Source organism: Tursiops truncatus, chromosome 4 (genome assembly GCF_011762595.2).
Source record: "Tursiops truncatus isolate mTurTru1 chromosome 4, mTurTru1.mat.Y, whole genome shotgun sequence".
Classification (NCBI taxonomy): Eukaryota; Metazoa; Chordata; class Mammalia; order Artiodactyla; family Delphinidae; genus Tursiops; species Tursiops truncatus.
The window spans coordinates 29701972-30669127 of NC_047037.1; the positions used below are offsets into that span (position 1 = coordinate 29701972).

The window sequence follows — 967156 nt, forward strand, 5'->3', positions numbered from 1 at the left end:
GCAAACATTTCATGCTGCTATGAGAACTAGGAATGCGTCAGATGGAGTCACATGCTGCCTCTGGGAGAAACCTTCCTATCGCCTTGCTTCAAGTATTACAGCTGTCATCTTGGAATTTTTCATTTACCAATAGAACCCTTAATTCACCTATAAAATATGATTCACACAATGAATCCAGGTATTTCACCCAGTGCTAAAATCCAAAAGCAATTAGCCTTTTTGTTTATTTCATGTGGGAGTTAGACTAAAAGCTAAATGAACACACAGAAAAAGAGCCAGGCATTGGTCCAAATGTCTGAATGATGTACTAATTAAATTGTATAACAACACTGCTATCTTTATACATACACTTTATTACAGATTGGGGATTCAGCCTGGGGCCGTCCAAATCAGCCTCTGGGAAAGCACTTCTTTAAAACTAGAGGAACAGTACAGGGTAAGGCTTTGTTAGGAAGATTTAGCTACACATTCAGGAAGAACAGATAAGACTTTGGATGAGATTTTAAAAAGCTTGGTTAATTTTTCTCTTCTCTCTGCTATAATATGATCCTAATCAGGGATAAGAGTTTAAAAGTCTGCTTATTTATGTATTCACTAAATAAATATGATAAAACCTGGGGTAGGTCTTCCCTGGTGGCACAGTGGTTCAGAATCCGCCTGCCAATGCAGGGGACACGGGTTCGATCCCTAATCCCGGGAAGATCCCACATGCCGCGGAGCAGCTAAGCCCGTGCACCACAACTACTAAGCCTGTGCTCTAGAGCCTGCGAGCCACAACTACTGAGCCCTCATGCCACAACTATGGAAGCCTGCGACCTAGAGCCCGTGCTCTGCAACAAGAGAAGCCACTGCGATGAGAAGCACATGCACTGCAGCGAACAGTAGCCCCTGCTTGCCACAACTAGAGAAAGCCTGCACGCAGCAAAGAAGGCCCAACGCAGCCAAAAATAAACAAATAAAATAAATAAATGTATAAAAAAAAAAACCTGGGATAGATGCTGGGGGGGATAATATAAAATTAATCAGACCTGTTCCAGCCCCTCTAAAATTCCTCAGATAACCCCAGTCTGACAAAGAAGTGAATGTTTATGACATGTCCCTACATGCGACATAGGACTCACAGGTTCCTTGTGGGTCTGGATCAAGGGTGGGAGAGTGCATACTGAAGGCTCCTCAGAGGAAAGTGGATTTGAGTGTGTTTTTGTCTCATTTCTTTCATCCTAATCCATAAGCTTCCATAAGGAGTTAAGAAATATGTATTATTGGGCTTCCCTGGTGGCGCAGTGGTTGAGAGTCCGCCTGCCGATGCAGGGGACACGGGTTCGTGCCCTGGTCCAGGAAGATCCCACGTGCCATGGAGTGGCTGGGCCCGTGAGCCATGGCCGCTGAGCCTGGGCGTCCGGAGCCTGTGCTCCTCAACGGGAGAGGCCACAGCAGTGAGAGGCCTGCATACTGAAAAAAAAAAAATGTATTATTGAAGTAGCTTGTTTCCAGACTCATGCTGGTTGTTACAAGGAACACCTAGAAAGACTAGTAATAGCAGTAATGGCTAATAGGCATTGAGGCTTTTCCAGGGCCAGGCACTGCTCCAGGAGGTTTATGTGGCCTGATTCACTTACCATTCACAGCAACACTAGGTCTTCCTAGTGTTGAGCAAAGCGAAGCTTAGCGAGTGACAGAGTGGGCATTTGAATCCAGGGTTGGGTGCTCCCCACCATACACTGTCTGTCCAGGATTCCAATGGCCAAGTGCAACTATGCTGTCACAAATCACCTAACTTATCCTAATATCATCTCTGTATGTTTACTTTCTTTAAAGAGACTGTCTGGTACAGCAAGAGATACGTCATGACATGAGACTTAGCGTCCATCTTAAATGTTCCCCCTGCCCACATCACTAACCAGGCTGTGACATGGACGCAAGTTGTCTCTTCAGTCTCAGCTGCCACTACTGCCCACCTGAGGCCACTAAACCCAAGTCCCCTAAGCCACTCACTGTCTCCCTAATCATCAGGTCCCGGTGGATCTCCAAATCTCCGCAGGTTGTTTCCACTCCCCAGAATGAACTGATGACTCTAGAACAAAGTTGCTAGCAACTTCTAATGGTGTTTCTCTGCTAGGCACCAAAAAAAAAAAGGTAAATCTTCTTCACCATCACCAACTGCACCAGTCAAACAGCAGTGAACATTCCAAGTCACTGTGGGAAAGAAAATGGCCGCTGTGGTTCTGAGGGGAGCCTCAGGAAGAGTGGGGGTGACCCTTAGTGTGGACCCTGAAGAACAAGCAGGTTGACCTGGAAAGAGGAGAGAGAGCTGGACTACAGGCTATGCTTCCTTATATAGGGCCCAGAACACAGTAGTTGCTCAATAAAATTTGGTCAAATAAATGATGACAGCATTCTGTCTTGTGTCATGTAGGTGCTAGGGGATACTTGCTAGTGATAACAAGATGCCCCCTGCAAGGAAGGAGGGAATGGATCTGGTTAACGGCACAGAGAGAACACACCCGGCTGTGGTGGAAGCAGGTGTGTTGAATGGTGGGGAACAGATTGGGCAGGTGAGCCTGATTCTACCAGCTAGAAACCAGGGATGGGACGAGAGAGAGAGAAAGAGAGAGAAGGGGTTCTTCATCTGCGGGATGCATGCGGATCCCCAGGGCAGGGTGTATCAGACTCCCAGGTACACACACATCACTTGAGGAACCTCATCCTAATGTGGATTCTGACGCAGCAGGTCTGGGCTGGGGCCTGCAAGTTTGCATTTCTAAAAAGCTCCTGGGTGCGGACACTGCTGGATCACACTTTGGGTAGCGAGTCCTAGAGTCCACAACAGGCTTCAGAGGTCTGTGAACTCCTTAAAATCATTTGCAAAATGTTATGTTCTGTACACATGTGTGTTTTCTGTAGCAAGACCATAGTTTTCATTAGACTCTAAAGGGTGTGTTTTGGGTTGAATTGTGTCCCCCCAAAAAGATATGTTATAGTCCTAACCCCAGTATCTGTGAATGTGACCTTCTTTGGAAATCGGGACTTTGCTGATGTAATCAATTTAAGATGAGGTCGTTAGGGTGGGCTCCCATCCAATGTGACTGATGTCCTTAAGAGAGAAACATGGACACAAACACACAGGGAGAATGCCATGCGACAACAGAGATAGAGACTGATTCAGCTATAAGCCAAGGAATGCCAGGATTGCTGGCAAGCACTAGATGCTAGGGAGAGACAAGGAAGAGTTCTCCCTCACAAGTTTTCAGAGAGTGCATGGCCCTCCCAACACCTTGATCTTGGACTTCTAGCCTCCAGAACCATAAGACAGTACATTTCCATGTTTTAAACCTCCAATTATTTGTGGTACTTTGTTATGACAGCCCTGGAAAACTAACAAAGGGTCTGAGATACACACACACACACACACACACGGTGAAGAATTATCACAAAGATACAAGAAATCGTTGATGATTTTGAGACTAAGATTTGCAGCCATAACTGGCAACTTGCGACTACTACACTTGCCACTTGCATTTGCTTCCTTTCTTAAACCCTAAAGAAGGCTTCTTTCCTGATCAGATCTTTCTCTGTGACCTCCAGCTTTTCTTTTTCCTTCAGCCTGTAGGAAGACACACATTCTTTCTGGACTTCCAGACCTGAAGATCCTGCTATTTCCTTCTTGGCATAGAATGTGGAGAAGCTGAAGCTTATGGCGTTTCTTCCTCCTCCAGGTCCCACCTCTGCCGTGGTTTGTCTCACTGTCTCACTTTGGTCCACACAATCTGGTTCTCCTTCTTTTTTTTTTTTTTTTTTGGCCACACCACACAGCATGCAGGATCTTAGTTCCCCGACCAGGGATCAAACCCATGCCCCCAGAGTCTTAACCACTGGACCACCAGGGAAGTCTCTGGTTCTCCTTCTTTATTCTTGTCCTTCCTTGGCTGTGAGGAGAGAGGTAGCCTTCCCTCTTTGGATGAGTAGATTTAAACCTTGAGGTATTCTACCCCATGCCTTACCTGGACACCCAGGCTCTCTGAATTAGGGGCCAAGATTCAAATAACTTGTTGTATTTCCACAGGAATTGCCTCTGTCTCCAATTCACTTTCTGTCCTCCACCATGTCTGGGCTCTTAGGAACTCTGTTCCCCACATATGTAATTATGGTGGCCACTGCTACCAGTACACTTCTCTTCTGCTGCAGGAGAAGAGAAAGCAGATGGAGAACTAGCATTTACTGAGTATTCAGCACGTGGTTTTATATACATTGTCCTCTACCCTTCACATTCACATTTACATACTCAAAAGCGCAAATGAGTATCAGCACACCACTGATCTCATCTTCTAAATTAAGACACCAAGTCACAGAGCTGGCAAGGAACAGAAGCAAGATTCCAGTGCAGCTCCATCTGTTCCAAAGCCCATGCTCTCCTCACCACTCTAAACTGCCTGTCTGAGGCTGAGCTAAACAGCTAAATCAGGGAAATATATAAAACCAGTCAGGCTCAATTCTGTAGTTCCAGAACATTGTCTTTAAGACAAATATTTTGGTGTCATGTAAACACAAGCACCATCTGTCTGCCTGCTTGCTATCTGTCTGATCTACTTACTCCATCTGATGCAAAAATAACCACCATCAGCTATTCAACAGACAAGACAAGCAAAGCGATACTTTTCCCCTGGTTGTTATAGACACAGTCAGAGCTTTAGCTTTTCAACAATAATCCCCAACTCTGAATTTGCAACACCCCAGGGCATTTGCCATCACTGTAAGGGATTTTGAAAGATTCTTAAAAATTCCCAGAACCAATTAGTGTCAATGTACTATAAGAAATAGACAGGCTCTGAAGAGCAGACCCTTCAGAAGGCAGGAAGAAGGCTATATGGTGGAGCCCAGCCATGGTGAGAGCTGCTATGATGAGCACAAGGTGGGTGGGTCTGTTTCCTGATTCTTCACTCATGTGGCCCTTTCCCCCAAGAAACAGATGAACATGTCATTCTTGCTTGTAACTAGGCATGAAGACCTTGACATTGTTATGGTACGAGGACGGATGAGAAATAAAAATAACCCCAAAAGGCTACAAAGATTTCTGGGTAAAAGGTAAAACGACATGGAGCTAATTTTGCTTGGAGAAAGGAAAGCTGAAAAGCAAGGCTGCTGTTTATATTTGGGAGGGACATATAAGCAGCACTTCTGACCCCCAGTTCTGTCTACCTTACCTGTGGCAGACACCACTCACTAATAACAGAACTCTAGCATGGAGCCAGAACTGAGCCTCAGAATCCTTCTCGACACAACTCTCTAGGGAAGCACAAGAAATCTACTGGCCATATTCCTGATATGGAGCAGGCTACCAATCAGCATATTGATACACACTATGACACCATGAAGGGCAAACAGGATGGCAGAGCAAGTACCCAGACCCTATCTCTCTTCTCCTCTTTTTACCTTGCCTTTGCTCCTCTAATTTCTCTCGTCATCATTTCTAGACAAACCTATCCCTCTCAAATGGTTCTGAATTTGTGTTCATTTGTACCGCTGGGCATCCACTCACCTACCCTTCCTCTCATAGGTATATGATAGCTAAAGTGGCATTTATAAGAAATGAGAGCCTGAGAGTCTGAGGACCTCAGTTTGAATTCATCCTATTCCAGCCCTTTGACTCTGGGCAAGTCTATTTCCTCATCTGTAAAAAAAGAAGATACTTGCAGGAACCTCTTCATATGGTTTTTATGAATATCAAATGAAATAATATAAAGGACTTCACACAGTACCCAGAATGAATAGACATTCAATAAATGTTTAGCTTAATCTGAGGAAACAGGAGACATAGCTATTTCGAGACAAATTCCCCACCATCGTTGAAAAAGCACCCTGATTCACCATGTTACTTATATTGAACACTCTCTTGAAATCTAGAGTCAGCTGGGACGTCCCTCTCCCTTGAGATTTAAGTAAAATTAACCTGAGCTCCACCCTGCAAAGCCATAGCCTTTGGAAGTCTAAAGCCCTTCCCATGGATTCCAGCATCTCACGTTCTCAGGACCACCCCTCCCTTCTGGGCTCCTGTGACCTCACATGTAGACTCTGCTCAGAACTTCACCAGCCCAGACACACAACTGAGCTCGTTCCTCATCTGCCCAAAAAAAAAAAACAAGTGCACGTGTGCGTGTGTGTCTGTTTTCCACAAAGATTTTGGGAACAGAGGAGCCCTTGTCTCTTCCAGTTTATCACTGACACTGGCTGCAGCCCCCAGGAATGTGGTTATTCATCTCCAGCCCCTGTCTGCAGAGGGTCAACATCCCACCCATCCTAGAGCATAGGACAAAAAGCAACCTCCTGCCAACTGTTTTTCATCAGCCACCCATATCTGGTCCACAGTGCACACTCACACATTTGTAGCCCTGAAAACCAATGGGAGTACAGGGTACCCCAGTGTGGCAGTTCAGCCAGACTGAACTTCTTAGATTTCTTTTTGATTTCTCAGGTGCAGACTGAAAAAGTTGGATTTCGGGCCACTATTTCGCCTCACACCCACCTACCTGCAACCTGCACAGAGCCTGAGCCTCCTCGAAAGTCATTTTCTCTTGAGATGAAAGGGTTATATTCCCCTGCCATCCCCCCAGAAAATGACCTTATCAATATTATTGGTCCCACATGCTCTTCTTGAACCTTGCCACACCCCCATCAAGAAATGAAGACTTTCCCTCTCCTTGAAATTAGACAAGCCACTATTGCCTCAACCAATAGAATATCTGGCAGAAGTGACACTGCATGACCTCTAAGACAAGGTCATAGGTGAAAATATGGCTTCTTATCGGATCCCTCTATCCAGGATTCTCAATCTTGGAATCCAGCTACCATGTTGTAAGGAATCCCAGGCTACATGGAGAGGTTATGTATAGGTGTTGTGGCTGACAGACCCAGCTAAGATCACAGTCAACAGCCAGCATCAACCACCAGATATGAGTGTGCCTTCAGATGATGCCAACTCATTTCTTCAAGCTTCCCCGATGCCAGGTGGAGAAGAAAACAGTTATCCCTGCCAACTCCTGCTTTAATTGCAGATTCATGAGTAAAATAAATGTTGTCCTTGTTTTAAGCCACTTGGTTTTAGAGTGGCTTACTTTGCAACATTAGATAACCAGACCAAGTATGCCTACCAATTACTGAAGATTATACAAATGCTGACACTCCATAATTCCATACAAACTGGTTAGTTACTGAGCAATCCTGAGAGTTAGGAGTTAGCACTTGGGCACCAGCACATGTCCCAGCCCCAGAAATACAAGGACCAGAACCTCAGAGCTGACGATCCTTCAGCTCTACCATCTCCCACCTCCTCTCCCTCCTCCAGTCAGTATGCCAGTTTATTAGCTCATTCTCTGACTCATGCTAGGGGGAATCAACACAACCCTTAACAGCCAAATAAGAGTGGTTCCAACGTCCTCCTTAAGATTTCCTGAAATTCCGCACAGTCTATCTTCTTATAGTCTTTCCTGGCTCTGTGCTTCTGTTTTTGCTGAATTAGTTTTGTCAGTGGGTCATGTCTCCAACTAGCACGTGCTAGTAGAGAATAGAAGTCAACCTCTTTCTCTGATGTTTCAAAAAAAAAACCATTCACATAAGTCTTTGTCTGTGAATCAGACATTACTAAGTGTTTGAGCAAACTACGGTGATATACTGCAGAACTAGAAATGAAATTTCAGACATCCCTATTCCTTTCAGGCTCCCATCCTGGCCACCTCACCGCATCCAGAGATCTGGATGTCTTCAGATTCAGATTTCCGTCTCTCCACTTTCACCCTCAACATTTTCCCCTCATCACTGCCTTCCTCTCCAAATGTCCCCAGGAATTTCATGTCCAAACATGGTACTTTTCTTTCTATTGTGTAGGTCAGTAGCTCTCAAACTTGATCATGTGTCAGAATCAACTGGAGGTCTTATAAAACACAGATTTCTTGTCTTCATCCCAGAATTCCTGGTTGAGTAGGTCTGGGATAGGGCCGGAGAAGTTGTATTTATAAACAAGTTCCTGAGTGATGTTGATGCTGCTGGACTGGGGACCACACTTCTCTCCAGCCTTTATTTTCAAACTTGTCTCCAGGTCTACCTTTGCTCATCAGCTAATCAGAAAGAGTCACCACGCAGTTAGCTGCCCAAAGGTTGCTTGATAGCCTCTAGAAATCACTTGTGCTGTAGAAGTCAGTTATGGTTTTAATTACAACCTTTTCCCCCTCCAGTTCGTTTGCAAGGTAGTATAAGCTAGTGTGACTTTCAGAGTTAGCTCTACCTATCACTAGTGATGTGACTTTGGCCATGTTATTTAATCTCTTCGAGTCTGCTTTCCTCACCTGTAAAACCATGGATGATAATGCTCACTTCTTAGGGTTGCTTGAGCATTAATGGAGATAGTGCATGTGTAGTACTAACCAGTTTCTGGGTATGTGAAAAATATCCATGTTAGTTATTTCTCATTTATTCCACAGACCTTGACCAAGCCCCTGCTGTATTTCAGGCACCTTGCTGGTCACTGGGATGAGAGGTGAAACCGCATGATAGGAGAAGGGAAAAACAGTAAACAAACACAAGATCACAGGTTTATGCCAGAGATAAGCTCTTGAAGATGTCTGATAATTCCAGACTAATTCCTCTTAGAAATAAATGTAAAATGAGAGATGTATCCTGGGAGCACATAAATCCACGAACATTGTAGAATGATGTGCTCTAATGCTGCTTTTTATTTTCTCAGCATTAGCTCTAATATTTCACAGAGGGCTTGTTCTTACATTAATAGCATATCATGGCAGTTGTTGGCGCTTCCTGGTCGTATTTTATCACCTCTAACTTCTATTCCAAAGTTATTGGTCTTTTTGGCACGTTTTTCATCACTTGTACAAACATCACCTGATGAATGCTTGGATGACTTTGCTAGATGATAATAACTGAATGTTAAAATAACAGAACAATAGCCACCAAAAATCACTCAGGGAAGTTCAGGTGCCTGTAAACAACGGAATGGTCGCGAAGTGCTGACGCCGGACATCAGCTAAGATGGCGCCGCCCTGTGGCAGCAAACACACAGTTCATTTCACAATCACCTGGGTCCTCCAGTCCATGATGGGCTTGGACTGTTGCTGCTTTTCATTTGGGGGAGTTGCATTGCTTTACAGTTTGTGCATAAAGTGAAATTGGAGTCTCTATGTTGCACTGTTTCAAATCTGTCACTCAGATGCCCATGAAATGTGTGTGCCCGGAATCACATTGGTCTGATGTAGATGGTGGGAGGCACTGAGGTCACACTCCAGTGATCCGCTCCCCGCGTGGGCAACTCCATCCTCCATTCCTGCAGCTCCTCTTTACCTTCTAGGTGTGCCCTCATCAGACAAGCACCCTTCCTGCCAAAATACAGTAAGTTCCCTACATACGAACCTTCAAGTTGCAAACTTTCAAAGATGCGAACGTGTGTTCTCACGTGCAATCGTGTAAGTTAGTTCATGTGTCTGGCGTACACTGTCATGTGCATGCATCTTCTACAGGTGACTGTGCTTTTGTGTACTTTACTGTACAGTACTGTATAGGGTACAGCAGTACAGTATCTTTATTTCAAGCCCAGGATGTCTGGAAGCAAGTGTAAAAATAGCAGTGATGTAGCTGGTACTGGTATGATAAGAAAAAAAGAGCTACTACCCAGACATCACTGGATCGTTTTTTTCAAGAGGGTAGATGGAATTGAATCCGGCAAGGAACCAGAACCTGTGCCATCCACATCAGGCATGAGTGAAACTGCATCTCGCCCTCCGTCTCCTATTGCTGAGGATCCTTCAGCTCTACCATCTCCCACCTCCTCTCCCTCCTCCAGTCAGTAACTCTTCTTGCCTGTTCACTCGATGCCAGTCCCTGTATGCCAGCTGTTGTATTGTACAATTGTACTTTTCAAGGTACTGTACCGTAAGATTAAAAATGTTTTCTTTATTTTTGTGTTTGTTTGCTTTTTATGTATTACTTGTGTGAAAAGTATTATAAACCTATTACAGTACAGTACTATATAGCCGATTGTGTTAGTTGGGTACCTAGGCTAACTTTGTTGGACTTATGAACAAATTGGGCTTATGAACATGTTCTTGGAATGGAACTCATTCGTATGTAGAGAACTTACTGTAAAAGCAATGATGCCAGGGGATACATTTTGTCATGGGCTTATAGTCTGGGGCCAACATCTAGCTTCTGTGGTTGAGACAGTCCATCCCACAGGAATTCATGGAAATTAAAGAAAAATATGTATCCTTCCAAACACTTCACTGTAATAAAAGTATTGCAAGTAGTTAATCCTTTTCTGGTTTAAATATAGCCAGCTTGACACTTTTAAAAGGAATAGAATCTCTGTGTATGTTTTGAATGTAAATTTAGGATTATGATCCAGAATACTGTCAATTATTTAGTAACTAAAATTAGAATAAATCAGGTAAGACTCTAAAAGTTACATTTTAGGGAAGTTAGCATCTGCCTTCCCACTGATGTTTCATATTTTTCTTTAGTAATGGTATTTCAAATAGAAGGGAAATGCTTTCTAACATTATTTAGTCCCTGCATATTTAAGATGTGGTAAAAAAAAAAAATAGAAAGAAAGAAAATTACTTACTAAGAGTCCTGATTGTGAAAATGTACAGTATGGAGCTAACACTGAGTGATTCCTGATGTCCTAGACTTTGGGGGAATATCTGATGTTCAATTAGGGATATTCAACAAGAGTGTGTGGCAGGAAAATTATTGAGCTTTTCATCTGTGATTTGTTCTCATTGCATCTTTCCTCCTCATTCCACAAGAAAAGGCTGTTTCTGTGTTCTCTCGTCTCATGAGTGTTTGTGTTACAGGGCAGAAAGCTGAAGCCAGCTGAAAAGGCCCTGCTCCTGGCTTTTGTTCTGAAAGCTGAAACTCTGAAGAGATTAGGCTTATCTCTCCAGGGGACAAGGGTAAAGAAGCTGCTGCCCCTGGGGGTGGCAAGAAGGAACAGTCAGAGCACCCACTAGTGGCAGGGGCAGGGACTGCATGGTGCCAGAACACATTCCCCCAAAGTCACATCTTTCTGAGTATTCTGAGTAATATGTTAACATGATTGTTGTAAGAAAATGATGAAAAGATACTTCACTAAGCGTGTGAAATATGCGATGAAAGTGTTAATGGTCTGATATCACAGCCAGAGAGAAAGCAGTCTCAGGGAAGAGCCTTTCCGGTTTGTAGGATCACCCTCCCCCGCTCACCCGGCTGCAGAGGCCTCCACTGGGCGCTCAGTGCTGCTGAGAGCCTCAGCCCAACGCCTGCCCTCGTGTTAGAACCTGGCCTGGCCGCCAGGCAGAGCTAAAAGAGGTTGGCCAGGGCTGAGGTGTTTCTGTGGAGAGCACCGGCCTGGGAAGCAGCTGAGACTCCTGCCTGTAAGGAGGCACGAGGGCCTGGGCACTAAGCATCTCGTAACAATCAGAGCACAGATGATAAAGTCCCTCCTTGTACATTCTGGACCAGGCAAGATCCCTCGCACTTTTGAACCCTGAGGGCCTGGCAAAAATGCCTACACATTTAATAACTATCTCCTTATGAGGCATCACGTATGACTAACCCTGGCTGTCTTTCTTAGGAGGGATTGCAGTTCTGATTACACAGTCTTAATGCAAATAGAGATTATCATACTAAGTGAAGTAAGTCAGAAAGAGAAAGACATATACCATATGATATCACTTATATGTGGAAGAGAAAACATGACACAAATGAACCTATCTATGAAACAGAAACAGAATCATGGACATAGAGAACAGACTGGTGGTTGCCAAGGGGGAGGAGAAGGGGGGAGGAATAGAGTGAGAGGTTGGGGTTAGCAGATGTAAGCTGTTATATATAGAATGGATAAACAACAGAGTCCTACTTTAAAGCACAGAGAACTATATTCAATATCTCAATATCCTATGATAAACTATAATGGAAAAGAATATAAAAAAGAATGTATATATATGTATAACTGAATCACTTGGCTGTACAGCAGTAACTAACACAACATTGTAAATCAACTATATTTCAATAAAGAAATACTTTGGTTAAAAAAACCTAAGGTTAAATAAAGACATTCTCAGAAAAAAATGGAATCTTAATACATCCAAAGTGGTGAGACTAATTAACCCTAGACAAAAGGCCAAAAGCAAGCACAGTTTATAACTGTGATACATCAGGTACTGGTGATAAACTGTATCCTTAGGAGGATCTAAATTATATTGTTAACTGATTAATCTGAGAACATTTGATGGTTACTCACTCCTCAACAATTTACAGGAACTCACTATGTGCCAAGTACCATGCAAAATGTTACTCTTAAAAGTATGGAAAAAATTTTTGTTCCTGCCCTCAAAAAATTCCCAATCTAGTCCAGGAGTCAGATGAAAATTCAACAGAACCTAGAAAATGCTTTAGAGAGGTATGCATATATTTCCATGGGGAACTTATTAGGAGCCGAAGGGCCAAAGATGGACCAATTCATTGAGTTTGAGGAACTAAAAGTGAATTCCTCGGTTTTATTCTAACCATAATGGAAGCAGTATACTTTTACTTCTTGCTTTAGTTTCACCCTATTTGGAATTTTCTCAGCAAAACTGGACTTTCTCTAGATTAAGAGTTCATGGGTCTTTGAATGGATTTTAAAGAATTAGTGAAATGGAGAAGAGATTTGTCATATTTGAGCTCCTTCTGAATAGTTTGAAAATTGTCTCTATGGAAAAAACTAATTGTTGTCAAATTTTGTTCTGAAGAAATTGTTTCATACCGCACAAGTATAGAGTGGCATGGATATTACTATACTTCATCAGGTTACAAATAGTCATCTTCATTGAAGTTCTTTCCTGTTGATATATATTTTAGATGTAAGCTTCTATTATGATTATGAGCATCAATCCTTAGTACATGGCCTGGCTTAGGTAGGAAGACATCAAAGAAAATAAAGTGGAAGAAAATGTGTTTCCTTGGGTTTCATCCTAAATGTAATGGACACCAAAACATGGTCCCTCTTGTACAGCGAGTTTCTCGCTCAGTGGAAGCATAAAAACTAGCAAAATCAAAGGAACAATTGGCATCTGTCTATTGTGGGAATGCCTGGTTCAGAATGGATCGCTTTCATGAGAAGGTAGGTCAACTCAAAAAAACTAGAGAAATTTACACCAACTCAATAGCCCAGACTTAGAGCATCCTACAACAATGCTTATCTCATGATAAGCTTTGCAACTGGGCAGACCTTGGGGTGATTTACCCTAAAGCAGTCAAATGGATCTGCAGTCTGAGAAGAGAAAAAACACTGAAGCAGTGCCTTTGTCAAGAAGTGTTGCCCTTACCTAGAGTCACCAGATTTTCTTCTGTTTGAGAAGGTCTCAGGGGACACTGAGCCAGCCAAGTTCCCTTCATCATGCAATTGAATGAATGCATGAACTGTTATCAGTGGAGCCAGTTCCTTGTTTTCCTATTACATACATGCAGATGTTCATTCGGAGAGTCCCTCTTGGAAGCATCAGATGCTTAGGGCAACTTTGAAATAATGAAAAATTTCTTTGCCGAGAAAAATGTTGGGAGAAAAATTTTGGTGCCATGGGTAAAGATGGACACATTGCTGTTTCACAAAGCCTCCAGGTTTCCCATGTTGCTGAAAAAGAAACTCCGCACATCAGACTAACCTCTTGTTTTCTACATCCACGTCATGTAGACAATAATTCTAAAATAAGTCATGTCCGCTTCAACTTAAGAGTCAGAACCTTGAATCATGCCTTAACAATAGGATTTGTCAAGAAATTAAATGCTGAAGTTCACTTGCTTTCTAAAGTACAAGTTTTGAAGCAATTGATTAACTTCAGGCAGAAACCTTTACCTTTCTTAAGTGACTAGCAAAGCCCATTGTCAGACTGATTTGACACCGAAGAGCTCATTCATGACTTGAGTGACTTGACTGACATCTGTGGCCATCTGAATGAGCCATAACTCTTGACTCAACATCCAGCAGACACCACTATAAATGCTACTGAAAAAAATTTCAAGTCTCCTGACCAGGCTACCATTGTGGAAGAGGTGTTTGGAGAAAGACAGCTATGTGTTCCTTGCATTGTTGGGGAAAGGACAGCAGGAGGTCAGAGCCAAGAGTGAAAAGGCTTTGCTGACTCTTGTGCAGGTGCAAATGGGCAGACAAAGAAACCCTTGAAGAATATTTCTGTTGGATGACCTTAAAATTGAAATATATCATCCTGATTCTTTTCCTTAATGACAAAGACAAAATTTATGATTCAGACGTTGACAAAGTTGACCTCATTGAATTGAAGGCAAAAAAAATAATCTTGCAAGAATTCAACTCAAAATGTTTCAGAGAATTCTGTGTTCCTTGACACAAGCCTACCATAATAACCTGTGAAAACTCTCTTTTGCTAGCAAATACCGTTGCAAGTTAGAATTTGCTATCCTTGTTACCACAAAAATGAAAAGTCTAAACTGATGGTTTGTGAAAGATATTTGCATTATCACATAAAGAAAACCCACACTCTAATTTCAATCTCATTCTAACCAAACTTCAGCAATCTTCTTATGAAACTCACTTCGGAACTAAATTACATTTTACTTATATTTGCACATTTTAGCTTACTAAGATTTTTTAGGAAGTGGCTATTAATTTTTGCATGCAAAATGAGATTAAGAGGATCATGTCTTTTTAAAGTATTGTTTTAACATTATAACTATGTGAAAGATATGTTTGCAATGCAGCAAACTAGATTGTAGGAAGAAAATGGATGTAATGTGTTTACATGCATTTTTCTGAAGAAGGCATCTCTAGCTTTCATCAGATTCTTAAAGACTACCCACCCATTCACACATACCCCTTAAAAGGATTAAGAATTACTGACCTAATTAAATGTGTATTTTCTGACGGGCTCTGACTCAGTAGAAGGAGCAGACCCAAATTCATATTTGGTATCTTGTTTTAATAAAGTTGACATTTTTAAAACCAATAGTCCATGGACCTGGGTTAAAATGAAGTTCTTTTTTTTTTTTTAAGTTTAAATAGATTGAATTTTTAAAATGTGGTTCTTATTTGTTTATTTTCCCTCATGGTCCTCAAAGTCCATGTCTGTATCTTTGAGGTACAAGGCAAAACCAGCAGTCCTAATGCTAAAATATTTGGAATATTTATTAGGGATCTTATCACAGCAAAACATACTTAAAATAATTAGCCCTGGAAACAAACATTAAAGCATCATAATATATTGCCCTTCAGTTCTTCAGAATGCTCATAGCTGAATAAGGAAAAAAAAAAGACTTGAAGGAAATAGAGACGATAAAGTCAAACACAGAAAAGATGTCACTCAGGACTTTCCCAAGGGACGAAGTACATGTACACACAGATGAGGGGCATGCCGTGTAGCAGTGTGCGTGTGTGTGTGTGTGTGTGTGCGTGTGTGTGTGTGCACGCACACGCGTGTGCGTGTACTTGTATGAGCACGTGAAATGAGCAAACAGCAGTGATTTCTTCCAGCTAAATGCATATCTTTGAAAGTGGAGAGTCAGCCCTGGTGATGCTAATGAAGTGGAACATAAATATTGGCAAGCTGGTTGTCAAATAGAAGCTTTTAAAGGTTGGGATTTTTCAAGGAAAATGTTAACTGCAGTTAAAGGACCAAAGTGGTCTTAACCTGATCTCAGAATCTAGAATTTCGCTTGAAGTTCTAATACGCAGGACACTTATGCTAACGTTAGCTTTCCCAGCTCTGCGACTGGCATTTTGGAACGTTTGGTCCGCAACGATAAATTATCACACTTGCTGAATACAGGGTTAGAAGGGGACTAGCAGACACAACCAATTAATATATCAGCCTCCCAAGCAGCCCAGGAGCAGAGGGGAGTGTGCGGGCTGATAATGAACTCTTTTGCCACGTTTCAAATAACAAGTGTACTCACCCCTGGACAGACCTCCCACCCTCCCCCCGAAACCCACACACACAGCAAGTTTTTACTTCTCACTACTTTTCCAGGTTACACCCATCCCAAGAACCAGCTTAATTTCTACCTTCTTAAGGCTTTCTTTCTCAACTCCCCATAACTACATCAACCTCGACCTTCTCTAAATTCTTCTATATCCTTCACTCTCAATCTCACTCATTTGCTAACCCAGGTTGCTATCTTTTTTATAATAACAGCTAACATGCACCTGAATTTTTACTATGTACCAGGCACTATGCTAAATGCTTTACAGGAATGACCTCATTTAATCCTCCCAGCAGCCCTATGAGGTAGTTTTTATTATTCAAGAAATGTTTATATGAGGAAACTAAGTCTTTAGGGAGGTAAAGCAACTTTCCCAGGGTCCACAACTAATAAATAGTGGGCCAGGCAATCAACCAGCTTGTCCTGCTCAAATGCCCACCCTCTTAGTGGCAAAATGTACAGCACTGGGGCTTCCCTGTTGGCGCAGTGGTTCAGAATCCGCCTGCCGATGCAGAAGACACGGGTTCGATCCCTAGTCCTGGGAAGATCCCACATACCATGGAGCAACTAAGCCTGTGTGCCACAACTACTGAGCCTGTGCTCTAGAGCCCACAAGCCACAACTACTGAGCCCACATGCCACAACTACTGAAGCCCGCGCGCCTAGAGCCTGTGCTCCCCAACAAGCCACCGCAATGAGAAGCCTGCACACTGCAACGAAGAGTAGCCCCACTCGCCACAACTAGAGAAAGCCCACGCACAACAGCAGACCCAACGCAGCCAAAAATAAAATAAATTCCAAAGAGTAGATTTTAAAAAAAGAATAAAAAGAAATGTACAGCACTGATGTCTGATGTACATATACCATCTACCCAGCTAGATTTTAAGCTCTTCAGAGCACCTGTATAACCTTTCCTTCATGTGACCCTCAGACACCCATAATCAATCAATACTTATTGAGGGAGTAAATGAATTAATAAGTGAATAAAAATCAATGCACCAGCTGAAAAACCCAAGAAAAATTAATTGATTTGGACCTCCAAATAGCGTGCAGAATCAGGAAAAATGTTCCTGTTACTACATTTGTCAGTAGAAAGCAGATAAATTGCTGACTCGCTGCCCTTGTGCTCAGCACAGAGTTAGAGCTGGGGAATAGGTCTCTGTTAACAACCATGATGGCCCTCAGCTTTGTCCCTGGAAGCCCTCCAACCCCCCAAGTCTATCCTAATCCTCAGAATCCACAAGATTCACTGGGAGAGAGGGGAGCAGCACAGGAGTTTACCAGGGCCAAGGCCAATTCTCCCCTAGACCCAATGCCACACACACACACACACACACACGAAGATGATTCCAGTTAGTTCACTGCAATAAATTGTTTTGAGTATCTAGCCCAGAGATTCACAAACTTGGCTGCACATCACAATCATCTGTGGGATTTAAAAAATTTCCAACATCTGGGCCCAACCCCAAACCAGCTGACTCAGAGCCCAGGCTCTGGGACACATTAACCATTACTCATGGGAATCAAATGTGCACTGGGGGTAAAGAACCACTAAGATCCATGCCAAGCACTGTGTACCAGGAGCTGAGTCACAGAAATGTGGGTATGAAAAGGGAAGTTTGCAGAATAGTAGGAGGGTCACAAAAGTAAATGTAATAAAAGCATCATGAAAAAGTAACTGTAGTTAAAGTGCTCAGACAACAATAACCACAGGGTACCATTGGAGCTTGGAGGAGGGGTACCTACTCTCACTGAAAAATGTTGGGAGGCAGGAGTGAAGGATGTAAATGAATGAGGGAGGTGTGTTTTATATAATGAGGTACAGGATCAGGCAGAGGGGTTGAAACTTTCTGCTTTCCTGGAGGAGAAGGTTAGATCTCCTTAACCTCTGATGACCTCCCTGTGAACATTTGCAAATGCTCCCAATCCGTGGTGGCAGCTGTGACTGCCTCTTAGAGGTCCCTGAATCCCTCCAGACCCCTTTGAGTCTTAAAAACACAATGGAAATAGCAATTATTAAATATTGGTCCGTGGGATTTAACATCAGATTTTAAACTTTTTAGAACTTTTAAACAACAGTCAATGGAGATTGAGAGATTTTGCCCTAAATTTGTTCATCTGTAAAGTAAATACAATAATCTGTACTCTGCCAGTGATTGTGAGGATTAGTGTATTCATTCAAGAAACATTTACTGAGCCCCTACTGTATTCCAGGCATGGTGCTGGGTAGAGAGATACAATGATGAACAATCACAGACCCAGACCCTGTTCTTGTGGACCTCATAGTCTAGTAAGGGAGATGGACATAGAGGAAATAATCACACAGTTAGTGTAATTACTTTCAGAGATGAGCCCTCTGAGGGAACCATGTAAACCTAAATGCCATGAGAGCATCTAATAGGGGAACATGGCCTAGTCTACGGGGTCAGGGAAGGTATCCCTGATAAGAAACTCTTAGGCTGAGATCTGAAAGATGTCTAACAGTAAACGAAATAAAGAAAGAAGCAAGAGAATCCAGCAGGGAGAATCCTGGGCAAAAGCCCTGTGACAGAAGCAAACCCCTGGAAGAGATTAACCAAAAGCAGGCCAGTGTGGATAGAGCACAGAGAACAAGGGGGAGAGTGAGCAACACAAACTGCAAAGGGAGTCGGGGTCCTGCCAGCCACATCCTCATCCCAGAAGCAGGGCGAGGCTCCTGGAAGGCTCTCAGCCTGTGACATGATCAGGATGAATTTTAAGAAGCCCCTCTGGCTGCTGTGTAGAGAATGCATTGGAGGAATATGAGTGGATATGTATGGACCAGCTAGTTTGTTATTGTAGTCCAGACCAGAGGTGACCAAGTTTGGTTTTGAACATACAGAATTCAAGATGCCAAGTGTAAAAGAGAATTGAATTTGAGATAGCCTATGGCACATAAATGGTTACTATTTAATCAATGTTACATAGATATTCAGGTATATAGAAACATGGCTACTGTTTGGAAAGGGAAGACTAAATAGATCTCTTTTGACACATAACCTACATCAGCGAGCCAATTCCACTTTCTTCAGACCATCATTTTGAGTGAGGCCATCCATTAGGACAAGAAGGTTGAGCCAAGAGCTCCAGAGGCCCCTTCAAAGTATCCTTCGTAAACAGCAGGTTGACCCTTGAGAAGAAGACAAGGAACTAAGCCACATTTCTCACCCTGGGACAGACGCAGAGATGCTGCCCTCGGGCCCAAGAGGAAGGAATTTGCCTCCATGTAACTGGACTTATAGTTCCAAACCTACTAAGGTATAACAAATTCCAAACCAAAAAGCATTGGTCCTGGCTGAAGGAGATGAGGAAGTTAGAGGCCACCATTTCTGGTCCAGGGGGATTTGGGTTGGAAAGCTAACCAATAATGGTTCCTGAAATCATAATCTAGGTAAACTGCATGTGACCAGAGAGCCATGTCTCAGAAGGGGTAACCAGGAATGCATTTCCTTTACAAACTGGCCCATTTTTCATAACAAACTTTACCTTCTTGAGAAGGTGATTGCATAAGTTTGTGGATGGAGACACCCACATACCACAGGGGGTTCATTGCACAAGAGCTGTCAGCAGAGAAAGATAGAGAGCCCAGAGGCTCCTGATACAGTCACCATGGCAACCAACCCAAATCTGGTCCATTTTATTCAGACAAAAAACCCAGTTCAGTGAACACTGTAGGGAGGTAGGAGCAGCTTAGATTAACCAGGCTATCTTCTGGCCCCAAGCAATCCACAGGATAAGACCTTGCATTAGGCAAAGGTCTTCACTGTGACAAAGCAGAGGATTTGTTAAGTTCTTTGGATCTCACTGGGCCCATTTAACTTCTAGTGTGGGATTAAAAATTACTCTTCTCCAGGCAGGAGGCCTGAAGTTTCACATGAACTCAGTTTGAAGTGGTAATGGTCACACCACAATAAACAATCATCCAGAGCCATTCTCCTCATCATCATCTGAGAGGTCAGGAGACTGTACAATCAGGACATCTCTGGCTTACCAGGTAAGCAAATAGACCATGTTTTATAAATGGAAATATGTCCTGAAATTGCCTTGAGTGTCAACATGTAATTTACATGTATGGTTTTCCCTTTTTTCCCTGGAAATGAGAGCAAACAGTTCCCTGAGAACTGAACTAGGAGAAGCAGCAAAAGTCTTTTCAAGGAAACATCATTCACTCATTCATTCATTTAAGTTATGTTTCTTGAAAGCCTACTCTATGTCGTAGGTGACAGAGATGACTAAGCAAGGACTCTGCTTACAGTTCAATGAGGGAGAAGAACTTGATTTAAAATAAAGATTTAAATGTGCTAGAACTGTGTAAAGTAAACTGCAATGGCTCAAACAAAATAGAAGGTAAATCTTGCTCATGAAATAGTCCATGACAGATGGTCCTCCACTATATTGACAAGAGAGTTCACCATCTCCAATTCATGGCCGCCATGACACTCTGGTTGCCATCATGAGAGGGTTTGTGGGCCAGAACCGGAAGTGGCACACATCACTTCCACTCACATCCACTGGAGAGAATTTAATCACATGTCCATACCTACCCACAAAGAATCCGGGAAATGCAGGGCACTGTGCTGTGCTACAGTCCTATTGCCAGGGAAGAGGGAGAAAGCAGAATCTGGAAAAAAGTAGCCATCTCTGACAATAACAAAGACATCTACCAAGCTTTCTAGAAACAGAAAAGAGAAACTAGGAAATACCTACTATACTCAAAACCCTCAAATATCTATGAAAGAAATATTGAACTTTACTCGTAATTCAATAAATGCTAATTATAAAACAATGACGTGTCATTTTCCCCTGTTAAATTGCCAAAAATAAAGAAAAAATAATAATAGTGATTATCGTTGGCAAGGGTCCAAAAGAAACAGGTACTTATAACTCCAGAAAGCACCAATTAGTACAATCTTTCTGGAGGGCAGTTTGGAAGTGTTCATGTAGCAGATATTGTAAAAGTCAAAACAATGAGGGAAGTCAGGTGTGTAATACTGTAACATTCTTCACTTATCTATATTTTAACCTAGCTTCTGAGCCCTCACTCCCCCTTGGTAGGGGGACATTACACCTGTCAACTCAAGGTACCAGTGACCTCCAATTTAAAACTCAACTTTTGGGGGAAAAGTTAATCAAATTCAGGGTTACCTCTACAGGTGACCTCCATAAAGTGGAAATCGATTCTCCTCTAAAGCTTCTAGAAAGAGCACAGCACTACCAATTCCTTGATTTTAGACTTCTGACTTCCAAAATTCTAAGAGAATCAATTTGTGTTATTTTAAACCACCAAGGTATTTGTTACAAAAGCATTAAGAAACTAATGACGCTTTCCTTTGCTCCACACCCAGCACAGCCCTCTCACCCAGTACAATGATCTTATGGGACAGACTGATCTGCTATGGGAATTTGGAGCCAGGAATAGGCAGTGTGGCCCAAGCTGGTTCAGGAGACACTCCCAGGCAGAGCCTGAACCAGACATGTCAGATCTAAATTTGCTGAGCTGGGGACAGACATTCAGACCACAAAGGTAATTGCATAACCAAGGCAAGAAGGCAGGAGTGAAGAGATTTATGGGTTATGGTAGACCAGAGCAGTGGCTCAGAGGGGTTCAATAAATCTGATGAAAAAACGCTGATGAAGAAAGCTGGCACCTTCAGGGTATTAACCATGCTTTGAGATTAATGTCTGGACAAACAGGACCCTTGCTGCCTTCTGATGGCCAGTGCCAAAGGCAGAATCCTGGGTGGGAAATCCACAGCCTCCTGAGTAACTATGAACACGTGATGTGTGAGCATATCTTCCTTTGGAGAGGACCTTTGGTCCTCCCACGCTTTGCTCTCTCAACCACTCAAGCCACTCAACCTCCTGGATTTCAATCACCTCTGTTTAAAAAAAAAAATTTGGAACCCATAGTTGCCTAAGGACAAACAGCAGGGCCCGGGGAAATCCTGAGGTTCCTTGAAGCTCTTGGAGGCTGGGTTTCTACATCAGAAATAGATGTAATTGGTTTGTACACATACAAGGCCTGACCACAGACTGGAAAGCCCAGCTCCATCTCTTAGGCTGCAACGTCTGCATAAGCTGAGGTTGATAAGGAGTAATGGTGGTGAGGGTTGATATTTTAGGAAATCTGATCTGTGAGTAAACAAAAGAGGAGAGATTGAAGACATGTAAAACAGGGAGAAAAGCATAGGCTGTGGGGAATGTGGAGTAAGTGGATTGGACAAGAGGTGGAAGCGATGTCAACCATATCCCCAAACATTGGTTGTGTAAGGAATTATTCAAAAGCCTGGATTTGGGGCTCTTAACACCTGCCAGTAGGGTGCCTTGATCACAAGGCTTACTGAGATGGAGACCTGGACTACAAATTTTCCATCCTTCTCTTTAATTACACATATTAAACAGCTAAATGTAGCACAAATTAATGGCATAATCATTGATTAAGGTATTTAATAAATCAATTCCAATGTCTTCCAATGCATTTCTGGGCCATCTTTGCTACTGACTACAGCAGAGCCTGACCTTTGGCACTGTGATGAGAAGGACTGAAGGTCAGAGCAGGCAGAGATCCAGATGTGCCTGGAAGAGACTGAGGAACAAGCAGGACCCAGAGATCAGAATAGGCAACAAGTCAGAACCGTGGGTGGTCAGACAGATGCAATATAAAGCACAGGCCAACAAGGTCATAAGGAGAATTTCTAACCTAACCTGAGGATTCTTACATACTTCCTATTGAGGGTGGACCAAGTCTAGGGTTTGAGCAGCTCAGGGTCCTCAGGTTAAACCAGGTAAGTGGCCACAGCTGAGGAAGAGGTAGTGAGGCCACAACTGCAAAGGAGATATTGTCACAGTCCCTTTCTAATCACCTTATATTTTATCATGAAATTAAGTCCCATCAAGACCTGGGAAACATGCCTGAGGATTCAGAACAGCATGACATCAAAAGCCTCTCTGAGCCAGGTCCTACAGCTGCTGTGGCTTCTCTGCGTTCCAGGCTTCTTTCTCAGCCATGAGATTGAAACTTCAGAAAGATGGAGAAGTGTTCCCTCTCTAGTTCCCTTCTTCTCTATCTTTCATTTGGCAGAAGCAGAGAAAGAAGAAAAATCATGCCACTTAAGTGTGAAAATTCCATGACCCATACTATTCTTCAATGAAAGTTGCTTTCTTCTTAACTCCTAGAGACATCTGCCCTCCAGTCAGGTGTTTCCAGCACTAGCTGCTGGCTAGGTATTATTTGAAATTTACATCCTTTGTCACCCATGAACCCTGCACATTTTAAGCTGTTTCTGACATAAACTGTTCCAGAAGTCTTTTATAAAGCATTTGTATCTCTTGCCATGGAGTATTTTATCCCAACATTTAAACATGGATTTTGCAGCATAAATGAAAAGTGACTTCCTCATGGGGACACATCCTTGGAGTTTGCAAGAAAGAGCGAAGGGCTGCCCCAGGGACTAGAAGGCACAGATCTGGGAGTGTGCATGACAGGGCTCCATCTCTCCCTGAAGGCAGATAGAGAGGTTTTGAAGAAGTTTGGACATGGCTTGAGAAGGGAGCCCTGGAGGAAGCAAATGATGTGGGCGAGACAGCAGCTGCTCTTAGACTCAACCTGGTGAAGCCACCACTTACAGGGCATTGAGGATCTGGAAAAAGGCAAAGCACGGGACCCTGGGCGGGGGGGACTGCAGCACATGAATGTTGACCAGGCCAGACGTTCTCTGCATCTGGACTCACTAAGGGAGCAAAGGAAGATGTGGGCTTGGACAGGTAGGCTTAAGAGGTGGGAAGGGGCTCTCACAGGCTATAAAAGAGGGCCAGCAGCCTTGAAGGAAAATGTCCAGAATCCTCCAAGGAAACCTAGATTAGCCAGAGTGAGGGTCATAGTTTGGGTGAAGACAGGAGGTGAGAAAAAAGGACAAAACTTAGAAGAGAGACAAACCTGGGTCTAAGACCCAAAGCCACCACCAAGTTGCTAACATTGAACGGGTAGCAGCCACAATTACACAGGTTCAAGGCGCTAACCCAGCTAGGGGTAAGAGAAGGCATCCTGGATGATGGGACAGCTGAGAGGCATTTTGAAGAATAAGCAGAGGGAAGAGGAATTTGGGGAAAACACCAGCAGCACGTTAAGAACTTGGCTTGTTCCTGGAGATTAAGGGCTTCACTCAGTACTTCCGGTGTGTAGGACGCAAGAGTCAGGGCAGAGCAGGGTAAACCGGAACTCCTGGGCCAGGCTAAATTTGGTCTTAAGGGAGGAGAAGAAGAAAACCACCAAAGCATTTTGTTCCATTTTCTTAAACCTGATCTGATTTGCAATGCACAGAAACGCACCCCCCCTCCCCCTACCACGGGTTGGGGGATGGGGGAAGCTGAGGAGGCGGGAAAGGAATGGCTCTGGAGCTCTGGTTTCTAAGTTCGCTATTGTTTGCTACCAGCATGGAGGGGATTTGAGGCAGCCTGCAAGGGGTAGGAAGAGGAACGGAGGAACAGAGCTATGTGTTTACATGCGATTATTAGGACAATTTGCTCAGCTAGGTTGATGTGACCATCACCTCCACTCCCCGTGAAACCTTCTGTGAAAGTTCTGTTATTCCTCAAAGGCTTTCAGAGTAAGATTGTGTTTGGGGAGTGGATGTGATAATGAGCAAAGTTTCACCGCACAGGCAGGGCTTGATCAAGAGTGATTCAGAGGAGTTCAGTTACTTTCAGGTTATAGAAAGCTCTCTCAGGTGAGAGCCTGGACGATGGAGTGGAGTTGAAGGGGATCTGCCTTTGGAATTGAGAAAACCAGAAAGGAGACTCCTGCAATTGTGCTGTGAAAAGACCCAAGGCAGTGGGCACGGGAGTAGGAAGAAGGCACAGAATGGAATGATATCCAGGAAGTGGTATCAATAGAGGATCATGTCGCTAACTGGATGTGAGGAAGAGGGAGGAACCAAGGAGGCATCCAAGCTGAGGGAGCCCAGAAGACAGAGCTTCACCCACTAAGACAGGGGACATAAAATGGGGCAGTTGGGGGACTGTCTCGCTTGAGATTGGGTGATTTTGAGTTATCTGTGGGACATTCAAGTAAGTATGTACAGGAGGCAGTTGGATGTATGGATGGGACTAGAGATATCCATCTCTCACCTGGATTATTGCTCTAGCCTCCTGATGGATCCGCTGTTTTTGCCTCTGATCTCTTCCTGCCACCTTCATTCTTAGTAGAGCAGCCAGTGTGACCTGGTAAACCACAAGCCAGAAAATGGTACTTCTCTGCTCGAAACCTCCCAACGGCTCCCATCACCCTGAGCTGTGGCCACAGTCCTGCCTGTGACCTATGAGGCCCCGGCCTCCTGACCTCTCCCTTCTCTGCACCATTCCAGCCACTCTGCCACTCTCACTGCTCCTCTCGGGGCCTTTGCAGACCCATGGGAATGAGGGACTTCCCTCTTGGAGGCCCCTGTTTCCCTGAGAGGCAGGAGGCGGGGTCATCTTCTGAGAGTATTTTGGAAGACAGGGGGATTATGGTCACGAGAAAAATGGTGAGGGTCGGGGTGTGGGAGATCTGGGAAGGGTGGGGCTGCTATGGGATCAATCTCAGCTTCTACTGAAAGGTAAACACCGAGAACACAGCAAATAGTCTCCCTTTAGAGAAAATCATGAAGGCGCATAGCATGGACTGCCTTTAGAGTCTATAAATCAAATTACCCCACAGTGTGAGAAATGACCCATTGCCCACAAGTACTGAGGCCAAAGCCAAGAAAAAGGGCATAAATTTTAGCATCAGAAATTCAAGTTGACTTCAAAATCTTTTGATACACATATTACACATATTCTAGGTAGCGTAAGACTCAAGAAATCAAATTTTGATCCAGGATTAGGCCCACTCCTGCCTTGAAATAATAATAATAATTTACATTTATATCAGTAAATATTACAAATGTTTTATAACATAAAGATTAGAAGTGAGAAAACCAGAATGGAGACTCCTGTGATTGTCCTGTGGAAAAGACAATTAACATTGCCCTTTTATATTAAAATGTATTAATATTACATTTTTCTATTTATATAGTAATTTTACAATTTTAAAGTTTAATTTTTATAACAGCCCTGAAAGAACACTGGAACAGGTATTAATACCCCTCTCTTGGGAGATGGGGAAACTCAGGCCTAAAGCAGTTGAGTTGCCCAAGGTCACCGAGAGGAGGCCAGAACCCAGGCTCCAGCCTGTTCCGCCACCACTTTCCACCGCACCATTGACTGTTCTTTCAGCCTGATCTTGAAGTTGTTCTTTTGTAAATGAGGGGGTGTTCTTTTGCCCAAGAGGATGAGGCCAACTGGCATAAGGAAGGAATTGACTTGGGGCAATACCCTGACACGTGAGACAGGGATGTCCTTGAGATGATGGTAACTCGGGAGACCATGGCATCTCTGCCCAGCAGGCAGCACAGGGGTGGGGGTGGGGGAGGAGACATAAGAGGTGCCCAGTGACTGCAGTCCAGAGCCCCCTGAAGGTGTCTGATCCCCAACTCAGGCCTGAGGCTTTGCCACACAGGGACTTTCCTAATGTATCTCCGACTTCTCACAAGCCCTTCCAGATGTAGCACTGATGAAATCTCACACATTTGTTCCCCAGCACTGAAATGTGTTTATGCTCTCAAAGTGAAGGTTTGTAATGGGTTTTGCTCACGGGAATGATTATTTTAGTGCTGACTTTTAAAAAGGCAATTGATAACAAGTTTACCCAGCCAAAAGAGCTCTGGCAACTATCTGCAAATTCAGACTCCGCGAAGAGCCAAACCAGATCATTTAAGACCCCCTGAATCCATTCTGGGACCAAGATTATCCGAATTGACAAGCTAAAAATGGGATAATTTATGCTAAAATGGTGCTTATGAAATCAAGATGCTACTCTGGACGGCTGCTTCTGGGAGCTGCCACAAGCCCTTCTCTTATTTTTCTCCTTCCTGGGCTTCTTCCCTCCCCTCTTCACTTTCCCAGTTGGGGTGGTAAAGAAGCAGGCGGTGGGGGGCTGTGGTGTTCGGAAGGTTTTAGCCTGAGAACTTCCTGGGATGGTTTTTAAGCTTTTCATGCGAAGCCTTGAACAATTTGTAGAGAATACAAAGGTCTCCAATGTCAGGGTTTGTTGACGTTATTTGTTTGTTTTTAATCACAGCTCTGGGCAGGGCCTGGGTTGTGGAGAAATCCCACCAGTGGAATGGAAGACAAGTCCTGAGATTGCTCATCTCTGCCGAGCTCTTCAGCTCACCTACAAATATTCCGCCAGGTGGTCTTGGCCTTAGACCTAAGCACTGAGGCTCCACAAGTGGGAGAAGATGCTGGTTCACCAGGGGAGCCTGACCTGCTCCAAGGATCCCCTCCTGATGCTCTCAGAGCTCAGAGCATTGGAAGAGTCGCTGAAACGAGACCCACCTAATTCTAACTACCAGGGTCCTCACCCACCAGCCTAGTCAAAAACAAACAGCAGAGATCTAGGAGAGAATGAGCTGACTCTGCTCTGGTCAAACGTGGTAGTAACCACACATCAATCTCCTCCCCTCCCCACACTCTCTAAATGAAAGAAAAGGAATCAAAAAGTACCAACCAACAAAGGCCAGAAGAATGGCAAAGTAGGAGAGAGTGGAAGATCAGTTTCAATAGGTTTGGAAGCCAGAAAGCAGATGGATGGGTGGTGACAGCCCTAAAGGAATAGAGGAAGTAAAATCTTTGTGCCTGCAGAGGAGCTACACAGATAGAAAGCAAGCCGCTTTGTCCTGCCCTCGGGTGAAGAGACTTAGGCCTCACTCAGAAGCACCAAGTACTCTGGAAGCCAGGGTGAGATGTGCAGCTGGAAACGATGAAGTTTTTGACAATCTATATAAAGAGCAGTTGGATCTTCCAAACTCCCGCTCCCAACCCACACCCAGGCATCCCAGGCAACTGGCACCATCCGGATCTCTCACCTCTGCAGGAGATGGGAGGTTTATTCCCTGAAGAAGATAAAACAGAGGTTTCAGCTCAGAGGTCAGGCATTAGGTATGAAGCTGAAGACAAGGGATTAGTTGGAGTCCTATATACTGAGCTGTGAGGCCCCTGAACCCTACCTCCCTCTCAAGAGCAGGCAACCAGGAATACATGTGTCCTGGCATGAAATAGAAAGATTATTCTTTAGAGGAGATTAACAAAACTCCCTAAGAGGAGATCCAGTTATTGCTGTTTGGGGGCTCCCCTAAAATGTGGCTGGCTCACCCTCTGATCGCATCACAGTAAAGACAACAAGTGAAGAAGCCCTGCTCCCACCCATACAAGGGTTTCTAATTAGTCTTAATTCTTTGCTCCATTCCTAAACAGAGACACCAAAACGAGGACAGGAAAAAAGAAGAAAAGGAAAAACACTCCTCAAGAACAAAAGCAATGAGATCTGGCCCAAAAGAAAACTTGAAAAGAGTAATTTCAGAGTTAAAAAGTTATAAAGGGACAAAGAACTAGCAAGGTGTTTGGGGGTTTGGGTTTTTTTTTAGAAAAACAAAAGAAAAAAATGACAACCAAAGTTTAAAAATCAGCAAAAGGAATAAATACAAAATTGATAAATTCTCCAAGAAAGTGAATAGAAAACTTAAAATATGAGAGAATTACTGAGAAAACTAGAGAATTAACCCAGGATATGCAGACAGAACAAAATAAAAAGACTAGAAGATATTCCCAGAGAAAGTATATAAGAACTGAAGGGGCTTCCCTGGTGGCGCAGTGGTTGGGGGTCCGCCTGCCGATGCAGGGGACACGGGTTCATGCCCCGGTCCGGGAAGATCCCACGTGCCGCGGAGCGGCTGGGCCCGTGAGCCATGGCCGCTGAGCCTGCGCGTCCGGAGCCCGCAACGGGAGAGGCCACAACAGTGAGAGGCCCGCGTACCAAAAAAAAAAAAAAACTGAAGGACTTGAGTTTCCAGATTTAAAAGTCTACTGAGTACTCAGCACAAAGAGAGAATAAAAAGTACACCTGATCATAACATTTTAGAATATTGTGTTAAACAGAACATCCTAAAAACAAACCAAAACAAAACATAGCACATTCAAAGGAATAAAGCTCCGAAGGTCATCCTACTTCCCAAAAACAAAACTGGATGCTAGAGAAGAGAGGGCAGTGCTTTAAAAATTCTAAGAGGAAGAGGTTTTCAATCTAGAGTCTATAAATAACTACCAATGAATCATAAGGTAAAATAAAAACATCAGACACAGAGCTCAAATGTTTTTCATTTAAGTACTCTCTCTTAGGAAGCTACTAAAGGACATGTTTTGGCTAGTTGCAGGTGTAAACCAAAAATGAAGACATGGCGATCCAGAGAAGAGAAGAGCCAGCCCAGAAGTAAGAGGAAAGAAAATCCCAGAACCATCTCCCTCGGCAGCCTTGTGAGCGGTGAGCCCTGATAGAGCTCGAAAGAGGACTGAGAAGTGGAAAGCAACAGTGTCCTACTCTGCTCAGCTGTGAGCTATATCTACATATTTGTCATAATATAAACACTGACTGTTAGAACTATTCTGGAAGAGTGAGGGGTGGTGATATAGCGAGCAAGGGGGCTGAGTCTTCAACTATCAAAACAGGAGTGAGTAGATCTGTGCAAAATGGATCAATGAAGAAAGAGGACAGTGATCACAGATATAGGTTTATGGAGGAAAACATCAGAAGAAGCATCTTCAAGAGTGGGAGAGGGGACTGGGGGATGTGTAGGAGACTTCTGTTTTTCTTAGTTTAGTAATGTGTAAGTACGTGACATAGATCAAAATAAAATTTAAATTAATTTTTTAAAAGTAAATTCAAACGTTAGTCCATTTCCCATATGCATAAGCATGATTAAAAGTCTCCATATAATTCCATTATGATCCCTGAACATCACAAAGCAGGTGGTATCTCTCCTTCTTTTCCCAAATTTACTGATCAGCTGCTCCATAGGAGTCCTTGTCAGTTCCTAGGAAGAATTTTTCTTTTCTTTTTCCTCAGTGGCAAGAGGAAAAGGAATATTAGTTGAAAATATGTGAGGCCTAAGTAAGGCAAAACTGAGATTCCTGGCCCCCTGCACCATCTTCCTACCTGATTGTATAGGACAAAATCAATAGGAACCCAGTCTCCAACTCCATTTCAAGAGGTGCCTAGGCTGCTGGCTGAACAATGTGTCATTATCTGTGTGTATGAGACTGAACTGGACCCTGGGAGCATCGGAAGAAAGAAGCCACGGAATCAAACTCCTCCCTCTTATCTTTCCCCTCATCAGGAATGGCAACAGGAACATGGCCCTGGAAGACCCATCCTGTCCTGTCTCTGGCGGTGCCCAGGGTTGCTGAGCCCTTGCATTCACAGAGGAAAGTCATTGGACTGAAACTTCTTTGGGTTCCAGAGGACCAGATAGACATGCTGTCACCCAAGAAATCTAGAAAGAAGAACACAAAAGGACCTCTACAATGAATTTTGATGATAAACCCATATAGGGGGCAAAATGACAGCAAATTATGTTGAGGGAAGGATAGGCAGAAGAACATTCTACAGAGCCAGCAAGCAATGCACCTACTAATCTTATCCCCAACAGCCCTGAGTAGACATGAACCACTTAGGGGAACAAAACACCTTCAGAACAAGCAATGAAGTTGGGCTACAAGGGTAGTAAGGAGGCCAGCCAAGGGCTCTGCCCAATCCTGTAGTCACAGAGACAGGGCAGAAGCTCCAGCTCTCTCAGCACTATTCCCTATTAATGAGGCATTAAATTCTGTTTCCTTTTTCTCTTTTCCTCAATCGTGGAACTCCTGACCTCAAGCCTCTGTCCTCTGCTTTCGTGGGAATGGTGGAAATAAATTGGTTCACATAACTAAAGAAACAAACCTAAAGGAAGAAAAACTAAAGGAAATTAAAATAAATTATAAGGAAACTCCAATTAAAGGCCCTTCAAAACGATAAAATGATTTCAATTTTACTCTGTCTCACTCACTTCTCCCCACTTCCTCCCCAGATATACCTGCATATCTACATATTTATACAGATATTTTTTATTATTTAGTTAATATGAATTACAGGCCTCATACTTCCTCCCTTCTAAATCCACAATGAGGAAGCTTTCTCTTTTCTCTCGCTCCCTTTTTTCCTCCTCTCCCCCTCACCAACACGATTTACATTCTCAATGTAATGTATTAAAAAGTTGACAGGGACGAAAGGATTCACACGATGTCTGCTAAGAAACCCAATTTCCATGATGAATTGCCCGAAGCCCCTGAATCACAAACCATTTTTTCCGCTGCTCAGAAGTTGGTTTTTTTTTTTTTTAAATCTTCTTAAAGCCTCCTTCCTAATCTTTGGCTAGAAGAGATGGGTGAAAGGATTTTTTTTTTTTCTAAACTAAGGAAAGTATTAGCATCTTGGTTGTTGTGCATCAAATTTGAAAATGCAAGGTTAGTAATATTTCAAATCGGCCATGGTCCAAACCTCTTGATAAGTGAGTGTGCTCTTTTGCGTTCTCTCTCTCTCTCTCACCTCCTTCCCCACCCCACCCCCTGGTCTTATAGCCAGTAATAAGAAGGAGCTAAAGGAGAAAAGGAAAATTTAGATTGATTCATCAAATATCTACCCCTTTTTTCGAAGGTTATAGAATTCCAAATAAGAGATATCCACTTTCCTAGAAGTGAATGGATCATCCATATTTAGGTGAAGGTTTCAGCAGCAAAACCCTAACCCAACTCATGCAACACACCCGTCAGCTCAGGAGCAGAGACTGTGATCAGAGCTGAGTGTACATCGCGCTGAATATGTTCTCTTAAGACACTGCATTTGCCCGGAAGAGTTCACCCTGGGCTGCCCATTACCAGAGCAGCGAAGAGGGACACAGAGTCCATCTAAGCTCTTGCTAAGGTTTTTGCACTTTGAAAAAAAAACCCACTTTTTCCCAAATATTCTGGAAATTTGGACCTCTCCTGACTATCTGATTTCAACTTCACATTTTTTCTGTGTTTTAACCAATGTATACAGATCAGTGGTTGCTGAAGAAGAGGAGGTAGGGATGAAGAGGCAGAGCACAGAGGATTTTTAGGACAGTGAAGCTATTCTGTATGATACTATAAATGATACATGCCATTATACATTGGTTAAAACCCACAGAGTGTACAACACTAAGACTGTGTCCTAATGTAAACTATGGACCTTGGGTGAAAATGATGTATCAATGTAGATCCATCAAGTGTAACAAGTATACTACTGGTTCAGAATGTTATCAACAATCTGTGGGGGAAACAGTGGGGGCAGAGAGTATATGAGAACTCTCTGTACTTTCTGCTCAATATTGCTGTAAACCTAAAACAGCTCTAAACAATAAAGTCCATTTAAAAGGGAAAAATTAATAAAATAAATGAGTTGTATAAGGCAAGTGGTACTTTCTAATGGCAAAGCCTGTGGAACTGTGAATTGTGTTAAGACCACATAGCAAAGACCTAAAAAAAGGATAAAATTCAGAGGTCACATAATCACCTAGTGACAGGCATAGGAAAAAAGTAAACGGGAGTACAGTTGACATGGATTCATCCTGAGTGAAATAAAATGGAGGAAACAGTCTGACTAGTTTGAAATTATCCTTCCTGCATAGTTTAAAAGTAGCTAAAATTGAAAAAGGAAAAAGGTATGAGATAGAAGTAAATAACCGTATTAGAAAAGAGAAAAGGAAGATCTCACCTTATTGGCTGGTAAGTCTGTTCACTGTTCATGGACTAATAAGAAAGAAGATTCCACCATGGCAAAGAAATGGCCACATAGATGGAAGTTCCATGAGAAGAGGAACTGTTTTTCATTCACTGTTGTATCACTAGTGCCTAGAATAGTAGCTAGCACCCAATAAATATTTGTTAAATAAATGATTTAATAAATCAAAAGGCTAGAATTGAGTAGATTATTGTGAGATAAAAACAAAGTGGTACAAAGATAATCACCAGTGACCCACAAAAAAGCAGATATATGATTCATGGTTCAATAACTGTTGTAAAAAAAATCCCAAATTTTCAGTAATTTAACCAATGAAGTTTTCTTATTCCCATCATAATCTGATAACAAAGATTGTAGAGACAGTTCTGCTCCACATAGCCATTTGAGGAATCAATATTTTTTCATCTATTGACTCATCACTTTGAGAGCCTCAGAGTCCTCCATTAAGTGCTCTGTATCCAGCTGTGACAGCAGAAAAGCAAATACATGGAAGATCACATGTAGGTTTTTTAAGGGGTCAGGTTTGGAAGAGACATCTGTCACTTCTACCCACGTTCCATTGACCAGAACTCAGTCAGAGTTCCCACTTAACTGCAAGAGATTCTGGAAAATGTACTCTAGCTGGGAACAACCAGGTAAGTAGCATGCCAGAGCATCAAAGAGGCAATTGCAGATACCTGAAATACTTGTTTTCTTGGTCAATGTCTGTGCCTGTCAAGAAAGAGAGAGAGAGAAGCCAAAGTCGAGCATTCACCCAGAGTAGAGAATCTTGTTTAAGATCTTCCTTGCATTAATTTAGGATCCCAAAGAGATATACCTTCAGGGAAATAAAATCAGATCTAGCTAGACCTGCCTGCTGGGAATGGTGGAAAGAGCTACCTAGATAATCAGATCAGGAGGGGATCAAAGAAGGGGATCTCTGGTAAGTCTTAGCTGTAGACAGGACTTATCTGCATTCAGTTCTTCAAGAAGCAGACCCTGAGCCAAGGATTCAGTGAAGATGATTTGTTAAGAAAGTACTCTCAGGAAAAACTGGTGACTAAGAGAAGCAGGATAGAGAAAAGAAAAAAGCCAACCTAGGGTGAGAAAATTCAGGTGGGTCCCAGCTTCAGCCTGATCCTCAGGGAGCTCTGAAGTATAAATTACACATCACAGATTTTCTCACCTCCAGGCAAGGGATCTGGGCTTTTGTGCTCCTGCACCAACTTTTCATTGGCTATAAGGCCTTCTTGAGGGGATGTAAACTCCAAGGTATTTCTGTATCAATCAGTTATTGGTCACAGGCAACCCTGAGGACATAAAGTCCCAGAAAATTCTTGCTATCTCAATGGGCAAGGTGATTCCAATAGTCCAAGGGCAGTTTCTGAAGAATGTTTCAGGTACTAGTTATTAGCAGCAAAGCATAACAATTCTGGGGGATTAAACACACAGAACCAGCGATAAGGATTGGGGGGAATTTAAGTGAGGCACCTACAGTGTCCACTATAGGTCCCTATGCACAATTAAACCCCAACTCTTCCATTTTCTGGGTGAGCCAAAAACCCTCAGTCCTTGAACTTATTTTGTGGTGGTCCCAAAGGGCAGAACACATAGGTCCCTGGAAGGAGCTAGCATAAGTTCTCTCTGGAGGAGAGCACATCTATTCTACATACTGGGGAAACCTCACAAATTATGTTTGAAAAGCAATGACCAGCAAGCAATCAGAAATTACCAAGCATATAAGAATACAAGATAATATAAATATATACAAGAACTAAGAAAAAACACAGAGAGCAGAAACACACACAGACTTCAAATATTACAACTAATAGACACAATTTGGTAAGATGCTTACCATAGTTATTTATCATGTTTAAAAATATAAACGGCAAACTTGAAAATATCTGCAGGAAACAGAAGACTATAAAAAGTATCATAGCAGATTTAGAAAAAAATGAAATAGAGCTTCTAGAAATAAAAATATAATAACCAAAATTGTAAACTCAGAAGAGAAGAAGAGAAAGGGACAGAGGTAATTTGTAAAGAGAAAATAGCTAAGAATTTTCAAAACTGATTGAAGAGTTTAATCCATAGATTCAAGAATCTCAAGAAGGTTAAATAAAAAGAAATTCACCACTTAGAAAAATCATAGAAAAATTGAAGAAAACAAAAAAAATCAAAAATCTTAAATGTGGCAGGTGAAAATGAAAAGATTACCTTCAAAGAAGAAGCATTTAGACCAACAACTGACTTCCGAATGCAACAGTGAAAGCTAAAAGATAACTGAATGTCTTTTCAAATTCTTGAAGGAAAAAAAACTGCAACCTGGAATTCCCTATCCAACAAAAATATCTTTTAAGAGAGAAGATAAAATATATTTCAGAAAATACAGAAAAATTTTATCAGCAGTAGACCCTCATAATCTAAAGGACATGCTGTGAGATGTAATCCTAGATTAAAGGTCTGAAACACAAGGAGATATGAAATGAAATTGAGTGGAACTATATGGGAATTGTAAGTAAATATTGATGGCATAAAGCAGTAATAATGCCTATAGGGTTAAAAATTAAAAAGGCATTATTACCAGATAGTAATAATGTATAAGGCAAAGGTATGGTCTAGTGGTTAAGATTTGGTGCTTTCACTGCAGAGGCCCAGGTTCAATCCCTGGTCAGGGAACCGAGATCCCACAAGCTGCACAACACAGGCAATTAAGTAAAAACAAAAGTATGATAAATGGATTATAGTGTTCTAAGGTGTCATTTGGAAGATGGAGAAAAGTTATTAACTCTTTTAAAATTTAAATATGCATTTTATAATTTCCAGAAAACCTTCTAAAAGAATGTAAATGGAATTTAAAATACCCTCCCCGCCAAAAAATTAGGAGGAGTGGAATAAAAAACAGTTAAAATTTAGAAAGGAGAAACAAACATGAAATTGATATAGAAAATATATAGCATAAAAATTCCAAATATATCAGTAATTATGATGAATATAAATCAACAATACTTCAATTAAAGAAAAAATGATTAGAAAAGTACAAGATCCAACTATATACTTTTTACAAAAACATAAAACGATATAGAAAACTTAAAAGTTAGCATGAAAATATTAATAAAGAGAAAGGTGGTATAGCTGTATTAATATCAGACAAAATAGAACTTGAGGCAAAAATCATTCCTAGAGATAAGGACAATCACTTCATAATAATAAAAAGGTTCAATTCATGAAAGAAAAACACAACAATTTTAAGTTTATATGCATTTGTAAAGTGGCCTACAGTCCAGAATGTAAAACTTAGCAGATAGAAAAGTCAATATCCACGAATTGTGAAGATTTCAACACTCCTCTTTCAGTGTTTGATAGAACATGCTGATAAAAATCAGTGAAGATATTTTAAAATCCTGTTTGAAAAACAGAATTAACAACCTTGACCAAATGGACATACAGAGAAAATTATACCCAACAGAATATACTGTTTTTACAAACTTACACATATATTTACAAAAATAGACCATATAATAGACCAGAAAGCAAGTCTCAACAAATTTCTGAAGACTGAGATCAGTATATCTCAGTGTTATATTCTCTAATCACAATGCAATTAAACCAGAAGTAATATTAAAACATTCTTAAATTCTGAAATATTTGGAAATTTAAGTATATTGATAACCACAGATAATGGAAGAAATAATAATGGAAATTTGAAAACAGTGCTTTTAAATGACAATGAAAATACTATCCACTGAGACCTATAGCAAGTATTAGCCTTAAAATGAATTTATTAGTTAAGAAAAAAATGAATCAGTTAAGCACCATCTCAAAAAGTTAACAAAAGAAGGGGCAACCTAGAAAAGAGAGAACAGCAGAAATCAATGAAACCTAAAGAAAACATAGAAAAGAGAAAGGGAAAACAAAGTCAAAATTGATCCCCTAGAATAAGAGATGACAAAGATAACTAACAGCAGGAATGAAAAAGAAATCAGTTCAGTTGCTGAAGATGTCAAACAGATAAGAGAAATTTATGAACAACTTAATGCCTATAAATTTGAAAATGTAAATGAAATGGACATGGTGGCACACCAGGCATGTTTGATACCCAGAGCAAATCCTTTTTAACACCCCCAACTTCTATACAACAAAATTGTTTTTAGGGATAATCATGTAATCAAACAAATAATAATAATGACCAGAAAAAGGAAAAAAAAACACAGTGAAAATTTCTTTTATTGAACTTCATATGCTAGTAAACACACAGAGATACATACCCAAAAAATTGTTTTAATAAAATAAATATTACAAGAAAAAAGATGAAGAAAGCAATGGAATAATACTTTTGAATTGCCTTAATGTATTTTTAAAGGGAAAATACTTACACTTACATATTGATCTGTCACAGTAATAAACACAAACATAATAATTTCTATTTTTGAGCCTAACTTCTGAAAGTTTGTCAATGACTTCATCAAAATTGATCTTGTTCACATATTCATGTCTATAGGCAGTCTAGCCAGATTTGTCAATCTCTCTTTACTCAGAATTGAGCAAAAAATACTTTTTATTAATTTTAATTTTGAAACCTATCTTTCATATGAAGAAATAGATACACATGTAGTTAGGAAAAGTCTTAAACACAAAAAGTGTGACCAAAATTCATTATAATATCACTTCATAATAAAGTCTAGAAATGGCAATACTGTCTATGCCTTTGTCCTTGGGATCCATTCTAGCTGCTTTCAAACATCTCTATGGATGTTTGTAAAATCCAAGTGGTCACATAGAATGACAGAATTTATGTAACTTCAGTTCTGTTTCTTTGACTTTCCAGTTACTGCACTATTGTTGATTTCTAATCTACAATTTAGACAAAGGAACATGTAGTATACCACAGGAGTTGGAGAAAAAACTTGCACTCAAAGCAGGCACACTCTAATAATTCCTAACTGTTACAACCTGATTCTCGAAACAAACATGTGTAGCTGGGTGCAACTGTGTCAAGAGCCAACCCCATAAATAAGAATCCTCCAAATTAACTTTCACATCGAATATAGTGATTTTTAAAGAAAAGGTTTTTTAAAGTGTCAGTTTGAAACTCACATATATATTATTAAAATGCAACAGAAATCTCAGCTTTTTTAAAAAATAACAACCAACAAAAGATTGGAAGGGGGTTTGGAACTGCTGACAGTTTCACTGATTTTATTATGGTTTTAAAATTCTCTACAGAGAATTATAGAGAATGTATGCAATTCTCCCTATTGCATACATCTAGGGTGCCTGCTCCCAACGCCCTGATCTTGGTACTAAATGGACAAATTCCTAGAAAATTGCAACTTATCAAAACTCTCTGTTATCAGAGTACACATATAAGAATATTCATAGCAGCATTGTTCATAATCGCCCAGCATATGGTTATAATTATACGATAGAATACTATACAGCCAATTCCTCCTCTAACAGTGCCCTGTTTCTTTTCTTTATAGCACCTAACACAATTTGTTACAATATCTGTGTTCATTGCTTACTCTTGTTTATTGCCCATTTCCCCCACTGGTTGGTAAGCTCCTCAAAGGCAAGAATCAAGTCCCAATTTTCATGTAATGCCCAGGCTGGTGCCTGAAACTTGGTCGGCACTCAGAAGTTATTTCATGCATGAATGAATAATGAATAGTTACAGTTGAGCTCTGCTTGCCTAGACACCATTCTGTCACTTTGAGTTGACTTTGTTGTAATCTAGTATGTATTTATCTTTTTGTTTCATCCTCAAAAGCAACCATTTTCCTCAATTCCAAAATCCTAGAGGACCCTCAATGTATGCCCAGATACTGATAACATAGGCAATGGTGGATGTGGAATTGATTAACTCTGAGGACATCAGACATCTAACATAGGTCAGAATATAACAAAAATTATTAACATTTATTGAGTGCTTACTATTTTCAGGCACAACCCTGAGAGTCTCAATATTCACAGCCATCAATATAAAGTAGGTGCTAGTATTATTACCATTCCACAGATGGAGAAACTGAGGCACAAAGTAGCTTTTCAAAACTCATACAGCTGGTTAAGGGGTGGGTCTGGATTCAAACCCAACAGACCACACTGGGCTATGCTATATCAAACACTCAGGGTTGAAACTAAGAGTATTTATTGCAACTCACACCACAAATTGGTTGGCAGGTTGAACTGCATGGCCTGGGTTGTGTGGTGAAGAGAAGACTGAGCTGATGGGCTCCGCATGGAGCCTGTGAAGCCGGGCTTCAGAAAGCCAGTGCCCATGTGGGCTTCCAATAAAGAACCTTTCAGATCCCACCTTTTTCCTGTGCTGGGTAATCGCAGGATTTACCTGGAGGAGCCAGGATTGCATCTCTTGTGATCCTGGCTGGGGGTTCAGAGTGCCTGTTGCTACTGGAGTCATCTACAATTAGAGAATTAAACCTGCTCACACTTGGGCTGACTGCAGGCGTCCTTGACAAGCATCAGTCTTGCTGATGGGCACGACTGTCTGTGTGGTCTGTGGCTCCATGGACAGATGGCTAGAACTTCAGAAAAAGAAACTGCAGAAATCTTTCAAGTTTTCATTTCTCCCTGTTCAGATTTTTATTCCCTTTTCTGAACATTTTATGCACCAAAGGTATATGGCCATCCTTCCTTCCTCTGCCGTCCTGCAGACTAGCTGCAGAGCAACATCTGTACAGCTCAACTGCACTGCACTGGGTGACATGCCATCTAGGGACATTGTCATCCACACGCCAAGTTTGTTTGGCACAAGAAAACAATCAGGGATCTCTTCCAAAGCTGCCCTCCCTTTCACTGGCTCCTGAGCTAAGGCTGGCGGTCTGCATTCTGCCCTCAGGCTGTAAGCCACTCTGTTAGGTCCCTGGAAGTACTGCTTCTCAGCTCCCAGTCTCTCTGACCTCCCTGCTGCTAAGCGACTGCAATATTATCAAATTATAACATGTTTATCACCAAAACATCAGACAACATTAAAGTACATTAAGGAGAAAGTAAAAGTCCCCAGTGATTCTACCCACACCCAAGAGATGACCACTGTCATTAGCTTGGTGCCTATATTCACAAAACCCTTCAAAGTGTCTAAAATTGATAGATAGATGATAGATAGATAGATAGATAGATAGATAGATAGATAGATAGATAGATGATAGATGTCAACAAATTATAAGAAATTGTTTCTACTATTTTATAATCTAATTTGCTTAATAACATGTTATGGACATTTGTCTATGTCTGGAAATTTTGAAAGACTGATTTACCTTATCCCTATTAATGGCTGCATAGTAGTTCATAGTCCAAAAGCAAACTCATTTCAGTGAAGAGAATCACCATCCATCTGGATAAAAACTAGCTGTCTTCCCTGACATCTCCCCAGATCCAATCATTTACCAACTCTGGTGAATTTGCTTCTTAAATCCACTCAAATGCAGCCCTCTTCTCATCTCTGTCACCACCACTTGAGTCCAAGTTACCATTTTCTCTCCCCTAAACTTCTGCAGTTGTCTCTCAATAGGTACTTTTGCAAATTATAAATCTGGTCATGTCATCAATCCCAACTTCCAGTCCCGCTTGCTTTAAAAGCATTGTAATAGCTTCCTTTGCTCTTGAGATATGGACAAGATGCCTTAGCATAGCCCACAGGCCCTCATGAGGAGAACCATGCTGAGGCAAAAGTTCATGCACATTTAAAATTTTGATAGTCATCATCAATCTGTACTCCAAAAAGGTAAGGGAGGTTACATCACCACCAATGGTATTTGGAAGTATGAGAAAGGGAAATGCTTTTTTAACACCCCCCCCCCACCCCACCAGCACCATTCTATACAAAAAAAATACCTCCCTGGGCCTAAATGTTGATTTAGCCAGCATTATGTCTTTACATCCATAAAATAATATGACTTGAGGCAATGTCAAATTACTAGAGAAAATGCTGCAGTAGCTTCAGATCTGCCAGCAATGTTACCACACAAAGGCTCAGTTGGGAGGTAATTACAAACCATGGAATCCCGGGCCTCCTGCAGACGTGAAGGAAGGAAGGTCTACTTGGCTACCGAGCACTTCCAATTTCAGTATCTCTCAGGCAGCCAGCTGGAGGCTGCCATCTGGTTTGTGAAGGGAGGTCCCTAGATGGTTCTTCAATCTGGAAAAATGTTTGCTGTTCATTTCCTCCTTTTAACTGTTCTCTGGATCAGTTTGAGGCCACACCTTCCCCACACATTTTCTCCAGGGTTAATTTTTAACTAATGCTCAGCAAATTGTGAGGTCTCTAACCTAAGAGTAGAGTCACACTTTGAATCCATGTTTATACTGGATTGTGGTTTAACCCCAACGTGGTACTGCGTAATTATTCAGATATTTTTTATGCAAGCCACAGAAAAAAGCAATAGCTTAAAATTTCCCTCCCATATTTCATTCATTCATTCACTCACTCACTCACTTGATAAAGAACTGTGGGATGCATATCATGTACCAGACACTGAGTAAAGTGCCAGGAAAATAGCAATGAAAGAAGACAGAAACAAACTCTTTCTGCTGAGCATTGCAGCCTAGAAAAATAGCGTATGGGGTGACTAGGATTCCAAGACAATGTATTGTCAAACCCAAGTTCATGTGCCTGACACACAGGTAAGGCCAAACAAATGGAAACATCGAAGTCTGGAACAGAGAAAGGTTTATTGCACGGCCAAGCAAGGAGAACAGGTACCTTGGGTTCAAAAACCCTGACTCCCTAATGGTTTTCGGGGAAGAGTTTTTAGAAGCAAAATTTGGGGGGAGGGCTGCAGGTTGTGTGACCTTCCCCTGATTGGTCAATGGTGAGGTAACAGGGTGGTGTTTCAAGCATCTCAATCATCAGCCTTCTGGTTCCAACCAGTCTGGGGTCCAAGGGCTTGTCCTCAGCCTGAAGTTACCATCCTCCACCTGGATGGGGACCTTACTTCCTGTAGAAGGACTCAGAGATATGTATCAGATGGTTATGTATATCCCTTGAGGAGGAACCAGGATCCTGCCCTATAACTGCACTATTGTTTCTTGACTGACTTTCCTTTGTTTCTATGTTCCCTCATTCCTCTAGTCAGCAAGTGTTTGAATCTGCCCTTTGGAACTCAAGAAAGGTCTAGGAGGCTGAAACCTTTTTCCTACAAACAAGAAATGGGGGACACGGTAAGTCTTTTTTACCTGTTTTGTACAAACGGGTCATTTCTGACTTTTATTCAAAACCCCATTTCTGTCCTCATCATTTAACTTCAGATCTCACTCTGAGTTACCCCCAGAGCCTGAACTGTGCTTTCCCAGAAATAACCTTCTCAAACAAGGTAGAATCTTCTCAATTTAATACCTTTTGTTTTCAGGGCCTTCAGACTGTTTTTCTTGTCTGCTTTTAAAAAGATATCTTCCTAGTCCCTGTGGTAGATTAAATTATTGACCCAATTCTTCACCCCTCCTTGCATTCATCCCCTTTATCCAGGGGCTTTGTGGTTCCTCCCACTGGAGGACCTTGACCTTGAGCTCAGCCATGTGATTTGCTTTGGCCAATGGATGTTAGTAAACATGACACAAGCAAAAACACATGCACACGTTTGCATGTATGTGCTCTATTGCACTTCTACCATTACCATGAAAAGAACATGATCTAGCCAGCCCACTGATGTGAGGAAAATGAAAGACACCTGGAGGAAACCTGGACCCAACCTGAAACCTGGAGTCAGGCCCAGGAGAGCTCAGCCTAGAATAGCTGAACGTCAGCCTACTCTTAGGTGCATGAGTGAGAATAAATGATTGTTGTTTGAAGACATTGAGCTTGGGGTGGTTTGTTACACAACAACCAGTGATCAATAAAGTCTCCTGCAACTGATGTAAACATCCCTAAGTCCCTCTCCCCTATAACTCTGCTAGGCCTCCTTCTTGAAACCCAAACTAAAAGATGACCATGCTTTAAATTTTTGAGAGAAGTCTGTTTCTTGGGGAACTATCACAAATGGGATATTTTTACCAACAAATTCACCTGTTCCTCTGTCCTCTCTTTGTCTGGTGAAGATGCTGTCTGAGTTCCTTTCTCCACTCCATCCAACCAAATAGCACAGGATTCTTCTAGGGTCATTTTGGAGGAGTACTGGAAGGGAACTTTGGGTTAAGAACATCACAGGCCTGCATTTAAAGCATGGCTCTTCTGTTTATTAGCTGTGTGACCTTGAGCTTTAAGGTGATTTAAAGTCTCCAAATCTCATTGTACTCAACTGAAAAACGAAACTATTTTCTCATCTCAAACTAGATAATATCATCTGTGAAAATCTTGACTTTGCTTTCAATTGTGCAGTTCACTGAAAGGTTGTAGGGTGTTTTTTGCTTTGTTTAGTATTGTTTTATAGCTGTAGTTAATTTGTGTTTTTTGTTTTCTATTCTTAGCTTATCACCATTCTTTACTGTATCTGAGGAATTGTCAGAACTAAAGAAGTAAAAAGAGGACTTCCTATACTTTCTAGAACAGAAAAGTACATTGGAAAAATATGCTTTATATTAACACTTCAAAATCTCAAAGTAAGCAACCAACATATATGACTATATAAAAATAAAGTATGTCATGGCTTCAGGGTAAACATGGCAAAAAGAAGACAAACATTTATCTCATATCTTATGAAATTAGTAAATAATGATAACACAGGCAAAAAAAATCATCAACAATAATCCAAACATCTATAGACTTCAAAAAGGGGTGGCCAAGAAGTGAGTCAAGTTTGCAGTGTGGCTCTGCAAGTTCCTAACATTGGCCTCAGCTCCCAGAAACCAAACTGGGGGTGGGGAGGGGAGATGAATCAACAAAATCTTGAGACTTCCTCCAACAGCCTTGAGTCTGGAGAGAAGACTAGGGTCTGATCCAAGGAAATATCATGGTTAAAACCCTGGAGATAAAAGCCCCCTACTACATACAGTGGAATCTTGGGCTATCAGTAAAATGGCCTTCCAGGGTGCCATGCTGAATTGTGAGGATGATCTGAAACCTGTGGGTATCCTCCCTAGGAAGCAGAGACACCCTAACAAGGAGGTATAAATTCAGAATGGGTCATTTAACAAAATCCCAGAAGATAGCCCAGAGCCCAGGTCATGCAGCAAAGCCAGCTTAAAGCTCCAGAAGACTTCTCCTCCACCACCTCCCCAGCTCCTGCCCTGTGACCTTGAGTAAACTGAAAAGTGAATAAAACTGCAATATCTCAGGCTTTAAGCAGTAGCTGAGGAGAAAAACAGATCTCAGCTACAGAGAGAAGGGAGCCAAGAAGCTTCATCCATGCTCAATCAGAGAAACAGAAAGGCTACCTACATTAACAAGACAAAAAGAAAAGGTATGGCAATTATCAAATTTACCACATCTAAAGGAATATAGCATGCTAATGACAAAATATCCATTTTAGAAGAGCATTTTCTACAACTGGTTTGGAGTATAGGGAAATTTAATAAAAACATGAAATCAATAATCAAGAGTATGAAGGCAAAATTACAAAACTACAGAATGAGACCAAAACAACAGAATGAGACTAACAGAATAGCTAATGAAATAGCTTGAAGACCAAAATCACATCATCAAAGAACTAATAATCAAATTAGAAATGTCAGTGAACAATCTAGTTTCACTGATTGAGGAATAATATGAGATAATCAAAAATAAATTTGGGGGAAAAAAGATAAGGAGTTTTAAAGCACTTAGAAAATAATAGATATGAAAGACAAAGGCCATCTAACATAGGAACTGTTCCTGAAGAAGAGCCAAAAACCAGAATAGAAATGTAGTTAGAGATATAACACAAGAAAATTCCCTGCTATAAAGGAAGAACTAATACCATGTGTCGGAAAATTCCAGTATGGAATCATCAACAAGGCATCACCTTCTTGCATTATTGAAATTCAAAGACTGTGAAGGAATTATTTAGGCATTCGGAACCCTCCAAAAACACATAGAATCACTTATAAGGAGGCAAATATCAGACACATAAAGGTAACAGACAAGTATTCTTGACATGAAAGAACTTGGAGAATAAAACATCTAAGAATCCTCCCTCAGAAAACTAATAATGAATCCTGCCAATCAAGAATGAATTGAAGAGCAGTGATAAAGGGAACAGTGCAAAATTCAGTACCCAAAGGCAGTGGAACAATGCCCACAGGCTTATGGGAAAGAGATTGGGACATCAAACTTTTATACCCAGCCAGGTCAGTGTGGAGGAAACCAACAGAAATTTTCAAGTATGCAAGAATTCAGAGAGCAAGTACTATGAGCTCATGTTGAAAAACGTTTGATAAGGAAATCCAGCAAACTAAAATTGAATCAGAATTTTTAAAAATAAATAATTCAGGAAAGCAGAAACTGCAGTACAAGGACAGGTAGTGAGCAGCAAATTCATTTAATTATAAATGTAAGAACTAAACCATGATAATTATGGAATTATAAATGTAGAATATAAATGCATTATACTCCAACATTTTTAAAAAATAATGTTGCTAAAAAAACTCGTAAGATGAGGGGAGTGGGAAATGAGGTGAGAGGAAGATTAAAAGTTTTAATTTCCTTATCTTTCATAGCAGAGAGTCAATCAATATGTCTAAAATTAAACATGGACCTTATTTTTAAAAAAAATCTAACTTTCTTAATTTTTAAAATAATCTTTCTTTATAACCTTAGGGAGCACTTTTAGGATCTAATATCTCTGTGGTTTAAAAAAAAATTATCTGAAGTTCCATAATTCCTTCGGTTTTTCTTTGGTTTCTTTTTCATCTGTTAAATTCAAGAAAAATTCAATTTAATGCTTTTTTATTTTTCTGAAAATACATAGTAAGACTCAATTTTTACAAAATTATTCTGCATTTTCATTCCATTTACAAACTTAAAGAGCTACCTGGAATGATATTCACCTGAAGTTATTAGGTTACTTCTTGACAGAATTTGAGGCAATATTTTTATTCTCCTCTTTTACTTTTTGCTTATTTTATATTCAACATATATCACCTACATAAGAACAATAAAGTCATCTGGTATTCAGTACATAAATACCAGATTGCAGAAACTGATCACAAAATCCTCCCATCTCTGTATGGGAGTATCCTCCTTTGCAGTATGACTTTGCAGCTGCACCATCAAAGACTGGATTCAGTTTCCCCATCCCTTGAATCTGAACTGGCCTATGACTTGACTTGTTCTTTCAAGTAGAATGTGGCAGAAATAACACATGGCTTCTGAACATAGGCTTTAAAATGTTTTGCAGCAGCTTCTCTCACCTTATTGAAATATTTCCCTGAAACTGCAATGTGATAAAATCCCGGATGACTTTCTGAAGGAGGTGAGGCCACATAGCAGAGTTGAGCAGTCAAAGCCCCACAGAGTCACCATCTGACAACCAGCACCAACTACCACATGTGTGAATGAGGATGCCTTAGACCATGTAGCTTCAGTAGAGCTGCCAAATGACCAAGGCAACTAAGTGACTGCAGATGAGGCTAGCAGAAAAGCTGCCCAGCTGAGTCCAACTCAAATCACTGCCGCACCGAATTGTGAGCAAATAAAACAGCCGTTGTTTCAAGCTGCTAATTTTGACATGGCTTGTTACATGGCGATAGATATCAGATACACATTAACATAGGCTCCGTGTGTTAAAACATAATCAGGCATTTAAGTTAAATGGAAAACTGAGTACATGGATTTGTCTCCCCAAGTCCACTGAGTTGACATTACAGAAATACAAAAAGAATAAAGTCATAAGAACAAATATCAAAGGCCAAAACTGAGTCATATGTTCATGTCTAAACCACTCCCTGACATCTCATCTAGAGAATGAGACTACAGTGACCAGCTTCATCCCCTGGGTCTGGAAAGGGACAACTTCGCTAAGCAAATGCTAGGGGGTCTCCCAGAAGGGAAAAATGAGGGTCACTCACATCTACCAACCAATATTATAAAAAACATATTCCAGCAAACCTTTTTTTTTTTGAATCCCTCTTATTTTTTTTTTACGTCTTTATTGGAGTATAATTGCTTTACAATGTTGTGTTAGTTTCTGCTTTATAACAAAGTGAATCAGTTATACATATACATATGTTCCCATATCTCTTCCCTCTTGCCCCTCCCACCCTCCCACCCTCCTTATCCCACCCCTCTAGGTGGTCACAAAGCACCGAGCTGACCTCCCTGTGCTATGTGGCTGATTCCCACTAGCTATCTATTTTACATTTGGTAGTGTATATATGTCCATGCCACTCTCTCACTTTGTCACAGCTTACCCTTCCCCCTCCCCATATCCTCAAGTCCATTCTCTAGTAGGTCTGTGTCTTTATTCCTGTCTTACCCCTAGGTTCTTCATGACATTTTTTTTTCTTAAATTCCTTACATATGTGTTAGCATACGGTATTTGTCTTTCTCTTTCTGACTTACTTCACTCTGTATAACAAACTCTAGGTCCATCCACCTCATTACAAATAGCTCAATTTCGTTTCTTTTTATGGCTGAGTAATATTCCATTGTATATAAGTGCCACATATTCTTTATCCATTCATCCAATGATGGACACTTAGGTTGTTTCCATCTCTTGGCTATTGTAAACAGAGCTGCAATGAACATTTTGGTACATGACTTTTTTGAATTATGGTTTTCTCAGGGTATATGGCCAGTAGTGGGATTGCGGGGTCATATGGTAGTTCTATTTGTAGTTTTTTAAGGAACTTCCATACTGTTCTCCATAGTGGCTGTACCAATTCACATTTGCACCAGCAGTGCAAGAGTGTTCCCTTTTCTCCACACCCTCTCCAGCATTTATTGTTTCTAGATTTTTTGATGATGGCCGTTCTGACTGGTGTGAGATGATATCTCATTGTAGTTTTGATTTGCATTTCTCTAATGATTAATTATGTTGAGCATTCTTTCATGTGTTTGTTAGCAGTCTGTATATCTTCTTTGGAGAAATGTCTATTTAGACCTTCTGCCCATTTTTGGATTCGGTTGTTTCTTTTTTTGTTATTGAGCTGCATGAGCTGCTTGTATATTTTGGAGATTAATCCTTTCTCAGTTGCTTCATTTGCAAATATCTTCTCCCATTCTGAGGGTTGTCTTTTTATCTTGTTTATGGTTTCATTTCCTGTGCAAAAGCTTTGAAGTTTCATTAGGTCCCATTTGTTTATTTTTGTTTTTATTTCCATTTCTTTAGGAGGTGGGTCAAAAGGGATCTTGCTGTGATTTATGTCATAGTGTTCTGCCTATGTTTTCCTCTAAGAGTTTGATAGTGTCTGGCCTTACATTTAGGTCTTTAATCCATTTTGAGCTTATTTTTGTGTATGGTGTTAGGGAGTGATCTAGTCTCATACTTTTACATGTACCTGTCCAGTTTTCCCAGTACCACTTATTGAAGAGGGTGTCCTTTCTCCACTGTACATTCCTGCCTCCTTTATCAAAGATAAGGTGACTGTATGTGCGTGGGTTTATCTCTGGCCTTTCTATCCTGTTCCATTGATCTATATTTCTGTTTTTGTGCCAGTACCATACTGCCTTGATTACTGTAGCTTTCTAGTATAGTCTGAAGTCAGAGAGCTTGATTCCTCCAGCTCCGTTTTTCGTTCTCAAGATAGCTTTGGCTTTGGCTATTTTGTGTTTCCATACAAATTGTGAATTTTTTGGTTCTAGTTCTGTGAAAAATGCTAGTGGTGGTTTGAAAGGGATTGCATTGAATCTGTAGATTGCTTTAGGTAGTAGAGTCATTTTCACAATGTTGATTCTTCCAATCCAAGAACATGGTATATCCCTCCATCTATTTGTATCTTCTTTAATTTCTTTCATCAGTGTCTTATAATTTTCTGCATACAGGTCTTTTGTCTCCTTAGGTAGGTTTATTCCTAGATATTTTATTCTTTTTGTTGCAATGGTAAATGGGAGTGTTTTCTTGATTTCACTTTCAGATTTTTCATTATTAGTGTGTAGGAATGCCAGAGATTTCTGTGCATTACTTTTGTATCCTGCTACTTTACCAAATTCATTGATTAGCTCTAGTAGTTTTCTGGTAGCATCTTTAGGGTTTTCTGTGTATAGTGTCATGTCATCTGCAAACACTGACAGCTTTACTTTTTCTTTTCTGATTTGGATTCCTTTTATTTCCTTTTCTTCTCTGATTGCTGTGGCTAAAACTTCCAAAACTATGTTGAATAAGAGTGGTGAGAGTGGGCAACGTTGTCTTGTTCCTGATCTTAGTGGAAATGCTTTCAGTTTTTCACCATTGAGGACGATGTTGGCTGTGGGTTTGTCATATATGGCCTTTATTATGTTGAGGAAAGTCCCCTCTATGCCTAATTTCTGGAGGGTTTTTATCATAAGTGAGTGTTGAAATTTGTCAAAAGCTTTCTCTGCATCTATTGAGATGATCATATGTTTTTTCTCCTTCAATTGGTTAATATGGTGTATGACATTGATTGATTTGCATATATTGAAGAATCCTTGCATTCCTGGGATAAACCCCACTTGATTATAGTGTATGATCCTCTTAATGTGCTGTTGGATTCTGTTTGCTAGTAGTTTGTTGACGATTTTTGCATCTCTGTTCATCAGTGATTTTGGTGTGTAGTTTTCTTTCTTTGTGACATCCTTGTCTGGTTTTGGTATCAGGGTGATGGTGGCCTCATAGAATGAGTTTGGGAGTGTTCCTCCCTCTGCTATATTTTGGAAGAGTTTGAGAAGGATAGGTGTTAGCTCTTCCCTAAATGTTTGAAAGAATTCGCCTGTGAAGCCATCTGGTCCTGGGCTTTTGTTTGTTGGAAGATTTTTAATCACAGTTTCAATTTCAGCACTTGTGATTGGTCTGTTCATATTTTCTATTTCTTCCTGCTTCAGTCTTGGCAGGTTGTGCATTTCTAAGAATTTGTCCATTTCTTCCAGGTTGTCCATTTTATTGACATAGAGTTGCTTTTAGTAATCTCTCATGATCTTTTGTATTTCTGCAGTGTCAGTTTTTAGTTTTCTTTTATCATTTCTAATTCTATTGATTTGAGTCCTCTCCCTTTTTTTCTTGATGAGTCTGGCTAATGGTTTATCAATTTTGTTTATCTTCTCAAGGAACCAGCTTTTAGTTTTATTGATCTTTGCTATCGTTTCCTTCATTTCTTTTGCATTTATTTCTAACCTGATCTTTATGATTTCTTTCCTTCTGCTAACTTTGGGGCTTTTTTGTTCTTCTTTCTCTAATTGCTTTAGGTGCAAGTTTAGGTTGTTTATTCGAGATGCTTCCTGTTTCTTAAGGTAGGATTGTATTGCTATAAACTTCCCTCTTAGTACTGCTTTTGCTGCATCCCATAGGTTTTGGGTGGTCGTGTCTCCATTGTCATTTGTTTCTAGGTATTTTTTGATCTCCTCTTTGATTTTTCAGTGATCACTTCAGTATTAAGTACTGTATTGTTTAGCCTCGATGTGTTTGTATTTTTTACAGAAATTTTCCTGTAATTGATATCTAGTCTCATAGCATTGTGGTCAGAAAAGATACTTGATACAATTTCAATTTTCTTAAATTTACCAAGGCTTGATTTGTGACCCAAGATATGATCTATCCTGGAGAATGTTCCATGAGAACTTGAGAAAAATGTGTATTCTGTTGTTTTTGGATGGAATGTCCTATAAATATCAATTAAGTCCATCTTGTTTAATGTATCATTTAAAGCTTGTGTTTCCTTATTTATTTTCATTTTGGATGATCTGTCCATGGGTGAAAGTGGGTGTTAAAGTCCCCTACTATGAATGTTACTGTCGATTTCCCCTTTTATGGCTGTTAATATTTGCCTTATGTATTGAGGTGCTTCTGTGTTGGGTGCATAAGTATTTACAATTGTTATATCTTCTTCTTGGATTGATCCCTTGATCATTATGTAGTGTCCTTCTTTGTCTCTTCTAATAGTCTTTATTTTAAAGTCTACTTTGTCTGATATGAGAGTTGCTACTCCAGCTTTCTTTTGGTTTCCATTTGCATGGAATATCTTTTTCCATCCCCTTACTTTCAGTCTGTATGTGTCCCTAGATCTGAAGTGAGTCTCTTGTAGACAGCCTGTATATGGGTCTTGTTTTTGTATCCATTCAGCCAGTCTGTGTGTTTTGGTGGGAGCATTTAATCCATTTACATTTAAGGTAATTATCGATATGTATGTTCCTGTTCCCATTTTCTTAATTGTTTTTGGTTTGTTATTATAGGTCTTTTCCTTCTCTTGTGTTTCTTGCCTAGAGAAGATCCTTTAGCATTTGTTGTAAAGCTGGTTTGGTGGTGCTGAACTCTCAGCTTTTCTTGTCTGTAAAGGTTTTAATTTCTCCATCAAATCTGAATGAGATCCTTGCTGGGTAGAGTAATCTTGGTTGTAAATTTTTCTCCTTCATCACTTTAAATATGTTCTGCCAGTCTCTTCTGGCTTGCAGAGTTTCTGCTGAAAGATCAGCTGTTAACCTTATGGGGATTTCCTTGTGTGTTATTTGTTGTTTTTCCCTTGCTGCTTTTAATATGTTGTCTTTGTATTTAATTTTTGACAGTTTGATTAATATGTGTCTTGGCAAGTTTCTCCTTGGATTTATCCTGTATGGGATTCTCTGTGCTTCCTGGACTTGATTAACTATTTCCTTTCCCATATTAGGGAAGTTTTCAACTATAATTTCTTCAAATATTTTCTCAGGTCCTTTCTTTTTCTCTTCTCTTCTGGAACCCCTATAATTCGAATGTTGGTGCATTTAATGTCCCAGAGGTCTCTGAGACTGTCCTCAGTTCTTTTCATTCTTTTTTTCTTTATTCTACTCTGCAGTAGTTATTTCCACTGCTTTATTTTCCAGGTCACTTATCCATTCTTCGCCTCAGTTATTCTGCTATTGATCCCTTCTAGAGTATTTTTAATTTCATTTATTGTGTTGTTCATCATTGCTTGTTTCATCTTTAGTTCTCTAGGTCCTTGTTAAATGTTTCTTGCTTTTTCTCTATTCTATTTCCAAGATTTTGGATCATCTTTACTATCATTATTCTGAATTCTTTTTCAGGTAGACTGCCTATTTCCTCTTCATTTGTTAGGTCTGGTGTGTTTTTATATTGCTCCTTCTTCTGCTGTGTGTTTTTCTGTCTTCTCATTTTGCTTATCTTACTGTGTTTGGGGTCTCCTTTTTGCAGGTTGCAGGTTCGTAGTTCCCGTTGTTTTTGGTGTCTGTCCCCAGTGGCTAAAGTTTGTTCAGTGGGTTGTGTAGGCTTCCTGGTGGAGGGGACTAGTGCCTGTGTTCTGGTGGATGAGGCTGGATCTTGTCTTTCTGGTGGGCAGGTCCACGTCTGGTGGTGTGTTTTGGGGTGTCTGTGGACTTATTATGATTTTAGGCAGCCTCTCTGCTAATGGGTGGGGTTGTGTTCCTGTCTTGCTAGTTGTTTGACATAGGGTGTCCAGCACTGTAGCTTGCTGGTCATTGAGTGAAGCTGGGTGTTGGTGTTGAGATGGAGATCCCTGGGAGATTTTCTCCATTTGATATTACATGGAGTTGGGAGGTCTCTTGTGGACCAGTGTCCTGTGTTGGCTCTCCCACCTCAGAGGCACAGCAGTGACTCGTGGCTGCAGCACCAAGAGGCTTTCATCCACTCAGCTCAGAATAAATGGGAGAAAAAATAGAAAGAAAGAGGATAAAAGAAAATAAAATAAAGTAAGGTAAAATAAAATAAAGTTATTAAAATAAAATAATTATTAAGAAAAAGAAATTTTTTAAGTAAAAAAAAAAAAAAGGATGGATAGAACTCTAGGACAAATGGTGAAAGCAAAGCTATAAAGACAAAATCTCACACAGAAGCATATACATACACACTCACAAAAAGAGGAAAAGGGGAAAAAATAATAAATCTTGCTCTCAAAGTCCACCTCCTCTATTTGGGATGATTCATTGTCTATTCAGGTATTCCACAGATGCAGGGTATCTGTGGGGAGGAAGGTGATCTCTGCATCTTACTCTTCCACCATCTTCCCCCTCTCTCTCCAGCAAACCTTTTTGTAAGAAATAGATGAACCCTCTAAGTGAGATAAATACCTCACATAGAATCAAATATCAAATCGGTATTTATAGGAGAAAGATGTAGAAATGGAGCCAAGATAAGAGACAGATATGGAATAATCCTGGAAACAGAAGATACTAGCAGTGTATTCATTCCACCACAAATATTTATTGAGTGCCTACTATGTGCTGTACAGTATACCTACACCAGAAACCAAAGGAAAGCACTACAAGAAAGGGGGTAGGAGGTGTCAAGTGCTGTAAAGAAGTCAAAGGGAATGAGTCTGACAAAGGGCCAGTGGCTGCAATGAAGGAAGGGAGTCCTTGACTGCCCTGGAGAGTGCAGTTTTAGTAGAGAGCTAGAGGTAGATGCAGATAGTGAAATTTATAGATGGAACAATGGGGAGAAAGTGAGTACAGGGGTTAGAAGACCACTTATTTAGAAACTTTGGGGGTCATAAGTAGGAAAGGAATAGGACAGCAATCACAGGGAGCAGTTGAATCAAGTAAAGGCTTTATTAAGGTAGCAGGTTTGTTGAAGAGAGAGAACTTGAGTTTGAATAGCAGGAAGACAAGCAGATGTATATAAAGATTTTGATATCCTGAGGTGAAATGGAGAGAAAACAGAGCCATCCCATCAGATGGTCCAGAGGAGGAATGAGCTTATTTCAGAAAATAGATTCCTCTATGTGACCAATTCAGAGAATTTAAAACCTAGAGGGTGGCTCTAGGGTGGTATTCAACCTTCCTCATCCCAGGAGATGGAAATTCTGGCCCAGGCTAACAAGGTTGTGGCCACCTATGTGTTGTGTAGTCAGAAGTACCACTTACCCCACAATCCCAGAGTAGGAGACAACACCTAAATTGTTCCAGTGATCTCCACCTTCTGGTATGCATGTCCTTGCCTAATGTCCTCCTCTTGAGTGCAGTCTGCTAACCTACAGACTCACTTCTTATGAACGAAATATGACAAAAGTGATGGGTTGTCACTTCCAAGATTAGATCACAAAAAGATTTTGGCTTCCTGTTAAGTTTGTCCTCTTGCTTGCTCTGATGAAGCCAGATGTCATATTGTGACCTGCCCTACAGGGAGGTCCACATGGCAAGAAACTAAGGGAAGTTTCCAGCCAACAGCAAGCAAGGAACTGGGGTCCCTCAGTCCAACAACCCATGAGGAACTTAATCCTCCCAAAAGCCTCATGTGTGAGTTTAGAAAGTGAATCCTTCCCCAGTAGAGTCTTGAGATTACTACAGTCCTAGTCAGTGCTTTAATTGCAGCCTTGTAAGAGACACTGAAACTAGGAAAACCACACCTGGATGACCCACATAAACTGTGAGAAAATAAATGTTTGTTGTTTTAAGTTGCTACATTTTGAGGTCATTTGTAACACAGCTATAGACAGCAATTACACCTGGAATCACAGTTCTGACAGGATCTAGCAAAGCATCTGGACAAAGGGTTTCACTGTAGTCCCTGATGACAGCCTCTACTACTAGAGATAATCTCCAGAATACCATTTGTTCCCTCTTAAGAACACGTAATAGAGATAATTACCAAGAATAGAAATATATTTTGTTTTGGCTCTGTCTCTATCATTCTCTATGCTTCTGAAATCTCAGAACCATCTTTTCTTATCCTCCAAAGATGAGCTCCTTCCACAAGGAAACTGCCTCTCATATGAGGACTCCTTCTTTTCTCATGTCCATCGTCCTGCCCCACTGGAATACTGATCACGCTAGTCCCCAAATCCCCCTTTTATCTTTAGTATTCTTCAGTATTAGTCACCTATTGCTGTGTAACAAACCGTCCCAGAGCTTAATGGCTAAAAACATCATGAGTATATTATTTTTCATAATTTTGGGGGTTGGCTGAGCAGTTCTTTGTTGGTCTCATGTGGACTAATTCAGGGGTCTGCAGGGAAAGTTGATGTAGCTGGGACAGTGAGGACAGCCGGGATTTCTGGACCTCTCTCTTCATATATTCTTTCATTCTCAAGGGGACCATACCAAGCTGGGCTTGCACACAAGATGGAAGCTGCATTCCAAGAGGGCAAACCCTAATGCACGAGCACTTATCAAACTTCTGCTTGCTTTATGGATGTTGATGTCCCATTGGCCAAAGCAAGTCACATGACCAAGCCCAGCATGAATGTGGGTGGGAACTACACAAGAGGGTGGGTAGTGGGAGGCTTATTCACTAGGAGTGAATCAGGAGGAGCAATCTACCACACCTCCTCATTCAGTCCTAACCACTATTCCTAGATTAATCTTCCCCAAACACCTGTTCCATTATCCCAGATCCTTGCTCACTCATCTCTTGGATTCAGTGAGATACAGTGAGGCATTTGACAATTTCTCTCATGTCCACGTTTTGGATGAAATGTGGGATAAATATTACATTTAGGGAGGAAGCAATCCTGCTATGCTACATGCTACTGATTGATCACATCTGGGAATTATAACCAACCAGGCAAACAGAGAACAGTTAAGACAGGGAGGGATCTTGAAACCATCTCTCTTGCCTGAGTGCACAAACTGTCTTTCATGCCTTTACCCCTACAATGTGTCTTTATCCCTTTATCCCAGTCTACAATGTTTTAAGTCTATAAATATTTGATGGACGAATGAATGGATGGATGAATGAGTGAATTAAAATGGGAGAGTTGAATGAACAAAGCATTCTTAGCCTTGAGCAGTGGTTCTCAAATTTGAGCCTTCATCAGAATCACTTGGAGGACTGTTGAACCTCAGATTACTGGGACCCATGCCCTACTGTGGGGGAAGAGGAGCTGAGAATTTGCATTTCTAACAAGTTCCCCAGAGATGCTCATGCTCCAGATTGAGGACCACACTTTAAGAACCCCTGGCCCAAAGAAGAGAAGATCAAGGGAAGAAATGCTATCATTCAAATATCTAAAGAACTGAAGTAGCTAGAGAAAGCTGATTTGTTCTGCAGTAGAGGATTTGGAAAGTTACCTGGTGATAGACTCTGATTCAACATTAAAACACGTTTTCTAATAACTAGAGGTGTGTAAAAATGGAATAGGCTCGTCCTCCCCCACCTTCTCCTGCCTCTTTTCCTGCTTTTCTTTAACTTCCCTCCTACCCCCATGCTCCTGTTCCAATAACAAGTTTACAGCCCTGGCTGAGAGTATAGATGTCACATTCCCACAATCAGAAATGTCCCCCTCCTAGGAACCAAATGTCAGCAATTTTCTGAATACAGACTTGGAAGAGAAAGAATCAGGCTCTCAAATGTCCATTTGTCTCATTTTTGTGCTGTAATATTATGATGACTTTTGGCTCAGGTAAGCAAAGCAATCTACATTTGGCCTTTTCTGTATGTTTATCCCAGACCACTAATTTCTAATAAAAAATCAAATCCCATTTTAACATGACGCCATCTTGTTTCCCTGTGGAATTATACGAACATTTGTAACAATTTTGCTTTTGAACGTGGTGCCACACAGGAAATGCTGATAACACAATTTCTTAACATACACCAAGTACACAGGTTACACAAAAGCAGATTCTATTTTAGCTTTTTAGAGAGGCTATTTAAAAGTTAAGTTCCCCTTAATGAAATAGCAAGAAAAAGGGATTTGCTTTTCTTCTCTCAGCATCCCAGCTTTCCACTCTTTGTGGGCTTATGATGTTTTCCTTCTTCCTTGTGTTATCTGCATTTCTTGCTCATCTCAACTTGATGGCATGTTGCTGAGACAACTAAGACGCTAACCTTCTTAACTTGGCTTTTGTTGTGTGCTCGCGTGTGCTTAGGCGGGATATTTTTATTTCTCTTAGAATGCTCTGTGTCTGCTGTGGGGAGGGCTATTAGACCTGAAGGTGGAGAACAAGGGAGTCTTTTTAAGTGCTTGCCATTCAAATCGCTTTTTTACTTCCTTTAAGCCCATCGTTTGTAATGTGGGAGGGAGCTGATGGAAGCTTCCCCCATCGCCTATGGTCAGGATTAATTTACTTGGTGATGTCGTGGGTGTTCTAGCCCAGACTCCTCTAGCGGAAGGGAAGGTCCAAGCAAAGAAGCACACAAATTCCCCATCACCTCCGTTCCTTTATTTTCTCTTTCATCCCCTTTCCAAAAGTGGGGAGCCAGCTTGACAAAAAAACAATTACTCTGCGCAATCCCTTTATCTGTTTGGTTATCCAATAAAATAAGATTCAAACATAAAACCCACATTGGCCTCGTTCCACACTGAGCTGTCCAGGTACTGAAACAATTCTTTGTCTGTCTGCCTGTGCTCCTCCCTCCCCGCCACCCTGTGTTGAGCTCCCCTTGGACTCTAGCCTCTGTCCTTCTATCTTTGCCCACCTCACAGAGTGACAGCAACAGAGTTCCTCTTGCTGCAGGAGTAATGGATACGAATGCAGATCCTAGAAAGTCACTTCTTAAGGCACAATTAATTAAAAGTAGCTTCCAAAGCTAAATTATACTCTGTCAATAGATACAAACTCACCTAACTAATTGAGATGGAGAAAGAATATTAAATTTAGAAGCAATTTTTAACCCATCTTTGGGTTACACGGCTAAATTTTTAATATCTTTCATGTCTAAATTTTCCACTTTTCAAGGAGATCGTTACTTTGGTTATTCATTTGTTTATTTTACAATTACAACGCAGGTGTCATCTCCATAGGTGTCCCCAGATTTCCAACCTTCTGGGGTTGCCTTTCCCAAATCAGGAGGATGTCCAGCAGTGTCATCTAGATTCCCAGTAATTCCTAAAGACCTTATTCTCATGGCCACCTCTGACTCCAATTTCCTCCCCCGGCCTTCTCTCAATGTCTCCCTCTATCATCTCCTGTGGTGTATCTCTTATCTAAGCTTCCAGTTGATTTAAAGGTGGAACACAGACCCTTTATCTTTACCTCCCCAAGTCAAGCACTAACCAAAACTGACATATACAAGAGACTTATGGGAGTTTGGGCTTGGGGTCTGTTATGTCACAACATGTACAACAAATATTTTTCACTCCTTTGCTTCCCAGGAACAAATACCTGCCCCACAACTGAGCACTGAGGCAGTTCCAGCCCTCCGTGGACACCCAGGGAAAGGCTGAAGAGACAGACAGTTTGTCTTTTGAGCAACTAAAGAAGATCTTGAAGTTCCTAGAAAGAGCTGAACTTTCTGAGAAGGAAAAAGAATTGTGATTTCCGAGATCCAGAGCCTAGAGTGCTTGAACACTATTTGTGAAATAAATTCACATGGGGTAGAATGTAATCATCACATAAGCATTTTCCTGCCTGACAATGAGATTTTTTTTTTTAAATAAAAATAAAAACCTTCCTGGCCCTGGAGAAAAGAGCCTAGAGAAAGAAGGAACCCAGAAAGAAAAAAGAACCAGTACCTCACTTTCCAGAGCAGAGCCTGGGAGAGAATGCCAGACTCAGAGAGAGATCCTGCATCTTAAAGGCCTTTGCACAACCAGGGGAGCCAAGTTAGAAGGTGGAAACATGGCCACAGTGACCCCCTTAAAAGGAGGAGTTCTATATATATATATATATATATATATATATATATATATATATATATATATATTTGATCCTCCTATGGTCCCAGAGAAATTGCGATCTTGGAGACTGGGCATGAAAACACTGAGAGTAATTTTTACTTATCAATACCCACTTGCTCTACTGAAAGCTAATGTACTTTTCAAACACCCCTCTGCAAATATCCAGGATGATAAAGCTTTAGCTTCTCCAATGTCAACATCACACCAGAATACACATCTCTGGCCTGACTAGTCAACCACCCTTCTATTCACTATATTAGTCAGCTTTGCTATATAGTGCTGTGGTAACAAACATCCCCTAAATGCAGCAGTTCCCAACAACAAAGTTTTCTTTTAGCATGTAAGAAATTTCAGTTGATGGTGGTGATAACTGGAACTTAATCAGAAAATATGTGAAAAATGTACTACTATCTACCTGGTCCCTTTATTCTTCCATGTAGGTGAATCTAGATTTCAATACTAGATTTTAAGTTCTTTGAAGGCAGGGAATCAAATGTACCTAATACTCATGTTTCTCTCACTTCACCTGGTGTGTGATTAATTAAATATTTGTTGAATGAACCACTGAATAAATGCATCTATTGAAGAACTGTGAACAGGTATGCGAGTTAATGGCATGAGACTTTACATTAAGCTTTCTTGTTAAATGGCAATTAAATGCACTGACATTCATTATAGGCTGCATATATTGAGAATCTAATTGCTTACACGTTGCTCATGCAATCTCCAGCTATTTCAGTGACAACTTGATGTCTTTCTGACATACTTATTGTACCTGGATCAATGGCTATTTAACTGCTAATTGATCTTTTATTAACATATAATAACTCATTAAATCTAAATTATAGTCTTAATTGAGACACTTTATCTGCAGTGTTTCAACATACAATCCTCATAACATAATGGATAATCGACAGAAAAGCTGGTAACATATTATCTGTCACCTTTCTCATTGACCTGAGAACAGATTTTCAGCAAGATTTTTTTCCCTTCATTAAGAAACCTGAGCATAAACTACACTCAGAAATGCATCCGCACAATTCAGTTTCTCTGTTTTCACACAGAAAACTAGTTCCCCAGCCTCTGCTTTCTTCCTCACACCTCAACTGAGGCCACATGACCACCAACAGCAACCGATGAGCGCTATTACTTTAAACACAAATGTGGCAGCACAGCTACCAAAGAGGCTGTAGTAACTACACCCTCTCCTGCCCCCAGCGATTCTGTCTTGGCTCCCCATCCTCTAGCACTTAACTTTCCTTTCCTTCATCCCAACAACCCCTCCTCATCTGGCCTACTCTTCTTACTGTGTGACTCTGCCCCAGTCAAGGGGATGGTCCTGCCCTGCCTTGCTCTGCCATTTGGGTAACAGCTCCCCTTGCTGGATCAGCCGAATTTCCTCCTCTTATTTCCTTTTTTCTAATCCATGCACTGATGCTCCCAAACTCTACTGGCCCACTCATGCCAGTCCTGTCCTCAGCCAACAATTCACACTTGTGTTGAGCTGGACCCAACCTTGAGTCCCGGTTCTCCTTTCTGGGTTTCTCGCTGATCACCTTGTCCATGGACCATAGTTTAGTATCTTGCCTCATTCCTGTTCCCTCAATAATGCCAGTCGTCATCTGGTGTCATCTGGTGTCTAGGACTTTACTAACTGCTCTCAATCTTCCTCGATGCTCACAATATATCTAAATTTCTGAGGGTCACCTGTTTCTGGATTCCCCATTGTTGTGGATACCAGATAGCCTATGCTGCATCCATTCCCCGCCTCATCCCCTACAAAATACCCTCTCCCACAGAGGCCACCTGCCTCAGGGGAAGCTGACAGCTACCCCAACTCCAATAATAGGCCCAATGAATCCAAAGGAAATCTCTTCTTCCTTGCTGGGTTTGAGAATGAGCCAATGAGGATTATAGGGGCTTCTGGAAGGGACACTCTCACTCTTCTTCTGGACATGATCATACCCAAACACAGTGCGTGGGAATGGCTAGTTGCCCCATCACCCATCTCAGGATGATGCAAGAGTAACAAAATGAAAAAAAAAAATACAGAAATTCAGCCAAACCCATTGGATAAAAATCAACCCTGAAGCCAGTCCTGCCTCTGGAGTTCCAGTTATATGACCAAATGAATTTCCTTTTTGTTTACACCTATTGTGTTGGTGTTTTCTACTATTACAGCTGGAAGCATCCTGGCTGATACACATGCCTCTCAGAACTTGGAATCCTTTAGGTGGTCACTTAACCTTCCACTGCTTGACACTGGCCGTATTCTAATCAAGCTAGCATCCCACCACATCTGATATTCTCTGCTGTTCTCTTAGCCAGTGCAGGTGGGCCTACACTCAGCATATGCTCTCCCTTGGGAGGCAGGTCTCACTCTAAGTTCCAGCCCTTCCCAGTTCTCTGAGCCTGGTACAGAATGTTCACATTTCAAGACAGAAGAAAATGAAGAAAACTCATGTAAAAGTACATATTCCAACTGCTGGAAATTCCAAATCAATATGAGGAACTGGGCAAATACTTTTAGAACATAAGGAGTTACAAAAGGTGGAAATTTCTTAAAAACCAAAGTCTTACAAATATAATACTTAAAGTCAGAATAGTGAGCATAACATCAAAACGTAAATGACCGATCTCTCTAACAAGTATGTCATTAAATACATATCTGATGAGATGGCCTCAGATATTACCAAAGAAAATGTCTTCCTTGAAAACAGCTATCAGAACGTAATATCACTGAGATTGTGTATATTTACTTGGTCCTTTTGTAAGTATTTGATTTAATAATATTCATTGACCATTTTTCTCAGAATGATCAAAATGCACCTTACATTTTTGAAACACTATCTATATTGAAAAAGCTATTTTTACTGACATTTTCCAGTTTTCATAAATGGGGTTAAGGGTCTCAAAGAATACTTAACCAGTAAGCAAATGTTTGTGACTCATTGGCTGAGGGCTCTGGCAGAAGCTCTTCCCACTCCCCCTGCCTTTCTGTCTACAGAGGTGTCCAGCTCTGATGAGTACGCATGGATCATCCTTGCCTGGGTCAGTCATGAACTACTTCCAGAAGTGGAATGGGTTTTCACAGTAAAATGAAGTTTGTTTTACAAATTAAAAATAAGCAGCAGTTTTCTGGGGGAAAATTTTTTTATTGTATCCAAAATTCAGGTAATTATAGAGATAAGCTCTATAATTATCTTACTTTGAACACAACTAGCTCATAAGCTCTTTGATGTGAAATAGTGATTTTAAAAACCCAGTCTTTCAAATCCTGACTCCATATTTACCAGGTGAATGACCCCAGGTCAGTGACTTAAGCTCCTAATCTCAGCATCATTATAACCATGAGTGGTACTTTCTCTATGCCAAGCAATCTCCCATCTACTTTGAACAAGTTCTAGTTCACAAGCTCTTTGACAAATCTTTCCCCAGTTTAACCACTCTAGGCTGGGTTGGGTGGCTAGCTCTGGCTCCCACAGTGCCCTGTGTTTACCTACATCACAACCCCTACCACACTAAGTTGTTATTTTCATTTTCATGTCCATCTCTTCTCACTCAACTATGAGCTCCTCAAGAACAGGGGCCATGGGTTGCTTGTTCTGTATGCCCAGAGCCCACCACAGTATCTAGCATGTAAGAGCTCTTAATAAATCTGTATTGAATGAAAGGATGGGTAGTTGGACTTCTATAGAAAAGTAGAATGGTTGGAGTGAAAGCACATGTTTCCTAATTCACTAATTACTATCTTTGTTTGACAAATATGACCCAGATATAGAAGAAAAAAGATTTTTTTTATCATTACATCATTTGTGGTTGAGGTGTAATTTGCACAAATTATAATGCACAGATTTTAAGTTAACAGCCAATGAATATTGACAAATAAATCAATGGAACAGAATACAACATCCAGAAATAGGTCTCGTATGTATGGTCAATTAATTTTTGATGAAGATGCCAAAGTAATTCAACAGGAAATGAAAATCTTTTCAACAAATGATACTGGAAAAATTGAATGTATAGGGGAAAAAAAGAACAATTTCTACTTCACACCAAACATAAAAATTATAGCAGAGACCTTCAAGATGGCTGAGGAGTAAGACGTGGAGATCACCTTCCTCCCCACAAATACATCAGAAATACATCTACATGTGGAACAACTCCTACAGAACACCTACTGAACACTGGCAGAAGACCTCAGACTTCCTAAAAGGCAAGAAATTCCCCACATACCTGGGTAGGGCAAAAGACAAAAGAAAAAACAGAGACAAAAGAATAGGGATGGACCTGCCTCTCTGGGAGGGAGCTGTGAAGAAAGAAAAGTTTCTACACACTAGGAAGTGCCTTCACTGGCAGAGATGGGGGGTGGGCAGGGGGGAAGCTTCGGAGCCACAGAGGAGAGCACAGCAACAGGGGTGCAGAGGGCAAAGAAGAGAGATTCCCACACAGAGGATCGGTGCCAACCAACACTCACCAGCCCAAGAGGTTTGTCTGCTCACCCGCCAGCTGGGATGGGTAGGGGCTGGGACCTGAGGCTCAGGCTTCTTTGGAGGTCAGATCTCAGGGAAAGGACTGGAGTTGGCTGTGTGAACACAGTCTGAAGGGGGCTAGTGTGCCACACCTAGCCAGGAGGGAGTCCGGGAAAGTCTGAACCTGCCTAAGAGGCAAGATGCCATTGTTTTGGGGTGCATGAGGAGAGGGGATTCCTTCCCCGTGTGCCCACAGAAGGCAGAACACCATCTAAATAGCTCCAGAGATGGGCACAAGCCATGGCTATCAGCGTGGACAGGAGAGACAGGCATGAAATGCTAAGGCTGATGCTGCAGGCACCAAGAAGCCTGTGTGCAAGCACAGGTCACTCTCCACACCTCCCCTCCTGGGACCCTGTGCAGCCCGCCAATTCCAGGGTCGCTTGATCCATGGACAACTTCCCCGAGAGAACACACTGCACGCCTCAGGCTGTTGCAACATCATGCCGGCCTCTGCCACTGCAGGCTTGCCCTGCATTCCAATTATAACTACCGTACCCCTCCCTACCCGCACCCCCACCCCCCTTCCCCCACCCCCTGGCATGAGTGATCCAGAGCTCCCTAACCAGCCACTGCTTTAACCCCTTCCTGTCTGGCTGGGAACAGAAGCCTGAGGGAATCTACCTGCAGAGGTGAGGCCAAAACCAAAGCTGAACCCCAGGAGCTGTTCGAACAAAGGAGAGAAAGGGTAATTTCTCTGTGCAGCCTCAGGAACAGCAGATTAAATCCCTACAATCAACTTGATGTACCCTGCATCTGTGGAATACCTGAATAGACAATGAATCATCCCAAAATTGAGGTGGTGGACTTTGGGAGCAACTGTAGACTTGGAGTTTGCTGCCTGCTACTGACTTGTTTCTGATTTTTATGTTTATCTCAGTATAGTTTTTAGTACTTGTTATCATTGGTGGATTTATTGGTTTGGTTGCTCTTTTCTTTTTTAATTACTTTTTAATTTTTTGTATTTCAATAATTTTTTTTAATATTTTTATTTTAATTATTTTTTTCTTCCTTTTTTTCCTCCCTTTTCTTCTGAGATGTGTGACTGACAGGGTCTTGGTGTTCTGGCCTGGTGTCAGGCCTGAGCCTCTGAGGTGGGAGAGCTGAGTACAGGACATTGGACCACCAGAGAACTCCAAGCCCCATGGTAATATCAATTGGCAAGAGCTCCTCCAGAGATCACTGTCTCAACACTAAGACCCATCTCCACCCAATGGCCAGCAAGCTCCAGTGCTGGACACCCAATGCCAAACAACCAGCAAGACAGGAACGCAACCCCACCCATTAGCAGAGAGACTGCCTAAAATCATACTAAGGTCACAGACAACCCAAAACACACCACCGGACACGGCCCTGCCACCTAAAAGACAAGATCCAGCTCCACCCACCAGAACACAGGCACAAGTCCCCTCCACCAGGAAGACTACACAAGCCATTGAACAAACCTTATCCACTGGGGACAGAAAACAAAAACAATGGGAACTACAAACGTGCAGACTGCAAAAAGGAGACCCCAAACACAGTAAGGTAAGTAAACTGGGAAGACAGAGAGACACACAGCAGATGAAGGAGCAAGGTAAAAACCCACCAGACCAAACAAATGAAGAGGAAATAGGCAGTCTACCTGAAAAAGAATTCAGATTAATGATAGTAGAGATAATCCAAAATCTTGGAAATAGAATGGAGAAAATACAAGAAACATTTAACAAGGACCTAGAAGAACTAATGAGCAAACAAACAATGATGAACAACACAATAAATGAAATTAAAATTTCTCTAGAAGGAATCAATAGCAGAATAACTGAGGCAGAAGAACAGATAAGTGACCTGGAAGATAAAATAGTGGAAATAACTACTGCAGAGCAGAATAAAGAAAAAAGAATGAAAAGAACTGAGGACAGTCTCAGAGACCTCTGGGACAACATTAAATACATCAACATTCAAATTATAGGGGTCCCAGAAGAAGAAGAGCAAAAGGGAAAAGGAAACACACTGAGAAAATGTTTGGAGAGATTATAGTTGAAAACTTCCCTAACATGGGAAAGGAAATAGTCAATCAAGTCCAGGAACTGCAGAGAGTCCAATACAGGATAAATCCAAGGAGAAACACACAAAGACACATATTAATCAAACTATAAAAAATTAAATACAAAGAAAAAAGTTTAAAGACAGCCAGGGAAAAGAAACAAATAACATACAAGGGAATCCCCATAAGGTTAATAGCTGATCTTTCAGCAGAAACTGCAAGCCAAGAGGGACTGGCAGAACATATTTAAAGTGATTAAAGGGAAACACCTACAACCAAGATTACTCTACCCAGTAAGGAACACATTCAGATTTGATGGAAAAATAAAAACATTTACAGACAAGCAAAAGCTAAGAGAATTCAACACCAGCAAACCAGCTTTACAACAAATGCTAAAGGAACCTCTCTAGGCAGGAAACACAAGAGAAGGAAAAGACCTACAATAACAAACCCAAAACATTTAAGAAAATGGTAATAGGAACATACATATTGATAATTACCTTAAATGTAAATGGATTAACTGTTCCAACCATAAGACATAGACTGGCTAAGTGAATACAAAAACAAGACCCGTATATATGCTGTCTACAAGAGACCCACTTGAGACTTAAGGACACCTACAGACTGAAAGGGAGGGGATGGAAAAACATTCCATGCAAATGGAAATCAAAAGAAAGCTGGAGCAGCAGTTCTCATATCTGACAAAATAGACTTTAAAATAAAGACTATTAGAAGAGACAAAGAAGGAAACTACATAATGATAAAGGGATCAATCCAAGAAGAAGATATAACAATTATAAATAGTTTGCACCCAACATAGGAACACCTCAATACATAAGGCAAATGCTAACAGCCATAAAGAGGGAAATCGACAGTAATACAATCATAGTAGGGGTAACACCCCACTTTTACCAATGGACAGATCATTCAAAATGAAAATAAATAAGGAAGCACAAGCTTTAAATGGTACATTAAACAAGATGAACTTAATTGATATTTATAGGACATTCCATCCAAAAACAACAGAATACACATTCTTCTCAAGTGTTCATGGAACATTCTCCTGGATAGATCATATCTTCGGTCACAAATCAAGCCTTGGTAAATTTATGAAAATTGAAATTGTATCAAATATTTTGTCCAAACACAACACTATGAGACTAGATATCAATTACAGGAAAAAAAACTGCAAGAGAAACAAACACATGGAGGCTAAATTATGTGCCACTAAGAAATCAAGAGATCACTGAAAAAATCAAAGAGGAAATCAAAAAAATACCTAGAAACAAATGACAATGAAAACACGATGACCCAAAACCTATGGGATGCAGCAAAAGCAGTTCTAAGAGGGAAGTTTATAGCAATACAATCCTACCTCAAGAAACAAGAAAAATCTCAAATAGACAACCTAACCTTACACCTAAAGCAATTAGAGAAAGAAGAAAAAAAAAACCCCAAAGTTAGGAGAAGGAAAGAAATCATAATGATCAGATCAGAAATAAATGAAAAAGAAATGAAGGAAACAATAGCAAAGATCAAAAAAACTAAAAGCTGTTTCTTTGAGAAGATAAACAAAATTGGTAAATCATTAGCCAGACTCATCAAGAAAAAAAAGGAGGTGCTTCCCTGGTAGCACAGTGGTTGAGAGTCCGCCTGCCAATGCAGGGGACACGGGTTCGTGCCCCGGTCCAGGAAGATCCCACATGCCACGGAGCAGCTAGGCCCGTGAGCCATGGTCCCTGAGCCTGCATGTCCGGAGCCTGTGCTCCACAACAGGAGAGGCCACAAGAGTGAGAGGCACGTGTACCACAAAAAAAAAAAGAAAAAAAGAAAAAAGGGAGAAGACTGAAATCCACAGAATTAAAAATGAAAAAGGAGAAGTAACAACTGATGTTGCAGAAATACAAAGGATCATGAGAGATTACTAAAAGCAACTATATGCCAATAAAATGAACAACCTGGAAGAAATGGACACATTCTTAGAAAAGCACAACCTTCTGAGACTGAACCAGGAAGAAATAGAAAATATAAACAGACCCATCACAAACACTGAAATTGAAACTGTGATTAAAAATCTTCCAACAAACAAAAGCCCAGGACCAGATGGCTTCACACGCAAATTCTATCAAACATTTAGAGAAGAGCTAACACCTATCCTTCTCAAACTCTTCCAAATATAGCAGAGGGAGGAACACTCCCAAACTCATTCTATGAGGCCACCATCACTCTGATACCAAATCCAGAAAAAGATATCACAAAAAAAGAAAACTACACACCAAAATCACTGATGAACAGAGATGCAAAAATCCTCAACAAACTACTAGCAAACAGAATCCAACAGCACATTAAAAGGATCATACACCATGACCTAGTGGGGTTTATCCCAGGAATGCAAGGATTCTTCAATATATGCAAATCAATCGATGTGATACACCATATTAACAAATTGAAAGAGAAAAACCATATGATCATCTCAACAGTTTCAGAAAAAGCGTTGACAAAATTCAACACCAATTTATGATAAAACCTCTCCAGAAAGTAGGCATAGAGGGAACTTACCTCAACATAATAAAAGCCATATATGACAAACCCACAGCAAACATCATTCTCAATGGTGAAAAACTGAAACCATTTCATCTAAAATCAGGAAGAAGACAAGGATGCCCACTTTCACCACTGTTATTCAACATAGTTTTGGAAGTTTTAGCCACAGCAATCAGAGAAGAAAAAGAAATAAAAGGAATCCAAATTGCAAAAGAAGAAGTAAAAATGTCACTGTTTGCAGATGACATGGTACTATATATAGAGAACCCTAAAGATGCTACCAGAAAAGTCCTAGAGCTAATCAATGAATCCGGTACAGTAGCAGGATACAAAATTAATACAGAGAAATCTCTTGCATTCCTATACACTAATGATGAAAAATCTGAAAGAGAAATTAAGGAAACACTCCCATTTACCACTGCAACAAAAAGAATAAAATACTGAGGAATAAACCCACCTAAGGAGACAAAAGACCTGTATGCAGAAAACTATAAGACACTGATGAAAAAAATTAAAGATGATGCAAACAGAGACAGAGAGATATACCATGTTCTTAGGTTGGAAGAATCTACATTGTGAAAATGACTCTACTACCCAAAGCAATCTACAGATTCAATACAATCCCTATTAAACTACCAATTTCATTTTTCGCACAACTAGAACAAAAAAATTCACAACTTGTATGGAAACACAAAAGGTCCCGAATAGCCAAAGCAATCTTGAGAAAGAAAAATGGAGCTGGAGGAGTCAGGCTCCCTGACTTCAGACTATACTACAAAGCTACAGTAATCAAGACAGTATGGTACTGGCACAGAAACAGAAATATAGGTCAGTGGAACAGGATAGAAACCCCAGAGATAAACCCACACACATATGGTCACCTTATCTTTGATAAAGGAGGCAAGAATATACAATGCGGAAAAGACAGCCTCTTCAATAAGTGGTGCTGGGAAAACTGGACAGCTACACGTAAAAGAATGAAATTAGAACACTTCCTAACACCACAGACAAAAATAAACTCAAAATGGATTAAAGACCTGAATATAAGGCCAGACACTATAAAACTCTTAGAGGAATACATAGGCAGAACACTCTATGACATAAATCACAGCAAGATCCTTTTTGACCCACCTCCTAGAGAAATGGAAATAAAAACAAAAATAAACAAGTGGACCTAATGAAACTTAAAAGCTTTTGCACCTCAAAGGAAACTATAAACAAGACAAAAAGATAATCCTCAGAATGGGAGAAAATATTTGCAAATGAAGCAACAGACAAAGGATTAATCTCCAAAATATACAGGCAGCTCAATATCAAAGAAACAAACAACCCAATCCAAAAATGGGCAGAAGACCTAAATAGACATTTCTCCAAAGAAGATATACAGATTGCCAACAAACACAGGAAAGGATGCTCAACATCACTAATCATTAGAGAAATGTCAATCAAAACTACAATGAGGTATCACCTCACACCCATCAGAATGGGCATCATCAAAAAATCTACAAACAATAAATGCTGGAGAGGGTGTGGAGAAGAGGGAACATTCTTGCACTGTTGGTGGGAATGTAAATTGATGCAGCCACTGTGGAGAACAGTATGGAGGTTCCTTAAGAAACTAAAAATAGAACTACCATATGACCCCGCAATCCCACTACTGGGCATATTCCCTGAGAAAACCATAATTCAAAAAGAGTCATGTACCACAATATTCATTGCACCACTACTTACAATATCGAGGACATGGAAGCAACCTAACTGTCCATCAACAGATGAATGGATAAAGAAGATGTGGCACATATATACGATGGAATATTACTCAGCCATAAAAAGAAATGAAATTGAGTTGTTTGTAGTGAGGTGGATGGACCTAGAGACTGTCATACAGAGTGAAGTAAGTCAGAAAGAGAAAAACAAATACCGTATGCTAACACATATATATGGAATCTAAAAAAAAAGAAAAGAAAAAAAAATGGTTCTGAAGAACCCAGGGGCAGGACAGGAATAAAGACACAGACGTAGAGAACGGACTTGAGGACATGGGGAGGGGGAAGGGTAAGCTGGGATGAAGTGAGAGAGTGGCATGGACATATATACACTACCAAATGTAAAATATATAGCTAGTGAGAAGGAGCTGTGTAGCACAGGGAGAGCAGCTCGGTGCTTTGTGAACACCTAGAGGGTAGGAGGGAGATGCAAGAGGGAGGGGATATGGGGATATATGTATACGTATAGCTGATTCACTTTGTTATAGAGCAGAAACTAACACACCATTGTAAAGCAATTATACTCCAATAAAGATGTTAAAAAAAATTTTGAGATGGATAACAGCTCTAAAAGTAAAATTTTAAACTATAGAAATTTTAAAAGAAAATGTAGGAAAAAATCTTCACTACCTTGTACAAGATAGAAAAAGCCTTAATCATAAAATAAGAAAAGTTATAAATTACACCTCATAAAAACTTTTTAATTTACTAATCAAATACACTATTAAGAAAATCAAAAGGAGAGATTATTTTTAAAACTTGACAAATGAAGTTTATTTCACAGGTACTTTTCCTCAGTGAATTTCAACTTTCACTCTCAGACCCAATAACTATCACTCTAATTCCCTCTGCAAGTCAGAAATCCAAGCCCCATGTCTCTGGGCTCAACTAAAGACCCTTTTGGTTAAAGAACAACCATTTTTTCCCCTTATTTTGACTTCGGAGAGTTGAAAATGAGAGCAGAGCAAAAAGATAATCTCTGCCATTCTCTCTGACTTCTTAAAACCTATGTTTGTCTCTGTTCCAACCAAGTAACACTTGGCAACTATATTTTCATACTACTGCTTCCTCTAACTCATTTGACTGTTTCACATCCTTTGAAGATTCTGTATGAAAACAAAACGTATGAAAACATAAACAGCTCAAAATCATTTTTAATTAACTGTGCTCCACAAAATCTCTACATCTTAAGGAATGTGCGTACTTCCTTTTGAACACTTAGGTAAAAACATTTTGAGCAGGCTTCCCTGGTGGCACAGTGGTTAAGAGTCCGCCTGTCAATGCAGGAGACGCGGGTACAAGCCCTGGCCCAGGAGGATCCCACATGCCGTGGAGCAACTAAGCCCATGCGCCACAACTACTGAGCCTGCCCTCTAGAACCCGCAAGCCACAACTAGTGAAGCCCTCGCGCCCAGAGCCTGTGCTCCACAACAAGAGAAGCCACGACAATGAGAAGCCCGCGCACTGCAACAAAGAGTAGCCCCGCTTGCCACAACTAGAGAAAGCCCGCGCACAGCAACAAAGACCCAACACAGCCAAAAATAAATAAATAAATAAACATTTTGAGCATGAAAAAATTGTTTTTACAACCAGAATTTTCCCACACATATCTTTAAATTGAGTTAAAGATATGGACGAAATTGAGTATTTTTATTTTAAAAGTTGTGAGGATCAAAATAGATATTGTATGGGAAAATTCATTGTAAATTGCAAGGCATGAGAGATACATAAGGTTTTTCAGTTTTCAACTTCCAGAAATATGGCAGAATAGATATTCAGATGGGCTCTTATTCTAAAATACAGCTCGATCCTGGATAAACTTTAGCAAATACAGTTTTAGTTAGTTGCTAGACTCTGCAGAAACTTAGGAAAATCTCCAAGAGTGGGGGAAAAAAAGAGAGCAAGTTGAATCTAGTGTTGGGAACTTGGGCAATAAGTAAATACAAAAGGTTTTCCCTGATCAAAAATGAAGACATTACTAACATCAAATCTGCTACTAGAAAACTGATCCTTGGTCCTCATTGAAGTGTTGAACCTGAAATTTCAGAATTATTCCAGGACATTTGAAGGGAGTTAAAGTGTTGCCAGTTCAGTAATTCTCCCTGGCTCCAAGCAGACACAAAGAAAATTTCTCTATGGGAAAACACTTTCCATACATTGGGCCCTCAGAAATCCCACAGACTAAAGACAATATTTGAGCTCAGACACAAAGAATTACAAGACCCACACAAGGAAACAAGTAAGTCTGAATAAGAATCAGCATAAACACAAAAACCTAGTTAACACACAAGCATCTTAAATATTCTCAAAAGCAGAATTTAAAATAGTTAATATGAATTGTTTAAAGAAAAAAAAAGAATTTTAACAGTGAACAAGCAACTAGAAGGTATTAAAAATACCTAATAGGTTTTTAAAGGGCCAAAAGAGCTTTTAGAAATAGAAATATAATAGTTGAAATTAAAATTTAACAGATGGGTTGAACAAGCAGGTTAGTCACAGCTGAAAAAACAACTACGAACTGAAACATGGAGATGAAGAAATTACCTCAGTTACAGCACAGAAACACGAAAAGACCAAAACATAAAAGGTTAAGAGACGTAGGCAAGAGAGCGACATGCATCCAATCAGAATACCAGAGGAAAGACCAGGGAGAATGGAGGACACATTATGGTAAAATGTGGACCACCAAAGACAATAAGAAGATCTTAAAGGCATTCAAAGAGCAGAAAAACAGATCACCCACAAAGGAACAGCAAATAAACAAAGCTGATTTTCCAACAGCAACCATGGAACCCTGAAGTTAGTGAAAGGATATCTTCAAAATACTGAGAGAAAATGACTACCAACCTGGAAATGTACTCAGCAAAATTTCTTTCTCACCTAAACAAAATTTGACAGTGTTCCACCAGGAGAACTACGGTAAAGAACTTTTAAAAAATGAACTTCAGGTCTCAAATGGTCTTTTATTTTTTTTAATTTAATTTTATTTTTTCTGTGTTGGGTCTTCATTGCTTCACGCGGGCATTCTCTAGCTGCAGCTAGCAGGGGCTACTCGTCGTTGCAGTGTGTGGTCTTCTCATTGTGGTGGCTTCTCTTGTTGAGGAGCACAGGCTCTAGGTGCACAGGCTTCAGTAGTTGCGGCATGCGGGGTCAGTAGTTGTGGCTCACAGGCTCTAGAGGGCAGGCTCAGTAGTTGTGGCACACAGACTTAGCTGCTCAGCGGCATGTGGGACCTTCCCAGTCCAGTCCCAGGGCTCGAACCCGTGTCCCCTGCATTGGCAGGCAGATTCTTAACCACTGCGCCACCAGAAGCCCCTCAAATGGTCTTTCATCTGAGACACGCATCCTTAGTGAGATGACATCTCCCCCTAAGGAGAGAAAATTCATTCTTCATAGGCAAAAAGCTAAAAACAAAAACCTTACTATTTTTGTGTATCTTTTTAAGAAAGCTCCAAATCTTAACAGTCAATTATCTCCAAAATGATCTATGAATTCACTGAAAATTCTAATCAGGATTTTCAAAGGAACCTGGCCAGCCAATTCCAAAATTTATATGTAAAAGCAAAGTGACCCAAGATACTCCTAAACACTGAATTTAAGGAACTTGTCCAATCAAATATCGTGACATTTCATAAACTATAGTACTGAAGACAAAGTAGTATTGGCACAGGGATCAACAAACTGATTGATGGAATAGAGTAAAGAGCTCAGAAACAGCCCTTGCATATGTGTGGGTAGAGAATGCTCTGCCCCAGCATTGCCAGCAAGAGTGCCATTGCTTCTCTTCGGTTCTCCTGAACCAATCACTGGCCTGCAGTATTTGGGGATATGATGGCTTAAGTATCATGGCACCACCCCTAGAGCCAGAAAAGGGACAGCCCTTATTAAACCACAAGGACAGACAATGGGGAAGGAGAGATACCCCCAAAGGAAATAGAGGCACCAAAAAACAAAAAAGGGAAACGGATGCCAAAAGGGAAAAAAATATCCACCGCAGGTGCTGTAGGCCATTTCTCATAAAAGTGATGTCTTTAGTGGTGAGAGGAATGTGGATGTTGGTACAAAGTATTCACAAACATGGCCATGCAGGCACACAGACACACATATGAGTAAGGGGGCTGTTCATTTCACTCTTGCCCTTACTTGATCACCATGTCTTCTGTTTTCAGGTGAGTCCTTTAGTCCCATTCTGGGTCCCTAAGTCAGCATTTTTGAAAGCATCTATTTTCTTCAACCCAGGCTTCTGTCTCATTGACTCCGAACATTTTTCTCAAAACATGTTTTCTTCATACTGTTCTACTGAAACATTTCCCAAAGTACATTCTACAGAATCCAAATGCTTGGGATGTTGCTGGATAATTATATATATTTTTAATCCATTATGAAATAAGTCAGAACAGTTCACTTAAGCACCATGTCTTATGCGCCATACTACTCGACCCTGGAGCCTTTAACATGACAATGGGCATTAGGAATCTTCCAGAATGGAATCCAATGCCTGAACTGCTGCCACTCATACTCCTTACACCCGTGACCCAGGGCACCCTCTCTTCTCCAGGTAGTGACAACCATCAAAAACAGACCTTCTTTAAAGACTCTGTGGATGTTTCCCCTCGGACTGCTCCCCCATGCTGGAGGCGCTCCCAAACATGGGCGCATGAGAATGCAGTCAGCAGCAGGTCACAGATTCTGTCCCGTCCCCTTTTCTGCCCATCCTGCTATTGCTCAAGCCTTGTCTCACCCGCCTAGAGCAACAGACCTGCTGAAGTACAACCAAAGAGCTAGCTTTTCTTCTTCTACTTCTCAATTTTCTCTGATGAGGTTATATTAGTTTTATGATAAAATTTTTTAAGCAATTTTTAAACTTGATCTTAACTTAGTACTGAGTTAAGGGCTGTCACCCACGTAGACCCACATGTAAAATTTCACTAGTAGCCCCCTTAAGGAGTGTTAGTTTAGAATAGAAAGAACACAAGATTAAATTGAAAGATCTGGGTTTCGGTCCTGGCTTCTCCACTCCTATCAGTGTGAGCTTGAGAAGGTTCATTAATTGCCAAACCTCAGTTTTCTCAGCTATAAATGGGGAGAGTGTGATGTGCCTCAGACACTGTTGTAATTATGTTATCTCTATAAACACAGTCAATCCTCACACCAACCCTAGGAAGTTGATATCATCTCCAGGTAATTATTATGACCTTTTTATGGAAGAGCAGCCTGAGGCAAAGAGAGGGTACATAACTTGCCCAAGGACACATACCTAAGTAGGTGACGCAGCCTGGATTTGAACATAGCTACCTGGAGCCTAAATAAGACAACGTATGTCAAGGGTTTGGATTTCCCTGCCCAACTCTCAGACTATAGGTGTCAGGTTGAAAGGGAATCTATGTCACCATCCTGTGTCCTCTTTACCGGGCTTGGTCTCTGACAATACCCAGTTAAAATATGACACTTCTGAAATCCTTCCACATGGTTGGTAACAAGCCACTGCCTCAAGCCTCTTCCCCCAAATTTCCCCTAATCTCCTCATATCCAGCAACTGAAGAGTTAACCCCTGGCACAGCAGGGTGCCCTCCAGGGACACGGGGAAGTAAAAGTAAACATTTGGTGAGTGAGTAAGCACTCAGGAAACCAAACCCAAAGGCATGTCCTCGGTAAATAGTAGAAATGGAATTTGGACCCAAGTCTGCCTGACTCCAAAGCCCATGGTCTGGGCTCCAGAGGACAGAGCACACATGAGCATCAGTGTCTGAGGCACTTAAGGCCTGAAATTCAGAACAGAGCTAGCTGTTTACCACAGACTCTAGAACCTAGATGAAAATCTCTACTGCTTACCTGGTTTGCAATGTCCCCCCCATCATCCTGTCTCCCTGACCTCATGGCTACTTCTCTCCCACACTCCAGCTGCAATGGCTTCTATCTGCTCCTTGGCTGCACTTGGTATCTATGGCTTGGAAAGCTCTTCCAGCAGATTTGCACCTTCAGGTTCCTAATCATTCAGGTCACATCTGAAATGTACCCCCCGCCCTCAGAGAAGACTTCGCAGACCACTAGACGTAAGGCCGCTCTTCTCCCAAACACCACACACTTGTCACAATCATCTAAAGTATTGTCTTTTGCTTTATGTTCTTTGTTTATGCTTCACTCTCACTAGCATGTAAATACCATGAAGCCAGTCTCTCTGTTTCACTCCTGTATCCACAGCTCTTAGTGCATTTCTGAATAAAAGAATGAGGAGCAAGTGTACATACTCAGGAAGTGATACCCAAGCAGGCCAAGGCCTGACAGCATGAAATACAGCCGAAAACACCCAAGGAAACCCGATTCTGGCAGAGATTCATCCTCCTGCCAACAATAAGTGAGCATCTGCTCTATGCCAGGCACCATCCTAGGTACTGGGGGTATACAGGAGAATGTACAAAAATCTCTGCCTTCATGAGGCTTTTCTAGTAGGAGAATTCAGGCAATGCATATATACATGAGTAAAACATATCACATGGCAGATGGTGATAGTGCTAAGGACAAAAATGAAATATGAAACAGCGTTAGGAGGTATAGGGGAAGGGGGAGTGTGCAGGTCTAAGGAGTCATTTAAAGACCTGGTGGCTGGGAGGCAGGGAGCCACATAGAAGGACCTGGAAGCACAAAGGCCCTCGTGCAAACATGCCTAGGAAAAGGCATCTTTCTAGGAAAAGCAAGGATGCTCCAGTGGGAGTGTAGTAGAAGATAAGGACACAAGGGACCCCTGAGCGAGATGGGAGCCGCTGGAGGGATTTGAGGAGAGGACAGACATGCTCTGCTATTGGAGCACAGGCTGGAGGGTACAGCCGAGGGGAAGAAGGCAGAGAGTAGCTCAGAGGCTGTCGCATGGCAATCATACAAGCAAGAGATACTGGTGGCATGGACCAAAGTGACAAGGGTGGAGAAGGAGAGAAGCGGTAGAATGCTGTGCTTCTGAAGTCAGAGCAACAGATGTGCAGAGAGAGAAGGAATAAATAATTGGCAGAGACACCTTGGACCGTTGTGCCAATTATGATGCAGCCTGGGAGCAAGGAGAGGTGGGGGAAAGGAGCAGGTAAGCAGGGAGCTGACCTGGAGTTTGGGGCAGGAATGGCAGAGTTCACGGGGGAGACATGGCATCACCAGGCAAGAGAAGAAAAGATAAAGGAGGCGTGGAGAAAGTCTTTCTGGCTGCGGCTGCCTCTGCCTCAGAGAAGCTGTGTCTCTAAAGAAAGCAAACTTTCGAGAAGACAAACCCCCTGACGGTCAAGGCCGGCTTCATGGGCAGGTCAGTGATCTGTGCAGTCGCTCAGAAGGGGTCCTGCACTTGGTTTAATGCTCTGCTGTCACTGTCTTAAAATCCCAGTTTTAACAAGGGTCCTCACGCTTCCATTTTGCACCGGGCCATACATATCATGCAGCCAATGTGGCTGACGGTGCTCTCCACTCACCTGCTACCACATTTATAAAGAAAGTCTCCAGGTGGGACGTTTTGTGGGGAAGGCTGAGACGATGACATTGGAAGAGCCCTTGGACTCTCCTGGGGAAGGAGATGCTGTGTTTATCTGTGCTCTGAACAGCACAGTGGTGACTCTGGGAACATTTAACACACAGCCCTGCAGCAAAGGGACTCGTTGTCCTCTTTTTTTTTTTTTTTTAGTCGTTGGCCTCTTTAAAAGAGAAAAGGACAAGAACAACACAAACAATGTCTCTGGTGGAAAAATACAGCATTCCATCTTTCCATAGTTTATCTCTGCCCTCCAAAAACAAATGCATCAAGGAATGGTCCCAGCAACCAAGGTTGTCATTTTGATTGGTGCCAAAAATTGGGACCCAGCCACAGTCTTATGATTGATTCTAAGGCCCAGAACGGAAAACATTAATATTGATTTATCTGTTCATTCTCTTTATTCACTGTTCATCCATTTACCCAGACTAGGCGTAGCAACTAGACACTAGAAAATTAAATTTAAAACAACTCCTCTATCCTAGGTAGACTCATTCTCCTTCTCCTGCTCCTAGGGCTGTGGTTCCAGCAAGCTAAAGCATCCATTATTTTATTTTTTAAATATCATGCAATTCGCTGAGGGGGGAAGGGGAGAGCTCACAGAAATAATGTTGGAATGATGTAAACCAAAAACTGCCAGATTGACAGAATATGTTCCTTTATGACTGTTTTGGTGCCATTGTGGAGCATCTCTGAAAATCAGAAAAAGGGGCAATAGCAGCTTATTAAGCAGGCATTCACATATAGCATCAGAATAATAAGCACCCTTTCGTCCTCACACAGCACAGACACTGCAGCCCAGACACTCCACAGCACAAAAACGTGAGCAGAACCTCTGCCAGCAACCTATACTAAGATACAGAACACTAGAGTGCTTACATTTCTATTGGGCATATTTAATATGGAGCCAATCAACTAATAACCAAATACATCTTGATCATCTACTTCGTACAAGCACTATAATCGTATTATTGAAAAAGGAAAATTACAGCTTGTTCTCAAAGTGTTGAATTGAATTTTGTAGAATTGTTCTGGTTTTACAGCTTCCATGATGGACAAGCCATAGCATGGTCTTCAGCAAACACTGTCTTGCTTAGCTCAGTGCCCCAGCTACCCAGGTCCAAAGCTCCAAATATGAGATCCTTCATCACATCACATCTCTAAACCCTTCCATAAAATAACGCTATGTCCTCCTCTCTCTCCCTCCCTCTCTCTCTCTCTCTCTCTCTCTGTCTCTGTCTCTCTCTCTCTCTCTCTCTCTCTCACACACACACACACACACACAATTGAGAAGTAGAAAAGTGAAAAAAAAAAAAAGCCAGACACTGAAAAGAGACTTAAGTAACTGGCAGATTATCAAGACAACTGAGTACTAAACAGTCATCTCTAATGGAAAGGATGCAGAATTATGTGCCTACAGCAGAACATGAAAGCACATGGACACAGACTCCACCAACATGAGCTGGAAAAGCTAACCCTGTCCAAAGGCGGACACGGGAAGCTCTTGCAATGAACTGCAAATATCTCCTTGCTCTCCTTCACTCTGCATGAGATTCGTAGTTACCTCTGAATGAGTCCATCAGGATGGAAATAGCCATTTATCTGAACAGAAGGACATGCATATCATTCTGGAAAAAAGTGCTTTGGTTTGAGGCCACTTAGGCCTACCTAGTATACACTAATGTAGTTCCCCCACTAGACTAGCCTCATGTCCTGGGAATCCATTTTGGGGTTTGGACAAAGCCCAACTAATAGCAAAGTTTCCTTTTTCCTGCTTTGCTGCTGTGCTGAGAATCTCACACAAGGTCAGATTCTTCCATTACTCCTGAAATAAGAGCCAAGAAACACAATCGCATCATTTTAAGATTTTTTTAAAAAACTGAGAATTAATTTATTTGCTTGTAAGAATTAGTTCTCTGTGGGTTAAAATGACAAACTAAGCAAAATCCAGCTTTAGTTGGCAATTAACTAATGGGACTTAAAAAGGTGCCCTTCCTCCAGCAGGTGTTTTTGGCATACTGAATTAACAACAGGAGATAAAGTTTGTGTTTTTCTGACCCAATTTTCAGGGCATACCCTTGTTTTGAGATAAGACAATAGATATACTCAAAAAGACTTTCCTTCAGTCAGATCTATACCTATGTTTTTAAAATAAGAGGTTATATTAAAGGAAATTTATTTCCCATTGCCATTCCTTTATAATAAATACATTAAGCACTTTGAAAGTCATTACTTGTTTCTCTTCAAAAGAGAATTGAATTTAAGAAGGAAGCTTATCTAAGTTCCTTAAGATTTGGAAAGTAATTCCCTAGATAGGCCTGTATTCATTTCAAGTGAAAATTTTACTTAAACAGAGGAAGCCACATGATTGAAAATGAAGGTTCTTTAAAATGTTTTCAATTTTACTTTGAAAAAAAAAAAGATGATCTCAGAAAAATGTGGCTTCTCCTGAGATTATTTCCAAAAGCAACCCTCTTCCCAATACTGCCTTACATAATTGCAGCTCTGAGATCAACTCTGTTTGCAGGACAACAGAGTAATCTTCTCCCAAGATTACAAAGGACATTGGAGAGTGTTCCATTTTTCTTACCTTAAAAGCTGTGAAACTATAGTTATCCAGATCATATACAGTGTTACTTTTTAAAATAATGCACATTTAAGTTAGAGAGCAAACCTAGCATCATTTGGGGTCCATTGTAAATCATTGATATTTATTAGTATCTTTTTCCTTCCCTTTTTTTACAGTAATACCTATTTTTTAGCATACTTGAAAAAGAAGGTGTACATGACAACCTCCAGGACTGCCCGGGGAAGAGCATCTTCCCTTTGGTACCTGAAGACAGACCTGTTTCTAGTTAGTTTACGCAACTCAGATGGTAAACCAACTTCGGTAAATCACAAAGCAATCCTTTCAGAGTCTTGCCAGAAACTGGAAACGTGAAATGGAATCAGGGGTCAAATTTTTGGCCTACCAGAGCCATCAGGATCCATTTTGTGTTATAAATTATTTTTAACAAAACATCAAGGAAGGAATACTCTTCATCCTACAGAAAATATTTCAAGGAGGAAAGAAAGGAAAGCCACCAACTAATTTTACTAAGTTAGTAACAAATTTAATAACAAAACTAGAGAAGTACAGAGACAGACAATTATAGACCAATCTTAATTATTAACAGATGGAAGAGTCCTAAAATATTAACAAATCAAGCCCAGTAGTATATTTTTTAAACTACATCATAATCTTTTGCGGTTCAGTCCGAGGTGCAAAGAAAATTCAACATCAGGATCTATTAAAGTATAATTCATGTTAATGAAATAAAGTGGGAAAACCTCAGTAGGTGCTGACAAGTCATTTGTTAAAATTAAACACTCATGTGTAGCTTTTAAAATGCTTTTAGTGAGCTCTGAGTAGGAGGGAATTTTCCTAATATGATAAAAAAAATACTATTCATCAAAAACCTACAGCAAACATAACACATAAGGATGAAAATTTAGAAACATCACCATTAAAGTCAGAAATAAAGACAGCTGCTCTCCCTGCATGAACATTGTTGTAGAAGTGCTAGACAACAGTAAGAAAAGGGGGAGAAAAGCAAGAAGTTTGCAAAGAAATACATTAAATTGCTACTATTTGCAATTATTATTTTCCACTTATAAATGCAAGATAATCTACAGACCAACTATTTGAAGCAACAAAAGAGTTTTTGCTAGTTACAAAATCAACATACTAAAGTCAGTAACATTCCTGTAGCAATAACTATTTTAAAATACATTAGCGTATGTATGCACATGTAATTCACAGTAGCAGCAAAACTGTTTTTAAAAACTAGAAATAAATCTAACAAAAAGTTTTAAGAGAGAATTCTAAAATATTATGAAAGGACATAAAAGAAGTTTTGGGAAAATAAGATATACCTTGTTCATGGATGGGAAACTGGATGAAGATATAATTTTTTTTCCAATAAGATCAATGTGATTCTAATCTCAGTTGACAAAGTGGAATTTAGCAGATTGATGCTGCAGCTCATATGAAAGAGTGCAGTTCCAAGAAGAGTCAACATAATTCTGAAAAAGAACAAGGGATAGTAGCTTTGGTACATATTAAGATGTCATAAACTTTATAGTAATTAAAACAGTATGGTATTAGTGAAAAGATGAAGAGATTAATGAAACAGAATAGAAAGGCTGGAAATATGGCATATGATAGAGATTGGCTTACATGGTAGAAGGGAAAGGATAAAGTATTGAATTAATAAAGTTGGAAAATTCGGCTTTCTACCTAGAAAATAAACAATAAGCTTATACTACATATAAAAATACATTCCAAATTAATTAAAGGTGTAAGTGTGAAAATCAAAACTTTAAATTATGGGAAAAAATAAAGCAAAATTCGCTTTCATTTAAAGACAGAAATTCAAAAGCACGTGTTAGTCTTCACTTTCTCTTTAAGTCCCAATAAAATAACAATCAATGGATTTCTAAGACATTAAAATCACAGAAACAAAAGGAATGGAAAAACAAACAGCAGCAGCAAAATTTGCAATCTGACAGGCAGATGGATGAGCAGTAACTTAATTAGCAGACCCCAGAAAGCCAAATTCTAAATTGGCAGTGAAAAAATCAAGAAGCAACCTGAGGCACTTCCCTGGGCGTCCATTGGTAAAGAATCCGTCTTCCAATGCAGGGGACACAGGTTCGATCCCTGGTCAGGTAACTAAGATTCCACATGCCACGGAGCAACTAAACCCGCGCGCCACAACTACTGAGTCCACATGCCGCAAACTAGAGAGCCCATGCGCTCTGGAGCCCTTGCGCCACAACTAGAGAGAGAAAACCAGCATGCCACAACTAGAGAGAAGTCTGCGCACCGCAAGGAAGAGCCCGCGCCACAACAAAAGATTCCCGTGTGCCGTAACTAAGACCTGACGCAGCCAAAAAAAAAACAAACCTGATATACAGAACAGAATCACCAAAAGATTTATCAATTGGCTTTACCAGTACCACTGGACATGAGGGTAAAGGTGAGCTATAAACAAGAAAATTGGTTAAAATATATTTAATAAGCGTTTAGACCCCCAAATCCCCATCCTCATTTTGTCCACTAGGGAAGCTACCCCTCCCTGACCCCATAGTTTATTCTCTGTAGAGGGTAAAATAGAAGGTCTATGGGTTGGGGGACACCAGCCTAGTTGAGGGCAAGGGTACCTTAGGAAAATAGGAAGATTAGAGTAAAAGTTTTAATTCTGGTTGACACTCCCATCTTTTTCTCTCCATTTGGTTCCCAAAATTCTGACAGGCAGGCTTATGTATATTCCAATCAAGGGCATAAAAAGCCTTTTCTGAGGGAAAATCCCAAGAAAAAGATCTAAAGAAAATTACATGGGGAGTTTCTAAACTAAATGGCACAGTCAGATCTACCTACATGAAGCCTCCAGTTAGCTTCATGTCCCAAATAGGTTTAGTTAGCTTCATGTCCCAATTGGGTTTAGTGCCCCGCTCAAATACAACAGGACAACCAAGGATCCCCAGGCATTTGAAGAAATCCTCTGCTTGAAAGATAGGAGCTGTCAAGGCAACTTGAAGGAACAGACTCCATGTGAGATGAACGAAAACTTTAAAAATATTAGTAGTATCATTACAGACATAAGAGAAGATATTATATTTCCATGAACTAATAACAAGAGACCATTTTAAAAAGAAAGAAAGGAAGATTTTTTTAAGACACTTAGAAGTTAAAAAGATAGCAAAAATGAAAAACTGCATTTTGGGGTTAAAAGATAAAGTTGAAAGACTATCCCTTAAAGAAGGACAAAAAACTAAAGAGATGGAAAACTTTTAAAAGAGGAACAATAAAAGTTTAGGATGAAATTATTAGAGAAATAATTCAAGAAATTTCCCAGAACTGAAGAGCATGTGTTTTCAGACTGAATGGGTCCAGTTACTGCCCAGAACATGGGGGGCAATTAATCCCCATCAGGACGTGCCATCTTGAAATTTCAGAACATCAGAAGACCCTTTAAACTTCCAAAGAGGAAAAACAATAGCCAGAGGTGTCAAACAAAGAACAATTACAAGAGTAACCTTCCAGCCCTAAATAATACTATTCTGATGGTAGAAGACAGTGGAGAAATGCCTCTAAAATTTTTCTGAAGGACAGTTATTTTCAACCTAAAATTACACATCCAACAGAAGTATTATAAGTGTGTGGGCAAAATAAGGCATTTTTAGACATTCAAGTTCTCAAAAAGTGTATCTCCTACACATTAGTTTTCAGGAGACTACTGTAACATGTCTTTGCCAAAACAAAGGAGTAAATCAAGAAAGAGGAAAATAGGGAATAGAGGAGAAAGGAAATCCAATACTGGAAATGCAAAAGGAAAAGTCTCAGGATAACAGATGCACTGCCCGTGTAAGAGGCAACAGTTCTTACTGGGGAAGGATAGAGGGTCCCAGGGGACATTTCTTCAAGAGGATGACTGACAGCATATCTGACGTGTTTGACCATATCAAGAGGAAAGTTTTGTATATTTATTCAATTAAATACTATACAGAAATTTAATGAGTCAACACACACACACACACACACACGCACATCTCTCAACATGGAAAGATTTGGAAGATAAAATATTGAGTGAAAAAGCAATGAGAGTACTAACATTACAATACCATTAGAATTTTTTTAATTAATGGTACTAGCAATACTGCAGACTTTTCATGGGGAGTTGGGGCAACTAAGGTCATAAAGTTCCCTTTTCTGAGGAAAGAGGAACATGAATGGTACTGGGGAGGGGAAATCAAGGGGACTTCAATTTTATCTGTAAAGTTTCTTTTAAATGATTTTAGAAAACCTAAAGTAAAAATGACTAAGTATAAATATTAGTTAATTCTGGGTGAGTATACAAGTATTAATCTTTCATTGATCTTTCTATTTTTCTGTATTTTTCTTTTCCAGGAAGGAAAGAAGGAAGGGAGAAAAAAAGAAAGACAAAGGCAGCAATCACAGGCTTTCCCAGGGCCCGGGCAGCAGAGCCAGGAAAGCAGGGGCCAGGACAAGGGGGGCCCACTCCAGCTATCCCCTCCTGAACTAAGGCTTCTCTCCATCTTGTTCAGTCCATTGCTCACAATAAAACACAACCATTTCGCAAGGTGCATGTTTCATTTTTCAAATAAAATCGCTTTTGAAATCTCAGTTTTTTGCTCTCTCAACACAGTCCACAGAATTTGTGCTTCAAGAGTCCAAAGTCTCAGAAAACTGAGACTCTGAAACGATGGTTTGGGAGAGGGCTTAGTAATTAAAATATTGTTAACCATTTGTATTATTGCTCAGTATAGCTATTACTTTAATAGAAAACATATAAGCAACAATTGACTCTCTCTCACTCACTCTCATTTACATCTGGCAAAGCACCGCCAAGCCTAAAGACCTCACCTGGTAGCAGCTACACCAAAGGCAGGTGAGTGCCTAGAATGAAATCAACAGGACTTGGGGCTGCTCTGTCAATATCACCTAAGAAGTGATAGTAAACCTCATAATGATGGAGGGGCTTGGAAGTGGATGATGCTGAGAAGGCATATGTTCTGTTTAACATAGAGATTTGCCCTTGGCCATCAAAGGGCCTGCTAAATACTCAGCTTCAAGTGCACGGTCACAACTTCTACAGAAAAGCCAAAAAGCTGAGCCTACAGATACCAAGGCCTATGGTCTCAGATAGACTCGAAATAGTTCATCATCAGACGCTTTCATTTGATTTGGAACTGGAAGAATTGCAAAAAAGACAAAATGAAAGGTACTGGACAGTTATCCTTTCTCTATTCAAAAAAAATAACTCTGAAGTTTGGTGAGAATGTTGTGTGCTTGGGTTCAGGTCAGTGCTTATATTCTCTGACGCTTGATGGATTTCTGGCTTCAAATGTTTTATCAAGACAATCCACCTTGTAGCCATCTCCAAAGAAGACTGTGTGGCTCTATTAAGTCCACAATTTGCTTTTTAAAAGTGACTAAATACGCTTTTTCACAACAACGACAAGTCATCTCCCTCCTGGAGCCAACAGAGTTTGTCACCCAGCTTCCCCGGCTTTTCAAAGCCAGCCATCAAAAAGCAAAGGAAATGTCATGACTTTGGAGCGGTCAGAAAGCTCTTAAGTCGCAGTGCAGGCTATTTCTCCTTTTGTGGCACAGAAAAGAGTGGACAGACAATGAATAAATAATCCCATTGTACTTACAAATGCGTAACAATCCTTCAAAATGAGGTGAGGAACAAAGATAGGAGATAGCAAAGCAGCCCCGGTCTTAACAGAAAAGCTTGCAATTCCAGGGCCTAAACTGCTTTTGCAAACAAACACACACGCAGCGACCCTGAGAAAATAAAAATTAAAAATGGCATCCGATTCAGAATGGCAAGAGGCTCAGCCTAAATGGCTTTCTGCGTAATTCACTTTGGACACCTTCAGCCTCTGTGGCTAAAAGGCAGCTGGTCTGGGCCAAGGTTAACACCTTAAACCATTCAAAATAACTGACTTTGAAATAATCATCAGGGTCACCAGTTGTTGCTAAAAGCACCTCTTCATCATTTTTACTTCGCCACGGCCCTTCCTTTCCCTTTAAAAAAGCTCGTGGTTTTATGTTCTAGCGTTTGTCCAAGGCTTCCGTTTTTCATCTCCGGCGCCTGCAGCCGCCCCTTCCCCACCTTGAACTGCAGAATCCAGGGACAAACAGCAAACGTGTGATCCCTGGAAGGCCCAGCAGAGAAGGTCTGATGCTGGACAAAGCAACGGGGGCCCAAGACACGAATTTGTAAAGCTCAAGCTAGAGATTCAAGGGTTCACAGAAACACAGAGAACTCCAGGAACTCAGAACTTCAAATGGCCTTAGAGAATTAACAACTAAAAACTTCTGGTTATATTTTTAAAGAAAGTGGGTGAGGGGATGCTGCTTGGCATATCAAAAAAAAAAAAAAAAAAAGCCTCTTCATCAAGACAGAGAGTAGATTTTGCACATATAAAAAAGAGTTTTACTTTCTCTTTACAAGACCAGTGTTTTCTTACTCTGTAGGCAAAGGAAAAGTAGGATTTGAAAACTAGAATTGTTAGGTGTGGGACCATGATTGCAAGTATTCATCTCCATGACAGATGGGGACATTGGACGGCCTCATTACCTCCCTGCACAGCTTAGCGTTCTTCTTCTTTTTTTATTTATTTTTTAACATTCTTCTTAAACCATACCTGGGTACCAGATTTGATACCCACATTGATGTAAATGAGTATCTGCCCTAAGAAAACATAACACTACGTTTAACACTTTTCTTCAATAAAGGAAGTTCAAAAAATTGTATTTTGGACTGGATATGATATATTTTTCTTTCTTCCATTGATTTTTAGATCAATAAATAAGTCCAGGCGCTGTGTTGGGCATAATATAAAATAATACTTAATTTTCAGTGTCATGTATTATTGTGAAGAAGGCATGGTCTTTGCTTTCTCAGAGTTTACATCTCAGACTGCAGTAGGAGAGAGAGAGAGAATAAGAGGCCTCTCAAAATTAGATACACAAATGGCTATTTGTCCCAGTGAAACTCTCTCACTCAGTCCAGGGTTCCTCCTTGGACTATTTTTGGCCTCTTCTTTGTCCAGTTTCATGAAGTTTTCATCCTGAGCTGATGCCAGAGTCCTAATCACTTCAGGGAAAACAGAGAGCCTGAGCTTCATTAAGTCAGTAGGGAAGATCATAAATACATCCTATAGTTGTGTTTCCCAAACTGTGTGCTGGGGCACTCAGGGTGCTACAGTAAACACACATGGATATTTTAAATTTTAAAGGGAAACACAGGGACATATGTCAGACACTGTGAAAACTACTATTACTACGGTGTGTGTATATACAGAGAGAGAGAGAGAGAATTTTTTTTCTATACCCATACAGTTGTGCGTTAACATTTTTCTTCTGAGCTACATTATCATTACAGTTATTATTACACAGTTATTTGAAGCAACATAAATATATTACACATTTTGATATATAATCATTAAACATACTGTATTTCTCTGAATATAATACGTTATTGATTATAAGACACATTCTTCTACTTACCTAGAGGGGGAAAATGTCCTGCCAATTAAACCATGATGCCAGACTTCCTTATCACATTAGGTTTTTTTAGATTTATTAGAAGATCTTTTTTAGACTTTAGACATAGATTGTAATTATACACCACGCTTGAGCATTCATCAAAAGGCTAATATAAGTGAAATAAATTGGCTATGGTACTCCTACATCTTCACATTTTGAGTCCAGCTCTTCTGAATCACTTTTCAACTGAGACATTAACGACCACAGTTTTCTACCCAGTATCCTCCTCTGTGCCTTCGAGAACACTGGAGAAGCAACATTTCTTATGATGTTCCACTGTTGTCTCTGGGATTTCCTTCCAAGCTGTGGACACCATCCTGTAAGTCTTCATTCTGAAGCTTTCTTACTTGAAATTATCAGGCAATAAAACCACTTCATGACTGAGACCTAACTGAAGGAATTATAAGATGCCATTGACTATGAGACACACCTTGACTTCAGACACCATTAATGCTCTCACAGACACAGTAATTATGTCTTTAACGCTATCCTGGTGAAAAGGGAGGCACAAGTCAGGGACAAGGGACACACATCAATTTTGATGAAAGTGAAGAGTCAGAAACCAACCAAGTGACGAGAGGATTTTCGACCGCATCATCAGAGCCAGTCACTTCCTCAAGGCTGCGCCTTTTGTTTGTTGCACCAGGGCGTTTATCTATCATGAGGCAAAGGACCACGGTCAGGAGGGAGGGATCAGAAGGGAGGTATGCCGATGTTTTCTAAAGTGAGAGCAGGAGTGGAGATGAGATAGGAGAATGTGCAGACCTCAGGCATGTTCCCAGGCAGACAAATAGGAAAGAAGACATGTGGAGTGTGGGCATCTAAACTATCCGCGTGCCCTCGGGCCACGTGGAGAGTCTCTGGACATCCTCAGGGCTACGCATTCACCAGGCTGAAGACTACAACACCAGACTAACTTGATGTTGCACATACAGGGCGGTGAAATACTGTAGAGGTCTGGCCCAGAATGGACAGACTGCCTCGCTGCTCCTACACACCCACAACTCCCTCGTGGATGCCGCCATGTCTTAAGAGAGGCCTCAATCCCCATAGATACCATGATCCGCCAAGCTGGATTGATGCCAGCTTCTTCCTCCATCCCATGGGCCAGGCAACCAAAACTGAGACAAGAGGAGAGCTCCTCCTGGTTCGTTAGCAAGACAAATATTGATGTGTTTCCCCCCATGTAGAGCCCCCTTGCTTCTGTCACAGGTTCTGTTCCAAAGACCCGTCACATAAACATCTAGCCAGAGAGCGTGCCTAGATGCTTATGAAAATGCATGATGTTTTAAAAGTGTTCTTCTGTGCTTTAATCCCCCTTTAAAATTAATGTTCCTAATTCCTGGGGCTGCTGCGATAGGATCTCAGCCATCTGCCCCTGCTAATTCCTCCCACATCTTCTGATTAAACAAAGGGAGGCAGCTGAAGGCACACAGGTTTTCTTTCAGAGGGGTCCATATATTCTTTATAGATCGTAACTAGGAATATGATTTTCTTCTCAAATTGTTTTCTTTTTTAACTAAATGAACAAATTGTCTTCCTCATCTCTTCTTAATTAGAGAACGGGGAAAGAGTTCTATTATTTCCCCTCCTCACAATTTCAGACTCTACTTCTCCCCAGCAACCCCCTGCCGCTATCAGAATGGTACTTCTGTGTTTGCACAATCCTCTGTCTACTTCCTCATCATTTTTCTGATACATTCTATACACACAGTGCTGACCCTGACCTTTCCACTTCTCTGAGAATTGAAACAATGGCACTGAAAACATGAAATAAATGAGAGCATCCTGTTGAATTCAGAAAGTGAATACTCTATTCCACGGGACACCTCCGGTCTAACTACTTGAACAGATTCAATTTTTCACAAGCCACGAGGTTTACCAAAAGAAATGTAACTTCTTTTTCTATATCTCCACTCAATCTGAGGCCTCATTTCCATTTGACACAGCAGCAAATAATTTAGTCACATTACTGATCACTCAGACATTTTAAGTTTAGCTCAGTCAAATGGTGTTTGTCCCTCGTCCTCCACCCCACCCCCCCATTCTATATCCCCTATTCATTCAGGGTAGCAGCTGAGTTCCAGAGATAGCGCCAGAGTCCAGGATGTGGGAGTGGGCATGGAGGGGGCCTCTGGGTCATAGTCATCCTCACCCCATGAGCTCTTCTCCCTTTATCAGCCATTTATGTACTTCTAGGGACATGGGGACTTTCTGACGCTCTTCCAATGGAAAGCTATTCCCATGCCTTTGTGGCCTGGGGAATGTCAGCAAGGGTTCCACTTCCAAAGTCCCAGAGGATAACAGGTTACAATTCATTACTATTCTTGGAAGCCTACAATTCATTTAAAGAGGTTTCTGGGTACCCCCTGGACCCACCCCAAGACAGTTCACGGGGAAGAACCCCACTCCCATTTCTAATCTTCTTGCTTCTTCCCCAGCTCAATCTCCATAACGCTGGATCTTTCACTTAGGACACTAGTTCTCAATAGGAGTGGCACTGCCCCCACGGCAATTCTGAAAATTTGTGAGGGCAGCTCCCCCAAGACATCTTCTTTTCAAAATTTTCAAATCTCTGGAAGAGTTGCAAGGATAGAACAATAATTTTCCAGATGAGCAAGAAATTTAGCATTAATACTATTATCTATTATACAATCTGTTAGTCAAATGTCCCTTAAGTATCCCAATAATGTTCTTTATAGCTGGTTTTTAGTTCCATCCAGGATTCAATTAAGGATCATACATTGAATTTTTTTTTGTATTGAAGTATAGTTGATTTAGAATGTTGTGTTAATTTCTGCTGCACAGCAAATTGACTCAGTTATACATGTATATATTCTTTTTTGTATTCTTTGCCATTATGGTTTGTCACAGGATATTGAATAATATAGTTCCCTGTGCTATAGAGTAGAACCTTGTTGTTTATCCATCCTGTATATAATAGTTTGCCTCTGCTAATCCCAGAATTGAGTTGCCTTTAATCTCCTTTAATCTAAATAGTTGTGGCACTTAGAGGGCAGGAGGCAAGAATAATAGTCATCTCACAATGCATGGGATGGTCCCACCAATAAAGAATTGTTCTATGCCCCATGTGACTCTTGAATATTTCTCTAGACAACCATATCAGTTTAAAAAATTGTTTATATGATGGAAAGAAGCTTTTGGGGGTGGTAGATATGTTTATGGCATAAATTGTGGTGATGGTTTTAGGGGTATCTACTTATCTCCAAACTCATATGTTGTAGACGTTAGATATATTCAGCTTTTCATATGTCAATCATACCTCAATAATGTGTTTTTAAAGCAAATGATAATAATAATATATACATTTAAATTTTTTAATAAATAAAATGAAAAATAGTCTATAATTATCCGCACAGAGAGCCTAACTCCATTTTACAACTAAAGTAATTTTTGCACACTTTGAATATACATTGAATTTTCAGGAACAGCAACAATGCTGTAAATTAAGGGACAGCTGTACCCTGTTTTGTCAGAAGTTTTTTCAAGGGTTTATTTCAAAAAGTATGTCACTAATGACAATGCCATTTACAGTCATTGTCCACACATGACACCCCAATATCAGTCTGTGTTCAAAGCTGTCGCTTTCACAGTGATTCAAGTTCAAGCATAGACCTACTTCATTATATCCTCTAGTGCAGGGGTCCCCAACCCCCAGGCCCGCGGACCACGACCAGTCCACAGCCTGCAGCAGAAGGTGAGCGGTGGGCGAGCAAGAGAAGCATCATCTGCCACTCCCCATTGCTCCCCATGGTTCAAATCACTGCCTGAACCATCCCCGCAAACCTCCCAACCCCCCAACCCAGGTCCGTGGAAAAACTGTCTTCCATGAAACCGGTCCCTGGTGCCAAAAATGTTGGGAACCACTGCTCTAGTGTAGTAGTGTCCCAAGTACTTTAACGTTGAAATATATGTTTTATTTTAAGTTTCTTTCATTTTATTTCTCCTTTATATTCAGAGAAAGAATTATATTGGGGCGGTTGTTGGTTTTTGTTTTTATGTAGGTTGGTTGTATGTATTTTTTTTTTAGTAGATCTTTATTGGAGTATAATTACTTCACAATACTGTGTTAGTTTCTGTTGTACAACAAAGTGAATCAGCCATATGCATACACATGTCCCCATATCCCCTCCCTCTTGAGCCTCCCTCCCACCCTCTCTAGGTCATTGCAAAGCACCGAGCTGATCTCCCTGTGTTATGCTGCTGCTTCCCACTAGCTATCTATTTTACATTCGGTAGTATAATATGTCGATGCTACTCTCACTGGGACCCAGCTTCGCCCTCCCCATGTACTCAAGTCCATTCTCTATGTCTGCATCTTTATTTCTGTCCTGACACTAGGCTCATCAGTACCATTTTTCTTTCAGATTCCATATATATGCATTAGCATACGGTATTTGTTTTTCTCTGACTTACTTCACTCTGTATGACAGACTCTAAGTCCATCTACCTCACTACAAATAACTCAATTTCGTTTCTTTTTGTGGCTGAGTAATATTCCATTGCATATATGTGCCACATCTTCTGTAGCTTCTTTAATTTCAGGATAATAAGGGGGACTTTGCAAGGTAGCAGTTATAAAGAGGGGTTTCAAACAAGTTGTTAGAAATGTATAAGTTAATCAGGGAAATGTGAACACAGTGATGAGGGAATTATCATTAATAATCTTTAGATGTAATATCGTATTGGGGTTATGTTTTCTAACAAGAGTCTTTTATTTTAAAAGATTGCATGCAGATAAAATGCTATGATTTGCTTTGAAATAATCAGGGTAGTGGAGTGAGTCAGGTAGAGATGAAACAAGACGCTCCATGGATCAATAATTGTTGAGGTTGAGTGATGGGTACATCAGGCTTATTTTAGTATTCTCTCAACTGCTGTAAATGTTTGAAATTTTTGGTAATAGAAAGGTTGAGTAAAGGAAAAGGGAACCTACTGGGTCCAATGAGGTTGAACACCACTGGTTTATACTGAATTGTATATTCAGTTTTCTTTAGGGCTTAGCCTTTTGAAGTTTAAAAAAAAAAAGAATTAACTCTTTTGTCTATGTTCTTTTGTATCTTCCTTCAACGAAAGTGGAAAACTGTGCAGGAAGGGGGAGAAAGGTTACTTGGAGAAGGGTGGGGACAGTGGGGATAGGGGAGACTGGGAAGAGTTTTGGGGGTGGGGAAGGAAACCTTGAAATTTATCCATTGTCCCACTATACCACCTCTCAGCATCTTAAACGCCCTCTCCTGTTGACTGCAGCAACCTCAATGAGTATGAAGTATTTCAGACCAGCAGTTCTGTGGACAGGTGCAGAGGATTGGTCTCTGCCCCACTCCCAGCCAGAACTCCTTCTGGCCCCCAGATTTCTCTTCCTCTCCACTTGTTTCCAATTCTGATTCTCAAAGACGGAACCTACTCTGGGTGCGGGATTCATTAAGGAGCATGTCCTAGGTTCTAGGCTGCAAGCTGGAGGGGACAGGGAACAAGCCAGATGACACCTGCGAACCCCAGGCTGGTAGAGGCCATGTGTGCGCTAAGAAGCTGCTCATGATGGTACAAAAAGAAGAAACACTGTCTCCTCAGGTTCTGAGGCTCCGTAAAATTGTGAATATGATGCAAAATTTTTGTACAGAACAACCCTTGCAAGGAGCTCCTCCAGGTGCCCCACTTCCTCCAGAGCCAAAACTGAATTCAATTTAATTCAGTGACTATTTACCGAATACCTACCCTGTAGGTAAGGCACTTTCTGGCACTGCCTTTTGGAAATATTCTTCCCAAGACCCACCTGTTTTAATTTCCTCCTAGCTCTCATTGCTCTGATCCTTCTCATTTGTGTTATTTGTGTTTCAACATCTCCTATCCCAGTCAGATCAACATTTAGAGCTGTCTCCAGCCTAACAGAGCTGCCTGACTTCCAGACAATGTCTGGTTCATTTCAAAGTAACATATTATAAAATAGATAGCTAGTGGGAAGCAGCTGCATAGCACAGGGAGATCAGTTCGGTGCTTTGTGACCACTTAGAAGGGTGGGCGAGGGAGGGTGGGAGGGAGACGCAAGAAGGAGGGGATATGGGGACATATGTATATGTATAGCTGATTCACTTTGTTATAAAGCAGAAACTAACACACCATTGTAAAGCAATTATACTGCCACAAAGATGTTAAAAAAGTAAAATAAAATCAGTCAAAAAAAACAAAAAGTAACATTATGAAAACACTTTCATTAAAACCAGATTTGAGAAACAAACAAACAAAAAAACCAGAGCAATGTACACAGCAGGGAGGAGAGGGTACGTCCCTCACACCCTCTCTGCCCCCTTCTTTGCCCAGAGACTCATCCTCCCGAGGGCTCCGCAATGGCTCCAGAATCTCCATGCCTGGAGGGAAATGTCCTAGCGGACGTCATGATACTGGGGCTTCTTCAGTTGCCCCTCTCAGGATATTTGCATTTCGGAAGAGACCGACAGTACCTTGATCCCTCCGGCTTCTCCAGCTTATAACCCTCTCCTGGCCCCACTTTCTTCCTTCCCCAGGACAGAGTTCAGGGACGGTTATAAGAACCATCTCCTCCTTTGTTTCCTGCCCTTCCATCTCACCTGCCCAGCAAAACCCAGCCCCTAATCAGCCCCACTGTTTGCCTAAAGCCTGACCCGCTCCAAGTCAAGGTCTCCCCATCCTGGTCTGCCCTCCTTCCCCTGCTGCATCAGCAGCTTCCCTCAGCCGCTCCTCTCAGCCAAAAGCCTCACCTTCCTAGTGGAGAAGATGGAGCGAACCAGAAGCCAACGGGCTCAAAGCCTGGCCTCCCCATCGGCACAGCCAGCCAGACGTGAGGTTCCCTTCCTCCTGCACAAGGCCAGCCCCCTCCCAAACCTGGGTCTGAAGCCCTCGCCTCCAGGACCCTTCCCTGGATTCATCCTTCCCATCACCAACTTGCACTGAAGGTTCCAGGCCCTCCGTGCCCTTCCCCGAGCTCCTCTCGTGTCCTCTCTCCTCAGCCTGACCTCCCATTGGCTTTCACTTCTTTGCTTCCATTTACGCTTAAACCTGCCTTCTGCCCCATCACCTCGCAGAACTGCTTGCACAAAGCATGCCGTGGCCTCGACTGCCTCATCCCACAGGCGCCGTCCAGGCCTGATGGATAACAGAGCAGAACTTTTTCCACGTTTCCTGTTGCCCTTCCTGCAGGGCCCCCTCACATCTCCTTACCTGGCCACCTCTGACGCATCCTCCCACACTCGACTAACATTGCCCTCTGGAAGCTTTCCCTGAACTGCAGGTTCGCCTGTGTGCCCCTCCTCTGGCCCTCACAGGACTGGCACTCACCCCCATCTTGACACTTATTATATGTTAAACGTATTTCCTGGAGGGCAAGGACCAGGTCTCCTTCACCTGCCTTCCTCCAGGGCCCAGCCCAGGGTCTGGCACAAGGGGAGCCAGGCATCTGCTGCTCTGAGCTGAATGTCTGAAGGTGACATACCCCCAAATGCCCTGGCTTGTTCTGGACACTTAATGGTGACACAGTCTCAAGTGTCTCAAAGCTGGATATTCATGCTTTGGAACAGGCACATGTGAGGGGTCACCACAGGCTTCAGGAACCACCTCAAATCTGCACTCAGGTGACGTTCCAGACAGTTTGAGTCCCCACCTCCACATACATCTTCACCAAGGGTGTGCATGTGTGTTGAGGCAAGCTCGCTTAGACCTCATTTGAGAGAGCAGCAAAGACCTATCAATTCCCTCTGCTTGTACCTGAACAGTGCGATCGAGAGTTGACAATCGCATGTTCTATTTCCTCTGCCACCGTCAGGGGTCAAGGGGAGTGGGTAGAACCCATTCATGGACGGAAGAGCCTTCTCCTCTTCCTCTCTGAACGCTCTTAGCACCTTGCTTATTAGCCTCTTGCTCAGAAGAGGCATTCAGTAAATAAAATGAAATTTTAAACCAACACTATGAACATTCACACCTCATTTTTTTTCTAGCAGCTGGAATTTTCAGGGAGTAAAATCATACATATCTTCTAATTAGTGATTAATGAGAGACAGTTCATGATTCTTTCCTGCATTAAAATTGTACTTTAAAATGCAAAATTAGTCAACTCTCTCACTTGGGGAGCAGAGGGGCTTTCTGGAATCCGATCAAGTCCGCCTTCCTCAGTACATTTCCCTGCTAGCAATGCTCTTAGGAATCAAATGTGGTTTATTTCATTTTAAGTCGCTTCTTTTTTCAATTCAGGAAAATGAATGTTGGAGCCAGATAAGAAACTATAGTCTGCTTTCAAGAAGGTTACAAGAAAACTGCATCTTGCATTACTAATCCTTTATCTTCATGTTAACAAAAAGATTACTGACACATTTTTGAATGAAAGAAAATAAAATAGCAAATGCATCTCAGGAAATGTGTAACTTTCATGCGACACACAAATCAGTTGTTAAATATTTTTTAAATGAGGGAAAATGCATAATAAAATTTTCTTTTAGAAGTAAAGAAACCAACTTTTGAGGATAGGAGAAAAAAAGGAAAGAAAACTAGTATTGGGAATCGTCCTTTCACAGAATGCAGAATATGAATTGCATGATTGGACCTATAACTTCTTAATAGATAACATGTTTCCTAAAAATGATGTCATTGGCCCAAGTAAGTGTTGTTTTGCGAGGGGAAACATTTCAAAGGCTGTCTCTGTGCTTCTCTCCTGCAAAGCCAGACTCCATTTCCCAGAGTCCCTGAAGAAGATTCTGGAAGACTGAAGCCAGCCAGACATATTTACCCAAGACCCTCAAAAATAATATACGAGGGCTTCCCTGGTGGCGCAGTGGTTGAGAGTCCGCCTGCCGATTCAGGGGACGCGGGTTCGTGCCCCGGTCCAGGAAGATCCCACATGCCGCGGAGCGGCTGGGCCCGTGAGCCATGGCCACTGAGCCTGCGCGTCCGGAGCCTGTGCTCCACAACGGGAGAGGCCGCAGCAGTGGGAGGCCCGCGTACCGCAAAAAAAATTTAAAAAATAAAATAAAAAATAATACACGAGACAGAGAGGCAACTCAAACCAATCAGCAGTGCTGACCGAACTCACCGCACAGCATGGGGTCAGGAGAGGACCACCGTTCTTGGCAGCACGGAGACCTGTCCGCACTCACAGCCACAGACTGGGAGCCTTCAGCAAGTTTCCTAACCTCTCTGTGCTCCTCATTTGGGTGGGGGGGTGGGGTGGGGCAGCAGGGAAGCCATGCTGCACGGCAAGAGGGATCTTAGTTCCCCGACCAGGGATGGAACCCATGCCCCCTGCATCGGAAGCACAGAGTCTTAACCACTGGACCACCAGGGAAGTCCCATCCTCCTCCTTTATAAAATGGAGATAACAATATACCTAACTCAGAGAATTAAATGGTATTTGATAGATTAAATAAATAAATAAATATTGAAGAAACATAACTGCACATGACAAAAGATCGTTGCTATTTTTGAGCAAGGAAAAGAGAGCCTGAGAGGCACAGGTTACAAGATGGAGGGAGGATGGAGGAGATGATGACACAAAACATGACACATGCCACTGAAAGAATTCAGAAGATCTGGAGGGACATCTGGTTGAGTGTTTTTGTTTTTCTTTGAAAGGGATAAAAGATGCTTAGTTCCACTTTAAATGTCAGTTTTTCAGCAATGGCATGATAATAACCTGGTAATAAGAAGAAACACTCATTGATATCAGAGTTGTTCTAAGTACTTTATACATCATCTCACTGGATCCCATAACAGCTCTAGGAGCTAGGTATTAATATTATCCCCAACCAGGATCTTCCCTGGCTGTCCAGTAGCTAAGACTCCATGTTTCCACTGCAGGGGGCGTGGGTTTGATCCCTGATCGGGGAACTAAGATCCCACATGCCGCAGGGCAAAACAAACAAATATTATCCCCAACCAGAGGGTAGTAAGAATTCCTAAGTTTTGATTCTTATTAGAGATGGGAGAACTTACTTAGGTCTCAACCCCATGCAATATACCCATCCTTTTCCAGAAAACTCTGCATGGAAATATCAACTGTTTGTGCTGTTCTGAGGGATAGAAGGGGGAGGGTTGGTGGGGGGGAGGGGGGCAGTGGAAGTAACTACTCAAGGTCCTCCAGAGAAACAGAACCATCAGGATAACTCAAGCAGGTATGAAGAAAGCAAAAAAAGGGGTGGGGGGTGACTAATCCTTCCTTCCTCTGCCCTTTTGTTCTATTTAGGCCCTCCACGGATTAGATGATGCCCACCCACATTGGGGAGGGCCATCTGCTTTACTGAATCTACTGATTCAAACACTAATCCAAAAATACCCTCACATACACACCCAGAAGTAATGTTTAATCTGGGCACCTTTTGCCCCAGTCAAATTGACACACCAAATTAACCATCACAGCAGGTGACTGGCAGAGCAGGATTGGACATATCTAGGTCTCTAGTCATGCTATCAACATATAGCACAAAATCTGAGCCATACCACAAATACGACCAGAGCCTCACTAGGTTTACATTATAGAACGGGATATATATATTATTAGTCCTCTTGCTAGGTTACCAAAGCACAAGCCCATGTTCTTAAAGTCATGGCACTTGTCACAAGCTCCCCAGGAGCAGCAATGCTTATCTCCCTCACTACCTGCATAAACGCTGAAGCTTTACCCAAAATACTTTTTCAACTCCGGAGAAAATGCTTAGGAAATGAGCAACTAATCATCCTAATACTTCAGATGATGTTATCGTCTTCAATTATTTCCTTACAAAGACGTTCCCAAGGAAACCCCTGAGTGTTCATCATTTGAACTTACATATTGGAGAAAGGTTAAGAGGCCCTTTAATTCTAATTAAATAATTAGTAAACTCCAAGTAGAAAACAACAGTGGAAGAAAATGTATTATGTGTGAGGGAGACACTTAATGAAAGGAGTCCTCTGGAGAAAAAAAATAATAAAACAGGGCAAAGACTTGGGAAACTGAGAAGTTCTGCTTAATAAATCACCTTATTTATTGGTCTTGCCAACCTCTTCCTCCGGAGACAATCCTTCCCTCGTTTAAGTGGACCTGGGGGTGGGGGGAGGGTCTGTCAATCACAAGACACTCCTTCCTCGTCCCCAATCACGTAAGCATGGACTTGAAATCCAGTCTGATCACTCAGACTTTCCACCCATCCCCCAACCCACAACAATGATTGGGCATGCAACACAGATCAGACAATTAGATTCTTGACCAGGACTTTTCTGGTAGAGTCAGTAAGAAAGAATGTTTCTTGCCTTGGTGGTCATAGTGATAGGAGGAAGTCAGATTGGGGCCTCCAGCACCCATCTCCCTTGCCTGAAAAGAGTAATGGGAAAAACATGTCTATGAAAGAAAAGAAGAAAGCCCAGAGATAAACTTACGCACCTATGGTCACCTAATCTATGACAAAGGAGATCAGAATATACAAGGAGAAAAGACAGCCTCTTCAATAAGTGGTGCTGGGAAAACTGGACAGCCACATGTAAAAGAATGAAATTAGAACACTCCCTAACACCATACACAAAAATAAACTCAAAATGGGTTAAAGACCTAAATGTAAGGCCAGACACTATAAAACTCTTAGAGGAAGACATAGGCAGAACACTCTTTGACATAAATCACAGCAAGATCTTTTTTGACCCACCTCCTAGAGTAATGAGAATAAAAACAGAAATAAACAAATGGGACCTAATTAAACTTAAAAGCTTTTGCAGAGCAAAGGAAACCATAAACAAGACCAAAAGACAACCCTCAGAATGGGAGAAAATATTTGCAAATGAAGCAACTGACAAAGGATTAATCTCCAAAATATACAAGCAGCTCATGCAGCTCAATAACAAAAAAACAAACAACCCAATCCAAAAATGGGCAGAAGACCTAAATAGACATTTCTTCAAAGAAGATACACAGACTGCCAACAAACACATGAAAGGGTAATCACTAATCATTAGAGAAATGCAAATCAAAACTACAATGAGGTATCACCTCACACTGGTCAGAATGGCCATCATCAAAAAACCTACAAACAATAAATGCTGGAGAGGGTGTGGAGAAAAGGGAACCCTCCTGCACTGTTGGTGGGAAAGTAAATTGATACAGCCACTATGGAGAACAGTATGGAGGTTCCTTAAAAAACTACAAATAGAACTACCATATGACCCAGCAATCCCACTACTGGGCATATACCCTGAGAAAACAATAATTCAGAAAGACACATGCACCCCAATGTTCACTGCAACACTATTTACAATAGCCAGGACATGGAAGCAACCTAAATGTTCATCAACAGAGGAATGGATAAAAAAGATGAGGTACATATGTACAATGGAATATTACTCAGCCATAAAAAGGAACTAAATTGGGTCATTTGTAGAGACATGGATGGACCTAGAGTCTGTCATACCGAGTGAAGTAAGTCAGAAAGAGAAAAACAAATATTGCATATTAATGCATATATGTGGAATCTGAAAAAATTGGTATAGACGATCTTATTTACAAAGCAGAAATAGAGACACAGACGTAGAGAACAAATGAATGGATACCAAGGGGGAAGGTAGGGCTAGGATGAATTAGGAGATTGGGATTGACAAATATACCCTATTGATACTATGTATAAAATAGATAACTAATGAGAACATACTGTACAGCACAGGGAACAATACTTAGTGCTCTGTGGTGACCTAAATGAGAAGGAAATCCAAAAAAGAGAGGACATATGTACACATATAGCTGATTCACTTTGCTATACAGTATATTTGTAAAGCAAATATACTCCAGTAAAAAAATTTTTAATAAAGAAAAGAATGAGGTCAAGAGAAAAAAGAAGCAAAGCTAAGAAATTGCATCAGAGAAAGTTCTGTTGACAGCTATTGGTCACCTGGATCCAACTGAGCCTGGCTAGATCTATCTCTAGACTTCCCAGTTAAATGGACCAATAACTTCCCCAGTCCCTTAAGCCAATTTGATTACAGTTTCCCTTGCTTATAACTGAAAGACTGCTAACTAATCAAGGATCTTTCTGCTACCATGCAAAGATGAACTTATCAGGACAAGAAAGAACCTACACCCAGGAATTTTCTGAATGTAATGTCCTATTGAAATAGCAATAAACCACCTTTTACAGATCTCCAGTGCTATCCATCTAAGTATCTTTTTTTAAGAGATATAACTGATAGGTAACATTGTATTAGTTTTAGGCATACAACATACTGATTTGATATATATATACTTTGTGATCACCACCGTAAGTTAATATTCATCACCACCATAGTTAGAATTTTTTTTCTTGTGATGAGAACTTTTAAGATCTACTCTCTTACCAACTTTCAAATAAACATACAGTATTGTTAACTATAGTTGCCATGCAGTACATTACATCACCAGGACTTATTTATTTTATAACTGGAAATTTGTACCTTTACCCCAGACTTGCTATTTCTTGTCCTTTGATAATAGTCATGCCTCACAATTGTAAGGTGATAACTCACGCGTTATGGTTTTGACTTGCATTTCCCTGATCATGAGTGATGTTGAGTACCTTTTCATGTACCTATTGGCCATCTGTATGTCTTACATGGAAAATGTCTATTCAGTTCCTCTGCCCATATTTTAATCAGATTCCACCAAAATACCTTATAGTCATATATTACTCCTCACTAATGGGCTCAAGTGTGAGGTTTATGGCTGCTTAAATTTAGAGAAAAAATGAAAAAAAAGATTCTATAGGATCCCAAATATCCTTCTAGAGGGAAATTGCAAGAGCCAGGTGTTCTAGAATGTCTCCTTCACAACCTGTCAGAGACTTTCACTCAACGTCCAATCCTGCTTTCCCAAGTGAATGAGTTAAAGAAGAAAAGGAGCTGGCCCTAACTGGCACCTGTACTGTGCCAGACACTGCTGGGTGTTTGACACGTGTCATCTAATCTCATAGCAAGCCTGTAAACATAATAATGACCCCCATTTTACAAATGAAGAAACCAAGACTCAGAAAGGTTTAGTAACCTTGAAAGATTTAGTAAGCTTGAAAGTGACCCCTATCACTCACACCTCTTTGTCCAGTACTAATCCAAAGCCCCATCCCATCACACGTGGTCCAAGAAATGCAGTTCTAACGGGTTCCCAGAAAGCAGAGAGCCAGTGATATTTATGAACAGCAGCAATGACTACCATACTTGGTATAGATACTTGTGCATGACGGGTCCATGTGAGGCAAAGACATGAGGAGAAGATAGATATGGAGAGAAAACAGAGTCTAGAAATCAGACCAGCAAACATGCAAACATTGATTGCATGTTAAGCTTTGTGCTAAGCCCTGGGGCTTCAAAAATGAATAATATAGTGTCTCTGGCTTCAAGAAGTTCATGGTCTGATGGCAGTAAATGATGCAAGTTATAAATTTGTATGTTGAAGCCCTAACCCCCAGTGTGGCTGTTTTGGGAGATAGGACCTTTAAGGAAGTAACTAAAGTTAAGTTTATGTCGTAAGGGTGGGGCACCAATTCAAATACCTGGTGTCTTTATAAGAGGAAGAAGAGCTACCTGAGCTCCCTTGCTCTCTGTGCATGCACACAGAGGAAAGGCCATGTGAGGACGCAGCAAGTTGGCAGCCATCTGCAGACCAAGGAGAGACATCTTACCAGAAACTAACCTTGGAACCTTGAACTTGGGCATCCAGCCTCCAGAACTGTGAGAAAATTCATTTCCTTTGTTTAAGCCACCCAGTCTCTGGTATCCTGTTATGGCAGCCAAGCAGGCAATACAGTGCATAAGCAGATAATTATAATGTGATGTAGTAAGTACAATGATAGGTATCTACACATGGGCACACAGGAGAAGAGGCTCCTTCAGTGATTAGAACATAATAGTGTTTTACCATAGCCACAGGTCACCCCCAACTCTGTGTTCTAGTGCATAACCCAGGGGCAGGGCCCTGCCTCTACTTGGAGGAGAAGATTCAGGAGCATTGGGTAGCTTCAAGAATCAGTCATGGTCTAGTAGCTCCTCTCACATGGCCCAAGGCAGGCCCCATGCAAGAAGGTTCTTAGAACGATGCTCAAAATTCTACCTCCTTAAGGATGATTGTGAAAGAGAATGTGCTAAGGCTGATACTACTATCTACTGCCCCACTATCCTCTTTGGTCATCAGCCTCCTCTCACCAAAGCCCTAGGAAGCAATGATTTTCTGAAATACCCAAGAATTCAACTTTATATTGGATAAAAGCTGTACACTGAATAATCACAATTCATGGAATGTGATCAAAAAGCATTTCTATTTTGTATTTCTATATCCCTTTAACATTTGTGCAGCAGAGTAAGTATTTCTATTCCTGTATAAAACTCACTGTTCCCATGACTTTTCTAATGACTTATAGGAAAAATCCTACAGACACAGTTTCAAAAAGGCAGTTAGAATGTCCAGTCCCACGTAATAGTCAAATCTTCTAACTTCATTCAAAGTTCAGCTGGTCTTTCTCTCCCCAGCAATGACTTGTTACCTGGGAAGAGGAGGTTGCTGACTTCCATCTTTCTTACTCACCTTCTCTCTCATTCCTCAGCTACCGTTTCTGACACTGCAAGATTGGGGGCTCATGGAGGGAAGAGTGAGGGGAGCAGGAAAGCTGTTACTTGACTGGCTCTGTCCTGAGCTCCATAGTTACCACTTGATGGTGCTTGATTCTCTGATCCTACCCTGAATCTCTTGTGAAGCAGTTTCACAAATTATTCAGAGATCCCCACTGATTTCTCACCTAAAGTTTCCTTGACCCAGGCAAACCCATTTTATAGTACAATTGGTCATTTCCTGTGTCCACAGCCCCTGCGAAGTCCACCTCCAGTTTTTGTCAGGTGGATCCCATTGACCCTCCAGAAGTCCCTACTGGATGGGACTCAGCTCTTTCACACACATGCAGTCATCTAGCCCTTAGGAACACTCATGCCCCTTTGCCCTGACACAGCGTGATCCCTTGGAATCATCCACCAGCAGTTAGCCAGCCCATTTTTCATCTATTCAAGATTTACTCGGTGGGAGTCATACACCAAGCCACTATGTCCTCCATTCTGTGGAGGTCATGGAAACCCTCTGGGTAGTCCCATTAAGTGCCCCTCTCTAGGCTTGAGGCAAAGTCAGGTATGACTCAGCCCTCCCATCGTGAGGAGAAGAGCTAGCTACTCACAAAGCTCTCTCCAAAGAACTTCTCTTCACAAATTCTCTCTAATCTCCAAAAACCCAACTGTTTCCACTCCTGGTGTGAATGTATATTTAAGAGAGAGAAAACTAGTTTTTTTAATATTTTTCTCTGCAAATTAGCATCATGAAATTGTTCCCTGCTATGGTATCTGTCACCCGTTGTCTTTGAGTGTCAGCTAAAATTTCCATTTTAATATTCAGTTAGACTGTGATGGGCAGAATTGCCTGTGTTCCTAAAGAGTCCCACCCAGGTAGCTGGGGCTTTTAAACAAGACCCCCCATGGGACCCAAACCCATGCTCACTACTGAATTAACATCACAGAAAGACCCCTCTTCCTCTGTTAGGTTTCATTCAAGGAGTTCATTCTGTCTGTTCTCTTCATTCTCTTTGATCTCATTCTTCCTAATTTCAAAGTGTTTGGATCCAAGAAACAAAGGCTGATGCCTGTGTCATTCAAACCAGCCAACTCAGAGCATGTGTTCTGGCCACAATGTGATAAGATTGGAACTCATAAGAAAAGTATGACCTCACCCAAAAAGACCCATGACTTGGAAATTTATAAAAGACATTTCTAAATAACTCATGAAGCAAAGAAGTCACAACAAAGTATGGAACATTTAACAATAAAATTGAATGATGGAAAAGCTACATATCAAAATTTGTGAGATATACCTAAAGAGGTACTTAAAGGAAAGTTTGTAGTCTTGAATGCATATTTTTAAAAAGAAAAAAATTGAAAGGTGATGACAAAGTGAGCATCCATCACAAGAAGTTGGGAAAAGAAACAAGTAAAATCAAAGAATAGAGGGACAGAAATAATAAATAAAATTAATAGTAATAAATAAAAGAAACATTATAAACAGCAATAAAATAAAGAAATCTCTGGCAAGACTGATCAAGGAAAAAAGAAAAAGAGAAAGCCCCCCACCAAAAAAATAAAAATTAAAAAAAATTTTAAAGGACCCAACTACAGATTCAATAGATATGTAGACAGCAAAAGGAAATGCTACAGAAAATGTTATGCCAGTCAATTTGAAATTTGAGATGAAATGGAAGAGACAAATTGCCAAAATTGTCTAAAGAAGAAACAGAATGCTGGATTAGAACCATAATTAGTAACAGCATCAGACTCTTGACAGTTCTATCATTGTTTTATCAAACTTTCAAGAAGTAGATAACTCCTACCTTATCAAAAATGTCCCAAAAAGTAAAGAAAGAGTAAAGGTGCCCCAACTTATTTTACAAAGTTTGTATAACCTTGATACCAAAACAGGACAAGATTATGAGAAGGAAAAATTGTAGGTCAATCTCATTTACGAGCAAAGATGAAAAATATTAAATAATGTATTAGCAAAATGAATAAAGAAAAGTATGAAAAAAATTGGCCATGACTGAGTGGAGTTTATTCCAGTTCAAAAGGTTGTTCTAACAGTTAAAAATCTATTAACTGCTTCACAAAATAAGTTATCCAAATGGCCAATAAGCATATAAAAGGGTTTAATATCATTAGTCATCAGAGAAACAAAATGCAAATTAAAACCACAATGAGATATCACTTCATACACATCAGGAAGGCTAAAATTAAAGACTAACAATACCAAGTGTTGACACGGATGTGGAGCAACTGGAATTCTCATACATTGCTGATAAAAATTGATAAAACTACTTTGGAAGGCTGTCTGGCAATTTCTTATAAAATTAAATATAAACCTATATTTTATTGACCAGAATTATGTCCCACGTCACAATTACATAATGAATATAATGAACTATTATTATAAAATAATTAATCTTAATATTAATTTTCTACTCATACTGTATATGAATGTTTGAAGTATATATAACCAACAAATGAGTATTATCAGAATATGTAAAGAAAAATACAAGAATAGTCCAATAGAAATAGATAATCAATTCTCTAGGGAGGAAACTCAAATGACCAATAAACATATGAAATGAAGCCCATGGTCATGATTAGGAAAGTGTAAATTAAAACAACAAAACTCACCAAATCATCAAACTGTCCGTCAAACAAGTGGGGATAAGGCCATTCCAGGTAGAAGGAACACCATGTGCAAACACATCTAACTCTATGAGAACATATATACCCCCATTTGTGTTTCTGTCTGAAGAAAGCAGCAAAAATTTTACATGCAAATAAACATCAAATCTGGACACTGAAACACTTTTCTCTGCATCCCCTGGCACAAACCCACATGAAGGTCCAGTGGCTCAGCAAATAAAGGCTCTCCAATCCCAGGTATTCTTAGGATTCTGGTGGCTCTTTCTCCTGGGGTGTGGTTACCTCTTCCTACATTAACAAGTGAGTTCCAAGCCACTCATCCATTTGTCCTGTGGGGTGAAAGCACTCCTTTAGATGTTCCTGAATCAGACAAAACCAGCAGTTGGGATTACTTCTTGCCTTCCTCTTGCAAAGGTCCACCTTCCTACACTAGCTCCAGGAGCATCTGACCTTTGGAGGATCCTTGCGCCATGTCCTGCCTGCTGACCTTTTCTGGCATAATAGCATATTGTAGCTGAGGCTATACTACCTCAGAAATCCAAAGCACTGACAAAAATAACTTGTAAAAAAGTAGAAATCATCAAGGGGGAAGTAAAATCATTACACGGCTCAATGTGTGCCCAAACAGCAAAAAAATTCTTCCATTGTCTACTTTTTATATTATTGTCCCTGTTTATTTGATAAATGCAGGTTTTCTACACTTCAGTGAAATTTTCCTAGTTAAAAAAAAGAAGTGCAGGTAAGCATGGAAATGAAAATGTTTGCCTCAAGAAATGGAGACGGGGGACGATGTGTGATTTGGGGAACCACTTAACGTATAGTGAGATAAGAACAAAAACATTAGAGGCCTAAATAAAATCCTGAGGTGGAAGGAAGGACAGCAGGATTGGTTCTGCCTGGCTGCGGGGAGGGGAAGAACAGACTGCATCACCCCCCAGAGAAGGTGACGGACTCCTTTGCCTGCAGAGCCCAGTCCCATGTGGGTTAGGGGCAGAACTAAGATACATGCATCAGTGAGACGCTCTCTCTCTCTCTCTCTCTCTCTCTCCCTCTCTCTCTCTCTCTCTCTCTCTCTCTCTCTCTCTCTCTCTCTCTCTCTCTCGCTTGCTCGCTCGCTCGCTCTTCTTTTAGAAGTAAATAGCAACAGCAGGAAAAATACAAAAGGGATAGGTTTTGAAGGCCAAGTTGAAGAGCAGAAGGAAAATGAGGTAAGGTAGCTATTGTAAGCAAGCGCATTAAGGTAATGTGTGTCAGGAGTATGAAAGCTGCTGGAGGGTTTTCACTTCATGCCCCTCTAAGTAGAAGGCCTGGCTGGGGGGGCGGGGAGGGAGGTGAGCACATTCTAGGGGAATGTACCCCGGGGAAAGCTGAGAGTGACCGTTCAGGCCTCACCAGTCCATCACTTCTCCCAAAATCAGAATTAGTGCAGATGAAGCAAGGCAGTGTTTCTCAGCCTCTTTCCATTACCATCCCCCTACGGAATCATTTTAGGTATTTTTCCCTAATTGTCCCCCATTAGATTTCAATGCCAAAGATATGCTGCATGTAATGCATGCATCTCTGTGCTGTATACGTAAAAAGAGTCAGCCTTTTTTTGCCTCCCAAGAACATTTTTCAACCCCTTGGGGGTGATGTGTTCTTCAAGGAGGCACAGCCAAGGCCCATTAACCCTCTGCCTCCAGCTTGCCTCGGATGGCTTCTTATAACCACAATCAACAGATTAAATTAAATTCTATTTCTATAGAACAAGTAGAACAGGCAAATTTGCCAGGAATAGATTTATTATCCTGAGCTAATGACTGCAGTCCACAATGGCACTGACATACATCCAGTGGCAAGTAACAGAATTGCAGGAATACAGGTGAAGTGGAGAACCAGCCCTAAAGTGGTTTTGTGTGTGTCACAAAAATCTCACACATGCAGGTCTCTCCCCTCCTTGAAAATCACTCCTAGAATCTATATTCCACATAGCCTTACCAGCCAAGACGATTGTGTCATACTTTCTGAGTCACAATTAGTGGTGTGAAATAAAAATACACTTTACTTTTATAAAATTTTCCAAATTCAAACCATCACATAAAATTTAATGTATTTTTTTTCGGGCCGTATTGTCTCAAAATCCTGATATAGCATCCTAGAGGTGGGGGCAAAGTATCCGTTTGAAGATCACTCTTCTGGAAAAAAAATTGACTTAATGATTGTGAGGCAAACCTCTCAGAGTTAGCTTGAAAACACTGGGTAAAGTCACCACACAGCCCATTGGTTCCCAAAGCATCCATCCACTTGCTTGATTCAATGAAATCTTTCCAAATCGGTTTAGAGTATAATAATAGTTGCCATCATAGTTACCGTCATTCCAGTAACCTAGAGGTAAGCGTTGCTGTTGTTCCCACTTTCCAGCTGTGCAAAATGAGGTCCATACCTGATCCAAGCCCACAAGGCTAACGAAAGAGGTGGAGTTGCAATTCAAATGCAGCTCTGTCTGACCCCAAAGCCCGCATTTAACCGCAGCAGAGTCCCTCCCTTTGTGTAGGCAAAACCTTGGTAGAGAGGATTGTTAAATGTCCAGCAGAAATAATTCTGCTAAAATAGGAGCTGTGTCACTCAACTTGTGGGCTTTTGAAAAATTTAGACCACAACGCCATCCTTCTAAAACCAAGCAGATTGGAAAAGCCACTGTGAAGATTTGTTTTCGAATTTGAGACCCACTCCAAGAGGGTGTGCTCAGAGCTCAGCAGACAATGAAAAATCATCCCTCGCTCTACCCTTTGACAATCGGTGCGCGCAACTCCTGCTCTCTATCAACTTCCCGGCTCCAGCCGGCTCACGGGGCTCTCTACTTTGCATGCGACTGCACAGAGGCAATTTATTTTCTCATTGGAAATGGTGATGCCGAGAGAGCAGAACCGTGTCACACATGGGGGAGCCACCACTGTAGGGAACAGAAGCTCCTTCCAGCTTGGCTTAGCTGCCATCTTTTAGTGCCTTGATAGCAGCGAGAATGGTGCATACCCAATCCCTGTCTCAAGCAGGATTGAGAGTGTCTCAAATCCCTGCCTTCTTAGAGAGAATAATGGCCAGGGTTCGTGGGGGAGAAAGGGAGGGGAACCTCTCTCTTGAAACTCTGACTATTGGGCTCCTTAAAGATGGATTAGCATTTCAGAGATTTATTCAGTTTCTTGGGTAGAGAAGCTGACTCACAGATACTATAAGTTTGGGTGTGATAGCTTAGAGCTAAATCTGTGTCCTTAAGCAGAATCTCAAACCAGTAATTTTGAGAAGGCATAATGGAGTGCTGTGATAACCCAAAACTCCATAAGTAATGAAGTCACACACACCCCTTATCCAACAGTCATGCATCCAACACCCTCAGCCATCCAGAGCATCTGAAAACACACAAGTATCCCCTGCAGTTACCCCACACAGGCAGAAATTAAAAAGCCAGGGAGAGCCTAAGAGGGAAGATTACAGGAAGAATTACATGATTGGTGGGTTTGCAATGAAAGGAGCTCCTTCATAGGTAAACACTGGCTCTAAAACTCAAGTGCCATTAAGCGCAAAAGGAAGGAATGGGGAGAAAATGAGAACACACAAAACCCAAATCCTAGAGAATCATACTAATAGTAGCACTGTCCAGTAGAAATACGTGAGCCTCAAATGCAAGCCACATGTGCAATTTTAAATTTCCTAATACCCACACTACAAATAAAAAGGAACAGGTAAAATTAATTTCAATGATTCATTTTACTTAAGCTAATAGATCCAAGATATCCTTTCAACCTATAACCTAGATTTTTTAATTATTGAGATTTTTACATTCTATTTTTTTATACTAAGTCTTCAAAATCCAATGTGTATTTTACACTTACAACACAGCCCAGTTTGGACTAGCCACACTTCAAGTGCTCAACGGCCAAATGTGGTCCCACCCTGCCGTACAGGCCTCTACACACACACACACACACACACACACACACACACACACTACACTTGATTCTCCCTCTTCTCCTCTTTTCTAAGCATGTTTGACTCTCAGCCCAGGGACCATTTGTGCATTTGGTGTCCTACACAAATCTGAAGACTTTTTGCCCTTCGTCCTTTCTGGTCATTTATTACAGATGCATCAAAACACTGATCCCAAGAGGTCCCCACTTTTAGCACTTCTCTATCCACGCGGCGCCCATTTATCCCTAACCTTGTTGATTGTCTCTGTGCCCGGTTCTTCTCTTGGATAAAAACGGCTTCCTCAGTTCCATGGAAACAGCTTTCAATGTTAAACGCTATCAGAGATCTATTGTTTCGTGGGGGTTTTTTTTAAGCTTAAGCGGTTACCTGCATCACATCCACACAACTTTTTTTGACACCCTCACCAAAAAGGAGCAAAAAAGAGAAAAAAAATATATATATATATATATTTATACGATTAGTGAGACACAAGCTCTCATTCTAGAAACCAGTCTCCCTGTCTGACAAATTATTTTACACTCTCTGGTGAATCTATTTCAAGTTTTCTAGGTGTCCAAGGAACACAGATCAGCCTAAGGTTTTCAGCGTCTTTTGGACTTTCTGATGGACGATTATTTAGAAGCTGAATTCCTCTGCTTTCACTGGGAAATTTTGCACCGCAGACAAAGAGCTCCATTTCCTTAGAGGAACAATTTCCTTAAAGGAACAATTCTTCTGGGTTAAAAAAATTTTCAAGATAAATTCCTGTGTTATTTAATAAAAATTCCAAATAGTCTGTCATGGATCACAGAATTCTTCGAAATTCGTTTATTTTAATGGAGGTTAGCATTTTAGCTGTTCATAAACTATTGGGGAGGGAGAGGCAAAAAGATTGAATTTTTCACCATCCAAACAAGCATTTTTAAATAATTCAAAAGAGTCTTAAAATCACATGACTCTATTAAAGCTCTTTCAACTCATGGATATTATTTATACACGCAGATATGTTAGCATTGCAGAAATAAAAGCAAAGAAGCTCTAGACATGCTTCAGTCGTTTGAAAAACAAAAACCAACTATTATCGTTTAAATGGCTCTTGGACAATTTAAATATATTGAATAGAATTTCATCTTTTCCCTAGAAGCAACCCAGGATGAGACCACAGGAAGAAATGTTCTATTTCAGCCCTTCCTGACATGCGCTCTGAAGAGTAGAAACTGAAGGGATTATCTTCACTTAAAGCCTGGAGAAAGACAGACATTGTCTTCAAAGAGAGGGGCCTCTTCACCCACAAAGCTTTAGGGGTCTGGAGGCAAAACACAACCTGTACTTCAGAGGAAAAATTTTAAGTCCCTTTCTAAAATCTTTTAAAACGGGTCTAGTTCAACAGCGGGTAGATTTTGTTTTGTTCTGTAATTTTCATACTTTGCTACCAAGACTATAAATGAATCTGTAACCCTCTGTCGGTGAGTTCATCCTTTCTTCTTTTCCTCCTTACCCTCTTTAGATCTCCCTCCTTCCCTTTTATGCCCTATTTTCCGGTAGTATTCTGTTGAATTCATGCCTTGGGAAAGTAGCAGCATACTTTTGTCTTTGGCGCCCTCTTATGGTCACTTCATTTTTTTTTTTTTTTTTTTTTTTTTTTTTTTTTTTTTTGCGGTACGCGGGCCTCTCACTGTTGTGGCCTCTCACTTTGCGGAGCACAGGCTCCGGACGCCCAGGCTCAGCGGCCATGGCTCAGCGGCCATGGCTCACGGGCCCAGCCGCTCCACGGCATGTGGGATCTTCCCGGACCGGGGCACGAACCCGCGTCCCCTGCATCGGCAGGCAGACTCTCAACCACTGTGCCACCAGGGAAGCCCGGTCACTTCATTTTTATAACAGCATCTTAGAGCGTTTTGGTGAGGAGTAAAAGAACTTTGCAATTTTAAAACTGAAAAGCCATGAATACATTCCCTTTAATATTTTTCCATGGAATGCCAATAAACCACTCATCCAACCAGTCAAGGACAACACCCCAAACCCAAACAGGCCTAAGGGATACCCCTTCTACCTTAGGTGATGCTCCTGCTGTGCACAGGATGTGAAATTTCCGTGTTGTTAGCTGTTATCCGAGTCCCATAGACTAATCCTAGCTTCTTCACCCTTCCATATTTCTCACTCAGCCCTGTCTCAGAAATTTTCTTCCACAGGGGCCCAAAGCCTTTGCATTCACAGCAGTGATTCTCTTCCTGGTGAAACACACAAATCCTAGGTAATGAGCAAGTGTGCTGGTCCCACTGTGTCCAACACCATCCCTGGAGCACACTTATCCCCGTCTCACACTAATCCACCAGCAGACCGCACACCCCCTTCAAGCTGCAGCTGAAATCCTATCTCCTCTCACCTCCCAAGATGGGCATGGCCGCACCTTATCTCACAGTCCCTCCATCATTCGTACACATCTCCATAATGGTAATTAGCGAGTTACACACTTTCCAAAGTGAGTTCTGGAGAATTCACTTCCCATTCCATGAGCTGCTCCGTGGAAAATAGGGTTCTGTGAAAAAATACATCTGAGCAATGGAGCATACTATATTCCCTTCTTGAATAGTATGCACAGAACTATACTTGGGAAAACATTGCTTTTCTGTCACATTGGCAGAACTGAGTCACCTGTGAGGAGCCATATCTCTGCATCCCAAGGGCAGAACTGGCAGAACTTAGGGGAGTCTTCACTTACCTGCTGTCACCTTTCCTCTCTGGGAGGCCAGCCCTCTGTGGGACATTCCTAGCCTCAACGAGAGCTCAGAGAACCCCGTTGTCAGACTCCTCAAGGCCACCTCATGTCTAGGTGGCCAGGAGCTGACTCTCTTGCCAATTATCTGGCTTCCTGATGCTCTGTCCCCACCCCCTTGCTGTCTATGCAGACATCAGAAACTTGCTGGACCCTGGGTCTTTGCCACAGGATTTCCTGATTCCTCTGTTGGCCGGGGTGGACCCACCCACGGGCCTCAGCTTCCAGGCTTCTGCCTGGTCACTGCCCCACCATCCCTGTCCTACCCTTATCCACGTGCCATAGCCACTCAGCCCCCTGGCAGAAAACACCTCTCTCTTTGGGGAGAACAAAATAGCCTCTTAGTCAGTGTTATCTTCCAGTACCTCCAGAATCTCCCCACTACTTTCTGACCCCACATCACAAGTTTAGGCCACCTCATCTCTCCCCTGGGTGATGAGAGCTTCTCCCTTGCTTCCATCCTTTCCCCCATCCATTCAAAGCATTCTTTTTAAAAGGCAAATCTGATCATGTCACTCCCCTTACAAAAACTTGCAGTGCCTTCTTGCTGTTGTGTGGATAAAGACCAAACCCCTCCACAGCTGATGCTCTGACGAATCCTCCAGCTTTGTCTTCCCAACTCTCGTCCAAACATGGTACAGCCACATGGAAGTTCTTCAGGTTCTTAAAATACCACTTTTCTCCCTGCCCAGAAGACTCTATTCTCCCTGTCTGGAGCTCTCTTCCCTCTGTCCTTCACATAGCTCACCCCATCCATTCTTTCCTCTCATATAAACCTCCCCTCCCCTCGAGGCCTGACTCACATGACCCCTTGGATTAGGGTCTGTACCCCCAGAGGCTCTCATTACCCCTGCACACCGTCTGCTGTAAAACTCATCTCACTTTAAGTAAGTAACTGCTTCATGTATTCTAATTTGTTAACGTCCATCTCCCCCACTCAGGGCAGACATTAGGGCCACAGAGGCCAGGTCTATCTGGCTCACCTCTCCATCCCCAGTACCTAGCACTGGCCCTGGCACATGGCAGTGTTCAATGAACATTTGTTGAATGATGGGAATTCTGTGGCTGTCCAGTGTTTAGACTCCATGCTTCCACTCTAGGGGCCATGGGTTTGATCCCTGGTCAGGGAACTAAGATCCCGCAAGCTGCACAGCGTGACCAAGAAAAGATAATTAAATAAAACTTCAATTAAAACAATTTGTTGAATGAATTTTGGATCATGCAATTTCCATATACTCACAGATTATGCACTTTTCCCCCAACAATAATTTTATGGCCATTTCAGCATGAAGCCTCCTTAGATATCACACCAAATCAGCCATTTCTCTGTGCTTCCTGAAGGTAACTGACTCCTCTGTCCCAAATTTGAATCAAGCCTGAAATGAACTGAATTGTACATCACTGGAAGGGTCTTTCTCTTCCACATTATCAAATACCCCTCCAACAGGGGGTAAAATTGTGGTAAGAATCTTTTTCATGTCTAACACTCCAGGGTTTCCTAAGTGCTCTTACATGTATCATTGCACAATGTAAAATCACATTATTCTTGCATTATTTTATATATATATATATATATATATATATATATATATATATATATATAGTTGCAAAGTACTGTTTTTAAGTGTAGTTTCCTTGGGATCTCAAAATTACTCCTCACTTGTACCAATACAGGTAATCAGACCATTAAAAAGCTCCTGGGGGGCTTCCCTGGTGGCGCAGTGGTTGAGAGCCCGCCTGCCGATGCAGGGGACACGGGTTCGTGCCCCGGTCCGGGAAGATCCCACATGCCGCGGAGCGGCTGGGCCCGTGAGCCATGGACGCTGAGCCTGCACGTCCGGAGCCTGTGCTCCGCAAAGTGAGAGGCCACAACAGTGAGAGGCCCGCATACCGCAAAAAAACAAACAAACAAAAAAGCCCCTGGGGACCTGGCACTTTTCCCCCCTCCCGACTTCTCCCTTGTGCACCAGCTATCACTTTTAATAAGAAGCTTTGCTTGCCTAAGGAAAAAAAAGAGAGATAAAGAAACACCCTGGGACTTTCAATACTGGGTGACAGAATATGGCAGACCAATAACTTCAGAGTTCTGAGGGAAGATTTTTTCTCAATCTCGAATTATTTATACTTGACCAAACTATTGATCAGGTGTGAGGGTAAAATAAAGATATTTTCAGATATTTAAGGATTTAAGATTTGACTTCCCATATATTGTTTTTAGAAAATCACTGGGAAGTTTGCTTTGGCAAAAGGAGGGAGTAAACCAAAAAGAGGATAACACAGGATTCAGGAAACAAGTGAAGCAGACAAAGAGAGTGGTGAAAACAAGTCCAAGGATGTCGCCGACGGCCTGGAGAACAAGTCATGCAGATGACAGCAGGAGAACAGCAGGTGGGGCGTTAAGTGTGGTCGTCCAGGCTGTGTCCTGCCCATGGACACGCCACCCAGAAAGTCCATGGGGCTGAAATCCAGCCCATGCGTGGCTTACCAAGTCGGGTATTCTGATGGAGGGCTGAGTGCCCCAAGGTTCCATATTAGTTTGTAGCATCCCTGAAAGAAGGCTGTGGGACGGGAAGGTGGGAGGAGTGGACAGAATGTTTAGAACTCTTGACAGTTTGGGAAATTATCGATAAGACTGTTGGATCATTTGGGAAAAAAAAATTAGTCGATTGTATTAGTTTGCTAGGGCTGTCATAACAAATACCACCGACTAGGTGGTTTAAACAACAGAAATGTATTTTCTCACAGTTCTGGAGGCTAGAAGTCCAAGACCCAGGTGTCAGCAGGGTTGGTTTCTTCTGAGACTTTTCTCTTTGGTTTGCAGACAGCCACCTTCCCACTGTGCCTTCATGTGGTCTTTCCTCTATGTGTCTGTGTCCTCATTTCCTAATTTCCCTTTATATGGGCACCAGTCATACTGGATTAGGGCCCACCATAATGGCCTCATTTAAACTTAATCACCTCTTTAAAGGCCCTGTCTCCAAATACAGTCACATTCTGAGGTACTGAGGGCTAGGACTTAACATACAAATTTGGAGAGGACATAATTTAGCCCATGATGGTCACATAGTAAAGTATACAAAGAAAGAAAGAAAGAGAGAAAGAGAGAAGGAAGGAAGGAAGGAAGGAAGGAAGGAAGGAAGGAAGGAAGGAAGGAAGGAAGGAAGGAAGGAAGGGGAAAAATGGAGGGAAGAAGGAAAGAAAGAAAGAAAAATTATTAACGAAAGGAAAAGTAAAAGTTGTAGCAGAAATGATCACAGTAAACCATCTGGTCAAGGACTTCCCTGGTGGCTCAGTGGTTAAGAATCAGCCTGCCAATGCAGGGGACACAGGTTCGATCCTTGCTCGGGTAAGATCCCACATGCTGCAAAGCAGCTAAGTCCGTGTGCCACAACTACTGAGCCTGTGCTCCAGAGCCCTTGAGGCACAACTACTGAGCCTGCAGGCCACAGCTTGAAGCCGGCGTGCCTAGAGCCCGTGCTCCTCAACAAGAGTAGCCACTGCAATGAGAAGCCCGAGCACCGCAACGAAGAGTAGCCCGTGCTCGCCACAAGTAGAGAAAGCCCACGCACAACAACGAAGACCCGACACAACCAAAAGTATAAATAAATAAATTTATTTTTTATAAAAAGCTATTATTTTTTTAAAAAAGCTATCTGGTCAGCAGCAAACAATATTTACATTGTTATTATAATGTAACACTAAGTTTTAACCAAGCTTCGTACTATTGAGAGAGTGAGGGTAGCAATAATGTAGATGAGAGAGAGTGAGGACTAACAGGGTAAAATCCTCAGCCACCATAAAGGAAAGATACGTAATAGACATATTTGAAACATGTTACTCAAGAAACAGCAGAACAAGATTATTTAGAGCTACAGAGGTAAACACTCAGAAAAACAGCCTAAAGTGGTTGAAAGTAGGTGTATTTGGTGAGAAGGAATTGGCGTGGGGAGGGCTGGAGAAAGGAACTACTAAACTTTATTATAAGCTTTCTGTAATTTACTGTTTTAACTGTGAAGATATTACTGTGGTTAAAAAATATTTTTTTAACTTTTAAATAACTCAAATTCTAACATCTAGGAGGCCACTGACTCGCAGACTCATGCTACTGTATTATTTTCTTTGTGTGCAAAATTCAGAATAATCTCCTCTCACCTGCATTTAATTGAGACACATTCCAACTTGCAAAAACTGCTATTTAAAGCTTTTTACCGTTTGCAACTTCTTATTCATGTGGATTGGAATTTTCTCAATATTTGCAGCCCCAACAAAATTCAGAAATGAACTGGATTCTGAGACTGTAAAACCACAGTGGGCATTGGAACCCGATCTCAAATGTATGTGTTCATGAAAACCAACTCATTGTTCTCAATAACTTTATATTAAGTAAATGTTTTATGTTTTCCCTAATAAAAATGTATTCTAATAAAATGCTGCTTTTTTGCTTCCATTAATTTTTTTTTTTCAGATAATGGGAAGGAAGATGTTTGTGAAGGTGGGTCTTACCTGGGAGCCCCCTTGCCCTTTGTCCACTTTGGATTCTCATCACGGATTGAAACTTCCAAGACTTTCATCACTACAACAGGAACACCAGTAAATAGGGGTGGAGGGTAAGGACAGCCCCTGGAGTCCACAGCCTAAGCCTAGGGCATCCTGTAATTGTCCATCTCTCTTCCCAGTTTTGGTAAGTCATACAGCTTTGGAATTACAAGGTTTGGTGTTGATTTTTACATAAGTGATACAATGCATGATCTTTCCACCTCCTTTATGATACATCCAAATGTAAAGATTCTGACCCAGGGTCAGCTGGATAAAAATTCTTGTTCTTTATAGAACTATGCTCAAACAGTTCTTAAAGTCACAGGAGCAAAACCAGGTAATAACTTTATGCTGATGTGAAGAAAAGCATCTCTGAAGAGTTCCTAATCAAAACTCCTGTCCAACTGCAAGTTAATTTTTGAGGTTTCTTAGAGTTCAGGATGGTCACCAAGCTATTTGTTAAGTGTTTCTATAGTCACTTGCTTACGGAGAAAATAGGGTAGAGGATTACACGTATCTTTGATCCCTCTCTTCCCTATAAGATGTGCAGGGACCTCAGCATTAAGTACCTGGAGGGGAGAATTTAATGTTAGACCCAATTTTTTAGAAACAAACAGAGGCTCCACTAATGTGACATTTTGTTTACATTAAAGAGCTAAGTTGGGCTTCCCTGGTGGCGCAGTGGTTGAGAGTCCGCCTGCCTATGCAGGGGACACGGGTTCGTGCCCCGGTCCGGGAAGATCCCACATGCCATGGAGCGGCTGGGTCCGTGAGCCATGGCCGCTGAGCCTGCGCGTCCGGAGCCTGTGCTCCGCAACGGGAGAGGCCACAACAGTGAGAGGCCCGCGTACTGCAAAAAAAAAAAAAAAAAGAGCTAAGTTTTCAAGGCTAGAGAGGATTTGTAATATCTTCCAAGAGATCAATATTCACCTCTGGATGTTTCCACCTGATGATTAGGAGTGCCTTCTTCACCATCATCATCATCATCATCATCGTCGTCATCAATATTCCTTCTCGCTATGGCACACAAACAGTAGTAAATTGCTTCGGGCACAGATAAACCTCTTTTCTCACATTTTTTATAAACTAAGAAACCTAAAACTTTATAAACTTGCAAACAAAAAATGTAATGGTATATTAAGACTGGCAATGGCAAACTCAAATGCCCACAGAGACCAGGCACATAATATATACAAAGAACATACTGTCTGTCTAAATGGGGCAGGCACTATCCTCTTCCAGCTGACTGCTGGACTGAGATTCCAATTTTGCTAAATATTCTGACTTTTCAAGAGAAGCTGGAATCCTTGATTTTTATGTGAAATGCCATAATTTGCACTCAGCAACCAATTTAAAATTTTTTTTATGTGTAAGTTTTGCAAAATAAGGCTGTGGTCTTGACTCATCCCAGGGGCTGCTAGTTTCAACCTCTATTATCAGACAATGATAATAGATTCTTTTTTCATTCATTAAGTCATAAACCATATCATGCAGTATTGACCAACACTTGTAAGTGAAATGGACATAATTCTTACCAACCTAAACTCTTATCAATCCCTGCTTTGGACTATGACTTGTTTTTTTCTCCCATCTACAGATGGCCTCAGGTCATGGCCCCGATCTGACTGTAAACTTCGCTGGTTATTTGCCTGTTGGCTCTCAGCTCCATGCCCGCCATCTATGTTCTGCTCTGTAATTATCACAGTGGGCTGGACACCTGCTAACTACAATTCCCACACTCATTTCCCGAGTAGATTCCAGTCATGTTCAGCCAATGAGAATCAGTAGAAGAGATTCAGAGCAGGAAGAGGGCAGAAGCTATTGTCCATTCTCTCTCTCTCTCTCTCTGACTCAGGTCTCTTTCTATCTCTGTCCCTTTCTCTCTCTCCCACCCAACCCCTTTCAGCAGTCCACCCCAACCATGGCTAAGCCTCATTCACCTCCTGGTTCCAGATCACTCTATTTCCCCTTTAGTCCCTCCAGTCCTGGGGGGCTAGTGGTTTCCTGAAGTTACTACTCTTTGGACAACCTTGCCTTCCCCTGTTTTGTTTTTCCAACCCTTCCAATATCCTTATTACCAATTCCTGGATAAATTTTCTCTCTTGAACTGCCTACGTGTCAAACCTGACTATTTGAACTCATACATGTCTGTGTATGTTCAGCTGTATAAATAACATTTGGTCATGAAAGTTGCTTGCATCTGCAAGGTGTACCTTGCACCCTGCCATTCTTACTAAAACTCCAGAGACCTTCCTTTTCAAACTCAAGTGAGCTGCCACTCCATTGAAAGCTCTTGAATTAGAGAGTAAGGCAGTGTTTCCCAATTTTGTCTTATGATACAAACTGCTTGGGACACTTGTTTGAAGACAGTTTCCCAACCCCTCCCTAAACCTGATGACTCAAATCTCCTGGGGAGTGGCTTAGAAATCTGTACTTTTGACAAATACCTCAGGTGATTCTAACTCTCAAGCAAGCTTGAGAAACACTTGTGAGCACCACCCGTTCTACCGGCAACTCCTATGCCCATTAATAGCTGAGGTCCAATGTTAACTAAACTTACTGATGTAATCATTTCACAATATATATAAGTCATTATGCTGTGCATCTTAAACTTATACAGTGCTTTATGACAACTATATCTCAAAACTGGAAAAAAAAAGAGAGGCAATAGTTACATTGACTGTTAGAGTGAATGGTGGATAAATAAAATAATTAGCAGAAAGAAAAAAATTTAATAAATGAATAAATAAAAATTAATAGTTGAGATCCTCTGCCCCAGATAGTCATCTTGGCTTAAGTGGGCAATCCAAGCAATCATCTCCCCACTGACACTTTTGTATAGATAAAAAGCTAACGGTCACTGACGGCTTTACTTTTCTAAGACAAAATTAATCTACCAAAGTGGTATAAATAGCAAAATCTGGGACTATTTCATTGAGCTGAATGGGTTTGGGAATTGGAAAGACTTGGATTTAAATACCAATGATATCACTTAGTAACTATACGACATGCAACAAGCTGTTTAATCTCTTAGAGATTCAGCCTTCTATAAAATGAGAATAATACCATCTACTTCACAGAGGTGTTCTGAGGATTAAGTGAGAATATGTGTAAATCACCTAGCATGGTCCCTGGCCATGGTATCCAATAAATATCTGTTCCTTTCCTAATCCATAAGAAGAATGCTGGATTTGTGGTAGATTTGTATTGCATCAACCTAATCGAGCTAGAACTACATTTCCCAAAACTCCCTTCCCTGCATAATCCTGAGTTAACACAAGACATTTTGCTGGAGATTTGGAAGATGGGAGGGAAGGAGCAGCTATATTGCCTATACACAGTAAACAAGTAAATATAAATAAACAGGCTGTAGTAAGTGAAATGGGGTGATCTGATAGAAAATAAATGGAGAGGAAGGAGTATGAAATTACCATCTTACACAGGATAGTCTAAGAAAGCCCCTCTGAGGAAGTAACATTTGACCCCTCATCCTGATGCCTCAAAGATAAGCTGACAGCCCAGCTAAGAGCTGGGAACAGACAGCCCAGGCAGATACAATAGCAAATGTAAAGGGTGCAAGACAGGTCAGAGCTTGGCTGGCTTGAGAAACAAAAAAGGGCCCAGCATGTCCCTGGTATTTGAAGTAAAACAGAAGATGAATGGCACAAGGGGATAGTGGAAATCTGGGCAGAAGTAAGACCATGTAGGGCTTTACTAGGCCACATTTTTTTATAAATGTGGATTTTATTCTAAATGTAAGGACCCCACTGAAGTGTTGGGCTTAGGGGATGACATGATGTGACAACTCCTTTTCATGTTTTTCTAAAGATCACTTGTTTTATAACTTTTAGATTGCCAAATATTTTTAAAGTCAGCATCAAATGTTGAAGAATAGAGGGAAACAAAAACATTCAGAGTGCTGGTGGCAATGTACTGCCATGTTGAAGAGCAATTTGACAGTTTCAGGTAAAATTGAAAATATATTACCATAGGATCCAGCACTTCCATTTATTCCTGGTATCTGCCAGAGAAATTTTGGAATGCTACATAAGAAGATATGTCCAAGACTGCACAGAGCAACACTCTTGGCAATAATAAGACAGTGAAGTATTGGTGGATGAATAAATAAAATGAGGTCTATCCATCTAATGCAATTCTATTCAGTGAGTAAAATAAATGAGCTTGATCTCTATCAATATATAAATATATATATAAATTTTCAAAAATTGCAAAATAATACTAGACAACAATGCTAGACATCAAATATAAATATGGGGAATAAAAGTATAAAATGTATAACAGATTCACTCTGCTGTATACCTGAGACTAACACAACATTGTTAATCAACAATACTCCAAAAAACATTTTTTTAACTATAAAATGTGGACAAGAAAGATATACACCAAGCTCATCATAGTGGTTTCATCAAGGAAAGACAGAAAGGGAGGATGAGTGACATTAGCAAGATGGCCAAATAAGATAACCCTCACTTGTATCCCCTCTTAACAACAATAACTTAACTTGGAAACCATCCACAGACAAAATGCCTTTGTGGGAGACAAAATCAGAGAAGAACAAACTTGTCTCTGTTTGCAGATGACATGATATTATATATAGAAGACCCTAAAGACTCTACCAAAAGAATGGTTAGAACTAATCAACAAATTGAGTAAAATTGTCAGATACAAAATTAACATACAGAAATCAGTTACATTGCTATACATGAACAACAAAATATTTGAAAGAGAAATAAAGAAAACAATCCTGTTTCCAATAGCATTTCTGTACACAGAAAACTATAAGACTTTGATGAAATACATTGAAGAAGACACAAATAAATGGAAGATATACTGTTTGTGGATTGATAGACTTAATACTGTTAGAATATCCATACTACCCAAAGCCATCCATAGATTCAGTGTAATCCCTATCAAAATTCCAATGGCATTTTCCACAGAAATAGAAAAAAACAATCCTAAAATTTGTATGGAGCCACAAAAGACCCCAAATAGCCAAAAACAATCTTGAGAGAGAATAAAACTGGAGGTATATGTTCTGATTTTAAACTATACTACAAAGCTATGTCAATCAAAACAGTATGTTACTTGCATTAAAAAAGACACATAGACCAATGGAACAATATCAAGAACCCAGAAATGAACCCATGCCTATTTGGTCAATGATATTTGACAAGGGAGCCAAGAATACTCAATGGGGAAAGAATAATCTCTTCCATAAATGAAATTGGGAAAACTGGATAATCACATGCAGAAGAAAGAAGCAGGACCCTTATCTTATATCACTCACAAAAATTTCCTTGAAATGGATTAAATACTTGAAAGAAGACTTGATTGGAAGACTTGAAATCATAAAACCTGTAGAAGAAAACATAGGGGGAAAGCTCCTTGACATTGGTTTTAGCAATGATTTTTTTTATATGACACTAAAAAAGTGAAAGCAACAAAAGCAAAAATAATAAGTGGGACTATATCAAATTAAAAAGGTTTTGTAAAGAAAAAGAAACAATCAACAATATAAAAAGGCAATTTATGGAATGGGAGAAAATATTTGCAAACTATATACCAGATAATGGTATTATTTCCAAAATATATAAGGAAGTCACACAACACTATAACAAAAAACTAAATAAATAATATGATTTCGTAAATGGACAGAGGACCTGAATAAATATTTTTCCAAAGAAGACATGCAAATGGCCCATAGGTGATGCCCAACATCACTTATCACCAGGGAAATGGAAATCAAAACCACTTGAGATATCACTTCACACTTGTTGAAATGGTTATTGTCAAAAAGGCAAGAGATAACAAGTGTTGACAAGGATGTGGACAAAAGGGAACACTTGTGTGCTGTTGGTGAGACTGCAGATTGGTGCAGTCACTATGGAAAACAGCACGCAGGAAGGAAATCCAAAAAAGAGGGGATATGTGTATATGTATAGCTGATTCACTTTGTTGTACAGTAGAAACTAACACAACATTGTAAAACACTATACCCCAATAAAAATTAAATAAATAAATAAAATGAAAAATGAAAAGAAAACAGCATGGAATTTCCTCAAAATATTAGCAATAGAACTAACATTTGATCCAGAAATCCCACGCCTGGGTATATATCCAAGGGAAATAAAATGACTTATCTCAAAGAGATATCTGCACTCCCGTGTTTATTATAGCATTATTCACAGTAGCTAAGATATGGAAATAAACTAAGTGGCCATCAATGGATGAATGGATAAAGAAAATATATAAATATATACAATGGAATATTTTTCAGCCGTAAGAAAGAAAAAATCTCGCCACTTGTGACATGGATGGACCTTGAGGGCATTATGCTAAATGAAGTCAGATAGAGAATGATAGAGAATAATGTTTAAGCATGTGCTTGTCAACCTTCAGGGATAATCCAGTTGTAAAGGAGAGACTGAAGAGACAGCAGGAGGAAAAGAGTGATTGCAGGAACAGAGTCCTTAGGAAGGTTAGAGGAGGAAGAGATTCTAGTACACATTGAAGGATGCTTCTTCCACTGTAACAAAAGACAAAGAATGTCAGTATAGGGGCAGATAGTCTTGAACATTTGACTGTGGAGAAACAAGAGTGTTCCTGAAGGATGCAATAAGGTCACTAACCAAGAGAGGAGGAAGGAAGATGTTACAGGAGATTTGATAAGAAAAGAAAAGTCATCTTTCTTCTCCTCTGGAATTTTCTAAATTATGATTGATGATTGAAGCAAAAATTATAGAATCACATGGTTTAAATATATGTAGAGGAAATATTTAAGACAATATATTATAAATGGGAGAGAGTAAAGGGAAAAAGGTATGTTTTCTATACTCCACTCAAATTGATAAAATAACAACACCAATAGACTGATAAGTTATGTATATATAACGTAATACCTAGAGCAACCACTAAAAAGGAAACTATACAAAAAGGTACTCTCAAACACACTATACTAAAATCAAAATGGATTCTAAAAACTGTTCAAGCAACCCACAGGATAAAGAAAACAGAGGGAACTAAGAGAAGACACAAAATAAAATGGCAGACATAAGCACTAACATATCAATGATTAGATTAGGAGTAAATTATTTAAATACACCAACTAAAGACCAAATTGGCAGAGTGGATTTAAAAACTTGACCCAATTATATGCCATCTAAAAGAAATTGTTTTAAATGTAAAGATATAGACATGTAAAATAATATTAACTTATGTATCATGCAAAGAGTAATCAAGGAAAGCAGGAGTAGACTTCAGAGAAAAGAAAATTACCAGAGATGGGGAAGGACATTATATAATGATAAAAGGGCCAATTCACCAAGAAGACATAGCAATCCTAAATGTGTATGCACCAAAAAACAGAGCTGAATAATATGTGAAACAAAAACTGAAAGGAGAAATATACAAATCCACAGTTATGGTTGGAGACTATAACACCCCTTGCTCAACAAGTTATAGATAACTAGACAGAAAATAAGCTGTACAAAGAACTCAACCACACATTCAACTAACAAGATCTAATCAATATTTATAGAACATTCCACCCAGTAACAGCAGAATACACATGATTTTCAAGTGCTCATGGAACATATACCAAGATAGACTATATCTTGGGCTATAAAATAAATTTCAACAAACTTAAAAGAATTGATATCTTAAGAGGGTGTTCTACAACCACAATGGAATCAAACTAAAGTTCAGTAACAGAAAGATAATGTGGAAATCTTCAAACACTTGGAAACTAAACAACACACTTCCAAATAATCCATGGGTCAAATTAGAAGTCTCAAGGGAAATCAACATATAAATTGACCTGAATGGAAATGAGAGCACAACCTAACAAAATGTGTCGGACACAGCTAGAGCAGTGCTTAGAGGAAATTTTATAGCACTAAATGCATACAATGGAAAAGAACAGCCTAAGATCAATAATCTAAGCTCTCCACCGAAGGACCAAAAAAAGAAAAGAAACCCAAAGCTAGCAGAAGGAAAGACTTAATAGAGAACAGAAAACAATGACATTGAAAACAGAAGAATAGAGAAAAGTCAATGACACCAACAGCTCATCTTTATAAAAGATCAATAACACTGACAAACTTCTAGCAAGGCTGAGAAGGATAAAAAAGGGAATACACAAGTTACCACTATCAGGAGTTAAATAGGGAATATCACTAAAAATCCTAAGATATCAAAAGAAAAATAAAGGAATACCATGAACAACTCTACACACATACATATGACAATAGATAAAATGGCCCGCTTTCTCAAGAGACAAAAACTACTACAATTCATTCAATATGAAACAAGTAATTTGAATAGCCTTATAGCTATTAAGACAATTGAATTCACAATTTTAAAACTACCAAAAAGAAAACTGCAGGCCCAGATAGTATCACTGGAGAATTTTACCAAATGTTTAATGAAGAATTAACACCAATTGTACACAATCTCTTCTAGAAAATAGAAGTGGAGGGAACAGATCCCAATTCATTTTATTGATATGAAGCTAATATTACCCTGATGCTAAATCCAGACAAAAAGATACAAAAAAGAAAATTACCAACCTATATCTCTCATGAGTATGTAAAAGCCCTTAACATAATATTAGCAAACAGAACTCAACAGTATATAAAAAAGAATTATACACCATGATTAAGAGAGATTTTTTTCCTAGTGATGCAAGGCTGATCCAATATTCAAAAATCAATCAGTTAACCACCACATTAGCAAGTTAAAGAGGAAAAAGCATATGATTACTCAATGCAGAAAAAGCATTGGACAAAATCCAATACTCATTCATTATTGTTTTTAACTCTCAGAAAAATAGGAATAGAGGAAACCTTCCTCAACTTGATAAAGATTATATACCAAAAAACCTACAGCTAACATCATCATACTTAATAGTGAGAAGCTGAATGATTTTCCTCTAAGATCGGTAACAAGGCAAGGATGTCTGCTCTCACCACTCTTATTCAACATAATGCTGTACATTCTATCCAGTGCAATAAGGCAAGAAAAGGCATACAGAGCAAAAAGGAAGAAATAAAACTGTCCCTATTTGCGGATGACATGATTACCTACATAGAAAATCCCAAGGAATCTAAAAACAGAAAAAAACAAAAAGAAACCTCCAAGAACTAATAAGAAATACAACAAAGTCACAGGATACAAGATAAACATAAAATTTTCTCTTGTATTTCTATACACTAGCCATGAACACATGGACATTGAATTTAAAAATACAATACCATTTGCAGTCTCTCAAAAAATGAAATACTTAGGTATAAATCTTATAAACATGTACAGGACTTGCTTACTGAAAACTACACAATGCAAAGAAAACCACACAATGAAAGAAATCAAAGAAGATCTAAATAAATGGAGAGACATACCATATTCATGGATTGGAAGACTTGGCATGATAAACATGTCATGATTAAGATTGCCAATCTCCCCAAACTGATATACAATTAAACACAATTCCTACCAAAATCTCAGAAGATTTTTTGCAGATATAGACAAGAATATTCTAAAACTTATATCAAAAGGCAAGGGAATTAAAATAAATAAAACTATTTTGCAAAAAAGAAGAAATTAGGAAAAATCAGTCTACCCAATTTCAAGACATATAACTACAACAATCAAACTGTATGCTTTTATACAGAGAGAGTAAAAGTGACGTTGTCCTAGATAGGGTGGACCAAAAAAGAAAGATCATACATATAATATTCTACTTGACCTAGGCCAAAAGTTTGAAATGCTCTAAATGCAGAATCCCTGGAAATGTTTCAACAGTGTGGTGTACATTGCACGTCTATATAACATAATACACCTGAATAAAAATCAAAACATCAAGTCTCTCATTTGTCTTCAAATCTGAAAGACAACTGTTTGGAGTTTTCGTTTTACTCTTACTAAAATTGTTCATTAAGTTTGTTTTAAGAAAAAAATAGAAAGAATTATATTCCATAGAAAGGGAAAACCTAGTTGTTCTGCAAAAATCCAGATGGATGAGTGTGCTGATAGAGAAGACAAATACAAATATATGTTGTGGGGAATTAGAAATTTTGATTAGATTTAGTGGATGTAAATTAAATTTCTACCTCTAATAGATGATAAGGCACATATTAAGGGAGGAACTGAGAAGAAATTATACTATTTATATTTTACAGGGTTTTATTTCCCTGACAGTACTGACAAAGATTTGCAGCCGAAGAAAATGCAAAGGTGTGTTAATGTGAACATCACTGCAAGTCTGAAGGTGAAAAAAAACTGATAGAATGTGTCTTCAAAAATAGCCATCGTCTTCCTAAAAATCAAGTGAGGGTTGAAAAAAGCTGGTGATAGACAGCTCTGGCCTCCCTATTCCAGTGTTATACAAAGACCATAGGCATGGGGAGGGCCAATAAATAGGTCACCTGCATTTGCAGAGTGCTGAGGGCACGCTAAACAAGGAGGGCAGTTATCAAGGTAGTCAGTAGCACCTGGCCCCTCTTTAAACACCTAAGCATGACATTTGAATCAGTGGTTCTTAAATTTCAGCATCCATCAGAAACACTTATTGGGCAAGTTAAAGCTCAGACTGCTGGGCCCCAACCCCCAGAGTATCTGATCTGTAGGTCTGAGGTGGAGCCTGAGAATCTGGATTTCTAACAAGTTCCATGATGATGGCCCAGGGACTGCACTCGGAGAGCCACTAATTTAGAGGAACTTAACACACTTTTTCACTTTACTTACACACTTTTTTGGCACTTACTTAGGGAAATTATCACAAGAAAAAGGTTTTCTCCAGATGTGCGTGTATACCTCCCTTTATCAGATACAATGTGTTTCCCTTTCTTCTAGGAAGCTCAAAACTCTTATTTTTATCAATTATATTAAAATGTCAACTGAGGTTTGAGGTGCTTCTATATTCCTGTTCCTCAGCAGCTTCTCCTTTTATTGAAAAATGTTTTGTTTCTTTCAAGAGGAAGACAGGGTGAAATGAACAAATGAATAAATGAATAACTAAACTTTCATTGCACTTTATTTCTTGCCTAAAGCTAGCAGCACTCACTAAGTATAAGCCCTAAAATTTGATATCTTTAACTTTGTAAAATACTAGCTTCCAAATGACTGCCCCACGTGTTACACCATTCCCCTCTGATAAACTAGAGAAAGGGTCATTGAAAGATGGTGTCCATGTGGGCTTTGATTTGGAGCCGGTTTACCGTGTTGATCCCACACCTGACTGGCAAGGACGAGGCAGGAAGGTGCACTGCTGCACAGATGGCGCAGTGGTAGAGCTCTGGCCCAGCACTTAACTCATGAGCCACAGAGCCAGCTTCCCACTGTCTCTTATGACACTGGCTGCAGCAAGTTTCTATTCAAAACCAGCTTCTGAATTCTCCATTTAGACATTTTCTCTGGGCCTACTCTGCCCTGCAGACAGCCCTAGCAAGAGCAGCCTCAAGTGGGACCCCAGCCCCTCAGTCATTCTCAGGTTCCAGTCATGGGTTTGGCAAGGATCCTATCATCTGCTAGGGCCCTCATCAGTCTCTGTTCCCAAATTCTTGGCCCCTTCAGCAACACCACTGTTCCTCTTGCTCACACAAAACACATGTGCGCACAAATCCCTACACACAATGTGCATGAACACCCTTTTAGGGACTGCTTTACAAACCCCTGGGTATAAGATTTGAGGATACCATTTATAACAGGAGTCTTTCCCAAACAGACCAGCTTGGGAAATAGAGAGATTGAATTCTACCTGACATATGTTTTCTCTCATCATTATCAGGCTATTTTGGACCTGGCTAGTTATTAACTTGCTATCAGCTGAATTCCACTTATAGTTTTCAAAGTGCTCACTGTCAAATGATTTCAACCAGGGTTTTTCTTTTTTTTTTTTTTTTTAACATCTTTATTGGGGTATAATTACTTTACAATGGTGTGTTAGTTTCTGCTTTATAACAAAGTGAATCAGTTATACATATACATATGTTCCCATATCTCTTCCCTCTTGCGTCTCCCTCCCTCCCACCCTCCCTATCCCACCCCTCCAGGCTGTCACAGAGCACCGAGCCAATATCCCTGTGCCATGCGGCTGCTTCCCCCTAGCTATCTACCTTACTACGTTTGTTAGTGTGTATATGTCCATGACTCTCTCTCGCCCCGTCACAGCTCACCCTTCCCCCTCCCCATAACCTCAAGTCCGTTCTCTAGGAGGTCTGCGTCTTTATTCCTGCCTTACCCCTAGGTTCTTCATGACATTTTTTTTTCTTAAATTCCATATATATGTGTTAGCATAGTAAGTCAGAAAGAAAAAGACAAATACAGGGTTTTTCTTTACTGGAGATCAGCTGAGTATAGGGTCAGGCAGAGCAGCCCGACAGGATGTCTGAAATGATGCTGTGTGTGTTGCCTGAAGGCGGAAGGATCTTGCAGGGCTGATCTATGTAGCCATGAAACAGGCTCCTGATAACAATAGCTGCCATTAGTCAGCACCTCCCATGTGCCAGACGTCTTATCTTACATTTAACCCTCACCAGCAGCACAAGATGTCTATCACCATCTCCAATTACAGATTCTGACTCAAGCCAGTAGGTGACAGGACCAGATTGCACCCTTTCAACTCAGGACACAGCTTTCTGCTACACAGTGTTGGTTTGCTTCTAGGTTCATAGAGAACCTCATTTTCTCATGATCCTATGGCCCTCTAATCATGGTTTGCCACCATCTATATAAAACTCCAATGTTATCTGGGTAGATGAAAAAAAGTAATGAAAACAGATTAAATGTGTATTGGCTTCTGAACTAATTTAGATTTAAATTAAAGGGTGCATTCATATCCGGACAATGGCTATGTATTTTTTTTTTTTCCATCTTGTCTAAGCTCCTCACTTCCTGGTGGCTAGAAATAATGAATGCATTTCAAGGCACATGCACACACAAACATGTGAGCACACACTGGTAGACGGCTAAATGTGTTTGTCTAGCATTTTCCCTTAATTTAATTCATGAAGTTGAGCAGGACTGGTCCCACCAATCCACCAAGTTCTAACAGCATGGGGATTTGTTCGGGGACAGGTCTGTAATTCAAGTTGGTCCATCCTCATTCCCAGGATTTTTGCCAGAGCTGCCAGAAGACACTCCATGTCCATAGGATGTAAACCTAGAGAGAGCCTGCCTGAAGACAACACAGAGAAAAGTGGAGCAGAGACATGGGGGAGAAGTCCTGAGGACAGTGTCTGAGGCCCCCAATCCAGCATGCTTGAAGCTAACTACTGGGCTTTTCAGTTTGTGAGGCAATACAATGCTATTTGGTCTTAAACAAAATTGAGTTGGGTTTTCTGTCATTTTCAATAGAACAAGCTCTGATGGGGATCTATAAACTCCAGGTCTTAGCAAGCACCTGGGTCTAGTCCCTGCTTCCCTCAACTAGAGTTCTTTTAGTTGCGAATAACTCAAATAAATTTGAATGGGGGGAGGGGCATTTTTAAGGATATATGTGGAGCAGTGAGGAAGAAGAAAGGACCTGAATTCCAGAACAGGGGACTTTCTGGTCACATCAGTCCCCACCTGCAGAAAAAGAAGACCCTCAGGATGAGTGGATTTCTACTTTTGCCACCCCACACTTGATAGGATTCAGCTGTCCTCAGGTATCCTCTCCCTGGGGCTTTTCTGTTGCAGCCTCCTCACGGTTTATTCTTTCAACCTGCCATTTCTCCTCCTTGAGTCCCTGCTCCGTCATAACTTGGACTCTCCATCACGCCTCTCAGCTCCCACTCTTCCTCGAAGCTCCTCTTCACACAGCCCTTAAGCTCCAGCTCTAGCCCCTCACAGCCTCCTCCTCTTGGCATCTTCTATTTCACGTACCTGAAAGAGAAAGACCTGATTGGCCCACCTCTTCTTTGTGTGCAGGGCAACTTCCTAGGTTGTTGACCAGCCTGCAAAGTGGCTGCCCCTTGTGTCAGTAAGCACTTGTGATCCCATCAGCTGTGGACAGGGGTGGAATCTTTTGCTTTTACTTAGAAGGGACTGTGGGCAAGGCAAGTGGCATGACTGCACACTCTAAGTGCACGCCCACTCTCCCCCAGCTCCGCCAATGAGGGCTTTTTCTTCTGCCTACAGTACCGTTTCTTCTTTCTCCCTCAAAAGGCATCTCCAAGGTCTCCTTTCCCAGAAAGAGGCTGTGTTAGATTTCCCCCTTCATAGCATCAACCATCTGCCATTGTGCAGATAATAGAATAATGTTTTACTATTTTAACTGATGTCATTTTCTCCAAGATTTTCTGATGTCTGGGAGTTCTCCTCTCTTTGAGGAGCTAGACTTTGGGAACCTAGGAAAACATAAGTGATGTATTCTTGTTTTTTTGTGCTTTGAAAACCATTTAGGGGACATAAATCTGGAGTTTATTCTGAGAAAGAATAGTGTCAGTCTGGCCTCGGTTTTGGAACTGGTCTGGCACACACAGATAGGCCTGGGTGTTTTGTTAACCATAAATAACTTCACAGAACATCAATATCAGACAAGGCTACTATGAAACCATAATGCATCAAGACAAAAACAAGAGCACTCCGCAATCATGTCTGAACAGGGTCAAAACATGGAAATTCTTCAAGCCACAAAAATACCCAAGATCCCCCTCCCCCAGCTAATATGAATGACTGCTACTTCTTTATGTACTAGAGCTTTAGCCTCTGTCTTCTTTAGTCTTTAATCTTCTCTCCTTCTAGATAAAATGTATTAGATCTCCAGTTATAGAATTACCCTACTTCCTGGCAGCATCCAATCTAGAGCAAAATCCCATTTCCCTATAAAGTGTTTCAAATCTCTTAACACAAGCCCAATTCTATAATAAGTTCTTTCTAACACCCTCTTACTGACAACACCTCAGTTCTTTATGGCTTGTGCTTTCCCTCACCACACGGAGTAATAAACCAAATATTTTCTACTAAGGTGTGTTCTTGCTGGTCTTGGCTGGAGGGCATTGACATTTTGAACCTTGAAGAAGCCAAGGGGCATAGCTTATACCATAAATTAAAAGATTTGAAAGAATGTGTGTGGTCATTCAAAGTTTTTTCCAATCCACACCCATAGCAGACTGCGTAATATTCCATAATCTGGGTAGCTAAGGCAAAGGGGAGAGAAGATCAAAGGAAACATACTGACATCTGCTGCTGAAAACTAGGGACACTCTATGGGAATATTGGGACAGCAAAAACCAGTATTGCAGTCACTACACGGAAAGGAAGAAACCTGGACCCAGGTGAGTCCCTGAGAGGGGTACCCATGCCATTTACTCTCCCACCTCTCCCCATCTACCCCCACCAACCCACACTCACCAAGCCAAGTCTTTTGGAGACAGTGTGCATAACAGAATTCCCAGATAGATTTGGGGGTCCAAGAGTAAGGAGGATCTGTGCTCAGTTCCCAGGTGGAGCTCAGTACTTGCTAAAAGTCATGGAACTTCCTAAAGCCCAGCATCAGGACTCTCTGAACCCAGCCATTTCGGAATTTTTATGGAGGTTTAATTACGTAGGTATGACTGGCTAAATCATTAGACTTGATGATTGAAATCAATCTCTAGGCTGGAGGTCGGGGTAATAGGTGGGCCTAAAAATTCCAAGCTTCTAATCAAGACTTGGTCTTTCTGGTGACCAGCCCCATCCTAAAACTATCTATGGGCCCACCAAGAGTCACTTCATTAGCTTAAACTCAGGTATGGTTGAGGGGGCTTCTTATGATTAACAAAAGATGCTCCTATCACCTTTATCACTCAGGAAATCCCATAGGTCTTTGGAGCTCTGTGCCAGGGATCAGGGACAAAGACCAAATATGTATTTCTTATTATATCACAGCTGCACAGTGCATGGAACAGCCATCTGTGTGGGGACAACTGAGAGGGCTGTGGGAGCAGCTAAGACCCAGACCTGAAGAAGCCTTGTGGTTGGGATAAAGAGACACAACTGTAATCTACATGGACCAGCCCTTATGAACCAGATGGAAATGAGATGCTCAGAAGATGCCAGCGTGGAAGATGACACTAGCATCCCCCCATCTCCCAATGTCTTGGCATTCTAATGCCCCCAGAACTCATTTCAACCCCATGGAAGGGGAGGGGGCAGGAAATCCTGAACAGACCAAGATACTTACATCGGTGGAAATTAAGTGTCCATTTGTTGTCAGAATAAAAGCTCAAAATAGAAATTAAGTTCTGTTCCGAAAAAGTTAAAACAGTTTCATATTGGGAGCACCTGACTTTGTTTAATGAGATCAGTCCACTACTTTTGTTGTCACCTGATCTAGGCTGCAGGTGTTTGGAGTCTGTGGAGGTCATGTTCACAAGCCCTGTCTGTCCCCCTCACTAAGTTCTAAGTTTCTGAAACACTGGAACCCTGTGTTATTTGTCATTGACCCCCCAGTGCCTATCACAGTGCAGGTTTTTCATTTGCCCTGGATCAGCTATTAACCAGCTATAAATCCTTAGGAAAGTTACTTAATTCCTTTGAGATTCCATTTGTCACCTTAAAATTATGTAATCTACTGGCAAAAATAAAGTATGTGTTTTCACCGATTGTAGCAAAGACTAGTATTACATTGGTAATGAGTATGATTGCAGAATATATTAAGGAAATGTGTTTTTCTATTTTATAGCTATATACTAATCAGAACTAGGTTAACTAGATTCAACCACTCCTTTAATCCAAGGGATTCAGAGTAGTCCTTAGGGAACCTAATTTAATGACTAGATAAGACAAATTTGTAATTAGCGTATCAACTGCTTATATGGAATTAAGTCTTTCCAAAGTGCTTGAAGGTACTTGAAACAGTTTATCTTAAGTAGACCAACTGTTCCCAAACCTGGCTCATCATCAGAATCATATGTGGAACTTTTTAATCACAGAGATTCCTCGGCCTGCCACGGAGATTCTGATTCCGTGGGTCCTAGTGGGCTGTGAAAGCCACATGTTTAAAAAGCGTCCCAGAAAATTTCAGTGATCAGCCAGGTATGAGAATCACTGCTTTAGAAAAAATTAACTAGACAATGGAAACTCCAACCGTATCTGAATTATCATAGATTCCAAATTAATTTCTCTTTTACACTTTATATTAGGACATGCTTTTTTCTTTTATGAATCAATACATTACTAGTGAATGCTGTGCTGTCTGGGAGTTGCTTCAAAATAAGCTGGGGAGTTGAGGAATGGGCTGGGGGAATGAGATAAAATGAAACAAGATTGGCCATGACTTGATCATTGTTGAACCTGGGGCAGAGTACAAGTATTCTCTTTTGTTTCTATTATTTTATTCTCTCTACTTTCGTATATATTTGAAACTTTTCATGACAAAAAGTGTTTAAAAACAAAACTGAGGTACGTGAATAATGAGTAAAGCCTCCTGCTTCTCCCTTCTCATAATCTCATTCCCCACTATTAACAGTTATTAGAAGTTGGTTGTACATGCTTTCAGATGTTTTTCTGTGTATTCTAAATGAATGTCCACTTTTTTATTCCACTTATGTGCCAACTTTGTGCCAGATCCTGTAATGAAATTGGCTTAGGAGATATGCCTGGAAAATTTTCACAGAGAAATCATTGCAATCCCCTCACCAACCTTCTTCCTGCTTCCTCACTCCCACCATCTCGTGTGTCACTCCCTTAGCAAACAGAAGAGGGCGCCTTAAATGCCAGTCAATCTGCCTGGGAGCCATTACTGCATTTTCCTCACAGCCCAGTTCTCCCCTCCTTGGGACCTTCAAAGGCTTTGAAAGCAGCCTTCAAAGTCAACTCTGAGTTCAAATCCCAGCTCCATCACTTTCTGGTTAATACTTAATCTCCCTGTGCCTCAATATTCCCATCTGTTCAGACACTAACAGTAAAACTAACTCTTGAGGGTTATTAGGATGAGTAACACCTGTAAAGTTTAATTTTTTTTAATTTTTAAAAATTTTTCTCCCCCCACCCTAAATCCTCTAATTAATCTGTGCTCTTGTGTCACTGTGAGTTTTTTCCAAATTCATGTCCAAACCCAACTCTAACCTTATACACACACACACATACACACACACACCACAAATATGTTAATATTTCAGGTTTTGTTGCACTGAAATGTAAGATAGTCAAACAAATCAAAAAGTTAATTATTTTCTTCAGCCTCCTTTCAATAAAAAGATGTCTTTCCACTAGGGGGATAAAAGAGGTTGACACACGTTCATATAGATATGTATGTGTCCCAAACATGATCTCTAAAACCCCAAGTACCTAGCTGGCCACCTCTCAGGTTTTGTCTTGGTTTGTTTTTAAATCTCATTTCAGCCCTTTCTTTTCCAACGCAGTGTACAATGGTACAATGATGCAGTATCTCCAACCATAGGTTTCCAAGATGGTCTTATCCCATCAAAACCCTTGCAACACATTTCCCAAAACCTGTTTAGGTTGGTGTTCCTTGACACTAAATTCCATTTTATCTATAGATGTATCTGTACAGAAGAGAGAGAGAGAGAGAGAAAAGGGGGGGGGTGAGAAAGAGAGAGACAGAAAAGGATAGAGAGAGAGGGAATGCTTCCAAATACCTGGGTCATCTCCTGAATTTCTTATTTATAATCCAAATATATTTGGGTCCATGTATTCACAGGCGGAAGAACATACACTTCTTGTTCACATCCTACATGAGTGCACACACAAACACATGTATAAATCTTTTCTGACCCTATCATGTACATACTTTGAAAAGTTTGTTAGAAGACCAGACTGGTAATAATTCACTGCACCTCATGTATAATAAGCAGAAATGCACTGGCCTTTATGATGAATTGCTGGGGTAACACAGGGACATCTTGTTTGCATTTCAATGCACCAAGTGTCAGATTCTTATTTCATTACTTGCCGGCACATTAGTGGACAGTTTTTAATTTCTTTTTTTTTTTTTCCCTTTAGCAAAGCTCCACAGAGACCTCTTGCTTTTACCACTTGCATCTAGAGCGAGGTTGCATTATTTTTAAATGTTATAGTGTCTGGGTCTCACTCGAAATGTTGCTGAATTCACAAAATAAATGATAGCATACTACCGGCAGTTCTATTTGGCTTTTAAAAAAAAAAAACACACAAAATTTCTCTTGCTTTTATTGAACTCAGTCTCTGAACGGGAGTTTGGAGGATTTGTGTTATCTTCTTCGTATTTTATATTGGAAGGTGCTCTTTGTTTTTAGTTATGTTTTGGAGGTTTTTTAATCCAGATTCATATTGTTCCTTACACACAATGATATGAGAAGCTACAAGAAGCTGTCCTCAAGGAAAATGTAGTTCTGAATTACCTTGTAATCTGCTGGGAGCTGTTGGATGCTCGGACCTACCGTGAAGCTCCCTGGCCTGCCCCACACTTGAGGGATGCAATGTGCATGCCACATGGACTGAGAAGATTTTTTTTTTTTCAAAATTCTCCAAAATAAAATTTGAAGTAGACTTTCTTCCTAACATTTTCCCAGGTGCATAATCAGATATAATGAAACATTCTTTAGAGCAGTGATTCTCAAACTTAACAGGCATCACTATCACCCAGAAAGCTTGTTAAAGCACAGATGGCTGGCTCCCACCTACCCCCAGAGATTCTGATTTAGTAGGTCTGGGAATTTGCATTTCTAACAAGATCGCAGGTGTTGCTGATGCTACAGATCGAAGAATACACTCTGAGAACCACTCCAGGGTGGATTAGAAGCCCGGCTCTGCCATTTACCTTCCAAGTGGCCTTGGGAAAGCTGTCTCACATCTCTGAGGTTTAGAGTCCTCATCAATAAAATGGAGATAGTAATAGCACTTTCCCCCTAAAGTGATTGTTAGGAAGAATGAACCAATAAATATAAAGCATCAACCATAATGCAGGATACATAGTCAGTGTTCAACAAATATTAGTCCTTTTCCCTTTCTCTTCTTCTCATAGAAGGGAGATGGGAGGTCCAATAGTCCAATACTCCACACAGGGCAGGAATCCCTCATGCATCCTCCTGCTATCATCCTTCGGCTCCTGTCCAGTCACCTCCAGATGTGGGAAGCTCACTACTTCAGGGAACCCACTGCTTTGTGGCCAGCAATCACTGGTAGAAAATCATGCTGGGCTGAAACCTATCTCCCTGAAATTACATGCCACTGCCCTCCTGAGTCACGAAGACTAAACCTTGCCTCTGAGCCTGAATGTGAGCAGGCTCAGGAAGTCCAGACTAAAAGGTCTAGGCTTTATTCCTGGTTTGTGGGAAGCTTTTGACTAGTTTGGTTTGGTTTGGTTTGGTTTGGTTTGGTTTGAACATCTTTATGGGGGTATAGTTGCTTTACAATGTTGTTTTAGTTTCTGCTGTGTAACAAAGTGAATCAGCTATATGTATACACATATCCCCTCCCTCCTGCATCTCCCTCCCACTCTCCCTATCCCACCCCTCTAGGTGGTCACAGAGCACTGAGCTGATCTCCCTGTGCTATGCGGCTGCTTCCCACTAACTATCTATTTTATATCGGGTCATGTATATATGTGAATGCTACTCTCTCACTTCATCCCAGCTTACCTTTCACCCTCCCCATGTCCTGAGGTCCATTCTCTACATCTGTGTCTTTATTCCTGTCCTTTTCTTATGTTCATCAGAACTTCATTTTTTTTTTGGATTCCATATATATGTGTTAGCATACAGTATTTGTTTTTCTCTTTCTGACTTACTTCACTCTGTATGACAGACTCTAGGTCCATCCACCTCACTACAAATAACTCAATTTCATTTCTTTTTATGGCTAATATTCCACTGTGTATACGTGCCACATCTTCTTTATCCATTCATCTTTCTATGGACACGTAGGTTGCTTCCATGTCCTAGCAGTTGTAAATAGTGCTGCAATGAACATTGTGATACATGACTCTTTTTGAATTATGGTTTTCTCTGGGTATATGCCCAGTAGTGGGATTGCTGGGTCATATGGTAGTTCTATTTTTAGTTTTTTAAGGACCTCCATACTGTTTTCCATAGTGGCTGTATCAATTTAAATTCCCACCAACAGTGCAAGATGGTTCCCTTTCTTCCACACCCTTTCCAGCATTTATTATTTGTAGATTTTTTGATGATGGTCATTCTGACCAGTGTGAGGTGATACCTCATTGTAGTTTTGATTTGCATCTCTCTAATGGTTAATGATGTTGAGCATCCTTTCATGGGTTTGTTGGCAACCTTTATATCTTCTTTGGAGAAATATCTATTTAGGTCTTCTGCCCATTTTTGGATTGGGTTGTTTGTTTTTTTGATACTGAGCTGCATGAGCTGCTTGTATATTTTGGAGATTAAGCCTTTGTCAGTTGCTTCATTTGCAAATACTTTCTCCCGTTCTGAGGGTTCCGTTTCATCTTGTTTATGGTTTCCTTTGCTGTGCAAAGCTTTTCAGTTTCATTAGGTCCCATTTGTTTATTTTTGTTTTTATTTCCATTTCTCTAGGAGGTGGGTCAAACAGGATCTTGTTGTGATTTTTGTCATAGAGTGTTCTGCATATGTTTTCCTCTAAGAGTTTTATACTGTCTGGCCTTACATTTAGGTCTTTCATCCATTTTGAGTTTATTTTTGTGTATGGTGTTAGGGAGTGTTCTAATTTCATTCTTTTATGTGTAGCTGTACAGTTTTCCTAGCACCACTTATTGAAGAGGCTGTCTTTTCTTCATTGTATATTCTTGCCTCCGTCGTCAAAGATAAGGTGACCATATGTGTGTGGGTTTATCTCTGGGCTTTCTATCCTGTTCCATTGATCTATATTTCTGTTTTTGTGCCAGTACCATACTGTCTGATTACTGTAACTTTGTAGTATAGTCTGAAGCCAGGGAACGTGATTCCTCCAGCTCCGTTTTTCTTTCTCAAGATTGCTTTGGCTATTCAGGGTCTTTTGTGTTTCCATACAAATTGTGAAATTTTTTGTTCTAGTTTTGTGAAAAATGCCAGTGGTAGTTTGAAAGGGATTGCACTGAATCTGTAGATTACTTTGGGTAGCATAGCCATTTTCACAATGTTGATTCTTCCAATCCAAGAACATGGTATATCTCTCCATCTGTTTGTATCATCTTTAGTTTCTTTCATCAGTGTCTTATAGTTTTCTGCATACAGGTCTTTTGTCTCCCTAGGTAGGTTTATTCCTAGGTATTTTTGTTGTTGTTGTTTCATTGGTAAATGTGAGTGTTTCCTTAATTTCTCTTTCAGAATTTTCGTCGTTAGTGTATAGGAATGTAAGAGATTTCTGTGCATTAATTTTGTATCCAGCTACTTTACCAAACTCATTGATTAGCTCTAGTAGATTTCTGGTAGCATCTTTAGGATTCTCTATGTATAGTATCATGTCATCTGCAAACAGTGACAGCTTTACTTCTTCTTTTCCAATTTGGATTCCTTTTATTTCTTTCTCTTCTCTGACTGCTGTGGCTAATACTTCCAAAACTGTGTTGAATAATAGTAGTGAGAGTGGGCAACCTTGTCTTGTTCCTGATCTTAGTGCAAATAGTTTAGTTTCAGTTTTTCACTATTGAGGACGATGTTGACTATGGGTTTGTCATATATGGCCTTTATTATGTTGAGGTAGGTTCCCTCTATGCACACTTTCTGGAACATTTTTATCAAAAATGGGTTTTGAATTTTGTCAAAAGATTTTTCTGCATCTATTGAGATGATCATATGGTTTTTATTCTTCAGTTTGTTAATATGGTGTATCACATTGATTGATTTGCATATATTGAAGAATCCTTGCGTTCCTGGGATAAACCCCACTTGATCATGGTGTATGATCCTTTCAATGTGCTGTTGGATTCTGTTTGCTAGTATTTTGTTGAGGATTTTTGCATTTATGTTCATCAGTGATATTGGCCTATAGTTTTTTATTTTGTGACATCTTTGTCTGGTTTTGGTATCAGGGTGATGGTGGCCTCGTAGAATGAGTTTGGGAGTGTTCCTCCCTCTGCTATATTTTGGAAGAGTATGAGAAGGATAGGTGTTAGCTCTTCTCTAAATGTTTGATAGAATTTGCCTGTGAAGCCATCTGGTCCTGGGCTTTTGTTTATTGGAAGATTTTTAATCACAATCTCAATTTCAGTGCTTGTGATTGGTCTGTTCATATTTTCTATTTCTTCCTGGTTCAGTCTTGAAAGGTTGTACTTTTCTAATAATTTGTCCATTTCTTCCAGGTTGTTCATTTTATTGGCATATAGTTGCTTGTAATAATCTCTCATGATCCTTTGAATTTCCGCAGTGTCAGTTGTTACCTCTCCTTTTTCATTTCTAATTCTACTGATTTGAGTCTTCTCCCTTTTTTTCTTGATGAGTCTGGCTAATGATTTATCAATTTTATTTATCTCCTCAAAGAACCAGATCTTAGTTTTATTGATCTTTGCTATCATTTCCTTCATTTCTTTTTCATTTATTTCTGCTCAGATCTTTATGATTTCTTTCCTTCTGCTAACTTTGGGCTCTTTGTTCTTCTTTCTCTAATTGCTTTAGGTGTAAGGTTAGGTTGTTTATTTGAGCTTTTTCTTATATCTTGAGGTAGGATTGTATTGTTATAAAGTTCCCTGTTAGATCTGCTTTTGCTGCATCCCATAGGTTTTGGGTTGTCGTGTTTTCATTGTCATTTGTTTCTAGGTATTTTTTCATTTCCTCCTTGTTTTCTTGAGTGATATCTTGGTTATTTAGTAGCATATTGTTTAGCCTCCATTTGTTTATATTTTTTACAGTTTTTTTTTCCTGTAATTGATTTCTAGTCTCATAGCATTGTGGTCAGAAAAGATACTTGATATGATTTCAGTTTTCTTAAATTTACCAAGGCTTGATTTCTGACCCAAAATATGGTTTATCCTGGAGAAAGTTCCATGATCATTTGAGAAGAAAGTGTATTCTGTTGTTTTTGGATGGAAAGTCCTATAAATATCAATTAAGTCCATCTTGTTTAATGTGTCATTTAAAGCTTCTGTTTCTTTATTTATTTTCATTCTGGATAATCTGTCCATTGGTGAATGTGGGGTGTTAAAGTCCCCTACTATTATTGTGTTACTGTCAATTTCTCCTATTATGGCTGTTAGCATTTGCCTTATGTATTGAGGTGTTCCTATGTTGGGTGCATAAATATTTACAATTGTTATATCTTCTTCTTGGATTATTCTCTTGACCATTATGTAGTGTCCTTCTTTGCCTCTTCTAATAGGCTTTATTTTAAAGTCTATTTTGTCTGATATGAGAATTGCTACTCCAGCTTTCTTTTGATTTCCATTTGCATGGAATAACTTTTTCCATCCCCTCACTTTCAGTCTGCATGTGTCCCTAGGTCTGAAGTGGGTCTCTTGTAGACAGCATATATACAGGTCTTGTTTTTGTATCCATTCAGCCAGTCTGTGTCTTTTTGTTGGAGCATTTATTCCAATTACATTTAAAGTTGTTTTTGATATTTATGTTCCTATTGCCATTTTCTTAATTGTTTGGGGTTTGTTATTGTAGGTCTTTTCCTTCTCTTGTGTTTCCTGCCTAGAGAATTTCCTTTAGCACTTGTTGTAAAGCTGGTGTGGTGGTGTTGAATTCTCTTACCTTTTGCTTGTGTGGAAAGGTTTTAATTTCTCCATTGAATCTGAATGAGCTCCTTACTGGGTAGAGTAATCTTGGTTGTACGTTTTTCCCTTTCATCACTTTAAATATGTCCTGCCACTCCCTTCTGGCTTGCAGAGTTTCTGCTGAGAGATCAGCTGTTAACCTTATGGGGATTCCCTTCTATGTTATTTGTTGCTTTTCCCTTGCTGCTTTTAATATTTTTTCTTTGTATTTAACTTTTGATAGTTTGATTAATATGTGTCTTGGCATGTTTCTCCTTGGATATATCCTGTATGGGACTCTCTACACTTCCTGGACTTGATTGACTATTTCCTTTCCCATGTTAGGGAAGTTTTCAACTATAATCACTTCAAATATTTTCTCAGACCCTTTCTATTAATCTTCTTCTTCTGGGACCCCTATAATTCGAATGTTGGTAAATTTAATGTTGCCCCAGAGGTCGCTGAGACTGTCTTCAATTCTTTTCATTCCTTTATCTTTATTGTACTCTGCAGTAGTTACTTCCACTCTTTTATCTTTCAGGTCTTATCCATTCTTCTGCCTCAGTTATTCTGCTATTGATTTCTTCTAGAGAATTTTTAATTTCATTTATTGTGTTGTTCATCATTTTTTGTTTGTTCTTTAGTTCTTCTAGGTCTTTGTTATATGTTTCTTGTATTTTCTCCATTCTATTTCCAAAATTTTTGATATCTTTACTATCATTACTCTGAATTCTTTGTCAGGTAGACTGCCTATTTCCTCTTCATTTGTTTGGTCCGGTGGGTTTTTACCTTGCTCCTTTATCTGCTGCATATTTGTCTGTCTTCTCATTTTGTTTAACTTATTGCCTTTGGGGTCTCCTTTTCACAGGCTGCAGGTTCGTAGTTCCTGTTGTTTTTGGTGTCTGCCCCCAGTGGGTAAGGTTTGTTCAGTGGGTTGTGTAGGCTTCCTGGTGGAGGGTCTTGTGCCTGTGTTCTGGTGGGTGGGGCTGGATCTTGTCTTTCTGGTGGGCAGGGCCACATCCAGTGGTGTGTTTTGGGGTGTCTGTGAACTTAGTATGATTTTAGGCAGTCTCTCTGCTAATGGAGTGGGCAGGGGGTTTGTGTTCCTGTCTTGCTAGTTGTTTGGAAAAGGTTGTCCAGCACTGGAGCTTGCTGGCCATTGGGTGGAGATGGGTCTTAGCATTGAGACAGAGATCTCTGTGAGAGCTCTCCCCAGTTTATATTACATGGGGCTGGGAGGTCTCTGGTGATCCAATGTCCTGAACTCAGTTCTCCCACCTCAGAGGCTCAGGCCTGACACCAGGCCAAAGCACCAAGACCCTATCAGCCACATGGCTCAGAAGAAAAGGGGAAAAAAAAAAGAAAGAAAAATAAATAAAAATTAAAAAATAATAAATAAAACAATTTTTTTAAATTATTAACATAAAAAAATAATAATTAAAAAAAAGAGAACAACCAAACCAATAAACAAATCCACCAATGATAAGAAATTCTAAAACTAAAGTAATATAAACATAAATATCAGAAACAAATCAGTTGCAGACAGCAAATTCCAAGTCTACAGTTGCTCCTAAAGTCCACCACCTCAAATTTGGGACGATTCGTTGTCTGTTCAGTTATTCCACACATGCAGGGTATCTCAAGTTGATTGTGGGGATTTAATCTGCTGCTCCTGAGGCTGCTGGGAGAGATTTCCCTTTCTCTTCTTTGTTTGCACAGCTCCTGGGGTTCAGCTTTGGATTTGGCCCCATCTCTGCATGTAGGTTGCCCTCAGGAGTCTCTTCCTGACCAGACAGGACAGGGTTAAAGCAGCAGCTGATTAGGGGGCTCTGGCTCCCTCATGCCAGGGGGAGGGAAGGGTATGGTAGTTATAATTGGAATGTGGGGCGAGCCTGCGGTGGCAGTGGCCAGCATGACATTGCAACAGCCTGAGGCACTCTGTGTTCTCCCAGGGAAGTTGTCCCTGGATCACGGGACCCTGGCAGTGGCCGGCTGCACAGTTTCCCAGGAAGGGAGGTGTGGATAGTCATCTGTACTTGCACACAGGATTCTTGGTGGCAGTGGCAACAGCCTTAGCGTTTCATGCCCATCTCTGGGGTGCGAGCTGATAGTCGTGGCTCGTGCCCATCCTTGGAGCTTGCTTAGGCGGTGCTCTGCCTCCTGTGGGCACATGGGGAAGGAATCCCCTCTCCTCACGCACCCCAAAACAATGGTCTCTTGCCTCTTAGGCAGATCCAGACTTTTTCCCGGATGCCCTCCCAACTGGCTGTGGCACACTAGCCCCCTTCAGGCTGTGTTCATGCAGCCAACCCCAGTCCTCTCCCTGGCGTCTGACCTCCAAAGCCCAAGCCTCAGCTCCCAGCCCCCACCCACCCCAGAGGGTGAGCAGACAAGCCTCTCAGGCTGGTGAGTGCTGGTGAGCACCAATCCCCTGAGCAGGAATCTCTCTGCTTTGCCCTCTGCATCCCTGTTGCTGCACTCTCCTCCATGGCTCCAAAGCTTCCCCCCATCCACCCCCCAACCCCGCCAGTGAAGGGGTTTCCTTGTGTGTGGAAATTTTTCCTCCTTCACAGTTCCCTCCCAGCGAGGCAGGTCCCATCTCTATTCTTTTGTCTCTGTTTTTTCTTTTTTCTTTTGCCCTACCCATGTACGTGGGGGGTTTCTTGCCTTTTGTGAAGTCTGAGGTCTTCTGCCAGTGTTCACTAGGTGTTCTGTAAGAGTTGTTCCACTTGGAGAAGTATTTGATGTATCTGTGGGGAGAAAGTTGATCTCCACATCTTACTCCTCTGCCATCTTGAAGGTCCCCCCTGCCTTTGACTAGTTTTAAGCCAGAGAGTGAAATGGTCAGATTTGTATTTCATAAAGATCACAAGGATAAGAGTTTGAAGAATACATTGTATATGGTGAGACTGGAGCCAAGGAGACTAATTAGAAGATTACAGAGAAGAGGAAGTGAATACGAGTGTATCAAGGGGGTAGAAAGAATAGGACTTGGTCATCAGTTGTGTGTGAGGTGTGAAGGAGAGGGTATGTCTAGGATGATGTCCAAAGCCCTGGCAGCTGAATAAGTCCTAACATTTACTGATAAAGGTACTACTTGAAGAGTATCAGGTTTTCTAGGAAATAATCAGTCCAACTTGGGGCACGTTAAGTTTGAAGTACTTGTGAGATATCCTGTGGGCAGTTGAATACATAGATCTGAGATCTCAGAGTAAGATCTGAACTGCAGATGTAGATATGGGAGTCAATGACTTACATATTGTAGTTGTTATAGGAGTGATTTATAGGAATTATAATTATAGGATAATAATTCCATAACTATAGGAAGGAAAAGTACAGAGAGAGGAAAGAGGGGGACCAGGACACAACTTGGTGGAAGAGCAACATCTGAGGGGCATAGGAACCAAAAAAGGATGGACCCAGGACAGCCAGAGGGATGGGAGAAGACAATGGAGAAAGCAATAACACAGAAGCCCAAGGAGAACACCAATGTTCACTGCAGCACTGTTTACAATTGCCAAGATGTGGAAGCAACCGAAGTGTCCATCAACAGATGAATGGATAAAGAAGATGTGGTATATATATATATATATATATATATATATATATATACATATATATATATATATATATACATACACACACACACAATGGAATACTACTCAGCCACGAAAAAGAATGAAATTTTGCCATGTGCAGCAACAGGGGTGGATTTGGAGGGCATGACTCTGAGAGTGAGGGTCTCCTTAAATTTTATACCATAGGAGTCTCAGTTACCTCACCCCAGTCCTGGACATAGATTCTCTCAAGGATCTTCTTTGATATCCTAAAACAATACTATTTGAAGACATATAAAATTATCTCGTTTCTGGGGTGATGTCACCAACATGACTAAGACATCCCTTGTTCCTCCCCCTATAGACACCTCAACAATGACAATTTGGCATCCATCCACAGATATGGGAGCTGTGGGATCCAACACCATACACCAAGGGACCCAGGAGGGGTCATGCCCACCCATGTGGCAGATAATAGGCATATAGACCTCTGTCCCAGCTCTGGATCCTGCAGTGGTGGCCCATGAATCTGCTCCAGCCCCTCTCAGCCATAGTCTGGGAGCCCCTGGAAAACACTGTCTTAGACAATAACTCATGGACCAGAGAGCCTTTGCAGAAGTTCAGGTTTCCAGTGGAGAACTTCCAGCACACCACTGGAAGAAAAAAATGCAAGTTTGAATGCATTGGAGAGGGTAAGAGGAACAATTTGGTTTTCCCACATTACCCCTTCCCAAACCAGCACAGCTCAGGGCCAAGTGACATCTTCTCTTCTTGGCCTGTGATTACTCACACAGGGGAAAGGGAGTGTTTGAGTGAGCACCTGATTTACCTACTTGTGCCGGATGCTGCCAAGGAGGCCCATTTCTGTCTCACTCCACCCAGAGTACTGAGTCATGAGCTGCATGACTGGGGGGCAGGAAGGAGATGGGAGAGCAGCACATAGGAATCTTGGAGAACATTAAAGGGATGTGAACCCACCAACTGTACCAAGGACCCTATCAAGCCCACCCACACCTGCTAGGGACATGTAGCCCACAGATCCCCCCAACTGGCCCACAGGCAACTGCAGTGTTCCATGTGCTTCAACCACACACACCCCGACCCAGCAGCCCGTTCTCAAGGTGTACTACCAATGGCAGCGAGAGCAAGGTTTGGCAGATGGCTGGTGAGCAAGCACAGAAAGCCAGTCCAAATCTGCAGGCCAGGAAAAGACCACAACCTTGAGCTTCAGTACCTCCTCCAGAAAAACAAAAAGGAGGCTGTCAGCACATGATCTGGTGTGTTGCAGGATCAAGAGAAAGCATACAAGCTTAAGAATTCTGCCACAAGAGGAAGAAGTATGGAACCGGTGTGTCCGTAGCGGGTCTGAGAAAGACTCAGAATCCCTAGCTGGGCTAATGGAAGATATTCCTCTCCTGAAGTCAGTAAAGACAGGAGGACGTGACTACTTCAAATGCAAAGATAGCAACTCAAGGCTTCAAGAATGTGAAAAATCAAGGAAAATGACACCACCAAAGAGATACAATAACCTTTCAGTAATTGACCCCAAAGACATGGAGATCTGCAATTTATCCAATTAAAAATTCAAAATAACTGGTTTAAGGAAGTTCAATAAGCTATAAGAAAACACAGAAAGACAATTCAATGAAATCAGGAAGAAAATACTCAGTGGGGAAAGAATAGTAGCTTCCATAAATGGAGTTGGGAAAACTGGATAATCACATGCAGAAGAATGAAATTGGACCTCTGTCTTACACCACAAAAATTAACTCAAAATGAATTCAGAGTTAAACATAAAACCTGAAACCATAAAACTCCTAGAAGAAAATGTAAGGAAAAGGCTCTTTCACATTGGTCTTGGAAACAATTTTTTTAGATATGACACCAAAAACATAAGAAACAAAAGCAAAAGTAAATAAGTGGGACTACCTCTAACTAAAACAATTCTACACAGCAAAGGAGCAGTCAACAAGATAAAAAGGCAACCCAGATATATTTGTAAATCATATATCTGATAAGGGGTTAAGATCAAAAATACATAAGGAATTAATGTAACTCAACAGCAAAATTGATTAATTAATTAATCCACGTAAAATGGGCAGAGGATTTGAAGAGACGTTTTTCCAAGGAAGATGACAAACGGCCAACAGGTACATTAAAAGGTGCTCTACATCACTAATTATCAGGGAAACAGTAATTAAAACCACAGTGAAACATCAACTCACACCTGTTAGAATGGCTGTCATCAAAAAGACAAGAGATATACAAGAGATAAAAAGTGTAGCGAGGATGTGGAGAAAAGGGAACTTTTGTGCACTGTTGGTGAGAACGTAAATTGGTACAGCCACCACAGAAACAGTATGGAGCTTCCTTACAAAATTAAAAATAGAACTAACATATGATCGAGAAATCCAACTTCTGGGTATATATCCAAAAGAAACGATCAATATCACAAAGAGATATCTGCACCCCCATGTTCATTGCAGCATTGTTTCCAATAAGCAAGATATGGAAACAACCTAACTCTACATCTACAGATGAATGGATAAGGAGTTGGTATGTATATATAAATGTGTATGTATATATTAATATATATGAATATTATTTGGCCATGAGAAAGAAGGATATTCTGCCATTTGTTACAAAATGGATGGACCTTGAGGGCACTATGCTAAGGGAAATAAGTCAGAGAGAGAATGACAAATACCACATGATATCACTTATATGTGCAATCTAAAAATGCCAAACTCACAGAAACAGAATAGAATGGTGGTTGCCAGGGACTGGAGGCTGGGGGAAATGGTGAGATTGGTCAATGGCACAAATTTCCAGTTGTAAGATAAATAAGTTCTGGGGATCTAGTGTACAGCATGGTGGCTATAGTTAACAGTACTGTATTACATACATGAAATTTGCTAAGAGAGTAGATCTGAAATATTCTCACCACAAAAAAGAAATAGTGGGCTTCCCTGGTGGCGCAGTGGTTGAGAGTCCGCCTGCCGATGCAGGGGACACGGGTTCGTGCCCCGGTCCGGGAAGATCCCACATGCCACGGAGTGGCTGGACCCATGAGCCACGGCCACTGAGCCTGCGTGTCCGGAGCCTGTGCTTCGCAACGGGAGAGGCCACAACAGTGAGAGGCCCGTGTACCGGTAAAAAAAAAAAAAATAGTAATTATGGAGGTAGTGGAGGTATTAACTAACACTACTGTGGTAATCATTTCACAGTACACATGCTTATCAAATCATCATGTCATACATCTTAAACTTACACGATGTTATATGTCAACTATACCTCAGTAAAGCTGGAAAAAATTACCTTATTTCTATAAACTTATTTCTTCCTTCTGCTAGTCTTGTGTATGTGCAGAGATATTCTGGAATGGATTTGTATTTAGAATGACTATGTTAGGATTGACTGTTTGAAGGTGTATCTTAGCCTAAGTTCCCAGAGACAAGGGTTGGTACCACCAACCTCTAGTAGCTAAAAGCCAGAGATCTGGGAGTCAGTCCTGAAATGCCTCTTGCTCCCTCCCACATCTAACCTATAACCAAGTCCTCTGCGTCAGTCTACAAAATACATCTCAATCTGTCAGTTTCTCTCTACCTCCATGGCCACCATCTGGCTCAAGCCACCGTAGCTATTGACAGGAACCATATCAACAGCCTGATGACTAGGCTTGGTTCTGATCAGTCACCTCCAGCACTGAAAATGGACTCTGGTGGAAACTTGTAATCACCTAAAACTAGCTCAACAGGGTAGGGGTGGGCAAGAGGTAAGGGTCACGACTCCTGAACCGTCTGGTGCCAACAGTTGAGTGGGCCTCCAGCTTCTGCAGGAGGCCTATTCTCATCTATTTAGGCTTATTCTGACCTCACAGTACAGACTTCAGATCCAGGGCCCTCAAGGCCAGTGAACGCATCAGTTCTTCCTCGCCCATCTACCCACCTGGCTGTCTGCTACTGTCCTACTCCTGCTCAGACCCTCAGCACTTGAAGGTGTCCCACACCCCTGCTGCCAGCCCTTCAGTTCTCCCTCTACCCCCAGATTTTTCCCAGGGCTTCTGGGCCTGAGCTTCATCCCTCGGGCTGCCCCTCAGGCTCAGCCCCTCCATCTGTGAAAGTTATGCCCTTATTTTGACAGTTTCCCAACACCTACAGGACAAGGGCCAGTCCCCTTCTTGGCAACATGGTACACAACTGCCCAAGCCCTGCTTACCTCTCCAGCCCTGTTTTATATATTCCCCCTCCTCTCTTGAACACTCTAGCAATCTACTTGTCTCCCAGATAGGCCTCTCGGTTTCACACTTCCACATTTTGTTCATGCTGTTCCCTCTGCCTCAAAGGCTTTTCCCTCACTTTTACTACTGACTACTCCTGTTCATTCTTTGAAATTCAGATGAGATGACCAGCTCCCCCCATAGTCCATCCCTCGTCCTTCCACACCTACCAGTTCTATGTGCCCCTTCTTCCTGCTCCTGAATTTCCTTCTCACTCTGCACTTTACCTATTACATGTTAATTATTTATTTTTCCATCTCTATCACTGAACTATGAGCTCTTTGAAATCAGAGACCACCTCTTATTGACCTCTGTCCCCTAGGCCTTGCATAATCGCTCACACACAGTAGGTGTCAAATAAGTGCTTGTTGAGCTAGGCTGGCCTGACTCCCAGACCCCCTGCGCCCTGTGTCCCATGTGCCAGCCCCCAGCAGGGTGACACACTTCTCCCTCTCCACAGCAGGGACTCTGACTGCTGCCTTTCCTGAACTGAGTCACATGGCGGCCGCTCTAAATGAAGTGCACAGGTAGTGAGGCCTGGATGGCTTTTTAAAGTTTCTCAAGGAAAAGGAAATTGTGAAATGCCCCACTGGGGCTGCAAAGCAATCTCTCCTAGTCCAGTCTTGCGCCCAAAGCCAGCTGCTTGGGCCCGGAGATAACGGGGCCCCATGCTGAGCTGCCACCAGCAGACTCAGAAAAGTAACAAATTGACAACATTCAGGAAGAAGATTCCTCATTTCCAATAGTATCATCTATACCCTGTGGCATAAAGCACCTCCTGCCTTATTAGCGTCTTTTACATTTTTTAGTGCTGAAGCCAAGGTGAAAGGGAGGAGGGGGAGAGGGTATGTCTGTACCAGAGTCCTTTAGGAACCAGGAAAATGCCGTGGCAGAGATGAATTGTAGACCCAGAAATAGCATTTGGGGGATGAAATGTATAATGTTCACTCTTTTTCAAAAAAAAATGTTTAATACAGCCCAAATGACATCATATCAGGTCAGACAGAGCAGAAGGAAGGAAGAAAAATATTGAGCATTAAAAGAAATTAATCCAGACAGGCGCTTTCTAAAATGGATTCCACACTGCACACACTGAAGACCAGGGAGGAAAATCTTCATCAAAAAAGGTGTCTCCCCTCACTTGCCACGGTTAAATACCAGCTGGACTTACTTAGGTTTTAAACTATCCACTGCACTTCAAAGACCAACACCAAAACTTGAAGGAAAATAATATTTAGCTACTCTAGTCGGGCTCTCTCCAAGGTATGCCTGTGAAGTAGGGGAGTTCCTTATCATATTCACTAAGCCCAGTAAATTTCACTTACACAGAACCCCTGCCAGCCCCCGCCCTGGCTTCCCCACTGCCCAGGACCCACATCCCCATGCTCCCCAACCTTGAAAACATAAGCTGTCCTGTGTATTGCTGAATTATAGAGTTCTAGAAATTAACATGTCGCCACTAGTATTCTCGTGGTGGCAGGTCACTGAAGCCCACTCAATCTAGTTTCAACAAAGAAAGGGGGAGAATTTTGTTTAAGGCCACCAAGCTGTCTTACAGAAAGCAAGAGGAAGAATGCAGCCTTTCTCAGGAAAGAACTAGAACTCGGAATCATTATGATTTCAAGTCCCTCTCTCATTTCTGATTCTCTCTGCACATGTGCTTCACTGCCCTGGCTCTGCAGCCTGGCATTTCCTGATCCTCAGCTCACGGGATGGATTGCATAACCCCACAGCCCCTGAGAAACCCATGGCTCCTGCCATTCCACAAAGAAACAAAATAACTGGCTGTCTGTCCAGTTCAAGTCCAAATTCCTGGAGAAGGGAATCTGATTGGATAAAGTATCGTCTCTGACCCAATCAGCCCTGACAAAGTGGATACATCCTATAGTGCATATGGCTGCCTTGGGCTCACCCAGAGCATCTGGGAGCAGTTCCCAAGGTAGATGTGTTTGTGCTCTCTCCAGGGTCCAGAACCAGCACTGGAGAGTGGGCCACTGTGTCTCCCCTGACCCTAGCACAGTCTGAGTCCTGTCCAATATCTCTCAGGAAATCTGGACCAAGTGAGGAAAGGGAAAGCTTTTGGAGAAAGGGATTAGAGAGAGAGATACTAAGTATAGGCATCAAGAGAAGCCAAGGGATGAACAAGCTGTACAAGTGTTTTGCCATGGTTTTCAAATAATCATTTATCAAGAAAGAAACCAGGGAGATGCAACACTGTCATGAAAGCACAATTCATACACAGAAATGAAGAATACTAGAAGGGCAGAGACGATATAATTGAAGAGTTATCTCATCCACTGTGTTATACCAAAGTGCTCATAATTTGTTTTCCTTTTTCTATCTTGATGAAAAATTCTTTTTATAGTGCTATAGAATTAATAAATCTTGATACGTATAGCACTGTTTTAATGATTCTTTCACACTTATGTTATAATTTAATTTTTACTAAGTATGACCAGGTGAAACTGCCTTTTTCATAGGTCAAAAATGACAAATATCATCAATTTCAAAATAATATATATGCATCCTTTTAAGTAAAACTACAGACTTAAATGAAAACGTCAGTCCTTGGGATAACTCCCACTATGTCCCTGATTCCTGCTGCCCAGAGGCAACCATTTTTAGCTTTTTAGACTATTTTTTCTGATTGCTTATTTCTAAATAATATATTCTTATCTCTTTCTTATCTTTATATTTTATACTTTATATGTCAACTTCCTCCTGTGGAAGATATGCACCATCTCAATGCCATCAAACCTATCGGGTAACTTACAAGCTCCAGGGGATTTCTTGAGAACATTCCTCCTGAGGACTTCCATCCTTGTCCTCAAATCTCAGCTGGTGCTCTCTGGACCTACAGACTAGCTACAATACTGGAACTTCTCCTCCCATCATCCTGGGAATTCCCTTTGCCTTTGCCACTCTCCTGTGTTGCTTTTCCCCACATTAATTTGATGTTCTCCTCTTTCTTGGTTTGCAGTCTCATTCTGTGGAGCACACACCCAGTAGCTTTCTGAACATCTGAACAAAGGAGATACATTTGTAAGAACTTACATGTCTGCAAATATCATTCTGCCTTCAATCTTGATTGATGGTTTGGCAGAATATGGAATTCTAGATTGAAATGTATATCTTTCCTAGAATTTTGAAAGCATGACTCATTATCTTCCATCTTCCAAGTTTCCATGATAAATCCTATGCCATTCTGATTCCTGATATGTATGCATAGCCTGCTTATTCTCCTTAGAAGATTTTAGACCTGTGTCTACGTCCCAGGTATTCTGAAATTACATGAAGATGTATTTTGTAGTCAAACTCTGTTCATTCATTTTGATGGGCCTTTAAATCCAGAAGTTCCTGTCCTGGAAATCATCTTGTATTATTTCTATAAATTTCTCCCGCATCATTTCTTGGATAGTTGCCTCTCCTCCACGTTCTCTCTTCTCTCTTTGGGGCTCCTTTTCATCAAATATTGACAGCTTGGCCTAATTCTCCAGCTTTATCTTTTCTTTCCTATTTTCCAGCTCTTTTATTTTGTTATTCTATTTCTGAGGGATTATCTTTCACACTATCTTACTCAATGTTATCTTCCAACTTATTTATTAAATATATCACTTTTATCACATTTTAAATTCCCATGAGCTCTTCCATATTACATCATCTCATTTCTCTAAGGACACCTCATATAATATTACCTCTTATCTCTCTGAGGATATTCAATTATAGGGAGCTTTTTTAAAGATTTTCTTCCTTTCTTATTTGTGGTTCTTCAGAGTTACTTTTTCCTGTTTGCTTGTTTTGGTCACTATCTTTTCTACACGAGACTTGTCACAAATGTCTGATGATCTTTGGTTGCCCGTCTAAAAGTGAAGTCCTGGGACTTCCCTGGCAGTCCGGTGGTTGGGACATCACCTTCCAGTGCAGGGGTGGTGCCAGCTCGATCCCTGGTCAGGGAGCTGGGATCCCACATGCCTCGCGGCCAAAAAACCAAAACAGAAAACAGAAGCAATATTGTAACAAATTCAATAAAAATTTTTAAAATGGTCCACATCAAAAAAAAAATCTTTAAAAAAAAGAAAAGTGAAAGTGAAGTCCTAAAAAAGCTGACCAGAAGCTCTTTGTGCTTGGGTGCAACAGGAGATCAGGTGGTGACCCAGCCATTTGTGTGGGGATTTCCAAATATTAATGTCTGGAGATTTGTTCTCTCTTGTGTTCTTTGTTCTTGTGGGTTTATTCCTTTTTTATTCCTTCTGTCTTTTCAATGAGATTTGAGCAGGGAAAAGAAGTGATTGTATGGATTCAACCCACCACCTTGAGTTGAGAGTGCTCTATTACATTTCTGACAATTAACGTTTCTTTCTGGGGAACTGGGAGTTCACATGTCTCCTGTGTGTCCCCAACACTGTGTTTCTGTCTGCTGGTGAATCAGCTGTCAGAAGTCAAGAATGTGCCCTTATCTTTTGCTCCTTTGTTTCTGCAGTCCTCTCACAGGATAGAACCCACTCGGAGGTTCTCATTGGTTTCTCTGATCCCTTGAATGCGGAGAACAGTCAGAATACTTGGGGATTTACTTACCCCCTCTTCCTTTTTCCTGCTTTAGCTGAAGCAACAGGGACCTGTTTGTTAGAATCTGCCTATTGCTTGTGCACTTAACGTGGTTCTTACCACCCCACCTAACACAGCCCATCTTCCAGTGATGACTCTTATCTCTGTTGCACCTTAAGACCAACAATTCCTTCTTTCTAAGGCCTTTCTTTGCACCCACTCAGAAACTGGCAAAGAACATGGGCTTCCTCTGGGAAGTAATATGATTGGCACAGTGCGGGGGAGCATCTGCTTTAAGACAGCTCTGGGTTTTGTACCAGCTTGGTCAAATACTGAACCTCTTTGAGACAATTTCCTCATTGTGAAATGGAGATAACATTAGTATAGTGAAATAACGTTTCAAAGAATTAGTTATAATACTGTATAGCCACTGTCCCACTCACACTCTGCAATTAAAGGGAAGGAAGGACATCCACTGAGGTAGCAACAGTTACTTTTGGGAACAAATGTGCTGCATTCTTTATCTTTTATGGTCAAAGGACACTTTTTGGGTATGAAACATGAAGGTTTTTAAATGGAGATGCGAATAGAGAAAGCAGATTTGTGCTGTACTCCACAGCAAATGGAAGAGCTCCAAGATGGAGGAGAAGGAAGAGAGTTCTGAGAGAAAGAAGAAGGAGACACCTTGTAGGAACCCAGCTCCCTGCCTCTCATGCCCGGGGCAGGCTCAGACTGGGCAGAGAGCATCTGAGAGTGGAGAGGGCTGTACCCTGCCCACCAGAGAGCTCTGAGAGTCAGCCAGCAAGCAGCCTTGCAGAGCTGACGTTGGGAGGTGATGGGCCGGCGGCAGAAGCCCCAGGAGTGTCCATGGGCATGAATGGAAAGCAGAAGTTCACTGAGAATGAGCACTGTGAGCCGGCCTGGAAGTAAGCACAGCACAAGGCAAGTGGACCCTGTCGCTGAGTCTGGGGAGGACAGCCCAGACAGATCAGAGGAATCTCTCTGCAACTGAGCTCAGGGTGACAGCAGCAATGCAAGGGCAGAAGTGGGGACAAATCAACAGAGGAAGATACCCCTGCTCCTGGCCTAAGCACAAACTGAGGTGGAAAAAGAGACAAAGAGGGGCACCTGCAGCAGATACCTCATCAGTGAGGCAACCACAGGCCATCAGCCCACCAACCCAATGCCACTGGGTCCTGAAGCCTCCCTTGAACAAGATATATGAGTATGGGGGTGCAGGGGCAGGGGAGAGCCACAGACCTTAAAACGGTTACATTTTAAACAGAAGGGACAAAGAAATTAGTACCTTGTGTCGAAAGGGCTTGAAACATTGCTAGGTTACATATCTTCTAGCAGTAGGAATAGGAATTTGCCTCTGAGTTCAATATTAGCGAAATTTTTAAAGTTTCATTTCTTCTCATCTGAGTCTTTGAGGCTATTGTGACTATAAAAGCCATGGTCATTATACTTACTTCATAGAATTTTTATTATGATTAAATAAAGCTCTATCCATAAAGTCTCTAACACCGGGTAAGAACTCAAAAATGCTAACAACATCCATCTGCCTGTGGGTCTAGAAAAGTAACACAGGGAGCAAACACTCATTGCCTTGGAGCAGTGCTTAACCCTGCTCGCTGTATCCCCCAGGCAGGGAATGTCTCCCCGACACTGGTTCCCCATCCCTGTATCTCTTTTCTGCAGAGCAGGTTAAGCTGGGCTTCTGGCTCTGAGCCCGATGGACTAATGCTTTCCCTTTGCCAATCACACTCTGAGTTCTCACTTTGCCCAAAATACCACCATTTAGGATCACTGAATCATCCTCTCCTTTTCCCCATGTCAACGTGAAGCTGGAGGTACACTCACAGTCACCCTGCTAAGAATGTTAGACAAATAATGCAGTTTGCCCAGACACTGCATGTTCAATTCAGCTGGCTTTAAAGACAGATGATGTGGAAAGCCCCAACCAGGAGATAGAGATCTTTAGATCAACTACAGAAGGACAAATTTAAAACATCCGTGGACTGAATGAGACAGTCCCATGGGGAAGATCCTTCCACCATCAGGAGGGTCCAAATTTCATACTCAGGTAACAGGTTGCTTTTCTCATTTTATAGACCTCCTGCTGGATCTGCAATTTGATGTATCAATTTCTTTCTTCTAGTAAAAGTTGAGCTATGAGGCAGCAGAAGATGAGATGTTCGGGAGAAAGTTAGAGGAATTTTATAGCCTATGTTGTCCATACCATCCAATGGCAGTCGGCCTCTATAGATACTTATTAAAATTAATATTGTTTGAACAAGTCCAGAAAGAAGAAAGCACTTCTGCAAGCCTCTGCATGACATAACTCTCCCTCACAGAGCCTGGGACCACAGCAACTACATGACACGGTAGGTCATAACGCCGTTGTGATGGAAAAAAGAACATTGTGCAGGGAATGAATAAACTCTGCCCAAACGGCATTTTGGAATCACACTCCCAGCTTAGGAATAGCACTGTTGATTCACTCCACCTCTGTCATTTACCAGGAGCATCCACACACCTAATACTACCCTCTGGTTATGGTGACACTGATTAGGTAAAACCTCAAGACAAAGCAGGCCTTGCCCAAGCAAGTCACAGCTACGAGCCTGCGGTCAACATCTGCTCTTACACATCTGCTCTTACACATTAAAGGCTATGGCCCTGTCTCCAGAACGACAAAGAAGTCATGTCAAAATTGAGCATTGCCTACAATCAGAGTGGCCTCTTGTGCAACGATAATGGGAATGTACACGTATATGGTACTTTATAGTTTACAGAGGAGTTTTTACCAACTTTATTCCAATTAACCCTCAGAACATGATAAGAATAGGTATCATTATCCTTATTTTATAGGGGAGGAAACTGAGGTTCATAGAAAATAAGTGACTTGCCCAAGGCCACAAATCGAGTAAGCAGTAGAGCCAGGGTTTGCATCTAGGTCCCTGACGTTGTGTTGCTTTCATTCCTGCAATTCGTGCATGTGGTAGCAGGGCACAGGGATGGGATTCCCCACCATTCACTCTTGCCCATCATTTTTCTGCACTTTTGGGGCAGCAGTTAGGGTACTTTGGGTTTATTACATTGAAAAGGAAAGGCATAAAAAGCAAAGAACAAAGAAGTGAGTTTTCAGCTTTTGAGTTTAAAATAGAATTTTGGAACTTCTGACAGCAAACTGCTTGAGATCTCAAAATCCTGGCTTCTGAGTACACAAAGGCAATATTCTGTAAAAGTAGAATTCCAAAGACACACCTGAGTTGGGTCAGCTCCCCCACCCAAGTCTCCACAGGGCAGAAAGAGACAGAGAGGTAGAAGGGGAGTCAGAGATTAATTCAGGAGTAGGGGCTCCTGCACCCCCCAGGTGGGTGTTTTAGACCCAGGAGCTGGACCCTGCAGGGGGCAGACTCTGAGCTGGGCCCCATGATCCATCTATCTCTACCTCTTGGTACTCGTGCCCTTGCAAATCCCCTCCCCTTGAGTGTGGGCAGAACCTGTGACTTGCTTCCGACCAACAGATATGGCAAAGGTGACAGGATGTCCGCAATCATGGGTACATGATTATACTACATACAGTTTTAGTGCCTGCCTTGCAAGGAGACACCCTCCCTTGCTGACTGTGAGAAGCCAGCTGCCGTACTGGGAGCATCCCCGTGGCAAGGACCACATGCCAAGGAGCTGAGAGCATCCTCCAACCAACAGCAGCGAGAAACTGAGGTCTTCAGCCCATGGCTGAGGAATGAATGCTGCCGACCGCCATGCAAGCCTGGAACACATCTTTCTCCAACTGGGCTTCAGGGAAGAACTCAGCCCTGGCAGCACCTTGACTGTGGCCTTGCAAGGAACCCAGCTAGGCCATGGCCAGACTCCCAACCCACAGAAACCATGAGATAATGCACGTGTCTTATTTTAAGTCTCTACACGTGTGGTAATACTATTTTGCAGCAAGAGAAAACTAGTACAGATAAGTTCAGGGATCTGTGGGAGAAGGGATGCGTGTCACTCCCAGGCAAGGCCCAGCAGGGTAAGTGAGGTCCTTGAGAGTTTCACAGCCCCAGTACGGTAAAGACACAACATGGTAACAGGGAACTCTACCCAATATTCTGTAATAACCTAAATGGGAAAAGAATTTGAAGAAGAATAGATATATGTATATGTATAACTGAATCACTGTACTGACACCTGAAACTAATACAACATTGTAAATCAACTATACTCCAATATAAAATTAAAATTAAAAAAAAAAAGAAGACACAATGGGGTAAAATGCTGGCAAGGCACATCTGAGCAAATAGGACCTGGCAGAGCCTCTCCTGAGTCTTCCTTATACTGTAGAAGCTCAGGAGTTTCATCCAAGGGGCTCAAGGATATGGCTGAGGAGGGACAGCAGACAAGGAGGGGCCTTGTGGGCAAGACCAGGAAGACACAGACCAATGACACAGACACCTCAGGAGGTGTCAGTGGCTCAGGATGCCAAAAACAAAACCAGAGGGGTAAGTGACACATCCCAGATGCCAGCATGGCCTCTTGCCATGACCAGAGACCAGGAGCTGTCCATGATGCTGAGGTGTCTCCAGCTCCCTGGACTGGGTATCACTCCAGGCAGAAGGTGGGAGCTGGGGCAGGAATCCTGGACAATTGTGTTCAAAGTAGAAATGACCGAGTTTACCTGTAAATGATTAAGGATCCATGTTCTGCCATCAGTGTAGGAGGGCAGCAAGTAAACAACCTGATTCTACAGGCTGATGAGTGCTGGGGTAGCAGGAAAGGCAGAGATCTTGGGGCTGTGGGAAAAGTATCACTCAGTAAAGGGTTCCTGGAGGAGGTGAGAGCTGAGCTGAGTTTTAGAGGATGAACGAAAATGAGATTCTATGAATATAAGATTCCAAAATTTCATGGTTCCATGCATTTAAGTTTCCAAGGTTCTAAGATGCTTTTTTTCCCAAGTCTACAGATCAAAGTCTCCCTGCTGGCACTGTTATCTGTTGAGGCCCTGCTTGGGAATGGGGAGGACACAAACTATCTGAAATGTATCTGAATCAGACTCCTATTTCTCATCATTTCCCACATCTCTGTCATCTCTGCCTGTAGGGATTTACTCCTTTTTTAATTTACTCTTTTATTTTTAAGAAAAGTTTCACATGCACACAGTTTCAAGAATCAAATCATTGTGCAAGACTTGTATGAAAAAATAGCAATTGCACACACTGCCCCATTCCACCCCCACTTCTCGTCACACATTCAACTTTTAGAAGATTGTTCTAGTTGTTTTCCTCCCTCTCTCTAAGTAACTTGCTGATCCTGCTACTTCTTGATTTTTCAGTTGCACTATCCACTGGCTTCCCAGTATGGAAGATGAGACTTTTTTGCCACTGTCTCTAACCCTACCACACACACCTTCTTCTTGTCCCCATTCTCCCAATGGAGTTGATTTATAATTCTAGTTAAATTCAATACATTCAGCGTTTATATTATTATGATCATGTAAATGCTATTCACAACTAAGTCATGAGGCTTATGAACTCTTAATCATTTCTAATAGATTTTGTTTTCCCTGGATTTTATGATTGTTTTGGTATTCCATTTGCTAAGTTTTCTATATTCTTATCATTAATCTAGGTGTGAACTCTTCCTCATATATGTAAATGTCTTCTCAATATGTTCAGACTTATTAAGCATTTTATCACTTGTATCTTTGGGGGGTTTTTTGGGTTTTTTTGTTTTTTTGGCGGTACGCAGGCCTCTCACTGTTGTGGCCTCTCCCGTTGCGGAGCACAGGCTCCGGACGCGCAGGCTCAGCGGCCATGGCTCACGGGCCCAGCCACTCCGTGACATGTGGGATCTTCCCGGACTAGGGCACAAACCCGTGTCCCCTGCATCGGCAGGCGGACTCCCAACCACTGCGCTACCAGGGAAGCCCTTCACTTGTATCTTTTGGAATACTCTCTCCCGGGCTTTGGATCCACTCCAGCAATCTGAATGGCTTACATGTCTGCCATCTTGGAATTTCCCTTGACCATTATCCTGGAGATTCCTTTGTTTCTCTGCTAAGTTGGAGTATGTGTTTCTCATGTCCCTGTTTCACCATTTTTCATGTACAAACACACACACACACACACACACACACACACACACACACACACACACACACACACACACACATATGCTTCCTGGCTTCAGTGTGTTTTTGTTTCCAACAGCTAGTGCTTGCAGCTCTTCTTAGGAGGACAGTCCTTGGGCAACTGAAGGCTATTTGCCCGAAGCTGAAGATCCAAGGGCCTTGGAATTTTCATCCCCCACCTGCCACCCCCCAGAGCAACTCTTAACTAATGGACTACTGTGGGAGCATGCAAGCCAGTTCCTTTGTCTCAGGTTGGGACAACTCTAAAGTAACTTACCCTCCAGCATTTTCCTGGAGGATCAGACTGAACTCTGCCTGGAATCACCCCTTGTTTGGCTTTCTCTATTTCCTTGTCCTGCTTCCTCTACTTCCTTAGAGGTCTCCTTAATAAATCACTTGCACAAGAATCCATGTCTCAGAGTCTTCAAGGGAGCCCAACGTAAGACACATGTCTTCCTTTTGCTTGGTTTAATCCCTTGGTTTGTTGGAGCATATCCTTCAGTAGCTTCATGAGAAAGAATGTATGGAATAATTTTTATAACTTTAAAAAGGTGACTGGAAGTCCCAAGTGTGTGGGAGAGTTCATGAACCATCATCTTCACAAATGAGTGATCTGGCTGAGGACCCTGGTGTCAGTGTCTTTAAGTCTTTCCTCTTAGCCTGCCAAGCTTACGTTCTGAGGTTTGTGTGTCCCTAACACACACTGTTTTGTAGATACCTTATTTGAGACAGCCCTAATTGAATGCAGAGATTAATGACCTGTGATGCTCTCTCCCTCATATGTCTCTGTAAGAATGCGTTATCCAATCAATGGCAAATCCCGAAGAGGTGACAATGGACGTAGAGGTTCATCTCATCTTTTAAGTCATACCACATGGCAGCATGAGACTAGAGAAAGGGAAGATAGAACCTCCAAGGCAGCTGTGATGAGGAATCAAGCCTGATTTGAGCTCTCGTTCACGCAAGTTCCCCTCCAGAGGCAGAGTGGTGTAGTGGAGAAAATATGGGCTTTGGCCCCACAGACCAAAGATGATTCCTATTTCTAATGCTTCCCAGGTATATTAGGAAGCTAGGAGAAATTACTTAGCTTCTACAAGCATTAACTTTTCCTTTGGAAATCCAGATCAGGAGTCAATCCAATTGTCCCCCAGAACCCTAGATTTCCTCCACCATTAACCTAACCCACACTATGACTGTCTGCTTGCTTGCCTCTCATCTCCTCCCAACCATCAGCTCCTGGATAAGAGGGGTTGGGTCGTTTATCACTGAGCTACATAGGCAACCTGGGGACCTGGAATTCAGTGAATGTTGGATCAATATTCATTCTCTTTCTCCTCATTTCCCCTATGAACTAGGGACCAGAATCTTTTTGGCAGAATGGCTATTTTCAGTTTGCTTATAGATACAGAAGGTCCACAGAGCACAGGGAGAGAAACAAGAAGAAAGAGGGAGAGTTGGTGGTGGATTGAGAGGAAGAAGCAACCAACTGAAAGAAACTTGAGAAGAGAGGGAAAAAAATTATAGAACATATCCAAAACAGGATTATTTTGTAATGAAGGAGGATTGGGGGAAAGGAAGGCCAGAGGATACAGGTAAATTTGGATTCTGGAGAAGAAAAATAGAACTTAATAGAACCATGTGATTAAAAGGCTATAATATCTTAGCCTGGGTGAGAATGAAGCTCCCTTTTATGCTGACTGTTGTATTCGTTTTGACCAAAACCCTTCCCTTCAAGTAACTGCTGCTACCACCCCACCTTCATCCGTGCATTTTCCTCAGTTGCCATCACTTTCTTCCATGAATCTTCCTTCCAACCCCTGCCACACCTGACTGAGCTAGTGGTGGGCATCCAATACTGTCTGGACCAATCAGAGACATTCTTCAGAACTTTCTTCATTTGTGTAGACTTAAAGGAAAAAACACAGGTGCTCTCAGAAGCTGTTTCTCACCATGTGGAGAAAGTCCATCTGCAGAGAGCAGCAGACAAGGAGCACTGACCATGCTCAAGACCATGGATCAGATTGCTGCTGAAGCCCCGCTGTCACCCCTCCCTTTTCACAGCATGATAGTTCATTCTTCATTGATGTCCATTAACCAGTAATTTCCTTCTTTTGCCCAAGTCTGCTCAAGATAAGTTCCTGTTACTTGCAGCCAAAATGGTCCTAGCTAATATGATATATGTGAAGAAAGTCTGTGATAAAAGAATATACTGTTCACATGCTTAGAAACATTTATATATGTGCACATTATCTTTAATCTTGCCAAATCATTAAAGCAGGCCTAGGAAGAGGATCTTACCTGCATTTGTTACCAGTGGCTCTTGAGACATTTAACATAGCAAAATCCTTTCTCTACAAGTCCATGGCTCCAATTTTAGACCACCCTTCCTTCCCATGAATTCCCTCTTTGGTCTCCTGTACTATTAATGCAAACTTTAGAGAGATATTGTTTCTTGCCTCTTCTTTGACATCATGTCCAAAATATCATCATCACTTCTACACTCTATAAATTTTGAAAGACTCTTCCTTCTCATAAACTGGTAACTTCCAAATATTGGAAATTGAAAAAAGATAAATTTCCAATTGCAGTCAAGATAGAGTAAGCACCCTCCAACTTCTCTCTCCCATTGAACACAATTTAAAATCCTGGACAGAATGCATGGAGCAATCCTCTGAGGACTCTGAAAAGTAAATGTTGACAAGTAGATTGGGAAAGGAAACCAGAATTCAAAGAACCACCGAAAGAAATGGTGAGTTTCCAGATTTTATTCTTCAGTATCTCTGAGCCTAGATTCGAAGGCAGTCTGAAGCCTGGAATTGTGCACCAAATGAGGACAGAAAGAACTCCAAGAAAAACCATCTCTCTCTGCTCTGAGGCATTGGAAAGAAAGTCCCTACAGGTCTGAGAGACTGAAAGAATTCCTCTGGGTGGCTTGGTTGGTTGTTTTTCCCATTCTCTCACTGCCCCCAGGCAAGTTCTTGGCAATTCCTGCAGTACCTGGGTAGACTCCTAAAACTCCAAGAGAGGGGAACCCTTCTCTGACCAGAGAAACTGAGGTTTCCATAACGTGGAGATAATCCACGTTGCTATATTTTCTCTACATTCTCAGTCAACCCATCATGGCTCTGGATACAGACACAGTTGAAGAAAGTGGATGGCAGAGTGGAGAAACTAAAGACCCAGCTTCCTAGCCAGAGGACCAGGAGGGGAGGACCTTGGAAGCCAGGAAGTGTCAGAGGAAATGAAACCCAATCCCCAGTTAAAGGGACAAGTCCTGCTAGGTCTAACCTTAGCAGATCATTGTGGTTTCATTCCTCTTGACAGCAACTGGTTTAAGCATGACATGGAATGCAATTCTGGCCAACAAGTAATGAAAGAAGTGCTGGAGATGAGAAGGGTGGGGGTAGGGGGCAGATTTTGGTAAAGGTTTCAGAAAGAAAAAGACAGTGCTGATATTAGGTGTTATATTTGTGGACTAGGGCCACTGCAACTGTGCTGCAACCACAAGCAGAGGTGGCAGAGGACAAAGCTGACATTCTGCAACTGGCAAAATGGAAAGATCCTGGAGCTGGGCAATTAACCAGTCTGGAGCTGCCCTACCCCTGGGCTTCTTGTTATAAGGGATATTTTTTTTTCATGTTTTTTGAGTGAACTGAGGCAGGATTTTCTAGAATTTGCAGTCAAGTTACCTAAGAGTCATACCTGATAAGGTACATACAATGCAAAAAGATTGCTAGACCATGGGCGAAGGGTCAGATCCTCACCCACCCAATGCTGCTCTCACTCTATGCTTTAGGTCCTTTCTTTGAACCCTGGAGCAGAGCATTACTTAAATCTTCCTCAAGGTTCAGAGAATGTATTAACTTCAGGGAAAAGTAAGAAGACTGTATCTGGAACAGGGAGGGAAGAGGGACTCCCCTTCCTCCAGGCCGTCCACAGAGACTTGCAACATCCTCGTAATGGCTTCCTGGGCAGGCAGCAGGCCCCAGGTGATCACCCAACCACAGCAATAGTCATAGTACAGAAATAGAGGTCAGCTCTCCAAAGGAAGCTAGAAACACCCTACATGTGAGAAAAGAACTGACTGCATGGATTACCCATATAATGAAGTTTTAACTACCATCTCATTGTTTTGTCAAATAGTAGATATTTGACAAATATTTAAATAAATAATTTTATAGGAAAAATACCCCAGGAATTGAAAACTTCCAGCTATTTACATCTACCTACATTTTTTCCCAGACTCACCAGAACATAGACACCATTTATGTGAAGCTATAAGAGTGGTTATTCTATTTTGCATTCTGCTTTGCTTGCACTTAGCTTTGTGATGTGTGCACATTTCCACAGCTCACATACTTTTCAGTTTCAGTGGTCACAGGGAATTCTGATACACCATTAACCACTCACTTAACCATTCCCACTCACTGGGCATTTGGGTCACTTTCTATTTTCCCCTATTATGAACATGCTGCCATAAATATCTTTGTAAAAATGGCTTTTTTCCATTTGGATTATTACCTTAGGGTATTTTCCCAAAAGTGGGATTACCAAGTCAAAGGATATAAATGCTTCATAGTTCTTATTATAAATTGCCAACTTGCACTTGAGAAAAATAGGAACAAATTACAGAGTAGCCAACTGTGTGTGGGTTTTCCATGCAGAACCTAACTTAACAGGTTTTCTCGATCTTATTTATTTTTATTACTTTAATGTTGGCATTCCTTAGCTGTTCAAATCTGTATTTCTTTAGTTATTACTCAGGCTGAACATTTTTTCATGTCAGTTTACTATCTGTAAGAAACAAAAACAAGACATTTTTGTTAGAGAAAATCTATTCCTTATGATGATGTGGCAACATTATAAATTGTAAGGGTGATATTAATTAAAGATGTTACCTGTCATTCTTTATTTGTAAACAATATCTTCATATCTTTTGATAAATCCTCGAGTAGACTGCAGGTCTTAGCCATAAATTTGCATAATTCTGTATCTATTTTGGCCCTTAAGATTTATTCATGATAATTAAAATAATTTTCTAATTTTTTCATTTCATTTAGTATTTTTTCCCTACGAAAAAGTTGAAATTATTTTATAATTGATTCGATTCACCTTGTTTCTGATGATATCTTCTATTGCTTTAAATATCACAAATATTTTTCTCTTCCATTGTAGAAATAAATATTCTATTTCATCCTCTTTTGATTTTTTTATGGTTTGTTTCATGGTTATTTGCAAGGTGCACACCTGAGGTAAATTTCATTACTGCCTGGACTTCTGACATACGTGGCTAAATTCTTCCCTTATAACACTAACAGAGGATAAGAACACACAGTCTTTTAGTTCTGTGTGTGGTGGGTTGGTACAGGCCAACTCAGAGTTCAGGATGCTACTCTACCATACGCCTCACCCTCCTGCAGGATTCCTTACTAACCAGACAGAGCAAGTAGAAGGGTGTTCATAAGCATCACGAGCGGAAGAAAATGCACACACACACAAACAATTTTTTTTTTTTTTGCGGTACGCGGGCCTCTCACTGTTGTGGCCCCTCCCATTGCGGAGCACAGGCTCCGAACCCGCAGGCTCAGCGGCCATGGTTCACGGGCCCAACCACTCCGCGGCATGTGGGATCTTCCTGGACCGGGGCACGAACCCGTGTCCCCTGCATCGGCAGGCGGACTCTCAACCACTGAGCCACCAGGGAAGCCCGCACAAACACAAATTTTAATGCATGTCTCTGTATTATTTCTTACACCTTCATGTGCATCTATAATAAAATAAAATGTCTAATTATAAAAAAACTTTTAAAATGTATGGAAATTTAATAAGATATTTTCTTTGAAGTATTCACACCCTGACTCTCAGCAGAAGTCCAAAAGCTTAGCACATGGTATCCTTCATCGTCAACTCTGGTACTCAGGGCAGGGGCCGCCGAGAGGTGGAGTCTTCATCCTCAATCTCCCATTTTGAGGAATCAGCTTTCAAACACTGCCATATTAAGGCCAAAGGCAGGTTTAGAAGTCCTGGTTTTTAACCAGATTGCCAAATATTTATTAAGGGCCATAAGCAATCTTGCTTGAAAGTGGGGCACCAGCTGTCAAGTAAACAACTTGTAGCGGAGAAAATATTTTAAAGCTGCCAACAGCCTCTTCCCATTGCTACAGGTGAGGTTTAATTTTTGAAGCTGGAAAACTGTCATTTTGGTACCTGATTGAATTTTGCATTCTAGAATCTAAGCGGGAATTGGTCCTCAGGCTGGCCTTCCTTTTCCTTTGGAAGGGCCTCTAAGGGGACCCTTTTAGTCATGCAGACAGAGATAAACCAATTTCTTACCCCTTTTTCTTCAGACAGCCCGCAACCAGTCAGGGCTTTGGATGTTAAGTATTCTATTCACTAATGAAAATTTGGTTTGTATTTTAGCAGGACTGCACCTTTGCAAATAAATTATTTTAAAATGTGAATTTAAACTGTTCAGTCCCTGAAAAATATTTCTTGTTTATGAGAGATATTTCTATTTTCTCTACCTCCAGTGTTTATTCCCAGGAGATTGCCAGACCAGCTCATGCCAGGAGCAACATCAGGCCTGGTGATCTCCTTTTATACAAGGGACTTGAGCATTCAGCAGATTTTGGTACCTGTGAGGGGGTCCTGGACACAGAACAATGTACCACAGTTTGGGTAGTTTAAACAACAGAAACCTATCTTAGAGTTCTGGAGGCTGGAAGTCTGAAATCAAGGTGTTGGTAAGGCTGGTTCCTTCTGCGGCTTCTCTCCTTGCTTGTAGATGGTCATCTTCTCCCTGTGTGCTCCCTGTTTGTGTATCTGTATGTCCAAATTTTCCCTTTTCATCAAGACACCAGTCATACTGGATTAGTGCCCACCCTACTGATCTCAATTAACTTGATTATCTCCATAAAGACCCTATCTCCTAATAAGGGCACATTCTGAGGTATTGGGGTAGAATTGAAGACACATCCGACCCCTAACACCTTATAGGGTTGTCATGAGAATTCAAATGAGTTAGGTTTTGTAAAGTGCTTAGATCAGTGTCTCACAGACAGTAAGCCCTATACACAGTTTGCAATGATGATGATGATGATTATGATAAAGAAGAAGAAAAATTATATCAACTTAAGAACTTTTGTACTGTGTAATAGTAAGATGTAAAAGTGGTTGCAAAATGATTTAACACGAAATATAATATGTTTTATAACACACAAAATGGAAGGAAAAGACAAAACCTGTCCAAAAGTGCTTACTCCCTGGTTGCTGTAAGATCAATTTCTAGCAGCATGTGGAGTGTTTGAGCCTAGCTTGTGTGCCACAAAACTGAGTCCACCAGGTGGGCAAAATGAACCCACTGTTAGACAACTCTTAGTTACACTTTCCCACTGCCGCTCACGATAAACAAGCAAAACTCACCTCAGACTGAAAATCAACAGTAAAGGGACAGAAAAAGAGGCCTTGCCTCAAGGAAACTTCTTTTTCTTTTTTTCATTAACTCACCACCCTGAGATCACAGAACCCAGGAAAAAGGTGAGAAAATCTTTGAGTGCATTGTTGAGTTCCAGGCTCAGGGTAGCTTCCAGGATAAATACTATAAATATACATTTATATTGAGTGGGCCAATCAGGAAGCCCTGCATCTTTGCTTGCCCTAAGAAATGGAAATTACTTCCTCCAGGACCCCTGGCAAGTGCGCAGAGGCTGAGCTCCTTGAATGAACCACACAATAGTGGCGACTGGTGGGAGACCCTGGAACTGAATCCCAGTGTCCTTCACCCACAGCTCTGCTTCCATCACTGACTGGCACCTCCAATTTGCCCCTGTGGGCCTGGAGAGGCAACTGCACCCACAGGCCAGGCCTGGAGGTCACTGTGGCCTCAACCAGGCAGCTATTGCTTCAAAGGGCTCATTGAATATAAATGCAGTTATTGCATTTAATGTAATGCAATTATTAACATAGATTATTTTGAATTGGATGAATATTACATCAGATGTATTCAGCTATGAGTAATAGAAAATCTAACAGATTCAAACAAATACAGGCATTCATTACTTGCTAACAAGAAAATGAGAAGAGGGTGATCCTAGGGTTGGTTTGACAGCATAATGTGGCCATCGAGGAACCAAGAGTGTCTATCTTTCCATGCTCCCATCTTTGGCTTGTTGGCTTTTGCTGCCCTGGTACCACTACCTTCTTGCTTCATCTCTCCCATGCAGGGAGGGAGCAGCCCCCTGCTACTGCTGATTTCTGGGTTGTTTTATCCATCCACTGTTTGTCTTCTCAGCAACTCTACCACCTGCTGAAACAATTTCCTACATTAAAATCCTTCTGTCACAATAACTAAAATGACTTTGTTTTCTCAATTAAAACCTGACTGGCCACACAGCTAACACAGTAACAACTCAAATCCTCAGGGAGCAACACTTCAAGAGTGCATACAGGGCTTCCCTGGTGGTGCGGTGGTTGAGAGTCCGCCTGCCGATGCAGGGGACACGGGTTCGTGCCCCGGTCCGGGAAGATCCCACATGCCACAGAGCAGCTAGGCCCGTGAGCCATGGCCGCTGAGCCTGCGCGTCCGGAGCCTCTGCTCCGCAACGGGAGAGGCCACAACAGTGAGAGGCCCGCATACCGCAAAAAAAAAAAAAAAAAAAAAAAAGAGTGCATACACGCTTAAGGAGAACACGAAGATATTTTTTGGTAGAAATCAACAAAACTCAAAGTAGGCAATAAGAAAACGATACTAAAAATGAAGCATGTGATCACATGATGATGGTAGCACCCTTGACAAGTGAGAAGGTGAAAGAGGCCAGCCCCCTTTCTAGTATGTTCTGTACAGGGCACCTGGACAAGGAGGTGAGTAGGGGCTCAAATTCAGCCTGTGATTCGGTCAGCGCACTATGCACCCTGCGTGGGGCTAGTCTCCCAAGGAAAGGGCACTATTTTATCATTTGCACAAAGGTTTCTCTAATTCTCATTGGCCTTGGCCCTGTCCAGAGTTGCCAAAACTCATGGCAGGCAGAAGAATGAAGAGGAACAGGAAGAAATATCAACAGAGCATAAAATGAAGCCCACCTGAACCCTCAAGAGCTTCGTGTAAGGTTTTTAATGTTCCGAGAACACAAGGGGAAGGGAGTTTTAAGAAGGAGGCTCCCTGTCCAGAGGCAAGGCTGGCGTATAAAATGGAGACAGTCCATCCTCCAGAGGAGCAAAGAGAGGCAGTGCCCACAGCAGCCCTGCTGGAAGATGCCTCGTTAGAAGGAAACCCATACTTGCAGCTATTGGGGCCTGCTCCCAATAGCTGCAGCCTTTTCTTTCCTTTTCTTTTCTTTTCTTTTTTCTTTTCTTTTCTCTTTCATTTGGGAAGGTGGCCCAAATTAGAAATTTAGAACCTAGAAAGTCAACTTTGACCTCGGGTGTGGGCTTAATAGTCCCTCTTACAAAATAGCAGGACTCCCAGACAGACCGTTATTTCTGGAAGTCCTCAAAGGGGAGCCTGCCACGTACTCACAGCTGATCTATGCAGCTGACACCAGACATAGCCCTTCCTTCCTCTGGACCCCACATCTTATTTGTCCGTATCCCCCGCCCTTAAAGCTGCTTGCAGGAGCCTCAGCTCCACCAGCCCATGGGGGGAATGCCTCCATCTGTGCCACATGTGCTGTGACGGATGCTCCCAAAGCCACCGTCCTCAGGTGACCTCACGGTGCTAGACCCTCTGCAGAAGTGGGGAAGTGGTCTCCCCAGCTCTGTGCTTCACCTCATCACCTGGGTCCCAAAGCAGCTCTGCCAGCACCCAGAGTCTCACCAAGTGGCCCTATCAACTCCTAGAACACCCCACTTCCGGGCCTGGGCAACCTGAGAAACCTGGGTGCTAGCAGGGACCTCTGTGTCCTCCAGGGACTCAGCCCACAAAGCTGAACCTCCAGCAGGCACCATATCACCCACCTCACTTCCTCCTCTTCCTTTTTCCCCTCTCTGGCCACCAAAAAATCCTCTGTGAAGCAAACACTCACACATACTGATGTGTCTGAGAGAAACACAGAGTACCGCCTGCATCAGCGGCCAATAAAGGACCCTCTGGTACACTTGGCAGAAGGGATGGAGGTCTCTCCTCGCCGGGGGAAGGCATTAGGTAGGGGCTGTGCAGAGTTCAAAGAAATATGGGCGGAGACATTTCCTGCCTCTGTTTGACCGCCAGGCCTGTAGGTGGCGCAGCAGCAATGCCCTGGAACCGTGGAAGCTCCCTGACAGAATGGGGTTTGGGCGGTGGCCCTCCAGCTCCCTCCCCTCTGCTCCCATCTCTGGACTTCTTCTCCCTCTTCCATTCCTTTCTCTTCATGCTCACCTCCCTCCCTCCCTCCAGTTGCTTAACCTCCCGTCATTGTTCTTCCTCTACCTCCCTCCTCATTCCACTTTCCCTCCGGTACCACTTGTGGACAGAACACTTTTCTATAGGCTGTTGGAGGTAAAAAAAGGATTGGGAGACACTGGCCCACCCTTAGGGGTTAGCAAGATATATATATTTATATATATATATATATATTTTATATATATATATATATTTTTTATATATATATATATGTATATGTATTTGCTTGCAGAGCCAAGCAAAAGGGTAGGGCTGAGTCAAAGATGGTTTGACCCTCTAACCCTTGTGCATTCACCTGTTAAGTCAGCCTTGGGGGAAGACAAGGCCGGAAAAGATAACCCAATGGGACCCTACTGTATCAGTTCAGGAGACAAAGGACGGGTTTGAGAACGCTTGCTGATGTCTGCTCAGTGGCACAACTGAATTTTTCTAATGAAAAATGAGAAAGCAAAAATTTTTCTAAGAGAGACTCAACTATTTCTTTTTTAAAAATATAATGTTTTGCTTGAATATGTTTTTACAGTCTTTTTAAAAGCCTCACACACATTGTCAGAAGTCCTGTTAGATATAAGACCCCCAAACAGTAAGGAGAACCATAAATACTGTAAATAGGAGTTTAAAAATTCACTCAACAAACTTGATAAACTCAAGTTTTGTATTCAGATAGGAGGAGCTAGACAGATGAAAATTCCTCCTTTCAAGTTGGGAAAGGTTCATCCTAAGGATTTCTGGGCTTGACATACAGGAATTCTTCCCTTTTGTGCCAGGAAAGACAGACTCAGGCCTACATACAGAGCATAAAGGCGGGGAACCAGCCTCTTAGGGGAAGCTAACTGCTGGCTGAGAGCGTGAAACTTCCCTAGTTGTCTAAATGCATGTCCCAGACAAGACAAGCAAGAGTCAATATCATCTATTCCAATCTGGGAGGAGGAACCAGGGATGGGTAAACAGCAGCTGATTCTTCCTATGTTTTTACATTTCTTTAAGTCTTACCCCAAACATAGTAGTCTATCTAACAAACATATATTGTATTAATAAGAGTTAACTCTGTAGGTTTTGGTTTTTATAGAGCTTTAGAAAAGGAAGCTATATGGTCTTTCAGTCTCCCAGGGCTATGGGAAGCCCAGATATGGACCCTGATGACCCATAGCAGGTACCCGGACTGAAATCACCCTGATTAGGAGGTTGCCTAGAATCACCCAGCTAACCCAAGAGGTAACAACAAATAGCACAACTCCTACCTAATCGAGGCACGGGGTGAGGGTCCAGAAAACAGCTACCTAATCACACCAGTAACTTAGACAAAGCAAAGGGGAAACAGATAAGAGCACACGTTTTCCTGTTGACGTCCCACAGCTGCTTCCACCCACACCTTTGGATTAAGAATGATGGACAGGAAAACTACCTTCTGCCAATTAATTCCAGAGTGTAATTTGTAGCCTGGGCCCATCCTGGAAGATCCTGGGCTGCTAACAAACCATGACACTGCTTTAATTTCTCCTTTGCCCCCGCACTTTATTAAAACCTGGAGTGGGTTCCATCAAATATCCCTTCAAGGGAAAAACAGAGAGAGGGAGAGAAATGGAGCAACATTTGTCTCAATGCAATATGAAAGATTAGAGTTTGCTGGATAAAGAGGGAGAGGGGAGGGGGTAGAAATTCTTGTGAAACACACGCACGAACAGGGACACACACACAGACACAATTTCTCTTTTGCAATGACCTCCTTATGCCCCATCCATCAGCCTGGGGTTGGCTTATTCTAACTAGCAGATTCCTTTATTCAGTATAACAGGCCCATCAGACACAATCTGCATGCCAATTACTGGCACAGACCCCTTGATACCAAAAAATGTAAATTAGCTGTCAAGGAAAAGCTTCAGCTGGCCAGGTCTCTTTCTTGCTCTCCATTTCCAGCTCATATACACACTCACTCTGCTCAGCACCTAGCTCTCACCAGTGAGTCCCCAGTGGAAAAAGTCATCTAAGAAATACAAACATATTTTATTATTATTAGTATTAGTTGCTGACTTTCTCAGTACAATGTGAAATTCACCAGTGGGCGAAAGCTGCTTAGGGCAGAAATGGGTGAGAGAGGTTGATTTCTGATAATTGCATTTCTCTGGGAGCAGATCAAGGCGTCCCATGAAAGGACATTCAAAGAAATGTGAGGATAAGGGCAAAGAAAACAGACAAGGAATGGGATTCTGTAACCAAGATAACAATGAGAACTTTCACACTTAGGAATGGGCCTAGGCAGAGTTGAGGGGACAGAGGTGAGACAGCCCCAGGAACAAGCCTGCAAGACTGCTTTGCATTCTAATCAGCTATCACAAAGCCAGGCTGCAGCCAACCTAGAGGGCTTCTTATGGACACAGAAACACTCCAGTGTGTTTTCAACCCAACCTAAGCATGCTACCCACAAGGTTTCTGTCCTGCCGCTCCCAGAATCTCCAAAAGAGCGCATTTGATTATACAGTTCCTCTTTTCTTTTTCCCAAAATGAGTCACAGAGGTAGGAGTTTATTTTCTACTGCCAAGGGTCCATGTTGAATTTCATTTGATGGGACAAAGGACACCACGTGGATCACTGTGACTTCAGAGTGATACACTGGGAGATTTAGGGCATCCTCTTCACTCAGGGGCATGTCCAGCCCAATGTCGGGGAGGCCCTTATCCTTAAAATTTTCAGTAAGGAGTATCTCTGTATTAACAATTTTAGTTGCATGGATCAATCCATGCAAACAACAAATTTTTTTTCATTAAATATTTTCAATATCACACAATTCAATACTTACTCAAAATCTGGATTCCTTCCATGGCAAGTGGAAAATATCTTTACTTCTAAACAAACTGTGTTTTCTTCCCATGCATTCTGGCGGCTAAAATTGTCAGCTAGGAAAGTCTGGAGTTTTTTAGATGCACAATTTTCAGAACATGATGTAAAAAGAGCTTAATTTGTCCAACTGAATGCCTACTATGTTCCTGAGACCTAAATGTGTGACAAAGATTGTAGCAAGAATGAACGAATGCCAGGAGCTAAGCCAGGTACTGCAAATAGGTTGGAGGAGCTCCTTGAGGAGCTTGAGGAGCTCAAGGTCAGATCTAGTTGAAATCCTCATCACTCACTTCTTGTCCCTGTATGTATTTTGCAGCTGGCATTAATAAACAACTTGCCCATTTCACGCTTAGGAACTCTTGTATGCATTGCCGGGAAGAAGGCCACTGCATGCAGTACCCTATGAGCAAGTGAAACTAGACTAAGCACAAAGGAAAAAAGTGCCAGGCATGTGTGCTGTCTATTGATTAATTTTAAAAGATAAAAGTGAATACACACATCTTGAGTTGAGTGTCCTGTGAGGAGGTTCAGCGCACATCCCAAGCTGAGGTGTCGGCTCAGCCATTTCACGAGGAACTTTGGTCTGAAGGGCCGGGGGCAAGGCCTCTGCACACGGCCCAGTATGAGCAAGTGAAACAGACTAAGCACAAAAGGAAAAAAGGTGGATGAGCTAGGCCTGAAGTGAGATTGCCAGATTTAGGTCCTTTCCAGATGAAATGTTGATCCTCTAGCAACAGGAGTAATGGAAGATTTCCCTAAATCTGCCCTCAAGCATTTCCTTGATTGATCTGTGAGTATGGAACACTTCAAAACTGAATAGTGTGAAGAGAGAGCACCTTCAAGATGGCAGAGGAATAAGACGTGATCACTTCCTCCCCCAAAATACATCAAAAATACATCTACATGCGGAACAACTCCTACACAACAACTGCTGAACACTGGCAGAAGACCTCAGATTTCCAAAAAGCCATGTGGCTGACAGGGTCTTGATGCTCCAGCCGGCTGTCAGGCCTGAGCCTCTCAGGTGGGAGAGCCGAGTTCAGAACATTGGTCCACCAGACCTCTTGGCCCCATGTACTATCAATCAGCAAGAGCTCTGCCAGAGATCTCCATCTCAACACCAAAACCCAGCTCCACTCAACGACCAGCAAGTTCCAGTGCTGGACACCCCATACCAAAAAACTAGCAAGACAAGAATACAACCCCACCCATTAACAGAGAGGCTGCCTAAAATCATACTAAGTTCACAGACACCCCAAAACACAGTAACAGATGTGGTACTGCCCACCAGAAAGACAAGATCCAGCCTCATCCACCAGAACACAGGCACCAGTCCCTTCCACCAGGAAGCCTACACAACCCACTGAAAAATCCTTACCCACTGGGGGCAGACACCAAGAACAACAGGAACTATGAACCTGCAGCCTGTGAAAAGGAGACCCGAAAAACAGTAAGTTAAGCAAAATGGGAAGACAGAGAAATACGCAGCAGATAAAGGAGCAAGGTAAAAACCCACCAGACCAAACAAATGAAGAGGAAATAGGCAGTCTACCTGAAAAGGAATTCAGAGTAATGATAGTAAAGATAATCCAAAATCTTGGAAATAGAATGGAGAAAATACAAGAAAGGATTAATAAGGACCTAGAATAACTAAAGAGCAAACAAAAAATGAATAACACAGTAAATGAAATTAAAACTTCTCTAGAAGGAATCAATAGAAGAATAACTGAGGCAGAAGAACGGATAAGTTACCTGGAAGATAAAAGAGTGGAAATAACTACTGCATATCAGAATAAAGAAAAAAGAATGAAGAGAATTGAGACAGTCTCCCAGACCTCTGGGGCAACAGTAAATGCACCAACATTCGAACTATGTGGGTCTCAGAAGAAGAAGAGAAAAAGAAAGGGACTAAGAAAATATTTGAAGAGACTATAGTTGAGAACTTCCCTAATATGGGAAAGGAAATAGTCAATCAAGTCTAGGAAGGGCAGAGAGTCCCATACAGGATAAAGCCAAAGAGAAACACACCAAGACACATATTAATCAAACTATCAAAAATTAAATACAAAGAAAAAATATTGAAAGCAACAACGGAAAAGCAAAAAATAACATACAAGGGAATCCCCATAAGGTTAACAGCTGATCTTTCAGCAGAAACTCTGCAAACCAGAAGAGTGTGGCAGGACATATTTAAAGTGATGAAAGGGAAACACCTACAACCAAGATTACTCTACCCAGCAAGTATCTCATTCACATTTGATGGAGAAATTAAAACCTTTCCAGACAAGCAAAAGGTAAGAGAATTCAGCACCACCACACCAGCTTTACAACAAATGTTAAAGGAACTTTTCTAAGCTGGAAACACAAGAGAAGGAAAATACCTACAATTACAAACCCAAAACAATTAAGAAAATGGCAATAGAAACATACATATCAATAATTACCTTAAGTGTAAATGGATTAAATGTTCCAACCAAAAGACACAGAGTGGCTGAATGGATACAAAAACAAGACCCATATATATGCTGTTTATAAGAGACCCACTTCAGACCTAGGGACACATACAGACTGAAAGTGAGAGGATGGAAAAAGATATTCCATGCAAATGGAAATCAAAAGAAAGCCGGAGCAGCAATTCTCATATCAGACAAAATGGACTTTAAAATAAAGACAATTACAAGAGACAAAGAAGGACACTACATAATGATCAAGGGATCAATCCAAGAAGGATATATAACAATTGTAAATATATATGCACCCAGCATAAGAACACCTCAATACATAAGGCAAATGATAACAGTCATAAAAGGGGAAATTGACAGTAACACAATAATAGTAGGGGATTTTAACACCCCACTTTCACCAATGGACAGATCATCCAAAATGAAAATAAATACGTAAACACAAGCTTTAAATGACACATTAAACAAGATGGATTTAATTGATATTTATAGGATATTCCATCCAAAAACAACAGAATACTCTCTCTTCTCAAGTGCTCATGGAACATTCTCCAGGATACATCAAATCTTGGTTCACAAACCAAGCCTTGGTAAATTTAAGAAAATTGAAATCATATCAAGTATCTTTTCCAACAGCAACGCTATGAGACTAGATATCAATTACAGGGAAAAAAACTGTAAAACATACAAAGACATGGAGGCTAAACAATATGTTACTACATAACCAAGAGATCACTGAGGAAATAAAAGAAGAAATCAAAAATGACCTACAAACAAAAGACAATGAAAACACAACAACCCAAAACCTATGGGATGCAGAAAAAACAGATCTAAGAGGGAAGTCTACAGTAATACAATCCTACCTCCAGAAACAAGAAACATCTCAAATAAACAACCTAATCTTATACCTAAAACAATTACAGAAAGAAGAACAAAATAACCCTAAAGTTAGCAGAGGAAAGAAATCATAAAAATCAGATCAGAAATAAATGAAAAAGAAATGAAGGAAATGATAGCAAAGATCAATAAAACTAAGATCTGGTTCTTTGAGAAGATAAACAAAATTGATAAACCATTAGACAGACTCATCAAGAAAAAAAGAGAGAAGACTCAAATCAACAGAATTAGAAATGAAAAAGGAGAAGTAACAACTGACACTGCAGAAATATAAAGGATCATGAGAGATTACTACAAGCAACTCTATGCCAATAAAATGGACAACCTGGAAGAAATGGACAAATTCTTAGAAAAGGACAACCTTCCAAGTCTGAACCAGGAAGAAATAGAAAATATGAACAGACCAATCCAAGCACTGAAATTGAGACAGTGATTAAAAACCTTCCAACAAACAAAAGCCCAGGACCAAATGGCTTCACAGGCAAATTCTATCAAATATTTACAGAAGAGCTAACACTTACCCTTCTCAAATTCTTCCAAAATATAGCAGAGGGAGGAACACTCCCAAACTCATTCTACAAGGCCACCATCACCCTGATACCAAAACCAGACAAAGATGGCACGAGAAAAGAAAACTACACACCAATATCACTGATGAACAGAGATGAAAAATCCTCAACCAAACACTAGTAAACATACTCCAACAGCACATTAAAAGGATCATACACCATGATCAAGTGGGGTTTATCCCAGGGATGCAAGGATTCTTCAATATACGCAAATCAATCAATGTGATACACCATATTAACAAACTGAAGAATAAAAACCATATGATCATCTCAATAGATGCAGAAAAATCTTTTGACAAAATTCAACACCGATTTATGATAAAAACCCTGCAGAAAGTAGGCATAGACTGAAGTGTCCTCAACATAATAAAGGCCATATATGACAAACCCACAGCCAACATCGTCCTCAATAGTGAAAAACTGAAACCATTTCCACTAAGATCTGGAAGAAGACAAGGTTGCCCACTCTCACCATCATTATTCAACATTGTTTTGGAAGTTTTAGCCACAACAATCAGAGACGAAAAAGAAATAAAAGGAATCCAAATCAGAAAAGAAAAAGTAAAACTGTCACTGTTTGCAGATGACATGATACTATACATAGAGAATCCTAAAGATGCTACCAGAAAACTACTAGAGCTAATCAATGAATTCGGTAAAGTAGCAGGATACAATTAATGCACAGAAATTTCTTGCATTCCTATACACTAATGATGAAAAATCTGAAAGTGAAATTAAGGAAACACTTCCATTTACCACTGCAACAAAAAGAATAAAATACCAAGGAATAAACCTACCTCTGGAGACAAAAGACCTGTATGCAGAAAACTATAAGACACTGATGAAAGAAATTAAAGATGATAACAACAGATGGAGAGATATATCATGTTCTTGGATTGGAAGAATCAACACTGTGAAAATGACTTTACTACCCAAAGCAATCTACAGATTCAGTGCAATCCCTATCAAACTACCACTGGCGTTTTTCACAGAACTAGAACAAAAAATTTCACAATTTATATGGAAACACAAAAGACCCCGAATAGCAAAAACAATCTTGAGAAAGAAAAACGGAGCTGGAGGAATCAGGTTCCCTGGCTTCAGACTATACTACAAAGCTATAGTAATCAAGACAGTATGGTACTGGCACAAAAACAGAAATATAGATCAATGGAACAGGATAGAAAGCCCAGAGATAAACCCACGCACATGTGGTCACCTTATCTTTGACGAAGAAGGCAAGAATATACAATGGAGACAAGACAGCCTCTTCAATAACTCATGCTGGGAAAACTGGACAGCTACATGTAAAAGAATGAATTAGAACACTCCCTAACACCATATACAAAAATAAACTCAAAATGGATTAAAGACCTAAATGTAAGGCCAGACACTATAAAACTCTTAGATGGAGCTTCCCTGGTGGCGCAGTGGTTGAGAGTCCACCTGCCGATGCAGGGGACACGGGTTTGTGCCCCGGTCTGGGAAGATCCCACATGCCACGGAGCAGCCAGGCCTGAGCTGCTAAGGCTGCGCATCTGGAGCCGGTCCTCCGCAATGGGAGAGGCCACAACAGTGAGAGGCCAGTATACCAAAAAAAAAAAAAAAAAACACCAAGTCAGAACACTCTATGACATAAATCACAGCAAGATCCTTTTTGACCCACCTCCTAGAGAAATGGAAATAAAAACAAAAATAAACAAATGGGACCAAATGCACAGCAAAGGAAACCATAAACAAGAGGAAAAGACAACCCTCAGAATGGGAGAAAATATTTGCAAATGAAGTAACTGACAAAGGATTAATCTCCACACTTTACAAGCAGGTCATGCAGCTCAATATCAAAAAAACAAACAACCCAATCCAAAAATGGGCAGAAGACCTAAATAGACATTTCTCCAAAGAAGATATACAGATTGCCAACAAACACATGAAAGAATGCTCAACATCATTAATCATTAGAGAAATGCAAATCAAAACTACAATGAGATATCACCTCACACCAGTCAGAATGGACTTCATCAAAAAATCTACAAACAGGAAATACTGGAGAGGGTGTGGAAAAAAGGGAACCCTCTTGCACTGTTGGTGGGAATGTAAATTGATACAGCCACTATGGAAAACAGTATGGAGGTTCCTTAAAAAACTAAAAATAGAGCTATCATATGACCCAGCAATCCCACTACGGGGCATATACCCTGAGAAAACCATAACTCAGAAATAGTCATGTACCACAATGTTCATTGCAGCACTATTTACAATAGCCAGGACATGGAAGCAACCTAAGTGTCCATCAGCAGATGAATGGATAAAGAAGATGTGGTACATATATACAATGGAATATTACTCATCTGTAAAAAGAAATGAAACTGAGTTATTTGTAGTGAGGTGGATGGACCTAGAGTCTGTCATATAGAGTGAAGTAAGTCAGAAAGAGCAAAAACAAACACTGTATGCTAACACATATATATGGAATCTTAAAAAAAAAATGGTTATGAAGAACCTAGGGACCGGACAGGAATAAAGACGCAGACGTAGAGAATGGACTTGAGGACACAGGGAGGGGGAAGGGTAAGCTGGGACGAAGTGAGAGAGTGGCATGGACATATATACACTACCAAACGTAAAATAGATAGCTAGCGGGAAGCAGCCGCATAGCATAGGGAGATCAGCTCGGTGCTTTGTGACCACTTAGGGGGGTGGGATAGGGAGGGTGGGAGGGCGACTCAAGAGGGAGGGGATATGGGGATATATGTATACATATAGTTGATTCACTTTGCTATGCAGCAGCAACGAACACAACAATGTAAAGAAATTATACTCCAATAAAGATGTTAAAAATGATAATAATAAAAAATAAAATTTAAAAATAAATAAACGACTTGCCTTGGCTTCCACTGGAGGATGGCTTATGTGTTCCCTCACCCAAATGCTCTTCCCCCAAATCCCAGTTTTAAGATACTGTATTTCAAAAAAGTTGTTTACTTTTTATCACCCATCAAAACAAAAACAAGTTGATTTAGGATCTGATGACATTTAGTGCTTGTAACCACTCCCTCCATTCACTTCTGGATGTTTCAGGAGGCATTCCTAGTTTTCCTTCCATTTCTCTGACTGTTCCTTCTCCTCCTCCATTGAAGATTCTTCTTTCACTCCTTAAATGTTGGTATTTCTCAGGGTCTGTCCCAGGTTCTCCTCCTTTTCATATATTCAGGCTCCAGGACAACAAAGAAGACAAGGAGAGTCCAAGGTGACCCTCAGGTTTCCTGACTTGAGCAACTGGACAATCATAGATCATTCTAATCAGAGAATCTTTTACTGTAAGGAACAGAGATCCAAACTAGCTCAAGTCAAAAAGGAGTCCTAGCATTTCCCTGGTGGTGCAGTGGCTAAGAATCCACCTGCCAATGCAGGGGACACGGGTTTGAGCCCTCGTCCGGGAAGATCCCACATTCCACGGAGCAGCTAAGACCACACAACACAACTACTGAGCCTGCGTGCCACAACTACTGAAGCCCGCATGCCACGAAGTCTGCTCACCTAGAGACCGAGCTCCACAGAAAAAGAAGCCACCACGACTAGAAGACAGCGCACCGTAACGAAGAGTAAACCCCCACTCGCCACGACTAGAGACAGCCTGCGTGCAGCAACGAAGACCCAACGCAGCCAAAAATAAATAAATAAATAAATTTACTTTAAAAACTGGAAAAAGATGTATTAAAGCTACTTGAATGTACTCTTCAAAAAAAAAAAAAGAATCCTGTGAGGACACAAAGTGTCTCAGAGAAACACGAAAAACTCCCAGGCCATTGGAAAGGCAAAACCAAAGCCACTTCGAGACAGAGACACTCTCTCCTCCCCGTGGAGTGGCTCCTCAGCTTCCCTGACTACCTCCACCCGCTTCCCATCCTCCAATCAGCCACCTCTGAGTTTCCTCCCTTCCTAAACTTCATCTAGCCCTTTATTGCCACCCCAGACACAAATCAGCCAGTCTTTGCGCTCTAGTGCCTACCGTGAACTGAAACTTGGTATCACTTAGATTCCCCAGAGAGGGCATCTGATCAGCCCATCTCTCCTTTTCTGCATCAGGTCAGCTGGCCAGTGAGCTCCCCTTAGATGAGGTGCACACTCTTGTGCCAATCAGCTATAACTGGTGGTTGGTCAGGGGCCTGCTCTCCACCCAGCAGGGGCTGTGGGTGGAGGAAGGTTCTCTAAGAAGGGAGGTATCCCCAGATGTGCCGAATACAGTGGTATTATTAAACAGACTAATTCTACAAATACTCATTGTGAAAATGCTAAATGCACAGCAAGAGAAGAGGACTGAGGCTTAAAACGCTCCCATTTTGGAGAAAACAGGTTGAAAAGCACCAGCAGAAGAAGCAGAAGTTTCCATCACTTTAGATGTGACAATCTAGGGAGAAGAGAATTTTGAGAAGTGTATTCATTTCTTATTGCTGCTGTAACAAATTACCACAAACTTAGTGGCTTAAAGCAATACAAATTTATTCTCTTAAAGTCCTAGAGGGAAGGAAAATGAAATGGACTTTATGAGGCTAAAATTAAGTATTGGCGGAGCTGTGTTACTTTTGAAGGCTCTAAGGGATAATCCATTCCTTGCCTTTTCTAGCTACTAGAGGCTGCCAGCATTACTTGGCTCGTGGCCCGGCATCACCCTGCTTCCATCATTACAGCTCCTCCCAGAATTAGACTCTCCTGTCTCCTCCCTCTTTTCCTTATAAAGACCCTTGTGATGACATTGGGTCCACCCAGATAATCCAGAATAATCTCCCCATCTCAAGATCCTTAACTTGGTCACATCAAAGTCCCTTTTGCCATATAAGGTAACATATTCACAGGTTCCAGGAGTTAGAACATGGATATCCTTGGAGGGTCATTATTCTGTCTCCCACAAGAAGGATATGTTGGTCACACCAGACAAACCCCGCCACTAGCCTGAGGAACAGCCACTGAATCTCACGCAGCCTCATCTGAGTCCTTCAAAAATATCATTTTCACAAAATGGAAGAAATGGAAAGCAAATGTCAAAAGATAAGAGGCATGCGGGTGGTGAAAATGAGGAGGGAGAAATGCTGATCATTCCTAGGAAACGTCCAGCAAAGGAAGACGAGAACTATAATCTGAGAGGAAACTAAGCGACAGAGTCATTGAGATATGAACGTTGGCGGCGGGGGGTGGGGGGGAGATCCCTCGAGACATGGGGAGGCAGAAATAGACCAAGCCTTGAGGGTCCAGGCTTGAAGGCACCTTTGGGGAAATGCCATGGAGGGGCCCCAAGAGGAAGAGAAGTTCAGCACAACTCAGAGTCTCCAGCTGAGGTTGGATGTGGACTCCACCTCCGTGACTTTCCCGAGCAGCCCCAGGGCCTGGATAAAGAACAAAAGACAAACAGAGGAGACAGTTGGATGGGATGGTTTCATGGAGGCTCTGAGAAGTGAGCGATGCTGTGCTGCTGGAGAGAGAGCAACGGTAGAACAGCTGAGAAGGCAGAGAAGCCAGGGAAGGCTGGGGAGTGGAGAACTGAAATGGGAGGGAGAGTCAGACAGCAGCCTAGGTAAGGGCTCTATCAGTACCTGCGGAGTGACAGCACACACGGAAGAATAAACAGCCAATCCCTAGCCACGGTGCTGCTGGTCAGGGGGTGTGATGTAGGATCTGGGGCCGCAGAGGAGGGGCTGCGATTGGATGGGGGGCGGGGCTGCAGATGAACAGCATCACATCCCTAACCAGGCCACACCCAAGGCTAACAGAGCTACACAGATGAGGGTGCCCGGCTTTCTTCCAGTATCCATTTGGTCACCACAGTCAAAGGAGCCCCTGGCCACCCAGAAGGAAGGAATCAAGGTTACCTCACCAGCTTCCACCAAGTGATCTATCATTATTTAGCCCTATATCTTTTTTGCTGGGGTCGGGCTGGGGTCGGGCTGGGGGGACAGTTTTATACACTCTCTCCACCTGCCATGAAAATGTTTATCCAGGTTTGTCAGATGGACACTGGCAGAAAGCACATTTCTCCTCCCTGGGAAAAGAAAGATGTCACTGAAATTATCTTGGGTTCCATAGGTGACATTAGTACAGCCAGACTGCAAAACATCAAGTGACAATTTTCATGTTAGTTTCTGTTGCGCTAAATGGAAATCCTACCCTTGTGTCGATTATATTGGTGAGAAAATTCCCCCAGCCGCTGGCCCGGCGCGGGGCTGCACCTGGGCCCAGGGGCCACTTATCTGCCGTGCAGGTGAATTCTGCGCAGCTTGGCTCTAGAGGAAAATGCATCTTACATAATGTTCTGCTCCACAGATAAGTCTGTTGTTAATATGCCTCAGACTGCCTTGGCTTCGGCTATTATCACAGATACATGCAACGTACATCGTTTTTATCAGTGTGCATTGTACTTGGGGTTGACTAAAAATAAAAAAGGAAGAGAGACCACAGGATGTCATTTGTTATTTTTTAAAAAAGAAAAAAAAATGTTTGCTACAGATTCCACTCATACCACATATTATTCCCAATGAATAAATTGGAACATCGTGCTCGCTTTGGCAGCACATATACCAAAACTGGAGCGACACAGAGAAGATTAGCATGGCCCCTGTGCAAGAATGACATGCAAATTCATGAAGCGTTCCATATCTTTTTAAAAAAAAAACTGGAGCATCAAACACGCATTAGTCAAATGTGTGGGTTTTTCAGAATGGACTTCTCCATAGTTCAGTGTGATTGAGTAGTACGTGTAGGGCATCGTGCCTGAGCAACATGCTGCCTGCCACGACTCTGCCCCATCTTTTAAATGTATGGGGTATTTTTTCCCAAAAATGAAAGAAGAGGATTTGGTAATGAATTCTTTTAGCTGAGGGAATGGAGGAAAAGTGGGAGCCTAGTGTGAATCTGGGCCATTTCTGCTTTCATATCCAGGAATTGATCAATCTGGGGAAACTGAGGTAGCTGAATCAGATGTTTGTTCCAACAGAAGCCAGCTTTGCTGCACAGTGAGTCCCAGCTGCACTGTTGGCAGAACTCCTGTCCCTCCTTGGAAGACCCTCCCCTGCGTGGGGCATTCAAACAGTGTGATGCTGTTTGGGGGGGTTTGGGTAGTGATCGGACAGTAATATATTTCCTCGTTTTCTGGACCCAGGAAGGCAGAAACTTGAATGATGACCAGTGATGAAACCACCAGCACAGCCAGGCCAGGCCCAGGAGCCCATAGGCTGAAGAAGCCCCAGTGAGTTGATTGCATCCATGTCACTAGGTCTCGTGTTCCCATGTGTGAGACGCCCCGGGGGGACTAAATGACCAATGACGTCCTCCGCATCAACCATGTGCACAATGCCTAATGGACAGATTTCACCCTCACTCTAGTCTGGCCTCTCCACATGTTTCTGGGCTTCCTGCTCGTCAGGGGGCAGCTGAGGTGCTGGCTGAGGATCCCACCCGAGCTCTGGCTGAACCCCATCCCCAAGAAAAGCCCAGATCCCAGACTAGAGTTGGTACTGAGAGGAAGGGATCCCAAAAATGTGGATCTGAGCACATGGATGGAGACTGGAGAGTCCAGCTCCCACAAGGAACGAGAATCTTCTGACAAGGCTGACCAAGAGCTTCGCGCATCACCTGCCCCAAGAGGGCACGCTGACAGCTCCAATCACAAACAAGGTGCACAAGGGCTGATGGGGGACGTGTGGAAGGGACCCTCTCAATGCTCCATCCAGATCCTCTTGGGTCCCTTCCACCATTTCTGTGCATCTCCCTCCTGGCTTCACTATGCTTTTCCCTAATGGCCACCATTCCACTTCTGGGATTCAGACCCTTCAAACAGAGATCAGTTTATGAGTCCTGGACAGGACTGAATGCTAGGCCAGAGTCTTAGATGTTTTCCAGAGTTGATCCAGACCACCAGAATTCTCTCCAGCCCGTAACTCATGTATTCCCAGCATGCTCTAATCCCCCTCACCTCTTTGCTCATCCCACGTCCCAACTGCCTGCCTGCCAACCACTGGACCATATTTACGGTTGTCTTCTACGTGACTCGGAGCATAACATGGTTAAATCAGGAACCCCAGTACTCCTCTGTCTTACCCTCAGCTGCAGGAGCCTGGAGGCATGTTTAACAGTCACACAGAAAGTGCCACGGTGCCTGTGCTTTGTCCCAAATCCAAGAGGAAGGCTCTTCTGTCCAATGTGGTTTAAAACGCCCCTCCCACTGTAGATCGTAGCAGCGAAGAATGCTGAGCAGGGCAGAAAACACAACATCCAGGCCCCAGAAACAGGCTGAATGCCCAGGTTTAGGGAGGAGAGAGCAAGAGAGTGTGAGAGCCGCCCAGCACTCACAGCGCCCCCATATCCCCATCCTGGCAGTCTGGCAACCAGTCACTCCTCACAGGCCTGAAGCCAGAGCCCAGAGCTTACTCATTCAATAATAGACAGTAATTGCATATGTGCCTGTCCATAGAAATCAGCGAATAAAGAGTCAGTATTTACTGATTTACTTTTCACATCTGTTGGTACAAAGATGAAGAGCTTTCTGTCAACAGTAAAAGTAACTCAGTCCAAAGTGAGTCCAGAACTTAACAAATTACACCCTCTGCCTCTTAGTCCATTGGGTAAGGATAGCAAGTCACCGTGGGGCCATTGGGGGTGCCTTCTTAGTTATGCACATTAAGGCCTTACCTGTATTTGGGGAGAGGATGCTAAGGCCCCATGGGGATGTAGGTATATAACTCCCTATTGCTGATGCCCTGGAGGAGTGTAACAGGATTATATGGTGCTGTGAAGCCACGCCCCTGCCTGACATCCCACGATCTGCAGGGCTCAGGAGAAAGGTGGACAGTCTGTAGTAGGATCTGGAATCTTCTGGGAATAAAGCGTCTAAGATCCAGACTTGCGGCTAAGAAAGCTGTCGGGGTGGACAGGTCTATGGGAAATCTGGAACGGGGACCCAGGCCCTAACCAGAGGCCTGAGGCCTGGGGTCAGGGCTTGTGAGGCAAAACTAGAGCTGGCAAGGCACCTGGCTGGGGCCTGTGCTGGGCCCTGGGGGTAACAGCCGAGCAGGTGAGCAAAACCTGAGTAAGTAACTTGGAGGCCGAGGTGAGAGTTCACTCTGCAGAAGACAAACATCCATCCATCTAGGACCAGACTTTGGCAGGGATGCCCTGTGGCAGTGACCACAGTTCGGATCCAGGGGTTAAACCATCTGGAGTTCTGGAACAGCATGGAGGTGAGATATGGAGGCCTTGAGAGGTGGTTCTCATCACCCCTAGTTAGAGTCTGTGGGGACTCCCCAGGGTAGGTAGAAACAGTAAAGCAAGAGGATAGAATTTTTGTTTCGAGCTGGTGATGTGGCTCAAACATAAAAATCTTAAAACAGAACAAAACACACACAACACTCCAGTTAAACAGGTAGGCCGTGGAAGAGGCTTGCACAAGCTGGAGGAAGAGAATAGAGACTCTTTTACTGGCAACCCTGTCTAGGGGTCTACCAGCCCTGCTGCCATTCTCACTGGAGGTCAGCTGGGGAAGGACCTCTACTGAGACCTCATTCCAGAGTGCCAGCTCACTCCTCCCTTTACTCCTGTCACCTTCATAAAGGCCTGGATTGAAGAGCTCCCCTGCATGAATTTAATATTGATTGGGTCGACATTCTAGAGTCCAGAGTAGCAACCACTTGGTAGCCTCTCTGGCCATCTCCCCAAGGCAATGCTCTCTGCCTTCCACCACTGGCCCGGGGAGAGATGCTCACCACATCTGGCCTCCCTCGCACCCCAGGGAAGAGGCCCAGTCTGTTGCAGCTGAGAACAAACTGAGAGAGTAGTGCCTGGCCCTCCACGGCAGTCCCCATTGCACCCCTCTCCCCCCACCCTGTGAAGCGACCATCTCGGCTGCGCCAGGCCTCACAATTCACAAAGGGGTCCACATGCACAGCCCACCGAACAGCATCACTTGGCCTGCATTACCTCTCCGTAATAATCTCATACATCAAAGCGGGGAGAGACCTGGCTCTGCCTGTAAGCGACTCCGTCAGACATTGAATATCATTATCAGAAGCCCCTCGCTCCCTCGGCTTCGTATGCAAACTCCTGAGCTCCCTGGAGTCCTTCCTGAAGAAAGTGCCCTGCACGACGGACATTTGTTATTTTTCAGGAGAGGACGCTGAGGCTCCACGGGGACCGAACCAAATTAACTGCAGCCAAGAATTGGTGCCAATCAAGACCTACATTGACACCTAGTGGCATCTCTCGGAACTGCAGCTGGCTCCGGCGGCTTCCTCTGGAAGCCACTCTCAGAAAAGCAAGAAACAAAGCCACTGATCCAAATATTTACAAATATGCGAGAGGAAGACAGAGTGGGAAACAAATTCACTTTTCAGCACCTCTTTGGTGATAGACAAACCCACACTTCATGTTTAAATATCTTAACTTGGCATGAGAGGGAGAAATTGAAACCATTACTCTTTCATCTCATCTCGGGATAAAATTCATTGAGAAAGAGAAAGGGAGGAATAGAGTCAAAAGCCTAAGTGGAATCCAACTTTACATTGCACATCCCTCTGATCTACGAATCCGACCTACATACAGTCACACAAGTGTGCAAAGATAGTCATTGCAGCAGTGTTGGGAATTTTTTTTAAGTGGACATAACCTTAAAAAAGCCAACTATTATATATAATATTATACATTATTGTATATATTATATATAAATATGTTATATTTATATATTATATATATAAATATAGATATCTAATAAAAGTCATATATGGTGATATATAGATAGATCACCTGGTGTATGTGTCATGACTTTTGTTATTGTTACATAATGCGATTTTACCTTTATTTGGAGTCTCCATTCTTCCTGATGCAGAAAAAGTAGCCATGGTCAATCCTGGCTAAAGTCAGGCATTTTATTTTATTTTTTTTAACATCTTTATTGGAGTAGAATTGCTTTACAGTGGTGTATTAGTTTCTGCTTTATAACAAAGTGAATCAGTTGTACATACACATATGTTCCCATATCTCCTCCCTCTTGCGTCTCCCTCCCACCCTCCCTATCCCACCCCCTAGGTGGTCACAAAGCACCGAGCTGACCTCCCTGTGCTATGCGGCTGCTTCCCACTAGCTATCTATTTTACGTTTGGTAGTGTATATATGTCCATGCCACTCTCTCACTTTGTCACAGCTTACCCTTCCCCCTTCCCATATCCTCAAGTCCATGCTCTAGTAGGTCTGTGTCTTTATTCCCGTCTTACCCCTAGGTTCTTCATGATGAAGGCATTTGATATTTAAACTTAGTCAATGCAGAAGTTTTCTTTCCTTACCTTGGCCTATAGATTTAGGGGCTTACTTCATATCACATCTTCAGAGGGGGGGTGTCTGCTCCCCAAAGCTCCAAATGGAGGTTTATCACTGACCCCTCAGCTCCTGAGTCCCCAAACTCTATCCTGAGCGTTCTATAACACCCTCATATGTTATGTCTAACCCCCAGGGGAGGGCACAGGAGATGCCCTTTTGACATCCTGACTGTTTTTTCTTACTTCCTCATCGTCCCTCTCCCTCAGCCACAGCTTGATCTAGCCTGAGTTTGGGAAGAGGGGGAAAAACTGCCAAAACATAACCTTTTCTGCTCAACCTTTTCTACTTCATAGTTGGGTTGAACATTTTAGCCTAAAATCCAAGAACTGGCATATTTCATCTCTGATTCCACTGTGACAGCTTCCTTGAATAGATGAGTATCTCCCACTACCTTCCCAAATCGGGAGTGGAGGAGGGCTCCAGAGAAGAGGGAGTGTGGGATGGGAGAACCAGATCTGCTGACACTTCACATATTATCCCATCTCTGAGAAAGAAGGATCTGGAAGGAGGCACAGCAAACAGTCACAGAGCTCACACCTAGGATGAAGGAGAAAGGAAGGAAAGGAGGGGCTTTTTGATTTACGTCCTTCTATGTTGCTCGAACCTTTTACAGTAAGCAGGTATTCCTTTTGGAGATAAATTTAGTTGGCCTAAAGATTAAAAATCAAGAGGCTAGCCAGATCTTAAGTTTGTTCCTTCCTCTTCTTTCCATCCGTTGAAAGCAGCGCCTGTGACAGCTCTACAATAGGACAGCAATTAGAATATGTCACAGGAGACAGGCGCTGCTGTTTCCTCGCTTGCCTGTCCTGTCCCCATCACTGAACCAGCCAGGCCCCAATCACAGAGCCGAGTGTCAACACTGAGGAAAACCCCTGGAATAAGCTCCTACTGTGTGTGTGGTACTCTGTGTCTGAGCCCTAAACGACGAGTGCCTTGAGCTCCTCATAAACTACATGTGGACCAGAAGTAACAGAAAAGTCTTTTTTTTTTTTTAATGGAAAAAAAGCCTGTTAGTCTATGGAGAGAGAAGGGAGTAGTAGAAAGTTGTGGAGACGACAGTCTCACGCCCCCTGTTCTCCCTCCCTGGGCAAAAGAAGGCAGGACACACTTTTGACCCAGATGTTTCCTGTGATGGAAATGTGATCGCACTGATGCCGGCTCTCCTTGCTCTGTTCCCAGTGAGGCATGCCGGTGGTGGTGCTCGGGAGGGATTGTTTGGGTTTTTTAATTACTTTGCCCTCACAATAATCAGTGCACTATTCTGAACTGGAATTTTTTTCAATTACAGAAATTTTTCAGCCATTCCCTCTCCTGTGATCTCACCAGTTTTCTCACTCAGAACGCCTCTCGGATTAGAATTTCTCAGTCTATCTTCCATGACTCTCAACTTCATAGTTTTCATTGCTCCATCTTTTGGTTCTGTATTATATGTAATTTCTTTCTCTCCTTTGATTGACTCGTCTCTCATCAGTTATTCTAGCCTCTTATTTATCCTACTTGTTGGAGTCTTTTTATTTCCAAGAGCAATATTTTTCATAACTGCCTATTCACATTTAATCATCTCCTGGTCTCCTTGCAAGGATGCTATTCCCTCCTTACCTCTTCAATATGTAACATGATATTAAACTTTAAGGGAATATCCAAATATTGTACCTAACACCCATAGAGAGGACATAAAAAGGATTGAGTTTTTGGACATTTCAAAGGATTTGTGAAGAGGATGTCTTTGGAGAGAGTGTTGGAGTGCTCTGAGTTTCACTGACCCCAGGCTAAGGATGGAATGAGGGGCAGTTTATCTCTTAACCTCAACCTTAGGGTTCCATGCAGAGAGCCTGATGTGTGTTCCCTGCTGTTAGGGAAAAAGGAGCCTGGGTGCCTGGCTCAGTTGGAGGAGGCCAAAAGGCCTATGAATACAGAGCAGGTGGTAGTGTCTGAGGAAACCAGAGGAAAGCTGCAGCTGTGGACTAGTCTGTGTTCTCCAGGGAAACCCTAAAGGCCTGACTTGTGATCCACTGACAAGGGCCACCGAAGGCTGCAAGCAGCATCCCTACCTGCCATGACAGTCTAAGCCCCATCGGATCTGCTGGATCCTGTGGCCCGAATGGCAGAGCAGCTTGCACCGCAGCCTGGACCGATGCAGAGCCTTCTCTTGTTCTGGGCCCCACTCAAAACTAGCGTCTTGGGCTTCCCTGGCGGCGCAGTGGTTGAGAGTCCGCCTGCCGATGCAGGGGACACGGGTTCATGCCCCGGTCCAGGAAGATCCCATGTACTGCAGAGCGGTTAGGCCCGTGAGCCATGGCCGCTGGGCCTGCGCATCTGGGGCCTGTGCTCCACAACGGGAGAGGCCACAACAGTGAGAGGCCCGCGTACTGCAAAAAAAACAAAAAAAACAAAAAAAAACTAGCGTCTTGGGGCTTCCCTGGTGGTGCAGTGGTTGAGAGTCCGCCTGCCGTTGCAGGGGACACGGGTTCGTGCCCTGGTCTGGGAGGATCCCACATGCCGTGGAGCGGCTGGCCCCGTGAGCCATGGCCGCTGAGCCTGCACATCCGGAGCCGGTGCTCTGCAACGGGATAAGCCACAACAGTGAGAGGCCCGCGTACTGAAAAAAAAAAAAAAAAGCTAGCGTCTTTTGGGACTTCCCTGGTGGTCCAGTGGTTAAGACTCCGAGCTCCCAACGCAGGAGACCCAGGTTCGATCCCTGGTCAGGGAACTAGATCTCACATGCCACAACTAAGAGCCCACAAGAACCAACTAAAGATCCCGCACGAGGCAACAAAGATCCTGCATGCCGCAACTAAGACCTGGCGCAGCCAAATAAATAAATATTTAAAAAAAAAAAAATCTAGTGTCCTTTCAGATCACTCAGTAAATGGGCTGGAGGAACACATCACATGAGGAGTTTGTTGTATCCAAAGTCCAAAGAGGTACAGTGGGTGCTGTGCCACATTTTGGCTGTAGGAGGGTCCAAGCAACAACTTATCCTTTACCTTAGAAGGGCTATCTAAACAGAAGTAAAGGGCTGAGTAAGAAAGAATTCTCTCTCCTTCCCTCTCTCTCTGCCTGTCTTCAAGCTGGGACATCAGTCTTCTCCCCCCTTGAGACTGGGACTCAGACTAGAACTTACACCATTGTCTTTCCTGGGTCTCAAGTTTGCCAACTGCAGATCTTGGGACTTCTTAGTCTCTATAGCCATGTAAACCATAAAGCTTAGAAGGGAGATCTTGACATGCCCCACACCACGGTGCCCCTAGAAGTTTCACTGAGGTAGAAGGCCCCTGAATTTTAGTCAGGTTTACTTCCCATCCTCTAACATGAAAGTGTCTTACCGACAAGTCTAGAGTAGTTGCTACTTCTTGCTCAGTAGATCCAATCAGCATAATGTCATTAATGTAATGGACCAGTGTGGTATCTTGTAGGAGAGAAAGGTGATCAAGATACCTGTGAACTAAATGATGACATAGAGCTACACAGCTGATATACCCCTGAGGTAGAGCAGGGGTCGTGTATTGCTGGCCTTGCCAACGAAAAGAAAACTGTTTCTGGTGGCCTTTACTAACAGGTAATGAGAAAAAAAGCAATAGCTAGGTCAATAGGTACATACCAGGTACCAGGGGATGTGTTGATTTGCTCAAGCAATGAAACCATATCTGGTGCAGCAGCTGCAATTAAAAACACCACCTGGGGCTTCCCTGGTGGCGAAGTGGTTGAGAGTCCGCCTGCCGATGCAGGGGACACAGGTTCGTGCCCCGGTCCGGGAAGATCCCACATGCCGCGGAGCGGCTGGGTCCGTGAGCCACGGCCGCTGAGCCTGCGCGTCCGGAGCCTGTGCTCCGCGACGGGAGAGGCCACAACAGTGAGAGGCCCGCGTACCGCAAAATAAATAAATAAATAATAAATTAATTTAAAAAAACCCACCACCTGGTTAAGCTTATAATATTCCATGATGCACTGTCATTCTCCAGGATCCATCCTTCTCCTGCAGAGGTCAAATAGGTGAGGTGAATGGGGGTGGGGTGGGAGTCACCACCCCTGCATCTTTCAAGTCCTTGATGGTGGCACTAATCTCTGCAATCCCCCCAGGAATGTAGTATTGCCTTTGAGTTACTAGTTTCCTAGGTAGAGGCAGCTTTAGTGGCTTCCACCTGGCCTTTCCCACCTCACTCCACAGGTCAGAGAAGCAGTGTAGGAATTCTGCCACCTAATGAGTATATCTATTCCAATTATGCATTCCAGAACCAGGAAAATAGCCACAGAGTGTGTTCAGGGACCCACTGGACCCACTCTGACAGGACCTGAATTAAACCCCGTTGATCACCTGACTTCTGTAAGTCACTGCTCTGACTGGTGGACCACAGTGACATGTTGGGTCTCCCAAAATCACTGTCAGTTCAGAATCAGTGTCCAGTAGTCCCCAAAAGGCCTGATTATTTCCTTTTCCCCAATGCAGTTACCCTGATAAAAGGCTATAAGTCCCTTTGGGGAAACCTGGGAGGAAGAATAAATGTTTGGCAATGTTCCAGTGTCCTTTCTAAAGGGCATTAGCACCCCCTTCATTCAAGGGCCTCTGGGTCTATAAACTGGCTCAGGTCTGGGAATTGATTGTGAGGCCACAGTTCTCTGTTTTTTTAAAAAATTTTATTGGCGTATAGCTGATTTACAATGTTGTGTTAGTTTCAGGTGTATAGCATAGTGATTCAGTTATACATATACATATATTCTTTCTTTTTCAGATTATTTTCCCATATAGGTTACTACAGAATATTGAGTAGAGTTTCCTGTGCTACACAGTAGGTCCTTGTTTGTTATCTATTTTATATGATTCAGGTTAGACTTTTGCTCCCTTGACCTAGAACTTTTCTGTTCCTACAGATCAAGTAGGAATGTAGTAGGCTTCCCATCAATTTCACTTCTAGGAACACCATGATGAAGTAGCCAATGCCCTAAGCCTGTATGAGTCACACTTTCCCAATGGCTGCCTTGACTTTGCTGTCTATTACACTAACCGTGTCCACCTTGCCTTTGGCGGTTGATTGCCACCACTTGGCTCCTGCCACCCCGGATCTAATTACTCCCATTGCATTTAGGCCTTGATGACTGCAGCTGCCACTGTGAGACCTGACCTGCAGAGAAAGGTGATCAGAGCTCTCCAAGGATGTCAGGGCTCCCCTCACAAACTTATTTCTCACAGTGATGGTGAAAGGTCTTCTGCAGAGAAAGACAAATACTGCATGTTTTCACTTGTATGTGAAATCTAAAAACTAAAACAAACAAATGAATATAACAAAACAGAAGCAGACTCACAGATACAGAGAACAAACTAGTGGTTCCCAGTGGGGAGAGGGGTGGGAGGAGGGGCAAGACAGGACAGGGGAAGGAGGTTAAGAGGCACAAACTAGTAGGTATAAAATAAATAACATACAAGGATGCAATGTGCAGCACAGGGAATATAGCTAATATTTTATAACAACTTTAAATGGAGTATAACCTATAAAAAATATTGAATTACCATGTTGTACACCTAAAACTAATATATTATAAATCAACTATAATTCAATTTTTAGAATAAAAGAAGATAAAAGAAAGGTATGTCTTCTGGACCCTCCCAGTGGGGGAGAGAGAAAGAGAGAGATTTATTATAAGGAATTGGCTCACATGATTTGGGGGCTGACAAGTCCCAAGATCTGCAGTTGGCAAACTGGAGACCCAGGGGAGCCAATGGTATAGTTGCTGTCTGAGTCTGAAGGCCTGAGAACAAAGAAAGCCAATGGTGTAAATTCCAGTCCAAGCTTGAGTCTGAAGACAGAAGTCTGATGTCCCAGCTTGAAAACAGTTGGGCAGAGAGAGAGAATTCTCTCTTACTCAACCTTGTTATTCTACTCAGGCCTTCAAGTGACTTGATGAGACCCAGCCACCATGAGCAGGGCACTCTGCTTTACCCAGTCCACCATTTCAAATGTTACTCTCCTCCAGAAACACCCTCACAGACACACCCAGAATCGTGTTCATCCAAATATCTGGGCACCCCATGGCCCAGCCCAGTTGACACATAAAGTTACCCATCACAAGCTGGAAAAACAAAATTCATTACCTACATGGGAGTTACAGTCTGAGAGTTTCAGCAGGAAAGCTTACGAAGAACTCACAAAAGTATTCATAGGAGAAAGAAGCAGCTTTAAACCTCAGTGGGTCCCAGGAAGCCCAAACCCAGCTTTCCACTGTTCCAATCAAGTAAGACCTTTCCTGATCCCCCTTTTCCCTCTTCCCTTCTTGAACTCCAATCTCAGAGGGGTCCACAATGGCTGCAGGTGAAGGAGGAGGATGTAAAAAAAGAGAGATAGAAGCTGACCACACCCTTCCCTGAAGTCAGGAAGCCACCTGCTAAAGACAAAAGAAACTTTATATCTCATGAGAGTTCAAAGTTTTTATTATTATCTGGGAATAGGCAATTTTAATTATGAATGCAAACTCCTAGTGAAAGTGGCTCTAGAGCTTTCTATTACCCAGAAGTAACCAAAATACTCTCAATTGGTAGGGAAAAAAAGCTGCCACCACTACATTTTAAGGAAGGGTGGGAGACATTCCATGAGTTTTCAGATTTTCAAATTATCTATTATTTCCATCTCTTCTGTTATGAATTCTTCTGTCTGTTGAGCCTGTAAAATGAGCCTCAAGATGAATTTCGTAATGTCCTTTGTCATTTTTGTTCCAAAGCTCATTCTGCCTGGGAGTGTTTTCCATGAATAAGTCCTTGCATGGTAAGAACTTTTGCAGCTAACTTAGCCCATTCTTCCTGGTTTGCACACCCAGGGTGGACTCTTAAATTATGGACTTTCAGGTGCTGGCTCTCAGGCAACAAAATTCCTGGTGCTGCACCCCTGGTGCAGGACCAGCCCAGTTCCCATCTTTAGCAAAGATGCCCCTTTTCCTTCCTGCACCATGGGCAAGCAGCACGTTTCTGGAGTGTTTTCAGCCCCCATTTGCTGGATAGGCAAGACAACCAGCCCCAACCCCAGCTTCATGCAGCAAGCACGGGTCCACTCTCCTGCCAAGCACAGGGTACACTCATCTCCATTCCCACATGAGCTTTGAAGCTCAATCTATGTATACCCATTTCCTTCTACCCTTGGGCTACATTTCACCAGCCTACTCTGTAGGTTTATTCTTCATTATTGGTCCACAAAGATTGATTGATTTTTTGATTCATTCATTGGCTCGTGTGTGTGTGTGTGTGTGTGTGTGTGTGTGTGTGTGTGTGTGCATGCACATTTCATCAATCACTCCTCTGTGGCTGGAGGAGGTTACAGAGAGGGCTTGATGTGTGCTCACTCCACCATCTTGATCAATGTCTTCCAGGCATGTCTCAGATACTACTGAGCTGCACAAGCAAGAAGCATGTCCAGACCCGGTCATCTCAGTCTTCACAGAGTGGACAGGCCCATTTCCAAAGTGGCAACACTCTCCCTTGGTGATGGGAGGAGTTTGCTTATTAGTAGCTAAAGCAGAAATCCTTTCCTCTCCTGTCCTATCCTACCCAGAAGAGTGGTCATGAGAGCTGACACAGGGCAGGCTGGTTGAATATCCTGGAGAGGCACAATTCCAGAGGTTCAGTGATACCAAGTTTCAGTTCACAGTAGGCACTGGAGCGCAAAGACTGGCTGATTTGTGTCTGGGGTGGCAATAAAGGGCTAGATGAAGTTTAGGAAGGGAGGAAACTCAGAGGTGGCTGATTGGAGGATGGGAAGGGGGTGGAAGTAGTCCACCCCCTTGGTTCAGACACAAGCTTCTTATCAGTTCTTCAGCCTGAGGCTTGCCTTTGCCAAGGCCAAATTAAATTTCTCCTTCAGAGTTTAAAACTTTGTTAGAAAAGAAAAGAAAGATAAAAGGAAGGAAGGAAGGGGGAGGGAGGGAGGAAGGAAGGGAGGGAGGGAGGGAGGGAGGAAGCCCTTCAGCGAGGTTAATGTAGGCGGGATGGCATCAGAGGGCCCTAGTTCTGGGGTGTGATCTCCTAACCCCAAATAACATCTGTAGGCTGACACCAAGGCAGTTTGATAGAAGACTTCCTGGCATCTCCAGGAAATTTGGAGATGTGTGGCCACCTCGTAGATGAGTCATTTTAAAGCACAGGAGCAAACGTAGAAGTTACTGAGGTTTACACAGGCACTTATTTTTCCAACAGCCAGGTTTTTTAAAGTCGTTTTTTTTTAATTTCCCCAGTGGGGTGCAGTAGAGGGACCAGGGACATGTACCTCCTCCCACAGGAGAGTTTGTGCTTTTGCATTGGGGGCTTTTTTGCAGGTACCTGAGAAGGCTCGTCAAATTTTCCTCCAAGGTCCTTAATGGGGTTTTACAACCTCTCCTGGGCTGGCAGCCCACTCCAGTGAAGGAGGCAGAAGGGGCTGTGTCTTCCCTTTGTGAACCTCCTGCTCCCACCTGTGTGGGTTTTCCAGGCTTTTTTGTTAGATGCTTGAGGACCTGAGAATCCCTTGAGCCAGAAAGAGAAAACTGTAATTTGGGGTCAACTCTTGTGTGCCACTTCCAAACGTCACAGTCTGGGCGCCAAAATGGTTTAACATGACTCTCCCGTCGTGGGAACAAGAAAGTCAGTCAAATCCAGGGATAGGCTAGAAATAGAACACATGGGGAAAAATACCAAAAACTCCTTTTTTAAGACGTAGGGAAGGGCAGCACAGAGGAAAGACCGACAGACAGGGGAAGAGGGAGACCCACGTGGGCACAGAGTGGAGCCCTTAATCATGTGCTGGGGACAGACAGAACACGAGCGAGGAGATGGTGGCCTTTGCTAAACTCTAAATCTACTGACGACAGTGGAGGTTTGCTAGGGACCAAGCCCGTGGAAGTTTGCTGTTGAGTTCTCATTCTAGGAAACTTGCCTGAGTTTTCCTTTTCTCTATCCCGGAAGCCCAGGGCGCTTCGAGGCGAGTGGGAACAAAAGAAGGAATTTCCCGTACTCAACACTAGGTGGCGCCAGACAGCTGTGGACGTAATGAGGTTCCCCCCTCCAGGTGGACTCAAAAGCTGGCGGAAGTTCCCTGAAGGGACCGAGTCAGGCCAGATTACAAGGAAACTGAGAATCCTAAGCACCCACAGGAAGTTAGCCAAAGCATAAAATGGGCACACAGAAAAATAAGTAGAAAAAAAAATCTAAGAGTTGGGGAAATGTAGCACAGAGGCTAGACAGAGTCTACAGTCTGTAAAAGGAACTTAAAAGAACTTTGCCGCGGAAGCCTTGGCAGGAAAGATGTGCAAGTGCAAAAAGATTGGAAGGGGAGGCTTCGCAGGCGTTCATGGTGGGGAGGGTCATGGCCTGGACCAGGTAATGCTGGTGGTGACCACCTTCTGACTGCTGTACCTACATTTACTAGTATGATTCTTTGATACAGCGAGTCAATAAGCCCAACAGGATTCAATAAAAAGAATCAGTAGAAATACATTCTATTTATCTTCTCTGAGCATTTGCTTTTTGTGTGTACAGTTATGGACCCATCACTTTTCAAATTTATTGTGTCCATTGATGTAAGCCAGAACTCTCCCTTTGATGCTCACATTGTCCCAACTTTGGCTTGGGCAAATTTACCCCTTTTAGATTGATTCTTGCATAATTTTGAATGACCCAACTACTGAAAGCTTTGCTTCTGGCCTAACAAAGTGTAGGTGTCCTGGGATTGCCTTGCACCCTTCCACCCCAGACCAGGCATGGAATCAGACATTGTTCCAAGATACCATGGCTCCTTTGGGGAGAAAAATAGCATTAGAAACCAAAATCTGGGGTACATTGCAACTGGGCCATTTCAGTGGCAAAAAGCCATAAAGGAAATATATTTTTCATTTAATGTTTTATAAAGACATGACTTCATATTGCTATATTCAGTTCAGTTCCAGCAGTACACTGCTCCTCCTCAAATGTTTGAGTCTACCATTGGTCTTCCCTTCCACTAATCTTGAAATCTAGGTTCCCGTCAAAATAAACACAATTATTGGGCTTCCCTGGTGGCGCAGTGGTTGAGAGTCCGCCTGCCAATGCAGGGGACGCGGGTTTGTGTCCCGATCCGGGAGGATCCCACGTGCCGCGGAGCGGCTGGGCCGGTACACCATGGCCCCTGAGCCTACGTGTCCGGAGCATGTGCTCCACAACGGGAGAGGCCACAGCAGTGAGAGGCCCGTGTACTGCAAATAAATAAATAAATAAAAATAAACACAATTATTTACTTGCTCTGACAACTTAAGGGAACAGCTTAAAAAAAAATACACTGTCAATACAAACAGTATAAATACTGAATATAGTTTTTGTTTTAGACCGCACACTCCTGAGGCTTTGTTGCCAAACCATTTTGTTCTAGAGTCATGCTTAATCTCCCACACTGTGTGACTTATTTGACAGTTGTGGTTCTGCTGTTTCCATTTATTTTCATTCAGAGGAGGCTGCAACCTGCCCTTACCCCACCCCTCCATTTTCTGCTCCGCCTTGTCATTTTCCCATAGGACTTACAAACTCCCAATATACTAGATAATTCACTTAATAATGATCATTGCTAGTATTATTTTATTATTATTTCTCCTTTCCCCCCACATTCGAATGTAAGCGTCATGGAGCAGGGGTTTTATTCCTTGGACTCTGGCAGCATCTGAAGGCAGGACTAAGAAAGTTGGGCTTGATTCTGGGGTCATGGGTGTCAACTCAGTTGAGCAGCATGAAGGACTGTGAGAGATGGTCAGTCTCCCTGCCATCCTGTTGTAGTTATTAATCACACCCATTTTCATTCATTAAAGTGTCCCAGCTTAGAGGGCCGGGTGATTGGAGGGGAGGAGGGGAGGCTGGGGAGTTAGAACACAAGTACTCCGGGCCAGAGGGAATGGCCAGCTACAGGGGAGGCAGCCCCCCTACTTTCAGGAACTAGCTCAATGTCTGGTGCATGGCTGGGCTTCGATAAGTGATTCTGGGGACATGGGACGACACTAGAATAACTGAGAGAAATTCCTGTATACCTGTAAATGCCTGCAAGGTGGATGGGCAGTGAGACTACCTGTGAGAGGGACGCAAGCAGAGGGAAAGTCAGGGGTCATTTCTGGGTTCTGGGCCTAGACAGGTGACGGGGGAGAGGGAGGAGGGGGTTGGTGACTGGTGAACTAGTATCGTCTTTATTTCTGCAAACTAAAAATATGTTTCCAGGTTAGGCCAAAGGTAAAACGAACACATACTCTTCGTACAAGAGTCAGACAACACAGAGGCATACAAAATGGTACAGATGAAATGATCTTCAGTGATCTCATCTTAAAGAGAGCCCATCCTCTGGCTCCTCGAAACCCCACCAGATGGAGAGAGGGCTGTGGGCCTCTATCCTGTAGGGGAAACACCTGGCTGAAGCAGTTAGACTGTCTCCACCTCTGGGCTGGCTGGAAGGGGCCCAGGAAGTGGGGGTGGAGACAAACCAGTTCAGAGGCTCCAGAACTGGGAGGGCTGGGGTCTAAAAGGGAGGCACAGGCCTTGCCCAGCAATCGTTTCAGCCTTCAAGAAACTTCCCCCTCCATCCCTTCTCTGACCCTGACTCTTCCTCACCTGGTGGGGGAGAGGGTCGGGAAGAGGCTTCAGTCGCGTGCCCCAGATGAACATGCTAGGAGAGTTAAGGACACCCGAGGAGCTGTCTTAAGGAAAAGAGGTCCCCAAGGGATTTCCTGTATCACGAGGCCTCCAGGAAGATGCAGGAGCATCCTGGCCGGATGAGGCTTTGGCCAGCTGCTTCAGTCACGTTTCCCATGCAGCCAGATGCTGCCCCTCGCTGGTTCCCTGCCCCATCCCCTACCTGGGGCTACTCCCACATCTCCTGACCAAAGGTGGTCTTCAGGTGACCTGCACTCAAGGTTGATGATATAACTGGAACCCTAAAGACAACTTTTTTGGAAGAAACCACAATGATTACCCAATGTGACACCTTTTTATTTTTCATTCAGTACTATAACAACAGTACAGGAAAAAGGAACACAGCAAACATCGCACTTATGATCAACATCCTTCTGCGGTCTCATCTCATCATGCACATGCATTTTAGCTGCTGTCCTCAGTGTGCACACACTATCTACCCTGTACAGCATTTCACGTGTCTGCAGCATCTGTGCGCGGCTCATTTTCAGGGGGCTGTGGCCTCCCTCCGGGTCATGGTTTGGAGAGCTGGCTGAGCCATTCAGTCACCTCTGAGCAGGCATTTGGCTTGAAGTGAAATCAACCCCATTGCACCCACCCTTCCTTTCCTCTTCAAGGTTCCTCTAGCAAAGCAGGATCTCCAAGCCAGCAGGTGTATAGAGCTTGGGATTATTCCTGTTACACGTGTATCTACTGCTCTTCAGCAAAGCAGAACCAATCCCAATGCACAGTGTTGTCAATTTCCCTACAGCTCTGCAAGTGGTGGAGAGATGATATGGATATATATACATATGGTTTAATGGTTGGGTACTTAATCCCCTCATTGTATAGTTGAGAAAACTGAGAGACGAAGCACCTTCCACAAGGTCATCCCCCTAGAGGACAGCAGAGAGATCCAGTGCTGGAGGTCGCATCCCCTGACCCCCTCTCAGTGCTCCATAGGCCACACCACTCTACCTCTGACAGTTGCTTCTAACACAGACACAGCAGGCTCTTCTTCTCTTGTCCTTTGTCCTTGGAGGAAAGCCGAAGCACGGCCCTTCCCCTCATCGTCCCATGTCCTGCAGACCAGGTTTCTAGACTTCATCTGCTAGATCCAGGCCCTGAGGAGCTCCTCAGAAGACAGCCCGGCCACCACACAGGCTTCTACCTCTTCCCTTCTGCAGCTGATTAGCTTCTGGGGTGAACTGGTTATTTTCTGAAAAACAATTTTCATTCATATTCATTAGGTGAAGAGTCATAGTAATAGTAATCGTGGAGAATATCACCAAAAACCTCAACTATCTGATTCATTAACTTTCCAGCAGCAGAAAAGCCCAAAGACAATTCTAACCCCTAGAGCAAGGGCTTCCCACCTTCACTGAGATCGTCTCCCAGGTCACCGACCAGCAGATGTCTTGGGGTCCTGCCTCCTCGGCACTCCTCCCTAGGGGACCCTGCCCCACAGAAGCCCAGAATGTAGTTCTGGTCCAAAAAATCTAACCTTCTTCTGCCAGAGAGCTCTGAAAAGAGTGACCTGGTCTGAGGTGCTCCACGTACAGCACTAGCAGGGTGTCTGGTCCAGGGATGGTGCTCCATAAACAGGAGTCCCTTCCTACTCATACTTCACATCCCTGCTATCTTCTCCCAGCAACCCCAATACATCATCATAACTGGTTGTAAAAATGCAGGTATCAACCTTTCAGGGCGACTTTCCCCAGTGTCGCCCCTAGACCATTCGCCTCCAACAAACTCACTTGGGTCTTGCACAGCGTCTCCCACAGCCCTTCCCATCATCACTTTTCTTTTTTCTTTTTCTTTTTTTTTTGGCTACACCATAGGGCATGTGGTATCTTAGTTCCCCGACCAGGGATCAAACCCGTGTCCTCTGCAGTGGAAGCGCAGAGTCTTAACCACTGGACCGCCAGGGAAGTCCCTCCCTGTCATCACTTTAAAGAGTGGCATGTGGGCACAGACAGGTGGGCACAATGGTTTCCTCCACCCCCATCCCCAGAGACATTAGCTTCATCTAGTCGGTTGCCCTTGATCTTGTTTGTAAAGAGGTGGCTACAGGGCTCACTCCTGGTGTCCACAGGCAAATAATGGGAAAGCAAGGCTCACTGAATGGGATGTCAGTGTGGAGCCCACCACCAATTCCCTGATGCTGGTCTGGTCAGATTCCCAGGGCACTGGCTACCTACATCTGCAGTGCTTATACCTGATTGCTTTTTAAACTCTAGCGGAGTGCCTTGCAATGGAAATGTAATGTGAGCTACATAAGCCATTAAAAATTCTCCAGTAGCACATTTTATAAAGTAAAAAGAAATAGGTAAAGTTAATTTTAAAAATATATTTTATTTTAAAAATAAATATTATTTCAACATCTAATCCACATAAAAATATTAATAAACTATTTTATACTCTTCTTGTACCATCTTCAAAATCTGTCATGTATTTCATAGTTACAGCACATCTCAATTTGGACTAGTCACATTTCAAGTGCTTAATCATCACATATGGCTAGCAGCTATCATACTGGATGGTGTCGTTCTAGAACATTAAAGTGAAACAGCGTAAGCTCAGAATTTCAGAAGGTACAAAACTGTTGTCCCATAGTTTAAAACAAACTTCCAAGCAAGGTTCAGCTGATATATTTTTTTTTTAATTTGAATTTGTTCTTAACATTTGAAAATCAGGAGATTTATTATAAAGTCTGGATTTCTGGATTCTCATTTCAAATTTAGGAAGCACTGGCTCACATCCCCTCTTGGCAGCAAACTGCATGAACTGAGAAGAAGCTGGTTTCTTTAGCTGGGCCATGTTTGCCATGGTCCTCCTATCTATCTCTCCCTATTAAATCACATTTATTGCACTGTTCACTCTTTTTTTTTTTTTTTTAATCTGTCTGGGCCCCAGAGGCATCTGGGCTCACAAACTCCACTTTCTATGAAGCACACAAAGTCAGACTTGGGATGGCCCATTGGAGCACATCTCAATTTAGAGATGACTAACTTGAGGCCATCTTGATGTTTGCTACCCACATTACAGTGGAATGTGACAGCAAGAAGAGAAAGAATAAAGTGAGTCACAGAAAGGAAACAAAGAACCTTTAGCACCAAAGCCTCCATCCCCATGAAGCAATTATGGATAAAAGACAAGGAAAATACATTATATTTTAAAATAGGGAACACACACCGAGCAGTCTTAGTATAATTTTCCTTGCATATATATTTTTGCCATAGACTGTTACTTGGTGATAAAAACTTGAATGGAAAGACATTCTTAATGGTATATTTCAGAGTGCAACCATCACCAACTGTAAAATTATGGATGAAGACATGAAATGTTTAATCCAAACAGACAAATTAAACATTTACAAACTCAACAGGACTTTTTGAAGCCTTGTCGAGGATTTCCACTTGGTAATTTTCCATGGTTTAATTGGAAAGATGCATGGTCTTTGCAAGGTTGGCTGGAAGTTGCTTTTTAATAGTTTGGAGGATTATCTATGACCAGTGCAAATGTTGAAGCGCAGCTAGGCTGTGCTAAAGTAAAGGCTGAGAGGGGGGAGATGGTGGTGGTGATGTGCAGCTCCAGAACTTATTTGGGATTTGATGCACACTAGCTATCTATTTCTCACAAAACACCGTGGGAAATGCATACACTCAGAGAAACTGTCCATATTAAAATCTGGAGAGAAACAGAATACAAATTAAAAGCCTTATGGAAAAGAATGCATGTAGGAACAGACACTAGAACAAAGTAGGAAGGATGGTAAGGGAAACAGAGAAGAAAAAGGTGGTCAAGGGTCATGGCATTTACCTTCCACGGACAAAAGTGGTCATTCTCTCATAGAATTTCCTTGTCTCGGGACTTCCCTGGTGGTCCAGTGGGTAAGACTCTGTACTCCCAATGCAGGGGGCCCAGGTTTGATCCCTGATCAGGGAACTAGATCCTGCATGCATGCCGCAGCTAAGAGTCCCATGCCGCAACTAAGAAGCCCACATGTCACAACTAAGACCTAGTGCAGCCTAAATAAATGAATAATAAAAAAAAAAAGAATGTCCTTGTCTCTGGTCTCATCTCAGTTGCTTGGTTTTCTCCAAAAGCTATTTTTAGGGTATGGCTCATAATGCATTAGGATTCCTAGGAGCTCTTGCCATTGGAGGGCTTTCCTTGTGCACCTGAAATTCTCCAGGGAACGGACCCTTTACATTGTTCTTTCCCTGGCCCTTTACTCTGTGGCTCCCTAACAACACACTGGGTCCTGGGAGGGAACTCTGCTAGGTCATTGAATGTAGGACCAGAAGAGGGAAATTGAAGGAGGGTATTAGGAATGCAAGAGCTCGTGAGTAGAGGGTAAGCATGGGAACAGAGTTGAGAGGAAAGTCGTAAAGGGTAACTACTCAGTGGAGTCCAGCCGAGGAGGCTGAGCTTTTTACGTGTGTGGAAAAGAAGAGCTAGTGACCTGCTGAGCCAGGAATGCTCCCCTCCCATCATCATCGTTTGGGGTTCATTCAGGGGTTCTTCCTTTACTCCAGGGCTCCGCTTCTACTAACGGCAGAGGAGCACCAAACAGACCAATCTTCCTGCAGATAGCAACTTCAAAAACGGATCAAAATATGAAACCAACTTCCTTAAGTCACAGGAGAGCAACCAAAAGTTGACACTTGGAAGAAGGGAATGTCTCTGGGTGAGTTTCCCATTTTTTACAGTTCCCTGAGGAGCTGAGGGTCTCTCTTGGTGCCATGAACAGAAGAACCAGAAAACAGATATGGGTGCAAACAGAAAAGTTAGGAAGTGAGAGGACTAGAATTAAGTGTTAATGGATTAAACATTGCAATTAAATGGCAGAGATTGTTGGAACAGATTCACTTAAAAAACAAAACAAAACAAAGCAAAAAACCTCTGTGCCGCTTCAAGAGACACCATTTAAATTTGAGAACACTCGTAAGTTTAAGATAAAAATATGGAAGAAGATACACCCTACAAACAGTAAACAAAAAAGGGCTATATTGATATCAGGATAAGAATACTGCCAGAGACAAAGAGGGACACTTCATGATGATAAAACACTCAATTATTCAGGAAGACCTATCAATCATAAATATGTATGCACCTAAAACAGGTTCAAAACACATGAAGGAAAAATTGACATGAAAGGAGAAACAGACACATCTACACTCATAGTTAGAGATTTTGTTGTCTCTCTCTCAATAATAGAACTATTCCAACAAAATCAGTGAGGACAAAGATGATCTGAACAGTATTAAACATTTTGGTCCAATTGATATTTATAAAACACCACCCAACAACAGCAGAATACACATCCTTTTGTGCTTCAGGGAACTCTGAGCCCCTCAAGTTCTTGCTGAAGGGGATGCAGGCCAGCCCTGTCCCCTATGTTTGATACATCCCACTGCCTTTATGTTTAGCAGTAAACCCTTTAGTCATCCAGAGGGGCTGGAGGGGGAACCGATGTAAAGAACACTGGTTGGTAAACATTGTGAAAAGGGGCAAATGAAATGAGCAAATATCCGTAAAGCCTTAGAATGGTGCCTGGTGCTTAATTCTGGACCAGTGTCCCCTGGAGTCATGACTCCCTAAACTCCTGGAAAGAAAGAGAGCTGACACTAGGATCATATGGTGGGGCGTGCAGGGTGTCCTGAGGACTGGACTGCAGGGAGGGTTAGTCCTCCTGTGAAGGGGGAGCATGGCCTGTGCTCTCAGGGCCCTGTGATGTCACAAGAGGGACCCTTCCAGGGTAACTCCTGGCTGACAAGGAACTACAGGAATGTATAGCTTGCAGGCAGTTCTGGCTCTAGCTGCTTCTGAGAAGCTGACCGCTAACCCCATCCTCCCAGGACAGAAGGGTGAGATATCCCTGAGGCACAGGGATGGGTTTGCTTTTGTTTGTTATTATTTTGTTGTGTTCTGTTGCACTGCTTGGTGGGTTGAGGTCTGGGGCGGAGGTGGGGGGCTAGGGTGCACAGGAAGCAGACAGATGCAACGTGTGAGGATCTCTGGAGACCTGCTTTTGCTTTTCCCCGACCCTGGCACAGCACACAGGGCCTGTCCCCACTGGAGACACTCAGATCTATGGCCCAGTGACCTCAGGAGTAAGATAAGAACCCTGGCTTGTGAGGAGTTGGGATCCCTCACCTTCGGTAGTCACAGGTCCAGCTAGTCCCCCTGCCCCCAGCCAAAGGCAAAGCAGACTCCACGCGCCCTAATTTCACACACGTGCACTTCACCCTGAGGACCCATGAGGCTCTTGGCGTATGAACTGACTATGTTGTGTTGGAACATATTTCTGGATGCAGCTGCTGTTACAATGATGGGAGGGAGGTAAGAAGGCTCGGTAGGCCGGTCCTCAGGGTAAGACTATGCATGACTCCTGGAATGCAGAGCCTCCTGGGCTGGGCTACACACCTGCTGCCTTGGCCGTGCCAGGACCTGGGGGCAAGGAGCAGAGGCCTGATGGGAGCCTGGGGAAGGCCACCACCCCCTGGTGATGGGACGTCTCCCAGCCCTTCTGACTAGGAGGGAATTCCTATAAGTACTCTTCTCCCCTCTTTGTGCAAATGCTTGTAAACCCACGATATGTGTGTCCCTGCCCCACTAAGACCCAGACTACATCGGGTCAGCATCATGCTGAAAGGAAAAAGAACAGTTACCAAGGTGTCGGGGAGCATCACCACGGGGCAACAGGAGTGCTGGAGCAGCCGGCCCATTTTCCAGATGGAGAGCGGCACAACCACGAGGATCAGCATGAAGCCCACAAATGAGAACAGAGCCAGTGCCAGCGGCAGGGTCTCTCCTGGAAACGGAAAGACAGGAACCGGCTTAGGAGACAATCCTGGGCCTCCCTCGCTTTCCTGGATCTGGCTCTGCACACTGGCCAAGAGAGCAGATGCCAACACCCTGACATCTGATGTGTGCCCTAGTGACCGAAATGACCACCATTAAAACCATTTTTCTAGAATCCAGATTGGTTTCCAGAAAGCCAAGGAAGATTACGATCTTTTTCTTGGGAAGGGAAAGGGAGGAGCATCATCTGTTAAGCCACTAGCTGTATTTGCACGTACCTCTGAGCCACTGCCAGGAAGAAGGCAGAGGGCCAGGCCCCGGGCAGGATGAGGGGGAAGCACCAAAAGAGAACAGCCCAGAAGGGAGCTGGGCAGTAACTGAAAACAAAGTGTATTTCACAACTTACTCTTGGCATTGATTCGTGTGATGGAGGAAAATGCTGAATTCAGAACACAGTCACATAATAACTCATATATCAAGCCCCTGCGAGGGTTAAGTGACTTACCCCAGGTCACACAGGTAGGGCTGGCTCCAAATTCTACTAAATGATTTATCAGAAAGTGCCAAGTCTGAACGTCTGGAGATGCGGAAGGGGGGGACAGGTTACCTTCCCATCTCTCTGTCCTATTCGTTTAGCCCCTCTGGGCTGGACTGCTCACCCAGGATGTGAAGGGTGCCACAGCCAATGCAGCTGCAGAGAAGCTGGTGGGCTCTTCCAGAAGGCTGGGGTCCCCACAGTTTGTATCAATGATTTTGGAAAATATGTTGGCAGTACATATCAAGAGATACACAGATGTTCATACTCTTTCATCCACTCCTGTGAGTGGATTCCAAAGAATAATTCCAAGGAAGGAAGCATATGCAGAAAGCAGTTCACAGCAACATCTTTATTAGAGCAACAGCCTCGCATAACCAGCCCCCCTCTCTGCCCAAAGCAGCACCTCTGCACCTTCCGCCACCCCAGCACACTCTGGTGTGCTTTCTCATAGCACGTACCACCAAGGGACACCATCTCATTTGTTTACTGCCTTGTAGCCTGTCTCCCCAACTAGAAGGTAAGCTCGGTGAGGGCAGGGACTTCCCTGCTGTATCCCAGTGACGGGCCCAGCAGGTGGCACATAGTCAGTGCTCAATAATTATTCACTGAATGAATGAATGAATCAGTGAATGAACATCATCTTCAAAAGCAGATGGCAATGATCTAAATACCCCCAATGGAGGATGATTTAATACATCATGGGATATCATCATGGCAGGTCAGGAGTTCAGCTATTAAAATGAGAATTAGGATATATACAGACTTGTTCGCTGCATCACGGGTTGTAGTGGCAAAAGACTGGAAAGCACAGAATATACCTATTTATGGGGGATGGTTACATATACTTTGGCACACCCATATACTGGCTTGTTATGCATGTTCTTAAACAATGAGGTAGATCTATATGTACTGACATTAACAGGTGCTCACAATAGCAATACCCAGTGAAGGTGAGCGAGGTACAAAGCAGTAAGCACAGTACAGTCCCAGTTGTGCCTCTGAGTACTGGCATCACATGATGACTGGAGGATTAAATGCCAGACTTGCCAAAGGAAACCTCCTGAGTGGTGTGCGGAGAATGGAGAACGTGTACCTCTTACTCTATATACTTCTGTGTTGTTCGAATTTTTTAACAAGCTTGACTTACATGGTTTTAAAACGTAGTATAAAATGAGGGTCTGGGGGACGGATAAATTAGGAGTTTGGGATTAACATATACACACTACTATATATAAAACAGAGAGCTTCCCTTGTGGCACAGCGGTTGAGAGTCTGCCTGCCGATGCAGGGGACACGGGTTCGTGCCCCAGTCCAGGAAGATCCCACATGCCACGGAGCGGCTGGGCCGTGAGCCATGGCCGCTGAGCCTGCGCGTCCGGAGCCTGTGCTCCGCAACAGGAGAGGCCACAACAGTGAGACGCCCGCGTACCGCAAAAAAAAGAAAACAGATAACCAACAAGGACCTACTGTATAGCACAGGGAACTATATTCAGTATCTTGTAATAACCTATAATGGAAAAGAATCTGAAAAAGAATAGATTTATATACATATATATATATGTATAACAATCATTTTGCTGAACACCTGAAACTAACACAACATTGAAAAGCAACTATACTTCAATTAAAAGATAAAGACCCAAAAAAAGTAGTATAAAATGGTAATCAGAAAATCTACATGGAAAATGTTATGGATGTGATATTTGTGAAAAAGCAGACTCAAAGTGTATATATAATTCAACGACAACATGTGTCTACACAAAGGCTAACAGCCCTTTGACCCAGCAACTCTACTTCTAGGAATTTATCCTTCAAATATACCAGCAAATGATCTATGCCCAAGGTAATTAATGAAAGCATTGGCTGTAATAGCAAAATATTGGGAGAAAAAAACTAAATACCCATCAATAGGGAGCTAGTTGAATTAGTTATAGATACATACAGTGGAATACTATGTAGCTACAAAGAAGGATGAAAAAGTTCTTTTCAGATATGGAAAAATCTACAAGATATGTAAAATGAAAAAGACAAGATCCAGAACAGTGCATGGAGTGTGCTAACATTTGTGCTAAAAGGAGGGGAAATATATAAAAGTATATTCCCATTTACTTGTAAATGTATTGAGAAGTCTTTAGAAGGATATACAAAAAGCTAATACCTCTGGGGGAGGGATGGGAATTACATGGATGAGGAAGGCAGTTCCACACGTACCTTATCATTTTTTTTTTTTTTTTTTTTTTTGCGGTACTCGGGCCTCTCACTGTTGTGGCCTCTCCCGTTGCGGAGCACAGACTCCGGACGCGCATGCTCAGCGGCCATGGCTCACGGGCCCAGCCGCTCCGCGGCATGTGGGATCTTCCCGGACCGGGACACGAACCCGTGTCCCCTGCATCGGCAGGCGGACTCTCATCCACTGCGCCACCAGGGAAGCCCTCAAAATGATAATTTTTAAAAAACTAAAAAGTTAAACACAAATGTCACTCGTGGTGTTTGTATGGCAAAATCATGGGATATGGGGTTTTGTTTTATTTCTTTTCACTGCAGGCTTTTAAACCATAAAAAATTCAAGGGAAAAAATTAAGTCAAACAAGAGGATTCTACAAACTTTCTATCAGGCCCCTCCCAGCTGGGCGCAGCCATGCTACACAGTGGGCTACGTCCAAACGAGGTCCGACGCTCAGGCCCCGGCTGCCTCACTAGCACCCCCCTCTGATACCCAGGCAGCTGCCACCGGGTCAACCAGCCTTGCAACATCTGGCCTCAGGCCTCGGGAGCTTTCAGGGAAAAGTGTTCTAGACAGCTGCCAAGTGACCCCTGCCCAGCCCCAGGGTGGACTCTCTTCTGGGGGGATTAGAACGCAGAACAATTTCACCACAGGATCTACCCAGCCTGGGGGAGCAGGTCAGGGAAACCGAGGGGATACTCAGAACCAGAGGAAGCAGCAAGCAACAAGCATCGCCCAGGAGGGGCAGACAGGTGGCCTTACCTTGCACCTTGACACATTCTGTCTTGCTGAAGGCACTGTGCCTCCCAATGGCCTTCACGAACGTCCGGACCTTCACGCAGTGTGCAGCCCCTGGCTCCATGGTTTCCAGGTGCACCGGAATGCCCCCGCGCCTCACCATCTTGACGTGTTCCTTTAGGAAAACAGAAAACAGTTACACTCTGGGGGAAGCAGGACACAAAAGAGGGAGAAGGAGGGAAGGGAAGCTGTAAATATTTCCTTTCCAAGATGCATACAGAATGTTCCTCTCATTCATTCATTTATTCATTCATTCATTCTTAAATATTTATTTATTTATTTAGCACCTACGGTGTGCCAGGCACTGGTGTAAGCACTGAACAAAACAGGGACACAGCATTGAACAAAACAAAGTTCCTGCTCTCGTGGCGCTTATGTGGGGTAAGACAGACCATATATAACACACATCAGGTGGTGATGAGGGTTATGAAGAAAAATGAAGCAGGGCAAAGAGGTAGAGAGTGATGAGGAGGCACCAGAATAGGGATTAGGAAAGACCTCTCTGATAGGGTAATATTTGGACAGAGACCTGAAGGTCAGAAATCTGACTGGGGGCTTGGCCGGGCCACTGCTGCCAGGGGGATCAGTGCACAGGAACACTGGAGCCTGTGGGCAGTGCCTCCTCACACTTGCATCCATCCACTGTCTGTCCATCCATCTGCATGCCCCTCCACCCCCACTCACCCCCTGAGGGCTGTGCTCTGCGTCTGAACCTGTGGAGACTCGTCTGGGCCAGGCCCAGGTGGCTCAGGACACGGGCTCCTCTCCCAGCACCGGCTCTGCACCTCCCGAAGAATCCTAGGGATCTGCATGCTCCCAGCCAGCCCAGGCCCTGATCAGTCCCGCACTCGACTCCCTCCGCCTGGCAATGCCACCTCCTACCACTGGGCCCTGACCCAGCAGGAATAAATGCTGGAAACCATGGCTGTTGCCTGTTCCACCTACACATACCACCTTCCAGGGGAAGCTACCCAGCCCACGGTCCCCATTGAGTGGGTGGTAGGGCACATGACCTGTCCCTCAGACACTGGCATTAGGTCAGGGGTACCCTTGGCCTGGAAAGGGTCTATCAGAGGCCAGCCAGCAACCGGCGACCCCTAAGTTTGGCCTGATAAGACAAGCAGTACCAGTCAGATTTCCTCTGCTAGGAACTGATCTTGGGGAACTGATACCTGCAGCTAGAAGCAGGGACCAAGGGGAGAGGACATGGCGAGGAGGAGTCAGGCCTGGTAAGGCACAGCCATAGGCATGTGCAGGAAGGAGTGGTGAGGGATCAGGGCCTGCGAGCAAGCTGGGGAGAGTGCCACGGAAAGAGTGCAATAGAGAGGACCCACTGGAGGGAATCAGAGACTCCACAGACGGGGGCCCCTGGGCAAGTGAGGCTGTGCTGCAGCCTGGCTCTGGGCCTGCTCTGATCATGGAGTCTATGAGAGCCCCTTATAGCACCATATTAATCCCTGTGACAGAGCCTATTTTTCCTTGTGCTGACTCGAGTGGGCCTTGTCACCATTTCAGCTTGGACAGGGCCTCCACAGGTCTGCCCAAGCTCCATCCTTTCTGCTGCTGTGGCTGCAGGATGCTTGGCCACTCCCTCTGGGAGAGCTGACCTCCCACCCAGCCTAGCCCGCAGCATCCATCCCACAGGGTAGGGCAGCGCCCCATCTAGGCATTCCGGGTGCCCATTGGCTCAGAATTAGGGTTGTTTATCAGCCAGCTCCTGACTCTCTGCCCCGACTTCTGCACGCTGCCCAGATACACACCCTCGAGAGCCTTGTGCCAGCCTCATATGCTTTTGAAATCATCCAGTTGATCTGGAACACCCTGGTCTGCCGCCTGTAAACAGCAGGGAGAATGGCTGAGAAGACATGCTGATAAGGGAGAAGAAATGCATTGAAAAGGTATCATGGATCCAACTATGGTAGAGTTTAGGGCAAGGAGGCAGCCCTCATACTTTAGCAAACGTGGCCTGAGACAGCTCCCAGCCACAGTCTGGGTTGGACCAAGGCAGTCCTTTGAGGAAGAGGCTGCCGGGATTGTCAACCTACGCCCATCTCTCCTTTCTCACACTTCACCCAGGCCCGCTCATCCTCAGGCCACCCCAGACAGCAAGCACTGCAGGGGCTGGCTTTCCTCATCCAGCTCTCGGAGGTCTGTGACTGCTTCTCCAAAGTCTAACTCAAAGGCCAAGGGTGGAAGTCTCACCTTGGCACCAGGCTCCCTCTTCCAGTAGGCCACGAAGAACTCAAACTGTGGCCCCAGGTCTTCCAGCTTAATAACCAGGTGGAAGCCATCCTTGGTGATCTCCATCCCAGGTGGGGTGAGGATGGCTGTTGGCAAGACAAGGAAAGAATCAAAGCCAGACCCAGACAAGACTGAGTTCTGTCCAGGGAGACCATGACCAAGCCATCAGTAGAAACATGTCAGGCTCATGGGAGGGGAGGGGTTTGGATATGGCTTCACAGTGTGCAGAGGCGTGTACACTGATCCTCTCCTGTACTCAGCAGGTGCTCAGTAGACACTTTTTGAATGATGAGCAAATGAAAAAAACAAATGACAGGCTTCCCTGGTGGCGCAGTGGTTGAGTGTCCGCCTGCCAATGCAGGGGACACAGGTTCGTGCCCCGGTCCAGGAAGATCCCACATGCCGCGGAGTGGCTGGGCCCGTGAGCCATGGCCACTGAGCCTGTGCGTCTGGAGCCTGTGCTCCGCAACGGGAGAGGCCACAACAGTGAGAGACCAGTGTACCGCAAAACAAACAAACAAACAAAAAAAACAAATGACAACAACTTACTACAATTCGCATAGACCAGTTATATATACCGGCTGCTGCTAACTCTCAAACATCAGCAAATCAGCAGCCTGTGGATGGGTTGGCCTCTCTATTCTCAGTCCAAGGATTCTTCAATCTCATATCCTTAATGGAAGATGTTAGAAAATCAGAGGGTTTTACAAATTCCAATAATCAGCTCTAGAAATTTACAGCATAAGCACAAGCACCATCCTTCATATTACTGGATCCCAAACACAGAGGCCAGCAGCCCCCATGGATACTTTCCTACCAGGAGACCAAGAACAGAAGGGCCCACACAGACAGTCTTTAGTCCCTGGTTACTGATGATGGATCCAGACTTGCCTCTCAGATCCAGATGCTGCAGGACCAGAGGGGCCACCGCAATTGCTGGCCTTGGCTTGGCAAGTTTAGCAGAGTGTGTTCTGGGCTACATCCTCCTGCACTGGGGTCAGTGGACACTCAAAAGAAAGGCAGTTCCTGCAGGGAGTTTTCAGAGAACAAAGTATTTCCTGGCATTTGAAGAGCTGCCTGGAAAAGGAACATGAGGACTTGGAAAGTCAGGGACCAACTGTACAAAACATACCCAGTTCAGAGGCTTCATATGAGCATACAGCACCACTAGAACTGCGTCTGAAACACCTCCAGTAGGGAGAGAGATGTTTTGACTCCTCCAGTTTTAAGTCAAACATGATTAGAATTGGATTCCCTGGTCTCCATCTATGTTGAGATTAGAATTAGACAAAATGACCTAATGTCATTTCAGTTCAGAGAATTTTTTGACAAAGTTGGGACAAGAACTTCTGTCCTATGTACTCTACAAACTTATCTCATTTAATCCATCCAGCAAGCTTAAGAAGGTAAATACTGTTCTTATCGTACAGATAATGTAACAGCCTCAGAGAGGTTGAATGACTTTCCCAGAATCACACAGTTAATGGCCAGAATTTGAGTCCATGTCTTTCCACATTTCTAGACTCTGCTGTGGGGTGTTTTTTAACTCCCAATGAACAGGATGCACATAGATCGCTTAAATCAGACTCTAGGCTTGGGCCCTGGAGATAAGTGGTTCTAAAGCTCCCCTGTGACATGAATTCATATAATTGAGGTTAAGAACCTCTGCTCTCAACAGGCTTCCCTTTAAGAGTAGGAGATCCTTTTCAAGAGAGCCTTAAAATAAGATTTTTCATATGTCTTGGGAGAAGTCAGCGTGGCCTTTTTCAAAGGCCAAAGAACAGACGTAATGCCCTTGAGAGTCTCGATTCCATCCCAGCTCTGCAGCTAACTTCACCTGCATGGGGACCACACAGGAGCAGCTTCTGGGGCAGGTACAGAGACTCCCTTCCTCAGCTCCTTCTGCAGTGGCCCTTTTCCTGTTTATATTGGCCTTCTCAAGCACAAGTTGCTACTGCACACACCCGCCCCCATAGCTTTGTAGGCACTCCCTCAATCTCCAAATGCCCCGTGCCTTCCTTTCCAACAGCTGCCAGCCACCAGCAATGACCTTGGCTGGAGCCCGTGCTTCTAGGAGCCAAAGGGAGGTGGTGCTGGGTGCTGCCCAGGCACAGCAGGCAGAGGCAAAGCTGCACTACCCTCCAGCGCCTCTCAGGCTTCCCCAGGGCCTGCAATGGGATCCCACTGCCTCCACCATATCCTCCCAGTGCCTAGAGAAAGAGACTGGGAAGAGGAGCCCACATTCGGCACCAAAATTTCTATTGGTATCCATTCCAATGGTCCCACTGCTGCCCCCAGCTCTTCCCTCCTTCCTCTGCTCTCTGGCTCTCAACTCTGGGCATCCCTTGGGTAATTAATATTAATATTTACCAATAGCTGAGTGCTATGATAAGACAGCACCGCCCTGAGCCTTTGCACTTTTCATCTTGTCCACAACTACCCAGTGAGGCAAACTGTTGCCCTTCTTACAGATGAGGACTCAAGGGGCTGATCTGGGATTTCAACCCCACCTGCCTGACTCTAGAGGGCCAACTTCCCCTTCAAATTCACCTTCCTCAGCCCCTTCTAGCGTGGACTCCCTCACCTTCTAACCGTCCTAATTTCTACCCAATCTCATATAGTCCTCAGTAACCTTTGACTCATTCCATTACTGCCCCAAACCTTCCTTTGTCCTCACTCCCAGCAGAGGGTCACCTGCCACACCAAGAAAACAGGTCACCACAGGCCTTTCCCTTGCCTTTCCTGCATGTCCCAACTGGTCACGTTATCATCCACACCTGCCCTGCCCCTTCCACCTCCATTCAACCCTCCAGCTGGCAGCCTGTCCACCATCACCACGGCTCCATGAAGCCACTTTCTCAAGGACCCATTTAGGGGCCTCCTTCAGGCCCAGCAGCAGCTCATCCGCTCTCCCCTCCATGACCCTCTCCCCACCCAGCACCTACCAGTGACTTTCCCTCTACCCTCTTTTTAAACCTAAGGTTTCCCAGGAGCCTATCCTGGGTTCTTTGTCCTTATGTCTTGTCCCTGGACATCTCACCTGCTCTCAAGCCACTAGCTATTAATTTTGTGTTGTGTGTCTAACCTTGACCTGTCTGAGCCCGAGGGCCTGATTTCCAACTGCCAATCAGACATCCATGGCATGATATCCTATAGGCATCTCAATCTCAAAGAGCCCAAAGCCAGCAGCAACTCTTATTCCTCAGACCAGTTGCTCCTCCTGGGTTCTCTTCCTTGGGTGACACTCCCACTAACACCATCTGGAAGATGGATGCCATCATTATCTCTCCCCATTCTGTCTCCCAGTAACTAGTCCCCAAGCGCTGTCCTTTCTAACTCAGCAATGTCTCTAGAATTTGTCCTCTTCTTCCCATCCCTTCCCCACTTCTGGGATCAGGACCCACCTTGGCTCAGCTGGAGTGTTACAACCCCGTCCTCACCGTTCACCTGCCCTGAAGGCTTGTCCTACTCCAGTTCACTTTTCACACCACAGCCAGAGTGATTGTTCTGTAAGACAGACCTGGCCTAGACCTTCTCTTCTTCTGTGGCCCTCCTCTTCCGACTTGATCAAGCTTTATGTCAAAGCCCTTCACCATGTGACAAGCTGCTTCCTCGCCCCCGGCATCCAGACCCTGCTACTGCGGTTCCCCACACACACCCTTCTACACACTGGCCATTATTTGCACTCTGCCGTATTTGGTCACCAATCTGGATTCTTCCCTTACTTTTTTTTTTTTTTTTTTCGCGGTACACGGGCCTCTCACTGTTGTCGCATCTCCTGTTGCAGAGCACAGGCTCCAGACGCGCAGGCTCAGCGGCCATGGCTCACGGGCCCAGCTGCTCTGTGGCATGTGGGATCTTCCCGGACCGGGGCACGAACCCACGTCTCCTGCATCAGCAGGCGGACTCTCAACCACTGCGCCACCAGGGAAGCCCTCTTCCCTTACTTCTTTCTCAATTATTTTCCAGGTTCTATTGCTATAGAAAAGTTACTTATTTCCAAAGGACTGTTCCTAATCATGTATAGACCCTATTGCACGAAGAAGATGCTCACAGAGCAACGAAGATGGAGTTAGCGAGGCCCCAGATGGGAGGCAGTGTAAGATTTATGAGGCACTACTAGGGTAGGGAGAGGCCATCCTAGCCCCATCTCCCCACTTCCAGAGCAGTTTTCCTTCCAGAGACAGGACTGACTTCCAAAGTCTCTTTCAAAATGAGAGGGAGGGCCTGTGGGAAGCAGCTGACTTTTTAAAATGGAGCAGTTAGGGCTGTTGATGTTCACAGTACTCTGGCTTTGCAAGACTAATTTGATGCTGAAAAGAATCCCAACAGTCTCAGTGAGCATGGTTCCTGAAGGGGAGGCTGCTGGGGGCGGGGGAGTGAGGAGAGAAGAGCCTTACTTGAGTTTCGATTAAAGGGGTGCTTCAGGGTGCTCCAGGCTGAGGTCAGTGAACCCAGGGTGGCCCTGACCCGGAGGCTGTATGGTACAGTGGCGGTGATGTCATCAGTGATGTCACACTCGGGCTCTTGGGTGGGCGAGCACCAGCTGCTGGGGATCCAGATGTGGCTCATGTACAGGCTCTCATACTCTCTGGCCAAAGAGAGGAGGGGACAGCATCACACCAGCCCCTTCTACCCAGGCTCAATGATGGTTTCAAGTAACTGTTGCATCCACTGACATTTTATGGGTCAGGAAAACAAGCATTTGCTCCATACCCATTTCTCCCCTCTCCTCCCTCACCGACCACCCTTTCTTCCTTACTCCTTCTCACCAGACAAGGGAGACCCAAGCATAAACCCCACTCTGTCCCAGTCTCTCCATCTGCATGCTCACCACCCCAGTCTCAGCCACTGTCATCCCTTGCCTTGCTGTGTGTCTCCTGATTTTCCTGCTTCCTTTCCTGCCAGTCTTCAAACCATGCATCACTCAGCAGAGCATCATATTTGTCTCCTTAGTGGCTTCCAAAGAGTCTAGAATGGAATCCAAACTCTCTCCCATGGCCTACAAGACTCTCTGGCCTTCTCATTACACCCCTAAACGTGATGCTCCCTCCACACAGGCCTCCTTGCCCTCCCTCCGACAGGCTGTCACGTTCGCTGTGTCTCAGATGCTCTGCCCCTGCATTCCCATTGGCTGCCTGCTCCTGTCCTTCAGATATTGGCTTAAATATCACATCCTCAGACAGACCTTCCCCGACCATCTGATAAAAAGCTACCACAGAAGAAACTCTCTGTTGCATCAGCCTTTTAGCTTCCTCCTAGAGCTGATTTCTATCTGAACTTACCTACAGCAATGCTGCCTGATAGAACTTTCTGTGTTGGTGGAAATGTTCTGTATCCCTGTTGTTCTATATGGTAGCTACTAGTCGCATGTGGCTATTAAGAACTTGAAATGTGGCTCATACGACTGGGAAACAGACATTTTAATTTAATTTAATTTAACTTTGATTAATTTTGATTAATTTAAATTTAAATAGCTGTCTGTGTCTAGTGGCTACCACACTGGACAGTGCAGACCTCGTGTACTTATTTCTTTACCTTTTTACTGTCTCCTCTAAATGTAAGCTCCCTCTGTCCAGAAGCTTTGTCAACTGTACCCGTGAGCCTAAGAGAATGTCTGCACGTGTAGTTGTTCAGTTTGTATAAACTGTTAATGAAATATATTGAGCACCTTCTGTGCCCCTGTCACTCCTTGACAGCTCCGAGGGCCTGGACACCTGGAGAAGGGCCAGCTGACCTATACGATCACAATTTGTTTTGGCTTCTAGGGGCAAGCACACAGTCAGGAAAAACTGAGGTCTCCCCCACCCCCAAAGGATCTGAGTCCCCAGTGATTTCTCCACCTCAAGTCAGAGACAAACTTGTTTCTTCTTAAAATTTTCTTCAGCATTAGACAATTGACTCATTGTTGGAAAGAAGCTTCACCAAAAAGTCTTTATACATGTTTGTGCTCCCAGGGAGTTCACTGTCAAATCCATGGGACAATTTCCCTTGTTGCTTCAACTCTCTCAGTGCCCATGCAGACAGAGGATGCAGATCATGGGAAATAACCTCTCCCTGGGCTCACAAAGCCTCCTTGAGCTCTGGAATGAAGGTTGTGATTCCTGGAGAGGAATCAACTAATGTCTAAAAGAGAAAAACGAAAAAAAAAAAACACAAAAAACAAAACTCACCCTTGGTACTCGACAGAATAGTGTACTATTTCTTCAGGCACAATCACTGGGCTCCATGTCAAGACATGCTTCATGTTGGTTGATTGTACAGAGAGGTTCTGAGGGGCAGGCAGAACAGTCGCTCCATCTGAGACCAAGGCAGATAGACAGGCTGACAGGTGAGCTCAGGGGGCTGGCATCAGGGGAAATGCCACAGCTTCAAGTTAGTTTCTAATGAAAAGCCAAACATGCTTAGGAACTAGAAACAACTCTAAAGTCACCATACTTGTGTTCATGCTAAATTTTTGCTATCATCATTGTAATTCTGCCTTTGGTGATTGAATGGCATGTTAATATTAATAATAATAATGGCTAATATTATTGAGCACTTACCATGCTCTATCTAGGCCGTGTGCTTGGTTGTCACATGATTATCTCATTTAATCCTCATGACCATACTGGGAGGTAAGGACCATTAGTTTCTCTGTTGTACAAATGAGGAAACTGAAGCACATTATGTACAACCCTTATGTCACGATCTAGATGCAGGCCTTGACTCTGCCACTTACTATGTGACCTAAAGCAAGCTGCGTAAACCTGAGCCCCCCACCCCTACATGGCAAACCCATACCGGCTCCTGCCAGCTTCTCATCACCACCTTCTCCTGCTACTGCCATCCCCAGGTACCAAAGCAATTCGTTTGTGTCCCCAAGAAGGCCAAACAGGGCGCAGCTGCCATCTGGGAAGTGCAGGCTCAGGTCTGCCGTGGAAGGAGTCCAGTGCAGAAAGGCACCAAGCCAGCTCGGAGACTCCGCCCCAGGCACCCTGCAGCCCTCTGAGCCAGCCGGGATTCAAGCACCTGCTCACACAGCTGTGTGCTCAGAGTGTGCACACAGTGGGTCTACAGTTTGCACACAGAATCAAAGAGGCCTGTGAAGCTGAACCTGCCCTCATAAGGACCTTGCAGCCTCAGGGCTCATCCTTGCGTGTAACCCAGGGTGCAGTCTGGATCTTCCGATATGGTCTTCCCCTCCGACTTTCACACGCTCTTCTTTTAATGCCCAACACCTGCCTCCCTTTGCTGTTACAGTTGCAGTGATAATATCGACAGCATGGTGTGTATGAGGCTGGGACCCTCGCCTGGGACTTTTCATCTGTGTGCCTGTCTCCAGATTGGCACCTGCTGTTCGTTATCCAGCGCTGTAACCACGAGAGGATGGGTGCTGCTGGGGACACCCCACCTGGTGCCCTTGCTTCTTCCCTAATGTAGGACCCTTGTGATGCATCCTGATCTCACTCTCAGCATCCACGGCCTGCCCTGTGAGGAAACACCTAGGGTACCCACAAGGGAGGCATCCTGCCCTCCCCACCTTTAAACCTGTAATCACCCAAGGGATGAAAAGGAAAAGTGCCAGCTGCAGTGAGGTCACCCGGGAGGGTGGAGCCTGGTCCTCTCTGACATCCTTCCTCTGGTAAAGTAGACAAAACATTTCCCTAGTCAGATATGCGAAGATTTTAAAGCTATGTAAATATAAAGCTCTAATTCATAATTCTAAAACTCTCAAAAATGAAATCTCCTGGCCCAGATGGTTACACTGGAGAATACTATGAAATAGTTAAAGAGAAATTAACACCAATTTTATACAATCTCTTCAAAAAAATAGAAGAGGAAAAAGCACTTTCCAACTAATTTATGAGGCCAGTATTACCCTGATACCAAAATCAGGTAAAGGTAGTGTGTATTTAAAAACACAAAAGCCTGCACATCAACATATCTTATGCACTTAAATGCCAAAATCTTCAACAAAATACTAGCAATCCAAATTCAATAATGTATAAAAATGATTATGCACCATGATCAAGTGGAATTTATTCCAGGTATGCAAGGCTGGTTCAATATTTGAAAATCAATTAATGTAATCCACTGCATCAACAAACTAAAGAAGAAAAATCATACAATTAGATCAGTTGACACTGAAAAAGCATTTACAAAATTCAACATCCATTCATGATTTAAAAGCAGAAAACAACAAAAAACCTCTCTTCAAGTCAAGAACATTAGGGAGTTATCTCAATTTGATAATGACCATCTCTAAAAAACCTACAGTTAACATCTTATTCAATGGTGAAAGACTGAATTCTTTCCCCCTAAAATCAAGAAAAAGGCAAGGGTGCTCACCCTCATCACTTTTACTCTACATTGTACTAGAAGTTCTAGCAGCTGTAATAAGGCAAACAAAGGAAGTAAAAGGCATTACAGATTGGAAAAGAAGTAATTAATCTCCCCCTATTTGCACGCTATGTAGGAAATCCCACAGAATCTACAAAAAAAACCTCCTAAAACTAATAGTGAGTTCAGCAAGTTCATAGGATACAAGATAAACATTAAAAATTAGTTGTACTTTTAAATACTAGCAATGAACACTTATACACAGAAATTTAAAATATTATTTACAATCATTCTCTCCCCCTAAAGTTCAGGTGTAAATCTAATGAAACATATCTAGGATTTGTATGGGGAAAACTCCACAATGCTGGTGAAAGATTTCAAAGAAAACATAAATAGATGGAGAGACATACTGTGCTCATGAATCGAACAATCTGACATAGTTAAAATGGTAATTCTCCCCAAATTGATATACAGGTTTAACGTGATTCCTATCAAAATCCCAGCAAGGTTTTTTGTAGATATATACCAGCTTTTTCTAAAATTTATAAGCAAAGGCAAAGGAAGGAGAATAACTGAAACAACTCTGAAAAAGAATAAAGTGAGAGAAATCAATCTACCCAATTATAAGACTTACAGTAATGACGATTGTGTGGTATTGACAAAGAAATAGACATATAGATTGATGAAACTGTATAGACATCCCAGAAATAGACCCACACAAATATGCTCGACTGACTTTTGGCAAAGGTACAAAAGCAATTCAATGAAGGAAGGATAGCCTTTTCAACAAATAATATTAGAGCAATTGGATATTTGCAGGCAAATAAAAAACTTCAACCTAAATCTCATACCTTATGCAAAAAATAACTCAAAGTGGACCATAGACTTAATGCAAAATATGAAACTCTAAACTTTTAGGAAAAAACATAGAAAATCTTCAGACCTAGACAAAGATTTCTTAGACTTGACACCAAAAGCAAGATCCATAAAAGGAAACATTTATAAATGGGCATCATCAAACTTAAAATATCTTGCTCTGCAAAAGACCCTGTTAAGAGGATGAAAATACAAGATACAGACTGGGAGGAAGTATTTGCAAACTATATATCGCACAAAGGATTCATATCTAGAATATATATACAAAGAATACTCAAAACCCTACAGTAGAAAAGCAAACAATTCAATTAGAAAATGGGCAAAAGACATGAAGAGTCATTTCACCAAAAAGTACATACAGATGGCAAATGAGCACATGAAAAGATGTTCAACATCATTAGCTATTAGGGCATTGCAAATTAAAACGTCCCTGAGATAGCACCACACAGCCATCAGAATGACTAAAAATTTTTAAAGTAACAATACCAGACCCTGGTGAGGATGCAGGTAAAGTCACTCATACATCGCTGGTGGGAATATAAAGTGGTACAGCCACTCTGAAAGATAGTTCAGCAGTTTCTTGTGAAACTAAACTGGTAATTACTATACAACCCATCAATTGCACTCTTGGGCATTTATCCCAAAGTAGTAAAAATTTATGTCACACAAGATCTGCACAACAATGTCTATAAACAAACTGGAATCAGCCCAGATGCCCACAGGTGAATGGTCAAACAAATTATGGTACATCCAATAAAAAGGAACAAACTGGGGCTTCCCTGGTGGTGCAGTGGCCAATGCAGGGGACACGGGTTCGTGCCCCGGTCCGGGAAGATCCCACATGCCACGGAGTGGCTGGGCCCGTGAGCCATGGCCGCTGAGCCTGTGCGTCCGGAGCCTGTGCTCCGCAACGGGAGAGGCCACAACAGTGAGAAGCCCGCGTACCCCGCCAAAAAAAAGGAACAAACTATCACTACGTAAAACAATCTGGATGAATCTCTAGGAAATTATGCCAAGTGAAAAAACCCACCCCCCCAAGAGTTACATGCTGTATGATTCTATTTTTATAACATTTTGAAATGGCAAAATTTTAGAAATGGAGAACAGATTAATGGTTGCCAGGGGTTAGGAACAGTGGGGAAAGGCACAGTAGGGGGAGGTTCTAAAAAGGCAACAGGAGTATCATTGTGGTACTGGAACTGTTCAGTATCTTGACTGTGGTGATAAATACACAAACCTATTACACACACACACACAAGCACACGCTCGAACGAATGCAAGTAAAGCTGGGGAAGTCTGAATAAGACGGGTGGATTGTATCAATGATGTCAATATCCTGGTTGTGATATTATACTACTGTTTTGCGAAATACCATTGGGGAAACTGGGCTTTCTGTATTATTTCTTATAATAAATCTAGAATTACCTCAACAAAATTTCAGTTAAAAAATACAAACATAGTGTCATCACACCTAAAAATTTAGCATTAATTCTGATTATCTGCATGACAGGATACATTTTAAAAGACCATGATAGGATAAATTCAAACAGGATGAAATGCACCTAGGAGAAAAGTAAAGTTGTAGAATTAGGTGCAGTCAATTAAATCAGTGAGGGACACCTGTTTAGGGTGGGAGACCTAACAATTAGGTGTCCTAATGACCAGGGCACTCATCAAGGATTTAAGCAACTACTCTGAGGTTGAGTTTCTGGGTATATCTTTCTTCATGAGGGTCACACAGGCAGGACAACAGCAAGAGATGTCCCAAAATTTAGGTGCCTCCATTATGTTATGCAGCAGTTTGCACTTGTGTAACTGTCTTCTCCTACCTGTGAAGTTCCAAATCTAACTCCACTATGGGCAAAATACTCAGTCTCATTCCTGTCTTAAAATGAAAACTACTGCTTCTTTCTGAGCCCTGTAGGCAACATCTTCAATATCTTTATGCCATTTGTACCATATATTCCAAATTCCATCTTTGTTTCGCTGTTGTTTATGTAGCACACATACACATTGGGAATGAGATGGAAAATCAGTAATGCCCATGAACTACTGATGCCAGGGGATGTTTAATTGGGTTACATAGAAAGCATGGTGGCCCTATATGAGGAAAAATCCATTTTATGCTAGGACACTAAATAGGGAAGTCTATTTTCAGCTCAGACTCCAAGCTGAAAGTGACTCCTTTCACCTATGAAGGGTTTCATAGGTGAATCCCCTCCAGTTGTTAGACAAGGCTCACTGTGGTCCTGAGAACACAATTCAGTGGAGAAAAAAAAAACTTTGGGGCTTCCCTGGTGGTGCAGTGGTTGAGAGTCCGCCTGCTGATGCAGGGGACATGGGTTCGTGTCCTGGTCTGGGAAGATCCCACATGCCGCAGAGCAGCTGGGCCCATGAGCCATGGCCGCTGAGCCTGCATGTCCAGAGACTGTGCTCTGCAACGGGAGAGGCCACAACAGTGAGAGGTCCGCATACCGCAAAAATAAATAAATAAATAAATAAAAGAAAAAGAAAACTTTGTTATCCACCCACCATTCTCATTAACAAGAAATGTCATCTACCAGTCAGGAGTAATGTGTATTGAAGTCAAGTAGAAGAAACCAGTTAATAGAGACTCTTCCTGATGTGCATGAGTAAATGCAAAAACAAAGAATGCACTCAAGGCAGGAGGGGAGAGTAAGCTTACAGTGTGAACAAGAAAGACTACTGGCCACAGAGAGAAGGGTGCAAAATTGGGAATAATTATTTTCTCAGCCACACTGGATGAGAACTGTCAACGGAGCTAGACCAAGATATTGGAATATCTTCTGTATAATCGTTTGGTTCCTTGTGAATAGTTATGCTCCTGTCACTGTAGAAAATTGTTCTTGTTCTAGCAGTCTGACTCAGTATCTCAAGAAGGCCCACTGGGTGGAGCCTCTTGGGTGTTTCCGATAGAAACTTGAGCCAGGTGACTGTGACTATTTAAGATTCTGGTGCTCAGTGTGGCAGAAAGTAGCTAAGCAACACTTTTTGCATAGAGCTGCATTCACAAAGCTGATCCCTCTTTCTTGCGGCCTATTAGTATTCTATTGCTGCTGTAACAAATTCCCGCAAATGTAGTATCTGAAAACAACACAGATTTATTATTTTCCAGTTCCATAGATCAGAAATCTTACACAGGTCTAACTGGGCTAAAATCAAGGTGCTGGCAGGACTGCAGGCTCCAGGGGAGACTGTTTTCTTGCCATTCCCAGCTGCTGGTGGCCACCCACCTTCTTGCGCATGGCTCCTCCTTCCTCCATCTTTAAAGCCAACAATGGCTGGTTGAGTCCCTTTCATGCTTCAAATTTCTCCTGCCTCTTTTTCTGTCCTCCCATCTCTCTCTCACTGCATCCAGGAAAGGTTCTCAGCTTTGAAGGACTCATGTGATTAGATTGGGCCCACCCTGATAATCCAGGATAATCTCCTAATCTCAAAATCCCATAACATTAATCACATCTTTAAAATACCTTTTTCCATAAGAGGTAATGTATCCACAGGTTCCAGGAATTAGAACGTGGATGTCTTTGGCGGACCATCATTCTGACTACTCCATGGGGCTTGCACTTCAGGGGATATTGATACCATGAACTGACACGATACCCTAAAATGTCTCCCTCGAATACAGTAAATTATTTCAAGAGAATCCCCTTGTATGTGACCAGAAGAAGAAAAGAGCAAGGCTGAGCTAGGACATGGCTGCTAAGCAGGTTGCTGGCATCACTCGCTGCCTAAGTAACTAGTGCCCCACCCCAGCTTCAGAAGGTATGCAAACCAATTCATGCCTCAGGAAAGTGATCTACTGCTTCAGGATCTTAAAGTATGGTCTTTGGATCAGCAGCATCACAATACCCAGGAGCTTATTAGAAATGCAGACTCTCAGGCTGCAAGCTGTGCCCTACAGAACCAGAAAGTGCATTTTAACAAGATCCCCCAGGTAATTCATAAGCATATTAAAGTTTGAGAAGCACTGGTATATAGAGTTCTAAATGGTTCTCAACCTTGGCTGCCCATGAGAATTACTGGGGAGGTGGCTTTTTGTGGGTGTTTTTTTTAAGTTTTATTTTGAAATAATTTCAGACTTACAGAAGAGCTGCAAAAATAGTACAGAGAGCTCCCATATACCCTTCATTCAGCCTTCCAGATGTACATGACCACAGTACAAATATGAAAAGGAAGATATTAACATTGGCCCAATATCAATAATGAAGCCTCAGTATTTATTCGAATTTCACCAATTTTTTTCCCCTAAAGTCTTCCTTCCTTCCTGCCTGCCTTCCTTCCTTTCTTTCCTTCCTTTTTTTCAGGAACCAATCCAGAATCCCACATTTAGTTGTCATATCTATACTTAGTCTTCTTCGATCTGTCCTCAATCCTTCCTTGACATTTTTGACGGGTACTGGTCAGTTGTTTTCTAGACCATTTCTCAGTTTGGGTTTGTCTGATGTTTTTTCATGATTTGATTAAGGTTGTGCATTTTTGGCACATACTCACAGGGAATACATGATGTTACTATGTCTTATTACCGGTGGTGTTTACCTTGACTACTTGGTTAAGGTGGTGTCTTCACTATAAAATGACCATTTTCCCCTTTATAATTAATAAATAACTTAGGGGAGATACTGTGACACTATGCAAATATTCTTTCTCCCCCAACTTCCATCCATTAAATTTTGTGTTTATTGGTGGATATTACTTGCAACAATCATTGCTGCGATGTGTTGTGATTTTCTATGTGTTAACTGGAATTCTGTAAGAAATAGCTCTTCCTTCTCCACCATTTGTAATAGAAATTTATTTTATTCTATCATTTTTTTTTGTTTTTTGTTTTTTTTTCAGTACACGGGCCTCTCACTGTTGTGGCCTCTCCTGTTGCGGAGCACAGACTCCGGACGCGCAGGCTCAGCGGCCATGGCTCACGGGCCCAGCCGCTCCGCAGCATGTGGGATCTTCCCGGACCGGGGCACGAACCCGTGTCCCCTGCACCGGCAGGCGGACTCTCAACCACTGCGCCACCAGGGAAGCCCTATCGTTATTTGTTACTCAAATCGTTCCAGCTTTGGCCATTGGGAGCTTTTTTGGGTTTTGTGTCCTTTTGACTTACTCCCATCTCTCACTCTCTTTTTTCATGTTATTTTTATTAATAGACTTTTAATTTTTAGAACAATTTTAGATTTATAGGGAAAAAACACAGACAGTAAGTACACAGAGTTCCTGTACACCCTTCACTCAGCTTCCCCTAATGCTAACATCTTATATAGTCACAATATATTTGTCAAAACTAAGAAACTAACATTGTACATTACTATTAACTAAACTCCAAACTTTATTTGGATTTTGCCAAATCTTCCACTAATGTCCTTTTCTCATTCCAGGATCTAATCCAGGATCCTTGTTGCATTTTGGGCCCCATCCTTTTTTGAGCACTTCCTTCCTTACCACAAGATGTTCCAAACTTCTATTTTCTCTTCCCAGTTATGGAATAAACCACTTCTCTAAGGAGCCCCACCCAGGAAGTTTTGAAAAATCCCAAAGACCAGGCAGCACCCTAGATTAGTTAAATCAGACCTCTGGCTGTGAAATCCTGGCATTTGTACTTTTAAAAGCTCTCCAGTTAATTCCAACATGCACTTGAGATTGAGAACCACTGATCTAGACCTTACTTCAGGTACCTGAAAGACAGTTAAAACTATGAACGATATATGATATCACTTATATGTGGAATCTAAAATATGACACAAATGAACCAATCTATGAAACAGAAATGGAATCATGCACATAGAGAACAGACTGATGGTTGCCAAGGGGGAGGGGGTTGGGAGAAGGGATGGAGTGGGAGGCTGGGGTTAGCAGATGTAAGCTTTTATATATAGAATGGATAAACAGGTCCTACTGTGTAGCACAGAGAACTATATCCAATATCCTGGGATAAACCATAATGGAAAAGAATATAAAAAAGAATATGTATATATATATATATATATATATATATATGTATGTATAACTGAATCACTCTGCCATACAGCAGTAATTAACACATTATAAATCAACTATACCTCAATAATAATAATAATAATAAACTATGAATGAGAAACCCCTAAAGAATTAGGTGTATTTCCCAGCAGGTTCTTATGTTCCCTGCAGACAGAAAACACTGTTTTGTTCATATCTAACCACCCAGAACGTGGCACACAGCAGGCGCTCAGAAATACAGAATGAATGAAAACGAAACAGGTGAACCAAGTCTTGGCTCCTTAGTGAAATTAGCCTCAGCCTGATTTTTCCCCCCGAATTCCTATCTCACATTAGACCTTTGTGTCATTCTGAGGTTTATGCCCACCACAAAGCCCCTGGGCACATTTCCCAGGCAGAACCCCTTGCATCTCCTCCCTGGAATCACCATGCTGGCTTCCCCTCACTGTGTCTGCTGTCAGTTCCCCTCGTTTGGGCTCTGTTCTGCCACCTTTACTTCCAACAGCCCTTATGGCAAATGTGTCAGAAAACACAGCAACATCTTCTTTATTCCTTTTGCTTTGTCCTTCCAAACTTTCTCTGGCCTGCTTCAATGTCTCAGCTTCTTCTGCAGAGAAGTACAAAGGGCACAGGCTCTGTAGCCAACAGAACCAGAGTCAAATCCCAGTTCTCCCACTTATTAGATGCATACGCTTGGGCAAATAGCTGAACCTCTCTGAGCCTCTCTTTCCTAGTGTATAAAATGGGGGTTATATCACCTACCTTGCAGGATTGATGTGAGATGTCAAGAGAATATTTTTGCTAATCCAGAGCACAGTGTGCGGTCATAAATGGCAGTTGCGATGGTCACTGTCGCTGTTATTATTGCTGTTATTATTACTATTATTATTATTATTGGTAGTGGGAATCAGTTTCCTGAATTACACACTATTATTTGAAAGGGACAGGGCAAGGCAAATAAATTCTGTAAAAGAGAGCAAGACCTCTACCCATCTGTCCCAAGGATCTAGAGTAAGTAGTAGAAGTTCATTTAGACATTGCAGAAATCATTGCAGGCTCCTACACAGTCCAGAGTAAATGGTCAAAATTGCATAAAGGCAACCTCAGCTAAAGCAAATAACTGCTGACACCACCATCGGTTTGCATAACCAACAGATGAAAAGTAACATCTTCAGAGTGCCTTTGTTTTCATAATCTCGTTTGACACCTCCCAACTGAAAGGTAGCTATTTTGACCAATTTGCAGATAAGGAAACTGAAGTGATAAGAAATATATTCACTGAGCGAGCAAGTGATAAAAGTCAAAACTCACACACAGGTCTTTCTCGCTCTGACATCCTTGTGGCTTCTACCACTGGTGGGTTTTTTTTGGTTGCTTTTTTTTTTTTTTTTTTTGGGTGGGTGGTGGAGGGGGACAGGGATGGTTGTTGTAGTTTTTTGTTTGTTGTTTTTATTTCTGTGTAAGTTTACAGGTGTCAGAAGAGTACTCACCTCCAGGTCTACTTGAAATAGGAGTCTTCAGGAAAAGGCTTAAAAGACTGGACTACCTCATTGAAGAAAATGTCAAATTAAAAAATGGGTGAAGGGGATCAAAAAGTGTAAATTTCCAGTTATAAAATAAATAAATCATGGGGATGTAATGTATAGCATGGTGACTATAGTTACTATACTGCATATTTGAAAATTGCTAAGAAAGTGGATCTTAAGTCTTCATCACAAGAAGAAAAAATTTGTATGGTGACAGCTGTTAACTAGACTTATTACAGTGACCACTTCACAGTACATACAAATATCAAATCATTATGTTGTACACCTGAAACTAATATAATGTCATATGTCAGTTATACCTCAATTAAAAAAAAAATCAGGAAAAATATGCTGGCCTTTCCCCTTCTCATTTGGCCACCCCGTCTTCTCCCTTTAGCTTAGTGGAGGAGCGTTTTCCTAGCAACTTGTTTGTGCCACCAACTAATCAATGAATCAAGTAACTAACCAATCAGCTAACATGCTGAGCCTATGCTAGGGGCTGTGGGGACGCCAGGAAAGATGCCTAGGCCCTGCCTTCAGGCCAGTGCAGGAAACAGAAACAACCCACTGAAACAGAGTACATGGGGTCAAGGATCAAAGGAGAGAGGTCTGGGAAGGGTCTGCAGGAGCAGGGACCCATCTGGAATGATGATGGGAGGACGGGTTTGGGATGGGGTAAGGACTGGCGAGGGAGCTTCTGAGGGAAAGAACTACAATAAAGACCAGGAGGAGGAAATGGGGGGGGTGGGTGATGCGCCAGCTGTGAAGACAGCAGCCACCTGTGGCCCATACTTGTTTTCAAGGAGTAGTGAGAAATAGGATTGGGGTCTAAATATGATGTGTCATGAAACAAACAGCAAATTTGCTCATCATGTGCTGAGACATACAGTTGTGAAGGGTTTTGAGCTACACAGGCATATATTTGATGTTTAAGTCAGCTCTAAACATTTGCTAATCACCTCGGCACCGATTTGTTACCTGATTTAAACTAAGTAGAATAATTAGTTCTCAGTGTTAAAAAAAAGAAAGTACTCAAGACACCCACAGACACTGCAAAGTGCCTAGGACCTTGGTGTATTCAAATTAGAAATTTCTTTTAAATGTTAGTTGACAGGAAGAAACATCAAAAGTGAAAGCTGCGATTTCAGAACAATAACATGTAGGTGCAAGCAGCCAGAATGGAGCAGAGATAATTATGTAATCTTACTGGCAGGCAAAATGCCCCAAACCAAATACTTTTTAAGATGGTATGGAGTACCTGACTGCTACCTTTTCTGAAGTGACCAGGAGAGAATTCCAATTTTCATAAATCTTGTACCCAATATTAAGGTTGCAAATTATGTCTTTCTATTCACATGTATTTTGTTAGAATCTTTACTTAAACCTGTCCTTACAGTGAACATCTCTGAGGCACACACAGAAAGACTGAGATAATAACTATGTTTTGGCTTTTAAAACTAAATAATAAGATAAATAACAAAATACATGGATCTCTGCTAACCTTTAAACGATTTTTCTGATGCTTTATCTTCCTAGATTGTTCTGTGGACACTGAGAGATTTCTAAACAGAATGCAGGTCTTTTCTCTGTGGGGATGGAGGATTAGGAGGTGAGAAACCTTTTCAAAAACAGACATAAGATGTTCTATGCATATATTGCAACCTCAAACCCTGGGAAAGTATTTTTCACCTTCCTAACCTATATTTGAGTCCCAGACTGTAAGCGGTATTCTGATTCATACTTACCCACGAGCAAACAAGGAATCAAGGCGTAGGAAAACCACATGATAAGACTTGTCTCGATTTCTTCTAGAACCATTGTGAGGGTCTCTGTTTGGCAGGCTCAGTTTGACCTGGAACATTGTTTCCTTCCAGAATGAAGCACTCTTTCCGTATCAGCCATCCTTGCTTCGGAACGCAGAAGTTGGAGCTGAGTCTGAGTCGCTGTAAAGCCTGAATTGTTCTGGAAAGAGGAGCCAGCCCAGACACCTCAGAAGAGGCGGGCTGGGCAGCACCCTCCTTTCTGCCCAAACCCAGATGTTGCATCAGGGGGTGTGGCCTAGGAGAGTTCCAGAGAAAAGATAACTGGGAAGCTTAAGAATCTGCATGGGGGAGATACCTGGATCATAGGCTCTGCTCTGGGGGACCCTGGTGGTCTCCAGAGGCACCCCTGGCAGTAGCAGGCAAGATTATCTGAACTTCTTATCAAATAGCTGTTCTCTTCCAACTCTCTCTCCGGTGAGTTCATGCAAGCTAGGTACTGATTAGCTGTTTTTCTACATCTCCACTTCAAAAAAAGTAGAGAAGTTTAAAAATTTTTTTCTAAATATCTTTTATAGAGTCAGGAGGTGAAGAATATATAGCTTCATATGTGCTTGCATCTGCAAAAAGAAAACCCGGAAGGAGATAGAGAAAACTACCAAGATTGTTTACCTTGGGGCAAAGGGAGTGGGAATCAGGAAGACAGAGGACAAAAATGGGAACGAGACTCTTTCCACTACCTTTTGTTTGTTTGGGGATTTTAAAAAATTGTTTTTATTGTGGTAAAATACACATAAATTTACCATCTTAACCATTTTTAAGTATACAGTTCAGTGGTATCAAATACATCCAAATTGTTGTACAACCATTACCACCATCGGTCCATGTAACTCTTTTCATTTTGTAAAACTGAAACTCTATATCCATTAAACAATAACTCCGCCTTCTCCCCTCTCCTGGAAACCACCATTATACTTCTCTTTATGATTTTGACTACTCTAAGTACCTCATATAAGTAGAATCATGCAGTACTTGTCTTTCTGTGACTTACTTATTTCACTTAGCATAATGTCCTCAAGTTTTGCCCATTTTGTAGTATATGGCAGAATTCCCTTCCTTTTTAAGGCTGAAAAATAGTCCATATACATTTTGCTTATCCATTCATCCATTGATGGACACTTGATTTGCTTCCACGTTTTAGCTATTGTGAGTATAATGCTGCACTGAACACAGATGTACTAATATCTCAAGACCCTGCTTTCAATTATTGTGGGTGCTGTTATCTTTTTATATTGTTTGATTACTGAACCATGTGAAATTATTATTGAAAACTTTATTTAAATTTTTTAAATTGGAAGGAAAATCTTATGGTAGGGTTTGGCCCCTTAAAATGTCAGTTTTTTAGACTCTAAACACTCCACGTGTGCAAACGCCTCAGTGGAAAGAACATGAATTTTAGAGTGCAACACATTTGGTTCCAGTGTCAGAATTTATTTGCAATATAACCTTGGGAAAGTTACTTATTTATTCATTCAACAGACATTCACTAAGGGCTTTTATTATGTACTAGATCCTGGGAATTCGATAGTTCCTGCCCTCAACCAAAACCTAGTGGAGAAAATGGACATGAGAATAGTCACAAATCAATACTGAAAATGAAGTGACAGAAATATTCACAAGGGAATAAAGGAGCATTAAAGAGAAACACCTAACCCAGCCTGGGGGTTCAGAGAAGACTTCTTGGAGGTGACTTTGGGCTGAGTATTAAATGCTGAAAAAAATCAGTCAGCCAGCCATAGCGTGTTTGGGAAACCACGATAAGTTTGATGCAACTGGAGAGCAAGGTTGGAGTGGCAAGAAATGGGGCTCGAAGGTAGACAAAAACAGGATTCAAGAGAGAGCTTTGAATGCCTTGTTGAGGAGCTCAGAGTTTATCCTGAGGCAATGATGGTTAAAAGCTCAAATCTAATCTGTCATTCCCTGTATTTGAGCTTTAAAAAATTTATGACTAGGGTAGAGAAAATCGTGGAAGCGGCCAGACTGGAGGCAGGTGGGCCAGAAGGGAGGGATGTGGGTCAGCCAGTTGAGAGATGCTGGCTTCCACTAGGTTTTCCCATGTCTGTAGAGAGAAGTGACTAAATTCAAATGATGGAGGTAGAATTGACAGCTCCTAGATGTTGAGTGGATTGGCGGAGGAGGAGGCAAACATGATTTTCACGTTCGTTTGAATAACTAGGTGGATGACAGCATCCCAACCTAAATAATGTTAAGGAGGTGGGGTGGGAGCAGGGCAGGCAGGGTTGGGAATGGTACAGAAAAAGGCTGCATGTGTTCAGTTTGATACACTCGACTTTGAGGTGCTCATATGGGCAGGGGCAGTCTCCAATATTCAAATGATCTTTGTCTCAGTTTATGAGTGTCAGGGTATGGCACCACTTCCCCTACATTCAGCATTTCATTGGTAGCTGAGACCAGCAAGTGGGTGAGAACATTCAGGGAGAGTATGTAGATTAAAGAGACGTGTGGATACGCTCCAGGAGAAGACCTGCATTTAAAGGACCAGCACAAGCAAAATGACATAGGAAGATATAGGGGGAATAAATAGGTCAGAGAGGTCGTCCTGGAACAAACTATGGTCCTGGAAATGATGAGGGATGGAGTGATCACCAGGGGGGGTGCAGAAAAGAGTCACTGAGTAAATTATCAAAAAATGTCTCCTGGATTTACATCACCTAGAAGGTCATTTGTAATCTCAGTAAGAGGAGTTTCAGCGGAGAACTTGGATCAGAAGCTAGATAGTTGTAGGCTGAGGATTGGATGGGAAAAGTAGTGCTCTTTTGATGTGAAGGGGAAGAAAGCAACTCTATGAGCGTCATTTTTATAAAACAATGTCTTGCATAATATTTGTGGGAATTAAAGAATGTAGACAAAGCACATTAGCACAGTGCCAAGGACACAGTAGGTCTTCACAAATGCTGTATTAACCATTTGTTATATTAATAATATTAACAATAAATACATTAGGGTTTATTTGCTCTGACTGGCTGGCCCTTTGTGGGCTGCCCATCTTTCACTTTGGCCCCTGGATCAGCAAAAAAAGCTTCCAGTTGGTGACACCTATTAGAGGGTGGTCATTAAAAGCATGGACTCTGGAGCCAGACTGTCTGGGTTGGTATTGGTGCTCTGCCACTTACTGTGTTTTTTTCGCCAAGTCTTTTAAACAATGTTTTAATGTCCTCCTCTGTAAATTGGAGACAACTGTAATAGTACCTAATTCGTAGGGTTGTTGTGAGGATTATATGAAATGGTACACTTAGAACAGAATCTGGCAAAGTAAATATACAATAAGTATTCGCTGTATATCTTTTAACTACATCAAGGTCAAGGACACTTGCTGCATCCTCTCCTTGATCCCTGCACTCTATACACATTTCCATATATTATACGACAGACTTGCAAGGTATTGATAAAATTTGATTCCCAACTTTTCAGATGAGGACACATCTGAAGTTTATTTACTGTAGATCCCAGAGCCAGTCAGGGATGGAGACAGGAATTCCAACAGAGATCTGCCTAACTCCAAGTTCTTTTCACTCACCTTACTACCTCCCAATTAGTATCGAAGGAGGGCTCACAATGTGTCTGAGGGACGTAAAAGAGTTAGTGATCTAGGAGATCAGCAAAGGCTTTAGAGAACGGACAATCCTCAATATGGAATTCCAAGGATGTACCCGTTTAGATTTGGATAGGAAAGATGTGCTTGCAGTTAAGCATTCCAACTGGGAGAATGGCATGGGAAGGCCCAAGGATGGAAAAGTTGAGGGGAAAACAGACTGAGGATGAAAAGGAAAAGGAAAGTAAACAGAAAATGGGAGAAAGAACAAGACTCATTTAGTTATGTGATGGGGGAGGAAGGAGAGTTGTTCACCAAACCTTGAGGTGTTAAGATAGCTCAACCTGGGCATGGGTCCCTGTCAAGATGCCCCCGCCCAGCACTTGACAAGTGACAAGCCATGTTGTCACTTGTCATGACATGTTGACATGACATGTTGCCATGTTGACAAGGCAGTACTGCCTGCCAATCCTTCACAAGCCACTGCAGAAAGTCTCTGACCTGGGCTCAGCACACCTCTAGGGGCACTGAGGGGTAATGCTACCTGCCTGCCACAAGCTTTTGAATGGCAGTTCCTCTCAGGACTGGTCCATGAATCAACAAGGAACTCAGACGATCCACCTCTGCATGGGCCATGCCACTGGGTGAGAACCTCTGAAGGGCTGTGCCTCACTTGCTAGCCCCTACCCTTGCCTGGATCCCCGACTCTGATCTTGCCTTTCTCTTCTGGCTTTGAGGAACTTCTCTTTCTACACTTTCTCATCAGCTGGTTGTGATATTTTGTCAATGCAACATGCCAAAACCAAACTGTCCTCTAACCTGTTGCTGCACTTCTCAGATTAATTTCCGCTGCACTTCTCAGATTAATTTCCATGGCCTTCCAGAGTTGAAGATGATCAGTCACCTATGCCTGAAGATGAACCGCTGGAAGAACAAAGCTATTTCCTATCATAAAGAAGTACAGTCTAGAAATAGGAATTTTTTTTCCTATTACACTATTTGCAGCTTGAATATTTAATTACAGAAAGAAAAGCAAGGAGTTAAAGGTTTTTGTGGAAAAGTAAAGAGTGGGGAAGGAAAAGGAGATTGATGGTCAAGGAAGAGAATCCCGAGCCCTCTGAGCCCCATAGGGCTGGGACTAGAATGAAGCAAGGGAGGCACCAAGGGTGCAAAATTTCAGGCACTCACTCTTAGGGTTGTGCAAATGCAGGGTAGGTCCTGGTGCCCTGGCACAGACCACGTGGTCAGTTAATTGCAATAACCCTTCCTTCCTCTACTTAACACAAAATAGTTCTCTTCCCTTTACCAAGATTCCTAAATATCTGTCCTGTGTTTTAGCACATCTGACATTTAATTGTAACCCACTGTCTAAATTATTACTATTATATTTTTTTTCTGGAAGTAACACAGTGTATTTAAACAGTGGAATTCTCCTTGTCATAGATTTTTCTAACTCCCGCTTCCACTGAGTCTGCTCCAGATGTAACTTTCACACACTTTCAAGCTCTGGTTTTCAGGGTTCTTACAGCCCTTTTTCAACCTCCTCTGAACATTATTTTCTTCTTCAATTTCCTGCCTCGTTTATTGTCTGGCACCAGTGCAGAACATCAGGAATTTAACCTCCTTAACCTCAATTCTTTCCTTAGGGGGTGATGAATTAAAACCCTTAAGTCTGTCAAACTGCCCTCCTTCCTGTAGTTATAACTGATTCTTTTCTGTGACATTTCCCAACAACTTCTCTTAAGATGTAGAATCAAGCCTTATTCAGAATAGTCCTTTGTAGTTAAAAGTTCCGTGTTTAAATAAAACAAATACCATTTTATTCAATTCTAAAATTTGAAAACCAGAAACAATGCTCTGTAATAGTGAAGATCTTAATAATTTTCAAATGATTTTGATTGCTGTATTTTCAGTCATTCACTGGTTTAATCCTAGTCATCACTGATTCTATTAAGTGAAGCACACAATATGCTCAGTCTGTTTTATGAGGCCTCCAACCATCCTATATAAATTAACACCCCACTCTCACTCTCCGACCTCCTCATCTTGCTCTGTTTTTTCTTCATAGCACTTCTCCATTAGGCATTACATCACTAGAAATGAAAGTTTTAGGACAGTTTTTGGACAAATTTGTCCATTTTCTTCACTATCATTTTGCTACGTTAGAACAGTCTGGCACCTACGCAATCAAACATTTGACATGAGGTGGTTGGATGGTTGGTTGAAGGACAAGTATCTCCAAAAGCAAAACAAAGACACAAAACCATATACATAGATATAACCATTCAAAAAGTATTTTTCTCATCTTGACGCCAAGTGATTAGCATATGCGCTGATGAAATCAGTACTTGTTTTCTTCTACAACATCGCCCTTATCTACAGTCTAGAAACCATATCAAAACAAGTAAATGTTTGGCATTACTTGTTCCAAGAAAAGACATGCTTATTCAGGGATCACTAATTTCTTCTACAAATGCTCAAAAAAAAAACAAATTTAATAACCATTCCGGTATTTAACCTAAAACAGACAACACTTTAGTCTCATTCTGGACTCCACCTGTCTCCATAATTTCCTGAAAGCTATCTCCAAATGTTCTACATAGCTTCTGAGCCTAGAGATTTAAAGCAACTAAATACCTTAACTACCTTAGATGTCTATTCTTAATTGTCTATTTATGCTTGTCTTCCTGTTCGAGAGTCATTATCATTCCACCGAGGTACAAGAAAACATGGAGAGGAAATTGAGTACTCTTTGTCTTCTTTGTAGTTATAACTACAAATAAAATTTGCAACATTATTTCAAAATACTGAGACCAGCTTTCCCTGAAGCTTTAAAAACAGCTTAAAAAAGTAATTTGAGTGGAAACATTTAGAAAATCAGCCAGTCCGATTGGTAAACTAAAAGTTTGTGTGAATCCTTTGTAGGCATCAGGCCAATTCTGAAGTATTTGAGATAATGAAAGTGCTCCAGCCAACAAACATACCCTCAAAAAGACACTGTGGTTTAAAACATTTACCTTCGTGAACACCGCCAATAATAACAAAAACTCCTCCTCCTGCTCTTCAAAACCTCACCAAGCCCAGTTTATGTTCTACTCATTAAACAAACAAGTCTCAGCAAACTGTATACTTTCAAATCACAAGAACCCCTCATTAGTAAACAAGAAAAATATATTTCTTTGGTCATTTGGTTTTAGGTCAACAGCAAAAAACTAGGGTGTGGAGTATGCACAGCATGCTTGGTCTGTAAGAGTTTAGAAGATGACAGAGTTGAGTCATATAAACTTGCTAAACCAATAGAACCAGTTTATCAGAAGAGAGGAGCTTCCTACCTTGCCTTGCAGTAGAATAAAATACAGGTTTTCCCCAGAAGCAGTAATATGGCATTTTCAAAAAGTTCACTGGATGCTGTTCAAAACATAAAATGAGGATGTCATCTATCCTGTATCAAATGTACTTTAAGTTAGAAGCAACCTCAGTTGTGAAGCCATTCGAAAACAGTTAAAGGATGTATATAAATACAGGATTACAAAGGATTTCCTTTTCTTCTAGCAAAATATTAAAGTGGAAAAGTTAAAGCATGCTGAAATGCTACATTCCTAATTTATTGATTTGGACATTGCACCTGAAGCATTTCTGCAAAATGGTAAGTTTCCAGATAACTCCAAGTTATAGGAAAAACAGGGAGTAACAGTAACTACATTTGGAGACTTGAACTAAGGGGGAATAAAGGCTGGGAAAGAGCCTTTTTTACACTTTTAATTTTGTTTTTAACCATATGCATTGGTAAAAATACGGGAAGCATCCATACCATCTGATGCCTTCTGGGAATTCAAATTTAGTATTATCAGCTTCTCATTTTTCAGGGGAAAGCAGAACTCTGGATTTTATGTGAAATCTCCCAATTTTAAAATGTTAACCATTACTTTTTTAAGCATTGTGGGTTGAACTGTATTGGCTGTATCCTGAACAGGGCACCTTGCAAGATGGGAGAAGGGTAGTGGTGGTAAATTTTGGACTTCTCAACAGCAAAAAAAGTGGCCGGGCTTGCCCAGAGAAGAAGGTGCCTTTTCCTAATTCTCACAATGTACCTACACAGACAGTAGTGGCCCTGCTTCTCGCAATCTCTGGATTAGATGATAGAATTAAAGCATTAACACTGGAGATAACTTATGTGCCACTGATCTATCCACATATCTATGAGGATAACATCATTCTAACAATCCAAGTTGCTCATCTGCTAGGCTTTTTATTCTTCCAGCAATGGCAGTTGATTGCACTTAGGCCTTCTGATTTTAAGTGATATGTCTGTGACACACCATCTTTAATAGTGCCAGGTGCCTGTGTTACTGTGTATAGTCAAAGACGTGTAATATATGTTTGTGAATATGTATTCAGCTGAACTTAAGGACTTATGACCAAATAACAGATACAGCAGCAATAGCTTTTTGTTACTGAGTTTATATAAAGTTCTGAAAAACCTTCTTCCAAGATTTTGGAGAAGTTATTTGTAGAAGTGGGTTGGGCAGGGTTATGTGTGTTATGAATATTTAAATTGATAGTTAAGCATCTCCTCACAGGTGGAAGAAAACTACTGTAATACTGCTCTTCCCAGGACTTTCCTCCTTGTCTAAAAACAAGCACAGAGAAGCCAATGTGTCACAATATAGAGTGTATCAGGCTGGGAATAAGGTTTCTAATACAAGTCCTGCTACTAGCTAGCTATGTAGATGTTTTCTAAGATGGTTCTAGTTCTTAAGAAAATTAATTCATGCTTTTAAAAAACAGTCATTGATGTAAAGATTGGTTTTAAGACTTTTAAAAAATTGATAAAATGTTGAAGTAGAAAATTAAGTAGTTCCCAGTGAGGTTTCATCACATAATAGGAGGAGCACACAATAGCTATTATTGGCACACAAGGACTATCTAGGAATTCCCTAGTTATTATAAATCTAATTATGGCACAGAAATATGCATTCTGCTTCCAGTGATACTCCATTCCTAGCTACTTTCTCAAAATCCTTAACATCAGCTCTGCAGGGTTTGCTATAAATAGCTCATGTCTGTGATACAAAGTAGTAATTGAGTTGCTCCTCTCCTTTTTTTTAAACAAATAATCCATTTTTTAAATAAGGAAGACTGGGGGGTGGGGACCACAAAGAGGTGGAAAATAAAAAGAAAGCATCATCAAATGTTTGTTTAAGATTAAGAAGATGTTTGCTACCTAGTCATTTTACAACTACTTTAAAACTATTTTCCTCAATTTATATTCAAGTGATTTTACAGCAAAAAAGGTAAGAATACATGACTTTTGTTTCCATTAAACTTGCCTACTAATAATCATCTTAATAAACAAAGGGGGCTGAGAAAGATAATGAAATATGAACTAAAAGGATTTAAAAGCAGATGTAATGAAGACAGAAAATTGTACAATGTCTATATTTGCTAACTCCTATTGCTTAGTGAGAGAAGTCAGGGCTGCCACCCAGTGGCAATGTAAGTCTTTAAATGATCTGAAGATTTAGAGAATTAAAAAAACATTTAAAATAAAACAAATTTAAAAAAACCAAAGTCAAAAACCTCATGAATTAGACAACTTCAATTTTAGAATCAGTAATTCTGGTGTCTTAAATGTCTGTTCATAACATATTAAAGAATGGAAACATTCATTTGCGTAGGCAGCATTGGGGAAATTTTTTAAAATCTCATGACTTTCTACTATTTACTAAGTTATGTGGTTTTAGTAAGTATTTTCTATTAAAATATTGAAAGTACTTTGCTTAAATTAAATCTCCAGAATTTATAGTGGGGGGAAAAGCTGTGACCATAAAGTATAACTGGTTTTCTTCTGTGATGTATAGAAATAGATTAAATACGCTACAGTAGCCTCTCATCCATACACCCAAACTTCTGCTTGATAAACAAAAACTTAATAGAAGCATCTGAAAATATAAGATTCTAAAAATAATTTTCCCTTACCATTAGCACATCACATCTTTTCCTCAGGTATACATCAATTTTAGTGTCCCAGTCAATAAAATTCAAAGCTGAAAGAAGAAAATGAGAATAGCAGAAATACTATGCCTGATAATTATTGATTTTTTTTTTTGGTGGGGTTGGGGAGAACCAAGTATCTCATTGCCTCTTACTTCTTCAAACTTTGGCCATAGCTTTTTTCATATTGACACAGATATAACATATTCAAAAATAAGATGCTTTGGTAAAATAACACTAGGGGAAAAAAATAACACTAGAGCATCCATTTACAGTTTGAAAAGCTAAATATCTCAGAGACTGTTTTGTTCTCTTGAATAACCAGATGAGAGAGAAGCACCAAAAAAAAACAAAAAAAAACTTAGGAATTTACAGATTTTTGTTTCCAACAGTTGTAAATTTAAATTGTACAAGATATGTTTTCTAACCTATGTCCCGTATGTTTTGCTTTACACTGAAAACAAACGAATTTTGGAAAATAATGACAGACACAACATACTTGATATTTACAATGGCTTGTGACAAATATAATACCTGAAAATAATTTCTAATTTTCCATTTATTATTGCTATTTAGTCACAGAAAAGATTAACAACTCTCCAAGAAATTTATTTTAGCATATGCCATATATTGATATAATTGATATAATAATTTTATATGAAGAGAACCATTGCAGAAGTAACTAAGGTGGTGCCCTTACAAGGAAATAAAGGAAAGGCAATAAAGAAATTCTTCCATATAAAGACTTTCAATTTGCATCATTTTTTCAAAATATAAAACCTTAATATTAGAAGCGAAGAGAAAAAGAGCAAAAAAAAAAAATAAAACAGAAGACCAAGGATAAGGAATTGCTCTATGCAGATGTTTGGCATATGTAGTATATATGTATGAACTGAGTTATAATAAAAATACTTATGTATTATAGTCAATTTTCATATAGAGTTAGAAACAGCAATTTCCAATCAAGCATGACTGGACTGATATTTTCTCAGTCTTCACATGACGAATTACAACTGTATAGCAGTCACTTCTGGTCAGCAGTATCATGATAAATGCTTGATAAGATACAATTTTTCTCCTTGTTCACTTGTAAAAATTGGTGCCTTTTTGTAATGTTCTACAAGTTCTTCCATGGTGCTGAATTTACGCTGCCCAATGCAGTAGACAGTCTCTTTTAGTTGGACTTTAAAATGCTTGTTTTTCCCTTGTGCTTTTAGTGATACTGAAAAATCATTTGGCTAAAAGAGAAAAAAATTTTGAAAGACATCTATTAGCATTTTTATATTAAACTAGTAACAGCTAAAATGTGAGCACTTTAAGTACTAGGCACAATACTAAATTATTTACATGAATTATCTCCTTTATGCCTCAAAACAAACCCATTTTACAGATGAAAAAAAAATCAAGGCTGAAGAGAAGCTGAGTTGCCTAAGATCATCCATCTAGTTAACAAAAGAGCCAGGATTCAAATCGAAGCAGCCAGACTCTTAAGTCTCTTAACTATTATGCTCTACCTAACACCAGGGCAAATCCTTTAGTTTAACATCTGAAGCATAAAAACTATCTTCTCTCCATTCAAACTACTGGAGAAACATAGGAGAAAATCCAAGACATCCACCCCTTTTCAATTAGTAGCTAACAGTAGCTGTCTTACAGAGTAAATACTCTGAAATCTCAAAGATGAAGGACACAAAAATGAGAACTAATTTAAACTCTAATAAGAGATCATAAACTCAAATGCCTATAAGGGGCAAAAAAGAAATGTAAACAATGGCCAGGGTGGCTATATAGGGGGAAACAACAGTACATGGCCAATCTAAAGGAGGTAGCCACTTAACTGCCAATTGTTGCCTTGTAGGAATACGGCTCAACATTGATAGGCCTTCCAATTTTAAAAGGGAAATCTGATGTCTAAATTCTTATACTAAATCTCCCAATATTTAAAAACTGACAATGAATTCAAATGTTTAAAAACACTGTGCAGGTCAAATGAAATATGCCTATTTGAGACCTCTACTTTAAAAATTCGACTACTAAAAGTAATGGTATATTTTGGATAATATCTATGCTTAATTACCCACAAGAAAATACACAGTATTTTGCAATCAAGTTTTAGGTTTTTTTTTTTTAACCTTACACTCTTCTGAATAGTCTATATCAACCTCTTATACAGTTACTGCCAAAGTTTCAAACAGTGGGTTTCTTGGAAACATCTTATGGTTATTTACCACCCACTCCAGGGTCACTCCCTTCTAATCCTTCTGCCCACTGCTTGTCCTAGAAAGTAGGGCCAGGTCAGGCACCTAACAGAAAACAAATCCCACCACTCTTCCCTATCATAAATCACCTTCTCCTTCTGAGGGGTTATGTACAGGCCCCCATTTCCTGAACTTCACATCAGGCAGTTCAATTAATTTCAATCTCGCCCTCTCATCTTTCCCACCCCTCACCCCTTAAACACACACACACACCACTCAAACAGATAGGTCTTCTTTCTTTCTTTCAACCTTCTATACAATCATACATTAACTTTTGTACAAATACATATACACAAAAAAAGCCAATACTACTCATGGAAAAGTAGTGATATCCTTTATCAAGGAAAAATAAAGGCCATTTTTAAGGGAAATGAGTATTGTCAAATTCTAAAATCCTAGATAGTACCCAAAAGAGCCCACAAAACTATTTTCTTATTCAATTTTTATGGTTTTACAGTTTTATTGTTTTACTAGTATTGGAACAGAATTTATCTTTTATTGCAAATGCACTTCAAATACAGAGTGCATGTTCAAATGGGTTTCTGAGGTATGTAATAGTGTATTCCAACGTCCAAACAAGCAATTTATAAAAAAACCAAATATCAATTTTTTAAATTCAGGGATTTCCTTTATTGTAAGGATGACAGTGTATCCATTATGCAATTTAAGAAATGTTTTCCCAGTTTAGTCTACTGCATTGTTTTACTCTCAGTGAAGAAACCAGTGTTCAATTTTCTCCATTTTTCAGTTTAATGCAAAAGAAAATATTTCAGGAAGGCAAAACCAACAGTACTAGGACAAGGCTTTTAAATAATCCAGGGTAGGGCTATATATTACTAAAATTAAATACACTTGGAAAGAACACTGACTTTCACTAAGAAACTTTACATATTTTAACAAATATACTACCTGGTTAATTTTAGGGAAGCCACTTAACTTCTCTAATCTTCTATTTATTTTTTTAATACTCAGAGTTCTATTTCCATTTACCTTTGAAAACCAACTTACCGAAGATTCACTATCACGAATGAGGAAATCACCTTCATGCCCTCTTTCATTTAATGCCATTTCTGCTTGGTGCCTGGTGACTTTCCCATAATACCATGGATTGCCAGCAAACTTTCCAGTGAGTGAAGGCCTAATGTAATCACACTGTGGAGGCGATGGTTCCAAACCTGAGGTTAATGGATTATTCTGCATAATGGTAACATAGTTTTTCGGCACCAGACCAACCATTCCATTGATCTTCCTGCATTTCCACCACTCAGGGTCATTTTCAGGTTTTTCAATAACATCCATTACATCGCCTTTCTCAAAATTAAGTTCTTCATCATTGGACGAGCTGAATGGGTAAAGAGCCTGTACCACATGTAACACTTGCCCAGTATTTAGGTTACTGACGACTGCTGCTAATTTCTCTGACAAAGAACCCACATGGTCACCCAAAGGACTGTCGCCTTCCTCAGTCACATAGTTTGAAGGGAACCATCCAACATGTCCATTGTAGCTACCCCGCCACCACCCATCACTGCATTTCTCCATGACGATCACCTTTGTCCCTTTTATCAATGACAATTCATCCTCTCTCTCTGCCATGTAGTTAAATTTTACATAAGCAGGCATGTTGAGGTCATACAGACGTTCCCCTGGGTCAACAAAGCTATCATCAGCAGGAGATGCAGAATCTGGCACACTGGGTTTTCTTTTCACTTTTCCAATGCCTGTTTAAATAAAAAAGGGTAATGAGAATATAAAATAATGATAATCAAAAACACCAATTTATTCATTATTAAGAAAGTATCTTCAATTCTGTAATTCCTTCAAGCCTTTTAACTAAGATAACAAATTCCGTCCTTCCTTCCTTTTTCCCTCCCTCTCACTCTTTCTCTTTCTTTCTTTACATCCTCACGACTTATAAAGGCTCCAGCAAACCCATATTCTTCTTGTCTTACTTTATTAACTGAGATTCTATTAACTTGCTGTATAGAAATAAAATAGTAACTTAAATCACAATTTTACATGCAATATAAAATTGTAGTTAAGTCTAGGTAATCCTCCCATTTGCTTTCTTAGTTCCCAAGACCCAGGTTGCTCTATTTATTTTACCTCATGTTTATTTTAAAATAATATATCCACAGCAGCAGAGACTTTTGCTGACTTTGTTCATGGATATAATCCCAAGGATCTCATACAGTGCTTAGTACACAGGAGATGCTTAATATATATTTGTTAAAAGAATGAAAAAAATAACCAAATGGTACTATCATCACAAATGTATGCTACAGCAACTTTAGTCAGGCATTTTCACCGCTGCTCACTTGAAAACTAAGGCATTCCTAGGTAAAATTTCTCAAATACTTTCTCACTATCTCAAAATTCTTTCTCATTACCCTTACTCTTTTTCTTCTCCCAAGTTCCCAACCTCTGATCCTTCTGGGTTCTTAATACCTACCATCTTTCCTGCCTCTTTTTGGGACTCTTGACCATCCTTGTTCCCCTCCCACTCACTCCCTTCTATTGTCTAAAAACACATTTAGATCGCTTTTATTCCAAAATAAAGTTACTTCAACTCTGCTATTGTTCTTTAACTACATCATTCTTTATAAAACTGTCTTCCCTTTTTCCTTCAACTTTTTCACCACTCACTCACTCCTAACGCCTTATAATCTGGTTCTCTATCTCCACCAAAACTACTCAATTTGTCATCTCTTCACTGCCAAATTAGTCCCTTTTAGAGCCCTCGGTCTTTTCAAACTCTCTATACAGCAACCAAGATCACAGATAACTCTGTACAACATTTTCTCCTTCTTTAATTTCCCCGAGAGTCTCCTGTTTTCCCTACTGACCTGTTTAAATATTCTTGTGTTCCTCTGTCTGGGTTCCTCTAAACCTTGTTATAAAATTGGATTGTACTTGCTTACTTGTCCATCTAATAAGAGTGAGTTTCCTGGGGGCAGTAAGCTGGATCTTATTACCTTGTATCTCCAGCACTTAGCAGTAACTATACTAGTAGCAGGAACAAAGTGAATGTTTGCTGAAAGAACAAGTGAATGATTCCTTTGTTGAAAGTGTTTCCCAAGATGCCATGCTTGGACTTAGCCTCTGCTTCAAGGAAATCATACACTTTCACTTTCTATAACTTCTGTATAGAAGGTTCCAAGGTCTCTTTGTAGCTCTAAGCTAGAATTCAAGCATTACAATTCCAAATGTCACTAGACATCTACAGAATGAATGTACCATCAGCACCTCAAATACAACCTCCATGTCCAAATAAAAATAACCTCTCCAAGATCCATAAATCAACTAACTCCCTCCCTCCCAATTTCCTTCCTTCTGGTTAATGATGTATCATCATCATGAAAAATTCATACATCAGGGATTTCTGGCACAGCAGGGAACTCTAGGGTTCCATCCCTCCAAAAGAGTAATCAATGAGCTGGCGAATACCATCAAAATCAACTTTTGCGGAACTCCAGAATCTAGTAAAAAACTTATAAAAACTAGCTAAGCTTAGGGAATAAAGAAGCTGCTGCTTTGTAGTAAGAGAGCACTGTAGCATTTTAAGCTGCCTGCCTAATATCTCTTAAATCCCAAATCAGTGGTGGCTGTGAGGATAGCAAACTGAACTCCTAATGCCAGACAGAACAATACAGATCTTATTCACAAAGAATTGTAATTGTGCGTTTCAACCTATCTGGAAGCTACCTGAAGGACCGGCACAATGACTTGCCTTGGTTTCACCTGACTTGGAGCATTCCCAGGGCTAGGATGTTTTCTGCTGAAATCATTTAATTGATGCAGCAGACTGGTAGAAGAAACAACAACTAGGATAAGAAACAGATAAAAAATCCTAGGAAGGAAAAGTTTGAGTAAGGACACAAATGGGGTAATAAGGGCTTTGAAAAGCCCCTGTGTATACCAGAAAATCAAGAAAGCCATACACATAGCCAGAACCGGCACTTGTTCAGCAAAGGCCTGAGAAGACCCTGAGCTTTCACCTATTGCTGACCTTCAAGCTCTGAAGAAGCAGTAAGTAAAGGCTAAGGAAGAGTTGCAATGGCCTGGCTAAGTGTTGAAAGAGGTTTTTTTTTTCCTTTTCTTTTGGTTTCACGTGTTTAAGAAAACTCTTTCAAAACACTGGCTAACAACTAAGCAAAAGAACACAGATGTGTGTGATCACACAATGACACAGACTTTATAAAAAGAGTTTAGAAAAGTCACTAAACAAGCAAACAAAACAACCACAATAAGGAGCAACAACAAACCCTAAGGACAAGGTAGAATCTGATGCTGAAAGAAAAACGTATCAATCAAGAATTCCATGTCCATATATACACTATCAAACGTAAAATAGACAGCTAGTGGGAAGCAGCCACATAGCAGAGGGAGATCAGTTCGGTGCTTTGTGACCACCTAGAGGGGTGGGATAGGGAGGGTGGGAGGGATGGAGACGCAAGAGGGACGAGATATGGGGACATATGTATATGTATAACTGATTCACTTTGTTATAAAGCAGAAACCAACACACCATTGTAAAGCAATTATACTCTAATAAAGTTAAAAAAAAAAAGAATTCCATGTCCAGCAAAAGTGTCCTTTAAAACTGAAGAAGTTAAGATACTCCCAAGGTAAACAAAAACTGAAGGAGTTTGTCACACTACACCTGTGCTACAAAAAACGCTAAAGAGAGTCCTCCAGGCTGAGATGAAAGGTCACTAAAGTCATATGAAGAACAGTGGTAAAGGTGGCTACACTGTAAATATAAAAACCAGTTACATTTTTAGCTTGTAAGTCCTCTTTTATTCTTATATGATTTAAGATGCAAATATATAAAACGGTAATTTCAAATCTAGGTTAATGGGCACACAATGTATAAAGACAAAACTATAAAAGAGCAGACTTTTGTATACTATTGAAGCTAAATTTGCATTACTTCAACCTTGATTGTTAAAAAGTTAAGATGCTAATTGTAATCCACAGGGTAATCACTAAGAAAAAAACTAAACACACTGAAAAAGAAATGAGAACAAAACAAAATGTGCATCACAAAAAAATCAATTATATGCAAACAAAGCAACTGAGAAAGGATTAATCCCCAAAATATACAAGCAGCTCATGCAGCTCAATATCAAAAAAACAACCCAATCCAAAAATGGGCAGAAGACCTAAATGGACATTTCTCCAAAGACGACATACAGATGGCCAACAAACACACAAAAAGATGCTCAACATCACTAATCACTAGAGAAATGCAAATCAAAACCACAATGAGGTATCACCTCACACCGGTCAGAACGGCCATCATCAAAAAAATCTGCAAACAATAAATGCTGAAGAGGGTGTGGAGAAAAGGGAATCCTCCTGCACTGTTGGTAGGAGTGTAAATTGATACAGCCACTATGGAAAACAGTATGGAGGTTCCTTAAAAAACTAAAAATAGAACTACCATATGACCCAGCCAGACCACTACTGGGCATATACCCTGAGAAAACCATAACTCAAAAAGATACATGCACCACAATGTTCATTGCAGCACTATTTACCATAGCTAGGACATGGAAGCAACCTAAATGTCCATCAACAGATGAATGGATAAAGATGATATCACTCATATATACAAATGGAATATTACTCAGCCATAAAAAGGAACGAAATTGAGTTATTTGTAATGAGGTGGATGGACTCTGTCATACAGAGTGAAGTAAGTCAGAAAGAGAAAAACAAATACCGTATGCTAATGCACTTACATGGAATCTAAAAAAAGTGGTACTGATGAACCTAGTGGCAGGCAGGGCAGGAATAAAGACGCAGATGTAGAGAATGGACTTGAGGACACAGCAGGGGAAGTGGAAGCTGGGATAAAGTTAGAAAGTAGCACTGACATATATACACGACCAAATGTAAAATGGATGGCTAGTGGGAAGCTGCTGCATAGCAGAGGGAGATCAGCTTGATGCTTTGTGATGACCTAAGGGGTGGGATAGGGAGGGTGGGAGGGAGGCTCAAGACAGAGGGGATATGAGGATATATGTATACATACAGCTGATTCACTTTGTTGTACAGCAGAAACTAACACAACATTGTAAAGCAGTTATACTTCAATTAAGATATGAAAAAAAATCAATTATAAAAGGTAGTAATAAAAGAATTGAGGGGAAAAAAGGTATAAGACATATAGAAAAAACAAACAGCAAAGTATCAGAGGGCCTTTCCTACCAGTAATTTCTTGAAATGTTGGACTAAAAGGTAAAGATTGGCAGAATGAATTAAAAAAATATGATCCAACACTATGCTATCTATAAGACACTAACTTCAGATCCAAAGATGCAAACAGGTTTGAAAGTGAAAGGATCCAAAAAGACATTCCATGAAAATGGTAACAAAAGACTTTAAGACAAAAATCGTTACAGGAGACAAAGGACATTATATGTTGATAACAAGTCAATCCATGAAGAAGATTTAACAATTATAGATATATACACACCTAACAACAGAGCGGCAAGACATATAATAAAGCAAAAACTAACAGAATTAAAGGGATAAATTGACAGTTCTACGATATAGTTGGAGATTTCAATACCTCACTTTCAATAATGGATAGAACAAAAGACCACAAAACTGAAATCATATAAAATATCTTCTCTGACCACAGTGGAATGAAATTCAGAATCAATAACAGAAAGGAAAATGGGAAAATTTACAAATATGTGGAAATTAATCAACACACCCAAACCACTAGTAGGTCAAAGAAAAAATTACAGGTGAGATTAGAAAATACATTGAGATAAATGAAAATGAAAACACAACATACTAAAACCTATAGGCTATGGCAAAAGCAGTGCTCACAGGGAAATTTATAGCTGTACCAGCTTACATTAAAAAAGAAAATCAATCTCAAATCAATAACCTAACTTTACTCCTTAAAGAACTAAAAAAAGATCAAGCAGAAGCTAGCAGAAGGAAGGAAATAATAAAGATTAGAGCAGAGGTAAATACAAAGAGTACAGAAAAACAACAAAGAGGCAATGAAACCTTTGAAAATATCAAAACTGACAAATCTTTAGCGAGACTGACCAAGAAAAAAAAGAGAAAAGACTTAAATTACTAAAATCAGAACTGAAGTGGGGACATTACTAGAAACCTTACAGAAATAAAAGAATACTACAAACTATATGCCAATAAATTAGAAAACCTACATGAAAAGAAAAAATTGCTAGAAACACACAAACTACCAAAAATGACTCAAGAAGAAACAGAAAATGTGGATAGACTGAAGTAAAAGACTGAATCAGTAATCAACACTTCTCAACAAATAAAAGCCCAGAACCAGATAACTTGACTTCTGAATTCTACCAAACATTTTTCTCTCAAACTTCTACCAAAAGAGAAGGAAACATTTCATAACTCATTCCATGAGGCCAGCATTACCTAGATACCAAAGACATAAAGATATCACAAGAAAACTACTGACCAATATCCTTTCCTGTATGAATATAGATATAAATATACTCAACAGTTAATTTTTGTTATTCATGGTGGTTCTGTTCTATACGGTGACCTTGAATACTTAATTAGCATACTGAACCACTGCTCTAGGGGATACTCTGTTCACAACATTTTTGTTATGTGTGTTTCTCTTTAAAGACACTTTATTTAATATAAATTGTTGACTCACTGACACTGAACTCATGGCCAACAACGCTATAAACTCATGCCTGAATGAAGCTTACCTAGCACACATATTTTTTCCATAAAGCAAATCAAAGCTTTCTTACACTTAGGAACACTAGACAATACTTTAGCACTATGCTTGGGCACCATTTTAAACAGTAAAATCACACACACACACGGCATTAAACTGCAAAAAGGACACTGATTTTCAGTATGAGAGCTGAAATGAGAGGTCACCTTGTTTGACCTCTGCTAGCAACTCAAATTTTTTGCCCTTGGCAAATGTCCACAAAAGTACTGCAAGTAGCAATTTGGGATTTTCATGATAAAAGTGATAAAACACCCTTTCATGATAAAAATGGTCAGCAAACTAGGAACAGAAGGGAATTTCCTCAACAAAATAAAGGGCATTTATGAAAAAACCATGGTTACCATCACACTCAGTAGTGAAAGACGGAAAGCTTTTCCCCTAAGATCAAGAACAAGCCATAAATGCCCTGTTTCACCACTTCTATTCAACACTGTACGAGAGGTGCTAGCCAGAGCAATTAGGCAAGATAAAGAAATAAGAGATAGCCAAACTGGAAAGGAAGAAGTAAAATAATCTTTATTCACAGATGACATGATCTTATATAGAAAATCCTAAAGAATTCACACACAAAAAAGCTAGAACCAATAACTTAGCAAAGTTGAAAGATACAAAAACACAAAAAAATCAGTGTATTTCTATATACTAGCAATGAATAATCTGAAAAGGAAATTTTTTTTTCCTGTGCTCTTAACCCCCCAAACCTTATTGGGCTCCTTCCTCCCTTCCTTCCTTCCATTCATTCATTCATTCAGGCTGGCTGCGTTGGGTCTTCATTGCTGCGCACAGGCTTTCTCTAGTTGTGGCAAGCAGGGCTACTCTTCATTGTGCATGGGCTTCTCATTGTGGTGGCTTCTCTTTGTTGCAGAACACAGGCTCTAGGCACACAGGCTTCAGTAGTCGTGGCTCGTAGGCTCAGGAGTTGTGGCTCGCAGGCTCTTGAGCGTAGGTTCAGTAGCCATGACACACAGGCTTAGTTGCTCCGCAGCATGTGGGATCTTCCCAGACCAGGGCTCGAATCCGTGTCCCCTGCACTGGCAGGTGGATTCTTAACCACTGTGCCACCAGGGAAGTCACAGGAAATTTTTAAAATTCAATTTTTAATAGCATTAAGAATAAAATACACAGAAATAAATTTAATCAAGGAGGTACAAGACTTATACAATAAACACTACAAAATATTGTTGACCTACAAAATATTGTTGCAAGAAATTAAAGAAGACCTAAATAAATGGAAAGACATTGTTGTTTTTTTTTTTTTTTTTTTTTTTGTGGTACATGGGCCTCTCACTGCTGTGGTCTCTCCCGTTGCGGAGCACAGGCTCTGGAAGCGCAGGCTCAACGGCCATGGCTCACGGGCCCAGCCACTCCACAGCATGTGGCATCCCTCCCAGACCGGGGCACGAACCCGTGTCCCCTGCATCGGCAGGCAGATCTCAACCACTGTGCCACCAGGGAAGCCCCCATTCTGTGTTTATGCATTTGAAAACTTAGTATTTTTAGATGGCAATACAGTTGGCCCTCGGTATCCATGGGTTCCGTATCTGTGGATTCAAGCAACCTCAGATCAAAAATATTTGGGGAAAAAAAACTCCAGAAAATTCCCAAAAGGAAAATGTGAATGTACCATGCACCAGAAACTATTTACATAGAATTTACATTGCATTAGTATTACAAGTAATTGAGAGATGATTTAAAGTATATAGGAGGATGTGTGTAGGTTAATGCAAATACTATGCCATTTTATACAAGAAACTTGAGCAACCTTGAGTTTTGGTTATTTGCAGGGGGTACTGGAACCAAACCCCTGCAGATACCAAGGGATGCCTATACTATCCAAAGTGATCCACAGATTCAATGTAATCCTTATCAAAGTACCAACACCCTATTTTTTGCAGAAATGGAAAAAGCTGATCCTAAAATTCATATGGAATTGCAAGTTATCCCAAATAGCCAAAACAAACTTGAAAATGGAAAACAAAGTTGACGGACTCACACTTCCCAATTTCAAAACTTACTACAAAGCCACAGTACTCAAAACAGTGTAGTACTGGCATAAAAGGAATGAGGAATAGACCAATGGAAAATAATTGAGAGTTCTGAAATAACTCTCAATTCTATTCCAGTTGCTCCATATATTTTGACTTTGACCTTGAGAAGGGTGCCAAAACCATTTAATGGAAGAAAGAATAGTCTCTTCAACAAATGATGCTGGGACAACTGCATATCCACAGGCAAAAGAACGAAGTTGGATTCCTACTTCATACCACATACAAATATTAACTCAAAATGGATAGATGACCCAAATATAAGAGTTAAAACTTTAAAACACTCAGAAGATAACACAGGGAAAAGTCTCATGACCTTGGATATAGCAACAGATTCTTAGATTTGACACCAAAAAAAAAAAAGATAAACTGTACTTCATTAAAATAAAAAACACTTGTGCAAAGGACACTACCAAGAAAGTGAAAAGACAACCTACAGAATTAGAAAAGAATATTTGCAAATCATAATGCTGATAAGGGTCTCTATCCAGAACATATATAAAGAACTCTTAGAACCTAAGAACAAAACGGAAAACAATCTATCTCAAAAATGGACAAAGGACTTGAATAAATAATTCTTCAAGGAAGATGTACAAATAACCAAAAGCACATGAAAAGATGCTCAACATCATGAGTCATTAGGGAAATGCAAGTCAAAACCGTATGAACTTTTTTTTTTTTTTTTAAAGAATCAATTTTATTTATTTTTGGTTGCACTGGGTCTTCGTTGCTGCGTGAGGGCTTTCTCTAGTTGCGGCAAGCAGGGGCTACTCTTCATTGTGGTGCGTAGGCTTCTCATGCTGTGGCTTCTCTTGTTGTGGAGCACGGGCTCTAGGTGCGCGGGCTTCAGTAGTTGTGGCACAAAGGCTTAGTTGCTCCGTGGCATGTGGGATCTTCCCGGACCAGAGCTCGAACCCATGTCCCCTGCATTGGCAGGCAGATTCTTAACCACTGCGGCACCAGGGAACTCCGACAATGAAATACTGATACCATTTCACATCCTACTAGGATGGCTATAATAAAACCAAATTAAACCAAACGAAAAAAAAAGGAAAATAAGTGTTGATGAGGAGAACCCCTCTGGTCAAAATGTAAAATGGTGCTACTGCTGTGGGAAACAGCTGATGGTTCCTCAAAATGTTGAACACAGAACTACCATAATTCCATCCCTAGGTATATACGCAAAAGAACTGAAAACAGGTATTCAAATAAATACTTGTAAACAAGTGTTCATAGCTTCACTATTCACAATAACCAAAAGATGTAAATGACCCAAATGTCCATCCACAGATGAATGGATAAACAAAATGTGGTATACCCATATAATTCAATATTATTCAGCCATAAAAGGGATGAAGTGGTGATACATGCTACAACATGAATGAACCTCAAAAACAGTATGCTGAGTGAAAGAAACTAGACATAAAAGGTTACATATTATATGATTCCATTTATATGACATAGCCAGAATAGGTAAATCCATATGGACAGAAAGCAGATTAGTGGTTGCCAGGAACTAAAGGGAAGGAGTAATGGGAACAACTGTTTAATGGGAATGGGGTTTCCTTTTGGGTGATGAAAATAGTTTGGAATTAGACAGATGTGGTAGTTGCACAACATTGTTAATGTACTAAATACCACTGAACTGTACACTTTAAAACAGTTAACTTCATGAATTTTACATCATAAAAATTATTTTCTTAAAAGATTCAAACATCAAATCCTTAAAGTCACCATATGTCCTTTATGCCAACACTTTTCCATTTCCACTATTCATGTGCTAGTTCAGGCTCATGTTGTTGTGCTTGAGCCTTCACTACCCACTAACTAGTTTTTTTTTTTACTAATCCAATCTATCTCACTTCAACCCATCATCCACATCATCCAGTCTAATCTTATATTACAGCTACAATCACATGACCCTATTGCTCAAAAGCCAACAGTGGCTCTCCTGCCTAACAAATTAAGAGAAATACTCTGCCTGGAATCTACAGCCCTGTCTAGAATGTCCTCAAGCCTTCCTTTCCAGGCTTATGGTATAGACCAGCGGCCCCCAACTTTTTTGGCACCAGGGACCAGTTTCGTGGAAGACAATTTTATTTTTCCAAGGACGGGGCGGTGGTGTGGATGGGATGATGATGGTTCAGGCAACGGGGAGCAGCAGACGAAGCTTCGCTCACTGGCCTGCCACTCATCTCCTGCTGTGCTGCCCAGTTCCTAACAGGCCACGGACAGGTATCAGTCCGCAGCCCAGGGGTTGGGCACCCCTGGTATAGACTATAGAAAACAGTGTAGACCTTTAAACAGCCTTTGAGTTCAAATCCCAGGTATGCTTCTTACTAACTGTGGAAGCTTGAGCAAGCTATTTCACTTTTCTGAGCTCAGAAATGGAGGAAACAGCACTTACCATGAGTGTTGTGAGAACTGAATAAAATAAAGTAATAGTATAGTACACAGAGTAAATGTTAAACAAAAGCATCTTTCTATAACGCCCTGCACTAAAACTACCCTAAATTTTAGTAAGAATGGGCCACTTAAATCCCCTGAATTAGATGTTTCTACCTTCATGACTTAGTTTACCTTGTTAGTTTCTTAGCAAAACCTCATTAAAACTTCTGCCTTTCAAAAATGTACCCATTCAAGAAGTGCCATTTCAAATAACAACTTTATTATTTTATTTATCTTTCTGCTTCATGTTTTTCAACATCCTTCATTCCCCATCGTCACCCTCAATGATATTATAAGCTCTCCTTTTTGAAGTACCCCAGCACCTTGTACTTCTGAGGTACTTGTATGCTAGCATTTCCTGTGTCTTTTAAGCCCATCTACTAGAGCATAAGCTTCCAGAGAGAAGCATTTTTAATATCTCACTGATCTTTTGTACTTCCTATACTACTTAGAACTGTATATATACAGCAGATGATCAATGTGTTTATTAAACTGATTAAACTGAATACTGACATAAGCAAATATAAAATTCTAAACCTGAAAATAAAGGCTAGTTCAAAAATATTTTTCTTTTGATTCTGAAAAAGATAATGTCTAAGACTAATTAACCTTGTCCAAAAAAACTGTGAAGAATTTTTGGACAGACCCAACAATTAAAGCCCTAAGTGGGAAAACACCAGAACAACCTATTTTAATCTTAGAGGCCAGAAATAGTTCAGAGAAAGAATATAAGCTTAGAATATTTGTTTTCTGTACAAAACAAAGTCCTGTTTATCATGTGAATGACTGACAAATGCATGCGTAATCAATAGCTTGCTTTTTCCCCTGCTTACAAATCTTCCAGAAGGGCCTGTTTATTGCCCTTTGTTTCTGCTTAAAAATAGTCCTTCCAATCTCATGCTATCAATGAGAGAGTAGATGCAAAAGTACTTTACACAATTATACAAATGTAAAGTATCAGTATCTCTTAATTTCTCAAGTACGTTATAATCAGCAACAATTAGATCATTCCACAACAAGCAGGCTCCCTCAGATCAATGTATTATCTTTTCTAAATTTTTCCCAGCTTCACAGTTAGTTCACCACAATCCTCCTAATTTTAATCAGTCCCTTTTGCATCAAATCTTTTCAATCCATTACTTATCTGACTCTAATCTTTTCTCTACTCTATAGTTATAATGTGTGCACTAGGGAAACTCTTAACAAAAGAGACCCTAAATTTAAACTTTAGTGCTGTTACTTACTGGTTAATCTGATCTTGGTCAAGTTATTTAATCTTCTTTAACCTCCAGTTTCCTTGTTTGTGAAATGGTGGTGTGTAGTAAGTACCTATCTCAGAAAAGTTTTGTAAAGAATTTTTTAAAGTTTATATGTAAAGCACTCAGCACAGTGCATAGCACCTAGCAGGCACTCAATCAATGGTGGTTATTACTTTCCTACCTCCTAGTGCTTCTGGCATTTACTTTTTCAGAGTTGGGAGGGAAATAATACTCAGGTATATGCACTGAGGATGTGCATAACTCTGAGGCAGTCATTTTTATCATTAGCTTTGTTTAAAAAACCAAAAGCATTAGTATAGTTTTCCCCTCACTCCAATCCACTAGTTTTACTTCTTTCTTCCTATAGCACTGTTTCTTGACCAAAACAATGTACTATTAACTCCTCAAAAGTTTTTAAGAATCTGGTTAAGCACTGTAAATATTCCATCTTCACACGATAGTTGTCCTCTCCCTAAGGCAAATCTTTGTACCCATAACTATTCTTTATGTAACCTGGTTTCCAAATCCTTTGATATACTTGATGCTAGTATTTGGAAGCATCTGAGTTTCTCAATATCACTGTTAAAGTATATTTATCCAAAGTGAATAGATGATGTCATGTTTTATTTGGCCAGCACACACACTAGGGAACTACTGCATCCCTTCACCTGAGTGCCTCGTAGATTTGAATCAATGCCATCATACAGAGTGTTGAGATATTTTTTTTAGCACCTACATTATCACAGCAGCTCCTACTAAGTCTTTCACTCATGTAAATTGCAGCCAAGACAAATTCTCAGCAACTTTTTCAATTCCTTTTAAAAACTTAATGTAGAATTTTACATTTATGTCTGTTTCTATTCATCTTGTTTCTCAGTTTTTAGCTTTCAAATAAATTTCTGAACTCAATGTACTAGTTATACTTCCATCATTAGGTCTTTACCTTAAGCATGTCATTTCCCTTCCATCTAAATCAGAGTAAACAAGTGTTCAATAGAATGAGGCCTAAGAAAGTATTACTGATTCTTGCGAATTCTTTAGGGAACTATAATTCTGTTATGTTCCTCCTTCTTCAAAACCAGTTTCTCCCTTATGGACTTTCCCCTGATTTCTATACCACATGTAAGACTGATCAGTTGTTTACCAGGACTAAAGACTTTCAGAGTCAGAAGGGACTTTTTCCAGGATCATCTGGTCTTGCCCAACTCTCGCCTTTACACATAAGGAACAGAAGATTAGGAAAGTTATATACCCTTGGCCACATGGCCTATAAGTGATATATCTGGGAGCAGAACAAAGGAATTCTAAATACATATAAATGATGTTCTTTCCAGTACAGGTTTTTATTTAATTTTTTTGTATTTTTATCTGTTCACTTGATTTATATGAAGATAAATTACTGCTTTTTATTATTCTCTGCTTTCTCTAAAACAATGTGCCCTTTTTGTTCTCAAGGGTATTCTGGCTACCACACAAGGAGCACATATATTGTTTCCTCTTACTTTTCAAGGCCATTCAGGGAAAAGGTTGGTGAACAGCTACAGAGCTAAATAAATATAAATTCTGCCTTACTGCAGGCAGTGAGGAAAGGAATATTTTGATTATAAATCTCAAATCCTGACTCTCAGTCTACACATGTATTTAAAAATAACTATCAACTTTCTAAGACTCTATAGATTTTATACTGTATTGATGGTATATATTAAATCACTGTATCAATGATATAACATATTCTTTTTATACCACTTCTAGTTGATTTATGGTCAACATCACTTAGATATCAAACTCAGATACGAAATATTAATAATAAATAACAACCACCAGCTACCTCCTCACCAGAATGTAAGTTCTGTGACAGTTAGTGTAACAACCACCACCTACCTCCTCATCAGAATGTAACTTCTGTGACAGTTAGTGTTAGTTTTTCATTCTATAATTTTTGTGTGGCTTGCAGTGGGTAGGCTCTCAATAAAAATGCTGATAAACGAATGAATAAGTAAGCTCTTTAAAAGGAAAACTAACCCCCCAAAATGGGTCTAAAATTTTAACAACTCCCCAAAAAGTAAACAAAAGAGATATATTCTAAAAGGATTTACTTGGCCACCAAAGTTAATTAAAGAAATGAATGAGTCTTAATATTACAACTTTTTTTTCAACAAAGTGCTTTTACTCCCTTTCCATTTTGCTCTTTGCCCCGAAATCTTTTGACAGGTTACTTTTTGTTTCCTTAGACTCCTTACACATAAGAGACTTCTACAACAATCCTTCTGTTCATTTTCCTAGAACCACCGAGCAATTGTTCAAAGAGACCAAATCAAGTTCACTATCGTAAGAGTATAAAAAGGCTATCAGCAGATACACAGATGAGGTTCTTGTTAGTATTAGAATTACTTTATGACCTGAACTCAAAAACAATCTAAGAATTCACTATTTTCTGTCAATGTTTTCATATTCTTTGTATGCAGCTGCTCTCACAATTCATTTCAAAATATCAAGTCTCAAATTAACCAAAATAGCAATTTCTAGCAATCCGACATTAAGTCAAAACATTCTCTTTACTGATGCTTTTATTAAACATTATCTTCTACATCAGTCCTCTGAAATCTAAGCAAAAAGCACCAGAACAATATCATGTTACTTCAAATGTTGAGGATGAAGGAACTTGCTCACTTAAAGCCTTTTTCTCCTCCTGTTTTTAATATGTTTACAATTTATGTAATTCACTTCAAATGTCTATGCTAAGTTCAAAGAACTAACTGCATCAAACTCAAATCATTTATATCCTTTTCCTGTCTGTTATTTAAACATTGATATTAAAAATTTTTTAATTACTTATCAAGTCAAAGCTATTGATATTTGATGTATCACCAATCACTTAGCTTATGTTTCATAAACAATATAAAGCACCAGCCTATATAAACCCACCATGTTCTATCCATAGTTTTCCTTTAAATTCACAAAGTGAAAACTCTATTTCAAAAACTGCAAGAAAACTACAGATTTAATAAACAGATTAACTTACTGAAAAAATCTTTAAAGACCTTTAACCAATCCATTCTGAAAAAAAAATCCTGTGTTCTCTTTCGTCAGTTTGTTAACACAGCTCAGGATAATTCTCGGTGAACTTCCTGGTTCTGCAACATTGAAACTCCCCACACCCAATCCATGTGACTTGGCCCACACCCAGGCAATAGAAAGGTTTGCTGAGGCTTCTCTCTTTCCAAAACACTTTTCCCCTGAACTCCAACAGAACCTATAAAACAAGTATATCATGATGGCCACAAATATGACCTTACTATTCATATTTATTTTGGAAGAAGCTTTAAAGCGTGTATTTTTTTTTCAACAGTTGAAAATATATTCATGTATTCATTCTTTCCTTTGTTCTCTCCTTTTCTTTCTTAACCTTCAAACAGTGTCTCCATCAGCACAATCAATCATTGTGAAAAAAATCCATTAGTTATATGGGACATTTAAGTTACCTACCAAAAAGGGATTCAGAAATTCTGAGAAAAGAAAGAAAGCTGTCCGATGCAAAAGCTGGATTTACATCATTATACAGTCTAACTATAGACCACTAGTCCTCTGGAATAGACAGCAATAACTGTAATATACTAATAAAATTTACAGTGATAGCCTAGAACTTAAATAGATATAGTCTTGCTGAAACTGTCTCAATAATATCAGAAAATAATATGGAAGGTTTCCCAGGAATATTAATAATAAAAACTGTATCTAATAAGGCTTTTAAAATTCATATGCAGTCATATCTAAAACTGGGGTGTTTTTCCTCTTTGCTCTATATTAGTTTTTTCACTATCTTTTGTTAATTACTGTCACATCTGCTATACCTCTCAGGATACCACTATCCTTTTTAAAAGGAACATAAAAGTTTATCTAGGTGTGGCCCTAGTCCTTTCTGTGCCTTCATCACTATGAGGCATACTTTCTTGATAGAAGTTACCTTAACTTTCCCTAATACACCTAATCAACATGCTTTAAATAAATGTCCAGTATTTACAAAATCACAAGTATTCCTGGTTGTAACTTTGGTCTCTTCAGCTATTCAAGGACAATCTCTTTCCAAATGTCTTTCATTCATATGAGAATTGTCTTCTATTTAAAAACTACTATTAAAAACTAATAATAATGGCCTTATTTGCAAAACCTTAAAATCTCAAAAAAAGGCAAACCTAGTTAAAGCAGTTAAGTATCATGGTGAAAATTCAGATTAGTAACTCCATTTATTAAATGACCTTTCTAATAGAATAATAGAATAACAATAATGCTGAATAAGAAATAAAAACTAATATAAAGCAGTTAGTCAATAATATTCCATATTCATCAATCATGCCACATTACTCTCAAACTATCTTTTTTCAAGGAGAAATTTTACTTCTTCTCCTACATATATACCAAAAACTATTAAGTAACAGCATGCTTGCCTGAATACCTGAGGGAAATTCTGTCCCTCCCAATTCCTTCCTGTCAGCCAAGGAGAATTAAGAGAGAGAGAGAGAGAGACAGCCTAGGCCTCATTTGCACGTATTTCCTTCCTATCACAGCTTGGCCAAGCCCAATGTGAAGTAGGTTCCCCTATCCCTGGCCCTAACGGAAGGCCAGTAAAAACAAACAAACTTTACAGTTAGGGGAAGAAAGAAGAGGAAAAAAAAGAAACAAAATAAGAAAGAGATAAGCTTTGTAGATGCTAATATACAGTAATGCACAATTTAAAACTCTTTTATCAAATATAAGAATAAAATGATAGTTTGTTTTTAAAAGCACAGTTCAAAATATAAGCCATTAGATGTAAAATGAAGCAATGAAGCAATCCTGTAAAATATGTTGCCTTGATGACAAGGAGGATATTCTGCATCTCACTCATTTTATCCCTATCTCAATTAGATGTAGAATCTGTCTAAATTCCAACAGGCACTCATGGTTCAAGGAGCCCCTGATAGAAGATCAGAGTTAAGTTCCACTGTCAGCATCACTCTGGCTTGACTCGTGAACTCTGGCCAGATCCACCAGCTAGATTTACAGAAACTGACCTTCACCGGTCTCCTTGAACACACCTGACTTGAATATCCCTGCTATGAGCCAAATTTACCTTGCCTAGCTGAAATCCCAGCCCTGGGATATTCTAGTTGATTCTGCCCACTGCTGCCAAAATTCAGTACAAACAGCCAAGCTCCAGCATTCATTTAAAAGAAAGTACTGTCATTCTTGTTTTAATACAAAAATAACTTACCTAACGTATCCTTTAGGTTTTTTACAATCGATGCTTTCCGAGCACTGTTTTTCCTTTCCACGTAGTTAGAAGGCACAAAACCCGTTTTATTCATGGAATTTCGAACTCGCCACCAGGACTTAGAATCATCCAGAAGCCACAATCTCTCATTCTTCTTGATGTCCAGCTCTTGTTCTTGTTGGGCCACATAATCAAATTTGGCTACTACCACCACTTCTTCTGCCATTTTTCAGCAGCTTCTGCACTGTAACCACACAGAAAATATTTTACATAAGGTTTAACTAGTAGTAGTCTACATGCTTTTCCAAAGAAACACACCTAAGAACCAAAGAGCACTGAATGATTGAAAATAAAAATATGAAAAAAATTAAAATACCAGGCATATGCTAATCAATACAAAACTGATGTAGCTATATTAATAACTTAAGGCAAAACTATTACTAGTGATAAGGAAATTAACTACATCATGATAAAAGGGTTTTTTTTTTTTTTTTGGCTGTACGTGGCCCTCTCACTGTTGTGGGCTCTCCCGTTGCGGAGTGCAGGCTCAGCCGCCATGGCTCACAGGCCTAGCCACTCCGTGGCATGTGGGATCTTCCAGGACCAGGGCACGAACCTGTGTCCCCTGCATCAGCAGGCGGACTCTCAACCACTGCGCCACCAGGGAAGCCCATGATAAAAGGTTTTATTCAATATATATAACAGCTAAACTTATATGTACCTATTAATATAGCTCCAAAATAGAACCACAGAGAAAAATTGACAAAATCATCATCATAGAGAACTTTTAACATGTTTATCTCAGTAATAAATTAAGGAGACAAAATATTAGTAAGGCTAAAGAAGAACTGACATCATAACCGCTAAGTTTGATGTAATAAACATATACAAATATAACTTCCAAACAGAAGAATATAAACAGAACATATACAAAAATCAATCAAATGCTAGGCCATAAAAAAGTCTCTACATTTTTCATGTACTTGGCACCCTACAACCATATTCTGACAATTATAATAAAAAGACAGCTTTTCAAAAACCTTATATATTAATATTTAGAAACTTCTAAAAACTCATGAGTCAATGAAGAAATCATAATAGAATTTGGAAAATACTTAAAAGTAAAATTAAAGACTATATAGCTAACTTTGTGGGATGCACCAAAAGGAGTATATAAAAAGGAGATTTGTAAATAGTTACATCAGAAAAATAAAAGTTAAAAATAAATTAATGAACTGATCATCTGTCTTCAATTAGAAAAGAAGAACATAAAGAAAAGTAGATAAAAGGAAATAATACAAATAAAAGCAGAATTTAATGAAACAGAAAACAAAATATAGAAGAAAGGCTCAGCAAAACAAAAGGTAGTTCTTTGTCATGACTAAAAAATGGACAGAGTCTGGCAAGACTAATCAATGAAAAAAGGAAAAGAGCGCCCAGAAATAAACCCACATACCTATGGTCAATTAATCTTCAACAAAAGAGCAAGAAAATACAATGGAGAAAAGACAGTCTCTTCAGCAAGTGGTGTTGGGAAAGCTGGACAGCCACATGTAAATCAATGAAGTTAGAACATACCCTCACACCATACACAAAAATAAACTTAAAATGGCTTAAAGACTTAAATATAAGACATGACACCATAAAACTCTGAGAAGAGAATATACGCAAGACATTCTCTGACATAAATCGTACCAAGGCAACAGAAATAAAAGCAAATATAAACAAATAGGACCTAAACAAACTTAAAAGCTTTTGTACAGCAAAGGAAACCACAAACAAAATGAAAAGACAAACTATGGACTGGGAGAAAATATTTGCAAATGATGTGACCGACAAGGGCTTAATTTCCAAAATATACAACCAGCTCAAACAACTCAATAACAAAAAACCAAACAACCCAATCAAAAAATGGGCAGAAGACCTAAATAGACATTTCTCCGAAGAAGACATATAGATGGCCAACAGGCACATGAAAAAATGCTCAACACTGCTAACTATTAAAGGTATGCAAATCAAAGCTACAATGAGGTACCACCTCACACTGGTCAGAATGGCAATCATTAAAAAGTCTACAAATAACAAATGCTGGAAAGCATATGGGGAAAAGGAAACCCTCTTATACTGTTGGTGGGGATGTAAACTGGTGCAGCCACTATGAAAACCAGTATGGAGGTCCCTCAAAAAACTAAAAATAGAGTTGCCATATGATCCTGCAATTCCACTCCTGGGCATATATCCAGACAAAACTATAATTTGAAAAGATACATGTACCCCCACTCTTCATTGAAGCACTATTTACAATTGCCAAGACATGGAACAATCTAAATGTCCATCAACAGAGGAATGGATAAAGAAGATGTGGTATATATATACAATGGAGTACTACTCAGCCATAAAAAAATGAAATAATGCCATTTGCAGCAACATGGATGGACCTAGAGATTATCACAGTAAGTGAATTAAGTCAGAAAGAGAAAGACAAATACAATATATATGACACAAATGAACTTATCTACAAAACAAACTCACAGACACAGAGAACAGACTTTTGGTTGCCAAGGGCAGGGGCTGTGGGAGGGATGGACTGGAGTTTGGCATTAGCAGATGCAAACTATTATATATACCATGGATAAACAAGGTCTTACTGTATAGCACAGGGAACTGTATTCAATATCCTGTGATAAACCATAATGGACAAGAATATGAAAAAGAACATATATATATGTGTAACTGAATTACTTTGCTGTACAGCAGAAATTAACACATTGTAAATCAACTATACTTCAATAAATTTTTTTAAAAATGAAAAAAAGCACACCAAATTACCAGGAATAAAAGGGGAGTCATAATTATAGATGCTACAGACATTCAAAAGACATGGCAATATTAAAAGCTTCATCAATAAATCTGAGAAAAAGTAAAATGTACAAATTTACAGAAAAATTAAGATAACAAAAGTAATAAAATTGAATTAGTCATTAAGAAATCTTCCCATAATGAAAACACCAGGTCCAGATGGTTTCACAGGCAAGTTCTATTAAAATTCAAAGAACAAATAAATCCAACTTATGCAAACTCTTTTAGAACAAAGAAAGGAAATGTTACAAACCTAAGTCACTTCTGAACCTAGAATAGCTCTCTGCTTTCTTCAGAGAGACTATTTTACATAAAGAGCCATCCTGGTTTAGCAAGCAAAAAAAATCAGCTTCTGATTTTGGATATTGACTATCCAAAATACTGATTCTGTTTTCTCAATGATGAAGCAAGTTCTTCAATGTACTCAGGGAAATGCATTTTAATCTAGAATTCAACAAGCCCTCGCATTCAAGTGCAGATACTTTTACATCTACAAGGTAGATACTTTTGGGGGGTTATTGCAAGGTCTCAAAACCTACCATACAGACTTCTAAAATAATGACTCAAGTATATACAGCAGCAAAATTAATAATGTCAAAAAAAAAGAGGACGATGTGGTATTCAAGAAATGACGAACAGGGAGAAACCAGAAAAATTAATTTGTATTCTTGCAATTTTTCTGTTTGAAATTACTTGCAAATAAAAACTTACAACCAGAACTTCCCTGGTGGTCCAGTGGCTAAGACTGCACTCCCAATGCAGGGGGCCCAGGTTCCATGCCTGGTCAGGGAACTAGATTCCACATGCCTCAACTAAAAGTTCACATGCCACAACTAAAGATCACGCATGCCGCAACAAAAAACCGGCGTGCTACATTCAACTAAGACCAGGCGCAGCCAAATTGGAAAAAAAAAAAAAAAAAGGGTACAACCAAGTCTAAATAATAACTGGTGCATGATGTAAAAAATCACAAGTGATAGACTTTTTGAGACACTGAAAAGCAGAGAGATTTTGTCAGGGATACTTGGGCACCAACTGTGATTCCTTCCTGTGGGAACCTGTCTCCCCACCCCCTTACTAATCTAAAAAATTAATCTACAAAATTAATCTTAAAAAAAGAGTATAATGATAAGAGTTGGTTAAAAAAAAAACAACAATAAGAGTTGGTATAATAGTTGGTAGGTTGTATATCCAGCATTCATTTTCTCTTTTCCTAACAATATCCCAATTATCCTTATAGTTGCCACCTCATTATTATTATTTTAGCCATGCAACTTGGGGGAATGACTCTAGCTTCAAAGGTGTATTTGGGTTAATGAAAGCTTTCCCTCCATTTAGAATCACCTATGGAGCTTTTTAAAAAATACAGGAGCTTGGGGCCCCTACTTCAGAGATTCTAATCAGTGTGGATTGTCACTCAGGCATTACTATTTTTAAAAGCCATCCAAGTGATTCTAATGTACATGCAGGACTGAGAACTCATCTAAGCCAATCATGACAATCTCTTCCTTGCTAGTTTTGTCCATATTAACCCACTTAAGGCCAATGGGATGCAAGGAAAACTATGCTAGCAACTTCAGGGTAATGATGACTGGCTCTTGAGAAACGTAGTAAAAGACTGTCTTTGTATTTTGTCATGGACAGATGTGAGGCCTGCAGCCATCTTGTCACCAGCTGGAGAATGAAGCTGACAAACAAATGAAAGGAGAGCTTCTGGGAAATAGAGCCAGATCTGCTAAAGTAAGTACTAAAAACTGCCCCCTAAACCTCCAGTTCCTTGAACTAATGTGTTTCTTTATTACGTTAAGACAGTTTTAGTTGGGTTTTGTTCTTTTCAGCTGAAATTCCCACTATAGGCAAACATACCCTATCAGATATCAAAATGCACTAAAATATTAAAGCAATTTAAAAGAATATGATATTGGTATAGAATATCAAATAGACCAGTAGAATATAGATTAAGGTCCAGAAACAGATACACCTACATACAGGTGGCTTTAGAAGCCCTCTTCTCTAATATACTAGCTATGAGTTCTTCTAATTTAGGTCTTTTTGAAATAGATGGAGTACTTCAAACCACTTAACACAAAATGAATTTTTGTATATATTTTCCCCCTAAACATTTACAGTGGTCTCACCCAGGCCTAATTCACAAGTAAGTAATTTTTTTAAGTGACTTCTTTGTAAGTCTTTCCAAAGCAATCAACTTCGTTTTCACAAAAGCAATTTTCTTTCAGCACTATTTTTGTTAATTTATATAATATACAAGATTATAGTAAGAAGCACACCTGAAAGATACAATACCTCTAATTCTTGGTAAGCAGATTCAACTCAATTGGTGAGAGTAGAAATATGTCAAGGGTATCAGGTTATATGTTTCATAATGGAAATAAAGGGGTTTAGTCAGTTAATTAGGCAAGTCAGCGAACTTCTACTATGTGTCTTTAAATATGCAAAAATATGAGAATTTCATATCTAGCAGGGGTGACATTTCAAATCACTGGAGAAGAATGAGTTATTCAATAACTGATACTAGGACTACTAACTATCTATTTGGGAAAAAAGTGTCCTACCTCACACTATATACAAAAGTAAATTAGACAGACAACCTTGACTTCCAGGAAGACAGAGTAGTTGTACTTTTCTCTATTTCTCCAGCTAAGTAGAACTAAAAACCCTGGATATTACATACGAATCAAACAAAAGAAAACTCTGAAAGGTAAAGAGAAGGAAAATCAGCTGGGAAACTCAGGACCCAAGTAACAACATAGTGGTGAATCCCCTAGGTTTTCTTTTTGCCTGGTATATCCTAGACTTGAAGATTGGCAAGCTAAACACACCAACAGGCAGAGAAAAAAACAACAAAAACAACAAAACCCAGTGCTCTCCAGACAATGGATCAAAAAAGGGACAGCTTAGCAATACAGAAAACTTTTTAGACAATAAAAACTCTACTCCAGTCAAACACTGCAGAAAAAACGGGCCCCACCCATGCCAGCAAAGACCAAGAAGGAAACCTAGATTTTCTACCCTTGAGAGGCTATAATGGGGCACCACAACATCTCTGCCTGGTGGTGTAAGTAAAGACCAACTAAGGTGCCAGGACTTTTATTACCCATCAGCCAGACAATCGGCAAAGATGTAAAAGAAATCAAGGGCTTCCCTGGTGGCGTAGTGGTTGAGAGTCCGCCTGCCGATGCAGGGGACACGGGTTCGTGCCCCGGTCTGGGAAGATCCCACATGCCGCGGAGCGGCTGGGCCCGTGAGCCATGGCCGCTGAGCCTGCGCGTCCGGAACCTGTGCTCCGCAACGGGAGAGGCCACAACAGTGAGAGGCCCGCGTACCGCAAAAAAAAAAAAAAAAAAAAATCAATAACACATTCAACCAACAGGATCTAACCAACATTTATATAATATTCCAATGAGCGACAGCAAAATATACATGCTTTTCAAGTGCCCCTGAACAAATAACAAGATAGACCATATCCTGGGCCATAAAATAAACCTTGACAAATTTAAAATAACTGAAATTATAAAGTGTATTCTCTGACTACAACAGGATCAAACTAGAAATCAACAATAGAAAGATAACAGAAAAACCTCCAAATATTTGGAACATACTTCTAAATAATCCATGGGTCAAAGAAGTCTCAAGGAAAGTTCATTTACACTGAAATGAAAATGAAAATAAAATCCATCCAAATTTGTGACATAAGATCAACCTGCAAAAAGCAACTGTATTTCTATATACTAGAAATGAACACATGGACACCAAAATTAAAAGTAATACCATTTATAATAAAAGGAAAAAAATGAAAGAAGTGCTAATCTAACAAAACATCAAGAGGACTATATGTTGAAAACTACAAATGCAGATGAAAGAAATCAAAGAAGATCTAAATAATAGTGTTTATGGAATGGAAGATTCAACACAGTAAAGGTGTCAATTTTTTCCAAACTGATATACAGGTGATGTAATTCTTATTAAAATCCCAGCAAAAACTTTTGTATATATAGAATTATTATTCTATAATTTTTATGGAAAGGCAAAATAACTAGAATAGCAAAAACAATTTTTAAAAGTTAGAATAAAGTGGGGAAATACTTACTATGTAGCTACAGTAAGCCAAGACTTACTGTATTTGCAAAGGGATACACACATATATCAATGGAACAGAACAGAAAACCCAGAAATAGAGCCACACAAATATGCCCAACTGAATTTTGACAAAGGTGCAAAAAATAATTCAATGGAGGAAAACAGCTTTGTCAACAAATGTTGCAAGAGCTAATGGAGACCAAAATTGGCAAACAAAAAAAATATACATTAACCTAAACTCACACCTTATACAAATACTAACTCAAATTGGATGACAATCTTAAATATAAAACTTGAAACTTTTAGAATAATATATGGAATAAAACCTTCAGACCACAGAGCTAGGCAGAGTTCTTAAACTTGACACTGAAAGTAAGATCCATAAAAGGAAAAACTCAACAGTAGAAAAACAACTCCAATTAGAAAACAAGCAAAAGACATAAAGAGACATTAACTGAAGAAGATGTATAGATGGCAAACATGCACATGAAAAGATGCTCATCATCATTAGCTACTGAGAAAATGCAAATTAAAACCACACTGAGACATCACTACACACCTATCAGAATGGCTAAAACAGAAGAGTAACAATACCAAATATTGACAAGGATATGTTGAAACTGAATCACCCGTACTTTGCTGATGAGAATTTTAAATGGTACAGACCCCTGGAAAACAGTTTGGCAGTTTCTTGTAAAACTAAACATGCAACCACCATACAAGTGAGCAGTTGTATTCTTGGGCTTTTATCCCAGAGACATGAAGATTTATATTCATGCAAAAACTTTTACATGAATGTTTACAGCAACTTCATTTGTGAAGTCAAAAAATGTAAACCACCCAGATGTCCTTCAACAGGCAAATGGTTAAACAAACTGTGGTATACCCATACCATGGAACACTACTTAGCAATAAAAAGAAAAAAATTATCGATACATGCAATAACCTGGATGTATCTCCAGGGAATTATGCTGAATTGGGTGGGGGGAGCCAATCCCAAAGGTTACACACTATATAATTCCATTTATCTGACATTCTTGAAATGATAAAATTATAGAAATGGTGAGCAGATTTAATGCCTTCCTGGGGTTATGGACAGGGTGGGAGTGGGAAGGAAATGCGTGGTTATAAAAGGGCAGCAAGAGGGATTCTTGTGGTAATGGAAATGTTCTGTATCTTGACTATCAATATTAATACCCTGTTATACTGTACTAGACTTCTGCCCTATGTTACCATAGTACTTCATCATTATACAAGTATCACACTTTCCTCAACTATACCTTACTGATGGACAGTGGGTTGTTTCCTGTCTTCTGGTATTAAATAGTGCTGCAATAGTGCTCATATACATGTCACTTTGTTTTCCTGTTTTCTGTGCCTCTGGGTTCAAGTCATAGAAGAATGCTGAGATGAAGCTTAAGGTTTATATAATTTTGTGAATACTGCCAAATTTCCTATCTATTGGCTCTTTATCTTTTTGTATTCTCAACAATATATGAGAGTGATTATTTCCTCACAGCCTTGCCAAGAAACTATGTAGTCAATATTTTGGATTTTTGCCAATTAGATAAGAAATACTACTTCAGAGCAGTTTTTATTTGTGTTTCTCTATTACAGTGAGATTGAGCACCTTTCCCAAAATTTAAAGGACATTTGCATTTGTTTTTCTGTGTGGACTACTTGTTTCTATCTTTTGACCATTTTCCTATGGTGTGGCTTCTTTCAGTTTTTAGAAGCTCTCTGTATAGTAGGAATATATGCCCTTTGTCTTTGGTATAAATTTTTCCATTTTGTCATTATCTTTTTAATTTGGTTATCGTACTTTTTGAGAAGAAAATTTTTGAAGAACAGCTCAAAATTGTAAATGCACATTTCTTTGAACCAGCAATCTACATACTATGGGCAAAAATGATTCAAGTACCCAAAGTCATTTATGTAAAAATGTTTGCTGCAGCACTGCTTATGTGAAAAATCAGGAGTGAAATGTACACCAAGAGTGCCTAATTATAAATACTGGTATGGTAAAATGTCCAAGAAATATTAAGCAAAAAATACAAATTCAAAACAATATGCTTATTATGATTGTATTTTGAAAACATCCTACTACATATGCTTATATATGCATTAAAAAGTTCAGGGAGGATACACATCAAATTGCACGGTGGTAGCCTCACTGAGTGGTAAGACTGGTAAGACTTTCATTCCCTACTCCATAGATATGTGTGGTTTGAATATTTTTCAATAGGTACGTATTACTTGATTTTTTTAAATGTACTATAAAAAGAGAAAAACAACTGAAAGCTAGCTAATAGGAACTGGTATCCAGAACACAAAGTATGGGTGAGGAAACATGGGGCATGTAAGAGAAAAAAAGAAATGTAAGAGTAGTAAGTTGTCATAGAACTAAAAAAGCTTTACAGTAGAATTACACAGAATTTAAACAATTGGAATCTAAAACGAAAACAAAAAACAAACAAAAGAAAACCCACTTATAATTCAGCTTTCCTTTGATGACCATTTTCCTCAGTTAAGTACCAGATAAAAGAGCTAACCTTAGAGTTCAGATAGTAGGGAAAACTATGCATCTTTAAAAACAAGTAACAAAGTAAACTAACATGTTAACACTACAAGAGGGACAACAATTGAGGCCAACTGAGAAAACAAAGTAAATGCTTCCCATCTCATGCTTACCCTGAAACAGATGCTCAGAGTAGAATTACAGGTAGTAACATTTGCACTATTGTAATAGCCATTTCTCTCTTGCTCTCTTTTGGTTAGAGACTAAAAGTTTAGTTCAAAAAACAGAAATTAAATATGAAGTGACTCCATTGCACTTTGATTCAGCCCAGAGGCCTGGCTGTAAAGGTTGTCAATTAATATTCCACATTCTCCTACAAAAGCTTCAGCTCCATGTTTGCAACTACACTAACAATATTTGCACTGGGATGACCTTGGCCCCACTCTTCTTCCAGGAACTGGATTCTTTTCCTTTTGTCTCTCTGTCCTTGTACCTAGCACCTGAACCCAGGAGCCTCATCAACCAGTGTCCATTTCCTCCCTGACATCAAGTGTTGGATTTCCTTTATAAAATCTGAACTACCTATTTTGATCCTCACTGACTACCTGCCCTCCTCTGATACTATGAACATCATGGACCTCGGATTTGACATCAGTCCCACTTTATAGTACTCACATCCTGCTTGCCTTTTTCTCCTGGGCTTATTTCATGATCTCAGTTTGTTTTTCAAATTCACTTCCAATCTCATTCCCAAACTGGACCTAGACACTATCGCTGATCATACTTCTGGCCTTTTCTGATCTGGTTACCACAAGAACAGAACCAAGTTGGAATTAAAGAACTCAATCATTTCAACATGTCACTAAAGACAGACAACATGAAATTTACTGTTCTTGGGATCTTCATAAATTACACCATTCTTTCTTATTGGAAAGGGATCAACAGACTAAGTTGGAGAACACCTACTGGCTTAAGATGAGAGGTTTTTACACCGTCACAAAGGCTGAGAGTTGCTAAAAATATGTAACTCTATACCAAGGAACATTTACTAAATGTCTGTAATTCAGGTATATCCTAGCATTTCCCTCACAACAATCATTTAAAGTATTATCCTCACTTTACAAGTATAATACAGATACTAAGAAGTTAAATGGCTCTTCAACCTTGGAAAATAAGTGGTTGAAGCTGGGAGTCAAATGCATGTTCTTTTCACTCCCCCCAGAGTTCATGTATTTTTGATTACTGCTGACTATTAAGGAACAGAAGAGGAATACACAAGTTATAAATACATGGAAACCAATTACCTAGTAAATCAGCAATTCTCAAAACTATTTGGTTTCAAAACCCCTTTACATACTTAAAAACTGAAGAGCTTTTTTGTTTAGGTTGGGTCTATCTATCAATATTTACCATATTAGGAATTAAAAGTGAGAAAATGTTAGGATATTTTCAATTCAATTAAATATAATCACATTTAATCCAATACACTTTAACATATTTTTATGAAAATTATATTTTCTAAAACAAAACATTAATGAAAAGAATAGAATTATTTTACATTTTTGCAAATCTTTCTAATGTCTGACTTAATAGAAGACAGGTGGATTCGCATATCTGTTTCTGCATTTAATGTATTACAACATCATTTTGGCTGAAAAGAAAACCTGGTCTCACACAAATGTATGGTTGGAAAAGGGGAAGAGTATTTTAAGAGTCTTTTCAGATAACTGTGGATTCTTTTTTGGTACTACACCAAAACTTGACAAGCAGTAGAGTTTCTTAAATACTAGTTTCTAATGTGGAATCTAAAACTTTATCAATGAACTTTTCCATACTGTTTTAAATATTAAAACTCACTGGTCTAAGTATTTTTTTTGTTTATCCACTCACCTTTTGTTTTTATTTTTTATAAATTTATTTATTTACTTATTTATTTTTGGCTACGTTGGGTCTTCGTTGTTGCATGCAGGCTTTCTCTAGTTGCAGTGCGCAGGCTCCTCATTGCAGTGGCCTCTCGTTGCAGAGCACAGGCTCTAGGCAAGCAGGCTTCAGTAGTTGTGGCACGCAGGCTCAGCAGTTGTGGCTCGTGGGCTCTAGCGCGCAGGCTCAGTAATTGTGGCGCACAGGCTAAGTTGCTCCATGGCATGTGGGATCTTCCCAGACCAAGGCTCAAACCCGTATCCCCTGCATTGGCAGGTGGATTCTTAACCACTGCACCACCAGGGAAGTCCTGGCCTAAGTATTTTAAATTTCAGGAATGATGAGTGTAAGCCTGCTGCAAACTTTCTCTCCAACTGTTTACAACTAAAATCTCCAGAAAAAAAATGCAAAGCATCAGCTACCTAAGGACCCTGAAAAGTATACAATAGGTAGATTGGAGAGGGAAATCAGCTTGAAAACAGACGAATACATAAATATCCTGTTGAATACACAAATTTCCTTTGAAATTTGACCAAACAATAAATTTCCTTTTGGTCACCCTACCACACACACACTTTATTTCCTAGCTATGACCCAAAGCCAAGAAGAATGGGAAATTGTGCGGAAGGTGCAGTAAGGAAGAACCTCATTTGGAAGAGAAGTTCATTTGGCCAAAAAACAGGGGGAAAAGCCTCTTGAAAGCCAGAGTGGGTGGGTTAAGTTCCTGAGGTTTTTTCCTTCTTTTTCCCCTCTCCCAGTCTGGTCCCAAGGCCAGCCTCAGTGCAGATCTGCACTGCTGACACAATGATGGAGACAGCATATACATTAAGACCCCAAGAGGGGACTTCCCTGATGGTCCAAGGGTTAAGACTCCATGCTTCCAATGCAGGGGACACGGATTTGATCCCTGGATGGGGAACTAGGATCCCACATGACGTGCGGTGCGGCCAAAAAATTTTTTAAAATAATTTTAAAAAAAGACCCCAAGAGGACACCTATGCTTTCTCTATAGCCTCTTCACCCTGAAGTCAGGCACAGTCAGGCCCAGAACTGAGCAACAACATGCGAGACTGAAACTCTAATAAGAAAAGCCAATTTTTCTGGCCAAAGGAAGCAAGGGGTCACTGGGAGCTGGAGAATACTGGAGAACTCCCATGAAAGAAGAGCAGAAGAACGTAATCTATGACAAAGACTCTCTCTTTGACCAAACTCTAGCCAGGCTCCTCTGAACCCTCTTCTTAACTAGGCCTCAATCCTGACCTATAAAAACTGCAGACTTGGGGTTTCCCTGGTGGTGCAGTGGTTGAGAGTCTGCCTGCCGATGAAGGGGACACAGGTTTGTGCCCCGGTCCAGGAAGATCCCACATGCCGCAGAGCAGCTGGGCCCGTGAGCCATGGCCCCTGAGCCTGTGCGTCCGGAGCCTGCGCTCCGCAACAGGAGAGGCCACAACAGTGAGAGGCCCGCGTACTGCAAAAACAAACAAACAACAACAAAAAACTGCAGACTCTCAGCATAAATGACTTGTTATAAATGATTACTCACACTAACAGACTTGAACACACTAGGATAGTTTCTAATAGCTTAAGGCTCTATCCCTAAGATGACCCCTCCAGCCCCCTTAAGTTCCTGCCTGAGAAAGCTCAGTGCTGCCAGAATTTACTGTTTGTTCCAGCTAAATCTTGGTGATAGACAGGCCCCTGAACTCCCTCTTAGAGCAGTTACTTTAGAAAGCTTGCAATTATAAATACTTCCTCTGCTCCCTTGAGATATAAATTGTCTACCACCTAAAACTGTCTTCTCAAGGACCCAAGAGCCATCTGTTTAAAATGCAAACATTCAAGGAGATAACTCTCACTCTTGTTCCCAGACCCTGTAGGAAGATAAGGGCCCAACTTTTGGTGGGTGCCTTGCTCTAACTTGCACCACTGCCTCTGTTATAAAGAGAAGTTTATTTCTCCTCTGGATAAGTACCAATTACAAACCTTGTTGCCCTAGCCATATGGATCAATCCCCTTCAACACCGCTCTGTGCCTTTCCCTTAGCACATTCCAACTTCTTAAAAGTCTGCTGCCTTTTGTTTTGGCAAAGTTGAATTCAGTTCATGCTGGACTCTCTTCCCTGTCGTAGTATTTATTGAATAAAATCTATCCTTACCACTTCAATTAGTATCGAGCTTGTGAATCTTTTATATCTATAATTCTAGTTATGAACCAACTTAAGTACTAAACTCCCCTCCCCCAAGTTGGACATGCATGGAATTTCCAAAGAAGCATGACAAAGGCACTGAGAACGGAAATACAAAATAAACACCGCCCAAGCCCAGACCATCCCTGACTGGTGCACATAGCAAACAGACTCAAATACTACAGCAAAGGTTTAGAAAATGAAACTGATATTGGAACTACTGCCCATAAAACCAAGTAAAAACTGGTTTGAATCTAATCAGATTGATGCCTACTAAAACAACAGTAAATTCTCCAAAGGATTTTAACAGGATCCCAATTCTCACAACTTAATACTAGAAATGTCCAGTATATAACTCAAACTTACCCAACATATCAAGAAGTAGGAAAATTTGGGCAAGAATTGGAAGAAAAAACAACCAACAGATAGATGCGAACCAAAAATAACCCAGATATTGGAATTATCAAAAATCTTAAAGTGGCTAATATAACCATGCTCCATGAGGTAAAGGCGAACACTCAAACAAATGGAAAGATAAATCTCATCTGAGAAGGAGAAGCTATTAAATAGGACCAAATGGAAATTTTAGAGCTGAAAATCATAATATTTGAAATAAAAACTTCACTGGAGAGGCTGAATAGCAGAATCAAGACGGCAGATGTATTAATTTTCTATGGCTGCTATAACGAATTACCACCAACTGGGTGGTTTAAAATAACAGAAATTTATTCTGTCAGAGATCTGAAGGTCTCAATCAAGGATACAATCAAAAAGTCTGAAATCAAGGTGTTGACAGGGCTGTACTACCTCTGAAGGCTCTAGGGAACAACCTGTACTTTGCCCCTTCCAGCTTTTGGTAGCTGTCAGCATTCCTTGTGACTGCATCACTCTAACTCTGCCCCTGTGTTTACACTGCCTCCCCCTCTTCTGTCTAGCAAATCTCCCTCTGCCTCACTCTTATAAGGATACTTGGCATTGGAATTAGAGCTTACCAGATAATCTAGGAATTTATCCTCCTCTCAAAATCCTCAAATTAATTAATCACACCTTTTGTCACATAAGGTAATATTCACAAATTGCAGGGATTAGGAAATGGACATATCTTTTTAAAGTGTGCCATTCAACAAACAACAGAGGAAACACTGTATAAACCTGAAGACAGATCAATAAAAATTATCCAATCTGAAGAACAGAGAGGGGAAAATATTTTTGAAAAAGAAAGAACAGGGCTTCAGGGACCAGTGGGACAATATCAAAAGAGCTACTATTCATGTCTTCGGACTCCCTAAAGAAAAGATACCGGTACAAAAAAATACTTGGAAGAAACAGTGGTTGAAACTTTCCGAAAGTTTGCAAAAGGCATAAATGTACAGATTCAAGAAACTAAGCAAACCCCAAATAGGATAAATTCAAATCATGTCCAAGCACATCATAATCTAACCGCTAAAAACCATAAGTAAAAGAAAAATCTTGAAAGCAGCCAGAGAAAAACAACATATTACATACAGGCCAGTGGTTCTCAACTGGGGGTTATTTCACATCCACGGGTATATGTGACAATGTCTGGAGTCATTTTTTGTCACTGCTGGGGAGGAGGGAGGTGCTAATGGGGATACTGCTAAACATCCTATAATGAATAGGATAGGCCTCCACAACAAAAAATTATCCAGTCCAAAGTGCTAAGGTTGAAAAATCCTGATATAGGGGGCAATCTGAACTACAGGACTTTTCATCAGAAACCATGAACCATATCTTTAAAATGTTGGAAGAAAACAACTGACAACCCAGAATTCTATATTCAGTGAAAATATCCTTCAGGAATGAAATGAAATAAAGATATTCTCAGATGAATCAAAACTAAGTCACTATGCTGCCAACAGGCTGGCTCTAATAGAAATGTAAAGGAAGCTTTAAGGCTAAATGAAAAATGGTATCAGAGGGAAACTTGAAACTTCAGGAATGAAGGAGGAGCAACAAAAATGGGAAATATCTAGGTAAGTATAAGATTAATTTTCATCTCTTAAGCTCTTTAAAACACAGCTCTTGAAACGGAATATTATAATATTTTCATGGGGGGGGCTTTCAACCCATATGTATAATTCATATGACAATTATCATATAAGTGGGGAGGGCAATGGGACCTATATACAGTTGTTAGGCTTTATGTTCTATTTGAGGTGGTAAAATACAAACTCTAGATATACTAGGAAAATTAAGTATATATAGTATATAGTATATTATAATCTTAAGAGCAATTACTAAAAAGAAGGACAAAGAGATAACAGCCATGAAAACCAATATATACATTAAAATGGATAATAAAAACACACTCAATTGAAAAGAAGGAAAAGGGAAAACAGGAACAAAACCCAAAAGAAACAAAGAGTGGGCTTCTCTGGTGGCGCAGTGGTTAAGAGTGCGCCTGCCGATGCAGGGAACACGGATTCGTGCCCCAGTCCAGGAAGATGCCACGGAGCAGCTAGGCCCGTGAGCCATGGCTGCTGAGCCTGTGCTCCGCAACAGGAGAGGCCACAACAGTGAGAGGCCCACGTACCACAAAAAAAAAAAAAAAAGAAACAAAGAGTAACAAATAATAAAACTCAAACATATCAATAATTACACAAAATAAATGACCTAAACATACTAATTAAAAGATATACTATCAAGGGACTTCCCTGGCAGTGCAATGGTTAAGAATTCGCCTGCCAATGCAGGGGACACGGGTTCGGGCCCTGGTCTGAGAAGTTCCCACATGGCGCGGAGCAACTAAGCCTGTGCACCGCAACTACTGAGCCTGCGCTCTAGAGCCCACAAGCCACAACTACTGAGCCCGCATACCGACTACTGAAGCCCGCGCCTAGAGCCCATGCTCCGCAACAAGAGAAGCCACCAAAATGAGAACCCAACGCACAGCAACAAAGAGTAGCCCCTGCTCACCACTAGAGAAAGCGCACGTGTAGTGAAGACCCAACACAGCCTAAAATAAACGAATAAATAATTTTTTAAAAGATAAGACTATCAGAGGGCTCCCCTGGTGGCGCAGTGGTTGAGAGTCCACCTGCCAATGCAGGGGACATGGGTTCGTGCCCCGGTCCGGGAGGATCCCACATGCCGCGGAGCGGCTGGGCCCGTGAGCCATGGCTGCTGAGCCTGTGCGTCCGGAGCCTGTGCTCCGCGACGGGAGAGGCCACAGCAGTGAGAGGCCCGCATACCGCAAAAAAAAAAAAAAAAAAAAAAAAAAAAGATAAGACTATCAGATTAAATTAACAAATAAGACCCAACTGTTATCAAAAACCCATTTTAAGGGCTTCCCTGGTGGCGCAGTGGTCGGGAGTCCACCTGCCAATGCAGGGGACACGGGTTCACGCCCCGGTCCAGGAAGATCCCACATGCCGCAGAGCGGCTGGGCCCGTGAGCCATGGCCGCTGAGCCTGCGCGTCCGGAGCCTGTGCTCCGCAACGGGAGAGGCCACAACAGTGAGAGGCCCGCGTACCGGGAAAAAAAAAAAGAAAAACCCTTTTAAATATAATGCTATATAGATTAAAAGTAAAAGGATCATGCACACAGTGGTCAAAAGAAAGCTGGAATGGCTATATTAGTATCTGAGAAAGTATATTTCAGAACAAGGAAAATTATCAGGTATAAAGACCTGAGTTAATGAGAAAAAGGTAAATTCATCAAGACAACCCAACAATCCTAAATATGTACATAATTAACAATTAAAGTTCCAAAATACATGAAGCAAAAACTACTAGAACTGAAAGAAGTAAAGAAATCCACAATTATTCTGAACTGTAACCACTCTCAGTAATACACAGACCAAGTAGACAGAAAAGCAGGAAAGATACAGAAGATCTAAACATCAGCCAACTGAATCTAACTGAACATTATACTCAACAACAGCAACAAATGTATACATCTTTGCTAGTACACACAGAATATTCACCAAGATAGACCATATTCTGGACCATAAAACCAACCTTAATAAATGTAAAAGAACTGAAATTACACAGCATATGTTCTCTGACCATGAAGAATTAAACTAGATGCCAATAACAGAAAAAAAAACTGGAAAATCTCTAAATATGTGGAAATTAAATAACACACTTCTAAATAATTCATGTGCCAAAGAGTCTTCTCAAGGGAAATTTGAAAATATTTTGAACTGAATGAAAACACAACATATGAAAATTTGCTGGATGAAGCTAAAGCACTGCTTAGAAGGAAATCTGTAGCATTAAAATGCTACTAACAAAATGTTAGAAAAGAAAAAAGATCTCAAATCAATAATGTAAGCATCCACCTTAAGAAACTAGAAAAGGAAGAGCACATTAAACCCAAAGGAAAAAGAAGGACTTAATAAAGATCAGGAATCAATGAGATTGAAACAGAACATAAAAGAAAAATTACTGAAACCAAAAGGATTTTTTTTTCCTAAATATACATATATTTAATATTTATTTACTTATTGGGCTGTGCGGGGCTTAGTTGCAGCACGCCAGATCTTTTAGTTGTGACATGCAGAAACTTCAGCTGCAGCGTGCGAACTCTTAGTTGTGGTATGTGGGATCTAGTTTCCTGACCAGGGATCGAACCCAGGCCCCCCTGCATTGGGAGCATGGAGCCTTAGCCACTGGACCACCAGGGAAGTCCCCAAAAGGATGTTCTTTGAAAAGATCAAGAAAATTGATAACTCTCTAGTAAGAATGACCAAGAAGACAAATTGTTCCTGTCTTAGTGTTCAGTGGAAGGTAAAACTTTTGAGGATGAAATTGGACTATTTGCTTCAAGCTATTTCTAAACAAACTGCAGAAGGTGAAGTTTAGCTTCTCTTGAATGCTTATACTAAAACACAAGTAGAGAAATAAAGATGGAATTGTTAATCAAGAGGGAAGCAGAAATTTAAATATTAAGTTGAAAAATTCTCTGCCTACCCATATTTTTAAAAATGAGAGGAGCTTTAAGATGGCAGAAGAGTAAGACGTGGAGATCACCTTCCTCCCCACAAATACATAAGAAATACATCTACATGTGGAACAACTCCTACAGAACACCTACTGAATGCTGGCAGAAGACCTCAGACCTCCCAAAACGCAAGAAACTCCCCACGTACCTGGGTAGGGTAAAAGAAAAAAAAAAAAAACAGACAAAGAATAGGGACGGGACCTGCACCAGTGGGAGGGAGCTGTGAAGGAGGAAAGGTTTCCACACACTAGGAAGCCCCTTCATGGGCGGAGACTGCGGGGGGCAGAGGTGGGGTAGATTCGGAGCCACGGAGGAGAGCACAGCAACAGGGCAAAGCGTAGAGATTCCTGCACAGAGGATCGGTGCCGACCAGCCCTCACCAGCCTGAGAGGCTTGCCTGCTTACCCGCCAGGACGGGCGGGGGCTGGGAGCTGAGGCTCGGGTTTCGGTCGGATCCCAGACAGAAGACTGGGGTTGGCTACGTGAACACAGCCTGAAGGGGCTAGTGCACCACGGCTAGCCAGGAGGGAGTCCAAGAAAAAGTCTGGAGCTGCTGAAGAGGCAAGAGACTTTTTCTTGCCTCTTTGTTGCCTGGTGCGCGAGGAGAGAGGATTAAGAGTTCCGCTTAAAGGAGCTCCAGAGACAGGCGCAAGCCACGGCTATCAGCGTGGACTCCAGGGACGGGCATGAGACGCTAAGGCTGCTGCTGCCACCACCAATAAGCCTGTGTGCAAGCACAGGTCACTATCCACACACCCCTTCCGGGGAGCCTGTGCAGCCCGCCACTGCCAGGGTCCCGGGATCCAGGGACAACTTCCCCGGGTGAACACACGGCGCGCCTCAGGCTGGTGCAACATCCCGCCGGCCTCTGCCTCCCAGCCTTGCCCCGCATCCGTACCCCTCCCTCCCCCCGGCCTGAGTGAGCCAGAGCCCCCGAATCAGCGGCTCCTTTAACCTCGTCCTGTCTGAGCGAAAAACAGACGCCCTCAGGCGACCTACACGCAGAGGTGGGTCCAAATCCAAAGCTGAACCCCGGGAGCTCTGCAAACAAAGAAGAGAAAGGGAAATCTCTCCCAGCAGCCTCAGGAGCATCAGATTAAATCTCCACAATCAACTTAATGTACCCTACATCTGTGGAATACCTGAAGAGACAACGAATCATCCCAAATTGAGGAGGTGGACTTTGGGAGCAATGATATATATTTTTTTCTCCCTTTTTCTCTTTGTGAGTGTGTATGTGTATGCTTCATGTGCGATATTGTCTGTATAGTTTTGCTTTTACCATTTGTCGTAGGGTTCTGTCTGTCCATTTTTTTTATTACTTAAAAAAACTTTTTTCTTAATAATTATATTTTATTTTAATAACTTTATTTTACTTTATTTATTTAATCTTCTTTCTTTTTTTTCTCCCTTTTATTCTGAGCCGTGTGGAGGACAGGTTCTTAGTGCTCCAGCCAGGCGTCAGGGCTGTGCCACTGAGGTGGGAGAGCCAAGTGCAGGACACTGGTCCACGAGAGACCTCCCAGCTCCACGTAATATCAAACAGTGAACATCTCGCAGACATCTCCATCTCAACGCCAAGACCCAGCTCCACTCAATGACCACCAGGCTGGAGTGCAGGACACCCTATGCCAAACAACTAGCAAGACAGGAACACAACCCCACCCATTAGCAGAGAGGCCGCCTAAAATCAAAATAAGGCCACAGACACCCCAAAACACACCACCAGACGTGGACCTGCCCACCAGAAAGACAGGATCCAGCCTCATCCACCAGAACACAGGTATTAGTCCCCTCCACCAGGAAGCCTACATAACCCACTGAACCAACCTAAGCCACTGGGGACAGACACCAAAAACAACAGAAACTACAAACCTGCAGCCTGCGAAAAGGAGACCCCAAACATAGTAAGCAAAATGAGAAGACAGAAAAACACACAGCACATGTCGAAGCAAGGGAAAAACCCACCAGACCTAACAAATGGAGAGGAAATAGGCAGTCTATCTGAAAAAGAATTCAGAATAATGATAGTAAAGATGATCTAAAATCTTGGAAATAGAATGGAGAAAATACAAGAAACGTTTTAACAGGGACCTAGAAGAACTAAAGAGCAAACAAACAGAGATGAACACAATAAATGAAATTAAAAATTCTCTAGAAGGGATCAATAGCAGAATAACTGAGGCAGAAGAATGGATAAGTGACCTGGAAGATAAAATAGTGGAAATAACTACTGCAGAGCAGAATAAAGAAAACAGAATGAAAAGAATTGAGGACAGTCTCAGAGACCTCTGGGACAACATTAAATGCACCAACATTCGAATTATAGGGGTCCGAGAAAAAGAAAGTGATTGAGAAAATATCTGAAAAGATTGTAGTTGAAAACGTCCCTAATATGGGAAAGGAAACAGTTAATCAAGTCCAGGAAGCACACGGACTCCCATACAGGATAAATCCAAGGAGAAACACACCAAGAAACATATTAATCAAACTATCAAAAATTAAATCCAAAGAAGAAATATTAAAAGCAGCAAGGGAAAAGCAACAAGTATCACATAAGGGAATCCACATAAGGTTAACAGCTGATCTCTAAGCAGAAACTCTGCAAGCCAGAAGGGAGTGCTGGGACATATTTAAAGTGATGAAAGAGAAAAACCTACAACCAAGATTACTCTACCCAGCGAGGATCTCATTCAGATGTGACGGAGAAATTAAAAGCTTTACAGACAAGCAAAAGGTAAGAGAATTCAGCACCACCAAACCAGGTTTACAACAAATGCTAAAAGAACTTCTCTAGGCAGGAAACACAAGAGAAGAGAAAGACCTACAATAATAAACCCAAAACAATTAAGAAAATGATAATAGTAACACACATATTGATAATTACCTTAAATGGATTAAATGCTCCCACCAAAAGACATAGATTGGCTGAATGGATACAAAAACAAGACCCGTATATATGCTGTCTACAAGACACCCACTTCAGACCTAGGGACACATACAGACTGAAAGTGAGGGGATGGAAAAAGATATTCTATGCAAATGGAAATCAAAAGAAAGCTGGAGTAGCAAAATAGACTTTAAAACAAACACTATTACAAGAGACAAAGAAGGACACTACATAATGGTCAAGGGATCAATCCAAGAAGAAGATGTAACCATTGTAAATATTTATGGACCCAACATAGGAGCACCTCAATACATAAGGCAAATACTAACAGCCATAAAAGGGGAAATGGACAGTAACACAATCATAGTAGGGGACTTTAACACCCCACGTTCACCAATGGACAAATCATCCAAAATTAAAATAAATAAGGAAACAGAAGCTTTAAATGGCCCATTAAACAAGATGGACTAAATTGATATTTATAGGACTTTCCATGCAAAAACAACAGAATACACCTTCTTCTCAAGTGCTCATGGAACATTCTCAAGGATAGATCATATCTTGTGTCACAAATCAAGCCTTGGTAAATTTAAGAAAACTGAAATCGTATCACGTATTGTTTCTGACCACAACGCTATGAGGCTATATATCAATTACAGGAAAAAATCTGTAAGAAATACAAATACATGGAGGCTAAACAACACACTACTTAATAACCAAGAGATCACTGAAGAAATTAAAGAGGAAATCAAAAAATACCTAGAAACAAATAAGAATGAAAACACAATGACCCAAAACCTATGGGATGCAGCAAAAGCAGTTCTAAGAGGGAAGTTTATAGCTATACAATCCTACCTTAAAAAACAAGAAACATCTCAAATAAACAACCTAACCTTACACCCTAAAGCAATTAGAAAAAGAAGAACAAAAAACCCCAAAGTTAGCAGAAGGAAAGAAATCATAAAGATCAGATCAGAAATAAATGAAAAATTAATGAAGGAAACGATAGCAAAGATCAATAAAACTAAAAGCTGGTTCTTTGAGAAGATAAACAAAATTGATAAACCATTAGCCAGACTTAACAAGAAAAAAGAGAGAAGACTCAAATCAATAGAACGAGAAATGAAAAAGGAGAAGTAACAACTGACACTGCAGAAATACAAAGGATCATGAGAGATTACTACAAGCAACTCTATGCCAATAAAATGGACAACCTGTAAGAAATGGACAAATTCTTAGAAATGCACAACCTTCCAAGATTGAACCAGGAAAAATAGAAAATATGAACAGACCAATCACAAGCACTGAAATGGAAACTGTGATTAAAAATGTTCCAACAGGGCTTCCCTGGTGGCACAGTGGTTGAGAGTCCACCTGCCGATGCAGGAGACATGGGTTCATGCCCCGGTCCAGGAAGATCCCACATGCTGCAGAGCGGCTGGGCCCGTGAGCCATGGCCACTGAGCCTGTGCGTCCGGAGCCTGTGCTCCGCAATGGGAGAGGCCACACAGTGAAAGGCCCGCGTATCGCAAAAAAAAAAAAAAAAAAAAAAACTTCCAACAAACAAACCAGAACCAGATGGATTCGCAGCCAAATTCTATCAAACATTTAGGGAAGAGGTAACACCTAACCTTCTCAAACTCTTCCAAAATATAGCAGAGGGAGGAACATTCCCAAACTCATTCTACGAGGCCACCATCACTCTTGACACCAAAACCAGATAAAGATGTCACAAAGAAAGAAAACTACAGGCCAATATCACTGATGCACATAGATGCAAAAGTCCTCAACAAAATACTAGCAAACAGAATCCAACAGCACATCAAAAGGATTATACACTATGATCAAGCGGGGTTTATCCCAGGAATGCAAGGATTCTTCAATATACGCAAATCAATCAATGTGATACACCATATTAAACTGAAGGAGAAAAACCATATGATCATCTCAACAGATGCAGAGAAAGCTTTCGACAATATTCAACACCCATTTATGATAAAAATCCTGCAGAAAGTAGGCATAGAGGGAACTTTCCTCAACATAATAAAGGCCATATATGACAAACCCACAGCCAACATCATCCTCAATGGTGAAAAACTGAAAGCATTTCCACTAAGATCAGGAACAAGACAGGGTTGCCCACTCTCACCACTATTATTCAACATAGTTTTGGAAGTTTTAGCCACAGCAGAGAAGAAAGAGAAATGAAAGGAATCCAAATCGGAAAAGAAGAAGTAAAGCTGTCACTGTTTGCAGATAACATGATACTATACATAGAGAACCCTAAATATGCTACCAGAAAACTACTAGAGCTAATCAATGAATTTGGTAAAGTAGCAGGATACAAAATTAATGCACAGAAATCTCTTGCATTCCTATACATTAATGATGAAAAATCTGAAAGTGAAATTAAGAAAACACTCCCATTTACCACTGCAACCAAAAGAATAAAATATCTACGAATAAACCTACCTAAGGAGATAAGAGACCTATATGCAGAAAATTATAAGACACTGATGAAAGAAATTAAAGATGATACAAATAGATGGAGAGATATACCATGTTCTTGGATTGGAAGAATCAACATTGTGAAAATGACTACTACCCAAAGCAATCTACAGATTCAATGCAATCCCTATGAAATTACCACTAGCATTTTTCACAGAACTAGAACAAAAAATTTCACAATTTGTATGGAAACACAAAAGACACTGATTAGCCAAAGCAATCTTGATAAAGAAAAACAGAGCTGGAGGAATCAGGCTCCCGGACTTCAGACTATACTACAAAGCTACAGTAATCAAGACAGTATGGTACTGGCACAAAAACAGAAATATAGATCAATGGAACAGGATAGAAAGCCCAGATAAACCCACGCACATATGGTCACCTTATCTTTTCTAAAGGAGGTAAGAATATACAATGGAGAAACGACAGCCTCTTCAATAAGTGGTGCTGGGAAACTGGACAGCTACATGTAAAAGAATGAAATTAGAACATTGCCTAAAACCATACACAAAAATAAACTCAAAATGGATTAAAGACCTAAATGTAAGGCCGGTCACTATAAAACTCTTAGAGGAAAGCATAGGCAGAACACTCTACGATATAAATCACAGCAAGATCCTTTTTGACCCACTCCTATAGAAAGGGAAATAAAAACAAAAATAAACAATGGGACCTAATGAAACTTAAAAGCTTTTGCACAGCAACGGAAACCATAAACAAGACGAAAAGACAACCCTCTGAATGGGAGAAAATATTTGCAAATGAAGCAACTGACAAAGGATTAATCTCCAAAACATACAAGCAACTCATGAAGCTCAATATCAAAAAAACAAACAACCCAATCCAAAAATGGGCAGAAGACCTAAATAGACATTTCTCCAAAGAAGATATACAGATTGCCAACAAACACATGAAAGGATGCTCAACATCATTAATCATTAGAGAATTGCAAATCAATACTACAATGAGATATCATCTCACACCCGTCAGAATGGCCATCTTCAAAAAATCTGCAAACAATAATTGCTGGAGAGGGTGTGGAGAAAAGGGAACCCTCTTGCACTGTTGGTGGGAATGTAAATTGATACAGCCACTATGGAGAACAGTGTGGAGGTTCCTTAAAAACTACAAATAGAACTACCATACGACCCAGCAATCCCACTACTGGGCATATATCCTGAGAAAACCACAATTCAAAGAGTCATGTACCAAAATGTTCATTGCAGCTGCATTTATAATAGCCAGGACATGGAAGCAACCTAAGTGTCCATCAACAGATGAATGGATAAAGAAGATGTGGCACATATATACGATGGAATATTACTCAGCCATAAAAAGGAACAAAACTGAGTTATTTGTAGTGAGGTGGATGGACCTAGAGACTGTCATACAGAGTGAAGTCAGAGAAAGGAAAATAAATATCGTATGCTAACACATATATATGGAATATAAAAACAAAAACAATAGAAAGAAAAAAATGATCAGAAGAAACTAGGGGCAAGACGGGAATAAAGATGGCAGACCTACTAGAGAATGGACTTGAGGATACAGGGAGGGGGAAGGGTAAGCTGGGACAAAGTGAGACAGTGGCATGGACATTTATACACTACCAAACAGAAAATAGATAGCTATTGGGAAGCAGCCGCATAGTACAGGGAGATCAGCTCAGTGCTTTGTGACCACCTAGAGGGGTGGGATAGGGAGGGTGGGAGGGAGGGAGATGCAAGAGGGAAGAGATACGGGGGTGTATGTTTACGTATAGCTGATTCACTTTGTTATAAAGCAGAAACTAACACACCATTGTAAAGCAATTATACTCCAATAAAGATGTTAAAAAAAAATGAGAAAGCACTATGTTCAGAACAGAACACTAAGGTTGTGGCCAAGGACCCCTTGATAAAGAGATTAGTATGGGTGTGAACATCAGACTTTATCAGCCACTCCAGCAGCAAACAGGCAATCAGAACTGGAAGGAGACAGGACAGAATGAAGGAAGATTGTCAGCCTTCTTAGGTTTTACAGGATGGGACCACAAAGCTATTCAGTTGGGATCTCGGGATATTCTTCATGACAAGAAAAGAAGGACCCCAAAGGCTATTCTGAAATCATGAAGGCTGCCTCCCCAGTGTCCAAAGAGGAGGCTATCACCTGGGTTTCAACAGGCCAAAGACTCCCAGTCCAAAGCCAAGGGGGTCAGGCCAGTATAGCCACTACTATGTGAGATTCCACACACTAAATTATTTAATAATAAATAATAATTTATTATTAATAAATTATTTAATTAAATATTAAAATATTTAATATTTTTAAGTGGACAAAATGTTGGAACAGATACTTCACCAAAGAAGATATATGGATGGCATATAAGCATATGAAAAGACCTTCAATATCCTTAGTCATTACAGAAATGCAAATTAAAACCACAAAATGTTATCACTACACAGCTATTAAATGGATTAAAAAGAGAAGGGAGGTGAAGAAAGAAAGGGAAGGGAGGGGTAAAGAAAGCAACAAGCTAGTGAGTGAAACAGGAAGACAGAAAGAAGGAAACACACAAACAAACTGACAATATTAGGTGTGAATGAGGCTGCAGAGCAGCTGGAATCCATACACTACTTGTTGGAATGCAAAACAGCACAGCCACTATGGAAAACAGTCTGGCAGCTTCTCATAAACATAACTTACCATGCGACCCAGCAATCTCACTGAGCCAGATTCAAAAGGCTACATATGACATTCTGGAAAAGGCAAAATTATAGGGAAAGAGAATAGATCAGTGGTTTTCACAGGTTAATGGTGGGAAGAGAGTGACTACAAAGCAAGAGGAAATTTTTTTTTGAGAGCAAGGTGAAGGAACTGTTCTGTACTTATATTGTGGTAGTGATTACATAACTCCAAGAATGTGTCAAATCCCATTCATACTCCAAAAAGTGTGAATCCTGTTGTATGTAAACTAAAATAAATATATAGCAGAAAACATTCATTGTTCGGCCTTAAATGGAACTATTTTTACTCATATATGGTTTTGTATCATCACCCAATATACAGTCACTGAGTTTTTGCATATCTTCCATATGCTGACATCTTTATATCATTGTGTTTTATGCAGTATCTGGAAACACCAGAGTAGAAATGAAAACTGAACATCCCAGTCTAATGAAAACAGTTTGGGTCTTATAAACTCCCTAAAAGGTCCACTTTAGGAACCTTCAGAGAATTACTAATCTAAATATGGGAATAACATCAGGCCAAACAGCTAAAAACATGTTCTTCCCAACCTACTTGTAAAAATTCATTTAGTGTATCCATATATTAATGACACTAAGTCACTTTATCAATCATCTTATCAAATCATTTTACCATATTGTGTATGATACGTGAACAATGAGGAAGGGCACTGTTTACTAGGTAAATATATAGATCATGATAAATATGACCATTTTGGGGAAGCCAGTTATTATATTCCTAGGAAAAAGTAAAGAACCAGCTAGTGATAGAAAATAATTCTAAAGGGAAATCTCCCATGCTAATACAAATGCAATTTTAGAATCTGCTGTACTTTAACACATAACTTGACAACTTCCTGTTTCTGATAAAAATCAGCAGAGTGTCAATACCTAAGTGAGGAGCTCCGGAAGTCTGGCTGGGCTACAGATCTCTCAGTAAACAATGAAGGGGTGAAAATCCCCCAATAACTAACTTCAATATGCTGTAATGCAAAAAGACAAGGCAATTCATAAGATTATTTTATTCTATTCAATGTTTTAAAACCTACTATCTCATCAAGTAATGTTAACTGACACTCAACGTTAGTAGACACTCTTACTAATAAAACAACATGGATAAGAATCCCACCATGAGGAAAACAAAAAGTTACAGGCTAGTCTGAAATAAAGACTACTTACCCATTTTTTTTAAAAGGACAGGTCAAATAAATTGCCATCTTATCCTATCCACTTTTGAAAATATCACTTTGAAAACATCCCCAATATGAGAAAGCACAAGATAATGACAAGAGCTAAAGTCCTGTGCATATCAAAATTTATTCACTTATTCATTCAACAAACGTTTATAGAGTAGTTATTAGAGTAGGACACTGAGCTAAAGCCTGAGAGTAAAGAAAGGCATATGAAGCAAAAATCCTGCTCTCAAAAAATAGACTATAACTCTATCTCTTCAACAACTTGTTTAATTAATGCCTTTTATATACAAGCCATTATTCCCTATATGATTATTTTGTCAGGTATCACAAAATTTTACTTATTACTCTCTGAATTACAATAAGCTGTACCAAGATCACAATAAGAATGTATTGCCATTTTATAATCTGAAGAATACTGCATTTTATATAAATCAAAGAAGTCATTACATGTTACTGCTAAAGTAAAAGCAATATGATAATCTTGCTAAGATTGCTAAATTATGAGCAATTATGGTATAAACCACCATCTATAACAAAAGTGTAACATAATGAAGAATTTAATGTCATAATTAATACAACAAATGTAAACACATTAACTGATCTAATCCTTATTGTGCTTCACAACTAAACATAAATGGGTAAAAAACTGACTGTAATCATATTTTTATATGTATTTTTAAAGTTGTGGTAAAATACATTGTTTTGGGTTGAATTCTCACCCCTCTTCCAAATTCAGATGCTGAAGTCCTAACCTCTAGTACCTCAGAATGTAACTACATTTGGAGATAGGGTCTTTAACAAAGTAATTAAGGTAAAATGAGGTCATTAGGGTGGGCTCTAATCCAGTATGATTAGTGTCATTTTAAGAGCTGATTAGTACACAAACACACTCAGTGGGAAAACTATATGAAGACAGTGGGAGAAGACAACCATCAACCAAGCCAGAAACCAACCCTGCTGACAACTGATGTCAGATCAGATTCTACCTCCGGAATTTTGAGACAATAAATTTCTGTTGTTTAAGTCACCCAGTTTGTGATACTTTGTATTGGCAGCCCTAGCAAACTAATACAATACACATAAAATTTATCATCTGAACCATTTCTAAGTCTACAGTTCCATGGCATTAAGTACTCACAGTGTTATGCAATCATTACCACCATCCGTCTCCAGAACAATTTTCATCTTGCAAAACTGAAACTCTATACCCATTAAATGATGACTCTCCTATATACAGCCAAACTACCAATTAAGTATGAGAGAAGAATAAAATAATTTTCAGACATGCATTCTCAAAATATTTAATTCCAATGTACCCTTATTCAGGAAACAACTGGAAAATATGCTACAGCAAAACAAAGGAATAAAGCAAGATAAAAGAAGACACTAGACCTAGGAAACAGGGGGACCAATGAAGAAAGGCAAAGAGACTTCCAGAATGCCGAGAAAAGCAAATTAAACTCTGTAACAGGTCTACAATAAATAGTCCAAATTGGAGCAGGATTACAGGAAAAAGAGAAAAAAAACCTGATAGATTATCTGACAGGTATGACTATGAAAAATTAACAAAGTATGAATTTTACAGAACTGTTGTTGGGTGTGGGAAGGTTTAGCTATAAATTCAAAGAAAACAAAGAAAATTTTAAATGAGAATCTTACAAATTTCTTACAGATTTCAAGAAAAAAATATGAAGTTACACAAGAAAAGAAATTTAAACAGAGGAGGTGGGTCAGCTGTAAGCAATACATACATGGTTTATGTGGTCACGATAATGAAAACACTGAATCTGATTATATTTTATCAAGACAATGGGGCCAAGAAAGATAGGTTAAGAAAATGAATATCCTCATTTATCTTAACAGAAAATCAGCAGATGTCTAAAATTTAATGAATAAGAGATAATACAGGCATTATATAGTTTTTACTTATCAAAGTAATATATGAACATGGCTTAAAATGTTATATAGTGCTAAGGCACCTATAACAAAAGTAACAGTTGTTTGCTCTCCTGCTCCTTTCTCCTCCCCCTTGCCTCAAGACGTAATCACTTTCAACTTTTTTAGCTGTTTCTTCTTGCTTCATCTGGTATCATTAGAAACAGCTAGGACAGTTGAAAGTGATTACTTCTTGAGTAAAAGGGGTGGGAAAAGTAAAGGGAGAGCAAAGGACTGCTATTTTTGTTACAGGCCTCTTAGCACTATTTGACATTTTAAACGATGTTCATATACTTTTTTTTTTTAATCTATTTTTGGCTGCATTGGGTCTTCATTGCTGCGCACTGGCTTTCTCTAGTTGCGGCGAGCGGGGGCTACTCTTCATTGCAGTGCGTGGGCTTCTCATTCTGGTGGCTTCTCTTGTCACAGAGCACAGGCTCTAATCGCGCGGGAATCAGTAGTCGTGGCTCGTGGGCTCAGTGGCTCGCAGACTCTGGAGCACAGGCTCAGTAGTTGTGGCGCACGGGCTTAGTTGCTCTGTGGAATGCGGGATCTTCCCAGACCAGGGCTTAAACCCGTGTCCCCTGCACTGGCAGGCAGATTCTTAACCACTGTGCCACCAAAGAAGCCCTCATATACTATTTTGATAATTAAAAAATTTAGAAAGCCTCACTGATCCCTTAAAAATCAAAAATTAAGTCAATCATAATATTGAATAGCTAACTTTTAAGCTGTACCAGCATCTATTCTCTCTTCTTTTTGTGATACTATCTCAACTTCTTTCTGAGAAACTACCCTCTCCATCCCCACCCCCACCCCCACCCCCACCCCCCAATTCTATTTCACCATTTTTTAGGTGGAGTTCCATCAACTGTGATATAGTATCTGCAATTCTTGCACGGCCAAATCAGAATATTAAATTCCCTTAATTCTTGTGACTAGTTGGAGAATGGGCCTAAAACTCAAGTTCTTCATTCAGAAAGACTTCTGGGATATCTATGGGGTTACTGGGATGACACCATTTTCCCAACAGACTTAAACCTAAGAACATATACACTCAGAGTAAACATCACTATGTAGAACCTGGCAATGAAGCTGAGAGGCAAATAACGATTAGATTTCATTTTTTGAGCCCTTAAACCTAATCATTCCTCAATCTAGAACCTACCTCTGAATTCTTCATTTCAGAGATAGCAAAAAATTACCTTTCTGTTAAAAATAAACTAATAGGGCCAACATGTGTGTACGATGATAATAGGGAACCAAACTGACTGAAAAAAAAAGAGTATGAAATTTAAAGGAGAAAAGAACAGTCTAAGAAAGAAGACTTCAGATGGAAGAAAAATGAACAAAAACAAGAATATAAAAAGCTAGATGGGGATTAAGGAAACTCTAATACCAGCAAGTACAGATACTTCCAAATTTAATAACTGTGTGTGTGTGCGTGTACATGTACACTTTGGAAAGGGTTTAATGAAAGCTAACACTGAACACTATTGTGGGTCTTATAAACAACCAAATCACTGATTTTACCAAGCTTTCCCTTGTAAACATTTACCAGGTTTTTTTTTGAGGTCCTTCTATGTTCTAGGCACAGTGTGAGTGAACCAGCTTACAAAGCTAAAGCTGTCCTGGAAGAGCTTACAGGTTAGTGGGAAAAGTTCTATTTCTTGTTAATATTATTTTACCTGTAATTCTGACTTATTTTAAACATATTTTGCTCCCAATTAGCATTACAAACTATGCCAGCTGCATCTGTAAATTAGGTCCAGTGTGTTGCTGTTTATACATTTAGCTACCTCTGACTGGACCAATAAAATTACTTGTCTTTCCACTTTATAAACTCTTAGCTGCCAGAACACACCTATTTTAAAATGTAATATAAAAACATATGGCCTGCCTTGAATACCAAAGGCCTAAAGAACAAAAAATATAATGGTCCTAAGAAGGCAAGCTTGGTATCAGGTTAAAACAGGACAGATCCAGAGGAGCAGCATAACAAGTTTATACTCACTAGTTCTAAGACAGAGGCTGTACATTCTGGTTTCATTCTCCTCACAAAGGGTAATGCCAAAAAGGAAACTACTAATAGTTGGAGAAGAGCTTTTCTACTCCATGTGTCATCCATCCTGGAGTTTCTGGGAAATACAAATTATCTTCCTAAGACATGGAAGGAGCGATTTTATTCAGCCTAGACTGCCTCTAACCCCTAAGCGCTGGGGAAAAGGACTCTCATAAAGAAACATGTCCTTTTCCTAAGGAGAATGGAACTAAACTAGGTGACCGCACCCTCAAAAACAAAACAGGAGTCAGAAACTAGAGACCAGTTTTACTGGACTATGACAGTAAAACACCTGGATTATCTCATGCCTTTATTACTGTTATCTCTACATTGCCTCCATATTTGGGTATGTGGCCTGTTAAGGTAGAGGAAATGAGAGGACTGTCTAGATTCTCTATCTTTTCAGCCAAGCTTGAGAGAACCCCCAGGTGGTTGTGTAGGTGAACACAGCTTTAAAAGCACAAAGGAGGGACTTCCCTGGTGGCACAGTGGTTAAGAATCCACCTGTCAATGAATGGGACACGGGTGCAGCCACAAAGACCCAATGCAGCCAAACATAAACAAATAAATAAAATTTTTTAAAAAAAGGCACAAAGGAAAATCTACATTCTCTGAAATCTGATTCAAGGGAAAAAGGAGAATAGGAACCAGTCCAGGCCTGAAGACAATACACCCTACATTGTTCTCACATAAAGTGAAGCCAATGCTCCACAGGTGTTTGCAAACTGTTAGAGAGCACACAGAGGGCTAGGTCTTAGGGGATAATTCTCTTCTACCATCACCCCGTCTAGCTTCCTCAGGCTATCCCTAATCTGTAGGGCTAGGAGGTATCTCTTACCCTGTTTGACATTTAAACCATGTTCATATATTACGCTGATAAATAAGGATCTTGCAAGTGCAGGATCTGCACCTAAGAGTGAGTACCTCCTTCAATTCTGTACCCTAGGCAACTTAGATGCTTGTCTCACCCTAGTCCCAGCCCTGCTTCATTGCCCCTGTGAATAAAATATGCTTATGATGCATTCAATTTCCTTTTTAACCACATCCTTGGGTTCTAGACACTGCTCTATCATTTGCTATGACTCAGAGAACGTCATATCAACCTCCCTGAAACTCCATTTTCTTATAAGGGAACTGAATAAGATAATATCGAAAAATCTTTTTTTGAGCACCAAAACTATAATCTAAGTTTCCCCTTAAATTTTCTGGGCTAAACAAGGCCAGATTTGTATTGTGTTTTTTTGTTTATTTTTTAGAAATTTATTTTATTTTATTTTTGGCTGCTTTGGGTCTTTGTTGCTGCGTGTGGGCTTTCTCTAGTTGCAGCAAGCGGGACTATTCTTCGTTGCAGTGCGCGGGCTTCTTATTGCAGTGGCTTCTCTTGTTGCGGAGCACAGGCTCTAGGCACACGGGCTTCAGTAGTTGTAGCATGCAGGCTCAGTAGTTGTGGCACATGGGCTTAGTTGCTCCACGGCATGTGGGATCTTCCTGGACCAGGGCTCAAACCAATGTCCCCTGCACTGGCAGGTGGATTCCTAACCACTGAGCCACCAGGGAAGTCCCTGTATTGTGTTTTTTAATTTTTTCATTATATTAAGTGCTCACTATTCCACTCCTTACTCTTTAGTACACTCTAATTACTGTATGCCCTAAAAGTGTCACTCCAAGTTGTACATATTCCCAAACGAGTAAACACAGCACAGGGGACAGCGGAACTATCATTTTCCCCATGATGTACAGTATAAATAAGGTTTAGGTTGCATCATCACTTTTTACGAACCATATTTTCCTGACGTACACCAAACTTGTGGTCACCTGAAATCCAAGACTTATTTAACATGCAATTATTCATAACATTTGAGCATCTTTCACGTTAACTGCTGCACTTAATTCTACTTCTCTCTCATGCCCTCCATGTGTAATTTTTATTCAAACATAGATTCAGGACTTTACTCAGAAATCACCTCACAGCTATCAGAATGGCTATTATCAAAAAGACAACAAATAAGTATTGGTGAGGATGTGGAGAAAAGGGAACCTTTATGTACTGTTGGGAGAAATGTAAATTGGTGCAGCCACTATGGAAAACAGTATGGAGGTTCCTCAAAAACCTACAAATAGAACTACTATGACATAGCATTTCGACTTCTGGGTATTTATCCGAAGAAAATCAAAACACTAATTCAAAAAGACATATGGACCCCTATGTTCACTGTAGCATTATTTATTTACAAGAGCCAAGATATGCAAGCAAACTAAGTGACCACCCACAGGTGAATGGACAAAGAAGATGTGGTATATATAAATGTACACACACACACACACACACACACACACGTACACACACACAGGAATACTACTCAGCCATATAAAAGATAAAATCTTGCATTTGCAACAATGTGGATGGACCCAGAGGGTACTATGCTAAGTGAAATAAGTCAGACAGAGAAAAAGAAATACTGTATGACTTCACTTATATGTGGAATCTAAGAAACAAATGAACAAACATAAGTAAACAGAAACAGAGTCATAGATACAGAGGGCAAACAGGTGGTTACCAGAGGGGAGGGGTGGGGGGAAGAGAAGTAGGTGAGGGAGATTAAGAGGTACAAACTCTCAGTGACAAAATAAATGAGTCACAGGTATGAAATATGCAGTGTGGGGTATATGTCAATAATTATGTAATATCTTTGTATGGTGACAGATGACCAGACTTATGATCATTTTGAAATGTACAGAAATATGAATCACTATGCTATATACCAAGAACATAGTGTTATAGGTCAATTATACTTCAAAAACAAACAACAGACAAATTCAGAAAAAAAGAGATCAGATTTGTAGCTACCAGAGGAGTCAGGGGAGGGGGAATTGGATAAAGGTAGTCAAAAGGTACAAACTTCCAGTTGTAAGTACTAGGGTTGTAATGTACAACATGATAAATATTATTAACACTGCTGTATGTTATATATGAATGTTGTTAAGAGAGAAAATCTAAGAATTCTCATCACAAGGAAAAAAATTTTTTTCTATTTCTTTAATGTTGTACCCATATGAGATGACGGATGTTCACTAAACCTACTGTGCTAATCATTTCACGATGTATGTAAGTCAAATCATTATGTTGTATAAGCCTTAAACTTATACAGTGCTGGATGTCAATTATATCTCAATAAAACTGAGGGAACAGTTTAGGATGGTAAATTTTGTATTATATGTATTTTACCACAATTTTAAAAATCAGGGGGAAAAGTTATATACATTTAAACTTTCTAGGTCTAATGTTTCCCTTTTTATCATTTTCTGTTTAATTATTAAATTCTAAACAACCTAGTCTCCACACTACAGCCAGAGTAATCTGAGCTTTTAACTCCCCTACTCAAAATCCCTCAATGGTTCCTACTAGCCCTCAGGATAAAAACACCTTCATACAGTCATATCTTTCCATATTCTCCACCTATGCTCTACCCATACATAAAGATCCATGTTCTGCTCCCTAAATTTGGCATCCTTTAAGGATGTTTACCTCTGTATTGCTCCTTCTTTGGAACCTAAATTCAAGAGTCATTTCTCTTATCATCAGATAAGGCTAACATAGGTGCCTCTCCACTGTGCTCTTACACAACCTTTTATTTATTTTATTAAGGCACTCAGTGTCCTGTCACTGAAACAGGCTGCTTAAATAATGTCTCCCTACACAGCAAGTTCTTAGATGAACTAGACAAAGTCTCATTTCATTTTGTATCCTTGGCACCTTAATACATGCATGTGATAATTAAATTTACAGAATCAACATCATAACTTTCAGCTCCCTTCACATGGTGTTCCAGTCCTCAATATAGCATGCCCTTCCTCACTCAGCAAACTCCGGAATATCCTTTATGATCTCATTCATGTTTGTTATTTTTTTCATGTTTGTTTTCTTTGCATCACTTCCCCAGACATCTCTGAGCAGAGTTAGTCAATCCCTTCTCTACGCATCTACCTCTTGTACAGTTCTTATAATTTCCGTACCTCCATATGGCAGAATCCATTAGTTGTCTACCTATTTGTCCTCTTCTTCCTAAGTAACAGAACTCCCCAACTGGGCTCACCACATGGCAACCACAATAAAAAATTATATTTTAAGCCTCCTTTGGAGTTAAGATGTGACCATGTAAGTCTTATTCTCAAGTAGTAGTCAGTTGCAGCTTGCCTCCTATAACAAGTAAGGCAACCCACCCCTACATCTGGTTTTTACCCAGTGTCCTTAACTCTGGTCTCCAGTATCACGTGTGACTCTGTCAGCCTCTATGATCTTACAAGACATGAATTAAAGATCACCTCAACTATTTCCATATCTAAACCTGGCATAGCCAAGGCTTCAACCCCACTTTGCAAGCTGCACTCCTAGCCCACTACTTCCACAGATAAATTTATCTCATTTTTTAACAAGGCTTTCTTTTTTTAAAATTCTTTCTATTTTATCTTATCATTGCTTTTATACAACAGGCATATATTACCCATTCTAATATTTTTTAAAATTAGTTCAAAATTTGTTAATTCAACTAATTATTAAAATTATATGGGTCTCTGAAGATACTGGTGAAGAAAGGTTAATATGACAAAGCCAAAAGATTGTATAGGATATATATGTACCTATTTTGCTATTAAAAAGAAACACATGCTTTTTTTCCCCCTGAAAATCACACTTATCATCTCATCAACTTTTTTCTTTTCTTTTCCCTTCCTTCCTTCCTTTCTTCCTCCCTCCCTCCCCCTCCCTCCCTCCCTTCCTTTCTTTCATACTTTTGCAGTGTAAAAGTTTCCAAATCTACTTTCAGAATACCATCACTACCACTAAGATAGAAACAATATTTATCACTGTATCACCAGTTCCTAGCATATTAGGCACACAAGGATCTAGTGACTGAGGCTGATGCCACATAAGGATATGTCACCTGTGGCAATGAGGTCAATAGGTAAGATTCTACATTCCCACTTTGTTACAAACTGAGTTATGAGCAGTACTCAATTATCAATTCATCAAAAGACAGAAAGAGAAGTAAAAAAAAAAAAAAGTGGTAAACAAAACAAGGAAAAATAAATCTACTTATAAACTAGATGTAAATGAGTTTAGTTCATTTATAAGAGATTATAATAAGAGGTTATCAGATTTGATATAAAAATAAAATACAAAATCCAACTAAAGCTGCTTATAGGAGAGAAAGGCTGAAAATAAATGAAAAAATATTTTGGCAAACACCAACACAAAAAAGATGATGTAGCGATCTTAATATCAGACAAAACAATATTATGGCAACATTAATAGGTATGGAGAGGTATTTCAAGTACACATGGAACATTTTAAAAAAACAATCGTGGAGTCACAAAGAAAGACAAAAATTTCAAAGAACTTATATCTAAGACCACCTTCTCTGACCACAATATAATGTTGAAATCATCAATAAAACATCTTTGAAATGTTTGGAAACTTAAAAATGGACTCCTAGGCAAAAAATTTTAAAGAAAATCATAATAGAAATGATAAAATAAGAACCAAGCAACAATAAAAGTATTATGCTATCAAAATGTGGATCTCGGTTTATAGCTTTAATGCATTTTTAACAAAAATATAGATGAAATATGCTTAACTAATATTTTTTCAATCAAAAACTGAAAAAAAAGATGAGAGTAAACAGAAAGAAAGCATAATTGCATTAATCATGTTTTTAAATTTTCTATATTTTGTAATGCTCTGACATGGCAGGGCCTTTCAGACGCAGAGGACTGTCCCTCCCAGGATTACCTAATCCCTAGAGATAGCAAACAGTAAGCCCAAGAGCACATCTTTGATGTACAACCAATGAATCCAGAGCCCATATCCCCAACCATCTCCATCAAAAAACCTCTCACATACGAAGCCAATATTCTCCCTGCCCTAAATCATGCCAGGGCCACTACCAGAAACAACTAAAGACCACCCCTATCACCCAGAGCTATAAATCATTCAAACTATCCAACCCCAGACTTGCTCAAGCGTGCCTACCCTGACTCATCCTTCTCACAGAAACCACAATAAAGGCTCCATACTTTCCCCTTGACTCCTTTTGCCTCCTTGGTGTGGCGTGGCTTCTGTTTCTAAGGAACTGTGAGTAAAAACTTCCTTCATGACAGTCATTTCCATGTCTGTGTCTTACTCTACCAGATTAAATCAAATCGTGTGTACATTTCAAGACATTAAAGGAAATAAAGAGAAATTAAGAAAATGGAAAATCAGAAAAAAATATCCCAGAGAAGGGAAGAGTTTCTCAAACTTAATCAAAAAGCATAATCCATAAAGGAAAATAAATAAATATGGAAAAGATTGACGAGTGAGTATATTAAATCCTTTGCTTTCCTTAAAATCAGTTGTGAGATAGAATTCACATACAAAATTCACTGATTTTAAGTGTAGAGTTTAATGAGTCTTGACAAATGTATAAAATTGTGAAACCCGCACCACAATCAAGATCTAAAACATTTTCATCACCACTTTCTGGTTCCCTTGTGCCCCTTTACAGTCAATCCTCTCCCCTTTAGCAACTACTAATACTCTGTCACTATAGTTTGCCTTTTCTTAAATTCCTCATAAATGAATCATACAGTTGATTACATAAAACTTAGCTGGCTTCCCTGGTGGCGCAGTGGTTGGGAGTCCGCCTGCCAATGCAGGGGACACGGGTACGTGCCCCAGTCCGGGAAGATCCCACATGTCGCGGAGCAGCTGGGCCCAGTGAGCCATGGCCACTGAGCCTGTGTGTCTGGAGCCTGTGCTCCGCAACGGGAGAGGCCACAACAGTGAGAGGCCCGCGTACCGTGCAAAAAAAAAAAAAAACTTAGAAGTTCTGTTCATCAGATTCCCTATTATAAAAAAAATCATTAACATACTTTTAGAAAATGTTATTAAAAAGCCTTACTAAAAAAGACGAAATTCTAGCAAGATTAGGATCAACGCAGAATGCAAACAGCAACTTATCAGACATAGAGCTAAACAGGTGGTATAATGGGGTTGGGACCCTTGCATTCTGGGAGGGAGCAGAACTGACACTTACTCTAGAAATGGAATTGCCTTCCCTGCCCAAAGTGTCCCTCAACATTTACAGTATAATATCTCTGCCCAGCACCACCATCCAATGGTTTCAAAATGTTTGCTTTACCAAAATGAGACCCATCTTAACCTCACCTCAAACCAAAGGCCTGTCTAATGGGGAAGGAGAAATAATAATAAGCATCTGACTATGGCATACTCTGGTCCTACCACATATCACATCACCAGGAAACTGCCAGACTAACAAAATAATGGAATGGCATATTAAAGGCTCAGCTGAACAGTCGCCCTGCTGGTCTTCCAGGACAACCCAACAACTATGGTGTTATAACCCTATTATCTAGAATGCATGAGTCCAGAAACCAAGAAGTAAAAGCTGGACTAACTAACTCTTTTCACCATCAATCCAAGTAACTCATTTGTGGAATCTGGATTTCCCACATACCCACAATTTAAAAGCTCTCCTACGGTCCTGAGGGTAACGCTTCTACCAGAAGATACAATAAGGGTTCTACTAAAAGCTACAACCATGTAAGTTTACGGAAGAAAGGGTTCCAGAGGAGGAGGGCATCAAGCACCTCCTTGACGCAGGATGTGTTCTTTGCTGGAATGTTCTTCCCCACTTCTTTATCTGCTTAATTTCAACTCATCCATCCAGTCTAAGTAAGTAGAATTCCCTCAGAGAAACCTTTCCCAATCCCTGAATGCTAGGCCTAGGCTAGTCTCTCTCTCCTTTTACATTTTCTCATGGTCCTGAAAGTTTCCTACATGATGGTTATCACAAATGTGTTGGTTGAAAGGTAACTAATGCAAACCTAATTGTACTAACTGAAATGTAATTAAATGAATGGGCACTAAAAAAAGCTACAACCACTACCTGGGCACTTCGGCCTCCTCATGCTGATAGACCAGCAGGCAAAGAAATAAATATACTAGGAATGATTACTGACTCTCATTATCATTAGGAGTTGTTGTACACAATGTAGGTAGGAAGCAGTCTGTCTCAGACTCAGGTTGTTTTCCAAGCTTGGTACTAATAAAGGAAACAGGAAATTGTAGCAACAACGGCCCAAAAAGGGCAAGACAACTAAGGGCTCAAGTCCCTCCGGTTTGGAAGTCTAGAGGTCACAAGCAACCTAGAGCAGCTGAACTGCCAGCCCAGCATAAGGGAAATCTAGAATGGGTGGTGAAAGAGGAAAATGATGAATATTAATCCCTTCCTCAAGACCAGTTGCAGCAGCAGGTAGCACCAGCTTGCAGCAACAACCCTTTTTAAATTTCGGTTGAGGCTGCAGTGACTCGACAAAGGATTAGCATCAATGCAGGGTCCAAACAGATCTGAGCAGAGCAAGAGGTACATTTGTGGTAACTTGTTACGAAGCAAAAACCTAAAACAGCTAGAATCAAAGGAGAGGCTGGCAGCAAGGCACAGATTCTATCAGAAAAATCTTCATCTTCATGCAATCCAACTCTCCTTTGATTCTAGCTGTATTAGTTGCCTAATGCTATGTAACAAACTGCCATAAATTTAGTGACTTAAAACAATACAAATTTGTTAACTTAAAGTTCTGGAAATAAGTTCAAAACAGGTTATACAGAGCTAAAATCAAAGCCTGCATTCCTTCAGGAGGCTCTAGGGGAAAATCCAGTCCAGCTTTTAGAAGCTGCCCACATTCCCTGGCTCCTAGCCAGGTCATCATGACCTCCGCCTTCCACTGTCACATCTCTTTCTTCCTTTCTTTTCTTAAATGAAACAGAGCCAATTTTATTCAAATTCTCCAAAATTTATACTCAACGTATTGTTTCTAAAATGTTTCACCTTTATATAAGTTTTATTATTTCACCTTTCTTTTATATTTTATAGTTTTTCCATTTTTTCTCTTTCTAAAACTGACCCTCCTGCCTTCCTCTTATAAGGCTCCTTGTGATTACACTGGGCGCACCCAGATAATTCAGAAAAATCAACCTATCTCCAGAGTTCCTTCTGCTATGCAAGGTAACACAGTCACAGGTTTAGAAGATTAGGATGTATATATCTTTGGGAGGCCATTATCCTGCCTACCACACTAGTCATAAGCCAAGGCTAATAGTTACAGGTAGGTTCTGACTTACTTCCCCCATAGTGTTCACTGTGATTCATTTTCTTTCTGCCCTAAAGCTTCTTTAAAGCCATGAAGTGAGACACCACTTGGCAGGCTCTCGTGTGCAGCCCTAAAACGGGGGAGGGAAGGAGAAAGAATTTACCCTGCCCTGAGGCAACCATCAACTGATGGAGAACAAGAACAGATGATACAGTTTACTCCTGTCCATCCCTGAACAGACAAACTGAGAAGCATCTAGAGCCTCAAAAGTTCCCACTGGGTTTGAGTCCTGATTGCCACAGCACTGAATAACTCAATAACACACTCTTGTATTGGCTTTTCTTCTTTTATTTCATTCACGCTGGCCCCTTACTCTTGTTCCCTAGGATCATCTGCCAAATAAATTACCTGCACTCAACTCCTTGCTTTTAGATTGTTCTTTAGGGGACAGGATGAGGAGGAGACCTGGTTAAGACAGTCAGGTAAAGAGTTTTAGACACAGAAAAAGGAAACATAATTTAATAAAATGAAAGCTATGCACATAGGAGGTTGTCTAGTGTTGACACTATCACTGTATAACTTTGAGTCAAATCTCTTAACTTCTATGTTTCAGCAACTGCAAATGAATGGTTTGACTTCCATGATTCTCTATAGTTCCTTTCAGCTCTAAACTTTTACAATACAACCAACAGCGTTATGGATTGGTGAAAGGGGACAGCAGAAAGGCAGAGTTGTGAAATTATCACCAAAGAGGTCAGCCAAGGAAACTTGAAATCAGCCAGTCAGAAGGTAATACAGTGTGGAGAAATTAAAACCAAAAAGTCATGGAGAAATTAGAACCCTCATACACTGCCGGTGGAAATGTAAAATGGTATAGCCACTTTGGAAAATAGTTTGGCAGTTCCTCAAAAGGCCAAACATAGTTACCATATAACCCAGGAATTCCATTCCTAGCTATACACCCAAAAGAAATATATATATTCACATAAAAATTCATAAAATGAAGCTGAACCCTTACCTTACACCATATACTGAAAGAACTCAAAATGGATCAAAGACATAAATGGAAGAACTAAAACCATAAAATCCTTAGAAGAAAACACGGCAAAAGCTTCACAACATTAGAGTTGGCAATAATTTCTTAGATCTAACACCAAAAGTACAGGCAACAAAAGAAAAAATAAACTGGACTTCATCAAAATTAAACTCTTTCGTGCGTCAAAGGATACTATCACAGAATGGGAGATAATATTTGCAAGTCACATATCTGATAAGGAACTGATATCCAGAATATATAAAGAACTCTTACAACTCAACAACAAAAAATCAACCCAATTAAAAAATGGGCAAAGAATTTGAATAGACATTTCTCCAAAGAAGATATACAAATGCCCAACAAGCACAAGATGCTCAACATCACTAATCATTAGGAAAATGCAAATCAAAGCCATAATGAAATACCACCTCACACTCATTAGGATGGCTAATCCTATCAAAAAACAGAAAATAACAAGTATTGGTGAAGACATGGATAAATTAGAACCCTTGTGTATTACTGGTAGGAATGTGAAAAGGTACAGCCACTGTGGAAAAGTTTGGGGTTCCTCAAAAATTAAAAATATAATCAAGCAATTCGACTTCTGGGTATATACCCAAAAGAAATGAAAGCAGAGTCTTGAATAGATATTTGCACACCCATATTCACTGCAGCATTATTCACAATAATCAAAAAGCAGAAGCAACCAGTGTCCATCAACAGATGAATGGGTAAATAAAATGATATATACAATCAATGGAATATTACCAGCCTTAAAAAGGACGTGCTACAATGTGAAGACATTATGCTAAGTAAAATAAGCCAATCACAAAAGGACAAATATTGTATGATTCTACTTAAATAAGGTTCCTCGAGAGGTCAACTACATAGAGACTGAAAGTATGGTGGTTACCAGGGGCAGAGGGGATGGGAGAATGAGAATTTAGTATTTTATTGATACAGAGTTTCAGTTGAGGAAGATGAAAAAGTTCTGGAAATAGGTGGTGGTGATGGTTACACAACAATGTGAATACACTTAAAAGCCACAGAACTATACACTTAAAAACAGTTAAAATGGCACATTCTGTTATGTATATTTTACCACAATAAAACAATTTATACATGAATGTTCGTAACGGTATTATTCATAATAGTCAAAAGGGAGAAACAACCCAAATGTCCATCAACTGATGAAAGGATAAATTTGGTATGTCCATACAACAGAATATTATTCAGCAATAATAATAAAGTACTAATGAGTCATAAAGTACTAATACATGCAATAATAAGGTACTAATACATGCTATAACATGGATGAACCTTAAAAACATTATGCTAAGTGGAAGAAGCCAGCCACAAAGGACCACATATTATATGATTCCATTTATATGAAGTGCCCAGAACGTTCGAACAAATCTAGAGACAGGAAGTAGATTAATGGTTGTCTAGAAGGACTAGGGGTAGGGGAGGTCAGAGGGTGACAACAGGAGTGGGGTTTCTTTTGAGGGGTGGTGTAAATGTTCTATGTGGTGATGGTTGCAAAACTCTGCAAGTACTAAAAGCTACTGAATTGTATACTTTATTTCAAGGAATTTTTAAATTTCCTCTTTGATTTCATTGTTGACCCACTGGTTTTTCAGTAGCATGTTGTTAAGTCTCCACGTAATCCTTGTTTTCTCGTTTCTCTTTCTGTGGTTGATTTCAGAATTGTATACTTTAAATGGGTGAACTGTATGTATGTGAATTATATCTCAATAAAGCTTTTTTTTTTAAAAGCCAACAGGACCCAGTGACTGAATGGAACTGTAAATGAAGCAAAGAGATGAATAAAAGATTAACTACAAAAAAAAAAAGATTAACTACAAGACAGAAACATCATACTTTGAATTCTTGCTCTGACATTTATTATGTGTGTGACCTTGAGCAAGTTACTTAACCTCTCTGTGCTTTGATAACATCTACTTACAGGGTTGTTGTGAAGATTAAACAAAGTCATACATAAAACATTTAGTACAGTGCCCGCTACATAATCCTCTTTCCCTGCCCTATCCTCCCACCTAACGCTAAAACTTCTACGACCAACTGTAAGAAAGTATAAACTTAGTTATATCTGAATTTTAAGAAATTATGTCTGTTCCAGGTAGCAGATAACCTTAAAGTCACCAATTATATGCTACTGGCAAAGCAATTTTCAACTGCTAATTCACAGCAAGTTGAAACCCCAAGGCAGAGAAAGATAAACTTTAAAAGCTCTATTCACCAATTATCTCTCAGCTACTTTTTCCCTTCCCCTCCATTTTTAAATACTTCTTTCCTTGCCTACCGGCCTTTTTACCTTACCCTTTATTCCAAACTACTACTCTTACTTATAGACTGCTATTGATCATGAAAAGGCAACAATAAGTTACTTTTTTCCATAATAATACATGTTAAGATAGGAGGAAAAAAAAAAAAAGACTGGTCATGCAAGCTATGGAACAACCAAACAGCCCAGCTAACCTGTCAAAGTTCCCTAAACAAAAAGATAATGACAAGGAATGCAGGAAAGCTCCCACTTCCCCTTGTGTAAATGGCTCTCTTATTTGATTATCTGGAGACAGAATCCTGTGGCAACTGCAAAAAGGAACTGGAATTTCTCCACACTACCTGTGACCAAGTTCCACTACCAAAAGTCAAATACTCTAAGCAGTTAGTACAATTTGACATATAAAACTATATTTCCATTTTAAATATACCTTCATTTCATTTCAATGTTAAATAAGAATTTAGTCTCAACCCATTTTAAAGGACAATGCCTTTCAAAGGAGCACCTGCATTATAAATGCTTCCGGAATAACTTCAGTAAAAGGATGTGGTTAAGAAGCATTAACAGATGAACCGCCATTGTACTGCTATGATTCTGTATATTTTCAGATCAGAAAATTCCTACTAAAAACTTTTCAAAATAAATTCATAAATGTTATCTCTATATAGGCTTTTAGTACAATTCTAACTTACTGGAACATTTAAAAAGAATATATCTCTAAAGAAAAGATGCTACAACAAGCTCAGACGCCTTTTCTTCCTCTACAAACTCCTTAATGCCTTCTTGATGCTTAACGGTACTGTCTTGTATTATATTTCACTTCAAAACGTTTAATGGACATGTACTAAAAAGAGCAACTACACTAACTGCTTTTAGCATAGTATGTTAATAATCCTCACAGCGACCTTATGAAGCAGATATTAATATCACCATTTTATAACCTTCAGGAAAGGTAACATTTCAGAAGCTTCAAATGCATATCACAAAGAATACCCACACTAGCAGCAGTCAAGCTAAACTTTCTTCTTTCTGAAACTTCCTGGTTTCCTTAGCCCTGTATTAAATTGGTTCTCCTCCCTCTCTACCTACTCCTGGTTTCCATATCTGGCTTCTCTTTTTTTTCCCCTTGCTCTTATCAATATATACCCTCTCTCTCTGTAGATCATCCATTTTTATGGCTTCATCTTATCACCTGGGCCCAACTGATTCCCAAATCTATAATTTCAATTGTGTGCTCTAATCCAAGCCACTGTTCAATATTTCTACATGAAAGTCTTGCTATCACCACAAACTCAACACACATCAATCCCAACTCATCATTATCTCCAAAACACCAACTCTTCTATCCTCTTTACTGATCTGTTAATTACAAACCACTATCATTCCCTTCACCCAGACTCCCCACTTTAGTCACACAGCAATTTGTGTTGGTTTTTCCTTTGATTCCTCTTCATCCTTTTCTGTTCCATTGACACTGCCACCACTAAAACCCAAGCCCTCAGCAATTCACCTAAATTACCATTAAAAGTCTTGGTTATAATTCCCTCCAGTCTCTCCAGTTCAGTCTGTTCTGTATAACAGTCATTCATTCATACAACACATTTACTAGAGTGTGCTAAGCATTGGCTGGGTGCTGCAGGGATACAACAGTGAGAAAGACATCTCTTTCTAGCAGAGGACACAAGTAAAGCAAACAAAATTTTTTTTCAAATAAAATAGTTATACATTGTGATAAATGCTGTGATAGATGTAAACACAGTTGCTATCAAAACGGACAGAGAATAGGAGAGCTATTTTTGTTTGGGATTTTAGTTAGAGATGGATTTTAAGCTGATACTGAAGATGAGAAGGAGGGAGTCATTTAAATATTTAGAGTGCTCCAAGCAAAGGAAACTACAAAACACACAGGTTCCAGGAGGAAAAAATGTTTGGCATGTTATAGGAAATGACCTAGTCTAATGTAAGTTGAGAATAATAAGGGGGAAATGGTACAAAATAAGGTTGGAACAGACATAGGCTAATTTTAGTCTATGGGTAACAAGAAGTCATTAAAGGGTTTTAAGCAAGGGAGTTCTAATCTAATATACACTGTGACAGAGACCGCTAGTGCTCATTAATATCTGTGTTCTCTCTTTCATTAGTACACTGCTATACTACATTTCCCAGCCGCCTCTGTAGTTAGGTGGAGTCATGGGACTCAGTTCTGACCAATAGAATGTGGGTGAAAGTGATATACGCCACTTTTTATTGGGCCCTAAAATCTTCCTCCATACTTGCTTCCCTTTTCAAGACAGCCTCAAAAGTCATATTGTGATGATAGTGATAATTTAAAAAGAGAGAGTAGTTTGTGCCCCTGAATTACTGCAAGGAGCAGAGGTATCCCCACTCCTACTCCATCACACATATACACTAGACTGACATGAAAAAGTAATTTAAACTTCCACTGTGTTAAGCCACTAAGATTTGTGCTTATTAAAGCTGTTAGCATATCACGATTAATACAGAAATCTTAACCTTTCTTTGACTGCCATGTAAAGAATTAGTTAAAAGGAAAAAAACCAGTAGAAATACAAAGACTAGTTAAGACTCAACAACAATAACAACAAAAGTTTTAAATACAGGACTTCAATAGACATTTCTCTAAAGATATACAAATGACCAACAAGCATAAGAAAGGATAGCTACTATCAAGAAAGGAGGGAAGGAAGGAAGGGAGGGAGGAAAGGAGGGAAGGAAGGAAGGAAGGAAGGAAGGAAGGAAGGAAGGAAGGAAGGGAGGGAGGGAAGGAGGGAAGGAGGGAAGGAGGGAGGGAGGGAGGGAGGGAGGGAGGGATGGTAGTTCCTCAAAAGAAAGTATTGCAGTTCCTCAAAAAATTAAATAGAGAATTACCATATGGTCCAGCAATTTCTGAAAAGAGACTTGAACAGATATTTGTACATTCATGTTCACAGCAGCATTATTCATAATAGCTGAAAGTGGAAGCAAGCTAAATATCCATCAATAGATGAATGGATAAACAAAATGTGGTATATATATTCGATGGAATATTACCAGCCTTAAAAAGGAAGGAAATTTTGCACATGTGACAACATGGATGAACCTTGAAGACATTATGCTAAGTGAAATAAAGCAGTCATAAAAAGACAAATGCCAATGATTCCACTTAAATGAGATAACTAGAGCAAACAAACTCATAGAAACAGAAAGTAGAATGGTGGTTGCCAGGGATTGGGGGAATGGGTAGTTGTTTAATGAATGCAAAGTTTCGTTTTTGCAAGATGAAAAAGTTCTGGAGATTGGTTGCACAACAATGTGAATATACTTAATACTGAACTACATACACTTAAAAATGATTAGAACTGTAAATTTTATGTTATGTGGATTTTACCACAAGTTTTTAGAAGAGCAGTTAATACAAATGTGAATCATTACACTGTATACCTGAAACTAATAAAATGTCAATTATATCTGAAATAAATAACAACAGGAGTCCAAGTAAAAAGATGATGGTACCTTGGTAGCCTCGACTTGAGTGGTATGGTGACTATGTAGACAGAGAACAGAAGAATTCAAGATGTATTTGGAGTTTGAAGAGACAAGATGGATTAGAAGTATGGGAAGTAAGGGAATCAGGTATGACACCTGGGTTTTAGCTACTAGGTGAGCGGCAATACCATTGAATGAAATGAGAAAGATTGAGGAATGAACTAATGGAGGCAGCAGGGAAAGCGTACAGTTTAAGAGTAAGGAAATCAAGAATTTGTTTTGATTGTTTTAAGTTCAAAATACCTATGGGATATATATAGAAGTGGCAAAATCAAGGAAACAGCTTGATGTATCTGGCATATTGTATTTTCCAAAGATGGCTGAGACAATATCTTCAATGCTTCTCTTACTATGTAATTTAGACACCACCTCTTAATGAGGGGAAAATTTCCCTCCCCTTGAATATTGGTAGGCTTATTACTATGCAGAAGTGAAGCTATGCAAATTCCAAGGCTGTCATAAAAGTGTTACAGCTTCTACTGGATACCCTCAAGACGCTTGTTCTTGGAGCCCAGCCATCATGCTATGATGAAGCCCAAGCAGCCTACGTAAAGATCTACATGGACAGGAACCAAGGCCCCTAACCCAGGGGTCACCAACCCCTGGGCCACGGACCAGTACCAGTCCACAGCCTGTTAGGAACCGGGCCACACAGCAGGAGGTGAGTGGCATGAAGCAAAGCTTCATCTGCTGCTCTCCATCACTCGCATTACCGCCTGAACCATCCCCGCCACCCCCACCCCGGTCCATGGAAAAACTGTCTTACATGAAACCAGTCCCTGGTGCCAAAAAGGTTGGGGACCGCTGCCCTAGCCCATAGCCAGCCAAGGAGTTCACAGTCAACTGTTAACAACAATTTGTCAGCAGTATGAGCAAGCAACCCTAGATGATACCACTTGGAACAGAGACAAGCCATCTCCATCCAAGTGCTGCCTAAATGTAGATCTATGAGCAGAAGAAAAATGATTATTGTTTTAAACCACTCAGTTTTGGAGTGGTTTTTACACAGTAGTAGATAATGGATACAATAAATGCCTCTGGAGCTCAGAGCAGAGGTCTTGCCTGAGCAAGAGGTCAGCCACATATCAATACTATTTAAAATCACAGGCTTAAACGAGATCACCTAAGGGAGAGTACAAGAGAGAAGAAATTCCAGAATGAAGCTCTAAACTCCAATATAAAAAGCTAAGCAAACAAAAGATATCACTAATTCAACTTCAAACTCTTTGCCAATTGCCTAATTAAGAGATACAGACATAAGGTATTTTATTAGTTTCATTGTCATAAAACTACCAGGGCCTTCTCACCTGTTCAAATCCAGACTTACTGCTCTTTCATCTGATAATCAGTTAGCATTAAGGGAATTCTCTTTATCACCTTAGGAATTCCCTTTGTCCCTCTAGAATTTGATTTCCTGTCTCCTATAATGCTCACCTTCCTCTTTCACTGAAGTTTACACCTTCCTTTTGGTGGGTGGAGCAAATCACACAATAGCTTTCTGAGAAGGAAGTGAGGAAGAGAAATTTTTGGAGACCTTACACATCTTAAAATGTCTACATTCTATACTTGTACTTAATAATTTGGCTGGGTAAAGAAATCTAGCTTGGAAATCATTTTCCCTCAGAATTTGAGGGCCTTGCTCACTGTCTTCTGGCTTGTGAGGTTGCAGTTGAGAATACTCAATCTCTGAAGTTGAGGGACCCATTTCTCCCCCTCCAGAAGCTTATAGATCTTTCTACCCCTCCGGAAGCTTACAGTCCCATGTATTCCAAAATTTCACAATGAAATATCTCAGCGTCTGTGTGTACTGGTTATTAAGCTATTGTCCTAGACTTCAAACCTACTCTTCTCTACTCTGCTTTGTAATGCTGAGGGGCTGGAACCCTGCAAATCACAGTTCTTTGCTAGCTGGCTTCCTGTTAGACTCTGCCTAAAAGGGATACTAGAAAGACACTGGAAGATTGAAGGAGGGAACAGGGAGATACTCCTTCAGCTCAGTATCAACTGTCAACCTTCAATGTGGAAACAGCAATGGTTCCAGTATCAGCAATTGGTTTCAGTTAGCAACTTTTTGCTTTTGTGTTTTTCCTGCCATTCCCAGACCAGCCTTATCAAGTCTCTTAAAATACTTACACTTCCTGAGCAGGCAGCAACTCCTCAGAAGTTTGAGTTCCAGTTCCTCAGGGCCACTCTTCAAGCTTCTGAATTCCAATAATTCCAATCTCTTCTCTTTGTTCTCCCAACCCTAGGGGCTAATTACTTCCTACAGTTAATTATCTTTGTGATACCTGAGAGTTCCCTTATTGCCTTTTCAGTTCTCCAATTACCTAGTCTATTATAGTTTCTGAGGGCTGCTATAACAAAGTAACACAAACTGGGTTGGCTTAGAACAGAAATCCATCTCACAGTTCTAGAGGCCACAACACAAGTCTGAAATCAAAGTATTGGCCATGCTCTGTCTGAAGGTATTAGTTAGGATCTGTTCCAGGCCTCTCTCCTAGCTTCTGGTAGTCTCAGGCATTCCTTGGCTTGTAGATGGCCATCTTCCCTCTGTGCATGCCTGTGTCCAAATTTATGTCTAAGTTTCCCCACTGTTTTTAAAGAACACCAGTCACAATGGCTTAAAGGACACTCTAATGACCTTACTTTAACTTGATTACCTCTGAGAAGACTCTATTTCCAAACAAGGTCACATTCTGAGGTACCGCAGGTTAAGGCTTCAACATATCTTTTTGCAGGGACACAACTCAACCCATAACATATGGCTAAACAATTCTTTATATTATACAATTCTGTTATAAGTAGTATGGCCTCCATTTTCCTGACTAGACCCTAATTCAAAGTACATTTATCTGTTTTCATCCATTTTCCTTGAGAACCCAGAAGGCTTTGCAATATGCAAAATGATATTCCTCAACTTTGGGTATTTTTCTTGAATATTTCACCGTTATTTCTTTTCCACTCTTTGCTCTGTTCTCTCTGACCAACACTTCTGTTGCTTAGAAGTTTATCTCCTGGACTGACCTTTGAATTACATATATTTTTTACCTGTTTTCCATCTTTTCCTCTACTTTATGCAAGGTCTCCTCTACTCTAACTTCCATTCTTTTATTTTCTTCTTACTGTTACCCTCTAATTTTCAAGAGCTCTTTTTTTAGTTCTTATTGCTCCAAATTCTTTTTTTCTATTTGTTTTGGTCTCTTATATTAAAAGCTTTCCTCATGGGCTTCCCTGGTGGCGCAGTGGTTGAGAGTCCGCCTGCCGATGCAGGGGACACGGGTTCGTGCCCCGGTCCGGGAAGATCCCACATGCCACAGAGCAGCTAGGCCCGTGAGCCATGGCCGCTGAGCCTGCGCGTCCGGAGCCTGTGCTCCGCAAAGGGAGAGAGGCCACAACAGTGAGACGCCCGTGTAACGCAAAAAAAAAAAAAAAAAGCTTTCCTCATGAATCTGGTGATCCTTAACTGTCTTGTTCATATTTAAAACTAGGGCCCTAAAAACTGATTGTGAATAACTTCAGAGTTTTTCTCCTTGGTTCTACTAAGAGAATCATCCTCTAAGTTCCTACTTGATTGTCAGGATTCTGGGACCCCAAGAGAAGGGACCTCAATAAGGGTTCTAACATTGAGCACATTCACTTAATCCAGGTGTTCACTATAGGATAACTGGTCTTCAATTACATTAGTATCTACCCCTCTCTTAGAGACACTGTATTTTATCCACTGCAGAGGATAAATCTTCAGTCTTCTTCTGCCACAGTAAAGAGGGCAGTCACTTAGCTATACAAATTGACAAAGAGATCTAGGCTCATGCTGCCTTTTTGTTGTTGTTTTTTTGTAATAGCTTACTGAGATATAACTCAAATTCTACACAAGTGATCAATTTAAAGCATATGATTCAATGATTTTTAGTATATTCAGTCGTGCAACCATCATCACAATCAATTTTAGATCATTTTCATCACACCAAAAAAGAAACCCGTACCCTTGAGCAGTCATTTCCCATTTCCCTCTAATCTCCCCTATTCCCAGCCCTAGGCAACCACTAATTTACTCCCTATCTCTATAGATTTGTATTTTCTAGACATTTCATACAAATAAAATCATACAATATGTGGTCTTTTGTGACTGGCTTCTTTCACATAAGCATACTGTCAAGGTTCCTTCACGTTATAACATGTATGAGTACTTCATTGCTGTTTATCACAATATGCATTTTATTTACCCATTATTAGTTGATGGACATCTGGGCTGTTTCTACTTTTTGGCTATTATGATTAACTGAGCTGGCTTCTTAAACAGACTTTCAAGCAATCCTTCTATTTTTAGCACACTCTCAGCCCTTCTTCCACAAGAATACCTGATGCTGCCAATTCCTGAGCCTGAGGATTCTTTTCTATTTTTCCTACTGCCAGTTTAGGATTGAACATTTTTTTTTTTTTTGTGGCACGCAGGCTTCTCACTGCTGTGGCCTCTCCCACTGCAGAACACAGGCTCCGGACGCACAGGCTCAGCGGCCATGGCTCACGGGCCCAGCCGCTCCGCGGCATGTGGGATCTTCCCGGACTGGGGCACGAACCCGTGTCCCCTGCATCGGCAGGCAGACTCTCAACCACTGCACCACCAGGGAAGCCCCGAACATTTTTAAATCTACTAAAATGTTTCTATCAGGCTGTTGCTTTCCAGCTTCCAAATTTCACTGCTTCTTCCATTCTCTTTACCTATGTAGTTCCAACCTTTAAAAAATATTCTATACGATCAATCATCTTGGTAGGCTTTGGAGGGGAGTAAAAGTAAATGCATCTTTCACTCATCCATCTTTACACAGTAATCTTTTCAATTATTTTTAGCCTTTATTCTAACATACGCATTATAAGGCTATAAACGTTCCTTTAAGCATGGATTACCTGTATCCTTTAAGTTATGTCATATTTTCATCATTCAGTTCAGAAGAGTTTAATGTCATTTCTTCTTTAATCCCTGGGTTACTTAGGAGTATACTGTTTAATTTCCAAACAGTTGACATGTCATTTTCTAGTTATTTTTTGTAATTGATTTCTGGCTTAATTCCAACATGTCAGAGCACATATTCTAGAACTGATTATTTCCATCTTTTTTATGGTCCAGGATATGTAAATTTGGGGGTAAATTTCCATAGGCACTAGAAAAAAATCTGTATTCTTCAGGTGCTGGGTAAAATGTTCTATGCATGTAATTAGACTCATTTGTTAATTATGTTGTTCAAATCTTTTGACTTTTTTGTCTTATTGTTGTTCTACTAATTACTCAGAGTTATACTAAAATATCCCAAATTATATTTATGAATTTGTCTAATTCTTTTAGTTCTGCCAGTTTTTTACCTACCAAGTTGTCAAAAATTAGAATAATTATGCCAAGTAAAGGAACACTATTTGTTGGTGAAGATTAAATTCGTATTTTTTTCTGAATAGTAGTTTGGCAACAGTTACCAACATTTACAACATCTACACTTTTGAACCCTGTTATTTTACATCTAAAACTGATTCTAAAGTTCTTAATGTACACCAATCACTGCTTAGCAGTTAAGTGGATACATGAATTCTCATGTAAACCTTATAATAATCCTTTGATTAAGTATAATCCCCATATTACAGATAAGAAGAATGAGGCTTGTAGACGCCTAAGCCCAAACAGTGATGAAGCCTATACTGGAATTCAAGTTGTCTGTCTCTAGAATCTTTAAACTTATATATACTGACTCAAAAGAATGTTTATAAAAGCCAAATTAGAAAACAAAATGTAGCATGTGATCCTATTTTAAGTGAGCATGAGTTTGTACACTCAAAGAAACAAGTCTGGAATATACATATTAAAAAATAACAGAGAGGACTTCCCTGGTGATGCAATGGTTAAGAATCCGCCTGCCAATGCAGGGGACATGGGTTCGAGCCCTGGTCCAGAAAGATCCCACATGCCACAGACAACTAAGCCTGTGGGCGACAACTACTGAGCCTGCGCTCTAGAGCCCGGGAGCCACAACTACTGAAGCCCGTGCGCCTAGAGGCCGTGCTCCGCAACAGGAGACGCCCCCACTCGCCGCAACTAGACAAAGCCCGTGCGCAGCAACGAAGACCCAATGCAGCCAAAAATAAATTAATTAATTAAATAAATTTGTAAAAAATAATAATAATAACAGAGATAGGGACTTCTCTGGTGGTCCAGTGGTTAAGAGTCTGCACTCCCAATGCAGGGGGCACGGGTTAGATCCCTGGTCAGGGAACTACGATCCCGCATGCCACATCCAACAACAACAAAAAAAAATCGGAGATAAATACTAAAGATAAGACACCATTTAAAGGAAAGAAAGTATTATACAAGAAACCTGTGATGAGACTGCTCACACAATTAAGACTAAACGTAACAGTTTTTCAGCAGCTAGCACTTAAAGGAAAAGACATTTTACTTTATTTCCTATAACAATGCAACTCCTGTTTCTCCCACCCTGCCACGTGGCTTACATTCTCTCTCTCGTTTCTGATATCAGGTGGACAAATACAACCACACACACACATATATACGTACACTTACACATATATATGTATATGTATATTACTGCCTGGAACAGCTTCTTGTCTGGAGCCAATTTATTCTGCCAGTTATGATTTACCAACTACAGAGGAGTTGATGAAAATTGCTCATTTAAAACATGACTTGGGCCTGTTCTCAATGCCCCTTTCCCCATTCTTCAAAGTATACACACTTATGTTCTGCACTTAGATGACAAGAAAAAGAACAATGCACACGTACACTCATTATGCGTTGTGATTTATTTCTTCAGTATTTTGCTTTTCCTACTTCTTGAGATTTTACATTAAAAAATCTCATATCTCTGATAATAGAGTCTATCCTACCAATTCTTAGTCATAACTTCCATGATATGCACTAAACTAAATTAAAACAAATAGCTTCAGGAAGTCCCAAGATTGTAAACTGAAGCCTGAGTGGGAGTAAAAGTAGTAGTAGTCTAGAAGCTTTATTAAAGGAAATCAGAACCATTACAACCAGAACAAAGTAGGCAAACCTTTTCTGTAAAGGGCCAGATAGTAAATGTTTTAGTCTTTACGGGCCACACGGTCTCTGCCACATATTATTTTTTTACAACCCTTTAAAAATGTAAAATCATTCTGATTGGTTGGTTACTCCACTCTGAACTAGGGCTCACCAGATATAATTAAAGATCTGTATACTCTACCAAAAGTAGGGGAATGAGAAATCCAATCCCTCAAACCAAAAAAATTGGTGGCCAAACTTTCAGACCTCAAGCAGATTTGAGTTTTCCTTCATGAACCTGACCCAAGAGGAAAACACCTCCTGCACATCAATCAGGGTTTTCTCAAAAAATGGCTCACTTGGGCCACCATGAAATGAAATTCAAAGTCTTCAAGTCCCCATCAATTCAGACTTTCACTCACTAGATAACATCTAAGGATTGATTACTGACACCTGAAGTAAGCCTCCAACATAAAAGCTGGAGACCAATTTAGAAGGAACAGAGGCTGCAAAAAAAAAAAGTTAAAAAAAAAGCTATTTATAGCCTCAGAAATTAGAGAAGACAATGCATCCATGACAGAAGCACAAAATGCTCTCTACAAAAGAGAATCTTTAAGAGAACAAAAAGAACTCTTGGGAAATCAAAATCTTCACAGCAAAAAATGAAAAATTCAACAGAAGGCTTAGGAAATAAAGTTAAGAAAGCCTCCCATATAAAACAGAGCCAAAAGACTAGGAGGTGAAAAGTAAGAGAAAAAGGGAGTATCAGAGGACTAGTCTAAGAGATTCAAACAAAGAACAGAAGTTTCACAGAGAGAGATACAAAAGGGAGGAGACTAAACCACTGTAATGGACTGAACTGTGTCCCCTCAAAATTTGTATGTTGAAGCCCTAGCCCCCAGTGTGACGGTATTTGGAGATACGGCCTTCAGGAGGTAGTTATGGTTAAATGAGGTCATAAGGGTGGGGCCCTAATCCAACAGGATTGGTATCCTCAAAATAAGAGGAGGAAAGATACAGTTCTCTCCATGGAAGGCCTTGTAAGGACACACTGAGAAGGCAGCTGTCTACAAGCCAAGAAGAGAACTCATCAGAAACCAACCCTGACAGTACCTTGATCTTGGACTTCTAGCCTCCAAAACTGTGAGAAAATTAGTATCTGTTCTTTAAACCACACAGTCTACGGTATTTTGTTATGGCAGCCCTAGCAGATTAATCCAACCATCAATGAAAAAAGTCAAGAAAATTTCCCAGAACTGATGAACATAATTTGGCAGATTTGGAGGGCACAATGAATAATATCTAAGGAAACACACAAAAATAGATGTATGCCAAGTCACACCCTCATGAAATTTACAAAATTCCAGAAAGGCAAAAAACAGGATCAGGAATCAGAATGTCTTCAGAATTCTTAAATGGGCCACAAGCTAGAAAACAATGGAGAGATGCCTTCAGAATTCAGAAGGGAAATTATTTCCAACCTATAACTCCTTACCCAACCAACCAAATCAGTGGGAAGACCAAAAATGAATAAAGGGGTTTTTTATTAACACAGATCTCAACTTCTCACAGTAATCTACTGTGGGATATACCCCATCAAAAGAAGGGGTCAAAACAATAAAAAAATAAAAAAGAATTACATGATTCACAGGAAATAAGAGAGTTAAGGCAAAGGGAATCACTAGCTTTATGGTAAAGGGAGAAATCCCAGGAAACTACTATGGACCAGCCAGAGAACTAGTTCAATCAGGTTCAAAAACTGGTAGAAAGGAACTTCCCTGGTAGTGCAGTGGTTAAGAATCTGCCTGCCAATGCAGGGGACACGGGTTCGAGCCCTGGTCCGGGAAGATCCCATATGCCACAGAGCAACTAAGCCCGTGCACCACAACTACTGAGCCTGCGCTCTAGAGCCCGCGTGCCACAACTACTGAGTCCACATGCTGCAACTACTGAAGCCCACATACCTAGAGCCAGCGCTCCGCAAAGAGAAGCCGCCACAATGAGAAGCCGCGCACCACAATGAAGAGTAGCCTCCACTTGCTACAACTAGAGAAAGCATGCACACAGCAATGAAGACCCAATGCAGCCAAAAAATTGAAAAAATTAAAAAAAAAAAAACACTGGTAGACAAAAACAGAGCAATTCTACTCCCATGTATATATACTCAAAAGAAATGAGGGTGTATGTCCACTAAAAGACTTGTAAGTAAATGTTCATAGCTGCTTTATTCACAACAGCTAAAAAAATTGAAGTATATCAAACATCCACTAATGGTGAATTTTTTAAAAATGTATATATTCATCCAACAAAATACTGCCATCAGTGAAAAAGACCAACTACTGCTGTACCCAACATCATGGGTGAGTCTCACAAACACAATGTTAAGTAAAAGCAGCCATTCACAAAAGTATATACTGTATGGTTCCACTTATATTAAGTTCAAGAACAGGCAAAAGTAACCTATGGTGATATAGGTCAAAATGGTGATTACTTTGCGGGGGGGGGGGGGGGTGCGGGGCAGGGGAGATACAGATTTGGGAGGACCCATGAGAGACCCTTCTGGAGCACTAGGAATGTTCTATACCTTGATCTGGGTAATGGGCCTATGTCTACAATTGGAAAAATTCATTAGGGATACACTGAAATTTGGCCACTTTGCAATTTAAAAAAAAATGATACTTTCTCTAAACAAGTTTTTAAAGAAATTAATGGAACTTTCAATTGGATTCCACAACAGGAATTAATCAAAAGGGAAATTTTCTAAGGTCTTATACACAAAGATCTTTATTTCAAAGTTATTTATAGGGCGTCCCTGGTGGCGCAGTGGTTGAGCGTCTGCCTGCTGATGCAGGAACACGGGTTCGTGCCCCGGTCTGGGAAGATCCCACATGCCGCGGAGCGGCTGCGCCCGTAAGCCATGGCCGCTGAGCCTGCGCGTCCGGAGCCTGTGCTTCGCAATGGGAGAGGCCACAACAGTGAGAGGCCCGCATGCCGCAAAAAAAAAAAAGAAGTTATTTATAGGAAAACAACTGGAAATAACACTTAATAAATGAGTGTCATGTAAATTCTGGATTTCTCTGCTGTGGGACAGAAATTATTATTCGGTGTCTGTTACTAGCAGCCAAACTTAATACTTATTAACCCAAAAAAGCCATCTGCCAGAGGGAAGAGCATGTTCATAGGCTCCAAGGCAAAAAAGAGCTTGGCTATTCAAGGCCCAAAGAGCAGCCTAAAGGAAAAAGATAATGCCAAGAAATGCAGCTAGAAGCTGGCAAAAGCCAAATCATGGAAGGCTTTATAGGGCTTTCTAAGAATATGTAAAAAAAAAAATGTAAAAAAAAACATAGAAAAACTAATGTATTTGGGTTGGCCACAAAGTTCATTCGGGTTTTTCCAAACTTTTTGGCCAACCCAAAATCTGACTTCCTAGGGCAGCAAAAATTCGGGGTTGGGGGGCGGGGCGGGGGGGGGGGGGAGGTTGTACAGGAAGTATTCTAAATGTTTCTAAAAATAAAAATGTTGCTTAAAAACATATAGTATCTGGAAGTGATCAAGTATTTCCAAAAACCTTTCCAGTGCCTTGTTTAATTAATAAAATGTTTCTACAATATAGCTGGAATACTCAAAAAATACAAAGAACATTAAATTCTTTGTTATATTTATTATTTGAATTGAGCTAAATGCAACATGGTTTTGAAGCATGCATGTACTGAAAGTTTGGGAAGGCTGATTCATTAAAAAAAGAAAAAATAAAACCTTTTCAATGCACCCGTTTTTTAAAAAATCTCTCCAAGCCATACTCTCACTGCTTTATTCAACTGGTCTGTCTGAACAAAAGCAGAAATTATTCATACCATACTTATCCAATTCAGCACTCCTTAGGTACAATTTCAGGAAAAAAGAACAAGAGAAACAGTGTTTCCACAGTTTTTTAGCAGATAATTATTTAAACAAATAAGAATAAGCCATTATAAACAACCAAACAATAGAAGAAAAATAGCTTCTAATTTTTCTAATTTGTTTCAGGCCAAAAAAGTAAAGCATACCCTCCAGAGATATTTCACCTGATAGTTTTCTGTGCTGTCTTATACCATTCAACTCTTGCTACATCAATGTAACAAAAATACCAAGGAAACCCTATGCTGCTGGTATTAACAGAAACTTTAAAGTTAAGAGGGAAAAAAACGTGAAGAACAAATATATAAAAGCTCTCTAACTCCCCAAATGGAACAAATGGTTTACAGAATGTTTTGCTCAATAAGCAGATTGCTCAATAATCTGGTTCTTGACAGATGAACAAAATGAAAAAATAGCAAAATGTAAAAGTGTTACTGTTCTATCAGAAAGAGAAAAAGGGGCTTCCCTGGTGGCACAGTGGTTGAGAGTCTGCCTGCCGATGCAGGGGACACGGGTTCGTGCCCCGGTCCGGGAAGATCCCACATGCGGCAGAGCGGCTGGGCCCGTGAGCCATGGCCGCTGAGCCTGCGCGTCCGGAGCCTGTGCTCCGCAGCGGGAGAGGTCACGGCAGTGAGAGGCCCGCGTACCGCAAAAAAAAAAAAAAAGAGGAAAAGAACATTTAGTTAGGTCAATAAACTTAGTCACCTAATAAGTCATTGTTCACATCTACTTTCAAGGCTCCCAAAGATTCAAGTCTCTTTTATCAAGAGAATCAAACAAACTAAAATCCAACAGTGAAACTTCTAAGAGATTCATTTTTAGTGAGTCAGGACTCAACAGTGGACATGACAGTATTATTTTTGTTAAAGCTGTTAATACATCCAACAAGCTAGAAGTCTCTATGTAGACTTTAAATCACTGTTTCAATGATTCAAACAATGCAAGTCATGAAGGTTCCCCTGCCCTCATACAGAAGTTTTGAATCTATATCAGAAGGCATTAATACACAAAATGCAAAGTAATGTGAAGCAAACAATACAAAATGACATTGCAAGAGATGAAAAGAAGTATAGTCTCATATAGAATACACAATATATTTTTTTTTAATATACACAGCTTGAGTTAGGAAGTCAAGCAGGAAATCAAGGTTTGAGTCTCAGCTCTGCCACCATCACTAGGTGAATTTTAGTGCAGTTAGTCTGTATGGATTACGTTTTCCCTATCTATAAAACAGATGGTTGGATTCCAACGTTCCTACAATATTGTTCCATAGTATTATGATACAAGTCCACATAAGATTAAAAACCAAAGGAATGATAAAACAGTAAGGGCAGTGCGTTCAAAGGAAAGCAACAACACAGAGAACAGAAAGATCTGGAAGGTTGCACTAAAGGACCAAAAATGAAACTTCAACAAAATTTGCCCTCATTTGCCACTTAATTTAAGGAGGAAAATTCCTTTTAAAGAACGCAGGCTATACGTAGGCAAAGTCTCAACAGATACCAAGGTAGAAAAATACAAAGTCTAAATGAGAACAAGAGATTGGGTTGGTTAGGGTGGACAGCTCCTATAGAGAATTAGTGCCATCATTAGAAAAAACAGGCTTTGAGCAGATTGTTAGAAGGCTGGGAATTCTGAACTATACTCTGTAAATAACAGGGAACTATTGCTGGTTTAACAGTGAGGGCGTTGGAAGCATTATTTTAAGAACAGGCAGAAGGCAGAACATACTGAGTAGGGAGAAAAGACAGGCAGAAAACCCAGTTAAAAGCTAGTGGGAAGGAACAGATATCTGAAAGAAATTTCAGAAAATGGTTGACAAAAATTGGTCAGTGTTATGTGGATAGAGGAAGTCAAAGATAAAACCAAGGTTTATGTCTGGGTAATTTAAGGCATGATAAAATCACCAAAACAAAGTCAGCATATGGAATCAGTTTTGAAGGGAAGACTATAAATTCTATCTTTCAAATAAAGTGAGCATCCAAATAGAATTGTTGCCTTATTAAATAATCTTTAAATGTCATTTGTGGCCCTGTCAGCTGTCTTCCTAAAACAGCACAGCAAAGTATTCACGGAGAATTTGTTAAATGCTTAGTTATTTCAAGAGTTTCCTCTAATTCTACTTATTGACCAAACAACTAAATAATCATTTAGTCTTCTGGTGCAGGTAGACAACATTTGGTATTTTTCCATATTATAAAAGTGAGTAAATTGTAAAAATTATTAATTAAACTATAAGAGGGAAAAAATGGACTGCAACTGTATTTATCAATTCTTCCTGACATGTGATTTATAACAATAATCACATCAAATCTACCTTGAGTTCTGGCAGGAAAGTTCTCAAAGATTCAAAAGAAAAATGAACGCAGTGGCATAAAGCATCATTCAATATCTAACAAAATGTTCGAAACTTTATTTACATGGACCTGAAAGCACTGGTAACATCTGGACTAAAGATAATACTTAGAAAAGTAGAGCAAACAATTTAAAATTTAATACATGAACAAGCACAGCTGAGAAATCTTGAACATTCTGCAAACTGTTCACAGATGACAATTTTCCAAAGAAGAAAATCCCAAAGTTTGTGATCAAGATGAAATAAAACTAATATTAATCAACCAATGCATAGTTCTTGAGTTTCTATCAAACTTTGAATGAGATGCCTGTTTAAGAGCCGACCCCATTGACTCTGTGAACTCGCTGAAGGTTGAGACTTTAAGCACAGTGCTTTCCAAGTGCTTAATAAATTGTATAGTTGGTCTTTCATAAATCTACCAAAGTAAGATTTTTAACAATGAATACCTCTTGCAACACTTACCCGTTCTGACCGGACACTGAGTGAGCTTCTTTGCTCACCACCCAAGATGGGGTTAGAAATTTCTCCTTAACCTTATTCTTTCGTAACTCCCATGGTTTATCACCAAATCTAACGGGGTAGAATTATTTTTAGGTGACTAGTTCATTCGTTCGACACTAATTAGGCGTCTATAATGTCAGAGTTCTCAGTCCCGAACAAAATCCAGCTTCCCGAGCTTCTTACGGCAAATTTAACTTTCATGGACACACATAAGAAAGGTTACAAAACAACTATCGAGATACATTTTCTTTTCTTACCGGATATATTACAACTCAAGTCAAAAGCTCACAGCCCAAGCAACTCGCGTACGAATCTACAGCAGGTCCATAAGATTAAAATAACCCAGCTTTCCCGAGGAGGAGGGAAACGGCTGGGGGTGGGAGGAGGGGCGGGAGGCGCATCCCGAAGACGTCCACCCTCCGCACGGGGAACGGCTCCCTCCCCCTCCTCTCGGGCTGGAGGTGAGCGCGCCCCTTTCTCTCCACTACCACGTCCCTACCTTCGCGGCCTCGGACTGCGCCACAACAGCCGACAGGACTTTTGGGGAGAAAAAGAAACGGGGAAGGGCGCGCGCCTCACACTCGATCTCCCAGCTTCGCAGGGGCGGCCGGCCGCGGCGCTCACCCCAACCCGACGTTCCGGGAATGGACCGGGAGGCCGCGGGGCCGCGCCGCCCGGGGCAGTGGCCAGAGGGTCGCGCGGAGCTCCGAGGCAAACGCCCAGGCCCGGCCGAGCGGCCTCCCCGCCCCCTCCGGCTCAGCTCCGGGCCGGCAGACGGCGCCCCGGGGGCTAACTTCACCGGGGAAGAGGAAGCACCGCGGCAAGTAACAGGCTATGTGGATTCCCGGAGCAAGGAAAGGCTGTTCTGTGCGTCTGCCTGCCGGCACAACCGTCTCACCTCCCTTCTGCCGAGCCCGGGTGGCCCCAGCTCACCTGAGGAGGGCACCGGGACGCCGCCGCGGCCGCCGCGATGGCCGTTACGGCACGAGGCCTCCGCTCAGCCGCCGCGTAGCTCTGAAGAGAGGGGCGGGGCGCGCGTGTGGAGAGGGCGGGGCTGCAGCGCCGAATGGTCGCGAGGCCGTGGGCGGATCCGCGCGGGCAGGAAACCCCCTCCCTGCCCAATCCGATAGGCTCAGTCTCCCCTTCCACTGACGCGAAAGCCGTCTGCGCCGCGCTGGGATTGGGCGGGCCCCCTTGTCAATCAAGCGCTGTGCTGGGTGTGGAGCGAGCTGAGGCGGCTCCGCGGAGAGGGAGTGAGAACGCAAGAAGCTCCCTGCTTGACTCTGAGTCTTGTTGCTTTTGTCTCCCCGGCTGTTCTGGTTTATTACTCTGGGCCTTCCTCCTCAGCGCCACAGGAGATTCTACGGCAGAAATGACTGCTTCCCGAGTTCAACCCCGACTGCTCTGGGAGCTTCTTTCTGGTTTCTGCACCAGAAGGTCTTGCCAGCGGAAGGTTCTTAGGGGCGGGGAGCGAAAAAGAAAAAACAAACAAAAAGGCCTGGAAATGGGGACCTGAGAGAAAAATGTAAGACATTTGCTTAATTTGAGCCGCAAACCGAAATAAGCTGAGTCTGAGGGCCTTCAAAGTACCCTGGTTCGTGGGTAGCTTCCCGTCTTGGCTGCGGTAGCTTTGCTGTGAGGGGGACAGTGACCTTGGGTGCCGGGTCTGCCCATTCTTAGCGGCCCAGCCCCAGCCGTCAATAAGTTGGTTCTCTTGAGACCCTCGCTGCAGCCCCCAATCACCTGCCTCGTTTCTTCCCAGACATCTCTGGGGCTCTGCTTAGGTGATGCCCCCTTAGGGAAGCCTGCTGGGGTGCACAGGTATTTTCCCCATCCTGCTGTTGAAAGGGCCTGTCCATACTCCTACCTGATTGTAAACTCAATTAAGTGAGGAACCATGTCAGTATTCAGTTTTTACCCAGTGCCTAGCACATGGTAGATCGTCAGTAAATATTGTTTAAAGCATGAATACATCTTCCATTCCCATTTTAAATCCTGGTCCTGACTGTAAATTCCAAGAGTTTACGCTTTCCTGTATTTAACTTCAAAATTATTCGTTTGGGTCCTGATAGAGGAATGTGGTTCTCTTGCCAGATATAGGATCACAAGGTCAAGCACAAATCACCCATGGTCCCTTCCTGGCCTCAAGTTGACTGGGGCAAATGGACCACGAAATTCTGGGCAAGTACTCTGTCTATATCCCATAATTAGCATCTAAAGTCAATAATATTAAGTGAATTTTGGATTTATTCTGAGGGTCTAAATACCTGTGTATATTTTATCATGGCTGATGTGGACTGAATTGTGTTCCCTCTCAAAATTCATATGTTGAAGCCCTAACCCCCCAATGTGACTGTATTTGGAGATAGGGCCTTTGAAAGGTAGTTAAGGTTAACTGAGGTGATAAGAGTGGGGCCCTAATCCTGTAGGATTAGTGTCTTTATAAGAAGAGACAGCAGAGAGATTGCTTTCTGTCTTCACAACAAGAAGACACAGTGAGAAGACAGCCATGTGCAAACAAGGAAGAGAGCTCTCACGAGAAACTAACCATACTGGCACCCAGATGTCAGACTTCTAGTCTCCAAAACTGTGAGAAATTAAATTGTTGTTTAAGCCACAGTCTGTGGCATTTTGTTATAGCAGCCCAAGCTGTCTAATACAATAGTTTTATTTGTTGATACATATTATAAAGTTTATGGATTGAGATATTATTACATTCATTTTTGAAACTATATAAACCATTGTCCAGAGGTTGAAACTATTTCTCCAAAATCACATGGCAAACTGTTAGCTACACCTGGCTCAATTCAATTCTAGTTACATGTGATGGGATTAGGGAGTGTGAATACAAATATAACAGGTAAAATATTCCTTGCCATCAGGTAGCTTATATCACTGCCTTAAGTGGGGAAATTAAACCCAGAAAAAATATGCTGAAGTCATAAGTTTAGATTTTATTTTGTATGGGAATATGTATTTTGAATGGGCCAATGATCTGAACAGACCCTTTGTGAGATTTTGATCCAGATCTATTGACTACTGTGTGCCATCTATTTAAGCAGTAGAAGAAGTAAGGGAGAGAGCTTTTTCATAAAAGGATTTTAGTTCCCTGTAAATATGTGTTTTTCTTTTAATCTTCCTTTAAAAGTTCCCTCATCACCCTTTCTTACCAGGAACTCTTAAAAAAAAAAGAAAGAGAAACTAAAAAGATATAAGAAAAAGAGAAGGAATTGAAGAAGAAAAATAAGGAAACAGCAATGAGAGAGGAAAGCATTGGGTGGAAGGGTAGATAGACAGAAAGTCATATATTGCAGTATGGTGTACTTAGAAGAATGGAGTCCATGTTCGTAAGGGGTGGGAGTTGTCCCAGAGACCTCCTTTCACACAGTCTGTCTCCCCAACTTCCAAATGTAAACATGCGCTTGGCTGCTTCTTTCTTTTAAAAGCACAACTCAAACCAAAAATAGGAATCAACCCTGCTTATCCGTTATGAGTGGACTAGGAACTAGCCAGGATCAGGCAACAACATTTAGGTCAAAACTTATGACCTATGGACTAGAAATGGGGCCTCAGATACGGGTAGCTAATCTGTCTAGGATAAAAACATGTAGACAGTTCACTTCATTCATTCCAAAGGAAAGAATCTGGGAAGAAAAGGAAAGGAAAAATGAGCCTCCATGTCTTAAGACCTTTCCCAGGAAACTATGGAGGGCTTATTGTTGGAAATGCTTAAAACTTCCCTGGTGGCACAGTGGTTAAGAATCTGCCTGCCAATGCAGGGGACACAGGTTTGAGCCCTGGTCCAGGAAGATCCCACGTGCCGCGGAGCAACTAAGCCCATGCACCACAACTACTGAGCTTGCGCTCTAGAGCCCACGAGCCACAACTACTGAAGCCCGCACGCCTAGAGCCTGTGCTCCGCAACAGGAGAAGCCACCGCAATGAGAAGCCCACACACCGCAAGGAAGAGTAGCCCGCACTCGCGGCAACTAGAGAAAGCCTGTGCGCAGCAACGAAGGCCCAACGCAGCCAAAAATAAAATTTTAAAAAAAGAGAGAATGATCTGGTTTAGCATCACTGTAAGGACTATTTAGGACAAAAAAAAACCTATCTACTAATCAGTAAGAAGAAAGTAATCACAGGCTTGACTGTGAAGTATAGAAATTAGTGGACCCTGGTAACTAAATTCAGTTTCTATACTGAGTAATGTTAGTGTTTTATGGTAATTAATTCAACAAAAATTGATTGAGTCCACTCTGTGGTAAGCAGTACAATAGATACCAGAGACCTAAAAATCAGTCCTCAACTTAAAGGAGCTCCATTCAATGTCAGAGAATTAGATTTAAACAGGTACTTATTTGTATAGTAAATACAGCAATAGATATGTACAGGGGGACATTAGTCCACAGGGGAAGGGGTGTGTGTGGTCAAGCTAGTCAGGCAAGTAAGTAGGCAAAGAAGAGAGGATCTTTCCACATAGAGGGGCCTGCGTTAAAAAAAAAAAAAAAGGTATTACACAATAGTAGAATATTGCTAGAGCAGAAGATGACTAAAAGTGTAAACAAGAGTGGGTTATGCAAGTTAAGGGCCTTAGACTTTATCCTATAGGCAATGAGAAGCCATCAAAGGGTTTTCTTACAGCACTTTAAACTGTCATTCTGTTGTTTTCTGGCCTCTACTCTTTCTGATAAGAAGCCAGCTGTAATTCTTATCATTGTTTTCTTGTGTGTCATATATCTTTTCCTCTGGCTGCTTTTAAGATTTTGTTTCTTTATCTTTGTTTATCAGTAGTTACACTATGTTTCCAGGTGTGATTTTCTTTGTATTTATGATGCTGGGGGTTCACTTATTTCCCTGGATCTGCAGATTGCTGGTTGTTGTATCTTTTTACCCAATTTGGAAGACTTTTGGCCAGTATTTCTTCAAATCTTTTTTTATGCCCCATTCTCTCTCTTCTTCTGTGACTACACTTACACTTATACTAGACTTCTTACCCCTTAGTACAGGTCATTCCAGGCTCTGTTCATTTTTTTTTTTCAAATCTTTTTGTTTCTGTGCTTCAGTTTGGGTAATTTCTATTGAGAGCCAGTAATTCCTGAAAAATCTGAATGTTAACATTTTCCAAAAGCACAAACACCCTAAAAATGACTTTGGGTTCCTTTTGGGGTATCTTTGAAGGCATATTAGGAGAACAGAAATCACAAGATATTACAACAGAGAACATAGTATTGGGTGTTGATGGACTGGAAAAGCAAAAAGGAAACACTGAAGCAGCCCAGATATGATAACTATAGAGAGCAGCTAGAACCCCTAGGAGTAGTGAAAAAGAGGAATCAAGGTTGGATCATCAGGTCTCAGGAGCTCAGAGGAATGACTTGCTGACCTGTAGCTTATACCCCTGGGAGGATGCTGTGCAACTGGTCCTGCTGCTACTGAGAGGGAGATGATGAGGCTGGGTAGCGGGTGGAGGAGTGCCAAAAGAAGCTTAAGGCTGAGATCAATTGCTGCTTCTGGACCAAAGGGCTCTTGCTTATTGCGGGGGTAAAAATGACAGAAACTGCAAGCAAACAGAAAGAAGGAAGTCCTTTATCCTCTCTGTTTTACAGTCTCCCTCTAATGCCCTTTATTGGTGGAACCTAGTGAGACCAGCTGGCATAGGAAAAATGTAGTTTGCAGGGTCTGAGTCATAGCATCACAGAGGAGAGTTATAGATGGGTGTATTTGAAGTTAAGATAGCTCAATAACGATAGCTTAATAAGCAATACCATATCAACATTTGTTTGTGCTAAATTAGTAAAAAATTCCCAAATTAGACCCAAATTATTGTTACTCTATGTGGTTTTACAGACTTTTAAGCTCTTCTGAAAAGAATCTCAGGACACAAAGTTTTCAGTTTTCTGCTGTACTATGATTACTGTTAGTGTCTTTTTCAGGGGTAAGGAGTACCTTTACTGAAGCTCACACATATACTTACTACATAAACAAGGGCAGGTTTGGAAGAGATCTGCATAACTGAGGATGAGTAGACCCTCCCCCCAACATTCTATCTCCCACCATAAGGCACAAAATGGCATAGACTAAGTAGAGCTGGCAGGAATCCAAGCTTTTCCCTACCTCCATTTACTATGCATTGCCTAATGTGGCCTCAGCAAGGGGAAGACCAATTTCTTCTAAGGTAGGACAACCACCACTGCCAGTGAAAAACCAGCTCCTTTCCTTCGTTCCCTCTTTCTTGCCTCAACTCACTCAAGCTACTTTACCAAGCCCAATCACCTCTAGTTTTCTAATGCAAATAGGTGACAAAACAGGGCTTGGTATTCAGCATTTCACCTTATAGATTTTTGAATATCGAAGGATTTTTGTTGAACATTTATAGAACATTGGGCATGAACTTTTTACTAATTTTTGAACTTCAGGACCACAGAATTTCCATCTGAAAGAGGTCATTTCTTCAAGTCTTATGTTCTTTAGCAATAAAAGTTAACATTCTCTACCCTTTTATTATTTATAATAAATAATCATTTTTATAATAAAAATTGCCTTATTATTAACAGCAAAGAGACCAGATTCATGGTATTCCACATAATTTAGTATATGTTTTTAATTTATTAGACTAGAATAAATTTTTCCACGTCTGCATATATTAATTATATAGCACTCAGTTATACAACATATTTCCAGATGAACATTAAAATGTCTGTGTATCTATTAATAACTGAACATTAACAAGATAATAATCAGGTATTCACTTAATGGGAGAGTCTAGTATTTCCTGATAATCCTGCCTTCTTAAATTCCTCCAGTAAAGTTTATAGCCAGCAAGGACAAAAACACTAATCATAATGATTACCCCTCCAAAGACATCATAGACACTAGGAAATATATGTAACACTAGAAGCTGCAACACCATGGCTACCACAATCTCCAGATGTTGCACGGTGCTGACCAAAGCTGGATGGAATTTGTCCAAGGCATAATAAACTCCTAAGAAGGCTGCAGTAGAACAAATGCATATAGCAATGAGATAACTCCAGGTTTCTCCATCTAATGGGATGATGGGTTCTTGAAGAATGAACATAGTAGATACTCCCCAGACTGTCCCAGTCCAACCAAAGGTAAACAGTGCAGTCCACATGCTGATCTTCTCCTTAATGGATCTGTATACTATCATGGAAAGAGCAGTGGTCAGTCCAGCCATCACGGTCATAGTGTACCCAAAGGCTTCTTTCCAGGCATTTAACAAAGAATTATCTTCATCAACAATGTTGGGGATCATGACAAGACAAACACCTAAGATGCTGCAAACAACTGTAGCCGTGTCAACATAAGCCATTTTCTCATCTACAAGTAAAAAAGCCAAAATGGCACTGAAGACTGTGGTTGTGGCTCTCCACATAGTGGTCCCATTGCTGGGAGGAACTATTGAAAATGATGTATAAGCACAGGTGATAGAGATGACATTGCATACACCATAAAAGAAGAGTCGCAATCTGTATCCACTGGGTCCAAAGGGGGCTTCCTGGTAGTAACACACAACTAACACAGATAAGACCTGCAAAACAGAACGGATAAAAATCAGTTCTAGAGATGGAACTTTGGAACGATCAGAAACAAGCCTAGTGATAAGAGCTACACATCCATGAGCCAAAGCAGATCCAAACAGCACTATCCACATTTTTCTGGATTGAAAAATATTTTTTTCTGCAAAACTTTGGAATTGTCCAATCTCATTGGTCATTGGGTCTTCTGTTGGTGGATGTTGAGTATCCATGGTTCCAAAGAAAGTTCTTCCTTTTCTTTTCATTTCACTCAGCAGGCCTTTCTTTGGATTTTCTTCCATAAAATTTCCATAGTCTTCATTGATTTCTTCATATCCATCATCCCCAGGCTGAGGATAATGAGAAGTATATTTCACCATCACCGTGTTTGGGTGTATTTTCACCCGTTTTTTAACTGGATATTTTTTGGAGGGAGAAGTATCCATTTCTTCAGGCAATCAATTCTATTTAAGAGGGAAAAAAAAAGACAAATGTACATATTCATCACTTGAAATATAGTTTTAATTTCTATTATAATCATATGTACCAATTCAATAACAGATAGTAGAGGTTGTAACAGGAGTTTTTTTTAAAAAAGTAATAGGAAGAGATGATCTGGCAATATGCCTTATCAGATGTATGAAGCCCAATGAAATTGTCTACCCTTTTTTCACTCTCATCTTAAGTCTGCCCCTATGTCTCATTCTGATTTTTCTTTGTCTCATTAAGCTGTATTTTCTTTACATCACAAACAACTGATATTTTTCCATTTGTTCATTCCTCCCTCTCTATGCATCCAATAAGATAAACACAGAAAAATAAACGACAACATAGATCAAACCTTTCCTTCTCATTGTGTCCATTTGTCTGTATTATAAATTATAATGATTAAGTCCAAATTCTTTTGTATAATCACTTCTGTATGATACCCAAACTAGTCTTATATTACAAATTATAGTGATTTTTTAAAATGTTTATTCTGGCTTCCGATACATTTTCAGATATATGGGATGCACTGAAATTAGAAAATAAATAAAATGGATTTCGTGACATTCATGCATTTTTGCTATATACAGCTTTTCTGATGAGCAACTGGGCAATATGTTTAAGATTTTAACTAAAACTACCCTTTAATTCAGCAATATCACATCTAAGATTTTACCCTAAAGAGATGATCACAAGATGCATTTTACCTTATGTTTTTTTTTAAAAAAAGGAAAAAATAAGAGTACATATTTATGTTTGTTTATATAATATGAAAAGTATAACAAATGAATTATGGAAAGAGATAAAGGAAGCTAATGATCATTGGGGTGGGACAGGAAACAAGAATAGAAGGAAACATTTTTACTGTATACTTTTTACTATATTTTTTGAATCATGATGATTGTTTAAAATTAAATTACAAACTAAAAAGAAAAGTTCATCTGTTATTGAGAAAAAGAGAGCATACAAAAAGGTGGGGAAAATGTATGAATAGGAGAGTTCATTGTAGCTTACCAGAATGACCCTCGATACTATGCTATGCAGCCATTAAATGACAATGCGGACCTTTACTGACATAGAAGGATGTCCATGACATATAAAGGATTTGCCATAGTGCTGGCATATAGTAAACTCTCAATGAATATTAATAAATTCAGCTTCCTTTCACCTATAATTAACTCTTTTGAAACACTGGGTGTCTTCTACAATGTTATTCTTTCTTTGAGACCTGTATTTGTTCACTTAGTTCTCTTTAGTTCTTTCCCCTCTCCCCAAGAACAATTTCCTATTTCCTTCCCAATTATTTCTCCCCTCCCCTCTAAAACATAAAAATTTTTAAAAAGGAAACCTTCTTATTTTTTGTCTTCATGACATATTCCCTGTTGCTTGCCAAAAACTCACCAGTTCTAGGATCTTAAACCATGGTCCAGAAATCAAATCCTATTTTGTTCTTTAACACCATCTGGGTAAACCAACTGTTCCTATTTACTCCTTTCTCTTCTAAATGACACCACGTTCAGTTGGAAGAGTCATTTTAAAAAACACCACCTGTGCCTCCAAGCCCTTCAGTTCCTAGCATGGACCCCCCCACTTGCAGTCCTTCATGCATATTGCTATCAGGCTAATCTGGATGTTCTCTTTTTTCAACTTTTATTAGGATATTTCCACTTCAAATCATGACTTTAGCTTCAATAATCACAAACTGAATTAACAGTCTTGGTCTCCCAAATAGATTTTCCTTCCCTAAATTCCTCACTTATGTTTGAAATACCACCATCTTTCTAGTTCCCCAAGCTAGAAACCAAGGAATACTCAATTATCCTTTCTGCCATCACACTCCATTTGGTCATCAATCTTATTGTTTTTGTCTTTGAAATATTTCTCAGATTTTTCCTTTCTCCTCCAATTCCATTTTACCTTTGTGATTCTGGATCAGGTTTTTATGAATTCCCATCTAGAATATTGCAACAGCATCCTGACTAGCCCTCTTGGATCCCAGTCCTTCTGCCCTAAAATCCAACTATATTATACCACTGTCACATTAATGCCTTTAACAGATTCAAAACAAAACAAAAAACTTCCCTCAAGCTTTCCATTCAAGAACCTACAAGCTTTCCTACCAACTACGTCATTGGTCTCAACTCCTCTGCCTAACTCTCAAGACCCTGCCTAGTCTAGCCCCTATCGATACTTAGCTCCTTAACAAACATACTTTGCTCTGATCAGTCCAGTGTTCTCCCTGTCCTGACTCCCCACATGTACATGTTTCTCTAAGCTTTTATTCTCCCTAGCTTCCCCTCTGCTCCCACTTTCTAAATACTGCTCATCTTTTAAGGAGGCCCAGTCCAAATCTTGCCTTTTAGAAACAAGCCTTCCCTAACCACTCTAGCCACTTATTTTTTTCTTCTTTGTTTAACATCTGCAGTAGTTCTTCTAATTTTTGTAATCTCATCATTTTGTTTAGTTGTCTCAATCAGTGGAATTTTGTCTCCAGTCATTGTACCCAAATTTGCTGTTAAATCTCTTTTCCTTGCTAGTCAGCAAATATCTTAATGATACCTCAGTTAGATCCCATAACTTCCCACTTGCTTAAAATTGTTAAAGTTGTGTCTTATATCCTTTCAAAGCTTTCCCCTTCCCACTGCAGGCCAGATTTGTAGCTCCAGGGGCACAAATAGGGGAAGGACGTATTCTGTTGGTTTACTCCTTCTCCCTTTCCCTCCTTTTGGAGTCCTTGGGAGGGCAGTATGGTCTACCTCTGGGGCACTTCCTCCATCTCTCTAGGCTCCAGCTCCCCTGGTGTATTGGCACAGGGAGGAAGGAAAAGGAAAAGACACATATCTCACACAGTGGCTGCTGTTGTGTGATGGCTTTTTGATATATAAACTTGGCTAGGCTGAACTACATTCTCTAGTTATTTAATCAAACACTAATATAAGTGCTGCTATGAAGGTTTTTGCAGATGTGATAGAAGTCCCTAATCAGTTGACTTTAAGTTAATAAAAGAAAGACTATCCTGGGTGGGCCTGACCTAATCAAGTAAGCCCTTCCAAAAACGGATTAGGCTTTCCATGATTTCACAGATTCCAAACAATTCATGCCATTGGGGTTCTAGCCTGCTCATGACCTTCCTTTCCTTACTACCTGTGGACAAGAAACTTTGGCCTTTGCTCATGGGTTCCAACATGCTCCTGATCTTTTCTTTCTGACTGCCTGCCCTACAGACTACAAACTTCCTTATCCAGCCACCACAGTTACATTAGCCAATTCCTTGTAATAAATCTCCTATTGGTTCTGTGTCTCAGGTTGAACCCTGACTCTAATACATGGTGAAATTCTCTCTTTGATTATTGTCTTTGTTTCTGTGCTAACTCTGATAGGCCATTGATACTCTGTAGGCTGCAGGCATCCAAATGCAGGCTATCTTACGTAAGTTCTGTAGAGCCTCCCCAGTGCACAAATTCCTGATGTGGGGGAGTCTCCTGCCCTGGGGCTATGGCCCACAGGTTTTTGCTTTTTTTAAAAAATTTTATTTATTTATATATTTATTTTTGGCTGTGTTGGGTCTTTGTTTCTGTGCGAGGGCTTTCTCTAGTTGTGGCAAGCAGGGGCCACTCTTCATCGCAGTGCATGGGCCTCTCACTGTCGCGGCGGCCTCTCTTGTTGTGGAGCACAAGCTCCAGACGCGCAGGCTCAGTAGTTGTGGCTCAGGGGCCTAGTTGCTCCGCGGCATGTGGGATCTTCCCAGACCAGGGCTCGAACCCGTGTCCCCTGCATTGGCAGGCAGATTCTCAACCACTGTGCCACCAGGGAAGCCCAGCCCACAGGTTTTTGCTGTTTGGGTCCTCTTGCCGGGTGGGCAGTTCTCTTGGTTAGGCACCAAAAGTATTCACTTGACCCCAGGAAAGTCACATATCCTTACCACTCCAGTGAATATATAGGCCACTCACCACTTCCCCCTTCTCTCCAATTTTCTCTTTCCTTGAGCAAGCAAAGAGCAAATTAAAATGTGCTGTCTAAGCAGACTTCCAATTGGAGAACGAGAAAGCACACCCAATCATTGTAAATAATGATCTGGTAACTTTCACCCTCAGTTGGCTCTAAGGAGGAACATCCCTGTCCCCTCCCCATTAGGAAAAAGCACAACATTCTTCTTAGACCAAGGACCCACAATAGATAATATGATCCCTTTGACAGACTGCATTTTCCAAAGAGAGTCACTAGTCTAGTATCTCCCATACTACATGTCTGGTTTTGTAAAATGTGAGTTTGACATTATTAAATAGAGAGGTAGGGTCTATATTCCCTCCCATTAAAAGTAGCCCTGCTTTTGTGACTGTTTCAACGAATAGAGTATGGTAAAAGTGACCTATTATGATTTCTGAGGCTAGGACATAAAAGGAAATATAGCTATTCCTTCCTAGCTGCAATACTTGTGCTTGGAGCTCTGAGCCACCAAGTAAGCAGTCTGACTGCTCTGAAGTCACCATGCTGTAAGGAAGCTCAAACTAGCCCATGTAGAGAAACCACATGGAGAGGTCCTGAGACCACCTGAAGAGAGAGAAATTCCTGGTAAGCCCCCAGCTGCTCCAGCCCCCTGCTGTTCGAACTCCAGCCACCCATCTGTCTTCAAGTATATAAGAGACCCTGAGTCAGGATTGCCCTGCCAAGTCCTTTCCAAATTCCTGATCTATAGAAACCATGACAGATAATAAAATGATTGTTGTCGTTTTAAGCCACTAAGCTTTGGAGTGATTTGTTACCTGCAATAGATAACTGGAACACCCTATTTCCCTCCCTAGTATTTTAAGGAATCGGAAGGAAGAGTGGTCTTAGTGACAGTTAAAGTAAAAGGCCTCTTATATTTGGACCAAAATGATTGGCTTTTGAAACTGGGATATTTTGTCCCCCATTGTGAGATCCTGGATTCTCATTCTGAGGTAAGAGGAAACTTTTTTTTTTCATTAAAGTATAGTTGATTTAGAATGTTCTGTTAGTTTCTGGTGTAGCAAAGTGGTTCTGTTATATGTATGTGTGTACATATACATACACACACATATATATAACTGAATCATTTTGATTGTTATACATACGTGTGTGTGGTGGTGTGCATACATATATATATATATATATATAATGAAGAGGAAAGTTTTAGTCAACATCCTGTTAGGTATAAATTAATGTATTTAATCCTAGTCCAACTGTATACTTTAAACTGTTATTTGAACTGTGTCATCTTTGTTCATTTCTCTCAGTGGATTAGTCTATAACAGATATATTCCAGGTATTTCTCAACACCATTAATATTATATTGTATAGGGATTCCCTGGCGGCGCAGTGGTTGAGTCTGCCTGCCCATGCAGGGGACACAGGTTCAAGCCCTGGTCCGGGAAGATCCCACATGCCATGGGGCAACTAAGCCCATATGCCACAAGTGCTGAGCCTGTGCTCTAGAGCCTGCAGGCTGCAACTACTGAGCCTGCAGGCTGCAACTACTGAGCCCACGTGCCACATCTATTGAAGCCCGCGCACCTAGAGCCCGTGCTCGGCAACAAGAGAGGCCACTGCAATGAGGAGCCCGCGCACTGCAACGAAGGGTAGTCCCCGCTCACTGCAACTAGAGAAAGCCCACGCGCAACAACAAAGACCCAACACAGCCAAAAATAAAAATAAAATAAATATATTTTAAAAAATATTATATTGTATCCCACTGATGCAAAAGCCATCTTATACTAAAGGGATACATAAAGATTTTTTTTTTTTTGGCCACACCATGTGGCATGTGGGATCTTCCCGTGCCCCCTGCATTGGGAGCATGGAGTCTTAACCACTGGCCCCCAGGGAAGTCCCAGGATCTTATTCATTCTCCCTAGTTTTCATTTAATTTCAGCCTTTGAAATATAATTATTGAAGAGAATCTGGAATCCTGACTAGTAATTACATTTTTGCACATTTAAGTCTTTCAACCTGTGAACATTTCAATAAATACTAACTGAGGTACCATGTGCCCAGCACCATTCTAGGCTCTATAAATATGAAGATAAATAAAACAGGCATGGCCCCAGCACTCATAGAGCTTATAGACTAGTGGAAGAGACAACAAGTAATTCAAATTTAATATTTTAATAAGTTAATAATGCAAGTAACTACATGAAGTACAAGAAACTGTTGGAGCACATACAAAGGGCATGTAACCCAAATATGGGGGATCTTTGCAGGTTTCCAGGTGGAAAGGATGCCTGAATTGGGACTCTAAACATATGTAACATATAGACAAGTAAAGAGGAGAAGGAGAAAAACAAAACTTTTTTCCAGAGATTAAAAATTTGAGTCAGAAATGTTGGTTTTGAGTTCTAGCTCTGCCACCAACTAGAGCAATAATTATGTCTATTTTAAGAGAAAGTTTTAGATGATAATTGTTGGGGTCTTTTAACTCAACTCTCAGTTTGTCTGTTTAATGATTTCACACTTTTAGTGTTTTGATATCTCTCCCATGCGAGACCACCATGCAATTCAGTGATCACAAATTTTTACCACCTGCTCAAAGTTGTTCTGACCAATATGCCAACTCAGTTTCTCCTCATTCCTTACAGAGAGGAAGAATCTGAACTAATTTCATGGCTCCAGTTGCTCTGACATTTATGTGGGGCTGTCCCCTCCCAGGCAGAGGTGTCCATTTCAGCTGCATAGAGCAACTCAGAAGAGGGAATGAGAAACAATGAGAAGAGGGAATGTCAAACAATAGGACCAGAAGACTAGCCTATCCAGCTACAAATGTATCAACCTGAAATGTTGGGCAAATGGACTAAAAGGATACATAGTTTGAACAATGGGCACAATTCAGTATTGCAAGCCTGAAAAAGCAGTATTTGTATCTAAAAGAGGTACTGTTTCCTAAGCTACATCCCACAACCTAAGGCCCAAGATCACCTCTCTCCTAAGGCTGAGAAAACGAACAGTGCCATCCCTACTGTCTTGGTGGGAATCCTTAGAAAATCTCCTTATGGTGCCTACAGCAAATGCCACTTGGTAATCAGAGCTTCTTTCTTTAGTTACCAGACTGATCCCTAAAATGGTAAACAGTCTTAGATATAAAGCTGGCTAGTACAACTTGATTATAATACAGTGGTTTAAATGTGGGCATTGATGTGGTATTTGACACTCACTGAATCAGACTGGCTTTGAACTAAATATTTATCACAAACTGATAGGTTACTACATTATACCTGAGCAGCCCAGTCCTGAGATACCTTATTCCCCCAGTGTGCTTGGACAGTCTTGCCGCTGAATGAAAATGAAAAGACCACACCTAACTGGTCACCTGAAAGGGAAGACCCAACAACCACCTTTCCAGGATATTGTGAGACATCAGGACATGCATAGGATCTGTGCTGTTAAACATATCTCCTGAGAACTATTGAGAGAAGCCATTCATCCCTCCAAACTGATGAAAAGGGGCCCATATTCTGCGGCCTCAAGGCTGTGAGCACGAGTCTACCAATCCTTATGATGAACCCAGCTTAGCATAACCTTTAACACCCCTCTTTGAATAGGGATTCACTCTCTTCCCCACTGCAACTCATGAGGATCAGGAGAACTAGAGGCAGCATTTAAGTCTGCTTGTACTTTATTAATACTCTTTGGGACTGTATCTTTGTGTAAAGGCCCACTGCTTTAGAGAGGAAAGAACCTCCTTCTAAGCTCCAACCTCTGGAACTAGAAAATCAGTTCTTAAATAAACTAATAAAGTAGAACTTGAAAGACAAGAATAATGATAATAAGTGAGAAATAACAGAGTAGAAGATAAAGAGCATGCCTTTCTTAAATCAGTCACATTCAGAAAGTGAGGGATTTATCATGAAGAAGTAGATGTTTGCCCTTCTTAGAAGGTTGATAATATTCACATTGTGTGTTAAGTGGCAAATGATCAAAATGAAATAAGTCAAATCATGAAATGGAACAGTTTTATGAAGATGTAAAAGAGGGGCTGCAAGAAAAGTTAATTGTATAATATTTCAAATACTCAGATTATAAAGGAACTACCATAAGCAAATTCAACCAAAGGGGGAAAAAAAGAGGAGACATACAGTCTAGTAGTCTTCTATGGTAAACCAACTGAATCTCTATAAAAATATAAAAGGAAATTTCAGAGCAACCAGGACAGAATCATTCTTACTCAGATGTATTACCTAGGATAGATATACCATATATAATGGCAGAAATTGCAATTAGAATAGCATTCATATTGCATCAGATTATTGCCTGACAAACAACAGTCCATCTACGTCTCTCTTAGAAAAGCAAAAAATAAGGCACATTATCAATTTCTCCTTTGTAACACTTAGATTAAAGCATCCTTGCAATAGCTCTCAGAAAAAGACTAAGAAGACAAGATCTTGATTTAGCCAGAGATCATGAAAACATTTTCAGCTTTAATGGAAACAATCAGAATTAGCATAAAAGCAAGAATGGGAAAACAAACAATAAAGAAAGGCACAACTGATGGCTCTAAAATCCAGTGAAAACAGAAGGAAATATGGAAGAAGTCAATAATAACAATACTATCAATAGCCAGATGTATTGATATTTACATTTGTACAGACAACATGCTAAATTCTAAACATGGGTTAACTCAGCTTTGAGAGGAAGTGAAATCTTAGGAGGTTTTGGAGTGGGAGAGCATTGGGGAAGGGTGGAAAACAAAATATTTGGAGAAAACTAATGGCCTACCTCACTTTGAACTGCAATAACTTAAAAGGAAGTAAAGGTAAGTACTCACTTTAGGAAACTAACTCGTTACATATTATTGAACACACTCTATGTGAAGGGCACCAGGTAGGCCACGAGGAGCAGGTCAGTAGGTCTTATTGTTGAAGACAATTTGTCCCAAAGTTTTGTCTAGAACTTTGTCACCTAGTGCCCCAAATTAGTCTCTCCTCCCTGCTCTTCTCTCACTCTTTCCTCTCCCCAATCCCCTCCCTCTTTCTCCATCTTACCTTCTCAACGTTACTCCTGTCTCCCACAGACACAGCCCTGTCTGACATCTTAGCCCAGAAGTAACTGCCACTTATTCATGCAAATGATTTCAGGGAAAATGATATTTATTTTATTCCCTTAAAGGACAAAGTATTATCACTGTCAGAGTCACATTCCACTTTCATAACAGAATAAGCTATTTTCATTTTCCTGAAATCATAATTTCTCTGACAGGAAGCAAGAGTGATGATGACAAAACATCTGTGCGGAAAGTAGGAGAAAAGCCTCAATCATGTGAGCACCCCTGCCACTAGAACTCCACCCTAAGAACTAGCCTCCTGTCATCCAAACCAAAATGTATACATGTCACTCCTCTGGGCCTTTTACCAGTGTCATCTGGTACTTAGCCCCTGCCTCCTTTTGTCATTTTTTAAAAATTTATTTTATTTAATTTTTTTTTGGCTGCGTTGGGTCTTTGTTTGCTGTGCATTGGCTTTCTCCAGTTGAGGCGAGTGGGAGTTACTCTTCCTTGCGGTGCCCAAGCTTCTCGCTGCAGTGGCTTCTCTTGTTGCAGAGCATGGGCTCTAGGCACACAGGCTTCAGTAGTTGTGGCACGCAGGCTCAGTAGTTGTAGCTCACAGGCTCTAGAGTGCAGGCTCAGTAGTTGTGGCACACGGGCTTAGTTGCTCCACGGCATATGGGATCTTCCCAGACCAGGGCTTGAACCCGTGTCCCCTGCATTGGCAGGCAGATTCTTAATCATTGCACCACCAGGGAAGCCCTCCTTCTGTCATTTTATTCTCCTTGTGTGTGACATTGTTAAGTTTTAAAAAGCAATGGTTCCTCAGTTTTAAAAAGCAATGGTTCCTCAGTATGTGTTTTTAGAAAGAGGGACAACCTAGTGCCCCAACCGATGAGTGGATAAAGAAAATATGGTATATCCATACAATTGAATATTACTCATCCATAAAAAGGAATGAAGTTCCAATACACGCTACAACATGGATGAACCTTGAAGACATTATGCTAACTGAAATAAGCCAGACACAAAAGGACAAATACTGTATGATTCCACTTATATGTGGCATTTAGAATAGGCAAATTCATAAAAAGAGAAAATAGATTAGAGATTACCAGGGGCTGGGAGAAAAGGGAATGGGGAGTTACAGCTACAAGGTTTCTGTTTGGGGTAATGAAGAAGTTTTGGAAATAGATAGTGGTGATGGTTGCACAATATTGTGAATGTAATTAATGCTATTGAATTGAACATTTAAAAAATTTGTTAAGGGACTTCCCTTGTCTCCAGTGGTAAAGAATCACGTTCCAATGTAGGGGACGCAGATTCGATCCCTGGTGAGGGAACTAAGATCCCACATGCTGCGGGGCAGCTGAGCCCGAGTGCCGCAAACTACAATGCCCATGCTCTCTGGAGCCCGCACGCCACAACTACAGAGCCCATGCACTCTGGAGCCCGCGTGCCACAGCTAGAGAGAGAAAATCCACATGTCACAACTAGAGAGAAGCCCTCGCACCGCAAGGAAAGATCCCACGTGCTACAACTAAGACTTGATGCAGCCAAAAATAAAAATAAATATTTTTAAAATGTGTTAAAATGGTAAGTTTTGTATTATTTATATTTTACCACAATTTTATTTAAATAGGAAAAAAAAAGAAAAGAGGGGCTTCCCTGGTGGTGCAGTGGTTGAGAGTCCGCCTGCCAATGCAGGGGACACGGATTCGTGCCCCAGTCCGGGAGGATCCCACATGCCACGGAGCGGCTGGGCCCGTGAGCCATGGCCGCTGAGCCTGTGCGTCCGGAGCCTGTGCTCCGCAATGGGAGAGGCCACAACAGTGAGAGGCCCGCATATCGCCAAAAAAAAAAGAAAAGAAAGGGGGAAAATGTAGTGCTTCCTCCAGTGTGGGGCAGGGGAGAAAGGAAGGCATTGGTATTTTCAAAAACCTCCCCAATAATCCTAATGTATAATTTTCTTGTGGGAGAACCACTCAACTAGATTATCTAAGGACCTTCTGGCTTTAAGATTTAATGAATCTGTATAGGTATACATATAGCTGATTCACTTCATTGTACAGCAGAAACTAACACAACATTGTAAAGCAATTATACTCCAATTAAAAAAAAAAGATTTAATGACTCTGTGGCTGCTACATGATTAAGGAAGACAGAGAGTGGCACAGGGATGGAAATTTAAAAAAGGGGGGGGGGGGGCGGGTGGATACTAAAGCCAGACTGTCTGGATTTGAATCTTAGCTACAGAACTTATTAAATATGTGACCTTGGGCAACTTACTGAACATCTTTACCTATTTCCTCTTCTGTAAAATTTCGATAATAATAGGATAGAATAAAAATATTAAATCAGTTAATACATACAAAACACTAAGTATCTTGCACTTAACAAGTGTTCAATAACTTTTAAATCTTTTTTCACATGATTCTGTCTGCCTGGAATGACATGGGCCTCCCCCTTTCTGCCCTTGTCTACCTGTAGAGCTCACATTTGTGCTTCAGTGATTTGCTCAAGTGTTACTTCCTCCTTTGCAAAGTCTTCCCTGTTCTCTCCAATTTTTGCGCCCCATTGCCCCTGCATTCATTTGTTTATATCCTGTCTTTCTCACCAGACCATACACTTCGTGATAGCAGACTTTCTCACCATTATATCCTCAGCCCCTAACACAGTGTCTGGCACATACTGGCACTCGATAAATGTTTGTTAGATGGAATGGAATGGATTTGAAAACCAAGAAGAGGAAGACATGGAAAAGAATGGGGAATGATGTTGACTACTGACATCTCTATAGGATTTTTATAGGCCCACATACCCACTTCTGGTGTCTTAGCATCACTGCTCAATCAATGGTAGGCAGCTGAAAACCTGCAGTTTCCCGTGATCATCAAACTGCAGAACTGTTCAGAAGAACTCTCCCTGTCCTCTGCCCTTACCCTCTTTACTAGTCAGAGTTCTCCAGAGAAACAAAATTAATAGGATGTGCATATATACACCTATATAGAGAGAATAATTTTAAGGAATTGGCTCACGCAATTATGCAGGCTGGCAAGTCTAAAAGCTTCAGAGTATGCCAGCAGGCTGTAGACCCAGGGAACAGTTGCAGTTCAAGCCCAAAGGCAGTCTGCTGGCAGAATTCCTTTCTCCTCGGAGGATGTCAGGTTTTTTCTTCAGACCTTCAACTGATTAGATGAGGCCCACCCTCCATTATGGAGAGCAATCTGCTTTACTCAAATCCACTGATTTAAATGTAAATCTCATCCAAAAACACCTTCACAGAAACATGAGCATAATCTTTGACCAGCCAAGTTGACACATAAAATTAACCATCACAGCCTCATCCTTTGCTTGTCCTCCATAAGCATAAAAGTTCTGGCTATTCCAAACTGCAGGAAATTCTCTATGTCATGCTCTTTCATGGCTCTGGGTTTTTACATAAGCTGTTCCTTCTTTATGGAATACTCTTTTCCTGCTTTTTCACCTGGTAAATTACTGCTCATTTTTCAAGGCCCAGATTAAATGTTACCATCTCTGGAAAACTTCCCTAGGCCCATTTCCCACCCCAGTCTGAGTTAGATGCCCACCTCAGTTCTTCAATCATAGAATTTATTGAATGCATTGAATTACAACTGTGTTTTTGTCTTTCTCTTATGCTAGATCTGTGAGGGTTTTAACCCCACAGGTATTAAAATTAGATATTATTAATTTTTATATTTGCAGCATCTAGCTCAATGCTTGGCATGAGATAGGTACTTAATAACTGTTTGTTGAATGAATGGACTATTTTTTAATGAAGCAAATTTTGTTAAGAACAAAATATAAGTAATATAAATAAATGGATTTAAATGGCTAGTAACCCAAATAGGGAGCCTTATCCATTAAAATACTTTAAAGTCCTTAATAACATTTCAAGAATAATAAAACATTAGGGTGAGCAGTTTAGCTATTAAGGGAATGTGTGTGTTTAGCTTCTCTGCCTCTGGCTCTATTTATGCTGCTAGGTCTCCCATATTTTCTTTAATATTAAATTCCTCAGGCATAACTGGAGCTGTTCTTTAAATAAAGTTTATCTACTTTTCTTAATTAAACTATTATCAACCAGTTAAGAAGGGTGTGGAGATACATGTCTTTCAGCATCACCAGGCTGAACTTCAGTTGCTATTTCCCTGCTTCCCAGAGCATGTCTCATAGCTTGGCCCAGTCAAGTGAGTCCCACCAACAAGACCACAGCAGTTCCTCATCAGGATTCCCTGGGCTTGCTCAGGACAAGCTTGACTGAGAAGCTATTTACCACCATCAGCCCTTTAGAAAAAAACACATTTTGTTTATTCCTATTACAAAAGCAATATATGCTTATTGTAGAAAATTGAGAAATGTGAGAAAGCAAAGAAAATAAAAACAACTCATAATCCTACCACCCAGAGATAACTACTGACCCTTCCAGGTCTTTTTCTATTTGTGAACATTGTTTTCCCCAAACATGGTATCAACCACTCTATCCTATTTTATAACTTCCCCTTTACTTATCAGTGCATTGTACACATTTTTCCATGTCATTAAATATTCTACAACACCATTTTTAATGGCTAGTTAATATGGATCCAATATTGGGTTCTGAACACAATAGGTCAATCATTAACTTCAGCTTTCTGAGAGTTTAAAGGTAAATGGGATGACCAGCTGCCACTGATCCTTTACACAGGGGTAGATCCATAACCATCACAGGAAAAGTCACATATGTGAAAAGGTACAGATAACAATGTTGACGTTTTCCCTGAATGTAAATGAGGAAACAGTTTTTGATGGCCAGGGGAAGATTGTGAAAGAATAAATAAGAGATAAGTCAAGAGGATTCATGTTTCCTCTTTGCTCTCTGTTCAGACGTCATCTACAGAGAGAAACGAGCTGAGACCAATAGTGAGATAAAGTGTGTCTTCATTCATTTTTTGTGTTTATTTAGGATCAATACACTGGTTTTGAAAGGACTTGAGGCAACCATTCAACTAGAGTTAAAGGAAAAATGAAACCACAGGAAATATCAAGCACAGATGCCTCGAAGTACCTGGGAAGTACTCTTTTGGATTGTTTCATCCTGAATATGGCTCTAGATTCTCTAATTATAAGGATAGCTATGATTATTTAGCCTCTATTCTGTGACAGGCATATATTAAGAACTTTATTTTATCATTTAAAGGTCAAAACAACTCTATGAAAGTAGGTATTATAATCTCCACTTTAGATATGAGGAAATAGGTTCTGAGAGGTTGCCAGTTAGTGGGTGACATAACTAATTAATGGTAGAGACAAGATTCAGGTCCAGGTCCAAGGTCCAAGCCCTTTCTTCCATACTACTCTGCAAAGTAACCATCCATGGTAGGCAGAATAATGCCCCCCAAGCCCCACCAAGATATCCACATCCTAATTCCCAGAACTTTACCTTATATGACAAAGGGGAATTAAGATTGCAGATGGAGTTAAGGCTGTTAATCAACTGATCTTAAAATAGGGAGACCATCCTGGATTATCTGGTTGGGCCCAATGTAATCACAAGACCCTTAAAAGTGGAAAACAGAGACAGAGAAGATGTGACAACAGAAGCAAATTCAGAGTGACGCAATGTGAGGACTCAGCCTGCTGTTGCTGGCATTGAAGATAGAAGGGAATCATGAGTCGAGGGGTGTGGGCAGCCTCTAGAAGCTGGAAAAGGCAAGGAAGTGGATCCTTCCCTAGAATGTCCAGAAAGGAATACACCCTGCCGACACATTGGTTTTAGCCCACTGATACCCCGAACTGGACCTCTGACTTACAGAACTGCAAGATAATAAATTCATGTTGTTTTAAGCCACCAAGTTTGTGGTAATTTGTTACAGCATCAAACAGAAAACTCAGACACCATCATTTTGTGAATGTCTAAAGATCAGATTTGTATTCTTAGAGAAAAGATCCAAACACTTAGTATTGGTGTGGAAAATAACTGCCTGCATGTAATCCATGATTTTCCCCAGAAAGAATTGTTGATCTTCTTAAGATCTAGAAAAGTGTTGGATGAGACTACAAAGTTCTGGGTCAAGTGGCATGGACAAGATTATTTTAGCCTGACATAGAAAATATTTGCTGGCTGCTTACCACTGTGATACTGTTTGAGACATCTGCTTTTAACAACCACATCCTCATGGATCATCTAGAAATAAAGTGAATTATAAAACACCTCTCAAGGGCTGAGTAAACTGCCCTGTTGGATGTAGTCATTAAATACTGAATCAGAACTTTGGTTGGATACCACCAGATAGATTAATTACCAATGCTGGGGGACTTCCCTGGTGGCGCAGTGATTAAGAATCCACCTGCCAACGCAGGGGACATGGGTTCAATCTCTGGTCTGGGAAGATCCCACATGCCGCAGGACAACTAAGCCCACGTGCCACAACTACTGAGCCTGCACTCTAGAGCCCGCGAGCCACAACTACTGAGCCCGTGTGCCACAACTACTGAATCCCACGTACCTAGAGCCCATGCTCCGCAACAAGAGAAGCCCGCACACTGCAATGAAGAGTAGCCCCCACTCGCTGCGACCAGCGAAAGCCCATGCACAGCAACGAAGACCCAACACAGCCAAAAATAAAATAAATAAATAAATTTATATATATATAAAAATAACCAATGCTGGACAACAGGTCTAACCAATTCTTGAGGCAGCAGATTTGAGCTTGAATTCTACCTCTATCACTTTCTGCCTGGGCATGTATCGTGTAACCTTTCTAAACATCAGTTTCTTCATTTGTAAGATGGGCTGATATTACTAACTTGGAAAGGTTATTACTAAGGACTTAATGAAAAGATGGATCAAAAGCATCTAGAACAATACCTGGCACATAGCAGGTGCTGAATAAGTACTAGCTTGCTTCCTTCATGTTAGCCAAGTACTGTGAAGATTTTGTTACTAGTATAGAAGAAATGGTTATTTTCCTCTCTGATCTGTTTCTATAGCAAGAAGGCTTACTTATAGTTTACAGATTTCTAAATTTGGAACTTTTTTAAAGGATAAAACAATGCACTCTAGGAAATGTGCCTGGAGGCCCAGATTAAAATCTGCTCCTCCAGCCCTTCCAATGATTTGAGAGACTTCTGATTCCTTATATTATATCTCTTCCTGATTGAAAGAGCCAGAGTGATTTTTGTTATCTGTAACTAAACCTTGCCATATACACAGATGCACTGTGTATTACACCATGTGATATGTAAAACTGAATCCCACCAGTCAAGGAACCTCTCCTGCTTATTCTGCTTTTAACAATATTATTTTAATACAGATGCCAATAAAGCATTAATATTTTGAAATTTATGGAAGAGTATTCATTCATACATAATGCCAGTCTAATGAACCAAAGACTGAAGATAATGCTGGTGATCCCTTCCAATAGTCTTAAATTGCTATTAATTCTTTTCTTGACGAGACAGGGTGGTGAACAACAGTAATTCATAGTAGACAATTTGCTTACATTTTGTTCCTCATGTGGTTATTGTTTCAGAAAAATAGCCTAAAATTTATCAAGAAAGTTAGAATCAATTTTTGAAAGAATCAACCAGGATTGGTTGGTAGTCTGGAGTAAGAATAACATTAAGATTTTCATAAAGATGGGTAGACAGCACTTTGAGCTCATACTGAAGAAATACATGTCAATTGTAAATAACTTAGGACTGCTAATTAAGACAGAATCCGAATAATTCCTTCAAGCCATCTTCTGCTAGAAACCTTTTAAATTTTATGTGATTACTTAGATAGTTCTCTGGAAAAACAACTATCAAGGCAAGTTTATTATAACTTCCTTACGCATTCTGTCTACTCAAATCTTCATCTAGGCCCAGCTAGCAAACCAGGCCAAGAGACAAGTATTAGAAGTCACTCAGACCTCTGATTTTTTTAAAGTGCTGTTTCTGAGAAGACTCAGAGCCACAGAGAAGTCAGGAGCCATCACAGTATGACTCCATCTCCTCCCACATCCATGCTGGGCAGGACTTTTCAGCACATCTCAAGTTTTCTGGGTTTTGCAACAGCCCAGGGTAGCTCCTTAAATCTGCCATGCCTACTCTCTCAACAGATCTAGGCCCCACCTAAAGGGAGTTTGCCAAGTCACAATCTCCTTTGTGGTCTGTGAGTTCCACGAAGCCAAGAGAGTTCTCATTCATATTTGTATTCTTAGCACACAGAGCACACTTAACAAATATTGAACAAAAATAAAGACTCATTCCTGAACTGCATTCTACAACTGCTCCTTGAACTCTGTCCCATCCTGCTATCAGTTATCACAAGCTCTGCTGTTCATTCTCCCATTTCTGTCCTGGTTTCACCTCTGAGATTGTCCTCACACTGTTATCTTTGCTGCTTGGCTGCAATTCTGAGTCTCTGTGCTAGAGATACTGGTTCCAGAACCCTGAGGAAGCCTTCTCCTGGTTTGGCCTGCCACTGGACTCTATGCTGGCCCCATGCTGGCCCAGGATTGTCACAGCAGCCCAGCCAAGATATATCTGGGAGAGGGGTCAGCATCCCTGCAAACTTCTTGGATTGAGACAACTTTCATCTGAGCTACATTATTGAAGAATTTTCAATCTAAAAATAGGAAAGCCCTTCAACCCCATTCCTCATGCCTCCTTGTCTTGTGAAAGAGATCCTGAACCACCCACCAAGAAAGAAATAAGGAAATGGCAATGAAATCAGACTGAATGAACAGAGGGAGTAAGGGTATTCACTGAAAGGTTGGCATTGAGCATTTGGAATTTAAAAGACCAAAAAAAGTCTTGGTTTTACCTTTTTTTTTTTTTCCATTTTCAAAATGTTTCGGTGGCTAAAATAAGTTATACTTCGAATTCACTTAAGAGCAATGAATGTTAATATATTAGAAGTTACTTCATGAAATAAGGACAACGTCTTTACTTCAAAATACTTCAAAGTAGTCATCTGAATATTTGACAGAAATATTATATTTTATTAATCCTGTGTTGAAATGATTGCTTAATTACTTAGTATTTTCATTTACACTAGCCAGAAGTGATTACTTTCCACATTTTAAATTTTTCAGAGTAAAAATGATACAATCTTAGACTGGACTTTAAGTTGGCTATAAACTGGGTTTTTTCACACATAATTTGTGAATATAACTGATGGTAGCTACTCTTAGGTGTTTATCCCCAAAATGTTACATTGGGGGTCCTTGGGGATGAATTCTGATCTTTATATTCACATTGTTGGCCAGTAATAAACTGACATTTGGCCTAAAAATTAGTAGGATATGTAATCCTTCACTCTATCCATGCACTTCTTGCTCTTGAGAAAAAATAATTTACTCTGGGAGTCTGAGGGATAGCTAGCTTCTTGCATCGTGGAATTTGATTTTGGTGCTCTGACCCTGATAGTCCAGCTCTTCACTAGGGCTCACTTTTGTATTACTGTAGCAACAGCTAGCTTTTGCCTCCATAGTCAATAACTGCATCTCCTGACCCTGCCAACCGTCTCTCAAATTCACCTTCTTTTTTTTTTTGTTTGTTTTTTGGGTTTTTTTTTGCGATACGTGGGCCTCTCACTGTTGTGGCCTCTCCCGCTGCGGAGCACATGCTCCGGACGTGCAGGCTCAGCGGCCATGGCTCACGGGCCCAGCCGCTCCGTGGCATGTGGGATCTTCCCGGACCGGGGCACGAACCCGTGTCCCCTGCATCGGCAGGCGGACTCTCAACCACTGTGCCACCAGGGAAGCCCTCAAATTCACCTTCTTACTTAGAAGAAACAGGGGAGGAATGTGGATGAACCACTCTAAATCCATCATCATTGCTCTATTTTGCTGGTGACAGGTCTGTGGTGACATCCTGTGTGAGGATCACTCCCTGTGCTAACAGATGCACAACAGCACCAGAACGGTATGACAGCTCACTCACTCCAGGTGAGAAGCGGTTCGGGGCACACTAGGCTGAATGATAAACTCCTCAGCATGCTAGCTAACATTGCTTAGAAGAGGGATACTTAGGTGAGAAAGAATCCTTATTCTGGGCTGAATAGCAGAAGCTGCCCAAGTGGATGTGGGTCAAGGCTCCTTAGATGGAGCTGAGATAGGCTGAAGTTGGGGTCGTGGCTGGCTGAGCTGGGGATGAAGGCTGCTTAGCTGAACTAAGAAGGGCAATAGATCCTGGATTCCAGAGTAGGCCAGGCCGGGAGGAACAAGGTAGAATGTGGTCTAAGGGAGCTAAGAAGAATTGCGCTATGCTGGGCTATGGGAGAATGAGAGCAAGGCCTCAGGATGTTGCTGGGCTGTGTCAGTCTGGGTTATAGGAGAGGAGAGAATTACAGCTAAATGACTTGGAGATGAGGTGAGGTAAGGAGAGAGATCGGATGGGATGGGTATGGGGTTGGGGAGAGGCAGGAAGGAGTAGTGGAGAGATGCACCAAACAGGAGGCCTAGCGCAAGTTTGAGCTGGAGACTCAGCTGACAGTTCTAGGGCAGGAGGTTAGGAAAGGGATAGCCAGGGACTATCAGCTGTGCAGGAGCTGCTAGGAGTCAACAGCTGGCTCTGGGAAGGACAAAGAATGAGAAAAAAGAAATCATTAAATTTGTAGGAGCAGAAGGTGGGAAAGGGGGCTGGGGATGAGAGTTCTCATTCTGGTTAGAGCTGGCCTAAATATTCTATGTTACCATCACTTGGAAGTTCTGGGCATGCTAGTTGCTGTGTAGGCAAAACTGGAGAAGCCCGTCTCCTCTGTACTCAATCGTGGCTAATGACTTTAGTAGACTCTAATGAACCGTGCATACCAGGAAAGGAAAAGGTTAACTGAGATTGAAAAAAAGCCTTATGTGGCAGTTTTCAGATAAGCGGGTTGACTTGGCTTGTGTGAGGGTGATGATGCCTGATTTGGAAAAGAGCAATTTATGTTGTACCGTTTTAAAATCCATTCTGGCACACTGTGATGAATGTGTTGGCTGGCAGCTAAGAACTTGCTGAAATGCAAGAGTCTTTCACCGATTATAATCGACACTTCCCCCTCCAGGAAAGAGCCTTTCTCATCTCTGAAGCAGTGGGCTTATCAATTTGCATAAAATATGCCATTCTCATTGAATATATATTTATCATCTACCACTTACTTTCCTACTGTCTTTTTTTTTTTTTTTTTTTTTTCTTTTTTCAGTACGCAGGCCTCTCACTGCTGTGGCCTCTCCCGTTGCGGAGCACAGGCTCCGGACGCGCAGGCTCAGCGGCCATGGCTCACGGGCCCAGCCGCTCCGCGGCACGTGGGATCCTCCTGGACCGGGCCACGAGCCCGCGACCCCTGCATTGGCAGGTGGACTCTCAACCACTGCGCCACCAGGGAAGCCCCCTACTGTCTTTTTTTTTTTTTAAAAAAAGCAGAATTAGTTTACAGTGAATCAGCATCTTTAAATTCAGCTGTGCTGGGTGAATCTGTCAAGAGTGGCAGGAAGTCATCGCTAGAAGGGGGAGGGGAAGGAATAAAATGATCCTTTTCTGTTTCCATGATCTTTTCTGTATGTATCTAAGTGGTTAAATCACCAATTAGGTTAGATGCTAATTAAATATAAAACAGATTACAGCGCTGTTCTGATATCTTGTTAAAGTTGTACTTATTGGTTGTTTATTCTTTACCTAATTCTCACTAGAGAGGATCAAATAGCCCAGCTGAGTTCAAAGAAGGCTGCCAACCCCCCAGGTCTTACACCAGTCCCTGAACAAAAAAGGAACACCCAGGATCAACAGCCTACTCTCAAATCCCTCAAATACTACATATACCACCTGCTCACATTCGCCCTGTTCTGGCTGCTGTTTATCCATGAAAAAGCCAAGCCTGAATTTTCTCGAGGCCAAGATTTATGAAAATGCCAAATGAATCAGTTCAAAATTGTACACATTTGGTTTCATTTGATCATAACTGATTCTTCACACTGTAGACACCACTCACATCTCAAATTTTATTAAACTCAAATAACATAAAGCAATTGAAAAATGGTGAACAGATGGCAACTTGTTTCAAACTGTAAGTCAGATTTTGAATGAAACTTGACAACATCTGGTTGCTTAAGTGGCATACCTACATTTATTAAAGTCGTTCCACTCCTTTAATGCTATTTAGAGAACACACACAAATATATAATGCTACTGCAAAGCTGAAAAGAGACTTTATAAAGTCCCATCACTGGCAGGGACATTGTATAGGAAGGAAAAGCACAGTATAATCCATCCCATCAGGAGTTAATTTTACCAGCAACATGTACCAAAATTTAAAATGTGTGAACTCTTTGACCCAGCAATGCCATTTCCAGGAATATATCCTAAGGAGATCACTAGTAAAGTACATAAAGATGGCAAGTAATGATATTCATCATGGCTTTCTCTACACAATGAAAAACTGGAAATAACCTAATTGTCCTTTAATGAGGGACCTGTTAAATAAAAACATCAATGCAATATTATGCAGTCATCACAAAAGATACTATATATGTATATATAGACATTAAAAAACCTTCATGTCACATTGCTAAGAAAAAGAAGGGTATAAAAGAGTATTCATGGTATGACTTTATATAAAACAATTTATATCTATACTTACAGATGGTGAAATTTCAATTATTCAGCACTTTCTTCTTTTTACTTTTTAGGTTAATTTTCCACATAAGCATGCATTTACTTTAAAATCCAGGAAAAAAATCAAGCTATTTTCATTAGAGGAAAAAAAGTCATTACTCGGTATTTCAGTTAGACAAAATGTCACCCAGGAAGCCAAATGTAGCTCTTATATTTCTGTGCCTTCTGTTGCAAAGAAAATTGTGGATAAACAGACCATATTACAGAGAGAAACTGGATGGATGGTGTGTAGAACCCAAACCAAAACAGAGGTGAAATACTACATAAACTAAGGAGGATGCCTTTATTATACATAGTATTTGAAAGAATTAATTCATTGCGCATGTGTGCGTGCTTTATTATATTTTCAGGGCTAACAAAAAAAAATAGTATGGATCCTAAATGACAGCAAAGAATATAATCATCATTGGTTTTTCTTACATAAGTTACCACTCTATAAATCTCTGTGTTAATGTGGAAAAATCTGACCTGAACAGATGGACCTCATGCTGTTTTCTAAAACATGAACAGATTTCTGATCTTCTGGACCAGGAAATGGAGTCAGCACTAAAACAGCGGACACCATCATCCATCTCCTAGAATTTCAATTTAAGGAGCTGCTAATAAAAGCAATATTTCCTCTTTAAAAATAATAGCACAGTGATATGTTTCTGTCCTAACGGAATGTGCTCTCAATATAGTAAAAACATAGTGGAGATTTGTTGCAGTGGAGGTGCTGGCTGATTACTGAACTGCACCAATTTTGGAGAATCCCCTCACTGTCGTTCTTGGCAGGTAGCATCATTTGGCAGCTTCCATCCTTCACTCTCCAAGTTTCTCATGGAAGGCACAGTCCTGAGGGCTGCCAATCTGCCTGGTTAAATCTTCATCCCATTAGCCCAAGGGCCCCCTTTCCTTGAGCATCTTCACAGGAGCAGTTTCACAATAGATACCCCTGGGCTTGAAGTCCCAATAAAGGGCTCTCAGTCAAGTAATTAGCAACTTTGCATTCCCCTCCCCCAGCTCCACCACTTTCTAGCTGTGTAACTTAAGGCTGTGAGGAGGCTGGTGGAGGCAGCAAGACTGGGTCTGAGGAGGAAATTGGGGCCAAGGGGATGGCCCACGAGGTCAGGATATTGGTTATATAAAGGGAGAATGAGGAAATAGTTCAATACCCTGAAGATAATGGGAACCAGATTTCTTACCATCAGAGAAGGAAGATACAAACAGAAAAAGGGTGAAGACTAGAATGAGCACTGTGGTGTTGGAGTGCAGTTGAAGATATTAGAATAAACACATTTTAATATAAATAGATGAATAGATATAGAAATAAATATAGATGTGCTTAAGAGTTTCCCAGTTCTGTCTGCTAAGATGGCCCTAAAGTAACAATACTCCAGTAGCAATGACCACACCTAGCACCCAGATCTTGCATTCTCTACTAAAAGGAAGCTGGGCTCTTTGGAAAAATAGCTTTTGAAATGACTGAAATGGTTGGGGCAGGAAAAGTACAAGATGAGCCTGGAACATCTTACACTAGAAAGTACTCTGATAATAGAGATGTCAAAACAACACAAGAAGCAGCTTGAATGGGATTCGAATGGCCAAATCTGTAACAATTTCAGCATCAAAGTCAATAATCATTAATCATAGTAATTGGTTATAATCCACCTAATAGAATAGAACTCCACAAGTCCAAACTAATGTAAATAAATGAATAAACAAACAAATAAATAAATAAAGGAAGAGAAAACTCTCCCTTACAACAGAATACCAACTAGTAAAGGTCAAATGAATGTTGGAATTGGAAAAATTGCCATTTGGCAATCATCATAGTAATAATTTATTTGAGCAAGAACCATCATAAAATAAGTGACCAAAAGTTTGTTGAAGAATAGGATGTTTACATAGTCTCAAAGTGTCTCCCCACAAAATGCTTATAATTACAAAGGGAAAAATAACAACTTTACAGTGGAGAAGTTATCACCTTAACCAAGTCATCAAAGTTAACATCACCAGCAAAAAGACAAATCAATATTGTATCCCTTAATAAGATCCACTGAAAAAAACACAGTATTGCTTCTATCATTTTCCTGACAAAAATGTGTAACTATGCCAAAAATGCATAACGTGCATCAGACAAACCTAAATGAGGAACATTCTACAAAATTAATGGCCTGAACTTTCAAAAATGTCAAGGTCACTAAAGACAAGGAAGAAATGAGGAACTGTCACAAATTAAAGATTAAAGAAACAGGACAACTAAATGCAATTCATAACCCTGGATTTAACTCCAGACGAGAAATAAAAAACATTTTTCTGAAGAGGAAATTATTGGGGGAAATGGCATATATTGAATGAGGTTTGTGGATTCAATGGCAGAATTATATCAGTCTTAAGTTCCTCATTTTGGTGATAATTCTGTGGTTATGCAGGAGGGTGTCTTGTCTTTAAGGAAAACTACTTAAGTGTAGTCTTCCTACTTAAGTACTTAGGGGTAATTAGGCATCACATCTGCAGCTTATTATCAACTGGTTCAGAAAAAAAGAGAAAGTATATGAATGAATGACAAAGCAAGCATCGTAAAATGTTTATAATTGGAGAGCTTGGGATGAAGTATATATAAGAATTACCCTTCACCCCAAGAGTTCATTGGACTATGCATGCAAGTTTTCTGTAAGTTTGAAATTATTTCTAAATAAAATATGAAAAAATATACTGGGGATAACAGAATCTACCTAGATTTTTTGGGAGAAGTACATGAGTTAATATGTGTGAGGTGCTTAAAGCAGAGCTAGGTATACAGTAAATGCTAAATAAATGTTAGCGATGATGGTGATAGTGGTAATGAAATCCTGAACTTTACATCACAACTCATCTGAATCAGGACAAGCTGACTCTGGTTCACTTACTTGTTTTCTCTTTTTAGATTCAATTTAGAAATTGAAAAAAATATTTATTTACATTTGAGATGCTAACAACATTATTAAACTTGTTTACTGTAGTTTAAGCACACAGTGTTCATGTAGAACAATATTTTATAAACTGTTGTCCTCAAGAAAAAAGGATGTTAGTAGTATGTTTTAAATAATCAGGATCAAGTTTTTGAAATTTTCATCCTTCATTAATTTAGGCAATATGATAATAATGAGATTATATGATAAGTACATACATATATATATATTTCTTTATCCAAATACAGTATATACATTAACATGTATATATTTACTATAGGGTAACTATATACAAATTATAATAATATGCATAGAATTAAAGACCATGAGAGTTGAAAAAGGCTGTGGAGTTCATCTACTCCAATTTCTTTGAAACTAACTCTAGCCTCTACAGCAACCCCAACAAATAGTACAGTTTCCATTTGAACTTACAGTCACAGAAAACTTATTCCTTCTCAAGGCAGCCACCTGGGAGTCATTCTGATTGTTAGAAAATTCTTTTTTAACATTGAGTCAAAAATCTCTCTATATGTAATCTCCAGTGTCTGTTCCTACATATTTGCTCTGGGATCACTAATTAATTCCCTCTTTCACATGACATTTCAGTATCAGGAACTACTATTTCCTACCCTCCCCGTCCCAGGTCTCCTATCATGAGTTTTCTCTTCTACAAACTGAAAATCTTCTCTTTCTCAATTATTCCACGTATAATCGTGGTTTTCATCTTACCACCTTAACCATTCTTCTCTGAACATATACCGGTTTCTATGATCTCTCCTAGTCAGGAGATCCTGTTTCTATGAGGGCAGCCTGAGATCACACCAGCTATTCTGACAGCCTCATGCATTTATGTTTATTCCTTCATTTGGTCAATATTTACTAGGTGCCTATGATGTGGAAGGCACTGTGCTAAGATAGTATGAGAGATAAAATTAAGAAAACAGGGACTACCCTGGTGGCGCAGTGGTTAAGAATCCGCCTGCCAATGCAAGGGACACGGGTTCCAGCCCTGGTTCTGGGAAGATCCCACATGCCGTGGAGCAGCTAAGCCCTCTGCGCCACAACTACTGAGCCTGTGCTCTAGAGACTGTGAGCCACAACTACTGAAGCCCGTGCTCCGCAACAAGAGAAGCCACCACAATGAGGAGCCCGCACACTGCAGTGAAAAGTAGCCCCTGATCACCGCAACTAGAGAAAGCCCATGTGCAGCAATGAAGACCCAATGCAGCCAAAAATAATTAATTTTTAAATTTTTTAAAAAACAGACAATGGTAATAAAAGATAACTTTTTAAAAAATCTAGAAAACATACGCTTTCTCTTAAAGAACTTACATGTTCATTTTGGAGAAAAGAAATATGCTAACAAGTACCACAAAACAGACACAACAAGTGCTATGCACATTAAAGGAAGTTATACAATTAAATACGTATTTGCGGGCTTCCCTGGTGGCGCAGTGGTTGGGAGTCCGCCTGCCAATGCAGGGGACACGGGTTCGTGCCCCGGTCCGGGAGGATCCCACATGCTGCGGAGCGGCTGGGCCCGTGAGCCATGGCCGCTGAGCCTGCGTGTCCGGAGCCTGTGCTCCGCAACGGGAGAGGCCACGACAGTGAGAGGCCCGCATACCGCAAAAAAAAAAAAAAAATGTATTTGCTTTAACATCAGAGTACTAGAGAACAAAGCAAAAGTAATGACAATTTCAGACTAGACAATTTCAGACTAGCATGAGAATCAGTAAAAAGCAGCAGCTTGGGATTTAAGCAACATTAAGAGAGAAATTTCCAGATTAGGAGAATTATTCACAGATTCAGAAGACACAAATGGTTCATAGTTTTACCCTTAAGAGCTCTGACAATGGGATCAATAATCACTTGTCCAGAGTGATTTACATGCAACTTTATAGAAAGGCAAGAATATAAATAGACTAGACTACTATGCACCAGGCTTATACCAAGGGCTCAGTGTGTATTATTTTACTTAATCCCACAACAACTCCAACAAGGCAGGCACTAATATCAGTCCCTCTTTAAAAAGAAAAAAAATTAAGTGAAGATCAGCAAGCTTCAGTAACTTGCCCAAGCTTACAAGGAGCTTACTATGGCAGTCAGCCTTCAAATCCAGACTGTCAGCTTCCACTCCAACTTGAGGCCATCAACTACTTACTACCCAACAAAGCAATATCTGGCAAATTCCCACCCACATCCCCACAAACTTCCAGGAGAACTACTTGGAGAAGGCTCTCACTAAACAATCTGTTCCTCCTCTGGACTCAAGAACAGTTTCTACAGGACTCTGTTACAGTCCTTGACACAAGGTATCAATGTGAATTGTGTATGTAACACAAACCCCTGATAAAGTGTTCCTGCTCCAAGAACAGAGATTGTGTCCTTATCTTCTTCTTGGAATCCCCAGGCCCTAGGGCATTGCCAGACTCAACAAATGCTAGGAGAATGGCATAGCTGGTCCCCTTTGAAGAAAGTCACCCTTTTAACCAGAGACCTCTAATTCTGGGTCTAATTAGTTGTGGTGCAGAGCTTTGGTTGCCACAATGCTGCAACCTAACTCTATCTTCTATCTCTTGACTCTAACTAAATTAAAGGAATCTGGGAGTTCTCTGGCAGTCCAGTGGTTAGGACTCCATGTTTCCACTGCAGCGGGCACGGGTTTGATCCCAGGTCAGGGAACTAAGATAATGCAAGCCTCATGGTGCAGCCAATAAAATGATTTTTTTTAATTTTTTTATAAAAGGGAAGGGGCAAGATATATTTGACTACATAAAAACTGAAATTTTCCATACAGCAGAAAATATCATAAAGTTTAAAAATAAAAAAATCAAGAAAAAATTGCAACATGTAACAGAGTCTTCAGTATACAAAGAGTTTTTACATATAAGAAAAAGAATATAAGAAAAATAGAAAAATAAGGATATGAGCTGGAAACTCACAAAACAAAAATAAGTATGACCAATAAATATATAAAAAGATGCTCTTTACTGCCTATCCAATTGGAAGAAAACCCTGATTTTGGTGATAGTGTGGGGATACTGACATTCTAATTCAGTGTTTATGTTGGTATATATTGGTACATCTTTTCTGTAGAACAATCTAGAAATAGTGTTCTTCCAACAAATATGTCTTGAATACACATATATTTCACACCGTGTAGATACTGAGAACATAGTAAAGAATAAAGCACACAAGGGAGGAGACAGGAAATAATTGAACAAATAAATAAACAAATCAATGTATCAAAACATAAAATGTACATATCCATTGAATGATCAATTTCACTTCTAGGATTTTTTTTTCTAAGAAAATAAATAAGTGCACAAATGTTTGTTCAAAGATATTATTTGCAGAACTGTCTAATAACAGCAAAAATTGGAAATAAATAAATGTTCATTATTATAAGATTGCTTAAACAAATTATGTTCTGCCCACATAGTGCAATATTATACACCACTTAATGATGATGACCTAGTTTTATATGTATTGGTTTGAAAGACATTAATGATAAATTACATAGTGAAAATGCAACCAACAGAAGGTTGGTCCATTTAAAATGCATGTGTGTTCATCTAAGAGAAAATCTGTTAAAGTATGGAAGTTCCATAAAAAACTAAAAATAGAGTTACCATATGATCCAGCAATCCCACTCCTGGGCATATATCCAGAAAAAATGAAAGCTCTAATTCAAAAAGATACATGCACCCCAGTGTTCATAGAGGCACTATTTACAATAGGCAAGACATTGAAGCAACCAAACTGTCCATCAACAAATGAATGGATAAAGAAGATGTGAGATATAGAGATATAGGTATAGATATAGATAGATAGATACACAAGGGAATATTACTCAGCCATAAAAAAGAATGAAACAATGTAATGTGTAGCAATATGGATGGACCTAGAGATTATCATACTAAGTGAAGTCAGACAAAGACAAATATTATATGATATCATTTACATGTGCAATCTAAAAAAATAATACAAATGAACTTAATTACAAAACAGATGCACAGACCTAGAAAACAAACTTATGGTTACCAAAGGGGAAGGGGGAGATAAATTGGAGTATGGGATTAATGCACACTACCATATGCACACTACCATATATAAAATAGATAAATAACAAGGATTTACTGTAGAGCACAGGGAACTATATTCAATATCTTGTAATAAACTATAATGGAAAAGAATCAGAAAAAAGAATATAATGCATATATGTATAACTGAATCACTCTGCTGCACTCCTGAAACTAACACAATATGGTAAATCAACTATGCTTCAATTTTTTAAAAATCTATTTACAATGGTTTTCTCTGGTTTTATGTATTTCTCTGTCACCTAAATTTCTTACAGTGAGCATACATTTTATGAGAGAAAAACCACAGATATTCAATGTTTTGAAAAGTATATATGTAATCTTTACAGAGTTCACAAACCATATCCCACCAGTATATTTGAAATTGTCAGCATTATGATACATCTTAGTCATATTTTCTTCAGATTATAACTTTCCATAAGATCGTTAGCTAGCTATTGTTCTGTATTAAATTTTTCATTAATTCTTTTTGTTTAAACTTCCTTTAGCAACATCTTTTTTGTATCAATATCAATTTTACATCTTTCTAGACTATCTTTGTTCTGGAATTAAAATATGTGTAAATACTTCGTTGCTCAGCAAAATACCAGACACTTTAATTCACCTGTTCCCAAGGTTCTGTGACTTGGGAACAGATAACCATGGAAGTTAATGGTTCTGCGGAGTTCAGAAACGTGTCAAAAAATAAAGATGGATTACACAAGAAGCTCTGGGGAAAATGTGTGACTTGTAGTGTGTGATGGCACTGAAAACCAATGAGTGTATTTACATGTGTGTAATGTTTGTGTGCATATGCACATACATGCATCCTACATATGCTATGCATATGCATACGTGAGAGTTCATGTTTATGCTCACCCTATGTCCTCCCATGTAGGTAAATCAAACCTGTTTATCTGCACCCCCGGGCGAGCCACATTTGCCTTCATGTTATCTGCAGGAAACCAGCATCAATCCATCCGCAAAGGCTTTCAGTGTCGAGCCCGGGAGCCGGCGCCACTCTGGCCACCTGCCTTGGAGAGCGGCTACTCAAAGGTGCGGAGTAGAACCGCAAGGCAGGCCGCCGCCCGGGAAGTAAGCCGACGAAGGAGCTTGAAGCACTTCAGCACCACGGACACGGGCAACCCCAATCGAGTCCTTTCGAGCCGTAAAGCTGGCGGAGACCGCCCCTTCCCCAGGCGCCCCCAGCCCTCTTCGCCTAGTGCGTCACTATCTCCGGGCCCTCAATCGTCACTGAGACGCCAGCTTTCCATCCCGCTCCTCGCCAAGCCCGGCAAAAGCCTGGCCGGAGATGCGGGTCCGCGCAGCGCTCCCACTCGCCCTTCCTGCTGGCCCGCGCCACCCTGCCATCCTCTTCTCTCTAAAGAGGCCAAACGGGCGCACGAGGCGTAGAAATTCTACAGCCCGGAGCCGGGTCAGGGAGGGTCCTGTTTTCCTCCCCGGAGGTGGGGAAGGCTGAGCGGACTTGCTCTGAGCCTCCACCCGCTACATTCGGCCGCGGCCTGGCCCTTCCTCCTTGCCCTCGCCTTTCGTTGGGGAAAGATTTCTCCAAACCGTTTAATCTCCGCGAAAATCTCAACCCACATAGACTGGCGTCCAAGAGGCAGAGACAGACAACAGAAGAAAGGCAAATACTCATTCTCGGCCCTATTTCTAAAACCATCCAGCATTCTTAAAAGTTTGTATTTGAAATTGATCCCATGGCGCCATAGGGACTCTCCCTTGTTTGGGTGGGTTCCTGGGCGAAAGGAAAGCAGTAGCTTCTGGCCTTTATCAGAGAGGCTGGGGAAGGACCCATACATGCGACAGTGGCAGGAAACGGGGGCGCACAGCTGATACTGACCCTACCGAACCGGCGTCCAGGTTTTCCAAGAGAGCAGTGCCGGGAAGTGGCGGCCCGCAGCCGTACAGGCGTCGAGCAGAGCCTCCGCAAAGGCTTGTAAAGGGGGCGGGGCGCTTCGCCCAGGGCCCGGCCTAACCCCAAAAGAGGGAGTCGGCTTCTTAAGTGCCTCGGCTAAAAGCGAGCGTGTGGGGTTCGGGGTACGCTCCCACTCCTTACGGGTGGGGCGGCCCGGCAGGCAGGGTCAAGGTCCCAGTCCACTGCTGCCGACCGGCTGCCGGGGCCCGGTTACCTGTGCGTCGCGGCGAGGAAGGAGCGCCCGGTGCTCCGGCCGGGGCTGCCCGCTGCCGCGCGCCTAGTCCAGGCTCTGAGCCCACTGAGGCCACCGCGCGCTTCGCCAGGAAAACCGCGGCAGGGGCGGCTCAGGCCGCCTGGCTGGGCAGGGAGAGCGGCCCCGCAGGCACGAACCCTGCGCCTGCGCTCTCCGCTGCTCCCCCTCGCTTCCCACCGGCAGGTGCCCAAGTGGAAGACCAAAGGGGAGCGCCGGGGATTTGTGCCCCTTACTCGCGCGGTGGGAGGGCCCAGGCGCCGCGAAAGTGCCTTCCGGGATCGCTTTAGCCTATGCCCTTCGAGAGACCCGGTCTGCCGGAGTGACATGGTTTTGAAGCAATCGCCGGTCTGCCGGAGTGACATGGTTTTCTGGAAGGGGGCAGGGAGGCAGCCTCAATCCATTTCCACCTGTCCCTTTGCGTTTAAAAGTCGCAAGTCGATTCCTTGATATTTAAAATATGTCTAGCATCAGTAAATCATGGTCCGGGAAGGTCTTCGGGCATCCCCCGGCTCCACCTGTTGTTTTACCGATGAGGTCTCTGGGGCAAGGGTCTTGACGCTGCAGATCTGGTTCCTGGACGGAGGTCTATATACCCCAATCCCGTGCTGAATGAATACAGCTTCTTGGAAACAGGGACACGAGGACAGGCAGGAAGGCCATCAGCATAGGCCAGGCAAGAAAGGGTGAGGCCTGAACCAAGGTGCTAGCTGTAGGAAAAGATAGGAAATGACTGCTGGGTTTTCCTCTGTCCTTCCAGATCCACTCACCACCCTGTTCTGTGACTCAGGACTGACTTTTATGGACGACATCAACTGTCCTCTGGCTTTTGTCTGGTTTTGGCCAATGGGAGGCATGTGCAGGAGGTCCACCACAGGGCAGAATGTTGATCACAGGGCAGGATGTTATTCAGGACCTCTCCCCTACATTCTCAGAGGGCCATTCTATTAGCAGTGGCTGCATTCTTTATCTGAACGCCATTACTCCAATCCTGTGGCCCTCTCCTACAGTTCATTCTTAGTCCTGTTTACCACTTGCTGCCCTTGCCCCTGCAGGCCTCGCTCCCAGATGTTTCCTTTAAACCTGTCCACACCTTTTTAAATAGTCTCTTCCTTAAATTCTCAACTATCCCCTGGATGTGCCATGCCATCTTTATCCTACCACCTTTTTCCTACCATTCCAGGACACTATAATACTTCACTGCGGTTGGGAAGATTCATAAGAAAAAAAAATGTGTCAAAGAAAGATGAGACTTTTGGGACTTCCCTGGTGGTCCAGTGGTTAAGACTCCATGCTCCCAGTGCAGGGTGCCCTGGTCAGGGAACTAGATCCTGCATGCTGTAACTAAGAGCCTGCATGGCACAATTAAAATACCCTGCATGCTGCACCTAAAGATCCCGCATGCCCCAACTAAAGATCCTGCATGCTGCTACGAAGATTCCACATGCCACAACCAAGACCTGGTGGAGCCAAATAAATAAATAAATAAATGTTGGAAGGAAGGAAGAAAGAAAGAAAGAAGGGACTTTTAAAAGGTGAGATGTCTCCCAGAGTCATCTTGCCAGGCTCCAGGCAGCCATCATGCTAGGTGATCTCCCCACCAAGTCCTCCAGTCTGAGGGTATCAAAGACAGTTTGAATAGACCCAAGAATGGGATTCAGACTACTCAGAATCAATGTGTTCCGCAAAAGGGCTGGGGGTTATCTAAGTGTCCAGCACAATAGAACTTTTGGGTGCCTCTTGATGGGAAGAGACAATCTAGATCTTTATGGAGCAAGTGCTGGTGCTCTCCCAACTGCAGCTGGGCTGCTTTTGAATGAGTTGATATCCTTAGGACACTTAAAAGAGTCTTGGGCACAGTGTCTGAAAAATGTGTTTATGAAGGAGCTGCTGAGTGATGCGGTTGTTGATGAGAGTCTCCGGCTGTTTCAGTAGAAAACCCAAAGAATGTTCCCAAAGAGGGAGGAAATAAAAGGCAATAGAGTGAGTAACGATTACCCCTAGCACTCCATGTCAGCTGGGTCTGAATCCAAGGCCTGACCATCTCTCTGACTTGTAAAAATGATCAAACTGGTTTAACTAGTTTAATTCTTTCCCCATCCCACCCCTTCAAAAAGCACACAGACAAAAACAAAACAAAACACCGAGGCATTATCTTGGCAAGACTTACCCAAAGGTAACCCCAGGAGTAGCTGCTTGCAAACAGAATTAATATCTCCCCTTTTTGTACTGAATACAAATGAGACCAGAACAGAAAATTAGCAAGTATCTTTGGCCTTTCTTCATTTTGAAGAGGAAGGATCCTTTGTTGTTCAGAAAGCAACCTGGGCATTAACTGTGCTGATCTAGGTAAGGAGTAGAGGAACAGAAGCAAAAGGAGCCTCAGAAGGCTAGACTCATCCACAAAGCTCAGCTAGATTTTATGTTTCTCTTGGAGGAAGTGGGGGAGGAAGAGAGCCAGAAAAGTTTTGAGGATGGGAGTGAGAAAAATGAAGATGTAGAGTGATCTGAGTTTGAGAGGTTTGAGACTAGGAATTTAGCACAGCTGCCATTCTGAATGATACTGAGAGACACTGAGAAACAGGAAGAAGGATTTTTAGATGTTTTGTTATGTGTAATAAGTGGAATTCTTCTTTTGTGCTATAATATTGAGGACTTTTTCCGACAATTGTCAAAAACGCAAACTGATTTAACTGAAAAAAATCTATAAATAGATAGCTTCAGGTATGGCTGGATCCAGGGTGCAAACAATGTCATCAAGATATGGTCACTCCTTCTCTCTCTGTGGACTTCAAAGAGTTTATTCTCATGTAGTGATTTTTCCCCACCTCCCCACCTTTCCCCAGTGTTGAAACTATATCATCCTTATAGCTAATCATTCCAGTAGAAACAAAGCACATATTTCCAAGTAGTTCCAATAAAATCTTATTACGTCTCATTAGCAAATTCTGGATCATATACCCAACCGTATGCTTTAGTCTGGGGACAAAGAATGGGGGAGGAGTCATTCTCCAAAGAAAACTCAAGGTTCTATTATCAGAAAAAAAACCATAAAGTGATGGGCAAATTTGGGTGTCACAAACTGTGATAACAATATGAAACAATTTCTAAGAATATACTGTTAAGATAGGAAATACACAAACAAACAACAACAAAAAAAAACAAGTAAAGACCAGTGTGGAATGTAAGTTGCTGTTTGTGTGAAAGAGGGGGACTAGAGAGTGAGAAATGGACAGACAGACCAATAGGCAGGTAGAAACATAGAAATGTATAGGGACATACAAATATACATGTCTAGACAGAATATCTCCAAAAGGATACACAAGAAAAAAAAAAGTGATGGGCAGGTGAAAAAAGAACATGTCCATTATAGGTAGCTCTCAAAGAAACTTCAGTTAAGATTTATACTGCTTTTCAATTTTTTAATACTAGACTAGTGTTTCTTTTGAAAATGACATCATGTTGACATGGAGAACAAGGCAGCTGAAATTCTTTCAACCTAAAAAATAAAGTGAAATATTTTGCTGTTCCTACAGAAAGAGATGTCAGAAAAGATTTTTTAAATATATTTTGTTTTGTTTCCATATACATACAGCCTTTATTCAAGAGGCCTGTTTTCTGATCCCAAAAAAATGATTCAAATTCCTCAAAGCCTGAAGAAGTTACTAGAGTTCCTGATTACCGTTGTGAAAATACGTGTTTCCCCCATCAGCACCACCACCACTTCACTCTTGCAGTTAGACACAAAACTCAGTTCTTGTAGCACTCTGGGCCAAGCAACTAAAAATTGGTTTGTATATCCACACAGGGAGGCACACAGTAACACCCCATTTTAGGAACATTCAGACTTTTATCAACCTCAAATACCTGGCACACCACAAATCTTGAAGTAAGTGAGGCAACTTGCTGTCTCAAAATTCAAGCACTTGCCTTAGTCTTCAAATTGTGTACAAAACAAAGGGCACCAACAATAAGCACAGTTATCTATTTTCCCCCAATCAATTCTTTCTTCATTATCATTTACTACTCTATTACCACATTTGCTCACTTCACCAATTACTAGTTCTGAGCTTCAGATTCCTCATCAGAAAAGGGGACAATAATAACCTACTATACAGGGCTGTTATGAGGATTAAATTAACTAATACATGTAAAGGGCTTAGGACAGTGTTGGGCACCCAGCAAGAACTAAATTAATGTTTACTATTAAGATTACAGGGGCCCAAAAGTAAATCCCTCTAGATAAGTAAAACGAGTAAAAAGTCTGTATGGAGATCATGTCTGAAGAGAATGCTGTATAAGGAGAGTAGCTGTTCGTTCAGCTTCAGAGACCATAAAGAAATGTGAATCCAGTGTTGAAAGATCTTCTATTTTTTAAATATGGGATAGAAATCTTAATTTTTTTTTTAATTCTTTCTGGGATAGATTTTTTTTTAATATATTTATTTATTTATTTTTGGCTGCGTTGGGTCCTTGTTGCTGTGCAGGCTTTCTCTAGTTTCCGCGAGTCGGGGCTACTCTTCGTTGCGGTGTGCAGGCTTTTCATTGCGGTGGCTTCTCTTGTTGTGGAGCACGGGCTCTAGGAGTGCAGGCTTCAGTAGTTGTGGCACACAGGCTCAGTAGTTGTGACTCACGGACTCTAGAGCACAGGCTCAATAGCTGTGGCGCACGGGCTTAGTTGCTCCACAGCATGTGGGATTTTCCCGGACCAGGGCTCAAACCCATGTCCCCTGCATTGGCAGGCAGATTCTTTTTTTTTTTTTTTGCGGTACGCGGGCCTCTCACTGTTGTGGCCTCTCCCTTTGCGGAGCACAAGCTCTGGACGTGCGGGCTCAGTGGCCATGGCTCACGGGCCCAGCCGCTCCACGGCATGTGGGATCTTCCCGGACCGGGGCACGAACCCGTGTCTCCTGCATCGGCAGGAGGACTCTCAACCACTGCGCCACCAGGGAAGCCCGGCAGGCAGATTCTTAATCACTGCACCACCAGGGAAACCTTGGCTTGTGGGATCTTAGTTCCCAGACCAAGGATCGAACCTGGGCCCACAGCACTGAAAGCGCCGAGTCCTACCACTGGACTGCCAGGGAATTCCCAGAAATCTTGATTTTTAAATGAAATTTTCTGGTTATTAAAAATGCAAATGCATTCATGATTTTTAAAAACTCAACAAACTAAGAATAGAAGAAACTAACTTACCATAATAAAGGCTATATGTGAAAAACCCACAGTTAACATTACACGCAATGGTAAGAGACTAAAAGCTTTTCCTCAGGAATGAGACAAGGATGCCCACTCTCACCACTTCTATTCAACATAGTACTACAGGTTCTAGCCAGAGCAAATAGGCAAGAAAAAGAAATAAATGACATTGAAATAGGAAAGGAATGATTTCTGTTACAAATGACATGAGTTTATATGTAGAAAACCCTAAATACTCAATAAAAGACTGTTAATAAATTAATTCAGCAAAATTGAAGGATACAAAACCAATGCTCAAAAATCAGTTGTATTTCTATACGCTAACAATGAACACTCTTAAAAGGGAATTAAGAAAAAAATCCATTTACAATAGCATGCAAAAGAATAAAATACTTAGGAATAAACTTAACCAAGGGGATGAAAGACTTGTATAATGAAAACTAAAAAATTGGCTGAAAGAAATTAAGACAAAAATAAACAGAAAGATACCTTGCGTTCATGGACTGTATGACTTTAAATTACTAAGATGTCAGTACAGCCCAAAGTGATCTACAGATTCAATGTAATCCCTGCCAAACCTCCAATGATGTTTTTTGCAGAAATGGAATCCATCCCAAAACTCATACAGAATCTTAAAGCCAAAAAATGTTGAAAACAAAGAACAAGTTTGAGGTTTCACACTTCCTGGTTTCAAAACTTACTGTAAAGCTACAGTAATCAAAATAGTGTGGTATTAGCACAAAGACAGCCACATAGACCAAAAGAATAGAACAGAGAGCCCAGAAACGAACACATATATGGTCAAATGATTTTTGACAAGGGTGCCAAGACCATGCAGTAGGTAAAGGACAGTCTTTTCAACATTTAATGTTGAGAAAACAGAATATCCACATGCAAAAGAATGAAGTTGGATTCTGCCCTTACACCATATACAAAAATTAAGTCAAAATTGATCAAAGACATAAATGTAAGAGATAAAGCTATAAAACTCTTAGAAGAAAACATATGGCAAAACTCCATGACATTGGATCTGGCAATAATTTTTTGGATGTAACACCAGAGGAACAAGCAAAAAGAGAAAAGATAGCTAAGTTGGACTTTATCAAAATTAAGTGTCTTTTGTGTGTCAAAAGACACTATCAACTGAGTAAAAGGCAACCCATAGAATGGGAGAAAATATTTGCAAATCATGTATCTGATAAGGGATTGATAACCAGAATATATAAAGAATGCCTACAACGCAACAACAACAACAAAAGCAACTGATTAAAAAGTTATCAAGGACTTCCCCGGCAGTCCAGTGGTTAAGACTCCCCACTTCCACTACAGGGGGCGTGAGTTCGAACCCTAGTCGGGGAACTAAGATCCCACATGTTGTGCAGTGAGGCCAAAAACAAAAAGTTATCAAAAGCCTTGAATAGACATTTCTCCAAGGAAAATGGCCAATAAGCGCATGAAAAGATGTTCAGTATCACTAACCATTAAGGTAATGCTAATCAAAACCACAATGAGATACCACTTCACACCTATTAGGGAGATTATTATCAAAAACAAAAACAGAAAATAATAAATGTTGGTGAGGATGTGGAGAAACTGGAACACTTGTGCATTCCTGGTAGGAATGTAAAATGGAATACTCACTACAGAAAACAGTATGGCAATTCCTCAAAAAACTAAAAATAGAATTACCATATGATCTAGCAATTCTACTTCAGGGTATTAAATGTAGTGAAAGCAGGGACTTGAACAAACATTTGTAAACTCATGTTTGTAGCAGCCTTATTCACAATAGCCAAAAGGTGGAAGCAACGCAAGTGTTGTCAGATGAATAAACAAAATATAGAATGTACATAAAATGGAATATTTTTCAGCCTTTAAAGAGAAGGAAATTCTGTCATATGATACAGCATGGATGAACACTAAGGACATTAGGCTAAGAGAAGTAAGCCAGTAACAAAATAATTAACGTCGTATGATTTATATGAGGTACCTAGAGTAGTCAAATTCATAGAGACTGAAAGTAGAATAGTTGTACCTGGGACTGGGGGTGGGTGGGGGCTGAGGAAGAGAGGATGGGGACTTAGTGTTTAATAGGTACAGAGTTTCAGTTGGAGAAGATGAAAAAATTCTGGAAATGGATGGTAGTGATGGTTGCACAACAATGTGAATACACTTTAGAACTGTATACTTTAAAATAGTTAAAATGGTAAATGTATGCTATGTATATTTGCCATCATTTTTAAAAAGTTAACTTAAAAAATGCAAATACATAAACACTGTCAAGCACATCCACAAGTCATAGTACTCACAGAGGAAACTATGGGCTTACAAAAAAAAATTAAAAATCACATGAGGAATCACCAATAGAGAGAGTCAAGGAGATGCAGCAGGGAAGATTAACTCTGGTCCTGGTTGCTTTTTACTGGCACTATGGATCCCCCGATGTCTGGCTGTGACTCCCAGAGGATTCCCAGCCCAAGTAATTTGCAAGCGTCTTTTGGCTGAGAAGTCACTTTGCTGCCACCATGGTGACAGACCAACTAGCACCATCAGCTACTTTCTATATCCCTCACAGTGCAGGCAGGAGCCTCTGGATCACTTCCACACTACACAAGAGTACGAGTAGAATGAGGAGAGTCACCTCGACGACTCCTTGTCTATGCCACACTGCACTTTTCCTCTGCTTTAGTCATCCTGTGTTGGTGCAGAGGCACCTTGGGGGGCTTCCTCCTCCCACATTCCCGACAGGGAGTAGAACAGAAGCCCCTTCTACTCTCAGCTTCCTCCACAGTCTATTCAATAGCCTTGGAATTTCTGCCTGGAAAGTTAAAGTCACAATACAAGGGTCTACCTCTTTACTCCCAATCTCTCTCACTTTCTTCTCCTTTCTGCACTCAAATAGCAAAATGAACTTTGACTCTTTTTTTTCCTCATTAAACTCCTTTTTTAGGAGTCCTAATCCTCCCCACCCTCATGGTTAGTAGGTACCTTTGGCTGACTAGAGAGAAAGTCATATACATGGAAATGCAAAAGAGATGAACATGTCGTGTATTATTTTAAATTAAGTAAAATGGACAATGGCAATAAAGGGTTATAATTGCTCGTATAACTGAACAGTCCAGAGTCTTAGGCCAGGCTTTAAGCAAATGCTGAAATGATGGGATTAGGACTCAGTTTCTCTCTGTTTCTCAAATCCACTTCTTCATTGTTGGCTCCATTCTTGGCAGACTTCTCCCCTCGTGGTTTCAAAATGACTATCAGAGGCTCCAGGACCCACATGTTTTCTTGTTCACATAAAAGGAAGAAGAGCACTTTCCCTCTTCCACTTTTTGAACCAAAGTCCTGAGCTTACCCTGGCTGGATTTGTACTTCCCTTATCCAATCATTGTGGTGATTGAGATGATGCCTGTTAGCTTATGTTAAACACCACATCCCATCTGACATATTCCATTCCTAAAGCAGAAGAGGGGTATCAAGTTCCACTGAAGCCCATGGATCTTGAGAATAAACATTAGATACCATTACCAGGAAAAAGGCGAATGTGTGTTGGGTGACCAAAGATAGCGATGTCTACCACCTCCAATGTCTACCAGATCTGATTTGACTTACTGCTCAACAAGACTTTATTAAACTAAACACTGAAAAACAAATGCAAAACAGAATCAAGTTAATCTTAGCAGCTCTTCCCCACAGTACACGCCATTTCTGACTCCTGATTCCTGTTCTGGGAAATTTCTTTTAAAATAATATCCTAGTGTCTGCACTTGACACACCAAAATTTGCCTATCTCCTGGGTGTCCTGGACCACTTCTCTCATCAGTTTCTGTCCTTGCCCTAGGACATGGTTTGAACCCTAGGGGCTTTACAAGGAACAGGAGCCTGCCCATGTGGGCAGGCTGCCAGTCTATGTGTCCACACCTCCTTAAAGATCATTAAAGTGGTTAATAAACCACCGAACAGCCGAAGTAGAGTTTGCTCTAATTTTTATCACATTCATTATTATTATTTATTTTTATATTAATAATATATGTAATATATGGATCTTTCTGCTTCAATTTGACTGTGAAAATACCCACAAAGTAAAAGAAGGGGGTCTGCTGGGAGGTAGGGGTTCACTGGAACCAGGTCCAACAGAAGTACTAGGGGTAGAGGGGGCTCATCCCGGCTTCCTACCTTTGCGCCTCTGCCATTTCATTTTTTCTCCCCTCTGCACCCTCTCTAAACAGGTGAAGAACAATAACCAGCCTGCCACCAAATTTTCTATATGCAAAATAACCTCTGTCTTCTCGCTCCATTAATCCTCAAAGACTTTTCCACTTTAGAACTTGAGATGTGATTGCTCACACTGGGTATTTAATATCATTTGTAATAATCAGTGTGATAAAAATTAGAGCAAACTCTGCTTCAGCTGTGAGGTGGTTTATGAACCACTTTAGTGATCTTTAAGGAGACATGGTCGCGCAGATGGGCAGACTGCTCGCGCGGCAGATGGCGTTGGGCACGGGCTCCTGACTGCAGGGTGGGGGGGTGGGGGGGAGGCCTGAGTGGGGAGGCCTGAGCTCTATTGTTAGCTCTGCTGCTCTGTAACTGTGTGACCTTGAGCAAATCAATTAACCCCTCTGGACCTACCAGTTCCTCAGCTCTAAATAGCAGGATTAAACTTGATGTTCTCTAAGCTCTTTTCACCTGCAGCATTCTAAAATGTTCAGAGAAATTGATTTTGTTTTGTTTTGTTTTGTTTTGGGCTGTGTTGGGTCTTCGTTGCTGTGCGTGGGCTTTCTCTAGCTGCTCCGAGCGAGGGCTACTCTTCATTGCGGTGCGCGGGCTTCCCCTTGCGGTGGCTTCTCTTGTTACGGAGCAGGCCTATAGGTACACAGGCTTCAGTAGTTGTGGCACGCGGGCTCAGTAGTTGCAGCTCGCGGGCTCTATAGAGTGCAGGCTCAGTTGTTGTGGCACACGGGCTTAGTTGCTCCACGGCATGTGGGATTTTCCCAGACCAGGGCTCTAACCCGTGTTCCCTGCACTGACAGGCGGATTCTTAGCCACTGTGCTGCCAGGGAAGTCCCTGATTTTGTTTTTAACAGTTCACAAATGAGAAGTTACCAGTAAAGAGTTCTTATCTTTTCTAGAACTGGAAAGATCGCCAAGAGACACTCATTCAGCCTGAAAGGAGTTAAGGAAGAGGTGGAGTGTAAACAGTGAACTAAGTGGTGATCGGATGGTGGAGGACAAGCTCCTGTGTGGGTCCTGACCCTCCTCTGAGTCTCCAGTGAGCCTCAGAGAGCACCCGCACAGCCTCGGGGGCTGTGTGCCCTTAACCGCAAGAATTCCCCATGCTCTTTGGCCTGGGGAGAGGTTGAATATTCTAGATTCATAGGATTCCCTTCTTCTGAAGCTCCTCCAGGGACCCAGTCCTCTCTCCCACTACCTCTGTTTCCCAGAGGAGGGCCCTAACTAGGGGGAACATCCAAGGTGTGGTCCCATGACACCTAAATTAGGACGACAATTGGAAAGTTTGAAGTAACCTCTGCTCTCGCTCAAAAATCTCACTAAAACAACTACGAAGGGATTTTTTAAAAAGCCATATATCTACAAGGACCAAGAGAAAAGGAGACAACAACAACGGAATTTTGGAGGTTAGAAAACGCTTGAACAAGCAGTAACTGGCTTAGCAGACTCTAGTAAATGGAATCCACAGTCAGTGATGGTGGAAGGTAAGAAACAGCCCAATTTACACTGCAAAACCCAAAAGGTCATGAATTGGCAGCACCAGATACCACCGGAAGTGAGGTTGAAGTAAGGGATAGAGATAAAAGGGATGAATTGAAGGTTCTTTTAAGAAGCTGTCAGTTCCCCAGATGTCCCTCCCAATCCACACAGCAAGGAAATGACCTCACCCCCACTCTCGAAGGAGACTGGAGGGCTTCCTCTTTGAGAGCAAAGAGGACTGCTCTCTGGAGAAGGAAAATCTGAGGGTCTCTGAACTGGGGGACATCAGGCCCAACTGGGGATAGGGAGATCCACATGGAAAACAGGAGAGTGTGAATGTTCACATACTGAATGTTAAAACCACTAGTTCTCTTCTACCTCTTACCTCCCAGAATAATGGCAGCCAGGCATGTACTCTCCAAGAGCCTGGAGGATCCTTCTCTGAGTATTCTAACAAGCTCAAGAGAGAGACTTCAAAATTCTGACATAGGGATTCGCTAACCACTGGCCCTGCTAGACCACTGTACAGTGAAATCCACAACTGACAAGCCCCAACCCAGGTTCTCAGAGCTCCCAATCAGCTTTTTATGCCCTATCTTTAAATATTAGCAGAGGCCAAAAATCACCACACATCTGAGAAAAGCCTCAGAGAGACCAAAACAAACAAAGATAATTTTGAGGAAACAGAGCCTAACCTGGGAGAAAAAAAAATTTTTTTTTTGTAATAAACAAAATTCTCGGAGAGAGTGATATTACATCATTGAAAGAGGAAAAGTGTATATTTATAAAAAGGAATATTCAGAGAACACAAAGGGAGACTTGAAAATTTAAAACATGATAGTAGAAAGTTTTTTAGAGTTAGTAAAAAGATGGAAAGGGACAGTTTCCCATGATGTGAAACAAAAGGACAAAAAGATGGAACACTGGACAGAAAAAGTAAGACAATTAGAACACCTACTCAGGAAATCCAAATAAAGAGTCCAGAAAGATAGAACAGAGAAAACAGAAGGGAGGAAATAATCCTTGAAATAATTCAGGACAATATCTTAGAGTTTGCAGATCGAAAGGGTCTATAACCCCACATGGTTCTCTAAAACAGGCTCACTTCAAGGCATATCTTAGTGAAATTTCAGAATCCTAGGGACAAGCAGAACATCTTCAAGCTTCTAGAAAGAAAATAAACAAAAACAAAAAAATTTTTTATAGGACATATAAAAAATTAAAGACAACACAAACAGATGGAAAGACACACTGTATTCTTGGATTGGAAGGATTAATATTGTTAAAATGACCATAGTACCCAAGGCAATCTACAGATTCAATGTAATCCCTATCAAAATATGAATGACATTTTTCACAAAAGTAGAACAAACAATTTTAAAATTTGTATGGAAACACGAAAGACCCCGAATAGCCAAAGCAATCTTGAGAAAGAAAAACAGAGCTGGAGGAATCAGGCTCCCGGACTTCAGACTATACTACAAAGCTACAGTAATCAAAACAGTATGGTACTGGTACAAAAACAGAGACAGATCAATAGAACAGAATAGAGAGCCCAGAAATAAACCCATACACTTATGGTCACCTAATCTATGACAGAGGAGGCAAGAATATACAATAGATAAAAGACAGTCTCTTTAATAAGTGGTGCTGGGAAAACTGGACAGCCATATGTAAAAGAATGAAATTAGAACACTAACACCACATACAAAAAGAAACTCAAAGTGGATTAAAGCCCTAAATGTAAGACCAGAAACCATGTTTCCTAGATGAAAACATAGGCAGGACACTTGTTGACATAAATCATAGCAATATTTTTTGGATCCATCTCCTAAAGCAAAGGAAATAAAAGCAAAAATAAATAAAGGGGACCTAATTAAACTTAAAAGCTTTTGCACAGCAAAGGAAGCCATTAACAAAACGCAAAGACAACCTACTGAATGGGAGAAACTATTTGCAACTGATATGGCCAGTAGGGGTTAATATCCAACATATATAAATAGCTCATACAACGCAACATCAAAAAACAACCTGATTTTAAAAATAGGTAGAAGAACTGAATAGACATTTTTCCAAAGAGGAAATGCAGATGGCCAACAGGCACATGAAAAGATGCTCAAGATCACTAAACATCAGGGAAATGCAAATCAAACCCACAATGAGATGTCACACCTGTCAGAATGGCTATCATCAAAAAGAACACAAATAACAAATGTTGGCGAGGATGTGGAGAAAAGGGAGCACTATTGTACACTCTTTGTGGGAATGTAAATTGGTGCAGCCACTGTGAAAAACCTTCATACCGTTTTTCACAGTGGCTGCACCTATTTACATTCCCACCAATAGAACTACCGTATGACTCAGCAATTCCACTCCTGGGTATATATCTGAAAAAAACAAAAACACTAATTTGAAGATACATGCACCCCAGTGTTCAGTATTTACAATTGCCAATATATGGAAGAAACCCAAGTGTCATCAACAGATGAACGGATAAAGAAGATATCGTACACACACACACACACACACACACACACACACACACACACACGTATACAATGGAATACTACTTAGCCATAAACAAGAATGAAATTTTGATATTTGCAGCAACATGGATGGACTTGGAGGGAATTATGCTAAGTGAAATAAGTCAGATAGAGAAAGACAAGTGTATGATATCACTTATGTGTGGAATCTAAAAACTACAGCAAACTAGTGAATAAAAAAAGAAGCAGACTCACAGGTATAGAGAACAAACTAGTGGGTACCAGTGGGGAGAGGGAAGGGGGGAGGGGCAATATAGGGGCAGGGGAGTAAGAGGTTCAAACTATTATGTATAAAATAAGCTACACGGATATATTGTACAACATGGGGAATATAAGCCAATATTTTATAATAACTATAAATGAAGTGTAATCTTTAAAAATTGTGAATCACTCTTTTGTACACCTGTAACTTATGTAATATTGCACATGAACTATACTTTAATAATCAATCAATCAGTCAGGAATTAGAATTCTTAGGACTTCTTGACAAAGCCCCTGCCATGTGCTCCAGGCAAATTTTCAGGGCTCTACTTGTCTCTCTCTCTTTTTCTTTTTTCTTTTTTTTTTCTGGCCATGCTGCACAGCTTGTAGGATCTCAGTTCCCTGACCAGGGACTGAACTCAGGCCATGGCTGTGAAAGCCCAGGATCCTAACCATTAGGCCACCAGGGAACTCCCTTCATTGCTCTACTCTTAAATATGAGTCAAAGACAGAGGCCAAAGGAAAATTATAAATGATGGTAGTAGAAGACTAAGACTTAGAAGATTAAGTCCTGTTTAAAAGTTTAAAACTCCCTCCCCTCTCCACTACTCCCTGAGCAGCCAGTGGGATGGACAGAGCCAGAGCCAAGGACCTGCCTGCAAGCCATCTGTTTACTTTTCCCTCAGACTTCACCTCTGTCACCCAACCCTTCACTATTCATTGCCTCCACCTCTCTCTCTCTCTCTCTCTCTCTCTCACTCTCTCTCACACGCACACACACACATGCATGTGTGCTGGCTTGATTTGAGAACATGCATCATGCTGCTTTTCTTGATAGCAAACATTGTTAATTATGGCTCTGCCTAGGAAATAGGCAAAGATCCCAAGAGCTCAGGCCTTGACAGTAGGGAGCTGCACTTCTTTCTGGACAAAGAGTCAGACTAGATTTAGTGACAAATTCTAAATTGCTATGAGACTTCCCCATTTCCTTGAAGCATAATGCTCCATCGATTGATTGCAAGCTGAGTCATATACTGAGTCTGCTTCTCACACTATCAGCGGGAAGTGTAATTCCTGAATGACTCCCAGCAGACATTTATAGATTTTTCAGTCTGTTGAGTTATAAAAGATACCCAAAGCCTTTTTTTTCTGAAGACCTTTAAATAAATCTTGATCTTAACAGCTAAGTCATTGAACATAATCACATTCAACACACTGGGAGTAATCTGCATAGAAGCAAGAGTTAAGTTAATGAGGATAGAGAAACAATTAAGTAAGTGTGTAAAGAAACAAAGAACAGAGGACTGAAGACTGGAGTTCTGCCTTGCAGTTTGCTCTTGTTTAAGAGGTAGAAGAAAGAAAAATAACTATTTGAGGAGATAGGGCAAAGAAGGGAATAGGGACTTGGTTAGGGTACCAGGACAGAAATCAAAGAAAAAGAATACTTCAAGAAAGTGCTGGGGAATTAGTGCTTCCCCATCCTCACTACAATGCAACAGCCCTTAATCAATGACTGACTGAAGTTGGTGTATAAATATCCCGGATCCCACACTCCTTAGGATAACTCTGAGCCCATGTTCTACACTGACTCCCAGAGTTCCCCAGAAGCATTAAGTTCTAGTCACTCACACTGGTAATTGACTTGATAGGGTACCATTTATTGGTTTTCTTCCTTTTTCTTTCTCACTTTCCTACACCCCTACTGTTGCTTCCTGGCATCATCTCCAAAAGACTGGGATGAGAAAAGGCCACTGATAAGATTCTTGAGAGATCAAGATCTGTAGAATGGAAAAGGCAGAAGCCATACTGCTGGATTCTAAGGGGAGAGTTGGAGATGAGGAATAAGAGACAGGAATGGAAAACTGTTTCCAGAAGTTTAGCATTTAGAGGAAGTAAAGAAATGCGGGGGGGATATTAATGAGGCAATGGGACTGGGCAAAATTTTTTTGTTTACATCTATCTATGAGAGATCCAATGCAGATTTTTAGACATTTGACTCTAGGACCGTTTGTGTCTTTCTGGAAGCTCCCCTCCCTCTTTAGGTTCACCTTCTACCTCTCTCCTGTTTTTATCACCTCTTTGGCTAGCTTCTCTTCTTTGCCCAGATTTGAGTGTTTGTTTTTCTGAGGATTCTGCACTTGGCCCTCTCCTCATCTTTTTCTATACCCTCTTTCTGGGTAATCTAACCCTCTCTCATGACTTGAACTTCCACCTGTACACTACTGATTTCTAAATTTGTATGTTCAACTAAGCCTCCTTTCCTGGACTCTACACCCAACTGCCTACTTTATCTATCCAGCAAGCAGCTCAAAATAATCATGCAAAAATTGAACTTCCCATCTTCTCAAATTCATTTTTTCTTTGTATTTGATTGGTGAATGGTACTAACATTCATCCAGTTACCCATATTGGAAAAGTGGAACTCATCCTGAACCCCACTCTCTCTTTCATCACCTTCATTCAGTCAGTAATTAAGTTGAATAAGTCCTTTCCTTTTCTTTAACATTTCCCAAGTCCACCCATTCCTTCCATCTCCACTGTTCCTGCCTGAGTTCAGGCCATTAGCATCTCTTCCATGATACCATAAAGGTCTCTTAAGTGGTCTCACTGCTTTTAGTCTTAACCCATTCATATATTCTTCACACTCCTGCCAGATAGATTGCCTGCTGTTTAAAACATCTCCAGTCTTTGTCACATGCATGTGTTGGGTGGGTGGGGTGGGGCAGGGGGCATTGTATGAGAGAGAGAGAGAGAGAGAGAAAGACTCTACAAGAATGTTCATGGTCAGAGTTGGGGAAAATTGTGTCAAGGACCCCAGAATTCTGGGTCCGTTCCCATCTCCCTTTCTGTAGGTTCAAACCAAGATAACAACTCTACCAAAGGTAATTATTCCACTGGAATCTTTTTCTGGGTTTAGCCCCTGTGAAACAGGATGAAGATAGGAAAGACATCCCTGGTATTTTTTATCTATGGATGATAGCCACCACTGGAGGGCCCAAGGTTAAGAAGCAGAGCTGAAGGAAGGTCATGATACAGAGACAGAAAGCTCAAGGTATAGGAGCCCTTCTAACACAAGCATCTTCAAGGCAAAGGCCAACATGGCAAGACACAAGAAGGGGATTTCTTTTTTCTTACAAAACTCTTGTTTAGCAAGTTGATTGTGGACTGGGGAGGGAGACATTCCCATCCTAGATCCCACATGCATCAGCAACAACATCTCCTAAGACAGTGATCTTCAACCTGAAGCCCGTGCAGCGCTAGAGGCACATGAAGACTTTATTTCTTTTTTTCTAAATGATTGACGTGGGTTTGTATCCTGCAGGTTCTCCTAGCCTACCTACTATTTTACAGTTATCCTTCTCTCTCTTTAGAAAAGAAAGTCAGACCTGAATCTTACTGTGGTGCACCAAACAAGGGTGTGCATGTATTGGGGTAAAGGGGGTACATGTTTGGGTGTTGGTGCTGAGAAAGTAAATCACTGGATAACAAAACTTTTTGTAAGCCAGGTATTTCCTATTCTTTCTTCAATAAAACTGTAGGAGGATCTAAGCAAGTTATCAGCTGACAGCTCAAAGAAAATAAATTTTTATAATATATCATTATGTTATTTTGTGGTGTATAACTTAAGAGGAGTTTGAAGCACTGAATGCATTTGTTTATAACAAAATGATTTCCATCATCTTATTTATATAAATAAGATTTTCAGGGCTCACACATATATAAACAAACAAAAAAGGAATACGATTGGTACTGGATACTGTCTCATTCCAGCAATAAATAATTTTCATCTATGCATTCATGAACCAATTTTTAAAATAGCCCTCTACCTCATTAATAAACTTACTTCAATAAATTTTAGTTTTGATATTTAGTATTACTTATCAAAGTTTGTGATATATTTATAGTGTTTTAATCAAATATGTACTTATATTAATTGTAATGATAACTCAATCCAGAAGAAATATTTAAATAAAGTGTAATGGTCATAGCAAATGTTATAAAATTCCATTTCAATTTATATACATGATTTTGTCACAAAGAAGTATGATACTGTGATCAATAAAAGATTTTCAAGCATAAAAATATAATTTTGTGAAGGAAGTGCAATGGAAGTATAAGTTCAAGAAGAAAAAATAGATGCAATGCAATTTTGCAGTGCAAAATTTTCTACTGAAAAAGAGGTTGCTCGTGTATGTTTTAAATGAACATTGGTTGGAGGATGGTATTGCATTGCTTGGATATTTAGATTCCACAGGATTCATTTAAAAGAGTGATATAACAGTTTACTTATTTATTTATTTATTTTTGGCTGTGTTGGGTCTTCACTGCTGCACGTGGGCTTCTTATTGTGGTGACTTCTCTTGTTGCAGAGCACAGGCTCTAGGCATGCAGGCTTCAGTAGTTGTGGCATGTGGGCTCAGTAGTTGTGGCGCACAGGCTTAGTTGCTCCGCGGCATGTGGGATCTTCCCGGACCAGGGCTGGAACCCATGTCCCCTGCACTGGCAGGCGGATTCTTAACCACTGCGCCACCAGGGAAGCCCATAACAGTTTATTTTAAAATGTCAATATTTATGAAGTGCCAGAAATTATATCCTTTGCCATGATTAAACTTATGATAAACATGTTAAACTTAAAAATATGCACAGTATATACAGTTTTCAAATAATTTTAGGGAATTTAAGAGCAAAACTGTTTGAAGCCCACTGAGTTAAGATTCTGTTTTGTTTTAAGTTAACCAAGACCAAAAAGACCACCATCACCATAAAAGTGTTCCTGGTCCTGATAATGCTCCTTACCACTGGGGATAAACTTCTTAGCATTGAGCCAGGGTCATAAAGTTCTGGCCATTTCAGATTCCATCAGCTTCCTATTTGGCTAGCCACCTCTCTTCGCCTCATTTTCCACTCGGCATCCCCTGTCAACTCCAGAGTAGAGCCACATGAGATCCTTACAACTCCCCCCAAGACCACCATCACATTCCATACCTCAGGCCTTTGCTCAAACTGCTCCTTCTGCCTGGGATGCCCCTCACCTCTCTCCTCAGTTCCCCTTCTCCATCCAACAGGGAATTTCTCCCTCAAATTGTCATTCATAACTGGCCCTTAATTTAGCATGACCAACCATGCCAGTTTTCCCAGGACTGAAAGGTTTCCTTGGGGGACTTCCCTGGAAGTCCAGTAGTTAAGACTTCGCCTTCCAGTGCAGGGGGTGTGGGTTTGATCCCTGTTTGGGGAGCTAAGATCTCACATGCCTCGCGGCCAAAAAACCAAAACATAAAACAGAAGCAATATTGTAACAAATTCAATAAAGACTTTAAAAATGGTCCACATCAAAAAAAAATCTTAAAAAAAAAAAGGAAGATTTCCTTGGGATGAGAGACTTGCAGTACTAAAACCAAAATAGTCCCAGGCCAACCAGGATGGCTGGTCACCTCACTGTTCTACGTTCAAGGGACTCACAATTTGGTTTGGGAAAAGTGACCCCAACTTTAGGGTGTTAACTTCTGTCTTCTTCCTACTGACCACCTTTCACCTGTGGAAGACAATCAGTCTTCCATGCTCTGAGAGCACATTCTTAGGATAATACAATTCAAATGCTTTAAGCATTTAAGTCACTGTATTCCCAATTACCAGCTCACACTTCAAAGAGCAGTTACTCCGTGATCTTAAAAGACACACTCTCTTCTAATTAATTAAACTCATTAAGCTTGCATATTCAACTCCTGCCAGTGCATGCCTTAGATTACCACTCCAAAATAATTTATCTACAAAGATTGGGGCTCTTAATCTCCTAAAAATAATTTTGGGAGACGCATTATAAATTTCCTGTGACTGTATGAATCTGTGTTTGGGGACATGGCAGATGGAAGGTTGATTCTAAACCACTGAAGAGTTTCCAGAATTTCCCAAGTTAGAATGTGGTCAGAAGGGAAGAAGCCATAGAGACATGTTACCTGACTGAACCTCAGTATCCAATCCAATGAGCCTAATAACACCTATTTTATTAAATTATTGAAAGGATGAAAAGAGGCAGTGTAGCAACTTAGTTAGGAGCACAGATTCTGGAGTCAGGCAGCCTGGGTTTGAATGTTGTCTCTATAGCTTACTAGCTATGTGACCTTGGGCAAGTCACTTAACATTTCTGTACCTCAATTTCATCATCTGTAAAGTGCGGATAACAATAGAAGATGCCTCGTAAGCTTGTTATGAGAATTAAATGAATTAATATGTGCAAAGTGCTTAGAGCAGTGCGAGGCACATAGTAAGTGATATATGTGTTTGTCAACTAAGTGCATGGAAAGTGCCTGCAACATTAATAGGAGCCCAGGAAATGGAAGCTATTATTGTTTTTATAGACATTCTTTCTTAGTGGCGTCTCTAAACTTTCAGAGAATAACTGGATTCAACAGAAGTTCAACAAATTACTGAACCGTGAGAATAGATTTTCTAACTCTGAACTGAGAGTCCTTTGTTCATATTATTTAGGGCTCACTGAGAAAAGACTTTGAGAGAAGAGGTTTTTTTGCATTGATAAGAAAGTCTGACAATTGACAACATAATTATTTTAAATAAATTGTTTTATATTAGCAAGGGTATTGCTGAGGTTTTCATTCCAAGTATTTTATTTCCATCATTGTTCTGCCTGTCTGGGAAGGGAAGCCAGCATTTGCAGCATGGTTCAGAGTCCAGGTCAGCAGGCAGCCTTCCTCAGCAGGGCTCCCCTTGGTACACAGGACTGTGAAACCAATTTTGGGTTACCATGGTGACTAAGGGAGCTTCCGGAAATTTTTCCAAATGAAACATTCATTCAGAACATCAACAGTCATGGCCTGGAGGGAGGAACAAAAATACACTGTCCCTGACCCCACCAAGTTCACAAGTCTATTGGAGAGCAAGAGTATTTTTTCAAAAATCATTATCTTAAAAAGATGATTTTAAAACATTTTAAAGCTTCTGAAATCAGATGTGTCAATGGATGAGTTCTTTTAACGTTATGGGTTCCCGTGACCCAGATATCTATTGCTAAGTTAATAGATTAAAAGATGTCTTACAATCTGTAGCTTTTGGGAACTGAAGAAATTTGGTATACTAGTGTGCCCTTTGCTATGACTGAAGCACATACAAAGGACAGAAGGGGCCAAGCATTAGAGGGAGGGGAAGCAGCATGAGTGTAGTTGAGCTCCCCAGGAAGCTTTCTGCAAACTTCTGCCTTGGTTCTTTTTTTTTTTTTTTTTAATACATTTATTTATTTATTTATTTTTGGCTGCCTTGGGTCTTCATTGCACAGTCTTTCTCTAGTTGCAGCGAGCGGGGGCTACTCTTCGCTGCGGTGTGCGGGCTTCTCACTGCAGTGGCTTCTCTTGTTGTGGAACACGGGCTCTAGGCGCACGGGCTTCAGTAGTTGTGGCATGCAGGCTCAGTAGTTGTGACTCCCAGGCTCTAGAGCACAGGCTCAGTGCTTGTGGTGCACAGGCTTAGTTGCTCCCAGGCAGGTGGGATCTTCCCGGACCAGGGCTCGAACCCGTGTCCCCTGCATTGGCAGGTGGAGTCTTAACCACTGTGCCACCAGGGAAGTCCTACTGCCTTGGTTCTGAATTATTTGGATCCAGAGAAAGATACAAGACTCTACCAGCAGGATGCAAATCAAATTGCCATCTCTCTCTCTCCCTCTCTCTCTCTCCACATGGCATATACCAGTCTTACCTTATGACAGAAAGATGAGAGGAACAGGACTTGGTGGTGGCATGGCTCGTGCCCACAGATGGCCAGCCTGAGAGCACTCATCCCTGGCTCTTGCAGCCCAGGCAGCAAGGAGCAGACCTCCTTGAGGAAACTCTGTAGCATCAGCTTTTAGCGTGCTGATCAGGGACACCTCCAATCACACTAATAAGGAGCTCTACAGTTAAGGCCCTACAGATACCACAAAGTGTCAGCACTGTACTCTTTCTTGTGGACTGGAGGGATAGTACTGTCCAAAACCAAGAATAGCAAACACTTATATAGCCCTTCCTATGTAAACACTCTGACACTGTCCTAAGAGCCTTACATAGCTAATTCATCTAATCTACACAACAACTTTATAGGTAGATACTATTACTATCCCCATTTTACCGATGAGAAGATAAAGGCATAGAGGTGAAATAACCTGTTGGCAGCCCCACATTCTACAGGGTGCTGAGATTTGAACTTGGTCTGACTTAAGAGTCCAAGTTCTCTACCTTCTGCTGCCTCTCAGCCTTGCTGTGAGTTAGACAAGCACACATGGGGAGTCCAGGACCACGCACAGACAACTCTTTACTTTGACTTTCATGGTATATTCCCACCCTTAGAGAGTAGAGAGCAGGGAGAAGGAGTAAAGGTGGGAAAGGCTTCTATTGAACTTCAATGTTTAGTAACCCCCACAAGTGTGGGATGAGGTGGGGTGAGGGTCCCTGACTCTCAGACCACCCCATGTGGCCAACTCCTCATAGCTGAAAAAGGAACTTCTCCCCTTTGCATCCTTTCCAGCCCTCCATCCACAGCCCTTTCATTCATTTACCCAGAGGCCTTCAGGGGCCAGGAATGTTAACATAAATAGAGAACTAAAGAACAAATTCTCAAATTTAAAAACATTAAAATCTATGCCTGACAAAGAAAACACTTCTGGAGATAGAATGTAGACTGGGGAAGTTGCCACGTTGCAATCGCTGGTCTATTTCTTTGTTTCCTACTCATAGCCAGAGCCTCACCCCTTTCTGGTGCTCAGCCTCCAAGGAACTGTCACCTAGTCATCCTGCCCCATCCTAATCCCTTGCAGGATAGGCCAGATGAGTCTTCTTTGATCTGGGTCTTAAAGGATGGGTAGGAGTTTGCCAGGGGGTAGTCTGAGAATGAAGAAAAATGTAGAAAGAAATAGCAAGAGCAAAGGCTGAGAGGTAGAAAACTTAAGAGACTGCTTGAGGGTCTGTGGGTATTTTATGTGACTGGAGACTGTGGGCATCACATGAGGCTGGAGAGGGAGGCAGGGCCAGGTGTCAGCAGGATTCCAGCATCTACTGAAGAAACTTAGCTTTTACCCTGGAGTCGGTGAGAAGCCCTCAGTGATTTTAAGTTGGAAAGTAAGATGCTCTGATTTCCATTTAGAACCTTCACCCTGACAGCTGGGAGCTGCAAGCAGGCCAGGCTGTTTGAACCAAAGCAGAGGCTCTCCGGATAGAGTGCGGAGGTGCCAGAGATATTTAGCTTGTAGGAATGATAGTGCTCAGTGATAGGGGAGGAGAAGGGGAGAGAAAATTGCACTGCGGATAAGGTTAGAGCTGGCTCAGGAAAACAATCTAGAACATGATACTTGAATGTCTTCGTACAATCTGTACCATTTTGACTTAAACTTACCCTTGAATTGTCTCAACCTACTATGAGTAAATCCCTGTAGAACTGCTTAAAAAGCTCATTCTTTGCCAGTCCAGTTGTAATTGAGATGTCTAGTAGAGGAAACAAACACAGAACCGGTTTGTGAGGAAACGTGGAGGTAACACAGGCAGTAACATGGCAGCAGCAGATGGGCACGTAGCCTGTGTGACCTCCATGATTCCTGGTGGCTCCCATGCTCTCTTGGTTTCTCTCTCTCTCTTTCAGAGCTTCCAACTGGCACTGCCCTTCTTCAGTCCTCCAGCCTTTAATTAACTGGATACTCAGGGGCAGGCACCTCTGGACTATTTAGTCAATGCCCTGAAAGGGCGGAACAACACCTAGTCAGAGGGACTCCAATATCTCCAGATTCAGGACAATTATCAGAAGAGTGAAGGGCCAGAGGGTAACAGGGAAAACTGCTCTTTGAATCAAGGTCCCCCTGGGGAGATGAGCTGTGGGTGACTCAAGGCTCAAAGGTTTTGTTCAGAATGAACCATAAGGATTGGGAGGCATGACGGCCAGCTTTAAGCCACTTCACAAGGGACAGTGCCTGGGCACCAGAGAGATGAAATTCAGCAAATAAGAAAAGGCTGTGGCCTTTAGCTGCAGGGGTAGCGAATCCAACTGCCTACAGGGACCATGCAAGAGTGGAATGGGCTAGGGAAGACTGTAGCACCCTGCAGCAGCGGTGCTTCATGTAGAAGGGCCAGCTCCTACTCAGATCCAGCCAAGACCATGTGGGAAGGGAGAGCTGCCAACTTCTCAAGAGGAGGGAGAACTTCAGAGTTTTATGAGCCATCTCCTGATTTGGGGATGCTGGCAATTAATTCAAAGTTTAAAATCATTGAGCAGGCCAAACAAAGCTCACTTGGCCCAGCAGCTACCAAGTTGCAACCTCTGCTCAGAAACTTGGACATTAAGCTCTGAATTCCAAAAATCTGGAGCTAGAGCAGGAAAGACGGTGGAGCTATTAGGAAGTTGGAGTGAGGCAAATGGTTCATCAGACCTTAGGAGTCATTAGACCAATTTCTAATTGCATAGATGGGGAAACTGAGGCTTGAGAAGACAAGTACTGAAGGGCACACGGTTTCAGGCAACCTATGGCATTTGCAGCAAGAACAAGGAGACTCAGATCAGGTTCCAGAAAAGCAGCACTGACCCAGCCTGACTGGCATTTGCTCCTCTCCCCTCAGTCTCCTGTTTGCTTATTTGTTTCTGTTGCCTACTTTGCAGCTGTGACTGATACATACGTCCTCTCCTGAACTCTGCATTCTCCCCATCGGACTCCCGGAGACTGTCTTGAGCTTCATCTGGAGCCCTGCCAAGACCTCTCGGCCTGGAGCTGGTGGTATTTCTGAGTCTGTTGGCACTGTGGGCGCCACCCCCCCCCCCACTGTCCCTGGGCTCCTCCCTGGGCCTGTGTGAGGCCCACCTGTGCCGGCTGTGACACACAGCTAGTAAGGGGCAAAAATATGGCTCGATCTCAGTCTGCCTGAGTCCTATGTTCTGTCCACTCAGACACACTGCTTCCCAGGCTTACTATCTCCCTGCAGAATGGAAAGGTAGGTTTGAATATCATTTTTGTGTGTGAACTATAAAGTGAGTTTGAGTACATTTCAGTTTTGCTTTTTCTTGCCCATTTTGCCCTCTCATAGTCAGGGACAACTTCCCCGTTAGGCACGGCAAGCACAGTATCGAGGGTCCATGGTACTCTAAAGGGACCACAAAATGTTTTCATCTTCATTTCTGTAAAACTCATAATAAAAATAAATACAATGAATATATAAAACCGAATCCAGTGTACTTAATGCCAGTGAACTGTACACTTCAAACGGTAAATTTTCTGTTATGTGTATTTTAACACAATTAAAAAAAAAGTGAATGCAGCCTGGATTGTATTCATCTTTATACCAACACAGTCATAAAATACAATTTTTAATATTTTTTATGGAAAAAGAGTCCACAAATTCAAACTTCCAGGGCCCATGAAAGTCATAATTCAGCCCTTGCTAATAGTGAGTATTTGGCTAATTCATATCAAAGATAAGTTTCATACTTATGGACCAAACCATATGGACTGCCACTTGTCCATGGCCTTGAGAGCCTAAGGTTACATGTGTGAAGGTTACACACCATGATCCAGGCTCCTAGCACCTGTCACCTGGTGGCAGCTACAGAGATTGTTCAGGTGAGATGCTGAGGACAGTGGCTATGAGAACTTTGTTAGTTCCAGTCTCCACAGTACACGTTCCCCTTTCACACAGTGAAGCCAGATCCTTGGAGGTGATCAATCTTATTCCAGTTTTTTTTTGTTTTTTGTTTTTTGGCCGCACCGTGCAGCATGTGGGATCTTAGTTCCCAGACCAGGGATCGAGCCCTTGCCCCCTGCAGTGGAAGTACGGAGTCCTAACCACTGGACCGCCAGGGAAGTCCCCCAAACTGCATTTTTGACGCTTTTTAAAATTAGCAAATCTTTCTCTTGGTTTACCAAAACAGCCTTCTGGTGGCTCTCCCTGACTTGACTTTTGCTCCCATCCAACCCAGTATGGCCTTTGTAAACGTTTATCTCCCTAAAATAAGATTATTCAGTGACTCCCAATATTGTCATTATTTCAAAAGCTTGATGGAAACCCCACTTTTACTCATGGCAAGTAAAATGAACTAACTCGAAGTTGCTTGAGTTTGGGCTAGAATTGTACCAGCATACTTGGTATAATTAATAAATTTTGAGAAAACAAATGGATTTTTTTCTTTCACACATGGGCCCTTGGGGAAAAGTTCATGAATGGGTCCTGGGAAGTGCAAAGGCCTGGGGTTCCCTGGAAATGTCTCCGCAGAGCTGGCCTGACCCTTCTGGGAGGGCAGCTGCTACTCCAGCCACAGAGAAATTACTCACTAGCTGACTACAGGAGAGGGGGAGGGGACGATGAGGAAACATCACATTAAAATTCAATGCAAAGTGAAAGCTTGTCTTGAGCAAGAGTGAATGACTCAGCAAGAAACCTTTTTCCAGGATTTGGTTACTGCTCTCTGCGATTCCTATATTAAATAACAAGCACATACTTATTATTTACTTGAAGTAATTTCATTACTCACCAGATGGCAAATAAGCAGCAAACACATTTCCTGGAACGTTTTTTAAATCCTAAAGCGAAAGGACTGCTTAGGGTCACAGATACTTGGTGCATCTGGTCACTGAGGGGAACTTGGCTTTTGGCACCGTGAAAGAGGTTTTGGTTTTTAAGTCTAGTTCTGCTTGTTTGTCTCTATAGTACATAGTTATCATCTCCCCCTCCCAATTTTGGGGGGCAATAATAAATACATACATACTCAGTTCACTGTTTTCTTTAAGTAATACTTATTAGATATCTTCATTGTGCTATTCTGGACCTAGGGGCTGCAGCAGTGAACAAAATCAAGGTCCTTGATGAAACAAATTCAGGAATTCAGGTTTATGCGGTATAGGTGGGCATGTGACCTTGGTTATTCCTTAGCATAATCTCTCTCCTTAACCATCATTCAGTAACGGACTCAGAAATGTGCATGTGTCTCAGATGAGGTTCCCTAGAAGCAGAGCCTGAGGCAAGGATTCAGATGTAAGGAAGACAGGTGTGCTCTTAAGAGAAACACGTAAGGGAGTGAGGGAAGCAAGATAGAGAAGAGGAAGGAGACGAGAAGAAAGCTGGTGTCAGGTAAAGTCCAGATTTGACCTGATTTTGTTTCTGGAAGGAGAAGCTTGCCTCTGGAACACAAATTGCTCTACAGAGTTGTTTCTGCCTGGAGGCAAGGTGCTGCCCTTTTGTACCTCCTTGTCTGTCAGTCACTGGTCTAGAGATAGAGGCAGTGTAACCTTCCAGGCATCCTTGGGTTAAGAGGCTCTTATTAACCAAGGGCAACTCTCATAAGTCAAGGTCACAGGTTTAAGCTGCTAGCCACAGCCTCAAAACAGCTGTGGGTGGTGGGAAGAGGGATAAGGATGGGAAGAGTGTAACAGCTGATAGAGGGGATCTGGATGGAGCACCAAAAACATCTACTACTCTGTGTGTCTCAACCAGGCTAATCTTAGACTGTGAGATTCACTTCTGCGACTTCTGTGGGAACCACTGGGAAAATAACCACTCCTTTTGCTCATTGTGAAATTAGTAGGGTGTATGCGTGCAGCTGCTTAAGCCCAGGAGGAGTCAACTGAAAGGAAATAAGTATAGAGAAATGTAGAGAGACAGAGTCCTGATGACACTGAGTCTCACAACCAGCTGTACAAACAGGCACGTGGCCTTGGCCACGAGTGATGTCCAGCTGGGCAGAGTGTAAAAACTGAGTCCCAGGGGCACAAATATTTAAAGAGAGAACCAAAGAAGAAGCAGTCATGGAGGATACCGGGGTGTCGGAGAAATGGGAACCTAAACTGAAGAAGACGTTTTGAGCCTGTATCAGTAAGGTTTTGCATAAATTCCTTTAGGGAATTAGTTTAGTAGAATATTTCTGGGTGACACATTCCCCCTTTTTCTAGATCTCCTGCGACTGTGAAATGAACATGTTCATTTTTGCCTCAACACCCCCTCTTGGAAATGATCCCTTGCGTAGCTCCTACTCAGCCTGGGATCCTGCCTCCTCTGGCCACATTTTATTAGAACCTATGGAAACCAATCCAAAGGCAACCAAATTCCCTGAAGAAGCTAAGCTGGAAAGCCCAGTGATTGTCTCTGATGGATATTTTAATTAAAAACACATACAGTGTGAGCCTAAATCAGCACAGGGACAAGCCAGCACCACAGCTAGTAGGAAGCTAAAATAATGAGAGAAGAGTCACCTTGGGAAGAAAAAAGAAACTGGTCCTCACAAAGAAACAGATTAAATAAAGCAAATGCAAAAGAAGTGGAAACCAAGAGCCATGCAACTTTGTGAGAACTGGAGGGGTAGCATCACATCCTGACTTTCGGTTTTGAGTCCCATGTCACCAGCACAGTCTCATTTCCTGACCTCAGATGCTTAAGACACTGTCCATTGACCTCTTATAATAATGTACGCTCCACATAAGGTAACTCAAGTGACCTTCTGTTCTGTGACCAGTCCTCCCTGAATTATGAGACAAAATGCCTATCACATCTATGTGGCCCACTTAAACAGATGTGTATTACATTTAGACAGTATGGTGGATGGATTTATTGGCACCAGTCCTTCACCTTTGTCTGCATCTACACCCTTTGCCATGTGACTTTACAGTTCCTCTCTTTAGAGGCAGGATATATTTCTCCTTACTGTGTGCAAAGTTTTGTGATTCTCTTTGGTCAGAAGGATATTATCGGACACTGTGCAAGGGAGAACTTGAAATCTGCTTGTGCAATTGGGCTTGCTCTCTTGCATCTCTGCTATCACCATGAGAAGAACAGTCCCCAGGTAGCTACTGCCCGATCAGCCTGAGCCTTAGAATGCACACATATGGAACATATCTGAGCCGTACTCTTAATGAAGACCCAAACACAGGTGAACCCACAGCTTGAAGCAGAGCCATCCAACCAAATCCAGTCTAGATCAGCCAATTCTCAGATACACAAGCAAGAATAAATGAGTTTGGGATTATTGTTACACAGAATTATTGCAACTATAGCTCACTGACACATATACTAACAATTCCTGGAATATTACAGCCAAGCAATGCTATTACCACCTTTCTACACTTACTGAAATTTCCTTGGCCTTACCCTCAGTTCATAGGGGGATGGTGTGGTGGGCTCAGCTTTGTGCATCAGGCCTCATAGTATCCCAGCTCTCATGAGGCTCCACTGGACACAAGAACTTTCATTCTTTTCAGGGTCCACACTAAAATCATCTTCTTCAAGCTCATGGCTCAATCCTAGCAAGGCTGGTGGATCCTACCTATAGCAGGTTCTGGGTTTTGGAGCCTAACAGCAAAGCAGTGCCGACTATCTTCTTTCTGCCACAACCAGACCATGAGATAGTTAAATAAGAAGGCCACCAGACACTGGTAGGTAATTTACATAAATTCTTTTGTTTAATCCTCATAGTAAATCTTGACGTATTATTATAAAATGTTATGTTATCTCCACTTTCCTTTGGAGATTGAGAGAGTTTGAGTGATGTGCCCAAGGTCACCAGCTGGTTAATGGAAGAGTGAATCAGGTCTCTGATCTCCTAAATCCTAGTTGGTGTTTTTCCCTCTGCTTACCAAGGTGTCCTCCACCCCGATGTGTCCAGTTCCCTTCAGCCCACATCAGCTTAACCCAGCTGGGAGGGGACTCAGTAGTCATGGAGTCAAATTCTCTTACTTCAGAGGAGAGATTAAGTGAGATTAAGGTGGCAGAAGATTGGGGATTAGAATTCAACCTCGCGACTGAAATTGAGGGCATGTTCAGGGCACTAAGCTGTCCCAGTTCTTGGAAGGGACTAAAATTCTTTTGCCAAGGAAAGAGTATTTACTTTACAAGGTCAAACTGTAAGAGAAACACAAGCACAAACTCTGCCTGGTGATTGTCCAGTGTATTCCAGTTTATGGAGCATTTTCACATCTAAGATATCCCTTGAGACTCCCACCAGCCCTGGAGGTCACCAAGTCCTATGCCCTCTGCCATGTCTCCCTGGAAACTCAGAGTGATCGAGTGTTCCACTCAAAACAGAACTGGGACAGGATGAGGGCCAGCTTCTGTTCTGCCTCCTAGCTACATGCAGGCTGAGAGAGGCCCTTCCTGGAGGCTGCAGCTGCACACTGTGAATGCAGGCTGGCTGCACTCACCCTCAGCCTCTGTTGGCTCTGCATTTCTTGCATTGAAAAGTGCCAGCAGGCTGAGGGCCAGAAGAAGATCTCATTAAGGAGTATGAAACATATGCTTCACTGCTCCTTTGTTGCTGTCAGACAAGAAGACTGAAGAATTAAGCATGGATGAATTTCTGGACGTGAACAAGGATAGTGCCAGAATCAAGTGTACAAGAGAAAATAGCAACTTTTTTAAAATTACAAAATCCAAACTTGAAGAGACTGTAAGGTTTCAAGCTGCTGGCTAGTTGTCTACCTTGGAGCGATTCCTCTGCCCTTCTCCATATTCCAAAGCTATGTTATTTCTGAAAAATATCCTCCAAGGATTAGCAATGCTTTTGTGGGACTAGTTAGTGATGCATCAGAAATTAGAATAGAACTTTTAAAACTTGAAGTTAGGATTCTCCAACTGCATTTGTACTTTTCTGAAATACAATGTCAAAGGCTACCTCCTTCCATCTGGACAGCTGGGCCATTCAGCTCTGGTGAATTTCTCCTTGGTGAATGTCATGAACATGGTAATCTGCCACTCAGATCCCCTTCATTGCAGGATTGCTGCCCCAACTACTAGGAGTGCTGTTAGCAGACAACCTTTGGTCATAAGTTCCTTCAGGGGTTGTCTCATTTGTAGAGATTAGCGTCACCTAAGGTTAGTCTTTCAGGGCTGGCCATTCACCCAAGGTCAGTCTCAGGACTGGCCATATCCAATGAAGAAAGATGCAGGAAATAAAGACCTAGCCACCTCAACCCGACTTGGGAAAACTTTGAAGGGCCACTCTCACTCTGAAACTCCATTTGAGGGAGCCAAGCCTACCGTTGGGCTTGCATCACAGTTTGATTTCTCGCTGTCAACTCCTGTTTCTGTCAACTCCTGCTTCTTTCCCCTTCATTCAGCAAGAGTCAATCCCGAGGGTACTTCCCCATGAATATCCAGCTCACTAAACTCCATCTCAGATCTGCTTCCTGGAGAACATAATTTGAGATAAATTGTTTCAATATTTTTTTCAACTTTTAGATGATTTTTAGAACAGGTTTAGGATCACAGCAAAACTGAGCAGAAGGTACAGAGATTTCTCATGTAACTCCTTGCCCACCACACACACAGCCTCCCCCAGTATCAAAATCCCACACCAGAGTGACTCATTTGTTACAGTTGATAAACCTACTCTGACACATCATTATCACCCAAAGTTCATAGTTTATATTAGAGTTTTATAGGTTTTGACAAATGCATTATGATATGTGTCAACTATTATGGTGTCATACAGAGTAGTGTCATTGCTCTAAAAACCCTCTGTGCTCTGCCTGTTCACCCCTCCCTCCTTCCTTTATTCCTGGCAACTGGTGATCTTTTACTGCTTCCATAGTTTTGCCTTTTCTAGACTGTCATATGATTGGAATCATACAGTAGGTAGCCTTTTCAGATTGGCTTCTCTCACTTAGTAATATGCATTTAAGCCTCTTCCATGTCTTTTCATAGCTTGATGGCTCATTTCTTTATAGTGAATAATAATTCATTGCCCAGATGGACCACAGTTTATTTACCCATTCACCTACTGAGGAACATGTTGGTTGCTTCCAAGTTTTGGCAATTATGAATAAAGCTGCTGTAAACATTCCCATGCAGGTCTTTCTGTGGACATAAGTTTTCAGCTCCTTTGGGTAAATACCAAGGAGTGTGATTGCTGGATTATATAGTAAGAGTATTTTTAGTTTTGTAAAACACTGCCAAATTGTCTTCCAAAGTGGCTGTACTCTTGCATTCCCACCAGCAACGTAAGAGAGTTCCTGTTGCTCCACATCCTCATCAGCATTTGGTGTTGTCAGTGTTCCAGATTCTGGCCATCCTAATAGGTGTATAGTGGTATCTCGTTGTTGTTTTAATTTGCACTTCTCTGATGGCTTGTGCAGTAGAGCATTTTTTCATATGCATATTTGCCATTGTATATCTTCTTTGGTGAGATGTCTGTTAAGGACCAAAGTCCATTTATTTGGGTTGTTTATTTTCTTATGGTTAAGTTTTAAAAGTTCTTTATATAGTTTGTATAACAGCCCATTATCAGATATGCCTTTTGCAAATATTTTCTCCCAGTCTGTGGCTTGTCTTCTGATTCTCTTGACATTGTCTTTTGCAGAGCAGAAGATTTTAATCTTACTGAAATCTGGCTTATCAGTTATTTCTTTCATGGATTGTATCTTTGTTGTAGCTAAAAAGGTATCACCTTACCCAAGGGCATCTAGGTTTTCTCCTATATTATCACCTAGGAGTTTTATAATAAGTTTTGTATTTTACATTTAGGTCTATGATCCATTTTGAGTTAATTTTTTGTGAAGAATGTAAGATCTGTGTCTAGATTTTTTTTCTGCATGTGGATGTCCAGTTGTTCCAGCACCATTTGTTGAAAATATATTTTTTCCATTGTATCATCTTTGCTCCTTTGTCAAAGATTAGTTGATTATATTAGGGTCTATTTCTATGCTCTCAGTTCTGTGCCATTAATCTATTTGCCTATTCTTTTGCCAATATTGCACCATCTTGATTACTGTGGCTTTATAGTAAGTCTTGAATCTGAGTTATGTCAATCTTCTAACTTTGTTCTGCTCCTTCAATATTATATTTATCACTCTGGATTTTTTGCCTTTCTATGTAAACTTTGTTTATTGTTTAAAATTCTTAATTTTATTTTTTCCCAGCTTTATTGTGATATAATTGATATATAAGGTTGTGTAAGTGTAAGGTGTACAGTGACAATTTGATATATGTATACATTGTGAAATGTTTGCCACAATAAGGTTAGTTAACACATCCTTCACCTCACATAATTACCATCTTTGTTGTTCTTCTTCATATGGTGAGAGCATTTAAGATCTACTCTCATAGCAACTTTCAAGTATACAATAAGGTATTGTTATCGATAGTCACCATGCTGTGCATTAGATCCCTGAAACTTATTCACATTGTAATTGAAAGTTTGTAACCTTTGGTCAACATTTTCCCTTTTTCCCTACCCCCTATTCCCTGGTAACCATCAATCTGCTCTCTATTTCTATGACGTTAATGTTCTTAGATTCCACGTATAAGTGAGATCATACGCTATTAGTCTTTCTCTGTCTTATTTTCTTTACCCATTCGTCCATGGATGGACACTTTGTTTTCTTGTCTTGGTTACTGTGAATAATGCTGCAATGAACACAGAAGTGCAGATATCTCTTCAAAATAGTGATATCAGTTCCATTGGATATATACCCAGAAGTGGGAATGCTGCATCATATGTAGTTCTATTTTCAATTTTTTAAGGAACTTCCATACTGTTTTCCATAGTGGCTGCACCAATTTACATGCTCACCAACAGTGCACAAGGGTTCCCTTTTCTCCACATCCTTGCCAGCCTTTGTTATTTATCTCTTTTCTTTTTGATAATAGCCGTTCTAACAGGTGTGAGGTGATATCACGTTGTGGTTTTGATTTTCATTTCCTTGATGGTTAGTGATTTTAAGCACCTTTTCATGTACTTGTTGACCATATGTATGTTTTCTTTGGGAAAATATGTATTCAGGTCCTTTACCCAAAACCAAATTAGATTATTTGGTTTTTTGCTATTGAGTTTCTATGAATTCCTTATATATTTTGGATGTTAACCCTTTATTGGATATATGGTTTGTAAATATTTTCTCCCATTCCTAGGTTACCTTTTCATTTCATTTTGTTGATTGATTCTTTGGATGTGTCTTTTTGTTTAATGTAGTCCAACTTACTTACTTTTGCTTTTTTTTTTCTTTTCTTTTCTCCTTTAACACCCTTATTGGAGTATAATTGCTTTACAATGTTGTGTTAGTTTCTGCTGTATAACAAAGTGAATCAGCTATATGCATATGCATATCCCCATATCCCCTCCCTCTTGCATCTCCCTCTCACCCTCCTTATCCCACTGCTCTAGGTGGTCGCAAAGCACAGAGCTGATCTCCCTGTGCTATGCAGCTGCTTCCCACTAGCTATCTATTCTACATTTGGTAGTGTATATATGTCAACGTCACTCTCTCAATTCGTCCCAGCTTACCCTTTCCCCTCCCTGTGTCCTCAAGTCCATTCTCTATGTCTGCATCTTTATTCCTGTCCTGCCCCTAGGTTCATCAGAACCATTTTTTTTAGATTCCATATATAAGTGTTAGCATACAGTATTTGTTTTTCTCTTTCTGACTTACTTCACTCTGTATGACCCACTCTAGGTCCATACACCTCACTACAAAGAACTCAATTTTGTTTCTTTTTATGGCTAAGTAATATTCCTTTGTATATATGTGCCACAACTTCTTTATCCATTCACCTGTCAATGGACACTTAGGTTGCTTCCATGTCCTGGCTATTGTAAATAGTGCTGCAATGAACATGTGGTACATGACTCTTTCTGAATTACGGTTTTCTCAGGGTGTATGCCCAGTAGTGGGATTGCTGGGTCATATGGTAGTTCTATTTTTAGTTTTATAAGGAACCTCCATACTGTTCTCCATAGTGGCTGTATCAATTTACATTCCCACCAACAGTGCAAGAAGGTCCCTTTTCTCCCCACAGTCTCCAGCATTTATTGTTTGTAGATTTTTTGATCATGGCCAATCTGACCTCTGCATACAGGTCTTTTGTCTCCTTAAGTAGGTTTATTCCTAGTTATTTTATTCTTTTTGTTGCAGTGGTAAATGGGAGTGTTTCCTTAATTTCTCTTTCAGATTTTTCATCATTAATGTATAGGAATTCAAGAGATTTCTGTGCATTAATTTTGTATCCTGCTACTCTACTAAATTCATTGATTAGCTCTAGTAGTTTTCTGGTAGCATCTTTAGGGTTCTCCATGTATAGTATCATGTCATCTGCAACAGTGACACTTTTACTTCTTCTTTTCCGATTTGTATTCCTTTTATTTCTTTTTCTTCTCTGATTGCCATGGCTAAAACTTCCAAAACTCTGTCAAATAATACTGGTGAGAGTGGGCAACCTTATCTTGTTCCTGATCTTAGAGGAAATGGTTTCAGTTTTTCACCATTGAGAATGATGTTGGCTGTGTGTTTGTCATATATGGCCTTCATTATGTTCAGGTAAGTTCCCTCTATGCCTACTTTCTGGAGAGTTTTTATCATAAATCGGTGTTGAATTTTGTTGAAAGCTTTTTCTGCATCTATTGAGATTATCATATGGTTTTTATCCCTCATTTTGTTAATATGGTGTATCACATTGATTGATTTGCGTATATTGAAGAATCCTTGCATTCCTGGGTAAATCCACTTGATCATGGTGTATGATCCTTTTAATGTGCTGTTGGATTCGGTTTGCTAGTATTTTGTTGAGGGTTTTTACATCTATGTTCATCAGTGATTTTGCCTGTAGTTTTCTTTTTTTGTGACATCTTTGTCTGGTTTTTGTATCAGGGTGATGGTGGCCTCGTAGAAAGAGTTTGGGAGTTTTCCTCCTTCTTTTATATTTTGGAAGAGTTTGAGAAGGATACATATTAACTCTTCTCTAAATGTTTGATAGAATTCCCCTGTGAAGCCATCTGGTCCTGGGCTTTTGTTTGTTGGAAGATTTTTAATCACAGTTTCAATTTCAGTGCTTCTGATTTGTCTCTTTATTTTTTCTATTTCTTCCTGGTTCAGTCCCAGAAGGTTGTGCTTTTCTAAGACTGTGTTCATTTCTTCCAGGTTGTCCATTTTATTGGCATATACTTGCTTGTAGTAATCTCTCATGATCCTTTGTATTTCTGCAGTGTCAGTTGTTACTTCTCCTTTTTCATTTCTAATTCTGCTGTTTTGAGTTTTCTCCTTTTTTTTTTTTTTTTTTGTTGTTGTATGTGGGCCTCTCACTGTTGTGGCCTCTCCCATTATGGAGCACAGGCTCCAGATGCGCAGGCTCAGCGGCCATGGCTCACGGGCCCAGCTGCTCCACAGCATGTGGGATCTTCCCGGACCGGGACACGAACCCATGTCCCCTGCATCGGCAGGTGGACTCTCAACCACTGCGCCATCAGGGAAGCCCTCTTCTCCCTTTTTTTATTGATGAGTCTGGCTAATGGTTTATCAATTTTGTTTATCGTCTCATAGAACCAGCTTTTAGTTTTATTGATATTTGCTATTGTTTCCTTCATTTCTTTTTCATTTATTTCTGATCTGATCTTTATGATTTGTTTCCTTCTGCTAACTTTGGGGTTTTTTTGTTCTTCTCTCTCTAATTGCTTTAGGTGTAAGGTTAAGTTGTTTATTTGAGATTTTTCTTGTTTTGTCAGGTAGGATTTTATTACTATACACTTCCCTCTTAGAACTGCTTTTGCTGCATCCCATAGTTTTTGTTTGTTATGTTTTCATTGTCATTTGTTTCTAGGTATGTTTTGATTTCCTCTTTGATTTTTTCAGTGATCTCTTGATTATTTAGTAGCACATTGTTTAGCCTCCATGTGTTTGTATTTTTTACAGTTTTCTTCCTGTAATTGATATCTAGTCTCATAGTGTGTGGTCAGAAAGGATACTTGATATGATTTCAATTTTCATAAATTTACCAGGGCTTGATTTGTAACCCAAAATGTGGTCTATCCTGGAGAATGTTCCATGAGCACTTGAGACGAAAGTGTTTTCTGTTGTTTTTGGATGGAATCTCCTATAAGTATCAATTAAGTCCATCTTGTTTAATGTGTCATTTACAGCTTGTGTTTCCTTATTTATTTTGATTTTGGATGATCTGTCCATTGGTGAAAGTGGGGTGTTTAAGTCCCCTACTATTATTGTGTTACTGTCGATTTCCCCTTTTATGGCTGTTAGCATTTGCCTTATGCATTGAGGTGCTTCTATATTGGGTGAATAAATATTTACAATTGTTATATCTTCTTCTTGGATTGATCCCTTGACCATTATGTAATGTCCTTCTTTGTGTCTTGTAATAGTCTTTATTTTAAAGTCTGTTTTGTCTGATATGAGGATTGCTACTCCAGCTTTCTTTTGATTTCTATTTACATGAAATACCTTTTTCCATCCCCTCACTTTCAGTCTGTATGTGTCCCTATGTCTGAAGTGGGTCTCTTGTAGGCAGCATATATATGGGTCTTGTTTTTGTATCCATTCAGCCAGTCTATATCTTTTGGTGGGAGCATTTATTCCATTTACATTTAAGGTAATTATCGATATGTATGTTCCTATTACCATATTCTTAATTGTTTTGGGTTTGTTACTGTAGGTCTTTTCCTTCTCTTGTGTTTCCTGCCCAGAGAAGTTCCTTTAGCATTTGTTGTTAAGCTGGTTTGGTGATGCTGAATTCTCTTAACCTTTGCTTGTCTGTAGAGGTTTTAATTTCTGTCAAATCTGAATGAGATCCTTGCTGGGTAAAGTAATCTTGGTTGTAGGTTTTTCCCTTTCATCACTTTAAACATGTCCTGCCAATCCCCTCTGACTTGCAGAGTTTCTGCTGAAAGATCAGCTGTTAAACTTATGGAGCTTCCCTTGTATGTTACTTGTTGCTTTTCCCTGGCTGCTTTTAATATTTTTTCTCTCTATTTACTTTTTGATACTTTCATTAATATGTGTCTTGGCATGTTTCTCCTTGAATTTATCCTGTATGGGACTCTCTGCACTTCCTGGACTTGATTGACTATTTCCTTTCCCCTGTTAGGGAAGTTTTCGATTATAATCTCTTCAAATATTTTCTCAGACATTTTCTTTTTCTCTTCTTCTTCTGGGACCCCGATAATGTGAATGTTGGTGCATTTAATGTTGTCCCAGCAGCCTCTGAGACTATTCTCAATTCTTTTTCTTTATTCTGTTCCCTGGCAGTTATTTCCACTATTTTATCTTCCAGGTCACTTAGCCATTCTTCTGCCTCAGTTATTCTGCTATTGATTCCTTCTAGTGTATTTTTAATTTCACTTATTGTGTTGCTCATCATTGTTTGTTTGCTCTTTAGTTCTTCTAGGTCTTTGTTAAACGTTTCTTGTATTTTCTCCATTCTATTTCTGAGATTTTGGATCATCTTTACTATCATTACTTTTAATTCTTTTTCAGGTAGACTGCCTATTTCATCTTCATTTGTTTGGGTGTGGTGTGTTTTTTCCTTGTTCCTTCATCTGCTGCATATTTCTCTATCTTCTCATTTTGTTTAATTTACTGTGTTTGGGGTCTCCTTTTCACAGGCTGAAGGTTCGTAGTTTCCATTATTTTTGTGTCTGCTCCCAGTGGGTGAAGTTTGTTCAGTGGCTTGTGCAGGCTTCAGCGTGGAGGGGACTTGTGCCTGTGTTCTGGTGGGTGGAGCTGGATCTTGTCCTTCTGGTTGGCAGGGCCACGTCTGCTGGTGTGTTTTGGGGTGTCTGTGAACTTAGTATGACTTTAGGCAGCCTCTCTGCTAATGCGTGGCATTGTGTTCCTGTCTTGCTAGTTGTTTGGTATGGGGCATCCAGCACTGGAGCTTGCTGGCCATTGGGTGGAGCTGGGTCTTAGTGTTGAGACAGAGATCTCTGGGAGAGCTCTTGCCTATTGGCGTCACATGGGGCTGGGAGGCCTCTGGTGGTCCAATGTCCTGGACTTGGCTCTCCCACCTTGGAGGCTCAGGCCCGATGCCCATCTGGAGCACCAAGACCCTGCCAGCCACACAGCTTGGAAGAAAAGCAAGGAAAAAAGAAAAGAACATGAACAGATAGAACCCGAAATCAAATGGTAAAAACAAAACTAAACAGACAAAATCACACAAAGAAACATACACACACACATTCATAAAAAGAAAACAAAAAAAAGAAAAAAAAGAAAACAAACAACAAACAAAAGAAAACAAAACAGGCAGACCAGTAGGACAAATGGTAAAAGCAAACTTAAATAGACAAAATGACACAAAGAAACATACACATACATACTCACAAAAAGAGAAAAAAGGAAAAATATTTAAAAATTAAAATAAATAATAAAAAAATAAAAAAAATTAAAAATGGAAGAGAGCAACCAAACCAATAAACAAATCCACCAGTTATAACAAGCACTAAAAACTAAACTAAGATAAACATAAAACCAGAAACAAATCAGATGCAGAAAGCAAACCCCAAGTCTACAGTTGCTCCCGAAGTCCACCGCCTCAATTTTGGGAACATTCTTTGTTTATTCAGGTATTCCACAGTTGCAGGTTTATCAAGTTGATTGTGGGGATTTAATCTGCTGCTCCTGAAGCTGCACAGAGAAATTTCCCTTTGTCTTCTTTGCTTGCACAGCTTCTGGGATTCAGATTGGGTTTTGGCCTCCCCTCTGTGTATACACCACCCTCAGGAGTCAGTTCCCCACCCAGACAGGAGGGGTATAAGCAACAGCTGATTAGGGCTCTCTTGCTCACTCAGCCCAGGGAGAGAGGAGTATGGTAGTCATAATTGGAATGTGGGGTGAGCCTGTGGTGGTAGAGGCCGGCTTGACATTGCCACAGGCTGGCGCACACTGTGTGTTCTCTCAGGGAAGTTGTCCCTGGATCACGGGACCCTGGCAATGGTGGGCTGCTCAGGTTCCTGGTGGTGGTGGGGGTGTGGGTAGTGACCTGCGCTTGCACACAGGATTCTTGGTGGCAGCAGCTGCAGCATTAGCGGTTCATGCCCATATCTGGAGTGCAAGTGGATAGCCGCGGCTTGCACCAGTCTCTGGAGCTCGCTTAGGTAGTGCTCTGCCTTCTGTGGGTACACAGAGCAGGAATCCCCTCTCCTCGCATACCCCAGAACAATGGTCTCTTGCCTCTTAGGTAGGTCCAGACTTTTTCCCAGACTCCCTCCTGGCCAGCTGTGGCACACTAGACCCTTTCAGGCTGTGTTCATACAGCTAACCCCAGTCCTCTCCCTGTGATCTGACCTCTGAAGCCCGAGCCTCAGCTCCCAGGCCCCACTCACCCCGGCAGGTGAGCAGACAAGCCTCTCAGGTTGGTGAGTGCTGGTTGGCACTGATCCTCTGTGCGGCAATCTTTCCGCTTTGCCCTCTGCACCCTATTGCTGCACTCTCCTCTGTGGCTCCGAAGTGTACCCCCTGCCCACCCCGTCCCCCCCAGTGAAGAGGCTTCCTAGTGTGTGGAAACTTTTCCTCCTTCACAGCTCCCTGCCAGAGGTGCAGGTCTCGTCCCTATTCTTTTCTCTCTGTTTTTTATTTTTTCTTTTGCGCTACCCAGGTATGTGGGGATTTTCTTGCCTTTTGGGAAGTCTGAGGTCTTCTGCAAGCATTCAGTAGGTGTTCTGTAGGAGCTGTTCCACATGAAGATGTATTTTTGGTATATTTGTGGGGAGGGAGGTGATCTCCATGTCTTACTCCTCTGCCATCTTGAAGGTCCCTCTCTATTTTTTTTTTTTGACTAATATAAGTAAAGCTGTAACAAATATCTTTGTATATATTCAATTACATTAATTTATTTAATTCTATTTTAAATTAGTTTCTAAGAATAAATTCCTCAAAGTAGAATTACTGGGACTTAAGGGCCTTTATACATATGGTTAAATTAATTTCCAGAATGTTTACACCAGTTTACTGCCCCAGCTGTGGAAGAGATTGTCTATTTATGACAAAGTTGATTTTCCAAAACGAAAATAGCTTTGTTGCACTTTCTGATTATAAAATCAACATATAATAAATAGAGAAATTCAGAAAATACAGGAAAGTAATAAAAAGGAAAATAAAAACCACTATCCAGAGATACTCACCATTAATACTAAGGCATACATCCAGATTTTTTCCTAGTACATATTAACTTGATTTTGTTTAACTTAATGTTTCTTTCCAAGCTAATTCATCATATGGAGGTACAGTATCTTTTTAATAGGTACACTGTAATCTATTAGGAGGATATACTATAAATGGCTGTGTCAGAATGTGTCCCCTGGGAAGCAGACTCTGAGGTGAATTTTAATAGGCAGGATATTTATTACGAGTGCCCTTGGTATCAAAATCTGTGGAAGGAAGGGGAAAGAAGCAGAATTGAACAGAGGGAAAAGTTAAACTGGGATGCAAACCAATGAGAGCCTCAGCTGACCTCACAAGGAATTCTGGTGCAGAGTTATCCCAGATTAGACTGAGATGACCAGGACCCTGGCACTAACTAGTCATTGGATATGGGCCATCCTGGGAAGGGACATGCCTCTCCACAGTGGAGGCAATCCCCAAAGGAGTTAATAGAATTCCTGGAAGTCGGGGTAACAAATCCTTCACTGAACATAGATCTGGGCAGCATGTCACATTGCCCACTACAGTTGAAACCAAGCAGGACCCTGCAGGGCCTTACTGGAGATGGGGCCCCATATCCCCCACCTCTTATTCAGAGAAAAGCCTTAGCCTCCTAGGCCTTCCCCAAATTCCAAAGAGCAAGTTTAATCAGAAAAGGAAGAAAATGCAGAAAGGAAGGAAAAGGTCAAGCAAGACAAAATAATAATAGTTTAGTCATAAAGCGAAGTTAAGGACCTTTGGTTCCTCCTCAGGGGCTATAGATATTATCCTGACCCATATCCTTGAGTTGTTTTGTTGATTGTGGGTATAAATTGGTACTATCCTTTTGAAGGGCAATTAAAATTAATGATACAATTTAAAATCCATATACCCATTGACCCAGCAATTCTACTTATCTTCCAGATGGAAGAAGTTAACTGCATAGTGACTGCTAGCACATAGACCGTAGACCAGTCAGAACCAAACCAGAAGGTTGATGATTGAGATTCCCAAAATACCACCCGGTCACCTCACCAGCAACAATCAAAAGAATGTCCCCTGGCTGATCAGGCATATGGGACTCTCTCCCTCACCTTGCCTTTAAAAAACTTTCCCCCAAAACCATCAGAGAGTTCAAGTCTTTTGAGCATGAGCTGCCCATTTTCCTTGCATGGCCCCATGTTGGGCATCTTGCAATAAATGCTATACTTTCCCTCACTACAACCCAGTGTCCGTAGATTGGCTTTGCTGTGCATTGGGCAACTGAACCTGAGTTTGGTTAGGTAACACAATCTACCTGTTGTTCTATTCAGATATACTTATTCATTTATGTTCTTGGAGCAGAAACACCATAATTAGGATGGGCCTCTTTTTCTGTGGGAAATACTAAAAAAGAAGGTTAATGGCACAAACTAAAACTCCTAACTGAAGCCAGTTAGTCTCTGGCTTCAACTGATACTCATTGTCTCCTTCTTTCTCCATCCATTCTGTGTTCCCCTTACCCTAAACTATCATACCTGCTGGGCTGGTGGCATGACCCAGACCCTCAACCTTGAATGGTATGAACCCTGTCACTATGTCCTTCTTGCTCTGAGATTGCTACACTAGTCCACTTATGGTCAAAATTGGACAAGAGTTCACCAAGAGATGTGCATTTGGATCACCTGAACGCCAAACATGTTCCTCTCTACCTCCATGTGTAACCTTCTGATGCCAGAATCGTGACTCCTCTTTTTGCCCAAAGGTCCCTGGAGTCAAAGAATACAAAGAAGTTGGGTTAGCAGCCATAGCTTGTAGCTCACTGGGAGTCTTGCTGTGTTCCCTGGTGAAACTGTGTTGCCTTTGGAGACCTATACCTCCAATTCTGCAGAATTGGGAGACAATTTTCCATGGATCTCTTGTGTTTCTGCTCATCTTACATGCAGACACCAACAGCTTTTGTTCTGAACTATTTTTTCAAGGATGTTTGTATAGGAACAACCTTATAAGATAGAGATAGTATCTCTCTTCAGAACAAAAGACAACTCTTTTTTTAAGAAAATTGAAATATAGCAGGGACTTCTGTAGCAGTCCAGTTGTTAAGACTCCACACTTCCACTGCAGAGGGTGTGGGTTCGATCCCTAGTCGGGGAACTAAGATCCTGCATACTGCACAGCACAGTGGAAAAAATAATTAAAAATAAAAATAAAATTAAGTAAAAAATTGAAATATAGTTGATTTACAATATTGTTTCTAGTGTACAGCAAAATGATTCAGTTACATATATTTTATTTCAGATTATTTTCCATTATAGGTTATTACAAGATATTGAATATAGTTCCCTGTGCTATAAAGTAGATTCTTGTTGTTTATCATTTTTATATCTAGTAGTGTGTATCTGTTAATCCCAAATTCCTAATTTATCCCTCCCCCGCTTTCCCCTTTGGTAACCATAAGTTTATTTTCTATGTCTGTGAGTCTGATTTTATTTTGTAAATAAGTTCATTGGTGTCATTTTTCTTATTCCACTTATAAGTGATAGCTTATGATTTTGCAAAAGACAGCTTTGTTTGGTGTTTGATATAATAAAGATAATATCTCTGTCTGGGGAAAAATTTGGGCAGGTTGTTTGATAAAAGTTTCTCTAAACTCAGAGTATCTCAGCCATGAAGCAAACCCACTGCATGTACAGCTCTATCTAGACCACCTCACATCTTCCTCATGGTTCCTGGGGAACAAGGGAAACTAGTGCAAATGTAAGCTTCACGCTGCTTGTTGTGCTGTGAACAATTAAGTCTACTGACTGACCCAGGAGTCTCATGTCTTCTGCCAGCATCTACAATAGTGGCAGGCTAACTTGTCAGCTTGCAAACTGGGTAAAATCTCAGACCCTTCACAGTTCTTGACAACTATGTTATTACTAAGGGTGGGAAAATTAACAGCCCTGGGGCAGAAATGTTATCCATTACACGTATATGAGAACTGTTTCTGATTCTCTTTTCTGAGATAGATGGAAAAGAACATACTTGTCAGTTTAATAGTCGCATACCATGTACCTGCGTCTATGTTATTCTGCTTTAGCAAAGAATTGTATCTTGTATTTTTCTCCAGAATCGGTCTGGTTTTTGCAGGGACCAGACTGGTGAATAAAATGGAGGTATGGGGAATTCCCTGGCAGTCCAGTGGTTAGGACTCCATGCTGCCACCATCGGGGCCCCGGTTCAATCCCTGGTCAGGGAATGGCAAGCCTTGTGGAGTGGTCTAAATAAATAAGTAAATAAATAAAATTCATCTTTAAAAAATGGAGGTATGATGGGGATCACCAACTTTTCATCCTGTGGATCTTTAGAAGTGGCAATAATTTCCATCATTCTCCCCAGCAATACTTTTTAAAATTTATGTCTACTAAGGGAGGGGGAAGTTTCAGAGGCTTCAGGTTGGTTTTTTTCATTATGATCGCTGTTACTTCATAGAGCAAGGACCCAATGTGGGAGTCGTGCCAACTGTGATGTATATCTATTCTGCTTGTATATGTGACGATGACGACTGAAGAAATGACTAACATGTGAATCTATAGGTCATTTGGGCTCACTGTGAGCTGGACCTTGGATAGGACTTCATTTTACCTGGTCCCTATGTGCACCTACTCTGAAAAGGAGACCATGATGATTCTCTAGATCTCCAAGTATCAGTGTCAATTCAGACTCTATGATCAACAGGCCTTGAAATGTTTATGTATTCTCATTTTCCCTGTGCACAGTTATCTGAGTAAATGGCCTTAGGTCCAAGGGTTCTGGAACAACCTTTGGCGAAAAACTGAGGAAATCATTACTGAGTACATTTGCATGGTATTACAGGTTTCCTTCCTCCTGGGAACCTGATCTCTTCTTAAGTTAGTGAGCTCCAGGTCTAAACACAGATTCATATTTGGAAACTTGGCAAGGAATCATGATTTTAACTGGGGCGATTACCTCAGTCTCCTGACTATGCAGTTTTGAATACAACTGATGATACAAACTGAGTGGTACCTTTATTGACTGCCCATTTATTTTTCCCCTAGGGACATCATATTCTATTAATTGTCTGCGTAATTCTGTGTAGGTCACTTCCCACTGGCTGCTCCTCTGAATTTATATTACAATAATTGTCCAACTTGGCTTCTGACCATTAAACAACATAACCTGACCTCTATCATTTGGGGGTCCTATTATCCCTGTTGCTATCATTAAACCTAGTTCCTTAATGGCTTCCTTTACCATCAGCTCTGGCTTATAGAAAGTCACCATGGAGCTTCTTAATGAGACTGGTGCCCCTCACAACAGTACATTTCTTATGTCCTTACATATGGTGTAGCCTCCTGGCCTTCAGTAATTTGATCATCTTGTGGGTTTTCATCTTTACATAGTATATGGTCTGTAGCATGACCAATTGTCGGATCCTTTGAATTCTTTCTTCCACTGTTTTCATGGTAATTATGGCATTTTAACCCAACTTCCTATGAGCCATCACTTTTTCCATGCTTCTAGAAATCATCCTAGTAGCAAATTCACACTGTCTCCTGGGTTTTTGTAAATATGTTTTTTATTCTTCAATTTGTTAATATGGTGTATCACACTGATTGATTTGCATATATTTAAGAGTCCTTGCATCCTGGGATAAATCCCACTTGATCATGGTGTATGATCCTTTTAATGTGTTGTTGGATTCTGTTTGCTAGTATTTTGTTGAGGATTTTTGCATCTATATTCATCAGTGATATCAGTCTGTAATTTTCTTTTTCTGTAGTATCTTTGTCTGGTTTTGGTATCAGGGAGGTGGTGGCCTTGTAGAATGAGTTTGGGAGTATTCCTTCCTCTGCAATTTTTTGGAAGAGTTTGAAAAGTATGGGTGTTAGCTCTTCTCTAAATGGTAGAATTCACCTGTGAAGCCATCTGGTCCTGGACTTTTGTTTGTTGGAAGAGTTTTAATCACAATTTCAATTTAATTACTTGTTATTCGTTTGTTCATATTTTCTATTTCTTCCTGGTTCAGTCTTGGAAGGTTATACCTTTCTGAGAATTTGTCCATTTCCTCCAGGTTGTCCATTTTATTGGCATAGAGTTGCTTATAGTAGTCTCTTATGATGTTTTGAATTTCTGCGGTGTCCATTGTAACTTCTCCTTTTTCATTTCTAATTTTATTGATTTGAGCCCTCTCCCTCTTTTTCTTGATGAGTCTGGCTAAAGGTTTATCAACTTTGCTTATCTTCTCAAAAAACCAGATTTTAGTTTTATTGATCTTTGTTATTGTTTTCTTTGTTTCTATTTCATTTATTTCTGCTCTGATCTTTATGATTTCTTTCCTTTTACTAACTTTGGGTTTTGTTTGTTCTTCTTTCTCTAGTTCCTTTAGGTGTAAGGTTAGATCGTTTATTTGAGATTTTTCTTGTTTCTTGAGGTAGGATTGTATTGCTATAAACTTCCCTCTTAGAACTGCCTTTGCTGCATCCCATAGGTTTTGGATCATCATGTTTTCATTGTCATTTGTTTCTAAGTATTTTTTCAGTTCCTCTTTGATTTCTTTAGTGATCTCTTGGTTATGTAGCCATGTATTGTTTAGCCTCCATGTGTTTGTGTTTTTTACGTGTTTTTCCCTGTAATTGATTTCTAATCTCATAGCTTTGTGGTTGGAAAAGATGCTTGATATGATTAATTTTCTTAAATTTACTGAGGCTTGATTTGTGACCCAAGTTGTGATCTGTCCTGGAGAATGTTCTGTGTGCCCTTGAGAGCAAAGTGTAATCTGCTGTTTTCAGATGGAATGTCCTATAAATAGCAATTAAATCTATCTGGTCTATTGTGCCATTTAAAGCTTGTGTTTCCCTATTAATTTTCTGTCTGGATGATCTATCTGTCCATTGGTGTCAGTGAGGTGTTAAAGTCCCCCACTATTATTGTGTTACTGTTGATTTCCTCTTTATAGCTGTTAGCAGTTTCCTTATGTATTTAGGTGCTTCTATGTTGGGTGCATATATACTCATAATTGCTATATCTTCTTCTTGGATTGATCCCTTGATCATTATGTAGTGTCCTTCCTTGTCTCTTGTAACATTCTTTATTTTAAAATCTATTTTAGATTGTGGCGCAGTGGTTGAGAGTCCACCTGCCGATGCAGGGGACACGGGTTTGTGCCCTGGTCCAGGGGGATCCCACATGCCACAGAGCGGCTGGGCCCGTGAGCCATGGTCACTGAGCCTGTGCATCCGGAGCCTGTGCTCTGCAATGGGAGAGGCCACAACAGTGAGAGGCCCACGTACCGCAAAAAAAAAAAAAAATCTATTTTATGTGATATGAGTATTGCTGCTCCAGTTTACTTTTGATTTCCATTTGCATGGAATATCTTTTTCCATCCCCTCACTTTCACTCTGTATGTGTCCCTAGGTCTGATGTGGGTCTCTTGTAGACAGCATATATATGGGTCTTGTTTTTATATCCATTCAGCGAGCCTGTGTCTTTTGGTTGGAGCATTTAATCCATTCACACTTAAGGTAGTTATCGATATGTATGTTCCTATGACCATTTTCTTAATTGTTTTGGGTTTGTTTTTGTAGGTCCTTTTCTTCTCTTGTGTTTCCCACTTAGAGAAGTTCCTTTAGCATTTGTTGTAGAGCTGGTTTGGTGGTGCTGAGTTCTCTTAGCTTTGACTTGTCTGTAAAACTTTTGATTCCTCTGCCGAATCTGAATGAGATCCTTGCCAGGTAGAGTAATCTTTGTTGTAGGTTCTTCCCTTTCATCACTTTAAATATATCATGCCACTCCCTTCTGGCTTGTAGAGTTTCTGCTGAGAAATCAGCTGTTAACCTTATGGGAGTTGCTTTTATGTTATTTGTCATTTTTCCCTTGTTGCTTTAAATAATTTGTCTTTAATTTTTGTCAGTTTAATTACTATGTGTCTCAGTGTGTTTCTCCTTGGGTTTATCCTGCCTGGGACTCTCTGCGCTTCCTGGTCTTTGGTGGCTATTTCCTTCTCTACGTTAGGGAAATTTTCGACTATAATTTCTTCAAATATTTTCTCAGGTCATTCTCTCTCATCTCCTTCTGGGACCCCTATAATGCGAATGTTAGTGAGTTTAATGTTGTTCCAGAGGTCTCTGAGGCTGTCTTCATTTCTTTCCATTCTTTTTTCTTTATTCTGTTCCATGGCAGTGAATTCCACCATTCTGTCTTCCAGGTCACTTATCCGTTCTTCTGCCTCAGTCATTCTGCTACTGATTCCTTCTATTGTATTTTTCATTTCAGTTATTGTATTGTTCATCTCTGTTTGTTTGTTCTTTAATTCTTCTAGGTCTTTGTTAAACATTTCTTGCATCTTCTCGCTCTTTGCCTCCATTCTTTTTCCGAGGTCCTGGATTATCTTCACTCTCATTATTCTGAATTCTTTTTCTGGAAGGTTACCTATCTCCCTTCATTTAGTTGTTTTTCTGGGGTTTTATCTTGTTCCTCCAGCTGGTACATAGTCCTCTGCCTTTTCATTTTGTCTATCTTTCTGTGAATGTGGTTTTCGTTCCAGAAGCTGCAGGACTGTAGTTCTTCTTGCTCTGCTGTCTGCCCTTTGGTGGATGAGGCTATGTAAGAGGCTTGTGCAAGCTTTCTGATGGGAGGGACTCTTGGGGTTTTTTTTTTTATGTTGTTAAATCCTTAGTACTAGGAGAGTGCTCCCAATTTCTCCCTTATCCAACTTTATATTCCCTTTCTGTTCATCAAGCACCCTCAAAATTCAATCCTACATATAGTCTCTCAATTTATGATGACTGTATATTAAAGCTCCTTTTGGGTATAATCCCTTTCTTACATTATTATATCCAGCACATTGAGGCTTATCATCAGTTAAGGCCTATAGGATGGGAGGCAACCTGAAAACAAATCTTGAGAGGGAGAGCAGTTGTTGTCTTGATGTGAAGAGGTCTTTTTACCATCTCTGAACAATGGAGGGAAGTGATAGGTCTTAGCAGAGGAGGGCAGGCCTCTTCTGGAAATATCCTCATCTACTGTGTCAAGCCCCATTCTTTTCCAACCAGGGCCCTGACCTTGGCTTAGTATATCTGTCTTGGCTAAAAGTTTAATCTTTGGAGCTTAGCCACCCTGAGTTTATTCTGGTCTCCCACTGCAGGAGATGAGAGCCACTTTATGCACTACAAAAGAGACCCTGTAGTCTTCATTTTAGCTTTCAGTTGGTGGTTAATCACTCAGCTTTTCATTATCTTTTTACAGTGCATTAATCTGGCTAAGGAATAGTCACCTGTTTTAGTCAGCTTAGACTGCCATAACAATATACCATAGACTGGGTGACTTAAACACCAGAAATTTATTTTTCAGATTTCTGGGAAGAGATCAAGGTGCCAGCCAATTCAGTTCCTAATAAAAACTCCCCTCCTGGTGTGCAGACAGCAGCCTTCTGGTTATATCTTCACATGACCTTTCCTTCCCTGTGTGTGGTGGGGAGAGAGGGGAAGAGGAGGGGGAGAGGAGAGGAAAAGCAAGGAGAGAGGGAAGGAGAGAGAGAGAGAAAGAGAGGTGTCTTCCTCTTCTTATAAGACCACCAATCCTATCAGATCAGGATCCTACTCATAAGACTTCATTTAACCTTAATTACCTCCTAAAAGTCCTATCTTTAAATGCAATCTTGTAGGGGGTTAGGACTTCAACATATGAATTTGAGGGGAGGGGGACACAATTCACTCTACAGGACCAGTTAATTTCATTGTCCTTATAGTTACTATTTTCCCCATATGTCTCAAGTACCTGATACATCATATCCATTAATACATAGCCTTCCACTAATTACCAACCTGATTTACCATCCATGAAAGTTTTAACAATTGGACTGTAATTGTGTGATGGTGTCCTTATTGTCAGGTGGGCAGCTAATGATCAAACTCCAAGACCCCATCTTAGGGCCTACTTTCTCAGATCTCACTCCTGACACTAAACGTCACAGGTTGGTTCCTGGGAAGCAGAGTATGAGATAGAGTTTAACAGGCAGGATATTTATTAAGGAGTACCCTTGGAACTAACACTTGTGAACCAGAGAAGAAGGAAGCAGGATTGGGCAGAGGGAGAACTGAGCTGTATGCAGGTCCTGTAGTGAGGTCAGGAGATTAGAATTGACCTTCAGAGTTGACCCAAGTTGGCTAAGATGGTCAGGCTCTTATACCCCAACTTTGTTCAGTAATTGAATGTGGGGCAACCTGGGAAGGGGCCTAACATTGAGCGATGTAGCTTTCTGCAAATGTAGCAATCCTGAAGGTTCCAAAGATTCTGCCAACAGCACCCAGTACCTGGGACAAGTCTTTATAGTAGGGGGATCTGGGCAGGGCATCAGAATGCCCACCACAGGGGTGAAGCATTTAAATTTCTCACTCCTTTTGTTTTCATAGAGGGAAGAAAATTTCTACTCCCCAGAAGGAAAAAGAATGAGAAGAATTCAGCATCTTTCTCTTCCCAGAGAAGTAGGAATGACTTCTCTGGTAGATGAGATTAGAAGGAATCAAGCTTAAAAGACTAAACCTTTTCTGGGCTTCCTCTGTTTCTGATTCTGTCTAACTTCCTTTCTGTTTCTCTATCCCCTGGCTTGTCAGTAGGATTCAACAAATTCTCTGCTCCTCAATGTTATAAGCTTATGGGGAAGGCCTGAATCTCACGGGAAAGCCTGAGGTTGTCCAGTTTTGCTTATGACTGGGTGATGGGTGTATTCCGTTGCATGAGGGGACCATTAGCAAGCCCATTTGCCAACCCAAAGGTATTTCTCTAATTAGCTTTATCTAAGCTAATTTTTTTTTTTTTTTTTTTTGCGGTACGCGGGCCTCTCACTGCCGCGGTCTCTCCCGTTGCAGAGCACAGGCTCTGGACGCGCAGGCTCAGCCGCCATGGCTGACGGACCTAGCTGCTCTGCCGCATGTGGGATCTTCCTGGACCGGAAAATGAACCCGTGTCCCCTGCATCGGCAAGCGGACTCTCAACCACTGTGCCAACAGGGAAGCCCCCAAGCTAATTTTTATAAATTGTATTTATTATGAAAATTTCAAACGAACAAAAAAGAGAGAATAATACAATGAATATATTCAGTATCTAATTGAACAAATAGCAGGATTTTTATTCAAATCAATATTTTGATTCCCTCCTGTCTTGATTCCTGACTTTTATTTTTCATTTGTTTCCATATTTAAAAAAAAAATTAAGAAACTTCACATACAATCTGGATTTGTGACTGCCCTTGGGGAAAAGAAAAAGAAAAAAGGAAACCCTGGCAACACTGGACAGCCTGGCAAGAACCAGATGATTCTGAGAAGCTACCTGCTTTAAACTGGGTTCAAGCTCTCCCGTTTGTCATAATCTCCACCCATCCCAACATGGATACCAAATGTCAGTTTGCCACTCACCATAAAGCTTAAACTGTTGCTTTTATTATGTCAAATTTTCCCCTCCTCCCTACTTATTTATATTATCTGTCTGGCTCCTGTAGGCATTTGAATTTTTGGTCCTTGCTCTACAGACGGCCTTTTTAGTCTACCTACAAAAGATCAAATCCAGTAAAACATAATCACAGTGTTTGAGTGTTCATAACAGCTTTACCATAAGAAGAAAAAATTATGTACAAAATGTGCATCAGCATGTAAATGGACATATTGTAGTCTAATCATATGGTGGAATACTACAGCAGCACTAAAAAGGAATGAATGATTGCTATACACAACCATATGGATGAATCTCAAAATAATTGTACTGAGTAAAGAAATAAAACAAAAAAGAAAGTATTATTCCATTTATGTAAAATTCTAGAAAATGCAGTCAACCTTTAGTGACAAAGCAGATCAGTGGTTGCCTGAATGGACGAATAAAGGCAGGAAGGGATGGATTACAAAGGTCTATGAGGCAACTTTTGGAGTTGATGGATATATTTATTATATTGATTATGGTGATGGCTCCATAGGTTTATATAGGTTACAGATCATTAAATCATACACTTTAAATATGTGTAGTTTATTATATGTCAATCACACCTCAATACAACTGTAGCAAAATAAAACTAAACCCTCAAAACAAAACAAACAAACAAAACACCAAGTATCTGCCATGTATACTAGTAAGTGCTCAATGCATGTCTCCCTAAATACCATTGACAGAAGATGCTTATATTCATTAATTGTTTACATGTATTCAGAAAAAAAATTGCAGTTCTGGTCCTAGTAACTTGTTATTAAATTTTGATCCATAGAAATATCATAACACTAAGATTAAAGAGAAAATCCAAAAGCTTCTGGAAATGGATAACAGTGGCTGCTTCTTGAGAGGAGAACTAAGAGGGTAAGGGAAAATGATAGGTAAGTAACTTTTTGAACTGGTCGCATGCATGTAATATTTATACTAAAAAAGTTCTTTTTCTCGGGCTTCCCTGGTGATGCAGTGGTTGGGAGTCCGCCTGCTGATGCAGGGGACACGGGTTTGTGCCCCGGTCTGGGAGGATCCCACATGCCGCGGAGCGGCTGGGCCCGTGAGCCATGACCGCTGGGCCTGCGCGTCCGGAGCCTGTGCTCTGCAGAGGGAGGGGCCGCAGCGGTGGGAGGCCCCTGTACCACCAAAAAAAAAAAAAAAAAAAGTTCTTTTTCTCAGTGTAATAACAAGGGTTCTTATAAGGGCACATCGGAGAGGAGAGAGGATGTGACCACAGAAGCAGAAGCTGGAGTGATCTGAAGAAGCAGCCATGATGAGCCAAGGAACGCGAGCAGCCTCTAGAAGCTGAAAAAGGCAAGGAAGTGGATTCTCACGTAGAGCCTTCAAAAGAACTCAGTCCTGTGGACACTATTTAGAGCTTCTGACCTCCAGAACTGTAAGATAATAAACTTGTGTTGCTGTAAAGCCACTAAGTTTGTGACAGTGTATTACAACAGCAATAGGAAACTAATATTAGACCCCAGTTCATCTCACAGTCCAGATATCACTTATGTAAGTCTGATTAAATTAGTATGAAACATGCAAAAAAAAGTTCTTTTTAAGAAATAATGATTTTCTTTAGGGCTTCCCTTGTGGCACAGTAGTTAAGAATCCGCCTGCCAATGCAGGGGACATGGGTTCGAGCCCTGGTCCGGGAAGATCCCACATGCCGCAGAGCAGCTAAGCCCGAGCGTCACAATTACTGAAGCCCGCGCGCCTAGAGACCGTGTTCCGCAACGGCTATTTGAAACTCTACAAGAAATAAAGCCAAACAAAGCAGCTTACCGCTCAAGTGTGAAGCACAAATATTTGGGCAGGGGATAATAAGGAAAGAGAATCCGTTTGATCCTGATACTCTGCACATTTTCCTTTGAGTGGCTTTCTAGTGGATGTGACAGATGTCTTGAAGAGAAGAAAATGTAATCCTGGCACTCTCCATAGCCTGGAAGCTGGCTGTTAATTTTGAGTCAACTAATAGACAAAACACAAAAGATATTGACTGTGTTTAAGGGAGGTGAGTAGGTGGGAAGGAAGAATGGTGGTATTAATATCAGAGAGTCGAAATACTATCTAAGGTTGAAATATTGTCTAGAGTTTCACAGTGTACTACTAAAAGTTACAAAGATAACCAACAAAAGAGCTAAAATTAATGTAACTCTTAAATATTGGAAGAATGGATGTTAACATAATCCTTATCTTTTGTACCAAGGAGTTGTTAGATATTGTCTAAAGCTGATATAAGCATATTTAGAAATACTGAAGTAATCACAAACAAAAATATGCAAAAGAGGTTGTCCCTGGGGACTGGTCCTAGAGGTAGAAAGGATTAGCATGAGATTTGTTGCTTTTCATCATAAATTCTTTTGTGCTATCTGATTTGTTACAATTTAATTTGTTTCATTTTATTTGTTGTCATATGTGCATTTCTTTGACTGGAAAAAGAAATTAGAGGCTGGTTGCTCTGTTTATATGGAAACAATATTTCAGACATCTACCTTTATCAAGGTTGACTCCCTAAAATATGTCAGGCATTATTCTAGATCTTTTAAAATGAAATTCCAAGGATACCAAGACACTTGGACTAAGCAAATGGTTGTTCCACTGATACTTTATTCTCTACCCTAAATGATATTTAAGAGCTCTTAACTCTACCTTCATGAGTTCCAGCCCTCTGCTTATGAGATTTCTTTTTTAAAGTGTCTGAGTAGTTCTGTTCCTCCATTTTGGGGGGATAGCATTTTGCCTGAACCCAGGTTACTGATTCTGAAAGGGGAGGTCTTCTGGCTCTGTCTTATTACCCATCTTGGGACAGAATTAATTGCTCATGTTTAGAAGGAATTGAAAACAAATGGTATGGAAAAATCATGGTTTAATCTGATAGGTAGGACACTATGGCACATTACTGCCACCAATTGGCAGCACACCTTAATTGCAAGAGTAGAAAAGAAGGGAAAACCATTTCTGATTTTTGCGAAAGTCTGGCTGATAAACAACAGTAAATATCCTGTAGCCAAGTGAAAAATGCAAAGGAAGAATACTTGATTTTGGGAGAGTAAAATGGGACAGTGGTCATGATCCCCAAAATACTATGTTTTAGATATTCATGTGGTATGTGGAAGTAGTCAAAGTGAAGTGTGAGAAAGCATAATCAGAAGACTTTTCTGTAGTCTAAATATCCAGTAGCTGTGTCTAGAACTCTGTAAAAGTCATGGAAAAGGGAACAATCATGAATCAAATGTTACTTTGAAAAGTTTATCTTACAAGATCTATATGAGGAAAATTACAAAACTCTGATGAATGCAAACAGAAAAGAGCTAAATAAATGAGGAGATGGATAGGAAGACTCAATATCATCGATGTCAGTTCTTCCTAACTTGATCAATAGATTCAATGCAACCCAAATCAAAATCCCAGCAAATTATTTTATGGATATCAACAAACTGATTCTTAAGTTTATATAGAGAGGCAAATGACCCAGAATAGCCCTATAATACTGAAGGAGAAGAACAAAGGTAGAGGACTAATGCTACCCGACTTCAAGACTTATTATTAAGCTACAGTAATCAAAACAGTTGTGATATTGGCAAAAGAATAGACAAATACATCAATGGAAGAGAATAGAGAGCCCAGAAGTAGACCACCATAAATATAATCAATAGATCTTGCAATACAGTGGAGTAAAGATAGTCTTTTCAATAAATGTTGCCGGAAGAACTGGACACACATATCCAAAAAAAAAAAAGGAGAATCTAGACATAGATCTTACATCCTTCACAAAAATTAACTCAAAATGGATCATAGACCTAAATGTAAAGTGCAAAACTATGAAACTCCTAGATGATAACTTAGGAGAAAACCTAGATGACCTTGGGTAGGGTGATACCTTTTTAGGTATCACCCAACACCAAAGACATAATCCATGAAAGAAATAATTGATAAGCTGGACTTCAGAAAAATTAAAAACTTCTGCTCAGCAAAAGACAATGTTAAGAGAATCAGAAGACAAGCCACAGACTGGGAGAAAATATTTGTAAAAGACACATCTGATAAAGGACTGTTATCCAAGATAGACAAAGAGCACTTAAAACTCAACCGTAAGAAAACAAACAACCCAATTTAAAAATGGGCCAAAGACATTAACAGACATCTCACCAAAGAAGATATACAATGGCAAATATGCATATAAAAAGATGCTCTACAGCACAAGCCATCAGAGAAGTGCAGATTAAAACAACAATGAGATACCACTATATACATATTAGAATGGCCAGAAACTGGAATACTTTCAACACCAAGGATGTGGAGCAACAGAATCTCTCTTAATTGTCAGTGGGAATGCAAAATGGTACAGCCACTTTGGAAGACAATTTGGCAGTGTCTTAGAAAACTAAAGATATTCTTACCATATGATCCAGCAATCACACTCCTTGGTATTTACTCAAAGGGGTTGAAAACTTATGTCTGCACAAAAACATGTATAGGAATATTTATAGCAGCTTTATTTATAATTGCCAAAACTTGGAAGCAACCAACATGTCCCTCAGTAGGTGAATGGGTAAATAAACTGTGGTACATCTGGACAATGCATTATTATTCACTATAAAGAAATGAGCCATCAAGCCATAAAAAGACATGGAAGAGGCTTAAATGCATATTACTAAGTGAGAGAAGCCAGTCTGAAAAGCCTACCTACCATATGACAAGTAAAAAAATCAGTGGTTGCCAGGGATGAGGGAGGAGGAGGGAAGAATACACAGAGCACAGAGGATTTTTAGGGCAATGAAAAAACTATTATGATATTATAATGATGGATGTATGTCATTATACATTTGTTCAAACCCACAGAATGTACAATACTAAGAGTGAACCCTAAGGAATCACCTATGGACTTTGGGTGATTATGATGTGTTAATATAGGTTCTTCCTCAGTAACAACTGTATCATTTTGGTTGAATGATGCTGATTACAGCGGAGGAGGCTATAATGGGTGTAGGTAGAGGGTATATGGGAAATCTTGGTTCCTTCCTCTCAATTTTGTTGTGAACCTAAAACTGCTCTAAAAAAATTAAGTTATTAAAAAAAAAAAGGTTCTGTGAAAGGAATGCCATCATTACTGTCATGAAACAAGTTGGCTGATCGTCTTTTACTTTAAGCAGGACTCTAAGGTCAATGGAATAACTTTGAAATCTTCTTCATGCTAAAATTATCCAGAAGGGAAAAAGACATAAGTTCAGCCAAATTTTAAAAGGAGTTCTGCCATCTAAATAGTCACAAACTAGCTTTTTATGTTATAAGGCAAAGATCTTCACGTTATTGGTTAATAAATGTTAGCCATTTAGTCTGTAAAGCATTTATATTACATTTACATTAATGTGTAATTCTGTAAATGCAATTTTAAGTTTATAATATTAAATTTAATATTATAGTTTTGGACCAGGTTGGCTAAAAGATTGAGTTGAAATAAAAGCTTTCCGGTACACGGGCTTCCCACTGCTGTGGCCTCTCCCGTTGCGGAGCACAGGCTCCGGACGCGCAGGCTCAGCGGCCATGGCTCATGGGCTCAGCTGCTCCGCAGCCTGTAGGACCTTTCCAGATCAGCGGAACGAACCCATGTCCCCTGCATCGGCAGGCGGACTCTCAACCACTGCGCCACCAGGGAGGAAGCCCTCAGCATGTGCTTCTTTAGACATCTAACCTATCAACCTGAATCTTCAAAGTGGGCCCGGTCTCATTTCAGATAATTTGAAACGAACAATGAGGTAGAAATTCCAAAGGGCACCAGAAAACTTGGACTAAGCAAATGTTTGTTCTATTGATACTTTATTCCCTATCCCAAATAATACTTAAGAACCCTTAGCACCTACCTACACTAGGTCCAGGTATTCTTTCTGACATTTTGTTCATACCTCTGACTTGAAGCTGTTAATGAAAACTGTGGTGTTTGAAAATCTTTGCCAAGAACTTTGGAATCTTGATTAAGAATTTCATGAAAGCAGAGGCTCCTGGGAAATGTGTGATTCTGCAATAAAGTTAACTTGTTATAGGACCTATTACTTTATCTTACCAAATAGCTAAAGCTTGAATGTATCTGAAATTACAGTGCTATTAAGAGAAATCAGGAAACTTGAATAAGAAAGATGCATTACCTTAAATGTTGAATTTTGGGCTGGAGCTGAATTTTGGGCAAGAAAGCTGAATATGAGGAATGTTAGTTAAGAGACAATCAGGAACAGATAGTAATATAAAGAGACTTTTGAAGAGAAAGGATAGTAGAGGAGAACAGAGAGCTAGGGGTTGAACTATGGATTGGAAAAAAGAGGAGGCGCTAGCCAAGGAATCAGAAGACCAGGAAACCAGGTAGGTTGTAGATCCCAGGAATTGTCTTAAAAAAGGGGGAAATAGGGTTTCAAGGAGGGTGTAGGATTGGGTGTGCCAAGAAAAAGAGGATGAGAAAATGGTTGTGACCTGAAAGTGTAAATTCAGTTTGTTGTTATCGGTTAGATTGATAAAAGCTAAGGAATAAGGTGGTAATGAAGGTGGGAGACTGCTTCTTTTGAGAAATGTGACAGTGAAAAGAAGGTTGATAGTATTGTAACTGGAGGGAGTAGTAGTACTGAAATTTTTAAAATGACCATGGAAACTGCTGAAAAACAGAAGCCAATGGCAAGATGTTGAAGATATAACCACCTAGGAAAGTGGTGGAAGGTGGAAATGGGAAGGGACGGCATACGTAGTCCAGGAAGAAAGACTAGCTTTGGAGAGAAGGGGGGGAATGGGTTAATTTGGTGAGAATTTGAGAGGTCATGAACAGGGTGTGGTTACAGATATTTTAATACGGAGAGAATATCAAACCGGAATTGGAATTCCATAGCTTTTATCCCTGGAAACTAGATGATTTTATCTATTAGTATGGATTGGGACTGGCACCTTAACAAGGAAAGCTTCAATAGTCCTTGGGGAGAATACGATAGGAAGTCAACCAAAGATGAGTGAAAAAAATTGTAAGTGGGAGTGCAGTCACAAATTCATACCAAGCAGGTAGAATTGTGACTTCCTCCAGTGAAAACCCACATACCTGTGACCCTTGGGAGAGAAATCAGAAATACGGGTAATCTACTGGAGACTGGCCGTTAAGACTACTAAAAAAGAGTTGAGCGATTCTAAGGCAAGACAGAAATAGAGCTGGGTATAGTAACAGAGATTTAGTCATAAATGGGGCTGATGACCTGGGAGACTAAGGATTCACTTTTGTATTGAAAGTTGTGAGTGGGTGAAAGGTAGAAGCCACGGCCACAGAGAGGCGGGTGGAGAGTAGGGAAAGGCGACGTTCAGCGGCATATTTTGGTCATGATCTCACGTTAATCAACTTTCCCTTTTGGCAGCTAAAAGGCTAGGATTTTCACGTCCATTTCACAGCTACTGAGAGTAGTCCTAGGCTGTGGAAGGTGAAATCTGATTCCAAAGCAAAGGCTATATTTTCCCAGTCTACCTACATTCTTTACTCACTAACTAGCCAATGCTGCCGCCTTATGCAAAGCCGGCACCACGGAGAGGATCTGCTTTACAGACGCAGGGACGACGCCAATCGGCCTGCGGCGAGCAGTGTTGGGTCTAGATCGGCGGCGAGGGAGGTCCCAAACAGTTCTCGAAACCTTTACACCCGCGCCGGGGGAAGCGGCTCGTCAACAGTCAACAATAAATCGCTAGTACAATGCTAAACTCTGAGGCCCTCATGAAACCCAAGAGAGGCGGGAGCAGAGTTTTGTGCCGCCACCCCCTCGCGTTTCCGCGGAGCTCGTCCCGGGCGGGGGATGGGGGTAGCAGGAGCCGGGCGGGGCTGCGGGGAAGCGCCAGTCCCGCGACCCGGGGAGGGGCCTCGGTGGAGGGGCCGGGGGCGGGTTTCCCTCCCAGGTCTCGGAAAAGCTCCAAAAATGGCGGGCAGCAGCTCAGCTAGCGGGGCGCGCAAGCGCCGCCGCGGCCATCCTTCCGCCCGCCTCGGGCGGCCACGAACAGTCTACAGGGCCCTCACGGAGAGGTATCCGCCGCTCGCGATTGGCTGAGCTGGGCCAGCGCTCCGTGCGGGGGCCGGGCCGCCACGCAGCGGCCACGTTTCCCGCCCCGCTGGCGCGCGTGCGCGTAATCCCCACAGGAAAGCGTTTGCGCGCGTCCCCGCCGCGGCCGCCTGCTCGCGCCTCAGCTCCCTCCCCTTTCCGGGCAGGTCCGTCCCGTCAGCGAGGCAGTAAGCACGGCGGCCAGCAGAGGGCGGTCCGGACCCAAGTCTGCAGCGGCGCCATTGGCGTGTGGAAAATGCCACCAGATGGCGGGTTAGGATTGCAGCTCCGTTGAAGGCGCGGCCCCCGCTCCCGAACCCCCGGCGACCACCCCGTAACAACCCCCCCACATCGGGAATAACACACCGGAGACTTTTGGGGGGAAACTAGGTCGACGGCCGGCTGCGCCCGGATGGGCAGCTGAGGTGAGTGCGGGCGGCGGCGACGGCAGCGGGGGGCGGGAAAGAGGGGGAATGCGGCGGCAGCGGCGCGGGGGCTGGAAGCGCCGATCCAAGATGGAGGCCGGGAGAGAGCGAGAGAGCGCGAGCGGGGAGCGGGCGGGCCGGGCGCGGGCCCCGCGCGGGGGAGGGAGGCCGCGCGGGCCTGTGCGGGGCGCGGCGGTCGCCGGCCGTCCGGGAGCCGGGGGGAACGACTGTGGGCGCGGCGGGCGCCCCGGAGCCCTGGTCGCTCCGCACCCCTCTCGCGGGCCCCGAAAATTGTGCCCCCGCCCGTTCAGGCACTACGGCGACGGGCGCGGAAGCCTTTGTGGCGCGCTCGGGCCCGCCGCCAAGCCCGCCCTCCGCCCCCCCGCCTGGACTCTCGGGACTCGCCCGCGCCCGGCTGGGCCGGGCCGAGGCGGGCTGGTGCGAATGCCGCCCGCCGCCCTGCGTTTCTGCGGTGTTTTAGCGGCGGTGGCGGCGTCACATGACAACAAGCTCGTCTCGGCGGAGGGGCCGGGGGGTCGCTCGGCGTGGCGGCCGGCCCAGGCCTCTTCTCGGTGGGGTGGAGTGGGGGGCTGGCGCTTGGGGCAGAGGGGACGTCGAAGCCGGGCTTTCCCGCTATCTGCCCTCCCCGCCCCCGACGGAGGCCTCCTTGTGAAACGTGTCCAGGCCGGAGCACTGCCCCGCTAGTTTGCCAGCCCCCCAGGAGACGAGGCCAATAAAAGTTGTTTTCCCTCCTTTCTCGGGGTGGTGGTGGTGGTGAAGAGCTGGGAAACTGGAGTGCCTGGATTTGGACCTGGGCCTCGATTGGAGAGTCCAAACGGGGTGCTTCTTGTGTGCTGTAGGGACTAAGAAATTTTCAGGTTTTAGGATTGTCACGTCACCCCTTCCACCAACATTTGAAATTTTATCGATTTTCTTCACATTGCAGAGAATCGTGCCCCGGGCGTATAAATCACGGGATGGTTTTGGACGCTTATAGACTCAAAACGATGCTGTTTGTATGTGACGACAGCGAATTATTTGCTGTTAAAGTCGATGTTAAGATGATGAATATATAGTTTATTCCTTCTCGTGGTTGTGACTAGAAAGGACTTTATTTTGCATCTCTTAGCAAACATAGTGTTTAGGAAAGTATTTGACTAGGCATGAAGAAAGTTGTGTGATTTGTAACTTACGTGGAATTTGACTACACCTTTTAGATTTTCCTGTATCTTTTTAAGAAAATTACAAATTCTGATGGTGAAGCACTTAGGAAAATACATATAACAGTGAAAATAAAAACAGCCTGTGTATTGTATGATATATTGTACCACGTTCTCATATTTATAACGTACGAAATGTTCAGGCTAAACAAATTTGCCCAAGGGGGGAAATAGTGAAAGATTCGGAAAGGTTGTTTACTTGCTTTGGATTTTTGAGAATAGTTATAACACAATTTGTTTGCTATCTAAATAAAGTACTAGAAAACCGACAAGCGTTTTGCTAAAGTTTTCATTACATTTCAAAATGTACATTGTTTTTTCAAGTGGTCTACCCATGGTCATTTTTACAACCAAACTACTTTTGATTGGAAATTTTTCAGTATCCACTTTAGTTTTGACATTCTGACAAAGCCAAGGGGTATTTAAGTAGATTTGAAATACGGGAAATTATGTTACTAGGAACGCTTCCCTTGAAGACAGTATGCAGGTACTGTTGATTTGAATGGCTCTTTTAAAGCCTTAAGGGGGCTGTGGTAGGGGAGAAGAGCGCCCTGGACTGAAGTTACTTTAAACATACCCTAGGTTTGTGATCTTTGGGGTGTCACTCTTCCAGCCTTTCTTTCCTCATCACTAAAATGAAGGTAATAAATTATATGGTAGTTGTATAACAAGCTGTGTGTGGAAAAGCCCTTCTTAATCATTAAAACTGTAAAAATTTATGTAATTTTACAGTTTTAATCTTTTTCCTTGATTCTGGATCTGTATATCTTCATAATCAGTGCTGTGAGGAGATACAGTGCACTCTGGAGAAAAAGATGTCTCTTCCCCCTTTTTATCCTTTTCTGCTTTGTCCTATGTTGATGGAGTGTATTAGTTTTCTTTTTATGTATAGCGAAGTACCACAAATGTACTAGCTTAAACAACACCCATTTATTAGCTCACAGTTTCTGTAGGTGAGAAATCTGGGTACTTTGGGCTCGCTTTTCATCATCTCACCAGGCTAAAATCAAGGTGTTAGCTGTGGCTGCAGTTCTCATCTGAGGCTCATGACCTTCTTCCATGCTCACTACTTGTTGGCAGAATTTCCTTGTGGCTGTATGACTGATGTTGCCATCTTCTTTCTAGCTGTTGGCCAAGGACCTTTCTCAGTTCCTTACCACATGTTCACGTAGGCATTTCACATCATGGCTGTTTGCTTTCATCCAGGCAAGCAGAAGTCAGTTGCTCTGGCTTCCTCTGTCTCTGTCCTTTGGACTCCCTTTTAAGACCCCTTTTTAAAGCTGATCTGATTTGGTCAGACCCACTCAGGAAGATCTCCTTTTTGGTGAACTCAACTGATTAGGGAACTTAAATACATATGCAAAAATCTATTTGCCATGTAACAATCCCAGGAATGATGTTTCATTATATTTACAAGTCTCCCCACACTCAAGGGGAGGGTTATATACTAGGGTGTGGGTCATTGTGGGTTGTTAGAATTTTGCTTGCCATGGGGAAAGAAGTATCTTTACAGTTGCTTCTTTAGAATCTGGATGTACAAGAAGAGCACATAGGCAGAGCAGTGTAACCCCACCTGGTGAGTTTACTCATACTGGTTTTGTCTTCATCCTTTTTCCGTTTTGTATTTCATGGTACCTCAGTTGAAGTGCGTCCCTCTATAAAAGCATTTAATTGCATTTAGAGGAAATTAAAAATAAAAGTTAAAAAGTTAAGTAAAAAGAAAAAAGGCAATAGAGATTATATAATTCTCATTACTGCTTGATACCTATTGTTTTCTCATTTTAGGGATGAGATTGAATCTCAGGGAAGTTAAGAAATTTAAATGCCTAAGATCACACTCTTATTAAGTGACAGGTAGATTCATAAACTCATTACACCAGACATTTGCTGTGTGTGATTGGTCCAGCAACTTTTGAAGAAGGGATTATGAAAAAGAATAGTTATTTAAAATAGAGTAGGGATATTATTGGTGGACAAAGAGGGTAGCAGAAATTGGTCATGGTATGCGGGAGGTTTAACAGTCCAAGAAGCAAAACACCTTCAAGAGGAGGCAATTAGGACAGTTTTAGTTGAGAATAACAAGATTTAGAGACTATAACCAGGAGTTAAAATTGTTCGGGAGGTACAGCTTAATTTCTTAATAGAGAGGTGATATAGTAAGCGCTTAGAAAATCTTTGTTAGCTGAATTAAAATATGAATCTCTAGAATTTAGATGATTCTTGGTACTGTGACGCTCTGTAGGGAAAGGTAGGAAGCAGAGACCTAAGAGGATGCTCTTGCATAAGCCCAAGAAAGAGATGATTCTTGAGGTGGGAATTAGGATGTGTCTACAGAGAAGGATGGATCAGTTTTCTGTCATTTTGGTAGTCAAGAGGATGGGATCCCAACTTCCTATGTTTTAGTGCTGAGAGAAACCTTGTCTTATTGACAAATGTGATTCCTTTTAAGTGAGCTTTAAGTAGGTCATAGACCAGTTTGTTTTATAGAATCCTTTTTCTGTTTCACTCCTTATTTCTTCTTTCAGGTTTCTTCTCCCTCTTCTAATTCTTTAAGCCAGTTAGTGCTTAAAGGACATCTCAATCCTGCCTTCTTTATAAGATACATCCTTAGTATTATGGGCCTAAATGATGTACCAGTTAGTTGCCCAAATTTCTCTAAGGAGTTTTGCTGTAATTAAACAGCTCTAGAGGTGGCTTTGAACTTGCTAGAAGCTCAAAGTTACAAAAACATTTTATGTTGTGACCCAGTACAAACACACAAACCATGGAAATAATGTCTAACCTTTATGTGGTACACGCTGATTTTTTAATTTTTTCTTTTTTTTAAATTAAGAATGCTGGTTGCAACTCACCTATGTGCTATCATGACTTACAGCAACCCACAGCCGAATTATAATCTCATTGGTAATTGGGAGAGTGCAAAGTAGAACCATAAGAAGAAATCATTTCACTTCTACCAGATTGGCAAACATTAAAAATTCTGATAATATCAAGTGTTAATGAGAATGTGGGGAAATCAGACTCCCACTTTTGGAGGGACATAGTCATTTTGCAAAAGAAAATGACTTGTAGTAAGTTGAAGAATACATGTACCATAAACCTAGCAGTTATACTTATGTCTTTATATTTCTGAGAGATATTCTTGTATGTTGGGGTAGGTGAACAAAAATATTTGCAGTAGCCAAATTTAGCAACAAAGTGCTCATCATTCTACCACAGGTTTTCAAACACCAGTGGTGGTTTTCAAATGTTAATCTTGATGCCTAGGATAACCTCACTTGATCACAGTGTATTATCCTTTTTATGTTTAATATTTTGTTAGGGCTTGAGGATATTTCTTCATCAGGGATATTATTTTGTAGTTTTCTTTGGTTGTAATTTTTTTTCAGCTTTCAGTATTAGGATTATGATGGCCTCATAAGATAAGCCGGGGAGGTGTTCCCTCTACTGACTGAAACACTGTGCAATATTCCTTGACTGTTTGATAGAATTCATCAGTGATACCATTTGAACTTACATTTTTTTGTGTGTGTGGGAAGACTTTTGGTAAATTCAAATTCAATTTTTTACTAGACATAGAGTTATTCAGATTTTGTTTCATCTTATGTTAGTTTTGTTGTATTTTTAAAGGAATTTGTTGACATTAGTTGTTTATATAATTCCCTTGTTATCCTTTGACTGCTTGTAGGATTTGTAGTGATAGCTCTTTAATTTCTGGTGTTGTTAATGTGTTCTTTCTTTTTTTCTTGGCCAGTCTAATTCTTGGTTTATCTATTTGTATCTCTTTTCAAAAATAACATTGCTAATTTTCTCCATTTGTCTTTTCTCTCTCATTTGTTTCTGTTCTTTATAATTTTCTTTCCCCCATGTGTTTTGCTTTTCTTTTTCTAGCTTCTTAAAGTGGTCATAGATTTCAGACATTTCTTGTTTTCTAATGTAAGCATTCAAAGCTATAGATTTTCCTCCAAGCACTGCAACATCCCACAGATTTTGATATTTTTATTATCTTTTAGTTTGAAATAGCTTCTGATTGCTTTGTGATTTCTTTGTTGACCCACGGATTATTTAAAAGCGTGTTGTTTAATTTTCATGTATTTGGGATTATTTTAGATATCTTGTTATTGATTTCCAACTTAATTTTATTTTGAGGTCTTGAGATATATTCTGTATGAATTTAATCTTTTTAAATGTACTGAACCTTGTTTTATGGTTCATCATATGGTTTATCTTGGTAAATGTACCTTTCACACTTGAAAGAATATTCTGCAGTTGTTGGGTGTACTATTCTGTAAATATCAATTAGATTAAAGTGCTTTGGTAGCATTTTTCAAATCATTTATGTCTTGGGTTTTGTTTTATTTGTTTTGTTTTTTTTTACTCTAGTTCTATTCAGTTGCTGAGAGGGATATTAAAATATCCAACTATGACTGTGGAATTATCTGTTTCTCCCTTAATTCTGTTAATTTTTGCCTCATGTATTTTGAAGCTCTGTTATTAGGCACATACAATTTATGATTATTAGGTCTTTCTGATGAATTGGGCTTTATGAAATGTCCCTCTTTATCCCTGGTAATAGTCTTTGTCTTAAAATCTGCTTTTTCTGATATTAATATAGCCACTCCAACTTTCTTGAGCTTACTGTTTCTGTAATGTATTTTCTTCCATCCATTTACTTAAAACTCTTTTTTCCTTTATATTTACAGTGTGCCTCTTGAAGGCAGCATATAGTTGGGTTTTGCATTTTTTATCCTTCCTGACAGTGTGGAAGTGGAATCTATCAGTTATAATAAACATTGATTATGTGCTAATGCCTGTCAAGCACTGTGAAAGTTCTGAGATTTTACCTTACTTGCAGACTAAGTTAACCTGTTACAGTTTATTGGAGTCATGAGACTCCTTGGTCAGAGATGAAGAACAGTGCATTACAGCAAGAGCAGTAGCCACAGTTATTAGTGTCAGATCTTGGAGCCCCAGTTTGTACACGGTAGGGTGAAGATGTGACACTTGCACATGCATTGGGTTGTGTTAGAGGAGGGGAATCCCAAGCTTAGAGAAACTGGAATCTTTATAATGGGTTGTAAGCATACCTCTCCTTTTCTTGAGGGAGAGATGCTATTTCTTTTTTCCAAGATTCTACAAATATACTTGAAAAGATTGGATCAAAGGCAGTCGGTGCCTCTGTTTTCCAGACAGGCAGAAAAACAAGAGACCCATGGAGAATTGTCTTTCAAAACTGCCCAGTGAATTTTCTCAATTTCCTCTATGTTATTAGCTTAGATTTTTCTTTTATTTCTTACATGGCCCCAACCTAGCTTTCTAGCTCTGTCTCTGTGCTGTACTTCCCTGTAGGTTTTATGCTCTCACCAATTTGATTACATAGTTATATTCCCCGCCCCCCCCACCCCATGTCTTTGTTCTGGGGTATAATGTGTGTGTAAGAAACACTCATTGAGTGTTTACTGTATACCAGTAAATATTTTACAGTAACCCTGTGAGGAAATTGTTGTTATTATGTTGCTGCTATCTGTTTTACAGGTTAGATTAAACTTATTTAATCTTAAATTAACTAAATTAAGTTTATTAGATTTGCTTAAACCTCTCAAGTTTGTGATGAGGGAGGGACACATTGTAGAGAAGTTTTTGGAGTATTCTATTTCTTGATGTTAGTAGTAGTTACATGGAGTGTTCACTTGATAATTCTTTAAACTGTTATCTAGATTTTATGTATTATGCTGTATAATTGATATAGCTCACAAAGAAAGGAAAAACAGAAAAAACAAACACTGAGCTGTAGAATCTGTGTAAAATCTTTCCTGATAACTTCAGCCAACAGTTATCACCGTCTTTGTATTTTCATTTACTGCAAATGCATTATTGCATTTATTGTTGGCACCATAAGATTTGGTAAGTGGTGGTGTTCATAAGGCACGGTATTTTGTAGACTAATTGTTGCAAGGCCAGACAACTAATAAATGAGAGAGCCAGGATTTAAATCCAGACTTACTTTCAGAACCCACACTCTAAATCTGTTAAAAGAGCATTTTTATCTCAGCCTTATTTATGCTTTTTGTAATCTTTTAAAGTTTATTTTACAGAGATTTGGTTTTCTTTTTCTATCATATAACAGTCATGAGGTCTTGAGTAGAACACTTAATTTCTAGAGGCCTCAGTTGTCTTATCTCTGTGATGGGAATCCAATTAAAATTTTTTCAGCAAATATTAATATGAGTGCTTAACTCCATGACTAGTAGTGAGTATATAAAGTTGTTAAATACATAGACTTTGCTTTTAAACAACTTCTGTTTTCTGGGGAGAGATTAAAAACTGAAACCAAACCCCAAAGCAACAAAACAAATAGGGATACTACCTGAAATGTTGTGAGGGCTTTAGGTTCAGGATACTTTGGAAGCATAAAGTGCAGAGGTAAGAGGACAAGCCCTTCTCCTTGTCAGGTCCCCCCAAATGATAGATTATTTTTAATGGGTCAGGAAGAGTTGGAAGAGTTTTTCAGGGTAGTCCTTTTATTTTCTAATTGAGATAACAATATTTAAGTATTACCTTTTTAGGCTCTTTGACAAGATTTCTCTGCATAATTGTTGAGTTGGTTTAAAGGTTCAGGTAGAGGTTTGAGACACCACTGCTTGTCTCCTCAATCTTAGGCAGAAAAAAAGTTTTATACATAGTCAAGCATGAACATGACCTGATTGTCTCTTTTGAGGTCCCTTATTCCCTCTGTTATTCTAAAGGTCTGTCGATTCTATTATATCATGTTATTATTTTTTCTTATCTCATTTAGAGTACTGAGAGGTAGGCTTTCTCTTTTCTCTAGTAGAGATAGTACAAGGTAGCATACGTGCAGAAATTCTTACGACAGAATGCAAGATACAAAAGCTAAAGAATGTCTTAAGCTGTATTCTGCTTTATTTTTAAAGCCTAAATTAACTTTCAGGAAGAAAATGCGTTACTTACCTTCTACTGTTAGGGATAGTTAAAAAGTTTGTATGTTCACAGATGAAGGAAGCATTATCACATGATTAAGGGCTAAGAAAGCCATTATATATTGTCCAAGAGAGTTCCTGACACCTGAGTTACACAGCCTATGTCAAATTCTAACTCATCTCCTTCCTAGGCATGTAAACTTGGGCAAATTCTTTAACCTCTCTAAATCTCAGTTTTCTCACCTGTATAATTGGAAGTAATAAAAGCATGTCTCGGGCTTCCCTGGTGGCACAGTGGTTGAGAGTCTGCCTGCCGATGGCAGGGCACGCGGGTTCGTGCCCCGGTCCGGGAAGATCCCACATGCCGCGGAGAGGCTGGGCCCGTGAGCCATGGCCGCTGAGCCTGCGCGTCCGGAGCCTGTGCTCCGCAACGGGAGAGGCCACAACGGTGAGAGGCCCGTGTACCGCAAAAAAAAAAAAAAAGAAAGAAAAAAAACCAAGCATGTCTCGTGGATTGCTGTGTCAGTTAAAAAGTTAACTCTTAACTCTTAGACTATGTTGCATTGTATATAAATCCAAAAGACATTCATCTTAAATTTAAAAGGCGAATAAAATTATAATCCAGATAAGTCATAAGATTACTTTCCAGAAGCAAAGAATTTTAATTAATTGGTTCTTATTAGCACATAAAGCTAGTTTAATAAACTATTAATGAGAGAGGTCAGAGGATGAGGTACTCAGGTTAATAGAGAGGTGAGAGTTATAGCCAGTTTTCTGCTTATTGTTAAACGTATTTTAAAAATCAGGCTCTTTCTTTAGAAAGTACTGTATCTTGGAAAGCCATTGTAATGCTTCCTTGGTAATTGAGAAAATTTGAAGACTGTATCAGGATTTTTATTTATGAATATTAGCTTTGCATGTATAATTTTGCAAACAAAGAGACTTAGGAATGAATCTTTACCAAAAGCAAAACATAATCTTGAAAGTTACCTCTTTAAGTTCCTAGACAAAGTAAGATGGTTAGATGGCTGCTTTTCCTCTCATTAAAATGGGGTAGAGAGAACAAAACCTGGGTTAATCTGAGTTTTTAAAAAAGTTTTGGATATTTAATATTTTATTTTATAAATGCAAAGGGAGTGTGATATAGGAGAGAGAAAACTAGTATAGGGCCAGTGACTTGAGTTTTAATTACACCTTTACCACTAACTAGCTGTGTGCCTTTGAGTCACTACTTCTCTGAGCCTCAGTTTCTTTGTTGTAAAATTAGTTTCCAAGATTCCTGTAAATTTTTTAGTCCATGTTGAAATAATCAGGAAATCAGTTCTGAATCAGGTAATGCAAAGTTTTTGATTTTAAAGACTTTAGTTTTGAAAAACCTAAGTGTGTTATCAGCAGGCCCTTTTGTCTCATCTTCCAACAGGTTATTAGAATAATTCATGCTTTCCCCTAGCTGATTAGTGTACAGGCCAAATACGTTAATATTTAGATAGTATTTATGGTTTTTGGTTCCAGCGATGGGTGTGTGTTTGCTTCTTTATTTGGTGAGAAAGAGATAGATTAGCAAGTGTCTTCATATAATTTTAGTCATTGTGAGTCATTCAAACATTTATTGAACATCTACAGTGAGCCATACACTGTGGGTATAAAAACATTAAAGCACAGTTCTTGTCTTCCTGATGTACAGAGAAGGCGATTCAAGACTCAGAACTTAGGTGTGATATAACCTTCTCCAAAAATCCTTTCCTGGCAGCCTTATTGCCCCTTCCTCCCATCGTCTCTCCCTTTCTCGAGTCCAGGATTGATCTAAGGGCTCTTCCTTTGTGTTTTAGTGGTAGGCTGTGCCAGGGCTGCCATGACTGGTTAGGAATTGGTGGTGCTCTGCATAAAGGTGCCACGGCCAAGGGGCTAGGTGGGGGCTGAAATCCAGGTTTCATTCTGCTTGACCAACTGTCCATTTGCTTTTTCAGCATTTAATTCGCCTGCCCAAAGGAGGCCTTTTCCCTCAGTTCTTGCAAAACAGCCTGTATATGGTAGTAGATATTTAACCTGTGCATTAGTATACCATTAAGAATATTCTGTAGTGTGTTTTTTCTGGCAGATAAGCTTTATAGTAGGTAATAAATGCCTTGAGGTGGTTTGTTGAAGTGAGCAAATGCTTCCTGAAGGCAAATTCTTATATAAGTTTTGAAAGAAAAGTGAAAGTTAGCCAAGCAAGAATGGGATGATGGAGATGGGAATGGCATTCCAGGTGAATATACAGGGACAATGTAGTGATGTAGTCTAGAGCCCAGTGGTTCTTAAATTGTGCTCCCTGCGTCAGCAGTATTAACATTACCTGAGAACTTGTTAGAAATACAAGTTCTTGGTCCTCACCCCAGTCCAATTGAATCAGAAATTCTTGAGATAGAGACCAGCAATTTGTGTTTTAACAGTGATTCTAATGCAGGCTGAAGTTTGAGAGCCACTACTATAGCCCACTTCTTGAGGAAGCATTATTTGAGTGTGTGTGAAGAGCTTGGGGTTACCTATAGAGGAGTGATTAAAATTTAGGGCTGTAAGCAGTGACCAGAGTGCCTAGTGTGCCAAACTAGAGTTTGAACTTTGTCCTTAGGCTAGTGGCTGCACATTAGAATCACCTGGGAGCTTTAAAAATGTACCAAAGAATGGGTGTGATCTACCCCAGACCAACTGACATCAAATCCCTGATTTTCTGATGCACAGAGGGTTCTGAAGTACATAACTGTCAGAACTTGGTTACTGATTTTAATAGTACACAGGTTTATTGAGAATGTGGCAAATACTATGTTGAGTAGCATGATAATAAACACAGCTATCTTATATAGGTATTACTCACATTTCACAGAGGAGGTAAAGTACCTTTTCCCAATATTACCTAGCTAGGAAGTGGTGGGTTTGAGTCCAGGTTTTTATAACTCTGAAGTCTAATCTCTTAAGCAACTTTTTTTTAAAACCTGGAGTTCATAAACTTAGATGGGAAAATAATATTTTCATTTTCCCTAACCTCTAAGTAAGATTTAGCATTTTCTTCAACTTTGAATGTAGGCAACAAATCACAGTTGTATGAGCAATGCTGTAACTTTGTTACCAATAGAAATGAGAAATATTTTCATATTAAATTACAGATGTTGCAGATCTGTATCTGCAGATACAGATATCTCAAAATATCTTTTATCCTAATCAGTGCTTTAAAATTGGGCTGTTAGACCCACCTCTAGATCTTTTATTTACTGTGTTAAAGAAGCACATACAATACTGTATCACAAGTTTTTTTTGATATGTTGATAATTATATTTGAATATAATTAATAACAAGTTCCTTTTCTAAGTATGGTAGCCTTGGCAGAGAGTGTTTAGTAGGATAAGGTAGACAGGAAATAAAAAATTCATTTGTTTTGCTATCTTGTTGAATAGAGATCCTTAAAAAAGTCTCTCTTTCCTTCACCACTTCTCTTTTATTTGACTTGTTAAATAGATCAAAACCCAAGTTCTTCGTTACCTGTCAAAGTTATTAGATTAAAAACTACTTTGGGTTTAGAGTGCTTTTTTCCTAAGCACTTCTTAAAAAATTAGAGAAGATAAGCATTATCTCATCAGGCATTCTAACTATCCTGTAGTCTGTTACAGTGCTGTTTAATAGAACTTTCTGCAGTGATGGAAATGTTTTGTATATGTGCTATCCAGTATGGCAGCTGTTAACCATAATGATGCAAAGAAACAAAATAACAATAACATTAATAGTTACAGTATTTCCTATATACTAGGCACTGTTTAAGCATTTTACGTACATTAACTTAGGTGATCCTTACAACAACCCCATGAGGTGGGTAGTATTGTTAAGTCTTAGTTTACAGATGAGGAAACTGAGGCATGGAGAAGTTAAGTGATTTTCCAGAGTTCGCATAGCTAGTAATTAGCAGAACTGGGATTCAGACCCTGGCAGTCTGGCTGCCTTTATGTTTCCTTTATAATATATTGCTTTACCACTTTCCTCGGGACCCCCCCCGCCCCAAATGCATATACAGAATGCTGTCAGAAACAGTATATTAAAAAGGAATTTAAGATAAATCATTTTCTTCTAATTATTAGGTAAAAGTTGTGCAGTTTTCTATAAGTAGACTTGTATTTGTATTAGACGTATAGGTATTTTTAGTAACCAACACTGATATTGTTAAACAGTAATTTATATTTTTCCTGAATTTAATTTAAAGCTGTGTTCAGAAATTGAATATTCATATGGTTATTTTGTTTACTGAAGCTAATTGAAGTATAATTCTGAAGTCATTTTATGATAAATTGGCTTTGGTTAACGGATATTTTGCTTTCCTCAGTCAACATACATATATGAATGACTAGCCTGTGTTACACCTAGTATGGTATGTTATGTTCCTGGAGGCCTGGAAGGGGAGAGGCATCTCCTAGGTACAAAATTACATTCTTACTGTATTCGGGGCGAGCTGGTGGTAGAGTGATATTAAAAGGGGCAAGAGAACTGTCATTTTTCAGTTATCTGTATAGGTGTTGTGCTTGGTGCTTTACATACAAAGCCATCAGTTATTGAATACAGGTTGTTTATCACACCCATCCAAGTGCTTTAGATTCATTACATATGTCATTTAATCTGCACCCAGTGCTTCAGAGAACATGATGATGACAAAGATACTTTATGGATGAGGGCTTTGTTAGTCTCTTCCTTTCCCCTCCACTCTCCTCCCTCCACTTCAAGGGAATGATCATAAATATAGGTGGGAAATGAGAGGGGGGTGGAGTTGAAGTTATTGATACCAACTTATCTAGTACTTAAGGTTCTCGAGTTAAAAATTTGTTCGTTTCATTTTGCCTAGATGCTGGAAATAAGGCAGACAAGGTATTTGTCCTCATGTGAGAGACAGTCAATAATCAGGTAAACAAAATAACTGTACACTGTGTTAAAAGCTGTAAAGGGAATAAGTGAGGTACTGTGATGGGTAATAGTGAGATGCATAAACAGAGTCAGGAAAGGCATCTTCGAGGATGTTAAATTTAAGCTGAGCTTGCACATAACCTGGCAAGAATGGTTCAGGCACAAGGAAGAGCAAAGGCAAAATCTCTATAGCAGAAATGGCTGTGGTATTTTAGGAACAGAAAGGTCGTTATGGAGGGAGCATAATGCAGGAAGACTATAGTGGCTTCACCTGAGGTTAGAGGGGTAGGCCAGAATCTGGATTACATAGGATACGTTTGGGTGAGCAAGGCTCTAAGGAGCACAGATTTTATTATAAGTAAAATGAGAAACCATTGGAGAGTTTTAAGCAGAGAAATGTTTAAAAAACATCCCTCTGGGCTTCCCTGGTGGCGCAGTGGTTGAGAGTCCGCCTGCCGATGCAGGGGACACGGGTTCGTGCCCCGGTCCGGGAAGATCCCACATGCCGCGGAGCGGCTGGGCCCGTGAGCCATGGCCGCTGAGCCTGCGCGTCCGGAGCCTGTGCTCCGCAACGGGAGAGGCCACAACAGTGAGAGGCCCGCGTACCGCAAAAAAAAAAAAAAAAAAAAAAACATCCCTCTAACTCGGTGATTCTCCACTGTGGGTTATATTTTGCTTCCAAGGGGACATTTGGCAATCTGCAGACATTTTCATTTGCCACAGCTGGGGGTGATGGTGTATGCTACTGGCATTAGTGGGTAGAGATCAGGGATATGGCTAAATATTCTGCAGTAGTACAGGACAGGCTCCCTCCAGCAAAGTATTTTTGGCCCAAAATGTCAAAGGTGCCAAGGTTGCGACACCTGTAGCTGAGGTGTGAATGTTGGATTGTGCTGGGGGTGGAATGGAAGAGGGGAGGGTTAGGTCGTTGCAGTGTTCAGGTGATGGTGCCTGGGCTATGGTTGCAATAGAGGTAATAATGAGAAGTGTTGTGATCCTTTATGTGTTTTGGAAATGACAAGTCAAGAATGATCTCCAGGTTTCTAACTTTAATAACTGAGTGAATGGTGGTGCCATCCTAAGATGGCAAAGAGCAAGAATGAAGGGTTCTAATTTTTAAAATCTTAATTTCATGGAACCTGAGTTGCCGTTAAGAGACAACACAGCACTATTTTATGTACAATAAGAAGGAACATGCTGTATGCCTGTGCAGTCTATAATTGGTCATACCAGCCACTCATTGTTCTGAAATCTTTTATCCCCAGAGACTTGACAGTTTCTTCTGTCTTCATTTGCATTGCTTGGCATGTGATAGGCTATCCTTTGGCATGTATCTCAGTAACAAAGCATAATACAGCTTCATCTACTTGTGGCTGTTCTCATATCCCATAAATCACTTTATCGTTGCTTTGCGAGAAAACATGGAATTGGGATTATTACTAGCAATAATGAAATTTGATTTGCTGATCTCAATTTTTGTACCTTTGTACACAATAACTTTTCAGTGTCAAGACGTTTTAAAGGTAGTTAAACTCAACATGCATGAAACTAACAATGCAGATAACACAGTTTATGACAAGGTTATGTATGGACAATGACAGCTAAGTTTAATTACTGTCCAGCACAATTATAAAATGCGATAGATTGTGAGATGCATCTTTACCTCAGAAATGGGGGAAAATGTATATATTAGAGTGGGTAAAATACAGTAGATGGTGAGAAGCATCCCATACCAGCCCATTAAACGTATGATATGGGTTAAAATGGATTGATAGCACTACTGATGGTCCTAGTGTTAATAGTATAAATGGTTTCTGTGTATGGAAGCTCACCTTTTAAAGATCACTGGCAGGTGAAAATTTGCATTTGCAACGAGCTGTTTAGACAGTGGTAGAATTTGTTGAAAGAATGGATACAGAGGGTGACAAGTAAGAAATAGTTCTTAGGCAATATTGTAGAAGCTAAGTGATGAAATTAAAGCAATGAAACTCCATGTGTTTGTGTGTTTTGAGGCTGTGTGCCAGTACTAGCAGCACAGTTTTACAGAGTAGAGGTATAGGCAAATACGTCTTAATTTTGGCTAGAGAACCTAGCTGCCGTTCTTTTCACATTGCACTGTAATTTCTAGTTTAACTTACATAAGCTTTGGAAAACAGTTTGCTAAGTTTTGCTGCATCATATTAAGAGAACAGTAACCATCACCTAAAACAGATACTGAAAGTTTATTAACCAAAACAAAGTTCCTGTGTGTATAAATGATGTGTGCATATGTATGTTAGTAATGTTTCTTTGACATGCAAAAACCAAATCTCTTACTACCACCATGAAAACAGCTGTGGATCTTTAGTCCAAACTGTAGCCAGGCATCTCAGAAACATCAGGTATTCCTGTGAGGTGTGATAGTGATTCCCCCCCAACCCCCAGCTAATAACCATATTGGTTAAGTTGCAAATACCCTACTATGACTTTATCTTACTTGTTTGGCACTTAATTAAATACTGTTTGTATTGTGATAAACTGTGATAATTCACATGTGGGTTTCTTTTCTATACTATGAAGTGTCTTCAGGGTAGGAACATGTTCCATAGCAGCAGAGCAAGCACATTGCTGGGCAAAATAATAGACACTCAATAAATGATACTTAAATTCAACCAAATTAAATAATTTAGATTCATATCATATACTAAGCTTTGATTGTTATACTTTAAACCTTTTTATTAGAGATTATTTCATTACAGCTTCAGATGTGCTGAAAACATCATTCTTTGCTGAGATTAATGCCTTTACTATGCTGTTTGTTCCTAAATCTTTCCAGCCACCTTTTTCCTGTTGACTTTGTTACTCCATTCACTCATTACATATTGTTACTGACCAGTTTTACTTTAAGGTCAAGCTAGACAGAGCTTGGAAATAGAAAATAATTCTTTTGTCATATGACCTCACTTTAAACAGATACACACTATTAAAGGGTGGTATACTGATGTATGGGGTGAGCAATTTGCTTACAGTAAGATTTTTGGTAAAGGTTCATTGATTCACTAAGAAATTTGGAAACTTCCTTAGTTAAATCAAAATATCATTGGAAAAAAAATCTTTGGATTTACATAGAAATGTTGAGGAACGTATAAATTTGCAATTATAATACTTTAAGCAATTGACCTTTTCCATTTGGAACCTTTCTAGTTCCTCTAAAAAAGGAAATTTGAATTGTTAGGCAGGAGCATTCCATTTTCTAAACTAATAAGAAAAAATGGTACTTTGCTGTAAAAGACCTATTCATGAATTTCTGCATATGTTCAATTTTTTGATTTCTTTTTGAACATAGACATTGACAGTTTCTTTTCAATCTTATAGAGCCTTCTAGTCCTTTGACACCTCTTTTGTCCCCTTCCTGCCTTAATTTTCTTAAGTAGCTTGGAACCTTATGTAACTTTTGGAATATGCTGAGCTGCTTTGCACTTTTGTCTCTTCATTGCATCTGTCTAACCCATACTTAGCCACAGATCAGTTAATCTTTTTCATTTCTGTGTACCTGGCTCTGACCTGCTGAGCACATCTGGAGAAAACCTTAACTTTGCAGACTGGAGCCACTAAATATCCATGCTCACCAGTCTTAATTGGACCCTCAACATTACCCAGTAATTCTTCTTTTTTCCTAGTTAGTTCTTTTTCATTTCTCATAGCAGTTATTTAAAAATTTCTACTCTCTTGTAGCCCCCTTAACCACTTACCCTCTCTTTCTCAGTAGACGACCTTATCTATTCATTGATAAACTTGGATTTAATTACTATTTTATTTTTGGAAGATGTTGAAATGATTGAAACGAGGCTAGGATAGAGATTACTCTGACATTTGCTATGCCCAACCCTTGAAGGCATACAACAAACTAAGAAATTTTAGAACAAAATTTGAAATACATATCTGTAATAATTTTGGTTGAATCTACTGTGGGCTAATTTTGTATAAAATCACTTTTCCAGTTATACTTACATTCTTGGAGTAGTCTTATGTTTTGAAATTTAAGATTAAAAGACATTCTTCTGTGTTGTGTTAAAGGTTCCAAATAAATATGCCAGCTTTTAAAATTGCCATATAACATGTTAATACATAAAGTACACTGCTTGTAAGTTTGATGAATTTTTACCACGTAACCACCTCCCAGATCAAGATGTAAAACATTTCTAGCACCCCCAAAAGGTTCTCTTCTCAGTTATTTCTCCCTCCCCTCCCCCAACCTATTCCAGCTTTTGTAAGCCATCAGTTACTTGTACTTTGGCTTCTTTTGCTCAACGTGATGTTTGTGGGGTTCATCCGTATTGTGGCATATACCCACAGTTCCTTTTTTATTGCTATGTAGTATTCTATGAATATACCAAAACGTATATCCTTTTTTTTTTGTGCATGGACAATTGGGTTCTTTTCAGTTTGGGGCTATTATGATAAAGCTACTGTGAACAATCTTGTACAAGTCTCTTGGTGAACATATGCCCTTATTTCTTTGGATACATATCCTAGAGTGGAATTGCTGGGTCATAGTATACTTCTCAGTACCTCATTTGTAATGGAACCAAATCACTAACTTCACCCCCGTCTATCTATAAGTGATTTCATTTCTTTTGGTAAAGAATACAAAAAGAGGGCTTCCCTGGTGACGCAGTGGTTGAGAGTCTGCCTGCTAGTGCGGGAGACACAGGTTCAAGCCCCGGTCTGGGAGGGTCCCACATGCTGCAGAGCAACTAGGCCCGTGAGCCACAACTACTGAGCCTGTGCGTCTGGAGCCTGTGCTCTGCAACAAAAGAGGCCATGCGCACTGCGGTGAAGAGTGGCCCCCGCTTGCCACAACTGGAGGAAGCCCTCGCACAGAAACGAGGACCCAACACAGCAAAAATAAATAAACTAAATTAATAAACTCCTACCCCCAACATCTTCTAAAAAAAAAAAAAGAATACAAAAAGAGCATTAGGTTTTCTAACAAGATTCTAATAGAAGGCATTTCCTTGTTTTTATTAACATATAAAATTAAAATTCTTCATTTGGATCCAAATGGAACTGTTTCTGTCAGTACTTGCTTCAATATTGTTTATAAGTCTTTAATTTATTTAATTTATTTATTTTTGGCTGCATTGGGTCTTCATTGCTGCACGCGGGCTTTCTCTAGTTGTAGCGAGTGGGGGCTACTTCTCGTTGCGCTATGCGTGCTTCTCATTGCAGTGGCTTCTCTTTCTGCAGAGCATGGGCTCTTGGTGCGCAGGCTTCCGTGGTTGTGGCACATGGGTTCAGTAGTTGTGGCTCGTGGGCTCTAGAGTGCAGGCTCAGTAGTTGTGGCACATGGGCTTAGTTGCTCCACGGCATGTGAGATCTTCCTGGACCAGGGCTCGAACCCATGTCCCCTGCATTGGCAGGCAGATTCTTAACCACTGCACCATCAGGGAAGTCCTTGTTTATAAGCCTTTGTTTATAAATTTCATTCCTTTATTCAAATTTGAGCATTTCTCTCTACTATAGTTTATCTTGATCTCTGTAAGATTATGTATCTTATTTATTAAAGGATTTCTGACTGTTTTTAAGACTGCAGAAAATAATCATTGATTTTTCTGGTAGAAGCACAGGCTTTCTTGGTTTTATTGGGTTGGCGTTTTAGACACTTGCAGTGTCTAAAGTGGAAGGAACAACTGGATTTGGAGACTGGAGACCTGGATTCTAATCCAGGTTAGTCTGTTTATTAGCAGCATGTTTTTTTGTGAATAACTTTTTAACTCATGGACTTACTAGTATTGGGAATAAGCATGTATGTCCTGGTCATCTCAGAGGATGCTGGATTAGTAAATGGGCTACTGTAATAGTGCTCTATAAACTATGAAATATGAATATAAGCAGTTGTCTTTTGGGGGGGACATTTTGTATGTTTGCAGATTTCTGAGCAGCATTCATCTAGTTTGTAAAACAAACAAAATACAAATTGCAGTTTTCAGAGGCATGCAGCAGGGCAGAAGAGTGTCTCTAGGGAAGGCTGACTGCCTGATGAGTCAGTTCTTAAGTGTGGCAGGAACTGATGAACTATGTAGCAGACTCTGGTTCTCAGAATTGATATGTTTAGAAGTTCAATTTATTATCTAAATGTAGGAGTGATTTAGGTTGCAGGTGAAGTCTGAGGTATGAATCAGGGCGTCAGGTTATTGATACACATTGAGAAATGTAATTTTCAAATGAAATGGACTGTCCATGCTCATCAGTCATTTCATTTTCCTCCTGTCGGAAGACCTATATCAGACACAGATTATAATCTGAAGATTGACCAGTAAACCTGGAATTAACCCAAAGTGAGTTGGATCATCTTAGTTGTCAGTATTATTGAGCTGTGATAGCCTGATATATATGTCTGAACTACAGCAGATCCGGGTCAGAACACTATCCAGAGACAGTGTCGGAGACAAACTGCGAGATTTAATTTGTTTCAACACTCTTCACTCTTCAGTTAATTTGGTTTCAGCTTTCATATAGTTATGGACAAGAGCTAGGTCCAGATTCCCATGCCACCTTGTTTGTATTTTGTGTATTTACTTTTTCATTCTACAGATGATTTATCTCTTGATGTTTGATTCTCTAATTTAATTCTCACAGTGACTTTACCTCAGTTTTAAAGGAGCCTTTTTCTGTGTGTCCCATATACTGCTTCCCTAGTGGATTTAATCTATCCTTGCAAAGTTGAGTAAGGCATACGTTGCTTCTAGTGCCCCCTTACTTCTGGATGTAGGAAGAATAAGGATTTTGTAGTCAAGCCTGGATTTCAGTATTGGCTCTGACATATATTTAGCTAAGATTTTGGTCAGGTTACTTCTTAAAGATCAATCTTTCCATTCATTCATCATCTCAGAGGCACTGTAGTCCCCCTGCTCCTCCTTCCCGTCTTTTCCCTTCTCCTTTACAGTTATATTGAGGTATAATTTACGTAACATAAAATACTCTTGTTTTTAAGTATATAATTCAGTGATTTTTAGTTAATTTACAAAGCTGTGCAACCATCACCACAGTCTAATTTTGAATATTTCCTTTTTTTAAAACATCTTTATTGGAGTATAATTGCTTTACAATGGTGTGTTAGTTTCTGCTTTATAACAAAGTGAATCAGCTATACATATACATATGTCCCCATATCCCCTCCCTCTTGCATCTCCCTCCTACCCTCCCTATCCCACCCCTCTAAGTGGTCACAAAGCACTGAGCTGATCTCCCTGTGCTATGTGGCTGCTTCCTACTAGCTGTCTATTTTACAGTTGGTAGTGTATATATGTCCATGCCACTCTCTCACTTCGTCCCAGCTTACCCTTCCCCATACCCATGTCCTCAAGTCCATTCTCTACGCCTGCGTCCTTATTCCTGTCCTGCCCCTAGGTTCTTCGGAACCTTCTTTTTTTTTATACATAGATTCCATGTATATGTGTTAGCATATGGTATTTGTTTTTCTCTTTCTGACTGACTTCTCTGTGTATGGCAGACTCTAGGTCCATCCACCTCACTACAAATAACTCAATTTCGTTTCTTTTTATGGCTGAGTAATATTCCATTGTATATGTGCCACATCTTCTTTATCCATTTATCTGTCAATGGACAGTTAGGTTAGATTAGAAGATTTCTGTCACCCCCAAAAGGAACTCCATAACCATTTGTAGTCACTTCCCGTTTTCATCCCTAATGAAATTTCAGTCCCTAGTAGGAAACTACTAATTATTTTCTGTATCTATAAATTTGCCCTTTTTGGATAATTCATATAAGTGGAATCTTAAAATATGTGGTCTTCTGTGTTTGGCTTTTTACATTTAAGTGGTTTTGAAGGATGATCCATATTATAGCACATTTCAGTACTTGCCTTCTTATTGTTGAAGAGCATTCTTTTCATTTTGTTTATCCATTCACCAGTTGACAGTCATTTTGGTTGTTTCCACTTTTTGGCTGTTGTGACCAATGCTGTTGTGAAATTTGTGTACAAGTCTTGGTGTAGACATTTTCATTTCTCTTCCACTGATACCTTGGAGTAGAATTGTTGGGTCATATAGTAGATTTATATTTAACATTTAAAGAGATTGGCAAACTGTTTTCCAAAATGGCTATACCATTTTCCATTTCTCCTTATCAGTGTATGAGGGTTTCTGAATATTTTGGATGTCTTTTTGATTAGATTTTTTTTTTTTTTTTTTTGGTGGTATGCGGGCATCTCACTGTTGTGGCCTCTCACGTTGCAGAGCACAGGCTCCGGACGCGCAGGCCCAGCGGCCATGGCTCACGGGCCCAGCTGCTCCGTGGCATGTGGGATCCTCCCAGACCAGGGCACGAACCCGTATCCCCTGCATCAGCAGGCAGACTCTCAACCACTGCGCCACCAGGGAAGCCCCTTGGATTAGATTTTAATATCACATATGATATTAACTGCCATCAGCAAACAAGAATCAGAGCATCACAGGATTTTACTACTCTAGCTAGAAAAAAATATTAAAATTACACTTACGTTAAATGCAAAAATATAGTGCCGAATGTTTAAAAACCTAAACTTTTACTAGGTGAATGTAATTATTTGAAAAATTTCAACACAGCAAGACAAAGCATTCTGTAGAACTGTGGCAAAAATTTATTACTTTCTTAAAATAACTTTTAATTGTGGAAAAACCTAAAACATGCAGATGAAGACAGATTAGTTCAGTGAATCCTCATATACTCATCACCCAGCTTCAAAATTGTTTTCTTGTCCAGTCTTTTTTCATCTATACCCATATCTGTTCCCCTCTCCCCCATATTACTTCGTAGCAAACCCTAGACATCTTAAAGATAAGGCCATTGTCATACCCAAAGCCATTAGTAATAACTCTTTACCAAGAATTTATTGCTTTAGAAGAGTGAGATGCAGAAAGAAAAATTTAAATATGTCTACATTTAAAAATGGAAATACTTAAAAATAGATTTCCAACTCAGGAATTGGAGTGAGAGAGAGAGAGTGTGAGAGTGTGTGTGTGTGTGTGTGTGTGTGTGTGTGTGTGTGTGTGTGTGTGTGTGTGTGTTTTAAAGAAATGTCTCCCTTTTTAGGGATTTTTCAGTCCTATGTTTTCTTCTCCTCCCCCCTAGAAAAAAGTCATAACAAAGTTTTGAGGGTGTAGAGACTGGGGTTATGTTTTCATTTGGTCCATTTACATGAGGATAAGTATCTTTAGAACATAGGGTTAGGTTAGAAGGAATTTGCCGCTTCTCATTGTATTCACTTTATTGCAGCTTTAGGGAAATTGTTTTTGTCATTTACATTCAAAATTGAATTCCTAAGTTTTAACTTTCTGTATTATGATTTCTGACTAGGATTATAGATCCACTGGGTACTCCCAGATTCATAGTCTGTTTTTTGTTTTGTTTTCTGAAAAGACTACAATTTTTCTTTTCCTGGTACATAGAATTTTTTTTCTTATTAATACTGAAATACCTGTAACATCAAAGTCAGTGGTAACTTTATGATAAATGTGGGCTTTAAGATTGTCTAAGGGATAAAATGAGGTTAAGTAAGTGCATGTGGGTTTTTTGGGGGATGTGGGTGTTGGGTAGGGTTAATAAGACTGTGTGGCATTATACTCCATGCATTTACAAAGGAGAGCAACGAGAAAGGGAAAAACAGAGGGCAACTATTTTATTAAGTGCCTGTTATATACAATTCATTGTGATAATCCATTTATATAAATTCCTGCTTAATCCTTACGACAGTACTGGAAGGGTTGTATGTATTATTATCTTCATTCTGAACCAAGGCTCAGAAATGTGAAGTGTTTGGCAAAAGATATAGATTGTTATCCTTACTTTATAAGTGAGACAACTAAGGCTTGAAAAAGTGTAGTAATTTGCAGAAAGTCTTATAACTAGTTAGTGTTATAATTTGAGTCTAGGGCAGGCAGTCTTGATTTGAAAGTTTATGCTTCTTTCTACTGTGGGCAGTTGTATACCACGGAGAGAATGCACAGACGTTTTTACTCTTTTTTTGTCTTAAGCATTATAATGTTAAGAGCTGCTTTGGCCAATTAGTTAATTAGAATATTGTTGTAATATAGCCACGTTTGTGGATTTGGTTAGTAATTTACTTAGGCTTTACAAAAAAGTAGAGCTTGAGTTATTTTTTTTATCTGCATGGCTAAATTGGGTTTGTGGAATAAGCATCCCAGAAGCACATGGTCAAAGCAATGGGTCATCGAGTTGTTTTCAGAACTTCACTTAATCAGGTACAAATGTCAGCAGTTTTGTCATTTGCCAGTTTTAGATTAAAAACTTTTGTTTAGTGTTGCACCTGGAACTATTTCTTAGCCACTGGTGGTTTGCATAGCACTCATTGGAAAACTCAGATTTGGAAGATTTAATCTAAGGGTTTTATCTTTTTTCAAGATAAAATAAGCGATAGAGAAAGATTGAGCTAAGGAAGGTGCAGGCATTCATACTAAGCAAGAGCAAGACCAGAGCAGAAACCATGAGACCAGGCCCAAAGTGACTTCTTTATCTAAGCGATATGATTCATATCAATTTATGTATACCTTTTTTTTTTTTTTTTTTTTTTGCAGTACACAGGCCTCTCACTGTTGTGGCCTGTCCTGTTGCGGAGCACAGGCTCCGGATGCGCAGGCTCAGCGGCCATGGCTTACGGGCCCAGCCGCTCCGTGGCATGTGGCATCTTCCCGGACTGGGGCACGAACCCGTGTCCCCTGCATTGGCAGGTGGACTCTCAACCACTGCGCCACCAGGGAAGCCCCTATGTATACCTTCCATACCTTTTTTAGCTACAGTAATTGTCTAAGATGTCTAGTAGATTTTTGCCATGTATTTGCCTTTTGAAAAGAGCTTTCAATTGTGAAATAAAACACATAAAGTGCATCAAACATAAATGTACTGCCTAGTTATTATAAAGTAAACATTGTGAAACTGATTTGGTCAAGACCCAGAACATTGTCCACACTGGAGAAGCTCCTCCACTGCATGCCTGTTTGCATTACAGCTCCATTCCTTTATCCTAAATGAACAATTACCCTGAATTTTTTGGTTATAATTTTCTTGTTTTTAAAAATATTTCTACCTCCTAAGTCTTTATTCCTAAATGTTATAGCTTGGCTTTGTCTATTTTATAGAGGTTCACGTGGACAGAATCACACTATTTTTTTTGTCTTGCTTCTTTCAGTCGATAGTGCATTTGTGAAATTCCTCCAGGTTGTGCGGACCTATAGTTCATTTTTCTTAAAAATTAATTCTTTTTTGGCTGCTTTGGGTTTTGTTGCTGAACGCGGTCGTTCTCTAGTTACGGTGAGCGGGGGCTACTCTTCATTGCGGTGCACGGGCTTCTCATTGCAGTGGTTTCTCTTGTTGCGGAGCACGGGCTCTAGGCACGCGGGCTTCAGTAGTTGTGGCACGTGGGCTTCAGTAGTTGTGGCACGCGGGCTATAGAGTGCAAGCTCAGTAGTTGTGGCGCACGGGCTTAGTTGCTCTGTGGCATGTGGGACCTTCCATGGACCAGGGATTGAACTCATGTCCCCTGCATTGGCAGGTGGATTCTTAACCACTGCACCACCGGGGAAGCCCTGTAGTTCATTTTTATTCAGAATTCAATTGTGTGATTATGCCACAATTTATCCATTCTACTATTGATGTACATTAGATTATTTTCAGTTTGGGGCCATTATAAATAACCAATAACGCTTCTAAGAACACTCCTGTATATATTTTTAATGCACACGTGTTACCATTTCTGTTGTATCTATACCTAGGAGTGAAATCTGCTGGTCCTAATGTATGTAATCAGAAAATGCGAAGTTGTTTTCCAGAGTGTTTTTACCATACTTTATTTCTGCCAGCAGTATATGGGAATTCCCTTTCCTTTATTTTTCTCCCCGGCGCTTACTGCAGTCTTCTAAAGTTTTAGCCATTTTTGAGGGTTTTAATTTGTGTTTTCACTGGGTACTAATGCGGTTAAGCACCTCAGTTTTGGCTCTTTTTACAAGCTATTTTGTGAAGTGATTGTTCTTGTCACTTGTCCGTTTTTCTATTGGATTGTCTCTGTTTTGATTCATAGGGGTTCTTTATATATTCTGAATATTGAGTCCTTTGTCAGTTTAAATAGATCCTTAGTATCTTCCATTCTATAGTTGCCTAAGGTGCCATTTAAAATGGTATCTTTTGGTGCCAAGAAGTTCTTATATAGTTATAGTTATCAGTCTTTTCCTTTATGCTTAGTGCTTTTTGTGTCCTGATTAGAAAAACCTTTCCTTGCTTGGAGTTTACTAAGTTACTTTTCTAAATCATCTAGAAGCTTTATTTACTTTTCTTATTTAGGCATATACTTTAACTGGAAATGATTTTTGTGTGTGTATTAGGTCAAGTTTTAATTTTTTTTTTTTTTTTTTTTTTGCGATACGCGGGCCTCTCACTGTTGTGGCCTCTCTGGTTGCGGAGCACAGGCTCTGGACGCACAGGCTCAGCGGCCATGGCTCACGGGCCTAGCTGCTCCACAGCATGTGGAATCTTCCCGGACCGGGGCATGAACCCGTGTCCCCTGCATCGGCAGGCAGACTCTCAACCACTGCGCCACCAGGGAAGCCCCTAATGTTTTTTAATATGGATATTCAGTTGTCCTGTCACCACTTAGGAACAATCAAACAAAAAAATCAGAAACCTTTCCTATTGCTCAGCAGTCATCTTTTCATAATTTATGTTTGTATATGCATGCTTCGTCTCTGGGTCTCCATCCTGAATCTGTCTATTTTTGCCCTAATATCATTGCCTTATTTATTGAATTTAATGTTGATTCAGAATATTCTACAAAGCAAGTCTTCCCACTTTTTTTTTTCCCCGACTTCTTAGTCTGTTTCTTTACATTTTATGTGTATTTCAGAACTATCCTGTCAGTTTCTCCCTCCCCCCTGCCCCCCCAAAAACAACAACGAAAATAGAACCCCCAGCCAAACCATAAAACCTGTTGGAATTTTGATTGGGATTGCATTGTTGCTTTAGATAAGTTTTGGGGTGGGGAGAAATGACATCCTTTATAGCTTTCTGGACAGAAGTTATGCATATCTTTTGTTAGATTTATTATTAGGTATTTGAATTTTTTAACACTATTATAAGTATTGTCTTTAATTTTCTTTTCTTTTAGGTGGACTCACAGAAATTGGGATACTTTAATCAGGAGGTTTTTTTTTTTTTACATCTTTATTGGAGCATAATTGCTTTACAATGGTGTATTAGTTTCTGATTTACAACAGAGTGAATCAGTCATACATATCTTCCCATATTTCTTTCTTTCCTCTTGCGTCTCCCTCCCTCCCACCCTCCCTATCCCACCCCTCTAGGTGGTCACAAAGCACGGAGCTGATCTCCCTGTGCTATGCGGCTGCTTCCCACTAGCTATCTATTTTACATTTGGTAGTGAATATATGTCCATGCCACTCTCTCACTTCGTCCCAGCTTACCCTTCCCCATCCTGGTGTCCTCAAGTCCATTCTCTACGTCTGCACCTGTATTCCTGTCCTGCCCCTAGGTTCTTCAGAACCATTTTTTAAAAATATGTGTTAGCATATGGTATTTGTTTTTCTCTTTCTGACTTACTTCACTCTATAGGACAGACTCTGGGTCCATCCACCTCACTACAGATAACTCCATTTCGTTTCTTTTTATGGCTGAGTAATATTCCATTGTATATATGTGCCACATCTTTATCCATTCATCTGTTGATGGACACTTAGGTTGTTTGCACATCCTAGCTGTTGTAAATAGAGCTGCAATGAACATTTTGGTACATGACTCTGAACTGTGGTTTTCTCAGGGTATATGCCCAGTAGTGGGATTGCTTGGTCATATGGTAATTCTGTTTTTAGTTTTTTAAGGAACCTCCACACTGTTCTCCATAGTGGCTATATCAATTTACATTCCCACCAACAGTGCAACAGGGTTCCCTTTACTCCACACCCTCTCCAGCATTTGTTGTTTGTAGATTTTTTGATGATGGCCATTCTGATCGGTGTGAGACGATATCTCATTGTAGTTTTGATTTGCATTTCTCTAATGAGTAATGATGTTGAGCATTCTTTCATGTGTTTGTTGGCAATCTGTATATCTTCTTGGGAGAAATGTCTATTTAGGTCTTCTGCCCATTTTTGGATTGGGTTGTTTGATTTTTTGATATTGAGCTGCATGAGCTGCTTGTAAATTTTGGAGATTAATCCTTTGTCAGTTGCTTCATTTGCAAATATTTTCTCCCATTCTGAGGCTTGTCTTTTTCTCTTGTTTATGGTTTCCTTTGCTGTTCAGAAGCTTTTAAGTTTCATTAGGTCCCATTTGTTTATTTTTGTTTTTACTTCCATTTCTTTAGGAAGTGGGTCAAAAAGGATCTTGCTGTGATTTATGTCATAGAGTGTTCTGCCTTTGTTTCACTCTAAGAGTTTGGTAGTGTCTGGCCTTACATTTAAGTTTTTAATCCATTTTGAGTTTATTTTTGTGTATGGTGTTAGGGAGTGTTCTAATTTCATACTTTTATATGTACCTGTCCAGTTTTCCCAGCACCACTTATTGAAGAGGCTGTCTTCTCTCCACTGTATATTCTTGCCTCCTTTATCAAAGATAAGGTGACCATATGTGTTTGGGTTTACCTCTGGGCTTTCTATCCTGTTCCACTGATCTATATTTCTGTTTTTGTGCCAGTACCATACTGTCTTGATTACTGTAGCTTTGTAGTATAGTCTGAAGTCAGGGAGCCTGATTCCTCCAGCTCCGTTTTTCTTTCTCAAGATTGCTTTGGCTGTTCGGGATCTTTTGTGTTTCCATACAAATTGTGAAATTTTTTATTCTAGTTCTGTGAAAAATGCCATTGGTAGTTTGATAGGAATTGCATTGAACCTGTAGATTGCTTTGGGTAGTGGAGTCATTTTCACAATGTTGATTCTTCCAGTCCAAGAATATGGTATATCTCTCCATCTATTTGTGTCATCTTTAATTTCTTTCATCAGTGTCGTATAATTTTCTGCATACAGGTCTTTTGTCTCCTTAGTTTTGTTGCAGTGGTAAATGGGATTGTTTTCTTAATTCCCCTTTCAGATTTTTCATCATTAGTGTATAGGAATGCTAGAGATTTCTGTGCATTAATTTTGTATTCTGCTACTTTACCAGATTAATTGATTAGCTCTAGTAGTTTTTTTGGTAGCATCCTTAGGAGTCTCTGTGTATAGTGTCATGTCATCTGCAAACAGTGACAGCTTTACTTCTTCTTTTCCGATTTGGATTCTTTTTATTTCTTTTTCTTCTCTGATTGTTGTGGCTAAAACTTCCAAAACTATGTTGAATAGTAGTGGTGAGAGTGGGCAACCCTGTCTTGTTCCTGATTTTAGTGGAAATACTTTGTTTTTCACCATTGAGGATGATGTTGGCTGTGGGTTTGTCATGTATGGCCTTTATTATGTTGAGGAAAGTTTCCTCAATGCCTCCTTTCTGGAGGGTTTTAATTATAAATGGGTGTTGAATTTTGTCAAAAGCTCTCTCTGCATCTATTGAGATGATCATATGGTTTTTCTCCTTCAATTTGTTAATATGGTGTATCACATTGATTTGCATATACTGAAGAATCCTTGCATTCCTGGGATAAACCCCACTTGATCATGGTGTATGATCCTTTTAATGTGCTCTTGGATTCTGTTTGCTAGTATTTTGTTGAGGATTTTTGCATCTATGTTCATCAGTGATATTGGCCTGTAGTTTCCTTTCTTTGTGACATCTTTGGTTTTGGTATCAGGGTGATGGTGGCCTTGTAGAATGAGTTTGGGAGTGTTCCTCCCTCTGCTATATTTTGGGAGAGTTTGAGAAGGATAGGTGTTAGCTCTTCTCTAAATGTTTGATAGAATTCGCCTGTGAAGCCATCTGGTCCTGGGCTTTTGTTTGTTGGACGATTTTTAATCATAGTCTCAATTTCAGTGCTTGTGATTGGTCTGTTCCTATTTTCTGTTTCTTCCTGCTTCAGTCTCGGAAGGTGTGCATTTCTAAGAATTTGTTTTTTCTTCCAGGTTGTCCATTTTATTGGCGTAGAGTTGCTTGTAGTAATTTCTCATGATCCTTTGTATTTCTGCAGTGTCAGTTGCTACTTATCCTTTTTCATTTCTAATTATATTGAAAAGAGTCTTTTCCCTTTTTTTCTTGATAAGGCTGGCTAATGGTTTATCAGTTTTGTTTATGCTTTCAAAGAACTAGCTTTTAGTTTTATTGATCTTTGCTATCGCTTCCTTCTTTTGTTTTTCATGTATTTCTGATCTGATCTTTATGGTTTTTTTCCTTCTGCTAACTTTGGGGTTTTTTTAGTTTTTTTTTGTTCTAATTGCTTTAGGTGTAAGGTTAGGTTGTTTATTTGAGACGTTTTTTGTTTCTTAAGGTAGGAATGTATTGCTATAAACTTCCCTCTTAGAACTGCTTTTGCTGCACCCCATAGGTTTTGGGTCGTATCAGGAGTTTTACAGAAATTTTTTTTTTTATGTGCACTTTTTTTAAAAAAAAATATTTTTTTAGTTTTGGCTGCATTGGGTCTTCGTTGCTGTGTGTGGGCTTTCTCTAGTTGTGATGCGCAGGGGCTGCTACTCGTTGTGGTGCGTGAGCTTGTCATTGCAGTGGCTTCTCCTGTTGTGGAGCACGGGCTCTAGGCACGAGGGCTTTAGTAGTTGTGGCTCATGGGCTTAGTTGCTCCATGGCATGTGGGATCTTCCCGGGCCAGGGATCGAACCTGTGTCCCTGCATTGGCTGGTGGATTCTGAACCACTGTGCCACCAGCGAAGTCCATAGTACAGTTTTCTGTGAACAGAATTTCATTTTAGTTTTAAGTCGAAATTTCCAAAGCATCTCCAGCAGTTTTAAAGCCTGAGAGAGTTCCAGATTCTACCCAGAATAATTGCTTCTGATAATGACATTTTCCTTTGTTTTCAAAGAAGCTGGACAAAGTGATTATTGTGTGTTGTGATGAAAATACACTTCATATGACCATTTCACTTAACTCAGTTTGGTTGAGTAGATTGTATTTTTTTTTTGTATTTGGCTTTTAGTTGCATTTACAGTTTCAAGCTACTTGTAAAAATAGTTGCTTAAATAAAATGGTTTATTTAGTTTAAAAAAATACATTTATTTATTTTATGGCTGCGTTGGGTCTTTGTTGCTGTTCGTGGGATTTTTCTAGTTGTGGCGTGCAGGGGCTACTCTTCGTTGTGGTGTGCGGGCTTCTCATTGCGGTGGCTTCTCTTGTTGTGGAGCATGGGCTCTAGGCACGAGGGCTTCAGTAGTTGTGGTTCGCGAGCTCTAGAGCGCAGGCTCAGTAGTTGTGGTGCGTTGGCTTAGGTGCTCCATGGCATGTGAGATCTTCCCAGACCAGGGCTCAAACCCATGTCCCTTGCATTGGCAGGCGGTTCTTAAGCACTGCACCACCAGGGAAGCCCTTTACCATTTTTTAGTTTTAGATTTTTCTTCTTGGCAAACTTTACTTTGCATTAAATAGTTTCTTCTAGTCTGTGGTTATAATGGGGTAGGGGCTGTAACCTAAATAAACATTAAAGTGAAGTCATTATGCAAATAACTACCTTGTTGCAATGAATACGAAATATAAAAAGACTTTTTGAAATTTTAGGACTGTGGAAAGGAAACAAAATACAGTGTAGGTTTAATTTTGCATTGTGGTGTGTGTGTGAGAGAGAGAGAAAAAATTAGACAGGAACGCTGGTATTGGAGCACTGGAATAGAGTGTAAGAGAGAAACGTATCAGAGAATAAAAGTGTAAAATAAAATATCTTGCAGAAGGGAATGGTAAAATAATATTTTAACAGCTTAAACGTTTTTGGAAAACCATTATGAATTCAGACTTCAATACTGTGAGAAAACTGATCTTCAGAAATAAACATTTTGATAAAAACTTACGTTTTGGAATTTTGTGTGGTGAACTTTCCTAAACCCAGCATATTTCTAGGGGTAAATAGGCCAAAAAATGTTGTATTACATTTTATGAAAAAATTCTGTGATACTGTGATACTTACATGCAATTCTTAAACTCTTCCTTAATTAGGACAAAGTTCACTTAAGCTCTCAGAAATAACCATAGATCGTTTATGTAAATCATACTGTAATCTGATTTTCCCAGATCATAAATTCTCCATCAGGGTTGGTTATAAAGTAGGTAATTGTAAACATACACATACCTAAAATAATTGTAAGAATTTACGACACATTTAAAAGATTCTGTGACTCTTTACTCCACATTATTTTTTGGAGGGTTGGAGGATTGAACTAGGCACTTAAGAATGGTATAAATACCAATATAGTAAGCAGTGAAACTGTTTATTTCAAATTAGTGTTTCATAGTTCATATTGGTTTCCCATTATTCTTTACCTTTTTTAAAAATTGAAGAGAAATTCATGTAACATACAATTAACTATTTTAAAGTGTGCAATCCAGTGACATTTAGTGCAGTCATACTGTTGTACAGCCACACCTCTCTAGTTTCAAAACAGTTTCATAACACCAGAGCACTCCCCATATCCATTAAGTAATCACTCACCACTCCCCCCAACACCTGTTAAAAATCAGTCCCCCCGGTAAGCCCTTATCTGCTTTCTTTCTCTATGGATTTGTTTATTCATGGTATTTCATATAAATGGAATCATTTAATATATGTCTAGTTTTCACTTAGCATAATGTTTCAAAGTTCATTGAAGTTGTAGCTTGTATCAGTACTTATTCCTTTGTATGGTTGAATGATAACTCCATTTTATGTGTGTCATTTTATATAAGGGACTTTGTGGATTTTGGTATCCGTGGTGGGGTCCTGGAACCAATCCCCTGAGGATACCGAGGGACAGCTGTACCGCAATTTGTTCATCTCATGCACATTTTGGCTAATTTGTCAATAATGCTGCTATAAATATTTGTGTACAAATTTCTGCGTGAACCTATGTTTTCATTTGGGTGTATATCTAGGAGTGAAATTGCTGGATCATATGGTTAATTCTGTGTTTAGCTTTCTGGGGAACTGCCAAACTGTTCTTGATTGTGGCTGCACCATTTTACATTTTCACCAGCAAGGTAGACTTCCTATTAGTCCACATCCTTGTCAATACCTGTTATTTTTATTCTTATTGTTTTGATTTAAAAAATCACTTTTGATTACTGTAGCTTTGTAGAAGTTTTGAAATTGAGGTGTGGGAGCCTTCCTACTTGTTTTTCCTTTTCAATATTGTTTGACTGTTTGGGGCCCCTGCAATTCCATATGAATCAGAGGACTGGCTTTTCCATTTCCATATCCTACTAGGTGTGAAGTAGTATCTCATTGTAGCTTTGGCTTGAATTTTCTTATTGACCAGTGAAGTTTTTTTTTTTTTCCCCAATATGCTTGTTGGCCAGTTGTGTATTATCTTTGGAAAAATGTATTTTTAAGTCCATTGTTGATTTTAAAAAATTAGGTTGTCTTTTTGTTGTTATAAGAATTATTTATATATTCTGAATACTAGACCTTCATCAGATGTATGACTTGCACATATTTTCAGTCTGTGAACTTTTAACTCACTTGATAGTGTCCAGAGTTTTTAAGTTTGATGAGGTACAGTTTATTTTTTCCCTGAAGCACTTGTGCTTTTGGTGTTACCTCTAAGAAACCATTGCCAACTGCAAGGTCATAGGTTACCTCTATGTTTTCTTTTGAGAGTTTTGTAGTTTTAGCCTTTATATTTAGGTTTTTGAACCATATTTAGTTAACTTTTGTATGGTGTTAGTTAAGAGTGTAACTTCATTCTCTTTCATGTGGCTATCAAATTATCTCTATCTTTTGTTGAAGAGACTGTTTCTCCTTTACTGAATTGTTTTGCATCCTTGTCAAAAATCATTTGACCATAGAAGAAGTATGTTTATTTCTAGATTCTCTTTTTTTTCCTCTTGGTTTATATATATATCCTGGTAGCAGTACCACACTGTTTTGATTACAGTAGCTTTGTGGGAAGTTTTGAAATTAGGAGGTGTGAGCTGTCCAACTTTTTCTTTTTCAGTATTGTTTTGACTATTCAGGGCCCCTTGCAATTTCATATTAATTTGGGGGTTGACTTCCATTTCTGCAAAAAAGGCCGTGGGAATTTTGAAAGGGATTGCACTGAGTCTGTAGATCACTTTGGGCAGTAGTGCCACTTCAGCAATTTTAAACAGTCTTTCAGTCTGTGAATATGGGATGCCTTTCCATTTAATTAGGTCTTCTTAATTTCTTTCAGCAGTGTTTTGTAGTTTTTAGTTTACAGGTCTTTAACCCCTTTGGTTAAATTTACTTTGGGATGTTTTATTTTTTGGATGTTATTGTAAATTGAATTGTTTCTTAATTTTCTTTTTGGATTGTTCTTTGTGAGTAGAAACACAGTTGATTTTTGTATGTTGATCTTGCACCCTGCCCTTGGCTCAGTTTGTTTATTAGCTTAGTAATTTTTTTTGTGGATTCTTTGGTATAATCTATCTATTTATATCTGTCTGATGATGTTATGTACAACTAGAGGTGGTTATAATTCTTCCTTTCCAATATGGATGCCTTTAATTCTTTTTCTTGCCTAATTGCTGTAGTTAAGACTTCCAGTACAATGTTGACTAGCAGTGGGCTTCCTTGTCTTGTTTCTGATCTTAAGGGGAAAGCTTTGATGTTAACTGTGGGTTTTTCATAAATTTCTTTTATCATGTTAGGGAAGCTCCCTTCGATTCCTAGTTTTCTGAGTGTTGTTTTTAGCATGAAAGGGTGTTGAACTTTGACAAATGCTTTTTGTCTGTGTCTGTTGAAATGATTGTGTGTTTTTTTCCCTCCTAAGTTCTATTAATATGATTTATTGATGAAATTATGTGAGCCACCCTTGCGCATTCCTGGGATAAGTCTCATGTGGTCATGGTGTACAGTCCTTTTAATGTGCTGTTGCATTTGGTTTGCTGATATTTTGTGATGGTTTTTGCATGTATATTCATAAAGAATATTGGCGTGTAGTTTTTTTTCCTTGTATCTTTTTCTAGCTTTGGTGTTAGGATAATATTGTGCTCATAGAATGTGTTAGGAAGTATTACTTCTTGTAATTTTTGGAAGAGTTTGATAGTATTGGTGTTAATTCTTAAAAAATGTTTGGTAGAATTCACCAGTGAAGCTATCTGGATTAGGCTTTTCTTTGTCTGGAGGTTTTTGGTGATGGATTCTCTTGTTATAAATACATTGATTTTTTTCTTGAGTTAGTTTTGGATTGTTCCATTTACATTATCTGATTTGTTGGTATACAGTTGTTCATAGTGTTCTCTTACAGTCCTTTTATTTTCTGTGACATTAGTAGTACTGTCATTGTAATTTCTGATTTTAGTTATTTGCATTTTGTTTTTTGTTTTTAATCTAGGTAAAGGTTGGCCAGGTTTGTTGATTTTAATTGTTTTTGTATTCTCTGTTTCATTTATCTCTGTTCTAGTCTTTATTATTTCCTTTCTGCTGGCTTTGGGTTTTGTTTTGCTCTTCTTTTTCTAGTTCCTTAAGGTATAAAGTTAGGTTACTGATTTGAAATAGTGCTTTTTAATGTAGGTGTTTCTATGTGCTATAAATTACCTTCTGAGCACTGCTTTTGCTGTATACAAGGTTTTGGTAACTTGTATTTTCATTTTCATTAGTCTCAAGTTATTTTCTAACTTTCCTTGTGATCTATTCTTTGACTTGTTTCTTGTTTAAGGGTGGGTTTATATTGCTGATTTTCCAGTTTTCCTTCTGTTATGGATTTGTAGTTTCATTCCATTGTGGTCCAAGAAAATACGTTGTAGGTTTCAGTCTTTTTAAATTTACTGAGGATTGTTTGGGTACCTAACGTGTGGCCTATCCCAGAGAATATTCCATGTGTATTTGAGAAGAGCGTATGTTTTTGTTAGGTGGAGTGTTCTGTATATGTCTGTTACATCTAGTTGATTTATAGTGTTACTCAGATCCTCTATTTTCTTATTGATCTTCTGTCTAGATGTTCCAGCCATTGTTGAAAGTAGGAGTTTTAGAGTCTCCAACTATTATTATTCAACTGCCTGTTTCTCCTTTCAGTTCTTAGTGTTTGCATGTGTATTTTGGGGCTTTTTTGCTTGCTTATAATCATTTTCAATTTTTTGACCTAAAATCAGTAACTGAACCTGGATAAATGAAGTGAATTATGAATGAATTGGTAGTTGAATTTATAAGTTATACCTGCTAATTTAATTTAATAATTTAATTTAATGTTGGTCATTACTGGTTGTAAATAATTTTAACAATTAGTGATTTTCATTTAAAAAAATGTAGGGCTTCCCTGGTGGCACAGTGGTTGAGAGTCCGCCTGCTGATGCAGGGGACACGGGTTTGTGCCCTGGTGTGGGAGGATCCCACATGCCGCGGAGTGACTGGGCCCGTGAGCCATGGCTGCTGGGCCTGCACGTCCAGAGCCTGTGCTCCGCAACGGAAGAGGCCACAACAGTGAGAGGCCCGTGTACTGCAAAAAAAGAAAAAAAAAAAAGATGTGAAAGAGTAGTTAAATTAGGTTTGAATCACTAATTAAAATCTAGTTAATTCGTATAGTGAAACTGGGGGCAAAGAAATAGCTCTTCATATATTACAATGTTAATTAGCAGACTTCATTTGAAGTTTCAGTGGGTAGAAAGAATGGATTTGTTAAATGATTCTCACAAAAGTAATAGCTACCTTTTGCTGAGTGATTGCTATATTCCTAGGACACTGAAAGATGCATTATATGATCTATTTTAATCCTCAGAGCATCCCCACAAGATAGGTATTTTCTTTATCTTTTCAGTTGGGAAAATTGATGCTCAGAGAGGCTAGGTATATTTACACAGTGGGGTGGCTAGTACCAGTTATTAAGTGGCAGAGGTAGGAAGCAAGTTCAGGTGCTTCTGGATCTGTTTCACTGAGCTGCTTTTGATTATGGGATACAGTGACTTCTAGGACTTCTCTGAAAAAGTAGAACGAACACTACTTATTCTGGAGAGGTAATTTTCCTATAATGAGGTATTGGGTACTGATGTTTGCATTGAAGAAGAGGTTCTTTTTTAATAAGATTTTTTATAATTGTATACACATGTAGATATTTGAGGATAGAATAGTGGTGGTGGTGTGTCAGCTAGGGGTTAAGTTTTAGTCAGGAACCAAAATATTCAAGGATAAAAGTCAGTTTTTTTAAAGTCCATTTTAATATATTGTAGGCAAATTGGATATTTTAAAAATAAAGTATATTTAAAGGTTTTTGAAGATTCAGTAATTCAAGATAGGGATTGTTAAATCTACTTAAAGTAGTTGAGAAAGCACATAAAATGTTTTTTTAAATTGTTCTTGAGAGACCTTGTGTTAATTTTTTTCTAGCAATCCCATTGTAAGTAACAGAATCATTGAATCATACATCCTGTAACTGGAAGGGACTTTTGAAATAATCTACTTCTGTATGTGCATTTAGTAGATGAGAAAACTGAGTTGGAAAGTTTCTAAGGTTAGAAACCCAGTTTAGTGATCCTTTTTCTTCAAGTCCCCTTGGTGCTTAGTTGCTCAGAATTAGGAATGGAGACTAGCATGAGCATCCAGAGATCATTTTCTACAATTACTAGTTCTAGGCAAAGCTTTCTAGACAGGGAGGAAGAAATAATTTGGGAGGTATGGCAAAAAGAGAAGCTGGAAGGACATTGTCAAATTTTAGGAGTGTAGAAGAACGTAGCATATCAAAGGGAAGAGTGAACTCTTCCTTTTCAACAATTGGGCAGTTTTGAATATTCTAAAGTAAATTTATAGGCATTAGCAGGCAAAAGGAAGAATTGGGGGCATGTAACATGGTAACAAGCTTAGAATTCTGAAGGTGGAGTATGTAGACATGATGTGGATACTTTGTAGGGCCCTCCTTATTTCTTAGGATTAATCAAATCTATTGATTAATCTGTTAATTAACTATTAACTTTTTGTTCCTCTGAAAGTATTTTTCTTTTAGAGAAACATGGATGTGAAGACTTAAAGATTATGAATCACAACCTGTAGTATTTTTTATATTTTAATTCATTGGTTGTCAGTATAGTGATTGGGATTATATAACATCAGAAGTGTCTAGAGAAGTTTTTTGGAAAGCATATATCTATTTATGACTTCCCCTGACAAATCAGAATGTGCAAATGTAGGGTCAGAGTAGAGAGGAAGATACTATTTATATTTTGGAAAAAACTACCCAAGTGATTATTCTGCATCAGCCTCCTACCTGCTCTCCCAAAAGAGGGTTTGAAAAGTCAAACTAGGGCTTCCCTGGTAGCGCAGTGGTTAAGAATCTGCCTGCCAATGCAGGGGATACAGGTTTGTGACCTGGTCCGGGAAGATCCCAAATGCCATGGAGCAACTAAGCCGGTGCGCCACAACTACTGAGCCTGTGCTCTAGAGCCCGCGAGCCACAACTGCTGAGCCCGTGTGCTACAACTACTGAAGCCTGTGCATGTAGAGCCCGTGCTCTGCAACAAGAGAAGCCACTGCAGTGAGAAGCCAGCTCACCGCAACGAAGAGTAGCCCCCACTTGCTGCAACTGGAGAAAACTCGCGTGCAGCAACAAAGACCCAATGCAACCAAAAATAAATTAAAAAAAAAAAAAAGTCAAACTAAAATCTTGTGTCAAAGACAGGAATTTGGAGGAGTATGAATTTGGAGTTGATCAAGAGAATTTTAAAATAAGGATGAGTTTTAAAATATGTTTATTTAACCGAGGATGTTAAAACTGAAACTGAATTGATGTTTTGGATAGGAGATGTGACACAGAATGATGTGTCACAGAGGAGGACTTGTTCAGTTAGCTTTAGAAATAAAGCTAGAAGAGGTCAGAGGTAGATCATAGGTAGACAGAAGTGAAATTTCGGTAGCAAATCAACTACAAATGAGAGCAGAATGAGGAACGGCTTCCTTATTTAAAATTTTTTTAAATTAAAAAATCAGTTTAGCAAATATGTGAGTGTTCACCATGTGACAGGCTGTATTCTAGATAAATCAGTGAACAAAGAAGGCAAAGATCCCTATCCTAATGGAAGTTACATTTCAGTTTGAGGAGGAGGGCACAGTATAAACAATAGCAAAACGTAAGTAAATAAAGTGGTAAGTACTCTTGTAAAAGAAAAAAGTAGAGCAAAGTAAGAGTATTGAGAGTGTTGAGAGGTAGAAAGTTGCAATTTTTATTAGAATGGTAAGAATAAAGCTATTGAGAACCAAAGACCTGAAGAAGTAAATATCTGCTGTAGATATTTGATGGTAGGGAAATTTAGCTTCGCAGATACCTGGTGGTGATGTCAGTGTAGGTAGTCGCATAATACAAACCAAGAGCTTGGGAAAGATGTTTAGACTAAAGATAAAAAATTGAGATTATTAGTTTAGATGATCTTTAAAGCTGTAAGATTACATGTTGTCATCTGTAGGGACTGGGCATAGATAGAGAAGAGCCCATTGGGTTGTTTTGCACTGGGGTATGTACTCAAATCTGAAATGGTTGGGGAGGAGAGGAGGTTCCAGTGAAGTTACCAACAAAGGAGGACAGGTAGAAGAGTAAGGTATTCTGGAAGACAACAAATGTTTTTAATTTTGACTGTGCTGCTGATGGGTCGAGGACTGAGTATTGACCATTGGGTTTACCAAAAGGAGTTAATGGTGACCTTGACTAGCTGTTTTGGTGGCATAGTGGGGAAAAAGTCTTATAGGAGTGAGTTTAAGAAAGAATGGGATGAGAGATGTTGGAAATAGCAAGTATGGACATATAAAATTGGTTCCAGAGAAGATTTTTAAAAGAAATTGAGGGGGACTTCCCTGGTGGCGCAGTGGTTAAGAATCCGCCTGCCAGTGCAGGGGACACGGGTTCAAGCCCTGGTCTGGGAAGGTTCCAGATGCCGTGGAGCAACTAAGCCCGTGAGCTGCAGCTACTGAGCCCGTGTGCCACAACTACTGAAGCCCACGTGCCTAGAGCCCACGCTCCGCAACAAGAGAAGCCACTGCAGTGGGAAGCCTGTACACCGCAAGGAAGAGTAGCCCCCACTTGCCGCAACTACAGAAAGCCCGTGCACAGCATCGATGATCCAATGCAGACAAAGATTAAATAAATACATTTATAATAAAACTTATAAAAAAAGAAATTGAAAATGTTTTTCTCTGCTGAGGTGAATGATCAATTTGTGTGTGAAAAATTGATGTAGGAAAAAAATTGAGGAATTGTGGGAATATAACCTTGACAAGTTCACTGAAGGGAGGTAAAGTATGTGGGTGCAGGTGCTGATGAGTGGGTAAATGTAGGGTTTTTAGTTTGTGGAAGTTTTGTGACAGTTTGTCTTTTCAGTGAAGGGGGAAGCTGAGCAAAGATGGGAAAAGATTTGTTGTAGGATTGAAGAGAGACTTAATGTGGGTGTGTGTGAAATGGTTGTCTAGGGCAGTGGGAAAGTAAAGTGCTCATTATTTAATTTTTTTTCAGAAGTATATAAAGTAGAGTATGAGAATTCCCATTCACTTTATTATCTGCCTCCCCTTCCTGAGAGGTAATTACTGTTAATGGTTTTCTCTGTATCCTTTCGTTACCCCTTTTTTTCTAGCTACTTAAAAATGTATGCTCATACATGTATACAATTAACAAAATGTAACTGGGCTGGATAACGTTGAATAGACCCCGGTAAATGTCCACGTCTTAACCTCTGGAACCTGTGAATGTGACTTTTGGAGAAAGGGTCTTTGCAGATATAATTAAGGATCTTGACGTAAGGTCATCTTGGATTAGGGTGGAATTTAAATCCGATAACAAATCTCCTTAGAAGAGAAGACAAGACACAGAGAAGCAGACCATGTGAAGTCAACAGATATGGGGAGAAGGTGATGTGAAGGTGGAAGCAGAGATTTGAATCCACAAGCCAAGGAACACTTGGAGCCAACAAAAACTGGAAGAGGCAAGGAAGGATTTTTCTCTAGAGCCTTTGTGCAGAGTAGGGCCCTGCCTACACCTTGAGGACTTCTGGCCTCTAGAACTGTGAAGAGTAAATTTCTGTTGTTTTAAGCGGTCAAATTTGTGATAATTTGTTATGGCAGCCCAAGGAAACAAATATTCATATTATACATCTTTTTTTATAGCTTTTAACTTCTTATTGTGAACATCTTTCATATTACTGCATAAGGATAGATTTTGTTCTTTTATAGCAACTGCATTGTATTTCCATAGGATGAATCTACTATGCGTAGCATGTCCATGCATGGTATAGTATGGACATTTAGCTTATTTCTAACTTATAGCCTTTTAATAAACAAATTTGTTTTTAGATCTTTGTTAAGTATATTTCTGTCAAATTCCTACAAGATCTTCCAAATATGCCCTCCTAAAAGATTGTTTTAATTTATATTCTTATCTTCAGTTTGAGTGTTGCTAACACTGAATATGATGAATTTTTAATTTCTCTTATTTGATGGTTAAAAAATAGTATATTGTTTTGTTTTGCTTTCCTCTAATTACTAGTGAAATTGAATATTTTGTCATGCTTGACCATTTGTAAAGCTGCCTAAAAATGATACTCATTGTTTAAAAGAAAATATCAAAGTATAATTAACTTTATATTTTTAAGAGACAAATGTATACTTTACTTTTCTTTGCAGTTGACAGTTATCTTCCTTTATTAGTTTAATCAAATTTAAGAATAAGCCTACCCTAACATAAAATGTTAAAAAAGGAGGGGAGGGTGGGGGGGGCTTTGTAACCTTTGAAGACAAAAATAGAATCTTGTGAATGTAGTTTGATATGTTGAACTTGTATAAAATACAGGTAAGCCTGCATAATATGAAATTGTTCAGCTCACAGAAAACTGGTATTTTGTAACCATTAGAAAACTACTTTTGTTATGAACTTTAACTCTTACCACTTAAAATCATGAGTTCTAGGTATAACTTCTCACACCATTCTAATTTTTTTTTTGGGTATGCGGACCTCTCACTGTTGTGGTCTCTCCCATTGCGGAGCACAGGCTCCGGACGCGCAGGCTCAGTGGCCATGGCTCACGGGCCCAGCCGCTCCGCGGCACATAGGATCTTCCCAGACCGGGGCACAAACCCATGTCCCCTGCATCGGCAGGCAGACTCGCAACCACTGCGCCACCAGGGAAGCCCCTCACACCATTCTTCTTTAAACCCTATGCCTAGATTTCTTTTCTCTTCTCTCCTCCCCTCCCCTCTTCTTTTCTTTTTTTTTCATGTAAACCATGACATAGACCTTTCATAGTAAAAAATTTTGGTATCTTGTGAAAATCAAAGAAATCATCATAATGATCTTAATTACTGAAATTAAATATATTCAGAGCATCTTAGGTTATTTTAAATGAAGATAAATAATCAAAGAAGAAAGATTTATTGCTCCTATTGTCATAAACAGAAAATACAGCTAGTGAATTAAATTGCAACTTGATCCCCAGTCTGAAGTTAAAAAATTACTTAATTAAAAAATTACTTAATCAAGAAACTCCTATATAAACTACCTCTTCCAACACTGAGGATTTGATTCATCCCTTGGCTCTTCCTTTAACTAAGTCTCCTACTGTTATGATAGACTGGTGTCTTTTGATTCATAGGTCTGGGAAAGATGGCCCAGATTCAGTATGCTCTGTCTTAAATTACTGTTATAATATATTCATTTAATTCAGAATACTCTATAAATTTGTGAATTTTGTTCAAATTTTGAAAAAATTTTAATCTTTATTTTTCTTTACTTTTTGCATTTGGCCAGAGATTGTTAATTGTTCTTCTGACCAATTGGCTGTAAATGGAGGTTCCCACGACTTCCTCCTTGGATTCAGTTAATTTGCTAGAGTGGCTCATGGAACTCAGGAAAACAGTTTATTTGCTAGACTATAGGTTTATTATAAAAAGGATACAACTCGGGAACAGTCAGATGGAAGAGAGGCATAGAGCCAGGTGTGGGGGAAGGGGCGTGGCACCCCCGCCTCCACGAGTTCATCAACCCAGAAGCTCTGTGAACTTCCTTTTGGGATTTTATGGAGACTTCATTGCACAGGCATGATTGATTAAATCATTGATCATTGGTGATTAATTCAATCTTCATCCCTTTTCCTCTCCCCTCCCTGGAGGTCAGGGGATGGGGTTGAAAGGTCTGATCCTCTAACTATGTGGTTGGTTCCCTGGCAACCAGCTTCCATCCTTAGAGGCTTTCTAAAAATCATCTCATTAACATAAACTCAGGTGTGTGAAAGGGGCTTGTTACGAATAACAAAAGACATTATCGCTCTGATCCCTTAGGAAATTACATAGGTTTTAGGAGCTCTGTGCCAGGAGGACCAAATATATATTTCTTATAAATTACAATACAACAATGGGTAAACAGTCAAACACAGAATCCTTAAGTGTATGAATAAAGCAGTTATCTCAGCAGAGGCATTGTCTCCCTATAAAATTAAGTAGGCTGGTGGGACCTTAAAGGGAGATATTTTTAGTAGGAGCAAAAAGATGGTTTGATCTCTCCAGTAAGACAGCTGGCTAGCAAATAACACTAGTATCAAAGTATTTTCTAATGTGAGCAAAATAGGGAACTGTTTGGATTCTTGACTGTAAAGCAAGTGTGGTTGAATTGTTACATACAGAAACTCAGGAATGAAGATTTTTGCTTAAGAGTCTCTATGGGAACAGCATTCTGTCCTCATTTATTATTCTCATACCTTCTAAAATGATTTCTCATCACAGGAGATTTTTAGAAAGAGGAACCCCAGTTTTATAGGAAATTCTACGTTTCTGAAGCAGTGATTTCCCATGCTTTTAAATATATAGATTAAAATAATAAGAAAACAAGAAAGTGTGTTCTCCACAAACTTGTTTACTATTTTATGATGTGAAATAGGATTCTAAGAAGAGAAAATGATACATTCAGGAAGTAAGGGATCATCTTAAGGAGAATTACTTTACACCTATTGTTTCAGGAATCAGTGGGTCTTAAGGTGTGGGTCAATCACTGGTCTTTAGCAATTAAAAATAGCATTGAGAAGCAGAAGAATATAGGTTTACGTCTTGGCTTATTTGATTTTTGGGGGTAAGTCATATACCTCCTTTAGTCACAGTTTCCTGTTCTGTAAATTGATAATGATGCCTGTTAATGGGGCTGAGAGAATGTATCTGAAAGTGATTTGTAAACTGTCAGGTGATATATATATCTATCTATCTATATATATATGTTTTGTTATATATATTCTGCTTTTAAAGATTGTAAATGGAAAGCCAGGGGAAGATGGGAAAAAAATGTCAAAAGTGGAGTCTTATAATACTAAAACTCAAATAAAATTTTATCTTAGTTTTTAAGTTTTACAGTGTATTTAATACTAAAGTGAGTTTTTAATAGAAGTAGACAGTTGGCTCACCTATCATTTACTTTTCTTCAACAAATGTTTAAAAATAATCCAAAACAAACAGAACCTGTGTTAGTGCTAAAGTTTGATAATCATCGGATTTTCTATAGTTGTAATGTGTATTTCAATTAAAAAAAAATGATTGTGGCTATCTCACTTGCACCAAATATACCTCATGTTTATTTATTTAAATATTTGCTGTGTAGTCCAGTTTCTATAAATATATGCTCTAACTTCTCTATTAAACAAGATACAGATCTAGGGAATGCAGTCAGGCTGTGGAAATTTTGGTTTCTTCATTTTCTATTCCTCTTAGTTGCATAACTCCAGATTTTAAAATGTCTGGGTTGTGTCTAACTTCAAAATGTTCAAGTAGATGAGTTTTACCAGTAATAAAAAAGTACAGTACATTCTGGTAGTAGATTGTAGTCATTATTTGTGATTGCATGATTTTTTTTTTTTAAATCAGAGATCCTTGGGCTACTGACATTAGAAATGACTGGGATGCTTGTTAAAAATCTGACCTCTGATGCCAACCCAACACTTATTGAATCAAAATAAACCTTGGTTACACATTAGAATTATCTGGGGAATTAAAAAAATACTGATGGCTGGACCCCACCCCAGAAAATCTGATTTAATTCATCTGGAGTTGTGGCTAGGCGTTCTTAAAACGGTGTTAGAATTACCTGTAAGGCTCTTCTGGGATTGTTGGACCCCAAACTGAGAGTTTGTGATTTATTTGGTCATGTTTGGGGCCTGATACTTTGCAGTACTAATAAGTTCCCAGGCAATACTGATGTCAGTCCAGGGCCCACACTTTGAGAACTGTACTCTGATTGAAGTTGTGAACCACCTGTTTTGGAGGATATGTAATATTAAATGAGGAAACTTAGTCCATAAGGAGCATAGGAATTATAATAGATTTCAAAGTAAAAAGTGTTGCGTGGTAAGCTCTAAATTTTAATTTGTAAAGCAGAAAGGTTATTACTACATTCATTATATTCTAAAACCTTTAAAGCTTATTTACAATGAAAAAATCCCAAACATTATAAATAGTAACTTATCAAAAAGAATATCCTTAGAGATGTTGAAGAAAGCAAAGTTTTCTCTCATGTCAGGTTTATTGAGGTGTAGTTTACATATAGTAGAAATTACTCTTTCATGAGTTTTGACAAATGCATCGGTTGTGAAACTATCAACAGAATCAAAATATAGAAGAGTTCTAACAGTTCTCTCATGCCCCTATGTGGTCACCTCTTCCTCCAACCCCATATAGTTCTGCCTCTTTCAGAATGTCATATAAATGAAATCATCTAGCATGCAGCCTTTCGATTCTGGTTTCTTTCACTAAGCAGAATGCATTTGAGATTCATCCATGTTGTTGCATTTATCATACTTCATTTCTTTCTTTCCTTTTTTTTTTTTCTTGGTAAGAGCATTTTAGGTTTACAGCAAAATTAAGCTGAAAGTGTAGAGAGTTCTTGTATAGCCCTACCCTGCGCCCCGCTCCCCCCACCATTCCCAGCCTCCCTCACTAGCAACAGAGTTGGTTCAGTAGTTATAATTAGTGAACCTGCGTTGACACGTCATTATCACCTAAAGTCAATAGTTTACATTAGGGTTCATTTTATTGTATATTTTTTGAGTTTGACAAAAGTATAATGACATTTATCGGCCATTATAGTATTATACAAAATAGTTTAACTGCCCTAAAAGGAATCTGTGCTTTGCCTGTTTATCCTTCCCATCCTCTTAACCTCTGGCAACCACTTTTTACTCCATAGCTTAGCCTTTTCCAGAATGCCATTTAGTTGAAATCATAGAGTATGTAGTGTTTTCAGATTGGCTACATCACTTAAAAATACGCATTTGCTGTCATTTCCTGACTTGATAGCTCATTTCTTTTTATTGCTGAATAATACCACAGTTCATTCATTTACATGCTGAAGGACATCTTGGTTGCTTCTAAGTTTTAGCAATTATGAATAATGCTGCTATAAACATCTGTGTGTATGTTTTTATGTGAACACAGGTTTTCAGTTCGTTTGGATAACTTTCAAGGAGTGCAGTTGCTGGATTGTATGGTAAGGGTATGTTAGTTTTGTAAGAACCCCCCAGCTGTCTTCCAGGTGGCTATACCATTTTGTATTCCTGCCAGCAATATAAGAGAGTTCTTGATGCTCTACATCCTCATCAGAATTTGATATTGTCAGTGTTCCAGACTTTGGCCATTTCAATAGATGTGTCTTCTTGAGTATCTTTTCATATGCTAATATGCCATCTGAATATCTTCTTTGGTGAGGTGTTCAAATCTTTTGCCCATTTTTAGATTGGATTGTTTGTCTATTTTACTGTTGAGTTTTAAGAGTCCTTTGTATATTTTAGATAACAGTCCTTTATCAGATACATTATTTACATGTATTTTTTCCCAGTCTGTGACTTTGCTTATTCTCTTGAGAGTGTCTTTTGCAGAGGAGAAGTTTTTAATTTATCAAAGTCCAACTTACCAATTTTTTCCTTTTATGAATTGTGCCTTAGGTGTGGTATCTAAAAAGTTCTCTCCAAATGCAAGATCATCTAGATTTTCTCCTATGTTATCTTCCAGGAGTTTTATACTTTGGCATTTTAGATAGGCCTGTGATCTATTTTGAGTTAATTTTGGTGAAGAACGTAAGATCTGTGTCTAGATTTATTTTTTATTTATTTTTAATTTGGCATGTGGAAGTCCATTTGTTCCAGCACCATTTGTTGAAAACATTTACTTTTTTCTCCATTGTGTCACCCTTGCTCCTTTGTCAGAGATCAGTTGTGACTATATTGGTGTGGGTCTATTTTTGGGCTCTCTGTAATATTTTCTTAATCTAGCTGTCTGTTCTTTTGCCAGTATCATACTATCTTGATTACTGTAGATTTAAAGCAGGTCTTAAAGTTGGGTGGTGTCAGTCACCCTGACTTTGTTCTTCTCCTTTAATACTGTGTTGGTTCTTCTGGGTCTTTTGCCTACCTGTTTAAGCTTTAGAATGAGTTTGTGATATACATAGAGTAATTTGTTGATTCTGATTGGGGTTGTGTTGAATCTATAGCTCAAGTTGGGAAGAACTGATATCTTGACAGTATTGAGTCTTCCTATCCATGAACATGGAATAGCTCTCCATTTATTTAGTTCTTGGATTTCTTTCATCAGTTTCATCATGATTAGTTTTCCTCATGTAGATCTTGTGTATAGCTTTTTAGATTTGTGCCTAAGTATTTCATTTTTTGGTGCTGATATAAATGGCATTATGTTTTGAATTTAAAATTCCACTTGTTCAGTGCTGGAATATAGGAAAGCAATTGACTTGTATATTAACCTTGTATCCTGCAACCTTGCTATAATTGCTTATTATACAGGAGTTTTTTGTCTATTCTTTCAGATTTTCTGCATAGACAATCATTTCATCTGTGAATAAAGGCAGTTCTGTTTCTTCTTTCCCAATCCATATACCTTTTATTTTCTTTCCATGTTTTATTGCATTAGCCAGGGTTTCTAGAACAGTGTTTAAAAAGAGTGATGACAGGACATCTTTGCCTTGTTCCTGATCTTAGTGAGAAAGTGTCTGCTTTCTCAACATTAAGTATGAGATTAGCTGTAGGTTTTTTAAAAAAAATTGTGTTAAAGTACACATAATGTAAAATTTACCATCATAATTTTTAAGTGCACATTTCAATAGTATTTGGTACTTCCATATTGTTGTATAATCAATCTCAGAATTCTTTCCATCTTGCAAAACTGAAACTCCATATTGATTAAACAACAACCTTGTATTTCTCACTCTCCACAGCCCTTGGCAGCCACTGTTTTACTGTCTCTATGAATTTGACTACTCTAGGTATCTTATATAAGTGGAATCATATGCTATTTGTCTTTTTGTGACTAGTCTATTTCACTTGGCATAATGTCCTCAGGGTTCATCCATGTTATAACATGTGTCAGAATTTTCTTTCTTTTTAAGGCTGAATAATATTCCATTACATGTATATATTGTATCATTATCTATTCACCCATCAATGGACACTTGGATTGCTTCCAAGTGCTGTTGTGAGTAATGCTGCTCTGAATGTGGGTATACATGTATCTCTTTGATAGCCTGCTTTTGTTTTTGGTGTATACTCAGAAGTAGAATTGCTGGATCGTTCATTTCTTCTTTAATTTCTTTCAACAACTTTTTGTAGTTTTTAGTATATAAGCCTTTTGCTTTCCTTGTTACATTTGTTCTTAAGTATTTTATTTTTTTTTCAGTTTGCCAGTTTTATTTTTTATTTAAAAAAATTTTTTATTGAGGGACTTCCCTGGTGGTGCAGTGGTTAAGAATCCTCCTACCAATGCAGGGGACACGGGTTCGAGCCCTGGTCCAGGAAGATCCCACATGCCATGGAGCACCTAAGCCCGTGTGCCACAACTACTGAGCCTGCACTCTAGAGCCCGCAAGCCACAACTACTAAAGCCCGCATGCCTAGAGCCCATGCTCCGCAACAAGAAAAGCCACTGCAGTGAGAAGCCCACACACTGCAACAAAGAATAGCCCCCACTCACCACAACTAGAGAAAGCCTGCACGCAGCAACGAAGACCCAATGCAGCCAAAAATAAATAAATAAATTAAAAAATTTTTTTTATTGTAATATGGTTGATTTACAATGTTGTGTTAATTTCTGGTGTACAGCAAAGTGATTCAGTTATACATACATAAATATATATATTCATTTTTTACATCCTCTTCCATTATAGGTTATTACAAGATATTGAGTATAGTTCCCTGTGCTATACAGTAGGTCCTTGTTGGTTATCTACTTTATTTATAGAAGTGTGTATATTTTAATCCCAAGCTCCTAATTTATCCCTCCCCCCTTCCCCTTTGGTAACCATAAGTTTGTTTTCTATGTCTGTGAGTCTATTTCTGTTTTGTAAATGAGTTCATTAGTATCATTATTTTTAGATTCCATATGTAAATGATATATAACATTTGCCTTTCTCTGGCTCACTTCACTTAGTTTGATAATCTCTAGGTTCATCCATGTCGCTGCAAATGACATTATTACATTTTTTTTTTTTTCCTGTATGCGGGCCTCTCACTGTTGTGGCCTCTCCCGTTGCGGAGCACGAACCTGCGTCTGCTGCATCGGCAGGCGGACTCTCAACTGCTGCGCCACCAGGGAAGCCCCTATTTCATTCTTTGTTTATGGCTGCGTAATATTCCATTTTGTACACACACGCACACACACACCACATCTTCTTTATGCATTCATATGTCAATGGACACTTAGGTTGCTTCCTGTCTTGGCTGTTATAAGTAGTGCTGCAGTGGACATTGGGGTACATGTATCTTTTCAAATTATGTTTTTCTCCAGATATATGCCCAGGAGCGGGATTGCAGGTAGCTCTGATATTAGTTTTTTAAGGATTATTTTATTTTTGATGATACTGTAAATGGAATTGTTCATTTTCAAATTGTTCATACTCAGTATATGGAAACACAGCTTATATTTGTGTGTTTATTTTGTATCATGTAAGTTTGCTAGATTTTTATTTATTTTTTTTGCAGTACGCGAGCCTCTCACTGTTGTGGACTCTCCCGTTGCGGAGCACAGGCTCCGGACACGCAGGCTCAGTGGCCGTGGCTCACGGGCCTAGCCGCTCTGCAGCATGTGGGATCTTCCCGGATCGGGTCACAAACCTGTGTCCCCTGCATTGGCAGGCGGACTCTCAACCACTGTGCCATCAGGGAAGCCCTAAGTCTTTAAAATTAGTACTGAAAGCTTTTTTTTTTGTGTGGAATCTTTAGGATTTTCTACATATAATATTATGTGATGTACACACAGTTTTACTTCTTTTCCTATTTGGATGCCATTTATTTGTTTTTCTTGCGTAATTGCTGTGGTTTCTAGTACTGTGTTGAAATGAAGTGGTGAAAGTAGGGATCCTTAACTCCTTCCAGATTTTAGAGAAAAGTTTCCAGCCTTTCACTATTAAGTATGATATTAGCTGTGGGTTTTTCATATATGGCCTTTATCATATTAAGATATTTCCATCTATTCCTAGTTTGTTGAGTTTCTAATTTGAAATTGTGTTGAAGTTTGTCAAGTGCTTTTTCTATATCATTTGAAATCATCATGTAATTTTTCCCTTTCATTTGTTAATGTGGTGTATTACATTGATTGATTTTTTAAAATAAATTTTTAAATTTATTTTTAGCTCCGTTGAGTCTTCGTTGCTGCACATGGGCTTTCTCTAGTTGCATCAAGTGGGGGCTACTCTTCGTTGCAGTGTGTGGGCTTCTCATTGCAGTGGCTTCTCTTGTTGTGGAGCATGGGCTCTAGGCATGCTGGCTGCAGTAGCTGTGGCACGTGAGCTCAGCAATTGTGGCTCACGGGCTCTAGGGCTCAGGCTCAGTAGTTGTGGTGCATGGGATTAGTTGCTCTGTGGCATCTTCCCAGACCAGGGCTTGAACCCATGTCCCCTTGGACATGGCAGGCAGATTCTTAACCACTGTGCTACCAGGGAAGTTCCACATTGATTGATTTTAATATGTTGATCCATTCTTGCTTTCTAGGAATAAATCCCATTTGGTTAAGGTGTATAATTCTTTCAGTACGCCATTGTTTAGCTGAGTCTTAAAACATTTTAAAAGATGAAGTTATCTTTGTTTATATAGTGCCAGTGTTAGTAAATGACAGAGGCTATATTAATTTTATGGAAAGTTTGTATAACCTGGTATTTCAGTTCGTATTTTATGACCTCATGCCTATATACTGCCTTGGTTGGATTATGCCTGATTTAAGGGAGTATGCTGTTCCCCTAAGGCTACAGGCAGATCCATAGTATAACTGAATGGCTTAATTTCACATATGAAAGCTGCATTTAAATCATACAATTAAATATTGGTGAGTTTGATACACTTTTCAGTTCTAGCATAAAAGAGGCATATTTTGCAAGTAGGGCATGGGTAAAGTTGTCATTTTGTAGCATTTTGAACTATAATTCCCAGCTTAATATATTTTTAGTCAGATTACAACTTTAAATGATTTTATTTTCCTCTATATAATTTAATTGATAGTTCTTATTCATATATTTTTACCATGTATTAAATTATCGTGTGTGTTACAACAAGCAATGCTTAGTTTTCTTTATTATATGTAAGTGTAATTCTTTAATTCTTATATTGGATAAAATTTGTATCTTGACATGTCTGCTTAAAATAAAAAATACTTTATAATTTTTACATAAAGACAAATGAGAATTTATCCTCCTGTGCCATTCTTTTTGGCTTAGCTCTAAACTTTCCCTTCTCACTGCATCAGAACTACTTCCATTCTAACTGTGTATATAGCACAGTATAATATATTGCTCCATATTTATGTCTCTTTTCGTATAGCTTATACAGATATTTGTATTCCCAATTACATATATAGGCTTGCTGTGATGATGAGTTTAAAAAGGTGGGATCATTATATATACTTCTCTGCATCTTTCCGTTTTCACTAATAGTACCTTAGAGAAATCCCCCATCTAAGGAATAACTCTGCTGTCTGTCCATAACTTTTATTCATTATTTTCATGACGCCAGAAGACTGCTTCATGGTGTGTTATATAAAATTTATTTAGCCATTCCCACATTTATCCAATATTGTCTTTCTAGTTTTTTGCCACTTTAAACAGTGTTGCATCTTTGAATATATGTCCTTACTTCCAGATGCTTTTATTTGTGTGGGATAGATTTCCAGAAGTAGAATTGCTGGGTTTAAGGGTTTTTATATTTTTTATTTAAGTAGATGTTGCCAAATTGCTTTCTACCAAAATTTTCCACTAGCAGTGTGTGAGAATACTTTTTCCTACTTCATTGCTAGGAATTGGGCTATAGCTTTTTAAACATTTGCCAACCCAATAGGTGTAATGTTTATCTCATTGTTTTTTTTTTTTTTTTTTTTTGCGGTACGCGGGTCTCTCACTGTTGTGGCCTCTCCCGTTGCAGAGCACAGGCTCCGGATGTGCAGGCTCAGCGGCCATGCCTCATGGGCCCAGCCGCTCCGCGGCATGTGGGATCTTCCCAGACTGGGGCACAAACCCGTGTCCCCTGCATTGGCAGGCGGACTCTCAACCACTGCGCCACCAGGGAAGCCCTCATTGTTATTTTTAATTTGAATTTCCCTGAGTACTGATGAGATTGGGTATCTTTTCTTACATGTGTGGACATGTAATTTTCCTCTTTTGTGAATTGTTATTTTGATATCCTTTGCCCAAATTCTATTTGGGTTGTTTGTCTTTTACAGATTGTAAGAGCTCACTGTGTGTTAAAACATTAATACTTCATTACCTCTGTTGCAAATGTTTTTATTTTTCCCAAAAACTTTTTTATGCGAACCCCTTTATACTTTTTAGTTTTGAATTGTGAATGTTTCTCAGCTTTTTTTCCTGCAAGATTTTTATCTTTTACACTTCACATTTGTCTTGAGTTTATTTTTGTATGTCTTATAACATTAGAGCACCCAGTTTTTCTTCAATATTACCAGCACTTTAAAAATATTTAATTAAGCCATCCATTCCCACTGACTTGAATGATTGCCCTTATTTTATTCAAAATTTTCATTTTTATGGCACTCTTTCTCAGTTTATTATTTTATTGATACTGTTCTGTTTCTATATTAATACTTTATTGAGTTGTTTTCTGTGACAATAATGTTTTCATATTTGAAGCACGTTCCAAGTTACCCTTGTTTTTCATCTTTGTCTGGTTTGCAGCATTAGTTCTTATATATAAATGTGGTAATTTCTTCCTTAAAAATATAATAATATAAAAATTATTTGGATGCTAATTTGAGTTACATGAAATTCATTACTTAATATAGGGGACAACTGACATGCCTATGATAGTGCTTTCTAAATATATGATAGTGCTTATGATTTTGATAAGAATGTATAGTTTCCTTAAATTTATATTTAGTGCCAAATTATTTAATTCATTCAAAAGTATTATATAGGTCTTGCTGCTGTTGTAATGAGAACGTTTTAATCTCATTTCCATTTCTTTCTCCAGCACAAAAACTATTGACTTTTGTATATTGCTTTTGTCTCCAACCATCAGGTGGTAAATGGATAAAGAAAATGTGGTATACAACAAAACATTATTTAGCCATAAAAAGGAATGAAGTAATGATTCATGCTTTAGTTAATATAGATTAACCTTGAAAACATTATGCTAAGTAAAAAGAGCCAAACCCAGTTCACATAGTGTATGATTCCATTTATATGAAAACCAGAATAGGCAAATCCAGAGAGGCAGAAAGTAGATTAATGAATGTCAGGGGCTATGGATAGGAGAAGTTACTGCTAATGGGTGTAGGGTATCTTTTGCAGATGATGAAAATGTTCTGGAATTAGATAGTGGTGATGATTATACAACCTGGTGAATAAACTAAAAACTACTGAATTGTGTATTTAAAGTATACAAGGGTGAATTTTATGATGTGTCAATTATATCTCAGTGTTTAAAAAGAAATGGTGACTGTATTTATTTGTATCAGTTAGCATTGAATTTGGTATTAGGTATATGGTTGATATGGCTCCAAGCACTGGAAGATAGAGGAAGGGGAAGCAACAGTGATTGTATCAGTAACTCCAAAGTAGTCTTCAGATCTCAAGGTTGGACCTTGTTAAATGGTCACTCTTGGCTGGAAGTTGGTTGGGGAAAAGGAAGTGGTGGGTAGTGAGATTTGGGTCTGAAACTTCCTGGCACATCAGCTTTCCCATCTAGGTCCTTATTTAAACTAATATCATTTAGCGTTTCACAGTTAAAAAAGACATCTGTTGTTGCTTTCGTAGTCTCAATTATATTCAAGTTGTTTTCCCAGTTCACTTAGTTTTTTTCTTTTAAAGTAGTCTACATTTTCAGGGGTTGTTTGTAGCATTTGTTTATTATGGAAAGGGGAAGAGGGAACTAATTATTCAAGACTTCATTTAGCTTTGTTTTTAACAGCTTTATTGAATTAGAATTGACAACAATAACGTGTACGTATTAAATTGTACAGTTTATTAAATTTTGACTTAAGTGTACATCTGTGAAAACATCAATCACCGCAATTAAGAAAGTATTTTTTATTAGTGCTCCCTTTTTTGAGATGTAATTGATGTGTAACATTATATTAGTTTCAGATATACAACATAATGATTTGATATTTGTATATATTGCACAAAATAAGTCTAGTAAACATCAGAAATAGTTACACAATTTTTTTTTTGTGATAAGAACTTTTAAAATTTTCAGTAACTTTCAAATATATAATACGACATTATTAACTGTAGTCACCATGCTGTATATTAAATCCCCTGGACTTACTTATTCTATAACTGGAAGTTTGTACCTTTTGGTGACCTTCATCCATTTGCCCACCCTGACCCCCTGCCTCTGACAACCACCAATCCCCTCTCTATATTTATGAGTTTGGTGTTCTGTTTTGTTTTTAATTTTTTAGATTCCACATTTAAGAGATCGTGTAGTATTATTTGTCTTTCTCTGTCTGACTTACAATGCCCCCACAGTCCATCCATTTTTCACAAATGACAAGATTTTCTTCTTTTTTATAGGTGAATAATATTTAATTGCATATATATAGATATATATGTGTGTGCACATATATACATGTACAGTCATATCTATCTATATATATCATGTTTTCTTTATGTAACATGCAACCTAAGTTGCTTCCTCCCATATCTTGGCTATTCTAAATAATGCTGCAATGAACATGGGAATGTAGATCTCTTCGAGACAGTGTTTTCGTTTCCTTTGGACAGATACCCAGAAGTGGAAGTGCTGGATCATGTGGTAGTTCCTATTTTTAATTTTTTGAGGAACGTTTATACTGTTTTCCATAGTGGTTGCACCAATTTATATACCTACCAACAGTATACAAGAGTTCCCTTTTCTCTACATTCTCACCAAGACTTATTTTTTCTCTTTTTGATAATAGCCGTTCTAACAGATGTGAAGTGATATCTCATTTTGGTTTGATTTGCATTTCCCTGATGGTTAGTTATGTTGAGTGTCTTTTCATGTACCTGTTGGCCATGTGTATGTCTTTGGAAAAATATCTATTCAGATCTTCTGCCCATTTTTAAATTGGATTTTTTTTTTTTTGCTATTGAGTGGTATGAATTCTTTATATATTTTGGTTATTAACCCCTTATCAAGAATATGGTTTACAAATATTTTCTCCCATACAGTAGGTTGCCTTTTTATTTTGTTGATGGTTTCCTTTGCTGTATAGAAGGTTTTTAGTTTGATATTGTCCCACTTGTTTGTTTTTGCTTTTGTTGCCTTTGCCTGTGGTATCAAATCCAAAAAATCATTGCCAAGACTAATGTCAAGGATCTTACCACCTTTATTTTCTTCTAGGAGTTTTACGGTTGCAGGTCTTACATTCAATTCTTTAATCATTTTGAGCTAATTTTTGTGAATGATGTAGGATGGTGGTCCAGTTTCATTCTTTTGCATGTGGCTGTCCAGTTTTCTCAACACTATTTATTGAGATTGTTCTTTCCTCATTGCATATTTTTGACTCCTTTGTCATAAGTTAATTGACCGTATATTCCTCAGTTTATTTCTGGGCTGTGTATTCTGTTTCGTTGATTTTTGTGTGTGTTTTGATGCCAGTGTCATACTGTTTTGAAATTAGGGAGTGTGATGCCTCCAGCTTTGTTATACTTTCTTAAGATTGCTCTGGTTCTTCATGGTGTCCTGTGGTTCCATACAAATTTTAGGATTGTTCGTTCTATTTCTGTGAAAAATGCCATTGGAATTTTGATAGGGATTGCACTGAATCTGTAGATTGCGTTGAGTAGTATGGACATTTTAACAGTATTAATTCTTTTAATTCATGAGCATGGTATATCTTTCCATTTATTTGTGTCATCTTCCATTTCTCTCATCAGTGTCTTGTAGTTTAAAATGTACAAGTCTTTTTCCTCTGTTAAATTTATTTCTCGGTATTCTTCTTGTTGCAATTGTGAATAGGATTTTTTTTTGTTACTTATTTCTTAAAATCAACTTTATTGTGGATAGTGTTTATAAATCTTTGAATTTTAAGTGCATGGTTGTAGTTTTGACAAATATATAGGTTTTTGTAACCACCACCACCACAATCAAGATGAAAAACGTTTTTAGCCCTCCAGAAAGTTTTGTCATGTTTCCTCCCAGTCATATACGCCACCACTCTTATCTCAGGCATCTACAGTTCAGCTTTCTGTCAGTATATGCGACAGAATTTTTAAATAGAATATATAGAATCATAAGTATATACTTTTGCTTCTGGTTTCTTTTGGTGAGGCATTGTCTTTTAAAAGTCATGCACATTGTTGCATGTATCAGGAGTTCTCTCTTTTTTATTGGTGCGTAGCATTCTGTTGTATGGATATATTCAGTACATCTATTCACCTGTTGTTGGACACTTAGGTTGTTACCGATTTTTGGCTATTAGAAATAAACTTCTTGAAATTTGTCTAGAAGTCTTTGGACATAAGTTTTCATTGCCATAAATATGTCAGTCTACATTGCCTAAAAATGTCATTTCTGTATATGACTACCATTATCATGTCTAAGAAAAATAAGAGTGATATTTTACTATGATACTTAGTTCGTGTTCATATTTACCCAGTTGATTCCAAAAGTCTTTCATAGTGTCTTTTCCTCCCCTTGTATGAGTAATGGACCATGTCAAGGCCCATGGTTGTTATGTCTTTGTTCTCTTGTAATCTAGAATACCTCATGCTCTTTTCCCTCTAAGATATTGACTTCTTTACTAGACAAGGCTGCTTATTTTTAAAACATCCCAACCTGTTTTTTCTTTGTTTCAGAGATGTTCTTTAACTTGATCCTCTCTTTTCTGTATTCCTTGTGAACTGAAAACATTGAATGACTGTGTTTGCTGAAAATCTTGTTATAATTAGTTTATACTGTAAAATCTCTTCATCCTCTGATAATGTCGAGTATATTCTGAGCCCAGGATGAAGAGACATTTCATTTCTTATTTCATTTTTGGGAGGAAAAACGGTGCTAATTATAATACATTATAATTATATAATTATTAGATCATACATTTTATAATACATTAGAACACATGTGGTAAGATCTAAAAGGAGTAGAAGGTTAAACAAAGATGAATTTAGGTCATCAGAAATGACTGCTTGATGTAGGATTTAGAAAATTGTAATGTAATGGGTCCCACAGCCCCTATTATAAGTTGTATGTATATGCTACAGTGTCACTACCTCAATATTTTAATCTTTTTTCATAACTAATATCTAAGGAGAAAGGGGGAAATTTTCCACTTCAAAGCCTGTCCATTAGATGACACAGTTCTTGGTCTCCAATTTTTTCCCTGTGCATGAAAAAAACCCACTGGGTAAATTTGGAACAATTTTAACATCAAAAAGAATAACTGTAATTGATTATAGAAAATCTGTGGATCCACAGGGCTACTCGGAAAGACAGAAAGAGAGAGAAACTGACTTGCTACTCTAGGAATGTACATAGGAGAAACTCCTTATTCTGAAAAAACGGTTAAGTAAAGGTAAAGAATTAAGCATTTCTGCTGCATTTTTAGGCAGAGCTATAGTTTATCCTTGCTTGTCGGTGGAAGTTTTTTTTTTTTAATAGAAAAATGCCAGTGAATAAATGGGAAAGAAATAAAAAAGAATTAGAAAATTACCATTTTGCAATCACTAATGAAATAACTGATTCAGATAAGGATCATCAATGGATTCTAACACCATTACATGAAAGATACTTTGGGCAACAATATCATTCCACAAATTGTAAAGGGGAAGATCTGGTAAATCTTACCATCTTATTAACTAAATGATCAGATTCATCATCACTAACAGTGGAAAAAAATTGAATTTATGTTTCTACTTTAGTGGGAACATATAAAGTACACAACATTACTTATAAACTATCTGTGCAAAAAATGTTTAACCATAAATTAATGAAGCATTTAAGATAATTTTCATTTCTCAGGACCTGAATACTCCATGTTGGTATGCTCTGCGTAGTCTGTTTTTCCTTTTATCGGAATTACTAGTTTAGGCAGCTTCTTCACTGTGGCCTTTGTCTAACAATGTTCTTGTATTCAAAATCTGAAGTTTATCTCCTTTGTCTAACAGTGCTCTTGTATTCCAAATCTGAAGTTTATCTGCTATACTAATTCTCTTTGTTTCTTCTTTTGCCTAGGCGGGTGTGTATGTATGTTTTGGGGTGGAGTGGAGTGGTTGGTACACTTGCTCAGTGCTTAATTACCTTGTTCCAAGTTCTCCAGTTGTTGATTTTTACATCTTGGTGATAACACTTTGTTAATTTCTGTTTTGTAAAGTTTTAACAGAAGTATGTGGATGTCAAAAATACAAAATAGCAAAATTTTGTCACAATTTTTTTCTCTCTCTAAATTGCAGTGCTTAAAAAAATTACTCCTAATATATACATATATGTCTGTTTAGGCATATAATGCATTTGAAAAGATAACCGACACAATTGGTTACAATTGTGGGTCTAATTGCCTCTAGGATAAGGGGTTGTAGGAGTCTTACTTTTCATTATGTATCCTTATTTACTTTTTAACCCTCACTTCGGAAATTTAAGATATTTTTTGTATTGAAACACACATATCTGTGTGTGCACATACATCCATTAAAAATGCTGTTTCCGTCTTAACTGATACGTTTAGCAGGAGCAATGATTTTCAGTTTGTGGACTTCATTTTTGTGGTCTAATCTGAATTCTCATGACATTTCTATTATTCTGGTTAGGCTCATGTATGTTGGCTAGAATGCCAGCTCCAGGTCAGGGAGATCTTTGCTTTGGTAAGCAGTAACCAAAGAGGGGAGGAAAAAAAAAGTGTTTCTGCATATTTATTTGAGTGAAGTTATAGAAATGTGTTTTATTTGAATGGGTTATGTGAGTCAGCTCTTGTTTCAGCAGCTCAACTTCCTACCACCTCATAAAGCACTGGAGATGAGAATATTAATTTATTCCCTTATCTCGTTTTTTCTGCACTTGACATCATTTGTATTTGTTCACCATTTCAGTATATTACTTTCTCATTAAAATTCTTCTTCAGTAGCCCTTCTGTTTTTCAAGTATTTCTTAGTTTATCTTTACATTTTTCTTAGTTCTGTCTAAGGAGTTATCTAGAGATATGTTGGGTCCAGACATTAGCTTTGTCCTTTACTTCCTATCCATCTGCATCAGTGAAGATAATAGTAGGCTGTATTGAGAACCAAATAGAGTATGAGATAGTACCTGTCATAGATATATGAAGCATCTGGAAGAGAAAAAAACATGAGCTATAAGGTATATACACATTTTTGGTAATTTATTTTAAAGAGAAAAAAATCCCATTAAAAACTTGAGCCTCTTTGTTTTTGTGTTCTTTCTGGCATAGTCTTTATAAATGCAAAACAAAAATAAACAGTTCACCAAGAGCTGGAAAATCCATCCATTATTGAAACTCTTTGTGGTGTCAGTTAACATTTATCCCAACATGTACTGGGATACATGATTTTTCTTCAAAGTACAAGTTGATTAAAAAAAAAAAAAGAAAAAATCTAGAGTTGTAGCTTTTTTCTTTAAAGTGAATGTATTTTTATTTGGGTAAATTAGAGTACGGGAGGAATGCGTGAATTTTGCAAGAGCCTTACCCAGTGTAGTCTAAAAATCAATTATGAATCAGTGTTTTCCCCTGGCATTGCCACTTAATTGCTTGGTGACCTTGGCCTCATACACCAAATTCTGCATTTATTAAATGGGAATACTAGAATCTTTTTTGGCTACAGGGGTGGAAAAACCAAGAGAGTAATGTGAAATTATGTGCTTTTTTACTACATACATTGCTGCTAATGTTGAATGAATCTGTAAAATTGAAATGATTAGTGAATAATTTTACTGTAAATTGTTGCTGACACATATATTCAAATCATTGAAAATTTCCTGAAAATTATGTAATATGTTTTAGTTATTTGTGTGCTAGCAATAAGTGCTATGATTTCACTAGTTGAACGTAAAGATATTATTTGGAATAATTAAATGCATGTGTTGTTCCTTAATGGGTAGAGTGTTCTTTGAAGTGAATGTTATAATTTGTAAATATGATTTTTTTGGGAGGATAAGCATATTGCTTTCTTTTTTTTTTAATTGAAGTATAGTTGATTTACAATATTGTGTTAGTTTTAGGTGTACAGAAGAGTGATTCAGTTATACATAGATATATATCTATTTTTTTCAGATTCTTTTCCTGTATTGGTTCAATATTGGGAAATATTTAAAATATCGAGTATAGTTCCCTGTGCTATACAGTAGGTCCTTGTTGGTTATCTATTTTATATATAGTATTGAGTTGCCCAAAAAGTTTGATTTTTTTCTGTAAGATGGCTCTAGTAGAGCTTAGTTGTTTTTAACTTCATTTGAAACAATTTCGTTAGATTGTATGTGACAGCTGTCATATCAGTGTGCATTTAAAAAAAGACTTATCAAAATTGGTGAATTTTTGTGTAGCCATTTTAATATTGAAGATGGAAAAAAAAACATTTGCAGCATATTATGCTGTATTATTTCAAGAAAGGTAAAAAAACACAACTGAAACAAAATAGGTTTGTGCAGTGTATGGAGAAGGTGCTGTGACTGATCGAACGTGTCAGAAGTGGTTTTTGAAGTTTCGTGCTGGAGATTTCTTGCTGGACAATGCTCCAAGGTCGGGTAGACCAGTTGAAGTTGATAGCGATCAAATCAAGACATTAATTGAGAGCAGTCAATGTTATACCACGCGGGAGATAGCCGACCTACTCAAAATATCCAAGTCAAACGTTGAAAATCATTTGCACCAGCTTGGTTTTGTGAATCACTTTGATGTTTGGGTTCCACATAAGTTAAGTGAAAAAAATCTTCTTGACCATATTTCCCCATGCAATTCTCTACTGACATGTGAACGTTAACGTTTTTAAAACAAATAGTGATGGGCGATGAAGAGTGGATACTGTGCAATAATGTGGAATGGGAGAGATTGTGGGGCAAGCAAAATGAACCACCACCAGCCACACCAAAGGCTGGTCTTCATCCAAAGAAGGTGATGTTTTGTATATGGTGGGATTGGAAAGGAGTCCTCTATTATGAGCTCCTTCCAGAAAACCAATTAATTCCAACAAGTACTGCTCCCAATTAGACCAGCTGAAAGTAGCACTTGACGAAAAGCATCCAGAATTAGTCAACAGAAAACACATAATCTTCAATGAGGATAATGCAAGACCCTGTGTTTCTTTGATGACCGGGCAAAAACTGTTACAGCTGGGCTGGGAAGTTCTGATTCATGTGCCATATTCACCAGATGTTGCACCTTTGGATTTCCATTTATTTCGGTCTTTACAAAATTCTCTTAATGGCAAAAATTTCAGTTCCCTGGAAGACTGTAAAAGGCACCTGGAACAGTTCTTTGCTCAAAAAGTTAAAAAGTTCTGGGAGAATGGAATTACAAAGTTGCCTGAAAAATGGCAGAAGGTAGTGGAACAAAACCGTGAATATGTTGTTCAATAAAATTCTTGGTGAAAATGAAAAACGTGTCTTTATTTTTACTTAAAAACCGAAGGAACCTTTTGGCCAACCCAATATCGTATATATGTTAATCCCAAACTCCTACTTTATCTACCGCACGCGCCCCCCCCCACCCCACCCTTTCTCTTTGGTAACCATAAGTTTGTTTTTTAAGTCTGTGGGTCTATTTCTTTTTTTGTATAGAGGTTCATTTGTTTCTTGTTTGTTTTTTCCCAGATTCCACATATAAGCGCTTTTGTCTTTGTCTGGCCTTGTAAATGTGATTTCTTTTGTTTTTAGTAGGAGGCCAAATAATTTTTTTGTAGTAATATAGATCTGAGGTTGTGGGAAGAGACAAGTTTTCAGTTCAGGGCTTTTTTTTAAACAAATTTTTAAGAGAGCTTACTTTTCCTGATTACCAAGATCTTGTAATGGGAATCGTAAAAAGTATAGAAAATACAAGTAAGCAAAAAAGGAAAAAGTTATAATCTCACTATCCAGTAGGTAACTTCTATTATAACATTTTGAAGTTTATCCTTCTAGTCTTTTTTGTTTGTGTTACAGGTTTACACACAAGCACAAGTGTTAATTCTAAACACACATTGGTTATTTTTTTCAATTAAAAGTTACTTTTTGTGACAGATGCTTTTTTTTTGTTTTTTTGGCTGCTTTGGGTCTTTGTTGCTGCGTGCCGGCTTTCTCTAGTTGTGGCTACTCTTCATTGCGGCACACGGGCTTCTCATTGCGGTGGCTTCTTTTGTTGCGGAGCACGGGCTCCAGGCATGTGGGCTTCAGTAGTCGCAGCACGTGGGCTCAGTAGTTGCAGCACACGGGCTCTAGGGTACATGGGCTTCAGTAGTTGTGGCGCACAGGCTCAGTAGTTGGGGCTCGCAGGCTCAGTAGTTGTGGTGCACAGGCTTTGTTTCTCTGCAGCATGTGGGATTTTCCCGGACCAGGTATTGAACCCGTGTCCCCTGCACTGGCAGGCGGATTCTTAACCACTGCGCCACCAGGGAAGTCTCAGAGATGTTTTTTGAATTTTTGGGTTTTTTTGAATTCTTTTTAGCATTGCAGTCATTTGTTCAAACTGATTTTAGGGAGAAATGTAGTAAATAAAGCAGATAAAAGTGGAGCTGCTTTGTTGAATGTGGGATGGAAATACAAAACTTCAGTATTTGGCTTTCTTCACTAGCCTGAAAAATCTGCCTTTGAGATACCTCTGAAGAACTCTAGGGCTTCTTATAGGAAGTGTAATGGAAAATTAGCACTCGCTAACATTTTTAACGGCTGCAAAGTATTCCCTTATATGGCGTCTGTGACAGCCCTATAGGTGTTCTGCTTAGATCTCCCTTGGAGGAAACCTACCTTTAAGGAATGTTGTTAACTGTCAGCCTCCAGGCCACAGAGCCTTTGGGATATGCTGCAGCATTAAGCCATAGCCACATTCTTCCTGGGCAGCTCCCTGCCAGTAACTGAGCACCGCAGGATACTAGGGTCTTGCTGTTTCTTCCCAACGTGGGACTTCTCTAAGGCAGTCTTTGTGCCTAAGCTCCCTGTTGGGCTGGCAGACTGGAGCTGCACTGGTCTGAGGCTCAGGCACTATAGTCAGACCTGCATTGCAGCCTGAAGGCTTTCTCTGCCTATTCAGCTCCTGCTCATTCTCCCCTTAATTCTTTTTCTTTTGACTGCACAGCATGTGGGATCTTACTTCCTGGACCAGGGATCCAACCCGTGCCCCCTGCATTGGAAGTGCAGAGTCTTAACCACTGGACTGCCAGGGAAGTCCCTCCCCTTCATACTTAATAGGCATTTTTCATGATGAATTTCTTCACCTTCTAACTCAGTCTTGGGTCTGATTCCCAGAGAACCTGACCTGACGCACATCCAGGCGTGTTTACTAAATATATTTAAGAGTTACAGATGTAATACATGTCCATGGTTTTAAAAAAAGCAGAGAAACGCACAAAATGAAAAGTAAAATATCTATCCCTTTCCAAAATCCTCAGAAAACCATCTTTACAAGTTAATTTTTATACCAATGTCATTTTCTCACTTATTATTTCTTGATTTATCAACTTTAGGTAGTATCTGTATCTTACTGTTTTCAAAGATCAGGGAATTAGTGTATCTAACATTCCTTTTATCTTTCCTCCTCCATCTTCTAATTTTTGTTAACTTGTGATGTTATTATTTTTACCTTATCAGAGTTTTGTTTATACTTAGTTATATATCTATAATTTAGACTGTTTTGACTATAAATTGATTTTAAAAGTGATTTTAAACAATAGCATCTGCTATATTATAATTATATATATATATAACTATAACTTAGTTCTGAACCAAGTGATTTGTTGAAACTATAAAGGAGGAATGTTGTTCTGTGTGTTTTAGCTTCTGCCAAAGAAAGTCTTCAAGTTTCATTCTAGATGCTCAGCTATCTCTGTTCCTTCTTGATCATGTTGTCTTCTTTATGGTTAAGAACACAAGCCACACTACTTGGGGTTGAATCTCAGCATCAGTAGTTACTGGTAATGTGATCTTGAGCAAGTTACTTAAACTCTCTGTGCTTAAGATTTCTGATCTGCAAAATTGGTGTAGCAGTTCTTGTGTTGGCTTTTGATTGCCAATTAAGAAATTACCACGGGTTTAGCATCTTACAGTTTCCATAGGTCAGAAATTCAGTGGGCTAGGCCGAGTCTGTGCAGTCTCACAAGGCCAAAATCTATTGGCAGGGCTGTTCCTTGCTGGAAGCTTTAGGAGAGAAACCATTTCCTTGATTATGCATATTGTTGGCAGAATTGATTTTCAAGTGGTTGTAAGGACTGAGGTCCCTTTTCCTCCTGGCTATTGACTTGGGAGAGGGGAGTCATTCTCAGCTTTTAGAGACCATTCACATTCTTTCGGTTATGGTCCACTTCATATCAGAAACAGCAATGGAAGGTTGAGTCCCTCTCAAGCTTTAAATCTCTCCTGCCTCTTCTGCTGATCCTTGATCTTCTGCCTTCCTCTTTTTTAAGGGCCCATGTGATTTGCATTTGTGCCTACCCGTATAATCTATGATAATCTCCCTGTTTTAAAGTTCCTAACTCGTTTCCCATGTAGTGAGATGTGTACAGGAGTAACTGCAGGGAGTAGAGAGGATGGGGGCCAAAATCTTGCCTACTATAGTCCTCGCTCTGGCCTCTGTGATCCATATCCATCTCACATGTAAAATACATTAACCCCACCTCAAGGTCCCCAAAGGTCTTATCCTTCTTACAGTATCAATTCAGAGTTCAGAGTCTCATCTAAATCTCATCAGCTCAAAAGTCCCATATTTCATATCTATTGATAAATTATATACATCAAGTATGGATGAAGCTCTCTTATTGTGGACCTGTGAAACCAGAAAAATAGTTATCTATTCCAAAAATACAGTGGTGGGACAGCCTTAGGATGACGGTTATTAGTCATTTCTGTTCAAAAGGGAGAAAATAGAAAGAAAAGAAAGCAGTCACAAGTCCCAAGTAACTTTAAAAACCAGCTGGGGAAATACCACTAGATTTTAAGACCTGGGAATAATCCTCTGTGGTTGGGACCTTTACCCTCTGGGCTTGCATCTCTGCCCTCTCTTTGGTTATTTTTGTTGTTTGTTTTTTCATCTTTTGTTTTCCCTTAGATTTGTTGAGTTTTGGCTGTCTATCCATACTCATGAAAGAAAGATTAAGTTGGTCAGTGAGGTTCTCTCCTGTAGGTTTGTTTCATTCATAGGTTCCTTCCTTAGACTGTGGCATGTGGTAGGCTTCTTTATTTACCCTAAGGCATGAATTCTCAAAGGAGTAAAAATTGATTATGGGGGTAAAAAAAAAAGTGGCCCCTTTTAAGTATATATCACAGATATAGTATACAAACAGATAGATACACAGTATATCTGTGGTACTAAAATTTCATAGAGGGGGTGATCGGGGAAAATGTTTAAAAAGCTCCTTAGTGGGTTGATAATGGAAAGAAAGGTGGGAAAAGTCCTTTAAGGTATATATGGTTGAGGAGGAGGCAGACTGTTAGGTAGCCACAATTGCCAAACTCATCATAGCTTATGTGGGGAGTGGAATGCTTTAGTGTTTCAACTGCTTCTCCGCTTTTTTTTTCAGCCTTCAACACCCACCCTAGGAGCCCTCCTCAGACCTGCACACTTAATTTCGAGTAACAGACTTCTGATTTTAAAAACTGTGATTCATAGTATAATTTACATTGAAACTTAGTACACACACACACATTTATAAATATATTTATAAATATATAACTGAGTAAAAGTTCCATGAAATGGTATATACCCTTGCTTTGTATTTTCTGTTCTATTCATTATTGACTGTTAAAAATTGCTAGTTGTAACCCAGCAAAATTATTTCAAATCTATTTGAAGAGCACTTTAGTGCCTGGGCTTAATCCTGAGGCTAACAGCCATTGCTCTCAGCTTTTTCTTTAAGCAGGGAGAGTTGACTAAATCATTTGGAATGCAGTTCTTTAATTACTGATATACTGATTTATATTCTGGATGATAGCCCTTCACCTCCTGCTCTTTGTGTTTTAAGCTTGGAGCCTCTCTTTGACTTGGTTGGAAAGATGCAAACTGCTATCTTGGTTGTGGTTCCCTTTGCTCACTTTTTATTAATCTGATTTTTTTATTTTCCAGGTACACCCCAAATTTCCGATATGATGATGGAATACTTTTTCTTCCATACGTTTGTGATTTGATATATATTCTTAAGGCACATTTGTGTGCTCAGTCTGCCATCTTGAATTGGAAGTCCTTTAGTTTATTTAACAGGCCTCAAATGTTATATTTTGGTGTTTTCTAATTTTTCTAAAAGTTTATGATTGTTAAATCTGCGTGCATAGCCATGATTACTTTTAAGAATGTTTATAACATGTTGACTGCCTGTGTGACAGATCTACTTACCTGTAAAATCTTTAATTCCCCCTTTCACTGATGCTAACTGATTGAGTCATGGATAAGATACGTTGTCACTGGTGAAGCTGCCAGAGGTTTTTGAATTCCAGTTCTGTCACTTATTAGCTCTCTACCTTTGGGCAAGTTACCTCATTTCTCTTTACCTGTTTGCTTATTTTAAAGCAAGGTTAGTAATATGTACCTCTTAGGGTGTTGTGATAATTAAATGTTAGGGCATATTTTTAAAAAACCTTTTAAGACAGTGCTTAGCATGTAGTAAGCATTTAATAATTGTTATTTGTCTATATCATCACATAACCATACTCATCTATACATATGTGTCTTTTTGCATAAGAAGAAATAAATGGCATTTTATTTTATCCTCTTGAACAGTTTTTATCTAGGTTTCATAGATGAACAAGTTCCTCCTTTTTTGGGGGGGTTGTTTTCAACCTACTTGATTTTTATTAAAAAAATCTAATTCTTTTTTGCTTTGCTTGAATTATTAAGCTGGGAAATTGACATAGCTAAGAAGAAATTAACTAAACTAAGGAGAGAAAGGGTGAGAGGTGACTGGAGAAACATCAGTTAGGATGAAGGGTTGGAGATTGTAAACCATATTCAGTTACTTGGGCATTGTGGATAATAGATAAAGGTAGGGGACATAGAGTTGGATTGTCTGGGTAAGAATGTTGATTCCACAACTTACTGGCCATTTGAGTAGGGGTGAGTTACTTAACTTTTCAGTGCCTCAGTTTCATCATCTGTGAAGTGGAGATAATAAGGGATATTGTGAAGATCCTATGAATTAACACATATAAATTGCTTAGAAGAGTTAAGCTGTTAGTAGTTTTAATATGTTGCTGGGATTTTGAATTGTGTTTGGTGTTCAGGGTTTGTGTAAGTTAAGAAATACAGGGTTGAGATAAGGGTGAGATTTTTATACTGAAAGGAGAAATGTACTATGTTTTCTACTCTTTAGAGATGGAATAGCATTTGGAACAAAGGAATTATCTAAGTTAATGAATATTTCATTAATACAATAATACTTCAATCATTGGACCTTCTAGGGTTGTTCTTAGGTGTCTGGGGCCATGCCTGGTCACTGCTAGTTGTCTCATTTAATAGTTATTAAAACATTTCTTTTTCATTTTTGTTATGCCTTATTTTTTGAATTTCTGCTTTAGTAATTAACAGTAATTAGCCCATTTATTTATTTAGATTTTATTGACGTATAGTTGATTTACAATGTTGTGTTAATTTCTTCTGTACAGCAGAGGGGCTCAGTTATACATATATATATTTTATTGGAGTATAATTGCTTTACAACGTTGTGTTAGTTTCTGCTGTACAACGAAGTGAATCAGCTATATGTATACATATATCCCCTCCCTCTTGAGCCTCCCTCCCATCCCCGTTCCCAATCCCACTCATCTAGGTCATCACAGAGCATGGAGCTGAGCTCCCTGTGCTATACCCAGGTTCCCACTAGCTATCTGTTTCACACACGGTCGTGTATTTATGTCAAACATAATCTCCCAATTCATCCTGCCCTTCCCTTCCCACCCTATGTCCATACCTTCGTTCTCTACACCTGCATTTCTATTCCTGACCTGGAAGTAGGTTCATCTGTACTATTTTTCTAGGTTCCACATATATACGTTAATACACGATGTTTGTTTTTCTCTTTCTGACTTAATTCACTCTGTATGACAGACTCTAGGTCCATCCACATCTCTACAAATGACCCAATTTTGTTCCTTTTTATGGCTGAGTAATATTCCATTGTATATGTGTACCACATCTTCTTTGTCCATTCATCTGTCAATGGGCATTTAGGTTGTTTCCATGACCTGGCTATTGTAAATAGTGCTGCAGCGAACATTGGTGCTACATGAACATGGGGTACATAATCCAAAAGATTTTGGATTATGGTTTTCTCTGGGTATATGCCCAGTAGTGGCATTGCTGGGTCATATGGTGGTTCTATTTTCAGTTTTTTAAGGAACTATTCTCCCTAGGGGCTGTATCAATTTACATTCCCACCAACAGCGCAAGAGGGTTCCCTTTTCTCCACACCCTCTCCAGCATTTATTGTTTGTAGATTTTTTTGATGATGGCCATTCTGACTGGTGTGAGGTGATACCTCATTGTAGTTTTGATTTGCATTTCTCAGTAATTAGTGGTATTGAGTATCTTTTCATGTGCCTCTTGGCCATCTGTATGTCTTCGTTGGAGAAATGTCTGTTTAGGTCTTCCACCATTTTTTGATTGGGTTGTTGGTTTTTTTTAATATTGAGCTGCATGAGCTGTTTTTATGTTTTGGAGATTAATCCTTTGTTGCTTTGTTTGCAAATATTTTCTCCCATTCTGAGGGTTGTCTTTCGTCTTGTTCATGGTTTCCTTTGCTGTGCAAAAGCTTTTAAGTTTCTTTAGGTCCCATTTGTTTGTCTTTGTTTTTATTTTCGTTACTCTTGGAGGTGGGTCAGAAAAGATCTTGCTGTGATTTATGTCAAAGAGCATTCTTGCTGTGTTTTCCTCTAAGAGTTTTATAGTGTCTGGTCTTACATTTAGGTGTTTAATCCATTTTGAGTTTATTTTTGTGTATGGTGTTAGGTAGTGTTCTAATTTCATTCTTTTACATGTAGCTGTCCAGTTTTCCTAGCACCAGTTATTGAAGAGGCTGTCTTTTCTCCGTTGCATATTCTTTTTCATATTCTCTTCCATTATGGTTTGTCACAGTATATTGAATATAGTTCCCTGTGGTATACAGTAGGACCTTGTTGTTTATCCATCCTATACTTAATAGTTTGCCTCTGCTAACGCCAGACTCCCATTCCTTCCCTCCCCTAGTCCCTAGATTTTTAGTAATTTCAGTATGTTTTACCTAGTTATCCTATTTGTAGCAACTTTTTTCTGATTAAAAACGCTTTGGGTAATACTTTTTATGCATTCTGTTTATTTACGTGAATTAGATGTTTGAGGATAGTTTTAGAAATAGGTTTTTCAAGACTGCTAAGTTTTGTGTCCTATTTTTTCCTTTAGTCATGTACATTCATTAAATATCAATTTTGAAGTTACTTTGAAGATACAAGTTTGTTTTTGAAAGTTTTTTATTGCAGAATTGCACACTATTCCATGACTTTGCTGGTTAACCCTGGCTAGCTGTGCATCTCTTCATGAGAATGAATTTCCCCAGTATAGTCTTTGAAGAAAAGATGTCTATCTCTGATGAATTGCCAAAAGAATGATCTTTCTTAAAAACAGTAGAATGTCTTTTGTATTTACTGTGCCTGCACATCTTTATGTAGTGTGTGTGACACATACACACATGCATGTACCATATGTGCATTGAAAAATGTTTTAATCTACCACATTTAGGGTCAACTTTTTCGTCAGTAAAATTGTGTGAAAATTTGGCAGTTTTTATTATAGCATATTATGTTCATTCATTACCCTTGATGGCCCATTGCTAAATGTAGTTCTGATTATTATTTCCTTTCCTGTATCAGTTTTGTGCATTAATAAACAAGCTGTGCATCTATTTTTTGTATTCTGTGTTATTATTTATAAGCTTGATTTTGACATCTATAGAACACAATAACATTTTGATTAAAGAATATCAGATATTCCTTTAGTTACAGAGTAGTTACCCTGTTAAAGGTAGGTGAGTTTTTCATTTCATTTGGGTAATGTGCTCTGTTGAGCTTAGGTTGTTAATTGATAGATGTGGTATCCTCTCTGTGAGAGCTTTTAAAATGCATAACACGTATTTCGGAAAGCAGCTGTTGCTATGGCAACTCTCGGGTCACTTGCAGCTCAGCTTACATGATTGGCTGTTAATGGAGTCTAATATGCTTGAGAAGAGAATTGAGCAAATGAAAGAGGGTTTTGAAGGAATCCTCTTAAACCTCTTGAAGTTTAACAGACTAGCACACAAAAATTTAACACTTATATTACTGTTAAACAATTTACTGGAAGTAGTTTTAAGAATAATGAAAATGAGACAGGAAAAATATTTGAAAAAATAATTTTCCAAACCCTTTTAAAAAGCATCTTGGAAGCTTTTGTTGTCACTTTTCCTAATTTTACTATTGTTTAAAGAAACACTCTCAAAGCTATCAGTTACATTCTGTATTCTACCCTCTGTAGTACCTATCTCAGAGGAGTTAATTAGATTGAGACATGGAAAGGTTGTTAATTGTGCAGGGTCAGAAAGAATGGTAAAACCAGGAATAAAGACTAAATTGACTCTGGTTAGATTAGAGGCTGCTCTCACTTGGATTCTTAAGGTAGTCCCATGAACCTGCCTCTCTTAGGGTTATAGGAATGGTGTGAAAAGGGAGGTGGTGGTGCGTACTTTGGATTTTGAGGTCTGTAAAGTAAGTAAAATCAAGTCTAATTAAGAACTCCATAATAAAAATTAATAGAGCCATGCAAATTGGCACAATAATATCTGTCTTATTACATGATGGAACTTTCATCATTACTTACCACCTCTTTTGTAACTGTGGTGTTAGAATGAGGGCAGTTTTACTAATTTAAGTATCTGCTGTTTCTACTTAGGGTTTTAAAAAATTTTGATTATGGTGGTAGTGCTGAAATTGATACACTAAGTTATAGCTATGTTGGTTTGTATAGTTATATTAGATTTTCTAATTTTGCTAGCAAAAAATAACTCGTGATAAAAATTAATTAGCACTTAATAAATAAAAGGTAATTTAGGGTATTACTGTTTCCTTTATTAAGGAAATACTTTGGGATATTAAAGAAAAACTTTTCATAATAGATTACATAGAAATGTAGGGTACTCCCATTAATTTTTTGACAAAACACTTTGGAAGTTCAATAAATGAGTTCTAAATACTAAAATCTGTATGTCCCTCATAAGTATGACCTTTGGAAATATTTTAAAAAATCATTTGTTTTTAAATGATAGTGACCATGTGACCTGATGACCATAGGTCCTGGTCTGCTTTGGGCTGTTCTGGTAGTACTGAATTATCCTGTTACCTTAATGAAAATATTAATAGCACTTCTATTTTATGTTTAATACAAGGAAATATAAAGAAAAGTACTGGAAATCACATATAAATCCGTAGCTCATAGATAGCCATTATTAACATTTTAGTGCATTTCCTTTTCAGTCTTTTTCTGTGTACATGACTGTATATAAAACATGCATAGTAGAGGTCATCCTTCATATATTGTCCTTCCATATAATATCATTAACATTTCATGTTTAATATTTTATAATCATTGTTTTAGTGGTATATAAAATATTTCATGAGTAACTGCTCTCCATTTATAGGGCATTGTTGTTTCCAGTTTTTTTTTTTTTTTTTTGCGGTACGTGGGCCTCTCACTGTTGTGGCCTCTCCCGTTGCGGAGCACAGGCTCCGGACGCGCAGGCTCAACGGCCATGGCTCACGGGCCCAGCCGCTCTGCGGCATGTGGGATCCTCCCAGACCAGGACATGAACCCGTGTCCCCTGCATCGGCAGGTGGACTCTCAACCACTGCACCACCAGGGAAGCCCTGTTTCCAGTTTTATGTTTATTTTTTTATATTATAAATGGTTCAGGACAAGTGAACAGCTTTACGTGTAAAAATAGTTACATTTATTTTTATTTTAGGATAGATTCAGAGAATAAGAAATACTAAATCAAAGGTTATTGATATTTTAAAGGTCTGAATATATGTTAGTTGCTTTCTAGAAGAATTTTTAAGTTTTTTGTCTTTTGAAGTTATTTTAAATATACTTGTTGAACCCCAAGTGCAGAGTATTGAATTAATCCTGTCCTCAGTTCATGGCACATGATAATTATTGACTCATTTAGGGTTTTGCTGTCATTTTATTTATTTCCTTTTATCTGCATTATCCATTCTTTTCCCTCTCTTCTCATAGGCATTTATTTAACATGATTGATATATATACGTCTATTTGTGTGCATTCTTTTTTTTTAAAATTAATTTATTTTTGGCTGTGTTGGGTCTTCGTTGCTGCACGTGGGCTTTCTCTAGTTGCGTTGAGCGGGGGCTACTCTTCGTTGTGGTGCACGGGCTTCTCATTGCGGTGGCTTCTCTTGTTGTGGAGCACGGGCTCTAGGCCTGCGGGCTTCAGTAGTTGTGGCACACAGGCTCAGTAGTTCTGGCGCTTGGGCTTAGTTGCCCCGCAGCATGTGGTATCTTCCTAGACCAGGGTTCGAACCCGTGTCCCCTGCATTGGCAGGTGGATTCTTAACCACTGCGCCACCAGGGAAGTCCCTTGTGTGCATTCTTGTGAAACATACATTGCTGTCTTGTGTGGATTTTTTCCAAGTCAGACATGAAGCAGAATTGGCATCATTTTATTCTTCGCTCTTTTTCCCACCACTCAGTTTTTTTGTTTGTTTTTTGTGTTTTTTTGTGGTACGCGGGCCTCTCACTGTTGTGGCCTCTCCCGTTGCGGAGCACAGGCTCCGGATGCGCAGGCTCAGTGGCCATGGCTCACGGGCCCAGCCGCTCCGCGGCATGTGGGATCTTCCCAGACCAGGGCACGAACCTGCGTCCCCTGCATCGGCAGGCGGACTCTCAACCACTGTGCAACCAGGGAAGCTCCCCCACCACTCAGTTTTAAAGATCTATTCATGTTGCTCTATGCCTGTCTTGTCCATTGAATCTAATGGCTTCTTAGTATTCCATAGTGTTCATCTGCCATGTTTCACTTAACCATTACCTCAGTGCAGTGATGGACACTGTAATTCCTCCAGCTCTCTGCTAGCACAAACAGTGCTGAAAAAGAGCATCCTTATACATGTCCACTTATGGATACATTCAAGACCTGGATTCCTGGGTTATGTGTGCATATACTCAGTTTCACTAAACAGTGCCACATTACTCTTCTGAATAATTGCACCAGCCTGTACTCCCACCAGGAGTACATGAGGATTTCTGTTTTTCCACTGCAGATAAATTCCTGGTGTGGTCAGTTCTATCAAAATTAGTAGGAAAGAGCCAACTACTTCCAGGTTCCAGGAGTGTAATTGATTTCCAGGCACTTCACTTCAGTCTTTCCAGGGTTGTCTTTGCATTGTTTTGCCAGATAAGATAGTGAAGTGGTTAAGAGTGTACATTCTTAACCACTTCAGCTGGGGATGAATCCTGGCTGTGTCACCTAGTATTGTGTGGCCCTGGGCTTGCTTAATCACTGGATGCTTCAGTTTTGTAATTTGTAAAATGAAGTTAAGAGAAATTTCCTGCCCTTGGGAGGATTAAATTTGTGAATATATGTGTAGTGTTAGAATAGTGGCTGGCACAGACTAGATGCTACATTAAGTGGGTTACTGTTAGTTACCAAAGTAAAAATAAATCCAGCTGGAATTTAGAAGGGAATTGCATCAAATTGATACATTTGAGGGAGAAATCGCATGGTAAGTTGCCTCATCCAAGAGCATGGAGTGGCACTCGTTGATTAAAACTTTTAATGTATTTTTAATAACATTAGATTTTCTTTTGTTACTCCATAGTATTCATTCTTTTTTTTTTTGGTGGTACGCGGGCCTCTCACTGTTGTGGCCTCTCCCGTTGCGGAGCACAGACTCCGGACGCGCAGGCTCAGCGGCCATGGCTCACGGACCCAGCCGCTCCGCGGCATATGGGATCTTCCTGGACTGGGGCTCGAATCCGTGTCCCCTGCATTGGCAGGCGGACTCTCAACCACTGCGCCACCAGGGAAGCCCAATATTCATTATTCTTGATGACTAATTTTTAATAAGGGTCATTTTGTGTCCCCCAGGGACCATTTGCATTGTCTGGAGACATTTTTGGTTGTCTTGGAGACAACTTGGGAGTTGCTACTGCATCTCGTGGGTAGAAGGCAGGGATGCTGCTGAACATCGTACAATGCACAGACTAGCCCCCACAACAAAGTATCTAACTCAGTATGTCAGTAAATACTGAGGTTGAGAAACTGTTAAGATATAATGTTTTTTGTTGTTGTTGCCATTGAAAATTGTGTATTTTATTTTCTAATTGGAAATGTTATGAATTTTCTGTTACCTTGTATCTGGCAATACTGCTGGACTCTTTAGTTCTATAGATTCTGGTTATTTGTTGGTGTACGTGATCTGGTCTCTTCCCTTCTCTTTCTCTTTCCCCACTCCTCCCTCTCCCACTTTTCTCCTTTTCTTTTTTCTTGTAGCATTGGCTAGGACCTTTACTATGGTTAAATGGTATCAGTGATAGTGGGCATCTTTGTAGTGTTTCCAACTTTGTAGAATGAGTTGAAAATTTCTTAATCTTAAGTAACACCAGAAATATAAGGGGGTGTCCATGTCATTTTACGATGCCATTATTGAGTAGTACCACTTAAAATATGTTTTTGAGGGGAGAATGCTTAACTTCACTATTGATCAAAGAAATATAATTTAAAGTAATAATGAAATGATGTTTTGTATTTCACTAGTGATGTCAAGAATTTTTCTACAAGTGCATTAGCCAGTTTTCCTCTGTAACTTTGTCCTTTACCAGTTTGCTTGCTTATTACTGGTTTCACTGTTTCTGTAAGTTACCACTTTTTCAGATGTTAATATGAACACTTTGTCTTTTTGTGGTTAGTTTTGTAGCTTGCTTGTTTGTTTTGATGTGCAGAGTTTTCATTTTTCTGAAGTCAAATCTACTTATCTTGCCTTATTAAGATCATTTACTGCTTTGATGCACAAGATGACCCTTAATTTCCTGAAACTTTCTTCTGAGACCTTCCTGTGATCTTTCCACTTACATCTGTGATATTTTCCTGGTTAAACAGGGGTATTCTTATCAATCCTTTCCCTTTTGTTCTGAATCACTCAACTGACTTCAGGTGTTACTTCTCCTGAAGTGCCAGAATTGAAGGTGATCGTAAGTATTCACTGTCCCCCTTACATGCTCTTCCCCCTCCTCATTGGTTTCCATAGAGGTCAGCATTTTATGGAGGTATCTCAGGGGCCATTGGAACTTTGCACTGAGATGTGAGCTTGATAAATGGGCAGGGTTCAAGGCTTCCTACCTTCCTACTTCAGATGTATACATATATGTATATATCTGAAGCACTTTGCTGTACACTTGAAGCTAACACAGCGTTGTAAATTAACTATATTATAATTTAAAAAAATCTTAGAGTTATCTTTTATTGCATGTGTAACAGTTGTTCATAGTAAGTACAGAGAAGCAAAAATGAGGAATAAACATTGTTCGTAACTTCACTATTCAGAGTTATTCATTAGTTACATCTTGTAAAATGAACTTCATAGGAGTCAACTATTTATTTTCATATGTATCCTGTGTATGTTTTGGTAAGTTTATACATAACTTTTAATTTTGGTGTTGTTATTATGAACTTTGGAATCTTTATTTTCTGCTATTTTTATTCAGGTTTTTTTTTTTTTTTTTTTATAAAAACACATTCATTTTTCTCTGTTTTATTGGCTTCCTTACTGAAGTCTTTATTAACTCAAACTGGAGTCTTTCAATAATACACGAACAAAATGAATGAATGTTTGAGGGAGAAAATAGCATGAGCAAAGTCATGAAAGTGTAAAACAGAAAGGTGTTTGCAGTGAATGACAAGTAGTTTGGTATTACCAGAGACATAAATTAAAATGTCAGGGAGAGATTGGAAGTGAATCTAGGGAGGAGCCAGATCATTAAGATTTTTGTTTGCTATGCTTAGGAACTTGAGTTTCATCCTAGAAATGATAGGGAGTTATTTGAAACTGATCTGGTGTGATTAAATTAATATTTAAAAAAAAAACAGTCTGGCTCTAGGATGGTGTATTGAATTGAGGGAAACAAGAAGAGTAGGAGACTATTGAGATATTCATGGGGACAGTGGGGGGCCTTTATTAGGGCAGTGTGAGAAGGATTAGAGAGGAAGAGGTGGATTTAAAATACATTTTGCTGGTAAAATGGGCAAGATTTTAAGGAGTCAAGACTGATTTCAGTGTTTCTGATTTTCCAGCTTGGGTGACAAGATGATTCCATTAGATGAGATGAATAATTTGGAGGAAAAACAGAATTTTAAAGTTTAATTTTATTAATAAGTTAATTTCTTTTTTTGAAAGACTGGGAGGTGGGGGTACTCTTGAGAAGAGAAGCTCAGTTTATGGACTGTGGTGACAAAAGTCACAATTTTGCAGCTAAGAAAATGTATACAGGAAGAAGTAGTAAAATCAAATCTGAAATAAGATTTTGGAATCATCAGGTACTTTAAAAATTGGCATAAACAACATTTAAACCTGTCCAACATGTCTAAAGGATGTATCACATCCCATAGGTTATTTTATTTGTTGTTGCATGAGGTCAAGGATTGGGGAATTTTGGGGAGGTTGTGGGAGGGGAATACTCCCCCAACCCAGGTGACTCAGTGACTTCTGTGGTAGTTAAAAATTATGCTCTAGTTGAAAAGGATACTATAATGTAGACCTGTGTTCTTTACTATTATGAACCTTTTATTAAGGAAGATTTCATACAAAAGTAAATGGAATTGTATAGTGAACCCATATGTAACTGTTACCCAGCCTCAGCAGTTATAAACTCATGGCTAATAGTGTTTCATCTGTGTATCTCCAATCCTATATTCATTTGAAGCAAATCCCTGACATATTTCATCTGTAAATATTTTAGGATGTATTTATAAAAAATAATAATAACTTGAAGAAACATTTAAAATATTGATAATTTTGTAATATCCTAGTGATTTTTTTGAAAGAGTAATTCAGCAGAGAATTAGGGCTAAAATAAGATAAAAAAAAAAAAAACAAAACAAGAGAGGGGAATGAGAAGCCAGGAGATGGGAGCAGTGGTTATAAGCTGCTTTTCTAGGAAGGAAAATAGAGACTGTGGTACCTACCAAGATAGGGAGCTGCAATCTTTGTTTTAAGTGATAAGGGGACACTTGAATGGTTTGTAGGCTTAGGGAAAGAGATAGTAGAGAATGAAATAATGATATGAAGGGATAGAGCAAGAACAAGAAGAAGGATACCTTATTTTCTGAGATAATATTAAAGAAGAGACAATGAGTAAGGGAGAGGCAAAAAGCTGAGCAGATTGTTCATTACTAATGACTGCATCTTTTTTTTTTTTTTAAATGAACTTCAGGAAGGGTGCAGGTTGGCCATGGGAAAGGGTCTAAAGATTAAAATTTGGAGTAGTTGTTGAAGAGAATAAAAGAGGGAGTCTGTCATGGACAAATAAAAACATTGCTTTAGTGGAATTACAATTCCATCAGAAATTGTAGGCCACAGTTTAGAGTGGTATTAATTTTCATGTCTCTGATCCTTTTCCAACATTGCTCAATAGTTTGGATGTTTAAGAGAAGATAGTTTGTGGGATTGTTTTAGGCTTAGATTTTTACATGATAGGTCCTACAGAAGGACCAGTGGTAAAAGGTGTTGGTAAGGAATTGGTCTAGGAGATCATTCACATGTAGGCTTATAAAGGAAAGAAGATGACAAAGGGACCAGGTAGGCAATGGTTGGTACTAGGTTGTGTGTGTGAAGTTGAGGAGCAGATATAAGGAGAGTGTGGGCATGAGAGAGCTGTGAATGTTGGAAGATTGGGTCAGATTAATTAAGTGTTTGGCTGTGGAAATTGGTAGATAAAGTCCGAAGGCTGTGTGTGAAGGTCTTTGGAATTGAAAATGTTCAGGAATCTTGAGACTTGGGTTTTAGATAGATGTTGCCCATGCTGGTAGGACATATAAGGGCAGAATTCTGACCAAGATGCAAACATCTTCAGTGAATGTGAAGAGCAGTGGTAGGTAATCAAGAAGTGAGTAGATGACACTGATGGAGGAAGATTAGAGCCTTTACACACTTGGAGGGCAGGAGTGATAGTGGTTTAGGAGAGACAGTGGGTAACTAAGAGAATTCAGATTGTGGGAGAATATTTGTCCTAGTTTTCAGCTGAGTTCTAGATAGCTAAGATATCTCTATACGAAGATATTCAAGATCTTGGCCTTACCATAAATTTCAAAATAGTCATGTATAAATATAAAACAAGGCAGTTTTATAAATAGGTGCCATGAATAGCATGGGCAATAATATTCTAGGAAACTTTTGAAAAAAAGATTTATCACTTCATTCTGTGAATGCAACATTTGAGATGTTAAGAGATATAGAAATATGGAAAAGGGGGTGGGGTGGTAGTGGTGGTGGTGGTGTAGGTGAAATGGAGGTGGAGAGTGGTATGAGCACAGGCAATGGGGGCTGAACACAACAAAACTTAACATTTTACCTATAATAGATCATGGGGGTAGGGGTAGTTGGAGAGGAAAGGTAGTAGGTTTAGCACCAAAAAAATCCCACCTTCATATGTTTAGCCTTTTCACCAGATTCTCGCAACTAAAACCTAGTTCTTTTGTAAGAATATTCCTTATAGTTCCTTTGGGCATGGGGAGAATAAAAGATACAGTTCTGAGCAGCGATATCAAGGGAGTGTTCAGTATAATTTATGTTTGCCATTCAACATGCTCAGTAATTTTGGGATTTAATGCAAAACATTGTTTGTCCAGATATGTGTCCCAGACATGAAATCATTCATACTGTACAGGTTCTAGTTAGTAGAGATTTTGCTGTAGTCTCTTTAGTACCCAGTGTAATAAGAGCATATGACAGAAATACTGCATGTTTGTGAGAACTGAGACATAAGAAATGAGTCTAGTAAACTGTTAATTAAATGTAACAGTCTGCATTAAACCTGATCATTGTATTAAACTGTATTAAGCTACCACAATGATAATACCTTAGAATTTTGTACTTAGTACAGTAGTTTCTGCCTCTTCACTAATTCCCTGAATCACTACCATTGAAGATAGTGAGCTTGGCAGTGGGGAACACTAGAGAAATAAAGAGGAGAAACCTGATCAGAGGCATTCCTGGAGTATATTTAATCCAGGTGATTGCCTGGGGTAGCTGGCAGGCTTGGTGCTCCAGTGAGCAGTGGTGAAAGGGTATGGTTATGATTATTCTGGGACTTTTATACATATACTTCACCTTACTTTTTGTTCCACCCCTAGTTTCAGTGGAATACCGAGAAGCCTTCTATTGGGGGAGTACTCTAGTCTGTTCTTCAATCTCTGCTGAAGTTTTTTCCTTCTTAAGTTAATTTTCTCCTAATTGTGGAGCGTAGTATTTATTAACAGTAAATATACAACTGTGTAGGACTTCCCTGGTGGTGCAGTGGTTAAGAATCCGCCTGACAGTGCAGGGGACACGGGTTCGAGCCCTGATCCGGGAAGATCCCACATGCTGCCAAGCAACTAAGCCCGTGCGCCACAACTACTGAGCCTGCGCTCTAGAGCCCGTGAGCCCCAACTACTGAGCCTGTGAGCCACAACTACTGAAGCCCGTGCGACTAGAGCCCGGGCTCAAGAGAAGCCACCACAATGAGAAGCCCACGCACCGCAACCAAGAGTACCCCCTCTCACCGCAACTAGAGAAAGCCTGCACATGGCCACGAAGACCCAACGCAGCCAAAAATAATTAATTTAAAAAAATACATCTGTATAACCTATAATTTTGCATTAAAACAGCACGGCATCTTGACTTAACCTACAATTATTAAGTTAAATGTCCTTTGAAACTCACTATTTGTGATCATCAAACTTTCATGGTATGGTTGCGGGCTACACAAATTTAAATTATCCTAAATTGAAATAGCATAATCTAAAAAATTAAGTGTCTGACATTTTGATGTACAGAATTTGATAGAAGATTCTATTAAAGTAAGGATCATAATTTCAAAGTTGGTATGCCTAATGAATTGTAAACTGTCCGCACCATTGCCATATGGCCATAACACTTAAGTAAAGAAATACCTTCCCTCCGTTGTCAAGAATGGTCACTCTGCTCCAGCCTTTTACATTGGCCATTACACTTGCACATCCTTCAAGTCTTTGCTCAAATGTTATCCCCTCAGAAAGTCTAAAACCATCCTCTTAAAGTACTTTACCACCTCCTATCACTTTGCACAATCTGAAGTTATGTTTATCTCTTATTGTCTGATTCTATGAATTGGAAATACCAGCTTCTTAAAGAAAGGGATTTCGGGCTTCCCTGGCGGTGCAGTGGTTGAGAGTCCGCCTGCCGATGCAGGGGACACGGCTTCGTGCCCCGGTCCGGGAAGATCCCACATGCCGCGGAGTGGCTGGGCCTGTGATCCATGGCCGCTGAGCCTGTGCGTCCGGAGCCTGTGCTCTGCAACAGGATAGGCCACAGCAGTGAGAGGCCCGCGTACCGCAAAAAAAAAAGGGATTTCATCTAATTTATTTACCCCTCTATGTTCAGCACTTATTTGGAGCATAAGGAGTTTGCATAGAATATAGGAGTTGCTCAGTAAACATTTATTAAAACAGTGTTGCATGAGTAACTTCTAAATGATACTTTTATGGAATAGAGGGGTATTGTGGGCTGATTTGTGTCCCCCCCCTCAAAAGACACATTGAGGTCCTAACCCCTACCTGAGAATGTGACCTTAGTATTTAGAAATAGGGTCTTTGCAGATTTAATTCAGTTAACATGATACTCAATTAGGATGAGTCCTATCCAGTTTGACTGATGTCCTTATTAGAAGAGAGAACAGAGACATAGGAAGGAGAATGCCGTATGAAGGCACAAAGACTTATGGACACAGTGAAGAGAACCATGTGAAGATGGAGGCAGAGATTGGAGTTATACTGTAATAAGCCAAGGAACGCCTGGGGCTACCAGAAGCTGGAAGAGGCAAGGAAGGATCCTCACCTAGAGGCTTTGGAAGGGAGCATGGCCCTGTCAACATCTTGATTGTGGACTTCTTGCCTCAAGAACACTGAGAGAATAAATTTCTGTTGCTTGTAGACACCCAGTTTATGGCACTTTGTTATAGCAACCGTAGCTAAATTAGGGCTGCTATATTAGGAAACTAATACAAGGGAAGAACCTTGGAAGTGCAAAATATAAGCATAAAAGATAAAAGAACTTACTACCATTGTTGTAACCTCTGGCTTTTAGCATTCTTTGGTTAGTAATTTTCTTAATGGGATTGAACATTTATGGCATTTTGAGGCATGTAAAAATATCATTGGTTTTATCAGAGTTTTTTTCCCCTTTAAGGATTTATTGAAATTCCATTTGTTGCACAGTACAGTCCCATGGAACTCTATGGGATATGCAAATAGTTTAAGTGCAATTTGATTATAGTGAGTTAGAATAGTTACTGTTGTCTCAATCTTCAAGAGACATAGATTATGTTGAGTAGGGGGAGGGGAGGGAGAACCTACATAGCACTCATGCTCAGCTTTTGTAAGTGAATTACTAAGAATGAAGGAATGTTTTGAACCCTTGGCAGAAAGTGGGAAAATTGAGAAAATACCTCACTGGTTTTTTCCTTCATGTTCTTAGATCTTTTAATAAGGTGTATTTTAGTGTACAGTTTGGGAGTTATTTTGGAGTTTTCTCCTTCCCTCCTGAAATAATTTCAGTTAAGTTCCAAAAGTAATACAGAGGTTTATTCTCTGTATCCTTCACCTAGCTTCTCCAAATGCCAATACCTTACATAATCACAGCACAATTATCAGAACTGGAAAATTAACTGATACCATATTTTTAACTAATATGCAGACCTTATTCATATCTCATTAGTTGTCCCGCTAATGTCCATTTTCTGATCTAGGATGCAATCTAGGATCACACGTTGCATTTAGTTGTCATACCTCTTCTCGACTGTGGCAGTTTCTCAACCTTATAAAGTCTTTCGTGACTTTGACACTTTTGAAGAATACTGGCCAGTTATTTTGTAGAATGTTCTTCAGTTTGGGTTCATGTGATTATCCTTATGATTAAATTCAAGTTTTTCTTTTTTGGCAAGAATACGGCGAAACTGAAATTGTACCCTTCTTTGTTCCTCATGTTAGGAGACCTCTGCTGAAATGTCTCATTATTAGCGGTGATAACTATGATCCCCTGGTTAAGGAGGGGCTTGCCTGTTTTCTCCACTATAATATTACTGTTTTCCTCTTTGTAATTAATTTGTATCAATATCTTGTGGGGAGATACTTTGAGACTATACCGAAGTTTCTCACTATACTTTTGCCTACCAGTTTTGGTATCCATTAATGATTCCTGCCTGAAAAAATAATTATGTTTAAGTGGTGATTTTTCTCCTTTTATCATTCCTTATACATTTATTTATTCTGCTGTAAGGAAAAACTTTCCCTTTCCCCTTATTTACTTTTTCATTCAATTTTTATTTATATCATTATGGACTCTTAGATGATTGCCTTATTTTTTGGGTTCTAATCCATTATAGTTCAGGTTTTTCTAATTATATCGGTGTTCAAGTTGTAAAGAATTTTTTAGAATTTAAGATAAAATGTTATTTGTTACTGGTAGAGTAGTAGATTTGAGGAAAACTCACACATAGCTCTCTCTGTATTTAAAGTAACAACACAAAATTAGATACTTTAATTATTGTTCAATAAACAATGTTCAGATTTTCCAGTTATAAAAGAACTTTTCCTAAACCAACCCACAAAGCAGTGAACCACTGCAATTTTATATCTTTTATCTGGTTTGGACCTCATTCTTCTTTTTTTTTAAATTGAAGTATAGTTGATTTAAAATACTGTGTTAGTTTCAGGTGTACAGCATAGTGATTCAGTATTTTTGCAGATTATATTCCATTATAGGTTATTACAAGATGATGGGTATAATTCACTGTGCTATACAGTATATCCTTGATGCTTATCTATTTTATATACATAGTAGTTTGTATCTGTTAACCCTAAACCCCTAATGACTCTCCCCCCTTCCGTCTCCCTTGTGGTAACCACAGGTTTTCTGTATTTGTGAGACTGTTTTGCATATACATTCATTTGTATTCGTTTTTAGATTCCACATATAAGTGATGTATAGTATTTATCTTTCTCTATCTTACTTAATTCACTGAGCATAATACTCTCTAGGTCCATCCGTGTTGCTGCAGATGGCAGTAATTCATTCTTTTTTTTTTTGTGGCTGAGTAATATGCCATTGTACATTTATACCACATCTTCTGAACCCAGTGTCTGTTGATAGGCGCTTGGGTTGCTTCCATGTCTTGGCTATTATAAATAGTGCTGCTATGACCACTGGGGTGCCTGCATCTTTTCAAGTTCAAGTTTTCCTTTTTTTCTAGATATATACCCAGGAGTGGAATTGTTGGATCATATGGTAGTTCCTGTTTTTAGTTTTTTAAGGAACCGCCATGCTGTTTTCATAGTGGTTGCACTGATTTACATTCCCCCCAGCAGTGTACGAGGGTTCCCTTTTCTCTACATCTTCTCCAACTTTTGTTATTTATAGACTTTTTGATGACAGCCATTCTGACAGGTGGAAGGTGATACCACATTGTGGTTTTGATTTGCATTTCTCTAATAATTAGCAGTGTTGAACATCTTTTCATGTGCCTGTTTGCCATCTGCATGTCGTCTTTGGAAAAATTGGACCTCATTCTTTAAAGTTTATTTAGTTATAAGGATTTATTAAGAACCCATTTCTTCCTGATCATGGTCCCATAGAATCTTATTTTTCACTGCTTCATCAAACTTAGTAGGCACATATTCTTCCCTCAAAAAACTAAGAACCTGTCATGGATTCTGTGTATTTTTTTCTGTTTGACTGAATTTTAAGTTCCTTAAGAGAAGGCACCATAATTTAAACATTTTTGGATACCAACATTGTCTCACATTGCCTTGCCTTTAGTAGATTTTAAATACCAGTGAGGGTATGGAATGGGGGCCTCCAGAAGACGATGGTCTTGGCTTTTTAAGTTTGTGGGTTTTTTTCCCCTGTGAAACTAAGCATATAGAAAACTATTCCAGAATGCCTCCTGGAGACTACAGATTCATCCCTAACCCAGAGAACAGAAGTGTGCATGCTGCAGTGAGAAAAGTTTATTATGTTGTTCTTGTTTTGGAAATTAGAATTAGTATTAGAAAGCCAGTTTTGCAAATTAATATTGTATAAGCTGAGTTAGTGAAAGTTGAAGCAGTGATTAATGTGGAAAGAGAGTTGATTAAATAAGACTTTAAACTTGAGCTATAAATTATGCATAAATTAAAAATTTTTGTTTATGGAAAGCTTTAATAATGGTGTAATGCACATATTTTAAGGGGAATTGAAAAAAAGGTTGCCCTTTAGTGATGTTTTCTTAACCAGGTTAAAAAAAAATTACCCTATATGTTTTTGTTAAATTCCATAAATTTTTTCTTAGGATGGTGGTAAGGTGTGGTTGTTGTTTCCACACTTCTGAAATACTTTTTATATGAAAATCATAGGACTATATTCCCATAAGTATTTTTATTTTTTCAGAAACTCTTTTAACAGTAGATGTTTATTTACTTCAGCCAAAGGACATATTTGGAATGTTTTTATTAATCCTCATGTGCAGTTACTAAACTGGTGATCTGTTTTGCTTATTGAAGCTGTTAGTTGCCAGACGATTCTTATTTGTGTGAGTAAGTATATCCATTAGGAAAATATTTAAAAGAATGTAACGTTTAGCTGGGGAGAAGTTAAATGGTGGTGGTATTTGAATTTTGGGAAAATTTTAATTTTTAAAAACCACAATGTATTTTTCATATAAAGCACATGGGAACATAAATTCCTGTAATTTTGATAGACAGGTCAGTTATCTGTTTGTAAGCATATTCTCTATTGTATATTTAGTAGAGGATGGTTCAATGTAAGGAACTTAATTTCCTTGGGGTTCATTTTTACTTGTTGGCTATCTTAAAGGCTGATGGCATTTTTTTTTTAAACTTGATCTATTTTTTAAATTTTATTTTAAAAAATTTATGTATTTTTGGCTGCGTTGGGTCTTCATTGCTGTACACAGGCTTTCTCTAGTTGCGGCGAGCGGGGGCTACTCCTTGTTGTGGTGCGCGGGCTTCTCATTACAGTGGCTTCTCTTGTGGAGCACAGGCTCTAGGCACACGGACTTCAGTAGTTGTGGCATGCGGGCTCAGTAGTTATGGCTCAGGGGCTCTAGAGTGCAGGCTCAGTAGTTGTGGCGCATGGGCTTAGTTGTTCCACAGCATTTGGGATCTTCCCAGACCAGGGATTGAACCCGTGTCCCCTGAGTTGGCAGGCAGATTCTTAACCACTGCCACCAGGGAAGTCCCTGCTGGCATTTTTAATGCTATTTAAATTTAGAGCAGGCCAATCAATAACATATTTGTAGTCATTTAGTTGTATAATTTAATATGGTTTAAGATCATTTTGGAGGGCTTTGTATTTAACTAAATTTATTTGAATTTAATTTTTTCTAAAAATGATAATGGATACTTATCTGTAATGCTTTCTTAAATTTTGATTAAGTTAGACTAATAATAAAGATGGGTGAATGTCTTGATTCTGCCACAAATCCATGTATTATATCCCTGTAGTCTTTGAAGTTTTATTGTTTGTTTCTAATCTGCTTTGGTCTTGTTATAGTACTTTATATAAGATTCTTTTCTCTTGGTTCCACTTTGTATGTATAATTTTACTCCTGTTTCTTAGATTTGTTATTTTGCATCTGACTTCGGATTCTGATCCTTTATCAAAGCTCTAGTTTGAATTTGTTCAATTGATGCTTTTAGATTTTTCTACATTTTTCACATAGTACACCTTGCCTGTTGAACTCTTGAAACCTAACTCAGGAGGCCTCATTCTTCTCTAGAGAGGAACCAGTGGTGGAGCTTGCTGTAATCTTCCTTTCATAGCTCCAGTGCTGTACAGATTTCCAGAAATGAGAAGGTAATTTATATGTTAACCAGTTCTATGTAACTGGTTAGAAATTATAATGAGAAAAAGATCCCATGCACAATAGCACTAAAAACAAACTTACTAATGAATTAGGTATTTATTTACCAGTTTATTGTTACATCAGTGTCATGGTATATATTTATTTTTTACACGTGCTATATTTATGTTTTACACCCTTTATGGGTGCCAGGTACAGACGTTTCCTTAGGAACAGAAAGAGAAGACAGTTCTTCCTAAAAGATGATAAAATCTCCTAAAGAACTAGAAATGCAAATGAATCACTTAAATTATTTGGCAAATTCCTGTGAACTTAAAACTGCCCTAAAAAATGAAGTTTATTAATTAAAAAAAAACCAATATAGAGTGGGGTGACAAAAATAAGGAGCTGAAAGAAATTTGTGACACTTACTATTTACAAAATAATACATGAACACACACACACACAATACAAGGCAAAAGGTACTCTCAGCAGTATGTACAAGGTGGTGTGAATCTTATTACATCAGTAAGTGTGAGACCTAACCCTTCCTAGATCTCAAGAAGGTTAGAGCTTTCCAGTTTGCTCCAGGAAGAGTGGGGTATTGGTCATGAGGTAGTATTTGCACATACACAGAAGCAGAAGAGAATTGGTTTTATAAAAGAAATAACAAGCACTTTGGAATTAGGAGTAGAGTAATGGGAGAGGAGCAGCGGAAGTTGCGATTGTAGGAGAGCGTTAAGATTCTTGGTGTTATCTCTTGGTTTTGGAATATAAGAACATAAAGTAATGGGAATACTAAAAGTAAAGGGAAAGTGTGACTAGATGTGAAGAAGATATGGAGGCAGTGTTTTGGGAAATAGTTTGAGGAGGTTTATTATGGAATTGCATTTTCAGAGGTTAACATGTAAAACTTTGGCAGAGATTGGTAAAAACAGAATAAGTTCAAAGTTCTCTGGATGTGACAAGAGTCTTATTTAGGCTTGTCATTTTCCTTTAGTGTAAGGACATTCATCTGTGTTGTATGTGTGTATAAGATCATTTGTGAGGTTTTTTCCAAACTTTCTTCCATCCTCATATACTCTATTCCTCCATCTTATCCCTTAACTCCTTGCTTGGCCTCCCACCTTCCCCCTCCAGCCATCTTAATGCTTAATGTCACTGCTGAATAAGTCACAGTTACTGAGAATGCAGCCCTCAACTATTTTTGTGTTTTCTTTTAAAGAAAAAGCTGCTGATTTTGGTGTGTTAGCTCGGAGAATTCTCCTCATGTTCAGTTTTGCATGATCTGCTTTCAATTATATTTACATAATGTATATGCATACACACATACATTGTTAATTCAACAAATGTTTATTAGGTTTCAGGCTTTAAGAATATAGCAGTGAGCAAAAAGAACAAATATTTGCCCTCGCAGAGCTGACATTCCTTTATATTTTTATTTGCTCCTTCTTTCCGTAGCTAGGTGTTAATATTTATTAAAGAGTTATAGGCATTCTTCCAGTTACTCTTTTCAGCAACCATATGAAGTATGCTTTTTTTAAATGTTATTCCTGTTTGAGAGGTGGGAATACTGAGGCATAGTAAGCTGCAGAGTTAGAAAGCACATCATTCTAAAGGTCCTGACAGTCTGGCTCCAGAGCCCCAACTCTTAAAGCCCTCTGCTGTATTTCCTTTTGATTTTAAGGCTCTGTTACCTTGCAATAGTAAAAGAAGGGGATAGTTTTTTAGAATACTTTATTAGAAAAGAGGAATAATGAGCCAATTTGCTGTTCCCAATGAACTTTTTATCTCTGTCCCATTGAGCACGTAATTCAGTTTTGGTATAAATTATCTTGTCTCTTTAATATTTGAGATTTTCAGGATTAATGTTTTCTGAAGTTTATTACTTCCCCATTTCTTGTGTCATAACGTTGCCCAATTCCTATTTGGGTCATCTTATAGTAGGAATTGCTATGTAACTTGGAGGCTTGAATTCTATTTGGCATTCTTTTTATTCACTGAAAGAACTAGAAAATCTTTCTCATTTGTAGGCTAAATTTTACTGGGAAGAGAGATTGGTACTTTGTTTTCTTGATTGAAATCTACTTAAATTCTCTATATTATGAAGTATACATTTATGTATGTTGTATTGGACAAAACTTTTTCTCTTAATATCTTTTATTTGCTATTATAAACATAGGTAACAAACACAATTCTGGTAAAAAGAGTAAATGAATGTAATACTTGTATGTAGTTACAGAGTAGTACTTATCAAAATTGTTAAAAAGCACTTTTAGAAATATTATCATTTTAATCATTGTTTTGCTTTGCAAATCATGCTGCACCCCACTACCACCTACCCATGTGTGTATGTGTGTACACATTCACTGCTAAGAGATTCTTTAAGACAACTCAGGTAAAATTTTAGGAATGATAAAAGAGGGGCCTGAATTAATTAGATTGTATTATATAAGTCTTTACCTAGAGAGTGAATTCCTCTGATTAAAGAATAGGACTTCGTACTCCACAGGTGATACCGCATGTAATTGGAAATTATGCATTACATTTTGCTCTTTAACCCTTGTTCTTGTTTCAGTTAACGAGAATTTATAAAACGGTGTTATTTGGGAAAGGTACAGGCTGGGAGTTATATTCTGCATTTTATTTTTCTTCCTCTCATTTGTGGCACAGTGCATGGCAAAAAGATAGGGGTACTGCATGTTTAAGTAGATGGGGCATTGTGCCTCTGTATCTGTTGTGTACACATGCACTCTTGCACAGACGTGCTTAAATCCGTATGGGATCATAAAATTGATCAAGGATATGAATTAACATCTGTGGAAAACTTTAATCTGCCAATAAATTATTTATTGTTTCTTTAAAAATGACTTTACTTTTAAGAGCAATTTTAGGATCACAGCAAAATTGAGCAGAAGATACGGAGACTTCCCGTATATTCCTTGTCTCCATGTACATACATTCTTTCCCACTATCAACATCTTGCACCATAGAGGTACATACATGTGTTTAATTGATGAACCTACATTGACATGTTCTTATCACCCAAAGTCCATAGTTGTATGTTACTGCTCAGTTTTGGTGTTGTATATTCTGTGGGTTTTGATAAATGTATAATGATATGTGTCCATCATTACAGTATCATACAGAAAAGTTTTACTGCCCTAAAGACCCTCTGTGCTCCACCTATTATCTTTCCTGCTCGCTAACCCCTGGCAACCACTGATATTTTTCCTGTCTCATAGTCTTGCCTTTCCGAGAATCCTGTGTAGTTGAAATCATATAGTATGTAGCAGTTTCAGATTGGCTTCTTTCAGTTAGTAATATGCATTTGAGTTTCTTCTATGTCTTTTCATGTTTTTTTTTTTTTTTGGATTAGTGTTATCATAGTATAATTTTTTCCATGCTTTTACCTTTTTATTTCTTTTTAATTTTTATTTCTTTTTAAATTTTTATTTTATTTTTCACACACACACACACTGTATTTTATTTTTACAAGAGATAAACTGACACCAAGTATTGTAAATGGATGACCACAACAAAAGCAACAATGATTGCAATTACCAAACACGAAACACACTCATACTATGTCATAATATTGACATTCAGTCGAGTAATCCTCCACTGTAACAGCTCCTTTACTTTACAATGAAAATTGATTTGTATATTTTTTGCCTCTGAGTCCTTGTGGGATTTTTTTTTTATTCAAACAGAAAGTCACAAAAATTATAATCATCCTCATCAGTTTACTCAGTCCCATGTAATTTTTTGTTTCATCTTGATCTTTTGTTAGCACTTTTATGAACGCATCAGTTTTCCATTAGAGTTCTGAAAAAGTTCTCTAATTCTGAAAATTAGAGTTCTGAAAACTCCATTAGAGTTCAGAAACCTGTACGTGTCAGAGTCTTTTCCATGAATGCCTTGAAGATGAAACCCTTTTATAGGAACATTTTTGCAAAAGCATCAGAGTACACTCAGAACTCTCTGTAAATGACAAAAGACTTAAAGATTGGTTAAAGATTTGATTGGTTAAAGATTTGATGAAAGTTCATAATAATGCAATTTGCAAGGAAAATTAGTTATTTCTGAGATATACATTTTAAAGTAATAACTAGAAGTATGACTTATAACATTATACCAGAACATATAAGATTTTTAGATATTTCATGTAATGTCTGAAACATATTAACATATTTCTGTACAAATAACCCAAAGAAAGTTTAGTATTAGTTGTTTTTTTTGTTTGATGTTTGTTTGTTTTATACTGCAGGTTCTTATTGGTCATCAATTTTATACACATTAGTGTATACATGTCAATCCCAATCGCCCAATTCAGCACACCACCATCCCCACCCCACCGCGGTTTTCCCCCCCTTGGTGTCCATACGTTTGTTCTCTACATCTGCCGTGCAAACTGGTTCATCTGTACCATTTTTCTAGGTTCCACATACATGCGTTAATATACGATATTTGTTTTCTCTTTTTGACTTAACTCTGTATGACAGTCTCTAGATCCATCCACGTCTCAACAAATGACTCAATTTCATTCCTTTTTATGGCTGAGTAATATTCCATTGTATATATGTACAACAACTTCTTTACTCATTCATTTGTCAGTGGGCATTTAGGTTGCTTCCATGACCTGGCTATTGTAAATACTGCTGCAGTGAACATTGGGGTGCATGTGTCTTATTGAATTATAGTTTTCTCTGGGTGTATGCCCAGTAGTGGGATTGCTAGGTCATATGGTAATTCTATTTTTAGTTTTTTAAGGAACCTCCATACTGTTCTCCATAGTGGCTGTATTAATTTACATTCCCACCAACAGTGCCTGAGGGTTCCCTTTTCTCCATACCCTCTCCAGCATTTGTTGTTTGTATATTTTCTGATGATGCCCATTCTAACTGGTGTGAGGTGATACTTCATTGTAGTTTTGATTTGCATTTCTCTAATAATTAGTGATGTTGAGCAGCTTTTCATGTGCTTCTTGGCCATGTGTATGTCTTCTTTGGAGAAATGTCTATTTAGGTCTTTTGCCCATTTTTGGATTGGGTTGTTCGTTTCTTTAACATTGAGCTGTATGAGCTGTTTATATATTTTGGAGATTAATCCTTTGTCCATTGATTCATGTGCAAATGTTTTCTCCTATTCTGAGGTTTGTCTTTTCGTCTTATTTATGGTTTCCTTTGCTGTGCAAAAGCTTTGAGGTTTCTTTAGGTCCCATTTATTTATTTTTGTTTTTATTTCCATTACTCTAGAAGGTGGACCAAAAAAGATCTTGCTGTGATTTATGTCAAAGAGTGTTCTTCCTATGTTTTCCTCTGAGAGTTTTATAGTGTCCGGTCTTACATTTAGGTCTTGAATCCATTTTGAGTTTATTTTTGTGTATGGTGTTAGAGAGGGTTCTAATTTCATTCTTTTACATGTAGCTGTCCAGTTTTCCCAGCACCATTTATTGAAGAGACTGTCTTTTCTCCATTGTATATCTTTGCCTCCTTTGTCATAGATTAGTTGACCATAGGTGCGTGGGTTTATCTCTGGGCTCTCTATGTTGTTCCATTGATCTATGTTTCTGTTTTTGTGCCAGTACCATATTATCTTGATTACTGTACTTTTGTAGTATAGTCTGAAGTCAGGGAGTCTGATTCTTCCAGCTCCATTTTTTTCCCTCAAGACTGCTTTGGCTATTCGGGGTCTTTTGTGTCTCCATACAAATTTGAAGATGATTTGTTCTAGTTCCATAAAAAATGCCATTGGTAATTTGATAGGGATTGCTTTGAATCTGTAGATTGCTTTGGGTAGTATAGTCATTTTCACAATAGTGATGCTTCCAATCCAAGAACATGGTATATCTCTCCATCTATTGGTGTCATCTTTAATTTCTTTCATCAGTGTCTTATAGTTTTCTGCATACAGGTCTTTTGTCTCCCTAGGTAGGTTTATTCCTAGATATTTTATTCTTTTTGTTGCAGTGGTAAATGGGAGTGTTTCCATAATTTCTTTTTCAGATTTTTCATCATTAGTGTGTAGGAATGCAAGAGATTTCTGTGCATTAATTTTGTATCCTGCAACTTTAGCAAATTCATTGATTAGCTCTAGTAGTTTTCTGGTGGCATTTTTATGATTCTCTATGTATAATATCATGTCATCTGCAAACAGTGACAGTTTTACTTCTTCTTTTCCAATTTGTATTTCTCTTATTTCTTTTTCTTCTCTGATTGCCGTGGTTAGACTTCCCAAACTATGCTGAATAATAGTGGTGAGTAGACATCCTTGTCTCATTCCTGATCTTAGAGGAATGCTTTCAGTTTTTCACCATTGAGAATGATGTTTGCTGTGGGTTTGTCATATATGGCCTTTATTATGTTGAGGTAGGTTCCCTCTCTGCCCACGTTGTGGAGAATTTTTATCATAAATGGGTGTTGAATTTTGTCAAAAGCTTTTTCTGCATCTATTGAGATGTTCATATGGTTTTTATTCTTTAATTTGTTAATATGGTGTATCACATTGATTGATTTGTGTATATTGAAGAATCCTTGCATCTCTGGGCTAAATCCCACTTGATCATGGTGTATGATCCTTTTAATGTGTTGTTGGATTCTGTTTGCTAGTATTTTTGTTGAGGATTTTTGCATCTATATTCATCAGTGATAATGGTCTGTAATTTTCTTTTTTTGTAGTATCTTTGTCTGGTTTTGGTATCAGGGTGATGGTGGCCTCATAGAATGAGTTTGGGAGTGTTCCTTCCTCCACAGTTTTTTGGAAGAGTTTGAGAAGGATGCGTGTTAGCTGTTCTCTAAATGTTTGGTAGAATTCATCTGTGAAGCCATCTGATCCTGGACTTTTGTTTGTTGGAAGATTTTTAATCACAGTTTCAATTTCATTACTTGTGATTGGTTTGTTCATATTTTCTATTTCTTCCTGGTTCAGTCTTGGAAGGTTATACCTTTCTAAGAATTTGTCTATTTCTTCCAGGTTGTCCATTTTATTGGCATAGAGTTGCTTGTAGTAGTCTCTTAAGATGGTTTGTATTTCTGCGGTGTCTGTGGTAACTTCTCCTTTTTCATTTTTAATTTTATTGATTTGAGTTCTCTCCCTCTTTTTCTTGATGAGTCAGGCTAATGGTTTATCAGTTTTGTATTAATCTTTGCTATTGTTTTCTTTGTTTCTATTTCATTTATTTCTACTCTGATCTTTATGATTTCTTTCCTTTTACTAACTTTGGGTTTTGTTTGTTCTTCTGTTTCTAGTTCCTTTAGATGTAAAGTTAGATTGTTTACTTGAGATTTTTCTTGTTTTTTGCGGTAGGCTTGTATAGCTATAAACTTCCCTCTTAGAACTGCTTTTGCTGCATCCCATAGGTTTTGGATCATCGTGTTTTCATTGTCATTTGTCACTAGGTATTTTTTGATTTCTTCACTGATCTCTTGATTATTTAGTAACGTATTGTTTAGCCTCCATGTGTTTGTGTTTTTTATGGTTTTCTCCCTGTAATTCATTTCTAATCTCATAGCGTTGTGGTCAGAAAAGATGCTTGATATGATTTCATTTTCTTAAATTTACTGAGGCTTGATTTATGACCCAAGGTGTGATCTGTCCTGGAGAATGTTCCGCGTGCACTTGAGAAGAAAGTGTAATATGCTGTTTTTGGATGGAATGCCCTATAAGTATTAACTAAAGCTATCTGGTCTATTGTGTCATTTAAAGCTTCTGTTTCCTTATTTATTTTCATTTTGGGTGATCTGTCCATTGGTGTAAGTGAGGTGTTAAAGTCCCCCACTATTATTGTGTTACTGTCGATTTCCTCTTTTATAGCTGTAAGCAGTTGCCTTATGTATTGAGGTGCTCCTGTGTTGGGTACATATATATTTATAATTGCTATATGTTTTTCTTGGATTGATCCCTTGATCATTATGTAGTGTCCTTCCTTGTCTCTTGTAACATTTTTTATTTTAAAGTCTATTTTATCTGATATGAGTGTAGCTACTCCAGCTTTCTTTTGATTTCCATTTGCATGGAATATCTTTTTCCATCCCCTCACTTTCAGTCTGTATGTGTCCCTAGGTCTGAAGTGGGTATCTTGTAGACAGCATATATATATGGGTCTTGTTTTTGTATCCATTCAGCAATCCTGTGTCTTTTGGTTGGAGCATTTAATCCATTCATGTTTAAGGTAATTATCGATATGTATGTTCCTATGACCATTTTCTTAATTGTTTTGGGTTTGTTTTTGTAGGTCTTTTTTTTCTCTTGGGTTTCCCACTTAGAGAAGTTCCTTTAGCATTTGTTGTAGAGCTGGTTTGGTGGTGCTGAATTCTCTTAGCTTTTGTCTGTAAATCTTTTGATTTCTTCATCGAATCTGAATGAGATCCTTGCTGGGTAGAGTAATCTTGGTTGTAGGTTCTTCCCTTTCATCACTTTAAATATATCATGCCCCACTCTCTTCTGGCTTGTAGAGTTTCTGCTGAGAAATCAGCTGTTAACCTTATGGCAGTTTCCTTGTATGTTATTTGTTGTTTTTCCCTTGCTGCTTTCAGTAATTTTTCCTTGTCTTTAATTTTTGCCAATTTGATTACTATGTGTCTTGGCGTGTTTCTCCTTGGGTTTATCCTGTATGGACTCGCTGTGCTTCCTGGACTTGGGTGGGTATTTCCTTTCCCATGTTAGGGAAATTTTCAACTATAATCTTTTCAAATATTTTCTCTGGTCCTTTCTCTCTCTGTTCTCCTTGTGGGACCCTATAACGCAAATATTGTTGCATTTAATGTTGTCCCAGCGGTCTCTTAGGCTGTCTTCATTTCTTTTCATTCTTTTTTCTTTAGTCTGTTCCGCAGCGGTGAATTCCACCATTTTGTCTTCCAGGTCACTTATCCGTTCTTCTGCCTCAGTCATTCTGCTATTGATTCCTTCTATTGTATTTTTCATTCCAGTTATTGTATTGTTCATCTCTGTTTGTTCTTTTATTCTTCTAGGTCTTTGTTAAACATTTCTTGCATCTTCTCGATCTTTGCCCCCATTCTTTTTCCAAGGTTCTGGATCATCTTTACTATCATTATTCTGAATTTTTTTTCTGGAAGGTTGTCTATTTCCGCTTCATTTTGTTGTTTTTCTGGTGTTTTATCTTGTTCCTTCATCTTGTATATAGTCCTGTGCCTTTTCATCTTGTCTATCTTTCTGTGAATGGTTTTTGTTCCAAACGCTGCAGGATTGTAGTTCTTGCTTCTGCTCTCTGCCCTGTGGTGGATGAGGCTATCTAAGAGGCTTGATGGGAGGGACTGGTGGTGGGTAGAGCGGACTTTTGCTCTGTTGGGCAGAGCTCAGTAAAACTTTAATCCACTTGAGTGTTGATGGGTGGGGCTGGGTTCCCTCCCTGTTGGTTGTTTGGCCTGAGGCAACCCAACACTGGAGCCTACCTGGGGTCTTTGGTGGGGCTAATGACAGACTCTGGGAGGGCTCATGCCAAGGAGTACTTTCCAGAACTTCTCCTGCCAGTGTTCTTGTCCCCACGGTGCAACAGAGCCATCTCCTGCCTCTGCAGGAGACCCTGCAACACTAGTAGGTAGGTCTGGTTCCGTCTTGCCCAGGGTCACTGCCCCTTCCCCTGGGTCCCGATGCGCACACTACTTTGTGTTTGCCCTCCAAGGGTGGAGTCTCTGTTTCCCCCAGTCCCGTCAAAGTCCTGCAGTCAATTCCCACTATGCTTCAAAGTCGGATTCTCTAGGAATTCCTCCTCCCCTTGCCATATCCCCAGATTGGGAAGCCTGACGTGGGGCTCAGAACCTTCACGCTAGTGGGTGGACTTCTGTGGTATAAATGTTCACCAGTCTGTGAGTCACCCACTCAACAGTTATGGGATTTGATTTTACTGTGATTGTGCCCCTCTTACCATCTCATTGTGGCTTCTCCTTTGTTTTTCGGTGTGGGGTATCTTTTTTGGTGAGTTCCAGTGTCTTCCTGTCGATGATTGTCCAGCAGCTAGTTGTGATTCTGGTGTTCTCGCAAGAGGGAGTGAGAGCACGTCCTTCTGCTCCATCTTGGTTCCTCCTCTGTCTTTTCATATTTTGGTTCCTCCTCTGTCTTTTCATGTTTTGGTAACTCATTCTTTTTAGTTTTGAGTAATATTACATTGTCTGCATGTAACACAGTTTATTTATCCATTCACTTCCTGAAGAACATCTTGGTTCCTTCCAGGTTTTAGCAATTTTTAATAAAGGTACTATAAACATTTATATGCAGGTTTTTGTGTGGAGATGAGTTTTCACCTCCTTTGGTTATATACTTAGGAGCATGATTGCTGGATCATATGGTAAGAGTATGTTGAGTTTGTAGGCAACTGCCAAACTCATCCAAAGTTGCTGTACCATTTTACCTTCCCGCCAGCAGTGAATGAGAGTTCTTGTTGCTCCACATCTTCGTCAGCATTTGGTTTTGTCAGTCTTCTGGATTTTCACCATTCTAGTGGGTGTGTAGAGGTATCTTACTGTTTTTTTAATTTGCAATTCCCTAATGATATATGATGTTAGGTATCTTTTCATATTCTTATATGCCAGCTGTGTATCTTCTTTTGTGAGGTGTTGGTTCAAGTCTTACACCCATATTTTAAGGAGGCTGTTTGTTTTCTTACTGAGTTTTAAGAATTCTTTGTGTATTTTGGATACTTCAAATATTAGAAAGACAAAAATATCTTGAAAATATTAGAAAGACAAAAATGTCTGGAAAGATATTACTTCCCAGTCTGTTACTTGTCTTTTCATTCTCTTGACAGTCTTTTGCTGAGCAGAAATTTTTAATTCTAGTAAGTCCAGTTTATCAATCATTTTTCCCCCATAGCTTGTGCCTTTGAGGTTGTATCTAAAAAGTCATCACCATATGCCAAGGTCATCTAGATTTTCTCCTGTGTTATCTTAAAAGTTTTGCTTCTGAGTGTACTTTTTGGTCTTTGATCCATATTGAGTTAATTTTGTGAAGAGTGGAAGATCTGTGTTTAGATTCTCCTCCTTTTTTTTTTTCCCCACATGGATATCCAGTTTCAGCACTGTATTTTGAAAATACTCTTTCCTCCACTATATCACCTTTGCTCCTTTGTCAAAGATCAGTTGACTGTATTTGTGTGGGTCTACTTCTGGGCTGTGTATTATTTTATTAATCTAGTTGTCTCTTCTTTTGCCACTATCACAGTCTTGTTTACTATAGACTTAAAGCAAGTCTTATATTCTGATAATGTCAGTCATCCAACTTTGTTCTTGTTTATCAATAGTGTTTTGGCTATTCTGGGTTTTTTCTCTTCCATATCAACTTTAGCATCAGTTTTTGATATACAGAAAATAACTTGTTAGGAAACTAATAGGGATTGTGTTGAATCTATAGACCAAGTTGGGAAGGACTGATATCTTGACAAGATTGAGTCTTCCTGTGTACATGAAATAGCTATCCACTTATTTAGTTCTTGGATTTCTTTCATTGGACTTTTGGAGTTTTCTTTGTCTAGATCTTGTCCATATTTTGTTGGAATTATATCCAAATACTTCTCTTTTCTGTGGTGCTAATATAAATGCTGTTTTATTAATTTCAAGTTTCACTTGTTCATTGTTTGTATATATGAAAGTTCATGACTTTTCTATTCTTTCAGTTTTTTTTATAGAGAATTGTGTAATTTGCATACACAGAAATTTTGATTTCTTCCTTCCCAGTCTGTATACCTTTTATTTCCCTTTTAGCTTGGATTTCTAGTACAGTGTTGAAAAGCAGTGGCAAGAAGAGACATCCTTGCTTTGTTCTTATTCTTAGAGGGCTAGGTTCTCACCATTATGTATGTTGTTAGGTGTAGGAATTTTGTAGATGTTCTTTATCAAGTTGAGGAAGTTCCCCTTTGTTTTAGTTTGCTGAGAGTTCTTTTAAAAATTATGAATGGGTGTTGGATTTTATAAAATGTTTTTCCTGAATTTATTGATATGACCATGTGGTTTTACTTTGCCTCTTGATGTGATGGGTTCCATTATTTGATTTTCAAGTTTTAAGTAGCCTTGCATACCTGGGATAAATCCCACTTGCTTGTGGTGCATAATTCTTTTAATACATTTAAAAATTTTGATTTGCTAGTATTTTGTTGAGGATTTTTACATCTGGGTTGATGTGAGATATTGGTCTGCAATTTTCTTGCAATGTCTTTATCTAGTTTTAGTGTTAGGGTAATGCTCTTCTCCTAGAATGAGGTAGGAAGTATTCCCTCTACTTCTTTCCATCTTCTGGAAGACATTGTAGAGAATTGGTATAACTTCTTCCTTAAATGTTTGGTATGATTTACTAGTAAACCCATTTGGGTCTGGTGCTTTCTGTCTTGGAAGGTTTTAAAATATTGATTCAATTTATTTTATAGATAATAGGCCTGTTTAGATTGTCTGTTTCTTCTTGTGAGTTTTGGCACATTGTATCTTTCAAAGAATTGGTTCATTTCATCTAGGTTATCGAATTTGTGAGCATATTCATAGTGTTCTTTTATTATCCTTTTAATGTAATGCTATTCTGTACTGATACTCTCTTTTTCATTTCTGATATCAGTAATTTGTGTCCTTTTTTCTTAGTTAGCCTGGCTAGAGGTTTACTGATTTTATTGATCTTTTCAAAAAACCATCTTTTGGTTTTAGTCATTCCAGTCATATTGTTGATTTACTGTTTTTCAGCTTCTCTAGTTTTTTTTTTTTTTGCAGTACTCAGGCCTCTCACTGTGTGGCCTCTCCCGTTGTGGAGCACAGGTTCCAGTCGCGCAAGCTCAGTGGGCATGGCTCACGGGCCCAGCCACTCCGCAGCATGTGGGGTCTTCCCGGACCGGGACACGAACCTGTGTCCCCTGCATGGCAGGCGGACTCTCAACCACTGTGCCACCAGGGAAGCCCAGCTTCTCTAGTTTTTATTATTTGTTTTCTAATACTTAGTTTTTATTTAATTTGTTCTTTTTTTTCCAGTTTCATAAGATGGAAGCTTAGATGATTGATTTTAGATTTTTTTCTTTTCTAATGTATGCAGTCAATGCTATAAATGTCTCTTTGTTACTTTTGCTGCATCTTATAAAGTCTGATAAGTCGTATTTTCGTATTCACTTAGTTGGAAATGTTTTTAAATTTCTATTGAGATTTCTTCTTTGACTTGTGTTATTTAGAAGTGTGTTGTTTAATCTCCAGGTGTTTTGGGATTTTCCAGCTATCTTTCTATTAATGATTTCTAGTTTAATTCCGTTGTAGTCTGAGAGCTTACACTGTATGATTTCTGCTTTTTCAGATTTGTTAAGGAATGTATTATGGTCCAGAATGTGATCTGTCCTGATGAATGTTCCATGTGAGCTTGAGAGGAATGTGAATTCTGCTATTGTTGGAAGAAGTAGTTTATACATGTCAATTATGTGCAGTTGATTGATGGTGTTATTGAGTTCACCTGTGTCTTTATTGATTTTCGGCTTTTTATTAGTTTTGTTGCCATTTTTTACCCCTCAGAAGTTTGACAAAATGAGAGAAACAGCTCTTTTGCATTTTATTTTGAGTGTGAGAACTGATGGGAGAAGTGGAAGAGTCAGGAGCCCTGAGAAGTAATCAGGTCAGCTTAGAAGACAACATTGGTGATGATGAGAGGTGTACCTTAGGTATTAGAAAAACTTTCAGAGTGAGTGAGAGACATATATGTTCTTTTAGGTAGAGTATCTTCAAAACCAACATAACTCAAAGAATGGGGAGTTTTCATTCTTGAAAGTGAAAATTAGCACAATGTCTAGCATGTAGGCAGTACTCGGTAGGTACTTATTTAATGAATATTAGATGTTTTCAATAAAGAAAAAAAAAGCAAAAGCAAGTTGGTTACAGAGTGATACCAATTTATGGAAGACTGCCTATAAAAATGGAATAGATGGATGTATGACCAATGATGAATTCCAAGATTGCTAGAACTATATGAACAATGTTTAGGATGGCTTATGAAAAATATACTAAGTACAAACAAGACTTTTAAAGCTATGATTAAGAACAAAAATAAAGGCTAAGGGATGGTAAAATGTTAAGTGAAAGATTGGTACTCATCATTTATTTATACCTTCTCCACCAAGGGAAATATTTTTAAAGCTGTAGAGAGTACCCAGAACAAAATGTACAGGTTTCTAAGACAAAGTTGGATGTGCTTAATAAAAGGAGACTCAATTAAAAGGAGAAAAAGCAAGTAAGAAGGCACCAGATTATTTTATTTAAGTAAAATATCCATGAACTGAGATTCTCAAAATTTTGCAAGTGTCTTGAAACCATCACTAGACATCTTGGTATATGATCCAAAAACCTGGCAGTGGACTTTATTTTCAAAGCAAGAGGGTTAGGGGCAGGAAGGGTAAGCTGATGTGTTCTGCCTTTTAAAGTTGTACTGGTATGAAACTAAAACTGTACTAGTTTCAATACATAATAAGTATGTTTTTATATTTAATACAACATATATTAGTAAAAGGAGTATAATTAGTACAGTATTTTTAGATGGCAATTTGGCAGTAAAAGATTGCATGAATGTGTTAAAAGTGTTCATTACAAGGAAGCCGTCCTACAAATATGTTTGTGTGATTGAGGAAGAATACATGATGGCATTGTTTACAGCAGTCAAAAATTATAGACAGGCTAAATTTAACCCAAGGAATGGGTTAAATATACTTATGACACAAGTATTAAGAGATGATATAGAATGTCCATAGTGCTTTTCCAAGTGAAAAATGTAAATTGCTTATGAATATGTAAAACATTTCATATTTGTGTTTCTTATTAAGCTTGTGTAAGTTTGTATATAGGAATTAGGTATTATGAGTCTTCTGACTTTTTTCTTTTTCAAAATTGTTTTGGCTATTCCAGTTCCTTTTTGTTTCCATATTTATTTGAGAATTATCTCAATTTCTGAAAAAGATCCTGGTTGGATTTAAAAGAAGAGTTTTAATTTGCATACATAGTTCACCCACCAGATTCTATTATGCTGTCTCTTTGTGGTCAATCCTTTTTTCCCCCAACCTCTAACAGCCACTGATCTGTTCTTTGTCTCTGTGGTTTTCGAGAATTACCTCATAAATGGAATTCTACAGTAAGTACATAGTTTGTGTACTTGAGACTCATCAATATTGTGGCATATATTAACAGTCCATTCCTTTTAATTGTTGAGTAGTATTCCATTTTGTGGATATGCCAATTGTATATCTATACAGTCATTCAATTAAGGACGGTTTTGGGCATGTTTCCAGTTTTTGGCAATTATGAATAAGGCTCCTATGAACATTTGAGTACATATTTTTTGTAAGAACATAAGCTTCTTTGTACCTGGTAAATATCTAGGAGTGGCATTAGTCATATGGTTAGTGTGTGGTTAACTTTTAAAAGGATTGCCAAAATGTTTTTCAAAGGGATTGTGCTATTTTTGTATTCCCTCTAGCTATGTATGAGGTTTCCAGTTGTTCTGACTCCTCACCAACACTTGAAATGGTCTTTTTAATTTTAGTCGTTCTAATAAGTATGTAGCAGTATCTCATTGTGGTTCTAATTTCCATTTCCCTAATGGTAAAGAGCATTCATTGGAATATTTGTCACCCTTTTATCTTCTTTGGTAAAGTGTCTGTTCAAATCTTTTACCCATTTAAAAAAAAGAACTGTTTTCTTTCTTATATTTGAGTTTTGAGAGGTCTTTAAATATTCTTCCTACAAGTTCATTGTCAGATTTGTGATTTGGAAGTATTTTCTCTCAGTGTATGACTTGTTTTTTCAGTCTCTTAACAGTGTTTTTTGCAGAGAAGAAACATGAAGTCCAGTTAATGTTTTTTGTTTGCATTTTTGTGGATAATGCTTTTGGTGTCATATTTAAGAACTCATTACCTAACCCAAGATGACAGAGATTTTCTTAGATTTATCTTCCATTTTGTGATTATAGCCATCCTAATGAGTGCAAAATGGTATCATATTGTGATTTGCATTTGCATTTCTCTAATGATGTTGAGCCTCAACCCTTTTTATGTGCTTCTTGGCCAATAATATATCTTCTTTGGAGAAGTGTCTGAGTCCTTTGACCATTTTTTAAATTGGAATATTTTGTCTTGTTGGATCGTAAGAAAATACATTGACCCTTGAACAACATGGGTTTGAACTGTGTGAGTCCACTTAAACATGGAATTTTTTCAGTAAATACATACTACAGTACTACACAATCTACAGTTGATTGAATCTGTGGCTGCAGAACTGTGGATATGGAAGGCCATCTGTAAAGTTATACGTGGATTTTCAACGATGTGGGGGGTTGGTGCTCCTAACCCCTGTGTTGTTCAAGGGTCAACTATGTATCCTGAGTACTAGATTCTTGTCATATATATGATATGCAGATTTTATTTTCTCCCATTCCTTGGTTGCCTTTTGACTACATTGATAATGTTGTTTGATGCAGAAAAGTTTTCAATTTTGATGAAGTCCAACTTATTTTTTCTTTTGTTGCCTGTGCTTTTCGTCTTATATCCAAGAAATCATTGCCAAATCTAGTGTCATGAAACTTTTGCCCTAGTTTTTCTTTAAAGAGTTTTATAGTTTTAGCTCTTACACTTAGGTGTTTGATCCATTTTCAATTGATTTTTGTGTATGGTGTAAGGTCAGGGTTTAACTTCATTCTTTTATATGTGATATCCACTTTTCCCAGAACCATTTTTTTGAAAAGACAGTCTTTCCCCTATTGCATGATCTTGGCTTCTTTGCCAAAATTCATTTGACCAAATATGTGAGGATTTATTTCTGGGCTCTCTATTCTTTTGGTCTGTATATTTGTCTTTATGCTAGTATCACATTGTATCACACTGTTCTGATTACTTTTACTTTGTGATAAATTTTGAACTCAGGAAGTCTGAGACATCCAACTTTGGTTCCTTTTTTCAAGATTGTTTGGGTTTTTAAGGGTTCTTTTCTTGAGATTCCATAAGAATTTCGGATGGAATTTTCTGTTTCTACAAAAAACTAATTGAGATTTTGATGATGATTGTATTGAGTCTGTAGATTGTTTTGGATAGTATTGACATCCTTATAATATTAAGTCTTCCCATCCATGAACAAATCTTTTACCTTGGTTAAGTTTCTTTTTAAGTATTTAGCTTATTTTGATGCAACTGTAAATGTAATTTTTTGCCTTCCTTTTTGGTTTATTGTCACTGTACCAAAATAGCGCCATTTTTTGTGTGTTGATTTTGTATCCTGTTACATTGTAAACTTATTCTAAAAAGGAAACACAATTGATTTTTGTATGTTATGTTGTTATCTTGCACCTGCAACTTTTTTCTACTAGTATTTGGTTGTTGTTGATTCTTTGATATTTTTGAAATATGAAGTATTATGTTGTCTGAATAGTTTTATTTCTTTATCTATTTGGATGCAGTTTATGTCTCTTTATTGCCTAATTCTGCTTGAACATTCAGTAATTTGTTGAAAGCTGTGGTGAAAATGGACATTGTTGACTTCTTGATTTTAGGGGGGAAGCTTTTATTTTAGTCATTTAACATTGACTGTAAAGTTACTTACGTGTTTTTCATAAATGCCCTTTATTATACTAAGAAAGTTCCCTTCTATTTGTAGTTTTTTGCATGTTTTATCAGGAAAGAGTGTTTTGGCTCTTTGCTGTCCCTTGAGATTTTGTCAAATGCTATTTGTCATAATTTGAGATGATTATTAGAAAAAAGGAAAAAAGAACCATGTAATATATTTTATTACATTCATTGATTTTCTAATGTTGAACCACTGCCAGGGTATACATATTACGTTTAATATGTAGTTGATTCTGTTTGCTAATATATATACATATATATATATATTATAGGATTTTTGCACTTATAGGGAAAATTGGTTTCTGGTTTGTTTTTTTTCTTTTGATGTGGTGTCTTTGGCTTTTGTATAAAAGAAATGCCTCATAGATTGAGTTACAAAGTTTTTCTTCCTCATCATTTTTAGGAAGACTTTGAGAAGGATCAGTGTTACTTCTTCTTTTAATTGCTTATAGAATTCACTAGTGAAGCCATCTGGTTCTGGACTTTTTTGTTGGGAGATTTTTAATAACTGATTCAATCTCTTTGCATGTTACAGGTTTGTTCTGATTTTTTAATTTTTGTTTGAGCCATTTAATTCAGGTTATGCAATTTATTGGCATGCAATTTTCTGTCCTATTCTTCCACAATATTTTTATTTCTGTAAGGTTGATAGTAATATTCCTGCTTTCATATATGATTGTAGTTATGTGCATTTTCTGTCCGTTTTACTTACTGAGTCTATCTAAAAGTGTGTCAATATTGTTGATACATTAAAAAAAAAAACAGTTTTTGGTCTTACTAATTCTGTTGTTTCTCTAGTCTCTCTTGTTTCTTTTATTTTTATTATTTCTTAAATTTTGCTGCCTTTACATTTAGTTTGCTTTTCTTTTTCCTATTAAGGTATAGAGGTAAGTTACTGAATTCATTTAAAAATTTTTCTTTTAACATCTTTATTGGTGTATAATTGCTTCACAGTGGCGTGTCAGCCTGTGCTCTACAACAAAGTGAATCAGCTATACATATACATACATCCCCATATCTCCTCCCTCTTACGTCTCCCTCCCACCCTCTCCATTCCCGCTCCTCTAGGTGGTCACAAAGCACTAAGCTGATCTCCCTGTGCTATTCGGCTGCTTCCCACTAGTTATCTGTTTTACATTTGGTAGTGTATGTAAGTCCACGCCACTCTCTCACTTCGTCCCAGTTTACCCTTCCCCGTCCCTGTGTCCTCAACTCCATTCTGTAGGTCTGCGTCTTTATTCCTGTCTTACCCCTAGGTTCTTCAGAACCATTTTTTTTTTTAAGATTTCATCTATATGTGTTAGCATATGGTGTTTGTTTTTCTCTTTCTGACTTGATTCACTCTGTATGACAAACCCTAGGTCCATCCGCCTTACTACAATAACTCAATTTCGTTTCTTTATGTGGCTGAGTAATAATCCATTGTATATATGTGTCGTATCTTCTTTATCCATTCATCTGTCAATGGACACTTAGGTTGCTTCTATGTCCTGGCTATTGTAAATAGAGCTGCAGTGAACATTGTGGTACAAGATTCTTTTTGAATTATGGTTTTCTCAGGGTATTTGCCCAGTAGTGGGATTGCTGGGTCATGTGGTAGTTCTATTTTTAGTTTTTTAAGGAACCTCCATACTGTTCTCCATAGTGGCTCTATCAATTTAAATTCCCACCAACAGTGCAAGAGGGTTCCCTTTTCTCCACACCCTCTCCAGCATTTATTGTTTCTAGATTTTTTGATGATGGCCATTCTGACTGGTGTGAGGTGTACCTCATTGTAGTTTTGAGTTGCATTTCTCTACTGATTAATGATGTTGAGCATTCTTTCATCTGTTTCTTGGCAATCTGTATATCTTCTTTGGAGAAAGGTCTGTTTAGGTCTTCTGCCCATTTTTGGACTGGGTTGTTTGTTTTTTGATATTGAGCTGCTTGTAAATTTTGGGAATTAATCCTTTGTCAGTTGCTTCATTTGCAAATATTTACTCCCATTCTGAGGGTTTTCTTTTCATCTTGTTTATGGTTTCCTTTGCTATGCAAAAGCTTTTAAGTTTCATTAGGTCCCCGTTGTTTATTTTTGTTTTTATTTCCATTACTCTAGGAGGTGGGTCAAAAAGGATCTCGCTGCGATTTATGTCATAGAGTGTTCTGTCTGTGTTTTCTTCTAAGAGTTTAATAGTGTCTGGCCTTACATTTAGGTCTTTAATCCATTTTGAGTTTATTTTTGTGTATGGTGTTAGGGAGTGTTCTAATTTCATTCTTTTGCCTGTAGCTGTGCAGTTTTCCCAGCACCAATTACTGAAGAGTCTGCCTTTTCTCCAGTGGATATTCTTGCCTCCTTTATCAAAAATACGGTGACCGTATGTGCATGGGTTTATCTCTGGGCTTTCTGTGCTGTTCCATTGATCTATATTTCTGTTTTTGTGCCAGTACCATATTGTCTTGATTGCTGTAGCTTCGTAGTATAGTCTGAAGTCAGGGAGCCTGATTCCTCCAGCTTCATTTTTCTTTCTCAAGGTTGCTTTGGCTGTTCAGGGTCCTTTGTGTTTCCATACAAATTATGAAATGTTTTGTTCTAGTTCTGTGAAAAATGCCAGTGGTAGTTTGATAGGGATGCATTGAATCTGTAGATTGCTTTGGGTAGTAGAGTCACTTTCACAATGTTGATTCTTCCAATCCAAGAACATGGTATATCTCTCCATCTGTTGCTATCATCTTTAATTTCTTTCATCAGTGTCTTATAGTTTTCTGCATACAGGTCTTTTGTCTCCTTAGGCAGGTTTATTCCTAGGCATTTTATTCTTCTTGTTTCAGTGGTAAATGGGAGTGTTTCCTTAATTTCTCTTTCACATTTTTCATCATTAGTGTATAGGAATGCAAGAGATTTCTGTACACTAATTTTGTATCCTGCTACTTTACCATATTCATTGATTAGCTCTAGTAGTTTTCTGGTAGCATCTTTAGGATTCTCTATGTATAGTATCATGTAATCTGCAAAGAGTGATAGCTTTACTTCTTGTTTTCCAATTTGGATTCCTTTATTTCTTTTTCTTCTCTGATTGCTGTAGCTAAAATTTCCAAAACAGTGTTGAATAATAGTGGTGAGAGTGGGCAATCTTGTCTTGTTCCTGATCTTAGAGGAAATGATTTCAGTTTTTCACCATTGAGAATGATGTTGGCGGTGGGTTTGTCATATATGGCTTTTATAATGTTGAGATAAGTGCCTTCTATGCCTAGTTTTTGGAGAGTTTTTATCATAAATCGGTGTTGAATTTTGTCAAGAACTTTTTCTGTATCTATTGAGAGAATCATATGGTTTTTATTCTTCAGTTTGTTAATATGGTGTATCACATTGATTGATTTGCATACAGTGAAGAATCTTTGCATTCCTGTGATAAACCCCACTTGATCATGATGTATGATCCTTCTAATGTGCTGTTGGATTCTGTTTGCTAGTATTTTGTTGAGGATTTTTGCATCTTTGTTTATCAGTGATATTGGCTTGTAGTTTTTTTGTGTGTGTGTGATATCTTTATCTGGTTTTGATATCAGGGTGAAGGTAGCCTCGTAGAATGAGTTTAGGAGTGTTCCTGCCTCTCCTGTATCTTGGAGGAGTTTGAGAAGGATAGATGCTAGGTTTTCTCTAAATGTTTCATAGAATTTCTTGTGAAGCCATCTGGTCTTGGGCTTTTGTTTGTTGGAAGATTTTAAATCACAGTATCAATTTCTGTGCTTGTGATTGGTCTGTTTATATTTTCTGTTTCTTACTGGTTCTGTCTTGGAAGGCTGTGCTTTTCTTAGAATGTGTTCATTTCTTCCAGGTTGTCCATTGTATAGGCATGTAGTTGCTTATAGTAATCTGTCATGATCCTTTGTATTTCTGCAGTGTCAGTTGTTACTTCTCCTTTTTCATTTCTAATTCTGTTGGTTTTTCTCCCTTTTTTTTCTTGATGAGTCTGGCTAGTGGTTTATCAATTTTGTTTATCTTCTCAAAGAGCCAGCTTTTAGTTTTATTTATCTTTGCTATTGTTTCCTTCTTTTTCATTTATTTCTGATCTGATCTTTAAGATTTCTTTTGCTAACTTTGGGATTTTTTTGTTCCTGTTTTTCTAGTTGCGTTAGGTGTAAGGTTAGGTTGTTTATTTGAGATGTTTCTTGTTTCTTAAGGTATGGTTATATTGCTATAAACTTCTCTCTTAAAATTGCTTTTGTTGCATCCCATAGGTTTTGGGTGGTCGTGTTTTCATTGTCATTTGTTTCTAGGTATGTTTTCATTTCCTCTTTGATTTCTTCAGTGATCTCTTGGTTATTAAGTAGTGTATTGTTTAGCCTCCATTTGTTAGTATTTTTTACTGATTTTTTTCTGTAACTGATAATCTAGTCTGATCACGTTGTGGTCGGAAAAGATACTGGATACGATTTCAATTTTCTTAAATTTACCAAGGCTTGATTTGTGACCCAAGATATGATCTATCCTGGAGAATGTTCCATGCGCAGTTGAGAAGAAAGTGTATTCTGTTGTTTTGGATGTGATGTCCTATAAATATCAATTAAGTCCACCTTGTTTAATGTATCACTTAAAGCTTGTATTTCCGTATTTATTTTCATTTTGGATTATCTGTCCATTGGTGAAAGTGGAGTGTTAAAGTCCCCTACTATGTGTTATTGTCAATTTCCCCTTCTATGGCTGTTAGCATTTGCCTTACCGACTGAGGTGCTCCTGTGTTTGGTGCATAAATATTTACAATTGTTACCTCTTCTTGGATTGATCCCTTCATCATTATGTAGTGTCCTTTTTTGTCTCTTGTATTAGTCTTAATTTAAAGTCCATTTTGTCTGATACTAGAATTGTTACTCCAGCTTTCTTTTGATTTCCATTTGCATGCAATATCTTTTTCCATCCCCTCACTTTCAATCTGTATGTGTTCCTAGGTCTGAAGTGGGTCTCTTGTAGACAGTGTATATACAGGTCTTGTTTTTGTATCCATTCAGCCAGTCTTTGTCTTTTGGTGGGAGCATTTAATCCATTTACATTTAAGGTAATTATCGATATGTATGTTCCTATTACCATTTTCTTAATTGTTTTGGGTTTGTTACTGTAGGTCTTTTCCTTCTCTTGTGTTTCCTGCCTAGAGAAGTTCCTTTAGTATTTGTTGTAAAGCTGGTTTGGTGGTGCTGAATTCTCTTAGCTTTTGCTTGTTTGTAAAGGTTTTAATTTCTCCTTCGAATCTGAATGAGATCCTTGTTGGGTACAGTAACCTTAGTTGTAGTTTTTTCCTTTTCATCAGTTTAAATATGTCCTGTCACTCCCTTCTGGCTTTCAGAGTTTCTGCTGAAAGATCAACTGTTAACCTTATGTGGATTCACTTATATGTTATTTGTTGTTTGGTGCTTTTAATATTTTTTCTTTGCATTTAATTTTTGATAGTTTGATTAATATGTGTCTTGCGTTCTCTTTGGATTTTTCCTGTATGGGTCCTCTGCGCTTCCTGGACTTGACTATTTCTTTTCCCATATTAGGGAAGTTTTCAACTATAATCTCTTCAAATATTTTCTCAGACCCTTTCTTTTTCTCTCCTTCTGGGACCCCTATAATTCGAATGTTGGTGCATTTAAAGTTGTTCTAGAGGTCTCTGAGACTGTCCTCTATTCTTTTCATTCTTTATTCTGCTCTGCAGTAGTTATTTCAACTATTTTATCTTCCAGGTCACTTAGCCGTTTTTCTGCCTCAGTTATTCTGCTATTGATTCCTTCCAGAGAATTTTTAAATTCGTTTATTGTGTTGTTCATCACTGTTTATTAGCTCTTTAGTTCTTCTAGGTCCTTTTTAAATGTTTCTTGTATTTTTCCATTCTCTTTCCAAGATTTTGGTTATCATTACTATCATTACTCTGAATTCTTTTTCAGGTAGACTGCCTATTTCCTCTTCATTTGGTTTGGTGGGTTTTTACCTTGCTCCTTCATCTGCATGTGTTTCTCTGTCTTCTCATTTTGCTTAACTTACTGTGTTTGGGGTCTCCTTTTCACAGGCTGCAGGTTCGTAGTTCCTGTTGTTTTTTGGTGTCTGCCCCCAGTGGCTAAGGTTGGTTCAGTGGGTGTGTATGCTTCCTGGTGGACGGGACTGGTGCCTGTGTTCTGGTGGATGAGGCTGCATCTTTCTCGTGGGCAGGTCTGTGTCTGGTGGTGTGTTTTGGGGTGTCTGTGAACCTTATTATGTTTTTAGGCAGCCTCTCTGCTAATGCATGTGGTTGTGCTCCTGTCTTGCTAGTTGTTTGGCCTAAGGTGTCCAGCGCTGTAGATTGCTATTCATTTAGTGGAGCTGGGTCCTAGCTTTGAGAGTGAGATGTCTGCAAGAGCTTTCTCTATTTGATACTATGTGGAGGTGGGAGGTCTCTGGTGGACCAATGTCCTGAACTTGGCTCTCCCATCTCAGAGGCACAGGCCTGACACCCGGCCGGAGCACCAAGACCCTGTGAGCCACACAGCTCAGAAGGAAAGGGAAAAAGAAAGAAAGAAGAAAATAAAAGTTATTTTAAAAAATGAAGAGTAATTATTAAAATTAAAAAAGTGACAAGAAAAATGAGGAAGAGAGCAACCAAACCAAAAGACAAATCCACCAATGATAGCAAGCTGTAAAAACTATACAAAAAAACAAAAAAATATGGACAGACAGAACCATAGAACAAATGGTAAAAGCAGAGCTATACAGACAAAATCACGCACAGAAGCATACACATACAAACACAAAAGGAGAAAAAGAAAAAAAAAATATATTGTTGCTCCCAAAGTCCACTGCCTCAGTTTTGGGATGATTTGTTGTCTATTCAGGTATTCCACAGATGCAGGGTACATCAAGTTTGTTTTGGAGATTTAATCCGCTGCTACTGAAACTGCTAGGGGAGAATTCCCTTTCTCTTCTTTGTCCCCATAGGTCCTGGGATTCAGCTTTGGATTTGTCCCCACCTGTTCGTGTTGGTTGCCTTAGGGCGTTTGTTCTTTGCTCAGACAGAATGGGGTTAAAGTAGCAGCTTGTTAGGGGACTCTGGCTCACTGAGGCTGGGAGAGGGAGGGGTACGGAATGTGGGGCAAGTCTGCAGCGGCAGAGGCCAGCATGAAGGTGCAACACCCTGAGGCGCACCGTGTGTTCCCCCTGGGAAGTTTTCCTTGGATCACGGGACCCTGGCAATGGTGTGCTGCAGAGGTTCCTGGGAGGGGGTGGGTAGTGACCTGCGCTTGCACACAGGATTCTTGGTGGCAGTTGCTGCAACATTAGCAGTTTATGCCCATCTCTGGGGTGCGAGCTGATAGCCTCAGTTCGGGCCCATCTCTGGAGCTTGCTTAGGTGGTGCTCTACCTTCTGTGGGTACATGGAACAGGAATTGCTTCTCCTCGCGTTCCCCCAAACAATGGTCTCTTGCCTCTTCGGCAGGTCTAGACTTTTTCCTGGACTCTCTCCTGGCCAGCTGTGGCGCACTAGCCCACTTCAGGCTGTGGTCTCGCAGCCAACTCCAGTCCTCTCCTTGGGATTTGATCTCCGAAGCCCGAGCTCAGCTCCCAGCCTCCACCCACCCCGGCAGGTGAACAGACAAGCGTCTCAGGCTGATGAGTGCTGGTTGGCACCGATCCTCTGTGCGGGAATCTCACCACTTTGCCCTTTGTACCCCTATTGCTGCACTCTCCTCAGTGGCTCCGATGCTTCCCGCTGCCCCCTGCCTCTGCCAGTGAAGAGGCTTCCTAGTGTGTGGAAACTTTTCCTCTTTCACAGCTCCCTCCACTGGTGCAGGTTCTGTCCCTATTCCTTTTTCTCTGTTTTTTCTTTTGCCCTACCCAGGTACGTGAGGAATGTCTTGCCTTTTGGGAGATCTGAGGTCTTCTGCCACCGTTTAGTAGGTGTTCTGTAGGAGTTGTTCCACATGTAGATGTGTTTCTGATGTATTTGTAGGGAGGAAGTTGATGTCCACATCTTACTCTTCCGCCATCTTGAAGGGCTCCCTCAGTTTTTTTTTAATGTAAACATTTACAGCTGTATTTCCCTTTGAGCACTGCTTTTGTTGCGTCTCATCAATTTTGGTATGTGGTGTTGTTTCACTGGTCTCAAAGTATTCTAATTTGTCTTGTAATTTTTTCTGTAACTCATTAGTAATTTAAGAGTGTGTTGTTTAATTTGCACGTATTTGTAAATTTTCCAGGTTTCCCTCCTGTTATTCATTTCCACTTCCTTTCCATTGTGCTCAAAGAAGATAATTTCTATGACTCCAGTCTTTTAAAAAAGTTACTGAGACTTTTTTGTGGCCTAGTCAGCTAACCTGGAGAATTTCATATGTGCACTTGAGAATAATGTGTATACTGTTGTTGGGTTTGGTGTTCCATATATGTCTATTACATCTGTTTAGTTTATGGTATTGTTCAAGTCCTCTGTTTCCATATTGATATTCTGTCTGGATCTTCTATGTTTTTTTGAAAGTGGTATATTGAAATCACCAGCTATTACTATAGTGATTATCTATTTCTGTCTTTGATTCTGTTAGTGTTTGTGTCATATATTTTGGGACTCTGCCGTCTGGTGTATATATCTTTTTGATTGTTATATTTTCCTGATGAATTGATCATTTTTACTCAGTGTTATTATGTCTCACAAAATAAATGTGACAAAATTTTTTTTGTCTGATATTAACATAGCCACTCAAGCTTTCTTTTGGTTACCCTTTGTTTAGAATACCTTTTTGTATCTTCTTGTTTTCAATCTCTTTGTGTATTTAAATTTAAAATGAATTTCTTGTAGACAGCGTGTCATTGGATCATTTTATTTTTTTCAAAATTTATTTATTTTTGGCTGCCTTGAGTCGACTTTGCTGCACGCGGGCTATCTCCCATTGCAGCGAGAGGTGCAGGGTTGCAGTGCACAGGCCTCTCACTGCAGTGACTTTTCCATTGTTGCGGAGCATGGGCTCTAGGCTCATGGTCTTCAGTAGTTGTGGCACATGGGCTCAGTAGTTGTGACTCGTGGGCTCTAGAGCGCAAGCTCAGTACTTGTGGCGCACAGGCTTAGCTACTCCGTGGCATGTGGGATCTTCCTGGACCAGGCTTGAACCCATGCCCCTGCATTGGCGTGTGAATTCTTAACCACTGCACCACCAGGGAAGTCCCTGGATCATTTTAAAACATTCCATTGTGCCAGTCTGTCTCTTAATGGGTTAGTTTAATACATTTATATTTAAGGAGATTGTTGACAAGGAAGGACTTTTGCCATTTTGCTGTTTTTCTTCTGTCTTTTTTTCTTACAACTTTATTAGAGTATAATTGCTTTACAATGGTGTGTTAGTTTCTGCTTTATAACAAAGTGAATCAGTTAAACATATACATAAGTTCCCATATCTCTTCCCTCTTGCATCTCCCTCGCTCGAACCCTCCCTATCCCACCCCTCCAGGTGGTCACAAAGAACCGAGCTGATCTCCCTGTGCTATGCGGCTGCTTCCCATTAGCTATCTATTTTACATTTGGTAGTGTATATATGTCCATGCCACTCTCTCACTTTGTCACAGCTTACCCTTCCCACTCCCCATATCCTCAAGTCCATTCTCTAGTAGGTCTTTTTCTTTATTCCTGTCTTGCCCCTAGGTTCTTCATGACTTTTTTTTTCTTAAATTCCATATATGTGTGTTAGCATACTGTATTTGTCTTTCTCTTTCTGACATACTTCACTCTGTGTGACAGACTCTAGGTCTATCCACCTCATTACAAATAGCTCAATTTCATTTCTTTTTATGGCTGAGTAACATTCCATTGTATATATGTGCCACATTTTCTTTATCCATTCATCCCATGATGGACATTTAAGTTGTGTCCATCTCAGGGCTATTGTCAATAGAGCTGCAATGAACATTTTGGTACATGACTCTTTTTGAATTATGGTTTTCTCAGGGTTTATGCCTAGTAGTGGGATTGCTGGGTCATATGGTAGTTCTATTTATAGTTTTTTAAGGAATCTCCATACTGTTCTCCATAGTGGCTGTACCAATTCACATTCCCACCAGCAGTGCAAGAGTGTTCCCTTTTCTCCACACCCTCTCCAGCATTTATTGTTTGTAGATTTTTTGATGATGGCCATTCTGACACGTGTGAGATGATACCTCATTGTAGTTTTGATTTGCATTTCTCTAATGATTAATGATGTTGAGCATTCTTTCATGTGTTTGTTGGCAGTCTGTACATCTTCATTGGAGAAATGTCTATTTAGGTCTTCTGGCCATTTTTGGATTGGGTTGTTTGTTTTTTTGTTATTAAACTGAATGAGCTGCATATAAATCTTGATCCTTTGTCAGTTGTTTCATTTGCAAATATTTTCTCCCATTCTGAGGGTTGTCTTTTGGTCTTGTTTATGGTTTCCTTTTCTGTGCAAAAGCTTTGTTAGGTCCCATTTGTTTATTTTTTGTTTTTATTCCCATTTCTCTAGGAGATAGTAAAAAAGGATCTTGCTGTGATTTATGTCATAGAGTGTTCTGCCTATGTTTTCCTCTAAGAGTTTGATAGTTTCTGGCATTACATTTAGGCCTTTAATCCATTTTGAGCTTATTTTTGTGTATGGTGTTAGGGAGTGATCTAATCTCATACTTTTACATGTACCTGTCCAATTTTCCCAGCACCACTTATTGAAGAGGCTGTCCTTCCTCCACTGTACATTCCTGCCTCCTTTATCAAAGATAAGGTGAACATATGTGCGTGGGTTTATCTCTGGACTTTCTATCCTGTTCCATTGATCATTATTTCTGTTTTTGTGCCAGTACCATACTGTCTTGATTACTGTATTTTTGTAGTATAGTCTGAAGTCAGGGAGCCTGATTCCTCCAGCTCCATTTTTCTTTCTCAAGATTGCTTTGGCTCTTCGGGGTCTTTTGTGTTTCCATACAAATTGAGAAATGTTTTGTTCTAGTTCTGTGAAAAATGCCAGTGGTAGTTTGATAGGGATGCATTGAATCTGTAGATTGCTTTGGGTAGTAGAGTCACTTTCACAATGTTGATTCTTCCAATCCAAGAACATGGTATATCTCTCCATTTATTTGTATCATCTTTAATTTCTTTCATCAGTGTCTTATAATTTTCTGCATACAGGCCTTTTGTCTCCTTAGGTAGGTTTATTCCTAGATATTTTATTCTTTTTGTTGCAGTGGTCAATGGGAGTGTTTTCTTGATTTCACTTTCAGATTTTTCATCATTAGTGTATAGGAATGCAAGAGATTTTCTGTGCATTAATTTTGTATCCTGCTGCTTTACCAATTTCATTGATTAGCTCTAGTAGTTTTCTGGTAGCATCTTTAGGATTCTCTATGTATAGTATCATGTCATCTGCAAACAGTGACAGCTTTACTTCTTTTCCGATTTGGATTCCTTTTATTTCCTTTTCTTCTCTGATTGCTGTGGCTAAGACTTATAAAACTATGTTGGTTAGGAGTGGTGAGAGTGGGCAACCTTGTCTTGTTCCTGATCTTAGAGGAAATGCTTTCAGTTTTTCACCATTGAGGATGATGTTGGCTGTGGTTTTGTCACATATGGCCTTTATTATGTTGAGGAAAGTTCCCTCTATGCCTACTTTCTGCAGGGTTTTTATCATAAATGGGTGTTGAATTTTGTCAGAAGCTTTCTCTGCATCTATTGAGATGATCATATGGTTTTTCTCCTTCAATTTGTTAATACGGTGTATCACATTGATTGATTTGCATATATTGAAGAATCCTTGCATTCCTGGAGTAAACCCCACTTGATCATGGTGTATGATCCTTTTAATGTGCCGTTGGATTCTGTTTGCTAGTGTTTTGTTGAGGATTTTTGCATCTATGTTCATCAGTGATATTGGCCTGTAGTTTTCTTTCTTTTTGACACCCTTGTCTGGTTTTGATATCAAGGTGATGGTGGCCTCGTAGAAGGAATTTGGGAGTGTTCCTCCCTCTGCTATATTTTGGAAGAGTTTGAGAAGGATAGGTGTTAGGTGTTCTCTAAATGTTTGATAGAATTCGCCTGTGAAGGCATCTGGTCCTGGGCTTTTGTTTGTTGGAAGATTTTTAATCACAGTTTCAATTTCAGTGCTTGTGATTGGTCTGTTCATATTTTCTATTTCTTCCTGATTCAGTCTTGGCAGGTTGTGCATTTCTAAGAATTTGTCCATTTCTTCCAGATTGTCCATTTTATTGGCATATAGTTGCTTGTATTAATCTCTCATGATCTTTTGTATTTCTGCAGTGTCAGTTGTTACTTCTCCTTTTTCATTTCTAATTCTATTGATTTGAGTCTTCTCCCTTTTTTTCCTGATGAGTTTGGCTAATGGTTTATCAATTTTGTTTATCTTCTCAAAGAAGCAGCTTTTAGTTTTATTGATATTTGCTATTGTTTCCTTCATTTCTTTTTCATTTATTTCTGATCTGACTTTTATGATTTCTTCTGCTAACTTTGAGGTTTTTTTGTTCTTTCTCTAATTGTTTGAGGTGCAAGGTTAGGTTGTTTATTCGAGATGTTTCCTGTTTCTTAAGGTAGGATTGTATTGCTGTAAACTTCCCTGTTAGAACTGCTTTTGCTGCATCCCATAGGTTTTGGGTCGTCGTGTCTCCATTGTCATTTGTTTCTAGGTATTTTTTTATTTCCTCTTTGATTTCTTCAGTGATCACTTCGTTATTAAGTAATGTATTGTTTAGCCTCCATGTGTTTGTATTTCTTATAGATCTTTTCCTGTAATTGATATCTAGTCTCATAGCATTATGGTCAGAAAAGATACTTGATACAATTTCAATTTTCTTAAATTTACCAAGGCTTGATTTGTGACCTAAGATATGATCTATCCTGGAGAATGTTCCATGAGCACTCGATAAAAATGTGTATTCTGTTGCTTTTGGTTGGAATGTCCTGTAAATATCAATTAAGTCCATCTTGTTTAATATATCATTTAAAGTGTGTGTTTCCTTATTTATTTTCATTTTGGATGATCGGTCCATTGGTGAAAATGGGGTGTTAAAGTCCCCTACTATGAATGTGTTACTGTCGATTTCCCCTTTTATGGCTGTTCGTATTTGCCTTATGTATTGAGGTGCTCCTATGTTGGGTGCATAAAGATTTACAGTTTTTATATCTTCTTCTTGGATCGATCCTTTGATCATTATGTAGTGTCCTTCTTTGTCTTTTGTAATAGTCTTTATTTTAAAGTCTATTTTGTGTGATATGTGAATTGCTACTCCAGCTTTCTTTTGGTTTCCATTTGCAATGAATATCTTTTTCCATCCCCTTATTTTCTGTCTGTATGTGTCTCTAGGTCTGAAGTGGGTCTCTTGTAGACAGCATATATATGGGTCTTGTTTTTGTATCCATTCAGCCAATCTGTGTCTTTTGGTGGGAGCATTTAGTCCATTTACATTTAAGGTAATTATCGATATGTTTCTTCCTATTACCATTTTCTTAATTGTTTTGGGTTTGTTACTGTAGGTCTTTTCCTTCTCTTGTGCTTCTTGCCTAGAGAAAGAAGTTCCTTTAGCATTTGTTTTAAAGCTGGTTTGGTGGTGCTGAACTCTTAGCTTTGATTGTAAAGGTTTTAATTTCTCCATCAAATCTGAATGAGATCCTTTCTGGGTAGAGTAATGTTGGTTGCAGGTTGTTCTCATTCATCACTTTAAATATGTGTTGCCAGTCCTTTGTGGCTTGCAGAGTTTTTGCTGAAAGATCAGCTTTTAACCTTATGGGAATTCCCTTGTGTGTTATTTGTTGTTTTTCCCTTACTGCTTTTAATATATTTTCTTTGTATTTAATTTTTGACCGTTTGATTAATATATGTCTTGGCATATTTCTCATTGGACTTATCCTGTATGGGAGTCTCTGTGCTTCCTGGGCTTGATTAACTATTTCATTTCCCATATTAGGGAAGTTTTCAATTATAATCTTTTCAAATATTTTCTCAGTCCCTTTCTTTTTCTCTTCTTTTTCTGGAATCACTATAGTTCGAATGTTGGTGCATTTATTGTTGTCCCAGAGGTCTCTGAGACTGTCCTCGGTTCTTTTCATTTTTTTCTTTATTCTGCTCTGCAGTAGTTATTTCCACTATTTTATCTCCAGGTCACTTATCCGTTCTTCTGCCTCAGTTATTCTGCTATTGATCCCATCTAGAGTATTTTTCATTTCATTTATTGTGTTGTTCATCATTGCTTGTTTCATCTTTAGTTCTTCTAGGTCTTTGTTAAATGTTTCTTGCATTTTGTCTATTCTATTTCCAAGATTTTGGATCATCTTTACTATCATTATTCTGAATTCTTTTTCAGGTAGACTGCCTATTTTCTCTTCATTTGTTAGGTCTGGTGGGTTTTTTCTTGGTCCTTTATCTGCTGTGTGGTTTTCTGTCTTCTCATCTTGCTTATCTTACTGTGTTTGGGGTCTCCTTTTTGCAGGCTGCAGGTTCGTAGTTCCCGTTGTTTTGGGGATGTTTTTGTATGTCCTCAGTGGCTAAGGTTGGTTCAGTGGGTTGTGTAGGCTTCCTAGTGGAGGGGACTAATGCCTATGTTCTGGTGGTTGAGGCTGGATCTTGTCTTTCTGGTGGGCACGTCCACGTCTGGCGGTGTGTTTTTGGGTGTCTGTGGACTTATGATTTTAGGCAGCCTGTCTGGGTGGGGTTGTGTTCCTGTCTTGCTAGTTGTTTGGCTTAGGGTGTGCAGCATTGTAGCTTGCTGGTCGTTGAGTGAAGCTGGGTGCTGGTGTTGAGATGGAGATCTCTGGGAGATTTTGGCCATTCGATATTATGTGGAGCTGGGAGGTCTCTTGTGGACGAGTGTCCTGAAGTTGGCTCTCCCACCTCAGAGGCACACTCCTGACTCGTGGCTGCAGCACCAAGAGCCTTTCATCCACACGTCTCAGAATAAAAGCGAGAAAAAGTAGAAAGAAATAAGCCAAAATAAAATAAAATAAAGTAAGGTAAAATACAATAACACTTATTCAGAAAAAAAGTTTTTTAAATAGTTTAAAAAAAAAAAGGACGGATAGAACCTTAGGACAAATGGTGAAAGCAAAGCTATACAGACAAAATCTCACACAGAAGCATACACATACACACTCACAAAAAGAGGAAAAGGGGAAAAATAATAAATCTTGCTCTCAAAGTCCACCTCCTCAATTTGGGATGATTCGTTGTCTATTCAGGTATTCCACAGATGCAGGGTACATCAAGTTGATTGTGGTGCTTTGATCCGCTGCTTCTGAGGTTGCTGGTAGAGATTTCCCTTTCTCTTTTTTGTTCTCACAGCTCCTGGGGCTGAGCTTTGGATTTGGCCCCTCCTCTGGGTGTAGGTCACCGGAGGGCGTCTGTTCTTTGGTCAGACAGGACGGGGTTAAAGCAGCAACTGCTTCGGGGACTCTGGCTCACTCAGGCTGGGGATAGGGAGGGGTACGGAGTGCGGGTCGAGCCTGCGGCGGCAGAGGCCAGCGTGACGTTGCACCAGCCTGAGGTGCGCCGTGCGTTCTCCCGGGGAAGTTGTCCCTGGATCCCGGGACCCTGTCAGTGGCAGGCTGCACAGGTTCCCCGGAAGGGGGGTGTGGATAGTGACCTGTGCTCGCACACAGGCTTCTTGGTGGTGGCAGCAACAGCTTTAGCCTCTTATGCCCGTCTCTGGGGTCCGCGCTTTTAGCCACGGCTCGCGCCTGTCTGTGGAGCTCCTTTATGCAGTGCTCTTAATGCCCTCTCCTTGCGCACTAGGAAACAAAGAGGGAAGAAAATGTCTCTTGCCTGTTCGGCAGGTCCAGACTTTCCCCCAAACTCCCTCCCGGCTAGCTGTGGTGCACTAACTCCCTGCAGGCTGTGTTCATGCCGCCAACCCCAGTCCTCTCCCTGCGCTCTGACCAAAGCCCGAGCCTCAGCTCCCAGACCCGCCTGCCCTGGCAGGTGAGCAGAGAAGCCTCTCGGGCTGGTGAGTGCTGGTCAGCACCGATCCTCTGTGCGGGAATCTCCCCGCTTTGCCCTCTGCACCCCTTTTGCTGTGCTGTCCTCCACGGCTCCGAAGCTTTCCCCCTCCGCCACCCGCAGTCTCCACCCGCGAAGGGGCTTCCTAGTGTGTGGAAACCTTTCCTCCTTCACAGCTCCCTCCCACTGGTGCAGGTCCCGTCCCTATCCTTTTGTCTCTGTTTATTCTTTTTTCTTTTGCCCTACTCAGGTACGTGGGTACTTTCTTTCCTTTTGGGATGTCTGAGTTCTTCTGCCAGCGTTCAGTAGGTGTTGTGTAGGAGCAGTTCCACGTGTAGATGTATTTCTGATGTATCTGTGGGGAGGAAGGTGATTTCCGCATCTTACTCTTCCGCCATCTTCCCAGAAGTCCCTAGTTGTCTTATATATTCTTTCTTGCCCAATTCCTCTATCACTGCTTTTGTTTGTGTTTGATTTTTTTCTCGTGTACCATTTTCATGTTTTAAATATTTTAAATTATTTTCTTAGTAATCATCCTGGTGATCAGAATTAATATCTTAACATTTATACCAATTTAGTTTGAAATGATAGTAACTTGGTTTTTATTCATTTATTCAAGCATACCTCAAATGCATTGCGGGTTTGGTTCTAGGCCACTGCAGTAAAGCAAACATCACAGCAAAGTGAGTCACTTGAGTTACTGTAGTCTGTTAAGTATTCATTAGCATTATGTCTTAAAAAACTATGTACATACCTTTATGTACATACATAAAAAACACTTTATTGCTAAAAGGTGCTAACCATCATCTGAGCCTTCGTTGACTTGTGGTCTTTTTGCTGGAGGAGGGTCATGCCTCAGTGTTTATGGCTGCTGAAGGCTGGAGTGACTGTGACAATCTCTTAAAATAAGACAACAGTGAAGTTTGCCATATTGGTGGACTCTTCCATTCATGAATGAATTTCCTGTAGCATACAGTGCTGTTTGAGATCATTTTACCCGTAATAGAACTTTTTTCAAAATTGGAGTCAGTCCTCTTAAACCCTGCCAGTGCTTTATCAATTAGGTTTGCATAATATTCTAAACTGTTTGTTGTCATTTCAGCAGTCTTATCAGCATCTTCACCAGGAGTAGATTTCATCTCAAGAAACTACTCTCTTTGCTCATACCTACGAAGCAATTCTCATTTGTAAAAGTTTTTATCATGAGAATAGTAGTAATGCTGTCACATATTCAGACTGCACTTTTAATTCTAGTTCATTGCTATTTCACTACACCCACAGTTCTTTCCCCCACTGAAAACTTGAACCCCTCAAAGTCATCCATGAGGGTTGGAATCAACTTCTTGCAAACTCCTGTTTATGTTCATGTTTTGATCTCTTTCCATGAATCACAAACGTTACTAATGGCATCTAGAATGCTGAATCTTTTCCATGTTTTCAACTGACCCTGTCCAGGTTCATCAGAGGAATCACTAACTATGACAGCTACAGCCTTATGAAGTGTATTTGTTAACTAATGAAAGTTGAACAGTGAAATGACTCCTGTGGGTTGCAGGTTGGATGCTGTGTCAGGAGGTGTGAAAGCAACATAATTCTCACGGTGCATTGTTAGCAGAGCTCTTGGGTGATCAGGTGCATTGTCAATGAGCAGTAATATTTTGAAAGGAATCTTCTGAGCAGTAGATCTCAAGAGTAGGCTTAAAATATTCACTAAACCATGTTATAAACAGATGTGTTGTCATCCGGGCATTGTTTTTCCATTTCTAGAGCACAGGCAGAATAGATATAGTGTAATTCTTAAGGGCCCTAGGATTTTTGAAATAATAAATGAGCACTGGCTTCAGTTTAAAGTCAGTAGCTACCTTAGACCCTATAAAGAAAGTATGCTTGTTTTTTGAAGCTTTGAAGTCAGGCACTGACTTCTCTCTACCTATGAAAGTCCTAGATGTCATCTTCTTCCAAAGTAATGCTGTTTTTTCTACATTGAAAATCTTTTGTTTAGTGTAGGCACCTTAATTACTTATTTTAGCTAGATCTTCTGCATAATTTACTTCAGTTTCTACATCACCATTTGCTGCTTTACCTTGCACTTTTATGTTATGGAGACAGCTTCTTTCCTTAAGCCTCATGAACTAGCCTCTGCTAGTTTCATACTTTTTTTCTGCAGCTTCCTCACTTGTCTTAGCCTTTGTAGGGTCTTGCTCTGGATTAGACTTGGACTTAAGGGAATGTTGTAACTGATTTGATCTTCTATCTAGATTCCTAAGACTTCCTCATATCAGCAATAAGCTGTTTTGCTTTCTTATCATTCATGTGTTCACTGGAGTAGCATTCTCAATTTTCTTTAAGAACTTTTTCTTTGCAGTTACAACTTGGCGAACTGCTTGGTGCAAGAGGCCTTGCTTTTTATCTGTCTCAGGTTTTGACGTGCCTTCTTCGCTAAGCTTAATCATGTCTAGTTTTTGATTGAAAGTGAGAGACATACAATTCTTCCTTTGACTTGAACACATAGCGGCCATTGTGGGTTTATTAATAGGCCTAATTTCAGTATTGTTATGTATCCAGGAATAGGGAGGGCCATGGAGAGGGAGAGAGACAGAGGAATGGCCAATCAGTGGAGCAGTCATAACACACACAACATTTATCAATTATGTTTGCTGGCTTATGTGGATGTCATTCATGGCATCCTAAAACAATTATGATAGTAACATTGCTGATCACAGATTACCATAGGACACATAATAATAATATGAAAAGTTTGAAATATTGGGAAATTATCAAAATGTGACAAAGAGACATGAAATGAGCAAGTGCTGTTGGAAGAATGACAGTGATAGACTAGCAGGGTTGCCACAAAACCTTAAATTTGTAAAAAATGCAATATCTTTGAAGCTCATAAAGCAAAGTGCAATAAAATGAGGTGTACCTGTAATAACTTGTAAAATTGTGCTCCCATCCCCATCCCTCACTTATATTATTGTTAATAAATTACATCTTTTGATTCAAAGAAATGGAAAGATGGATTGGATTGGAAGAATTAATATTGTTAAAATGCCCATACATTTTGGACAAAGAAATCTACAGATTTAATTCAATTCATATCAAAATATCCATGACATTTTTCATAGAACTAGAACAAATAGTCCTAAAATTTATATGGAACTGCAAAAGACCCAGAATTGCCAAAGCAATCCTGAGGAAAATGAACAAAGCATAACCCTTCCAGACTGCAGACTATACTACAAAGCTACAATATCTTATAATAATGTATAATGGAAAATAATCTGAAAAAATGGTATAGCTGAATCACTTTGCTGTACACCTGAAACAAACACAATATTGTAAATCAACTATATTTCAATTAAAAATTAAACTGTATCTTTATACATTGTGTGTTCATTAACATAGGTATATAAATACTGTTTTATTACTTTTAAATCATAAAGGAAACAAATACAGGAATTACAAACGAAAAATAAAATAATACTGGCTTCTATATTTACCTGTGTAGTTAATTTTTCCAGTGTTCTCCTTTTTTTCTGTGGCTTCAAGTTTTGTTTATTCTTTATTTCTGCATGAAGGAGTTCCTTTAGTGTTTCTCGTAGGGCAGGGCAGGTCTAGCAACAAACTTCCTCAGTTTTTATTTTTCTAGGAATGTTTTAATTTCTCTGCCATTTTTGAGTGATAGTCTGCTGGGTATAGAATTCTTATTTGACAGTTTTTTTTTTCAGCATTTTAGATATGTCATCCTACTGTCTCCTGGCTTTCATGATATTTAATGAGAAATTGGCTGTTAGTCTTACTGTGGATTCTGTGCATTACTTGTATATAATGAGGTGGATTGTTTTTGTTCTTCCTTCAAGATTCTTTCATCTCTGGCTTTTACAGTTTAACTATACAGCTGACTTTTGAATCACACAGGTTTGAACTGCACCTTTCCACTCTTACACAGGTGTTTTTCAACAAAAACTAAAATACTACACAGTCTGTGGTTAGTTGAGCACTGATGTGGAACCACGGATACGGAGGGCTGACTATAAAGTTATTTGTGGATTTTTGACTGTGCAGGGAGTCAGTACCCCTAACCCTGGTGTTGTTCAAGGGTAAACTATAGTTTTATCTGTGTGACTCTTTAAAATTTTTTTTAAAAATTTAAAGATTATCTTCCATTTACAGTATTACAAAATGTTAGCTATATTCCTCATGTTGTATGATACATCCTTGAGCCTATCTTACACCCAATAGCTTGTACCTCCCACTCCCCCACCTCTATATTGCCGACCCAAACCCCACCCCTATCCCCACCCCCACCCCCGCCCACTGGTAACCACTAGCTTGTTCTCTATATCTCTGTGTGTGACTCACTTCTGAGTTTCTCCTACTTGGAGTTCATTTACCTTCTTGATTGTGTAGATTTCTGTATTTAACTTTAAATTGGTAAGTTTTTTGCCATTGTGTCTTCAGATATTCTTTCTACCCCTTTCTGTTGATATACTTTTGGAAGTCTGTTTTCTCTGGAAGTCAGACTTCAATATCTGGGCTTACATGGAGATGATTTGTGTGAAATTCTTTTTTGTTGTTGTTAATGGGTCATATTTTCACATTTCTTTGTATGCCTTTTGATTTTTTTTTTGTTGTTTTTTAAAAACTGGACATTTTGAATATTACAGTTTTGTAATACTAGATTCTCCTCTCCTCCTCATGCTTTACTGTTGTCTTTTCAAGGGCTGCAGTCATTTCTTTATTTACTTTTTTCTAAACTGTTTTCTCAAGGACTGTATTCCTTGTCATGTGTGGTTACTGAAATTTTGTTGTCTGGGTGTTTAGCAGTGATCTTCCAGATTTCCTTAGTTAATGGGAGTTGGAAAAATGTAATTTCTTGTTTTTTTGCAGATTGTCTGTTAGCTGAGGTACTTCTTCAGAGGTTAGGCAGGCTACCTACAGCTTTGCCTTAGTATTCACCTTGTGCTTGCACAGAGAGCAAAGATCAGCTAGAGTTGCAAGCCTGTGCCCCTCAGGTCTTCTCTAAGAATTCATCCAGCCCTGGGCATTCAGGTAGCAGTCTACATTTCCTAGTATGTGTGATATCCCTTTGAAGTACTTATTCTTCAAATATTTTAACTCCTCTGCCTTTTTATTTTGAGGCTTTTTAGATTGTCTGTTATTTATGTAATCCATTGTCTTGCCCCTGGCAACTACTTTTATTGTCTGTCTTTAAATCTTTTTGAAAGATGATACTCTTTCAAAAAAAAAGGGAAGCTCTTCAAAACACTCTGCCACAGTTTTTGAGATTGGGTCCATGGTGTTCCCTTTGGCACCAGCAAGCCATACTAGTAACTCTGTCTGCTGTCCCTGTGGGCACCATAGAGTTGGGGGAGGGGAGACGGCATACAGGTAAGCAAAAATACTATTGTGCTCTCTTATCAAATAAAATAGACTGTTAGGCACTTCTCTCTTTGTTATACGTTTTTATTAGATTACAGATGTCCATAAAAGATGTCTTGTCATTTTTTTTTTTTGGCAGGCTAAGAGTTGCTTCATTGGAGGGCCTCATTCTTGAGGTTTCTTACTCCTCCATTTTCCATGACATCATTTCTTTTTTTCATTTTTGAAAGATTGATAATTCAGTGTTCATGGTTTTTTCCTCTCCACTCATCAGTTTTATTCCATTGTCTTTCACCTTACATAGTTTCTACCAAAAAGTCTGATAAAATTTTTTGTTTTTCTGTGTGTGAGGAATTATGTTTTTTTAGCTTCCTTTTGAATTCTCTTTCATTTTTAGCAATATTATATTTTAGATATTATTCTTGGGAATTCTCTGGTCTTCCATCTGTGTTTTAATGTCAAATTATTTTTGGAAAGTTCTCCTGTGCTATCTCTTCAAATATTTATTTTGCTTTGATCTTTCTCTCTCCTTCTGGAATTCTAGTTATACCTATGTTATTCTATTAGGTATTGTGCCATGGCCTGTCTTGGATGCTCTCTTTTGTCCCACTTCCTCCGCTACTTTTTTTTTTTTTTGGTAAACTTTATTTTTTAGAGAAGTTTTATGTTCACAGTAGAATTGAACAGAAGGTAGAGAGATTCCCCCTATAACCCCTGTTCCCACATACATATAGCCTCTCCCACTATTAACATCCCACATTACAGTGGTATGTCTGTTACAATCAATGAACCTATGTTGACATTATCACCTAGTGTCTGTAATTTACATTAGGGTTCACTCTTTGTGTTATATATTCTATGGTTTTTGATAAATGTACAGTTAGATGTACCCACCATTCTTGTATCATACAAAATATCTTCTCTGCCCTAAAAATCTTCTGTGCCCACTTAGTCATCTCTCCTACCCCATAACTTCTGGCAGTCACTGATATTTTTACTGTCTCCATAGTTTTGCCTTTTCCAGAATGCCATATTGTTCAAATCATATAGTATGTAGTGGTTTCAGATTGGCTTCTTTCAGTTAGTAATATGCATTTGAGGTTTCTTTGTGTCTTTTCCTGGCTTGATAGCTCATTACTTTTAAGTGTTAAATAGTATTCCATTGTCTGCATGTACCACAGTTTATTTATCCATTCACCTCTTAAAGGACACCTTTCTTTCCTGTTTTGGCAATTTTGAATAAAACCGCTGTAAACATCTTTGTGCAGGCTTTTATGTAGACATAAATTTTCAGTTCATTTGGGTAAATACTAAGGAGTGTGCTTGTTGGTAGTACTGGTTGATTGTAGTCTGTGTATTCTGGCATATTCATTTTATTCTAAAGTAATTTTCAAAAGACCTGAATAGACATTTTTCTGAAGAAGGTATATAAATGACCAAAAGCTACATGAAAAGGTATTCAACATCACTAGTCTTCAGGGAAATGAAAATCAGAGCCATGATGTATCACTTCACACCTTTGTTAGGATGGCTTTTATCAAAAAGTTAAGAGATATATTCTGGTTGAGGATGTGGGCAGAATGGAACCCCTTCACTGTTCGTGCAAATGTAAACTGGTAAAGCCTATGGAAAACAGTATGGAGGTTCCTCAGATAATTAAAAACTACCATATTACATAGCAATCCCACTTCTGGGTATATATCCAAAAGAAATGAAATCATTATCCCAAAGAGGTAGATGTACTCCCATGCTCATAGCACCATTATTCACCATAACCAAAATATGGAAACAACCTTATGTGTCCATGGATGTATGAGTAAAGAAAACTTGTTGTGTCTATGTGTGTGGAATCACTTATATGTGGAATCTTGAAGCGGGGGTGGGGAATTTGTAGAAAAGTGGTTGCCGGGGCCAAGTGGTAGGGGAAATAGGGAGAGGCTGGTTAAAGGGTACAAACTTTGTTATAAATGAATATTGTCTGAGGATCTAATGTATAATATAGTGACTATAGTTGATAACACTGTTTTGTGTAATTGAAATTTGCTAAGAGAGTAGAACTTACTGAATGTTGGGACCAAAAAAAAAGGAAAAGTAAATAGGTGAGGTGGTGGATTTGTTAATTAACTCAATGGGGGAAGCCCTTCATAATGTATCCATATATCAAATCATCCCGCTGTAAGTAACAGTTTCATTTGTCAACTGTACCTCAGTAAAGCTGGAAAAAATAATTTCTTTCTTCCTTTCTTTCTTTCTTTTTATTTTAGTTAACAGGATTACCTTTGAGGTTATTTTGAAAGTTTTGAGTTGTACAGCACTTGATTCTTTGCTCCATTGTGGAAAGAGCTTTACAGCAATGATTACTTCAGAGTTACCAGTGTTACAGTAAGTATTATAGCTTTCTTTCTATTTTTTTAAAATGCATGTAACACTTTTCTGTATCAAAATGCTCTCATTAATAAGACATCAAATATGTTCTCTGATAGTTGGGTAATATGTTTGAAGTAAAAGAACTATCAGAGGATGTAATTACTATATCCATCTATAGCCCTTGCATCATAATGTCAGCATGTTCTGTGTTACTGAACAAAAAACATGTTACACTGTCTTATATTAGGAGTCAGCAAACTATGAACATGGGCCAATCTGGCATGCTGACTGTTTTTGTAAATAAAGTGTTATTGGAATAGAGTCACACTGATTCCTTTGCAGACTGTTTATGACTATAAGTTGTAATAGAGAATGAATTAATCTGCAGAGCATAAATATTTTGTTTGACGATTTACAGAGAAAGTTTGTAGACCTCTATCCTGTATCACACTGTGTGTCTAACCCTCTCACCCCCATGCCAGAACTTCTTTTCCCTGAGATTGAGATTGTGATTGGTGAGTCCTTGGCATTTCTGGTGGCATCTCATTATTAGATTTTTTTAGGGTTGTAGGACAGATCTAGAATTTGATCTTATTATGAATTCTTTGGGAGATGAGATCAGGGTAATGGCAGATACTTTTCTTTTTATACGTGTCATTAAGCTACAAATTAGGAATCTGCATACTGTGATCCTTTATGATAACAGTGCTTTAGATATAATGAAAGTGACCAACAGTATATGTAATTATTTATATGTTTTTATAGTCCCAGATCATTTATATGTGTCTTCTCCAAGAGACTGTAGTCACCTTCCAGTGGTCTCCTGGCCTACTGTTTTTCCTCTGGAGCTCTAAGACAAAAAGCTATCCAAATTACTTTACGTGCTAAAAACCCATCAATACCTACCCTCCTTTGTTTGTCCAAATATAGGAGATACAAGCCCTTTCTATTTACTTAACTTCAAGCCTCTTTATTAGCCTTAACTTGAACATAATACCAAGTGTGGAGGTCTCCATATAGTATTTGTTCTTTGTATTTTTGTTTTTCTTAATTCTGCCTGCAATGCCTATGTGTATCTTTCCTTACCTGGCCATCTTGGTAGTCCTGTGGGTCTTGGCTAAAGTATGCCTCCAGCAAAGCTCCTCTGACTCCTCAAAGTTGGGTAGGTTCCCTCCTGTGCTCCTGTCATACTCTACCCTTTTTTTAATAGTATCATACTTAACATAATGTTTTATAACGCTTTCTTATTGTTTTTGTCTGAACTTTGTACCTTTGTGCTTTATTATTTTTTTTCTTTATTTTTTTTTTTGCGGTACGTGGGCCTCTCACTGTTGTGGCCTCTCCCGTTGCGGAGCACAGGCTCCGGACATGCAGGCTCAGCAGCCATGGCTCACGGGCCCAGCTGCTGCGCGGCATGTGGGACCTTCCCGGACTGGGGCACGAACCCCTGTCCCCTGCATCGGCAGGCGGACTGTCAACCACTGTGCCACCAGGGAAGCCCTGTGCTTTATTTTTGTATGGCCAGCTCCTAGCACACTGCTGGGTATTAGGCACACCCTTTGTAAAATATCTCTTTGATTAAATATAAAACATAGGTTGTATTTAAATAGATTATATTTAACAAGCGATTGCATGGTCATGATAGTATTTAACATGTTTTGTGGATAACTGTATTTTTCATAAAAATGTAAACTTTTAATATGATAATGGATAGTAGTGATCTGCGAGATGGGTAAATGAAATTTGCTTTTAATCTGTCAGCTGGAGATGTACTCTTGGTGAAGTTGAGATCTAAGAAGCATTTATTGAGTACATAAAACAATTTTCTGAGGATATTATCTTCATCGATCCATCTAACTATACCATGTCTACATTGTAGAGGAAAGGAAACATGATATGTCTCTTAGTATTGGTAAACTTCAGTTTCTGTCATTTGTAAAGTGAAGATAACATATTGGCAATTAATTTCTAAAGTCTCTTCAAAAACAGACAAATCTTTTGATCCCATGATTGTTAATGTTGTATTCAGTAGTGATTTTTCTAATTGAGATACTAGAAAGGTCACTCTAGTGAATGACCTTATTATTTCTTGGCTTGCTTAGTCATTATAATGACAAATGAATTTGTTACCTTAGCGTGTTTACTGTTGGGTTGGCCAAAAAGTTCGTTCACGTTTTTCCATTACATTGTTGGAAAAACCCGAATGAACTTTTTGGCCAGCCCAATATTAAGCATCATCAAATATTGTCAATTACCACATATTATATATTCCACCAAATGTTGTAGTACAAGGAACTGTGTTAAGCTCTGGGGAGAAAGAGCAAGTGGAAAAGACTCAGTCCTTGTTGCCATGAAGCTTATATAGATAGATATTAATCAAATAATCACAAATGTATGGATTTAAACTGCCCTTGGTGCTATGAAGGTAAGATAGAGGATTTTATTAGAACTTTAACACATGCCTTGATTTAGTCTACTTTTCTAAGGAAGAGACATGATTCTTAAACCTGAAGTGGAGGGAATTTGGGGGAAGAAGAAGGGATCAGGGTGTTAATTCCAGACTTAAGGAATGGCATGTGCAAAGACCCTGAGGTAGGAGGAATCATGGTATGTTTGAGGGACTGAAATAAAGCTGTTTGTTATTTTTCTTTTTTCAGGATTGAGGATGGAGAGTGGTGTGAAATAAGGATTGCAAGTAGGGTAGGGCTGTATCATACAGGGACCTGGTAGGTCTTATATTAAGAATTTTGAGGTTTTTATCCCCTAGAAGCAGTAGGAAACCACTGTAGGGTTTTAAGCATGGGATATATATATATAATAAGATATACACTATGAAAATCACTGTTAGTACAGTATAGCGATTAGATTGGAAGTGGCAACAGAAGAAGCAAGGAGTCCTATTAGGTGAAAGGTGTTGCAGTGTCCAGGCCAGGGATGATAACAACTTGAACTAAAATGATTACAGAGGAAATGGAGAGAGGAAGACAGAATTTAGAGAGTTTTAGGGAGCAAAAAAAATCATTTATAAGGTTCGATCTGATTCTTCCATTCTCTTCTTTTATGTCCGATAGTCTTATAAATGTGCTTTTTGTAGAGCAGTTGGTTGACGTTTGAATTTGCATACTCCAGCATTCTCTGTCTAATCTAGAGAGAGATTTGTTGATGTGTAATAAGAATTAATTAGAATTAATGTGCAAGGACAGTTGTTACATCTCTGTTTGTGATAGCTTAAAAGTAGAGACAATCTAAGTGCTCATAGATAGGGAATGTATTATGGAGTACCATTCAGGAATCCTATGTATTTGTATGGAAAATCCCTATTAATTTAAATTTTAAAAATTAAAATACATTGTTTTGTATTTATGTATATATGTACCAGAACATAAATATTTATGACAGAGTATTGATGAAACTGTAAATAATCTTGTTCTGCAGATTGAGGTTCAGAGTTAGGGTATGGTGAAGTGAAACTCTTCCTTGTATTCTTATATCTTCTCTTGCTTGAAATTAAAAAACAAAAATTTATGTATCAGATTCTAATAAACAAATAAATGTACATATATATACTAATTGGAGTATGTTAGTTATCTGTTGGTAATAGCTGTCACCTTCTAAGCTGGCTGAAGTTTGCGGAATTAGAAGACAATTGTACTTTTTTCTTTTGTCAGTAAACTATATTGCTCAAGGTTAAATTAATTTCACTGATGGGTCACATATTATATGATGGAACCAACCTGCTTTCGTAGTTGCCTGGAGATTTCAGTAAGCATCAAAAGCACTAGTGTATTCTGTCCACGTAAGAGAAATACAAAACATATTATTTGCATTCTAGTATCCTGCTGTGGAGATAGAGAATTCACGTTTACCTTGAGATCTAAGTGGACCCTGCCACTTGCTAGTTGTGTAAATATGGACAAGATGATCAAGTTTCCAGATCTTTTGTTTCCTCATCTGTAAAATTGGGACAGCAGTATGTTTTCTTACAAGGTTTTGTGCATATTTATTCTAGATAATGTATATAAACCAGCACACAGTATATGCTAAACAGTCTATTTGGACTGTAGTGAGGAGAAAAAGCAGAATGATTTATTGTTCTTTAGTAGAAATGAATAAGATCAACTAGATCAGTGATTGAAAAACTTACTGATAGTGGCTCAGAAGCCTGTTTTTTTTTTTGGCGGTACGCGGGCCTCTCACTGTTGTGGCCTCTCCCGTTGAGGAGCACAGGCTCCAGACGCGGAGGCTCAGTGGCCATGGCTCACAGGCCCAGCTGTGGGCTCTTCCCGGACAGGGGCACGAACCCATGTCCCCTGCATCGGCAGGCAGACTCTCAACCACTGCGCCACCAGGGAAGCCCTCAGAAGCCTGTTTTTATAAATATTACTGGACCACAGCAACATCCATTCATTTACGTTTTATCTATGGCTGCATTCATGCTATGGTCCCAGAGTTGAGTAGTAGATACAGAGCCATTAAGACCCCTAAGCCTAAAATATTTATTATATAGCCCTTTAAGAAAATGTTTGCTGACCCTTGGACTAGATCAATATTACTTATAGTTTTAAATACCAGATTACCTTTGAAGATTTGCAAGCAGAGAAGGAACATGATATGAGAATATTAGTGACAGTAGTGTGTAGAGTGTCTTGGACAAGGGGAATAGTAGAAGCAGGGAGATAAGTTGTGATTAATTCAGGAAGTTGTGATTATGGTAATAATCATGAAAAGAATGAGAGACTGAGTTAGTATACAGAGGACAACTCAGGAGGACTTTAACTGATGGCACAAAAGGAAGACTGATGTGATTATAGGAATTTGAGTAAGACAATAACAAATTTATATAACAAAGCACACTTGGGCATTAACTTACTAAATCAGTTAACCAGTGGTATTACCATGAACAGAGAGCTAGAAATAGTCAGAATTGGACTTAATTTTATATGTGTTATTTGGTGAATTTGAGGTGGCATGCAAAGAAGCATGTTACATGTGCAGTTGAAAATCTTGAATTACAGATAGTTAGGTCTGTGATAATATACTGAAGTCATTTGCATAAAAGTTACACATCGAGTGGATGAGCTCTCCAAGAGAGGGTAGTTTAAAGGGAGAAGAGCAAACAGTAATGAAATGAGCTTTGAGGAATCAACACAAGGAGGGAATGGAACTAAGAGCCTTCAGTGGTGCAGTTTCAGTAAGTTGTGAGTTGAGCTTACCCTTACTTCTATTTGCTTTGTACCCTTCCTGCTATTTGCAGTTTTATGCAGATCCTTTATACAGTTAGTAATGTAGAACTCAGTGAGGATGTTTTTGTTAATACTATCTATACCTTTTTAGTGCCATGCTGGGGCCAGCCTGTACTGGCCTGGAGAGCTGAATATTAAATTTCCAGGAATTTTGTGACCTCGTTCAGTATAACATAGCCATTATAAAAAGTTAAATTATGCAAACTTAAAATTAATTAAATCATGTTAAAAACAAAAGTAATAAATACTCAAAACTCATCATTTCCTAATTATTTTACATCCTACTATTTTCTGTGTTCTTGAGGTTTTTATTTACACCTATTATTGTATGTATGGTGGAAATACTTTTTAGTAGTGTACTGCTACTGTTAATTACTTCTCAACTCTGTATTTGGTGATGTCACTTTGGTAGTTTGAATTTGGCTGCGGGGGGAGCATTCACATTATGAAAATCAGCAAACGCTACACATCAGGGCTCAGTTTATTGTTTCGTTGTTTGTGGACTCAATAAAGTGATGGAGAAATTGTTAATAACAGATTAAACTTAAAGGTGTATCAAGTCTATAGTCATTACATTATGATACCACAAAAAATTGAGGACGTATCCTTCTAGTGTTCGAGAACTATTATGTATTCTGTTCAGTAAAAATGTTGCTCCCAACATTGACCAATTAGTGAAGTTCCCACAAATGTCTTTGTCATTTCATTTGCATTCTATTCATTAAAGTGAACAAAGATATCAACTGTCTTTCATGTCAAAACCCTATTTGTTCATCAGTTGCAACCATAGGTTAGCTAGGGATACAAGAGTTTGGCAAAATTATCAAAATCATTTTATATGAATCAATTAGCTGGATAGAATTTACAATAAAGAATATTGTGCATTTTATTATTCTTTGTAAGTTGCATGCTATGCATCCTTTATATTGTTAACATTTCTAATAATTTATGCATATATTTTTTGAAGAGCCAGTTGTTAAACATTGACCAGCACACTTTTATTATTTTATAAAATAAATAAAATTTCTCCCAAGCTTTTGTCTTTTTTATATTGAAGAATTAGTCTTTTGCAATTGTTATTTTGCATTTATATGTTGTATAGCAGCTGCCATTTCCACAGTCATTTCCTTGTCTGTATTTCTCTATTTGGGGAATCATTTTATTCAGTGTTATGTGATATTAGCAGGGAGGGTAACATTTTCAATTTGCTAAAGATTTTTTCTGAAAGTGGAAGTATAAACCACTTCTAATCAGCCATATGTGTACATATAGCAGGAGGTAAGGAAACCAGTGGAACAGAGCTGCATTATAAATATGTATATATTATTAATTTGTTCACTAAAATAATATATCATATTTTCTAGGGATTCAACTAATGAAACTACTGCCCATTCTGATGCTGGCAGTGAACTTGAAGAAACAGAGGTCAAAGGAAAAAGAAAAAGGGGTCGACCTGGCCGGCCTCCAGTATGTATATACTTGTCGTCTTTGTTCCTTTAACGGTTACCAAGTAAAGGGGCTTGATATGAGTTGTTAATTCTAGTATTGTTAACACTTTTTCAAATCTCACTGACACATCAGAAATTCTTGGAAACTTTGCTTCATAAATTGGCTTAGTAGTGGTTAGAAAAAGGAAATTAATTATCTTTTCTGCTTTCCATGCTTCTCTTGTAAATAAATGGTGGTCCATGTGAAGGCATTGAGAAGATGATCAACATGGAATGAGGTGTAGTTAGTTATGATTTCTTTGCCTTTTATTTTTAGATGCAACTCAGATTTCCTGTGAGCTGCTAAGTATGCATTTTGGTAGTATTTGGGTCCAGTGTCAGAATATATTCTCATTTATACATGATTGAGAAATTTAGAAAAGCTCTAGGTATCCTTACTTTGAGGTATATCTTTATGTAATCTGAATACACAAGTCGTCATTTAATTGAAGGTGGTATAAACTGTCAGAGACAGTAGTATCAATGTGTCATTGGGTTAAGGCTTGTACTATGTTACACTCACCTTTATGGTGGGATTTGCTATTCATAGTTTTAAAATTTTATTTTATAAAATTTATTATGAAAAATTTTAGCCTCCTTCTCTAGGAGGCATGACAGTATAATAAACCCTCCATATAACTCTTACCTAGCAGTTACCAAGTCATGGCCAGTCTTTCTTTCCCATGTTATTTTGAAGGTCATTCTAGACATAATTCCATCTTTAAATATTTCAGAATATATCCTAAAAGATAAGGGCTTGCTTTCTCTCTTTTTTAAACATCACTCCAATATCATTATCATAATGCAAGATAACAGTATTTTAGTAACATCACTGATTAACACATTTAAAGTTTATAATCATTTCATAAATATTATCTTTTAAAAAATACAGTTTGTAGTTTGAATCATGATCTACTTATTGCAATTGATGGTTATGTTATTTAACCAGTTCTTATATATATATGTCCTTTGTAGTGACTTAAAATTTTTTTTTATGTTATTGCTGTTCTATCAGTATTTATCTGTTTGCCACAGTCTTCAATTAGCTTCAGTGAAACTCCGTAACTTTTACTTTTCCAGGACAATCTAACAACAACAACAAAACGGATAGAAGGATGACTTCTACAGTTTTCTCTACACTTGCTTTTATCCTCCACCTTTATTTAAAGGGAGAAAAATAGTGGAGGAAAAGACATATAGTCACTCTTTATAATCCTTCTTAATTTTTAGAAGTATTTGGTGGTATAGTGTTCCTTAAAAAACATTTTGGGAAAAGTGAAAAAGTCTTGTACTTAGAAGCTGAAGACTATTTTAGTTCCCCTTGCTAGTATGTGATTTTTCTAAGACTATAGGTGAGTTGCATTGCTTTCTCTAGGATTCATAGTTTATAGGTACCAAATTGGAAATAAGACTAAAGTTGCTTGAAGGTTGTAAAATAAACTGCCTACATGATTGCTTACTTGAATTTGTTCCCCTCCAATTAAAATTCTTCACTTGAAGATTCAGATTAAGTGCTGTCTTCTTGAAGAAAACCTTTTTTTTTCCCTTAAAGAGAATTTATCACCCCTTCAGCAGGCTATTGTATTATTTTTTATAACCTATTTAATTTTGACTTGTCTACAGCTGTATCTTTGTAATATTTTGCTTTCCTGATGCAAAGGAGTCTGTGTATCCAAACGCTTAGCTCTTTTCTGGTTAGAAATTAGATTTTATTTTTAGTGAAATTGCTACTACATAATCTAGCAGGTAAATAGTACATGTTCATCCCATGTTTATACAATTGAAAAAATGTCAGCCTGCATAGGATAGTAGCATTCTAGAGACTTGTATTAGACTTTAGTCTATATTTTCACACTCATTAGTTCACATGGCTAGCTATACTTCCAACTGACTCAGACCTATTTCTTGATCTTGGAAACAACAGAACTTCCTGAGTTTCTGCTCTGGGGTTCGTACTGAGCTGAAGCTTTTTATGTCATTTAATCTTCACACCAATACTAGGAAATAGGTCTTATATGCAGTTTACAAAGTAGAAAGCAAAAATAGAAAGTGGTATTTTGCATAAGGTCACAACATTGCATAAGTAGCAAAGCTAGGATTTCAATTGATAACCTACCTCCCAAACTTTCCTCAAGAATGCCAAAATGCCAAGCTGTTAATTAAAATTGAGAGGTATAATTGTCAGAATGATCATATTTGAGTTATTCCACAGTACCTGTTCTGAAGATTGCTTGGACATTTTCTATTGACTGGCTCCATTTTGAACAATTCTAAGTTTTGACTGATACACTCTTTGTTTAGCTATTTTAATATTGTTCATACTTGTTAAGAGGACTTCATGGATCTCTGGTTTTATTAATTTACTCAGTCAAATGAAAACAAATAATATAAGGACCTCTGTTTTGCACAGTATTATTTTCTCTATTTCTAAATTCTTAGGAGACATCTCATCTTTGGTATTTCTTTTCAGTATACTGTTACTTCAGAGAGGTTTGTTTCTTATTAAACCACTCTTATTTTGCAGATGTCCTAATTCATATTTGTTATTATTGTGGCTCTCTATCCAAATGATTATTGATCTCTAAACAAACACTATATAGTATCATGTTTATTCTACCCCTGTGATTGTATTAGCAAATAATGGACATTATTTCTCTGTCTACACAGTACTCCCTTGGTGATGTCCAATCTCATGACTTTAAACACCATCTGTAAGCTTATGTCACCCAGATTTTGTCTCCAGCTTGGACTTTACCCCTGGACTCCAGACTCATATTCAGTGCCCATTGAGAATCTTCATTTAGATATTTAATGGGCCCAGGATGTTAAAAATACCCAAACTTTCAAGCTTCCTATCCCCTGCTCACCCCTTTTCCATAATGGCAGCTTCGTGCTTCTGGCTGCTCAGCTATAAATCTTGTAGTCATCTTTGAGTCTTTCTTTCTCAGCCTATATCTAGACTATCAACACATCCTGTCTAATTGATTTGCAAATTGCATCAGTCATTTTTTACTACAACACTGGATTCAGCCACCATCATGTGCCTTTGCTGAAACTTACGAGGTGTGCTCCTTGTCTCAGGGCCCTGTGTCATCTTCTCACTGGGGCCTCCCTGTGGATGGTATCTAGAATTGCGTATCTTCCCTCCTACCCAAAGGGACTTACTGTCCCCTTCCTCCATGTGTGTGTGTGTGTGTGTGTGTGTGTGTGTGTGTGTGTGTGTGTGTGTCTTTTCCCCTTTCTCTATAGTACTTATTGCCATCTAACGTAGTATACCTTTACTTATTTGCTTTTTGTCTGTCTCCCCCTACTAGAAGGTAAGCTGCATGAAGGCAGGGATTTTTATCTGGTTTGTTTACTGCTGTATAGTAGTGTTCAACTTTCAGTAAGCGTTTATTGAATGAATGAATGGTGTTTAATTTTGTTAAATCATCACTCTTTTTACCCTCAAGTGTTTAAAATTCTTTTTATTTTGAAATAATTTCATACACAGAAGAATTCCAAGAATTCTGCAAAGAATTCCTATGCAGATTCTTCATGCAGATTGTCCAAATGTTAGCATGTTACTACATTTGCTTTATCATATTTTTTTCTGTCTATGTATACACAGACACATAAATGTAAATATATATTTATATATAAAAATTTATATTTGATACCAATTATTATTTTTGAAAGTTGCAGACACGAAGCCACTTTACTCTTAATGCTTTAGTATGCATTTTCATAAAATCAAAGATATTCTACACAACAACAGTACATGTTTGAAAATCAGGAAAATAATATTGATATAATACTGACCTTATGTACATATACTTCATTCAGATTTTGCCTGATGTCCTAATAATGCCCTAAGCAAAAGAAAAAATATTTTTTTCCCTTGGTTTAGAATCCAGTCCAGGATTTCATGTTGCATTTAGTTGCCATGCAAATCAGCACATCTGTAAGCTAACCCATCTTTAGTCTCTCGTTTAATGTTTTATTAAGGGTTTTGTTCTCTTTATTCTATTTAAGTGAGAACCAGCACTTATATTCTTAGCATTATTTAACTTTCATATTTATGTAGGCTGAGTAAGAAGGGTAAATAAAAAGAGGTACAATTTTTACTTTTATGTCTGTGTATTCATACACATAGAAGATGGAGGATAGCATACACAACAAAATATTAACAATGAGTATCAGAAGGAGAGGTTAACAGGTGAATTTATAAAAATTGGATATTCTAAATTACTTGGTACTTTTGTTTATAATCATGATTTTCATGATATTTATATATTTTACATAATTTTAATGGCTACATAGTATTCTGTGTGAAATTATTTATTTAAATAGTCTCCATTGTTGAACACTTATGTTAAAAATTCTTCACTGATTTAAACCATGCTGACATAAACTTATATCTCAAAAATAAATTTTGCTCTAGAGCCATAGATACTTTTTATCCTAAATTCTTAAAAGTAGAATTGATTACTCAAAAGATATGCCATATGTTTTGAAAGTTTTTGATGTGTAGCGTTGCCTTTTACGCAGCAAAATATATGGCATTACCTGTTTTATAGTAAGTTGAATTGAGTACACTGATTGTTAAATATTTTCTAATTTTTAAGTACTGTAACATTTCATCAGTATGTTCTGAAATATTGGTCATTTGTGTTCCGAATTGTCTGTTGGTCATTTTCCATACCACTTTTTCTATTTTTATTTTTCTAAGAAATAGAAATCTCTTCTTAAAATAATTTTTGTGGCTTAAACCTACATACTTTTATGATCCCTTTTGGAAATATATTTATCAGTTGGACTTGTATCTCCTCTTCTCTGTCAATTAGCTTGTTTTATTTTGAAAATTTTTCATTTAACTAGAGTTTAGTTCTGACTTCCTTAATTTTGCTAAAAGATACCATAATTTTTCCAGGAATCTAGAATTAAAATGTGAGTCACTATTTAATTTCCTCATCCCAAGTCCCTTCCCCGTCTCTCCTATATGTAATGAGATTCCGAATCTCATGAATTTTTATTTCACAATGTCTTGTACATCAGTCCCTTTTACATTTCCCAAGTTCCTTTCTTTAGGCCTCACTTTATAGGAGTCTGTATTATTGTCTTCCTAAGTTGAGGCACATATTAGGGAAGAGATCCGCTTTCTGTTAGTGGAGGAAAGATTTCCTAGGCAGGTAGTAGTTGGGGTAGATGGAGTAAGCTGATCATGTTCTACCAGGGAGACTATATCTCTAGGGTGAGTGAGCATACAAAGATCTGTGCTGAGCTACATCTGGGCTAGAGCTAGTTGTCCCTGAGACGAACTGATAATGGACAGAACTCTAGCTCCAGAGGAACTGGGTTACTGGCTAGGTTACTAAGGCATTAGTAACCTACCAATTAAGACAAAGGCTCAGTTTTTCTGGGTTTTTTTTTTTTTTGCTATTAATTTATTTAAATTGGAGCATAGTTGATCTACACTATTGTGTTAGTTTCAGGTGTACAGCAAAGAGATTCAGATTATATATTTCAGATTATTTTCCATTATAGGTTATTATAAGATATTAAATATAGTTCCTTGTGCTGTGCAGTAAATCCTTGTTGTTTATCTGTTTTAGTAGTTTGTATCTGTTAATTCCATACTCCTAATTTATCCCTTCTCCCCTCCCTTTCCCCTTTGGTAACCATGTTTGTTTTCTATGTCTGTGAGTCTGTTTCTGTTTTGTATATTGATGCATTTGTATTATTTTTTAGATTCCACATAGAAGTGATATCATATAATATTTTTCTTGTTTGACTTATTTCACTAAATTTAATATTCTTTGGGTCCATCCATGTTGCTGCAAATTTCAGTATTTCATTCTTTGTATGGCTAAGTAATATTCCATTGTATATGTATATTACGTCTTCTTAAGCCAGTCTGACTGTTGATGGATACTTGTGTTGTTTGCATGTCTTGGCTATTGTAAATAGTGCTGCTGTGAACATTGGGGTGCACGTATCTTTTCGAATTGGAGTTTTCATTTTTTCTGGATATATACCCAGGAGTGGGATTGCTGGATCATATGGTAGCTGTATTTTTAATTTTCTTAAGGAACCTCCATACTGTTTTCCATGGTGGCTGTACTGATTTACATTCCCATCAACAGTGTAGGAGCATTCTCTTTTCTCTAGATCCTCTCCAGCATTTACTATTTCTAGACTTTTTGATGATAGCCATTTTGACCAGTGTGAGGTATTGTGTTGCATTTCTTTACACTAAGAATGAAATGTCAGAAAGAGAAAGTGAAAAAACACTCCCATTTAAAATTGTGTCAAAAAATACCTAGGAGTAAACTTAACCAAGGAGTTGAAAGACCTATATGCTGAAAACAATAAGACATTGATGAAAGAAATTGAAGATGATTCAAAGAAATTGAAAGGTATCCATGCTTTTAGATTGGAAGAATTAATACTGTTAAAATGTCCATACTACCCAAAGCAATCTACAGATTTAATGTAATCCATATCAAAATGCCCATAACATTTTCATAGAACTAGAACAAATAGTCCTGAAATTTATATGGAACCACAAAAGGCCCAGAATCGCCAAAGCAGTCCTGAGGAAAAAGAACAAAGCTGGAGGCATAACCCTTTCAGACTTCAGACTATACTACAAAGCTACAGTAACCAAAACAGTGTGGTATTGGCACAAAAACTGGCATTATAGATCAATGGAACAGAATAGAGAACCCAAAAATAAATCCACATGCTTATGGTCAAGGAATCTATGACAAAGGAGGCAAGAATATACAACGGAAAAAAGATAAACACCACCTCTTCAACAAGTGGTGTTGGGAAAGCTGGACAACTATGTAAATCAATGAAATTAGAATACTCTTACACTGTGTGCAAGAATAAACTAAAAACTGTTTTAAAGACCTAAATATAAGACATGACACCATAAATCTCCTAGAAGAGGACACAGGCAAAACATTCTCAGACATAAATTGTAACAATGTTTTCTTAAATCAGTCCCCCAAGGCAAAAGAAATAAAAGGAAAGATAAACAAGTGGGGCCTAATCAAACTTAAAAGCTTTTGCACGGGGAAGGAAACCATCAACAAAATGAAAAGACAACCTAGGAACAGGAGAAAATATTTGCGAATGATGTGACCAACAGGGGGTTAATACCCAAAATATACAAACAGCTCATACAACTCAATATTGTAAAAACAAACAGCTCAATCAAAAAAATGGACAGAAGACTTGAATGGATATTTTTCCAAAGAAGACATACAGATGGCCAACAGGCACATGAAAAGATGTTCAACATTGCTAATTGTTACAGAAATGCAAATCAAAACCACAAATGAGTTAGTATTTCACACTGGTCACTATGACTCAGTTCTTAAGGTGGCACAAACTCAAAACTGGTCCAACAAGCAAGTTTGATACAGAACATCACCCTTTTCTTTCATTTGAGAGCACCATGGTTCCTTTGTCCAGGAAGGAGACTACATCTACAGGTGTCCTGACCTTTGTAGCACAAAAAGTGTAGCGAAGGGAGCCTGGAAAGTCACAAGTAACTAAAGAGTAATGTATATATTTTTACCCTTTGAAATAACTGTCACAGTTCTTAGTTTTCAAATCCCCCTTACAGCACTGCCCCCAATCTCTATACAAATGTGTTATTTTATTTAATGGAATAAGTATACCTGTTTTCTGAGAGAATTATTATTATCAGGACTGAAAAATTGTGTCCCTTGGGTGTAAGCTAAAGATTGCATATATTCTGTTATGCTGTGACCTTTCCTCTTCCTTACTCTTTTTCTTGGGCACAGTTTTTCTGAACATCAGCTTTTTGGTTTATCTTTCGGCATCTTTACTGTATATTACTGTATAGGTCTGTAATAGGAAAAATCATTCTTGGATAATGGGATAAAATACAGTTAGACCCTAGATAAGATCAAGTGGATTTTTTTACCTTCTTATTCACCCTTTATAACCAGTGCTAATAGGCTCCCAGGATTGAGAATTATGGTTTATTTTCTCTTTATTCATGGAGTTTAGTTCTTGCTATATATGTACTAAATATGTGTAATGATGTATGTGTCTATGACACATGCAAACATTCCTACATGTGCACAAGCTTACTTGTTGCAGCATTATTTGTAATAGTAAATGATCCAAAACAAAATAAATGTTTATCAATAGGTTAATGGCTAAATAAGTTAATGTATATTTATGTAATGGAACACTGCAGCTTTCGGAAAAGTCAAGACATTCTGTAGGTCTTTGCTATAGATTAAGTATAAAATATGTTGATAGTGAAAATAGAATGGTGCATAACTGTGCATACATAACATAAAATATAATATATACATGGAAATATATGTGCATTTTTTTTCAAAAAATTTTTTTAATTCGGTGAAATACACGTGTGATTTACCAAGTTACGTTTTTAAGTGTACAGTTCAATGGCATTAAATATATTCATATTCAGTCCTCACCACCACCCATCTCCATAACTTTCTTCATCTTTTAAAACTGAAACTGTACACGCATTAAACCGTAACTACTCATTCTCCACTCCCCACAGCCCCTGGCAATCACCATTCTAGTTTCTGTCCCTTATGATTTTGACTAAGTACTTTATGTAAGTGGAATCATACAGTGTTTGTCTTTTTTGTGACTACCTTATTTCACCTAGCATAATGTTCTTGAGATCCCAGAATTTCCTTCCTTTTTAAGGCTAAATGATATTCCATTGTATCTATATTCCACATTTGCTTATCCATTCATCCACCGATGGACACTTGGGTTACTACCAAGTTTTAGCTATTGTGAACGGTGTTGCTGTGAATAAGGGTGTACAAATATCTTTGAGATCCTGCTTTCAGTTCTTTTGGGTACATACCTAGATGTGTTATTGGTGGTCATATGATTAATTCTATTTTTAATTTTTGAGGAACTGCCCTACTGTTTTATACAACAGCTGTACCATTTACATTCCTATCAACAGTGCATAAGAGTTCCAGTTTCTTCACAACCTTGCCTAGACTTTACTCTTTTTTTTGATAGTAGCCATCCTAATAGGTGTGAGATGGCATCTCGTAGTTTTGATTTGCATTTCTCCTAATTATTAGATGTTTAGCATCTTTTCACATGCTTATTGGCCATTTGCATATCTTCTTGGTAGAAATGTCTATTCAAGTCCTTTGCCCATTTTTTAAAAAAAGTTTATTTTTGGCTGCGTTGGGTCTTCGTTGCTGTGTGCGGGCTTTCTCTAGTTGCGGTGAGTGGGGGCTACTCTCTGTTGTGGTGTGTGGGCTTCTCATTGCGGTGGTTTCTCTTGTTGCAGAGTATGGGCTCTAGGCACGCGGGCTTCAGTAGTTGCAGCGCGTGAGCTCTAGGGTGCATGAGATTCAGTAGTTGTGGTGCATGGTCTCAGTAGATGTGGCACACAGGCTTAGTTGCCCCATGGCATGTAGGATCTTCCCGGGCCTGGGATCAAACCCATGTCCCCTGCGTTGGCAGGCGGATTCTTAACCACTGTGCCACCAGGGAAGTCCTCTTTGACCATTTTTGAATCAGGTTGTTTTGTTGTTGTGTTTTAGTTCTCTTTGTATTCTGGATATTAATATCTTATCAGATATATGATTTACAGATATTTTCTCTCATTCTGTGGGTTTCATTTTTACTCTTTCCCCATTGAATGGTCTTGGTACCCTTGTCAAAAATTATTTAATCATACATGTGAGGGTTTATTTCTGGGCTCTCTATTCTGTTTCATTGGTCTGTGTATCTTTATACCAGTACCACACTGTTTTGATTACTCTAGCTTTGTAGTAAGATTTGGAATCAGAATGTGTGAGTCCTTCAATGTTGTTCTTTTTTCAAGATTATTTTGGCTACTTGGAGTCCTTTGAGATTCCTTATGAATTACAGAATGGATTTTTCTGTTTCTGCAGAAATGGTCGTATGCATTTTGATAGAGACTGCAATGAATCTGTAGAAAGATCACTTTAGGTAGTATTAATATCTTAATGATATTAAGTCTTCCAACCTATGAACATGGGATGGGTTTCACTTTATCTACGTCTTCTTTAATTTTTGTCATGTGTATTTTTTAAATATGTTTAAATGTCTCTGGAATGACACATAGGAATGAATAATTTTGGTTGAAAGAACCAATCTTCTTTCCTAAGGCTTGAGAGTAAGAGTGGGCAAGTTTTCATTGTGTAACTTTAATTACCTTTTGAATTTTTAGCCATGGGAATGTGTTACTCAATAAAGAAAAATAACATTCCCCCTTCCCCTCTTCATATGCACACACAAGTGCTCATGCACATACCTGCCATAGGGAAGACACCTGTTTTTCCAAAGAGTGAGCACAGAAACAAGACTTGTTAGGAAGAGCCAGGATCTATCAGCTAAACAGGATGAATGCATGAAATAATGATATTTTCAAGCAATTTTAAATTGGTCAGTATGGGAAGATAGTAGCCTATAAATAGGGAGCTGGTGTGGTAGATGACCGAACAGGTAATAATTGATAGCATTACTTGCTGTGCTGAGGACTTTGAACTTTAACTTGATGGTTATGAGAGTCATTGGAGATTAGAGATCAAAGAAAGAAGAAAATAAGTGTTGGAGTAAATTTGTAATATAAGGATTACTGTGGTTATAGTATTAGAATAGAATGGCATTGTCTAACAAATGTGACTTGAGCTACATCTGTAATTTAATATTTTCTAGTAGATTATAAGAAGTGGGTGAAATTAACTTTAATAATATAATTTATTTAACCTAGTATACCTAAAATATTATAATTTCATCATGTAATCAATATACGAATGAGATTTTTTTTTTTTTTTGCGGTACGCGGGCCTCTCACTGTTGTGGCCTCTCCCGTTGCGGAGCACAGGCTCCGGACGCGCAGGCTTAGCGGCCATGGCTCATGGGCCCAGCCACTCCGCGGCATGTGGGATGTTCCCGGACTGGGGCACAAACCCGTGTCCCCTGCATCAGCAGGCGGACTGTCAACCACTGCGCCACCAGGGAAGCCCAGAATGAGATATTTTATATGCTGTTTTTCATACTAAATCTTCACAACCTTGTGGATAGTCAAAACATTGCTCATCTAAGTTTTGAGTAGCCATATTTCAAGTGCTCAGTTAGCTATGTGAGGCTAGAGGCCATGATATTGGATAATGCAAGTATGGAGATTTTAATCAGGAGACAAATTCTCACCAGTAATTCAAACAGAAAAATTTACTGTGAAGAATTATTATTTATTGAAAAGTCTTTAATCATTTATCGCTCAGGAATTGCAAATTAATACAACAAGGAGATATCACCATATGCCTGTTAGAGTAGCTGAAATCTAAAAGCCTGACAGTACCAATTTCCTGGCAAGAATGCAAAGCAGCAGAAGCTCTCATTCACTGCTGGTCAGAATGCAAAATGGTGTTGCCACTTTGGAAGACAGTTTGGCAGGTTTGTACAAAGCTAAACATAGTTTTACCATATGATCCAGTTATCCTAGGTGTTTACACAACTGATTTAGAAGTTTTGTCCACACAAAACCCTGCATGTGAATGCCTATGCAGCTTTATTCCTAATTGCCAAAAATGGTGGCCAAGATGTCCATCGTTAGGTAAATGAATGACAAAACATGGTACATCCATACAATGAAATATTGTTTAGAGATGAAAAGAAATGAGCTGTTCAACCACTAAAAGACACGGATCCATCTTAAATGCATTTTGTTAAAATGAAAGATACCAGTATGAAAACGCTATATGCTGTGCGATTCCAATTACATGACTCTCTGTAAAAGACAAAACTGTAGTGGTGATTAAAAAAAATTTGGTGTTTGCCAAGGCGAAGTGGGAGGGTTGAATGGATGTGAAGCACAAGTATTTTTTAAGGTAGTGAAACTTTTCTCTGTGATACCATAGTTGTGCGTACATGACAGTATACGTTTGTCAAAGCCCACCAAACTTTTCAGAAAAAGAGTGAATTTTATTAATACAGATGTTTAAAAAAAATCATTTATAAGGTAGGGGGAATACCAGGATGGAATGTAGAGTGTAACAATGTAATCTGTTTTGCAGTGAAGGGAGTGGGGAGAGAGTTGCTGACTTAGGTAACTTTGGAAATGAGTCTGTAAGACTAAAGTCAGAGAAATTGTACACAGTGTATATAAGAACTGCAGTCTAGTTCATAAAGTTGTTTCCCATGGGGTAGGGCTTAAAATACTGCTCTACGTGAATACTGAGGAGAGCCAGAGTTCTCATTGTTGGAGTGGGAGTTTGTCGATGAGCAAGGGGAAGAAGCATCCATGTGGTAATGGATTAGAGTTGGAGATACCAGTTCCAGCTTATGTTTAGCTTAATATAGGTAACAGATCATTGCATACAGAAACATCTATAGTTATGTGTATATATGTGGAACATACATTTCTTTGTTTTGTCTGCTTAAGGGCCTAGAAGCAAGGACACTTAGTATCAAGGAGCCAAACCTAGTGCCCAGATCTTCATCTCTAGTAAAATTCTCTAATAAAAGGAACCAGGGCTCCTTGGATTCTAAACTCCCTGATTCTAAAACTGGAAAAGAGAATATACAGTATGAGCCTGGAGAATGATGTGCTGCCAGAAAGTAACCAAGTGCTAAAAAAATAAAAAGCAAAACACACAGAATGATGGGAATATGTCAAATGGACACAGGAACCAACTGAAAGATCTCTTAATGGCCAAAGCTGAAGCAAGTTGAACAACAGAATAAAATAGTATTGAATGGGCTTCCCTGGTGGCGCAGTGGTTGAGAATCTGCCTGCTAATGTAGGGGACACGGGTTCGAGCCCTGGTCTGGGAGAATCCCACATGCCGCCGAGCAACTAGGCCCGTGAGCCACAACTACTGAGCCTGCGTGTCTGGAGCCTGTGCTCCGCGACAAGAGAGGCCGCGATAGTGAGGCCGGCACAACGGGATGAAGAGTGGCCCCCGCTTGCCACAACTAGAGAAAGCCCTTGCACAGAAACGAAGACCCAACACAGCAAAAATAAATAAATAAATTACTAAACTCCTACCCTAACATCTTAAAAAAAAATAGTATTGAATTATAATCCAAAAATATAAAATAAATGTCGATGAGTCTGCGTTAGTACAAATGATTGGGTGAATGAGTGAGAATAGACAAATCTCTCATACTGAAAAATTTCAAATGGTATGCGTAAATGCTCCACCTTCAAGGAGGTGGATCAAGGAGGTGGAGCATAACTCCCCACCCCTTAAATGTGGGATGCACACAGTGACTTTCTTCCAAAGGGTACAGTTTGGAAAGGAGAGGAAAAGTAACTTTACAGTGGAGAAACCTGACAAATACCACCTCAGCCAACTGATTAACAGGTCAACATTGAGTGATAAATCACATTGTTAGTATATACACTTGATATGATGTGACAAAAATGATACTTTGTCTCTCACATCTTCCTCTTCAAACCCATAATCCCAGTCTAGTCATTAGAAAAACATCAGACAAACCCCAGTTGAGGAACATTGTATAAAATATCTGTACAGTACAAAATCCCTGTACAAAATTCTTCAAAATTGTCAAGGTCACCAAAACCCAGGAAAGTATAAAAACTTGGAGCCAAGAGGAGCTTAAGGAGACATGATGTGAGTATGTCTAGGTGCCCTGGATGGGCTCCTAGAACAGAAGAGGTCATTAGACAAAAACTAAGAAAATCTGAATTAAGTATGGACTTTTGTTAATGTATCAATTTTGGTTCATTAATTATAACAAATGTACAATACAAATAGTAAGGTGTTAATAATAGGTGTAATTAGACGTGATATATGTGGGAATTCCTTGTACTATCTTCACATTTTTTTGTAAATCTAACACTGTTCTAAAAATAATTTATTTAAAAATAAGCAGTAAATTCATTATATATTAATCCACACACACAAATGGTTGTCAGGCTGTTAACTATTAAGAGGAGTGAAAGAGTACTGTGAAGAATACAGGAATACAGAATGAAGGGAGCAGGTCCTGTGAGCAGGGAGAAAAGCCCCTCCATGTTATGCTTTGTAATGTTCCTCCAGGGCCCTCTGGTTATAAGCCTACCTGTGCAGCATATGACAAAAGAGAAATGTTTACAGAGTGGGGCAAACTAGAATACATTTGGAGATGAGGAACAGTAAATTGATAACTGAAACAGGCTATTATGAGAGTGAAGTAAATCACTCAAGAGAGACTATAAAGATTGAGAAGATGCTCTGGAGAGACCTAAGGTAACTGACAGGTAAGGAGTATAGGGAGGGAAAAGATATCTGAAAGACAAGGGGGATAACATTGCCTGTTGAGAGAGTTTCAAAAAATGTCTATTGCGTTTAGCAACATTACTTTTACTGGTGGGCTTGGTGAAGCAGCAACCCTGATGAGTTTATATATGAATGAAATTTATGGGAATAATAACAGTGACTGCAAGCAATTCTATCTTGACTCTAAAGGTGAGACACAGATAAGGTGATAACTAGTGTTGACTTTTTAAAAAAAATTGGGGGTGTGGGATGGGTTGTCAATTGAAGAATGTAAACTGTCAAGGCGGAAATGTTTGCTGTATTTCTAGTATCTAGAATGGTTCCAAATATGTTCAATATATATTTGTTGCATGACTGGATAAGAAATATTTGAGCACTTAAGTCAAGGGAGAAGTTGAATATGTAGCTTTTTCCAAGTAATGTTTTATTTTTATTTTATTTTTGCGGTACACGGGCCTCTCACTGTTGTGGCCTCTCCCGTTGCGGAGCACAGGCTCCGGACGCGCAGGCTCAGCGGCCATGGCTCACGGGCCCAGCTGCTCTGCGGCATGTGGGATCTTCCTGGACCGGGACACGAACCCATGTCCCCTGCATCGGCAGGTGGACTCACAACCACTGTGCCACCAGGGAAGCCCTAAGTAATGTTTTATTGAACAAGGTTTCTGAGGAAACAGAATATTGAGGAAGAGAGGAAGAAGAAAATGTCAAGAAGGGGGCATGGTTGGGGCATGGTTAAAATGTTCAGCATTGGCATTATTGTACAAAATATTAAATCTTTTTCTTTTGACTTTATTTTCATGCCTTGTATAAATTAACTTGTACTTTGCTGTTTGCGCTTTGTTTTTATCAATGAAAACATTGTAAAGCTTCCTTTGGGATTATGTCTCTTATCTATAACAGTGCTAACTTCCCTTTCACAAGATCAAACATAATTTGAGATCATTCTTGCATAAAGCAAAGTATGCCTGCATTTAACTTAACTTTTCCTCATCTTTTTATTCAGTCTACAAATAAGAAACCTCGAAAATCTCCAGGAGAGAAGAGTAGAATTGAAGCTGGAGTTAGAGGAACAGGCCGTGGAAGAGCTAATGGGCATCCTCAACAGAATGGTGAAGGGGAGCCTGTCACATTATTTGAAGTGGTGAAACTGGGGAAAAGTGCAATGCAGGTAAATTTTAAGTGTTTTTTTTTTTTAAGTGTTTTTATCGTATTAGTAAAGCAATACAGTCAATAGCATGGAACCTATTCGTGTATATATTGACATTTTATATACTCTTGTTGATTGTGTAATCAAGAATTTTATTAACTTAAAAGTTTTTCTTTGCTTGTTTTGTAAAAGGTGTCAGGAAAGGCATTTTTTTTAATAGTGAGTTTAAGATTACAAAGTTTAGATTACATTGTGCTGAGTAAAGTAACTTGCATGTAACAGGAGCTGCCTAAGAATTTTTATTGCCTTAATAGTATGTGTTTTTTTAAAAATTTGACTTAATATAAGTAACATGTGTATTGAAGAATATTTGAAAGAAGAAAAGGTATAAAAAACATTCCTAAGAGTGAATTAGGAATAACCACAGTTAATATTTTATGGTTATTTGTGTGTGTGTGTGTGTGTGTGTGTGTGTGTGTGTGTGTGTGTGTGAGAGAGAGAGAGAGAGAGAGAGATCTTTTATAACCTTCTTACTCTTTTCTCTCTCCTCATTGACTCAACAAATACCATTAAATAGTTTAGAAGAGCATATATTCATTGGCTTCTTACTAATTCATTACAAGGATAAACCATGATTATGTGTTTCTTTACATTTTTTTCCACTATTTTAAAACTTATCATTTGTATTTACTTCCCCACATCATTTTTTCATTTTAAAGTACTAGAGGTAAAATTATTTTATTATAGAATATTTCTTAACTGTGTGGTAATAATACCATTTTTACTCTCCAAAAGTTGTACTAGTTTAGCTTTCACCAGAAGTGTAGCTAGCAGTTGGATACTTTATATTTAAGAATTATTTGACAACATAGGCAAAGATGGTAATTCATTATTTAAATTTGCATTTTTTGATTACTGATGATTATATGTTAAATCTTGTAATTTGATATCTGCTCATTTTTGATACTTCATTTTCAATTTAAGTCTGAAATTTAGGTAATTGATGAAACAGATTTATTTTTAGACCTAAAAGCAGGCAAGTTTTCATTAGAATACCTTCTATTTTTTAACCTGTATTTCCCTTTGAATTCCTTAAGGGAGTTTAGTGTTTACTGCTTTTTATGTATGTTACCAGATTGATGTGTTCAAGAATCCTGGAATTTGTATGGGAAGGGAAGGAGGTGGAGTGGTGGGATGATGCTAAATAGTAAAAGAAATACTGAATTCCCAGTTACCCAGAACAATGGACAACCTTAGATTACATAAGTATAATTTTAAAATATATTAAGTGACGTGTAGCCATTAAGCTTGACAGTTTCTTTATTATACTGTAATAGAAAAATTGTTAACAAGCTACAGAAATACTATTTTTGATTTCTGTTTATTGCCTCCCACCCTTACATGGAAACACAAGCAGAAAGATGAAGGAAATTAAATTTAAAAACTGCATTTCAGTATTTTGCTTTTCATTTTTCATGCAGAACTTTATTTTTCCAACTTTTACTTAATATGAACAAAATCTTCAGTATTTAATATGAACAAAATCTAGTCATCTGTATTTGATACACACTAGTGAGTAGTGTACGTTTTTTCTTTTTTGCCCAGTATCTTCTATATTCTTCATCCACATTACTCTTCCCTGTTGCTGTTTCCATACTTTACTCTCTGCTTAAATTCTTTTGGATTCATGTTTTATGAAAGGTAAAGATTAGTAGTCAGAGCCTACTGCTACTTGCATAATTTGGTTTTAAGTCACTTTTTCAACTTTTTCTCACTATTCTTCTATTGAAGTTGACCCTAAGCATTTTCTACTTTGCTGTAATTTTTTATTATTCTTTTATGTTTTTCTTTCCTAGCTATATTCAAATTAATCTACAAACTTCTGTAATTTTTTTTTTTACTCAGCGTTCTGTTGTAGGCATTTTTTCCCATGAATTAACCTTATAATTTTAAATAGTTATATACTATTCCCTAATGTGGCTGGGCCGTGATTTATTTAACCAGTTTTCATTTGGGCTGCTTTATTGTTAAAGAAGAATATAAGTATATTTAAGATAACTATTTAAGAGTATTTAAGAGTAGTTATTTAAGAGTAGTTTAAGAGTATTTAAGAGTAGTTATTCTATTAAACATAGTACTTCTTTGAATATCCTTATATATCCCTCTGAAATGTGCACGTGGGAATCCTTTGTAACATAAATTCCTGAAAGAGCAAAAGGAATGCATGTTTAAAATACTCTGTTGCAGGTCTTTTATTGAAGCTGGCACACTAATTTAAGTGTTTATTACCTCTTCACTTCAAACATAAAGTAATGAAAGATAAAATATTAAAAAGAGGGTAGACATTAATGAATTTAGAAACTAAATGTTTCTGTGGTTTATATAGAAGAAAAACTACCTGGTGATCAGGATTGGGCTTAAGGTAGCAGAAGCAGGCACTTGTAGCCAAGAGTTTGGCTCTTGTGTGTTAAAAAGATGAAAGGTGCTTCATGAAGGGTAGAGGAATAGAGTTAGGCTTAAACTACATGAAGCCAGGGCCTAACACGTGACTCCATACTTGTAAAGGAGACTGAAGAAAGCTGCTGAGAACTGCTGCATAGGCTAAGGCTTATGATTAGGGGGATTGTATATCTCAGGTTACCCTTCAGACTCTAGTTTATGCTTATCATCCATGTAGTTATTAGTAGAGACTCCTTTAATACTCAAGAGGGTCCTAGTTTGGGTAATAACTTATACTAAAACCCCACTTTTAGAAAATCATGGGCTGAAGGAAGGGAGAGGACAGACATAGTCCTTATAACCAGGTCCTGAATTAAAATGGCTACTTTCTTGGTTGGAGACTGGGTCTGTAAAAATCCCCTGTATCATCTTAGACCAGGAAGTTCTTTCTAAGTCCACTATATGATCTAGTTGTGCAGTGGAGTGAGTAGAATGAGCAGAGATAATCACAAAATCATTGGCTAAGGAGGGATGAATAATAAAAGAAATAAGTATATTTAAGATTCTAGAGAGATGAAAGAAGAAATTCTATCTAATACCAAATAGGAAATAAACTTAGTAAATTGGTTTTACTGAGGATAAAAAGCTACATTAGATGCCATCAAAGGGAGAATTGAGGAATTGGCATTCATTAGGAATTCATTTAGAATGTAGCCCAGAGAAATAAAAAAGTAAATATGAAAGAGCAGTTGAGTGACTTTGGTGTGGATTGAAAGGGTTCCAAAATATGCAGGGGAAGAATCCTGAGGGAATAGTAGAGACATAGTTTTTGAAGAGGTAGTTTTGTAGAAATTTACAGTCACATTTCCTTGGATCTAGAGTTCGTTCTCAGGAGTCAACAAGATAAGTGAAAATCATCACACAGCTAGTAATAGTACAGGCATTCCTTGTGTTTTTTGTTTTTTTCCTGCACTTCACAGATACTGCATTTTTTACAAATTGAAGGTTTGTGGCAACCCTTCGACAAACAAGTCTATCAGCACCATTTTTCCAACAGCATTATTTTTTAATTAAGGTATGTACAGTGTTTTTTTAGGCATAATGTTATTGCACACTTAAGAGACTATAGTATAGTGTAAACATAACTTTTATATGCACTGGGAAACCAGAAATTCATGTGACTCTCTGTATTGCAATGTTTGCTCTATTGCGGTGGTCTGAAACCAAACCTGCAATATGTCTTAAGGGATGCCTGTATAGTATAACTGTAAAATATTGAGGACTGAAAGAAAGTCTTGAAATATTTCATTAAAGAATGCTTGACCCTTTTCTCTGACTACAGTGCAATAAGGTTGAAACACACAAAATAAATTCCCCTTCTACACTACATTATACTCACAAGTCTGGAAAGGCGCTTTTAAATAATTCATGTGGTAAAGAGGAAATAAACAGAGTTGAAATGTGAATGTTAGTGAAAGTAATGTTAGTGAAAAATTGAGGCCAGCTAAAGCACTACTTGAATAAATATACAGTCTTAAATGTATTACTATTAGCAAAAGTAGTACAAACTTAGAGAAAGAAAAATAGGAAAACTAAAGTAATTAGGAAGAAAGGCATAATAAAAGTAGAAATGGAAATTAAATAGAAAAAGAAATGGTAGAAACGGTCAACTAATTCAAAATATTGGCAATTTCAGTTCAGTACATTTTTAAGACTTAGAGGTTTTATCTTAGGAATGCAAGGGTGGCTTAATGTTAGAAAATATTTTACTGTTACATAGCAGATAATCCTGGGGGAAATTGATATAGAATGTTTAGAAAAATCATTTGATAAAATATAGCTGATATTCATAATGAACAATAACTCTTCATGAATAAACGAACAAGAGAGAAGTTCCTTAGATAAAGTTATCACACAAAAACCTTATAGCTCACATCACGGCACTTTTTAATTTTTTATTTTTGGCTGCATTGGGTCTTCGTTGCTACGTGTGGGGTTTCTCTAGTTGTGGCAAGCGGGGGCTACTCTTTGTTGTGGTGCACGGGCTTCTCATTGCAGTGGCTTCTCTTTGTTGTAGAGCATGGGCTCTAGGCACATGAACTTCAGTAGTTGTGGCACTTGGGCTCCATAGTTGTGGCTTGCGGGCTCTAGAGCGCAGGCTCAGTAGTTGTGGCGCACAGGCTTAGTTGCTCCGCGGCATGTGGGATCCTCCCAGACCGTCCCCTGCATTGGCAGGTGAATTCTTAACCACTGCGCCACCAGGGAAGTCCCTCACATCGCGGCATTTTAAAAAGGGAAATTTAGATGAATTCCCAGGAAAAAGCACTAGAGTATAACAATTGAAAAGGAAAATACAACATTTTCCGTATTTGCAGAATATACAATTGTCTATGTAGGAATTTCAACATAAACTAGGGTATTAGAACTAATGAGTGATCAGCAGAACTCCTAGAGAGAAAATAAACACTAAAAAAAAAAAAAAAAAATCAGCATTCTGAACGTGTTAGAGGAAACAATAGCCCATGTAAGAAAATAGTAAGGAAAAATGAATACAATTTTGAGTGGAATAGAATAAAATTCTGTTTCATACTCTTCATATTGAGTGACATAAAAATGTCTGGAAGATAGTGAGAGTCAATAAGGATGTAGAATAACAACAAGTGGGAGTACAAATCTGTGTAACCCCTTTGGAGAAAAATTTGACAGTATTAAGAAAAGTTGAATGACCTATTTTTCATTCATTTAGCAAATATTTAATGAGTGCCTACACGGTGGGCAACACCTTTTTCTCTTTTTTATGTCTTTCTTTTTTTAACTGAGATACTTTGAAGAAAGGGAATTCAATTCCTAGTTGTAACCTTTAGAGAAATTTTTGTGTATTTTTATAAATGAGGCAAATACAGGAATTTTTATTGCTACTTTGTAATAGCAAAGAGAAGAAAAGGAAGTAAAAAATGTCTATGAACGGGGCAATTGATAAATAAAATGTGGTATATTCAAACACTTCAAATGAGTGAGCTAGAGCTCTAGGTACCATTATAGATAAATTTCAGAAATGGATTTTAAGGGACAAAGCAAGCTACATAATGATACATAGTATATTGTACTGCTTATGTAAACACATATCTAAGTTTATTTAACATCAAGTTTATATTATTGGTTACTTACTGAGGAGATAGGAGAAGGAGAATGGGATCAGATGGGTGTATGTGGGGTACTACAGCAGTTACTGAAAAAGAAGCAGAAAGAAACAAATATGGCTGTAAAGTATTAAATGTTGTTGAAGCTGGATACCTTCTTGTCTATCTTGTTTATTTTATTTTTTGAAATAAAAATGGATAGCATTTCGGAAATGCCCCCCAAAAGGAGGGCTTATAATGTCCATATATTTGGAAAATGACCGTATCCCTTCCCCTTTGGAGAAGTGTGAAATGTGAAGGCTTTGATAACATTTGTGTTAAAGAACCTGGCTGCTTTTATTTCTCCAGCATTCGAGAAACCTTTGATTCCTACAACTATTTATGACCGTTTTCTCTTTTAAGTCTTTTCTCCTTATCAGAATTGTAAAGAATCAGTTTTACTAGCTTAATAGATACTTGTTACATACCTCCTGTAATCAGATGCTGTGCTAGATAGTTCCTCAATGTACAGAAAAACAACCACAGTTTTGCCCTCATGGGAAACAGGTGTTACAGAATACTTTAATAAAACAGATATACTGAGTGGGTTGAAAACTCTGAAAATTCACTTGGGCACGTCTAGAGGACAGGGTTGTGGAAGGTTTGCCTGTATAGCTAAAACTTGACCTGAGACTTGAAAGATGAGTAGGAGTTAGCTAGGCAGTAGCAGAGGGCACTTCTTATAGCAGAAACAGGTCATGCAAAAATGAAATCTCTACCCCTACAAAGAGGGCATAGATGTCCAGTAAAAATAGAGCTGAGAGAAGCTAGATTCTGAACATTGAACGTTTTGGCTTTTTTTGAAATTGGTGGCATTTTTGAAAGAAAATAACATCATACTTAGCGTTTTTAGAAATACCTTTCTGGAAGCAGTACAGGTAGTGATTTGGGGTGTGTAGGGCTGGAAGAAAGACCAATTAGGAGACTTTTTTTTTTTTTCTCTCCCCTTCCAGTGATCCAGTTGGGAAGTAATGAGTTTGCATTTATAGTGTCAGTGAGGGTGAAAAGGAAGAGGAAGTGACCGATTCTATAAATATTAAGGCTGTAGGATGCTTCTGAAGGATGAGAAAGAGGACAGAATCTAAGATAATTCCTAGTTGTTTGACTTGGGGATATTCACTGAAAGGAAATTTTTAAGAGTATAGGTGTTAGTAGATGGGTATGGGAATAATTTGGTTTGGACATTTTGATTTCTAGGTGCATGACACTGACTATATGTTGAATTTTGGAACATTCAAGCTATTAATCTGGTATTTGTTGCTTTAGTAGTTATGAGTTAGCATTTAAGTGAATTTCTATAATCCATTGGCATTTGCATTTTGTTCCTCCAGACTTCAACTAAAAATGTTGGACTACAGTTGCTTCATTCAACAAAAATTCATTGAGAGCTCTTGTTTCAGGCATTGGGTTAGGTACAAGAGATAGAATACGAACTAAACTTGCCTGACCCTTCCCTTCATAGACTTGCTAATCATCGAAGGGAAAGGAAATTCTCCATACTAATCAAATGATCTGTTAATATACTATTATAAACTGTTGATTAATGCTAAGAAAACTCCGTTTGGTCTTAATGTACTGATAATAATAACTTATGTGAATGAGGGATTGGATTCAGCCTATAAATGAAGTATACTTAATAGCACAGTTTGGTCTCCTGTTTGCTTTTGACAGGTGACTATGTGGGTAAAACTGATTTTGTCCATTGAAGTTATGATTGGGAAAGACATAGGTATCTTAGCGGGATAGTCTGTGATTAGTCATTCTCTCTCTTTTAGGGAGGAAACTTTGTTCTGATGTTAAAGAAAAGTATGAACTTTTATAGGACATTGATTTCTTCTAGTCCCCAACTTACAAATGAGTTAGATGCCAAATCTCAAGGTATCAAATGCAGAGGAGTTCTCCCCTAAGATTTGTGTAGGTGAATTTTTTTTTTTTTTTTTTTTGCGTTACACGGGCCTCTCACTGTTGTGGCCTCTCCCGCTGCGGAGCACAGCTCCGGACGCGCAGGCTCAGCGGCCATGGCTCACGGACCCAGCCGCTCCGCGGCGTGTGGGATCTTCCCGGACCGGGGCGCGAACCCATGTCCCCTGCATTGGCAGGCGGACTCTCAACCACTGCGCCACCAGGGAAGCCCCTCTTTAACTCTTGCTTTAACCTAATAACAACCTAATAACATGTGTGATTAACTGTAAGCTAATGTTTTAAAGTGCTTTAGTCCTGATATCTCCCATTTTCCTAGAATGAAAAGTAATATGTAAAATATACAGAATGTTTTAGGGCAGAAGATATAAATTGCTTTTTTCATTTCATAGGTATTTGAAAATCCTCAAATGATAGCTTAATATTAAGAGTGAGTTTTTGATTTTTTGTTTAGTTAGAATGACTCTCTGAAATTTGTGGATGTTTTAACCTGTCCCCAACAATTCTAGCATCTACATAGTTAGAGTAATATACATACTGTAAAAAATAAACCTCAGATATTGGTGACATATCATGATAGACATTAATTTCTCATATATGTAACCATTCTTATATATGTAATATAAGAATTAGTGGTAGGTGTCTTTCCTTCATATGGTGACTTAAGGATCCATGCTCCTTCCATTTTCTGGCTCCTCTTTCCCTTAGAGCCTCAATGTTGTTTGCATTCAGTGGCTGGAAGGGGAGAGAGAATGGAGCACTACCTACTTCTTAGACGCTTTTGGTCCCCCTGTTTACATTCCATTGATGGAAACTTACCAGTACTACAGTGAGCCAGGTAATGGAGTCAGTGGCTGGGTAGTTGTTACCCAATTTGGTATACACTGTGAAAGGGAGAACACGTAATTGTCATACTCTGGTTACTTTTAGATAATTAGAGGGAAGGTATACAGTAAATATTTTGATTTAATTTCTTCAATACAGAGATTATAAAAGCTGCTGATTAGTGCTAAGATAAGAGCATTAACTCCTTATAAGTTATTTAGAACTAAAGTCCTAAGTTGAAGTTAGGGACTCTAGGAATTTCCACAGCCTATATTCAGTTACATCCAAAGATACCTGCTATTTTTCATGTATTTAGCTTCAGTAAACACATTGCTGTTGTTTTTTTTTGTGTTGTTGCTGATGTCAAGCTTGTGGCTTTAACATAGGTGTTTCAGATATTATTAGTCGTCTTCATGATATCCCCTAACCTTCCAAAGATATCATCCACAGGTATATCACATTTTATATAGATGGTCTAGGACATGTCAAGTAAATAGAGATATGACTGTTGATGTATTTGTGATTATGATAGTGAAATATTTATAAAAGATTATGTATATAATGGGTTTACTTTATGAAGTCATTTTAAGGAAAAATAGCCTTTATTTTACATATTTATTTGTGTTTATGAATTGTTTATAGATATTTGAATATATGGAATATGGTGCTTTCTACTAGCTTTATTTTCACAGAGAGGACCTAACTTATTTTAATGCTTCTGGTCAAAATTCCTTACTTACAGCTTCAGTAAGAATTGAAATACAGAAAATATTATATGAATAAAGACATATTGAACTATGAGACTTTTTTAGAATTTCTTCTTTTGTCCACCTCAGTAAATTTGGATTGAGTGTGCTTGTGCAGTTTCTTACCCTGTACACTAACTTTAATCATGTATAAAGCAGAACCCTTCAGAAATTTTTTTTCATGATTTGTGTCCAAACTGCTGAAGAAAACTATATATATGTTGATATAATTCCTTATCATTTCCTGGGCTTTGGTCCTAAGCCTTTGAGATGAGAAGGCTTTTCCTCCTGGTGAGGACTTTTGATCTAGTACAGGATTTCTTAACCTGGAGTCAATGCTAGAATTTTTGATAAGCATGAACAGAAATGAGGAGAGTGGTAAAAAAATTTGGAATTGATTTAAAAAAAATAAGTGCAGAGAGAAAACTGATCTGGGACATTTAAAAGGATTGTTAATGGCATTGAAGACTAAATTTGTAGCAGTATAACTTCATATAATTGTTTGATTTTCCTCCTGCAGCCCTGTAACCAGATATTAGAAATGTGAATTTACTGTTTACTAGAAGGAACAAAAATGTAGGTTTTGATCTGTGCCAGGAACTCCTTCTCAGTAGTTATAGTCCTTTGAGGGTTTTGAATTGCTTGAAACAAGACAAAGACTAATCTGACATGCACAGTCTTAGAAAGTGTATATAGATGTTGTGTTGTTTGCAGCATCATTGGGCTAGGATATGAATGTTTCCTAACTGGCTGTGGAAATTCTGGACTATGTGAACACACATTTTCAAGAAAGTTAAAAACTACGTATTCTCTGTTAAAACTCCATCTTTCACTCTTCACTTAGAGATACGTGCCTTGGTGTGTTTCTTTCTAGCTTCTCCTTGTGAACTCTGTTGTCTTATGACATTAAACTTGATTGTGCTTAGGTCTTTTCTTCCTGTCCGTTTTAAGTAGGTCTGACAAATATTAATCTGTATTTTTACTAATATCCTGTATTTTAACTGAGAAGAGTGTGATTAACCGGACTAGACAGGGTTATTCTGGGCGATATGATAGGAAATCATTTACCTATAATATCCACAAGCCTAACTTTGTTTATGAAACACCATTATTTCATAATTTAGGTATCTTGATTTTAGAAGACACATTAGAGACAAATATTCTGTACTTTGAAAGAGTTGTTGCCAACTTTATGACAACTCATGCATTAACAGCAAAACAGGTGTATTTTCACTACAGTTATGTCTTAATAATCCATGTCATCGTATCCACCCATGTATCTTTGATTTGTATGCTATGAAATCACTTCCTGGTCATTCAGAACCAGCCATTTCACACCTTTTCCCCACACTGCATACAATAGCAGATTATTCTTCAGTTATATTAAGCACTGGGAAGGTTTTTTTTTAAAAGATGTTATTTTAGAAATCCTTTTAGAACTATTCGGTTTATAAAATGTTTCTGATATTTAGTCATTTCATAAATTACAGGAGGAATTGATGAATCCCAGAGTAAAATGGAAGAGAAAAAATAACTAGGATGACTTTAACTCCACTTTTCTGCTGCTTGTGCAGAAATTCCAGAATAACCTTCTATTAGTAGTTGAAGCCATCGTCAACACAAAGCAGCTCTGAGAGTCCTGGCAAGAGATTGAAAGGATGTATAATAGGATTTAGGACAGACTTTTCTAGCATAATTATTAATAGCACCCTCTTTCACCCTCTAAGTGTTCTAGTTTGTATGATAAATTGTAATGACATTGTAAGAATTGGTAAAGAAATGAATGCAAGATAAAGACGTTAGAGGACTGAAGTTCTTGATGAGGCTCAAAAGGCAAAGTGTGAGTGTAAGACGTTCTGTACTAAATGGACAGAGATCATTCCAGGTAGTATGGAAATGATTTCAAAGATGGAATAGTTCTTAGATGTCTAGGATGTGAATGGAGAGTCTGAAGTAAAAACATTGATGGTCTTTTAGACCAACAGAAGTAAAAATTGTGTATCTTAAGATATCAGATATATCTTTATTAACATTGTTGAAATGGCTCTGGATGGCTTGATTGGGGTAGAGGGGAAGACTTTGAACCAAGAAACAAAGTTCAGTGACTGGGGGTGGAGAGAGGGGTGACTGTAGAGGCTACTTAATGTATCACAAAAAGGAAGGTGGTGGTAGGACGGTAAGCCACCTGGCATGGGTCTTAAAGGCTGATGAGTTTCGAATGCTGATAGATATAGTGTGGCTCGGATATGACAGTAGCTAGGAGAGGCAGTTATCATAAAGCACAAAAAAGGAAGTACTGTAGTATTCTGAGGCCATAGGGAAAACATCCAAGTTTCAGATTGGGCCAAGGAGGTAGAGACAGATTTTGTGAATTGGTTTTAATGTGTAGAGTAATTTTACAGTGAACTGCTAGTTCAGGATGTTTTCAGAGGAAATAGTTGGGAAGGAAAATCAGTGGAAGAGTGAATTAAGAGAAAGAAACCAAGAACTGTGTAGTATTTTAGAGCAGGAAAAAAATGGGATAACTGTTTTTTTAATGGTTGTAGATGATACAGATTACATAGTCATTTTAAGAGATTTACTGACTTCAGGGTTCAGAAAAAACTTGCCTTAAAATGGTTTGAAAATTCAGTGTATGCTGTCCAGGTGTTTTTAGCTTTGATTGACCTAAAATGGACCCCTGTTATTTAATAGTGGGGAAAATACTGCACTGTTAGAAGACAGAGTTGTCATTATTTAGCTGGGATGGTCTTGGGAAAGTCACCAAACACCTTTCACCTGTAATTTCCTTATCAGTAATTGATGTTCTGCCCATGAGGCTTCTTATGAGAATCAAATGAAGCTGATTTATGTCAGTGTATTGTGATACAAAATATTTTAGTCATGCTTGGTTTATGATAAAATTCAAAGCTCACCTTTCAGTGAGGCTTAATGTGGTTTTGAATCTGTATTTTGTGTTTGTATTTTGTATTTGTAGATATTGTATGGAATTCTAGAATACATCATGTTAAAATTTAGGTTAAGGCTGGAGAAAGTTACAAGGAGAAGGATTCTGAGAGGTCACGTTTTGAGCCAAGAAAGACCTTGCCAGGCATATGTAATGTCCCTTACCACAAATTAATCATGTTCTCTTAAAATGTGTGTTAGAGAACTTACCATAAGAAGATGCTGCTTAGAATAAAGTGCTGAGGTAAATAAAAATAACTCATTTGGACATTTTTAGTTGATTTCTTTTGATACCAGTATCTCTTCTAGCTGGGGAGTGGTATGACCATACAAAGAAGCATAGCAGTTCAGAATATTTCCACATATTCTCTGACACTAATTCACACAAAAGAGAAAAATAAAGGCATGTAATGAGTGTCTCTTTCTCATTTTTTGTTGTTTCTTTTTTTACTATTAAATTGTTGGCAACTCTTTGCGTATCTCTCAAATTATATATTTATATTTGCTGGCTCATGAAATACAAACCTCTTGAATCACTAATTTAACTTAAAATCTGACATCATTAGGAAGTAGCAGACCACATTTGCTCTTCAGTTTTCCATTATCAGCTCCTGCTGATGGCTTACCGAAAAACAGGTGGTCGAAGTTAACTATTATTTGAAAAACATCTGTTCAATGTGAGGTAAACTCCCTTAGCTTTCCTTAAAGTATGTACAGCTTCTTCCAGTCACATTTAATGCAGGAACTCCTCTCATACGAGATACTAGCTAGATACTTAGGATAGGCTTGTGTCCCTCCCTGTCCCGTCCCCCCTTATGATAGGCTTGTGTCCCTCCCTGTCCCGCCCCCCCCACCAAAAAACCCCCCAAGATTAAATGGTTTTGGATATCAGGAACTATGGCAAGCACTTTTTGTATCCACTATACCACCGTCCACAGTAAAATGCATATGTTCAACATTTAGTAAATAGCTGACAAATAATCACCTCACACCAGTCAGAGTAGCTATCCTCAGAAAGTCTACAAATAACAAGTCTTGGAGATGTGGAGAAAAGGAAACCCTGTACACTGTTGGTGGGAATGTAAATTGGTGCAGCCACTGTGAGGAACAGTATGGAGTTCCTTAAAAAACTAAAAATAGGACTACCATATGATCCAGCAATTCCACTTCTGGGTATATATGTGGAAAAAATGGAAACACTAATTTGAAAAGATACATGCCCCCCAGTGTTCTTAGCAGCAGTGTTTACAATAGCCAAGATATGAAAGCAACCCAAATGCCCAATGGACGAATTGGTAAAGAAGATGTGGTGTATATACACAGTGGAATATTACTTGGCCACAAAAAAGTGAAATCCTGCCATTTGCAGTAGCGTGGATGGACCTAGAGAATATTATGCTTAGTGAAATAAGTCAGACAAAGAAAGGCAGTACTGTATGATATCACTTGTAATGTGGAATCTAAACAGTAATACAAATGAATGTATATGCAAAACAGAAACAGACTCACAGATATAGAAAACAAACTAGTGCTTGCCAAGGGGGGAGGGGCAAGGTAGAGCTATGGGATTAAGAGATACAAACTACTATGTCTAAAATAGATAAGCAAGAAGGATATATTGTATAGCACAGGGAATTATAGCCATTATCTTGTAATAACTTTTAATGGAGACTTATCTGTAAAAATACTGAATCACTATGCTGTACACCTGAAACTAATGTAATACTGTAAATCAACTGTATTTCAATAAAAATTTTAGAATAATACAAATGAATCTATATACAAAACAGAAACAGATTCACAGACAGAAAACAAACTTATGGTTACCAAAGGAGAGAAGGAGTGGGGGAGGGACAGATTAGGAGTGTGCGACTAACAGATGCAAACCATTATACTGTCTATAAAATAGATAAGCAACAAGGATTTACTGCATAGCACAAGGAATTATATCAAATATCTTGTAGTAACCTATAATGGAATATAATCTGAAAAAGAAAAACTGAATCACTATGCTGTACACCTGAAACTCATACGATATTGTAAATCAACTATACTTCAGTTAAAAAAAATTTTTTAATGGTGGAATTTTGAATCCTCAGGATTTTGTTTCTTTGATTAGAGGTAAATCAGTATTTTTCTGAAATATTTATTGTTCATTAGTATTTCCTTTAAAAGTCTTAAAATTCATTTATGTATATAATGCAACATCATTCAAAATCTTAGGGATTGATTTTGAAATTGCTGAAGTGATTGAGAAGAACAAATTACACTTAGAAAATTCTGAAAATGAAAAGTAACAAGGGACTCACTCTACCAATTAATAGACTGTACGTAAAGCTACAGAAAATTTTAATGCATGTGATTGGCTCAACTGGCAAATGGATCAGTTGAACACAGACAGACCTACGTATATATGAAAATTTAATTTGTTAAAAAATGTGTCGTGCCTGTTTCTTTCTCTTCATAATTGTCACTTGATTAACAACTTGAAAAAAATGTAGAACTTTAACTCCTATCATGCACCAAAGTCTATGTAGTAGAAAATTAAATATAAACAATGATGTCATAGAACTATTAGGAAAAAATTATATGAAAAATTACTGGATTTGAGAATTATAAAAGTTAAAAAGCAAACTTAAAGCAAATATTTCACTTATTTAAAAGCCTTTAGTATTTAGCCTTTTACCCATTATATAATATCTATTTTCTGTTTATTGCTTTTAATCTTAAATGCTAGTTTTATGTTAATATTGCCACTTCAGCATTTCTGCTTTTGTTTATTCACCTAGTATTTCTTGATCCATATCTTTATTTTCTTCTTTTTAGAAGCCAAATTTTATTTAAGTAATATATGTACATGATTTTTTAGAAAAATCAAAGAGTACAGTGACCAAAATTGCAGTCGGTCATGTCTTTCCCTACCCATTCCCAGTCCTGCTCCTCAGAGTAATGTTTTTATTTCTTTTAGCTTTTTCTTCTGATATTTATTCTACATAATTATTTAGTGTTATTTTTGACAGCATTGTGCTAATTGAATATGATGAACAGAAAGTATTAAGTACAAGCAAATCTTAGAAAGACATACAAAATAGAGGGCAGTAACTCTCTAAAAACATTAGGGGCCCCATGGCCACCTCAGTTAAGTATTTGGGCATTCGGTGGTTGGGGCATGTCATCAAAATAGTGAACTAGTGTGATGTTTTATGGATTGTAAAGATGATCAAGATATCTGTGCACTGTTTTGGTGGTCAGACTCAGGTGTTGCCCCTGGTGGCCCCCACCTTCTGCTATTCATGTCCTTGACCCATCCCTTTGAGTGTGTTGAGACCTGTGACTTTCTTCTAACCACCAATTATAGCACAGGTGATGGGAGGGCAATTCTGTGATTACACTGTGTTATGCAAGACACTATCTTGCTAGCAGGTTTGCTCTCAGGATTCTCCTTGTTGGCTTGACAGGTAATTGATCATGTTGGAGAAGCCCATGTAGCAAGGAACTTCTTGGCCCTGAGAGTTGTTTCCAGCCAGTAGCCAGCAGGAGGTCAGGGCCCTCAGTCGACAACCAACGGCAAGGAAAGAAATTCTCCCAGCAACATAAGTGAGCTTAGAAGTAGATTCTTTCCCATTTGAGCCTCCAAATGAGAATGTAGCATAGTGAATATCTTGATTGCAGCCCTGTGAGACCCTAAGCAGAACATTCAGTTGAGCTGTATCTAGATTCCTGACTCTCACAGATTGTGAGATGTAGATAACCAAGACAACTGTTTATGACAGAAAGCAGGAAAATTAACGTAGTGCTGAAGCAACACTGTGAAAGTTACACTTTTGTCCATTCCAGGTAAAAACAACTTACTTTGAGTGGTCCTTGTTAATTGGAGAAAAAGGCATTAGCCAGGTTAGTAGCTGCTTATCAAGTGCCAGGGTCTGCAACTGCCGTGAAGGTCACCACGTGATTAAGCTTATGATGATTCATAGTTGTTCTCCAGGATCCATCTGACTTCTCTGTTGGCCAAACTGGTGAGTTTAATAGGGGTATGATAGGTTTCACTGCCTTTGCCTCTTTGAGGTCTTTGATTAAATTCTGTAATTCCCCTGGGGATGTAGTATTGCTTCTAGTTTATTATCTTGGTAAGGAGAGGAAGTTCCATGAACTTTGCTTTAGACATTCCTACCATAATGCCTCTTATCCCACGGGTCAGAAAGTTAATGTGGGGTCCTTTCAGTTGCCAGGTATCTCTCTTCCAAGTATCTATTCAGCAACCAGGGAAATAACCACAGGGTGAGTCCCTGGACCATTTGGGCTCACTTTCAGTCAGACTGGAGTTAAAACCCCATGTATCACCTGACCCATGTATCATGTATCACCATAAGCCTCTAATTTAACTTGTGGACCTCAGTGCCAGGAAATAAGGGCGATTCAGAGACAGTGTCTATTAATGAGAGTGAGTGTTTCCTTTTTACAGTACGTAGTACCTCTGATTAATGGCTGCAAGTCTCTGGGGAAGAATTAGAGGTGTATGGTGTGACTTGCAATAGCTGTGCAGGCTCCTTTTTCAAGGGACCTGGTTTCCACTTTGTTCAACTGACTCTGGATCTGTGAGCTAACCCAGGTTTAGTAACTGGTGAGAAGGCTATAACTCTCCAATGTGTTGGAGACAAAGTTAGACTTCTGGCTACCAGACCTAGAGTTTTTCCTGTTATATAAATTAAACAGTATTCTACTAGGCTGCCCACCTGTTTTGTTCCCAGGGGCACTGTAATCAGTTAGCTGCTATCAAAAATTTCTGTGGGCCAAATCATTCTGGTGACAAGTACATCCCTGCCTCCCCTTACAGGTAATGAACCCACCTTGTCTTTGACGATTAAGTATAGCCACTTGGGCTGTATTAGCTTGGCTGTCGTCATCTCCATTGATGATCTTCTTAATGACCACATCCCCTACACTCATACCAGGCTCACAAAGGAGAGTAACCACAGACCTTTGTAAGAATGGGAGATGTAGCTCCTCCCTTCACTAATTGCTTTCTGGGCCCTTTTGTATAACATAGTTGAGGAATAGCAGTATGAAATTCTCACGTGATAAATCCAGTCCAATTCCCTAAATCATTAGATTCTTTCCTCCCTCCATCCATATCAGTGCCAGGAAAGCTCTGGCATCTCAGCCTTTAAATCCAACTTTTAGTGCACCAACTAGATAATTAATAATTAGAGCCATTTTCAGGTACATGGACTAATGTAGTAAATCTGTTATCTCTACTGAGTGCACCCATGTCAATTAATTTGCCCTGATGTAGCATTATATTTCATTCTCTTTGGTCAAATACTTCAGGAATCTACTCCACACATGGTTCTCCAATTTCTGTTGGGTATGTAAGCTATTTCCTCTTGGGTCATAGTGTGTACCTGTCCCCCTGGAGCATGCTGAGATTTGACCCTAGTTACGGATCTAATGGCAAAAGGAGTTGATTGTGGTGGGTCTTCAGGAGAATGAGCAACCCCCTTCAAGGCATCTGCCCATGTGAGATCATCAGAAGGTTTTCAAGCCATGGGAGGCTAGTGTTCTTAGATGCTGGAAAGCAAGCTACTTCCACTGGTGTGGAAGGCTCACAATTAGTGGTGAGGGGCTAAGGGAGTGGGAAAGAGGTCAAAATTGTTAGTTTCGTCTAAGACCAACTAGATATCTCCATTCTAATTTCAGGATCTCAGTCTTTCCCGATCAAGGTTTTAATTTTCAAATGAGAAACTTGATGAGATTGAATTCAGCTGTTTTTGTAATTCAGCAACCTTCACAATTAAATTTTTAGCTTGACCTTCGGCAATATCAGCCCCATACGTATAAGAAAGAAGAGATTCTTCCAGGGGAATCATGGAAGCTCTCTGGTTCTCACACTGTGACTTAAGCTGAGAGTTAATGGACTTGAGCTTGTCATTTTCTAAGTGCTCAATTGTACACAAAAGTATCTATCTCATACTGCTGTCCTCACAGTTCTCACTACTGCTGTAATAGCAAACATAGCAGCCACTTAAGTTCCCAAGGCATGTGCTTGAGTTGACACTTCATCACAGTGTACCACAGGTGTTAGCTTCACTGTTCTGAAACTACTGTATGCCATAGATTACTAGCATCCCATTTCCTTGGCGAGCAGCTCAGCCCTGTGCTTAATCCCAAGGGCGTGACCAAACCAGTCCCCAAATCTTATCTTTACTGGTTTATCATTTGGAACCACTCCTGGGACTAATTCTGTACCAGTCTGGATTCAGTCAGGAGTCGAAACTACAGAGTAATTTGAATTGGTAAAATGCATTATACATAATTGCTAAACTATGATAGAAGAGTTAACTATAAAGATGTAAAAATAACACTAAATCTTCTAGGGCTGAAGGAGATTTCTCAAGGAAAGACAGCCTTGGAAGAGAGGGGTTCCCTTCCCCAGGCGGGGGTTCAGACCTTGTTGGAGAAAGTGGAGTTACAGCCTGCTGAATGACAGAGAAGTTCACTGGATTGCCTTAACCAGAGCTGGTTCACAGTTTCTGGGCAGCAGGAAACAATATTCTGAGGTACAGTCATGTTCAGCATGGTAGACAGTTGTACAGAGAAAGATGCAGCACTGCTGCCAGCATGAGACGTGAAGCCTGCCAGTGTCTATGTCAGTAGGGCTGCATTAGGAGGGTAATCACTAATCCCAGGCTGGAGTACAAGGTTGCCAAAGGACTGCATACTCTTGGCGTGAGCCTGGGACAAACACCACTGGATTTCCTTTTATGCACTTGCTGCTATTGGACTATGTAGCAAGAGCAAGAAAAGCTAGACTCTGACATACCAAAATCAGGAAGAGAAAACCCGTTTCCTTCTGCAGTGTCCTTCCAGAGCTCTATGCTAATAAAGCTTAAATAGTGCTTACTGTGAAAGAGAAATGCTTATAAAGTCCCGTTCATTATTATAGAGCAGATACTGAAGAGTAGCTTTGGAGCCAAGGCACAGTAAATTGATAACTGATGAAGAGGCTTTCCTTAAATGTCTGGTGTTGGCAGCTATTTGCTTTCTTAAGAGAGAGGCATTGAATGCAGATTGAATGCTCTGTATGTAGAGGTGGAGTTTGTATAGATTATCTGACTTTAACTGTTGGTCCTGACATTTATGAGATTTTCTCTTTTTCCTTGGAATTTATGAATTTTATCTTGACTTGCTTATATGTGTCATTTTCCCATTAATTCTGGCAACAACTAGATAAGCTATGTTAATGTACAGATGTAAATCTTTCACTGTTCAGGTGGTTTTTCCTCTTAAAATGATCACTTTAATTGTATTCTCTTTTTTCCCCATCTCAAACACCTGTACTTGTTAGTCTTAGCTATATCTACCAAATCTTTTATCCCTTACCTCATGAATTCCATTTCTGTATTTTTATTTTGTGTTGAGATTTTTTTCCCCATTCAACTTCCAGGATGTTAAATTCATTCTCTATAGTGATTATTCTTAGGTTGATCCAATGAATATTTAAATTTGATAGTCTTTTTTTTTTTAGACTTCCAGAAAGTCTTTTTATGCTTTAAATCTCCCATCTGTTTCATATATACCCAATTTACTTTTTCTTTTCTCCTTGATTGCTGAGTCTTTTAGGCATATTATTTTGCTTTGACTTCTTAAGGCTCTTTTCAGTTTGGGTGGTCAAATCCAAATTATTAGGATCCCTCCACTGGCACAAATTCATATATAATAGGTGTTGACATGGTCTCCATTCCTGTATCACACTAACCAACAGTTCTGTTAATTGGATAATGTTTTCCCAGGCTTAGGAGTAGGAGGCAACTCAGCTTATTGTAATAGTCCCCTGCAATTCCTCTGAGGCCAAGAATATAAAAACTTTACATTAAGAGAATTGATATTTAAAATGTCATTTTAATTTATCTGTACCAATTTATTTAGACATCACTATTACAGTACTCAGCTTCAGACCTAGTTAGGTTATCAGATTAAACTGAAAAGTATACTTGTTGACAGAAGCTTTCTGTTTCACGGTCTGAATAATACAAAACAAAAGAAAAACAAAACTAAGATTAGCATCAAGTAAAAGTATGAAATGGGAGTTATTTTTCTGAAAATGGCATTTAAATGATATTACAATCTGTGATTCCATTCGTAACTCTGGAATAAAATCTGGCCTGTCATGTGATGTCACACCATTTATCTGAGCTTAAAAACAAATTCTCTAAGTTTAGGCGATAATACAGTTGTGTAAAAGGACAGTGATATGATCAGATTGGCCAGAAACTGCAGTTAGTTAAAACACAAAAATCAACAAGAAGAAAAAGCAGCCTTTAGAGAACTCTGAAAACCAAGAACATTTTAGCTCATATCTGAGGGTAAAATAACAGTCTAGTTTCATGGAGTAATAAAGAACTCTTAGTCTACCTATGTAGTATTTATTTTTTTATTTGCATTCACAGAAAACATGTATATGATATTACTAAGGGCTATGGTGAAAAAAATCATCTAAATATTAATTTATTATATAGTGATTCTTGGTTGGGAAGAGGGAGGGCCCTTTATTCATTTAAGATTCCTAGTTAGGGTCTTTAGTTTATGAAGTAACTATATTGCCATCTGCTTGTATTTCTCCAAAGCAAATGAATCTACTCTTAAGCAACAATATAGAATACTAATTCTCTATGACCTTGTCTGTTTAACCGAGGTCCTATCAAATGGTCTGCCAAAAGAAGTATATTTATCTAATAGAGTTTGAAGAATGTGCACTCAGTGTACTGTGTAGATATCCATATTGAATTGATTATCTTTTTTTTAGGTTTAGTTTATAAGAAGCTTAGAGGCAGATTTAAAACTCATTTTTAACCACGACATTGACTGTTCTTTTTCACATATTTCTATTTCCTCTTCTTATCCTTGACATTTTCTTTTGTTTTCTCTTTAGTTTTTCTTTCTCAGTTTTAAAAATATTATACTTCTAACAACTACAAATTTCTTCTTATACTGTAATATGATAAAATCATATAGCAAATGTCATGATATTTATCATTTGACTGTTATCTGTGATTCAGATGCTGGCTTATGGTTTCCCTTTAAGGATCTGTGGCTAAGTTCTCAGAGATTTTCATTTTAGTAAAGTCTTAGATTTAAACTTCTTGGAATGAATCAAGGGCAAGCCTGTCAGTGTCACAGTTTGAATTTTTGTATATCTGTTTGTATGCTACTATAAATGCATGTGTGTGATACCATTTACTTTAAAAGAATCATATGTTTCTCTTTTTAATTAATATGTCACAAATAACTTACTGTATCATTAGTGCTAACGTATCAGTACAGCTCATTTGTATAGTTACATTTTATTCTAGTTTGGTGAAACCTTCTTTTATAGACATTTAAATTGATAGTATTTTTGCCCCAGTAAACAGTACTTACAGTATCCATGCAGGTGAGTATTATTTCTGTGTAGGAAGAAGGCTGCATATAAATATTTATAGCCACAGGGGCAGATTTTGGCAGAGATGACTGGCCACTTATCAAAAATTTATTTTTCTTTTTTCATCGTGGAGAAAGTTCCAGGAGGGTACTGGCCAAAACAGACTTCATGTTTCTGCTCCCCCACTTTTTTTTTTTTTTTTTTTTTTTGCGGTATGCGGACCTCTCACTGTTGTGGCCTCTCCCGTTGTGGAGCACAGGCTCCGGACGTGCAGGCTCAGCGGCCATGGCTCACGGGCCCAGCCGCTCCGCGGCATGTGGGATCTTCCCAGACCGGAGCACGAACCCGTGTCCCCTGCATTGGCAGGCGGACTCTCAACCACTGCGCCACCAGGGAAGCCCTCTGCTCCCCTTCTATCTAGATGTGGCTAGTTTACAAGTTTTAGCCAATGAAGTATTAGAGAGAGTGATATGTACTACTTCCAAAGCTGAATTACAAAAATCTGCCATGCTTTTCTGTGTTTACTTCTTCATCAGCTGGATATTGACTTTTCAGGATCAACCTTAGAAACCTCTTAGAGAGGATAATAGAGCCTCTGTCAGCTTAGGTCCCAGAATGACTGTGTGACTATACCTCGTATTTTAGATGTTCTAAGGCTATATGACCTCTTTGAGAGGCTGTGGATATGTTATTAGAAATGTTTCTTCTTGTAATCTTGGAGTAATATCTTTCCCTGCTCCCTAATTGAGGACAACCAACATTTAAATGTAATGTGTGTTTCTTAAGGTGGGAGCTTAAATCATTGATTTAGAACTTCTTTTATTATAAAGTATGTGAAGCTATAAATTTCCCTCTAAGCACTATTTTACCTGCATTCTACAAATTTTGATATGTTGTATTTTCATTATCAGTCACTTCAAAATATTCCCTAATTACCAAAACATTTGGGGATATTTTAGGTAACGTTTTTGTTACTGATGTCTAATTTAAATCTAAAATGGTCCGAGAATGTGCCCTGTGTTTTTTCCATCCTTAAAAACTCATAAAGACTTGCTTTTTGATCTTTTGGTGAATGTTCAGTGTGTACCTAAAATGAATGTGTATTCTCTAATTGTTGGTGTTGTAATTACACATGTTCATTAGGTCATGTTTATTAGCAGTGCTGTTCAAATCTTCTGTATGTTTGCTATTTTTTGTGTGTTTGCTTCTTTTATCAGTTACCAATAGACATGCAGTAAAAATCTCAACTGTGGTTATCGATTTGCATATTTTTACTTTCAGTTCAGTTTTTTGCTTTATGTATTTTGGGACTCTTGTTATTTGGTATGTAAAAAATTATAATTGTTTTATCTTTCTGATGAATGTAGCACTTTATTATTATAAAGTATGTTTTTTTAATAATGTAAACACTGACATTTATTTATTTATTATTTAAATTTATTTATTTATTTATGGCTGCATTGGGTCTTCGTTGGTGTGCGTGGACTTTCTCTAGTTGCAGTGAGCGGGGGCTACTCTTCCTTGTGATGTGTGGGCTTCTCATTGAGGTGGCTTCTCTTGTGGAGCATGGGCTCTAGGTGCGGGCTGGTGCGGGCTTCAGTAGTCATGGCTCGTGAGCCCTAGAGCACAGGCTCAGTAGTTGTGGCACACAGGCTTAGTTGCTCCGTGGCATGTGGGATCTTCCCAGATCAGGGCTCAAACCCGTGTCCCCTGCATTGGCAGGCAGATTCTTAACCACTGAGCCACCAGGATGTCCCATAAAGTATGTTTTTTTTTTATGTTTGTAATTCCTTGTTTTGATTTGTCTGCTGTAAACATAGTCATAACAGCTTTTTTTATAGTTAATGTTTGCATGGTATACATTTTTTCTCCCTTTTAGTGCAACCTATCTGTGCTATTATATTTAAAGTGTGTTTCTTGTAAATATCATGTGATTGATTTTTATTCAGTCTGGGTAGTTTTCTTTCAAGAGGAGTGTTTATTAGTCTATATGCTTGGTTTTGTTTTAGTTTTCTTTGAAAAGTTTTTATGTTGCTTTTACTTGAAAGATACCTTTTGGCCAGATAACAAAATTCTAGATGGGCAGTTTTTTCTTTTTTATTTCCTCTACCTTTATTGAGATAAAATTGACTATAAGATTGTGTAAGTTTAAGGTGTACAGTGTGTTGATTTGATACATTTGCATGTTGCAAAATAATTACCACCATAGCTTTAACTGACATCTCCATCCCTTCACATTATTACCATTTGTTTTTTCTGGTGAGAACATTTAAGATGTACTCTTTTAGCAACATTCAAGTATATAATACAGTATTATTAGCTATAGTCACTGTTCTGTATGTTGTATCCCCAGAACTTGTTAATCTTTCAACTGGAAGTTTGTACCCTTTGACCAACTTCTCACCATTTCCCTTACCCTCAAGCCCTGGTAAATACTACTCTGTGTCTATTTCTCTGAGTTTGGCTTTTTTTTTAGATTCCACATATAAGTGTTATCATATAGTATTTGTCTTTCTCTGACTTACTTCACCTAGTACAGTGCCTTCAAGGTTCATTCAAGTTGTTGCAAGTGGCAGGATTTCCTTCTTTCTCATGGACGAATTAGTATTCCATTGTGTGTGTGTATATATATATATGTGTGTGTGTGTGTGTGTATATATATATATATATATATGTGTGTGTATATATATATATATATATATATATATATATACACACCACATTTTCCTTATCCATTCATCTTTTAACAGACACTGAGGTTGTTTCCATATTTTGGCTATTGTGAATGCAGTGAACATGGAAGTGCAGATATTTTAATAAAATCCTGATTTTAATTCCTCTGCATATATACCCAGAAGTGGGATTTCTGGATCATATGGTAGTTCTATTTTTTAATTTTTTGAGGAACATCTGTACTGTGTTACATAGTGGCTGTACCAGTTGGCATTCCCACCAGCAATGCACACCCTCACCAACACTTGTTATCTCTTATCTTTTTAATAGCTGTTCCAAACAGGTGTGACATTAATATCTCATTGTGGTTTTGATTTACATTTTCCTGATGATTAGTGATGTTGAGCGTCTTTTCACGTATTTCTTGGCCAGTTGTATTCCTTCTTTGGAAAACTATTCAGTTTCTCTGCCAACTTTTAAATTGGATTTTTTGCTATTAAATTTAGTGATTTATTAAATTTGATGTAATATAGAAATGCAATTTTATGTAGTATAGAAATGCAACTGTTTTCTGTATGTTGATTTTGTATCCTGCAACTTAATAAGTTTATTTTTTCTAACAGTTTTTTGATGGAGTCTTTAAGATTTTCTGTATGGAAGGTCATATCATCTGAAAAAAAAAGTTTTACTTCTTCCTTTTCTATTTGGATACCTTTTATTTTTCTTGACTGATTGCTCTGGCTAGGACTTCTAGTATTATGTTGACTAGGAGTGATGAGAGTGTTTGTTCACTCTGGTCTTTCCTGATCTTAGAGAAAATCTTTTCAGCCTTACACTATTGAGTAATGTTGGCTGTGGGCGTTATATATGGCCTTTATTGTGTTGAGGTTTGTTCCTTCTATACCCAGTTTGTTTTAGAGTTTTTGTCATAAATGAATACTGTATTGTGTCAGAAGCTTTTCCTGCACTTATTGATATGATCATACAGTTTTTATCTTTTATTCTGTTAATGTGTATCACATTTATTTTTGCATCTTGAACCATCCTTGCATCACAGGACTAAATCCTGCTCAGTCATGGTATATGATCCTATTAATGCATCGTTGAATTTGATTTGCTAATATTTGTTGAGGATTTTTGCATCTATGTTTATCAGGAATATTGGCCTTTTCTTGTGGCATTTTTTTTCTGGTTTTGGTATCAGGGTAGTACTGGCCTCATAAAATGTGTTTGGAAGATTTCCACTCTCTTCCTTTTTTTGAAAGAGTTTGAGAAGGACTGGCATTAATTCTTAGAATGTTTGTTAGAAGTCACCAGTGAAGCCTTCTGGTCCTGGACTTTTGTTTGTTGGGAGGTTTTTAATTACTGATTCAAAATCTTTGCTAGTAATTGGGGTCAGTTTAGATTTTCCATTTCATCATGATATAGTATTACTAGGTTGTATGTTTCTAGGAATTTACTCATTTTTTTCCTAGGTTGTCCAATTTGTTGGCATATGATTGTTCATAGTAGTCTCTTATGACCCTTTGCATTTTTATGGAATCAGTTGTAACTTCTCTTTCATTTCTGATTTTATTTTATTTTATTTTATTTATTTTTTTTGCGGTGGACCTCTCACTGCTGCGGCCTCTCTACCGTTGCGGAGCACCGGCTCCGGACGTGCAGGCTCAGCGGCCACGGCTCACAGGCCCAGCGGCTCCGCGGCATGTGGGATCATCCCGGACCGGGGCACCAACCCGCGTCCCCTGCATCGGCAGGCGGACTCTCAACCACTGTGCCAACAGGGAAGCCCTGATTTTATTTTTTTGAGTTCTCTTTTTCTTGATGAGTCTAGGTAAAGGTTTGTCAATTTTGTTTATTTTTTCAAAGAACCAGCTTTTAGTTTCATTGATCTTTTCTGTTGGCTTTTTAGTCTCTGTTTCATTTATTTCTGCTCTAATCGTTATTATTTCCTTCCTGCCACTAACTTTGGGCTTCATTTGTTCTTTTTTTTTTAAGTTCCTTGAGATGTAAAATTAGGTTGTTTATTTGAGATTTTTCTTGTTTCTTGAGGTAGGTATTTATCACAGTGAACTTCTCTCTTAGAACTGCTTTTGCTGCATCCCATAAATTTTGGTATGTTACATTGCCATTTTCATTTGTTGCAAGAGAAGAAGAAAGGAATAGAGAGGAACTACAAAAACAGCTTGAAAACAATTAACAAAATGGCAATAAGCACATACCTATCAGTAGTTACTTTAAATGTAAATTCACTAAGTTCTCTAATCAAAAGATACAGAATGGTTGAATGGGTAAATAAATAATAAATACATTCTGTATTGAATTCTTCACTACGGTATTGTATTAGTTGTTTAGATTCCTTTGCCCCTACACGTCTCTGATAACTTTTAAAAGGTATAACTTTGTTTCCTTCCAGGTGAATAACCAATTATATCAGTATTATTTATTAAATAAACCACCCTTTTCCATCTAAAATTGAAATATCTCCTCTGTTATAGCTTGTTTTAAATATACCTGGATCTGTTTCTATGCTCTACTGTCTTGTATTACTTTTCTAGGCCTACATTACTTTCAATCTATATTGTTTTCAGTATTTTTGTATTATTTTAATATTTCTAATGCAAGTCCCTCCTCATTAGCCTTATTTATTCAGAATGTTTTGTGCTCTTCATATACAACTGGTGGGATTATAAATTAATATTTGTGCTTTGGGAGCTAAAGAAAAATTTGGTCACCATGTTCAGAGTGTGTTCACAATGCTGGGCCCCATATAGAAGTGGGGAAATGGCTTCCTTCTCTGCTTTGTGCCATACTTCATTACCTGGGTCACAAAGCATTTCTGCTTTGCTCCTGAGTCTCAAAGTCATTGTTAACCTGCTCTATCCATTCTTAGGCCTCACCACCATTTTTAGCCAAGAGGGCCTGAACACATTATGCAACAGAAGTGAACCCTGAACAGATACCATGCTGTTCTTTCTTTTTCTTTTTAGCCTCTCCTACCACCGTTGTATTTTCTTTGTACTTTTAAAACAAAATCTTCCAGACACTAATGTGATGAGACAGAGAAACAGTGTTACATACATCAGCAGTTAATGATAAAGTCCCCCTTTCATATTAGAGAAGGAAATAAGATTGCTCCTCAGAAGAGATCATTAAAGAAGGGAAAGGGGTACGCTCCAGCAGAATGGGTTAAAATAAAAGGGCTGACAACACCTGGTATTGGTGAGGATGTGGAGCACCTAATGTCATACATTGCTGGAGGATGTATAATTTAATACATGTGTTTTGGAAAATTGGATGACATTGTGTACTGGCCCTCAATATATATGTATTCTGTTTGTTAATAAGTCTGCTACTAGGTATATATACTGCAGAAAAAATGTTTATGTCAAACAATGTGTACAGGTATGGTCATAACAATTTTATTTGTGATAGCCCTAAAATGGAAACGACGCTCATGTACATCAGTAGTAAAATGGGTTATAAAATATGCTATATTAATACAATGAAATACTATCCAGCAGTACAAACACGGAACTACTGATAACACATACTATAACATGACTGAATCTCACTGATAAAACATTGGCTGGAAGAAATCAAACACAAAGCACAGTATTATATGAATTTTAAAAACATATCTACTGTAAAGGAATAATAGTTAAACTATTGACATTTGTGATGGTTACTGCCTGGAATGGAACATGAGGTGGCCTGTTTCAGTTCTGGAAATTTTTTTATATTTTCATTTTGGTTATGGTTATACAGGTGTATGTATATGTAAACTTTCATCAAGGAGTAACTTAAGATTTACGCATTTACTGTATATAATTATACCTAAGTACAAAACTAAAAATTTATTTAAAATTGTTTTAAAAATTATTTTTATTGGTCTCCTGTGCTTTCCCACCTCCCACCCCCAGAAAGACCCTCAACAATTCTGCCTGGTAGTATGCTAAGTGGAATCACATTAAATTTATCTAGCAATTTGGAAAGACTTTATTGATACAGCACTAAATCTTTTTTAAAAAATTCAGTATATGAAACTTACTTAGGTCATTTTCCATATCCTGTAAATTTTTTATAATTTTCATCATTAAAATTTATACAGTCTTTGAGTTCGTTTTTAGATGATTTTCATTGTGAACAGCCTTCTCAATCTATTTATATTTCTTATATATTGCCAATATTAAAATTTTATTTTGTACATTTATCTTTTGTCAGTTGTCTTGTCAAATTTTTTTATTAATCTTTCAAGTCAGTTTGGTAGAGACTCAAATTTTCTTATCAACTATAGGAAAGGAGAATTGTGTTTCCTGATATTTTACTAATTTTTGCACAAACTAAAAACTTTTAAAATCTGTGTTGAATGCTTAGGGATGCATCCTTGCCTCATTCTTTTTTAGAGCTGAAAAGTGTTAAGGATTTCAACAACAAATATATTGTAGTCTTTGTCTTTATGTTGTTTACCAACATATCACATAACACTAGTTTTTCTAGACATTTTTTTATTAAGCTTGGCTGCAGGATTTTTATCAGATACCTTTTTGAGATCTAGTATGAAAATCATTTATTTTTCTTCTTTACATTGTTGATAAATTGAATTGAGTTCCTAATATTGAGTCATCCTTGTATACCTGGGAAAAAAATACATTTTATTATATATGGTGTGTATTCTTTTTATTCTCTGCTGGGTTTTCTGATACTCAGAAAGCTTATATCTATGTATAAGTGAAGTTACTTTTTTAGTTATTTTCATAGTATGGTTTGAATATTAGTATCTATAGTTGTTTAATAATTATTGGACTTAATGTGACTGGTAAAGTCAGGCTTATATTGTGCTCTATTTTGCACAAATTTCTGAAACCTAGTAATTTACCTTTGAATTGCCTTTCAATATGAGGGAATCTCTAGTTTTATTTGGCTACAGAGAGATAATTTTAGGTAAGTAGTTTGCTTGTTTAAATAGATACACATGGAAAAACAGGAATTTTTTGAAAATTTATTTGCTATAATATAAATTTTTTAATTTTTAATTTTATGGTTTTTTTCCCCCCACAGTCTGTGGTTGATGACTGGATTGAATCATATAAACAAGACAGGGACATCGCACTTCTGGATTTAATCAACTTTTTTATCCAGTGTTCAGGATGTCGAGGTACAGAATGTTGGAATAAATGATGTACATTAAGACTGTCAGTCCAGCAGTGTCAATTTTACTTTACCTTGTGTTAGTCATTTTATAATTGATCCTGGAATTATGTGCTCATCTTTTTCTGATAAAATTATTTTTATTTAAGTATATTTCTCTTTTTTTTCTGGTTCAGTTTTACTCAACAGACTTCTGAATTTTTTAATATTTTGAAGGAAATCTTAAATTAATGAATTGGCTTTTTAGATCATAAGATTTTGTAATTAATATTTACTGATATTATTTGTATCTGTGCTCCATATTGTAAACTGTGCTAGTTGCTAAAATTCATTGAGTCCTCATGTTATAGATGAAATGCTTGAAGCTTAAATAATTCAAGGTAACATAAGTATGAAAATCAGTTTTTCTTAAGTTTACAGTCATTTGGAATCCATAGACAATTTGTTAAAAGTAAAGTTTTATTTTTATCATATTAATAGATAACTGATAGATACTTTTTTTCTCTAGAATAAATATTAACAGGTTAAATGTGCTACATGGGGAAAATCAGTTGGTAAACACCGTTCTTTACTTACTGATACAGAAAGAATGGTTGTCTTTTATTGAGATCACTGATCAAATTGATTTCTTGAAGGTTTTCTTATTTCTAAGTTATCGCTCACCATATTGACATAAGTTTATCAAATATTTACAGAGTACCTAAGTTATACTAAGCACTGTTCCAAAGTATACAGATATTATCAAGACAGTCTCTGCCCCAGTATTAAGAGTAAGTTTAATTTTTAAAGAAGGCTTTATCGCAAAGAAAAAGAGGGAAATATACCACTAGTTTACTAAAGTTTACTAAAGTGCTCAGTGCCATGAAAGTAATAATAATAAAACTGGTTACAGTTTAATGACTAGTATGTGCCAAGCTGTGTGCTTTACATACATTAGCTCATTTAATATTGGTTTGACACTACTATCAGTCAGATGTGATTTTTATTCTGTAGTTCAGGAAACTGAGAATACAGGGCTTAGGTTCGTTTTTGGACATCATACAGTTTGTAAGTGCCAAATTCACGATTTAGATTCAGGCTTGTCTCAATCTGAAGTCTATATGTCTAACCAGAAGGTAGTGTTGGAATAACAAGGAGGGGCTTCTGATCCAACCTAGGCTGTGTGTTTCTGTGTATGTGTGAATGTGGGGATATTTGTAAGAAAATGCATCTCAGAGGAAGAAACTCTACCCTGGGACTGAGGTTGAGTAAGAGAAAATTAAGGAGGAGGAGAAAGGCCAAAGTTAACAGACTGTGTAAAAATTCCGGAAGACAAGAAAATACAGCACACTGTAGGACATAAAGAGAGTTTATGGCTGAATCCTAGAGCATAGAGACAGGTGAGGATTGGCAAGAGATTAGTTTATTTGAAGGAAAGTGAGTTTGTTAATTTTACAGTCTTAAAATGGGAAAGGCAAGCACCGAGTGATGTGCTTTACATGTGTTATCTTGTCTAAACTGTAATTGTCCTGTTAGATTGAGTTTTGATTTTAAAACAACTGGTAGTCTTAAAATTTTTTCCTTTTGTAATTCATTCCCATGGTTCAAAAAACCAAAAAAAAAAAAAAAAAAGAGAGAGAGATGTAAAGCAAAAAGCCTTTACCACTTCTTGCCTTCCTATCTATGTCCACAGAGTTAATTGCTCTTAACTACTTTGTTGTATATTCGTCTATCTATATAAATAGGAAATATATGCTCTTTCCGCACCCCCCCCCCCCAAAAAGATACTGGTGTATAGAGAGCTTTCTTGGTTTCCTTCCTTCCTTCCCTTCTCCCCTCCCCTCCCCTCCCCTCCCCTCCCTTTTCCAGCATCGTAGCATTCATTTCTTTGTGTGTATGTACAACAATTTATTTAATTAGTCTTCTGTTAACAGACCATTGCATTATCTGTAGTCTTTTTCTGTTACAGTGAGTAGTTTTGTGTGTACCTTACTTGCTCCTGGTGGAAGAATGTCTGTAGGTTAATATATTTGTAATTATATTAGATATTGCCAAATTTCCTGATATGGGAATTGTACCCATTTTTACTCCTATCATTAATATATGAAAATGTCTGTTTCTTCTTGGTCTTTTCAACAAAGCGTTTTTATCAAATTTTTGTATTGCTCTTAGGAATGATTTAAAAATATGTCAGTATGATTTTTTTAAATTGAGGTGAAATTCACTTAAACAATTAACAACCATTTTAAAGTGGGCAGTTCAGTAGTTTTTAGCACATTAACAGTGTTGTGCAACCACCTCTCTCTAGTATCAAAACTTCTTTTTATCACCCCAGAAGAATACCTAATATTCATTACGTAGTCATTCCTCATTCCCTTCTTCCCTGCAACCCTTGGCAACCACTGATCTGCTTTCTACTCCTATGGATTTGCCTGTTTTAGTCATTTTATATAAAAGGAATTGTCCAATATGTGACCTTTTGTTTTTGATGTCTTTCATTTAGCATAATGTCTTCAAGGTTTATCCAGGTAGTAGCATGTACTGATAATTTATTTCATTTTATGTATATGTTACAATTTGTTTATCCATTCATCTGTCAATGGACATTGGGTGGTTTTCACTTTTTGGTTGCTGTGAATATTGCTGTGAACATTCGTGGACAGATATCTGCTTGAGTACTTATTTTTTAATTCTTCGGTGTAAATACCTAGGAGTGAAATTGCTGGATCATATGGTAATTCTATTTTAACTTTTTGAGGAACTGCCAAACCGTTTTCACAGCAGCGGCACCATTTTAAATTCCAGAAATGTATGAAGATTCTTATTTCTCCACATCCTCTAAAACACTTTTATTTTCTGATTTTTAAATTTTATTGACCTAGGGGGTATGAAGTGATTTCTTATTATGGTTTTGATTTGCATTTTCTTAATCACCAGTGATCTTGAGCATCTTTTCATGTACTTTTGGCAATTTGTATATCTTTCTTGAACAAATGTGTATTTGATCCTGTGCTTATTTTAAAATTAGATGGATTTTATTTTTATTGTGAGTTATTAGAGTTCTTTATATGTTCTGGATATTAAACCCTTATCAGATATACAACATGCAACTGTTAATAACTTGCAGCTATTGGCTTCCCGCTCTGTAGGTTGTCTCTTCACTTTCTTAAAAATATTCTTTGATGAACAAAAGTTTTAAACTTTTATGAAGTCCAACTTACCTATTTTTTCATTTTTTTACTCATGCTTGTGGTGTCAAATCTAAGAATCCATTGCAAATTCTAAGAGCCTGAATATTTATCTCTATGTTTTCTTCTAATAGTTTTATCATTTTAGATCTTATATGTAGGTCATTGATCCATGGCTAATTTTTGTATTTGGATGATTTAATTTGTATTTCTCTTACGAGTGTGGCTTAAGAGCCATTTCTGAATTTTCTGTTCTTATCCCTTGCCACTTCCTTTCAGCTGTTTTCATAGTTCCTGAAAAAACATTTGACAAAATGGATTTTAAAACATTCTAATAAAACAGACATAGATGCATATTTTCTTAATATGTTTAAGAGAGAAAACTTACTGTCTCTCACATCAGTGCAGTATAGTAAAAATCTAAAATAGACCCAAGTACCTGTGAAACTGTAGTAAGCAGATATTAAAACATATGAAAGAAGAGAACTACAAAATACCGCTACACCAAGATACCATTTTCGCCTATCAGATTGATAAAAATTAAGTTATAACAACACTCTGTTTTTTAGGCTGTGAGGAAACAGGCACTATTACATTGTTTGTTGGAAATCAAATTGATACAATTCTCATGGAAAGAAATTTGACATTATCTACCAAAATTACATATGTTTTTATCTTTTGACCTAGCCATCCTGTTTCTGGAATTTGCCATGAAGATATACCTCCAGTTTTATGAAAACAAATTCATAGGGTTACTAAATACCATATTGTTTGTACTTGTAAAATACTGGGAACAACCTAAATGCTGAGATATACGACAATGATTGAATAAACTGTGGTACAACTTATACAATGGATTTTTTTGTCATTGCAAAAAATTATGAGGAAGATCTCTGTGGACAAATGCAAGGAGATTTTCAGGATACATTTTTTTAAGTGCAAAGTGCAAAAGAGTGTCTAAAAGTATTCGAGGTTTTTTTTAGAAGAAAGAAAGGGAAATAATAGAATATACACATGTATCTGGTCACTTGACCAAAAAGAAAAAAAAGATAAGATAGAATGATTGGCTACCCGTTGGGTGTGTGTGTATGTAAATGAAGTGGAAAGCTTAGAGGGAATTGAGGTAAAGGGATGTTACTTACTGGAATATACTTTTTGAATAATCTTGACTTTGGAGTTATCTTCATGTTTCACATACTCAGAAAGAAAAAAAAAATCAGTAAAGATGGAGGGAAAATCCTAAAACTGGATGCTGTCAGAACAGATGAACCATGCCATGCCATAGCATAAATAACATAACCACACTGACGAGTGTAAAAAGTATAAACTAAAGTAAATTTTTAACTCAGTGCTCGCACTGTAAAACTAGTGGGGGAAAGTGAAGAACACAGTATTTACCTCCTCAAATTGTCTCCTTACAAGATATCTATTATGGGTAAAATGGTATTGATACTTTACCTGTACAGACTTGGTAGACACTACCATAAACAAATGATGAAAGCGAACACTGCCAGTTATAGAACCAGTTAATAGCATGTACTTTGTGTTATGCACCTAGAAGAAGAACTCAACCTTACTTTTGTAGTATTCTTACCAAAAGTTCAGAGTCTGAACCTACTCATGAGGAAACGTTGGACGAGCTCAAATTGAGATATATTTTTCACAATATACTGTACTCTTTAGAAGTGTCAGTATCATGAAATACAAAGAAATGACTCAGAGAGCTGTTCCATATTCGATACTAAAGGAACTGAATGCAGTGCATGATCTTAGATTTTTTTTGGTAAAAAGAACATTATTGAGACAAATACTGAAATCCGAAATCAGTTCTGTGGGTTAGAACATAATTGTTAATTTCATCGTTCTGATCATTGTACTGTAGTTGTGTAAGAGTTTTGTTTTTTGGGGGAAGTATACAGAGGAGTATTGATGAATAAAGGGATATGTAAAGAGTGAAAAGTAGAAAATGGAAGGAAAAAAAAGCCTTTTAACCCCAAAGCCAACATAATGCTCAAGGGAAACTAGTAGAGTCATTTTCACTGAAGTCAAACAAGGCAGGGATGTCCACTCTCACAACTCCTCTTTAATATTGGCAATATAAGCTGACACATTTGGATAATAAAATGAAGTATGATTACTATTTGGGAGTGATATTGAAAGTTTAGAAATTTCAAGAGAAACAGTTTGCAAAACTAATAAAGGCAATATAATAATTCTGAAAGAGGGAGATCAAAATGGCAGAATATGAGGATGCTGAGCTCCCTCCCCCCCCCCCCCCCATGAACACCTCAGAAATACAGTACATGTGTGCCTACTGTCGTTGAAACAAAGTGTAGGCTGGGAGAAAGGCTTTTCTATAACCAAGACTAAAGAAAGATCCACATGGAGTTGGATAGGAAGGGAGGAGAAATGATCAGGTCTGGACTTGCACCCTAGTGAGGAGAGGATGTCAGAAGCTCGGGGATCCTCCTTGGGGAATGAGAGGTTTGAACCACATACTGGTCTAGAGCTGGCTCTGACCTGGCCTACTTCTGAACAGGGCAAGTGTGGTCCAGGTCTGGATGGCTTCACAGGGGAATTCTACCAAACATATGAAGAATAGCTACTACCTATCCTTCTCAAACTTTTCCAAAAAATTGAAGAGGAGGGAACATCCCCAAATTCATTCTACGAGGCCACTATCACACAGATACCAAAACCAGACAAAGACTACAAAAGAAAAAAGAAAAAAAGAAATTACAGACCAATGTCTCTGATGAGTATAGCTGCAGAAAACCTCAAGAAAATATTAGTAAACCAAATTCAGCAATATATAAAAAGAACCATGCACCATGACCAAGTTGGGTTTAATATAGGGACACAAGGATGGTTCAACATTTGTAAAGCAATCAGTGTGATACACCACATTCACGAAAAGAATAAAAATCACATAATCATTTCAGTTAACAAAATTCAATATTCAGTCGTGATAAAAACTCTCATTGAAGTTGGTATAGAGGAAACATGGCAACATAATAAAGTCTGTTTATGACAAACTCACAGCTAACATCATACTCAGTAGTGGAAACCTGAAAGCTTTTCTTCTAAAATCAGGAATAAGACAAGTATGCCCACTCTCACCACTTCTATTTAACATAGTATTGGAAGTCTTAGCCACAGCAATCAGAGAAGAAGAAGAAAGAAAGGAATCCAGATTTGAAGGGAAGAAATAAAACTGTCACTATTTGCAGATGATATGATACTATATATGGAAAACCCTGAAGTCTCCACCAAAATATTGTTAGAACTAATAAATGAATTTAGTAACATTACAGGATACAAATTAATATACAGAAATTTGATGCTTTTCGAAACATTAGTAATGAACTGTCAGAGAAGACAAGAAAACAATTCCATTTAAAATCTCATTGAAAAGAATAAAATACCTAGGAATAAACTTAACCAAGGAGGTGGAAAATCTATACTCATAAAACATTGTTGAAGGAAACTAAAGATGATACAAAAAACCAGATATCCCATGTTCATAGATTGAAAGAATAAATATTGTTAAAATGTCCGTAATACTCAAAGCTATCTACAGATTTACTAGAATCCATATGAAAATACCCATGACGATTTTTACAGAACAAGAATAATTCTAAAAAGTATATGGAACCACAGAAGACCTTTAACTGCCAAAGCAATCTTGATTAAAAAGAGTAAAGCTGGAGGAATCTTGCTCCCTGATTTCACACTATGCTACAAAGCTATGGTAATCAAAACAGTATGGTACTGGTACAAAAACAGACAGATAGATCACTGGAACAGAATAGAGACCAGAAAGAAACTGACCCACATGTGGTCAATTAATCTACAGCAAAGGAAGCAAGAGTATATAATAGGAAAAAGACAGTCTCTTCAAAAAGTAGTGATGGGAAAACTGGACACATACATGCAAAAGAATCAAACTGGACTGCTTTCTCACACAATGTACAGAAACAAAATCAAAATGGATTAAACACTTAAATGTTAAGACCTGAAACCATAAAACTTCTGGAAGAAGTCACAGTCCTCTCTTTGACATCAGTCTTAGTAATATTTTTTTGGATGTTTCTCTTCAGGCAAGGGAAACAAAAGGAAAAATAAACAAATGGGACTACATCAAATTTAAAAGCTTTTTGCACAGCAAAGAAAACTGTCAACAAAATGAAAAGGATGCCTACTGAATAGGAGAAATATTTGCAAACAATATATTTGACAAGGGGTTAATATCCAAAATACATAAAGAACTCATAAAACTCAACATTGAAGAAACAAACAATCCAATTAAAATTGGACAGAGGACTGAGTAGGCATGTTTGCAAAGAAGACTTACAGATGGCCAACTGCCACATGAAAAGATGCTCAGCATCACTAATCATCATGGAAATGGCAATCAAAAGCACAGTGAGATATCACTGAACACCTGTCAGAATGGCTATCATTAAAAAGACCCACATCCGTGGGAATGTACTTTGGTGTAGCCATTGTGGAAAACTCTATGCAGGTTCTTCAAAAAAGTGAAAATAGAACTACCATATGACTTAGCAATTCTACTCCTGGGTATATGTCCAAAGAAAATGAAAACACTATTTTGAAAAGATATATGTACCCCAGTGTTCACAGCAGCATTATTTACAATGGCCAAGATATGGAAGCAACCTAAGTGTCCAATAATAGAGGAATGGATAAAGAAGATGTGGTATATATACACAGTGCAATATTACTGAGTCATAAAAAGGAATGAAATTTTGCCATTTGCAAGGACTTGGATGGAACCAGGATTTATTTTGTTTAGTGAAATCATTCAGGTGGAGACAGAAAACTGTTCTATGTTATCAATGATATATGGACTCTAAAAAATAAATGAATAAATATAACAAAACAAACTGACTCATAGAGAACAAACTCAAGTTTACTAGTTGGAAGAGGGGTGGGGGAGGGGCAAAATAGGGGTAGAAGGTTAGATACACAAACTACTATGTATAAAATAGATAAGATGCAACAATATATTATACAGCACAGGGAGTATAGCTAATATTTTATAACTTAAAATCCATAAAAATATTAAACATGATGTTGTACACTTGAAAGGAATATAATATTGTAAACTACTGTACTTTAATAAAAGTGTCACAAAACAGTAATTTGGTAAGTTATTGAGATGGAGATACTATAGATAAATTAGTGTGTTTGTTTTTTATTAGAATAGGCAGTTAGAAGAGAATATAGAATATAGAATAAAAGATCTTCTTTGTAAGGGGCTTCCCTGTGGCGCAGTGGTTAAGAATCTGCCTGCCAGTGCCGGGGACACGGTTTCGAGCCCTGGCCGGGAAGATCCCATATGCCGTGGAGCAACTAAGCCCGTGCACCACAACTGCTGAGCCTGCGCTCTAGAGCCCGTGAGCCACAACTACTGAGCCCACATGCCACAGTGACTCAAGCCCACGTGCCTGGAACCTGTGCTCCACAACAAAGAGCAGCTCCCTCTCACTGTAACTAGAGAAAGCCTGTGCACAGCAATGAAAACCCAACACAGCCAAAAATAAATAAAATTAAATGTTTAAAAAAAATCTTTTTAAGATAAAAATGTGGAAAATGTTTGAAATTATTTCAGATCTACACCTTACTTGATAATGTGCACCAAGATAAATTCCCAGTGCATCAGGAGTTTAAATATAAAAACAACAATAAATAGCAGAAACAAACTAAATTTTTTTTAAGAAAGAACAAATAAATACCAGATAGAAAGAAATAATAAAAGCACTAGAAGAAAACATGGAATAAATTTTTTATTACCTTGGAGTGGTAATAAAATGTGACTCAAAATTAAGTGTAGGGGCTTCCCTGGTGGCGCAGTGGTTGAGAATCCGCCTGCCAATGCAGGGGACATGGGTTCGTGCCCCGGTCCGGGAAGATCCCACATGCCGTGGAGCGGCTGGGCTGCTGAGCCTGCGCGTCCGGAGCCTGTGCTCTGCAATGGGAGAGGCCACAACAGTGAGAGGCCCGCGTACCGCAAAAAAACAAAAACAAAAACAAAAACAAACAAAAAAATTAAGTGTAAGTCAAAATCTGTAAGTTATAAAAATGATTGATGGGTTAAACTACAGTTCAAACAATATTGGAAACATTTGCATGGTGGCACATTACAGGGAAAGTTCAGAAGGCGAAGGACACATGGGGAAATTTCTTTATATTATTTATTGAGATAAGATTTGCATTTTATGACTCCTTGTGTTGCAAAGTAATTTCCAATATCCACATTGGTGTTCTTTCATATCAGCCCATTTTCCTCTAACACTACATAAGAATCAAGAACAAAAAGATGCTAAAAAATTTGGCTAAAGCGAGATGAGAACCAAGTAAGGGAGGAAAAAGTTACAAAACTTATTTTCCTACTTTTTGACTAGAAGGGACATCCCTCAAATGACACGACAGATTGGAACACCATGTTGTGAGTAGAGTTTCAGCAGCCCCTCTTCTATTTTGCTCTCTTATTACTATTTTCTCATCTCGATCCTTGAGTCTGGGGTATGGTATTGGTTTCCTGCATTAGCTATTTTAAGTTGCATCAGCAGCCCTGGCTGTTTCCTTAACCTTGCTCATACATCTGTGTTCTCCTCATTAAAATCTCTTTATTTAAACCATCTGGAATGAATTCTTTTTACTTATGGAACCCTTAGTTAAAATATACTACTGACTAAATCAGTGTGTGATAATAGGGTTTTTTCAGTGTCGAGTAGGAAAAGATCACAAAGGAGAAGTTCATTCAAACACTGTTCACTTACAGTTATGCATTTTTAAAGCTATGTAACTTCATAAATTTTCATAGAAATAAATTCTGAGGAAACTAAGAACACAATGATAATATTTATGATATTATGTATAACAAAATAAAGGTATGTTACCTCTATATTCAAAGTATTATTGTTTAAAACACCACTGGTAAAGGCATACATATTTGGGTATATTCTAGCATCAGTATATAACAGATTTAAGAAATATATATCAGAGGTATTGATAAATAGTTTTCAGTGACAATGTGATTTTTTTAGTTATTAAGGATGTTTCTTAAGCTTATTATGGGTTAGAAATACCTTCTTAGTTGGTTATACTAAGTAATGGTTCTGTGTTGCAGTGCTTGTTCCTAACAGTGGATTTCCAAATGCATGAGGGCTTTCTAGGAGGTTAGGATTGCTAGAGAATTGATCTCACTCAGGAACAGTGACGTCAAGAGTTTCCTGAATGTTGCATCTCATGGGCTGATTACTGTCTCAGTAATTTTTTCATGGTATCAATAGGCCAAAAAAAGCCCCTAAAAGTTTCTTTTCGAAGTAGTTAATTCCAAACAATTTAATTACGTCCTAACAACTTAGAATTATTAGTCAAAATGATAAACATAATTTTGGAAGAAAAATTAAAATTTCTATTCTTAAATAATCACAATTACTTATTAATGGATATAGGTACCTGTTGCCACTGTCCAACCACCCCAACCTTCATTGTTCGTATCTGGGTGGGGGCGGGGCAGAAGTTGAGAACCATTGCTGTACATCAGTGGGGGATGAATTTACATCTTTATAAAATCCACTCTTCCAGTTCATGATCACTGTATATATTGCTCCCTTTATTTAGGTCTTTATTTTCATTCAACATTTTAGAGGATAGTTTTGTGTATGAGTGAAAAGGTGTTATATATGTGTTACCAAAATTTTTATTTCTGGACTTTAGGCATTTAAAAAATTCCTTATAAATAGTATCTTTTTTTTTCTTAAGTAGACTTAATTTTTTTTGTAAACCACAAACTCCTATAAAAAATACAGCGAAAATTACAAAGTTCCCATATACCCTTCTTTCCTCCCCACAGTTTCCCCTATTAACACCTTGTACATTTGTTAAAATTGATGAACCAATATTGATACATTATTATTAACTAAAGTTCATAGTTTAAATTAGGGTTTGTCGACTGAAAAAAATGCACAACCTAAAAGTTGAGAATTATGTTTTATTTTGAGGACTTGCTGAGGACTTAAGCTCAGGAGATAGCCTCTCAGATAGCTCTGAGGGACTGATTCGAAGAGGTAAGGGAGGAACCAGGGTATATAGGAGTTTTTGCAACAAAAACCAAGTAGTCAGAACATCAAAATATTACTGTTAAAGAAAAACTAGACATCTTAAGTTAATGAATTTAGCACATTTTATCTATGGGAAGATGCAAGAGTCTAGGCTCCTTGAAATCATTCCTTTGATATGCACCTTAACTGTCTTAGGCCAGTGTCCTGTTTTTTGTATATCTTGATTCCCCTCAGGGTGCACAGTGGGGAGCCATGGCAGCACCTCGTGGCTTGATGGCCATAACATCTATGTTTACTCATATTACAGGAGAATTTCTTAGTCTGCAGGTGCACTGTAAATTTCTGTGGGTTTGGACAAATGCATGAGGTATCTACTACTATGGTATTAATAGTTTCACTGTCCTAAAAATCCCTCCTATGCTCCTATTTATCCCTTGCCAACTCTACACCCCTCATCCCTGGCTACCACTGATCCTTTTTAAAAAAAAAATTTATTTATTTATTTATTTGCACCAGGACTTAGTTGTGCAGGCGGGCTCCTTATTTGCGACTCACGGGCTCCTTAGTTGTGGCAGATGGGCTCCTTAGTTGCAGCTCCAGGGCTCCTTTAGTTGCAGCTCACTGGCTCCTTAGATGCAGCATGTGGGATCCTTAGTTGCGGCAGACGGGCTTCTTAGTTGCAGTTCACCAGCTCCTTAGTTGTGGCACGTGGCCTCCTTAGTTGTTGAATGCGGACTCTTAGTTGTGGCATGCACGTGGGATCTAGTTCCCTGACCAGAGATCGAACCCAGACCCCCTGCATTGGGAGCATGGAGTCTTAGCCACTGCGCCAGTGAAGTCCCTGATCTTTTAATGTTATATCTAATATGCATACTTGAAAGGAATTTAACTTGATCATGGTGTATTATGTATATATTTTTTTACATCTTTATTGGAGTAAAATTGCTTTGCAATGTTGTGTTAGTTTCTGTTGTACAACAAAGTGAATCAGCTATATGTATACATATATCCCTATATCCCCTCCCTCTGGAGCCTCCCTCCCACCCTCCCTATCCCACCCCACTAGGTCATCACAAAGCATCGAACTGATCTTCCTGTGCTATGCACCAGCTTCCCACTAGCCATCTGTTTTATATTTGGTAGTGTATATATGTCAGTGCTACTCACTCGCTTCATCCCAGCTTCCCCTTCCCCATTCGTGTCCTCAAGTCCATTCTCTATGTCTGTCTTTATTCCTGCCCTGCCACTAGGTTCATCAGTACTATTTTTTAAGATTCCGTACATATACGTTAGCATATAGTATTTGTTTTTGTCTTTCTGACTTACTTCACTCTGTGTGACAGCCTCTAGATCCATCCACCTCAATACAAAATAACTCAGTTTCGTTCATTTTTATGGCTGAGTAATATTCCATTGTATATATGTGCCACATCTTCTTTATCCATTCATCTATCGTTGGACTTTTAGGTTGCTTCCATGACCTGGTTCTTGTAAATAGTGCTGCAGTGAACATTGGGGTACATGTCTCTTTTTGAATTACAGTTTTCTCAGGGTATCTGCCCAGTAGTGGGATTCCTGGGTCATATTGTAGTTCTATTTTTAGTTTTTTAAGGAACCTCCATACTATTCTCCATAGCGGCTGTATCAGTTTACATTCTCACCAACAGTGCAAAAGGGTTCCCTTTTCTCCACACCCTCTCCAGCATTTACTGTTTGTAGATTTTTTGTTGATGCCCATTCTGACAGGTATGAGGTGATACCTCATTGTGGTTTTGATTTGCATTTCTCTAATGATTAGTGATGCTGAGCATCTTTTCATGTGTTTTTTGGCAATCTGTATGTCTTCTTTGGCAAAATGCCTGTTGAGGTCTTCCACCCATTTTTAGATTGGGTTGTTTGCTTTTTTTTATATTGAGTTCCATGAGCTGCTTGTAAATTTTGGAGACTAATCCTTTGTCAGTTACTTCGTTTGCAAATTTTTTCTCCCATTCTGAGGGTTGTCTTTTCGTCTTGCTAATGGTTTCCTTTGCTGTGCAAAAGCTTTTAAGTTTCATTAGGTCCCATTTGTTTATTTTTGTTTTTATTTCCATTACTCTAGGAGGTGGGGCGAACAGGATCTTGGCTGTGAGTTATGTCATAGAGTGTTCTATGTTTTCTTCTAAGTGTTTTATAGTGTCTGGCCTTACATTTAAGTCTTTAATATACTTTGAGTTTATTTTTGTGTATGGTGTTAGGTAGTGTTCTAATTTCATTGTTTTACATGTAGCTGTCCAGTTTTCTCAGCACTGCTTATTGAAGGGACTGTCTTTTCTCCATTGTATATTCTTGCATCCTAAGTCAAAGATAAGGTGACCATAGGTACATGGGTTTATCTCTGGGCTTTCTATCCTGTTCCATTGAGCTGTATTTCTGTTTTTGTGCCAGTACCATGCTGTCTTGATTACTGTAGCTTTGTAGTATAGTCTGAAGTCAAGGAGCATGATTCCTCCAGCTCCTTTTTTGTTTCTCAAGATTGCTTTGGCTCTTCGAGGTCTTTTGTGTTTCCATACAAATTGTAAAGTTTTTTGTTCTAGTTCTGTGAAAAATGCCATTGGCAATTTGATAGGGATTGCATTGAATCAGTAGATTGCTTTGGGTAGTATAGTCATTTTCACAATGTTGATTCTTCCAATCCAAGAACATGGTGTATCTCTCCATCTGTTTGTATTCTTTTTGATTTCTTTTATGAGTGTCTTACAGTTTTCTGTGTACAGGTCTTTTGTCTCCTTAGGTAGTTCTATTTCTAGGTATTTTATTCTTTTTGTTGCAGTGATAAATGGGAGTGTTTCCTTAATTTCTCCTTCTGATTTTTTGTTGTTAGTGTATAGGAATGCAAGAGATTTCTGTGCATTAATTTTGTATCCTGCTACTTTACAAATTCATTGATTAGCTCTAGTAGTTTTCTGGTGGCATTGGTAGGATTTTCTATGTATAGTATCGTGTCATCTGCCATCAGTGACAGTTTTACTTCTTCTTTTCCAATTTATATTCCTTTTATTTCTTTTCTTCCCTGATCGCTGTGGCTAAAACTTCCAGAACTATGTTGAATAATAGTGGTTGAGAGTGGGCACCCTTGTTTTGTTCCTGATCTTAGAGGAAATGCTTTCAGTTTATCACCATTGGGAATGATGTTGCCTGTGGGTTTGTCATATTGGCTTTTATTATGTTGAGGTAGACTTCCTCTGTGCCCACTTTTCTGGAGAGTTTTTATCACAAATGGGTGTTGAATTTTGTTAGAAGCTTTTTCTGCCTCTGTTGGGATGATCATATGGTTTTTATCCTTCAGTTTGCTATTATAGTGTATCACATTGATTCATATGCGTTTATTGAAGAATCCTTGCATTCCTGAGATAAACCCCACTTGATCATGGTGTATGATCCTTTTAATGTGTTGTTGGATTCTGTTTGCTAGTATTTTGTTGAGGTTTTTTACATCTATGTTCATCAGTGATATTGACCTGTAATTTTCTTTTTTTGTGAGATCTTTTTCTGGTTTTGGTATCAGGGTTATGGTGGCCTCGTAGAATGAGTTTGGGAGTGTTCCTCCCTCTGCTATATTTTGGAAGAGTTTGAGAAGGATGGGTGTTAATTCTTCTCTAAACGTTTGATAGAACTCACCTGTGAAGTCATTCTGGCCCTGGGCTTTTGTTTGTTGGAAGATTTTTAATCACAGTTTCAATTTCATTATTTGTCATGGGTATGTTCATATTTTCTATTTCTTCCTGGGTCAGTCTTCGAAAGTTATACTTTTCTAAGAATTTGTCTGTTTCTTCCAGGTTGCCCATATTACTGGCATATAGTTGCTTGTAGTATTCTCTCATGATCCTTTGTATTTCTGTGGTGTCAGTTGTTACTTCTCCTGTTTCATTTCTAATTATGTTGATTTGAGTCTTCCTTTTTTTCCTGATGAGTCTGGCTAATGGTTTATCAATTCTGTTTACCTTGTCAGAAAACCAGCTTTTAGTTTTATTGATCTTTGCTGTTGTTTCCCTCGTTTCTTTTTCATTTATTTCAGATCTGATCTTTATGACTTCTGCTAACTTTTGGTGTTTTTTGTTCCTCTTTTTCTAATTGCTTTATTTGTATGGTTAGGTTGTTTATTTGAGATTTTTCTTGTTTCTTGAGGTAGGATCGTATTGCTATAAACTTCCCTCTTAGAACTGCTTTTGTGCATCCCGTAGGTTTTGGGTGGTCCTGTTTTCATTGCCATTTGTTATCAGGTAATATTTTGGTTTCCTCTTTGATTTCTTTAGTGATCTCTTGGTTATTTAGTAGCATATTGTTTAGTCTCCAGTCATGGTGTATTATATTTTTGAAGTTATTTCTAGCTTTGCTTTGCTAATATCTTGTTCAGAATCTTTTACATTTGTATTCATCAATTAGATTGGCTTGCTATTTTCCCTTTTTATTCATTCCTTTTCAGGTTATATTATCAAGGCTTTGCTAACTACACAAAGTGAATTATATGGAATATCTTCTTTTTCTGTTTTCTGGAAAACTAAATGAATTGTTTACAGACATTTGATAGAATTCACTATTGAAACTATATGGGCCTGAAATTTTTTTGTTGGAAGACTTTATTGATTCAATTTCTTTAACTGATTTAGCACTCTTCAGGTGTTTTATTATTTTGACAAGTTATATTTTTCTAGAAAATTGCCCATTTCATCTAAATTTTCAAATTTTTTAAATAAAGTTGTTTGTAATATTCCCTTATATATATATATATTTTTAATTTATTTATTTTTGGCTGCATTGGGTCTTCATTGCTGCCCGTGGGCTCTCTCTAGTTGCGGTGAGCGGAGGCCACTCCTCGCCGCGGTGCACAGGCCTCTCACCGCGGTGGCCTCTCCCGCCGCGGAGCACGGGCTCCAGGCTCACGGGCCTCAGCAGTTGTGGCTCACGGGCTTAGCCGCTCCGCAGCACATGGGACCCTCCCGGCCCAGGGCTCAAACCCGTGTCCCCTGCATTGGCAGGCAGACTCCCAACCACTGCGCCACCAGGGAAGCCCCTCCCTTATATTTTTAATGTTTATATCTTCTTGTGATGTTTACTTTCACTAGTTTAATTCCAAATGTATTTTAATTTTCTTTTTCTTTGACTCATAGATTACTTAAAAGCATATTTCTTAATTTTCAAACATGAGATCTTCTGGTTAACGTTTGTTATTGCTTGCTTCTTGGCTTAATTGACTTGAGACCAGAGAAAATGTTCTGTATGATTTCAGTCCTTTCTTATTTGTGTAGTGTTGTTTTAAAGTTTTATGGTCAGTTTTTGCAAATATTCCATGTGTACTTGACATTAATGTGTATTATGTATTTTCTAGGTACAGTTGTGTCCATTAGGTTAAGGTTGTTCAATAATAGTGTTAAAGTATTTTATACTTACTGTTCGCTTTTCTCGAAATCTCTGAGAGAGATATATATAAAATCCCACATCATGATTGTAGATTTATATATTTGTCCTTGAAGGCCTCCCCACTCCCTCACTCTCCCCTCCAGATCCTCTCCTTCACACATCCTCATTATGTTTTTAGGCTCATACAAATATTGAAATAATTCTTATAACTCAAATATTTTATATTTACTTTATGTTCTTGTTTATCTCTGGCAGTGCCTTTTTCTAAAAGTCTATTTATTTAAATTTTAATGAAGCCCACTACCTGTTACGGTTTTCTGGTCCAACCTTTTCTGCCTTTCTGATTTCATTATTTCTGTGTATCTTTACCTCTTAGATACCTTTTGTAAACAACATGAACCTGAATTGTATGTTTTTATTCAGTCTAAAAACTGTTCTTTTTTGGGGTTTTTTTTGCGGTATGCGGGCCTCTCCCGTTGCGGAGCACAGGCTCCAGACGCGCAGGCTCAGCAGTCATGGCTCATGGGCCCAGCCACTCCATGGCATGTGGGATCTTCCCGGATCGGGGCATGAACCCGCGTCCCCTGCATCAGCAGGCAGACTCTCAACCACTGCGCCACCTGGGAAGCCCTGTTTTTTTTTTTTAACGGTATCACTTAATCCTTTTTTTACATTTAATATAATCATTGGATATTTGGTTTATTTCTTTATTTTTCTCTTCTTTGTTGCCTTTAGGTCTTTAGATATAAAAGAATTCCTTTTTTATCCTCTACTACATTGGACAATTTTATGTTCTTCACATTCACTTAAATGGTTACCCTAAAAATTATAGAAGTAATACTTAACATATGCAAATCTAAAGGTAATTACCACCTTTATCCGTTTCCCAGACAGTAGAAGCACCTAGAATATCATAATTCTTTGATAAGAAAGGATTACTTTCTTTCTTGTGTTGTAACTTAAATGTTAGTTTTCCGATTATAATTATTTTTTTTTAAGAATTATTATTTATTTTGCTTTATGCATGTTCATGCGACTTCATATGTTTTTAATTTTTTCTTCATTTCATATGTATCTGGGATCACTTCTGCCTGATGGGCACCATTTAGAAATTCCTTTGAAGTTCTGTTGGAGATTTTGTAGACTCTGTTGAATTTTGTCTGATACGTGTTTAAGTTGTCTTAATTTTTTAAAATACATTTTGATGGGTATATAATTTAATATTAAAAACTATTTCCTTTCAGCACATTGAAGACTTTCACTGTCTTCTGGATTGTATTGTTGTTGAGAACTTGGAATAATCATTTTTCTCTTTTTTAATATTTGTTTTTCCCAAAGTTTAAGATTTCTTTTTGTTTTTGGTATTCTGCAGTTTTAACTATATTATGTTCTAGGTATAGAATGTGTTTCTTTTGTTTGCTGATTTTCATCAGTTATCTCTTTAAATATTGCTTGTTCTCATTTTATTTCACTTCTTCCCTAGTAACTGTTTGAACTTTGCATACTGTCTTCTATTTACATTTCTGTATTTTAAAATTTCTGTGCTGATTTCTGCATATTTTTTCCCATCTTCCACTTCAGTTTACTCTTTTTTCATCTTTGCCAATCTATTTTAGTTACTCTGTTGCCCGTTTGTAGAAATTATAGCTACTTTGTTCTTTTTAAAGAAAAAGAAGTTCATGGAATTGTTCTCCATGTATATTCAGTCTTGTATTTTCCTTATTTAACAAATAAATTTTTTTATTTTATAATTTGTATCTGATAATTCCAATATTTAAGTATACTTCTAACTTATATCTGTATTTCATAATATTACTGAACCCAGGTTTGGCTGCTCACTGCTCATAAGCAAATAATTTGAGAGACTGGTGTCAATAGAAAGGAAAGGTGCTTTAATCTGAAAAGCTGGCAATCTGAGGTGATGGTGGACTCGTCTCCAGAGACCAACTCCAAAGATTCTGCTCAGCCGTGACAGTCTTTAAAGGGATAAATGGAGGCAGAAGAATCTCAGCGAATCTTTGAGGCAGGAGGTTGGGTTCTGTATCATTCACCATTAAGTGCAGGCTGGCTGACTCTTTCTTCAGATGTTATCTTGCCTGCATCATCTGCCTGCAGTATTCCTTAGGGGGCTATTTGGGATAGAGAGCTAATCATTCTTTAACTATTTAATTCTTTATTCTTACTACTTTTTATCGAGGAAAAGAATCAACAGGTTAGAAAAGGCATAACGTGCATTCAGGAGAGTGTAAGTCAGGAGTTTGTTTCAGTTGCTTAGTGATCTCATTTCTATAATTAGGTTTTTAAGGTTAGAGGGGGCAGAAATGGTTAAACAGGAAAGGGGCAAAACAGCTGCTTTCAATAATTCTAATATTTAAGTCTTAATTCTAATATTTCAGTCTATTTCTGTGGTGTTTTTTTGCTTCTCATTTTGTGTATTGCTCTTCTTCTTGTATGTTTAGTTACTTTTAATTTCAAACTCCATATTTTCTCTCAAATTTATTTGAGGCCTAGGGTAAAGGTACAGTCCACTAGTGAGGATTTATCATTTACTTGACAGATGCCCAGGAATACTACCAGTCTAGGACCATTTGCAACTAAGTACACTTTGCAGTTTCCTGATTCAGATTATGTGAATTCAGGATATTTGTGAGAGCACCAGTTTTTGATTACTAACTCCCAGGTACATTTACCTCCTTGTACTTAGTATGAAGAAAACAAACAAACACAAGAAAAATCTTTCTTTGTACTCCCCAGAGTGTTAGATTTACTGCTAATTTAACCTTAACCTAGAGGTGAAATTCTTTGAGCCCCCACTTCATGAAAGAGTTGTTTCTTCTGACCCTTCACCTCAGAATTTCCCAGTTTGTGCTTTGTAGGCTCAGTGTTATCAGAGAAAGGTGCTTCTTCTGTATTTCAGGTTTCTACTTTTAGTTATTTATCCTAGTAATTTCGTACAACTTCATAAGGTTTCAGATGCTTTTCAGATGTTTTACATATTTTAGTTAGCATTTCACAAAGAGGATTTATATTATTAATATTGTTTACAGTGTCACATAATCAGAACCTTTATATATCAATTTAAAGTGATTTCTTTGGATAATGGTAAGTTCATATGTGTATGTGCGTGTGTATAAATGTAACATGTAATTTTGATACTTTAACACTTGCATTTCACATTTTGCATATTTATCTTTTATATTGTTGTAAAGTAATTTCTACTTTTGTGGACTTTGAAATCTCTAAGGACTAATGAAAAATCTTAGTTTTTTATTACTCATGTTTTTGGAAGAGCTTTTGAATATAGATGTATACAGGTACTATTTTGGGTAGAGTGCATTGAAAACCACAGATAATTCTGACAGATTTATCGTTTATGAGAAACTGTTGGATGTCCAGAGCACAGGATAAAAATTATTAAAATATGGAGAGAATGGAAAATGAAATATTTTGGTATATATTTATCTTTCTTTTTCCAGTGGGTTCCTGGAGATAGGTATCAAATTTGTATACCAGAAATTATTCTTTTAAAATATTACAGAAATCACACAAATATAGTCAGCTGATTTCTTTAAAACATATATAACGATGCAAAGGCAATTAAATGAAGAAATATCTTTTCAGCAAATGGTGCTGGAACAATTGGATGTTTATATGGAAAAAAATGAACTTAAACACAGAGTCCTTTACACTAAAAGTGACTCAAAATAAATCCTGTAAAATACAAAACTGTAAACTTCTAAAAGAAAACATAGAAGAAAGTCCACACGATCTTGGGTTTAGTGATGAGGTTTTTAGATATAACCACCAAGAACATGATCCATGAAAGAAAAATTTGGCAGGTTGGACTTTATTAAAAGTAAAATTTTTTTCTGATGCAAAAGATAATGGGAAGAAACTCAAAAGGCAAGTCACAGAGTGGGAGGAAATATTTGCAAAACACATATATGATAAATGATTTGTATCCAAAATATACAGAGACCTCTTAAAAAATCAACAGTAACAAAATAAACAGTTCTTTAAAAAAGTGGGTAAAAGATCTGAACAGACATCTCACCAAAGAAAATATACAGATGGCAAATGAACATAAGAAAAGACACTCAACATCAGTTGTCATTAGGGCAGTGCAAATTAAAGTATCACTATACAAGAAAGGCTAAGTTCAAAAAAAACTGATAAAACCAAATACTGCCAAGAATGTGAAGCAACAGGAATTCATTATTGGTGGGAATACAAAATGGTGTAGCCACTTTGGAAGACAGTCTAAGATTTTCTTACAAAACTAAACACAGCCTTCCAGCAATCATGCTCTTAGGTATTTTCCCAACTGATTTGAAACTTATGTCCATACAAACACCTTAATGTCAGTGTTTATAGTAATTATAATTGCTAAAAGACTGGAAACGATGAAGATGTCCTTCAGTAGATGAAATGGATAAACTGTAGTACATCCGTAAAAGGAATACTACTTGATGTACTTGACGATAAGAAGGAAATGAGTTCTCAAGCCATGCAGAAACATAATGAAATCTTAATGGGCATTGCCGAGTGAAAGAAGCCAGTCTGAAAAGGCTACATGCTGTATAATTCCAGTTTATGTGACATTTTGGAAAAGGCAAACTATGGAGATGGTAAACAGATCAGTGCCAGGATTTCGGGGAAGGGTGCGTGTTGAGTAGGGGAATTAGGTTGATGAAACTATTCTGTATTGTACTGTAATGGTGGATACGTGATATTATACATTTTTCAAAACCCGTAGAACTTTATAGCACAAAGAATAAAAATCAGTGCCTGCAAATTAAAAAAAAAATTACTTATTAGGTCATCCCAGGATGAATGCAGACTATGACAGAAGGATCTAACTGTATTAAAAATACATGAAATAACCTCACTGAAGGGGTTTGGGGAAAAGGTGTTGTCCTAAGTAACTAAAGAAATGAGTGGAGATTCATGACTAATGACAAAAGGAACTGTATATGATAAACAAGAAGGACTTCCTGTATAGCACAGGGAACTATAGTCACTGGCTTGCAATAAACTATAGTGGAAAAGAATTGAGAAAAAAGAATATAGACATATACATACATATGTATAACTGAAATCACTTCAGTGTACACCTGAAAGTATCACAGTATTGTAAATTAATGATACTTCAATTAAAAAAAAAAAGTAAGCGTATGTAAGCACTGTACTCTAAATGGCAAAGTTGTTTCCCATGTGGGTATGGGTTACCAATTCTGAGGTCACTATACATGTATACTCAGGTTGGAATATTAAGTAAATAGATGGTTAATGGTGGGAACCGGATTTTTCACTGTTGGAGGAGGAGATTTTATGGATAAGCAAGGGGAGGACGCTAGAATAATCCATTTGGTAATGCTGTTGAAGGCATTAGTATAACTCATATATAGCTAAGTGTATATATGTTCTTTCAGCTAAGAGGGCCTAAGGGAAATGACATCCCACTAGTAATGAGCCGGTACCAACGAATCACCTAGAACCAAATCTCGGTTTTTAATTCCATTCTCCATTAAAATAAACTGGGGCTCCTTAAAGAAATGTTAGATTCTAGGACTGGGACAGGAAATATGTAAGGTAAGCCTGGTACATTTCATAGTGTCAGAAAGTAAACAAGTGCTCAAAGAAAACAAAACTATGATGAGGATATGTCAGAAGGACATATTAGCCAACTGTGAAAAAGCCCTCAACACCAAACCTGGAACAGTTTGAGCAATAAAATAAATATCATAGAATTGGATTATAACTCAAACTATAAAATGTTCATGAGTCCATGCTGATAATGATTGACTAATGAAACAAACAGGTGTGAATAAACAAATATTCTTCATAGAAGAATTTAAAATAATGTAGTTACTTACATAAACCTCAAGGAAATGGAGCATAATTCCCCACCCCCTTAATGTGGGCTGTACATAGTGACTTTCTCCCAAAGAGTATGGTATGAAAAAAGGAAAAATGTGTAACTTTTACAGTAGAAAAACCTGACAGATACTGCCTCAGCTAGATGATCATGATTTGTTAATCAGTATTGTTTGGTCATGTTGATAGCATGTACACTAGTTTTGATGTGATGAGTATGACACATTATCTCTTTGTTCTTCCTCTCAAAAACCCATAAACCAAATCTAACTGTGAGGAAAACATCAGACAAACCCAAAGTAAAAGATACTTCATAAAATATCTGACCATTGCTCCTTAAAAGCATCAAAATCTCAAAAGTCTGAGAAAATGTCACGATGTAGAGGAGCCTAAGTAGATATGACAGCTACCATCTTTTGTGGTATTCTGGAGAAGATCCTGGAACATGAAAGGGATATTAGGTAAAAACTAAAAAAATCTGAATAAAGTATGAGTTTAGTTAATAATAATGTTATCACGGTAGGTGGAGGGGGAATCTGAGGAAGCTGATGAAAAGGAACAAATTTTGAGTTATAAATAAGTGCTAGCAATGTAGTGTACAACATGATCAATATACTTAACGCTGCTGTGTGATACATAGGAAAGTTGTTAAGAGAGTAGATCCTAAGAGTTCTCATCATAAGGAGAATTGTTTTTTCTCTTTTTTGTATCTATATGAGATGATGGATGTTAACTAAACCTATTGTAATCATTTCACAATATATATATGTCAAACCATCACGCTCTATACCTTAAACTTATATACAGTGATGTATGTCAATTATTTCTTAATAAAATAATAATCTTATCATTAATGAGAAAATAATGTTATCAATATTGGCTCATTAGTTGTTTCAGATGTACCATACTAATGTCGGATATTAACAATAGTAGAAACGGGTTGAGGTGTAAAAGGGAACCTCTGTACTATGTTTGTAACTTTACTGTCAGCCTAAAACTATTCTGAAATAAAAAGTATATTTTAAAAAAATACTGGGGAGGGCTTCCCTGGTGGCGCAGTGGTTGAGTCCGCCTGCCGATGCAGGGGACACAGGTTCGTGCCCCGGTCCGGGAAGATCCCGCATGCTGCGGAGCGGCTGGGCCCGTGAGCCATGGCCGCTGAGCCTGCGCGTCCGGAGCCTGTGCTCCGTAACAGGAGAGGCCACAAAAGTGAGAGGCCCGCGTACAGCAAAATAATAATAATAATAAAAAATACTGGGGAATTTAGTTTAAGAAAAATTCTTTGAGACCCTTTTATTAAGACCAGTTAGTTTTTTTTTTCTCTTTGATCACGTACATAAAAGATAAAATAGAAAAAAAGACATTTTAGACAAAGATGGGTTGAGAAAGTCTTAGTGGCACATAAAAAAATTATAAGAGGATTTCACAAAACTAAGCTTGAGATTATTTAGGATCTTCTGTTGACACAGCTTTGCAAAACAGGTTAAAGAAACAGGACTTGGTCATTTACATGCAGTTTGATAAGAAACTGCCAAATAATCCTAAATAATCTCAAATATTTAAATCCTAAATTATCTTACATATATTATGTAACTGGAGTGAAATGTATCATGTTGTCTGTAAACAGGATGCTTGATAAATAAAAATTTTCACCAGGTAATTTATGGGTTCCTGTAACATAATGGGTAAGTTCCCTTGTGCTTTTTTCTTTGCCATTTAGGGATGAAACCTGGTTCTCCTTAAACGATACCATTTCGCTCATGGCCTGATTTATTAGGATGGAAAAGAGTTCAGCCTTTTCTTCTCCCCATTTCCAAGTCCAGTCTTTGCTTTTCCATATCATGCTCTGAAGGATGAATCTTCTCCAGAGCTATAATTTACTGTCGCAATTTTATTTCTCCCTTTATTTCCCTAAGATTAAAAATCTTTGGTTGCTATTTTTCCTATAATGTGTAATTTTTACCTTTTGGGGTTCTCAAATGCCTTTAATAATGTCCTGAAAATGTGGGGCCTTTCTCCACAAAAGTACACAAACCCAAATTTTCATACAGTTTGAGAAAGTTTGTAGATACTTAGGAATCCATGTGCCACAGATTAAGAAACCCTGAATTATATTAACAACAGTAAGAGAGCCTGAAGTAGCAGGCAGGCATTTTAAAAAACAAGTTCATTTTCCTTACTGTCCTTTCCTCTAATTCTTGTCTGTGTTAACAGCTTTAGCACTGAAGATGAGGTTTTTATAATATTGATGAAGATTTGATGAAAATAGTTTGAAAGGTTACAGCTCTAGGACATTGCTTGCTTTGGCCCTGGGCTATTCTAGCATGGCTCAACCAAGCTCCAAAATTTGAAATTCTAGTATTTAGTAAATAAACTCTATGCAGTTTTGAAAGACTTGGTACTCAAAAATCAAATGTGTGATTTTTCTTTTTGAGCATTTAGTTTGATGTTTCATTTACTTTTTATATTTACAGAGGAAGAAGTATATTAGCTTTTTTTTTTTTAAACAAGGAATGTTACAAAGTAGTCTGCCATCTAGAGACAGACTTGTTACTGGAGATATAATCACAACAATTTTTATTTTTAAGGAATTCTAAAGGGTTTATAAGTTTCTGAAACTATATGTTTATAGTAATGAGTGAGGTAAATTTTTTTCCATTTTTGCATGTATTACCTAGACAGAACAAATACATCCCAAGATATTTATAATTAAGCTTGAAATGCTCATCAAAAGGTAAGCAAAGTGTCTGTCTCTCTTTACCTTTTTCCCACTCCCTCTCCTTAAATCTTGAGAAAGACTTTACATATGGTCACTGGAATCCTAGGTAACTGGCAAGTCCTACATTTCTGATATGCAGATGTTTCTTTAGTGAGTCTTTCTTCGTTTTAGTAGCCTCAGCATTACTTCCCCTCTTTTGACTCAGATTTTCTCTACTAATTTATCCATATTTATGTTCAGTCTTTCTCCATTTCATTTTGATTTACAACCTGCTGTCTATTACATACAGCAGAAATGAAACAAAAAATAAAAGACAACCAACACATCCTGTTATGTGCCTGGATTCTTTCTGGTCCATCACCAGATTAGATTTTATTTATTTAGACTCTATATTCACTCTTCAAAAGAAAAGTCTTAAAATTAAAAGTTTTCAATACATGGAACAGTTGCTTAAAAAACATCTACTGTTTGGAAGGCTGTCTGTTAAGTGCTCTCAGGCAGTGTTAGTGTCCTACTCCCAGGAAATCCCAACAACCAGGTTTAATTTTGATTGAGCCAGGAAGTTACTATGTCATAAAAGCTATAAATCTTTAGTTATATTTAGGTAAATTTTTTTTTCCTAAGTAAAATTCTTGTCTGCCTTCAGTCTTCTCTTCCACCTGCTTCTGTATCTTGTTGTAAGGATACAAAGAAGGCTAGGGTTCCTGCTGTGGCTGGCATTATAGAAAAGAGCAGGGGTTGAATTGAAAAGGAGTGAAGAATATAAGGTGAGACAGTTCTCTAAGCCATGGCTTCATATATATGAAAATAAGACAGTTTGCTGGTTCCTGCTTGACTTCTCTAAGAATGACTTCTTTATTGCCTTAACTCATCCCTGTCGTGGGTTCTAGGCTTTTGGGGCCCAGATGTCTAGTGCTGTTGTCTCTGATCAGTTCCACTCTGGCGGTGGAGGCTATAAGTCTGGGTGATGGGAAAATTGCTAGAATGACTTTCCTTGGTTCTGGAATGAAAGAGGTAACTGATCTCATTCTCCAAAGAGCATTAACCTGGCAACATGCACAAGTAGGAATCTGGCGTCCATTAGTGCTCAAATAAGGAACTAGAGCTTTTGGCTTGCCTCCAAAATGGGCAGAATAATCTATCCAAAAATGAATGCTAAAAGTAGGAGAACTTAATGTTGGGGTGGCCGAAAAGTTCATTCGGTTTTAAAGTAAAAAGATACATTTTTCATTTTCACCAACAACTCAATTGAACAACGTATTTCTGTCATTTTTCAGGCAACTTCATAATTCCATCTTACCAAAACTTTTTATCTTCATGACCAAAGAACTGTTCCAGGTGCTTTTTACAGTCTTCCAGGGGATTAAAATTTTTTCCATTAAGAGAATTTTGTAAAGACCAAAATAAATGCAAATCCGAAGGTGCAATGTCTGGTGAATACTGCGGGTGAATGAGAACTGCCCAGCTAAGCTGTAACAGTTTTTGCCTGGTCATCAAAGAAACGTGCAGTCTTGTGGAAGATTATGCGTTTTCTGTTGACTGATTCTGGACGCTTTTCATCGAGTGCTGCTTTCAGTTGGTCTCATTGGGAGTAGTACTTGTTGAAATTAATTGTTTGTTTTTCTGGAAGGAGCTCATAATAGAGGACTCCTTTCCAATCCCACCATATACAAAACATCACCTTCTTTGGATGAAGACCAGCCTTTGGCGTGGTTGGTGGTGGTTTATTTCGCTTGCTCCACCATCTCTTCCACTCCACATTGTTGTCCAGTATCCACTTTTCATCGCCTGTCAAAAATAGTTTTGGGCTTCCCTGGTGGCGCGGTGGTTGAGAGTCCGTCTGCCAATGCAGGGGACACGGGTTCGTGCCCCGGTCCGGGAAGATCCCACATGCTGTGGAGCGGCTAGGCCCGTGAGCCATGGCCGCTGAGCCTGCACGTCCGGAGCCTGTGCTCCGCAAGGGGAGAGGCCACAACAGTGAGAGGCCCACGTACGGCAAAAAAAAAAAAAAAAAAAAAGTTTTAAAAACGAAACGTTTTCATTACGTTTTAGTAGAGAAGCGCATGGGGAAATATGGTCAAGAAGGTTTTTTTCTCTTATGTGGAACCCAAACATCAAAGCAATTCACATAACCAATCTGGTGCAAATGATTTTCACCGCTTGATTTGGATATTTTGAGTATGTTGGCGATCTCCCGCATGGTATACCATTGATTGTTCTCATTTAATATCAATTTGATTGCTCTCAACTTCAGTGGTCTACCTGACGATGGAGCATCGTCCAGCGAGAAATCTCCAGCACGAAACTTCACAAACTGTTTTTGACATTTTCAGTCAGTCACAGTACCGTCTCCATACACTGCAGAAATCTTTTTTTGTTTCAGTTGCATCTTTATCTTTCTTGAAATAATGAAGCATAATATGCCAGAAATGTTGCTTTTTCCCTTCCATCTTCAATATTAAAAGGGATACACAAAAATTCACTAGTTTTGATAAGTTTTTTTAAGATGCACACTGATATGACAGCTGTCATCTACAGTCTAACAAAATTGTTTCGAATGAAGTTAAAGACATCTAAGCGCTACTAGAGCCACCATACGGAAAAAAAGCGAACGAGCCTTTTGGCCAACCCAGTACTAACTGAATATCTTATAGGTACTATACTAAGTACTTTGTATTTAATATCTCATATCATCCTTAGTTCTTCGTTCAACATTTTTTGAATTTCTAACAGTTTTTTTGGGTGGGAGGAGTCTTTAAGGTTTTCTGTATATCAGATCATGTCATCTGCAAACAGTGACAGTTTTACTTCTCCCTTTTGAGTTTGGATACATTTTAATTTGTTTATATATTTATTTTTGATTAATTGATCCTGCTAGGACTTTCAGTACTATGTTAAAGTGGCAATAGTAGGCCTTGTTGTCTTTTCCTGATCGTAGAGAAAAGCTTTCAGCTGTGCACTGTTGAGTATAATGGTAGCTGTAGTGTTGTTAAATATGGCCTTTATTATGTTGAGATAAGTTCCCTCTGCGCCTGCTAAGTTGAGAGTTTTTATCATAAATGAATGTTGAATTTCATCAAATGCTTTTTCTGCATCTGTTAAGATCATCATGTGATTTTTATCCTTCATTTCGTTAATGTGGTGTATTACATTGACTGATTTAGCTATGTTGAACCATTCTTGCATCCCTAGAATAATTCCCACTTGATTATGGTGTATGATCCTTTTAATGTATTGTTACATTTGTTTTGCTATTGTTTGACCATTTTTGCATATGTGTTCGTCAGGGATATTGGCCTGTAATTTTCTCTTTTTGTGGCGTCTTTGTCTGCTTTTGGTATGAGAGTAATGTTGGCCTTGTAAAATGTGTTTGGAATAGTTCCCTGCTCTCCTCACCCCAGTTCTGTTTTTTGAAAGAGTTTGAGGAGGTTTGGCATTAATTCTTCTTTGAATGGTTGGTAGAATTCACCAGTGAAGCATTTGGTTCTGGATTTTGTTTGTTGAGAGGTCTTTGATTACTTGTATCTCTTTACTCTAGTAATCTGTCTATTCAGATTTTCTGTTTTGTCATGATTGACTCTAATTAGATACTATGTTTCTAAGAATTTATCCATTTCTTCTAGGTCAGCAGTCCCCTAACATTTTTGGCACAAGGGAACGGTTTCGTGGAAGACAACTTTTCCATTGATGGGGAGCGGGGAGGATGGTTCAGGCGGTAATGTGAGTGATGGGGAGCGATGGCGAGCAGCAGAAGCTTTGCTCTCTTGCCGTTGCTCACCTCCTGCTGTGTGGGCCATTCCTAACAGGCCAAGGATTGGTACCGGTCTGCGACCTGGAGGTTAGGGACCCCTGTTCTAGGTTGTCCAATTTGTTGGCATATCTTTGGCCATAGTAGTTTCTTATGATCCTTTGTATTTTTGTAGAATCAGATATAACATCTCCTCTTTTGTTTCTTTTTTAAAAATTTGAGTTCTGTGTCCTTTTTTTGGTGAGTCTAGCTGAAGGCTTGACAATTTTGTTTATTTTTTCAAAGAATCAGCCCTTAGTTTCATTAATCTTTCCTATTGTCTTTTTAGTATCTGTTTCATTAATTTCTGCCCCAATCTTTATTATTTCCTTCCTGCTACTAACTTTTGGCTTCATTTGTTTCTACTCTTTCTATTTCATTGAGGTGAAAGGTTTTTGAGGTTTGAGGTTTTTCTTGTTTCTTGAGGTAGGCATTTATCACAATGAACTTCCCTCTTAGAACTGCTTTTGCTGTATCCCATAAATTTTGGTATGTTACATTTCCATTTTCACTTGCCTCAGGTATTTTTAATTTCTTCTTTGACCCATTGGTTGTTCAGGAGCATAAGTTATTTAATCTCTGCATATTTGTGAATTGTCCAGTTTTCTTCATGTAACTAATTAATACTTTTATACCATTGTGGTCGCAAAATATGCTTAATATGATTTCTGTTTTCTTAAATTTTTAAAAATTTTTATTTTATATTGGAGCATAGTTGTTAACAATGTTGTATTAGTTTCGGTTGTACGGCGAAGTGATTCAATTATGTGTGCATACACACACACATATCTATTCTTTTTCAAATTATTTTCCATTTATATTATTACAGAATATTGAGCAGCGTTCCCTGTGCTATACAGTAGATCCTTGTTAGTTATCTATTTTAAATGTAGCAGTGTGTGCATGTCAGTCTCAAACTCCCGATCTGTCCCTCCCCCAACCCTTCCCCCTTAGAAGCAGAAGTTCGTTCTCTGTGAGTCTGTTCTCTTTTGTAAATAAGTTCATTTGTATCATTTTTTTAAGATTCGAGTTATAAGTGATACTGTATATTTCTGTTTCTCTGCCTGATTTCCTTCACTCATATGGTAATCTCCACGTCTGTCCATGTTGCTGCAAACAGCATTATTTCATTTTTTTTAATGGCTGAGTAATGTTCCATGGTATGTATGTACCACATTTTCTGTATGCATTTCTCTTTCGATGGACATTTAGGTTGCTTCCATGACCTGGCTATTGTAAACAGTGCTGCAGTGAACATTTGGGTACATGTACCCTTTTGAACCATGATTTTCTCCAGATATATGCCCAGGAGTGAGATTGCTGGATCATATGGTAGTTCTACTTTTAGTTCCTTAAAGAACCTCCATACTGTTCTCCATAGTGGCGGTATCAATTTACCTTCCCACCAACAGTGCAGGATGGTTCCCTTTTCTCCACACGCTCTCCAGCATTTATTGTTTGTAGATTTTTTGATGATGGCCATTCTGACTGGTGTGAGGTGATACCTCATTGTAGTTTTGATGTGCATTTCTCTAATAATTAGCGATGTTGAGCATCTTTTCATGTGCTTATTGGCCATCTGTATGTCTTCTTTGGAGAAAGAAATGTCTATTTAGGTCTGCCCAGTTTTTGATTGGGTTTTTTGTTTGTTTGTTCATTTGTTGTTGTTTTTGATGTTGAGCCTCATGAGCTATTTGTGAATTTTGGAGAATAATCTTTTGTCAGTCACATCATTTGTAAATATTTTCTCCCATTCTGTGGGTTGTCTTTTCATTTTGTTTATGGTTCCTTTGCTGTGCAAAAGCTTTTGAGTTTCATTAGGTCCCATTTGTTTATTTTTGTTTTATTTCCATTACTGTAGGAGACAGCTAGGAAAAGATGTTACTGTGATTTATGTCAGACAGTGTTCTGCCTTTTTTTTTTCTCTAGGAGTTTTATACTATCTGGTCTTAAATTTAGGTCTCTAGTCCTTTTTTTTTTTTTCCACCATGGCTTGGTATTTTTATTATTTCTTTCTTTATTTTTGTAACTTTAAATACCTAAGCAATTTATTTTTCTTTCTGTGTAGGCAATGACTGTAGCTTTCTAATATAGTCTTAAGTCAGGGGACCTGATTTCTCCAGGTCCATTTTTCTTTCTCAAGATTGCTTTGGCTATTCAGGGTCTTTTGTGTCTCCATACAAATTTTAAGATTTTTTCTAGTTTATGTGAAAAATGCAATGGGTGATTTGATAGGAATTGCACTGAATCTATAGATTGCCTTGGGTCGTTCAGACAATATTGATTCTTCCAATCCAAGAACATGGTATATCTTTCCATCTGTTTGTGTCATCTTCAGTTCTGTCATCAGCGTCTTATAAGTTTCAGAATACAGGTCTTTTGTGTCCTTATGTAGTTTGATTCCTAGGTATTTTATTCTTTTTGATGCTGTGGTAAATGAGATTGTTTCTTTTATTTCTTTTTGTGGTCTTTCATTGTTAATGTATAGAAATGCAATAGATTTCTGCATATTAATTTTGTATACTATAACTTTACTGATTTCATTGATGACCTCTAATAGATTTCTGGTAGCATATTTAGGATATTCTATGTATAGGATCATGTCATCTGCAGACAGTTACATTGTAAGTCTTCTTTTCCAATATGGATTCGTTTTATTTATTTTTTCTTGTCCGATTGCCATGCCTAGGACTTCCAAAACTGTTGAATAAACGTGACAAGAGTGGACATCCTTGTTTTGTTCCTGATCTTAGAGGAAATGCTTCTAGCTTTTCACCATTGAGTATGATGTTAGCTGTACATTTGTCATATATGGCCTTTATTATGTTGAGGTATGTTCCCTCTATGCCCCCTTTCTGGAGAGTTGGTGTTGAATTTTGTCAAAAGCTTTTTCTGCATCTATGGAGATGGTCATATGTTGTTTTTTTTTTTTTTACATCTTTATTGGAGTATAATTGTTTTACAATGGTGTGTTAGTTTCTGCTTTATAACAAAGTTAATCAGTTATACATATACATATGTTCCAATATCTCTTCCCTCTTGCGTCTCCCTCCCTCCCACCCTCCGTATCCCACCCAGGTGGGCATAAAGCACCAAGCTGATCTCCCTGTGCTATGCGGCTGCTTCCCACTAGCTTTCTATTTTACGTTTGGTAGTGTATGTATGTCCATGCTACTCTCTCACTTTGTCACAGTTTACCCTTCCCCCTCTCCATATCCTCAAGTCCATTCTCTAGTAGGTCTGTGTCTTTATTCCTGTCTTACCCCTAGGTTCTTCATGACATTTTTTTTTCTTAGATTCTATATATACGTGTTAGCATACGGTATTTGTCCTTCTCTTTCTGACTTACTTCACTCTGTGTGACAGACTCTAGGTCCATCCACCTCACTACAAATAACTCAATTTCATTTCTTTTTATGGCTGAGTAATATTCCATTGTATATATGTGCCACATCTTCTTTATCCATTCATCTGATGATGGACACGTACACTGTTTCCATCTTCTGGCTATTGTAAATAGAGCTGCAATGAACATATTGGTACATGACTCTTTTTGAATTTTGGTTTTCTCAGGGTATATGCCCAGTAGTGGGATTGCTGGGTCATATGGTAGTTCTATTTGTACTTTTTTAAGGAACCGCCATACTGTTCTCCATAGTGGCTGAACCAATTCACATTACCACTAGCAGTACAAGAGTGTTCCCTTTTCTCCACACCGTCTCCAGCATTTATTGTTTTTAGATTTTTTGATGATGGCCATTCTGACCGGTGTGAGATGATATCTCATTGTAGTTTTGATTTGCATTTCTGTAATGATTAATGATGTTGAGCATTCTTTCATGTGTTTGTTGGCAGCCTGTATATCTTCTTTGGAGAAATGTCTATTTAGGTCTTCTGGCCATTTTTGTATTGGGTTGTTTGTTTTTTTGTTATTGAGCTGCCTGTAAATTTTGGAGATTAATCCTTTGTCAGTTGCTTCATTTGCAAATATTTTCTCCATGTGATTAATGTCATAGAGTGTTCTGCCTATTTTTTCCTCTAAGAGTTTGATAGTTTCTGGCCTTACATTTAGGTCTTTAATCCATTTTGAGTTTATTTTTGTGTATGGTGTTAGGGAGTGATCTAATCTCATACTTTTACATGTACCTGTCCAGTTTTCCCAGCACCACTTATTGAAGAGGCTGTCCTTTCTCCACTGTACATTCCTGCCACCTTTATCAAAGATAAGGTGTCCATATGTGCGTGGGTTTATCTCTGAGCTTTCTATCCTGTTCCATTGATCTATCTTTCTGTTTTTGTGCCAGTACCATACTGTCTTGATTACTGTAGCTTTGTAGTATAGTCTGAAGTCAGGGAGCCTTATTCCTCCAGCTCCGTTTTTCATTCTCAAGATTGCTTTGGCTATTCGGAGTCTTTTGTGCTTCCATACAAATTGTGAAATTTTTTGTTCTAGTTCTGTGAAAAATGCCAGGGGTAGTTTGATAGGAATTGCATTGAATCTATAGATTGCTTTGGGTAGTAGAGTCATTTTCACAATGTTGATTCTTCCAATCCAAGAACATGGTATATCTCTCCATCTATTTGTATCATCTTTAATTTCTTTCATCAGTGTCTTATAATTTTCTGCATACAGGTCTTTTGTCTCCTTAGGTAGGTTTATTCCTAGATATTTTATTCTTTTTGTTGCAGTGGTAAATGGGAGTGTTTTCTTGATTTCAATTTCAGATTTTTCATCATTAGTATATAGGAATGCCAGAGATTTTCTGTGCATTAATTTTGTATCCTGCTACTTTACCAAATTCATTGATGAGCTCTAGTAGTTTTCTGGTAGCTTCTTTAGGATTCTCTATGTATAGTATCATGTCATCTGCAAACAGTGACAGCTTTACTTCTTCTTTTCTGATTTGGATTCCTTTTATTTCCTTTTCTTCTCTGATTGCTGTGGCTAAAACTTCCGAAACTATGTTGAATAACAGTGGTGAGAGTGGGCAACCTTGTCTTATTCCTGATCTTAGTGGAAATGCTTTCAGTTTTTCACCATTGAGGATGATGTTGGCTGTGGGCTTGTCATATATGGCCTTTATTATGTTGAGGAAAGTTTCCTCTATGCATACTTTCTGCAGGGTTTTTAATCATAAATTGGTGTTGAATTTTGTCAAAAGCTTTCTCTGCATCTATTGAGATGATCATATGGTTTTTCTCCTTCAATTTGTTAATACGGTTTATCACATTGATAGATTTGCGTATATTGAAGAATCCTTGCATGCCTGGAATAAGCCCCACTTGATCATGGTGTATGATCCTTTTAATGTGCTGTTGGATTCTGTTTGCTAGTATTTTGTTGAGGATTTTTGCATTTCTGTTCATCAGTGCTATTGGCCTGTAGTTTTCTTTCTTTGTGACATCCTTGTCTGGTTTTGGTATCAAGATGATGGTGGCCCGTAGAAGGAATTTAGGAGTGTTCCTCCCTCTGCTATATTTTGGAAGAGTTTGAGAAGAATAGGTGTTAGCTCTTCTCTAAATGTTTGATAGAATTCGCCTGTGAAGCCATCTGGTCCTGGGCTTTTGTTTGTTGGAAGACTTTTAATCACAGTTTCAATTTCAGTGCTTGTGATTGGTCTGTTCATATTTTCTATTTCTTCCTGATTCAGTCTTGGCAGGTTGTGCATTTCTAAGAATTTGTCCATTTCTTCCAGATTGTCCATTTTATTGGCATATAGTTGCTTGTAGTAATCTCTCATGATCTTTTGTATTTCTGCAGTGTCAGTTGTTACTTCTCCTTTTCATTTCTAATTCTGTTGATTTGAGTCTTCTCCCTTTTTTTCTTGAGGAGTCTGGCTAATGGTTTATCTTATTTATCTTCTCAATGAGAAGAAGCAGCTTTTAGTTTTATTGATCTTTGCTGTCGTTTCCTTCATTTCTTTTTCATTTATTTCTCATCTGATCTTTATGATTTCTTTCCTTCTGCTAACTTTGGGGTTTTTTTGTTTTTCATTCTCTAATTGGTTTAAGTGCAAGGTTAGCTTGTTTATTCGAGATGTTTCCTGTTTCCTAAGGTAGGATGTATTGCTATAAACTTCCCTCTTAGAACTGCTTTTGCTGCATCCCATAGGTTTTAGGTCGTCGTGTCTCCATTGTCATTTGTTTCTAGGTATTTTTTTAATTTCCTCTTTTATTTCTTCAGTGATCACTTCATTATTAAGTAGTGTATTGTTTAGCCTCCATATGTTTGTATTTTTTTACAGATCTTTTCCTGTAATTGATATCTAGTCTCATAACATTGTGGTTGGAAAAGATACTTGATACAATTTCAATTTTCTTATATTTACCAAGGCTTGATTTGTGACCCAGGATATGATCTGTCCTGGAGAATGTTCCATGAGCACTTGAGAAAAATGTGTATTCTGTTGTTCTTGGATGGAATGTCCTATAAATATCAATTAAGTCCATCTTGTTTACTGTATCATTTAAAGCTTGTGTTTCCTTATTTATTTTGATTTTGGATGATCTGTCCATTGGTAAAAGTGGGGTGTTAAAGTCCCCTACTATGAATGTGTTACTGTCAATTTCCCCTTTTATGGCTGTTAGTATTTGACTTATTTATTGAGGTGCTCCTATGTTGGGTGCATAAATATTTACAGTGTTATATCTTCTTCTTGGATCGATCCCTTGATCATTATGTAGTGTCCTTCTTTTTCTCTCCTAATAGTCTTTATTTTAAAGTCTATTTTGTCTGATATGAGAATTGCTACTCCAGATTTCTTTTGGTTTCCATTTGCATGGAATATCTTTTTCCATCCCCTCACTTTCAGTCTGTATGTGTCCCTAGGTGTGAAGTGGGTGTCTTGTAGACAGCATATATATGGGTGTTGTTTCTGTATCCATTCAGCCAGTTTGTGTCTTTTGGTGGGCACATTTAATCCATTTACATTTAAGGTAATTATCGATATGTATGTTCCTATGACCATTTTGTGAATTGGTTTGGGTTTGTTATTGTAGGTCTTTTCCTTCTCTTGTGTTTTTTGCCTAGAGAAGATCCTTTAGCATTTGTTGTAAAGCTGATTTGGTGGTGCTGAACTCTCTCAGCTTTTGCTTGTCTGTAAAGCTTTTGATTTCTCTGTGGAATCTGAATGAGAGACTTGCAAGGTAGCATATTCTTGGTTGTAGGTTTTCCCCGTTCGTCACTTTAAATATTGGGTTGGCCAAAAGGTTTGTTCAGTTTTTTCTGTAAGATTGCTGTAGTAGGACTTAGTTGGCTTTAACTTCATTCAAAACAGTTTTGGTAGATTGTATTTGACAGCTGTTATATCAGCGTGCATTTTAAAAAAGACATCAAATTTGGTGAATTTTTGTGTCGCATTTTAATATTGAAGATTGAAGATAAAAAGCAACATTTTCTGCATATTACGGTTTATTATTTCAAGAAAGGTAAAAACACAACTGAAACACTCAAAAAAATTGTGCAGTGTATGGAGAAGATGCTGTGTCTTATTGAACGTGTCAAAGGTGGTTTGCGAAGTTTTGTGCTGGAAATTTCAACGTTATACCACACTGGAGGTCGCCGACATAGTCAAAATATCCAAGTCAAGCGTTGAAAATCATTTTCACCAGCTTGGTTATGTGAATCGCTTTGATGTCTGGGTTCCACATAAGTTAAGCGAAAAAAATCTTGACCCTATTTCCCTATGTGATTCTCTGCTGCAATTTAATGAAAACGTTTCACTTTTAAAACTAATTTTGACGGGCAATGAAAATTGGTTACTAGATAATAATGTGGAGTGGAAGAGATTGTCGGTTCAAGTGAAATAAACCAACACCAACCACACCAGAGGCTGGTCTTCATGCAAAGAAGGTGATGTGGTGTATGTGGTGGCATTGGAATGGAGTCCTGTATTAAGAGCTCCTTCCAGAAAACCAAACAATTAATTCCAACGAGTACTACTCCCGATTAGACCAACTGAAAGCAGCACTCGATGAAAAGTGTTCAGAATTAGTCAACAGAAAACGCATAATCTTCCATCAGGATAACGCAAGACTGTGCGTGTCTTTGATGACCAGGCAAAAACTATTACAGCTTGGATGGGAAGTTCTGATTAACCCACTGTATTCACCAGACATTGCACCTTTGGATTACTGCAAAATTCTCTTGATGGAAAAAAATTCAATTCCCTGGAAGACTGTAAAAGGCACCTGGAACAGTTCTTTGCTCAAAAAGATATAAAGTTTTGGGAAGATGGAGTTAAGTTGCCTGAAAAATGGCAGAAGGTAGTGGAACAAAGGAATGACTCCGTTGTTCAATAGAGTTGTTGGTGAAAATGAAAAGTGTGTCTTTCATTTTTACTTAAAAACCAAAGGCACTTTTTGGCCAACCCAATATATCGTGCCACTCTCTTCTTGCCTGCAGAGTTTCTGCTGAGAAATCAGCTGATAACCTGATGGGATTTCTTTTGTATGTTGTTTGTTGCTTTTCACATTTTGTTTTTGTCTTTAACTTTTGTCAGTTTGGTTACTGTGTTTCTCGGCTTATTCCTCCTTGGGTTTATCTTGCCTGGCACTCTCCGTGTTTCTTGGACTTGGGTGACTGTTTCCTTTCCCTTGTTAGGGAAGTTTTCAGGTATTATCTCTTCAAATAGTTTCTCATGTCCTTTCTCTCTCCTCCTTCTGGGACTCCTGTAATATAATGCCAATGTTTGTGTGTTTAATGTTGTCCCAGAGGTCTCTGAGACTGTCCTCATTTCTTTTCATTTTATTTTTTATTCTGTTCCACAGCAGTGATTTCCACCATTCTGTCTTTCAGCTCACTTCTGCCTCACTCTCCTATTGATTTTTTTCTATTGTATTTTTCATTTCACTTATTGTATAGTTCATCTGTTTGTTCTGTACTTCTTCTAGGTCTTTGTTAAATATTTCTTGTATCTTCTCAATCTGTGCCTCCATTATTTTTTTGAGCTCTCGGAGTATTTTCAGTCTCATTACTCTGAATTCTTTTTCTGATAGATTGAGTATCTCCACTTCACTTAATTGTTCTTCTGGGGTTTTATCGTGTTCCTTTATCTGGGACATATCCCTCTACCCTCTCATTTTGTCTAACTTTCTGTGATTGCTGTTTCTGTTTTGCATGCTGCAGGATTGTAGTTCTTTTTGCTTCTCCTGTCTGCCCCTGTGGTGGATGAGGCTATGACGCTTGTGTATGCATCCTTGTGGGCCTTCTGCTCACTGGTGGGTGGAGCTGGGTATTGTTCCTCTGGTGGGAAGGGCTGAGCTCAGGAAGACTTTATGCAGACTGTCTGTGGATGGGTGGGGCTGTGTTCCTGCTCTGTTGGTTGTTTGGCCTGAGGCCTCCGAGTAGTGGAGCCTATGGGCTTTTGTGTGGGGCTAGATCATCGGGAGGAAATGGTGTCCTCCAGGAGGGCTGACACCAATGAGTACTCGCCAGAACCACCACTCCCAGTGTCTTTGTCCCAGCAGTGAGCCACAGCCTCACTCTCGACCCCACAGGAGGCCATCTAATACTAACAGGTCTGGCCCAGTCTCTTATGAGGTCACTGCTTTTTTCCCTGGGTCCTGTTGCACACGGGACCTTGTGTGCACCCTCCAAGAGGAGTTTCTGTTTTCCCAGTATTATGAAATTTCTGCGATCAAACCCTGCTGCCCTTCAAAGCCAGATTCTCTGGGGGCTCCTCCTCTTTTCGCCAGGTACCAATGCTGGGAAGTCTGACATGGGTCAGGACTTTTACTCCTGTGAGAGAACTTCTGTGGTATAATTATTTTCCAGTTTCTGGGTCGCCCACATGGCAGGTATGAGATTTGATTTTATCGTGATTGTGCCCTTCCTACTGTCCCATCACTTCTTCTTTGTCTTTGGATGTAGGGTATCTTTTTTGGCAGCTTCCAGTGTCTGGGTTTGTTTTTTTTTTTTTTCTTTTCTGTTTTTTGGTCAATGGTTATTCAGCATTTAGTTGTTATGTTGGTGTTTTTGTCAGAAGGGGTGAGCTCACGTCCTTCTACTCTGCCATCTTTTCAGCCAAAACTGAGTCCTCTTAAATTAATTAAGACTGTTTTGTGGCCAAACATATGATGTATCTTAGAAAATGTTCCCTGTGCACTAGAGAAAAATATGTATTTTGTTGATTTTGGATGGAATGTTTTATAAATATCTGTTACGTCCATCTGGTCTAATGTCATTTAAGGCAGTTGTTTTCTCATTGATTTTCTGTCTGGATGATCTGTCTGTTGGTTTAAGTAGGGTATGAAAGTCTTCAATAATTGTATTGCTTTCTCTTTCTCCTTTTGGTTCTTTTAATATTTGCTTCATATGTTTGGTTCGTAAATATTTTCAAATGTTGATCCTTTTGTTGGACAACTCCTTTACTATTATTTTTTATTATATCTATACCATTAATTTTCTCTTAAGTCTGTTACGTGTGATGTGTGTATACATATATATATATATATATATATATATATATATATATATCTCTACTGCAGCTTTCTTTTGGTTTCCGTTTGCATGGAATATCTTTTTTCCATCCCTTTACTTCAGTCTGTGTGTGTCCTTACATCTAAAGTGTGCCTCATGTTTGCAGCGTATAGATGGGACTTGTGTTTTTATTCATTTATCCACTCCATGTCTTTTGATTGGAGAATTTAGTCCTTTTACATTTAAAGTAGTTACTGATAGGTTTGTGTTTATTACCATTTTGTTAATTGTTTCCTAGTTGTTTTTATAGTTACTCTTTGTTCCTTTTTTCTTCTCTGCCTCTCCTACTTTGTATTGGGTTGGCTGAAAAGTTCGTTCAGGTTTTTCTGTAACATGTTAACATCTTCTGTAACATTTTTCCATAATGAACTTTTTGGCCAACGGAATAGTTTGATGACTTTCTTTAGCGATATGTATATATTCCTTTCTTTTTATCTTCTGTGTATTTATACTGTAGGTTTTTGCTTTGGGTTGTCATGACACTTACAACCACATTTTAAGTTGGTAACAACTTAAGTTTCATCCATCCTGTTTTAAAGCTTAACGTTTTTACTCTCTTCGCACTGTCCACATTTTATATTTTTCATGTTACATTTTAAAAATCTTATGTATCCCTTAACTAATTACTGTCATGCTTATTTTTATTACTTTTGTCTTTTAACCTTCATATTAGCTTCATAAGTCATTAATCCACTACTTCACTATATATTTACTTTTAAGTGGGATTTATTCTTTCATATGTGTTCTGATAACTAAGTAGTGCCCTTTCCTTTCAGCTTAAAGACATCCATTTAACATTTCTTGTAGGCTGGTTTAGTAGTGATGGACTCCTTTAGCTTTTGCATCTCTGAAAAGCTCTCCCTCCTTGAATTCTGAATGAGAGCTCTTCCAGGTATAGTATTCTTGGTTGGAAGTTTTATTTCAGCCCTTTGAATATATCATGCATTCCCTTCTGGCCTGCAGAGTTTTTGCTAAAAAGTGTGCTGATAGTGTCATGGGAGTTCTTGTATATAGCTAGTTGTTTTTCTCGTTGTTTTAAATATTATCTTCTTGTCTTTAACTTTTGACATTTTATTTATAATGTGCCTTACTGTGAGCCATTTTCGGTTCATCTCTTTTGGAGCTCTCTAGGCTTCCTGGACTTGAATGTCTGTTTTCTGCCCCTTTCTCTCCCTCTTCTTCTTCTGGGAGACCTAAAATGTGAATATTAGTATGTTTGGTATCATCCCATGTGTCACTTAAGCTGTCTTTGACCTTCTTCTTTTTGCTGCTGTGATTGGGTAAGTTCTAGTGCCTTGTCTTCAAGTTGTTTGATTTTTTCTTTTGTTTCATTTTGTCTTGAACCCATCTAGTGTACTTTTCAATTCAGTTATTGTATTCTTCATCTCTGTAAATTGTATTGGTGCTTTTTTATGTTTTCCATCTCTTGGTTGAAGTTCTCACTTATCCATTACTCCCATTACCACCCATTTGGTGGATATCAAATGACCATTACTTTTTCAGGTAAAATATTTATCTCTGTTTCATTAAAGTTTTTTTTTTTTCCCCTGAAGTTTTGTTGTTCTTTCATTTGGACAATATTCCTCTGTTTCTTCATTTTGCTTAACTCTCTCTATTGGTTTATACACAGTGGATGAAACAACCACCCCCTCCCAGTCTTGAAGGAGTGGCCTTGTGTAGGAGGTGAACCTTTTTGTTCAGCCTTGCCCCAGCTATTGGTCGTCTCTCAAACCTCTTTGCTTGTCTAAGCATCCTAATATATTTTTAATAGCTCCCAGTAGTTGAGGATGAGCCAAGGCCTGTCACTGTCCCAGAGTGGAAGATTTCAGCACCTAGATTCAGGCTGACTAGAAGCCAAGCCATCAGCTAGCCGTTTTTAAAAGTATGTAGATATAATATATGCAGTCCTGAAAGGCTGCAAACATAAGCCTCACTGGTTACCAGAGCCAGGCAATCTGGAAGTATACCTTGGGCAGCAGTCAGAAAAATCAGAACTTCAGATGAGTGTATAACTTCTTTGTAGGAGATAACAGTGAGCTGGAGCAAGGCAAAAGGAGAGTGCCAAAATGACATCCACAGTCTATGTTCCTTTAGAGCCGCTCCATATGCCACCGCATGTGTGTCAAACCTGAATCCTGTTGACATATATACACTACCAAGTGTAAAATAGATAGCTAGTGGGAAGCAGCCGCATAGCACAGGGAGACCAGCTCGGTGCTTTGTGACCACCTAGAGGGGTGGGATAGGGAGGGTGGGAGGGAGATGCAAGAGGGAGGGGATATATATATATATATATATATATATATATATATATGTATAGTTGATTCACTTTGTTATACAGCAGCAACTAACACAACAATGTAAAGCAATTATACTCCAATAAAGATGTTTAAAAAACCCTTGAAGGCTGCTTCTCAATCCAAAGCTGCAGGAGAAGCAAAGTGGCCTCTTTCATAGACCGGGAAATGTGCTTCAGCCAGCTGTCTGTGCAGTGGGCTACGTGTGGTAACCTGCCCAGAACCATCCCTCTAATTGCCACAGTCCCATGGAACCCAGGTACCCAAGCCCCTTTTGCAACCAGATCCCAGTGATCAGGGAGCCCTGGGCTCCAGTTGCAAAATGTCCCGGGTATTAGACACAAAAACCAGGGTACCAGATGCATGTAAAGCTTCTCAGCAGGAGACACTGGTGCTCTGGAACACTGCAGAGAGTGAGTGTGAAGATAGTGCCCATCCTCTGAAATCTTTGAAAAGGATTACAGTCAACCCCTAGATGCATGTTTAAAGAGAACCCTGCCCCTCAAGCCACAATCATGTTTAGCTAATAGGTCTCTTTCACAGAAAGACTGAGTTCTTGGATCTGTTGCCTCTTGCTGTGCCCTGGAGGTGGTAGCTGGTTTAGAACTCTGTCTTCATTGGTTACAGTGTTGCAGTACCTACAAATGTCAGCCCCACTGACCACGAAAGCCAGGTGAAGTAAAGGTGATCCCTGGTAGCAGTCACAAAAATCAGGGCCCCAGATGGGTATGAGCTCCATTCTGGGTGACACTGATTATTACAGTTGCATGTGATCAGGAATGCAAGCTCCCCTAGCCTTTAGAGCCAGGCGATCAAGAATCATATCCTGGGTAGCAGCCAGAAAAATTGGGGCACCAGGCGCATGTAGTCTTCTCTCTTTCGGGAAATATTGGTGCTCTGGAGCACAGCAAAGGGAAAGTATGAGATGGTGCCATTCTCCATCCCCAGAGAGTGTTTCAGCAGGCTCCTAGATGTGTGTGTTAAATTGGATGCCTGCCCCTTAGGCCATGGTTTTAATGTAAGCAGGTGATCCGGATTCAGTTCAAGTTGAGTTGCTTTAGGCTGCCTCTGAGCTGGGCCCTGGGTAGATGAGTCCAAGTTGTGCAGGCCATTTAAGAGCTTTCTACCAGATTGGTGTTGTCCTGTGGGTCTCAGGATGTGAGGCTTTGTTGGTTTTCAAAATTAGATGTTTTGGCTGGTGGCGGGGGTGGGGGGGGCGGGTGTTGGCTTATCTCTCAAGTGCATGTCTTTAAAATTTTTGGTGCCTGATGTGGGGTTTGAGCCCTTCAGTCCTCAGGGAGAAGCTCTGATTTGGAGTTCCCTCTCGCTTGTGTTTCCCTGTGCTGTAGGTCGGGTTTATTTTGTGCCATATTTGGTGAAATTTTGTGCCAGCCTCTCTTACCTGCTTTGATGTGGTTTTCTTCTCGTTTGCCTGATGTATAATTGTCATTCAGCCAGCCTTTATGTTTTTTTTTTTTTAATACGTTTTTTTAAGAGGAAAGTTTTCCATATGTAACTAGACTAATTCTGTCCATGGGAGAAGATGAGTTCAGGGTCTTCCTATATCACCATCTTGAACTGGAACCTATCCCTTCTTTTTTCAGGTATAAATGTATCCTACAGGTCTTTTCATATCAGTCATAGATGGCTTTATTGTTTTTTGTCTCCATGGCTTCCATTGACTTTAAGAGCCAATTAAAAGTAGTGGTTTTCATGGACCTATATAGCCAGATTGCCTTCATGCAGGCCATGGATGTGCTGCTGGAAAACCCTTTTTACAAGTTGCTAAATCTCTAGGTGCCTCAATTTTCTCATCTGTAAAATGGGAGAAAAATTGTATTCTGAATAAGGTTGTTTGGAAGTTTAAGCATTACTTAGCACAATACCTGGCAGATGGTGAGCACCCAGATGTAGGCTGCCACCACCATTGTTGTTATTATCACCATTTTTACTTATTTAATCAGATTCTTATTTATGGGCATAGGGGGTTTTTTCCTATTTTACTGTTACAGACAGTGCTTCAGGGAATAACCTTGTATATTCATTATTTTGCACATGTGTGATTTTATGGATACTTTGCAACAAGTACAATATCAAGACAAAAGAGGATGTAAATTAGTTTTGGTAGACATTTGCCGAATTGCATACCACAGGGATTGTATCAATTTCTGCTGTTACCAGCATTTGACATAGTTTAAATGATTAAGAACTTGATGGTAGTTTTCTGATGTTACTTCCATTTCTAAAATTATTCATAGTTTAAAATGACAGTTTTGAAAGTTCTTCCTTTTGCTTTATTAAAAAAGTACAATCTTGTGAGGAGGGCCTGCTCAAGCAAACTTTTACTTTTTAATATAAAATATGTATGTTGGTGGCTTATTCTTTTAGGATTCTCATAGATAACTTGTTAGTATTTAAGAGAGTGGAAGGTGATCTTTTCTCTTTTATTCTTTATTTTCAGATATTTATGTTTCCATGAATCTGAATCATTTCAGATTTTTTATTTACCTTTACTATCCATAATCTTAGGATAATCTTCTTTTAGAAATATGCATCTTTAAGAACCAAGAATCCAAAGATGAACTGAGATTAGCTTTTTAATTTATTTTGAACATTACTGTTGAATTAAGACAAGATTTTTTTCTTTGTCAAAGAAAGCTTAAAAGGGCAGAGGAGCTTAACCTGTCAGGCATTTTTCAAGGTTCATGGGGGAATACAAAGTTCAGTAAGTAGTGGTCTCTGCCATACTTTATTCTAGTGGGTGAGCTAGATAGGTAGGGACCACATCTGGGTTAGAAAATGTAAAAAAAGGGCAAAAAAGAATGCTTGGATTGAGCTTTAGAAATTACCTGTATGTACTTAGGTTAAATGACTAAAAGTAACTGAAAGAAATAAAAATAAGTCATCAGAGAATATAGTGTAAATATATACTGCTGTGGGAACCAATAAAATAAGCAGATTCTTTAAATACATTAGATAGATTATTACTAAGGAAAAACTGTTTGATGTAGCAGTTCGGAGACAGCTGGTGTGAGGAAGCAGTTTCTGTAGAGTTGTGGTACCCAATTGGAGAAGAATGAACAGTTGGAAAATAAGTAAATAGGCTAATCTTTGGAATAGTCATTGTGGCAGGAGAAGGAATTTCGTCCTTAAAAGAAAAATCAGTAACAAGCTTCTGTTCATTTTCAAAATTATGGCTTTTAAACATCTGATTTTATTTTATTAGTAATTGATATTTGTATATTGTAGTCATCTTTAAAGATGCTAAGCATGAGGTTTTTTTCATATTGCTTTTAATGCTAGTTACTGTTTTGTTGCTCTTCACTTTACCACATGAAATAGATGCAGTGAAATAGTCCTCTCTTTATGAACTAACATAGCTATTTTATTGAAAGTATAGTTAAGACTCCACTGAATGTGAAAACTGCCATGTCAATCATGGATATAGAGTAGTTGAACATTATTTACACTGGGAGTATTTTAAGAGTGATATGTGCAACTTATTAATGAAGTAGTAGAATTAATGTTGTCCCTTTTCTTGAATTTTTAAAAAATCAACTTTACCAAGATCTAATTTCCATACATTAAAATTCACACACAGTATACAGATAGGTGGCTTTTGACAAATGCGTACAACCGTGTAATGACATTCCATTCAAAATATAAAATATTTCCATCTCCCTAAGAAGAACAGTTAATTCTTCCCATGTTCAAAAATTTTAACATCTAATTTTACTTCTTTTGCTTTTTTATTAGTACTTATGAATGTAATTTTACTTATCAAGAGTACCATGAATTAACCCCTGAAATTACATGCTTTTTATCTATGGGAATGTTATTTCAGATTGACAGAATATTTCATGACCCAAACAAGGTTAAACAGAAACAATTTTGTTTTGAGTGATTTTAAGAATGTCTAACAGAAAGTTACTTTTATTTGAGATTAGTTACAATTATCAGTTGAGCACATTTCTTGTTTATTTAATTTTTTAAAATCCTCTGAAAATAAAGGCTGTATTGTAGTACATAAACAACCTGTCTTCAACACTGTTGAATACTCTCTACGTTACTGTTTTTCACATAAAAAAATAAAATCAGGATAAAAAGTTTCTCATTTTGTTTCAGAAATTGCATGTTGGGGAAGAACTCTTTAAAAATATTTTTCCTTTTCATCCACATTCCAGCCTAGACTGTCATCTCTAAAGTTGAATATTGGGAATATCTGTTGGTAGTACTTAATTCATCATCCAGAAAATGAATGAGAACTATGTATCAGTAAATAAACTGTGCTTTTAAATGATCCTGATTAAAAGATAGGGCAGATAGGGCTTTTTTCTCATTTTATAGATTTTAATTCAGTTAAATCGAGTTTAATAAGTGCCACATGTTCCATTGTAGTTTTTGTTGGGACTCAGAATTAAGATCATACTTTGACTTTTAGTGGCTATCCTACTGCTTCCATGGTCTTTCCTGTAAGCGTACAGTACATTTCAGAGACTCTTCCCACCTACATTCCTAGTTGTGATTTGAGTTGGAGCTGGTAATCACTGGCAAGGAGCCTGTCAGAGGTTATACAGTAATTATTTTCTTACTGATTCATTGAGTGTTATTTTTGTGATTTTTAACTTGAGTATTTTACACTTATACAGTTGAAACTGAACCTCATTTAATTATTAGGCCGGAATTCTTTGTACCTAAGTTCATTTTGAACCTTATTTCAGTTTCTTTAAATTGAACCTTATTTCAGTTTCTTTAAATGTTATTTTTAACACAGGTTTTCAGTATAAACCACTCATTCTCATAAGAGTGATAATATTTATATAACCATATTTGAGATAAAAATAAAGTAAGATAAAAGTAGTACGAAAGAATGAGATGTTGAAAGAGGTTAACTTTTTCTTTGATTGTCTGATCCTTATGTAGAAGTTATTGAGCAAGTCTTCATGTTCAAAAAAACAGATATAACTGAAATGTGTTGTTAGATTATGGGGCATTTAGTTTTAATTTATCGAAGAATATTCTGATGATTAAAAAATATCAAAGGGAGCCTTTAAGGGAGATAACACTTTCTATACTTGGATGTTTTTCAGACAAAGGCAACCAGCTGTATGTTTGGTTAGCACCAGTATATATTTAAGTCAATCTTTAGGGGCTTCCTTACCATATAAATTCATTGTTTTATGTCTTTGTCTTTTCCTTCTTCAACACTTCTCTCAATATTTTTCCTTATACTTATCTAATTCATGGGATATTCAGGGTTTTTTTTTAATGTCTAAAGAACTTTTAAATTCTTAAACAAGGGATTCCTTTAGAATAGATAGAAGTTTGGGGGAAGTAAGAAAAACCCAAACACTTTCATATAAAACTTTTCAAACAGTGCTCAGGTTAAATTTAATTTTTAGCATGGGATAGAAAAAGATTAACTATATAAAATCTGTTGTTCCACAGGTACTGTGAGAATAGAGATGTTTCGAAATATGCAGAATGCAGAAATCATCAGAAAAATGACTGAAGAATTTGATGAGGTATAGCATTTCAATATTTATACAAACTGCCTGCTTACACTTGTAAATGATGAATATGTTATTTTAAGTTTTGTTTTGACTTGGTGTTTAGTATAAGAGAAGATATACTGTTTTCTCATTTATATGATAATCCATGCTGTTAATTCCAAAATTAATCTCATTCATTTGGGAATTTTATTACATTGCATGGAGGTAGTAGCACTGAATAGTGACTGATAGCTGATAAGGATAAGAAAATTCATGGTGTGAAGTAGAAGTTGACTCTTGATAGTCATTCTTGAAGACCATCTAAAATTCCTGAATTTATAAATACATCTCCAGCAATTTCATGTTCTGTGGAATACTAGTCTTGTTAAATGCTTTAAAGAAAAAAGGGTTTGGAGGTCAAGGAAGTGTGAGCAGGCTGCCTATTATACCTACCTTAGAGATTGTGAAAGCATATTAACTTATTTAAGGTTCTTAGAAGTCCTAATGGAGAAAAATCTCCTTAACTTAATTCAATCCAGAATTCCCAAAATTATTTTACATGGATCCCCACCACTGACATACCCACACACACACATCTCCCCCACTCCCACCCCTTTCCCATTTTCTTTGTGTGTGTGTGTATATGTGTGTGTGTGTGTGTGTGTGTGTGTGTGTGTGTGTGTGTGTGTGTAAAACTTGAACTTCTATTTGGGACATTCTACTTGAGATAATCTGATTTCCATTAAGAATACAAGTTTTCTTTATTGTCTTCACAATTAATCATGCAGAAACCATTTTTTTCTGCATGATTTTCCATTTTCACTAAAATACTCACTCAAGCAGTTTTACACTGTAAATGTTGAGATACTTTTACAGTTTTATTTCTTTATTTTATTTATGGTGAACTCAATTCATGTCATGCTTTAGGCCACCATCAATTCCAGTTTTAACGTTCTGCCTTTTGATTTAATTAAGATTTCTATTTTCTGAATTAGGTGTTCCTTTTTCTTGACTTTCAACACTAACAACAAAGATTGGTTTTCTTCTAGGTCCACTCTTAGTAAGATGGGGTTAGGCTTTTTATTAGTAGTAGCAGTAAGTAGTGTTTATTTTTAATTAAAAAAGTACTACAAACACATGTCAAAGCAGACATTCAAACACAGGCTGTTCAATATGTCTTTCTCATCAGGTGTCACCTTTACTCTAGCAGCAGTATGAAAACATTTTACAGAAACATTCTGTCAGTGGCTTTCAGACTATTTATTCACATTTTATGGGAGGTAGGGGAGACCTTAAATTGTCACCTATGCAGATATACTCCATAATCACTTGTCTTCATTTCTGTAATCCAAAAAGCTCTGAAATTCCAAAACCTGGCCTAAAATAACATGAGACTACTTAAAATTTTTATTTATCACAGTCAGTGTGAATATCTATATGCATTGTTGTTAAACGTTAATGTTCTTGATTACAGGGGGCTGCCCCAGATTCTTTTGGGGTATGAAGAAATATAAGGTATATGCACTGTATTAACTTCTAACCTGCAAAAAATCCTAGATTCTGAAACATTTCTGTGGGACTCCTGTTCACTAAAAAATAATTTTTTTGTTGTTACTACAAGTGTTTTTATATGTTGCAAATAAAAGTTAAAGCCAGATAAGATATAAGTTAAGGTGCAAGTAGTAGTTTTACTCACCAGCTACTATACTACTATGCCAGGCTTGCAATACAGGTGATTCAGATTGTAGATTTAAAAGTAGTATATATCTTGGACCTTCACAGCACTAACACGTGATGGAATGATTATTAAAAGTTTAAGACAGTAGTTTCCAAACATTGCTGCACATTAACATCTCATGGGGATACTGACTCCTGGCTCCCTTTCACATCCCACAGACATTTTGATTTACTTTGTAAGGCATGTGACCTGGATATAGAGATTTTTTTAAAGCTCACCAGGTGATATTCTAATGTATAAGAACTATTGAGAACTATTGTTCTAAGGCAAATAAAAAGAGGAAGCCAAGATTTGTTATAAAAACACTTCATATATGAAAACAGAATGAGGGGGAAACAACAATGAATAAAATGTAGCAAATGAAATTATTCAGAAGGCATTCATTTCATATTCCTAAACATTTTGTCTCAATATTTGAGATTATTGACCTAATCAAAGAAGACTTTTAAAATCATCATTCTATTATTTTTTAAACAGTATATCTAATACAGTTTGGATTATTAGAATGTATTAATTTAAAGCAGAATTTAATATCTTCTAAAGCTACTTAGAAATAAATAAATATAATTGTGATGATTAGAAGTTTTAATAAATACTGTCAGTTTCAGTTTTAAATATCTATATAATGCTTTTAATTAGGTGGCTTAAAACAGTGTCATAAATAGGATGCTTACTCACTTTGCTTGAGACTTTATTGCATAACCAGTTTGAAAAGTAAAAATTTAAACTCAAAATAAATAAATAAACATACAATCAAATAAAAATTCCAGAGATGATGTTAGTGAGCAGGATGTGCCAGACCTGTTTGACACTGATAATTAAATTGTCTGCAAGTATGACAAGATTCATCGAAGCAAGAACAAATGGAAATTCTATTTGAAAGGTGGTATTACGTATTTTGGAGGGACAGACTCTGTATTTGCAAAAGCCATTGTTGATACGGAGTGGTAAAACTTATGAGCTGAATACATCATAAACATATACTGGGATTGTGTCACATATTCACTGTATTGAATTTAATGAAATTATAATTCAGATGCAGATACAAAAAAATTTATCTTAAACTCTTTAGCAAGATATTGATCTTTTGCTACTCTGTATACACTCAAGAATGCATTTAGATGCTTTCATATTGTTAAATATACAGTATTTTAAGTTTTTTTTTCTTCAAAATACTGTATAGGTTATTTAATTCCTTGGGAGTGGGAGGAGGTTAGTTTTGGTGAATTATATTTTGTGATAAAATTCTGAAATATCAAAGAACCATTAGATCCCAAGATCCTAGAAAAGTGCCTAGTTAACGGAGTAGCCATTAAAATTCTTTTGAATGAATGAATATATTGTATTATAGCAAACTAAAGTAAAGGTGAGATGAGTTAGAAGTCATTTCAGTTGAAAGTGTTTAAATTGAATAAGGTAGTCCAAGAGTATGTTATTGCCGGAAAAAGTAGTATACTGTAGCTTCTATTCCTTGTTACAAATTGGTTATAACTACAGATCTGCACCTGGCCACATGTCCTTTGTAATTGTAATATCAGCCTAATTTAGAAATATGTTAATTCCCAGAGCAGCCTATAGCTTTTCAAAGTCAATAGATATACTTGGTTCCTGTTGGAGCCAGTTGCCAGGAGGTAAAGCACACTGTAATTGTATTTCTTCCCCAGGTTATTACAATCAGATCTCCATGTATCAATTCTTAGATATGTTTCCCAAAGGTCAATTTGTATAGTTTTCATATATTTCAGTATGACATCTATGTAGGGAAACCTTTGCAACACAACACATTTAATATTCAGCTGACCCTTGAACAACACGGGTGTTAGGTACTCTCAGCCCTCTGTAGCTGAAAATCCTCATATAATTTTTGACTCCCCCAAAACTTAACTACTAATACCCTACTGTTGACTGGAAGCCTTACCAATAACATTAACAGTCAATTAACACACATTTTGTATTTTATATATATTATATGCTGTGTTCTTACAATAAAGTAAGCTAGAGAAAAAATGTTATTAAGAAAAGCATAAAAAGGGGAGAGTACATTTACAGTACTGTACTGTATCATTACTGTAAGTTTGTCATCTGTTTATAAGCTAAATCATCTGTCTCTTAGTACCTATATCAATATTGTCTTATATGATGCAAAATACCATAGATCTTATATGTATTATTAATACTAGACATAAAAAATGAAAAGATAATGTGAATAATTTATATTTTCTTACAGTTATGATGATTTATGCATTGATAATGAAGAAGCCAGCAATCTGATTGCTTTTTGCTAGCCTAGTGTAACTGATACAATTGTTTCATGGTAGCCTAGCCTTTATACTAGTGAATGAATTGTTATAAAATTTTTATGGCATGCAGTATTACTGTCATATTCATAATACAATATTGGAAACACTGTTACTTTTTTTAAGAAAAATCACTTACCTGTGGTGTGATAAGCTGATATGCAGTTTCTCCAACTATGAGAGTGAGTGTGTGTCATACTGTACAGTAATGTAATTCTTTGAAAGCAAAGTTATAGAACAGTATATATTAAATATCACTCACCTTATGCCTATGTATGGGTAGGCTATCCACTTCAATACAAGTCTTGCACACGAAGCTCTACACAATGAATAGTTAGGCAATGATGATGATGACACGAGTGTCTCATACAGTTCTTGCCATACAGTTACTATATTTTCACATGGAGACACACACATATACAACAGATATGTTTATTAAGTGTATGGCATGGTGATTATTTACTGTTCATTAAATGGAAGTGGATCATCACAAAGGTCTTCATCCTCATCGTCTTCACATTGAGTCGGCTGAGGAAGAGGAGGGGTTTGTCTTGCTGTCTCCGGGATGGCAGAGGTGGAGGAGGTGGAAGGGTAAGCAGGAGAGGCAGGCATATTTGGTGTAATTTTATGGAAATACATCATAATTTCTGTTTGAATTTTGCTTTTTCATTTCTCTAACATAGTACCAGTCCTTCTTCCACCATTTGCTACAGTTTCAATGCCCATATCACAGAAGGGTTCATGTTGTAAAAGAAGTTAAAAGCAGTGTTGAGTAAGCAGAACCCTTGTACCAGATTGTCTAATGTCATTTGTTTTCTGGCAATGCTTCTTCTATGTCTTTTTCCTCATTGTACGGCACTGGTTAGGAAGCACTCATCTCCATCAAGTCATCTTCTCTTAATTCCTTTGGTGTAGTGTCTGTTAGCTCTTGAATTTCTTCAAGATTCATATCTTAAAACTCTTCACTACCCGCTCCACTCCACCCCGACCGTTTTTGCCATATCCACAGTTTCTTTCATGATTTCTTTGATCGGCTCTGTCCTTAGTCCTGTGAAGTCACGCACAACATCTGGGCAAAATTTATCTCCAGCAGGAATTCATTATTTCGGGCCTGGTAGCTTTCTCTAACAACAATGGCTTTTTCTCTAACAACAGTGGCATCTTCAGCTTCAGTGGTGTAGTCCTTGCAGACTTTCATGATGTTCTCTCTATGGGGGTCCTCTTCCATAGCCCTGACAATCCTTTCCATAGAGTACTGTGTGTAATGAGCCTTAAAGACCCTTATGACTCCTTGATCTAGAGACTGAATTAGAAATACTGTGTTTGGGAGCAAGTTGATCACTTTGACACTTTTGGTGTTGAACTCATAGGGTTCTGGGTGGCCAGGGGCATTGTTCATTATAAAAAGAATTTTAAAAGTCAGTTCCTTACTTGCAAGGTACTTCCCAACTTCAAGGACAAAGCATCGATGGAAGCAATCCAGAAAAGGGTTCTCATTGTCCATGGATTCTTGTTCTACAACCAAAAGACTGGTAGCTGGTGTTATATTTTCCCTTCAAGGCCTGGGAGTTTGTAGCTTTACAGATAAGAGCAGTCCTGATCATAAACCTGACTTGCATGTGCACAAAAAGTAGAGTTAGCCTGTGCCTTCTTACCTAAGTCCTGGTGCTCGCTTATCTTCCTTACTAATAATGTTGTTTGTGATGATTTTTTCCCAAGTAGGGCACTTTCTTCTGCATTAAAAACCTGTTGAGGCAGACTTACCTATCACTGAGCAACTCCCACGTGCAAGTGTAAATGTCTCTTCTCCAGTAAGTTTGTCAATTGTCAGTTAATTTGTAGGCTGTCTCTGCAGGACCCAAGCTGGAAGAGAAAAAAGTTTTTCTTTTCAGCAGTTTTGTTGACTAGGATAGGATGTTTGGGACTCCCAGCTCACTCCAGAGACTGAGGCTGCAGCTGAGATCACCAGTCCAGCGAAGCTGAGCTCCTCGCCTGCTACCAGGATTTGTATAAAAACACCTGGCTACAGGCAGCGAGGGATCTGCCATGCTCCTGGAGAGCAGCTGCTGGCACTGCTGATGCCAAGCTGGGTTCTGCAGCTCTGCCTAGTCCCAGCCAGCACCCCATTCTGATCAGGCCAGGAGAGAAAACAAGATGGCAGAGTAGAAGACCTTGAGCTCACATCCTCCCATGAGAACACCAAAATCATAACTAATTGCTGTACAACCATCAATAAAAAAACACTGGAGCCTATGAAAAAGATATTCTACATTCAAAGACAGAGAAGACGAGATGGTAGGAAGGGTGCACTCATGATATAGTCAAATCCCATATGCCCTGGGTGGGTGACGCAGAAGCTGGAGAATAATTATATCACAGAAGTTCTCCCACAGGAGTGAGAGTTCTGAGCCCCACATTAGGCTCCCCAGCGGGGGGGGGGGGGGGGGCGGTCTGGCATCAGGAGGAGGAGCTGCCAGAGCATTTGGCTTTAAAGGCCAGCATCTCTTGACCACAGGAGCTCCACAGAACTCGGGAAACCAGACTCCACTCTTGGATGATGCACACGAGGTCTTTTGATCACCAAGACACAGGGAAAAAGCAGTGACTTCAAAGGCACCTGGGCCGGAACTGCCCACTGGTCTTGGAGGGCCTCTTGGGGAGACAGGGGGTGGCTGTGGCTCTCTCTTGGGGCATAAAAGTTGGTGGTGAACATATCCGGGAAAAATCATCTGAAGGCTGACATCTTGCTTGGGACATTAGTGCCAAGACCTGGCCCCACCCAACAGCCTGTAGGCTCCAGTGCTGGGACACGTCAGGCCAGATAACCAACAGGGCTGGAACGTGGTCCCACGCATCAACAGACAGGCTTCCTAAAGACTTCCTGAGCCCATAGCCACCACTAGGCATGCCATTTGACATGGCCCTGCCCACCAGAGGGCCAAGACCCAACTCTACCCACCAGGGGGCAGACACCAGCCCCTCCCACCAGGAAGCCCCCACAAGCCTCTAGACTAGCCTCACCCACCAGGGGGTAGACAATAGAAGCAAGAAATGCACAGTCCCCAAACCTGTGGAACTGAGTCCACAAACACAGGTCAGAACCTACCGTGGGACCAGCTGATAACTGGCCATTGAGTTACGAGAGGAGCTGTACTACTGGGACACATAGGACATCCCCTACAGAGGGCTACTTCTTCAAGGTCAAGACACATAACTAACCTTCCACATACATAAAAATACAAACGGAAGTTTAGACAAAATGAGTCAGCAAAGGAATATGTTCCAGATGAAGGAATAAGGTAAAACCCCAAAACAACGAAATGATATGGAGATAGGCAATCTACCTGAGAAAGAGTTCAGAGTAATGATTGGAAAGATGATCCAGGAATTTGGGAAAAGAATGGAAGCACAGAGTGAGAAGTTACAAGAAAGTTTTTAACAAAGGATTAGAAAAAATAACAACTAAACACAGTTAAAGAATACAATAACTGGGGCTTCCCTGGTGGCGCAGTGGTTAAGAATCCGCCTGCCAGTGCAGGAGACACAGGTTCAAGCCCTGGTCTGGGAAGATCCCACATGCTGCGGAGCAGCTGAGCCCATGCGCCACAGCTGCTGAGCCTGTGCTCTAGAGCCCATGAGCCGCAATTACTGAAGCCTGCGCATCTAGAGCCCATGCTCCCAACAAGAGAAGTCACCACAATGAGAAGCTTGCACACCACGGCAAAGAGTGGCCCCCGCTTGCTGCAACTAGAGAAAACCCACGCACAGCAACGAAGACCTAACACAGCCAAAAATAAAAATAAATTAAAAAAAATACAATAACTGAAATGAAAAATACACTAGAAGTAATCAGTAGAATAAATGAGGCAAAAGAACAAATAAGTGAACTGGTAGACAGAGTGGTGGAAATCACTGCTGTGAAACAGAATAAAGAAAAAAAATCGAAAGAAAAAAGGATAGTTTAAGAGACCTCTGGGACAATGCCAAATGTACCAACATTCGCCTTATAGGAGTCCCAGAAGGAGAAAAAAGAGAGAAAGGGCCTGAGAAGATATTTGAAGAGATAATAGCTGAAAACTTTCCTAACATGGGAAAGAAAGCAGTAACCCAAGTCTAGGAAGCAGAGAGTACCATACAGGATCAACCCAAAGAGGATCACAACCAAGCTACATTGTATCAAATTGACAAAAATTAAACATAAAGAGAAAATATTAAAAAACAATGAGGGGAAATCAACAAGTAACACACAAGGGAACCCCCCATAATGTTATCAGCTGATTTTCCAGCAGAAACTCTGCAGACCAGAAGGGAGTGGCATAATATATTTAAAGTGATGAACAGGAAAAACCTACAGCCAAGAATATGCTACCCAGAAAGGCTCTTTTTCAGATTCAGTGAAGAAATCAAAAGCTTTACAGACAACCAAAAGCTAAGAGAGTTCAGCACCACCAAACCAGATTTACAACAAGTGCTAACCAACTTCTCTAGGCAGAAAAGAACAGTCCACAAGTAGAAGAAAGAAAATTATGAAATGGGAAAGCTTACCAATAAAGGCATACAGTAAAGGTAGGAAATTATACACACACACACATATGATATCTAAACCAATAATTGTGAAAGGAGGAGAGTGTAAATGCAGGATATTTCAAATGCATTAGAAATTAGGAGATCAACAACCTAAAACAATCATTATATGTATAGATTGCTATATCAAACTCTCATGGTAAACCAAAAATCTATAGTAGATATACACAGAAATAAGAAAAAGTAATCAAAACACAACACTAAAGAAAGTCATCAAATCACAAGAAAAGAGAACAAAAGACAAAAGGAGAAAAAAGCCCTACCAAAACAAATCCAAAACAATTAACAAAATGGCAATAAGAACATACATATGGGTATTTGCCTTAAAGGTAAATGGATTAAATGCTCCAACCGAAAGACATAGGCTGGCTGAATGGATACAAAAACAAGACCCATATATATGCTGCCAACAAGACAACCACATCAGATCTATAGGCACATACAGATTGAAAGTGAGGGGATGGAAAAAGGTATTCCATGGAAACAGAAATCAAAAGAAAGCTGGAGTAGCAATACTCATATCAGACAAAATTGACCTTAAAATAAAGACAGTTACAAGAGACAAACAAGGATACCACATAATGATCAGAGGATCAATCCAAGATGATATAACTGTAAATATATGCATACAAAATAAGAGCACCTCAATGTATAAGGCAAATGTTAACAGACATAAAAGGAAAAATTGAGAGTAACACAATAATAGTGGGATCCTCTAATACCCCACTAACGTCAGTGGACAGATTATCCAGACAGAAAATCAATAAAGAAACACAGGCCTTAAATGACACCTTAGACTACATGGATTTGATTGAAATTCATAAAGCATTCCATCCAAAATCAGCAGAATACACATTTTTTTCAAGTGTACAAGGAACATTCACCAGGGGAGGTCACATGCTGGGCCACAAAGCAAGCCTCAGTAAATTTAAGAAAGTTGTAATTTTATCAGGCATCTTTTCTGACCATAATGCTATGAGGCTAGAAACCAACTACAAGAAAAAGAACTGCAAAAAGCACAAACACTTGGAGGTTAAACATATTGTAGTAAGCAACCAATGGATCACTGAAGAAGTCAAAGAGGAAATCAGAAAATATACTTAAAGACAAATGAAAGCAAAAACAGGACAATGCAAAACTTACGGGACACAGCAAAAGCAGTTCTAAGAGGGAAGTTTATAGCTATACAAGCTTACCTCAGGAAACGAGAACAATCTCAAATAAACAACCTGACTTTACACCTAAAGCAACCGGAGGAAGAAGAACAAACAAAACCCAAAGTTAGTAGAAGGAAAGTAAGTATAAAGGTCAGAGCAGAAATAAATGAAATAGAGACTATAAAAACAATAGAAAGGATCAACAAAACTAAAAGCTGATTCCTTGAAAATATTTTTTAAAATTGATAAAACTTGGGCTTCCCTGGTGGCACAGTGGTTGAGAGTCCGCCTGCCGATGCAGGGGACACGGGTTCGTGTCCCGGTCTGGGAAGATACCACATGCCGTGGAGCGGCTGGGCCCGTGAGCCATGGCCGCTGAGCCTGCGCATCCGGAGCCTGTGCTCCGCAGCAGGAGAGGCCACAACAGTGAGAGGCCCGCGTACCGCAAAAAAAAAAAAAAAAATTGATAAAACTTTAGCCAAACTCATCAAGAAAAAAAGGGAGAGGACCCATATCAATAAAATTAGAAATTAAAAAGGAGAAGTTACAACTGACACCATAGAAATAAAGGACCATAAGAGACTACTACAAGCAACTATATGCCAAAGAACTGGACAACCTAGAAGAAATGGGCAAATCCTTAGAAAGGTACAATCTCCCAAGCCTGAACCAGGAAGAAACAGAAAATAGGAACAGACCAGTTACAAGTACTGAAATTGAATCTGTGATTTAAAAATTCCCAATAAACAAAAGTCTAGGACCAGATAACTTCACAGGCAAATTCTGTCAGATACTTAAAGGAGAGTTAACACCTATCCTTTTGAAACTATCTCAAAAAATTGCAGAGGAAAGAATACTTACAAGCTCATTCTGTGAAGCCACCATCAGCTTGATGCCAGACAAAGATGCCACATAAAAAGAAATTTGCAGGCCTATATCACTGATGAACACAGACACAAAATTCCTCAGGAAAATACAAGCAAACTGAATCCAACAATACATTAAAAAGATCATACACCATGATCAAATGGGATTTATCCCAGAGATGCAAGGATTTTCCTATATCTGCAAGTCAATCAGTGTGGTACACTACATTAACAAATTGAACAATAAAAACTATATGATCATCTCAATAGATGCAGAAAAAGCTGTTGATAAAATTCAACATCCATTTATGATAAAAACTCCAAAAAGTGAGCAGAGAGGGAACATACCTCAACATAATAAACTCCATATATGACAAATGCATAACTACTGTCATATGCAGTGGTGAAAAGCTGAAAGCATTTCCTCTAAGATTAGGAACAGAAGGATGTCCACTCTCACCACTTTTATTCAACATAGTTTTGAAGTCCTAGACAAGGTAATCAGAGAAGAAAAAGAAATAAAAGTAATCCAACTTGGAAAAGAAGATGTAAAACTGTAACTGTTTGCAGATGACATGATACTATACATAGAAAATCCTAAAGACATAACCAGAAATCTATTAGAGCTCATCAATGAACTTGGTAAAGTTGCAGTATACAAAATTAATACACAGAAATCTGTTGTATTTCTGTACATTAACAATGAAAATTTAGAAAGAGAAAGCACAATCCCATTTACCATTGCATCAAAAAAACCCCAAGAAACAAAAAAACAAAAAACCTAGGAATAAACCTAGAAAAGGAGGCAAATGACCTGTACCCCAAAAAGTATAAAACGCTGATGGAAGAAATCGAAGATGACACAAACAGATGGAAAGCTATATCATGTTTTTTGATCGGAGGAATCAACATTGTCAGAATGACTATTTGCCCAAGGCAATCTGCAGATTCAGTGCAATTCCTATTAAGTTACCAATGACATTTTTCACAGAACTAGAATAAAAAAAAATTAATTTCTATGGAAGCACAGAAGATCCAAAATAGCCAAAGCAATCTTGAGAAAGAACAATAGAGCCGGAGGAATCAGGTTCCCTGTCTTCATACTATACTGCAAAGCTACAGTTATCAAAACAGTATGGTACTCGCACAAAAAGAGACATACAGATCAATGGAACATGATAGAAAGACCAAAAATAAAACCACGCACCTATGGTCAATTAATCTACGACAAAGGATGCAAGAATATACAGTGGAGAAAGGACAGTCTCTTCAGTAAGTGGTGCTGGGAAAACTGGACAACTATATGTAAATAAATAAAATTAGATCATTCTTTAATACCGTACACAAAAATAAACTCAAAGTGGATTAAAGACCAAAATGTAGGACTTAACTGGTGGTTAAGAATCCTTCTGCCAATGCAGGGGACATGGGTTGGAGCCCTGGTCTGGGAAGATCCCACATGTTGTGGAGCAACTAAGCCTGAGCGCCACAACTAGTGAGCCTGCACTTTAGAGCCTGCAAGCCACAACTACCGAAGCCCACGTGCCTACAGCCCATGCTCTGCAACAAGAGGCCACCACAATGAGAAGCCCATGCACTGCAGTGAAGAGTAGCCCCCACTCACCACAACTAGAGAAAGCCCACACGCAGCAATGAAGACCCAATGGAGCCAAAAATAAATAAATAAATTATTTTTAAAAAGACCAAAATGTAACACTGGATACTATAAAACTCCTAGATGAAAACATTGGCGGAACACTCTTTGACATAAATCATAGCAGTATCTTTTTGGATCCATCTCCTAGAGTCATGGAAATAAAAACAGAAATTAAAAAATGGGACCTAATTAAACTTAAAAGCTTTTACACAGCAAGGGAAACCATAAACAAAACAAAAAGACAACCTACAGAATGGTAGAAAATTGCAAATGATGCAACTGACAAGGGATTAATCCTCAAAATATACAAAGATCTCATACAGCTCAAGTTCATAAAAACAAAACAACCAAATCAAAAAATGGGCAGAAGATGTAAAAAGCCATGTCTGCAAAGAAGACATACACATGGCACATGACAAGATGCTCAACATTGCTAATTATTAGAGAAGTGCAAATCAGAACTCTAATAAGGTATCAGCTCATACCAGTCAGAATGGCCAATATCAGGGCTTCCCTGGTGGCACAGTGGTTGAGAGTCCCCCTGCCGATGCAGGGGACACGGGTTCGTGCTCCGGTCCGGGAAGATCCCACATGCCTCGGAGCGGCTGGGCCCTTGAGCCGTGGCTGCTGAGCCTGTGCGTCCGGAGCCTGTGCTCCGCAACGGGAGAGGCCACAACAGTGAGAGGCCCACATACCTCAGAACAAAAACAAAACAAAAAAAAGAATGGTCAATATCAAAAAGTCTATAAATAATAAATGCTGGAGAAGGTATGGAGAAAAGGGAATCCTCCTACACAGTTGGTGGTAATGTAAATTGGTACAGCCACTAAGGAGAACAGTATATGGAGGTTCCTTAAAAATCTAAAAATAGAGCTAACGTATGATCCTGCAATCCCACTCCTGGGATTATATCCAGAGGAAAACATAATTTGAAAAGATACATGCACCCCAATGTTCACAGCAGCACTATTTATAATAGTCAAGACATGGAAGCTACATAAGTGTACACTGACAAGTGAATGGATGAAGAAGAGTGGTGTGTGTGTGTGTGTGTGTGTGTGAGAGAGAGAGAGAGAGAGAGAGAGATGGAATATTACTCAGCCATAAAAAAGAATGAAATAATGTCATTTGCAGCAACATGGATGGACCTAGAGATTATCATACTAAGTGAAGTAAACCAAAGACAAATATCATATGATATCACTTATATGTGAAACCTAAAAAATAAGATACAAATGAACTTATGTACAAAACAGAAATAGACTCACAGACATAGAAAACAAACTTATGGTTACCAAAGGGAAAGGGGGGATGAATAAATTAGGGGTTTGGTATTAAAATATACACACTACTAAATATAAAATAGATAACCAAGAAGGACCTTGTGTATAGCAAAGGGAACCATACTTAATATCTTGTAATAACCTGTAATGGAAGAGAATGTAAAGAAAGAAACATATATATAAGTAATAAATGCAGGTATATTTACATATATATAAATATATATATATATATATATATACTGGAATCATTTTGCTGTATACCTGAAACTAACACAACATTGGAAATAAGTATATTTCAACAAAAAATATAAAAAATAAAAATCTTTTCTGGCAGATATCCTTTCTACTCAATGATTTTCTTAATGGTGACTTGTAAGTTGTCTGCTGCCTCTTGGTCAGCAGAATTTTCTTTGCCCGTTATCTTGACATTTTTTAAAGCAAACCCTTTTTCTAAAATTATCAAACCATCCTTTGCAGGCATTAAATTCTCCAGCTTTAGACCCTTTATCTTGCTTTTGCTTTAAGTTTTCATATAATGACTGCGTTTCCTCCACTCATACAAGAGTCTATAGGTATGCCTTTCTTCAAGCAGTCCAGCACCAACATAAGAACTGGATTTAATATGAAATAAAAAGATACATCAGAAAAGTACAAGGTTTTCATGCCTGCTGGTGTAGCTACAGTGATGACTTCACGAATTTTCTCTTCTTTATAAAATGGTCGTTATGCTGGATTCATTTATTTTGAAATGGTGGACAGCCACAGCTGCAGACCTCAATCTATGGCACATATCAAGCAACTCGACTTTGTCTTGTAATGTTATGACTTTTCTCTGCTTTGGGGGAGCACTTTCATCATCATTAGTAGCACTTCATGTGGGTCCCATGGTATTATTTAAGGTTTACGGAATTGCACTAAATATGATGTTAAATATGCAAGAACCTCAAGAAATCACTTTTTACTGCAATTATGCAATTTACTGAAGAAATAAACTGCTTACATGGAGATGATTAGTCTCACATAGCATTGTAAGCCGGTGCTCACTAAAGATAGGAACGGGAAGTGGCTACAAAATTATGACAGCAATACAGTATGTACTGTAGTTAATTTTACACAGTTATGTTTTAATATTGCATTTTTACGTTTGTTTACATTTCTCCCAACTGCAAATGGCGCCATGTGACAGTCTGTAAGTGTTTGTGTGGGTAAGTTTTGATACATTTTAACTTTTTATAATATATGTATATTTTATGGTTGTGATAAAATAAATGGTATTCATGACATTCCTATTTTTATTAATTTTTTTTTATTAGGCAGGCTGTGGTTTGCGAGTTTTTTCAAATCTTCGCAAAGCTACAAAAAATTTCCCAATATATTTATTGAAAAAATTTGTGTGGATTTGCACAGTTCAAACCTGTATTGTTCACGAATCAACTCTATGCACTTAGTGCCTTTCATTCTTGTCTGTTATTTTGTTTTGCTCTGCTCACAATTATAAATAGAAATTTTGTTTATTGTGCTCTTTTATAATGATATGACTTAATCTTGTAGCTTTTTTCTCTTCTCATTTCTAATCATACGTGCTTCTGTGAATTTGTTTATTTAACCTTAAGTATAGAACTTTTCAGTTGCTTATCCATTTGAGCAGTTATTAATCAAAGGATTAAAAATATTATGAAATGTAAAAATGGTTAAATAGTACAAACTGAGAAAATGTAAAGAGATGCCAAAATGTGGTAGAGTAAAGCTGAATTTACTTCTAGTCCCAAATTAAAGTCTCTAAATATTTTTGATTGTACATTCCATCAGTAAAGCATTTTTATCCTAAATTCCTAATAGTGAAAACTTATGAAAAGGCTAAATTATTCTGTCCATGTCTCCCTCTTCTCCATACTTTTTCTCAAAAGACTTGAGTTCTTATCTTGTAAGGAAAGTGCTTAAGAAGTTGCTGCCTGGCGATTGTTGCAGACTTTCTTAGTTCTGAACTAAGTTTATTTCCTAAATACCTAATAAATAAAAATAAATTTTTATTTTCTTTTCATCCTTTTATGAGTAGACTGAGTGTGTAGTCCTTGTTCATTAACGTTTAGTGTTTGTTGAAGCATGTATATATATATATATAATTACTTGCACGTATGAGTACACGTATGAGTAAGTCAGTTTCTAATGACGAATGTCATTAGCTCATAATCAGTGGTCTAAGAAGAGCTTGTGCAAGAAGTGTCAGTGTCTCCTCATTTCTGTTATTCACTTGTGATTACATATTCAGATATTTGTTTTTGTGTCTGTTTTCTCTAGAAATCTGCATTTCCATTTTGTGAAGAGTTAAAAATAAATAGTATAAATCATAAATCTATTGCAGTGGTCATAAGTAACTTACAAAATGAACAAACCAGTGAAGAGTTCCATTTCTAATGTCAATCCTTTAGAGCACTGATCTATTCTTATTCTCCTGGGATACCTCAAATACCATCTGTGACAAAAACAATCTGAAATATGAACCTAGCGAGGGCATACCAATCTTATTCTCTATATTTAAATATCTTGTTTCTGATTTTTAGATAAAAATAGAAGTTCTAATATTTTTTGCAGTGCACCTCTCAGTTTGTGTTGTCTGTATCACTTTGGAGACTACTCCAAGTTGAGGAAGGTAAACAGAATATTAAAGAAAGGAAGCAAAGTTGGATATGAAAAATGCCAAGACAAAGGAGCAATCATGTAGAAAACTAATGAAAACTCAAGAAATTGTAACCAATTTGTAATGTGAAAAGGTGTAAGACAGGAAATAGTATTACAGCTGTGAAGCTTGCAGTGTAATGTATTGGAGCCAGCAGGAAATATGTTGAACAGTAATAGTAGCAAATACAGATATCATATTTACTATGTGCCAGGCACCATTGTAAGTACTTTACATATATGTAATTCTCAACATTTTTATGAGGTATGTCTTCTATATTATTGTTACCGCCTTTTCACAGATGAGAAAATTGAGGCAAAAAGGGTTAAGAAACTTGCCTGAGGTCACACAGCTAGTAAATGGCAAAGCCAGGAATTGTACCCAGATCATCTAGCTCCTAAGTTCATACTGATAGCCACTACTGTATTCTGCCTGGTATATAACTCTAAGTGTATAATCTGAAGTAGCTGGGGAAGGGTACTCAAGTAACAGTTGTGCTCTTTCTACTCACACCTTCAGTCATAAAATAAATTTCTGGTGGTTTTTATTACCAGTGTCTTAGGACTGACTGAATGAGTTATGGAATTAAATTAGTATTTTTTAAAGGACCAGTTATATTCTGTTGATTAATATTAAATCTTTTTAGATTGAGTTTTCTGAGGCATCACTCTTATTATGAGAAATGCTTAAATGAGATAGTCATAAACCCAAGTATAACTCAACAATAACATTTGTATCAGTGGGGAGTAGATTAACTCCCCATCTGGATTAGTCATGATCAACTGTATATTGAGGTTATAATTACCTCATGGTAATTTCAAGCATTGGTATCCTTCAGTTTTAAAACATACCTACATGTTACTGTGACATAAATGATACACATTTATTGCACTTTCTATTTCAACAAGTGTTAAACAAATGAACTGTTTGATCTTTCAAACTTATATGGGATTCATTTTTTTAATTATTTGTTCAGTATACATTTATTGAATACTTAATGTATGTCCAGTTTTTAGTTAGGAACTATATATTTAGAGATCAACAAAGTTATAGCTCTAGATAGTGAGTTCATGTTCTAAATGAGGAAAGAACTTTGTAAACTAATAGCAGTAATACCTTGACAAGTTCAATAGTTAAGAAATATAAGACCCATTGAGAACCCAAAGGATGAGTTCATTATTTGAGGTGTGAGTGCTTCACAGATTATTTAGGCGTGAAATTAGATTTTCAAAAATAACTCGAAGTTCAGCAGTAAAACCAGGAAGGAGCTTATAGAGAAGATGGAGTTTTGGATGTATAGAAGGAACAGCAAGATACAAAGCTGGAGAGAGTGAATAATAGCCTTGTAGACTAGACTAAGGAGATTGGATTTAATACTAATAAATGAGCCATGTCCAAAAACATTGTTTTCCTCCTAAGTACATGAGACAGTGTCCTAGATAAATGCTAGAGATACAGAGATAAGATTATAGTGACATTTTTGTTGAATTGATTTGTAAAATTGTTCTTTCCAAATGTATTTTTATAGTGTTTCTTAATTGGTGTACATATGTCTCTGTGGGCCAAGTGAATTTCCTGATACTTTAAAAAAGTCTGAGGTTTTGCCAAAATTGGAAATTAGTTTGGGCTTAATTCGCAGAGGTCTGATAGTAAAGAACAGTTTTTCTTTAAGTGCATCATGGCAGTCAGCCAAAATAATCTATCTAAATAATTAATCTTTATAGTTATTTTTTGGTTGTTTTTAAATGTACAATAGGACTTATTTTAAAAGTTCAAAGGATATATTTAATGATAAAATTTATATAAGCCACTCAGTTTTGTTTCATAAAAATGTTTTCTACTGGATCTTTCCAAAGATAAGAAGTATATCCTTTTCTTTGTTCCCCTGACACACAGTTATTATGCATTCTGACTTTCTGAGGAAAAATTAAAATGAAAAACTCTACTAATCACTGTGATATGTAAATTAACAGATGTTAAACAAGGACTGTAACATTGTGATAATTCAGATAATTGTACTCCAGAATTTGGGATTTCTTCTGGTGATTTCAGGAACTCGAAGATGTTAATGTGGATAGTTTCAAATACTTTAATGCACCCACTTAAAAAAATTACATGTCATTTGCTACAATAAAAGAATGTGTGTAACATGTAATATATGTAAATCTCCCACCCCCCTGCTTAACAACTGAAATATTACTAAGAATACTAAAATGCTTCACCTCAGAGGTAATCAATGTCTTGAATTTTGTAAACATTTTTTTCTTATAAACCCATTAATCATTTACCACTCTTCATGAAATGTTTGTGAAGATGCATGGTTGAGAGTAGTGGCCTGACATTTGGTAGCACTTCATGTAAATAATTGATGTCAATTATTAGTAGGACATATTTAAAAGGAGTGATATTGGTAGTCCCGTTGCTGGTTTGACTTTACCTATTTTCCTCATTTCTGTCTGTGCCTAAAGAAACACAGATTGTCAAGATTTATGATTAAGGAAAAAAATATCTGTAGGGATCATTTAGATATGCTTTTACCATTATTTTAGACCCATTTTGACAGTATTGTTTTCGTGGTGATTCATTCATTTGACCAAGAAATACTTGACTGTCTGTTAACCATTCCAAGCATGGAGGATATAGCCCTGAATAAACCAAGGGAAAATCCCAGCCCTCCTGGACTTTACATTTTAGTTTGGGGGAAAAGCTAATGAATAACATACATAGGCAAACTATTATAGTATGACAAATAATAAATGCTATGCAGAATAATAAAACAGAGGAGAATGAAGAAATTGGGAAGAGAAGGATTATTTTAAATGGGATGGTCAGGAAAACCCTGTAAGAATGTGACCTTAAATAAAGACTTGAAGGAGGTGATGGAGCATCCATGCATATATCCAGGGGAAGAGAAAACAACAAAGGCAAGTGGCCCCTTGGTAGAAGCATACCTAGGATATTAGAGAGACAACAGAGAAGTAAAGCACACCAATTTACATATTGCATTTTTTAAAATTAATTTATATTTTGGCTGCTTTGGGTTTTCGTTGCTGCACCTGCGCTTTCTCTAGTTGCAGTGAGCAGGGACTGCTCTTCATTGCAGTGCACAGACTTCTCATTGGTGACTTCTCTTGTTGCAGAGCACAGGCTCTAGAGCGCAGGCTCAGTAGTTGTGGCACATGGGCTTAGTTGCTCTGCGGCATGTGGGATCTTCTCAGTCCAGGAATCGAACCTGTTTCCCCTGCATTGGCAGGAGGATCTTTAACCACTGCGCCACCAGGGAAGTCCCTACATATCACATTTGATTGTTGTGTTTTCAGGACTTTTTTGAAATATGAAACAGTTCCCCTGCTTTTTTTTGGTGTTTATTTGTATCACGTTAACGTTTGGTGACAACCTAGTTGTCTTAAAAAATACCTCACATTTTTATTTATCTAATTTTTTTCCCCCTCATGGTATCATTTAACTTATCCCTATATCTCCTGTATTTTGTACCTGAAAGTTAGGTCTAGTGACTTCATTAGGTTACATTTACATTTTTTGGCAAGATAATTTCGTAGGTGATGCTGTGTACTTTACATTTTGTCACAGCTAGCTCATGATGTCAGGTTGTCCACTTATTAGTGATGCTAAGATTGATCAGTTGTTTAAGGTGAAAACTATTGAATTTTTGTAAAACTACTTTTCCCTTTTCAAGTCTCAAGTAATTTGGCATTTTATTAACATTATGCTTATGTCAACTTGCCACTTAACGGTTTTGGTATTTGTTGATGATGTGTTCCTGAAATTTTGTATTTATTTGATGTAGATACCACTGTGGCCTGAGGTGTGGAAATAGGATATTCTGTATCAATCATTTATGAATTAAAGGATGTCAGTCTCTTCTAATGGGACATACTAATTAGGCATTCTTTTTTTTTAAATTATTTATTTATTTATTTTTGGCTGCATTGGGTCTTCGTTGCTGCGCAGGTTTTCTCGTTGTGGCGAGTGGGGGCTACTCTTCATTGCAGTGAGCGGGCTTCTCATTGTGGCTTCTCATTGTGGAGCACGGGCTCTAGGCACATGGGCTTCAGTAGTTGCAGTGCATTGGCTCGGTAGTTGTGGCTCTCGGGCTCTAGAGCACAGGCTCAGTAGTTGTGGCACACGGGCTTAGTTGCTCTGCGGCATGTGGGATCTTCCCGGACCAGGCTCGAACCCATGTCCCCTGCATTGGCAGGCGGATTCCTATTCACTGCACCACCAGGGAAGTCCTAATTAGGCATTCTTAAACAAAAGAGTTATGCCTCCTACAGGAGTCAGGGGAAAAGAATTCTTTGCTTCCTGTTGTGAATAAACCCACCGAGATGACCACACCAGAAACAGAAGTCATTTTTGTCCATCAGTCACTTACTTCAGTAGATTTTATTTCTTTAACGTTTGAATATTTATCATGACCCTGCCATTTCGTCTATCATTATTGTTACTATCCTAAACTGTCTCTGCCCTCACCCTTCTGTTTATGGATTGACTGCAGTGGTAAGTCACCTTTGCTCCATTTCTTTCACCTTTTCTTCTATTTTCCATATTGGAACCAGAAATATTTTTTTTAAAACTCATAGCTGTTGATGCAAATCCTTCAGTGACCATCTACTGTCTCTAGAATAAAGTTTGGCTTCCTAAGCCTTTTTTGATCCAGCCCCATCTTTCTTCTTGGTTACAAAATCTGTTTTAGATTCCAAACTTAAAGTAGCTCTGTGCTCCCTTTTTTGTATCTTTGTTTATAGGCCTTCGCTAATGCTACTGCCTAGAATGCTGTTGACCCTGTTTCCCCTTCCCAGTTGCTTCTGCAGAGAATTGACACTCCTTTCTAAGTACTACGTATGCTTGTCAAGTTCCTATCATTGTATTTAATTCACTTACTATTTTTTTACATGTTCATCTTCTCAATTAAAATAGAGTTTCTTTAGGGGATGGGAGAAATGGGGAGAAGTTGGTCAAAGAGTATAAATTTCCATTTATAAGATGAATAAGTTCTGGTGATCTAATGTACAGTAGTAGTACGTATTACATACTTGAAACTTGGTAAGAGAGTAGACCTTAAATGTTCTCACCAAAAAAAGAAAAAAAAAAAAGCAATGTGATGGGATGGAGATATTAGCTAATGCAATGATGGTAATCAGTTTGCAGTACATGTGTATTAAATCGACATGTTGTATACCTTAAGCTTACACAATGTCATCTATCAATTATATCTCAATAAAGCTGGGAAAAAAAATAGAGATTCTTAGAAGAAGACCCTTGTTCTGCTCATCTTTATGTGCCCAAGGACCTGGTGTAGTGCCAGAGCATATTTGTTGCTTAATAAATGTATGAATAGATAAATGGGCGGGTAGATGTTTGGGTGGATGTATAGTTTCTTCAAAGAAGTGTTTGCAAATTACTGTTTTAAGCAATAGTGGTATATATCTTTGGGTAAGTCTATTGAAATTAGGGAACCAAAAGCCATGTTTCACCAAAAATAGGTAACTTTTTTTGTGACATTGCCCATCCGCTGGGTTAAAAATCAAGCCTCTTGGATTTATTCCTAGAGAGTGTTTTATCTCTTTAGATATCTATGGTTTGTGACCACATTGGGTTCCCAAATATCAAATGCTTAGGGATTAGGCAGTTAGCCTTCTACCTCTGTTAGCTGCATGGCTCTACCTTGCAGTGGACCTCTTATAAGATGGTTATTCTAATCCCAGTCAGAGGCTCTCAGTCTTCTAGTTTTTGTTGTTGGGTCTTGTCTCTGAAGCTTGACACCCTTTATCCCACCCCCCATCAGTGTACCCAAAACTTCCAAAATAGACTTCGTTAGTTTCTTGTCTCTAGTTTGGGAGCAGAAACAAAGTGTTCCTCCCATGGAAGAGTATTCACTAGACAACCTTTCTGTCCTCCAGGGTTACTGGAGTAAACCAGGTGAAGCCCCATTGTAGAGTAGAGAATATATGGATTTTACAATCCCAGAACCAGAACCCTGTAGCTCTATGATGGAAGACAGGTTCTTTAGAACTTATTTTTCTCATCTTTATACATACTAAGAGTCACCACAGTGTATGGATAGTACAAGATCATATACGTGAAAAGCACATACCATATGAATACTAGCTATATTATGTTATATTTTGCTGTAGATTTCTCCCCTTCTATTCTTCTGAACATACGTAGAGGAATTGCTTTCTTACTGGACCTTTTTGGTTTGCTCTATGTTATCCTTCTTGCATGTCTCTGCCTGATATTCTTCCTACTCTAAGTTTCTTTCTGCTTTTCTGTACCTGTTACTTATTTGATATGGTTTACGTTTTCATTAGTTTATCAGTAAACTTCTTATGCAAAGCATTATAATGAGACTGTCCTCAAAGAACCTAAATATTAGTGTGGATAAGCCATTTAGGCTACTTGGTTATTGTCTTCATTTTATTATTGTTATTTCATTTTCTTAGCTATATTGAGAAAAGAAATTACTGGTTTGTGAAGTATGCTAGTTTTCATTACCCTACTGTCCATCATTAACTAGACTAGACTGTTCTTTTCACATGGCATGTATAAGTGTATATAACAGGAAGAAATTTATAACTAGTATCAGAGTAAGGCAAGAAACTGCCTTTTGAAGTAGATATGGGAGATTTTCCTTTTCCCAAAATGTTTTTCCTTTTAATCAGAATATTTGCACATGATATAAAAATTAAAAGCAGGCTTCCCTGGTGGCGCAGTGGTTGAGAGTCCGCCTGCCGATGCAGGGGACACGGGTTCGTGCCCTGGTCTGGGAAGATCGCACATGCTGCGGAGCGGCTGGGCCCGTGAGCCATGGCTGCTGAGCCTGCGCGTCCGGAGCCTGAGCTCCGCAATGGGAGAGGCCACAGCAGTGAGAGGCCCGCGTACCGCAAAAAAAAAAAAAAAAAAAAAAAAGGACAAAACAGTATACATTTTCAGTGTGGTTAGGAATTGAGCTAGGTGTTCTATTATTGCTATCATTATCTTTAGTATACCACAGGCTTCAGATTTTTCTAGTTGTAGGCTGCTGTTGCCTTGTGCTTAGGATACCAGAGGTTTTTTTTCTCAGCGTTTATGCTGCACCCTCAGCTTTCAGCTCTCTCTGCACTCCTGTGCCACAGAGTACTCCTGCTCTACACTTCTGAGTGGTGTGGCTTGTTGCTTGGTGCTATGATGAGGGCATGGGGATTCTCTTTTGTCCTAGTCCTGCCTAAATCTTAAGCAAGTCTTCTGTACCTGGAGATACTTAAGGACCTTCTCAGCTTTCCTGACCCTCCTTCCTATGGCAGTTAAACTTTGCCTGTGTCTGTGGTTGGCGTTGGGTGGGAATTTCCTATCCACCTCCCAATGCCAGCAGACCTCTGTTTGGTATTGGTATAGGATTCAGGGTCCAGGACAGTGTTTTGTCTCCCTCTCTCCCATAGTTAAAGGATTTTTTTCTTCTACCCTTCTCCTAGCTGTGGTAGGTCTTTGCTGTGCCATAGTGGTGACTCAGTGTACTGATCCTCCCCCATCAGATTAAGGTTTCTGGCTTTTAGGAGAGAAAGGTCTGGAGAAGTGAGCTGAGTTTTTTACCTGTCCCCCAGCAATTGAGGATCATCCCCTGTAGGCCTGCATTAATAAAGGTTTTGTCTTTTATTCTGTCTCAGGCTTTAATTACCTAGTTGAAACCTGTGGTCACCTCAAAAAATAGCTTTGGAGCGAGTGCAAATTCCTTGTTATTCTACACTGACACTTGATCTTTGACAGTTTGTTAACATTTTGCCTGATTTCACCTTACCTTTCTCTTCCTTGGTTCTGCCACAGATGACAAAGTTTGTATGTCTCCTCTTTTCTTGCAAGGCTTATCATTCTTTGGAATTCAGGTTACTTCAGTTCAAGATGGGCTTAAGAAAAGCTATGATTTTTTTATGTTGATTCAGCTTATTTTCATTGTTTGTAGCCTTCTATATTCTAACTGGAAGCCAAATCCTGTTGTTACTTCTTTGACTTTGCTTTTAGTGTTGTGTTTTTTTATATAAAAAAATTACTTTTATGTTGATTGAATCTGTTCGTGCTTTATGACTTCTGAGTTTTTTATTATATTTGGAAAAAAGATTTCCCCACTCTGAGACTATTCTTCCTTTTTTTTTTTTTTACTTACTTCTGAGATATACATTTTAAAGTAATAAGTAGAATTATGACTTATAACATTATACCACAACATATAAGATTTTTAGAAATTTTATGTAATGTCTGAAACATTTATATTAACATATTTCCGTACAAATAACCCAAAGAAAGTTTAGTATTAGTTGTTTTTTTGTTTGTTTCTTTTTTTATACTACAGATTCTAATTAGTCATCAGTTTTATACACATCAATGTATACATGTCAATCCCAATCACCCAATTCAGCACACTACCATCCCCACCCCACCGCGGTTTCCCCCGCTTGGTGGACATGTTTGTTCTCTACATCTGAGTCTCAACTTCTGCCCTGCAAACCAGTTCATCTGTACCATTTTTCTAGGTTCCACATACATGTGTTAATGTATGATATTTGTTTTTCTCTTTCTGACTTACTTCACTCTGTATCACAGTCTTTAGATCCATCCACGTCTCAACAAATGACTAAATTTCATTCCTTTTTATGGCTGAGTAATACTCCATTGTATATATGTACCACAACTTCTTTATCCATTTGTCTGTCAGTGGGCATTTAGGTTGCTTTCATGACCTGGCTATTGTAAATAGTGCTGCAGTGAAGATTGGGGTGCATATGTCTTTTTGAATTATGGTTTTCTCTGGGTATATGCCCAGTAGTGGGATTGCTGGATCATATGGTAATTCTATTTTTAGTTTATTAAGGTACCTCCATACTGTTCTCCATAGTGGCTGTATCAATTTACATTCCCACCAAGAGTGCACGAGGGTTCCCTTTTCACCACACCCTCTCCAGCATTTGTTGTTTGTAGATTTTCTGATGATGCCCATTCTAACTGGTGTGAGGTGATACCTCATTGTAGTTTTGATGTGCATTTCTCTAATAATTGTTGATGTTGAGCAGCTTTTCATGTGCTTCTTGGGCATCTCTATGTCTTCTTTGGAGAAATGTCTATTTAGGTCTTCTGCCCATTTTTGGATTAGGTTGTTTGTTTCTTCAATATTGAGCTGCATGAGCTGTTTATATATTTTGGAGATTAATCCTTTGTCCGTTGACTCATTGGCAAATATTTTCTCCCATTCTGAGTGTTGTCTTTTCATCTTGTTTATGGTTTCCTTTGCTGTGCAAAAGCTTTGAAGTTTCTTTAGGTCCCATTTGTTTATTCTTGTTTTTATTTCCATTACTCTAGGAGGTGGATCAAAAAAGATCTTGCTGTGATTTATGTCAAAGAGTGTTCTTCCTATGTTTTCCTCTAAGAGTTTTATAGTGTCCGGTCTTAACATATAGGTCTTGAATCCATTTTGAGTTTTATTTTTGTGTATGGTGTTAGGGAGTGTTCTGATTTCATTCTTTTACATGTAGCTGTCCGGTTTTCCCAGCACCACTTATTGAAGAGACTGTGTTTTCTCCCTTGTATATGCTTGCCTCCTTTGTCATAGATTAGTTGACCATAGGTGCGTGGGTTTATCTCTGGGCTTTCTGTGTTGTTCCATTGATCTATGTTTCTGTTTTTGTGCCAGTACCATATTGTCTTGATTACTGTAGTTTTGTAGTATAGTCTGAAGTCAGGAAGTCTGATTCCTCCAGCTCTGTTTTTTTCCTTCAAAACTGCTTTGGCTATTTGGGGTCTTTTGTGTCTCCATACAAATTTTAAAATGATTTGATCTAGTTCCATAAAAAATACCATTGGTAATTGGATAGGGATTGTATTGAATCTGTATATTGCTTTCAGTAGTATAGTCATTTTCACAATATTGATTCTTCCAATCCAAGAACATGGATTATGGAGAGAGTATATCTCTCCATCTGTTGGCATCATCTTTAATTTTTTCATCAGTGTCTTATAGTTTTCTGCATACAGGTCTTTTGTCTCCTTAGGTAGGTCTTTTTGTTGCAGTGGTAAATGGGAGTGTTTCCATAATTTCTTTTTCAGATTTTTCATCATAAGTGTATAGGAATGCAAGAGATTTCTGTGCATTAATTTTGTATCCTACAACTTTACCAAATTCATTGATTAGCTCTAATAGTTATCTGGTGGCATTTTTAGGATTCTCTATTTATAGTATCATGTCATCTGCAAACAGTGACAGTTTTACTTCTTCTTTGCAATTTGTATTCCTTTTATTTCTTTTTCTTCTCTGATTGCTGTGGCTAGGACTTCCAAAACTATGTTGAATAATAGTGGTGAGAGTGGACATCCTTGTCTCATTCCTGATCTTAGAGGAAATGCTTTCAGTTTTTCACCATTGAGAATGATGTTTGCTGTGGGTTTGTCGTATATGGCCTTTATTATGTTGAGGTAGGTTCCCTCTGTGCCCACTTTCTGGAGAGTTTTTATCATAAATGGGTGTTGAATTTTGTCAAAAACTTTTTCTGCATTTATTGAGATGATCATATGGTCTTTATTCTTCAGTTTGTCAATATGATGTATCACGTTGATTGATTTGCGTATATTGAAGAACCCTTGCATCCCTGGAATAAATCGCACTTGATCATGGTGTATGATCCTTTTAATGTATTGTTGGATTCCGTTTGCTAGTATTTTGTTGAGGATTTTTGCATCTATATTCATCAGTGATATTGGTCTGTAATTTTCTTTTTTTGTAGTATCTTTGTCTGGTTTTGGTATCGGGGTGATGGTGGCCTCATAGAATGAGTTTGGGAGTGTTCCGTCCTCTGCAATTTTTTGGAAGAGTTTGAGAAGGATGGGTGTTAGCGCTTTTCTAAGTGTTTGATAGAAGTCACCTGTGAAGCCATCTGGTCCTGGACTTTTGTTTGTTGGAAGATTTTTAATCACAGTTTAAATTTCATTACTCTGATGGGTATGTTCATGTTTTCTCTTTCTTCCTGGTTCGGTCTTAGAAGATTATACTTTTCTAAGATTTGTTCATTTCTTCCAGGTGGTCCATTTTATTGGCATAGAGTTGCTTGTAGTAGTCTCAGAATGCTTCGTATTTCTGCGGTGTCTGTTGTAACTTCTCCTTTTTCATTTTTAATTTTATTGATTTGAGTCCTCTTCCTCTTTTTCTTGATGACTCTGGCAATGGTTTATCAATTTTGTTTATCTTCTCAAAGAACCAGCTTTTAGTTTTATTGATCATTGCTATCGTTTTCTTTGTTTTTATTTCATTTATTTCTGCTCTGATCTTTATGATTTCTTCCCTTCTGATAACTTTGGGTTTTGTTTTTTCTTCTTTCTCTAGTTTCTTTAGATGTAAGGTTAGATTGGTTTTTGTGAGATTTTTCTTGTTTCTTTAGCTAGGCTTGTATAGCTATAAACTTACCTCTTAGAACTGCTTTTGCTGCATCCCATAGGTTTTGAATGGTCGTGTTTTCATTGTCATTTGTCTCTAGGTATTTTTTGATTTCCTCTTTGATTTCTTCAGTGATCTCTTGGTTATTTAGTAACGTATTGTTTATCCTCCATGTTTTTGTCTTTTTTACGTTTTTTCCCTGTAATTCATTTCTAATCTCATAGCTTTGTGGTCAGAAAAGATGGCATGATATAATTTCAGTGTTCTTAAATTTACTGAGGCTTGATTTGTGACCCAAGTTGTGATCTGTCCTGGAGAATGTTCCGTGCACACTTGAGAAGAAAGTGTAATCTGCTGTGTTTGGATGGAATGTCCTATAAATATCAATTAAATCTATCTGGTCTGTTGTGTCATTTAAAGCGTCTGTTTCCTTATTTAATTTCATTTTGGATGATATGTCCGTTGGTGTAAGTGAGATGTTAAGTCCTCCACTATTATTCTGTTACTGTCAATTTCCTCTTTTATACCTGTTAGCAGTTGCCTTATGTATTGAGGTGCTCCTATGTTGGGTGCATATATATTTATAATTGTTGTATCTTCTTGGGTTGATCCCTTGATCATTATGTAGTGTCTTTCCTTGTCTCTTGTACCATTCTTTATTTTAAAGTATTTTATCTGATATGAGTATAGCTACTCCAGCTTTCTTTTGATTTCCATTTGCATGGAATATCTTTTTCCATCCCCTCACTTTCAGTCTGTATGTATCCCTAGGTCTGAAGTGGGTCTCTTGTAGACAGCATATATATGGGTCTTGTTTTTGTATCCATTCAGCAAGCCTGTGTCTTTTGGTTGGAGTATTTAATCCATTCACTTTTAAGGTAATTATCGATATGTATGTTCCTATGACCATTTTCTTAATTGTTTTGCGTTTGTTTTTGTAGGTGCTTTTCTTCTCTTGTGTTTCCCAGTTAGAGAAGTTCCTTTAGCTTTTGTTGTAGAGCTGGTTTGGTGGTGCTGAATTCTCTTAGCTCTTGCTTGTCTGTAAAGCTTTTGATTTCTCCATTGAATCTGAATGAGATTCTTGCCGGGTAGAGTAATCTTGGTTGTAGGTTCTTCCCTTTCATCACTTTAAGTATATCATGCCACTCCCTTCTGGCTTGTACAGTTTCTGCTGAGAAATCAGCTGTTAACCTTATGGCAGTTTCCTTGTATGTTATTTGTCGTTTTTCCCTTGCTGCATTCAGTAATTTTTCCTTGTCTTTAATTTTTGCCAGTTTGATTACTATGTGTCTCGGCATGTTTCTTCTTGTGTTTATCCTATATGGGACTCACTGTGCTTCTTGACTTGGGTGGTTATTTCCTTTTCCATGTTAGGGAAATTTTCGACTATAATCTCTTCAGATATTTTCTCAGGTCCTTTCTCTCTCTCTTCTCCTTCTGGGACCTCTATAATGCGAATGTTGTTGCATTTAATGTCGTCCCAGAGGTCTCTTAGGCTGTCTTCATTTCTTTTCCTTCTTTTTTCTTTATTCTGTTCTGTGGCAGTGAATTCCACCATTCTGTCTTCCAGGTCACTTATCCGTTCTTCTGCCTCAGTTATTCTGCTATTGATTCCTTCTAGTGTAGTTTTCATTTCAGTTATTGTATTGTTCATCTCTGTTTGTTTGTTCTTTAATTCTTCTAGGTCTTTGTTAAACATTTCTTGCATCCTCTCGATCTTTGCCTCCATTCGATCTTTGCCTCCATTCGATCTTTGCCTCCATTCTTTTTCTGAGGTCCTGGATCATCTTCACTATCAGTATTCTGAATTCTTTTTCTGGAAGGTTGTCTATCTCAATTTCATTTAGTTGTTTTTATGGGGTTTTATCTTGTTCCTTTATCTGGTACATAGCCGTCTGCCTTTTCATCTGGTCTATCTCTCTATGAATGTTGTTTTTGTTCCACAGGCTGCATGATTGTAGTTCTTCTTGCTTCTGCTTTCTGCCCTCTGGTGGATGAGGCTATCTAAGAGGCTTGATGGGAGGGACTCTCTTCCATGTTTTCTTTACACACACACACACACACACACACACACACACACACACACACACACACACACACACACACACACACACACACACACACACACACACACTGAGAGAGATAAACTGACACCAAGCATTGTAAATGGATGACCACAATGAAAGCAACAATGATTGCAATTACCAACATGAAACACTCATACTATGTCATAATATTGACATTCAGTCCAGTAATCCTCCACTGTAACAGCTCCTTTACTTTGCAGTGAAAATTGATTTGTATATTTTTTGCCTCTGTGTCCTTGTGGGATTTTTTATTTAAAGAGAAAGTCACAAAAATTATAATCATACTCATCAGCTCACTCAGTCCCATGTAATTAATATTTTTTTCATCTTGATCTTTTGTTAGCACTTTAATGAATTCATCAGTTTTCCATTAGAGTTCTGAAAATACTTATTCATTCAGTTCAGCAGTATAGTCAGTTACCAGAAACCTGTACTTGTCAGAGTCTTTTCCATGAATTCCTTGAAGATGAAACCCTTGTATAGGAACATTTTTGCAAATGCATCAGAGTATACCCAGAACTGTCTGTAAATGACAAAAGACTTAAAAATGACCACGGTTAAAGATTCTTCCATGTTTTCTGCTATTTCTTTTTTTGGTTGAGTATTTTTAAGTGTTTTGATTTCATTAGGAATTTATTTTAGTGTATGGTGCAATACATATCTGATTTTTTTCTAATGAAAAGCCAGTTGTACTGTACCAAAGTCATTTACTGAATAATTCATCTTTTCCCACTGCTTATAATTCTACTATAACAGGAATGCATTTGTTTGTGAGTAACAGAAAATCTGACCAACAGTGGCTTTAATTCACAGGAGTTTGTCTCACACAAAATAAATTTGGGAGTAGAGAGAACATGGTTGGTATTGATACTACACCTCAACAGAGCAAAGACCTACATTTTTTCCATCTTTCTCTGTACCATTCTTTATCTTCATACTGTCCCCTCATGGTTGCAAAATGGCTGTTGACCATCAGCACCACATATGAGTTCCAAATCAATGAAAAAGGAAAGGACAGAAGGTTTAAAAGGTAATACTAACCTACTTTGTCCATTTTAAAAGGTTTTTTCCACAGGCCTCATCTAGCATTTACATGTGTTTTTTCTCTGATATGTCTTGCACATTATTTTCTAGGCTACTAATGTATCTCCTATCAGTAATCATCCTTTCCTTCAGTTCATCAACTGAATTTTTTAAGAAATAAAGTATTTTAGGTATTTGCAACCTCATGTTAATGGCAGCATTATTTACAGTAGCCAAACATGGAAATAACCTAAGTGTCCATCAATGGATGAATGGGTGAAGAAAATGTGGTAAACGCGTGCGCGCGCGCGCGCGCACACACACACACACACACACTCAGAGGAATAGTATTCAGTTGTTAAAAAGAGGAAATTTTGCCATTTGTGACAACATGGACGGACCTTGAGGACATTACACTAAGTGAAATAAGTCAGAGAAAGACAAATACCATATGATCTCACTTATATGTGAAATGAAAATAACAACAACAACAAAACAACACAAAAGAACTCTGAGCGAGCTCATACATACAGAGAACAGAGTAGTTGCCAGGGTTTGGGGGGAATGGGCAAAATGGGTGAAGTGGGACAAAAGGTACAAACTTCCAGTTGTAATATAAATAAGTCCTGGGGATGTAAAGTATGGTGACTATAGTTATTAATACTGTATTGCATATTGAAAAATGGCTAAGAGTGTAGATCTTAATAGTTCTCATCACAAGAAAAGCAAAATAATTTGTAACTGTTTATGGTGACAGATGTCAACTACACTTCTTGTGATTATTTTGTAATATATACAAATATTGAATCATTATACTTTATACCTGGAACTAATGTTATATGTGAATTATACCTCAAAAAAAGTGTGTTTTTCAGTTCCCTAGAGTTTTGTTTTGTTTTATGCTGCATTTGAATCTTTGAAGTATACTTATGTTTTATTTAGGTTTTCCTAAATGGTGATTTTTCTGGCTTCCTTTCCTCTTGCTGTTGGGGCTGTTTAGATACATTCTTTTCTTTGTACTTTCCTTGGGGCCCAGATCTGGTTGTGAGCACTAAATGGCTGAATCTCACAGTTGGTACAAAGCAAAAGAGACTCTACCCTGGTGGGCTTTTGTGAAATGGACGCAGCAGGCAGCCTTCAGAGATACCTTTGAGAAGCGTCTCCCCTCTCCATCCTGCTACCCTCTCCAGTCTGTGCTCCCACACCCCCAGTCTAAAGAGCAGGGAGGATTCAGCTAGCCCCTTCAGTTCCTTTTTGATGTCCTATAGAGCTTAGTAACCCACATAATACTCATGTAGTGCCAAAATTAACTTTCTTTGGGGATATTTGACTGACTGCCAAGCTCTTCCCTATCTCTGCTTTCTGTTCCTTGCTCTTGGGATTTCTTGCTGTTCTAAGTGTCACACTAGTTCTCTTTCCTGGGACACCAACAGAGCTCAAGACCTCATTTATAACCAATTTTCCTAACAGCAGTTTGGCCTAGAAAAGACAAATAGCCACAAATTGAGAGTATACAGATAACTATGTTCACAGAATTTCGCACTCTCTGCCTTGTGAATTTCCATTCCTCCACCAAAATGTTTTAGGCTGGAGTGGGAAACCTCTGCTGGGTTCAACTGTCAGTTTCGTATTTTAAACAAGATAACACAATCTCGTGATACCAAGAGCCCATGCTAGATATTTTTCGTTGAAAAGTTAATAAATTCACTCCATAAAATAGAGTTAATTGAAAGTTCATAGTAAAATTGGAAAAAACAGGTTTGCAGTTTCAGATGTGAAAAGTTGGTTTTGGACTTCTTAATGAAGTGCTTATACTCTTGAAACTGTCAATTCTTTAAAGTGTCTATTTAAAATAATTGAAAGATGCTATATTTCACAGGTATCACCATTAGTTTGATCTGAATTCAGTAGCAAATATCCCTTCTAGTCTAAACTTCAATTCTTTTTTAATTTCCTACTTTAAATTATCTCAACTAGGACCCAAGTACAGCAAAACTGGAACTATTATTTTGAATGAATGGCTTAGAATAATGGATTAAATACTGGTTGTAAATAATAATTTTGAGCACATTAACAATTTAGATGTTGAAGATCAAAACAAGCAAAAAAAGAGAAAGACATCTTGTGCCCCTTGATTTCTGTCCATATCTACTTTGAGAAAAATGTTCCTTTTCCAGTAGGAGGAAAAAATACTGATCAAACTTGATGTCATATTTAATATGTTCTTTTTTTATCCCTTTTAGGACAGTGGTGATTACCCCCTTACCATGCCTGGACCTCAGTGGAAAAAATTTCGTTCAAACTTTTGTGAATTTATTGGAGTCCTGATTCGACAATGTCAGTATAGCATAATTTATGATGAGTATATGATGGACACAGTAATCTCCCTTTTGACTGGTTTGTCAGACTCCCAGGTCAGAGCTTTTAGACATACAAGTACCCTTGCTGGTAAGTAACCAACATTTTATTTCCTTTTCAATTTAGTTTTGTTAAATATGTTCTATTCTAGTTAAGTTTTATTTAGATTAAATATTAAATTCATTACTTTGCTCTTGAAAAATAGTTTTTCTCCAAAATTCACATGAATGGTTTGTATTCTCTAAGTAAAATGTGTGCCTATTTTGATAACTGGCATTTGATAGTCTTGAGAATGAAAATTGAAATTTTCTGGCGAGTGTTACCAAATCTCTTTCTGAACATGTATTTTCCTGCATTTTTATTTTATAACCAAATAAATTTTAAGAGTCCACCAGACCATGTTCTTTGGTAAACCCAAATAATAGTTGAAATTCCAAATTCATAGTAGTTTTTCTACTTAATTACATTGCTTCATAGTTCATTGTTATTATACATAAATGTGTAAATTTTGTTTATATATATGTATTTTTAAACAATTCTATCCAATTGTAATAGGTAAGTGTGACCTAGCTGGCATTTTTTCTATTCCTAGTGCTGTAATAACCTAAATGTAATGTCTCTAAAATCAGTTCAGGTAGGTAGGCTGAGTCCTGAAGAACTGACATTATAATTTTCACTTTTGCTTTTATTTTAGAATTATGTAGACAAATTGAGTCAAGTATGTTCTTTTTCCCCTTGTTTTTCCGTAACAAGGTAATTTTGTTAATTTAGCCATCGTTCTCAATTCCTCAACGATTTTAACTGTGCTTACCTAAAATGACTAAATGATTGTTCTTTTTCTCCTGTAATACAGAGAGAGAGAATGTGTGTGTATGTACATACACATATATTTAAATACTCCCAAATTACATCCTTTTTAATAGCAATAACTCTGGCTATATTCATCTTGCACATTACCATGACAAAAAATGAGATTTAATTTAATTAATTGCATTTCATCTTGAATTTAAATTTCTCATTTATCTAATTTATTGAATGCATTGATTCTTAAACTTTAGCATGCATCAGAATCACCTCCAGGCCTTACTGAAACAGATTGTGTGGCCTTGCCCCCGAGTTTAACAGGTTTCTAGCTGTTGCTGACACTGATACTTTGGGGACTACACATTGCAAACCCTGGATTTAAAATTTTATCATTTTCTGGTTTAACCTGTTGCCTAAAGCCAATGTGATAATTTTATATAGAGTCATCCATATTTTTTTCCACTCCTTTTTCCTTCCTTAATGTGGTTAATACATATTATTAGTGTCCATTATTCCCTTAGTTGCAGTTCTATATGGAGCAAACATGAGACACAGTTATTCTTTTGAGGGTGTCCTTTTTCTCACTGGGAAAAGAGGAAGATCTTTTACTTAAGTTTATCTTTTTTAAAAAGGTAAAATCACACAATTTATTGTTGAAAAAATTTTCTATATAGAACAAACATCAAACATATTTTATTCTGTGTTTTGAGAGTATCCTCTTCCTCATTATTAGGAATAAAAAGAGATCTTGTACCCAGTTGTAACTTTTTGAAAAGGTACTGTAAATATACTGTTTATTACTTAAAAGTTATCTGATGCTATACAATTTTTCTTTCTAATTTCATCACTTTTAGAATCTTCTGCCCTTTATGTTTGCTTTTTTTCTTTTCTTTATATTTTCTGTTTACTTTTCATCTTTCTTTTATCTACGTACAGTAATTCTTGTTTAGCTGGTTTTCAGATGCATAGTAAATGCAGTGATTTGAAATAAACAAAACTTAAACATAAGGATAGAAGTTACTTCTGAATAGCCAAAATTACTGCCATAAAGAGTTATTATCTAGTTTCCCAATGCCAAGAGAGAAAGAGAAGCAAGTGTTAGATTGGAGGACAAGTGTTAGATTCTGTCCTGCTGACAGAATTGTGAAACGATAATTTATAACAAAAAAGACAAAAAAAATTTGCTTACAGATATCAAGATACAGAGCAATCTGGGGCTCCTCTGTAGCGGCCAGCTACCTCTGTTTAATCCAGAAACCTGTGTGCATTTTATATAAAAGACTAAATATATGCCACATACTCTATTTATGAACACAAGAGAAGGAATAGTATATTATAGAAATAGACAGAATATTTTGAGTTTTAAAACATTTCAGTTTCCTGAAAAATGCAGTTTAATTCATTTGCATTTGTCCTTCACTGCCATGTAAATGAAATATTACTGTATTTTACTGACTTTATGATGGTCCATTTCAGCTCTTCTTTCCATTGGTCCATTTTCAGTGACTTTTATTATTTTCTTGTTTTTCGTATATTTATCCCTTTGGTAATCTATACATTGCTAATTTTATGTGTGCTTAAACATATTTTAATTATGGCTTTCCTCCTATTTCTTTTGAGTTGAGTTGCTCCCTCCTCCTTCCAGTGCCTTTCTGTCTTTCTTTTCTCACAATTTACCTGTGATCATGATAGCTTTTAAAACTGCCTGATAAATGCCATTTGGTTTTCTCCTCAGCTTTTTTTTATATCATCTAGCCTATTTGTATTTGTTAATTACTTTTCAAAATCAGAAATCAAGAAAAATAGGAGATCAATGTTATGTTTATACTTATTTTTTAAAAGCTAACCTATTCTCAAATTTATTTCAAAATATTACTGTAATTTCTCTGTGTACATTAATGATCATGTCTTCCAAAGCTCAGTTTCATAAAAAGTGAGACATCAGTCACCTACCCAACAACAAAGCACAGAGATCTTGCTGAGAACTTAATTCCAGGCTGGATAATAATTATCCACCTTCTCAAGGATTATTTTCTTTTCATCTTTGCTCTCTTCTCTGGTACCCCCTCCCTTTTTTTCTTTTATGGTATGTGTATAAGGGGTAGATTAAAAGATAATCATTTTTATTCACTTTGCAGGAGGAGTCTTGGGGACTAGATAAAATGGGCAGGAACATTTAATCCTCTGCTTCAAAGACTATGTGCATGGACAGTTACAAGGCAGTTATGGCCAGATATGATTATCGGCTTTGGAATAAAATGCTCCTTGACATTGCTTATATCTTAGCTGAGAAGAGAGACAATCAGGTTAGTTGTTTTGTAGGGTACAGACAAGATAAGTTTTAGAGCTTCATAAATCATCAGAGTGGTTTTATCAATAGTACTTTTAATCTATTTTCCAAATATCCCATTTTCTTGTTATTAGTTAATAATATGTCCCAATTGTCAGTGTTTATGCATTGCATTTAATTGTATACTTTTGTCACATTTTTACTAAAATTTTCATCATTTTGTAGTTCTTCAGGTTTGTTTATTCTCCAGGTAGAAGTAGTCTCATTTTCCCAGTAAACTGTGCTTTCTCCCTTCTTTTTGGAATTCTTTTTACCATTAAATTGAAACAGACTGTTAGCAATTACATTTTGTATTATATTTTCCTTATTTTTTTCTATTCTTTTAATTGGAATTGTAAAGCATACTCTCCTATATGTCTGACTCAGCTTAATAAAGAAGCTTTACACTGTAATAAAGTTTTCATTACCGATTTATCTTCAGAATTAAGTGCCTTTGTGCTTTTCTAAATAGCTATCTCAGACATATTAGAATAGAACATAGTTTGTGGATTTAATTTATATAAGTAGTATTTTGTCATTATTATTTTGGTGGATTTACAATCTGAGGCTGGACATATTTTCTTTCCCCAATTTCATGGAATCTTCATGAAAAAATATTTTCCTCCTCCAGCTCAAAAACAAGTAGGTTTCCCTTTGTTTTACCACTGTGTTGTTTGGTATTATAAAGATAATTCTAATCTCAAAGGATCTATTTTTTAGATTTATAGTTATATTATACTTAGGCATTTGTTTTTAAAATGTATGCCAATACGTTAGAAGTTGGTGACTTCAAATTTTTGTTAGATGGCGAGATGAATAATGTTGGTTTACCTTTTTTATCTTTTGATGTTTTCTCACCTGCATAATTTTCTATGTTACAAATAGATTGATACTGGCTACCTCTCACTTCTAAAGTGAAAATGCTGATTTGAACAAAGGGGGATTAAGACTACAAAATTTTATTAATATAGCATGGTGATTGATTCTGTTCTATTTTTTTCTAAAATGAATTCTGAAAAAATTAGAAAATGTGGTTAAGATCATCATATGACAGTCAGGTGGCTCATTATGCTGGGAGGCCAGTCTTTACCACTAGTTAACAATAATAGGTCACTCTCAGATTCTTGCGGAAGTAAACATTTCTTTGTATCTCATTGTTGAACATTATTATATTGGTATATGGTTGATTTTATATTGACATATGATTTGTTGTTGATTAACATTTTTTTACCAAGTCAGCATCTCTGGACTTTTACTCTGAGAAAAGAAAAGCTGTAAGAAATTTCTTTGTTCTCCCATCACAGACTGAAAATAATCTTGTCTCAGTAAATTGATGTCTTTTCTTTGGCTTTTGGTTGCTGAAACCATATAATATAGGGTTCATAGAATGGGTTCTGGACCAGGCTGTCTGAATACATATCCCTTTCTTCCTTTTACTAATTGGGTAATTTGGACAAGTCCTTTTGGCCTCACTTTCTTCATATGCAAAGTGGGAAAGATAATGATAGCTACCTCATTAAAAGAAATTAAGAAAGCTTGAACTAGTGCCTGACATTTAGTAAACTGCGGCTGTTATTCTGTAATGACAGTAAGAGCCAGTAGTGTGTGCAGTGTTTCCCTTCACTCGTGTTTTTTTTCCTCAGAATTTATTGAACACCTACTATTTTCGTAATAGAAGACATTGCAAATGGGGAAATCAGAAACAAGTAAATAAACAGATCTTTCAGAAACTGCTATTAAGAAAACTAACAGCATGCACTTTCATTTTTTACATATCTTTTTGGCTCTCACATGCCAAATTCTATTTATTAAATTCAGTAGGTATTTTATAACTCTTAACCAGACTGAATATTTCTGGTTGCTATGGTTAGAACCTCAAAATTTTAGGTCAATCTGGCATCATCAAAGAGCAGACTGTTAGAGTATAAATAAGCTCTCTTCCTTAATTTCTTTATATTTTCCTTTTATTCATTAAAGAAATTTTTACTTTCTCATTGCTTTGTATTTTCACCAGTGCATTTTTTTTAACTTTAATACCTTTGTGTTTCTCGTTGCTCCTCTAGATATAACACTTTTTTTTCACCTTTCTAGAATTTGTATGTAGTAGACTTTTGGTGTTCTCATGAGATTAATGCCCAATAATAGACCAAATTTGCGAGTGCCACTATATCTTATAACTGTACACATAAAATACAGTAAACTTTTTAAATGTAATTACTCTTTCAAATGTAAATATAGGTATCTAGAGTAATGTTTTACGTTTTCTAGTTACAGAAGTATCATTTTCTTAGATTTATCGCCTTTACTTTCTGTCATCGGGTATGAAAATTAGTTTTCTTTTGGGGGCTAGTTTTTGTAAAGAAATTATGATTTTTAAAATCATTTTATAATCATATCTTTTATGTATCAACTTGGTAACCTTGGACAAGTTACTTAACTTTAGGGCCTCACTTTCCTCATCTGTATAGTGTTGCTACTAATAGTCCCATTTTATAGGAGTGTTGTGAGGCTTAAATGAAATAATTCGTGTTAAATGTTTCACATATACAAGTCATTCAGTAAGTGTCTGATATTATAACTGTGATAGAATGACAGAGCTTGCTTGGTTTGGCTCTAAAGAGGATAGAGAAATTGAGAAAATTTCTTGTAGATTTTTCATTAATACTTCCATGTTGTATGTTTAAACATTTTCTGTACATATAAAATTACATATACAACTTACAAAGAATTCAGAATAGGAGAAAAGTACAAAAATAAAAATTAGCCATAATCATACCACTTCTTAATTTTGTCATGACATGTCGGTGTTTCCTTTTATGTGAGGATTTTTTATTTTATTTTTAAACAAATAATAGGATGTTATAATCAATTTTGTGGGGTACATTTTCTGTACTTTTAATTTTTTACAATTATGTTTGATAAGGCTGTGTTGTTTTCTAAAATCTTTATGTCCTTTAAGTTATTTAACTTTTCTGCCATTATTTGGATCCTTTGTCTTTTGTTGAAACCTCTATCTTTGGCCTGCCCTTTTTTTCTTTTTAAATTTATTCTCTCCTTTTTGGGTAGCATGTTTTCTGATAGGTTCTTGAGAAAAAGAGTATTGGAAATGTATATATTTGAGATTTTACATGCCTGAAAAATTATTCTTACATTTAATTGAACCAATGTGGAACTTATTGAAAATTTTCTTCAGAATTTTTCCTCTTGTTTCCAATATTGCTGTTGAGAAGACCAATCCTGTTTCAAAGTTCTGATTCTGATCCTGTTTCTTGTCTTTGGAAGCTTTATGTTCTTTTTGTTCCTGTTTTCTGAAATATCATGGTGATATACCCTAATGTGTGTATATAATTCCCATTCATTATGCTGGGCACTCTTTATAGAATACATATTACTTGGATGTTAATCTGTTGAATCAATCCTGAGTTTCTTGTTATTTCTCTTTTAGCTTCCATTCCTTAGTCTTTTTGTTCACTTTTCTTGTATTTCTTCAGCTTTATTGAGCTTAATTTTCATTATCATTTTAAATATTCTAAGAGTTCTTTTGCATTATCCAAGTCTTTTTTTTTTAACACTGTTTCATGGATGTAACATTTTCTTTTATCTCTCTTTGACAACGTTAATTATTACTCTGAAGTTTTTTTTTTTACACCCTACTCTGACCTCTTTTCCAATTCTCTGCTTTTATCAGTGTCTTTCATGTTGGAAACGTTCCTTAAGTATCTATTCATTGGCTTTCTAGTCATTGCTGACAATGAGACACTAAAGAGCAGATTGCCAGAGAGGGTGGGGGTTGGGGGTGGCATGGGTGTGTGTGTGTGTTGTGTTTGACAGGGAGGGGCAATGGCTCTGGCCTCTTTGGTGAGCATCACTGTAGGGTGGTCCTGTGGTCACATACCATTTTCACTGTGGACCCTAAACTCTTGATAATTATTTTTCCCTGGGGAAGTTTAGCTTCTTTGCAGAAGGATCTTTCAATCTCCTTAAGTCTGTTTGCTGTCTGCCATTTAGGAGTTAATACAGGGTGAAGGAGCACCCAGGGCACTCTGCACTTCACCTGTATCCCTCCTCTGTGTCTGATGAGTCCAAATCTCTGGTTTATATTCTTCAGGGAATAAACTTTCTGGACTTCCAAGATGAGTGTATGTTGGGGGAATTGCCTGACTGCCTAGGTTCGAGTGGAGATTTAATTACTTACTATACAAACTTTGAAATAATGCTCCTATTTCCAGACCTTATTTCACTTCATCTTCTGTGGACACCAATACTTCTCCAATTCCTTAATGCTTTTGGGTTCTACACACCAAAATTGTTTTTCTTTTTGTATTTCTTTAGATTTAGTTGTCAAGCTTTTTCAACCATTTGGTTTGATTTGCATGCTTCATCCGTCTGCTTTCCATATACGTATATTGATACATTGTGGTTTGGGGTTGCAGGTAATTTTCTGGATTTATTGAAGAAGAAAATTGTTTTCTCATTATTTTGGTTGGGTTTTTAAGAGACAGGGATTGATTAAATATTTATTATTTGGAAAGAGGAAGTTTATTGTAAGCCTTTTTGTTTTTTTAAATAAGTTTTTTAAAACTAAAGAAGGAACATAATTGCAATGGAATACTACTCAGCCATAAAAAATAATGAAGTAATGCCATTTGCAGCAACATGGGTAGACCTAGAGATTATCATACTAAGTGAAGTAAGTCAGAAAGACAAAGGCCATATGTTATCACTTATATGTGGAATCTAAAATATGATACAAATGAACTTATTTACAAAACAGAAATAGACTCAGACATAGAAAACAAACTTATGGTTACCAAACGGGAAAGGGGGTGGGGGAGATAAATTAAGAGTTTGGGATTTGCAGATACCAACTACCATATATAAAACAGATAACAGTGTTGAACTGTATAGCACAGGGAACTATATTCAATGTCCTGTAATAAACCATTATGAAAAAAATATGTATATATGTATAACTGAATCACTTTGCTATACACCAGAAACTCACACAACATTGTAAGTCAACTGTACTTCAATTTAAAAAAAAAAAAGAGGGAATATAATCATACCTCTCTTTAAAATTTAGTTTTGTCCCATTATCATATATATTTCCAGGGTTTATAGTAATAGTTTTCAAAAGTATAGTAGGTATCACTAAATATAAAGACAGCTTTTTAGTTTTCATTTTTATGTTGAAGAACACATAAATGCAAATTGTTGAATAGTAAATAAAAGGGCCAGTGTCCATAATCTTAATTTTAACCATCCCAGTTGCCAATAATCTCTTTCGTTCCAGTTTTTGTTTTATATGTTCCCAGCTCCAACATTGTTTTTCTTCTTTTGGGGCTTTAAATTCTTTGATACTCTGTTTTTTAGTGTTCTTGATGTCCTCACTGCCTCCACTTTCCTAGCATAGATTCTGTTATTCAGGTTTATTTTAATCATGTCCTTCTCATGAAGGATCCTCAACATCCTTGCCCTCCATTATACCCCCTAGGAAAACCTCATATTACTACCTGTTCCATACCTACACAAGTGGAGCTGAAAGTGGCTATAGAACAACACATAGTTATAATGGCTGGGCATTTTACATTTTTCTCTCAAGTGGACCTTTAGTGCTGCCTAGCAATCCTATTACAGTATTCTATGCCATGGATATTCCTACTTTCTTATAAGATTATTTCACACCTTCTCAAACCTGTAGCATCTGCTATCCTCTTTTCTTCACAATTAGCTGATTATCTTGCTAGCTTTATAGAGACAGAAGAGAATCCTTCAGTGATTAAACCTACTTATCTAGGTGTACCAGTACACATATACTCTGCTTTTTCTTTTATTACAGTACTATCTATCTAAGGTTAGTCCTTGCCCTTGTGCAGTGGATCCAATTCCTGTTCAAGAACTTTACTCTTCAGGGTGTTTTTTCTCTCTGTCCTGCTTCAGTTCCCCCATCCCCTTTATCATTATATTAATATGCTATAACAGCGTTTTTCTTTTAGAAACACTCTGTATCAGTTAGGGCTCTTCAGAAACACAGACTCATCAGGAGATATACTTAGGTACTTATTTTCTTATTTGCATACACACACACAGATATATATATTGGGGGAGAGGAAGATTTATGTTAGTGAATGGCTCACACAATTTGGGAGCTGGCAATTTTAAAATCTGTAGGGCGGGCCAGCAGGCTAGAAACTTAGGCAGGAGTTGTACAGTCTTGAGGCAGAAATTGTTTTCTAGGAAACCTCGGTTTTTGCTCTTAAGGCATTCAGCTGATTGGATGAGGCCACCACATTATTGAAGGTAGTCTCCTTTACTTACAGATGTTAATCTTATCTATAAAATACCTTCACGGTAACACCTGGATTAGTGCTTGATTAAATAACTGGATACCGTAGCCTAGCCAAGTTGACACATAAGACTGACCATCACACCCTCCCTTGTTTCCACATGCTCCTTAATTATAGTCCTATTTTTCTCCTTTTCTTTATAGCAAATCTTAAAGAATTATTTCTATTTACTGTCTCTACTCACTCTCTTCTTATTCTCTTTAAACCCACTCCAATCAGGTTTCTATCTACCTGTTCACTGCCTTTGCTCTTGTTGAGGTCAGCAGTTACCTTCTTAGTGTCATCTTTCTTGAAAGACATAACTACTTCTTTCTTCTTGAAGCACTGTTTTGGTGGACTGTAGAAAGCTAAACTGTAAATATTGAATTATCTCAGACTCAATCTAAAGACGTTTTTATCTTTATTCACTCCTCAGTGAATAAAGTGAAAACCAATTCCATGTTTTTATTATTTCTATTAAAAAATAATGGTAGTGAAATCACAGCAAAATCTCTTTTGACCCACTTCCTAGAGTAATGGAAATAAAAACAAAAATAAACAAATGAGACCTAATGAAACTTGAAAGCCTTTGCACAGCAAAGGAAACTATAAATAAAATGAAAAGACAGCCCTCAGAATGGGAGGAAATATTTGCAAACGAATCAACAGACAAAGGATTAATCTCCAAAATATATAAACAGCTCATGCAGCTCAGTATTAAAAAACAGACAACCTGGGACTTCCCTGGTGGTGCAGTGTTTAGGAATCCACCTGCCAATGCAGGGAACACAGGTTAAAGCCCTGGTCCGGGAAGATCCCACATGCCTTTGAGCAACTAAGCCCATGTGCCACAACTACCGAGCCTGCAAGCCACAACTGCTGAGCCTGCGTGCCACAACCACTGAAGCCTGCACGCCTAGAGCCCGTGCTCCACAACAAGAGAAGCCACTGCAATAAGAGGCCCATGCGCCACAACTAGAGAAAGCCCCCGTGCAACAAGGAAGACCCAACACTGCCAAAAAAAACCAACCCAATCAAAAAATGGGCTGAAGACCTAAATAGACATCTCTCCAAAGAAGACATACACATGGCCAAGAGGCACATGAAAAGCTGCTCACCATCACTAATTATTAGAGAAATGCACATCAAAACTACAATGAGGTATCACTTCACACCAGTTAGAATGGGCATCATCGGAAAATCTACAAACAACAAATGCTGGAGAGGGTGTGGCGAAAAGGGAACCCTCTTGCACTGTTGGGAGGAATGTAAATTGATACAGCCACTATGGAGAACAGTATGGAGGTTCCTTAAAAAACTAAGAATTACCATATGACCTAGCAATCCCACTACTGGGCATATACCCAGAGAAAACCATAATTCAAAAAGACACATGCACCCCAATGTTCATTGCAGCACTATTTACAATAGCCAGGTCATGGAAGTAACCTAAATGCCCATCAACAGATGAATGGATAAAGAAGTTGTGGTACATACATACAATGGAATATACTCAGCCATAAAAATGAACGAAATTGGGTCATTTGTAGAGACGTGGATGGACCTAGAGACTGTGATACAGAGTGAAGTAAGTCAGAAAGAGCAAAACAAATATCGTATATTAACACATATATGTGGAATCTAGAAAAATGGTACAGATGAACCGGTTTGCAAGGCAGAAATAGAGACACAGATGTAGAGAACAAACAAGTGGACACCAAGGGGGGGAAGTGGGGGTCAGTGGGATGAATTGGGAGATTGGGATTGACATATATACACTAGTATGTATAAAATAGATAACTAATAAGAACCTGCTGTATAAAAAATTAATTAATTAAAAAAAATGATGGTGAGAGAGTAATGCTGTCATACGATTTAAAATTCCAGATTTAAAAATGTTATATGGTGAAATGTCAGTGTTCTACCCATGGCTCTCAGCCATCAAATTCCCTTCTCCGAATACAACCAAAGTTGCCTGTTTCTTTTATATCTTTCCAAAGATTTTATGAATATGATAGCACATACATATTCAGTGAGAGACAGTATGGTGTAGTGGTTAAGAACTTAGACTATGGAGCATGACGGCTGTAATCAAATTCTATCTCTGCCAGTTACTGGCTGTGTAATTGCCAAGTCTCTTAGCCAATCTATACCTCAGTTTTCTCTTATGTATAAAAGAAATAATTATAGTACTTAACTTGATAGAGTTGTGAGGTATAAATGAATAAGTGTGTGTAAAGAGCTTAGAAGAGTGACTGGCACATAATAATAAATAATTCATTCCTTCTTCATGCGTAAATGATATTATAATATACACAGTGACAGGCATCTTGCCTTTTTTTCCACCAAGAAGTTTATTGGCAGACTTTACAGCATATATAAATCATGCCTCATTTTTTTCTAGTGGCTGAATAGTCGTCCATTGAATCGATATGTTATCCAGTTTAATGGCTCTAAAAACCAATATTTTTATGATGTATATCTATTAACCATCTCCACTTAGATAACTAATAAGCACAAGACATTCTAATTACCCTTGCCTTTCCTATTTCTCTCATTTCCTATATTATCATATTCTTTTAGCTCTACCTTGAAAATATATTTCAGATCTAACTTTCTCTCCACCTACTGCTACCACTTCAATCCAAGCTAGCATTGCTTTACTGAGTTGCTCAAGGCCAAAAACTCGAGAATCATTATTGTAAGCTTTTGGCAAAATATGTTCAGTTCTCTTTCAGTGTTCTTCTATTTGGTCTCCCTTCTTCCACTTTTACTCTTCGCTAGTCTGTTCACATAGCATTTAAAAGTATAAATCAGACTATTTCTCACCCACACCAAAATTTCCAGTGGGTCTTATCTCATTTAGATTTTTTTTTTTTTTTGGCGGTTCGCAGGCCTCTCACTGTTGTGGCCTCTCCCGTTGTGGAGCACAGGCTCCGGATGCGCAGGCTTAGCAGCCATGGCTCGCAGGCCCAGCCGCTCCGTGGCATGTGGGACCCTCCTGGGCGGGGGCACAAACCCGTATCCCCCACATCAGCAGGCGGACCCCCAACCACTGCGCCACCAGGGAAGCCCTAGATTTAATTCTTGAGTCCTAACTAGTTCCTAGTAAAACTCTTACAACCTGGCCTTTTGATTTCCTCCTCAACCTTGTCTCCTGCTTCTGCCTATTTCTGTGCTTCAGCCACACTAAGTACCTTGCTCTTTTATGAGTCCCCTCTCATAACAATTTACGTCATAACCTTTGCACATTTTATTCCCTCTCCTTGGGACACTTTCTGTCATGTAATCATGCTCATTGCCTCATGCATGCTTAAATATGAGCTCTTCAGAGAGGCCTAGCCACCCCATTTGCTCTCTGTCCTTTTTACCATACTTTACTTTTTTTAACGATATTTTTTTTCTTTAACTGATAGATTTTTTCATTTGTATATTATCTATTGATATATTATTTTCTCCTCACTAGAAGATAAAAATCATGGAAGCAGATACTCTGTCTCTTTCACTTTTGTGCTTCTAGTACACAAAACAATGTTCAGTACTTACGGATTGGTAAATGAATGAGGATGCACTAAATAAGTGTTTTTTGAACTCTCTGTGGTGAAAGACTAGTTTTTTAATTATGATCTTAGTGTCATTTTATTACTAGATTCAGTAGACATAAGATTATTCTGTCAGATTGTTATAAAAATTTCTAAAAACTTACTTCCAAATTTATACCTTTAATGAACTGGTAACAAGCCATTTGTGGTCAACACATATCTGCAGAACACATTCTTAGTAGCACAGTGGTAGAACAAGTTTGCCATTCTGTAGCCAACAGTTAAAATATGAAGGCTAAATTAAGTATTCTCCTTGGTAGACAAAGAGAAGGCACTTCAAAGCCCACATCATAGAAACCAGGCTGAATTACTGGATTTATAAAATTCTGTTAATAATACCAGTAAAACTTAAGTAGTGCTCAGTCTATGCAGGAATGAGTTTTTTTTCAGTGGACTCAATAATCCCTATCACAATCCCCATGTTGTATCTATATCGTTAAGTTAGAAGTCTCTCCTCAATAGCTGTTTATTTGCTTATATGTTAGTATGTAAAGTGAAAATTTCAGTGAAGTTTAAATTTTACAGGTCCATAAACATCTCAGTAAATACTGCTCTATCATATCTAATATGTTTCTGAAAATATATTGATCATTTTGCATTTTTTTTTTAGTATGTTGATATATTTTGTTGTTTATATATACCTAGGATGGGAGGAGGGTCATTACACAATGACAGCTGGAGTTTGGGTTCTGGGTTCCCAAGGAGATATATAGCTGAAGACAAAAAACAATTAAGTTCAAGAAAATTTGTATTTCAGCTTCTGCTGGTGAATTCCAGCCAGAGTTGGTGTTAATTTTAATGCTTTCCAATTCCTTGATCTTCAAGTCATTTTATTTTAGAGATCTAGAAGTATAAACTGAATTAAGGTCCATTTGGTTATGACTTTGTATGCTTAGGACAAGCTCTGTTAAACTGTTATCTGTTATCCCTGACTTGGGCAATTTGAATGCACCAGATCCCTTCTGCCTTTGAGCTATTCTTTTTTATACAGATTAATTTTAAGAGTACTTTTAACCTTCAGAGGTATTCTACTGACAATTTGTAAAATGCTATAAAATCACTAGCCTATATTTTGAAACACAAGAAGATTTTTCAATTTATTATATTTAGATGCCATATCTCAGGAAAAGGGAAACATTTTCATTTAAATGCATTTCTAACTACTCACTAACTTACATTTTGTTTTTAGGATTTTTGTCTTATATTTTGGTTTGAGGGCAGTAGCATTGCTAGTAACATGGATTTGACCAAAATGTAGATAGAGTTTCCGAATAACGAATTGTGTGTGTGTGTGTGTGTGTATGTGTATGTGTAGATAGATAGATATAGTTACACTATTATGTATACATGTTTATATATGTAATTAAAGGGAAATTTTAGAAGCTTTAAAAGAAATGCATGCTCATCTTTAGTTGTGTATATGTTTGCAGATGTTTAGATTGGTTCTTCCAAAACACTCATTAATAACTGAACATTCGTATTTGCAGATAAACTAAATGAAAAAAAAGGGAGATCATTTTGCCATCACAAACTTTTATTCCTTTACCAGAATTCCCTACACTCTTATTATCTCAATGATGAAAGTAAATTTGAATAGACAAAAGGTTAAGGTTTGTGTCATACCTGTTCCTCAGAGGACTTGAAAGAGAAGTTTGATAATATTTAATTAGATTTACAAATACAAGTGAGTGTTTAAAAATACATTAACACTGTGACTGGGGAAACCGGTCAGAAATTCACAGAATATATTTTTAATGAATTTAATGACTTTGGTAGGTTCAGTCTATTTTTCAGGGATCAGAGGTTATGCCATTCATTGAGGTGAGGAACACAGGGAAAGGACCATCTTTGGGAGTAAAAGTCATGAACTGATTGTAAGCAAATAAGACACTTTGACGCATCTAAGTAAAGGTATTAAGGAAGCAATTATATACACAGAATTGGTGGCCAGAAGAAAGGTCTAAAAGGATTGGTTAGTATGCTCTTACTTAGGTTGTGTATGTTTGAAGGTGAGGGAAAGGGGTTGTTGAGGAGACTACATAAATCCTTCCTGCTGATAATTAGGATGGGTCCATTTTGGGTGTTTTGGAGTTTTTTTTTTTTTTTTTTGGCCGCACCGAGCAGCTTTTGGGATCTTAGTTCCCCGACCTGGGATTGAACCCAGGGCCACGGAAGTGAAAGCACCAAGTCTTAATCACTGGACCACCAGGGAACTCCCAGGATGAGTCTGTTTTTAAGTGGGAATGTTAATGAGCCAAGCTTATAGGGACACTGAGGCAGAGAAAATTGTCACAAGCTAAAATGGGGAGTTTATTTCTATAAAATAATTTTTCGTCTTTCTTATTTAAATTATGCCTAGATTGTAAAACATAGAAGTTGACTAGTTTCCTTCCATCATCCATTTCTGTTATAAATTTGTAATCTTATGGATGAAATTCTGATTCACAAGTAAATAGTGTAATCTTACTTTATTTCATAGCCATGAAGCTCATGACTGCTCTGGTGAATGTTGCCTTAAACCTCAGTATTCATCAGGATAATACACAGAGACAGTATGAAGCTGAGAGAAATAAAATGATTGGGAAGAGAGCCAACGAAAGGTTGGAGTTACTACTTCAAAAACGCAAAGAGGTAAGGTTCACAGTAACTGTGATTCTTATGTTCTGTAAATGTGTAGTAAATATATCATATGTGTTTTTACTCTCTCTAAAAAGGTTTGTGTGTATTTTTAAAAGTTTTTTTTTAAGTTTGATTATTTGAGCTCAGAGTTTTCAAATGAAACTGGAATTTGCTTCCAGCCAGTGTTTGATTATCTGAGTGCTGTCTGAGGGCAGAAGAGAAACACAGAACAACCATACTTTAGAAAGAAGGTGGTCTGGGAATTAGATAACTCAAAAAGATTATCAAGCTGTGGGCCCAGAAAGCACAGTAAATACTAACATCAGAACTAGGGGCCAGCAAAGATGCATTGCAGGAGAAAGCCGAAGACTATATATTAGTAGATGTATGAGACATTTCTGTTAATAATAAGATTGGTTCCAATTTTACAGTGAAATTTTCTTATAAATGTGTTGAAAGAGATTTTAAACTGGATTTTTAGTAGGCAACATTTTTATTCATGCAATCAGAAATGAAATTTTAGATGTACAGTGTTAGTCTGTATTTTAACTTGAGAAAAGAATAATGTCTCAATGCTATAAATATATTGCTGTCAATAAATAATGGGTTATAACAGGCAGCAGGAAGCAACAAACTTATGATTAAATTATGGTCTGTGCTGTATTGGAGTGCTAGGACTGCTGTAGCATATACCACAAACTGATTTTTCTTTTTTTTTTAATTATTATTTTTTTAAAGTTCTATTTATTTTTGGCTGCATTGGGTCTTCATTGCTGCACGCGGGCTTTATCTAGTTGCGGAGAGCGGGGGCTTCTCATTGCAGTGGCTTTTCTTGTTGCAGAGCATGTGCTGTAGGTGCACCGGCTTTAGTAGTTGTGGCACATGGGCTTAGTTGCTCTGTGGCATGTGGGATCTTCCCAGACCAGGGTTCAAGTCCAACCACTGCACCACCAGGGAAGTCCCTGATTTTTCTTTAGAACAGAAATTTATTGTCTCACAGTTGTATAGGTTAGAACTGGCAGATAACTCTAATCTTCACATGGCCTTCTCACTGTGTGTGTGTCTCTAAATTTCTCCATTATAAAAAGGAGACAGTCATATTTGATTTGGGGCCCATCTTACTCCAGTATGAACCCATCTTAACTAATTACATCTGCTACAATCCTATTTCCAAATAAGGTTTGAGGTTCTGGGAGTTAAGACTTCAGCATATGAAGTTTTGAGGAACACAGTACAACTCATAGCACATTCTATACTAGAAATAATTGTAAGTAAGTTTTGGAACTATACTTTAGTAAGAACTGCTAACCAAACTGTATCTCTTATAAATTATTTAATTTTTTATATAATAAATGCAGCAAAATTAGAACTTATAGTAAGTTTCAGTAATTTGAATGATTTACTATAAAGGTATTCCCAAAGTTATTTCAGTAAAACCCAAAACAAAGTATATAGCAAAAGAGAAAGTCTGAAGGAATTTTATTGTCACATTTGTATAAATGCACTAAAAGCAAATATTTCACTGCAGAACAAATTAAAATAAAAACTATCATCTTGAATGTGATTTTGTATCAGTGCTTTTGTTCCTTTTGAGTAGTAAACTCAAACTTTAACTTTGATGTGTAGTATTGCCTGAAGTTTATTTATATCTTTTCTATAGTATTTTATTTTGTTGCTGCATTTCACCACTAATGGCTAGTGTCCTTGCTATCTTCTGCTGTTCCTCCTATATTGGGAATTTGACCAATGCTCAGTTTGTTGCTAATCAGACGCAGAGTAATATTTGGATACTTTAGGTGGAATAGGAACTTTCTTACACAGTGGCAAATATGATAATCGAGGATGATCTGTTACCAAGAAATGTAAAACCAAGCAGGGGACCTGGTTTGGACAGGAGAGGTAAAGAAATTGAGGCCTATTCCGAAAGCAGGTGATATTTTGTGGTAGTAATCTGGTCACACTTAACCACACCACTCCTTTTTAGTCATTGTGTAATACATGTTGAGAGAGACAGAAAGTGGTTTTAAGCCAATGTAGAAAAGCTATAGAAATAATGAAAGAATACTGTTAATTTCAGACATCTGTTGCACAATATATGAGAAAAAAGATTGAAAATTACCCAGAATGAGAATAATCAGGAATTAAAAACAATTGGAACTCTTTATTACAAATAAAATGATCAGTATTTTAATTTATATTTTTATTTATTTTTCATTTCAGCTACAAGAAAATCAGGATGAAATCGAAAATATGATGAACTCTATTTTTAAGGGTATATTTGTTCATAGATACCGGTAAGGGATTTTAAAAATCATTTAGAACATTTTTAACTTAAATAATTTATTGCTTCTTTGTAGTCCTAGGCAATAAAAATATAAACTTTCTAATTATTTGTTTTGTTAGCTGGAAAACAGCTTTGGGTATAAAAGCTAAATAAGTGTACTGTTAACTGTGGTCAAAATTGTACCACCACCATCATTGCCACACTCTTCCAGATTCAGAACATATACTGTTAGAGATCCTATGTACTTGCATTTGTACTGATGTAATATTAATAAGATATCATTAAGTTAATGTGACCTTAATAAGATTTGATTGTCTTCATATTTGAAAAAATTAAATTCCCTGCTTGTGGCCCTTTTGTACTCATCTTGTTATATAATCAAATTAACCAACAGTGTTTTAAAAATGTGTTGGTTAAGATGGGAGAAATGAGTACAGTAGAGGGCACCTCTGCAGATAATGCAGCATCTTTATAACATCACTCTTCTTTACCTTCAACTATACACAAGAAAATAGGGTCAAAGTATTTCTGAAGTATTTTTGTCATGCTCCATTGCAAGTTGTCCTTCTGTGAAATGTGTGACCTATTAAAATACTACATGAGCGTATTTCATGGAGAATTAATGAATCATATACATACGCTTGTTGCCTTCTATTAATTAGGCGTGATTTGATATGTTTAGGCAGATAGACACAGATAATAGATGCACTGTTTTTAGACACATTTAAGACTTTAATTGGCCAGTTAGTTTTAAAAGTTAATTAAAACAGGGAGATTATTTTTTTAAAAAAGGAAAAATTTGTAACTTTGATAACTTACCTTAAAACATTTTATTTTAACTGAAAATGTAAAACTCTTTTGAAATAGAACCAAGCCTTTTACTTTGAATATGAATTCTTTGAATGGAATTTCACATCCTCTTTCTTACATAAACCATGCATGTAATGAATTATCAACAAATTTATTTTCAAAACAAAAATTTCCATATACCTGCCATGCAGTCTTTTTTTTAAATTACAGCTTTATAGATGTATAATTAACATAAAATAAACAGTACATTTAAGTGCATGATTTGATGACTTTTCACACACACACAACACACAAACCCCTACCTGTAAAACTACCACAGGCAAGATAATGAATATATCCATTATCCTCAGAAGTTTTCTCCTACCACTTTGTAATTCCTCCTTTGCTGCCACTCTCCCCCTTCCCCATCCTTAAGCAATCAATGATCTCCTTCCTAACTGATTTGTTTACATTTTCTAGAATTTTATAGAAATGGAATTTACACTTTGTACTCCTGATTTTTGTTCGTGTCTTGGTCTGGCTTCTTTCACTAATAAAATTAAGGTCTTTCATCCTTAAGACTTAACTGTAAGTTTTTTGTAGATTAACTTTATCTGGTTGAGGAAGTTTCCTATCCCTAGTTTTCTGACACTTTGTTAGGAATGGATATTGAATTTTGTCAAATACTTCTCTCCATCTTTTGAGATCATTATGTCATTTTTCTTTTTGAAGAGTGTTAATGTGGTGAATTAAATTGGTTGATTTTTTAAACGTTAACTCAACCTGAAATTCTTGGGATAAAACCCACACACATAATCATGATATATTATTTTTCTTCATTTAAATCTTTTTATTGCTATAAAGTCATTTTTTTTGAAATGTAGATGATTTACAATGTCCTGTTAGTTTCGGATATACAGCAAAGTGATTCAGATATATATATAGAGATAGATATAGATAGATAGATATAGATGTATGTATAGATATATAGATATATACAGTAAGTCCCCTACATACAAATGAGTTCCATTCCGAGAGTGTGTTCGTAAGTCCAATTTGTTAAGTCCAACAAAGTTAGCCTAGGTACCCAGCTAACACAATTGGTTTTTCAGTACAGTACTGTACTGCAATAGGTTTATAATACTTTTCACGCAAATAATTCATAAAAATCAAACACGCAAACAATAAAACATTTTTCATCTTGCAATACAGTACCTTGAAAAGTACAGTAGTACAGTACAATAGCTGGCTTACAGAGGCTGGCATCAAGTGAACAGGGAAGAAAAGTTACTGACTGGACGAGGGAGAGGAGGTGGGAGATGGTAGAGCTGAAGGATCGTCAGCAACAGGAGATGGAGGGCAAGCTGCAGTTTCACTCATGCCCGACATTGATGGCACAGGTTCTGGTTCCTTGCTGGATTCAGTTCTGTCTACCCTCTTGAAAAAATAATCCAGTGATGTCTGGGTAGTAGCTCTTTTTTTCTCGTCATAAATGACACAGTAGCACTGAATTGCATTCTGAATGGCTGCTATAACCTTTCTGTACTGTCCCACATTCGGCTCCTGTGCCTCAAAAATTAACAGTGCCTCCTCAACTAAAGAAAATCCCCTTGCCATTTCCTGCATCGTAAATCTCTTCAGTTCTTCAGTTACTTGTTCTTCCTCTTGTCTCTCTCTTTGTCTTTGCTGTGGACCTCCAATTCTTGGTGCCTCTTAGCAGTACCAGCTACATCACTGCTGCTTTTACATTTGCTTCCAGACATCCTGGGCTTGAAATAAAGATACTCTACTACTATATAAATTACTGTACAGTAAAGTACACAAAAGCACAACCACTTGAAGAGGATGCACACACATCACAGTGTACGCCAGACATGTGAACTAACTTACATGATTAGACATGCGAACACACGTTCGCGTCTTTGAAAGTTGTCAACTTGAAGGTTCGTATGTAGGGGACTTACTGTATATGAATGTATATCAATTTTTTTCAGATTCTTTACCCTTGTAGGTTATTACAAAATATTGAGTATACTTCCCCGTGCTATACATTAGGTCCTTCCTGGTTATCTGTTACATTTTATACACAGTAATGTGTATATGTTAATCCCATCCTCCTAATTTATCTTCTCCCTGCCCATCCCTTTTGGTAACCAAAACTTTGTTTTCTGTGTCGGTCACTCTATTTCTGTTTTGTAAGTGAGTTCATTTATATCTTTCTTTTTTTATTGATTCTTCCAATATTGTTAAAATGACTCTACTACACAAGGCAATCTACAGATTCAAAGCAATCATTATCAAATTACCAATGGCATTTCTCACAGAACTAGAACAAAAAACATTTTAATTTGTAAGGAAATACAAAAGACCCCAAATAGGCAAAGCAATTCTGAGAAAGAAAAACGGACCTGGAGGAATAAGGCTCCCTGATTTCAAACTATACTACAAAGCTACAGTTGTCCAAACAGTATGGTATTGCACAAAAATCAATGGAACAGGATAGAAAGCCCAGAAATAAACCCATGTACCTATAGTCAATTAATCTACAACAAACGATGCAAGAATATACAATGAAGAAAAGACAGTCTCTTCAAGAAGTTGTGCCAGGGGCTTCCCTGGTGGTGCAGTGGTTAAGACTCCATGCTCCCAGTGCAGGGGGCCCAGGTTTGATCCCTGGTCAGGGAACTAGATCCCACATGCATGCCACAACTAAGGAACCCGCGAACTGTGACTAAGACCTGGCATAACCAAATGAATAAACAAAATAAATTTATATAAAAAAGTGAATCATTTAAAAAAAAGGAAGTGGTGCTGGATAAACTGGATAGCTACATGTAAAAGAATGAAATTAGAATATTCTCTAACACCATATACAAAGCTAAACTCAAATGGATTAAAGACCTAAATGTGAGACCAGTTACTATAAAACTCCAGGAGGAAAACATAGGCAGAACACTCTTTGACATAATTTGCAGCAAGATTGTTTTAGATCTGTCTCCTAGAATCATGGAAATAAAAACAAATACTTTTTAAATGGGACCTAATTAAATTAAAAACTTTTGCACAGCAAAGGACATAATAAACAAAATGAAAAGACAACTTATGGAATGGGAGAATATATTTACAAACAGTGTACCACCAAGGGATTAAGTTCCAAAATATACAAACAGGTCATACAGCTCAAAAAAAAAATAAAAAATAAAAAAACTGGGCAGAAGACGTACATAGACGTTTTTCCAGAGAAGACATACAGATGGCAACAGGCACAAGAAAAGATGTTCAACATCATAATTATTAGAGAAATGCAAATCAAAACTACAGTGAGGTATCACCACACTCCAGTCAGAATGGCCATCATCAAAATGTCTACAAATAATAAATGCTGGAGAGGGTGTGGAGAAAAAGGAACCGTCCTACACTGTTGGTGAGAATGTAAATTGGTGCAGCCACTATGGAGAACACCATGGAGGTTCCTTAAAAAACTAAACATAAAGTTACCATATGATCCTGGAATCCCACTCCTGGGCATATATTCAGAGGAAATTATAACTTAAAGAGATACATACACCCCAGTGTTCATAGCAGCACTATTTACAATAGCCAAAATATGGAAGCAGCCTAAATGTCCATCGACAGATAAATGGAAGATACAAGTGAAGTTAATTATAAAACAAATAGACCCACAGACATAGAAAACAAACTTATGGTTACCAAAGGGGAATGGAGGGAGAGAGGAATTAGGAGGTTAGGATTAACATATAAACACTACTATATATAAAGTAGGTAACGAATGAGGACCTACTGCATAGCACAGGAACCTATACTCAATATTTTGTAATAACTTACAAGGGTAAAGAATCTGAAAAAAATGTATATATGTGTATGTGTGTGTGTCTGCGTGTATAGCTGAATTATTGTGTACACCTGAAACTAACACAACATTGTAAATAAACTATACTTCAATTTTTAAAAGATAAATTAAAAAAAATTTTAATTAAAAAAAATATTCTTCCAATCCAAGAACACGGTATATCTTTCCATCTGTGTTGTCTTCAATTTCTTTTTGCCAGTGTCTTATACTTTTCAGAGTACAGGTCTTTTGCCTCCTTTTGTAGGTTTATTCCTAGGTATTTTATTCTTTTTGAAGCAATAACAAACGGGATTGTTCCTTTAATTTCTCTTTCTGATGTTTTGTTGTTAGGGTATAGAAATGCAACAGATTTCTATATGTTTTGTATCCAGGGACTTTACCAAATTTATCGATGAGGACTAATAGTTTTCTGGTAGCATCTTTAGGATTTTCTATGTATAGCATCATGTCATGTGCAAACAGTTACAGTTTTACATCTTCTTTTCCAATTTGGATTACTTCTATTTCTTTTTCTTCTCTGATTACCTTGGCTAGGACTTCTAAAGCTATGTTGAATAAAAGTGGCGAGAGTGGCATTCTTGTCTTCTTTTTGAACTTTGAGGAAATGCTTTCAGTTTTTCACCATTGAGTATGATGTTAGCTGTCTGTCATATATGTCCTTTATTATGTAGAGGTGTGTTGCCTCTATGCCCACCTTCTAAAGAGTTTTTATCATAAATGGATGTTGAATTTTATCAAAAGCTTTTCTGCATCTATTGAGATTATCATACAGTTTTTATTCTTCAGTTTGTTAATGTGGTGTCTCACATTGATTGATTTGAGGTTATTGAAAAATCCTTGCATCTCTGGGATAAATCCCACTTGATCATGGTGTATGATCCTTTTAATGTATTGTTGGGTTCAGATCACTAGTATTTTGTTGAGGATTTTTGCATCTATGTTCATCAGTGATATTGGCCTGTAATTTTTTTTGTGTGTGATATTTTTGTCTGTTTTTGGTATCAGGGTGATGTAGCCTCATAGAATGAGCTCGGAAGTGTTCCTTCTCTGCAATGTTTTGAAATAGTTTCAGAAGGATAGGTGTTAACTCCTCTCTAAATATTTGATATGAAGCTTTCTGTCCTGGACTTTTGTTTGATGGGAGTTTTTTAATCACAGATTCATTTCAGTGTTTGTAATTGGTCTGTTCCTATTTTCTATTCCTGGTTCAGGCTTAGGAGATTGTACCTTTCTAAGAATTTGTCCCTTTCTTTTAGGTTATCAATTTTTTTGGCATAGAGTTGCTTGTAGTAGTCTCTTACGGTTCTGTGTATTTTTTTGGTGTCAGTTGTCACTTCTCCTTTTTAGTTTCTAATTTTGTTGATTTGGGCCCTCTCTTTTTTTTCTTGATGAGTCTGGCTAAAGGTTTATCAATTTTGTTTATATTTTAAGAGAACCAGCTTTTAGTTTCATTGATCTTGTCTTATTGTTTTCTTCGTTTCTATTTCATTTATTTCTACTCTAATCTTTATGATTTCTTTCCTTTTACTAACCTTGGGTTTTGTTTGTTCTTCTTCCTCTAGTTGCTTTAGGTGTAAATTTAGGTTGTCTCTTTGAGATTGTTCTTGTTTCCTGAGGTAAGTTTGTATCACTATAAACTTTCCTCTTAGAACTGCTTTTCCTGTGTCCCATAAGTTTTGGATTGTTGTGTTTTTGTTTTCATTTGTCTCTGGGTCATTTTTGATTTCCTGTTTGATGTCTTCAGTGAACCATTGGTTGTTCAGTAGGATATTGTTCAGCCTCCACATGTTTGTGTTTTTTACAGTTTTTTTCTTGAAGTTGGTTTCTAGCCTCATAGAGTTGTGGTCAGAAATGATGCTTGATCTGATTTCAGTTTTCTTAAATTTACCAAAGCTTGCTTTGTGACCCAGCATGTGATCTGTCCTGGAGTATGTTCCATGTACACTTGAAAAGAATGTGTATTCTGCTGCTTTCAGATGGAATGTGCTCTGAATATCAATTAAGTCCATCTGAGGTGTCATTTAAGGCCTGTGTTTCTTGATTGATTTTCTATCTGGATGATCTGTCCTTTGGTGTAAGTCGGGTGTTAAAGTCCCCAAATGTTATTTTGTTACAGTCAGTTTCTCCTTTTGCATCTGTTATCATTTGCCTTATATATTTAGGTGCTCCAACGTTGGATGCATATATATTTACAATTGTTATATCTTCTTCTTGGATTGATCCTTTGATCATCATGTAGCGTCCCTCTTCGTATCTTGTTACAGTCTTTATTTTAAAGTCTATTTTGTCTGATATGAGTATTGCTACTCCACCTTCCTTCTGATTTCCATTTGTGTGGAATAACTTTTTCCATCCCCTTACTTTCAGTCTGTATGTGTCTCTAGATCTGAAGGGAGTCTCTTTGAAGGCAGCACACATATGGATCCTGTTTTTTGCATCTATTCAGCCAGTCTGTGTCTCTTGGTTAGAGCATTTAATCCATTTACATTTAAGGTGATTATCAATGTGTATGTTCTTATTGCCATTTTGTTAATTGTTTTGGATTTGTTTTTGTAGGTCTTTTTTTTCTCCTTTCTTTTTTTGTTCTCTTCCCTTGTGACTTGATGACTGTCTTTAGTGTTATGTTTGGATTCCTTTTTCTTTTTTGTGTGTATATCTATTACATGTTTTGGTTCGTGGTTACCATGAGGTTTTTGTATAGCAGTCTATATATATGTTTTTGTTTTAAGTTGTTGATATCTTAATTTCAAATGCATTTTAGATACCCTGCATTTGTACTCCCCTCCCCTCACAATAACTGTTTTTGATCTTATATTTTATATCTAATTTTTTTATGTATCCCTTAACTGTCGTCGTTTTTTTGGATACAAATGATTTTATTACCTTTGTCTTTTAATCTCCCTACCAGCTTTGTATATGGATGATTTCCTACCCCTATTATATGTTTCCCTTTACCAGTGAGCTTTTCAATTTTGTCCTTTTCTTGTTTCTAGTTGTGGCCTTTTTTTTCAGCCTAGTTCCTTTAGCATTTGTTGTGAAGCTAGTCTTTTAGCATTTGCATGTCTGTAAAGCTTTTGATTTGTCCATCAGATCTGAACAAGAGCCTTGCTGGTAGAGTATTCTTGGTTATAGGTTTTTCTCTTTTATGACTTTAAGTAATATTGTGCCCCTCCCTTCTGGCCTGCAGAGTTTCTGCTGGAAAATCAACTGGTAGCCTTATCGTAGTTCCCTTGTATTTAATTTGTTGCTTTTCCCTTGTTGCTTTTAATACTCTCTCTTTATCTTTAACTTTTGTTAATTGAGTACAATGTGTCTAGGTGTGTTCCTCTGTGGGTTAATCCTGTATGGGACTCTCTACTTCCTGGACTTGGGTGACTGTTTTCTTTCCTAGGTTAGGGAACTTTCCAGCTATTATCTCTTCAAATATTTTCTCAGGTTCGTTCTCTCTCTTTTCCTTCTGGGACCCCTATAATGTGAATATTAGTGTGCTTTAGTTCTCAAACTTGCTCATTTCATTCTTTTTTCTTTTTTCTATTCCGTGGCAGTGATTTTCACTACTCTGTTTTCCAGCTCACTGATACATTCTTCTGCCTCATTTAGTCTGCTATTGATTCCTTCTATTGTGTTTTTCATTTCAGTTATTGTATTCTTCAATTCTGTTTGGTTCTTCTTTATATTTTCTAATTCTTTGTTAAAAACTCCTAATTTCTCGCTCCATGCATCCATTCTCGTCCCAGTACCTTTTATCATCTTTACAATAATTACTCTGAACTCTTTCTCAGGTAGATTGCCTGACTCCACATCACTTAGTTGTTATTCTGTAGTTTTGTCTTGTTCCTTCATCTGAAACATATTCCTCTGTCACCTCATTTTGTCTAAATTGCTATTTGTATTTTTATGTGTGTGGTAAGTTGGTTACATTTCTCTTGAGATTGTTCTTGTTTCCTGAGGTAAGTTTGTATGGCTGTAAACTTCCCTCTTAGAACTGCTTTTCCTGTGTCCCATAAGTTTTGGATTGTTGTGTTTTTGTTTTCATTTGTCTCAGGGTAATTTCTGATTTCCTGTTTGATGTCTTCAGTGATGTCTCGACCTTGTAGAAGTGCCCCTCTGTAGGTTACATCCTATGCTTCCCAGCAGTGCACTCCCGTCTTGTAATCCAAGGACCAAGGCCTAGTTGGTCCCAGGGTAATGTCTGGCCTGCATTTCCAAATTCAGTCTGCAAGCTGAGTGTAGTTTTCTTGTTTCTGGTGTCTGCCTCCTGGTGGGTGAGACTGGTCTAGAGGCTTGTGCAGGCTTCCTAGTGGGAGGGGTAGAGCTGGGTTTTGGCTCTCTGATGGTCAGGGCCTTGTCTAGAGGCCTGTCTTCAGGTGGATGTTGGCTCAGGAAATCTTAGGAATCCTGTCTGATGATGGATGGGGATGTGTCCCCATCCAGTTAGTTTTTTGGCCTGAGGCATCCCAGGACTGGAGCCTATAGGCTATTGGATGGGGCCAGCTCTTGTGCTGATGCCCGAAGCCAGATGTTAGCCTCCCCAAGCATTCATTCAAATGAATACTCCCTGATATGTCTGTCACCAGTGTCTATGTCCCCAGGGTGAGCCACAGCTGCCCCCCGCCTCCACAGGAGACCCTCCAAGACCAGCAGGTAGGTCTGGCCCAGGCTTCTATCAAATTACTGCTTTTGCCCTTTGACCCAGTGCACGTGAGATTTTGTATGCACCCTTTAAGAGTTAAGTCTTTATTTTCCCCAGTCCTGTGGACCTCCTGTAATCAAGCCCTCCTGGCCTTTAAAGCCAAATGCTCTTGGGGCTTCTCTGCCCAGTGCTGGACCCCCAACCTAGACAGCCTGTTGTGGGGCTCATAACTCTCACTCTTGTGAGAGAACCTTTACAATACAATTATTCTCTAGTATGTGGGTTGCCCACCCAGGTATGGGATTTGATTATATTGCGAGTCTGCCCCTCCTGCTGGTCTTGTTGTGGTTCCTTCTTTATGTCTTTTGTTGTACAAAACCTTTTCTGGTAAGTTACAGTCTTCAGTGATGTAAGTTACATCTTACAACAATTGATGATTGTTCTGAAAATTATTGTGATTTTGGTGTGCTTGTGAGAGGAGGTGAGTTTAGCATCTTTCTACTCCTCCATCTTGGCCACTCCTTTCTCTATTATTCTTTTTTTATCTTGTTGGATGTCATTTGCTGAAATTTCCCTAGGAATTTTTGTATCTGTGTTTAAGGGGGATATATGTCTATAACTCTTTTATTTTACTGAGTGTCTCTGACTGTTTTTGGTACCAATGTGATGCTGGCTTTGTAGAATGAGTTGTGATGTATTCTCTTCTTTTTAATTTTCTGGAACAGTTGAATAAAATTGGTATTATTTCTTCCTCTGATAGGAATTAAACCATTGGGTTCTAGAGTTTTCTTTGTAAGGATGTTTTAAACTACAAATTAAATTTCTTTAGTAGATATAAGACTGTTCAGTTTGTCTTACAAAAAAATGATAGATTCATCTAAGTTGTTGAAGTATATTCAAGAAATATCAGCATAAAGTTGTTCATAGTATTGGTGGTTTCATCTCTCACATATCAGTCTGTCTAGAGCTAATCAATTATATTTATATTTTCTTAGAAAATGAGATTTTGGTTAATTGTACTTCTCTATTTTTCTGTTTTCTGTTTCACTTGATTACTATTCTTTTACTGTTCTTTGGGTTTCCTTCCTCTGCCCTTTAGTTTCTCAGGGGGGAAATGGATATCACTGATATAAGGCCTTACTTTTTTCTCTCCTATTAATTTTTACTCCTATAAATTTCTTTCTTAGCCGTGCTATAGCTGTATCCCCTAAATTTGGATATGTTGTGTTTCCATTTTCATTTAGTTCAGAATACGTCCTAATTTCCATCTGGACTTGTTTCTTTGGGTCATGGATTATTTAGAAGTTTGGTATATATTTGCAAATATCTCAGAACTTTCTGTTATTGTCTCCTAACTTAAGTTCATTCTAGTCAGAGAACATACTTTATGTGACTTGAATGCTTTTAAGTTTATTGATATTTGTTTTATGGCCCATAGTATGTTCTATCTTGATAAATTTTTTATTTGCATAGGAAAAGAGTATGTATCATGGTTTTGTTTTTATGTCAATTAGGTCAAACTTGGTTGATGGTTGTTGTTGAAGTCTTTTTTATCCGTACTGATTGTCTGTCTTTTTATTCTAACAATTATCAAGAGGGATTTTGTAGGAGTACTTTTTGTATTCTTGATACAGGTGCATTATCACATAAATGATTTTCATATTTTTCCCCAGCCTTTGGCTTTCCTTTCATTTTCTTAATGATACCTTTTGAAGAACAAAAGTTTTCAATTTGAATGCAGTAATTTATCAATTTTTCTTCTATGGTCATGCTTTTGATGTCATATCTGTGAACATTTTTCCTAACCCAAACTGTTCTTCTGTGTTTTATTCTAGAAGTTTAATCATTTAATCATTTAAGTTAATTTATATGAATGATTTTTTTAAGTTAATTCTTGTTTATGGTGCGATATAAGGACACTTTTTGCATATAGATATTCATTTTTACAAACACTATTGGTGAAAGGCTGTTCTTCAGCTGAGTTGCTTTAGCACTTCTCTTGGGAATCAAATGACCATGAATGCAAAGTTTTATTTCTGGATTTTCTAATTTGTCCTTAAACTCTTACCAGCTGTATTGATTACAGTACTTTTAAGGTATTTCTTAAAAGCTTTGTTGAGATGTAATTGACATATAACATATGTAAGTTTAAGGTGTACAACAAGATTCTTTGAAACACATAATATATTGTGAAATGATTATCACAATAAGGCTAGTTAATACCTCTATCGTCTCAAGTAATTACCTTTTACAATTTAGGTGGTGATAACATTTAAGAATTACTCCCTTAGCAACTTTCAACTGTGTACTACAGTATTGTTAACTGTAGTCACCATGGTATGGTGTACATTAGGTCCCTAGAACCTATTTATCTTATAACTAGAAGTTTGTACTCTTTGACCAACATCTCCCCAGTTTCCTCCCACCCCAGCATCTGGTGACCACCTTTCTACTCTCTATTTCTATTAGTTTAGCATTTTTAGAGTCTACATATAAGTGAGAGCATACAGTATTTTTCTTTTAGAGTAAGTTTTTAAAATTAGGTAGTATTATGTCCTTTTACTTTGTTTTTCAAAATTGTTATGACTATTATAGATTCTTTACATTTCTATATAAATTCTATAATCAAATTGTCAATTTTTACACAAAATCTTGCTGGAATTTTGGTAGAGAATATAATGAATCAGTACACCAATTTGGAGAGAATTTCCTTCCTCATTATATTGAATTTTCCATTCTGTGAATATAGGTTGTATCTCCATTTATTTACATATTCTGTAGTTTCTCTTAGCAATTTTTATTATTTTCAGTGTACGTCTTATACTACTTTTGTTAAATTTATTTTTGTTTTCATTTTTATTTTGTTATAATGGGAATCGTGTCCTTAATTTTTGTTCTAGACTCTTCCTTATTAATATGTAAAATATTATTTTATTACTGCAAAATTATAAAATACTTTCATTAGTTCTGTAGTTTGGGGGTTTTGTTTTTGTAGCTTCTTTCATAAAGGATCATGCCATTTGTGAACAAAGGCACTTTTAATTTTTTTATTGGCCTATTGTACTGAATAGAATCTGCAGTACAATATTGAGTAAAAGTGGTGAGAGAGGACAGCTTTACTTTTATTCCTGATCTTAATGGGAAAATAATTAGTCTTTAAAATTAAGTATAATGTCATTAGCTGTAAGTTTTTTATGTCGATACCCGTTAGTAGGATGAGATTCCCTTCTGGTTTTGTTAGGTGTTTTTATTGTGATTGATTGTTTGATTTCATTTTTTCTGCTTCAATTGAGATAAAAATACAGGCTTTTTTATTGATATAAGGTATTATATTCATTCATTTTCAGATATTAGACCAATCTTGCAATCTGGGAAAATTCCACATGGTCATGGGATATAATGTTTTTTCTATGCTACTGGATTTAGTTTGCTAATATTTTGTTAGGGATTTTTGTGTCTACTTTCATAAGGGGTATTAATATGCTTACTAGCCTCAGAGAACTGGAAAATGTTCCCTCCTGCTCTATTTTCTGAAAGAGTTTATGGAAGATTGTTTTTTTTCGGTTTTCTCTTGTTTTATTAATTTGATAGAATTCACCATGGAAGTCCTTTAAGCCTAGGTTTTCCTTTGTGTGAAGATTTTCATTTACTAATTAAACTTATTATAGATCTATCCAAATTTTCTATTCCTTGTTGATTCTTTATGGTAATTTGTCTCTTTCAGACAATACTTTATTTCATGCATATTGCACATTTGTTTGTATGTTATTTATGATATTTCTTTATAATCATTTTTATTTCTGTAGGATGTCTCCTTACTCATTCTTGATTTTGTAATTTGTATCTTCTCTCTTTTTTGTGTTGGTCAGTCAGCCTAGCTAAAGGTTTATCAGTTATATTGATCTTTTCAAAGAATAAACTTTTGCTTTCATTGACTTTATTTATGTATTTTTTTATTTCATTGATTTTTGCTTCAACCTTAATATTTCCTTCCATGTGATTGCTTTAGTTTTAATTTACTTGTCTTCTTTTAGTTTCCTATGGTAGATTGTTGATTTGTATAGCCTTCTTCCTTTCTTTTCTGGCATGCTAAGCTATAAATTTCCCTCGAAGTACCACTTTAGTGACATACCATGACTTTTTATACAACAAATATGTTGTATTTTAAATTTTTATTCAGAACTAAGTATTTCCTTATTTTATTTGTGATTTCTTCTTCGACTCATGGGTTGTTAAGTTTTCTTGTTTAATTTCAAAATATTTGGAGGTTTTCCAAATTAATTTCTCTTCTTAATTTCTAGTTTAATTGCATTGTTGTTAGTAAACACACTTTCAGGTATTGATATTTAAATCATTTTATACTTTATGGGCCTTGTTTTTTCCTTAATCAGTTGGATTATCCAAAAAAAAAAAAAACTACATGTGCATATAAAAAGGATATATTCTGCTGTTTTGTTACATCTTCCTGTAAACCTTTTTATCATTATGAAATGTTCTTTTTTAGTATGACTTTTTTTTTTTGTCTCAAAGACTTCTTTGCCTGATAATAATATATCTCTAGTTCTTTTATGGTTACTTTTTGTATGATGTATCTTTTATCATCCTTTCACTGTTTGTGTCTTTGAATATGAAATATATCTCTTATAGACAGCCTAGAGTTGGATCTTGTGTTTTTATCCATTGAACAATCTCTGTTATTTTCTTTATGGTTGCTACAGAAACTACATCCCATTAGCATGACTAATTTCACATAAATGTAGCATCTTTGCTCCAGTATAGCCCCATTTTCTTTTTCTTCCTTTGTACTATTATTGTCAAATATCTTTTATCTCTATTTGGTATTATCCCAACATTACCATTTTAACTATTATCAGTATATACAATATTAAGATTTTCAATGAAATTAAACAAAGAAGTATTCATGCTATCTTCTCTTTTTACCCTGTTGTTAACATTTCCAGCATTCTTCATTTTCTTCTATGAATTTGAGTTATTGTATAGAGTTACTTCCTTTCAGTTTGAAGGACTTTCTTTACAGTTTCTTATAAGGCAAGTGTCCTAGCAGTCTTTGTTTATCTGGAAATGTCATTATTTCATCTTCCATATTTGAAAGATAGTTTGGCTGGATATAGAATTCTTGGTGGACAGTTCTATTTTCCTTTAACACTTTTACTGCCTTTCTACCACCTACTGGACTTCATTGTCTCTGAGTAAAAAATTAGTTGTTAATCTTGCTGTTCCCCTGTACATTTATGAGTCACTTTTTTTGTAGCTTTTATTTTCTTTTCTTCTTTTTTTCCCCATTTTTCTTTGGCTTTCAACAGTTTGCTTATGTGTTTAGATATGGATCTCTTTGTGTTTATCCTACTAATATTTTGTTGACCTTTTTGGATCTGTAGATTCATGTTTTTCATCAAATTTCATAAGCTTTTAGCAGTTGATTCTTCAAGTATTTTTTACCCATTTCTCTTTGTTTGTACTCCTTTCACACATATACTGGTATACATGATATTGTTTCCTAGGCTTTTGGAGCTTACGTGCATGTGCGCGCTCTCACACACTCTCTCTCTCTCGTTTTTCCTTCCTCAATGTTTTTCATCTCTATTCTTTGGGTAATTTCTGTTTACCTATCTTCAGGTTCAGTGTTTTTTTTCTGTCAACTCAAGTATGCTGCTGAAACCATATGGTGAGTTTTTTATTTCTGTTATTGTACTTTTCAGTTGGTCCTATTTTTATAGTTGCTGTTTCTTTATCATAATCCACTGTTGGTTGAGGCCTTGTCATGTTCTCATCTAGTTCTTTGAATATAGCATCTTTAAATATAATCTGATTATATTTATTGGATTTCCTTAAAAACGTTGCTAAATTTAACAGCTGGGCCCACTCGGAGCAGTTTCTTTAGACTGTTTCAATTTCCAAGTATAGGTATTACTTCGCTTTTTCTTTGTACATCATATAATCTTTTGTTAAAAACTGTGCATTTTACAAAATATATCTTAGCAAATATGGATTCTGATTTTTTTCCCCTGAAGTTTGTCGTATTGTTGGGGGTTTTGTTTTTGAATAATTTACTTGGACTTAATCTGAGGAATTTATCTCTCCTGGACTGTAGCTTTAGGCTAGCAGAACTCTGCTATTTCCCCATTCATTTCTTACAGAGTTTGCTCTTTTTATTGAAATCTTCCCTGGGTGTTGGTATTTAGCATGTTGCTACCAATCAAGTCAGCTTCCTCATCTTAAAACCATGGTTTTCATGGGCATTCCCAATCCTGCTACCTCCACTACACCTGCTGCTCTGAGTTTTAGGGTGTTTGAAGGGGTTATGTCCATTCAAGAATGCCATAGATTTTTGCTGTTTTGGGCCCAAATTTCATCAGCTTTTTACGAGTAAATGCTTATCAACATTTTGAATCTATTTCCAGAAAACTAAAAAGATTGCTTTTGTATTTTGAGTTATTTGGGGGGACGGGAAGAAAGGTGTTTTCTCTTAATATAGAATCGTAGGTTGACCTTTTTTTTTTTCAGTCTTTTAAAGGAATTGATCCATTATCTGTGGTTTGGCTTGTTTCCAACTAGAACTGCTGTCATTCTTATCTTGTGTCCTTTGTAGTTAATTTATCTTTTGCTCTTGGTTACATTTAAATTTTTTTTTTGTTTTGTAACTAGTTTAACAATTTTGTCATGTTCTTCAGGGTCGTTTTCTTCATTTTTCTTTTATTACCTCCAGGCTCTCCTCAAGCCTCTTGAATATATATATTTTGTTGTAACTTTTAATGTTCTGTTTCACTAGTTTTATCATCTGTGTCATTTCTGATTCTGTTTGTTTTGATTAATTTTCCCCTTATTATGGGTCATTTTCTTTGAATGCCTGGCAATTTTTATTAGGTGCCAACCACTGTGGGTTTTGTTTTGTTGGGTACCAAACAATGTATTCTTAAGATATTCATCCACTTTTCTCTGGGACATAATTAATGTTTGATCTTTTCAAGACTTTAAGGTTTGTTAAGTGGACCAGGGCAGCGTTTAGTCTAAGGTTAACTTTACCCAGATACTAAGATAAAACCATTCTTTGTACTTTTCTTGATGCCCTGTGAATTACAAGGTTTTTCTGCTCTGCCTCACTGGAACACAAAGTATTCCAAGCCCTATGTTTGCTCCAGAGGTTGCCCTCTCTGCTGTTGCCATTCTTTCCCCAGCATTGAGTGGTTTGTTCACATGTACATGCTCTTTATACTCAGCTGAAGAGTTGATAGGGTCTTTCTGCAGATGCCCAGCGCTCACTCTCTCTGTGCATCTCTGGTACTGTGCCTTGTAAAATCTAACCACCTTGTTCTCTAGAGTCCCAGCTTCTTTTCCTCAACTTTGGGAAATACCCAGGCTCTGTATACGTTCCCCTGCCTATACCACTGCCCTGCTCTGCCTGATATCCAACACCTAAAAAATATTATTTTATGTATTTTATGCAGTTTTTTTAGTTTTTTCAAGTGGAAGAAGCATAAATCCTGTCTATCTTGGCTCAGCCACACAATTTTGAATGCAGAATCCATATCATTTTTTATGATTTTACCTCAATCTTCAACACCAAAATAACACAGCCTTTATTTCATTTTAGTGACCCACCCTTTCTGAGTCTTGCCAAAATTTTAAACCTATTATTCTCATAAAAGCAACAATTCTTTAATTTCCTACTGTTACCTTATTGATTTTTTAATTTAATCAGACCTTGCATACAAGTATTGAATCTGTCATAGCTCACTTTTGATACACTAAAATTTCAATTCCTCTGGGCTTCCTTGGTGGCGCAGTGGTTAAGAATCTGCCTGCCAGTGCAGGGGACGTGGGTTCGAGCCCTAGGCCAGGAAGATCCCACATGCCGTGGAACAACTAAGCCCTTGTGCCACAACTGCTAAGCCTGTGCTCTGGAGCCCAGGAGGCACAATTACTGAAGCCCACGTGCTTAGAGCCTGTGCTCCACAACAAGAAAAGCCACCACAATGAGAATCCTGCACACTGCAACGAAGAGTAGCCCCTGCTCGCTGCAACTAGAGAAAGCCCATGTGCAGCAACGAAGACCCAACGCAGCCAAAATAAACTAAATAAATAAATTTATTAAAAAAAATTTCAGTTCCTCAAAAGAGCGTTGAAAATATAGGTGAGAGTATGACCTGCCTGCCAAAGTGATCAGCATGTCATGGATACCAATCATTGGTTTTTCCAGAAGTATCACTTAGTCCACTTTATTGATTAAGGGAAAATGTTACTGCATGTACCTACTAGAAATAGAAGTGCTGTGGAGAGATGACACTTTAAGTTAATGCGTTTTCTCTCCTGCCACCCCAACTTCAAAAATTAAATATTAATTAAAATTAAATTAATTGTTAGATTTAAATTGTTAGATTATTGTTAGATATTAAAGTAAAGGCATACTAACTGAGGATCAGTAAATTAGGTAAGTTTTCCATAGAAATGAACATAATTATTCTTCTATGCTTTAAAAAAGAGCTACAGCAGAGGATTAATTGCCCCAGAATTATTCTTTTCTAGTTTTTTTCTTTCTTTGAGTTTGCAAGTAAAGTGTATTCTAACTTCATTTTTAGTTGTTCATTTCAAGGCCCCAGTACTAGAACTATGAAAATTCGTTCATCTTGTGATCTTCTTTATACATTTCCTCTTGTCTTACTAACTTTTTTGCCCCCTACTTAATCTTTGCTTTGGAAACTTCCAAACACCTGCAGCTAAACGTTATCTTTCTAAATGGAGTGAGACCTTTGGAAATAGAGATTAAGGTGTTAAAAATAAATGTAATATAAAAATCAAAGACTGAAGATCTCTAAAATATGAGAAAAATATCTGTATATCAAAAAATATATTGTAGGGTCTTCCCTCGTGGCGCAGTGGTTGAGGGTCCGCCTGCCAATTCAGGGGACATGGGTTCGTGTCCCGGTCCGGGAAGATCCCACATGCCGCAGAGCGGCTGGGCCTGTGAGCCATGGCCGCTGGACCTGCGCATCCGGAGCCTGTTGCTCTGCAACGGGAGAGGCCACAGCAGTGAGAAGCCCGTGTACTGAAGGGGGGAAAAATATGTGTGTATATATATATATATATATATATATAGTAAGTCAGGGATATTTAGAAATATACTGCATTTTCATTTTGTACTTCATTTACTTAAATAGAATGTTAGTTCCTAGAAGGCAAGAAGAAAGCTATCTATGGTAATAAGAGGATGTGCCATGAATCATGGAAGACCTGAAAGTTTACTAGAGCTTGAAAGAATAATCATTGTAGGTAATCAGAGTGGAATAAGGGCACTGTGAGTGTAGGAGTCACCACAGACATGTAATGTGTGCAGTTGAGCTATTTGGACTAAAGAACTCATTCATAGACCAAACTAAAAGAAGATTGGTTATGGCTCAATTGGTAAAAGGCCTTCAATAACAGTAAAACTAAGACTATTGGTTATCTTTTGCCATATAACAACTTACCCCAAAACTTGGTGCACTATACATTATCTCATTGTTACTATGGGTCAAGAATTTGGGAGTGGCCTAGCTAAGGGGTTCTGGCTTAAGTTCTCTCATCAGATTGCAGTCAAGACTTTGGTTGAGGCTGCAGTCATTTGAAGGCTTGACTGTGGTTGGAGCATCTGCTTCTCATACGTCTTACTCACATGGCTGGTGGAAGAAGACTTAGTTACTCACCACATTGAGTTCTCTATAAGGCAGCTAGAATGTCCTTAAGACATGGCAGTTGGCTTTCCTGAGAGAGATTGATCCAAGAGAGAGAGCAAAGGAAAAGTCACTATGTCTTTTTTGACCTAGCTTCAGATGCCAAAATTCATCATTTCCACTGAATTATATTTATTAGAAACAAGTTAATAAGTACACCCATATTCAAGAAAAGAAGCATGTGTCTCCACCAAAGGAATAGTAACAGAAAATTTGTGGACATTTTAAGACCACCACAAAGAAATTCTTATTTTACTGTATAGTCTGTAATTACATAATATAGTTACATGTAGAGAATGATTAATAGGGTAGTATCAGCAAGCAAAGTAGATTAGAGCTCCAAAACCCAAATAGGAGAAAAATCACCTAGGGACTTTTAATAGTAGTAGAATGGGCTGTCTTACATACATAGTCAAATTGTAGATCTAAAAAGGATATGAAAAAAATTTTAAGTTAAAGTGGGAGGCATCAGACTAGCATCTGAAGTAGACAAGGACTGGGATTCCAAGAAGATAAGCTGTATCTAAATGTTGGCAGTGCTTACAGAGAAGAGCTGTGTTTCAAGAACATGAGCTTTTGGCAGTCTAATAAGCATGAGAAAAAGGTATTAGAGGTTAGGCTTAGACATAGAAATGGTTATAAAAAAAGATTTTGAGCAATATTTTCCTACTGAAATAAAGCTAAGCCTTTATATTCTCTAGCCTTAGAAATCAGCCACCTATAATCTCAATACCAGAGGTAATGGTAATACCAATGGTAATGAATGGAAGAATGATTGAGCTATGTATTATGAGTTACTGTACTTAGTAGTCACTATAGTTTTAATCAAAATACCATACCTATTCATTGTGTCCTTACCCTACTTCTCTGAGCTTGTGTAATAAAAAACTCAGCCTGGTTTTGTTTGCTTTAATTTTTTTGATTGGTTTGTACAAGCGTATTTTAGCAGAGAATAAGTGTAATTGATCTTTGGGATTTGGGGATTTTGTGGTTATGTTTTGGTTTTGGAGGGGAGCTATTTTATTTTGTTTTATTTTTGCTGCTGTTATTATTTTTTTTAATTTGTACAGCCCAGTAGAAGACAAAGTATATGAACTTGTAGTTCTTAGAAGTGGAAATTTATATAAAATAGTAGAACAATACCAAGTGACAGGTAGGGATGAAAGCACTATATGGAAAAATTTGTTAATATCTAATTCAGGTGAAGATGTGTATTCCTTCTCACCCAGTAAATTTCACTTCTGAGTATAACAACAGTGTCTCACAGACTTGACTGACCATTTCCTACATCAAGTACACAGATGTTCCAAGAAAAAATACTTACTTGCCTTACCCCATGTGAAGCATTTTAGTATTTTCTATCCCAAATACTTTTTTTTTCCCCACTCACTAAATTTATTTCATAATGTGCTGGTAGGTAGTAATGCACTGTTTTAAAAACACTGCCCTAGGGGAAACGCTTACACAAGCAGACATGTACGAGAATGCTTATGCCATTCATTGTTAATAAAATCAAAAACTTGGAAACAACCTAAATATCTGCCACTGAGAGAATGTATAAGTAATTTGTAATTTATTTATAGAAAGGAACACTGAACATCAGTTAAAGTTAATATATTGGACTTGGAGCTATATGAATCAGTGTGTATAAATTGCAAAACTGGTTTGTGAAAAAATCTAATTGGAGAGGAAGCCTATAAGATATAATGTATGTAAAGTTTCAAAATATGTAAAACATATATGAAGTTAAAGCATAATAACTTTGTAATGTCTGAAATTTTTCATATTTAGAAAAAAAGAAATACCCTTGAACCATTCACATTCATTATTTTAAAGGTCAAGGAACATTCTTTCACAGTTTTTAAGCTACTTTTTATATTGTATCATCTATGAATGTCTAGATTGATGACAATTAAAAGATTATAATAATGAACATTGATGGAAAGTTTTAGTAGGTACCAGGCACAGTTCTAAGTATTTTATTGATACTTTTATTAAGTGAGTTCATCCTCACAGTCACTGTGAGGTCTAGGTTCAGTTATTATCCCTGTTTTACAGGTGAGGAAATCTAAGAAAGAGGGAAATAACTTGCAGCTAGTAAATAGCAGAGTCAGGATTTGAACTCAGGATGTCTTACTCCAAAGTCTGTATCATTAGCCTCTGTGCTATAGAATCTCTCCATGAGAAAAAGGTATAAACAACAGCAAAAGTGTAGGAAAACTAAAGACTGTAATTGGTAGTATGGTTTTGAAAGAGAAAGTTTCTCACATTTTTATTCTTTAAGCAATGACATGGACTTAGAAGGAACTAAGATTTATTAGAGCAGAGAATTAAATATTAGAATACTAGCACTCATTTTATCACAAAAGAGAAACTAAGGAAAGCTCCTTGACAGATGATTGCCTTGTGTAAATTGGAGAATTAAAAATTATTCATGTATGGTAACTCAGAAACCTTTAAGATTGATCTACAAAAGAAAGGATTTATCTTAATTGTATAATACGGGGTGTTTTTAGCCAGAGTTATTATCCTGTTGAAAGATAAGGTAAAAATATTAACACTGTATTTGTTCATGGTTCACAGATTTTCGAGTAGAAGTAATTCCAGGAGGGTTGTAGTAGATGCTTATGGTGAGGTGAAAAGCTGTCTGGGCACAGAGCCAGAGACCTGACTTTTGGGGTTCGTTCTGCTACCACTTCATAGTGTGGTCACCAGGATTGTTCTGTTGTGACTAAATGTGAATTATTCTTCTTCCCTGTGCAGTTACTTCAAGGACTTGGTTTTGTAAACTACTGTACATTTTCAAATAATACAGGCTGCTACAATTTTGCCTCATAGATACTAATTTTTTGTTCATGAAAATTATTTTTTAATTCTTTAGATGTGTACTAGCTTAGAAAGAGTCACAGTTATTTAGAGAAACACGTTTTGAGTTCTCCATTATCCTGTATTTGGATGTTGATACTCTGGTTCCTCAGAAGTTTTAACATGTGTATTGATCCCATAATAATTGTGAGGCTTTCAGAAAGCTCCAAATGTCATTTCCTAGTCCATTGAAAATAGAGCAGTTGAGTCAAAATAAGATGATTTCCAGAAGCTTTTTTTTTTGTTTGGTATTGGTGGTTTTTATTTCATAGAAGCCATGTAAAAAATAGAAGATATTCAAGTTGGAGACCTTTGCGAGGGCAGATATAAAAATGGTATTTGGATAATATTATATCTATTGCTTGCTGAAAATGAGTATGAAGTACTTTCTAGCTTTGGATATTAATCAGAGGTTTGACTCTTTTTTTTCCTTCTCTAGTGATGCTATTGCTGAGATTAGAGCCATTTGTATTGAAGAAATTGGAGTATGGATGAAAATGTATAGTGATGCCTTCCTAAATGACAGTTACCTAAAATATGTTGGCTGGACTCTTCATGACAGGGTAAGTTACTCTGTTCTCAGCTTTCATAGAAGATGTACTTGTCCTAAGATTAATTCTAGAAAGCTAGGAATTAAGATGGCATTGGGGGTGTCCCTGGTGGCACAGTGGTTGAGAGTCCGCCTGCTGATGCAGGGGACATGGGTTCGTGCCCCGGTCCGGGAAGATCCCACATGCCGCGGAGCGGCTGGGCCCATGAGCCATGGCCGCTGAGCCTGCGTGTCCGGAGCCTGTGCTCTGCACCGGGAAAGGCCACAACAGTGAGAGGCCCTCATACCGCAAAAGAAAAAGAAAAAAAAAAAGATGGCATTGGTTGGTTTTTCTCAAGCTTTATAATAATATGGAAATTTAAGATGATACAGCTGAATACTATTTACTTGTGGCCATGATGAAACTTGAGACATCAGCATATGTGTGAAAACCGTGTCTTACTTAGTTGTAATGCCGTCTTAAAGCAAGGTTGGCAACCTGGTACATCTAAATTTTAAGAGAATGTAGTATCTCAATAAGCTAATTATAATTTTTTTCTAGTTTGGAATCAAAAGAGATTCCTGTTTCTCTTAATATATAGGAACTAAATAAGCTTTCTTATTTGAATTCTCTAAGGTCATATCATAGTAGAATGTTTTAGCAGAGTTGAATAGATTTGTTGGATTCTAGAATATCTGGTCTTAAAATCTGTCTCTACTTCCACTCTCTTAGAAAAGGCTCTGACTTAAAAGGAATCTCACATTATTAAGTCCTGAGTATGTAATCCTTAAATAACCAAGGATAGGAATGATAAATTGCTGGAATTTTTATATTGAATGACCTGACATTCTATAACTTGAATTGCCAGATTTTCACACACAAAAAAGAAATCTTAATAATGATTTCTTTTAAAAGATGTTATATTCCATTATTCGAATTGTTAAAAGTATCATAACTATTAGAAGATATTTTATCTTTTTTTTTCATTTTATCTTTTTAAATGCAATTATATTCTTAGACTTTTACAGTAATTTTGGTAATAGTCTAAGACTTATTTTCTATATATTACCATTATTAGCCTGTGGAGCATTTTTTACTTATTGATTGATTGATTGATTGATTGATTTTTTTAGACAGCTCAGAGCAATTTATTTTTTTTATAGGTTTGGCATTTTTTTTTAATTTTTTTTTTGAAGTATTGTTGGTTTATAGTGCTGTGCCAATCTCTGCTGTACAGTAAAGTGACTAAGTTATACACATATGTACATTCTTTTTTATATTTTATATTATGTTTTATCACAGGATATTCAATATAGTTCCCTGTGTTATACATTAGAACCTTGTTGTTTATCCATTCTAAATGTAATAGTTTGCATCTACCAATCCCAAACTCCCAGTACATCCTTCTCCCTGCCCAACTTGAGTCTGTTTCTGTTTTGTAGATAGGTTCATTTGTGCCATATTTTAAATTCCACATATAAGTGGTATCATATATTTGTCTTTCTATTTCTGACTTCACTTAGTATGACAATCTCTAGTTGCATCCATGTTGCTGCAAATGGTATTATTTTGTTCTTTTTGTGGCTGAATAGTATTCCATTGTATATATTTACTACATCCTCTTTATCCATTCCTCTGTCGATGGACATTTAAGTTGTTTCTATGTTTTGGCTATTGTGAACAGTGCTGCTATGAACATAGGGGTGCATGTATCTTTTGAATTATAGTTTTGTTCAGGTATATTCCCAGGAGGGGGATTGCTGGATTATGTGGTAATTCTGTTTTTAGTTTTCTGAGTAGCCTGCATACTGTTCTCCATAGTGGTTGTACCAGCTTACAGTTCCCCCCAACAGTGTAGGAGTTCCCTTTTCTCCACATCCTCTCCAGCATTTGTTATTTGTAGACTTTTTAATGATGGCCATTCTGACTGGTGTGAGGTGGTACCTCAGTGTAGTTTTGATTTGCATTTGTCTAATAATTAGTGATGTTGAGCATCTTTTCATGTGCCTATTGGTGATCTGTATGTCTTCTTTGGAGAAATGTCTATTAAGGTCTTCTGCCCATTTTTCAATTGGGTTATTTGTTTTTTTGTTGATGAGTTGCATGAGTTTTTTGTATATTTTGTAGATTAAGCCTCGTCTGTTGCATCATTTGCAAATATTTTCTCCCATTTGGTAGGTTGTCTTTCTTCTTTTTTTATGGTTTTCTTTGCTGTGCAAAAGCTTGCAAGTTTGATTAGGCCCCATTTGTTTATTTTTGTTTTTATTTGTATTGCCTTGGGAGTCTGACCTAAGAAAACATTGGTACAATTTATGTCAGAGGATATTTTGCCTATGCTCTCTTCTAGGAGTTTTATGGTATGTTGTCTTATGTTTAAGTCTTTAAGCCATTTTGAGTTTATTTTTGTGCATGGTGTAAGGGTGTGTTCTAACTTCATTGATTTACATGCAGCTGTCCAACTTTCCCAGCACCATTTGCTGAAGAAACTTCCTTTTTCCCCTTGTATATTCTTACCTCCTTTGTCAAAGATTAATTGACAATAGGTGTGTGGTTTATTTCTGGGCTCTCTATTCTGTTCCATTGATCCATATGCCCGTTTTTGTACCAGTACCACACTGTTTTGATTACTGTAGCTTTGTAGCATTGTCTGAAGTCTGGGGAGTTATGCCTTTGTTTTTTTCCTCAGGATGGCTCTAGCACTTCTGGGTCTTTTATGGTTCCATATAAATTTTTGGATTATTTGTTCTAGTTTTGTGAAAAATGTCATGGATAATTTTATAGGGATCGCATTAAGTCTGTAGAATGCTTTGGGTAGTATTGCCATTTTAACAATGTTAATTCTTCCAGTTCAAGAGCATGGGATATCTTTCTATTTCTTTGAATCCTCTTTCATTTCCTTTATTAATGTTTTATAGTTCTCAGCATATAAGTCTTTCACCTCCTTGGTCAGGTTTATTCCTCGATTTTTTGGGGGGTGCAATTTTAAAAGGTGTTTACATTCCCTTTCTGATATTTCGTTGTTAGTGTAAAGGAATGCAACCGATTTCTGAATGTTAATCTTCTATCCTGCTACTTTGCTGAATTTATTTGTTAGATCTAGTAGTTTTTGTGTGGAGTCCTTAGGATTTTCTGCATATAGTGACAATTTTACCTCTTCCCTTTCAATTTGAATACCTTTTATTTCTTTTTCTTGTCTGATTGCTGTGGCTAAGAATTCCAATACTATGTTGAAAAGAAATGGTGAGAGTGGTCATTCTTGTCTTGTTCCAGATTTTAGTGGGAAGGCTTTCAGCTTTTCATCGTTGATTATTATATTGACTGTGGGTTTCTCATAAATGGCTTTAATTATGTTGAGATATGTTCCCTCTATTCCCACTTTGGTAATAGTTTTTATCATGAATGAATGTTGAATTCTGTCAAATGCTTTTTCTGCATCTTTTGAGATAATCATGTGGTTTTTGACTTTTCTTTTGTTAATGTGCTGTATTGCACTGATTGATTTGCATATGTTGAACCATCCTTGTGAACCTGGGATGAATCTCACTTGGTCATAGTGTATGATCTTTTTTATGTGTTGTTGGATTCTTTTTGCTAATATTTTGCTGAGGATTTTTGCATCTATATTTATCAAAGATATTGGCCTATAATTTTCTTTTTTGGTGGTGTCTTTGTCTACTTTTGGTATCAGGGTGATGGTGGCTTCATAGAATGTCTTTGGGAGTGTTCCCTCCTCTTCAGTCTTTTGGAAGAGTTTGAGAAGAATCAGTGTAAGTTCTTTGTATGCTTGGTAGAATTCACCTGTGAAGCCATCTGGTCCTGGACTTCCGTTTGTAGGAAGTATTTTTATTACAGATTCTATTTCACTTCTAGTGATTGATCTGTTCAAATTATCTATTATTGATTCAATTTTGGTGGTCTATATGTTTCTAGAAAGTTATCCATTTCTTCTAAGTTGTGAAATTTGTTAGCATATAATGGTTTATAGTATTTTCTTATGTTCTTGTATTTCTGCGGTATCAGTTGATATTTCTTCTTTTTCATTTCTCATTTTGTTTATTTGGGTTCTCTCTCTTTTCTTCTTGGTGAGCCTGGCTAGAGGTTTGTCAATTTTGTTTACCCTTTCAAAGAACCAGCTCTTGGTTTTGTTATTTTTTCCTTTTTTTTTTAATCTCTATTTTATTTATTTCCTCCCCGATCTTTATTATTTCCTTCCTTCTGCTGACTTTAGGTTTTGTTTGTTCTTCTTTTTCTAATTCTTTTAAGTGATAGTTTAGGTTGTTTACTTGAGATTTGTCTTGTTTTTTGATGAAGGCCTGTATCACTATAAACTTCCCTCTAAGAACTGCTTTTGCTGTGTCCCATAGATTTTGTATGGTTGTGTTTTCATTGTTGTTTGTCTCAAGGTATATTTTAATTTCCTTTTTGATTTCCTCATTGACCCATTGGTTTTTTAGTAGCATGTTATTCAGTCTCCAACTAATTGTTCTTTTCTCATTTCTTTTCCTGTGGTTGATTTCTAATTTCATGCCATTGTGGTCAGAGAAAATGCCTGAAATAATTTCTGTACTCTTAAATTTGTTGAGGTTAGTTTTGTGACCTAGGATGTGGTCAGCCCTAGAGAATGTTCTGTGTGCACTCAAAAAGAATGTGTATTCTGTTTTTTGTGGGGTGGTGGTGGTGTTTGTTTTTTTTTTGGATGTAGTATCCTGAAACTATCAATTAAGTCTAACTATTGTATCATTTAGGACCTCTGTTACCTTGTTGATTCTCTGTCTGGAAATTTGTCCATTGATGTGAGTGGGGTGTTAAAGTCTCCTACTGTTGTATTCCCATCAATTTCTCCCTTTATATCTGTTAGTATTTGTTTTATGTATCAGAGGTGCTCCTATATTAGGTGCATATATGTTGATAAGTACAAAATCGTCTTCTTGTATTGATTCTTTTATCATTATGTAGTGTACTTCTTTATCTTTCTTTATAACCTTTGCTTTAAAGTCTATTTTGTCTGATATGAGTATTGCAACTCCTGCTTTCTTGTCATTTCCGTTTGCATGAAATATCTTTTACCATTCCCTCTTTCTCAATCTATGTGTATCCTTTGCCCTAAGGTGGGTCTCTTATAGGCAGCATATTGTAGACTCTTGTTTTTTCTATCCGGTCTGCCACTCTTTGTCTTTTGATTGGAGCATTCAGTCCATTGACACTTAAGGTAATTATTGATATATATATGTATTTATTGCCATTTAAAACCTTGTTTTCCAGTTGATTCTTTGTTTCTTCTTTGTTCCTTTTTCTGTTTTTCTTTTTGTGGTTTCATGATTTCCTTTTATTTTATGCTTGTGTTCTTTTTTCAGTTTTTGTGAATCTATTGTATGTTTTTCATTTGTGGTTGCCCTGTTTTCAAGTATGTTAACCCCTTCCCATATATGCTTGCTTTAGACTGGTAGTCATATAGGCTCAAACACATTTAAAAAAAACAAAAAGAATCTGCATTTTCTTACTCTCCTTCTCCACATTTTATGATTTTGATGTCCCTTTTTACATCTTCATGTTTATCCCTTTGCTGCTCCTTGTGTTTATCATTGCTTTCACAATAGGGTTTTTTTTTTTCTTTTTGATCTCTATACTGGCTAATTTAAGTGATTTACTTTCCAATTGTGATTTCCTCCTTCCTATTTCTTCTTGCTGCTTCTTTTCTATTTAGAGATGACCTTTCCATATTTCTTTCAGGATAGGTTTAGTATTGCTGTTTTCTTTCAATTTTTGCTTCTCTGAGAAATTATTTATTTCTCCTCCTATTCTACATGATAATCTTGCTGAGTAGAGTATTCTAGGTTGCAGATTTTTCTCTTTTAAGACTTTGAATATATTTTGTATGACCTTCTGGCCTGCAGTGTTTCTGTAGAGAAATCAGCTGATAGTCTTATGGGGGTTCCCTTGTAAAGAACTCTTGGTTTTTCTCTTGCTGCCTTTAGAATCCTCTCTTTATCTTTAACTTCTGCCATTTTTATTATAATATGTCTTGATGTAGGTCTGTTTGGCTTCATCTTCTTTGGGACCCTCTGTGCTTCCTGTATCTGGATATCTGTTTCCTTCTTTTAGTTTGGGAAATTTTCAGCCATAATTTTTTCAAATACATCTTCAATCCTCTTTTCTCTTTCTTCTCCTTCTGGAATCCCTGTTATGCATAGATTGGCCTGCTTTATATTATCCCGTAGGTCTCCTATGTTGCTTTCATTTTTTTTTTTTTTTTCATTTGGCTTTCTCTCTTCTGTTTTGATTGGGTAATTTCCATTAGTCTGTCTTCCAGGTCACTTATTCTTTCTTCTGCATTATTCATTCTGCTGTTCATTGCCTTGAGCTCAGCTTTTGTCTCAGCAAATGAATTTTCTAATTTTTATTGTCTCCTCCTTGTAGTTTCAAGTTCCTTTTTACAGTAATCTGCCTTTCTGTTGATAGCCTTTCTTAATTCCTTCAGTATTTTCATTACCTCCTTTTTTAACTCGGTGTCTATTAGACTGAGGAGGTCTTTTTCGTTGTTCCTGCAGGCAAATTTTTTTGGTCTTTTAACTGAGAGTGGTTCCTCTGCTTTTTCATTTTGCTTATATTTCTCTTACTCTGTGAGTTCAGGAGAAAAAATTATCTACTGTGGTCTTGGAGGGCTATTTATAAGCAGGAGAATCCCTGTGTAGCTTGTGTGGGTTCAGTATTTTTTTGACATGAGTGCTGTTTTTGGTTTGGATGCTTGCTGTCTGTTTCTTAGCATGTGCTGGCTGTTATCCCCTTGATCGGGGTGTGCAGGTGCACGCTCCCAGGGAGGCGGGAGCAAGAGTTGGCTCCCGGTCGCAGGTTTCTCTGCAATGGCGGCAGCAGGTCATGTGTCCCTGGGGAAGACACATGTGTGTCATGTGTCCCTGGGGAAGTTGGCCCTAGATCTTGGGACCCTAGGCGGCAGTGGTGTGTTGCGCACCCCTTGGAGGTGGGGGCAGTGATTGGCACCGGGTTGCAGGACCCTTGTCAGCGGTGGTTGGCTGTGCGCACTCCCGGAGAAGTTGGTCCCACTTCATGGGACCCTCTGCAGTGGCGGGCCATGCCAGCTCCTGGAAAGGTGAGGGCAGTGATCTGCACCCCCGCTCACAGGACCCTTGGCAGTGGCAGCAGCAATGGCAGCGTTCTGCACCTGCCTCTGGAGTCCAAGATGTCAGCCATGGCTCACGCCTGCCCCTGGAGCTCATATAGGCAGTGCCCTGCTGCCTGTGAGCATGCAGAGAAAGAAGCTCCTATGGCGGGCCCACCCTTCTCCTCTCATGCCCCCCAACAATGGTCCCTTGCCTCTGGTGGGCCCAGGCTTCTTCCCAGACTCCCTCAGTTTTGGCACCCTGCACCCTACCCCCCTCAGGCTTTGTTCACACAGCCAACCCCAGTCCTCTCCCCGGGGTCTGACCTCCAAAGCCCGAGCCTCAGTACCCAGCCCCCACCTGCCCCAGCAGGCAAGCGGACAAGCGTCTCGGGCTGGGGAGTGCCGGTCAGCATCGACCTGTGCAGATCTGTCTCTGCTTTGCCCTCCACACATCTGTTGCTGTGCTCTCCTCCAAGGCTCTGAAGCTACCCCTCTGTCCCCGCCAGTGGACAGAGGGACTGAGGGGACTTCCCAGTGTGCGGAAACCTTTCCTTTTTCACAGCTCCCTCCCAGAGGTTCAGGTCCATTCCCGATTCCTTTCTCTCTCTTTTTCTTTTGCCCTGCCCAGTTACATGGAGATTCTCTTGCTCTTTTGGAAGTCTGAATTCTTCTGCCAGCATTCAGTAGATGTTCTGTGAGAGTCATTCCACACATAGATGTATTTTTGATGTATCTGTGGGGAGAAGGTGAGCTCCACGTCCTACTCCTCCGCCATGTTGATCTGGTTCCCTGAGCATTTATTTTTTAAATAGTAGTGTGCTAAGTATTATCAAAGAAAACCACAAAATCACATAAATTATAATGAAAGTTCCCAAGGGAATTTTATAGGCCATTTTTGCTATAAAAGAGCATTCAGAGTGTAGGGAGATCATCATAAGTTGGTTGGTCAGTTTCAGTGACTAATTTTTAATTGAGGATTAAAAGGGATTCTTATTTCCCACCTCATTTGAAGGAAAATCCAGTTAGTGTGTACATAGTGAATTTTTTCCTGAATATATTTATTTCCCCTATCAATTCAGATTCTTTTGTCTATAGTAATAAATCCCAAACTCGATTTTGTTTTCTTTTTCCAGTCCTCATGTGGTACTGGGGACCTTTACATCTAAGCCTCATCTCAGATGCATCCAATTAAATTTTACTGGTGTGAGAGATATTAGAATTACACCTTGTGCCCTCATGCAGGCATATCCATACTACTAAATCCAAGCAGACAAGCTTTTTAGTAGAAATAAGTTTAAAGTCTTTCATTTTTATTCCCTACTACTACCATACCAGTTTTCCTCCTCTCCTCACCTCCCTAATAGAGTATTCTACTGAATTTCAATAACAGTAACAATTACCAGTTTTAACAGAACTTATGTATGTCCACAAATTCTGGGGAAAACACCAATTTGATGTGGCCTATCAAAAAATAAACAAACATCAATTTAAAACAAATCACTAAACTGTGTCTGTCTGTAGAAATCCTCTGTCCAGATAAAGGAAGAGGTAGGTTTCTCCTGTACATTGTTGGTAAAATGATTTAAGGAGTAAGTAGTGTTTTCAATAGGATGATGTTATAAACCTCTCCTGTGATCTCCAATTGCTTTACTTAGAAAAGAGTGTAAGTATTAAATATTTATTTCTAAACTTTCCTTTTTGTCATTCCCTTTCTGATCACCTTGTACTTTTTTTCTCTGAAGATTGAAGTAATTTCCTTTCTCTCCTTTTAATCATCTGGTTGAAAGTGTTCATTGTATAGGCTGTAACCTCTGTCTTCAGACTCATCCTGTGCATTTTCAAATGAGCTGATAAAATTTCTTCTCATTTTTAAAAAAATTACATTTTAATTATCAATTGCATTTTTCCATTTTTGTTGAGATATAATCGACATTTAACATTGTGTTAGTTTAAGGTATGCAACATAATGATTTGATATTCTTTCTGTCTTGATTTTAGAATTTTAGAGGTTATAACCTAGTCTACCCTCCTATAAATAAGACAAACTTTTTTCATACTGCCAATTTGTATAAGTTCTGCAGTATTAAATTTTGGTCATTAGAAAGACGGACAATCTCTAACAGCTAAAGGAGTTATTAGAAATTCAGTTCATCTTTCTGTTGACCAAAACTTATTTCTAAATTCCTACCCATTGGTTTTAGTTCTGACATTGAGGGTGACACAGAATAGGTCTAATTTAGATACAGCTTTAGTAATCTCTGTGCTCTGCACTACGTATCTTACTCTCTTTTTGTATTTATGCTCATGACACTAGATTACCTTTCTTTGTCCTTTCCAGTTTGTAAATATGACTGTACTGTTTTTTGCTTTTAGCTTATGTGTACAATTCTTCTACTTTCTTGCAAATGCTTGATTACTTATATCAAAATCTCAGTGCTTGGGTGGGATTTATTTTCAGTTAGTCCATTTCATTTCCTCATCTTTGTGTTCACTCATCCCATATTCTGTTTCTCAAGTTTACCAAAAACCTTTTAGCTCTGTATATGTCAAGCAAATGACATCTGTTGCCGATCACTAGAAGTAGAAGTTCAAATTCTTTGCCCACTGCATACTGATCACCAAGGAAAACACAACACAGTCAAGCATTGGATGGAACAATGCTTTACTCATATGGAGAAGGGACAGAGCAAGATTAGCTTCAGTAGTGTCAGTCCCCCATGGTCCAGCAGTTGCCCTTCATGCACCCCTCTTGTGCCACAGAACTAAGGACCCTATTCTGTCCTCACAGGGGACAGATTTAATAGTGGGGTTGGCCAGGTGCCATATGATGCACACACTTAAGCAGAACAAAAGAACGCACATTGGGTCTAAAACGGGAGTGATATTCCCACACAAGGTGATAAACCCAGCACAGTCCATGAAGACTCTTATTACTTGATAAGGAAGTATTCCAGACCCAAGGCCTCTTCCTGTGAAGCCAAGTGTGGGTCAAAACACTGTACAGGAGACTGCCTTTCCCAACAGTCTACCCCTCACCCCTGCTCGACCACTGACATGGCAGATAAAGCATGTCAATCACCCACCCCAAACTTGAAGGCAGAATTGGGTTCACCAGGGTCCCAGAACAATCTGTTTGGATGTGGAGTGTTCATAGAGCCTTCCTGTCATTAGGAAACAGCACTTTACCAGGCCCGTTAGGAGAGCCAGACCCAGGAAGACAGTCAAGCCACCCTAGAGGGTGGTCTTCAACGTGCATTAAGCCAGCTAAAGAGGTCAAATTGTGAGTTTGGGGAGACTGTGTGTGTACAGCTGATAACCATCCCTCCTGAGCATGGATGTTCATCAGCTCAGTTTTCAGCTTCCCCAAATTGTTGACGTATACACAGTAAGAAATGCTGACAATAACACAAACACCACCTTGTTCTGCCAGCAGGTAATTGAGGGCTATTTAGTTATCCATCACCACCTTGACTAGTGAGTTCAGTGAGTCTCATTGGCTTGGATGGCTTGGGCATAGTGTTAGCTATTTCTGCTATGGTTGAGGACAGGTTGTACACCCATTTTTTTCTAGGGCCTGCATACCTGTTCCCAGTATTAGAATTTGGATAGCAGAATGAAACCAGTGGTTAGTTTGTCTTCCCAGGAGGATACTGTGAGCCACTTTGTAATACATCAGCAGAAGGGGTCCTTTTCAGCCCTCTCTGCAGTTGCTGACATGGACAGTCAGCCTTAGAACTCTGAGGCAGCAATCCTTCCCCTGGAGGCAGACATTCTATTGCCCATTGGGGTCCACAGAGAAATACATAACCCTGAGGGGTGCAGGGGACACATGTCAGGGATTTTGTTCGGATAATGCTGACTAGTCCAGTTATATACAGCCTTGGCTTGCTTTTACCATGTGGCTGCAGGGAGAGAAAAGTTACATACTGGGCATCCAAGTCCAAAATGTCGGTATAGATCAGTAATAAGCATTCTTGTACAGGGTTTTTTTTCTGTCACATCATAGGAAATATTAAAGTAAGGGACTCCGGAGCATGCCTGCTTCTGGGCCTGTATCAAATGAGTGACCCAGCTATTTGACCCATTGACAACTTGAGGAAGTTCTGAGGAGTTTTGTGTCAGCCAGGCCATTACAGTGGGAATGCGGAACAAGAAGGAATTCATTCTGTGATGACAGATCCCAGCATTGTTTAAGTTTTCCTCCTCTGACTGTGGCTGTTGTTGTAACAGACACAGCAGATGATTCTGTAGGAGTGAGAAGAGGAAAGATTAATGTTTCTACTCCTCTCCCACTTCATGAATCTTCTCAGGCCAGAGCTACTCTGGTCTACTGGTTGTGATACTAGCTGCCCTGGTATTGCAACCCAAGCCAGATGTTACCTCCTCTGTGGGCACCCAGTGCCTTTGTGGCTTGACACAAACTTTTTGGCCTCAGTTGACCAGTCTAGGGAAGGACTGCACAAACTTGACATGTCTGTTAACGTCACCCACCTGATTGAAAGGGTCAGTGTGCCCAGTACTACTAGAAGGACCCTCGCTAGCACCCTGATACTCCTTGATTTCATCTCCCGCCTTTGTGGTATCCCATAGGAGGGAGGTTCCCCAAGGTAAGTATCATATCCAGACTAGAATCAAGGGGCCCTGTCTGGGGTACAATCGTAGGCAGAACTGCAGATCACCCCAAAGACGTACACTCCAACAGGAAAAAAGAAGAATGAATGACATGTTGAGATTGTGATTTTGCAGGCACAGCCTAAGCACATGGCTGCCTAGTCCACTTCCACCACAACCAAACTCAGTATTTCCCAACGTGTGTTGCAGTGCCTGTTTTCCTTGCACTGGAGTGTTTAGTAGCCATAGTCCCTGAGAGTGTGCCCATTGTCTTGCTTGGGCAGTGAAGGATGTTCCTTGGTCAGAGTGAAGTCCCATGGGGTATCCAAAAATATGACATAAATTTTATTCAAGGACAGCTATGTTTCAGCATCCACATGCCAGACTGGAGTAGCTATACAATAGCCTGACTAGGTGTTATGGCAGTGAGGCATCATCTTTGCCTGTGGCTGGTGGTCAGGGGTTTGATGTGAACAATCTGCCAGATCCAGGTGAGTCCCAGTCCTTGGTTAATGTGTCCCAGTTCTTCTCTCTGGATGATTTGAGTATATTGACAAGAATCACAAGATTGTACTACATCCTTAGACTTCTGGGTTATCTCTTGGGCTCTGGCCCATTTTTGCATCTGAAGTAGACTCCTTTTTCCATCGATGTACCCACCAGGCAATTGTTGCAGCCCACTGGGCACAAACTTGATTGACACGAGTCCATTTATGTTTTTATTTTAAAAGTTCCTTTGCAAACACAAGCATGTGGTCCTTCACAAAAACATGCTACTAAAAAAAGAACAAAAAAAGTCAATGAAGAAATTAAAGAGGAAATCAGAAAACACCTCAAGACAAATGAAAATAAAAATACAGCTTGCCAAAATCTATGGGATGCAGAAATGCAGCTCTCAGAGGGAAGTTTATAGTGATACAGGCCTACAAGAAACAAGAAAAATCTCAAATAAACAACCTAACCTACCATCTGAAAGAGTTAGAACAAAGCCCGAAGTCATCAGGAGGAAGGAAATAATAAAGATCAGAGAGGAAATATAAAAATAGAGACCCCCCCCAAAAAAGACAACAGAAAAGATAAATGAAATCAAGAGCTAGTCTTTTGCAAGCATAAACAAAATTGATAAGCCTTTAGCTAGGCTCGTTAAGAAAAAAAGAGAACCCAAATAAACAAAATAAGAAAAGAAAGAGGAGAAATTACAACTGATACTCAGATATACAAAAAACTCATAAGAGAATATTATGCACGGTTATATGCCAACAAATTGGAAACCTAGAAAAAAATGGGTAAATTTCTAGAAACGTACACTTTTCCAAGACTGAATCTGGAAGAAATAATCTGAGCAGACGAGTCACTAGTAGTGAAATTGAATTAGTAATCAAAAAGCTCCCAGCAAATAAAAGTCCAAGACCCAATGGCTTCACAGGGGAATTCTACCAAACATGTAAAGAAGAGCTACTATCTATCCTCAAACTATTACAAAAAATTGAGGAACACTTCTGAATTCATTCCATGAGGCCACCATTACCCTGATACCAAAACCAGACGAAGATATTACCAAAAAAAAGAAAATTACAGACCAATACCTGATGAATATGCAGAAATTCTCAACAAAATATTAGCAAACCTAATTCAACAATATATAAACAGGATCATACACCATGATCAACTGGGATTTACTAGAAGGATGCAAGGATGGTTTAATATCCACAGATCAGTCAATGTAATACACCACATTAACAAAATGGAGACTACAACCACATCATCATTTCAATAGACATAGAAAAGGCATTCGACAGATTTCAACACCTATTCATGATAAACACTCTAATCAAAGTTGATATCAAGGAAACATATGTAAACATAATAAAGGCCATTTATGACAAACCCACAGTTGACATCATACTCAACAGTGAAAAGCTGAACGCTTTTCCTTTAAAATCAGAAACAAGAATGCTCACTCTTGCCACTTCCATTTAACATAGTATTGGAAGTCCTAGCCATGGCAATCAGAGAAGAAAAAGAAATAAAAGACATCTAAATTGGAAAGGAAGAAGTAAAACTGTCACTGTTTGCAGATAACGTGATACTATATATAGAAAACCCTAAAATGACCACCAGTATACTATTAGAAGTAATAAATGAATTAAGTAAAGTTGCAGGACACAAGATTAATATACAGGAATCTGTTGCTTTTCTATATACTAGTAATGAACTATCAGAAAGAGAAAGCAAGAAAACAACCCCATTTAAAATTGCATCAAATGGAACAGAATAGAAAGTCCAGAGATAAACCCATGCACGTGTGGTCACCTAATCTATGACAAAGGGGGCAAGAATATAAAATGGAGAAAAGACAATCTCTTTGATAAGTGGTGCTGGGAAAACTGGACAGCTACATGTAAACGAATGAAATTAGATACTATAAATCTCTTAGACGAAAACATAGGCAGAACACTCTTCGACATAAATCACAACAACATCTTTTTCAATCCACCTCCTAAACAAATGGGACCTAATTAAACTTAAAAGCTTTTGCACAGCAAAGACTGTGCAAAACGATAAACAAGACGAAAAGACAACCCTCAGAATGGGAGAAAATATTTGCAAACAAAACAACCGACAAGGGATTAATCTCCAAAATACAAAAACAGCTCATGCAGCTCAATATCCAAAAAACAACCAACCCAGTCACAAAATGGGTAGAGGATGTAAATAGACATTTCTCCAAAGAAAACATACAAATGGCTAAAAAGCACATGAAAAGATGCTCAAAATCACTAATAGAGAAATGCAAATCAAAACTACAGTGAGGTATCACCTCACACTGGTCAGAATGGCCATCATCAAAAAATCTACAAACAATAAATGCTGGAGAGGGAGAAAAGGGAACCCTCCTACACTGTTGGTGGGAATGTAAACTGGTACCTCCACTGTGGAGAACAGTATGGAGGTTCCTTAAAAAACTAAAAATAGAGCTACCATATGACCCAGCAATCCCACTCCTGGGCATATATCCAGAGAAAACCATAATTTGAAAAGATACATTCACCACAGTGTTCATTGCAGCACTATTTACAGTAACCAGGACATAGAAGCAACCTAAATGTCCATCAACAGAGGAATGGATAAAGAAGATGTGGTATATATATATATATATATATATATATATATATATATGTGTGTGTGTGTGTGTGTGTGTGTGTGTGTACACACACACAATGGAATATTACTCAGCCATAAAAAAGAACAAAATAATGCCATTTGCAGCAACATGGATGGACCTAGAGATTGCCATACTGAATGAAGTAAGTCAGACAGAGAAAGACAAGTATCATATGATATCATTTATATGTGGACTCTAAAAAAGGGTACAAACAAACTTATCTACAAAACAGAAATAAAGTTACAGATGTAGAAAATAAGTTTATGATTACTGGGGGTAAGTGGGGGAGGGATAAATTGGAAGACTGGGATTGATATATACACACTACTATATATAAAATAGATAACTAATAATGACCTACTGTATAGCACAGGGAACTATACTCAATACTCTATAACAGACTATATGGGAAAAGAATCTAAAAAAAGAGTGGATATATGTTTATGTATAACTGATTCACTTTGTTCTACACCTAAAACTAACACAACACTGTAAATCAACTGTACTCGAATAAAAACTTCTTTAAATTGCATCAAAAAGAATAAGATACCTAGGAATAAGCTTAAGCAAGATGGAAGACCTGTACTCTGAAAACTATAAAACATTGATGACAATAACTGAAGATGATACAAAAAAATGAAAAGATATCCCTTGTTCTTGGATTGGAAGAATTAATATTGTTTAAATGGCTATACTACCCAAAACAGTCTTCAGATTGCAGTCCCTATCAAAATACCCATGACATTTATCACATAACTAGAACAAATAATCCTAAAACATATATGGAATCACAGAAGACCCTGAATAGCCAAAGCAATCTTTAGAAAAAAGAACAAAGCTGGAGGTATCATGCTTCATGACTTCAGACTACACTACAAAGCTACAGTAATCAATACAGTATAGTACTAGTACAAAACCAGACACATAGTTCAATGGAACAGAATAGAGAGCCCAAAAATAAGCCCATGCACATATAGTCAGTCTTCAACAAAGGAGGCAAGACTGTACAGTGGAGAAGATACACTCTCTTCAATAAGTGGTTTGGGAAAACTGGACAGCTACATGTAAAAGAATGAAATTAGAACATTTTTTCACACCATATACAAAAATAAACTCAAAATGGATTAAAGACCCAAGTGTAAGACCTGAAACCATAAAACTCCTAGATGAAAACACAGGCAGGACACTCTTTGACATAAATTGTAGCAGTATTTTTTTGGATCTGTCTCCTAAGGCAAAGGAAACAAAAGCAAAAATAAACAAATGGGACCTAATTAAACTTAAAATCTTTTGCAAATCTTTTAAGCAAAGGAAACCATCAACAAAATGAAAAGACAACCTACTGAATGGGAGAAAATATTTGCAAATGATATGGCAGATAAGGGGTTAATATCCAAAATATATAAACAGCTCATACAGCTCAATATCAAAAAACCAAGCAGCCTGATTTTAAAATGGGCAGAAGACCTGAATATACATTTTTCCAAAGAAAGCATACAGATGGCAAACAAGCACATGAAAGGATGCTCAACATTGCTAATCACCATAGAAATGCAAATCAAAACCACAGTGAGATATCACTTCATGCCTGTCAAAATGGATGTCATCAAAAATACCACAAGTAACAAATGTTGTCCAGGATGTGGAGAAAATGAAACCCTTATACACTGTTGGTGGGAATGTAAATTGGTACAGCCACTATGAAAAACGGTATGGAGGTTTCTCAAAAAACTAAAAATAGAACTACCATGTGATGTAGCAATTCTACTCCTAGTTTTATGTCCAAAGAAAATGAAAACACTAATTTGAAAAGATATGTGCATTCCAGTGTTTGTAACAGCATTATCTGCAGTAGCCAAGATATGGAAGAAACCTAAGTGTTCATCAACAGATGAATGGATAAAGAAGATTTGGTATATATACATTGTATGTGTGTGTGTGTGTGTGTATATGTGTGTGTGTATATATATATATACACACACACATATACACACACACACACACACACACACACATACATACATACATACAATGGAAGATTACTCAACCATATAATAGAATGAAATTTTGCCATTTGCAACAACATGGATGGACTTGGAGGGTATTATGCTTAGTGAAATAAGTCAGACAGAGAAAGACAAATTCTGCATTTTCACCTTATATGTTATATCTAAAAAATGAAATGAATGAATATAACAAAACAAACAGACTTACAGATATAGGGAACAAACTAGTGGTTACCTGTGGGGAGGGCCAGGATAGGGGTAGGGATTAAGAGGTACAAACTACTATGTATAAAATAAGTAAGCTATAAGGATGTACTGTACAACATAGGAAATATAGCCAATATTTTATAACTTTAAATGGTGGGTAAATCTATAAAATACTGAGTATGTTGTACACCTGAAAGTAATAATTATAAACCAACTTAACGTCAATAAAAATTTAAAAATAAAAAAAAGGTCCTTTGCCATGAGTATCTACATAAGTGACATATGTTTTTTTCTTCCCAGGGAGCAAGCTGCTGCCATAGTTCTTTTCCCTATATGGGGGATCCATTAATAGTCCAGTCTTTTAGTTGCCATTTGCCTGACCAGATGGCTAAGTCATTGGCAACAGCCCATTTGTTGGTGAAAAATGTATCAAGGAATGGTAGTAGAGGTGGCCTGCACTGCCATTACCACAGTGCAGAGCTTGACCTATTAGAATGCCCACACCTGATAGTCAAAAGATGGCCATTTACTGGTTCAGATGGTAGCTGCAACCCAGCAGACCTCATCTGCCTTTAGTTTCACAGAGCTGTCAGTAAACCATGCCATAATGTCACCTTTGAATCTTGGGCCTTAGGAATTGCACCTGCTGTGCCTAGGGCCTGGACTTTATCTGGATTTATAGTCAAATTGGTACTAATCATTCTGTCAGTGACTAAGTGCAGCACTGTAGCCACCATGAAATTAGCATTGTAGCCATGTCGTTAATATAAGGGATGAATAAAACTTCTGTAGTACTTGAGCTTATTGAAGATCAAGCCCTGCCCTCTGGTAGCATATTACAGAAGAATTTAGGTATCCCTGCAGGAGTATAGTAAAAGTATATTGTAGGCTGTTCAGTGAGAACAAAAATTGGTCATGACCTCATTCTTCAGAGGGATCGAGTAGAAGGCATTAGCCAGATCAGTCAACAGCATACTTGTTTTCCATATGGGTTGCACTGTCTCAGTGATGGTGATAGTATCAGAAACTGCTAGGGCAAAAGCTGAAACTTCTACATTTATCCTTTGGTAATCTGTCAACCTCCAAACTCTGGAGGCCTTCCTTACTGGCCTGATTGGGCTGCTTGTATTGTCTCGAATTAACAGAGCGATGTCCTTTTCCCCACCGTAGATACAGTATTTTTGTTGAACAACGCACCATGATTTGGCCAGCTCTGGAGCAGGCTAGGAATGCAGCTGGCCCATTAAGCTTGAATTTGTCCTTGTTGTGGTACGTACCGCTTGAGGCAATGGTGGTTTTCAGTACCGTACACAGCCAAAATGTTAATGCCTATTACGTATTCAATAGTAGGAACCAGGATCATCAGTACCTGAAATGGTCCAAAGAATCTCATCCACAAATACATGTGGACTTGTCTTCCATGGGTAACTACATTCTTCCCAGACCTACTATTTTAATTCTGCCTCTATGGGGACCTGTCATTTGGGCACCAGTATCCAAAGGCCCCATAAAAGTTTAGCTCCCCTCTCCCCTTTTCCCTTCTATCTTGACAGGGGCATAGGGCCTCTGGTCCCCAACGGGGATCCAGAGATCTTGGCCCCATCCCTAACTGTGTTATTCAGCCCTAGATAGTTAAAGTCTGCAGTGCCCCTTCATCAAACAGATGCACCAACCAGGCTGTATGAGACTCCCCTGGCTCCTGTTCATATCCGTCCTTCAGTTTCCATATTTCACTTTCGAAGAAGGACTTCATTTCAACCGTTTTGTTTTCAGCAGTGCCATAGGTGGTTTTGCATTGAGTGAAACAGGTTTTATCTGAGGCCTGTAAGCCACCTGGATCAGGTAAAATTTCCTGCATGGGACCCCTTTACTTCTCTCAGACATCATTTGTGACCCTTAAGACACCTTGAGAGTTGGGGGGCGTGAAATGGGAGCGCAAATGTGACCAAGAGCCCAGATTATTGTTTCCCTACACTTTTTAGGACCCATTTCACATTTCCACCCTCATGCATTGCACCAGCTTTTCCCTGTTAACAGAGAGATTATCAATATCCCTATTTATCCCCATATGGCCAGAGGGAGGCCAGCACATCAGTCAGTTCATCACCACCACCCCACCCCCAGAGCCAGCTGCCTAGCCCTTTCATTCTACGATGCCATGGTGTTTTTTGTTGGCTACTGTATCTCTTGGTAAGGGAGTGTTCCAAGGCTAAGGCCTATTCTTATGGAGCCAAGTGGAGGTCTAAAGACTACATGAACAAGACTCTCTTTCCTAATAGTACATAACAATGTCCCTCTCAAGACTTCTCTTTTTACCAAATGAAAAAGGGGGGGGAGGTGTTAAAAGGAAACTTTTGAAGGTGATGAGTGTTTATTGCCTTGATTATAATAGTACCATGCATGTATGAATATGTCCAAATGCATCAAACAAACGTGAAGTTTTTTGCATGTCAAATATGTCTCAATTAAATTGTCAAAACATAACAACAAAGACTATCTTCTCTGTACTCCCTTCACCCCACCACATAAAAAAAAAAATCTGCTCCTTGACAGGCCACCTGAATTTGGTTCATTTATTCCCATTGTGGTGTTAACATTATACATAGGCATTTTAATAACAATCAGCATTTTCTCCTAGAAGCATGAAAATTGTCCCTTTAAAATACAACTCATTATGAAATGATGCCATTATGCTACACAATACTTTTTATAGCTCTTAACATTTTTTTCAAAAATAATTTTGCAAAAATGCTGATAGATTAGTGTCTCTGACAAATATGCCCAGCTCCCTCCCTCAACAAATTATTTTATTTTTCTGTGTTTCTTTTTTGTTTTCTTATTTTTATATTATATAGTTATTCATTCAAAAAATATTTATTGAGCAGCAGCTATGGGTTAGGCACTGTTAAATAGCATTCAGATCTGAATAAGATTTTGTGTAATAGCAAAACAACAAAACATTTATGTTTTGTAGTAGAAATACCTTCAGAGTATAGTAGAGCCCCCAAATAGAGAAATTAACAAAAATACAAGTGATTTTTCATCTAAATTATTGCTAGACATTATTATTAAGTTATTTAATTAAGTCCCTGTAATGTACCAAGATTTGGTACATTAAAGAACCAAGATTTGGGAGGAGAAATAGTTGATTGGGAGGCATCGTTGGACAAGGTGTAGATAAAACTCGACTGATGTCTTTGTTCTACCTATAATTTGCTGTGTGAACTTGAATGGATAGAGTAATTTCATCTTTTCTGGCCTTGTTTTTAAATTTAGAGTTACAAGTAAGGAAACTTCTTACATGCTGTCTTACATCTGGGGTTATGATTTTACTTTGGGTCAACTGTCTTTAGTCTTTTGCTTATCTGTTGTTGATCTCTTGTGATTATAGATACATATTACATAATACTTTTGTTGGCTTTCCACATCTTGCCTCCAGGAAGACCATATCTTGTGAGTCATCTCCATAGATCCCCATGGGCTGCTCTTCAACATTGCTGCCCATTATAATTATTATGCCCACCTTGCATCTACTAGTTAGTTGATGCTACTTTCTTTCTGCTGTTCTGTGATCTCATCATCTTCATTGTACTGGAAGCCGAATTCTGTTTGAGTATCTCCTAGTGCCAGCTCTAGCCTACAGAATACAGCTGTTATGGAGTTTCTCAGCAATGCCTGTGCCCCCATCACCAGTCTTTTCTTTATTGCCTTGGTAAACAATATTCTCTGGGCCCTCCTGAGGAACATACTCAACTAGTAGGTCTTCTGAGTTTATACAACAGATCCTTTATGGCATACTTTACTGTGTTTTAAATGCCTTTCTTCACAGTCTGCCACAACGATTCTCGGATCTCTTATTTCATTAATATGCAACGTTGCTTTTTCCAGGAGTCATCCAGCAATGCGTTAGGCCATTTCCATGGGCCTTAAATCCTGAGACAAGGGAGAGTGCCCTATATCCAAAAACTCTCTCGTATCCTGTTTGATATTCCCATTTCCAGTCCAGTACCTTCAGCAGACACTCTCTTGGTTCTTACTGGTTCAAGTTGGCCCATTCCTGCAGCACCTATAGCATATAATCCTTCTCCTCCTTTAGCAGACCCAGTACTTCCCCATTTGGGCTATGCTGAAATTTGACCTTAGCTTGGAGCTACAAGGGAAGGTTAGTATAGAGCATGAGGAGGGCTACTAGCATTGTCCTTAAGGTACTTGCTTCGCTTGAGGTTTCCATATATTCGAGGGGAGGGGTGGGTGGAGGAGGCATGCTACCCTCTAACATGAAACTTATTTGCAGACCCACAAGTTCATGGGAAACTTGGAGTTGAAGGTTATCAGCTGCATCCACCAGTTATTCTTTGAAATTGCACTTCTTTCCTATATGGCCCTGATTTTGGCGTAGACTTGCCTGGGATGCAAAGTCCCTTAAATTCTGCCACCCTTAAAATTGAGTTCTGGGTCTGGTCTTCAATATGTTCAGCTCTTTATCTGCAGGAGATAAGGATCTCATTAAATGTTGCCAGTTGTTGATTTAAACTGGTGATTAATTAGCCTGTCATTTTCTCTGTTTAGCATCTCAGTGACAGCCATAGTCCTTAGTCCATAGTCCTTATAGTTATTAATTACCCTCATCCCTCAAATGCTTGGCATGTTGTACAAGCTAAGTGCACATCTCCATTCACCCGCAAGTGAATTAGCAAATGGCTGCTATTCTGTGTCAGAGACTATCGTTAACTTCACTTACAACCAGAAATTGAGTCCTTCCTCATAGTAGTCCTTCCTTCAAGTGATCCAACCTCAGAATCCCATCATTGAGGTCTGCTTCTTAGGACTACTCTTGGTACCAACTGTTCAGGTCACATTCCTTAGAAGCCCAGCCTTAGTCAGAGATTTTTGTGCTAGTGATACATTGAAGTTTGTATTCTCCTGAGAAGCCTCTAAGAAAGTGAGGAATATAGGATTAAGCAGGAGACACACTAACAGAAATGTGGTTTCAGAAGAAATTTTGTCTGAGCATCGTCTCAGAAGGAATTTTGAAAAATAAATTGCACCTCAGAGGTTGTACTGTCCTGAGGCAAGGAGGGTGGGCTCTTTTACCCTCCTATATCATTCCCCACTGGCTATGAGCCTCATCCTGAAGGAGGGAAAGGGTGTGGACAGGAGAGGCAAGGTAGAGCATAGGAATCTTTGTACCAGGTGGTTCTTTTCAGCCATGGTCAATTCTCCAGAGAAAGATGCAGGTAAGCGCCATTAGCTGTCAATACAGGAAGAAGCAGGAAGATTAGCCTTGTATATTAGGATTTGGACATCTGGGCGGGGCCTCAACAGCATCTACCAGAGGTACCTCCTATGTGCTAGAGACTTTACCAGCAAGCATTATCTCATTCAGTGGTGTGCTCGAGCTACCTTGAATCAGCTTTCAAGAGAGTGATTATGCACATCCATTCACTTATATGAGTTCAGTATCATTGGTAGCTTGAAATTGGCCATGGAGGGAGTAATCACATCACAGAAATCTGCAAGTGCAACAATTCAGGGCCCCGTCCCCCAGAGCTAGTTGTTAAAACTTTTACCAGCATTCAAATTTTATAACAACCTTATGAAGTCAGTATCATATTTTATAAATGAGAAAACTGAGTATCAGAGTGATTAATATACTTGTCATCTCTCATGTAGCTACTAAGCTATAGAATTGGAAATCTAGCTTTGTCTGGTTCCAAAACTTGGACTCCTACTGTTACAACATGTTGCTTTTTTTTTTTTTTTTTTTTTGGCTGCCCCGGGTCTTCATTGGGGCATGCGGGAATCTTTAGTTGGGCATGTGGACTCTTAGTTGCGGCATGCAGGCTTCTTAGTTGCGGCATGCGGACTCCTAGTTGCAGCATGGAGCCTTCTTAGTTGCAGCACGTGGACTCAGTCCCAGCATGCGAACTCTTAGTTGTGGCATGTGGGATATAGTTCCCTGACCAAGGATCGAACCCAGGCCCCCTGCATTGGGAACGTGGAGTCTTACCCACTGGACCACAGAGAAGTCCCCAGCATGTTGCTTTTTGAACACAGAAACTTCGTTCTCTTTTTAATCATTTGAGAGTTGGCTAAATTTCTAGATGACCCGGAATGCACTTTGATCACCAACACCTTCTACTCCAAGTTAATGATTTTATTATATTTCCCTAGTAAATAGCAGCCCCAGGACACATCACTCTATCATTTTGCCTCTGTTTTTAAACATTCTTCCCTTTATCATGTTTTCTTAACTGCTCTTTCTGGAAAGTAAAAGGTATCCAGTAAATATTTGTGAAATGAATAAATGATGACCCTTTAATATGAAATTAGATTTTTCTACAGGAAGGACAAATTAACATACCCTTCTTTAATTAAAATCATAGGTCAGAAATTCTCTCGAGGTGCCACAGTATAATGTGGGAGGTATTTCATGTTGAACCAGAGTTGATACACATTTGAAAAAGGTGTAGCTTACTCTCAAGTAACTAAGGAATTTTTAATGCATTTTTAATTAAATGTAAGTGCAAATAGAATTGCTTGGTTCCACCTTATGTTGAATTACAATATGAAGTAAATTGAATGATTAAGCTGAAAATGACTTTAGTCTTCATATAGACTTGAAAATCTTTTCAACTTTTATGGCATAGAATTGACTGCTTCTGTTGTGTTTTTGTTTGTATTTCTGAAGCAAGGAGAAGTCAGGCTGAAGTGTTTGAAAGCTCTACAAAGTCTGTATACCAATAGAGAATTATTCCCCAAATTGGAGCTATTCACTAACCGATTCAAGGTAAGATGCTTAGCGTGTTTTCTTTTTCACTTTAAAAATGCTCGTTTTAGCTAGTTTAGCAAATGGCATTACCATAACAAGTGTTTAGGTCATATTCTTTACTGCATATTCTTTAAATGAACCTGTATTAAATAGATGAATCTCTGCTTTACAAAAGATATTACCAACATGAGTTCTTATTCATTACCTTCAATAGAAGGCTCCTGCTTAAAATAAGATTTTTTTCATAGACAGCTTTTTTATAGTTATATTAATTTTGCAAGGTAAGGTTTGTCTCTGTTAGAGAATGCCAGTTGATGAAAAAAATTTTATATTATAAACATTTATGACACCTCCTGGTGTGTGCATAGGACTATGATAATATGGTTTCAATAGTAAAGCTTTCCATTTAACCTAATCATCATTAGACTAATCTATCATTAGTCTTCCATGAACTCCCCCAAAGACATTACCTCAGATCTGTCTCCATTTACTTTCTGTTCATGGTTGGTTTGATGTATAACTTTTCTTCAGGATCGCATTGTATCAATGACACTTGATAAGGAATATGATGTTGCTGTGGAAGCTATTCGATTGGTTACTCTGATACTTCAGTAAGTATAATATTTTAATTTAATCTGCTAATATATTAATGTTTTTTCCCAGCATTATTGATGTACTTCGCATATATAACCCTAATATATATTCTTACCACTTTAGGTTTTACTTTCACATTTTAAGGTTAGGTTTGAAACAAAATGTTTTGTTTTCTCTTTGTTTTTTATTTTGAATATTGTCTATTTTCTTTACATAAAAGTTCTTTTATGCAGTATCAGAGAAGTAACATACTTCTGTTTAAAGAGAGAGAAGGCTTCAAAGGGATAGGTTTTTCAAATAGGCTTCTTTGGAATGGTATAGAAGTAGGAGAAAGGAAATAAGGCATTTAAATTGTGTCATTAATATGATAGAGATTTTAAAATAGGAATAGTTAGTTTCATCTATAGAGCTTTGACTAAAAACTAGGAAGAATCTATGTGAGAGAATGCAAGTGCCGGCAAAGTCATTACAAATCCTCCCCTCCCCGCTTTGTGAGGCTATATCTGTCATACACCAAACACCATGTATGCCAGGGTCTGTTGTTGTTTTGATCTCTTTTTACCTCTTTCTGCTCTATTACCATATTCTTTGTTGTTGTGGCTTTATACTCTAGTATATGTTGTATGTTATAAATATGGCCTCTTAGTGGTTTGTTCCTTCTTCTTTGCCTTTCTTTTAAAAATCCACTTAGCTACTTGTGTATTTGTTTTTTCTTCTTTATGAATTTTTAAAGTACTTTTGTCTAATTCCTCAGAAACTTTGGTTGGGAGTTTAAATATTAGAACTCCATTTAGGGACTTCCCTGGCGGTCCAGTGGTTAAGACTCCATGCTTCCATTGCAGGGGACACGGGTTCGATCCCTGGTTGGGGCCCCTAAGATCCCATAGGCTGCATAGCATGGCCAAAACAAAGAACTGCATTTAATTTTATGAAAAATTTAGGAGAGAATGGAATTTTTTACAATTATGTATTGTTTATACATAAAAATGATGTATTGCTTTATTTAGATCTCATTAGGTCTTTTATATAAGGTTTAAATTTTTTCCTAGAGGTATTGTACATTATTTACTAGGTTAATTCTTAAATACTGTATGTTTTTATTGTTTTATTGTTATTTGATTAGTATTTAGTGTTAAAAATATTTTCTACTTAGTTATTCCTAAGGCAAGGAAACATTCAATTTTTATGTTGGTCTTTTATGTGCAGCTTATTAGAACTTTTATCCATGTTGATGGTTTGATTGTATTGAATTTACTACGTAGATTATTATATGATCTGCAAACAATTTCAGTTCTGTCTTCTCCTTTTCTAACCTTAAAACTTTTGTTTCATTCTCTTGTCTACTTCCATTAGCCAGGACTTTGAACACTATGGAAGTATCACTGATAGTGGATTTTTTTGTTCTTGTTCTAGGAAGGCATCTAAAGTTATTTCTGAGATAGGTTTTTGATATGATAGAAGTTCTTTTGTATTCTCAGTTTTCTGGGATTTTCCTTTCATACATTGTTGAGCCTGAATAAAATTGGTAGATTTGTCTAATGGTGATTTACACCCATGCATTTCTAGAATAAATCCTGTTTGAACATGACATATTTGTTTTCATTGTATTTTGTTTAAATGCAATGTTACATTTAATATCCTATTTAGGATTTTCACATCTGTGTTGTGTGTAAATTTGACATAATTTTTTTGTTCCTTACCCAACTTTGAAATCAAGATATATACTGTTTGTAAAATATCTTCAGTAGTTTCTCACCCTTTTTCTGTTCTGAAATAAATTTGCTATGACAGATTAATTCCTCCTTGAAATTCTGAGAGAATTCTTTTGTTAAAGCCATGTCAGTTTTAAGTTTCTTTTGAGAGAAAGGTCTTTGATTACCATTTCTACTTCTTCAGTGGTTATCTATCTAAGTTAACCTTTACTTCCTCTTGTAATAATTTTGGCTTTTCATATGATTTTTATAGTATATCAGTTTTATCACAGTTTTCAACTTTATTATTTGATAGCTTATGATATTTTTATTCATAAAACTATTATTTCTTTTGTTATTTACATCGTTCATTTTATTTGTATCCTCTTGATCAGTCATGGCAGAGGTTTGTCCATCCTACTGTTCTTTTCAAAGAACTAGCTTCTTTTAGCTATTTCTTTCTTGTTTTTGAACAATCGTATTTAAAGTAACAAATATACCTTTAAGTACTACTTTACTAGTCTCCTAAAAATTTGGACATAGAATATTTTCATAGACAATCAATGATAAGTATTTTGATTACCTTTATGATTTTCAGTTTAAATCAAAATTATTCAGTAGTAATTTTTGTTCTCCCTAGATCGGATTGTTTAAAGCTGATCTTTCTATTTTATTGTATTATTTGAGAATGTGTTCTGAGTACTTTGGTCAATTTTCTGAATTTTCTAAGTATGTTTAGAAACAATACATATCTGTGTTGTGTATATAGTTATTTATATTCATTACTTTGAATTTATTTAGAGTCATTCAAATTATCTATACCTTTGCTTATTTTTGTCTACTTTTTCAGAAGGATGTGTTAAAGTCTTGAACTACTATTGTTCACTTGTCTTTCCTTTTCGGTTGTTGCTTGGTATACTTCAGAGTATATAGATCAGTACCTCTCTATTCATGATTTGTACATCTTCTGATAATATTCACTTTATCCTTACATCTCATTCTTCCTTGTCATTTATGAAGAATTTTTTCCTTTTCAAATTCTATTTTAAATTATTATGCCCCCTAGTTATAGTTTACTTGTAAATTTCACAAGCTTATCAATGTCTTTCCCTTGAACAAAAAATACCCACATTGCAACCACTTGTATTTTTCATCGGAATTGTCTAGAGTTTAAAATCTATTGTTAAGGATTACTTTTTTACCCTTTTTTGGGTTTTTTTGCTTCCTTTTTTTTATTTAGTTTCAGTAATTGCTCATTTAGACAGGAGTAAACTTTGCTTTGATAGTGATAGTACTTCTTCCCTTACTTCCAAGGAAGAGTAATTCTCTCATAGACTCCTCCAGTATTGTCTTTTCAGGCTAGTTTACTTCCTTAAAGAGTATTTTCAAACCATCTAAGACCTTGTTTGGCTAAAAAAAATCATACTTCCATCATGAATTTAGAAAATGGTTTGGCTAGTTTCAAAAGTCTATTTTTAAGGTTTTTTTCTATGTTTTCATTGGAGGAAATAAGGGCAAAACGTGTCTTATATAAAAGTATAGTTATGGCCCTCCAGCTGTGTCAGATGACCTAATAATTCATTAGGTATATTGGTCCTTTTATGGATTCCTCAGAGAGCTCTCCCTTTTGCAGAAGAGGGAGATGTCATCCTGGAACCCACAGAAGTCCTTAGGATGGACCTCCAAGTGAGGGTCCTTGGCTTCCCACAGGAAGGAATTCCAGAGCGAACCATAGTAAAGGGAAAGCAAGTTTATTTAGAGAGATACACATTCCATAGGCAGAATGAGGCCTGTCTCAGAAGGCAAGAGCGGCTCCAGGGCACAGGGTCTTCTGGGAAGGTGAGCTCTGCCCAGGGGCATGGGGTCATAGGTTTTTATGGGTTAAGTAATTTCATAGGCTGAGTGGGAGGAATATTCTTGCTATTTTGGTGAAGGGTGGGGATTTCCCAAGAATTGGACCACTGCCTACTTTTTGACCTTTTATGGTCCTCCTCGGAACTGTCATGGTGTAAGAGGGAGTGATTTTTAGTATTTCAATGAAGGTATAATTAGCTAAAGGTCAGTGATCCAACTGTTCTCAAAGCCACCTTGGTTTGAGCTGGTTCTAGCCTATCTTAGCATCCCAACAGCTGCTCCCCTTCTTCATTATCTAGCATTCTGTGTCCTGTCCCTTTCCTTCCTGTCTCATCCCCACTCTAGGTATTAATGACAATGGGAAGTTCCCCAGAGTGGACAGTGCCTCCTCTGGCTATTTACTGTGTGACTCAGCGCCTGACTTTCAGGTTTCCTCTGTTTGAGTTGCTTGCCCTTTAGGTGGTCTTGTTGGGCAAAATGTCTTTTAAAACTATCCAGGCTGGTTCCCTTTAAGTATTCCATATCTGGCCTAAAGGAAACATGGAAGAAGTATGGATTTCTACTCATTATATTGCTCAATCTCCTAATGTCTACTTATATATTATTTTGGTGAGAAATGAGCTAAGGTTCCCAAAACTAACTCTCCAGTCTCTTATAGCATTGCATGAAATGATCTGGCCTTATTTTTCTTGGCTTGTGGACTCTCTACCAGAACTTCCCCAAAACAACAAGTTAAGTCACCTTTAACATCCTGTTATACCATCTTTAAATTCTTTTTCTCTGCATCTGTTAATTCTTCTTTTGGTATAGATTACTTTCCTTTCACTTATGAGCTTAGATTACTGAGATATCTTGTTAAATTTTTTTTCCTATGAGTTTAACTTTATCCTGAGGGTATTAGCTAATTGAGTTGATGATATACATGTAATTAAGTGAAGAGGTTAAAACTTAGGCCTTGTTGAGAGGGGGGAAAAAGTGTACTTTAAAAAATGCTTCTGTCTGTCTCCCATCCTTGATATTCAGCTCTTTTTCTTTCAGAACTAAAGTTTCTCCCTTATACTATGATGCAGCTACCTTATTCTGCTGCAAAGGTCATTCTAATTTATATTTGTCAGATCCCTCGATCTCCTCCTAACCTCTAGGCATCTCCAGAGAATGAATTTATACCCCTACATCTTGTCAAGAACCTGTATAGCCCAAGAATTCTGTAGTCATCTAGTCATTAATCTATAACCCTGTCAGACATTTTTAATCTCATGTTAATAATCAGGAAATAGATGTTCCCTCTTTAGGAAAAAAATACTTAAAGATACATTCCAGCAAACCAAGAAAAGTTTCAAACTTTAAGAATGCATGAATAGAAAGGTGGGAAATTTGTGTTAATAGAGGAGTGGTTATGACTAGTGAATCCATTTTACATAGAAAGAAGACTAAATAGTATTGTAAATATTGTGATAAACTATAATTTAAAATAGACAGTTCTGGAAAGAGTTACATAGTACAATAATAATTTAACTCTGTAAAACAGGGGCAAATATATGACCAGTGCCTATTAACAAAAATCTTATGCACATTTAAAGAAACTGAGCTAAACTGGGCTAATATATATCCCAAGGTACTAATACTCATTGTCCATAGGTGTGTATGGGAAGAAATGTGGACATTTTATTTTCTTGTGTTATCTGTATTTTCTGAATTTTATATAACAATTAAGTGTCTTTTATAGTTAAAGAGAAATATTATTTTCAAAGTCAGACTAAAAAGAGACAAAAATAAAGTCAGCATGCTTGAGCTTTTATAAAGAACCTTACAAAATGTTAATCAAGGTAGAACTGACAGTAACTATTTTTGGCTCAGTGTTACTTTCTGAATTTTTCAGTGGAAGTGAAGAAGCTCTTTCCAATGAAGACTGTGAAAATGTTTACCACTTGGTATACTCAGCACATCGCCCTGTTGCTGTGGCAGCTGGAGAATTCCTTCACAAAAAGTGAGTTAATTCTCTTTGAAACCAGGTTCCACTTTCATATGTTGTTTTGTCGTTGTTTTACAGTTAATGAAAGAAAGTAATAGTGACTGAAAACAGTGCTAGAAGTGGCCATTGCCCCAAGTTCTGGGGGTTATAATATTCTCACACCTACGTGCACATCATGAATCACATCCCTGAGAATGATGTCCCTTGTGATATATTCCTTTGGCCTGAAATCTAAAAGGATGGTTCTCAGCTAGTCAGCTTAGGCGTGTGAGTGGAGAAAGGAGAAGTGCTTGAAGTTTATAAAGACTCCCCTAAGTAACTGATATTTTATTTCACCAAATTTTTTTCCCTTTTAAAATTCTGAGTTCTCATCTTCTCAACATTGGTAATTTAAATATCCTCAAAACGCCTCCCAAATTTTCATTTTTCTCCATTCTGTCAGGATGAGGATTATTTTAATCAGTAATCCATAATGATGCTAAAAATTATATATGCAGTTACAGTTTAAAAGCAAAATCTCATCTATTTTTTTGACAAAGCATAGCGCTAGTGAGAGTTTATGAATATAATTAAACATTCTTATGAAATATATTTTTGATCATGGTCTACTGTATATGTTACATAATTTATTAGTAGATTAATTCATTCTTAAAATGTAAACATATTCTTGGGCAAGGGGATGTTTTGCTTTGTTTTTGTTTTTGTTCATAGATTTAACTTAGTGACTTTGACAGGTGAACCCAGAAGTCCATTACATGTTGTGATTTGTAATTATGCTAAGCACAGATGTAAATCATGCACTGGGCAACTGTTGTACATGGATGATTAACTTTGATAATGAGCAGGCCTGGCCCTCCATCCAGCATCAGCAGCTCAGTGCTGCAGCCACAAACTGCTCTTTACTTAGTGGTACCTCTCAAAGTGAGAAAAAGTTGTTTCTATGTGAAAAATCTTTAAGAAGGAAGCTGGCTAGTAGGGCATGCTGGTAATGAAAGTGAGGAAGAAAGTCAGAATTTTTAGGCATGACTTTTAAAATAAGATATTGACTTTGACAGTGACTCTGACATCATTGGCTAATAAAGAATAATGCTATTTCCATATTTATCTTGAGGTGTTGTCTATCACAAATATCAAGGGTATACTGTAGTCTTCACTTCCCTTCCTTTTTTATTGTATTCTAGTAATAAATTCTAATCTGTTCTCTACTTAACTTTTCAAAAAGCTTTGTGTTTTTTTAGAAAGAATTATTGCTTCTATAGTTTCAAAGAAAAGATAGACTAAAAAGGCTGGTCAGCTACAGAATAGAGGCCATAAACTGGCAGCACTGTAATCAGAAAGAACCTTTGGATATATTTAATTTTATTTGTATTGTGTTTTTGTAAGTTTGAAACACTTGCTAAAGAATTTTAAATTATAATATTTTACGTAAAAATTGACAAATGTAAGCTGCCATTATTTTTTATTTCTTTGTGCAAAGGAAGTCAACTCCTATGCAAATGAAAGCTTCACTTCATAAGCTTGTTTTATGCCCCTGCCCTGAAAATATTCAGTTTGAGAACTTCTGATTCTTAATGATCTCTTTCAGCATTTTCCCACCATTTAATATTGTGATCTGTTAAAATCTTAACAAGTAAACTGTAGACTAGCCCCAGAATTCCACGATAAAGTTTAAAAAAAAAAAAATGTGTGCATGCACATAGACTTAGTCTGTTTTTTAGTCTAGTGTATTAAGCTATACCAAGCATCCAAAAAACGGTAAAATGTATCTGAAATGAATGTTTTAATGTCATTGAAAATTCTACATTTTAATATTAGAAAAATTAAGCTAATTACTCAGTGCCTTATATACAGTGAATGCAGTTATTTAAATTTGTACGTTTTAGTGTAAAGGACCCTCATATTTTCCATTTGCCCCCCACCTCTGAAAGCCACCCAAATAAGCTTTCTCTTAAACCAGTCTGATAGCTGTGAAGATATAGCTTCAAGATAATACTCTAGTCTTCTATACCCCTGCCATATACTTTCCCCTTCCCTCCAAAAATAGTTTCTCAATACTCATTTTCTGCTTGAAATTGGTTTATATTTTATGTCACATGAAGTTTTTCTTATTTTATTCAATTATTTAGCCTCTCATCTGAGAGGCCTACTATGACTTCCATGTCTAAACTAGCACTCTATATTCCTATTCCTAGACGGTTGTATTTCCTTGTAACACCTGAGGTGGTATATATTGATCTACTGTTTATCTCCAACCACTAGAGTGAGAGCTCAATGAGAATAGGGATTTTTTTCTTTGTTCAGTATTATATCCCTTTTACCTGGAGCAATACCTGGGAGTAAGGCACCTTGAGTAGTCCTTAAGTTTTGTTAGAAAAGTCTTCTTAGCAAATTAAAATTTTCAAGTCATTTCTTTGCCATATTCTAGAAGTTTTGCCACTAAGTAGTATTTTTATAAATTTAATGTTTCTTTCATTTTACTCAATACTGTTGGGTTGTTGAATACTGTTTCTAGGTAATAGGTTAGTAAACAGAAGATAGTGGAAGAAATAAATCATGATTAAAAGTCTGAATTTTTACCATTATTGCTGGAGCCTTTGGTTAAATTCTATAATTACATGACTGTAAAATGGATATTTAAGGAAATAGAACTCTATTTAAAATTACATACTTTAGTATCTATCATAGAGAATAAAAAGTTTATGTTTTTCATAAAGATTTGAACATTGATTAGTCGTCAGTAAAAAAAGCTTTCTTTTACACTTTATGTATAGTTGAACTGTATGAAATTGTTTAGATCTAACCACTTTTTGACCTATAAAAACATCAGTTACATACTTGTGTTGAAACAAATCAGTAACCTGATCTCTAATACTGTTTTCTTCTTTTAACACTGAAATAATTTATACATTGAAGGAAAAGACTAAAATTCATATCCATGTAAATTTGTAAAGTTCTTGTTTTGTTACTTATTTCCAGGCTATTTAGCAGACATGACCCACAAGCAGAAGAAGCATTAGCAAAGAGGAGGGGGAGGAACAGTCCAAATGGGAACCTTATTAGGATGCTGGTTCTTTTCTTTCTTGAAAGTGAGGTAAATTTTTAACATAATTCTTTATTTTGTTTTTGTTTTAACATTAGATTACATTTTAAATAAAATTGTTGTTTAATTCATTGTAATTAACGATATTTTTTAATCAAATGAAGACAAGCCTGTTTCTTACAAATCTGACTCCATGGATATTTTCTTTGTTTGTTTTTTTTTTTTCTGGTTTTTTTTTGGCTGTGCCACGTGACTTGTGGGACCTTAGTTCCCCAACCAGGGATTGAACCAGGGTCCACAGCAGTGAAAGCCTGCATCCTAACCACTGGGACCACCAGGGAATTCCCTGCCTCCATGGATTTGATTTTATGATTATGGAATCAGTACTCTACCTTTTGTGGGAATATGTATGCAGGTGTGGATTAACACTGAATATAGGCTACCAATTTTTAAAGTTTTATAGTATTGCATTGTAATACTACATACTTTTTATTGTTGCTTTTTTTTTCTTGAATTTTTGCCCATGCCTTTTAAATTATATTATTTAGGGAATTCCCTGGCAGTTCTGTGGTTAGGACTCCGTGGTTTCACTGCCGAAGGCCCAGGTTCAATCCCTGGTCAGGGAACTAAGATCCTGCAAGCTGTGTGGCATGGCCAAAAAAAAAAAAACCACATTATATTATTTAAACAGTTCATGAACATTGTCAAGCTATTAAAACCATTAGTTTTATCTTGTTTGAAAATTATGTTATTTAAGGAGAAAGAAAAATATGAATTTAGATGTAAATTAGTAGTTGTACAAATCCATAGTAGTAATTCCATGTGACATTTCCATGTCAGTTTATCAATTAAACAGTTAACATCCATAACATATTATCTATCTAAGTCTGTTTGCGCAAGTGAACTTTGTTTTGCCCACTTAAATGTTCTTTGATATTAGAACTGTATTTCCTACTGCTGGTATGACATTGGGGGAATGGCAAACTAAACCTAAAGACCCCCTGAATGAACAAACTTGTTGGCTTATAAGTGAGTGGGAACAGAGTTGCAAAAAAGGTAGCAAAAATCTGGAAATCTAGGACCCTGAACTTTACTTGGGGAAAGAGTATTTTTGGTTTGTATTGGCATGTCCAGGAAGAAGAAAAACTTGAGACTGTATGCTCAAGTTTGAAAGTGCTGGAGAAACCCTGTAGGAATGAGGAATAGAGAGACAAACAGGCAGTCTATAAGAAAATTAAAATCAGAGAGAGATGTAAGAACTTACTCAGTGGAAAGAGTGGCGTTCGGGCAAAGCAAAGCCAGAAAAGTGGTAAAGTGGTGAAGGAATTCCCGGTATCTTTTAAGTGAGTTGGGAACAGATAGAGAAAGAATAAAGTCAGAAACAAAACCAGTTGGAGAGTTGCGTTTGAGTAAAGGACGTGTTTAAGAATTTAAGAACACTGTTCTAAATGTGTATACAAATTACGTGGGATCTTGTTAAAATGCCAGTTCTGATTCAGTAGCTCTGGGTTGGGGTCTGAGATGCTACCTTTCTAACAAGCTCCTAGGTGATGTTTATGCTTCTGGACCAGAAGTCCAGGGACCACACTTTCCATAGTAAGGGTTTAAAGCATTATTTTCTTAACAAAGCAAGTGTGGGTATATTATGGAGTAAAATACAGATGTTTGTGAATGTTTAAGGTAAAACACTAAGTACTTAATAAATATCACACTTGTGGTAGATGATTCAAATTAAATCTTTAGCCCTTTAGGCTTTAAAGAAATGGGATTAAAAGTATTTTGCAACAATCAAGTCATATTTAAAAATTTGACTTTAACAGCAACAGTAATTTCAAAATTTGATAGGGATGAGACACATATATACTATTTAAACTGCTGAAAAGTTTAGGGAATATGATGATCAGGCTATTTTAACTTGATTATTAATTGAAAGAAAATGTTTTAGATCTCTGAAAGCCCAAGGACTTTACTTTTTGATATATTAAAATCCGTAAGTAGTTAGTTTTACACAGTTTCATCTTCTATATAAAGCAATAATTTGTGATGTGTATTACTGCTCTATATTTCAAATGGTACTGCTGTTTCGTGTGTTTGCTGCTGTTAACTAAAGTGTTACAAGAACATTAAAATATATTTCCCAGTTCTCCTCTGTGGCATTCTTGTCAGCTGCAAAAACAACTGCAAATCATACTTAAGGGTTTCTTGTGTACACCTGGAGCTGAATGCTTATTAAAGTCATATTCTTACAATACGGTGGGATTCTGATTGTCTTATTCTGAATTCCTCTTGTTTTACTCTAATGTGTGTTTCAGTAATATTTTAGACTCATAAAAAGTTGAATAGAAAGAGACCTTAGAAATCATAAAGTAAAATAAGTCCAGCTTATAGATGATTACTGATCAGTTAACTAGAATTAACTGAATTGAAAATCATTCCTATTCCTTTGTTTTACTAGGATGTTAAATAGTGACATTTTAGTAATAGAATTCTAAAATGTTGAATTGAGAGAGGTTTGTAGTCCATGGAGTAGTAGTCCTCTTTTATATGGGAATTATAGGTGAAATGATGGAGATTAAGAGATCTGCCTAAACTAGTTTTTCTTTCCTTTTTAGTAGTCATTGGTTTCAAGTGAAAAAATACATTGTGTATTTGAGATACATGCCATATAGTAGGATAAATGGTACTTGCATGTGATGAGTGCATATTTCCCCATATGCAGTGTGACCATAATATTTCCTGTACAAACTGTGATGCTTTTCAGAGTGACAAGGATACTATTGATAATTATTCCAAAGCACTAATCATAACCCAGAACATTTCTGGACAATCTAGAAGTATGGTAACTGTCCTTTTAGGCATATGAAATGATGAGGTGCATTATGACAGTAATTTAAGACAGAAAGTTAACAGACATATTATTGATATAACCAGGAAATCTCCCCAGAGTATTAACTTTTGGGGGTTCTTTTTTAATATGTTCTTCAAGCTTCACCAATAACTGGCTCTGCTTCTGCAGAGAATAAAAGCCAATATAACAGTATTTAGAAATTTTAGGCTTAATAATTTGGAATGGTTATTTGCACTGTAAATGATTTTCCATAAAAGGAATAAATATAAGATTCCATTATACAGTGAACTCCTTTAGTGTATTTAACTATTCGACAGAGAAGTGAGCAGGGCAGAAAAAACATGAGGTAAAATATTTATGAGCAACCTTGAAGCCAATTAGAGATAAATGGTAACACACCCAGAAAATTGTAAATAAAGTCAGGAAAATGAGATTAGTTTGTTATATACGGGATTAGAGGACACCCTATAAAATAAATTATACTTAGATATAGCAAGGTAAAGTTCACCTAGACAATAAATATAATTTTAATTTATGTTATATAATTTATACATAAATTTTAATATAATTCTGATTATCTATTTGCTGTACAATGACTCTTTCTCCATTAATGAGCTACCTTTTTTGTTCATCAATTCCCAAGGAGTACAAAGAATGCTTGCAAATGCCTGATTTTCATGCTGCTTTTATGAAATTATGTTACGAAAAACTGCGTTTAGAAAGTAAACTTTCCTGTTGTTGTTAGGGTTCCAGATCCTTTTTTTTTAAAATAAATTTATTTTATTTATTTGTTTCTTTATGGCTGCATTGTGTCTTCGTTGCTGCCGCAGGCTTTCTCTAGTTGCATTGAGCAGGGGCTTCTCTTGTCGCAGAGCACGGGCTCCAGGCACAAGGTCTTCAGTAGTTGTGGCGCACGGGCTTAGTTGCGCCGTGGCATGTGGGAGCTTCCCAAACCAAGTCTCGAACCCGTGTCGCCTGCATGGGAAGGCGGATTCTTTTTTTTTTTAGCATCTTTGTTGGGGTATAATTGCTTTACAATGTTGTGTTCGTTTCTGCTGTATAACAAAGTGAATCAGCTATAAATATACATATATCCCCATATCCCCTCCCTCTTGCATCTCCCTCCCACCTTCCCTATCACACACCTCTAGGTGGTCACAAAGCATGGAGCTGATCTCCCTGTGCTATGCAGCTGCTTCCCACTAACTATCTGTTTTACATTTGGTATTGTATATATGTCCATGCCACTCTCTCACTTCGTCCCAGCTTACTGTTTCCCCACCCCGTGTCCTCAAGTCCATTCTCTGCGTCTCCGTCTTTATTCCTGTCCTGCCCCTAGGTTCTTCAGACCCTTTTTTTTTTTAATTCCATATGTGTGTGTGTGTGTGTGTGTGTGTGTGTGTGTGTGTGTGTGTGTGTGTGTGTGTGTTAGCATATGGTATTTGTTTTTCTCTTTCTGACTTATTTTACTCTGTATGACAGACTCTGAGTCCATCCACCTCACTACAAATAACGCAATTTCATTTCCTTTTTATGGCTGAGTAATATTTGATTGTATATATGGGCAACATCTTCTTTATACATTCATCTGTCAATGGACACTTAGGTTGCTTCCATGTCCTGGCTATGGTAAATAGTGCTGCAGTGAACAATGTGGTACATGACTCTTTTCAAGTTATGGTTTTCTCAGGGTATATGCCCAGTAGTGGAATTGCTGGGTCATATGGTAGTTCTATTTGTAGTTTTTTAAGGAACCTCCATACTGTTCTCCATAGTGGCTGTACCAATTCACATTCCCACCAGCAGTGCAAGAGTGTTCCCTTTTCTCCACACCCTCTCCAGCATTTATTGTTTCTAGATTTTTTGATGATGGCCATTCTGACTGGTGTGAGATGATATCTCACTGTAGTTTTGATTTTCATTTCTCTAATGATTAATGATGTTGAGCATTCTTTCATGTGTTTGTTGGCAGTCTGTATATCTTCTTTAGAGAAATGTCTATTTAGGTCTTCTGCCCATTTTTGGATTGGGTTGTTTGTTTTTTTGTTATTGAGCTGCATGAGCTGCTTGTAAATTTTGGAGATTAATCCTTTGTCAGTTGCTTCATTTGCAAATATTTTCTCCCATTCTGAGGGTTGTCTTTTGCTCTTGTTTATAGTTTCCTTTTCTGTGCAAAAGCTTTGAAGTTTCATTAGGTGCCATTTGCTTATTTTTGTTTTTATTTCCATTTTTCTAGGAGGTGGGTCAAAAAGGATCTTGCTGTGATTTATGTCATAGAGTGTTCTGCCTATGTTTTCCTCTAAGAGTTTTATAGTTTCTGGACTTACATTTAGGTCTTTAATCCATTTTGAGTTTATTTTTGTGTATGGTGTTAGGGAGTATTCTAATTTCATTCTTTTACATGTAGCTGTCCAGTTTCCCAGCACCACTTATTGAACAGGCTGTCTTTTCTCCATTGTATATTGTTGCCTCCTTTATCAAAGAGAAGATGACCATATGTGCATGGGTTTATCTCTGGGCTTTCTATCCTGTTCCATTGATCTATATTTCTGTTTTTGTGCCAATACCATACTGTCTTGATTACTGTAGCTTTGTAGTATAGTCTGAAGTCAGGGAGGCTGATTCCTCTAGCTCCATTTTTCTTTCTGAAGATTGCTTTGGCTATTTGGGGTCTTTTGTGTTTCCATATAAATTGTGAAATTTTTTATCCAGTCCTGTTCAAAAATGCCATTGATAGTTTGATTAGGAATTGCATTGAATCTGTAGATTGCTTTCGGTAGTATAGTCATTTGCACCGTGTTGATTCTTCCAATCCAAGACCATGGTGTATCTCTCCATCTATTTGTATCATCTTTAATTTCTTCCATCAGTGTCTTACAGTTTTCTACAAACAGGTCTTTTGTCTCCTTAGCTAGGTTTATTCCTAAGTATTTTATTCTTTTTGAGCAGTTCCTTAATTTCTCTTTCAGATTTTTCATCATTATTGTATAGGAATGGAAGAGACTTCTGTGCATTAATTTTGTATCCCGCTACTTTACCAAATTCATTGATTAGCTCTAGTAGTTTTCTGGTAGCATCTTTAGGATTCTCTATGTGTAGTATCATGTTATCTGCAAACAGTGACAGTTTTACTTTTCTTTTCTGATTTGGGTTCCTTTTATATCTTTTTCTTCTCTGATTGCTGTGGTTAAAACTTCCAAAACTATGTTGAATAATAGTGGTGAGAGTGTGCAGCCTTGTCTTGTTCCCGATCTTAGTGGAAATGGTTTCAGTTTTTCACCATTGAGAACAATGCTGGCTGTGGGTTTGTCATATATGGCCTTTATTATGTGGAGATAAGTTCCCTCTCTGCCTTACTTTCTAGAGAGTTTTTATCATAAATGGCTGTTGAATTTTATCGAAAGCTTTTTCTGCATCTATTGAGATTATCATATGGTTTTTATCCTTCACTTTGTTAATACGGTGTATCACATTGATTGATTTGCCTATATTGAAGAATCCTTGCATTCCTGGAATAAACCCCACTTGATCATGGTGTATGATCCTTTTAATGTGCTGTTGGAATATGTTTACTAGTATTTTGTTGAGGCTTTTTGCATCTATGTTCATCAGTGATATTGGTCTGTAGTTTTCTTTTTTTGTGCCATCTTTGTCTGGTTTTGGTATCAGGGTGACGGTGGCTTCATAGAATAAGTTTGGGAGTGTTCCTCCCTCTGCTATATTTTGGAAGAGTTTGAGAAGGATAGGTGTTAGCTCTTCTCTAAATGTTTGATAGAATTCGCCTGTGAAGCCATCTGGTCCTGGGCTTTCGTTTGTTGGAATATTTTTAATCAGAGTTTCAATTTCAGTGCTTGTGATTGGTCTGTTTATATTTTCTATTTCTTCCTGGTTCAGTCTCAGAAGGTTGTACTTTTCTAAGAATTTGTCCATTTCTTCCAGGTTGTCCATTGTATTGGCATATAGTTGCTTGTAGTAACCGCTCATGAACCTGTGTACTTCTGCAGTGTCGTTTGTTACTTCTCCTTTTACATTTCTAATTCTGTGGATTTAGGTCTTCTCCAATTTTTTCTTGATGAGTCTGGCTAATGGTTTATCTATTTTGTTTACCTTCTCAAAGAACCAGCTTTTAGTTTTATTTATCTTTGCTATTGTTTCCTTCATTTCTTTTTCATTTATTTCTGATGTGATCTTTATTTCTTTCCTTCTGCAAACTTTGGGGGGTTTTTTGTTCTTCTTTCTCTAATTGTTTTAGGTTTAAAGTTAGGTTGTTTACTTGAGATTCTTCTTGTTTCCTGAGGTGAGATTGTATTGCTATAAACCTCCTTTTATACTGCTTTTGCTGCATTTGTTTATAGGTGTATTTTGATTTCCTCTTTGATTTCTTCAGTGATCTCTTGGTTATTTAGTAGCATATTGTTTAGCCTTCTTGTGTTTGTACTTTTTACTGTTTTTTTCCTGTAATTGATATCTGGTCTCATAGCAAAGCGGTTGGCAAAGATACTTGATACGATTTCAATTTTCTTAAATTTACCAAGGCTTGATTTGTGATCCCAAATATGGTATATCCTGGAGAATGTTCCATGAGCACTTGAGAAGAAAGTGTATTAGGTTGTTTTTGGATGGAATGTCCTGTAAATAACAAATCCATCTTGTTTAATGTGTTATTTATAGCTTGTATTTCCTTATTTATTTTCATTTTGGGTGATCTGTCCATTGGTGAAAGTGGGGTGTTAAACTCCCCTATTATTATTGTGTTACTGTCGATTTCCCCTTTTATGGCTGTTAGCATTTGCCTTATGTATTGAGGTACTCCTATGTTGGGTGCATAAATATTTATAATTGTTATATCTTTATCTTGGATTGATCCCTTGATCATTATGTACTGTCCTTTGTCTCTTGTAATAGTCTTTATTTTAAAGTCTTATTTTGTCTCATATGAGAATTGCTACTCCAGCTTTCTTTTGATTTCCATTTGCATGGAATATCTTTTTCCATGCCCTCACTTTTAGTTTGTATGTGTCCCTAGGTCTGAAGTGGGTCTCTTGTAGACAGCATATATACCGGTCTTGTTTTTATATCCATTCAGCCAGTCTGTGTCCTTTTTTTTTTTTTTTTTTTTTTTTGCGGTACACTGGCCTCTCACTGTTGTGGCCCCTCCCGTTGTGGAGCACAGGCTCCGAATGCACAGACTCAGCGGCCATGGCTCTCAGGCCCAGTCGCTCTGCGGCATGTGGGATCCTCCCGGACCAGGGCACGAACCCGTGTCCCCTGCCTCGGCAGGCGGACTCTCAACCACTGCGCCACCAGGGAAGCCCCAGTCTGTGTCTTTTGATGGGAGCGTTTAATCCATTTACATTTAAGGTCATTATTGATATGTGTGTTCCTATTACCATTTTTTAAATTATTTTGGGTTGTTATTGTAGGTCTTTTCCCTCTCTTGTGTTTCCTGCCTAGAGAAGTTCCTTTAGCATTTGTTGTAAAGCTGGTTTTGTGGTTCTGAATTCTCATAGCGTTTGCTTGTCTGTAAAGGTGTTAATTTCTCAGTCGAATGTGAATGAGATCCTTGCTGGGTAGAATAATCTCAGTTGTAGGTTTTTCCCTTTCATCATTTTAAATATGTCCTCCCACTCCCTTCTGGCTTGCAGAGTTTCTGCTGAAAGATCAGCTGTTAACCTTATGGGGATTCCCTTGTATGTTATGTGTTGCTTTTCCCTTGCTGCTTTTAATATTTTTTCTTTGTATTTAATTTTTGACAGTTTGATATATATGTCTTGGCGTGTTCCTCCTTAAATTTATCCTGTATGGGACTCTCTGTGCTTCCTGGACTTGATTAACTATTTCCATTCCCATCTTAGGGAATTTTTCCAGTATAATCTCTTCAAATATTTTCTCAGTCCCTTTGTTTTTCTCTTCTTCTTCTGGGACCCGTGTAATTCGAATATTGGTGCGTTTAATGTTGTCCCAAAGGTCTCTGAGACTGTCTTCAATTCTTTTCATTCTTTTTTCTTTATTCTGCTCTGCATTAGTTATTTCCACTATTTTATCTTCCAGGTCACTTATCCGTTCTTCTACCTCAGTTATTCTGCTGTTGATTCCTTCTTGAGAATTTTTAATTTCATTTATTTTGTTACTCATCATTGTTTGTTTGCTCTTTAGTTCTTCTAGGTCCTTGTTAAACGTTTCTTGTATTTTCTCCATTCTATTTCCAAGATTTTGGATAATCTTTACTATCATTACTCTGAATTCTTTTTCAGGTAGGCTGCCTGTTTCCTCTTCATTTTTTTGGACTGGTTGGTTTTTACTTTGCTCCTTCATCTGCTGCGTATTTCTTTCTCATTTTACTTAACTTACTGTGTTTGGGGTCTCCTTTTCACAGGCTGCATGTTGATAATTCCTGTTGTTTTTGGTGTCTGCCCCTAGTGGGTAAGGTTGGTTCAGTGGGTTGTGTAGGTTTCCTGGTGGCGGGGAGTAGTGCCTGTGTTCTAGTGGATGAGGCTGGATCTTGTCTTTCTGGTGGGCAAGACCACGTCCCTTGGTGTGTTTTTGGGTATCTGAACTTATTATGACTTTAGGCAGCTTCTCTGCTAATGGATGGTGTTGTGTTCCTTTCTTGCTAGTTGTTTGGCATGGGGTGTCCAGCACTGGAGCTTGCTGGTCCTTGAGTGGAGTTGGGTCTTCACATTGAGACGGAAATCTCTTGGAGAGCTCTTGCCGATTGATATTACAAGGGGCCGGGAGGTCTCTGGTGGTCCAGTGTCCTGAACTTGGCTCTCCCACCTCAGAGACTCAGGCCTGACACCCGGCCGGAGCACCAAGGCCCCGTCAGCCACATGTACCTGGCATGTACCTGTGGCAGGTACATGTACCTGTGGCAGGATGGTTGTCCTGATTTCCACTACACACACCTAGACTGATGGTGAGCCCACCTCCTTCAGAGCAAAGTGCTGACCAATGGCACAGACCCCCAGGGGGATGTGCCAGGAGGTCAGGCTGAGTCAGTCCATTGATCTGCATATATCTGGAAACTGGGGGGCTAGTGTTGGAACATCTCCTGCAGAGGCAGGGGGCAGCTGTGGCTCACCATGTGGACAAAGAACCGGCAGCAGAAATTCTGAGAAGTACTCTTTGGCGTGAGCCCTCCCAAGGTCCACCATTAGCCCCACCAAAGAGCTTGGCAGGTGGATTCTTAGCCACTGTGCCACCAAGGAAGCCCTCCAGATCCTTTTGAATCCCAGGGTTTTTTTTATAGCCATCAAGAATGCTTCAAGGCCTTCCTTCTTATAGCTTCACCTTTTGCTACCAATAGAAGGTCCTTGGTATGAAATGTCTGAAAGGCGATTGTAACCTTTTACCCTATTGGCCACGTTAAAAATTTTTTTTCTCAGACATCGATCTTTTCTTGTAGAGATTTGAGAGTAGCAAGTTATGTGGCCATCACACATGCCCCAAGACAGGAAGACTGTCTCATAAATATTATATCAAGCCAGTTCCTGACAGAGCGTGTTATACTGATTGTTGTCACTCATACTGGTGAATTTGAAACTCTTAATCAGAAAATAGGCCAACACATTATCATGTCCTGCTGGTATACACATTGAGTTTGAAGCAAGTGGTTATTAGTGTTAACAGAAAGCATTCTATTAAGCCACCGCCTTACAGTCAGGAAGAGGTAATGCTCAAAGAAGTTAGCATCTATATTGAGAATATAAACAAAAAAAATTTCTAGAACAATGAAAACATTCTTGAGTTAAATTTTAATATGCCTTGATTTAAGGCATAGAAAAGTCATTCTTAAAAATGCCAATGCTAGTGAAATTATACAACTTAAAGCCTTGAATTGTGCCAGCAATTCATACAACTGAAAACCTCATGATAAAAAAGTCAAAATGAATATCACCAGTTGACCAGGACAGTGAAGAATTTGTGGAAACTGTAAAGTAAATGACTGTGAATTCCAGTTAAGTAACCCATACCCCCACAGGAGACGAAAAGAGGGAAAATTTTTTCGAGATTTTCTGGTAGAAATCTGAAATACATTAAAGATCAGAGCAACAGAGGCTGGTGAAAGGAGTAAGCTGTCAGTAGTAATTAAGTGTCTGCCCTTTAGAGGAGCTTATTCCTCTTTTCAGAAATGCTGGTCCAGGCATTTGGGATGTGGACACTGGTCTGAGAAGCAAAGTAGTGCATAACTACCCCAGATATGTATGGCCATCAGTAGGGAGAGGGAACTTCTGCATTCAAAATGCAAAGTGCATACCTACAATTAGAGGAAAAGCCTACCTGATTATAGATCCCCTTTTTCCACTTTCCTACACAACCAAGGAAGCCAGGACATTGCAACCAGATTCAAGAAAAGGATTCTAGCTACCAGTATTCTTGAGTCTGGACTCATTAATATATATGTACTGGCAACCAAGAAACACTGAAACTTGAAAAAAATCAATATCATGAAAAAGAAGCGCAAGGCCAACATACTGATGAATTTTTTTTTTTTTAATTTTAGGTATTTTAGGTATCTGTTTTTTATTTACTATTTTTGGCTGAGTTGGGTGTTCGTTGCTGCGTGCAGGCTTTCTCTAGTTGCAGCGAGCAGGGCCTACTCTTCATCGCGGTGCATGGGCTTCTCGTTGTGGAGCACAGGCTCTAGGCGCACAGGCTTGAGTAGTTGTGTCACGCAGACTAAGTAGTTGTGGCTCGCTGCTCTAGAGCGTAGGCTCAGTAGTTGTGGTGCGTGGGCTTAGTTGCTCTGAGGCATGTGGGATCTTCCCAGACCAGGGCTTGAACCCGTGTCCCCTGCATTGGCAGGCAGGTTCTTAACTACTGCGCCACCAGGGAAGCCCCTGATGAAAAATTTTGATTAATGCCCCCAAATATAAGAAGAAGCAATTATGAAAGAGGAAGAGACTTCTTAGAAATTAAAAACATGAATTCCAAAATGTAGGTGAGAGGTGGATTATTAAATGACATGAATAGACATAACCAAAGATTGGGAATTTTGCAGGAAGTAGTGCAAAAGAGGAAAGAAATGAAAAGTATGAGAGAGAGGGCTTCCCTGGTGGTGCAGTGGTTGGGAGTCCACCTGCCGATGCAGGGGACAGAGGTTTGTGCCCCGGTCCGGGAGGATCTCGCATGCCCTGCATGCCACAGAGTGGCTGGGCCCGTGGGCCATGGCCGCTGAGCCTGCGCGTCCGGAGCCTGTGCTCTGCGACGGGAGGGGCCCCAGCAGTGAGAGGCCCGCGTACCGCAAAAAAAAAAAAAAAAAAAAGGTATGAGAGAGAAATTAAGAGACATGGAGTACAGATTAAGAAAGTTTATTATATTATCTAGTAGAAACTCTGTAAAGAAAACAGAGAGAATGGAGGAGAGGAACTAATCAAAGGAAAGGCAATTAAAATGTTTACTACCTATGTACCCTATATGCAGGGTATTACTTGAGGGTGTTTTCTAGCAAAATGAAAACTGCATGCAATAAAAGGAAAATAAGGAATATAAGAAATATTGGTGAGCAAATAAATCTGAAAAAAATTAGAACTAAGCCTAAATAATATGGCTGTGAAGCTTAAGGCAGATGTCTGAAAATTATTTTTGGTGATCTTGGTGATGGAGAAAATATAAGTTAGAAAATAAAACTCTGCAGGAAGCCCAGCTTAAAAAAAAAAGAAAATGTCATCAGGAAAGCACAGGGAAGCAGATGCCAACATCTGTAATCTCAATAAATGTAAAGAGACTAACATGCTTTATTAAAAAAGCAGATTGTCATTTAGGGTTGAAATAAAGAAATTAAAATGTTTACAAACACACCTTAATCAAAAATTTAACACAGGAAGTAAACAAACTGGATAAATGCTGGATGTAGTTAACAAAGGCTTACAAAAAGCTGAAAGGACAATATCATATAAGATAAACCAGAATTGAGGACCAAAAGCATTAAGAGGGACAGAGAGGATATGTATAGAAGGTATAATCCACCAAAAATATTATTGTGAACTTTTTTATACCTATTCTACAGACATATTTAAGTATATCAGGCATAAAAGCAAGTTTATTCAGTATAGTTTTTTTTAAATTTTTGGTGAAATAACAGAATTTACCATTTTAACTATTATTAAGTGTACTCTTCATTGGCATTAAGTACATTCACATGGATGTGCAGCTGTCACTGCCATTGATCTCCAGAACTTTTTCAAAGTTTTCCTACATTGAAACTCTGTACCCACTAAATAATAACTCCATTTCAGCATAGACTTAATAGCCTATTTTTTTGAAACTATTGGTTTTTCTGTTTTCTGCTGTTAATTTTCATTTTTGACACCAGGTTGTGCACTACTTGTGCCTGTCACTGTTGGAATGATGTTACTTATGGTCTAGGGATATTTTCCTAGGATGTGTGGTTTAGAAAGTTTGAATAGACCTGGCTGCAAACGTTTGTCCATCTTCTTCCTTAAGCAGAGATGCTAATCAATATTATCTACTCTGGCTTTGACAAAAAACATTGGGAAACGGTGGGGTGTTGTGTGTGTACGCGTGTGTACGTAGTTTTCCTGAGGCATTTCAGAAGCCAGAATGTGAGATTTGAAATGCAGTGGAAATGAAGTATAGAATTCAAGAGGTCAAATGAGGCAGAGCTTTAAATAGATCATCAAAATTTTCATAGAAGTTAAGAATAATGGTAGAATTAGGAATGAGGAAGAAAAGCAACTCACGTGCCAAATGTGCTAAGATATCAGTAGATAATCAGTAGGTCTACCAAGGTGACTTTCACACATTTTCAGGCCACTCCTCATGATACAAAAACCATTTTCTCTCACAAATACAAGAACATATAACTGAAATATGAAATAGTACTTAACATTCTGTGTGCTATACACTCATTTTTAGAATAGGTATAAAAAAGTTCACAATTATATTTTTGGTGGATTATATCTTCTATACATATCCTCTCCGTTTCATTTCTTTGAAACTTTGGTCTCAATACATTAAATTATTTTAACAGCCAGTGAACGGGTTGCAATGTAAAGTTTGAAAGTGGTTTAGCTGGTTGTCATGAGACTCAGAGGTGGTAGAACTTTTATGCAAGGGTAGAGAAGTTAATTGTAACTAGCAGAAACCAGAACATGGCCAACACTTCTACTTACCTTTTCTAAAGAACTTTACTAAAGTAATTAATATTCTTCACAGTTCAATGACTGACAGATGGTAAAGCTGAAATGTTTGTTGAGGAACTTGAGAGTGTTGTTTATTGTGGGAACATGGGTTCCAAAGAAAATTGTCAAGAGTAATGAGCAGCAAAAAGTGGAGGTGAGGTGAGATGGGGAATTTGTTAAGTGGAAATGAGAGTGGAAAAACAGAGAGATGGAGTAACGTACATTTTGACAACCAAATAACAGAGATAAAAAGTAAGTAAGGCTGGTACCAAAGTGTCAAATGGAATTCTGAGAGAAAGTAATTCATTTTCTTAAAAAAAAAAAAATCGTTGTAGAGAAAGACAAATAAAGAATAATGAAAAGTACCCTAAATCCAGCTTATAACTTCAGGAAAATTGTTAACTAGTTGTACTCTCAGTTCCTTCATCAATATATGATTTCATTGAACTAGGAGATTCTTAACCTTACTACTGTTTTTAAATGATTAAGTCTATATATTGCATCCCCATTATCAACAGTGGAATGCAAATGTGTTTGTATGTATGTATGTATGTATATATATATACATAGTTCTCTGAGTGGCTCTTGGAAACATTGTGACCAAGCAGTTTTAATTATGAAGAAAATGGCTTAACAACTCAATATATTATTACTAGTTTCTTCATTAAATGTTCTTCAATCACATTTGATTTGTTATTTTTAGTTACACGAACATGCTGCCTACTTGGTGGACAGTTTGTGGGAGAGCTCTCAAGAACTATTGAAAGACTGGGAATGTATGACAGAATTGTTATTAGAAGAACCTGTTCAAGGAGAGGAAGGTATAGTATTTCGATAAGTTGATTTACATATTGTTTTGGGTTTGCATTAATTATCATACCACCCTGTATAGATCACTTCTTACAAATGAGTATATGCAAGCGTACTGTGTGTCTTTTTTTGCAAAGAGAACAGTTTGTTTCCTATAACAAGCAAGGATGTCTCAATAGTGTATAACATCTTTCTGTATTAGGACTACTACCATTCATGCCACACAAGTTTTTAAAATCCTGTAAATGTTATGTAGCATTCAAAAAAGTTTTCTTTATGCTGATTTGAGACACAAAGTACTGACACACTTAATGTAAAAAAAAAAAAGGCACATGCAGAATCTTTTTGCTATGTATGTGTACTTAACCTTTCACATACAATGATTTAATTAGACCATAATCATCCCCTCTTTTGTTATATCTTTTTAAAAATTAAAATAAAGAAATCAAAAATAAAGTCACTTACCTAGCTATTCAAGAAATAGGGAGAAATAATTACTATATTGATAATTTCTGAAGTATGCATCTTACATTACACTTTGTGTAATAACATGAACAGCAAAATGGATACTTAATAAAGCATTTATATTCTAAAAGATTATATGAATATTAGCTCCTTAAAACTAGCAATGCTTTTTCCTCTGTATAGCTTGTTTTTCAATCTAGCCCACAACAGTAGTTTAAAGAACTACTATTTAATCCATACAGAGTCCTAAAATGTAGATGATACCTTGATGTAAGTGAGGCTTGTAATGAACTAAACATGGACTTTAGAATCAAAAGAAACAGATTCAGATTTCTAACTCTGTCCTTTGTGACTTATGTCCTCATTTTTTCTGCTCCTTAGCTTCCTTTTCTTTATAATATAAGGATTCTTTTTCTTATTTACCTTATATAGTTGTTGTGAGGATTAAATAAAATAGTATACTATTGATTCCCTATTCTGTTTCCCCTGCTTTTCTATGTAGTTCAACCCTCTGGGATATAAGAGCGGAATGAGCCATCACCTGCAGTAGATTACCTAAACAGTTTAATGACCATCCCCCAGTGTTCTTTCCAAGCAGTGATGCTAATTGGTATTATCTGCTCTGGCTTTGACCAAATTCAGTGAGAGAAACAATAGCTATGCATCGTACCCAAATACACTCCAGTAAACTGGCTGAAATTGCTGCTTTTAAATTCAAGATATTTGCCTCACAACCTCATTCTTTTTTTTTTTTCCCCTCATTCTTAATCTGTAACACAAATCCTTCCCCAAAATTTCCCAGACCTTCTTTCAAGGTAGAATTTATTATAGTATATTTGACCCCACCTCTGATTATTATCTACTATATTTGCATGTGTTTTTTTCCCTCCATATCTTTGGTAAGAAGACAGGTCTGTTATTAAGTTGACAGGACCTTCTGCTCACTAGGTCAAACTCTCACCTGTACTCCGGATTCCTTTCACTTTTGAAGTGATCAGAGGAACATGAACATACATTCTACATTGTCTTTATTTTGCTCATACATGTTCCTGCTAAGTTCCCTGACCTCATAAATCTATTTCTAACTAATCTTAATATTTTATCTAGTAAAATCAATTTCCTTTCTAATCACTACAGCCCAGTCAACACTTGAGCAAAACGCTTGGCATAGTATTTAATAGTACATTTCATCCATTTTCCTTCCTTGCTTGTGGCCATAGAATCAGCAAATTATCAGAGTAGGCTAGAGCTTCTTATTTATGATCCCAGGCCATTTTTCTTTTTGTCAAGTATGCTCTATAAGGTTATATCCAAGGAGAAGGGAAGCAGGGGACATAATAAATTACGGGAAGAAGAGCCAAGGTGCTATGATTTGGTATTGTTAACTTTTTACTCTCATTTAAATAAGATGTGTCAGTCAGAAAATAGTAATTACTCTGTCAGTCATCAAGGTGTTCTAGATGGATCTACCTTCCTTCTTTTTTTTTTTTTGCCGTACGCGAGCCTCTCACTGTTGTGGCCTTGCCCATTGCGGAGCACAGGCTCCGGACGCGCAGGCTCAGCAGCCATGGCTCACGGGCCCAGCCACTCCGTGGCATGTGGGATCTTCCCGGACCAGGGCACGAACCCGTGTCCCCTGCATTGGCAGGCGGACTCTCAACCACTGCGCCACCAGGGAAGCCCTGGATCTACCTTCTTAAAATAACTATGTATTATTAGGTTTTCTTTGTGATTTAAGTTTAGTTGACATTGGGTTTAACTTTCAGTCAAGAGATTGGTTAGGTTTGGTTTCGTTTGGTTTGGCTTGGTTTGGTTGGTTTGATTTTAGCTAGAAAAGTGAGTTGTAAAATGGGGAAAAAATTTTAAGTCAACCACAGTTTTAGGGTATGATTGAATCTGGGAAGGCAAGGCTGGAGAATTTATGTGTAACAAGTCCAGGACCGTTTTGAAATCATGATTCAACTTTTTTTCATACATTTGTCCATATGTTTGCTGTGCCACATATAAGCTCTGGTATGGAATGGTATCCAAATCAATATTCTGAGCTACTATTTTGCTATATTTTATGATAACAAAATGCCATTAGTGATTTACTTATTTCCTTAAGACTAATTAGAAATTTAGTTATACTTTACATAAGTGAAGTGTGATAGATATTCCAGTGGATGAAAGTCTAGTTAGCAGTTGCAAATATAGGACTAAAATTTGGGAAAACAGACACATTGTCAAAGACTACCAATAGCAATTTAAATTACAACTGCTATGTATCAGAACAAAACTATCACTCGAAAAGATACATGCACCCCTGTGTTCACAGCAGCACTATTTACAGTAGCCAAGACATGGAAACAACCTAAATGTCCATCAACAGATGAATGGATAAAAAAGATGTGGTACATATATACAGTGTACCACTCAGCCATAAAAAAGAATGACTTAATTCCATTCGCAGCTACATGGATGGACCTAAAGATTATTATACTAAGTGAAGTAAGTCAGAAAGAGAAAAACAAATACCATATGATATTATATGTGGAATCTAAAATATGACACACATGAACTTATCTACAAAACAGAAGTGGAGTCACAGACACAGAGAATAGACTTGTGGTTGCTGGTCGGGGGAGGGGGTTGGATTGGGAGTTTGGGACTAGCAGATGCAAACTATTATATATTAGAATGGATAAACAACAAGGTCCCATTGTGTAGCACAGGGAACTATATTCAATATCCTGTAATAAACCATGATGGAAAAGAAAAATAATAATAAATCACAGCTGCTGTAAGACTGCCTTGCAGTGTTTTTAAGGGACAGGGTTTTTTGGGGGTGTATGTGTATTCTGCAGCAAAATCAAATTGCTGGATAAATTTTTAGTGTAATCTGAAGGTCTGGGTAACAAATAATCAGGCAAAAACAGGGCCGTAACTGAGTCATTTAACTTCTCTGGGTCTTAGCTTCTTCATTTATAAAGAAGGCTCTTTGATTAGATAAACTTATGTGATCATTTCTTTTTTTTTTTAAACAGTTTTTGAAACATTTGATAGCTTGCAATGAAAGCTAATGATTTCTTTTTTGTTAAATATATTTATTTTTATTTATTTATCTTTGGCTGTGTTGGGTTTTCGTTTCTGCGCATGGGCTTTCTCTAGTTGTGGCGAGCGGGGGCTACTCATCATTGCAGTGCACAGGCTTCTCATTGCGGTGGCTTCTCTTTGTTGCGAAGCACGGGCTCTAGGCACGTGGGCTTCGGTAGTTGTGGCACGCGGGCTCTAGAATGCAGGCTCAGTAGTTGTGGCACATGGGCTTAGTTGCTGTGCGGCGTGTGGGATCTTCCTGGACCAGGGTTCGAACCCGTGTCCCCTGCATTGGCAGGCAGATTCTTAACCACTGTGCCACCAGGGAAGCCCTGTGATCATTTCTAATGCTAGAATTCTGTGATCCAGTTGATGGGTGAAGTAATGTATATAAGTGGAATTCTTCAAGTAGGGAATCATTAATTCACTCATAATTTTAAAATATTTATTGACCACCTTCTATGTGCTGTTATACTAAGCACTGAGGGTGCAGTCTTAAACAAGGTCAGCTCACTGCCCATATGGAACTTACATTCAAGTGACGAAGGCAGACCAAAACTAAGTGGTCAGAATAATTTCAAAAGTTAATAAGTATCTGTGATGGATAATAACAGTAAGAAGGGGTCCATCTTTAGATTGAATCCCAAAAGGAAGATCTCTCTAAGGAGGCCACCTGTGAGCCAAGAATCTAAAGGATATGGGGGCTAGCCAGGGGAAGTGTCAAAAAAAGAGCTGCCTAGATAGAGGAAATAGCAATTGCAGAGTATCTGAAGCATGAATGATATTGTTATATTCCAGGAGCTGCAGTAGCTTGAGCACAGTGGGCCAGTGGCACTAGATGAGATAGAGGCAGAGGCCTGATGATGTAGAACATTTAAGTCCATAATCATAAGTGGATTTATTTAGTTCATTCTAAGTGTAATAGGGAGCCACTGTAGGATTTTAAACAGGGGAGGGATGTGATCGAATTCGTATTAAAAAAAATGCTTTTTGTCAACATGGTTTGGAGTGGTTTCTATGGGATATGATAAAAATGTAAAAGATAAAAATAGATTATAGAAAGAAAAAGCCCATGGTGAGTTTTAAAGATTGTGGATAGGAAGGGGACAAAAGCAGGAAGAGCAAGAAAGAGTGAGAGCAAGCTATATAAAAAGGATAGTAAGAGTTCATTGTACACTATAGAAGGCCCAGTAAAGAGGGTGTTCAAGAGAGCTATGGTTAATAATATCACGTATTGCAGAGGAGAAAAAGGACTATGCAAAGACCATCAGCTTTAAGTGAAGATTTAGGTTGTTGGTGACTTTTTAGTGTTTCTTTTCAGTGATATTAAGGAGAAAATCCAGAGTTCAGGGTGATAAGACTGAAATCAATAATGAGAAAATGGGGATGATGTGTAAAGAGGTTTCTGCAGACTTAGAAAGTTGTGTAGGTATTTGGTAATTCATAGTGCGAACAGCCACCCTTTCCTTTCTATCATTGTGGCTGTTTGGCTCTTGTGTGTGGCTTAAAGCTTGCTTTGTTTTCAATTTTATTATTTGATTTTGCTGTTTTATCCCCAAAGAGATTTCAGTTAAATTTCAAATGTTTTGAGTTTACCATATCTGAATGGATGGTTTCAAATTATAAACTAATAAAATTGATGGCATTGGACACTGTATAAGGTTGAGTTTTTCTTCAACACTAATGTATGGATTTTAGTATATAATAGTGGAATGTTTCTATACTAGGTAAGTTTTTCTCTCCTCACTTTCCATAGAACTAGATTTTTTTTCATAAATAATAGAAAATGCATTTAGTTCATAGACAATCTTGTCATTCCTCTATCCCCAGCCAAATTGAAAAAAATATGAAATTCTAGAATCATAAAATAGAAACTTGATTGTTTTATTGGATCAGGGAGTATAAATGGAAAGCTGAAGCTGTTTCTTGTGGTTTTCCTAAGACAAGCTAAAGTTCATGTGCTTTTTCTATCACAATTAAAATGTGAAACAAAAAATGATTGAATTAAGATGTACATATATATTCCTGCTTAGGATGATTTTGGTACAGAATAAGGGATAAGATGTTATGCCTTTGTTTGCCTTTTCATTGCTGTTGTCGCAGTTTATTTTGAAATAATCAGTACAAACTTCTCAATTTCTAAAGCTTAATATTTTTTTCTTTTAATTTATGCCTAGTTCTATAATCCCCACATCTATTGGTCTTTTTTTTTAAATTGGTCTTTAACATAAATAAGTATACAGAGAAAACAGAGAGGAAGGAGAGAGGGAGACAGAAAGATAAAATTAAACTATTCAAATTAGTCTCAAAAATGTATCTTTAAAAATACATAGGAATGAATTCAACAAGAAAAGTACAGAATCAGTGTGAATAAAATCATAATGTTTCATTAAATAATGTCAAATAAGATATCATAAATGAAGAGCTATATCATGTTCCTGGCTGAAAAGATTATTAAAATGTCAGTTCTTCCCAGTGTAATGTATAATTTTCTTAAAAATACCAGTTCAAATTCCAGTAGGTTTGAGAGAGTTCTGGGAGGTGAGAGAAGGAACTAAGCAAAATGATTTTAAAGTTTATATAGACTGGGACTTCCCTGGTGGCACAGTGGTTAAGAATCCGCCTGCCAATGCAGGTGACACGGATTTGAGCCCCGGTCCAGGAAGATCCCACATGCTGTGGAGCAGCTAAGTCCGTGCACCACAACTACTAAGCCTGCTCTCTAGAGCCCGTGAGCCACAACTACTGAGCCTGCGTGCCACAGCTACTGAAGCCTGTGTGCCCAGAGCCCATGCTCTGCAACGAGAAGCCCACACACCTCAACTAAGAGTAGCCCCCGCTTGCTGCAACTAGAGAAAGCCTGTGTGCAGCAACGAAGACCTAACGCAGCCAAAAAGAAAATAAATAAATTTATTTTTAAAAAAAAGGGTATTAAATAGACTGAGTGAAGTAAGTCAGACAGAGAAAGACAAATATCATATGATATTGCTTATATGTGGAATCTAAAAAAAAGGGTACAAATGAACTTATCTACAAAACAGAAAAAGAGTCACAGACATAGAAAACAAACTTATGGTTACCAGTGGGGTGGGTGGGGGAGGGATAAATTGGAAAATTGGGATTGACATATACACTCTACTATATATAAAATAGATAACTAACAAGGACCTACTATATAGCACAGGGAACTCTACTCAGTACTCTGTAATGGCCTATATGGGAAAAGAATCTGAAAAAGAGTGCATATATGTATATGTATAACAGATTCACTTTGCTGTACACCTGAAACTAACACAACATTGCAAATCAACTATACTCTAATAAAATTAAAAAATAAAAGTTAATGTAGAATTTCAAGCTTATTTTAAAAAGGTGGTATAGCATAGTGCTTAAGAGCATAGACCTTGGAGTCAGACTACCTGGGTTCATATCTTGGCTCTACTACTGAGTGCTTTGAAAAGTTATTTAACCTCTCCGTGGCTCATTTTCCCAATCTTCAAAGTGTGAAGATATTAATTCCTAGCTCTTGGAATTGTTTTGAGGATAAAACAAATAAATACATATAAATCACTTATAACCGTGCCTTACACATAGAAAATATTTAATTGTTTGCTACTAGCTTTATAGAAATTTTTTAGGAAAAGGACTAGATAAGGGAAATTTGTTCAACTAAATATTCAAATTAGTTGAATTAAGTTACACATTAAGGTATATTATAACATTATAAAGCTGTTATAATCAAAACAGTGTGTCCTTGCAATAGAAAAATAGATTAGTGAAACTAAATAAAAAATCCAGAAATAGATCTAAGTATATATAAGCACCTAAAACATGTTTAAAGGTGACATTTCAAATAAACCAGGGAAAGCTGGTTTTATTTAATAATGGTAGAGGCATAATTGACTGCTCATCTGGTGGGAATAAACAGACCCATACTTGATACTATCAGCAGAAATAAATTTCAGACAGATTAAAGATGTAAAAGCAAGCAACAGATGGAGACAGAGAGAGAAGAAAATATATTTCTATAATCTCTAGGAGAAAGGAGATCTTTGAAAGCAATACAAGAAACCCAGAAGCCTTTTTTTTAAATCAGTATGAGATGATAGATGTTAACTAAGCTTACTGGGATAATCATGTCACGATATATATAAGTTAAATCATTATGCTGTACAACTTAAACCTATATTGTATTGTATGTCAGTTATCTCTCAAAAAAACTGGAAAGAAAAGAGAAATCTGAACGCCATAAAAAAATAAATACAGATATGACTTCGTAGAAGTTAAGAATTTCTGACAAAAGATACCATGAAGAGTCTAAAAACAAAAGAACAAACTGGGAGAAAATATTTGCATCATTTAAGACAAAGTTAGGGACTTCCCTGGTGATGCAGTGGTTAAGAATCCACCTGCCAGTGCAGGAGACATTAGTTCAATCCCTGGTCCGTTAAGATCCCACATGCCACGGAGCAACTAAGCCCATGCACCACAACTACTGAGCCTGCGCTCTAGAGCCCATGCACCACAACTACTGAGCGTGCGCTCTAGAGCCCATGAGCCACAGCTACTGAGCCTGCATGCCACAACTATTGAGGCCCGTGCGCCTAGAGCCCGTGCTCCGCAACAAGAGAAGCCACTGCAACGAGAAGCCTGTGCACTGCAACGAAGAGTAGCCCCCACTTGCCGCAACTAGAGAAAGCCCACGCACAGCAACAAAGACCCAACGCAGTCAAAAATAAATAAATAAATAAATGTAAAAAAAGAAGAATCCAAGAAAGGTGAATAACAATAGAAAAATTAGCAGAGAATAAACATTAAAAATCTCCAAAAAATTTTAAACTAATAAACAAGAAAATACACTCCACTACTTAGTAGTTAGGCAGGAGCAAAATAACATACCATTTTCAATCATTGGATTGGCAAACATTAAAGGGACTTGTAACATCAAGTGCTGGCAGGGATATGAGGAACCAAACATTCTCATCATTGCAGTTGGAGGTGTGGATTGCAGTAAGTAACCTTTTTGATTTGTCAGTACCAAGATTTTAACTTTTGAGTCATTGCTCCCTCTCTTGAAATTTATTCTATAGAAATAAAAGTATCAGATGTGTACTTATGATATTTATTACTGCATTGTTTGTAAATGTGACAAAAATTTGGGGGAAATTTGCATGTTAATAGGAGAAGGCTGAATAAATTGTGGAACACAAATTATGTAATAACTTGTAATTATTTAACATAATTATTTGTACATGTCATGTGACTTGAAAGATATTCAAAATCTGTTAATTTTTTGAAAAGATATAGCATGTTCTTTTTTTGCTAAAAGTAAAAGAAAGATATATGAGCTTTGAAGTGATACAGAAGGAAAATTTTGGCATTGCCTAATTCAGAAGTATATTACAAGAGACCAAGTATTAGAAGAAACCAGAGTTTATTGTCTTTTTTACTTTGTATATCTCTTTCTTGTTTGGCTTACGACAAGCACATATTATTCTTAAAACAAGGAAAGGACAAAGAATAGAACTTTAGTCTTTAAGTAATAGACTACAGTTTTTTATAATTGTGCTCAGTTTTGATACATGGCTATTGTAAAACTACCTACTCATACTAATGTGTTTTGTTTCACTTTAGCAATGTCTGACCGTCAGGAGAGTGCTCTTATAGAGCTAATGGTTTGTACGATTCGTCAAGCTGCTGAGGCACATCCTCCAGTGGGAAGGGGTACTGGCAAGAGAGTAAGTTATATTAGAAATCTACCAAAAAAAGAAAGCTTTTAATGTAATTAACTGTCTTAAATATTTGAATATTTTTTGTAAATGATATATGCTGTGGTAGTTCATCTTATATTCTGTCTACTCAGGTACCAAAATAGATTCTTTGCATCCATGCTTCTATAGCACCTGTGCCTGCTTCTAGTCTAGTATCTTACGAATTTTCACATTCATACTTGTTAAAGGTACAGAAAGGCTCTGAAGGCAAACTGCCTAGTTTTGGAGGCTCTTCCACTTAACATCTATGTAATCTTTGGACAGTTGACTATTTTCTTTGCTAATTTCCTTACCTGTAGTATGGGGCTAATAATGCAGGTGTTATTGCTATTTAAGATGAATTGAGATAATCGTGATGGAAAGACTGGCTCTGGTAGTGTGAAAAGGTAGGCAATTCCTCTCTGCCAAAAAAAAAAAAAGTGTAAAACTGGAAAAACTATCAAAACCCATATCAGGGCTCTGGAAATTAGCCAGAGATAAAACAACAAATTGAGAAGCATTTATGGGCATATCTTGGAGATATTGTAGGTTCCGTTCCAGACCATTATAATAAAGCAAATATTGCAATAAAGCTAGTCACATGAATTTTTTGGTTTCTTGATGCATAAAAAGTTGTGTTTACACTGTACAGTAGTCTATTAAGTGCTCAATGCCTTATGCCTAGAAAAACAATGTGCATACCTTAATTTAAAACTAGTTTATTGCTAAAAAAAAATGCTGTCATCCGAGCCTTCAGCGAGTTGCAATCTTTTTGCTGGTAGCAGTTTCTTAAAATAAGACAAAAATGAGGTTTGCCTCATTGATGGACTTTTCCTTTCACAAACAATTTCTATGTAGCATGCAATGCTGTTTGATAGCATTTGACCCACAGTAGAACTTCTTTCAAAATTGGAGTCAGACCTTTCAAACTCTGCCACTTCTTTATCAACTAAGTTCATGTAATATTCTAAATCCTTTGTTGTCATTTCAACAGTCATCACGGCATTTTCACCATGAGTAGATTACATCTCTAGAAACCACTTTCTTTGCTCCTCCATAAGAAGCAACTCCTCATCTGTTAAAGTTTTTGTCATGAGATTTATCACATATTCAGTCTCTGCATTGAATTCTAATTCTCTTTCTATTTTCACCACATCTGCAGTTCCTTCCTCCACTGAAATCTTGAACCCCTCAAAGTCATTCATGAGGATTGGAATCAACTTCTGCCAAATTCCTGTTAATGTCGATATTTTTACCTTTTCTCCTTGAATCATGAATATTCTTAGTGTCATCTAGGACGCTGAATCCTTTCCAGAAAGTTTTCAGTGGACTTTGCACAGATCCATCAGAGGAATCACTATCCATGGCAGCTATAGCCTTACAAAATCTCTTTCTTTACTAATGAAACTTGAAAGTCAGAATTACTCCTTGATCAATGGGCTGCAAAATGGATATTGTGTTAGGAGGCATGAAAACATTATTCTCATAGTGCACCTCCATCAGAGCTCTTGGGTGACCAGATGCTTTGTCAGTGAGCAGTCATATTTTGAAGGGAATCTTTTCTTTGAGCAGTAGGTCTCAGCAGTGGGCTTAAAATATTCACTAAACCATGTTGTAAACAGATGTGCTGTCACCCAGACTTTGTTGTGCCACTGATAGAGAACAGGCAGAGTAGATTGAGCATATTTCTAAGGGCCCTAGGGCTTTCAGAATAGCGAATGAGCATTGGCTTCAACTTAAAGTCACCAAATGTATAGCTATGAAAATCCTACGTGGCATCTTCTTTTAATATAATGCTGTTTTGTCTATACTGCAAATCTTTTGTTTAGTGTAGGCACCTTCATTAATTAACTTAGCTAGATCTTCTGGTTAACTTGCTGCAACTTCTACATCAGCAGTTGCTGCCTCACCTTGAACTCATGTTATAGAGATGGCTTCTTTTCTTAAATCTCATGAACTAGATTCAGCCTTTTCTTCTGCAGCTTCCTCACTTCTCTCAGCTTTCATAGAATTTAAGAGAGTGAGGGCCTTGCTGTGGATTAGGCTTTGGCTTAATGGAATGTTGTGGTTGGTTCGATCTTCTATCCAGATCACTAAAACTTCTTCCATATCAGCAATAAGGCTGTTTCACTTTCTTATCATTCATGTATTCACTGGAGTAGCACTTTTTATTTCTTTCATGAACTTTTCCTTTGCATTCACAAGTTGGCTAACTGTTTGACTCAAGAGGCCTAGCTTTTGGCCTTTCAACATGCCTTCCCCACTGAGCTTAATCATGTCTAGCTTTTGATTTAAAACAAGAGATGTGTGGCTCTTCTTTTCACCTGAACACTTAGAGGCTTATTAGGGGTTAGTAAGGTTGTTAGTTGGCCTGATTTCAATACTGTTGAGTCTCAGGAAGGGGGAAAAGATGGGGGAACAGCTAGTTGGTGGAGCAGTGGGACACAACATTTATCAAGTAAGTTCCCCATTTTATATGGGTGCAGTTTCTGGCACCCCAAAGCAATTAAATGGTAACATCAAAGATCATTGATCACAGATCACCGTAACAGGTATAATAATAATGATGAAAAAGTTTGAAATATTGCAAGAATTACCAAATGTGGCACAGAAACAGACACACAAACACAAAATGAGCAAATGCTGTTGGGAAAATGGTACCAATAGACTCGCTCAACACAGGGTTGTCACAAAGTTCCAATTTGTTTTCTTCAAAAAAGCAATATCTGCAAAACATAAGAATGAGGTGTGCTTGTATTCTTGGAAAACTGCTGAAGCTTCAGGTTAAAGCTGTAGGAGTGAGTCTACAGCCTTCCTGCCTAGGGTTACAGTATACACAGAACCCACAGGCTTGATTGGTGACATCTGTAATTTTACCAGAGTGGCACTGTATGTAAAAACCAGCAACTTTGCTGTCAAGGGAGCAGACTCAATATGGGACAAATGGGAAAAAATCCACAGCTTTGTCAACTAGAAATGGCAGAAACAAGGAAATCCTGTACCTGTGATATTCAGAGATTGTGTCTGCAAGTTGGTAAGAATAGTGAACCAGCCAAGAATCTAACAAAAAATGCTAGAAATGAGAAAGCCATAAAAGGATTAATAAACTCTTCATACATCCCTGGCTGACTGGGAAACCTGAGAGAGAGAACCCAATGGAAAATAAAAGTCAAGCAAACTTACACAGTGGCTGAAGTTTGAATATGCTCTCTATCCCACAACAGATCAGGTCTCAGAGGTGAGGAGCCTTATAAATTTGGATCATTTGAGCACCACCTCTACCCAAATCATTGGCTGACTAGTGATCTATTGAAACACAGAGGAGACTCCCAGGAAGACACGCTAAAAAATAAAAATTCCCAACAGAAGCCACACATCATGGGAGAGACAAATTACACAGTTTAAGTTTAATTTATTAAAATGACACTTAGAAAAATATTTTTTAAATACATAATTATTACAGAATATTATCAAAAAATGTCCACTTTTCCAGAAAAATTGGAACCATGCAAAAAAAAACACAGTAAAATGTGGCCATACTCAGGGGAAAAAAGTAGACAGTAGAAATGTTTTCTCAGTAGGTGCAATTGTTGGGTTTAGCACATACTTCCGAGCCCTTTTTTATAAATATGTTCAAAGAATTATAGGAAAATATGTTCAGAGAATTACAGGAAAAGATAACAACAAATAAGGAATCTCAGTAATTCCAATTTATCAAATGAAAATTCATGAGTTGAAAAGTACAGTAACAGAAATTTAAAATTTATTAGATAAGCTCAACAGATTTGAGATGACAGAAGAAACAGTGGACAAGAAAGATTAATAGAAATTATTCATTCTGGAAAAAGAACAGGAAAAAAGGTGAAGAGAAATGAACAGAGCCTAAGAAATGTGTGAAACAACATCAAGTCACCAAATTTGTGTAATGGAGTCCTACAAAAAGGAGTGAGAGAAGGAAAAGGAAGGAAAAACATTTTAAGAATTGCCAAACATTCTTCCAAAATATAGCAGAGGGAGGAACACTCCCAAACTCATTCTACGAAGCCACCATCACCCTGATACCAAAACCAGACGAAGATGTCACAAAGTAAGAAAACTACAGGCCAATATCACTGATGAACATAGATGCAAAAATCCTCAACAAAATACTAGCAAAGAGAATCCAACAGCACATTAAAAGGATCATACACCATGATCAAGTGGGGTTTTTCCCAGGAATGCAAGGATTCTTCAATATAGGCAAATCAATCAATGTGATACACTATATTAACAAAGTGAAGGATAAAAACCATATGATCATCTCAGTAGAGGCAGAAAAAGCTTTCAACAAAATTCAACACCCATTTAGGATAAAAAAAATCCCCAGAAAGTAAGCATAGAGGGAACTTTCCTCAACACAGTAAAGGCCATATATGACAAAACCACAGCCAACATCGTTCTCAATGGTGAAACACTGAAACCATTTCTAGTAAGATCAGGAAGAAGACAAGGTTGCCCCTCTCACCACTATTATTCAACATAGTTTTGGAAGTTTTAACCACAGCAATCAGAGAAGAAAAAGAAATAAAATAAATCCAAACTGGAAAAGAAGAAATAAAGCTGTCACTGTTTGCAGATGACATGATACTATACATAGAGAATCCTAAAGACGCTACCAGAAAACTACTAGAGCTAAGCAGTGAATTTGGTAAAGTAGCAGGATACAAAATTAATGCACAGAAATCCCTTGCATTCCTATACAGCAATGATGAAAAATCTGAAAGAGAAATTAAGGAAACACTCCCATTTACCATTGCAACAAAAAGAATAAAATACCTAGGAATAAGCATACCTAAGGAGACAAAAGACCTGTATGCAGAAAATTATAGGACACTGATGATAGAAATTTAAGATGATACAAACAGATGGAGAGGTATACCATGTTCTTGGATTGGAAGAATCAACATTGTGAAAATGGCTATACTACCCAAAGCAATCTACAGATTCAGTGCAATTCCTATCAAACTACCAATGGCATTTTTCACAGAACTAGAACCAAAAATTTCACAATTTGTATGGAAACACAGAAGACCCCAAATAGCCAAAGCAATCTTCAGAAAGAAAAACGGAGCTGGATGAATCAGGCTCCCTGACTTCAGACTATACTACAAAGTTACAGTAATCAAGGCAGTATGGTGCTGGAGCAAAAACAGAAATATAGATCAATGGAACAGGATAGAAAGCCCAGAGATAAACCCACGCACATATGGTCACCTTATTTTTGGTAAAGGAGGCAAGAATATACAATGGAGAAAAGACAGCCTCTTCAATAAGTGGTGCTGAGAAAACTGGACAGCTACATGTAAAAGAATGAAACTAGAACACTTCCTAACACCATACACAAAAATAAACTCAAAATGGATTAAAGACCTAAGTGTAACACCAGACACTATCAAACTCTTAGAGGAGAACATAGGCAGAACATTCTATGACATAAATCACAGCAAGATCCTTTTTGCCCTACCTCCTAGAGAAATGGAAATAAAAATAAAGCAATGGGACCTAAAGAAACTTAAAAGCTTTTGCACAGCAAAGGAAACCATAAACAGTACGAAAAGACAACCCTCAAATGGGAGAAAATATTTGCAAACGAAGCAACTGACAAAGGATTAATCTTCAAAATATACAAGCAGCTCATGCAGCTCAATATCAAAAAAACAACCCAATCCAGAAATGGGCAGAAGACCTAAATAGACATTTCTCCAAAGAAGATATACAGATTGCCAACAAACCTATGAAAGGATGCTCAACATCACTAATCATTAGAGAAATGCAACTCAGAACCACAATGCGGTATCACCTCGCACCTATCAGAATGGCCATCATCAAAAAAATCTACAAGCAATAAATGCTGGAGAGGTTGTGCAGAAACAAGAACCCTCTTGCACTGTTGGTGAGAATGTAAATTGATAGAGCCACTATGGAGAACAATATGGAGTTTCCTTAAAAAACTAAAAATAGAACTACCATACGACCCCGCAGTCCCACTACGTGGCATATACCCTGAGAAAGCCATAATTCAAAAAAGGGTCATGTACCACAGTGTTCATTGCAGCTCTGTTTACAATAGCCAGGACATGGAAGCAACCTAAGTGTCCATCGACAGATGAATGGTAAAGAAGATGTGGCACATATATACAATGGAACATTACTCAGCCATAAAAAGAAACGAAGTTGAGTTATTTGTAGTGAGGTGGATGGACCTAGAGTCTGTCATACAGAGTGAAGTAAGTCAGAAAGAGAAAAACAAATACCGTATGCTGACACATATATATGGAATCTAAAAAAAAAAAAATTATGAAGAACCTAGGGGCAGGATGGGAATAAAGATACAGACATAGCCAGTGGACTTGAGGACTCGGGGAGGGGGAAGGGTAAGCTGGGAGGAAGTGAGAGGGTGGCATTGACATATATACACTACCAAGTGTAAAATAGCTAGTGGGAAGCAGCCGCATAGCACAGGGAGATCAGCTCGGTGCTTTGTGACCACCTAGAGGGGTGAGATAGGGAGGGTGAGAGGGAGGAGATACGGGGATATAGGTATATGTATAGCTGACTCACTTTGTTATAAAGCAGAAACTAACACACCATTGTAAAGCAATTATACTCCAATAAAGACATTTAAAATTTTAAAATGCTATGGAAGAAAAAAACCTTTAGGAAAATTGATGAAACAATAATGACAAAATGAGTGTTTTTGAAATTTTCCAAAATAAAAGTTTTAAGAATATGTTATGTCCCAATTTTGAATGACAGCCCCTTCAGGCTAATTTCTTATTATTTTGACATGTCATCATCTTTTGAATGCTTTCTTTCAGAGCAAAATGTCCCAGTCTCACTTTCTACCTTTATTGCTTATGTTAGTTATCTATTCCTGAGTAAAAGAAATTACAGTAGTGGTCCCTTACCCATGGTTTCTCTTCGCACAGTTTCAGTTACCAGTCAGCTATGATCCAAAAATATTAAATGGAAAATTCCGAAAGTAATCTGTTGATAAGTTTGAAGTTGCTTGTTGTTATGAGAAGCATGATGAAATCTCATGCCATCCAGCTTTGTCCCTCTCCATCCTGCCTGGGACGTTGAATCATACCATTGTCCAGTGTATCCCACCAGTTAGTCACTTAGTGGTTGTTGTAGGTCATCAGATTGACTGTCACAGTATTGCAGTGTTTGTGTTCAAGTAACCCTTATTTTACTTAATATCGCCTGAATGCCCAAGAGTAGTGATGCTGGCAATTCGGATATATCAAAGAGAAGCCGTAAGTGCCTCCTTTAAGTGAATAGGTGAAAGTTCTAGACTTAACAAGGAAAGAAAAAAATCATATGCTGAGTTTGCTAAGATCTTCGTTAAGAATAGATTTCTATCTGAAGTTGTGAGGAAGGAAAAAGAAATTCCTATTAGTTTTGCTGTCACACCTCAAACTGCAAAAGTGATAGCCACAGTGCTTGATGAGTTCTTAGTTAAGATGGAAAAGGTGTTAAATTTATACAGGATATTTTGAGAGAGAGAGAGAGACCACATTCACATAACTTTTATTACAGTATATTGTTATAATTGTCCTATTTTATTAGTTGTTTTTGTTAATCTCTTACTATGCCTAATTTATCAATTAACTTTATCATAGGCATGGTTTTTTTTTTACATCTTTATTGGAGTATAATTGCTTTACAATGGTGTGTTAGTTTCTGCTTTATAACAAAGTGAATCAGTTATACGTATACATATGTTCCCATATCTCTTCCCTCTTGCATCTCCCTCCCTCCCACCCTCCCTATCCCACCCCTCTAGGTGGTCACAAAGCACCGAGCTGATCTCCCTGTGCTATGCGGCTGCTTCCCACTAGCTCTCTACCTTACGTTTGGTAGTGTATATATGTCCATGCCACTCTCTCGCTTTGTCACAGCTTACCCTTCCCCCTCCCCGTATCCTCAAGTTCATTCTCTAGTAGGTCTGTGTCTTTATTCCTGTCTTACCCCTAGGTTCTTCATGATATTTTTTTTTCCTTAAATTCCATATATATGTGTTAGCATACGGTATTTGTCTTTCTCTTTCTGACTTACTTCACTCTGTATGACAGACTCTAGGTCCATCCACCTCATTTCAAATAGCTCAATTTTGTTTCTTTTTATGGCTGAGTAATATTCCATTGTATATATGTGCCACATCTTCTTTATCCATTCATCCGTTGATGGGCACTTAGGTTGTTTCCATATCCGGGCTATTGTAAATAGTGCTGCAATGAACATTGTGGTACATGACTCTTTTTGAATTATGGTTTTCTCAGGGTATATGCCCAGTAGTGGGATTGCTGGGTCATATGGTAGTTCTATTTGTAGTTTTTTAAGGAACCTCCATACTGTTCTCCATAGTGGCTGTACCAATTCACAGTATATATAGGGTTCGGAATGATCTGCAGTTTCAGACATCTGCTGGGAGTCTTGGAATGTATCCCACATGGATAGAGGGGGACTACCATACTTCAAAACTTAGAGGCTTAAAATATTCATGGTCTCATATAGTTTCTGTGGGTCAGAAATTTGTGAGTGGCTTAGCTGTCAATTTGGTTTAGATTCTCTCATAGGGTTGCACTTAAGATGTTAGGCAGAGCTTTAACCTCTGAAGTCTTGATAGTAAATTTGCTTCTTCCATAACAGTTCTTTCACATGGTTGGCAAGTTAGTGTTGATTGTTGGTAGGAGGCCTTAGATCTTTACCATGTTGACCTCTCAGTAGGACTGTTTCAAGTCTGCCAGCCTCCCCCAGAAGGAATGGTCCAAAAGAGAGTAAGGTGGACACTTGTGTGTGTTTTATGACCTCAAGAGTCATACAATATAATTCCCACAATATTCCTTAGATTACACGTCAGCCTTATTCATTTTCAGAAGAGATTATATTAAGGGCATGAATACCAGGAGACAATGGTCAATTTGGAGTCACCTTGTAGGCTGATACTACATTACCCTAGCACAGGAATCTCCCACGAGCCCTTGTTCCTTTTGATATAGAGTAATGTGTAAAGATCAAAATCTTGTTACTAGGGTTACTCATTGTCAATTGGTTATCATTTCTGCTAGGCACCATTCGTACACAGAGCTAAGAAATATATATATTTCTGTATATATACACATATGTTTAAATCACGCATTCATATTGATATTTCTGACTTAAATTTAGCATAAGAGGGTTTTCACCTCTTTACTTTTATGTTTTCTATTTTTTTTTTGGAAATATGTAAAAAATTTACATAGTTAAAAAGTCAAAACCATGTTAAAAAATATATATATATTTAGAGATGTCTTTCTTATATGCCTCCCTCTACACCCCTTTGCTACCTACCAGTAACCATTTTTATTTGTTTTTGGTCTATCCTTCCAGTGTTTCATTCTGCAAATATAGATGAATGCATGCACACGTACAAATATGTGTATTCTTATTCTCCATTCTCCTCCGTTTCAATCTCCTGTCTCCTACAAAGAATAGCATACTTTATATGGTGTTCTGTACCTTACGTTTTAATTTAACAGTATATCCTGGGTATTACTCCATAACTTTATTTGGAGAGCTTCATTTTCTTATGGCTATATATGATCTATTATGTGGATATAATATTGAGAGTCTTTTGGGTCAGTCTTTTGCTGGAAATAATGTGCAGCAAATAATAGTGTGTCATTTCGTACTTGTACCAGGTGTGTTGGTGGGGTAGATTGCTAAAGTGGGACTGCTTGGGGCAAAGGAAAAATATGTATACAATTTTGTTGGATATTGGCAAATTCCCCTTCATAGGTATTATGCCATTTTTGCTGTCCCATCGGAGATATTGTGAGGATTAAATGAGTTCATGTGTGTAGAGTGCCTGACACAATGACCGTTTAATCAAAATAGCTGTTACCCTAAAGTCCACATCCTTAGACCTTTCCTACATTGTCAAATGAATTTCAAGACTTCTCAATATCCTGCATACATTTCTAGATACATATTTCACTTTACATGTAGCCCCTTTAATTGCTTTGTGCAGAACTAAACATGGCACTTGGTGGTAGATCATTCCAAAATGTTTACTTTATATGTTTAAGAGGTTGAAAAGCAACCTGAAAGAAGAATCAGATAGGAGGCCCTATTCTTTCATACATTCTCAAACATTGGGGTTTACATTTATAAAGTGGCAATTTACATTGGAATGTTTCTGTCCCATAAAACCATTCAACATTATGATGGTAAATTCCTTCAAGATAATAAACTGCAGAATACTTTGGGAAAATAATTATCCTAACTGAGCCTGCATTTTAGTATTTTATTTTTGGAACCACCTATAGTTTAGCTAGTTGAATACAGGCTAAGGTGAAGGGCTCTAATCTGTTCAGTGATCACAGGCTGTACCCCTCTGTCTTGATTATTGCCTAACAGATTTATGGCTTAATTACAAGAACAATCAAATATAAATGAGTCCAGAGACATCGTTAGTATATGCTTTAAAAATAAGTGAAAATTTACTAGCTGCTGATGGTATTAAAAAAGGATTACTTGCTAAAGTACTTTTAGAATAGTTTATTTAACCTAGGGGAGATAACTGTTAACATATTGAGATTAAAACTCTAGAAAAATTATTTCTCCATTGGTTCCAGTATTTTTATATTCATAACTGGTTTTTTAGAAATGTTTTTGTTTTTACTTAAACAAGTAGTAACTTATCTAAAATAAGTAGCTATTTAATAAAGTAATAGTAATAAAGTAATTTGAATAAAACTAGATACATTTATTTTAGTAGTTTGTTAATAAGCTTTTCTGAAAATTCTCTGTTATATTATCTGCCAGTGCTTCATCATCTTTGTAACATTCTAGATTTATAAATTAGTACATGACACTCTTCTTTGCCCATTTAAATTTATTTCTAGGTGCTAACTGCCAAAGAAAGGAAAACTCAGATTGATGATAGAAACAAATTGACTGAGCATTTTATCATCACACTGCCTATGTTGCTATCAAAGGTACAGTTTCATTTACAGTTTTGTGATAATATGCCACTGAGTTTGCTTATTACACTGTACTATTAAAGTAGTTACTTTGTTTTCTTTGCTTCTCCTTCTAGTATTCTGCAGATGCAGAGAAGGTAGCAAACTTGCTACAAATCCCACAGTATTTTGATCTAGAAATTTATAGCACAGGTAGAATGGAAAAGGTAAGACACTATAAAATTGAAATTCTGCTATTATAGTCAGTTTTATTAACTGAACTATTTTATTTTCATGTAATATATAGGCTTACTTGTTATATGACAGATGCTTTTTTTAAATTTTTGTTAATCTAAATATCATAGTTTTTCTTTTTTTCCTCCTCAGCATCTAGATGCTTTACTAAAACAGATTAAATTTGTTGTGGAGAAACACATAGAATCAGATGTTCTAGAAGCCTGCAGTAAAACCTATAGCATCTTATGCAGTGAAGAGTATACCATCCAGAACAGAGTTGACATAGCTCGAAGCCAACTGATTGATGAATTTGTAGATCGATTCAATCATTCTGTGGAAGATCTATTGCAAGAGGTCTGTTTTAAAGTTAATGTGTACATATAATGATTTTGGCTAATAATTTTTCAAGGTAGCTGAGTTTTAAATTGTTTCCATTTTAAAATAAAATCTAGTAGAATTCTCTACTTTCAAAACTTAGCAGCATTATTGCAGTTGTTCATTTTATGAAGATCAACCTCAGTTACACTTCATTTTTATTTTAAAAATCTGTTTCATAAAAGACAGACTTTTTTTTTCTCTTTTAAAAAAGGTCTGACTTTTCTTAAGTCATTTTTTCATTTTCTATTCCTGGGGCCTAATTTGCATTTTAATATTATTGAACTATTACGTGCTAATGAATAGAACATAAAAATTGTGTGCTTATAAAGGATAGCTGCTTACCAGTGGTGTGCCTAAGATAGCAGCAAGCATCTCCAACTGGTTATTTTTATAATTATTTCTGTGATTCCTGTCTCTTGCCCTCTCCTTTCAATCTATGTAAGGCAATCTGGAATTCCCACAGCTTTGTATGTCCTGACGGCCAGGCTGATAGGATTTACTTTTAATCCATGTAATCAGTTTTCCCCTACTTTAATTTTTAATTTTAATTTTTTTCAACCATTTTTTGATTTTCATTGTGATTTTGAAGTTGCAGATGTAACTGACAATCAGTAAAATCTTTGAAATAACCAATAAAATCTTTAAACTACCTATCCTTTCACTCAGCAGTTTCAAGGAATTTATCCAAAGGTATTAATCAGAAAATTGTACGAAGTCACATTTATGACATTGTTTAAAATGCAAAAGTGGTTATTTCTGGGTGTTGGGCTTATGGGTGTTTTTTACTTTTTGTTTTTTTGCTTATTTGTATTTTCTCATTTATCAACAGTGAATATATACTATTTATATAATAAAAAAGAATTTTTCTTTAGGCAGTAAGTATTAATAGACTTCCATGTGAATTTGAGGATGAGTAAATTTATGGTATTAAGGTACTGTCTGCTGTTTTTTTTATAGGGAGAAGAAGCTGATGATGATGATATTTACAATGTTCTTTCTACATTAAAGCGGTTAACCTCTTTCCACAAGTATGTCATTTTATTTAAAGTAGATTTAATGAATAACCTATATTAGTCAACATAAAACAAACTGATTTTAATGTTTAACATCCATGTAACACTGGGAAATTTTAGAGAAATATTGAGATGTTGTGATGTTTTTATTATTCAGATTTCCTACAGATAAATTATGAGTTTTTATTATAATTTGATTACTTAAGGAGTAAGATTTATCATTCAGTGTAATGAATGTACACTGTACACTGTAAAAGTTTAAGATAATCAGTATAATTAACAAATTAGATGGGCTTATTCTGCAAGCTAGAGTTTTTAAAGGTATAATTTTCAGTTGATAGCTCTTAGAAATCTTACTAAATAAAAATCACAGCTTTGGAGAAAGCCACAAAATTGTTTCTATAAGCTTTTTTTCCTGAATTGTCCTTGTTTGTCTAGTTTGTTTATTATTGTGTTCTTACTATGTAGACAGAACTGTTGGATTTGAATAAGGAAAAAAAGGCTCAGATCAATGAAATAGGTGTCATTTTCAAATTGTAATTTGCATATCCCTTGTAATGAAACATGCTTATCTTCTCCATAAAGCAAGGAAAATAAAGAACTTTGTTGTGAAAAAGCATGTTTAGGCGTAGCCCTTACTTTGATGAATACTTCAGATTTCAAAAGCAGTGTCTAAAATCTAAGCCTTTTCTGTATACACAAGTACATTTTTGGAATTCCATGGAGAAACAAACTCTTATTTGAAAAAATATTTTGACATCTGAAAATAAAAGTTGACAACCAGTGTCAAAACTCCTATTTAAGAAAATATTTTGACTTTTGAAAATAAAAATTGACAGTGAGTAATTGTGCTATTTTTAGTAGCAGAGCTCATGAGAATTTACACTGTCAGTGTTATCTCATTCAGAAGTCCTCAGCACATGTAAATAGCTACACTAAAGTTTTGGAACTGTGCCATATTTCCTTTACCCTGACTTTGTCTTTATTTATCTCCATCTCGTGAATACAAATCTCTTTTTCAAAAATATGCATGTATTTATACTTTGAAATTCTGAATGAATTTGTTTAAATGTGCTTTAAAACATACTAGAAAGAAAGAAATGGTAACCTTCACTTTAACATATGAAGTTTTATTGTTTTTGATTTCTTTTAATGAATTCCTAATATCAGCTTCCACTCCGTCTTTCTCTACCCGTCTCCCTCTTCTCTTCTCCCCCTCTCATTCCCCCCTTCCTTCTTTTTTTCTTTCTTTCTTTGTTTTTTTCTCCCTCTCCTTCTCCCTCTTTCTCTTTTTCTTTCTAAGTTTGAGGACTTGAACATTTCCTTATGGAACTTTTACAGTTCTACTAGAAAATGAAGTTACTTTATTCTTCCCCCATTGAAACTGAGCTCAACAAATTTAAACCTTCCTCCACTCTAGAATAAAGTTAATGCATTTTTGTTTATTTTAGTGCTCATGATCTCACAAAATGGGATCTGTTTGGTAATTGCTACAGATTATTGAAGACTGGAATTGAACATGGAGCTATGCCAGAACAGGTAAGAGTTTATTGATATTCTTTCTGTGTCATTTTAGAAAGCTTTTCTGATATCGTGTAGGATTATCAAAAGCCTTTCATGGAACATAGTTGATAATTCTTAAACGCAGCCACTTCCTTTGAGAATTATTGCCATAGTGATTCAGTGTTACAGATAGATATATTATATCTTCAGATTTGAACAGAAAAGAATAGAAAAAGTTTGCTATAATGTAGCAAAAGTTTAATATTAATATTTAATTTTGACATAAACATTATGACTATTTTAGGGAAAATACCATTACTATAGTAGCAATTTCAAAACTTCATCAATTTAATATAATGAAAATTTCTGATCATGGCTGTATTTCGGGCACTGTTCTAGGTAATGATAATAGTAAGCCTTAGATATGGCTTAGTTTTTGTGGTGAATCATACTTACATAAGTTTGGAGGCCTTTAGCAGATTTTAGACTTTTTTGCATTCATATAAGTTGGAGTGAAAAGGGCAGGAATTCAACAAACTCTCTCCAGTCTGGAAGAGACTTGGAATAGTCAACTTAATTATCATACAGAGAATTAAGAATTTAATACTTCTGTATGAGAACTAACTTGTTACTTACTAATTAACAATTATAATTATTGCTAATTAAAAGTAACAATCTGTTATTAAGAATTAGGAGTTATTTCATACATTGCAGACACTCATTCATGTAGACCAAAACACCAACCCCATAAGTTAGGTATAAGGTGGTGTTTAGGTGTGAGCTCATCCATTCCTGTTTTGGTAATATGGGATGCTTAGATGACACTTCATTATACTAAAGTAATCAATAGATATAACAAAATTATAATTTCATGTTAAAAGTTCATCATAGAAACAATGCTTTATTATTGCTATGATTAACTCTTAAATTGCCTTAATTCATGTCTTTGATCTCTCCTTTGTAGCCGCTCTTAATAACAAATATCCCTGATTGTGTTAAGTGTTTTATTATAGTTTGTGGAAAAATGCTGAAAATTTGACCCCTTGTTTTTCTTCATTTATTGTTGACTCTTCAGCTTTGATCCTCTTTTCGTCTCAAACTTTTCAGTAGCCTAAATGCAATTCACTGATATTCTAAGCTGTGCTTCAGAGTTGAAAGGGAATGATAGAGTTAAGATAATCTTTTTTTTGATTTTCACATTTTCCTCAAGAAGAGAATAAGAATAGCACTTCTCTGTTTTATCTGGAGATTATAACTATATCTAAATTTATTTTTAATTCTCCATACCATCATTTATTGTCTTAGACCTGACTTGTTACAGTCTCACAATGTTGTTCTGTGATTATGTTGGTTTTCTATTATTTATTTTTACTGCATATGCATTATCTACCCAATTTTATTTTAATTTCTTTGAGTAAGAGAGCATTTATGTGAGATTTGCTTTAACTTTGTTAACTTCTTAGACACACATTCTTTATTACTTTAAACATGTGTATGAAGTTTGAATACCTCACTACTAGATTGTACTCTTATTCATTTTAGCAATCAGAAATGATTTAGCATTTAGCACCTCTCAGAAACATCTTTAGATACCCAGTACTGAGACTCCAAAACCCGTATTCAGCCATTTCTTCATAGGACCATGCAAGCTTACTTTTTTAGATTCCAACTCTGTTCCTTTTAATTAGAATCCAAGAAAATACTCTTTTAGAGCAAGGATATCAAAGAACTGCCAAAATGTTTGCTGTTTGTTAACCCTCAGTTATGCTTAACATTTTGAAGATACCTTAAAACTTTCTAGCTATTTAGGGGGAACTGTATTGTCCTTATATGCTTGACTGTTTGTTTTCCATGGTAACCATTTCAACTAGAAGTTTCACAGTCCCACTCTTCAGGATTAACTGAATTCTTTTTTCCTTCCTCTTTCTGTGATCTACCTTTTCTCATGTCAGTGCTATTTTAACGATTATAGTAGAATAGGTAAAACCAAAGTTTAAAAAATTTAGCTATTCTTAAAATACTTTTTTTAAAGTTGAATTATAGAAAAGTTTTAATCGAAAAATCAACTCTTATTTCCTTCAATTCATCAATTGTCAATAATTTTTCCCAGTTGTACTCTTACATGCTTGCGCGCCTCTCGCTCTCTCTCCCTTTCACTCTTCCTCCCCATATAATATTAATATGCATGTGTACAATAAGTATTAATAATATTTTTATAGCAATTTTTCTCCAGCCCAGGATCCAAGCCATAATAGCACATTGTATTTCTTTTTTTTTAGAAAATTTTTTAAAATAAATTTATTTATTTATTTTTGGCTGTGTTTGGTCTTCGTTGCTGCACATGGGCTTTCTCAAGTTGGTGGCGAGTGGGGCCTGCTCTTCATTGAGGTGCACGGGCTTCTCACTGCAGTAACTAATCTTGTTGCAGAGCACAGGCTCTAGGCATGTGGTCTTCAGTAGTTGTGGCGCATGGGCTCCAGTAGTTGTGGTGCATGGGCTCAGTAGTTGCGGCTCATGGGCTCTAGAGCACAGGCTCAGCAATTGTGGCACACGGGCTTAGTTGCTCCATGGCATGTGGAATCTTCCCAACCAGGGCTCGAACCCATGTCCCCTGCACTGGCAGGTGGATTCTTAACCACTGCACCACCAGGGAAGTCCCACATTGCATTTTTGTAATGTCTTTTTTTTGTTCTCCTTTAATCTGAATGGTTTTTCAGGCTTTGCCTTTCATGACATTGACATTTTGAAGAGTACAGACCAGTTATTTTATAGAATGTTCTCCATTTACTTTTGTCTGATCTACACGTTTAGATTGAGATTATGCATTCGTGGCGGGAATGCTACATAAATGATATTCTGCTTTCAGTGAATCACATCAGAAAGCACATGACGGCAGTTTGTTCAGTATTGTTGATAATTAATTTTGATCACTTTAGTAAGTAAGGTCTGCTGAGTATATCCCATGTAGAGTTACCATTTTCTTTTTTAATGAATAAGTAATCTGTGGGAATATTCTTTTAAGACTGTGTAAATAATCCTGTTTCTTATCAAACTTTGACATAATAATTTGAGCATTCTTTTGTGATTTTGCCTGACTCGTTTATTATTATGATAGTCACAAAATGGTAACTGAAGTGGCGATTTCCTAACTCTGTCATTTATTTTATATTTATTTGTTGGCCCTCTGCTCTAAGGAAGAACTTTCCCTTCTCCCTTTGGTTATTTATGTATTTATTAATTTGTTTACCTTTTTAAATTTCAAATTTATTTTTTAAAATTTAGTATCAGTGTGGACTCATGGGTTTCTGTTTTATTCCTGTTCTGTTCATCTGGTTAAAACAGTACTATTGTTATTCATTTTGGTGCTGAAATTGTTGCAGATTTAGCCAGGGGGAATTTCTTTCCAGCCTGTTCCTATGTGCTTTAAGTATTTTTTTGAGCACTTGCATACTTTCTGGCACAAGAATATGTTCCAGAGTCTGTTTATGCCTACCCCTATGCTAATGAATTCTTAACCTATGGAAAATATAAAACTTACTGCAGTTCCCTAACACAATAGTCATTCGTTTGTAAAGAACCCACATTTCAGAATTTATTGTAGTATTTCTTCATACATTTTTTTGTAAAATGAAAGCAAAAAAATATTAAAATTCTCCTTATCCTGTTTTGTGGCCTTTGTGCCAATTTCCTGTTGGTATATCTGTATATCTGTAAGTTTAAACCTTCTCTTAGGCAACATCTAAGAAAAATTAAATATTAAAATTCTGCTTCAATACATAGTTCCAAGAATATCTTTCCAGATTCTAAAAATTGAAAGCCAATAAAGAACAATTCATAAATTATTTTGGTAAATATATGCTGTATAACAAAATAGTGTGATTAAACCCATAAAGAAGGAAATGTAATCATATCAGTAACTTACCAAGCCATCAATAATAGAAAATTTAAGTTTTGTACTTATTATGTACCAGGTACTATTTTAAGTCTTTATGTGCATACATTTCTTGAAGCCTCATGACAACCCTATAGAATATACATCGTTATTCTCATTTTATTGATTATGAAACTGAAACATAGAGATATTAAATAACTTGCCTAAAGTCTCATAGCTGTTGGCGTACCCACTTTAACCAAGCTTTTAAATTATTTTCATTGTCTCTTCAAATTTTCTACTGCTAATTTGCTACTGCTCTTTATAGTATCCCATGCCTTCTGATGTTTGCCCTATGTCAAACTCTTATTATTTTGTATTTTTTCCAAACTTCTTTTGCACTGTATTGTTTCATTGGGAATTGTGGGGAGAGATTAGATGCTGGTACTTAACCTATCATTGTGAACTGGAAATCAACACATTTCTTTAGACAGAACATAATACAGGAGTTGTTTAATTTTAGTCCAGTTTTTGCTTATGATTATATTAAGGCTTATTTGTTACTAGCTTCAGTGTTTGTGCTTTTCTTCGCATTTACTCAAAATTATTACTGCAAACTCTGCTCTTTGCCACACTGATTCTTATTTTTTTAATTATTATACAGTAAAACTGACTTGTCTTCCTTCCTGTGTAAAGTTATGAATTTTAACATATGTATAGATTTACGTAGTCACCACCACAATCAGGATACAAAACAGTTTCATCATCCCCGAAACTTCTTCATATTATCCCTTTATAGTCATATGATTGAGCTACTTACAACTCCTGAAAACCACCCATCTGTTTTCCATCACTATAATTTTGTCTTTCTGAGATTTCCAAATAAATGGAATTGTACAGTATGTAAACCCTGAGCATAATGCCTTTGAGATAAATCCACGTTGTTGTGTGAGTCAGTAGTTGGTTTGTTTTTACTGCTTAGTTGTATTCCATCGTGTAGATACACCACAGTTTGTTTTATTCATTCAACTGTTGAAAGATATTTGGGTTGTTTCCAGCTTTTGGCTATCACAATAAAAAGTGCTATGAATATTAGTATACAGTCTTTCGTTTGAACATAAATTTTCATTTCTCTAAAGTAAATGCCCAGGAGTATAATTGCTGGGTCTTATGATAAGTGTATGTTTAACTTCATTAGAAACTGCCAAACCATTTTCCAGAGTGGCTGTACCATTCTGCATTTCTTCCAGCAACGTATGAGAGTTCCAGTTGTTCTGCATCCTCATCAGCACTTGATATTGTCAATACTTTTTACTCTAGCCATCCAAGTAGATATGTAGTGGTGTTTCACTGTGCTTTTTAATATATATTTTCTTAACGCTAATGATGTTGAACATCTTTTCACGCACTTATTTACCAGGCTTATGCCTTTTTTGGTGAAACCATGTTGATTATTAATTTGTACCTAAAGGCTCTTTTTAAAAGGGAATATTAATGTCACTCATGTTAACCAAGTCTAAATATGATAAAAAGATCAGTTTTGGATATTAGAAGCAGACTAGTATTAAGTTTAGTTCACTCTTTTTTTTTTTTTTTTTTTTGCGGTACGTGGGCCTCTCACTGTTGGTGGCCTCTCCGGTTGCGGAGCACAGGCTCCGGACGCTCAGGCTCAGCGGCCATGGCTCACGGACCCAGCCGCTCCGCGGCCCGTGGGATCCTCCCGGACCGGGGCACGAACCCGTGTCCCCTGCATCGGCAGGCGGACTGTCAACCACTGCGCCACCACGGAAGCCCTAGTTCACTCTTTTGTCATGTACTTGTGCACTAAAAAACTTGAGCCTCCTTCCCCTTAAAGTCTCTTGCAAACAGAAAAGTAAAAGAGCCTAAATTTATCCCAGTCATTATGTGGATTTTCAGAATTTTAAACATGTCCTATATGTGTAGATAACATATATCTGCACATGCATTTATTAGTTTCCTGTCAGGTTTTATTTTCAGGCAAATTCAGTTTTTCTAAACTTTAAACATTCTAAGAGTTTATCCCTTGGTCTTAACTTAGATGTAATAATACAGTTCATCTTCATTTTCAAGATATATCATTAGCTGTATGTTGAATGATTCTCATTGATTCAGTCTGCTAATCAAAGGTAGAGCTAACTCCTTTAAATAGATAAAAGTAATTATTAAGAAAAAAGGCTAATAAAAAATAATTTTTATGTTGGTTAAAGTAATGCTAACTGCTATAATAGATTAATCTCAATATCTCAGGGGCTTAACACAATAGAAATTTATTTCTCACTTACATAACATTAAGGCACAATTAAAGAAAGCAGCGTGTCACTGCACTGCCAAGTCATTCAGGGACCCATGGTCTCTTGGGTTATTGGTATCCTGCTGGCGGATAGGGAAGGAGAAGATGGAGAAGGCAGTCCTGCTTCTTAACTAATTTTTGCCCAGAAGTATGCAATATACATTACTGTGTCCTTCCAGGTACATCATTACCTTGTGGAAAAATGAGGTCAGAAGAGTAGGGTTGGAAGAAATTCTTAGTCATCAGACTAATAATTGGAATTATTTGAAGATCCTTTCCAGGGTCAGAGCAGTGTTAGTCAAGAAAAGGCAGAAGGACTGTGGTGCTAATAGGTTAGAATAATCTCTTTTGGCTTTTTTGTTGTTTTATTGCTTGTCCTTCTTGTTTTACATGTACTACAGAAAGATGAAGTTGCTAAATAAACGACTTTTGACGAGTTAGGATAACATTGCTAGTATAGGGGATAAAATCAATATGACTGATGTAAAGCCTGGAAGGAAGAGTTTTGAATTTTCTTTTGAAGTTTGATCAACTGTATTGTTATATAATTATACCTGTGAGAAAGCAAAATATTTCCCAGTCAATGAGAGTGAGGTTTTTATTTTAAAATAATACAGTGGAGCCCTTTTAAAGTAAATGTATGATGAATACCAGTATATTGAAAATTAAAATGGAGATGCTGTATTGGAAATAGGTATTGAAGTGACCAATCTCTCTCTTCTCTTATAACCACATCTAAGAAACTTGTGTGCACAACTTTGGAACACACTTTGAATAATTCCTAGTATATAGGTCATAGAAATGTAGAAGGAAAGGAAATGATATTTGTAATGATTAGGATAGATATAACCAAAATTAGGCAGTTCTTCAACATTACTTTTTTCCATATCTTAATTTCCCGTTGGTTAATGTTCATTTGTATATCACTCTTCTAGTAATTTAACAATGCAGATTGTTTCAAATTCAAGAAAAAGTTTTAAATCACACAAACCACTTTAGTACTTCTTAGTATAAAGTAAAGGTTATCACAAGGTGTCTCAGAACCAGAGGTGTACCATATTGAGTATCCCCTAAGTATAGTAAGATGATTTCTTTAACATTAATGTTCATAAGTTGACAGTGTTTCAGTAGTCTTGTTTCTGGCATTCTGACATGAATCAATCATTTAATTATCATGTTTAATAAAACCCTGACATCTCATTAGTTTTGTATGAAAAGCAGCACCACTCATCCCTCTAATTCTGATGAGTTATTTTCAGTGCTGAGTAGGTGCATTGGAGATATCTTTTACTTACGTGATCTGAAACCTGAAATTTTTAAAGTAAAACCAGCCAAAATTGTACTTCCTGAAGCATTCCACTTACTGATTTCTCTTTTGATTTATTCTCTACATTCTCTTGGGGTTTTTAGTTTATCAAGAGGAGAAAATAATAGAGACACTATAATAATGGAATATCATATTATCAGACATGCTTTATTGCAATAAAGATGTACCATGTATTCAAACAAAAATGTAGTAAAAGACCTATCCAAAATGAACTTTTCTTTTTTATTATGATTCTTAACCAGTGTTTATTTTCCTAAATTCTTCTATTTGTCTCTCTGAAAAATATGGATAAACATTTCACAGAACAGGAATTCAGGCCCAATAAAACATGAAAAGGTGCTCATCTCCATTGGTAATTAGAAAAATGTAAATTAATACCACATTAAGATACTACTCATACATAATAAAATCACCAGATTTAAAACATCTGATGATATCAAATGTTGGTAAAAACATGGAGCCGCAGGAACTGTCAGACTATTAGATACAGCCACTGTGGACAAAAATTTGGTACTATTTACTGTAAAGTTAAATATACACATACTATATGACCCAGCAATCCTGTTCCCAGAGCAGTGATTCTCAAAGTGTGTCCAGGGAGCTTGGGGGAATTTCCAGGGCAGGCTCATAAGGTCAAACTATTTTCATAATAAGAGGAAGATGTCTTTTGCTTTCTCTCACAAACGTAAATTGGAGTATTGGTGTCATATCAAAGAATAGCCACATTTTTCTACAAAGACTAATCTGTGACACAGTATTTTCTTCATATACTTCAATCATTGTTTTGTATATGTTTTATGCACATTTCTGTATGTGTTGTATTTTATATTAAAAATTCTTTAAAGCAAAATAAGTAATCATTTAGGTATAAAATTTGGATAAAAACAATTTCTTCAGTCTCCCCTTAAAAATCTGACTGAGCAAAGTATTCTGACAGTGCAGTTTTGTTTAAAGTGTAGTATCATTTGGGTCCATATTTATTGAGATACATTGTATCTTTATTCTCTAGACTGATATGTTGGTTTTGTCTTTTTTTAACTAAATATTATTTTATACATTCTCATTAATTCTACAAATATTTGAACTTGAAACCTTATTGTAAGATAAAAACTATGATAAATATTGTTCTCTTAATATTGTACAAACGTAAATTATGTCTCATTTGTTTGAATTTTTTATTTGATACAGATAGTCGTACAGGCACTGCAGTGTTCCCATTACTCGATTCTTTGGCAGTTGGTGAAAATTACTGATGGTTCTCCTTCCAAAGTAAGTAAGAGTTTCTGTAGGCAGAAGGGGTACTATTAAAGCAAAATAACTTTGCTTAACTCATTATTTAATAATTTATTTTTATCAGTTATTGTAATAAATTATAATTTTAATAAAATACATAATAATGTTATCAATTATTGCTTTATCCTGTATATATATTTTACCTCTTTGGAAGACAAACAGTTTTTCGAGCAATAGACACAGAGTTATATGTGTATACAAAGTTTAAATTCTTATAAGAGGTAACTGTTGTTGAAACCACAAGAGCTCTGATAGGCGACATGCTATAAAAAAGAGAATAATATTGAAAGACAAAAGTATGTAGCTTTCAGTTCTGGCATTATGGCACCTTGGGGCCCAAACTAAAGAATACTTTTTTTTTTTTTAAGTTTACATTGTTGGATAAAATTTTTTTTTTTAATTTTTAATCTACACGTGACCATGCAAAACAAAAGGGAAAATACAAACCAGAAGTTAAGTGAAACTAGGATCCAAGAGAGTTAAGCATAGTACTAAAGCCTACTTAACCTTGAGGATATTTTCTAATCTAGGCGAATCCCAAGGCCCTCTCGAGGAGGAAAGTCTAATAGGTAGCATGTCTCCTTGATAAATTTGGGATCCTAAAGAGCTACACCAGCATGAGGGTAAATTAGCAATAAATCCATACCAGTTCCATTCATGGGGGAATATAAGGGAAACAGCCTGTCTTAAAATTTGTCATTAATTAAAGGGGGGAAAATAGGTCACCCATGAAAGTTTATAACCATGAGCTAACTGTCACATAGGTTTGCACCCTAAATCCATACTATTTCTGTGGTCCATTAGAAAAAAAAAAAACAAACAGAAAAACAAAATAAGATTTTGATTTAAAATGTTCTGTAGTGGTAGTATTCCCAAGCAACCTAAGACAATCAAATATAAATCCTTTCTGAAGGAACTTGCCTCAAAGAGTTTTCCACAAAGTTTTAAGAAAAATGAGCTCACGGCAAAAACAAAAAAAACAAAGAAAACACTACTAAAAAGAAAATTAGAAACCATGAAGAGAATCAGACTAAAAAAGTATTTTATACATTGGAATTATCTGACTTAAATATAAAACAAATATGTTTCAATTGTTTTATGAAATCAAAGAGTCTTGAATATATGAGTAAAGAGCAAACACTTGATAAAGAACCAAATAAAAATACTGTGATGTTTACATATCCTCAGCTTAACAAAACACAAGCTATTCAACCAGTAAAGAACGTAAATAATACATTTTCATGTATAAACAACTGCTTGATATGGAGCGTTCTTTTCTCGGAGAAAGAATTTCTTTTTGTCCTTTCCTATGAATAATTTGAGGATTTCTTTGCCTTTGGAAGTAATTGGGGTTTTTTTTCTATTTTATTAACAGTTTCAGTCTTGAAAAACAAAACCACTTTAAAACTATATTACAGTTTCATATTTTTTTAAATGTTATTTTATATGGTAAGATTAAAGGAGATTGAATATATGTAAGTTCAAATTTGAAAGCAAGAGTTTATATATTATACACAATTACTTTTATTCTGATTTTTTCACCTGGTTGACTTTTATATTGGTTTTCTCCACTGATATCATTTTGGTTATCTGAGTTATTTGTATTTTAACTGAATGTTGATGACTACATTTTAGTAAATTTGGAATATACACTAGCCTAAAACTTTAGCATAATTAGTGGTTATTTCCTCCATTTAATTTAAATTTTGTCCTTTTACAACTATGTTCCATAATTAGAGTGAGAATCTCTATTCTTGGACCTACTTCTTGGAATATTTTCTATTTTTTTAATCCTGTTACAGCAGAATTATTTTGAGATTCCTTGCCTTTCTGTTTAATTTTCATCTGATACATTCTCCTAATAAAAATAACTTCCTTTTTGTCATTAATCATTCTACAGATTTTGTTGTTGTCATTGCCACAGTGGCAATGCAGATTTTGCAGGCAACACTGATTTTCTTCATTCCAGAAAGAATGCCATAGCATCTTTTAGGTGCTTTATTGTTCAGTTGATTTCCATTTGTAGTTTTGTGTGCATTTATATCACATGTGAACTTCTCCTTACTTAGGTGTCTCTCAAGTTGTTTCTTCTCACTTTGAAGTTGTTGATAATTTTTGTAAACCAAAGTATATTTAGAATCGTGTATCAGTTGCATCTATAGTTTAAAAGTGGTTGTCTCAGAGATAATCTTGAAAAACATGAATCTTCAGGATACATGCAAACTTGAAAAATTAATCTTTCGTTGCTAATATTCCTCCTTTTAAAATAATTATTTTAATGATTCTTACTTATAATAATCACAAGATCAGGAATTGCCAAACTTTCTAATCCCCTATATGATATAGGATGTCTCTGAAAATGTAAGAGCCACATACATCAGCTTTGTACACATGTAATCTATATTATTAACATCCCACTTGATAAGATATCAACTTCCTAAGTATCGTCTCAGCCACATCATTAACTTGTGTAAATAACCTTTAGGGAAGTCACTTAAATAATTTTAAAATAGATAATTTATATCAAAGCATTTTATCAGTTGTAAAGGGCTTTCCAGGTACTAATAACAAGTGAAAAATCACTTATCTGTGTCTCAGGTTACATTTTATGAAATTTAAAGTTGTATTGGGCCAATTCTTTCTAGCTCTAGAATTCTGCAGTCTATGCTAAGGTTAATAATAACTGCTATACGGAAGATGTCTGGATAAATATACAAGAATCTTAACAGTGGTTACCTCTGGGAAATAGAAATTCTTTGGGGGCAAGCATACGAAGGAAAGAAATTTACTTTTCCCTTTATACCTTTTGATACTTTTTGAGGGATTGTTTTTGTTGTTGATATTTAAAGTGAATATTAATATCACAAAAATTAATTTTTAAAAACTACTACTACGAAAACTTCTTGATTCTCCATCTTCTAATCATAGGTTTTGGTTTATCACATATAACTCATTGAGTTGTTGGGCCTGAATGAATACTAGAAAAGTGCTTAGTATGTTCTGTATCTTATTTGGTGTAGCAGCATTCTTCTGTTGTTTGTAAATGTATTATTAGAGCTATAAAGGAATTTGGAAATAACTTGATGAAACCTGTTTGTTTTAGGTAAGGCCTAAAAGGGGACGTTGTTATTTTTACCTTGTTGATATTTTACATTTTGTTAATCACTTTAAATGCTCTAATTTAATTAAATCTGCCTAATAATCCTATAAAGTGGATGTTATAATCCCATTTTACAGATAATGAACCTTATACTTAACAAAAATTGAGACATCTAAAATCACAGACTTACAGCACAAGTCTTTTGAATCTCAATCCTAGTGTCTGTTAGTACTCTTTAAAATCTTGTATTGTGAAGCTTTTAATACAACTACGTTTAGAGTTTTGTTGGTGGTGTTTTTTTAAAAACAGATTTTCTAAGGACACTGGTTGACTCCTCACTGAACACAAACTAGCAATATCAGTTATCAGTTAGTTGGGTATCGAAAAATTATGTCACATGGCAGTTTTCTTTCATCATTCTGTATCCCTAAAGGTATTTAAATGAGAAGTTACTGTGATTTTAAATGGCTGAGTTTGTAATGTCAGTGGCTTAGTTAAAGTATATGGAAGACTTTGCTAATGATGCACCTGAAATTCTCTATCCTTTTTTTCCCTTTGTTTCCTGAAATTTAAATGTAATACAGCAGACCCTTGGGGTCTATATATTTAACATTTGTAATATTGATTTTGTAGAGACAACTTGAAAGTCTTATCACATGAATTAATTTTGTTTTTTTGTTGTGGAATAATTATGTTGATATAGAATGAGCCATTTATCTAGTGAGGGAGCTGGCCACCTGACTGCTCTGTTTTTCTCTACTCATTGTTACATTTACAGAAATTCATTTAAATCTCTGAAGAGGTCACTTACATTTTTAATTAATAAATTATGCTTATTTGTTTTTGGTGTAAAATATAAGGTAGAATGGTTTTCTTAAATTTGAGCTTTCTTACTTGAGTATGTGTTCATTGTAAAGACTATATACATAAAATAAAATTTCCAAATCTTACCACCTGTGGATAACCACTGTTAATATTTTGGTGTATTTTCTTTTAGTACTTTTTCTTACATATTTTTCAGTCTTACTGAGATCATGATGTATTTATAATTTTGTCTCCTCTTCAATTAACATAACATTTTCTTCATTTATTAAATGTTTATAGATAATATTTTTAATGTATGCATGGTAGTCCCTAGTGTAGCTATACCATAATTTATTTTACCACTCTCCTCTCTTGGATATTTAGGTTGTTTAAACATTTTAACTAATAAAATTAATTTTGTGGTGGACATTCTGGTGCAAAAGCTTGTTCTGTGTTTTGCATTGTTACATCTTATATTCTTAGAAATGGGATTGCTTGATCAAAGACTGTACATACTTTTAAGGCTTAATACATATTGCTAAATTGCTCTTTAGAGAATACTTTCTAAAATTTATTTTTCTTCCCTATTGTCATGAACACTGTCATTCAGGGGATTATGAATGGTAGTTATATTTGAAGTTTAAATTCAAATTATAATTTAACTCAACAGTAAGCAGTATTCTATAAATTGAGTATATGAGATGACTGTATCAAGAACAGGATTAGATCTTTATTTGAAATGGAAGTGCACTGGGTTTCACCAATGGGTATTTCCTCTGTTCCCCTAATTTCCAGAGTTGAAGCTCTTTGGCAGTCTCACAGGTCATGCTCAGTATACTTTGCTCCGGTGCCCCCTAGTGCTGGTCCTGTAGAAGCAGCCTTCCGTTTCTCTTCTCTGTAGCAGAAAACATCCTTCTTCCTTCAGCTCCTTCTGGACATATACAAAGACATTTAAAGAGCCAGGTAAATAAGAGTTAGGGCTAAACTAATGCCCCTATTGCCTTTTTTGGCCTGGGGATCTAGAATGTATCCTCAATTTTTTTTCCTCCTGGGAGGAGCTGTCCTACTCTCTGTAGTCCTAAATTTGTAGTGCTCTCTACCTTACCCTGCATGTTTCTATTCTAGACAGCAGTGGGAATGGCCTGGGGCAAACATCTCTGCATTCTGAACCCAGGCCTTATCCCTAAGTCTTTAAATTAAAGAAAGTCTACATCCCCCAGAGAGCTACAAGTGAAATTATTATTGAGGAGTATAGCATGTTTACTGTGAAATTTGGTCCTCCGTTACCCTCTTGACTAAAGGTTCTCCTCTGCAAATTTCAACTTGTTTACCTCCAAACAAACTGGGGAAAGGAGAAGTTTAGGGTGAACATGGGACTGGTGGTGGCCAAGCCCCATGAAGAGACATATTTAACCTTGCTGTGTATAAAAATCTGCAGGCTGCTTTCTAGACCTCTTCCTCTCCCCTTCCCAGTCCTTTAGAATAGCAATGAATAAGAAAAGAGATAGCTCACTCAGGTCCTTCCCCCAAATTCCTATAGTAACAAAATGTAGATAGTACCTCTCCATCTGCAGAGTTAACTGCTCTGAAGGGGAAGGGAATGGGGCCAAGAGTTGGAAATAATAGCTATCCCTCTAGGAATGAATTTTTAGTAGTTTATAACCATTTTACTTCATTCTTTTCTAGATCTTTTCCCCCTACCTTTTATTTCTTGAGAAGACTATCCTCACTAACTATCGAGTTAATTTTAAGCATTTCTTTTTGATTGGTCCATGACTTCAGAGTCATTCTTTGATAGCTTTGTTTCTATTAATATATCCTATCTCAAGTGCCTGATTGACTGGTCTAGGAAAGTTAGGAGAGAAAGATCCAGGACTTGTTTTCTATTCATTTCTTGTTCAGCTCTCAGAATGTTCTTTTTTTAAAATCTGGAATACATAAGTAGATGGCTGTTTATACTGAACTCTGAACTTGTCCAAAGTTTTATCCAACTCTTAACATTCTAAAAACCTGTGGAAGTCAGAAGTAAATATATTCAACTTAAAAGAGAACTTACAAGTCACGATTCCAACATTCTATTAAGAATTTTATGCTGTGTTTGCAACCCTATTCCTGGGCCTCTACTTTTGGAGCTTTCTATCTGGTAAGGAATACCTTCCCACCCCTTGAAGGACAGCATAAGGCTTCCTCAGCTTCCCTAACCTGTCCAGTTGGATGCTGTTTTTACTTACACAGGGACGGTGATCTTTAAAGTACCACTTTATAAATATTCTTAACTCCTAAGATATTTAATACCTCAGAATCTAAGTAATGAGCCAGGACTGAGACGATCTTTTCTAAATAACAATTATTATAATGTAAAAATGTGTTTTAACTGAGTTTATTAGAGGCCTAAAGCAACATTAAGAATATTTAAATGAAACATTAACACTTCCCACTTTTCAGTACAGAGATTGGAAATCTTTCTCCACCAAAATTAATGATAAAAGTTTATTTTCCTGTCAGGCCTTTTATTTGAGTAAAAGGAAATAAGTGTTTTAACCTATTTAATATTCCCTGATAAAGTAATGCCTTTTCCTTTCCACAGTAGGTTTTTAATTTTGAAATTTTTTTTTCCAGTGGTCATTCCGTAATTACTAGGTATTTGTTTAAACGACTTATTGTTGCTCACCTAATTTATATATATAAGAAGCTCCCAGTTTATAAACAGGATATATTTCCAGCAATTTTGTGTTGGAGCATGGTCTTTGGAGTTAAATCCGAGTTTGAATTTTGACTCCATTTCTTACCACCTATGACAAAGGTATGCAAGTTACTTCACATTTGAACTTCAGTTTCCTAATATGTGATATTCACTGCTGGATAGGGTTATTGGGAAGATGAAAAGAAATGTTTCAGTCAACAATAATTGTTGTTTTGATGGCATTAAATTGCAGTCCTAGTTCTGTGCTTTCCTAATCTTCTCCCCTGCCAAAACCAAAAATTAATACTAAATGAACTATTATATAAGGTTACGGGAGCATGTAAACATGCTCAGTATCTACTGTAGGTTTGGAATATAGCATGGTAGATTTTGTCCTCCATCTGTGTTTTGAAAATCTGGGAATTCAAATCTCTCGCTTTGGTCCTAACAGTCACTACTTTTCCCCTGTTCCTCTGACTCCTCCTTTAGCTTCTTCATCTTTGTACACCACAGAAAAGAGAAATCAGAAGATGTTTTGGAACTACAGTAGGCAGCTTAAGGGTTCCTGGATCATAAGTGGATTAGCCTTTGAGGCAATGGCAGGAGTCAAGCAGGTGGGGATTCAGATCGCCAAGAACAGCAACAACATTGAAAACTAGGTATTACATTTGGGGTTTAAAAATCCAGTAGTTATTTTACTGTGTATTAACAAGAGTGGCACACTCACTCCTTAGCCTCAAAAGAGAAGCTAGTAGCAGTTATTCATATAAGAAAGCAATTTCAAAGATATTCCATAAGGTTTACCCTACCACAATGGTGACACCGATGCATCCCAAGTGAATGAATTTAGTTACATGTGTTTCTATCATATTTACTATGATAGAATGACTTAGTTGAGCTGAAAAATAATTAAATGAGCCTCGTTATATGTTAGTAATGATGCTAAGTACAGATAAGCATAACACAGTTTATACCTCCAAAGAGCTTTATAGCCCAATACAGACTGGACAAACTGTATAGCCCATGGGCCAAATCTGGCCAGACACCTGTTTTTGTAAATAAAGTTCTAATGGAACACAGTAATGCTCATTCATTTATGTACTGACTAGGGCTGCTTTCTTGCTCCAGTGGCAGAGTTAAGTAGTTCGAACAGAGACATTATGGCCCACAAAGCCTAAAATATTTACTATCTGACCCTTTATACAAAAAGTTTGCCAGTCCCTGGCCTAGTAAGGTAACCCCTTGGTCTTGTTTGTAACTAGTTTAGTTTTGTGCCCCATTTTTATCATGAAAAACTGATCACTAAATTCTTAACAGGCTTTATTTTCATAATCGAAGATCTTTGGCGTGATCTAGGTCCTTATTTCACACCTTTATCCTGTTTTATTTCTGCCCATTCTAAAAATGTGTATTTGTCAGATAATGTTGAACTAGTTTTATGTGTTTACTGCTGGTTTTTCCATGGCTTCAGTTTCTGGCTATGATTATCTGAATGGTATTTCATAGTTGTGGATAAAAGGACAGCTAAATTTAGTCTTCCTCTAGACACATAAAATTGTGATACAAAATGAAAAGAAATCACCCATTTAAAATCTGCATGTTCTGTGTGTTTTGGAATTAAATCCTTATCTTTCCTCACTGACTATAATCATATGGAGTACTTAGCTCTTAAGGGGCAATCTACATTTAAGATCTTTTTTTTTCTTCCCAAGATGTTAGGGTATTTTGAGCCTTTGTACCTTTGAGAAAACTTCTAATATAGCTTATATGGTAAATTCGCCATCTTAATTGTGCCAGCCTTATTTGGGAGTCTTCATTGTTGAGATATTTCTGGTCGGGGTGTATTTTTAAAACATCATCTTAACTCACTAAGAGATATTTCTCTTATTTTTGTCAGTAGATCACTGAAAAACTGAAACTATTTTAGCCCTTTCACATTAGAGCGTACTGGGTTTCAGTCGTCTAATTCTTGGTTTCACTAGATCTATGGGGAAGCAAAAAAAATTTTAGCCAGGCTAGTGAAGCAACTTGCAAAAGGCATACAAAAGAATATAGCCAAGATGTTAATAATTTAAATTTCAGTGTAATCTTCTCACCTGACCCATTTGAATTCCTTTCCATAGCTACTTTAGGAAAAAGTGCTCTTAACGCCGAGCTGCTTTCTGAAAATAAGAGAAAATATTGGTTTCATCTAGGAAAACACATTTGAAAGGAACATTTAAGCAACATTCTAGTTGCTTAAAATTGCAGTCTAGATAATTAGCACACCTTGTTCTTGGGTTGTTCTTTTTCAGTGTCTTTTGGGTTGACTGGCATTTTTGTTTATATATAAATATATTTGACTGGAGTTTCAAATTTCTTACCTCCATAATGCTGCCGGTTTCTTCAATATGTTAATTTTCCCGCATTATAAAAAGAGTCATTATAGCAAAATGGTTAAGAGCACAGACTCTGGAAGCAGACTGCTCTGGTTAATTTACTACTCCACTTACTAACTGTGTCTTTGGGCCTGCATTTAACATTTCTGTGCCCGTTTCTTCATATGTAGAATGGGAGTGATAATAGCAATACCCATCACAGTTGAGAGGATTAGTTGAGTTAATATGTCAAAAGCTTAGATTAGTGCCTGGTACACGGTTAAGTGCCAAGTAAACGTTAACTTTATGTAGTGTAAGATGCCAGCATAATGAAGTTTGTAGGAAAATTGTGTTCTGAAATCCAAAAAACCTAAATTCCATTCCCAGCTGTTCAAAGGAATCTACTATATGAGATTAGCTAACTCTGTTAAATATATAGTATCTGTGCCTATTTACCTAAACCTATTGATTGGTACTTATATTTCTCTCAATGAATTCTAACTGATTACAATTAAGTTAACTTTCTTGAGCATTCAATATTTAGGTTGCATCCAAATCTATGCTAAACTTATTGCTAAAGAAGGCCTTTAGCTTCTCTCAGTATTTCCTTGGTTACTTCCCATTTCCACTTTCTTCTTAAAATGCTACAATCAGTAGGTTGCTTACTTAGTTGTGATGTTAAATTTACAACTCCTCAGATGAATTGGCAAGTAATCATTTTACATAAGACACATTTGCTTTATGATTGACCTTTAAAGGAATCTTTTGCCTCCAACTCCAAAGATAGCTGATTCCCTAGACTGCGTCAAACTGCACACTAACCATGAAATTTAAGGGAATAAAGGAGCATTAATACCTCCTAGCATCATTTTTTAATTATATTTATTGTGTGATAAAATGAACACATTACATATTTCTCCCTAGGATTGTGGTATCATCTGTATTATGTGTACTTGGATTTCATTCAGCAAATATTTACTAAACATCTGCCCATGTGCCAAGCACTAGTCTAGGTACTAGCAGGAACTGAACATTCATCCTTTGCATACTAGGTTTACCAGTTAGCACCTGTGTGTTCTCGTTTGAGTGCCTGAATTAGTTCAGCAGAATCACAGAATGCAATAGAACCTCAGAGAATACATAGTTCAACCCTCTTGTTTATAGATTTTTAAAATCTGTAATTCTGGGATATAAGATAATTTCTCTAAGGTCACATAGCTAGTTAGTAACATGGCCTGCATTTTGTTTTTCTTTCAGTTATTTATTCAACAAATATTCTCAAATCTTTTATGTTGAAAAGGTCAAAAAGGATGCCAAAAGACCTCTAGCAGCTGTCCTATTTTTCTCACTCTTTATTGTTTTTGGTTTTTGTTATTGTTGGTTTTAATAGATCTTTATTGGAGTATAATTGCTTCACAATACTGTGTTAGTTTCTGTTGTACACCAGAGGGAATCAGCCATATGCATACATATATCCCCATATCTCCTCCCTCTTGCGTCTCCCTCCTACCCTCCCTATCCCACCCCTCTAGGTCATCGCAAAGCACCGAGCTGATCTCCCTGTGCTATGCTGCTGCTTCCCACTAGCTAATTATTTTACATTCGGTAGCGTATATATGTCGATGCTACTCTCACTTCGCCCCAGCTTCCCCCTCCCACCCTGTGTCCTCAAGTCCATTCTCTATGTCTACATCTTTATTCCTGCCCTGCAACTAGGTTCATAGGTACCATTTTTAAAATTTTTTTTTAGATTCCATATATATGTGTTCAGATACAGTATTTGTTTTTCTCTTTCTGACTTACTTCACTCTGTATGACAGACTCTAGGTCCATCCACCTCACTACAAATAGCTCAGTTTCGTTTCTTTTTATGGCTAAGTAATATTCCATTGTATATATGTGCCACATCTTCTTTATCCATTCATCTGTCAGTGGACATATAGGTTGGTTCCATGTCCTGGCTATTGTAAAGAGTGCTGCAATGAACATTGGGGTGTATGTATCTTTTTGAATTATGGTTTTCTCAGGGTATATGCCCAGTAGTGGGGTTGCTGGGTCATATGGTAGTTCTGTTTTTAATTTTTACAGTCAAACTTTTTTGAAAGAGTTGCCTTCTTTCTTATCTCCTTTCTATCCATTGTGGTTTGACTTTAGCCCTTTTAATTACTTTGAGAGTGTTCGACCCAAGGTTACTCACAACCTTGAGTTGCTTTATCCTTGCAATGCTTTCTAATCCTTATCTTGTCTTTTGGTAACATTTGTCATCGTTAAACTATTCCATTCTTTTTTCTTTTTGTCTGTGTTGGGTCTTCATTGCTACACGCAGGCTTTCTCTAGTTGCGGCGAGTGGGGGCTACTCTTCGTTGCAGTGCGCAGGCTTCTCATTGCGGTGGCTTCTCTTGCTGCAGAGCATGGGCTCTAGGCACGCAGGCTTCAGTAGTGGTGGCTCACAAGCTTAGTTGCTCCGCGGCATGTGGGATCTTCCCAGACCAGGGCTTGAACCTGTGTCCCCTGATTTGGCAGGTGGATTCTTAACCACTGCACCACCAGGGAAGTCCTTCCATTCATTTTTACCTTACCTCTGGGATGCCACATTCTGGTTTTGTTCTTACTTCTCAGACCATTTCTTAGATTTCTTCATATGCTCTTCTTTCTCATCCATCTGTTAAATATCAGTGTTCCCCAGGATACTTTTGTCAGCCCTCTTTATTTACATATTCTCCTTTAACAGTCTCATCTACTTCCATTGCTTCTGCTGCCAGCTAAATACAGAGGACCCCCAAGTCTCTACTCTTGCTCAGATTCTTTACCATGGACTTTGAATTCATCCAGCTGCCTACTAGACATCTCTAGTAGCATATCTTTCAGAGATCGCAGATCATCATCTCTAAAGCCCAACTTGTTACCTTAGCATTTGTTCCTGTGTTAACTATCTTGGTGCCTTATACCGTAAGCCATTAATAGGCAACTACCTAGAAATTTAGGCGTAACATCAACATCCCCTGTTCTGATTAGTTCCTAAATTCTATCAATCCTGCTGCTTTAATTTCTCATCAATCTATTTACATCTTTTCTGCCAACATTTCATTTTCAGGCCCTCATTTTAGATTATTCCCACGGCCTTTGTTAATATGTGATGAAATGTAGAATAATGATTAGAAGCATGGGCTTTAGAGTCAGATAACCCTAGGTATGGATCCTTACTCTATCGCTTAGAATCTATATGTGCTCCGAACTTCAGTTTCCTCATCTGTAAAATAGGCGTATTAACCACTTACTTCATAGAGTGATTGTGAGACTTAAATTTATTCCCCTTAGAACACAGTATTTGGCACATAATAAGCCCTCAACAGAAGATTGTATTTACTGTTAACTAGCTTCCCTATTTTATATCATTCTCCCTTCTGCTTAGAATATGATTCTTTAACATAAATTATTAGCAACTTCATGATAAAAATCCTATTCATTAGTTCCTTTATTGCCGACGGGATAATAGCCAAATAATTTAGCATGGCATTTTAAGTACTTTCCATTTAAATGGAAAATGGGTCCTCTTTTTCTCTTCAGTTTTCTCTCACCACTCTCCTCCCTGTTTGTGCCTCAACTGCAATAAATTAGCAGTCTCTCAAAAGCACCTCTGGGCTTTTGAACATTCTGTGCCCTCTGGAACACCTTTCCATATAGGTAGATAATTTTTAGTTGTTCAGAACTCAGCTTACATGTAGTCTTGTTTGGGAACCCTTCTGTGACTACTTTTGACTCTGGGTTAGGCTTTCCAACATAGCACTCCTTACATTCTGTTGCAGTTGCGTGTTCTCTTGTCTATTTCCCCTACTGCTTTGTGAGTCTTTGAAATTAAAGGTCAAGGAATGTTGAGGTTTGGTTGTTGGATGTTCATCTGCAGGAACATTAAAGGTCCTGGAGGCAGTGTCCTTTCTATTACTCTGCACAAGATGATCTTATTTCCTTCTTCTGAATATTGCACTCATTTTAGCAAAAGGAAATATGTATAATTTTTAAAGTATCATTATTTGGGATGTGAAGATCCCAAAAAGGAATAAGTATGCTCATCTGTACAAAATAGAGTAGTTTAAAGAATTTTAGTTTCACAGAGTACTTTTTAAAAGTGATTCCTACATCAGCCTATGCTCATTTAATTACTCTTCATTACTATTTTAAATATTGATATCATACTGAGTCATCTGCATGCGTCTTGCTCATTAGTCAGTGAAAAGAATGTGAACTCTGATATCAGACAGTCCTGGTTTCAAACACTTGCTAGTAATAACTACTTCTTCTAATCAATATAAATATGAAATTATGTAACAGCCCTCATACCAGTGCCTGGCACATTATAGGTACTTGATAAATTTAAATTTCCTTTTATACTTTTCAGATGTTTCATTTTGAATATTATATGGCCATCTGATTAAATCCTATTCACCCATCCAATCTTAGATTAAAGGCCATCTTTCTATGAAGCTGCCTCCAACTCAGCTCTTGCTGCTACAGTTAGAGTTAACACCAAAAAATTAAACACTTAATTACTCTCTAATTGGTCTAACTCCCTGCTAAGATGTTAACTCTTTGAGAACATGGACACTATCTTAAAGTTATCTTTTCCCCTTGACATTTTGCAGAGTCCTGAGAATATGGGAGTACATGTTTATTGCTTAATTGATTTTTTTCAGTATGCTGCTGCACTCTCTCACTTTACTACCAGCTAGTATTTGCTATAGGAATGACTAAAAATTTTAATATCAGCCTGAGTAAACCATATTGATAAAGGCAAATATGTTGGAGGAAATCATACTGAGCATTTCAAAGCTAAATAGAACTGAGTATTCAGGATTATCAGTTTCGCTGACCCTTCCATTAAGATAACTAGGAAATAACTATATGATTTGGTTCCCAACAATATATTTGGTTTTATGAATTTCCTTAACAATAAACTAGTTTGGCTATTTTCCATTTATTATTTCTTCTGGATCAGTTTTCTAGGATATTGTAATTCATGCTTGTAAATTTGAATATGTCTTACAGGAGGATTTGTTGGTATTGAGGAAAACAGTGAAATCCTTTTTGGCTGTTTGCCAACAGTGCCTATCTAATGTTAATACTCCAGTGAAGGAACAGGTAAGAAATTGTCAGTTAAGAGCTCTCAATAAAAATAACTCAAATGAGTTACTGAAGAACAGTAAGATGTAAATTTTTTTAAGAAGATGTAATTTTTTATGACAGTTCTTTAGCATGCAGGTTTATCCCTAACATTTGTGGCACCTGGGACAAGAATATAGATGTCTGAATATTTAAGTTATAAAGTAAGCTAACCTGTTACACATCTTTGTACCTTAACAAGTATACTGTCATAATGGCTGGAAGGCAGGTTCAGGTTTAGAATTTTTGATTCCTTACCAGAACTTGGAGGGTTGGGGAGCTGGCATAGGGTCCACCTTCTCTTCTCACCTTCAGCTCTTTCCCACACTAGGTAGAACTCCTCACACATGCATATGAACAATTCAGCCCACATATCCAAACTATCAACATCACTTCTTCAGACAGCTGCTCCTTGATTACCCTGGGGCCTAGGAGTACACACTGGGGATGCAGTGTGTCTAGGAAAGATGCCTGTGCACCCCCTGGTAGCAGAATCAGGTCTGTGAGGGCAAGGAATTCCTGAATCCCTGTACCTGGGCAGTGATGTAAAGTAGAGGTGCAAGTGGGCATATACCAGTGGTCCAACAGACTCCTCACCCCTTGGGAAAGGTCGTAGACCAAAGAGGGTCAAAGTGGAACCCAAGGCAATACCATTTTCACAAAGTGATTTTGTAATCTATTTAATTATACTGTTCTATTAGGAAATACTTTTATATAAAACAGATATACCTTTTCCATGTCGGTTTTTTTTATGATGTTGGGCTAGAAAACGAGTCTATATCTAAAAAGGGTACAGCAGTACTTACCCTTTGCTATCTTTTCCTACAAATAGGTTATCCAGGTCTCTTCTTTATTGAGTTATCAGCATCTAACGTAAATGGGAACAGAAATGGTCTTTCCTAAACCTTATTCTCTAAACCTTCTGAACTCAACCAGTGCTGTCTAAAAAGTACCTAGCTCAGGACATTTAAGCCAAAAATTCAGTGTTTCTGCATCCTCACTGTTTGGTGACATGCAAAAGTATGGCCTTAGTTAAAAATATATATTTTCCTGGATTTCATTCATGTTCTCCTGTTTTCAAGTGACTCAAATAATGTATTTCATGGTTGTGTACTTAGAGCATGAACTGCCATGAGTCTTGCTGGAGGTAAACAACCAAGTATACAGCCATCTCCAGATACATTCCAAAATTATGTTTTCCCATAGAAGTCAATTTTTAGAAGGGGGTGAGTGGATTGTTTTGAGGCATCAGAGCCCTCAGTTATTCCATAACAAAATCTTTCAGTTTCAATAAACTGGTGATACAAGTTTATTTTGTACCATCCATTAAATAGGATAAATTTGGCAACATAACTATAATACTTTCTCTATGGGGAAATATACTGAAAGTTTCTTTATGTGATTACATTTGTTGGGAAGCTTTCAGACACTGTTTTTGTCATTCACTATGTGAATGACCTTGAATTCAATTTAACCTACTGTTAAAAATTTCATTTTACAATAGATTTTTTAAAGAAGAATCCAAAATAGGAGCTTACAGACTTAAAGTACTACATTGTAATTTGTTGAATTATACAGTTTGTCTTAAGATTTATGCTTATTATTTGATTATGCAGTATAAGATTGATTTGTAACATCTGTCATTAATTTATTATATCAATTTTGTATTTCCAGAGTTGAGTTTAACTCATTTTTTATAATTTCAAGTCAAAAATCTCTTAATCAACTGTTTTGAGTTAATACAGCCAAGTAAAAGAAGCAGGTTATATTTAGGGGGGTGGAGAGTCTTAAGTATGACTAGTTTGTAATGAGACAAAATAATTTTATTCAGTTTGGAAATTAAAATTAAGTAGCTGCAATTTGAATACTCAGAATTTCTATTATGGTACTGTTATTGAGCTGTATTTAATTTAGTATAGTTTCATTAACATTGATTTGTAGTTATAGCTACAATATTTTACTGATGAATTTCCTTTGCATTCCAGGCTTTCATGTTACTCTGTGATCTATTGATGATTTTCAGCCACCAATTAATGACAGGTGGCAGGGAGGGCCTTCAGCCTTTGGTGTTTAATCCAGATACTGGACTTCAGTCTGAACTCCTCAGTTTTGTGATGGATCATGTTTTCATTGACCAAGATGAGGAGAACCAGAGCATGGGTATTTGTAGCTATCATTTTGTCAATATTGATCTTGTTTTACCAACCCCAAAAGATATGAGAAAAAATTTCAAATTCAATCCTAAAAAATACTACAATTTTTCTCTTAAAAAAAAAAAGTTAATACATTCATGTAGTTAAGAAACCAACAAGAATAAAAATATACACAGTGAGGTGTCCCTGCTTTAACTTTAACATAGTACCTTAAAGATCTTTCCCCATCACTACATACAGAGCTTCCTTATTCTAATAGCTACATAGTATTTTATTATTTAAATAGAGCATAATTTATATTATTCATCTCATATTGATATTTGGCTAGTTTCCAATCTTCTGCTATTATAATCTATGCTATAATAAATAATTGTGTACATTTGTCATTTCCCACATATGTAAAATGTATATTTAGGATAGATGGTTTTTTTCTAATTGAACTGCTTCCAGGTTCACAATTTTTCTAAAGGAAAGCATCTGAGTTCCTTTCTCCTTCTGAGTAGTGATCATATATTACTTAAATTAACAAAATGTGACTCGAAGATACTAAGTGCTAAAAGAATGTTATCAAACCTCACCAGTCAAAATTGTGCTGAGCCTGCAGAATGAAAACTTAGTAAAATTAGACTGAATATAAATAATTATAAATAAATATTATATAGGTTATTTGTGAAATAGATAATCTCTAAGATCTGTGGCTATCAGATCCACAAATCTACTTGGTGCTATTAGAATATTCTTTATTTAATAGAACATTTTAGAAAATACTGGGCTGTGAACAAAGGGTCTTTATTTTGAGCTCATATTAATCTCAGGAGATAAAATTTACCTTCTACTTATCTTAAGCAAAAAGATTTCCAACTTCTCAAAGCATTGATGCTTCACAGCAGGACCAGTTAATAGAAAGGGAAGAGAGAAGTTGAGAGTAAGTTTTTTTATGAATATATACACGCAAAGAAGGGAAGGAAGAACACTGTCCCTAAATAAGGGCACGCCAAAACATGAGAGAGTCAGTACAGAGCCTGAAACAAATGTGTTAACTTTTATTGTCTATGGCCTTGTGGAGAAATTTTTCTTGAGATTAGAAATAGATAAGCCAATAGGGCCTGAGAATCTAAAACTTGAGGAATAAAGACTACTTGTTTGAAAGCATTTGGTAAGGTTTTGTTTAAAAAAATGCATATGTACATTAACATAGTTTGCAAAATATACTTTCTCAGCTTACAGTGTAACCATGTTTAGGACAAGAACTGAAAACTAACTCCTCCATATAATTTCCATTACTCCCCATATATTTTTCTAAAAGAAAACTTTTTCCCTGTGTCTTAAAAATTTCTAGAAATTTCTTCTCTGTAGAAATACATTAGCACATAAGGAATATTCAGATAAGAGAAGACAGCATTTTAAAGGTAAACAGAACAACAGTATTATTATGACAAAAGTATCAGAAAAAAAATCTATATGGTTTGTTTACCTTACTCAATCTTTGCTATGACAGTCTCCTAGAAGACAGAAACCTTAGTGCCTACTAAGTGTTTAATAAATGTTTAACTAAATATAGCACCCTAAAATAATCAGTATAACTAACAGTTTTTAGCCCATCTAAAACTGAATTGTACCTATTTGTAAAGTTATAGGCTGGTTTTTTATTATGCAGATTGTCTACATTGTTTTACCTTGGATAAAGGGCCAAAGTTCATAAGTAATTTATTTTCTGTGGTTAGAGGGTGATGAAGAAGACGAAGCTAATAAAATTGAGGCCTTACATAAGAGAAGGAATCTACTTGCTGCCTTCAGCAAACTTATCATCTACGATATTGTTGACATGCATGCAGCTGCAGACATCTTTAAACACTACATGAAGGTATAGTTTTACAGTCTTTTTTTAAATGGGATATTTATTTATTAAGATAGTAGTTTCATATTCTTATTTTTCTCCCTCCACTTTAGTAGCAGAGAAGTTTGCAATTAAAAATGAAAGAATGATGAATAAGCTAAAATTGACAGCTCCTACCTAAATATTATTGATGATTTTCTGACATATTTAAAATTCCTCTCTTTTATATATGAGCTTTTTATCACTCTATACTATTATATCAGTTCCATAAAGTAGGAGTTGCTTACATTTATATGAAAGAATGCCTTTTTATTTGCATGAGGCCATGGACTCTTACGGAAGAAAGCTAACTCTCTTCCCTATGAAATCTCTTCAGATATATTTATAAGTATGCCTACTACTGTGTTGCCAGGCACTCAAGTTACAAAGATTTTTAAATTCCTGCTCCAAAGTGGTCTAAAGCTGGAAATAGTCAAGTAATTAGACAATTGCATTTATACAGTATAACAGAGGTACGTATAGGGGTTCCTGGAAATATATAAAACAGATACCCCACTCTTAAGAAATATGAGGGTTAATGAAAACTGCTTAGAAGTGCCTTCTGAACTAAGTCTGAGAAGATAAGCATAAATTAGCCAGTCAAGCAAAAAAGTAGTAGGAGGACTTTTAGGCAGATCGGACTTCGTGTACAAAGCAATGAATTGTTTGGGGGAAATGCAAGTAATTTGATATAGTAACATAGATTGCTTATGAGAATGGAGCCAGAGGTAAGATTTAAAGAAACTGACAGGGTAGACCTTATATGCTGTGTGAGAACTTGGGATTTTTTTCCTGAGGGAGGTAAAGAGATGTTGAAAGGTTTTATACCATTCTTTATATGACAGGATTTTGATAGGTAGTTGCCTTCCTGGCTGCTCTCCTTTCCAGAAGCTACATTTTGTTTCTGAACCACAAAAAAAGCAGTGCTCAAAAATCTTTGATATAGCCTAAGAGGCACACTTCTCAGTTTATGTATTTTGGCCTTGTTCTTGTGTCAGACACAGTATTTTATTTTGCTCATGTTCAGAATATTGTGTATTCCATTGATTCACATGTTTATGTCCAATTCTAGTTATGACATAGTAACTAAGTCATCATATTTTGCTAAACAACTGCAGTGTGATGAGCACTGTGTTAGTAGCCAGGGATTTAAATAAGACATGATTTCTGCACTAAGGAGGTTACAGATTAACAGAGAAACTGAAATGTAAACATAATATAGCATGCTAATAATGAATAGCTGCCTGTGTTCTATGCCATTTATATTTGAGACACTGTTCTAAAGCTTTTATATTATCTTTGTTGATTACAGTAACTCTGTGAGTTAGGAAATAATATCATCATTTACAGATAAGGGAATTAAGGCTCAGAGAGGTTAACTTTTGAAGATCCACACAACCTTTTTTTATTATTTATTTATTTACTTACTTACTTGCTTACAGACTGCGTCGGGTCTTAGTTGCAGCATGCAGCATCTTTCGTTGCAGCGCGTGGGTTCTTCATTGCAGTGTGCAGGCTTCTCTCTAGTTGTGGCATGCGGGCTCCAGAGTGCACTGGCTCAGTGGTTGCGGTGCAAGGGCTCCAGAGTGCATGGGCTCTGCAGTTGCGGCACACAGCCTCTCTAGTTGTGGCGCTCGGGCTCAGTAGTTGCAGTGCGCGGGCTTAGTTGTCCCGCGGCATGTGGGATCTTAGTTCCCTGACCAGGGATCGAACTGGTGTCCCTTGCATTGCAAGACCAATTTTAACCACTGGACCACCAGGGAAGTCCCCACACAACTATTAAAGTAGCAAAAACTGGCACTCGATTTTAGGTTTGCCTAGCTTCAAAGCTTAGCTCTTTCCACTAAACCATAAAGCCTCATCATGATTACTGTAGAGATAGATGTATAAATTACAAAGCAAGCACAAATAGAGACTTAAGTGAGCAACCAGACAAGGCTTCCAAAAGTAATGTCGAAACGGGGTTTGGTTAGATGAATATGAGCTTAATATGGTTTTTCCTTGTCATCCCTTAGCAATACTGTCTTGGTTTCAAGAAATAAGCTTTATCATCCTTAGCAATTTTTACACTCCTCTGTTCTTTCTAGGCTTTAATCTTTTTGTGAATATTTTAATAGTTGTTTGCTATTCTTTATTATACATCCTTGTCTATTTGGCTTTCTGCCTCATTTCTCTATGTGATCATTAAAAATCTGAATTTATTGTTGATCTACCTGTCGAACCACTTTAGTGTTCTCATATATCTTTCTCTTTTTATCTGCATTGAGATAATTTTTAATTGCACTGAAAGGATGATTCTTTCGAGACATTTACCCTTTTTTTTTGCACTTCACATCATGGAAGTATACCCATCTTCTTAAAGATTATAAAAATCCAGTTGTCAAGCTAATATACTCACTTCTTTACATAGGTTATAGGTTTTATGCTCTAGCTTGGAAGTAACATCCAGATTTAATGGTCTCAAAGTTTTTCCTAATTATTTACTCACAAGGAAAACTCTTTAAATCCTGTATCCAAAAGTTGAATTATAAAGAAATTAGTTGAATTTTTCTTAATCACTGTTGAAGAAATCAGTGTTTTTATTTTTTATAATGGTAAAATATAGACATGTTATGGGGGATAATGAGTGCACAAAAGTATTCAGTGAAAACTTAAATCTGTTACTGTAATCTGCCCTTCCCCTTATTTAGGCCTACTCCCCAGAAGTAAGCAAGCAATTTTAACTGTTTTGATTTTAGCTCTTTAAGATGTTTCTGTCAGAGTTCTGTTTCTTGATTTGTCACCTTTTAAATCTATTGAATCCATGTTGTAAAGAATGAGGAATTTTGCTCACCTATATCACTTCTTCTCCTCTTGGAATTACCAATTTTTTAGTTTAATTATTATTAGTTATTTCATAATTTTAAATATCAAATGTGTATTCCTTTAACTTTAGACAATATATTTTAACTCTCATTAGGTTTTTAAGATGAAAAATTAAACACCTCTGTACTCACCTTTCCATTTCTTTCATCAGCCTATTTATCTCATTAAATAGCAACAGTTTTAAAACTATATTTTTTTCTTTTTCTCACAGTATTACAATGACTATGGTGATATTATTAAGGAAACACTGAGTAAAACCAGGCAGATTGATAAAATTCAGTGTGCCAAGACCCTCATTCTCAGTTTACAGCAGGTAAGAAATTTGAAGGGAAAGAGATGAAGAGTAAAATTAATATTATTGAGCACTTCCATGTGCTTATTATTATGGGCTAGGTATCTTACCTCATTTAAATTAGGTCATTGCATTAATACATTACTATGGATACTTTCTGGTACAAAGATGTGTTATGTGTATTTTCTTTAGGAAGACAGTCCTATAGTTCACATTTCAAATAGATGAAATCCTAAGGTGATCTATTCTTAGACCAGATGAAATGCCAAATTGGATATTTTAAAAGTAATCATTTTTAAAGAAAAAATTTAAAAATACATTTTTAAAGTATTTAATAAGGGAAGGGGCAACAATAGTATCCAAAGAAGAAAATACGTCACATGTATTGCCTAAATAAGATTTCTAGTAAATGCCTAGGATTAACGTAGAGATGGGAGAGTTGGGGATGGCTGTAGGTATGTATGTATATATTTAGCCTATGATAAAGGTCAGTGGGGAAAGGATCAGGCCTGTACAATAGGTGATAGCCCTACATAACATGCACCCAAAATAACTACTAGGTGGATTACATATAAATGTTAAAAATTAAAAGTTTATAAGAAAATAAAAGGATATTTTTATGTCCTGGAGTAGGGAAGTCCTCAAGGAAAGAAGCCACAATGTAAAAAATTGATTATATATATATACTTACACAGATTTATACATCAGCCAGCACTCTGAACAAAATTTAAAAAACAGTGACAGATTGTGGGAAAATATTTTTAATGATACATAGCAAATCCTACAAATCAGTAACAAAGGTAAATAAATCCCGTAGAAAAGTGAGCAAATGAAAAGCCACTTTTCAGAAGAGGAAAATTTAAAAAGCAGTAAACACATGAAAAGAGGCATAACTTAATTAATAATTAATATAATACAGATTGAAACAAGGAGACATTTATCACTGCCAAATAGACTGGCATGAATTAAAATAATAGATAATACCAGTGATTGCTAAAGATGTGGCAAGAAAAGGTCCCTTGTGAAAGCAATTGCTCTTACCTTCTTGGAATATAATTTTGCAGTATATTTCAAAATTTAAGGTATACATTCCTTTTAAACCAGTACTTTTGCTACTTAGGTATCTACATAGATACGTGCAGGTGTGCACAAAAATGTATATGTGAAAAATGTTGTACTGCAACAGTCTGTGTAATATTGCAAAATTGGAAATAGTCCAAATGTCCATCAACAGAGGAATGGTTAAAATAAACTGATACTCTGAAGTAGCTAAACGATTTTTAAGACAAAATATTAAGTGACAAATAGCAAGTTTCAGGATAAAATATATCGTACAGTACCATTTATGTAAAAGTTAAAACTTTATATATGTAATATATTAATGTGTCTAAATTAGTCACTTTATATATTAATGTGTCTAAATTAGTCACATTTCAGACTTTAACCTTGATTATCTTTGGAGAGAAGAATGATATATAATGGGAAAGAGAAAAGAGAACTTTTACTTTGATATTCGTACAGTGAAATATATTCTTTGTAATTTATTTTAAATGTAAATTTTAAAGTTTAAGGCTATTGTGTACAATTATCTGTGAAAACATTTTAAAGTTTAAGAATTTATTAACAATTATTTATGTATAAATTTGAAAATCTCTGGAAGAACTGCTGTTTCTAGTCATGGCAGAGTAAGTAGTTTAAGCTGGTCTATTGCTAAAGAAACCTAAAATGGTAGACAACATAATTAATAGAAGATAAGAGCTATTTCAGTGAAATGGTGTGATTAAAGTGTATTGAGAGATTGGGAGATGAGGAAGAAAACAAATGTAAACAATACTCAGGATCTTTGTGAAAAGAGAATGAGAAAAACGTGTTGGTAACTGGCAGAGGAGATGGAATTAAGAAGTTAGGGTTGTTTGCTTGATTTTTAAGGTGCATGCATCTAACAGAGAGGGAATAGTTAATGGATTCAGGAGAAAGCAGTAGCTCAGGACCAAACCACCAAGTAGGTAAAGGACAGGGAGATTCAGTACATAAGCAGGGAGTGGCTTTAGATGAAAGCTTGGGTTATCCGTCTTTCATAATAGAAGGGAAGGCAGATAATCTAAGTGTCTGACTTTGATGACAGAATGATGATTGCTTTTATATTCTTTAGTACTCCAGAGTTTTGTTTCTGTTATTTTGATACAATATATGTAATGTCTATGTAATTATAAAACCTCTTCACTCAGTTTAAGAACTTTTTTGTATATTTTGTTTTATTGGGTGGGAAAAATCACCCCCTGTATCTTAATGGTCTTCTTTTACATAATGTTCTTGTCAAAAAACAAAGTTCTGAACCCTGTATTTCATATATTACCATTCCTGTGAAAACAACAAAAAGAATACATAGATGTTTATGAATACGTAGTATATTTTTGTAAACATATTTCCTTTTCCCAACCCAAAATGTGTTCCTTTTTGGTAAAAAAGAAATTCGGTTTGCATTTAATCACACAACTAGCATGAAAATGAGCTCAAGAAATAGTAGATGACTTGGAGAATGGGAACAGTGTGGCTACTGTTAGTACAAGGAGGGAAATATGTGTTTTACCATATGGCTTTTAAATATTTTTAAATTATATTACTTATTCTAACAATAAATAAATATTTCTTAACTATAGGTTTTTTCCTCTTTTTTTTTCTTTCTACCAGTTGTTTAATGAACTTGTTCAAGAGCAAGGTCCCAACCTAGATAGGACATCTGCCCATGTAAGTGGCATTAAAGAATTGGCACGTCGCTTTGCCCTTACATTCGGATTGGACCAGATCAAGACACGAGAAGCAGTTGCCACGCTTCACAAGTGAGTGAGCTAAATAAACACTCTGTTATATACAGTCTGGTTTACTGGAATTTACCAGAAACAACTATTATATGACCAATTTTTAAAGTGACAAATTTTAGAATTTTCAAGTTATGAGAACTTTAGAGGTTGTCTAATCTAGTGATTCTCAACCAGGAGAGTATTTTTAATTTGAAAAATAGTTACTTACTTCACACATTTTTTCATCTTATAAAGTATAGAAAGGAAAGTTTAACAGGATGTTCTTATCTGGTCTATTGGTGAGAAAGTGTTGTGGGAGACATCTGTTTAAAAGCACTGTGCAACTTCATTTCATAATGGAAACCTCATTTCATAATGGAAAACTGAATGACAGAAAATTTTAAGTATCTTACAAAAACTCAGACACCTGCTTGGTACCATGACCAGCTCTAAGAACCAAATTTTCTAACAATCTCAGTATCTTTCCAGGGTATTCTGTTATCTCTAAAAGCTACACAGGAATTTAGCTTTGTGGGTGTTTAGCTATTTCTTATTATTTTTCCCAATATAAGTTGTGAAATACATGTTCACAATATAAGTTGTTTTCCACTGTAAATAATAAAATTAAATATTATGCAACTATGTCATACAAATTAACATTATTTTACCATTTGAATTTGTCAGATTTTACTACCTTCAGTGATGATTTTGCTGCCTTCCCAACTATTTTTGAAATTCTAGCCCATTGAAGAACTATACTAGCTATTTGGAAGAATAAGACAATATTTTCTTTTATTTCAGGGATGGCATAGAATTTGCCTTTAAATACCAAAATCAGAAAGGACAAGAATATCCGCCTCCTAATCTGGCTTTCCTAGAAGTACTAAGTGAATTTTCATCTAAACTTCTTCGACAAGACAAAAAGACTGTGTAAGTTGCATGTTGCAGGACAAGTGGCTTTTATCATGACACCATTATAATTTTAAATGTTTAATTTTTGAGAAAAATCATCTAGATATAATTACTCTTGGTAACTTAGGCTCTGATTGGTTGTTTTAGGGCAGCGGTCCCCAACCTTTTTGGCACCAGGGACCAGTTTCGTGGAAGACAGTTTTTCTATGGATGGGGGGTGGGGGTGGGGAATGGTTCAGGTGGTAATGTGAGCTGTGGGGAGCGGCAGATGAAGCTTTGCTTGCTCACCCGCCGCACACCTCCTGCTGTGCGGCCTGGTTCCTAACAGACTCTGGGGGTTGGGGACCCCTATTTTAGGGGACTATAATTTTCTTTCAAACTTTTGTATAGTTTTTCTTTGATTGTTTACCTTTCAGTACCCTAGAATTTGCAAGTGGAAATGATTTCTTATTCTCTAATTCAAAGATCTATGAACACTGGCTTAACTATTGTGGAACACTTTCTTCTTTCCTTTTATATTAATTATATTTTAGTTTTATTTTGTTTTTGACTGGTTTCAAGAAGATTGAAGGTCCATTTCGCTTATAGTTTTCTTTAGGATGCTGTTCAAGTCTTCTATTTTCTTTTGTTCGTTTGTTCTATCCATTACTGTAAGTGGGGTATTAAAGTCTCTAACTATTTTTACTGAATTGTTATTTCTCCTTTCAGTTCTCAGTTTTCACTTCATGTGTATTTTGGGGCTCTGTTGTTAGTTGTATATATGTTTATAATTGTTATGTCTTCCTGGTGGATTGACTCTTACTTATCACTATAAAATGTTCTCCTCTGTCCCTAGTAATTTTTCTCTTAAAGTCTATTTTGTCTGATACTAGTGTAACCACTCCAGCTCTATTTTAGTTACTATTTGCATGGTATAGCTTTCTTTCCATCCTTTCACTTTCTGTCTTTTTGCCTTTGAATCTAAAGTGTGTTTCTTGTAGACAGCATATACAGGCATACCTCAGAGATATTGCAGGTTCACTTCCAGACCACCACAAGAAAGTAAATATTGTAATAGGTAAAGCAAGTCACCGAATTTTTTGGTGTCTCAGTGCATAGAAAAGTTATATTTACACTCCACTGTAGTCTGTTAAGTGTGCAATGGCATGATGTCTTAGAAACAGTGTCCATACCTTAATTAAAAAATACTTTATTGCTTAAAAATGCTAACCATCATCTTGACAATGCAGAGTTACTGCAAACCTTCAATTTGTATAAAATGTAGTATCTGCAAAGCACAGTAAAGCAAAGCACAATAAAATGAGGCATGCCTGTAGTTAGATCATGTTTTTTCTTTTGAAACAATCTCTGCCATAATAATTTCTATTTTTTATATGTCTGTACCTTTGTTTTTCCCTTTTTATTGCCTTCTTTTATATTAAATGGCTATTTTCTAGTGTAACATTTTAATTCCTTCAGAGATCTTTAATTATATTTTTTAGTTATTTTCATAGTTGTGGGTATGAAATACCATCTGCTATCATTTCCTTACTCTAATACATCTTTGCTGTCACACACTTTTTTTGTGTACATTGTCAAATACACATTTCTATGTTATTGTTCCAGTGACAGAGCAATGCATAGTTTTATACAATTGCTTTTTAAAATCAGTGAAAAGGACAAAAGATAAGTATATATGCAATTATATTGTCCTTTATGACTACCTGGTAATTACCTTCAGCACTCTGTTTTTTCCTGTAAATTCAGATTACTCTCTGATTTGTTTTTAGCCTGAAGAAATTCCTTTAGTATTTCTTGTAAAGCAAGTAAGCCAGCAACAAATTCTCTAAGCTTTTGTTCACCTGAGAGTGTTTTTGTTTCATCTTTAGCTTTGAAATACAGTTTTCTAGATACAAGATTTTGGGTTGATAGCGTTTTACTTTCAGCACATTGACTATGTTATCCTGCTTCCTTCTGGCCTTTACTGTGTCTGATGAGAAGTCAGCTTTTAAACTTATTGGGAGTTCCCTTGTGTGTAATGAGTTACTTTTCTCTTACTATTGATACTTTTCAAGATTTTTTAATCTTTGGCATTCATCATTTTCACTGCGATACATCTGGTTGTGGGTCTCTTTGCAGCTATCCTGCTTGGACTTTGTTGAGCTTTGAAAATGTGTAGATTTGTGTTTTTCATCAAATTTGGAAGTGATTAGCCATATTTCTTCACATTTATTTCTACACCTTTCTTCTCCTGGTACTCCCATTATACATGTCAGTGTACTTAATGAATCCCACATTTCTCTCAGGCACTGTTCATTTTTCTTCATTTTTTTTTTTTCTCTCTGCTCTTCAGATTACATAATCTCTATTGATATGTGTTCAAGATAACTGATTTCTCTTCTGCCAGCTCAGATCTGTTGAGCACCTTTAGTGACTTTTTAATTTCCATTGTTGTACTGCAGAATTTCCATTTGATTCTTTTTTTTATATTTCTATCTTCATATTCATGTTCTCTATTTAATGAGAGATAGTGTTATTATACTTTTAATTCTTTAGACATGGTTTTCTTTAGTTCTTTGAACATATGTATAATAATTGCTTTGCAGTTGTGGGCCAAGTTTCTATTGCTTGGGGTTTTTTTCCTACATATGGATTACATTTCCCTGTTTCTTTGTCTCATAATTTTTTGTTGCAAACTGACCATTTTAGATAATATATTGCATATGTGATACATTGTAAAATAATAATTTAGCTACTCTTGATATTCATTCTTTATCCTCCTAGAGATAGTTGTTGTTGATTGCTTGGTCATTTATTTGGAGTAACAAACTCTGTGAGGTCTGTTCTCTTGCAGTATGCAGCCTCTGCTGTCCCTACTCAGATCTTTTTTTCCCTTGTTTTTTTATTATTTAGCCTGTGTCAGCCCCTTATTAATCAAAGGTTGTGCTTAAACCTCCTTAGCAAGTTAGATTTTTACTGTTGGATGTGGGTGTGGCTTTTGAAAGCTGCTATCACAGTTCAGGTTGTTTACTTTGCCCCATGGTCAGCCAGGGGACCGGCAGCTTAGAAGGTCCCTCACTGATTGCTCCTGAGAAGGGCAGTCTTGGGCCATGTACAGTCTTCCAGACTAACAGGAAAACATGTGATTTAATTTATCTATGTTATTTATTTTAACTTTAATTTTTTAGAGCAGTTTTAGGTTCATAGCAAACATGAGGAGAAGGTACAGAGAGTTGCCATCCCATAGACCCCCTGCCTCTACATGTGCATAGCCTCCCCCACTATCAACAACCAACACCAAACAGGTTGTTTTGCTGGGGAGAGGGTATGCCAAGCTCCTCACGCCACCATTCTAGAAATCCTGCCCTGGTTTGAACACTTTAAAAGAAAATTCAATAACCTTTTTGAGCCAGACTTCTGATTTTTTTTTTAAACATTGGTATTTAAAAACAAAGAAAGGAGTAAAGGAAGAAATACACATACACCCTTAGTAATACATTTGCTTGTTTAAAAGTATTCCTGAGGGGCTTCCCTGGTGGCGCAGTGGTTGGGAGTCCGCCTGCCGATGCAGAGGACACGGGTTCGTGCCCCGGTCCGGGAGGATCCCACATGCCGCGGAGCGGCTGGGCCCGTGAGCCATGGCCACTGAGCCTGCGCATCTGGAGCCTGTGCTCCGCAGCGGGAGAGGCCACAACAGTAAGCGGCCCGTGTACCGCAAAAAAAAAAAAAAAAAAAAGTATTCCAGGAATTTGTGAAGCAAAACCTTAAATTCTCAATCCCTCTCTTTCTAAAGGTAACCACTGTTAATAGTTTAATGTGTGTCCTTAAGGATTCTTCAGAACCTTCAGAGAGAGAGAGAGCCTCAGGTTATGAAAAAAAAATTAAATAAGTGATGCATGAACTGCTTCCATAAAAATGACTGCTTCTTTTGTGTTTCTAGTCACTCATACCTAGAAAAATTCCTAACGGAACAGATGATGGAAAGGAGGGAGGATGTATGGCTTCCACTCATCTCCTATAGAAATTCATTAGTCACTGGAGGTGAAGATGATAGAATGTCCGTGAACAGTGGAAGTAGCAGCAGCAAAACCTCCTCAGTAAGGAATAAGAAAGGACGACCTCCACTTCACAAAAAACGAGTAGAAGGTAAGTGTGCCTTTATACTATGAGGCAAATAGTGTGCCTGATAGTATCAAGAAAAATAAAGTGGTGAATAATCCGTTGAAGCAAGATAATACTGTTAAGCACATTATTTCCTTGTATGTTTCATATACACTGAGAGGTTCAGCCACAAAGGTTGTAACAGACAAAACTGGACAGAAGCGGGTCAAGGAAAAAGAGCTTGAAAAAGCATTGAACACAGAGGAAGATAGGCACAGAGAAAAAGAGGAGACAGGAAGGTTTATAAAACTGATCCCCTTACCATAGATCTCTAATACGTTAAAATTTAAAATAAGACAGTCATAATGTTATTCTATCAAAATGCATCCTAATATAGGAGAGATTTTGGTAAATTGAGGATGGAACTCTGCAGCACAATGAATATACCAGAACAACTTTCCATTTCCACCACTTGGTTGGATAATTTATTTTTGTATATTAAATTAGTGATGGCCAGATCTGGTTTTTTAACCCTCATAGGCTATGGGGAACAGGGAGTTGAACTGTCATGAAAATGCGATCAATAATAGATATTCCTATATCCAAAAAGACTAAAGATTGCTTTATTAAACAAAGCATTAGTCTTAAACTAAGAAAACTCAAAGTAAAAATGCTTATTTCCCCAAATAATCTTGCTCCATCTCCATGCTTCTCCTAATAGAATCTCTCCAAAGCAAGAGAGGACAGTGATCTGCATCACGCTCTGTTGCCCCTGTTCACAACCTTCTGTTTACCTCTGCTGCTAAAAAATAGTGACTCATCAAAGACTTTGCTGAGATCTGCAGCAAAATTAATTAGAATTTAAGTCTAATGTTTCTTTCATCATTGGGGAGGCAGTATTAACTATTGATGAAGAGCACAAACTCTTAAATTCAGAGTTCTAGAATTCAGACCTGGCTTTCTCGTTTTTCAGCTGTGTAACCTTTGAGCATGTTACTGAACCTCTCTAAGCCTCAATCACTGATCAGATGAAGGATGACCTGAGTATCTGTCCTGTTAGCTATTGTGAATATTAAATTAGACACTTCCCCAAAAAAACTTAGCGCACACACAGTGATTACTTAGCACAGTGCTTGGCACATAGGCAGCATTTGATAAATGTTAGCTGCTGTTGTCATCATATAGTAATGCCCCTTTTCTTGCATCAGTCAGTAGATTAGGCTGAATGTATATTTTGAAGAGAATAAAAGATTTGAAAATATTTACAGACTTGATAGTAAAGTTTAAGATTACCTTTCAAGTTTCAGTTTTGGGGCTTAAAATCTTTTTGGCCCAGAAAATGAAAATACAGAACCCTGTCGTTATAGTATAAGATCCTGAACTGTTCTCTAAAGAATGATGCCAGTCATTTCCTTTCGGAAATGTCTTCTAGAGCAGGGTGCCCTTTTTATCAGGGCACCCCACATCTATTCCTCTATCTGTATTTTTTTTCTGCTCACAGCTTTTCTTAGATGTAATGGTCATCTTAGCCAGAGTTCATCAAATCCTTGCTATACCAAGAATGTGTTTTACGTGCATTACATCACTTAATCATTTATTTGACTAATATTTGTAAAGCACTTAGGTCAGTCCCTGGCACATAATAAATGCTGTATAGATGTTTTATAAATCAATTCTGAGTTCAACAGTATTATCCAGGTTTTACACAGAAGAAACCAAAGGCTTAGAGAATTTAGGTAACCATTTATCTATACATTAATGGAGCAGTTAGTATTACCGTCCTCAGGACGGAGAAGCATATATGGACCAGATAACCTAATTTGGTAATCATTAAATTGCAAAAAAGAAAACTTGCTCCATATCAGTTTCAAATTTACCAAGTAACTAAGGTAAGTTACATGTCCAGAACCCTTAAGCAACAGAGTTTCATCTGTTTGGAATGAAGATGAGAGAGCTTTGCAAGAAGTGTTTTCATTGAGGAATCTTGAGGGTTAGGAGGATCTCTTCAAGAAGAGTGAGTTCTTCCTGAAGTTACTCTTTTACTAAGCACCTTCCTAAGAACTGTACTAGATGCTGGAGATTGGGTATTAATTCCCAGTGAAGAAAGGGAGACAGAGAAGCAGGCAATTTCAGTTCAGCGTGGTGAGTGCTCTGATGGGCCAAAAACGTTCTTTGGAAACATACAGGGAGTGACCAAACTCATAATGAATCAGGGAAAATTTTTCTGGAAAGGATGACATGTAGTAGAAAGCTGAAAGATGGTTTACCAGGTTAAGAACCTAAATAAGACCATTCCTATGATCATAAAATTTTAAGTGCAGCAGAGAATAAAAGTTTTGAATTAAATGTTGAATGAAAAGTGGTATGAAGAAAAGATGTAACATATCTTTGCTGAAGAGATTCAGTAGTGAGCTTCAGATCAGTGGAATGACCTTAACCAGACAATAGGTAGGTATTTCCAAGAACAGAAAAGCCTATCCAGAACATACATGTGTCTGACAAAATTTTAGAAACTGGAGAATACACTGAGAGAGAGAGAATGCTTGATGGCAAAGGAGGAGCCTCACATGCACATGTCTCTGAGACTTATTGGGGGAGGAAAAACAATGGGATTCATACTACATTTTGTGATTAAAATTCTTCAGAAGGAAACACATAGCAGTAATACTATTTTTTAAGTCTTCCCACATCAAGAAAATGCAGTTGACCTAGAAGAGTGGGGTGAGGGGGAGCATTAGGGGCACCAGCCACCTATGGAGTTGAAAATCCGTATCTAACTTTACAGTCCATGTACTTGATTCTGTATCCGTGGATTCAGCCAACTGTGGATCGTGTAGTACTGGAGTACATACTTATTTTTAAAAATCTGCGTTTAAGTGGACCCATGCTGTTCAAACCGTATTGTTCAAAGGTCAACTGTAATTTAGAATTTTGTAGGTAGAACTTCATGTAGCATTTTATCAGGATTTAGATATGCAAATAATGCTATAAATAGTAATTTAATCTGTTCAAATCTTTATAAATGATCTTTAGAAGAAGGAAAAAATAGTGCCCGGTCTCTTGAAGAAACTTAAATCTAATTACAGAGATAACATATACACATGACAGATCACCTGCCAATGCAGGACAGTGTATAATTGAGCCCTAAGTGAGCGAGAATGATTTTGTTTCCTCTGGAAGCTAAAAAAGAATGGTAAGTTGGGGGCTGAGTGGGGTGATCAGAGAAGACTTCTCTAAAGAGGTAGAAGTTAGAGGCATGAAATCAGTGAGTCCCTCAATCCAGCCCCGCAAGTATAACCTGGCCAAAGAGTTACTTCTCTGGTGACCAGTGCCTAATTGTGTAACAGGATTTGCTGATTTCTCAGTAAAGGCCAGCCAGATTTTAAGTGCTGTTGCCTGGCGCCCCTCTAAGACCCAGTAAATAGGCCTTTTATTGCTTGAGCAAAAGGAAGGTTAGAGGGGTCTCTCTGGCTGGCCACATTCTTCCCCTTCTGTAGGGATGGAGGGACTTGGAAGAGATGATAATGTAGGATAGCTAACATTTGATGTTTACATACATTACCTTATTTAAGCCTTACAACTCAATGAGGTCAGTTACCAATATCCCCTTTTGTATATGAGCAGACTGAATTTTGGAAATTTAATAGCTTATACAAAGTCACACAAGTGAGTGGTGTAACTGGAATTCAAACCTAGGCAGTCTACTCCAGAGCCATGCTCTTTAAATCTATGCTATAACTTCTACCAGAGTTCATTCCACCCATGACACTCTGTGACACTCATTAACTGGAATTTTACAGATGAAAGTCTGGATAATACGTGGCTGAACAGGACTGACACCATGATTCAGACTCCTGGCCCCCTGCCGGCACCACAGCTCACTTCCACTGTTCTGCGAGAGAATAGCCGGCCCATGGGAGAGCAGATTCAGGAGCCTGAGTCTGAACATGGTTCTGAACCTGACTTTTTACACAAGTAAGTAGTAAAAAAATTGTTTTCTTGGCATAAAACCTGCAACTGTTAAAGTAAGAAAAATTATTTCTTCTGAGCGTATTGTTTTCTCAGTTAATGAGAAAACAAAACCAGAGTTTAAATAACTTATATTAGAAGATGTATAATAAGTCTGCAAACACTTGTGGATCTCAGTTCCTCAAAGTCTAGAGACCTATAGATGCATGGTGTCTTACTAAGTGCTGATTTCATTTGGAGTTTGCAGATTCATTGGGCAGGTCTGTTTCTTCTCAGAGATTTGCCAAGAACACATGCAGGTTTACTTCCTTGGCGAGAGAGCCTAGAAGAGTCTCTGCTAAGGTTGTTCCTAGTCTGAACACCAAATAGACTATTACTTTTATCAGCCATTTAATTAATAGTACTTTGTCTTGGTTTATATTTTAAACTTGAACTGTTCATAGATTAAGAATTGTTAAAGCAGTGATAAATTCTGAGAATAGCGGTCCTTTCTGTAGGATAATCAAGCTCTTACCTTTTTTTTACTGCACTAGCGATTAAACTGTTTTCTAGTACCACGGCTCTGAAAATCTTGGAAAAGGCAGGGTGATGGCATGACTTTTGCTTTGAAAACCTTAACTTTTTCTTTGTTATTTTCCATTCAACTTTGAAAGTCTGTAAGCTCCTCACTTGTGTTTCTGTTCATATTAGAGTAATGCTGTGAATTACTCTGATGGATAAGAGAGAATTCTCACTAGAACTCAACAAATTTAGCAGGTTGAAAATAGAAAGGGGCAGTGTTACAAGAATTCAGATCCTGGGTTTTCATAAGGAATCTTTGCTCTGAGGATCTGCCTTCTTCAAAGCTGAAAGGATCATCTTTGTCAGCCACTGCATAACTGGGCCATCTTAGAGGGTAGTTTGCCTTATGACCAGCACTCCCACTCCATTTCCTACTGGGGGAGGGGGGGTATCCTCCGTATTGGAGCCTTGCTTCCCTGACCTTACCATGTCAGTCCCTCCTGGCTGTGGTCTGTCGTCTTTTTCCTGCTACAGATTTATAGGTTGAATCAAGGTGGCAGCCTAACATGATATAAAGACAGCTGCTTCGAGAGAACTTTATGCGGCAGATTTTAGCTACCTAAAATCGTTCAAGTTTCCATCCCAAGAGTCATGTTGATTTTATGCAAGTGTCCACGTGCCAGTAAGGATAGAGTACAGGTGATTTGGCTCAGCATGTACCTGAGTCCAAACTTCCTCAGAAGGACTGAGAAAAAATGTGATCTACCCTCCCTTGTTCAGCTCTGGAGAGCTCTGAGCAACGAAGCCAGCATCATTCCTGTCCCTTCGGGGACTGAGTGTGCAGCTAGGAACACTTGTAAGTAGGGCAGCAGCTGGATACAGAAGTGTGAGAAGCGCTCTTGTTTAGCAGGGATTTGGGGAAAGAAGCTGATAATTTAAGCACCTGTTGGGGAGGAAAAAGTTTTCCTCAACCTTCTTAGGGCCCCTGGCTGGGTCTAAAGATTTAACTGACAAAGACAGATTAATAGGAGAAAAGCATACAAATTTTATTAAATTTTTACATGTACATGGGAGCCTTCACAAGAGAATGAAGACCTAAAGAAGTGACCAGAGCAGGAAGCTTTTAAGCCCTTTAGACAAAATTGTGAAGAAATGACAAGACAAACGAGTTTGGACTGGGGTAGTCCAACTAGGGCTAGGTAGTCCTCATCTTAACTAGGAAGATAAGCATTCGTTTAACAGGATTTGTTTGCACGTTCCTCTGCTGCCATCTCTGGGCTGATAAGAGTCTGTCTCCAGTAAAAGGAGAATTTATTTCCTGCCTTTAGGCAGAAAAGGGGGAACTTTTTCTGTGTTTTACTACTTCTTAATTGCCTTCAGCTCAAAACAGTTTTTATCTCAAAGAAGCATATTTTGGGGTGACATATTCTGATTGCCTTCACACCTAACAACTAGCCTCCACAGCCAGCTTCTCTTGGAGACTTAGGGATCTCCAGTTTACTGCCATTTCTGCAAAGACAGGTCCTTTGATAATGATCTCAACCTTGACCCTGGAATAAATCCAGCTAACTCCCCTTACATGGGGATTAGGCCAACCAACTATGGCTGTTTTAGCATGGGACTGATGACCTAAATTCCTCATCTGCTGCCACAAAATGAATAATAGTACCCTCTCTTAGTCCTCAGATGCAGATCTCTTGGTTAGGCCAGCCGAAATTAGAAGACTTAAATCGGAAGGACAGAACAGGAATGAACTACATGAAAGTGAGAACTGGAGTAAGGCATGCCGTGTAAGTGTTACATCAAGTGTCACAAGAACATGATCACTGTGTGATGGTCATTTTGTGTAACGACTTGGGTTTCTCTGATGTTTGGTCTTAGAAGAGGAGTTAAAATCATAATTTAGGATATGCTATGCAGCGTAGGATAGGAATGGAGGACATGGGTGCTTGAGGCTTTCAGCATTTAAATCCTAGTATGCAACTTGCCAGCCGTGTGGCCTTGGATAAGCTCTAAAACCTCTGTGCCTCTGGTTCCTCATTTGTAAATTTGGGATAATAATGGCACCAATCACTTAAGAGTTCTGTGGGAATTGATACATAGCTAGCTAGTAATATTGTTACTGCATTTAAATTATACTTCCTTCTGATGAGTTGAGATGAAATCTTGAGTTAACCAAATGAATGATTCTTAATTCCCTTAGAGTTCAATATCATAATTTGTGCAGTCTACTGGTTGTAATTGGAAGGTGTGCTTTCATTGGTTAAAAGACGCAGTGTAAGAGCCAGAACTCCAGGTTGTATCAGTCTGAACAGCTTTCTGACTATGCTTTTTCTGTATCAGTCGGGGTCTAATGGAGGAAGATGCTGAGCCCATCTTTGAAGATGTAATGATGTCGTCCCGGAGTCAGTTAGAAGATATGAATGAAGAATTTGAAGATACTATGGTTATTGACCTGGTAAGGAAGTTCAATACATTTTTCTTCTGTTAAAATATGTGAAGGTGTTGGTGTAAGATGATGCTCTTGTTTTCAGAACCCCGTGAGAGGAAGAGGAGGAGGAGGTAACATTGACCAACAGTGGGCAGGGCCCGTGTAGCGCTTGTAGCACTTGTGGGCATTTGGATGAGCTTATGTTTTTCAAGCCTGTTTTCAAAGCAGTCAGATTTTCAATTCTGGCAATAACAGGAACTGGCTCCTTATTACCTTCATGAAAAACAGCTTACACTAGATCTTTCAGTATAGCATGTTCATCTGGCCTCTTGCACTTTAAATTGGAGTCTGTGTACACTGCATTCCAACATAGCAACCAAATGCAGAATATGGACCTTATTTGTTCAATGTGAAGAGACATGTTTAAAATAAGGAAATCTGAATATGGACTAAGTGTAGGTGATATTAAGAAATTTTCTTTGTCAGAAATAGTAATACATGGTAGTTATGTTTTTTAAAAGTTTTTATCTGTTAAGAGATACATACTGAAGTAGTCATACGTGAAATGACATGGAGAAGAAAAAAACAGGAATTCAATGGAACAAGATTGGCCAAATGTTTGAAAATTGTTTAAGCTGGGTGATGGGTGTATGGGAGTTCATCATACTGCTTTCTCTATGTACTAATTTGCTAGACTGCCATAACAAATACCATTGACTGGGTGGCTTCAACAGAAATGTATTTTCTCACAGTTCTGGAGGCTAGACGTCAAATAGCAAGGTGTCAGCAAGTTTGATTTCATTCTGAGGCCTCTCTCCTTGACTTGTAGGTGGCCATCTTCTCCCTTTGTCTTCACCTGATCTTTCCTCTGTGCGTGTCTCCTCTTCTTATAAGAACATGGATCACATTGGATTAGAACCCACCCATACGATCTCCTTTTACTTACCTCTTTAAATGCCCTGTCTCCACATATGGTCACATTCTGTGGTCTAGGGGTTAGGAGTTCAACATATTAATTTGGGGGGACATAATTTACCCCATAGCGTTCTGCTTTGTATGTTCTGAATTTTCCATAATGAAAAGGTTTGGTAAGAAATGTAAATGAGACCATATCCAATCTGTAACCCTCCCTCAACCCACCCATCAGTAGCTGTCCATCTACCTGCTCTGGGGAATTTAATGAAGTTTTGTCACCTAGTGTTTGATCAATCTTATAATTATTCCATGATTGAGAGGTATGTTCTTTGTTTATAGGCCCAAAAATTATTTATATGCATTTACACATTTATTGTAATTTGAAATTTATTTTTATCTAATTTATAATTTATCTAAGTGATAATTAAAAGCCAAATACTGTTACATTTTTCTTTAATGTATGCTCCTGTAAAAGCCAGATTCTTTTCCTTTCAAATTGACCCTTAACAGTTCTTTATATTTATGATACTATTAGAAATATTAGCTGATTATCACAGTTCATTGTCTTAATGTATCTCAGGAAAAAATTAAGTATCTGGCCTCTCTTTCCAGCCCCCATCAAGAAATCGGCGAGAGAGAGCTGAGCTGAGGCCAGATTTCTTTGATTCTGCAGCTATCATAGAAGACGATTCAGTAAATGTTAAATTATTACTGTTCTTTATTATGGTTTCTGGGTCTTGTTTATGCATGAATTTAATAATTGTGTTTCACTTTTTCTAGGGATTTGGAATGCCTATGTTCTGAAGTCTGAAGAAAATTTACAAATCTGGAACTCTATTATTTAGAGCTAGAGGCCTATATACTGTGATAGCTTGTATGGGGAAAAAAACACTTTTGATGTGATCTGATTTGTTTTTTAATCAAATGATTGAGGTCAATCCCTTTTTGCAGTGACAGAAGAGGAGCATGTAAATTACCCAAGAGAATGTTGGTGAATGTCACCTCAGAAAGACTGACCTGAAAAATCATTTGTGTCCTATTATTGGACTTATCCCAATACAGATGTGTGTGTTTTTCTGGAGGGAGGAAGAAATTTTAAATTTTTAAAACAAACAGCTGTCAAGATAAACACTGTAATACACCTGTTTTATGAAAGCTCAGCATTGAGTAAAAAAAAATATTTTTAACTTTATTTTCCTGTTGTACAATTTAAAAACCGTTTTAACATTTTGCCTTTTTATGTTTTAAAAGCTAACCATTTTTATTAAACCTATGAGTAAAGCAGCTCATCCTAATTGCCGAAGAGTGTTTTGGAGCTCACTGGATTTGGTTGGACCTTGTGGAACACAGAAATATGGAGGAGCAGAATACTGACAAGCTAAGATGAAACTCTGACAGTGCATCTCTGCCAAAAACCATATACCCTCTGTGGACATGGATATGAATTCCCCGATTTTATATACTCTTGAATAAAAAGGTTTATTTTTATTTATAAGGGGGCATAAAATAAGACATGTCCAAGCAGCCATTTTTCCAACAGATGCTGTACACCATTCATTTTATATAGATTAGGGAGATTCAAATACAGTACATTTTCTATTGGTATTTGTTCTGTGCATTTTTAGCAACTTCTACCAGCAAATAAAGTATTCTCAGTAAAACAAAAACGGTTCTCAAGTTATCAGTTTGCTGTTTTTACCACTTAGTTCATGCCCTGCCAAATTCAAGTTACATGGACTTCCATTTTCTTAAAAAGATAATCATGAAGAACTCCTTCGCCATTCAAACGTAATTTTAAGTGTAACATAACCGTGTCTACTTCCCATGCACTTAATACCCTTATGCACTAATTTTGTGAATTAATTAAGTTTACCGATTATAGACGTATGTGCTGCATAGAAGTCTGTGCTTAGAGGGTGAAGGTCTTACGCTTACCTTGAAATACAGCAACATTTCAGTGTTAAATGTGCATATTAAGGATAATTCTTTGGGGGAAAGAAATTATGAATCTTCAGGACAGCCTTTAATGGTTTAGAGTTACATTCTGCTTAGACTTTTATGACTTGCTGCTACTGTTATTTTAAAAAGCCCACTTTCTTCCTTTCTGATTTTTAAAGTAAGCCTCAGAACTTCCAAACCAATCCATTTACAGCTGTTTCTGGGCTGGTTTTTAAAGTAAAGTAGCTGCAACAGAGTGATGAGGCTTTCCCTTTTTACCAAAAAACAAAAGCATTTAAAAAAAAAAAAAATCTGTGCACCCAGTGACTATGTGGGAAAGCAAAATGGATTATTTTATTCATCCTTTTAGTAAACAGACAAAACAAACTTTTCTCAACATTTGTACAGTTCTGAAAAAAACTTGGTCACCAAAAATGTTTTATCTGCTAATTGAGCAATTCCTGGGCTCCAGTTGGGGCTGGGGTCTCGCTTTCCTCCAGAAATGTGGGTTTCACTGGAAGTGAAGGGGCGGGGATGATTGGACTGTCCACCACGCCAGCCCTGCCCGCCTGTGGTTCTGGCCAGGGAGCAGGCTGGGAAGTGCCCTGGCACCTGCACAGATTGATCCTTGGCTTGACAGTTTCACGTGGAAAACAAACAAACAGATGCTGACTTAGAATTGTGGACTACCGTGCAACAGAAAAGGCGTAATATCGACTCCAATGGGTTTCCAGTTCAGTTTGAAGTCAATCGAATTTTTGTATTTTCAGTGTCTCCTTGATTGGTTTTGCTAGTAATTCTGTAAATTGTACATTTGCAATATGAGGTTTTTTTCCTTTTGTACAATTTGAAACTGATGCTTCACCTTTCCTTTAATAAACTATTCAAAATCAGGCTTGTGGTAGTCATCCTATTGTTCCTACTAGGTAAAGCTTTAAAGGGGTGATTTCTTATCCTGTCGACAGAATGATGAAGCTTTCCCTTTTTACCAAAAACTGAGAGTTTGCTCTTTCAGATCATTTGTTAAATGATGGCAAAATTCCTGTATCAAATGAGGCTTTACTTTTTTAAGCAAGCAGAATCTTAGGACTAGCTCATCAGTTTTCTTTCATTCTTTGTATTTCCTTGGAGAGAGTGAGAGACTAGCTAGGCCAAGTGGTCTGTGATTCAAGAGGAAGCCTCTCGTGGGCTGCGTTTTGGAAGAGGCATTCAGGGATTATCAACTGGTCTGAAGCCTGGGTCCTTCCCCCACCCAAGATCCAGACCCAGCACTTCTGCACGGTTGCCCCCATAGCAGTGCCCTGTAAAGATCACTTGTGTTCTACATGGCTGCTGAAGTGAGGGTTTCTCTTGACACTGCTGCCAGGTGTCACTCTGAACAAAACTGTATCCTATACTTTATGGGCCTGACTGTGTTCTTTGGGCCGTGTTCATTAGATGGCCTAAGATGGCTGTGCAGAAGAGGCAGGAATGCAGGGGATAAATCGGCAGGTGAGCTCTCCAGGCAGCCCAGGAGGGAATGTGATGAGCACGGATCTCTGTAGCAGCTCATCTTGAAGGTTATGTGTTTATGAGATTAGACCAGGGTTTTACCCATGTGTGACTCTACCTTCGGACAAGCTTGCAAACCTCCCAGATGTGACTTGACTGTGACTCTCCATTGGCCCTGCTCTCAGAAAAGAATCTATCAAACAAGGCGCAGTGTCTTCATGGGAAACAAAGGCTTAGTGCCTGCTCAGGCTCCACATATCAGACCAAACTCAGGTAAGGTTCCATCCATGCCCTCCTAAGTGCCTTGCTCTGTAGGGGTCTACACTGGGCATCACGTCTTGAAGGATAGCTTTCTGCTCCCAAGGACACATAAATGAGGCATTTCTCATCTCCAGGACAGTAGGGACATGGTCAGTACCTACCTACTAAGGCTGCCACATCTGCCCAAATGTGCTGGCTGGATTCCACACAGGCCCCAGACTGAGGCTCCGCCCACTGAGTAGCCACAGCTTCTGCTTGGAATGGTGGAGATCCCATGCTGACAGGGAAGCAAGAGCATGAGGAGCTGTAGTTTCACTAAAATATATATAATAAAGCCACAGCTCGCCAGAAATCCTTTGAAACCAGAAGGACTTAAAGTTCACATGTCAAACAGGTGGAGTCTGTGTTGATTCAACAACTCCATCAAGGGTGTTAAGTCAGTGTACTGGGTGAGTGTCTTTCACAGGCTTCTCTTACTCTGGGCAAACCACATCTCACGTGCCAGCAAAAAGCATCAGTGCATCCAGAAGCAGAGGATTGGGCTGGGGAGACCAAGACATGGTCAGGAGAGAAGCTGGAAAGACTTTACACAAACAAGCACTGGAAGGCTGCTCGTGGATGTGCGTGCTCCCATTATTCCAGCAACTCAAAAGGATGCCATCATGCATAAGGTAGGAAAGTTTTCCAAATTTAGTAGCTCTTTGGGTTGATACAATCCCAAGTGGAGCAGGCCACCACCTTTCTCACTCCAACCCTTTGGGATCAGACAGTACTGCCTGGGTTCAAATCCCAGCTTCACCACTCATTAGCTGTGTGGTTCAGGACAAATCGGTTTACATACTTAGGGCAGGGACAGTTACAGCAGGACACTCATAGAGCCTCCTACCTCCACTACAACTCGCTGTATTATCTGCTCTCGGTCTAAACACATTTGCCAGCGCTCCACTCAGTACACCCAAGTCCTCTCTGGTTACAAGATTCATCATTTTTCTTTGTCCCTTTAAGACGAGACCACAGTTGGGAAAGGCATTCCTAAGAGCAGCTGATGAGAAAACTGACTGCTGCTCTGCAATACACTGAGGCTGGTCTACTTGACAGAGCTTCCAAGATCTTGCAGCTCCGTGTCTCCACCACCAGCTTGGTTTTCAGATGGGCCAAATCCTAGCTTGACAGACCCCAGAAATTGGATTGGCCAGGCAACTTTAAGCTATTGAGCCACATGCTAACCAACCCGTATGGTTCTTCCTTAGCCAGGAGGCCTCTAAAAGACCAGGAGTCTGCCACCACTCCTTTCCCAGCTCCAGTGGCTTACAGTCTTACTGCTGGTGCCAAAGAGAAGTACAAGGAGCCTCTGGCCAGACATCTCTGCCCCCTAGGAACTAACCACCTAGTTAGGAAGACAAAAATATGTTTCAGGCCATATGTTTGCTTCTAAATTTCATCTACTAAAAGAAACCAGGGCTCTTAGAGAAATCACTGAATCTGCAGCTGGGTGAGGAAAATATAAGATGAACCTGGTACATTACCCTGTGTCAAAAAATAAGTGCACAAAAAATTATTGTGACATATCAAAAGGACTGAGGAACCAGCTTGAAAGAGCGCCCCTCTGGCTGTATCACGAAATTCTGAGCATCAAAATAAGTAACAAATTTTTAAAGAACTCATCAGTCTCTGTTTTTTCTTGATTGAATGACTGAATATATTCATTCACTAAAACATTTATGAAACACCTACTGTGTACTAAGCCCAGATTTCAGTTATGAATAATAATATATGATTCTCAATAAACTAGTATAATGTGCATTTGAAAATTTGATAGGGTGATAGCATAGTAAGAAAAATATATTATTTCAGGAAAAAATGTTTAAAAATGAAAAACTAATTTATGCATCTAAATTGATACTAAAAACTTAAAGAAGAGGAAGCTCTTTCTTCTTTCCTTGTGGATATAATGATAGGGTTAGAAATACAGTATTTTACCACCAACATAGAACAGCTGATTGAAGCAAGAATCATAATGGATACTAAAAAGTAGTGGATGAAAGTGTGCTGACAGGCTTAAAGAATGCCTATCAGACTCAATTTCATCAATAATGGAAAAACCTAACGTGTTTCCTAATGTAATACAAGGAAAGAACACTCCTGTGTATTACTCCTACGTGGATCTAAATGTCTGTAAACAATCAGACAAACCCAAATTGAGGGACATTCTACAAAATAATTGGCGAACATGCTTCAACAATGTCAGTGTCATTAAAGACTATGTAAGACAATGAGCCTTGTTTCATATGAAATAAGCATTGACATTTGCGGGGACAAAAGGTCATGATTCTGCAACTTTCAAATAGGTCAGTAAAAATAGTAATTATATATTTATATAAAAGATGAAGCAAATGTAGAAAATGTTAAGAACTGGGTAATCTAGGTGAAGGGTATACACCTCTTGCAACATTTCCACAGGTTAGAAATTTTCCAAAATAAGTTTTTTAAAATGTGAGAACACGTTTCTGGAAAGAAGTTAATATAGGGTAAGAAATTAATATAGGGTGTATGCCTTACTGAGCATCTATTCTGGTAGACACACACACACACACACACACACAATTACAAACATCTTCTTTAATCCTCAACAATTCCTGAAGGAATTGAAAGGATAGGACATATCATTTAACTGTTATATTATTTAAAAGTAAGAAAACCAAAAGCCTAAGCAGACAAGTACTTCACCCTAAAAGCTTATTATGTCACCTTTAGAGAAAAAAAATTAATTCTTGGGAAAAGAAAGGAAAGCAATACACAGAGGTGTTAAATAAGGGTCAGCGCTAAGTGAATACTATAGTGTTTTCTTTAGTTTTCTTGATTTTTCAGATTTTTACCACAAAAAAGATTTATGCTCAAAAACTGCTGGGATTTTTAATAAAACAATTTTATAGGAAGGCACAAATGAAATCTTTCTAGAATTTAATAAACTTAGCCAAGTTATTACTGGTATTTAGATTCCCAGGTTTCATGACTGAAAAAGGCAGAGATGGGTGCAAATGGCCAGGTAGTAATTACCCTTGGTACATTTACAATGGAATATTTGCATGTTTCCTCCATGGGCGCTGTACCTTCTTGCTGGCCAAGACATCCAGGTCACAGCAGATTCGGGCACGTGTAGAGGAAGGCTGGATGATGTCATCCACAAACCCTGGGGAAGCACAGAAAAGGAAGCAAATCATCTGCAGCCCCAGATGCTGCCACCCACCCAACACCACATGGTGCTCAGCCAGGGCACTATCTTCTGCGGCCAACAGTGTGAGCAGGGCCCAACCTGACACAAGAGGAGCTGGGTCCTGTGAACCTTCCCCTGATCCCAGGAGCCCCCTGTTCCTCTGGCAGGTCCCAAACTTCTGGCCTAGGAACACTCGGCAAGAAAAGGAAAATGTGACCCTCTCCCTACCAAGATGAATTCAACAGGGAATCCAATTAAGAAAGTGCACTTTTCTTTTTTTAAAATCACTACAACAATTCCTCCCATCCTGTACATAAACCCCTCTGCAATGTTACTATGCCACTCCTCCCATCAGGAAATGGATTGTATTTCTTCACCTGGCCTTGTAACTTGCCTTGGCCAACAGAATGTGGCAAAAGTAACACTGCAACTTCCAAACCTAGGCCTCAAGGCACCTTGCAGCTGCCCCACTCTCCCTCTTGCCCTCAGGACACAATGTAAAGCAGTGTGGACTAGCCTCCCTAAGAATAAGAAACCACGTGGAGAGAGAGTCTGACAGCCAGCACCAGCCATGTGAGTGAGGCCATCGTGGACTAGCCCCAGTCAGACCGCCAGATGACACAGCTGCATGACTGATCCCAGGCCCAGCCAGCAGAAGAGCCACCCAGCTCAGCCCAGACCAAACCGCTGACCCTCAGAACTATGAGGGAAAACAAAACAAAACAAAAGGTGGTGGTTTTAAGTCACTTTGTTTTGGGTAGATTTTTCACAGCACTAGGGTGACTGGAACAACGCTAAGAGATTCAGCCATTTCAGCAATGTTGTTTTGATTCTGGTGACAAAGCAGCATCTTTAAGTGATGACTGCTCAGGCACAAACCAGCCCTCACTGGTCTCCAGATTAAACTGGAAGGACAAAGGCAGACTTTCTGGAGTGAAATAAGAAGCAAGTGACCCAACAAACGAACGAAGCTGCCCTCCCCACCACAGGCCCTACCTCTCACGGCTGCAGGAAAAGGGTTGGCAAACTTCTCGATGTACTCTGCCTGAGCAGCCTCCACATTCTCGTGCCCTTTGAAGATGATCTCCACAGCGCCCTGTCACGAGAGGAGTTAGTGAACGCCCCTGGAGGCCCCTGGAGACCTGGGCAGGCCTCCCTCAGCTCATCATCATGGGCATGGTTGCCAGTGTCCTGGTAAATCAAAGTGTACCAGAGACAAGTGCCAGGTCCAGGTGCCTGGAGTTGACCTCCGTGACTCCGGGAGCTGGGATGGATGCTCAGCTGTGGCCCCAATGACGAGCAGCCCAGGCTAAGCCAGGTGTTTGCCTCCCCAGATTCTGTCCTGCTCTCTCCAACTGCATTTATCCTTCTCTGAGGCCAAGATATTTGGCCCAGTTTCCACTGTTAAATCCACAGTTCCCTCATTGAGGGACGCAGACTGCTGTTTCCCTTTTTCATGATTCTGAGCCCTGAGCACACAATTCAATGGCCAGAGGTGGAAAGACTGAAATGCAAATGTAGAAAAATGAGGACTGAAAGATAAGCCTTCACGTCAGAACCCTTGAAAGTCAGCTTGGAGAGGCGGGGGCATGGGAGTTACCTGGTTCAGCCACAACAGCTGTTCTGAAGCAGAAAAGGAGTGGGGAGCAGGCTCGGCAACAGGAAGCACCTGCCCTAAGTCAGCAGCTTGGGGCCGGGGGAAACGTCCAGTCCTCCGCAGGCCAGCTCAGCTGACTCAGCCCTCTCCCCTTTACTGACGTCTCAAAACCCACTCTAGGCTCCTCCCACCCGGGCACGGAGACGGCGGCACACGCCTGAAGTGAGGGCAGGAGGCAGGCTTGCCAGGGCCTAGACCCCAACTCCCTGGAGCCCTGGCCCCTCTCCAACATTTCCCAGACGCAGAAGGGAAAGCCAGGGGGCCTCACCTTTGCTCCCATGACTGCAATCTCTGCTGTGGGCCAGGCATAGTTGGTGTCACCACAAAGGTGCTTGGAGCTCATGACATCGTAAGCGCCACCATAGGCCTAGAACAGACCCAAATGCTGAATGTTAGTGCCTGAGTCACCCATGTCACATCCCTGCAAGACCCCAGGAAGCCAAGCAAAATGAGGACAGAAAGCAAGAAGAGCCCTCCTGGGCTGCTAAAGGCCCAGTGTCTGTGAGGCCAGGGAGCCGGAGCACAAGGGCGCAGCCCACAGGCCTTTCACAGTTCATGGTCACGGTCTTTCCCGGCTGCTTTTTCCCACTGCTGCTTTCAGTTCCCAGATGACCAGGGACACCCCTGCAGGGCATGTCTGCCGTGCTGTCCTCCAGAGCTTTTTAAGGGGAGAGAGGCGTAGTCTCCCTCCAGCACTGCTGAACCTCTCGGCCAGACTTCCAGCCACGGCCCTGCCGTGGGAGTGAGTGAGCTCACAGCCTCCAGCGTGAGTTCCTCACCTTCCTGGTGATGACTGTCACTTTGGGCACAGTTGCCTCGGCAAACGCGTAGAGAAGCTTGGCGCCGTGCCGGATGATGCCTCCGTACTCCTGCGCGGTGCCTGGGTCACGAGGAAGAGTTACTGGATACCCACAGAATCCTCAGGAGGTCGGCCTCTGCTCTCAGCTGGGAGGTCTTCCCCCTCCCCAAAGGGCCACCCCTCACACAGCCGCACCATCCAGACACCCAGAATATGGAGACGTCACAAATCCTGAGGGAATTTTGCAAGATCTCCAAATAAAGTGGGTGCCTCGCTGGGCAAAACCGCCTCTCCTTGCCCCCACCTCTGTCAATGACTCACCGGGGAGAAAGCCAGGGACATCCACAAACGTGATGAGTGGAATATTGAACGCGTCACAGAATCGGACAAAACGAGCCCCTTTCACGGATGAATTAATGTCCAAGCATCCTAGAAAAAGATCATCCAGGCTGAGCTTCTGGGCAATTCCCAGTCCCACCCACACTGGGAATGTGCCCCCAGCAACCATGCAGAGCTGGTTACTAAGGAGGCACCAAAGTTACCTCCTCAGAAAACGGCTAAGGGGATCCTCACACTCCAGGAAAAACTGGGAAGACAGGAGAACCCACCTGGCACTGGTCAGAGGGCCAAGGAGTGGCGCCGCCCCTGAGGGACCGGCAGCAAAGCCCAGGGCAGGCAGCCAGTCTCAGCCTCGTAACCTGAAGGGCTGCTTGCTGCCACCTGATGCACAGCCTGCCTCGCCCCTGCAGCCAGTCGTGGGAGGTGACATCCAGGGGCTGGTCTTAGAGAGTCCCTGTACCCTGGAATCAGATTCTGGCTTCACCAGCTATAGCCACGTGTCAGGTTAATTACTTCACTTTCTGAGCCTGAGATTTGCCACCTGAAAGGCAGGGGTGTTATCCCCCTCCTACCACAGCTGTAAGGATTACAGGAGATGGTATCTGTGAAAGGGCACAGAATGAGAGCTCAGTTACTAGTAAACCCTCTCCTACCACACTTTGCAAAGTATTTTATGAAGCCAGCATTAAATACCAAAACAAGAAAAGGACATTACAAGAAAATGCAGACCAAAATCCCTCATGAACATAGATACAAACAGTCCTAAGATATTACCAAATCAATTCCAGCATTAAATAAAAACACTGGTGCATCATGACCAAGTGCAGTTATATCCAGGAATTCGGACTTGATTTAATGTGTGAAAAGCAATGAAATTATTAAAGGAGAACAACCATATGGTCACTTCAGTAGATATAAACATCTGAGAAAATCCAACATTCACAATTAAAAACTAGCAGTAAACTAGGAGTACAATTGAACTTCCATTAGCTGATAAAGAATATCTACAAAAAAACTTATACACTCATGGATTAGAAGAATAAATCAATCCCCAAACTGATCTATACCAGTGCTGCCTGAAAGAGCTTTCTATGATGATGAAAATGTTCTCTGGCTCTGCTATTTGTCGACATAGTAGCCACTAGCCACATGTGGCTACCGAATACTTGAAACATGACTAGTAAAAGTGAGAGGCTAAGTTCCTAATTGTATTTAATTTTAATTACTTATACTATTTTAATTATTTTAGATTTAAAGTTTAATAGCAAGTATAGTGGAGAAATCTGTATTTTTCAAGCAATTCCTATCAAAATCATAGGAATTTCTGATAAGCAGATTCTAAGATTCACATGGTTAATACAAAGGAGACAGAATGGTCAAAACGGTATTTTCTTTTTTAAAATATCAGTATAGGAAGACTTATACTAACTGACTTGAAGACTCACAAAAGCAGGGTTTCTCCGTCTTGGTATTATCAACAATTTGGACAGGATAATTCTTTGCTGTGGGTGTTTGACCTCTGCACGTAGGATGTAGAGCAGCATCTCTGGCCTGCACCCACTAGATGCCAGTAGCACACCCCTCCAACCCTCATCCCCACTGTGACAACCAAAAGTGTTTCCAATACTGCCACATGTTCCCAGGATATTGAAACTGTCCCTGGTGAGAACCACCAAGAACTACAAAGCTACAGTAATCAAGACAGTATGGCAGAGGCATAGAGGTAGGCAAAAACAGCAATGAAACAGGATAGATCGTGAAGAAACAGGCCCACACAACTGATTTTAGACCAGGCACCAAAACAATTCAGTGTGGAAAGTAAGTCTTGTTAACTGATGGTGATGGAACAATTAAATATCTGTATGGGAAAAAACGGAAGTAGACTCCTGTTTCACTCTATACTCTATACACAAAAGTTAGCCCAAAATGGATTGTAGATCTTAACATAACCCACAACTACAAAGCTCCTAGAAGATGATGTGGACCATCTTTGAAACTTTGTAGTAGGCAAAGATTTCCTGGACAGGACACAAAAAGTTCTAATCAGAAGTAAAAACACTGATAAATGGGACTTTACCAAGTTTTTAAAATAATGTGAATCAAAAGACACCATTAATTAAATGAATAAACAAGTCACAGACCAGGAAAAAAATATTTAAAATACACATATCTGGCAAAGGATTCACATCCAGAATATATAAAGAACCCTACAAATCAATAATAAAAAGACAACTCAAAAAATAATAGCAATAGGCAAAACTTCCCTCTTGCCTAATGCATTTTCTGAGATGATAGAAATGTTCCATATCTTATTTTGAATGGTGAATACAAAGTTGTATTAACTGCCAAAACCCATCCCAATGAACATGTAATTTACTGTGCCTCAATTGTAACTCAATAGAAGAAAAATCTATGTTAATGACTTGAAATAAAGAATGTGAGTGATGAGTCCTGGGATGAAGACAATTCTAAATTAAGAAACCACAAGAAGTACAAAGAGGCCAGAATAAAAATCAAAATGAAGAAAAATACAAGCAATGACAACCAAAACAAGATAAAATCGTTGGGGAAATGAACACAGTCAGAAATGGAAAACCTGTGGCCCTGAGCTGCCAAGAGTGGGCCCCAGGTCTACTCAGATGATGGCCTCATCATCTTAGGCCCTAGTCCAGGCCTGACAGAGCACCTGGCACCCAGAGAGCCCAATGAGCCCTGGCTAATTCCTACAAGGAAGAAATGAGAACCAGTGTCAAGGGGGAGGAGGAGTGGGTGAGGGAAGGATCGGGAGTTTGGGATTAGCAGGTGCAAGCTAGTATATACAGGCTGGATAAACAACAAGGTCCTAGGGTACAGCACAGGGAATATATACGTATATGTATTCTTTTCCATTATGGTTTATCACAGGATACTGAATACAGTTCCCTGTATTCAGGGAACTGTATTCAGTATCCTGTGATAAACCATAATGGAAAAGAATACATATACGTATAACTGAGTCACTTTGCTGTACAGCAGAAATTAACACAACACTGTAAATCAACTATACTTCAATAAAAAAGAAAAAGAAATGAGAACCAGAAAAGAGGCCTCCTCTGTGAGCCTCTAAAGCTGCCTTTTTTGACACCCCATAAACATCACAAAGAATTACTGAGTCAAGAAGAAGGGAAGCTGAGGAACCACAATGGAACCAGGTATTCAGACTCCAGCCAGGGCTAGGGCAGGCCCCTGGGATAGACATTCTAAGTATTTGTAGATAAAGTTTCCACAATGAGCCAAGCAGTTTCTTAACAAGTGAGCTTGTCAAAGTGCACCTGTACTGGAGGGCGCCAGAACCTGCAGACATAGTCACGGGACAAGAAGTATCTCTGAGCAGACACGGAAGATCATGTGAAGTCCACACCAGGGACAGACACAGCAAAGAGGAGGAACTAAAGAGATAAGTGAACAGCCGAGAACTTACTGTAGGAACAAAATGCATTTTCAGTATGTGTAAATTCCTAACTTTAAACACTATTTCTAGACAACAAAATGGTGGAATAGGCAGCTCCAAGCTCCTGTCTGCAAACAGAAACATCAAAACACATGCAGAAACTGTCAGAACCAACTTTGTCAAAACTCTGGAACAGGCAAAATGTACAACTAAGTAAAAGCTGAATCAGGAAAAAAGCAACTTAGAAACTGTAGGAAAGCTCTGTGGCATTTTGAATTACACGTGCCCCACACTCTTCCCTGGTTCTAGAGGAAGCAAAGAAGACCTGAGGCACAAATCACCATGTAGGTCTGTTCTGCCTTGTCTGGGGGCTACCTGAAAGATGGATGCAAGCCTTTCATCACTTCACCTAACTCAGAACTCACTCAGGCCAGAAAAGTGGCAGGCATTGCTCACTGTAAGGCAAAAGAACCACCTATAGACATCTGGGGTGAAAGATTACGGTTGACATTTCCTAAGGCCTGGGAGGAATAAAACAGGGAGAGAGGGGGTTTGGGGGGGGGGGAATTAGGGCATTCAAGATCACCTGTGTATACAAGGGACTTCAGAAAGACGCAGACGTGCCTAGAGCCAGATGCATGTTCAGAAAAGACCTGAGAAGGGAAATTAGAAAATACTTTGAACGGATCAGTGGAACGGAATAGAGAGCCCAGAAACAAACCCACATACCTAGGGACAATTAATCTTCGACAAAGAAGGCAAGAATATACAATGGGAAAAGACAGTCCTTCAGCAAGTGGCGTTAAGAAAGTTGTACAGCCACATATAAATCAATGAAGTTAGAACACACCCTCACACCATACATAAAAATAAACTCAAAATGGCTTAAAGACATAAATATACGACAAGACACCATAAATGTCCAAGAAGAGAACATAGGCAAAACATTCTCTGACATAAATTGTACCAATGTTTTCTTAGGTCAGTCTCCCAGGGCAACAGAAACAAAAGCAAAAATAAAAAATGGGACCTAATCAAGCTTATAAGCTTTCACACAGCAAAGGAACCATAAACAAAATGAAAAGACAACCTACAGACTGGGAGAAAATATCTGCGAATGATGCAACCAACAAGGGCTTAATTTCCAAAACATACAAAGAGCTACAATTCACTAACAACAACAACAAAAAAAAACCCAATTGAAAAATGGGCAGAAGACCTAAATAGACATTTCTCCAAAGAAGACATACAGATGGCCAATAGGCACATGAATAGATGCTCATCATTGCTAATTATAAGAGAAATGCAAATCAAAACTATAATGAGGCACCACCTCACATGAGTCAGAATGGCCATCATTAAAAAGTCTACAAGTAATAAATGCTGGAGAGGGTTTGGAGAAAAGGGAATCCTGCTACACAGGTGGTTGCCATATGACGCAGCAATCCTACTCCTGGGCATATACCCAGACAAAACTATAATTCAAAAAGATGCATGCACCCCTATGTTCACAGAAGCACTATGTACAATAGTCAAGACATGGAAACAACCTAAATGTCCATCGACAGACGAATGGATAAAGATGATGTGGTATATATATAATGGAATATTATTCGGTCACTAAAAAGAATGAAATAATGCCATGTGCAGCAACATGGATGGACCCAGAGATGATCATACTAAGTGAATTAAGTCAGGCAGAGAAAGACAAATACCATATGATATCACTTACATGTGGAATCTAAAATATGACACAAATGAACTTGTCTACAAAACAGAAACAGACTCACAGATATAGAAAACACACTTGTGGTTGCCAAGCGTGGGTGGGGGAGGATTGGGAGTTTGGGATTCACAAACTATTATATAGAGAATGGATAAACAACAAGGTCCTGCCATACAGCACAGGGAACTAACAATATATTCAATATCCTGTGATAAACCAGAATGGAAAAGAAGATGAAAAAGAATATATACGTGTATAACTGAGTCACTTTGCTGTACAGCAGAAATTAACACAACATTGTAAATCATCTATACTTCAATAAAAAAATTTTAAAAAAGAAAATACCTTGAGATGAATTAAAAGGAAAACATAACATTACAAAAGACCTGAGAAGACCTTAGGCTTTAACCTTGGGCTGATACCTAAACTCAGTTTAAGTCTGGCTACATGTTGAAGGACAGCCTCAGTACAAAGCCAATTTGCAAAGACTAGGAGAGATGTTTTCTTATTTGTCTGTTTTGGCACCTGGTGTTCAAGGTAATCTCTGTTAAAACAATAGCTGGACACAAGCTTAGGAAAACAACAAGGAATATAGCCTCTGCAAAAACAGTTGGGAAAAGTCAGTAGAAAAATGGACTACTACAGCACTGAACAATCAAAAAAACCTCAAACTCTGGAAAAAGGGGAGAATATGATTTTCAGAGTTATCGCATTATAATGTTCAAATGTTCAGTTTCCAACAAATAGCAAAGCATACAAAGCAACAGGAATGTACAGCCATTCAAATGAGCAAAATAAATTAAAAGAATCCACCCCACAGAAGCCCAGACAATAAACTTACTAAACAAAGATTTTAAATCAACTGTCTTAAATATGCTCAAGGAAGTAAAGGAAAACATGAAGAACTAAAAAACTCAGGAAAAAAAAAGTATGAACAAAATGAGAATATCAATAAAGAGAAATTATAAAGAGGAACCAAACAGAAATTCCATGGCTGAAAAGTACAATAACTGAAATGAAAAGTTCACTACAGGGGTTCAACAACAGACCTGAGTAGACAAGAAGGATAAGGAAACTTGAAGATAAGAAAACTTAAACAATCCAGTCTGAGGAACAGACAGAAAAGAAAAAATGAAGTGAATAGAGACTAAGGGACCTATGGAATACCATCAAGAGAACTGACATACACCGCATGGCAGTACCAGAGGAAGAGAGACAGAGAAAGGGGCAGAGAGATTATTTGAAGAAAGAATGTCCAAAAACTTCTCAATTTTGGCACAAGACGTGAAGCTACAAATTCAAGAAACTCTAAGTAGGATAAACTCATGCACACCCATACCGAGACACATTATAGTCAAATTATTGAAAGACAAAGACAGAATCTTGAAAGTAGCAAGAGAGAAGTGACTCATCATACACAAAGAATCTTCAGGGCTTCCCCGGTGGCGCAGTGGTTGAGAATCCGCCTGCCAATGCAGGGGACACGGGTTCGATCCCTGACCCGGGAAGATCCCACATGCCACAGAGCAACTAAGCTCGTGTGCCACAACTACTGAGCCTGTGCTCTAGAGCCCGTGAGCCACAACTACTGAGCCTGCGTGCTGCAACTACTGAAGCCCGTGAGCCTAGAGCCCGTGCTCCACAATGAGGGAAGCCTCTGCAATGAGAAGCCCATGCACCACAAAGAAGAGTAGCCCCCGCTCACCGCAACTAGAAAAAGCCCGCGTGCAGCAACAAAGACCCAACACAGCCAAAAATAAATAAATAAATAAATAAAATTTTTTTTAAAAAAAGAATCTTCAATAAGATTACCAAATGGGATACATATTTAAAGTGCTGAAAGTTCTATTTTTTATGGTAGTTCTATTTTTAGTGTTTTGAGAAACCTCCACACCATTTTGCAGAGTGGCTGCACCAATCCACATTCCCACCAACAGTGTACAGGGTTCCCTTTTCTCCACATCCTTGCCAACATTTGTTATTTGTGTTCTTTTTTGATGATAGTCATTCTGACAGGTGTGATGTGATATCTCATTGTGGTTTTGATTTGCATTTCCCTGATGATTAGCAAGACTGAACATCTTTTCATGTGCCTATTGGTTATATGCATTTCCTCTTTGGAAAAATGTCTATTCAGTTCTTCTGCCACAGTAATTCCACTCCTAGGAATATATCCAAAACACCCAAAAACATTAATTTGAAAAAATACATGCACCCCAATGTTCATAGCAGCATTATTTATAATTGCCAAGATATGTAAGCAACCTAAGTGTCCATCAACAGATGAACGGATACAGAAGTGGTGTATATATACAATGGAATACCACTCAGACATAAGAAGAACAAAATTTTGCCATTTGCAGCAATATGGATGGACTTGGAAGGCATTATGCTAACTGAAATACAGTAAGTCCCCTACATACAAACGAGTTCCGTTCAAGTGCGGTCGTAAGTCCAATTTGTTCGTTAAGTCCAGAAAAGTTAGCCTAGGTACCCAACTAACACTATGAGCTATATAGTAATTGTGGTAATAGGTTTATAATACTTTTCACACAAATAATACATAAAAAACAACAAACACAAAAACTAAAGAAAACATCTTTAATCTTACGGTACAGTACCTTGAAAAGCACAGTAGTACAGTACAACAGCTGGCATACAGGGGCTGGCATCGAGTGAACAGGCAAGAAGAGTTGCTGACTGGAGGAGGGAGAGGAGGTGGGAGATGGTAGAGCTGAAGGATCGTCAGCAATAGGAGACGGAGGGCAAGCTGCAATTTCACTCACGTCTGACATTGATGGCACAGGTTCTGGTTCCTCGCTGGATTCAATTCTATCTACCTTCTTGAAAAAACGATCCAGTGATGTCTGGGTAGTAGCTCTTTTTTTCTCGTGATAGATGACACAGTAGCACTGGATTGCATTCTGCACGGCTGCTGCAACCTTTGTGTACCATTCTACATTTGGGTCCTGTGCCTCAAAAACTAACAGTGCCTCCTCAAATAAAGAATATCCCCTTGCCATTTCCTACCTCGTGAATCTCTTAGGTTCTTCAGTTACTTGTTCTTCTTGTCTCTCTTCATCATTTCTCTGGGCCTCCAATTCCATCAGGTCTTCATTAGTAAGCTCCCATGTTGCATAGCAAGGAGTCAGTGAAGTCATCCTCTTGCAGATCTAGCTCCAGCTTCTCGCTGAGGGTCACCAAGTTGCTGAAGACCTCTTTAGACTCCTCATCCACCTTCTCAAATCCATGAAAATTGTGAACAAACTGCGGACAAACGTTCTTCCAAACCCCATTCACAGTGATGGCCGTAACCTCATGCCAAGCAAAGTCAATGTTTTTTATGGCCTGTAGATGTTATAGTCCTTCCAAAACTGTCGCAAGTTTGTTCCTGATTCGTCACTCGCCTTTACTGCCTGATGAAAAGTGTGACATAAATAATATTTCTTGAAAGTCGCTATAACCCCTGGTCCATAGGTTGGATGAGTGACATAGTATTCGGTGGCAGATGCACTACAGGACATTGGAATGAAAGTTGTCTATGAATGGGGGATGGCCCAAAGCACTGTCGAGCAGCAAAAGAATGTTGAATGGGACACCCTTCTCCAAACAATATTTCTCCACGTCCGGGATAAAGTGGTGGAAAAACCAGTCCTGGAAAATGGCCTGTGTAACCAGGCTTTGGGGTTACTCTTCCACACAACAGGAAGCGAGCCTCTGGCTATGCTTTTAAGGGCTCCTGGATTCTCTAAATGATAAACTAAGAGAGGCTTCAGCTTCATATCACTGGAAGCATTGCCACCAAACAGCAGAGTTAGCTTATCCTTTGCTGCTTTGTAGGCTGGCATCAACTTTTCCTCCTTACTGATGTAACTTCGGTCTGGCATCCTCTTCCAGTACAATCCTGTCTCATCCACATTAAAAACCTGCTTGGGTGAATACATGCCTTCATCAATAATTTCCTGAAGCATTTCAGGAAATTCCTGGGCAGCTACCATATTGTGAAGGTTGGCTCTAGTCTTGAAGCAATGAAACCAGCCATGGCTGGCATTAAAAGATGCACCCTCTGATTCTTCACCGTGTTTCTTCGTCAAGTCTTCATAAAGGCTTTTAGCTTTCTCTTGAATCAGCATTAAGCTGAACAGGACTCGACACTGGTGCTGATCCTGCATCCACACACTGAGTTTCTCATCTCCTCCATCACTTTTCCACGCTTCTTCGATAGGATTGTTGACATCATCAGCACAGCAGACTTCATGTTTCATGATCCTGTCCTTGTTCTTTAGAATTGTGCCGATGGTTGAACAATTCATGTTATAAGAATGAGTGATGTCTACCATCTTTTTGCCTTGCTCCACTCTCTCAATTATTTTCATTTTTCTTTCCACTGTTATCGCTTGGCACTTCTTAGCAGTACCCACTACAACACCACTGCTTTTATGCTCACTTCCGGACATACTGGGCTTGAAATAAAGATACTGTACTACTGTACTCTATACCGTACCGTACAGTAAAGTACACAAAAGCACAACCACTTGTAGAGAATGCAAGCACGTGACAATGTACGCCACGCACGTGAACTAACTTACGTGATTAGACAGGCGAACACACGTTTGCATCTTTGAAAGTTCACAAATTGAAGATTCATATGTAAGGGACTTACTGTAAGTCAGAGAAAGACAAATACTGTATGGTATTACTTATATATGGAATTTAAAAAATACCACAAACTAGTGTATATAACAAAAAAGAAGTGGACTCACAGACATAGAGAACAAACTACAGGTTACCGGTGAGGAGCAATAAGGCGGGGGAGGGGCCATATAGGGGTAGGGGAGTAAAGGACACAAACTACTAGGCATAAAATAAGATACAAAGATATATGTATAACATGGGGAATATAGCCAATATTTTATAATAACTATAAATAGAGTATAACCTTTAAAAATTCTGAATCATTATACTGTATACCTGTAACATATAATATTATACAGCAAGTATACTTCAATTAAAAAATTAAAAAACAAGATACTTAAAGAATAAAACTCAACCAACAACTCTATACTTGGCAAACCGTCCTTCAAAAATGAGGGACAAATAAAGACATTCCTAGACAAACAAAAGCTGAGGAGTTCGTTACCACTAGGCCTGCCCTACAAGAAATGGTAAAGGGAGCCCATCATGTTGAAATAAAAAGGTAGTAGATAGTATCACAGAACTGTATGATGAAGTAAAAATCTCCAGTAAAGATAACTACATGGGGAAATATAAAAAGCCAGTATTATTGTTTTTTGGTTTGTAACACCACTTTTTTTTCTTTTTTTTTAACATCTTTATTGGAGTATAATTGCTTTACAATGGTGTGCTAGTTTCTGCTTTATAACAAAGTGAATCAGTTATACATATACATATGTTCCCATATCACTTCCCTCTTGCGTCTCCCTCCCTCCCACCCTCCCTATCACACCCCCACTAGCTAGTCACAAACCACCTAGCTGATTTACGTAAGCTACGCGGCTACTTCCGACTAGCTATCCATTTTACGTTTGGTAGTGTATATGGGTCAATGTCACTTTGTCGCAGCTTACCCTTCCCCCTCCCCATATCCTCAAGTCCATTCTCTAGTAGGTCTGTGTCTTTATTCCCATCTTACCCCTAGGTTCTTCATGAACTTTTTTTTCCTTAGATTCCAAATTTATGTGTTAGCAACGGTATTTGTTTTTCTCTTTCTGATTTACTTCACCCTGTATGACAGACTCTATAGGTCCATCCACCTCACTACAAATAACTCAATTGCATTTCTTTTTATGGCTGAGTAATATTCCATTGTATATATGTGCCTCATCTTCTTTATCCATTCATCTGTTGATGGACACTGAGGTTGCTTCCATGTCCTGGCTATTGTAAATAGAACTGCAATGAATATTTTGGTACATGACTCTTTTTGAACTATGGTTTTCTCAGGGTATATGCCCAATAGTGGGATTGCTGGGTCATATGGTAGTTCTATTTTTAGTTTTTTAAGGAACCTCCATACTGTTCTCCATAGTGGCTGATTCAATTTACATTCCCACCAACAGTGCAAAAGTGTTCCCTTTTATCCACATCCTCTCCAGCATTTACTGTTTCTAGATTTTTTGATGATGGCCATTCTGACCGGTGTGAGATGATATCTCATTGTAGTTTTGATTTGCATTTCTCTAATGATTTAATGATGTTGAGCACTCATTCACGTGTTTGTTGGCAATCTGTATATCTTCTTTGGAGAAATGTCTATTTAGGTCTTCTGCCCATTTTTGGATTGGGTTGTTTGTTTTGTTGTTATTGAGCTGCATGAGCTGCTTGTAAATTTTGGAGATTAATCCTTTGTCAGTTGCTTCGTTTGCAAATATTTTCTCCCATTCTGAGGGTTGTCTTTAGGTCTTGTTTATGGTTTCCTTTGCTGTGCAAAAGCTTTGAAGTTTCATTAGGTCCCATTTGTTTATTCCCGTTTTTATTTCCAATTCTCTAGGAGGTGGGTCAAAAAGGATCTTGCTGTGATTTATGTCATAGAGTGTTCTGCCTATGTTCTCTTCTAAGAGTTTGATAGTGTCTGGCCTTACATTTAGGTCTCTAATCCATTTTGAGTTTATTTTTGTGTATGGTGTTAGGGAGTGTTCTAATTTCATACTTTTACATGTACCTGTCCAGTTTTCCCAGCACCACTTATTGAAGAGGCTATCTTTTCTTCACTGTATATTCCTGCCTCCTTTATCAAAGATAAGGTGACGATGTGTGCATCGGTTTATCCCTGGACTTTCTATCCTGTTCCATTGATCTATATTTCTGTTTTTGTGCCAGGATCATACTGTTTTGATTACTGTAGCTTTGTAGTATAGTCTAAAGTCAGGGAGCCTGATTCCTCCAGCTCCATTTTTCGTTCTCAAGATTGCTTTGGCTATTCAGGGTCTTTTGTGTTTCCATACAAATTGTGAAATTTTTTATTCTACTTCTGTGAAAAATGCCATTGGTAGTTTGATAGGGATTGCATTGAACCTGTAGATTGCTTTGGGTAGTAGAGTCATTTTCACAATGTTGATTCTTCCAATCCAAGAACATGGTATATCTCTCCATCTATTTGTATCATCTATAATTTCTTTCACCAGTGTCTTATAATTTTCTGCATACAGCTCTTTTGTCACCTTAGGTAGGTTTATTCCTACATATTTTATTCTTTTTGTTGCAATGGTAAATGCGAGTGTTTTCTTAATTTCACTTTAGAATTTTTCATCACTAGTGTATAAGAATGCCAGAGATTTCTGTGCATTAATATTGTATCCTGCTACTTTACCAAATTCACTGATTAGCTCTAATAATTTTCTGGTAGCATCTTTAGGATTCTCTATGTAGAGTATCATGTCATCTGCAAACAGTAACAGCTTTACTTCTTCTTTTCCGATTTGGATTCCTTTTATTTCTTTTTCTTGTCTGATTGCTGTGGCTAAAACTTCCAAAACTATGTTGAATAAAAGTGGTGAGAGTGGGCAACCTTGTCTTCTTCCTAATCTTAATAGGAATGGTTTCTGCTTTTCACCACTGAGGACAATGTTGGCTCTGGGTTTGTCATATATGGCCTTTATTATGTTGAGGAAAGTTCCCTCTATGGCTACTTTCTGCAGAGTTTTTATCATAAATGGGTGTTGAATTTTGTCAAAAGCTTTCTCTGCTACTATTGAGATGATCATATGGTTTTTCTCCTTAAATTTGTTAATATGGTGTATCACGTTGATTAATTTGCATATATTGAAGAATCCTTGCATTCCTGGAATAAACCCCACTTGATCATTGTGTATGATCCTTTTAATGTGCTGTTGGATTCTGTTTGCTAGTATTTTGTTGAGGATTTTTGCATCTATGTTCATCAGTGATATTGGCCTGTAGTTTTCTTTCTTTGTGACATCTTTGTCTGGTTTTGGTATCAGGGTGATGGTGGCCTCGTAGAATGAGTTTGGGAGTGTTCCTCCCTCTGCTATATTTTGGAAGAGTTTGAGAAGGATAGGTGTTAGCTCTTCTCTAAATGTTTGATAGAATTCGCCTGTGAAGCCATCTGGTCCTGGGCTTTTGTTTGTTGGAAGATTTTTAATCACAGTTTCCATTTCAGTGCTTGTGATTGGCCTGTTCATATTTTCTATTTCTTCCTGGTTCAGTCTACGCAGGTTGTGCATTTCTAAGAATTTGTCCATTTCTTCCAGGTTGTCCATTTTATTGGCATAGTGTTGTTTGTAGTAATCTCTCATGATCTTTTGTATTTCTGCAGTGAGTTGTTACTTCTCCTTTTTCATTTCTAATTCTATTGATTTGAGTCTTCTCCCTTTTTTTCTTGAGGAGTCTGGCTAATGGTTTATCAATTTTGTTTATCTTCTCAAAGAATCAGCTTTTAGTTTTACTGATCTTTGCTATCGTTTCCTTCATTTCTTTTTCATTTATTTCTCATCTGATCTTTATGATTTCTTTCCTTCTGCTAACCATGGGGTTATTTTTGTTATTCTTTCTCTAATCGCTTTAGGTGCAAGGTTAGGTTGTTTATTTGAGATGTTTTTTGTTTCTTAAGGTAGGATTGTGTTGCTATAAACTTCCCTCTTAGAACTGCTTTTGCTGCATCCCAAGGTTCTGGGTCATCGTCTCTCCACTGTCATTTGTTTCTACGTATTTTTTGATTTCCTCCTTGTTTTCTTCAGTGATCACTTCGTTATTAAGTAGTGTATTGCTTAGCCTCCATGTGTTTGTATCTTTTACAGATCTTTTCCTGTAATTGATATCTAGTCTCATAGCATTGTGGTCGGAAAAGATACTTGATATGATTTCAATTTTCTTAAACTTACCAAGGCTAGTTTTGTGACCCAAGATATGATCTATCCTGGAGAATGCTCAATGAGCACTTGAGAAAAATGTGTATTCTGTTGTTTTTGGATGGAATGTCCTATAAATATCAATTAAGTCCATCTTGTTTAATGTATCATTTAAAGCTTGTGTTTCCTTATTTATTTTCATTTTGGATGATCTGTTCATTGCTGAAAGTGCGGTGTTAAAGTCCCCTACTATGACTGTGTTACTGTCGATTTCCCCTTTTATGACTGTTAGCATTTGCCTTATGTATTGTGGTGTTCTTATGCTGGCTTCATATATATTTACAATTGTCATATCTTCTTCTTGGATTGATCCCTTGATCATTATGTAGTGTCCTTCTTTGTCTCTTGTAATAGTCTTTATTTTAAAGTCTATTTTGTCTGATATGAGAATTGCTACTCCAGGTTTCTTCTGATTTCCACTTGCATGGAATATCTTTTTCCATCCCCTCACTTTCAGTCTGTATGTGTCCCTAGGTCTGAATTGGGTCTCTTGTATACAGCATATATACGGGTTTTGTTTTGTATCCATTCAGCCAGTCTGAGTCTTTTGGTGGGAGCATTAAACCATTTACATTTAAGGTAATTATCAATATGTATGTTCCTATTCCCATTTTCTTAATTGTTTTGGGTTTATTATTGTAGGTCTTTTCCTTCTCTTGTGTTTCTTGCCTACAGAAGTTCCTTTAGTATTTGTTGTAAAATTGGTTTGGTGGCGCTGAACTCTCTCAGCTTTTCCTTGTCGGTAAAGGTTTTAATTTCTCCATCAAATCTGAATGAGATCCTTGCTGGGTAGAGTTATCTTGGTTGTAGGTTTTTCTCCTTCATCACTTTAAATATGTCCTGCCACTCCTTTATGGCTTGCAGAGTTTCTGCTGAAAGATCAGCTGTTAACCTTATGGGGATTTCCTTGTGTGTTATTTGCTGCTTTTCCCTTGCTGCTTTTAATATGTTTTTTTTCTATTTAATTTTTGATAGTTGATTAATATGTGTCTTGGCGTGTTTTTCCTTGGATTTATCCTGTATGGGACTCTCTGTGCTTCCTGGACTTGATTAACTATTTCCTTTCCCATATTAGGGAAGTTTTCAACTATAATCGCGTCAAATATTTTCTCAGTCCCTTTCTTTTGCTCTTCTTCTTCTGGAACCCCTATAATTCGAATGTTGGTGCGTTTAATGTCCCAGAGGTCTCTGAGACTGTCCTCAGTTCTTTTCATTCTTTTTTCTTTATTCTGCTCTGCAGTAGTTACTTCCACTATTTATCTTCCAGGTCACCTATCCGTTCTTCTGCCTCAGTTATCCTGCTACTGATCCCTTCTAGAATATTTTTAATTTCATTTATTGTGTTGTTCATCATTGGTTGTTTCCGCTTTAGTTCTTCTAGGTCCTTGTTAAATGTTTCTTGCATTTTCTCTATTCTACTTCCAAGATTTTGGATCATCTTCATCATTATTCTGAATTCTTTTTCAGGTAGATTGCCTATTTCCTCTTCATTTGTTAGGTCTGGTGGGTTTTTATCTTCCTCCTTCATCTGCTGTGTGTTTTTCTGTGTTTTCATTTTGCTTATCTTACTGTGTTTGGGGTCTCCTTTTCGCAGGCTGCAGGTTCGTAGTTCCTATTGTTTTTGGTGTCTGTCCCCAGTGGCTAAGGTTGGTTCAGTGGGTTGTGTAGGTTTCCTGGTGGAGGGGACTGCTGCCTGTGTTCTGGTGGATGAGGCTGGATCTTGTCTTTCTGGTGGGCAGGTCCACGTCTGGTGGTGTGTTTTGGGGTGTCTGTGGACTTACTATGATTTTAGGCAGCCTCTCTGCTAATGGATGGGACTGTGTTCCTGTCTTGCTAGTTGTTTGGCATAGGGTGTCCAGCACTGTAGCTTGCTGGTCGTTGAGTGAAGCTGGGTGTTGTTGTTGAGATGGAGATCTCTGGGAGATTTTCACCATTTGGCATTATGTGGAGCTGGGAGGTCTCTTGTGGACCAGTGTCCTGAAGTTGGCTCTCCCACCTCAGTGGCACAACCCTGACGCCTGGCTGGAGCACCAAGAGACTGTCCTCCACACGGCTCAGAATAAAAGGGAGAAAAAAAAGAAAGAAAGGAAGGAGGGAGGGAGGGAGGGAGGGAGGGAGGGAGGGAGGGAAGAAAGAAAGAAAGAAAGAAAGAAAGAAAGAAAGAAAGAAAAGAAAGAAGATAAAATAAAGTAAGATAAAATAAAGTTATTAAAATAATAAATAATTAAGAAAAAAATTTTTTAAAGTAAAAAAAGAAAAACAGATGGACAGAACCCTTGGACAAATGGTGAAAGCAAAGCTATACAGACAAAATCTCACACAGAAGCATACACATACACACTCACAAAAAGAGGAAAAGGGGAAAAAATAATAAATCTAGCTCCCAAAGTTCACCTCCTCAATTTGGGATGATTTGTTGTCTATTCAGGTATTCACAGATGCAGGGTACATCAAGTTGATTGTCGAGCTTTAATCCGCTGCTTCTGAGGCTGCTGGGAGAAATTTCCCTTTCTCTTCTTTGTTCGCACAGCTCCCAGGGCTCAGCTTTGGATTTGGCCCCGCCTCTGCATGTAGGTCGCCTGAGGGCGTCTGTTCTTCACTCAGACAGGACAGGGTTAAAGAAGCCGCTGATTCGACAGCTCTGGCTCACTTAGGCTGGGGGGAGGGAGGGGTACGGAGTGCGGACCAAGCCTGCGGCGGCAGAGGCCTGCGTGACGTTGCACCAGCCTGAGGCGCGCCATGCTTTCTCCCGGGGAAGTTGTTCCTGGATCACGGGACCCTGGCAGTGGCGGGCTGCACAGGCTCCGGGAAAGGGAGGTGGGGATAGTGACCTGTGCTTGCACACAGGCTTCTTGGTGGCTGCAGCAGCAGCCTTAGCATCTCATGCCCGTCTCTGGTGTCTGCACTGATAGCTGCGGCACGCGCCCATCTCTGGAGCTCCCTTAAGTAGCGCTCTTAATCCCCTCTCCTCGTGCACCAGGAAACAAAGAGACAAGAAAAAGTCTCTTGTTTCTTTGGCAGCTCAAGACTTTTCCCAGACTCCCTCCTGACTAGCCGTGGCACTAACCCCTTCAGATCTAAGCTCTGAAGCCTGAGCCTCAGCTCCCAGCCCCAGCCCATCCCGGCGGGTGAGCAGACAAGCCTCTTGGGCTGGTGAGTGCTGGTCAGCACCGATCCTCTGTGCGGGAATCTCTCCACTTTGCCCTCCGCACCCCTGTTGCTGTGCTCTTCTCCGTGGCTCTGAAGCTTCCCCCCTCCGCCACCCGCAGTCTCTGCCCGCAAAGGGGCTTCTACTGTGTGGAAACCTTTCCTCCTTCACAGCTCCCTCCCACTGGTGCAGGTCCCATCCCTATTCTTTTGTCTCTGTTTTTTCTTTTTTCTTTTGCCCTACCCAGGTACGTGGGCAGTTTCTTGCGTTTTGGGAGGTCTGAGGTCTTCTGCCAGCATTCAGTGGGTGTTCTATAGGAGCAGTTCCACGTGTAGATGTATTTCTGATGCATCTGTGGGGAGGAAGGTGATCTCCGCGTCCTATTCTTCCGCCATCTTCTCCTATCTCCTGTAACACCACTTTTTATTTCTTACGTGATTTAAAAAACAAATGCAGGGAATTCCCTGGTGGTCCAGTGGTTAGGACTCCATGCTGTCACTTCTCACTGACAGGGCCTGGGTTCAGTCCCTGGTTGGGAAACTAAGATCCTGCAAGCTGTGTGGCATGGCCACATATCAATAGATCTAGAAAAGCATTCACAAAATCCAACACCTACTCATGATAAAAACTCTCAGCAAACTAGAAATACAGGGGAACTTTCTCAGCTTCATAAAGAACATCTACAAAAACCTATAGCTAACATCATACGTAATGGTGAAAAACCAGAAGCTTTCCCACTAAGATCAGGTATAATGCAAGAATGTGCCCTCTCACCACTCCTTTTCAAAACCATACTGGAAGTCCTCGCTAATACAATGGAACAAGGAAAGGAAATATATAAAAGGCATACAGATTGGGAAGGAAGAAATCAAACTTTCTTTGTTTACAGATGACATGACTGTCTATGTAGAAAATCCTAAAGAACAAAAGTACTGCTGAAGCTAATAATTATAGCAAAGCTGCAGGACACAAAGTGAATTTATTAAAGTCAATCACTTTCCTGTATACCAGCAATGAATTTGAAACTAACAATAGAATACCGTTTACATTAGTGCACCCCCACCCCCCCAAAAAAATACATAGGCATAAATCTAACAAAACAAGATCTATATGAGGAAAATTACAAAACTCTGATGAACAAAATAAAAAAGCTAAGTAAGTAGAGATATTCCATGTTCATGGATAGAAATACTCAATATCATCCAGGGGTATGGTATTGGTGAAACAAATCAATGGAACAGAATAAAGAGCCCAGATAGACCTACATAATATAAATAGACCTACATAAATAGACCTACATAAATATAATCAACTGATCTTTGACAAAGGACCAAAAGTAATACAATGGAAGAAAAACAGTCTTTTTAACAAATGATGCTGGAACTACTAGACATCCACATCCAAAAAAATTGATGTAGACAAACCTTATACCTTTAACAAAAATTAACTCAAAATGGATCCAGAGACCTAAATGTAAAACACAAAACTATAAAACTCATAGAAGATAACATGGGAGAACACATAGGTGACCTTGGAAATAGCAGCAACGTTTTAGATACACTACTTTCAAAGGCATGATCTATGAAAGAAATAATTGGTAAGCTGGTCTTCACTAAAATTAAAAACTTCTCCTCTGTGAAAGACACTGTCTAGAGAATGAGAAGACAACCACTGACTGGAAGAAAGTATCTGCAAAACACACAATCTGATAAAGGATTGCTATCTAACATATATAAAGAACTCTCAAAACTTGTGAAAGAATTTCAATCTAAAATAGAACTGGAGGATGTAATTGGAAAATCTCACACAGTGCCCTCAGGAAGACAAAAACTTAAGGACTAAGAAACTGATTTCCTTTAAAGGCCTGATTTACAGAACACTGATAGTGCCAAAATTTTCTCAGATGACAGGGGGTTGATCAGGGGTTATCTCATATCAACCTTGGGAAGTTTCATGAATGGGAGATGACCCAGGTCAGGATGGACTCACCAAGTGGGCTGAATTGAGTTTTGTTTCTGTGACTGGACTGATTTTATCTGCTCAGGAAGTTTTCAAGGCTGGTCTCCATTTGTTGTTTATTTTAACTGACTCTAACTGGACTCTCCCCTCTTTACATTTCCTGTCCATAAATACAACCTGCCCCAAACCCTCAATGGACTCACCTGTAGCTTGCTACGGTTTGCTTGTCCTAAATTACAGTTCCTCTGCTATTCCTGAATAAACTCATCTTTTTGAGTTTACCTCTTTGTTTAGGTCAAACAAACGCAACAATAAGAAAACGACCCAATTAAAAACTGGCCAAAGACCTGAATAGATACCTCACCAAAGAAAACACAGACAGGGCAAATAAGCATATGAAAAGATGCTCCACATCATATGTCACCAGGGAAATGCAAATTAAAGTGAGATACCACTACACACATCACAATAGCCAAAATGCAGAACACTGAGAACACCAAAAGCTGACAAGGATGTGGAGCAATAGGAAGTCTCCTTCACTGCTGGTGGGGATGCAAATTAGTACAGCCACTCTGGAAGACAGTTTGGCAGTTTCTTACGAACTAAACACACTCTTACCATTTAAGCCAGCAATCATGCTCCTCGGTATTTACCCAGATGAGTTGAAAACTTACATCCACATAAAAACCTGCACATGAATGTTTTTAGCGGCTTTATTAATAACTGCCAAAACTTAAAAGTAGCCAGGATGTCTTTCAGTAGGTGAATGGATAAATGAACTGTGATATATCCAGACAATGTAATATTAACACTAAAAAGAAATCAGCTATCAAGCCGTGAAAAGACACAGAGGAAACGTGAATCATAGAGTATGTGGCCTTCTCAGACCAGCTTCCTCCATATAACTAACTGGAAGAGGCTAATCTGAAAAAGCTACATACTGTATGATTCCAACTATATGACATTTTGGAAAAGGAAAACTATGGAAACAGTAGAAGGATGAGTGGTTGCCAGGGGTTTATCAGGCTATCAGGGTTAGGGGGAAGGGAGTGATGAATAGGTGGAGCACAGAGGATTTTTAGGGCAAGTGAAACTATTTTATATGATGCTGCAAATGGTGGATACATATCATTACACATTTATCCAAACCTACAGAATATCCAACGCCAAGAGTCAACCCTATAGTAAACCATGGACTTGTAATGATGTGTCAATGTACATTCCATAATTGTAACAGACATAGTGCTCTGGTTCAGAATACTGATAGTGGGGTAGGCTGTACATGTGTGAAAACAGAGTATATATGGGAATGCTCTGTTGTTTCCACTCAATTTTACTGTGAAGCTAAAAGAAGCTCTAAAAAATAAAGTTTATTTAAAAAAAAAAGATTAGACACCATAACCAAATGGGATATATCCCAGGAATGCAAAAGTGGTTCAATATACAAAAAAATCAATCAGTATAATACAACACATTAATAGAACAAAGGACAAAAGCTACATGATCAACTCAATCAACATAGAAAAGGCATTTGGCAAAATCTATCACCTGTCATGATAAAACACTCAGAAAACTACAAATAGAAGGAAATTTCCCCAACACGACATAGACCATATATGAAAAACCCACAGCTTACATCATATTCTATAGTGAAACACAAAGTTCTCTCCCTAAGATCAGGAACAAGACAAGGATACCCAATGGCACTATTGCTATTCAACACTGTTGCAAGTTCCAGCCAGAGCAATTAGACAAGAAAAATAATAATAAAAGGCATCTAAATTGGAGAAGAAGAAGTAAAACTATCTTTATATGCATTAAATATGATCCTATATGTAGAAAATTCCAGAGAATCTACAAGAAAGCTACTAAAGCTAATAAATTCAGCAAAGTTGCAGGTTACAAGATCAGCAAACAAAAAGCAGTTGCATAGTTGTCTTTCTATAAACCGATAATGAACAATCCAAAAAAGAAATTGAGAAAGGAATTCCATTTACAATAGCAACTAAAAGAATAAAACAGGAATAAATTTAACCAAGACGTTAAAGACCTGTGCAGTGAAAATTACAAAACACTGCTGAAGAAATAAATGAAGACCAAAATAAATGGAAAGGGGACATCACTTTTGGCGCAGTGGTTAAGAATCTGCCTAACAATGCAGAGGACGTGAGTTTGATCCCTGGGCTGGGAAGATCCCACATGCCACGGAGCAACTAAGCCTGTGCACCATGACTACTGAGTCTGTGCTCTAAAGCCTGCAAGCCACAACTACTGAGCCCACGAACCACAACTACTGAAGCCTGCACACTCTGGGACCTGCATGTCGTAACTACTGAGCCCACGTGCTGCAACTACTGAAGCCCACGCACCTACAGCCCATGCTCAGCAACAAGAGAAGCCACTGCAATAAGAAGACTACGCACTGCAACAGAGAGTAGCCCCCGCTCATCACAACTAGAGAAAGCCCACGTGTAGCAATGAAGACCCAACACAGCCAAAAATTTAAAATAAATAAATAATAAATGGAAAGACATCCTGTGTTCATGAGTTAGAAAACTTTACATTGTTAAAATGTCAATACTTCATAAAGTGATCAGCAGATTCAATGCAATCACTACCAAAATTCCAACAACCTTTTCTGCAGAAATGGAAAGGCCAACAGTCAAATCCATATGGAATTGCAAGGGTCCCAAAAAAGCCAAAATAATCTGAAGAGGAAGAACATGAGAAGACTCACACTTCCCAATATTAAAACTTACTACAAACCTACAGTAATCAAAACAGTGCGATACTAGAACATGGATAGACTTGCAGACCAAAGGAATAGTATTGAGACCCCAGAAATAAACTCATATATCTACAGCCCACTGATGTCTGACAAAAATGCCAAGTCCATTCAAAAGGGAAAGAATAGTCTATTCAACAAATGGTGCTGGGATTACTGAATTTCCGCATGCAAAAGAATGAAGCTCTCTACAAATGCTAATGCATATATATGGAATATTAAAAAAAATGGTACTGATGAACCTAATTGCAGGGCAGGAATAAAGATATAGAGAATGGACTTGAAGACACAGGGTGGGAGGGGGAAGCTGGGGTGAAGTGAGAGTATCATCAACATATATACACTACCAAATGTAAAATAATTAGCTAGTGGGAAGCAGCAGCATAGCACAGGGAGATCAGCTCGGTGCTTTGCGATGACCTAGAGGGGTGGGATAGCAAGGGTGGGAGGGAGGCTCAGAGGGAGGGCATATGGGGATATAAGTATGCATATGGCTGATTCACTTTGGTGTACAACAGAAACTAACACAGTATCGTGAACCAATTATACTCCAATAAAGATCTATTAAAAAAAAAAGAATGGGGCTTCCCTGGTGGCGCAGTGGTTGAGAGTTCGCCTGCCGATGCAGGGACGTGGGTTCGCGCCCCGGTCCGGGAGGATCCCACATGCCGCAGAGCGGCTGGGCCCATGGGCCATGGCCGCTGGGCCTGAGCGTCTAGAGCCTGTGCTCCGCAACGGGAGAGACCACAGCGGTGAGAGGTCTGCATACTGCCAAAAAAAAAAAAAAAGAAGAAGAAGAAGAATGAAGCTGAACCCCTAACTTACGCTATATGTAAAAATTAACTCAAAACTGATCAAACCTAAATGTGAAAACTAAAAGCATAAAACTCCTAAAAGAAAACATAAGGGAAAAGCTCTATGACATTGGATTTGCAAATAAGTTCTTATATATGACTCCAAAAGCACAAGCAACCAAAAACAAAGAGAGAGAGAAAGAGAATTAGACTTCATCAAATTTTATAACTTTTGTATATCAAATGACGTTATCTAGAAAGTGTAAAGAAAACCTAAAGAATGGAAGAAAATATTTGCAAATCATTTATCTGATAAGGGTTTAATATCCAGAGTATACAAAGAATGCTTTTAACTCAACAACAACAAAAAAACTCTAAGTAATCAAAAAATGGGCAAAGGACTTGAATAGACATTTCTCCAAAGATATGCAAATAGCCAATAAGCCTAAGAAAAGATGCTCAACATCCCTAATCATTAGGGAAATATAAATGAAAACCACAATGGGATAATACATCACACCCATGAGGACTGGCTATTATCAAAATATACCAGAAAATAACAAGTGTTGATGAGTATGAAGAAATTGGAACCCTGTCCATTGCTAAGGAGAATGTAAAACAGTGCAGCCACTGTGGAAAACAGCGTGATGTTTCCCCAAAAAAGTAATCCTAAAATTACCATATTACTCAGTAATTCCACAACTAGGTGTATACCCAAAAGAACTGAAAACAGGGTTTCAAACAAATACTTGTACACCAATGTTCACTGTGACATTATTCACAATAGCAAAAAGGTGGAAACAACCCAAGTGTCCATCAACAGATAAATGATTAAACAAAATGCGGTTATACACATGCAATGGAATATTATATAGACATGAAAAATTAAAATGAAGTTCTGATACATGCTACAATATGAATGGATCTTGAAAACATTATGCTAAGTAAAACAAGCCAGACACAAAGGAACAAATATTGTATGATTCTACTTATATGGCATATCTAGAATAGGTAAATTCACAGAGAGTAGATTAAGATTACCAAGGGTGGGAGGTAGGATGGAAATGAATTGTCTGTTTGGGATGATTTGAAATTTGGGGGGGGAAAGTTAGTGGTAATAGGTTCACACATTGTGAATGTAATTGACGCCACTGCACTGTACCCTTAAAAATGGTTAAAATAATATCAAAAAAACAAACAACCCAATCAAAAAATGGGCAGAAGACCTAAACAGACATTTCTCCAAAGAAGACATACAGATGGCCAACAGGAACATGAAAAGATGCTCAACATCACTAATTATTAGAGAAATGCAAATCAAAACTACAATGAGGCAACATTTCACACCAGTCAGAATGGCCATCATCAAAAAGTCTACAAATAATAAATGCTGAAGAGGGTGTGGAGAAAAGGGAACCCTCTTGCACTGTTGGTGGGAATGTAAGTTGGTGCAGCCACTGTCGAAAACACTATGGAGGCTCCTAAGAAAACTAAAAATACAGCTACCATATGATCCAGCAACCCCACTCCTGGGTACATATACAGAAAAGACAAAAACTCTAATTCAAAAAGATACATGCACACCAGTGTTCATAACAGCACCATTTACAATGCCAAGATATGGAAGCAACCTAAGTGTCCATCGACGGATGGATAAAGAAGATATGGTGTATACACACACACACACACACACACACACACACACACACACAAAATGGAATATTACTCACCCATAAAAAAGAATGAAATATTGCCATCTGAAGCAATGTGGATGGACCTAGAGATTATCATACTGAGTGAAGTAAGTCAGACAAAGAAAGACTAATATTATATGTTATCACTTATATGTGGAATCTAAAAAATAATACAAATGAACTTATTTACAAAATAAAAACAGATTCACAGACATAAAAAACAAACTTATGGTTACCAAAGAGGAAAGATGAGGGGGTGAGGGATAAATTAGGAGTATGGGAATAACAGATACACACCACTATATACAAAATAAAGGATTTATTGTACAGCACAGGGAACTATATTCAATATCTTGTAATACTCTATAATGGAAAAGAATCTGAAGAAGTTATATATGTACATATATATATATATATATACACACACACACATATGGCTGAATCACTTTGCTATACACCTGAAACTAACACTATATTGCAAATCAACCATAGTTTAGTAACAAAAAAAAAGGTCAAAATGGCAAATTTTATGTTATATATATTTTACCACAATAAAAAACACTTTTACAAACCTTTTTCTAAAGACAAGGAGAAACTGTCACAGCAGAAATAAAAGATGAGGCTAGGTCAAAAAGGGAGGGTGTATGCGTCCCACACAGGGATTCAAAGGAAACCTAAGAAGGAAAATAGTAAGGAGGGAAGCACTATCCAGAGACCCCAACCCCACCCAGAGCACAACCATGGAAGAGTCTCCACACCCTGGCTGTTACTCAAGTCTGACCATCTCACCAGAAAGCTGTGGGGTACAGACACAGCAAGATGCTGTTAACTTGTCATGGATCAGGGACTTCCCTGGTGGTGCACTGGTTAAGAATCTGCCTGCCAATGCAGGTGACACGGGTTCAAGCCCTGGTCCGGGAAAATCCCACATGCCACAGAGCAACTAAGCACTTGCGCCACAACTACTGAGCCCGCATGCCACAACTACTGAAGCCCACACGCCTAGAGCCCATGCTCCACAACAAGAGAAGCCACCAAAATGAGAAGCCCACGCACCATAACGAAGAGTAGCCCCTGCTCGCTGCAACTAGAGAAAGCCTGTGTGCAGCAACGAAGATCCAACGCAGCCAAATTAATTAATTATTTATTTTTAAAAGCGTACATAACTTGTCACGGACCAACTGTTCTCCTGGCACCATCAAAGGCACTAGAGAGAAAACTGTGAATAAGACACTAACACCCCTGGCCTCATGGGGCTCACAGTTTAGTGGGTGAGACATAATGTAACTAGGGGGACAGAAAGCAGGCCTCTGAAAAAGTAAAGACCTTAAAAGTTGAGGAGGAAAGTTATCTATAAACCCTTAAAAAATTAGAGAAGCATGAAAGAAGCATTTTCAGATGCTTATGTTAATTTTGAGAAATTAAGAGACAAAGGAGCTTTCGCAACTTCAGCTATTGATATTTGAGTTTCTTTCTCTAGCCACTGAAGGCTGTGTCTGAGGAAAAGGCAGAAGATGGGCACCTTGGGCCCAGGCAGCCCTGGCTCCCAACCACCCGCCAAGGTCTATGAGAGTGTCTCCCTCCTACCTGAAGCCACTTTAGGTTGGTTGCCAACAATTCCAACAGTCCTCCCATTCATTCTTGCAAAACCAACGATGATGTTCTTGGCATAACTGGGCATGATCTCAAAAAATTCTCGCTCATCAACAACCTGCAGGGATAAATTTACTCTTGAGCTCAAAATGATAAACAAGATCCAACTCCATTATAGAATGACAGACATTTACAGAATTACAGGCTGGATAGCTACTCCCTACCACAGGTTCTCCCAGGAAGCAGGACAACAGGCAGAGGCAGTACCTCCTCCCTGCTGGAAGGGAAAACACTCTCGTACACAAATGGAAGAGGATAAACCAGTACAGTCTTTTTTAAAGGTTCTATTTGAACTTGGCATATTTAATACATTTTTTTACCTTACTTTGAAATCATTTCAAACTTCCATAAAAATTTCCAGAATACAAAAAAATTTAAATATCCTTCACCCAGATTCCCCATTTATTAACGTTTTACCATGTAAGCTTCATAGTTCCCTCTCCCAACCTGCCTACCCTGCTTTTCTGTCTGTCTCTTAAGTATGTGTCTGTATATATATTCTCTAACTATATATATGTCCATACACACAACTTTTTTTCCTGAACTGTTTTGAGAATAAGTTACAGACACGACGCCTCTTTACCTCTAAGTACCTAAGTGTCTACCTAAGTATCTAAGTGTCTAAGAACAGGATATTCTCTTCTATAACTTCAGTGATATTATCAAAATCAGGAAATTAACATTAATATATTATTATCTATTATAAAACCTTATTCAAATTTCACCAGTTATTCCAATAACATCCCTTATAGCAACAAAAATCTGGTTCTAGAACCTGACCCAAGATCACTTGGTACTCTGAGTGGTCATGAGGTCTCTTTAGCCTGCCTTGATTCTTTCCCCTCAATATTTGTCTTTTATGTTCATAACATCTTTGAAGACTACAGGTCAGTTACTTTGTTATTTGGGTTTCATGCTTGTTCATGTTTAATTTCAGGTAAAGCATTTTTGGCAGAATATCACAGAAGTGACCCTCTCAAGTACATCACATCAAAAGGCACATGATGTCAATTTGTCCATTAATGGTGGTGATATATGTCAGGTTTCTCCCCTGTAAAGTTACTATTTTTCCACTTGTAATTAATAAGTATTTTGTAGGGAAATATTCTGAAATTATGTAAAAATCCTATGCTTCATCAAGCTTTTACCTAGTAGGGTTAGTTAGCATTCATAGATGATCCTTGATTATTAACCCAATTTCTGCCATGATAACTGCCAAACAATTTTTCTAACTCCATTTTTCCTTCTCCATTTATTATTTGGTATTCTATTGTCAAAAATGTCTTTGCCTTTCCCATTTACTTATGGGAAATCCACAGTATGAAGGTATAGATTTTTGTTTTATTATGTGGGTTGTAATCTTTACCACCAACATTTATGTTCAAAGTGTCCCACATTTGACAGTGAGAGCTCATTCAAGGTGGATCCTATGCCCTTTTGATGCTTCTCCATCATTCTTTGAGCATTACCTTACATTCTGGAATTACCTTACTTTCAGGTTCATCTTGTATTTTTTTCCTGCCCCAAGCCCTAGAATCAGCCATTTCTCCAAGGGACCCAGGTCCCCAAGGGTGGGGGGTAGAATAAATGGCTGCTTCTAAGAAGCTGGCCCAGAGCACAGAGCTAGGAGATCTACATACACATACACACACACACACACACACACACACACACACACACACACACACACACACATTTCTGTAAGTAATATGAAAACCAGGAGTTCATACTGATAACTCCAATTCCAACTTCCAATTCAACTACAGGGTTCATTCTAGTATCCCCCTTTCCATACTATAACTCCTTTCTCCTATAGTGGACATCTAACTCCCATTATCCTCAAAACGTAGTTATTATTCAATCCTCAAATGTAAATGAAATGGTTTCAGAATTGCTAACCCATATGACAGCAAAAAAACAAAAACCTAATATTCAGTATTTCTTTATCACTATTTCTGTCATTAAACTAAAGGTATATAGTCAAAATACTGCGTTCAAAAGTTATTCATTTGAAACACAGTTTTATTTGTTTTTATTTCAAAGGTTTACCCCCACCCTGTCTTGATTTTATTTTTAGTATGTAAACATTAATATAGGTTAATAGTGTCACTCCCCATCCCTTCTACTCACGATGTTTTTGTTTTGGGGTTTTTTTTGCAGTGCTGCACAGCTTTCGGGATCTTAGTTCCCTAACCAGGGATCGAACCCGGGCCCACAGCAGTGAAAGTGCTGAGTCCTAACCACTGGACCACCAGGGAACTCCCTCACCCTGTTATTAATGTCATCACTTTCTGATTTATCCTTTGTGTGTGCACTGCAAAAATGAGTAGATACATTTATAGATTTTTAATTCCCCTTCCAACTTAGATGGAAAGTAACAAACTATAGATACTCTCTCACACTCTGAGTTTCTCTCTTGCACTCTGAGTTTCTTCACTTAACAATATATCCTGGAAATCACTCCATATCAGTTCATAGAGCTTTTCCTCACTCTTTTTCACTCCTGCATAGTACTCCATTGTGTGGACATACCAAAGTTTATTCAACCAATCTCCTGTGTTGTGTACACTATTTTGACACATTCAGGTTGTTTAGAATACTTTCCAATTATAAATAACACTGTAACAGTAGGAACCTTGTGCATCTATAATTGTGTAAAGTGGGAAGTGTATCTTCAGGGTAAATTCCTAGAAGTGGGACTGCCGGGGCAAACTCTCAGATAGCTCTTACCATCAACACATGACAGTGTCTGCTTCCCCACAGACTTGCCATGGAAAGTATTTTCAAGTTTTGAATCACTGGCCAATCTGACAAAAGAGAAATAACTCAGTATAATTTTAAGTTGCATTTCTAGCATTATGAGTAAAGCTGAACATCTTTCAAATATGTTTAAGGTCCATTTTGTATCTTCTTTTGTGAGCTATCTATTCATGATTTTTGCCTGCTTTTCTATCAGTTTTAGTCTTTATTCCTTCAATTTTTAAAAAAGTTCTTTACGTATTAGGGATATTGGTCCTTTACTTGTGATATATGTTGCAAATATTTTCTCCCAGTTTGCTGGTTGTCTTTTTTGTTGTTGTTGTTGTTGTTGTTTTGGGGGAAGGCCATACCACGAAGCATGCAGGATCTTAGTTCCCCAACCAGGGATTGAACCTGTGCCCCCTGCAGTAGAAGTATGGAGTCCTAACCACTGGACCACCAGGGAATTCCTGGTTGTCATTCATTCATTCATTCATTCATTTATGGCTGCGCTGGGTCTTCGCTGCTGTGCGCGGGTTTTCTCTAGTTGCGGCGAGCAGGGGCTACTCTTTGTTGCGGTGCGTGGGCTTCTCACTGTGGTGGCTTCTCTTTGTTGCAGAGCACGGGCTCTAGGTGCTCAGGCTTCAATAATTGTGGCACGCGGGCTTCAGCAGTTGTGGCACGCAGACTCAGTAGTTGTGGCTCACAGGCTCTAGAGTGCAGGCTCAGTAGTCGTGATGCACGGGCTTAGCTGCTCCGTGGCATGTGGGATCTTCCTAGACCAGGGCTCAAACCTGTGTCCCTTGCGATGGCAGGTGGATTCTTAACCACAGTGCCACCAGGGAAGTCCCCCTGGGTGTCTTTTAACTTCATGTATTTTTTTGCTATGCAGAGTGGAATTTTTAAATGTTTATATAGTCATATTTATCAATTTTTTAACTGAAACTGAATTCTAAATCATAGTTCAAAATCCTTTACCTTCTCCTAAAGTTAGAGAAATTCATCAATGCTTTCTTTAAATATTTCACTTATTATATTTAGTTCTCTGATCTATTATTAGTTTATTTTTGCATATAGTATAAACTACAAATAAAATTTTATATTTTCCTAACCAGCTATCCAGGTGTCTAGCACCATTTCTTTATTTATTTATTTTGCAGGGCGGGGAGCCACACTGCACAGCTCGTGGGATCTTAGTTCCCTAACCAGGGATTGAACCCGGGCCCTCAGCAGTGAGAGAGCAGAGTCCTAACCACTGGACTGCCAGGCAATTCCTTAGCACCATTTATTGAAGAGCTAATCTTTGCCCATGGAATTTGACATAATACCTTTATCATATGTACCAGAATTCTATATGTACTTGAATCAACTTCTAGCTTTTCTATTCTATTCCACTGATCTATTTATGTGCCAGGACTACACTGTTTTAACTACAGCATGCTTTAATAAAGGATATGGCCATAGCTTTTCTTCTGATGGTCTTATATTAACTCAATATCCAGGAACAAGGGATGTCTCTGCATCTGTTCAAGTCTGTTTTCATGTTTTTCAGAAGTTTTAAAATTTGCCCCATAAGTTTATTACTAAATATTTTATCTTTATTGCTACGCAAAATGAGTTTTTACATTACCACAATATAATTGGTTACTGTTTGTGTATATGAAGACTATTCCTAGGTTAATTTTATATCCTGTTCCCTATTTATTGTTTCAGTTTTATCACGCATTCCCTAGGATTTTTAGCATATTATGTCATACAAAAGCATAGGTCAACTTTTGCAAAGCTTTTTGCCTCTAACTGATCTTCTTCTTTATCTAATTGTATTGGCTAATACCTCCAGTACAATGTTAAATAATAGTGGAGATAGAGAGCATCCTTGCCTTGTCCCAGATCTTAGTGTAAGTATTTCCATATTAAGATGCTTGGTTTTGAAAAAGTGTATATTAAACTATCATGTTAAGTATTCATCAATTCCTACTTTCTTGAGTGTTCCTATTAGAAATGGGTGTTGAACTTTCTTAAAGCCTTTTCTCAGCATTGTATGAAAACAACCATATAATCTTTCTCTGGTCTATCTATTAATGCAGTACATTATAGATTTTCTAGAACCAACCTTGCATTCCTATAATAAATCCCACTTGCTTATGGTATATAATTTTAACATGGTGTTGGAGTCTGTTAGCTAACATTTATTTGGTATTGTTGCATCAATATTGGTAAATGATGCCAATCTGAAATCTTTTTCAGTTCTATATCAGGTTCAGGTATATCAATGTCATACTTGTTTCATAAAAAGAATTTGTACAGGGTGTGTGTGTGTGTGTTTACTGTCTATGATCTGAAATAATTTATGTAGCACTGTGATTCTTTGGTCTTGGAAGGTTTCATAGAATTCCCACATGAAACTATCTGGGTCTAGTGCTATTTTTGTGAAATAACCACTATGTAATTTGGTCCACTTAGGCTTTCTACCTCTAATGGGGTCAATTTTGGGTAAAATGTATTTTCCAAATAAAATGTCCAGTTCATCTAACCTCTTATGATTTTTAAATTTCTTCTATCTCTATCATTTCTCCTTTCCACTTTTTACTTGTGCCTTTTTTTTAAGTTAGCTAGTAGTTACTCTATTCCATTAGTTACAGCTATTTTTCTATTTCCCAAGTCATAAAATTTCTGCTTTTATCCTTATTAAATCCTGTCTTGTTATTCTTTAGAATATTTTTTCCCCATCTTTCTGAATGGAGAATTTAGTTTCTTTTCCTTCTTTCATTTTTCACTAAGCAATTAAGGCTATAAATTTTCCTCCTCTCATAGACAGTATTCCATAGATTTTGATATGTAGTGTTTTCATTATCTTTATTCTCTTAGAATTCTGTCATTTGGCTTATATTTTCTCCTTTTATTCAAGAATTAACAGATTTATTTTAAATGAGACAGTGCTTTTATTGTTGTAGCTATAAATTTCTAGTCTTAATCATTGTGTTTTGTAATATTTTTGCTTTATGGACTGCTAGGATGCTTTCTTTCTGACCAAATATGTGATCAACTTTTGTGAATGTTCCATGTGCACTTGAGAATAAGATTCATTGCCTATTACCAGGCTGTAAAGTCTGAAATAGATCTTTAATATCTATCTGTGACGTTATTGAGGTCTTCTATATCTTACTTATTTTCGTCCATTTGACCTACTTTGTACTAATTATGGTACATTTAAATCTATTATTATTTGTTTCTACCTATGTCTCCTTGGACATCCTATAGTTTCTCGTTTTTAAAGATGGTAGTTTTATCATTTAGGGCATAGATCTTTTACATCATCACTGTGAATTATGGCTTTTAGCATTTAAAAATGTCTTTCCTTGTCACAGTAAATACTTGAATTTCACATCACCCAATATTAGGCTCACACACACGGCATTGTTTCTGTTCTCCTGACATACCTTTCCCCATCCCTTACGTTTAACTTTTCAGAATCACTTTGTCTCTTGTACACCACATATAGTTGGTCTTGCTTTATGAGGGAAATTGAACATCCTTTTCTTTTAATAAAAGAGATAAACAAGTTTAATAAATAAGTTTGGCCATTCATATTTATTGGTATTTCAGATGTTTTTTATTCTTGTAATTATTCTGTGTACCATGTTATATTTACTGTTTAAGTAATATGTTTTATGTTGCTGTTTATAAAGATTTATATTTTTGGTCTAGTGGTTACCTTTGTAATTATACCTTTTTAATGCCCTTAGTCTGTTTCCTCATCTAATGTCTTATTAACTGGGTTGTCTACTATTAATATCTGTTGAGTCACAACAATCAGTATACTTATTCTGCTATACTCTTTCACTCTTCCTTCTCTTCCATCTTTCAGTGGCATTTTTTCCTGCAACTGAAACATAGCATTTATACATTGTTCTCTACCCTCATTCCCAACCTTATTCTAGTCTTATAATTAAATAAGCACCATCAATCCTTTTCCTAAAATTTGTCCAGTAATCTCTTGGTTGGATGAAACTCATCCTCTAGAAGCTTCCTCAAGAAGAGCCTGGGAACACAGAATTCCCTCAGTTTTAGCTGGTTTTCTTTAGTCTTAATACATGAACATCAGCTTGGCCAGATATAAAATCTTTAGTCTTTCCTGGAGTCTCCAGGAAGTGCTTCTCTATTGTTGCCTTGTTTTGTTGTTGCTTTTGAAAAGTCTGATGCTACTCTAATTCTCCCATCTTTGTAAGTTATTTAATCTTTTTGCCCCAAAGTCTTGAGGATTTTTCTTTTCAAAATCTAGTAGTGGGACTTCCCTGGTGGTCCAGTGGGTAAGACTCCACGCTACCAATGCAGGGGGCCTGGGTTCGATCCCTGGTTGGAGAACAAGATCCTGCATGCACGCTGCAACTAAGAGTCCACATGCCACAACTAAGAAGCCCACAAGCCGCAACTAGGAGTCCACATGCCACAACTAAGAAGTCTGCATGCCGCAACTAAAGGTCTCACATGCCACAACAAAGATCCCACATGCCACAACTAAGACCCAGTGCAGCCAAAAAAAAAAAAAAAAAAATCTAGTAGTTATATGTGGATATTTACTCGAGTTTGATCATTCTTGGTTAATTTTCCCATACACTCAGTGAGCTCTTTCATTATGTAGCTCTGGGTCTTTTTCTGGGATGTCTTCTTGGATTACAGTTTTAAACATTAATTCTCTTCCTGTTTGTCCTTCATCAGACACTCCAGTTATATGTATGTTCAGTCTTCTTTGCCTATCTTCCATTTTAGTCACTTTTTTCTGATTTTTTTACCTTTTTCTTTATGCTTTTGGTTGTTTTCCCACTTTTCTTCAACATTCCTTATTAAATTTCATTCAAATACAATCTCCCTAGAGCACTTTATAATTCTGTCTTCACTTCTCATATATGATTTTGTCCCCCACCATTTTAATTCAGTCACCTCTAACTTTACTTCTTCCTATTTTATGTCCATTCTGTCATTAGTTTCTGAATTTGATTTTCATAACTCAGGTGATGATTTGAGGCTACTGAACTCTACTGCAGTGTGATCATCTGCTGAATGACTAACTTTTACAATGAAGGGCGTTTTGCCAATTGAAGTTTTTTGTTCTCATTTTTGGTTTTCTTATCTTAGTAGCTCTGTATAGATAAACTACTTGTATTTGCATTTTGTGGACAGGGTTGACAGTCTGGGATGGTGAACAAGATTCCCAGTTCAAGAGCGCCCTCTTCTGTCAGTATAACAAAGTGCCACTTAGTTAATGGGTGTCTTGATATTAGAAGAGGGTGGTAGGGAAAGGGGTAGTATGACCTTCAGTGTTTTTTTTTTTATCTTGTAGACACATAAATTTACCTTTCTTCATTTTTCCTTCACTTCACAATTTCCAAAGGTGCTTCTCTCTTCTTTTTTAATCTTTCTTCCCTAGAAGGAATGCCCTTCCATGCTTTCTTGATTCTTGTGTATGTTTAAGTCCCTCCTCTTAAGTAACTCTTCTGACCTAACAGGACTCTTTTCCAGTATTTTCACTCTTATAGTGAACTTTCTCTCCCTGAGTGGTTTCTTCTAAATTCCCTTCTCTTTCTTCTGAGCAGTGTCTCAACACTTCTTCCAGCTCTCCACAGAGACTTGTTGCCAAAATTCAAGAAACAGTCCTACTAGAAAGTGGTGCTTAGGGACTTCCATGGTGGTCCAGTGGTTAAGACTCTGAGCTTCCAATGCAGGGGGCCTGGGCTCGATCCCTGGTCAGGGAACTAGATCCCTCATGCATGCCACAACTAAGAAGTCTGCATGCTGCAACTAAGAGCCCACATGCCATGACTAAAGATCCCGCGTGCCACAACTAACACCCAGCACAGCCAAAAATAAATAATTTTTTTTAAAAAGTGGTATTTATTGTTCTACTTATTGTTATATGAAGTTTGTAGTTTCCTGTCTTACAATTATGATAAAGGAATGGAAATGGTAGTTTTATTTTTTCTTCTTATTGGCCTACATATAGTTTTTCAAGTATGTGTAGAGTTTTGTATTCAGGAGACTTTGACTACCCAGAAATACCACCTTCCCCCTCTTTTTTTCTTTTAAACAATTTTAAGAATTCATGCCACTGACAAAATTCCATTACTAAGTTCTGATCCAATGGATATAGTCACAAAAACATACTAATACACACAGATGTTTACTGCAGCACTGCTATAACAACAAAAACTGTAAACGATCTAAATGTCCATCAGCACGGTACTGTTTAAATAATGTTCCATCCATACAATGGAGTACTATACAGTCATTATAATGAATAAGGTAGACCTGTATGCCATGACAGGGAAAGAAAGTGAAAAAAGAGTAAGATGTGGAAGTGTCTATAATACAATATTTTTTCAGTTAAAAGTAAATATATTGATATATACTTGACATATAAATTTTTTTCTGGAAAGATACACAAGAAACTTAATAGTGCTTACCTCTGGGAAAGACTGATAAGAAGGAGAGAGAAAATATTTGCATTTCATTTTACATGTTTCTATACTTAAGTTTTTTCGTTTGTACATATTATTTGTTTTTATTTAAAAAGGATTTAGAGAGTGTAGCAGAGACTCCTAAGTATCCACCAAAAATCCAGCTTCTGTTTCTACCACTGTAGAAGAAACGATGGGCAAACGGCTATCGTATTTCCTAACCTCCCCTACAGTTAGATGTGGCTATTTGACTATGTTTTCTACAATGGACTTAAATACAGTATTAAAAATGAAACAGAATATATTTATTAAACTTCTAGCTCAAAAGTTCGAGAAGGAAAAAAGATGATTAACTGAAAGAAAGCACAAAAGGAATTAATCAATAAAAAAGCAGAAAATACATAGCTTTAAAAAGAAAGAAACATTAAACAAAAAGTTGATTCTCTGAAACACATCAATAAAATATTTCAACTACTAGGTAACTATCAAGAAAATATAAAACAAGAAATGTCAGAGAAAACCACTGAAACAGATTTTGCTAATCTTCTAAGACTATATACCCTGCATAATCCTATGCAGGTAAAATTAAAAATCTGGAATAGGTAATTCATAGAAAAAATATATATAGTCTACCAAAACCGGCTCAGTAGTTGTGGCACACAGGCTTAGCTGCTCCATGGCACGTGGGATCTTCCTGGACCAGGGATCGAACCCATGTCGCCTGCCCTGGCAGGCAGACCCTTAACCACAGCGCCACCAGGAAAATCCCACCAGATCTTTAAAGAGCAGATAATCCCAATGCTATTTCAACTGTTCCAAAGCATAGAAAACTTGCAAATTCTCATTATGGCACTTCATGAACTGAACTATGTATCCCCACCGCCAAAATTCATACATTGAAGCCTAACCCCCAATGTGATTATGTTTGGAGACAGGGCCTTTAGGGAGATAAAGTAAATGAGGTCATAAAGGTTGGGGCCCTAATTTGAAAGGACTGGTGTCCTTTTAAGAGGAAAAGACATCAGAGATCTCTCTTTCTTGTGCACAGAGAAGAAAGGCCACATCGGGACACAGTGAGCAGGCAGCCATCTGCAAACCAGAAGAGAGGGCTCAACAGAAACCAACTCTGCTGGCACCTCAATCCTGGACTTCTAGCCTCCAGAACCGTGAGAAAATTAATTTTTGTTTAAGCAATTCAGTCTGTGGTATTTTGTTATGGCAGCCCTAGCAAACTAATAAATGATGCAAGAGCACTGACACCAAAATCTGATTTTAAAATACACCACCTCCCTAAAGAAGGGATAGTCAGAGAGTTTAGGATAGACATGTAAATACTGCTATACTTAAAATGGATAACCAACAAGGCCCTACTGTATAGCACAGGGAACTCTGCTCAATGTTATGTGGCAGCCTGGATGGGAGGGGAGTTTGGGGGAGAATGGATACATGCATATGTATGGCTGAGTCCCTTTGCCGTGCACCTGAAACTATCAAAACATTGTTAATCGGCTATACACCAATATAAAATAAAAAGTTTAAAATAAATAAAATACCCCCAAAATCAGCTAACATTCCATGATATTGAGGTAAACATTCAAAATAAAACATTTATAAAATATAACAAGTATTACGATATATTTACAAATAGAATTAAGAAAAATCAATGTGATTACCTCTATAAATGCTTAAAGGGCACTTAAAAATATTCAATACCCACCCCTGATTTACAAAGAAAACAAGTAGGCAACAACAAAAATTAAAATAAAAACCAGTGTGGGATAGGGAGGGTGGAAGGGAGATGCAAGAGGGAGGAGATATGGGGATATCTGTATACATATAGCTGATTCACTTTGTTATACAGCAGAAACCAACACAACATTGTAAAGCAATTATACTCCAGTAAAGATGTTAAAAAAAAACAGGAAGCAGTGGTAGCTTTCTTAACATGAGAAAAAGATATAAAATTAGGAAACACTAATGACAGTCTCTCTAAAGTCAGGAACAAAACAAAGATGCCCACTATGACAACCACTGCTTATCACTGCATTTGATAAAATATGGAGGTACATCAATGCAACTGAACAAGAGAAAGAAATGATATAACATAACTGGAAAGGAAAAGACAAAACTATTTGTATGTAGGCAATATACTAATATACTTGAAAAAGCCAAAAGAATTAACAGTGAAAAACTATAACAAATAATAAGAGAACTTAATAGGTAATTGGATATAAAATTGATAAACAGAATCAAAAGCTTTCATATATACTTAAAAAACAACAGAAGATAGAAAAGACCCCATCTACAATAAAAAGATACTTAGGAATAAACAAGGAAATCTTTAAAACAGTCAAGGAGAAAAAAGTACACTTTAACAAATAAAAATGCAAACTGTGTTTTTAGATTGTTTCAGATTCATAAGGATGTCAATTTTCCCTAGTTAGTGCATAAATTTAATGGGATCCCAATAAAAACAACAAAAGGATGCCCTACTTCCACCACCCCCCCGCTTTCACCCTAAAACAAGACAAACTGATTTCTAAATTTCATATGGAAAAATAAACAAGACTAGGCAAGAAAACTCCAAGAAAAGAATAATCAAGAGGAACTATCTCTACCAGATGTGAAAGCGTACTATCAACTGAATAATTAAGGCAGTATGGTATTGGTCAAGTGTTGGTGACAGTGTTAAGGCACCAGAACTCTCAAATGCTGCTGGTGGGAGTGCAAACTGACACAGCCTTTGAAGAATCCTTGGGCAGGGTCCACTAAGGCTCCATGTATGCCTGGCTATGAGGCGGTACTTCCACTCCTCACTACAGATTCAACAGAAACGTGGAAGTTTGTTTGTTTATTTACCAAAATCACATAACAGAATGATATCAGAACTATCTGTAATAATTCCAAACTAGAAACTACCCAAATGCCCACCAACAGTAGATAAACTGTGGTTTGTTCATACAAAAGATTACGGAGAGCAGAGGGCAGACAGCAGAAGCAAGAAGAACTACAATCCTGCAGCCTGTGGAACAAAAACCACATTCACAGAAAGACACACAAAATTAAAAGGCAGAGGGCTATGTACCAGATGAAGGAACAAGATAAAACCCCAGAAAAACAACTAAATGAAGTGGAGATAGGCAACCTTCCAGAAAACGAATTCAGAATAATGATAGTGAAGATGATCCAAGACCTCGGAAAAAGAATGGCGGCAAAGATCGAGAAAATGCAAGAAATGTTTAACAAAGACCTAGAAGAATTAAAGAACAGACACCTAGAAGAATTAAAGAACAAACAAACAGAGATGAACAACACAATAACTGAAATGAAAAATACACTAGAAGGAATCAATACAAGAATAATTAAGGAAGAAGAATGGATAAGACACCTGGAAGGCAGAATAGTGGAATTCACTGCCACGGAACAGAATAAAGAAAAAAGAATGAAACGATATGAAGACAGCCTAAGAGACCTCTGGGAAAACAATAAACACAACAACATTCGCATTATAGGGGTCCCAGAAGGAGAAGACAGAGAGAAAGTACCCAAGAAAATATTTGAAGAGATTATAGTCGAAAACTTCCCTAACATGGAAAAGGAAATAGCCACCCAAGTCAATGAAGCACAGAGAGTCCCAGGCAGGATAAACCCAAGGAGAATCACACCGAGACACACAGTAATCAAATTGACAAAAATTGAAGACAAAGAAAAATTATTGAAAGCAACAAGGGGAAAACGACAAATAACATACAAGGGACTCCCATAACATTAACAGCTGATTTCTCAGCAGAAGCTCTACAAGCCAGAAAGGAGTGGCATGATATATTTAAAGTGATGAAAGGGAAGAACCTACAACCAAGATTACTCTACCCAGCAAGGATCTCATTCAGATTCGATGGAGAAATCAAAAGCTTTACAGACAAGCAAAAGCTAAGAGAATTCAGCACCATCAAACCTGATCTACAACAAATGCCGAAGGAACTTCTTTCAGTGTGAAACACAAGAGAAGAAATGGACCTACGAAAACAAACTCATAGGTCTTCCCTGATGGCGGAGTGAAGATACCACATGCCATGGAGCAACTAGGCCCATGTCCCACAACTACTGAGTCTGCGCTCTAGAGCCCGCAAGTCACAACTACTGAGCCCACGTGCCACAACTACTGAAGCCCACGTGCCTAGAGCCCCTGCTCCACAACAAGCCACAACAATGAGAAGCCCATGCACCGCAACAAAGAGTAGCCCCCGCTCACAACTAGAGAAAGCCTGCACACAGCAACGAAGACCTACCACAGCCAAAAATAAATAAATTTATTTTAAAAGAAAAAATAAACTCATAACAATTAAGAAAATGGGAATAGGAACATACATATTGATAATTACCTTAAACGTGAATGGATTAAATACTCCAACCAAAAGACACAGGCTTGCTGAATGGATACAAAAACAAGACCCATAAATATGCTGTCTACAAGAGACCCACTTCAGACCTAGGGACACATACCAACTGAAAGTGAGGGCATGGAAAAAGATATTCCATGCAAATGGAAATCAAAAGAAACCTAGAGTAGCAATACTCATATCAGATAAAATGGACTTTAAAATAATGTTACAAGAGACAAAGAAGGACACTACATAATGATCAAGGGATCCATCCAAGAAGAAGATATAACAATTATAAATATATATGCACCCAACATACAAGCATCTCAATACATAAAACAACTGCTAACAGCTATAAAAGAGGAAATCGGCAGTAACACAATAATAGTGTAGAACTTTAACACCTCACTTAAACCAACGGACAGATCATCCAAACAGAAAATTAGGAAACACAACCTTTAAATGACACAGAAGACCAGATAGATTTAATTGATATTTATAAGACATTCCAACCAAAAAGAGCAGATTACACTTTCTTCTCAAGTGCACATGGAACATTCTCCAGGATAGATCACATCTTGGGGCACAAATCAAGTCTCAGTAAATTTAAGAAAATTGAAATCATATCAAGCATCTTTTCTGACCACAATGCTATGAGATTAGAAATGAATTACAGGGAAAAAAACGTAAAAACACAAATACATGGAGTGCTAAACAATACGTTACTGAATAACCAAGAGATCACTGCAGAAGTCAAAGAGGAAATCAGAAAATATCTAGAGACAAATGACAATGAAAATACGACAATCCAAAACCTATGGGATGTAGCAAAAGCAGTTCTAAGAGGGAGGTTTATAGCAATAAAGTCTACCTGAAGAAACAAGAAAAATCTCAAATAAACAATCTAACCTTACACCTAAAGGAACTAGAGAAAGAAGAACAAAACAAAACCCAAAGTTAGTAGAAGGAAAGAAATCATAAAGATCAGAGCAAAAATAAATGAAATAGAAACAAAGAAAACAATAGCAAAGATCAATGAAACTAAAAGCTGGTTCTTTGAGAAGATAAACAAAATTGATAAACCATTAGCCAGACTCATCAAGAGAGAGAGGACTCAAATCAAGAAAATGAGAAATGAAAACCAAGAAGTTACAACAGATACCAGAGATATACAAAGCATCCTAAGGGATTACTACAAGAAACTCTATGCCAATAAAGTGGACAACCTGGAAAAAATGGACAAATTCTTAGAAAGGTATAACCTTCCAAGACTGAACCAGGAAGAAATAGAAAATATGAACAGACCAATCACAAGTAATGATATTGAAACTGGGATTAAAAATCTTCCAACATACCATTGTAAAGCAATTATACTCCAATAAAGATGTTAAAAAAAAAAAAAAAAAATCTTCCAACAAACAAAAGTCCAGGACCAGATGGCTTCACAGGTGAATTCTATCAAACACTTAGAGAAGAGCTAACACCCATCCTTCTCAAGCTCATCGAAAACATTGCAGAGGAAGGAACACTCCCAAACTCATTCTATGAGGCCACCATCACCCTGATACCAAAACCAGACAAAGATACTACAAAAAAGAAAACTACAGACCAATATCACTGATGACTATAGATGCAAAAATCCTCAACAAAATATTAGCAAACAGAATCCAACAACTCATTAAATGGATCATACACCATGATCAAGCGGGATTTATCCCAGGGATGCAAGGATTCTTCAATATACGCAAAATCAATGTGATACACCATATTAACAAACTGAAGAAAAACAGTAAGTCCATCTCAATAGACGCAGAAAAAGCTTTTGACAAAATTCAACACCTATTTACGATAAAAACTCTCCAGAATGTGGGCACACAGGACACCTACCTCAACATAATAAAGGCCATATACGACAAACCCACAGCAAATATCATTCTCAATGGTGAAAAACTGAAAGCATTTCCTCTAAAATCAGGAACAAGACAAGGATGTCCACTCTCACCACTACTATTCAACATAGTTTTCGAAGTCCTAGCCACGGCAATCAGAGAAGTAAAAGAAATAAAAGGAATACAAATTGGGAAAGAAGAAGTAAAACTGTCACTGTTTGCAGATGACATGATACTATACATAGAGAATCCTAAAGATGCTACCAGAAAACTACTAGAGCTAATCAATGAATTTGGTAAAGTAGCAGGATACAAAATTAATGCACAGAAATCTCTTGCACTCCTATACACGAATGATGAAAAATCTGAAAGAGAAATTAAGGAAACACTCCCATGTACCATTGCAACAAAAGAATAAAATACCTAGGAATAAACCTACCTAGGGAGACAAAAGACCTGTATAAGACACTGTTGAAAGAAATTAAAGATGATAAAAACAGATGGAGAGACATACCATGTTCCTGGATTGGAAGAATCAATATTGTGAAAATGACTCTACTACCCAAAGCAATCTACAGATTCAATGCAATCCCTATCAAATTACCAATGGCATTTTTTTACAGAACTAGTACAAAAAATCTTAAAATTTGTATGGAGACACAAAAGACCCCAAAAGCCAAAGCAGTCTTGAGGAAAAAAAACGGAGCTGGAGGACTTCGGACTATACTACAATGCTACAGTAATCAAGACAGTATGGTACTGGCACAAAAACAGAAATATAGATCAATGGAACAGGATAGAAATCCCAGAGACAAACCCACATGGCTATGGTCAACTAATCTATGACAAAGGAGGCAAGGATATACTATGGAGAAAAGACAGTCTCTTCAATAAGTGGTGCTGTGAAAACTGGACAGCTACATGTAAAAGAATGAAATTAGAACACTCTCTAACACCATACACAAAAATAAACTCAAAATGGATTAGAGACCTAAATGTAAGACTGGACACTATAAAACTCTTAGAGGAAAACATAGGAGGAACACTCTTTGACATAAATCACAGCAAGATCTATTTTGATCCACCTCCTAGAGTAACGGAAATAAAAACAAAAATAAACAATTGGGACCTAGTGAAACTTAAAAGCTTTGCAAAGCAAAGGAAACTACAAACAAGTCGAAAAGACAACCCTCAGAATAGGAGAAAATATTTGCAAACCAATCAACAGACAAAGGATAAATCTCCAAAATACATAAACAGCTCATGCAGGTCAATATTTTAAAAACAAACAACCCAATCCAAAAATGGTCAGAAGATCTAAATAGACATTTCTCCAAAGAAGACATACAGATGGCCAAGAAGCACATGAAAAGCTGCTCAACATCACTAGTTATTAGAGAAATGCAAATCAAAACTACAATGAGGTATCACCTCACACCGGTCACAATGGGCATCATCAGAAAATCTACAAACAACAAATGCTAGAGAGGGTGTGGAGAAAAGGGAACCCTCTTGCACTATTGGTGGGAATGTAAATTGATACAGCCACTATGAAGAACAGTATGGAGATTCCTTAAAAAACTAAAAACAGAATTACCATATGATCCAGCAATCCCACTACTGGGCATATACCCAGAGAAAACCATAATTCAAAAAGACACATGCACCCCAGTGTTCACTGAAGCCCTATTTACAATAGTCAGGTCATGGAAGCAACCTAAATGCCCATCGACAGGCGAATGGATAAAGAAGTTGAGGTACATATATACAATGGAATATTACTCAGCCATAAAAAGGAACGAAATTGGGTCATTTATAGAGACGTGGATGGATCTGGAGACTGTCATACAGAGTGAAGTAAGTCAGAAAGAGAAAAACAAATATCATATATTAACGCATATATGTGGAACCTAGAAAAATGGTACAGATGAACCGGTTTGCAGGGCAGAAACAGAGACACAGATGTAGAGAACAAACATATGGACACCAAGGGGGGAAAGTGGTGGAGGGAAGTGTTGCTGGTGGGATGAACTGGGAGATTGGGATTGACATGTATACACCAGTATGTATAAAGTGGATCACTAATAAGAACCTGCTGTATAAAAAATAAAATTCAAAAGTTCAAAAAAAAAAAAGCCTAAGGAGAACCACGAGAATAACACACATTGCAACAATATGGACGAATTTCAGTCATCTCATTGAATGAAAGCAGCTAGACAGAAAAGACCGCACACTATATGATTCCATTTATATAGTACACAAAACCAAGAACAACTAATTTATGCTGTTAAAGGTCAAGATGGTGGTTTCCCTCAGGGACTTGGTGGGAAAACAGTGCCTGGAAGAGAGCACTGGGGAGGCTTGTCTGTTTCTCTATGTGATGCATTGATTTGATCTATTCTATATAAATGTTTCTGTTATTTAGGAGGATTTATATTTATTTTAATAATGGTTACTTCTGTAACTATACCTCTTTAATGCCCTTAGTTCCCTAGTTTAGCAATTTGGAGAGGTCATTAGGAGAGCTGTCATTCAACAGAATGAAAGCAGAAGCCAGATTCCAGAGAGGAATAAAGGAAGAAGAGACAAGAGGAGTTTAAGGAAAAAGGTAGAAAAGACTGTGGATGTCAGTTAAACAGAAATTCAGGTTAAGAAGGGTTTGGTTTAGCAGACAAGAAGTTCATACATGTTCAAACACATTTATTGCCCAGAGGAAGGAGTTAAGAGAGGGAGAAGAAGCTAAACCAGTCAAGAAAGCAAGATGCCAGACAGGAAGCAATGGAGTGAGGGGCCCAGGTGAGGCACCTCATTCTTTCAGCCTGGGGAGACATGGAGGGACGGTGGGGAGGGAGAAACAGGCACCTATGGAAAGTGATGAACCTGATGCTCTCAATTTTCTCCACGAAGGAAATGCTGATGTCATCTGATCAGAGTGGGGAATAGAGAAGGAAGTTAGGGTTTCGATCAGGGAAAGTGAAGAAGATAAAAACAGGAGCTGAGGGGAGGTTCACGGCACATATTCAAGCCGGAGACCAGAGAGGTGAACCGAGGACCCAGCTCAGGCTGGAGCAAGGCTCCGGGGCTTTCCCTTGGCAGGCTCAGGCCCCACTGGCAACATGGGTGGGTGGATGAATAAGTGACTGGATGGATGAGTGGATGAATGGATGGATGGGTGTGTGGATGGATGGATGGATGGATGGATGGATGGATGGCTGGATGGCTGGCTGGCTGGCTGGCTGCAGCCTTGAACCAGGGATGGGACTCCACAGGGCAAAAGGAGAATTGGAGCATGGATGACACAGACCCCATTTTACCTTCTTCACACTACTTTTGGACCTAAAACTACCCACGCCACGTATGCTTTTGTTCTCTGAATCTCTCACCCAAATGTGAGGTCGCTGAGGCAGGGTTTTTGTCCATCACAGTGTCATACAGCACCAACACTGAGAACAGTGCCTGGCTGTTAACATCTGGCGTAATGGCAGAGTCCAAGCTGGGCCAGGAAGGCAGAGGCCAGGAGGGGCAGAGGGCTCCACAGAACGGGATGATTGAAGGCTGGGGAGTCCAGGAGCAGAGGTGGTGAGAGATGGACAGGACAACTGTGAGGGTGTAGAGAGTACTGAAGGCTAAGGTCAGAGGAGGGCATGCTGGTAGAAGCGGGCTCAAATGGTGCTCAGTAGGCTAAGAATCCAGCAATGAGGAGAGGCAGAGCCCGGCCATGGCTGCTGACTCACGCTGACTCCCCACAGTACAGGGAGGAGGAACAGGTCACTGGGAGAGCCAGGGCCCCGGAGAGGCTGCGCCCACAGAGCCGTCTGGGTTCAGTTAATCGAGAAGAGCTAAGAGCACAGTGCGCGTAGGAAAGTGTGAGGGAGACAATGGCCATCGACAGATGCCCCCAGTTCACCCCAACACTGTCCTCTTCACTTAATGACCCAGGAACCTGCTACACCAAGAAAAAGGTACAAATGACTCGCGTCCTCCTCCGACCTACACACACACCCCTCAACCCTGTCACAGGACACCTTATGTACTCACTCTCCTTTCTCTAGAGAAAAAAAAAATGCCCTCTGAGCATGAGGCTCCAAACAGAGGTACATGAAGAGGCATCCTGCCTCAACTCCAGGCTCTGGAGACACGGCCCTTTCTCTACAGGCCTCAGAGTGCCAGCTCAAGAGCCCTGAGCTCTGCGGACCCAACTGCCATGCCCCCAAGCCTGTCCAAGCCAGTAGGGTGGCCACAGCCACTAGCTCTTCCCATAGCACACTACTCAGTGCCCTTATTCTGTGCCACCCCGTGCCCTGCCTCTGTTGCCCAATGGTAAGGCCTGTGGGTAAAGCACTTCCTCACTGAGCCAAAGCACAATGACATGCACGTGGCTGAGCCAGCACAGACAAGACAGACAGATGTGGCACTTACAGAGTGTATGATGTCCACCATGTCGTAGGCTTTGGTTGATTCCAAAGGGACAATTGTATCAAGCTCAGGAACCAGACGGTCACTTTGGATAGAAAAAGAAGCAGATATAATCAACATGGAAGAGCCCGTTGCCTTCTGTGGGTGGGGAATGGGAGAGGAAATGGGGGAGACACAGCATGGGGGCTGGACTGATTCTGTCCCTGCTGGCCTAGCAAAGCAGTCCCCAAAGATACATTCCTTTGTTACCACCATATTAAACTGAACCTGAGCTTGATATTAACCCAGAAGATCTTTCTGTTTTCATTTATAGGAAAAAAAAATGAGCTTATTCCCCTGAATGTGGAAATTCCTTCATTTATCCTCTCTGAACACCTCCTACATTCTAGGTATTGTATGGAGTACCAAAGGACATTATAGTGAACAAGCCACTGTACCATCAAGCCCAGCTTCCCAGAAAGCTCAGCACCAGCGTCTTGGGTACAGCCCCACCCAGTAACAAAGTCCTCCCTTACTTTTCATGTGCTATTTACACATATGCATACAGCTTCCCTGGGACTGAATGAGGAGGAGGTATGGCTGGGCCAAAGCAGGCTGTTCAGACATGTCTGGGCCCTCGGACCGTAACACCTTCAAATGATGTCCTAAACCTTTCAAGAACCCCAAACAGTACAGCAGCTCGGAAAAGGAGGCTGTGCCCATCACTTCTGGGCCTTGTGACCACCCTCCCTCTCATGACTACACACAGTGGGCCGCTGATTGTATCCCCTGAGGAGTGAGGCAGAGGCAGACAAGGAGTGGCCCTGGGGACATGACTCTTCAGAGCATCCCTGGCCCAGACATGGCCCCATAGGTAGAAGCCCAGGGCAGTGTCTGCAAACGGCTTCTTCCCGAGGGACGGCTTCTTCCTGAGGGACACAATTTCAAGTCCTTCTGCAGAAGTATTGCAGGCCAAGTGAGTGCTTCAAAATCAGAGAGGAAACAAAATGGAGAAGACAGCAGCCAGTGGTCTGGAGCTATAGTTCCCCAGCTGGGCTCCTGGCTTATTCTGCGGTGCTCCCCACATCAGGCAGTGGCCGGAAGAGCAAGAAGGAAAGAAGGTCTTCACTAGGTGGTCAGCAACACACCCTTCCCCAGGAATGTCCCAGCTTCTGGCCACAAGCAGGTATGCATAAGCACATTTCCTAAAGGGCATGCTGTCTGAATCATTTCATATTGATTTATTTCATCTTAAGACAAAATATACATACATATATATCTCAATTCTAGACAAAGACTCAGAAATAATATTGTTTTTGGCCACTTTTTACTCCCAAGCTACTTGTCAGATATTAGAGAGAGGAAAAACGTGAATAAAAATAAAATATCTTGGGATTTCCCTGGCAGTCCAGTGGTTAAGACTCTGTCTAAGCTTCCACTGCAGGGGGCACAGATTTGAGCCCTGGTGGGGGAACTAAGATCCTGCATGCCACACAGCGTGGCCAGAAAATTTTTTTTTAATTTCTTTTTAAATAAGTAAATAAAATCCTTTGTGGCTCCTATACCCACACACGCCACCACCATGCCTACACCTGACTCCACTGCACAATCTACTCCAAGCTGCCTACCAGGGCAGACCCTGGAGGTCCCGCCAGGGCACACGGGCCAGAGAAGGACAAGCCAACCTGCAAAACGAGAGGAGCTCCGGCCTGCAACTCACCTGGGATCATGGCACTCACGGACAGGGGCCGGGTCCTGATTGCTGAGAGGCAAGTAGTTGAAGAACTCCCGGAGATTACACAAGGCGTCCACGTCATTTTCAAAAGCTCTGTGGGCCACGCCTGAGAAAACAGGGAGTATATAATGGGCCAGGGCGCCTGTCAGCCCAGAGATGCAGCTTCATGCCCACCTGCCCCCTCTAGGGCAGGTCTGCAGCAGACTGTGCCAACAGCCCTGTCGCCGCCCCCTCCACTGAGGATGGTACCACACCACACACCTTCAGGCTGACCCTCAGTCCATGCAGCCTGTTCTCTCTGCAAGGGTCACTCCTTTCATTATCCAGGTCTTTGACCTAGTGTCGCCTATTTGCCGAGGCTTTCCCTGCCCCTCTCCAGAGCACAACTTTCCCCACACCCCTCACTCTCCATCCCTGGACCATGGGAATTCTCGTCACACTTTTCCCTGCAGCACCTATTTCCCTGTTTACTGCCTGACATCTCCCCGAGAGTATCAGCTCCAACGGGGTAGAGGCTAGGCCTGTCTTATCACTGCAGCCCAGCAACCGGAATAATGCCTGGTTATATGTCCATTAACACTCAAGAAAGCTGGACAATAAAAAATAAAAGGAAAACGGCTGGCACATGTCATGGTACTCAGCAATGGCAGAACAAAGGAGGAAAGAAGGGGAACCACGTGGTAAGGAATCAAGCCATCATTCCTCAAGAACACTCTGAAATCACAGAAGAGCCAAACAGGGCCATAGACATGATAGAGAAAGTGGGGCAGGAAACTCCCTCTCAGGTTCACCCCACCGGACTCCCTGCTTCTACCGCTGCCCCCAGAGTCTCTTCTCTACCAGGCAGCCCAACTGAGCTTTTAAAGGCAAATAATGTCATGTCCCTAATCCAACCACCCTCCTCGCCACTCACCGAGCACACCAGCCCCTCTCCTTCCTCAGAAGCCTCTGCCTGCGATGCTTCTCCCCTAGGTATGCATTCAGTCCACTCCTTCAAATCTGCTCAATTATTGCCCAGTGAGGCCTGTCCTTACCACCCTCATTAAAACTGCAACAATCCCAACCCCCTTTACCCTGTGCTACTTTTTCCACAGCACACATACTTTTATGAATCATAATTCTTGTAACCATCATTCTAATTTGCTCAAAAATTTCAAAGACTATGAAAGCATTAGTAGTAGCCTGTAATTTAACGAGTTTGAGATATAAATCCACCTTTATTACTATATCTGTAGACAATACATGACACTACAGTCTATTCAAAGAAATTCTGTCGATGAAGTGATATCTGTACAGACTGTCACTTCTAGCAATTCCTCTTCTCAGTGTCTGACAACAGTAAGGTAAGCTTCGAGGCCTCTAACCTGACATGGTGGTGTGGGTCCTGGCGCCCCCGAGCTCCTCCTGGGTAACGTCCTCATTGGTGACAGACTTCACAACATCAGGGCCAGTGATGAACAAGTAGGAGGTGTCCTGAAACCAGAGAATTTCAGAAAGTTCAATCTCAGAGCACCAGAACTCGCAAAACCAGGTTAGGACACAGCTCACAGATGCGTACCCAAACGAAAGACCCACGTTTTCCCTGCCTCACTCTCTATCAAAAAATCTTCGTTGCCTGGTTCTCTCTCAGCAAAATGGCCTGCAGTGTGGCTACCAGTCATTCATCTGTAGAACACCCTAACAGGTGACCCTTATTCAGAGCTTGCTGCACACCAAGAATTTTTCTAAGCATTTCATGGGATTGTGTCATTAAAGCCTAGGTACTATTATCACCCCATTTACAGATCAGGAAACTGAGGCACTGTGATAGTGTGCAGCTTGCCTAAAATTAATCAGTCACTTTAAGTGAAGCCATCTGGAGACAATGAAAATCAATGTTTGGTGTTCTGAGAGAGTGACAGGCTTTAATTTTTAGTTTCTAACTTAAAGATAATAAAGACATATTGTAAAAAATTTAATCAGAATAGGAGATACAGTAGAAAGTAAGTCTACATGCAAGCCCTTATTTCCAGCCCTCTAATTTCCATCCCCAAAGGCGACCACTGTCAGTTTCTCTGACATCCATGCATATGAGCATTTATATACTTTTCCCTCTTATTTTCTCTCTAGCACATTGTCCTACACACACTGTTCTCAAACTTCTTGAAGATTATTCCGTATCAGTATAGTAGGATATGTATCGCAACTTACTTAACTGCCACCTACTGATGGTCCTTTAGACCGTTGCCAGTGTTTTACTTATAACAAGCAATGCTGCAATAAGTATCTTACTACAATCATCTCTGTCAGCTCATTGTTCATGTTCTTTGTCCATTCTCCTACTAGATAGTTGTTTTTAAATACTAAGGACATTAGTCCTTAGGCTATTATCTGTGTTGTATCAGTCTTTATTTTATGGCTCCTTGGTTTGGAATCTTGCTAGAATGGCCTAGCTAGAGAGGTCTATCTTCCCCACTCCACACAAAGACTCAAACAAATGTTCATAAGAGCATTACTTGTAACAATCAAAAACTAGAAACAGACACTTCCCTGGTGGCACAGTGGTTAAGAATCTGCCTGCCAGTGCAGGGGACACGGGTTCAACCACTGGTCCGTGGAGATTCCACATGCCTGAGCAACTAAGCCCGTGCACCACAACTACTGAGCCTATGATCTAGAGCCTGCATGCCACAACTACTGAGCCTGAGTGCTGCAACTACTGAAGCCCACGTGCCTGGAGCCTGTGCTCTGCAGCAAGAGAAGCCACCACAATGAGAAGACCACGTGCTACAACAAAGAGTAGCCCCCGCTCACTGCAACTAGAGAACGCGTGCGTGCAGCAACAAAGACCTAACACAGCCAAAAACAAAAAAACTAGAAACAGCCCAATTCCATCAACAAGTGAATCTCAAAATAATTATCCTAAATGAAAGCAACCAGCCCCGTAAAAAAAAAAAAAAAAGAGTACATACTTTTTGTATATATTTTGTACATACAAAATGTCATTTTTGTATGGTTCTGTTTATATAACATTCTAGAAAATGCAAATTAATCCTGTGTGATAAAAAGTAGATGAGGGCTTCCCTGGTGGCACAGTGGTTAAGAATCCGCCTGCCAATGCAGGGGACATGGGTTCGATCCCTGGTCCAGGAAGATCCCACATGCCACAGAGCAACTAAGCCCATGCACCACAACTACTGAGCCCATATGCTGCAACTACCGAAGCCCGTGCACCTAGAGCCCGTGCTCCGCAGCAAGAGAAGCCACTGCAATGAGAAGCCCGTGCACCGCAACAAAGAGTAGCCCCCACTAGCCGCCAACTACAGAAGCCCCCGCTCGCCACAGCAAGAGAAAGCCCGCATGCAGCAACAAAGACCCAACACAGCCAAAAATAAAATTAAAAAAATTTTTTTTAATTTAAAAAAAAAAAGCAGATGAACAGTTACCTAAAGACAGGGCTGGGAGGTAGGAAAGAATGAGTTACAACAACACATGAGGAAACTTTGGGAAGTGATGGTTATGTTCATTATCTTAATTGTGGTCATGGCTTCATGGTTGTATACATGCATCAAAGCTCTAATTGCACAACTTAAAGTGTGTGCAGTTCACCATACATCAATTATATCTCAAAGTTGTAAAAAAAAAAAATTGTGGAAATGCAAAGGGTCAAGAATATCCCATATCCATACCACTTAAAGAAACTACGGAAGGACAACTTGCTGTACCAGGTATCAGCATTTGTCGTAAAGCCATTGTAATTGATAGTATGGTACTGACTGGCACAGAGATAAGCAAACAGACCAAGAAAGCTCAGTGAAACACTCGATATATGGACGCTTGATTCACAATATAAATGACATCACAGAGCAGGAAAGATTGTTCTTTTCAATAAAAGGCTCTAGGTCAACTAGGTGTCTATACTGGAAAAAAAATTTTTAAAGCATTAAACTAGCCTCTATTGCATACTATGTGTAAAAATCAACCCCAACTTTAGATGCAAACATAAAAGGCAAAATAATAAAACATTTAGAAAATAGAAAGTATCTTCCTGACTTCAGGGTAGGAAAAAGTTCAAGAACTAAAACACACTACCCATAAAGTATACATTTGACATTCGTTCTCCTATCAAAAGAGCACAGAAGCCAGCTTACAGGGACACCCATTGGCTAAAAGAAGGACAATTTGAGCATCAAAATAATGATAGTACTGTAATGGAATATAAACCATTGAGTAAAATAGGGAATCCATGAACCCATGTTAAGTCAATGAAATAAACAAATGCCCAAGAAAAGCAGGGCTCTTCCTTAGAGTAGATCACCAACTGATATGAAGCAAGTGGTGGAGCTGGAAAATAACCATCTTGTAAAGATTGGTTTGGACAAGAATCATCAATAGATACTAAATCAAGGCAAAAAGTATAATGTGGAACAGCATACTTGTATGGTCTCAAAGCAACTCCCCAGTGAGTATCAGTTACAAAGAAAAAATGGTAACTACATAGTGGAGAAACCAGACAACACTTCCAACAATGATCAAATTAATGTCACCAGTGAAGGGCAGATGGCCATCACTTGTCTCCAGATGTGATCATTTGAGCAGGATACAACATCACTAATGTAGTAGAGAGGCTGGGCTACCTAATCTGATTCTGATCGTGAGGAAATACCAGATAAACCCAAATTGAGCAACAATCTATGAAATAATTCATTCTGTAGCCTTCAAAATGTCATGACAAAGCATCTGAGGAATTGTCACAGAGTAAAGGAAATTAATGCAACATGACAACTAAATGCAATATGTGATCCTGAAATGGATCCTGTACTGGAGAAAGAAAATGCCATTAAGGACATTTTTGGGACAAGTGACCAAACTGTAATCTAGATGGTAGAGTAGACAACAGTATTATATCAGATAGACTACATGTTAGGCATATGTGAAACAAGCCTTAATAAATTTAAAAAGATTGAAATCATACAAACTATCTTGTTTGATCGCAATGGAATGAAACTAGAAACAAAAAAACTGGAAACTTACAAATATGTGGAAATTAAACATCACACTTTTTTTTTCATAAATTTATTTATTTTTGGCTGTGTTGGGTCTTCCTTGCTGCGCATGGACTTTCTCTACCTGCGGTGAGTGGGGGCTACTCTTCGCTGTGGTGCGCAGGCTCCTCATTGCAGTGACTTCTCTTATTGCAGAGCACAGGCTCTAGGCACGTGGGCTTCAGTTGCTGTGGCGCACAGGCTCAGTAGTTGTAGCTTGCAGGCTCTAGAGCCCAAGCTCAGTAGTTGTGGCGCACGGGCTTAGTTGCTCCGCGGCATGTGGGATCTTCCAGGACCAGGGCTCGAACCCGTGTCACCTGCACTGGCAGGTGGATTCTTAACCACTGCACCACCAGGGAAGTCTCAAACATCACACTCTTAAAACAGCCAATGGACCAAAGATGAAATCAAGGGAAATTAGAAAATATTGAGAAATGAAAACGTACAAAAACTTACTAGATGCAGCAAAAACAGTGCTAAGAGGGGAATTTAAAGCTGTTAAACACACTAAGAAAGTAAGTTCTCAGGGCTTACGTCATGGCTCAGTGGTTAAGAATCTGCCTGCCAATGCAGGGGACACAGGTTGGAGCCCTGGTCCGGGAAGATCCCACATGCCCCCGAGCAACGAAGCCTGTGCACCACAACTACTGAGCCTGCGCTCTAGAGCCTGTGAGCCACAACTACTGAGCCTATGTGCCACAACCTCTGAACCCTGTGCACTGAAAGTCCATGTTCTACAACAAGAGAAGCCACCAAAATGAGAAGCCCACGCACCACAACAAAGAGTAGCCCGCACTCACCACAACTAGAGAAAGCCTGTGCGTAGCAATGAAGACCCAATGCAGCCAAAAAAATCAATAAGCATAAAAAAAAAAAAAAGAAAGTTCTCAACCTAACTTTATACCTTAAGGAACTAAACAAAAAAGAAAAGAAAAGAAAAAGAACTAAACCCAAAGTTAGCAAAAGAAAGAAAATAAAGATTAGAGCCGAGATAATGAAAAATAGAAAAATAAGAGGGAGACAAAAAAATCAGTAAAACCAGAACTTGGCTCCTCAAAAAGATCAATAAAATTGACAAATATTTAGCTAGATGGATTAAGAAAAAATAGACTCAAATTACTAAGATCAGAAATGAAAGTGGGGACATCACTACCAATTCCACAGAAATAAAAAGATTATAGGAATACTATGAACAATTCTATATAACAAATTGGATAACCTGGATGATATGGACAAATTCCTAGAAACACACAACCTACCACCAAGACTGAGTCATGAAAAAATAGAAAATCTGAATAGACCTGTAACTAGTAAGGAGGCTGAATCAGTAATCAAAAACCTCCCAAAGAAAAGCCCAAGACCAAATGGCTTCACCAGTGAATTCTACCAAACATTTTAAGAAAGATTAAACACCAATCCTTCTCAAGCTCTTCCCAAAAAATTAAATAGAAGGAAATACCTCCTAATTCATTCTGAGACCCAGCATTACCTTAATACCAAAGCCAGACAAAGCCACTACAAGAAAAGTACACATCAATATCCCATATAAATATTGATGCAAAAATGCTCAACAAAATACTAGCAGATCTAATTCAACATTTTATAAGGAATTATACACCAAGACCAAGAGGAATTCTTTCCTGAAATGCCAGGATGGTTGAGCACACCAATATCAATACACCACATTAAAAGAACAAAAGGAAAAAATTACATATCATCGCAATGCAGAAAAAGCATGACAAAATTCAATACTCTTTCATGGTAAACGTACTCAGAAAACTAGAAAGAAACTACTTCAACATGGTTAAGGCCACATATGAAAAACCCACAGCTAACATTATACTCAATGGTTAAAGACTGGAAGCTTTTCCTCTAAGATCAGGGACAAGGCAAGGATGCCCGCTTTCTCCACTTCCATTCAACACAGTATTGGAAATCCTAGCCAGAGCAATTAGTCAAGAAAAAGAAAAAGGCACCGGAATCAGAAAGGAAGAAGTAAAATTATCTGTTTGCAGATGACATGGATTTTATATGTAGATAACCCCAAAGATTCCACACACGCACAAAGTTAGAATAAACAAATTAAGTTGCAGGATACAAAATTAACACACCAAAATCAGTTGCATTTCTGTATGCTAACAATGACCAATCTGAAAAGGAAGTTACAAAAACAATTTCATTTACAATAGTTTCTAAAAGGATAAAGTACTTAGGTATAACTTAGCCAAAAAGGCAAAAAAAACTTGTACAGTGAAAATTATAAAACATTTCTGAAAGAAATTAAATAAGACATAATGGAAAAGATATCTTCCATTTATGGATTCAAAGACTCAATACTGTTAAGATGTAAAAACTACCAAAAGCAATGTACAGATTCAACATCATCCCTAACAAAATCTCAATGACATTTTTGCAGAAATAGAAAAATCCATCCTAAAGTTGATGTGGAATCTCAGGGGACTCTGTGTACAGCCAAAACAATTCTGAAACAGAACAAGGTTGGAGGTCTTCCTGACTTCAAAACCTACTAAAAAGCTACAGAAATCAAAACAGTGTGGTACTGGCATAAAGACAGACATATAGACCAATGGAACAGAATAGAGAGCCCAGAAATAAACCCTTCCATACCTGGTCAAATGGTTTTCAACAATGATACTTAGACCATTCAATGAAGAAAGAACAGTCTTTTCAACAAATGGTGCCGGATCCCACTCCTGGGCATATATCCAGAGAAAACTCTAATTCAAAAAAGATAGGTGCACCTCAGTATTCATATTTATAGCACTATTTACAATAGCCAAGACATGGAACCAACCTAAATGTCCATCAACAGATGAATGGATAAAGATGGGTATATATATACAATGGAATACTACTCAGCCATAAAAAAGAATGAAATAATGCCATGCAGCAACATGCATGGACCTAGAGATTATCATATTAACTGAACCAAGTCAGAAAGAAAAAGACAAATATCATATGATATCACTTATATATGGAATCTAAAATACGATACAAATGAACTTATTTACAAAACAAAAACAGACTCCCAGACATAGAAAACAAACTTATGGTTATAATAAATTAGGAGTTTGGGATTGACAGATACACGCTACTATATATAAAATAGGACAACAAGGACCTACTGTATAGCACAGGGAACTATATTCAATATCCTGTAATAAACTATAATGGAAAAGAAAAAAAACAGTGCTAGGAAAACTGGATATCCACATGCAAAAACATGAAGTTGGACCTATGTTACATCATATACAAAAATTAACTCAAAATGGATCAAAAGACTAAACATAAGAGCTAAAACTACAAAACTTAGAAGGAAACATACAGGGAAAGTATGTGACACTGGATTTGGCAAGATTTCTTGGGTATGATAACAATAGCAGAGATTACAAAAGTAGACAAACTGGACTTCATCAAAATTAAAATCTTCTGTGCAAAGAACACTAACAGAATGAAAAGGCAGCCCACAGAATGGGAGAAAATATTTTCAAATCATGATCTGATAAGGGGTTAATATCAGAATATATGAAGAACTCCTACAACTCAACAACAACAATAAAATGATTCAATCAAAAAATGAACAGAAGACTTGCATAGACATGTCTCCAAAAAAGATACACCAATGGCAAATAATATGAAAAGAGGCTCAACATCACTAATCATTTGGGAAATATAAATGAAAACCACAGTGAGATACCACCTCACACACATTAGGATAGCTATTATCAAAACAGAAAACAAACGCTGGCAAGGATGTAGAGAAATTGGAACCCTTTGTGCATTGCTGGTGGGAATGTAAAATGGTACAGCCACTGTGGAAAACAGTATGATGTTTCTTCAAAATATTAAACAGAATTACCAAAATACCCAGTAACTCCACTCCTACGTGTATGCCTAAAAGAACTGAAAACAGGGATTCAAACAGATACATGTACACCAACGTTTATTACAGCATAATCAGTCTCAAAACGGAAGGCAGTTCTGACACATGGTACCGTATGGATGAACCTTGAAGACATTATGCTAAGTGAAATAAGCCAGTCACAAATGGACAAATACTGTATGAGTCCACAAATTCCGCAACAGAAAGGGGCTGGGAGTAGGGAATGGAGAACTAATGTTTAATGAGTACAGAGCTTCAACTGGGGTAGATGAAAAAGTTCTGGAGATGACTGGTGACGATGGTTGGACAAAAAATGTAAAGGTACCTAAGGCCACAGAACTGTAACTTAAATCTTACCACTTAACCATTTCTTATGTATATTCTACAATTTTTTTTAAAACTTACTGTATCAGTGTTAAACTTCTGGAGTTTAACAACTGGTTATGTAAGAAAACATCCTTATATACTGGGGACTTCCCTAGCGGCCCAGTGGCTAACACTCCACACTCACAATGCAGGGGGCCCAGGTTCGATCCCTGGTCAGGGAACTAGATTCCACATGCTGCAACTTAGAGTTCGCATGCCACAACTAAGAGTTTGCATGCCACAACTAAAGATCCAGCATGCCACAGCAAAGATCCCACAAGCGGCAATGAAGACCCTGCATGCCGCAACTAAGACCCAGCACAGTCTAATTAATTAATTAATTAATTTTTAAAAAAGAATTATATACTGAAGCATTAAAAAGGTAAAGGGACATGATATATATAACCCACTCTCAAACAGTTAAGAATTCTGTAAATTTGAAATTTCAAGATAAAAAGATTTTCTAAAAATTCTGCTCAAAGGATAGCATTGAGAAGAAAAAACTGAAGTCACAGAGTGGGAGAAGACAGGTGCAATATATATAACTGATAAAGAACTTACATCCAGTATATACAAAGAACTGCTAAAAATCAGTAAGAAGAAAACAAAAACCTCAATTTTTAAAAATGGGTAAAATAGATGAGCAGCCATGCCATGAAAGAAACATGAGGGTATTCCCTGGCGATCCAATGGTTAGAACTCAGCGCTTTCACTGCTGAGGCCCAGGTTCAATCCCTAGTCAGGGAGCTAAGATCCCGCAAGCTGCGCAGCACAACCAAAAAAAAAAAAGAAAAAAGAAACATATGAAAAGGTGTTTAACCTCATTAGTCATGGAAATGCAGATTAAAACAATGAGAGGGCTTCCCTGGTGGTGCAGTGGTTAAGAATCTGCCTGCCAATGCAGGAGACACGGGTTCGAGCCCTGGTCCGGGAAGATCCCACATGCCGCGGAGCAACTAAGCCAGTGTGTCACAACGACTGAGCCTGCGCACAACAACTACTAAGCCCACAAGCTACAACTACTGAAGCCTGCGTGCTTAGAGCCCATGCTCCACAACAAGAGAAGCTACCGAAGTGAGAAGCCCGCGCACTGCAACGAAGAGTAGCCCCTGCTCACTGCAACTAGAGAAAGCCCGCGTGCAGCAACAAAGACCCAATGCAGCCAAAAATAAATAAAATTAAAATTAAAAACAAAACAGAAAAAAAAAGAGAGATCACACCACATGCAAACTGGCATAATTAAATTATGTCAATAAAAGTGCTGGCACGGATGTAGAACAAGTGAAATTCTCACACACTGCTAGTAGAAGTGTAAATTGCTGCAACTTCTTCAGCAAACAGGCATTACATAGAAAAGCTGAAGACATGTATATCCTATGACCTAACATTGCCCCACCTTGAGAAACTGAAATATGTATGCACCAACATACATGTATAAGAATGCTTATAGCAGAATCATTTGCAATGACAAAAATCTTGAAACACAAATATCCATCAACAGTAGAAAGGATGAGGATCTTAAGATAATATACTACACAGCTACTAAAATGAACTACATTTACAAAGAACATGGATAAATCTTACAAACATGCGTCACAGTCACGCACAAAAGAATGCATATTATGTTTCACTTTACATTAAAGGTAAAATAGGCAGCATTAACCCCATTGTTTAGTGAGGCATAATTAAAATTTTAAACTGTAGAGCAAAGCAAATTTTAAAATTACCATAAAAGTTGAGACAAATACTTCTAGGCAGGATGGATGGAGACAATACTCATTATGAGGGTAATGGGGGCAGGCTCCTGGAGGGCCATTTCTTGATCTGGGTGTCATTTACATGGATCTGTACTTTATAATAATTGCTAAACTTTACGTATTTTATGTACTTCCCTGAGTATGTATTACATTAGAAGTTTTAAATTGTTTAAAATTTTTTAATTAACTGGGAGAGGAGGCAGAGACAGAAGCAGGAAGACCAGTTAGAAGGATTATGCAATAATCCAGGTGAGGTGCTTGAATCAAAGTAATAGCAGTGTAAGTAATAAGAAGTACATAGGAATTTTATATTTTAGATTATATCCTAAAATAGAGCAAATACGATTTTAGACTGATTGAACTCGGAATGTAACAGAAAAATGAGTCAGTGTTTTCGACCTCAGCCACTGGAAGGCTGGTCTTGCCGTTTATTGAGATGGGGAAGGCTATAAGAGAGCACTTTGGGAGGGCCTCATGAGAGATGAGAAACCCATTAAAGCCCAAATGGAAATGTTGATAGGCAACTGAAGGTTTAATCCTGGAGTTCAGGAGACCGTTCCATCCTGAAGAAATAGGTTTGAGAGTTGTCAGCACATACCTAGATGGATATTTAAAGTCTTGAGGTAGGATAAGATCACCAAGGGAATGAGAGAATTGCTAGAAGAAAACCAAGAGAGTATAGTGCCCTGATGTTTCAAAGAGGAAGAAGTGATGACATAGGTCAAAGGCTGCTGGAAGGTCAAGTAAGATAGGACTGAGAAATGTCAACTGGATTTAATGATATAGAAATCGTTGGTGTCTTCTGATACAAGAAACTGCCATTACCAGTGACTCTGAATAGAATAATATCCTTTCCATCATAAATTAAATGTCTAAATATATTTAGATCTATCTTTCAGTTCTGTCCTGTTACTCAATTCTGTTCTGTTCCCTGGTCTATTTATTTACAAACTGAACAAATAGTTTTAGTTATTTTAGCTTTAAAACATATTTTCTCACCTGGCAGGACTAGCCTTTCATTGCACTTCCTTCATGGAATGTCTACTCTTACATTGTAGTTTTCTTGTTAATATGAACTTGTCTAGATCTTTAAGAAAGAATCTGTTAGCATTTTTATTGTACTCTCATTAAACGCATGGAATAGTTAAGATGTAGAATGGTTAAGGCTTAATGATTAGTTGCGGAGGACAAGAAAGAGGAGGTGGTGCCAATATGCAGATATTAATTAAAGTTCTGCAAGTGGAGGATGGGATAGCTTAGGATGAAAACACAGGATTAAAAGATACAGCGTACACAAAGTCAACATACAGAAATCAGTTGTATTTCTATACACTATGTACAAAATATACACTATATAGAAAATATCTGAAAAAGAAATAAAACCTGTCCATTCACGACAGCATCAAACATTACAAAATACCTATGTATAAATTTAACCAAGGACATGAAAGATCTAAACACTGAAAATTATAGAACTTTGATGAAAAACACCAAAGATGACACAAGTGGGAAAAAAATCCCATGTTTATAAAAATATTGTTAAAATGTCTGTACTACCCAAAGCCATCTATAGATTCAATGCAACTCCTATCAAAGTTCCAATGTCATTTTTCTACAGAAGTATGGCGTCACATAAAAAGAAACACAGACCAATGGAACAGAATCAAGAGCCCAGAAACAAACTCTCACGTATACTATCAACGAATACTTGACCAGGGAGCCAAGAACACTAAATGGGGAAAAGATAGTCTCTTCAATAAATGATGGTGGGAAAACTGGATAACCACATGCAGAAGATGAAACTGGACACATATCCTACACCACTCACAAAAATTAACTCAAAATAGGTTAAAGACTTAAAGATCCGACTCTGTAAAACTCCTAGAAAAAAACATAGGAGAAACACTCCCTGACACTGCTCCTGGCAATAATTTTATGGATGATACCAAAAGCAAACGCAATAGAAACAAAAATTAATAAGTGGGACTACTGCAAACTAAAAAGTTTCTACACAGCAAAAGCAACAATCAACAAAATGAAAAGGCAACCTACCGAATAGGAGAAAATATTTGCAAATCATATATCTGATAAGGGATTAATATCCAAAATATATAGAGAACTCGTAAAACTTAACAGCAAAAAAAATTTTTGATTAAAAAATGGGTAGAGGATCTGAATAGACATTTTTCCAAAGAAAACATACAAATGGCTAATGAAAAGATGCTCAACATCACTCATCATCAGTGAAATGCAAATCAAAACCACAACGAGGTTTTAGCCTCACACCTCTTAGAATGGCTATTATCAAAAAGACAAGAAATAACAAGTGCTAGTAAAGTTCTGGAGAAAAGGGAACACTGTGCACTCTTGGTAGGAAAATAAATTGATACAGCCACTATAGAAAACAGTATGGAGGTTCCTCAAAAAACTAAAAATAGAACTACCAAATGATCCAGCAATCCCATTCTGGGTATATATCCAAAGGAAATAAAATCAGGACCTCAAACAGAGGACTGCATTCCCATTTCACTGCAGCATTATTCACAGTAGCCCAGATATGGAAACAACCTAAGTGTCCATCAATGGATGAATGGATTAAAAAAAAATGTGACATACATACAAATACACATATACACACAGAATTATCCACTGGATATCCATATCAATAAAAAAAAACATGACACATACATACACAGACAAACACAGAGAAATATTATTCAGCCATGAGAAAGAAGGAAATCCTGCCATTCGTGACGTGAATGGATCCTTAGGGCATTTCACTTAGCGTATGCTAAGTAAAATAAGTCAGACAGAGGAAGAGAAATACTGTATGATCTCACTTATTCGTGGAACCTAAAACAGCTGAACTCACAGAAAAAGAATAGTGGTTACTAAGAGCAGGGGTGGTGTTGGAGTGAGGGGAGATGTTGGTCAAAAGATACAAACTTCCAGTTATAAGGTGAAGAAGTTCTGGGGATCTAATGTATAACATGGAGATTATAGTTAACAGTACTGTATCACATACTTGAAAACTGCTAAGAGAGTAGATCTTAAACGTTAATCACCACAAGAAAGAAATGGTAATTATGAGAGCACTATGGGGGTAGTCATTTTACAATACGTAAGTATCAAATCAACAGGTACACCTTAAGGGGGCTTCCCTGGTGGCACAGTGGTTAAGAATCCGCCTGCCAATGAAGGAGGCATGGGTTCGAGCCCTGGTCCGGGAAGATCCCACATGCAGCAGAGCAACTAATACTGTGTGCCACAACTACTGAGCCTGCGCTCTAGAGCCTTCAAGCCACAGCTACTGAAGCCTGCGCGCCTAGAGCCTGTGCTCCGCAATAAGAGAAGCCACCGCAATGAGAAGCCCGTGCACCACAACAAAGAGTAGCCCCCACTCACTGCAACTAGAGAAAGCCTGCGCACAGCAATGAAGACCCAACACGGCCAAAAATAAATAAATTAATTTATTTTTTTAAAAATGTACACCTTAAACTTAAACAATGTTATATGTCAATTATATCTCAATAAAACTGGGAAAAAATGTTTTAAAAGTAAGACAAAGCAGGGCTTCCCTAGTGGTGCAGTGGTTAAGAATCCGCCTGGCCAATGCAGGGAACACGGGTTCCAGCCCTGGTCCGGGTAGATCCCACATGCTGCGGAGCAACTAAGCCCGTGCACCACAACTACTGAGACTGTGCTCTAGAGTCTGCAAGCCACAACTACTGAGCCCACATGCCACAACTACTGAAGCCCACGCGCCTAGAGCCCGTGCTCTGCAACGAGAAGCCACCGCAGTGAGAAGCCAGCGCACTGCAATAAAGAGTAGCCCCCACTCACCTCAACTAGAGAAAGCCCATGTGCAGCAATGAAGACCCAACACAGCCAAAAAAAAGAATAAATTAATTTTAAAAAAATAAGAGAAAGCAGTTTAGAATTTTCCAGCATGTGTGTAGGGAGAGGAGGAAAGAATGGCCAGAGGAATTGATCCCACACCTCCATTCCTGCCAGGTAGGAAGACAACTGGGGTAGCACCATGTAGGTATGGCATATATAGATTTAGTGGGCAAAGTTCAAGGAATCCTGCTTTGCTCAGGAAATAAGAGATGTGTTCATCTTAATTTTTAAAGTTCACCCTAAACTGAACATTGAACATTTAAGTTGCTTTTAATCTGTCACCAAGAAAGAACAGTTGAGTCAAGGGGTAAGCACTTTGTTAAACTTTAATTCCTACTGCCAAAGAGAAAAGTATTTCCTATTCTATTTACGCTCCTCTATTGACACTGTTTTCATACTGGATGAATCTCTTTCCTTTTTGCCCCGTAATTTGTCTTGACATTTTTTGTTTGTTTGTTTGCGGTACACGGGCCTCTCACTGTTGTGGCCTCTTCCGTTGCGGAGCACAGGCTCCAGACGCACAGGCTCAGCGGCCACGGCTCACGGGCCTAGCCGCTCCGCGGCATGTGGGATCTTCCCGGACCGGGGCACGAACCCATGTCCCCTGCAACGGCAGGCAGACTCTCAACCACTGCGCCACCAGGAAAGCCCTGACATGACATTTATTGCTCATTATGGTTAAAAATATTTAAGAGGAAAAGACTGATTTCTTTTTTAAGTATCAGGTTAAAAGTAATTACCCATGTATGATTTCAAATAGGCTTCTTTTAAAAATCATTTTAAAATATCATTTCATATAAATCATTTAATAAAGATATGGACCTCTTTACAATGAAGTTGGAGATCAGATTTACCATTACTATCATAGACAAAATGTAATAAAATGGCAAACAGCTGAAGAAATAAAGGTGGGACATAAGAAACAACCTCCTAGTGAAGCAGTTTACAGAAAAGCTTTCCATGAGAAACTTTCTGAATAGGATTCAGTAAACGATCATCTGTCTGGGCAGAGGATAGGACCTTTGATTACCTGAAAATCATTTGCAATTCAGATCAACAAGTAAAATCACCCACCAATGAAGTAGACAAGCACATTCTGCCACTGAACCCACACAAGCTACAGTCTTCATGCCAAAACCTTCTCTCCACCAAGACCTTATCAGCACTGCACTGAAATCCAATAAGCGTGCAGATAACAACCCAGATCTGGGTCAGGAATTATTGTTATTGCAGGTGAGGTACTGCACAACTCTCAAAGGGCAGGAGAACCAGGTCCTTTTCTTACCTTTACCATGAACGTGAAGTCTGTTAGGGCCGGGGAGTAGACAGCCCCACCGGCACATGGGCCCATGATCAGAGAAATCTGAGGGATGACTCCGGATGCCGTGACATTCCTCTGCCAAAAGAGAAAGGCAAAGGCATCTGGTTACAGAGGTGTTCAAGGCATTACCTGCAGAAAGACAGAGGCAACAATAAAAGTACATTTGGCTTTTATTCACAGAAATTCTATCCTAGAGACAAGAGGCCTAATCTGTACAGTTTCTTCCAGAATATTGTATATGCAACTTTTCCCATAGCTGGTGGGATGGTTGGCATATTACTTTCTGGGGCAAGTAAAACCTCTTCTCTCCTTGGCAGGGCAGTAGTTCCCCAAAAGCTCCACCAGGACATGAGCTCAGAGAGAATCCTACCACTCTCACCCCAGCTCTAAACACACCTCAGGCAAGGACCCCTGTCTGTACAAAACTGGCTGGAATAATGAATGAAAACCTTAGGTGGAATATACAGGGCCAACACTTACCCTGGATCCATGACCTCTACTTGGAGCCCCTTCACACCCTCCACAGAGGATGCCCAACAGTTACAAGGCAAGGCTAAGAGGCAGGTGCTACTTTACTCCGTCTTCAATGTCTGCCCACCCCTACACAGGGCAGATGGGCAATAGGGAGGTGGCAGAAGGCAAAAAGGTTCCATAGGGACAAAGCTGTTGTGAAGAGCCAAGCCTCAGGCCACCTTCTAGGAAAAACAAGATTTCCCAGGGGGCTGGAAGACCTAGGAAAGATAAGAGCCCAATGACTCCTTGCCCATCCCTCAGCTTCTATCCTTCCCTGAGCCCCATCAGCTTAAGAGAAGTATGTCCACTTTTAGCCTTGACCTGGGTCTGAGACCAATTTCTATAATTCACAGGACATAGCTCAGGACAGCACAAAAAGGCATCCACAGAGAGGATTCTGAGAAGATGGTAGAATGGGAAGCATCAGGAATCTGTCTCCCCACCTGGACAAAAATTACACTGGCAGAATCTGTCTGATGTAACTTTCTGGAGCTCTGTTAAGCCTACTGAAGGCTTAACATCCATAGGAAGATTTGGAGGGCAAATCGCGGTTAATTTCAGTCAATTTCAACTGGTAGCACTGTAGCAGCTTCCCCTACCCACCCTCTACCCAGCCATGAGGCATGCAGCTGTGCATGTGTTCCTGGAGTGGCTTACACAGAGGCAGACAAAAAGGACCCTGCCCTCCAAATATCGCAAATCTATGCTCCGACAGCTGGTTGTTGATTCTGATCAGAGGTGAAGTTAGGAAGTTAGGCGGCCATTGTTGTTACACCTCACACCATTGTTGCAAGCTCCTCCCCCTCCAGCTCAAAATCACCCGCATTAGGGAAATGCAAATCAAAACCAGAATGAGACACCACATCACACACATTAAGATGACTACTATCAAAAAAACAGAAAACAAGTGGTGTTGGTGAGGATGTGGAGAAAGTGGAACCCTTGTGCACTATTGGTAAGAATGTAAAATGGTACAGCTGCTGTGAAAAACAGCAGGGTGGTTCCTCAAAAAATTTTAAATAGAATTACCAAATGATCCAGAAATTCTGCTTCTGGGGATATACCAAAAAGAATGGAAAACAGGGTCTCAAGGAGATAACTTGTACACCCACATTCATAGCAGCATTACTCACAACAGGTGAAACATGGAATCAACCCAAATGTCCATCAACAGATAAATGGATAAACAAAATGTGGTATATCTATACAACGGAATATTATTCATCCTTGAAAAGGAAGGAAATCCTGTCACATGTTACAACATAGATTAAACTTGAGGACACTGTGCTAAGTGAAATAATAAGCCAGTCACAAAAAGACTAACACTGTACAATTTTACTTAAGTTATTTAGTCAAAATAATAGAGACAAAGTAGAAGGGTGGTTACCAGGGGCTGGCAGAGGGGATAATGGGGGGTGACTGTTTAATGGGTATAGAGTTTCAGTTCTGCAAGACAAAAAGTTATGGAGATGGCCCCTGTCCACCTCCCTACGGCTGCTCCGCTAGCTGAAAAGTTTCTCCAGGTGCGGAATTCCAGGCTACCACCAGCACAGAGAATGCACACCAGTCAGGAACCAGCACACCCGATGGCCCGGGGGCAACGGATATGTCAGAAACTGAAGCAAGAAAGTACTCGGCAGAAGGGGGAGTCAAGATGGCAGACTAGGAGGACGCAGAATTCGTGTCTCTGCACAACTAGGGCACCTACTAGGCACCGGTGGGGGACCACAGACACCTAAGGGGATGGGAGGAACCCCCAGTGACACGGTCCTAAGCAAAGGCCCTGCCCCATGCTCAGACCTCACCCCCCCACCGGCCTAGGTTCCACCTCACCCTAAACCCTGCCCCTGCCTAAGTTCCACCCCTCCTAAACTCTGCCCCAAGAGCCAAGTCTTTTTTTTTCTTTTTCTTTTTTCCTCTTTTAGATTGGGGTACTGTTTTACCTTGTTGATTCACTATTGTTGATTCATTTATATTTTTATATTTCCTAATAAATTTTTTATTTTCCAATTTTATTTTATTCTTCATACTTTGTTATTTTGTTACTCTCCTTTTGGCTTGTTCCCCCCATGCCCCCACTTTTTTTCTATTTTTTCTGTTGTGGTTTTATTTTACCTTGTTGTAGTTGTTTCAATTATATTTTTATGTTTCCTAATATATTTTTTACATTTCTAATTTTATTTTATTTTTTTAATTTTTTTTATTTTTTTTGCGTTACACGGGTGTCTCACTGTTGTGGCCTCTCCCGTTGCGGAGCACAGGCTCCGGATGCACAGGCTCAGCAGCCATGGCTCACGGGCCCAGCCGCTCCACGGCATGTGGGATCTTCCCAGACTGCGGCACGAACCCGTGTCCCCTGCATCGGCAGGCGGACTCTCAACAACTGCGCCACCAGGGAAGCCCTTATTTTGTTTTTTATTCTTTGATATTCTTTGCTCCTTTTCTTTTTTTTTTTTCTTTTTTTTTGGCCACACCACATAGCTTGCGGGATCTTGGTTCCCCGGCCAGAGGCTGGGCCCGAGCTCCTGTGGTGGGAGCTCTGAGTTCAAACTGCTGGACTAACAGAGAACCTCAGACCCCAGCAAATATTAATCGGAGTGAGGTCTCCTGGAGGTATTAATCTCAGCACTAAGACCCGGATCTATCCAACTGCCTGCAAACTCCAATGCTGGATGCCTCAAGCCAAACAACCAGTAAGACAGGAATACCGCCCCACCTATCCAAAAACAAAAAAACAAAAAAGAAACAACAAAAAAATATGTTACAGATGAAGGAGCAAGGTAAAAACCTAAAAAACCAGATAAATGAAGATGAAATAGGCAACCTACCTGAAAAAGAATTGAAAATAATGACAGTAGGGCTTGCTGGTGGTGCAGAGGTTGAGAGTCTGCCTGCCGATCCAGGGGACACAGGTTCATGCCCTGGTCCAGGAGGATCCCACATGCCGTGGAGCGGCTAGGCCCGTGAGCCATGGCCGCTGAGCCTGTGCGTCCGGAGCCTGTGCTCCGCAACGAGAGAGGCCACAACAGTGAGAGGCCCGCGTACCGCAAAAAATTTTTAAAAATAAAATAAAATAAAATAATAATGACAGTAAAGATGTTCAAAAATCTCAGGAACAGAATGAAGAAAATACAAGAGACTTTTAACAAGAATCTAGAAGAACTAAAGAGCAAACAAACAGTGATGAAAACAATAACTGAAATTAATAATACTCTAGAAGGAATCAATAGCAAAATAACTGAGGCAGAAGAATGGATAAGTGACCTGCAAGATACAATAGTGGAAAGAACTGCCAAGGAGCAGAATACAAAAAAATAATGAAAAGAATTGAGGACAGTCTCAGAGACCTCTGGGACAACATTAAACACACCAACATTCGAATTATAACGGTCCCGGAAGAAGAATAGAAAAAGAAAGGGTCTGAGAAAATATTTGAAGAGATTATAGTCAAAAACGTCCCTAACATGGGAAAGGAAACAGTCAATCAAGTCCAGGAAGCAGAGAGTCCCATACAGGATAAACCCAAAGAGAAACACACCGAGACACATATCAATGAAACTATCAAAAACTGAATACAAAGAAAAAATATTAAAAGCAGCAATGGCAAAGCAACAAGTAACATACAAGGGAATACCCATAAGGTTAACAGCTGATCTTTCAGCAGAAACTCCACAACAAAGAAGGGAGTGGCAGGACATATTTAAAGCGATGGAAGGGAAAAACCTACAAGCAAGATTACTCTACCCAGCAATGATCTCATTCAGATTCGACAGAGAAGTTAAAACCTTTACAGACAAGCAAAAGGTAAGAGAATTCAGCACCACCAAACCAGCTTTACAACAAATGCTAAAGGATCTTCTCTAGGCAGTAAACACAAGAGAAGGAAAAGACCTACAATAACAAACCCAAAAGAATTAAGAAAATGGTAACAGGAACATACATATTGATAGCTACCTTAAATATAAATGGATTAAATGCTGCAACCAAAAGACATTGACTGGCTGAATGGATACAAAAACAAGACCCATATATATGCTGCCTACAAGAGACCCACTTCAGACACAGGGACACATACAGACTGAAAGTGAGGGCACGGAAAAACACATCCCATGCAAATGGAAATCAAAAGAAAGCTGGAACAGCAATTCTCATATCAGAAAAAATAGACTTTAAAATAAACACTATTACAAGAGACAAACAAGGACACTACATAATGATCAACGGATCAATACAAGAAGATATAACAATTGTAAATATTTATGCACCCAACATAGGAGCACCTCAATACATAGGGCAAATGCTAACAGCCATAAAAGGGGAAGTTGACAGTAACACAGTCATAGTAGGGGACGTTAACACCACACTTTCACCAATGGACAGATCATCCAAAATGAAAGTAAATAAGGAAACACAAGCTTTAAATGACACATTAAACAAGATAGACTTAATTGATATTTATAGGACATTCCATCCAAAAACAACAGAATACACTTTCTTCCCAAGTGCTCATGGAATATTCTCCAGGATAGACCTATCTTGGGTCACAAATCAAGCCTTGGTAAATTTAAGAAAACTGAAATCGTATCAAGTATCTTTTCCAACCACAACACTATGAGACTAGATATCAATTACAGGAAAAAAACCTAGAACCAAAAAATACCTAGAAACAAATGACAGTGGAAACACGATGGACCAAAATCTATGGGATGCAACAAAAGCAATTCTAAGAGGGAAGTTTATAGCAATACAATCCTACCACAAGAAACAAGAAACATCTCAAATAAACAACCTAACCTTATATCTAAAGCAATTAGAGAAACAAAAACAAAAAAACCCCAAAGTTAGCAGAAGGAAAGAAATCTTAAAGATCAGATCAGAAATAAATGAAAAAGAAATGAAGGAAACAATAGTAAAGATCAATAAAACTGAAAGCAGGTTCTTTGAGAAGATAAACAAAATTGATAAACCATTAGCCAGAATCATCAAGAAAAAAAGAGAGAAGACTCAAATCAACAGAATTAGAAATGAAAAAGGTAAAGTTGGGCTTCCCTGGTGGCGCAGTGGTTGAAAGTCCGCCTGCCGAAGCAGGGGACACAGGTTTGTGCCCCAGTCTGGGAAGATCCCATATGCCGTGGAGCGGCTGGGCCCGTGAGCCATGGCCGCTGAGCCTGCGCGTCCAGAGCCTGTGCTCCACAACGGGAGAGGCCACAGCAGTGAGAGGCCCACGTACCACACACACACAAAAAAAAAAGTAAAGTAACAAATGACACTGCAGAAATACAAAGGAACATAAGAGATTACTACAAGCAACTATATGCCAATGAAATGGACAACCTGGAAGAAATGGACAGTTTCTTAGAAAAGTACAACCTTCTGAGACTGAATCAGGAAGAAATAGAAAATATAAACAGATCAATCACAGGCACTGAAATTGAAACTGTGATTAAAAATCTTCCAACAAACAAAAGCCCAGGACCAGATGGCTTCACAGATGAATTGTGTCAAACATTTAGAGAAGAGCTAACACCTATACTTCTCAAACTCCTCCAAAATATAGTAGAGGAAGGAACACTCCCAAACTCATTCTACTCATTCATTACCCTGATACTAAAACCAGACAAAGATGTCACAAGAAAAGAAAACTACAAGCCAATATCACTGATAAACATAGATGCAAAAATACTCAACAAAATACTAGCAAATAGAATCCAACAGCACATTAAGAAGGTCATACACCATGATCAAGTGGGGTTTATCCCAGGAATGCAAGGATTCTTCAATATATGCAAATCAATCAATGTGATACACCATATTAACAAATTGAAGGATAAAAACCATATGAAAATCTCAATAAATTCAGAAAAAGTCTTCAACAAAATTCAACACGCACTTATGATAAAAACGCTCCAGAAGTAAGCATAGAGGGAACGTACCTCAACATAATAATGGCCATTTAAGACAAACCCACAGCCAACATTGTCCTCAATGGTGAAAAACTGAAACCATTTCCTCTAAGATCAGGAACAAGACAAGGGTGCCCACTCTCACCACTATTATTCAACAGTTTTAGAAGTTTTAGCCACAGCAATCAGAGAAGACAAAGAAATAAAAGGAATCCAAATCAGAAAAGAAGAAGTAAAACTGTCACTGTTTGCAGATGACATGATACTATACATAGAGAATCCTAAAGATGCTACCAGAAAACTACTAGAGCTGATCAATGAATTTGGTAAAGTAGCAAGATACAAAATTAATGCACAGAAATCTCTTGCATTGCTATACACTAATGATGAAAAATCTGAAAGAGTAATTAAGGAAACAATCCCATTTACCATTGCAACAAAAAGAATAAAATACCCAGGAATAAACCTACCTAAGGGGACAAAAAATCTGTATGCAGAAAACTATAAGACACTGATCAAACAAATTCAAGATGACACAAACAGATGGAGAGATATACCATGTTCCTGGATTGGAAGAATCAACATTGTGAAAGTGACTATACTACCCAAAGCAATCTACAGATTCAATGCAATCCCTATCAAACTACCAATGGCATTTTTCACAGAACTAGAACAAAAAATTTCACAATTTGTATGGAAACACAAAAGGCCCCGAATAACCAAAGCTATCTTGAGAAAGAAAAATGGAGATGGAGCAATCAGGCTCCCTGACTTCAGACTATACTACAATGCTACAGTAATCAAGACAGTATGGTACTGGCACAAAAACAGAAATATAGATCAATGGAACAGGATAGAAAGCCCAGAGATAAACCCATGCACATATGGTCACCTTATCTTTGATAAAGGAGGCAAGAGTATAAAATGGAGAAAAGACAGCCTCTTCAATAAGTGGTGCTAGGAAAACTGGACAGCTACATGTAAAAGAATGAAATTAGAACACTTCCTAACACCATACACAAAAATAAACTCAAAATGGATTAAAAACCTAAATTTAAGGCCAGACACTATAAAACTCTTAGAGGAAAACATAGGCAGAACACTCTATGACATAAATCACAGTAAGATCCTTTTTGACCCACCTCCTAGAGAAATAGAAATAAAAACAAAAATAAACAAATGTGACCTAATGAAACGTCAAAGCTTTTGCCCAGAAAAGGAAACCATAAACAAGATGAAAAGACAACCCTCAGAATGGGAGAAAATATTTGCAAATGAAGCAACTGACAAAGGACTAATCTCCAAAACATACAAGCAGCTCATGCAGCTCAATATCAAAAAAAACAAAAAACCCAATCCAAAAATGCACAGAAGACCTAAATAGACATTTCTCCAAAGAAGATTGCCAACAAACACATGAAAGGATGCTCAACATCACTAATCATTAGAGAAATGCAAATCAAAACTACAATAAGGTATCACCTCACACCAGTCAGAATGGCCATCATCAAAAAATCTAGAAACAGTAAATGCTGGAGAGGGTGTGCAGAAATGGGAACCCTCCTGCACTGTTGGTGGGAATGTAAATTGATACAGCCACCATGGAGAACAGTATGGAGGTTCCTTAAAAAACTACAAATAGAACTACCATACGACCCAGCAATCCCACTACTGGGCATATACCCTGAGAAAACCATAATTCAAAAAGAGTCATGTACCACAATGTTCATTGCAGCTCTGTTTACAATAGCCAGGACATGGACAAGACCTAAGTGTCCATCAATGGATGAATGGATAAAGAAGATGTGGCACATATATACAATGGAATATTACTCAGCCATAAAAAGAAACGAAACTGTGTTATTTGTAGTGAGGTGGATGGACCTGTAGTCTGTCATACAGAGTGAAGTAAGTCAGAAAGAGAAAAACAAATACCATATGCTAACACATATATATGGAATCTAAAAAAAATGGTTCTGAAGAACCTAGGGGCAGGACAGGAATAAAGATGCAGACGTAGAGAACGGACTTGAGGACACGGGGAGGGTAAGCTGCGATGAAGTGAGAGAATACCACTGACATATACACTACCAAATGTAAAATAGCTAGCTAGTGGGAAGAAGCTGCATAGTACAGGCAGATCACCTCGGCGCTTTGTGACCACCTAGAGGGATGAGATAGGGAGGGTGGGAGGGAATGCAAGAGGGAGGGGATATGGGGATATATGTATGCATATGGCTAATTCACTTTGTTGTGCAGCACAAATTAGCACAGCATCATGAAGTAATTATACTCCAATAAAGATGTTAAAAAACATAAAAAAAAAAAAAGAATTGACACTTAAAAAGTTATGGAGATGGGCTTCCCTGGTGGCGCAGTGGTTGAGAGTCCGCCTGCCGATGCAGGGGACACAGGTTATTGCCCTGGTCCAGGAAGAGCCCACATGCCGCAGAGCGGCTGGGCCCGTGAGCCATGGCCGCTGAGCCTGCGTGTCCGGAGCCTGTGCTCCTCAGTGGTAGAGGCCACAACAGTGAGAGGCCCGCATACCGCAAAAAAAAAAAAAAAAAAAAAAAGAATGTTACAGAGATGGACAATGGTGATAGGTGCATAAAATTATGAACGTATTCAATACAACTGAACTGTACATTTAGAATGTCTAAGTTTAGGGACTTCCCTGGTGGCACGTGGATAAGACTCTGTGCTCCCATTGCAGGGGGCCTGGGTTCGATCCCTGGTCAGGGAACTAGGTCCCACATGCCTGCCACAACTAATAGTTCGCAAGCCACGACTAAGGAGCCCAGCGAGCCGCAACTAAGGAGCCTGCCTGCCACCACTAAGACCTGGTGCAACCAAATAAATAAACAAATTTTTTTTTTAAATGTCAACTACAATTGGCACTTGCCATCTACCTCTACAAGGATTAAGTCTTGTGCATTTGCAGCTGCTGACTTTCAACACCCCACCGAAAGGAGTTCAGGGTAGAAAGCTGAAATTAGGAACTCTGTGCTATGGGAAAAACAGGCAGAACAGGTCTTCAGAAAGTTAGATATTTTCAGGAGCCAATTTTATGAGCCCAATTCTTGTATCTCCTCATATCTAGAAAAACACTAAAATCCTTCATGGTGACATCTGCTCCTTGTGACTAGCAGTAACTTTCCTGAGACTAGCAGAAAACTTCTACAAGAAATATGTGCTTGATTGCATGTATTCCCCCTTCACCAAAATCACATATATTCAGACCTTCCCTCCTACCTCTTTGGAGCAGTTTCTCAGAGCTATCTGGGATGCTGTCTCCTGAGCTGCAGTCCTCATTTTGCCCCAAGTAAAACTTAACTCACAACTCTCACATTGTGCATTTATTTTTAAGTTGACACAACTTTTAGTTTGTAAACAGTTTTTAAGTCCACAACTCTGAGGAACAGCAAAAAAAAATGAAAAAAGAACAGAGGCTGAGGGACCTGTGGGAAATCAAATGTACCAACATACACATCATAAGACTATCAGAAGAGAAAGTGTGCTTCTGATGTAAGGATAAGCATATACATCAATGGAAAAAAACTGAGTCAAGAAATAAACCCTTATATTTATGGTCAATTGATTTTCTTTCCACCAAAGTGCCAGGACCATTCAGTAGGGAAAGAACAGTCATGTCAATTAATGGTGGTGGGACAAGGATGAATTTGGACCCTGACCTCAGACCATACTCAAAAATTAACTCAAAAGGGATCACAGACCTAATATGAAGGCCAAAAACCTATAAAACCTCATGAAAAAAAACTGAGACAGGCTGGGAGCTGGGACCCTTTGCTGCAGTGCTGCAGTGCTTGCACCTGGACACACCTCTCCTCGAGCAACAAAATAAAGAAAACTACATGGGACTAAAAGTAACTGCATGCAGGTGCAATCAGGGCAAATTCTGGACAAGAGATACAAAGAGACCAAAAAACGCAACTGCCACTTTTGAAGAGCCCGGAGCTAAAGCAGGGCACTGCACATGCCCCCTGCACACCACACCACCTAAGGGGTGGGCAGACCACCTAAGCCACCCCTCCAGCCCGACTCCCAGACACACCCCCATCCTCACCCCATGTAATGAAAAAGCTCGCCTGCACCCTCCTCAGTGAGCAAGCAAGCAAGGGAACCTGTTGTTTGTTCTCGCTCCCTCCTGCTGCAGCAGAGGCCCCAATAAAGCCTTGCCTGAATTTCTTGTCTGGCCTCTGACCAATTTCTATTGATTAAGGAGGCCAAGGACCCTGGTTGGTAACAAAACCACTAGACAAAATCTTCATGACTTTGTATTGAGCACAGTTCTTATATGAGAATAAAAGCATGATCTACAAAAGAAAAAAAACTGATAAACTGGACTTTAAGATTTAAAACTTTTGCACTTAAAACGCCACCATTAATAAATAAAAAGCCACAGGGACTCCCCTGGTGGCAGTGGTTAAGAATCCGCCTGCCAATGCAGGGGACACAGGTTCGAGCACTGCTCCGGGAAGATCCCACATGCCGTGGAGCAACTAAGCCCGTGTGCCACAACTACTAAGCCTGTGCTCTAGAGCCCGCAAGCTACAACTACTGAGCATACATGCCACAACTACTGAAGCCCGCGTGCCTAGAGTCCATGCTCCGCAACAAGGGAAGCCACCGCAATGAGAAGCCTGCGCACTGCAATGGAGAGTAGCCCCCGCTCCCTGAAACTAGAGAAAGCCCACACGCAGCAATGAAGACCCAACATAGCCAAATATAAATGATAAATTAATTAATTTACCAAAAAAAAGAAAAGAAATAAAAAGCCACAGACTAGTAAAAAAAATTTGAAAATCATATATCTGATAGAGGACTTGTATCCTGAATATATAAAGAACTCTTACTCAAAATCCAATTACAAAATGAGCAAAAGATCTGAACAAACATTCAGCAAAGAAGATACACAAATGACTACCATGTATGTAAAAAGATACTCAACAGGATTAGTGAGATGGGAAATGCAAATTAAAACCACGGAGAGGGCTTCCCTGGTGGCGCAGTGGTTGGGAGTCCACCTGCTGATGCAGGGGACACGGGTTCGTGCCCTGGTCCGGGAAGATCCCACATGCCGCGGAGCGGCTGGGCCCGTGAGCCATGGCCGCTGAGCCTGCGCGTCTGGATCCTGTGCTCCGCAGTGGGAGAGGCCACAGCAGTGAGAGGCCCGCGTACCGCAAAAAAAAAAAAAAAAAAAAAACCACGGAGAGATACCACTACTTACCACTGAAATGACTATAATGGAAAAGACTGACGATGCTACGTGTCAACAAGAATGGGGAGAACCTGAAACCCCCAATTACACTGCTTGTGGTAATATAAAAGGGAACAGTCACCTTGGGAAAAAATTTGGCAGTTTCTTAAAAAGTTATACATAAACTTATAATGAAGCCGAGAAGGACCCTGTGAGGCCCTCCCAAGTACAAAAGCCTTTCTGTGTCCCCCATTTCTTGTTTGTAGGAAAAAGGTTTTAGCCTCCTAGACCTTCCCTAAGTTCCAAAGGGCAGACTCAAATAGTTATTAATTAGGGGATTGAGGGAATGCAGAAAGAAATAATAGTGCGGCATGGGGCCTGGGCCTGGTTCCTCCTCAGAGGATGTGCATAACAATTCGATACATATCTCTGAGTTCTTCTACAGGAACTCAGGCCCCCTGAGCACAGGCATGTGGACCCCAGACTGGTTGGAACCAGAAGGCTGATGACTGAGATTCCTGAAACACCACCCTGCTACCTCACCACCAACCAATCAGACACACACACCCTCCTACTACCCTCCCTCACCTTCCCCTTAAAAACTCTTCCCTGAAACCCATGGAGGAGTTCAGGTCTTTGCTTGGCCCTACAATAAACTTTTCTCCGCTCCAATCTCCGACATTCCCGTTTGTTTGGCTTCACTGTGCATTGGGCACAAGAACTTGGGTTCGATAACTTGATCCAACAATTTCACTCTTAAGAATCTACTCAAGGGTTATGAAAACATATGTCCACACGATGAGCTATATACAAATGTCCATAGCAGGATTATTTATGATATTCAAAATGTAAAAACTACCCAAATGTCCATCAACTACTGGATGGATAAACAAAATATGGTATATCTATATACTATTATTCAGCAATAAAAACAAATCACTGATACACAGTACAATATGAATGAACCTCAAAAACATTATTTTAAGTGAAGAGAGATGAAAAAACTGTAGAGGCAGAAAGCTGATCAGTGGCTACCTAAGGCTGGGTAGGAATTGACTGAAAACAGGCAGGAAGGATCTTTTCGGAGGGAAAGATTCTAAATTGTAGACTGTGGTGATGGCTGCACAAGTTTCTTAAAAATCGTTGAAATGTATGCTTATAATGGATGGATTTTATGCTTCGTAAATTATACCGCAATAAAGCTGTTTTAAAAAAAATCAAAAGTCATAAAAGACAAAGAGAAATTGAGGAAATGTTCCAGATTGAAGGAGATTAAAGTTATATGACAACTAAAGGCAGTACTTAATCCTGGATTGGGGGGGGGGGGATAACTATAAAGGCCGTTATTAGGATCATTTGATGAAATATGAATAAGAATAATACTGATCAATCAATATTAAGTTTCCCAATTACTGTACTCTGTTTATATAAAAACGTCCTTGTTCTTAGAAAATATACAATGAAGGATTTAAGAGATAAAGGAGGCATAATCTCCAATTTACTCTAAAATGTTTCAGAAAAATATAACGTGCAAATATGTGCATACGGAGAGAAAATGATAGAGCAAACAGGCAAAATGTAAACAGCTGGTGAATGTGGGTAAAAGACATAAAGGAGTGCCTTTACTCCCCAGTGTGCTACCCCTAGAGCTCAAGTTTAAAGATTAAAAAGTAGGTTTAAGATCTACAAAGTGGCTCCTCAACGTACACAAGTGCTCCCACAACTACCAGAGTATCGTACACAAAGTAAACACACATTTTTCTGACTGAACACAAAGGGCAGTGGCAGGGAATAAAAACCTTCATAAGCCTGCAGGCCAGGGGATGACAAGAACAGCTGGCCTGATTAGAAACAATGTCTGCCTGTCTCTGTCCTTTCTTTCCTCCCCTCCCTGGAAATGCTGATCTGTCCCTTCTCTCAAGTTTACATCTGGCAGTATCTCTCCCTCACCCCAACCTCCCTTACTATACTCTCACAATGCACTTCCTACTTCAAATAATGTATTTAATTTTTGTGTTTCTTTTCATTTCTCTCTCTTTTAGTCTGTAAGAAAGCAGATATCTGAAATGATGTTCACCAAATGCTTCTAACTGGTGGGATCTTGGGTGATGGTGGGATTTCTTTCTTCTTTGTACTACAGCTTGAACTTTGTATAATGATCTTGTAATGTCTTAACCAAAAAAAAAAAAAAACCACAGGGGCTTCCCTGGCAGTGCAGTGGTTGAGAGTCCACCTGCCAATGCAGGGGACACGGGTTCGTGCCCCAGTCCGGGAAGATCCCACATGCCGCAAAGCGGCTGGGCCCGTGAGCCATGGCCACTGAGCCTGCGCATCCGGAGCCTGTGCTCTGCAACTGGAGAGGCCACAACAGTGAGAGGCCTGCGTACCGCAAAAAAAAAAAAAAAAAAAAAAAAACACTGCTTTTTTTAAAAACTGTTAATTCTATAGATACATGTATATGTATAACTGAATCACTTTGCTGTGCATCTGAAACTAACATAACGTTGTTCAACTATACTCTGATATAAAATAAAGTTAAAATAATAAAATTCCTAATTTTTAGCAAGTCAGTTCATTTTAACCTTTTATATTCCCTACTCCTTGCTTTTGAAAAAAAATTATTTAAGTGACATTCCCTTCTGAATAATCTTTAATTTTGTTTTCCCCTATAAGTATCAGTGGCCTCTATGAAAGAAAAAGAAAGATAACCCTCCCCACCTTATCAGTTCCCCCGACCAGGGATTGAACTGGGGCCACAGCAGAGTCCTAACCACTAGGCCACCAGGAACCCCCACCTCTCTTGCTTTTCATCCACCCTTCATGCCACCCCAATGACACAAGAAGGAGCTACGGGGCACAATGAGGTAAGATAGGGAAGCTCTGACCAGGACACAGCTTAGAGAACTCCCTGTACTCTTCCATTCTCTATTAACGGTTTCTCACCAGAAAGATGTCTGCGTAGCCAGCCAAAGACTCTACTCCCTCTTGGATCCGTGCTCCCCCAGAGTCATTCAGTCCAATCACCGGAGCCCCCACTGTCATGGCTTGGTCCATGATCTGAGATAGCAGAAAAATCTTTTGTGAGACAACTGACCCTGTTATGAAAAACAGCATTTACAAAGCACCATGGTGGTTTTCTGGAAAATGTTCTGAGTGTACTTTTCAAAACAGGAGTCCATAACACTGGCTCCATTCCACATGATGATTGGGTACCTCGTGGAAGACAGAAAATCAGATATTTAAACCGCTAATTAAAGTCCCCCAAGCAGCCAAGAGCCAAAGCACTTCCCATTTGCAGAGGCGAAGACTGTTCATGGCAACCACTTCTAGAGCCTCAGGCCCAGGCTGTAGTATTTTTTCAGCCTGGGACTGAACAAAATAATATTTTGAACTGATAGAATGGCAAAGCAGTATTTTTGTGAAAGTAAATGTGGACCCATCTATTAACTGGAGGCCAGGCCCAGCCCTCTTACTTCTAATAAGACAGATTTTCCTCATGGGTCAGTAGTTGACAGCCTAATGAGCAACATTTCTAACAGTCCTTGAGAATTTACAAAGCACTTTCACTTCCATTATCTCATTTAGTAATCACAACAGAGGCAATAAATTGTGGAGGAAATTAGGAAGGTTTAAAAGTTTAGGGATTGGCCCAAGGTCTCAGGAGTAACACATGACAGGACCACACGGAGAAGCTAGGTATTCCATTACACAGGGAAGCCCTGCCCAGCTACTAAAGATCAACTCTACCTTTATTCCAAAACTCCCCAAATATGATCTACACTTTTATTCACCACCAGAGCATCTCATCTGTAGCAGCATTTTTTAAATGCCATCATTTGCACTGCTTTTTTAGTACCTGGATTCTCTACCTAGACCATGGGTTCTTTACTTGGGATCCTCAGAACCGTAAGAAGCCTGTGAGTAGATTTCAAGGAGTCCATGAACTTGGAAAATTTTACATTTTATTAACCACAGCAGTATTAGAAATACCTGTGACTTTGTCATTAATAGAAGCCACAAATTTTTTATGCCACATTAAAGTTGCTGCAAATATCTTTTTTTTTTTTTTTTTTTTTTTTGGCCACACCGCATAGCATGTGGGATCTTAGTTCCCCAACCAGGGATCGAACCCGTGCCCCCTGCAATGGAAGTGTGGAGTCTTAACCTCTGGACCACCAGGGAAGTCCCACTTTCTGGTGGGTCCCACTTTCTGGCAGATATCTTGAAATATCATTTTCAACTCATGCCAACTTTGAAATTATAGCAGTTTATCCACTGCTAAATCTCAATTTAATTCATTAATAAGGAAGCATATATATTACAAATGTGATTTTTTAATTTTCAACCTCTTGTAATCCTACATTTTACTTTATGCATGTGTAAAAAATGCGGGTCCAGGGACTTCCCCAGCAGTCCAGTGGTTAAGACTTCACCTTCCAATGCAAGGGGTGCAGGTTCAATCCCTGGTCGGGGAGCTGATATCCCACATGTCTCGTGCCAAAAAACCAAAACATAAAACAGAAGCAATATTGTAACAAATTCAATAAAGACTTTAAATTTTAAATATATATAAAAAATGCAGGTCCGGCTTCACCAGCCTGCCAAAGGGATCCATGCTACAAAAAATGTTAAGACCTCCTGCCCTTTACTGAAGGCACCTTCAGGTTAGCACCACATCCTGCACACCTCTGCCCCACCCCATGTGACTGATGAAAGTATTGAGTTTGTTTTCAATATTAAATACTTACTTTGGGGGCTTCCCTGGTGGAGCAGTGGTTAAGAATCCACCTGCCAATGCAGGGGACACAGGTTCGAGCCCTGGTCCGGGAAGATCCCACATGCCACGGAGCAACTAAGCCCGTGTGCCACAGCTACTGAGCCTGTGCTCTAGAGACCGTGAGCCACAACTACTGAGCCCGTGTGCCACAACTACTGAAGCCCATGCGCCTAGAGCCCACACTCCGCAACGAGAAGCCACCACAATGAGAAGCCTGCACACCACAAGGAAGAGTAGTCCCTGCTCACCGCAATTAGAGAAAGCCCGCACACAGCAACGGAGACCCAACGCAGCCAAAAATAAAAATTTTTTTAAAAAAAGAAAATTTATAAAAAATAAATACTTACTTTGCAGATCTTTTGGGCATGTGCTCCCGACAGGCTGCCTCCAAAAACTGTAAAATCCTAAAAAGAAAACAAATCAAAAAATAATATGGAGTGACTAGCCAGAGGTGAAGACCCAATAGGAGGAGGAAATGGAAAATTCATAGATAAAAGTTTTTAAAGGATTTTCAGAAGTTTAAAAGATTAGGGGGAAAGTGTGACATAAAGTATTCCATAGAATGAATAGTGAATAAAATGTCTTAAAAGGAGTGCATGTAATGTGAAGAGCAAAAGACCTAGTCTTTGTATACAAAAATGACTTGTAGCTCTGAGGGAAGGAAAACTTTTCAGGCAGAATTAACCCAAAAAAATCAGATTCTATGGATGTCAAACAGACATTTCTATTACTAGGAAATATCTGCTGTTTTGATAAAGGAGGTGAAAGAAGTGAATGAGTCCTCACTGCTTCTTCTTGCTTCTGGATTTTCATTACCTTCTGATATAAAAAGCTTCTTGTAGGAATGACCTCCTTCCTAAATCCCCATCAAAAAGATAGTACGGAATTAAAAACACATTCAGCCTTTTTTGAGGACAAAAAAGAGGAAACAACAGCAGAAGAGAGAGTGAACAAATGAGGGAAGTGAAAGCACAAGAATATCTGACTTGGAGCAAATGGAAGCCTTTACACCTGCCGAGGGAGTAACCACAGGAGGGGACAGCCCAGGAACCACAGAAAGTGCGGTGGAAAGCAGACTGACAGGAAGTCTGTGTTGGGAGCAGTTAGACCCCACAGGGCCTCTTCTTCACCTGGAGAGGAGAAAGGAGGTTTACTCTCTCAAGAAACATAACGAGAGGGCTTCTGGAGTCACAATCCCCAGGCACAAAAGGCAGCAAAGGCAAGGCTGAAAACAGGTGAGATGCCTAATCTGTACAGTGAATGATGAGCCACTGCTGGCCCCTCCTTCCCCCCACTCCCTTCCCCCAGAACACATCTAAAGCCAATTATCACGCAAAAGACTGCGACTGCTTCTCTGGAAAAACAGAAGCTCCCCGCAGAAAACAATGTCTGCAGATATTAACATTTGGGGGATCACTACAAAAAATCTGACCCATCACTCCTCCCCCTCAGTATCCTTCAGGGCCTACTTCACATGCCCCATTTTCCCTAAAGCTTTCCTGGATCCGGATGTGACCTTCCCTTGTCCTGAGCCCATGGCACTTGCCCAGAACCTCTCACCGACGATCGGTAACTGTAGCCACCCCTGTTCTGTCCCATTCTACCTACAAAACGATTAGCTTCTCCAGGGCAAGAACTGTCTCGGTCATCTCCACCTCCCCCTCACCCCCACCCAAACCCACGGGCATAAGGGGTGCTCCGAAGCATCAATTCAATGAATTTTTGTTATCTCCTTAATAGTTAAGGGAACATTGTGCCCAGAAAGCACAATAGCCTTCTTTGTTCTAGCTATCTTACTAATGGTTGCTTCTATACAATTCTTTGCCTAGCTCTCATAAATTACAAAAAAGAGAGATGATCCCTTCTAGTTAGGCATTTGGCAGACACATTTATAACACAGTTTTAAAATATTTTAAAAGTAATTCTATTAGCAAATGAGTACTGTCTAAATAACTCTTAAAATAATCAAGTATAATTATTTTACTCTCAAACCTGGAAAACATTCTAGGTTCCTAAATAAGCTCTATACCTTTAAGATCTGTAAAAAGAAACTAAATATTTAGAATTATATACATATTTCTGTCTCTTAGTGGAGAAAAAAAAATCAAACAAAAAATAGGATACAACATGTTCTTTGTGTTAGTTTTCTACTGCTGCTATAACAAATTACCACAAATTCAGCAGCTTGAAACAACACACATTCATTATCTTACAGTTCTGTAATTTAGAAGTCCTACATGGGTCTCAGTGAGCTAAAATCAAGGTTAGCAGGGCTATGCTCCTTTCTGGAGGCTCCAGAGGAGAATCTGTTGTCTTATCTTTTCCAGCTTCTAGAGACCATCTATTTACATTCCTCACCTCATGACCCCCTTCCTCCCTCTTCTAAGCCAGAAACAGGCAGACCAAGTCCTTCTCACATAGCATTACTCTGACCTCCCCTTTTGCCTCTCTCCCACTTTTAAGGGCCCTTGTGATTACACTGGGCCCACCTGGATAACCCAAGCTGTTCTATTTTAAGGTCAACTGATTAGTAACATTAATTCCATCTGCAAGCTTAATTCCCCTTTGTCAGGTAAAATTACATATTCACGGGTTTCAGGGATTAGGATTTGGATATATTTGCAGGCCATTATTCTACCTACTACATTCTCCTATGGTGTCCGTGTGAAGAAACTGTATGTCTTGATGCAGCCTAACAAAAACTGTTTGAACTCTTTCACGAAAGCCTAAAACTCAAGGGGCCTGTGGCTCTGAGAGTGAAATCCCCTCTGCCCAAGCTGCATCCGTTGCACTCCCTCAGGTCCACACAATCTGCCCAGGACACAGCTGCCCTCCCAGCACGCACCCAACCTGCCAAGAGGACTCTCACTCACTTGGATAAAGTCCTGGTTCCTGGGACTTCTTAGATGACTACTGCCCTGTGATCCTCCCCCACACCGACTAGGGAGTCTTTCTCCCTAATTAAAAACACTCTATTACATTATAATAGTGTAATACTCTGGACATATGCACTAAGAAACAAAGTAATTCCCTCACCTGCCCCAACTACAGGCAAGTTTTCATTCCCCAGGACTGTTTTCTTCTCACATATTTTGTTCCTGGCTCTGCCCTCAAGGAAACCTCAGCCAATTAGAGTATGAAATACCTGACTGAAGACATAAACCAATCTTCCATTGATTCGGCCCCGTCCAGTGACCACACTGTCTCCAGGAAACTACCAGAAAAATAGAAAAATGAAAGTTAAAAAAACCAAATACTTCTCTTAATTAATTTCGTAGTTATGCCCCAAGGAAAGACTCCCCCTAAAAAAACCACACCCCAAATTCCTTAAAATTCAATATGAATAAAGAACATGAAGGAATCCCCGCTTCCCCCCTCAGCTCTGCAACAGCAAGCACTGGGCTACTGCTTCATCAACAGAACACTGTAGTCTTGGGCCTCAGTGGGCCTCAGCAGAATAATCAGGGGACCCCCTAGGGAAGCCACTACTGAACCCTCACAGGAGGAAGGAGAATATATAACAAAACATGGCAACTTCTACAGAGCCACACATCCCACCTCCAAACCTTAAAAAGGCAAACCTATCATTTTGCTTGGAATTCTGACAGTCACTGTGTGGCCCATAATGGCTCAAATGGAGCCAGCAAGTTTAGTGCCAAGGTTATAAATCTTTGATCATAGTCTTGAAAATAAATGGACCAAAAGAGAGTCCAAAGAACTCTGTGCACCATGGAGAACACCCAACTGAAGGAACAAGTGTTGGTAACTCTGACCTCCAAAACTCCAAGGCATAAACTTAAAGTATGTCAAAAGAGGTGACTGGTTAGCCTTTAGGGGTTCCTGGTGCCTAGGCAGACCAGAACACAATCCAAAAAAATTCCCAACTCTCCTTCTAAGTTTGTCATTCTATACCAGTAAGACCTGTGAACCCACACCAGAGCCCTAGGAGCTGGGCCAGAGTCACCCTGCACAAGGTATGAGTAGTGCACCCACATTCCTTCATCTGTAGACAAAGGTGAGTGGGGAACCTGGAGGCCCCAGCAGTGCTTCTCAAGAGGCACTTCTGCAATTCCAGGGCCCCACACTTGAAAATGTTTCAATGCATCCTGAATCCTGAAAGGACTTCATTAATCTAGTGTGTCGAACAGCAGGGCCGCAGCTGGTAAGTGAAACCTGGAGGCCTGCACCACCACTGTGAACAGATACCTTATTCTTATCAGCAGCCATTCCAAAATCTGCACATCTGTGTTCCACAAACATGTCGCTCTCAACAAAACTGCCAGGGTCCAGCAAGAGACTGATCCGCTCTCTGGCCGTTAGCTTTCCCTAAAATGCAACAAAAATCGCTCAGTGATGTCATCATAGACAAAAGTCAGTAAGCAAGGAGTGCTCATGGGAGGGCCAGGAGGGCTAGTTTTTGCCTTCACCCTATGTGAAAGCCTCTATTCCATAAACCTGCCCAAGAGAAAGGTGTTATCAGTAGAATTCAGCCAGTAAGGAAATCAGGGCAGACCGGCTGTTCCAGGAGCCACTAACTGTGGAAGCAAATTAAGGGAGTAGGAGGGAAAGGCAGAGAGGAGAAGTGGGGGTAAGGAGAGCCTGACCCTGGAACAAGATAACGAGTTCTACAAACATTTACTGGAGACCCAAGGAGCAGTAAAAAGGAGAACGGAGAAGCAGGAGATAGAAAACTAAAGCAGGCTTCACGAAGGGTCTGAGGCTACACTCCTAGGTTCACAAGCTTCTTCTAAGGAGCCCCACAGAAGCTCACCTCACTAGGGTCCAGCCCCAAGGACACTTCTCCTGCCTCCTCCAGGGTCCTCTCCTACATTGGGGGCCCTGCTTAGGGACCCTACCCCTGACAGTGACTGTGATACACAGACAACCCCACAGCAGAGAGTGGCTTAGTAGAAAAAGAGTGGGACAGAGTAAAGAGCTCACTTGAGAGGAGTTAAAAAAATGGTTCTTGGAGAGGGTGACGTTGGAGACCTCAACCTGTCAAGAGCCTCCATTGTTTGGGCTCCCAAGCCCTTAGACCAAGACCAATAACGGGGCCCATTGTCTATCCCCGACCCCTGTTAAAAAAAAAAAAAAAAAAAAAAACCTCTAACTAGCTATATTTTCCCCTTAAGAAGGAAGCCAAAGCCAGTGAGGTGGTATTAAAACAAAAAGGTAATCCTCTACACTACTGTGTAAAATAAAATAAGTTTCCAAGAAAGCAATTTGGCGGGCTTGCCTAGTGGCGCAGTGGTTGAGAGTCTGCCTGCCGATGCAAGAGACGTGGGTTCGTGCCCCGGTTTGGGAAGATCCCACATGCCGCGGAGCGGCTGGGCCCGTGAGCCATGGCCGCTGAGCCTACGAGTCCGGAGCCTGTGCTCCGCAACAGGAGAGGCCACAACAGTGAGAGGCCCGCGTACCGCAAAAAAAAAAAAAAAAGAAGAAGAAGAAGGCAATTTGGCAATATATATCAGTGTTAAAAATGTTTGTATCTTTTGACCCAGTAATTCCATTTCTGGGAATCTATCCTGTGGAAGTAGTCCAAATATTGTGTAAAAGGGTATGGGGTAGGAGATTTAAACCAAGTAAGCCTCCTGACTAAGTCAGCCTTGGCAAAAGAAAAACAGTTTCTGGAGGCTGCATCTAAATCCAGTAAGATCCTCCTGGAAATGGGTGGGATGATCTTCCAGGGAGGGATTGAGCCATGGGCCCCAACAGAAAGAGTGCAGGGAGCACTGACAGGCCTTTCCAGAGGATAATCTAAAGTTTCCTCACAGAACTTCCCTGAAGGTCTAGTGGTTAAGAATCCCCGCTTCCACTGCAGGGGGCACCCGTTCGATTCCCGGTTGGGAAACTAAGATCCCGCATGCCGCTCAATGCAGCCAAAAAATAATAATAAAGCTCCCTCAACACAGACACTGCCACCCCAGGGACCTCAGGGGAGGGAGGAAAAGCACTCTGGGCACCACACACTCTCAACCAAATTTACATCTCACTCCCAAATGGCAAAAAGGAACTGTCACACTCAGGCTCTTGTCAAATGGGCATTTACAACATCTAAATTAACACTCAAATTAGAGTTAATAAAGGGCCAGTGCGAATGTCCTCACTAAAGACCCCACTACCCCCACGTCTGTAAATTTATGCCTCAGTATCCTTCACCTCTAAAAATTTCACTTTTGCATCTTCCAGGTTGGTTATTTAACCCATCCAGCACATCAGGCCAGACTCACACGTGTCCGGGACGCACTGAGCGAGCCTCGTTTCAAGTCCCAAGTCACCGATCTGGGCCGCGCAGTACCCCGGGCAGTGGGTGGCAGTGCCTCAGCTGCTCACTCCAGCCAAACTCTCAGAGTAACCTGAGCAACCCCAGGAAAAAACACCTGCTTCCGAAGGTGACTTTCCTACCCAGCAAGCACGCTGATATCCTAAAGGAGCTTCGGCTGGCATTCGGGGGGCAGAGTTTCCACAAGTTCCCTGCGCACACCACACAGCCACCCCAGGTGAATGTGAGTTTGCCCATGTAACTTCCCCTGCCAAACGCCTTGATTTTCCTGCTTCCATAATGGAGCAAGAACCTACCACCACTCTTTCATGGGGCATGAGAAGAACAAGGTTTTTTTTTTAATTAAGTGCCTATCATTGCTTCACTATCTTATTCCAGTAACATTACAAGGGGAGAATTATTACCATCTTCTATTTAGAATAAATTGACTCCAAAGGGGTAACTTGTCCAAAAGTTCATAGCTATTAACTGGTAAGCCGCTGGAGCCCAGCCAGACCCGTCTAAAATTCCAAAGGGAAAGCAGACAGTGACAAAGCACAACGGTGCTTGTCCTGATTTTACCTGCCCCAGAGAAAGACAACAGGTTCACAAGGTGAACATCCTCGGCTCCGCCCCGCCCCTCGCGGCATCGCGCGGATTGGCTAGGAGGCCCCGTACGCCGCGAGCCGCTCACGCTGTGATAGGTCGCGACCGCCGGAAGCGGGCTGGCCGGGGCCCCTTTAGGACTCACTCGCTTATGCTGCGCGTCGATTCGGTGCTGCCCTCCTCCCAGTAGTGCGGCTTGACGCTTGTTCTCGATGCGCTCATTAACAGAGACAGGCTGGGTGCACACGCTGCGCACCGCGGCCCGGAGACTTCTCACTACAGCACTGAGCCTGATTCCGGGTGCCGCCACGCGCATAGCCGCCGCCGCCGCCATTTTTGCTTTACCAGCGCATCTGAGTGCGCATGTGCGTCGTGTGCACACCGCGGGGTCTGCGCCTGCGCAGCGTCGGCGGCATGTAGGAAGCCTGTGGGCTGGAATGCGGGGCGCGTTTAGCAGAAAGGCAGGAGAGCTCGAGACTCGAGGCTGTGCTAGGGCGTCACCCTGAGTCGTGTGGGCAACCGATGTTGTGCCCGCCAGGCTGTACAGAAGAGCGACTTAGCCCTTGCTTTTCTCTGGCTATCTAGACCCCTGGTTTTGTCCTCTCACTTTCTTTAGAAAATAAAGTTAACCAGCGTTTGTTGAACACTGTACCAAGTGTTGCTTTAAGCATTTACCTGCATTAGCTTACTATCCTGATTTCACAGATGTAGCAAATGAAGCACAGAGAGGTAGAGTGATTTGATCAGCCAGGACTAGAGATGTAGTGGAACCAGGATTCAAACACAGACGTATTATGTACCACTTGCTGAGCACCAGGCTTCAGCATCACCTGAAAGCGAGCTGGAAATGCAAACTTTAAAATTCTCAGGCTCCATCCAAGACCTACTGAATCAGAAATTCTGGGGATGCTGCCAGCAATCTGTTTCAACAGATGGCCTGTAGGTGATTTTGATGCTTGCTTGAGTTTGAGAACCACTGCTCTAGGGATTTAGAACTGAACTGTTGGGAGCTTGTCCATCTGTTTCCCCAGCTAATAGTCAGCTCTTCAAAGCAAAGAACAAGGTGTATATTTCACATTCTTAGCCACAGAAAACTGCTAAAGTTGATCATTAACCCCGCTGAGCTCCAGCTCACAGCCAGGGCCTTCATAAAGTCCAAACTCTGGCCTGAGACTTCAACGTTAATAGAACTCAATTTAGCAAACATTTTTGAGCAGCTGCTATGTGCCAAGAAGTAACCACTAGTACTTATTACTTTACTGGAGTAGGAATTGTTCACCTACATATGCAGTGAAGCTGAGGGTCTAAGGCTTGAAGGCATGTGGCTGGACAAAGCCCACCTGCGTCTCTCTGACTCCGTAGTAGATGCTCTTGGCCCTGCACCTGGGTCCCTGCGTTAAGGACCTTTCCAATCTAGAGAGGTAGACAAAGGACCAGCCTGGTAGCACAGTGGAGAATTTAGGCAAGGCTGGGTGTGTAAAGGAGAGTTATCTCTGAGAAGGTAGCTGCATGCCAGGAATAATGGCCTGTTCAGATTCACACACATGGTTGAGTCCCCAGCTTTTGGGATAATGGTGGTACATGAGCCTGAAAAGCAGGGATGTAGTTACAGTGTGAAGAATTTTGCCATATTCACCATTGGGGCTTGATTCGGGTTGGGGCATTGGAACTCCTTTGTCCTAAGATGCTTTGCAGATCCCTCTCCTGTGGCACATCTCACATGGTGTTAACATTATTTAGAACTCTTCCCAACTAAATTCCCAAGCCAGAGGGCAGGGACTGTGGCAGCTTGCTCACCACTGTGGCCCTTGCACCCGGAACAAGGCTCAACACACAGGAGGCCTTCAGAATGTATTTGTGGAATTGAACTGAGCTAGCAAATAGACAATAGCATGTTTTCTCCTATGCCTATTCATCCTTCCAGGCTCTACTCAGGTATTTCCTCAAGGCAGTCTACATTGATCCTCCCTCTACCTGGGTTAGGGAAACTATCGGTCCCTCGGGAAGCAAGGAAGATTTTGTTCGTATTTAACTTTGAGTAACCAGCATTTAGCAGAAAGCCCAGCACAGAAGGGATCCAGAGACAACTGTTAGACTGAACCGAAGTGCTCCCTCCAGGTAGTTCTCTTTCCCTCCCCTTCTTTCTCCTCCCAGTCTTCTTTTTTGCTGTACTAGTGCCCGACCCATGGGTGCTCAATACAGAATTCTAAAGATCTATCATGTTATTTCTCCTACTTCAGATGCAAGACCCAGCCTAGGGTGGGTGGGAGGAGGAGTAAAAAGGGAGAATGTATTTACCCAACAATTGCCCTTTGGAATCCTTGCATGCTCTGGCCTATTTTCCTGTCCCTAGTGCCCCTTCATTGAATTCCTGTGTCTGAGTTATTTCTACACTTCAAGACAGGAGTCACCCTGATCTGGCCATCCTATTCTTGTCAATGACCACTGTCAGCAAAAATGGGTGAAATAGAAGGAAGGAGTAAATTTGGAAGAGGTGCCATATTTGGGAGAATGTGTTAGTCTGAATCTTCAGAGAAGCAGCTGCCTAGAGGGGAATTAAACACGTAAGAAATCAGTTAGGGGACCACCTGTGAGAGAAAATGGAGCAAAATCTGGGAGAGGCTGGAAGAACTATCAGGTTGCAATCCAACTCTGAACCCCCGTCAAGGAGAAAGAGAAGGAAGAAGGGTGACTAGGAGCTTTTTAGACTACTATGCAGTTTTAAGGAAAGTTCAGCAAGGCTGTTAAGTCCTGGAGCCAAAATATTTCTGCCCCTGATTGGATGGCAGCAGCCTGGGAGAGGCGTGGCCTCAGTGCAAATTCAGCAGTTAATTTCAGAATAAGGGCCAGAGCTCTCCGTCAATTAGGTGTAGTGCAGTACCGGTGTCTTCTCACCTTAGTGAGGTTTGCGTGGTAGGAGTAAAGGGTGTTGGAGGAAATTTTGGAAAGCAGCTACCCTCCACGTGGGGAGAGAGGATTTTTTAAATGTTTCTTGTGCATTATGAATGCACTTCGCCCTTAGTGTTTTATTTTAAAAATTGAAGGAAAAAAAAGAAGTATTTTAAATTCACATTATTTCCCCTGAACTGTGTTTCTTTGGCTACTAAGATTGGGTTACAAGAGACCTGGCTTAAATTCCAGTTAAAATTGTTATCAAGATGTGGAACCTGGTTTTCCCCAGACCACACACATTTTTCACACCATCTTGGAAAATCTTTGTCTTTTCTGGCTCCTTGGGCTCTGTGAGAAATGAACAGAACTGCCCTATCCTTTTTTCCAGAGGCAATTCCAGACATTGCTTCCACCCTTGCTGAGCTGCTCTTGCTTTGAATTTTTTTTTTTTTTTTTTTTTGGCTGCATTGGGTCCTAGTTGCGGCATGCAGGCTTCTCTCTAGTTGTGGCACATGGGCTCTGTAGTTGCAGCACGCGGGTTCTCTAGTTGTGTGTGGGCTCAGTAGTTGTGGTGTGTGGGCTTAGTTGCCCTGTGGCATGTGGGATCTTTGTTCCCTGACCAGGGATTGAACCCACGTCCCCTGCATTGGAAGGTGGATTCTTAACCACTGGACCACCAGGGAAGTCCCCCTTTGAAGTTTTTGCCATCTGTTGGTACCATATTTCAGCATCCCCTGACCTCCACAACACACCCTCCTCTCCCTTCTGTCATGATGTCCGTGTCGGGCTCACTTTTTCCCTCTTTCCTGCTGTATTAGTCAGGGTTAGTGTTCTCCAAAGAAACAGACCTTTTAGGTGATAAATGATAGATAGAGAGGTTTATTATAAGAATGGCTCAAAACAACAATGAGGTACCACCTCACACCAGTCAGAATGGCCATCACTAAAAGTCTACAAATAACAAATGCTGGAAAGGGTGTGGAGAAAAAGGAACCCTCTTACACTGTTGATGGGAATGTGAGTTAGTGCAGCCACTATGGAGAACAGTTTGGAGGTTCCTCAAAAAACTAAAAATAGAGTTGCCATGTGATCCAACAATCCCACTCCTGGGCATATACCCAGACAAAACTATAATATGAAAAGATACATGCTCCCCTATGTTCATAGCAGCACTATTCACAATAGCCAAGACATGGAAACAACCTAAATGTTTCGTGACAGATGAATGGATAAAGAAGATGTGGTGTATATATACACAATGGAATATTACTCAGCCATTAAAAAGAATGAAATAATGTAATTTGCAGCAACAAGGATGGACCTAGAGATTATCATACTAAGTGATGTTAAGTCAGAAAGAGAAAGACAAATACCATATGATATCACTTATATGGGGAATCTAGAATATGACACAAATGAACATATCTATGAAACAAAAACAGACTCACAAATATAGAGAACAGACTTGTGTTTGCCAAGGGTATGGGTGGTGGAGGGAAGGATTGGGAGTTTGAGATTAGCAAATGCAAACTATTATATATAGAATGGATAAACAACAAGGTCCTGCTGTATAGCACAGGGAACTATCAATATATTCAATATCCTGTGATAAACCATAATGGAAAAGAATATGAAAAACAATACATATATGCATAACTGAGTCACTTTAGTGTACAGCAGAAATTAAACATGACATTGTAAATCTACTATACTTCAATAAAATTAATTTTAAAAAAAGAGAATTGGCTCATGTGGTTATGGAGGAGAAGTCCCACTACCTACTGTCTGCAAGATGGACCAGAGCAATTAGGCAAGAAAAAAAAAAAAAGGCATCCAAATTAGAAAGGAAGTAAAGCTGTCACTATTTGCAAATAAAATATTATATATGGAAAACACTAAAGACTCAACCAGGAAAACATTAGAGCTAATAAATGAATTCAGCAAAGTTGCAAGGTACAAAATCAATGTGCAAAAATGTGTTGCATTTCTTTAAACTAATAACAAGTTATCAGAAAGAAAAATTAAGATAACAACCCATTCACAATTGCATTAAAAAGAATAAAATACCTGGAAATAGGATTTCCCTGGTGGTCCAGTGTTTAAGATTCTGCACTTCTACTGCAGGGGGCATGAGTTCGATCCCAGGTCAGGGAAGATCCCACATGCTGCGTGCTGCAGCCAATAAATAAATACGTACATACATACGTACATACATATATAGATACCTGGGAATAAATTTAACCAAGGAGGTAAAAGACCTGTACATTGAAAACGATAAGATATTAATGAAAGAAACTGAAGAACACATAAATTAATGGAAAGATATTCCATACTCATAGATTGAAAGAATTAATGTTGTTAAAATATTCATACTACCCAAAGCAGTCTATAGATTCAACACAATCCCTATCAAAATTCCAATGACATTTTTCACAGAAATAGAACAAACAATCCTAAAATTTGCATGGAACCACAAAAGACCCCAGTAGCCAAAGCAATATTGAGAAAAAAGAGCAAAGCTGGAGTCATTGTGCTCCTGATTTCGAACTTTATTAAAAACCTATAGTAATCAAAACAGTATAGTATTGACATAAAAACAAACGTGTAGATCAATGGAACAGAATCAAGAGCCAACAAATAAACCCCACATATGTGATCAATTAATTTATAATAAAGGAACCAAGCATATGCAATGGGGAAAGAACAGTCTCGTCAATAAACAGTGTTGGGAAAACTGTATATCCACATGCAAAAGAATGAAACTAGACCACTACCTTACACCACACACAAAACTTAACTCAAAAAGGATTAAAGACTTCACTGTAAGAACTGAAACCACAATACCTCTAAAAGAAAACATAGGCAATAAGCTCCTTGACTTTGGTCTTGGCAATGATTTTTTGGATTTGACACCAAATACAAAGGCAACTAAAGCAAAATAAAGAGGTGGGGCTACATCAGACTAAAAAGCTTCTGCACAGAAAAAGAAACAATCAACAAAATGAAAAGGCAACCAACCAAATGAGAGAAAATATTTGCAAATCATATCTGATAAGGGGTTAACATCCAAAGTATATAGAGAGGGACTTCCCTGGTGGCACAGTGGTTAAGAATCCACCTGCCAATACAGGGGACACGGGTTTGATCCCTGTTCTGGGAAGATCTCACATGCTGCAGAGCAACTAAGCCCCTGAGCCAAAATTACTGAGCCTGCGCTCTAGAGCCTGTGAGCCACAACTGCTGAAGCCCACGCACCTAGAGCCTGTGCTTCGCAACAAGAGAAGCCACTGCAATGAGAAGCTCACGCACCGCAACAAAGAGTAGCTCCTGCTCGCCACAGCTAGAGAAAGCCCGTACACAACAACAAAGACCCAATGCATCCAAAAATAAATAAATAATTTTTTTTTAAAACGGAGGAGTCAGCATTTGCAATGAATATTAAAGGTGGATGGAATTTTTAAACAATAAAATAACATGAATATTAAAAAAATAGAGAGCGAGAACTCATAACTCAACAGCAAAATAATAATAATAATCTGATTAAAAAATGGACAGAGGATCTGAATAGACATTTTTCCAAAGAAAACATACAGAAGATTAATGGGTACATGGAAAAATGCTCAACGTCACTAATCATCAGGGAAATGCAAATCAAAACCACAATGAGGTTTTAGCCTCACACCTGTTAGAATGGCTATTACCAAATAGTTAAGAAATAACAAGTGTTAGTGAGGATGTGGAGAAAAGGGAACACTTGTGCACTCTTGGTAGGAATGTAAATTGATACAGCCACTATGGAGAACAGTATGGAGGTTCCTCAAAAAACTAAAAATAGAACTGCCACTTGATCTAGCAATTCCACTTCTGGGTATTTATCCAAAGAAAATGAAAACACTAATTTGAAAAGGTTTATGTACCACCATGTTCAATGAAGCATTATTTACAATAGCCAAACTAGCTTAGGCAGATGGAAACTGCCTAAGTGTCCACCAATCGATAAATGGATAAATAAAATATTATATTATATATGTATATTATATATATATATATACAAATATTATTCAGGCATGAGGAAGAATGAAATCTTGCAATGGGTGGACCTTAAGGGTTTTAGGCTAAATGAAATAAGTCAGTCAGAGAAAGACAAATACTGTATGATCTCATTTATATGTGGAATCTTAAAAAAAAAAAAGAGCTCAGATTGGTGACAGAGACAGAGAGAGAAGTGGGGGCAAAATTGGTGAAGGGGGTCAAAAGGTACAAATTTCCAGGAATAAAATAAATTAGTCATGGGGATGTAATGTACAGTATGGTGACTATAGTTAATAATACTGTATTTCATATTTGAAAGTTGCTAAGAGAGTAGATCTTAAAAGTTTTCATCACAAGAAAAAAAATTTGTAACTATGTATGGTGACGTCTGTTAACTAGATTTGTTGTGGTGACCATTCCACAATATATACAAATATAGAATCATTATGTTGTATATCTGAAACTAATATAATGTTATATGTCAATTATATCTCAATTAAAAAAGAAAACACTCTATAATATTCATAGTTTATTGCATGTTTACACATGTATCAATGAATATTAAAGATTATATGGTCTTATTAAAAAAAAAAGAAAGAAAGATGGAGAAACATGAAAGCCTGTTGTGCAATTCAGTTTGAGTTCAAAAGTCTGAGAAAAGGAGGCTGGAGTGTGAATGATGTAAGTCTCCATCTGAGTCCAAAAGCCCTAGAATCAGGAATGCAGATGTCATAGGGCAGGAGAAAATGGATGTCTCAGCTCAAGCAGAGACAGGGAATTTGGCCTTCCTCTGCCCTTTTGACCTACTCAGGCCCCCAATGGATTGGACGATGCTCACCCACATTGGTGAAGATGATCCTTTTTTTTTCTTTTGGTATGCGGGCCTCTCACTGTTGTGGCCTCTCCCGTTGCGGAGCATAGGCTCTGGACGCGCAGGTTCAGTGGCCATGGCTCAGGAGTCCAGCCGCTCCGCGGCATGTGGGATCTTCCCAGACCGGGGCACGAACCTGTGTCCCCTGCATCGGCAGGCGGACTCTCAACCACTGTGCCACCAGGGAAGCCCCAAGATGATCCTTTTTTACCTAGTATACTCAAACTAATACAAACCTCTTCTAGAGACACCCTCACAGACAACCCAGGAATAATGTTTACCAGCTATCTGGGCATCCCTTAGCCTAAACATAATTAGGCTCACACATCAAATTAACCATCACACCTGCCTTCCACCGCTATTCTCAGAGAGTTTATTCAGCCTTTATACCAATATCTTCTGGCTAGCTGTCCTGAGAATGCCTCAGCTTCCTCAACAAGAAGGGCCTTCAGCTCTGTTCCACTTCAGCCACCCACAAGCTGGGCCTTGTAATCACCAAGAATTGCTCCACTTCCAGAACCTGGAACCCGGAGGTTCTCTCTACCACCCCTTTCCTCCTACCTTCCCCCAAAACCCATTCTTCATACTGAATCTGGTCCATTCTCTCAATAGAACCTTTTAATTCCCACAGTATAACTATTTAAACTCTACCTACTCTAGCACTCTAGCCTCCCTCAACTCCCTTCTATCACAGTCACCATGCCAGGACCTCCCTTTTGGTCCAGTGGCTAAGACTCTGCACTACCAATGCAGGGGACCAGGGTTCCATCCCTGATCAGGGAATTAGATCCCACATGCTGCAACTAAAGATCCTGCATGCCGCAATGAAGATCCCACGTGCTGCAACTAAGACTCGGCACAGCAAAATAAATAAATATTTATTTTAAAACTTAAAAAAAGATCACCATGCCAAGGCCCAACCCTGGGTCACCACTTCCTTTGGACCACTCTGATTCTGCTATCAGACTGCCCACAGTTGCTGGAAGAAGTCAGAAAAATCATACCAGGTTCATTAGTTTCCTAGAGCTGCTGCAACCAATTATCACAAAATTGGTGCCTTAAAACAACAGAAACTTATTTTCTCACAGTTCTGGAGGACAAGAGACCAAAATTATGGTGTCAGCAGGGACTATCTGCCTTCAAAGGCTCTAGAGGAGAATCTTTTCTTGTCTCTCCCAGCTTCCAGTGGTTCCTGGTTGTTCCACTTCCGGGACCTGGAACCCGGAGGCTCTCTCTACCACTCCTTTCCTCCTACATTTCCCATACCCTTTCTTCATACTGAATCTGGTCCATGCCCTGGTGTTCCTAAGGTTGTGGTAGCATCACTCCAATCTCCATCTTCACATGGGCTTCTTCCCTGTGTCTCCTTGTCTATGATCTCCCTCCTCCTTTTCTTGTTAGGGTACCAGTCATTGGATTTAGGGCCCACCCTAAATCCAGGATGACTTCATCTCGAGATCAATAACAAGATTACATATGAAAAGATCTATTTCCAAATAAGGCCACATTCACAGAGGTGCCAGGGGTTAGGGCTTGGACATACCTTTTGGGAGGACATCATTCCCAACACTACACTAGGTCACTGAAGATTCTTGCCTTGCTGTTCTCTTCAATACTATCTCTGCATGTCCAAATCTGATGCCTCCAGTTTCAAACACCATTTCTTCTGCAAAACATTTCCACAATTTCCCATTATAAGCAACCTCTTCTTTCTCTAAACTCCCAACTGCTTTTTGTTCCTAATTTATAGCTTATATCAATTTCTACATTTTATTGGTGATATCTTTGTAAGAGAGCCTTATACTTTCTCTGGTTACCTGGGTTGCAGAAAGTGTCTCATTAGCAGACTTCAGTTTGGAATCTTAGCTCTGGCTTGAATCATTTATGTTGTTCCTGCCACCATTGAACATGCTGCCCTGGCCCCTCTATCCTAAAGGTCCTTGTCTTTCTCAACAAAAAGAGGCTTATGATTCTTAGTGATTGTAATTCTCTAGCCAGTTCTCTGTCTTCCTACCTCTTTGCTTCTGCTTTCCCTCGGTGCTCCGCTCAGCAACCTGTCCCTTTTCTACTTCCACCTCTCAATCGCCCACCTTGTTCGGCCCTATGAAGCAAAAATCTGACACTTAGGCCGCTGATGGCTTTCCCTTTTCTCTCCTCTACCAGTTCAGTCCTTTGCTTGGGGCTTTCTCTTACCCCCTCCACCTGGCCCACTAGATAGCCTTAACTTTCTCTAAGAACACTCCCTTCCCCTTCTTGCTTTTCCTGATGGCCTTAGTTCCCTTCCTTCTAATATCCAACATGATTTCCATCCCATGAAATTACTACATTTTTCTTTTGTGTTCCCATGGTTTGTCCCTACTTCTATGCCAGTACCTTCTTGATCAGTTGCATTAAAATTACTTGTTCAGGTTTTGCTAACTTCGCCCTTCCCACCCACACTACACTCCAATTCTATCTGTATTTATACCTGGCAATGGGTTTGGGATGTATGTGTTCAGAACTATGGTATACTGGGTACAGACATCCAACTGGGATGGTAGAAGATAAGAAAAACAAGGTGGATTCGAAGAAAGAGTCCTTGAGCTCACAAGAACAGTTCCAGTATTGCCTTCTGAGTATACTGATTCTACTACCCTTGAGGATGGCCTTTTCTATTTCAAACAAAAGAGTTTTTATGATTCTCCCCATTTCTGGATACTGGGTTGCATTTAAATTAAAATGCAGCCATGATACAAGAAATATTCTTTCATTTCCCCTCATCCTCCTCTTTTCTAGCCCTCTTTCAACTGTTCAGAAAATTCTAAGACAAGAGTCATGGTACTGGATTAAGAAATGTTTCTTTTAATTAGTGGCTTCTCCTCACTTCTTTTTCTTTTATAATTCCTGCTATAATTCTAACAGGTTATATGATCTATGCTAATTTCACAATTATTTCTATTATAATGGATGGTTTAAAGCATTTGGTATGAATTATGCTGTTCTAAAGCAATTAAAGTTAACATCTAGAAACTGGAAAAGATAACTATTAATGTATGACTCTTCACCGGACTATAGGGTTGTTTAGGGTAAGGATTCTATAATTTTTATTTCTATGTTTCTAGGACCAATGGTCCCTAATACAGGAGAGGTATTCAATCACTGAAAGACTTTGTCTCTCCCTACTCCAGTTTCTCTGGGAAAATGGAACTATCTGACCCTCAGCTCCATCATTACAGGCAGCTTCTTTCTCGTGGAGCACAGGAAACCTATACAGTTTCCCAAGGGTGTTGTTGATATTTGAGACATACTTAGTGAGGAATATCAAAAGTAATAAAGATAATCACTTTCCATTAGGGTATGGTGCACCCAACCTTATGGTTGATGCTAGCGTGAGTGACCCTAAGTGAATGAGAGAAACAAGGAAGGAAGTTTGGGAAGAAGCATCTTAGATTGCAGTGCATTCTAAGGAAAGTCAGCTCCCCTGGAGCTGACTGAAGTGATGCCACCATGTACTATCTGCTATACCACATGATTTGTTGTTTTGTCAAGGAAGAAGGAAAGAAGGAAGGAAGGAAGGAAGGAAGGAAGGGAGGGAGGGAGGGAGGGAGAAAGGAAAGGAGGGAGGGTAAGAGAGAAAGAGAAAATAAGGAAGGATGAAAGGGAAGGGAAGGAAAAGGAAGAAAAGAGAAGGGAAGGACAAGAAAGGAAAAGAAGAACACATACTCTTTGAAGCCTTAGAAAACAACTGCAACAAGAAAATTTTCTTTACAACCACTTCTATGTATAGGAAAGGATTAAGTAAATATTGATATTATTCCGTACTTCCAGAATCAGATGATCGTAGGCTATAAGAGGCCCTAGAAAGAAGCACTGCAGTAATTAGGAGTTGGTGAAGGGTTTCTGGTGCAATGGAAAAACATGCTTTGATGCCATCCAAACTGAATTCCAAGTAACACTCACAAGCACTGAAAAAATCAGTTAATCTCTTTGAGCTGCAATTTTCCCATTTATTAACAGCAATAATAATACTGACCCTATAGAAGAAATGGAAGGATTAAATTGTCAGACAGCATATTTAGAGCGCCTTTCACAGTGCTGGGTGCTTAATAAATGGTCATCCTGTTGACTCTAGCTTGGGAGGAGAGGCCGGTGTAGATAGGAGATAGTGTAGATGAAACAAATTCTGGAGCTTTGAAGAAGATAATTAATTATTGCAAGGAAGGAATTGTCAGGAAGAATGAAGAAAAGTGAAAAAGCGAGTGAATCTAGAAGCAGGAAAACACAGAAAAGGTCATGCCACAAGAACAGCCTTGTTAGGACTTTGACCTAAAAAACACTGTTGCCAGGCCTTGCTGCCACTGCCCCTGGATTCTCAAGGCCATACCACCACTGTGAACGGTTTCTATATTGTCATGTATCTTTGCATTACTCCCACATTCAGAGTCTTGAGTGGGAATGTGTCAGATTGTCAGAGACTAAGTAACATGCCCACACCCTAGCATGAGAAGGATCTAATCCGTTTGTCCTCAAGAGTCCCATAAAAGGACACTCCTTCTAAATAAAAGGCAGTTAAGATGGTGAGTGGTGAGTGGTAAGATGGTGAGTGTCCAAGAAAAGGACAAATGATTTCTGTATTATTTAGAATAATGCTAGCAACTGTAAAAAACCAACCCCCAAATTTCAGTAACCTAACATAATAGAAGCTTATTGTTCACTCATCCAACATTCCAGTGTAGGTGTTCCTCCACATGGTGGGCAGCTTTCCTCCACATGGTGATTCAGGGACCCAGGCCTCTTCCGACTTGTGGCCTCACCATCCCTACCCGTATTCAACTGGAGAATACGGAAGGAGACAAGTGGAAGAGGAGTCCTGCCTCTTAAAGATCCCAGCTACCCCTGGATACAGGATCAAGCCTGGCAGTGTGGTCCCCGCCTGGCCAGCCTCTTTTTAGCAACAACTCCACACTACAGAAAGGGGGTCACAAAAATTTGGTTGCCAGGTAGCTGTCTATGCCACATCCTCTACTGAGTCAATGTATGTGGTAAAATGTATGGGGTTTGGGGACAGGAAACTAAAGACGAAACCACCCTGTAAAGATGGGGAACTCTTTGAGTAGGAGGTTTGGAGAGTGGAGAAAGATATAGTACACCAGGAACTTGAAGTAAGTGTGGAACATCAATCCTGGGGTGCAAGATAGTCTGAACAACTCAGCACCCCTGACAACCTCTTTCCTACGACTGTTGCACTGAGTTCTTTCTAGGTATAGGGCACTTGGTGAAGTGCAGAGGTTGACAAGTGTGACATAATGGTAGCTATCTCCAAGAGACTAGGTAGCATTTGGGAAGTGTCAGGTGAGCAGTGGGGGCAAGTGCTATAAAAGTTCAAATAGGGAGGGGCTTCCCTGGTGGCGCAGTGGTTGAGAGTCCGCCTGCCGATGCAGGGGACACGGGTTCGTGCCCCAGTTCGGGAAGATCCCACATGCCGCGGAGCGGCTGGGCCCGTGAGCCATGGCCGCTGAGCCTGCGCATCCGGAGCCTGTGCTCTGCAATGGAAGAGGCCACAACAGTGAGAGGCCCGCGTACCGCAAAAAAAAAAAAAAAAAAAAAAAAGTTCAAATAGGAAGTTATCACTGACTGCTGAGGGCTTAGGGCAAGGGTTTAGTCCAGGTCCTCCAAGAAATTTACACCAGACAGGATTGAATATGTAAGAAATGTATTAATGTGATGCCTGTGAGAGAAAATGGGGAGGGAGCCAGGGGAGTCTGGGAGAGACTCTAGACTGTGAGCATAAGGTAAATCTGACCCTGAGTGAAGGAGAGAGGAAAGGACCAGAGCAAGACCATCAGGGAGTCCTTAAGCAAAGTCACCCTCCAGATGAGTCCCACATCTCCCAGGAACTTCAGTTTCTCTGCCACACTCAGTCATTGGCTGGGAGCAGCCTGCAAGATGTGTGGCCTCAGAGTGAATCCAGCCATGGATTTCAGAGAGCAGTAGCTGGGGCCCTTGGTCAATTATACTCCTTGCAGTTGGAGATCTGAAAGGTACATTCTCACAGCCACCACAGTCTACCCTTAGCCTCACACAGATCTGCCTCTTCCCACAGGTTTGAGAAGCAGTTCCTCTCTGTTTCTGTGGGCTTTTCTTCCTGAGAGGAAACTCAGAAGAGGGCATTTAGTAGCACAAGCTATAGTCTCTGTCGCTAGAGTTGATCTCAGAGCCACAACTGGTATTCATCCTCTCCCTCCTTGACCATCCATTCACAAACCCCCTCATCCTCAGCAATCACTTTGGCTGGTCTTGTTGACTTACCTGGTGATGTGACCCAAACTTTCATTCTGGAAGGGGCTGAACCATTGGTAATCATACGTTTCCCAGGCGGGGTTGCATTGTATGTCCATTCATGGCTACAACAGAGAGCGCCAGGAGGCACCCAGGTGGATCGCTGGCTTCCACATGTGTTCCCCTTTGTCCCTATTGTGTAAAAGTGGCCCCCTGCTGATCAAGGTCAACTACTCTTGATGGATAGTGATTCTTCTCACTTGCTGGTGCCTGGACACACCCAACTCAAAGCACCCTGGCAGCAGCTGCAGCTTGTAATTCAATGCGGTCCTTGTTATATCCTCCAGCACAAGTGTGCCCTCTTTGGGGACTTGGATGTCTAACCTGCAGAATCAAGAGTTGTGGGTACAGGAAGCACAAAATTCCTCGGTGGGGCATTGGGTGTCATTGTAAGTGGGGTCACTTCTGCTTGGTTCCCAGACCCATGTATTCTTCCTAATGAGAACACAGTGCCATATAGAGGTCTCTGATTTAATACATACACCGTGTCTTGAAGGCAGGCACCCCATCCACCCAAACACTATACTGTACTTGCTGCCTCTATCCAGTACTTCAGTGCCCTTGGAAGGCTATTGCAGACCTGCCTTAGCTGAGCATTTTAATGTCTCTGGAGCTCTGCTACTCTAACAATTAGGTCTTCATCCTGCCATTCAGCTGTGTATTCCCTTCCCCTGATGGAGATAAAGGTCTCTTTGTAACCTATCCCACAGGCCTATGGCTCTCTCACTTAACCAAAAATTGCTTGTTGTTAATGGCCTTCAGTCTCTCATGATTTCTCTGCAGGCATCAATACAACTTGGTAGTAACTACCCAATTTTACTATCTTTGTAGGCATTGTTCCTTCCCATGTTTTTCAAATGCCTGTGTCATCACATCTGCCACAGCATTCCCCTCCACTGGGCCATTTTCCCAGGTTAACATTGGTGGAATCTTTAGCAACTGAGCTACCATCTTGTGCCAGCAACTACCTATGCCCCACCTACAAACCAGGTTGGCATTCTCTTTGGATGGCAGTAGATGAGTCAGTCCAAGTTTCTATCTTACCACCTGTTTTCTTGGACCACTTCTGATACCACTTGTGTAAGTCCAGGTCCCTGAGAAATGATGCAAAACAAGATTAATCATGCAAGAAATGTGCTAGAGGTAAAGACTATTGGAGAAAATGGGGCGGCAAAAAAGGGAGACTGGGAGAGCCATCAGATTACAATGCAAGTCTGATTCTGAGTGAAAGAATGAGGGAAGGAAGATTGGATGTAAGCATCTTACACCCCAGTGCAGTTCTAAGGACAGCTTGGACGGTTGTTTTAGTATTTCTCAGAGTCATCTGTCAGAGGAGTCTGGCATCTCCCAGGAATGGGCCTACTTTAGTATCTGTGCCATGCTCAGTCATTGTCTGGGAGCAGTCCATGGGAAGCAAAACCTTGGTGCAAACAGTGATGAATTGCAGAGGGCAATAGCTGGTGCCCTCATTCAATTATGCTCACCGCAATCAGAGATCTGAGAGGTACATTCTAGTGGCCTCCACGGCAATCTTCGTAGAGGAGGTGAAATAGGGTCAGGGTCTAGAAAATAGGTAGTAATTAGATAAGTAGCAGTGGGCAGAAGATACATCCAATGGTGATTGGTAGGCAGAGTGTTCTAGATAAAATAAATGGGGCACTTTATCTGAAGAGCACCATGTCTAAAAGGCTCATTTTAGCGATGTCATGGGAAAAATGATGGAAGTGTACGTAAAAATAAAATTGTTGTGGGCCTTGAATACCAAGGTAAGAAATTCAGACTCTAACTTGGCTTCTTTTTTTTTTTTTTTTTTTTTTTGGAGTACGCGGGCCTCTCACTGCTGTGGCCTCTCCCGTTGTGGAGCACAGGCTCCGGACGCGCAGGCTCAGCGGCCATGGCTCACGGGCCCAGCCACTCCGCAGCATGCGGGATCCTCCCGGACCGGGGCACAAACCCACGTCCCCTGCATCAGCAGGCGGACTCCCAACCACTGCGTCACCAGGGAAGCCCTCTCTTGGCTTCTTTGACATCACATACTCCTAGTTTTTCTCCTGTATCATTGGCCACTCATTCTCAGTATCCCTTGTGATGTTACTCATGACTTGAAGTTGGGTGGTTTGCCCAGAGGAGAATATAAATGGGGAAGAGCAAAAGTCTAAGGGTAGAATTAGCTAGTTAGTTAGTTAGTTAATTCATCTAAGCAACTATTTCATGATTATGCCATTCTCAAACCTAAACTCTTCAATGGATTCTCAATGTTCATATGATAAGACAAACATTCTTTTTAAAAATATTTATTTATTTATTTATTTATGACTGCATTAGGTCTTAGTTGTGGCATGCGGGCTTCTCTCTAGCTGTGGCACGTGGGCTCCAGAGCACATGGGCTCTGTAGTTGCAACACATGGGCTCTCTAGTTGCGGTGTGTGGGCTCAGCAGTTGTGGCACACGGGCTTAGTTGCCCCACAGCATGTGGGATCTTAGTTCCCCGACCAGGGATCGAACCCGTGTCCCCTGCATTAGAAGGCAGATTCTTAACCATTGGACTACCAGGGAAGTCCCGACAAACATTCTTAACATTGTCTCTAAGACCCTGCATGGCCTAGATCCTACCAGTCTCTATGACTCATCTAGTACCATCCCCCCATCTCTCTGCTCCAGCCAAACCGGTCTTCTGTCAACTCCTCAAAATCACCATGCTTCTCTTCTGCAGGGTCTTTGCCTTCACTGGGTAGAAGGTTCATCTCTTCCCTTTTCAGTACTTAAGGTCTACTCATCCTTAAATTTCAGTTTGACACTTCCTTAGAGAAGCCTTCCCTGACTTCTTTAAATCAAATGCTTCTGTTATATGTCTCTTATATCCTCTCCTTTTATTTGTAATTATCAAAGTTGTCATTTTATATTTATTTGTGTGAATATTTGATTAATATACGTTTTGTCAAAGTCTCCAATGATACTATAAAGGTACATGAGGGTAAGGACTGTGTCCATGTTATTTTTCTAATATCACTTTGGACAGTGTACCTTAAATAATGAATGCATGAATGAATAAACAGTAGTAGTTCTTGAGCAGAGGAGGGTGGTGAGATTTGTGCAAATTAGAGACTTAAATAGCTTAATAAGTCAATACTGATTAAGATAAATTATAGGTCTAGGAGGCTAACATTAGAGGGTCTGGCTAGAAGTCAACTGTAAGTTTGAGGTAAAGAAGGTACACTAGGGCAAAGGCTAAGATGCTGTATAAAAGGACCCCTAGATACAATGGCCTAAATAAAATAGCGGTTTATTTCCCTCTCAGGGATGTCTTCAAAGTTTACTTGCAGCAACATTCACTGAGTGTTATTTAAATAGTGAAAAATTAATAACCTCAATGTCCAACAATAGCAGGATACTTAAGTAGATTGCAGTATTACTATTCAATGGAATATCATGAGCTGTTAAAAAGTCATATTGTAGAACAGTGGCTCTCACTTTCTGTGTACATTAGAATTACCTGGAGGGCTTGTCAAAATACAGCCTGCTGGGCTCACCCCCAGAGTTACTGATTCAGTAAGCATGGGGTAGTGTGTGAGAATTTGCATCTACAAGTCCTTAGGTGATGCTGATGCTGCCAGGGACCATAATTTGAGAAACACTGTGGTAGAAGAAAATTTCACAAAATGGGGAAAAGCTTATGGCATATTGTCAAGTGAAAAAAATAGGTTCCAAAAACAGTTTCCAAATAGAATTGCATTCATGATCTCATTTTGGTGGAAAATATATATGTATTTGTGTACATATAGAGGCTGTAAAGACATGCAAATTATTAACACATGGATTTACAGGTGGTCTTTTTTGTTTGCATTTATAAATTGTTTGCAAGACTTCCCTGGTGGTGCAGTGGTTAAGAATCTGTCTGCCAATGCAGGGGACATGGTTTGATCCCTGGTCGGGGAAGATTCCACATGCCGCGGAGCAACTAAGCCCATGCGCCACCACTACTGAGCCTGCACTCTAGAGCCTGTGAGCCACAACTACTGAGTCCACATGCTGCAACTATTGAAGCCCGCGTGCCTAGAGCCCATGTACCACAAAAACTGAGCCCGCATGCTGCAACTACTGAAGCCGGCACGCCTAGAGCCTGTGTTCCACAACAAGAGAAGCCACCACAATGAGAAGCCCACGCACCGCAACAAAGAGTAGCCCTCACTCACTGCAACTAGAGAAACCCCGCACACAGGAATGAAGACCCAACACAGCCAAATAAAATAAAATTTAAAAAAATTTTTAAAAATAATAAATTGTTTGCAGATGTATAACATCTGTAATAAGGGAGTTTGTTATCGTTGCTTTTAATTTTTTTATTGTGGTAAAACACACATAACATTTACCAGCTTAACCATTTTTAAGTGTATAGTTCAGTGGTATTAAATATATTCACATTGTTGCACAACCACCATCCATCTTCATAACTCTTTTCATCTTGTAAAACTGAAACTCTATGCCCATTAAATATAATTAAATATAATAATGCTCCATTATCCCCTCTCTCAGGCAACCACCATTATATTTTTGGTTTTTATGAATTTGGCTATTCTAAGTACCCCATAAAAATAGAATCATAATAATCGTAGTAAGCTGGTTTGTTATTGTTTTGAAGAAAAAGGGTTGATAACACTTGTTGGGGGAAGTGGTAACCCCAAGGTTATAAGCTTTAGAGAAAGAGAGAACAATGGCATAATGAAATAATAGAGAAGAGCAATGCGAGACCTGAATATTGGGGAAATGATGTATTCAGTTTTGGATATATACATTTTAAGGTGACTACAGCACATCTAGGTGAAGAAGAAAGCAAGAAGCTAGAGATGTGAATCTGAAGCTTGAAGAGATGTCAAAGTAGAGATACAGATACAACAATTATTCAAGAAGAAGGGGTCGCTTAATCCATTAGAGAGGATGAGTTGCCAGAGCGGGGATATGAAATAAGAAGAGCTAACAACTGTGGCCTGAATTCATTCATTCAACCACTCATGTGTCCATTCAAAAATAAATGAACTAATACTTCAGGCCCTCAAAAAACTTATGGTCTGATAAGTGAGAGATGTAAATAGCTGATTTCAATTTAAGGTTATCTTAAATGTCAAACTGAAATAGGAGGAAATAATCCACTAGTGAAAAAGAGAATACACAGACATAGGAACACTCAGTGCAAAATCGCGGAACAATGGAGAAAGAGTGTTTTCAGAAGAAAGATGTAATGAATGATAAAAAAATTTTTTTCAGAGCGGTCAAGGAAAAGAAGGGTTAAGATTTATTAAAGTAGGTTGATATTGTTGAATTGTACCTTTCCTTTGTTCCAGAAGTGGGACTGAGGGCCCATAGCTGAGGATAATGAAGCACAGGACCTCAAATGTTGCAGCCATTTTACTCAGGACTGAGGCAACAAAACCAGTCCTGCTACTACCAGACACCACCCCAACCTTCTCTCTCTTCCCAGTTCATAGGAAAAGAGAGAAGAAATAGGAGATCAGAGTCTAGTCTTGTGGTTGTGTGTTTATGGCAAGAGGCTTTTTGTTCCCCTCCCAGGGAAACATGCTTTTCCTCTATTCTCACCACCAGGTGAGATTGGAGTCACGGTGTGTGGGAAAGGGAAGCTGATTTCCTGGTTGAATGTATTCTTGAGTAGGAGACGATGTAAGCAAAGGGAAAGGAACAGAAGAGAGATGTCAAATGGGCAATGGAGGTAGGCTATGGAGTAGTCTAAACTTCCACCATTTTTCATAGCAAGAATGAGTAATTCCTGTTAGATGGGCCCTGAGGAAAGTAGCCACGATTGAACCATTTTGGCTGTACCCCACTTCAGGAAGCTATCACCAGGCCAGGGGGTGCTGGCAGTAGGAGACTATGGGATAGAGCACTGGGAGTGTGAACCAAAGAGGTCCTGGAAGTGGCAAACCCAGAGATATACTCCCATGAATATCTGGGCGCATGTGAGTGGACACCCAGAAGTAGTCCTAGAGAAATACAAACACATACCCAAGAGAGACCTTGAACTTGGATGCCTGCCACTCAGAACATCAGTTGCCAGTTAATGTTAGCCAGAGAAGCGGTGGCAACCGTCAGGGTAAGAACTTCGATCCTTCCCAGTTGGGCAGACCCTTAGCACCGCAACCATTAGCAGGGCCCAGGACAAGAGTATAAATGGCAGCTTACATACCATATATCTAAATATTTATAAGTTATAAATCAAATGAACAAAAAACTTTAAAATATGTTTCATTTTCCTACTTTGACAAATATATTTTCAAAACAGCATGGAAGGCCAGGTTACAATTTAGAAGTTTTGAAGTCCTTGGCATTTCACACCAGAATGTGGCAGCACAGGTAGAGTTGGTCTCCCAAATATGGCTCCTGGCCCACCTCCCTTCTCTTTTTGCCTTGGATTTTCCTCATTCTTCAAGGTTCCTAACATGCTCACCTCAATCTAAACATCAAATCTCTATTACCAACTGCTGTCCCTTGGCCATTTCTTAGACTCTTGGGCAAATCTCCTTGGCTCTGTGGACCCCTCTACCTGACAGGAGGAGAGGTTTCCCCAGAGTTGCCCTTGCTAGTCTGGGTTTAAGGGTGCTACTGCCCTGTCGCTCTTTCTCTCCTATTTGTACCTACACACCAAGAGGAGCTAGATCTTGAAGAGTGAAGGGAGAGGAAGAGATAAGATTTTAAAACATTTTGAGATTATAGTTTGTGGCAGAAACTGCTAGTTGCCATCCAAAGTCTATTCTCTCCTTCTTCCCTGATAGTAGAACTTCCATTTTACTTGGCAAGTTCATGCACCTACTAAAAGGCTATTTCCAGACTCCCTTCCAACTGGGCATGGCAAAGTGACTAAGTTATGGCCAAAGAAACATAAGAGAAATGTTATGCAGGCTGCTTAAAATTGGAGACTGCTTAAAAGGCTCTGATTCAGATGGGAAGTGGGCCCTTTTGTTTTCCCTTCCTCCTTACTGTTTTCTGAAATGCTGAAGCTTCAGTAGCCATCTTGGACTATAAGATAATCTTGAAGGTAGATGTATTTGCATGGTAGGGTATAATGACAGAGCCTGAGTCTCGGATGACAGTGGAACTCCCATGTCAACTGTGCGTGGCCTACCTCTGGACTGTTTTTAAACATGAAAGAAATAAATTTCTATGTTGTTTAACCATAGTTATTTTAGGTTTTCTGTGATTTCAGTCAAACCTACTCTTGATTCAAAGTTTTAAACTAGACTGGACTTTATTAACCAGAAAATTATGGGCTCTACTTAAGATGCAATACAAGAACAAGAAAGGACAATTTAATATAACATTGTTGAAAGTAGTGATTGGACAATACATAAGTCAAACAGTAGGGGCCCTCTGTGAATATAGCTTCATTAGAATGGTGGGGGCATAAATCTGATTTCAAGAGATGAAAAAATTAATGGCTAATGAAAAAATTGAAATAAGTTTGAATTCTACCAAAAGTTTGACAGATTAAAGGAAGAGAGAGAAGATGAGGTCTGAAAGATGGTCTGAAAGAAGCATATGGCATAGCTAGATAGAACTGAGAAATATAGCTATGATGGATGGAGGGCTGAAGAAGTAAAACTTGGAAAAACCATGGAGCAAAGTCCTGGAGGAAGCCAGAAAGAGAAGGGAAGAATGAATGATGGGGAATTATGGAATATTTTGATGTAGAGAAGAAGGAGATCTTGATTTTCTCCTTAAAGTAGACGTAAGGTCCGCTGCTAAGAATTGGAAGGCAAGGAAGGATGGGAGTTCAAAGACATGAGAATGTGGAAAAGGTTTGGAACAGCCCCATACTGTGGCTAAGAAAGAGCTAGAACTTTCAAATAAGACTTCAATAGTAAAAGGAGCTACCATTTGTGATGCCTACTGTATGCTGGTTGTTATGCTAGTACGTACATACACCACCAGACTAAAGATGAAAAATCTTTCCAGTTTGCTGCTTATCTCTATAACTACTCCTTCTCAGTCTTTTTTTGTGGGATGCTCTTCTCTACTCTTTGTTTAAATATTGGTGGTCCTCAGGGTTTCATTCTTAGCCCTTTTCTCTTCTTATTTCCCCTGGGTAATCTTTATCTCTCCCATGATTGCTCTTGCCATCTGACTCCCAAGTCTATATCTACAACCCAGATCCTTCCCTCCTACACCCAGAGCACCAGATTCATTTATCCAACTGCCTATAGGACATTTAATTTGGAAGTTCCACAGCCACTTTAAACTGCATATGTCTAAAACCTGCATTCATCATTTCCTCCAAACCCATTTTTCCTGCTGAGTTCCCTATTCTGAACTTATAGAATAATCTTAAGAGTAGAGACTGGGGAACCCGACAGCCTGGATTCAATTCTCACCTCACATTAACTGTGTGACCTTGAACAAATTACTGGACCTCTGTGCCTCAGCTTCCTCATATGTGAAATGGGGATGATAAAAATAATACTTCACAGGGTTGTTGAACAGATTAATGAGTTAATATACTTAAACGACTTGGATCAGTGCCCGGCACATGGTAAGGCCATGTAAGTGTTTGTTATTATGGTTGGCAAAATAAGAGAACTTGGACATCATCTGTGACTGTTTCTCATTCTCACATTCCACCATTCACCAACTCCTATTGATTCAATCTCCTAATATCTCTTATCCCTCACTGACACCACCTTAGCTTAATGCCCAAGATCAAGGGTCAGTAAATTTTTAAAGTAAGAGGCCAGCTAGGAACTTCCCTTGTGGCCCAGTGGGTAAGACTCCACGCTCCCAATGCAGGGGGCCCGGGTTCAATCCCTGGTCAGGAAACTAGATCCCACATGCATGCTGCAACTAAGAGTTCACATGCCGCAACTAAGTCCGCATGCTGCAACTAAAAGATCCTGTATGCTGCAATTAAGACCCAGTGCAGCCCCCCCTCCCCCCCCAAAAAGAGGCCAGCTAGTAAATATTTCAGGCTTTGCAGGTCACAACTACTCAAATCTCCTGTAGCAGTGCAAAAGATACTGTAGACAATTCATAAATGATTGAGTGTGGCTGTGTTCCAACAAGACTGTATTTATGGACACTGAAATTTGAATTTCATATAAATTTCATGTGTCATAAAATATTATTATTATTTTAAAAAATTTAAAAGAGTAAAAAAATTCTTAACTTGTAGGCCATACAAAAATAGGTCTTTGGCCTTCAGACTGTAATTGACGACCCCTGGGCAAGATCATCTTTTGGTGAAATACTGCAGTGGCTTCTTAATTGGTCTCTCAGCTTCTAATCTTGCACCTGCATCCAAAATCTATTTTCTATGATGTCCCATTACTCTTAGGATGACTCTTATAATGTCCATAAAATCCTTCATATCTCATAACTTTTCCTCTTATAATATATATGTTTTAGCCCTACTCAACTACATGAAATTTCCCAAATAGGAAAGCTTCTTCCTCTAAGCCTTACTACATTCTCTTCCTTCTGCCTAGAGACTCTTCCTGCCCTTCCCCTGCTTCTCCTACTTGTCCTTCAGGTCACATTTTATATATCACTTCCTCTATATTTTCCTGAGTTTTGATGTCTGGTTAGGTGTCCCTTCTCATGTTTTTACAGCACCATATTGAAATACTTGTCTCATTGTGTTATAACTGTATGTCCATTTCTGTCTTAGCTGGTAGACTGGAACTCCTTGAGACTGTTTTTTCACCTGTGTACCCATAGTGCCTGTGTTAGAAACACATTTGATGAATATATGACTCTCCATGGTAACCCTTCAAGGAAAGTATTTTTATCCCCATTCTACAGTTGAGAAAACTAAGGCTCAGAAAGCTTGAATATTTTCCCCAAATCTACATAGTAAGTATTGGAATAAAGATTTGTTCACACTAATTCCACTACTCCATGCTACCTCCCAAAGCTCAGGAATAACAAGAAGGACAACATGGTCCACGAAGTCTATTTTGTTCAACTTCAGGTTAGAAATATTTTTTAAACCATTTTTTAAAGTTGAAATATAGTTAATTTACAACGTTGTGTTAGTTTCAGGTGTACAGCAAATATATATATATATATATATATATATATATATCAGGTTAGAAATCTTCATTCTTAGCTTGTAGTCTGTCTCTGAGTTGCAAATACCATGCTTTTCTAGTTTTATAGAGAAATAATTGACCCATATGACTGTATAAGTTTAAAGCATACAGCATGATGGTTTGATATACATGTATTACAAAATGATTACAATAGGTTCAGCTATCATTCATCTTCTCATATGGATACAATGAGAAGAAAATAACAAAAAGAAAAAAGGAAATATTTTCTCCCTGTGATGAAAAATCTTGGGGTTTACTCTCTTAGTAACTTTCCTGTTTATCACATATCAGCGTTATAGTCATCATGTTGTACATTACATCCCTAGTACTTATTTATCTTATATCTGAAAGTTTGTACATTTTTTTTCTTTTTTGGCTGTATGCAGGCCTCTCACTGCTGTGGCCTCTCCCGTTGCGGAGCACAGGCTCCGGAAGCGCAGGCTCAGCGGCCATGGCTCATGGGCCCAGCCACTCCGCGGCATGTGGGATCTTCCCAGACCAGGGCACGAACCCGTGTCCGCTGCATTGGCAGGCGGACTCTCAACCACTGCGCCACCAGGGAAGCCCTAAAAGTTTGTACCTTTTGACCACCTTTCTCCAATACTTCCTTCCATCACCCATCACCTCTAGTACCACAAGTCTGATCTCTTTTTCTATGAGTTCGTTTGTTTTTATTTTCAGAAATTCCACATATAAATGAGATCATATAGTATTTGTCTCTCTCTGACTTATTTCACTTAGCACAATGCCTTCAGGGTTTAACCATGTTGTCACAAATGGTAGGATTTCCTTGTTTTTTTTTTAATGGCTGAATAATATTGCATCGTATACATAGGCCACAACTTCTTTATCCATTTATCCATGGATGGACACTTAGGTTGTTTCCACGTCTTGGCTATTGTAATTAAAGCTGCAGTGAACATGTAGGTGCAGTTATCTTTTTGAGCTAGTGTTTTCATTTCCTTTGGATATATTCCCAGAAGTGGGATTGCTGGATCATATGGTAGTTCTAATTTTAATTTTTTGAGGATCCTCCATATTGTTTTCCACAGTGGCTGTACAAATTTAGAATTCTACCACCAGTGCATCAGGGTTTCCTTTTTTCCCCACATCCACACCAGCATTTGTTATCTCTCATCTTTTTGTTGATGGTCATTCTAACAGATGTGAGGTGATATCTCATTGTGGTTTCAATTTGCATTTCTCTGACTAGTGATGTTGAGCATCTTTTCATGTACCTCTTGGCTTTCTGTATATCTTCTTTGGAGAAATATCTATTCAGGTTCTTTGACCATTTTTGAATTGGATTTTTTTCTATTGTGCTATATGAGTTCTTTTTATATTTTGGATATTAACCCCTTATCAGATATATGGTTTGCAAATACTTTTTCCCATTCCACAGGTTGTCTTTTCACTTTATGATGGTTTTTTCTTCTGTGCAGAGCTTTTTAGTTTGATATAGTCCCACTTGTTTATTTATTTTTATTATTTTTAATATTTATTTATTTATTTATTTTTGGCTTAGTCGGGTCTTAGTTGTGTTAGGCGGAATCTTTCATTGCGGCACGCAGGCTCTTTGTTGCAGCGTGCGGGCTTCTCTCTAGTTGTGGCACGTGGGCTCCAGAGCGCATGGGCTCCAGAGGGCATGGTCTCTGTAGCTGTGGCCCATGGGCTTAGTTGCCCTGTGGCATGTGGGATCTTAGTTCTCTGACCAGGGATCGAACCTGCGTCTCCTGCATTGGAGGATGGATTCTTAACCACTGGATCACCAAGGAAGTCCTCCCACTTGTTTATTTTTGATTTTGTTGCATGTGACTTAAATGTCATATCCAAAAAATCATTGCTAAGACTCATGTCAAGGAGCTTTCTTCCTATGTTTTCTTCTAGGAGCTTCATGAGTTCTGGTCTTACATTTAAGTCTTTAATCCATTTTGAGTTAATCTTTTTTTTAAAGGTTTACTTCCAGTGAGGATTTTACTTTTATTTTATTTTTTTAGATGTTGGGAGTAGGAGTTTATTAATTTATTTATTTTTGCTGTGTTGGGTCTTCGTTTCTGTGCAAGGGCTTTCTCTAGTTGTGGCAAGCGGGGGCCACTCTTCATTGCGGTACGCAGGCCTCTCACTATCGCAGCCTCTCTTGTTACGGAGCACAGGCTCCAGATGCGCGGGCTCAGTAGCTGTGGCTCACGGGTCCAGTTGCTCTGCGGCATGTGGGATCTTCCCAGACCAGGACTCAAACCCGTGTCCCCTGCATTAGCAGGCAGACTCTCAACCACTGCGCCACCAGGGAAGGCCCATTTTGAGTTAATTTTTGTTAAGTGTTGTAAGATATGGGTTCAGTTTCATTCTTTCACATGTGAATATCCAGTTATCTCAGCACCATTTGTTGAAGAGACTTGTCTTTTCTCTACTGAGTATTCTTGGCTCCCTTGTCAAATATTAGTTGGCCATATATGCTTAGGTTTATTTCTTGGCTCTCAATTCTGTTCCATTCGTCTATTTGTCTGTTTTTATGCCAGTGCCATAGTGTTTTGATGACTATAGCTTTATAGCACAGCTTGAAATCAGGAAGTGTGATGCCTTCTGCTTTGTTCTTCTTCCTCAAGAGTTCTTTGGCTCATTGGGGTCTTTCGTGGTTCAAAGACCATTTTTTAAGCCTTTATTGTCCAGGAGTGTCTACTAAGATATCTTTACAGATCCTATTTTATCCAAGAGGTATACCCTTTTGGAAACCATTTTTGCAATCCCTTTTTCTGTCCCTAAGCAGTTCCTGCTCTCATTTCACATAGCAGTGATTCCAAACTCTCATCACTCTCTTGATGAACTTTTCTCACTACCTTCCCTAACAGTAAAATTTTGAACAGTCAAATTTAGGACTGAGACTCCTTTAGTCCTACCTTCTTGACTCAACTTGCTTGAGCAGAGAACTCTCTCAGTCATGTAGTGCTGAACCCTGTAGAGTAAGTTGGTGGCCCTGAGACTAGCAACCTTCAGGTAGTACCATAGGCCATATGGAACAGGTGGGAATTGTAAAGAGATACAAATTGTCCTAAGACAAATAGGGATCTTAGATAATGGCCACATAGACAGCCCCCAGGGACAAACAGGCTGTATTCCAAAAATTCAATTTTAAATTGACTGTTTGGAATGCAGAACACATTTTCTCTTAGAAACAATGCTGTGAATAATTGCAGTTATTTTCCCAGGAAAGTCTACACAAGCTTGTTTAACCCATAGTGTAACAGAAATATCTACTAAGATACTTTAGATTTGCATCAAGTGCATCCCTAAATCCTTACCACTCTGAATTATAAATTAGCTGTTTACATAGCTGCCACTGCAACTGGACTGTGAACTCTTTGAGGGCTGGAAACTGTTGAATTATTCATTTTTGTATTCTGAATGCCTGGCATATAACTGGCAATAAATGTTGGTTGCATAAATGAATGGACAAATTTAATAGGCATTTGAATAGTGTTGAAAGTGTCTTAAGGAATAAAAACAGTAACATTTAGTAGGTACCTTAGTATGTGTCTGGCACTCTGCTAGGCGGATGAACAACAAAGCAGCTGCTTTATCTGGGCTGGAGTTAGGGATGAAAAAGCTGAAGGCAATTTTAATATTTGAGATATAAAATAAATAGGTGCTAGACTTGCTAAATAAATGTTTTGGATGAAATGAATGGATATATGTATGGATTTAGAAAAGAATTCATTGAAAAAATATCAACAGGAATTGATAGGCAAAGGGATATGGTTCTTTTGAGGGGCACCTTTTGAGGAGGAGGTCGGAAAGAAGAGGATTGGTTTGGATTAGGTCCTCGTTTAAGTTCATCTGGTTTGCTGTTCCCCATAAAGAGGTATTTGCTCTGGCCAGTCTTCAAAGATTTGTTGGAAGTTAGATTAAGCTATTATCACTCTCCATAGATTGAGGTTAATTGGATTGATTTCTTTCCAGATGACAATAGATTAAGCACTTGTTAAAATTTGGTAGGGATGATGTCTTAGTGAGCCTGGGCAGCTATAACACAATACCATAAACTGAAACTGAGCCGCTTAGACAATAAATATTTATTTCTGCAATTCTGGATGCTGAAAGTGTGAGTCAAGGTGCCAGCATGATCACCTGGTGAGGGCCCTCTTTTGGGCTGAAGATGATTGACTTCTTGTTGTATCCTTAGATGGCAGAGAGAGTGAGAGCTCTCTTGGGGTCCTTTTTATAACGGCACTAATCCCATTCTTAAGGGTTCTACCCACATGACCTAATTATCTCCCAAAGCCCCACCTTGTAATACTATCATATTGGAGGTTAAGATTTCTATATACATATAGGGACTTCCCTGGCGGTCCAGTGGTTAAGACTGTACTTCCACTGCAGGGGCACAGGTTCAATCCCTGGTCAGGGAACTAAGATCCCGTATGCCAAGGGACGCGGACAAAAAAAAAAAGATTTCTACATATAAATTTGGGTTGGTGGGGACACAGACAACAGATGGTTATAATAGCAAAGGCACTGGAGTGGAGACCCTAGGTAGTGAGGGAGAATGCAACCAGGGAAGAGGGAACATTATTTCTAGGTAGATTTTGGTGTAGAAAGAAGAAGGAGGGGGCAGAGGAAGGAGAGTGAAAGAGGAAGAGAAAAGAAGGTAAACAACTATTTCACAATTTTGTAAAGGGCTTAACCCCTCAGAAAATCCCTTTGAGTTGCTGCCAGCCTGATCTTTGTTCTTTGAAAGTATAACTACAACTACTTCGGCATTTATTTTATTATCCCCAAAGTGCTAGAGTACAATCAATAAATACTTGTTGATTGATTATTCTGAGTGTTTCAAATCAATCCACACTTCTTGTTTTATTAAGGATCTTAGAATTGATGTTGATCTAGCTGATGTAAGAACCGTCTTTAAATTTGTAAGACATTTTATGTCTTTCCCCAAGGAGAAGCCAACATGTGTCCATGCCTATTATTCACCACACACTGTACTGGGGTGTTTACTTACATTATCGCGTTTCTAGTAATTCACCATTACTTTATTTTTTTAAATTTTTACTATTTTTTTAATCTTTTGGCCACGCTGTGGCATGTGGGATCTTAGTTCCCTGACCAGGGATCGAACCCGTGCCCCCTGCATTGGAAGCGTAGAGTCTTAACCACTGGACTGCCAGGGAAGTCCCTGTCATTATTTTAACAATTACCGAGTACCTGTTATATGTCAAACCCTGTGCTAGGCAATGACGATAAAAGGCAAAGAGGGAGAAGAGCAGAAAACAGTTATAGTATAATAGGGAGAAGACAGGGCTAAACCAACAACTGCCACTTAGTGTGATAAGTGCAATGATAGAGGTAAGCACATGGAAATCTTGGAAGACAGAAAGGGAAGCTTTAATTCAAAATGGGTAGGAAAGACGATAATAAGAAGGAAACAAGTATTTGTTGTTTCTCTGAAATGAAAATTCAACTGAGTGCCAAGAGAAGCCTAAGGAGCCATGACTAAATGTGATGTGCTATCCTGGATGGGATCCTGGATCAGGAAAAGGACATTAGGGAACAACTGAACAAATATGAATAAAATATGGATTTTAGTTAATAATAATGTATTCCTATTGGTTCATTAATTGTGACAAATGTACCACACTAAGGTAAGATGTTAGTAATAGGGGAAATTGGGTGACGAGAACTGTCTGTACTATCTGTGCAATAATTCTGTAATTTCAAACCTATTCTAAAATAAAAAGTTAAAAAATTTTTTTAAACTGGCATTTCATATTATTGTTAGATCTGGCAACTTTAACACTTTTACTTCTGAATAATAATTAAACACAAACTATGAAAAAAATTACCCTAGGTTGATAGTTTAAGGAATTTGAGTTATGTATGATTTCTCCTATTTGATCCAAGCACTTTTTTTATATAAACCGTTCTTTTGTTTTCTTTTTAGGCAAACCTCAAGTGAGCGAATAGTTACTAGACAGGGAGTATACTTCAGTGTGGAGAGGCTTTGCCTCTAAGTGCCATAGTCTATCACCTGTTGCAACCAATTTCAGAAGCTATAAAAGAACTGTCTCCTCTCTCTCTGTCTCTCTTTCACACACGAACCATCAATAGAATTAATCTTAATTTGATGTGCACATCTCAAGAGATTTTAAAAAGTTAGTTTATGAGAAAATCAGCAATGTTAAGGGCCTGCAAGTAATCACTTGCCTAGGGTGACTGCTAATTTATACTGTCTGAATGGAAACAGTGCTGATTATTTTACTCTCTGTGTTGGTCCTCTGGGGAAGAACAACCTGTGTGTTGTAGAACTTAAGAGTCTGGAATAGAAATAGAACTGTATATTATAACAGTTTTATCTGAAAGTGAACTTAGAACTAAGATCTCTTATTAAAAAAAATGATGAGGCTTTTAAAAAAGAGTGAATTTTATAGACTGTCATTTTCTAGATAAATGACGACCAAATATATTTTGCACAGCTTTGTTCGTTTTACAAAACTAGGAAAATAATTATTTTTGCTTAATACATACTGATAATATGCTAGGACTTGTAAAGAAAATAAACCTATTCTCAAATGGTAATAAAAATTATATATCAGAGGTTACATGGGTTGCCTTATCTTAACTCTTCATTTCTACTCTAAGTGGCAAGCCTCTAAAACTAACAGGTATTTGTGCCGCTAAAGATTTACATACGTCATAAATCTTACTTTGCAAACGTGTAGAGCATTTACTATGGGCAAAAAATTATGCTGAAGAGCTCTGGTGTATCCAGAGATAATGATTCCTACGCTGTTTCTATTTTTAAAGAAGGTTTTGTCCTTTTGGAGGGGAGGGGAATCAGACGTTAATTTAGGCTTTGTTTATTTATATCTCAGTGTCCTTGGTCTCCTACAAAAACACAAGGCCAAAACTTGTTTAAAAAAAAGATAATACTTTCAAGGATTTGGGTTCTAAAGCAGGACCATAGGTTCTTTAAGAGATCTGTTCACACAGAGGGGCTAGGTCTGTTAAAGGAGCTAAAATAGAGGTTCGTTTTGTTTTTAAATTGCACTCTGTTCTCGTGGAGAGCTCTGTGCAGTCCCGGCCGGTGCCCCTGGAAGGTCGGGCTGTCCGCGTCAGTCGGACTCCAAGGACCAGAGGCCGCAGGAAGAGCCCGCTCGGACGGGCGGGAGAGGCAGGTGGGTCCGGGCACCGCCGCTTCAGACGGCCTGCCCGGGCCTCAGAGGCCTCAGGCTGCCGTCGACGCGGGCCGCGGCCCCAACCAAAACCCTGAAGCTCGAACGCCCGCTGGGCGTACAGCCACGTCACTCGTCGCCTCCCTTCTGGGCTGGGCGAGTGTCGGGGCGACAGCGCCCATTCCGCGGCCGGGAAGCGCGGTTCCAGGAGAAAGGCCGCGAGGGCGGAGCTTCGGGCGGTGCGGGGCTTCCTCCTCACTTCGCGGTCAGCCAGGGCGAGGAAAGGCCGCGTTGCGCCAGCGCAGAGAGCCACATGGCGCGACCCAGCAGGGCCTCCGCGTTGGCGGACACCGACGAAGCAGTGTAGTGCGAGAAGCCTACAGCTCACACTGGGGAAAGATGGGTCAACTAACGAATGTTTCACCACAACCCACACGCCTAAGAGGGAATTTGAGAGCGCATGGGGGAGGGGCGGAAAGAGCAGGCGGCTCGCCGGGAGCATGCTCTGTACAGAGAGCCGTAAGTGGAGAGCCAGGCATGCGCAATGAGCTCAGGGTGGGTTGGCAGTGGGGAGGGGCTGGCGTGAGCGGGCTGATGTGTTTATCCGGTTTTCTGGGTGGGCGGTCAAAGCGCACGCGTAAGGGTGAAAGGCGGTGGAGCTGGGTAGTGGAGTGCGCATGCGCAGAGCGAGCCGGTAGCTCTGGGAGGGCGTGGAGGGGGCTCTTAGAGGAGAAGCAGGGGAAAAGGGAAGCGAAGGGAAAGCAAAGGGCGGGGGGAGGGGTGAGAGTGTGGTCTGCGCATGCGTGCGAGCGCTAGCGACGACGGCGGCGGGGGAGTCTCGGGGATGACAGTGGCTTTGCCCGTTGGGGTAACGGTCGTCGTCGCCGGCAGGGTCTGAGGCGCCGCACAGCCCGCGGGATACATTAAGGCCGCAGCAGCCCGGGCCCTACCGAGCTAGAGTGGCGCGTGGAGTCGGGGTGAGGGCGGCGAGGCACGGGGGGAGGGGCCTGCGGCGGGGCCTTGCTGTGTGCGCTGGGCGGCGGCGGGGCCTGTCGGTGTGAGCGCTCGCCTCAGCCTGTGCCGCGGCCGGGTGGGCGCCGTGGGCGGCGGCGACCGTGGTGCTTGGCGGAGGAGGCGTCCGTGTGTGCCGCGCGGAGAAGATGGCCGGGCAGTGAGGGGGCGGCGCTTGCGCCTGGTGACCTCGGAGTAAGCGACTGAGCAGCTAGGGCCGCTGCCGCGGCCCGGCCGGGCCTGCTCCCCGCCCTCTCCCGCCGCCGCCGGCCCGCGCACTTCCTCCCCGGCCCTCCCCTCTCGGGCGGGGGCCTCTCCTGTCCGCTTCGCCACCTCAGGGAACTGCCGGGCTGTAATCGCCGGGGCGGAGAGCCAGGCGTGTCCGATATGGAGAGAGCGGCGGCGGCCTCCGCCAGCCGCAGCAGCCACGTTCGCCGCCGCCGCGGCTCGGTGCACTAGAT

The 967156-nt window shown here is 38.9% G+C and overlaps 5 protein-coding genes and 2 non-coding genes across 16 annotated transcripts; 2 read left to right on the plus strand and 5 right to left on the minus strand.

The window, feature by feature from the left end:
• Nucleotides 1–183000: 183000 nt before the first annotated feature.
• LOC117312298 (U6 spliceosomal RNA) lies at nt 183001–183107 on the plus strand. Its single transcript, XR_004526555.1, has one exon. It is a non-coding gene; the product is annotated as a U6 spliceosomal RNA (small nuclear RNA).
• A 16635-nt stretch (nt 183108–199742) lies between these two features.
• Nucleotides 199743–230736, minus strand: IL20RB (interleukin 20 receptor subunit beta). 5 transcript variants are annotated; one of them, XM_019934223.2, is made up of 8 exons: nt 230520–230736; nt 230276–230360; nt 218230–218356; nt 216457–216647; nt 212018–212142; nt 209780–209930; nt 206123–206265; nt 199743–200664 (listed from the first exon to the last, which is right to left on the minus strand). In XM_019934223.2, the coding sequence occupies exons 3-8, from the start codon at nt 218301–218303 to the stop codon at nt 200557–200559; spliced, it is 792 nt and encodes a 263-aa protein (XP_019789782.1). In that variant the 5' UTR covers nt 218304–218356; nt 230276–230360; nt 230520–230736; the 3' UTR covers nt 199743–200556. The 5 variants fall into 5 exon arrangements, with proteins under 5 accessions (XP_019789782.1, XP_019789780.1, XP_019789781.1 ...); XM_019934221.2 differs by lacking the exon at nt 230276–230360; XM_019934222.2 differs by lacking the exon at nt 230276–230360 and having other exon boundaries at nt 218230–218401.
• A 9946-nt stretch (nt 230737–240682) lies between these two features.
• On the minus strand, nt 240683–323898 carry NCK1 (NCK adaptor protein 1). 3 transcript variants are annotated; one of them, XM_004314857.4, is made up of 4 exons: nt 323778–323898; nt 261165–261408; nt 243408–244120; nt 240683–241379 (listed from the first exon to the last, which is right to left on the minus strand). In XM_004314857.4, the coding sequence occupies exons 2-4, from the start codon at nt 261388–261390 to the stop codon at nt 241185–241187; spliced, it is 1134 nt and encodes a 377-aa protein (XP_004314905.1). In that variant the 5' UTR covers nt 261391–261408; nt 323778–323898; the 3' UTR covers nt 240683–241184. The 3 variants fall into 3 exon arrangements, with proteins under 3 accessions (XP_004314905.1, XP_004314906.1, XP_004314907.1); XM_004314858.3 differs by having other exon boundaries at nt 323743–323851; XM_004314859.4 differs by lacking the exons at nt 261165–261408; nt 323778–323898 and adding an exon at nt 258936–259077.
• Nucleotides 323899–329457: 5559 nt separating this feature from the next.
• SLC35G2 (solute carrier family 35 member G2) lies at nt 329458–361954 on the minus strand. Of its 2 annotated transcripts, none has more exons than XM_019934220.3 (2): nt 361677–361954; nt 329458–330846 (listed from the first exon to the last, which is right to left on the minus strand). In XM_019934220.3, the coding sequence occupies exon 2, from the start codon at nt 330826–330828 to the stop codon at nt 329590–329592; it is 1239 nt and encodes a 412-aa protein (XP_019789779.1). In that variant the 5' UTR covers nt 330829–330846; nt 361677–361954; the 3' UTR covers nt 329458–329589. The 2 variants fall into 2 exon arrangements, with proteins under 2 accessions (XP_019789779.1, XP_073659898.1); XM_073803797.1 differs by lacking the exon at nt 361677–361954 and adding an exon at nt 361388–361634.
• Nucleotides 361955–420907: 58953 nt separating this feature from the next.
• Nucleotides 420908–840221, plus strand: STAG1 (STAG1 cohesin complex component). 3 transcript variants are annotated; one of them, XM_019934217.3, is made up of 34 exons: nt 420908–421128; nt 548054–548171; nt 554764–554866; nt 570178–570342; nt 599529–599625; nt 646884–646960; nt 679953–680157; nt 695608–695759; nt 697968–698041; nt 720357–720480; nt 744249–744347; nt 744861–744940; nt 750348–750455; nt 753417–753531; nt 768176–768293; nt 777457–777560; nt 788504–788596; nt 788698–788787; nt 788948–789151; nt 790133–790203; nt 791640–791727; nt 800389–800469; nt 814481–814573; nt 816580–816754; nt 818472–818611; nt 821700–821801; nt 824472–824620; nt 825383–825511; nt 829413–829618; nt 833374–833548; nt 835723–835833; nt 836387–836501; nt 838002–838082; nt 838170–840221. In XM_019934217.3, the coding sequence occupies exons 2-34, from the start codon at nt 548143–548145 to the stop codon at nt 838191–838193; spliced, it is 3777 nt and encodes a 1258-aa protein (XP_019789776.1). In that variant the 5' UTR covers nt 420908–421128; nt 548054–548142; the 3' UTR covers nt 838194–840221. The 3 variants fall into 3 exon arrangements, with proteins under 3 accessions (XP_019789776.1, XP_073659900.1, XP_019789777.1); XM_073803799.1 differs by having other exon boundaries at nt 548061–548171; XM_019934218.3 differs by lacking the exons at nt 420908–421128; nt 548054–548171; nt 554764–554866; ... (2 more) ...; nt 646884–646960; nt 679953–680157 and adding an exon at nt 683044–683177.
• A 3757-nt stretch (nt 840222–843978) lies between these two features.
• PCCB (propionyl-CoA carboxylase subunit beta) lies at nt 843979–934661 on the minus strand. Its single transcript, XM_019934219.3, has 15 exons — nt 934457–934661; nt 931650–931769; nt 930589–930657; nt 927791–927847; nt 925610–925723; nt 910997–911107; nt 896125–896233; nt 894746–894866; nt 893050–893131; nt 873100–873223; nt 847071–847178; nt 846730–846830; nt 846219–846317; nt 845290–845389; nt 843979–844269 (listed from the first exon to the last, which is right to left on the minus strand). The coding sequence occupies exons 1-15, from the start codon at nt 934643–934645 to the stop codon at nt 844148–844150; spliced, it is 1626 nt and encodes a 541-aa protein (XP_019789778.1). The 5' UTR covers nt 934646–934661; the 3' UTR covers nt 843979–844147.
• Nucleotides 875351–875423, minus strand: TRNAE-UUC (transfer RNA glutamic acid (anticodon UUC)). Its single transcript has one exon. It is a non-coding gene; the product is annotated as a tRNA-Glu (tRNA).
• Nucleotides 934662–967156: the final 32495 nt, after the last annotated feature.

Bases quoted from the DNA above. Each gene is read 5' to 3' on its own strand.
- NCK1 (XM_004314857.4), bottom strand. From the start codon at position 261,390: ATGGCAGAAGAAGTGGTGGTAGTAGCCAAATTTGATTATGTGGCCCAA. The intron at 244,121-261,164 runs GTAAGTTATTTT...TTATTTAAACAG, and splicing joins AAACCTAAAGGATACGTTAG to GCATTGGAAAAGTGAAAAGA. The intron at 241,380-243,407 runs GTAAGTTGGTTT...TTTCTCTTTTAG, and splicing joins TTCGTGATAGTGAATCTTCG to CCAAATGATTTTTCAGTATC.
- STAG1 (XM_019934217.3), top strand. From the start codon at position 548,143: ATGATTACTTCAGAGTTACCAGTGTTACA. The intron at 695,760-697,967 runs GTAAGGTTCACA...TTTTCATTTCAG, and splicing joins TACTTCAAAAACGCAAAGAG to CTACAAGAAAATCAGGATGA. The intron at 753,532-768,175 runs GTAAATTTTTAA...TGTTATTTTTAG, and splicing joins TTTTCTTTCTTGAAAGTGAG to TTACACGAACATGCTGCCTA.
- SLC35G2 (XM_019934220.3), bottom strand. From the start codon at position 330,828: ATGGATACTTCTCCCTCCAAAAAATATCCAGTTAAAAAACGGGTGAAA.
- IL20RB (XM_019934221.2), bottom strand. From the start codon at position 230,592: ATGGTTCTAGAAGAAATCGAGACAAGTCTTATCATGTGGTTTTCCTAC. The intron at 216,648-218,229 runs GTGAGTTTTGTT...CTCTTTGGCCAG, and splicing joins TATTCTGTCGAGTACCAAGG to AGAGTATGAGAGCCTGTACA. The intron at 212,143-216,456 runs GTAAGGCTCTTC...TCTTGCCAACAG, and splicing joins CCCCTTTAATCGAAACTCAA to CCATCCTCACCCCACCTGGG.
- PCCB (XM_019934219.3), bottom strand. From the start codon at position 934,645: ATGGCGGCGGCGGCGGCTATGCGCGTGGCGGCACCCGGAATCAGGCTC. The intron at 893,132-894,745 runs GTGAGTTGCAGG...TTCTATCCAAAG, and splicing joins CGTGAGTGCCATGATCCCAG to TGACCGTCTGGTTCCTGAGC. The intron at 846,831-847,070 runs GTGAGTCATTGA...CTCGTGACCCAG, and splicing joins TGTCCCTGGCTTTCTCCCCG to GCACCGCGCAGGAGTACGGA.